General features: G+C 37.7%; 21 protein-coding genes, 8 long non-coding RNA genes and 1 pseudogene across 55 annotated transcripts; 11 read left to right on the forward strand and 19 right to left on the reverse strand.

Annotated features, from left to right (window-relative positions):
• The first annotated feature begins 27,685 nt into the window (after positions 1 to 27,685).
• On the forward strand, positions 27,686 to 225,407 carry LOC101741761 (four and a half LIM domains protein 2). 19 transcript variants are annotated; one of them, XM_004924738.5, is made up of 11 exons: positions 27,686 to 28,658; positions 87,699 to 87,784; positions 154,723 to 154,870; positions 155,008 to 155,224; positions 155,306 to 155,409; positions 155,537 to 155,680; positions 190,281 to 190,481; positions 199,804 to 199,978; positions 222,113 to 222,282; positions 223,317 to 223,503; positions 223,882 to 225,407. In XM_004924738.5, exons 1-11 carry the CDS (start codon positions 28,611 to 28,613, stop codon positions 224,037 to 224,039), a joined length of 1,638 nt encoding a protein of 545 aa, XP_004924795.2. In that variant the 5' UTR covers positions 27,686 to 28,610; the 3' UTR covers positions 224,040 to 225,407. The 19 variants fall into 19 exon arrangements, with proteins under 19 accessions (XP_004924795.2, XP_062530851.1, XP_062530845.1 ...); XM_062674861.1 differs by lacking the exons at positions 27,686 to 28,658; positions 87,699 to 87,784 and adding exons at positions 100,670 to 101,192; positions 134,311 to 134,570; XM_062674862.1 differs by lacking the exons at positions 27,686 to 28,658; positions 87,699 to 87,784 and adding exons at positions 100,670 to 101,192; positions 134,334 to 134,570.
• On the reverse strand, positions 37,985 to 39,276 carry LOC134201022 (uncharacterized). Its single transcript, XR_009976177.1, has 2 exons — positions 39,113 to 39,276; positions 37,985 to 38,966 (listed from the first exon to the last, which is right to left on the reverse strand). It is a non-coding gene; the product is annotated as an uncharacterized LOC134201022 (long non-coding RNA).
• LOC110384971 (uncharacterized) lies at positions 89,997 to 95,767 on the reverse strand. Its single transcript, XR_002430324.2, has 3 exons — positions 92,373 to 95,767; positions 90,335 to 91,874; positions 89,997 to 90,225 (listed from the first exon to the last, which is right to left on the reverse strand). It is a non-coding gene; the product is annotated as an uncharacterized LOC110384971 (long non-coding RNA).
• LOC134200941 (uncharacterized) lies at positions 164,561 to 167,020 on the reverse strand. Its single transcript, XR_009976067.1, has 3 exons — positions 166,836 to 167,020; positions 165,562 to 165,708; positions 164,561 to 164,824 (listed from the first exon to the last, which is right to left on the reverse strand). It is a non-coding gene; the product is annotated as an uncharacterized LOC134200941 (long non-coding RNA).
• Positions 176,386 to 178,415, forward strand: LOC134200940 (uncharacterized). The gene is made up of 2 exons (XM_062674869.1): positions 176,386 to 177,777; positions 177,911 to 178,415. The coding sequence occupies exons 1-2, from the start codon at positions 177,185 to 177,187 to the stop codon at positions 178,341 to 178,343; spliced, it is 1,026 nt and encodes a 341-aa protein (XP_062530853.1). The 5' UTR covers positions 176,386 to 177,184; the 3' UTR covers positions 178,344 to 178,415.
• Positions 225,393 to 228,953, reverse strand: LOC101742199 (uracil phosphoribosyltransferase homolog). Of its 2 annotated transcripts, none has more exons than XM_004924741.4 (4): positions 228,731 to 228,953; positions 228,239 to 228,431; positions 227,793 to 227,960; positions 225,393 to 226,148 (listed from the first exon to the last, which is right to left on the reverse strand). In XM_004924741.4, exons 1-4 carry the CDS (start codon positions 228,856 to 228,858, stop codon positions 225,966 to 225,968), a joined length of 672 nt encoding a protein of 223 aa, XP_004924798.1. In that variant the 5' UTR covers positions 228,859 to 228,953; the 3' UTR covers positions 225,393 to 225,965. The 2 variants fall into 2 exon arrangements, with proteins under 2 accessions (XP_004924798.1, XP_012544635.1); XM_012689181.4 differs by having other exon boundaries at positions 228,682 to 228,946.
• Positions 228,954 to 230,119: 1,166 nt separating this feature from the next.
• LOC101741480 (elongation of very long chain fatty acids protein 6) lies at positions 230,120 to 282,257 on the reverse strand. Its single transcript, XM_004924735.5, has 4 exons — positions 281,011 to 282,257; positions 266,868 to 267,005; positions 236,801 to 237,022; positions 230,120 to 234,704 (listed from the first exon to the last, which is right to left on the reverse strand). Exons 1-4 carry the CDS (start codon positions 281,208 to 281,210, stop codon positions 234,338 to 234,340), a joined length of 927 nt encoding a protein of 308 aa, XP_004924792.1. The 5' UTR covers positions 281,211 to 282,257; the 3' UTR covers positions 230,120 to 234,337.
• Positions 252,521 to 253,006, forward strand: LOC134200943 (uncharacterized). The gene is made up of 2 exons (XR_009976070.1): positions 252,521 to 252,597; positions 252,675 to 253,006. It is a non-coding gene; the product is annotated as an uncharacterized LOC134200943 (long non-coding RNA).
• Positions 272,478 to 292,341, forward strand: LOC134200942 (uncharacterized). Of its 2 annotated transcripts, none has more exons than XR_009976068.1 (4): positions 272,478 to 272,613; positions 273,345 to 273,405; positions 274,298 to 274,397; positions 291,919 to 292,341. It is a non-coding gene; the product is annotated as an uncharacterized LOC134200942 (long non-coding RNA). The 2 variants fall into 2 exon arrangements; XR_009976069.1 differs by having other exon boundaries at positions 272,479 to 272,629.
• Positions 288,617 to 356,118, reverse strand: Gogat (glutamate synthase). Its single transcript, NM_001048213.1, is given in 43 exon segments — positions 288,617 to 290,842; positions 291,175 to 291,261; positions 291,698 to 291,868; positions 292,397 to 292,485; positions 293,961 to 294,086; positions 295,162 to 295,371; positions 296,072 to 296,262; positions 297,797 to 297,880; positions 298,566 to 298,702; positions 299,603 to 299,868; positions 300,017 to 300,247; positions 300,618 to 300,759; positions 301,817 to 301,965; positions 302,908 to 303,034; positions 303,147 to 303,283; positions 304,765 to 304,913; positions 305,094 to 305,279; positions 306,172 to 306,305; positions 306,530 to 306,639; positions 307,255 to 307,400; positions 307,785 to 307,993; positions 308,946 to 309,090; positions 310,181 to 310,305; positions 310,763 to 310,890; positions 311,733 to 311,852; positions 312,395 to 312,482; positions 312,723 to 312,986; positions 313,539 to 313,643; positions 314,046 to 314,223; positions 315,064 to 315,220; positions 315,884 to 316,012; positions 317,614 to 317,780; positions 320,855 to 320,977; positions 321,948 to 322,069; positions 323,504 to 323,755; positions 324,235 to 324,332; positions 324,699 to 324,808; positions 324,879 to 325,001; positions 325,281 to 325,366; positions 326,312 to 326,481; positions 349,197 to 349,327; positions 350,922 to 351,031; positions 355,907 to 356,118. Coding segments are annotated over 42 exon segments (6,141 nt in total). The 5' UTR covers positions 351,030 to 351,031; positions 355,907 to 356,118; the 3' UTR covers positions 288,617 to 290,711.
• Positions 356,119 to 358,657: 2,539 nt separating this feature from the next.
• On the forward strand, positions 358,658 to 387,067 carry LOC101741344 (all trans-polyprenyl-diphosphate synthase PDSS2). The gene is made up of 7 exons (XM_004924734.3): positions 358,658 to 359,237; positions 359,556 to 359,687; positions 362,739 to 362,933; positions 377,360 to 377,496; positions 381,775 to 381,935; positions 383,637 to 383,828; positions 385,567 to 387,067. Exons 1-7 carry the CDS (start codon positions 358,918 to 358,920, stop codon positions 385,726 to 385,728), a joined length of 1,299 nt encoding a protein of 432 aa, XP_004924791.1. The 5' UTR covers positions 358,658 to 358,917; the 3' UTR covers positions 385,729 to 387,067.
• Positions 387,068 to 388,937: 1,870 nt separating this feature from the next.
• On the reverse strand, positions 388,938 to 547,603 carry LOC101743969 (methylcytosine dioxygenase TET). 5 transcript variants are annotated; one of them, XM_021347027.3, is made up of 13 exons: positions 547,415 to 547,603; positions 528,370 to 530,245; positions 523,084 to 523,224; positions 472,717 to 472,803; positions 431,776 to 431,793; positions 408,420 to 408,599; positions 400,255 to 400,324; positions 397,377 to 400,070; positions 397,154 to 397,293; positions 396,306 to 396,534; positions 395,003 to 395,281; positions 393,855 to 394,083; positions 388,938 to 393,638 (listed from the first exon to the last, which is right to left on the reverse strand). In XM_021347027.3, exons 2-13 carry the CDS (start codon positions 529,510 to 529,512, stop codon positions 391,451 to 391,453), a joined length of 7,398 nt encoding a protein of 2,465 aa, XP_021202702.2. In that variant the 5' UTR covers positions 529,513 to 530,245; positions 547,415 to 547,603; the 3' UTR covers positions 388,938 to 391,450. The 5 variants fall into 5 exon arrangements, with proteins under 5 accessions (XP_021202702.2, XP_037874987.1, XP_037874988.1 ...); XM_038019059.2 differs by lacking the exon at positions 431,776 to 431,793; XM_038019060.2 differs by lacking the exon at positions 472,717 to 472,803 and having other exon boundaries at positions 547,415 to 547,597.
• Positions 547,604 to 552,558: 4,955 nt separating this feature from the next.
• On the reverse strand, positions 552,559 to 591,905 carry LOC101741202 (protein spaetzle 5). The gene is made up of 8 exons (XM_004924733.5): positions 591,676 to 591,905; positions 587,141 to 587,205; positions 557,202 to 557,347; positions 556,013 to 556,221; positions 555,036 to 555,348; positions 553,850 to 554,023; positions 553,183 to 553,356; positions 552,559 to 553,006 (listed from the first exon to the last, which is right to left on the reverse strand). The coding sequence occupies exons 2-8, from the start codon at positions 587,189 to 587,191 to the stop codon at positions 552,835 to 552,837; spliced, it is 1,239 nt and encodes a 412-aa protein (XP_004924790.1). The 5' UTR covers positions 587,192 to 587,205; positions 591,676 to 591,905; the 3' UTR covers positions 552,559 to 552,834.
• Positions 571,027 to 571,124, forward strand: LOC119630294 (U6 spliceosomal RNA; annotated as a pseudogene).
• Positions 591,906 to 601,562: 9,657 nt separating the features above from the next.
• Positions 601,563 to 630,127, reverse strand: LOC101741056 (phosphatidate cytidylyltransferase, photoreceptor-specific). The gene is made up of 10 exons (XM_038018860.2): positions 629,857 to 630,127; positions 629,635 to 629,759; positions 628,576 to 628,672; positions 627,706 to 627,882; positions 621,752 to 621,944; positions 610,111 to 610,277; positions 609,350 to 609,499; positions 608,403 to 608,531; positions 607,065 to 607,199; positions 601,563 to 606,599 (listed from the first exon to the last, which is right to left on the reverse strand). The coding sequence occupies exons 1-10, from the start codon at positions 629,929 to 629,931 to the stop codon at positions 606,507 to 606,509; spliced, it is 1,341 nt and encodes a 446-aa protein (XP_037874788.1). The 5' UTR covers positions 629,932 to 630,127; the 3' UTR covers positions 601,563 to 606,506.
• A 1,548-nt stretch (positions 630,128 to 631,675) lies between these two features.
• On the forward strand, positions 631,676 to 632,637 carry LOC101740914 (uncharacterized). The gene is made up of 2 exons (XM_004924731.5): positions 631,676 to 631,806; positions 631,880 to 632,637. Exons 1-2 carry the CDS (start codon positions 631,765 to 631,767, stop codon positions 632,597 to 632,599), a joined length of 762 nt encoding a protein of 253 aa, XP_004924788.2. The 5' UTR covers positions 631,676 to 631,764; the 3' UTR covers positions 632,600 to 632,637.
• Positions 632,638 to 633,695: 1,058 nt separating this feature from the next.
• On the reverse strand, positions 633,696 to 858,241 carry LOC101743821 (hybrid signal transduction histidine kinase I). Of its 2 annotated transcripts, XM_062674870.1 has the most exons (10): positions 857,799 to 858,241; positions 786,525 to 786,680; positions 732,823 to 733,018; positions 682,363 to 682,460; positions 675,565 to 675,725; positions 668,600 to 668,793; positions 639,324 to 639,551; positions 638,710 to 638,766; positions 637,316 to 637,470; positions 633,696 to 636,458 (listed from the first exon to the last, which is right to left on the reverse strand). In XM_062674870.1, exons 2-10 carry the CDS (start codon positions 786,654 to 786,656, stop codon positions 634,581 to 634,583), a joined length of 3,099 nt encoding a protein of 1,032 aa, XP_062530854.1. In that variant the 5' UTR covers positions 786,657 to 786,680; positions 857,799 to 858,241; the 3' UTR covers positions 633,696 to 634,580. The 2 variants fall into 2 exon arrangements, with proteins under 2 accessions (XP_062530854.1, XP_004924809.1); XM_004924752.5 differs by lacking the exon at positions 638,710 to 638,766 and having other exon boundaries at positions 857,799 to 858,210.
• On the reverse strand, positions 707,327 to 710,699 carry LOC134200945 (uncharacterized). The gene is made up of 3 exons (XR_009976073.1): positions 709,257 to 710,699; positions 708,680 to 708,800; positions 707,327 to 708,588 (listed from the first exon to the last, which is right to left on the reverse strand). It is a non-coding gene; the product is annotated as an uncharacterized LOC134200945 (long non-coding RNA).
• A 7,602-nt stretch (positions 858,242 to 865,843) lies between the features above and the next one.
• LOC134201039 (uncharacterized) lies at positions 865,844 to 867,051 on the forward strand. Its single transcript, XR_009976189.1, has 2 exons — positions 865,844 to 866,076; positions 866,645 to 867,051. It is a non-coding gene; the product is annotated as an uncharacterized LOC134201039 (long non-coding RNA).
• Positions 867,052 to 939,517: 72,466 nt separating this feature from the next.
• Positions 939,518 to 944,384, reverse strand: LOC101743673 (catalase). Its single transcript, XM_004924751.5, has 2 exons — positions 944,130 to 944,384; positions 939,518 to 943,890 (listed from the first exon to the last, which is right to left on the reverse strand). Exons 1-2 carry the CDS (start codon positions 944,235 to 944,237, stop codon positions 942,451 to 942,453), a joined length of 1,548 nt encoding a protein of 515 aa, XP_004924808.2. The 5' UTR covers positions 944,238 to 944,384; the 3' UTR covers positions 939,518 to 942,450.
• A 29,721-nt stretch (positions 944,385 to 974,105) lies between these two features.
• Positions 974,106 to 976,220, reverse strand: LOC101746029 (catalase). The gene is made up of 2 exons (XM_038019106.2): positions 975,967 to 976,220; positions 974,106 to 975,725 (listed from the first exon to the last, which is right to left on the reverse strand). The coding sequence occupies exons 1-2, from the start codon at positions 976,072 to 976,074 to the stop codon at positions 974,286 to 974,288; spliced, it is 1,548 nt and encodes a 515-aa protein (XP_037875034.1). The 5' UTR covers positions 976,075 to 976,220; the 3' UTR covers positions 974,106 to 974,285.
• An 11,493-nt stretch (positions 976,221 to 987,713) lies between these two features.
• LOC101746170 (catalase) lies at positions 987,714 to 990,970 on the reverse strand. The gene is made up of 2 exons (XM_004933731.4): positions 990,786 to 990,970; positions 987,714 to 989,427 (listed from the first exon to the last, which is right to left on the reverse strand). The coding sequence occupies exons 1-2, from the start codon at positions 990,891 to 990,893 to the stop codon at positions 987,973 to 987,975; spliced, it is 1,563 nt and encodes a 520-aa protein (XP_004933788.3). The 5' UTR covers positions 990,894 to 990,970; the 3' UTR covers positions 987,714 to 987,972.
• Positions 990,971 to 1,022,420: 31,450 nt separating this feature from the next.
• On the reverse strand, positions 1,022,421 to 1,026,156 carry LOC101741329 (catalase). The gene is made up of 2 exons (XM_038018916.2): positions 1,025,746 to 1,026,156; positions 1,022,421 to 1,024,232 (listed from the first exon to the last, which is right to left on the reverse strand). Exons 1-2 carry the CDS (start codon positions 1,025,851 to 1,025,853, stop codon positions 1,022,793 to 1,022,795), a joined length of 1,548 nt encoding a protein of 515 aa, XP_037874844.1. The 5' UTR covers positions 1,025,854 to 1,026,156; the 3' UTR covers positions 1,022,421 to 1,022,792.
• Positions 1,026,157 to 1,036,015: 9,859 nt separating this feature from the next.
• LOC101740775 (dnaJ homolog dnj-5) lies at positions 1,036,016 to 1,048,504 on the forward strand. The gene is given in 9 exon segments (NM_001309628.1): positions 1,036,016 to 1,037,683; positions 1,040,798 to 1,040,964; positions 1,041,755 to 1,041,872; positions 1,043,126 to 1,043,279; positions 1,044,046 to 1,044,170; positions 1,045,447 to 1,045,549; positions 1,046,396 to 1,046,497; positions 1,047,684 to 1,047,781; positions 1,048,192 to 1,048,504. Coding segments are annotated over 9 exon segments (2,541 nt in total). The 5' UTR covers positions 1,036,016 to 1,036,142; the 3' UTR covers positions 1,048,325 to 1,048,504.
• A 2,035-nt stretch (positions 1,048,505 to 1,050,539) lies between these two features.
• On the reverse strand, positions 1,050,540 to 1,055,312 carry LOC101740635 (pre-rRNA-processing protein TSR1 homolog). The gene is made up of 10 exons (XM_004924729.5): positions 1,055,279 to 1,055,312; positions 1,054,747 to 1,054,982; positions 1,054,408 to 1,054,678; positions 1,053,584 to 1,054,322; positions 1,052,825 to 1,053,334; positions 1,052,448 to 1,052,714; positions 1,052,182 to 1,052,271; positions 1,051,869 to 1,051,976; positions 1,051,358 to 1,051,478; positions 1,050,540 to 1,050,712 (listed from the first exon to the last, which is right to left on the reverse strand). The coding sequence occupies exons 2-10, from the start codon at positions 1,054,841 to 1,054,843 to the stop codon at positions 1,050,564 to 1,050,566; spliced, it is 2,352 nt and encodes a 783-aa protein (XP_004924786.1). The 5' UTR covers positions 1,054,844 to 1,054,982; positions 1,055,279 to 1,055,312; the 3' UTR covers positions 1,050,540 to 1,050,563.
• A 2,167-nt stretch (positions 1,055,313 to 1,057,479) lies between these two features.
• On the forward strand, positions 1,057,480 to 1,062,938 carry Sec61alpha (transport protein Sec61 alpha subunit). The gene is given in 10 exon segments (NM_001044163.1): positions 1,057,480 to 1,057,530; positions 1,057,667 to 1,057,734; positions 1,057,964 to 1,058,029; positions 1,058,410 to 1,058,620; positions 1,059,069 to 1,059,230; positions 1,059,669 to 1,059,764; positions 1,059,858 to 1,060,024; positions 1,060,310 to 1,060,450; positions 1,061,137 to 1,061,385; positions 1,062,400 to 1,062,938. Coding segments are annotated over 10 exon segments (1,431 nt in total). The 5' UTR covers positions 1,057,480 to 1,057,523; the 3' UTR covers positions 1,062,664 to 1,062,938.
• Positions 1,062,939 to 1,063,375: 437 nt separating this feature from the next.
• Positions 1,063,376 to 1,070,168, reverse strand: LOC101740495 (midnolin homolog). Of its 2 annotated transcripts, XR_009976071.1 has the most exons (6): positions 1,069,667 to 1,070,052; positions 1,069,460 to 1,069,547; positions 1,067,810 to 1,069,311; positions 1,066,737 to 1,066,824; positions 1,064,419 to 1,066,543; positions 1,063,376 to 1,064,370 (listed from the first exon to the last, which is right to left on the reverse strand). XR_009976071.1 is itself a non-coding variant. In XM_004924728.5 (5 exons), the coding sequence occupies exons 1-5, from the start codon at positions 1,069,864 to 1,069,866 to the stop codon at positions 1,066,118 to 1,066,120; spliced, it is 2,304 nt and encodes a 767-aa protein (XP_004924785.1). In that variant the 5' UTR covers positions 1,069,867 to 1,070,168; the 3' UTR covers positions 1,065,293 to 1,066,117. The 2 variants fall into 2 exon arrangements, 1 of the variants encoding a protein (XP_004924785.1); XM_004924728.5 differs by lacking the exon at positions 1,063,376 to 1,064,370 and having other exon boundaries at positions 1,065,293 to 1,066,543; positions 1,069,667 to 1,070,168.
• Positions 1,070,169 to 1,075,999: 5,831 nt separating this feature from the next.
• LOC101743534 (ATP-binding cassette sub-family D member 3) lies at positions 1,076,000 to 1,110,645 on the reverse strand. The gene is made up of 15 exons (XM_038019012.2): positions 1,110,378 to 1,110,645; positions 1,109,025 to 1,109,279; positions 1,106,864 to 1,106,933; positions 1,097,569 to 1,097,666; positions 1,088,696 to 1,088,876; positions 1,087,905 to 1,087,974; positions 1,086,765 to 1,086,859; positions 1,085,646 to 1,085,763; positions 1,084,809 to 1,084,906; positions 1,083,983 to 1,084,175; positions 1,083,138 to 1,083,267; positions 1,082,001 to 1,082,175; positions 1,080,140 to 1,080,313; positions 1,079,708 to 1,079,812; positions 1,076,000 to 1,078,618 (listed from the first exon to the last, which is right to left on the reverse strand). Exons 1-15 carry the CDS (start codon positions 1,110,482 to 1,110,484, stop codon positions 1,078,484 to 1,078,486), a joined length of 2,004 nt encoding a protein of 667 aa, XP_037874940.1. The 5' UTR covers positions 1,110,485 to 1,110,645; the 3' UTR covers positions 1,076,000 to 1,078,483.
• LOC119630258 (uncharacterized) lies at positions 1,108,219 to 1,144,255 on the forward strand. The gene is made up of 6 exons (XR_005246054.2): positions 1,108,219 to 1,108,480; positions 1,108,753 to 1,108,896; positions 1,110,211 to 1,110,321; positions 1,118,328 to 1,118,566; positions 1,118,653 to 1,122,114; positions 1,122,260 to 1,144,255. It is a non-coding gene; the product is annotated as an uncharacterized LOC119630258 (long non-coding RNA).
• LOC100862772 (heat shock protein 68) lies at positions 1,111,731 to 1,113,617 on the reverse strand. The gene has a single exon (NM_001256999.1). The coding sequence runs from the start codon at positions 1,113,615 to 1,113,617 to the stop codon at positions 1,111,731 to 1,111,733; it is 1,887 nt and encodes a 628-aa protein (NP_001243928.1).
• Positions 1,144,256 to 1,144,613: the final 358 nt, after the last annotated feature.

Genomic DNA, 1,144,613 nt, shown 5'->3' on the forward strand with positions numbered 1-1,144,613 from the left:
ATAGACATCTACAACGTAAATGCCGCCACCCATCTTAAGATATAAGTTCTAAGGTCTCAAGTATAGTTACAACGGCTGCCCCACCCTTTAAATCGAAACGCATTACTGCTACACGGTAGAAATAGGCAGGCTAGTGGTACCTACCCGTGCGGACTCACAAGACATCCTACCATCAGTAATCATTGTAACGTGAAAGTCGATCCATTAATGACGAATTCGAAGTCTAATTTGTCTGTGAAAGTAAAATGCTTAGTATTCAATTTTAAAGTTACAGCATTTGGAATTAGAATTGACAATACATAACGTAATGTTGAGTTAAACGGACCTTATGATAAGCTTCCCGTTTTGACTCTACTACTACTACTGCGCTGGCGCTATGAACCCGAAGTGGGTCTTGGCCTCCGACAAGAAACTTTGCCATTCGTCCCGGCGCTGCGCAACACCTTGCCAGTGCTACACTTGGAGCTCACGTAAATTTCCTTCCACAGCGTCAGACCAGCGATACTTGGGCCTCCCTAGGGGGCTGCGTCCCTCCGGTACCGCGTTTCACAGCCCGATTCTGCTCCATACGCACTACATGCCTGAGCCATCCGAGCCTATTGACACTACTCCAATAATATTGGTAGTAAGGGAAAATCTTTCCATTCTCTTTGCATTGACGGCTACAGAGGGGAGGGGAGCACAGCTTGACAGCATCATTCAAATGACTGCAAGCAGTGATCAGTGAGGTCTTGCAGACGCGTTGAGATCACGATTCTAACTTCAGATTCAGAAAACTTCTCAGCGGTATTGGTTTAGCGATACATTGGAATTCTCGTTGGCTTAGCTCTTTGCATTGACGGCTACAGTGAGGAGTGGAGCATAGCTTGCTAGCATCCTTCAATGACGGCAAGCAGTGATCAGTGAGTTCTTGCAGACGCGATGAGATCACGATTCTTCCTTCAGATTCAGAAAACTTCTCAGCGGTATTGGTTTAGCGATACATTGGAATTCTCGCTGGCTCTCGGCTTAGCGACGACCGCAGCATCTGCTTATTAAAAAATTTAACATATGCGTGTGTTTAAACGTGAATCGAATATATGAAAGCGAACACAGGTTGCTTTGTACGACGCGCGTGACTCCTACGCGGGGTCAACGAACGACCTTAGCCGGTCCTGGCGCGCCGGTCCTCCAAAGTGCAAACGTGTCAGGATAAACGTTTGTGTACGTGGAACGAAGTATTACTTCATTTTGATCAGATCGTTTTAAAATCGATGGTAAATAAAATTAAAAAAAAAAATGTGTGGTGTCGTGGGACACCGGATAGGACCGAAGTTCCTTATTATAAAAATATTAATTTTAAGTTCTATTCGAGGTATAAAGAAAATAAAACTGGAGGTTTCGCAACAACCCATTCGGTAACGTGCGAACTTATTGTGGTACACTTCATTCACGGTTGTTTGCATAAGAGTTAATGTATTGCGCAAACGAACGCTCTGAGATCGTGGTCAATGAATGATAAAAAGATATGTTATTTTTAGTACGTTATTACAAAGTTAATTCGTACACTGTGTGCATTAGTAATTTGTACGTTATTACAAAGTTAAGTCGTACACTCTGTGCATTACTAATAAAAATCTTACGTTACGGACGTTTTTTCCCGGTTAGGGTACCCCTCCGCATCGTCCCTCCCATAAGGAATTTCATTCCAAAAACATTAAGTTCTTTCGATGTCTTTCGAATCTCAAAACTCCGATGTAATTTTTCTGATATACTGATCACCAAGCTGGGGACTTCATCTCAGAATTCCGTAGCCGCGCACCGTACTAACGTTTCGATCCTGAAAGAGCTCAACATCGAGGAGAGTATCGTCAACAGTCCAAATACGAATCCTCAAGTTCTTCAGGCACATCACTCAGAATGAGGGCTCCATTGAGCGGTTGGTGGTGCAAGAGAAAGTCGAGGGCAAAAGAACTCGAGGACGATCTCCAACACGATGGAGCGATCTCATAAAATCTGTGACTCAATTCAGCATAAATGATTGCTCTCACTCTGCGAAACACCGTGCCACATGGCGTCGCATCGCAAGAGCATCAGTCGCAGGATTCGACTGAACAATGACCACGACCACTCTATCAAGAGTATACGACTAGGAAGATCACCAAGTACGTACTAAAGATAATGGTAACTAAAATCGTCAACACGTAAAATCGTAAAACGTTACAATCTAGTTCAACTAATTCTAATATACGACGGTGCTATGAAAATTAATTCCCCTGAAAATGAAGTCTCGTTTGTAAATTTTTTGTTTTTGTTTATTTAATTTTTTTCAGAAAGTGACCGCCATGTTTTAATTTACGAAAGCTTAAATAAACAAAGTAATAAATTCGTTTAATGTGATTGCGTTGTTGCCCGAATGCGGAGCACCTAACTGTCATTTCTCCTTCGGGACTATGACAAAAACTCCGATAGGTGTTAGTGTCGGAAATTCATTATATCGATAAAAACTAAAGAAATGCTTTGTCTTAATAGTATATAGCGTAGCTTTTTTAAATTTAATAATATAAATAGAGAGATATGTTCTTGACCCACCTGAAAAATGTATTCGAAATTACAACTGGAATGGTAGAACGGATAGCCTACTCTTAAAATAAGAACTCCTTTGACCCTGACTTTAGTTATGTCTATCTTTTTATGTTCCATAGATTTCTTGGCAGTGACAATTTTACCATCACACCACCCGCCACAAGAACAGAACTCATCCATACTAACCAGGACCGCTGCGATCTTGATGTTGCTTCTCTCTCATTATTCTTGCTCATAGCGTCCAGCGGTTGATATGTCCATCCTGTTTCCTACTGTGACACGTATTTTTTCAAACTATTCCTTAATTTCACTTACCATTCATCATCGGTTGGTTTTGAAGACAATTAAAATAGAATAATAAAGCTTGTTTCACAATAGGAATAGCTGGAAAATGATTCCAGCCGGAGTCGGTATTTTTGTTTAAGAATATTCTGAATTAATTGTGCGAGTGTCCTCGTTCTGTTATCAGATGTATGTGAACTTTTTGAAGCTCAGATCACATGAAAAAGTTCGGGGCCGTCTAATGTATAAAATATAAGAATAATGTAACTTTTTTATTCGTAATGAAGAAGTACGCTGATTTGACCCTAGAATAACACTAATTTACTTTTTTAAAGTCACCATAAGTGCGTTCCGCGAATATTTAATTGGATAATTGTGAACATAGACCTTTAGGAGGCTAGAAAAGCTTAGTCGGTAATTGAGAACTGCTCTATTTTAGAACAAAAGACTAAGCATCGATATCGAGTTTAATTTGCCATGATGCATCACTAGCTAAGCAATTTTTTCTCGACTGCTATGCGAGAGTATTTAGCGGTCAGGAGAGCGAACTTCGTCGCAGATTAGCACACAATGTGCCAGTGCAAGTCGTTTGTCAAAATTTTTATTGCACATGTTTTTATAGCAACGTGCTCTGGAAATGTTTTCATAAGTGTCTAATGTTTCTGTTTAAGATACTAATGAAAAGCTCAATGTTTTCAGAACACTTTTTATCGCTGCTGCTATCCAATCCTTATACAATTTATAAGGTATAATGTATTTGATTTATGATATATCGATAAAACGTAAGAAACTGGTGGTAGGACCTCTGGTGAGTCCGCACGGGTAGGTACAACCACCCTGCCTATTTCTGCCGTGAAGCAGTAATGCAGTGGGGCAGCCGTTGTAACTATACTGAGATCTTAAAACTGATATCGCAAGGTGGGTGGCGCATTTATGTTGTAGTTGTCTATGGGCTCCAGTAACCACTTAACACCAGGTGGGCTGTGAGCTCATCCGCCCAATTAAGCAATAAAAAAAAACATTGTTCATTCCATGTTTTTCAAATTGAATTATCGATATTCAGCTATACTACACACAATATGTAGACCGGATCTATAGATTCTTAATAAATACATGATTAGTGGCGAGCGAGGAGCCCGGCTCCCTCGTGTATACTATGCACAATCGGTGAAATACGTCAATAGTCTATGATGCAATCGATGGTTAGCTCTTACACTGGGATGAAGCTTTGATGCGTATTTTTTGGCTGGAACGCGAGGGAAGAAATGCTCAAAGATATGGCATCTTAGGTACTTCCAAAATACCTACTGAAGTAAACAGCCGTTATTCTACGGAGAATTTATTTTACCCCATATTGTTTTGTTTCATTTATAATCAACAATAGCGTTGTAAGAAGCCAACTGCCATACTTAAAAAATATATGTGGTGTCATGGCACCGGATAGGAACGAAGTTCCTTATTATAAAAAAAAATGTGTGCGTGTACTAGTGTACACACGTAAGAAGTGAAACTTCTTTATGGCCTTATTTTTCGAAAAATGATCTACATGCAACTTTCTAGAAATTGGTTAAATAAAGTTAAATTAGATAAAGTTTAAACAAAAGGATTTTATTATCATAGACATGAATACAAAAAAGTTAAATTAGATAAAGTTTAAACAAAAGGATTTTATTATCATAGACATGAATACAAAAAAGATGGCGCGTAACGGAAAAATGTGACGCGTAACCGAAAAATGTGACGGTAAATTTTTTTCCAACGCCGATAAGGAAGTTTCACTTCAAAAATGTGTGCGTGTACTAGTGTACACACGTAAGAAGTGAAACTTCTTTATGGCCTTATTTTTCGAAAAATGATCTACATGCAACTTTCTAGAAATTGGTTAAATAAAGTTAAATTAGATAAAGTTTAAACAAAAGGATTTTATTATCATAGACATGAATACAAAAAAGTTAAATTAGATAAAGTTTAAACAAAAGGATTTTATTATCATAGACATGAATACAAAAAAGATGGCGCGTAACGGAAAAATGTGACGCGTAACCGAAAAATGTGACGGTAAATTTTTTTCCAACGCCGATAAGGAAGTTTCACTTCAAAAATATTAATTTTAAGTTCTATTCGATGTATAAAGAAAATAAAACTGGAGGTTTCGCAACAATCCACGGTCATTCAGTAACGTGCGAACTTATTGTGGTACACTTCATTCACGGTTGTTTGCATAAGAGTTAGTGTGTTGCGCAAATGAACGCTCTGAGATCGTGGTCAATGAATGATAAAAAAATATGTCACTTTTTGTACGTTAATACAAAGTTAAGTCGTAAACTATGTGCATTACTAATAAAATTTGTATGTTATTACAAGGTTAAGTCGTACCCCTCCGCATCGTCCCATAAGGAACTTCGTTCCAAAAAAGGAAATAAGCAAAATTGAGGCTCACTTACAGGACACGAATGTTTCTTCCGCTACCTGCACCTCATCACCAAGAGAGGGAGCCAATGCTGGAGGGGCACCTCTGCAGTGGCTGCGATGAGGACACGGCGGAACACACGCTCGTGAATTACCCGGCTTTCGCGGAGTAGACGCGTGGACCTAGTAAGAGATTAAGGTACGAATTTTGACCTTAATATCTGCGCCCATATAGATACTAGATTTAAAATTTGCTTACAATACAATAACATTAGTATTTATAATGCTTAACACGTATCTGCGCGTGTAGGTACCACCACCACCCTGCCTATTTCCCCCGTGAAGCAGTAATGCGTTTCGGCTTGAAGGGTGGGGCAGCCCTTGTAACTATACTGAGACCTTAGAACTTATATCTCAAGTTGGGTGGCGCATTTACGCTGTAGATGTCTATAGGCTCCGGTAACCACTTAACACCAGGTGGGCTATGAGCTCGTCCACTCATATAAGCAAAAAAAAAAACTCAGCATCGATATCGAGTTTAATTTGACATGATGCATCACTAGCTAAGCAATTTTTTCTCGACTGCTATGCGGAGAGTATTTAGCGGTCAGGAGAGCGAACTTCGTCGCAGATTAGCACACAATGTGCCAGTGCAAGTCGTTTGTCAAAAATTTTATTGCACATGTTTTTATAGCAACGTGCTCTGGAAATGTTTTCATAAGTGTCTAATGTTTCTGTTTAAGATACTAATGAAAAGCTCAATGTTTTCAGAACACTTTTTATCGCTGCTTCTATCCAATCCTTATACAATTTATAAGGTATAATGTATTTGATTTATGATATATCGATAAAACGTAAGAAACTGGTGGTAGGACCTCTTGTGAGTCCGCACGGGTAGGTACCACCGCCCCGCCTATTTCTGCCGTGAAGCAGTAATGCGTTTCGGTTTGAAGGGTGGGGCAGTCGTAACTATACTGAGATCTTAGAACTGATATGGCAAGGTGGGTGGCGCATTTACGTTGTAGATGTCTATGGGCTCCAGTAACCATTTAACACCAGGTGGGCTGTGAGCTCGTCCACCCAACAAAGCTATAAAAAAAAAGTATTATCACCGAAAATACGCATATTCCTGTCTCAATGTACCACACAAGAACAGTTATAAGTTTGAGAATAACAACAGAAAATCTGCTTTTGATTAATGCGAACAAACAAAATTATACCGTCGTTTCAGTGGACATGAAAATCAAATTAAAGTGAGTTAATTTTACAAGAATGTGAAGTTTCCTAGAAAAGTTGTGGCCGAAGCAATCTCGTAGCCGTCTAGTTAGGGACGTAATATGAATGCAAATCGGCTGCAAACGGTCGCTCGACGACTTATTTATTCCAGAATCGAGACTTGTTGCTAATGGCCGACTATTTTCGTATTGGCTCTTTTAATAAGTTAAGTGGACTGGTCGGCTTTGACGGTAGCTGTTAAGGAGTGAGTACGCCGGCTATTCCTGATGATGGGCATTGGATTGATGAAATAATTGGCTGTAGAGGAATGTGCTGTTCTGACATGATATGACTAAAAACATTTTTTACAAGAACTATATATTTATAACGTCCTCGACACAACACGCAATGGATTACATAATAGGAAACATGCAATATTTAACACATTACATTGACATTAACTAAGATCGTGATATGGCTTAAATTTCATTTAAACTTCAGTCAATAAACAAAACAGTTGAGTCGCAACATAGTGCTCCACGCGCGAATGGAAAGCGTCCTCAACATTGATGGATGTGTGATGATGGAATCACTCTGTCGTTACCGTTCGTAGCGGGCTGGCTGTTAAGCTTAGTGCGCTGTTCTTCTTAACCCAGAAACCTAGATATTATACAGTATGCCTAAACGTAATATTGCAATATGTTTTTTTTTTATTGTTTAGATTTGTGGAAGAGCTCACAGCCCACCTGGTGTTAAGTGGTTACTGGAGCCCATAGACATCTACAACGTAAATGCGCCACACACCTTGAGATATAAGTTCTAAGGTTTCAGTATAGTTACAAGGGCTGCCCCACCTTTCAAACCGAAACGCATTACTTCTTCACGGCAGAAATAGGCGGGGTGGTGGTACCTACCCGCGCGGACTCACAAGAGGTCCTACCACCAGTATTTACGCAAATTATAATTTTGCGGGTTTGATTTTTATTACACGATGTTATTCCTTCACCGTAGAAGTCAATCGTGAACATTTGTTAAGTACATATGTTTCTTTTAATAGACGAAAGGCAGATAGCATCATGTTTCTCACGTTGTATCAAGCACTTATCTGTGCTTACACACAAAAAAACTATCAGTTCCAAAGACATTAAATCAAAGTTTCAGTTTCTTTAGAAAACCTGCCATCAACTCTGATTCGGATACGCCTATAAATCTTGAAGTCATCTGTTATAATTAATGCAAATTACTCTTCATTAAAACTTTAAATTTTAAATGCATTTCTCTGACATTTCGACTTTATAAATATTGGATACTGCGATGACCACTCATCAAATGGGTTCACGATTGTGCCGCGTTTATTCTCGACATATTTTGCCCCGTGATCTGTAAGCGGAGTAATGTCCGTTCCCAACTTGGTGACACTTTACAAAATTGCTTACTGACTTATGTATCTGAGTGTGAAGTTTTCTCACGCGGCTCGCCCCCAAAAGGATACCCGATTTTTCAGGGTAACTGTCGGAGCACCGTGGTTCGGGAGGAACGTCGATCTGCACGGCGATCCGAACCTTGAATCCATCAGAAAATATAGAAACCTGAAATCACTTTCGGAATTTTTCGATGACGTATCATGATATCCCCTCATCGTGGCCGCCGCTTCCCAACTCCGGCTCACGCAGGAGCCAGTCACCATCGACGCCCTTGACGCGTCGTTACCCATCCATCCAATCCAATAACACTGTAATTTTTATCTGTACAAGAAGTACAGATGTACGCGAATTAAAAGTAAAAAAGATACAACCCTTCTTCGAAATCTGAATCGTATGTTTCGAGCAAGCTGTATCCATATTCGGAGGGATAATCCTTTTAAAGGTATCGTTCAAAAAGCTTTCACTTCAATTTTCATTCGTAATTTCATCAAAAGACCACTGTAGCTAGTTCAGCTTGATTCGCTTTGACGAAGGTTGTGGGCACTAAAATTTTATGTACTTATTTATTTGAAGCGTTAATAAAGTTATTTGTTACTGGCATCGAGGCTCTATTTACACGAATTATTATTATTATATAATAATTTATATATTATATAATTACACTTTATTTAACACCATATGTACAGAGTGAGCAAATAAAACAAATAATAGTCGGTGACATAAATTTGCGGCCTTATCGCTGAAAGCGATCTCTTCCAGGCAACCTTGCAGGGAGAGGAATAAGCGAACTGGACGGTGCTATATCATAATAAGCTTACATAAAAATATATACTTATATACACATGTGAAAAATAAATACAATATAAGATTAGACTTATATACGATTAAATACAAATAAATACAAAAAATATACAAGTAAATACAAAATAAGTAGCAACTTGTACAGTTATACTGTAGGAGCCATATTGTTGTGCAAGGTAGTGCGATTTTAATCTGAATTTGAAAATTTCCGCCGAGGACGATTGTTAGTAAATTATTTTGATACTTAAAGGTAGTGTATTCCATAAGCGGACTGCTTCAACCGTAAAGGAATGGTCATAGAATGACGTCCCGTGAGCCGGAAACTTCAGCATTAAGTTCTATAATTATTATATGTTATACTAGCTGACCCGGCAAACGTTGTCTTGCCATATATAAGATTTATAGAGAATTTCTAGTGTAGAAAAAAATGACTAACTTATTGGAAGTGTATAAGGATGTGGAATATGAGTGAAAAAGGCCTGGAGCGCTGTGAACGATGAGGGAATGTTGTTTAAAAATAACAAAACACCAAACATTAATTGTTTTAATTTATTAAAAGTAATAATTATATATATAATTAATTCATTACATAATAATAATCTCTTAATGCTGCAGCGTGAACAATATTTTTTGTTAGCCCGTCTTTAGCTAATACAAACAAACTTGATGGTTTACCCACTCGAGAGCATGCAACGTATTTGTCCGTGTGAAAAACATGGTGTGCTCAAATCTAAGCCACAAACAGACATTGTTTGGCCTTGGGATTTATTAATAGTCATTGCAAATGCCAATCTAATCGGAAATTGAATACGCTTAAATTGAATTGGCACATCTGTGGGTATAATAGGTATTCGTGGTATCAATATATTTTCACCTCGAAACTTGCCATTTATAATGGTGCCTTCGATAACTTTTTTCATTATTTTTTTAAAGACTAATCGCGTACCGTTGCATAACCGTGGCGGGTTCAAATTACGAAGCAAAATAATTGGAGATCCAACCTTCAATTGTAAGTTATGTGGTGGCATGCCTGGCAAATCCAGTGAGTTCAAAAACTCTGTTGGAAAATTTACAGATTCAGTGTCATCGCAAACTGTATCAATAGATTTATATGATACCAAGTCCCCTGGCAATAACTGTGGTATCTTGAGATTTAAAATGTCAACGTCCACATTTTTTGCAGCTAACATTGCTCTTTCTGCAAGCCACTCCAGATTTATGTAATTCGTGTGTACATCGGGAAATATTTGTTCAATGAGAGCATCTTGCGAATCAATGATAGTGCAGAAATCATTCGCTAATTTTATGTATCCAGTTTCAGCTATAGTGACTTTTCCATCGCCGATATTTAAGAGTTGTTTTGAGAATGTTTCAGCGGATGGATCTTGAAGCATTTGAACGCGCATATTTACTTTCAGCTGTACTATTTCAACATTACGCCACAATGTCGATGATTTTAAGCAGGCGTTGATTTCATCAGCGTATGTTGAACGTGGAATGACGGGAAGTGTTTGTCTAAAGTCACCTGAAAGGACTAACCGAGTGCCACCAAATAGTTTGTCGTTGTTTTTAATATCTTTCAATGTCCTGTTCAACGCCTCAAGCGAATGTTTGTGTGCCATGGTACATTCATATTTTCCACTCTAAGCACCGCCATGTCACTGCCTTTATGGACATAATTGCAAATGTATTTGATGCTTTTCACAGAACTGCAGAACTCAACATTAATATGAGCATTGTATGTTTTGCTCAGCAGGGGTGAATATGGCACGACCTAACGATTGTCAATATCAATGTCTGTGTTGCTGATGTTTTTAATAAATGATTGTCCGCCATTATCTGGATTCCTTCGACGATATGTTGGATATCCGTCGACATTTGTGATTGTATCGTTAGTGAAATCTTAAGGGATTTTTTTTGTAGATTTTCCATGTGACATGCAAGGCGATGAACTAAAAATGTTTAACTACTACGCTTGAAGCATAAACACTAATAATAGCCGAAAACTGTAGAGGTAACATCCCTACTCCGTGCTGTTTACTGGGTCAGAAGTGACACCTGTAGACATCTGGCGGGGATAACTAATTAAATTACGATTGATCAGTTTTCGACCGGAGAGGAAAAATGATTAAATTACTAAAATGGCTATTAAAAAATAAGGGTTGATCGTAGAAGGGTGAAAATTGAGGATTGTATGTATTTTTGTATGTTTTATCATAAAAAAATAGAAATTAAAAAATTTGTCTAAAAAATAAAAAATAAAATTTAGGGGTGGACTACCCCTAACATTTAGGGGGATGAAAAATAGATGTTGGCCGATTCTCATAGATACCGGATAAGCACAAAAAATTTCATCAAAATCGGTCAAGCCGCTTCGGAGGAGTATGGCAACGAAAACTGTGACACGAGAATTTTATATATTAGATGTAATCTATTAAACACTTCTGGTTTCGTCTAACGTGTTACCAACAATGGTACTTCCTATGCAGGATTATAATGTTATAAGCGTCTGTTGAGGTTGTGATGTGATGCGTGTTTTTAAGCTATTGCATAGCTTCTATCGCGGGCCTTGAGCGCGGCGACTGAATCAAGAAATTCCGTAACGAAAATAACCTGACACCCCCACTACGCCTACTATGTAGCTCGCGTTCAACACATTCACACGTTACACTGGTGTAGTGTTTGTGATTAAGCGCGGCGTGACGTCGCATGAGCATCATGAAAAATCTGCCCATCTCTCTCTCACGCGGTCTAGTTTATGAGTGTGAAGGGGACAGTTAATGTTTTGCTTTTGTTAATGTTTATAAATATAGCGTGGTCTTATTTTTATTATTGTTTTAATATTAAATTATTATTGTCTAATTGTAATTGCACAAGTTGATAAAAAATGCTTTGCAATAGCTTTACCGTGGCAGTCCCCGAGTGCCACTCGTCTTTTTTTATAAATATTTTTTTTTATTTCTATCATACAAAATAGGCATTTTTTACTGACTCTCAGGTATTGAGTTTTTTCACTGCGCGACTTTGGCAATTTCAGAATCTTGCTAAAGTACGCGTCCGAGCTTGAGATCGAGCGCTCTTCTCTCCCCGTCACAACCTTTCGCCAACCAGCCGAAAACCAAATTAAAAATCTCACTCTTATTTACTTCTCTTTACTTCTATTTACTTCTAAACGTCATCAAGGTCAACAATAATTTTAATACTCTGGCGTCGTATCGTATAGTATCGGTAGCTTCTTTCATTTCGATGTTGGGCTTTCTTTCATCTCTCAAAGATGAACGCGCACGTGCATTTAGAGTTTATTGTACGACCTAATTGTTTGAAATGTAGCTATGGCGAAAAAAAATCTCATTAGTTTCACGCTCCGGCGCCCATCGTCGCGAGCGCGCGGTCAGTGTAACGGTACGTCGAATAACATGGCTTATTGGATAGACAGTGCTTCTCAAATGTTAATGATTCAATTAGACAAGTGTGTTAAGGCTAATAAATTTCCGCAACGCATTTACTTTACTTATTGTTAAACGTTGTTAAAGACTTTCGTCTTGAGACACTGTGATATTTGTGATGAGAAGATTTTACGTAGCTTTCCGAACGCTGCCCATCCGAGCTGGATTCGACGGTTGACCTCTTTTTCGAAGTTGGACTTACCTAGCTGGACAGTGTGTACTGGAAGACGTAGCCTGGATAGGCTTCCCACAAGAATGGGCCGACGATCTATTGAGGTTCGCGGGAATCCGCTGGATGCAGGCAGCGCAGGACCGGTCTTTGTGGCGAGGCTTGGGGGAGGTCTATGTCCAGCAGTAGACGTCTATGGGCTGATAAGAAGAAGAAGAAACGTTGTCAAAACTTTTGTTTCGATGCTACAATTACTGGTTAATAGGCCAAATGGCATGTATTCTACATGTAAGCTGGACCTTTTTTTTGCTTTTGTGTAACTCTGCTGAATCATTCCTAGGAGGTTAAATTGAATGAAAAAGTTTTCGTTTACAAAAAAGTTTGATCACCATCTTAACATTACTTGAGAGTAATAATCTAAACAAGCACAGTCTGAATAACTTATTAGAAATGAACTAACACAAATAATGAGTCTGAGAACCATTCATGGTCTATCTGGTATACTCGCATTGAGACACGCAATGAAGAATCGTTCGAATCAAAGCGGATTTGTTTTTAATTACACAACTGACAGACCAGATATAAATATAAAAGATATGTACATATGTATCTATTTTGTCACTTGAGTCTTCAGAAGAGATCGGTTTCTGCAAGCTACCTTCAATTTTTCTGCGAATATCCAGCCACCGCTTCATTTTGGGAGATAAATTCGAGATCTCACGTGGTTCGGACAGCGGGATTTTTTTCAGCTTAGATGGGTGGATGAGCTCATGGGCCACCCGATGTTATGTGGTTACCGGAGCCCACATACATCTACAACGTAAATGCCGCCACCCACCTTGAGACATGGGTTGTAAGTTTTCACTTATAACAGTACAATGGCAGCCCCGCCCTTCAAACCGAAATGCATTACTGATTCACGGCAGAAATAGGCAGAGAGCTTCCTTTTTTTTTGGAGTGCGTTGTAGTTTAAAGGTTTGGGCAACCGTTGTACTGTAGAACTAAGACTTAGAACTTATGCCTCAAAGTGCTGGTAATTACGTTATTTATGTCTATAGGCTCCGGTGGCAACTTAACACCAGTCAGGCCGTGAATTCGTTACCCGTCGGAGCAATAAAAAAACCAAAAACCTGAGATGAACCAACGAAACAATCTCACTAGACTTATAGGTAGTAATTGTAGGCAGACGAGCGCACGGCCCACCTCATGGTTAGTGGTTACCGTCGCCCATGGACTTCAGCAATGCCAGGGGCAGAGCCAAGCCGCTGCCTACCTACCTATACGTTGCTTACATTTGTTTAAACATACGTGAGTTTATATGTTTATGATATCAGCGAGATCATTAGTCAGATCAGTGATGGTTCACAAGTAATTACTGTAAGCTAACCGTAATTTACTGTAATTATTTTCTTGTAACAGAGTTCTTAATTCAATTAATTTATTTTTTTAATTCTTTCAAACTGCGCATTTTACAACAATTACAATTCTATTATTAGCATTACGTAGGTGTTATGTATCTGTGGGGATGTCACAGACACTGAATCCCGATTTCTCTGCTCGTTCAAGTTTCGCACTTATACGGTCTATTAATATAAGCAATTTTATAAGGTCAGAACCTGTCGATAAGTCAAGGCAGACGACGACCTAAAGGTGAAGGTTGCTATTCTCCTGAAATATAACGTTTGTTGCGTAACATTCCATATCTGTATTAAAAACAGCGTACAGGGAAATAAATATAAGTGGTAGTCAATCGATTAAAAAAACACATATGTATTTAATTTTCTTAATGCACGTTTTTGCACTTAAATAGCGTAATGCAAGTTTTTGAGATCTCGGTGACGGTACTTGTGGTAGGATTTAATTACTGGTGGTAGGACCTCTTGTGAGTCTGCATGTGTACGTACCACCACCCCGCCTATTTCTGCCGTGAAGCAGTAATGCGTATCGGTTTGAAGGGTGGGGCAGCCGTTGTAACTATACTGAGATCTTAGAATTCATGTCTCAGGGTGGATGGTGGCATTTGCGTTGTATATGTCTAGGGGTTCCAGTAACCACTTAACACCAGGTGGGCTGTGAGCTCGTTCACCTATCTAAGCAATAAAAAAAACCAAGAGATCTCGTTATTGCATAGCAAAATATACTGTTAATAATTCCCGACAAGATAGAGCTTATATTAAATTATTATTATTACTAAAATGTTAAATGACAGTCTAAAGTGATATAGGCTACATTTTATCTTATCCACACGGGAAACTGCACTGAGTATTTTCCTCGACTACGCGGGCAAATCCGCGAGCAACAGCTAGTTAAAATCTATGTGCACCCAGCTTAACTCAAATAAAATAGTACTGATGCGCAAAGGTGACGGTCTCCAGATACCTGGGGATGGGGTTCTTCGGGTACTACTGCTCTCTCTCTCGCGAAATATGACCAGAACCACTGAGTTCTCGCTTGATCTTCTTAGTCGGTCGCGATTCCGATCCGGTGGTAGATTATGCAAAGCACTGCTCTTGCTAGGGCTAGTATTAGCAAATTCTCTCAGGTTGAGCCCGTGAGCTCACCTAGCCGTCCCCGCGTAGCTGAAATAGCCTCTCAAGGCTCTCAGCTTAGGCAGGCAATAAAAAATAAAAATGAAAAAACGCATTCAAAATATAACCTCAAAAATTAACGTTAACCCATTGCACGCCGCGTGCTATCAACAAATAGGTAGGGAAAAAATGATCTTCTTAAAACTTTAATATAAGTAGGTACTTCTGTTTAGTTTAGCCGAAATTTCCAGCTTTAGGCCACTTCTAAAACTTCATATTATATAATTAAGGCTTAGAGTTCACGTCTCGAAGTCATTGTCGACATTCACATTCCGAAATCTGTCTATAGGCTCCGGTAACCACTTATGGGCGCCATAACTTTGTTCATCCAACTATTCTATAAATAATAATAAAATTCTAAAATATCAATAAACTTTAAAACAAGATGGACTGTGAGTTTATCTGCCCCACCGAGACTAATAGAAAACATATGTTTTTTTTAAAACATTTTAAACAAGTTTTCCACTTTCACAAAAAGTTTAATGAACTACGAAAATACCTTTGCAATTAATTTTGAAAGCATCAATTTATTAAATCCATCGCGACGTAATCCTTGTGGGAGATAACGAACTAGCACTTAAATTAAATGCATCGATTTTAACATAATTCTAAGGTGAAAGAGCTTTGTGAATTTCATATAGGCATTTCGAGAACTTGTGTTTTATTAAGTGTTAATTACTTAAAACATGATTATGTTCAATCGAAAATATCTCGAGCCCATGGGCCTTGGTGGGCCGATGGGCAGACCAACTTACGGCCCATCTGTTCTTAGATAGATACCGATTATTAAAATAACATTAAAGTAATCTCGCTCACCGATCTTTGTGGTAAAGCTTGGGGGAGGCCTATGCCCAGCAGTGGGCCTCAGTGGGCTGATAGAATCGAAATCTCAGTTTCCGTCTCAAAATCCGTTCTACCATTCACGTCATTATGTCCATTGACTCCTGTAAAGGTATAACGAGCATACAGTGAGTTTTTTTATTGCCCTTGTAGGCAAAAGAGCTTACGGCTCACCCGATGGTAAGTGGTTACCGTCACTCATGGACGTCAGCAATGCCAGTGGCGGATCCAAGCGACTGCCTACCGTTAAAGTTAAGTTTGTAAGCTTTATGTTAGTGAGAATCGCCAGCGTTGGATGACGAGGAAGCAACAGCACTAGCTCTGCTGATTGAATCCAAATTTAATAATTAATACAGCACAGCTAAAACCAAGTGCCAACTACGGTAGCATTTTGCCATCGATGGCAATAAAAACAATCTATCTTCTATCTCTATATATAAAAATGAATTGCTGTTCGTTAGTCTCGCTAAAACTCAAGAACGGCTGAACCGATTTGGCTAATTTTGGCCTTGAATTATTTGTGGAAGTCCAGAGAAGGTTTAAAGGGTAGATAAATATGAAAATATTCGGAATTAAATAAAAATAACAATTTTGTTTTTCCTTTGATGTGTCCCCCGTCGGACAGATTCCTTTTGTTTGTTTTAAGTTTATTTTATACAAAAGTTTAGCTCTTTTATTTATCGATTGAGGCACTATGAAGTCTACCGGGTCAGCTAGCTAATAATAATAGATTATAAAGCAATGTAAATAAACAACTAACTGTAGCTTAGATATAAGTTCGTTAGGGTCGCCAGGCGGCAGCGCGTGTAATATGGTTACCATAGATTCGAGTGACGATGGCTATTCCGGCCTTAGATTAAATTCTAATTTTCCACGAGTCATTAAGCGAAATACGCTTGGCTGAGTAAACACTGTTTTTGAGATACGAGCTTCCGTTAATATACATCGTACTTACGTAATAAACATAGAGATAGTAAGTTTACCAGATAAAACTTTCAACCTATACCTATTGTAAGTTCGCACTAGTAGATAGCTACTACAAACACTATTGTTCCTATTTCTGCTGAAGCTTTCACTTTAAAACTTGGGACGACTTTTACGTAATACAATTGAGACTTGGACCTCATGTTTCAAGGTGGGCTTTATGATGACTATGGGCTCTTTTAACTACTGAACAGAAAGTTATGAGCACCTTGAAATTATCAATAGAATAAGAAAAAAAAAACAAAGATGCAATCTGGTTTTTAGTGTTACAGTAAAAAAAAACCGAATGATTTTTTTTTTTATTTCTCTGGTGAATGGTGATTGATAATGATAAAAATAATGACGGTTGAAGTTAAATAAACACAAAAAGAAGAAACAGAAATATGTTCCCTGATGGCACGTTGCAATGAATATGCTACTAGAGATAGTTTTTTTTTCTCAAGCCTGGAGCCGAGCCTCCTACCATCTGCGGATTTTGGGAGAAGACCGCGGCTCCAAGGATATTTTTAGGGCCCTATTGCACTAAAAGACTCCCCTGCACTCTCACAGCCGAAGTCCGATCTCCGTCCGGAGTCAAAACCCGTTCAGAGTATTTCTCATGGTCAACACCACAACCAGACTCGCGGCTCCACCCTTAGGACGCCTGACCGATGGGTCGTCGAAGCGATCGTCGATGACTCACGACGCTGGCCTTCGTGGTACCCATCAGGACGCCTGGGCGATGCGGCTGGTATTCCGGGATACCCTGCTGAGTCAGAACCAGTCTGCCGGGTCGGAACGCAATACACCGCCGACCGGGTTGCTCTTCCAGAGTATTTTCGGCGACGACAGCGACGACGCAATGCGGACCGCAGCCGACGATGCGCTGTCCCATCTTCCTGGTGCTAGCGCACCAGAGCGACGGTAGCGTGTGGCGCAGCCTCAACCCCCTTTAGTTGCCCAATGACCATCACTGGGAGGAGACTGCCTCCTTACAAGAGCTGGAGCTGGACGAATGCTCTCCTCCTACCCCCGGCTCGGCTCTCCCTCTCCCGTTGATGCTACTGGAGATACTAATCTAACCCAATGATGGTTGACGTCAGACAAGCGGTGGGTCGTAAAACCATATCATACCAAGTCCCCGTACTGCAAGATAAGAGTACATGCTACATAGACGCCATGTACCTAATGTGGAATAAGGGCAATGAAAAGAAGACAATTATTTTCGAAGGTAATTTTTGATACATATATACAGGCTGACTCGGTGGTACAGTAATTAGCGGCCCTGACTACTGCGCCGAGAGTCGTGGGTTCAATTCCCACATCGGAAAAACACTATGATGAACAGGCTCGCTTGCTCTGTTTACTTAGGTGTTTATTATCTATTTATGTATACATTTAAGCATATATAAGTATGTTTTATCAGGCACCCATAATAATCCTAAATTGAGGATTGATTGAGTTTGATCTGTGACTAAGTCTAATATTTCCGAAAGTATTGAGCCTCGAGATGAGCGTTCAATGATCGTACATTCACCTGTCACCTGTTGTCTAATTGAGTAAATATACTGAAAGGACTGAAGAAGCGCCTTGGGATATCTACGATTCATTCACTTATCAAACCTTTCGAGGGCTGTACCAAACGCTACGAATGCAATGCAGAACCTTCCATTTTCCAAATAAGGTCAAGCGCATAACTGTTCTGGATAGAATCTGGTATAGAAAAACATGCTGGATCCCTGTTGATCCAGCAAGTTTTTCTATACCGCTTTCAAACCTGATAACGATCAGGGAACATTAGCAGGGAATAAAAAACATCATCAACTTTAAATAAATGAGGAAGGCTCTATTCCACATCTTACGGCCAGAATTACCTTTCAATTAGCAGGTCCGATTCTCACAAATCTACGTACAGTCACCGCATGGACGGTGATGACCCAGCGAGCCAAATAAAACAAATAGCCCAGCTATCCATGTCCATCGAATACTTTCCGAAGGACTAGGGGTCACATGAGACAGCCCTTATCAAGAAATGCGACACCAAACTTTCAAAAGGTTCATCCAGTGATTTATTTATAATACCAAAATTGTCTCGTTATGCACGTCATTAAATATTTGTCCTGTCTCACCTTATACTATAGAAAGTTCATCAAACTATACGTAAATGAGCAAACAGAAAAGTTTGAACCGATTTGAATGGAAGCGATGTCCTTCACCCCTCAATGCATTCGTTGAAAACGATTGAAATGCATTTAATATAATTTACGATAACGAGATATATTGTTTTAGTCAATTACAAATTATCTTTGTATTTTTTTATTCATAGCTTTCATTGTTGGGCCGGTGACGTTTAAAGATGAAAAAAAGCAATTTAACCTTCCAAAAGTTATTATTGATTCTTTAGTATGATTGTTCACTTTAATGGTTTCACAGATCCCTGTTGTCGCGGTTTAATGCTATTTATGTGGCCAAAGGTTGACTGTTGTACTTTTTAAGTCTCGTCATTGGATAGACCAGCCAATCGGCTCAGTTGTTCTTGGGGCCTGTGGTTACTACAACACGGATGTCCATATCTTGAGATATGAGTTTAAAAATTCAACTGGATAGTATATTATAATGTCTGCCGTAATTTTCAAGATGGAATGTACAACTGCTTCGCCACAGAAATAGCATGGAGTACAATATTCACCGGTGTGGCAGCGAGGAGTGCCTAAGGTGGTTAATGAAAGTAAAAGACCACACCAAGAGGCAACATTTCTGAAGAAAAAACACCTGTGCCAAAGTTGAAGTGGTATTACAACTGGGAACAAAGCATGCACGGTCATCACGCCCCAAATTAGGATTATGTACTTGTGTTATGGATACCAGAGACTGATATACATATGTACATACTTATATACGATTAATATTTATCTATATAGATATAAAAACCCGGACAGAGAGCAAACTTGTTCAACACACGAATTTTTACCCTGTGTGGGAATCGAACCCACGATCCTCGACCTAACAGTCAGAGGTGCTGATTATTGCACCATCAATCTAGTCAAACTAATATATACTAGTATAATAAGACAACGGATAAACTTTAGTACGAACCGACCTTTCAGATGTTCAAGTATTTACTATGTAGGGATTTTTGTGCAAATTTGATAAAGCTTAGAGGATCACGTTGATTACCTTCCTGCATTATTTAAGCCACTTTTAACATTGGAAACCCGGTCGGGGTTGGAGTTCACGGCACTGTACCAATAAAGAAATTATTAACATTCCCTGCGGTTTTGATATTTGATGCGTATTATGTAAAATGGATGGAAAAAGGCCTCGAGGGAGCGGCCCAATACGTTGGGCTGACGAGATCTGCATTGCTCTAGATTCCATATTTAACAACGCCCTCGACACCACCAGAAACAGGAACAGATGCAGAAAAATGGTGCGAGAGAAAGCGACACAGAAGAGTGGTCGCGATCATCAGCGTTGAGCAATACGACGCAAGCAGGAAGAGGACATTTATTTATATCGATCGTGTATGTCTTAACATATTATAACTTTCAGATCCGGATGGTTGTTTAAGCTGTTGTTTTTTTGCATACATGAGCTATGGAGATTAATTGGTTAGTGGACATGGAAGAAACGATTGTGTTAAGGTTTTACCTTCAAACGGCGTTGATGAAGCCGGATTTTAATGATTTGTTTTTTGGCATAACTTAAACATAATTCTAAATTCAACATTTAATTCGAATAGAATGACGTGTCACACGAAAGGTAGGCGTTACGCTACATAAAACACAATAGACGAGAAATGACTCATTCTAGAATCTATTGTGTGGAATACTGTGTCTTATTCCAGTCTTTCAGTACAGCTAATTGAGGTGAAACTATATCGGTTTCTTAAACTGTCGCAATGAAATATGCACAAGGAATGACGCAAATCGAAAATACCTTTTCCTGGGGTAGGGTGAAGTAATGCGTTCCAGTTTGAAAGTATGGGACAGCTGTCATCCAATGCAACTGAGACTTTGACATCTTGCCTTGAGGTCACTGGTTCACTGGTGGTAGGACCTGTTGTGAGTCCGCGCGGGTAGGTACCACCGCCCTGCCTATTTCTGCCGTGAAGCAGTAATGCGTTTCGGTTTGAAGGGTGGGGCAGCCGTTGTAACTATACTGAGACCTTACAACTTATATCTCAAGGTGGGTGGCGCATTTACGTTGTAGATGTCTATGGGCTCCAGTAACCACTTAACACCAGGTGGGCTGTGAGCTCGTCCACACATCTAAGCAATAAATAAAAAAAAAGGTCCTTGAGGGCCCTTTTTATTATTGTCCGTGTATGCAGACGAGCATACGGCCCACCTGATGGTGAGTGGTTGCTGTTGCTCATGGATGTCAGTAATGCCAGGGGCAGAGCCAACCCGCTGCCAACCGTTTATTACTCTCCACAAGCCTCGTTTGAAGAAGGACATGTCATAGCGCTCGGGAAACACTGTGCAGGGGAGTTCATTTCAAAGCCGGATGCTACCTGGTAAAAAAGATCTCTGGAAACGCACTGTGTGTGAACGCAGTGGCTCCAGGTAGTACAGATGAACTCTACTCTGTTGGTGGGAGATGCGATGATGATTCCTTGAATCGTCAACAAGGACTGAACAAGACTGATTGAACAATCAAATAAATCATTATGAAAGGCATACAAAATAAATAAACGAAGAAATATTTATTTTTTTATTGCTCAGGTCAACAAGCTCATGGTCCACCTTTTGCTAAGTAGTTAACAGAGCCCATAGAAGTTGCAATGTGAAAGTCACCACATAGCTTGAGACATGACATCAAAGTTGTATAACGGACGACGAATTCCTCAAACAGGAATGGGCAGGATTGCCGTGCACCAGCAAAAACAGGTATTCATTTAGATAGGCCCGAATGCATTATCTCTTTCTCTCTTTTTTTTGATTTCTTTGGGTGATATATTGCGCAACTGTGCTCTTTCTAACTAACTTTAGCTGTTTCGTCTCTGTCGCGCCGTGAAATATTCAAAGCGAACAGCATAGTGATGAGGAGGTCGACTGAGTAACGATATAGTGCTTTGTTACAAACTTACAAATGGATTCTATGATGAAACAATCTTATTGTTCAATTTGCATAGAAAAATGAAAAGAATATCTGATGTTATAATAGAGTGTGTGGTATTTATTGTAGAGCTATCTGTGAAAGGCTAACGACATTGATGTAATAACAGTGTCCGTATCAAAATGCTTATTATATAATGTTAATTTTGGCACGAATTAAAAGATAAACGACAAGTATACCGCCCATCTGAACGTGAGTTGTTACTACCGCTCATAGATATCAGTAATGACAGAGATACAGTCAATATGCTATCATACGTTTTTAGGTTCTAGGATAAAACACTGCTATTATTGTATATTTGAGACACAAATCGTGTCGATTTTGGAACTACTAGACTACGACGAAAAAGAAAGCTCATTTAAATAGTATAGATTTCCTCCTTGCGTCGGTTTCCTCATTACTGAGGGTCGTGGTCATGGCCTTGAAACAGTTTGTTTTTTATAATGCACCGCCATCTGTTCCTATCTGCAGCTGAGTGCAGAGCATCGTGCACTGTGGTATCCAGGGCTGCACGAATCTGGTCCGTCCAACGGGTCGGGTTTCCTGCCTCTTGGTCGCTTGCCCTCGACCTTTCCAGTGACCACCAATTTCTCCAAGTTGTCACTGTCTTTCCTTGCGATGTGGGCAAAGTATTCAAGAATCCTTCGCAGGCAAATGATGGAGAGTCTAGTCCGGATCTTCAGTTGAGCTAGGATGGATACATTGGTGCGGCGTGCGGTCCAGGGAATACCCAACATCCTCCTCCAGCACCACATTTCGAAGGCATCAATCCGATTGCGGTCAGCTTTCTTTATAGTCCATGTCACTGCTCCATATATGAATATTGAAAGCACTAGGGTGCGGACTAGGTTGCTCTTGGTGTTCATAGAGATATTTTAGTCCTTCCATATTTTGTCCAGCTGAGACATGGCCCCTTTTGCCATCCCAATCCGTTTGCGAATTTCCGGTTCACAAGAGCCATTGTTGCTGATGTTGGAGCCCAGGTAAACAAAGTTGTCCGTTACTTCTAAATTAAGTATCGCTAAGCTCCAGTCTGCCTGTGTATAAATTACATGTAACTATTTATCCAAACCGATTTCTGATGACGAATAGTAGGTTAGGTTAGTTTTTAAAAAAAAGGAATTTCGTTCCAAAATCTAATAATAATCGTACTAAAGAACCACGCGGCTGTATACTGTGTTCTATAATAGCTATACATAATGCGACCAATATTATTCGAAATACCTTATTAATTAGGCTAACTGTGGAATGAGCAATAATAGCGGTCAATATTAGTCTCGGGTTTGCGAATGCAGCATGTCTTCTGTGTATATGTACATATATACTCTATACTGTGACTTATAGTAAAAGTTCTTATTTGTACCTTGGATCACAGACAATCTTATTCATCTCGTGTTGGTTGTTATAGAAATACATCCAAGTGTACCATTCGATATCATGTCTTACGGTAGATAGCGGTTAGTCTGTGTACCACTATACCACTCCAACCATTATCCCTGGTTCTTTTTTTGATGAGAGTAGACATAAAACTTATCGCTGGCCAGTTATAAAAAAAAGAAATAAAGAAAAAGAAGAACAAATAGAACACTATCGCCGACTGCACCGCGCGCATTGTACACGAACCCGCCGCTTGTTTTTCATCTATGGATTTTTACTACCTTTCTATTACGAACTCTTACGCACGACCATCCTCGTCGTTGCGCGAGTGCTATACCCGTTTTGTGAACACAAATGAGGCTGTCAGCGCAAAAGTGGCCTGATCTTACCACAGTATGGAGATAATGAGGTTCGAATTTATTTTAACATTGCTTCGTAGGCAAAAACGATACGCGCAAAATAGTCAAAAGAGGTCAAAATAGGGATAGGCCGGTATTGCTGTGATAAATTATAATGTTTTAAATAAATTGCAATATATTATATATAAGCACGAATATGAAAAATAGTGGGTAAGGTCACTTACGCAGACCGCCACAAATAATGTAGAGGAGTGCTGTCAAGCAGTCAGGCTGGCCGCCGCCATTACGCGTCGTCCAACAATCACTTTCCTTGGATTCTGCAACCTGCAAGAAGCCAGCGACGGGCTGGCAGGTACGTCTACTTCTCATTACCTAGCCTCAGCCTGCCCCTCTTTTCGGTTCACCTTTTGGCGATACTGACCCTCGCAGAAACCTCCAAAAATATAGAACGAGCGCACCGCCGTGGTGAAAGTTTTGAAAAATTTAGTTTTTTCCCACTATTACCACTCAAACTAAGGATTGTAGACCGCGTTCCCCCGACCGCTCTGGGGGAAGGTGTAGCGTGGCGTCATTGAGGTGAGCTCCCGGCCCGTCGACCGTGGGAACCGGTGGTCTTGCCGCCGGCGGTAGTCGGTCTAGCGTCTGGGGGACGGCGGGATGGATGTAATATGTTCTGCGTAAACCCTGTCCCGCCGTCTTAATAACTCCGACTGGGCTCCGGCCCGGTCCGGGGTAGGGCGCCGGCTGTGAGCGGCAGGAGTTTTTAGTAAGGTTCAACTCCCACATACCCCACCCGCTGCGTGGAAACAGATCCGGCGATTTTCTCACGACTGACTTTCGCGGTAAAGGAATAACATCATGTCATAAAAATAAAACCAGCGAAATTAAAATTTGCAGTTTTACGCAATAAAATAAAAAAGGTGGAAGCGTCTAAAAAAATGGGTATTTCATTTCTTTAGCTAGTCACACTGAATCACCTTCATGATAAGCAAGTAGAAAAACAAAAATAAATCAATTACTCGAATACAAAGAACCATCCATGGCTGAACAGCCACGACCAGTCAAGTGGAAAACTTAACTTTTCTTATAAAAAAATTTAACAACGTAAGTTATTTCAAGACCCCCTTTGCAATGCATGCAAGCTGAATGAGTTCACGGCTCGCCTGGTGTTAATCGGTTACCGGAGTCCACAAATATTATAAAATTAACGTCACGATCTCCTTAGGACACGAGATCGAAATGTTACCCCTTTATTTTTTATCTCTCTCTCCCCTTCTTTCCCTACCAATAAACAGGCACACATTACTGCTTCGTTGCACAAATAGGCAGGAAAGCGATACATATCCGTGTGGACTTACAATACGGCTCTACTTCGAATAATTACGCAATTCATTTAATTACGCAATTCAATTTCATTAAGTTCATTTTGATTATACGATCTTATAGGTTTTTTTTTATTCCTTAGTTGGTTGAACGAGCTCACAGCCCACCTGGTGTTACTGGAGCCCATAGACATCTAGAACATAAATGCGCCACCCACCTTGAGATATAAGTTCTAAGTTCTCAAGTATAGTTACAACGGCTGCCCCGCCCTTCAAACCGAAACGCATTACTGCTTCACGGCAGAAATAGGCAGGGTGGTGGTACCCAACCGCGCGGACTCACAAGAGGTCCTACCGCCAGTAGATGTCGGTATCTTGGATTTATTATTTACAAAGCGAGGATAACATTAATGATACGGTTTTATAATATGTAGACGACTCAACACCGGCTAGCAGAACCTATGAACATCGAAACGTGGATACTGCTGCCTACTTTCAGGCATGCGATCGAAATTTCAAGTGAATTGCATTACTGCTGTCCCACCTCCCCCTCCAAATTATGGGTACAATTCCTGAGGGCTCACAATACGTCCTACTTTAAATCTCAAGTTTGAGGACTCCTTTTTTTCCTCTACCTATGCTGATAGTCTTGAGAGGCTATTTCAGCTTCGCCTTGACGTGTAGGTGAGCTCACGGGGCTCAAACCGGGAGTGTTGTTAACACTGGCTCTAGCAAGAGCAGTGCTTCGCAGAATCTACCACCGGATCGGAAATGCGACCAACTAAGAAGATCCGGCGAGAAACTCAGGGAGGATTCCGGTTATCTAGTATAATACAGAAATATGCCGCATAATCATTACTTTAAGAGGTACATAAAATGAACTATACTTGTAATTAATGTAACTATACTTGGGACCTTAGAACTTATATCTCAGAGCGGGTGGCGCATTTACGTTGTGGATGTTTATGGGCACCAGTAACCACTTAACACCAGGTGGACTGTGAACTCGTCCACCCATCTAAGCAATAAAAACTTGAAATGCACTTTATTTTCACTTCCTTTTAAAAGCTCATCCAATAAGAAAAGCATTGTCTTTTAGACTCTCATCATTGATAAAGCTACTGTATCGACAAAGTTTAAGCACTAGACCAGTAAAGTACAGGTACGCAAACGGTGAGCTTGAAAGCGTTTTGAAACTATCAAAGCATTGCCGTCAATTTCGACTAGTGCTCGGATAGAAAGCTTCGAACTTTCACCAGTCGAACCAGTTTCAAGTCGTCGCGAACACAGCCTGTACTTATATCTAGACTAGCTCAACCCATCAATAATATATACACAAATATAAAACATATATTATGTATGGTTTAACATGAATTTTCTAGGATAAAAAAAAAATTGCTTCGTAGAATTATTCTTAACTTTGGTACTTATCTAATATCTTTGATCCTGTTGCTACCACATACTGTTAGAGAGGCTTTGAACTCGATACAAAGTTTTCTTCTCTAAATTTTGGAAAAGAAAAACATCAAAGAAAAACGCGGTCATCTGGCGTCCATTGGAGATTATATGAAAGAATATAAATCTCTGAAAACACGCTATGGAAGTTCAAAATACAATATTTCCTACATAAGCTTTTGACATAAGCTTGGGACCAGATAGATGTTTATGTGCCTTATAGAGAAAAACTGCATTTGAGACGGCTGCTCTGGCTTATGCTATACTAAGCAGCTTAAGCCTCACGTGGAGTATCGATGCTATTACTGGGTCTTTGCAGGGCGCCGTTTGCATTAACTTGAGATATTTTTCTCCGTGCTTTCGACTGCGTACGGCCGTCTGGTGTAGTGGTAAGTGACATGGTCACTACACAAGGGGGTCGCGGGTTCGAATCCCGCCATGGGAAGATATTTGTATGATAAATATAAAATGTCTTTTCCACGGTTATGGATGTATATTAAATATATGTATGTGTATAATAAAAATATTACATTTATATCCGTTATCTGGTACCTGTAACACAAGTTCTTTATGAACTTATCACGGGACCAGTTAACGTGGCGTGATTGTTAGTAAATATTTATTTATTTATTTATTTATTTATTATATAATGTCAAAGTCTCTTAAAGCTCGTTTGAAGAAGGAGATGTCATGGAATGCAATTAATGTTTGACTCCCACTATTTCAACAACCATTTCATTCGGGTTTCTTTTATTATTCCTTTTTTTTCTGTTTCTTTTTTCCAACCAGAAGGTGATGCAGTGTGACTAGCTAAAGAGATGAAATAGCCATTTTTTAGACGATTTCACCTTTTTTAATTTTATTACGTAAAAATGCAAATTTTAATTTTGCTGGTTTTATTTTTATTACATGATGTTATTCCTTTACCGCGAAAGTCAGTCGTGAACATGTTAAGGACGTTTTCCTTTAGAAACATTGGGACTTGCCTGCGGAATTCGAAAACCGTTGCATCGCTTGATACGATTCCCTGGGCGTTTTATCCTTTAGGCCACAACGATTTAAGCTCACCCGCTCATCTAAGCAAAATAAAATAACTTCATAAAAAACTTACATAGAAATAATAGGTTATAAACGTAATCATAGAAAAAAGTAATAAAAACAATAAATAAATACATAATATGAATTAAAAAAATTACATGTAAAGTTCACTTTTATTTTTAATTTTTAATTTTTTTTATTGCCCTTGTAGGCAGACGAGCATACGGCCCACCTGATGGTGAGTGGTTACCGTCGCCCATGGACTTCAGCAATGCCAGGGACAGAGCCAAGCCGCTGTCTACCACTTTTAATCATTATCTAATTTATTGAGAGCTTAAAAAACTATTAAGTGTTATAAAAAAATGTTCTTGTATTTTGTTACCAAATTTTTACGTTATTAATCGTAGTAAAAAAAAGTAGAGTTGGTCTCTACAAATGTCCAAAATAGAGTCAGTCTCTATAATGACAAAACATTCCGAATTACTTTATCAGGGTAATTAATTAACTTTATATTAGTATTTTTTCATAACTATACATTTTAACACCAAAAATAGATTTAGATTTTTTTAGTGTCAAAGTTTCGCAAAAACTGCTCTCTTATCTTTCATCGTCGTCTTCGTGACGTCATCGCCGCGAACGCAACCCAAGATTAACCAACTAAATATAGATGGTAAACATTCTTCAAATGAATCACGTACTTTAGATGCGGTAAGTAAACACTTGATTTACGACAAAATATTTTAGTTAATTAAAAACTACAGGAAAAATAACAAAAGCAATTGCCGGATACTTTGCGTGACGGACCGCAGCCCGGTTCCAGCAACCCTTCGCACGCATACAAAATATAACCTCCAAAATTTACGTTAACCCATTGCACGCCGCGTGTAAAAATGTATATCGTTCCGAAGGGGCAGCCGCGTAGTGCACGGCACGCACAGCGGGACCGGCTCAGCGCGGGACATCGCCAGTCTCATTCGCATCGCAGCCCGAGACCGCCGCCTCTCCGGCTCTCGGCCGTTTAAACTTTCCATACGATAACTTATCAGCAAATAATTGCATGAAGTCATCGATTAAATTAAGTGTACCGGTACGTTTCGTTTCTCGTTTACAAAATACGTTCGCTGTTTGGCCGCCGATGTTCGAGTTCGACAGTGTATTCCACAAGTGTCCGTGAAAAAGTTTTGTGGCATCCGATTGGTCGGTCGTTTTGTTTGATTGTTGATCACGGGAGACAGGATGAATGGAACTCCAACCAGAAGGCCGAAAGGTGCATTTTCTGAGACGGTAAGAAAGAAAAAAAAATTCGTAACACAAAACTTCTTAAATATTATTTTTCTTATGACATAAAAAAATTACTTTAAATTTAATTAAGTGTTGATATCTCTACATAATATCTCGATAATCTCATATCATTATACAATTGATAAACTCTATTATCGATAAGTCCGAATTTTATGTACAAAAATTTACATAAATTAAACTAAGCTCGAGAACTATACAGAGTATTTAAGTGGGGGCAATACTGGCTCGAACACTTCCAAAAACTTGTTCACCTTGATGACCGGATGCTTTCCTTCCACGAGGATTGAGTAAAGCGACTAGCAAGGCTAAAAGGATACGAGTTAAGCTTGCGTTCTCCGATAGCTTACAAAGCCACAATTTTGTAGAGTACGTAAAGTGTTATTATACAACCGCGAATGCTTTGATCTACAAAAGCTCAAAATTAATAGATACTAAAGAAATTGCAGAAGTTCCTTCGATAGAAATATCGTTGATTTGAATAAAATAAAAAAGACAAATTATTATAAAAGGTGAAAGACATCGTCTGATAACAGAAATTAATTATAAACAAACAACTATAATTCTTTTTGCGTTATAACAGTAACCTAAATCTCTTGTATAACTTAATTAATGTTATATTGTCTATAAACACAACTATTAGTTTTATGAAAAACGCTTAAAGGGGAATGAATGAACACCCAACACTCAATTAACTTGTACTAAAGTAATAGTTACTTCATTCTCACATTTGAATTAAGGTGGGCAGCCCTGTTCGCGTCTTGGTGTTTATTGGTTTCGGTAATCGCATGACTTCAGATTAGCTTGAAATAAAAAATGTATGACTGCTCTTTTTTTTTCCCCTACCTATGCTGATAGCCTTGAGAGGCTATTTCAGCTTCACCCTAACGTGTGTAGGTGAGCTAACGGGGCTCAAACCGGAGTGTTGCTAACACTGGCCCTAGCAAGAGCAGTGCTTCACAGAATCTACCACCGGATCATAAACGCGACCCACTGAGAAGATCCGGCGAGAAACTCAGTGGACTGTGTCTATGGGTTAATTCTAAAAGCACCGTTAATGGATCGGGAGGATCCGTAATGACGTGCTTTGGGCGACGTCGACGGCTTACCATTCGGTCTACAGGATCGGGATATGACTGTAAAGATCGCCGTTTGTATTAAACTTTTTCTTGTATTCATGTGATAAAAAATAGTATCCACATACTATACATAAAATAAAACTAAAAACTCCTGGTAGGCAGCGGCTTGGCTCTGCCCCTGGCATTGCTGAAGTCCATGGGCGACGGTAACCACTCACAATCAGGTGGGCCGTATGCTCGTCTGCCTACAAGGGCAATAAAAAAGTGTGTGTGTCCGCTCCGACGCACGACTGGAGTTTACTGGATATAAAAAATTAAACGAAACAATACGAGAAATAGTTCTATATTACGACAACACGATACACTACAGATTATTAACAAATTAACGAGACACAAAACAAACGACTAACAAATATATGAAAATACAATAATGAGAGAAACGCGCGATCAGTACGAGGCTTTGTGGCGGACTGCCGGCGCAGGCGCATAACGCATTTCGTGTGACATGCTAGTACGATTTTGGTCCCCATAATTTTCATACCCCGGGCCTATATATGTAAATCGATTCTAAAGGAGTAAACTCCAAAAAAAAATAATTGAGTTGTGGAAAGTGAAGAAAGTGGGAAGCGTATTCGTAAAGATAACATACATACGTAAGTTGTTCACTTTAAGATAATAATAATATTCAAGTTGCGCGATAGTGTAACTTTATACTATTTCAATTATGGATGTTTAGCTGCGCCTACAATTGCGTAAATATCTCAATTGGGCTGTCATTAATCATAATAAATGAGATAAATTCCTCATTTGTAATTAAATCAATGGTGGCTGGTATTTACAGTTAAGCGATTGTAAAAACTTATTATCGTAGCGCGTTATATGAGATCTGTTTGGTTTTTTCATACCTATTCGCTGGTAGCTTAAAGCTAGGCTCTGACTGATAGGCGAGTTCACGGGCTCAAGTTAAGATACTCCTAACATCTACCCTAGCAAAGAGCAATGTTTCTGTGGCGGTAGCCATTATGCAATACAAGATATTTGACAAATGCCTGAATCTCGCTTACGAAATTTTCAAGATAAGCTTTCATATATACAAGTTCCGAACAACAACATTCGGACCTTCGGCATACCGAGCAATATCACTCGCTCGTTGGAAGATCTTCCCTTTGTCGTCTACACCTAAACTTCTCTGAATCTACCATCGGGTCGGAACCGCGACCTACTCAGAAGATGCGGAGAGAAACTCAGTGGGTTTTTAATAGTAATCTTTTTTTTTTTTAAAGAGATTTTATGACCTGGTAACTAAGACCTTTAAGTCATGTCTTATTTTACTTTATATTCTTAATTTTATGAAAAATGATAATATGGAGTGAAATGAAATGAAGATGATTAATTTGAGACATTAATCAACTGGGATGAATTTAATGAAATGAGATGATATGGGATGAAAAATAATCGCAGTAAAATGGTGGTCATTTACTGAGATTTTTTCAGTGGACTTTTTGGAGGAACCTGAGAAGTTACGTCCAGCAGCTTTATTTCATTTTCCCACATTTGTGCACTTTCACAGATATTAAACAGTTAATAAACCACCATTATTACACATTTAAACCTGAAGAAACACTAAACAAACACTAAAAAGACAAAATAAAACAAATCACACAACTTCACTCCTCGCGTTCCCGCCAAAAAGTCTTAATAGTAATCGTTATATTATAGGTGTTGCTAGGAATCATTTTGGAATCTCATTTTTGTCACAGCATTCCGTTGTCGACTTACAATAAAGGCAGGCAGCAAACCGTTTACATTCGCACAGTCATTTGACCTATCATGAATCTAGATGATTTATTGTTTTGTTTACTGACTGCTGCATCGCATGAGTTGTTGCATCGTAAAATATCAATCATGTTTTATAAAGATGATAGAAATGAGGAACGGCGTGCCGTCTCCGGAACGACTTGTTGATAGCGAAACTAGTAATTATGAATTAGATAGTTTTAAGTGTGAGTTATATTCAACAGAATCCTATATATGTATATGAATACGTGAACTAAAAACTTTGTACACCTCTTTACGATAATTGCGCGGCCGGAGGAATATGAAATTTCCCATATTTATAGAGAATATTCAGGAGTGAAGAATGCTAATATTTTTTAAAAAAATAATGCATATAAAATACATTAAATCAATAGAAAAACATTACACACACTACCATGTATGTATTTGACACACACACGGATATAATATACTCTTTTGTTTAATATTAAAGTCTATGGTCAAATTGAGAATAGATTAATATTGTTTGTTTTTAATATTATTTGTCGATAGTGTAGCCTTGGCGAAATCTGTGCATATATTATAGAAGTATAGCATAGATAATACACTTAATATTTAAGAAGTATAATCTTGGACAATAGAATCATCATAGTGCTCAAACTTATAATTTAAATCAATTATGGTAGTATTGCAATCACTGGGCGATCACCAAGTATCATTGTGAGAAACGTAGTTAATGAAAATAAAATGTTTTGCAAGAAAAATATAACTATTTTTTTTTATTTGATGATACCTATATTGTTGATTGAGTGATAACATATTTTAAAATAAATAAAAGAAAACACTAATTTTACTACCACTAATAGTAATTTGTTCACCAGGATATTTAAATTGTCTTGTTGTGTAATACCGAGTGCCTTAATTTATTATTTTTTAAATTTACTATGCCATCCCAGAATAAGCTAGTATATTGATAATACCATATATTGTGTTGTATGTAGAGTATCATTTTTCTAAGAACACAAAACACGGATTTGTATAACGTAGCCATTGGATTTTGGGTACGATGATATTGTGTCATAATACGATGATATTGTTCTTAATTTTGTGTCATAAATTCGTGATTGAAATTAGGGTACACCTGTTGATAAATGGTTACCTGTGCCCTTAATTATCGTAATTCGAATATCACCACCGTGAGACATGAGTCATAGTTATATTTTACAACAGATGTTCCACCCTTCAAATTGTAACGCATGACTGCCTCGTGGCTGTCCATCGTGTGGACTTACAATACTCCCTACCGCCAGCGATAACGCTAACTTTATGTGGGCTTCATTATTTTTTTAACAAACTATGCCTATATTTACTTTTTTTCCTACCTATTCACTGGTGGCTTAGGAGACCGGACGGGTAGGTGAGTTCACGGGTTCAACCTGAGAGAATTTGATAACACTAGCCCTAGCAAGAGCAGAAGCCCTAGCAAGAGCAGTGCTTCGCAGAATCTAACACCGAATCGGAATCGCGACCCGCTGAGATAATCCGGCAATTACTGAGGAGGATATTACAAAATACAAAAAATACCAAATGCAAATTTATTTTCAAAAGCGAATTAAAATAATACAATGATTGGAGTCTCCTTTTCAGCGTGCAAGTCTGTACTAGGAGTACTAGGATTATTAACCTTAAAGTAAATATGTAACAATAAAAATGACCTTGTATTTCAATGAACCTCAAACGTCACTTGAAACATCCCGCAGTTGAGTTCGTTTATTGGTAATATTTTATTTTATTCTAAATCATTCTAACAGGAAATAAACAATCAAAAATTCGATATCAATTTTAATTTCAGTGTTTAAAAGGTAATACAGCACGGCAGGTGGTCGTTCTTTGAAATCGAAGTGTGCACTGAGTCATCGCCACCTCAACGTTACGAGATATCATTATTTATCTTCGTCAATAACACATAAATATTTTAACGAGAGTTTTTGTCTCGCGAAATCTGACTTGAATCGATTGCATTGTTATATCACTTTGGTGGTCTAAAGTTATTAATGAGTGAGTTATAAATCATAATCTCAGGCTTGTTTAGTGGAATTACTTAAGGTGGAATGCGATGTTTCTTCATCATACAAAAGTATTTTGTTAGCTTGCTTTTTGTGTTCCGACGACACGAAGCGATCTATGATTTATCGATAATATGGTAATAGTTTCTCGACGAGCTAATTGGCTTCGAATTTCATGTTATTAAGTAAGCAATTTCACAAACCTAATACTGAAACACAGATATTCATATTAAATTACATCCCTAAAACAGATAGTACCTAAGTGGAGTACGGATTTAGACAAAAATTAAAATGTTCGATTTTTGATGTGAAACATCTATAGCCGCACATAAAACCGATTTCTGGCGTGGCGACGCATGCCGTGGCGACGCATGCCGTGGTGACGCGTCGCCACGTTATATGATGGTATATATACAGTCTGTATGCAGTAGTGTGTACGGTCCACACGGATTTCCTCCCGGATTAGGAGGAGGAATCTCACACCCCCGATTACTCTCTTTAGACAACCCATACCCTGGGCCAGGAAGGTCAAGTACCTGGGCGTTACCCTGGATGCATCGATGACATTCCGCCCGCATATAAAATCAGTCCGTGACCGTGCCGCGTTTATTCTCGGTAGACTCTACCCCATGATCTGTAAGCGGAGTAAAATGTCCCTTCGGAACAAGGTGACACTTTACAAAACTTGCATAAGGCCCGTCATGACTTACGCGAGTGTGGTGTTCGCTCACGCGGCCCGCACACACATAGACACCCTCCAATCCCTACAATCCCGCTTTTGCAGGTTAGCTGTCGGGGCTCCGTGGTTCGTGAGGAACGTTGACCTACACGACGACCTGGGCCTCGAATCAATTCGGAAATACATGAAGTCAGCGTCGGAACGATACTTCGATAAGCTATGCGTCATGATAATCGCCTTATCGTTGCCGCCGCTGACTACTCCCCGAATCCTGATCATGCAGGAGCCAGTCACCGTCGACGCCCTAGACACGTCCTTACGGATCCATCAGATCCAATAACCTTTGCATTAGATGCCTTCAGCTCTAATACTAGGGGCAGGCTTAGGGACCCCGGTAACCGTACTCGTCGAACTCGACAAAGAGGTCGACGTGCAACCTAACCCATGCATCAGCCCGCTGAGTTTCTCGCCGGATCTTCTCAGCGGGTCGCGATTCCGATCCGGTAGTAGATTCATTCGCGAAACAATTGCTCTTGAGTTGTTAGGTCTCCTTCGGAGGCGCTCGGGCAGTTGTTAGCAAACCCCACCCCTCTTGGCTGAGCCTTTGCTCGCCCACCTGTCCTGGTGAAACTGGAAAGGCCTTCGGGCCACCAGTAAACTTTCAATCATAAAAAAAAAAAAAAAAAAAAAAAAAGTGTGTACGGTGTGGCGACGCGTCGCCATGCGCAATCGACTGTGCGATTCTCTCCCACTCGATCCGGCGTTAAGCCATTTCTCTCGCTACACTGACCTCGGATACCTATAGTGTATACTCCGTAGTGTATACAGTGTTCTTTACTACAGTACAAATAACCTGTGTTTTACTTGATAAAAAATTATTTTTTCGCAATATTTTATTTTATCATTATGACATATTTAGTTTCTATCACAATATGTTCTTTTCTGCATATTACTTTTACAAAATAATGTCGATGTTTCACATCTGGCAGGCGTCCCGTGACGATCACTTTTTTTTTTATAAATTAAATATGTATCTACGTTGATAACAAAAATAATCGCCGTAAACTGTGTTGTTCAATGGTAAAACTAAATAAGGTCGGAAGTTGCGTTCCATAAGCCAGCGTACGGTCTTAGATTCAAACACTCAAAGTTCAAAGGACTCGTGCGTGTCACGTGGCTTTCTGTACTCAGTCAAGGGCAAATCTACTTGAACAATTCGGTTAACCGTCCACTTTTAGTTCAGGCCCGAAATCCGCTTGGGAACAGTCTCTTTGGTCAACATCAACAAATGAACATCGATTGTCAAACTTGTCGGGCTTGAGTTTTAAAGGTATGTGGGCGTAAAAACCTGCTAAAATAACCAACTTTTACGGCAAATCTGCCGATAATTTTTCTATAATCAGCAGCAAATCATTCGACGATTGAGAACCTTTGGTCGTTCGGTTTTTTTATTTATTGCTTAAATGGGTGGACGAGATCACAGCCCACCTGGTGTTAAGTGGTTACTGGAGCCCATAGACATCTACGTTTCCATGCAAAACAAAAACTGTATTCGTACTGTTCGAGACAATAAAATTAAAATAATGAAATTTTGATTAAGCCGTTTAACTAATTTCAATTAATATATGTGATACGCGTGAACTGTAGAAAAATTTAGCCTACTAAAATTGTTACCTTCTTTTTTGATGATTGATTGTACCACAATGCGAGTGAATTGAATGTGGAAAGGTCACGTTTGTCCCTTAGTTTTTGAAATCTGCGTTAATTAATGCAAGTGTGTCTATGATCAAGCGAGATTCAAGATCGAGGGACTGCTGATTAACAGCCTTTGCAGCAAGCACTTGGAAGGAGAAAAAAAAGAATGTAATGACATAAAATATATATAATGATAGTTATGTGTTAGATTTTTTTAAGTTACTAACATAGATTATAAGTATTTCTTACTAACAGAATGACATGGTTTTTAAAAAAAAAAACTGAAATAAAGTATAAATAAATAAAGAAATAAAAATATGCTCGAAATTGGGTTTTTTTTTTGGAAATCTGTTAATCTAGATACAGATAATTATAAATTGTGAGCGATAATATCAAATTCTTCATTAGTTGAAAAATTAAATAATTGTATTAAGTTGTTGAGTGAATTCATAACACAACAATTATATGCCGCGACCCGCAAATGACATTCACGCTGTCTGTGGCTTTGCACTTGGTGGTCATCCACCAATGCAACAAATAAATAAAAAACAAATATCGCTTATTTGTCTTGTTATAGCAAAAAGCACCAATCCGTCGAGAATCTTCTTATTATTGAATAATCAAGTCTGAAGATTTTTTATTAAAATAACCATATAGCACTTAAACGTAAAAATTATAAATGAAATTATAAATATCCCAATTTACCTTTTTTTGTTCACGACTATTCACATGGAGCATAGGTGAGTTTTGCGACCGAGACCTTTGTCTGTGTATACCTAAAAAAAATCAAATACGCTACACACCTACTGTTTTGCAGAAATGTTACCTTATCGTTATACGTGTCAAGGTTTATTTTTCTTTAAAGTTTTACTTATGAGAAGATTTTTTTTAACCTACGTTATGTATATAAAATTAACTAAAAAACGCAATATTTAAATTGGATAACATATATCAATGAATTAGATACATAATTCTCTAAAAGCCCTCGAGAAAATCACGAAACAAAATTATCGAAGTGATTTGACCACGACCAGAAGTCAGGCGGGTCAACGACCGGAGGTAGCGTTGCAGGTAATGTTAGGTTGTTAAGCTAAATTATTCGTTTACGGCTGAAAACTAGACTGGACGTCGCGTAAGGAATGTCGCTGGAAGGTTTTTAGGTTGCATTTGCAAATGGGCCTAATGATGATACTTTCGTGCTGAGACTCCTATAAAATACTCCTTAAGGCTCTAAGAGGTTCATATAAAAGTGACAATTTAGGTAACCTACATAGCTTATTACAGAATAAATAAAACCAATTTGGACTTTTATTTATTTATTCCTTAGATGTTTTTTTTTTTAACCTATGTTGATAGCCTTGAGAGGCTATTTCAGCTTCGCCCTAACGTTTGTAGGTGAGCTCGCGGGGCTCAACCGGAGAGTTGCTAACACTGACCCTAGCAAGAGCAGTGCTTCGCAGAATCTACCACCGGATCGGAAACGCGACCCACTGAGAAGATCCGGAGAGAAACTCAGTGGGCTGTGTCTATGGGTTAGTTCGCTCGTCGAGCCCTTCGTCGCAAGCGACGGTTTCGACGAGGATGGTGACCGGTGCTTGTGGTGCCTAAAAGCACCGTTAATGGATAGTTAGATGTGTGGACAAGATCACAGCCCATCTGGTGTTAATTGGTTACTGGAGCCCATAGACATCTAAAACGTAAATGCCGCCACCCAACTTGAGATATGAGTTCTAAGGTCTCAGTATAGTTACAACGGCTGCCCCACCCTTCAAACCTCGAACTGGCTCGATGGAGCAGTAGCTAGCGCCCCTGACTGCTGCTAGGTGTAGTGGATTCTATTTCCATCCTGGCCAAGCTTTTGTGTGATGTTTGTTAGCTCTATATGTTTGGTAGCTATTTAAATGTATAAAATGATGTAAATGTACAGGGATTCCTAGCTTGGGACTAGTCGATTATTATTTTTATTAAATACCCACATTGTTTGTGAAACTAACACCAAAAACAAAACTACTTCAATTTGATAATTACATGTTTAATCTTTCAAATCGAATTCAAGAACATGAGCATTTGTGTAAGATTACGTGTATGCTTTAGATTAGTTTCTTTTATAAATGAAGCTTTTTATATACGTGAGCACCTGGTACAATGCAAATATTAGTTTTTAATTATATTACTCACTGTTATAAATGGCACTTATCTCACTAATCACATTAATATGCATCTAATCCGATACTGAGCTTCTGTTGTAGTTGAAAAAAAGAGATTAATCCTGTAAATAGTAATATTTATATTATAGAATCGTAAAAACAAACAAAGATGGCTGTTCATCGTTGTGCAATATTCTTTTCTATTATAGAGTTTTTAAATTATAGAAATTCTATAGATGTTTTCGTCTAGTTTTTTTGTTTGACATCACAAATTGAACGTTGCCACTTTAAGATTTAAAGTAGAAATTACAATGGCATTGTATGAGGACTGCCCCACTCTTGTTTTTTTTTATGAAGGACGTATTACTGCTGGCTCGGAGGCCTTTCCACTTTCACTAGAACAGGTGGGCAAGCACGGACTCCGCTAATAAGGGCTGGGTTTGCTAACAACAGCCCGAGCGCCTCCGGTGGAGACCTATCAACTCAAGGGCAGGTGCTTCGCGAATGCATCTACGACCGGATTGGAATCGTAACCCGCTGAGAAGAGACCGTAACTCGGCGAGAAACTCAGCGGGCTGATATGTGGATTAAGTTGCACGTGGAACTCTTTGCCGAGTTCAACGCGTACGGATACCAGGATCCCTAGTGCTAGAGCTGATGGCGTCTAATGATAAAATTAGTGAATCTGATGGATTTGTAAGGATGTGTGTAGTTTCGATGGTGACTGGCTCCTACGTGAGCAGGAGTCGGGGGTAATTAATCAACGGCGGCAACGATGAGGCGATTACGCTGACTTCATGGGCTTCCTGATCAACGTCCCACTCTTCAAAGCAGAACGCACCACTGCTTTCCTGTAGATATAAGCAGAATGAACCCACACATATTCCGAACTTCATGTGCCCAAAATTTTTCTATTCATTAAAATTTTGTTATTCAACTAACCAAGGCTCGGTCTATTTTTATAAGTCATTGTTAATATTATTGCACCGCAAAATACCTGCTGTGTTCTGTTCAGAATTTTCATGAGCTTCTTCTCATGCGAGGCTTGGATGCTGGTTGTTGAGCGACACGAGGTTCGACGGTCGGTCCGTCTAAGTCCGTCTAAGTCAGTTCGACTCCGACATGCTCCGCCCACCATCCCCAGTAGAAAGCGGAAGTCCGGCGGCTTCCTCCTGACCAAAAAAAATATCTTTGCACTCACAATACAAGATTTAACCCACAGATGCAGCCCACTGAGTTTCTCGCCGGATCTTCTCAGTGGGTCGCGTTTCCGATCCGGTGGTAGATTCTGCGAAGCACTGGTTCCGGTTTGAGCCCCGAGAGCTCATCTACACGCTAGGGTAACGCTGATATAGCCTCTCAAGTCCATCAGAATAGGTAAGGAAAAAATACAAGATGTAGTCAACTTGTAGCACGTATTCAAGTGATATATCTGTGAAGGGATGAAGATGAAAAACTTGATTTTTTTTATTACAAAATTAAAATATTCATAATTTGTGTATGACACGTACAGTGTTGGCGATGCGTTCCATCAAAAATACATGTAGGTATAATTAGACAGTATAAATTCATATCGATCGTGAATTTTTCAAAGCGTTAAATATTGATCGAAGATAAACTTGGTCGTGAGATCTGAGGCCGAAATTCTGAGAAAGGTATAATTATTATTTTTTACTTTTTCGTATCCGACATTTGAGATTATTATCGTTTACTCATTATTATTTTCGGAAATTCAAGAAACTTCCACGGGTTATTTTATACTTATTTTATAATTTGTGTTTTTTTTTTTTTTTGCTCGTTAGCATGCAAACTGAACAGTCCAGTTTTGTTCAGCATCTGATAAAAGGATTAAATCATCTGTTATTAAAGTTGACGCATTTTGATGAGAGGGATGAGAATTGATACATCTGTAGTTGACATTTCAGGGAAGATTTTTGCTGAATCCGTAAGAGCAGGTACCAACCACCATTCTACCCAATTCTGACACGACGCTAGTTCAGTGGCGATATGTACGTTGCACTGCCCAAAGATTCCAGTGATTCCTTAAAGGCACAGCTGTGAGCACATCTGTCATCTACGGGAATAAGTAATAAATATGAAATTTAAAACTAAACACTTTTTGTTAATCAATTGAACTAAAAATAATTAGGTATAATAATAATAGATTTTGATTTCAATAAAAACTACACATTTTTTTAGTATTACTTATAATCTATGTTAATAACTTAAAACATAACACGTTAATTATTTGACCGTTGCAAAGGCTGTTTGTTGGCTAGCTCTCCCTCGATTTTGCTCGATATAACACTCAAAAGACATAATAATAATTTCCTTATCCGCGTTATCCTAGTCACCACATCAGTTCGAACAACTATGTGTCAATATCGGTTCTTGATACGTGTGCAAATTTTGAACTTAATCATACTTTTGATACGATAGACACAACACAGTACTATTTAAAATATAGCTCAAATGCAGATAATATTATCAGAATTAAACAACCATTCCTGAAACAAACAAACATAAATTTCGACAGAGCTGCAATAAATTGTAATAGACAGAGCGGAACAGAAAAGTGCAGATAGACACAACGGATTCTGTAACGTTTGAACAATAAGTTTTGTTAAAGAGCTGAATTCTCAATCATCACATATCCATTGAATTTCAAATAGTAATTATTTTTGTTCGACCTGCTCAAATGTGCATTTCAACAAAACTATCAACTCAAAGAGAAAAAGTTATTGGATCCTTACGTCCCTCTAGATTCGTGTACAGTTGGTGGCCTATTCCATTTGTGAATGTGACGTGTAATAGCCTTATTATCGCCAAATAAACATTAAATTACAAAAGCGGTTTACAAGCATAATATCGAATTTATTTACAAAAGCCTTGAATGCCTGCAATCGGCTTGGACTCGCCTCCGCTTGTGTTTTCGCGTAATTCCGACTTCCGCGAAAATATAAATCTGAGAATTTTCCAATCCTGCATTTGTACGCTATAAACAGAACCCGTGACATAAAATCTTTCATGCGTTTACGTAATAGGATTATAGACTGTGGCGGTAGCCATCATACAATACAAGATATTTGACGGACGCCTGAATCTCGCTTGCGACATTTTCAAAATAAGCTTGCATATATTCAAGTTCCGAACAACAACAACAATAAGACCGTCGGTCTACGGAGCGATATCACCCACTCGGTGGAAGATTTATATTATAGATTTATTTCATCGTTAAGCATTCCACAAGACCATTCCGAATTACTGGAACTTGATAATGCATGAAATTTTTATACGAACGGTCATCGTCTAGTTATATTAATTTATAAACATATGAAACAGGCTTCTGTTGAAAATATATTCCGATTAAAGTATATACATAATATATTTCGCTCTTAATTTATTTAATTTTGTAAAATAGGGTTTTTATTCTCCGTTGAAAACTGCAATGATCTATATTAAATCTCGTACTATTAGACGTGTTACCTACCCACATAAATGTGTTTTAGATAGAAAACTTGAAAATATTACCAAACGTTGCCAATTCTCGGAACCCGGTCGGTTGAAATAATTCATAAAAATTTCACCTATATATCAACTATCTGAGTGAAGTTCGCTGGAAAATCTCCAAGATTTGGTTGGTTCCGTATATGGAGTGAAATTCTACTGCACAGATAAGCTACATACGTATATACGCTTATAAAGAAAATTACTGGACTGAACAGAATTGGAATTTTCAAATTCAAGCAAGGTCTGTACTGAATTCAGCCAAACAATGTGTCATTTGACTCTGAATATACAACTTATTTACCATAGATTATTCACTGTTTATCATACATACTACATATTATATGCATAAATAATAAGGTTTAGTTTTCAAGTTAATTTCAAGAATGGATATACAATGTTAGAAACCAGTAGATTAAGTTTTATTATTTGAAATTTAATCATAATTTTTTAACATTAGTCGAAATAACGTGTTGAAATTTTTATTTAATTAATGCCCCTTGTAACTAGCTATATTACAATGTTTTCGGTATCCGGTTGCATCTGATAATACTATTGTTCTAGTGTTTGTCCTAGATGTTTGTCCCAATGAACAGATTAAATAGAAATTTGACACAAGAAAAAAAATCAAGTAAGAGCAATGTTAATAATATATTGAAAATGAAAAAACCTATATACTAGTATATCTATATGTAGAAATCCATGTAAGCTTATACGTATATAACATCCTGAAGTTTGTGATTAATTAAAAGATACGTGTGTGTCAATCCAACTGCTTTGGATTAACATTCTATGTGATCTTTAGTTGTAAAATTGATAACTTTATATATTATTATTATTACTATTCCAGGATCTCCTATATCTATCATGTTTTATTCTATATCTATCATTTCTTGCGTTGCTTTTTGTTTTTTTATAATTGAAATTTCTAAATTTCTCTTCTTGTTCACTTTCTACTTATATGTGATTTTGATTGTGGAAACATATTTGGTTATTGTTTTAGCTATATTTTTTTAAATAATCATATTTTGTTTTGTACTGTTTGTTTCCCAAATAAATAAATAAATTTCTATATCAGGTATTCCAAGTGGTACTCGTGGTTCGAGATTCGATTCCATTACAGTTATGACGTTATGTTATGGAAAAGGGCTCGACTTCATACCGTGAGCAAAACTTAGAGCTAATAGAGTACAATCAAATCAAATAAAAAAAATTTTATTCAACATAAATGAAGGCATATACTTGTTGAACGTCAAAAGAACTACCGCCAATTCACAAAAACTAACCTCCGTCCTGAGAAGAACTGGCAAGAAACTCAGCGGGCATGTCTTTTTTTTTAATATTCAATTTTTTTTATCACTATCAAAGGTGATCGAATGACAATAATTCTAAAACATCTATAATAAATTTATTATAAGTCCGAAGAATACAAAAATCGATCAATATCCGATACAGTTATATTAAGTCTTTGACATTTATATGAGGGTCAATTTTCTGGTTGATTGCAAAATATTATAATATCATCGATGACTGATGAATAGACTACGTCATAAATATATAAGCTAGATTGATATGTTTATTCTTGCGTCTGTAATGTCCACGTTAATGAGATAATCTTTGAGAAACAATTCAAGTGATTGACATAAAACATGGCTGAAGAAAGGTTAGCAAAGTACTAATTTGAATTATTTGAATTGATTTTTATCAAACTAAATGTCATCATGACGAGAAGAACTAGCAAAGCAAATTCAACTGGCTTGTTTTTTTGTATTCGTTTTTATTTAATCGCATAGATGGGTAAGTGATAATTGTAGCCGCTTTTTATTCTACTGACTAATTGGAAAGCTTCTGCGGATCTTTCAAAATAGACTCGTTATTCTGCTAATTAAAATGTGATATCAAAACAGTCGCATTAGTGAATTAAAAGAATCTGTGATATTGTACCGCGTACCATTTTACTGGTGGTAGGACCTCTTGTGAGTCCGCGCGGGTAGGTACCACCGCCCTGCCTATTTCTGCCGTGAAGCAATAATGCGTTTCGGTTTGAAGGGTGGGGCAGCCGTTGTAACTATACTGAGATCTTAGAACTTATATCTCAACGTGGGTGGCGCATTTACGTTGTAGATGTCCATGGGCTCCAGTAACCACTTAATACCAGGTGGGCTGCGAGCTCGTCCACCCATCGAAGCAATAAAAAATAAATAAAAAAACACATAAGGAGTGTCTTTGATTTTATTAGATCATCCTATTCATCAAGATTTAACAAAATAATCAATTAATTACAGGTTCAAAACAATTATTAGAAAAAGTAAAATAGATATTGGAGGCTGTAAGTTTTTGTTTCTTTTCATTGTTTTTGAATGCAAAGTCAAAAAAAATCGTTTATCAGCGACTACATTCTTTCATCTATAATCTTTCTTACTCTAGCAACTATTAGTTTGAGTCCTAATATTGAGTTACAACAATATGTATGGTATGTTTATGTATTATGTATATTTATGTACTTCGATTAATATTTTCAATTTAAATTAAAAAAATATTTAACCTCTTACGTATGGAAATTTGTTCAAACAATAAATAGATTGATTAATACTCAATTTTCCTACGACTCTATCTATTTACGGCTACAGAAATTAATTAATTACATGGACTACATATAAATTTTTCCTCGTTAATTAAATTCCAAGAATATTCATGTTTGTTTACAATTCGGGTTAGCTGTGAGTAATAATTTGATTTCATTGTAATTATATCCCTCTCGCACTTTTAATGTGTGTACGGTATGGGAGAGCCAGTACGTCAAGTTTACATTTTTCATACTGACTCATTACTTGTACAGTCATGTCTTAGAATAAACATTATGGAGAGTTGAAAGTAAATTATACCGTTGATATTACGATATGTTTTGTTTCATTATATAAAGGTATTTGTCTAGCGTAATCTCGACGTGATAAAAATTTAATTTACCAGAAAAGAAGTCTATTTGAAATTCTTTTTTTTTTTATAAATAAAAATATTATTTGGAATTAATATATTATTTATTTCTATTTTGTGCGTTTGTTATTTTATTATTTTGTTTCCAAACTCAAACCTACTTCCTGACTGCCTAGCTTATTCATTTACATATCTTCTTAATTCTAATTCACCCAGTTATTATTTTCTATTAATGCGGCAGGTGTTTTGTAATTCTGCGGACCTATAATTTGTTCTAGCTTGAATGAACAGGCGTGGGGAGAGATCGGGCTTACAGCCAACCAGTTAATAGTTAATATTAATATCTTTAGTTAAGCATATCAAAATGTATTTTCAAAATATACTTCAGATGTCTTGCTTCATGATTAAGTAGATCCGACATTATACTTCTGCCGAGAAATATAGATCGCACTGCTATCAATAAAAATAAATCGACAGTCCCGCGGTATGGTAACCATGACATTAAGAGGTCGAACAGCGTCAGAGGCGCTAGCGGGTGAGGGAGCGGATTAAAGAATCCTGGAACTTCAATTGAGAATATAAAATATATAATATAAGAATTCAATGAGATATATCTATAACATATCGTAGAAAGAAACGACAGTGTTCAGAATTTTTGTGTAAAGTTATTTGAAAAACATTAAATACTTATTAATACTAGTACTTATAATTAACATTCCAAGTCGTTGTGACCTATAGATTCAGTCTCCTAGACTATTCAGGCGTCAAAATTCTGCAAGCATAATCTTTTTAATTATATGCAAGTTATGAATTATGTATATACTTAATACATGTTCACGAATGACTTGCACGATGAATGAATAACAGGTAAAAATCAAGCCAGCAAATTTTACATCGTTACTATTCAAATTAAAGATAAACCTCAAGTCTCACAGTTACATAACGTTTAATTCTGCCGCAAAATATATAAAAAACGTAATTAGAATTTTGGGGATCTGTCCCCAACACATCAAAGAAAAAACAAAATTGTTATTTTTCTTTAATTCCGAGCATTTTCATATTTTTCTACCTTTTAAACCTTTCCTGGACTTCCACAAACAATTCAAGACCAAAATTAGCCAAATTGGTCCAGCTGTTCTCGAGTTTTAGCGAGACTAACGAACAGCAATTCATTTTTATATATATAGATATATTTAATTCCTTTAATATATTTCTTTAAACAAATATATTAAAAGAATTTACATAAGATGCACTTATACTATGTACGTAAGTAAAATTGAATATTATCATATCACAAAATAAAATTGTTGATTTGAATTCTTACTTAGAATAACAGTTAAGATGCCAGTCCTTTGAAGTCCGCTATCGCTTCCGCTTATATTCCGCTCGTTCCTGAAATCACAGAATAGCGACCCATTTTTATAATCTAGCCTTGGACACCTGCCACATTACGTGAACGCCTTTTATGAACTGCTAACAATGAAAAGGAACACGCTACCATATCTGTTTAGAATAATAGCTTATTGAATTGCTATAGTAGATATTATAAAATGGGTATTTGTAGCCAATGGATGGTGGCTCTTGATTCAGTTAAATGTTATTTGCTTGTAGTAAGTATAAATTTATGGGCTATATTTTAACCGAATTCGAAATAAAAAAGGAGGTTCTTACGTGAGACGTGTGGTCATTAACCTTTTAATGCACTGTAACAGCTGAGAAGCTATTGCGGCTTGACTGTGTCTTTGAAATTACTGGGGTTCGTGAACGACATCAATATTAGATTACTTAGATAACATTATAACTAGAGTAGATAACATTGTAACTAACAAAAAACACGTGTGGCACTCGGCAACTGCCGCGGTAAAGCTATTGCATAGCATTATTATCAACTTATGCAATTATAATTAGACAACAATAATTTAATATTACAATAATAATAAAATAAGTCCACGCTATATTTATAAACATTATCAAAAGCAAAACATTAACTGTCTCCTTCACATTCATAAGCTAGACCGCGCGAGAGAGAGATGGGCAGACTTTTCATGATGCGCATGCAGTGCGACGTCACGCCGCGCGCTTACTCACAAACACAACACAAGTGCAACGTGAGAATGTGTTAAACGCGAGCTACATGGTAGGCGGAGCGAGGGGTGTTAGGTTTTATTTTCGTTACGGAATTTCTTGATTCGGTCGCGGCGCTCAAAGCCCGCGATAAAAGCTATGCAATAGCTTAACAATATTGATGTTTAGGGAAGAAGTTAAAATTGTTTTAGTTGAGCGAGTTTTAGAACTGAGAAAACTTTTGGTCGACTACAAAATAATAATCAATACAGATAATTTATTTAGTAGATTACGTGTTGTTTTAATCGGGAATTCGAAACATTCTCATTAACACAACAATAAACTTTACCTGTATTGTGAAAGAAAAAGAAGTTGTTTTTTTCCTACTTATGCTGATAGCCTTGAGAGGCTATTTCAGCTTCTCCTTGACGTGTAAGTGAACTCACGGGGCTCAAACCGGGTGTGTTGCTAACACTAGCCCTAGCAAGAGCAGTGCCTCGCAGAATCTACCACCGGATCGGAAACGCGACCCACTGAGAAGATCCGGCGGTTAATTTACTCGTCGAGCAAGCGAAGAGTTCGGCGTGGACGGTGACAGGTGCTTGAAGCACCGTAATGGATCGGGAGGATCCGTAATGACGTGCTTAGGGCGACGTCGACTGTTTACCATTCGGTCCACAGGATCGGGTATGCTAATGAAGTTGGATTGTGAATGATATCCTACATATCAAAAGATACATAAGTAACATTTTATATTCGAATAAGGCGCTTTTAACTCTTGAACAAGTAACTACACCCACCTAAAGCTTTTTGTGTGACAATTTGAGGCTGTGAAATCATCCGGCTTCATTCATCGTCAACACAACACGTCACTTAATCATTGAACATTATTTGTACGAAGTCTCGACATTACTTCCTGAATACTTATTTTAAAATCTTATACAATGAAGGTAAATAATCGATGACAATAAATAAGAAATCATGTTTTGGATATTTATTGTGAATTTCAAAATCGGGTAAAGATTTGCATACAATTATCAAATGTTTCATTACAACAATCCATGCGAATGTCATAAATATGAAAGTGTGTTTGTTTGTCCTTTCTTCGCGTCCTATAATTTCAGCTCAGGAAACTGGCATAAACAACCTTTTACACCGAAAAAACTCACTGGACCCTTCCCTCCATCAAGCGGGCGAAGCCGCGAGTAAATGCTAATATTTTTTTAAATTTTTTTTATTGCTTCGATGGGTGGACGAGCTCACGCTCCACCTGACATTAAGTGGTTACTGGAGCCCATAGACATCTACAACATAAATGCCACCACCTACCTTGAGATATGAGTTCTAAGGTCTTAGTATAGTTACAACGGCTGCCCCCCGAAAATACGCAGGGTGGTAGTACCTACCCGCGCGGACTCACAAGACATCCTACCACCAGTGCTCTTGATCGTACTGATAGCATGTTATGTCAGCATGGTTAGGTACCATTATCTTAATTATTTCTGGCCGTCATGCAGTTCGTTTTGTAACAGTAGCCAACCGACACTTTTCCGGTCATCGTTCACGTCGAACCCGTCGCTTGCGATGAAGGGCTCGACGAGTAAATTAACCCACAGACACAGCCCATCCATCCCAGCCCAGCCCAGCCATCTTCTCAGTGGGTCGCGTTTCCGATCCGCTGGTAGATTCTGCGAAGCACGGCTCTTACTAGGGTTCGTGTTAGCAACGTCGTCAGGTTTGAGCCCCGTGAGCTCCCTACTAGTTAAGGTTACGCTGAAATAGCCTCCCAAGGCTATCAGCTAGGTAGGAAAAAAAAACGACACTTTTGCCTGATTTCTAAAGGTGGACAACATTATGAACGTTTCTTCACATGTAATCCGCCGCTTATTAATATTTACACACACACTTATTATGTGTTCCTCGTAAAACACTACGTATTTGGAAACTAGTATTATGGAGGCTAAGTTGAAACGGTTCGTGTTTCTAAAGTATTTCTAAATTTAGTTGTTAGCCATTTAAATGACAAATTTATGGTTTTTTATGTTTCTATTAAGCGCATTTATGTACGTTTGTGTTGTAACTTCAGATTAGACTAAACTATTTATGATCTAGAAGATGTTACAATTTTATGACAGCGCATAATTATTTTTGCTGCAACTGAATGTTCCTTAAGTCTACTGTGTGCTATATATAGATATGGCAATATCGAGACTAATCAATCACTGCTTCTGAAAGTATCGGTGAAGCGAATAATCGAATTTCGAATAATCCTCCAAAAAACGATCGGACAGGTAATAAGCAAAAAAAGCGAACGGACAGGTATAATGTGATTGGAAGATGTGACCATAAAACTCATATCTCAAGGTAGGTGGCGGCATTTATGTTGTTGATGTCTATGGGCTCCGGAAACCACGTAACACTAGGTGGGCTATTAGCTCGTCCACCCAACTAAGCAATAAATAAATAAATGATATTAATAGCATTGGCATGTAATGGACAAAACTCCACATATATTAGTACAAAGTGATGCAAAGATAAGTTGACAGTTGCAAATTAAATAATCCAAATATATATCACTATCGAAAACGCTTCACAATCGTCTTCAAAGGTGACTGACTTCAGCGCAAAATAAAAATCAAACACGCAAATAATTTGATTTGTGTAAATATACACTTAGTTCAAATCCCGTCATGCTTGATAATAAATACGTATAGATAACCCTGTATCAAGAGAACAACGAAAGAATAAAGTATATACTTCGGTTTTTGCGATTCTTAAACAAAATCAAAACTACTTTTCATTTATATTTAACAATTTCCGTGATCACGGACGACTTTAAACTGTGTTAGAAACGTCGGAAATAATATGACGACATTAAAAAAACGTTAGATTGAACCGTAAAAATAGTTTTAATTAACGAAAACATAATTTAATTCAACTTTGACGTAATTTTAAATACTTATTGGATATAATGTTAAACGTCGTTTGTCAATCGTGTCAAAAGAGGCTTGTGGACAGTATTAAGCGGTAGGCAGCGGCTTGGCTCTGCTTCTGAAATTGCTGAAGTCCATGGGCGACGTTAACCACTCACCATCAGGTGGGCCGTATGCTCGTCTGCCTACAAGGGCAATAAAAAAATTTGAGAGCCGATAAAAAACCTTTTTACGTATTTTCTAACTACTGAAACACTTATATTTCATTAATTTTCAAAAGTATCTTAAATAAAAGACAAGATTTATAATTTACCTCCCAAGTCACGGTAGGCAGTCTAACAGCGATGACATTGACATTGTTCAGGACGGATGACGCTTGCGTTTAGAAACCGCACGTCAGCGTGGGAGTGTCAGGAATGTATATGTTATCCTGTTTTATAATAATAATAATAATAATAATAATGTTTTTATTTCAAGTATCCATGACTCATATAAATTGTTAATAAGACTTAGACCTATGTTAGTATTTATATTTACATCACAATGAATTACTGTGGTAACATCCCATGGGAGATGGCACCACAGCGACCCATGTATATACAGTCCAGCCTGCTTGCGATCATGCTCAGGATACTGTTGGAGCTGGCCCTCACTCTGTTTACCAGAGATGCACACCTCTTACGCATGGTAGCGTAAAAACAATCTATGTGCGCGTCTGCAAACATCCCTGATGCGCTACAAAAGCGGGGCAGCACCACCAGCACCCTAAACGCGTTATTGTATTGAACACGGAGAGCATTGTACGATCTTTGAGTATATCCAGCCCACAAGCTGCACGTGTAAAAGTTAGTACAGTAGGCCCTAAAGAGGGTGACCTTGACTTTAAGTGAACACCGTGCAAACCTGCGAGCTATCATGTTTGCTCTAACCGACAACGCTCTCCGCTCTCGTTCAATATCTTCATCATCTTTGAGATCAGGGGTCAACACATGGCCGAGATATTTAAATTTATAAACTCTTGTCAATGGCGTTCCGTTGAGTACTACGGGAGGTATTTTATCATGCGTCCCACCCCTGATCTCAAAGACCATGATCTCCGACTTTTTACAGTTGTACACCAAACCGTGTGATTTGGCGTATACCTCACACAAAGAAACAAGTTGCCTTAGGCCACAGATAGACGCGCTCAGCAGCACCATATCGTCTGCGTAGCTGATGTTGTTTACGCACACCCCGTCTATGAAACAACCAATCCTGGTCCTACTGAGCTCGCCGATCAGCTCGTTCATATTTTCTAAGAAGTAATAGAAGGATAAAAATTAATTTGTCTGAACGCGTTTTAGATGAAGCTTAATGTATATTTAACACCAATTTCGGTTCAATTCTAGAAATTCTTGACACCCACAGCGCGATCGAGCGACACAGGTGGGTGTCGAATATTAATATGACATTCGCAAGTTAGGAAATAATTTTGGCATTAGTGCATTCTGCTGTGCACCTACCTAGTAATTTTCTAATGAAAACGTTTCACGGTTGGGTGTGGGTTTTATATCGTGAAGAATTTCGTGGGTTCCTGCAATTACACAATCTCGAAGCATCCGCGAACTAAAAGATAAGGAGCCTAATATGTTCGTATCAAATGATGCAACTTCACTGGTATTAAAAACCCAATGGCACATACCTAACATGCCTTCACAACTTTTTTTTTATTGCTTAGATGGCTGGACGAGATCACAGCCCACCTGGTCTTAAGTGGTTACTGGAGCCCATAGACATCTACAACGTAAATGCACCACCCACCTTGAGATATAAGTTCTAAGGTCTCAGTATAGTTACAACGGCTGCCCCACCCTGCAAACCGAAACGCATTACTGCTTCACGGCAGAACTGACTTCATCGATAATTAAAAATAGTCTGATGAGCAAAACTCCAAAATTTAATAGTGCCGGTGATACGGCATATGGAATGTATAAAGATACATGTGTATGCAGATAAATACCGCATCAGAATTCATCCATATTACCAGGAACCACGGTGTTTATCCATATTGCGTTATCTTTTTTGCCACTTACCGTCCGGCTTTAGAACGCACTTCCTTCCTCAGTTTCCTGCGAGTTATAATAATAACAATAATATATGTATTTATTACTAGCTGACCCGGCCGACTTCGTAGTGCCTCAATCGATAAATAAAATACCTAAACTTTTGTATAAAATAAACTTAAAACAAACAAAAGGAAGTCGTCCGACGGGGGACACATTAAAGGAAAAACAAAATTGTTATTTTTATTTAATTCCGAGCATTTTCATATTTATCTACCTTTTAAACCTTCTCTGGACTTCCACAAATAAAGACCAAAATTAGCCAAATCGGTCCAGCCGTTTTCGTGTTTTAGCGAGACTAATGAACAGCGATTCATTTTTATATATAGAGATAGTAACCAGGACTTATTATTTCAGTACATCTCTTAAAACTAGGTTAGTGTCAAATAACAATTAAGTATGTATGCTATGACGTCTTTCACATCAGATAGGCTGTATGCTCGTCTGCCAATAATGAAAAATAATAATTACTAAGCATCATAGTATCACTTTCACCATTTCATCTTTTCCGTGTAGGACTAATGCACTTCGATTTGAAACTGCAATAAAACTGGGACTTTGGTGTCATGTCATTTAATCTCGTCATGTAGGTAATCTAATCTGATCAAACGTAATCAAGTTTTATTTATATATTCTTTCTAATTAACTACTAGGTACTACTAGTTTTTAAAACTTTTGTTACTCAGTGAAAATGTATGATTGTGGATTTCATATCTCTTAAAATAATGCATTGTATTTTATATTCAATTATTATTGATTTTCTAATTTCAAGATGTCGTCTATTTATTGCACTGTCGATTCCACTTATAATTGAGGTGACATTTATCATGTACTTCCTGTAAATTTGTCAATGTTTTATATTGATGATCGCTTTGTTGATGCAACTAAATAAATAAATAAATAAAATATCTTATGGTACACGGACGAAACGTATTACAGCAATTCTGAATATATCTAACTTAATCTCGTACACTTTTAAGAATCTCCCCTACGACGCTTCACAGTAACTTGTAAATACAAAGAAGTCCATTAAAATGTAGCTTTCAGAATTAAAAAGTGGAATGCGCATACACAATTAACGCATTCCTCTTTTTAAGCCGAGTCACGTTCTCACGGACATTGTCATCTCTTTGTCAGCACGAATTTAAATATTTATAAATTTCCGAAAAATCAATCGGAGCTACTCATACCTAAACGTACAGAAAAACTTTTATGTATTCAAAAATATATACATTATACATATACTTATATATGGTATTAGTTAATTTAAGTGGAAAAAACCGCAATGGCATTTATTGTTCCTTCATCATCGAAAGCTTATGATAAATATTTAGAAAAACCTACTTATATTTATCAAACCACAATATTAGGCCAATGCATACATTTTGTAACTATAACATCAATCAACATTAGAAGTTAATTGAATTTATGATTACATTTGAACAGTGAAATAATTCGATTTTATCTTATAATACTCATTCAATTATAATGACACTGATATGTTTATTAATATTGAAGTCATTTGTATTGAATTATTGTATCATAAATCTGTGATTGTTTGTGAATTATTAATTATCACGATTTAAGTTACATTATTGGGTAATCTACATTTTATGTGTCATAAGTTATGTTATTTACACAAATTTTATGGTAGATTTAGATATGTACATAGTATACACACACCATTATCAGAGGTTTTACTGGTGGTACGACCTCCTATGAGTGCATGGGTAGGTACCACCACCCCGCCTATTTCTGCCGTGAAGCAGTAATGCGTTTCGGTTTGAAGAGTGGGGCAGCCGTTGCACTAAAAACTGAATTAGAACTTATATCTCAAGGCAGTGACTGTGCCCTTCGTGTTGTCAGCTTCCATTGGCGACGGTAACCTTTAGCTTAACCGCCATTGATGGCAATTAAGAAAACAAGATTCCACACAAAGCAGTCATGGCTTCTGATTCAAAATGTGTAAGACAGCAGTTAGGCAATGTAATTTTTAATTCGATTTAGCGATATAGGTACATATATGCGATCTGGTAACCAATTATGATCAGATGCCCTGCGAGCTCGTTAAAATATTTAAATCTATCCAAAAAAACTAATTATAGTAACTAGCTCCGATCTAAAAATGAACATTAAACTTTTGGGGGATCGATAAAGCAAAGATCCGTCACTGAGTGAGTTGAATTGCTCGGTAGACCGACGGTCCAAATGTTTATTGTTCAGAACTTGTATATAAATGCTAAGTTGTCTTGAAAACGTCGTTAGTCTGATTCACGTTTCGCTGTCTTCTATATTTAAATATATATTCAAATATCTTATGTTCTGTGATAGCTGCTACAAACTCGAACGCTATTTCTGGGACCTAATATATGGTCAAGTCGTGCTCCCTAAATATGCAAAAGACACACGTAGGCGACTATGGGTCGGACCTGTTCATTACAAAGACTAATTTGCAAACAAGCGATACTGTTAATGAATTGACTTTCAATGAAGGTAAGTGATTCATTAGCTTGACTCTAAATAAGAAGCGATGGCAATGAACGTTTTTTTAATATTGTTATGTGCGTGTTTCTGCCTCGAACGAATCTTTTATACAATCACGAAGTTTTTTTTTCTCCTACGCTGATGGTCTAGAGAGACCATATCAGCGTAACTTTAACTAGTAGGTGAGCTCACGAGGTTCAAACCTGACGATGTTGCTAACACGGACCCTAGCAAAAGCCGTGCTTCGCAGAATCTACCACCGGATCAGAAACGCGACCCACTGAGAAGATCCGGCGAGAAACTCAATGGGCTGTGTCTGTGGGTTCGTTTACTCGTCGAGCCCTTCGTCGCATGCGACGGGTTCGACGAGAACGATGACCGGTGCTTGGGGTACCTAAAAGCACCGTTAGTCGATCGAGAGGATCCGAAATGACGTGTTTTGGGCGACGTCGACTGCTTACCATTTTTTTTTTTATTGCTTAGTTGGGTGGACGAGCTCACAGCCCACCTGGTGTTAAGTGGTTACTGGAGCCCATAGACATCTACAACGTAAATGCGCCACCCACCTTGAGATATAAGTTGTAAGGTCTCAGTATAGTTACAACGGCTGCCCCACCCTTCAAACCGAAACGCATTACTGCTTCACGGCAGAAATAGGCAGGGCGGTGGTACCTACCCGCGCGGACTCACAACAGGTCCTACCACCAGTAAAACCATTTGGTCCGCAGGATCGGCTTTATAGTTTCCGGCGGCCACGATGAGAGGACTCGCATGTCGTGACGCTTTATCCAAGTGGCGCAATCTCGAAGGATATACGAGAGTACATACCTTAATAAAATTTCGCGATATTTACGTGTTATGTCAATGAACTATGATCGCCACTCATAATCAACTGTCTACCAAGAAATTACAGTCTACCAAGTTAATCTAATAAGAAACAGTAAGAAGTGTAATTTTTCATTTTCCGTTGTAATAAAAGAAAAAACATATGCTTTGCATATTAAAGGGTTATTTTTCGAAAGCATTCTATCGACATTTTTTTTACATAAATCACCATTTTCCAATAAATTAATTTAAAATATTCATTTAAATTATTGAAAAGAAAATCGAAATCATTCCACCATACATGATTCCGACTAACAAATTTGATTTCGAAATAACGAATCCATTTCCTATTGCCACTTTATATTAATTTGTACCCAATTTACTCAGTAATCATAATATTTTAACTAGTCATAACTCGGCTGCGTCGATTGCCAATTGCAACTAGTAATTAAAACGGAGCTAAGCGGCAAAGGCAAAATTTCTTCATGCTTCATGCTTCAGCTTCATAATTTTTACGAAGTCTTTATAACTGGAATACCAGAAAGGTAGGCGCGTTTAAACATTTTAAAATGAAGCCTAATTTCCTTTCTGTCTTAGTTTATTTTCGTTGTACAACAAACAGCCGTGCTGGTATTATGTGGGACGTGAGCATACATTATACTTGAAAATCCAAAGTAAACTATACCAATCTATTGAATATCATATCAATTCTAGATCAAAACAACTCATTATAAATAATATATTATAACGTATTTTATATTTATCGACTGAAATACGTACGGAAATAGCATCAGGTCCTCGAGGCGAGGTCTTTTAGACCTTGAAAGCTTATTATCTAGAGTTTTATTGTATCGAACACTGACAAGCTATTGCAAACTAAGCTTCACTCTCAGTTATTTCAGTTCAACCTAGATTGCGACTCGAGAAGTACTGTCCTTTGAATTATCTTTGAGTTAAAGTTATAGGTCATACTAGTACTCACCCAATGATTGAAATTAAACCTTAATTACCAATGCCTCAAGATTTAAATTTATTTCATATCACACGAAACTTGAGTCTAAAGTGATACAACATTAAGTGCCCGTGAGGTATCTATCCTATAGTACAGTCGAGGATGAAGCTTCGCCGCTTTATCCTAAATTTAAAAAACAAAATAAAATACATACTCAAATATAATGTTAGAAATACGAAAGCAGCTAGCTCTCTCTGTTTGTTACGATATCACTCCCGAACCACTAAGCCGATTTTGAATAAATTAGGTATGAAAATTGTTTAAGCCCTGTGAAAGAATATAAGCTACCTTTTATTCCATTGCTGCATACAGATCTTCGCCCACATGACTTAAAGTGTAGTCCACGCGAGCCCAAAATAGATTTATAGTAAACAACAATGTCACAGTCGAATTTGTACCGGATGCATTTTATGACCACGTATAAATATTCGTTGTTTACTATATAAACTACACAATTTCAATTTATTAAAATATTCCAGAAGGTATTTTTAGTCTGCGGCATAATATACACATGCATAATAAATATTATGTATTTGTATATAGATAAGATATTCGTTTTTGTAATCTATACTATTCTGTTAAGATAATTTCTCTGTTCGCAAGTTATGAAATGTTTCGCGATAAATACTTTCATCAGGAATACTCTGTGTGTATAATTTAAACCGTTGTACACTGAAAGAGTTAATAGGATCGTTGAGAAAACTCCCGACCTCAAGGAGTACATTAAATTAAAATATTCACGGTTATCACGAAGAATATTCAGATATAAATTTGAATGATTTTTGTCAAAAAGTATTATTACGCCATCAAAGTATTTGTATCAATAAATATGTAGTTTCCTAATTATTGTCCTTGTTCGAAATGCGATCGGTACGAACCAGACAACACATTTATCAAAGGCACGATATCAACTAACTACATACGCTCCTAAATGAATATGTCACTCGATAAATTCAAGTGTGAAATCACTTATTGACAAGCGAGGGTACGTGATAACGCACAATTATGGACTCGTTATCAACGTAGACATATAGTTTCTGTGGTCCATATTCATTTAATCCCGTACTCAACTTTAATATAGGCCATCATTTTTGGACAGCAAGTCAGTGAAATAGATGTATCACAGGACACTTTCAGCAAACTACGATTAGATATGACATTTTTATTTGTTGAATCTATTTTTCCTCATATTATATACAAGCGGCCCGCTCCGGCTCCGCTCGGGTCTTTAACAAAAATTTCAACGATATTTGACGTTGTTTTATTTTTTAAAATAAAAGAACACTTATTGCGGCATAACTATAATAGTTAGACATATGCTGTCGTGACACTTTTTGTAAATAATAATGTGTTCTACAAAGTCGTAGTACATTGTTTTATTCTATCATCAATAGTTTTCGCAGGGCACGCGATGTACAGAATATTTTAGGTATTTTTTTTACACTTTAGGTTACATTATTGGAGTTTTAGTAAGGATCCCAAATTTTTTTCAAAAAAGATTATAGCCTATGTCACTCAAGAATAGTGTAGCTTCCAAACAGTGAAAGAATTTTTCAAATCGGTTCAGTAGTTACGGAGCCTATTCAATACAAACAAACAAACAAATCTTTCCCCTTTATAATATTAAGTATAGATAGGCTGGTACAATATTCAAAATAACATAATTACATAATCCGTTGTGTACTTACAACTAAACTTCGGCTTCTTCTTCTAATGTATCTTCGAACGATAGAATGTTATAAACATCCATTCAAATGTGTATCGGAAACTTTGAAAAACTAAAGCGTTTTGGGATCGATATCGTATAATAATATTAATAATTAACAAGGTCATTTTGTTTTTTTTAATACGCTTTTATTAGCTTCAGACGTATGTATGTTAGTAGGTAACGGCATCTTTGAACATGATATTGACCCCCTTCAAGACGTCGAATTAACTCGAAATTTGGCATACTTACTAAGGACCGATGACAACTCAATATTTAAAAAACAATTGAAAAAATTGAATGTCAACTAAAAAATTAAAAATAAATAATACATAGTTTAAAAAAACAAAAAAAATACGCTCTTATAGAAAATCCAACTAAAAAATTTAAAATAAATTTGAATTAAAAATAGTGTAAGAAAAAATTGTGGGTGCTTTTCAGGATATTTTCAAAATAACACTTCTACTCATATATGTTCATAAAATATTTATAACTACTGATACCATGCAACCCACGCTTTTTTTTACAATAAAATAATTTTTTCTTACACTATTATGAATTCAAATTTATTAAAAATAATTTTCTATTTTTTAAGGGTTTTGCTAACTGGTGCCCGAGCGCCTCCGGAGCAGACCTGACGATTTAAGGGCAGCTGCTCCGCCAATTAATCTACTTCCCGATCGGAAGCGCGACACACTGAGAAAATCCAGTGAAAAACTCAGCGAACTGACTTATGGGTTAGGTTCCACGTTGAACTCTTTGCCAAGTTCGACGAGTACGGTTACTAGAATCCCTAAGCCTGCTCTTAGTGTTAGAGCTGAAGGCGTCTAATGCAAGAGTTATTGGATGTAATGGATCCTTAAGGAATTGTCTAGAACTTTTTTTTGTTGAGTCACTCAACTGCTACATATAGGTAAATTGAACGAAATAATAAAATCATCTCTTACATTTTAAGATGAAAAAAATCATTTGATGTTTATCAAAACCATAAAATTTTAATGCTCTATTAGACGTAAACACGACCCACGTATTGCAAACCATCAAAGCGAGAGACGAAGTAAGATTAAAAATTGCTTTCAAATTAAAGAAACTTGAATGTAAATTTATTTGATTACGAACAATATATTTTTTAGTATTTGGTAAAAAATGTATTTATTTATTGTATACAGACCAGAAATTAGGTGACCGCCGTCCAATTTTGAGACATGAGGTCTAAAATGAACTTTATTCATATAGTTACTGGTGGTAGGACCTTTTGTGAGTCCGCGCAGATGGGTACCACCACCCTGTCTATTTCTGCCGTCAAGCAGTAATGCGTTTCGGTTTGAAGGGTGGGGCAGCCGTTGTAACTATACTTGAGACCTTAGAACTTATATCTCAAGGTGGGTAGCGCATTTACGTTGTAGATGTCTATGGGCTCCAGTAACCACTTAACACCAGGTGGGCTGTGAGCTCGTCCACCCATCTAAGCAGTAAAAAAAATAAAAAATAAAAATAAGAAGAGACTTTTTTCTCTGCTTAAATGAGCGCTCATTATTTTACACAAAGTATCTGTAGTTTTTTTGTTCCTACCTATTCGCCGGTAGCCTAAAGGGTTATTCTAACTACGCATTGGCTGGTAGGTGCGCTCACCTCAGAGTGTTTGATAGCACTGGCCCTAGCAAGAGCAGTGATTCGCAGAATCTACCACAAGATCGGAACCGCGATTACTGAGAAGATCAAGCAAGAAACTCAATGGTTTTTCTGTAGACCACGATATACCATTAAGACCGAGTCCGCTCCTAAACTACCAAGGTACATATTTCCTTAGAGAAATTGGTATCTGCTAGGATATAAATTCCGGAATAGCCGCAATGCTCGATACAAATGAACCCTTTGAGCTATTCTTTCGTCCACGGATCAAGCGGGCTCCAAATAGCAACATCATATGGTGCGAAGGCCGTTCCAGATACCAACGGCACCGCCCGGGCGGCCTGGTAGGGCCGCCGTACCGCGGAGACTGACGTCGTTGGTCGTCGACTATCGCCTCGACGACCCGTCGGTCGGGCGTCCTCGGGGTGGCGCCGCGTGTCTGGTTGTAGTGTTGACCGCGGGAACCCCCCTACTCTGAACGGGTTCTGACCCCGGACGGAGATCGGACGTCGGGTGTAAGAGTGCAGGGGAGTCGTTTAGTGGGTGGGCCCTAAAATCCTTGGGCCCGCGATCTGCTCTCAACACCTGCAGATCGTTGAGTCTCACATACCCCGCGCGCCCCCTAGGCGCGGGGACCTCGTAGGAGGTTCGGCCCCCGGCCCGAGAAAAAAAAAAAAAAAAAAAAAAGATACCTCACGTCAACTGAAGACGAAACAACAACAACAACAACAACATTTGTCTGATAACTTCAATCATATGTGACTTTCCTCCATAGTGTTCAGTCATGGGTAGCATGGACCGCACGGTATTGACTACCACCAACCAGATCTGATTAAGAAACCAGATCTGACCGTATGGCTGGTGTTCTGCCCACGCCGTGCTTGCCTTCTATGCGACCCAAAATTAAGAACTTCTCTAATTCATGTCTGGGAGACCGTATGATGTTTTTTTATTTTTTTTATTGCCCTTGTAGGCAGACGGGCATACGGCCCACCTGATGGTGAGTGGTTACCGTCGCTCATGGACTTCAGCAATGCCAGGGGCAGAGCCAAGCCGCTGCCTACCGCTTAATACTCTCCATAAGCCTCGTTTGAAGAAGGACATGTCATAGCGCTCGGGAAACACCGTGGAGGGGAGCTCATTCCATAGCCGGATGGTACGTGGCAAAAAAGATCTCTGGAAGCGCACTGTGGATGACCGCAGTGGCTCCAGGTAGTATGGATGAACTCTACTCCGGTGGCGGGCGGTGCGATGGTAAAAACGAGATGCCGGTATCATCTAGAACAATTCCTCAGAGCACTCCAGCATGTATTCGAAGAAGCTCGTAACACGGCTTATAACACGTTCTTGGCAGATAATATAGAGCCTTTTTTGGATGTTTAGCTCTATTAGTAAATTACGTACGTAAAACCTACTCGTAAATCTCAAACTACACGCTTCGAGGTAGGTAAATTTAATTGCTTACAAATTGTGATGTAATCAAAATTATTTTCGTATTGTGCATACACCGAATTTTCGTTTGCCGATTAACCTGTTGAAAATTGAAGCCTTAACCACACGGAAAGGCTAATTGTAGCGTATATTATGAATGGTGTAATTAGAGGTACGAACCTCGACATTTTGTTATGAAAACAAATATAATTATAAAATATATAAGTTTGACTTTTTTATGATTAACTGAAATTTTTTTTTTTTTTTTTATTGCTTAGATGAGTGGACGAGCTCACAGCCCACCTGGTGTTAAGTGGTTACTGGAGCCCATAGACATCTACAACGTAAATGCGCCACCCACCTTGAGATATTAGTTCTAAGGTCTCAATTATAGTTACAACGGCTGCCCCACCCTTCAAACCGAAACGCATTACTGCTTCACGGCAGAAATAGGCAGGGCGGTGGTACCTACCCGTGCGGACTCACAAGAGGTCCTACCACCAGTAATTACGCAAATTATAATTTTGCGGGTTTCATTTTTATTACACGATGTTATTCCTTCACCGTGGAAATCAATCGTGAACATTTGTTGAGTACGTATTTCATTAGAAAAATTGGTACCCGCCTGCGGGATTCGAACACCGATGCATCGCTCAACACGAATGCACCGGACGTCTTATCCGTTAGGCCACGACGACTTCAAATATGAGTGTAACTGCTTATGAGTAAGATTTGTCTGAATGTATTAGATATACATGGCGAATTCTTTCTTTCAATTTCGTGGCTTGGCCGCTCTGGCGTTTAGTAGCCTGGACTTCTGTATCACAATGCTGAGGATCATGGGTTCGATTCCCGTATCGGACAAACATTAGTGTGATAAACAGATTTGCTCTTTGTCTGGGTGTTTAATATCTATATACTATTATATATATTTAAACGTACATAACTATCTATTTCAGTTTCTGGTTCACATAACACAGGGAATCCTAGTTTGGAGCCGGATAACCGTGCGTGGTTTGTTCTCATACAAAATCGTATTTTTTTTACCATAAAATATAAATTGTGATTATAGAAGAAGAGAGAGAGAAATATAGAAAAGCAGGATAGAGATATAATACAAACATTTAAAATAACAACACGAATAAATCTAAATTATTTAAAAAAAAATATAGGTTCTCGATAATAGATCTCCATTTCAATTATAGTTTTTTTTTTGCTTATTTTGCTAATAGATAAATAAAAATAACAATTAAATTTGAATCGTCCATTAATTATTAATATTGCCAATATTACTAATTACGACAATATCATAGTTACAAAACGTCTGGTATCATTAAATGAGATAGAATAAATCTAATAATTAAAATTTCTTTTACGGTTTAATCCCGTCTCTCCTCGCATCGGTCGAATGTCGTTCGTGTGACAATAAAAACTGTAAATTAATCGAAACATCGGAAATAATGTGATGACAATGAAAAACGCTAGATTAAACTGTAAAACCGATTTTAATTATTCTAGAGCTATATTTAATATAATGATTTTTTCCCCTACCTATTCGCTGCTAGCCTAGCAGCTACGCGCGGACGGGATTTTTAATGATACTGCTGCACCACTGTACTACATTACAACGACGACCGAGATGGTTAGCGCCCGAGAAGTAAATATTCCAAGGGTGCGGTGCTAGGGGTAACTATTTCCGAAGGCAAGGTAGCAAAGATTATGATTTGATACATACGATAGCATTTAAAAATGAAATCTGATGAAAAATGAATGAAAAAATGAATTATTAGAGACATTCTACAACCCTAGCTTTCTGAACTATTACAAACTAGCTGACCCGGCAGACTTCGTAGTGCCTTAATCGATAAATAAAAGACCTAAACTTCTGTATAAAATAAACTTAAAACAAAAAGAAGGATTCCGTCCGACGGGGGAAGCTAATTTTCTCAAAAGTTATAAAAAATTCATTAATTGACATCCTTAGCAAACACTATAGTTAAAATTAGAAAAAAAAACTGTTTGGCCCGGGGTCAAATTTTCATCTGCAATTTGGCCCGACTATCAAAATATTTGCCCACCCCTGCTCTACAATATCCCTATGCTATATAATATAAATATAACCTGAATAATATAAAAGATAATATAACTTTAAAGATAATATATGAAGCCAGGGGCAAACAAAGAAATAAAACTTGTGTGTAAATTCAAAGTTCCCCGTCCATTTTAATGCAGTCGGGTTTTTTTTTTGTTTCATTCCATAATTTATTTTATATTTCAATGCCCTAAATGGAGCCAACGTGAATTTCGCGTCCATATGTGCTTGAGCTCTGAGTTGGATTACATAGTAGTTGTATCGTTGTAAGACTACATTTTTTTTCCTACCTTTTTTTTTTTTTTTTTTTTTTTTTTTTATTGCTTAGATGTGTGGACGAGCTCACAGCCCACCTGGTGTTAAGTGGTTACTGGAGCCCATAGACATCTACAACGTAAATGCGCCACACACCTTGAGATATAGTTCTAAGGTCTCAGTATTAGTCACAACGGCTGCCCCACCCTTCAAACCGAAACGCATTACTGCTTCACGGCAGAAATAGGCGGGGCGGTGGTACCTACCCGTGCGGACTCACAAGAGGTCCTACCACCAGTAATTACGCAAATTATAATTTTGCGGGTTTGATTTTTATTGCACGATGTTATTCCTTCACCGTGGAAGTCAATCGTGAACATTTGTTGAGTACGTATTTCATTAGAAAAATTGGTACCCGCCTGCGAGATTCGAACACCGGTGCATCGCTCGATACGAATGCACCGGACGTCTTATCCTTTAGGCCACGACGACTTAAACCTACCTATGCTGATGATAGCCTTGAGAGGCTATTTCAGCTTTACCCTAGCGTGTAGGTGAGCTCTCGGGGCTCAAACCGGAGTTTTTGCTAACACTGGCCCAACTAAGAGCAGTGCTTCGCAGAATCTACCACCGGATCGGAAACGCGACCCACTCAGAAGATCCGACGAGAAACTCAGTGGGCAACCCACACATTATAACCTAAATTAGGGACAGGGAGGAAAAGAATGGCAGGAGGAAGATTATTGAGGAGAACACACAGTTGTTCTAAGTTAAACGGATGTAGCAGAAACCAGTGATGAGAGCCTGCTCCTATCCCATGTTAAACAGCTGAATAAACTATTACTAGTGTACTGACTCTAACCTCAATTCATTTTGATTAATTTCTAAAAAGCTACAGCGGATACTTGTGGATCAAAGAAGACATGATATACGGACCGTAAACTGGGAGATGAAAGATTTTTCCATTACAATGGAAATAATATACTTAGAAATATTAACAAGAAAAAGAATGATCCAAAATATGGGACGAAACAAAAAGCAGCTTGTCGACCGAATACGTCTGAATTCGAGCCAACTTTCAAAGCATCTGTTATATAATATGAATATATATTTGCAAAAGAATCTGCATTTTACTAGTAAAGTACTGGTCTTGTATCAGAGACCAACCATTTTGAGTAAACCAATCTGAATATAGATGGTATGGACATCTAGACGCGGAATCACGACAATTGTGGTTGTCATGTAAAATGTAAATGACGTAATCATAAAATACCTCACATCATATAGAAATGTGAAGCCAATGAAATGAGTCTTGGTCGACCTCATACTTTAAGCGCATAGATTTTTTTAATGCTAAATAAGTTGACAAACTCACGGTCTGAATGGTGTTAAGTGATCAGAGTTCATAGACTCTATATAGACTCCATATTATTATGTCTATAGACTCATATCTCGGCACATTATCGCAGGATTCGTGCTGACTGTTTTTGGGGATGAGCAATCCTCCTCCCCCTTCAGTCGATCACTCATTGCTGAGCATCGTGATGCGCCCGCCTGTGACCTTTTTTAGTAAATTGTATTGGGGATGAGCAATAGGGAGCAGGTAAATGATAAAAGAAATAGTTAGTGTCAAAGAGTCCAGTCTTAGGACCAGAAGCGGTTAGTGGTAGGACCTCTTGAGAGTCCGCACGGGTAGGTACCACCACCCCGCCTATTTCCGCCGTGAAGCAGTAATGCGTTTCGGTTCGAAGGGTGGGGTAGCCGTTGTAACTATTACTAACTATACTGAGACCGTAGAACTTATATCTCGAGGTGGGTGGCGCATTTACGTTGTAGATGTCTATGGGCTCCAGTAACCACTTAACACCAGGTGGGCTGTGAGCTCGTCCACCCATCTAAGCAATAAAAAAATAGTATCTGTTGAGCCAAACTATAAAAAACAATACCTAAAAAATTAAAAACTGGAATGATGTCTTCGGTTTTTGCTAGTCGCATGTTTTTTTGTTTTGTTTTTAAGACCAATACAAACTCGTTAAAATAAACTTATTCTAAAGACGAAAACTGAAAATCGAATGAAAATTTTGCTTGAAAATTTCGCAATCGATTATGCAAATTATACTACGAGTATATTCAAACGTAGTACATATTTGTAAACAAAGCTAGCGTAGCGATAAATGCACAAAATTAATTTCTCGTTAGTTTTAATGTTAGCATCCCAGATACGGATTTAGAAGTTTTTTTTTTTATGAAGCAAGGACTACTGGTTCTACCAATGGAACCACCAGTTCCAGTTTCACTAAGACAGATGGGCGAGCAAAAGCTCAGCCAGGAGGAATGGGATTTGCTAACAGCTTGCCGAGCGCCTCCGAAAGAGACCTAACATTTCTAAGGCAGCTGTTTTTTTTTTATTGCCCTAGTAGGCAGACGAGCGTACGGCCCACCTGACGGTGAGTGGTTACCGTCGTTCATGGACTTCACCAATGCCAGGGACAGAGCCAAGCCGCTGCCTACCGTCCCGTCGCGATGCATCTACTACCGGTTCGGAATATTTAGAAGCTATTTAAATGGTGAATTATTTTTGTTTCATTAATCTCAAACATGTTGAAAGATTTCGATGACATACTGGTTTTAAGAATAACGGAATTAGTGCCTTTCAATCGTATCATTTATAATAAAAGTACACGTTTGCCAACAACAAACATTCACGAAAATGCACTGCCTATGTTTTGTAACTAACCCTGTTAGAAGCTAAAGATGCTAGTTAATTTATTAAAAAATATATATTTGAAAGCATGTAAAATACAATTTTTATTTATTTCAAATACATAAATCGTATTTCATCTTGAAATCACATTTACACGATGAAGATAGGCAGAAAATTTTTTTTTAACCCACAATATATCTTTACCTTGATACGACCCTGGGCGGTGAACAAACGCGTCTCCACGTGGACGCACAGCGTACACAGTGTTGACTCATCTCGACCAGATAAGTTAGGGTTGATAATTTACTAAAAAATATGTAAATTACATTACATAATATATCGATTGAATACATTAAGTGACAAAATTATCGTATTAAGCTCCAAAGTTTTATTGATATTCGGTAATTAAAAAAAAATTTTCATCTTTCGCACGAGATACACGCTCTATCTATCAACTAGGACAAAAATGATATTTTAATACCTTTTTTTATTTTTTTTTATTGCATAGATAGGTGGACGAGCTCACAGCCCACCTGGCGTTAAGTGGTTACTGGAGCCCATTGGACATCTACAACGTAAATGCCGCCACCCACCTTTGGATATTAGTTCTAAGGTCTCAGTATAGCTACAACGGCTGCCCCGCCCTTCAAACCGAAACGTATTACTGCTTCACGGCTGAAATAGTTAGGGTAGTGGTACCTACCCGTGCTGACAAGAGGTCCTACCACCAGTAAACTTATTTATTTACAATGAAACAAACCGCATAACGTTCGCAGCCGCATTGACAAATAATTCACTACAAATGAAAGATGCTGTTATATTTAGAAAAAAAAAAAGATCACAAGCTTCGTATCCTGATATTTAATTAATCTATCTAAATAAAAATGAATTGCTGTTCGTTAGTCTCGCTAAAATTCGAGAACGGCTGGACCGATTTGGCTAATTTTGGTCTTGAATTATTTGTGGAAGTCCAGAGAAGGTTTAAAAGGATTAGACACGTAAGAAAATTTTTGGAATGAAATAAAAATAACAAATTTGTTTTTCCTTTAATGTGTTCTTCGTCGGACGGATTCATTTTGTTTGTTTTAAGTTTATTTTATACAAAAGTTTCGATCTTTTATTTATCGGTTGAGGCACTACGAAGTCTGCCGGATCAGCTAATACAATATAAGGCCAGTGTCCAGTTTGTCTATATTCTGACAACCTTAAGTAGCTCGCAGCATCGCTATGTAAATAAACTGCCCTTTAAAGCCATGTCTACAGTAGGGTCGGTCCGTGAGAGTGACATTTTAAAGTTCACGCTTTGTAGGGCTATTTTTAATATTTTCTACGTGACTAAGCATAAGGAGTGAGCTGGAAACGTATGGTATGGAGTCGTGAATTTAGAACGGTTTGTAACGAATACCATACAGTTATTTGAAGAAATGTTTTTTTCGATCTCAAAGTTTTGAATATATAACACGCGAACAAACTCAAAAGTAAGAACGCTGTGTTCTATAATGAGAAAGTGGCGGTCGCTCATTTTATGAAATATAAATAATATGTAAAAAAAAATAAGGCACCATCATCGTTTTTTTTGTTATTATATTGTGGCGGTTTCTTTTCCTACCTAAGCTAAGAGCCTTGAGAGGCTATATCAGCGTAACCTTAACTAGTAGATGAGCTCACGAGGCTCAAACCTGACGACGTTGCTAACACGAACCCTAACTTCGCAAAATCTACCACCAGATCGTAAACGCGACCCACTGAAAAGATCCGGCGAGAAACTCAGTGGGCTAACAACTATCATACAACACAAGATATTTGACAGATGCCTGAATCTCGCTTACGACATTTTCAAGATAAGGTTGCATATATACGAATTCCGAACAACAATTTTTGGACAGTCGATCTACCGAGCAATTACACCCGCTCGGTGGAAGATCTTCATTTGGTTGTTAAACCGCCCAAAATATTATGCTAAGTTACGGGTGCAAAATTTGAAATGAACCGAGAACGCATAGTTTACGAACCATACATTACATCAGGTGGGCCGTATGCTCGTATGCCTGGTAGGGTAATAAAAAAAAAACACGGCGGCGGATAAAAATAAATTCAATTCACATTTTCATTATGATCTATCTTGAATCTCAACTCACAGTTCCACCACTCACCTTGAAACTGTAAACAAAATTTTCAATCCCCATCTTGACACAAGACACTGACAATGAAAAGATAGGAATCATATAATAATTATAGGCAGCGGCTTGGCACTGCCCCTGGCATTGTCCATGAGCGACGGTAACCACTCACCATCAGGTGGGCCGTATGCTCGTCTGTCTATACGGCAATAAAATAAAAAAAAAACAGTTTTATTATACAACTAGCTGTACCCGTCCGCTTCGCTAGCCATTTAAAATTAACATTATTACTTCTCACCCCCACAAAGATTCTCATCATTAACGCCCCCGCAACTGGTGTAGGGAGTCCAACACTCATATAAATATTAGCCTATCGATTAAGTACATGTATTTTCTACATGGATACCAAGTTTCAAGTCAATCGGATGCACGGTTCAGTAGTTATAACGGAACATCCGTAAAAACCACTGTAGATTTATATATTAGTATAGATTGTCCATACCAAATCAGAACACAAAATAGAAGGGGATCCCTGACAGAATAAGACCTAAATATAACACTAAAACATGCATCCAACTGAAAACCCATTCTTCAAGTTCACGGCTGGTAGAAGTTTTAATATATCACGCGACTGAAGACAAAGAACAAAACCACGAAGCAATGTCGGGTCACTCACCGTCTCTATTAAAAGATCTACCTACGGCTATTTCTCATAAGACTTAAATCCAATTTCAGTCGCATAAGGAATTTAATGAAACCGCTAAGCTTACATTACCCAAGGGTGAGAATACGTGATCCGGGATCCTTGGATCGTGGCTTTGCGGATTCAAAATTGTATGATGAGTTTTTTTTTTCTGAAGCCGTAAATTACGTGTCGTGGACGTTTTTTTCACGAGATAGCAATTTGTTCGCAATGCTTTCTATGGCTGATAATCTAAAAAAATTAAAATATAAAATTTCAATTCCTTTGGCGTCACCACTCACGGCCTATCTTTTTGTACCAATTAAGTACCAATAGAATTGTTGAGTTAAGCTCGCCATTTTTTATACCTTATCCCAATTACTGTATTTTATTAACAGTGTGTACAAATCTATACTTCTATACTAATAATATTATAAAGAGGAAAGATTTGTTTTTTTTTTTTTTTTTTATTGCCTTTGTGGGCAGACGAGCATACGGCCCACCTGATGGTAAGTGGTCACCGTCGCTCATGGACGTCAGCAATGCCAGGGGCAGAGCCAAGCCGCTGCCTACCATAAAGTACTCTCCGCAAGCCTCGTTTGAAGAAGGACATGTCATAGCGCTCGGAAAACACCGTGGAGGGGAGTTCATTTCAAAGCCGGATGGTACGTGGCAAAAAAGATCTTTGGAAACGCACTGTTGATGAATGCAGCGGTTCCAGATAATATGGATGAACTCTGCTCCGATGGCGGGAGGTGCGATGATAAAAAGGAGATGAGGGAATCATCTCGAATAATTCCTCAGAGCATTCCCCATGGACCATGCGGTATAAAACACAGAGAGAACCGAAACATTCCCCATGGACCATGCGGTTTGTTTCGAATAGGCTCCGAAACTACTGGACCGATTTGAAAAATTATTTTTCCATTAGAAGCCGACATTGTCCCTGATGAACTTTTTTTACTACTTCTACTTTTTTTAAAAAAAAAATTATTTTTTTTTTGGTTTCATGTGTGTTTTAATGTTTCCGAAGCGAAGCGAGGGCGGGTCGCTAGTAAAGAATAAAGAAGAAGAATATACTCATATACTAACACATAATGTACAGACATCACAAAGGTTATAATACCGCCCTCTTTTGACGTATGAGGAAGAGTCTGTGTACTTAGTGTGAGTTTTTAACGTTCTCGATAGCGTAAAAGTTAACTCAAAATTGTATGCAGTTGGAACAGCGCCCCTAGCGGTAAACGTAATCCTTCAAACTCCATACATATTTGAGTTAACTTTTACGCTATAGAGAAGGTTAAAAAACTCACACTAAACATGATATGGCTTTTTAATAAAATTGGTAATTGGTGAGATGCAGAATATAGTTTTGGCAGCTCGTGCTATCTGACAATACACTTCATTTAAATAGATAAAAAGGTGCTTGTACTTATGTACGCGCGTAAGAAGTTATACTTAATTTTTAATAAATTTATATCTTTTTTTTATTTAAATTTTAATCAATTTGAAAAAAAAAACGATTAAGCAACATCCTCAAACACGCATATTGGACATCCCTTTTCTTGACATCGTATAAATTCGGTAATTCTCGGTACGGTTCGTAAAGTTCACCTGCGGCTATATTCAGACTCGCCAAGTTACGTCGGTCGTATTGTAATGAGCGATTTAGTGGGCAACTTCATTCTGTTAATTTTGTGTCACGGTGCGCGCGCATCGTAAAATTTCACTCTCATCAATTTTTCATAACGCGCCTAAAGAAGTATAACTTCAAAATTTAAAAGTATGCTTCAATTAAATCTTACATTTGTTATGTTTTTTGAAAACGTAAACAATTCCTAAATTAGAATATGTTTGTTAGTCAAATCCTTCATTGCCTCGAAATTCCCGTTAACCTCAAAAATTATATAATTCGCGTTCGTCCAGCCTACATCGCTGTTCTGTCTCTCGTGAATACTCGTGATACTTATTATGCAGATACGTACAATTGATGCTATCATACGGTTAAGTTATTCGTGGCACGTGCCCTGTAGGCTTGTCACTCACGGTGCAAACGTCTCCAAGTATCTACTGACATCTGACATATGGCTCAAATACTGAACTGTTTCTCTGTGATTTAGAACGAAACGCAAAGGATCATTCATATCATATTATATTCATTTGCGTAATTACTGGTACCTGTTGTGAGTCTGCACGGGTAGGTACCACCGCCCTGCCTATTTCTGCCGTGAAGCAGTAATGCGTTTCGGTTTGAAGGGTGGGGCAGCCGTTGTAACTATTCTGAGACCTTACAACTTATATCTCAAGGTGGGTGGCGCATTTACGTTGTAGATGTCTATGGGCTCCAGTAAACACTTAACACCAGGTCGGCTGTGAGCTCGTCCAGCCACCTAAGTAATTTAAAAAAAAAATGATTAGATTAGATTAGCGGGCTAGAGAAGTATTTATAAATATCCTTTTTAAATTTCATACCTATAGTGTGTAATATCACAGACTTTGCAAATAAACTAAATAAATATACCAATAATAGCTTCTTGGCTTTTCTTATAAAAATTATATTTTCATGTTACTACTATCTGTTACAGTTACTTTTAATTGTAATAAGAGTTTATCGTACATTAAAAATATTACTATATGATAGAATAGATTATTAAGACACGATATGAGTTATCAGACTTTATCACCTTTTTTTCACAAACCAGTGGAGCCATTACAATTTCAAAATACGCACGAACAAACTCGGATCGAACCACGGAACCCGCTTAGTTAATTTTGTAATTAGATAAAATGTGTTTCAATAAATTGTTCTCTTTTTACTTAAAATATTTTTGGTGTTTTTTTTTCCGAATTGAAATGCGGAGTAATAAAAGCGTTATATTCTGAATTCAGTCAACCGAACTCATTGTAACGTATGAGTCAAGGAAATAAAATCTATTTATAGTTTTTCCTTAAATTCAAATTAAATACCCAGGACCAGTCACCAAACAATTCGATTGCTCGCTAACGATTTGCGAATGCCTCTGACACCACATCAGTGGAAGAATTCGAGGAAACATTAAGTCCAGTCACAGACTGCATCATCTTACATACACATACATATACTTGACTCAGTGTCTGTGTGGTCAACTGTAGAATGTAAAACCTAGATACAATTATTTTTATATAAAATGTCAATACTATGGATTTGTCTTTATTCGATTAGATTTTGTTTTAATTGAGAATAATAATAAATGAGTTTTTTTTTTCTAAAATACTTTATTTGCATCATGTGACTCTATATTATGAATTACAACTGCAAATAACTACAATGAAATTATGGACGAATGTCGGGAGAAAATAAAACAAAAATTTATTAATTGCCAAAATAAGGAAAACTTCTAATTTTAACAATATTTAAAAATTCTTCTAGTACAGATCAAACCATAAAAACAAATAATAAAATAGCAAACCATGTATAAAATCAATGCTCAGTAGTAGCTTCTCCTGGACATTCGTTAGTAACAACTACTAATAGTAAATCTACAGTGTACAAATCTATAGTGCGAGTTTTTTAACTTCTCGATCGCGTTTAAGTTGTCCCTACGTTTGCCGCTAGGGGCGCTGTTCCAACTCCATACAAATTTGAGTTAACTTTTACGCTATCGAGAAGTTAAAAAACTCTTTTTTTTTTATTGCCTAGATGTGTGGACGAGCTCACAGCCCACCTGGTGTTAAGTGGTTACTGGAACCCATAGACATCTACAACGTAAATGCGCCACACACCTTGAGATATAAGTTCTAGAACTAAGCATAGAGTTTTTATTCTGAGTAACATCTTGTTTACTTCAGCAATGAATCACAAATGCGTCGTAAACATATTACATTCATTCAAAGAGTAGATTTTTTTTTAATTTCCAACACAGCTTAGTAAGTTTTAATATAAACGATTTCGCGTCAAGTGAACTAACTACACAAGAAAACCACGATATTGACCGAGTTAATGTACAATGGCAAATCAAATTAGTGTGGAAGTCGATAGCTGCTATCACACGGGTCATTAGCTGGCTAATGACTGTTGGACATACATACGAACGGCTTGTACTAATATAGGCATAATGTACCAGTATTTGTCATATGTGGAATTAGAGACGAAGGGGTAAATTTGTCAAAAAGTTAAGTCGTGTATAACTCTACATATTCGCTTTGAGACGACGCGAAATCTATAAAATTCCTGATTTTTGGAACTAATTGCGTCATCATGAAGATACTCTGCGAGAAGTTCAACAACAGAATTCTCATATACTCCTAGTAGTAAAAACCTCTAAGGTCGCTAACACTTCCGATCCTTCGGACCGAATGGTAAACAGTCAACGTCGGCCTAAACACGTCATTTCGGATCCTCCCGATCTACTAACGATGCTTTTAGATCCGTCAAGCACCGGTCATCGTTCTCGTCGAACCCTTCGCTTCCAACGAAGAGCTCGTCGAGAATATTAGCCCACAGACATATCCCACTGAGTTTCTCGCCGGATCTTCTCAGTAGGTCGCGTTTCCGATCCGGTGGTAGATTCTGCGGAGCACTGCTCTTGCTAAGGTTAGTGTTATTAACGTCGTCAGGTTTAAGCCCCGTGAGCTCACTCACTTGTTAGGTTACGCTAACATAGCCTCTCAAGGCTATCAGCTTATGTAGAAAAAAAAAAGAAGAATAAATATTTTCGCACGAAACCAAAGTAATCATTAACGAAAATCATTGTAATTGGAAAAAAAACTGTCATATTATGAAAAACGAAAAGTAAACATTTTATTAAATAAATTAAGTATTTCTTTAGGTTTCATGTTTTTCCAAACGAACTGAGCGCTTAATGTAGCAAACAGCAAACAAATTCATTTCATCTTATTAACCAGCTAACGACGCATATTTTTTACTTTCACTCGAAAACATCCGTTTGTTACAAAATTGATTTTTTTTTTCGTTAATAAATGTTGTTAACAACCCGTGAGACAGTATGTTGCAAGATTAAAAAATGTGTCAATATTATTTTTACCGCAAAATCATCCAAGGAGCTAAGTGGTTTATGTTGTATTGCCAGATCAGAGACTCCAGCTAGCACACCGAGGTCACTAAAAAGCATGAAACGTGTCTTAATACAAAAAACGTAGGGGTAGGTCGGGAAAAGCAGCCGCTGCTTTTGTTTAAATGCTTCTTTACTTTACTAAAGTTACGTTCGATTTAATTACATAAATAAACACTATAATTATTATATACATATATTACCTCATTTTATTCCACCTTAATTTTAGTAACGACTTTATTTTGCAAACAAATCATATATTGTGCATTTGTTTACAACTAATTAGTTCATAAACTATAGAAATTTTTGGGCCCATGGCAATCCGTACCAGCTTGTGTTGAACTTTATTTTAACTTTTTTTGTATAAAATGTCATTTTTTGACATTGAAAGCGTCGCTCGTTGATCTCGGCAATGATCGGTAATGACTTCATAAAATTATTTTGAAGAAGCATCATACGAGTAATACAACACCAACATGAAGTATCCAGATCTTTCCAGATCCATTAATTATCATTTAAGAAAATTAAAATAACTCAAAAAAAGTCGTTAAAATATATAGGTTATTTTAATTACAGGCAAATTGAGCAACTCCTTTTTTTTAATTATAAAAAAGTGTTGCTTTTTAATTATACAACGGTGAACGGTTTGAGGATCGGCAACTTTACAAAGAACTCCCGAAGGCTAGGGTTGCCAACTTCAGACGACGCTTCGTTACGCCCTTTGAGTTCTAATTGCAGTAATATAATGTTACATCCTTTAAAAGTCACTTATTAAAAATCCTCTTGAACTGGTACCGAAGTGAATTTTAATTATGAGGTGTAAAATGGTTTTTGGTAAAGTGCCTTTTCTGCTGTGAAGCAATCGGATATGAAAGCCGCTGTACAGTGTACAATTGCGACTCAAATCTCGCGTCTCAAGGTCTCATGTCTCAAAGTTGGATACCTTAAAATATAAGATCGGAGGCGACATTCATACGTTGTAATATCTATGATGGTAACACTAGCTGAGCCGTATGCTTGTCATATATACAATAGAAAATAAAATTGTAAATTCCTCGAATATTTGTTTAGTTAACAGATCATAAAATTAAAAAAACAATGAATGTTTTTTACTGATACCAGAATATCAGAAAATACAATTCGGTTCATTAATTTTAAATCTTATCTACAAACAGTTTACAGTTCAAATGCTTTAAACATTTCCTAACGATTATATTTCTTATTTCTGAACGATTTATAGGCCGAAATACGAATTCAAATGACAACTAGTAATTTGATGTTTATTGTTTTTAATTGTTTTTTTTTAATTATCTGGATGTGTTTTTTTAAGGGATTTTATGACATGGTAACTAAATCCTTTAAGTCATGTCTTATTTTTATTTTATCATGTCTTATTTTTAAGAAAAATTATAATATGGAGTGAAATGAAATGAAATGAAGATGATTAATTTGAGACATTAATCAACTGGGATGAAATTAAATGAAATGAGACGAGATTATATGGGATGAAATATAATCTTAGTAAAATTGTGGATCATTTACAGAGATTTTTTCAGTGAGCTTTTTGGAGGATCCCGAGAATATACGTCCAGCGGCTTTGTTTCATTTTCCCACATTTGTGCACTTTCACAGATATTAAACAGTTAATAAACCACCGTTATTACACATATAAACCTGAAGAAACATTAAATAGACAAAATAAAACAATCACAAAACTTCACTCCTCGCGTTCCCGCCAAAAAGTCCCTGGATGTATCTTTGATTCTAAAAACTATGTTGTCTATGATCTTAATACACAGAAAAAACGAAACGAAACGACGAGAAAAAACGTTCCAAAAGTTACTAAGCTAGAATTTATTCATCTGGTAGTGGGCGCAGTTGTGAAACAACAAAAAGGATGCAAATAATGGTTCATGATGTCATTGCCATTAAGGAGGCGGGCGTTAGAAAGAGATAGTTAGATAATCCCACTCACTCTTAAACCGCTTTTCAAATCATTCTTAATTACGTCATTTTATAAGTAATCTAGATGGTGTTTTGAAAAAAAAATATTAGTATAGCATGACAGCTATTAAGCTGTCATGAGTTCCTGTTTAAGGGCGTTTTATAATTAAAAATTTATAATTAAAATTATCGTATTGCCGTTACCAACAAACACCTGAAGTGATGATCACGACTTCTCTGTCAAGACTGGTACCGGCAAGAGAAGAAGAAGATTGGCATCTGAATCAGTCGTTGATTGACTCCGTACACAGTGGTTATTAGTGATAAGTTAATAACAATAGTAATAGTAGAAATTGTTTTGATATTATTTGATACTAGGCTTTCGGGGCCCCTTCCACTCGTAAACTTCATAAATTTCTAATTAAACCTACATTTTCAGTTTACTTGTGTGTGTATATTTGAACTATTGTCATTACACTATTTTCGTACACAAGTTTCAACTAAATTGTTAAGTTGCGAGTTTGAATATTGTGCTAGCTTCCGTCTTTTGTTCAATTATTATTTTAAGCTATTGCATAGCTTTTATCTCGGGCCTTGAGCGCGGCGACCGAATCATGAAATTCCGTAACGAAAAAAACCTTACACCCCTCACTCCGCCTACCATGTAGCTCGCGTTCAACACATTCACACGTTGCGCTTGTGTAGTGTTTGTGAATAAGCGCGTGGCGTGACGTCACACTGCATGCGCATCATGAAAGTCTGCCCATCTCTCTCTCGCGCGGTCTAGCTTATGAGTGTGAAGAGGACAGTTAAGGTTTTGCTTTTATTAATGTTTAATATAGCGTGGTCTTGTTTTATTATTGTTTTTATATTAAATTATTATTGTCTAATTATAATTGCATAAGTTGATAAAAAATGCTATACAATAGCTTTACCGCGGCAGTTCCCGAGTGCCACACTTTTTTTTTTAGTGTTAAAAGCGTCCGCATACTTCAAAATTAAATCAGTCACACGTAAAATTAATTATGAAGTTACGCACGACAAGGTCATGCGACCACGTGAGCTGCGACGCGGCCGAATTACGTTAATTGCTAATTTTGGCGCGCGATTATTTTGACAATACGAACAAGCGATTTGGGAAATCCTACTAATCCTACTAATGTTATAATCGCGAAAGTTTGTAAGAAATTTTTTTTATTTTTTTTTTTATTGCTTAGGTGGATGGACGAGCTCACAGCCTACCTGGTGTTAAGTGGTTACTGGAGCCCATAGACATCTACAACGTAAGTGCGCCACCCACCTTGAGATATAAGTTCTAAGATCTCAGTATAGTTACAACGGCTGCCCTACCCTTCAGACCGAAACGCATTACTGCTTCACGGCAGAAATAGGCAGTGCGGTGTTACCTACCCGTGCGGACTCACAAGAGGTCCTACCACCAGTAATGTTTGGACGTATGTTTGTTACCCTTTCACGCTAAAACTACTGAATTGTTTTTGATGAAACTCTACAATAATATAGCTGACACATCAGATTAACACATTGTGGAGAGTACCTACTTAACGGTGGGCAGCGGCTTGGCTCTGCCCCTGGTAATGTTGAAGTCCATGGGCGACGGTAACCACTCACCATCAGGTGGGCCGTATGCTCGTCTGCCTACGCGGGCAATAAAAAAAAGCATCGACTATAATTTATAAAGATATAGTGTGAATTACCCAAAATAAAACGATAAGTTTCAAGTAAGTAATAATCAATAATAAATTACAGTTCCCTAAGCGAAGCGAGGGCGAGTCGCTAGTCTTACATATTTTGGGGTGATTCGAATCTAGTTATTTTATTGTTCTTTTGTTTTTTTTATAAATATTATAACACTCAAAGCTAATCACCATCGTGCTTAAATGACAAGTCATGTCTGAAATGAAGTGTTTGGTCACGCCATAGACTCGTGGAGGTAACTTAATTAATTATCAAAAGGTGCGGTTAATTCTCTTCGGTATGGCAACAACGTATGACTACATTGCGACTTTTTAATTTATTTAGGGAGGGGAATATTGGGAGCGTGTTTTGAACCATTACGGGTTTTCTATTTTTGTACTTATCCTAATCCATTGATCGTTTTGCGGTAATGTCTCAAATGTGCTGTGACAACATCTTAACAGAAGATAGGCTGAGACATTTTTATTACATCAGACTGGCAGAGAGAGCTCATATCCTTGTATTAATTGTCTCCTAAATTTGACCCCTTTTCAATTCGAATACATTGTCTGTTACAATAGTTCCCTATCCTCGGTAACGCATCGCACAATGATGTACCAAGTCTGATGCGAATCTAATCGGACCGCAATCAGAGTCTATAGCTATCACGTAATAAGCACCGTCCCGTCCGCGAGAAGTCGGAATAGCCAAACGTCCAAAAAATAACTAAATCGATTTTTTTTTCAAGCAACCTAGGTTCCTAAATTGCAATCCTCGACCGGTTTCATGAACCACTAATCCTTTGCATTTCGTAACTCTACAAAGTTATTCAGAATTGTATACCATATAAAAACACCGTTACAGTTCATTTTTCAATGTATTCAAACTGTTCTATGTCTGTTGCATACATTAGAAGGTGTATCAGTCTAATAAGTGGAGCAATACTTGGTGCATAGTCTTAGCCTTGAATAACGATCGCATAATTCAATATTAATTAGAATTGATTGCTTCGGCGACTTCATCGAATATACAGTATAAAAATTAAAAATGATTTTTTTTAAATATTCTATAATATTTTTAATTTAGAGTATTTTCTTCGGTTTTCGCGGGTGGTGGACATAATCCAAACCATTTTTCGGGTTTATTCGATTAATTATAGTACAACAATTGTCTACAATATATCTGAAAAATATTCCGGTGTAATTTTTCTGCCTATTTCTGCCGTGAAACAGTAATGCGTTTCGGTTTGAAGGGCGGGGCAGCCGTTGTAACTATACTGAGGTCTTAGAGCTTATACATATCTCAAGATAGGTGGCGGTATTTACGTTGTAGATGTCTATGAGCTCCGGTAACCGCTTAAGCCCAGGTGGGCCGTGAGCTCGTCCGCGCACCTAAGCAATAAAATAAAAAAACCCAATGACGTTTTACACCTCACCTTCCCGCCAAAAGTGTTAAACTCGCTGCCCTGCCACATAATCTTTTAGCTATATATTTTATCCGATACCAAGGATCTACGTATACGAAGGATCTACATATATATCTGGCAATTATTAGTCCAGCCCCAAAAACTCAAGCCGTATGATTAGCAGATAGTTTAACGCGAATTAGCGGTGTACCCAAACTCACAGACTTTAACATCATTATTTAGTACTTTTAAATGACACAGGTTTAATTAAAACTTAAATAAACTTATTTAGTCTTACAATCGTCTATATGTGAAATGTTATTGATGAAATTCTGAAATTATTTTTTTAACTATTAACTTTATTTTGCAGATTAGATTTTAGACACCTAGTATATTTGTTTGAATTGATCTAATCCATTGACAGATAATAGTCCTCCCGATCCACTAACGGTGCTTCTAGGTACTTCAAGCACCGGTCACCGTTCTCGTCGAACTCGTCGCTTGCGACGAAGGGCTCGACGAGTAAATTAACTCTCAGACACAGCCCATTGAGTTTCTGCCGGATCTTCTCAGTGGGTCACGTTTCCGATCCGGTGGTAGATTCTGCGAAGCACGGCTCTTGCTAGGGTTCGTGTTAGCATCGTCGTCAGGTTTGAGCCCCGTGAGCTCACCTACTAGTTACGGTTACGCTGGAATAGCCTCTCTAGGCTACCAGCACAGGAAGGAAAAAAAAAATATGCAAGTTGAATACAATTATAGAGAATAATCCCTATTGTTCGAAAATATACTTCCGTTACAAATAGGTAGTATCATTTTGTTAAATTCTTTCAGTACCTGTTAGAGATTTAATACGAAATAATGTTGGAACTACAACGAGTCCAGTAATACCGGTTTAATATGAAACAATAAAAGATCTTTACAGCCGACGATTTTAAAGTATTTTTACTTATTGTTGTAAAGAGATTAACAACTTTACGAGCCACCGGATGTTAAATGGCTAATGAATCCCATAGACATTACAAAGTAAATCTTGCTTTAATCATAAAATATTATATCGATAGCATAATAGTATATATTTGATTATATGCACACTGATATATGAAGTTAAGGTAATAAGTACACATTTCGGGGGCCGGAGGAGGGCGTGCGGTCCGCATTTTCGTCGTCACTGTCGTCGCCGAACATACTGTGGAAGAGCAACCCGGTCGGCGGTGTATCGCGTTCTGACCCGGCAGGCTGGTTCTGGCCCAGCGGGGAATCCCGGAACACCAGCGGCATCGCCCGGGCGGCCTGGTAGGGCCGCGGTCGCGGACGTCGTTAGTCGTCGACTATCGCCTCGACGACCCGTCGGTCGGGCGTCCTCGGGGTGCCACTGCGTGTCTGGTTGTAGCGTTTACCGCGGGAACCCCTCTACTCTGACCGGGTTTTGACCCCAGACGGAGATCGGACGTCGGTTATAAGAGTGCAGGGGAGTCGTTTAGTGGGTGGGCTCTAAAACTCATTGGGCCCGCGGTCTGCTCCCAATATCTTGCAGATCGTTGAGTCTCACACACAGCGCGGGGACCTCGTAGGAGGTTCGGCCCCCGGCCCGAAAAAAAAAAGTCACATTTGCATTATATTAAAATCGTATCGTAAGGTATAAAATGCTCATTATAACGAGATGAAAACACTAAGATCCTCCGGGCGGTGTGAAATTTGAAGTTAGAACAGAAAATTAGAAGAAGCTGCAAAAAAGTGGAAGTTGCAATGATACGCGGTAATGTTTCGAGTGTGAAAGTTGACAGAATGGTTAAGATCCATGCTGGTTATTGTGCCTTACCACTAGTAAAATTAAGGGAGAAATTAAGACTGAGAAGGAATATCGTAACTGATGTTGACTTTAGTGACCACAATAGCAGAAGCGAGAAGTAGCCGCGGTTGCGTATCGTGTTAGGAATAGCCAGATAGACTTTTAACCTTGCAGGATTCTCTTACTTGACAATAAAGAAGAATATCTGAATATCTGGTGGAATATCGATGCAATAAAATAAAAAGATGTGTGGTGTCGTGGGACACCGGATAGGAACGAAGTTCCTTATTAGAAAAATATTAATTTTAAGTTCTATTCGAGGTATAAAGAAAATAATTATTCGGGTATACATTTTTTATTAAGATTTTTCTATTGATAAAAAAAAACTACTTTATAAAGTTATCAACTCTATTTTATTCAATGATTTATAAAAAAACTATAATAAAAAATATGTTATTTTTTGCACTTTATTACAAAGTTAAGTCGTACACTGTATACTAATAAAAATCTTACGTTACGAACGTTTTTTCCCGGTTAGGGTACCCCTCCGCATCGTCCCATAAGGAACTTCGTTCCAAAAAAATTAAAAATATAGCTTTCGCATGCCAGCTTTTTAGAGGTGAAGAAATGATACAAATAATGTGCTTCCTTCTAGACCCGAAAGCTTTTTAAAGGACTTACGGACTGTTGGATCGACAGGTCTAATTAATTTAATGTCTAATTTATTTCAATCTAATATAAGATAAATTAGTGAGAAAGAAACGTTCTGAAATTCGAAATCAATCAAATTTTTAAAAATGGAGTCACGTATTCTCTAGATATACGCGGCTTCGTTTTGTTTGTCTTCGTTCGTTTTTCTAAAGTAAACTTCAATAATACTGAAACAAACCACCACACTAAGTCCATATTTTAAGTATGTATGTAAGTACATATACTTTTAAATGTACCTACTCATGCGCGACTTAAAGTACAAGTTAAATGGAGAGTTCTTAGAGTAAAGCCAATTTATGCGACTCCAGCCTGAGTGATTAGTCTATTCAATGTATGTATATGATTTAAAAATTAAATTGTAAAAACGTAATTAAAATTTTAAAATCCTTCTGAATTTAAAAATCAACTTCTTAGAATTTATATTTCGAATTAAACGTTACAATAATATTTTTTCTTCTTCTTCTTCTTCTTTTTTCCTTTAATTCTTCTTTCCCGCAATATTTAAGGGTCGCTGCAGTACGTTCTCTTGGCATACAGTATAAGGATTTGGCATGAGTTTTACGACCAGCCACCTCCCCGACGTCAACCCTGCCTTCAGTAATAAATGCATTGCAACGTCTCATAGGGATGAACCTCTTATGGTACCAACAACCTTTTTAAGGTGTATCTTTAAAAAAAAACAATTATTAACGATTCATTTTTTTTCCTACCTATGCTGATAGCCTTGAGAGGGTATTTCAGCTTCTCTTTGACGTGTTGGTGAGCTCACGGGGCTCTAACCGGGAGTGTTGCTAACACTGGTCCTAGCAAGAGCAGTGCTTCGCAGAATCTACCACCGGATCGGAAAAGCGACCCACTGAGAAGATCCGGCGACAAACTCAGTGGGCTATGTCTATGGGTTAATTCGCTTGTCGAGCTCTTCGTCGTAAGCGACGGGTTCTACGAGGCGGTGACCGGTGCTTGTGGTACCTAAAAGCACCGTTAATAGATCGGGAGGATCCGTAATGTCCTGTTTAGGGCAACGTCGACTGTTTACCATTCGGTCTACATACAAGATCGCGTATGATTAACGATACACGAATTCATTACATCATTCATTCATTACTTACCGGTGGTAGGACCTCTTGTGAGTCCGGACGGGTTGGTACCACCGTCTTGCCTATTTCTGCCGTGAAGCAGTAATGCGTTTCGGTTTGAAGGGTGGGGCAGCCGTTGTAACTATACTGAGACCTTAGAACTTATATCTCGAGGTAGGTGGCGCATTTACGTTGTAGATGTCTATGGGCTCCAGTAATCACTTAACATCAGGTGGGCTGTGAGCTCGTCCACCAATCTAAGCAATAAAAAAACATCGTCTGTATAAAAAAACATAGGTAATAAATTCACGAAATGAGTCAGAACGCTCAAACTATCTTAATAATTGAAGCCGCAAGTTGGTTCGGTACTGAAAACATGTACACTCCGGTTCGGTTACGTCTTTGTAAACAAAAAATACTGATTCATTCGATGTATAATTTAACAACTTGAGTCTAAGCTACGAGCGATGACGAATTAAATTTTGTGAAGAACGATAATATAGAAAAACAATCCTGACTGAAAACTATTCTGTGTATTCTTAGTACGAGTTTTTTAACGTTCTCGATAGCGTAAAAGTTAACTTAATTTATTATGGAGTTGGAACAGCGCCCCTAGCGGCAAACGTAGGCAAACGTTAACGTAGGAAACATTAAAGAACTCGCATCAAGCTTTAATCTCACTGAAGTACGTTCAATATTCGTGAAATTTAAAGTAACACTTTAAATTCTAAACACCAAGCTCATAAACTCACTAAGGCTCATAAACACGAAGAAATTACTTAAATTTTATTTGTATCCGTCCCTGTTCCCGTTATATGAGGTCGGGTCCCTCACTCTACGGCGCCAGGCTGATCTGTCCTGGGTTGTCGGTTTTGGCAATTGGGCTTTCTTAAGTTCTCTTTCGATGTTTGACCAACAGGTCGATGGCGGGCGGCCTCTACCTTTCTTTTATTCTGGCAAGCCCAATGCGACCTTCACCACATGATCTTCGTCCCGTCTCATGATATGGCCATACCATCTAAGGCGATTTTCCGTCATTTTGTCTGTGATTGATGCGACTTTAAAGCTCCCCGTATTCATTCCGAACTCTGTCCATCCTGGTCACCCCACCCGCCCATTATGTATCATTAAAACATAATTATTATATCAATTAATTTGACAGTAAGGTGAAAGTTGAACCAAGAGCTTGAAAGTTAGTTTAGTAGTACATCGTCAGTTTCGCCGATTCTCACGAGTGGGAGACATCAGTAAAATCAATTTTACGACGAAAACTATAAAATACATATATAATGTTAATATTAAACCGTAAAGTTAGTTTTAATTATTAATTATTAAAACTAACTTTACGGTTTAGAACATTATTAATTATTTTTTCTTTTCTTTTTTTATTGCTTATCAGAGCTCATAGACCACTGGAACGTAAACGCCGCCACCTACCGCCATGAGTTCTAAGGTCTCAATGTTTACCGTACAACGGAATTTCCCAACTTTCAAACCAAACCGCATTACTGCTTCGCGGTAGAAATAGGCAGGGGGTGGTACCTACCCGTGCGAATTCACAAGACGTCCAGCGGGTTTGGTTTCTATGACACGGTGTTATTCCTTCACCGTGAAAGTACGTATTTCATTTGAAAAATTGATACCTGCCTGCGGGATTCGAACACCGTTGCACCGGTACATACGAATGCACCGGGCGTCTTATTTTTTGGGCTACGACGACTTTATTACCAAAATGTAATTTAAATAAAGTAATTTTTTAAGTTTTGTAACGAAACTGTCGCGCACTCTTGACTTGAAATTCGTCTCAACTCCAAATATGGTTCACATTCGCAAGGCCAATTGTAGTTGCGTAATCGAATATTTCGAGCAATGATCTGATGGTCATTACCGATGACAGCTGTTTCCGAAGGTAACCATCGCGTCATACCTCAGTTTTATAAGGAAACATCGCGGAAATTATATTTATTTTTTGTTATTTAAATAAACTTTTCTATGTATTACAACAAACCTTTTAATTTTTTCAAAATAAGATTATTTACATTACTACCAATATTATTTAATTTACCTATTTATGCATATTTTTAATTTTAAATTTTCTAACATCTAAATTTATTGCATAGATAATTTCTGTACAACAAATAAGAAGGAGTAAAGCAGTTTCTTAGAATATTCTAAAATGATAAGTAAATACTTTTGTCATGAAAGTAAGTCCACTAGGGTATATAGACTTTATATAGGTTCGAAATTACATATTAGTCCTGCTTTTGCTCCATCAAGGAGATTTCCGTGACAATCACTAGTTATAGCTTTCGGTAATAGGGGCCTGGCATCTTCCGGCACACGGTCACCATTCATGAACACTGTTGTAATAGACTGTTTAATGGAGAAAAAAACCATTCTTTCAACTCCCAATCCTTTCATATCCCAATACTACATAAATACAAAAGCGAAATTTTAAATTTGTTATTCAACAAATAAGCGACTTCTAAAACCTCAAAAAGCTACAATATAAAATAATATTTTCCTTTTTCATAGTGGTTAGTCGCTTAAATCATCAATAGATGGCGCTTTACTAAGCAAAACTTTTTGAACTATAGCTTTAACCGAAATCGCCAATACTTACTAACAGTGCCATCAAAAATCAAAGACAATCAAGCTTGAAAATAAGTCTATGCGAAACGATTAATGACTTTTCATTGTAAAATTTTGTTTCAAAAAGTATTTTCAGAGACTTTTGCTATCTGACAATAGATGGCAGTAAAAGTTTCCATTTCTAACGAATAGATGGCACAGGTATCAAAAATATTATTCCTCTTGGTGCTAATGCCCTCTTTTATTCTTTACAAATAAATTTTCCTTAGAAGAACTTATTGGTTTATCTTTAATCACTATCACTTTATTTTGATAATGCTATCAATATGATTATTTTTTATGAAATGAGAAATAAATGTACCGCAAGGCAAATAAGCTGATATCAATGAATAAATAGGTATAGCAATTTCCTCATTAGTATAATTTTCCTTCGCTGAAACTTAAAAGATTGTCAGCTTACACCGCTTACATTAAACACCAAAGGGCATCGGTCTCGTGGATAACGAGCCACTTTGTACCCAATAACGCAAGAGGTTACGTGCAATTTGTCGTGTCATTGGTCGTAGTCACATTTATTTTGTTTGCATGGACGTAAAGAGTCCACACCCTTAGCTCCAACTACCCATTCAAGGCTATTTTACCTTGAACCCCGCCTACGAAGCTTACTATTGAAAATGGAGTTCATTAGAAGGAAAATGGAGGCCAAGCTGTCTTGGCTAGGAGATACTTCGTCCATCCATAGCCAGGTGACAGCTATCACGTCATCAACGCAATTGAATCGTTACCGTAAAAGTTAACTAGTATTCCGCGGACACTGTTACGGTGAACTACCATCATTCTCGGATATTAACGGCCACGAAAAAAAGTCTCATATAACTAATATTTGTAAATTAAAAAGTATCTCACAAAGCAATCATAAATAAAACAAAAATATTTGGTCCTGATGAATGAATAAAACAGCAAATACTTATTACAAAGAGTTAAGTAATAAAATTTCAGTACTTCAAATTACTACACTATCGTTATTTGATTCCGACCTAGACCAACAAAATGAACATGAGGCGTAGAAGGGAATCGGTTGCTTCAGTCTACAGGAAGACCACAAAATTTATAAGCTCCAACACAGCCAATCTTTTGAAGAAGATGCCTAACACCAAGAAAATTAGATCTCCCTCGCAATCAAACGCAGAAGAATTAAAAACAATGTCTATCAACAACAAAGAAGATTCAGAAACTGAAGATGATGATCTCGGAGAAAGAGACCTTGATTACTATTTAGGAGTAAAAAAAAAAGAAACCTATTGGAGAGATCCTGAAAGAACAGAACAAATCGTGAAAGACTATTTACTTTATCATTGCGGGGTTTCAGAAGATGATTTCAATAAGTATCACAAAAAAATCGTAACGAAAACATCTTCAATTGCCGAACCTAGATTAAAACAGGTGCCTTTTAAAATACACAAGAAGAAAAAGAATGATTTGAAAGATGACTCGTGGAAAGACATGGCTGGATTTTTTAAGCTCTTCGCCTACAGACGGGACAGCGAATATTCCACTTCGGATAGTTATAGCGAGTGCGATTCAGATGAATTAATTTATGACGATAAATTCAGTAATAAAGGTGACAAAGACAACGAAATTGAGACTAAAGATGTCGGCGTTAATGGGAGCCACACGGAAAATTTGAATGAGGTTAATGAAATTCAGCTTATTGAAAATTTCACTGTTCAAACTGCCTTATCGAATGTTTCGTTTTGTTTTTTTAAAATAAAAAAAATAATCTTACATATCTTAACAATTACTTGATTTCTATTTTCGTGGCAAAAATGATAATGCATAATGTAAAACTAAATTATCTTTATTTCTCACAATCCGAAAAATTTTCGCCAACGTTCACCATAGTAATAATATTTACATAAATTTTAATATTTTAAACGATGAAAAAACAATGATTAATTAAGCACGATTTCAAGCCTGACCACACATCATAGTAGGGTTACTGGATTAGCTATCAGCATCAAGAATTACTTATATGAACACCGAATGGGTTTTTGTTAAGATTGTTGGATTGGTAGCCCGAAGGCCTTTCCAGTTTCACCAGGACAGGTGGACGAGCAAAGGCTCAGCCAGGAGGGATCGAATCCACGGATTTCATAGCTCATCAAACATTTTGTTTCACTGATTGTTTTTGTAACGAAAGAATTCCGGCAAAATAGGAACTTCCAAATTAGCATATTTGTTTACGCTGTTTGTACTTTTATGTTGTTTGTTAGTATTTAAATCAAAAACTCCATTAAATATGACTAAGACTACTTACTCGTTTCTTTGTCGTTTGCGAATATAAACATTTAGGACGTGTTTTAAAAAGAAACAGAAGTATTTTCATTAAAAAGCGTGCGTTACTTAATGGTGTATTAAATGCTATGGGGTGTATGTAGTAATTTTATCAAGTTAATGCATCCGTGATAAAAGTCAACCATCACACCGGAATGCATATCTGCTTCGCGACAGAAGAAAGAAGACCTTACAGAAGATAGTATCTTATCGCGAGGGCATACACTGAGTCCTACCACCAGTAATTAAGCAAATTATAAAATACTAGCGACCCGCCCTCGCTTCGTTTCGGAAACTGTAATTTATTATTGATTTCTCCACTAATTAATGGATGTTATTACACATATATCCCTTCCTCTTCAATCACTCTATCTATTAAAAAAACCGCATCAAAATCCGTTGCGTAGTTTTGAAGATTTAAGCATACATAGGGATATAGGGACAGAGAAAGCGACTTTGTTTTAAACTATGTAGTGATTTATAATCTGTTCGCTTTTGTTTCAGGGTGTGCGGATAAAAGAAGTATCAGAGGGAAGACCTTGCGACAACTGTCCAGAGCTGTGCCCCGGATTCGTCTCACACGCTTGGAGGTGAGTTCTACTATATACTCTCATATTTATTGTATGTAACTCAGACGCGCCTTTACAAAATCTATATATTAATACGTGAAGCAAAAACTTTGTACCCCTCTTTACGAAAATTGCGCGGATGGAGGAATATGAAATTTCCCAATATAGATAGGGAGTGCAGAACGCTATTATTTTTTAATTATGTCCAAAAAATACATTAAATCAATAAAAGAAACGTAACACACAATACCATGTACTTGACACATACACACGCAAATGATTTATCGTCAAACTTTTCTTATTGTTTATAATCTTTGGTCAAATTGAGAATAGGTTAATATTGTTTGCCTTTAATATTATTTGTCTATAGTGTAGTCTTGGCGAAATCTGTGATTAAAGGAAGTAAAATAATAGTGTTTAACTATAGAACCATAATAATGTTCAAACTTATAATTTCAATTAATTATCGTAGAATTTCGACTACCGGGGGACCACTAGTAATTATTATTATGCACTCTTATATACATACATTCTTGGTCCGATTGTTTTGAATTCTTTAAACGTCTTTAGACTTTTTATTGTTCGTCTTTCAAAGGGTTTTAATAAATATAGTCATTGTTGTACTGTCATGGTTTTTAAAAACAAAATATCCATTCAATTCAATCGGAAGTATTGATGTTGTTAGAAATCACCATGAAAGGATTCGTTACATAGATAGTGGTGAAGCTAACGAAATCTTATTACTTCGATTGAAATCAAATATATCAGTCGATCTATCATGTGAGATGTATTTTATTCATGAAGGAAGGATTAATGGGGGCCCAGAGGCCTTTCCAGTTTCACCGGGATAGGTGGGCGAACAAAGGATCAGCCAGGTTTGGTTGGGATTTGCTAACAGTTGTCCGATATGCAAAAAGTAATTTTGCCAACAACTTGCTTTCGGTTCAATTGGATTGAAGCTTGACAGGTAGGCATGTCCCAAATACGTGCGGACTCACAAGAAGTTCTATCACCAGCACTCGTAAATTAATTAGGAGGAGTCGAGGAAGTTGAGGGTCAATGATGGTGAAGTAGCAAACGGTCCGTTTTCATATTACTGTTTTTCTAGAATTTATGTGTGAATCTAATATCTTTAAACTAGAAATTCTTGTATATAAATGTATATATAATCTGAATCTCGGAAACGGCTCCAACGATTTTCATAAAATTTAGTATACAGGCGATTTCGGGGGCGATAAATCGATCTAGCTATGATTTATTTTCAGAAAATCTTGTTTTATTCGTGTTTTCAATAATCAACTTTATCGATAATCAACTTAATAATCAATATGTGATTCGTGATTAAATATAATTTCTAAAAAACACAATTTATCAAAAAAAAAGCAAAGCTCGGTCATTCTCTAGTATGAAATTATGTGTGAACTAGCGACCCGCCCTAGCTTCGCTTCGGAAACTGTACTTTATTATTGATTTCTCCACTATTTAATGGATGTTACTATACATTAAAAAAACCGCATCAAAATCCGTTGCGTAGTTTTAAAGATTTAAGCATACATAGGGACAGATAGGTACATATAGTGACAGAGAAAGCGACTTTCTTTTATACTATGTAGTGATATGACATTGTTAATTAGTTAAATGCATGACTCTAAATTGTACTTGGAAAATTTTACGCAGTCGCGGTACATAACATCAATCTACTCCCGGTAATGTAAGCCAGTCTCTTTTAGTTCTAGTAAAATGTACTGATTTCAAAATTATATGTACAATCTCTGTGTTGCAATGTACGGTCGCGTGGAAAATATGCAAACTATTAGTTTCTTGCTGATTCTTCTAAGCGGTTAAACTGCATTCCGATTTACTAGTAAATTACTGTTTAAATAGAGCCTGTATAAGCCAATTTGACCCTTAAGCATTTTAGTATTTTAATCGTTTTTTGCAAGAATTTAAAACAACTTTAATCACTCGTTAATTAGAATATATAAAAGTTATCGTCTAATTAGATTATCTTTAAAATAATGTGGAAAACTAGCGTACCCGACAGACGTTGTCCTGCAAAAATTCATTCAAATCGATCCAGCCGTTTAGTTTTAGATACTAGATACCGACTGCAGCGTCATCTGCCGCGCTGGTTTGTGAATCTAAACCATCCAGGGTGCCACCCAAACGCATACAAAAAAATCATTCAAATCGGTCCAGCCGAGTTTAGGAGGAGTTCAGTGACAAACACACGCACAGATGAAATATATATTAAGATTAGACGGCTGTTAACACGACGGTATTTAAAAGTCGACAAATAATACCCCAGTAGTCTCCCTGGGACATCAGTCGGTTTCTCAAGCCTTTGTTATAGATATTGAAGATTCATCTCAGAATAATGATACAGTTCTTCACGCGTCACGTTTCGTTTCCTTCCGCCTAGGAAGTCCTTTGATGGTGGAACCTTCATTGCTTCATTGGACCTAAGGTGACACTGCACGCTATGTATATTCATGTATCGATTCAATGCTATATGCTATTTACATACAAATAGAGCATGATATTAATGAATATTTTATGTCTCATACGTACCTATTATAAATTTGCGATGTGCAACAATAACCTTGATATTCTTAGGCTATTCTTCAATAAAATCCATAATAACTAAAATGCTGAGTTCATCCACATTGCGTTTCCACAGATCTTTTTTGCCGCGTGCCATCCGGATTTGAAATGCACTTCCCTCCTCAATATAACTTCAGCTCTATAGTATCTCTATAGTTGTAGACATAACATAAAATGCTTATACGAATTAACGTATAATGTCAGCAGAATAATGATATTACGTCGGAAATTTAATGACAATTATACTCAAAGCGATTGTCTTGCAGTTACTAAAATTTATGATAATATTACGATATAGATTAGGTACTAAGTAGTTTCAGAGCATACTTGAATAAAAGTCCTTAACTACAAAAGAAAATAACTTCTTTATTCTTAAATGAAAGTAGAAAATATGATTTAATAAAAAAAAAAGATTTGCAGCGAAATATGTTTTCGTACACTCAATCTAAAAGCAATACCCTGAATATATGCACAAAACACGAAATATTTTAAAGTTACCTTCACCTGACTGCCGTAAATGAACTTAAACACGGTCGTCTCACACATCTTTTTTTAAGGGATTTTATGACCCGGTAACTGAGACCTTTAAGTCATGTCTTATTTTAATTTATATTCATATTTTTACGAAAAATTATATTATGGAGTGAAATGAAATGAAGATAATTAATTTGAGACATTAATCAACTGGGATGAAATTAAATGAAATGAAATAAGATGATATGGGATGAAATATAATATCAGTAAAATGGTAGTCATTTACTAAGATTATTTCAGTGGACTTTTTGGAGGAACCCGAGAAGCTACGTCCAGCAGCTTTGTTTCATTTTCCCACATTCGTGCACTTTCACAGATATTAAAAAGTTAATAAACCACCGTTATTACACATTTAAACCTGAAGAAACACTAAATAGACAAAATAAAACAAATCACACAACTTCACTGCTCGCGTTCCCGCCAAAATGTCCTCTTCACACATCAAGAACATCGTTCCATAGGATATGCTAATTAAAAATTAAAATCGATTTTGATGCGTTCTTGCGTAAAATCGATACAAGCCGATTACATAACGTTAGAATTGGATTGTCATGATGATCACCTTATCGTTGCCACCGCTGACTATTCCCTGAATCCTGATCATACAGGAGCCAGTCACCGTCGACGCCCTAGACACGTCGTAGACACGCCCTTACGCATCCATCAGATTCAATTACTCTTGCATTACATGGCTTCAGCTCTAATACTAGAAGCAGGCTTAGGGACCCCGGTAACCGTACTCGTCGAACTCGGCAAAGAGTTCAACGTGCAACCCAACCCGTGCACCAACCCGCTGAGTTTCTCGCCGGATTTTCTCATCGTGTCGCGGTTCCAATCCGGTCGTAGTTATGTATCTTGAGCTGTTAGGTCTCCTTCGGAGGCGCTCGGGTAGCCGTTAGAAAATCCCACCCCTCCTGGCTGAGCTCTTGCTCGCCCACCTGTCCTGGTGAAGCTGGAAAAGCCTTTGGGCCACCTGTAATATAGATTTCAAAATTCATAAAAAAAGAAAGAAATTCATAAAAAAAGAATTTTATAATTTTTTATTATGTTTTCGTTTCATTTCGAAATTTGATTATGTGATAAACCTGTGCTGCACGCTTTACGTGTTTAGTTCAATTTTGTGTCACGCTACAATATAAAAAGTTACACAATATTTATCATAGAATTGTTCGTGTTAACATACTTTTTGTTACTACCAGTAATACATGGACGACAATAAATAAACTATCACTACTACAACTTGCGATAGGGCTTGTATGATCGTGTGGGTAGACACCATCTTGCCACCTATTTTTGCCGCGAAGCAGTAATATTCTTCCGTTTGAAGGGTGGGATTCGATTCAAACTATGACCACGTGTCTCACAGCGGGTCACGGCATTTACGTTGTGATGTCTATGAGTTCAGGTAATCACTTATTATAATATGTCTATGACGCTACTGGTAGCAGTAACTATACACAGGTCAACGTACTTGTCGGGCTCACCGAAGAGTTCGACTTGAAATTTAGCCAGCTGAGCTTCTAATCAGATCTTCGGAGTGGGTCGTAATTTCGATCGATTTGAAATTTTAACGAAACCAAATTTATTATAAATTATAAACTTGAAAACATAAATGTCCAGAAACTCCACATAATATATACTTCTTTACTTAACAACTTAGATAAGCTATCGACTCGCGAGACGATTGCAACCTTCAAAAGAGGTCAGTGCATGCGCCCGCATACAACACTATTCAAGTCACTTCACTTAATTCTTCTGTCAGTCAGTGACACCGCAACTGTTGTACTGTACGCACGCGTATTATGTGCTTGAATCTTAAACAAATAAACATGTATAAACACGTGACCGACGTAAAGGAACAGCCAAGGAAGATACAGAAGTTCCCTTCAAGAGAAAGGAATTTCGCCGTTAGAAGGAAGAATAACAATTATCGCTCACACGCGAATTGTGTGGCTTGTGCCAAAATTGCCGAGAAGGAGAACAGATGAAACTAAAGTGTAAAGGAATAATCCGCAGCTAGTTGTATCAACAATATTATTTGTATCAAGTGATGTGCAGAAATGACAGAGAATTTTTTGAAAAAAAAATTTTAAAAGAAAAATTTTGTGAAGTTATCAAACGTTATTGTTTCAATCTGAAGTGAAGTGCATGGATTCTGAATTTTAATGTACCATAAATACTACGGATTATATGGTTGACATAATAGTGCATAACCTCAATATCAAATAAAATACAAATTTCGAAAAATTTATCAACAAAAATGTAATGTGAACACAAATTATTTATTTTATTTTACAACGCAACAACTTAAAAATTCGTTTTGAAGCATGCCAGATAACGAGTGTTCTATCACAATCAATATTGAAACAAATGTTACTAATAAAAATATGTTATTATCAAACGATACCAACTTCAAATCGAAATTTCCACCTTAATACATTTCAGTACTACGATGATAAAGTCTAAAATTGCCTGACAGTATATTTAGGAGGTCATGTTTATTGCACGATGTATTATGTAAGCTAGTACCAATAAGCGTACGAATTTTATGTAACTATAGAAGTCTGTTTGTCAGAGTGTGTAAAATGATGTTTTAAACCCTATTCTGTAGATGTTTAGGCTTACTGTGTGCTTTGTACTTTTTGTACATACCCAATACTATTTTTTTTCAATTTTGGTACCACTGTCCTTATCAGTGCACTCGAAAAAATCTTTTTTATATTAAATTATTAAAGGCTTAAGACAGCTTATCGTCACAACTCAGTAAAAATGTATAAACATCTGTTAATCTAAAATTACTTTTACTGAAATTTTAAACTTAAGAAATTAAAAGTAAGATCTTTGCTATTAAACTACACTTTTGTAGGCAAAAGTTTCTGTGCCAAATGAACGATTTGAAGCAAGAGAGAGCCAGATTCTGGGATGATTAAATTGTATCATTATTAATGACAGTATTTTTTGATTTCTCAATTTTTGTAATTTGAATAATACAAAAAATGTTATTCAAATATAATATGAATTGTGTTTCGTGCAACAGAGATCAGATGTTATATTCTCAGGGCCAAATAAAATTAAGAACTAAAACTGGTTGAAACAACTGTTTTTTTTTTTGAAGCGTCCTTACAAATCTGGTTTTTGTTAATTAAGCGGTTGCAGAGTTTTATTTTTAATATAAGCTATTTCTACACTTGGTGTAGTTTTTTTTGCATCAAATATCTATGGTCAAGGAATTCAAAAATACAAGCTTGAAATTGACAATATGTAACTTTTATTAGGATATTGTGGTATATTAATATAGTTAACTACAACTTTTTCCTATGAACATTTTCTTTAATTCTGAGACATATTTTAGACATACAATTTTTTTTTTTTTCTCCCATTGTGCATAGATGCACTCCAAGCAATTTTGAACATTCCTAAACACATTCTGGATGTCATACACAATTTTTTCATTACATAGCTGTAAAAGGTAACTATAGTACAAGTCAGTATAATTATTAATCTATAAAGATTGTAGTTTCGGACGAGAATCCATTATCGTTGGTATTAAAAACTCATTACTAAAATTAATTGCTCAATAATCTTGCTCAAGTTTACGGCGGCAGATGTACTAAGAATTTTTTGAATGCAGCAATATGTATTCTACTATAATTATGAGTATAATTAATATTTCACACTACAACCGTCTGAATACGTTCTAGAGACATCAGAGTACCAATTATAATTCCATTTTATGTTTTAACTTGGGTTGCCTGTGCGGTGTACACTTAGTAATGACAATGTAAAGCATTTCTGAAGTTATCGTTGAAATTCGATCATAGACGAATTATTGTTTTAATAAATTATTCAGGGGTTCCGTTGCCGTTCCCTGTTGGTCACGATATCGTATTACAGTGGTTCTCAAACTTTTTTCATCACGGCACATTTGACGATTCTAAAATTTAGCGACACTCAAAAGTTCCACGTCACAGTCGTTGTGAGCGGTGGTTTTTCATCAAAGGTCTTACCTGGGACCTTTTTTGCGAAAGTTAATGAAATAGCATTTGTTTTTAATTCCTTTTTGAAATCACGATTTTAAATATTTTTTTATGACAACAATATATGGTTTATGCATCTGGTTAAGACAGACATTAGTTTCTTTACCGATGTTGACTCAACACGACAATGTGAATTAATAATAAACAATGTTACCTACTCTAAAATGCATTAATGTAAATTATATGTGACGTATGTGTTGTACATAATTTTTAGAAAATTAAATGTTTATCAGGAATTGTCTTGAATTTTTATTTGCAGAAACTTGTTTTTATATGCTTTTGTATTTCGCTGTTCGGCGAGTTCAGTAGCTTCTGCTGCCTTTAACTGCTTCGATCTTAAAATATGTGGTATAATTTGCGTCAATCTCCCGATCCTCAAACCAAGGCACTTCTTCAAATATCGCTTGCCTAAATTATTTAAGTGTTTAAACTATTCAATAGACGATTGTCCTATATAAGTATTTTAATTGGGGAAGCATTAACTTGAGATTTAAATTCCAGTTCGTATTTGAAAGTCGCCTCACAGAGTAGGGGGGCTGTTACAGTGGCGTAGCGAGTTTAGTTTAACTCGCGCCCCGGGCACAATACTATTAGGGCCCCTATTTAGGCTATTAGTGTTCCTTTTTTCCTTTTTATTTACGAATTAAAATTTATTATAGTTTTCCAGAAATCAATTATAGTAAAATAATAAATAAAGATTAATTAGCGTACCGGCAGACGTGGCGTGGGTAGGCCTCTCAAAAGATGGACCGACGATCTATCGAGGTTCGCGGGGATTCGCTGGATGCAGGCAGCGCAGGACCGGTCTTTGTGGCGAGGCTTGGGGGAGGCCTATGTCCAGCAGTGGACGTCTGTGGGCTGATAAGAAGAACCAGCATTTTTTTGTTTTGCTGGCCATTTGCCGCCCTTTGGTGAGTAGCGCCCGGGACATAATACACACGCCAAGGCGCCGCGCCTACCCCGCTACGCCACTGGCCCCTTAGTTTTAACCTCCGGACCACTAGTGCAACTTTCTCGTCATTTAGCTATTATAATTTGCCAAGCCAGAATGTGACGTTAAAGAAGTCACGAAGTAAACGACAAAACAAACATGAAACACGTTTCTACTATAAAATATCGTAATGAAAACTCAATTACTTCCTAGCGTTTCTACGAATATATATCTCTGTGTACAATAGTGATCTGAAACAACCTCTAAATGTTCGCTTAAGTAGCCGTAAAATTGGATTAATGTTCGTATTAATCAATGTTTGGTACTTTATGTAGCTGTTAACGTAATTCACCGGAAATCAGGAATTTTGGGTACACATAGAACGCGGTAAAGACATTTTTTTAAATGTAGTGTGAGCATGAGTTGGAGACCATTTAACTTAGATTAATTCGCGAAGCAGTTGCTCTTGAGTTGCTAGTTCTCCTTCGGAAACGCTCGGGCAGCTGTTAGCAAATCCCACCCCTCTTGGCTGAGCCTTTGCTCGCTGGTGAAACTGGAAGGCCTCCGGGCCACCAGTAATCCTTCAATCATAAAAAAAGACCATGTTACCAATGCATTTTACTAACGAGCTGTGCAATCGCACTGGAGTACCAGTGCGAATTGTAGTAACAATTCAGTATACAAACAATTCAGACTTCGGCCTTCATTTACAAAGTGGGCATTCACGTTGTGATATATTTGTTTTCCAGTTTCCACTTTATACCAAGTAGGTCGTGAGCTGATCCACGACCTATGCAATACAAAAAAAAACTGTTGATGCTCCTCAAACGCATGATTCCTTCTCGGTGGAAATTCGCGGGATGGTGATAACTGGGGTACTTATAATACACCCTATCACCATGATACTCAGTCGGCAATCGCAGTGCCCTGATATAACACTATTGTTAGACACCTGTTTAAGCCGTAAGGCCAGAGTATAAGTATTAATCCCTATGCCTAACAGTAAGCGGCTTGGCTTTGATTTTGGCATTGCTGAGGTCCAAGAACAATGGTAACCATTCGCCTTTAACAACACACGAGGACAGATGTTATGGTGCCATGCTAAGGCGACATAACAATTTACTAAGGCCTTAAAATTATTATGTTACAATGCTATAAGTCAAACTATGATACGTTATAATTATGCAGGAATGAAATAGAAATCAAAAGCGCGCAATGAAACAAAGCTCTTGGTTGCGCTTGGATATGAATGGTAATAGCTCCTTTGTTCTTAAAATAATTTCTATTTCGAACAATAATTATCTCGACAAAGACCTTTGTCACTGCCAAAGTTTATCCGCCTTACAAGATGTATTCGTTTTAAGGACATAAAACACATGATATGTAGAAATTTTTGAATTATATTTAAGATAGTTAATAGTTATATGGAAACCTGTTCACAAAAAGTGTGAAACATTTTTGAACAGCTTTACCAAACTAGTCGCTTGGTCATTTGAATATAAAATTTTATTATACCTACTATGGATTTAAATGACTAACTTTTCATTGTTACTACGTATTATTTTTTACTATTCTTTATTTATTTAGGTATTTAATAGGTATTACTAGTTACATTTTCACTTTATTATTTAATCATTTATTTACGTATTTATAATGCACAGACTAACGAAAAATAATAATTATTCGTGTGTTTAATTTAATTATCTTGATTTCATATTTCGCGATTAACGTGAATTGAATTTAATCCAAATGAAAAAGGTGTCCTATTTACTACTTACTTACCACTACTTACTACTTACATACTTACATTAGATTATATTCATTTTATATTCAATTTAATTGATCGAATAATGGATAAAAAGTACCAAACTTTTACAAAACTACTTTTTTTTTCCTGCCTATACTAGTAACCTCGAGGGGTTATACTGACCGAGCGAGTAGGTGAGCTCATGGGGCTCCAACCTGGTGACGTTGTTAACACTAGCCGTAGCAAGAACAGTGCATCGTAGAATCTACCACCGGATCGGAAACGCGACTCACTGAGAAGATCCGGCGAGAAACTCAGTGGGCTGTGTCTGTGGGTTAATTTAGGGTGCTTGAGGTACCTAAAAGCACCGTTAGTGGATCGTGAGGATCCGAAACAAAACTACCTTAAGCGGTCGTAACACTAATGACGGTCTTCTCCAGGCAAGGCAGACCTTAGAACTTATATCTAAAGGTGGGTGGCGCATTTATGTTGTAGATGTCTATGGGCTCCAGTAACCGCTCAACACCAGGTGGGCTGTGAGCTCGTCCACCCATCTAAGCAATAAAAAAAAGGCAACTGACAAACGGACTTGAATGATCTAGAGCAGTGATTCTCAACCTTTTTTTTTGTAGCGGCACATATTTAACGATTTCAAAATTTGGCGGCACACAAAAAAAAAGATAAAAATTATTTACTTACTCCAACACACTGCATAAATAGTTTATCAAAAAATTTTAATGTACGAAATAAACTAAAATATACTATTTTTTTTTTTTTGTGGATTTCATATATATTCATGTTTAAAATATTTTTCTTTTAAAGTGATATAATTTAATAATGTTAACATTATTATATACATATTCGCAAAATTTGGCGGCACACTTTTGAAATTTGGCGGCACACAAAAGTGCCGCGGAACAGTGGTTGAGAATCACTGATCTAGAGAATTTGACGCATAACTAAAGTGAAATAAATCTTAACAGTTGTAAGTGGTCATAAATTACAAATGTAAATAATAATCTATAGTCAAATATGGACAGTTGAACGAACAGACACAATGCGATAAGCGAACCGGACCTCTCTTATCGGTAGCTGTTATATATTTAAACACAAGTTCGTTAATTGAACACCAACAAAAATTCATTTATGAGAGAATAATAAGGTTTAATCAGATTATTAAAACTAATAAAAAATATTTGGCGTGCCCTTGTGGCGGTAGCTAATCATAGAACAGAAGGTATCTGACAGATACTTAAATCGCCCGAACTACACTAAAATATATTAAAATATAGGTATATGTGTTACTTTTTCCCTGCCTAATTTACGTCTAGTGAAGCTAGAATAATCTAACGAGGTTACTAAAATATGTAGAAAAAAAAGAAAATTACTTAACAGAGATGTAAATCAGAGCATTTATATTCTTATTATTATTATACCAATTTAAGAAATAATAAATATGAGAAAGCGGTCTTTTTGAAGAATTATTAAGAATGAAACTCGAGTGTCAGTAACAAAATGTGTTTTATGTTTGAATTTAAAGCCACTTTCGTTTTTTTCTGACATTTTTAACGCCATCTAAATCAAAGAAATGGGAAAAATATTAAAGTCAGAGCCTTTTTTGTTTGTTTACAAAACATAATTATAAATGTTATGTAAGTATTCTGAGAGTGAACACGCTGCTTTTGAATTCACAATAATGTTTGACTGAACTTCGAGGTGTCAGTGAATTTGTCGCACAGAAAGGTATGACTCACTCAGATTGCAACGAAAACAAAAGACTGTTTTATACACACGGCTCTTTGTTTGATCATTCTTGGAATGCTGTCAACGTTTTGTAGTAAAACAAAAAACCTATTAGGTAGGTACTTAGTTAAAGCAACTTTTAGTAAAACTTATTACAGCGCCATCTATCGTTGAGTAGAGTAAGCGTTCAGGATCTTTGTTTTTAATATTGACGATAGGTGGTAGTGCCATCGGATTTTTTGATAGAATTATAGTTTCGTTATTATTATTAATATATAGATTTATTTTTTAACTTTTATCTTATATATTTTTTCGACAATTATCTTAATGATCAGCTAAGGGTAGAAATAACATTCCAAAAAACTGTTCGATGAACAATACATGTGATATTTCCACCAAAGCTAACTATAGTAGTGGTAATTAATACACATACTCGTATTAAATAACAGTCTCGACTGTTATGTGTTAACCACTAAATATGAGCCGTGCGCTTGTATATTCCTATAAAAAAAAAAAACATAGAGCCCGTAATTGCAACAGTTAATTGTATCGATACGTTATGTTCTGATAAGATAGCTATGGCCTTATTTCATTGTTAGAAGCGAACTAATTTATTTGTAAACTAGATTGAGTCTGTATGACTCACAAAATAACAATTAAATCAACTGTTTTCTTATCGTCACGATAGGCGTGGATATGATGTTTTATCACTGACGGTTTCTTAAATAGAATATTCAAAGGATTAATTTCTTAATTTACTGCAACTATTTTACGAATTTTATAAAGCCTTCTCTCCTTTTCCGTCTTATTGATGTAACATTAAATAACTCCACAATATTTTATCTAATTAAAATAACGTTCACAATGTGATCACCATAGGCTTCTGTAGAAATCTTCTATCTCGATCTCTGGTAGACCACCCGGATAATTAGGACCGTTTATTATCTTCCAATAGGGGAGGTACAGAGAAGTATAGAAACTTGCCAATTGCTGGACCAGAACGAACAGGCCGACGGGCGCTCCAGTTTAACCTTTAACTGATACGGAAGTCATCAAGTTACCCTTTTTTATGAAAAAGTCCGTACATTTCAAAAAAATAATAATCTAAAAACTTTAATTCGCTTCTGAATGTTTCTACATTTATTTCAATGTATGTACTTACCTATTTATTAGTCAAATTTGAGCCGGTAAATTTAAAAATAATTCCGTATTTTCTACATTAATAAATCATAAACTGTTTGCCCAGTTATCAACCGCAGGTAACTTATCTCTTATCAAATACTAATGACATCACCTTTTAATACCGAGTAAAATCATAGTTCGTAGAAATAATAATACCATCATATCAAGACACCGTAATTGCCATAAATACAATGCAAAGAAAGGTCACGCTCGAATGGATAGTGTGCGTTCCAAAACCTAATCCCTTGAACTTGAGTGTGCGGAACGGAGGTAAACAAACGTTCGAGCAATCTGTAAATCCGTTGACGCGCATTTGTCATTTCGAACGCACGCGATTCAGTCGCACGCGCTCCGTGTTTTCGAAAGTATACACATGACAGTTTGCAAAAAAAAAATACAAATGAAAACAAACATTTGAGAGCGTGCCGTAATAAATGTGGAATTGTTATTGTTTTTCAATAAACATTTATTTTACATTCAGTGTTAATTAGCAGTGAGTTTTAAGTGATCTACGTTAAAGTCAGTGTTATTTTTTGTATGGTTGTTCATGAAGGAAATAAGGTGACATGACCGTTAAGTATTTCGTATCTAGATCGTGAATATAAAAATACAAACGTTAATAACGTTATGGAGTTGTATTGATTTTATTTGGTAATCTCTTTTCTATTTTATTTTTATCGAATATATGAATTAAGTTACAAACTTTTTTTTACGAGAAATATGTTTTTTATGACGATTCACAACTATGTGCTAATTTTGAATGACGAGTATGGGGTATTGTCGAGTGCTCAGCATATTTGTTTTTATTTTATCTTGCTTAACGTAAAAGTCTTTCCAAACTATTTTTAACTAAATAATCCGAAATACGTTGCCTCATAAAATTTCTTATTTTTGTTCTATATGAACCGGATTTTGGTCATTACGATTATAATAATATTAGACCGAAGATAACCAAATCGATTCCGACGTTTTGAAGTAATGCGATTATCGGTGAACAATATTTAATTATATATTACAGATACAGATCCAAGTTTGTTTTAATCGTTCTTAAATGACACGAAAATAATTTTGAAAAACTTGTAAATTCGCCTATGCCAAATAAATGTACAACAATATATAATATAGATTACTTAATATTTTGACTACTTAAACTTTATTGCAATTTATTTATTTATTTTAATTTTAGTGATATTGATAATTATTCACCGATTTGACGCGAATCCACGACACTACTATTTATACCGGGAGATTATTGTTGAACTCGTGTTTACCGTCGTTAGCAGAGTACAGAGTTACATAATTACGTGCCACGCATATTTTTCGCCCGCCACAACCCTTTAAAATATATTTTTTGGCGAACTTCTCAAAAAACATTTGCGAACCCAAGCCTATCAATTTTTCTAATGAAATATGTACTTAACAAATGTTTACGATTGACTTCCACAGTGAAGGAATAACATCGTGTAGTAATAATCAAACCTGTAAAATTATAATTTGCGTAATTACCGGTGGTAGGACGTCTTGTGAGTCCGCACGGGTAGGTGCCACCACCCCGCCTATTTCTGCCGTGAAGCAGTAATGGGTTTCGGTTTGATGGGTGAGGCAGTCGTTGTACTGTAAAAACTGAGACCTTAGAACTCCTATCTCAAGATAAGTTGCCGCATTTATGTTGTAGATGTGCATGGGCTCCGATAACCACTTATTATCAGGTGGGCTGTAAGCTCGTCCACCCATCTAAGCAATAAAAAAAAAAGTTTGGAATTGGTAGTGAATTCGAAAAACCTATTTACGAATTGAAAGTTTTTCTTTTTCTCGCCTATTCGCTAGTAGTCTAAGGGGCAATTCCAACATCTCTCGGACGGATGGGTGAGCTCACGGGTTCAACCTGAGAGAATTTGCTAACACTAGCCCTAGCAAAAGGATAAACCGGAGAGGATAATTATTAGAAGAAACTTATGTGAAATTTACTATGCTATCTACAGCTAAGGATAATTTGGTAATAAAACTTTATAATAATGGTTCTTCGCCCTACTTGAATCTAGTTACGTTTTAATAAAAGACACGAAAATGTATATAATTTTTTAAATTTAAATCGTCGGTTAAATCGTTTCATCGTTCTCGTCGAACCCGTCGGACGGAGGACTCGGCGAGTAAATTAACCCATAGACACATCCCACTAAGTTTCTCGCCGGATCTTCTCAGTGGGTCGAGTTTCCGATCCGGTGGTAGATTCTGCGAAGTACGGCTCTTGCTAGGATTCGTCTCTCTAGACTCTAGACCATCAGCTTAGGTAGGAACAAAAAATTAAAACTCTTAACTTCGCAAAAAAACCTATTGATGAGTTTGAATTCCGAGATCGGGGTTTTAACTGAATTCGGATACCTCAAAATGCGACCTTAAAACTGGAACTAAACGAACATGGGTCTACACATTAGTCGTATGATAAAAATGAATCTTTGACCTCATGTCTTAAAGTAAATAGCGACATTTACATTCTGATGTCCATGGACTGCAATAACTAACACCCGGTAAGCTCGTCTATCCACCGAACGGATTGTAATAAAAGCATTGTTTTTGCGAGACTCAAATATTATCATAAAACCAATAGATTTATCGTGCTTTAAATATATTTTTTATTACATTGCCGTGGACACAGAGTATAGCTATGCCAATTTTCTTGGTATTCATATTATATTCCCTTGAGTCATTCGTCTAGAGTTCTCTCAAGACTGGCTGACCTACCCCTCAAATTCAAAGCGACGCAAATAGTGAGGACGCTTCCGATAAACCACTATAAACAGAACTTACCCAGAACCCCTCCGCCTATAAATTCCGGAATTATAAGGCTACTCTGGTTTAGTTAAAAACATTTTTATTTGTCTACTTTCAGTTTTAGGATAGTAAACAACTATAATAGCAACGGAGCGTTGAGGACAAATAGAAAAACACAAAGAAACGAAAGAAAGAAATCGTAACATCTCAGACAACGAAGAAAAAAAACATTTCTTGTTTTACATCTTTCAAAGAAATTCGGAAAAAATATATATTTCATCATTATAAAATAATTAAAGAAATGCCTTTAATTTTTAATGTCTGCAAAAACATAAATACTTTATTATCCAAAAGTTGCGGTATTACGTTTTTCTAGGATAATTGATTACCGGTCTGAGTCTAAATGCTCACGCTTGGCAAGCCTCTGCATTTATAACACTTAATTGTCAAATACTGATGAATTCTTTCAAAGTCTGGTACTGGTTACTGGTGGTAGGACCTCTTGTGAGTCCGCACGGGTGGGTAGGTACCACCACCCAGCCTATTTCTGCCGTGAAGCAGTAATGCGTTTCGGTTTGAAGGGTGGGGCAGCCGCTGTACCTATACAGAGACCTTAGAACTTATATCTCAAGGTAGGTGGCGCATTTACCTTGTTGATGTCTATGGGCTCCAGTAACCACTTAACACCAGGTGGGCTGTGAGGTCGTCCACCCATCTAAGCAGTAAAAAAAGTCGAATAGTAAGTTGACCATGAGCTTAGTAATCGGAATATATAAAAATGTTAAATTTTAACATTACAAAAAAAACCGTTAAAATAAAATAAAAAACCCTTTTATATTATCGGCTTCTCAAGGTACGCCAGGCGACCCGATACAAATCATTAAATTATAAAAAAGACAATAAAAATCACCATTACTTACTAAAAACATACGTGTATTTCAAATACAAAGATTATCTTATAATTACTTTAACGTTTTGATCTCCCGGTTTTTTACTCTAATTACATTATATCAATATGTTTTTTTTAAACTTGTGATTAACATGTAAGTAATACTTTTATTTTCTCTACTATTCGCGAAACGCGAAGAAAATTCTAAAAATTATTAACTTAAAAAAAAACATCAATACATAATTTTATAATTAGTTTTACGTTTTTATCTCCCGTTTTTTAATCTAATTATATCATATCATATTTCGTTATTAGTTTTGATTTTGTGTACGATTCGCGAAAACCAAACAAAAATTTTACAAATTACAACAACAAGTTACTACAACTTAAAAATAAAACGAACTTATCATTCTAATTGATACGTATGTAATCTTTTAATCTTGCTCAATCCACGAAGTAGGGTAACGCGGTATACTGCTAACGAAACAGTTACAGCGCGTGATGGTGGTCGATGAGGAAATCCAAGAACATAGTTTTGTTTTCATTAAAAACGGTTTAATCTTGTAGCGATGCGTCGAATAATCTAGAACATGCAGAATCGGCAAAGAATGTGCACAGCTGACACAAAACAATCAAAAGGCTCGGACAGTTAATTTATTTAAAAATATGCCTCAGTTTAGCAATTTGAAACGCTATAAAAATTAAAAAGGCATTAAAATCGCAATAGCTTCGTTATCAATTCCGGATGCCGTTTGATCATTAAGAAGAATCGACAAGAAACTTATAGGTTGCCATTTTGGCGTTTACAAATAATTATGCATAAATACATTATGACTATAATTAGTAGAAACGGCTTTGCTGAGCACTACTTTATAATGATCTAGGATTGCTGCGTGCACACAATTTAAAATCCAAAGTTCAAACACAAGTTTGTTGACAGATTGATTTCGCGTTCCATTCTTCAGGCCTCCGTGGCAATAAAACGAAGAATTCGAAACGTTTTAAGCCTGAACATGCTATTCAACGGAGTCAATGCAGCTATTATTCGCGGTATATATCCTGCTCTGGTTAGCGTGTGATGTGAGAGAGAAGACGTATGGAAATGGTAGTGCAAGGTAGAGGGGGAAGAGGTAGACCGAAGGAGACATGGAGTGAGTGTTGAGCTGACGACTGATAAAAGGGAATGAAAGAGAAAAATTAGCTGTGCCGACCCCACCTAGTCGGATAAGGTGAAGAAAAAGAAGACCATATATTCTGCTCTCAAAGGAGTTTGCTAATCGAGCACTGCTTTGATGTTATCCGCATTAAATATTTGTTCGTTGTTCTGTATAAGCGAAAAATGTATTCGCCAAACCTTACCATCTTTGTAACACGCTTCTATGAGCTTATGTAAGTTCGCGTGTAACGAAATCTTTAAACGTCATTTTCACCTCAAGACTTTTCATTAACTTGCAAAATTTTAACACGCATAAAGTACTGATGACAACACAATAATTTTACAATTTCCTGTATCGATAGGATAAAAATAAATAAAATTAATTGCTAGTTCGGTTTGCTATTTAAGCGTCTTTTTTTTATTAGTTATTGTAAATGCATTAATGAGTTGAAGATTTTCTCTGAATACGTTTTTTACATTAAACTCTGTTGTCACACGAATTTAGACCTTATAAAAAATTGAATACAGTGTTGCCATTCCTGTTTATTCTCATATATATTTCAAAAATCACTATCATTTTCTTTCGGACCCTCAAAGCGAAACGCGATCTCTTCACATAGACTTTTGCTTTGCTTTTTGCAACATCCTATATTCCCAATCATAAAAATCGATTATTATTAGCAACACCTAATTATCCGTATAATAAAAAATCTAGAAAAAAGAACAGCGATACTTAAACCACCCGAAAATATTCTATAGCACCCATTTTGTTGTGTAAAGCATAATAAACCAGTGCAATAAAGTTTAACGATATCATTAATTAGTTGTGTAGTGCACGTTAAAGAAAGCCGTGACCTCATCGCTGCTTTACGAGTTGTAAATTAGGAAGTTCGAATCCGTGCAGGGATTCCTTCTAATTTAAAATATTGCAATAATAAGTGCCCAGTTGTTAAGTATGATTTTGATGGTAGTTAATACGAATTTACTTCGCCCGAAAGATAAGCTGATGAGATCGAAACAACAGACGGAGAGATCAGGGTTAGTGTGGCGTATGATCAAACAAATCGGAGTTAATTTTAAAATGCGTACACATAAAGAGAACTTAAGAATAAAAGTAATTAAATCAATAAGATTATATCAAAATACAAACGCAATGTATTCTATATTATGACTACATTAATTACATACAGTGAACCGGAATTTAATTGGTTAAATTGATTATTGTAATATATAATATAATCATTAAATAATTTAGGTAATTTAGAAACGGCCTAAAAGGTCATAATACACACCTACTTCCATCACAGACCAGACAGATGTATCCAATTGTTCGATTGTAAATTAATAGAAGTAAATTTTCGCATGTTTTTACTTAACAGGTTTTATTTTTCGTCTATAATAATAAAAATATATATACCAGAAGAGCCTTCCCAATATGTAGATTAAAGACGAGAATCTAAACCAATATATAAATAACCCATGTTTAATAAAAAAAAGGAAACATGTCCTTTAAGCCGTGCATTTAAATTAATTAGAACAAATCCTATATTTATTTACGTCAGTGAAAACATATATGAGACCCCGGAAATCTCGTTTTACGCCACAACCTTGCCAGTTGGATACTGCCGTAATCAAACAGCTGCGTTCTCTCAAACGAATCCAAAGAACGCGCATCGTTGTCTAGACAATGAAAAATCTGGTCAAGATCGACCATAAATTTATTATAATTATATCGCATAAATGTATTGTGGATGTAGTTGCAATTAATAATTTATAGTAGAATATTTTTAACCTATTTTGAAGTTAACGGTACAACCATAGACAACAAATAACATTTTTATTAGGCTGTACAATATTCATGGCGACGCGTTACTCTTTAGTTGTCTGTGACCACGAAAACTAAAAAATAATAGAAACGTCGAAAAAATGAAATGAAAATTACAAACAACAGATTAAACCGTAAAAGTTTTAACTGCATAGATAATATTTCTGTTACAATAGAAAATACTAACTGTATTGCTTGTATCCCACTAATAAATTGTTCAACTTTTATTATTACTTGTACTAAATAGAAAACGTTTGCTTTCTAATGCTAGATTAGGTGTTTTCACCAAAATGCCTTTTTCTATCACGATTCACGACCTAAAATGCGTAATGCGTATAATAATTGCGTCTTTGATGTCCATTCTCTTTGCACAAGTAAGCCAATAAGCAAACATTGGGAGTCTAAATTAAACTAACATAATTTTAACCCCACTGTAAAGCAAATACATATCAATAACAAGTTATAACTCCCAGCTATGTGACATTGAAATGAGTCAGACTTTCTCAGCTGACTCAGCCGTATGTTTTGCTTCAGATGAACGTTAAGGCATTCCGTGATCGCATTGGAAATTGTTGGAATATCTACGGCTTGAATTGTTATCGTACGTTGTTTGTCTTCGTCACGAAAGGAATTCCTTTCTTCGGTTATATTGACGTTCGCTTGACAGGTGCGTCTGTGATACTTTTTTTAATGGCGGCGGCGCGGCGTTTCTTTTCACTCAAACGTCAAATTTTGAGGTTATATTTTGAAGTGATTCAAACGCGCGCTTGTCAAGATAAAAGATTACTGAAATGTTCTTAAACATTTCAATTCTCTCGAAATCATGTGTCTGTATGTATGCTTGTTCTGCTTAATAGTTTACGTCTTATAATATACATGCCAGATTTTAAGTATAATGGTATGTTAGTAATACAACTTCTTCTAATCTCTATCTTCAAATAAGAAGAAAGATGGAAGATATTACAATATATCGTTGTAAATTAGGAGTTCGTTCGTTGAACTTTATTTACATTTGCATCTTCCGGCTATCATTGGATTGCAAAATAAGCACAGGAAATGGCTATGAGTAATATTGTTATCTTAATGGTGGTAATTGTATTATTGTAAGCCCGTAAGGGTCAGATCATTAGCAGGCCTCCTCTTGGCGTGAAGCAATCAGGTTTTCCTGTTCGTAGGATAAGGAGAATCCGTTCTCAATGGTCAGAATGGACCGCACTCCCAATAGGGTAGGGAACTGCCTATTATATCACCATTCGTGTGAGTTTCGGCAATGAAAAAATAGTGGCAACAGTAAAACAGTCACTGCAGATCTGGATAACAGGCCAGATTATATATTACATGACATAATATAATATAATTATAATAATATGCGACATCATATGTATAATATACGACCATATGCACGTTAAACTAAATTAATCTTCAATTCTCAAATTAAGTACCTATTCATTTTGGTACATAATAACTCAAGTCTTGTTGTCCAAAACACAATGAGCCCGAGGTCGTATTAATTCGAACATCGATCACGTTACCTTAGGTTTTGACATTTGAAGGATCTAATCGCTTTCATACGCAAATGAAATCATCACAAAGCTGACCAGGCTTTCTGGTGGATATTTTTACTGGTTATAGGGTGTCTTGTGGGACCGCAAAGCAGTAATGCATTTGGTTTTGAAGGTTGGGGCAGTGGTGGTACTACAAAAATGGAGATTTAGAACTCATATCTCAACTCATATCTTTTTTACTGGTGGTAGCACGTCTTGTGAGTCCGTACAGGTACCACCACCCTGCCTATTTCTGTCGTGAAGCAGTAATGCGTTTCGGTTTGAAGGGCGGGGCAGCCGTTGTATTATTAAAAGTGAGACCTTACAACTCATGTCTCAAGGTGGGTGGCGGCATTAAGTTGTAGATGTCTATGGGCTCAGGTAACCACTTAACATCAGGTGGGCCGTAAGCTCGTTCAGTCATCAGAGCAATAAATAAATAAATATGGGTCGCAGCATTTTCGTTCTTGATGTCTACAGGCTCTGGTAACCACTTCACAACATGTGAGCCCCGTCAGATCATACCACGGAATAGATAAATAAGGTGGATCGTACAACCATCTGAGCAAAAAAAATAATTGAATTTTCACCTAAAAGTATTTTTAAAGGGAATGCGCTATGATTATGAATGAGGTAATAAAAGTCAACGGGAATATTAAAGTCAATGATCGAATGCCTGACTGAAGTCTATGTTTGTTGTTATCGAGCGCTTATAATAGGGTCCGGGCTATTTAAAGGACCGTAAAAGAGTATTTAAGCGATTATCGAACGATTATTAATCATAGCGTGGCAGTATTTGTATCTACCTTAAATCTACTTTACTATTTTCCAACTAAAATCTGATCTCTGTTACGGCGCCATGAATAAGAGCCACCAACCTATCCATATTTGCCGCGTAACAGGTGTGTGTTCTGATTTGAAGGGTGGGACAGCAATATAATTGATTATGGTCCGACCGAAAGTTTCGGTTTCGGCCGAAACTGAGTCTGATGCCGAAATTCGGTTTCGGTTTTAAAAACCAGTTTCGCTCAGACACTATAATTGATACTTCGATCACAATAGTGAAGGTGCATAGCGGCATTCACGTTGTAGCTTGTGTAGGCTGCGGTAATCATTTAAAGTCGTGTAGTCCGCGAAATTTAAATTTCTTTTTGAGCGTATTTCTTACCCATTTCTTTTTTTTCTTTTTATTGCCTTTGTAGGCAGACGAGCATACGGCCCACCTGATGGTAAGTGGTTAGCGGCGCTCATGTACGTCTGTAATCCCAGGGGCAGAGCCAAGCCGCTGCCTACCATTAAGTACTCTCCGCAAGTCTCGCTTGAAGAAGGACATGTTATATTTATTTATTTATTTATTTTGTCAATTTAGTTTTGATCTGTATAAAGTTATAAAGCCATTTAATTTTGTTCGTCTGACATTTTTAGACATACATATGTAATTATGGCATTGCACTATCATATTTTACATATGAAAGCATTTGCACTCAATGCAATGCAAGAAGTCGTTGTGGCCTAAAGTAGAAGTCGTTGTGGCCTAAAGGATAAGACGTCCGGTGCATTCGTATGTAGAGATGCACCGGTGTTCGAATCCCGCAGGCGGGTACCAATTTTTCTAATGAAATACGTACTCAACAAATGTTCACGATTGACTTCCACGATGAAGGAATAACATCGTGTAATAAAAATCAAACCCCCAAAATTATAATTTGCGTAATCACTGGTGGTAGGACCTCTTGGGAGTCCGCACGGGTAGGTACCACCACCCCGCCTATTTCCGCCGTGAAGCAGTAATGCGTTTCGGTTTGAAGGGTGGGGCAGCCGTTGTAACTATACTGAGACCTTAGAACTTATATCTCAAGGTGGGTGGCGCATTTACGTTGTAGATGTCTATGGGCTCCAGTAACCACTTAACACCAGGTGGGCTGTGAGCTCGTCCACCCATCTAAGCAATAAAAAAATAAAAAAAATTATAGGATTATTAAAAAAAAAAACTTTCGATTAAAATTATGTTTTAGAATTCTTAAAGGATTTTGTTATTGCTTCATTACGCGTCCCAAGCGATTTGCTTGAAAGTGTCCAAGGCCACAAACAATTCTAAAGGTACAGCTGCAAGGCTTGAACTATATAAATGGTTAAGCCAACAGTTGCTTTAGTAAATAAATATAGTTTGAAAAACAAAAAAAGTCGCTTAAGACGCATAAGACAGAATAAAAATTGAAGTGGTATTACTTTCCCCTGTTAATATTGGGCGAAATTTTTGTTCTTGTCATCAGTCGTTTGTAAAATTTTAAGTTAATCGGATGTCTTGAAGTTGAGGAAAATTATGATACCAAATTACGTAGATACAGGTTAACATGCATATTTGCTCGTGATAATTATGCAGAATTAATAACGTGCTTAGCGAAAATGATGACATTAACGTTCATGCGGCCCAGTAGTACGCATATATTTACAAAAAAAGTTACAAAAAAAGTTTAAACGACAACTTCTGTCCGATAACTGATCGATATCAAATCAATACAATCATAATTCTTCGCTATATTCTCACCCAGGGAGCAACGCAAAAAAAAGAAAATATTGTTCGCCACTTCTTTTAAAACGCAAAACTCAGAAACACAGCTTCGATTATTGCTCATTATGACATAATATTGTTTTTGTGAGCAGTCCGGGCCTAACAATTCATTTTAAAAGTAAACACTGGCTTTGTTTTGTTTCTTTAGTCATTGGCATCAGAGCGAATTGCACAACGAAACAATTCATTAACAAAACAAACATATTTCGAGTATTTAGTTGAAACTGCTTTAGTTTAGAACGTAATTATTATTATTCGAAACACTTCACAAAATTCAAAATCGTGAAATATGTTGAAAATTACTGGTGGTAGGACCTGTTGTGTGTCCGCGCGGGTGGGTACCACCACCCTGCCTATTTCTGCCGTGAGGCAGTAATACGTTTCGGTTTGAAGGGTGGGGCAGCCGTTGTAACTTACTTGAGACCTTAGAACTTATATCTCATGGTGGGTGGCGCATTTACGTTGTGGATGTTTATGGGCTCCAGTAACCACTTAACACCAGGCGGGCTGTGAGCTCGTCCACCAAACTAAGCAACAAAAAAAAAAAAAAAGTTTTTGTGGCAATTTTGAATGATGATATAAAAAACATATTTTTGTTGTCGCAAGACAATGCCATGGCGTGATAGTATCATGGAAAGCAGCCAGGCAGTATTCACAACAAATATTCATGAAATTATAAATGTGTAAATTGACAATTATTATTTTCCCTGCTCAGGTTTCATGCATTGCCTACCGTCAAAAATAGAAAATGGCTTTCATTGAATGTAATCTCGATGAAGTATAATGCATACGTTTGTGTCGGGCACGCAATGTATACTGTCAGTAACGTCCACGTGTATATCGGTGTTATGCCAGGGTTTTCACACTTAAGATCTCTTACAATACTGCGAAATAATTCACAAAATATGGCTTAATATTCACAATACATATTTTAGTGATTTTTACATGACTGACATTAATTTATTGTACTTAAATTAATATAAACTAACATTGTTATTATCCAGCCTAATAATAGATGGCGCTAACAACATGATTTGCATAACAATCACAATACTTAATTAAATTATTAATGTTAATTATAACATAATATTTATGCTTAATTAATATTTAATTATTTATATAGTCATTTGTGTTTTTAAACAAAAATATAAACATTAAACATATTCTGAACATTTTCACATCAAAACAGTGTCTTCTACTAAATATTAAATATGGTAGAATAACAGTTTCATCTTGCTAATAATAAATAAATAATAAAATAGAATAAACTAAACTATAATATATCATTTAATTATTGCTAATAGTGGCTTTTGCGCCTATGAACAACGAAAAATATCTTCGACAAAAATCTTCCATTTATATTCATAAAAGCGAAATAAAATAATTTCAAACTTACCTGATAAACGTTTCCGTTTTACGCACGAACTTACATAAATACGATTCATGTTCATGTGGGTCGTGTGTTTAAAAATTAACTCAAATTGAGTTGTGGGTGTTACACGCAATGTATTTTATTATATCGGAACACTACCGCTAATGTAACTAATCTTAAAGACGTGGCCAAAATTCTCTACCAAATTAGAAATGAATAGTAAGATTTAAAAGCTGCAGTAGTGAAGTAAATTAATGAGATTATTTTATTACTCTTAGTATTATTTATTACATATTAGCAAAGCAAATGAGTTTTTGACGTCATATTGTGTCCTTCGGTATTTCCTGAACGCTAGAAGGTGTCCCTATACAAATGCATCACCAACGATGGACAGCTACTTGACGGTGCTTTTAGGTACCACAAGCACCGATCACCGTCCTCGTCGAACCCGTCGCTTGCGACGAAGGGCTTGACGAGCGAATTAACCCATAGACACAGCCCACTGAGTTTCTCGCCGGATCTTTTCAGTGGGTCGCGTTTCCGATCTGGAGGTAGATTCTGCGAAGCACTGCTCTTGCTAGGGCCAGTGTTACCACATTTCCGGTTTGAGCCCCGTGAGCTCAGCTACATGTTAGGGTGAAGCTAAAATAGCCTCTCAAGGCTATCAGCATAGGTAGGAAAAAGAAACTACTTGACTGTAGCTCCAGTATTTGCTGATGTCATGATCTACTGCAATCACTTAACATGAGGTGGACCGTTTATTTTGGTTGCATTCGGAAGCCAAAAAATCATATTATCTAGGTAACATTTACGTTTTTTTCTAAGACTCGAAGACTCTTTCTAAGACTTTTCTCTTTTCGAAGTCGTCGTGGCCTAAAGGATAAAACGTCCGGTGCATTCGTATGTAGCGATGCACCGGTGTTCGAATCCCGCAAGCGGGTACCAATTTTTCTAATGAAATACGTGCTCAACAAATGTTCACGATTGTCTTCCACGGTGAAGGAATAACCTCGTGTAATAAAAATCAAACCCGCAAAATTATAATTTGCGTAATCACTGGTGGTAGGACCTCTTGGGAGTCCGCACGGGTAGGTACCACCGCCCTGCCTATTTCCGCCGTGAAGCAGTAATGCGTTTCGGTTCGAAGGGTGGGGTAGCCGTTGTAACTATACTGAGACCTTAGAACTTATATCTCAAGATGGGTGGCACATTTACGTTGTAGATGTCTATGGGCTCCAGTAACCACTTAACATCAGTTGGGCTGTGAGCTCGTCCATCCAAATAAGCAATAAAAAAAAATTAGACTTCTATTCTACACCAGATGTGTTTTTTTTGAAATGCGTGAGAAAGTTATAAACCGAATATTCTTTCTTATACATAGCGGACCAAACCATTCATGTTTATTAACTTAATATACTAAAAAAATGTTCTATAAATTACATATTTGTTTACGAAACACGGCTGGCGCCGGTAAATGTTTACGTTTTCAAATTATTATGAATATTGTCGGCGAAAGCATTCTTCTGTTCTTTATGGTGCTAGTTCATGACTAACTATAGGTACCTACTTATTGTTGACTGGAAATGCCTCGCGGTTTTACCCGCGTTCCAGTTTGCAGAGGTGTAATTATTGACGCCTTCAGCTCCAACACTAGGAGCAGGCTTAGGGACTCCGGTAACTGTACTCGTAGAACTCGACAAAGAGTTCTACGTGCAACCTAACCCATGCATCAGCTCGCTGAGTTTCTCGCCGGATCTTCTCAGCGGGTCGCGATTCCGATCCGGTAGTAGATTCATTCGCGAAGCAGCTGCTCTTGAGTTGTTAGGTCTCCTTTGGAGGTGCTCGGGCAGCTGTTAGCAAATCCCACCCCTCCTGACTGAGCCTTTGCTCGCCCACCTGCCCTGGTGAAACTGGCAAGGCCTCCGGGCCACCATTAATCTTTCAATCATAAAAAAGGTGTAATTCTTTTTTATTGCCCTTGCAGGCTGACGAGCATACGGCCCATCTGATGGGGAATGGTTACCGTCGCCCATGGATGTCAGCATTTTTTTTTGTTTTCAGCTTAAGATCTTCGTTAAGTTATAAGATTTTTGGCAAAGGCGAATCATTAACATCGCGGTACGACGTCACCGACTTTTCTACAAACGTTCGCCGACACCTACGCTAAACTACATTTAATTTGACAGCACAATGGACGAAAACCGTTTTAGAATCTATGTACAACTTTAAATGTCTTTAACAGTTAACTAATTAGCATAAGTAATGTCCTGAGTACAACAGACTATGTGCTTTATATTTACAGATGTAGAAATTTAATTAGCCTGAACAATTTCATGTAAGGTGGTCGGAATGATTTTGTTGCAACGGATTTTTTTTAACGCTTTATTCGGATTATTAAGAACTCACAGCTCGTTTCTAGTATTTATTTGATGTATCTAAGACTCGGATACACTTATCGTGGATTTGGGTGGTTTCAGCCACAGGGCTGCCCTACCCCTTGTAACGTATTAATAGTTAAACAACAAAAAATCAGGGTTTTGTTACACACACGTGCTAATCACCTAATATTAACACGCTGAACGTGAGACTAGACAACGCGTGTCTGCAATTTTATTTCACATCTCTCGGAAAACAATGAGTAGTCGCTTTTTTTAAATTAAGTATTTCTTGATAATTTCGTGAAAAAACATTACAACGATTTTTGGTCCTTGATATATAGCTGCGGCTCTATGGGAAAGGGCCCTAGCTTCTCAGTGGGTTGCGTTTCCGATCCGATGGTAGATTCTGTGAAGCACTGCTCTTGCTAGGGCCAGTGTTAGCAATACCTCCGGTTTGAGCCCCGAGAGCTCACCTACACGCTAGGGTAACGCTGATATAGCCTCTCACGGCTATCAGCATAGGTAGGATAATAAAGGGGAAAGTATGCCGTAGAATCATGGTGTCTGTCATGGAATTGAACATGTTAATGCTCTGGGTGCTCAATTATCGCTATTATTATAACAGCAAAAATAAATCGCTAATGACATACAAACATACACACAGTATTTGATGAAATTAAACATATAAATGTAAATCTTCTTAATATAACACGGTATACGAAATACACCATTACCAGAGATAACAAGGTCTACGCGTCTGTACGTCGTCCATCAGCTCGACTTTGTTATACTCTAAAAGATCAAATTACTATTATGAAGTTTGACAGTTCTGACTGACGTTAAATCAATCAATACCCGTGACGCATGTAATTAGTTGGCCTTTGTTTAAAAATCTTAGCTGTGGTCGGTTCATTCTAAATATAATGCAGCGTGATGATGTGTTCTATTAGAATGAACCTTCTATATATTTTTCTAAATTGTTGTTGTATAGACGTGTAACCCAGTTCGCGGACCCCTGGCGTTATATCATCTCGCACCATCGCACCGCCCGCCGCCGGAGTAGAGCTCATCCTTACTACTTGGAGCCACTGCGTTCATCCACAGTGCGTTTTCAGAGATCTTTTTTGCCACGTACCATCCAGCTGTGGAATGAGCTCCCCCCGCGGTGTTTTCAGAGCGCTATGTCATATCCTTCTCCAAACGAGGTTTGTGGAGAGCACTTAACGGTAAGCAGCGTCTTGGCTCTGCCCCTGGCATTGCTGAAGTCTATGGGCGACGGTAACCACTCATCATCAGGTGGGCCGTATGCTCGTCTGCCTACCAGGGCAATAAGAAAAATAGTTCCGGAGTCTATAGTCCAATGCCGAAAGAATGAATCCCGTTAGTTCTAAGTCTCGGGTTTTTTCACTAGAGCGACTGCCCTACCCTTCAAACCGAAACGCATTTTTGCTTCATTGCAGAAATATGTGGTACCTACCCGTGCGGACTCACAATACGCCCTTCCAGGAGTGGTTACGCAAATCATATTTTTTATGGGTTTAATATTTATTATAGCATTTATTATTTATTTATTATATTCTACGATATTTTTGCCTTGTTCTTTTCTTGCAAGCGAGATTCGAACACCGACACAGACTCATCTCTCAATACATTTCAGAACATTTCCAGTTATACCCAAATTATGTATAACTATTTGATACTTTGGGTTGATTTTTAATTAACGATTTCATTACATCTTCCCGTAAATGTATTTTGTGACGTAACATGTGTTATGTACATAAGTAGTTGATCAGAAGAAGTGGCTCTGTCTGAATTTGAACACTTGTGTGGTAGAAATAATATGGTAACTTCATAAATAAAAGCATCTGTTACTATCAATTACATAATTAAATTTTCCCAAAAACCGACCTCGGTGCTGACAAATGACAGGATTTTAGTTTAATTCGATTAGTTTGTTTGCGATAATCCATTCCTAGGTGCAAAGCAATTACTTTTTTTAAATAATACGACTTTTTTTTATTTGTTGTAAAGGATTTACGATTTTATAATTTTCATTCACTTGCAGAAATTCTCTTGGAATATAATGAGCATGAAAAAATTATATACTGCGTCAAAAATTTCTCAAGCGATGTATGTGCTTATCTACGAAAACCACTTAAATTCATTCATATCGAAGATATTATAATGTGTAATGTTTTTCAACGTTTTTGAAAGATTTTCTTTAATCCTATCATTTGAATCGTTTTTGTTAAGATAATGGCGAATCTACGTTCCAGAGGTAGATTTTGTTCCCACAAATATCTATATTATAATAACGTAACAATAAAAGTAAAGCAGAGTGAATGCACTGTTCATTTTATTTGCATAATTCTGGGTCAAGGCTAGCCGCACCTTCGACCCTATGCCCCGGACATAAAATTTATGTTACGATACCGGCTTTATATTTTACGATTGTTTTTTATATGTCATAGGTCGTTAATGGCACTTTATAGCGGTTTGATATGCGATGAAAATGCGTGAATCTTTTTCTGTTTTAGGTTTTAGGGAGACGTGCTTCGGTATTAAATTATATATTCATCTTCACACCACGTTTATCCCTATTTATAAGTATTTTACGTAATAGTAATAAAGTATAAGGCGTTTCAACAGAATCGGACCTATCTTGGAGAATGAGCCATTAGTTCAATGCGACTTTAAATACCGGATATATTTTTTCAACGCATAAATAAGTACCTAAAATAATTACAAATTAAATACATAAATCTGGATTGTAATAGATTGAGAAACAAGTACGGTTTCAGTTTATGTTCCAAAATATCCTTTCATAACACCCAAAAATTTTTTTTAACCCCCAGCCCTTTTTTTCTACCTATTATGATAGCCTTGAGAGGCTATTTCAGCTTCTCCTTGTAGGTGAGCTCACGGGGCTCAAAACGGAGTGTTGCTAACACTGGCCCTAGCAAGAGCAGTGCTTCGCAGAATCTACCACCGGATCGGAAACGCGGCCCACTGAGAAGCGAGAAACTCAACGGGCTGTTTCTATGGGTTAATTTGCTCGTCGAGCCCTTCGTCGCAAGCGACGGGTTCGGCGAGGACGGTGACCGGTGCTTGAGGTACCAAAAAGCACTGTTAATAGATCGGGAGAACCAGCCCTACCTTCCTTCCTTCCTTACTTTTTTTTAAATAAGGGGTAAGTGAATGAGCGCTCGGCCCAGAGTGGGCGGTCCATTCGCCCATGCTTAAGTTACCGGTGGTCCGTAGAAATCCCAAAGCAAATGCCGTCGACCACCTTGAAACAGTCCAGAGGTTGAAGTCTCCATTGTATTGTGTAAACAGCTGTACCACCCGTCAAGCCGGAATACATATGCTTTGGCCCAGAAATGTAATTACGCAAATTGATTTGTTTCGGTCATACTTACAAACGCGATATATAAATGTCGCGAACTACGTATCCTAAGTTAGAAGGGATATTTTTTTTTCTAACTAAGTTGGTAGCCTTGGGACGCTATGCCAGCATAACGGAGCGAGTAGGTGAGCTCACGGGGCTCTAGCCTGGGGGAAGGGCGATCATAGACGTTTTTTCTATGCAAATGAGTTTTAGACTTACGACCAAAATGATAGCCGGCGCTGTGGCATTTATGGATTGCAATCACCGCTAACAACGGATGGACCGTAGCTTCGTTAACGCAGAAAAAAAAAACCATTTCATTAAAACATAACGCACTAAAGTGAAGCGATCATTCAACTTCAACAATAAAACGTTGCATTTTCATTATCGCAACGTTACAACGTTCGAATTTTATCACTAATCAAAAGCTCGTAAATAGATTTTTATCTCTTCCGGCGGGAACGTGCGTATCCAGTAGGTACTTGTTGCTGAAATTTTATATATATATGTATGTGTGTTGGTCATAACGTTACGTACATCAAAGAGCCAGAAAAGTGCTAAAGGAAACGTGGGCTGGATACGCACTTGGCCGAAATAAAACGAAAATATTTAAGTACATAACGAGCCGAAAGCGTTTGCGTGCGAAGAAAAATTTTGAGGTGTAAAAAATAAATAAAAATAAAAAATATTTTTTTTTTTGTAAATGACTCTTAGTTTTTTCGTATGCCTTCGACTTCAAAGGGACATTTTGACGAGCAATGAATTAAACTATTTGGACTTACCGAGTCCGACGCGATGGTATAATATAACGGCAATAAATGCGGTATTTATATTTTGTATTTCTGCCGTGAAGCAGTAATGCATTTCGGTTCGAAGGATGGGGCAGCCGTTGTAACTATACTGAGACCTTAGAACTTATATCTCAAGGTGGGTGTCGCATTTACGTCGTAGATGTCTATAGGCTCCAGTAACCACTTAATACCAGGTGGGCTGTGAGCTCGTCCTCCCATCTAAGCAATAAGAAAAAAAAAGCCTAATGTATATATTTGATGCTCGTTATTAAATGACCTTAATAAGTAAGAAAACATTTTTTTTTTTCTGTGCTTTTTCAGAAATATTTTTTGGTGATCCGCCTAAGTAGGCCGCGAACCGTTTTCCTTCCGCAACGCTGCCTTTTGATAAAATTGCCTTTTAAATAATATTGGAAAAAAGTTCGTAAGAATAGCCTGTAGCTTTGACTAACATTATCGACCCAACTATGAGGTCGGCAGGATTCGTCAATAAATACTGTTTATTTACACACATAAATACATTTAAACTTACTTCGTTAACCAATAATGATGCTCAGAAAACAATTTATTAATTAGGAATTAGTTACTGCCAAGTTTATTTTTAATGAAGTGTATAAATATCTACGGAAGTCTTACAATTTCGTTGAAGCTATTTCTGAGTTAACATAAATCTTCGTCGCCGTGGAATGTCAAATATTGTTGCAAACGAATAATGAAACAAACTTGGATCTATGCCGAAAATTAGCCTTATTTTGTGGTGCTGTGTTAATTAAATTTTATACACAACTTAAGACTACTATTGTTTGCGATATAATGTTTTAAATTAAGGGCCGTCATAGCTGCATAACTACAGCTCTTTAAACTAATGAAGTCATGGCTTAAAGGTTAAGATGCCCGGTACAGAAGTGATGCGACAGTGCCAGTGTTCGAACCCCGCAGGCAGATACCAATTTTTCTGACTTTCACGGTAAAGGAATAACAGCGATAATAAAAAAGATAATAAAAATCAAACCGGCAAAAATAATAATTTGCGTAATTACTGGTTGGACGTTTTGTGAGTCCGTTCGGGTAGGTACCACCACCCTGCCAATTTCTGCCGTGAAGCAGTAATGCCTTTCGGTCTGAAGGGTGAGGCAGCTGTTGTATTTTGAAAACTGAGACCTTAAAACTCATGTCGTAAGGTGGGCGGCGGCATTTACGTTGTTGATGTCTATGGGCTCAGGCGAGCCGTGAACTCGTCCATCCATCTTAAAAACAAAAAAATCTGCGAAATTAAAAAGTAACTTTCAAATACAAAATAATGTCCCGAATTCACGTAAACTTTTTTCTGAGCGCCGCTGGAGTGTAAATGACCTAATGTCAAAAATAGCCGAGCCTAATCAGTGACTAACATACGCAAACAGGTGCGCAGACGACCGTTTAGCTAAGTATACGATTTAATTTATCTATACATATAAAAGTCGCATGGGTGTATGTATATATGTGTCTTAGCAGCCTGCAGGTCCATTCGCATTGAGCTTTTGAAAAAGGCATTGCCGGAGTATTGCTTAAACCAAACTGCAGTTGTAGTTTGTCTGAGTACCGTTCAAAAGTTTCTAAAGGACTGAACAAATTTGATTAAACATTTTTAGAAAACTAGAAGATGTATGGAAATGGTAGTGCAAAGTAGAGGGGGAAGAGTTCGACCGAAGAAAATATCTATGGAATGTGGAATGACCATATGAGAGAGAGAGAGAGAGAAGAGTGAGTATTGAAATGACGGCTGATAGAAGAGAATAGAATAGAAAAATTAGCTGTGCCGACCTCACTTAGGGGAATAAAGAAGAAGAAGTTTATTTAATGATTCAATTTTTTTGTGTCAGCCATGTGGGGAGGGGGGGGGGGCAATAATCGCCACGCTTGACATGCGGGTTGGCCATCGCTGTGTGTTGTTATGGTACTCGGAGAACGCTGCTGCTGCTACCCATTCTCTAGATAATCCCTTAGTCGCCTCTTATGGCATCCACAGGAGGAGAAGAGGGAGTGTTATTCTTTTTCGAGGCCGTCACCACACCAGTTATGTTTTATATACCATACCATTACGTCCAGCAGTGGACAACTGTGGGCTGATAGAATAGAAAAAAATATATAATTAATTAACATTTTTCAATCGTCGGTGATCGTGAAAAGTAACTACATATACAAGCAACCTCCTATAAAATATAAGAATAATATGATGAAAAAATTTACTAACTACCGATCTGTTGTTATTATCACTGAGTTTTTGACCCATTAAGTTTCTCGACGGATCTTCTCAGGGGGTCGCGATGTCGTTCCGGTGGTAGATTCAGCGAAGTACTGCTCTTGCTAGCAGTCTGGCTGAGACTCGTGAGCGCGTCAATCAGAATATCCATACGACATTGGCACTGTGACCCCGTAGTAGGTTTTGACCTCCGACAATAGACGTCGCCATGCGCATCACCTTGCCAGTCCGGCACTTGGAGCTCGAGCAGATATATTATCGTATAATTATGTAAGAAAAAAGTGCCACAGAAACAAACATATGTACTTTCATAAACTTGAAAAACATTACCCTCTTTCGGCAGTCGGGTAAAATTGCTAAAATTGCTAAGCATCAATACACTAACAATAACAGGAAATATCCCTATTCTTTTAAACCATGAGCTAACAACAGTAACTTTTGGACTAATTTATAAATTACGTTTTCCTAAAACTTACCCATATTTATATACCCACATATATTTTAGCTCTATATTACAATTTATTAAAATTACCACTAGCGATGATAGTAAGAACAATTTCTAAAATGTTATTCATTGCATGTTTATTTCTATCGAATTCCAAATGGGATTTAAATAAAACACACTTGTAAATTATACAAATAAAATAATATGCCAAATATTTTAATGCGAGTTTCTAGTCTGCCGAGTTGACTAATTATTTTCGTTTAAATACATATACATAGTTATTACCCATAGATTTACTTGCATTATTTAAAACTTGGTTTTTGTTTGTAGATTGTTAAATTTTATTAGCGTTGACGGGCAAACATGTGTCGCCGTCTACTTAGACATGTGTTTGAAAATCAAACTCAATTAAATTGTAATAAAGACTATTTTACGATTCACACTGAAACGCATTATTTCACAGCAGAAATGCAAAGGCAAGTCGCTGTTCTTATACTCGCTTATAAAATTACCTACTGTTTACAATGAAATTATAGTAGGAGTTAATATGTGACATTTCCGAAGCTTTCCAGTTTTCATCATGCGTGTGCTCATATAAAAATGACATACAGACATCGGCAACAGAACATCTGTTTATTTTTTTATATAGAAATACTTGAAAAAATAATATAGACGAGAAATATGATTAAGCGTGTGATAAATCGTAACGCGGAGACTTCAAGGTGACAACACACAGCAGCGCTGAACGGTTGGATGTGTTGCGGCTTCTAACAAAATTTATTGTAGGGTGACCATGTCGTGATGATGTTTTTTTTGATCCTGGCTGTTTTAAGCACATTTCTGCTTAATTGCTCATTGTAAGGAATGTCGTGATAGCGTATAAGATAATAATAGTACAGTATCGCGGCAGGGCGCGTAAGATTTTTTTTTTAATAGGACCCTTGCCTTTCTTTTCATAAAGCAACAACACATTTCGTTTTCAAAAGTAGGATATTCGTTATTTTAACTTGAAGTTCTAGCTAAATGGCAACAAAAAAACAATCAAACATACATACAAACATATATAAGTTTTTTTATGTATAATAAAGTTTATATTGCTGCTTATAAGTTTTTTTTTTTTTTTTTTTTTTCATTTATTTAACCCATAACGGCAAATAATTAATTTCATATGAAAGATTTTTAATTAAGAGTTATTATTGTATAAGTTTAATGTGAATACTTGCCATTTACTCTAAACTTTATGAATAAAGCCGTATTATGATGTTTGAGCGACATTAAATATTCATAAACTACCCAAAGATATTGTCACCCCATTTTAAAAGGGTAACCTACATCTTGATTCGAGCATTTTATATTGAAGACTCACAGCTGTGCAAATATCATAGTTTATTTATGTTGAAAATAGTGCAAATCGATACAACCAAAACGAAAATAAATTTAACTGAAAATCAAATTAACATTTTGTTTATTTATTAATTACCAAAAATATGTTCTTTATCCGATGGCAAGAGAGTTGATACATCCGGGGAGTCACGACCTTCAGTAACCGATATCACAAACTTTACGTTCCAGAATAGATAATGAATATGAATTAAAATAACATTAAAATCACTAATAGTAAAAAAAACTCCAAAAATCCTTTTCACGAGGTCCTTCACAAAAAAAAACTTGAAAAGTCAATCGCAAATTACTTATGATCGAAAATTTTAAATTTAGAATAAAATCAACGAATAGACAGGAAGTTATCTGCGAAGTGCCTTAGCTTCCGAGTGGGAGTGGGTAATGCACAGATAAATAAAACCATTTTCCGACACAAGCCGCTAATAAAATCCAGTGCCAAATATTAATGTATGTAAATAAAGTTGGTTATTCAAACGCTTTTCGGCCTTTGATCGTTTTTAATTATTACTTTTCATTAAAACTGAGTCGTAACAGAACAGATGGTGAAGTTTCCGATGATTTTGGCAGCACTCGGCGCTCATTAGTTATGATGGCTATACTTTTGTAATTAAGCCTACAGCAAATGGCTAGTTCTAAAATTATCGAAGATTCCATTCGTGATCAATTCTTTCAGTGCAGTGTTTTCTGTGTACCATTTGTAACTTATATTCATGTCTATATTACATAACAATATGACAAGTGTTGTATATTTAGATGTGTTTTAATTAGTCAAAATTTCGCCCAAAGCCAGCTTATGACCTAGATTAACACATAGGATACTTTTTATCATTTTGAATGGCACTATTCAAGTAGAGCTATATCGACTATAATAAATACTATTGTTTATATTATATTATACTATTTATGTATGTTTCGCGATTTCGCGTACAAATCGATTGGTGGGGAGCTAGACTAACTGACCTTGACCAGACCTGACTACCTTGCTCATCAGGTGTAGATTTTTTGAAGTGAAAACTTCTTTAGCATCGTTGTTATTTGAAAGTCGATGAAACGAAAAAACGACAGTAAAAAGAGACAGACACATAAATTCATAAGATTTGATGTGGGAGAAAATGAGATAGGAAGCATTATACAGTGTTTCTTATATTCATGGCTCTCTTTGTGGTCTGCTCCGTACCTAATATTCGTACTTAACATTCTGAATAAATCTATGTAATATATACGAATAAAATGTAAAATAATTATCAAACTTTTTATTACTATGATCATTACTAAAACCTACAATTATCATCTTCCCGAAAATTTACATTCGTCTCATTATTTTGAAGGTTTCACTTCTACCACGTTTGAATTGCACACATGTTTTTTTTTTCTATTTCTGCCGCAAACCTATCATGCCTTTGAGCGTGGATTGCTATTTAATACCGTTGAGGTTCCGTCCCCATATCTCCAGATGGGCCAACGACAATTAATTGACGACGTGTGCAATTAAAGACATTTCCCCTACAGATACCCGATGAAACGATAAACGTAAAACAATAATGCAGCGGGAAATTAGAACCGAAGTGGTAAAGCGCGGGCGAACCACGTTACGGCGCCCATGTGATAATTTATCAAGTGCAGATAACAGGAAACATCGTACATACGGATAAGTGATAAGAGTTAAATAATGTTATCGTAATGGTTCGGTGGAAGAGTGCTCCTGGTAATTAGTGAAGCATTCACAATATTGTAATTGAAACTTCGTAACGATTATTTGTAGAGGGTAAACAGTTAATTGGTTTTTGAAGAACGAATCCTCGTTGCGGTAAACGACCTCTAAAGCTCGATACTTAAAATTGTATATTGGATCTAAATTTTAAATTTACGAATTTGTTAACTAGGTCATAAGTCAATTCGGTTCTTAAACGGACAGTATGTTTAAGCCATCCCGGCTATATCGCAGTAAGATTTAGGAACATCCCTATTTTACTTTCCAGCGAAACTTCTGAACCTCTGAATCTCACACTAATATTTATGGTAGCGTGTGTTATATGAAAGTAGAGGGTAATGTGGCGCGTCCTAAAAAGACCTTATGAAAGAGAAGATGCGAGAAAGCTGTCAGTCCAGAGATGGCGAGAGAGTGTGGTACGCCTGAATGGGAAAGAGAACTTACTGCGCCGACCCCACATAGTGGGATATAGACAAGAAGAAGAAATGTTTTATAAACTCTCATGGGTTCGTAATGCTGCATATTTCTGCGGTGAAGGAATCGTGGTTTGAAGGGTAATCAGTTTCGTTGAGACTTGAACTTCATTTCTGGTGGATGTCGGAACTAACATCATGGTGTTTATGGCCTACGGTAATCGCTTAATATCAAATAAACCTTGAGTTCGTTTTCTCACTTATCTCAGTGTGAATTATGTAAATTGTTGTAAATTATCTAAAGAGACCCAGCGGCCTGCCGTTAAACAGTCTAGACGCTTTTATGAGGTATATTTTCGATTTACAATGTAACTATAAGATCAATCCATACTTAATACTACAAATGCAAAAGTAAGTTTGTTTGTTTGTTTGTTACTCTTTCGCATTTTAACTACTCATCGATCGTCATGAAATTTTAGATACACCTATTAGGTACTACGAGTATATGCAGAAAAATTACGATTCCCGAGAAAAATGATTCTCGTTACGTTAAAGCGAGTGAATATGCGCCTAAATAAATAAATAATAAATAAATGAATAAATAAATAAATAATAAGTAACCCATTATCCTAATGGAATCTTACCTTACGAATGATTTTTAGAAATAGCCGATAAAGAGTCAGCAAGCTGAAGTGGCAGTGGGCTGGCCTTATATGCCGTAGGACTGACGATCGCTGGAGCAGACGGGTTCTCGAGTGGAGACCGCGCAGCGGAAGACGTAACGTGGGACGCCCCTTGGCTAGGTGGTGCGATGACCTCCGCACGGTGGCTGGCAAGAAGTGGATGAGGAGAGCCGCAGACCGGGCTCAGTGGTGTGGATTGGGAGACGCCTATGTCCAGCAGTGGACGACTGTGGGCTGTTGATGATGATGATGATGAATAGCCGATAAAGTGCCTGTAACTTAAAAGGCTTTTTTCTCACTGGGAATACTATGATATATCCATTTTAAAATGGGGGTTAGAAAAGTGTCTTCTTACATTGTTGACGTCTGTGAGCAATAGTGACCATTCAACTCCCGGTGGGTCGTATACTTCTGCCGACAAAGCCAATATTTTTTTACGAAACCAAAAAAAAAAACAATACTTAAAAATAAAAAAGATTAAAGATAAACATAAATAAACAAGTCTAATGGAACGGCACACGTCTATAATTAGAACGATTTCTCAACAAAATTTTAACTCAATCGAATCCGTCTTGCGTCTCACTCGACTCCGCAAATATTTATAAAAACTTCAAAAATAGTTACATTCATTCATTCTTTTGTTTATGAATTGTGATGCCGAGCAAACTCTTGCAGTCACTTAACCTTGTAACGTAGCATCGTTGTCAATCGGCGGAAACGTACATACAGAGTACTGAGGTCACACGTAAATTTGAGATGGCCTTTTGTAGACGTAAGTATTTAAGTTACACACATTAAGGTACTTTATCTATAAGACTAATAAAAAGGGTGCGTGTACTGATGTACGCGCATAAGAAGTTATACTTTATTTTTATTAAATTTATTTCTTTTTTTTTATTTAAATTTTAATCAATTTGAAAAAAAATGGATTAAACAACATCCTCAAACACGCATATTGGACATCCCTTTTCTTGACATCGTATAAATTCGGTAATTCTCGGTACGGTTCAGAAAGTTCACCTGCGGCTATATTCAGACTCGCCAAGTTACGTCGGTCGTATTGTAATGAGCGATTTAGTAAGCAACTTCATTCTGTTAATTTTGTGTCACGGTGCGCGCGCATCGTAAAATTTCACTCTTATCAATTTTTCATAACGCGCCTAAAGAAGTATAACTTCAAAATTTTATTCGACATATCGAAATACTTGTTTATCTCTAATTATGTACATATACCATGTACTATTTACAAAATTTACATATTCCATCTACCGTCCAACACAATAACACGTTAGAAGTCTCCCTTAGTACTACTGTCTACTACAGTGATTCTCAACCACTGTGCCGCGGCACTTTTGTGTGCCGCCAAATTTCAAAAGTGTGCCTCCAAATTTTGCAAATATATAATAATGTTGATATTATTAAATTATATCATTTAAAAAGAAAAATATTTTTAACATGAATATATATTTAAATCCACAAAAAAATAAATTATTTTATTATTTGCTTTGCAACGCGGTTTTTCTTAGTGCCAAATTATGATGAAGCGGCGTGCATAGCAATAGGAATATGTCTCAAGTCGGCGCACACTTGCCACTTCTGTGTACAAAACGTGTTGTTTTAGTGATAGTTGGGATTCACAAAGTATTGCACAGTAGTTACTGCACCTTTTCTTTGGTTAAAATTGGCAAATGTATGTGATTCGGTAGTAAGTAAATAATTTATATCTTTTTCTTTGTGTGCCGCCAAATTTTGAAATCATTAAATATGTGCCGCAACAAAAAAAAGGTTCAGAATCACTGGTCTACTACAAACACTTTCGAGGTCAAGATAGGATGTGTTGTTTGTAAATATTTTAGAATAACATTTGGGTTTCATTTTTATTTGTTTCATTGAATACCTTTTTATGTCAGTGTGTTCAATAATAACTTTAAATTATCTCATATCTTTATTTGAAAATAAATAAAAAATGAACACACGCACCGTTTATTTATATTTAAAAAAAATTATTCGTTATTGTCTATCTTAAGATTTTCTGAGAGAGATCATATTAAGCGTAAATACTGACCCATTGACATAACCTGTGTAGTTTTACATATTATAATTTTTGTTTTGTTTCTTTTTACGTATTATTTAGTACGGTATAGAGTTAATTTGACTATGCATTTAAAAGTAATTCAAATGATCTGATCTCCATTGTTATAAAACACGGGATAATAACGTATCTTCGAATTTTCAATTTTGAAAAGCCACAAAAACTACGTGCTATTTTAAAGTTTTAGGATTGTTCCTGTTATATTTTACGGTGCATGTCAACGCTAGCATTATTACAGGTTACGACCTAGTTTTATTGCAGTTGGAAACCTTACATAACAAACGATCGCTTAGAACGTATTGACCTACTGATGCTTCAAATATAAAAATACTCTCCGGAAATCAGTCTTAACACTTGAAACGCTCGATGAAAAAAAAAATTGATTTTTACAATTTACATAAATACACAAGCTTATAATTGAGATTGATTTCGAATAAATAGGATTATGTTAACCTTTTAGGTTATCTGCTTTAGTTCCACTAAATTTGGCGGGAGATTTGACAGCTGACAAAAAATCGTTACGGCTACATAGAATAATTAATCAGTTGACAGTGACTAGCATTCATTTTCAAATTAAGAATAAAACATCCGTATGTTTTAAAGAAACGTGTTTTATCGCGTATCTGCCACTAGAATGTAATATTCAAGTTATAAAATTCGCTTATTAAATCTTCTAAATCGTATTTATTTTCACAGCTTATTTTAAAATTATGAATGAAATTTCGACACGTTCATTGGAAAGACGTCAATAGTTTAAATTACAGCAGCCCTCTTTGTTGTTGCGAATACAGGAAACGATAAATTTGAACGTACCTATTATAACGCCAGACACTTTCTTTCACTAGTAGCAGATTTGAATGCTTGAATTCAGAATAAAAAAATTTGAAGGAAGTCAGTGTTCTTAAATTCTCCCCTTAACTTATGAAAGGACAAAGCTTTATCAAATATTTTTCTCTTGTTATGAAATGCTTACATTGTGTATCTATAAATTTACAGCGTTCCTTTGCACGCAGATCAAACATCAAACAGCCAAATGTTATGACAGAACTATTATTCAGATCAATCTTATTCTTCGATCTCTCAGAATCATTAGCTCGTTTCGTATTCCGGATCTAAACAGAAATACAGACTTCGAGCAGCTGTTACAAAAGTATAAAGAGAGTTTACATTAAAATGCAGTTTGTATCACGTAAATTTATAAAACTGTTGCAGATAACTTTTAAAAGTCGGCATATACGTTTAATGATGTAAAGAATGAAATGTGATTTATAACGAATTGCAACAGTCAGCTGCAACGCTAAAATTAAACAGAGACTAACATTTATTTCGATTGACGGGAACAGGATCTGCGGAGATTGTTGACGGATCGATAAATATTGTTTAAGAGTTTTTTGAGGTTATGAAATACTGTTGATCGGTAAAGTTTTTCATGCAAAAAAGATGGCTGCCATTTTATGAATGCAAAAACGAAAGTTAATAAAAAAGAATCGTGTGGTTTTATGAAACCACGGTAAAAGTGAAACATTTTTTACATTATAGACATTTAACAAAAAAAATTTGGAATAATATTCCATTAAGGGTATAAAAATCGCTTTATCAGTTTTCATTTTATACTTGCAAAATTGGAATGATAATGGGAAAGGATAAAAGTAGATTAAGTCTCCAACTAATATTTTTATTCAACCCGCCACCATATTGGCCTTGGCCGCTCTGACGAGCGCCCTTCACTTTATCCCTACTCCGCGGTCGACCGTCACGCGACATGCAACACACAGACGAAAAAGTTTCACTTTAATAATGCTAGCTTGCACATGATATGCGCAGAACTGAAAATCATATGCCCTGAGGGGTGTTAATGCCGGCTATGAGCGCCTTCTTGAGGACAAAGACACGTCGCCTCGAATTTCTGAAACATTAAATATAGAACGAGCTACCTTTGTAAGCAGTGGGACACTTTGCCGAGGTCCGTGATCACCTTTACCATGTCATCATCGTGACTGCCACGTCTTCCTTCACGAGGGTACCCGTACGAGCATTGCTAACGCTGTAGTCGACCATAGTGTATATTCCACAGCGGACTGCCGCGGTGTTTTTGCCAGCGACCATCGGAAAGTACACCAGTTCAAAAATCAGCAAACTATTTCATCGATATTAAAATTTATCGATATTTAGTGTTTACTAATTACTTTTTTTTCGTAAAAAAAGCAAAGCTATAAAAACCGCTGTATGTAGGTATATTTAATCTTGATAAGATAACAGAAGCCGAATATGTTGGACTAAAATCACATTTTTTCACAACCAACCAATAGTGATAAGTAATAGTGGGAACTTCGTATTTATGTGAACAGAATAGCAGGGTACATTGTTAATATATCGCTTTTTTACTTGGAATTTAATATTATAACTCCTAACATAATATTTCATGAGAAATCACATTATATTCTTTCATGTTCGAATTTTAACAAGCTCAGTTATGTGTTGCCAACATAATAACGACGCGGCTACGTGTCATTTGTAATGTGTTAATTTGACGTCTTATATTATTATATGACATTGGTATTCCATCCAATAATATACTGAAGTTTATCATCAATAAAATTATGAAACAAAATAATAAACTAGGTACACAACTAACAATAAATTTCAATACAAAAGTAATTTAATAGGGTAAAAAACAATTTATTATAGCCGAAGTTTAAAAACACGAGCGAAAGATCTCGATCCAACAAACATTAATTACAATTCCTAAAATGAATCGCTCCGTTCTAAATCAATATTAAAAAACTAAACTACAGACGAATCACCATTAAAAGCAAACACGACGTTTTCCCAAAAGGCCGCCACCAATAAACAGGTCTCTAGCAAAGCAAATGACTGTTCTAGAATATATCTTAAGCTTAATATGATCTAGTATTAGTTAATGGTATGAATGAGTCACAACATTGAAAGGGCTTGATAACTGATATGTCTTACGTTCTGCAACTCTCATTAGGTCAAGTCGGTCAAGGGCTCAAACTATTTGCTAACATCAATAAATATAATTTGCCATCAGTTTTATAAGTCTTTCTTTGTAATTTTATATTTATTTATTGCTTAGATGGGTGGACGAGCTCACAGCCCACCTGGTGTTAAGTGGTCACTGGAGCCCATAGACATCTACAACGTAAATGCGCCATCCACCTTGAGATTTAAGTTCTAAGGTCTCAGTATAGTTACAACGGCTGTCCCACCCTTCAACCCGAAACGCATTACTGCTTCACGGCAGAAATAGGAAGGGTGGTGGTACCTACCCGTGCGGACTCACAAGAGGTCCTACCACCAGTGAAAGTATAATATATTATTATATATTTAATAAAATATATATAATAAATAATAAAATATAATATATTTAACCATTTAGGACAGTTGCATTTGTATAATTCTGAAAAGGTTCATCGTATAGCTGGTCTTGACGGCAAACAGTACATCTAATTTGTATCGTAAATTTGTTTTTGATGTGAACACGCAATAACCTTTCAACATACTCAAAGCGCATTTAATCCATACAAAGCTTCATTAGAATTATTAAAGCCCATATACGCTAGATCTATTAAACCAGTTTACGAAATACGTGGAGCGATAAGCGTGCGACTGTCCTTATTTTGGATGTGAGACAATGGAGAAGGTCGGGGAATTGTTTAAATTAGACACTTCCTGATGAATGAGTACTTGGACTGCGATCTTATTATACTGTACATTTATAATGGTGATATGCGCTCGATGTCAGTGGAGATGATAGTATCGCCTTCAATGAAAACATCGCTTTTATTTACTAATAAACACTGATAACTGTGATAGTTAAGTTAATAAATAAAAATTAGGTCAACGACCTCGTGGACAGGGACGTCTTAAATTAGGCTGGGGCCCTTGGGCACACAAGAATTTGAGGCCCTTTTGGAAAGTAAAAAAAGCGAATTATAATAACATTTTTTTACTGAGTATGAAAATTTATTATAGGTAGGTAATCAAATAAAGTATCATATTATAATATGTCATTAATGATATTAAAATGCTGCTGGTTTTTAGATGCGTTCGGAAATATTATTAATTAGTACAGTAGGAATAGGCGCAGTCATCGATATAATGGCGTAGTATATGCCTTGTAAATACCTTCTGATAAGATTACTGATTTGTGAAAAAAATGTAATTCGCCCGACAAAAATGTTTTGAGAATAAATGTGTGAGAGAAATTGTCGGTCCTTAGGGGCCCCCTGAGAATGGGGGCCCTGGGCACGGGCCCCGTGTGCTCTTATGGTAAAGACGGAATTGCTCGTGGAAACAAACAGTATTTGTAAAATCACGAATAAAAAAATTCGGTCCTATGACTAAAATGTTGAGTATATTTGAATGATTTATTTTGTGCGACCTAGAATTATTACACCGCATACTACGTTCGATTTCAGTTGATTCTGTTGTTCCCATTTTGTGTACACTAGCTGCTACTGGGCCCTGCAGTTTTGGCTGCTTTCAATTTGTAATTGTAATACAATGGATTAGATGTCATTTTTGCGGGATAAAAACTGAATATGGTTATGCTACACTCTCTTCCAGAAAATGTAATAATTTTAGTATCTTCTACGGTTTCTGAGAGTCTTGTTACTTTAACGTTTTAATCTCATGTTTATTATTGTCATTGATTAATTTCCGATCTTTGAAATCCTTTATAGTTATTTGTATTATATGTCCGTTATTCGTCTCGGACAAATAAGGTTTTATTTGTCTAAATTTGAATATTGTACTAACTATCGTCTTGTTTTCACTAAAAAAATATATCTCAATACGCTCTTACAATTTATGTTCATTTTTCTAAATCAACGTATAAGCTTTTAAATAGTTGTTTATCGCTGTAAACGAGTTGATGTGTTCACGAGCCACGTGGTGTTAATTTACTTGAGCCCATGAACATTAGAGCGTGAATGCCATCACCCACCTTGAGACACGGGGTCGAAATTTAACTTGTACTTTACAACGGCCGGTCTAACCTCAAGCTGGAACAAATGACTTCGGCGCGGCAAAAGTAGTCGCATACCCGTGAACTCAAAACCCCTATCACTTCTAAATCGAAGTATATATATCGACGCTTGAATGGTAAACGTGACTAAGCGACAATAACTGCTTTGTACATAAATGATAGGCAATAACCATATTCGATGCGCAAAAACAATATATTTCTAGGTCTATTAAAATCATTTCAATCCTACAGCTAGATTCGTTAAAATAGATTTTTTTTCAGGTATTTCTCAGGTATATTTTAAATTAATTTCAACTTTAAATCAGTCTACTGTAAAGTTCACGCATTGTCGCTTAGTCATGTTTGCCTTTCAAGCGTCGATATACATAATGACGTAGGACCGTATCCGAAAAAACTAATGAAAGATTATGTCCTATCATGAAATAATTATTCTTGTAACCCTCATGTTTTGCTCTCGTCGACTCAACACGGGCCACTCGACGATCTATACCATTATATATTTTTCCTGTTTATGTTTCATTGTATTAAATTCTAGTTCGAATTTGCCACCAGTCGGGAACGTACGTAATAGAACGCCTGTCGCGGTTTTAAATTCATATTAGAGTCTTTGATTTTTGCGGTAAATTTTTAGTTACTCTTACATTACACGTCATTTGTTATCGGAATGAGATTTAAGTCTTTACTACCAAGCAGTTGAAGTTGATTATTGTTTGTACAAAGGCACTTCCGACATAAAGATCCAAATATCGAATATGGTTTATGGAACAAAGTGTTAAAATTTACTTTTAATTCTTTAAAAATTACTCGTGTCATTTCGAAATTATAATAAACTAGCGACCCACCCTCGCTTCCCTTGGAAACTGTAATTTATTATTGATTTTTCCACTAATTAATGGATGTTATTATACATATAAACCTTCCTCTGCAATCACTCTATCAATTAAAAAAAACCGCATCAAAATCGGTTGCGTAGTTGTAAAGATTTAAGCATACATAGGGACAGACAGATATAGGGACAGAGAAAGCGACTTTGTTTTATACTAAGTAGTGATATTCACCGCGAACAAATTAAATTTCCTTCAAGAACAACCTGACAAACATTAACAGCCTATAAATAGCATGAACATTCTTGAACGAAACAAAGTGAAGTGAAACTTAAATGCCTCCAACGGAGATATCGCAAGACGGCATGCTGTGCCTGTCGAGACACGAGAACTGCCCCTGGGACGAAGCCCTCAAGTCAGCCGAGGTCACATGGACCGGCCTCAAGTATACCTGCCTGAAGATATTGCATCTGTATTGCAAAGTTTTCGATCAGGAAGATGTACTGGAAATGGTTATTAGGTAAGTTAAGTATAAAATTTCCTAAGACCTCATCCTGTATCGAAGATTACCGAATTATTATAAAATACAATGAAGCCTTCTTGGCCTAAAAGATAAGAAGGCCGGTTACTCGTATCGAGCGGTACGACTATACTTGTGTTCGAATCCCGTAGGCAGGTACCAATTTTTCTAATGTAATACGTACTTAAAAAGTGCTTTTCGTGTGGGATATTTGCGTTATCGATGTCTATGGGCTTCGGTAACTATCTATAAAGAAAAAAAGCTATTAATTCCAATATTCGGTAATGTTTTAGTAGTTAGTCTTATTATATACATACTCTATCTTACAATACTACTAATATTATAATATGATGGACTGGAGGGGAAGCGCGCTAGAGGAAGAGCGTCAGCTAGATGGGTTGACCAACTCAAGGAGGATATGGGGAACGGTACATATGGCGCAGAACCGGACCGAGTGGAGAAGATTGACATACAGTCACGATCCTCAGCATTGAGGGAACGACCAGAAAGAAAGATACTAATATATATACTAAAATTATGTATAATATAGCATAGAGTTTGCATTTGCAGTCGCAGTGCACTTGTTCTTGTCTCGTAATTGTATTCTTGTACGGCATGTGGTACGAAAGAAAATCCTATCTTGAAACCGACATTACATTTGATTACAGCTGAATATATTAATTGTTTCACTTATACACGATAGAGTACACGCTAACTGGAGAAGTATCAACGGATCTACAAACGGACATCACCGCGGGCCAAGTCTGGTATCTTTGCTAAAAGTATTGGCTAAGACCGATATTCCACCCCGACCCATCGTATTATAGTGAAGGTCACTAACCACTAGCCTATAAATGTGATCGATGTTTATTACCCTCAACATACATGCAGATAGTCTGATGATATAACGTCTGACTGTGACTGTGATAATAAAAACCAAACTTTGACGAGTTCCTAACTAAAGCTGCTCTTAAGGTTTAATCTCGCAATTTTTTTATAGTTATTATACTATTTAAATCGACGAATTCTTTCGATGGCCGGAATTGCCCTAAACCTTATTTTCTTAACCAAAAACACCATTAAGATTGTTACGAGCTCATGGACATTAAAAAGATTTACACATCTGTCAGTATTTAGTCTCACCGCTCTGTAAATTATCACTGTGACAATCTTCTTTTGATCCTTATCCCACAGTATGTGGGGTAGGCGCAGCATATGATATCATGTTGCCTATAGGGACTTGGCATGAGGATTGCAACCGGCCGCATGTCTGACGTCAGTCCTCATTGGGCTATACCTCCAATGGTATATCCATTGCTACATTCATAGCATAGTTTTTCTGTTTTTTTCTTTTGGTGTTTCTTTACTTCATCCGTTTTTGGTTCTATGATTTGCATATTAATAAGTCACTAACATTTACACTAACATTTAGATTTTCAAACACCAAAAATATTAAAATATTAGATTTTGTTCAGCACGATAATAAAATCTTCAAATAATAGTAATTTCGTATTTAATTAGATTGTACCAATAACAAACATTAAACTAGGACATCGCCACTGGTGAAACAAATCACCGATGACGCAGATTTACATACAATTAATAATGACTAACTCGGTGGCTCTTTAGTTAGTGCCTCTGACTGCCGGTCTTTTTGCCACACACCGTCAGGTTTCGGGGTGAAATTCCCTCCATGGCCTTTTTCTAATTAATTTTCGAGAAAGTGCAGAGTACCTTGATAGTTTACCGTTGACAGCGGCTTGCCTGTGCCCCTGGGATTGCTGACATCAATGAGCGACGGTAACCTCTCACCATTTGGTGGGCCGTATACTCGTCTGCATACAAGCATATAAGAAAACGGCCTGACTATGCCCTGTTATTCCTAGTCCATGAGCGACAGTAACTACTGACCATGTGATGATGATGACTTGATGATCTCTAAGCTGGCAATAGCAAAAGACTTAACTCATTCTGGTTCCCGAGTATATTACTACTATTATAGAATATGAACATTATGACAGACAAACGTCGAGACAGACGTAAACCTGACCAACAGTGTCTCGAATTAGACCCGGCAACGAACTCATAAAATAATGGCGTTTCGTTTCTATCGCATATTTCTTTAATTGTAATTAAATTATAAATGCTGTGAATAAAAGAAGTAAATTTTAATGGAATTGAAAGCCGTATCTTTCCTCTTATCTATATTTTACCTGAAATTCACGCAGTATATAGTACGCGATGTACAAATTCTAATTTGATTCAAAACACAAATCGTGGATGTGACATAGAAAGGTGCAATAGTCTCCACGTTGGTGGGAGAGTCTGAGGCAAGAGACGTTAATGCAAGACAGTTTGAGTCAGTACAACTTTTTCATGGTACCCACAAATAAAATATTTGGCCAGAATATTTTAAATCGCAAATATAAAGCACTGATTGTGAGACATGGAAGTTGGTTTTTGTTTTGCATTCAGAGACCACTATAATAAACATTCTATGCAAAAATATTGTTTTGACGGACTTGTTTAAAGATGGCCATTAATTACACTTGGCTCAAATCGTGGATGTGACATAGAAAGGTGCAATGTGAAGTCGCCACGTGGGTGCGAGGGTCTCAGGCAGGAGACGTTAATGCAAGACAGTTTGAGTCAGTACAGCATTTTCATGGTACCCACAAATTGAAAATTTGGCCAGCATATTTTAAATCGCAAATATAAAGCACTGATTGTGACACATGGAAGTTGGTTTTTGTTTTGCATTCAGAGACCACTATAATAAACATTTCTTTCTATGCAAAAGTATTGTTTTGACGGACTTGTTTGAAGATGGCCATTACACTTGGCTCAAATCGTGGATGTGACATAGAAAGGTGCAATAGTCTCCACGTGGGTGGGAGGGTCTGAGGCAAGAGAGGTTAATGCAAGACAGTTTTAGTCAGTACAACATTTTCATGGTACCCACAAATAAAAAATTTGGGCAAAATATTTTAAATCACAAATATAAAGCACTGATTGTGACACATGGAAGTTGGTTTTTCTTTTGCATTCAGAGACCACTATAATAAACGTTCTATGCAAAAATATTGTTTTGACGGACTTGTTTAAAGATGGCCATTACACTTGGCTCAAATCGTGGATGTGACATAGAAAGGTGCAATGTGAAGTCTCCACGTGGGTGGGAGGGTCTCAGGCAGGAGACGTTAATGCAAGACAGTTTGAATCAGTACAACATTTTCATAGTACCCACAAATTGAAAATTTGGCCAGCATATTTTAAATCGCAAATATAAAGCATTGATTGTGAGACATGGAAGTTGGTTTTTCTTTTGCATTCAGAGACCACTATAATAAACGTTCTATGCAAAAATATTGTTTTGACGGACTTGTTTAAAGATGGCCATTACACTTGGCTGTTCTCATTTAACAACTAGCAATAACGTTCTTAATTGTTTTCGAATTGCTACTTTTCTCCTATTCGTTTATAAAAACACCAGACTAAACAAAAGCATCATATCACCGACCTTTATGTAATCTCCTGCCCGACGAAATTCAAGTTTTAGGCAACTGCAACAAATTTTATGTTTATTTTAACGGCTCCCAAAGTTTGAGTAACGAGAAGCGTTCGCTAAAGATTCGTTCCCGAATTTTCCAGTCTTAAAATTCTATTCCTGTACCATTTGTTGTCTTATATCCGCTGTCACGTGGATTTCGGTAAACAGGGTCACCTCTTTCGGTTTCATTCGAGCCGACGAAAACTTTAAAGTGTAATAAATCGTTACAGAAAAATATATATCGAGGAAATTAAGTAATGTAAACTTTATTCGGAAATTGATGGACGTTTTTCCGATTTAAAATATATTTCACAATCCGGCTGCGATATATTTTTATAAGTTTTCTTAAATGAGGACGCTTAAGAAAAATTGTATGACCCTAATATTTCAAAGAACCTTACTTTAAAACCTTACTTTAAGAAAAACAAAATCTTCACTTTTATTACACGGGGTGTGTTACTTCAGTTATAAATGTATTAAAATTCGAATAATGTGCACCCTCCTAAGCTTTTAACACACCCTGAATGTTTCGCTTTGTTCATTTTGCAAACGATGCTATCTAAATGGGAAGGGTGGGCCCGCCATTAGACTAAGGGTGACTCCTAAGAGCTATTTCAGGGTTGATGTGACACTACTATTCGCTAGCTTTCCGCCCGCACCTTCGCTAGCTTGGACTGATTGCACCGCTGTGGAATCACTACATAGTATAAAACAAAGTCGCTTTCTCTGTCCCTATATCCCTACGTATGCTTATATGCGGTTTTTTTTATTAGATAGAGTGATTGAAGAGGAAGGTTTACATGTATAATAACATCCATTAAATAGTGGAGAAAGCAATAATAAATTACAGTTTCCGAAGCGAAGCGAGGCCGGGTCGCCAGTGAAATATGCATCTAAAATATTCCCCAGGATTAGAACTATTTCCGTACGGAACTTCGTCAAAATCGGTTCAGTGGTTTTTATGTTAAAACGTAATTGATAGGTACACAGAGTTACTTTTGTATTTATTAAATTAGTATTGAATATAAACTGGGAGAAGTGGCGATTGCTCGTGAGGCGCATAACATCTGCCCACAGCAATGATACGGAATGACGACCACGACCGCTCTGACAAGAATGATACGACAAAGGAATTGATGTGGATTTGGTGAAATGCGAAACTGAAGTGCTGGCACTTCAATATAAAATAGTACCAAGCAGTTTTTAGTTATCATAAAAAGGGAATAATGCCCATTAACTGGCTATAGATGAAATGATGACGTAGCTTACATTTAAATATTTCAATTAAAGTGTAACCTAGCAGTATACAGGAAGGAAATTGTGTCCGTAATTATCTAAAGAGGATATATTGACTGACACAAAAGACTATTAATCCCACAAAAAAAAAAAGTGGTATCATTACAATACTGACATAATCCTGAGCAACGCGTGCAATTTTAAGAGGAATTTTTCTTTTTTAAATTTAATATTTAAATTAGTCTTCAAATGTAAACAAATCTGTATTCACGTGATTGTATCATTAAACTAATATTGCACTAGACTAGTCTAAATCGATTCAAATATATTTAAGTTTCCAAATATACTGTTTTTCATAATAAAAATGGTGTTCGATTTTTTTTTTATTACGAAAAGCACTCAAGAATGCAGTTGACAGCTTCGAAGTAATTTATATTATTGATAACTGTAAAGAAATAAATAATTAATTGGGAAAATAAGAATTTGAAAACACTAATAATTATAAAAATAGGTTTTTTGATAGTCAGCGTTATGCCTAGTAGTTGATGTTCATGAATGACAATATCCACATTCCATCGAAATGGAGTTTAAAACTCTACCATTGCTGGTGATAAAAATGAAAATTACATAACGTTACCCGAATAAACTGCAAGTACATAAACATAATCTTAGATTAAAATACGGCCAGAAAAAATGCAGTTTTTATAACTGGCTATAAACAGAATTGTTGTGTATTTTTGGTGTTTTATTGCACCTTTGTGTTATCAAGTTTAGTGCAGAATAATGCGATGACGCTACTCGCAAATGTAAATATTAATATTGCATCTGACCTCACTGATATATTTATGCAGCTTTTAGAAACTGCTTTCGGAGTATGCATGATATATATTCTTTCAAGATTATATTTCTTTCAAGAATATATTTCATTGCTTCGGCATTGCCGTAAAATATGTTGTTTTTTTTTTCTGAGTCCATAGATATCAACACTACAGTCACAATATATTTGATCGTTTAAATTTGTAGTAAGGTATAATCGTTACGAAAATTGTTAGCCCACAGAGTTTCTCGCCGGATCTTCTCTCTTGCTAGGACTTCTTCTTCTTCTTCGTCGCTGCCTCATTACTGAGGGTCGACCTTGGTCCAGTTTTTGCACCAGCTTCCTCCAATGTTGCCTGCATTCGGCCTGCTTAATGGCGACAGGGACGCTGGTGTTTGTGGCCTCCTTGAAAAAATTCCGTCCACCTGGTTGGCAATCTTCTTCGACTTTTCTTTCCTACCACGTGACCTACAACAACTAGTGTTAGCAAATTCTCTCAGGATGAGCCCGTAAACTCACTTATCCGTCCGGGCGAAGCTGGCATAGCCTCTTAGGCTACCAGCGAATAGGTAGGAGAAAAAAACAAAAATTGCAGGCATCTGAATAGGTCACGGAGACTTAACTCACTGTTCACCTGATGTCAGGTTCCTCATGGACATTACAAAATGGACGGTGCAGCTCACCTTGAGCCAGAAATTCAATAGTATTGTAATACGATTGAAAAGGTCGTAAATGAAGTCGTCGTGCCCTAAAGGATAAGGCGTCCGGTGCGTTCGTATCTTGCGATGCAACGGTCGAAATCCGCAGGCAGATACCAATTTTTCTAATGAAATACGTACTTAACAAATGTTCACGATTGACTTCCACGGTGAAGGAATCAAACGTATTATGAGTCCGCACGGATAGAGTCCACCGCCCTGCCTATTTCGGTCGTGAAGTACTAATGCGTTTCGACTTGAAGGGTAGAGCAGCCGTTGTACTGTTAAAATTGCGACTTAAATTATATCGCGAGGTAGGTAGCGGCATTTACGTCGTAGATGTCTATGAGCTCCGGTAACCACTTAACATCAGTTGGGCCGTGAGCTACTCCAGTCCACTCATCTAAGCAATAAAAATAAAAAGTCCTTCAAACTGGAATGCTCTTGTCGCAGTAATGAATGATTGAACCAACCGGTCACCGTCCTCGTCTAAAACTCGCTTGCGACGAAGGGCTCGACGAGTGAATTAACCCATAGACACAGCCCACTGAGTTTGCCGCCGGATCTTTTCAGTGGGTCGCGTTTCCGATCCGGTGGTAGATTCTACGAAACGCTGCTCTTGCTAGAGCCAGTGTTAGCAACACTCCGGTTAGAGCCCCGTGAGCTCACCTACACGTCAGGGAGAAGCTGAAATAGCCTCTCAAGGCCATCAGCATAAGTAGGAAAAAAAATTGTACCAAGCACACCGGGTCTACAACATTTACTGGTGGTAGAACCTCTTCTGAGTCCGCACGGGTAGGTACCACCACCCCGCCTATTTCTGCCGTGAAACAGTAATGCGTTTCGGTCTGAAGGGTAGGGCAGCCGTTGTAACTATACTGAGATCTTAGAACTTATATCTCAAGGTGGGTGGCGCATTTACGTTGTAGATGTCTATGGGCTCCGGTAACCACATAACATCAGCTGGGCCGTGAGATCGTCCACCCATCTAAGCAATAAAAAAAAACCTCTCAAGGCTTACAACATACGCAAGCCAGACACATAGACGAAGCTTTGGTTCATCTAAATTAATACATACTTCATATTATTATTAATAACACTCAACGCGGATCATGTTGTTCTTACATATTGCAACTTTATCACTGCTCTGTGGCGATTCGACCGCAATTATTTATAATTGGGTACGCTCAAGCTGCTCAGGAATGTATTGTCTGAAATATGTACAGAGTATTGAAGGTAGTGTGCAAAGAGGAAGATATAGACTTAAGAGAAAATGAATGGATTACCTGAAAGACGATATGTGTAAGTGGGGACTGAGCGAACAAATGGTGTATGATAGAGGAGTATGGAAGGAGAAAACATGTTGCGCCGACCCCAGGTGACTGAGAAGGGCAGGAGAATGATGATATTGGAGGTAGGATGTGTTCTGAATCATTCATGCGTTCCAGTTTGAAGGGCGGGGTAGGTCCAGAATACAATTGCGACACGACCTCATGTCTTAAGATGCGGAGGCATTTATCTTTTACTGTTTATAAACCTCTATGATCTTCTCACTGTCTGTGTTCCTATTGCAAACGAATGAAGTTTCAAACTCGGCGCTATCATTCTTATTTCTACGAAGCGATTTCCGCGAACCATGTCGAAAGCAAACAACATTATCACTGGCACGTTAATCGAATGTTTGAAAAAAAAAGAAAACTCACAAAACTTTCAAGCATATCATAATAAAGTAAAGCATCGAATGTACACGACATAGATGGGAAGTAGCGTATGTTTGGAGCGCAGCCAAACGCTCGCGTCCGAGCATTACAATGATATATCATGTTAATATCTCAGACTAGAAGAATTAAATTAAGTAAATGTGAAGAATTCACGGTAATGACAACATTCGATACAAATTATTTCTTATTGTTATATGCGATGTGTACCTAGACTAAGCCGATGTTAATAAAATATGATGCTATACTTACTTTGAGTCATGAGATCATGCGATGTGTAGCTAGTCCGCTGGTAATAAAATATAATGCTATATCTACTTTGGGTCATGAGGTCATGCTCTGTGTTTGAAATGACGGCTCTCCCACTCTTCAAAGTAGAACTTAGGACTGATACGCGGCCAAAAAAAGTCGGGAATATACCTATATATGTACATTAACTATTTACAAAAACAAAAAAAAATTAATTATTTTAATACAGTATAGTTTAATATAGTATATTACTATAATAATATACTATATACTATAATATATTACTGAAAAATATAACCTGCCTGCGGGATGCATTGACCTGGTCTCATCGCTCGACACAAGTATAGCGGCTTACCGTTAAGGCTACATACGTAATTTTACAGTAACATTATCTATTGTAAATAATCTATTTATCTGCAGCATTAAGTATGGTACTAATATGGTCCACATAAAAAAATATATAATTATTTTATGACCACGATTACCAAAAAAAGGTGCCTCACTTGACACATAAAAACCTTAAAAAATTATAAAATCAATCTGTACATTTTTACTCCATCAAGAAACAATATTGATGGTTGATCGAATCTAAACAATAGCGTCAAAGTACTTCCTTTGAATACTCCGAACGGACTGCTATAGTCTTCATGGTCTTCAATTAAGATTAACATACAAATATAAACATCGAGTGTCGGTTACGACTGATATCGAGTCAAATTGGATGGAAAATTGTATGATAAATGTGTGTTTTGACTGTAGTAGCCAGGAAGATGTTGAGGGATGAATAATTAATACTTTGTAGGCAGTATATTCATTCGACTGGAAAGCATATATTATATCGTATGAGTACCATGCTCACGTGGGTCGTTTTCAGTTTTGCGGCCAAAAAAGTAATGATTTCATGAATTTCTCTAATTTTCCATTTTTTTTGTATTTATGCATATTCAGAATAAAAAATACTTTATCATAATCAAGTCAATCACTCGTTTATCGATAATCTAATATATAAAATTCTCGTGTCACAGTTTTCGTTGCCATACTCCTCCGAAACGGCTTGACCGATTTTGATGAAATTTTTTGTGCTTATCCGGTATCTATGAGAATCGGCCAACATCTATTTTTCATCCCCCTAAATATTAGGGGTAGTCCACCCCTAAATTTTTTTTTTTAATTTTTAGACAAAATTTTTAATTTCTATTTTTTTATGATACAACATACAAAAATACATACAACCCTTAATTTTCACCCCTCTACGATCAACCCTTATTTTTTATTTGCTAATTATAAACTTAATTTTTTTTGGCAAATTTTTTATTTTGTTTTGTCATGACTTAAAATAAAAAAAATCATATTACTCTCAATTTTCACTCTTATACGATCAACCCCTATTTTTCCATCCCGATTAATATTTTTTTTATTCTATGCACTGATCCGCAATAAGGTTGCAAGATGGCAATCAAATATTATAATTGTAGTATGATAAATTCTTATTCAGAGTTTATAATTTCAAGTTCCTTTAATTAATGTTTTTTAAATTGAATTTGATCTCCCGCCCTCGCCGACTACTGATCAACTATCAATCGATAAGCTATCCCCGCCAGGTGTCGCCAGGATGAAGACGAAGCCGGTCTCCTGTCTTACTTACTCACTATACATCATAGATTATACACTTAATATATTTGAGAGCTATACAATACTATACATTTTTCAGCTATGTTTTTTTGGTTTTATTTGTGTATCAATAGTATGTTCAGTAGGTCTGAGAATCGGCTACTATCTATTTTTCATACCCCTAAGTGAAAAGGGTTGTCCACCCCAAACATTTATTTTTTATTTTAATTTCGTTGGATATATTTTTTTTGTTTATAATGAGGTATTATGTGGTTAAATGAGGTTTTTTTTTCTACAGTAGAATTTCCCTAGAAATCTTATTTAAGGCAACACAACGTTTGCCGGGTCAGCTAGTATTATATAATATTCATTTATATTTTTCATTTTACGCTTTTCATAACGTCAACACGGATGATAACTTAAATAAGAACTTATTTTTAAAACTTAGAAATCTGACTTCTTTTATTTTTAATAATGTTTTCCTTTGTTATTGTATTATATACTTATAATGACGGTAACATTAAGGCTATCAGAATTAGATTAAATAACTCGCTTTTGGCTCCAAATTTGAAAACGACCCACATATTCTATGCCTACGTATTAAGTACGTAATTACATTAAACGGATAGAATGCCGGTGTCGCTTGTAACTTAAAATCGATAAAACATCCATCACTCCCTAAAAACCGAATTTAAAATTCGATTCTGCGATAGAAATAAGCTAAATACCACCTAAAACTTACTGGTGGTAGGACCTCTTGTGAGTCCGCGCGGGTGGGGCAGCCGTTGTAACTATACGTGAGACCTTAGAACGTATATCTCAATGGGTGGCGCATTTACGTTGTGGATGTCTATGGGCTCCAGTAAACACTTCACACCAGGTGGGCTGTGAGCTCGTCCACCCATCTAAGCAATAAAATAAAAATAAAAATAAAATCCTAAAAGTAGTAAGTACCCAAAAGCTATCCACTTAAATAAAGCAGTCAACTAAACTACACGAAGAAATTCGCATTCTGAAAGGTACACCAAGAATATTAATTTATTGCATAGTATAAATTTTAATACAGAATGTTCTCATGGAAGTTGTAAACGAACTTAATTGGTAAGCAGAGAAGCATGTTGCAACCGAGGTCGATGACATTAGTGCATCTATCGTCATCCGCTGTTGATATGAAAACTATGGCGATTATCTAGCATACAAAAAGGAACATTTGTTTGTTCATGTCTGCCGCTGGGCTTACGTACCTACACTCGGCGATAGTAGTACAACAGTAGCTTCAACAGACGTTGCAGCTTCAATAGACCACGTGGAGAAGGAGGGGGTTCCGACTGAGTAATCCTTTTTTAGGAAGGGCGGATCACTGGTGACCCTAAGACTTAAAGAGCGGTGGGCGAGGACGGGCTAGCCAGGATACCGAATGTGCGCGATGATTACCGAGCGCCATCGACTAGATTCAAATTGTAATACGTATAAGAAAAGATACTAGAAGTCCGCACTAACCATCTCTAAAATATAAATATTATAATATATATTATTAATTATAACTTGTCATAACTGAATCATCAACGCAGAGCCCAAGCCAACTGGGGCTACAAACATGAAACTTTGGCAGGGGATGCCTTATATAGTCTACATATGTATAAGCATCCAATAGTTAAGGATTTTGGATATCTCATATCTAAAGGCTATAACGAGATATAGAGGGCTTTATGGAAGTCCGTCATTTTAAAAGTAAGAAGCACGAAATTTGATTTACTTCTTCATTCAATTCATTCAAAATGTTTTCCTACCTATTCTAGTGACCTCGAGGGGTCATGTTACATTCGCCAAACGAAAAGGTGAGCTCACGGGGCTCTATCCTAACACTAGCTATAACAAGAGCAGTGCTTCGCAGAATCTATCACTGGATCGGAAACGCGACTCATTGAGAAGATCCGGCGAGAAACTCAGTGGGCTGTGTCTGTGGGTTAAATTACTCGCCGAACCCTTCGTCGCAAGCGACAGGTTCGACGAGAACGGTGACCAATGCTTGAGGTACCTAGAAGCACTGATAGCGAATCGGGACGCCTAGGGGCTCTGTTGATCGCAGGAAACCACGTGGACCGTAAGCTTATCTACAGCATGATATTATTAAATAAACTATCAGCTTTCGCAGCTTCGAGATTCTACATACTTGCACTTGGATTGTACGAACGGAACGCGAATTGTTAAGAAATGTTCTGCTTTTGATGTTAAGGTCTGCAAAATTTCTATATCAATATAAACGTCGCTAATCGTCTCGTTATTTAGCTGGATTACCTTTAAAACTGTAATAAGTCTGAAAATAAATCGAACGGACAGTGATATAAATAATTGACGAAATCAGAAACTCAACCTTTTCGACTTTACCTTAAAAGTTTTTTACTCAAACGAATAAGCAAGACATCTGACCTTTTGGTTCTGAAATAAGGAATCTACGAGATTTACAGTTTATTGTAGAACATAAAACGGATTTGCGCGATAAATGGCGATTGTAAATAGCGAATAGATTTATATGTGTTTTGGTTGGATGATGCAGGGTAAGCCTGCTGCGCGCGATCTTTCTTGTGGCACCTTTGGTGCTGTAAATAAATTGAATTAAAATAGATTAACGTTATTGTGGTTTCGACATTTCTTACAAAAACACGACATGTTTGCTGCTGATGTGACGTATTCTAAGGATACATTACCATTCTATCTCTTCCTCCCGCAAAGCAGGTGTGCGTTCTGTTTTAAAATGTGGTACAGCAATTACACCACGGAATAGATAAATAAGGTTATTTACCTATTAAGGTTATTTACCTTATTTATCTATTCCGTGAGTTACACAATACAAATGTGATTTCGACTTTATATCAGGACCATCTTATTCCGGATTGGTAATGAAATTAAATTAAGCCTAAAGTATTATGTATTTTTAAAAGATATTTCTTAATATTGTTAATGATAGTACACTGCAATAACTGCCGTATCGTTTTCAGAATTTGTTTGTTTTCTGGAAGAGGAATCGGTTTTTTTTTATGGTTTAGCTGGGTAGACGAGCTCACAGCCCACCTGGTGTTAAGTGGTTACTGGAGCCCATGGACATCAACAACGTAAATGCCCCGCCCACCTTGTTAAGTTCTAAGGTCTCAATAGTTACAACGGCTGCCCCACCCTTCAAACTGAAGGGTGGGGCTTATGGCGATGAGACCCTGTCTACGACCCTACGTCTATGACCCTGTACGTACCTGTTTAGTTTAAATTTGCGTACTGGTGTGGTGTAAAGTATTCTGTCTTCCTTTCTTTTTGGAACGAAGTTACTTATCGCGCGTTGTGAAAGGGGGCTAGACGGAAAAAATTCTTACGAAAAGTTGTCACGACACTTTTTAGATCCGTCATTCTGACCAATCAACGTGTAGGCGCTTATCGCGTGACATTGCTCGTATCCGATTGGTCCGCGTAATGAGTACAGTTTCTCGAGATAGCGTTTCAACAATAGTAATTTAGTTCATAGTATTGTTTTTTTCTTCTTCATAATGCCGTAATTTATTATTATAACTTAAAAAAAAAATTACAATTCCTTCACTAATTAATCGAAAGGAACTTCGTTCCATCCGGGTGTCCCTTGACACCTCTGAAGTTTTATTTTTATCTTTGAGCACTTCAAATTTTTTGCGTTTGCTCAGCAACCGAATCACAGTAATGATCAAAAAAACATTAAGATGGAAGTAAGCTCATCTCGACGCACAGGCGAGTTTGACAAACAAAAACATCTTGCCCCTCGGTATAGTAGATTTACATACGTACGTAATAACGGAACACGTTTTGCTTCTCGAAATATTACAGATCCACATAGCTATTAAAGATGTTTTTCAGTGCTTTTAATGCAGCAGATACGTCAAAGATCACCCTTCTACGGGATAGTCAATACAGCGTGAACGCCGCCACCCTCGTGATACAATATCCATGTCTTAATCTTCTTAAATCTCTACCAGGCTTCAAAACGTAGCCCTTGGCTGCTTCATGACATAAATAGGCATGACGCTAGTACTTACCTGGGAGGGCTCGAAATGCATCCGCGTACAATTACATCCAAGAACATATTATCTTGATTTTGTATATTTGAAATTATAGAAACCGTCATTACAATTTTTCAGGATTTTCACGATTATAGAGACACTAGCTGCGACTTCGCTCGCGTAGTTAAGGAAAAACGACAATATTTTTTTCTAAATTGTCACGTAATTTTTCTAAAGATAATAAAACCTAGTAAACTCGTGGGAATGGGATGATTTTTCGGGATAAATTTACTTCTATGTCACTCTCCTGATCTTGGACCTGTCTCTTTAAACCAATCAGGTCAACCCGTTTTTCCGTTTCGACGGGAAAGAAGGACACAAACAAACAAACAAACCAACTTTCACGTATTAGTTTAGAAGTATGGATATTATTGAATTTCGAATAATTTAACGCACGATGTCAATGTTTGAAATCTTCTGCTTAAAATTATCGTGAGATGAAACCATAGAACTGTGGTCAAACAAACTATTGGTAGAGTTAACTAAAAACAATCAACCTAAATAAGACATCAAAAACCGTGCGAATGTTTCATCAGTAAGTTCTGGAAGCTGTCTTCATTTGGCTAACGGAAGGATCGTTCAGATCAAACGTTTATTATTAGGATCGGCCGTGGTGAAGGTCAGAAGTTCCAGGTCATGTGAAAGAGATAGAGCTAAGCGGTTTATGGAGACTAAATAAGTAATATTTTTTGTAACTAAATCGAACTGATTCGATTTTAAATAATAAATATTTTTCCGTCACCTTAGTGTTCGAAGGTGATCTTAGTAGAAAATTATATGTAGTGAAATCATTTTAGTATTTTTATGACTTGGTATGAATTTATAGACTAAGACTGGCTTTTTGAAGTGAAACTTCCTTATCGGCGTTGGAAAAAAATTTACCGTCACATTTTTCGGTTACGCGTCACTTTTTTCCGTTACGCGCCATCTGTTTTGTATTCATGTCTATGATAATAAAATCCTTTTGTTTAAACTTTATCTAATTTAACTTTTTTGTATTCATGTCTATGATAATAAAATCCTTTTGTTTAAACTTTATCTAATTTAACTTTATTTAACCAATTTCTAGAAAGTTGCATGTAGATCATTTTTCGAAAAATAAGGCCATAAACAAGTTTCACTTCTTACGTGTGTACACTAGTACACGCACACATTTTTTTTATTCTTAATTCGACTGTTTTTTTATAGTGGGTCTTTTTTCTATGTGAACCGATTTTGATGATTCTTTTTTTTTAAAGTTCAAATCAGATGCTTCTCATGTTAAGTATAATTTAAATTCTATCAAGATTTATCGAGTAGTTTTTGAATTACGCCTACTGATGCATTCCATTGACTTCGACTATACATAGATCGTATTCCTATTTTATTTGAAGCAGGATTTCCATTTTGTTGAAAATTTTCTATTTTTTGTTCAACAGTTTAGAGTTAATCATTTGTGTCATTCACTTTCTTTTTCGTTAACAACTTTATAAGATTCATTGCAATCCTTCAAATACTTAAATCTTTGCAGCCATAAAATTGAATTGACGTTATCTTCAATTGATTTTCCGTGTTGATTAGAACAATGACGAAATTTTCTTCGACGAAACTTGAGATTGAGATGAGTAATTCGTTTAAAGAGTAATACGATTAACGCATCACCGCAAATTCGTAATCCACTTGTCGTTCTGGGTACCGAAATTTTCACGTAATGAATGCGTTGGCGAAACTGCGACGCAGTGTACCTACGTATTGATGTGTAATAGTGTATATTGTTCAGAACGAATCAGTCAATTTTACAGGAACTCGGCATCAAGCAGCGACTATCCTCCATCGTTCAGGGTCGCATTCTCACTTTCTTCGGGCATGTGTCGCGGCGGGGTGACGACTCAGTTGAGCGCCTTGTGGTGCAGGGCATGATAGAGGGTACAAGACCGCGCGGCAGATCACCGTTACGATGGACCGACCAAATAAAGGCAGCTCTAAACGGTCCCGTTAACGAGTGCACAAGAAGGGCCGCGGTACGCGAGGAATGGCGACGTCTGGTGAAGCGCACCACCAACCGAAGTGATGACCACGACCACTCTGCCAAGAGTGCATACGACAGAGAAGAAGTGTATATTGATTGAATATCTTCTTCTATTTATTAACACCACAATCAAACCCGGAAAATTATAATTTGCGTAATCACTGGTGGTAGGACCTCTTATGAGTCCGCACGGGTAGGTACCACCACCCCTCCTATTTCAGACGTGTAGCAGTAATGCGATTCGGCTTGAAGGGTGGGGTAGCCGTTGTAACTATACTTGAGACCTTAGAACTGATATCTCAAGGTGGGTGGTGCATTTACGTTGTAGATGTCTATGGGCTCCAGTAACCACTTAACACCAGGTGGGCTGTAAGCTCGTCCACCCATCTAAGCAATAAAAAAAAGTCACAAAATCTACATGAATTTCTTTGTTGTATCACTCTGGTCAGAGCGGTCGTGATCGTCATCCGGCATCTTTTTTTTATTTAAACAACTTTTTTTATTACTCAGACGAGTGATGGAGCTAACTATCCAGGGATAATTACCGGAGCCATAAACACAGACACAACAATATAAATACCGCCACCCAGATTGAAGCATGTGTCAATTCTGTAGTACAACGGCTACCTTCGACTCTACAAACCGGAACGCATTACTTCTTCGTTGCAGAAGTAGGCGGAGTGGTGGTATTTATCAATGCGGTCTGACCATACCCGCTACCACCAATACTTACGCAAATCATAACTTTTGCGGGTTTGATTTTTATTGCTCGATATTACTCCTTAATTGAGGAAGTAATTTGTGAACTGTCGTGAGGTATGTATTTCATTAAAAACATTGGTACATGCCTACGAGATTCAAATACCGGCATAAGGCGACTTATCCTTTAGGCCACGAAGATTTCAGTATTCTTTATTGATGCATCGTAAAACTAATGATGAAAATGTCTCGTAACTGTAATCACTCGTGGATAACAGCAATGCTAAGAGAAGGTCAAGTCGCTACCGCCATTCTTGCTCTTGCAACCCCTTGAAAAAGATGATTAAAAAAGCCATCACACGGCGCTGCGAAATCGAATGGAATGCATTCCAGACCCAGACTAAAACGTCAATATACTGTTAACCATAAAACAGTTTATTCAATAGGAAATGTGTCATCAGTTGTGTGTCTGAGTAATTGAAGTACAGAAGATTGATTTGGTAATGAAACGTAATGAGGATGTATCATAAATAACTTACGAAGCGTGTTATACGTCTGAAATAACAAAAAATGAGGTAGGGAGGACAGGAGACTGATATAATAAATGGTAATCCGCAACCCTAATGTGTGGCAAATGATTTCTGTGTGTTTGTGTGAAAAAATCGCGAGGAGTGTGACGAAGTCTGTCTCGCTCTGGCGCGGGCTAATAAAAAATAATAAAAAAGTCTGCTCTGTACATAGTACTCTCTGTCTTCTTCGTTTTCTTCACCTTATCCCACTAAATGGGGTCGGCGTAGTAAATTTTTCTATTCCTTTCTTTTCTATCAGCCGTCAGCTCAACACTCACTCCTCTCTCTCTCTCATATCGTCATTCACACACTCCATCCATGTCTTCTTCGGTCGACCTCTTCCGGCTCTACCTTGCACTACCATTTCCATACATCTCCTAGTCACATGCATCTTCTCTCTACGCATCATACGCTAACCGTCCGCTCTTTCATTTGTTAATTACCGGGGCGGCTACTTTCACACTTCCTCTGTGCGCGTGTGTGCGTGCGTGAGTGTACATAATACTCTGTTGTGTGAAAAAAACCATCTTTAACTATTAGTGTTTTCTTCGCATATGATAAGGAGTGAGAAATATTATTTTGCCAATCATTAATTTCGTGTGTGATGTGCCCGAAAGTGATTGTTTAAGCATTCAATTCGCTTTGTGCTCTGAAACGATCGTTATTAATGCAATTACGTTGCATCCATTTAGCATTTTAATAAGACGCATCTGTATCGTCTCGGGTCGTCGGTCCGATCCTTGAGGCCAGGATAATTTTAAAGTCGATTAATTGTTGTACCAACATATGTCGGATGTATTTGTTTTAGCCGCTCATATCGAGGGGTGAAAGGCTATTGGGTTTAAGCGACATTTAATTTAATACGCGACAGCTATCTTTTTTTTTCCTACCTAAGCTGATATCCTTGAGAGGCTATTTCAGCGGAACCATAACTAGTAGGTGAGCTCACGGGGCTCAAACCCGACGACGTCGCTAACACGAACCCTAGCAAGAGCCGTGCTTCGCAGAATCTACCACCGGATCGGAAACGCGACCCACTGAGAAGATCCGGTGAGCAACTCAGTGGGCTGTGTCTGAGGGTTAATTTACTCGTCGAGCCCTTCGTCGCAGGCGACGGGTTCGACGAGAACGGTGACCGGTGTATTTATCTTTGTAATTAATGGTCCGCTTTATTTGGTATTAGCATCAACAATTCAATGTTTTTAATTGAACTTCAATTAAATTTACCCCATTTAAAAAGGTGAAGAAGTTTTATTGTAATTATATTATTTTCAAATTTTAAATGGCTCTCCTATAAAATTGTATAAATGTCGCTTAAATCTTTCACCCCTCGATTTGAGCCCCGTGGGCTCACCTACAAGTTCGGTGAATCTAGAATAACTCCTCGAGGTTACTAGAATAGCTTAAAAAAATTAGAACGAGGCGTCCAACCCCGAAACAAAACACACATACGAGTCTTTGAAATAATGATTACTACTGGCCCCGCAGTAGTCGAAATTCGACTATAATGAATTATTTTAGTAACATTATTATAGTTCTGTTAACATTATTATAGTTCTACTGTAAAACACTATTATAATTCGATAATACAATCACAGTATTCGCCAAAACTGCACTATCGATCAATAATATTAAAGGCAAACAATATTAATCTATTTTCAATTCGACCACAGGCTTTAAACAATAACAAAAGTTTCCCAATTGACAGTAAACAAAGAGTATATTTTGATGTATGTGTTGTGTCAAATACATGGTAGTGTATGTAATATTGATTTAATGTGTTTTTTATTCATAATTTACAAAAAAATATTAGCATTCTGCACTTCTACTCTGTATTCTCTATAGGTATAGGAAATTTCATACTCATCCGTCCGGGCAATTTTCGTAAAAATGGTTACAAAGTTTTTGCTTCACGTATTAATATATAGATCCTCTCATTCCCATTCAAACTCGGGATTCGTTCAGGAAAATACAAAAAAAACTCAGTCAACGACATGCACGCTATCACCAATATTTTATCATTCTTGTCGACGATAAAACTTCATTAGTCGCTTCTCACTCGAAGTGTTCGCCCTGGTAGTTAGTTCTATTTTAATATGCACATTCTAATTTTTTCGGCTTAGAAATTGTTCTTAAACCGCCTAATCGGTAGACTTCAATCTTTCCACACGATTCCTAAATTTTTTTGATTAAAAGTAATGTTTTTACATCGTTGAATGCATATTAAGTGCGGATAGATATATGACAAAGGGAAAATCTTCCACCGCGCGGGTGATATTGCTCGGTAGACCGACGGTCCGAATGTTGTTGTTCGGAACTTGTATGCATATGCTTATGTGCGCGCTTATGTTGAAAATGTCGTAAGCGAGATTCAGGCATCTGTCAAATATCTTCTATTGTATGATGGTCGCCTGCTACATATGAGTCGTCTATTATCAAAGGTGGCAATCTGTGCATTTGGACAAAATTTTTTTATTGATATGTCAATACAGATTGATTTGAATATAATCGTCTCCTTCAAAGAATACGGTTCAAAACCTGCATTAAATAAAGGTTAATACTTAACCTGTTATTTATCTAAGATGTCGTTCAGAAGAGTTTTGTGACTGCCAATGGAATACAAAGTCAATAATTCGTTTTTCTAATTTACCAATAATTGTCCAAAAGTCACATTGCCGGCTTTGATAATAGTCGACTCATATGTAATAAGAAGGTTTTTGCAAAGCAAAATTTTATCCACACCAGAATTGGATCATAGTTGAATGTATTTGATATTCCTTATTTAAATGTGTTTTTAAATATTACATCCGTTTTGTATAAGTATTAACTGAAGTATTTAGCGGCAGCTAAAACACTGCCTGCCTAGATAATGTTAAATTAATTACATTATTAACATAAAGTGTTTCTGTTGTTAACAGAAAGACCTGCAAGTCATGCGGGTGTGATCGATTGAAGCATTCGGTGTACCATGAAGAACTGGGCTCGGTTCGAGACCGACTCGGACTCCGCGACTCTAGAGTCAACCATCACTCCTATGACAGTCCGCCCGGACTCACCGCTAAGCAGGTAAATGAACACTAAATACTGTACAGCGACATCTTGTGACAAGTAGTAGAACCATAAATAGGTTAGACCTAAATTCTCAACATTGACGACGATTATGAATTCGGAATACCTAATCAATTTTTTTTTTCGTATCTTAGACCGAGCTGTACTGGCAGTCGCTCGCTGAGCGTACTCCTACTAGTACAGGTGGCGCCACTGGTCAGGCGGCGTGGCGTGCTTGGCGTACTAGGGCCTTAGCTTCCCAATTACCAAAGCAGGATCTTACATTGGATCATTGCAAGCACATCGACGAAGGCCACCGCAAGCAATATGAAGATTTCGTCGCCGCCAGGAATGAAATTGCTCTTGATATCGGTACCAAAATATCATTTAAGCATCTCCATCTATTGTCAAGTAGTCTACTTACTATTCTAAAATATTGAATTACGTTTTTAGGTATCGCTAGTCAACATCATGGATCTCCGCTGGAATGCATTGGCTGCAATAAGTCGATCAGAAGCGGCAGCATTACTATTCTTGCACCTAGAATAGGAGAAGACGTAAGTAAATTCAAACTTTCATGTAATCAAAATTAAAAATGTATTACAAACCTAAATCAAATCGTGTTTTTCACTGTCGCCGCTAGATGGCGCGAATTTAAAGATTATTATCTGGGTTTTGTTGCAGGCGTTTTTCCACCCGGCGTGCTTTTCTTGCTCGGAATGCGATGAATTGCTAGTCGAACTAGCTTATTGCAATTTAGACGGACGATTGTACTGCGTTCGACACTACTCCGAGAAGTTGAAGCCTCGGTGTCATGCTTGCGATGAGGTAAGTCGAGACAGCTAGATGAGGTCGCATGTCGCGCACTTATTGTAGTTAAAGTAGTATTGTGAACCAACATAGATAGGCACCTGCTGATTTCTGCCTCAAATTAGTCATATATTTTGCAAGGAGAGCCAACAGAATCGAGACTCCGACCTCATGTTTTATGATGGTTGATGATGTTCACTTTGTGTTGTCTATGTATAATAATTTAATAAAACTGCACCAATGTATTCCTACATATGAGTCGTCTATTATCAAAGGTGGCAATCTGTACATTTGGACAAATTTTTTTTATTGATATGTCAATACAGATTTATTTGAATATAATCGTCTCCTTCAAAGAATACGGTTCAAAAGCTGCATTAAATAAAGGTTAATAGTTAACCTGTTATTTATCTAAGATGTCGTTCCGAAGAGTTTTGTGACTGCCAATGGAATACAAAGTCAATAATTCGTTTTTCTGATTTACCAATCATTGTCCAAAAGTCAGATTGCCGCCTTTGATAATAGTCGACTCATATATAGTTAAAATCTTATATAGCCCGTTAGCTTAAACGTTTATTTGTACTTATATTCGGAAAGTACACACATGAAACTAGAGCCAAAAGATTATGACTGACTTCAACATTAAAAGATAATGTTTATTATATTTATTTATGTATTTCATATATAATTATACATGCCGCCATTATTATACTAGCATTCTATGAATAAATATGTAAAGGCATTACAATTACTAACTACTTTCTCCTGTTTGTCCTTTTTTGGTATCTATTAAGTAGCTTTAATATTACCATATATTTTTTTTAAAGTTTTTTTTCTCTTGTAAATCAGAAACAAAATCTATTTTGTTTCAGACACTAAATCAGTAATACAGTTTTAGTGATTATACGAACACTGGTTTATTTAAACAGTTCATTTAGGAACTGCATACAAACGAGACCGCGTAAAACGGCCAATTGTAGACTGTAAGTTTTAGTTAAGATAATCCTGTTTATTTCGATCGCGGGACATTCACGCGTTTGTAGGATAGGACACCTGTTATAACCCACTGAGTTTCTCGCCAGATCTTCTTAAACTGTCGCGATTCCGATCCGGTAGTAGATTCAGCTATTTTTCCCTACCTATTCGTTGGTAGCATAAGGTGCAATTTCAGCTACGCCCGGACGGGTCAGTGAGCTCACGGGCTCAACCTGAGAGAATTTGCTAACACTAGCCCTAGCAAGAGCAGTACTCTGCAGAATCTACCACCGAATCGGAATCGCGACCCACTGAAAAGATCCGGCGTGAAACTCAGTGGGCTGTGTCTTTGGGTTAGTTCACTCGTCGAACTCTTCGTCGTAATCGACGAGTTCGATGAGGAAAGACTAAGGAAAGGACTACTCTTGTTAGGGCTAGTGTTAGCAAAGTCTCTAAGCTCGAGCCCAGCAATTAGATGAATAGCTACTTTTGGCTAACAGTAGTTAGGTAGGGAAAAAAATCACCTGCTATACAATACAATTTAGATTTAGATCCCGGAATTGATGTTGCGATGTCTATATGCTTCGTCAATCACTTTAGACCAGGCGGTTCATACATATATTTATTATAGACAAAACTTTCGTAAATGCAACCACTCACAAAAACGTTTTTAATATTATTATCGAGATAGGTCTTGTCTCTGTCTTTAAGCTTGAAGACCTGCAATAAAATAGATTATTTCGACCACGCAAATAGGAGAGTGAACAGTGAAGGTAGTTAATAACCGTGTCGCTGCGAGATATTTCACTAGTTTTGGAACGATTCCAATTAAAAACCATAAGCTTCTAGATTGAGCGACTAATTATTATATTAGGTGTGTGGGTTAATTATATTAACATTTTTAACGTAATATAGAGTATTCTTTTTTACTGATGGTAGGATCTCTTGTTAGTAGGAGTGGGTGATATAAATCGTATATAGATTCAATATCTATATATCGCAGCAATATCGTTGAATCCGATATCGCCCCGCACGAAATCTATATATCGATATCAGCCGATACACGATATTGCTCGATGTGATGCGCATCGGCATATCGTACCGATTCGTTAATATCAGCAATATTCGTTTGGTTCGTATCGAACCGGCCAGAGTGAGTGAGCGCACGATAGGGATATCGTGTGATGAATGAAACAGAAACAGGCATTATCCATACAATTGTAAACCTTATATTTAAGTCCATATGTCTGTAGATTATTCTTAGCGTATCAGCAGGATACAATTAAGGAAAGAAGTTTCAACTTTCGACCCTAACTTGAATGCAGTATAACCTATTTGCATCGTTGAATTTAATTTCACGCGCTTTGACCTTGAACTAGAATTTTTGGACAAGTGTTTATAAATACTTAAAAGTTTTTTGTGTTTGATTTTTAAAGTACACATTTTTCTATTTTTAGTTGAATCCAAATAATTGAGTTTATTTCTTGTGTTTGTATTAAACTTTTGAAATCTACACTCTTTTGGTATATTTTGTAATTTTAAATTAAGACACAAAATACTAATAACTGAAAATAATGTAGCCAGTCCTAAGCCTGGTAAAAGCATGAAGGAAAGTTTTTTTGATATTTTTATTTTCATGTTCTTTTTATTACTTTAAGATCATATTATAAACTGATATCAGAAAACCAACCGTATAACGTTGACTTAAATCTATATCTACTACGATATTATATCAGCGTATCGTTTCAAATCTCAAATATCATGAATCGAGAAAATCTACTAGCATCTATCAATATATAGATTCAGAAAATATATAGATTCAATATCCGATATTGATCCTCGATATATAGATACGATTCGATACGCGGCAAAACCGATATTACCCACTCCTACTTGTTAGTCCGCACGGCTAGGCACCACCGCTCTGTCTGTTTCTGCCGTGAAGCAGTAATGCGTTTCGGTTTGAAGGGTGGAGCAGCCGTTGTAACTATACTGAGACCTTAGAACTTATATCTCAAGATGGGTGGCGCATTTACGTTGTAGACGTCTATGGGCTCCAGTAACCACATAACACCAGGTGGGCTGTGAGTTCGTCCACCCATCTAAGCAATAAACAAAAAAAAGTCATATTTTTGAATATATTTTTGAAAGTATTTAGGAATTATATCTCTCAGAAAATTCTAAAATAGATTATATAAATTTATTTGGAAAAAATGGACATGCATTCGTGCCATATCTTCCACACTGGTAACCGTCCTGCGTCATTAATCACATGTCAAACGTTCAATCAATTTCAAAGTCTGCTCGAAAAATCCTCTTATCTCATTTGCTGTAATGGTATTGACAGCATCAGTCGTGATCACGTTCAGCCACGACTAGCTGAATTTTTACGATCCGTCTCCACCGACGTTATCCTGACGGACGCTATCCTTGAGCGTCTTTGGTCAATCTGGAGCATACGCAGCTACATCCTCTACATCGCCGCCCATTCCCTCAGCCTAGCCTAGCCTAGCCTAGATGTCTTTCAACGGAGTATATAATACCGGAGGACCCTAGAATGTATTGCAAATGATAGTCACAGAGTCTCTCCTTGATTTTTAGTCAATCGAAGATCAAGGTATCTATTTATAAAAAGTAGATCTATGTATGGACTCTGGAACGGCCGGACCGATTTTGACGAGACTTTCACTGATAGGTAGCTGATGATATAAGGAGTAACTTAGACTACTTTTTTTAGACTAGCTTCGCCCCGCGGCGTCACCCGCGGTACAACAATAACCGCGGGTAGCATCGCGGGACTCGGCTATCAATAATAAAATTTAATGTTTCCGAAGCGAAGCGGGGGCGGGTCGCTAGTATGAAATAGAATAACAAATCGTTTCCTTTGAAACCCATAACCCTGAAGAAGTGACATCGCGATACAGTGAATCACATCTAGAGATTTTCTCGCGATCAAATAAAACTTCCAGTATTATTATGCGATGTAAATTCTAATAGAAATCGTAATGATCATACGTCGCAATGCACGTGTAATAAGTCCGTTTATTCCCGACCAGTGAGTGAGTGACACGGTTTGACATTTGCCAGCCCGAGTCCAGCGGCGGCTGCCTGATACAAATTTACATAATAATAGCATACGATCAATCTTTACATAGGATAAGTAAGTTTTAGCCGACGCGTTTGCTATTCAGTAAATATTGCGGTTCAAAATATACGCTCACGTAAACAGCGGCTCGCGTAGGCAGCGGCTTGGCTCTGCCCCTGGCATTGCTGAAGTCCATGGGCGACGGTAACCACTAACCATCAGGTGGGCCGTATACTCGTCTGCCTACAAGGAAAAAAAAACGGTTACGAATCGATAGACCTTTTTTATTATCTCCATAATAACTAGAAGGCACTTTTCTGGGGTCAATATACTATGTTCTATCATATTTTCAGTTTTTCTTTTGCATTAATGTAACGATTATTTCACACCCTGCCATCATCATCATCATCAGCCATGGACATAGGCCTCCCCCAAAGCTCGCCAATGAATCCGATCTTCCAGTATAAACCCTGCATAATGTATAAAAAATCACACCCTGTATAAACATAAAATAAAGCTTTGGAAAAATAATAATGCGAAACTAACAACTCTAGATTTATAAAATTCCTTTCATATAAAATTCTCTTCGGTCATTATGAAGAAACATATACACGTTTTACTAAACCTCGAAAAATAATATTTAAAAATAATCTGACGTCATACCTTAAAAGTTCTTTCAATAAAATCGAACTCGTAATAAAAGTAATACAAAGCCCGAAGTACAATGAGTCGGCTTAGTTCTTAATATTCTTAAAAAAAAAATTACTAATTATTTGCAAATGAATACTTACAGAAAAACTTGCTTTGCCTTAACTATGCGAACTATTGGCACGTTAATTTACAAGGAAAGCTGTGTATGAATACGTATTGTGGCTGATCTAATCAAACCGTTAATGGACGCCGGAAATTTCAAAAACAAGGCGTTAAGTGAAAAATTACTTACAGTACTAATTTTATTTTAGCTACTTCAATGGGTTTATTGGTTCTTGGTTGAAAAATAATTTTATTAGAAACGGTATAAACTCATTTATTCTCTTCGATTACACAGCAAGAACACTCAATTACAACTACATACAACCATTTTATAAAAAGTGCTGCCACCTAGTGTATACATATAGAAATAAATTTTCTTTTCATATTTCTATTAAACTTCAATGGACACATTACTTTTGGTCGTGATATATTACTACTAATATAAAAATAAATATTTTAAACATGTTTAGTTATTATTAACTTATTAAATAATATTTCTAGTTTCATTTTTGAAATATTAACGAAAAAAAAACCTAAAATAGTTTTGCTATTGGACGCCGCGGCGCTGCCACGCCTAAATTCAGAATTAAAAACTATAATATTTTTTTGTACATGAATAACTTATTTAAATAAAAATCTTTACGACACAAACTACTTTTGTTACTTATATGGGTGAACGGAATCACGGGCTTTCTAATGTTAAGTGGTTACTTGAGCCCATAGACATTCACAACGTAAATATCGCGCCACCCACCTTGAGACATGAGTTCTAAGGTCTCAGTTTTTACAGTACAACGGCTGCCCCGCCCTTCAAACCGAAACGCATTACTGCTTCACGGTAGCAATATGCAGAGCGATGGTACCTACCCGCGTGGACTCACAAGACGCCCTAACAATACACCACTAAAAATTATCTGACTTAATTCTTCCTAATTATAATTGTTTTTTGCACTGTGTCATTTCTGTTGAAAACACTCAACGTTGCTTATTGATTAAAAGGTAGGGTAGTGATTTATTTTTTGTTACCCAACTTATATACTATGGTTTCATTAATCGGTTGTCACACGAGAATTTCCACATTTCGTGAAACGTATGTCGCAATGCTAACGAGAAACAACTTTAAAAAATATATATTTATCAAGGAATTTAGGAACGTAAATCTAGAAGACCATCTAAAATGATATAGAAAACAATTTCATAAATAAACTAATATTATTTTCAACACTACCACGTTAAAAATAAGTAACAAAGTCATTGACGTTCCATTTTAGAAAAATTTTGCGCTTGAATCACGATATAATCTTATTATATATTTATGAATTTAGTTTTTTTAAATTTATTTATAGGATAAAAAAAAATGTTCACGAATCATAAAATACGTTTTCAATGTCAACTCATCGTATTACTTCACAGTTAATTTTAACGTGTTTGTTTTTAAATTTAAAGCCGCTAAATATATTATTCAATAGGCATTGAATTTATATTAATATACATACTAACTGTTAACCGCGACTGCGCCCGCGTCATCTAAGGATATTTTTTTTATGTTTTTGTTATTGCTTAGATGGGTGGACGAGCTCACGTGGAATGAGATTTTTTTGCGGAATACAAGACAGCCTATGTCACTCGACCTAAAACTATAACTAACTATAAATAAACAAAATCATGAAAATCCCTTGTTTTGTTTCAACGTTAAAGAAAGACAAACAAAAAACAAATACACTTTCGCATTTACAATATGTATTATAATATATTTTTTATTGCTTAGAAGGATGGACGAGCTCACAGCCCACTTGCTGTTAAGTGGTTACTGGAGCCCATATAACGTAAATGCGCCACCCACCTTGAGACATAGGTTCTAAGGTCTCAGGTATAGTTACAACGGCTGCCCCATTCTTCAAACCGAAACGCATTACTGCTTCACGGCAGAAATAAGCAGGGTGGTGGTACCTACACGCGCGGACTCTCAAGAGGTCCTACCACCAGTAATATTAGTGTGGATTGTATAGCAATTGATTCGTTTTGATCCTGAATATGAATATTCAACATGTGATAAGTCATAAACGTAACGACAAAGCGACAGATTAAATATTTCAAACTCTTATCAGTTTCGATGGGTGAACGAGCTCACGGCCTAGCTAATGTTAAGCGGTTACCTTAACGTACTGTGAATGGGTTGAGACATCACGTTACAATCATAACTAATCATAATCATAAATATATCGAGTGATGAAATAGCCATCGAACTGTTGATGCTAATGCGAAACCTTTAATTACAAAGATAAATGTATTAAGCGAAGTTTCATACCCAATGGTAAACAATCGACGTCGCCCTAAACACGTCATTACGGATCCTTCCGATCCATTAACGGTGCTTTTAGATACCTCAAGCACCGGTCACCGTTCACGCAGAACCCGTCAAGGGCTCGACGAGTAAATTAACCCATAGACACAGCCCACTGAGTTTCTCGCCGGATCTTCTCTGGCTCTTGAAGCACGGCTCTTGCTAGGGCCAGCGTTAGCAACACCTCGCGGTTTGGGTCCCGTGAGCTCACCTACACGTCAAGGCGAAGCTGAAATAGCTCTCAAGGCTATCAGCATAGGCTGTTAGGAAAAAGAAGAAAAAAAGCGAAATGTCGCTTAAACCAAATAGCCTTCATCCCTCAATATGGTATAACCGTAACAATAGTGATTCTACAAATAAAAAATGTTGTATATTCGATTTTTTGGAATTTAACTCAATAAAAATCGTTTTTCGTGTATATTTTATGGTTACACAAATAGTATGTAAGTAATTCGCATCTGCATTTTTCCTTTATCGTAAGAATTAAAAAAAAAGTAACAAGAACGATAACTGACTTCAACAAAAAAAAGATAAAAATTTTACCGACTTTTGCGCCGAGGGTCGTAGGTCCGATTCTCACATCGGCCGGCCTAACATTGTGTGATGAACAGTTTTGTTTGCTCTTTGTCCGGGTGCTTATTATCTATATGTTCATATATATTTAAACGTATCTATGTATATATGTAATGTATGTATGTCAGTTTCTAGTACCCAAAACATAGGCGATCGTGCGTGATTTGTTTCCAGTTATTTATTATTATTAGTTATTTATATCATCATTATAATAATTGAAGTCGATTAAATATGCATTATCAAGGATAACCCAAAAACTGCTCGTCAGTACTCTATAAAATTAAATGGGACCACGTGAGAAGCAACAGCTTTCAAACAATCAAACACTCGTCAAAATCGATTCATTGCCAAAAAAGAAATGGGTAAGAAACAAAAAAAAAGCAGTCGAATTGAAAACCTTATTTTTTTTAAGTCGGCTAACAAAACATAGGCAGCAATATTGAAACAATTTAACGTTGGTCAATAAGAGGGAACCATGAACGAGTTATTCTTAGTTGATACATAAAATGACTCGCTATATGATGGTACAAAAAAATTGACACATTAACTTCTTAAATAGCTAATTACCATACAAGGATTCTATTGCTGCTTTCTTTATTCGTCGTTTGAAAGTGATTTTTTTTTATTGCTTAGATGTGTGGACGAGCTCACAGCCCACCTGGTGTCAAGTGGTTACTGGAGCCCATAGACATCTACAACGTAAATGCGCCACACACCTTGAGATATAGTTCTAAGGTCTCAGTATAGTCACAACGGCTGCCCCACCCTTCAGACCGAAAAGCATTACTGCTTCACGGCAGAAACAGGCGGGGCGGTGGTACCTACCCGTGCGGACTCACAAGAGGTCCTACCACCAGTAATTACGCAAATTATAATTTTGCGGGTTTGATTTTTATTGCACGATGTTATTCCTTCACCGTGGAAGTCAATCGTGAACATTTGTTGAGTACGTATTTCATTAGAAAAATTGGTACCCGCCAGCGAGATTCGAACACCGGTGCATCGCTCGATACGAATGCACCGGACGTCTTATCCTTTAGGCCACGACGACGACAAAATTAATATTAATATTTTATAATTAATATTTTGTATAATTCTGCAAATAGTTATAATTATCTGCATTTATTACGATAAAAATGAATATTCGTATCAAAATAGGACATACAGATTATGTAAAAACAAGTAAAGAATATTTCGTTAATTAATAATATCAATTGGGAATTCCTTTTCCCGCGTTGCATAGAATCCTTCAGTGCTTCTATAAACTTCGATTAAATGAAATATGTAACGGCGTGTTGTTACAAAAATAAAATTTTGTTTAACCAAAGAGAAGTATGTAGCCTGCGTGCGTTTGTTAACACCTTGCCACCTTGCCCAGTACATGAACGCGTATCGTACTCTTAAGCCGCTTTTGTACATGTGATCCCTTCGCCTGTAAAAATAGAAGTGTTAGAAAAAAAAAACTGGTAAGTCATAATTTGAATTACGTGTGCTGTTTTCAAAATTTGAATATTTACTACTATATACACTTTTTTATAAATTCATACTGATTTTTATATTAAAATAAAACAAGTTTTTAATCAGTCATTAATTTTTTTTATCAAAATTGTTTTTAACACGTTTCAAAACGAAAAAGTTAAAAAGAAAAATCAATGTTTACTATTATCCTTTTTTTATCATAACAGACGTTCAAATTATAATAGTAATGATTAAATTGAATATAAAGGGTAATGGATGCCAGATCTGAAGTGGCGTTCTAAATTCTACACAACGAATTATTGCAAATGTTACTTACTACTAATCGTATCTTGTGTAATTCGTATTCATAACCTAATTTTAAATGCATTTTTGACAATTATTGTTTAAATGTCGACAATTTTTAACGTAATTATTAAGTACGTAATAACAGCGCGTACTAGGTACATACTTTGCGTACTAATGAGCAACTCCGATATTACGACAACGCGCTACCAATGCCCTTATTCTGAAACGCCCAAGTGTATATCAAAAATAAAATACACCTACTTAGTTCAAAAATAACATGGCCGTTATTGTGCCGTCTGCAAAATTCATTTTTTTTTCCCGCTGCTACATTTAACGCCTACTCATAGATCAGCAAAGGCATGCGACTATCGGTCCTCTAAATACTGATCGATCGCTTTGAAGTACCTGTCGTCCATGTTTCTTTATAGCCTACTAGTTAGTAATAAATATAACGCATAGCGACATGGAACATCGAAGTCGAAAGCGTCGGCCAACTCTGAACTCAATACTCCTTCGACATTTATCGGAGACGTTTCTCTATCCAGCTGCCTCCTGGAATAAAAAAAAAAGTAGTAGTGTGATCGTCGAACGATTTTCGAATTTAGGCGCGAATTTTGTTTTTAAAATATTTTGTCTAAAGGATTTTCGAATTTACGCGCGAAGCTTGAATTTCGATTTTTCCGCGCTTGTGGATTTGTGTGCTCTGATTGCAGAAGGTGGAATTTAAGTAGTGAGTGTGAGTACTGGCTGAAAAATATTGCTGATTTCATTTTTAACCACATTTATAAAAACATTAATATTAATCTTAAAATACACGTTTTTAAATTGATATGAACAGAAAGTAATCCTTAAATAATATTAAATCTTAGGATAATTCAGAAAGCGCATTTGCGAAACTCGTATTTGATATTATAGTTATGATTCAATATTTAAAAATAACACAAATATTAAAATAAGAAATAAATACGACCCCTTTTTCATTTTATTTTTTTGCCCTTTTTTTTTATTGCTTAGATGGGTGGACGAGCTCACAGCCCACCTGGTGTTAAGTGGTTACTGGAGCCCATAGACATCCACAACGTAAATGCGCCACCCACCTTGAGATATAAGTTCTAAGGTCTCAAGTAAGTTACAACGGCTGCCCCACCCTTCAAACCGAAACGCATTACTGCTTCACGGCAGAAATAGGCAGGGTGGTGGTACCCACCCGCGTGGACTCACAAGAGGTCCTACCACCAGTAATTACGCAAATTATAATTTTTGCGGGTTTTGATTTTTATTACACGATGTTATTCCTTCACCGTGGAAATCAATCGTGAACATTTGTTGCGTACGTATTTCATTAGAAAAATTGGTACCCGCCTGAGATTCGAACACCGGGTGCATCGCTCAACACGAATGCACCGGACGTCTTATACCTTAAGCCACGACGACTTCAAAACTCCTGCCCTTGTAGGCAGACGTGCATATGGCCCATCTCATGGTTAGTTGTTACCGTCATTCATAGACGTCAGCAATGACAGGGGCACAATCAAGCCACTACCAACCAACAGATCGAAAACGAGACCTTAAAAAACTCAAACATAATTTTAAAAAAAACATGATTAAGTACTTAATTTTGGACACGTTTGAAAACAAATTACAACATACATTAAACTCTAATAATTTAATCTACTCACCAATAGGTGGCACTAGTAAATAATTATTTCTATTTCACTCTAGATGTCTCTGTTGGCCTTGCTACAACAATTATTATTAATACATAAATTTGTACAGAAATGCAATAGTAACAATATATTTAAGAATATAATGAACTTTATCATAGATAAATCGACTACAGCCTGTTGTTTAATCTACCTAAAGTGACGGAAATTATTTGAAGTACAACATTTGTATCAAGTGGATAGATTACTGAAGTGGCAATATTTGTATCTAAATTAAATGGCAAATAATTTTTAAAAAAATCATCAAAATGAAATAATCGAGTTCAATTTTATTTAATAAGTTAAGTTAATTATATTTAGATATTCAAATTAATTTATTGTGAATCTACGCACTACCTAACGCTTTTTGTGAGCTATCGTATTTTATTGAATGATTTGACTGGTGTTAAGTGGTTAATAGAGTCCAGGGACATCACAGCGTGAATGCCGCCATTCACTTTGAGACGTGAAGTCGAAGAGTTAATTTTATTCGACAACGGCTGATCGCGCCGTGTAATGTCGTCGTCAGCGCAATGGCGTAGCGAGAGAGGGGCTCATCATGCCCCGGGCGCTACTTACAAAAGAGTGCCAAATGGTCAGCAAAACAAAAAAATTGCTGTATTTTTTTTTATACAATTGAATTCTGGAAAATATTTTTTATCTATACATATAAATAAAATTAAAGTGTCTGTTTGTAATATTGAAATAACCACTTTTTACTACATGCATGTAAATATATGTACCTCTGGAACGACTGGACCGATTTTGACGAGACTTTAATTGATAGGTAGCTGATATTACACTAGATGATACTTAGGCTACTTTTTTTAGACTAGCTTCGCCACGCAGCGTCACCCGCGGTACGACAATAGCTGCGGGTAACATCGCGGGACTCAGCCAGTTCGTAAATAAAAAGGATAAAAGTGTGAGGGTCGCTAAGAAGGTATTGTGCACCGGCCGCGAATTTAGATCGTTACGTCAGCGTGTCAGCTATTTCTCAAAAAGAATTTATAGTTAAATACAATAAATAACACGTATGTAGTCTGCCCAGAACATTTTTAGCATCATATAAATTGTCGTAACTGTTTTTCTTTTAAATTTGTTAAACATTGACTACACTTCTGTGTTCTATAAAGCGTATATCAAAAGTGTTCCAAATAGATTTTACTTAAATTCAAACCGGTTATTCCATCACTATTTCTGGGCAATAATTTAATAAAATATTATAAATTTTCAAACACTAATCTAGTAATTTTTATATACACAGTATTTCCGTCGGTATTTTCGATATTCGTAGACGATATAAAAACTATTTTTATGGTTTGTTCTCGCGTTGATTATAACAATTTTCTGTTTTTATTTTTAACTCTCGACTCATCGAATGTTTCTCAAATTTATACAGATAATTTAGTTGACCAAAAAACCTAAAGAAAATACTAAAATCCACCACCATCAGCCAAGTGGCAATTAGGCAAACCGGTTTGAAGCCACCAGACCACCGTTCCAAGAATGGTGCCGGTATTCACATTATGATACTTATCGGCTTCTAAACATGTAGGCCGTGATCTCATATATCTGGTGCAATTAAAAAAAAACATAAAATCGATGGTATCAACACGTCTTACCAACAGTATAAAAGTTTTCAACAAAAACACTGTTTCATAAAATATTTTTATTTACGTTTAACTTCAATGCCACGCGACAAATTAAAAAGGAGACAAGATTTCACATTACCCACGAAAATATAAAGAAAACAAATTACGAAAATTGTTATGTATAAGGAAACATAAGTACTCCATGCTTTTTTTACAATATTTTGATAGTTAAAAACTATATTCAGAGTTGTATTATAATTAATTCCACACCAGAACGCGCCTAAACTCCATCAAACACAACAAACATGTAATTAATAAATCGATGAATCTCAACAAAAAATCGATCATGTTAACGTTAACAACACACAATATATAATCTCCGTGAACTTCAAAACTTTAAAATAATCTCAAAAATGTAAACATTAGCGGCGAATTGTGAAACCGTGAATTACAACAGCGTTACGGCCTGGCCACGGGGATCGGCGGTGCGAACAGCGAAGCGGTGGGCGAGGCGACCATTCGCGCAGCACCGTTTGCAGGCCACGGGTACTCACGTTCGCCGCCGCGACTAGTAAGGAAGTCCGACAGCGAAATGTCTATATCGAAATTATCTCGATATTGCTTACAAATTAATAGTTTTTTGGTTCAGGACCTATTATTTGGAAAAGATTGTGAAGTACATGATTTGAATAAGAATCGGAGTATACCTATAGATGGAGAATTCCACAAGAAGTACGAGAAATACTTTGGGTGGCTAGACTTCCAAATAGCTGGTCTAGCTAGTATTTCAGCTATTTTATTTTTTTATTGCTTAGATGGGTGGACGAGCTCACAGCCCACCTTGTGTTAAGTGGTTACTGGAGCCCATAGACATCCACAACGTAAATGCGCCACCCACCTTGAGATATAAGTTCTAAGGTCTCAAGTATAGTTATAATGGCTGCCTCACCCTTCAAACCGAAACGCATTACTACTTCACGGCAGAAATAGGCAGGGTGGTAGTACCCACCCGTGTAGACTCACAAGAGGTCCTACCACCAGTAATTACGCAAATTATTATTTTGAAGATTTCATTTTTATCACACGATGTTATTCCTTCACCGTGGAAATCAATCGTGAACGTTGAGTGTTGTTGAGTACGTATTTCATTACAAAAATTGGTACCCGCCTGATATTCGAACACCGGTGCATCGCTCAACACGATTGCACCGGACGTCCGTTAGGCCACGACGACTTTAAAAATATAAAATAAAAAATAAATAAAAAATATAAAAATTTCGGCGTAAATTTTTCGCGGCGAAAACAACTAAACTCATTTAATCACTGCACTATTCGCCGCGACTACCGCTCGACTCCGTGGCTCGCGCCGTCCGTATTCATGCATTTGTTTTGCTCGCCCGCCGCATCGCGCGATTCGCTCGGTACATTTCGCCGGTCGCTTCGCCGGTCGCCGGTGCGCGTGGCTTGTTAGGTACATTTCTATGCGCTTGTTTTAGTCGCTAGACGCTTCGCCGTTCGCACCGCGCGAATATTCGCATCGGCGAATGTCCCGTGGCCAGGCTGTTAGGCGGTGTGTGCGAAGAGCGCGTGCCGACGCCGACACGAAATTAGAAAAAAAAAACACAAGAACGATTTCATACAACGCTGAAATGCTTTTTATCATTCATTTCGCACACCCACTGAACGCGGAACTTGAATGAGCGTAGTACATATTTTAGCGGAAAACGTAAACTTGAACTTGTAATAGTTTTATTTTAATGTTCTGTCTAGTAGCCTTCGAAATAAAAAAAAAATAGATTTCGCAAACATTTCGCGCCGTTATTCGTTAGTCGTTGGTCGTTAGTAGCGAGAAGTTGGCTCGCGAACGAGGCTTCGTTGAAAAATAAACAGTAATAAAAATTGTGAATGAAGCTTTTAAAATCTTTTTAGATATTGGGAATCATTTTAATGGTCGATATTAGAATAAAATATAATGCGAGGTAAATATAGAATAAAGTAATTAAAAAAAAAAAGGTTTGGTCGAACCTATTGCTGTACTAACATTTAAAGCCCTATTTAGATTTGAAGAGGTTAATTTAATTTACCTAAAAAATAAAACCCGAAAAGTTGCATTTCGTCATTAAATTAATACCATATAAGCCTTATGAATTCTAGATATTATATTTGAAAATTGTTCTAGAAAAAACGTATTTCTCAATGACAAAATTCCTTAAAACATTTAGATTAATTCTGAAGCAAGCTATCCACGAATTATGTGAGCGAAAGAGAGACAGATATTGCCCTTCTGATGTTACATATTACTTTGTATTAGAACGGAAACGGGAAAGATAAAAAAATATCAAGTTGAATTAGCTAAACAGAAAAACACATCGCTAAACAAACTGAAGTACAGATTCCTATATACCTTGCAAGTTTTGATAAAAAAGCCGCTTTATAAAGACAATACTTTTTAATGAGACGTACTTTTACGGCATTATCTCGCGTGTTTTATTGTCATTACATTGTTTCACATAATATATCTTTCATATGACATATTATATTGACCAGTAAAACTGTAAAGTATAGGAAACGGTAGCAATAATGTTTATCCTCCTTCTTGCGTCGTATTCCTCAATGGTGAGGGTCGTTGTCACCTTTTTGTACACTTTCTCTCGCATGATTTTTCCATCTGTTTTTCTCTCTGGTGGTAGAGAGTGCGTTGTGAAATGTGGAATCAAGAGCGCGGATCTGGTCGGACCAACGTATTGGTCCAATAATAGTTATAATGACAATAAAATCCCGCGATTTAACTGCAAAAGTAGGTTTCGTGATGTTTGCAATACGCTAAAACCGAAAAAAATAATATCGATTGTTAAATTGAAAATACTTGCTGTTCGTGTTGATTGATGGATTGTAATTACATAATATATTAATACGTGAAGCAAAAACTTCATTCCCGATCCTGCGGACAGAATGGAAAGCAGTCGACGTCGCCCAAAACACGTCATCTCGGATCCTCCCGATCCACTAACGGTGCTTTTAGGTACTTCAAGCACCGGTCACCGTTCTCGTCGAACCCGTCGCTTGCGACGAAGGGCTCGACGAGTAAATTAACTCTCAGACACAGCCCACTGAGTTTCGCGCCGGATCTTCTCAGTGGGTCGCGTTTCCGATCCGGCGGTAGATTCTGCGAAGCACGGCTCTTGCTAGGGTTCGTGTTAGCATCGTCGTCAGCTTTGAGCCCCGTGAGCTCACCTACTAGCCACGGTTACGCTAAAATAGCCTCTTTAGCTTAGGTAGGAAAAAACAAAAAAGGAAAAACTTTGTACCCCTTTTTACGAAAATTGTGTGGACCGAGGATTATGAAATTTACCACACTTATAGAGAATATAGAGAAGGAGCGCAGAATGCTAATATTTTTATTAATTATGCATAAAAAAATCATTAAATCAATAAAAAAAAACATTACACACACTACCATGTATTTGACCACACACGCATGCATACTATTTGTTTATTGTCAAACTTGTCTTATTGCAGTCTGTCAGTTATAATCTGTGGTCAAATTGAGAATAGATTAAATATTGTTTTGTCTTTATTAAAATTTGTCTAAAGTGTACGTAGTCTTGGCAAAATCCGTGATTAAAGAAATTTATTAGTCTTTGTCAATAGAATGATAATAATGTACAAACTAATAATTTCAATTAATTATAGTCGAATTTCGACTACCGGGGACTACTAGTTACAATAAAATGCCATTGTTGGATATCGATGTATGCTACTTAACTCTAATCCTGTATTCCGTATTTCCTTTACGAATCAACACACAATATCGGGTACTGGTTCACTTCTGTGGACCACGTCCGGGCGGTGCGCACGGCACGGCTGTGACGTAACGCGGTGTCGGGTTACAAGCGGGCACCGCGGCCGCTTTCCCTGCCGACCTTGCCTTTGACCCGCTTCCGACCGGCCTGGATCTCTGCAAAACGGACTCACCCTAAAAGGGGGTTGTTCCGTACCGTAAATATTTACCGATCTTAAATTTAGCAGACACCAAAAAAAAAAAACAGGATAAATTACGATTAAAGAGTTTACACAAAAAGAAAAGACAAAGAGAAAAATTCTAAAGATCAAGGAATCTGTTTAAAATTTAATTTTTTAAATATTCCTTCCTTTTTCTTTCTATCGCTTCTAGTGCCGTAGTTAGATGATCGCGCTTACAGAAGCGCATTTCATGAACAACGCGTTGGTTTCACACGTTCCTGCGTGGGACTCTGACGTCGCGTACGCGTCACAGTGCTGTAATTAGACGGGCACATTGTACCCGTAATCAAATGTAACGTGGTCGATGAGCTTCAATGCGAGATTGTCGTTTGGATATACATCTTATTACTGGTGGTAGGAAGTCTTGTGAGTCCGCAGAAGTAGGTACCACCATTTCTGCCGTGAAGCATTAATGGGTTCGAAGTGCGGGGTAGCCGTTGTAGCTTAGTTTTTTTTTATATTTTTTTTAAATTGCTTAGTTGATTGGACGAGCTCGCGGCTGGTGTTAAGTTGTCACCAGAGCTCATAGACATACAACGTAAATGCCGCCTCCCACCTTAAGATAAGAGTTCTAAGGTCTCAGTAGAGTTACAACCCTTCCTTGCACCACCCTTCAAACCGAAACGCATTTCTGTTTCACGGCAGAAATAGGCAGGGTAGTGGTACCTACCCGTGCGGACTCACAAGAGGTCGTACCACCAGTAATTACGCAAATAATATTTTTGCGGGCTTAATTTTTATTACACGATGTTATTAACCGTGGAAGTTAATCGTGAACATTTGTTAAGTACGTATTTCATTAGAAAACATACTGATACGGTAGAACTCATATCTCAAGGTGTGTTTCATTATGTCTATGGGCTTCGCTAACCACTCAACACCAGGTGGGCCGTGAACTCGTCCAGCCATCGACGCAATAAAAAAAACCATTTTCAATTATTATTTATGTGTGTTATGGTTTTGGAAGCATAGATCAGCACACATCGTTGCTATCGCCAAATATATAAATAACCCCCAATTATTAAAAGTACGCGGGCGCCAACTGTCGTAAATTAATGGTACTATGAAAAGAAGATCCCAAATTTCACAGTATAAAAGTAAATTTAAATATAAATATTTATATAAAATTTTTCAATAAAACTGGATAAGACGCGCGAGGAAGTAGATTGCAGACAAAAACATTAACATTCCGTACAGAAATATTAGATTTGAAATAAACTAGATGACCCGGCGAACTTTCTTCCGCCTTACTTATAGAGGCAATAAATGAGCGGATTTTCGATTTTATCATGGTAAATTTTTTATTTGGATAATTAATATAAATTAAAATAGCAAGTATTTTAATGATACTTTATTGGTCATGTATTTGTTTATTATTGTTATTGTATTTTCTTGTTCTTCTTCAGTCCTTTCACTCGCAATGTTTCGAATCCTAGCTGCATTACGGCTTCGTCGGGAAAGATTTGATCGTGCCGGTCGCGACATGACTTTCTTACTGATTACCTATCTCGGCACAATAAATAGAAATTCGAAACAAACACATCAACCGGTCAACTTCAAAATTCTATTATAATTAACCATAGACTACATTACGTTTAGCTGTCAGCTGCATTTTGTTATTCCATATCAGTTGCGTTTTGTTACATCACGTTTTATGTCAAGTCCCACGGGAACGTGATAAAAAATATCCTATGTCCTTCTCCTGGTTCTAAGCTACCTCCCCACCAATTTTCAGCCAAATCAGTTCAGCCGTTCTTGAGTTATAAATAGTGTAACTAACACGACTTTCTTTTATATATATAGATTAATATATTTTTGAAAATATTTGTTGTTCAAACAAACGGACTCTGGAATGGAATCTGGAACGGAATCTGTAATTTATAAAATTAATTGGTACATTATTATTAAAATGAACTTTTTTCATCTTTTAAATTAAATAGTTATAAGCACGTTATAGGCATTCTAAAATTTACCGTTATTTTACAGATATGAGGAGGTTTATAATTTAAGTTTTATTTTAATTTTATTAAAATCAAATATTCATGGCTGATGCTATTTTAAACATAACCAGTATTAAAAAAAATTCTTAATATAACTTTTACGGATAAATTAATTTAAGATAAAAAAAATTCTTATGGCATTGATCATGGTTACCGGAGCCTTACTTTCGTAATCAGATGAGCAAACGGGCTAGTGATAAGTGGTTATTGGAACTTATAGACATCAACGAGGACACCAGCAGCTTTGGTAGGCAGCGGCTTGGCTCTGCCCCTGGCATTGCTGAAGTCCATGGGCGACGGTAACCACTCACCATCACGTGGGCCGTATGCTAGTTTGCCTGCAAGGGCAATAAAAAAAAAAAAAAAAAACACCACCACCCTGAGATTTGAGATGCAAATTCAATAAAATCTTAATATCTCTTCGACTAACACCAAGTCTTAAATCCGATTTCGTGTGTGGAATTTTCCGCCATACATATAATTGATTTGAACAATAATAAATAAGGCGTCATCAGTTTTAATATAAGCCTATTCTAGCTAAAAAAACAACATTAAAACAATTTTCCGCTGCTGTTTATGAAAATAGATTGTTTTTCATTTAAAAAAAAAAAAATCGGAATTGATACTATTTTTTTAAAGCGAACCGTCGCGGCCATTGAGTTCTATTCGGTCTGGCATTATTTCAAAACAATCTGCGAATTTTATCCGGCGCGCGTTTTATGAGCGACATATATTATATTAGTACATGTTAGTTACGTGTGCAACGGGTTTTTTAAAGGTCAATGACACGTGCATAATTTATAAAAAAAAGGCATGAATTAAAATTAAAATTTATTGCCGCTTTTCTGCTAAATTATTCCTTCACTAAACTAAACTAAGAAACTAGAAATAAAAAAGAAAAAGAGAAGTTATCGTAGCCTAAACGATAAGGAATCCCGCTGGCAGGTAACAAATTATCTAATGAACTACGTACTTAACACATGTGCACGAAGGACTTGCGCCATGAAAGAATAACAACGATTGTTTTTTCCTACCTAAACTGATAGCCTTTAGAGGCTATTTCAGCGTAACCTTAACTAGTAGGTGAGCTCACGGGGCTCAAAACGGAGTGACGCTAACACTGAACCTAGCAAGAGCAGTGCTTCTACCGCCGGATCGGAAACGCGACCCACTGAGAAGATACGGCCAGAAACTCAGTGGAAGTGTAACGAAAATCAAACCCGCAAAATTATAATTCGCGTAATCTTTAAAGCTGGAGTCTTAGACTTCTAGTGTGAACGTGGATAGCGGTGATCACGGTGTGATGTCTATGGACTCAAACCGTAATTGTTGCATCCCTTAAACTGGAACGCATAACTGTTAGGTTAGATAGACATAGGCAGGATGGTAGTACCGACCCCTGCGGTCTCAAAAGATTCCATAATATCACTAAAACAAAACTCACGTAGGATGATTACACGCTGCCACCAATGAAGTCTTTCGTAAAATTAACTATTTTTAATACGCTTTTATTAGCTTCAGACGTATGTATGTTAGTATTTTAGTTTGTAACGAAATCTTTGAACATGATTTTGACCCCCTTCAAAACGTCGGATTAACTCGAAATTTGGTAAACTTATTAAGGATCGATGACAAATCCAACATTAAAAAAAAATTGAAAAAATTGAAATTCAACTAAAAAATGAAAAATAAATAATAGTTTAAAAAAACTAACAAAATACGCGTTTATAGAAAATCCAACTAAAAATAGAAAATAAATTTTAATAAATTTGAATTAAAAATGTGTAAGAAATTTTTTTTTCAAATTTCTTAAAATTTATTTATTAAAAATGTGTAAGAAATTTTTTTTTTCAAATTTCTTAAAATTTATTTTCTATTTTTTAGTTGAACTTTCTATAAAAACGTATTTTGTTAGTTTCTTTAAACTATTATTTTTAAATTAAAGTTTAAGACCAGGTAGAAAACGTAAATCCAAGACGCCTATGATAATAGCAAACATTCATTGGCTCAATTTACAAATGATTTATTTACAGATAATAACATCCATATGGCTAACAAATGTCACACGCATCATATCACCTTGTTGTCAAAGCCAAGTTTTAACTATGTAGAGGGATCTTAATTTTAATATGCATAATATATTTGCAACAACATAAATCAATCCGTAACGATTAGAGTAGTAGTTAGTGAATTAGTAGAGCAAACAGAATGTTTTTAGAAGACTGTTTCCCTACGTCGTGTACGCAATAAATAAATAAATATGTCGAAGTCAAACAGTCGATATATCAATAAGAAATTTCTAAAAAAATGTTTTACAATAAATTTCTGATAAGCATTCTTCCAAGACAACATAATGTCTTTTTGTTGGATAATGGAGATTCTACTGTGAATTGTCCACCTACGCCACATAAGATTAACTGACTATTAAAAAGATTTGTTACCAATCTATTAATTGATTGGAACACATATATTACCGGTTCGGAAAACACAGCGACCTCAGCCTTGAGCGATCGTGTAAAATGTAATACTTTGGGCAACGCCAAGCTAGTCTAAATCTGGATTGAATTCATTGGCACACAATAACACTTTAATTTCAGTTGTTCAAATCTTGCCACAGCGATATATCGCTACAGACATCCCTCCCCTTTTAGTTGAGTTCAATCAAAAAACCCTAAACATTCCTTTAGTTAAGTGCTGATATATTACAATGGGACTTATGGTATCTATCGTGATCACCTACGCCGGTGTCCATGAAGCTGTTGAATGTGTTAGACACATCCTAAGCGGTACCATACCTGACAATCAACCAGGCTTCGAAGATCTTGTTGAGCACTACACAGATCTCCTCAGAAAATCCGCTAAAACGTCAAACAGCTGGATCGATTACGGCCAAGGATACATATGTTTGACGGAAGATAAGAAAGGAAGACTCCAATCCGCCGAAGTAAAGTACTATAATGAAAAATCCGATTCTACTCCCCTGTTATTTTCTACGAGAATCTCTAGCTTTGGTCAAGAATCAGTCGAAGACCACACGATTCCAAATGGCGATTTCAAACCTGAAAGGTATTCGCCAACTAGAACGAAAACTATCCTATCTAATAGCTCGGAATCTATCAACGTTGGACAAAGCAGACGATCGCCAACTCCTATCAACTTGAATCATGTTACCGACGAAGAAACTACCAAGGATAAAATGACCTGGGAGTACAGTCCCCAGAGTCCGCCTCCGACACCAGAGATCCATTTTCAATCATATGACGACGACAACGGCGGGGTGTACAACGAAGATTTTCTCAGGTTAATATCCGATGAGTTCGCCACACACTTGTCACGCGCTTGTAGTGCTGTAGCCACATTGTACACATCCATCGAGCCATGCACGTTCTCAGAGAGCCATCACTCACTGTATTATGTTCATGTTTTGTTTAAGATCACTTGACGGAATTAAGTATCGACCTTTGCAACGACACGACCCAAGCGGGAGACGCAGGAGTTTCAAAAAGCGAAGGTCGTCTTCGTCGACATCGTCGAAAGATTCTCGTGCGTCCCGCGAGGAAGAACTAAACATGTTCACGTCGCTCGAAGAGGCGGAGTTCGGACGGATGAACAAAGAAGATAAGGTCGGCGCGTTCGGAAGCGCTCCTAATTTATCAGCGCGTTCTCATTCCAGAAGTCATTCGAGAGAAAGAAGAAACGAAAGCACGAACGTAGAAGCCTCAGTCGAGACTGCTGCAGATGATAACGAAGTTAAAGCTTTAGAACACCAAAAACTTGAAGCTTTTGAGGAAGAGCCCAAGGAATGTAAAGAGGTAATCGAGGAGGAGGAAGAGGAGATAGACTTCTGGGGTAGTATGGGAGATTAGTCGCGCATGAACGGTGACCGCACTCGATGGCTTTTTTCTATGCATGACTGAGAATTAAAATGTTATTGACTCGTTTGAGTTTTCTTTATCCCTTAGATGACTAAGGATGTATTCCTATATGACAGGAAATGCGCCGAATTACATTGTGATTAGGCTTTAATATGTTTGGCTTAACTAGAATTTATTTCAGATAACTTTAAATTCACCCTACACTACACTTAGATGGTCATCACCTTGGACAGGAATGCATCCCAATGCCATTCATATCATTATGTCCAAAATACCCAGTAACTTCATACATGATTTCGTGAACAGATTTTAATGTCGTAAATTGAACTAAAAGTCCAGATACTGCTGAGAATATCTATAATTAATAGGTGAAGCAAAAACTTTGTACCCCTTTTTTACGAAAATTGCGTGGGCGGATGAGTATGAAATTTCCCAAACTTATAGAGAATACAGAGAAGGAGTGCAGAATGATAATTTCTTTTAAATGTACATTAAAATACACTAAATCAATAAAATAAAAATTACAAACACTACCATGGATTTGACACACACACACACACACACGCTTGCATACTATTTGTTTATTATCAAACTCTTCTTATTGCTTATAGTCTGTGGTCAAATTGAGAATAGACTAAATATTGTTTATCTTTATTAATATTTGTCAGTGTACGTAGTCTTGGCGAAATCTGTGTATACTGAAGTTTATTAGTCTTGGTAAATATAATCATGATAGTGTAAAAACTTATAATTTAGATTAATTAAAGTCGAATTTTGACTACCTGAGGACCACTATAACACGATAACTACAATATGATTTTCGTCTTCCCGGTTAAAATATGTATGGCCTAATGACATCGAGTTTGAGGTGAAGCACAAAAGATTGATTTATGACGATATCACAGATCAAAACGGTTGCGTAACCTACCGAAATACATGACACTAGTGTATTATACAGACCTCGACACAGATACGTCAAGTTGACGTGTCGCGCCAGCCGGCGTGTGTCGCGATGCACCTATACAGTGTCAAAGGGATTATGGTCTGAATAAACAGAAGACACATGTATAAATACATCAACACGTGACGTTTCTTATAACAAATATGAAGCCGTTGATTCCAATCCAGGAATGCATTTTCATCTTATACAATGAAATTTTTTTCACAACCTGCATAAATGGATAAATGGGCTCACGTGTAAGTGTCTAGGTTAATTGGTTGCTGGAGATCATTCGCTGTAGAGAAACATGACATTGAGACATGCGGTTAAAATATAAGTTACACTAATATAAAATAATAAGAAGAGAATAAAACTATAGATACAGCTTTGCTTGCGTTGCCTGTGGAATTGTGATATTAATTGTTATGAACTTAACGGTTGATAGTATTTTCAAGAATCAGGAGATCTTTTTTTTTATTGTTTAGATGGTTGGACGAGCTCACAGCCCACCTGGTGTTAAGTGGTTACTGAATCCCATAAATATCTACAACGTAATGCGCCACCCACCTTGAGATATAAGTTCTAAGATTTCAGTGTAGTTACAACGGCTGCCCCACCCTTCAAACCAAAACGCATTACTGCCTCACGGCAGAAATAGGCGGGGTGGTGGTACCTACCCGTGCGGACTCACGCGAGGTCCTATCACCAGTAATTACGCAAATTATAATTTTGCGGGTTTGATTTTTACTACACGATGTTATTCTTTCACCATGGAAGTCAATCGTAAACATTTGTTAAGTACGTATTTCATTAGAAAAATTGGTACCCGCCTGCGGGATTCGAATACCGTTGCATCGATAGATACGAATGCACCGGACGCCTTATCCTTTATACTAGTTTATACCACGACGAATTCAAAACGACGACGAAGACTTCCCTTGTGTTTGTTTATTATTGCAAACAAATAAAAATAAGCAAAAGATATAAACTGTACTGAGGAATCATGCTTGAAACTAGTTTGAATACAAAAATTTTGGCAATTTAAATAAAAATAAATAACATAAGGTACTTTTGGAGAAATTAAAAAGAAATGAAATAAAAAAATACATTTAATCTATAATAAATAAAACGGCAGCGACTTGGCTCTGCCCCTGGCATTACTGAAGTCCATGGGCGACGGTAACCACTCATCATCAGGTGGGCCGTATGCCCGTCTGCCTACAAAGGCAATAAAATAAAATAAAATTATAATACTTGAAAAGATTACATACATGAATTCTATAAAATACATACAGCTATTTAAAAGTTTACGGCACAGCTCTATAATGATAATTAAAAATGTCTTCTAAGAATACGCATAAAATTTTCTTAACGTAACTATCGACATCCTGCCAATGATTTTAGTCAGATTTGATACTTATCTCATTTACTGGTATTTGATTGATTAAGTAATTACGACCTAATTAAAAACACTACTTTTACGGTTGATCCTTACATTTATTATTTTCATTTTACTTAAGTATCCAAGCTTCTTCTTCTAAATTGCAATATTTATGGGATTGAGTACAAAAAATATGGCAGTACTCAAAATTTGTCGTTATAAATATAAAACTGAAAGAAAATACGCATTCGAAGTCGCTACACAATCTGGATTAACCTTGTAAAGATGTCTTATTTTACACCACGGAATTTTCTTATAAATTTCTTGGAAATTGTATGACATTTTTTTCTCTTGATAAAACGCACCGATGCTGCCCACTTTAAAACGTGAGGAGAAAGTCTTTATTGTAATGTCTAATGTTAGTGCCACTCTTTAAACTGGAACTTCTACAGTTGACCCGTCCAAGCCCACACACACAATACGCCCGCTACTAAAAAAAAAAACGCTCAAGACGCGATGATGTGTACAAACCTCATAAAAAATACTCAACTGCATTACAATTCCTTTTCAGTAATAGAAACATTAGTTGTTATAAGTAAAATTTATTAGTTTTAAAACAACAGATTTGAATACTCCAGTTTTTTTAACTCCTCCCGGCGGATTAAGAACCTTAGTAATACAACATATGCTTATTAACATGCACAAATGATTACTACTGCACTCAGTATTACTATATTACGTAAATTATTAGTAAAAACAGATAGGTACGAAAGTTCTTCGCGGAACAAATACAATGTCAGAGCATTAAATTTTATTGTTGCTAGACTGCCAATTCTCGTTGCTACGTTTCAACCAGTTATAATGATGCCTTGGTAAAATTGGTATTCCTTTGAACTAAACATTTTAATAAAATCGCTTTATGACTTTAGTTCGGCGTAATAAAAAGTTTTAAGGTTCTCGATATGCGGAGAATCTTGTTAATCAACATTGTGCGTTCAATCGTCCTCAAATAGATAGTGTTATTGGAAACATTTAAGAGACTCTTCCTCATCCTTCAATCGCTCGCTCATTGCTGAGCATCGTGTTGCGTACGCCTGTTATGAGACTAGAATAACTCAAATATAAAATAAATAATACCGTAAATCCCAAATATATTTTAGTATTATCTGTTACTAATGTCTAAACTAACTAATGCCAAAGAGTGATCTAAAACGAACCATTGTAGGGTCATTGAATTATAATATGGATTAAATTCCATTTCACATGAAAAAAACATATTCCAGTTGTATAAATTTAATGATATGAATTTAATGATGGTTTACCATTGTGCACTATTCTTTGAGACCTTAGAACTTATATCGCAAGGTGGGTGGCGCATTTACTTTGTAGATGTCTATGGGCTCCACTAACGACTTAACACCAGGTGGGCTGTGAGCTCGGCCACACATCCAAGCAATAAAAAAATAAGAACTATTTAATGAATATAGATATTTTCCTTCTGATGGCATCCATTGTCACGTAAGCAGGCGTCCATCACTTTTTATAATGATATGGAATATTCTAAAAATGGTTGAACAATACATAAAACACTTAATTGCGTTTTCTGTACAATATTAAGAAAACAACATTTGAAGCTTTGGAAAATATTCCACAACTTATTATTTTACACAGTATTATTGAAATACCTAAGTAAAACTAAACTCCTCTTTTTTCTCAAATGACAGAGAGTTCAGTCAATCAATTTAAGGAAAATCTTTTTTTTTAAAGAACTAAAAAGCTTGAAAGGTTTTATATAAAAATTACATAAAAAAAGGTTTTTCTTTAAATATATTTTACAATAAAACCGATTTACTACAGCGTCAATGCGGTTCCTTTGTCAATATAAAAAAAAAATAACAATCGTAAATTTTAGTGTTTAGAAAAACCGCATTGCTTACTATTTTAATTCCGCTCGCTGTGGTAAGCTGCGCGAGCTTATAGCGATTTAAATTTTTGTTTAAATAGATTCAATCTTTAGACCTCGTTCGCTTTTATATAAATCAAAAAGATTATACTCGTATATCATAATTTGTAAATGAAAAACTGTTTTAAAATAAAAATGAATAAAAACTTTAATTTATAACTACAATATATTAGTTCCGAAAATCCAAATAAATAGGCTACGTCAAAGTGTAGTAGTATTAAGAGTAATATCATTTTTAGCATTCATAAGATTGTTAATTCAATCTATATCTAATCTAATCTATCTAATATAAAATCTACTACGGAACTAATTATAAAAAACAAGGTGAAGAGGAAAAATATCTAATTTTAATTAAGACTAGCTACTTTTACTGCCTAAAGTCGCGTATGTTATCAATGTTTCGATTTCTTTGAACTGTAGTTCCATATAAGAAACCAATTTAAATATTTACTATGGTTATTTTTTAATAATTAATTGAAAATATCATCGCTTTTCAAGGTATTGGTACCATCAGTGGCATAAAGAGTGAAGCCGTTGCCTAAAAATTTTTAACATGTGACATGGTACCTTTCATCCATCTTCCCACATCCACATATGTATCTACATTTTTAAATTTAAAAAAATACGCTGTCGCTCTCGTTTTTCTAGTATCAACAATAAAATAAATACACCACAACATTACATTTATGACAGGAAGTACTTTGCTTTTATAACGTTGTCTTTGAAATAAACATTAATTTTCACGGGCAGTTTCTATTGTATTCTATGAAAATACTTCTGAGTCAACAAGCCGATTTAGTTTCCCTTCAAATAGTAAATGTGGTTTAATTCTAATTGCGGTTTCGTGAATTTTACTGTTTTGAAGAATCAGAATAGATTCTGGCAAAACATTGCGCTTAGAGATTTTTTTTATGAAACCACCTCCAAAAAACTATTATTTTACGGCAGAAATAGACAGAATGGTTGGACTGGTGGAAGTTGTTTGTGTTAGGTGTATCTTTCGTTCAAGATGATTCGTTTTGTGAGCAGGACCATAAAAACATGATTGGACCGTCAAGTTCGAAATACCCCACGCGCTCCATAGACGTAGACACCTCGTACTAGGCTCGGTCTCCTGTCCGAAAAACAAATAATATTACATATTCCATTAGATCTATCGGCATATATTTTTTCGGTATTTTTGTTACCATTTTTTCTTATTAGCTATCTTGTTCTTATCTATGTCTAGACTCAAAGTATTTAAGTTACAGGGTAACTCTGCAGATTTTTGATATTTAATCTATCTTCTATCTATCTATATACTATATAAAAATGAATTGCTGTTCGTTAGTCTCGCTAAAACTCGAGAACGGCTGGACCGATTTGGCTAATTTTGGTCTTGAATTACTTGTGGAAGTCCAGAGAAGGTTTAAAAGGTAGATAAATATGAAAATGCTCGGAATTAAATAAAAATAACAATTTTGTTTTCCCTTTGAAGTGTCCCCCGTCGGACGGATTCCTTTTGTCTGTTTTAAGTTTCATTTTATACAAAAGCTTAGATCTTTTAACTATCGATTGAGGCACTACGAGGTCTGCCGGGTCAGCTAGTTAATTATAAAATTAAAAACGCTTAAAATATTTCAGGTTTCGAATTTAGCGCGAAGACTGACATTCAATTAACTCGTGCGCTCTGTTCTTTATTTTATTCGAATCGGAAAGTTCTAGACGTTGCCAAAGTATTTTACGAACACTCCAAAATCATAAATCATTTCAACGCGTTCCATTTCTCTTGAAAGACATATGTACGTTAAGACGGACGAATTAAAAATACACTATAACTACGAGAAACGAAACGTCAAATTAATATAAAGTATAACTCTAACTAGTGGTCCCCCAGTATAACACTTGAAATATAATAATTGAAATTATGAGTTTGAACATTATTATGGTTCTATTGTCAAAGACTATTTATTTTACTTCCTATAATCACAGATTTCTCTAAGACTACATTATAGACAAATAATATTAGAGACAAACAATATTAATCTATTCTCAATTTTAAACAATAACAAAAGTTTGACAATAAACGAAGAGTATATATGCGTGTGTGTGTCAAATAAATGCTAGTCTGGGTAATGTTTTATTTATTGATTTAATGTACCTTTTACGAATTATTTAAAAAAAAAATTGCATGGTGCACTTCTTCTTTATATTCTCTACAAGTGTGGAAAATTTCATACTCCTCCGTCCGCGCAATTTTCGTAAAAAGGGATACAAAGTTTTTGCTTCACGTATTAATATATAGATAATCTATCAGCTGTACTCTATTTTCACAAAAAGTTACATTCTACGTGCGAGTTCTAAAATGGCCGCAAACGGTGCCAAAGTCAATCGAACAACAGTCTAAAAATTTCGAGAAAATAATTGTTTTGAGACGAACTCCAAAACTATGAATATTATGTTATTTTTGAACATTTATTTAGTAACTTTCACAGTGATGTTGAATAATTGAATGCGTTAGTCATATTCTGATTCTACACCAGCATTGTGCATCTGTTTGTAATTATTTATAGACGGTTCTTAGAACATGAAAATAAAAAGAAAAGTGTCTTATTTCGCGCAGTTTGCAAACATTTGTTTCGAATATTAAAACTCTAATAGTACTACAGATGTCAGAGTTAATTAAATTATCATAAGAAGCCAAATAATATTTTCATGGGAAGTTTTCGGAATGCCTCGCGGTCATAGTTACGTTTGGTGTGTGAAGATTAACCAGATGTTTAATTACTGATCGCGCACTATTTTATTTATTTTAAATTTTTCTTTTTTAATACGATGTTTGCTGACTTTCACTTATGTCACTATTGTTAGGTTTCAGCCATGAAAGCCTTCCCCAAAATAAACTATATGGCTGAATGCCTGTCAGCCTAGATCGAAGTCGCCCAAAATACGTCATTGCGGATCCTCCCGATCCATTAACGGTGCTTTTAGGTACCACAAGCACCGGTCACCGTCCCCGTCGAACCCGTCGCTTGCGACGAAGGGCTCGACGACCGAATTAACCCATAGACACAGTCCACTGAGTTTCTCGCCGGATCTTCTCAGTGTGTCGCGTTCCCAATCCGGTGGTAGATTCTGCGAAGCACTGCTCTTACTAGGGTCAGTGTTAGTATTACTCCGGTTTTAGCCCGGTGAGCTCACTAACATGTTAGGGTGAAGCTGAAGTGTTGTCTCAAGGCTATCAGCATCGGTAGGAAAAAAAATCCCAGGCTTTGGGCCGGTTCATACGATGTCATCTTACGTGGTCTACCGCCTTTCTTCTAGTACAAAGTGGGCCTCCGTTCGTAGCCGTTTACGACCATCTTGTGTCAACCGTTCGATTTAACTGGACGAGACACTAATCACATACGATAATTATTTTTCACAAGTGACAGTAGTATGAATTAAGAATTAGGCGGCGTTAAAATGGCCCACTGTTGTAATTTTAAAAGGGTTTTAAATCTTCTAATAAATAATATATGGAAGAGAAGAAACAATATGATCATGCCATTCAGAATAAATTGTGTACATAAATGCTCTAGTAACAATGTTCGGGGAATATTTCTTAATGAACTGACTGCAATTCGCATTTCCTCGAAACCTTTACACTAATGAGTAATGATAATTTTAGACTTTCACTTAGTAAACAGTAGGCAAAAGCTACCTTAAATAGAATAACATACTACACAGGCAACTATGTTACACACATACAAACATTAATCATGGATGATAAATTGTAACGGCTTAATTCATTTAAATTCGAACCGCATTCGAAAAAATCCTATTGTACTACAACTATAATGCTTCTATTTCTGACATCCACCTTCAGATAGAACAAGTGGTATTTATGATAGACATTTTTGGGTCAATAATTCTTAGAATATTAACCCCTATATACACTCGAGCGATGCCAATGCTCGATGTAGTGGTCGAAATTAATGTTTCAACGTATATAGAATAATAGGTGCATTAAATCTAGACTATGGATTGGATGAATGTTTGTATGTAACCTAAATATATACATTTTATTGCCCTTGTAGGCAGACGAGCATGACCCCACCCCCACCTGATGGGGAGTGGTTACCGTTGCCCATGGACTTCAGCAATGCCAGGGGCAGAGCCAAGCCGCTGCCTACCGCAAAATATGATACCGCGTATTCATTGAATATTATGTTCCTAGTTTTATATAAAAACTCACGTAATAATAATTAAAATTTAAACAAATATTGTTACAGAATAGATACACTCGCATAGATGGAATACTGATTTCTCTTCATGCTCAGCTAGATTAGTTCGCAGAGTTATTTGAGTGATCAATTCCTAATTTTAGATAAGATTAGTTCTGTCGTAAACAATGTATTTTATAACAGTATCGCGATAACTGATGGCCGATTGCTGTTTATTATATGCGATTATTATCTTTAGGTGTTGTTAATAATATTTCATAGATAAATTCTAATGCTTAGTAACTTCTAGCTAAGTAAGTTTGTTCTGTTTCTCTTAAAGCTTCTTTGATGGCGGTATGTAGTAAGTTCTCGCGAGTACCATCATCTTGCTTATTTCTGCCGCAAAGTCCTGCGTTACGTCTTTTGACGGACAGCCCTTTGTACAGACTGATGTAATTGAGACCTTAATGTTATATGTTTTACGGTTGATTCTTGACACGGTTGGCATTCTCTTTGTGGCGGCTACAGACTCGGAGTTCATGGAGCTAAATGCTAAAATCCAGTTGAACTGTAAGTTCTTCTCGTCTTAACAGACGGACAGAGGACTTACAGTTATATTAAAGTTATACTTACAGTTATACTTACAGTTATACGTCTGTTAAGACGGACAGAGGACTTACAGTTATTGAAGTTATACTTACAGTTATATTGAAGGACAACTGTCCTTCAATATATTGAAGGACGCTGTTGCTCGGGTTGATTATTATCAAACCTCTCGATGATAGTATTTTTCTATAGACGAATTATGTCTTTTTCTGTACCCCTGACAAAATTCCAAATTCCATGATGATCCGCTGAGCAAATAAGTTGAATAAAAGTAACAAAATTTTGCGTTAGTATGGATAAGTGATTATGACGTCATTAACTCTAGGCGACAGCTGCGAGTGTTTATCTTAATATTATGTTGCTGTTTTTTTTAGTATTTTTCTTTGATATTAAAATGGGTTTTTTATGATTACTCAAAGAGTGTGTGTAATTTTTAGAGCAAGGCGTTTAGTTTTCCGAAGCTGTGATGGTTTATTTTGCAAAAAATACGTGATATATGTGTAAATAGAATTAAACAAATGAATTCTCGAAATAATTGTATGTCCGGAATGACCCGACCCAGACCTTGCACTCAACAGTCGCCAACCGATGTGTCTAGACATCCAAAGCTGCATTTGAAAATGATGTGACGAACACAACACTTGCGTACTTTTACTAATCGTTTGAAATTTACAGTTGGCACTGTCAATGCTTGCTCGCAAATAAAAGAATATTGGATAAAAGTTGAAAACTGTCTGACCGTTTCGCTAAAAAATATCGATGTAGCCTTAAAATTTCGTTTCTATTCGATAAATATCTCACTACATTCTCTTTCTTCTTTTCTATTCCATGTATAATTAATTTGTTTATATGATATTGATTTTCGCGTTTTTGTTATTTTGTATTGTATTATTTCGAATACTTCACTTCTTTTAAGTCAGTACTACTCTCTTACCTATTTCTGCCGCATAGTAGGTCCGTTTCCTTTCCAGTATGCCAATGTTCTGTCTACCTGTTCGTTCGAACATAACTGAGATTTCCAGCTCGTATCTCCAAGTCTTTGTGTAAATGATTAATACCAGAAAAATTGCGAGCTCCCAAGCCTTATACCATGACAATATTAACACGTAAAATGAACGATTGTGACCATACTCGTATAGGATTTTTAATCTTCCTACATCGCTTTCTACTAGAATAAAAACGCGATCACACAAATGCACGTCTCTTGTATGTTAAGTAAGAAGCACAAAAAGAACAAATTAATTATTTAAATACGAAAAAACATCTTCAAAAGAAAATATTACTAAAGATCTTGAGGTACCTACGCAATTTTTCAGTAGTCGTTTTAGTGAAACGCGCATGTTTCATGTCTCTATGAATTGTACGTTCTAAAGTTGTTTTTTTGGCTAGATCGACTTCTAGAAATAACGAGAATAGCTTTCACTCTCTATACATACTCTGAATACAATTAGAAGACTTAGCAACTGGATAAATAGAGAATAATGCCGAGCAGATTGATTGACTTTCAAATAGTTATAGTCTGATAAAACTATAATTTCAAATAATCTGAATTTTGATTTAATCGCATTAGACCAAGAATGAAAAGAGTATTTCTTACTATATATAATATAGAGTATAGAATAAAAAACAATAATATATTAGTACTTATTATGTACTATAACAATTCTCACTGTATTCTAATTTCGAATTTCTTTTATATCTTACTTTTATGTAGAGTAAATTGGATTAAAATATTTTACTGGTGGTCTGGCATACTCCAAGCTCGCAAGGATAAGTACTACTATCCTGCCTATTACTGCCGCGAAGTCATATCGGATTGGGTGAATGACGGCGTTCTCATTGTGATGTTTTTGCGTCCAATAATCATATAACACTACGCAGGCTTCGTAGGCTCGTTTTACTCAAAAAGGTGTGTGTCCATTACAATTGCTTCCGATTTACTTGTAAAGCTTAGTTTAATTTCCGAGGGGATGCATATAGTATGTGATTTCACAATGTATACAGATTAAGCGTGGGATCGGTTACATTTCAAGCGGCGCTGGGGTGGCGATCTCGGTAAACGAGCGATCCTCCGGGCTGCTCGGAAACGCCGCCCGCGCACCTGCCCTCGCCGTCACTCTTCCAAATTTAAAACCCAAACTCCCCCCACCGTCCCGGCCAAACATTCTGGAATAATTCTTGCGTTTCGGCTAGTGTTGCTCGCCATTCGAATTCGGGTCGCGATCGCGTCCGGTGTTATCGTATCCTAGCTTATTGAAAAAAAAAAAAACAAATCGCACCATGGCCGACGTTGACGTTCAAGTCCAGTACACCACCACGGAACGCAAAACTAGGAAGGTCAAGAAGACCTCCAAGCGTAGGGAGTCCAAGGACGGCGAGGTGACCGTCACCGAAGTAGAACAGACCAACACCACCAATAACGACGATGGGTATGTGTTGCGGTGGCCAAACCTTGACCGCGGGTGAAGTGTGTTCGTACGTGTCAGCCAAGTGCCGATATCGTGCCGCGTTCGAATCCGTTTCAGTGATATGCTTATCTATGAATATGAGGTGCAATTTGGCCACCCTCACATACCCGACCTAACCTAAGGTATATATCGCTATGAGTACGAAAGACTGTATCTTAAAATGACAAAAACATAACCGAATCATTTGGCAATTCATATCCTTCATAATTCTTCACCTAAAGGAATCCAAGTTTTAAGTCTATATTTTAAATTAACACACAAATTACCATTTTTTGAGAATTTCACAATAATTGTTTTACTGAAATACATTAACCGATCTCGTATACATCAGCCACACTGTAATTTGTGTAATCAATGTTTTAATATCCATTTATGTTTGTTCACAGCTTATTTTCAGCGGTGAATACACCAAGGCCATGAACAAGGACTGGCATAGCGGTCACTTCTGCTGCTGGCAGTGCGACGAGTCGCTAACTGGCCAGCGCTATGTTCTTAGGGATGAACACCCCTACTGCATCAAGTGCTATGAAAGCGTCTTCGCCAATGGCTGCGAAGAGTGCAACAAGATCATCGGCATTGACTCTAAGGTATTGTACAATACCGTATATTTAAGCTTCCAATATTATTTTAAGATGAACTTAATCAATGGCCGTATATGGAAATTTAGAAAAGTTGTTTTATGGCAAGACATTTACGTTAACGTTATTATCGCAAAAGCTCGTTTTTTTTTCAGTTTAACTTTTTCGTTTTTCTTTTCACAACTAATTCACACACAAACAGTCACAAATAATTAATTGGCCTGTCCTCGAAAATATTTGATCACTAAATCAAATTTGCAGCAAACGATTTTGTTATCTACACACCGATAAATCATTAATTTGGCAGGTCAGTGTGAACTTGTCAGAACTTTTCATCCCTACCTATTCAGGGATCGCCCTTATGGGGCTATTTCAGCTACGCCCGGACGGGATGACAGATAGTTCACTAGAAACATCAAACTTCAAATCTTTTTATTTTGCTCTTGGCTCTTGTCATGTCTTAATCTTGAAATTATTCGCATTCTATACAGGCCTTCCTTTTGTTGTTTTGTTTTGTTACTATTTAACAAATTTTTAACAAATTATTTAACGGAAACACTTCATAAAACTATTCTTCACTTCAAAAAAAGGTTCTGTTTATTTCATAACTATTACCGATCCCGAAAAATCTGAGCGGCTTGTCCATAATATTTAAGCTCTTTGCCATCTAAATCCGTATCTAGTTCCACAATTAGACCAGCAATAGTATCTACGGCATTCGTTAGCTTTGTTTCGCCGATCAAATTTAGTAATGTCACTCCAGCCGGCCCAGATTCTTGAGGCGTATCTGCACACGGCCCCAGGCAGTTTCGCTGCCAAGCCGACATAACGTTACGGCAAACATTATACATTTATTTCAAGTCTCAGCGCGCCCGAATGAATGACTTTTCCCGTCAAATGAAACAACTGTAATTACACCAAACGGTGGCGCAATTGTTCCCCGAGATTTATAGAACTCTATAATGGATTTAGGTTTAGGTTTGTTTTCGACAGCGGAACGACTTAATTCGTCAATGCTGCTTACGTTACTGAAAATAGTGTTGATTTAAATTTTATCGCATCCGTTTCCGATGAATTGTGTAGGAATGAACCTACTGAAAGATCACTAGAATGAGAGAGAAACCAATCGAATTGTAATACGACACTCCACTCACGATCATCATTAGAAGCGATAGTTACTTATTCGTAATTCATCATAAAATGTATTTTAACGTGATTGTTTACTTGCACACAAAGGAATAAACACCTGCAATAATGTAAGTCCTATTTACGAATGTTTGTTCAATGCAGACGAGCTCTTAACAAATTGACGATAGTTTACATAAAACATTGCGGCCGCCGCTAAAAGCTATGGCTATTTCTGTGTTGGGAACAACATTATTTTGATGTTTTCGTTTCGTGGCAACCTTGGGCGCAATGGGTGGATCCGTCAGACGATTCTTTACAGATTTATGCGATCTGAGAAGCTCTAAGGATTTCGTAATCGGCCAAAATAAACATTCATATTTTATTGACATTAGGAAATTCGAGTTTAAAACGTGCGTTTTAGCGGTCCTCGCACCGGAGCCAGGAATAGACCAACGACGGGGGAGATTTATTTTGAAACTTGAACTGAGCCACGTGAAATGCAACGTGAGAGAATGTTTTGATCTTTATTTTCATTCAGTAAACAAAACAAAAAATTGACTTAGTACATTATATTGTAACTTTTGGATATTGGGAATTTCAGAATTAACGACCAAGTCGAAAGCGAACAACCAAATTGGGGAATAATGCTTTTGCAAGAATGCGTATATAGCTTAAGCAAAAGACAAGATTTTGATTAGTTAAAGCTGGTTTTGCCCTAGGGTGCTTTTGCTTGCGGGCTTTCAAATTCAAATTCAAATTCAAAATCATTTATTTCAACTTGGATGTCATCAAAAACACACTTGTTGAATGTCAAAATGTAAAAGAAAATGTTAACTCTACCACCGGTTCCAAAAAAGCCACAGTCCTGAGAAGAACCGGCGAAACAAACTCAGCGGGCTTTTTTATGTATTTTCTCAACTACTTTCTTCTTTTTTTTTTTTTAAACAAGAAAACATATTTACAGTATACAAAAAGACAAGTCAAAAAAATACAATTCAAATAAATAATAATAATAATGAAAAATGAAAAGGCCAGGAGCGAACGCCTCATTCCCACGTAGTGCCATCTAGTAAAAAATCCTTAACTTTATAATATGCCTTGTTGCACAAACGTTCCTTGACAGTTTTCTTAAATCTATGAACAGGTAGTAGTTGAACGTTTTGTGGGATCTTGTTGAAAAGTTGTACACCCAGCCCCCTGAAAGAGTTGCTTATTTTCTTAATTCGAGCCGCCGGTAACGCAAGCCTATGTTTGTTCCTAGTGTTCACATTATGCAAATCGCAGACTCTGGGGAATTCTACAATGTTTTTACGCACGTACAATAAATTTTCAAAAATGTATTGGGACGCTAAAGTTAGAATTTTGATTTCCTTAAACTTGTCCCTCAAGGATTCCCTCGGGTGCATATTATAAATAGCACGAATAGCCCTCTTCTGCAGGATGAAAATCGTTTCGACATCGGCAGCATTGCCCCACAGCAAAATGCCATAGGACATAACACTATGAAAATAACTGAAATAAACTAGACGTGCCGTATCTTCATCAGTATACGTTCGTATTTTTTTTACCGCAAACGCTGCAGAACTAAGTCTATTCGCTAACTTGCATATGTGAGGACCCCACTGCAGCCTGGAATCAACTGTTATACCAAGAAAAACTGTCGAATCAACAAGCTCCAGTGTCTCTCCACTTACAATGATATTAGTGTCTACTTGTCTAACATTGGGTGTGGTAAATTTTATACATTTTGTTTTTTTGTTATTTAATAACAGATTATTAACACTAAACCAATGTACCACGCGCGAGATAGCATCATTCACATCGTCATAATCTTCCAATTGTCGTTTAATTTTAAACAATAAGGATGTATCATCAGCGAATAATACGACCTCGTGACGGGTTTCAATAAACTTTGGTAAATCATTGATATACACAAGAAATAAGAAGGGACCCAATATGGAACCCTGAGGAACACCCATATTAAGTAAGACACCGGAAGATCTCTTTCCTTTAACGTCTACCTTTTGGATTCTTCCGGATAAATAAGATTTAATAAGTTCTAATGAAACGCCCCTAATACCATAATGGTGTAATTTCCTCAACAATGTATTATGCTCAACACAATCAAAAGCTTTAGATAAGTCGCAGAATACCCCAAGGGCATTATGCGATTCCTCCCAAGCCTGAAAAATATTTTTAATAAGATCTACACCTGCATCAATAGTCGAACGACCTCTAGTGAATCCATATTGTTTGTTATGAAGCAGGTTATTGGAATAGAAATGGTTCAAAAGCTGTTCCAAAATAATTTTTTCAAAAATTTTACTCAATGTAGGTAGTACTGAAATGGGTCTAAAGTTAGTGGGGTCAAAAGTACTACCAGATTTAAACAGAGGTATTATTTTACTATATTTCATTAGATCAGGAAACACACCATTATAAATACAGTCATTAAATATTGTAGCAAGGTAAGGTGCGATTATATCAATAATGGATTTTATAACCTTAATTGATATTCCCCATAAATCACCAGTTTTTTTAATATTAATGGTCTTGAAATTATCAATTATGTCCTTTATAGCAATATTTGTGAACTTAAAGTTAACACTGCATTCATCAACATGATCTTGCAGTAATGATTCGGCGACGGTAGGAGATGAAATTAAAGATTTTGTAGTAGAAGCTGGGATATCAGCAAAGTAGCGCTCAAAAGCACTGGCCACTTCTTGATGAGAAGTTATTATTTTATCATTGATTTTCAAAATTGATTCAGCATTGCTGTTTCTGACATTCCCAGTCTCCCTATTAATGATATTCCAAGTCATTTTAATTTTGTCAGGTGCATTTTTTATAAGTTTGCCTAAGTGCAATGACTTGGCCAATGTACAGACTTTTTTAAAAAGCTTGGAATATTTACAGACATACTCATGAAATGACTTATTATGATTATAGGATTTTTCATGATAAAGGTCATATAATCTCTGCCTACTTTTGTGAATTCCAACAGTCGCCCATTCATTGAATGATCTTTTATTATGTAAGATCAGAGTTTTAGAAGTAAAGATGGCACTAAATTCATCATTAATGCAATTAAATAAATCCATGTAGTGAACATTAGGATCTTCACTATAACAAACATTCGCAATTCTTGCCAAAACTTTACCTCTAAACTTCTCCATACGTCTAATATTAATAGGAACAAACTGTAGGTTTCTTGAACTATTAACATCTGTAACAGATTTAATTTTAAAAGATATGAATTGTCCACTGTGGTCTGAACTTAAATGATTAATAATATATTTATGCAAAGGTTTTACGTTTGTGAAAATATTATCTATACAGGTTGCCGATGTGCTAGTTTTTCTTGTGGGCTCTGAAAATAAATTGCTAAGGTTATATGATTTTAACAATGTTCTGAATCTAATAGTGGCATTTGTATTTTCTAATAAATTTATATTAAAATCACCACAGATAAAAATATGTTTATTAGAAACAGAGAGCTTTAATAAAACATGTTCCAATATATTTTCAAAAGAATCATATAACGAATTCGGGGGCCTGTACACACTTACAACAATGAATCGCTCAAGCTCTACACATGCCATTTCAATAATCCGTTCCACAGAGAGGCTCACAATGTCTCTACGTTCCTTACATTTATAATCCTTCCAATTTTCCTTACTTTTTTTTTTGGGTTCCGTCTTCATGGAAGACTGCCCACGTCCACCCTATCCCCAAGAAGGGTGACCGGTCGGACCCATCGAGCTACAGGCCTATCGCGATAACTTCCTTGCTTTCCAAGGTGATGGAGCGAATAATTAATATACAACTCCTGAAGTATCTGGAGGATCGCCAGCTGATCAGTGACCGACAGTACGGTTTCCGTCACGGTCGCTCAGCTGGCGATCTTCTTGTATACCTTACTCACAGGTGGGCTGAAGCCTTGGAGAGCAAGGGCGAGGCTCTTGCTGTGAGCCTTGATATTGCGAAGGCCTTCGACAGGGTCTGGCATAGGGCACTTCTGTCGAAGCTACCATCTTACGGAATCCCCGAGGGTCTCTGCAAGTGGATCGCTAGCTTTTTGGATGGGCGGAGCATCACGGTCGTTGTAGACGGTGACTGTTCTGATACCATGACCATTAACGCTGGCGTTCCACAAGGTTCGGTGCTCTCCCCCACGCTTTTCATCCTGTATATCAATGACATGCTGTCTATTGATGGCATGCATTGCTATGCGGATGACAGCACGGGGGATGCGCGATATATCGGCCATCAGAGTCTCTCTCGGAGCGTGGTGCAAGAGAGACGATCAAAACTTGTGTCTGAAGTGGAGAACTCTCTGGGGCGAGTCTCCAAATGGGGTGAATTGAACTTGGTTCAATTCAACCCGTTAAAGACACAAGTTTGCGCGTTCACTGCGAAGAAGGACCCCTTTGTCATGGCGCCGCAATTCCAAGGAGTATCCCTGCAACCTTCCGAGAGTATTGGGATACTTGGGGTCGACATTTCGAGCGATGTCCAGTTTCGGAGTCATTTGGAAGGCAAAGCCAAGTTGGCGTCCAAAATGCTGGGAGTCCTCAACAGAGCGAAGCGGTACTTCACGCCTGGACAAAGGCTTTTGCTTTATAAAGCACAAGTCCGGCCTCGCGTGGAGTACTGCTCCCATCTCTGGGCCGGGGCTCCCAAATACCAGCTTCTTCCATTTGACTCCATACAGAGGAGGGCCGTTCGGATTGTCGATAATCCCGGTCTCACGGATCGTTTGGAACCTCTGGGTCTGCGGAGGGACTTCGGTTCCCTCTGTATTTTGTACCGTATGTTCCATGGGGAGTGCTCTGAGGAATTGTTCGAGATGATACCGGCATCTCGTTTTTACCATCGCACCGCCCGCCACCGGAGTAGAGTTCATCCATACTACCTGGAGCCACTGCGGTCATCCACAGTGCGTTTCCAGAGGTCTTTTTTGCCACGTACCATCCGGCTATGGAATGAGCTCCCCTCCACGGTGTTTCCCGAGCGCTATGACATGTCCTTCTTCAAACGAGGCTTGTGGAGAGTATTAAGCGGTAGGCAGCGGCTTGGCTCTGCCCCTGGCATTGCTGAAGTCCATGGGCGACGGTAACCACTCACCATCAGGTGGGCCGTATGCTCGTCTGTCTACAAGGGCAATAAAAAAAAAAAAAAAAAAAAAAAAAAAATCTTTATTAACAATGATAAGAGAGCCTCCTCGTATAGCATTCTCTCTGCAGAAGGAACTCATAACCTGGTGATTTTTAAAATTACAATTTAATTCATATTTTTTAAGCCAATGTTCAGTTACACATAGAAAGTTGACTTTGTTGTAATCTAGAAACAAATCAATTTCAAGTTCTTTACCCATCAAACCTTGTAAGTTCTGATGCACCAGGTTGATCACAGTTGTTTTCAAAGAAACAGTATTTGTTGATGGGCTGTGTCCAAATAAATCATATTTACTGCAAGAGGTAAACTCTGTTGTCTTAGTATTTAATTTAAATTACTTGGAACGGATTCCAAATTAATAGATGTCATATTTTTTTCCTGCTCAAAAGAAGCAGTAGGTTGATTAGCCAAATTCATGGCTAGATAAATGTGTAAAAAATAATGTAGCGAGTTTGCTACTTGTCTAAAATTGTAGCTACCTAAATAGTATTTGTTAGGTTTTGTCATACTAATACATTTATTTTTTATCATGCAATTAATGTCAATAGTGTAAAATATATTTTGTGACTTGCATGGTGTCGTGACATAATAATTATTTACATTTGAAATTGTTTGCATAAAATCATTAATACTATGTCTCATTTTGTTTTCCGCTGGCATACTCTGAATAAATGGAAATGCAAACATAATGATCTTTTTCACCTGTAGTGTTAATAATTGATTTATTTGATATTTTATATCTCTTATATCTGCATTTCCCCTTCTCCCAATCATTATAATTATTGTTGTGTTTGGGCAATGAGTCACTTTTAAAATTTTATTAAGGATGTGGGTACATGAAGCCCCTGGCATACAATAATTTATCACAGATTGTCCCGAGCACAGATCATTCAGCGCTACACCCATATTTTTCCCTAGTTCATCACTGAATATTTTAATAATGTTTGTTGTAAGCAAAGGTTTAATTATATTGTTTACAACGGGCTTACAGGTAGAAATAGAATATTGATTTTGACTATTGGAATGGTCTGGTAGTGGAGAACCTGATATAGAGCAGTGGCACTTGCAATTAGCATATTGTAATGTCAAAGATTCAAAAAGGTTATGAGCTATGACGTGCGAGTACGGATTGATTGATTCATTAATGGAAAGTGCTGCGGTGCCTAAATGTAAATTTTCGAAAAAGGTTTTATAGAAATAGAAAAACAAAACTGCATTGATGACAGACGTGCTTAGATATTTTATTCAAAGCGTACTTTATAAAAGTCTATAAAAAAAGTTGGTTAAGCACGTTTAGAAATCAAAAGCTGTCAACAATACTTTTTCTATAAACTAAGGGACGCTACCAGTGACCAGATTAGCTCTACGAAGCAATCGCTTGCTGTGATTTGAAAATAAATACAGCCGCTATATAAATCCAACTTTGCTTAGCGGCGTATGGTATCCACTACGGCGACTCTGGTATCAGTTTGGAACCAACTAAAAAAAAACATCCCGACTTTTGATTACTTGGACGACTGAAAGAGCTCACAGCTCACCTGGTGTTAAGTAATGACTAGAGCCCATAGACATGAACAATGTAAATGCCGTCAACCACCTTAAAACATCAGTTCTATAGCGGAAGGGCTGTCCTACCCTTCAAACTGGAACGTTTTACTGCTTTGCGGCAAAAATAGGCAGAATGAGGTACCTACCCGTACGGGCTCACAAGACGCCCTAAAACTAGTAGTCGCAAAACGTAATTTTTGCGGGTTTGATTTTTATTACACGATGCTATTCCTACATCTTCATTCAAAAAATTCCTGTCTGCGGGATTCGAACATCGGCACAGTCGCATGACTCGATATGATTGCACCAGGCATCTTATCCTTTAGACCACGATAACTTACTGCACCGAATTTATATCCCTCTAGTTTCTTCCACCTTGAAGAACCATGGAAATCATGCCTTCGTCTAGATTGTGTCATCCGATATTTAGCAACGTACGCAGCGTAATGTATTTAAAAATCACGTGACGCTTGGGGTCAACGATCTCCATTTTCTTGTGACGCGGAGCTCGCGGCGGCCAAAAACCCTCTGTATAGATTGCTGGTATCTAAATTATGAGTACACTGAAACAGCAACCTAGCCAATTAACATATTTTAAAGGCAACGTATAGGTATCGCGTTTAAAGAACAGATACTAGATAAAACTTGCTATAACTATATGGCTTATTGTTGAGTGAATACACAAAAAAGGTCATAATGTACACCTTTCATCAAGTCAAATTTTAATTGGACGTTATTATGAAAAAAACTGACGACTAAAAAGTATGACGGAAAATATGCTAATTTTACCACGAACTAAACAACGTCGAAATATGTCTTCTGAATTCTTGCTTGACTACATCCAGCTATTCTAGGTCAATAACGGTACGCTAAGACTAATTAATCTAGCCACAAAAAACAATAAACAAGACCTTGTAATTAACGATCGTATGTATGGATGATCGAAGATGTCTAGATCACAATTGATTTAATCTCTACAGTTCTATGCAAACGCCTACATAGAACATAATGCAGATTAAGCAATGCTATTGGGATTATCTGACAGGCTAATTGTTTTTTTATACGACAACTGAACATAGCATTATTTTGAATGGTTTAATGCAAACATATTAATGATGAAAAATAAATGCAACGTGTTTGTTACTTTAGGAATATGACCTAAACGTAACAAAAAAAAATCTTTGTCAATGTTGACAAACTTAGTTTTTTTTTATTGCTTAGATGGGTACACGAGCTCACGGCCCACCTGTTAAATGGTTACTGGGGCCCATAGACACCTACGACGTAAATGCGCCACCCATCTTGAGATATAAGTTCTAAGGTCTCAGTATAGTTACAACGGCTCACCCTTCAAACCGAAACGCATTACTGCTTCACGGCAGAAATAGGCAGGGTGGTGGTACCTACCCGCGCGGACTCACAAGAGATCCTACCACCAGTAAAACTGATAAGCCGTTTCTTCTGCTTCGTTCAGGATCTGTCGTACAAGGACAAGCACTGGCACGAGGCCTGCTTCTTGTGCGCCAAGTGCCGCGTCTCTCTGGTCGACAAGCAGTTCGGCTCCAAGCTCGACAAGATCTACTGCGGTAACTGCTATGACGCCCAGTTCGCAAGCCGCTGCGATGGATGCGGCGAGGTGTTCCGTGCTGGTAAGTCAGCATTTCCTTAAATTTACCTTATTTATCATCATATCTTTTACTTTAATATTCACAGGTTTAGTCATATAAGAATTTTGACCTAGCTTTATTTTTTGGATACTAACTGACCCGGCAGACTTCGTAGTGCCTCAATCGATAAATAAAAGACCTAAACTTTTGTATAAAATAAACTTAAAATAAACAAAAGTAATCCGTTCGACGGGGGACACATCAAAGGAAAAACAATATTGTTATTTTCATTTAATTCCAAGCATTTTCATATTTATCTACCTTTTAAACTTTCTCTGAACTTCCACAAATAATTCAAGACCAAAATAAGCCAAATCGGTCCAGCCGTTCTCGAGTTTTAGCGAGACTAACGAACAGCAATTCATTTTTATATATTATTATATAGATTAACAATATTTAGAAACAATCACCGATATACTAAAAACAACAAAAAAATAAGCATCCATCTAAAACTAAATCGTGATCGTATTGATAACGACTACAAAAAGTAAATGTGGCTAATCTACTCGATAGATGTACCTCCCAATTACGTATTTAAATTGTTCGTAATATGTCCATAAGGCAAAAAAAAAACAATTTCAGATCCACGTACATCTAAAGGTAAGGTTGTGGCAATGACAGTTCCTAGGTTTTTCTGAGCTGTACAGCGCACACTGCGATACCATATGCAGCGAGGTGGATCGGAATCCTTATTTGGACACGTCGAATGAAATCAACTTGTTATTCGTGAACTCGGCGACACATTGACAAATGAGTTTGCCAATTAGTTGGAGAAATTCTTTTTTTTTATTTTTTTATTGCTTAGATGGATGCATGGACGAGCTCACAGCCAACCTGGTGTTAAATAGTTACTGGAACCCATAGATATCTACAACGTAAATGCGCCACCCACCCTGAAATATAAATTCTAAGGTCTCAGTATTGTTACAACGGCTGCCCCACCCTTCAAACCGAAACGCATTAATGCTTCACGGCAGAAATAGGCAGGGCGGTGATACCTCCCTGTGTGGACTCAAGATGTCCTACCGCCAGTAATGCTTCACGGCAGAAATAGGCAGGGCGGTGATACCTCCCTGTGTGGACTCAAGATGTCCTACCGCCAGTAATTACGCAAAACATAGTTTCGCGGGCTTGATCTTTATTACACGATATTATTCCTTCACCATGGAAGTCAATCGTGAACATTTGATGAGTACGTATTTCATTAGAAAAATTGGTACCCGCCTGCGGGATTCGAACACCGTTGCATCGCTAGATACGAATGCACCGGACGTCTTATCCTTTAGGCCACGACGACTTCAAACTTGTGACTTAACTTGTGTCTGGCATATCGATAATAGCATTAATAGATATAGTTCTCATTTTTTCATTCTTTTTCTAATCAATTTACTAGTTCATTTATTCAAACTACAATTTCCTTAGTTCAGAATTCCTATTTAATTTCTACCTACTTCGGTTTTCGTAGCCACGGCCAAATAGATCGTTGCCTACTACTAAAACTAGCATTTAATTGATTTTCATGCATTCAAATTAAGCTCATAAATTAAATTTTAACATGGAATACAAGAGGTTTTAATACTGTCACTACGTTCGCGGTCATAGTACCCGATTGTTTAAAATAAAAACCAAAACGAGATATTAATAGACGAATAGACCACAATTTCACATTATTATAATACGAATGTAAACAAAACTATTGTATAAAACTCGTCATTTTTAGCACGTTGGTGTTGAAAATCAATTTGTTACGTCACTCATTCTTGTCAGTCGTGTGTCACGTGCTTTAAAAAGTGGTCCAAACAAGCGCTGATAGAGGTTGATAGGCATGTAACTAATCCCTGTAATATAATAATTAGTATCCAAAGGTTTGTGTATCACTAAAAGCTACTTAGGATATTTACGGACTTTTAAAATCAAAATGTACTTTTATGCCCAGTGAGTTTCCCGCCGGATCTTCTCAGTGGGTCGCGTTTCCGATCTGGTGGTAGATTCCGCGAAGCACTACTCTTGCTAGGGTCAGTGTTAGCAACAACTCCGGTTTGAGCCCCGAGAGCTCACCTACACGCTAGGGTAACGCTGATATAGCCTCTCAAGCTAATCAGCATAGGTAGAAAAAAAAGTACTTTTAATTAATTATGACAAATCCGATTTAAAGCAAGTTGTTATATGTCTTATTTAATTTCAAGGACGCCCATGACATTCATAATTCCTCATCAAAAATCCACTATTAATAAATACCCTAAAAAGACTTGCAGATTTCGGGTCTCAATCAGTATCTACCTTACAGCAAAACAACAATTAATTTTTTTAACACCGTTAAAAAAATTAATCCTTACTAGTGCGGATAACGGTATGTGCCGACACTGTCTTTATAAAATTACTTTATCGAGGAACTCAGTTCGATTAATGACCTTTTCAAATAATGTGCCAAAAAAAAATCATTAATCATGAATTATTTTTTTGTGGATATGGTTTTCGCTTGCAGAAGTCATTGATTCACAGTGGCTCATATTAAAGTTCTTTTGTTTCTTGCGCTTTATAGCTATTGTTCCAAAGTTACTTTTTATTATACTGGTGGTAGGACCTCTTGAGAGTCCGTACGGGTAGGTACCACCACCCCGCCTATTTCCGCCGTGAAGCAGTAATGCGTTTCGGTTCGAAGGGTGTTGTAGCCGTTGTAACTATACTGAGACCTTAGAACTTGTATCTCTAGGTGGGTGGCGCATTTACGTTGTAGATGTCTATGGGCTCCAGTAACCACTTAACACCAGGTGGGCTGTGAGCTCGTCCATCCATCTAAGCAATAAAAAAAAAAAAAAAATTACGACATCTCCAGTTCAAGATAAATCTCGAATAGATTTTGAGGTCGAAATCCGATTCGCATGATCACTTTGCGGCATAAATAGGCAAGTTAGTGGTATCTATCGGTGCTAGCTAACAATATCAGTAGAAATTCGCTTAAGGTAATTTAACATCATTCAAAGGCAGGGTGTTTTACATAATTTAGTATTACCTGATACAGAACTGCAGAGAACACAAATTCTTCGTCGATAGCAAAAAAAAAACATCATTTTGCAATAACATTTCGTGTTTAGATTACAATCTGTCTATTCTTTGTAATTCTATTCTGATTTCTGTTAGACAAAAAGCTACCCTACATCTAGATACTCATGGTTGCTACTAAAAACGACATAATTTATTATGCACATACACCCTTAACACAACACACGACCTGAAACACCAAACTGGCCAAGACTAATAATTCACATAAGAAATCATTGGTTTTATAAAACTACATATCGACACTTGAAAGGCAAACGTGACTAAGCGACAATAACTACTTTGTACATAAATGATAGGCAATAACCATATTCGATGCGCAAAAAATATATATTTCTAGGTCTATTAAAATCATTTCAATCCTACAGCTACTAGCTAGATTCTACTACAGCTAGTTTCGTTAAAATAAATTTTGTTTTCAGGTATTTCAACTTTAAATTAGTCTAGTGTAAAGTTCACGCATTGTCGCTTAGTCACGTTTGCCTTTCAAGTGTCGATATGTAAATACTTGTAATTATTATGTTTGTTATTAATCTAAAAGCCATTTTAACTTACGTAATCGATAAAACACGTTCTTCCAGAATTTAATTTGTTTGTATATTTAAATATTACTCATTTAAAATTAATATTAGTCCATTAATAATATGGTCGCACCTTTATTCGAGTTGAGTATCTGTAGTTTTGACAATAAGTAAATTGGGTTGAATCATCGGGCGTGGGTCGTGTCGCGGATCCGATCTATTTTTTGTAACATCTAAACTATTATCCTATTTTCATTAATCAACAATAAGTACATTAATAATGTAAGAAAAAAACTTTCTATTCACCGATACATGTTCTACTAGTATGAACGGTAAGAGAATTAATTACGGCGAAAATTATTTGTAACAAAAAAAAGAGAGAGAGATAATACACTTTATTGCACACCAAAACACAATTTACATCCAAATAACAGTCAAAAAGCAGATACATTTGTACAATAGGCGGTCTTATCGCTAAAAGCGATCTATTCCAGACAAAAAGTTTAATTTACAGAAATTATGGAAAATATAAAAATATAGCAGGTATGTTGCGGTGTATAGACAATACATTATTATAGAAAATATATACATACAGTAAACAGATATATAATATACCGTTTACATCTAATATGAAAAACTATTATATATTCATCAATTTTCTTTTCAATAGATATAAACAAGTCTAACTAGTTATTAACAATTTTAGCTTTGAGAAAAAATAAATAATAATACATTAGTCATCATAAAATGTTTGATCCAATATAAACGTGACAAAGAAACAATAAAAATCACATAACACATGCTAATACAAATCCATATCACACTTACTTATTAATAATTATAATAATATAAAGTGATGATAAAACGTGTTTTACAAAAGTAACTCGTAAGGTGTGGAGTCTAAGAGCTATTTTTGTTAGTAAACCACAGATTTCACTCATAATGTTGCCTTAAATTATGTAAGATTAGTACTTGGAACTTGGACACTTACTTGAGAATGTAAATAGCTAATTATTTGTCTAACACATCAAAGAATGCTTCAACTTTATGCGCCGGTAAGAAACCAAAAATCCATAGTGAATATCGGATATATTATTAGCATCGACAACATATATATGATATTTGTTAAATGTTTATTTGTGTTGGGTTTCAGTCCTCTCTTTCGTAATAACCATTAAAAACCTTCTTATAAAGGCCCATCTCGAAAAAAATTGTTTGATTTCAACACACAGTTGCTTTCCGTTCTATACACCTTTCCTATTCCTATTCCTTTCCACTATTATTTCCTATTCCACACTATTTCCTGTCAATTTCATAGTACCTATTAGAGATTTCATAGAACACTGGCGGGTGCGTTGATGAAATCAAGCGGCGTATGGCTGTTTCGAGGTCAGCCATGGACAGACTGAAGAAAATATGGGGGAATCGAAATATCACTAAAGCCACTAAAATCAGACTTGTAAGAGCGCTGGTCTTCCCCATTTTTCTTTATGCTGCTGAGACCTGTTCATTGAGAGAAAGTGAGAAAAAGAGGATAGATGCTCTCGAAATGTGGTGCTGGAGAAGAATGCTGCAAATATCGTGGACAGAGTTCAGAACGAATCAGTCAATTCTACAGGAACTCGGCATCAAGCAGCGACTATCCTCCATCGTTCAGGGTCGCATTCTCACTTTCTTCGGACATATGTCGCGGCGAGGTGACGACTCAGTTGAGCGCCTTGTGGTGCAGGGCATGATAGAGGGTACAAGACCGCGCGGCAGATCACCGTTACGATGGACCGACCAAATAAAGGCAGCTCTAAACGGTCCCGTTAACGAGTGCACAAGAAGGGCCGCGGTACGCGAGGAATGGCGACGTCTGGTGAAGCGCACCACCAACCGAAGTGATGACCACGACCACTCTGCCAAGAGTGCATACGACTGAGAAGAATTAGAGATTTGACGAATTTATAAATGCATATATCATCAATGATTAATCTATATCTATACTAGTATATAAATCTACAGTGGTTTTTACGGATGTTCCGTTATAACTACTAAACCATTCATCCGATTGACTTGAAACTTGGTATCCATGTAGAAAATACATGTGCTTAATGGATATGCTAATATTTATATGAGTGTTGGACTCCCTACACCAGTTGCGGGGTCGTTAATGATGAGAATCTTTGTGGGGGTGAGAAATAATAATGTTAATTTTAAATGGCAAGCGAAGCGGACGGGTACAACTAATTTAAAATAAAGTTAGAAAACCTTTAACACACAGATACACAATTTAATGCAAAACATACTGTTTTGCTACTAATAAAATTTACTTGGAACTTTTAAACCGAAAACACGTGCGGTACGCTAAAGATAAGTAAGCAATTAAAGTTTCTACGGAATCGAATAAACGTTCCTTAAACAGAACAGAGTTTAATTGTTCAGAATCAATTCAACTACGGTTCTGGACTTTAATTAAAATTTCTGAAAATCTGTTTGTCGATTAGAAATCCTTGCCCGAATGTTAAAAAACTACTATATAGTATTATGTACATGTACAACAAGTATTCTAGGTTAGTAATTTGCAATATACATCGGCGCTGATGGCATTTAAGTAGGTACATTGTTCGTTATACAAAACAAGCCAATTAAAATGCACCAAATAGTACTTTTAAAGTTTAACTATCTAACCTTGCTGACTACCGTCTGTCTTTTGATCAAAAAATATTACTAGTTTTTTACCTTTGAGTATGATATTGAGGTCTGGCAGTTCACAAGTGGATGTTGGTATTATGTAATGTAGTATACTATAAACCACATCAAGAACTGTATTAGTTCAATGAAACCTTTTTAATTGTTACACATCCTCTTATAGTTTCGAATTGAAAATGTTTTCTATGATTTTTGATGAATATATTGTGATTTTTATTTCACAACCCAATGCTACTTAAACTTTAAAACCTCAGGTATTGGAAAGGCTTGGAAAGTTCCAATTTTTAAAAAACCATGACCCGCTCTGTCCTTTTCCCTACTACGATCAAAACCTACCTTATGAAAAAAATTATAAATGAGACAGTATTTCTTTCTGTTTACCACTAAAGCAAATGAGCCATGGTTCGCCATTATTTTTGCGAGGTATTAGAACAGTATTTTAGAATCACAAATTCAGTTGAAACTGCAATTTTGATATTTCGACCCGGTCTCTGTCTTAAGATGGTGTAGTTTTTCTTTAAAATACACCGTAAAAATACAGAAATATAAAAGATATTCTAGAAAACGAAATTGCAAGTACGTTCTTCTTACATCCTTAATTTTCCAATACGCTTTAATGCACAAAAGCCCAACAATAAAACGACCAATCCGAACGTGGGTTCCCGTTCTTAAGACGCAATGTAATACGTATAACTACTTATTTTACAGTACATAATATATACGTCATATCACTGCATCACCAATCATACCGACAAAAAGCATTATATAGTATTTATTTGCCGATGCATATTTTTAAATAAATATTTTAGCGCAAAACGCATACGTGATGTTAACTTAACACGTGTCATGTTGATTTTATTTATAATAATTTATCTTTCAAAGATGTGAGTAAGTATTTGTCTGCGCTTACGTCAATGTCGCTTTTGAGGACTGACCGAAGGGACATGATTTTTATATTGAATGTATCGATAATGACACGATATCTGAATAGAGTAACACAATGTCTTTTTTTCCTACCTATTCGCTGACAGCCTAAGCGGCAATTCTAACTTCTCTAGGACGGGTAGGTGAGCTCACAGGCTCAACTTGATAGAAATTGCTTACACTAACCCTAGCAAGAGTAGTGATTCGCAGAATCTACCACCGAAATCATGACCCACTGAGAAGATCCGGCGCGAAGCTAACAATATATCACGTTGATAATATCTTCATAGATTTTCTTAGATTCAATAAATGAACTGATTAGTTTATCAATGGGAGATTGTGTAGATGAATCATCATCATACGGATAGGTGAATTATATTTATTATAATAATACTAGTTACATAATATGATTTTCATTTGCACAAAAGCATTTTTCAGCATTAAAATTTCTTCCCACATAACTGAGCATTTTTGGGGTGTAGCTACCTAACGATAGGCATATATTTAGCCGCACATATCCAAGAACAGAGGCAAGTCTCAGTTCGACAAAAAAAAAAGAATGAAGAAACCTACATTAACGAACGCAATAAATAAAACCTCACTCCCATATTGTCCAATCGGCTAGAATCCAGACTAATGACTTCCTCATTGTCGCATCAATCTTCGGAATCCTAAATCCTTATCGTGTATACCGACAATAATTAAGTTACAATACGTCCTACGTACAAGTTTTTAAGCGGATCAGATTGTTTTTTTTTTTTTGTTGTTTTTTTTAGTGTTGAGTCATTTGATCATTGATTTATTGGAAAAAAACTTCCGTTCGAATATCAAGTTGGGACTACGGTACGTTATTGTCGCTTAAAAAACATTTGATATCATGTGTGTCCACTATTTCTAGTAATATAATATTTTGCTGTATATGCATTCTGGTTACAAAAAACTTAAATTCCAAAACACATAATTTTTTACTTTTTTATTATAAATTTAACTATGTGTGTCTTTTTATTCGGTATATAAAGTAAAGGGATCCAGTCTCATGAGTAATTGAATTTCTTTTCGTAATTAAAAAAAAATACATAAAAACGAACATTTAGATTTCCCACAAATAATATATTTACTATCTACAAAATTTTACTAGGAAAAATCACACTACTTTTTGTATGTATTGTGCTCTTTCCAATTATAGGAAAAGCCTGTGTCTAGAATAATATGTATATGCTAAAGTAAATAAAGTAAGTGTAAAAATATACAACATAGACTCAAATTATAAAAATATACAACATAGACTCAAATTAAATTCGAATCCAAAGCCTCCAAATTAATCAGAAACATTAAACAAACAACGGAAGATTTAATGCGACTGTAACTAATTCGATTTGACATAAAAACAAACGACAGCTTCTCTGCACAAAACGATCTGCTATCACTAACTAAAACCTCACAAACGAGCCATGCAGATTCAAATCAACGAAACCTTAACAGCCCACACTCCCTCAGAGTCTCAAGCGGCGTTCAGTTTTCGTACCGCGCGCAGCGAAGCCATACGCGACAACAGTGCTGTCTTTAAAAAAAAAAAACCAAAATGTCAGCGGACGTCTTGAGTGAAGATTTGAAGTCCCGCCTTCATTTGACAATGAAGACAGTCGGACAAGATAGGATAAGGCGAGCGCGGGAAAACAATGAAGACGTTGCGATATTATCTATGTTTCTTCCCAACGCGACCGCGGAGAGGGAGAACAAGAAGTTTTGCTGTGCGTTACGGGAGAGATGTTTGTTAGGAGATCCAAGGAAAACTGTTGCAGGTTGCTAAATGTTTTTTTTTTTTTTTTCTTAAATTAATTTAGCTGCTATACAGATAACATTCATTGTCTGTCAAAATTTGACGGTTAAATTAAACTACCATTAAATATAACACTCAAACTAGCTGAATTAATATGTCGAAGGAGTTCTCATATGTTCCTTTAAATGCATCATGATTTTATTAAAAAAAAAATGGAAATTCATCTCAAGGTATACAAACAAAGTATAATCGATGGTGTACAAAGCCTATTTTCCAAGCAACTACGATATAATAGTTAGTATTAAATATATCGATTTAATTTAAAAATAATTATTATTCATTCCACCTTAAATCTGTGCTTAAAATGGTAAAAATGTATTATAAACACGAAAATTTACTTTGAGTTATTTTATTTACAATATTTGCCGCTAAAATGTCTACTCATTTTTTATCATTGCATTTTTGTACGAAACATAAATTCTCAATCAGAATTTATTCCGATTTAAGTCGCGATGCGCCGTTTTAACTATTACATCATTTGCAAAACATTCGGCTACAACTTTTTAAAACTTGATTATACATTACGTGCAATACAAGATTTAACTATATGATAAGAAAACTAGTCGTTTCGAACTTTGAATAGCCACTCTTTATGTGGCTTCTTACATTAGAAGTACAAACTGCTCTGAATTAAAAAAAAATCAATTAAGTATAATGAATAATTCAAAAATATAATAATTTTTGGAAACGCTCATCAATATGTCGTTTAAAAATCTTCAACTGACTCTTAAAGAGTAAACTCCACAATGAATAAAACTATGTATTATTTTAGCGCCTTCAACAAATATACTAAATACTACTAATGCTTATGGTCAGTTGCGATGTTTTTTCTTATTATTTATATCTTCTTCTTATTTTAAGTTTTTTAGCATTGTACAAAGATGTTTACTACCGTTTGTCTGCCGGCTTGAGTTAAAAAAGGTGTAATATTTTGTACATTTCTTGATTAAATTAATGAAGATTCAATTAGTCGGGCTTAATGCGGAGGCCGACTGGTACAATTAGCAAAGCAAACGTGTACACAGATGGTTCTTAAGCTAATATTATTATGGAGACATTGCTTCATTATTGACAATCTGATCGACACGTCTTCTTATGAAATTAACATCTCAACGTTAAGTTTTTTACAAAATTATTATTTACAAATGCAAATTTTATTTATTTCCAATTCACAAAAAAAAACAATTGCCTTCGAAGGAACATACGCCGACATATTACCTATTATTACCTGATGATAGCACCGTCGCTTATGGACAACAGCATAGTTATATTACAGTATGCATAATTGGATTTTCAATTATTACCATTATGAAGTATAATGTCAATTCAAATTTCGTATCACCCCTTAGGGTCGGATAAGCCATGATATAATCTATACTGATATATAAATCTAAAGTGGTTTTTACAGATGTTCCGTTATAATTACTGAACCATGCATCCGAGCGAGTACGGCTAGTCAAACTATAAAAGGTCATTAAACAAAATAAAATAAAAAATACAATCACGGTTAAAATGTGTCACAGTAATCACATATTTTAAATAAATCGAATGTGGCAATGTGGAATCGAAGTAACAAGTATCGCTCGAAGATCGCTCCGAGGTTATAACCTTATAATTATAAAGAGCTTTTAAAATTTTAAAGTGTTAATTTTTAAATTACGTGCTCGAAGACTTACAACATATCTAGAAGTGAAAGGCTATTTGGTTTAAGCGACATTTTTTAAACTTTACAGTAGAACCATTTAAAGTTTAAAATTTGAATAAAAAACATAAAACAAAAAACTTCCTCAGTTATTTGAACTTTAAACTTAAAGTTCAATTAAAAATATCGAGCTGTTAATACTACTTAATACCAAATATGACGAATCTTTTATTATTAGGCATATTAAGCGAAATGTCTCTTTCACCCCTCGATATAGTAAAATGTACGTCACTAAAAACACCAAATGTTAAGCAATTTGTTTTTTGTTAGTCCCATGTACGGATATTTGAATTTTACCATCAATACCGCCATGAGCTATGGAGTACAAATCAAAAATAGTTTTAATTTCATAACGATGTTGAAATGGTACGTCCTTACATCTGCCCATAGTATAAACAGTTTTGTTTTGTATAAGTTTAAACACTTACTCGAATTTTGAAATACCATTTATAGAGCAAGGAGTTTTTATTCATAAAACTGTATTGGGAATTGGGGAAGGTGGAAACTGTCGCGATGCCTCTACGAATCAGTTTTGAGAATTTAGCAGCATTAGCTACATTTTGAAGCCCAAATAAAAAGAATTGTCACACAATCATCTTATTTCAGCCAGTTATTATATCAAATAACTCGGAAATATTCTCGTTTCCCGCATAAATCTGCAATATCCGCTTGCGAAATAATTTTATTTCCGGGACGTAGTGTTGTTCTCATTCAGTGTTGTACTAGCTACTAACACTTTCTGCGACGTTTGATACATTGTCAGTAGTGGGGAAAAACGTTTTATTATTTTTATAACTTGCATAATTCTCGTTTATTCAAAAAATCGATTAAAAATGAAAGATGTGGTGTCGTGGGACTCCAGGTAGGAACGAAGTTCCTTCGGCTAATGTAGAATCGACACAATTTGCAAATAGAGAGAGAAGGGATGAGAGAACGAAAAGAAAGAGGGAGAAAGAGAAAGGTATTATACACTACTCGCTTGTGTATGCGACTGTCGCGCCTGCGCACGTCTAATATAACGGTTTTATTCCACGCACTTTTTTCCACGGATTTTTTCTTACGGTTTTACTATCACATTTTTTTCAGTTCGGTCGCGCAGCAAAATCCCTATCCCCTCCAAGCCTGCCGTAAGGAACTTCGTTCCAAAAATAGAGATAGACCATACATTTGATTAGGCATTGATACTCTATTACAATAATACTTTATTGATCTCTATGGTACAGCTTTTAACCCATAGATACAACCCACTGAGTTGCTCGCGGGATCTTCTCAGTGGGTCGCGTTTCCGATCCGGTGGTAGATTCTGCGAAGCACTACCGGCTTGAGCCCCATGAGCTCACCTAAACGTCAATGAGAATCTGAAATAGCCTCTCAAGATAGTATAGATAGCATAGGTAGGGAAAATAAAGGTATAGTTTACTTTTTTACTAGTTTGTAATATTTTATCCACAAGTAATATTCGTAATCATTAGCGCATAATTTTCAACCGCAACCGAGGCAAAACCGAGCCGCTTCCATTACTCCGCGAGTATTTTACTAATTATTACCCTGCGTATATTCTATCTATGACATAGATATCGCAGAGAGCCTGGAACATAATGGCACCTTTGTTCTTGTCATTTAGATTGACAGTTCCAGACTTATATTACATTAATGTTTTATATAAATCATGAATCAATAACAATCATCATAATATCATAGTATCATCGTAATATATCCAATCGTAGTGACCTTAGCATACAACCATTTACGTTAGGGCTGTCACATACTTAGAATCTTTAAACTATTAACAAAAAAATAGCTATGTAACACTTTTATTGGTAAATTAGAGTAAAACAAATCATTGTGGTTCTTTTTCTCCATCTGATAGGTCTTTAATATTCCACAATTGAAAACAATCTCGCATTTTTCTGTAACGCACGTAAATTCTCAAATACACTAACAAATTAATGGCGGTAGAGTCTTGTGAGCCCATCACTACCCCGCCTATTTTTGCCGCGAAGCAGTAATGCGTTACGGTTTGAAGGGTGGGGCAGCCGTTGTTCTATAGAATCGAACCATAGGGTTCATGTCTCAAGGTGGGTGGCGGCATTTACTTTGTTAAAGTCTATGGGCTCCGGTAACCACTTAACGCCAGGTTCAGTGTTCACCATGGTCGTGAGCTAGTTCATCTGTCTATGTTTTCATTTTTTGTTTTCATTTTTCATTATTATTATTATTATTTTGTAATTGTATTTTTTTACTTGTTTTTTCGTTTACTGCAAATATTGTTACTTATTTAAAAAAAGAAGAAAATATTTGAGAAAAAAACAAAAAAAAAGCCCGCTGAGTTTGTTTCGCCGGTTCTTCTCAGGACTGGGGCTTTGTTTGGAACTGGTGGTAGAGTTAACATTGTTATTTATATTTTGACATTCAACAAGTGTCTTATACTGAAATCTAAGTTGAAATAAATGCTTTTGAATTTGAATTTGAATAAGGAATAAAACAAATACGCGCCAACTTTTTCATCTCGACGTATCACAGACTTTACTTTCGTAGCTGCTTTTCTCTATTGCGTGAAAGGCTAGTACTATACCATAAACCACAACATGTTATATTCTGTAAACAGATCCGATACATCACGACCGAGGCCAATCGAATTCAATGAAAATTATAATTATAAATACTGATGACATTTTGCATTTAATGATATATTTAATTGACCAATAAATAAATAAACCTCGAAAATTATTTAAGTAGTTATCCCGCCTTAATTAGCCCACTTTTTCTGACCTCTGCACAAAGACAATGCCATAGTTCATGGCTTGTCAATTATAACAGTTACGTCATTCTCAAAATACATTCTGTCAGACAGAAATGCAATGGAAGATATTGACGGCCGATTTATAAGAATGATCTAGTTGAATACAAAATAATGTTTAGTGAGCTTTTCAATTTGTTTGTTGATTTACATAAAACAATTCTAATATAGAAATCATTGTGGCGGTAATATTTTTAAATTAGTATTAGTAAAAAAATATTTTTAAATAATGTGAAAACTAATCAAAGTAACGTCGCCTTATTATATAGGAAACTTTATTGTATAGGAAATCAAACTAACAAGTAAGGGGCATTGCTGTATAAGGTGTAGTAGGGAACAGCTGGCGTTGCTAACCTCGGCTGCGTTCGCCACGATTTGACCCTGATCACGACGACCAAATCAATCTGCGCTCTGATTGACAGTTGATACATTTTTTTTAATAAATTTTACTGGCTTGGAAACAAAGTCTTTTAAGCCAAATCAGTATTTCTGTTTCTTCATCACTACATTTCACGTTATCTAGAACAGTTGATACATTGAATACTCGTCCACAGATTAACTATACACATAGACGCACCCCACAGCTTGTATCAACAAAAACTAGGTAATATACGCGATGACGTAACGATCAATTTAAAATCACTAGCTACTTATTGAAATGATTCATTAAGTGGACTAATGCTTTTTTTATGACCGTGTTACAATTAAATTAGCTCTAATGAAGAATGCTATTCGGATCTCATTTTTAGATGACAACGTGTTTGTTTCAACCAACTCAATGGGGTTTTCAATATGATTCTAACAGTACAGTCGGGCCTTAAATGCAATTGAGACACATTAATGTCTCAAAGTAGCGGTTTTCATGATGGGTCACATCTCAGTTGTTGTTGGGTTAAATACAGAAAGAATTGCAATAGGAAATAGAATTGTAATAGCAACACGAACCACGACACGACAAATCTCCAAAAAAAATTTGGCATTTGAATAAAAAAATCGAATCTTATTCTTATCTAGTATTATCTTCAATACTGGTGGCAGGCCCTCTTGTGAGTCCGCGCAGGTAGATACCACCACCCTGCCTATTTCTACCGTGAAGCAGTAGTGCGTTTCTGTTGGAAGAGTGGGGCAACCGTCGTAACTATACTTGAGACCTTAGAACTCATATCTCAAGGTAGGTGGCGCATTTACGTTGTAGATGTCTATGGGCTTCAGTAACCACTTAACACCAGGTGGGCTGTGAGCTCGTCCACCCATCTAAACAATAAACTTGATGTATATATAGTTAGTATAGTAATTTGTTTACTACTTATAATAAACTCGGATTGAAAAATAACATCCTTATGAAACATTTTTTCTAATCATGGATATAAAATAAAACATACAATACTTGTGTATGGCCACTGAAATTAAACAGCATGAAAACTCCAATCATAGAAACTTCATTTCCTTATCAGATTTACGACACGTGCCACAAGCACTAGCGTATAACGCACGTGCCTGATAGCGATTTAATACGGAATAAAAAATAATGTAAATAGTAATACCGTTGCTAATCAATCACGAGAAAGAATATTTAATAAGTTAGTTTTCATGAAAATTACATAAATTTTTCAATGAAATTTTCGTAGGTACTCTTGTTCTTTGTGAAGTCTATCAATACCGAATACATTTAAATCTAAAGGTGAAAGGCTATTTGGTTTAAGTGATATTTCTCTTAATACACGACATTTATATTTGTAATGTAATTATGAATGAAACTTGGTGCGTTTTATTTGGTATTAGCATCAACAATTTGAGGTTTTTAATTGAACTTAAATTAAGTTTACTCAATGGAGTAACCATATACAAAAAAAAACTTCACAAGTTTTTTTTATTTAGATATTTTTTCCAAAATTTAATCTTATAAATGGCTCTTCTATAATGTAATAAAAATGTCGCTTAAACCAAATATCCTTTGACCTCTCGAAATGATGTTAATTCAGCAATCAAAGTAAACGAAATAAAAACGTGACACGTATTAAGAAAATCAACAGATTGGCGAAATTCGATATAAAAATTATCTTCTAACATTTAAAAGGAATTATTTTCATTTTAACTTCGCATGCAAAGCATTACCGTGAAGGTTTATTATCCAAGTGAAATTGAAGTCGGCCATAAGATTTATTCACATTCGGCTCGCTTGTAATGCCGAATGGTAATGAGACTATTCCGAACAAATTGTCACATAAAACTGTATTTACTTGATACTAAACGATTACTGCGTTTCTAAACGATTTACGTTCGCGTTTAGAATATTATTTAATGGTCTGCCGTCTATTCCGTTTTTTTTTTTATTTACCTTGTAGGCAGACGAGCATACACCTGATGGTGAGTGGTTACCGTCGCCCATGGACTTCAGCAATGCCAGGGGCAGAGCCAAGCCGCTGCCTACCGCTTAATACTCTCCACAAACCTCGTTTGAAGAAGGACATGTCATAGCGCTCGGGAAACACCGTGGAGGGGAGCTCATTCCATAGCCGGATGGTAAGATCTCTGGATCCGTAAGTCAATCTTTCGTTTCTGTACTACAATTGTAGGTACATAGGAAAAGTGAAAACATGCAATTTATGAATTAATACAAATACAATTAATTATGGAACGAAATTAAATTACAATGTGTACATTAATAGGAGTTTACTGTGGGCCATTTGCAAAACGAAGAAACCACTCAATTTTAGATAAATTATAGGTGGTATTTGTCGAACTGTAGGCAAATACATTAATACCTTATTAGTTTTAGGCAAACGTGACGTCCGCAGTTCGGTGTTGCAAGGTACGCGGCAAAAATCAACAAAATCAATGTAAAAAAAAAGTAAAACTAAATCGTGGATAAAAAATAGGGAATATGAAACGTTAACGCAAAAATAAAATAGTAACTCTAAATCAAATATTACATTATACTTTATTCTCGTACAGTTATTCTAAAAGTGTTATCCTAATATGTCGATGCCGATTTAAAACAAGGAGCATCCTTGATGGAGTTGTTCACACTTATCGGACGGTGCGGGCAGGTATAGGTAGGTAGAAAAGTTTGTAGTTCAATGTTCAGCCCACGCGGTCGCCGCTGACGTCATTCCTTATAGCCGGCCTTCGACTGTTTGCCTGAATCATTGAATGTTTGAAACACTGGCCGTACGTAATTGAAAATTCTAAACATATCCATAATTTTGTATTTAGAAATTTTTTGTATGGGAAGCTATATTCGAAATTTTGTAAGGACAGAATTGATCGCAGACAATGACACAAATATTCAAAACTGTGCCCTATATACATTTGACTTTCACTAGCTCTGTTGATTACCGTGGCCAATAAAATAAGACATTTTATTTTCAGTCATAATAATAGTAAATTTCATCAAATGTAACATTAACATGTTTACAGTTATTATTGACACCAACAGTGTGTTACTAAGTAAAGATCTATGTTTGCAGTCTGTACAAAACTTTCTTTAGAGCACCTGTTTTTACACTCAAATGCAATATTTCGTAGACTATCACGAAATTTCGAAGAGTTGAGCGAAAATCGATTTTAAATTTTTATCGTTTTTACTTTTGTGATTTTTTTTTGGCACTTGCCGATAATTCGGATGTACAGCAACAAATTTCTAAACTCGATACTTCGTTATTACACATTACATTACGCGCTAGTATGTTAGTACAAGGAAAGACTAAGCTAAGCTAAAAAGATAAGCTTAATATCTAAATAAATAAAAATGTCTTACGATTTTCTCTCGATGTTTCGAAACAACTTCTTTGAAACAATTAACTTAACGACTCTACTGGTGATAAGTCTCACTGAATATTTAAAATTACGCATAATTACTGACGGTAGGCTGAAAAGTAGCCACGCATGGGTAGGTAATTTCCAAGACATTATTGTTATGAATGTCGGGTTCAAAATACAAACGCAATATTACCAAAACTTCCTCGAAATACTTCGAAGAATACTTCCTCGAAAATATACTACTACCTATAAACAACTATACTATACTAACTAACCTACTATAAACATATGGAATTGCCAATAGATACATTGGAAAATATTAATTCGTGACAATTTACGATCACCTTTTCAATGCTATCGCAAGCTACAGCTTTCACAAGACCGGGCATGTTGGATCTCCATTTACGTTTATGGCCTATGGAAAGCGCAATTTCCCCTTGAGATATGCTTATTAAACCTTAACCTACAGCGCCGCTGAATATCAAGGGTTATCGAAGATTCATTAACACTTTAAGTAATTTAAGCCACAAAACACTATTTTAAGCAATTTTTTTATAAATAAGTAACGTCAGCTGTCAAACATATAAAATACACTAAATATTTTAGGCTGTCAGGATAAGCTAGTTACCTAATGGATTTTTATTGAACTACTTTTGCAAGGCATTTCATGATTGTTTAAAGGTTTCGGTGACGTTCCAATATTCTTCGGAAAAATCTGAGGCCTTAACTGACTGTCCTATATATCAATGAACATTTCTGGTCTAACAAAAAACACACCGTATGTAGCTGTTGCTGTTTGGAGCATACATGTATTTGTTGAAACTGGTCCTTAAATAAAACATTGATTGCTTCTGAGTCTGAGTACCTCTTAGTTTCTATCTATAAATATTAATTACCCGTAGTTATAGGCGGTACAGTTTTAACTAAGCCTCGCGTGTAGGTGAACTGCTTCATTTGCAATGTCGGTGTTGCCACACAAGGAGCTTTGCAGGCAAAAGGTCCGTATGTCAAACAAATGGCAAATGGAAATTTACCTTTCTATTACTCACTGATTTTCAAATAACGAACCATATAATGTTTTTTTTTTTATCATATAACTTTAAGGTGTCAGGAATCCACAATTATACAATCTATCCGTCACAATCGGAAGCACTACTTCTTTATGTTTTTTTTTTTTACTAAATTTATGTAGTGTAAAATAAAAATAAAAATTTCTATTCTCAACACTCAATTCGACATAACAGTCTTAAAACAAAACACGCCTAGATCGAAACGTTAAAGTTCGTAGACCTTTCAGAATAAGATACATTCGTACGTTCAGAGCGATCCGTGCATAGTAGTGTAGTTCAACATAGATATTAAACTCCAGTCACGACATTCTGTTATTATGTATAGTTCGGATGTCGGAAACACGCGAACGGTAAACTAGTGTGATGGATTTTGCTCAGTTTTCTCATGAGGGATTCGACGAATGTAGAGTGAAAAAGAAATAGACATGTTTTTTTCCTGAAATCAAATGTAGTGCGTGAGGTGATATTAAAGCGCTCAAATTAGAAAAATGTTAAAAGAAAACACGCTTAGAAATGAAAGTTATTTATATTAACGTAATTAATTCCAAATATTTTTTTTATTGCTTGGATTGGTGGACGAGCTGACAGCCCACTTGGTATTAAGTGGTTACTGGAGCCCATAGACATCTACAACGTAAATGCGCCACCCATCTTGAGACAAAAGTTCTAAGATCTTAGTATAGTTACAGCGGCTGCCCCACCCTTCAAACCGAAACGCATTACTGCTTCACGGCAGAAATAGACAGGGCGGTGGTACCTACCCGCGCGGACTCACAAGAGGTCCTACCACCAGTAAAGGTTCAATTCTAATAAATATCCTTTGTCTTCACTTTAATTACAGCTCAATTGGTTTTGTAAACGTTATGTAAATACACGCATAAAGATGCGTGTATACGAAACTATCAAATTTAAAGCTTAAATCGGATGATAAACTTTTTCCATTTAAAGTTTCGTTTCAATAAGAAAACGAAAGCTGATTGCGATTGCGATTCGCAACTTTTGCTAAAAGCTCCGAAGCAAGCGACATAAGTTTTACAATTTGCTGTATATTTGAGATACGGAAGCAAAAGTAAAATGATATATGACTAAGATTTACAAATGTACAGACATTGGATTTAATTGAAAGAAGAAGTCACAAGTAAAAACAAGTTTTTTATATATTGTTTTTCAACGATAAGATGTTGTTTTGTTTTGATAGAATTTATAGAGTAAGCGCTGAGTCTCCAATATAAAGAGGCGGCAGGTGGACAATTCTTTTTGCTCCTACCTATACGTTGGTAGCCTAAGGGGCTATTCTAGCTAGACTGTGACTGGTAGGTGAGCTCACGGGGCTCAACCTGAGATAATGTTGGTCCTAGCAACAGCAGTGCTTCGCAGAATTTACCGCTGGATCGCAATCCTGACCCACTGAGAAGATCCGGCGAGAAACTCAGTTGGTAAAATGGACAGAGATTCAGAACGAAACCGCCGGCTTGTTCTGTTGCTCTGAGGGTTGCTTTTACAAATGTAAATTATTGTGAAGTAATTGTGTTTTAAACGACATTATTGACTTTATTACAATAAACCCACTCAGTGGGCTGTGTCTATGGGTCACTCGTCGAGCAAGCGACGGGTTCGACGAGAACGATGACTGGGGAAAAGGCTTCGAAACAGTCACTAAACAAAACAAATACGATGAAATAGAAGTAGTCTGTATGCGAACATGTAAGTAAATAAATAAATGCACATTACAACTTGGATGCAACTAGCTTACCATGAGGCATAAGGTACAAAACACACCATCGAATTTGGATTCGATTCACGATATTCATACAACGAAATTCGAGAAACATTTTATAGGTTTATTGAACATTTTGTACTTAAAACATTTCGCGATAAAACTACGAGTGCATCAATAAAGTTGAAAACCGCGTCGTTGAAAAGAACGTTGAGCGAAACGAAACAACGAAATAAGAAAAACGTTGTAAAATGCAGTCCGTATCAGCCACGTTGCGTGCATCGCTCAAATATAACCCCCTGTAACCCATGTAAGTTGTCAAGGACGGAATAATCAAGCATGCAACCTCTGACATGAATTCTTACGAATACGTCCCTACATCGATTACGTACAAACTCCTACAAAAGATATAAATTTACACACTACAAACATTGTTGAGATTTAAAACCAGTCTGACCGATTCTATTAACGAAAATGATATTTTTTTTTTATGTAAAATGTATTATGTGGACTGAATAAAAAAGGTGACAAAATCCTTACTGTTTCCGATTCTGCCTTAAATTAAAATACGAAACCGCTTCGAAGCGAAGTAGTATATTAAAATAATTTTGATAATTGAAATTTATCTATTGAATTGCTCTTCGTTAGTCTCGCTAAAACTCGAGAACGGCTGAACCGATTTGGCTAATTTTAGTCTTGAATTTTTTGTGGAAGTCCAGAGAAGGTTTAAAAGATAGATAAATATGAAAATGCTCGGAATTAAATAAAAATAACAATTTTGTTTCGCCTTTGATGTGTCCCCCGTCGGACCGATTCCTTTTGTTTGTTTTAATTTTATTTTATACAAAAGTTTAGGTTTTTTATTTATCGATTGAGGCACTACGAAGTCTTTCGGGTCCGCTAATAAATGAATAAAAACTCAGCCAAGACGTTAGAATACGATGATGATACATACCTAAATAAGCATTTAAGAATATAGTAGTTGCTAGTTGTATAGTAATTAATTAACAACACAACATATAAAAATATTGATTGAACCAAAAATAGACAATCTTGAATTTAATTTGTTTCCAAATTATAATTTATGACTATTAATTATTGTGTTCGATTTATATATTGAGCATAATGACAGGTTGTTACAAAATAGACATATTTTATGAAGATTTACATCCACCGTATGAGTAACGGTGTGTTTACGAAAATTGTTAATTTTAAAGCTAAATAGTCTTCGTTCGGAAAAAGGTGAATTAAAACCAACAAGCAACAGATGGACTGTGATTTTTACTCTTGAATATTTCTTTGCGAAACTCGATTGCCCTCAACTACAAGAGGCACCACAAATTGCTTTTCAAAAACTCGATTCATAAATGGTAAGGTTTGTACCGTTCCGCATCCGTTTCCGGTCGTAAAAACGTCGCTTTCACAATGTTTTCATGTAGTTTTATTGCGAGACCTTGCCGGAAGATCGCTGAACTTGAAATCGCGAGGTCGACTGGAAACGATAAACTACAAATTGAACATTATACAAATGAACTTGCCCCACGCGAAAGCAATTTAAAAAAAAAAAAAACCTCAACTTAAATTTTTAGTTATATCCCTATAATTTCGCTAAAGTACCTAATAGGTAAGCACACGTATTCTATCAAACTAATATGATTTAGCTCGAGATACCAGAATCACAGGACGTCACGTATTTTCTGACTAACGAAATGTGGCCAATTGAATAGTGTTAGTATGTACTAGGACCGCATGCCTATCTGATAGCTCGCTCAGCAAATTTCTAGGTATCAATCAGGTAATCAAGGTACATAAAAACATTACTTACCTCACGTAAATTCTCCAAGCTGATTTTTGCGTATATTTTAGACAATATCGTTAAAAATAAGTCGTTATCGTTAACGAAATGTTGTTAAATTCATTGAAGTGATTGTATGTTAGGGGCATAAACAAAAAATGTTACTCCTTAATTTATATTTGCAGAAGTAATTATAGATGATATTAAAAAGGTCTTTATGCTTGGTTTCAGGAACCAAGAAGATGGAGTACAAGACCAGGCAGTGGCACGAGAAGTGCTTCTGCTGCGTTGTCTGCAAGAACCCGATCGGCACGAAGAGCTTCATCCCGCGCGAGCAAGAGATCTACTGCGCCGGCTGCTACGAGGACAAGTTCGCCACCCGCTGCGTCAAGTGTAACAAGGTACCTACACAGTACATTAACTTCTTTTCTCCTCCTTGGGTCGTTTCCGCACTGCTGAGGGTCGTGACCATTGTACTACGACATAATTTTACTCCTTGTAATGTCCCGCCAGCGCCTCCGACCATTGGCCGCTTTAACTAACTAACTTCTTTTATCTATTTGATTCTAACTTCTTTTATCTATTCGATTTTATTAAAAAAACAGTCATTATGTAGGTATCTAGAAGCGCCAACCCTCCTATACAAAATTGAAGTTTAAAATATATGGAACACACAAATATTGCTTGTTTTACTACTGACAAGAGACGGACAAGAGAACGCCTACGAATTTTAGATTTTTTTCCTACCTATTCTAGTAACCTTGAGGGGTTATACTAGATTCATAGAAGTAGTAGGTGAGCTCATGGGGCTGAAACCTGACGACGTTGCTAAAACTAGCCCTAGCAAAAGCAGTGCTTCGCAGAATCTACCACCAGATAAAAAACGCGACCCACTGAGAAGATCCAGCGTGAAACTCGGTGGGCTTGTCTGTGGGTTACTTTGCTCGTCGAACTCTTCGTCGCAAGCGACGGGTTCGGCGAGGACGATGACCGGTGCTTGAGGTAACTAAAAGCACCGTTAGTCGATCGGAAGGATCTAAAATGACGTGTGTAGAGCGTTGTCGACTCTTTACCATTCGGTTCGCAGGATCGGGAGGATTTTAGTAAAGAGGTTTCCTAATATGCGAATTCTTACTCCGGTCATCGGTACATCCGGTCATAAATTAACCCCCAGATACAGCCCACTGAGTTTCTTGCCGGATCTTCTCAGTGGGTCGCGTTTCCGATCCGGTGGTAGATTCTACGAAGCACGGCTCTTCCTAGGGTTCGTGTTAGCAACGTCGTCAGGGTTACTAGTTAAGGTTACGCTGATATAACCTCTCAGGGCACTCAGCTAGAGTTATGGTGCCCCTATGACGAGACATCATAGGGGCACCATAACTTTATTTATGCGTTTAGAATACCTAGAGAGTGTAACTCTGATTTTAATTTCCAGATAATCACACAAGGCGGCGTGACGTACAAGAACGAGCCATGGCACCGCGAGTGCTTCACGTGCACGAACTGCAACACGTCGCTCGCCGGCCAGCGGTTCACTTCGCGCGACGAGAAGCCCTACTGCGCCGAGTGCTTCGGGGAACTGTTCGCCAAGCGCTGCACTTCTTGCACCAAGCCCATCACAGGTATGACGAACTGGCACTCCAAAAAAAAAAAAAAAACAGGTAGTAGCGAAGTTCCTTATTATAAAAATATTAATTTTAAGTTCTATTCGAGGTATAAAGAAAATAAAACGTGCGAACTTATTGTGGTACACTTCATTCACGGTTGTTTGCATGAGTTGCGCAAACGAACGCTCTGAGATCGTGGTCAATGAATGATAAAAAAATATGTTATTTTTTGTACGTTATTAGATACTTAAGTCGTACACTGTGTGCATTACTAATAAAAATCTTACGTTACAAACGTTTTTTCCCGGTTAGGGTACCCCTCCGCATCGTCCCATAACTTCGTTCCAAAAACAACTAAATTAGAACGGTCCAAATGAAATGTGACGTTTCCAGGTATCGGCGGCACCCGCTTCATCTCGTTCGAAGACAGACACTGGCACAACGACTGCTTCATCTGCGCGCAGTGCAAGACCTCGCTCGTCGGCAAGGGCTTCATCACCGACGGACAGGACATCATCTGTCCCGAGTGCGCCAAGCAGAAGCTCATGTAAATACACCTGTCTCGCTTCAACGCTTCCGCTCTCGCATCGCTCCATCCCTCACACGCAATACAATTTATATATGACAAATGTTTTTGTGATGTGCAGCGAACATACCATACTACCGGTAGTCGCTAACGCCCGAGACTGGTGCGCGTTCAGAAAGCAGGACACCTCGAGCGAAAAGATTTACGACATCACTGACAAATTTAACTTTCGCAAGGGCAGGGCCAACGTTAGTACGGTGCCCAAATAACGATATTTTTTTTATTTAATAAAAGTAAAAAATACACGAAAAATCACAAAAAAATAATTAATTAAAGTGAATGCACAAAATTGATTTAATTTGCTTTTCTATTGAATTTATTATCTATATAATATATTTATATAGACTGTTATCACTCAGATATTGATACTAATAGTCGAATTTAATACGTATAATCTGTATTTATTTTATGTATGTATCGATGTGCTAACCGCCACGTTATTTCGCTTTGGCTGTTGTATTTAGTCCTAGATCTATATTGCGGCGCTGGATTCACACGATGCCTTAATAACATATCTAAGTCAATTTTGAAATTATTATGTTTTAATATAATTCGTACCACCTTAATAAATGTGAATGTTGTGCCTCTAAATCTTGCCTTCCTTTCTATCAATTCGAAAAACGAAGTGACAGAAAAGGACATTCGATTTTAACAACATTGTAATGTAAGAAGGCATCTTGGCTGGTGTTGCCAGATCTAAATTTTATTGTTCATCATTTATAATCGAACTTAGTAAGAAGTGCTTGTCATATTGTAACATAGTGTGTAAGGAATATATTGACAAAGTATTAATATACTTGTTATATTTTAAGTATTTATTTATATACGGGAGTACGCACTTTTTATTCGAAGAGACGCCGATGGTGTTGCTGTGTCACATGTTATTTAAAAAATGAGATTTTAGATGTAATGTTGCCATATACGCCATCGGAAGGTCGCCATCTAACACAGTAATTGTAAGTGACATTTAGTTTTACTAATAAAATTAAAAAATATAATATTTTTGTTCTCGAATAAGTAATAAACTTGTTACGATATAATTGAATGTTATCAATATTTTTACAATGTTAAATAATATTTATTAGGGTGTAGAATCTTACAATAAGTGAGTAACATCTGTGTTAAAGAATATCACTAGCTGGATTGAGTCAACAACTAAAATGTTTGGGGAACACTTTATAAAGGTTACTTAATAAGGTTTTAAATTATTCGAAATGTTGAACTATTAATTTATAATGATAACTGCTTACATGTGTGATCTGATCTAATTAAATACTTGTATCTACCCATAGATTGTAAACTGTGAAACTGAAATAAATTATCAAAAATAAAACATTGTTTTTTATTTATCACCTTCATTTACAGCAACCTCCAATTTACATTGCAATATAAGTTAATATTTAAAAAGCTATTCTTAACCAAAAAGAATACAGTAACTATTTCATTGTATCCTTCATAAATACAAAACAGGCATTTTGTGCTTTTGCATTGAACTTAGTATCTAGAAGATAGTTAGGAAATAGCACAGGTCTGGCTAAGACCAGACTCTTACTTGACCATAGAGAGAAACATACAATTATGTGCGTATTGTATTATTTTCAAAGTTGCATAAAACATTTTTTAATACATTAATAAATAGTCACTTACTCTACAATAGGAATATGTTTTTTTTATTATCTTTAATAGGTTAAAACTATAATATTCATTGGTATCATTTAACATTGAATTTTCAAGGATACATCTTACTAAGAATACGACGAATAAGACGATAATTTCGAAATTTAATCGCAAGCATACATTTCTCATTAAAAACACATTTTAGAACAAGTTCAGGTGCTTCTCGGCATTAGTATTATTTTTGGTCTGTCTAGACCTCGAATTCGTCTTCGTATCAATCAGTTCCGAAGTACTTCTGTCCGAAATGATTTGGGGCCACAGGATGCAGCTCCGAAGTTAATATTTTCATTTTGGGTACGTGATCGACTACAGCTTGTACCGCTGCCGGTGTGCAGAATAAATTCGATAAAATGATTCTTTCTTCTTTGACTCCGTGTTGCTTTAATACATTTACAGCCTGTAATTTAAAATTTGTTGAAATTTGAGGATTATATTATATAAATTTGATACAAGTCATAGGCCTTGCATGTGGAAACTGGCCTGTTGCCACTTAGCCAATTGACACCACTGTCAATACAGCACATAAACATCACAACCATGAGACATAAAATTAAAGTTTCAGTTATCTTGTATAGTGGCTCTTAGATGCCACAGAGCATGAAGTATAATCGCTCCACAGCAGACACAAGCAAAACAACCATGTACGTCCATGTGCACAATACTACTACCAGAAAACTTTCTTTTTTTTATTGCTTTGAATGGTGGACGAGCTCACAGCCCACCTGGAGTTAAGTGGTTACTGGAGCCCATAGACATCTACAACGTAAATGCGCCACCCACCTTGAGGTATAAGTTCTAAGGTCTCAAGTATAGTTACAGCGGCTGGCCCACCCTTCAAACCGAAACGCATTACTGTTTCACAGCAGAAATAGGCAGGGTGGTGGTACCTACCGGCGTGGACTCACAAGACGTCCTAACACTAATTAAAAAGAAGAAAGAAGTTAAAGAAGTTTCAGTTATCTTGTATAGTAGCTCTTAGATGCTGCAGACCATAAAGTATAATCACTCCGCAGCATACACAAGCAAAACAACCATGTATGTTCATGTGTACAATACTACCACCAGAAAAATAACTTTTATTACATTATTATAAAAAATACAATCACACCCATATATTATGTAATGTATAAATATACTGTAAATTCAACCATTAATAAGATTCCAACTGTACTGAATTGGATGTGCCTCTTGATTTGCAAACCAGGATTTTTTTACATCCTATTCCTACATTTGAAAGGAGAAAACAAAGAAGGAATCCTATAAAGAAATTTGATACTTTAGCAATAAGTGTGCTTCAAATGCCCCTCTGGGGTAAATTTGTATAGTAATCAAAATGCCTTTTTCTTTTACAATTGTGCTGAAATTAATTTACTTATCTAGAACAAAACTTAGTGCTATTATACTACAAAAGCTACTATAAACTAGAAAATTATGCAAAAACAAGAACTTTCTAATTACGTAGTTGATGTGTTAACAACCTCACAGCCTGCTTGGTGTTAAGTGGTTATTGGAACTCAGAGATGTTGCATCATACACTCTCACACACATTCATCTTGAAACATGAGGTGTTAACCTCAGTTATATTGTACAGTTGTCTCACAGTTAAAATTGACATACATCACTGTTTCATAGCAAAAACTCCAGGTTTACCATACTTCTTTTTTCTTCTCAGTCAGACACTCTTGTCAGAATGGTTGTGGTTGCGTTGATGCTGTATGTGATATTCTCTGTCTTACTCATCATTGCAACTCTCATGAGATTAATAATGTAGTAGGTTCCCATTACTTTCTACATCGCGGTACTATGGCCTCAGTGACTATAGTAATCCAAGAGTGAATCGGTTCAGAATATATGGCTCTTTCGTTTCACTTTGGTACTGATGGCTACCACTGCCCTCCACCAGGTTCCAGGTTTTACGCCCCTGTGGCTTGCCTCTTCTGCTGGTTAGTCCGTGAGTATGAGAGACATGAGTATTCCCACACCCAAAAGCTCAAGCTAAGTAAAGCTTACAATACTAAAGTCACTAAATAAATTTAATAACCTGTTTAACTGTATTTCCTGTAGACATTATTGGGTACATGAGCAACACCTGTCGTCTTGCAATGTCTTCTGGAAACTTCGCATATACAACATGAGCTTCATGTGTGTCAGTATCACTTTCTACTAAGATTTTACCAATCCGAATAGATCTACAACAGTCTCTAAGGCCCTGAAACATAATTAATGATGTTGCAAATTATTACAGCATAAAATGATAGAATTCGTAATATTCCAGAACTATGAAAAATTTAACTCAAATCCTCAAGCTAAAGTTCCGTTGCAGTATTCAATTACTTAAGACATAATAACAGTAGGGTGATACAGCCACCCATCAAATATTTGAGACTTTGACGAAAATTTCCAAAGGATCCAAAACTAATAGGTAACTCTCGGCAAACTTAGGTTGTTCCACCATAATGGAGAAGATGAACTGCAATATTAATTCACCTGTTCCATTGCTTCTCCTGAACGCACAATAGACACACCACAGTTCCCAGCTCCATATTTAAGTCCTTTATATATTGCTCCAGTAGGAGTAACAACCTCACACTCAGTATAAGGTAATTTGTTCAAACTCTCTTCTATTACCAGACGAATGAGACGATCCGCATAGAACTTGAAATCACTACGACTTGTGTTCCTGAAATTAAACAAAATGGAGAAATTATTTTAAGCAATAGCAAGACTGTTTATAGATTTTTCAGGTTGATTGATACATTGTGTGCGTAATATCATGTATCTTATGTGTTTAATGGTAGAAAGGGTTCTTATTTTTGCTGCTCATTCAAAAAAAAAAAAAAAACTGCAACCTCAAAATACAGCAGATGGCATTTCTTTATTTAAATTCTGATATAATTTTTTTTTTTTATTCACGATTTTATAAACCATACCAAACCATATGATGGCCAGTTGAATGACACGAAACTTAACCTCACTCACTTGTCCCGTAGTATGGTTTGTAATTCTTTTATGTTATCATTAGATGGCAAAAGAGTCAGACTGTCCCCGAACTGTTCTTTAACATCATCTGCGTCCCACTGCCTGATGTCTTGATCAATTATTTCCATTTTAATCCAAAACAATTTGTTGTTTTATTTTAAACCACGACTAAATCATAAAAATGAAATGTATGACTAGCTGTCAATGTCAATTACTATACTGTCAAGTGTCTCTCAGTACGACAGTAGCAAAGGCATTGCGTTTTAAGCCCAACAGAGACAAAATTCAAATATAATAGATTTATAGACAGATATACACTGAATGTGGCATATGTTACGGGTATTTGCAGTAATGGTGAATAGTTAAAGTAGGAATTGCTTGTACCCAACACATTTTACTCAAGTGTCAAACGATTAAAAAAAACAGCAAAACAAGATTAGGCCGTACCTAATAGCAATTTTATGTAATAAATATGAAGTCGTCGTGGCTTAAAGGATAACACGTGTTCGAATCCCACTGGTAGGTACCAATTATTTCTAATGAAATACGTACTTAACAAATATGTTCACGATTGACTTCCACGGTGAAGGAACAACATCGTGTAATAAAAATCAAATTCTCAAAATTATAATTTGCATAATTACTGGTGATAGAACTTGTTTTACCGTAGTAGTAGGTACCGCCAGGCAGGATTGCCGATTTCAGCCGTAAAGCAGTAATGCGTTTCAGTTCGAACGGTAGAGCAGCCGTTGTAACTATACTTCGAACTTATATCTCAAGGTGAGTGGCGGCGGCATTAACGTTGTAGATGTCTATGTGTCCGATGAACTACTTAACACCAGGTGGGCGGTAAGCTCGTCCATATATCAAAGCAATTTATTTTTTCTGGTAGATAAGGTCGAAGCGAAGAGCAGTAATTTATTTTCAATAAGCTCTCAACCTAAATTGAGTCCGGCGGGTCATTTTTTTTTTTCGTAACACTACGTGCGCTATATGGCACTTTATTAACGTATATCTTAATTGCTATTTACTCCCGGTACATACATAATGCAGATGTTACTAAATGGACGTAGGTATTTTTAAATCCTTCCCTTTTTTTAAATGTCAACCAATCATTAAAAAGCAAAGAATTTGTGTAGTTAAATTAAATTAAATGTTATCTCCAACACAGTTACAAATGGTGGTAGGTATTTAAATAACCAAAGTCCCACATGGACTATCATCAATCATGGTAGCTAGTGGAATTTCATAGAATCAAATTTAATGCATATATTTCTTCATCTCGAAAGGTTTCATTCAAATTCAACCTTAAAATAATAATGAGTAGAGTATTAAGAAATAGTATAATAATACAGTATAGTTAGTGTTTATAAATAAAACAAGAAAAAATGACACATTAACGCTTTATTTGCCCAGAAAACAAAATCAATTGTTGCTAAAATAATTCACAAATTTTAACGTCATTTACTAGTAGAATGCACAGGTGTTCCCCTAAAATCATGCATTGAAATCACATATCTCATAAAAAATATATTTGATCATTCTCACTGTTCTAATTAAACTCTTGAATTGTGAACCTCCAAACCTCTATTTTAATTAATGCAGCGTATCACAATGAACGTGCTGTAAATGCAGGTTGAAATTTTAAGTAGCACTGTCTATGTGTAAGTACCGCTATGAAAAGTTTTATTTTAAAATATAATCTTTGAAATGCAGCATTGTAATAGTCGCTTACTAAAGTAAGCAACTGCACCTATTATCATTATTGAAAGGACTTTTTCTATACGAATAATATGTAAGCAATCGTGTTTTTTGTTTCTTGGCATCTTTTCGTTGACAAAATACAGAGAGGCATAGCTCAATTGTTAGCCAACAGAACAATCAAAGATTGTTATACAATCAATACAAAATATTGTTTGAAATAACCTTGAAATGAACATACAAAATAAATTACCCAACAAAATAAGTATTTATTTAATTGAAGCGAAATAAGATTTTTTATAGAACACGGCCGTTACACAATACTTCGTATTATTACAAAAATAAATAAATTAACAATCTCATTCTAAGCATAGAATTATAAGTGCAGATTTACATTAACCCGGTGACTAACCAAAAACGCTAGTAAGGTGTGGTATGTCACTGCACACGTGTAAACAGTGCGTTATTTGTTATTAACGGAGCCAATGTAAATCATCTGTTATTTTACACATTCGATGCTATGACGTAGAAAATTAAATGTATTAGAAAATATGAATACACGATAGACCAAAACAATCAAATAAATATTATTAAAAAACGTCTATCATATTCTAGAATTCTCCACTACAATTCTGATGTTATTACGCGAATCTCCCAATGAATTCTAATGTAAAGCTTTTTGTAGCTAAAATAAGTTTATCCCGTTTTATCTAATGTAAAATCCCATTCCCCAAAAAACTATCTAAATGTCCTTTTTCTAGTGTTCAGTACCAATGAAATTAAAAGCTTTTTTGTTTCTATAATCATTCAAATTTCCGTAACTTGATCCTAAAATCAACATCAGCTTATTTTCACTACATGTACCTGCATTTCTTGATCTACGACTCGGGCTTTCGTTAGTTGCTAAAACTATTAAATAAATCGATTATAGTGCTATCGCATATTCGGTTAGCTACAAATTCGAATAACATAATCGATATTTTTCAATTAACGGTTATGTTTGATTGAATCGATGAAAAGACGTGATTTTAATATGAAATCTGAAATTTGTATTGACAATCGAATATCATCTAGTATTCGATTTAAAATCGATTGAAACGTTTTTAGTAACATTCGTCCAACATGAACTTTTATTATAAAAGGTTTTAGGGGCTATAGGTTAACAGGGGCTTTCCTGATTTTTTTTTTCAAATTTGGCTCCGAGCTAAGTGAATTATTGGCGATGATCTTTAATTTATTGGTATCTATACTCAATGTATTAACCGCCTTATAATCACAGACGGCCCTAGCATGTCTTAGCGGCGATGTTCCGAAGCGTTACGTTGGAAGCTACATGATTTAATTTTATTCGTTCTACATCACTATTCTAGAGCACACTGTACTTACTTTTCATTTCGCACCCCGAAATATTAATTTTATAAAGTAGACTTCTTAAATTATTACTCTTTAATTCAAAGCATTTTGAATAACTGTACATTTTATATTAAATCTGAGACGTGAGGTAATGTAAAGGCGTGTAAATCGATACGATCATTTAAACTTTATCGAGTTTTATATTCTATTCGTTCATAGTATTAAGTTATTTCTAATAAGGAATATCTCTATGATAAATTCCTCTTAATTCTAATATTTTATGACAATAGGCAAGTTGACTGATTTTTTATTGTTTCACGAATACGTAGTCAACAAATATAAGAATGATGCAGCAATACAAAAATTGTAGGTTTACGTTTTAAGTCAGATAGCATCTATGAAAGTGTATAAGTGTGAGGAAATTAAACAAGTCGCTGCATCTCACTTCTAGGGTTATTCCTAAACCTCCCGAGCAGTCTTAATAAATTCCCACCATTTTTTATTGGGACATTATTTAATTACATCTCATTTCGTAAAAGTTAACTCAAATTTGTATGGAGTTGGGACAACGTCCTTAGCGGCAAACGAAAGGAAGCTGTTCATACTCTATACAAATTTGAGTTAACTTTGACGCTATAGAGAATGTTAAAAAATTCGCACTAAGCACACAGCTGACTGACTGCCGAGAGCCATCCGTACTTCTAGCCTTTCACCCGTCGACAAGGATATCGATTCCGATGTTTCGAATAATTCGCGGCCGATGAGTCTCATTAAACTAGTTTTCGTTACATAGACTACGGACTCGTGAAAACCGAAGTAAGACCACTAAACACAAAACACCAGTCAACTAGCCTGTACAACAACGTAGTCTACTTTGAACTTTCCTCTTTTTAATTGCTAATGTTCGTTTCGCTCACTACCCTAACAATGAACGAGCCATATTAGCGCCAACGTTGACTGACACACTAAGCCCGATGTACCTATTAAACAATTTCAATTCGCTAAGTTCTGTTTATCGAAAAATAAATAAATTGAAAAGCTTTTTTTTTTGTTTGTTTGTAAACGGCAAAGTTTCGTTACAACCCTGATATAGCCTGATTTCAAACACCTTCGCACTTATTTACTATATATATACTCTTGTTTCTGTACATGAAAATGTCCTAAAGACACGTTCTGTGGTAAATGCGAGAGCTCTTCGAATTTGCGCTTAAAGGATTCAAAAATAAAACTGCAATTTCATTCGATCGCTTATTCAACTACGAACATACTATATGCGCTTGTTTGACAAGCAATAACAACGCCTATTCATTAATTACAAATAGAAGTACAAAACAAACGGTTTACAATAATTTGAGAAACTACAACAAAATTTTTTTAATCGATCCACAGTGAAGTCAAGATTTTCTTCCAATCAAAATACTAATCCATAAACTTAATTACAATTAATTGTACTTAGTTGATTTTTTGTTTAAGTAATTAATTGTAAACTATCAAAACGGTTCAAATTGCACTTCGGTTCGATAAAACGTAATGAATAAGTTTAAACAGCGCTGTTTAAAATTAAACTTTACAAATAAATTATTTAAAAAAAAACCACTATTTTCTTTACTACGGTTAAGTAGCAAATACAATAACAACAAAGTAATCGGTAGATTATATACAGGTTCATTCTTCCGGCATTGAGTTTTGTGTGTGTGACTATATTACTGTTAATTGCCAAAACAAATCTAAAATATTTTTTTAAATGAATTGTGAATTCGTATAGTATAATAGATAAACAAAAAATTGTCAGTTCCGCTCAAAATCTTATTAATTCGGAAAGCAATATCAAAAATTACGAACGAATACCCTACGATTGGCGAAATGTAGGGTTGTCCAAAACCGACACTTAAACTAACACGTTCGCCGTAAATTCATTAATTCGTGACACACATGCTATCGTGGTTGGCACAGAGACCATATAAAAGCTTGTGGGCCGAGGGCTACAGCTCAAAGCGACAAGCTGCGGATCCGCCGAACTGAACGTAGCAGCATGGAATGTATCTTGCAGACGGCGCCCCCAGGAGCCTTGACTTGACTGAGGTCGATTTATTCAACTGACTTATTAAATGCCTTCATCGAAGCCATTTACTTGTACTTAACTTTATCTTAGTTGTCAAACCAAAATCTGCTATGTGCACTTTTTGACCTTTTCGTATAGTTCACAGCCCTATCTACCGTATAAAGAAACTGTTGTGTCTATAACCTTAATATTTATCTATAGCTTTCATTTGATATAGTTCTTAAAAATTCACCTTCATATAAATTTTTATACGAAAATGTTTTTACTCGTTAATTCAAAAGTTTTTTGCACATAGCAGATTTTGGTTTGACAGCGACGTTACGATGTATTTCTGTTATTCAAAATGACGCTTCAAACTTTATCTTACATTAAATTGTTCGTTTTCAATGTTTTTGGTACTTTTATCGGTTTATCCCGACCCCAATCGAAGCCAAATACCTTAACAACAGCCATAACCTGTACAATAAACTAGCAATCACAACTATAGGCGACTAGTGGGTGGACACGAGTCCGTTCCTCTGTCTCGGGTAGCCGTTGTAATTCTTGATTGACTCGTGTTTTGTCGGACTCGGGGGCTCCACCTTGGCCTTCTTACCTTTCTTCGGCGACAGATACGCTTTGTAGAAGAACTGAGCGAAAAGCACGAAATACGAGAAGTACATCGCCATCGACAGCTTGATGTTTATCTGGCTGATGTGGCACGTGTGCGAGGGAGTGGTCGTCATGTAGTTGTGCGCCCAGATGTTGATCGCGCAGCCGACGATCATCTGGGTCAGTTGGAGGACGGTGATGGTCATGGCGAGGGCTTTCGGCGGGTACCTACCCATACTGACGAGCGCGTAGTACGAGTACATCACGCTGCAAACACATAATAATTTATTTAGTTTTTGTTTATTGCATAGATGTGTGGACGAGCTCACAGTCCACCTGGTGTTAAGTGGTTACTGGAGCCCATAGACATCTACAACGTAAATGCGCCACCCACCTTGAGATATAAGTTCTAAGGGTCTCAAATATAGAAACGCATTACTGCTTCATGGCAGAAATAGGCAGGTTAGGTTAAGTGACTTAATTTGCTAAGTGAGCACGTGTTTGTATTGGAATCTTTAATATACGTGGGTAATATATAAACTTGTTTGTTACCAAAATAAACGAAAATTGTTAAATATTAATTAACGTATATATAAATATGTTAATCTGCAAAGTTTATAGAGGTAGCTGGTTCCAGATGTTCTTTCTACATTTTCGTTTTTCTGAAGTCTTTTACAATGTTTTACAATGAAAAGGGTTTTGAATTCATTCCAATTTCAGACCATTATACCGTTGAATTATCGAAATAGAAAAAATTTCTTTTACGCATTTAACAAACTTTACATAAATACTAAATGCGTTCACAAATGCTTACATTTCGATTAAAATAATTGTCTATTTTAAATCAAATATGTACGTTATAAATCAATTAAAAGTATGAGATATAACGTTAAGGGATAAGAAAAATAAACCGGATACAAATGCAAGTAAGACTCGCGTTCTAAGCAATGGTGTATTTTAAGATTTAGCGCACTAGGCCTATAAGATTTAATGGATAAAAACGTTTTAATTGCAAAATAATATACGGCAGTGTTCTGTTATGGAAATAATGGTAATGATTGAATATATTAAAATATTAAATCAATCTGACGACAAAACGAGTTTTGTAAATTAGGTTTTTTTTTTTTATTTCAACTTCCTGCTCATTAAGTCAAAACAAAACTAAGCGCTATGAGGTGGAGCATGCGCCGCCATTGCCTTTTGACTATAGATAGGGTAAATACGCCCATCGTCCTGAGAGTTCTGGCTGCAAGTTACCTAATACTACCTATATATAATATAATGTAGCACTATTAATTTTTCCCCTTACTTATTTTTTCAAGCCTTGCCTCTCATCGAATTTCACGAGTAAAACAATATAGCTGGTTATGTATGTATTACATAGGAGCTCTTCGGATGGCGCATCCTAGTGCGTCTCAGAGTCAAGCAAGCAACAACGCTTGAGTGTTATAGCTTTTCAAGAAGTTCCCAGTCGATTTCACCCCTCCCCCTACGGGAGGAAACCGTAGCGGTAACGAGATGCTATATAGTAAGTTTATTTGACTCAATTTGACGTATTGACAAAGTGATTCTACAACAATAATTTTTTTTATTTCATTTTGAGGCTCAGAACCCTAAAACCGTATTATTACCGCATTTTAATGTAATTTATTATTGTACAAAATGTATTAATTTATTAATGCAAATAAGCAATTTTGTTAATACGCTTGAAAGAGTAGGAAACGTATGCTTATTTTTTTAAACCTGTATTTTATGATTTTTTTTAATGATACAATCAAATATTTTAATTAATCAATTTAAACGCGTATGACACGTTCAAGCTAAATTACATTTAAAATACATATATGTGATATATTTTTTGTTGATTTGTTGATTAATTGTTTTTGTTTTTTGTTGACTGGAGATTTCGACTCAATATATCATAGTATAAGACGACATTCGCGTGATGATTGCAAAACGCATTCAATCCAATTGAAGCGAATGACATAATCCCCGTTAATATATACACGTGCGAAACTGCTAAAACTTGCACTAGTGTAATAATTCGAGACATCAAAATATTCTACATAACACGCGTATATTATGTGTTTCATTGTTATGTATAAAATTGGACGAATCATTTACTGATCTATTTTTTTTTTGTGTCAATGGCCTTTAATTTTCAAATGTATTTTGAAACTCAGTGCTTAATCATGATAATGATACTTTATGAAATATACAAATTAATTGCGAAAACAACCTTCAAGCAAGCACGAGACGCTATGCTGAGCTACGAACGCAATTACCTCTACAAACATTGACAATTAAATAAATCTAACTAAATCACGTAATTAAATCAGAAATATAGTTGATATAACACACACCTGTGCACACAATAGTTCATGACGACGAACCAGCGCGCCGACGATGTGTATTCAGTGAACGAATACCAAGTGTACAGCAGGACCGTGATGTGGTGGTACCAGTGGAGGAAGATCAGCGGCTTCTTGCGTAGGACGATGAAAACCGTATCGCCGAGTTCTGGAAGCTTCGATAGCACGAACATCCATGTCCAGAAACCGGAAACTTTATCTTGCTCGATGAAACTGTAATAAGAAGACATATCGTTTTCATTACACTCAAAAATATACCAGCCGGTTATGAATTATTTTAATTCGATAGTCACGTGTTTCTTTTTTAGTTATTTTCGAAATATTTCCCTTTTTTTCATGTCTTATTTTGGTATAAATTTACGTAATTTTCTATTAATTACTGTCTAGAATCCAAAAACATGAATGAAAATGATTAAAATCACCAACGTAGGGATTAAATTCAAATTTTTATTAGGCATTGGCTATCCATTCTAATATTTGTAAATGCGAGAATGGATGTGTTTGTTTGTTGCGCTCATATGTGTTATTAACAACTATCAAGAACATTTTCATAGACTTGTACTGAAAGGTTACTGAAATGGATATATGTACTTTTTAATGATATTAGATACCGAAAACGAATTAAAAGTACGAACGTAATTAATTAATTAGTCATCGAGTAAAATATTATTTTATTATTATTAATTACGTTTCTAATATTATTTATTCAATTGGTGTCATAACGTTTTACTGCCAGAGCTAGAAGAGATATGAGATATGTAAAAATATGAACTTTCAGTTTTTTTTTTTCCTACCTAAGCTGATAGCCTTGAGAGGCTATTTCAGCGTAACCTTAACTAGTAAGTGAGCTCATGAGGCTCAAACCTGACGACGATGCTAACACGAACCCTAACAACAGCCGTGCTTCGCAGAATCTACCACCGGATCGGAAACGCGACCCACTGAGAAGATCCGGCGAGAAACTCAGTGGGCTGTGTCTGAGAGTTAATTTACTCGTCGAGCCCTTCGTCGCAAGCGACGGGTTCGACGAGAACGGTGACCGGTGCTTGAAGTACCTAAAAGCACCGTTAGTGGATCGGGAGGATCCGAGATGACGTGTTTTGGGCGACGTCGACTGCTTTCCATTCTGTCCGCAGGATCGGGAATGAGCAAACTTTCAGTTCAGAATAGCGTAATAACGGATGCCTTTATCGTGACGTTTTGTGGAAAACTTTAACTGTCTTTATCTTGAATACAGGGAGGACTCTTGTGAGTTGTTTACTCGTGGTAGGTCCTCTTGTGAGTCCGCGCGGGTAGGTACCACCACCCCGCCTATTTCTGCCGTGAAGTAAGTAATGCGTTTCGGTTTGAAGGGTGGGGTAGCCGTTGTAACTATATTGAGACCTTAGAACTTATATCTCAAGGTGGAAGGCGCATTTACGTTGTAGATGTCTATGGGCTCAAGTAATCACTTAACACCAGGTGGGCTGTGAGCTCGACCACCCATCTAGCAATAAAAAAAAAGAGATTCTACTGCCCAATTGAATAAAACATAAAAGTTTGTAAATACTAAAAGTCCTTCATTGACTATTCTCAGCACTACGGTAAATCATTCTTTAAACGAGGTTCAAGGAAAATGCTTTATTTATAGGCAGCGATTTGGTTATATAGTTTTCTAATGAAGGAAATCGAAATAGCTTTTTCATTTGGTCGACATTGACCAAAGGTCACTTTTAGTTGAAGTTGGTTATCTGACAGCTGACTGTCATTATCATTGTATGTACTTGTAAGCAGTTCATAATTGAAGAGCATTATTATTTTTTAAACACTCTAATCTCTATATCTTAATGGGATAACTTTCTCAACAGAAAGTGACTAAAATTAACATGTGCTTTAATAAAAATGTTTTAATGAAATTTTTATTTATTATATACACGATTTTTGGGTAAACGCTTAAAATATTTAATGTTCGTTTTTATTTTATTACGTAAACGAACGCGTGACGTCATACGTGAATGTATAATCGACAAGACAGGCCAAGAGTTGAAATGACATCATTCGCTGTGATTCATGTTTTTAGAACAGATTAAAAGATACATTGAAGTGATAGATTAGATTTTGTTTTATGTTCGACAATCATTATTAGATAAACCAAATTTCTAACATTCAATCAAAATTTTCGGGTGTGTAATTGGATACAGAAAACACATACTGGTTTTGGCATACTGATATTACTGGTGGTAGTACCTCTTGTGATTCTCGCGGGTAGGTACCACCGCCCTGCCTATTTCTGCCGTAAAGCAGTAATGCGTTTCGGTTAGAAGGATGGGGCAGCCGTTATAACTATACTTGATACCTTATATCTCAAGGTGGGTGGCGCATTAACGCTGTAGATGTCTATGGGCTCCAGTAACCACTTAACATCAGGTGGGCTGTGAGCTCATCCACCCATTTAGGCAATAAAAAAAATAAAGAAAACATACGAGCCTAGGAAGGGACGGACTTACAATTTTGTTAATTAAACACCACGTAACAATCGGTTTTACCGGTGGGCGTCTTTGAGGTCGCACGGGTATTTTCCACAGTTTGCTGATTTCTGCGGCGAAGCAATAAATAATACGTTCTTGGTTTGAGGTTGAACAGCCATTATGCTTTAGAATGGAGACTTAAGAGTTCAGGTGGCTGGCGGCATTTACATTGGTGATGTCTATGGGCTCCGATAACCACTTAACACTACCAGAAAGGCCGTGGAACTCTTTAGACGGGTGTCTAAGAAAAACATAACAATATACACATCAACTACAATTAGTTTTACGTTTTTAAATACCTATACTTTATATCAAAAGAATACATCAATTACACTTTTTAATTACTGCCCGACTCCTATTTGACAATTATATTTAAATGCTTTGCAATGGAAATATTATAAAGAAGCGTTTCAAATTTCTGACATTCACATCTTTAGATTATATTTTTTCTTATTTATTTTTTCAATGAATCCAACGTCCGCTACTAACGTTTATATCGCGCGGTTAATGATCGTAAGTGGCTCTTTAAGTACGATCGTGTTCAACCTTATACCGAAGATGTGATGGTCATGCAATAAATATTTAATGGGATGAAAATAAGCGAATTAGCATTTACATTAGGTAGAATCAATGTAAACACTATCAGTTTGGATCTTCTATTTAGTATTGCCTTTTCATCGGGATTTGCTTACAGATACAACGTACTAACAATATTGATTGGATCCTCATCGAACTCGTCGATTACGACGAAGAGTTCGACGAGTGAACTAACCCATAGACACAGCCCACTGAGTTTCGCCGGATCTTCTTAGCGGGTCGCGATTCCAATCCGGTGGTATATCCTGCGAAGCAGTGCTGTTGCTAGGGCTAGTGTTCGTAAATTCTCTCAGGTTGAACTCGTGAGCTCACCTGTCCGCGAGAAGCTGGAATAGCCTCTTAGGCTACCAGTGATTAAGTAGAGAAAAAAATTGATTGCAGTGTTATTTTGGGAACAAATAAATGATGGATCAAAGAACTCACAGACCACATGGTGTTAATCTTCTACCGGAGCACATGTGAGTATTTTAATTATGTCCATAGATTACGCCAACTTCTCCAATTTCTAAGTAATCTCCATCTAAACGTTAACTGGAAGATAACTTAACGACAAGTCAGTCCATTTTAATTTAGTTGAATATGTAATTTCGAAAAGGGCACATGTCGCATACTTGTCAAATACGTTTTTTCATATACATGTAGTTTTGAGGCTTATCTACACCTATTTTATAATAATTCCAGTAAATTTTAATTGCTAATTAACACTAAAACATATCTCAAAAGTTAATATTTTAAATTTTACACTTCTTTAGAAAATAATCAGTTTTTTTTCATTTCCTGAACATTTTACATTTTCAGAGATGTGCCCTTTTCGAAATTGCATATCCAGTTAAACGTTTAATTTTCCTCATTGACTTTTTGTGTATATTGTCGTTATAATGGTGTACATAAGTGCAATAGAGTGTTTTGTATTTTATAAAAATCACCATAACGCGAATGGCGCCACTGACATTTAGGACAAGAGTTCGAAGTCTCAAATCTCAATTATATTGTAGCTATTCGATCCTTCAAACCAGAACAGAAAGTGTCATAGAGGCCGACAAATTGGCAGGGCGGTGATACCTACCCATGCTGTCTACAAGACGCCCTGCCACCAATAGAACTATTTTTGTTATTACTAATACGGTAATCGTAGCTCATATTTAAGCAGAATTTATTTTCATTTTAAGGGTACCGTGGTCAGATAGCAGATACATATCTCAGTTTTGTTGACTCTTTTAAATAGTATTCTTTAAGTCTTACAAATTTTCTTTATAACAGTTGGGTATGAGATATACGACAGCTGTTTTAATACTTGTATCGAGTTAATAAACTAGTACTTGAACTTGAAACTTAAACGTCAATAAAATTCGTTTCGTCACTACTGCATATTATTGTGTGGTTAATTAGTTACACATGTGTATGTTTTTTTTTTATCTTACTTTTATGTGTTTTTGTTCATTTTAAATATTATAACTCATAAATTCAATTATGTTAATAAATGTTTTATTATGTTTATTATACCTATTTACTTATTGGATGATTGGCATATTTATTTGAGAACGAATCTGAGTAGTGTGCAATGCGTACAGTAACACTCGTGTAAGCAATTTGTATTTTGTTTTTAACAATTATTGGGTAGGTATATTTTGAAACAACGCACCTGACGCGTGGTCACGATCTTAATTTACGCGCAAAACTTATAAATTTGCGTAGATTGGTGGATGATTGCATTAGTAGGGGAAAAAAAATTTATATTTATATATTATACCTCTTTTTTTTTAAAATCTAATAAAATAATTTCTTACGTTGCGATATAAATAAAAAAAGCATCCAATGATTGAGATAAGAATTCAGGGAGAAACATTTTAAAATCTGTCACACATAAAACTAAAAAATCTTAATATGTGACGTAGCTCATGTGAGAATTCAGTTTGCGTAAAGATTTTAAAGTAGTTACTTATAGTTGCACAAAAATTCTAGTCTTACGTGCAAGTGTTGTACATCAAGAAATAAATATCCTTCGCTCTGAATCTAGCTTTTATTCGTATTCATTATATCATCGTTCCAATGAAATTGGGACTTTCGGCCGCTAATCACCCGATGGCTCAAGGTCGGCGGCTGCAAGACAGTTCTATGGAAAACTTTTCAAATCACGTTCACCACGATCCCACCTTAAAAATATTCCATTTCGACACTTTTAATTTCCACGTATTTATCAGATCACGAGCCGGTTATGAAAAAGCCTTCAACAGAACGCGTTTGCGGCAGACAGATGGTTGGTTGAATGGGTCGATCAGAAACCATTACTCGGTCCGCGTACGAGAAGTATCGTGGCGAACGCATAATTTCTCGTGTTACACAATCTTAACACTTTCTATTGCTAAATGAGTTTTGTACCAGTGACCGCGAGCCGGTTCTGACGCAATACAAAACTTTACATATTTGTGAAAGACATTCCGATAATTAACTCTCTTGAGATATTTCGGTAATTCGAAATGCCGACAATGGCTAAGTAAAAAAAACGTATTCTTTAGTGTTAAATAGAACAGAATAGAAAGCTCTTTCTAAAACACCTCAAGCAAAAACGTTAACAATGCGTAAGAGTTACATTACGCAGTTTTATAGTTTAAAGTGGTCACTCCCAAGCAACTTTACTGCTTTATGAAAAGCTTGAAAAATATATCAATTTGTGTTTCTAATTTCTTATAGTTTCTTTAAACAGGTGTACGGCCCATCCGGTGTTAAGTGGATGACATAACAATGTGAATGCCGCCACCTGACAAAACAGCGCAATATAAGCAAAACATTCAAATTAGTTTTTTTGTATTCAACTTTCGAACTGAATAATTTATGATCTTAACACGTATGAAATATAAGGTTACACAGCGTATGTAGACTATTGTAGACACCAGTCTTTATTTATTTACAAATCAAATTTGAATTTATTACTGGTCGTGCTTTGTACGTATTACGTTGAAGCATTGCAACTAAATCCATATATTTTAAAAGTATATATTTATTATATCAATATGCTTGCTATTATCTCATATGCTTGCTTTTAATTATATAATATATATATTAATTGCATAATTTTATTTTGCTAGTTACCTCGAGGGGCTATGATAGCTTTTTTTTTTATTGCCTTTGTAGGCAGACGTGCATACGGCCCACCTGATGGTGAGTGGTTACCGTCGCCTAGTCGCTTCACCGAACCTCTAGGTGAGCTCACTGGGCTCAGCCTGGGAGACTGCTAATATTTGCCCTAGCGAGATCCGTTCTTCGCTAAATCTACCACGGGATCGGAATCGCGACCCACTGAGAAGATCCGGCGAGAAACTCAGTGAGCTTGAGACTCCTGTCTCGTGTTTATTTCTAGTATTCCTAATACAAAAAAAATTTAACGAGAAGTAACTTATATTATGTTGTTATTAATGAGCTTCCTCATAATAAATCGTACATCGGGAGTGGAAAATGCAAAATTTGATTTTTATTCTTTCATACTCTTTACTTACCTACTTCAACTTCTTTTTGGCGTGTTTGGGAAAACAGATCAGTATTTATTGCGTGTAACAAACCGACGTAACAGATAATTTTAGTTCATTGGTTTATTATATTTCATGGTAAGGTTGTTTTATCAAAATTTTAAAGTATGTTGATAAGTACTTTTGAATAACATCATACATCAATAAGTAATTAAATCTGTTAATGTTGAAATGGTAAATAAATGAATTAACCTCAAAAATTATAACTAACTAGCTGACCCGGCAGACTTCGTAGTGCCTCAATCGATAAATAAAAGTCCTAAACTTTTGTATAAAATAAACTTGAAACAAACACAAGGAATCCGTCCGACGGGGTACACATCAAAGGTAAAACAAAATGGTTATTTTTATTTAATTCCGAGCATATTAATATTTATCTACCTTTTAAACCTTCCCTGGACTTCCACAAATAATTTAAGACCAAAATTAACCAAATCGGTCCAGCCGTTCTCGAGTTTTAGCGAGACTAACGAACAGCAATTCGTTTTTATATACATAGATAGATAGATAGATATATTAAGCGCGTGCGCATAGGTTTTTTTTTTTAATTAAAGTTTCTGGGGCACTCCGTGTAGGTAATCTTATTGTAACTAAATTTTTTTCTAAGTCAGCATTATACATGTTTTTTTTATTGCCCGTGTAGGCAGACGAGGATACGGCCCACCTGATGGTGAGTGGTTACCGTCGCATATGAACGTCAGCAATGCCAGGGACAGAACCAAGCCGCTGCCTACTGTCGCTGTGTTCACATGGTGTTTATTTAATAAAAAATGAACTTGCATAATTTAGAAATTTTAATACGAAAAATGGGTTGTATTAAATCAGGGACTCCCAAATATATTTTGTCTACTGCCCACTTTGAGAATAAATTATTTTTTAGCGCCCCCATTTTTTCACATACCTAAAAACCACTAGTGAGTTTAGTCGGTGCCTAAGAGTCCTCTTAGAAGTTACAAATCGCCTCCCAAGCTTCTGCACAACGCTCTCATTTTTTTCTGGATCTGTTACCGCCCCCCTTTAGGCCTGCAGCGCCCACAGCCCCCCTGTGTTATGGCCCACTTTGGGAAAGACTGTATTAAATGAATCAAAACCATCTAAATACTAATTGATATTATATGTAATGTATGGATAGCTGGTCTTCTATTATCAGTTTAGATAGCGTCATTAAATTTGCTTATTCTTGTATAAATATTATAACATAACTTATAACTTAAATATCACTACATAGTATAAAACAAAGTCGCTTTCTCTGTCCCTATATCCCTATGTATGCTTAAATCTTTAAAACTACGCAACGGATTTTGATGCGTTTTTTTTTAATAGATAGAGTGATTGAAGAGGAAGGTTTATATGTATAATAACATCAATTAAATACTGGAGAAATCAATAATAAATTAGTTTCCGAAGCGAAGCGAGGGCGGGTCGCTAGTTAAATCACATAATAGAACGCGAGAAAAATGTTATTCCTAGATAAATTACAAACGAAATCATGCATTCGATTCTAAGTTTAGCATTGACCGTGACCGTCTCGAAATTTTAATCGTTTGAAATAGTCTGAATCGATAACGGATTATTCGGAAATCGAATAAATGAACAGAAGAAGTCGAATTTATGGTAGCTATTGTTAGGACCCCTTTGAAACTTAACAGCTGATTCAATTTCAATATTGAGTCATTTTCGGATTGCAAAATAAGAATTTTATGTTCGTAATTTTTTTTTCTCGGACAGCGTATTGCGTAATGCACGAATGTCCGTTTAGAATATACATATATGTATATACTATATCCGACCTTGATTTCCCGATACGAGAACTAGAATAAGTAACTCAAGAGAAACCAGATGACTATTTTGGTAATAACCTTGATAACAAAGGTGGTGCAAAGAAATACATATCTGACGTACCTACATCTGCCAATTTTATGGGTTTAGCCATTAATGTAGTCAGAACCGTATTTCGTAATGCCGGATATTGGTTCGTCGGATTACCATATCCAAACGTCACTATGTTTAAAGACCTTTTTTATTCTTGTTCTTCTCAGTCGGGTACTCTTGTCAGAGCGGTCGTGGTTGTGCTGATCATTGGTCCCCGATGTTTTCAAGGATTGCTTCCCTGGCGTTGCGCTTTTAGATCTGGCGGTTGTCCGAAGCGTTTCCAGTACACTGGGTTTTATTCTATGAGTATATCCGCTATGTAGCCTATATAGCTATCCGAGTATAGCCTACATAAAATGGACTATCCTTGTGCTTAATTAAATATGACATTGTTAGGCAGCCCACTGAGTTTCTCACCGGATCTTCTCAGTGGGTCGCGTTTCCGATCCGGTCGTAGATTCTGCGAAGCACTGGTTTTGCTAGGGTCAATGTCAGCAACACTCCGGTTTGAGCGCCGTGAGCTCACCTACACGTCAAGGAGAAGCTGAAATAACCTCTCAAGGCTATCAGCATAGGTAGGAAGAAAAAAAATTGTTAGGGTTGCCAATTTGTAATAACTTAAGTGGGATAAGTAAAGTATAAGATTATAATTTTTCAAAGATCTAAATTGTGATTTATGGAGCATAATTTATGTATATGGAGCATTAATCAACAATTTCATTTATAAAAGGGTCGTGGCCTTCGCTAAATTTACAATCTAATTTATAATGACGTTACATATGTGTCGAGAATACATGTTATTCCTTCATCATGGAAGTCGTCCGTAAGCTCATGTTAAGGCCGGTTTTTATTTGAACAATTTTGATGTGTCTGCAGAATTTGGCACCAGTATACTCACATAGCGAATAGCGATATGAATACAGAGTGAATCTTATCTTTCAATCCACAACGACTTTATTACATACACCTCTAATGCTTCTAATTTGAAGTCGTCGTGGCCTAAAGGATAAGACGTCCGGTGCATTTGTATCTAGCGATGCACCGGTGTTCGAATCCCGCAGGCGGGTACCAATTTTTCTAATGAAATACGTACTTAACAGATGTTCACGATTGACTTCCACGGTGAAGAAATAATCGTGTAATAAAAATCAAACCCACAAAATTATAATTTGCGTAATTACTGGTGGTAGGACCTCTTGTGAGTCCGCACGGGTAGGTACCACCACCCCGCCTATTTCTGCCATGAAGCAGTAATACGTTTCGGTTTGAAGGGTGAGGCAGCCGTTGTAACTATACTGAGACCTTAAAACTTATATCTCAAGATGGGTGGCGCATTTACGTTGTGGATGTCTATGGACTCCGGTAACCACTTAACACCAGGTGGGCTGTGAGCTCGTCCACGCATCTCAGTAATAAAAAAAATTGCTTCGGATCTACGAATTTAAAAATTAAAATATTATATTAAATTCACATTTATCTTAATGTTTGTATGCACTATCTGAACCTTAAACTTTGAACTTTGAGAACCGCGTCGGTCACTCCACGAGTTACTTAATTAATATTGACACAAGACAGACTACACACAATAATCCTTTACTTGAGTGTGTGTTTTAAAAGAATACAAGTGTTATTTATTTAAGAACGTGATGGATGTTGGGTTCGTTTGGGTAAATATGGTTAAGAAAAACAATATTAACATTGGGACAATTGTTTTAGTGTTTTGTTTAGTACTTACTATGAACGATATTATGTGTATAACAGTTGAATGTTCGGAAATTTCTGAAATATAATTTATTGTTTTTGCGCTGTTATGAACATAGCGTGTTTGTGCAGGTGTAGATTTTGTGGAAAACTACATTTTTTCGACTACAATAACAATCCACCTAAAGGCTGCGAAGCACTAATCAATTCCGATTTGAAGGGTGGGATATCCATCACACAATACAATGGAGATTTTGACCTCAAAGATGAGTTCGTCCATCGTTATACTGTATAATAAATAAACATAATAAAAATCATACGTACATGTGGGATAGTATGGCGAAATCTAGTGGATATTTAGTTTAACAACAAAATATCTATACATTAATACGTGAAGCAAAAACTTTGTATCCCTTTTTACGAAAATTGCAGGGACGGAAGAGTATGAAATTTTCCACACGTATAGAGAATATAGAGAAGAAGTGCAAAATGCAAATTTTTTTTTTAAATAATGCATAAAAGATACATTAAATCAATAAAGAAAACATTACACACACTACATACCATGTATTTGACGCACACACGCATGCATACTATTTATTGTCAAACTTTTGTTCTTGACGTCTGTTGTCAAATTGAGAATAGATTAAATATTGTTTGTCTTTATTAATATTTTTTTATAGTGTAGCCTTGGCAAAATTTGTGATTATAGAAGTATAAAATACAATCATAATAGTGTAGAAACTTACAATTCTAATTAATTATAGTCGAATTTCGACTACTGCGGGACCTCTAGTTGTTATTATTTTTTCAAAAAAAAAAACTGTTCGTAACGTCCTCGTGTCAATTGATGATTGTCATTTATATTTTCTTATTTTAAAATAAAATTAGTGTGCCAGTGTGAATTGACCAAAAAGTACCGATCTTCCCACTTACATACATACATAAAAATCATACAACATAATAAAAGATTTTACGAAGTGTAATATACAATTTTAGCACTCCCAGTTTATTTACAATATTAATTTTAGTATTTACATTAATTAAAAACATTAATTACAAATATTTTTTGTTAATGTTTATTAAATTTAGTGAGCGAAGTTAAAAAAGCGGAATAAATTATTGTAAATAAAAAGGAAATATGTCGAGGGGTGAAAGGCTATTTGTTTTAAGCGACATTTATATTTGTAATAATGAAAGGTGCATTTTATTTGGTATTTGCATCAACATTTTCGATGTTTTTAATTAAGCTTCAACTAAGTTTACTTCATTCAAATAGCTGAAGCTGTTTTTTTTATTATTATATTTTTACCAAATTTCAAACTTCAAATGGCTCTCCTGTAAAGTTGCAAAAATGTCGCTTAAGCAATATTGTCTTTCGCCCCTCGATATATAATATATAAATAAATAATATATTAAGTATCTTCTCTCAGTATGTATGTGTATGCATGTATAATATACATGCATATACATGTATAATATATGTATTTCACTGGATTGGCACACCGCGCGTAGTTCGTTTCCAAATGATTCTTGTCCACGTGATAGTTGTCTGGAAGAGATCGCTCTTAGTGATAAGACCGCCAATTGTACTTTTTTGTGTTTAATGTATCGCACTGTTTATTTGTTTTTTTGGTGTACAATAAATAATACTCTCTCTCTCTCTCTCTCTCGCATTTATTTGAATGTTTTACTAATTGTGTGTTTATGACGTCATTGATACAGCAATTAAAACTATACTTTAAGAAACTATTCTAAAGAGCGCTATGACATGTCCTTCTTCAAACGAGGCTTGTGGAGAGTATTAAACGGTAGGCAGCGGCTTGGCTCTGCCCCTGGCATTGCTGAAGTCCATGGGCGACGGTAACCACTCACCATCAGGTGGGCCGTATGCTCGTCTGCCTACAAGGGCTATAAAAAAAATTTAAAAAAGTACTACTATTTTACTATGAACGAAATTCCTTTAGAACACACAGCTACAGGAACAGACGTGTTTGTTACCACTAAGCTATGAATGAGATGATAAAATGAAGATATAATTTATAATACAGAATTACTTTAGTGTAAATAATAAAACAGTGTAATTCAAGTTATAAATTACGAATGGATTATAAAATAAACTATCATTTTTATGTTAATTTTAAAAGGTAGTAAACATTAAAATTGCTAACCATTTTTTTTATGAGAATTAATTATTAATACGAGAAAAACAACCTAAATTATTCAAATAACAAATTTTGTATAATTTATTTGTGTTTGAATAAACAAAAAAAAAACTACAGGAGTCCTGTGGTTAGCGATAAATATTTAATACTGAACAAGAAGAAAGGGCAAAATGGAATTGACTATTAGCTAAAGCGGGTTATTGTCATCGCGCAAGGAGCATTTACGTTGTTGATGTGTTTGAGTTCCGGTAAAAACTTAACACCGGTTAAGCCGTGAACTCATCTCGCAATCTAAGCAATAAAAAAATAAAATAACTTTTAGTTAACTTACCATCATCCCTTAACATGTAATAATCAAGACTATTATACAAAATACGAAGAGCACACATTAATAATTAATTGAAAATTCAATCACTCTTGCGAGATATCGTCAGGCGTTTGCGTCATACGAGTGTTTGAGGGGCACAGCAACAATAGATGTTTTATTTTTAAGTTTGGTATCACAAACGTACTTATAAAGCTACTTGTAAAAAGGCCAATAGGTAATATGTGAAGAGATCGTTTCTAAGATACGACGAACATTTTCTACGCATGTATTTATTAATTAAAAATATAAATTATACACTAACACAATTAGACTACCAAAGTAAGCGTCTAATAAGCGACTTACAGCAAAAATTGTTGAAGAAATAATTAGGAACATCTAAAGCCTTCACTACATAGTATAAAATAAAGTATCTTTCTCTGTCCCTATATCCCTATGTATGCTTAAATCTTCAAAACTACGCAACGGATTTTAATGCGGTTTGTTTTAATAGATACGAGTGATTGAAGAGGAAGGTTTATATGTATAATAAGATCCATTAAATACTGGAGAAATCAATAATAAATTACAGTTTCCGAAGCGAAGCGAGGGCGGGTCGCTATTAATGGATCGATGAGATTGGGCAGCATAAATATAATAAACCTAAAAGAAAACCATTTGCAATTTCATTTTCAACATGCTCATTTTGATATCAATATCTGCTTTTTTTGTTGCTATGGCCGATAAGTGTAGGGCCCCTTGATAGTGAGTGGTTACCTTACCCTACCGCCGAGGACTATGGTCGTTTGAAGAAGAACACGTCACGTCGCTCGAGGAACACAGTGGAGGACGGTTCATTCCAGAACTTGTACGAGGGAAATACATAAATGGTCTCTTGAAGCCCACTGCACTTGAGCGTGGTTCTAGAAGGTGAACTTTGATCCGGCGGCTCATTTAAGAGCATCTCTTCCATCTCTGTGGCAAGCAGCGGCTTGACTGTGCTCCTGGTATTGTTGACATCCCCGAGCTACGGTAACCATTAACATGGGTAGAAGTTTGAAACGAACCCTGAAATACTACACCCTACTGGTGGTAGGACCTCTTGTGAGTCCGCGTGTTTCAGTTTGAAGGGTGGGGCAGCCGTTGTAACTATACTTGAGACCTTAGAACTTATATCTCAAGGTGGGTGGCGCATTTACGTTGTAGATGTCTATGGGCACCAGTAATCACTTAACACCAGGTGGGCTGTGAGCTCGTCCACCCATCTAAGCCATAAAAAAAAAAAAGATAGGGGTAATGTACTACTATTTCTTTATTAAAATAAACCACACAATGTTTATGTAAACAGATACTAGTAATTTTTGTTACTTTTATCACGATAACAAATTTAATTTAGTTAATATAATTGCACTAAAACCATTCGTATGTTTTTTTGCGAACTAAAAACATTCCGGCGTCGTGTTCGTGATGGTGATTCGAAAAGCATAACATCGACAAGGTCGATGACTCCTACCGTATAACACCTTTCAAAGTGAATGGTATAAACAATGTTTGAACGAATAAATATTTTTTTAAAACACACCACAATTATTATATCTTAAAGGAAGGTAAAAACAAATCTGTATCTATTACAAAAGTTTTACATAGATATAATATCAAAGTACCGTATTGGAAGAGCTGGATGTGCCCTTCATGATTATCAATCACTTGACAAAATTGGTGGTACGCAAATAAATTACGTACGAGGTTTCATATAACGCACGAAGCTACCCCTGGTCGAATCGATCGAGAGGGGGATAGACAACTCAAGACGTTATGTCGTTACGTTACGTTACGTTACAAGCGTTACGTTCGTTCAAAAGTTCGAAAGGATGCATGGGGCTGATATAAGCTACCCACGTGACTTTGCATTAGAGCTTTCTCTAAATTCCAACATAAGTCAGATAAGAAGTACACTATTGTTGCCAAAGACAAAATAAGTAAAAAATAATATGGAATTAGATAGATTAACCGACCTCACAGACCAGCTGGTGTTAAATGGTTATCAGAATCTATTACAACATGAACGGTGTCGTCTACCTTGAAACGCGACGTTGTGGTCACAGCTGTACGACTGCCCCAACCTTCATAAGCTTGATTCACGGCAAAAAAAAAAAGGGAACCGAGTAGGAGTACACTGCTCTTTCTACTGATGACGTCATATTCTTTAACAATAGAAACACAAATACCGCTGATTTTATACCAGCACGTAGCTTGCAATTTTTGTATGATGTTTGGGTTAAATCTTACAAGCTAAACAGCACCACGTTATTTTATCTCTAGAGTTTAATTTTCAAATGCCGATTCAGTTTCGAGGGCACTGTCTTAATGCAGATAAATGCCGCGACTGCCCCTACTTTGATCGGATTCTGACCCCGGGCGTAGATCGGACGTAGGGTGTAAGAGACCTCGGACCTCTTTGGAGTCCGCACGGGTTGGTACCACCACCCCGCCTATTTCCGCCGTGAAGCAGTAATGCGTTTCGGTTCGAAGAGTGGGGTAGCCGTTGTAACTATACTTGAGACCTTCAAACTTATATCTCAAGGTGGATGGCGCATTTACTTTGTGGATGTCTATGGGCTCCAGTAACCACTTAACACCAGGTGGGCTGTGAGCTCGTCCACCCATCTAAGCAATAAAAAAAAGAGTACAGGGGAGTTATTTAGTGCGGTAGGGCCCTAAAAATATCCCGAGGGCCGCGGTTCGCAGTCGCGGATGAGTCTCACATGCCCCGCGCGTTCTCTAGGTGCGGGGATCTCGTAGGAGGTTTGGCTCCCGGCTCGAAAAAAATAATTCGCAGTGAAAAGCCTTTTTTTACATATATCATGCAAATTATACGTTTAAAATTAATAATAACGTGTAAATTCAAATTTTTTTGTGAATAAAAAATTCTGACGACTAACGTGCTTATAGCTAGTGTACATAGTCAACTTCGTAATGACCTTCGGTGTGCAAATAAACAAGAACATCGTTAAATAGTTTTTCATAAACTATAAGCCCGCAGTTAGCGCGTTTTTGCATTACGATTTTTTTACAACAAATTAGTCGTTCACGAGATGTAGACGCAGTTTTAATCAAAGTATTTCGTGTCGTACAAAAATTTCTTTATTTTACGTTATAATATTTTATTTTATATCTAGTTTTATTTTATTTTAGTGATAATATCGAATGGAGGCCACGGATGGGGACAAGGAGCGTGGGGCGTCCTCCAACCAGGTGGACTGACGACTTAGTGCGCACGGCGGGAAGTCGTTGGATGCGGAAGGCGGAGGACCGCATTATGTGGAAGGCATTGGGGAAGGCCTATGTCCAGCAGTGGGCAGATAAAGGCTGATGATGATGATGATGATGATGATGATGATGATAATTATATGTAATTTTATTTTAGTGAAAATAACCCTTCTACTCATATCTGTTCATAAAATATTTATAACTACTGATTACCATGCACCCCACGCTTTTTTTTACAATAAAATAATTTTTTCTTACACTATTTTAAATTCAAATTTACTAAAATTTATTTTCTATTTTTTAGTTGAATTTTCTATAAAAGCGTATTTTGTTAGTTTTCTTAAACATTTTTTTTTTTAAGTGAGCAATTTAGCTTTTACCTTGATTCGAAAAAGCGACACTAAAAGGGAACATTATACATTTATAAGAATGCGAGAGATGCAAATAGATTACTTCTAAGGGATTTGCATATAAAAATATATATCATGAAGATATTGGCACCGGTTAGCAATCGAACTTGTGATTTAGCAGGAAAATTTTGTACTAACATATTTCTGTGTTGCTCGACCAACGAAGCGATCAAGACTCATTGTTTTTGTAGGTTAATCACAATTCTCATTCGAGTAAATGATTTATCTATTGGTTGGTGGTTGCGGCTTACTACCGAACACTTACTTTATACGAGTATAAAAAAGGACATAAATATCTATATAATATATATAATATGTCTGTTAGTGGTCACCATATTATAAAAATGTCCCTCGCACAGGTGAATCGAATCTATTATAATAATACAGTAAGACCCGCTAGCGCGGGGTATATATACGTTTCATTAAAATGGAGATTAATATGAAACAGAGTTAAACGAGGTTATCAATCTATCTTATAAATAATGGGGTTGGGGGAAGATTGGTAGAAAATTGATCAGGTATTTTACCATTAAATTTATCATGTTTTTAAAACAATATAAATTTATTTGTTACACATATGGAAACATAATAAATGGACAGTCAGTATGTTTATATTTCAGATCATTCTGCCTTTTTTTTCTAATTTTCTGCCTTAAAAATAGTATAATGCTGAAGTTGCCAATGTAATCTTCTAATCACTTGCATTATATTTTTAATGAAATGATTTTTCTTGTTGCTTTGTTATCACCCATGATAGAAACTAATAATCGTAATATTTGCCACTATATCAATGGTCATACCATATAAATAGATACTTACAACAACGTCAACAAATGTTTGAAACACTAAATATACGATCGTTTTTTTTTACACTAGCCCTAGCAAGAGCAGTGCTTTGCAGAATCTACCACTGGATCGGAAACGCGACCCACTGAGAAGATCCGGCGAGAAACTCAGTGGGCTGTGTGTGTGGGTTAATTCGCTCGTTGAGCCCTTCGTCGCAAGCGACGGGTTCGACGAGGACGGTAACCGGTGCTTATGTTACCTAAAAGCACCGTTAATGGATCGGGAGGATCCGTAATGACGTGATACGTTCGTGTAACACTGTAAGTAAGAAGAAACATATAAGCTGCTTCGGATATCGGAAAGCCTAATAAAGCCTCCGTGTCATTTCGGGGAATAGCTAATTCAGATAAAACATCGTTAAATCAAAACAGCGCTAAACGAAGCAGCGTAACCGGGGTCTTACTATTAAAGTCCATACCGCGTGCCAAATAATATTTGTAATACATACAACTTTTTCTTCAAAATTTTATCCTCCTCCTTCGACATTTCGATAAAACATCCCATCGAACAAGAACTTTGTAAAGTAAATCACTATTTCGTTTTCCAGACATATTCATTCCAATATTAATACGTGAAGCAAAAACTTTGTATTCCTTTTTACGAAAATTGCGCGGACGGAGGAGTATGAAATTTTCCACACTTATAGAGAATATAGAAGTGCACAATGCTAATAATTATTTTAAATAATGCATAAAAGATACATTAAATGAATAAAGAAAACATTACACACACTACCATGTATTTGACACACACACGCATGCATACTATTTATTTATTGTTAAACTTTTGTTCTTGACGTCTGTGGTCAAATTGAAAATAGATTAAATATTGTTTGTCTTAATTAATATTTTTCTATAGTGTAGTCTTAGCGTTGAAAATACAATCATAATAGTGTACAAACTTACAATTCCAATTAATTATAGTCGAATTTCGACTACTGCGGGAGCTCTAGTTCAAATAAATGTGTAAAGATGTTAAAGATTGAAAATGTACAAAATGAGTATTGATAAATGTTTTAGCAAATAATCTACTGACTACGTCAATGGTGATCGTGTGTGTGTTTAAAAAATTGTGGACAAGTGCTAATCAATTCACCACAAAACAATGATTTCGACTTAAATTTTATTAACAAGACGTCGCGAATGTCTCGATACAGGAACTAACATCAATTTATAACACAAAACGTTTATTGCGAGTGAAGACATTGCGTATTGGTTTATGAGGTATTTTTTCTCGATTAGTGCATTGTTAGAGTAACATAAAAGATATATGCATTTTGCTAGAGTGGATAAAATAATTATTAATTATTAATAATATATAATTGCAATTGATATAAACGCTATTGATCTTTACTGGTGTTACTTTGAGGGTTGTGTGAAAATTAAATTTTAAAATGTGATAATTTTAGCATAATTTTTTATATATAAAATTTTACTTTATAAATTATTCTCATGCTCAGCAATGAACAAACTATTAGACGAGTATGAAGAATTTTAGTGATTTACCTTACTTTATACTTCCTTTTGCGGTTATCGTTCTAATAAAACCTGTATCTCACAAAACAACAAAAACATTTAACTATGTATTTCAAATTCGACGAACCATATATCTTTTTTATACATATAATCATATAAATTAATGATATTGTACGCGTGTGATGTGTTAAAAAAAATATGTATTGTGTGGTTTCTGTAAAAAATCAGATCGGAGCGGTTTTTATTGGTACTTATTAAAATATGACCGTAGTTAGTAATATGGACGTGTTGCTCTTTTCCCACTGGTTTTTTCCGTGCCTTTTCAACAACATTTAAGCGGATCTAAAAATATTCCGTATTTTTGTTCAAATAGTTGTTTGTGATTGATTGTATAGTTCCTTTGATATTTTAGTAAATATACATCTTTTTATTTAGTAATAATAGGCTTGGTATCTACCTGAGCCTGTTCGTATGATGCCTTCTCACACCAGTTCAGTTGTTGTAGAACGTGATTTTTACTTGTATCAAGAATTTTTTAGATTACCTAAATTAGAATAAGATGAGATTGAAGATAAGATTAAGAGAATTTAATGCTGAAGTTTCCGGCTCACGGGACGCCATTTTATGACCATTCCTTTGCGGTTGAAGCAGTCCGTTTATGGAATGCACTACCCCCCTTAAGCATCAAACAATCGTCCTCGCCGGAAATTTTCAAGTTCATATTTAAATCGCACTACCTTGCACAATAATATGGCTCCTGCGATAGAACTGTATAAGTTGCTACTTATTTTGTATTTACTTGCATGTGTTTAATATTTATTTGTATTTAATCGTATGTAATGTATGTATCTTATAATGTATTTATTTTTCACGTGTGTATATAAGTATATATTTTATGTAAGTTTATTAAGATATAGCACCGTCCATGCTAGCTTGCTTATTCTTCTTCCTGCACGGTTGCCTGGAAGAGATCGCTTTAAGCGATGAGGCCGCCAATTTATGTCACCGTCTATTATTTGTTTTATATGCTTACTCTGTACATGTGGTGTTAAATCAAGAGTTATATTATTATTATTAAATTAAATTAGAATAAATTTAGAAATGTAATCACATTCTTTGAAATGCAAATCAGGAGATGCTTAATCAATCATCAAACAGAAAGAAAAAGGAAAATCGATGAAATGGAATCAACGTCGATGCTTCTGGAACAAGTGTGCCCGCGTTAAAAACAGTTGCCTGACACACATCTGTGGTCCTGAGAAATCTCAGTCAAATGACTTATATGGCAAATGAAAAGCTTGGGCCCCTGACCACACACTCATTGCTGGTATCGCAACGATTTAATACTTATTGTTTCCATAAAAATATTTACAGTTCGGGGATCAATTATTCGAATTTACGACTGATATAATCGATAGTGCATAAGGTCACCAATTAACACCGACTTGTGATACTGCAATAAAACGCAATACAATTAAAAACTCAATAACAAAAATTAAAGAAGATAATCTGGTTTTATTATTATAGTCAAGTGAATAAATTACGTAAGTTTGAACTTAAGTTCGTTTTGTTCGCGTTAATTTCGATCGCAAATATTATTGCAGCTCGATCTTCGATCGGTAACTATTTATTCCGGTTTGGGAGGCTTAAACGACGAAAGGAAGATCTTCCACCGAGCAGGTGATTATTGCTCGGTAGAACGACGGTCCGAATGATGTTTTTTTTTTTTTTCCTACCTAAGCTCAGAGCCTTGAGAGGCTATTTCAGCGTAACCCTAACGTTTGTAGGTGAGCTCACGGGGCTCAAACCTGATGACGTTGCTAACACGAACCCTAGCAAGAGCCGTGCTTCGCAGAATCTACCACCGGATCGGAAACGCGACCCACTGAGAAGTTCCGGCGAGAAACTCAGTGGGCTGTGTCTGAGAGTTAATTTACTCGTCGAGCCCTTCGTCGCAAACGACGGGTTCGACAAGAACGGTGACCGGGCTTGAAGTACCTAAAAGCACCGTTAGTGGATCGGGAGGATCCGAGATGACGTGTTTTGGGCGACGTCGACTGCTTTCCATTCTGTCCGCAGGATCGGGAATGGGTCCGAATGTTGTTGTTCGGAACATATATATATATATATGCGCTTTATCTTGAAAATGTCGTAAGCGAGATTCAAGCATCTGTCAATTATCTTACGTTGTATGATGGCTACCCGCCACACCGGTTGTCGTTGTAATTGTATTTACAAGTGCGAAGATTTTTGTTGGCTTTTTGCGTTATTGGCTTAGATTTTTAATGAGTGGAAATGTTGTACTTTGTACGTTCATAGGTGAGAGAAATAGTCACGTGAACGTAGAATATTTCAGTATTCAGATATTTGCGTATGGAAATCAGTTAAAACCTGTTTTTTTTTGTTTGTAATATTATTATGTAATTTCTATTGTATTTTCGTTATTAATACGCTTTTATTAGCTTCAGACGAATGTGTGTTAGTATGTAACAGAATCTTTGAACATGATTTTGACCCCCTTCAAAACGTCGGATTAACTCGAAATTTGGTATACTTATTAAGGACCGATGACAATTCAATATTTAATAAAAAAATTAAAAAGAATAATTGAAAAAAAATGAAATTCAACTAAAAAATGAAAAATAAATAATAGTTTAAAAAAACTAACAAAATACGCTTGTATAGAAAATCCAACTAAAAAATAGAAAATAAATTTTAATAAATTTGAATTAAAAAGAGTATAAGAAAAAATGATTTTGTTGTAAAAAAGGGGTTATAATGAACGTTTGCTCATATATTTTGAAAGTTTTATCTAGTTGGAAAGTGGTTGATAAATACTGACTACTATTAGAGTTCCTCCGTGCGTCGTATTCCTCAGTTCTGAGGGTCGTGACCTTTACTGAGCACCTTCCTCCATTCACTTCTGTCCTCCGCTATTAGACTACTAGAGACACTTGTCACTATTAGAGTTAGCAGCTCTTTATTAAATCTAAAAAGCCTGACCTTGACCTGACCTACCATGGCAAACGTAGCTGAAGGCTGGATAGGTACAATAATGTCTATGCTATTGCATGTCTTTCTTCAAACGAGGTTCGTGGAGAGTATTTAGCAGTGGACAGCGACTTGGCTGTGTCTCTGGAATTGCTGACGTCTACTAGCTGCGGTAACAGCCTACCATCAAGCGAGCCCTATGCTCGTCTCCCTACAAAGGCAATATAAAAATCCTCAGAGGCACACCGAGCGAAGCAGCCATGTATTCTAAAATGAAATTTAAGACCGACGAAGTTGAAATTCACGAATGAATTTCTAAAAAAAAAACACCAAGTCACAAAACTGTCATACTAATAATACAGCGGTGTACTTGAGTTGTATGATTATACTGTACCTAATATATATTGTTGTTGTACCTAATAGATAGATACTTATATTGTTCAGCAAAGTTATTGTAATTTATCTGTCATTATCGTAACAACCATATCCGAACGAGATTACTCGTAGATTTTTTTATTGTCACTAAATAAGACAGTGTTTAAGGTTACTCGTGTTTTAAAATGATATGGTTATTTGTTTTCAGCTTTAGAATCCTTTTTTTTATCATTACAATTGTCGGCAATTTACGAGTTTACACCTGTTGGTAAGTTGACACGGTGGCTCACGGACATCAACAAGCGACACAGCCAAGCCGTTGCATGCGTATACTTCATACCTAGGTTTTTTTTTGTTTCCTATCCAAGCTGATAGCCTTGAGAGGCTATTTCAGCGTAACCTTAACTAATAGGTGAGATCACGGGGCTCAAACCGGAGTGATGCTAACACTGGCCCTAGCAAGAGCAGTGCTTCGCAGAATCTACCACCGGATCGGAAGCGCGACCCACTGAGAAGACCCGGCGAGAAACTCAGTGGGCTGTGTCTATGGGTTAATTCGCTCGTCGAGCCCTTCGTCGCAAGCGACGGGTTTGACGAGGACGGTGACCGGTGATTGTGGTACCTAAAAGCACCATTAATGGATCGGGAGGATCCGTAATGACGTGTCTTGGGCATATACGTATCTAGCATTTATCGTATAGTCATTAGTGACAGGGCCAACCGTGGTCAAACTTGCTAGATGTGAGACATACTCGTGTTCTTAACGAAATTGCCAGGACTTCCGAAGTCTTGTATGGATATTTCTTGGCCGTATCGAGAAATGCGACTGTGCCGGTGTCCAAATTGCAGGTACCAATTTTTCCAACGGATTACGTACTTGACACATGGTCAATAACGACCTCCACAAGCTCCACGAAGGAATGTCGTGCAAAATTTAAATAAAAATCGTAGATACTGGTGGTAGGACCTTTTGTGAGTTCGCACGGGTAGGTACCACCACTTCGAGAAGTTGGGCCCCCGACTGATGGCGACGGCTGGATCGCTGAGTCGGCTCTTGCCAAACGTCGGAGGGCCTGACACGGTGGTGCGCCGCCTCTACGTGGGGGTGGTGCGGTCTATTGCATTATACGGAGCCCCCGTGTGGTGCCGCGCCTTGACTCGCAGAAACGTCGTGGCGCTGCGACGCCCGCAGCGTGCAATCGCAGTCAGGGCGATTCGTGGATACCGCACCGTCTCCTTCGAGGCGGCGTGCGTTCTCGCCGGGACGCCTCCCTGGGACCTGGAGGCGGAGGCGCTCGCTGCCGATTATGCGTGGCGTTGTGACCTTCGCGACAGGGGGGAACCACGTCCCGGAGAAGGAGCAATTAGAGCGCGGAGGCTCCAATCTCGGCGGTCTGTGTTGGAGGCGTGGTCTCGCCGCTTGGCGGACCCGTCGGCCGGTCTCCGGACCGTCGAGGCGGTGCGCCCGGTCCTCGCGAAATGGGCGAACCGTGACCAAGGGCGTCTCACCTTCCGGTTGACGCAAATGCTTACCGGCCATGGGTGTTTCGGCCGGTACCTGCATCGCGTTGCCCGGAGGGAACCGACGATGGAGTGTCACCACTGTGACTGCGACGAGGACACGGTCGAGCATACGCTCGCATATTGCCCCGCATGGGTGGAGCAACGCCGTGTCCTTGTCTCGCAAATAGGACCGGACTTGTCGCTGCCGACTGTCGTGGCTACGATGCTCGGCAGCGATGAGTCCTGGAAGGCGATGCTCGACTTCTGCGAGTGCACCATCTCGCAGAAGGAGGCGGCGGAACGAGAGAGGGAGAGCTCATCCCTCTCCGCACCTATCCGTCGCCGCCGAGCCGGGGGCCGCAGAAGGGCTTTTGTCCGACTTCGGCCCCTGTAAGAGGCGAACTCCCCCCGGTGAAGGTCAAGGGGCGACCTGAGGGGGTGAGGCCGCGCGGCGCGCTACCAGCACTCTAGCGCGCTGCCATGGAGTAAATAGAGCGACCGGTCGACGGTGTATCGCGTCCCGACCCGGCAGGCTGGTTCTGGTCCAGCGGGGTATTCCGGGACACCAGCGGCACCGTCTGGGCGGCCCGACGGGCTGCCGTACCGAGACGGCCGACGTTTCAGAGCCTTCGATTCGCCTCGAAGGCTCCGTCGGCTGGGCGTCCTTGGGGTGAGCCGCGCCGTCTGGTTGTAGTGTTGACCGCGGTAACCCCCCTACCTCATCCGGGTTCTGACCTCGGAGGGGATCGGACGTCGGGTGTAAGAGTGCAGGGGAGTCGTTTAGTGGGTGGGCCCTAAAATCCTTGGTCCCGCGGTCTGCTCATAACACCATGCAGATCGTAGAGTCTCACATACCCCGCGCGCCCCTTTTGCGCGGGGACCTCGTAGGAGGTTCGGCCCTCTACCCGAAAAAAAAAAAAAAAAAAAAAAGGTACCTCCACACCGCCTATTTCTGCCGTGAAGCAATAATGCATTTCGGTTTGAAGGGTGGGGCAGCCGTTGTAACTATACTGAGACCTTAGAACTTATATCTCAAGGTGAGTGGCGCATTTACATTGTACATGTCTATAGGCTCCAGTAACCACTTAACATCAGCTGAGCTGAGCTCGTCCACCCATAATGTCAATAAAAAAAATAAAAAAAAAAAAATAAAAAAAAAACCGTATCGCGTATAGTAATGGTCGTAATGATCCCGCATAATGGATGGGTAGATATAATATTTTATTCCTGCAGCGAAGAAGTTATATGCTCCGATTCAAAGGACGAGAGACCCACTGTACCTCATGGTTCATGGTGGGACCTCATGTTTCAACCTGTCTTATCCTCACAATAGCATAGGTTTTAAATGGATATCGATGCCCAGAGTACTTACTATCTACTGTACTTAATATCAGTGAGCGTACCAACTATTGAACTATATCAACTCTATTGAAATTTTAAATACGCACGTGAAAATCATAAGACCTATCTGTGTACGTCATAAGACAAAAGATGTAGGTAACAAAAAGAAAACAAAATTCAATACAACAAAACGAGAATACTATCATTAATGTAGTTTAAGTCAATTAAATATGCATTATTAAGAATAACTCCCAAAAGCTATCGGTCAGATTTTAATAAAATTTCAAATTGGGCCACACATGAGAAGCACCGGCTTTCAAATAGACAGCTCTGCAGTAATACACACCAAAAATAAAAATTGATAACCTCCTCTTTTTTTTAAGTCGGTGAAGATTTAAATCTTATCACCTTTATATTGTTTGTTACATGACATTTTGAAACGTAAGCACGTGAACTTTCGCCTCGGCACCACGGCGCGTTACTTACTACACTAGCAGGGCACGAGCGCTTGACATGCTCTGAATAATGATTCGGATAGGGTCATCACAATCCTATTTTACTGCGAGATTTCATATTCATTTGTATTTGAATCGACGGTTGAACGAGTTCACGTCCCACAAGTTATTAAATGGTTATCAATAACGGCTGTTATATTGATTTTTTTGTTTTCCTACCTATGCTGATAGCCTTGAGAGGCTATTTCAGCGTAACCTTAACTAGTAGGTGAGCTCATGAGGCTCAAACCTGACAACGTGGCTAACACGAACTCTAGCAAGAGCCGTGCTTCGCAGAATCTACCACCGGATCGGAAACGCGACCCACTGAGAAGATTCGGCGAGAAAATCAGTCTGTCTGTGGATTTAAATTTATTTATTATAAAAAAAAAGAACACAATATTCCTAACCTAAAAGTACATGTTATTATCCGCAACATGCTTCGTCAGATTACAGAAATAAAGTTATCAGCAACATGCTTCGTCAAAATCTGTGGATTAATTATTTACTCGTCGAGTTCTTTGTTGCAAGCGACGGGTTCGACAAGAACGATGACCGGTGCTTGAGGTACCTAAAAGCACCGTTAGTGGATCGAGAGGATCCGAAATGACGTGTTTTGGTCAACGTCGAGTGCTTTCCATTCTGTCCGCAGGATCGGGAATGTGTTGATACCGAAAGCGCAAGAGCCACATGTATGTATAAGTCAAATTTGCTCTCAAATATACTATATTAGTTTCACAAATCGATTTTATCTCCCATTTTTTATTTCCAACGTTTCAAATCATTTTCGTGATCACGGCCGACTAAGATGTTATTCGTCGAGATTTGTGCTAATTGACTATTTATTCTGTTAATTAAATTTTATTTTTGTCTTCGACTCTCGCGATTACGAACACGACAGATCACACGGTATGATGGTTCCACATCCTTAACACGTTACATATGAAATGTAAAATATTTGCTTTAGAAATTTCGGACAGCCCTATTGTCTGACATTAACGCGCGGTATTCATTACTGACCCACGTGAGGGCACGGGACATTTTCGTTTATCAAATTGAAGGTGTCAATTTGAACTCAATTTTTTTAAAATGTATAACCAATGCCATAAATTGAAAACAAAATCATGCAGTGTAGGCACCGCTGAGATATTTTTATTTAATGCTTTTGTTGAGTTCCAAGCTGATGGACGATAGGTGGTAGTCTGATGATTCAATTATTATCGACATGTTAGACGATCGGCATTGTCAGTGATGAAGACACAGCGCGTAACATGTAAAACTCGTTAATTTTTTTTTTTTTTTTTATTGCTTAGATGAGTGGACGAGCTCACAGCCCACCTGATGTTAAGTGGTTACTGGAGTCCATAGACATCTACAACGTAAATGCGCCACCCACCTTGAGATATAAGTTGTAAGGTCTCAAGTATAGTTACATAAACATAAATACATAAATTAATAATATAAATTATAATGCTCGCCAATTATACAGCAGTTTCAAATAATTGAACAGCTAAACCACAACAAATGAAGTTCTATTTGAATACGATTAATAATTCAACAGTTACAGACGATCCATTTTATTTAATACTAAAATAAACATCTTAAATAAACTGAAATTCAGACATTTCCACGATATCTTATCATGACGACGGATAACCGCGATGACTTATCGCGATATAATTTCCGTATTTTAATATATTTACTCCAGCGATTTTTGTTAAAGTTTACAGAAAATGCTCGTAATGTTTTTAAGGTACGAGAATATATAATAATAATAAAGCCAAATTATATAAGTATAAGCATTTAGCACCATTAAGGGCCTTCGCACGTTCTAGAAGGACATTTAGACATATACTGTTAAAAAAGTCTCAAATTCGTTTTAATCCGTAAAAGATTATTAAGAAACTGCGCGTATCGCTTTTACGTGTTATGTAATATTTAAAGTAGCCCGAGTCAAAATCAAGCAAAAAGTCAGTATAGAAACAATATTTATCCTTCAGATTATAATTTTACGAAATATTAACTTTAAATACAACAAAAGTGAAATTTTCATTCATTGCAGTTTTTTATAACTCTAGGCAACGTGATTGCAATGTTACGGGAACTTTTGGCTGAAACACGATGAGCTTAATTGAGTGAATTATTTTATTTTGCTAATGTAGATGTTCTTCAAGTTTAAATATGTAATAATCTATACTAATATATAAATCTACAGCGGTTTTTACGGATGTTCAGTTATAACTACTGAAGCATTCATCCAATTGACTTGAAATTTGGTATTCATGTAGAAAATACATGTACTTAATGGATAGGCTAATATTTATATGAGTGTTGAACTCCCTACACCAGTTGCGGGGGCGTTAATTATGAGAATCTTTGTGAGGGTGAGAAATAATAATGTTAATTTTAAATGCCCAGCGAAGCGGACGGGTACAATTAGTTAGGGTGTATTAACTGTTTAGCATCAGTGAAAGTGAACAAATACGGGAAAATGAAATAAAGCCACTGGACGTAGCTTCTACGGTTTTTTTTTTTTTTTTCCACAAGAGAAAATCGCCGGATCCCCACCCGCGCGGCAGGTGGGGTATGTGGGAGTTGAACCTCACTAAAAACTCCTGCCGCTCACAACCGGCGCCCTACCTCGGACCGGGCCGGAGCCCAGTCGGGGCTATTGAAACGGCGGGACAGGGTTGACGCAGAGCACATTACATCCATCCCACCGTCCCACGGACGCCGGGCCGGTGGCCGCCAGCGACACGACCACCGGTTCCCTCGTTCAGCGGGCCGAGAGCCCGCTTTGATGGCGCCGCGTTACACCTTCCCCCAGAGCGGTCGGGGGAACGCAGTCTACCATCACCCGGCTTCCTATTGCGGGTGAGCGTGCAGAGCACGCCACCCCACGTCTGGGTCCCTCCCCGCACAAAACGGGTGGGACCCCTAGCTCTTAGGGGGCCAGGTCACGGATACGACCCCGGTCCCGATCCCCTGCTCGGCGGCGGCGGGTTTCTGCGTAGTGAGGAGAGCTTTCCCTCACTCGCCCCGCCGCCTCCTTCTGCGAGATGGTGCACTCGCAGAAGTCGAGCATAGCCTTCCATGACTCATCGCTGCCAAGCATCGACGCCACGACGCCAGGCAGCGACAAGTCAGGTCCTATCTTTGCGACCAGGACACGGCGCTGCACCTCCCAAGCGGGGCAGACAGCGAGCGTATGCTCCGCCGTGTCCAGGTCGTGTCCACAATGGTGACACCTCGTCGTCGGCTCAGCCCCTATCCGGCGCAGGTACTTCCCGAAGCATCCGTGCCCGGTCAGCACCTGCACCAGACGAAAGGTGAGGCGTCCTTCGCCACGATTCACCCAGTCATCAAAGACCGGGTAAACCGCCTCGACGGTCCGTAGCCCCCACGTGGGGTTGGCCAATCGCCTCGACCACGACTCGAGCACGGACCGCCGAGAATGGGCCTTCCGCGCCCTCAGCTCACTCTCGGGGACACGCGCCACGCCCCGAGCACGGAGCTCGCTGCGCCACCGATAGTCGGCAGCGAGCGACTCCGCCTCCAGCTCCCATGGCGGCGTCCCCGCCAAAACACACGCCGCCTCGAAGGAGACGGTGCGATATCCGCGGATGACCCTGATGGCAACGGTGCGCTGCGGCCGGCGCAGAAACCGAGCCATAGTAGCCCGGTTGCGCGGCTCAGCCCACACAGGTGCACCGTACAGGGCCATCGATCGCACCACCCCCGCGTAGAGGCGGCGCACAACCTGATCCGGTCCCCCAATATTCGGGAGCAGCCGGCTCAAAGAACCGGCCGTCCCCATCAATCGGGGGACCAGCTCCGCAAAGTGAGCACGAAAAGCCCACCGGCTATCCAACACGAGGCCGAGGTACTTCAACTGCACCCCGACCCCTATCCGGACGCCTCCAACCACGAGCTTCTACAGTTCTTACAAAAAGTCCGCTGAAAATCTCACTAAATAAACCACAATTTATCTAATACTTTATTTCACCGCATCTCATCACGTTAGAGTTAATTTCATCCCAATTAATTAAACTTTCTAATTAAACGACTCCATCGCATTTTATTTCATATTATAACAGGATACCAGAGGAAAATATAAGATCTGGCTTACGTATCATTACCAGACCATAAAGTTTAAAAAAAAAACCGGTTCATTTAAATAAAATTATAATACGTTTGAAATCGCAAATAATAAACATTATTTTTAATAAGGAGCCCGTTAAAACTGGTGGTGTCAAGGCAGACGACCTTGGAACAGACAATAAACAATACAACGCAGCTTCATAGATTTACTTATTACATACTAGCTGACCCGGCAGTCTCCTTAGTGCCTCAATCGATAAATAAAAGACCTAAACTTTTGTATAAAATAAACTTAAAACAAACAAAAGGAATGCGTCCGACAGGGGACACATCAAAGGAAAAACAAAATTGTTATTTTTATTTAATTCCGCGCACTTTCATATTTGTCTACCTTTTAAACCTTCTCTGGACTTCCAAAAATAATTCAAGACCAAAATTAGCCAAATCGGTCCAGCCGTTCTCGAGTTTTAGCGAGACTAACGAACAACAATTCATTTTTATATATAAATATTTTATATAGACGATTTTATTTTACTTGTTACATATTTTCATACAATTGACGTGTATCAAATAAAAACTGACCTTGGCACGCAGACAGAATGGTAAATTCCATGGTTCCGAAGCACGTGGATGAACTCTGGAAGCGTGCGGCAGGCGCCCATGATGCTGAAAGCGGCCAGAAGGGAGTTCCATACTATCAAGGTGCGTCGCAATTCAAATCTGTAAAACACAAAACTCTATATTTGTAAAATATACGCGTCTAAATAGATGTGCCACAACCGTGATTACTGTATTTCTATGCTTCTATTGACAAAAGATGAGTATTTTTATAAAGTGTGATATAACGTGAACGACCAAACATCACTTGTTTCACATGAGCACATATTTTACTGGTGGTAGGACCTCTTGTGAGTCCGCACGGGTGGATACCAACACCCTGCCTATTTCTGCCGTGAAGCAGCAATGCGTTTCGGTTTGAAGGGTGGGGCAGCCGTTGTAACTATACTTGAGACCTTAGAACTTATATCTCAAGGTGGAAGGCGCATTTACGTTGTAGATGTCTATGGGCTCCAGTAACCACTTAACACTAGGTGGGCTGTCAGCTAGTCTATCTATCTAAGCAATAAAAAAAAATTGAGTAGCAATTTTTTAATTTTTTTTTATTGCATAGATGGGTGGACGAGCTCACCCAGTGTTAAGTGGTTACCGGAGCCCAGACATCTATAACGTAAATGCCGCCACCCACCTTGAGATATGAGTTCTAAGTTCTCAGTATAGTTATAACGGTTGCTCTACCCTTCAAACCGAAACGCATTACCGCTTCACGGCTGAAATAGGCAAATAGGTGGTATCTACCCGTGCGGACTCACAAAGATGCCCAACCACCAGTAAAATATATAATAGTATATAATAAATAAGCAATTACAAATATTGCGTGAAAAATTTAAATAAGATGATTAATTTAAAATGACGCACAGACGATGAAAACAATGGCCTATTGATTTTTTTTCTCAATACCTAATAGAAGTTGAAACATGACAGATAATAATTTTTTTCAATAATTACCATCTTTGTCATTCTTTGATGAATGTTCTTTTTTATTGCTCAGACGGGTGGGTGAGCATGCTCACTCACGGCCTACCTGGTGATACAACGAAGCCCACATACATCAACAACCTAAATGCCGTAACCAATCATGATGCTTGAGTTAAGTCTCAGTTCTACTGTACAATAGCGGCCACACTCTTCAAGCTAGAACGCATTACTGCTCCGCGGCAGAAATAGGGATCGTTCGTGAACAAGTCTCAGATACGTATTTCAATGGAAATATTGGTGTATTTGCCTGCGGGATTCAAACAGCGGCATAGTCCGAAAACTAGATACGAATTCACCGGCAGTTTCTAATTATCTTTCGTGAAAATTGGTTTTTCATGGAGTAATGTAGTTGTAGAGTTGATGAAGAATGTCCAAAAATAAATGGAGATAGGTGTTACGAAGAAAGACGCATATAAATGGGAACATCAACCCTCTATAACGGATAAGGCGAATCCAAAGAAAGATGCCTTCACCATGGAAGTCATTCGTAAACTTAATAGGACATCTGCCAGTGTTAACGGATGATCGGTGTATCTTTCATTATAATAGTCTACCTGTCTCGGACGAGTACCTATGTGTCACCTAACTCTATCCCTAATTCCCAAATTGCGGAATACTGCTTAAGTTAAAGCCTTAGCTTAAACTAGAGTTTATTACGGAGAAGCAAACATAAGTTACGACTTCAAACTAATTGATAGTTTGTTCCCTGTGCTTCGATTATCCCCATTATCTACCCACATGAACGAAGACTTCCACTTTATCTATGAATACGACCGCACTTATTTGCCAATTAAAAATAAAACAATAAATAAAATTTAAACCGCTACAAAAAGCGTTTTGGACATTGTAATAAAAATCATTTATATTTTACGAAAAGAAAATACAGACGTAAACAAATAAAAATCTATTTAAGTTCTTCGAACTCGATCTTTTTCGATAACGAGTATTAGTATTATTTTATCGGTAAACTAATTATTTGTTTATGTAATATTAATGATTCATTAACACATACTATAATTATTATTATAACTTTAATAGATTTATAACTTTGACACGACATCTTGGGATCAATTTAAACAATGTTATCTATTAAATACATATTTATTTTGAAAACATTTAAAGATTTGTTGCTGTTGTCTGACACTCTGACCCCATTTTTTTTTGTATTGCTTAGATGGGTGGACGTGCTCACAGTCCACCTGGTGTTAAGTAAGATATCAGTTCTAAGGTCTCAAGTATAGTTACAACGGCGCCCCACCCATCACACCAAAACGCATTACTGCTTCACGGCAGAAATAGGCAGGGTGGCGGTACCTACCCGCGCGGACTCACAAGAGGTTCTTCCACCAGTAATGTCGTAAATTATAATTTTGCGGGTTTGATTTTCATTACACGATGTTATTCCTTCACCGTGAAAGTCGTGAACATTTGCTGAGTACGTATTTCATTAGAAAAATTGGTACCCGCCTAAGATTCGAACACCAGTGCATCACTCAACACGCTCCATGGTAGTTGCTCTTGGAGAGCATAACGTAGATAGCTCCTTAAGACATGTGACATTTCACCATAACGTGGATAGCTCTTTAAGACATGTGACATTTCACCATAACGTGGATAGCTCTTTAAGACATGTGACATTTCACCATAACGTGGATAGCTCTTTAAGACATGTGACATTTCACCATAACGTAGATGGCTCTTTAAGACATGTGACATTTCACCATAACGTAGATGGCTCTTTAAGACACGAGACATTTCAAGTTACAATGACAGCCGTCCAGTTTCAAGACGAATGGCAGTATCACTTCAACAGTGTCACGTCTGGCGACGATAACAAGCCGTAAGCTATCGTACTATGCTTATTTAAAACTGCATTCCTGACTAAGGCACATTCGCATTTCTTGATCAGAGTTTTAATCAACGAGTGATTTTATTAATAAACATTATCACGTTATTGTAACTACCGTGTACAGTTAGGTAGCATTTTTCATGGTTACCTATTTACTAAACAAAACAGAAATAACGCCAATAATTTATTAGGTTAGAGCTCTGAGCCAAAGGATGGGTGTTTTTAGGTACCTCAAGCACCGGTCATCGTTCTCGTGGAACCCGTCGCTTGCGACGAAGGGCTCGACGAGTAAATTAACCCACACACACACGCACAGCCCACTGAGTTTCTCGCCGGATCTCCTCAGGGGGTCGCGTTTCTGATCCGGTGGCAGATTCTGCGAAGCACGGTCTTGCTAGGGTTCGTGTTAGCAACGTCGTCAGGTTTGAGCCCCGTGAGCTACATGTTAGGGCGAAGCTGAAATGGCCTCTCAAGGCTAGCAGCATAGGTAGGAGAAAAAAAACAAAGGATGTGTCTTTGAGTCACAAATATATTTTTGTAACCTGTAGTCAAAGCACTCATACAATATTTATATATTTATGTATATCCGATATTATACGATACGAATTTGGAGTTTATGTATCTTGTAATTTTGTAATGTCCGATATTTCTAACGCTTTTTCGTGGTCACGGTCGTTGGATCGAATTAATTTTATCAATTTAATCGGGTCTTCACTTATCGTCGAGTACAATACGATATTAACGTACACACGTCATTTAATTACGTTCAACCAGACGATAAAATGTGTCCACCGGACTTGAACTTGACAATAGACAAGTGACGTCATTTATTTGGCAGACATTAGCTGATATTTCCAGCGCTCTATCGAGCTTTTGTTTAATGTCAACTGCGAAACATGACATTTCTAAATCGGTGGCACATAAATGTCACTACTCCCAAGTTTAGTGGTAATTTCGTGTGCTAAATTTTCATACGGTTGTGAATCTTATAGGGAAATCCCCGGAATTTGCTAAATTCTAAATGAACTTTTTAATATTGATGCCTTTTATTCTCTTCTTTTCAGATTTTTTATTATATGATTGAAACAAAAATCTGAAATATCAAAATACAGGGCTGGAGCGTTTTAGCAAATCTTGAAAGTTTCAGTTAGCAGCAACAAAACCCCTTTTATGGCTTAGTATGGAGTATTAGAATTTAAATGAAAATATTACATAATTAATTATTGAATACGATTAAATGAATTTATTATTATTATAAAGAGTATTTATTTAATTCAGGTGATTTACATTCTATTTCATTCCATTTCATGACAAGTACAGTTGAAATTTTCAATTGTATATCATATCTGATTAATGTAAATTTTTGTTGGTACTACTACGCATTACAATTAGTATTTGTTCGTTAACTTAGCTTTAATTCGATGATATGTTGACAGTGTTTTTTACATAATGACATTGGGTAAAGGCGAATGAAAGGTGAACCTTTCAAAGTCCAGTTACTGTATAAATATTTTCATTTACACTCTATGAATGGTTTTAGTAAAGAAACAAAAAACAAAGAAAGATTCGTCTAATTATTGTTTCAATTTCAAGCAAAATCTCTTAAGGTAAAACCTCTTAAGGTAAGCCTTAAGAGATTTTGCTTTTATTGAAATTGTAAGTGAAGTGTAATTGATTGAAATTATAAGTTCGGACACTAATAAGATTCTATTTTCAAAGACTACTATACTTCTATAATTACAAATTTCGTCAAGACTACATTATAGAAAAATATTAATAAAGACAAACAATATTTAATCTATTCTCAATTTGACCACAGACGTCAAGAACAAAAGTTTGACAATAAATAGTATGCATGCGTGTGTGTGTAATGTTTTCTTTATTGATTTAATGTATATTTTATGCATTATTTAAAAAAATATTAGCATTGTGCACTTCTTCTCTATATTCTCTATAAGTGTGGAAAATTTCATACTCCTCCGTCCGCGCAATTTTCGTAAAAAGGGATACAACGTTTTTGCTTCACGTATTAATATATAGATAAGCGAAACGCCTACGAACTGCCGTTGGAGGCAATAAGGACTGCATTATCAATACTGACAAGAAAATACTACTAAAAAAAAGCCATCACACCCATACCGCCATCCGTCTCCTAACAACGGCAGTGACACAACGATTCTAGTTACATCAGACCTTACCAATATAATTAGCATACAAAACCCATTCTTCCTAACAAACGAGTTTTTCTAGTGATAATAAAACATATTTCCTGATCAAGTGACAATATTTTTCCGTATAAATGCCATGTACTATATCTAAAAAAAAATATTTCGTATTTATTATCCGGGAAGGCATATTGCGCAGTTAATGGCATTTATTTATTATAAAAATATATTATCCAATCAGTTCAATTTTTATAAAGATGTGGAACTAGTAATGTCAAATGTTATTGGGTGTTCATATTAAAACTGTAGTGGACAACACGTCCCTGACCTAAATGTCAACTCACATACTGCAGAGCCAATGAACGAGAATAGATCAGTATTACAAAGCGAAATTAATATAGTTTTTAGTTCGTAGACTAATGTCTCAGTTCTTGATTACAAGATCAGATAAGATTTATTTTACTAGTAAAACGAATTTAACAATACTCGTATAAATTTTGGGCTTAATATAATATATCGATTATGAAAGTTTGTTAAGAAGAGTATAAATACTTTTTACGATTAATTCAATTTTGACATGGAATAAAATAATTGAAATCCAGAGTAAATTGGATAATTGGAAATTCACGTAAAAGATTTTCTGTTTATCCAGTTTTACAAATTGATCCAAATTTCTAAATATAAGGCGTTTCGTTGCGAAAAGTTTCAGTAACATTTGGTAGGTCTAGAGAGAGGTAAACTTATTCATATATTTAATTGTATATAAATATATACTAGAAGCTTTTGCTGTCGTCCAATTGATTCTTGAAGGAGTTGAATGTAGGTGCTAAACTACATTTTCACAACTCTAATAGATAGATAATAGATATTACTGATGGTAGGAAGTCTTGTGAGTCCGCACGGGTAAGTACCAGCGCCCTGCCTATTTCAGGCGTTAAGCTGTAATGCGTTTCGGTTTGAAATGTGGTGTAGCCGTTGTAACTATACTGAGACCTTAGAACTCGTATCTCAAGGTGTTGCAAGGTGGCACTTACGTTGTAATGTCTATGGGCTCCGGTAACCTTTCAACACCGGGTGGGCCGTGGTGAGCTCGACCACACATCTAAGCAATAACTAAAAAAAAAAATAGAAAATATTTTTTTTATTTCATTTTTTAAGATTTAGTAACTAAATATTTTATGAGATTATACATATGAGTATCTTGTGAGAATAATGAGAACTAAGCACCCTCTCCGTCTACGTTGTTCATGTATCAGAATAAGATCTTAGCAGTGCACAAATCAGTTTTGTTGCCTGCTCTTGGACTTCTTTCCACAGGTTTCTGTCCTTTTGAAAATATGCATTTCATATCCATTATGTAAGGATATCCCAATACAGGTGTAACTAAGCTTGTATAATTCTGTTAAAGTAAATATAGTAATAAATTTTCTTTTTTGTACAATATAACAGATGGATTTATGAACACGGTTTCCGCATCGCGTTGACTACTGCTGCCATCTTGACATTCTGGGTGATTATCTCAAAACCTTTTTCCATCTAAATAATCAACAAATGAGAGGTATTTTATAAAGCAATCTTAAGATTCGACTATTTTGTTTCCTAGTGAAAATCCGCACACAAATCAGTTCCCTTGAAGCCTTATCAATGTTATCAATGTTATCAGGCATTCGGTGATGGTGAGGTAGATATCACGAATTAACTACATATATGAACATTTTGACATATTCTTTACCTATGTAACGTTTGATATTGCTTTCGCTGATTTTCCTTCGTTCTTCATATGACTAGCAAATTGATAGATATGACAGATCCGAGCATCCAGTTACAATTTTATATTACGACAGCTTTTCAACAGAATTTAGATACATTCTAACAAATTCACATGCAAACTTATTGGTAGAGCTCGCACAATAGTGATTAGTATATTCCAAATCATAGGTTATATTTGTTTTTAGAACATTGTGATCTCATCGTGAATCACAGCACGCCCGGTATTAGCTTGGATAATATGAGTAAGGTGCATTCTACATACGTACTAAAAATGTTATCTTCGCTTAGAATGCTTACGAGTTCAGTTCCAGTTACTGAACTGGAGTTTAGGATGACGTTATGAACAGATTTTAACCATAGATACGTTAATTGGTAGTTTTCATAATGAAAGTATCATCATCATCATCATCAGCATCAGCCTTTATCTGCCCACTGCTGGACATAGGCCTATAAAGTATCAGATTACCAAAATTTCAAGAGTTCACTAGTTTCAGAGTCACTCAATTAGTATCTAAATAGCACTAGTAGTCTCTTCCACTTATACTAACTACTAAGTAAACTACTACACTACGTTTCACTATAAAGTACTCTTTGGATCGCTTTCCACTCAATAACCCGACGGAGAACTGCAGGCGAGTGTCATCGGCGGGAGGAGCGAAAGGGGGCAGAGGAAGAGGAAGAAGAAAAACAGGAAGAGGACTTCTCTTGCTTGCTGGGAATGGATCCACCATAGTAAGAAGCATTGCCATCTAGCCCTCAAATCGAACCATTACCAGTACATTATCACATCTCATTTTTACATAATCGCCTCATTCACCTCCATTTCATCGCCATCCATCAAAGTCATCCAAGCACAAACATCACCCCTGCCTCGTTAGGCAGGGAGTTCAAGCCCGGGCAGAGAAGATTGCCCCAAGGCCCGATCCGTGCCCCCGTGCCCCCCTTAGGGGGCGAGAAGACCCGACGGTGTTTCACGTCAGTCATATCGCTTGTCTCGATTCTTGCTTTAGGTCAACTTTAGTGCAAGGGCACATACATACGCCCCTTCCTACGGGTGCAGAACTTTCCCGAATGTTTAGTAATGTATTGACCTCTAAATATGGATAAGCAGTTATTGGTCAAGAGGTGGCTCTTGTTGTGACTGTGAATATTAGTCGGTCTACATACTTTTAATTTTCACATTCAGTGCGTAAATTGTTGAACAATTAGTTTTTTTGTCAATTAATTACATTTTGAGTAATCTCTGATATGGCATGTCGCAATGTTTGTGGATTATCGACGTAATTATTATCACAACTTAATCTATGATGAGGGTCTAAACGAGTTATGAGTGTTGCGGAAACATGACGCACACTTGATATGAAAATGAAACTTATTTTAAGGATCTCAAATTTCAAAGTATTTTCCGTTATTTTGTTGTTATCTGACTCGGTAACTGTAATATTATCAGTATAGGTAATACGAATTTGATGTAATTACGTTTTTTATTGCGTGGCATAAATTTGATTTCAGTATGAGGCTGGCTGCCTTATACATATTTAGGTTTGACTTTACCTATAATAGGGGTGCTCTGAGTTAGTACTTATAAAAAAAACCAGAGCATTCATTCATTCAGGTTTCATGTGTACGGAAACCGGCCTTAATATGTAATTTACATGTCAAACCCACGTCTGAGGTTGAGCGTCAGCCCAAGTGATTTATGGCTTGCACCTGATTAGTCGTGAGTCTTTTTCTATTATTGCATTGATGGGTGGAAGAGCTCACAGCCCACCTGGTGTTAAGTGGTTACTGGAGCCCATAGACATCTACAACGTAATGCGCCACCTACCTTAAGATATAAGTCCTAAGGTCTCAAGTATAGTTACAACGGCTGCCCTAACCTTCAAACTGAAACGCATTACTGCTTCACGGCAGAAATAGGCAGGGTGGTGGTACCTACCCGTGCGGACTCACAAGACGTGCTAACACCAATACCGAGTATTTACGTATGTACCGAATTTGAACTCCCGCACCCGGATACCAATATTTTTTTAAAGAAAAAAGTACTTAACACGTGTTCACGAACGACTTCCTCGTTCAAGGTATAACATCTATACATATAAATATAATTAGAGTGTCGGTTTGTAGTATTGAAATAACCGCGTTTTACTACATGCATATGAATATATATGCGGTACATACACCAAAATAGCATTTTTTACAATTTTTATCTGTCTGTCTGTCTGTTCCGACTGATCTCTGGAACGGTTGGACCGATTTTGATGAGACTTTCACTAATAGGTAGCTGATGATATAAGGAGTAACTTAGGCTAGTTTTTTTTAGACTAGCTTCACCCTGCGGCATCACCCGCAGTTATTGTCGTACCGCGCGCAACATGGCGGGCCTATCAGTCAATAATAAAATTTAATGTTTCCGAAGCGAAGCGAGGGCTGGTCGCTAGTAGGGTAATAAAATTAAAAGTACAAAAATGTATATATTACCTACCTGAGGTAGAGCGTATTGTACCAGAGTACGGCTAGATATCGCTTTTTTTGCCTGTTACACTTGCGAAGCTGTCATGTGATCCGATTTGAACGGTGATACAGCCATCATACTATACAATTAAAACGCGGGAGCCCTCATATTTCAAGGTGGGTAGTAATATTCAATCTATGGTATTTGGTAGCCACTTATCACTAGGTGGACCATGAGCACGCACATCCTTCCAGTGCAATATAAGAATACTACTTACGCGGATTGTTTCCGCTGTAATTTGTTGCTTAGTTTGCAATCGCATCAGTTTTTTTTTGTTTGGAAGTAATTTTGTTTATATTATTTCTCTGTATGGAAAATGGTGTGATTTTGAACCTTAAAACAATGTTATTCAATTTTATAAAGAGTCGAAAAATTGCAGTAAAAGGACAATGCCCAAAAGTGGGCCAACTTTATGTCAAAACTATTTGTAATTGAAAAACTATGCCTTATTTTTTCACGTTGTTTAGTTTATGTATCAACATTTCTTTCAACCTGGCATTGTTTTCCAAAAAAATAAATTACTTATTTGATAACATCCCAAAACTATCCATGCCATAGTTTTTAAATTCGCCAATAGGCAAAAGGCTTAGCCCATACAGCCTTATAGCAAATCTATATGCTGTCAAACGAAAGACTTGTTTGTGACTTGAACAACAAATAAAAAAAATTAGCTAATGCTTATAATTCACAGGCTTCTTAGTTTATTTTTGTTCAATTCAATATTTATATATTGTAATAATAATTATTACTTAAAACCATGAATTATTTAATATTTTTAGATATTAATGATTCCATTAGTAAAAATATCAATGGCCTACCATTACTCTATTCTTATTATATATGATCAGAGAGTTTTGGCAGCAACCCGAGTAAAGCATCACTTGAATTTTTATTTTAATATTTTTTTTATAGTTTATTGTGTAATTTGTATTATTTGTATTTGTAATATTGTGTATAAAAGGTCTGCGTAAACTCATGCTCAGTCAATGTGGTATTCGTCGAGTTGACGTCAAAACTCCCAAAAAGCAATAAAAAAAGATACACCGGCTTTTTATTGACATAAAAAATATATAACTTCGACAGACTAGGCTGTATAGGCTACGCTCTTTGCCTGCTTCCGGATTTTCATTTCATTTTATTATTATTATGAGGATATAACAATAATAAAATGTACGTAAGGGCTTATTTCTAGCAACATTAACCACAATTAACTTATTTAATACTGTAAATAATGATGAAAGCGATTATTGATTTCGAAAAAAACAATTAACAACTTAATGTTAGCAGCAGAAAAAAAACAGATTTCTCTTAAGCCTGGGTGAGAATATAAAAATAGTTTTCTGAATATAAAACGATATTTCTTTGTCTATCAAAATAAGTTAAAACAATCATGACGCGACAACTTTTTTTAGGGGCCCAAACGCCCATAGAAAATGGGCATTGCCCTTTCAAGTTATGATTACGTCAGATTTTCTCATATTCACATTCAAATGATATCCTCGTGTTCTTTTTAAACGATTTTCTGTTTAACATTTATTAGGTGTTAAAAATATAAACTAGGTTTTATAGTATTTTGTTTTCACGCTGTATTGTTATAATCTCGCCGATAAAACTCCGATGCTAATTTGAATTGCGCAAGCGAACGAAACAAATATGTAAATACATAGTGCAAAATTATTATCATAAATCGAATGCCAATTATTGCCAGTTATTTTTATATTTAGAATTTAAACACCTTACTATAGATGAAATTTATTAATTTAACTATAAATTATATTAACATGACATATTCTGCATACATTAAGTCAAACAATTAACAATTATTTAAATTTAACTAAACAATACAAATTGAACAAAGAACTTTTTGTAACCCACATAGGTTAAGAAATTACAATGAAACAAATCGAATTAGAAATTACACATGGTGTATAAATTTTAAAATTAAAGTGACGTAAATATTTATGAATTCACCTTTGTATGTACATACGGAACTCACTTATGATCTTTATGATGAGTGTTTATTTTATTTGGCGCCCAGTGGGTCAAGGCGACCTTTGGCTCGAGTAAATGACTTCTGCGAAAGTCGTGTGCAAGTGACCCTTTCTATGAAAGTATGCCAAAATCTTGTTACGTAATACTGCAGATCGGATGCGGAGGTCCATTCACGAGAGCCATCTGAGCCACCCCGCCCCACACTACTGCGCAGAGGGCGCCCCCAGAGACGCCACCCACGCTTGTTCAACTAAACGTCTCGTTTTGTATATTCACAGAAATAACATTTTCGTATAAAAAAATTCCTACCCGAGCCTTTAGACCGGTGTTTCTCAACGTAGGGCCCACGCCCCACAAGGGGGCAATTTGATAATTAAGGGGGGCAATCGCACTAAATTAATATAGAAAATCTATGTTAAAATTATTTTGAATTTCAAATTCAGTTTCTTATTATATGTTTTGAAATATTACTTACAGTGTTTTGATAACAAGTTCATAGTTATTTCTTCCTAAAATCTACCATTTATGTCTATTAAGTGAAAAAATAATTTTTTTCATGTTAACAATTATGTATGAAGGGCATAAAAATTTTAGAAATATTGCAGTGGGGCATGGTACAAACAGGTTAGGAAGCAGAAATCGATTTTAGAGGATATGACAGCGTAACCGAGTGAGTAAGTGAGCTCACAGGGCTCTAACCTGAAGGGGTTGCTAACAAGCAGCCTAGCTAGAGCAGTGCTTCGCAGATTCTACCACCGGATCGAAAACACGACCCACTGAGAAGATCCGGCGAGAAACTCAGTGGGCTGTGTTTGTGGGTTAAAATCGTACATAGCATTTTTAATTCTGCAGTTCTGTGTTAATGTTTTATTAGATTTTTAATATCATATTTATGCAATTAAAACATTATGTAAATAAATATTCCGTTTCGATTTTTTATACATTAGGGGAATAAGATATTTGATATCTTCAGATGATATTTATTTTGATTGTTAGCGGTGGCTTCTATGATGATGACCTTGACCACCGGTTACGTTTACATTATTAAAACATTGTCTACTTCTTTTTTAGAAGACAGTACTGAATGTATTTAGTAAGTATTTCCTTAGAAAAGTCAGTACCTACCTATGGGATTTAAACACCGGCACAGTCATATGGCCTGATAGAACTATGCCACTGTTCTTCCTATACAATAAACAATCAATAAAATGAAAACTTGAAAATATACACATCTTGTTAGTATAATAATAGTTTAATAAATATTTTTCTTTTTCCACTTTTTTTTTATAAAAAATTTGGCTCCAACGCCTTTGGCATTGATTTTGCCAAAGTATTTACAAAAATTACAGGTGCTTAAAGAAGAAAAAAAATTACTAAATCTAATATTTCCACTTCAGATGATTGGCCCCTGATTGATCAAACAGTAAAATATTCAATAGTTAAATAATCTAATGAAGATAATGAGCCCAAGATTAAATAATTAAAGTAGCTTTAATTATGTCTTTGACTTACGAAAATCTAAGAAATTATTAAGGTTATCTTTTTGTTTTTAAGGTCTGGCTGCAATAATTGTTATCACCTTAATGTAGCAAAAACATTGGTTGTCTTAGGTATGAAGACATTTTGTATACATTTGCCGGGATTTATTTATTTATTTATAACTTCTTATACTATAACATATAAAGGCGGACTTAATGCAATAGGCATTCTCTAACAGTCTACCTTAGGGGAGTGCAGAGATGAAGCTTGGTAGGTTTAGTGTGAAGGGATCATAGATACCACAGATTTACTTTGAGATGTAAGGTTGGCATTGGAAAGTTTTCTTAAATATTAAATAATATGACAGACATTTTCCTTGCTTTAAGTACTACCAGTGTCCAGGGGCGAAAGTAACCACCTCATTTCCAGGGTTGTCTGGCACTTGTCTGACAGCATGAAAAATCATGATCGAGCATTCGTTTATAAAAAAAATTACAACTCAACAAAGTACCGACTATAAATCTTGTTGGTTGCTGCATAACGATCCAAGGAATTGTTAATTGAGACAACAATGATTTAATTCAAAAAGTCAGTTTATTAACAAATATTGACTTATTAATTTAGGCAAAACCAAAAAACATACATGATTTTGAATTTTACATGTCAAAGAGGGTTCTTTGATATGTTAATTAACAGCTGTCCAAAGTAGATAATAGTCTTCAAGAATATAATCTGCCTAATGTCAAGTTTCCATTATAAATAGCTGAGATATTCACACAGAAAGAACAACATTGCAATCAATATTTACATTTGTCTACAAAGTGCTATTAAAATAGAGCTTAGTGTTTATAGTTTATTTATTTCCTAGTTTACTATAATAATACTTAACATGACCCGGGGTGATATTAAAGAGCAGGCGCAAGGCAAGATGGAGTGGAGACAACTTATGAAGGCCCTATGTACCAGCGAGGTACCCTAGCTCTAAAACAACAACAACAATAACAATACATCACATTCAAATATAATTTATTAGCTATTTAGAGTCAGTAATTATTAATATAATTGTTATATAATTAGAAACAGCAATTTATTAAACAACCTGTTTTAATAGGAATATAAATTGGGCAACATATGACCAGAAAAGTTGTGTGGCTGTATTCATGTTATGAAGTCTATGGGTTCCAGTAACCACTATATATCAGTCGGACTGTGAGGTAGTTCTTTCACCTAAACAATTAAAGTAAGTGCCAGTGTAAGATATTTTTCATTAAAAAAATTATTTTTACATCTAACATTTTCAAAATAGTTCATTTGAATACCTGTAAAGTTACCTGTTAAAGATTTTTCATCGGTACTCACCGTGGTCGGTTTTGCATGTACAATTGCCCGAAGAATATGAAAGCCATGTAGATTCCAACGTAATAGAAAGCCACGGTCCAGTTTTCTGTCATCCATTTCCTATAGTTGTGATGAATAAAATGATTTTCAAAATCAAAAATATATGAATAATTTGGAGTGATATCCAGGTTGGATGAAACAGCGGCAGAATATGCCTCCATTTTTCCTTTCTATTTCCAAACACCACGAATTAGTTAACACAGTCTTCAGTCAGTTTAAGCACAGTTCATCACAGGATTTTAACCTAGCATTTAATAACAGGATACTACTGTACTTTTATCACAGACGAACTAAATTAGATTCGCGGGGCGGTTAGGCGTGCTGCCGTTTATGTCACTGATTTGAGAATGATCGCGTAATGTCCTCCTGTTAACTATTTATTGCGATGACGAGGCCTCAGCCCGCGTCCGAATTTATTTGACTCGTCAACGGTAACAAGCATGTGAAAAAGATGAATGAACTCGTTTCACGCCACGCCGTCCCTGGTCTTCATATTCGATTTGACAATTGAGTTTGACAGGTATCCCCCGTCGGGGCCACGGCCGGTCTCCCTCCTCCGCTAAAAAATTTTTGTTGCCAGATCGCTTTTTTTTTTAATTATTTGTCTCGATTGTCCGCAATATCATTCATTTTTCAAAGATGAAAGATTTTTCGAAGTAGTGTTAATATTTTAGAATCAACACTTTCTTACTTGTTTGTAAACGTGAGCAATCCGAGTATGTGCACGTCCAAGCTGAGTACACTTCTCAACCTAAGAGATATGAAAACGCCCAGGAAACACCGTGCAGACAAGTTCATTCCAAAGGCAGGTATCATCATCATCATCATCATCTTAGGCCTTACAGCCCACGGTGGGCCTTAGCCTGGTCCAGTATGTCTCAAAAAAAGGCAGGTAGCTTATGGAAAAAAACGCCAACTCCGAGAATGAGACGAGTATTCTTGCCTGGGCCTGGGCTTTGTAAAGCATTAGGCTTTACTGTCCAAGTGACACCGATGCTGAAAACTACTCAAAACGTCAACTCCAATAATCCTAATAATTTTGGAAGATTTCAAGATCCTTCTTCGCAGTGAAACCAATGTCTTCAGTGACTTGAATTGAACTAAGTTTAATCCACCTTATTCTTTGACCCTATTTCAAGATTCTTTCTGAAATCTGAATTCAGAAAATTTTACCTATTTCCCTATTTTTAGAGCCACTGAAAGGGTGCAACATGACCCACTCGATTTGTGGACGTTGAAAAACAGGAAGCACCTGTCTGAAGGCACGCTGTGTGATATAGATCTTAAGCACGCAGCTATCTCACGGGATATGGCCGGCGAGTCTCCTCCTTCACTCGAAGTCGAATTCAAGTTGGCAAGGTCATAAAGGCCAACCGTCGTTGTCGCACTGTGGGTCAGATTGTCATCGAACGAGCGTTATAACCTTCAAGGACCAAAGAGATGGCCAATAATCTCCTTTTTACCGTCCCAAGAATATTTTCTGCCATGTGTTAACCGCATAGACCTATATAGTAGGGACACGACATATTGTTCTATACGTACAATTGCTTAAATAAATAGCACCCATTTTGAAGGCACATACATAAACATATATCTATCTCGTTCTTACTCAGCACTTTAACTCGCAGGAAAACAATATAACAGTATTTCAGTGCGTACATAAAATGAAACATGAATATACGTAAATATCTCCGTCTCCGTCTAATGAGGCCGAAAATCCGCCATGTTTTGCGCGCCAAATGTCATTGTCACGTCAGTTCGGCCGTCTGTTTTGGGTTGTACATTATTTATTGACTATGATATCGATTTAATATGATTGATTATATAAAATTTCATATTTTATCATGCTTAAAACATACAAAAATAATAATTAAAACGTATTTTATAGGATCTCAAGAAAGTCGATGCCCTAAAACTATTATCTATATGTATTTAAATTCATTATGGAGCCCTCATCCGAAAAATCCATTTTTCGGTCGGAATCTATTGATCATGACACTAATCATAAATACCACTTTAAAATATGTCATCAAAACATATTTAGACATTCTGCTTAGATATTTCGGGAAAAAGGCTACCGACAAAATCTCTTCGGAACTATTTAAATAAAATAGTTTTATTCCGCAGTGAGTAAAACACTATTGTAAATTTGTTAAATATTTAATAATTAAGTGATTTTAGAGAGGAAGTCATAAGGAATGACGTTTGTAATTAATGAATAAATGTTCTGTAGGTGTTTTTTTTTTTCACGCGGTCCCTTGATAAGTTTAAAATTTGAATCACTCTCAAGCGAAAGTGATTCAAATGGTGCGGCGCACCTTCCTTGGGGTGCGCTGCGGTAGTATGTTACGGACTTTACGAGTCAGCAAAACAATTAAAATAGATTGTTATAGTTCAAGAAAAACACGTACTCAAAATACGATAACATTTAGCATGCTAGAAATGGGCTGATGGCTTTGAACTACACCATATCTTTATGTTTAGCGACAAACGACAACTTTATAAAATCAGTGTAGCAACTTTTAAAAATCATCATATCGTTTACTTGGCAAATTCGAAGGACGAACTTGTCTTAGATTTCACCCATCTAAATCATATCATATTTGCACATAACAATATACCTACTTACTTCTCATTAAAGTATAAATTCTACAAATAAATAATACTCAACAATATTTAAAATAAAATGAGCCAAGAACGTTTATCGATAAAACTTGATAACATTGAAATCTTTTGTACAGCACTAAAGCCGCCATGTTTTGTGGCCAGATGACGTCACAGTGGCACGAAATTTTGGTTGACGTTTCATTTCCATAGGTTTCCTACTTCATTGGTTAACCGGCGTAGGACTTCCCTGGCAATGCTTACGTCCATGAGCGACAGTATTCATTCACCAACAGGTGAGTTGTATGCTCGCCTGACTGAAAAATGCTTTTAATAATAAATATAGATATCGATCAACGTTCACCTAATTTAGGGCTTAAATAAAAAGCAACTCTGTGCCGAAATATTTTTTTATTTCGCTATAACATTGTTTACAAGTTTCGACTACGAATAAACATTTAATTATTGTCAATAATATCATATCGAAACGTTAGAATTACATAAATTATTTGTGTTTTGGTTTTTATCTATTACTTGTACTACATTTTGTAGGCTATTTTAAATATCTTCATAGGTATTTGATAGTTGAATGGTATAAAAACGAATATGCCTCAGTCACAAGACACCCCGAATTGATGGTGAAATTCCACTGTGATGTATGAAAAATTTATTTTGACAAGATTTTAATGTCTGCATCCTTATTACAAATTTAAAATAAACAAACATTAATCGGTGAAAAAGTGGAACACAGATTTTAAATTTAGACTGAATCGCATTTCCTTTTAATTTTAGCGCTTAATTTATCTATTACAGGTATGTTTAAAGTAATTTAAAATGAAATTATTGAGAACTTTTATTAATAAAGGTAAAATTTGTAGTTTTAAAACATAAACGGCAAGGAAACTGGGACAACGGAGTAGTCTTTGATGAACGAATCGCCATTAAATATAACCACGCCATTACTTCCCAAAAAAGGCGATTTGTGTGTTTGGTTAAGTCAATCATTTTGAAATCCCAAACCCTTAGCAAACTTTAAATTTATATATTGTAATCGATTCTTCTTCTTCAAGTGCTGTCTCGATCATAATTAGCATGAATAATTGGGTTGAATAAGTCAATTTCAAATTTCAAAGTCCAGTATTCGGCAGTTGTCAACAAAGTTGCGTCATTCTGCCACACTATGGATTCAGGACAAATAGGTGTACAATTTGTTGAAATCACTAAACGTTGACATTTGGATGTCGCTAGATGAGAGTATTATTAATATGCTTCGATCAACAATAGTAACTAGATTTCGGGTCGGTGCATAAAATCCGTCTCGTCAAATAACAGCTCACTTAAAATGTGCGCTCTTATTTTGTTTAGTTCACTTCAAACACATCCAATGTCAACCCGTCTCACAATACCGCAGTGTGTATTCAAAAGTTGCAAAAATAAGGCCCGTAAAAGCAATTTAACGGCCGGAGTATCTTACTTTCGGTAAGTATATGAAGTATAAGCTATATTTTAAGCTTTAAACTTATAATTAATATTAAATTTTGAACAAAATTACCGATTTTTAACCACCGCTACAAATGTTGGCCAAGGCTCGGCCAACACATGGACAAACTTTTGCTTAACAGAACAGTAAATGCATGGAGTAGATTTGTGTTGTAATATTTTTTTAAAATTTGTTAGCAGTACTTCAAAATTAGTTGGTTAAAATTGGTTAATGCTGCTTTTGTGTCTGTTTGTTGGACTCTCATTAGATGCTTAGCTTTCCATTTTTATTTTAGCTTTCCTAGCAATCACGTGTGCAGAATGGATCCCGATTGTCGCCAGAGAAACAAGAGATGACTTTTATAAGCCAGCTAAGATCTCCGCTTATTGACACTGGACATCTTTGCCTTCCGTGCTCACGGCTACTGAAACGTGGCCGAAACATTGTAATAAAAATACCCCGCTTGAAACCGTTTAAACGTTGTTTTATTATGTGCACTGGTCGCGAAAACTTAAAAATATATATTACACAAAAACGTAACGCTAATAAAATAATAAGTAACGTATAGATACTAACAAACATACATTTCCAAAACATAAAAAGTAAACAACTAAACTTTTACTTTAATTCATCAATAAATTATTTTAGTGTTCAGCGCGACTCCCTTACTTCCTGTAGTAAATAGAAATCGGCATTTCAAGAAGCAAAAATGAATAAAGCAAAACGATGTTAGTTGTCAGAGCAATTAAGGGAAAAGTTACTTTATTTGTTGTATATTAAGATTGATTTCACATTAAAAGTTGTTTAAAATATGTCTTTTTATTGGTAAGTGACAGGAGTAATTTATTGCTTTTCTCGTTTTATGTGACGAATGATCGTAACAGCCTGGCCACGGGACATTCGCCGATACGAATATTCGCGCGGTGCGAACGGCGAAGCGTCTAGCGACTAAAATAAGAGCATAGAAATGTACCTAACAAGCCACGCGCACCGGCGACCGGCGAAGCGACCGGCGAAATGTACCGAGCGAATCGCGCGATGCGGCGGGCGAGCAAAACAAATGCATGAATACGGACGGCGCGAGCCACGGAGTCGAGCGGTAGTCGCGGCGAATAGTACAGTGATTAAATGAGTTTAGTTGTTTTCGCCGCGAAAAATTAAAACCGAAATTTTTATATTTTTTATTTTATATTTTTAAAGTCGTCGTGGCCTAACGGACGTCCGGTGCAATCGTGTTGAGCGATGCACCGGTGTTCGAATATCAGGCGGGTACCAATTTTTGTAATGAAATACGTACTCAACAAATGTTCACGATTGACTTCCACGGTGAAGGAATAACATCGTGTAATAAAAATGAAATCCTCAAAATTATAATTTGATTACTGGTGGTAGGACCTCTTGTGAGTCCACACGGGTGGGTACTACCACCCTGCCTATTTCTGCCGTGAAGTAGTAATGCGTTTCGGTTTGAAGGGTGAGGCAGCCATTATAACTATACTTGAGACCTTAGAACTTATATCTCAAGGTGGGTGGCGCATTTACGTTGTGGATGTCTATGGGCTCCAGTAACCACTTAACACAAGGTGGGCTGTGAGCTCGTCCACCCATCTAAGCAATAAAAAAAAAAAAAGCTGAAATACTAGCTAGACCAGCTATTTGGAAGTCTAGCCACCCAAAGTATTTCTCGTACTTCTTGTGGAATTCTCCATCTATATGTACACTCCGATTCTTATTCAAATCATGTACTTCACAATCTTTTCCAAATAATAGGTCCTGAACCAAAAAACTATTAATTTGTAAGCAATATCGAGATAATTTCGATATAGACATTTCGCTGTCGGACTTCCTTACTAGTCGCGGCGGCGAACGTGAGTACCCGTGGCCTGCAAACGGTGCTGCGCGAATGGTCGCCTCGTCCACCGCTTCGCTGTTCGCACCGCCGATCCCCGTGGCCAGGCCGTACGTATTAGATAATGTTTTGGAAATTTGTGACTTTATTACTAGGTGCCATAGTTGTAATTAGTTTGAACGTAAAAGTGTTTCAAAACTTTTTTCTCCGTTTGTTAGTAAACGAATGTAGCTATATAAGTATATATTCACGCGGACAGTTTTTGCTTTAATTTTGTACGTATCCCTTTATCTAGTTACTATTGTTGATCGAAGTTAATATGGCAAGGTTTTACTCATGGACTTAACATAAAAAAAAATATCACGGCCGACTTTGGAAATGGCGGGATATTTTTTTTTTGGTAAGAGGAAAATACGCTTCTTCCTGTATGTTTGCATTCGGTTGTTTAATCGTCAATGACTATGGTCGAATTTCGGTCACAGGACGAAGATTGATGTCAATCAAATATACCGGGGGTAGGTACGTGTTCTACGGGGAAAGAAAAATAAATCTCTCAAACTCGTACTAAAATTTTTAACCGAAAATTCAGTAGCATTATTAGTCTTGCAAACTAGGCCATTTGGTTAGTTTGCGATGCGACCATCGCTAATTGTATCAAAGGCATCGATTCTAATACCGATCACTCACATTCGCACGAATACGCAAACCCGCAAGTGTAGGACGACATTTGCAAATGATTATGCAAAGTTTTCGCTGCATTCGTGGTTTTCCAAGCTGTCTCGGTTTTTCAACGGACATCAAAGCACGCGAACCGCGATTATTCGTATAGTCTCCCACACATTCGTGTGACCAGTTGCGCCCACGCCACGATTGCGAAGGTAACGGACGTTTCGCCATTTTCATAATTCGTGACGTCTACTGTGTAACGTACCTTAACCATGGATTGGAACAACACTAAGGTTCATTGAACTCCTGCAAAATGAATCGATCCTACGGGACCCTCAAAAGAAATCCCATAAAAACAGAATGGCTAACGGCCAAGGGACGCCTGGGAAAGAATTAAAAACTCCCTTTCTCTTCAATGTTCTATTGGTGAATTAAAAAAGAAGAGAAATTCGTGAGACATTCGTAAACAAATGTGGGAGGAAGCGCAAACGGGTTCGCAAATTGTGTACCGAACCCATTTGCACAGCCGCTAAGTTTGCGAATGAATGTATGACGGCCCTTCATGAGTGACCGGCTTAAGATACTGGGCGATCCGACGCCTGTGACGCAGCCAGCGCGGGAGTGCCAATATTTGCACAGTTTCACAGTTGGATGAATGCTTTTGGGAACGTACAGAGACACAAACATAAAAAAATATATGCATTATATAAGATAATCTCTCATCGTTTGATTTGGCGGGAACTGGGCGCTTCATAGACACTTGCTCAGAAATAACAATGAAAAAGACAAGCCTGCTTCTAAAACAAAGGGTCAATTCAAGTTTTGTTTTTTCAATTTCAAACTATTACATAAATAAATAAACTCAACTCTGCTTTTGCAACTGCCACACAGCTTCGCAGCTTCGTATTTACGAAACGCAATTACTTAACTGAGTCACAACAAAATGATGACAAAATTAAAAGATGAAATAAATATTACATGATTTTATTTACGCATTATTAAACAAAGTTAACAACATAACCCATCGTAAATGGAAATGAATCTTGAGTTTCTTGATATATTTTTTTAATACAATTGAAACATATTTCTAAATGATTACACTTAAAAATAAAACAGCACAACAAAAATAAAGTCAGAATGTTTTATATGAACGGGATTTTTAAAGTTAGCGGTTTCATTTCCCATTCATGTAATCCATGACATGGTTAAATAAATACTAATGAAAGAAATTTATTCCTTAATACATATTTATAAGAAACTACAAATTAATATTAAATATTTAATATCTACTCCGAAAATGAAATAATATTTAATTAAATACTTATTTTCTTGTAAAATTTTAGAATTATGGAAACCGGTCTGAACATACAAAAAAAAAGAGAATTACGTATAAATGAATAGTTGCGATCAAATTCTATTGCGGAGACAAAAAATAAAACCGATGCTTATACAGTTTAAGCCCGTAAACAAAATTTAAAGTTTTGCTTAGGTAAAAGATTTACCTAATGTTTTTGTGAAGATCTTTTTTTTTTCTAAAATCCAATCAGATTTCTAATACGGTACATGAATCGTGTTAAATTGAGTTGGGAAGTAATATATTTGCAAATTCGTGAATGAGAATTACGTTTCAAACAAGTCACACACAGAAATGGTATTTTCAGTGAATAAACGTCCAACTTTGCAGTTTTCTTTAAAATATAAATCTCTAATAATGGAACACACGAAGCAGCATTGGAACGTTTTTAACGATATTAATGCACCTGACTGCTGGTGAAAAATTAAGGTTCCATTTATAAATATAATAAAAACTGCGAAAAAAACATTTTCTGCCTTCATCATATTATGATTGTGACACAAAAGTTTTCCACGTTGAGTATTTTACCAATATTATTAGATCGTTAGATTGTAGATAAATAAAAATACAATTTAACATCTAAAATGGATCACATTGTTATCAGTATTTATTATTCAAAGTGCGCGTCTCGAGAATACGACAACAATAACCAACAAAATTATTATATACAATACAAAATGAAAACACATATAAAATCTGTCAATAATAATAATAAATTATTAAAAATCTCAAACATTGTAAACGACATTTTTTTTCTATACTGTATTCTGTATCTTTTCCATAGTTCCTTTAGAAACGTAGAATCCGCAGCCGGAGTTTTTCATCAAACAAGTTACAAAAGTGTTAGCAAGCGCTGCCGTGTGACGCTGACGATAATGTCGAGTCGTGAAAGGCTATTTGTTTTAAGCTATATTTTGGCAACTTTACAGCAGAACGATTTAAAGTTAAAGAAAAAAAAATTGACATACAAAATTTCTTTAGCTATTTCAATTAAGTAAACTTAATTGAAGTTCAATTAAAAAAATCGAACTGTTGACGCTAATAGTAAATAAGACCTTTAATTACAAAGATACATGTCGTGTATTTAGCGAAATGTCGCTTAGATCAAATAGCATTTCCCTCGATGTAATAATTAGCGTGTTTTTTTATATTTCAACGAATACTTTATCGCGTATAGTTTAATCATTAAACTTCTCTAAGCGATCCCTTTTGTAATTTAAAAAACGGGACATCTCAACGTTTCAATTCTTGACGTTTTGCCCTACACAATAATATTCCTTTAGGACTACGCGTAGCGCTAAGTGTGCTATTCTATTATCCTACAAATCTACAGAGATCTTACGCCGACGAGCACCCATCGTAACTTTGTGTCCTTAAATTATATCAGATAAAAAAATCTAGTGTTAATTAAAATATTTCCCCAATTCATAGATGGCGTTAGTTGTATTATTTTTTTCTATTGACATTCTATGTCTTCTTGCCTGTATGCCGCTATGTAGGGTTGGCACACCACGTCCGCATCTGTGTTGTCCTCTTAAGTTTTTTTGGGCTGCGATTGACAAATTAAGATTTGTGGGAGAGCGAGTCAGAAAACAGACGCGGATCTAGCAGTTCGGACGAAACACAAAGTCCTTTTTTAAAAGGGGTGCCGGTCGGTCTGCGAGGCCTCTAACGTTACATCATGAAGCGAACGGCGACGACGCAGCGGTTCAGTTCTCGTGTATGACCCCGCCCGGTCCGGGCAGGGACGACCGGCCCGACAGGAAGATGTCCACGGACCGCGCCGCTTGTCGACCTTCGGATATCGCCCACACCACCAGCGACTGGCCTCTCCGGCAATCTGTTAAATAACTCGTAACTTTAGCTATTGCAATATACGAGTATTGGTAGGCAAACAAAATACAATAGTCTTCTTGAAACTTCAGTTTTTCATTTCAACTAAAAAATTGGGGCTGCATTTTTTGTATTGTATGATAATAGTACCGTGCTTCAACCCGGACGTGCGACCGTTTGGCGTCATATTTTATTTCGATGACGGTTTAAAATGCTTTTATATAATATTCAGAGCGATCTCATTATGATTACTCGTTTTTTTTGTTAACATTATTAATGCATTAATTATATTTGTTATTAATTAAAATGATATAAGAAAAGAATAGATTGTAGTGTTACCTCCAGCCGCGAAAACGTTCTTCGCGTTCGTTTTGTAAATATCCGATTTCAGTGTTTCGATGTTACTGCGCGCATCCAGCGGGAGATCTGTGGAAGATACAAGTTGATCTGTGTACACTACCGGCTCGCATTGATAGCGAGTTTTTGGCGGGAACGCGAGAAGTGAAATTGTGTGATTCGTTTTATCTTGTCTATTTAGTGTTCTTGAAGTTTAAATGTGTAATAACGGTGGTTTCATAACTGTTTAGTATCTGTGAAAGTGCCCAAATGTGGGAAAATTAAACAAAGCCGCCGAACGTAACTTCTCGGGATCCTCCAAAAAGTTCACTGGAAAAGTCTCAATAAATGACCACCATATTACTGACATTATATTTCATACCATATCATCATTTCATTTCACTTCATTTCATGCCATGTTTCATATTAATCAACTTCATTTCAATCATTTCAATATTTTTGGAAATTGTACACTTTTAATGCAAAAAGGCGACATGTCGTAGCGTGCCGGTAGTTTGTCGCTCACCGAGCTGGTTGGCGACGTATCTCTCGGGGCCGAGGAAGCCCATGGCGAGCAGCACGAGGTCGGCGCGGTACTCCCGCTGCGAGCCCGCCACCTCGCGCATGTCCCAGCGCCCGCCCGCGCCGCGGCTCCACTCCACCTCCACCGCCAGCACGCCGCACACGTTGCCCTCGCCTGACAAATAAGATACAAATATCTTATGTACTTGAGGTTTATGATTCCAGATTAATAAACAAGAAAAAGCTGACGAGTCGTCGTGACCTAAATGATAAGACGTCATGTTCACGATTCACTCCCACGGTGAAGGAATAACATCGTTTAATAAAAATCAAACTCGCAAAATTATAATTTGCGTAATTACTGGTGGTAGGACCTCTTGTGAGTCCAGTACATTGTGCGAACAATACGAGTTTAGTTAACAATATTTGGTGGCTGGCTGTAGGATTTGAACCCTGGTATTTATTCTTATTTATGATTTCAATTTTTTTCTACATATAAACAGATGTTGATATATTAACAGATCTTAGTCAATTGAAATTTATTTAATTGTATTCTTTTTAAATTTTTAGTGTCATCAACAAAAGCATTTTTGAAAAATTATATTTTTCCGCCAAAAAACAATAAAATATGAAATGCAATACATTAAACGGTGTTTGAGTCATCAGCGAGCACTAGTGAGTTCAATGAGTAGTCGGAACTCACCGTCGTCCAAAAATTCTTTGGTGAGCGTCGAAAACCTCCTGGGGTCGTTACCGAACTTGACCTTCACCTCTTCGTGACCGTAGTCCACTCTAGAAACAAAACGATACGTCTCACGTTTCAACGCAAAATCATTTAAAAGCGAATAACGACGGTTCCAATGGTTGGTTTGGAATGAACGGTTTTCATTATCGCGTGCGACACGTGACTGCACGTGACAATAATGACAATAAAAACAGCAGACAAAAGATCGCACTAATATTTCAAGAATCGTCCAAAAGTCTAAGCTGAGGTGTTTTTTTCGCAAAGATTGCACAAATAAAAAATAATGGTGCGCGTGCAGCTTAGTGCTGTGAAACTTCTTTTGCGATGTTTGGATAGTGGCTTTCTTCATTTTTCATCCTTAAATCAAATTTTTCTTGTAATAGATAGGTGTATAAGAGAAATGACCTAGTTCTTTTTGTCCTTTCCCTCTCTCCAGGGTCGAGTGGCTCGCGAGACGCTCTGTCTGTTTTCTCACTCTCGCTCGTCCTAAATTGTATCTCTTATCTCTAGCCGTAACGAATATGTGGCGAGTTAAATTTTGCTCTCAACGCACCTAAAGAAGTTTCACTTCAATAATTCAAAAATAATGATCGACTTACGGAAACAGAGACTGCAGATTATTTTCCGGAGAGATGTTAAATGACAGACACCCTGCACTAAACATGGTCTCTAGTCTGGCATTTAACGTGTCAAGACTACACTTCAATCGTACTGATATTTAGAAGTGGCGATATTTACTTTATAATTATCGCAATTGAACACGGCGATGTACGTTGCTTCCGTATGTATAGTAAACTATAAAACGTATACATCCATGCTCACGAGGCAATTAATCGATGACAAATACGTATATACATCACGCACGATTCGCGCCAACAGATACGACTTAGAGACGAATATGCGTTTAATGCTGGAACCACACTGCGTTATGCGCTATTCGTTATGTGACTACGCCGTATTCGTCAAAATATTTGCTAAGCGCGCAAACAACAAACATGCCATCCACACTTCGAACTTGTGCGCTGAATTATGCCAAATAAGGCAAATATGTGTTTGTTTGCGTGGAGCGATGGACGTGTTAAGAGTTGCCGCAATTTATTATTTCCTAAATGTTTCTTACCAATACTTGTACAAAGTTACTAAAAGACCGAAAAGAAAACGCTGGTGGATGATTACAAGTCATAAGACACGTCGATACACGACCGCCACAAGCGAGCGAATGACACACCGAACTGTGGGCAGTCGATGCGCATATTCGCCTTATGTGTCCTTTGAAGTGAGTCAAAAAACCGACAAGTCGACGGATACGCGTATTTGCTATTCGTCCTTATGTGTTATGCGTACGAATAAAGCGAATATTGGCGAATATACTCTCCACACTTCGCCGTATGCGCGTGAATAGCTCGCATAACGAATAGCGAATAGCGCAGTGTGGTTCCGGCATAAGAATAAGAGGTTTACATACTCGTATACCTACGTACATTGTATTCGACGAGTGTCTAAATCAGTCATTAAAGTTTACCTGAAAACTCTAGGCCACTGAGGCCAAGGGTTATCTAGTCCTCTGGTCTTTTTCGGCTCGGGTAAGATTTCGAATGTCGTTATTGTCTTCGCCCCCTGACGCAACGAAGTGGCTATGCAATCGCATCTGTAGACAAATAAATATTTCACATTAAATAAATGTCATACGTACTTGGAATATGAAGTTAAGTGATAAAATGTTAAAAACCTTTTTAAAAACTTCCAGAAACAGATCAGCAATTAATCACGCACGGTCATCCGGTCCCAATTTAGGATTCCCTGTATTATGGGTACCAGAGATTGACATAAATACTTATATAGGTTTAAATATAAGCATTGTATAGTTAATCAACATCCAGACAGAGCAAACAAACCTGTTCATCACATGAATGTTTGCCCGATGCGAGAATCGAATCCACGACCCTCGGCGCAACAGTCAGGAGCGCTCACTACTGAACCATCGAGTCAGTAAAATTGATTCATTCAACAGCAAAGAGCAATTTTTATGTTTTGTATTTTATGTTGTCATTACTTTGTCCGAAAGTGATTGGGATTTAAGCAAAATAAAATAGCTTCCACTTGAATAAGTGATAAATAATTAATTAATTGACCAATTTACTTTGAATTTTGAAGTCGTCGTGGCCTAACGGATAAGACGTCCGGTGCATTCGTGTTGAGCGATGCACCGGTGTTCGAATCTCAGGCGGGTACCAATTTTTCTAAGGAAATACGTACTCAACAAATGTTCACGATTGATTTCCACGGTGAAGGAATAACATCGTGTAATAAAAATGAAACCCGAAAAATTATAATTTGCGTAATTACTGGTGGTAGGACCTCTTGTGAGTCCGTGCGGGTAGGTACCACCACCCTGCCTATTTCTGCCGTGAAGCAGTAATGCGTTTCGGTTTGAAGGGTGGGGCAGCCGTTGTAACTATACGTGGGACCTTAGAACTTATATCTCAAGGTGGGTGGCGCATTTACGTTGTGGATGTCTATGGGCTCCAGTAACCACTTGGCACCAGGTGGGCTGTGAGCTCGTCCACCCATCTAAGCAATAAAAAAAAAATAAAAAAAATTTAGAAAAACACAACATCGATATCGCAACAAATGGCGTCAGTTAACATTTGAACTCCAGTATTTAACATTAAGCCTTATAATAAAGCGTATAGAATTGTTTTTTAAGTGCATCCGACACTGACCCGGTATCTCCGCCTCCGATGATGAGCACGTCCTTATCTTTGGCGTTGAGTTCGGGGTTGTCCTTCATGTGCGGATGCGTGGATCCCGCCTGCTTCTTCTGCCAGGTCTCGAGGAACTCCATGGCGTAGTGGATGCCGTTGAGCTGGCGGCCCTTCAGGGGCAGGTCGCGGGGCCACGTCGCGCCCAGGCACAGCACCAGCGCGTCGTACCTGTTCGCATATTGGGATTTACACATTCGTTCATCGCAATGTTTACGGTTGTCGTTTCCTTCGAAGCATCTCGCATCTCACTCGCACATGAATGCGACTGACGTCATTGTTTACATCGTATATTTATAAACCTTTTTAAATCATGAAAATAATCTCTATTGCGGTCATTTCCGTGTCTGTCTACTGACCATTTTACAGTATAATAAATACCCCATTTTATTAATAAATTATGGTCAAAGGATTTTTTTTAACCTATTAACCCAACTTTAAACAGCTTTAAAAGAATGGTGAAGGAATGTTACCTATCCGCCTAATAGTGTTGTTTGCTTGTTTATGCTTTACCTGTTGTAATATGTAAGTAAGCATATTGGAATATAAATCATAATAATGTGGTAATTTCATATTGTGTTTAACAGTATATACGAGTATATATTTATTGTGTGTATGTATTTTCTTTAATAATGTGTTGTTAATAGTACACCGTAACATATCTGCTATATCTTTATCCGTCCAGAATTTTGGGTAATGAAACGGTTGTCTGGAAGAGATCGCTTTTAGCGATAAGACCGCCTATTGTACAAACGTATCTGCTTGTTGACTGTTTTCTGATGTTAATTTGGTTTTGGTGTGCAATAAAGTATGTTCTCTCTGTCTCTCTCTCTCACCCTATTTCAACTGCAATTATAGTTAATTTGCTTACTCGCTTGCCAATTCATTAGCGGATATATCCTTCCCGACGTCGACGTTGCACTTGAAGACGATCCCCTCGGCCTGCATCAGCTTGATCCTTCTGGCGACGACCTCCTTGCTCAGCTTCATAGTGGGTATCCCGTACTGCAGCAGGCCGCCCGCCCGGTCGTTCCGCTCGAACACCGTCACCGTGTAGCCGGCCTGCAAGCGGGACCAGACATGAAGTCGTCGTGGCCTAAAGGATAAGACGTCCGGTGCATTCGTATCTAGCAATGCAACCGTGTTCGAATCCCGCAAGCGGGTACCAATTTTTCTAATGAAATACGTACTTAACAAGTGTTCATGATTGACTTCCACGGTGAATAACATCGTGTAATAAAAATCAAACCCGCAAAATTATAATTTGCGTAATTACTGGTGGTAGGACCTCTTGTGAGTCCGCGCGGGTTCGTACCACCACCCTGCCTATTTCTGCCATGAAGTAGTAATGCGTTTCGGTTTGAAGGACTTAAGATGGGTGGTGCATTTACGTTGTGGATGTTTATGGGCTCCAGTAACCACTTAACAGCAGGTGGGCTGTGAGCTCGTCCACCCACCTGTTTTATTTACTGTGACGCACTTAAGACATCAGAGTCCTCAGCGTGCCTGTGCGCATTGCTGTGGTCCACGTACGACTTGGAGCACATTTATAGAAAAACTTCTTTCTTTATACGTAATTTTGAACTCTGCTATTTGTTTTTATTGTATATCTAAACTCATACATATTCCGTTCGCTCGACGACCCGACGTGCCTTGACCTTCCAAGTTTTTCTGAAGTATATTCTTCTTCATTTTTTATGTTTTGTTTTTACATAATATCTTCTCCGTCATTGTTAAATTCATTTCAATTTAATTGTTAATATGTTACAGAGTCAATTTCGTATATTTATTCGAGTTTCTCGACGGATCTTCTCAGTGGGTTGCGATTCCATATCGAGGGGTAACACTAACGAAGCAGTAATTTTGCTAAAGCCAGTTTTGTCCTCTTAGGTGAGTCCGGTGAGCTAACCTGGCTGTCCGTGTGTAGTCGGAATGGTTCCGTAAGCTACCATATAGCAACTAAATATATATATTGTTCTATTTAGTCCTCGCTCATGTCGTTGTTTATAGTTATGTATTTAAAATAACTCTTTTTTCGTTACGCATCAGCAAAATATCGACACTAATTACGTGGTACGTGACATCACATCACTAGAATATTTTCAAGTCGATATTTCGCGTACAGTACACACATACCGGTGGTAAGGTAGTATTAGTTCGTTATGTAACATTGAATGTTAATGTAGTTTTTGCTCAGCAATTTTTTTTATCCTACCCAAGTTGATGGGCCTTGAGAGGCAATTTCTGCGTCCAGCCATATTCTCATCAATGCTTTTTTATTTTTTTTTATTGCTTAGATGTATGGACAGCTCACAGTCCACCTGGTGTTAAGTGGATACTGGAGCCCACAGATATCTACAACGTAAATGCGCCACCCACCTTGAGATATAAGCTCTAAGGTCTCAAGTATAGTTTTACAACGGCTGCCCCGCCCTTCAAACCGAAACGCATTACTGCTTGCATCCGTGCGGACTGACAAGAGGTCCTACCACCAGTAAAAAAGCCTATTATAATGGCTACATAGAATGATACTGAAGATTTAGTTGATACAATGAAAGCGTTGATAATGTATTATCAGGACAGTGGGGTCGCGTACCTTGTTGAGCTGGTGCGCGCAGGCCAGCCCCGCGGGGCCCGAGCCCACCACGGCGACCGTGTGCCCGTTGCGATGCGACGGCACCTGGCACAATCACAATTCAATACAATAAACGACAAAAATAGTTAAATGAAAATGATAAACACTATATTAATTCGTAGCGATAGATGTTCGAGTCAGTTGTCCAACAAAATTTTGGCATCTTTCGTGTCATATGTACACGAATATTGTTTAAAAACGCTGTTGCTTTGAAGATATTATACTTATATACTTTATATATATATTATACTTTAAAAGTAAAGTTAATTTTCATTATCATACTACAGAGATTTGACTTTATCTAAACAGAATGGTTTTTTTTTTCCTACCTTAGCTGATAAGCTTTGAGAGGCTATTTCAATGTAACCTTAGCTAGTAGGTGAGCTCACGGGGCTCAAACCGTAGTAATGCTAACACTGACCCTGGTCAGTACCTAGTAGACCCTGAATGAGTTGCTTGCTCCGAGCATTTCAATATTGCAATAATTGTTACGTTATACTCATTGTAAAAATGAATATTAAAAAAATAATCTAATATTTAAAAAAAGAAAAAGAAAAAAGACATGCCCGCTGAGTTTCTTGCCAGTTCTTCTCAGGACGGAGGCTAGTTTTTGTAAATTGGCGGTAGTTTTTTTTGACGTTCAACAAGTATGTACTTTCATTTATGTTGAATTTTTTTTTTTAATTTGATTTGATTTGATCAGCATGAGTAAAAAAAAAGTTGGCCGCACCTCCGGCTTGAGCCAGCCCGCCTCGAAGGCGTGGTCGATGATGGCGCACTCGATGTTCTTGATGGTGACGGCGGGCTCGCTGATGGCCAGCACGCACGCGCCCTCGCACGGCGCCGGACACACGCGCCCAGTGAACTCTGCAACAGGACAACGCCGCTGCTGCCTTAAACGCGTCTCTAAGCTTTCTACGTACCATGTCACTATTCGCATTTGCAAGTCAGGAAGAGTGTGGGCACACGGGACTCTCCCTCCCTGTCGCACCGCGCGTTGTTGACGATCACGTCACTTAGTAACGGAAAATAGCAAGTCCAGGCTATGATTGCTGACAGATTGTGATGGATATCAGACACTGTTGTAATAAGCATGTGTTTCTCGATAATGTAACACAGTGACTAATATAGCGGTGGTTACTCAGTTAACATTATTTCATTATTTTTAATTTTATATTAGTTGTTGACAATTTTACGGTGGTAGGACCTCTTGAAAGACAACCTTGAAAGATTGACTGTGGTGGGTAAGGTAGAAGGGAAAAGACCCGCCAGCCGGCCACCAAACCGTTGGTCAGATCAGATAACGGCGCTCACTGGTATCTTTGTTGCGACCGCCCTGAGAGAAGCCGAAAACCGAAGCAAATGGAACCTGATGGTACAAAGAGCCACGAAGGGCTTTCAGGGACACAACTTTCAACAATGAAGTATTCGACTAAGAAGAAGAAGAAGGACCTCTTGCGAGTCCGCCCGGGTAGGTACCACCACCCTGCCTATTTATACCGTAAAGCAGTAATGCATTTCGGTTTGAAGGGTAGGGCAGCCGTTGTAACTATACTGAGAAACTCATATCTAAAGGTGGGTGGCGCATTTACGCTATAGATGTCTATGGGCTCCAGTAATCATTTAACACCAGGTGGGCTGTGAGTTCGTCCACCAATCTAAGCAAATATATTTTTTGTTTTATGTAATTGTATGTGAAACTTTATGGGCTTAAGTTGCCTAATGAATTAGATTAGCTTGTCACTGTAGAGTAGAGGGGTGCGTTACCGGGGAAGTTGTTGGTCTGCAGCAGCTGCGCGAGCGCCTGCGCCCAGTCGGCGCGGTAGATGAGGTCGTTCCACTTGGGGATGAGGTTGCCGAGCGGGCAGCCGTGCGCGCTCTGGCAGAAGGGCACGCCGCAGTCCATGCAGCGCGCCGCCTGCACGCGCACGGAGCGCCGCACCGCACCCCCCGCGTAGATCTCCTCCCAGTCGCGCAGCCGGCTCTCCGCGCTGCGGTACAGCGCCGTCTCGCGACCGTACTTCATAAACCCTCTGCGCACAGTGTCAATTTAATTACATTGCGTGCAGCAGGACAACAAACGTTAAAGAAACAAAAAAATATCTATCGAGATTTTAAGTGTTATTCTAGTGTAATTTTTTGAGAACTTTTCGCTCACAGTTAACATGTGATCGAACTCACCTGGTCTTGTCCAAGATCTTTTCGAGATTCTTCTTCTCGAACTCGACATCCTTAACGGTCTCCTCTATGTCGAGCACGCCGTTCTGATGTCCATTGGTGTCGCCCTTCTGCGCGGCCGGCTGCTTCAGAGCCATCTGCTTCAGCGCTCGCTGGTACTCGTACGGAAACACTTTGACGAACTTCTTCGCTGGTTCGGGCCATGTCTTTAATAGTTCTACCGCGATCAGTGATCTGTAGGGGTAGAAAAGGAGATTGAGGTTTTCATTGCCCCTTTAAATATTATATCAATAAACTCTTTGTGCTGGCGATCTTGATATTATCATGGCCATGACTGATGTCAGCTAATAAAGCGGGCTTTAAATTGTTTTCTGGCAGACTAATGGTAATAAAAAAAACAGTTTAGAACAATCTGCATTCTTAAGTACAACAAAACAAAATGTTCTATATAAAAGGTCACACTCAAAATCTAAGCCTAAAAATCAAAATAAATGCAGCTCTTTCAGAAAAGTTCTATCAGATGTTAAAATATCGCAATGCTTTAGAGAAATATAAGCATTTTATAATAAACATTAAATGTGTAGCATCTAATAGTACTACTCACCCAGTGTACTCTACGAATTCTTCGAGAAGTTTCTGTACATATTTGAGGTCGTCTTCGAGTTCCAAAGGTAAGAGTTCAACCATTTCAGGATTACATTTCCCTTTGAATGAACCATCAATGTCGTAGACGTAGGCGATGCCACCTGATCAAAAAATAAAAATAAAATGTTTAAAAATTAAATGCGGGTATTTTTAAATCACTCAGATTATTCAAGAGGATGTTAATTAAGAATTGGTTAAGTAAAAGTAATTTTTGTATTAATATTTACATTTCGTGAAGCCGTGATCTCGAATGAATTTGGTCGGCAGCGAATCACATTGCTTGTAATTTTTGTAATCATTATTATTCTTTAAACGTATTGTTATGAGGATTTATTAGAAAAGCTTTTTAAAAAAAAGTATTTAATTTAAAAAAGCATTTAATTCTAATAATTAAAACATTTGAACCTGACAATTGAAATTAATTGGGGCAAGTGTTACCGGGGGAATTGAACTGTGTGATCTATCGGCAAACCTTACTGAGCTGCATTACGTTGTGCACCTTAAGGCGCTGCCACACGGCTATAAACATTAGTAAACATTTGTTATGAAACATACGATCACAATGTTAGATAATGTTTACACGTTAGGTAATGTTAGTAAACATTTCAAAAAATAAAAGCTAATCCAATGAGCAAATCTTTTTCCATTATCGTGTAGACGCCTCGGAAAGTAAATCCAAACTGCGAGCGCGTCGATTTAACAAGTTTTATAAATATATAATGATATTGGTTACTCCAGAATAAATAAACAATAAAAGATTTAATTGCGTTTTATCTTGTGTGTGTGTATAGTGAGAAAATTAATATTTTTAAACAAACTGAACTTTCTTTTTACTGAATGTCAAACTTCACTGAACGACATAATATCAAAAAAATCCTTTTTAGAAAAGAGTTTTAGACTATGAAGATTTTTCTTTACAAATATTTGTAAACATTTTCCCGATGGAACATACCGATACAATGATATGTAGAAGCATTTAAAACTTTTAACAATTTCTAACATTTGTTAGTAAATGTATTAGTGTTAGAACATGTTTGTAAACATTTTTAAACAGTAGTGTGGCAGCACCTTTACTTTGCATTTTTAGGTACATTAAGAATATATAACAGTATCGTGTCTAGGATGATTATCTGTATGTGCAGAGCGCGAGTGGGTTACCGCTCATGCCGGCCGCGAAGTTCCTGCCGGTGAGCCCCAGCACGAGCGCCGCGCCCGCCGTCATGTACTCGCACGCGTGGTCCCCCACCCCCTCCACCACGGCCGTGCAGCCAGAGTTGCGCACGCAGAACCGCTCCGACGCGATGCCCCTGCGCGCACCATGCACCGCCATGTTTATTTACAAATCTTTATTGCTTAAATGGATGGACGAGCTCACAGCCCTTGGAGCCCATATACATCTACAACGTAAATGCACCAACCATCTTGAGATATAAGTTCTAAGGTCTCAGTATAGTTGCAACGGCTGCCCCACTCTTCAAACCGAAACGCCTGTGGTACCTACCCGTGCGGACTCACAAGAAGTCCTACCGCCAGTAATAACGCAAATTATAATTTTGCGGGTTTCATTTTTTATTACACGATGCTATTCCTTCACCGTGGAAGTCAATCGTGAACATTTGTTAAGTACGTATTTCATTAGAAAAATTGGTACCCGCCTGCGGGACTCGAACACGGTTGCATCGCTAGATACGAATGCAGCGGACGACTTATCGTTTAAGGTCACGCGGACTTCATTCTTTAAACGAACGAAACGTGAACCAAAAACGTTGTATCCCTTTTTACGAAAATTGCGCAAACGAAATTCCCCACACTCATAGAGAATATAGGAGTGCAGAAAGCTAATATTTTTTTTTAATTATGCATAAAAAATACATTAAATCAATAAAAATAAACATTACACACACTACCGTGTATTTGACACACGCAAGCATGCATACTATTTGTTTATTGTCAAACTTTTCTTATTGCCTAGTCTGTAGTCAAATTGAGAATAGAGTAATATTGTTTGTCTTTATTAATACTTGTCTAAAGTGTAGCCTTGGCGAAATCTGTGATTATAGAAGTATAATAGTCTTTGACAATAGAATCGTACCTAATAGTGGACAAACTTAAAATTTCTATTAATTATAGTCAAATTTCGACTACCATTTCGACCACTAGTTACGATTTAATGTGCGTACTGAATTATGCACAGTCAACGGATATTCTAGAAACTACTTGTAGCTTCACAAATAGATAATAAAATGTACCTGAAGTAGGCGCGTCCCGAGGTGGCTCCGTACAGACACACGTTCCCCACGATGACGTTGAGATGCGACTCGAAGGGAGAGTCGCGCGGCGGGTAGATGACCACGGTGCCGCCCGACAGACCCTTGCCTGAGCCAATTCGATCATTATTACTTCGTACTACGTGGCTATACGTGAAGTTCAAGTCGTCACTTTTCAAATTTATTTTATATTCTGACTTAACTGAACCGCGGGGACTTACCCACGTAGTCGTTAGCGTCTCCCTCGAGCGTCACAGTGATGCCCTTGGACAGGAACGCGCAGAAGCTTTGTCCCGCTGAACCGGTCAATGAGATGTTAACAGTTTTACCGTCCGGTAGACCGTCGTCCCCGTATTCCCTAGAAAAAAATATATTTTCATGAGGTTAGCAGTTGGCATAGTTCCAAAAGTCTCCATCAGTAGATCTCGTGTTGTAGTGGGTCTCGCCTTGTAGTGGGTCTCGTGTTGTAGTGGGTCTCGCGTTGTAGTGGGTCTCGTGTTGTAGTGGGTCTCGCGTTGTAGTGGGTCTCGCGTTGTAGAGGGTCTCGCGTTGTAGTAGGTCTCTCGTTGTAGGGAGTCTCGTGTTATAGTAGGTCCGCACCCATGCGGTGGTTTTCTTCATTTTTAATACGCATATAATTATTAGCTGTAGACGTACGTAAGTTACAATTTTGTTTTATTTATTGCTTAGATAGGTGGAGGAGCTCACAGCCCACCTGGTGTTAAGTGGTTACTGGAGCATATAGACATCTGCAACGCAAATGCGCCACCCACCTTGAGATATAAGTTCTAAGGTCTCAAGTATAGTTACAACCGCTGCCCCACCCTTCAAACCGAAACGCATTACTGCTTTAAGGACCAATGACAACTCAATATTAAAAAAAAAATGATTTTTTTTTATAAAATTGAAATTCAATTTAAAAATATAAATAAATAATAGTTTAAAAAAAAACTAACAAAATACGCAAAATAAAATTTGATAGACAATCTAACTAAAAAATCGAAAATAAATTTTAATAAATTTGAATTAAAAATAGCGTAAGAAAAAAATATTTTATTGTAAAAAAAGCGTGGGTTGAAATAGTCAATTTAATTCATTATGTTACTGCGATCCACAGGAGCAATGAGAAACTAATTAATAACTAGCCATCTAGTGGCTGACGCCCGTAAGCAGAAAGAGATATACATAAGAGAAACGACCTAGCTCGCTTTGTCCATTCCCTCTCTGTACGGTAGTGGTTCGCGAAACGCTCAGTCTATTTTCTCACTCTCGCTTTTCCTAAATTGTATTTTTTTTCTTTAGCCGTAGCGAACGTGTGGAGAGTTAAATTTTACTCTCAACGCACCTAAAGAAGTTTCACTTTAAAAATAATTTGACAGCTCTACTTATCCTCTCCAGTCTGGACAACTGTTCAAAACGTTGTTTCTATTGTCAACAGTCAAGTGAATATAAAACTAAGTACATCCATAGAGTAGCGGCACGGGGTATTCCCGATCCTGCAGACAGAATGGAAAGCAGTCGACGTCGCCCCAAACACGTCATTCCGGAACCTCCCGATCCACTAACGGGGAACCCGTCACTTACGACGAAGGGCTCGACGAGTAAATTAACCCTCAGACACAGCCCACTGAGTTTCTCGCCGGATCTTCTCAGTGGGTCGCGTTTCCGATCCGGTGGTAGACTCTGCTCTGCACGGCTCTTGCTAGGGTTCGTGTTAGCAACGTCGTCAGGTTTAAGCCCTGTGAGATCATCTACTAGTTAAGGTTACGCTGAAATAGCCTCTTAAGGTTTTAGAGGTTAGGTTTTAGGCTCAGATTAGGTAGAAAAAAAAGCACTCACATAGCGATCCGGTAGGACAGGGTGGAAGTAAACGCGCGGTCCTCGTTCGTTATTTTCATTTTGATGTCGGCGTGCGCCTGAGTCCCGTCCAGGATGCCGGAGCACTGCTCGATCAGCTGATTGTCCAGACGTTTCTCCAGTTGGAAGTCCTGGAACATTCACAAAACATATTATTGATTTTCAATATATTCAGGTCAGCCTATATTCGTCCCTTTTTCGAACCTAGTTTCGAAGGGCACGTCGTAGCACCCTAGGAAACTGGAGCGTAAACACTTCAGAAATTGCGGTAGCCAATAAAAAAAACCTAACGTTTATTTAAGATAGCCGACCTGCGCTTTGGAGCCCCCGATGATGTTGACCCCGGGCCTCATGTGGAGAGCGTTCTTCAGTATGAGGCTCAGGTTGAGCAGCCTCGCCTTGGGGTTGTCGTTGTTCTCGCGCACCTTTAGCAGGTCCGTGCGACCGATCAGGTCTTGGAAGCGCCGCACACCGACCTCGGCCATGTGCTGACGTATCTGTTAAGCAATAACTTCTTATGTAACACTAAATTTATTTAGTTTAATTATGCTGAAGTAAGATACCTCAAAAGGCACATAGTACTTGAACTGGATCAAAATTTTGACATAAAAAATTAGAGACCGTCATTGGACAAGTAACTCTGCACATTAGTCCTTTGCGTCGGCTTATCTGGTGTCATAGTCTACGGATTGATTCCCGATTAATAACTAAAAGGTGACAAGTCGTAGTGGCCTAAAGTATAAGACGTCCGTTGCATTCGTATCTAGCGATGCATCGGTGTTCGAATCCCGCTGACAGGTACCAATTTTTCTAATGAAACACGTATTTGACAAATGTTCACTATTGACTCCCACAATGAAGGAATACCATCGTGTAATAAAAATCAAAACCGCAAAATTATAATTTGCGCAATTGCTGGTGGTAGGTTTTGTGATTCGGTCGGGGAAGGTACCACCACCCTGCTTATTTCTGCCGTGAAACAGTAATGTGTTTTGGTTTGAAAGTTGGGGCAGCCGTTGTATTGTTAAAAGTGAGATTTTAAAACTCATGTCTCAAGGTAGGTGGCGGCATTTACGTTGTAGATGTCTATAGGCTCCAGTGATTAGTTGGGCCGTGAGCTCGTGAGCAAAAAAAAAATATTCGTCCACCCATCTAAGCAATAATTTTTTTTAATTCATAATTTGTTGCATGCTTGTTGTATATATACATACCGCTTCGGATACGCTTGCTGCATAGTACCGTTAAAGTTCGATAGATGGCGTTCAAACAAATTCACACGTTTCGTATGTTGTCGATGGTCACAGCGAAGAGTCGCCGGTAGTACAAACCACATTACACGTGTTAATATAAATGTTATATTCGGATTAATGATAGAATCGAGTTGAGCACCTCTTCCACCAGCATGAAGACATAGTTGACGACGTGTTCAGGTTTCCCGGCGAATTTCTTCCGGAGCACCGGGTCCTGCGTGGCGATGCCGACCGGGCACGTGTTCAAGTGACACTTGCGCATCATCGTGCAGCCTGGAACGTGTACATTACAACATTACATTGTACATCACTATTAGAATCATAACGCCTAGAAATTAATGCGACAAAGACTTGCGTTTTGGATTCATTGCGCGTCGGCCAAATATCAAATTAGTTAAACAAGTCGTTTTTTTTCGGTTTCATAATTAAGAGTTTTGAGAGAGACAATATAATATAAAAATAATATAGTTCTACAAATTGTCGGCGAGTGTACTGACCGAGCGCAATGAGCGGCGCGGTGCTGAACCCGAACTCGTCGGCCCCGAGCAGCGCGGCGACCATCACGTCGAACCCGGTCCGGATCTGACCGTCCGCCTGTACGACGACCCTGCAGCGCAAACAATTTTTATTTGTTTTCATATTATACTAAATTGGATAAATGATTTTTAATACAAAGAGTTTATTTCAATTTATTTTTTATTGCCGTTTAGGCAGACGAGCATACGGCCCACCTGATGGTGAGTGATTACCATCGCTCATGGACGTCAGCAATGCCGGGGGCAGAGCCAAGCCACTGCCTACAGAATCTATATCATCTTAATACTCTAGTCTAGAGTTTCATTGTATCTGATGCTGGTGTTGAGCGGTTACCAGAGCCCATAGACCAGACCAGACCCTGCCACTAGTAAGTCTCATATATCAATAATTTTTTTCATAAGATTACATATATAATATATTTATTATACATGTACATATACTTATAGATTTAATTCGTTCTTGGCCAACAGGCTAAGCACGTCGTATATGGAGAATTATTTTATTTAAGTATTTAAATGGACAAGTAGCAGTCTCTCGTTCCAGTTGGACGGGTGGGACATCCATGATAGAGCGCAAATGATACTTCCGACTTAAAGTTTCAAGGTCAGTGGCATCACGTTGTGATGTCTATGAGCTCCAAAAACCAGTGATGAGCTGGTCGATTCGTGGACACATGAGTACAGACCTGGATCTGAGGTCGTTGAGCACGAGCACCTGGTGCGTCTCGGCGACCCCCAGCTCCCAGGGCAGGCCGGCCGACTTGATGCCGGTCCACGAGCTCGCGCCCGTGCCGCCGTCGTGCCCCGAGATCACGATGTGCTCCGCCTTGCCCTGCGGACCCATCACGCTACTTCAACAAACAGTAAGACGTTCATATAATTAAGATTATAATTAATTTTTTTTATTTAGGAAATAAAAATATTGTAATATAAAGTTTAACTGCAAATAGCCAGAGGGAGAAGAGAGAGAGACGAGGCAAAAACGTTAAAAACGGTAGAGAGGAAGAGGTCGACCGAAGAAGACATGGATGGAGTGTGTGAATGACGATATGAGTGAGTGTTGAGATGACGGCTGATAGAAGAAAATGGAAGAGAAAAATTAACCAGACGGAGAAGCTACTGAAGCACAATAGTCTTATCCGACGCCGAAGATTCCCTATCGATCTCCTTATTAAAATCCACGGTCACATTGGAATCGTGATCTGAAGGCGCTCACCTTGGCGACCCCGGAAGCCACGACCCCGACCCCGACCTCGGACACCAGTTTGACGGATATGCGAGCCTTGGGGTTGGCGCACTTGAGGTCGTAGATGAGCTCGGCGAGGTCCTCGATGGAGTAGATGTCGTGGTGCGGCGGCGGCGAGATCAGCCCCACGCCCGGCACCGAGCACCGCGTGCGCGCTATGTCCGCCGTCACCTTGTAGCCTGCGTGCAGTAACAGTTCCGGTTACTTAACTATGTACGGCAGGAATCACATTTTAATTAAACTTTTAATGTTCAATTACTACCTGTTCATAGATTTAAGAAAACTGTCCAGGAACGTTTGTGCCACAAGGCTTATTATAAAATTAAGGATTATTTACTAGACGGCACTACGTGGGAATGAGGCGTTCGCTCCTAGCCTTTTCATTTTTTATTATTATTATTTTTTTATTGTATTTTTTGACTTGTTTTTTCGTTTATTGTAAATATTTTTAATTATTTAAAAATATATAAATATATATATTTGAGAAAAAACAAAACAATTGCCCGCTGAGATTGTTTCGCCGGTTCTTCTCAGGACTATGGCTTTTTTTGGAACTGGTGGTAGAGTTAACATTGTTATTTATATTTTGACTTTCAACAAGTGTGTTATACTGACATCTAAGTTGAAATAAATGATTTTGAATTTGAATGGGCTTAGGTTAGCGGAAATTAAATAATACGTCACTTTACACTGAATGTATTAATTTCCACTTTTCACTCACGGAATAATTTACGGTGATCGTCTTTACACTCTCAACTCAACCGAACCGTTATTAATTTTTTTTTATCTATTTCCAGGAATAGTTAGATTAGTTTTACACATATGCGCGATTTAGCCAGATACTTTACATATTATTGAGATTTAATTTAATACAATCGACAACCTCATGGGATATGCGTAGCAACTAAGTCTACACGACAGCAGACTTTCATTTATGTAATATTATCGCAACTTGTATTATGTACATATCAATACCGAACACCTTATTGCTATCGTTATAAGATTCGATATTCAGCGGTTTGACGTTCGAAAGTTAGAACAGGTGGCGACCCTGGTATTTTCAATTTAAAAAAACGAATAAAGCCTACAAAACAGTTATCTAATTCATTTGTTTGTTGTATACAAACATACCGGGCAGTTCTCCACCTTCCCCGGGTTTGGCCCCCTGCGCCATTTTGATCTGCAGATCGTCCGCGTGCGCGAGGTACGAGGCCGTCACGCCGAACCGTCCCGACGCTACTTGTTTGATGGCCGAGCGCTTGCTGTAGTCGGGGTCCTGCACCATACATACAATATTAGAAAACGATCATGTCGGGTGCACGAGTAGGGCTGCGATACACGAGGAATGGCTACGTTTGGTGAAACGCACCACCACCTTGAGTGATGACCATGACGACTCTGCCAAGAGTACATACGACTAAGAAGATTGTATGTCGGAGAAGGTCATTAGTTTGGTAGCAAAACAAAGCGCAGCACAATTCCTGAGAGGTGACAACACGATCTTAATGTTATCGAAACTCGGCTAAGTTCGTGCTACGACAGAGCCTAGCCGACAGAGGCGTACGTACATAGACGCGACTCATCAATCAGCCTTCTTTGGTGTTGCCGACTCTCGGGAATCGGAAATTGCTACCAAACTAATGACCGTCTTTGACACGTATTTGTTTATGACTGGCGATAGTTCTTTTGACGTTCAACAAGTATTTACTTTCATTTATGTTGAATAAAAATGTTTTGATTTGATTTGAATTGATTTGACTTTGGGTTGAGACAGTAGCGACGTGGTCGGGTCACTTGAGCCGAACCTGATGTAGATCTCTTTAGTGTTCGTCCGCTGGCGAATGCGGCCTTCACTGCAAGATTAAAGCAGCTATTCCAAATTGACGTTTGTCCAGCAAAAAAACTTTGCTACTGGTGGTAAGACCTTTTGTGAGTCCGCACGGGTAGGTACCACCGCCCTGCCTATTTCTGCCGTGAAGCAGTAATGCGTTTCGGTTTGAAGGGTGGGGCAGCTGTTGTAACTATATTGAGACCTTAGAACTTATATCTCAAGGTGGGTGGCGCATTTACGTAGTAGATGTCTATGAGCTCAAGTAACCATTTAACATCAGGTGGGCTGTGAGATCGTCCACACATCTAAGCAATAAAAAAATATCTGCGTTGCAAATCAACGTCATTTCTAGCTACACCGTTCGATCCCGACCATCCAAGATCACACTATTTCAGCGACCGATAATAACTATTGAGCCACCTCCATCCAACAGCAAGGGTCTGAAGCGCGGGCTAATTATAGTTTAATGTAGCCGACATTACGTCGTGATGTAGATGGACTTCGGTAAGAACACCGGCCGAGCTAATAGACTCACCTGGTTCAAATATCGGTCAGCGTTTTCCCCTCCCTCTCCGGTGTTGGATTTACCTCCGATGCGGTTCATGGCGATGGCGAGCGTCGTGTGAGCCTCCAGAGATATCGATCCGAATGACATCGCACCTGTTCGATTAACGTCATGTCCATTAGCTTCAACGTGTCGATATTGCCTCAGCACATTAGTGCTAACAAAACCTACAAACTGATTTTGTGAAATAGATTTGTAGGTTTTGTAGGAAAGGGAGTAAATACGAGAGAGCTATTAGTGAGGAAAGCGGCATACAAAAGGTTAAATGAAATTTATATAACACTAATTAGTATACTACTATAAAGCTATTTATTACTCGCGGCTTCGTGCTAGGAAAATTGTTTTAAAGTGTTACGTAATTTTTCTGAAGATAATAAAACAGTATCCCGTGGGAACGAGATGTATCGGAATAAAAGGTTGCCTACGTCACTCTCCTGACCTAGACTTATATATTTTTTTAAATCACATCAGTCCCTTGCTTTGATTTCACGTGAAAGAAGGACAAACAAATACATTTATAATATTAGTAGGGATAATAATAAAGTGCGAGACCTGTAGCGAAACGTTTAACGATTTCCGAGGCCGGCTCCACTTCGCTGATAGGGATGGGCTCGTCCAGCCGCACGAGCTCCAGCTGGCCCCGCAGCGTGCAGGCGCGGACCGACTCCAGCGTGCTCTCTCTGTGCGGGACAACCTGCTCGTTAGCGGGGTGGGGGGAGGGGGGATACACACCCGCACACCGGGCACGCTCGCTTAAACTCTTTGGTGGGAACGCGCGGGGCAAAGTTCTGTGACTGGTTTTATGTCATTCATTCAGTGTTCCTTCAGGTTTATATGAGTAATAAAATAACCATGGTTTATTAATTATTTAGCGTTTGCGAAAGTACACAAATGTGAAAGAACATGAAATGAAAGCCGTTAGATATCGCTTCTCGGATTCTTCCAAAAAATCAATTTGAAAAACTCTCAGTAAATAACCACCATTTTACTGAGACTATATTTCAGCCCATTTCCCATTTCAGTTAATTCAATTTCATCCACATTGATTTAAATCTCAAATCAATCAACTTTATCTAATTTCGTTTTATATCATTTTTCATATTAAAACGCGTAAAATGAAAATATAAAAATTGACTTAAAGGTCTCGGTACCAGGTAAGATAAAATAAAAAAAACTCGTTTCAATTACTATGGCTCGCAATAATAGATTAACACAAGTCTACGCTGCTACGGCGGCTAGTGCAACATTGAGGGTCATGGCACAGTATGCAGGCACGGTTCGCTCCAACCCAGCGATTAGCTTGTCATTTGAATTTGACCCTTAAATCGTATGTCGTAAAATATGTTTCAGAATGTCAGTATAAAAAGCCAACAGCAGGGTATCTGCGCACTTGCTGCTACCTAGCAACCGTTCGCAGTGGTCTTACAGATACAATGCCATTACCATGTGCCTTCGTAGTGGTCTTACACATACAATGCTGTTACCGTGTGCCATGACCTTTACTCTGGTGGCCCTCAATCACCTGAACCGGTCGTAGGCGGACTTGCTGTTCCCGAGCGCGGCCTCCTGCAGGTTGGCGATGGACGTGGGGTCGTTGACGTGCTTCTCTCCGCCGGCGCGCCAGTGATAGTTGCCCGGGTTCCTGACCACGTTCATGAGACATTAGTTTAATGAACAAGTATTTCTTCATGATCTAACGTAAAATAAATTACGGGTTACTGTCTAAGGACATTGATGACATAGACAGTAATGACGGCAATTTATAGAGTCTCGCCTCTTAGAGAGAATATTGAAAATTTAACAGAATCTAACCTTCGTAACAGAACTCAATTGTTCCAGTTTTCATGTTGATTGAATGTATTGACGGTAACAAAAACACTGATAAATTATCAAGATTTCCTTTTAGCTTTATCATCATCAGCCTGCGGCAGTCAACTGCTGGACATATGCCTCACCCCAAGGCTCGCCACTGAACCCGATCTTCGGTTCTAGGCATCCAGTTACTGCCAGCTGCCCTGCGCAGGTCGTCGCTCCATCTAGCGGAGGGCGTCATACACTACGTTTGCCGGTTCGCGGTCTCCACTCCAGAACACGTCTACCCCAACGGTTATCGGTTCTGCGATATATGTGACCTTTAGCTTACGCTTTTTTGGTAAAAATCATTAAGAAAATGTAACGGCTAACCTCAAAACGAGACTATCTACGCAATCCCCGTAAGTCATGGCGTGTCGGTCCAACGTCTCATTCGACAGAATCTCAAAGTTCACGCCACCTGTAAAAAGGATTTTGATGAGTAAAAATTTAGGACCCAAAATATAAATATAAATAATGGTTTATTAATTTTTTCTAGTACATCGCATATTTCGTATCTGAAAGTATCTGTTGAACGCAAAACTGCACCTAGCCCGGTGGTCCGTAAGCACTATTTACCAAATCATTTTATTGGATGAGTTGATTTTTGTAAACGAATACAGAATTCGAATATGATATTTGTTTTACAAAGTAGACTTACCAATCCTAGATTGGGTTCCTTTAAAACATTTATCGATGACTTCCTCGCTCAAGCCGACGGCTTCGAATATCTGAGCGCTCTTGTAAGACTGGAGGGTGCTGATGCCCATCTTGGCCATGACCTTGGCGAGGCCGGTCTCAATGGCCTTCTGGTAGGCGGAGTAGATGTCGTCGTCGGTGAGGTTCGGGTCGAGGATGTTGTCGTTGCGGAGGGCGAACGCCAGCTCGAAGGCCAAGTACGGACAGATCGCGTCGGCGCCGTAGCCTGCGACACGAAACTGACTTAAATAATATTTGTAACACCATTTTTTACAACTTCGTGGGTGGTGTTCTTACGTGTAGCTTCTGTTTAAGAACAAACTTTTGAAGAGAGAGAGAGAGAGATTTTGACAAGAGGACATTAGCTTTTAAGTTATTGAACAGAAAGTTTAGGTCGCCGTCGCCGAAACCGGCTTGGAACCATGATTCATGATGATTTGTAACCAATGTTATTTTAGTTACAAGGATTATCTATCGCTAATTTCGTGATTAATTAAAAATTTTCAATATTAGTATATCATAAATTATTCGTTCTAGACATTCAGCTACCACATCACATATTGGTATTATATTATAATGTGGTAATCGTTCTATATTTAGTATATAAGCTATGGTTGGCTCGTCGTCACACGCAATTATATTATAATTCCCTATGGTTACATAATTAGTATAATTCCAGTAGTTCATCTAGGTATATTTTCTGTCTTCACATTTAAGATAATTTTTATAGGTGCATTTTTCATTAGAAGCCAAATATATATCATTAATATTACTTTACCTAACAGAACGCACATGTGATGAACCTCTCTCGCTTCGGCCGTCTCGACAATGAGTCCAACTTTCATTCGCTGACGGGTTTCAATTAAATGATGATGTACAGCTCCTGTTACAAATAATATTGTTTAAGAATTCGTTTATATATTCATGTGTCCTTTTTAACTAATTGACATTATAGTACAAATTTCTACAATGGCCTATTTCTGCCGTGAAGCAGTAATGCGTTTTGGTTTAAAGGGCGGGGCAGCTGTTGTAACTATACTGAGACCTTAGAACTTATATCTCAAGGTGGGTGGGGCGTTTACGTAGATGTCTATGGGCTCCAGTAACCACATAACACCAGGTGGGCTGTGAGCTCGTCCACCCATCTAAGCAATAAAAAAAGTCTGCAAAATCAATTATATTTTATGGATGTGGAAACATCAGCTATAGTACACATAAGTGAGAGAGAGAGAGAGTTAGAAAGAGAGAGTGACTGAGTGAGAGAGAGAGGGGGAGTGTGCGTTACCCAGCGCGAGCAGCGAGCTGACGGGCACGCGCGTGGGTCCGGCGGCGCGGTCGGAGAGCACGAGCAGCTGGCAGCGCGCGCGGGCGGCGCTCTCTGCGGCGGCGCACACGGCGTTCAGGGCCGCCACCAGCCCGCTCGCGCCCGACGACGCTTCGTACGTGCAGTCCAATACTTGCGTCTGAGGAACACAATACAATATTCTTCTTTGCTCTTCTTAACTGCTTATCTCAGTGTTAAGAACTATAAAATACAAGAACTTGACCGTCGTACTAAAACTGATCGGCGAACAATTTTGAGTTAGATGAATACACTAAATCTTTATAGAAATATATGATGGCCGAATTTTAGACATCTTCATTTTTAAGAGGGCGTCAAGCAGCGACCGCCACATGAGGTAGTTCAATTTTAACTTAATAATTAAAATACATAATATATATAATTAAATATCAAATTAATTAGATACAACTCAAGAAGATAACAAAATAAATACCAAGATTATTATAAAAATTTAAACATGGATTTCATTCTTCTAATCTTCAAAAGCATAAATATTTTATTGCCTGTGAAGACATAAGAGCATACGACCCAGCTAATGGTGAATGGTCATGGTTGCTCATGGACGTCAACAATGGCAGGGACATTAGGTGTCTTAATGTTGGAAAATTAAACTAAAACTATTTCTAGGTATGTATGTATGTATATAATCGGACTATGCAATTATTTATTTTGTAGTCTGTCGATGATTCGTTTGTGTAAGAGAAAAACTTGGCAACCGCGAAATTCAATCTGAATCTTTATTTTCACTATTTGGTGCTTTATCTGTTTGTATGAACTCACAATGATTTAGCGTTACATTAATTTTAATTTACTATTGGATTTACCACACGCAGCAAAGCAAAACAAAATACTATAAATAAGTTTATTCGACGGAGCCTAGCTTGGCCACTTAGGAATAATCGTTAATGCGGTATTTAACAAGTCTTATTACTTGGACAGTAAGTTAGAGGAGTCTGCGTACCTTCCAGCCCCGGTAGCTAGTCCGCTTGAGCGCGTCGAGGTCCGGCAGGGACAGCACGGGCTGCGGCAGGAACAGCCGGTGCACGAACTCCGCGCCGGGCTGCAGGATGTTCGGCGCCGGTCCGATCGGACACAGCAGGGACATCACTATCTTCTCCCTGCGACAGGTACCGTGCAATTATTTTCCTACCTATACTGATAGCCTTGAGGGGCTATATTTCACCTTCTCCTTGACGTGTAAGTGAGCTCTCAAACAAAGAGTGTTGCTAACATTGGTCCTAGCAAGAGCAGTGCTTCGCAGAATCTACCACCCGATCGGAAACAACTCACTGAGAAGATCTGACGAGAAATTCAGTGGGCTGTGTCTATGGGTTAATTTACTCGCCGAGCCCTTCGTCACAAGCGACGGGTTCGACGAGGACGGTGACCGGTGCTTGAGGTACCTAAAAGCACCGTTAATGCATCAAGAGGATCCGAAATGACGTGTTTAGGGCAGACCGTGCAATCAATCTTGGCTTCTTTTTTTTTATTACTTTGATGTGTGGACGAGCTCACAGCCCACTTGATGTTAAGTGGTTACTGGACCCCATAGACATCTACGATGTAAATGCGCCACCCACCTCGAGATACAAGTTCTAAGGTCTCAGTATAGTTACAACGGCTGCCCCACTCTTCAAACCGAAACGCATTACTGCTTCTCGGCAGAAATTGGCGGTGAGGTGGTACCTACCCGCGCGGACTCTCAAGAGGTCCTACCACCTGTAAAAATTCTCTAAAGGCTCTATCGAAACTACTATTTTATATTTGCAGGGTTCTTCTACCTGAACGGATCGATGGGCGGGTTCGTGACCTGCGCGAACAGCTGCTTGAAGTACTCGTAGGGCAGCGGCTGGAAGCGGGACAGGCACGCCAGCGGAGCGTCGTTGCCCATGCTTCCGAGGGCTTCCTTCCTGCCGACATCACCGTTATTATTTAGTAGTTTGTCTTTATTGCATCGACGGGCGGTCGTGCTGTGTGTCGCCAGACGCCTTGAGACATGAGGTCTGTCTCATTGTTCAATATAATAGCTGATCTTTGTAAATTATTAAATTGTTGGTTCCGAGTTATTTTCACATCGTAGATGAATGACAATTTTTAACGTACGGAAAACAATTATCACAATCGGTCGAGACATTTTCGAATGATACTCTAACACATACGATGTACAGTCCGCGCGCCAGTTCCGAGGAAGCGATCGGGCGTGCACCGTGCTCTCCCAGTACTAGTGTCGACCTTAACGTGAGAGTGCGCTTACCGACTCGTTTTTAATTTTGCCATAAGCAGTGTTATTTACGTGTGTTTACTACTATAAATAGTACTTTTTTTATTTTTTTATTGCTTAGATGGGTGGACGAGCTCACAGCTCACCTGGTGTTTTTAGTGGTTACTGGAGCTCATAGACATCCACAACGTAAATGCGCCACCCGCCTGGAGATATAAGTTCTAAGGTCTCAGGTATAGTTACAACGGCTGCCCCATCCTTCAAACCGAAACGTATAACTGCTTCACGGCAGAAATAGGCAGGGTGGTGGTACCCACCTGCGCGGACTCACAAGAGGTCCTACCACCAGTAATTACGGAAATTATAAATTTGCGGGTTTCATTTTTATTACACGATGTTATTCCTTCACCGTGGAAGTCAATCGTGAACATTTGTTGAGTACGTATTTCATTAGAAAAATTGGTAGCCGCCTGAGATTCGAACACCGGTGCATCGCTCAGCACGAATGCACCGAACGTCTTATCCGTTAGGCCACGACGACTTCAGACGTACTTACACTTATAAGTCTTTTTGTTTGCACGAATAGCTATTTAATTTGATGAAAAAGGAACGGCGAGCACTAGCGTAATAAACATGTCTTACTGGCAAAAGGATGGCTTAATAGAGGATGTTGTCGAATCATTTATTATTGAAGTACGTGAGGAGAGTGACAATAGTACATCAAACTCTTCAAATACTGATTAATCTGATTGCTACAATAATTAATAAGATTTTACGTTTATTTTGTGCAATAAGTATCAGTTCATTAAATTAAATTCATACGTGATCAATTGTTTTTTTTTTATTTGAAGTACATACTACCCTCACAGAACTACTTTATAATTTACACTCGCACGGAGACTTCAGATGTGTTAGTATCGATAGCGCAATATCGACTAATTACAACACTAGCTCATTACATCAACATTCCTTAACATTCCTGTAGCTTGCGCGCGGTCTATATGTATGTATACGATAATTAATTCAATATCGTAAAAACTTAGTAATGGTTGTGTAATCGCTAGAACCCAGCCAAACGAATAATATTAAATAGAATAGATGAAAAACTTAGAATTCAGAATAAATTATATATTATTACTGAAATGACTGTTTTTTTCCCTCGTTTTATTTAAATTCAATAAAATCTTAAAACTTATCAAGGAAACTCGATTTCACATAAAAGTAACTCTCGATAGCCACGACATAAGGTCTAAAGTACAATACTTTAGAACACAACTCTCGTCTACTAACTTGTTCTGTATCATTGGAAGCAGCAGCATGTGGATTGACTCGATGGTGTAACCGAAGAGGCCGAGTCTTTTGTCAGAAAGGCCCGAAATGGGTCGAGATTCGCCGTTGGAAACCGTAGAACCGTTCTCGGCTGGACTCAATGATTTGTATATGTCCTCCATTGTGATCTGCAAAGAAGATTATTTCATTGTTTGACGTTAAGAGGAAGTGGCCTAAAGGACAAAATGATCTGTGCACTCGCGCGATGCGACTGTGCCGGTGTTCAGATCTCTGGTATCTAGTATTTTATTTAACGAATGAAGTACTTAGGAAATGTTCTTTTTCTCTACCTTATCAGACTAGGTGAGGTCGGCACAGCTAATTTTTATCTTCCACTCTCTTCTCGCCTATTTCTGCCGTGAAGCAGTAATGCGTTTCGGTTTGAAGTGTGGGGCAGCCGTTGTAACTATACTGAGACCTTAGAACTTATATCTCAAGGTGAATGGCGGCATTTACGTTGTAGATGTCTATGGGCTCCAGTTACCACTTAACACCAGGTGGGCTATGAGCTCGTCCACACATCTAAGCCATAAAAAAATAATATCAGCCTTCATCTCAACACTCACTCCTCTCTCTCTTTCATACCGTCATTCATACACTCCAACCATGTCTTCTTCGGTCAACCTCTTCCTCCGCTTCCTTGCTACCTTGATGAAGGAATAACATAGTGTAATAGAAATTTGCGTGATAATGGTGGTAGCGTGTATTATAAGCCCGCACGGGTAGTTACAAATATGCTGCCCGTTTTTACCACGAAACAGTCTTGCGTCCGAAGAGCAGGAGAGATGTTATACCAAACTTTGTCATGTCTCTGGACTCCGGTAATTACTTAGGACTAGATGGGCCCCGAAAAGTTCTTCAGTGGCGACCGTGTACCGGAAGACGTAAGCGTGGGTAGGCCTATTACAAGATGAACCGACGACCTATTAAGCTGCTTTCAGACTACGTTATAATATAATAACATATAGTATATAGCTCATAGCACAAAAATATCGCGCGCCATAAATTGTTATGGACACGTTCACACTCTACTGTACTATATATTATTGGATAAGTATACGCTGCTATACTATATGGTTCTATATTATAGCGTAGTCTGAAAACAGCTTTAAGGTTCGCGGGGATCCGATCGGTAGCGATCTTTGTGGCGAGGCTTGGGGGAAGTCTATGCAGTCCAGCAGTGGACGTCTGTGGGCTGATAGAATAAATGGGCTGTAAGCTCGATCACCTAATTTAAGCTCGGATCGGCTATCGAGCGTGCCCATACTACGCCCGTTCAGACCACGGAACTAACTTAAAAAACTGCACGATATAAAAGCTAAGCATTCCAGCTACAATACTCAACAAAAAGGTCGTTTTCATTCCAATTCTTCTGAATCAAGGTCACACACTAAAACTTACGAAAAACTACGCACATTTACAAAACAAATTCATTATGTATGATATACATATAAGCCTCGAATCTTCATGCTAGGAGAATTTTAGCTGTACGTATGCTCCCTAAACAGAGACTGGTCACAATCAATGTTATGGGCGACGATTACTAAGTTTTGTGGCTCAAATGCCGACCGAACTGTAACCTGATTTGTAACCACATTCAATTTTCAACTTTAAATACAACATCGTACACCAGAAATTGTTACAAAACACGTGGTATGTTTAGGGAGGGAGTTTAGGCACTTCGTACTTGCATTACTAATGAATTAACAATCAACGTGCATTATGATATTTCATATCGTCTTGGTTAGCTTTGTGAGACAAAATTTAGTGAGTTATCAATTCTATTCACAAGTTTTTGAAACAGGAAAGATTGCATCACAAACAAACAGACTAAATATAAAAATAATGTTTTGCAGATCATTAATAAACGCATTTAAAAAACACATCAAGATTTTTGTAAATAATATATGCATGCGTACCACCATACTTCTGCGAGAAAACAAGGCTAAAATGGCTTGTGAATAATTACTAATAGTACTTACTTATGTGAACATCAATACAAGTTTTAAATGAATATCGATACAAGATTTAAACAAATATTGTGATTTAAGATTTAAATGAATATAAGTTTTCTGTTCGTCTTTATTATCACAAAACAGAATGGTTCTGTGTCGGTATAACTTTCATAATTTCGGCAAACGAAATAATTCGAAGCAGCATGTAGGAAATATAGGAACAGTTTTGTTTCAGAGTATAATAAAAACTTCAGAGGTGTCAAGGGACACCCGGATGGAACGAAGTTCCTTTCGATTAATTAGTGAAGGAATTGTAATAATTTTTTTTAAGTTATAATAATAAATTACGGCATTATGAAGAAGAAAAAAAACAATACTATGAACTAAATTACTATTGTTGAAAGGCTATCTCGAGAAACTGTACTCATTACGCGGACCAATCGGATACGAGCAATGTCACGCGATAAGCGCCTACACGTTGATTGGTCAGAATGACGGATCTAAAAAGTGTCGTGACAACTTTTCGTAAGAATTTTTTCCGTCTAGCCCCCTTTCACAACGCGCGATAAGGAACTTCGTTCCAATATATACAATTGGAATGATCTACGAATTCTACAAACACAAATAAAAATAGTCTATCTACTAGAGCGAAGCCGGGACGTGTCAGCTTGGGTGTTTTAAAGCGATTAAAACTTGCCACTTCGTACAACTAAACTCACCATCTGATTTTATATTTTTATTCCCAACACCGGATGCAATATGCGAAATGAAATACAAAATACACATAGTTTAGTATAAAAAAAGGACAATAGTTATAGTGAAATCCACTAATCACAATGACATATACAGACAGACAGACAGTAAACATATAGATATAGAATAAACACACAATTCGGGCTTAATCTGAAATCTCTAAATTAAACGTACTAAGGTAAAAAAAATGCATTTATTAATTCATTGTATTGACATTGACACGAAAAATTAGTAATTGCATTTAATTATACATAACGAGGGGGGAAAGTCAATATTGTCTTGATTACTACTATATATATGTACATACTACACTTACTACAATGCACCCTTTTTTTTCCCTACCTAATCTAGTGACCTCAAATGGTCATGGCTAAATTATCCGAGCGAATACGTGAGCTTACGGGGTCTAGCCTGACGACGTTGCTAACACTAGCCCTAGCAAGAGCAGTGCTTCGCTGAATCTACCTACTAAATGACCGTATAAAATGAATCACCTTATCTCTCAGCCACTCAGAGTGCGGTCGGCTCCTCGCTATTTCCATCTTCAACTCGACATCTTGAATCATTCTTTTCTGAACTGTGTCCACGAGCAGCATCCGTCCCGGCTTCAGACGACTCTGAGGATCACACAAATCATTATTTTATCATTACAGAACCGACTCAAAAACTTCAAGTACCTATTTTTGTTTTCCTACCTATGCTGATAGCCTTGAGAGGCTATTTCAGTTTCACCCTAACGTGTGTAGGTGAGCTCACGGGGCCCAAACCAGAGTGTTGTTAACACTGACCCTAGCAAGAGCAGTGCTTTGCAGAATCTACCACCGGATCGGAAACGCGACCCACTGAGAAGATCCGGCGAGAAACTCAGTGGGCTGTGTCTGAGGGTTAATTTACTCGTCGAGCCCTTCGTCGCAAGCGACGGGTTCGACGAGAACGGTGACCGGCGCTTGAAGTACCTAAAAGCACCGTTAGTGGATCGGGAGGATCCGTAATGACGTGCTTTGGGCTACGTCGACTGTTTACCATTCGGTCTACAGAATCGGGTAAGTACCTATTGTGTATCATAATTGTACTACAGAAGTGTTGTCAGCAAAAACACAATTCAAGATGTGAACGGCTATTTGGTTTAAGCGAAATTTTTGTAACCATTACAGGAGAGCCATTTTATGTTTAAAATTTAGAAAAATATCATACTTAACACAAAGAATTCTTTAGCTATTTGAATGGAGTAAACTTAATTGATATTCAATTTAAAATTGTTGATGCTAATACCAAATAAAACGCACCTTTAATTACAAAGATAAATGTCACGTCTTAAGCGACTTCGCGTAAAACGTATTCCTAGTCGTATCGTAAGTCATAGAACGAGAAAGATCATAATCGAACAACTAGCTTAAGATTTGGCTGCGCCCCTGGCATTGTTGATGACCATGGGCGACAGTGACCACTCGCCATCGAGTGGACCGTATAATAATTTTCCTACAAAGGTAATAAAGTAACTGCCACTACATTTGTATAAAAAACCCCAAGATACATTGGACGTGGAAAAAATAACAAAATGGCGTATAATTTGTAATGATTCATTACCTTGAGTACGACCTTCTCAGGCTCGACGTCGTACACTCCGACTTCGGAGGCCATGACCAGTATGTTCTCGCTGGTCACGTAGAAACGAGACGGCCGCAGACCGTTCCTGTCCAGTATGGCACCTGGATACGGAAATATCATCTTTAATAACACTTTTCTTATTTTATTGCTTATTGCCCCCGGCCCAATTCTTTATTCGTGAACATTTATCAAAGACATAATATGTATCTTATTAGAAAAATTGGTACCAGCCTGCGGGATTCGAACACCGGCGCATACACATCGCTCGATACGAATTTACCTAAAGTCTTATCATTTAGACCACGACGACTACATATCTGTGGGACTTTCTGGCGAGAACACGAGGAGTGAAGTTGTGTGATTTATTTTATTTTGTCTATTTGGTGTTTCTTCAGGTTTAAATGTGTAATAACGGTGGTTTATAAACTGTTTAATATCTGTGAAAGTGCACAAATGTGGGAAAATGAAACAAAGCCGCTGGACGCAACTTCTCGGGAATCTCCAAAAAGTGCACTGAAAAAATCTCAGTAAATGATCACCATTTTACTAAGATTATATTTCATCCCATATCATCTCATCTCATTTCATTTTATTTCACTCCATTATATTCATTTTTCATAAAAATAAGAATATAAATTAAATAAGACATGGCTTAAAGGTCTTAGTTACCGGGTCATTAAATCCCTTAAAAAAACATATATGTGGCTTCGTTTGGTTGTTCGTATTATATGTATTTGCAATTCGATCGGGGAATGTTCAATGTACAACAAGACGACAATTAGGCTCGGTACGAGCAGTAAGACTCACAGGCCTCTATAGTACCGAGTAGATAAGAGGTTCTGAGTCTCAATTATCTACATATTAATACGTGAAGCAAAAACTTTTATGTTATTTGTTAACAGTGTAGCCTTGGCGAAATCTGTGATTATAGAAGTATAGTAGTTGACAATAGAACCATAATAATGTTTAAACTTATGATTACAATTCATTATAGACGAATTTCGACTTTTTAAATATATTTTTTTAATGATTGAGAGATTATTGGTTGCCTGGAGGCCTGGAGGCTTTTCCAGTTTTATCAGGGCCAGGTCGAGCCAGTTCAGCTCAGGAGGAGTGGAACTTTCTAACAACTACTCGAGCGCCTCCAAAGGAGACCTTACGGTAAGGAGACCTTATGAATCTACTACCGGATCGGAATCGCGACCCGCTTTTAAGATCCGGCGAGAAATTTAGCGAGCTAGTGCTTAGGTTAGGTTGCACGTCGCACTTTTTGCCTAGTTTGACGAGTACGGTTACCGGGGTCCTTACTCCTAGGGTTATTGGATCTGATGGATCCGTAAGGACGTGTCTAGGGCATCGACGGTGACTGGCTCCTGCGTGAGCAGGATTCGGGGTGTAGTCAGCGGCGGCAACGAATTTCGACTACTGTGGCTCGCCAAGTTTAAGAGAGGCCACACCTCTCAAGCCGAAACACAAAAATAGACTGTAAACTTAATATCTAAAAAGTCCATATGGTAGGGGTCGTGGACACGTACCGATGTACCGGCCGTCCGTGAAGGAGACCAGGGCGGGTCCGTCCCACGGCTCCATGGCGGAGGAGGCCCACTGGTAGTAGTCGCGCTTGTCGGGGTGCATGGTGTGGTCGTTCTGCCACGCCTCGGGCACCATGGTCATCACGGCCTCGGGCAGCGACCTGCCGCCCGCCTGCGCCAGGAACTCCAGCACGCAGTCCGCCGACCCAGAGTCCGACAGGTTGGGCTCCACCACTGGATATAGCTTCTTCAAGTCTGCGGGCCAGTTGTTTCATTTTCTCAACAAATTACAATTGAAATTAGAGATGAAACAGATAGTGGTTTGGCCGAATACCGGATACCGAATATTCGGCAAGTTGCGAGGCCGGAGCGCCGGATATTCGGCTACCGAATATTCGGCCCGTTCGGAAATATTCGTGCGCGTTCGGGTGTTGTAGTCGATTTGGTATTCATTCACTACAATTTGCCACTGGTTAATTAATAAAACAACCACTTTTGTCGTGCGATTATACAAATAAAAGTTGTCCATAACCTATTGTGGTATTATTTGTCTTTTGTATCACTATGAGATTTTCTTAAATTGTACTATCCGAAATCCGGCCGGATAGTTACCGGATATCCGTTTCATCTCTAATTGAAATAATATTTATTCGAGGTTGTCGTTTCTAAATAAGCTTAATAGTTAGTACACGTGAACTAAAGCGCTTCGTTGCTAAACGTAAAAGTATATTTACCGTCTCCAAATATGTCGCTCTTCATCACACCCTCGCGAGCTTTCATCAGATTGACGTTACCTCGTAACGTATTTATTTCTCCATTGTGGGCGAGAACTCTGAAATTTTATTAAACATTATAACTAATTCAATTAACATTTATTATTATCACATTTTTTAAATAAACTGGTGGTAAATAAACTTTTACTGGTGGTAGGACCTCTTGTGAGTCCGCGCGGGTAGGTACCACCACCCTGCCTATTTACCGCCGTGAAGCATTAATGCATTTCGGTTTGAAGGATGGGGCAGCCGTTGTTACTATACTTGAGATCTTAGAACTTATATCTCAAGGTGGGTGGCGCATTTACGTCGTAGATGTCTATGGGCTCCAGTAACCACTTAACACCAGGTGGGCTGTGAGCTCGTCCACCCATCTAAGCAATAAAAAAAAAATTGAATACATACGACTATATACACTGACGTACCTCAAAGGGTGTGCTCTTTCCCAGCTCGGAAACGTATTCGTTGAGAATCTTGTGTGGACAAGCGCCAAATACGTTGTGAACGCTGGATTGCTCAGATCCTTGAAGTACTCCTAAAGATAACCCCATTAATTAGAACAACATTCATTTTAATGAACACTAATCTCTGTTGTTATTTCTTACCCATAGCTGATTAGAAGTGAGAAGTCCTTTGTACACGATAGTCCTGAGCGACAGGCTGCATATATAGAACCTGGCGCCCGGCACCACCAGCTCGTGGCTTGCGCGTTTACGGAGCACGAATATCTGAAAACACATTTACACCTCCACAACGTGCCGACGCGTACAAACACCAATATCTAAGGGATCGTTTTATTATTATATAATATGGACTGTTTAATTTACGTTCACGAAGATGCGGGCCCAAGGTCCGGCCGGCCGTCGCTCGACGCGCGAAAAACACCTACAAGAGTTCTCTGCCCCCCTAACGAAGCGACGAGTTTGAATCCGCAATGGACGCGTTCGATTGCGGGTTCATACCCGTATTGAGCCCAATGTGCGGTTGGTCGCTCGCCGTGATCTCACCTGCCGCGACAGCTGGGTCTCGTCCTCGATATCGCCGGTAACAAACACTTGACGCATATACGGCTCCGAGTTACGAGCCACCTGACCTGAAAGCCAGCCAAAACAGGCTATTACTAACTTCACAGGGGCAACGGAAACATTATGGGCGCAAAAGACTAGTCATGAGTTTCAAAGTACTTATTTACAAGAACGCGTGTACGTTTTTGTTGTTATATAAGCTGAGCGGTTTAAGTAACGTTAAGTTTCGTAAATGCACTTTTAAACATCAATCGCTAGCCAATAGAACAACATAACAAAAGCTGAATCTTTCGTTATTTTATTTTACATATTCGACTTGACACACAACATTTCCATTGTAATAATATTCTCAAAAATATTGTTCTAATTTGTATAGTGGGTAAAATTGTAGCGTATCAAGTCATCTTCAAAAAAAATTCGTTAAATTTTGAAACAAACCTCACACATAGATATCTATCTAAAATATTCTTCAACATAAACTAAATGAGACAGCAGTATTTTACAAGAACAACCCAATTTTTACATTTATAAATCAGCATTAAAATATTGAATTGTTTAAATGATACGACACGTAAAGCTCAGCGTTATTTATTACAATAATAAATGAACAAAATTGGGTGATGTATGTAAAATGGCTGGTAATGGTAAATGGAACAAACCATATGGTCAATCATGGCATGACCTCGCATCGGTGAGATATAACCCCACAGATTCTACTACGTGACCAACCTGTAAACGTAACGACACATATCGCAACACACTGCCCGAATTGTGAATAGCACACACGTGTAAAAACCATACGGACTCTATTGACAAAATTAAAAAAAAAACTTTCATACGTTTTGAAATTGAAACTCAAAGAGTTTATAGAAAATAACATTATGGACCAATGTTGAACGAATTGACAACAAAATGAATCGTTTCTAGATTCCATATACGATTTAAAACTTAATCATGATTTAGTCAAAATATTTTATATACATTTTTTTAACAAATTGAAACTTTTTACTTACCGATGCTGCTGTTTTTTGTAGGAACGGTACGCCAGCACAGCACCTTAAGACCAAGACTCTCGGCTAGTACTAGAAACTTGGCTTCTATGTCCTGGTGATGCAGTTTGTCTAGGAAGAAGATTCCAGTCGCATATCGCCCGAAGGGGGGCAAATCGATCTGGTGACTGTCTCTGTTGAGCAACAAGAAGTTTTTATTTTAATTGACTTTATTTTATTATCTCAATCCTCAATCACTTCGTTATTTTTAAGCTAATGTTCTCGGAAAATACTTATTTTTTACAAAGTTCGAGGAAAGCCATGAATATTTAAAGATAGGATGGATAAACGAGCTACAATAAATTATGATGAAAACAAATTTTATGAATTTGTCTCAATAGGAAAAATTATTAAATTTTTAAAATACAGTGCGCTCCTACTCTATGTTCTCTATAAGCGTGGCAAATTTCATACATCTCCGTCCGCGCAATCTTCGTAAAAAGGGGTACAAAATTTTTGCTTCACGTATTAATATATAGATTAAAACAGCTGAATTTAAGAACGATAGAGTCAATAACAGCTAATGGAAGAACCTCTTTGAAGGATCAAAAGATAACTAATGTTTTTTTCGTGTTACAGAAAATAAGAAGAAACAATCCGAAGATCGTTGTGTAAATGATAAATGGTCCAAAGGATAAAACAATATATTCATAATTTGCTAGTGTTCTAATTCCGCAGACAGGCACTAATTTTTCTTTGGAAAAATAATTATAAAATGACACCTGTCATTCATTGTGCACTTATTGGTGGTAAGGCATAATGTCAAAGGTGGCGCAATTCACGTTAAGGTGTCCTAGGGGCTCGGGCAAACAATACTGGATCGTGAAGTCGTTCGACCATTTAATGTAATAAAACAGAGAAATTAGATGAAAATTTTAGTTTCAGTGTATATCTGCAAGTCAGATTGTTACTAAGTTAATTTAGTTAATTTCCACTCTTATTCAATTTATCATTCAACTTATTGCAGTACATAAAAATAATCTTTAATCATTATACTGCATTGAATGCCAATTAAGGCCAATTTTCCAAATTACTTAATGCAATAACGTTTTATATGGGACTGTAAACTTGTTATTACCGATAATTTAGTGCACATATAAGGTAGCTGTTGTCCGATAAATAAATAATTAGCTTCAACAATGACACAGGTTTATAGAATATTATAACATGATGTTGTGTAATAGTCTTTTATGGACTTACAATTAAGATATTTGATATTTTACATCAACCGATACGACTAGTAGCTAGCATGTCTAGTTAAAACTTCTGATAATCCTAAGAAGTGCCTTACGTTCCCGTAGTAAGGTACTATATGAACCGGATCCAAATGTTTTACAATGTTTTAGCAGAATAAATCAAAAATAATCAGTTCAGTACTTTTTTCTCCTTTGTTTCTCAAGTGATTTGATTTGATTTGATCTGTTTAGTAGCTATTCACGAGCTTTGGCGTCATCAACAAAGAACTGTATTTTTTATCTTAACAGGAAAAAGAAAACAAAAGAGAAAAGCCATTGCAACATAAAATTAATTTCAAGTATGACTGACTATAGTCATTTTTATTACGACAGTTGGATGAAAAATTTAACAGTTTAATTTAGTTATTTTAAATTTAAAATATTTTTTGGATTCCGTATTTAAATAAAATACGTATTTACATAAAATGTCTTTTTTTGTTTTGAAAATGTCACTTAACTGTTCTCCTGACTTCGATAAAAAATAAAGCGACTGATCATACTAAATATAAAAACATATAATAAACATTTAACAAAAACGGTACATTATTACTTATGACTAAATATTTAAATTCACATTAGACTACTAATGAAATTGAGCATCAACTGTTGTTGATCGCCATAGTAATCCTATCAGCGATCTTCTTGTTTTTCTCCCCCTTATTCCACTAGGTGGGGTCGGCATAGCTAATCTTTCTTTTCTATCAGCCGTCATTTCATCACAGAGAGGAGTGATTCTCTCTCATATCGTCATTCACACACTCCATCCATGTCTTCTTTGGTGGACCTCTTCCCTCTCTACCTTGCACTACCATTTTCATACATCTCCTAGTCACATGCATCTTCTCTCTACGCATCACATGTCCATACCACGCTAACCGCTATCAATATGCGATAGTTTCACAAAAATCCGAAATTACAACTATCCCAATCGAAGGTAATAGCAGGCACCGTATTTACGTAATCTTTAAAAGGTAATTAGTTATTTCTGAAAGGTCACTTTCACGACAATATCATCGTTATCGTGTCGTCTATTGTAAACATACACTGAGCACGTAACTATCACGAAGTTTGAACATGATACATACTGATAAATATACTATAATATGTATACTAGGTCAACGTCATAGCGAACGATCTAAAGTCTTACTTGTTATTTTATTTCTGTAATAATGATTTTTAGAGGTTATTTATACAGATAAATACATATACAGATACTATTATTATTTGTGTTGTACAAGTGTATTTATATTATAAGTGTATAAGTTGTATTTATTACATAAATATACTAATATTATTATTTGATTATTTGTGGTTACTAACAAATAGTAAATAGAGCATATGCCTCCAAAGGATACATTTTTATTTTTTTATAGGGCTGTTATCCTATTACAGTACGTAAATAATTTATAACTTATTTTAAATATTATTACGATGTTTCTGGGTTCTAATCTGCTCAACTACATTAAAATCAATTAATAGATTTCAAGACATATTTCAGACCCTAAATCGTACAAAGACGTAAATCGAATTGGACCAAATATGACTAAATTCGTCTAATTGATTTATTAAATAGAAACAGTATAACTTATATAGGGCCAAACACATTACGTTTTGTCTTTTGCGATTTGCCTTACGATTGATTGATCACTAACAAAAATTATCGTAAGCATTATCATTTGAAATTTAAACTTGGGATAATCTAAACATGTTTTACAGATTTCACCCTAAAAATTTCCCTTCAATCAAAACTACTGTAGAGTAATAAGAATGTGTGTCATAAATTTACAATGTGTAAAGGTCAAACGAGTACGCGGAGTCTGCGCGCGCATCTGTTACGTCACGAATCCAACGCGAGATATTGACCGAAATGAGCCCTGTCTGAAAACCTACGACACCGTTTCCAACTAAACACACAGACACTGTGTCGATAAATTTTCCATTCGTAGTGCTTGAAAAACATTTTCATTGAAAAAAATATCATTCTTCTGAACATTAATTTATCCGTTGATATGATTTTGGCGAATATATGGAATATATGGGTATGGACGAGCTTATAGCCCACCTGATGGTGAGTGGTTACCATCGCTTATGGACGTCAGAAATGCCAGGGGCAGAGCGAAGCACTGCCTACAGTTTAATTCTCTCCACAAACCTCGTTTGAAAAAGGAATGTTTTTTTTTGCTTAGATGGGTGGACGAGCTCACAGCCCACCTGGTGTTAAGCCCATAGACATCTACAACGTAAATGCGCCACCCACCTTGAGATATATGTTCTAAGATCTCAGTATAGTTACAACGGCTGCTTCACGGTAGAAATAGGTAAGGCGGTGGTACCTACTCGCGCGGACTCACAGGAGGTCCTACCACCAGTAAAAATGTATGCTCCTGGCGATTTTAAAGCTAGCTTTGTTCTGAAGTCACCTTTTCATTAAGAAGATGGATGTTTCTTGTATTTATAAGCAGAAAAAGGCATTACTACCAACACGTTCTGCAACCGATTCTCAAGATATTATTATGAAATACAGGGAAAGAACAGATAGGAAATTAAGGCGAGGGAGAACGGAGAAGTAATAATAGTGGTAAACTGAGTTGATTCGCATACCTACGCGTCCCATCTAGGTAATTCAATAACGGAGATTATCTTATTAGATTCTCTCACTTCGAATATCGGGACGGCGTCTGCAAAGGGTGGAATTGACGCTGTGTCTTCTGAGATAGCTACAGGAAAAGCGCTCACCAATGACTAATAGATAGCCCTTGTCTAGCAAGGGATTATCTTAATAAGATTATTCTTAAGTGTTAAAACTTCGAGCGTTTAACAGGAAAATCATTAATTCGTCTAGCAGCGAACTGTAGTATGTACTTGGTATAACATTTAATATTTTCAATTCAAGGATATTAAATGAATGGATAAGTTTATGTAATATGTGTAACTTTTAATTCAAGAAGATTTTTAAGTTTCAATTTTGAAGATGTTTATATTTACGGCAAAATATTTTGTTAGATTATACTGAGGGTGCGTAGGTATATTCGTTTTGTTGGGTTTGTTAATATCTAGTATTGATATAATAAAATTGCCACCATTATCTTCTTTTTCTACGCCAGGGAACAAATTTTCATGCGTTTATCACTAAGAGAAAGAGCGATAGAACGAGGAAGATTTGAGTATTCAATTTGTAAACATTATGGACAAGTTTACTTAATACAAACAAACTGATTTCGTACGCTTACATACTGTACGCTTACGTACTAAACGTTTTTTCCACAGGAGAAAATCGTCGGATCCCCAACCGCGCGGCAGGTGGGGTATGTGGGAGTTGGACCTCACTGAAAACTCCTGCCGCTCACAGCCGGCGCCTTATCCCGGACCAGGCCAGAGCCCAGTCGGGGCTATTGAGACGGCACGGAGAGAGCACATTACGTCCATCCCGCCGACGTACTAAACGTTGGCCAAATTTTAAGAGAAAGATATTCCAGGTCACGTTATCGAATCTATGATTGATAATCTAATATTGTATACGACAAAAAATCATATTAAATCTGTTTAAAATTATTATTTTTCTACGACTTTCTGCCGATTCCACAGCTACAAGTTTAAATGAGACAATAAAAACGTATGTGATAACAATAGACCGAACAAGAACAGTTCTTCGTAGAATCTACCACGGGGTTGCAATCGCGACCCACTCAGAAGATCTGGCGAGAAACTCAGTGGGCTGGGTTAGTTCGCTTGTTGAACTCTTCGTCGTAATCGACAAGTTCGACGAGGACGTTGACCGGCGCGGTGCTTGAAGAGCTTAAAAATACCGATAGTGGATCCTGGGGATTCGTCAACACATATTTCGGGTGACCGCGGTATTACTTTGCCCCGTCGCCTGGATCGGATATGACTTCGCTGCCTAACAAAAGAGAGGATCTCAGCTAGTCCAATAAAAGGAACACGAAGAGGTGGAAAACGCAATGAAACTTTTATAAGATTCCGTAGTCAAATGACAAACTGCGGTATTTCTATTATTTATATCAGGCCGTGCACATGTATGATGGCAATTTCTAAAATCAAGGAATATCAACGTTACCCTTAAAATTCAAATTCCATATTCAAAAAGCGCTTTTCTCTGTATTATCCACGTATACGACCCACACGCCGGGGCACATGGCGTGATCTATGTATTGTATACCATGACGGCAGACGACGGTCGGTGAAACGGTATGCAACAACTGGCCCCACGCCAGACACTCGGCCAAATCTGGATATTTACAATTAGTACGGCCGGTGAACTTAACTTCTCGATTTTCTAAAGTCCATTATAAATACGGTAATCGTTGCCAAACTCGTTAAGTTATTAAACCAGCGATTGCCGATTCTCATAAAATTACCATGTTTTACTGAGAATAACATTAAGGAACAGAACTTATCGAGTTGTTAAGTCGGTATAGGCGCTTCGATTTAACTATGCTCACAAAATCTAATACTTTTTTTTTCTACCTATTCTAGTAACCTCGAGGGGTTCTTCCAGATTCACCGAACTAGTAGGTGAGCTCACGGGGCTCAAACCTGATGACGTTACTAACACTAACCCTAGCAAGAGCAGTGCTTCGCAGAATCTACTACCGTGTCGGCAACGCGACCCACTGAGAAGATCAGGCGAGAAACTCAGTGGGCTATGTCTATGGGTTAATTTACTTGTCGAACTTGTTGACCGGTGCTTGAGGTACCTAAAAGTACCGTTAATGGATCGGGAGGAACCGTACTGACGTGTTTAGGGGCGACGTCGACTGTTTACCATTCGGTCCACCGGATCGGGTATGATATATCTATTGAAAAGTTTGGTGACCAATTATTTTCTTTCATTCTTTCACGTTTCAACACTCATAATTTCCAGTTATTACAGAAGTCGAAACAGATAAAACAAAAACGATAAAGGCTTCATTCTTCGCAAATCGATATTAGGCCTGAGGATGAAAATAATTCTAAGAGCACCATACCAAATCTCTATATTTGTTGATTCTAGTACTGAAGTAGGTATGTCAGAGTAATATTCATTTATTAATTTAGATAGAAATTAATAATATTAATAGTTGCCTTATTGTTGCGGGCCAATTTCGCCCAAGTACGCCGGTGATACCAGTAATAGCAGAAAGACCAGGTTTCTGTGTTGAAGATCACTGGATACGAATTTCATATAATTACTGCAAAAGCATTTGTATCGGAATCTATTATCAATGGTAACGATGTACGTACAGCTGTACCTACTCGAACAGTTGTAAAAATAAAAACAAATGACGTAATACAAGATCAATCCTCGGGCAGAATCAGATGCAAACAAATCGTAACCGCAGGTTATCGGTGAATGTCGACAGACAAACGGCGGACGCCGACCGACCCACATCACGACGTGACAGCTTACAATAAATACAGATTTATGGAAACAATAGGTCATCAACATAATAAGTATGTGAGAAACAAACATTCCAAATTAAGGTATAATAAACAATTTAGGTATTAAAAATTGTCGTATATAGTAAGTTGTTTGAATTTGGAAAATTGAACTGTATTTTTTTATTTTATAACTAAAGCTGCTGGCATTTAATGTGATGCATTCTTTTTTTGGTCTCATTCTAAGGAATTCGTTTCTGAATCTTTTTAATGATAGAGGATAGTAAAGTTTGCCGAAAGTAAACTGAAAAACTCCGAGTACATAATATGATGTTTATTAATTAGATTTATTTATATGTAAATTTTATCTTGAATCGAGTCTTCATAACGTGGCGGGAATTTTCCCTTCAGCATTCCAATTCAATCCAGCCCCACAAAATGTCAACACTCAGATTTTGGCACGAGTTTCAGCGAGGAAAAGGTTGAAGTTCAATTTTCGTTCAAAAACAAACGTTTTTAAACAAATAAATATTAATATTACACTCTTTAAATCTATTAAACAATTGAGATGTTACATTATATTCAAAAAATAGAATAATGTTCTTATCTTAAGATGATCTAATATGACCAACCGCTGCCTTCTTACATTGTTAAGGGAAAAAAATTAAACCTTTCAAAATATTTAAAAATGAAAAGGTGAGTATAAGCATTTATATGCAACTAGCATGTTAGATAGTCGTTGTCCTGCTCTGAAAGTAATATAAAAAAACCTACAAAAAAATTGCAGCGCCACCTGCCGGGTCCAATTCTAAATCAGAACCATCTGGGGACCCATAAAAAACATATGATATACATATTAAATTTATTAAAATCAGGTGCTCAGTGTAAAAAAAACGCACGTATAGAAAAATTACGTATACGAGTATATGAATATTCTTTCAGAATCAAGATGAAACGTTCAGTTATCATTTTTGTTTAAAAAGCATTTCATAGATAATATATCGTACATAAATCCCGACTATATTATAATTATTATTATAATTCGCGTCCTAAATATAATATCTACTTTAATCTTCTCTTGGCACACTATGAATACCTTTGTTGTGAGTCATTACTCAGTATCTATAAGACCCATTTTACAGAACAGAAGTTTGCTAAGACTTATATTATTATTTGCAACCTTTAGCTATTATCTGAGTGATTACTGATGGTAACGAGTATTGTAAGCCTGCACGGATAGGTATCACTGTATTGCCTATTTTTGACGCGAATCAGTCATTCGAACCGGTTTAACTATTACAGAATCCAATTGAGATTTCCACAATCACTCGGCATTAACCTCTTGCCACCAGACATACCTTTTGCCCGTCCATCCATCTCCGTAATAAATAATAAAACTTCCACACTAATGCGTGTTTTATTTGTCATAACAACAATTCCATTCTACGACTATATAGTCGGACTCTGAAACTCTCGAACATTACAAAACTATTGCCAAAATTATCTGGCGCCTTTGTATGAATGTTTGAAAAATGATGTAACTAAAATACATCATTACTTGAAACGTTTGCAAAACTACGCAGTGTTCTCAATGGATTTTTGTCTATAGCTTCGTAGTTAGATTGGTTAGCAACAGCTTCTAGTCGGTACCTGAAATAGCTAAGATGTGACTTGAGGAAAAGTTCTCGGTTGGACCGGTTACGGGTCATTAGGAGCTGTATTAGAAGCCCACAGGGATAATTCTACCATCCTGCCAGCTTGAAGACTAAGGCAGTTCAATTGGAGATCAAACCTGAAGTTGGGCAATAGGATTTTGTAATGGTTTGCCTGAACTTCTAGGGCTATAAAATAAAAAGCTCATAGCCTATGTGGTATTAGTGATCAGGAAATAGAAATATAAGTTACAATGTACTTAGAACTTCTCAAACATAACCAAGAGGCAACCACCATCACTAAGCCGAAACTTTTCTTTGGAAAACTATTGTTAATTTAAAAATAGTTTTAGTCGACAACAACAATACTTACGTACAAACTTTATTTATTTATTTCGTGTCTTTGAACACCCACACATATTTTACAATAGAGTTCAGTTTTCCTTACATCGCTTTCCCACAAATCTTTTACGAAAACAATGACCTCATTTTTCGTTCGGGAACATACGGTTAGTTAATACACAAACATTGTTAGGTTGTAAAGTCTTGTGATAAAATACCCAAATATCTAATTCGGCATAACGCCTTCGCATTGTGTGATACACATATATTACTTTGTAGTCTATTTCTATTTCATCGCACATAACAATTACCGCCTATTTCAGCCGTGAAGCAGTAATGCGTATCGGTTTGAAGAGTGGGGTAACCGTTGTAACTATACTGAGACCTTAGAACTCATATCTCAAGGTGAGTGGTGACATAAACGTTGTATATGTCTGTGGGCTCCGGTAACCACTTAACACCAGGTGGGCTATGAGTTCGTCTACACATGTAAACAATACAAAAAAAAACAAATTCTTTACATATAACTTACAAGGTGCAAAAAGTAATACATTAAACATAATTATATGAATTAATTAAATAAACAAATCATATGAGATTGCAAACGGAGAAGTAAAGAGTCCAGAAATCTCGAAGTATCAGTAATTTGGGACACATTAGCCCACCTAAAGAAGTCGTGCATGTTGTGATTGTCTTAACAATGTGAATGTAAATAAATGTAATCTCCAATTAGAAATGGTGACAGTAATTTCAATTAATTTATTATTAAAAAAAACGAACAATATTCCTAACCTAAAAGTATATGTTATTATACTCAACACGCTTAATTAGAAATTCAATTATGAATACAGATGGACGATAAGGAAAATAGAAAGCATAGTATGAATGAAAATCGTCAGTTTACGTAAAAAACTAAGTCATAAAATACACAAGACATTTCATGTGATTTATTACAATTCAATACCTCAGTTCCAAAAGTCTATAAAATGCAATCTGAACATTTACAAACATTTTTATATATTCAAGAAACGATGGCTCGTTGGTCGAGTGGTTGCTGAACTTGACTGCTATACCACAGGGTCGAACTCAGTCGGATCAGTTTCGTTTTGTGAAAGACAATTTCACTGATATCTCAATCTTTATTTTTATTAGTTCTAAGGCGGTACCTTTCGCTGCTTACCTGTACACGGTACCGCCTAGTATATTCCTGACCAGCCTAGGTACGCGAACAGGATGAAATTAAAAGAATTCCATTTTTGAATATTAAATGCAGTACCCGAAAATGTTAGGTATCTTTAGGCTGGTACGAGTAATGCCGATTTATCGATTCGATATCTAAATAAGTGGAACAACTCTTGAATGTTCTGGAACGTTGTAGACATAATCAAAATGAAATAAAAGCGTGGCATAGATGACACGGAGACAGTTATATTTGAAGCGGATAAGACTAACGGATCACCTCAACGATCAGAAGCAAAAAGTGAATTGCGATGGTGAATAATACCTTGAAATCGAATGAAATCGAATTTTATTTATTTCAGTGAAGAGTTTTTATTTATCCTGAGTTCCAGCTCGTAATCGTATTAACAGATTTTATCTAATCATTTCGAGTGGCCGAGGCGTTTCCTGCAAAACACTGTTGTCTTCTTTGTTTTTACTATTATCAGTCTAATTGATAAGTCGAGTAACGATAGTAGTTTTAAGAGATTATTAATTTAAACAACTCACTGTCTGTCTGCGACCATTCATTCAAAAATCATGATTTGTATTGAAAAATCAACTTCACTAGTATAATACAAATTCCTAAGATTCTTGATTGTGAGGATTTCAAGTACTTTCATTACTTACTTTATGTATAGGATTTTAAAAAAAAAACTGATATTAAGAATGGATTGCTGCAAATCGAGGTTATTGTCTATACTTTTCTAACTTAATAATTTAGCATTATTAATTAATCAATTGAATGTGGCCACAGTATCAACAAATTAGATTAGAGCCGTCGCGTAATGAACATGATAAATTTCCGCTTCCTAGTACTATATGGGAATACCGATTTTTATATAATATGATGAAATATAAATTTGGATTCTTTTTGTAAACATATATATGAATGTAAATAACTATTACAAATGCTAGATAACGTTAAAAATCAACAAAGGCCAATGGTAGGGCACGTAATTTTACAACTAAGATCGATGCTAGTTTACTGGAAAAGTTTAATTTTAAATTGCATTTCGTGCAAGATATAACTGTTTTACTCAAACCTCTTCACTAATGTTATTAATAAGGGACATCCCTATTAATCAGTAATCGAAGTGTAACATTTAAAAGATAAAATCACACGTTTTATTATTGAATGACAAGTAGGTTTACGATACAAACATCACGCTAAGAAATTTCGTACACGAATTATTTATTTACTATTTTTTTTTTACTGAATTCACGCAAACAATACGTGCTACGTCGAACTTTTGTTGAAAATAAATGCAAATATGGTTGATAAGCGGATTCCCCACGAGGCGAGCACATGGCGAACGGAACGAGTTACGTGTTTGCGAATTTTATTGAAATTTTATCAATTCATCGCAATCAAAAAGGTTATTGACACGGCTACCAAAAACAAAACAAGTTTTTTAAAAGTGTTATTCTGTTGTTATGTTATGCACCTCACACTTAGTCATATATCAATTCTTATAAACACATAATATACTTTTTTAATTCGTAAGTTTAAATCATTGTTGCTATAAAATATAACATACTTATTTCCTTATGTTACTAAATCATATGTATATTGTTTATCTTACATCAAATATTTAAAGTTAATATGTTTTCTTCTCACATTAGTAATGTCCTGTTTACTACATCATTTACTAATTGTGTTGTTTTGAGATCCTAAATATGTTTACCAACAAGGTTCATAGTCTGAATAACTTAGTTCCTAATTGTTTAGTAAATACTATTCGTGTATATATCCTCGTTATCCTTGAAACTCAAGAGTTCGATATCATCCTAACTCTGTGCGAGTAACACTATGCGTAACGATCTCTAAATACGTCTGAAAAGGAATGTTAGGATTTTTAAAGATTCATATTGCTTTGGCAATGTTCTCTTCGATGTCAATTTTCAACCGATGTTTGGGCAAGAATGATCGACCTATCATAAAATAATTTCAATGTGCATTATTGGCCATTGGACGTGATGAAGCAATCGCATCTCGCTCGCAAACGTCAGAATTAACACTGCTCACTATATTTTTTGAAGCACACCTAACAACAAGCGTGTTTAAATTTGCCAAATATACGAAAGGAGATGATAGAAAATACGATAAGAACAGAAAAGAAATTACAATATGTTTTTTTTTAATTCATTTCCCGTAAATTGGTAGAGGCCATACCCAGCGGTGGGCTAATGCTATCGTTCGCCAAAAAACAAGAACAGATCCGGTTTACAAGTGGCAAAGCTCAGAGATAAGCTATTAAAGTGAACTTTAGCAGATAACTTGGATTACATGTGGAAAAAAATATGGATTAACAGCGTTTGAATTTTTATCTATTACTTTTAACTAAAAGATGAAACTTTGTATCAAAGTTGGTGATAATAACATTTGATGGAGGATTTGATGATTAAATTGTGGTAGTCGAACCTCAAGTATGCGATATGGACTAAATTGGACACTCTGCATATTAATATAAGGGTGCTTTTTTAATAACAATATCTTGTTTGCTTTGCGAAATATTACAGCTGATTTCACTTAATTCAAATCATCTAAACTGACCTCCTGCAGTATACCAGCGCCATTGTAGCCTGTCTGTCTGGAACATTATTTGATGCTTTTTTTGTGAAAACTTTCAGGGTCGCGCGCCTATATTTTTTTTATTGTTTAGATGAGTGGACGAACTCACAGCTCACCTGGCGGCTGCCCCACTCTTCAAACCGAAACGCATAACTGCTTCACGGCGCAGAAATAGGCAGGGCGGTGGTACCTACCCGCGCGGAGTCACAAGAGGTCCTACCACCAGTATAAAATAATAAAATACCAGTATAAAGTATAGTCATACATCGACTCGATCCTCCATAGGAGGTTATGACGTGTACGTATTTAACAAATGGACGAATACTTCAGACGGTTCTCAGCATCAACCTATGAGAGGACTCTAATTGACTGCCTATAACTTGTTGTTAGAATAAACAAATTAAGTAAAGTCATGTTCAATCCGCGTGTACACTGACACCGGAGCGACGTGGTGCGTTAAGCCGATATCAAGGCTCATCGTGTAACACAATCTTTATATCCGTATGGCTGTCCCATTACAAGCTCCTGATAAATATTTATTATTTTATTAATGACAAAATTAATAGGTGGTCCATATCTATCCGATAGTAATTTATCAGACTCGAGTGCTGTTTGTGAATCCTGATCGATCCGACTATTATTCAGAATACCATCGTCTCTTCGTACAGCTATTTCCCCTAGACCGATTGGGTCTTAAATTTAGTTCTTATTTATTGCTCAAATGGGTGGACGAGCTCACGGCCCACTTGTAATTAAGTTATTACTGGAACCCATAGACGTCAACAACGTAAACAAGGTGGGTAGCTTGAGAAATGAATTAAAGTCGCAGTTTTTACAGTACAACGATGACTCGCCCTTCAAACCGAAACGCATTGCTGCTTCACGACAGAAATGGGCAGGATGGTGGTACCTAGTACCGAGCGGGCTCACTATACGCCCATTCGCTAATAGTAGAATTGTTTCATCTTATTTTCGTACATAAGTGTCCGTCCAATTCCTACACTCAGTAAAAGTCTTGAAGTGGATGGCGACTTATGTATTGCAGTATCAATAGGCTCTTTTTTTAAGACCAGGTGAACCGTAGTTTTTGTTTGTATTTTCCCAAAACGCTACAGAAGACCCTTTAATCCCTATGTCAAAAGTTCCGTTATCAAACGTTTAGGTTTTCGTGTTTTATACAATACCAGTTCATTTTTCAAAAGAAAACCGAGGCGAATACGGATATTCGTAAAGTAGAAACGTTTAAAGGAAAAAAACACTGTAAAATGTAGATGTAATCGCGTCCTTGTATGTACTGCGCAGTTCTCGATACGTAAATATTCAATGGCTATGCAAAAGCAGTAATAGTTGCTAATTACGTTATTGTGCAATAATGAATTTGTCACGTTTTCTACTACTACTCACTAATAAGATAAAAAAAAATTTAGTGGTAAATTGGGTTATTGTCAAACTTCAATGGCGACAGGTAACTAATTATAAAATCGATGAGATTAAACCGTAAAAATAGTTTACTTATATCTATGGCTCACGAAAACCGAAGACAATACTAACTGCTTGTGTTAATTGAAATCTATTAATGAAATTTGGTCCGATCGCCACCAAATCAAAACATTGTGTAGCGGGTAGCTATCGCTGAACCCAAGTCATTTGACAGATGTCTGAATCCCGCTTATAAAATTTTCAAGATTTTTACATGTTACATTTTTATATTATTTTTATTTATGATCTTAACAAGATTTACATGTATAAATACAAGTTCCGAATAATAACATTGACAGACCCGACAGACGATGTTTTTAGGCACCTCAAGCACCGATCATCGTTCTCGTCGAACCCGTCGCTTGCGACGTAGGGCTCGACGAGTAAATTAACCCTCAGACAGAGCTCACTGAGTTTCTCGCCGGATCTTCTCAGTGGGTCGCATTCCGATCCGGTGGTAGATTCTGCGAAGCACTGCTCTTGCTAACAACACTCCCGGTTTGAGCCCCGTGAGCTCACCTACACGTTAAGGCGAAGTTGAAATAGCCTCTCAAAGCTATCAGCATAAGTAGGAAAATATAAAAATAACGTTTCGACCGTCGATCTAGCGAGCAGGCGAAATAGCTCCAAAAACAGTCACCCGTTAAGCCAACCTGAATATTTCTCGAAAATTTCATCGAAATCGATTCGATCGTTTCGGAGTTCTATAGGGAACATACATACATACATGCATGCATGCATACATAGACTATATTTAATACGTAGATACTATACGCCCTTGATTTTGTTATAGGTTATTCCTGGAACACTATATTGAAGTAACTCTGAGTTTTGTAGAGAATAGTCAACAGTGGGAAGCGGGTTGACTGTATCCCTGGCATTGCGGATATTATTTGATTCTTTATTTAATTATTCTATTTAGTTTCAAGCACAATTTAGAAGATGATAATAAGAAAAATCATACATTGCTTTGAGAAAATAAACTTTTTCTTTCTATAGGCATTTAGGTACATTTGGTTTTGAATTAGGACGTGTGAATCTAATCATAGTATACACTCCACAAATAGACATGACAAACTTTAAATTAGTAAATAATTTCGTCACGGTATTCACTATTTATTTCTTGCACAGTTGGATGAATAGAGGGAACGGAATCGGGAGCGCGACCGAGCTTCATAATGACGGGGCGGTGGTTTGAATCTAACTCTAAAACTACTTCGATCGAGTGTAAGCGCAGAGTTACGTTTTTTAATAACGCTATGTCGTGTATATCCGGGCGATGCGCGATATTTAGCGGGTAGTGAGTCGGGGTTAGCGGAGCGATGATATCGAAGGCGAGATCATCGACTAACGCGTCAAGCCGCCTGCCATTAGGGGTTGTGGTGTGTGAGTTCCACCTGATGTGTTTACAATTTAGGTCGCCCGCCAGAATGACAGAGCTTCCCATGCCGAGTAGCGCCTCGATATCACTGCTTAGAACGGATAAATCCTATAAACGACAGCTGATGTGCAGTAAAAGATCACAATAGACTAAGCACTCTATCTCGCTCACACCCGCTTGAACAGTTGCTACCTCGCGCTCGCACCTACAGCGGGCTCTCAATGTGTCTGGCAAGATGTAAGAACCATTAAAACTGTCCGGCTATTGGGGTAACATATTTTTATAAGTCCCTAAGTAACATATATAAAATTTAGCTTTTATAGTATAACGAAAGTATAATTAAAATTTATTAAAGTTTAGGGGTGTCTGGCAGGGGGTAACAACTGGAAAAAGTGTCCGGCAACGGATATCATGATTTCTAAAGATATTCTGGAGTAAATATTAAAAAAAAAACCTTTATACTTTAACGAATTTAAGGTACTATTTTATATACCTTTACTGCCTGTTACCTGCCCAAGTAACCACAATCGAAACTCTATAATCGCGAGTCGTTCTTACCTGTGTTGGAGACATACACAGAGAAACTTTCAGCTTTTATAAAATAACGAAGGTCTGGCTGTCGCGGGCTCTTGGGCTAGAACGCGCACAAGGCCCCCGAGTGTTAAACGTTTTCCGAAGTCCATAGACAGCACAACGTAAATATGGCCACCCACTTTGAGACGTGACGTCAGCTAGTTTGAATCATATTTTTGCCTTTACCAGTAGACGAGCATACGGCTTATCTTTTATCTTTTTACTAGTGGCAGGACCTCTTATGAGTCCGCGCGGGTGGGTACCATCGCCCTGCCTGTTTCTGCCGTGAAGCAGTAATGCGTTTCGGTTTGAAGGGTGGGGCAGCCGTTGTAAATATTCTTGAGACCTTAGAACTTATATCTCAAGGTGGGTGGCGCATTTACATGTTGTGGATGTCTATGGGCTCCAGTAACCACTTAACACCAGGTGGGCTGTGAGCTCGTCCACCCCTATAAGCAATAAAAAAAATATAATAAAAATATAATCTAAAAGTGAGTATCCACCGTCGGTCATGGAAATCGAAACCAGGTGCACAACCAAGTCTATATTCTAGAACTCACAATTGCACGATGCACTTATTGCGTTCACAGCTGAAGTAGGTATTCTTAAATTGGTTTTCTTCCTAAATTTTTATCAATACCTAATAGTTGTTAATGATACATATTCATGATATTTTGATGGCACGACGCGAGAACGTAGTGTTCGCGTGTAATTTTATTGTTGTTATCATTGTGTTTTTGTGTATAGAAAAAGTTTTGTTAAAAACTAAACGACAAAAACATAAATTATACGTGTATATGAATATGTATATAAAATAACCAAGTCTGCTTGATATTTTTTCGTAGTCTCTATGGCTTTTTTTGCAAACGGTATCAGAATCACACGCTATTATTTTGATGTTCACATTTTGATCGAATTAATTAATCTAATTATAATGTTTTTTCCTACGTTTTCGGTGGTAGCCTAAGGAGCTATGTTTTTTTATTGCTTAGATGGGTGGACGTGCTCACAGCCCACCTGGTGTTAAGTGGTTACTGGAGTCCATAGACATCTACGACGTAAATACGCCACCCACCTTGAGATATAAGTTCTAAGGTCTCAGTATAGTTACAACGGCTGCCCCACCCTTCAAACCGAAACGCATTACTGCTTCACGGCAGAAATAAGCGGGGTAGTGGTACCTACCCGCGCGGACTCACAAGAGGTCCTACCACCAGCTATTTGTTTGGACAACTTTTTTGCCTAACTAATTACCACTAGCCTCTGGGGTTATTCTTGTTTCAATAAATGTTTACGAGAAGCTCACGGAGCTCAGCCTGAGTGACGTTCTAATTAGATGCTTTTCAAGTTCGTGAATCTATGTTTCATATCGACGTCACGTTTCTCTGTCTAGTGTTTAGGTCAGATGCACTAGTTAATTCACAAAAGTAAAACATATTAATTATCACGTTTTGCCTGTAATAAATATCGTTAAATGAGAACAAACTTTTTTGTTTTACAATAAATCAAATCGAAGTGATATTTGCTACCACAAAAATATTTAACTTATCAATGTGGATACGTAAGCACGAGCAAGTTCCGTATAACTAATTCCGTGACAATTTCATCAGACAATGCGTCAATTATTAAAATAACAAACAACCTCAAAATTAACATTGAAATGCTAAACTTGCAATTATTGATATTTCGTAATATGTATGTACGTATTGCGTCATGTAATTTAATTTCTTATTTGATTCGATTACTTAAATTTTTTTTTATTGCTTAGATGGGTGGACGAGCTCACAGCCCACCTGATGTTAAGTGGTTACTGGAGCCCATAGACATCTACAACGTAAATGCGCCACCCACCTTGAGATATAAGTTGTAAGGTCTCAGTATAGTTACAACGGCTGCCCCACCCTTCAAACCGAAACGCAAAAGTTAAGTGAGAGGATCTTAAAAGGAAACTAAATCGATAATATGAACATTCACTTTACGTATATAAGCTCTGACAACGGTTAACATTAGATGGACCGTGAACTCATTTGCCCATTCTAGCTTAGTTGAAGGTACTACTTATTACTTGAAGGTATCAAACGAGATGCTTAATCAAATCATTGCAAATTCTACACGCCATCAAAGCCTGTACGTACGTGCCTATAACCACCAATTTTTATAATCAGCTAGCTGACCCGGCAGACTTCGTAGTGCCTCAATCGATAAAAAAAACACCTAAACTATATTTGTTTCCGAGAATTTTCATATTTATCTACCTTTTAAACCTTCTCTGGACTTCGACAAATAATTCAAGACCCAAATTAGCCAAATCATTCCGGCTGTTCTCGAGTTTTAGCGAGACTAACAAACAGCAATTCATTTTTATATATATAGACTAGTAAATAATACCAATATTATTTAACAGCATATACAAGATTTACTCCGCAACCAGAACTGATACAATGTGGCTGTGGCTAGTGGTACAATTCATTTCTATAACGTTCAAGGATCAATCAATTACCTCAGTTAAGAACCGTAATGTGTATTCGAAAAACCAATACAATCTTGAGATGTTTTCAGAATAACTATGTACTATGAGACTTTTTTTTATTGCCCTTGTAGGCAGACGAGGATACGGCCCACCTGATATTGTCGGTTACCGTCGCCCATGGACTTCAGCAATACCAGGGGCAGAACCAAGCCGCTGCCTACTGCTGAAGACTCTTGAAGTCTTGCTCGAAATTATTAACAATTTCCTTTTTTCACTTCAATAAATAAAACAAAAATCGATTAAGGTTCTGATAGGGTTGTAAAGTAGTATTAATTTAATAGGTATTGCAAACAAAACTAAAATCTATTAGACTAGATAAGACAAGGCATTTTGCTTACAAAGAATTTCGATGGAATACTAAAAACAATAGAAAATAATTTCGACAAGAATAATATTACAGTACTGATGACACAACCCTAATTCAGCGTATAGACTAAAATAATTCAAGAAGTAAGCTCTACTACAAATATATTGAACAGCCTTGACATCGTTTGAGGTCATTTCATCGCACGGAACGAATCCGATACATAAAACGTACTAGCTACAGATTGCCGCTATAAAATCAACCATAGATTTACACTCAATTTAGACTTATAGAGTGTTGAAAGAGACGAGTTCAACTAGTAAATTTTCAAAATTCTACATTCTTTAGATATTATCCTCGAATATTCAAATTTATTATTCTATTAAACAATAATTGCGTTATAAACTTAAAAGACTAAGCCAAAAGCATTCCGCGCATATCAGTCACTATTAACGATCTATTAACGAATTTTAGGAATTTATGAAATTATTACTATTCAAATTCGTAATTCCATGGTACCGTTTTTCTTTCTTAACTTAAGCGCACCGGATGTATCCAACCAAAAAAATAATTCAACATTATTAACCATAGAGTTGTCCTTCTTCAAACGAGGCTTGTGGAGAGTATTAAACGGTAGGCAGCGGCTTGGCTCTGCCCCTGGCATTGCTGACGTCCATGAGCGACGGTAACCACTCACCATCAGGTGGGCCGTATGCTCGTCTGCCTATACGGCAATTAAAAAAAATTCTTAAATCTTTGCAAATGAGGTCTGTCACACAAATAGGCCTATTTTCAGGTTTTATCTTATATCATAACGTAGCCTTTGTTTCATCATAATATGTTATTGCCACTCTCCAAGGGCGAGAAAATTAGTTACACACCGTTACGGCCTATAAGCTCGGGTGCATGTCGTTGGACGTACATACATATGCACTCCGTTTGAGAATGTTCTAACACGATTGTTGCATATTTAGAAGAAGGATCTACCATTTCTCGCTTCATTCATGAATTAATATTCCTTACAGACCATAAAATTAATTACCAACTTGAATGTTAGACAGATTTTGTAATTTATTATTTAAACTTTAAATAGGTGGGCGAGCTCGCGGCCCATCTGGTGTTAAGTTGTTACCGGAGCCCATAGACACAACAACGTAAATGCCGCCACCCACCTCGAGACAGGAGTGCTAAAATCTTAGTTTTTACAGTACAACGGCTGCCCTACCCTTCAAACCAAAACGCATAACTGCTTCACGGCAGAAATAGGCAGGGTGGTGGTATATACCCGTGCGGACTCACAAGACGACCTACCAGATTTCGCAAGGCAAATCACAGATTACTTACCATCGCGATATTTAATCAAATAATTGATTGTCAACGCAAAATTCATTGCTGTTGTTTACGTCGCATCTACGTTTCTAACTCTCGTAAAGCTGACGACCTAATTGGCATTTCCACAAAATTGCTTCTTACCATGCAAGACTTGACGTAATATACTAAATCACAAAACAACATAGTCAAAATATGATTTAACATATTAAGTATTTTATTTTTCTTTAGCCATTCAATACAGCTCGCCGATTTGAGCATCCAAAAAGTATGGTCAAAATTTTGTCGCAACAGTCTTGTACTATATAGCGTGCAACAGTTATATTTAGGGCCTACTAAGATTTTATTGAACAAAAAAAAAATTGTTTCAATCTCATGAATCGCATCTGAAACATGTTATGTAAATGTTTAAGTAGATAAATCCATAGTTATATTTCGTGTACCAGTCCAAAGGCCAAACAAATATCAGACGCATCAAACTGCGCAGTATTTGCGTCTGGAGCTCCCCAGTTTCAAAGGTGCAATTATCTACTTGTCGGCAATCGTTTAGATCATTGGGTCACGGATGAATCGAGTACCATTCATTATAAAGAAGAAAAAATCTCTATATATAAATGAATTGCTGTTCGTCAGTCTCGCTAAGAGCGGCTGGACGATTTGGCTAATTTTGGTCTTGAATTATTTGTGGAAGTCCAGAGAAAGTTTAAAAGGTAGATAAATATAAAAAATCTCGGAATTAAATGAAAAAAAAACAATTTTATTTTTCCTTTGATGTGTCCCCGTCGAATGGATTCCTTTTGTTTGTTTTAAGTTTATTTTATACAAAAGTTTAGGTCTTTTATTTATCGATTGAGGCACTAGCGAAGTCTGCCGGGTCAGCTAGTATAGAATAAAAACATCATTATTCGAGTAAATCTTTTAGAAAGTTGCTGTTTTTGTGTTTCGATGAAATTCAATTTACAGAGATGAACGGTAGTTGATATTCCGCTCCATCTTTTTTTCTTAAATGAATTCTAGAGCTCTTCGTGAATACACTTTTGAACAGAAAAGAGAAATTTGTCAAAAGAAACCTTGATTTCTTAAAAAAAATATGTATTGTTTTTCAGTACCTAACCCCGACCCTTTGGAACAGTTCCAAAAGCGAGGTTGCGTGAATCATTTTTACCCGAACTTGGCAACACGCCAGACAAGAGACAATTTTTCGACATAAATCATAAAACGTAAACGATTAGGTACAATTTCCAATTAGTATCAAATTTCGTTTTTAGGACTAAGTAAGCGGTTTCATGAAATCATGATGCTGAACTAAACTAAAGAAAAACTAAACTAAAACTGAACAAAAACTTTCCTATCACATAAAATTTCAACCAACATTAAAATCGACTACGAATTCTTTTTCCTCGACTTGATATAAAAACAACGAGGAAATACACCATTTCTCTTATCTGTTCTCTCTTCTATACTTTTGTTGTAACATAAATGAACTTAAATTATTGGTAAATAATCATTTTTGTCGCTCATTAAGCCTTCAAGAGACATTATTTCCTATGATATAAAATAAACGTTAAAGGATGTTTTAGAGCGTAATCATCATGAGCATCTTATTATGATGGAGTGTGAATACTGATAAGTGAATTCTTTCCTCATACATAACAAAGTACAGAATCTAATACAATGAATTCCAGCAATTCGCTGTTTGTACAGTACAATGGATAATGGTTTTGTTTACAACACACATTTCCGATGTGAGACGTTGAACTTGACTGAATGCCATGAATCGATTTTAGCCCAAGGAATGACTGATGACAAGAGAAAAAAAATCAACAGCTTTTACATTAATTCCCACTCGAGTAGGTAGGTATATTGTATTTATTTTTCTGGTGCAGAAGTTTTTGTAAAGAAAGATGCAGAGACATAACTAAAACTACTATTTCATTGTAAAAATTTATAAGTATTTTTTATAGAAAAATACGACGGTAATTAATACAATATTCAAATTTCGACGAATAGCCCCTTAGTCGTTCGTGACCACGAAAACCGTTTTCGAAGCGTCTAGAATCTATATATTAATTGGTGAAGCAAAAACTTTATACCCTTTTTTATGAAAATTGCGCGGACGGAGGAGTATGAAATTTCCCACACTTATAGTTTATATAGACGAGGAGTGCAGAATGCTATTTTTTTTTTAATTATGCATTTTTTTTTTTTAAATCAGTTAAAAAACATTACAAACACTACCATATATTTGACACACGCATATACTCTTTTTTTATTGCTAAAGTCTGTGGTCTAATTGAGAATAGATTAATATTGTTTGTCTATAGTGTAGCATTGGCGAAATCTGTGATTATACAGGTTTATTACATAGTATTTGACAATAGAACCATAATAATGTTCAAGCTTATAATTTCAATTAATTATAGTCGAATTTCGACTACTGGAGAACCACTAGTAATATAATAATACATATTATTATAATGACAGTACAACATGCGAATTTTAACCGTAACGTTGTATATATGTAATCTCTATATGATTTATGACATAAATCTTAAAAGAGGTTAATATGTTACACAGGTGACATAAATGTTAATTTGAATATTGAAATATTAGAAGAAGGGATTATTAGAAATATTAAAAGCATTTTTGAATATTGAAATATAAAAAACATAAAAACTGGTGAAGCAATAGCTTTAAATGTTGTTTTTGCTTTTTATAGAGCAACTCAGTTTGTGCTACAGTTTTACTAGGCTAATATAAAATAATACATTATATGTATTAAATGTTACTGTTACCTATATGTATTACATGTGTAGTTTTTATCGTGAAAACCGAAAAGAAATTCAAGGACATACCTTAGTTGAGCGCAGTAGAATTGATGAGGGATAGCGGTCAGTACACCGGCGCCATCACCGGTATCATTGTCGCACGCGCAGGCACCGCGGTGCTCCATACGTTTAGCCAGGACTTCAGCATCTCGGACAATCTAGTTAAAAAATGTCATTTAACATAGAGCAAACTTCGCTAAATAGCTGCCTTAAAATTTGTTCTACAGTAACATATTATATCTCAATTATTTTCAATTATTCTAAAGGCTCTCCCAACCTGTGGGTCTAGGTTGGTAGGAAGGTCTTTCACAATGTTTTGTACAATTTGTTTCACTCTGATAAATTGTTTGATCCTATCATCTCCTATTTAAAATCAATAACCGAATCCATCATTAGAGCAAAATCCACCCCTTTTCTGGGTCGGTTTGTTAACAGTAGGCAAAGGCGGCGATAAAACCATAAGAAGTCTTCAATAGATTTCACATTACGTCGCTAAATTATATAAAATATAATTATAGAGATACTATACATTCCCTGCTCTTTAAACAGATTTTACGTTTTTTGGTACATGATTAATTTGAGATGTGATCTGCGCATAAGCTAATTCAGTCGCGTGCAGTAAATGAAAATCAAAGCTTGTTACAATGTATGGGAGGACGTGGTACAATGTAAATAGATTTTTCTGGAATGTTACGTAACGCTCGATTCGTATATTGTTGTATTGTCAGTTTGCACAACTGGTGCTGTAGGCATCACAAAACAAATCTTATTAAATGGTCGTCCTTGTCAAGTCGTGTAACCGTTTTTGTGAACAAGACTTCTGAATAAGCGTACACATCAAGCGTTTCATGAATGTGAAGTACATTTTTGTTTACAATTACTAACAGTCTGTACGGATATTATCACAAGGCCGGCTATACGATTTCAGCCATCAAGTCCTACTACTGCTCATATTACCAGTCTTCCGTCCGTTATAGTGGTATTTAAAATTTATTTTGCAATTTAAGACCTGCTCAAGAGACTATAGTTCGAAAAGAAAAACTATTTCGACCTCAATTTTATAATCGCAAGCCAAACAGGACTTTTGCAATGTTAGATACAGAGCGCGGACGAGGTTGAACACAGACTAGTACAGTATTCATAGTTGAGATATGTTATTTAATATAATGGGTAGTCAGACAGTGTGAATTTAATTTGGAGACAATTAAATCGCACATCACGTTTTTTTTATTTCAATACTGCGTTTTCCTTACCCATTTTCTGGTAATTTACCACTATCCCGAACAGACGAGAAGACGAAGACTGTAATTATTTTATACATATACTAGCGACCCGCCCTCGCTTCGCTCCGGAAACATTAAAACACACATGAAACCAAAAAAATTTTTTTTTTTTTTAAAGTAGCCTATGTTCATCAGGGACAATGTCGGCTTCTAATGGAAAAAGAATTTTTCAAATCGGTCCAGTAGTTTCGGAGCCTATTCGTAACAAACAAACAAATCTTTCCTCTTTATAATATTAAGTATAGATATAGATATAGATAGTAATCGGCACGAATCTTGAGATCTGACCTTGACATACACAGAAGTTCATTTTTAGGTCTGTTTGGGGGAAATAGGCAAGAACGGGGATGGCGCCGGTCATAATTATTACGTGATTGTATCTCCCCGCATCGCTATCACATGCCGTCAGTTGTGAGAGTCGAAAGTGCAAGACTCGTGCCGATTACTATGCAATTTTGAATGTACTTACTTTATGACTGCGTTTTCCGTCGATAGCAACAACAAAACCAACACCGCAGGCTTCGTGCTCGTTCTGGGGGTCGTACAAGCCTTGCTTGGGCGGCCCTTCCCACTCCATACCTAATAGAAAACGAAAATAACACGTTAAATCACACATCATCAATCACACAATCGCAATTTACTAATTTAATTTGTCTCAGGTATGCATATTCACACAGCCGAGGACAGGCAGGAGTGGCGCAGGATAATCAAGGAGAATTTTTTCTAGGAGGCCACGACCCTCAGCATTGAGGATTATCGACGCAAGGAGAGGATGCATATTCACCGTAAAGGGAACCCAGATTTTAGATAAGCGCCAATTATCTTCGCTATTAATGTTTGGGTTTATTTTATTTATTTATCTCAATGGCCTCCCTCATACCATTACTGGAAATATTCAATGCGAGATTAAACCGTAAAAGTAGATTTGTGAAAACCGAACAAAATATGTACTGAACAACCGTTTTTCATTTAACGACCCCAAGATAGAGCTCTTCTGTATTACAGGTAGAAACGTAAGAGACGAGAATCCAGTTCTTTTTTTTTTCCTACCTAAGCTGATAGCCTTAAGAGGCTATATCAGCGTCGCCTTAACTAGTAGGTGAACTCACTGGGCTCAAACCTGATGACGTTGCTAACACGAACCCTAGCAAGAGCCGTGCTTCGCAGAATCTACCACCGGATCGGAAACGCGACCCACTGTTAAGATCCGGCAAGAAACTCAGTGGGCTGTGGCTATGGCTTAATTTACTCGTCGAGCCCTTCTCGACGGGTTCGACGAGAACGATGACCGGTGCTTGAGGTACCTAAAAGCACTTTTAGTGGATCGGGAGGATCCGAAATGACATGTTTGGGGCGACGTCGACTGCTTTCCATTCTTTCCGCAGGATCGGGAATGTAGTTACCGGCGGTCACGATGAGAGGGTTCTCGTGTCGTGCCGCTTTATCTAAGTGGGAGAATCTAAAATACCCCTTTCCCGTAATGCATTTCGACCGGTATTTGTATACTTATACTGTCATTTAACTCAGGTGGATAATTATATTAAAATAGATTAGTTTTTTAATTATTAGGAGTTAAAGTATGAAATTGCTGATTTGTACTGAAAAATTGAAATCCTTTTTTTTCTTCATTCAACATATTTATTTAATCAAAATATGTACCATTATTATCTATACATTGCTGTCATCTAATAGGAAGGTTATTTATGCCTTTGCCATAGAACTCTGGTGATCTAGATTCTATAAACAGGTGAAAGCATTTTGTACTGCCTCCTGGGAAGAAAACTTTTTATTACGTAGCAAATTGTTCAAATCAAGAAAAAAATGGTAGTCCGTTGGAGCAAGGTTTGGCGAATACGGAGTGTGACGAATGGTTTCTAATTATTGTAGTTCCTGTAGAGTTAAAACAGTTTCTCGTGCTGTATGAGGTCTCGCGTTATCATGGAACAATAATGGTGAAGATCGATTCATGAGTCGGGGATGATTCACTGCAAGTTTGCTATCATTGTTCGGAGTTCGGCACAGTAGACATCTGCCGTTATTGCTTGACCAGATCGGAGAAAGCTATAGTGAATAACACCATGCTGAGACCACCAAACAGTTACCATAAACTTTTTATTTGTAAGCTTTGCTTTAGGACACTGTTGCGGCGTTTGGCCTGGGGTCAGCCACTGCATTTTTCGCTTACGGTTATCGTAAAAAATCGACTTTTCATCACATGTCACAATTCGATCCAATATTCCTTCATTTCTGTATCGATTTAACAAGGCAAAACAAGTTTCAACACGCGTTTCTTTCTGCAGAGCAGTCAAATCATGAGGCACCCATTTTTCTTATTTTCTTATTTTATTGATTTGACGCAAATGAGTCAATATTGTTGATAAGGTAACGTTAAACCATAGCCGCAAATTTCTGGGTAGTTTGGCTCAGATGGGCTTCCACCATCTCTTTCAATTCATTGTTATTCATGTGTGCATGGTCTTCCACGTGGTTCGTTCTTCAAATCAAAATTTCCATCACGAAAGCGTTTAAACCAAAATCGCACGGTGCATTCATTAGCAGTCCCATCCTAACGTAACGTTGATATTGCGAGCTGTTTCTGCAGCGTTAGTTTCTTGTCTAACCATCTTACTTGTCTAAATAAGCTGAATAAAAAAAACAACAAAGTCGATAATCGAATGTTGCACATTTTTTAAAAGAAGAACCTCATAGGTACCATTTGAAAAAAGTTTCACTCGAAAATCTCAAACCATGAAGGTTCTATGTCAATTCGAAGTACCTATTACAATAAAACGGCAATTTCATACTTGAACCCTATTACTACCGTAAAAATTAAATTTTGGAAACGTTTGACAGAATAAAGTCGTATCAACATAAATAATGGATTATAGAGATGTTATTTTGTTTTGCTGTTCTCGCAGTGCATGATTTATTCGGCGTAGCTATTTAATAAAACTAAGACTAGTTCAATGACACTCAGCATTAATATACCAAATATTCCAGTTGTAAACTTGTCAAACTTGTATGTACTTATAACAAAAGCGTATGACAAATAATGACTCGACTATTAAACTGTGAAATGTAAGATACTTTGATCTTAACAAATTTTGGATGTTAACACTTGTTTTAGAATGTGAATATACAATATTGAATTTTTTAATTAATATACTAGATGGAATTCTGCAAAAAGTGGCCCAAAGGATATAATGCCTGGTGTGCTTGTGTCAAGCAATGTATGAACACAGGGACTTCCACAATGACAGAAAAATAATCATGTGATAAAGCAACATTTTGAAGAATGCATAATTAATGGTAACAGGATGTCCTGTAAACGCACACAGGTAGGTGGCTCCGTCTTGCCTATTTCTGTCTCTAAGCAGTCCTACATCCCACTTTGAAGGGTGGGACTGCCACTAGACAATTGACAATTTCTCTTTCTCTATTTTGAAAAAGAGACCCAATACAATAACCCTCTTATTGTGGCCACTGTTAACTACATATCTGAGGCGTCGCGCGACGGTACAAAGCAAAGCCGACGTCACCTTAAACATGTCTGGTCGGATCTTGTAGATTAGTGCTTTTACAATTTATTTATTTTACACTTCATGTAATATTTACAATGGTGGACTTACTGCCTAAAGCATTCTCTACCAGTCAAGCAAAGGTAAATAATGGTAGGTGCATTAAAATATATATTAAAATACAAATACGTACACAAAACTACATACAAACCACAAATGTAAATATATGTATGTACACATATACACAAATACGTAAACACATATATAAATATATAGTTTATAGAATATTTAGAGGAATATATTAACAAATTTTTAGGCTCTTTAAGCCCTGGTTGACATTGTTATCGAACTTGTTGACTACAATGAAGTGTTTGACGTGTGAACTTGCCCAATAGACAACCCACTGAGTTTCTTGCCGGAACTTTTCAGTGGGTCGTGTTTCCGATTCTGCAAAGCCTGCTAGGTCTAGTGTTAGAAATTCTCTCATTTTGAGCCCGTGAGCTCACATACCGGCCCTTGCGAAGTCGGAATAGCCCCTTAGTCTACCAACAATTAGGTAGGGGAGAAAAAGAAACACTTTCTCCTGAAGTCTTACTGTGTGAAGCAGCATCAACATTATGATGTCTGTAGATTTCAGTAAAAACATAACACCAGATGGTCCATGAATTCAATCTTTCATTTATGGGATGGAAAATAAAAATCAGACAGGTACCATTAAACTGCCGTTAACTGATTCAAAAATTTCATACATACTGTTTTTAAGAATATGGAAATACAATATTGTAAGTGGCAGCTTGCTGAGTTCAAACCTAAATGGAATAAAAATTGTAGAAATTTATTTTTATAATTACTATCAACTATTTTTTTCCTTTTGTTGAATGTATATAGGTATTGTAATTTTTATGCTCCATGAACAGAAAGTACATACAATAAACTAAGATTTTAAATTATATTATTATCTATAACTAAGTAATTTAAAAATTAAATATTTAAATTTTTTCTCATAACCCAAGTATGTATTACATTTCTTTCACTTTTAATTCACATTTCAATTTGAAGATTATCTCAATTTAGAACATTGAATTTAGAAAAAGAATTGCAGAAATTTTTTCACCAACCATACTACATTCATTTATCACTGTCATTATTGCTTGTTAATCTAATTAGTTTGTTTAGTACCACAATGATTGAGGACATGTTGTAAATCTATTTTATGAGCTTATCATTTAAGAACAGGATTAGGTGTTTGTGATTTCGTCTGGACACAGTTATGTTCCACTTTCAAATGGTTCTAATTAAAAAGTCCCCAATTATTTTATTGACAACTCTCTCAACTGTGGTACAGTAAAAAGGGTATAACAGTAAAACCATGTCGTTTTTACATCTAATCTGTGAATAATGTTACAATTTTAGACATTTTTACTTCTTAGACTACAACTAAAATTCAGTAAGTGGAAAATAACATTTTATTTTCATTTATTTTAAGTAGGTAGTTGTTTCAAATTGTTTTATGATAAAAAAAACTGAAATTGAATAACGTAATGCTATCGAAATTTATTGTAATTGTTTGTAATTTGTAAAAATTTAATGTACCTATATAACGTGAACTACTTGCTTACCACAAAAACGTGCAATGAAATCATTGTGAAAATTTGGGGCAGGAAAATTAGGCTGGGATATCCTGATCATTTACCGGTTGTGTTTAATTTAGTTAAAATATAATTAGGATTATACACAACATTTTATTTAAATGTTTGTTGAGATGAACTATTGAGAATTGTTTTCCAAAAGCATATTATCATTTATTGAAGGACATGCTCTTGGGCTATGGTTTTAAGCATTACATGTGCGCAAATTACAAATTATTTTTCAAAATAGTTGTCTTGTCAGATTTATCGGGTAATATAAATTACACAAAAATGTAAAAAAACCTCACCTCAAAGTAAGTTCGATAAAATAATAAAGCGTAACTCGAAAATAGCACTAAGCAACGTTTTCACTTTCACAGGTAAGGTTTTTTGTATTTTAATACTAGATTTGCAGAGTAAGTATTAAGTTGTGAAATGAGACACTAAAACCACAATCCACCGGTTACATGTAGTGACCTTTCTACAGACGACTACACCAACCAGAGCTGCGCGATTTACTGTTACAGTATTTTTGGTGAAATGTGAACCCTGTCTTTATTCTTGTCAAAGTTGTCAACACAGCATAGATAATATGCCAGTGGCCACAGACTATAGTACTAAATTTTCATATTGTAAGATCGAGTCTTTGTCGTTCCATCTTTAGAAAATCGATTTGAAAATAACATCACGTTGCTTTTCCAACTGGTTTTCATTTTAGTCAGATTTTACAAAACCAGTATTCTTAACGTCGAGTTTAAACATATCTTCGTTTATTGTTTTACTACAATGTACTTGTTATTGTAATTTGTTCTATAAAATGTGAAAAATGCGGAATTAACTTAAATTGATTTATGTGAAAATGATAATTGGATGAAATAAAATAAAATTGAAAAGAGTGAAACGCGATGAGATAAACTAAAATGAGAAATCGTATTAATTATCTGGAAGGATTTTACTGAAATGTCAATGGATATTTTTGATGAAACCGAGAAGACACTTCCTGGCTCTTTTTCGTTTTGCAATGCATTATGCATTTTCATAGTTACTGACAAGTTATATTTATGATATTATATTATATATAAGAATACATAAATAAAAAAATATAAAAAAGCCTTTTATATCTTGCTTGTACGTCATGGTATAATTCAATATATAATAATATATAATTATAGTTTTGTTAGCAAAACCCTCTCAATGGAAGGTAAAGGCCTCCAGAGATGACCAGTATTCTCCATTCTGTGCCGCTTGCGGCCATTCAATGCCTGCTACTTTTATGATGTCTACTGAGCGTTTGGTCTTCCTCTTTTTCTCTGTTCTAGTGGATCTACCCGTGTTGTTGTCTTTTTAGTCCAGCGATTATCGCTAAGTCTCACAACATGTCCAGCCCATTGCCATTTAAGTTTTTAGAAATAGCTAAAAGCGTCGATGGCTTTAGTTTTTAATCTTAAATCAGTGTGGCAGATCTTTTGAATTTTTATTATTTTCAAGATGTTTCTCTCCATACTTCTCTGGCAGAGTGTAAATATATTTTATGTTTTTTTTTGTTTTAAAAATATTATTAAGTAAAATTTAAGGACTCGTTCGGAATTCTATATGTGTTGTGAAAATACTGATCAACATTTGTAATACACAGCGCAGTGTGTTCGCTCTGATGATGCTACTTCAAAATGGTGTGATTTAGCTGCGGGTGTACCTCAAGGTGGCGTACTATCTCCTTTCCTTTTCTCTATTTTCATTAATGAAATCACTCAGGTGCTGACTTCTCACCACCATCTCTACGCTGACGATTTGAAGATTTATAGACATTTTAAAGCTGATGATGTTGCTCTAGCTATTGCTGAAATCAATGGAGATCTCGGTAGAATTAGTGCTTGGGCTAAATCTTTTGGACTTCTTGTGAATCCATCAAAATCACAGGTCATAGTAATTGGTAGTTCCTATAGGTACAACACGATTGACCACATTAATTTGCCTCCTGTGACGCTAGATGGAATTTCAATCGCTCTAAAACAGCAAAAAACCTAGGTATCGTTCTTGATTGTCATCTCTCTTGGTCCTTGTCAGATAAATTTATATTTATAAATTTAGTTAACAGGAAAGTGCTTTGCACGTTTCAGTCTCTCAAGCGTCTTCAGCATTTCTTGCCCTTTGAAGCTAAAGTCACCCTGGCCCAATCCCTTATGCTTCCTCTCATCGACTATGCGAATGTCTGCTTCCTGGGCGCCACGGAGGGGCTATGGAACTAACTGGAAAGGTTACAAAATTTATGCATACGCTTTATTTTTGGTTTAGGCAAATAACCGCTACGGCGCGGCGGTTCGTTCACTGTGCACTCTGTGCGTCTGTGAAATTCAGTTCCACACTCAATCCGGGCATGTCCCTCACTTGAAGTATTCAGGAAGGCATTAAAGGAGCACTAGCTATCAGTTTAGTGTTACTTATATGTATTTAAATTATGTATTTCATTATATATGTACGTGTATGTATTTGTTTATGTTAATTATGTGTATATGTATATAGTCTGATATATTATGTATTAGTGTTTTTTATTTTTATTATTGTTATTGTGTATTGTATCAATAAGTAAATTGATTAGATTGTACTCTTCTACCCACTCATGTAAAGCTTTCCTTCTATAAGAACGGTTAGCTGGTAGAAAACTCAATTGTTGAGTTGAGCTCGCCATTTTTATATCTTATCTCAATTACTGTAATATTAACTGTGTGTACAATAAAGAATAAAGAATAAAAGAAATAAGTTGCGTCTATTTATTTATTCAGCGAGTTTGTAATTAATTAGATAAAAATGTATTTCAAAGTAATTGTATGAATCTATTTTTAGTTGTAGATTGTTTTACGGTTGTAATAATATTAAAACAGACTAAAAATGATCGCCATCGCAATTATATGAGATTAATTTACTGGATCGATTCACTGATTTTTTCGGTTTACACATCGAGATTTTTGCTGGAAAGAATCGATTCTTCGAATAATTGATTTCATCCGCCACCTCTATTGTTGAGTGAAGTCAATTAAAAACTTCAAAAATTCGTTATCTATGTAGTCGTGAAATTTACCGCGGGAAGTTTGCACGTAAAATAAGTTTGAAAATTTATTTCGAAACATTATATCTGATTTGTGTAGTCTTGCACAAAATTTGTGATATTAATTATTAAAAATAGTAAAATAAAACGGGAAATCTTAATTGAAAATTAATATACGTAAAACTAAAACAAATTAAACATTTCGAAATAATTCGAAAATATTTTTTTGTTTAAATTAAACTAAAGCTTAGAATCAAATTTTAAACATTCAGAAAAATGAGTTTCAGTAGATTGTGTCATTTGAGGTGTGCTGTGAGATGTGATTTGGTGAAAGTTTCCTCATCAAGCGCATTCATTGCGAAACTTGGGGGACCTTGCGCGAAGGAACTAAGCACAAGTAGCACTCAGAGAGGCAGTGTTGCCCAACATCACTCCAAGCCGGATTGGAACAGAGCTGTTAGCGAAGCCGAGAAGATTGTTGGCTATCCCACATCCTTCCTGAGCTTAAGGTGGATTTTGAGCGATGAGATTGCGAATGTTGCGCTTCATCTACGCAAACTAGTTGGCAGTAATCATCCTTTACTGAAAACTGCCAAGTGAGTACAGCGTAGTAATTCCAGTACAATCAGATCTAAACCAAAACTATTTTTGTTAAAAATGGGATAATATGTTTTTTATAGTAAAATAAATATAATTCCAATGAATAATTCATAATTTTCCAAAGGAATAAAATAATTAAAATGAACCCTTAAAAATAGTAAAATGTTATACAGGTAACATTTTGGAATTGTAGCACAATTAATTTAAATCATGAAGAATTAATTTGAATTATTTTAAAACTAGTAATCAAGTAGGGCAAGATAATGATCATTTTTTTGGAGTTGTTCTAATTGTTTCTATTTACTTTCATACAGAAATCTAATTTACAATGGTAAGAATAATATGCAAGCATGGGGTCTCATTGTCTTGCTGGTGTCTAAAGCTGCTGGTCACAGTCCAGAGATACCTGACATGGAGCAGGATAAAGCTGCAGGAGTATTACATAGGTGAGTTCTGTTAATTAATAATATATCATCTCTTTCACGAGACTATTTTGATTCTGGATACTATTGCATAAAATAGGGATTATGTGATTGTGTGCTCTATAAGCATATATTGTTAAACATTTTGTTTTTTTTACTGGTGGTAGGACCTCTTGTGTGTCTGCACGGGTAGGTACCACCACCCTACTTATTTTTGCCATGAAGCAGTAATGCGTTTCGGTTTGAAGGGCGGCGCAGCCGTTGTAACTCTAATGAGACCTTAGAACTTATATCTCAAGGTGTGTGGCGCATATACGTTATAAATGTCTATGGGGTCCAGTAACCACTTAACACCAGGTGGGCTGTGAGCTCGTCCACACATCTAAGCAATAAAAAAACTATAATTATGTAGGATAATAGATTAGATAAGATCCTATATTTATTTATCAGTTTGAGCAGTAATGTAATATTCATATGAATAGACATAAAAGCAGGCTGAATTTGTAAACAAAGTTAAAACATAACTTTCTGGTGAATTTGAAAAGTTGAGGACTTTATTGAATATTATTAAAGCAAGTTGTGTTTCTGCTGTTGCTATTTTACAACTAGTCTTCTATGTATTTTGACCCCCAGAGCAGTTATTTTATTAAAAATATAGGCAGTCACTAATGGATACTTGTAATTTTAATTATTTGTGTGTTAAAATATTTTATTTGGATTGTAGCATATTGTAAGAATAATGAATCAAAAAATGGTTTTTGGATCAAGATCTTGTTTACAGCCAGGTGTCCTCTTTTCTGGTGCATATGATACATAAACTGGTCATTGTATTCAAGCCTTACTTCCTATCCAAAAAAAAATTCTCCCACAAGTAATAATGTAAAGAACAATTATGGATCATATTTGTTATATCCGATATTTCGAATACTACATGGTATATGCGTGATGAAATACTACTAAGGTTAAGAATTTACATTGAAGATAAGGGACAAAATGAGTAAAGTACGAGATTGGTCTTTAAAATAATTTGGTAATGACGACTCAGCGAAACTTAAAAAAAAAACATATAGATTCGCTGTCCACTAACACAAAACGTACATTCTCGTATGTCTTCTTCACATAAAAATACGTCATTTTGTTTTATTTATTATGATCCGAAAGAATCTTTAAGTACTTGAGTAATCAATACTTCACGAGTAGCTTATTTCGTTACTTTTCTCCCAGAAACATGGTCACCCGAAAGATATGCGAAATTAATTGTGACAACGCTTCTCACGAAACAGACTGCACTGTTCAAGTGATAGGTCCTAGCAATTTTTACCTAAATACGTCGTCATAAGGTAGTCGTGGCCTAAAGGATAAGATGTCCGGTGCATTCGTATTTAGCGATGCAACGGTGTTCGAATCCCGCTGGCAGGTACAAATTTTTCCAATGAAATACGTCCTTAACAAATGTTCACGATTGACTTCCAAGGTGAAGGAATAACATCGTGTAATAAAAATCAAACCCGTAAAATTATAAATTGCGCAATTACTCGTAGTAGGACGTCTTGTGAGTCCGCATGGGTAGGTACCACCAACTTACCTGTTTATGCCGTGAAGCAGTAATGCGTTTCAGTCCGGTAAAAACTGAGACTTGGAACTCATGTCTCCAGGTGGATGGCGGCATTTACCTTGTAGAAGTATAAGGGCTCCGATAACCACTTAATACCAGGTGGGCTATGAGCTTGCGAACCCATCGAAGCAATTAAAAATAAAAATGGATAATTGTGGTAGCTGTATTGTTGTCGGTCTGCTAATTTACTCAGTTCCACTATAGCCTATTTGAATATTTTCTAATCTACTGAGATTGGGATAAAAAGTAACAATAGTAATTAATGATTCATTACTTCCATCCGTTACGTCCATAGCCTATTTGAATATTTTCTAATCTACTGAGATTGGGATAAAAAGTAACAATAGTAATTAATGATTCATTACTTCCATTCGTTACATCCATTGCTTCACAAACATCCAACTGTACAGTGTTATTAAGCAGCAGTTTCTCTTCTGCGATATTGCACTCGTGACGTCGAACGTACTTACAAGCCAGAAAAGAGCACTATGTAAATGTCACGAACTTTCGAAAGTCGTTCTGCAAGTTTTCGTTTTCCTGATTCTACGAGGCATTGTCTTCCGAGTGTGCACACACTACCCGGAAACATAAGATGCCTACCGAAATTTAATTAACTTGACCCTTATGGGCTTAAGTTAATGCTTCTTATGGCATTTTGCTTCATCGATTATATTTAAGAATGGATACTCGCAACTCTTAATTTATGTATTGAAAAAAATTGTTTACGAAGTACTGTAGGTCTAATGGATGCATTCGGATCGTATGATCCAATTATGCGGGAGTTGAAGTGTCAAGGGAAAATATAGAAACATAATCGTCTATGATCACGAAAACTGTAAAGTATTCAAAACGTTAGAATAACAGCAGTAAAAAACGCGACTTTACACCGTAAAAGAATAAAAAAAAAAAAAAAGGAAACATATTATATATAAATTCAAGTCCAGTTAAAATAATGGTATACCCATTGATGTGACTACCATGTGTTTCGTTTTGATAATGTAATAAAATTAATATTCGATAAATTATCACACCCCTTTCCAGTGCTACAGCTATTTATTTTCGCAATTTTATATAATTTTTTTTTGTAATGTATGATACAGTATCTAAACACTTACATATGTAGGCCCAACCTTAAAAATATAAGTTGGTGGGAAAATAATAGGCTCGAGCCTTGGACTCTTGAAGTATTTTATGCCATTACATACTCTGTCCGCTACAACTCACCTTCAAACACCGACCGCAGTACATATTTTCAAATGCCGTTTGAAGATAAGACTCATAGACATCTTGATCCAAGTACGTGATTCATAATATCCACCACCTCTAGAATCGAAATGAGTCCTAAGCCGGGGTCACAATGAGACGGTGTTGCCGAATACCGGAAGATTTATTTTAACACCCAATATTACGTGACTTTAGTTATACGTCTACGTGAATTTAATTTTTAAGAGTATTTACAGTCAGCGTGCCTTAGCCGAAGTCACCGAGATGATCCGGACCTCGCATTTGGTGCACAAAGGTCTCGTCAACATGAACGCGAGACAGCGGGCTTCCATAACTGAAGAACCTGATGATATGATGTTCGGAAATAAAATTGCTCTACTCAGTGGAGATTATTTACTGGCCAATTCTTGTTCAGAACTGGCCAATTTAAGGTGAGTGGTACATGTGTTTTTTGACGTGACAACGTCTTATAATTCGATAGAGCTGGCTGCACGCACGAAAAAACATGACTCGTGCGGCGTTACCTCGCTCTGAGGCGTTCTATTTAAGGCTTGAAGTGCAAGCGAGAGCGCGCAACGAGTGAAAAAGAGGCACAATCGGCTTCCGCGTTCGGCAGCGTTCGACATCTGTCTCTCTCCTACTTGAGTGAGCGATGCATCCGCGTGGACAGCTGCTATACATTAATACATTTACATCTTTTTGTCAAGTATGAAGTTCAGTGAAAAGTGAATGTGGTGTCAATTGTCCATACAAAATATCTATCAAACAAATAAAATTAAAATTTTCTTTTGAAAAATGAAACTGACTATCGTCAGTATACCGACTTTACAGACAACCGATATTTTTTTAATTGTTATTTATGGATTTTGCTGGTACTTATTGGTTTTATCTAGATTTACGTAATATAGTACTTACACAATTACAGCAGTCTCGTAGATAATATATTACTTAATACCCAAAAAATTAGGTTTTTGATGGAACGTAAATACAAATAGTTAATAAATTCAATCTCTTATGTCGTCCTAATAAAGAATTCAAATACAGCTGGACTGAGATTGGAGAAACAATTCTGATGTGAACAGTTTCCAAACCCTATGGGATTACAGGACATCGTCAAAGCATTTCTGCCATGAATCAATAATGCAGTTCGGCTTGATGGATAATGCAGCCGTTGTGCGTTATACTACAGAACAGATACTTAGATCTCATGTTTTAAGGTGGATGGCGGCATTTACGTTGTTGATGCCTAGGGGCACCGGTAACCACTTAACACCAGATGGGCGCTGAGATCGTCCAACCATCTAAGCAATAAAAAAAAGTTGAGTTCGCAATATCTACACAACTATATTTACCGACAAATGTTTAGTTAGTCTCAGCCGTGTCACTAAACCGTTGTAAGTGCACATGAGGTCGATAGTGATCGATAGTGGGTCACTCGGATTTCACTTCGTACAGCGCGTGACCTTCACAATCTCAATTTGCTTGCTTGCAAGTGTATTGGCTATTGACTTGGCCGTTATTTCATTCGACGTGCGAAATTCAGTACTCGACTTTAATCTATGCTTGGAAAATTCTAGAATCACATCTATGTACCTACATAGTTAGTTTTTGTACCCGTTGTGAATATCTTAATACGATTTTAGGTTTTTATGTAAAAAGATTTTGATATGAAGTAATACAGTGGTGGACTTATTATTACTTTTACTTAGGTACAATAATTGTACTAGATAGCTAGTCCCTAGTCCCTAGTAGTATAAGGCCAATATTGTAGCTGCAATTCGTAGTATAACACACTCTTTGTAGATGAATTACATAATATAAGAATTGATTTATGAATAATCTAATAAAACAAAATAAAACCCAGTAGCTGGCAGAGTGGAAAAATAATAACAATAATCTGATTAATGTTCCAAAATAGAAATTCAATATCATATCTTGAGTATAACATTATGCATTTTGCCGTTTTCTATAAATTAATCTCGGATTAGTTTTTATGGTTTCCCCTTTATAATTAACTAGCGACCCGCCCTCGCTTCGCTTCGGAAACATTAAAACACACATGAAACCAAAAAAATAAATTTTTTTTTTTTTTTTAAAAGTAGCCTACGTTCATCAGGGACAATGTCGGCTTCTAATGGAAAAATAATTTTTCAAATCGGTCCAGTAGTTTCGGAGCCTATTCGAAACAAACAAACAAATCTTTCCTCTTTATAATATTAGTATAGATAAAAAGAGCGGCGATGAGCGAAAAGAAGTGAATTTTCGTGTTAGACGAAGAGGGACATACAAACAATTGTTGTCAGTGACATGAATACTTCGACACGATAATGGTCATAGCACACAGCAGACAGCGTCCAAACAAATCTCAAAGAGCCAATGTTGTCTCTTCACAGAGTGGCCGTCAAATAGAAAAAAATGGTAACCATCTAACACTAAGTGTGGGTTCCATAAAGTAAATTATGATTTAAACATTTAAAAACGCTACCAGCTACTAGGTTTTTTGCGTTTTTATTTTATTGTTATATATTAGAGTGTTCATAAATTCTTATATTGTTTAATTCAATTCGAAATTTGAGTGTATTAACATCAACTACGTGACATGCAACGAACATAGAACTCAATTATCTCCGCAAAACATTCAAAATAGATGATTCAAAATAATATTTTCTTGTCAATATTAAATCGTTTGAAAACTTACGCTTCGTTCTTTAGGAATCCTTTAGAAACCACTGAACAAAATAGTGAGCTACAAACGCAGACGGATTCCGCGCCTTTGGTGTTGTAACAACTCGTTTTTACGCAATATATCTACCGCTGAACAGAATCGCCGACTGGTACGTCACAGCGCTGATGTGCAGTGAAAGCTGAATAAGGATTATTACAGAGCACTACTCTGTTCTCGTAATTATGACTAAACAATCGAGACATAGATTTCAAGTCTCAATGTAGGTGGCTGCTCCATATCTTCCAGGATAGGCTTCAGAAACCAGTCTACGGCCAAGCGGGCCGTGAGCTCGATCACGCGTCTACGAAAAAATTAAATAAAAATATGGTCAGCTGATATGACGTAATAGATAGTCGGCTTAGTTCAAACGAGACCACATCCAATCTATATCATCTTACTACAGGAGTTACAAAAGAGGATGTTTTTTCATTTATCCAATTTATCTACCCTTCATATCTACGCTCTTCAGTATGGAAGTCTCCTGAGAGAGCCACAAGAAAATCTCCAAGTTGATATCTATAAAAAATTTCGGCTCTGTCTATATTAGTCTCACAGATAAATTCTTTTGTGTTCTTAGTTTGGTAATGCGAACATAAGTTAATGAGCCGTCAGCTCCGCTGTCTGTTTAGCAATAGAACAAAATATCTTTCATAATACATTCGCTTTTTTAAACATTCAAGTCTATCAAAACAGCATATTGCGTAAAAATAGTTTCTTCAAACGCAATCTAAATCAATGAAGTGTGTAAGAGGTTGAATAGTTAATCAAAGGCGGCCCAATTTGCCGTGCCGATATTTGGTTTTACTTTGAACCGATCGCTACCAAACCCAGAATTACCTGCTAGGCCAATCTTAAGATTCCCTGTAACTTTCATCGAAATCGGTCCAGCTGTTTCGAAGTCCATAGAAAGTTTACACAGATATACCATTCGACTTTTAAAAAAAAATATAAGTTTTTTTAAACCTACAAACTATAGGTAAGAGATAAGTTCAAAGTGTATACATAGCGGTTAGTTATGCAAGGATTAATCGCGTGCTTATGATATTTTGTACGGACGGAGCGTTCCTGACCCAGCGTACCGTAAACTACTGATTTATATTTATTGTTCATTCGTTCAATGACGTAGCCGTTTTTATTATTATTGTACATTAATTTTTCTTTATAATATAAACTTAGTATTGTGACCAATATACTCGTAACTACGTAATACAGTACAAGTAGAACCGGACGCAAAACGTACCAATTTTTTTTAGTACATTTTAGTAGTCTATTTATGAATATTATTCAGCCTGATTATTATTTAAGAAAGAAATTGTTTCATCAAAATATTCTCTGATTATTATTTTTGGTTGATGTCAGATTTATCAACTCGCACCCCTAATTCGATTCTAAGAATGCCTTCTACTGATATGCGAAACTAAAATGATTTTACGTCACATACGTTAAAAAGCATGAACATTAAATTAAAACATACTATTGATGTGCCTTTGGAAAACATACAGCATTGTATTATGAAGAAGCAGTGTGTACTTAGCTTAGATTCCTTGTCTATGTCCAACCATAGACCGTCAATTTAGTTCCATCTTTAGCCGCTAGGTGCTGCCAGCAAGTATAAAGGGAGCGCAGCCATCTTTGATCTTCATGAGTTCCGATTGCATCGCCTTACAGTCCGGACGTGTTTTTACGAGAAACTGTCGCTGCCGTCGCGATCTTGTGTCTTGAGTTTCGCTGCATTGTCGCTGTCGCATCGATCGCGGCATTGTTGCGAATTCTTGACGCACTATCGCTGGCGTCGCGACCTTGTGTCGTAAAAGCAACTCGAACTTGTCGATTGTGCATTCGTAACGACTTCACATTATCACCCACTCATATCATTTATTAAATTTATTTATTTATTCGGCGAGCAAAACAGTCTCTTTCGAGACTAACCCCCCGCTGAGATCACCGCTTGTTGTGGCATTCTCACAACCCAGTGGGGCCCCACCTTCCCAACTCCACCCCAATCCTAGCCGACTGCCGTTTTCACGGCAAAGGCACTCCCCCCCCTTGGAGCTGGTAAAGCTCAGGGGGTGAACTCCTACTCAGGGGACTCGCCTTTCGGCGAGTGTGCCTTAAGTCCCGGGGACGCCCCCCCCGGGCAAAAACGTAAGATGGAAGAAGAACTTTTAGGGTTTCTCGGGTTACTTGCCGAGAAGTACCCGGTGTTATCAAACCTCACGGCCGAATTCGCGGCCTACAGGGCCGCCCGCGCGAGTCCCGCCCCGCCCGCGTCCCTCGCCGCGTCATTTCGAGCCGCGCAGTCATGCCCCGCCCCCAAACCCAATTTGAGCGCACGTACGCACGTAGCGACTCACGAAGCGCCTAGCGCCAACGAAGCGCCTAACGCACCCGCGACGTCATTCTCGCCAATATCATCCGTCGCGTCGTCCGTAATAAATAACTCAGGTTCAGACTCCGATACCGGATCGGAGATGGACTTCGAGTCCGCGACGAGCCCGCAGCCCGGAACCTCGGATGGGTTCCAAACGGTAAAACGCGGGAAAAAACGTACTCGCGCCGTGGAGTCCCGGAGCTCCACGACAAAACAAACCAAGTCAGCGACTGCCTCCCGTCCGCAGGTAGTCGTGACACCGGAGTCGGACTCCGGCCGCCGCGCAACCCCACCGCCGCGTCCCAAGCCCGCATCCGCGCAAAAAACCGTCGCCCCGCCCCCGCTGATTCTCCAGGAGAAGTCAGCGTGGAACCGCGTCTCCCAGGCCCTTCAGGCAAACAAAATAAATTATACCCATGCGCGTAACGTCGCGCATGGGATTCAGATAAAGGTCGCAACGCCGGGCGACCATAGGGCCCTCTCAGCATACCTCCGAAAGGAGAACATAGGTTTCCACACCTATGCTCTTCAGGAGGACCGCGAGCTCCGCGTAGTAATACGCGGAGTTCCGAAGGAACTCGACATAGAGTATGTAAGGGAGGATCTGACCGCTCAGTCCCTCCCGATAGTAAGTGTGCACCGGATGCACAACGGCCGCGACAAAAAACCATATAACATGGTTCTAGTCGCTCTAGAACCAACCCCGGAGGCCAAGAAAAAGATCGCATGTCTCGCGACAGTATGTGGCCTATCCGGGGTTACCATTGAAGCCCCCCATAGACGTGGCACTCCCGGACAGTGCCACAGATGCCAACTATATGGCCACTCGGCTCGGAATTGCCACGCGCGCCCCCGCTGCGTGAAGTGTCTCGGCGATCACGCCACGGTAGATTGCTCGCGAGTTAGGGAAACCGCGACCGAACCTCCAAGCTGTGTCCTATGCCTTAAGCAAGGGCACCCCGCGAATTACCGTGGATGTCCTAGGGCTCCGCGAAAACGTCCGACCCACCCAGCCCCCCGTACCGTCGGCCCAAAGACTTCGGTGCCTTCAGCACCGAAACCTGCCTTCGTACCGGCGGCGGTTCCCACCGTCTCGGCGTGGAATAAACCGCTGCCGTATACGAGGTCGGGAACACAAACCGCACCCCAGCCCCCGCTCGCGACACGTCCCGCGCCGCAGCCCCTGCTCGCACCTCCCCCCGCGCCCGCGTACCGTCCCCCGCAACCCTCAGCCGTCAACGACTTCACGCTCGTGCGCGACTTCGTCACGGCGGTCAACTTCGACCGTCTGCGATCGTTCGCAGACGCGTTGCGAAGGGCGGTAAACCCCGAACAACGGCTCGCGGCCGCGTTCGACTACATGGACGTTTACGAGTCCGTGGCCCGTACTTTCTAAAATCACCGGTAATCAATGGCGCAAAACGCTAGAGAGAAACCATATTCCCTTACGTTAGCATTCTACAATGCTAACGGACTCGCGCGACAACGCGATCAAATTTACGAATTCCTCCGCGACAATCTTGTAGATATTCTGCTAGTGCAGGAGACCTGCCTGAAGCCCTCGCGTCGTGACCCGAAAGTCGCGAATTACGTCATGGTTAGGAATGACAGACTCACCGCCTCCAAAGGCGGGACTGCCATTTACTATAGGCGGGCCCTGCACGTTGTCCCTCTCGATACCCCCTCGCTCTCACATATCGAGGCGTCAGTGTGCCGTATCTCGCTGACGGGACACCAGCCGATCGTCATCGCATCCGTCTATCTCCCCCCGGACAAGCCCCTTCTGAGCAGTGACATCGAGTCACTGTTCGGCATGGGAGACTCCGTCATCCTGGCAGGCGATTTAAATTGCCACCACACTAGGTGGAACTGCCACAGTTCAAACATAAATGGTAGGCGTCTCGACGCGTTTATAGACGACCTTACCTTTGAAGTAGTCGGTCCCCCAACTCCAACATGTTATCCGTATAACATCGCGCTCCGTCCGAGCACTATAGACCTGGCACTGCTGAGGAACGTAACTCTGCGCTTGCGTTCCATCGAAGCAATGTCAGAGCTCGACTCAGACCACCGACCTGTCGTTATGCAGCTCGGTCGCCCCCACAACCCAGTCACAGCTACGAGGACCATGGTGGACTGGAAGAAGCTGGGCAAATGCTTAGCCGATGCCGCTCCACCAATCCTCCCCTGCGGCCCGGATTCAACTCCCTCCCCCGAGGACACAGTCGAATCCATAAACATCATCACGGATCACATCTCTTCCGCGATCATAAGATCCTCAAAAGAAGTCGATGTGGAGGATAGCTTCCACCGCATCAGACTGTCCCCCGAACTTAGGAACCTCCTAAGAGTTAGAAACGCGGCAATCCGGGCCTACGATCAACTTCCCACGCACTCAAACCGGATTCGGATGCGTCGTCTACAGCGGGATGTAAAATCTCGCCTAAGCGACGCCCGAAATGAGAATTGGGATAGTTACTTAGAAGGACTCGCGCCCTCTCATCAAGCATACTGGCGACTAGCAAGGACTCTCAAGTCCGAAACTACCGCTACTATGCCTCCTCTCGTACGCCCTTCAGGCCAACCACCGGCTTTCGATGACGATGACAAGGCAGAGTTGCTGGCCGATGCACTGCAAGAGCAGTGCACCACCAGCACTCAATACGCGGACCCCGAACACACCGAGGCAGTCGACAGGGAGGTCGAGCGCAGAGCTTCCCTGCCACCCTCGGACGCGTTACCCCCCATTACCTCTGACGAAGTTAGAGAAGTAATAGACAACCTTCAACCTAAGAAGGCACCCGGCTCCGACGGCATCCGCAACCGCGCGTTAAAACTCTTACCAGTCCAACTGATAACAATGTTGGCTACCATCTTAAATGCTGCTATGACGCACTGCATCTTTCCGGCGGTATGGAAAGAAGCAGACGTTATCGGTATACACAAGCCGGGCAAACCGAATAATGAAACCGCTAGTTACCGACCGATTAGTCTCCTCCCAGCGATAGGCAAAATTTACGAACAGCTCCTTCGGAAACGCCTCTGGGACTTCGTTACCGCGAATAAAATTCTAATAGACGAGCAGTTTGGATTCCGCGCCAAACACTCGTGCGTACAACAAGTGCACCGCCTCACGGAGCACATCTTAATAGGGCTAAATAGGCGTAAACAAATCCCGACCGGCGCCCTCTTCTTCGATGTAGCGAAGGCGTTCGACAAAGTCTGGCACAACGGTTTGATCTACAAACTGTACAACATGGGAGTGCCAGACAGACTCGTGCTCATCATACGAGACTTCTTGTCGAACCGTTCGTTTCGATATCGAGTAGAGGGAACTCGTTCTCGTCCCCGTCATCTGACTGCCGGAGTCCCGCAAGGCTCCGCACTCTCCCCGTTACTATTTAGTTTGTATATCAACGATATACCCCGGTCTCCGGAGACCCATCTAGCGCTCTTCGCCGATGACACGGCTATCTACTACTCGTGTAGGAAGATGTCGTTGCTTCATCGGCGACTCCAGACCGCAGTAACCACCATGGGACAGTGGTTCCGGAAGTGGCGAATAGACATTAACCCCACGAAAAGCACAGCGGTGCTATTCAAAAGGGGTCGCCCTCCGAATACCACTTCGAGCACCCCACTCCCCAGTAGGCGCGTAAACACCTCCGCCGTTAGCCCCATCACTCTCTTTGACCAGCCCATACCGTGGGCCCCGAAGGTCAAATACCTAGGCGTCACCCTCGACAGAGGGATGACATTCCGTCCCCACGTAAAAACGGTACGCGATCGCGCCGCGTTTATACTAGGACGACTCTACCCAATGCTTTGTAGACGAAGCAAACTGTCCCTCCGTAACAAGGTAACCCTCTACAAAACTTGCATACGCCCCGTCATGACGTATGCAAGCGTAGTGTTCGCTCACGCGGCCCGCACCAACTTGAAACCCCTTCAGATAATACAATCCCGATTCTGCAGGATAGCCGTCGGAGCACCATGGTTCCAGAGGAACGTGGACCTCCACGATGACCTGGAGCTCGACCCCGTCAGTAAGTATCTACAGTCGGCATCGCTGCGCCACTTTGAGAAGGCGGCACGACATGAGAACCCTCTTGTCGTGGCCGCCGGAAACTACATACCCGATCCTGTAGACCGTTTGGTAAACCGTCGACGTCGCCCAAAGCACGTCATCACGGATCCTCCTGATCCACTAACGGTGCTTTTAGGCAATACAAGCACCGGTCACCGTCCTCGCCGAACCCGTCGCTTGCGACGAAGGGCTCGACGAGCGAATTAACCCACAGACACAGCCCACTGAGTTTCTCGCCGGATCTTCTCAGTGGGTCGCGCTTCCGATCCGGTGGTAGATTCTGCGAAGCACTGCTCTTGCTAGGGCGGTGTTAGCAATTCTCCGGTTTGAGCCCCGCGAGCTCACCTACACAAGCTAGGGTAAGCTGAAATAGCCTCTCAAGGCTATCAGCATAGGTAGGATAAAAAAAATTGATCTTCATAGCGTTGTGTACTTTCGTACTGTGAAGTCGCAAGTCCACAAATATTTATTCGACTTCTTATTAATTGCAAAAAATATTTATTTTGTGTTTCTATGAGTGTTATTTTGCAATCATTACGAGTATTATTTACCAATCCTATCATCGGACGCCATGAATCACGCGTCATCTGTTGGAGGTGATGTTGAGTCAAGCTCCATAATTTCCGAGAGGGAAGATGTCCAGGCGAGACGCGATGGAGACGCCTCGCGTTCGAACAGCTCGTCAAGCGAAAAAGAACAAAAGGAGTCTCTGCGTAAGAAACGACGGGATTCAAAGGTAACGGTCGATCTTCGAATCGGCTCGTTATCCCACCAGGTCAGTGACGTTGTAAATCTAATAATGCACCAACTGTGTGTAACAATTGAATGTAACGAAAAATGTTGTAAACAAATTGATCTCGTCAATACGGAAATTTTGACAAAAACACAACAGATTTAAACTAATAATCTTTGTAACATAATTACTGAAAACTTTGACAAATCGTCTCCGTCGTACAAGTTACCCGTAAAAAGCGTTTTAAATTGTATACGGAAAAAAGGGCCGTATGTATAGAAATAACACGTCAAAGTTTAATTTCCGTGGTCTCTAACAAAGTATCCTGTTGCCAACGCACCACTCATTGAGGAATTTTTGTTTGATAATAGTAAATTGAAATCTATTCAGTCCCTCGGAGGGCTACAATCCTATTTGTCACGATCTCGTACAAAAGGTAAGCCAAACATTATAAACAATCATAGTCTGTAACATCTGGCAATTGAAGACACCGACGGGAGGCATTGAGTGCCACCAAAATTATAATAATTTGTAAACCATGTATGGTTACCAAATACTGTAAAAAAAAAAAAAAAAACTACCTTTTTTCTGCGGAAGAAAAGCGACGGATCAATGCGTCCAATTTTGAATCTTCGAGAGTTGAACAAGGTCGTAAAGATAAAACACCTAACTGTTTTCGGACACCTAGGTACCAAACTTTCTCCACCCAGGGGACTGGATGATAGAATTGAACATTTCTCAGGAATATTTTTCTAGTATCAGTCGCAAAATTTCGTCGATACTTCTTGAGGATCATTACCAAGGTACCAGTATCAGTACCTCCAGGAAGGAATCGGTACCTTCTTATGAGTTAGTATGAAATGACATGCCTACCCTTCGGTCTGGCTTCAGAGCCACACCTTTTTGCTTCTATAACATGCGGGTCGCAGAGACCTTGCGTGCAAAGGGAACTCGAGTGCTAGTGTCTACTAGACGACTTCCTTTTTGGTCGACCAAGACAAATCCTAGTTGAAACTTCAGGCTGCAGAAGCTGTGAAGCTTTTGGATTAACCTTTTTTGCTTCCATAACATGCTGGGTCGCAGAGACCTTGCGTGCAAAAGGAACTCGAGTGCTAGTCTACCTAGACGACTTCCTTTTGGTCGACCAAAACAAATCCAAGTTGAAACTTCAGGCTGCAGAAGCTGTGAAGGTTTTGGATTATCTGGGCTGGCATGTCAATTTCCATTATATAGGGTGCTCGGTCGCTCGGTCGCTCGGTCGCGGAGATATCCAAGACAAATAAACGTTTTTGTTCCCATAGCATGCTCGGTCGCGAAGACCTTGCGTACATAGGGAAGTCAAATGTTAACGTACCTACGCAACTTTCTCTTGGTCCTTGAAGACAAATACACCTTTTTGCTTCCACAGCATGCTCGGTCGCGGAGGCATTGCGTGCAAAATCGAAGTGCTAGCTTACTTACACGACATGATCTTGTTTCACCAAGACAAATAAACGTTTTTGCTCCCATAGCATGCTCGGTCGCGAAGACCTTACGTACATAGGGAAGTCAAATGTTAACCTACCTACGCGACTTTTTCTTGGTCCATGAAGACAAATACACCTTTTTTGCTTGCATAGCATGCTCGGTCGCGGAAACATTGCGTGCAAAGGGATGTTGAGTGTTATCCCACCTATGCAAATCCCACCAGGTCCATCAAAAGAAGTCCAAGTTGAGTCTTCAGGCCACATAAGCTGTAAAGCTCTTGGATTATTTGGGCTGCCAAGTCAGCCTTACAAAAAATCAATTAGTACACTGGTTCAAGAGATGACATGTCTAGGGATTCGATGGAAAATTGCGAGAAACGAAGTGGCCACTCAACAACATCCTAGCTCAAACTCTGACGGAATTACATCAATCTATGCTAACTTGCAAATTTTCTTGCAAAGTTTCAAGAAAAGGGGTAAAAAACAGGCCATCCTGCATGTGTTAACAATTAAATGCAGTGCTGACGCGAAGCCACATGTTAGACATTGCCGATACACAAAACCAACCATTTCCTGGCAACGGAAGCTTCGGACATGTGTAGGGGTTACAAATGCAGTGCCGACGCGGAGCCACATGTCAAACATTGCCGAGACCCAAAACCAACCATTTCCTGGCAACGGAAGCTTCGGACATGGGTAGGGGTTACAATTAGACAAAATATTAACGTCCTGTCTATGGTCAGCTCAACAACAGAAACGGCTCACCCACAAAAGAGCTATTTGCAATGGTAGTGACAATCAAAATGAATCTGAAAGTATTTCACTAACGTTGACCTTTCGATTTTTAAACCTAAGCGATAAGTTCAAGATAACTGTCAGCTTATCTCTCGGGGAGATACGACATCATAGCCGACAGGCTATCACGAGGAAATCAACCTGCGAAATGGCACTTTTTACCACAAGTGACCACAAAAGTTTTTCGAAAGTGGGGTCATCCGGATATAAACCCATTCGCCGACCAAGATTGGATACCTTCAGCAGACCGTAGAGGATGCAACTAGCATGGAGAATTCCTCCTCTCAACCTTCTCCCCAAAGTACTGACTCACTTCAACAGTGTCTAGGGAACCTACCTGGTAGTGTTCCCAGACTGAGCGAAAGCATTTGGGTTTCCAAGCCCTCAGATCCCGAACGCTAGATAACTCGCACGAAATCCAAAACCTGCCTCCTCCACAGGTTAAACATTAACCCTGAAAGCTTAGAAAGGGGGGGGGGGGAGGTTGTACAAATATTGACTGGTCTAAACAGGAGAAGATTTGTTGAAAATTAGCTGGTGTCAATCCACTTTGTCAGCATACTTACCAGCAACTAGAAGATGGTGCATATGGTGCTACAGTTTTAAAATTGATCCTAAGTCTGCAGATGTTGCCAAATTCTTTCTTCTTTTCCAAAAAGAAAATTTTGCCTATAAAACAATCCTTCTGCATCATAAAGCAGCGCTGTCAACTTTCTGTGGGCGAAATACATGTAGGACAGCAAACATTCTCAAGCTCTCTAATAAAAATTGCTATTTTAAAAAAGCCATCGGAATAGCTAAACAAAATTCAACTACTTATTACAATTTTACTAAGTGTAGTCCCATTCACATGAGATCCGAGAATAGTTCTAAACTGGTTTTCTTCAAACCCAGCCACCACATCACGCCTCAATGTAGCTTGAAGGACACCAACAACCATGTTGCTGGCTACGGGACGCAGAGTTAATGACCTTACTTTGCTCAACATTTCTAAAGACAGTTTCTTTGATAACAGAGAAAAACATCTTTCTGATACCAGTCTTTGGGTCTAAAATTGAAATCCATTTTCGTCAATAATCTGCATAAGTGCTTTCTAAACATGAAACTAAAGACATGCCCGGTAAGATTCGTAAGGACTTTTTTCTAACTATGTGTGTTGTCACAAAAGCGGCATCCCGTACTGTAATTGGAAACTGGTCTTCGTTCAACCTTACGAGGTAATGGCATCAACGCATCTCTAAGAAGTGGTAGATCAGCAGTAGCCTCTGAGATGGATTGATAATGAACCAATGGACGAAATACTTTCTAGAGGCAATTACAAATCATCCAAACGTTTACAATAATTATCGCCGAATAATAGAGCTTCGTAAAGATCCTCACGATTCTTTTTTTTCAACACATTTACTTCTACATGATGTATATACATCATTTATACAATTTATACATTTTCTTGTATATACAAGATAAAATGTTTATTACAAACTTATAAATATTTTTTAATTATTGAATTAACGTGGAAGTTAACAACTGTTTTTTCGATTTAATAATTATATAAATTATGAACATTATCATTGCGCTTCATAATTTTATTATGGCTTTACCTATTTCATCATAGCGTTGTGCTTAATAATTTCACCAGCAGATAACAAACACGTCTTCATAATACAATGCTGTATGTTTTCCAAAGGCACATCAATATTACGGTTTTACATAACAATAAAACCGATATTATGTGCCGAGAAGGAAAACATACAGCATTGCAGGAAGTTCTTCCTGGTGAAGACTATGAAGATCAAAGATGGCTGCGCTCCCTTTATACTTGCTGGCAGCACCTAGCGGCTAAAGATGGAACTAAATTGACGGTCTATGGTTGGACATAGACAAGGAATCTAAGCTAAGTACACACTGCTTCTTCATAATACAATGCTGTATGTTTTCCTTCTCGGCACATAATATCGGTTTTATTGTTATGTAAAACCGTAATAATAGATAAATAAATATACCCAAAAAAATTTCGTCTTTCGAGTAAATTCGATATAAATACTATTTTTTATAATATTTTATTATTTTTAAATGCGCTTAAATGTGCATATTTTTTGTACGTGAGTGATTTTTAAATCACAATCATCTGGCCTCAAACTAGGATTCCCTGTAGTACGGGAATCAGAGACCGATATAGGCTTAAATCGGCAGGCCGACCGTGTAGGTTTAAATACATAAGTATATACATAGACGTTGAACTTCTGGGTAAAGAGCTAACAAATATTTGAATTCAGTAGGAGACGCTGCGACCAAAATTCCGGATTTTATTTTTAAGGCAGGACAACTGTCTGTCGGACCCGCTGTAAATGATTTGATGTAGTGGTCGCCCAGTGGTTTATATTTTGGAGTTTGAATGTCATTGAATTCTGCATTGTTTACCTCAGTATATTCAGAATTTCAAAGCAAATTGCAAATTCAGCAAAATCTCCCAGTACTCTAAATGTAACACAAAACATTTTCTTTACGTGCTAGCATTTATGTAACTAATATATTTACCTCCGAATAACATATCTATGTATGAATTTTGAAGATCTTTTCGCGGATACAAATTTGCTAGATTGCTTTAATGTAGAAGAATGCTGTCGAAAGAAATGTCGGATTCTCTTTGCTCAAGTATCGAACTCAATGTACCCTCCAGGAATCAAGAGTTGGTAGAGCTGATGTCTTCCGCCGTTCGAGACCTCGCCGAGGCCGAGTTCATGGGTGAACGCGACGATCAAAACAATCCTCTACCCTCGAGACCTTTATCTAAAGAAGAGAGAGAGGAACCTACAGGTAAGAATGTTAACTGTTTTATTACATGTTTCTTTTTAATCCCAACAGTTGGGTGGACGTGTTCGCGGACCATCCAGTGTTAAGTGGTTGCCGGCGTTCGTAGACATCAAGAATAAAATAAAAAAAAATCATTATTTTGGGGGACTGAAATTAATTCATATTTCTGTAGTCAGATGTTAGAAATCAACTCATCTCTTAGTCTATTCAAAATAGACTTGACTATATAATCTTGCGTTAGGGAAAAAAACATTCCTTAAGCACAAAAGCTAGCAATTCAAGCTTACGCATAGTCAGGAAAAACATGGTGAGGCAACATTAAGAGCCCTAGCCTATAGGCACTGGTGGTAGGACCTCTTGTGAGTCCGTACGGGTAGGTACCATTGCCCCGCCTATTTCTGCCGTGAAGCAATAATGCGTTTCGGTTTGAAGGGTGGGGCAGCCGTTGTAACTATACTGAGATCTTAGAACTTATATCTCAAGGTGGGTGGCGCATTTACGTTGTAGATGTCTATGGGCTCCAGTAACCACTTAACACCAGGTGGGCTGTGAGCTCGTTCACGCATCTAAGCAATAAAAAAAAAACTTCTATAATGTGCGTAATGGTTTGGTCTACCTTGATGTATAACTCTAAATATTGTTAATAATAGTACACCGCAACATACCTGCTGTATCTTTTTCAGAATTTCTATAGATAAAAACGGTTGTCCGGAAGGTTTTCTGTTGGTAGGACCTCTTGTGAGCCCGCGCGGGTAGGTACCACCACCCTGCCTATTTCTGCCGTGAAGCAGTGATGCGTTTCGGTTTGAGGGGTGGGGTAGCCGTTGTAACTATACTGAGACCTTAGACTTGATATCTCAAGGTGGGTGGCGCATTTACGTCGTAGATGTTTATGGGCTCCAGTTACCACTTAACACCAGGTGGGCTGTGAGCTCGTCCACACACCTAAGCAATAAATAAAAAAGAGAATGCTTTTAAGGATATGATCGCCTATTGTACAATTATAACTGTTTTTGGTGTCCATTAAAGTATATTCTTTCGGTCTCTCTTCTCTCAAATGTCCAGTTTTGAAGTGATGTTAAAACTCAATTCCGATAACTAAATAATTTTATAACCGCGCCCTCGCTTATTTCGTCAATGTAAATTAGTTCGCGCGTCAACATCCGCTTCGATGGTAAGCAAACATGTTAGGTTAACCGATTTACTCGCATCATAAGCGGGTAAATGTTGATTTAGCAAATGAGCTCTTGTTGGTTTATTGTGGAATGGGCGTGGCCTGGACATGAACAGTCTTACTGCGCGTCCGTTGTCAAGCGACCACAGGAGCCTATGGACAGCATAAATACTGCCTATCTTGGGACCATGCCGACAGAATCCCTATTGTATAACAGCTCTCCCACCCTACAAACTCGTTTGAACACGTCGCGGTCGATTTACTACGCGATGTGGCCGTGTTAGAATCCCTTAGACGAGGTTCCAGAGATTTCCTAACGAAAAACCGACTTTTCTCAAATATCATCCACGACGAAAGAACAGCATCGTGTAATAAGCCTGCCTAATTACTATACAATAGAAACAAAGAGATCTAGAGTTTTTTTTTAGACATCTACAACGTAAATGTGCCACCCATCTTGAGATATAAGTTCTAAGATCTCAGTATAGTTATAACGGCTGCCCCACCCTTCAAACCGAAATGCATTACTGCTTCACAAGAGGTCCTACCACCAGTAAAAAAGTTGATTAGTCTGAAGTTGGGTGGCGGTATTCAAGTTATCGCGTCTATGAGTTTCGGTGACCACTTAAAACCGAATGTCCCGTGACCTTTTTCAACCATCTGAGCAATAAAAAAGACGCTGGTACCTATACGTGCGGTTTCAATAGATACGCCTTATCAAGGATAGTTAAAGTTATCCACTAAATACGATGTTGTCCCTACATCTTGGAACTAGTTCGTGAACCACATGGATACGTTCAAAGTACTGGATAACTCCGGTCACTGTCCAAGAGTTCGACGAGTGAACTAACCCATAGACACAGCCAACTGTGCTTATCGCCGGATCTTCCCGGTAGGTCGCGGTTTCGATCCGGTGGTAAATTCTGCTAAGCACTGCTCTTGCTAGGGCTAGTGTTAGCAAATACTCTCAGGTTGAGCTCGTGAGCTCACCTACCGGTCTGTGCGAAGTTGGGATAACACCTTAGGCTACCAGCAAATAGACAGGGAAAAAAAAGACTACATAAAATTTTACCGAATCTCAATCACATTTTTAACTAGTACTTAAAGTACAACAGTGAAACCGTATTTGTTTCTCGTTTACAAAAAAAAAGGACAGTATTCACATTCCGAAGACAAGTCGCCATATAAAACGCCACATTAGAATTCAGTCGCCCGCGTCGGTTGAGTACGGAACCGCCGCGCCCTGAATGCAGACGAACCGATGTGACTCGCATCTAAATTATATACTATTATAGAGATTCAGTGATACTGGTATTCTATATCAACGTCTTTAAATACGTGTAATGTGTGACTTTTATTGTTTACATACTGGTGGTAGGACCTCTTGTGAGTCTCCACGAGTAGGTACCACCACCGCCCTGCCTATTTCTGCCGTGAAGCAGTAATGCGTTTCGGTTGGAAGGGTGGGGCAGCCGTTGTAACTATACTGAGACCTTAGAACTTATATTTCAAGGTGGGTGGCGACATTTACGTTGTAGATGTTTATGGGCTCCGGTAACCGCTTAACATCAGGTGGGCAGGGAGCTCGTTCACCCATCAATGCAATAAAAAAATTAAAATGTAACTTTTATCAGTTACCTTTTAATGTCGACGTGTGTTTAAAAGTTTGCCCGTCGTAAAGTTATTTCACGATTCTAAATGATATTAATACTGATTGAAAATGGGAATATAAGGGAATATGCATTGCAGAGGATGATAAGAGTTCAATGTTTTTTGACAATGAATTTTAACAAAAGTTTACTTGACGAAAGTCTAAATACCAATTAGTCAAATAAGCGACATGCGGTAGGCAGCGGCTTGGCTCTGCCCCTGGCATTTCTGAAGTCCATGGGCGACGGTAACCACTCACCATCAGGTGGGCCGTACGCTCGTCTGCCTACAAAGCCAATAAAAAAAATGTCTTGTAAAGTACCGAAATAACCTCATTGTCTTGGTTCAATTCTTCTGAACAGTTACTGTGAGATTTATTTGTTGAAGCGACTAACACACTTATTGTATGTCGATGGCACAACTGTCAATAAAAACTTTCACACTTAACAAAGTTAACCGCATCGAATATACTACGTCTGAACGAATTGAACATTAAAAGTAACCATATAAATGTAGAATTGGGATTGTGGCACATAAAACAAATTTATTCTGCTGTTGCACTTTTACTCTCCTTTTTCAAAATCTTCTGAAAAAATACTTTAAAAAAAAGACCTTCGAGATATAACCAATAGGGATGTGCGCGTTATTCAATTAATTAACACTTTTAATACGCCTTACTCATTTTAACTGTTTTGGCCATCTTCCTTTTATCTGTCACTGGCGACCCGCCCTCGCTTCGCTTAGGGAACTGTAATTTATTATTGATAACAGTATTTCTCCACTATTTAATGGATGTTATTATACGTATAAACTTTCCTCTTAAATCACTCTATCTATTAAAAAAACCACATCAAAATCCGTTGCGTAGTTTTGAAGATTTAAGCATACATAGGGATATAGGGACAGAGAAAGCGACTTCCCACCCCTCCTGGCTGAGCCTTTGCTCGCCCACCTGTCCTGGTGAAGCTGGAAAGGCCTCCGGGCCACGAGTAATCTTTCAACCATAAAAAAAAAAAGAAAGCGATTTTGTTTTATACTATGTAGTGATTCTGTTTTCATGTCTTTTCGTTTTTTCTCACAGCTTAACGCTTCGTTCCACAATCCTTCATACGTTCCGTTTTTACTAATCGTACATAAATGATCTTTAAAGCCGCTTTCAGACTACGCTATAATATAATAGCATATAGTATATAGCTCATAGCACTACAATATCGCGCGTCATACATTGTTATGGACACGTTCACACTCTACTGTACTATATATTATTGGCTAAGTATAGGCTGCTATACTACAACTTATATCTCAAGGGTGGTGGCGCATTTACGTTGTAGATGTCTATGGGCTCCAGTAACCACTTAACACCAGGTGGGCTGTGAGCTCGTCCACCCATCTAAGCAATAAATAAAAAAAGCTTAAGAATAAATTGTGTATTTGTCTCGGCATCTGTTTGGTGACAGAGTGGGACTGCATCCTGGAGCCGCTGCCGATGCGCGGCGTGCTGGGCACGGCGGCCCGCGAGTGGGCGGCGCGGCACGTGCTGGCGGCCGGCGCGCTGCTCGGCAAGAGTTGCTCCGCCGCGCTCAAGCTGGCCGGCCACGACGCGCACATGCAGACGCAGGTACCCGCACCGACCGCGGCCCGAAAACAATCCAAAACAATCTCTATTTACAAAGCGCGACTAATGTCATAATTACGTAACTAACAACTCAACACCGATGCAGTTGGAAAACGCATTCACCGCCTCTGAATTTTATTGTGCAACTATACGTGGAATGCAAAAAATATCAGTAAATATTATGTAATTTTTGTTTCTATTGCTGACGATGCGGTCCTTATTAGCGTTCACGTGATCTTACTACCGGTTTCGTCATCGGGAATGGTTTCAATATTTCCACACGGTATGTAGTCTCACCATCATTCCCGATCCTGCGGACCGATTTGTAAACAGTTGACGTCGCCCGATTCGGATTCGGAATTCGTCATTTCGGATCTTCCCTATCCACTGACGGAGCTTTTAGGTACCCCAAGCCCCGGTCACCGTTCAGTAAAGTAACCCACAGACACAGCCCACTGAGTTCCTCGCCGGATCTTCTCAGTGGGTTGTGTTTTCGATCTGGTGGTAGATTCTGCGAAGCACTGCTTTTGCTAGGGTTAGTGTTAGCAACGTCGTCAGGTTTGAGCACCGTGAGCTCACCTACTAGTTAAGGTTACGCTGAAATAGTCTCCCAAGACCATTAGCTTGGGTAGGAAAAAAAATATCCTAAAAAATACTAATCGCATAATTCATAACATTCACTAATCCAATAATGCGGACTGGCGATAATTTCTTGATTATTAAAATCATTGAAGTCCCTCATGCTCCTTAGGTGAGGTAAAAGACAACGGTCATCGAAACAGTGATATTTTTTATATTTTTTATTGCTTTAATTGGTGGACGAGCTCACATCCCACCTGGTGCTAAGTGGTTACTGGAACCCATAGACATTTACGACGTAAATGCGCCACTCACCTTGAGATATAAGTTCTAAGGTCTCAAGTATAGTTACAACGGCTGCCCCACCCTTCAAACCGAAACGCATTACTGCTTCATGGCAGAAATAGGCAGAGTGGTGGTACCTAGCCGCGCGCACTCACAAGAGGACCTACCTACCACCAGTAATTACGCAAATTATAATTTTGCGGGTTTGATTTTTATTACACGATGTTATTCCTTCACTGTGGAAGTCAATCGTGAACATTTGTTGAGTACCTACGTATTTCATTAGAAAAATTGGTACACGCCTGGGATTTGAACACCGGTGCATCGCTCAACACGAATGCGCCGGACGTCTTTTCTCTTAGGCTTCAAAAAATAGCAATCGCATCTATACATATAAATAAATTTGGAGTGTCTATTTGTAATATTGAAATAACCGCTTTTTACTACATGCATATGAATATATATGCGGTACATACACCAAATTAACATTTTTTTCAATTTTTGTCTGTCTGTTTGTTCCGGCTAATCTCTGGAATGGCTGAACCGATTTTGACAAGACTTTCACTGATAGGTAGCTGATGATATAAGGAGTCACGTAAGGCTACACTTTTTTAGACTAGCTTCGCCGGCTTCGACTCGGCTATCAATAATAAAATTTAATGTTTCCGTAAGCGAAGCGAGGGCGGGTCTCTAGTAATTCATAAAATTCACTAATCCAATAATGCAGACTAGCGATCATTTCTTGATTATTAAAATCATTTAAGTCCCTCATGCTCTTTAAGTGAGGTAAAAGACAACGACCACCGAATCAGGTATACATAGTGGGTATGTGGGTTCCAGGGCTACCTGTTCGGCTGCCACCTGGCGCTGGCGTGGCAGGCGTACCTGGACCTGGAGGCGTTCAGCGGCCCCGAGCCCAGCTCGTTCTCGCTGGTGGGCGCGCCGCTCGCCTTCACGCTGGACGCGCGCCCGCACCTCTACTCCTACATCGAGGCGGGCCGCGCCAGCGTGCACCACGTCGACTACCACGCCGTGAGCCATCCCTACCATCTCTGTACCATAACGATCGCAGCCACAAGCAGCAGCAGCGCCAATAAAACTTCCACTGTTCCAAAATTACTGGTGGTAGGAGCTCTAGTGAGTTCGCGCGTTTAGGTACCACCACCCCGCCTATTTCTGCCGTGAAGCAGCAATGCGTTTCAGTTTGAAGGGTGGGGCAGCCGTTGTAACTATACTTGAGACCTTAGAACTTATATCTCAAGATGGGTGGCGCATTTACGTAGTAGATGTCTATGGGCTCCAGTAACCACTTAACACCGGGTGGGCTGTGAGCTCGTCCACCCATCTAAGCAATAAAAAATATATTAAAAAAATCCTCTCTTTGTATGCGCTGCTGAATGTGGCGTATACAGCTTGAGATTAAGCATAGGAAGAAATCACGGATAGTCAAAGAATATCCGTTTATTATATACTTCGCTAACAAGTAACTAATTCTATGTATGTTGATGTAGTGAGTACCGCTGTATATGAGTGCGCTTTATACTACAATTGGGTAAAGCCATGTAAGAGTGCTGATGTGAATGCGCGCGTGCCCTGTACGATACATGACTCGTACACTCTTATTAAAAAGAAAATAAAATACATTTGTCCAATTCACATGTGGTAGAAGTGAATCCTTCAAAAATTCAAATACAATTATCATAAATGTCTAAGTATGTATATCTAAAATTTTGTCATTAGTAAATAATTGTAAATCATCTCTTATAGTATGAGGTAGCGCCCTCTGTGAATTGACATTTTAACTTACGTATAATCCTAAATTAAAATTCACTACAAGAGATTTCATACACACGTTAGTATTAAAAAATCTCATAGATGGCGCTGTATTAAAAAACACTACGGACTTATTTTTTCGTTTCATCGAGTTTGAAATCACAACGATTCTAAAGAAGTTTCACTTCAAAAATATCTAAGACCCTTTTTACGTCTTAATCGTCTTCGCCATTTTCCTTTTTTTTGTCGTTCTGTCTGTCATCCTCTTTTCCCTTTCTTACCGTTTTCTCTCACTCACATCTTAACGCTCCATTCCACACTCTTTTCGTACGTTCCTACATTTATAAAACTACATTTTATTTTAACGAGTTCCCAACATGCCCTACCGTCAATTATGAATTAGGTTAATAAAAGGTAAGAATAAAAATTAAGCAATATCTTAGCTCCTATAGGATGTCGATCAACCGCTTTAGGAGCTAAAGCCAAGTAGGGTCGCATACACACGTTCCTATATAAATACGCCGATATACTATGCTACGCACTGGGCTTCGGGATAAATAAAATTTCACCAAAGTACAACTTAAAACTGTATTGAACACTTAGACCACTTAACCACTTCACCTTAAAACACTCAACAAACACTTTAAAACTCTCAATTTGCTTATTCCGCTTAACTTCAGGTGATCCGTTCGCTGTGTCGCTTCGAGTAGTTTCGATTACTGACTGACTGCCATCTTTAGAACGCTTTTATAGCCGATACCTCATCTCTAAAATTATCGAGAATTTTCCATACATCTCTAGTAGTAGTTTCCGCTGTCTAATAATAGATGGCGTTGTAATTCTCGAGCATTCTGGGTGCTACTAGATCCTTCTATATTCGTTCGACTATTCGGTGATAGATGGCGTTACTCTTACCGGTATAACCTTATTGTCACTAGGGAACAGTCGCCCTAAAGCTAGAGCCGAATGAAATGTTAAGAAACAAAATGTATTTCAGTTGTACAAAGCGGTGCTGGAAGGCGACGGGCTCGAGCAGACGAAGCGCGTGCAGCACGAGCACATCGCGCGGGCGCGCGCGCAGCTGCGCAGCCTGCCGCCCGGGGACGCGCGCACCGCGCTCGCCAACATACTCGTCGCCATGCACCAGGACCACTACTGAACGCGCACTGCACACCCGAGGGTGCCCATGCGGTTACTGGAGCCCATGGACATCCACAACGTAAATGCGCCATCCACCTTGAGATACAAGTTCTAAGGTCTCAGTATAGTTACAACGGCTGCCCCACCCTTCAAATCAAAACGCATTACTGCTTCACGGCAGAAATAGGCAGGGCAGTGGTACCTACCCGCGCGGACTCACAAGAGCTCCTACCACCAGATATTGGTATCGCAATCGAAAAAAAGTATAGGATTTAAAAAGTGCCCCTACCGTCCGTAAAAAGAATTAATTTCAGCAGCACGAATGAATTTACTTACTTGCGTTTCGCAATCTCGGATTCTCGAAACTTGAAACTTATACTCATAATCGAGAGCACGAAAATTGTTTTGACATACAGTAACATAAATCTCGAAGGCTAGCTATCGAAAACCATCTAATGTAATGATCCGTTTTCGTATCGAGGACTTGTGCTTGGAGGTCACTTATCATAAAGTATCAAACAGTAGTTAATAACACTGACTGAAAATCCTTTACTATGCGGCTGGCTCTGAATAGATGTCGCTTTTGCTCTAATCTAAAAACTGAATGTGACTGATGAAATAATATCACTGAAATCGCAACTGCTATCTTCGAGTAAAAATTCAATGCTCACAGAAGATATACAGTTTGGTTTGAAATATTAAAATTCATTTCGAAATTATGAAAATAAATTATTCATTTTGCAACTCTTAGAAACACTGACCTTAAGATTTTAATTTGAGGAAAATTGCTACTAAATGCTTATATTTTACCAATTGTGTTCGAAATTATTTATAAGAAAAGTGTCTCAAATAACATTATACTTACTCGTATTGAATAAAACAAGCAGGCGATTGAATGACATGATTTAATTCTAATCAATTAAACCGTAAAGAAATATTGTAAAAGTATTTAGCTTTTTATTAAGCTCACAGATTTTGAGCTAAGTAAGTTACAATATGGATTACATAAAATAGTAAAATGCATAGCATATTACATAGTTACCAACATGAAAAAACTGGTCAAATCGTAGAATTTATTTATATATTATTCTGAACTTATTATGACCATGAATTTTATAATTATACTTAATAAAATTTAGTAATTAAAATAACTCATTCCATTGTAATAAAAATATAATATATGAATCTCTATGATGTTGTAATTAGAATTTAACTTCCATGAAAAATGACATATGATATTGTTTTAAATGTAAAGTATAGTTCAAAAATGTAATATTGTGATACTGGGTGCTTATTGTGAACTTTAATGTTTTTTTATATTTTTTTATTTTGTACAATAAATATACTCATTTTTTAAACATGGATTTGTTATTCAAGCCTACGTCACATGAGTTTGTTGATCCTGTCATATACTTTTTGGGTATTGAGGGTTTGCTGATGCCCGGGGGCCTTTCTACCTTTACCACGGTGTGGTTGTGTTAGCATACACAGTGCAGAAAATATTAGTAAATAGCGATTTTTGGAGTTTACTCCTTTAGAATCGATTTACATATATAGGCCCGGGGTATGAAAATTATGGGGACCAAAATCGTACTAGCATGTCACACGAAATGCGTTATCGCAGGTGACGCCGGGCTGCTGCGCCGGCAGTCCGCCACAAAGCCTCGTACTGATCGCGCGTTTCTCTCATTATTGTATTTTCATATATTTGTTAGTCGTTTGTTTTGTGTCTCGTTAATTTGTTAATAATCTGTAGTGTATCGTGTTGTCGTAATATAGAACTATTTCTCGTATTGTTTCGTTTAATTTTTTATATCCAGTAAACTCCAGTCGTGCGTCGGAGCGGACACACACACTTTTTGGAGTTTACTCCTTTAGAATCGATTTACATATATAGGCCCGGGGTATGAAAATTATGGGGACCAAAATCGTACTAGCATGTCACACGAAATGCGTTATGCGCCTGATTGCGCATGTCACACGAAATGCGGGTGACGCCGGGCTGCTGCGCCGGCAGTCCGCCACAAAGCCTCGTACTGATCGCGCGTTTCTCTCATTATTGTATTTTCATATATTTGTTAGTCGTTTGTTTTGTGTCTCGTTAATTTGTTAATAATCTGTAGTGTATCGTGTTGTCGTAATATAGAACTATTTCTCGTATTGTTTCGTTTAATTTTTTATATCCAGTAAACTCCAGTCGTGCGTCGGAGCGGACACACACACTTTTTTTTTCTATCGCCACTGTATTTTCTTTCTATCAGACATTACAACCTGTACTATCTGATTTCGTTTTTGGGACCGATTAAAGATTTCGAATCTTTAAGTTACGAATTTCCTGTGCAAATTTATTGGTTGATTTGATTTTTCTTTTCAACTCAGTTTTGTCGTGACTGAGTTCAGAATATAAATGGTGTTTTTTATAGAGGCATACAACTTTAAGTTGGCAACATTTTTTTAACTGGGGGCCATTTTGTCAGCTTCACTGAAGTATGAAACCTAGTCAGCTTTGAAGTGATCAATATATGTAATCGCCCATCGCCATCGAGCAATTAATTCGATAAACTATGGAAAATTTTCACACCACGTTTTTTTTAAATGATAATACGCATCCACAGAGACGTACAGTGGATACAGAAGATGTAATTTCTGCTGTAAAGCGTAGCGTAGAGGAAGACCCGAATCAGACTATGCTCTATCGTGCACAGGAATTGGATGTGTCCATCCACTTTATGGAAGATGTTGTAAAAAGATCCCGGTTTGCGTGCTTGCAAAATCCAACTCGTGCATGAGTTGAAGTCACACGATCACCTAGCAAGGCGTAGATTCGGTGGAATGGCTCAGCTCGTGTCAGAATTGATTTCAATAAATCAATTGTGTAAATCAATTAATAATAATGTATTTGTGAAGGAAACGTTTGGTAATCGCATAGTTTAACTTTTCGGACCCGTGAATTGGCCTCCAAGATCGTGCGATTTAACGCCGCTATACTATTTTCTGTGGGGATATGTAAAGGCGCTACGCCGATGAGCCCGAAACGGTTGATCACTTGGAAGACAACGTTCGCCGCATTATTGCCACAATATACAGCCACAAATGTTGGAAAAAGTCATCGAAAATCCAATTTTTCCTTTACATTAGACTACGTCCGAATAATGCCAAAAGATTTTCTTTCGAATAAAGTATAGTACATTGTGCACCAAGGGAGAAAAGTAGGAGAAAAGTAGTAGGAAAAGTGTATGAAAAATTTATTGTTAATTTAAAAAAAACATCTTTGTTTTATTCAATTTCAAATTTCTATACCTCTTTAAAAACATCATTTGTATGTGCGTCATATTAAACATAACAAAATTCAAACAAAATAGTTCACTACAAAATCCGAAGTTTGGTATTTGGGAAAAATAAATAAAAGAATAGCATATTTTTTTAAATTAATTGTATTAATAAATAATGGTAGTTCTATTTACATGACACATTCGATTTACTCTTTTGTTTTGGCAGAAAATGCGATTAAAATATCGTTACACAAATTTTCTTGGAAATGAAGACTGAGTAGCACTGAGCCGACTTCGGGCATTAACTCTACTCAAAAAAAAAATCGTTGACTTTCACAATTCATCACAATTTTAAAAAATCAAATAGAAAGCCAAACAATCAATCGACATTTCTTTTCTAAATAAAAAAACGAGTTACTCGGCGAAAGGCTTCACATTGGTAATACCCAAGACACAAACTAAACTCATTATTTTTGGCTACAACTCTTGAATACTGGTTGTTTTTGGTTTGGAAACAATAAAACATAGGTACGTTACTTGATGAACGATCACACTGGTATTAAACAAGCACGCAACAGCCAAACATTCGTGACATTACGATTATATCACAGGTATCTAATGCAACCCTAATGATACAGTGTCTTACATAAAACGTTTTTGTAACTAATCACGATTTTGTTCTCGAAATTCTTTGCCTCTTGGTGATGTTCATTCTGATTATTTACTTTTTTATTAATATTGTGATTGATTCGTTGATATGTCTCGTCGATTTATTGATTTTGGAAGAGATATAAGTTATTAACTTAATTAATGGCAAGAACTCTGGGAAATACCAATGTTTATACACAAACAATACATAACGGAATACATTTAGGCAGATTCTATGTCGGTGTCGACCGAACGTACCATAGACAAGCTTTCACCATAAGACTGTCGATATTATCGCACCATTCGTTTAATATAATTTTTATTTTTTTGCACACCTAACATTACAACGTATATAGAATCCGTTGTCTATTATTGCTTATTTTTTATAAGTTTTGTTTCATTCAAAACTTTTACCTATAAATAATTTCACGTTCGTCCCAATAAATTTACCATTCAATAAATACGTACACGTAAAAAATATAAACTATATCAATAGTTTAATCTTTAAAACAAACTTTCCTTACAAGCTAATTATATATTAATAACCATCAATCAGTATGTTTTCATTCATATTTAATAATATGCCTACTTTATAATCTTTCCAAGCGCCTGAGAACATTTTTTTAGTACTGGCAATAAATCTATCCCTATGCAACATACGTTATTACGAATCGTTTTTATTGTTTGGATTTTATAATTTAAAATTATTACATCTCTTCGTATCTAATTTTACACAAATTATTTCATTGAATGCGTAATTCGATTAAAAATATAAGTTCACAATTTCAACAGTTTTTCGTTATTTTAGATTCTTCATTAATATCAATCATTAAATTATAGCCGAATATACAGGCACTCGTTTTGAAAATTAAAGATGGCGTTCTAGAAACATGCACAAAACAATCGCAATAATTTAATGACAAGTCATAAAGCAAATATATTAAATATTAAAATGCTACAATAACACTAAAATTATCGTAAAGAAAAAATGATTCGATAATGGTTCACGTAATACAATATAAATAAGTTAAAAATTCTAAAAAGTTAAAAATACACACATCTTAAACCTAATAGAAAAGCACTCGCGTCTTTGTTTACAAAAGACATGTCGTAAAGTCGACATGATTTTGATCGGTTTTGAAATATATGCCAAAACAAACCATAAAAAGTATTTAGGAATGGTAATAAAATAGTTACATTAAAACATACAACTAATACACAGACAAAGGTACAAAAATATCTATAAAGACTTCCAACGACTGCGTCCCGGGCCCCGCGGGGCCTACACGACCCGGCGTCTTGTACTTTTGTTCTGAATAAACATTAATGTAGGGTTAGTAGTTTATGAGATCATTGAATCGCATAAAGCCTGTTCATGCGCTTAATTAGACAAAAAAATATCGACAAAATATGCAGGAAAAAATAAAACGTACATCAAATCCGTTGCTTACAAGGGGACGTGCGCGCACCGGCGTAACTATAATATACAAAAACAAACGCTACGGAACACGTCGTCACGTCGACATTGCGGTGAAACGTAAGACTAGTTGAAATGCTGTCAGACACTACTACGTAACTTAAAATTACATCTTTGATTGCAACTCACTCGGTGCGCGTTACTAACGCGTCGTGAAGGCGTCGTGAGGCGTCGTGGATCCCGACTACGATCGCTCACCGGACCTGGCTCGGCGCGCCGCCCGCAGCGAGCCTCTCTCAGGAAGCGCGCTACCTAACTATCTAATATCGAAAGGCAACATAGAACTTAGACATCTATGGAAGAGTTTTGTCCGTTCGGGGGCGCTCAGCGAGCGGAGGCTTGTGTCAGGTGGCCGACTCCTGGTAGGGGCCCGTCACCGTGCAGCCGTGCATGGGGAACAGCGTCGTCCATGATGTCGTCGTGTGCGTCTCGGCACGCACCAGCGCCGGGCCCGGGCCCGCAGACCTTGGACCCGTCGACCCTGGCCCCGCAATCGGTCCTATTGGCCCTGGCCTTGCGACCGGCGTCGGTGCGATCGCGGCCGGTGCCGGGGTGCTAGGCGTCGGCGGATTTAACCCTAATTTCTTCAACCTCATCTTTTCCTCCCACTCCTCGAGCCCGTGCTTAGGTCGATTCAAGTTCCTGTGCTGGTAGAATACGAGCGAGATCCTGGTCGGAGTGACTCGGTTCGGAGCTCTGACGGCGGTTGTCGAGTGCATCTCGTGTTTGGCGCACTCGAACAGGACGCTTCCATGTCCGAGAGCGATGGCGACGCCCCCCATTTGGCTGTCTTTAAAGCATTCCAGATTCTCGGTGTATTCTGTGACTTCGCCGATGGGCTCAGCTTTAGGCGGTTCCGGTGGGTACGGGATAGTGAACGGTGGTGGGTACAGACACCAGTTTGGCGATGTTTGACACCAATTCGGACTCGGATTTTGATAAAAGTTGGAGGTGAAATTTGGGTTGTACTGATACCCGTATGAATTGTAACAGTGCGAGTTTCTCAATAACTCCTCTCTTTTGTATTTTTCTGCATTGTAGTAAGCGAGGTTATAGTCGTTGTAAGAATTCTCATACGGGTTGAAATGTCCGTACGGACTGGCTGAAAACGGATAGGCGTTTGTCATCTGCGGATAATTTCCATATCCTTGAATGGGAGCTTGGTTTCCGTACGAGGTTTGGTTAACGGGATGAAAATTGTTTCCGGTGAAATCAGGTTTGTTTGCTGTCGCTTGATTGATTTCTTCGTGATTGATAGTGTAATTTGTTTGCGATGCGGAAGTTTGTGGGGTAGTGTTATTTTGCACTCTCGCATCGTAGGGACTCCTGTGCTCGTAGCCCTGATTGAGGTGCGGTCTATCAGAGGGCGGGTAAGGTTTCAGAAAGGTGGGATTCTCCAAATTTTCTGGATTTACGTGCTGCGATCTAGACGGTGGCCGGGCTTTTGGCACTCGAAACAACAGATTTTCATTTTCAAGAGTCAATTGATCTTTAGGTTTCGACTGATCCCAGTTTTTAGAATCCGGCGACTTCCAAACGCTCTGACGAACGTCAGACGAATTGAGCGATTCGTTGTTCGGTGATCTGAGGTCGGATATTTGAGATGACGCCGGAGACGGGGGTGTGCTCTGTGAGTTCTGTGATAATTCGGTCAGGCGCGGGGAACATGGCATCTCGAATTCCGGTAACTTCTGATTTATCTCTCCGACAGCGCTCTGTTTAACGGTTTCGTTATTTTTTTGTAGCATTTGATTGGAGTTGGTGTCGCTCCTGTTCGAATCTGGACTGTAGTTATTCGGGGGAACGTTCAAATGAGCCGTCGTAGAATCAGGGTCTTCTTTAACCACATTATTGAATATTTGAGCGCTATTAAAGTCATGCCATTGATTCTGTACATTGATCTGAGTGTTAGCGGCATTGAACTGTTGATCTCGTTTCGGGAGACCGGTGGCAAAGCTGGGCAGCTGGTTGGGATTTTGATTTTGGCACGAATTATTTTCCGCTATAGAGTTTGCTTGGTATATGGCGTTTTGATGATGGAGATTGTAGCTTTGATCGTACGGATTGTATGGAGAGTCTAAAACTGTGCTCGAGATCTGATTGCTCTGGAGTTGGGCATCGGTGAAGTTGTCAATCATTGTCGCCATGTCCAACAAGGCAGGGTTGCCCAAGTTCGGATTCATGAGACCGCCTTGACTCTGGTTGTGCATGTTAGGGTTGATGAAAGCGGAATTGTAGTGTTGGTTATTGGTAAACGCGGATGGGTTGGACTGGTTAAAAGACGGGGTGCCGGCTCTGGGCGATGAGCTGCTTTGGCTTCGTGGACTCGCGTTATTCCTGGCGTCAGGTTGCGGAGTTCGAGGCGTGGGGGTAGAGCACTGAGTCTTTTTCTGATTGTTTCCAGGACTTTGTTGTGGTGTGTTGTTAGTCGAGTTGTTCGCAGAGTCCCCGCTGTCTTCTTCTTTCCGCTTCTTGCCGTGCCTCCTGCATGGCTGTAACGGCACTGAGCGCACACGGACCTCCATGGGATACCTGAAATCAACACAGTCACAATATTAACACTATTCTTCGAAGAAAAATCTTCGAAGTATTTGACCAATCTCGGATGAAAATCAGAGGTATTGGTATACGAATGATTATTATACGACGTTGTACAATACTTTGTAAATACAGCAAGTCAGTAAATGGAATTACAACTGGACAGGAGGAATTATAGCCCAAGTATTTCGGAGGTACATCACCACTCACTTGTCGAGTATCTCCAGCGCGCCGCTCGCGACCTTCTCGTCCTGGCCCTCCTTGGAGCCGAACTCGTCGGTGTCGTCGAGCACGTAGAGCGGCAGCACGTGCAGCTGCTCGTCGCCGGCCCGGCTGAGCGCGCGGTGCTTGGCGAGCGTCACCACGGCCGTGCAGCCGTTGTTCATGTTGTGCAGGTCGCGGTGCGCATGCGCGCAGAAGTCGATGCACGCAGTCACACCTGCGACATTCCAGCTCGTTACTATCACACTTATTGATACTGTCTACCGAGTCTAAGGGAAAGGTTTATTTTATTTTTTATGATTGATAGATTGCTGGTGGCCCGTAGGCCTTTCCAGTTTCACCAGGACAGGTGGGCGAGCAAAGGCTCAGCCAGGAGGGATGGGATTTGCTAACAACTGTCCGAGCGCCTCCGAAGGAGACCTAACAACTCAAGAGCAATCGCTTCGCGAATGAATCTACTACCAGAGATAACTTAATTATGTCTTTTCACAACTACTTAATTAAATTATGATGAAGTCATCGTGGCCTAAAAGACGTTCGGTGCATTGGTATCTAGCGATGCAACGGTGTTCGAATTTCGCAGGCGGGTACCAATTTTTCTAATGAAATACGTACTTAAGAAATGTTCACGATTGACTTCCACGGAGAAAGAATAACATCGTGTAATAACAATCAAACCCGCAAATTATAATTTGCGTAATTACTGGTAGGTAGGACGTCTTGTAAGTCCGCACGGCTAACCGGCTACCTAAGTACCACCATCCTGCTTATTTCCGCCGTGAAGCAGTAATGTGTTTCGGTTTTAAAGGTGGGGCAGCCGTTGTACTGTAAAAACTGAAACCTTAGCACTCATATTTCAAGGTGAGTGGTGAATTTACGTTGTAGATGTCTATGGGCTTTGGTAACCACTTAACATCAGATGAGATGTGAGGTCGTCCACCCACCTAAGCAATAAATAAATAAAAATTTAAGTGCAGAAAGTCCGTTGACGAACAGTAGACTAGTACTTTGCTTTGCCTATGTGCGTATATATTAAAATACAGTAAATTTAGTTATTCGCGGGCATGAAATCCGTAAATCCGTGCAACCATTTCCTTATCTTCAAATTCATTGTGCAGAAACATAAATAGGCTTACCAGAAAAAGGTCGGCCAGGTTTAAAGCCCAGTCTGCAGTCCGACGCCTCCTTCTCGAACTGGCACTGGTTGTCGAACGCCCTCGGCGCCAGGTTCATGTACAGCGGGCTGAGCAGAGTCGCCAGCACGTGGATGCGTTCTTCAATCTCACTCTCCTCCGTCTTCACCGAGAGCCGAAACTTCCGAACTGTCTTTGAACGGGCGTATTTGCATCCGTTGTAGTACATGGACCACGAGCAGCCGAAGGAGTAAGAGGCGCCGCACGTTTCCGGGTCCAGACCTAGAATTAGGGTTTAATAAAAATCTTAGTGTGCTTCGGGCCACTGAGTTTCTCGCCGGATCTTCTCAGTGGGTCGCGTTTACAATCCGGTGGTAGACTCTGCGAAGCACTGCTCTTACTAGGGCCAGTGTTAGCAACACCTCCGGCTTGAACCCCGAGAGCTCACCTACACGCTAGGGTAACGCTGATATAGCCTTTCAAGGCTATCAGAATAGGGAGGAAAAAAAAGTATGCCTAGATTTACTACTAATTGTACAAAGTATGAGCGCGCGTGGCTTTTACTTGTAGTTGTAATCGTAAATACACATTTTGTTAGTGTGTACAGCGCGTATACAGATTGGTCACTCACACGACTAAGGGCGGCGCGCAGTCGTGCTTTGCAACAACTATAGACCGAGTAACGAACCTAAATAAAATTTTCGATAAGCTTAAAAAGAAAAATTAATATACCTAGAAAAAATTACGGAGCGCCAAGCATTTTTATTTTTTAAAAGCTTGGATGAACGAGTTCACGACCTACTCGGTGTAAAGTGGTTACTAGAGTTCATTGACATCATCCCATGAGTGTCACCAGTTCATTGGCATCATCCCATGAGTGTCACCACCCGTTTTGAGACTATTGCTATTGTTTGACACGACTGTCCCGCCTTGAAAACCTGAACGCATGACTGCTTCGAGACAGAAATAGGATAGGCAAACCTATCCGTGTGGGCGTGTAATATTCCTTACGACCAGTACATACCAGCGTTCGCAGCTGGTATAATACTCAGAGAACGTCATTCTCCGGTGTACCCATTAAATTGTTATTTTTTTTTTTAGATATTCTACACCTCTGTTTTTTGATCTAGCAAAATTCACTGATAAAAAGAAAACACGTATGGGCCAATATTCTAAGAGTTTTACGGTGTCTTCCTTTCTATACTAACACTAATATCCAAACTACGCAAGCCTGTATCGTTGGTTTCTTTGTCCAATCCTAATCGGGGTTACACTCGTAAGACTTAAGAGAACCTCTTATACTTACCTTGGCAGGCACACGTCCTGTTTTCGTTAGTGGCGCAACGTCTCGTGGTAGGTAGGCCGTATCTGTTCAGCTTGTGCGATAGAAGAGTGTAGTCGAGATCCGCCTCCGACTGAGGGATGCCTTCCCAGGCGACCAGACACACAACGATCCAAGCGGTGGGACATTTGTGACCGTTTCGACACTTCACTACGACTAGGACTTTCTCGGTGTAGTTCGCTCGTCTGATTACCTGGAAACATGTTTTATTGTTACCCCTCATGAATTTTGTACCGGTTTACATGCAATACAGTTTTGTTAATAAAAAAATTAATGACTCGATGGTGAAATAGCCGACGTTCGATTCCTGTATCTGCCAAACATTTGTGTGGTGTACAGATTTGTTTGTTCTTTCAATGTTTAATATTGATATATGTATGAATATATTAAAATGTGTTTAAATTTGTATATCAGTCTCTAGTTCCCATAGTGACTGCTACATTCGCGGCATATGACCGGGCCCGACCTGTTCTTACTATTATTAAATTAAATTATTCTAAGCATATAGTATATAGGGAAAGATAGTCGTGCTGTAGACCTTATAGCACTCTAAGTTTTTAGTGTTCTAAGAAAATATGTCTTTAAATTATTCTATTGTCAAATTAGAGTCAAAATTATTCTTTATGGACATCGTATGTTTCTGCAACATTATCCGCGGAGATACCACGCCCTACGTCACGGCTCAGGAAGCATCGTCTTCAATCGAGGTCGTTACCAGCATGGCTTATTTAAGCGATTTATGGCTGTAAATCTGTAGACTAAATGTCAATATCAATAGATATAATGTAAAATTTGGAGATCCATACACTCACCCACTTTGCCATAGGGCAACCTTGAGCTGTTTTCCCTTCTTTCCCAGTGTAACAGATCTTTTCTATTCTAAGCTCCTTGCCTGACAGGCCGGTCCGAGCCTCTAGCTCCCTCCTCAATTCTGCCAGACTAGAAGCTGAACCTAAAAGGTGTGGAGTTAATCAGTTGTTGTGTTCAAGCCAGCAAGTCAGCCATAATTGTTTTAATAAAGTGTGATAACTGTACCTAGATGAGTATAATAGCTGCCAGGCTCCGGCGGGTTCTTGTCAGCAGGAAAACAGTTGCAATCTGGAACCTCCGTCCTAGAATTAGTTCGTAGTCTTTCCAAGTTTTCTAAATATTCTTTTGAGTAATTGAATTGGTTTTCCTTTGGTTTCGTTACATCTGGTGTTGGCGCTGTGGCTTTTTGGTTTTTGGGATCATTTTTATCCGTAGTTTCAGGTTCGTCTTCTAAAACTTCATCTTTGGTTTGATATCCAGGGCAAGCGCCATCTCTTAGGTGTTCCGGGGGCGGCTTCTTTGTAGATCCTTGTCGACAACACGAGTAGCCCACTTCGTTTTTGATGGCTGTCGGCCCTCCGTCCCCGGGAAATAAATAAGGTTCGTCTCTCGGCGGGCTGTAGTTCATGTTCTTATATATTTTGTGACCTGGCGGCGAGTGTTCAGATTTGATCTGTTCAATGTAGTAAGATCTTGGTTCCGATGGAGTGTTTTTATCTGAACTACTTTTGTTTTCTGTTGACTTACTTTCTTTGTTTTCATTGTAAGATCTGTTATATTTTTGAAATCCTATATTCTCTTGCGTTCGAGGTATTTGTGCGAAAGACCCAGTTTGGTCTGGCCTCTGGTCTATCCGATAAGGATAATTTTGAAAATTTTGATAGGTCTGTGGACTTTGGGCAAAGCCCTCTTGCTTTATTGTAGATATAGGCGGTAAAACTGTATTCTGTTGTGACCTACTTACTATTCCATTAGGATAATCCCTGTACAAACTGTTTATTGACATTTCATTCTGTTTCGTATACGTATTTTGATTAACTGGTCGTTGCACTTCAGTTTTAATTAATCTTTCGTCTTTGTGGTATTGATAACTATCAGGTATCTCTAATTTTGGTATTAAGGGCGCCGATGGGTGTCTAAATTTTGCATCGTACGCCTCTCTATCATAAGCTCGTGTTTGTGCGTTCGTGTCCTGCGTTGTGGTGCAGTTTTGTTGGTTCATTTCCGATACAGGTCCGATGAGCATTTTCGACTGGAAATCTTTACTGTCTTGCTGATTTAAACCTAAGCTATCACTATTATATGCCTCTGCATATTTATGCGGCTCATACGATACGGTGGTATATGCACCGTATTGGCTTCTAACGTCCGCGTAGGACGGTAATTTCTGAGAAGTTTTGGATACGTTCTTATTAGGAACGTGTTTATCATAACCTCTCAGAGCCTCTGTTCCTCCCTCCCATACTTGGTGGCCACCACCTCCGAACTCACTCACGCTATAAGCATGAGTGCTTTGTGAATAATTACCAGCGGCAGGATAAACCTGTTCGCCTAAGCGGTAATTATCTCGGAGATGGTGGCTATACGATAAAAAATGACCGGTAGTATTTCTATCGTCGTTGACGGAAGTAGGTCCGGTCTTCCTATCGTCCCGAGGTGGTCCCTCTCCGGGATCCCCTTTATCCGGCGGCGTATTAGTGCCATCGCGGCTGTGATTTTGTTTATTTAAAATCATCGTTTTCAGTCTCGAGTTCAAATTGACCCTGTCTGATTGTGAAAACATTTGCTGTTCTGACTCATCTTGTCTCTGCTGCTGTAATTGTTGATTTTGAAGTTGCTGGTTTTGTATTTGTAATTGTTGGTGATGACTCTGCATTTGTTGCTGATTTTGCATTTGTTGCTGATTCTGCATTTGTTGCTGATTCTGCATTTGTTGCTGATTCTGCATTTGTTGCTGACTCTGCATCTGTTGCTGATTCTGCATTTGTTGCTGAGTCTGCATTTGTTGTTGATTTTGCATAGGTTGCTGGTTCTGCATTTGTTGTTGGCTTTGCATTTGTTGCTGGTTCTGAATCTGTTGTTGGTTTTGCATGTGCTGTTGGTTCTGAAGTTGTTGCTGGTTTTGCATTTGCTGACTCTGAAGTTGTTGCTGAGCTTGTAATTGTTGTTGATTTTGCATCTGTTGTTGATTCTGAATTTGTTGCTGTTGATTTTGGATTTGTTGATTTTGTAGTCTTTGGTTGTGTTGCCACTGTTGCTGCCATTCGTTTTGATTTTGCACTTGACCGTTTTCCCTGTACTGTCCGCTGTTGTAAGCGCCCGAATACCCGCTACAATCGAGTGAAGCTCGCGGACCGTTGCTCCCCTGCAGGTATCCAGGCTCGGCGTTTCCCGACTGCTGTCCACTAGTCGAGTTCTGTTCTTGTCTTTCCACTTCATTATTCGTATCTCCTGTGCCGCTCTCAGAATTATTGTATTCCTCTGAATGCTCCGTACTGTACTCTGATCGTTCATAGTTTTGACCGACAGAATAGACCGGGGTGGCCGCTGTTGGTGCGTTACTTTGGTAAGAAGCGGCCGAGGCTGGTCTCGAATCAGTGCCTGAAGTTGCGCCGGGCGTAGATGCTTGTTGCGCGTATTGTTGCTGGTACTCTGTGGTGTAGTGAGGTGCTCGCGGAGAGGGGACCGGAGTGTAGGCACCCCGGTTCGACGGAGGTCGTTGCGCGGGGACAGCCTGTACTCCCGCTTGATAATACGTGCTGTTTGTGACGTCAAACGTTGTAGCGACATTCTGGACGGTGTACGTGGTGTTAGCCTGATAGTGGGGCGAGGTTGCGTAGGCAGTGTGGTTTCCTTGGTAATCCAAAGTCGTCTGACCCGTCTGTGTGGGAAGCTGCTGTATGAACTGGTTCTGCCAGCCTAAGAAAACAAAGTACTTTTGTGAGTATTTAACGTTTTTAGGTCATATTTATATTTGTTGGAGCTTTCAAGGTTTCATTTGCAACTTTAACGTTTGGCGCTAGTTGATTAAACGCAGGGGTTTATTTAAAAGATTTCAATTCATACTTTCGTCGTGTATAATTAGTTTTAGTCTCATACGTACCTTGAGACGGATCAGTCTGCCACGTCGTTGGGAATCTGTTAGGGTCGCCTGCGTAGAACGGCATCGGTGCCTGAAACAAGACATAAAACTATTTTAAAAGCTTACCAACGCTCTAAATAGTGATTCCGATTGTTGGTTTGCTTAGCGTTAGTCAAGGAAGTCTTTGAAGTAACACAACACTCGTAAACAGCCTCATTTGATAACCTGATAAGACTATGAATGTTAATTAGATTAAAAGTATTTTCTCAACTGTTTTAAATTAATTGTTTCAACAGCTGATAATGTACGTAAACTAAGAGCAGCTGCTTCGCGAATGAATCTACTACCGGATCGAAACCACTGAGAAGATCCGGCGAGAAACTCACCGGGCTGATGCATGGGTTAGATTGCAGGTCGGATTCTTTGCCAAGTTTGACGAGTACCGGTTACCTGGGTATTAAGTAGATACTTAAATAGTACACAAACGTTCCGGCTTGAACAGCCTCAAACTGTGTCAAGGTGCAAATACAATGGTCTAATGCAAAATAATTATATTACATCCGGATTATCGAACTTTGGAATCAGAACCACCAATAACCAGACTAAAAAGGCAACAAAATATCAGACTTATTCGTTCATCGATAAAATTATTTTTTTTGTTGCTTAGATGGGTGGACGAGCTCAGCTGGTGTTAAGTGGTTACTGGAGCCCATAGACATCCACAACGTAAATGCGCCACCCACCTTGAGATACAAGTTCTAAGGTCTCAAGTATATTTACAACGGCTGCCGCACCCTTCAAACCGAAACGCATTACTGCTTCACGGCAGAAATAGGCAGGGCGGTGGTACCTACCCGTGCGGACTCACAAGAGGTCCTACCACCAGTAAGCTTAATCTTAAACTAGTTGAACATTCGATTCCGAGCATCCTGTATCTACCTATAGTAATATTATAAATGTGATTGTTTGTATGCTTTGAATGATTTGGATCTTTGTTACTCAGACAAAGTAACAATTGCTAAACGAATTTGAATGTGATTTTCGCACACAGATTATTTTATAGCCTGTAATAACAAAAGGATTCTTTCTATCATGTTAACTGTACATTCACCAATCAAAGAACACTTTGTTGTATAAATTATATTTACTATCTATATATTGCTCGTAATACGTGAAGCAAAAACTTTGTACTCCTTTTTACGAAGGAGTGCAAATTGTTAATATTTTTTTAAATTATGCAAATAAAATACATTAAATCAATTAAAAAAACATTACACACACTACCATGTATTTGACACACACACGCATGCATAGGTACTATTTGTTAATTGTCATACTTTTCTTATTGCTTATAGTCTGTGGTCAAATTGAGAATAGATTAAATATTGCTTGTCTTTATTAATATTAGTCTAAAGTGTAATCTTAGCGAAATCTGTGAGTAAAAAAGTATATTAGTCTTTGACAATAGAACCATACCTAATAGTGTACAAGCTTATAATGTCAATTAATTATAGTCGAATTTCGACTACCAGAGGACCACTAGTAGTAATAATAAATACGTCTTCGCTTGTTTTCATGTACCAATGAACTTATAGACTGGCAGTTATGGACCAGACATGGGCAACTATTTATGATTGTGCTTCATTCTTTCTGAGTAAAATATTTAACTCAGGAATTACGGGTCACGTTTTTTTTGTTAAAGAATTTCACACTAATGTTATGAGTACAATTTGTGTCGAGGCTGGGCGTATACGTGACGTGAACGTAACGTAATCACACATTGACCGAGGTCGGCGTACGCATCTGACTCACTGTTTATCTCTTTAATAATAAACAAACGTACCTACTACACTAGATAATAGTGGTGTGGAAACAATTTATTTTTACATTTCATTGTTCGAGAAGGATCCGCTTGGCCAGTTGCGATTCAATTTTCGAATTTCAATTTTTCAATATTACATAAACGCTAAAAATACGTAACATGTACTAGAAATATTGATTGTATACAAAACGTGTGAACAATATTAATTTTTTGTTAGTTTTAAAAAATGAATTTAATTTTTTACTATGTGTTTCGATCCAATTAGTGTTTTTTAAACCGACATAGCTAAGCAAAAATAACTCTTTTAAGGGTGTATTATTAGCACAGATGTGCATCACTACCCTACCTATTTCTGCCACGAAGTTATGGGCTCAACTACTTTTACTAACCCATAGACACAGTCCACTGAGTTTCTGGTGGTAGATTCTGCGAAGCACTGCTCTGCTAGAGTTAGTGTTAGCAAATTCTCTCAGGTTGAGCCCGGGAGCTCACCTAACCGTCCAGGCATAGCTGGCATAGTCTCTTAAGCTACCAGCGAATAGGGTAGGGGAAAAAAACTACTTATCTAGTAAAAAAAAAAAACAAATGAATTGGCTCCCAAGGTCATGTGATTTAACTCAACTTGAGTTTAATTATCTGTCGGCTGCAAAAAGTCATCGGCTGTATACAGATAACTCAGTAAAGATCAGTTTAAACGACGTTTAAACGTAAGTTACACGAACCAACGACTGATCATAGTCCATACCCGATCCTGTAGACCCAATGGTAAACAGTCGACGTCGGCCAAAACACGTCATTACGGATCCTCCCGGTCCATTAACGGTGCTTTTAGGTACCTCAAGCACCGGTCACCATCATCGCCGAACCTGTCGCTTGCGACGAAGGACTCGACGAATAAATGAACCCATAGAGACAGCCCACTGAGTTACTCGCCGAATCTTCTCAGTGGGTCGCGTTTCCAATCCGGTGGTAGATTTTGCGAAGCACTGCTCTTGATAGGGCAAGTGTTAGCAAAACTCCGGTTTGAGCCCCGTGAGTTCACCTACACGTTAGGGTGAAGCTGAAATAGAAGAAATAGCTGAAATAGCCTCTCAAGGCTATCAGCATAGGTAGGACAAAAAAAAGATCATAGTTAACTTGGATTTGTTATCTGTTGATTAAGAGTAAGTTCATTTATGACCAACTACAAGAATTCATTGATACTCAACATTAGACCGAACTCTTTATCAGTTCTGCTTAATAAATAAAGAGCATTTATTAAATAAACATACTTTCTTTCATATGCTTTCTACTGACTGATTCTTTCAGCATGTACGTCACATACATTTTATATTCCGACAAACCGATTCCTTTTCCTTCAAAGCGAAGTTAAATTATTAAATTACGAAACTTTCTCGTACGTATAAAGTTGATACAGTTGAAGCTGACAACATTCTCCGAACGAATTATAATGTTATGTATAGTGATGTTAGCACCGCGTTTACGTGATTCGGTTTGTGTTTCGTTGTACCGAATTCGCGAAAATTGAAAACGTCAAATCAGGTAATTTAAAATGAATCTATTGTATGCTTTATGTAAATTAGAATAACGTTAACAATTCAATTAAGACATTTAAAATTTTGATAGTAGAAGGTGTTTAAAGGCTTTTACAGATCAGTTCACCGTTCTACTGTTTTGCTGGAAAGTAATATTGCGTTCCCGTCCGAAAAGTATAACAGTCGTTAATACAAGGTAATAAGGACTACGCAATATCTCAACGCCTCATCCAGGATAGGGTTCACGTATCAATGTCTATTGGCTATTAAGAATTGTTTAAATACCAGGCCGACTTGAGTTATTTTACCTAATAATTTTAAAAATATGAAGAGTCCACAGAAATACATTTCTTAGACCTACTTATTCAGAGTAATGTTTTTTTTTTTAATCCTAAGCTGAGAGACTATATCAGCAGAACCTCAACTAGTAGGTGAGCTCACGGGGCTCAAACCTGACGACGTTACTAACACGAACCCTAGCAAGAGCCGTGCTTCGCAGAATCTACCACCGGATCGGAAACGCGACCCACTGAGAAGATCCGGCGAGAAACTCAGTGGGCTAAGAGTAATGAGTAAGACAAATGCCATCTTTTACTTTTTCAAATCATTTAGAAATGAAACTATAATTCATAATAATATGATTTGATCATCTTTTCGAAACAATTAGAATCGGAATTTTAGAAAAATCCCGAATGCCGAATACGTATACAGCACATCCCTTGGCACGTTACTTAAGAAGTTGTTAAGATTTTAATTTTCAGCGCAAACTCGCGGAGCTCGGTAATATTATATTTTATTAACATGACGTGCGTTCGTAATTAAAACTTTGTTATGTCCCCGTAATGAGATACCGTAACGAGATTAGTCTTGTTTATAACGTTATTATTATATTGTATAAGACGCGATAACGATTCACGTAAAGTGTTACGTTTTTGTATGTATGTATGTACATACGTATGTATATGTTAGAAAACTTTACATTTTTGGTTGTATCTGTGTTTGGTGTCGTATGTGCCGTGAAACATCGGCCACAGTCTTCGTCGATTAGTCGAACGAACTAACCCATAGACACAGCCTACTAAGTTTCTCGCCAGATCTTCTCGGTGGATCGCGATTTCGATCCAGCAGATCGTCGTGGTAGATTCTGCGAAGCACTACTCTTGCTAGGGCTAGTGTTAGCAAATTCTCTCAAGTTGAGCCCGTGAGCTCACCTTCCCGTGTCCGCAAGAGGCTGGAGTAGTAGAAACAAAAATGTGACTTGACAAGCGCATTAAGAAATTGTTTGATCCCGTCATATTTTTATTAGCAACGCAATATGCCGTAGTAATGCGTTTCGGTTTTAAAGGCGGGGCAGCCGTTGTAACTATACTTGAGACCTTAGAACTGACATTTCAAGGTGGATAGCGCATTTACGTCGTAGATGTCTATGGGCTCCAGTGACCACTTAGCACCAGGTGGGCTGTGAGCTTGTCCACCCATCTAAGCAATTAAAAAACTCGTCACCGGAGAAAATCTTGCTCCTACTACCTTAAGCTATTGCGTTTATCTATATTGCTGTTCCACCAGCCATTCGTCACCAGCAAGCAACCTTGACTTTGACCTCGTAACACAAGGTGAGTTTGGGCAAGCCGCATTAACGATATGATGTCGAAGGACCCTCAGACCAGTTAAAGCCAGGTGGGCTATAAGCTCGGTTGCCGATCTAAAGTAATAAAAATACATTTATCGTACGTGCAAAGGTCAATAGCATCGTTTCCCAGCAAATATTTCGAAATTGCCAATATTTCATCGGTCCTAACAACAAATATATAATATATTGTTTGCTCTGTCGCGGCAAATGAATTATATTCAGATACAGGAACAATGGTCTTACGTTTGTAACTATGCTGGTTGTTACTATTGTGTTAGTGGCTGAGAGCATTTGTTAACCTTTGATAGGGCGTTATTGTTCGAACATTTCAATTTGTTTAGTTGTCACGATAAAAGAAATATAAATATGTTTAGATGGTGAATGGATAAACAATGAGGTTTTAGAGATACAGTCAAATTTGTCTAAACAAAAAGATCACGTGACGAGTTTGACGAATGACAACGAAGTTTCACCAAACAAAAGACAGTTTTAGATCGACATACGTCTATTAAAACTTATTTAAACTTTAATTTTCATATGCTAAAAACACTATTATTAATTACGTATAAAAAAAAAAGAATTTTTCGCAAAAGTACGAGAGGGAGGCGGATACAATAAATTTAGCGCGTGCACAAACGAGTTCGGGAATTGTCAAAGTTGGCATCGTTCCGTGAAAATTAAAAATGTTCAACTCCGACTTCTTATTGCATCGTATCTCAGCCAGTGCATTTAATTTAAATAATTTGACATATTAAAATTGTTTTAGTTTGATAGAATGGACATAATTTATACATAAATACGTAGCCAAAACGTTTGAAACAAAAAATACGAGTGGGAACTCTACATACCGACACTTGTCTAGTTTTCGATTAAGTGTTTCACATTACCTTGAAAAATGTTTTGTGAATCTTGTCTTGTACATATATTTGGTAAAGGGCTGTAGGTTTCTTGTCGAGTATTCTCAGTGGTGAAACTGTATTCCGGATGGTTCATGGTAAGTTCGTGGCGACTTAGTAACACCTTTGAATGCTTGAATTAAAAACTATTTGATTTTACATCAAATTTTGTGACATAGAAAGTAATTAGCGCTTTTTCGAAAAACTCGGTAGCCGTCGCAAATGCATTTTGGGCAATATTTATTCCACGTCGAACTTGTCGATCAGGACAAAGAGTTTGACGAGCGAACTAACCCATAGACCAGCCCACTGAGTTTCTCGCCGGATCTTCTCAGTGGGTCGCTATTCCGACCCGGTGGTAGATTATGCTAGGCACTGCTCATGCTAGGACTAGTGTTAGCAAACTCTCTCAGGTTGAGCTGATGAGCTCACCTACCCGTCCGCGAAAAGATGGAAAAGCCGCATAGGCATAGGCCAGAAAAATAGGTAGGGGAAAAAGGCAACATTTAAATTACGTAACAACCTTAAGTATGGTAAACAAACTCAATTTGCTTATCAAAACAGGATTAGAACGTTGTTGATTTTAAAAGCGAGCACAATGAGAAACAGATAAGGCAAATTAAGATTTTGCCTAACTTTTTTAAAGCACCGTGTTTTATTTAGCGGAGAAAATTGAAAGAATTCAATTTACATTTTCCAAGATCTTTTCTGTTTTATTTTTGGGAGGAAATTTTTGTGAGGTATTTTTATTAGAAGCGAAAGGTTTGCTTTAAGAATGAGATTTTTTAGAGACTGTATTTTGTGCTCGGGATTGTGTGTTTCATTTTATATGGAAATTGTTTGTTGTAGGTATAGGTACTGATTTGTTTGTATGATTTTTGTATTTTCATTACCACATGTAGCCTAAGTAAAATGCTGTGGGCTCTATCTACTATTTGAATATCAAAACATTTTTAGTTTTAATTGTATTCAATCTCTATTCCAACCCCAGTAGTCGATATTTTAAATTACCATAATTTATGCAAGCGCTATTTCGCGTGTGCTTTATTTTAATGCTAATTTGAAATTTGAATGTTATCGTAATAATTATTTCGATAATCGAACAGTATTATGCTACTTTAAAAGCGCTATTAAATTCACGGCTTGTTTGTTATGCTAATTTTTGATTTATCTTAGTTATAAAAACTTATAATATTTAATTATTATATAAAACAATATTTAAGTAGGTTAGTAATGATGCAATTAAGGAAGTATATTGCAAACTCGTCTCAGGTTAATTAAAAAAAAATGGCATTGGTATTCTTGCCCCACGATAATACCATTCAAGTATTTACACAGAGGATCTTTGAGGGTCGCAGTGTAGGGCGGTTCGTCCGCCCAATCCCTTATATACGAACACCGGCCGTCATACTTAATAGGCCCGGACGCTTTTCTTAATTAAATACTTTTCCATTTAATCCGCTTTTAGAGCAAGACTCGTTTATTTCATATTTAAGTGATCACAATTCGTTTTTGCGCTGACACGATTTAAAACCACAACGCAAAAGTTACTGAGTATTTTTGCGATATATCTTTTTTTGCTATTCATTTCCGACGTTCGTTATAAATATTTCGTGGTCACGGATATCGGATTAGAAAATTTAGTACCTAACAAATTCGAATCCATTTTATTTTGTAGTTCATTAATTTATCAATGAAACAATATTACGTATTTCAAAATTAGTATCACCGTTTACAAAATTAGCGGATTTACCTACGTGGTCAGTTTCAAAATAGTGGATCAATTGCCATTTAACGATATAGTATTATTGTATATTGAATTTCCATCTTATACGATAAGAGTTATCGAAGGTATATAAGGATTAATCAAAATTTACTTTTAGCTTTAAGCTGGTGGTAGGACCTCTTGTGAGTCCGCACAGATAGGTACCACCACCCTGCCTATTTCTGCCGTGAAACAGTAATGCGTTTCGGTTTGAAGGGTGGGGCAGCCGTTGTAACTATACTGAGACCTTAGAACTTATATTTCAAGGTGGGTGGCGCATTTACGTTGTAGACGTCTATGGACTCCAGTAACCACTTAACACCAGGTGGGCTGTGAGCTCATCCACCCATCTAAGCAAAAAAAAAATACAATATATAATGGATCGGTCAGTATTGGTGGTACGATGGTACCTAGTTAAAATACTAGATACTTTGAGCATTTATTCTCGCGAAAAGGTCCGTTTGATCGAAGGACTACGATGACGGTGGCCTTCAGTGTGATTTTGTTACTCTAAATTGATGAGAGAGTTGGTACTGACCATAGGTTGGCTGGGGTGCTCTTGCTTCATGGCGGGCGTGGTGGCGGGCGCTGGGCTCGGCGCTGCTGGGGTCTGCGGCGCGGGACTTGGTGACGCGGCGGTCGCCACACCGGGGACCGCTACTCCTGGGGCTCCGGGAACTCCTGCTGTGCCGCCGAGTGGCTTGCGGCCGCGATAGCTCTGTAATCCAATTCATAGACGTCAATAACACGCGAACATCGAAACTTAAAAAAACACATTCTTTATTGTGACATAGGGAATTATTGAAGTTACATATTTGGAAAGGAATAACAGATTTTTTTATTTCTTAAATCGGTGGATGATCTCACAGCCCACCCGGTGTTAAGTGGTTACTGGAGCCCATAGACATCTACAACGTAAATGCGCGACCCACCTTGAGATGTAAGTTCTAAGGTCTCAGTATAGTTACAACGGCTGCCCCACCCTTCAAACCGAAACGCATTATTGTTTCACGGCAGAAATAGGCGGGGCGATGGTACCTACCCGTGCGGACTCACAAGAGGTCCTACCACCACCAGTATGTGCATTGGCAGCATTCTTTAAGTATAATAACAGAATATTGTAAAGGCAGACCCATATTTATTGGTATTATCGTAGGGAGTATTGTCCACTTATCACTGGTAGCCTTGAGGTGCTATTCCAGTTTTTAATACGCGAGCTCACGGAGCTCAGCCTGAGTTTGCCAACGATTGCCCTAGCAAGAGCAGTGCTTCGCTGAATCTACCAATAGAACAGAATCGCGACCTACCGAGAAGATCCGGCGAGAAACTCAGTGGGTTGGTCATGCCACTATCTATCTCAGCAATCATGCGTTCTAGTTTGAAGGCTGCAACAGTTAATAAGCAATGCAATAGAGATTTCGATCCCTTTACAAGGTGGATGCCGTTCATGTTGTGATGTCTATGTGAGTCGACTATTATCAAAGCCGGCAATGTGACTTTTGGACAATTATTGGTAAATCAGAAAAACGAATTATTGACTTTGTATTCCATTGGCAGTCACAAAACTCTTCTGAACGACATCTTAGATAAATAACAGGTTAAGTATTAACCTTTATTTAATGCAGGTTTTGAACCGTATTCTTTGAAGGAGACGATTATATTCAAATCAATCTGTATTGACATATCAATAACCTTTTTTTTGTTCAAATGCACAGATTGCCACCTTTGATAATAGACGTCTCATGTATTCTTATAACTTAATAGCAAATGACGAGCCCACAGCGTCTGCGCTTGGGCAATAAAAAACCTTTAAAAACATATGGTTCAAAATTGAATTGGCTTTTCCTCGTTACTGATTGAATGATGTTTACATATATGTATGTGTGTATGATTTAGTAAAATCAAAGATAAAGTAAAATTTTGTCTAAACGTGTGTTCGATTTTGGGGTTCACATTTTGAAATCTCCCGCCAACTTGCCCGGTACCCGCGCAATCTACTGAGCGCGACACTAGCGCTACGTGTTGCCGCAGTTTGTGCAACATTTGAAAAAGGAGTGGTGAAATCTTTGAGCAGTTGGCGGTAAGTCCGTAATTCTTTAAATCTTTAAAATATCATAAAACTGAGCTATCGTACATTTATGGTCCTTCGAGCCGGATTTTACCTGTTACGAAATCAAATACCAGTGATTCAGTATAACAAAAACGTAATTATTCTAAAAACAATTCCTACAAAAACTTTTATTCGTAAGTAGGTAGTTGTGCGTTTTTGTGAAAAACATAACTTCTGTGTTTTGTGTTTTACAATAAAGGAATTTATACAGTGATTCATAATATACATGGGTATTCAGGTATTTAGTATTATTTTCGTTACAATATTAAACTTTATTTCAAATTTGTTGCGAACTTTAAACTACATAGGTATACATATCTGACGCCTTGCCGCCATTACTGGCAGTAAATTAAATTTCAATAAAATAACCATAAAATATTTTTATTGATAATTGTTATTGTTTGTTAAATCTTAGAATCTTTAATTTTGTCGGATTAAATAGTTTTCAACCGTAGTATTGTCTTCGAATATTAATTAATTGATTATTAATATTGTTTTGTGTTACAATTTTACTTGGTAGAACGGTACTTTCTTTTAATATTTGTTGTTTGATTATTCGTATTTTATAACATTCTACTAATTCTTAAATTGTGTTTTATACAAATTAATTTGTAAATTCATAAGTACCTACCTAAATAAAATTGTAAGATGGCGAAAGCAACATCTGGAAAAAAAGCAATAATTTCCGATGACGATGTCGATCAGTTGTTGGCACCACATCAGACAACCAAGGAGATGGCATTTATGCGTTTACAATCGTTGTACGAGATGTCACGAGTAGTTAGAAGTAATACTGATATGCAGCCACAATTTCGCGCCCGTTTTAGAGATATTGTCGCTTTGAGAACTGCATATGAAAGTGCTATGAGTGAAATGATTTGTGTCCAAAAACGTTATAATGCGTCGTATGTACCGTCATACGACCAAATCAAAGCATTTGATGAGATGTATTACTCTGTTTGTGATATCGCGGATAATCTAAATTTATCAGGTAGTGATAATACTAGATGTGATTTCGGTTCCGGTAAAACTGTAAAACCTCGATTACCGAAATTAGAAATTTTTCACTTTGACGGAAAGTTAGAAAATTGGCCCACATTTAGAGACACTTTTACTAGTTTAGTACATTCTAATACTGATATAGTTGATATTGAAAAATTTTATTACTTATTGTCGGCTGTGAGTGGTCCAGCACTCACTATCGTAAAATCAATGCCGATAACAGCAACAAATTATTCCATTGTATGAAATTCTTTAGTTACACGTTTTGAAAACAAGAGGGCGCTAGCGACTACATATTTAGATAAAGTTTTTAGTTTCAAACCATTACAATATGAGTCAGCAGACGGGCTAAATGCCTTTTTACAAACGTGTCAAGATAGTGTCAAAGCATTAAAATCATTAAACATACCAGATTTATCAAGTTTTGTTTTGTTTTATGTATCTTTGCGTAATCTGGATTCAACTACTAGGCGCGCATTTGAAAACAAAAGTGTACCGGGTGATCTTCCGACATTTGAGGGTCTTATCGCTTTCGTGGAAAACCAGGTCCGTATCCTGGAGATGTCGGAAAGTAAATCGGTCTCAAACCAAAGCATAGACAATGCAAAACCTATATACGCAAAGGGTTACCAGAATACCAGTCGTTTTGATAAAAAGCTTAATAATTCAAATGCCAGGGTAGGTGCGCCTAGAGCATCTTTGGCTTCAGCCGCAACTGCGGCTACTAAAAATCTTCAGAATGAACAAAACTCGAATGAAACTTTAAATAAAATAAAAAAATGTTATTATTGCGGGAAGCCTCATTCAATATATCGGTGCTTCGAATATAGTGATCTCACTCCTGAACAACGGCTTCAAAAAATAAAACAGTTGAAGCTATGTGAAAATTGTTTGCGTGATGATCATATATTAAAGAGTTGTCCATCTAGGGTACGTTGTACAGTCTGCAAAAATATGCACCATCACACACTTCACATCGATGCTGGCGCTGGTGCCAATTCGGGAAATAATGCCAGCTCGGTGGCTCTTACCGTTTCTACAACTTCGACAGTCTTGCTCGGAACCGCAGTTATACACGTCGCAGATTGTTGGGGCATTTATCAACTCGTACGTGCTATAATTGACAGTGGTGCCATGACGGGCTACATAACTCAAGACTGTGCATTAAGGTTAGGACTAGGGCGGAGAAAGTGTGATTTCGATTCCATTGGTCTAGGTGCCAAGCCTATTGCGGATCTGGGGCTAACTACCTGTACTGTAAAACCGCGTCAGTACGATAGCCCCATATTAACTACCGATGTAGTCATAGTTGCAAAAATAGCCGGAAATATACCGACTATGTCTATCTCAGATGATGTGATCCGTAAATTTCAAAATCTTTCACTTGCTGATCTAACTTTTGGTACATCGGGTCCCATCGACATGTTATTGGCCGGTGATCTATTTCCTCAAATTTATGATGGAGAAAAGATCATGCCACAAGATAAGAACATGCCGGTGGCATTGCATTCCATTTTCGGCTACGTCATCGCAGGTCAAGTATCGATTTCGGGTCATAGAACTGTAGACACGGAAAATCATCATATCAAAAGCGATAATACAAAATCATTTGTGGCTCTTTCTGTGAACTTGGAGCAGGAAACGCAGTCTTTCTCGGAGACAGAAAGCATTTGTTTCATCAAACCACAGCATCCAGATGACATATTAGCGGGGACATTGTCTGATCGCAATCATAACCGTGATAAGAAAAGTAGATGTTTCGTAAACTACCCTTTGCAACCTTTTTATAAACTTGGTGTTTTATCTGGAACAGAAGAACGTAAATATATTGATATAGAAAAGAAGTTGGAACGCGATCTGAATTTAAAATTCATTCGTGAGTACGAAAGTCTTGGTGGACACAGGAGCCACGTAGGCGCGGTACAAAACGTGGATTCGATATTTATCATCCCGCATCTTTGTATTGTGTGGCTTTCTAGTACAACAAATAAATTGCGAGACGTGTTTAACACATCATGCAAAACAATACATGAGTGGTTTAACGGCCTCCATCGGCTTAATGACTTCCAGTCAGAGGGTCCAGTTAAACCTATAACTCTAAGCCTAAAACAAAAAACTTTAAGTACTGTACTTGTCTCAACAGAAGTCATAGAAGCATATTCACCGTTGGACCTCAATAACAGATACTCTAGTTTTAGTAAGCTTGTGAGAATAATCGCGCGGTCTTACTTGTTTATCCACAACTGTCGAGTCTCTCAATCAGAACGTAGATCGCTGTTTGTGGATGACAGCAGAAAGGCTCACGACATTATTATTAAAATCGTACAAAGTCATTTATTTGTGGACGACATTATGGCCTTACAAAAAGGTCAGAGATGTTCTCAGAGTTTGCGGAAACTAATTACCTTCATGGATTCAAACTGTTTCCTCAGGGTGGGGGGTAAATTGTATAATTCTAGTCTTTCACCTGATAGGAAACATTCTTTACATTTACTCAAAAATTCAATTTTTACAAACATTTTAATAGATTGTCATAAATTTTATTTATATGTTGGTCCTAGCACTTTGCAAGGAATTACAACAAGTCAATGTCTCATGATTATTTCAGATAATGCCAATTTTGTGTCGGCTACGAAACATTCAGCAGATGTTACGCATTTTTTCGAATCACACTTAGAAAGCTTATCAGGAGAGCTTGTAGCGCGTAATATTCGTTGGAGCCACAATCCTCCGAGTGGTAGTCATTTCGGTGGTCTTTATGAATCTGCAATAAAATCTGCTAAATTACATTTGAAACGGACTGTGGGAAACAAATCATTATCATTCGAAGAGCTCGGAACACTTTTTGCTCGAGTTGAAGCAGTTCTTAATTCGAGACCGCTATGTCCACTGTCTAACGATCCAATGGAGTTCGAAGTGCTAACGCCAGCACATTTCCTGATCGGGCGTGAATTGTTGGCTGTACCGGCATTCGATATCAGTGAGCAACGACTTTTACCTCGCGAGCGGTGGCAAATTGTACAACAATTTTCACAACTTTTTTGGAAACGGTGGCGCCAAGATTACCTTCACACACTTCAACAACGACAAAAGTGGTTCAACAGCTGTCGAAATTTAGTAATTGGAGATTTAGTTTTAATTAAATCACATGCACCACCTTTACAGTGGGATCTAGCGCGAGTCACTGAGCTTAAGCCTGGTGCGGATGGTATCGTGCGAGTTGTTAAAGTTCGTACAAAAAATAATGAAATGACACGTCCTGTCGTTAAGCTTTGTCCGCTCCCAATAGCGACGGACACAGAGTAAATCGTATGACACAGAAAACGTAATAAGATTACATAAAGGTAGGTCTTTGTGTGATCTCCCTTTTAGTTATAAGTCAAGTTTATTGTTTAAATACTTAGATTTAATTACTTAAAATAATTTTACTAAATACAGTCCACTGTGAAACTGAATCATCAAAACATTGTTATTGGTATCGTAATGGGAAATCCGGGCGGATTTCGGTGGGGGGAATGTTCGATTTTGGGGTTCACATTTTGAAATCTCCCGCCAACTTGCCCGGTACCCGCGCAATCTACTGAGCGCGACACTAGCGCTACGTGTTGCCGCAGTTTGTGCAACATTTGAAAAAGGAGTGGTGAAATCTTTGAGCAGTTGGCGGTAAGTCCGTAATTCTTTAAATCTTTAAAATATCATAAAACTGAGCTATCGTACAACGTGTATTGGCTAATCTTCAAGAGTTCACAGGTTTGGTGTAAATAAATAAATGATATAATAATTCTGAGAAAGTGGATCTGAGCCGGCCACATATGTCATCGCACTGAGTCAGTAGGGCATAAAAGTACTAGAGTTAAGATCTCATGGGCAGCGTAACATGGTTAGATAACAAATGAAGAGATCTTCATTGGATGGACGCAGGTAAAAAGAGGATATAAAAAAAAAATAAAAAAAATTTAAGCAGTTAATGTAATAATGCATTGAACAGTAAAAGCAATGAATACAAGATTTGCATCGTAGAATTACCTAATGACGAATGATTCATTCTATAACGGGCCAACAATAATAATATGACTGTTGCAATTACTATCGAGAATAGAACTAGCTGTAACACGGATCTTGATAACGATTTGTGAATTGTATTTATAGGCTGTTATACGAATTATTTCCCACGGACTATCTAGATTTCGTGTGAGAGATTGTTTTAAATACAATTTCATAAAAACAAGACGTTCCAAATTGTTGCTTGGTTTAAAAAAAAATACAATTCTGAATTTGAGCAATCAAATTGGTAATTACGATAAGATAAATGTAGACCTGTGACGTAATTGTGTCGATCGATTATGAAATCACAAAACAGAATCTGCTATATTACTTGTCGTTCATAACCTTAATTATCGTATATAATAACCATTATGACTAAGCCAGAACGAACGATATCGAATATAAATTCATTACAATAAATATTCCGAAGTAATATTGTTCATTCGCAATAACAAAGCTTCACCTACTGCACGGTAGATGGCGATAGTATATCTCAAATTTACAGTTAGCTTTATTTAGGTCTTGACGATTGTTTTGTTTTATGAAAGTTTTTACAGTAACAAATAGAAATTGAGTGTTTTCATTTAAATATATACACGTAGCTTAAACTGTATTGGTAAGTAAATGTATCATAAATGAAAGGTACTGAAAATATTTTTACTTTGAGATTTTCCAAATTTTAGGTATAATTAATAGAAATGTTGATTATACGATTTAATCTTATTCTAATTTTATAATACATATTATGAAACACATTACAGTTCCTGTGATGAACCAATACGGGAAAAATTATGTTAAAGAAAGTTATTCATATCAAATAGCCTGCATAATTTAGGTTACTTTTTCTTGTGTAAAAGAAAAACATAATGTTCACAAATATATTTACATCGACTGTAAATCTTTAACAACTCTTTTGAATTCACTACTCAACGAAAGTGTTTGAGAAAGTGTTTTTTTACTGGTGGTAGGACGTCTTACGAGTCCGCACGGGTAGGTACCACCACCCTGCCTATTTCTGTCGCGAAGCAGTAATACGTTTCGGTCTGAAGAGTGGGGCAGCCGTTATACTGTGAAAACTGAGACTTCGAAGTCATGTCCCAAGATGGGTGACGGCATTTACGTTGTAGATGTCTATGGTCTCCGGTAACCACTTAACACCAACCAGGTGGGCCGTAAGCTCGTCTACCCATCGAAGCAATAAATAAATAAAAAGGTAAAAAAGTAAGTGTCCAATCGAAGTTGTGTTTATGAAGTATTTCTAGACCGTGACTGCGCTTAGTTCGTTTTAAGAAAATAAATAGTACCCCAAAATTCTTAATTAAAATTCTTCATTCAAATCAAATTCATTAAAACTAAAAACCGTAATAACTACCCGTTAAACAAATACTGTTTATAAATTAAATAGATGTGAAACTTTAAAACAATTAATAACGATCAAAATTTCATATACATACATACATATATCATTGAAGTCTGTTCTTAAGATAAGACGACAATGAACTACGTTGCAAAGGATTATTCGAGTCTATTAAAATACTGTGAGTCATATGATTCATATGATTTGTTCGAATTACGAATCTTCGTCGCCATACCAACTCTTTCTATTGTTTCCCTCTTATTTGTTACCCAGTCTGCTTTCGAAGTCTGACAATCATGCAAGCTTTGATAGATTTGATGTTGACAAATCACCTTAACGTGACGATGTCTTTACTAAGCCGACAAACGATTGGGCGAAGTATGAGCAGTATGAGCATCAAAAGCTATTGGTTTGAAATGATCTAAATATAGTATAAGCGTATGTGTTATTAATTTAAAGTTCACACTTCATTTTCTCCTCCCGATCCTCCTGATCCACTAACGGTGCTTTTAACCTCAATCGCTGGCCTTCGTTCTTGCGACGAAGGGCTTGACGAGTGAATTAACCCATAGACACAGCCCACTGAGTTTCTCGTCGGATCTTCTCAGTGGGTTATGATTCCGATCCGGTGGTAGATTCTGCTAAGCACTGCTCTTGCTAGGGCTAGTGTTAGCAACGTCGTCAGGTTAGAGCCCCGTGAGCTCACCTACTCGCTATGTGAATCTACTCTGTCATCTCTCAATCACTAGAATAGGTACGAAAAAAATAAATTAAAGTACAGAACGATAGCTAGTCGCAATGACTGTACAATACAATAGTTTATTCCGAACTGATAATTTATATATGTAGTACAAATATCTTCCCGCGGTTGTCGTAAAGGGTGACCATTGGCTTCTTCTGGCTATTGTCTTATGCCAGCGATAGCATTCCCAAGTTGTGGGGCCGCTGTGGGGTTAACGTCAAACATGCAGTAGTCAAATCATGCTAAATCCCTATGCAGCATGGTTAAAGGACATGCGCCGACCCCACATATTCTGAGCAAGAACAGGAAGAAGAATCTGCTATACCTACACTATCTTATCTGCTTTACATATTGTTACAAGGAAAACATTGTTATTTTTCTGTTACTTCAAACTTTTGTTACTGGACTTTGCGTTAGTTTGTACATTATATGTATAACGGCGTTTTAAAAATATGAAACTAATTCAAGATGGCTTCCATTGATCTGAATACAATAATGATACGTTTGACTTTATCATTCGACTCCGTTTTAATATCACAAGAAAATTTAACACAAATGCGAAATATAACGAATATTCATTCACTCTCGTGAGTGACAAGTTCCAATTTTAGATTTAATAATAATATTGTTTATTTATTTCATTAATAGTGTTTTGGCCAGACTGCATATATGACGGGAACGTAAATAAAATAGATGTTGTTAATCCAAGCCGATTAGATCGAGAAAATAATTTTAACACTACATATTTGTTGGTAGACATGTCAGCATCTTGTTATTGTTAACCGGTTGTTAACCCTGATCACCCGTGAACACACTTTAGACTAACTATATACTACTTTTAGGAAAACTGAAAACAGGTATTACATGTTTTTGTCTTTTTTCGGTTTTTTGTCTTGATGTCTTGATATTAAGATATATTTTTTTAACAATTTTATTCGACGGGATCAATGGCAAACATACTGCCTCTTCCAATATGTACCCTCTGTACTGTTGAGCCAAGAAAGCGTTTATTGATGAATATCATCATCATCAGTAAACTATAGCAGTCTATTGCTGGACATGGGCCTCTCCAATTGCATGCCACTGAACACGATCCTGGGCTTCTCGCGTCCAGCTCTTGCCAGGCACCATAGATAATACATATAAACTAGTTATAGATATGCAACTCAAGCAATCAACAAAAAGTTTACGGGCGTCGGCCACTAGATGGCTTCGCTTCGATTAGTTTCTCATTGCTCCTGTAGTAGATGGCAGTAACATATTATTACCTATCCTATATTTTATTTTTAATGAAGGATTTTGTAAATTTTCAGAAACCACTAATTGATAAAATCTAATCAATTTGTGTATAACAAATAAAGACTTGTATGATTTTTTTATTTTCTGTGTTTAGTTACACAATAATGAAATGTCTTAACTTTAACAATATATAAGTACACGGGCATCCGCCACAAGATGTCGATAGTTTCCATACAAAAAAAAATATTTGTCTTAAAGTATCATAGTTTTAGGGCCTTGCCAGGGACCCGGCATAGATTGTCGTTCTAAAGAACCAGAGAGCTTCCTACACTACGTTCGCCAATTCGCGGTCTCCATTCAAAAACTATATAAGTATTTTATTTAGTATCACATCACTGTGCTTATTCAGCTATGAGGTACCTACAAATAATTTCGGAACATAGATTTCAACAAAAAACGTAACTAATTTCAAATTTTAATCATTTTTTACCGTAAAATTTCTCATTCATTCTAACAAGCAAACTCGTAGGCAGCCAAAATTGCTTGCAGCTGTTGTATTATTTAATAATAGACGATTTATTTCTGCTCGCATGAGTTTTAATATTTTTGGAAATACGATACGGGCATTATTAAAAACATATTCAAAATAAAGAAGTAAACCGAAGTGCAATGAAGTGTAACATTTTTGCGTAATTCTATTATAATGTTATTTCAAATGCAATACGGTCTTAAATATTTTGGTTTTTAATGAAAAAATAAAGATAATTGACTTCACTTGATAATTCACTTTCAAGTTGTAACATACTAGACTTTTTTATTAAAATTATTTTTGTTACGCAAATGAATTAAAATAATTAATCCTTAATGTCCAACACTTCTTGAAGTGTAAAAACGTCAACTCTATCATGCATCAAATACGCGCTAGGAACAGGAAAAACAATGGTATCGACTCATTATAATTCTACCATCACATGAAACAAAAAAAAAGGTTTTCATTTTTAAATACAATTAATTTTATCCGTAGCTTAAATAGAATTTCATTAGATGCCTATATATTTTGTACAAAATCATCTTCAATTGTAAATACATCTGCTTAGATTTACCTATCGTATTAAAAAACACAGATACTGATAAACACAACTCAAATGAGGTTTGTTTACTTCTTGAAAGCGTACAAAATTGAAATAAAATTTAAAATATGCGGTATTCACTATCCGTCGTTAGCAAGCAACGTTGAGGTGCATCTAAATAAGAGCGTTGAGACAATAAGTCAAACATTTCGTTCACAAAGCAGGCTGTACATTACGCACAAACAAAGCGCCTTTTGTGGCACCGCCGGCCCTTGGAGGCAGGCTTTTGTTAAACTTTGTGTCGCTGGCTTTAGGCTGTATTTTGTTTCGAGCCCTCAAACAAATGAGTGTCGGAAGTCCGAGATTTGAAATTCATTAGCGGAAAATTATTGAGTTTTTTTTCATTTATTTATTTTCCTTTTGTTTCTGACTTTTTTCAAGCGCACGACGTTGTGTAATTTTCAAGAGAGGAAAATGTTTTTATATTATATTGGATTCTTAAAATTTTAAAGATTTTTTTAGAAATTTATAGACGTTTCTTTAAATTTCGTTTTCGAAAATAGTACTGATCCCTTCATAGCTGTTTGAAATTAGCATGTAATATTTTAATTCCTTATTACGTAAAGCACATTTGCTTTGCTATGCTAATTTCGACTTAAAATGATGGATACTGCGTGTTTGTTAACCTATCTATTCGCTGGTAGTCTAAGGGGCTATTCCGGCTTCGCGCAGTTCGCGCAGGGTAGGTGAGCTCATGGGATTAGCCTGAGACAATTTCCTAATACCAGTCCTAGCAAGAGCAGTGCTTTGCAGAATCTACAACTGGATTAGAATCGCCACCCACCCTAAGAAGATCTGGCGAGAAATTCAGTGGGCTGCGTCAATAAGTTAGTTCACTCATCAGATTCTTCGTCGTATTCGACGAGGACGGTGACCGGTGCTTGAGAGAGCTTAAAAGCACCGTGAGTTGATCCGGGGGATCCGACAAGACATGTTTCTGGTGACGTCAGCTTTGCGTTGCCCCGTCGTTGGGATCGGATCACTGCTTGTACCTACTTGTGTCATAGTAAATATGGCAGAGTGTATTTCCAGCATAATTCAGCTTTGACTGACTAGTAAAGTCATACATCGAGAATGATTGATAACAAGTACACAGAGCGTACCGGGACCGGGCCACAGAATCTAAGATTAAATAATTGTTTACAGTACGCGACCGGGCCAAGGACGTCGAGATCTTTGATCGTTTTGGCACTAAACCAAAACCCGTAGATTCCCAGTGGACTTTGCGTATTATAAAACGACATTTTAAAACAAAGATTGTTTGTTTTCAAAGGTATAATTTACGGTTTTGACGGTCGTTATACAAAATTTACGATTCCGTCCATACGTTTGTAAACAGGAATGTTGTTTTAATGAAACACTAACGGCGCACGTAACTTTTTATTGTTAATTTACGTTTTTAGTTGCATATTCGTATAGTATCTACGGAATGCTTAGAATGTTTACTCAATATTTCGCTTTAGGATTTTATTTACGTAATTCAAAATAGCGATGTTGATTTAACGAACATGTGATATTTATTAAAATACCTGGTAAGGACTGGATGGGAAAGGCAAGAGGCCGAAAAGAGTTGAGTGCAGCTGAAAAGATCTACACTCAGCATTGGCTGGACATAGAGGGAAATATATATTTAAAAATGTACTCAGGTTAAGCAAGTGACTAACTAGGTCATACTATTAATTTCTATTTCCTTTTTGACGAACAAAATCGCCTGAAATGTACTTTGGATTGTAAACGAAAAGCATAATAAACACCACGTATAGCCATTAAAGGCGATTTCCTCTCGACTGAAGTTCATTATAATAATGATAGTCCCACTCTTTTAACCTGGGTAGTACCTGTTAGCTAACGCTCGATATACCAGCAAAGAAATAGGAAGTTTTAATAGCAAAACCTAATTAATGCTTCCGTCATTGATAAGAATTTACGCTTTGTCAATTTATCAGGTCGAAGTTTTGTGCGCGAGTTATATTTATCGCGTCCCATTTCCACGGGGCCCATGGCGGTCGGGTGATTAATTGTATGAAAAACCGTCGTCTCTGCCGTTACGATAACACTATCTAATTGGGTCGCGGTTACGCCTTTAGTTGCGCTTAGCATCAATCAGATGGTGAACGATCACAAAATCGAATTTGACAGTTAAATTTTGATGTTTGATTTTTTTTAATTTCTCCGGCGGCCATGGTTATACGCATTAATAACATTTCTACATCTATTAAAAAACATTAGAAGCAATTCTTATTTTTGAAATTTGACATTCGACTTTATTCCCGATGCCGAGAATTGCAGATTTAAAATCCAGCTGTATTTATATTGTCTCGTTTAAAATATACGATTATATTCCTAACATTCTTGAATTTATCTATATTGCACTTTTTTTAAATGAATTAATAATATACATTTAATAATATGGAATAATTCAGCATGAATAAACAATAAAAGATTTAATTACATTTTCTGTGATACGTATAACAAGAAAACAACATTTAAAGCCCTTAATCTTTTTTTAAATTAATATTTTAAGCTTTATTTATAATGATGTATAGGTACATAATAGACAAAACTGAACTCTCTTTTTACTAAATGATAGACAGGTGAGTGATTCCTTCAAAGAAAAACTTTTTTTAAAACTAAATAAGGGGTTTCTAAAGATTTTACATGATAAAGGTTTTTCTTTACAAATATTTAAATATAATATATTAAGAAATATTGAAATAATGTTCGCTAAGACGTTCCTGAATCCTTAAAATTTTATAAATAGACTGAAAAGAAATGGGCAACGAATTGAAAGCCACAAGATTAGATATATTATATATTAGTGTTCAGTTAATACAAATAGGTATATTGTTACAAACGATTGTTATTGAAAAAAAAATACAATTTTTGTTTACCTGTAAAAGACAAGAAATAAACATTTTATTAATGCGCGTTATTCTATTTGATATCTTTCAAATAAATAATCCTCAGCTCAATGAAATTTATGCAAATAAATAAAATCTCGTCGGACATTTACGAGGCGTACATACCTACACGCAATTATTATAGTTTCGATATTAAATAACTATAAATTTCATAAGAGCGTGACTTTTACAATTCGCTCGTATTTTATTTGGCACGGTTGGCTCGGTATGTTTGGTTGCTAAAAGAAAAGTTTACACCACATAATTTATGCTCAGTTTTCAATAAACCCGTTTGAATTTGATTTTCAATGTCATATGATGTTCAATGAATTTAACGGCCGTCTGGTGTAGTGGTAAGTGACATGGTCACTACATAAGGGGGTCGCGGGTTCGAATCCCGCCAAGGGAAGATAAATAATTTGTATGATAAATATAAATGTCTTTTCCAGGGTTATGGATGTATATTAAATATGTGTATGTGTATAATAAAAAATCTTACATTTATTTCCGTTATCTGGTACCTGTTTTTTTTTTTTTTTTTCCACAGGAGAAAATCGCCGGATCCCCACCCGCGCGGCAGGTGGGGTATGTGGGAGTTGAACCTCACTAAAAACTCCTGCCGCTCACTACCGGCGCCCTACCTCGGACCGGGCCGGAGCCCAGTCGGGGCTATTGAAACGGCGGGACAGGGTTGACGCAGAGCACATTACATCCATCCCACCGTCCCACGGACGCCGGACCGGTGGCCGCCAGCGACACGACCACCGGTTCCCTCGTTCAGCGGGCCGAGAGCCCGCTTTGATGGCGCCGCGTTACACCTTCCCCCAGAGCGGTCGGGGGAACGCGGTCTGCCATCACCCGGCTTCCTATTGCGGGTGAGCGTGCAAAGCACGCCACCCCACGTCTGGGTCTCTCCCCACACAAAACGGGTGGGACCCCTAGCTCTTAGGGGGCCAGGTCACGGATACGACCCCGGTCCCGACCCCCTGCTCGGCGGCGGCGGGTTTCCGCGTAGTGAGGAGAGCTTTCCCTCACTCGCCTCGCCGCCTCCTTCTGCGAGATGGTGCACTCGCAGAAGTCGAGCATAGCCTTCCATGACTCATCGCTGCCAAGCATCGACGCCACGACGCCAGGCAGCGACAAGTCAGGTCCTATCTTTGCGACCAGGACACGGCGCTGCACCTCCCAAGCGGGGCAGACAGCGAGCGTATGCTCCGCCGTGTCCAGGTCGTGTCCACAATGGTGACACCTCGTCGATCTGGTACCTGTAACACAAGTTCTTTACGAACTTATCACGGGACCAGTTAACGTGGCGTGATTGTTAGTAAATATTTATTATTATTTATTTATTTAATGTCTACTATTGAACTACTTTTTTTTTGTAATCAATGAACAATTAACTTTATGACTGGCTACGAAATTTGAAAGGATTGTTCGGAAAATCATAATGTTTGTACGAATTAATTTGGACGAGAGATGTTTTAAAACTCGTTTGCGGTCCAACGCTAACCTTCGGCCCAGTGACAGAGGTCATTGACATTAATGTCAAAGTAATAAGAATTCATTGTTGGTTGTTTTATCTCGTACCATACTACTGCCATATCAAAATATAATACTTAATCTATAACTATTTTGATAACTATAATAAAGCGTATAGACTCTGAAGATTGTTGCAAATAAAGATTAGAGTGTTTAGCTTTCGTTTCGAGGTTATTGTGGATCAGTGTTTGCTATTTCGGTGTAGCAAATCCGATTTTTTTGTACTTGTCTCTTGTTGTTGTGTTTATCTGTTTGATCGTTGTACAAAAACTTCTGGCACTATTTTTTGGGGCTACAATACGGTACGTAAGTTTTAAATAAATATTAAAAAAATTTTAGGAATTTTGATAGTGACACCTTCGCTTATATTGACTGAAGTGTTTGACAGTTGACACTAATCTTTTCAAATAACTTTCACTGCACAATTCGACGAGCCAAGAATCGGTTGTAGCCGGTGGCGCGACACGCTTTGAGTACGACTACACATCGGACACATGTTGGACCACGTTGGCCGGGCTATTCTTGTGCGTTGCGGGTGATAGAGATACCTTTGTTTAAGAACAAGCTATTATTGAGAATAATTGAAAAGTGTATATTCGAATTTAAGAAAAAAATATTTTCGTAAACATCTTTAAAATTGTTAAGAAGGTTTTCCAAATGATCTTCGCCCGTTGAACAGTGACTCTGAGAATTGCCTAATCTTTTCTTCTATGAAAGAAACTAAAGATATCGTAAAACTGTTAAAATATGTCTGAATGATTTTATTTTTTTGCCAAATTGAGAAGATGAGTCCACGGCTCTCCTAACGATCAGTGATCACTGATGCTCATGGACATGGATAATGCATGTCTGCCTACCGATGAGGATTCTATACGGACCTCGTTTGAAAAATTTGTGGTAGGGCAAATTGCAATCCGCATGAGTGGTAAGTGGCAAAGCTTTTTTTAATTATCCGTGGGGGAATTTAATTTACGGATATCCGATCGTTGGGGGATCAGGCCCGGTTAGGTCTGTACTGATACCACAACCCTACTCATTTCGGCCGCGAAGAGGTTTCGTGTTTCATATTAAGGGACAACTCTCATAAAATGAACCTTGAACATTTTAATCTCACATCTCAAGGTGGGTGGTGGCTTCCACGTTGTGATGTCTATGAGCTCCAGGGAGCGCTTTAGTCATTCCCCATCTCACGGGATAAGCCGAGGAGGGAATTTCATGCCAGAATCAGATGGTTATTAATTTATTTAAAATGTGTCTTCATGACCACACGTAAATATATGAAAATACATTCACAAGTGCTCGATTTAGTCACCTTCCAGAATTGTACTGTCATTGTTAATGACACAGGCAACGGACGAGTGCTCCAGCCCGTGTACCTACACTAGTAAAGACAGAATACTTTATCGCTACATCTTGTGCTTTGTGCTGTCCCAAAGCTCGTACGTCATTTGCCTTATCAGAGCTTCTTAATGCTTGCACTAATGTTTGTTTAATTTGTTATACGACCCATTAATGTTTATATTAACTTTAATTAATAGTTAGTCTAAATAACCTTACAGTCTTTGGACAAAAGAACATTTTACTTTTGCCAAATTTAAATTAGATTGTATTTGTTTTATTTGAATAACATCGAACATTTAGTGTTTTTTTTTGTAGATGTTGGACGAGCTCACAGCCCACCTGGTGTTAAATGGTTACCAGTGGTCTACAACGTAAATGCCGCTACCCACCTTGAGATACGAGTTCTAAGGTCTCAGTATTCAGATTACATCTATTAAAACACATTAGAAGTAATCTCATTTTTGAAATTTGACATTCGACTTTATCCCCGATGCCGAGAATTGCAGATTTAAAATCCCGCTGTATTTTTATTGTCTCGTTTAAAATATACGAATATATACGTTCGTTACGTAGAAAAAGGGGTTAGGTACCAGGTATTCAGGTTTTTCTGAATGCCTGGTACCCGCCTGCAGGATTTGTACACCCTTGCATCGCAAGATACGAATCCACCGGACGTCTTATCCTTTCGGCTACGACGACTGTTTTGGAGAATAACAAAATCCACAGTGAAATAAAGTCAATGCAGAATTATAAGCTCTCATCAAATTACCTCTGCTACAAAAAGTATTAAAACACCAAACAAAAATCATTTTCGATCACGTAAACATGAAAACAAAACTTAAGATATTTTTTTAAAAAATACAGCCCTGTCTTTGAGTATATCCGCCAGTGTTGTGGCATTTAATGGTTGGAGTAAATCGTCGCAAAGGTTATCTGAGCATTGTGCATAGATTGGTCCTTAACCTTCCTTCATTGCTCTTATTGTGAACACGATTGATTATTTCCTGACTACGCATATATCAAAGTCATAACGTTGACTGGAGTTTATATCAAGATTTACATCTGTGTTTACTTTCGTGTAGCAATGTGTTTTACGTGAACATTATAGAATTTTATTGAAATTAAAAAAAAAAAGTGGAAACTTCATTTAAAAGTACTGTTCCAGAAAACGGAAACAGTGATTCTAGATATGAAAACTTAGATAGCGATGCTTAGTTTTTTTTATATTTTGCTCTGCACGCTTCGAATTTTTTATGAACTCAACACTGGCAGCAATGGCACGTCATGAAGCCAATTGCCATATTGAAAAAAGAAGAAGAATCGCAGGGAAGGGAGCCAACTATTCTTGGTTTTAGATATCTGTGCTCGAAATGAAAATGAATTTACGTATTTATTTTTTTATTGCTTCGATGGGTGGACGAGCTCACAGCCCACCTGGTGCTAAGTGGTTACTGGAGCCCATAGACATTTAAATGCGCCACCCACCTTGAGACATAAGTTCTAAGGTCTCAGGTATAGTTACAACGGCTGCCCCACCCTTCAAACCGAAACGCATTACTGCTTCACGACAGAAATAAGCCGGGTGGTGGTACCTACCCGCGCGGACTCTCAAGAGGTCCTACCACCAGTAATTACACAAATTATAATTTTGCGGGTTTGATTTTTATTACACGATGTTATTCCTTCACCGTGGAAGTCAATCGTGAACATTTGTTGAGTACATATTTCATTAGAAAAATTCGTACCCGCCTGAGATTCGAACACCGGTGCATCGCTCAACACGAATGCACCGGACGGACGTCTTATCCTTTAGGCCACGACGACTTAAACCGTGTCTATGGTTATTTTATGAAAAAGTCTATTATTTTGGTTTTGCATTTTATGTTATTGTGTGCTCAGATTATGTCATTAATACTGTATTTAAATAAATAAATTGAAGATTTTTAACCTATTTTAATATTATCAATTATACTACTTGAATATTCCTAATGTATACAAAAGGATACGGTAGTATTTAAGCCAGTTAGAAGTTTCGCTTCGTTTAAAATAAGAAGAAAAGCTCCCTTTCATTGAGTTACTGAGTTTTTTCTTTCTTTTTGATATCACGTTTCTATCTTTGAACGGTTAGAAAGTCAATTTTTATATGCAAACAAAATAAGAACTAGATAATACATACAAAAATATGCAAATCTGACATTTGAGTTTGACGCATTATGATAATATAATACAGTGGTTTTATTTTTAGAACCATGAAAAATATTATTCAATATAAATTGTGTATAATTTGAACAGAGCCGTTTCAAGGATTCTCATGCGTTAGTAAGTACAGGACTAATTGGATTCGCCTTGAAACAGAACCGTAAATTGACACCAATTTATGCATTATACTGGAAAACATTCGAACGTTGGCCTATAATGATGTTTAGTAATTGTGGTTTAGTTTTTTTTAACGTTTAAATACTACTAGAGGTCCCGCAGTAGTCGAAATTCGACTATAATTAATTGGAATTGTAAGTTTGTACACTATTATGATTGTATTTTATACTTCTATAATCACAAATTTCGTCAAGGCTACAATATAAAAAATATTAATAAAGACAAACAATATTTAATCTATTCACAATTTGAGCACAGACGTCAAGAACAAAAGTTTGACAATAAATAGTATGCATGCGTGTGTGCGTCAAATACATGGTATGTAGAGCGTGTAATGTTTTCTGTATTGATTTAAGATATATTTTATGCATTTAAAAAAAAAAAGATTAGCATTGTGCACTTCTTCTCTATATTCTCTATAAGTGTGCAAAATTTCATACTCCTCCGTCCGCGCAATTTTCGTAAAAAGGGATACAAAGTTTTTGCTTCACGTATTAATATATAGATATGATCGGAAATTGTAACTTCAATACGTAGATCTATGCTATCTAAAATTATCCTTTTTAAGAGTAGATAAAACTGGTGACCCATTTTTCCGACTTAAAAAAAGGAGGAGGTTCTCAATTTTATTGTATGTTTTTTTTATGTGTGTTACCTCATAGCTTTGAACTGGGTGAATCGATTTTGATGATTCTTTTTTTTATTAGAAAGCTGACGTTTCCCGTGTGGTCCCATTTCAATTTAGTCCTGTTCTGATAATGGTATACATGAAAAAAAGTCTAAGTCTTAAATTTGCATTAAGTACGTGCGCAACAAATACTACATTGAGTTTTTGTGTGTTTGACGCAATTTTGGTTATTTCTGTATAATGGGATACATAATATAAGTATTTCAAAGTTTGTCATTATCAAAAGTGAATACAAACAACAGTTGTTTAAAATTATTCATAAATAATAAGCATTGTGGTCCCCTCCAATGTTATGTTAAAAATTTGTATTGAGAGCACTAGAATTGACAAAAAAAAACGAATGTAGATGAATAACTCAATATTACGCCAACCGATTTCGATGATAATTATTGTTCTTGGTGTATATTAATTTGTTTCGGATTATCGTTTTTTTTTTCTATTTGAAGTCGGTTTTTGTTAAAGCATGTCTATTTACAATTATTGGCGAAAGATATACCTAGTGTTGTAGTTACGAAGTCATACTCCAATAACTGCTTGAAACATTTCTACATGTTACCCTCTTCAGGGCTATGAAGGCCAGACGGAATTACAGTCCATCAGACCAGATTTGGATCATAAGTCACTCATGGACATCGTCAAGGGAGAGTTAAACCCTATAGTTAAACCCTTTTTTACCGTGCAGAAGGAAACTTTATATCCCTTTGCGTATCATACATAGACTCTAGAATATCCATTAAATAGGAGCATTATCGATTTTATAGCCTCATTACCGTATATCGTAATCAAATAATATTTACGCCTAAATTATTAAAATTTAAGCGAAGATCATACCTAACCATCACTAAAATTTGCATCCGTATACATCACGCATTTTACTCAGCAAGAGTATTCCATTAAGAATGCAAGGGAAAGCAATCGTTTAGACAAAGAGTTTTACTGTTGCATGTTTTTATTTTATTTTTTATTGCTTAGATGGGTGGACGAGCTCACAACCCACCTGGTGTTAAGTGGTTACTGGAGCCCATAGACATCCACAACGTAAATGCGCCACCCAACTTGAGATATAAGTTCTAAGGTCTCACGTCTAGTTACAACGGCTGCCCCACCCTTCAAACCGAAACGCATTACTGCTTCACGGTAGAAATAGGCAGGGTGGTGGTACCCACCCGCGCGGACTCACAAGAGATCCTACCAACAGTAAAAAAAAAACCATAATTCGATTATTTATAACAACGAAAAGATGTTGTCATAGTGAAAAAGTAATACGTAGCTTTCTATGACATACTATTGTTATGTGAACAATACGATAGTGTTGTGTTTATTAAATAACATACGATATCTGTAACAATCGATAATCGATACTTGTTATCATAACATCCGATCGATTTATCCAAACATTGCTTGTACCGAATGATTTCACCTTTTTCGAAATATTTAATAATGATAATAAAGTTGTGGTTCTAGATGTTTTTTTGTAATTTAATCCACACCGATTATTATTTCTGTGTAATAAACCATGTTTCTAATATAGTCATTGATATTTACATTACTACATAATCCGTTAAAAGCTGTTATAAATATTAAACTAAACAATTTTTGCTTTATCTTCGAAATAACAAACAAACTTTTAGTTTGATTATAAACAAATCAGTCAACTTTATTTTAGGTTTAGATTTATTTGAATAAAATTTCATGTGTTTTCATTACAAATTGAATGTGTGTGATGCAACTTTATCCTCTTTTTTCATAAGCCTAAGTAAGCAAATCGAGTATAGCATAGTGAGTCACTTATGAAATTTAAAAGCAGAGGCACAGTACGCGGATGCAATTTCAGTAGATTTCACAGCTTTTAGATTGTGAAATGTATGAATGTAATTATTTTATTTAAATATCTGCTTTTATTGAATTGCTGCGAGCGGTATTAAAATTTCTTTTAAAAGCTCTCTCTAGCTCCTCAGTAACATATTTTCACTGGTCCTCTGTCTAAGAGATTATGTTCTTTATCGTTACAACATTAAAACACAATTTTCCTGCGCTTCAATTACAATTCCGAAGCTGAGCATATCAACAGTCAATTATTCAAGTACATTTAAAAAATGAGTCTTGACTTAAAATAATGCGTCGAAGCTGAGGCAAACGGGATTTTCTGAATAGAAAGGGACGCGAAGACAAGGACGGCGTAGTCCTTGCGTCGTTATCGACTCCTGCGCGCGTCGGAGCGGCAACGTCGCACGAAATGTTTTGTAAACAGAAGCATTGTTGTAAAAGCGGAACGTGGTATCGAATGGAATTATATAATTTTTATATTATAAAATTTTCGGCTTTTATCCGAATTGTAATGTATAGTTATTATGTTAAAATACATAATTGAAATACGCAACTTAGTCAGTGGTCTTAAATAACACGATTATTACCCAGTACAATTATATTTAGATACCTACCTGCGTTTCGATAAGTTATCGTCGACCTAGTTGATAAAAAAAAATTGTAAAAAAAGAAAACCATAACTCGATTTCCGTTTTCAAATTGAATTCATTTTATGATTGAACGGTAAGTATGTAGCTCGTAATTTAGGTATTTGTGTTTTTGTACAACAGTGACTTGTTTCTTTTAGCTCGACATATTATTGTTATTTTTATATTCAAGGACGACGACTTAATTGAAATGTACGTCGTGGAAACAATATTTACTGTTTGTTGACCGTAAATAATATATTCATAGATAAAGTAAAACAATAATTATAAAAGAAAAGTCATATTCGTTAATTATAAAAGTGAGTAATACGAATATGTTCAAAAGCTATAAACAAAACAAGCGAACAGAATAAATTTAATGCAGAAATAATTTTCTCAGACGTCATTAACTAAATATTATACAGAAGAAAATTTTAATAAATAAATAAGTGGAAGGCGGTACGGGGTGGCATCGAAATCCGCCCCAGGTCGTTGACCCGTCGCCCGCCTCTCTGCCCCCTGGGTGTGAACCCTCCCCCGCGACGTATCGAACCTTCGCGGATGCTATGTCTTAGTATCTACGTTTTATCATTTTAAATACATTTAAAATCAATTTCGTAATACAACCACACTGTCAACTTAATCATGATCATTATTTTTTTTAGCAACCACTATAAAAGTAAAAGAGCATTTGGAAAATGAATTTAAAATTTTATTGTTTTTTTTTAGTATTAATCAAAAGTTAAAATACTCAAGCCGTTACCAAAAAAGGGCGAAGGTTTTTAATTCACTATTACTCCATTATGCCAATACACTACTCACTACATGTACTATACGCTACGCTAAGTGATTGTACAAAATCTATGAAAATTGTATGAAGCAAAATAATTTGATACGTAACATCGCAACAAAACAATATACACAAATGCTAATTACACTTCCTAAGAAGCAATAATAATATAGCAATATTTACCTTGATGTCTTGTAAGACCTGTAAAAGTTAATAAATGAATTAATTTTCAATTAAATCAGATTGGGGTATGTTTTGTTGTTATTCAGCATGTTTATGTACTGCGGTTTAGTCGATTTGTAACCACGAAACCAATCGATTCGAACTATCTATATTGATTCAAACTAGGAATTGATTTCATTATTTTTTTTCAATTCTGTTCATACTGGTCAAGACATTAGAGTGAAGTTATAATATTATTGTTTTGACATCGGTCCTGTAACGCGGGCATAAATTATCAAGTTAATCGGAAGTCTTGAAGTCGTCGGGAGTGACGTTCAAAGATTCCATTACACACAAACAAACATACATAACAGCTAATAAAAGCGTGTTAATTACCGTCCATGATGCACACCATTTGTCTATCGTTTCCGGTACCAGGCTAACACTAGACCAGTTACGCCAATCTTCACTGAAAAAGTATCTAATAAAAGTGTACAGCTTGCTAAAATGGAACAGTAAATTAAACATACACATTTTTTGACATTCAATTATTGACACTACAGATTATACAAATCTCGGTTTCGAGCAGTGCTACCAACATAAATAATAGCTTTTTCCGTTTGCAAACACTGTGTACCAGTACAAAAATGTTTTTATTTTTAAACGAGTTTCGAAAATTTAATCTACAACTTGTGATCGGTTCGCCCGCTAGTTTGTTTGCATGTGACACCTGAGTTTTGATGGTTTTGACGGCTGCAGAATTAGTAACAGAATTGCCAACAGCGGGATGTTAGCTCAATTAAAAATCTGAAGAGTTAATTATTATCCATTATTGAACTAAAAACTGTATCGCCGTTATAAGATGATAACTTTGATGACGTTGTTAATATTGGCCAAGGGGCAGACTATATCGTTTTTTTTTATTGTTTAAATGGTCAAATGATCTCAGGCCTTCTTTAATGGTAACTAGAGCCACACATTGCGACGTTAATTCTGTTAACCTTTAAACATGAGGCCGGAGCCCAAAAACGTTCACATAACCACCTCAGTACACGGCTTTCAGGGTGTGCTAATTCAAAGGATCAATTAAACCACTCAAAAACAAAAGATGAAACTGAATAAGTAAATTGAACGTAAGACACAAAATCGCATGCCGATTATATGCCGATTTCTGCCGTGAAGCAGTAATGCGTTTCGGTCTGAAGTGCGGGGCAGTCGTTGTAACTATACTGAGACCTTAGAACTTATATCTCAAGGTGGGTGGCGTTTTTTTATTACGTTGTAGATGTCTATGGGCTTCAGTAACCACTTAACAGCAGGTGGGCTGTGAGCTCGTCCACCCATCTAAGAAATAAAAAAAATCTCTTCTTTATGGTTCCCTCACTGCTGAGGATTGCGACCACATGTAACTTTCCTCCAGAGTGTTCAGTCAAGGATGGCACGGACCGCATGGTATAGATTACTACCAACTGCTTTCTTAACCAGATCTGACCACCAGGCTGGTGTTCTGCCCACGGCACGCTTGCTTTCCATGCGACCCATATTTAAGATTTTCTCTAATTCATATCTGGGAGACCGCATGATGTGTCCGAAGAAGCTCATAAGACACTTTTAGCTGATGGCATAGAGCCTTTTTTGGATGTTTAGCTCTATGAAAAAGGACTCGTTAGTTCTCATGGCAGTCCATGGTGTTCGGAGCTTTCACGTTAACCACCTATTCAAAGGCTTTTCTTCTCTAATCTTTTTACTATCGCAAAAAGTAAACAAGGATATATTTTTTACCAACATTTGTTACTGTGAGAGAAAAAGGGGTTAGTTAGTTCTAACCATTGTGTTTAAAGTATATTTCAAGAAATAAACAAATACCTATGTGTTAAGCATTCGTATTGAAATGATAATATCACATTTATAAATACTCTACAGTTATACGTTGAAACTATTCGCATTGTTTTATTGTCTTCAGAAATAGACGAGTTTAGTTTGACTGTCAGTGGACGTTTTCATCAGATAATATGCAAGCCATTACCTATTTATTACATTTAATTTAAAATACGAGCATTTTTTAATAATAATTACAATTCTTTACGGCATAGTAAGTGACAACCGCTAAATAATTTATTATCTTGGTAATAAATATAGTGAAATGAGTATATGCTGGCGATCAGTATAAAAGATTAATGAAAATATTGTTAAAATTATTTCCTTAAAATCCTCTTTGACTCGATGTAAGCTTCGTTAAATCTTGCTCAATGCAGCATAGGAACGGGTTATCGACCGGATATATATGTACCCGGGTTGAAGCAGATAAAAACCGGATACTATGCATACGGTCGATGTCGTGCCCTAGGTCGGCAACCACAATCGCTGAATAGCTTTCAATGCATTAGTATAAATTATGTAAAATCTTTGCAAAGAAATTCCACGGCGGCTTTCGTGTTATTCAGTTATGTATCTATCGAAGAAATTTGTGTACGCTATTTACAAATGTTAAATCAGTTATGGGAAAGCGTTCTAATTTTGTACTTCCCTTGTTAAATGTAGTCAGGAATTCACGACTATTTTACGTTCAATTAATATTTAATGGCTGAAATAAAGCAATCGTAAATGTTACGTTAAAAGGCAATATCCGGGTGTACCGGATAAAGGACGGTCGAGGTTATCGACCTGCGACCGGGTGAAGTGACCCGAGAACGTCTCCTAGAGAAGGATCCCAAACCGGGTATAATCGTTTATAAACGCCTTGAGATAGGTCCGGGACTATGCTGGCTTATTTGGAAATTTTTCGCTAACCGATACAACGAGTTTACGTTTAACAAAATGTTATTACAGATGTTTAGAAATGGCCCTTCAAAACAGATAACCAAACGTAGACAGTCAAACTTGGATTACACGTATGTAAACTATTATTTATAATGAAAGACTTTTGCAAAATTAAAGAGCGGGGAAAATGCGCGCTAAATTTGCCACTTGTATTTTTTGTGTTTTTTTTTTAAATTATTTACTGTCATTTGTTTTGCGCCATGAAGAGAAAGGGTATTATTTAAGTACTACAGCGAGTAGATTAACCGTAATTATGGCCTTTACCGCTATATTCCCCGAAATATCTGCAGTTGCGAATTTATGAAAATCATGCTAAGAATCCATTAAAGAATAGTATGTATAATTTTATTTCACTGCCACGTCTTTTCAGACGTTCAAGTTCAGTAAACAACAACCTTCACAGCTGCAGTTTAATTAATTGAAATTAATTTGTCGCCTCGAGTTTCGAAAATACGAAAACGCTTACTAACTAAGGCACGATCGCTTGCTTATAGTAAAAACCGGTTGTCGTCACCCGACCCGGATAATCCAGTAATTAATCTGTCTATCTAATACAGCTGGTTACGTTCATTATCACTATTAAGTCTAGTTTAATTAATCTACTTTTTTATCCGGTTCGAAAATAGCTACATAACTTTTATAAAAACTAAGGCAAGTTGTTTAAAATTTTTCGTTACCGTAAATTTAATTTAATATTTTTAAGCATTATCTAATTTTAATAACGATCCCTAACATGAATGTTGGTAATATTTGGTTTAAATTCAAACGAAATACCTGTACCATTTACATAACATCTATGAGGTATTTATTTTAATTCCGAAACATAATGTCGTGTTTTAACGCGTTGTTCGTTGCAAGACCTGCCGCGGACAATGCTTTTTTTTTCAATTTAACATTCAAATGTCCTTGTAAAAAACATAAACTGAATACTAATTTGACTTTTGTTTAACAAATAATATACCCTGAAGGTGACTGCTTTCGAATAAAACCTACAAAGTACCTTGGTTTATCTCTCACGTTTTAGTAACTCAAGTTTCAGTAATAAACCGGATATTCCGGGTAAAGTTCAAGAGACGTCTGCCGTGCGTCTAGTTGTATTCCCCGAGCGGCCGGATATATTTCACGTCGACTAGCACAAACCGGTTCTTTACATAATCCTCCAAGGTGTAAACACGCTAGGAACTTGTCGCGGCTTAAACGGCGGGTTTATTGCTTTAAGAGTTATAAGCCGCGCCTTGCAATGAACTCCTAATTATTCAGAACCACCTGAATTTTTATATGATTTTGTTTATTTTTTTCGCAAAATACATTATATCTTGAACGACGACCTTAAACAATTCGTAAACAGTGATAATGAGTCTGTGTAACACGTAAATATTGTACAACGAGAAAGATTGTGGAAGCGGAAAAGCCTTGAATGCTTAATAATGAATCTAGTTGTACGTAACTTTATCCTTTATAGCACGGATGATTCCCGCCAAATTCGTTTCGCGCGTAAGGTTCGAAAGGCCTATAATGGGCTGCAAAGAGGTAGGCGTCCCGTCGTGAGCGCGTGACGCTGCCAAGTTCAAGGGCGGGATCGCAGGAGTGCGGGATGTCTTACGGCTGTCTCGATCCGGAGCCTCGAGGGAAATATGAGCAGAGTGCGGCCTGTGAATGAACAGCGTCTGTTTGTAAACATTCCCGTTGCGCTATTTAGTTTCGTGATTGATAAAGTTTCGGCCTAATCGAGTCAACTCGAACTTTCAGGTGTTTAAATATTGATGTTTCATTGAAATACCTACGAGCGGCTTTCAATGATGAATCACGGTTTAATTAGGACATTCGAAATGTATATTTTATTTATTGAAAATAATTTAGCAAAGATGCAGTTAATACAGCATTTTTTGCCTATGAACAAACTTCAGTGTTGTCAATATAAAAAACAATTGGAAGATTTAAAAAAAAAATATCCCAAGAAAAACTACCTATTAAGAACACAAATACAAAAAAATTTAGGTAGTAAGTGCGTATAATAATTCTAAATATTGAGGCGTCAGTGATTTTAAGCACTAGTTATCATTATTTACCTAAACGTCATAGAAAAAATTCACAAGAATTATCATAATAAAAACGTCATACCATGACGTTACAATTGCGTGCAAAAGATAAGAAAAAAAAAAACGTACCTACAACAACAATTACATAAATTGCTGGAAATTTTAATAATTATGATGTAAACTCGTTTTTTTGTGAGTAATGGAGTTCACACATACCTGTTTTGATTAAATAAACAAAATTTACTTTAAAAAAAAAAACATTCGAACCACTCTTTTTGGCCAGTTTGCTAAAGTAAGCATATTTACGGAACGGCTGAATGATGGTCACTTTAAAATTGAACAAAAGCGACAGTGCTTATTTACGTTATAGTAGTCTGTAGTAATAAACAAGAATCAGATTTCCTGAGCACGTGGGTGTGTAGTGTATGAATGGAGTTGAATATGTCGCACCTTGCATGCGTGACTGGTCGACTCGCCACGCGGTCTCGCCCTCCCGACTTCTTATTGCATTCTCAATTCAAATGTGTACTACACTTTATCCATAATGTATACTCTTCGTTTTAGTATATGTGAGATATCAAACCAGTTCCTAAACGCATTCGATACCTGTCATTCTAAAATGTATCTATCTCGCTCTTTATCTACTTCCGTCTTCTTGTCTTTTTCCTAAGTGTTCGGTTAAGTGTGCGCTCATATTAAATAATACAATATTAATTAATTAAGTGTTTTAATTCATATATACGTAATTTAATCGGATGAATATTTTGGCAAAAACTACTCTTAATCAGTGCAAGAGAACAGTTCTTAGAAAAGTCGTGATAGATATTAGAATCACTCATCAATGCTTCTTTCACTGTACGCAATGAGTAACAAACAAATATCAGTTGACGTGTGATGCGGTGTCGCCTCGCCTTTAGTTTGTATGTTCATATCTGTTGTTCATGTAACGATGTATTTATTTCAGTACTTACAAGAGTTATTTCATTTTAATTGAAAATAAAAATAAAAATTATTTCCACTTATAAGTCGTAAATTCTCTACCTAAAATGTAATTTTAAAGTGAGCAACACTTAGTTAAGTTTTTTTCCATTTTCAAATTCAATTGTTCGCAATACTTTATAAAAAAAAAAAACATTCGACAATTTCGTATCGGAGCTTAAGAAAATCGTTCTCGCGTCATTAAGATCTTGGAAAGCTCAATGTGTCGCGTCGCATTGTTAATGTTACAACGGAAATGCAAATTTCGCCTCACTTATTGTAGAAAGTGTACACACCAGGTGAAAGTTCAGGAAGAGACGTCCTCAAAAATACATTATGAAATGGCAACTTTGCTGGTTTTATTTACGTTGTACACGAAGAAAAAATGAATTAAATTTAAAAAGCTTGAAGACGTGCACTAGTCGAGATTAGTAACTGATTTTTACAATGTATTAGAAAAAAAAAACAACTTGAAAATATCAATAATGTGTATTGATTACAAGTAATAAGAGATCTAGATATTTTGAAACATAGACTGTCATAATAAATGTGACTCTTAGTAACATTTTTTAAACAACAGGTCATGTGAAATAAAAATAATAATTAGCGGTTTTTCGACTATTCATTATGAATGTTAGTTTTCGCGCTATTTGCAGCAATTAATATATTTTTTATAGTACTAGGCGGGGTCGGCCCAGCTAATTTTTCCCTTCCATTCTCTTATCAGCCGTCATCTCAACCATTACTCCTCTCTCTCTCATATCGTCATTCACACACTCCATCCATGTCTTCTTTGGTCGACTTCTTCCCCCTCTAAATTTTGTTTTTTTTTATTGCTTAAGTCGGTGGACGAGCTCACAGCCCACCTGGTGTTAAGTGTTAAGTGGAGCGCATAGAAATCTACAACGTAACTGCGCCACCCATCTTGACCAATATAAGTTCTAAGGTCTCAGTATAGTTACAACGGCTACCCCACCCTTCAAACCGAAGCGAATTACTGCTTCACGGCAGAAATAGGCGGGGTGGTGGTTCCTACCCGTGCGGACTCACAAGAGGTCCTACCAGCAGTAATGCACCACCTTGCACTACCCTTTCCATACATCTCTATAAGAAATGAGATGCAGATACGAAATGAAGTTTCAACACTGAAATCGTCAAGTTCACTTGTCTTTTTTTTTGTGTACAAAACGACCACTTAAGATCGTCGTACCATTCGTTTTTCTCAAGCGAAATAAACACATTAAAACATCGCAAGAGTCGAGAGTCGACTAATTGCCGTTGATATGACTCGTAAAGCCAATTACGGCGCTCATGAAAATGTCCACTATTTTAAATTTACTCCCTGCAAAATTCACAGGGCAGATAAGTTAAAATTTCGCTTTTACGAGTGTTGTTCTCGAACGATATTTCCGCGAATTGACTTAGCTTCGGCAATGAGTGACGTGGTTAGTAGTTACAGATTATCATAAATCAAAACGGCCGTCTGATTCTGTTGAGTGATTCATAGCTATCGACGATTCGCTGTTATACTAAAACGTAATAGATCTGTGAATGTATTCAAGAATAGCTTATGACTGCTTTTACATGCCGCCACATTTTTCAGTTTTTTTTCCCTACCTATGCTGATAGCCTTGAGAGGCTATTTCAGCTTCACCCTAAGGTGTAGGTGAGCTCACGGGAGTGTTGGTCATCCCGTGAGCTCGGGATGACCAACACTCCCGTTGAGGAGTCCCACAACATCAAACCGGAGTGTTGCCAACACTGACCCTAGCAAGAGCAGTGTTTCGCAGAATCTAGAACCGGATCGGAAACGCGACCCACTGAGAAGATATTTTTCAGTTCAACTTTAATACTGTATAACTATTTACGTTTCGGCGAAAAACAATTATGTCAATTGAAATGATAAACGAAACTTAATAATTGTTTTAAAAATCACATCAATAAACGCTTTCACATGAATTAGCATAAACAAAGATGTTAATGCGCGTAGCATATTGAATTACAACCAAATTGAAATGTTAAAGTTAACATCGACCGCGTTCAGTATTAATTTATCTGCGTTAATGCAACTCCCGGGAAGGTATGTGGACAAAAGTGAAAATTTATTGCTTTCATCGTGTACAGGGAATTTTCCAATTATCCAGACTCCGGCGATCGTCGGACGTTATTGATTTTCGCTTTTTACATGGCGTCCTGTCCGCAGACGGCTTTGTAAAAATAAAACCCTTATATTAAAACGATGCATCCGCCATGTTGGAACAGACACTTACGATGATTGATAGTGCGTGGAATGTTTAATGGAAACGTATAAAATTTTGCATTTGTTTTATATTTAATCCACGTCCACGAACAACGTATCGGGTTTGGGATGTCACAGATAATAATAACGAAAGTCTGTTTCATTAAATCAGGGGCTACTAATTATGGATAGTATATAGAAATATAATTTTATAAATTTGCTTTTGTCTTACTTCCTATGGTCTGGGAGTTTTCGTGTAAGCTATTCATTTACTTGAAATGAAATATTTTTCTCATGTTTGTGTTGTAAATTTAGTGATGCGAAACGAATCAGTCTTCAAGGATGTGACATTCATTATGCAAGTGCGACTTTAACCTCACATCTGAAGTCGGCGTGTCTATTAAATGGGCGGAACCAAGCCACGTAAGGGCGACTCCTTTAACTCTTGTTAAATCAAAGTACGATTTCACGGAATCGGTGTGTGTTTACGTTTATAAACGTGTTGATAATTAACAATCGATTACTACGGCGACTAATCAATGATATTTTCATTGAGTCGGCGTGCGGTTCGCGTGTTTTTATTTACAAATGTACCACCGATAAAGCAGCGTACGAATCCTCAATGAATCGAGGTCGGCCAACGCGAGTCTGACCTAAATTTTATTCGCCACGCATGTTGGTAGCCATGTCACGCTAACATGTGGCAATGTTGGACAACTGGTCGAATAGCCTATACGTTATTTTTTTTTTTTGTATAATTATTATTGTAAGAATTTATTTTGAGATGACATGCTATTGTTTAAAGGATACTTTAAGCAAAACGAAACGTCCGTTTGTCATCACTACGATGGAATATTTCAATAATAATAAAGTATGATTAAGTATAAATGAACTGTAACCTCAAAAACATATCATGTTGCTACAGATTAGTGATTTAAAATTATTACGACACGGTCATAGGTCATTCTAATAGCATCGGAAATACATTTTTGTATCTGAAACGAGGACGAACGATAGATAAAACTTTCCTTATCTGTAACTACACAATCTAAATATACTATGTTGAGTAAACAAAGCGTGGCTTAACCACGATAACGGAAAGGAACTCTGAATTAGAAGAGAATTTTAAAATAGTTTATATTTCTAAAATATTTGAAAAAAATTACTACATTATGTTGGAGCATCCAACTGTAGCCTTTATTGCATATTAAGTAAGGTTGCTTTTCTTAACTGGATGGTTTTTGGTGCTTTTTGCTGTTTTCTTAAAGCTTTTTATTGGCCTTCAAATCATCTTATCGAATTGGGACCATTGGGATCATTTGGGACAATGGCGGATATTGTATTGGTATTTTAAAGCCTAAAAAGAAATAGACTAGTTAAGGTTTTTTTTTTTGTCCGGGCGCTTTAGGCCCGGCCCGCGAATACTCCTCTGACATAATCAGAGCCCTTGTTTATTTTATTTAGGATTAATAACGGAACCAGGATTTATTTATTTATTTTGTATAAAGTTTTGTGATACCATATAAACTTAGTATAGCAGTTATGCCAATATTTATATACCTATTTTAATTTTTTGACTAGTTAAGGTTACGCTGAAATAGCCCCTCAAGGCTATCAGCTTAGGTAGGACTAAAAAAAGGCTCTGCGATGGATCCTGACTAGGGTTTTTTTACTGCGCTAGACCGATGGACAACAATGGCCCTACTGGCGTTAATGTTCACCGGAGCCCGGAGCCACAACGTGAATAACGGTAGACCTGATGGAGAGCGACTACCCTCATGTCCGTCAGTAATGCCAGGGGCATGGCCAAGTCGAGTACTCCACAAGCCTTGTTTGAATAAAGATTAATTTTCACGAGTCATCTGTTTATTTTAACATCAGCCATTTGTTTCTTTGCTTCAGATCTCAGAGATAACTACACTGAAAATAGCCTACCTTATTCTTCATTAGTTCATACAGGTATGCGTTACTTCTAAATTAATCTAGTTTTATTCCCTTGACTCATCTGTAATAGTAGTCGATGCAGTTCATTTTGTATTGTGTTGACCGATGTTATTCTTCTAATAACTACCATTAGGTGGACTGTATCAAGGTGGGGTTCAATGGTGGGGGTGTATCAAGGCTTAAGCGACATTATTGAAATTAAACAGGAGAACCGTATAAAAATAAAATTTTTGGAAAAAATATCATAATAAAAAAGCTATTTGAATAGGGTAAACTTCATTGAAGTTCAATTAAAAACATCGAATTGTTGATGCTAATACCAAATAAAGTGGACCTTTGATTACAAAGATAAATTTCGCGTAATAAACATAATGTCACTTAAAGGCTTACAGGCTGCAGATTTTTTTTGGTAGTGTCTTCATCGTAACTGGTGTAAGAGATCGTGGACTTAGCAACGTAAGTCTTGAGACATAAGATTGAAATTTTAATGGCATTGTTAAAGTTGCGGACACCTTCGGCTAGCATCGCTAACGATGTATGCGGGCATATTAATCATCAGAACTTAGGAGTTCTAACAGACACTACAGTATCTTCAAAGGTTGGTTAACATTGATAGCTTGCTAATTGTATTTACGATGCTAATATCATAGACGACTTAACGGCTAGAGTCCAGAAGAGATGCAAGGTTATTTTACTGATGCATTAGATCAAACCTCTATGATATATTACGCCTTTTTGGGCTCAGCGAATGCTAAATCATATTCGAGAGGGATGTATATAAAGACCTTGGATGTGACCTCGGTGTGAGATTGCGGAAATTATTGATATTAACGTTTTGATTTTAACATTTCAATAAATTCGTATTCTAGGCTTGATGACTTGGAAACCTAGGTCTTTGTCTATGACTTATCACTTCGAGTGGGCTTCGTAACAGACTGAAAAAGGATACAAGAGAAAATTGGCAGAGGCATAAACCTTCACACTGTTATCTCCAGTCAGCATATGACACTTAAATTACGATTAAATACCCATCGAAAGAGCTGAATTCCGAGCTAGTTACGCAATACTTCATAATAACCGGTAATAATTTTAAATTAAATTTTACAGTCAACCAAAAAATAGGTATTGTCACCTTTTATTTGCGCAGATGGGAAAACGAATAAGCGGCTTTCCTCGTGTCAACAGGAACTTCGTCGAGATAGGCTAAATAAATGTCAAGCTCTCGACTCATGGGGTAAAGATTTGAAATGAGTTGGAATAACGGTTATCCAATGTTTCAGGTTGGACTCCGTGATGAAGGCTATGTCAACTTTGTATCCCATAATTTTTAACCGGGGGGATATAGAGATTTGGGTAGTATAATGTGCTGTATCCTCGTCGAACTCGTCGATTACGACGAACACTTCGACCAGCGAATTGGTCCATAGACTCAGCCTACTGAGTTTCTCGCCGGATCTTCTCAGTGGGTCGCGATTCCGATCCGGTAGTAGATTCTGCGAAGCACTGCTCTTGGTAGGGCTAGTATTAGCAGATTCTCTCAGATCGAGCCCGTGAGCTCACCTACCCATCCTAGTGTAGCTAGGAATAGCCTCTTTGGCTACCAGCGAATAGGTAGAGGAAAAATGCTGTAGATAATACTATTTAGGCGCCTCTTAAAACATTAGCATTTTGTATCGTCAAACCGCAACTTATGCAACCTATAAAATCATTGCTTTTTGCGTGGTATACTTTTGTGCTAGCGCTGTAATCAGAGGATCTTTCGGTGGGTTAGTTAAGGTTATTGCTGTTGTCCAAGCTGTTGGAGTAATTTTCGCAGCAGCTTGATAAGCCATTAAGTTACTGGTATTTTGGTGGACAGTGGCCTTATCGACGTTCGAAATAATCCATAGACGTATACGTAGGGATGTGGTACCAAGCGACTATCACAAGGCACGCCAGCTTGTCTTAGGAACGTTATGATTTCTCAAGCTTTAACAGTCACTAAAACAACAACAAAACAAAATGCTGTTTAAAAATCATTTAATTGTTTAAGTATTGAATTGAAGGTCGACGAATAAAGACAATAGTAAATTATGCTTACTTCAATGCCATAACAAAATAATATTTATTGTAATATTCACAACACTATTTAAAGTGAATTATGGCATTGTGACCTAAAAGTTTAGAGCAAACCTTGAAAACAATAATTAAAAAAATCGTACTCGAACTTTTTTTTTTTAATTAATGTATCAGCTGATAGTTGAGGAAATCAAGACACGAAGACATTCACAGTTAGAAGTGTTGCTGCTTTCATTTCCTGGTCGAAATATCGAATACTGTGTATATTTGTAAAGAAATCGTCAGTTGCTCATTAATAAATTGATAAACTCATGAAGTACAAGCAAAGAATCGCTGTTGACTCTACATCCATCGCGCGCTGCGTCTTCCTCGCGTGCCGTTCCGAGTATTGACCTTTCATCTAAAGTGATTTAGCGCAGTCAAACCGGTTTTATTTTCCCATAATAAATTGATCTATTACGGTCATTACAAACCTTCGAGTAACAGAATTTAAATCTAAAGTCTTTAAGTCTAAATTATACCAACCTTGGGATGCTGTCGAAACGGTTTCCGAACGAAATATCCAAGGTCTTGTCACAACAAACAAAAACAAAAAAAAACACAAAACACACGGCGAGTTTCGAAAATTGAATTTACGCGGGAAAGTGCGAAATAGTGATGTGCACTGATCTGCGATCGATAGATGTAGCGGGAATCGATATGTTACATAAAACGCGTGATGGAGCTGGCGTCGTCGCACGTGACTGCTGCCCGTGTGACGGAACGAGCGCGGCAACCGCGCCGCGGCCCCGTCCCGCTTCCCGCCGCCCCTCACCTTACACACGTACACGTATACGTACCGTAGACGTTTGATAAACAAATTACAAATTTTAGATATATGAGAGAGCTTGCCTGAGCTTTAATAGGCTCTTTTTAATCTTTTCATGAAAGCTTATATTAAATTACTTATATTCCCAAATACGAAACATAACAAGTTTATTTGTACTACTAATTAATTGTCTCAGATTTCTGACTGAAATTTTAACATAAAGTTAATAATATGGTAAGATACAGAGCTAACAACATAAGCGTTATGTTTCGAGATGTATCCGATTAGCTTAAAAGCTCTACGTCTCTCTCTATTTTCTAAAGAGCACGTACAAAAAAATTCTATCACATATCCCAAATTTAAAGAGTGCAACGCTACTTATAATATATAATTAATTGATCTTTAATCTAATCCAATAACTTATATCAATGCACCTGATTGCCGCGGATTTCATTTTTCATTTAAAAATGCATCAACACGTCATTGGCATTTGACATTTGCCTGTACGCCTAAAATTTTTTTAAGGGATTTTATGACCTGGTAGCTGCGACCTATAAGGTCATGTCTTATTTTAATTTATATACTTATTTTTATGAAAAATGATAATATGGAGTGAAATGAAATGAAATGAAATGAGGATGATGAATTTAAGGCATTAATCAACTGGGATGAAACTAAATGAAATGAGATGATATGGGATGAAACATAATCTCAGTGAAATGGTGGTCATTTACTAAGTTTTGTACGCCTAAAAGGACTTAGCGAAACCATAGATAATAACACACTAAATTAATTATATTTAAATGTACTAACAGCCACAGAAGTTTCGCAAAGCATATGCAGAAAACTAGATTATCCTGAACTAAGCCAAAATTGTGTACTCATAGTACATAGCGTAGTTGAATAAAGCTTCATTTATGCAAAACGCTATAGTACATATATCAGCGGTCTTGCCTGTACTGCGGTATTAACATAACAATCGCTCGTGTGCATCGTAATACACAAAATGTAGTGCAGAATATTGTAAATGGCATTTAGTTTAATAGATAGGAAAGCTTTGGTGGAAGTTCTGTCTGTGGCCACAAGCAGGGGTTTTTTATTGGTCTTTCAAAGCTGACTCGTGGATTAGGGTTGGTATTGATTGCAATAAAGTCAAGATTAGATATATCATTTTTACCAAATGCTAGAATTTTTGAATACTGTTTATTATATTCTAAAGTCAGGAATACGAAAACTGTTAAGTATTCGCAATATCATCAATTCCTTAATGTGTACATAAATAAGAAATTAACCGGTAATTTGTTTATCATCCAATGCAAATTTGTTACTTAATAGTACATTTTATATAACGAATGAATTTCAGAATTAATAAGGTATCTAAGTTTACTAAGTTAATAATAACAAATGTTTCGCCATGAGAAGAGTCAGATCGTATCTTCTTTTTGCAAAATCGTCTTTATATGAGCTATGGTAAAGCTTCTTTTGCCTTTACCTTGGATTGTCGATTTCTAAAACAAATCTTTCAATTTCATGAATTTGTAGTCGTTGTGTAGTAAAAATTAGACGTCCGGTGTATTCATACTCAAATCCCGCAGACAGTTATCAGAAATTTTCGAATAAAATTAATACCTAACTCAATCTCACTAAATGACTTCCACGATGAAGGAATAACATTGTGTAATGAAAATGAAATCGTTCAAAAATACAATTAGCTTAATTGCGTACACCCCCACTCTGGTGTCTCACGAGCCCACACGGGTAGGTACCGCCAGATTGCTACTTTATGTCGCGAAGCAGTAATGTGTTCTAGTTTGAGTGCCGATATTATTATGAAATAAAGACATAGGTCTTATGATGGATAGTGGCATTTACAGAGCCTATGGTCACTTATTATCACTTAACTTCAGGTGTAAAACCAATCAAAACATCTTATCATAAACAAACCTATAGTATTTTTTTTATTTTTTTAGGGCAATCCCTAGTAGGCAGACGAGCGTACGGCCCACATGATGGCAAGTGGTTACCGAAGCCCATGGACATCAGCAATGCCAGGGCAGAGCCAAGCCGCCGCCTACTGTTAATAGTTAATAAGTCGTCGTGGTCTGAAGGGTAAGACGTCCGTTGCGTTTGTATCCAGCGATGCATCAGTGTCCGAATTCCGCTGGCCAGTACCCATTTTTCTAATGAAATACCGTACTTAACAAATGTTCACGATTGACTTCCACTTTCTGCCGTGAAGCAGTAATGCGTTTCGGTTTGAGGGTGGGGCAGCTGTTGTAACTACTGAGACCTTAGAACTTATATCTCAGGGTAGGTGGCGGCATTTACGTTGTAGATGTCTATGGGCTCCGGTAACCGCTTAACACCAGGTGGGCCGTGAGCTCGTCCACCTAGCTAAGTAAATTTAAATTAGTTAAAATTTGTAATATTGTATTCGAATGTAAATATTTGACATTATGCCTCTCGCGTGCAGATTTAATGAAATGTATACCGTCTGGCCAATATTAGCTGTATAACGTAAACTGAAATACAATAAAATCGGATCGGTTTTTCTAACCTAAACTTTTTCTTGTAGCCAACACCGGCCGCGTTCTGAAGCCGTCCGAGTTTTATTTTCGTTCAAGGCCGGGCACAAAATCGTGAGTACGTTCCCTCCAGCCCTAATATCACTGTGTACACACGGTCAGACGCTAGACTGCACATACTATATTATACATTATTATTCGGCTGAATATGCAATTAAATCGAGGGCCGTTCCCGCGATGCAGCGCCGCGTGCGAGCGAGACAGAAACACCCACTCGATATTATATTGAACAAGTTTATAACTACGTGTATTAGGCGAACGAGTCCGTACAACGTTTTCTCATTTCCCGGAGACGAAACTTTTCTAATATTATAGTTTCATTCATATTGTACGTAGTTTCGCTGAGTTTTCTTTCGTGCAAAATGAAAGACTATTTCCATAACTATTATTTCGCTTTTATAGCTCCGTTAGTTTCTTTTGCTTCAAATAGATTTGTTAAAGTTTCCTCGCTTTATCGTTCGGAAGTAATGTTTGTTCTTCGAAAGTGTTAAGCTGAACAATTTGTTCCGGTATAACAATATCGATTTGCTTTTCGTCAAAACATTCAGTTACGGAAATGCAGATTATTGATGAGATTATTGAGGAATGAATTTAAAAAAAAAGGGAAAATATATTTATTCTGTGGCAAAATTAATATTTTGGAAATGTGTTACAGGTTATTAATGCATATTGAAATTTATCAGAGAACAAAGATTCGAGTCCACGGCAGTGGTGTTCCATTTGTGGTCTATGGTCTCTTGGAAAGCTTTGTTGTATTAATTGGGTAATGATATCTACACATAAAATTGTTAAATGTTAATGTTTTTGATCGAACGTCGTTTCATTATACATTTTGAATTCGTGATCAGTGGGGGCTACAAAAATTCAAGGCCCAGACTGCAACAAGGTTGAATAGCTTGTGTACAACCTTGGCCGCAGAAAATCGACCCAGACTATTGTATTGTTAATACTGTTTGTTTTCTTAACGTTTCACAAGTTTTCATGAAGTTTAACTATGTCTTAGATCAATCAATCATTCTCGACATGACCACATGAAGTATGAACTCGAAATTATTTTTTGCATAAGTCGCTTTTTTGTCGCACGACTTAAAGAAATCATATGCTAAAAATACTGCGTATATGTATTTATAACATACCGCAGTTAATTAGAACTGGAACCAATTCGAAAAGTTGATATTATGGATATCCGAGCTTATGTAGAGATTAGAGTCGAGAATTGATTTTGTTTTTCACCGACACAGATAAAGTATAATTTTAATAGTATTTTTTATTAGGGATTTTATGACCTGGTAACTAAGACCTTTAAGTCATGTCTTATTTTCTTAATATTAAAAATGATAATATGGTGTGAAATGAAATGAAGGCGATAATTTCAGACATTAATCAACTGGGATGAAATTAAATGATATGGGATAAAATATAATCTTGCGTTCCCGCCAAAAAGTTCCGTATAATTTTAATGTTGAACAGCACAGATTAAATTTGATGATTTTTATCACGACGTAGGTACGAATTTGGATTTGTTGTACGAATATGAATATTCGAATTTGAATTTCGATCATTTCGCAGAGAGAATGGATAAGAAAACACTAAAAACAGTACCGGTAAAATGGGGCGATTAGGGATTGAAAGGCGAATCGGGAAAAAACCGGGAAAATCTTTCGACGCTCAATATAAGTTTTATATTCGTTGCAAAATCTTCAATTTTTTTGTAGTTTAATAGTAGAATGTTGAAAGTTCACAAAACAACTCTGAATATGCATGATAATAGCTGCTAACTTATAAAAAATCGCGTTTCAAATTAACTTCCTGTGGTGGTAATTATTTTAGTGCTAGAAACTTTGCTCTCTTTTATTTATTTGATAATAATAGAAGACGACTATGATTTATAAACGTTATTTAGTGTTTGAACCAGCATATATATTAAAGGTAAGTCTCAGTTGTTATTGGTTTTAATGTATTTGATTAAATAAAAATACATGTAAAAATCTGTTGTTTTTGGGGATATTGGGGACGTGTTAGGCACAAATAACAACGAAAAAGGGGTCAATTGGGATGAGAATACGTGAAATGGAAACGACCTAAGTATAAATAGGTACAGGTTTGTAGGGTTGTCTATGTAGTTATAACAATATTTTTTAAATTTGTTAGTAAAAATCTGGTTTATCGAAGCGAAATTGGGAATAAGTCTTTAGTTGAAATAGATAAGCAATTTAATATAAGTAAGTCGATTTTGCAGAGACATGTAACAAGATCAATGAAATCTCAAGGTGGACAAAAATGTCTAAGTAATACATAATAAAATATTTAATATTTGTTCAGAGTGGGGGTATTCATCTGATTAATCCATGGAATAACCGACACACCTAATCTCTTAACCCAGATAGAAATATCAACCCCTAAGTACTTACCAAGAACGAAGAAATATAAACCGTTTCTAAGAAAGCCCACTATATATGTATAAATATATATATATATATATATATACATATATATATATATATATATATATATATATTGTTGTTACTGCACTGTCGATTGCACCTATAATTGAGGTGATGTCTGCCATATACTTTTGTCAGTTTTTCAATTTTTTTTATTTATGATCACTTTGTTGGTGCAACTAAATAAATAAATAAATTAAAACTATATATAAAAATAAAAGTAGTGCCAACCCTAGCAAATTTCTCATTTCGTCCCAATTAACCGCAATTTTCGGGTAAATAGGGATTACACCTATTTTTGCATTTTTTGCTTAAACTGGAATGCTAGTTGCATAATTTTAAATTAGACAACAAAGATACCCCCAAGACTCAATCATTTTGATCCTGATATAGCATTTTAAACATCAACAACTACCTTAAAATTGCTCATAAAGTTGGAATTTGTCCCTAATCGCCCCATTTTACGGTACGAGATAGACGGAGCGACGGCGCGTAGATCGAATTCAATGTAAATGTTGATTTTTAATTATGTGGAGCTCTGCAATTTATGCAGCGCCACGTCTCAGTTTTCTCTATAAACGTAACGAGCGAGTTCTATGTATTTACGTTCGGAAATACGCAACTAACAACGAAGTTAATTTTACGTTTCATTAAGTTTTATTTGATTAACTTTCGACAGACGATACGTAGCTACTCATGTATTCATTTCATAAAATGACTCCAATGAAATTGAAATTGGGATATAAATAAGAAAAATTACCATTGGTAGAGATGGATAAGTTGGTAGGATGGATAGGTTGGGATTCTTTAAAAGTATAGTTTAATATAGAGATAATGCAATTTTAGAAACAATGACATATTTTTCCGAAATCTAAATAATAGAAAAATGAAAAAAAAGACCGTTCTTGGAACATAACGACCTCACCGCACTGGAGCAAGTTTCATTAGGAACATTTCTTTTGTCGTCGAGTTAAAACTTTCCTGACAATGGTCGTAATTAAAAGTTGGCGGGAATGCGACCGGTGACAGCGGCAATCCGCCACAATCCCGCCAGAGGGCGCTGACAAAAAGGCGCTTAACTTGGCATGATATATAACTTCCCGTACTTTTTAGCGCATTCACTTTGACACGGAATATGCAATGATTAGTCTCTAATGTGTGATTCGGATAACAAGTCATCAATGAAGTGAGATAAATTCTGTTTGAACATTCAGATCACGGCAAGACGTATCTTAAAGCTTTTGTAGTTTTAATATATTATAAAATTAAGTGACATTAATCCGTGTTTTTCTGGTGTTTTCTTCGGAGACCAAATAATGTGAAATTATGTTCTAAGTTATGTATTACAGATGTGGATGTGGTGTTTAGTTGTGATAAGTTTTTTTAGTTTCCACACGAGTTCACGCTCGAGCTCACGTTCAAGATAGATCTAATAAGAGCTGTCCTACTAAACTAAATACCTACACTTCAAGGAAAACACGATCGCTGACAGAAGTAAACAAATAATGGTTTGTTTCAATTGAATTTTCGACGTTGTGTGTTTGACACCATTATCTTCTTCTTTTTCTCCGCCTTATCCCACTAGGTGGGGTCGGCACATCTAATTTTTCTCTTTTTTTTTTATTGCCCTTGTAGGCAGACGAGCATACGTCCCACCTGATGGTGAGTGGTTACCGTCGGCCATGGACTTCAGCAATGCCAGGGGCAGAGCCAAGCCGCTGCCTACCGCGTTCATTCTCTTCTATCAGCCGTCATCTCAGCACTCACTTCTCTCTCTCTCTCTCTTATATCGTCATTCACAGCTCCGTCCATGTCTTCTTCGATCGCCCTCTTCCCTCTCTACCATGCGCCAATGCGCCATTATACCGAACGTTTTTAAGGCAGCTGCGACTTTATCATAACAATGGTTTTAACGTGACTTACTTTTAGTTTAGAAAACATCTCAAATTTTCGCACTGAACGCGAAATTAATTTCCGAACTACTCTTTAGATAGACAAAACAAAATATCAATTTACGTATTAATGACCACACGATACGGAAATTAAGCGCCCGCACGGTCTGGCCGGCTCCCCAGCTGTGGGTGGTGGGGGTCAAATAGCAATCTACGGAGAATAGTCTGGGCGGTTGAGTGAAATATCTAGCGATGCCGGCATCGGCCTACGAAAATGCATTGCCGAATAGATGAGACGTGGTTTTGCATGTCTAACGGGCTAAACACCCGCCCCGAAATAGGCAGGCGTTTATCAATTTGGTCCGAAACTGCTTAGTACGAAGTTTGTGGGTTGTTAGGCTGGTCAATAGAAACGATTTGTCCGATATCCTATGTGATGAGCAATAGAAGAATATCATTTTTGACCTAATCATTGTTTTTTACTTTCCTTCTATTATTTTGAAGGTGCTCGAATAAATAATAGATTTTGATTCTCGTACAGTCGTTACAAAACATAGTAGATAGATAGATGAATGAACTGAAATGAAATGAGATGAGATGATATGGGATGAATTATAATACGTATCAGGAAAATGGTGGCCATTTACTGAGATTTTTTCAGTGGACTTTTTGGAGGATCCCAAGAAGTTACGTCCAGCGGCTTTGTTTCATTTCCTCACATTTGTGCACTTTCTAAGATATTAAACAGTTAATAAACCACCGTTATTACACATTTAAACCTGAAGAAACATAAAAAAAATCACATAACTTCACTCCTCGCGTTCCCTCCAAAAAGTCCCTTAAACATATTCTATTATTGACAAGCATAAAATAATGTAGATGATACCTACAGAATAAAACCAATGTCAGTATAAGACAGAAGATGTCAAAACAATATCCTACTTAGGTATCCGAGGACGCGGCTCGAACTTTAATTAGTACCAGCATTATAATAAGACTAATAATGCAAATGGATTCGAGAACAAACATAATTCCTTTATTAGCGGAGACGCCTACGTGATATATTATCGAGTTAAAATTAAATTAATTTCCCCTGCCCCGCTCCCGTCTCTCCCCGCCCATATATAGAGGATGTTTAATTAAAATATCTTTAAGTGATTTAGGGATGTCGGTTCAAGGATCGCTGCGACATTCATTCGCTTTGTTCGAAATACTTGTATACAGCGTGTTGCAGTTTAGGTATATTAGGTATATTGTTTTTATTGCATTTTTTACAATACCCACATAACAGCTAGTAGGCTTGAGGGACCGTTCTGGCTTCACCATGGATTTTGGAGGAGCTCACGGGGCTCAGACTGAGAGATGGCGACATTTATTCGCTTTGTTCGAAATACATACATAGCGTGTTGCAGTTTAGCATGGATTTTTTATTATTGCATTTTTTAACAAGTACCTATAGCAGCTAGTAGCCTTGAGGGAACATTCTGGCTTCACGATGGATTTTAGGATAGCTCACGGGGCTCAGTCTGAGAGATATTGCTGACATCCTCCCTAGCATGAGCTTTACTTCGTTGAATCTACCACCGGATCGGAATCGCGATTCACTCAGAAGTTCCGGCGAGAAACTCAGTGCGTTGTGTCGAAACGAAACGAAAAGCTCTGAGTTGTGTAGACCACAAGTCACCGCGACTCAAAGCTTTGGTTTTCTTCGGGAATTTTCACCCGGCATCAGACTCTACTCTATTAATACATGTCTCCTGCAATTACATAAATTCATATCATCTATAAGGCAAAAACTTATCTCTGTACTTATTTACGTGAAGCTCATGTGCATCCGAAATAATTGTAAATTTAACAAAAATCACCGTTGACTTTTTTTGCCTAGATGGGTGGATGAGCTCTGGTCCATCTGGTGTTAAGTGGATACCGGAGCCCATAGACATCTACAACACAAATGCCACCACCCACCTTGAAATAAGCGTTCTAAGGTCTCAATATTTATAGTACAACGGCTGTCCCACCCTTTAAACCGAAACGCATTATTGCTTCACGGCAGAAATAGACACGGTGGTGGTACCTACTTGTGCGGACTCACAAGACGTCCAATGATTGTATCGAACCCATGGTTAATGGTAAATTACTGTTGTTGATCTGTACATATATGGCTTATAACGTCTTTTTAATGCGGTAAGCATTATAAATTGAGAGCTATAAAAGGTTTATGTCTTAGAGTTTTCTCCGTAAATTCAATTGGAAGCCGCGCTGTGCCTCGGGACACCAATTTCCGGGGAGAATTAAATTTCCCGTTCACCTAGAAAATGTTTGAGTCTGAAAGACGATAACAGTATACATGTTGTTTATTGAAATCTTAACTAATTTGATATCTCACGTAGACATGTCGTCTTTTAAAAATAGTTTATTCAATGTTAGTGGCGTATACGGTGCGAAAAAATTAAGTTTCTGGAAGGATTATATTATTTGCTAAAATAAATAAAACTGAATTATTTTCCTACCTATTCTAGTAACCTCAAGGGGTTATTCTAGATTCACCGATTTAGTAGGTGAGCTTACGGGGCTCAAGCCTGACGACGTTGCTAATATTAACCATAGCAAGAGTAGTGCTTCGTAGAATCTACCACCGGATCGGAAGCGCGACCCCCTGAGAAGCTCAGTGGGCTGTGTCTGTGGGTTAATTTACTCGCCGAGCCCTTCATCGCAAGCGACGGGTTCGACGAGAACGATGACCGGTGCTTGGGGTACCTAAAAGCACTGTTAGTGGATCGGGAGGATCCGAAAGAATGAAAATAATCACAACGCACACTTATATACAAAAGTTAATCTATACATATAAATAAAATTAGAGTGTCTGTTTGTAATATTGAAATAACCGCTTTCTACTACCTGCATATGAATATATATACGGTACTTACACTATACCACTACACCAAAATAACATTTTTTACAATTTTTGTCTGTCTGTCTGTCTTTCTGTCTGTCTGTCTGTCTGTTTGTTCCGGCTAATCTTTGAAACGACTGAACCGATTTGGATGAGACTTTCACTAATATGTAGCTGATGATATAAGGAGTGACATAGGCTACTTTTTTTAGACTAGCTTCGCCCCGCGGCGTCACGCGCAGTTATTGTTGTACCGCGCGCAACATGGCGGGACTCGCCTATCAATAATAAAATTTAATGTTTCCGAAGCGAAGCGAGGGCGGGTTACTAGTAGACAATAATACTGGCCGGTACAAACGTCAGGTGATATGACGTAGGCGTCATACGATGTATTTAGAGCTGCGTTTTGTTTTGTCATTTGCGAATACTTGCCTACTCACTACACATTCAACAAATACCAATATCAAGAATACCTTTCTATGTCGATGATCACTTGGCTTAGACTAGTACCATCGATCACCCGGCTACTTGTGTGATCAAGATAATAATTGGCTAAGTATGATAATGTTAATAAAGAGGATTTTTATACTGGAGCCCTAACCACTGATGAATTGTATAGTATTGCACATTTAATAAGATTGTAAAAAATACAATGCAAATAATAGTTATAAAAAAAGACAAGTCGACGACAAATCACGCACAACCCCAAATTTGGATGCCATGTTTTATGGATATCAGAGACTGACATACATACTTACATACATTTACATATATAAATTTATAGGTAAAAACACCCAGATAAAAAGCAAACAAACCTGTTCATCACACGAATGTTTCCCCGATTTGGAAATCGAACCCACGACCCTAGGCCCATCAGTCAAGAGCGTTAACAACAGCGCCACGGAGTCAGTAATATGAGAGTAATTGATTGATTGATTAATAATACAATCAAACTGCCTGAGGGACGAAAGATGAGTCTATGGTCGACTAATGTAAATACGTTGATAATAAAATTGTGTATTGTTAAAGCAGTGATGGGAGCAAGGTAAGGCTCTGTTAGTTCCATATAGAGTAATAATTAATGCCTTGATTATCTATATATTAATACGTGAAGCAAAAGCTTTGTATCCCTTTTTACGAAAATTGCGCGGACGGAGGAGTATGAAATTTCCCACACTTATAGAGAACATAGAGAAGTAGTGCACAATGCTAATCTTTTTTTAAATAATGCATAAAAAATCATTAAATCAATAAAGAAAAGATTACACATACTACCATGTATTTGACACACACGCATGCATACTATTTATTTATTGTCAAACTTTTGTTCTTGACGTCTGTGGTCAAATTGAGAATAAATTAAATATTGTTTGTCTTTATGTCTAATTTGTCTATAGGTAGTCTTAGCGAAATGTGACTATAGAAGTATAATAAATAGTCTTTGATAATAGAACCCTTATAATGTTCAAACTTATAATTTCAATTAATTATAGTCTAATTTTGACTACATACCGGGGGACCACTAGTTAATATTAATCTATCCAATATACATTAAAATATAACAATACAGAGTTGAAAGAGTTAGGATCGCATAAATAGTCCAAAATAGGTTTGTAAATTAAAAACAATATCGAATGAAAGAGAGGAAGCTTCTGATAGATCAATTTATTCATTTGAATTAAAATTATTCTACATATATCAGTTAATTGAAAATAAATACAGAGCTGCAACGAAAGTTGTTAATTGCAAGGTATTGGAAGTCGGTTAACTCTTAATAAGAAACAACATCTATGGTGGAACCCTTATAACTAAGCAGAACACCTCACATGGTAAACACTTTGTACCAAGCCGTGTGATCGCAGAATGGAATAGAGTGGTAGTAACTGCATCAGCACAAACATTGAACGGCTTCAAGACTTAAATGATCATCGACATCATCAACCAAGAATCAGTTTATTAATTCGCTATTTTTTTATAAGGACTTTTTACTGATATCATTAATTTTAATAGCGTACCACGGTTCTGATAGTGTTTTCTTTTTCTTATATTGGTGGACGACCTCACGGCGCACCTGGTGTTAAGTGGTTACCGGAGCCCATAGACATCTAAAACGCAAAAGCGCCACCCACCTTGAGATATAAGTTCTAAGGTCTCAAGTATAGTTCCAACGGCTGCCCCACCTTCAAACCGAAACGCGTTACTGCTTCACGGCAGAAATAGGTAGGGTGGTGGTGCCTACCAGGGTGGATTCACAAGAGGTCCTACCACCAGTAATTACGCAAATTATAATTTTGCGGGTTTGATTTTTATTACGTTACGTAACGGCTGCTCCGCCCTTCAAGCCGAAACACATTACTGCTTCACAGCAGATTGGTAGGTAGGTGGTATGCAGGGTGGTTCTACCACCATAAATGTGTCAAGTAAAACCCAAAAACTACTAGTCAAATAAACTAATAATGGCTCCTATGTCTAAATATTCTAAGTTTCAATAAAAAAATGCTAGTAATATTTGGATTATATACGAAAATAAGAGTAGACTTGAAATATTTTGTTCAAAAAGCACCTTTTCAATCCGAACGACAATTCGATAAAACAAACATCGGAAACGGTCGTAAAACGAAAACACGGATCTATCGGAACACGAAAATATAATCCGGCAATAAAACAGATTCAGCGACGTATCTCGGTGCCTAATCCGCGATATATTAAAATTCGTCTTTAAGCCTCTTACCTACGTGGAACATGTGTAATTTTAATAAAACATGTTTGTTTTTGTTACATGAAACACGTTCGGGTAATCAAAACGATTTACCTTTTTTTATTTTTTTTATTGCTTAGATGGATGGACGAGCTCACAGCCCACCTGGTGTTAAGTGGTTACTGGAGCCCATAGACATCTACAACGTAAATGCACCACCCACCTCGAGATATTACTGGTGGTAGGACCTCTTGTGAGTCCGCGCGGGTGGGTACCACCGCCCTGCCTATTTCTGCCGTGAAGCGTTTCGGTTTGAAGGGTAGGGCAGCCGTTGTAACTATACTGATACCTTAGAACTAACATCTCAAGGTGGGTGGCGCATTTACGTTGTGGCTGTCTATGGGCTCCAGTAACCATTTGCCACCAGGTGGGCTGTGAGCTCGTCCACCCATCTAAGCAATAAAAAAATAAAAAAAAAGGTATAAGTTCTAAGGTCTCAGTATAGCTCAGCTTCCAGTATTTTATTGTACTTCACCAAAAGTAGACATAATCAAGATTACTTTTACAGCGTAAATGCTCTTTTATTACTTTAGTGTTTTAAGTTCATTATTCTTAGTGTTTGCACTGTTGGCAGAGTGGTTGTGGTCATCAGTTCGGGTGATGATGCGCTTCAGAAGACATCGCCATTTCTCGCGTACTGCGACCTTTCTGGGGCGCTCATTGACGGGACCGCTTAGAGCTTTTATTTGGTCGGTCCATCGGAACGGTGATTTGAAGTGCGGTCTTATACCTTTAGTATATATTATATAATATATGATAAGTTCATACGCTTTCTAATATATTATAGTATTCGTGCCACGACCAAGGTGTTCGTTGACATCTGAACATTGTGTTATCTACCGTTTAATCCTTGTAAAAACAAGTTTAAGTAGTAACTTCAACGGTTCCATCTTGCAGTTGTCATTGTCATTTGAGTTTCGGTGTAGTGTCTACGGATTTTGATAACTGCTTAAAGCTAACGAGACAGTGAACCCGTTTGTCTGTTTGTGTCTATAAAGAAAATAACACTTCAGCGGTGGTAAAGTCAAACCCAAGAAGATTTCCTTTTAAAAACACGCTTTGGCGAAAATCTGTAATGATCTAATTCTTATATTATTACTTTAATTAAGTTAATTTACAAATGATTTTACTAAGCATACCCAAAGATGGTTTAGGATTTTTATATTGTTCAAACATTCATTATTTTCGTATCCATGAGAATTATAATTTTTCTCATCAACATAAAGAAAAATTGTCGTAAATTACGTCTATGCATTCAAATAATGTACTTTATTTACTAGTTTTCAATTAAATGGTGCTTTTAAAGATAACACTTTTTCCTAACTAATAACTGGTAGCCTCGAAGGGCTATTCTGGTTTCACTGGATTGGTAGTGACTCAATCTGTTTGCTGCCCTAGCAAGAGCAGTGCTTCGCTGAATCTACCACTGGATCGGAATCGCAACTCACTGATATAATCCGGCAAGAAACTCAGTGGCTTGTGTTTATGGGAATAGCATCAAAACTGTGCAGAAATTAGATCTAAAATAATGAGAATTGTTAGGATATAACCTCGCGTATGTACTATTCTAAAATTGATATCGTAATAAATAATCGTGTGAACACATGATTAACCACAATTATGAAGTGACGTAACAGCTCAAAATAATCAAACTTTTCTAATCCGTGTAAAGCAAAACGTTGGGGTGGAACATTCTGGAAATTGACTCGTCATGAATAATTCAGAAGGCACATACATAATGCATGTTTTATTATGTGGAACAATGGACCTTTTGTTGTTCTAAATATGAAGTTATTTTTATTTGAATTTACCGTTTACCTTCGATCGACTTTTAAATGTGCTAATCAAAAATTAATTTAATTTATGTGGTTGTAAATATGTTCATGTAAAACTGGGTAGTCGATCATTTCTGTGATAATTTTATAATTTCACTTATAAAACGTTGTAATATACAGGATTAGGCAGAATTAACTTTTATGTTCTACATCAGCTTACAGAGCTAGCTTACGTACTGCGGTACTCAAAGCTTTTTTTTAAAGGATTTTATGACCTGGTAACTAAGACCTTTAAGTCATGCCTTGTTTAAATTTATATTCTTATGTTTATGAAAAATGATACTAAGGAGTGAAATGAAATGAAGACGATTAATTTGAGACATTAATCAGCTGGGATGAAATTAAATGAAATGAGATGATATGATATGGGATGAAATAGAATCTTAGTAAAATGGTGGTCATTTACTGAGATTTTTTTAAATGGACTTTTTGGAGGATCTCGAGAAGTTACGTCTAGCGGCTTTGTTTCATGTTCCCACATTTGTGCACTTTCACAGATATTAAACAGTTAATAAACCAGCGTTATTACACATTTAAACCTGAAGAAACACTAAATAGACAAAATAAAACAAATCACACAACTTCACTCCTCGCGTTCCCGCCAAAAAGTCACTCAAAGCTTTTAAAGAGTTCCCATGTGTTGCTGTCTCGTAGTGTCACCGCACGCGTCATAGTATCACCGAATTTAACCCGACACTTGTTGCTTAGATTCTTTCACGACATCACATAATGTACATACCGCTATTTATCAAGTTTATTACAAACTCTATTTTTGTATTTCAATAATAAACGTGAATACCAATACAATTGTCCATTTTAAATCCTTATTGTGTTCGTTGTAAGAGGTAATTCAAAATGATATTTCAATAATGAAATTATCATTAAGAGACATAGTATTTAAAAAAAAAACCAAGGCACTGGGTTTTTTCATATTTTTTCAGAGCTGTGGCTGTTTTTTGGATGCAATATCCAAAATAACGTGTTTGATATTTCAGTTAACATAAATTATTTGAAATACAATTTGAATTGAACTTTTAGCTTCACGGTTGACTGAAGAGTTCATGTTCCGGATTTTCATCTGATGTTAATTCGGCAGCCATCGACTTCATATCGTTAACGTCATTGCCGACATACATCGCTTTGAAGTGTGACCAGCAATTTCATCCATCAAATCGGGATGATTTTCATTGCGTGTGCAAATTACAGGACGGTACTAGTCGTGTTAGATTACAGGACATTTATTCCGTACAATGCAACAAAACCTTCGGGTACATAAAAGCGGCAACCCCACGCAGTCTATCCCTAGATAAACTTCGATGACAGGACCCTAATCGTTTGAGGGTTACCACCCTTGTCTTATTAGGCTCGAGTTCAAAAATCACATCGATTCACTTGTTGCTCTATGGTTTGACACTGTAAAGGCGTTGAGCCGCGGGACCTCGGTGCTGACGTCACCGCGAAGAATGCGGTTGGTATGTTTTTTTTATGTTCCAAATAACCCTTTACTTAGTGTTGTGGTGACACGTGTAGTTTTATTATAATTTATGAATATTGTAATTTAATAATTTATATTTTGTAGTTTTTTAATTTTAACTAGATAAATGAAGGCGCAAGAATAAGTTGCATACTATATAATTTTTTCCTACCTAAGCTGATAGCCTTTAGAGGCTATTTTAGCGTAATCTTAACTAGTAGGTGAGCTCACGGGGCTCAAACCGGAGTGATGCTAACACTGACCCTAGCAAGAGCAGTGCTTCGCAGAATCAACCACCGCATCGGAAACGCGACCCACTGAGAAGATTCGGCCAGAAACTCAGTGGACTTATACTATATCACGCCATTATCAAGATACGTCATTAAGGATATTTTGGAATATTTGATAAGAGTCCCCAGTCAGATCTGAATTATAACATGGAATATAATAAACAGATATGTATTTTTATTCCTGAAAATTTCTGACCAATTTTTTTTCAATAATTTATACTAGTGATTTTAATTCTCTATTACGATCCATATCCCTACGTTTCTATACTTCGTGTTCATAATTCCGATATTTGTTTAATCAGGTGTTGATATTTAAGTGATACTACATTTGAATTTTATGGGATCCGGTAACCACTTAACGCCAGGTGTACCGTCAGCTTATCCACCCATCTAAGCAATAGGTATAAATAGAAAATGATATGGTGAACAGATTTCAGGATTCAGGACTATTCTGGTGATATCGAGGGGTCATTCACCGAGCGAGTAGGTGAGTTCACGGGGCTCTAACCTGTGGACGTTGCTAACACTAGCTAGCCCTAGTAAGAGCAGTGCTTCGCAGATTCTACCACCGGATCGGAATCGCGACCCATTGAGAAGATCCGGCGAGAAACTCAGTGGGCAAGCGCCCTAATGCGGCTATTGGTCTAGTATTGATTTTGATCCGGAAACTATCTTTTTGCAATAACGATTTGATTGTAGAGCCTGGAGTTTCCATAACTTTTTCGATTTTCACAGTTCAATTTGTTTAGAATAACGCAGAGTTATTATTCACAATCTACTATTCGGAATAGTTTGTTTGATTAAAATATAGAACACGGCATCTACCCTCCATTTTTTTTAAATTAATCAAAACAAGAACTTTATCATTTCAATAGCAATCAAAACAGTGTCTTAATATTTCATAAGTCGTTTTCCACAACATGTTAAGTTGTACATTTACGAAAGCTGTCATTGAAAAACAAAAAAGAAATGACAGATTCAATTTCAGTCCTTAATGCTTAACAATTATGGAACAAATTTGACCGCTACCTTCCCTTTTATGTACACGTAAATAAACGAATACACTGACAGGTCGTTCGTTTGTCCGTGTGTGAGTGCAGACGTGTAGCAACATGTCCTCTGTGAGGGCTTCCCTGTTCCCTCTTCGATGCTACATAGAAAATTGCACGTTTTTATGTACAATATTTTATTGTTACGAAAACTAAATGTTTCTTTTTGCAGGTGAAATAATATTTTAAATTTGGAAACTATCGATTTAACACGTTCTCAGACGAGATAATGCAATGAATGCATTACTGTTTAATAAAACTATTACGTAAGCTTAGTACGTAGGACGTCTTGTGAGTCCACACGGGTAGGTACCACCGCCCTGCCTATTTCTGCCGTGAAGCGGTTAAGGGTTTCGGTTTGATAAGTGGGGCAGCCGCTGTAACCATGCTGAGACCTTAGAGCTTATATCTCAAAGTGGGTAGCGACATTTACGCTATAGATGTCTATGGGCTCTGGTAACCACTTAACACGAGGTGGGCCGTGATCTAGTCCACCCTCCTAGGCAATAAAAAAAATGACAAATTGCATTGTTTTCTGGTAGAAATAATTAATAATTTTGTTATTAACGGAAATAATACAGCTTTTTTTATTTATTTGGAAACTTTGGTCTTCTGGTTGTTATTAATAATGTCTTTACAATTCGTTACAAGTTACAACAACAAAAAGACACAAAGAAAGTTTATATTTAAGACGAAGCATTAACCATTGTGTGATAAATAAAAGTATTGATATAAAATAAAGCATTTATGTATTTTTGTGCAATGTAATTATAATACAATATTATAAAATAAATAAATACATATGAGTCACCCGCAGAAACTATCATTAATATACTAGGTATCATCATCAGCCTGTATCTCTCCACTGTTGCATATAGTCCTCTCCCATAATCCACCATAATGAATGGTTCTCCGCCTTCCGTATCCAATCTTCATCGTACCACTACTGAATATACTATTGTAACTATACTTGAGACCTTAAAACTTACATCTCAAGGTGAGTTGCGCATTTACGTTGTAGATGTCTATGGGCTCCAGTAACTATTTAACACCAGGTGGGTTGTGAGCTCGTCCACCCAGCTATGCAATAAAAAAAACTAGATAAAACTAAATGAATAAATGAAAACAAAAAACCACTATCAGAAAAACTCAAACGTACATGTGCTCTTGAAAAGGAACAAAGACGAGTTAATTCTAAAGGAATCGGTTACGCGATTACGTTTTTTTTTTATTTACGTTCCTAGCAATCAGGCGTTTACGTATTTAGAGAATCAATTGGAGGGCCCGCCGTTGTTTCCCCAAGGCTGTAATCAAAAGAAGCAATTTCGGAACGTCTGCGCGCCGAGTAAAATATTTAACGACTCTTTATAACATCGGAACAGTCTGAAAAGTTATGAAATTTTCAAATATCTCCCGGAAATTACCGACTCGTACGCTATGTCGGGACACGGCCTCGTTCATATTTCAATATTAAACTTGCCGCGTATAATAAATTCTAATATGGGAAGTTTTTACGTTTTCAACCGAACTCAGGAAATACTGTTGTAGTACGGCTGTATGTTTTATTAGCAACGTTGAGTTCGGCCCCAAATATTGCACTGGTGCGGGGTAATAGAATGCATTAATGAAACTTTCGGGCAATAGTTTTGTAGTGACTATCCAATAGAGCCGGGCGCCGCCTCATCCTCTGGCCGCCCCGCCTCGCCCGCCCGCGGAAACCGAATTCAATTTTAGAACGCGGGCTCCAATTTTCAATATTCGTAAATTAAAAAAAAAAGAAAAAGGCCAACGAATACCGCTCTTTGATGTTTTAGCGCGCAAAGCTTATTGTATTTAGAAAAAAAAAAAAACAATAACAAAGTCTTGTCGTATTGATCGTCGTACGGCGCATGCGCATAACGCAAACGCAAAATTTGCAATTACAAAGTGCTCTGTGCAAATTTCGTCGAGTTTATAATTCGAACGCTGAGCACTAGAAACGCGCTTCCTTGTTGTATACGATACGAAAGAAAGAGACCACAATACATATTCGAATTTAGAAAATTAATTTGCATCATTGCTTTTATGGTTTTTGAATTTTTGTTACGCAATTAAATTTTTGACAGTAATACATTTTCAGACTACAAGTATAAATAAAATATATATAGACTTTTTGTTATTCATGAACCTGTAATAATTTTTAATGCTGAATATTTTCCTAACCAGTTGATTAATCCAACACAACACCATTGAATAATATAATACCGGCACCTAGATTTTTGGTCATTCAACTTGCAATGTGTCTTTAATGTAATTTAAAACTTTTTTGAAGGAAAACCTTTTTTGAGGCCTTTACTGTACTGATGTTTTTAGCCCTTAACAAATTTTAGTTTTATGCTTAAATTTACCAAAAAATCTTTTTTTTATTAATTAAATGTTTACGAATTCCACAACAAAATCGTAAAACAAGCTAAATTATTTTCGTGGTCTACATAAGTTGTCTAATCATTAAAAGGAAGGCTATTTAGACTAGTCTAGCCTTTAGGAAGTGCAGTGTGGGGGCCAAGGGGGGCCGTCTCGTTGCTATGGCAACCGCAAGATGGCGCTCGCGGAATTAGTTCGTCTGCAGGCTTTATGCACGTCGTCTTCATTATATAGGATTTCAATTTACTTCGAAACTCAACGACTAGAATTAGATTTGGTGTATAATTAAATTATTTGATCGTGGCGGGAAACTGTTTGGTAGAAATCTAATTTTAATAGATTTAGTTCCGAGTTGTTTTCTTAAAAAAAAAAAAAACAATTGACAATGATTTTGGATTTGGGAACTCTTAATGTTTTCTTTATTTCTGTTATATATATGTACCGAATGTACTGTTAATTAAAACTAAGGAGCTTTATTTATTTATTTGAATAAGACATAAAATACTTTCGGTTGTAATTGTCAGTTTTTTTTTAATTTGTCGCAATACACTAGTGTGGACGAGCTGACGGCTCATTTGATGTAAAAGAGTTGTCGGAGTTCCATAGACTTCCCAACATTAATGCCACCACTCACCTTGATACATATTGATGAAGTTAAAATTGTATATCTGCCGGTACCTAATCGTGTGGACTCACAATACGTCTCGCAATTTATATTTTTGTGTTATTCTGTTATTGTGGAAATCGTTCCAATAAGTATGTATTTCCTTCTTCAGAAAACTGAAACTGAAATGATGACTTCATCTTATGGTTTTGAGCTCGGTATTTATTGAAAAATATGGTCTTTTTAAATATATCGCACATACAGTGCTATAAAATCACTTATGCAATTTTTGTTAACACTCAACTGAGTATGAGAAAATATATATTTTTAGTTATTTGTTATAATGAGACGAAAGAGATGTTTGCTTTTACTGATGAAGTTTGTAGTTTAAATATTATTTTATTTCTATAGCCTAGCAGAACTATTTAAGAATTATATAATAAGATGTTGATTTTTTTTATTTTTTTTTAGTGCTTAGATGGGTGGACGAGCTCACAGCCCACCTGGTGTTAAGTGGTTACTGGGGCCCATAGACATCTACAACGTAAATACGCCACCCACCTTGAGATATAGTTCTGAAGTCTCAAGTATAGTTACAACGGCTGCCCCACCCTTCAAACCGAAACGCATTACTGCTTCACGGCAGAAATAGGCAGGGGGGTGGTACCTACCCGCGCGGACTCACAAGAGGTCCTACCACCAGTAATTTTTTTAGTTATTAGTTGTAGTGAGACGAAAGAGATGTTTGCTTTTACTGACGAAGTTTATAGTTTAAATATTATTTCATTTCTGTAGCCTAGCAGAACTATATAAGAATTATATAATAAGATGTTGAATTTTCCAACGTTTCTCCTGAGAAATCACATAATTTGCATAAGTGACGTTATCGCATCGTAAGGAGTATGAAAAGAAGCAATGTGAACTGAAAACGCAGTTGGTAGAGTTGGTAGAGCTGGTGGTTGTTTATATACTTTTTTATATTAAACGGCTTTATTAAAAAAAAAAATACAAAAATAGCCGATACGTAGTGTTCATGCTCCTTTTTTTATGAATGATAGAGCATTAGTGGCCCGGAAGCCTTTCCAGTTTCACAAGGACAGGCGCGCCAGTAAAAGCTCGGCCAGGAGGGGTGGGATTTGCTACTAACTGCCCGAGCGCCTCAGAAGGAGACTTAACAGCTCAAGGGCAGCTGCTTCGTGAATGCATGGTCCTTTATGAGGCGCGGGACGTCCAGAAATCTTTTCTTTTATTCTTTTATTGCCTTTGTATGCAGACGAGCATGCGGCCCACCTGATCAAACAATTCATAGATCTATCATTTTTAAGATGCTTCTATTAGCTTACATATATGTGTGTATGTGACGGAGTCTTTGATTATCGCATTCACTGAATTCGTGATGTCGATTAACTTGAAAATCGCACACGCATCAAGGAGCGATAACGATACATAATATAGTTTTATATCTTCGCTCTAATATCTTGATGTCCTATCGAATCCTATGGAATATCCGTGAGAATAGACAACCAAACGATATAGACATTCGGTGAAGCTAGTATAACTCCTTGAGGTTGCTTATTAGCAGTAGTAACAAAATAAGAAAAAGAGATCAGGATAATAAAGCTTTGAATTAATTGCTAGTTCGATTTTTTTATTTTTTATTTATTGCTTTGATGGGTGGACGAGCTCACAGCCCAGCTTGAACAAGCATGTTCGCATACCCGACCCTGTGGACAGAATGGTAAACAGTCGACGTCGCCCTAGACACGTCATTACGGATTCTCCCGATCCATTAACGGTGCTTTTAGGTACTTCAAGCACCGGTCACCGTCCTCCCCGAACCCGTCACTTGCGACGAAGGGCTTGACGAGTAAATTAACCCATAGACACAGCCCACTGAGTTTCTTGCCGGATCTTCTCAGGGTCGCGTTTCCGATCCGGTGGTAGATTCTGCGAAGCACTGCTCTTGCTAGGACCAGTACTAGCAAACACTCCGGTTTGAGCCCCGTGAGCTCACTGTCACGTCAAGGCGAAGCTGAAACAGCCTCTCAAGGCTATCAGCATAGGTAGGGAAAAAAGCATGTTTTTATTATAGTTTTTAAACTACATATATAATATTATTATTAGTGACAGAGTATCTTTATATGTACATACTTACTAGTATGACTGCTGACGCATGAAGAAACATATTCTTCACATGTGAGATTCTTATTCCCGGGATTATTATTACACATATGTTTAACGAATGTTCGTCATTATCACTAACCTGGCGGCCAATATCTCAGTTAAGTTCTGATAACTGTATACCCTAACTTCAACTTTCAACCCACCAATGAAAATACAAAATGTACTTTACTGGTGGTAGGACCTCTTGTGAGTCCGCGCGGGTAGGTACCACCGCCCTGCCTATTTCTGCCGTGAAGCAGTAATGCGTTTCGGTTTGAAGGGTGGGGCAGCCGTTGTAACTATACTTCTTGAGACCTTAGAACTTATATCTCAAGGTGGGTGGCGCATTTACGTCGTAGATGTATATGGGCTCCAGTAACCACCTAACACCAGGTGGGCTGTGAGCTCGTCCACACATATAGCAATAAAAAAAAAAACTTACAATAAAACGTGGAAATTCACAAAACGGAGCTTTGCCGATAAAGCTACGTGACGTGAACGTGTATAACATTAAAGCGACCTTGTTGGGCGTACCAATTAATTTACAATTCCACTGAGTTGTGAATGAACAGGTAACTCGACGCCCCGAGCGGAAAAATCTGTGAAAACCACCCGCGACCGGGTCACGACCTAACGATCAGTGTGCCGTACATTGCGTGCTTAGTTCTCGTGCATTGCTACAATGTTTATGCGACACGAAGTTTTGCATCTTTGGACAACGTAAGCTTCTTACGCATAGGCTATTTTGAATTGTCCATCATCTACTTGTACATAATCCTGTCTGTTTTTGTCACAAAGCTGTCATACGTTCTGTACGAGACGTTATACTACGAAATGAGACTTAAGATCTCATGGTGACATTAATGTCTACTGGGTCCGTTAATCAATTAACCTCAGTATGTTTAGTGAGAGTTTTTTAACGTTCTCGATAGCGTAAAAGTTAACTCAAATTTGTATGCAGTTGGAACAGCGCCCCTAGCGGCAAACGTGGACGAACGTTCAAACTTCATACAAATTTGAGTTAACTTTTACGCTATCGAGAACGTTAGAAAACTCGCAATAAGCACACCGGTGAGCAATGAGATAGCTCGCCCAGCAATAATATTATATGTGTAATAATAATCAACTAGAGATCCCGCAGTAGTCGAAATTCGACTATAATTAATTGGAATTGTAAGTTTGTACACTATTATGATTGTATTTTATACTTCTATAATCACCAAATTTCGCCAAGACTACACTATAAAAAATATTAACAAAGGCAAACAATATTTAATCTATTCTCAATTTGACAACAGACGCCAGGAACAAAAGTTTGACAATAAATAGTATGCATGCGTGTGTGCGTCAAATACATGGTATGTAGTGTGTGTAATGTTTTCTTTATTGATTTCATGTATCTTTCATGCATTTTTAAAAAAATATTAGCATTGTGCACATCTTCTCTATATTCTCTATAAGTGTGGAAAATTTCATACTCCTCCGTCCGCGCAATTTTCCTAAAAAGGGATACAAAGTTTTTGCTTCACGTATTAATATATAGATAGCCCTCGTCCTACCCCTTAATATTCTTGATGCAAAGTTAAAGTGCACAGCAACAACTTTGAATTTTCTCTCTTATTTTACTAATTTACCCTAACTCGCTTTTTGACCACTTGACTTCATCAATCATTTATGATTATGCTGTATTATCGGAGCTACTAAGTTTCGCCTTCCCACTTAGGTTTTACAAAACTATTTTATTAACTATTTAAATGTCAATTCTAGTATAATTCTTTACTTTATTACGATCGCTTTTGTAATGCTGTATAGCTCATAAAATATATACATTAGAGTTTTGTGTAAATAACACAATTCACGACTAATAGGTGTGCGAGATATTTCTTTACATTACCACATAACATCAACATAACAATCTACTATCACATAAAAATCTATTAGATACATTTAGTATTATGCATTAAAAAAATGTGTGGTGTCGTGGGACACCGGATAGGAACGAAGTTCCTTATTATAAAAAAAAAGTAAGTTCTATTCGAGGTATAAAGAAAATAAAACTGGAGGTTTCGCAACAACCCACGATCATTCGGTAACGTGTGAACTTATTGTGGTACACTTCATTCACGGTTGTTTGCATAAGAGTTAGTGTACTGCGCCAACGAACGCTCTGAGATCGTGGTCAATGAATGATTAAAAATATGTTATTATATTTTTTGTACGTTATTACATAGTTAAGTCGTACACTGTGTGCATTACTAATAAAAACCTTACGTTACGGACTTTTTTTTCCGGTTAGGGTACCCCTCCGCATCGTCCCATAAGGACCTTCGTTCCAAAAAAAACAATGCGCAAGTGTCAAGCGCGCAATGAACTAGCTACAATTAAACGCCGCCGGCTATTTGACAGGAAGCCGGTATTAATCTCGGCGGACTGTATCCACTATTTCGGGTGGTTGGTTGTGCCCGTGAACTCGGCGTTTACACTTTATTTCTATATTTGGACAGTTCGGCCCGAAAGCGAGAGTGACCCCGTTTTTGTACGCGTTTGATTTACGCTCGTTGCGTAATCAGGTTTGACCTTTTGACCTGTGACACCGGGTGCCTGTGAAACCTTCATGAACTAAACATAGCTTAGTCTCGATGATAACTGTATTACACCCGCATTTTAGTATGAGTTTAACGAAAAATTAATTAAGCTTTTGTAAGTTAAGCGGAGTCAACGCAGCATCAATCGCGTTTGAGTGGCAACCACTTGGCAGGAGAAGACCTGGTCGCCCTGTACACACTTGGCGACGCACCGTGGAGAGTGAGATGAGGACTGCCAACGTGACCTGGAGTGATGTCAAGGAGCAAGCGCAAGACAGGGTAAAGTGGAGACAACTTGTGAGGGCCCTATGTACCAGCGGGGTACCCTAGGACTACAACAACAATACAACAAGCTTAAAAAATATTGTCTAAACAAAACGCTGCCTTAAAATAATTGAATCTTTCTAATACATCTCTTCGTTCCACACTAGCGGCATCCTGAGGTTGTTCAGTTTTCAAAATCAACGCACACATTCCTAGGAAAATCTTTCAGTGAAATTGAGTGTACCAACTGTTCAAATATGTCAACTCATCTACAACCAGAGATGCAATGTTACGTATGTCATTAGCACTGTTAATGCACCGCGAAATGGTTGTCAACCTTAATCGCTCAGTTGGTCTAGTAGACAAGGAAATCATCAGGCATACGTTAGATTTACGCTCGAAATCAATATTTACTTAAAGATTCAACATTGGCAGTGTTATAACCTCGTATGTGTCGTTCCTATATTCCACAGCACAGAAAGAATCACGTTTTTAAACTAGATCTTAAAGAATAGCCTTACTTATTTTTTTTTGCCACCAACTAACTTTTAATTCAGAATAAACTTTCACCAGTAAAACAATCTCATTGTCAGAACTCTGTTTGTTTTTGCAAAATTTGGGGGTAGTTTTTATTCCTTAAATTACTATTCAGTCAAAAAATGTATGTAAAGAGCTTGTATATTAAGATTTATAGTTTTTTTTTATTGCCCTAGTAGGCAGACGAGCATACGGCCCACCTGATGGTGACCATAGCCCATGGACTTCAGCAATGCCAGGGGCGGAGCCAAGCCGCTGCCTACCGTTAAGTACTCTGCACAAGCCTCGTTTGAAGAAGGATATGTCATAGCTTTCGAGAAACACCGTGGAGGGAAGCTCATTCCAAAGCCGGATGGTACGTGCCAAAAAAGACCTCTGGAAACGCACTGTGGATGAACGCAGTGGCTTCAGGTAGTATGGATGAACTCTACTCCGGTGGCGGCCGCTGCGATGGTGTAAACGAGAGGATGGTATCATCTCAAACAATTTCTCAGAGCACTTCTCAGTATTTTAGAAAAGTTAATTGGCAATACGCGAAATGGCGGTATTTACAGCGCGATTTTGCAAGCAAATTACACTTTACTTACTAAGTTTAATTGTTTATACAGCTATCTATAATCTTAAGTATATTATTACAATGCTAGTAATACGATCGTATTTTATTTTTGTTTATACTTAAAACTTATAATAGGCAAGTAAACCCATATCTCGAAGGTTAACTCTCTAACAAGGATATGGGTTCCCGAAAAATCTGCGCCGTGCTGCAATCAAGGCTACATTACTACATTATAAACATTAAATTACTAAGCAATAAAGAAAATCGCGGTCATCGTTCTTTTCGAACCCGTCGCTTGCGAGGAAGGGCTCGGTGAGTAAATTAACACACAGACAAAGCCCACTGAGTTTCTCGCTCAGTGTGTCGCGTTTCCGATCCAATGGTAGATTCTGCGAAGTACTGTTTTTGCTAGGGATATCTTAGCAACGCCGTTAGGCTAGAGCCCCGTGAACTCACCTACACACTAGGGTAACGTTGATATAGCCTCACAAGGCTATCAGCATAAATAGGAAAATAAAAGAGAAATAAGGGCACACATGATGCAGCCGGTACATATCTGAAGCATTTTTGTTACCACCTACCTACCTACCTACCTATAACCTAAGTGTTAGGTTACGCTGACATAGCCTCTCAACGCATAGGTAGGAAAAAAAAACAAAGAAAAAAGATGTAAAGCTTTCCTTCCTTAAGAACGGTTACCTGGTAGATAACTCAATTGTTGAGTTCGCCATTTTTTATATCTTATCGCAATTACTGTGTTATATTAACTGTGTGTACAAATAAAGAATAAATAATAATAAAGATAATTCGATCAATGTAGTATTTTACAATTCTCCTATCGGCGCCGGTCACGTACGTATTAGTCTAGTTGTTTAAGCTGGCCGTCGTCTGTAATCGATATTCGATTATTCTAATGTTTACTTTTATACTTTTCATTAGGCATCGTTCTTATGAGAAAAAAATTCGAAGAAAAAGTGTTTCAAAATTCGATTACAATTTTTTCGAGTTCCTCTTCGAGTAGGGCATGAAAAAGGTCTTTGCTATTTCGACTGAAATGGCGTATGTGTAAATCATTATCAATGTTCCGTATTTACTTGTTTCCTCTACCGAAACAGGATCAATTTTTTTTTTTAAAGAAATGGTCAGTAATGAATTGATTAATCAAAAAAATTTTTTATCAGATAATATCTGTTAGCTGGATGTCTTAAATCGGACCGAATCAATGAACAATTTTGGTAAACATTCACTATGATTGGTTCATAGTTGGTGTTTAAATGGTCCATGCCAGCGAAAATGCTCTTAACTTCTTTTAGTCTATCTCGCTTACATCTACGCGATTAAATGTGTATTCACGACTATTTAATTTTAATTATGAAATTCATGCATTTCCATTCTAGTTATGTCATGGGCGATTGGTTTAGTCTGTAATTGTTCTGCCAACTTGAGAACAATAAAAGGGAACGTGAGGCTAATATGAGATACGAGCAGGAATAAATTTTTAAAAATAAATAAACATATACGAATTATAATAAATTGATCAACAAATATCTGAGAGTACAATATTCCATGATAAAATAACTGCATTCTCTGAAAGTGAAGATTAATGGTAGTAATAAAGTTTAATAAATGTTATTTGTTAAAGATGTGTAGCTAGTTACTAGATTAGTCACCACTAAGGATTCACATGACATAAAGAAATAAAAAAGAAATGAAAAATAAGGAAATGGGTTTATGTACTTACTGGAGTGGCCGTTGCGCGCCCTCTACCGCGACCTCGACGAGACTCGCTCTTCACGGTCTGCAATGTTCCGTCCGGCGCCAAAATAAGCTATAACAACACAGACACACCACAGACTTAACATAAAGCAAAAATAAAGTAAGTAAAAAAACAAAGGAGAACGTTAACACAAAAAGGAAAAATGAATAGACAAACATGCAATGGATGGGTTAAGTGGCGACTTATTAGCGGTATTAGTGGTCGAAGTATTGTTTTTAGTATGACGATGAAAGTTAAATAGTTAAAATATTAATAAATTCTGTTAAATTTGTTTCTATTTGAAATACTATGTATATTAAGTAATTTGAAATGTTTTTTTGTTAAACCGCCATCTGTGAACTCAAAACTAAACTAATATGAAATGGCTAGGATTCACGAAGTTCTTCTACTTGACAGCAGATGTCGCGCCGAGCAAAAGTTCCTCGTGTGTTACAGAGATGGCGCAGTGACGACGATTTATTTTTTAAGCATCTAATTCAAAAATATTCTAATTTTGATTTTGGTTTCTAAGCCGTGTTTTATCAATTTTACTAAATACTCACAAATTACAGCTATTTTCGTGGACATTTTTCATTTTAGTGTATTATGATTGTTTAACGTTTGGAAGCCATCGTTGAAAATCGAGCCTTGGAAATTAAAATGGCGAATTCTGTACAAAACAAATTACTTTCAAGTTTTAGAACAACAGCTGTCACTGATTGGTAGAATTTTTTTCATACGTAATAATTAAAACAGCGAGCTGTTGTATGATGTACCAACGAATAAATAAACAGTTTCTGTTACTAAGCACATGGCGGCGACTCGCACCTGGCGTTTTAGTTCGTTACTCCTGTTTTTGTGTTATTAGAATGCGAACAGCATTTGTTATAGCTCGGTCTCTTTCTGACCTAAGGCCGTCTCGCTTACTCGTCGTCTATTCACATTCAAATTTTTAAGGATTTCTAATTATCCTGAACAGGTTAAAGGATCATTTTGATTAAGTATTATGAATAAATAGTGTGAGAAACATCTGCTTCTAACTGGTTTCAGTTAGTATACATTAAAACGATTACTATTCATCAATTTGTTGAAGTTTAAAAATAAAACTCACATTTACAAACGACTGGAATTATTGTTGTACACGTATTAAAATAATTACAGACGCGTAACTGTTCTTTTATAATTTAAATAAGTAGTTCAACTTCGAATTATGTTATACTGATGTAAAGATAAGACACGTGGAACATTTCCTTATTTCAAAATTCAAAGTAGAATTAGGTCATAACGGCTTTTTAAATTAAAATAGTTATTATTCATTATAACAGCTATGCGATAGTACTATGTGTACTTACTACGCGTATTAATCGTCATTGGACATCACTCTAATGTTATTTTAGACGGTATTTGTAAAATTTATGTCATAAGAAGACCTTATCGTGGATAGGTAAATATCAATTTTATTTAACATCGTTGTCAACATTAAATTGATATAGAATATAAGTATAAATTTAAAATAATACAACATAAAACTAAAACTAAATGTATTTAAGACAACGTTATGACATGGCACGCCTTTTCACTCGTGTTAAATTTGTAAATCCGAAATAATGAAATATGTATTTTCTACGTATTTATACGTATTTATTACGTAAAGAGTTGCGTTCAAAAGCTGTAAGTTTTGTGGGTACGTAAACTCACAAATCCGCGAACACTGACGTATTTATTAAAGCATATTCATTCTGTGTTGTCCGAGCTATGTACTATAATAAAACGTATCCAGGTTATAAACGTTCTATGCGCGAAACTCAATCTAAATCGGTTTTGGCGTTTTTGCATCATCAATTAACAAAAACAAGTCGTCGCGTAGCCTAAAGGATAAGACGTCCGGTGCATTCGTATCTAGCAATGCACCAGTGTTCGAATCCCGCAGGCGGGTACCAATTTTTCTAATGAAATACGTACTTAACAAATGTTCTCGATTGACTTCCACGGTGAAGGAATAACATCGTATAATAAAAATCCAACCCGCAATATTATAATTTACGTAATTACTGGTGATAGGACCTCTTGTGAGTCCGCACGGGTAGGTACTCCCACCCTGCTTATTTCTGCCGTGAAGCAATAATACGTTTCGGTTTGAAGGGTGGGGCAGCCGTTGTAACTATACTGAGACCTTAGAACTTATATCTCAAGGTGGGTGGTGCATTACGTCATAGATGCCTAAGGGCTCCAGTAACTACTTAACACCAGATGTGCTGTGAGCTCGTCCAACCATCTAAGCAATAATAATAAAAACAATAATTATATTAGTATAGATACAATGTCATTTTTGACCTATTTTACTGCTCTATAATTATATTATTAGTATCCTCAAAACAGCGTGGTTTAAATTTTGTAGTGATTCTACTCGAGCGTGCGTATTGTAGCGCGTGGGCGACAATGAGCGTGGGCTGACTTAGGGTAGGTCGGGTTTGTCACGCAATTCCCTGATTATTTCATTGATACCTGCTCTTACCACTTCATTGTTAAACAAATTTAGCTAAGAGACGCGCTGTGGATGTTATTTGGCGGGATGACGCTCACGAGTCAAACAAATGTACTACTACTTATTTATTTATTTATTTACTTAATAGAATCGTGATTTGTTTTTATCGTGAATTGTTTGTTGTTCGGTTTGATTGAAACAAAATACTTCATACATATTTTTCTCCTCACGAAAGTACAGGAGTCGAGTCAATTAATACTTCTACAACGCCAAACGCTATGACGGGCGGATGTTTAGCTTGAAAAGCATGATGGATGAAAATGGCAGTTATTTAAAATTGGTTAGCGGCAGGTGCCGCCCGCGTTGCACAGATAATAAAAGCCGCAAGATAATCTCGAACGTTAATCTGTACAGTAAAATAACGAGGTTAATTGGAATGTACGTTGTTTCGGGCCGCAAAAACGAACATTTGTAAATGATCAGACAATGGATTAAGTTTATTGCTACTCGACAACAGATGGCGCAAAGCTGTTATTCAAAAAAAGAAATCCTTTGTAATGTAAATGATTCGACTTGTTATCTAACGTTGTAAGTGAAATTGCATGTTTAATTTAAACTAGAGTGGCATAATGGTTTTTTTTTTAATTTGCTAAATCACTTAAGTCGGTGGTATGGGCGATTCTGTAATTATACACAACATTACCCTCAGAAATATGTGCCCTGCAAACAAATCCAACCCTTTTAAATATCTCCATACACTTGTTACTTTTTATTCACTATTTAGATCTCTAGGCAACTTTCCAGAGACATTGCTATAAAATCACCAGTGACCCGCTTCGGTTTCACTGGCTTTATTTAATAAAAACAAAACTATCGAACTTAGACAAAACGAACTGAGCGTAATCAACTGAACCAAATTAAAAAGATTTGATCACGTGTAAAATTAGTTCGTGACCAAGATAATTTATTGGCAAAGTTGCGTCGTTGCCTCGACGGAGACGCCTCGTCCTGTACGTATTGCTGTTTTTGTAATAACACCGGTTTGTCTCTCGAGTGAGTTTTGCACGACTATTGTTTAGAAGTCGAAGCTATAGCTGCTTCAACTTTTCTACTAAATTATTCAAAACTACAGTGACGAACTTATCTATATTCTATACTAATATTAAAAAGCGGAAAGATTTGTTTGTTTGTTTATATTGAATAGGCTCCGAAACTATTGAATCGATTTGAAAAATTCTTTCACTGTTTGGAAGCTACACTGCTCCCGAGTGACATAGGCTATAAAGCTTTTTTGAAAAAAAAAAAAAAAATGGGATCTTAACTAAAACTTCAATAATGTAACTCAAGGTGTAAAAAAAAAACCTAAAATATTCTTTACATCGCGTGCCCTGCGAAAACTATTGATGACAGAATAAAATAATGTGCTACAACTTTGTAGAACGCATTATTGTTTACAAAAAGTGTCCCGACAGCATATATCTAACTATTATAGTTACGCCGCAATAAGTGTTCTTTTATTTTAAAAAATAAAACGTCAAATATCGTTGAAATGTTTGTTAAGGACCCGAGCGGAGCCGGAGCGGGCCGCTAGTAGTTTATATAAGCACAATAATTGGATATTAAAATTAACGTTTGAAGCGGTTTCCTCGTGAATCGGTCATGTTTTTCCTAGACGTAACTGAGAATTACAGTTTTATAGCGATCGATTTTTCTCAAGGTTACAGGTGTTCAGTTCGGCACGTGGGGGTCGCAAGGGGAGACCGTCTGATAGGGTGCAATAGGCCGGAACCAATCATATTATTTGAATATTGGATGTTCGCATCACTTGAGGGCAAATATGTAGTAAATAATATGTGGGGGCCTATGGAGTTGATCTTCAAGATGTTTTGAATATTGATTTTTTTTTGGAAATTGTTAGCGATTTGTCGTTCTCAGCTCTGTTTAATCTTTCAGTTGGTTTTTACTGCAGACTTAGAGAGCGTTCAGAAAAGACAGATTCTAGTATATTCCTAACACAGAAAAGAGTCTTTAAAGATCAAGAATGTGCACAACCTGAAACTGTTGTTAATAAAATGCGAAATTAAAGCAAAATCATTACTAATGAGGAGGTAATAAATAAATTATCTGTACTGTTCCTTTTGCTGTTGGCGGCTGTTTGCATGAGTGTACCAGGCTCATCACAAACCGGGAGGAGTGGAGATTGCTCGTGAGGCGCATAGCATCTGCCCACAACAATGATGCTGGATGACGACCACGACCGCTCTGACAAGAGTGATACGACATACGACTGGTCCTTGCACTGGTAATTAATTAAAATCGTTCACAGCGCTACATGCCTCTTTCGCTCATTTACCACATCCTTACACACTTACAATAAGTTAGTTTTTTTTTCTACACTAGAAATTCCCCAGAAATCTTATATATGGCAAAACAACGGTTGCCAGGTCAGCTAGTATTAGTATAGATTATTGTTTAGAAAGACTCGATCCACAATACGAATGGAATAATTTGGTCTCGTTAAACGCGACGTGGAGCGTCATCGGGTGCGTCGCCGGCCGCTAATACGAATTTCGTCCGACAATTCAATTTGTGTCCAATCAAATCGGCCCGGCTCACAGTGTCGGCTCCGCGATTGGCCATTGTTTAATGTCGGCGAGGACGCGGTCGGATTTTTTTATCCTGTCGCCGACGGAAGCTCAATTTAGTGCAATCACAGCGCTGTGACGCGGGACGCACACTGGTTGCACGATTCGTGGCGATAGTGGCGCCACAGTGTCGAGTAGCCGAAGCTAATGAAGGATTTTCGATTTAGTTCTGTTTCTAAAACTCTTGTCTATTGGTTTTATATGACGTAATATTCCTGTCGCTATGAAACGTAATGTTTGTGCAAATTAGATGAGTTTAATCAAAATTAAACTTTTGTTCATGGTACATAATTAAATTCTAGATAAATTATTGTGTATATATGAACAAGTGAATTATCACTTGTTCATATATTTGGTAGCATAGATGGTTATAAGAGTAATCAATTTTTTTACTATTATTTTCATGGGTAGACGAGTTCAAGGCCCACCTAGTGTTAAGTTTAACTGAGCCCCTAGATATCTATCTACAAGGTAAATTCCGCCATCTCCTTGAGGAGACACGAGTTCTAAGTCTCAGTTTAACAGTACAACGGCTGCCGCAACCTTCAAACCGAAGTGCGTTACCGCTTCATGGCAGAAATAGGCAGCGTGGTGGTACCTACCTACCCGTGCGGACTCACAAGACGTCCCACCACCAGTAATTACGCAAATTATAATTTGGTTTTTATTACACGACGTTGTTCCTTCACCGTGGAAGTCAATCGTGAACATATTTTGTTAAGTACTTATTACATTAGAAAAATTAGTACCTGCCGGAGGGATTTGACCATAGGTACAGTCACAGATACGAATGTACCGGGCGTCTTATCCTTCAGGTCACGATGATTTCAGATCAAATTTGAATTTCTTTAAACCGCGCACGCAACCTTCTTTCGTTTATTGAAATATTGACGACGTATTTAAATTCGGAATACAAAGACTCATGAATGTCTTTATAATATCATCACACCAATAAACTTTGCTTAGTGAGGAGCGTGCGACAAATATAATTCAGTGTAACAAAAACATATTTCAGACCACCGAAGTAGATGTCACGTTTTCGAGACTTCACAAGAAAAGAACCGTAAAACGGAACGCACAAAGAACTGTCAAAATGTTTGAAATTTAAATACGGAATTCGCGCGTTCCTCGTTTGATTGGCGGCTGAATCACGCACGCACATGATGCGTTGTGTCCAATCCCGAAATGTGCGTCATCGCTTTAATGATATCGGAGGTTTTACGTAAAATTTTACTCATTAAATCGTAGTGAATTTAGTATTATATATACAGTAAAAAAAACGACTTATTCGCGGTTCTTTCATTCTAGTTTTCACTATTGGCGGATTATAAATATTCGCGGCTTATGATTTCTTTATCGCAATTTTTTTTTTTTTATTGCTTACATGGCTGGACGAGCTCACAGCCCACATGGTGTTAAGTGACATAGACATCTATAACGTAAATTCGCCACCCACCTTGAGATGTAAGTTCTAAGGTCTCAAGTATAGGTGGTGGTACCTACCCGCGCGGACTCACAAGAGGTCCTACCACTAGTAATTACGCAAATTATAATTTTTATTTGCTCAAAATGCTTTCAGATTATGTGACAGCCATTGTCCTTATGTATACGTTTTAGATTAATAGACGCAACGACTTATCAGCCATAGAGACAACAGACAAATGAAAGTTCATTGTTTACTGTATACAAACAGTATATATACGCTTTCCACACACGGCCAAGGTCCAGAACTGACCTCGGTTAAACTGTCACATGGTTTATCCTCGTGGGTCCTCGCCCTCTAAGGGTCCAGGCTACGACCTTTATCGTTTACGAGTGCGCTATTCCCGACCCATGTAAAACAGTTTTTCGAGTAAGCCCAAACAACGATTGCGGGAGAATTTTTGGACGTTTTCCTTTCCACAAGAATTCATATATTACTAGAGGTCCCGCAGTAGTCGAAATTCGACTATAATTAATTGGAATTGTAAGTTTGTACAATATTATGATTGTATTTTATATTTCTATAATCACAAATTTCGCCAAGACTACATTATAAAAAATATTAACAAAGACATACAATTTTTTTTTTTTTTTCCTTTATCCCAATAGTTTTAACTTTATGCCAGTTTCAAGTGAAACATACAATATTTAATCTATTCTCAATTTGACAACAGACTTCAAGAACAAAAGTTTGACAATAAATAGTATGCATGCGTGTGTGCGTCAAATACATGGTATGTAGTGTGTGTAATGTTTTCTTTATTGATTTAATGTATCTTTTATGCATTATTTAAAAAAAAAAATTAGCATTGTGCACTCCTTCTCTATATTCTCTATAAGTGTGGGAAATTTCATACTCCTCCGTCCGCGCAATTTTCGTAAAAAGGGATACAAAGTTTTTGCTTCACGTATTAATATATAGATTTATCTAGCGGATGCTACTATAATAATATATTGATGACATTTACCGTGTTTTCTATTTGCTGTCACATAAAATTACGTGCTAGATTTTAATGGAGCTTTTGTTTTTTGAAAGCTTACGCTTTTGAAGCGGGTCATCAGTAGCGAGTGCGTTCTTACTCTCACAGTAGCCACGGCAGTTACCATTATTTTCACATGACGACGAATTAACTTCGCAAATAGTAAATTGTGAATAATAAACGCAAAATTAAATCGTAAAAGTGGTTTTATTTACATATAATATGTATAGCTTCCTCGGTATTCAATAGTATTTTTTTTATTGGTTAGATGGGTAGACGAGCTCACAGACAACCTGGTGTTAAGTGGTTAATGAAGCCCATAGACATCTACAGCGTAAATGCGCCACCCACCTTAAAGATATAAGTTCTAAGGTCTCAAGTATAGTTAATTGTAGGTGGGTGGTATCAGGAGCGTTTTTTTTTTAATTTTTGGAACGAAGTTCCTTTTGGGACGAGGCGGAGGGGTTTTTTTTTTTTTTTTTTTTTTTTCTTTTTTTTTTTTCGGGCCGGGGGCCGAACCTCCTACGAGGTCCCCGCGCCTAGGGGGCGCGCGGGGTATGTGAGACTCAACGATCTGCAGGTGTTGAGAGCAGATCGCGGGCCCAAGGATTTTAGGGCCCACCCACTAAACGACTCCCCTGCACTCTTACACCCGACGTCCGATCTCCGTCCGGGGTCAGAACCCGTTCAGAGTAGGGGGGTTCCCGCGGTCAACACTACAACCAGACACGCGGCGCCACCCCGAGGACGCCCGACCGACGGGTCGTCGAGGCGATAGTCGACGACCAACGACGTCGGTCTCCGCGGTACGGCGGCCCTACCAGGCCGCCCGGGCGGTGCCGCTGGTGTTCCAGGATACCCCGCTGGGCCAGAACCAGCCTGCCGGGTCGGAACGCGATACACCGCCGACCGGGTTGCTCTTCAACAGTATGTTCGGCGACGACAGCGACGACGAAAATGCGGACCGCATCGCAGTCCGCAGCCGCCGACGCGCCGTCCCGTCCTCCTGGTGCCAGCGCGCTAGAGTGACGGTAGCGTGCGGCGCAGCCTCAACCCCCTTAGGTCGCCCCGTGACCATCACCGGGAGGAGACTGCCTCCTCATAGGGGCTGGAGCTGGACAAACGCCCTCCTCCGAACCCCGGCTCGACGGCGGCGGCACGGCGCCGAGAGGGAAGAAGAGCTCTCCCTCTCCCGTTCCGCCGCCTCCTTCTGCGAGATGGTGGACTCGCAGGGTACCCTAACCGGGAAAAAACGTCCGTAACGTAAGATTTTTATTAGTAATGCACACAATGTACGACTTAACTTTGTAATAAAGTACAAATTAGTAATGCACACAGTGTACGACTTAACTTTATAATAACGTGCAAAAAATTACACATTTTTTTATCATTCATTGACCACGATCTCAGAGTGTTCGTTTGCGCAATACACTAACTCTTATGCAAACAACCGTGAATGAGGTGTACCACAATAAGTTCGCACGTTACCGAATGACCGTGGGTTGTTGCGAAACCTCCAGTTTTATTTTCTTTATACCTCGAATAGAACTTAAAATTAATAGGTATCAGGAGAGTTTTTTTTTGAATTTTTTTTTTAAATTGCGTCTATATATTGTCTAATTGACGTATCGGCCTAGCTTGTAGACATTACAAGGTGAGTGCCGCGCGGCCGGATTGCAAAAAGGACATCCTAGTTTTCAGCATTAAACATCAATCACTCTTCATATAAATTAGTGCCAAGATCTCTTTCTCCAAAAGTCTTTTATCCAAACTATATTGTTCGAGCATTGGATATATATTAATACGATGGTATGAGTAATAGCTAAACATTATACATTAAATTTTCGTTTTTGTTATACTCATTCACTCGTGTAGTAATGGGGTAAGCTAAAACCTAACTGTTTTCAAAGTTCTTATATTGACTAAAGCTCGTAAAGAGCTACCAAACAAAAAAGAGAAGAAAATCGGTTGAAAAAACGGAAGAGAAACACTGATCCGTACTTTCTTTGTCTATTTATATATACAAAGATAGTACGGTTAGAAATACATACTACATAAATATATACATACACATATACTCCTATGAACTTTTTCTTAGCTTCAAGAGATGGCTGTTAGGGACAAAATCGCCTATATATACATATAAAAAACTCATAAACATAGGTACTTTACGCTGTGAGTGTCGCTAAGTGTATGAAAAACAACCATTTGTTGGAAGTGCTCACACGCGACTTATCTTGCATCGATAGTAATTGATATAAGCCTTCTTTAAGGGTATCGATATTAACTGAACCCATTTTTAAGTTAATCGGGCAAACGATGTTACAGGGTCTCTCTCCGAGGTCAGTTAAAGAAAAAGATAATAAAATTAATTAAAATATTTATTGGATCTTAAATAACTACACAAAGAGGAGATGACCCTTAGGCAACCCATTGACGCGAGAGCTGTATAGATTGACTGTAAGACGGACTAGTTGTGTATTCACTGATAAATGTCCTGATAAATGTCCTGTCGGGATGTATGGCTGAGATGTCATCTAATTAGGGTCCAGTAGTGGGTTATAACGCATTGATGACAAGCAAGTAAGTTGTCGTGGCCTAAAGGATAAGACGTCCGGTACATTCGTATCTAGCGATGCACTGGTGTTCGAATCCCGCAAGCAGGTACCAATTTTTCTAGTAAAATACGTACTTAACAAATGTTCACGATTGACTTCCACGGTGAAGGAATAACGTCGTGTAATAAAAACTAAATCCACAAAATTATAATTTGCGCAATTACTAGTGGTAGGACGTCTAGTGAGTCCGCGCGGGTAGGCACCACCACCCACCCTGCCGTGAAGCAGTAATGCGTTTCGGTTTAAAGGGTGGGGCAGCCGTCGTAACTATACTGAGACCTTAGAACTCATATCTCAAGGTGGGTGGTGGCATTTACGTTGTAGATGTCTTTGGTCTCCGGTAACCACTTGACACGAGGTCAAGTGGTGGGCTGTGAGCTCGTCCACCCACATAAGCAATAAAAAATAAAATAAAATAATAAAAAAAAACTTCAGAAGTTAGACCATCAAAATTGCGAATTCAACATTTAACTGTGTATTATTTTGCTCGGTAATTTCGCTAAAGTTGGCACAATAGTGGAGACGCTACCACTAGATGTTATAATTCAGTTGTCTTGCTCCGTCCGTTTATAAGTTATTGTGTTTGTCGTTTTATGACAAAATTAAGGGGACTCTTACAATTTATTATATACAGATATTCCTTTTATCTATCCGGTATGAGCCTATTCTTTTTATTTATAGACAAATATTTCATAGAAACATTCATAAACGAACACTTATAAATGATTGTTACGCTGTATGGAAGACAAATATTTCCATACTTACAAATTCGTGATAAACTCGAATCAAATAACTACTTTATTCTTGGTAGAGCGTTTTGTGAGTCCTTACGGGTAGATACCACCACCCTGCCTATTTCTGCCGCGAAGCAGTAATGTGTTGTATTGTAAAAACTGAGGCTTAGAATTCATGTTTTAAGGTGGGTGGCAGTATTTACGTTGTTGATGTCTATGGGCTCAGGTACCCACTCAATACCAGGCGAACCGTGAGCTCATCCACCCATCTAGGCAATAAAAAAGCTTATGGATTCTAAAGGTTTTCTCTAAGCTTTTCTCTTGTGCTATGAGAGATACAGAGAAGAAAAGTCCGGAAAATATTTTATACTTGAAAATAGAACTGATATTACATTACTCAGTAGTGAAATGCTAAAGCTCTCTTTGACTATCGATAAATGTATGAAATATATATATGATTAAAACTACTTGCGGAATTCGGATATTCGTAGTATGCTGATGGTAATGTAGCGACCATTCCTGAATTTTAAACAATAGGTATTTAGATTTCAGTCATTCAAACAAAAACAACACGTGCTAATTGCGGACGCCTACACCTTGAAAAAATACCAAACATAATTATATTCTATACTAGCGACCCGCCCTCGCTTCGTTTCGGAAACATTAAATTTTATTATTGATAGTTGAGTCCCGCGATGTTACTGTCGTACCGCGGGTGACGCCGCGGGGCAAAGCTAGTCTAAAAAAGTAGCCTAAGTTACTCCTTATATGATCAGCTACCTATCAGTGAAAGTCTCGGCAAAACCGGTCCAGCCACTTCAGAGATTAGCCGGAACAAACAGACAGACAGACAGACAAAAATTGTAAAAAATGTTATTTTGATGTATGTATCGCACCTATATATATATATATATATATTCATATGCATATAGTAAAATAAAAAGCGGTTATTTTAATATTACAAACAGACACTCCAATTGTATTTATATGTATAGATGTATATTGAGAAGACTATATCATAATTTTCATTGTACAAAATAAATCTTCCAACGATTACGGAAAAACAGCTATTGTTTAAAAAATAGTACGTCTCGAAACAGTGTCATTCGTAAATTCGTACACGGAGATGTAAATGAGACGAATCCATCAATTCCCCTCCAGCGTCTAGACGGAGTGATAAAACATGTGCTAGGGTAAACCCTCCCATTGTCAGGTCAGTGATGTCATCACACGGGGTCCGGATCAACCGAGCTGTTTGGAAGACATTCAAATCGCATTCAAAGGTTTTTTTTTTCAGGAAGCTGGGTTATAAGAATAAATAATACTTATTGTTCAAATGTCACGCTTCATTGATTGAGTTAATTTTCATAGGTCATAGTCACTTCAGCTGTATAGTTTAAGATCCTTTTGCCATTGCCAAAAAACAAAAGGAACGGTGACATTTTAAAATATGGCGATTCTTTACATTTGACTTGAATTCCAAAATATATTTGCAATTTGAAGGTTATGTTTGAGAGTTTATTAATATATCACACAAAAAATGTCTAAACGGATATTTCTGACAAGATACTATTTAACACTCTCAGTGACATGATCCTGGCAGTAACGCTTAGTGTTGCCATAGTACTATACGTGCCAACAAACCTACAAATCGACTTGTACTTTATAGATCAAGGGATGACACAAGCAATTCTTTATCCAGTGAAAATGAAACTTCTTATTTCCTGAATTACAAGTACAAAACCGGCGAAGTCGCGGGTTACGTCAGGTCTTTGGTAAACCAAAAAGTCCTATAAAACAATGTGGAATGTCTGTTTGTAAAATCTTTTATGAAACACTGGTTGAATAAACAGGAAAAAAAAAAGCTCCACTATGATAAGTTTCGAGTGATATTCCAAATGCACACGAAAAGACCTCAGTGATTAAAGATGGCGGAATATTACAAAACATCCGAATGCCAAAGCGACGTGTAAACGCTGTATCTAAAATGTTCTTGCCAAAGTGTGAATAGTAGTTAAGAGCACTCCTCGGTAAATGAAAACAGGAGTGGTAGGCTTGTATGAAAGCGGAGCGATGGTGCGATCTCGTAAAAACGTTATTACGACCTTCTTTGTAAACTTTTACTTTTATCACGAAATATTCGTGTTCCACAGAAGCGTCAGCTTTCATATTTCAAATGATTTTTTTTAAATAAAAAATCTTATGTAACAGATAAGAAACATTGCAAATATTTAAATAAATAAAAACACGAGTGTGGTTCACTTGAAGTAACACTCTGACGCCTCATTCTCTTATCATCATCATCATCATCATCATCATCAACAGCCCACAGTCGTCCACTGCTGGACATAGGCCTCTCCCAATCTACACCACTGAGCCCGATCTGCGGTCATTCTTTCGTACCTTTTATTTTTGTCTCTTTTTAGTGTCGCTTTTATAGTGTCATTCCCGTTTCATCAAGTTTCAAATCACAATGGTGCCAATAGGCATCAGTCACTACGTGAATGTTGCCACCCGCCTAGAATCGGCAAGTGTAAGTCTCAATTGTTTAGTGTAACGGGAGTCCTTTTTATCTGACCGCGACGGAGCTACGCAAAGCCGCCGTCGCCCGAAACATGTTTTATCGGACCCCCCGGATTCACTCTCGGTGCTTTTAGGCCTCTCAAGCACTGGTCACCGTCCAGTTTCATCGATTACGACGAAGAGTTAGACTAGCGAATTAACCCATAGACACAGCCCGACGAGTTTCTGGCCAGATTTTTTCAGCGGGTCGCGATTCCGATCCGGTGGTAGATTCCGCGAAGCACTACTCTTGCTAGGGCTAGTATTGGCAACGCTCTGGTTTGAGCCCCGTGAGATCACCAACACGTCAAGGAGAAGCTGAAATAGCCTCTCAAGGCTATCAGCATAGGTAGGTTTTTTTTTTTACCACAACTACACAAACATAATCAAAGAGAAATTTAAAATTTTGTTAAAAAAAGAAGCAAAATTACCCACGACCATGAGCTTCGTATATTTCAAATACCCGAGTGATCCTTCGTATTGCCGCCGACACCAACATGAGCGCTTGTTGTTTACCTCCCCATTCGCCGTCAGCGGGGCAGATCAGACACGATCGCGACAATTATGTCTTTTTAGCCTTTTGATAAGCATCGTTTTTCGATGTCTGTTTTTAGAATATGGGGCAGTTATTCTGTGTTTTTTTTCATCAAAGAAATGATCTTGATACTTTTTGGTCATCAACGAACCATCTGCCAAGTTGATTTTTCGAGTTACTGCCACTCTTGAGTATCCACAACGTTAAGGATCACCTGAGCCACAGCCAAGCCAAAGTCTTCAGAGATAACAACAGAGTATCTACTTTCTAAGATCAAAAAGATTAAGGTCATAATATGTAGGTTCCTTAGTCATTTGTTTTACTTATAACGTATCTTTTAGCTGTAGGTATATCTTGAGTATCAACAATCTTGAGGTTCACATGGGCCACAGCCAAGTAAAAGTCTTCAGAGTTAGCGTCAGAATATCTATTTTCTAAGATCAAAAAGATTAAGGTCATAATATGTAGATTCCTCAGTCATTTGTTTTACTTATAACGTATCTTTCAGAAGTGTCATAAGCATTGTTGACATTGTCTGTGTTGTGTGAGCGAGCCTGAAATTCACTCGGCCGACAAAGTGAAAAGGTAAAAAATGTTCCATCCGAGGATTGTGTTCATGACCCGGTTGCGAAAGTCCCGGGGTTATGGGTTGTTCCGGCCTTTGGGGTAATCCCGGATCGAGACTAGACATCCGGGTAGACGGGTAACCCACCTCTATTAAAACATACTGGCCCGAAACCGTGAAGGTTCAGTTTTTGTGGAACTCTTTTTGCTAGGTACGAGAGTTATTTCGTATGCTTTAATATCAGCGTTTGCGTAATATTCGAAAATCGGTCTTAACACGTCAAAATTTAACTTCATTTTGTGTATGATTTGTTTTCTTATGTTTTTTTAGTGATTATTTGAAAAAAAAAACAGTGAGTATTTTTTGAAAAATTAATAAATTATTTTTGTTTTTTAAAAGATAACAGTATTTTTATAGCATGTGTACTCTTTTAGTTAGCTTTGTTTCAATCTAATGAACCATTATCGTCCTTGTTCATTAAAATACTGCTAGTAAAAATCATAGTTTTCTATGCTTCATTTATCAGCAACTATAACACGATATACTCAAGGTATTCGTGTATAAGAAATTGTTCTAACACAGTAAAGTATGCGATGATGACACGTCACAGTGATGACGTCACATTTGTAGCGAAATCAAAGCGGTTTCGTCGAAAAGGTCCCGGCTGCAAGACCCCCGATAAGTGTCCATTACTGCGTGCTACCCGAAATGGTTCGGTCCCCGCGGGGGCTCGTCTGGCCGCCGTCTGCTGGCGGATTAATGCTTGCGCCCTTATATCTCAAGGTCGGGGATGCGTTCAGTGCCTGTACACCTGTGACCGAACCTCTGGTTCTGTGTTTGTGGATCATGGTGTCGTTTCGTTATTACAGTCAATATATGTATAAAAAACAATGACATTACAATTTTACTAAACGAACCAACATGTATATAACATTATTGGAATATTGTTGTTATTGTATATTTATGTATTTAATTTATCGTCGCTGTCAAACCAAAATTTGCTATGTGCAAAAACTCTATTTTGAATTAACGAGTTTTCGTATAAAATTTTATATGAAAGTGAATTATTAAGAACTTTATCAAATACCTACAAAAAAACCTACAGATAAATATTAAAGCTATAGACACATAACGTCAACGTCAACACGTCATGTTTCAATGCACCTAACCTTATTTCCTCCGCAGCACTTTTGGTAGATAAAGTGCGCTAATGTATATAAATATATGTACTAAATAAGCAAATAAAAAATAATAACATCGTCTTAAAAATGTTCCATTTAGCAAAGCGCATATTTTGTATTTTTGATTAAGCGAATAAAGTTATCTGTATTCTTTCGTAACTCCAAATTAATTATACCTATCATTGTTCTATCTATGATAACGTTATATATGTTATTGTACGTAACGGGAACCTCTTGAATATAAACTTGCGTATTTGGACCCCATTAAAATGCTCATCGTATTTAAATAAATATATTCTTTTAATTTACAACGGACAAATAAATACATATTTATAATAAAAGTTCTAAATACGTTATTTTTTTACATAAGATAAATTAATTAGATAAGAGCTCACGGAAATATTTCTCTGAACTTTGACTGCGTAATCTAATAAGCCAACAGTTCCGTAGCCAGCGGCTACGAAAGGCCTACGTGTCTATTTTTTTCCTCGTAAATAAAATAATCTGGCTACAGACTGCAATATTGCGAATTTAAATTATTAAACTTCTAAGTATGCATATCACACTGAATGCTTCTTACGGGAAAAACATAACTCGTTTTCTAAGATATCGTACAATTTGAACCTGAAAGTGTGTCCGGCAGGATACCCGAAGACTTTTGAAGAAGGACTTGTTGTATGCAACTGGACACGAAAGGAAAATTACAACTAAGCATTTCAAATTAACTGCTTAGGTACAAACATTAATGATAGAGATGGAAACAAATACTGTACTTCAGTAAGCACTGGCTATAGTCTAAATAAATACAACAATAAATTACAAAGGGAACTTTGTCTAACATTAATAAATCAACCATAATTTTATAGATATCGAAACAGTTTTATTTTTTATGTCATTGCTTTTATAGTTCCGTTCGTGCATAAAAACTTTATTGGCAAGTCAACATTGGAATAAAAGACGATACTGTAAAACCAACTTTGAGAACCATTAATTCCTTTTACGATATTATTGGTAGATTTGTTAGGAGACTAAACACTACAAATACATCGAAAAACATTGATGACCACAAGAGCTGTTATTAAACTGTCCAAAATAATAAGATGAAGTTAAAACCGAATCGATTGTAGTCACATCCCTATTTATCCCTTCACTAAAGCCGTGAAATACAAAACAAAACCTAATTAGTTTTCTTACACATTCATGTAAATATAACATGTAACAATAGAAAAGAGTTTCATGCGGTAAATGGAACGTGGAAATGCGATACAGCACGAAAAACAAACACGTATCGAATTTCTATAGGCGAAAAGAGGAGGTCGTGTCAGGGACCTCCAAAATAGATCGCGGAAGGCACGTGGAGGGCGAGGGGCGGGGGCGGGGGGCACTTTCACCCTCGCTTCAAGGTCACACGGACATTGCAACGTACACATGCAAATGAGATATCCATGTGTGCTGTGCGTATGTAGTGACCGAGTGTGTACAGTGTAGTGAGTGCGGCATTAATGAGTGTCGCGTCGCGTGGTTCTGATTCTAGAATGATAGTTTCTTGTAATGTTTAGTTCATATTTCGTTAGAAATTATTGGATGTCGATGTTATGTGGGGATACACAAGCTAAATTTGAGATGAGGTAAATTTAAATTGCGAGAACCCTAAACTAATAGCGTTTATGCGTAGTAAGATTTTTTTTGGTACAAGGAACTAGATTAAATGGTTTAAAAAGTCAAGTTTACAAGTTTTGTGGCCCAGTCATCTATATATGTCGTGAAAGATTTCTCTAATCGTAATAAGCAAGAGGTAATTTATGAGGATTATTTTTATTTTTTTGCGTAAAAATTGCGAATAAGATAGCCAAAGATTTTTGATTTAAAACTTAACATGTTTACGTTATTTTAGTTACCTAAAGGAATTTTCGGAATTACACACAATGATTGTCAAAAAGTTTGGCATTGGTGTGTAGGTATCAGAGGCGAGGAACGTGGTCGAGTCAATTTAATTTCGCTGAAGGAACTAAAATCGATTTAGGGGTTCGATAAATAAGGATGGTTTAGGCGATTTTCCAATCAATACCTTTTGTAAACGTGCCTGATTAGGGTTGTGTAATAATCATGATTTTGTTATGAGTTTTTTATATCGTGCTGGTTAATAATTTTTAGTATTAGTAGTTGTGGAAATCTTGGGGTATTTAATTTTAAAACACTCACTACATATCAGTCTGTTCAAACGTTAAAAAAAATCGATTATGCTCAAATGTGGCCAATATGTAAAATATTATAGTAAAACGGAAGGAGGTTTTTTATGATTGTATCATTATTTTTACACCCTACCATATGTCTTAAAAAATTGAAATATTTTAAAAACTATCTAAATTTGTTGTGAAAGTACAAAGACCTCCACCATCATTGGGATCATTTGCAGAGAATCATGCGACCGAAAAGTACTCGATTAGACTAGACGACGCGTTCGCAATTTGTCGACGCGGCGTAATTTGGGCGGGAAATTGATTTTTTATGCCATTAAAGGCGGGGGAGGTATGAAGGTGGAGGGGACGGGGTACACGAAAGTTATCGGATTTTCGCGCCTCGGGCCGCGCGGCCCCGCGAAGGTTAACAGCTTTATTCAGTGTTGCCAGGGTATATTTGTGCAATTGATATTTTTCCAGATCGAGAAAGGTGTATGAATTTCTTAAATGTCATGATAAGTACACGCTTTTTTTCTTCGGTAAGAGTAATATGCGTACTATTCGATTAGCAACATTTAGAGCTGGCATCATTCTTTTTGTGCACCAGACTGTCACACTGCAATGGGAAACTACGCGAGAGATGTATGAAAATTTAAAGTTGTTTTTAAAATATGTAGTGTATTCATTAAAAATATCTCAAAACAACCCACCAAATCAAATACAAAATGACACAAAACAATAGTGACGAAAAATATAAAACAAATCTATAATACAAATAAACATTCTGAGAAAATGAAGAAACTGTAGACGAATAATTTTTTTAGCTTTAATTGGATAGAATCGCGTTCCAAAGACGGCGTCCACGAAGTTCGATCGAACACGGAAACGCTGTACGTATATTGCAATGTTCATACAAATTCGTCTCACACACAAGCGCACGTCCACGTATAATATTCATCAAAACAAACTCACACAAAGGGGACCCGTCTGCCGAATTACACCCACACAGACGCAGGTTACGAGGAGTGAACTATCCTGTTACTGTGCTGGTGTGAGTGAATGAGAGGGAGAGTGTGACGAAATTTCACTTTCCGTTTTGGCAACGTCGCACGTCGCGCCTCCCCGTTCGTCGACATTTGAAAGGGGGTGGGTGCACGGCTAGTTCACTCTCTCGACCTGTACAAATTTTATTTTTATAAAGCCGACTATTTCGTTAAACGGAACGGACTTTTGAAATTAGAAATCTAAAACCGTTTGCCTGGAATTCTGTTTACGTATTTGTTTTTTTTTTTTCAATAACAACAAAGGCAAGAAACTTTTGCGATGAGTAAACATTTTTTTTTGAATAACGTTTCGCTTGAATACACATAAAAACTGAGCTGGCTTTTTGTCTGTAAATTCGCACGGATCGAAAAGGGGGGGATTATCATAAAAGCGAGTCTGACTGCAAAAAACATACAAAAGTGAGTAGAGTAAAGTAACGGTACTGTGTGTGGAGTATTACAAATACTCAAAAAGCCCAGACGATTCTCGGAAGTGTCATCTTCATGTGCAAACGAGAAGGCGACACATGTCGGTCTCTGTCTAACTACTGTCGACTGAACGTGAGGAGAATATTATTCGTTTACTTTTAGATTTTACAATTCTGTTCGTGAATTGTTTAAATTGGAATTGCAACGTGAAATGACAAATGTTTGGAAAATTTGTTATTTTAATTCCTAATTGCCAACATTTTCCGGGTTTTGTGCGTAAAGCTTGAAGTTATTCATTGTGATAATGTCAGGGTCTTTTATTCACGTAAAGGATTACCGTCCACGTCAGATGTTTATTTAAGGTACAATCTATAGAATATTATCATACGGTAACATCGTATTAACCGCTTGAACGAGTTTGATGGCGACATGACAGGACACTTCCTCGTGTGCGGAAAGTAAACGTTCGGAAATAAATGGTAGTTAACATTAAATATAAATCGTTCAGCTGTGAATTTTTTTTGCTTCAAAAAGTATTTTTGCGAAAAAAGGAAAATACATATACTCATAATAAATGTTTTAAACAGTTCTTTTTAATTTAATTATCTGATCTGACGAAGCATGTTGCGGATAATAACATGTACTTTTAGGTTAGGAATATTGTGTTCTTTTCTTTTAAATTAATAAATTCCATAAATAAGAAAATTTAATTAAAATATTAATGTTGTAGTTTTCTTGAAAACATACTTGAAATATTAAGTAAATGTTACTATTATATAAGTGTGTACACAAAAAACACTTTAGTTTCGTATTACTAAATTAATTTTCTAGTATTAAAATTAAACTGATCAACATTAGCTGCCTCAGGTCATGAATGAAGAAACAGTCGTGTTGATCCGCAAAAGAAAACGTGAACGTTGGAAAGTGGAATAGTCTTTTATATATAAAAATGAATTGCTGTTCGTTAGTCTCGCTAAAACTCGAGAACGGCTGGACCGATTTGGCTAATTTTGGTCTTGAAATATTTGTGGAAGTCAAAGAAAAGGTTTAAAAGGTACATAAATATGAAAATGCTCGAAATAAAATAAAAATAACAATTTTGTTTTCCATTTGATGTGTCCCTCGTCGGACGGATTCCTTTTGTTTGTTTTAAGTTTATTTTATACAAAAGTTTAGGTCTTTTATTTATCGATTGAGGCACTACGAAGTCTGCGGGATCAGCTAGTTGAAAATATTTTTTTTAGGCAAAGGGATGTGACGGACTGAATATTCTTTATCACCGAAAGGCAGTAAATGAAGGCCGTATTTCGTCATAGTAAATGTTTAGTTTGATAGAGCATCGCGAATCGATCGGTCGCAGGCTACGCCGGAGTCGGGTTACAACGGACGCGGCTGCGGAAGTGGCGTGCGCAGGACGCGCGCCATCTTGACTACAGCTCGTACCACAGCGCACGCGCATCAACGAATTAATTACGTTGCACGCGTTTTTTACCTTATCTATTTGGTTCAGTAAAAACGGAGCAGTCTTATTTTTTTTTATCCTACCTATGCTGATAGCCTTGAGAGGCTATATCAGCTTCGCCCTAACATGTAGGTGAGCTCACGGGGCTCAAACCGGAGTGGTGGTAACACTGGCCCTAGCAAGAGCAGTGCTTCGCAGAATCTACCACAGGGATCGTAAACGCGACCCACTGAGAAGATCCGACGAGAAACTCACTGGGCTAGAGCAGTCTTAGAAACTGTTGAACTTATATGGACAAAATTTAACAGTATCGAAACAGTATTTAAAACTTTCCACTAGTAGCGGATAGGTATGAAAGCCAAAGCCCTTTAGAAGTATCGTGTTGCGTTAAATGTCACTTTCTTGGTGTTCGGTGGTTGTGAGAGCCCATAAACATGGTCACAGCTCACTCTTATGGTCCAAGTGCCTATTCCGTCGCACAGCTGTTGTCCCGCTCTTCAATCAAACGATTATTTCGCGGCAGAAATAGGCAAGGAGGTGGTGTTCTCGATGCGGGTTCAAGCCACGTCCTGCCGGCAGTAACCTTGGGAAACATGGTCTATAAAAAGCTACAAGCGAAGAAGAAAAATGAAAATCTCTAGCGCATAAATCATAGACAATTCTATTACAAAACTGATTCGTAAACCAATAAGGATTCATTTGCAAAACTAAATCTTTCGAAACTTTTTTTTTTAAATAACTGCGATTGCCTGAGCTTTACTAAATGAAAAGCCATAACTCCTTTTAATAGGAAACGTGAGTGTGCTTTAAGTGTATAAATTAAGAGAAACCGAGGTATAAAAATAATTAAGATAATGAATTTAACGAACCTAACGGAACGTAAATAATTGACATTGATGATGTTGATAGCATTTTCTTACGGCAACATAAATTCTCATGTTATTGCCGCTTTAGATGTCCGTGCATCTGCACGATGGTCACCATACGATATTGAACTTTATCTTCTTGAGCGCAAAGCGTTAATTCGGTCAATGCATCGTCTTGTTGACATTTGACGGCTTAGATATGCCGAATAGAGACTCATTGTTGTCGGGTTGCCACAAAAAATATATCGAATAGGAGCCAGGTAAAGATCCTTTTGTTGAGTCCATCGGTTGCGTCGCGATTGCACAACAAAAGGCGAGAGTTCGATGCGCAAGCACACAATGGCTGATAAATTATTTGCTAATTTAATGCGCGCAGAGATTGCAGCTGGCAACATCGAATTTTATAGTCTTGAATTCGCTTTTTACGTCACGAATAGAACAAGTCTTTTGAATTCTCTTCTGCATTATCCGAATAGTTCTGGTTTAATTCTAAATGCGTCTGTGTAGTGACAACGCAAATGTAAAATTCGAGAAAATGAACACCGATTTTTTCAAGTGAAAGTATAATATACAAAATTTTAAGTTGCCTGTTTTAGTTAAATTTAGACTCTGGTTTTAATTGGTTTTTAAGCGTTTTTAGGTTGAATTAATTAATTTGAATTAAATATCTAAAGCGCTTAAATATTTTATAAAGCACTAAAACGAACGAACTAGGGTTTAAGTTGTAATGAAAATATATAATAGCTGCAAATCCTGTTTTAATATTTACAATACAAAACCCGGTGAGTTCAGAATAACACAAAAGAAATATTTAAAGATAATCATCCGTAATACAGTCTCAGCAAAATTAAAACGAACACTCAAGATTCGTACAAAGAGGAAACTAATTACGTCGAAAGAAAAGAAAATCGCGAAGATGTCGTAATTAAAAGAAGCGGGCCTTTTGTTAGAGAGAGACGCATGAATGCAACGTCGCTTTTCCATCCCCCAATCGTTGTTGGTCCCCCTCCCCCGGCCCCGGCCTGACCACCGGTGACTCATTCAACCTTTCAACTCGAGATCCGCTCGATGATAGAACGCGGATAATAAAACAGTTATATTCGATTTTAAAACTGGACTCTTTCTATTTTCGAACTCATTTTCGTATTTTTAGAAAACTCTTCTTTGTCTCTCTCTCTCTTGGAAAATAAACGAACAATAGAATTAGATCTTTCATATTTAGAATTGATACGTTACTTAGGTACACGTGCTTACGTAGACTAAATATATATTAGTGACGTCTGTATTTAAATATATTGTCACGATAATGTCAGAGTAAATAATTATAATTGATGCGAGTTTTAAAATTTGATTCGATTTTTTCTAAAGACGTGGCATAGATTTTTAGAGATTTAAGTAGTACTTCATATATGTATATAGTACCCGGTCTTCCCTTCTATTACTGTATTCTATTTTATAAAAGATACTATGAACTATTCTGAATAAAGAACTGTCTAAACTGAGTAAAGAACTGATATGCTACTATCGTTTACCAACTACGTCAATATTGCATATCAATAAGCGTTAATACGTGACGCATAAAGTTGTAATTAGTATTTTATAACAACGCTCTTCTTTTTTTTAATGCCCTTGTAGGCAGACGAGCATACGGCCCACTTGATGGTGAGCGGTTACCGTCGCCCATGCACTTCAGCAATGCCAGGGGCAGAGCCAAGCCGCTGCCTACCGCTCAGTAATCTGTGATAATATTTTCATCATAACTATTGATATTATCATTTAATGTGAAGGAACGTTATGAACAGACGTTTTTTTATCGTGTTTGCTTTTTATACGTATTGGTTCGGAATATTTTTTTATGAAGAAATACAGTTATTTAACAAACATGAATTGGCAGGTATCTTAAAATTGGTATACTCTACGTTAAATAGTTTATCTGTGTCTGAAACATATAGCCCGAGAAACAGCTTAAAATATAGGTATATATTTTAAGCTGTTTCTCGGGACGTATATTGAAACACGATTTTCGAATATGTGTTTAAATTTACCGCATTGTTAATGATGAGTAAAAAGTATTTTTTTTTAAGTCGCCAATTTTCTAATTACGCGGCACAGTTTTCGGTAGCAGTTTAATTAGGTTTATTTGTTTTTGGTTCAAAAGAGGTTACATTAAACATTTATTGTACTGGTAACTAATTACAAATTGTCTACATTTTTACCTTTTTGGTGTTCGCCGTCCTCCTTGTGCCTTAGCGTAGCTTCTGAAAGGACTGTGGAACTTACCTAGAAAAGAAAAAGAAAAGTGGTTAAAATCAAACCGCGTTTTGGTTGTGTGCGATCGGCTTAAAGGAGCAAACACCGTATCTCATCCCGTGAGCATCGCAAAAAACGGCCAGGCTATTGATTCACTAAGGATTAGACCACCGCACCATCGCCAACTGGTATTTACTGCTATTACGGCGTATTGCAGCTACAGCTACCACCATTCTGCCGCGAAACAGTCATGCGTACCGATTTGAACGTAACAGTCGTAATCTTGTTCATCTTGACTTTTAAAGTATATAGCTCGTCTTATATTATATTGTGGTAGGAAGCAAGGCTTAGACTTTAAGCCTTAAGATACATGGGTTCCGTATATTGAGCTGTTTGTGCATCTGCCTCTATTACAAAGAGCCACGAACTCACGTGTATAATAAATAAAATCATATGTGATTATAATCCTAATAAACAATCTATTTTATTCATTTATTTTGTAGTAAATTCAAGCGAAAGTTATTTAAGGTACAAGGAACTATCTGTATATAATGATATGGAGTAGTTCAGAATGAATAAACAATAAAAGACTTAATTGCGTTTTCTGTTATATAATAAGAAAACAACATTTAAAGCCCTTAATCTCTTTTAAAATTAATATTAAAAATTATAAAGTAAACAGTATTAATAAACTATACAAAACTGTAGTCTCTTTTTACTGAATGACAGACTTCTTCACTCAATTACACTGAATGACACTGAAGAAAAATCCTTTTTAAAAACTAAAGCGTTTTAAATAATAATGGTTTTTCGTTACATGTTAGTGACAGATACGGAATACTTTTTATTGAAAGAGTACACCGTAACTCTTTTCACATTTTGACAGAGTCAAGACCCGCAAAAAGAGTTAACAGAAAAATCTTAGCTTAAGTTAAAGAAATGTTTGTTTTGTCATGTGAATTTTGACAGTAAGTTTTAGATATCGTTCCCTTTTTCAAATACACGTAAAACGAATTATTTTTATATATTGCGATTAATCGGTTATAATGGAACAATACGATAAATCTGTCGTCTACGTGTCGCGCAGCTGACGACCAGCATATGGTACAAGAACCATCTGTCAAAATCAAACACTGAAATCGCGATCCTATTTCAACGGAATAACGAGTGAACTACCTTAAACATTTTTAAGATGTAAGCGCTTTCCGCGCGAACCATCTGCGTGGATTAAGCACGTCATTTTGAACTTTATGGTGAGGGAAAAAAGATTTTTTAATTTGGCGTTTCCTGATATGTTATCTGCAGCTGCTTGGCGCGTGCTCGTCAACAAGTGAGGTATGTACATGAAGGAAGGTCAGTTACCGGATTTATGAACTGACAAAATTCGGAACATTCTGATGTGCCGCGTTCAAAATACAAAGAATACCAAATTGGAACACAAGGACATCTATCTAAGATGTACTTATGTTCCAATTTGTAATCTATATATTAATAGGTGAAGCAAAAACTTTGTATCCCTTTTTAGAAAACTGCGCGGAAAATTTTAGAAGTATGAAATTTCTCACACTTATAGAAAATCTAGAAGAGTGCAAAATGTTATATTTTTACTTAATTATAAAAAATAAATTAAATCAATAAAAAAACATTAAACACACTACCACATGTATTTGACACAGCACATGTCTAACAAATCAAGATAAAAATCTGGAATATTTGAAAAAACAATAATAAAAGATTGCTGGAATAAAAGTTATTTATTTTAATGTATTTTGTCTCTTGAGTGGTTAGAAAATCTAGTAATTTTCCTTTTTTTAACGTTATTCATGGGCACACACTTCCGGTCACCTTCCTCGCCGAACCCGTCGCTTGCGACGAAGGGCTCGGCGAGTAAATTAACCCAGACACAGCCCACTGAGCTTCTCGCCGGATCATTTCAGTGGGTCGTGTTTCCGATCCGGTGGTAGATTCTGCGAAGCACTGCTCTCGCTAGGGTCAGTGTTAGCAATACCTCCGGTTTGAGCCCCGTGAGCTCACCTACACGCTAGGGTAACGCTGATATAGCCTCTCAAAGCTATCAGCATAGATAGGAAAAAAAAGAGAAAAAAGGGCACACATGGTACACCCGGTACATATCCGAAACATTTTTAGTTTATTGAACCCGTAAACTAATTGATATTGTATAAGGCAAACAATAATTGTACAGTATTTAGGTATCTCGATAGTTTTTCCTCATAGGTCTCATAGTTAGGACCGTTGTTGACCAAATCTTAATAGCGTATAGCTTGCTATTAGTGAGGAAGATTAATTTTTAGCCTCAGTAATTCCCGAAGGAACTAAAAAGGTTGAGTACATAAGGTACTTTATTGCTTCAACATTCGACATTTGATCCGAAAGCTGCATAGAGTAAATACTATGTAGCTCCATTTTTCTAGCATCTATTTAATTGTGGGCTTAATTACTTTAATTGTCCGAGCTAAGGTGAGTATTTCAATTTATCCACTTCAAACCATGTCGGAAAGCATACTGAAATTTAACATGAGAGAAGAGAGAGAGAGAGAATACACTTTATTGCACACCAAAACACAATTTACATTCAAAAAATAATCAAAAAAGCAGATACATTTGTACAATAGGCGGTCTTATCGCTAGAAGCGATCTCTTCCAGACAACCATTTAATTTATAGAAATTCTGGAAAATATAAAAAAATATAGCAGGTATGTTGCGGTGTACTATAGATAATACATTATAGAAAATATATACATACAATCAACATGATACTTTTATATCATCATTTGAAAACGAAATGCACTATTTGATGGCTTTATTCTTTTTCGGATTGTTTAAATCGTAATAGGGCATTTTGTGAGCTGGCACCGATTGGTACAAGCGGATTGGGAGCAGAAGTCGTCGTGGCCTAATGGTAAGACGCCCGGTGTATTCGTATCGGGCGTTGTGACTTTGTCAGTGTTCATAATCCCGCAGGCAGCGACAATTTTTTTCTAATAAACCACCTACTTAATATATGTTGAAGAATGACTTCGATGATGAAAGATTAACGTGGTGTAATAAAAATCCAATTTCAAGACATAGACTTCAAATCTTAAAGATATTGGTTGATTTATCTTATATATATTAACGTTGCGTTGTCTATAGGTTCGATAACCCTTACCATTGGATGGGACGCGAGTTCGTTCATCGGTATACACAAAAAAAAAATAGCACTGAAGAGATCTTAATTAGTGCCGATACAATATTCTACACATTCGTTATTCTATTATAGTGTACGTAGTCGTCTCGATAGTTTATAAGGTAAAAAAATTTCTAAAGCTGATGTTAGCAAACTCTCTCATGCTTAGCCCCGTGAGCCTCAAGTTACCGTGAAACCAGAAGAGTATTCCCAGATAACCGACATATAGCAAGTACGCAAAAAAATAATCAATTACCAATTAAGTGTCACTCAGTTAATCAAACGAACAAACAGAATTAACATAATGTTTAATTTCATAAGTAAACTTCCGGTGGGGTGTGACTCGATGTGGATTGTCTTTGGTAATTGTAATTAACATTGATTAATGCAATTGAAAATAAAGTTACATAGTAGAATGACGGAACCAAAAAACTAGACATTTTCGTGTGATATATTGATTGACATTTTTTTTGCTTAAACATGAACTCATCACCCATGTAATGAATGATAAGCGGCTGAGATTTCGATAGGATTTGAATGGTTTTTTTATTGCATAGAGGTGAACAAGCTGACGACCATTTTGTGAAGGGATTTATTTATTTATTTATTTATTACACTTCATGTAAAATTTACATTGGCGGACTTAATGCCTAAGGCATTCTCTACCAGTCAACCAAAGGTAGTGCAGAGTGAATAGTGGGAGGTGCAATGAAAATTATATTAAACGACAAATACATACACAAAAAAGTATATTAAAAAGTATATATATATACATAATCACATAAACATACATACATACATACATTATTTTACAGATATGATACAGATTACTGGAGCCTATAGACATTACGACATGAATACCAACTTGAGACATGAAGTCAAAATTTCAGTTGCGTTGTATATTGCTGTCTGATCCTTCAAGCCACAACGCATGACTACTTGGTCACCCAGATAAACAGGATGGTGATGGCCTAATCGCGTGGGTCTACTACAGGCCTTGCCTCCACTAAAGTCAATGCGTGACTTTAAGTTGAGTACTCTGGTATAATGTACCAACGCCCCTAACCTTCTAACTTAATCCTGTTCTCATATCTAGCGGCAGATATAGAAGGTATTTCAAATTAATATTTAACCCAATTCCGTGAATAAAAAAAAGTTATTTAATTATAATAAAATGGTAATTGTCCTTATTTTAATTGTTAATATGGATTTTTATAATGATTTTTTTTTATTATCTTAATATACATAAGTCATTGTCATCGTAAATTACTAAATGTCATCAAATGTCATTAATAAATGAATAAAAATTCAGTCAAGCTGCCGTTTGGCTTTGTCGTTGGTATTACGTCAACGAGTGATCATTCACCATCAGGCTGGCCGAAAACTTGTCAAAAATGGCTGTAATAAATTTATATTACAAAAGCAAAGAAAGTTGAGAAAACAATTTGAGCCGCATGCTTTAAAAAATTAAAAATACGCTCTCTAAGTTTAATTCAAAAGACATTACAATATAAAAGGGATTTCGAAGCTTCTATAGCCCTATAGAACAAAGTCGGCTACCTGGCTTCGCCCGGGTTTGCCCATAAAAAAACAGGTCAACGAACTCCTGCTAACAGCTGCTCAATTTCAATATGGCTGCGGTTATGTCAAAAATTAATAAATGCACGTTTCTGTTTGATGGATTGTGGATGGATTTTTATTTATAATAAGTTTTTATAGCATTTATTTGGTAATACATATTATTTGGTGGGAATCATTTCAAATATGTATTTATTTAGCTATTTAATGAAGTTTAAGGGATGAAAAATAAAACTATACATAAATACTAATACGACATTAAGACATCTGCAGTGGTTTGTTTATTAAATAATAAAACGAATTTAGCAAAAATCTACGTATACTTTGTGATTATCTCCTTTAATAAAAAGCTCCAAAGTACATAACCTAGTAATACCTACTGTTTTTTTGTCATTTGTCAAAATATGTGAGTGTCTATTTAATAATTAAAAATATCGGTTTAAAAATTATAGAAAACAACAGATGTGTGTCTAATATGTGTAATAATTGTAGGAATTACATGTTCCTATGTGAAATACACATGTACGTACAATGGCCGGCACAAGTTCCGCGCCATCTGTCGTTTTTCTATACGCCACCAAAGCGACGCGATATTATGATGAGCATTGTGTTCGCTACTGTACTCTCAAAGTAATTATTAATTTTCGTTTTCAGGTCACGGTCGATTGCCTTGATGACAGACTACAAAAATGAAAAATACGTTATGACATTTTTAATACATAACAACCAAAAAAAAAAGTTACCAGTTGTAGAATTTATGCATGGTATTGAAAATATTTTTTATTGTCCTTGTTGTCGGACGAGCATACGGCCCTCCTGATGGTGGGAGGTTATCGTTGCCCCTGGAATTCAGAAATGCCAGGGACAGAGTTAAGCCGATAACTACCATATTTATAATAAATAATTAACCATAATTATATTAATCTGTTTATTTTAAGATTAAGATATGTGACCACAGCGTATGAAATACATATACTACTACTATTTTTCTTTAATTTCTCCCTAATATTATACGGAGGTCAACGGTTTTGCCAATTCAATCGCTTGATCATCACACAACTCCTACTTATTACTGCTGTAATTTATTTTTTTTCAGAGTAGGACATCTGTTTTACGACAGCGCCTTAAACTATAGTCTTATTACACAAACTGGGTGACTATATTCAACAGGATCGAGTTTTATGAAATGAAACACGGTTTTAAACGGAAACAGTTGGACGACAAAAAATGAAAAAAAAAAACGTCAACCCGAAAAACAGTACTCGAATAAATCATCGCTACTGACGCCTTCAATGAAACGATAAGTAAACTCGTATTACAACGCGCCGTCGCCAAGTGTTTCCCATGCCTTGAAAAAGTTTTATAAAAAAAAAAAAAAACACGGGCATAAATCAAATAAAGGTGCGTTCGTATAGCGTTACAATATTTGAGCGAGGCGCGCCGGAAACGTTCGAAAACCGGAGCTAAATCATAAATTACACTTACTTACTGCGGATCCGGTTACAGTCATCACTTTAATGTGACGATAAACGGAAATGTTGTCGAACTTAATCGAACTCGCGGTAATTTGCTTAATTACAGGTGGTAGGACGTTTTCTTAATCCGCACGGGTAGGTATTACCAGCCTGCCTATTTCTGCCGTGAAGCAGTAATGCGTTTCGGCTTGAAAGGTGGGGCAGCCGTTGTATTGTTAAAAAACTGAGACCTTAGAACTCGTCTTTTTTTTTATTGCTTAGTTGGGTGGACGCCATAGACATCTACAACGTAAATGCGCCACCCACCTTGAGATATAAGTTCTAAGGTCTCAAGTATAGTTACAACGGCTGCCCCGCCCTTCAAACCGAAACGCATTACTGCTTCAAGGCAGAAATAGGCGGGGTGGAGGTACCTACCCGTGCGGACTCACAAGAGGTCCTACCACCAGTGTAGGGTAGGATGGCGGAATATACGTTGTTGATGTCTATGGGGTCCAGTAACCACTTAACACCAGATGGTCCGTAAGCTCGTCGATATATCTAAACAATAAATAAAAAAAATCTAGAATTTTTTATTTCTTCTAACGATAGTTCAGTTGGAATTTATTGAATGCAAATTAGAGATCCGCGAAAGAAGCTATAAACGTACCGCAGCGTATTAAATATCATAAAATGGTCCCTATCTACCCTATAACACGTATGCCTACCCTATAATTTACTCACCCTGTATCTCTCTCCATAAAAAACTGCAATTTGCCTATCATTGCGCTGGTCATACAATAAAGTTGTTTTTAACCCTTCCCACTGTTAGTAGGCCCTACTTGCCTTGCGCAATCTGTGATCAGTCAGACCAAGAAGAAATGGTTGTGCTGAAGGCTTGAAGCTTCGAAGGGAGGTCGTTAGCCTGACGTTGATTGTTCAATGAGAGAAGCAATGAGTCACTTGTGTGTGTAAATATACGAGAGAAGTACGCACGGAAGCTAGTAAGCCGGTAGTGAGGTGGAAAATTATTTTTCATTATGGCAAATTTTAAGTAGATCCGTCATTACGAGCCGAGGCGAACCTAATTTTATTTGAAGAACTGTAGAAACCTTTTTTAGTTCGAATATTTATTTACAAAAAAAATCAAAACTGTACTTGATTTTTCTTTTCAGTAATTAAACATATAAGACACCTTAAAAACATATGAGAGCTTCATAAGTCTATGACAATAATGTTAGATTTAGATCTAAGTGAAATGGAAATCGAGTAATCTTCAATCGCAATTTTCCGCTGGCACTATAATAATGATAAGCCCATTTTATTTCCAAAAAAATAAAGAAAACACTTTATCAAATAAAAGTTACAAATATAAACTTATATTATTATTGAAACCCCATTCGGGTATAGGCCTCCTCCCTTTCTCCACTCTTCCTTATTCTTGGCGTTGTTTCTCCATTATTTTCCAGTTGTTGCTATTATTTCGTCGACCTATCTGGTCCTTGGTCGGTCTCTTCTTCTTTTACCCGTTGGTTCTTCCCATGTTGTGGTTTCTAATGTCCATCTTTTGTCCGTAAATATCACAAGATGTCCTGCCCAACGCCAGTTTTTTGTGTCCGCTTCTTATCTTTTGTATTTTTCTTATTTTCAATATACTTCTTTCCATCGCTTTCTAACAGGTCGCTAACGGCACTATAATAAACATCTAAAAATAACTTTTGAACATTAGCAGATTTATTTATCGACGCATCGACGGAACCCTATCCACCCCTGTTTATACCTAGATATTTCCAGCAGTTTTCCCCATTAAGCGTTCGCTGGCTTTGAACTGCGTAGTGCGTTCACTGGGTTAACTGTGCCTCCCACCAGAGGGGCTGTACCTCTATGTGCTTGTGTTATATAAACAATAATGCGCACCGATGAGGGAATGTTCCGACTATTTTAATTAGGCACATTGCCAGATAGGAGACTGGAGATAAATTTTCATGGTATGGTAATTATGGGTGAAGTGACGTCAGCGTAATTTTGGACATCAATAAAATATTGCTATATATTTAATGTGTTTTTTTCGTGTTTGTTATAAAATTAAAACTATTCTGCGGTAATTGCGTTTATTATTAAAAACGTAGTTATTCTTATGAACTGTGAAAATTATACTGTTGATACTGAAAGTTATACATGATACTGTTTCTTCTTTCTTTATATAATTGCGTAACCGCAGTGGCCGATGAGTGTAGATTAGTAGGTTACTGTTACTAGTAGGTTACAAGTTCTCCCCGGTAGGGAGGAACGGATGTAATGTGAAGACCTGGTTTCCTGTTAACCGAAAATATAAGCTAACTAGTTTTTGCCAGCGACTTTGACCGCGTGGAATACTTAGTTTGGAATAAAGCTTACCCGCGACTTCATTTACGTCAGAGGTGAAAATATTCTTGCTGAAGAATATGCTTTGAAAATGTTTGATTTTAGAACAAATTTGGTTAGCATAAAAAAGGTTATAGTGAGCCAACCTTAAAATATGCTGCCGCGGACTATTTTTTAGAACTTTTAAGAGGGAACAATTCTGTCATACATTATTTTAGCGAAACTTTAACCGTTTCCGCAGCGCACGCAACTGAAGCTCTCAAACGGAAAAAAACCCGATTTTGAGACATTATTTGGTAGTGTTCCGCTCGTATTGTTCGCGTGATGTTATATAACTTATAATCTACCTCAATAAACAGGCTATCAAACACTGAAAGAATTTTTCAAATCGGACCGGTAGTTTCTGAGATTACTGCCTTCAACCAAACAAACAAACTCAGGATTATAATCAGTATAGATATGCTTTAAAATTGTTCTAGGTGTATGTATGTATACACCATAGATTATCACAATGCCATGGTGTGAATCAACATAGACAGGATTAACTTATGCCTGAATTTATCACGTCTTGTCAAAAACTGTGAGACGCAATGGATCATTGCGAGCACTCCTATCTATGAGATTTCAATCTTCGTCGAATTGAGAGTAAGTACTTGTGTATACGGCTTAGAGCTTAGCTGTTTCGGATCGGAGATGACTTTGAACACTCTTTTAGTCATTCATTTAAGCTATTGCATAGCTTTTATCGCGGGCCTTGAGTGCGGCGACTGAATTAAGAAATTCTGTAACGAAAATAACCTGACACCCTCACTACGCCTACTATGTAGCTCGCGTTCAACACATTCACACGTTGCGCTTGTGTAGTGTTTGTGAATAAACGCGCGGCGTGACGTCGCACTGCCGCATGCACATCATGAAAAGTCTGCCCATCTCTCCCTCGCGCGGTCTAGGTTATGAGTGTGAAGGGGACAGTTAATGTTTTGCTTTTGTTAATATTTTTAAATATAGCGTGGTCTTATTTTATTGTTGTTTTAATATTAAATTATTATTGTCGCTTTATAATTGCATAAGTTGATAAAAAATGCTATGCAATAGCTTTACCGCGGCAGTCTCCGAGTGCCACACGGGTTTTTCTTTTGTATTAAATTAAATATTTCATTTCACAGTGTGATTTGCCAGTCGACATCAGATTATATTGCCGAATGATTTATTTGTTTCTTCATACCAAAATATCTTTGACATTAATTCTCGTGATTAGATTCACTAAAAATTGGCTGAAAAATGTCACCGAAGACGATTTTCTTTCATTAGCGTTTCGTGTAAATAAATCGCGTGTGTTACGTGACGAAAACTTTGTTTCTTTGAGTCAGTTTTTACGTCGGTTGTCATTATGATAATCTGCGCTGCGAACTGGAGCGGAAAACATCGTATTTAATCTACGTTATGCCTTTAGAGGGGCACGGGGCAACTGGATGTCGACTTGTTAAGGTTGAACAAGTCATTATTAATGACATGTGAATATAACGTTCATACAGCACAGTAGGTATTTAATAACTAGATGAGATTAATGGTTTTATTTATTAGGTTATGGATTTTTTTTTCCAACATAGTCTAGCAACCTCGAGGGTCATTCTAGATTCACCGCTAGTAGGTGAGCTCACAGGGCTCAAATCGAGAGTGTTGCTAACACTGGCCCTAGCGAGAGCAGAGCTTCTCAGACTCTACCACCGGATCGGAAACGCGACCCACTGAGAAGATCCGGCGAGAAACTCAGTAGGCTGTGTCTATGGGTTAATTTACTCATCGAGCCCTTCGTCGCAAGCAACGGGTTGGGCGAGGACGGTGACCGGTGCTTGAGGTACCTAAAAGCACCGTTAATGGATCGGGAGGATCCGTAATGACGTGTTTAGGGCATTATGGATATATAGAGATATGTTTTATATTGATATGTTGTGATTGTTAAACACCCTGTAAATGTGTTACATCAGTTGAATAATAACGTTATATAGAAATACAAAGCTTAACTAAAACAACTAAGCAAAGTTTTATTAATCGAAGCTAGAAGTTTTTCTCTATTTTTAATTTAATTCCATTTTTTAACCATTTTTAACGGTAAACGCATGTATTCAAAAAACAATTTCCAACATAATCCGTACATTAAGCGATTCCGTAGTCTTTCTTCATTAAAATTAGTAAATTATGGTAGGTAGATAAATTAAAGACATAAAATGAAAAAGAACACGTACATATTACTAGAATTATAATGACGAAACAAAAAAAAAACATAAATATTCATGATTGTATTTTAAATACGATACGCCATCGCGCCAGTTCGTGCAGAATTAGATCTCTCAGAGTGGAGGGATGTAAGGGGCGGGGAGTTTACGCTGCACGACACCGATCGTTGGGGAAGACTCTAATGAACTGTATGAACTAGGCCCTAGATGACTAGACGCGTAACTGACATACATAGGGATATGTTATACTGCCTTTGCTAGTCTATGTAGAGGGATGAGCTTAGTAAACTTAAAAAAAGCGTTCTAAACGCTAACACAGTTTGCATGCAGTAATGTTACTAAATTATTAGGTTTCTGAAGATTTAACTTGTGTACGCAAGTTATAGTAAAGCTTAGAACGTGTTCACGAACTATTCAATGTCAATGAACACAAATCGTGTAGCCTTATAGACTTTATCGAAGCAGTGCATATATCAGGACACTATTTGTAACGTAGACCTATCGAGCTTATGTTAGGGAGGAGAATATGACAGCGACAGGACAAACGAGGCTTGTGGAGAGTATTAAGCGGTAGGCAGCGGCTTGGCTCTGCCCTTGGAATTGCTAAGGTCCACGAGCGACAGTAACCACTCACCATCAGGTGGGCCGTATGCTCGTCTGCCTACAAGGGCAATAAGAAAAAAACTTAAGCGCTAACTTATTTTTACTTTTCTGTCTTCAAAAAGCTTCCAATGACAATTCCTCATAAATATAAAAATGAAAAAAAAAAAACAGAAAAATTGGTATATGTTGTAGATAGTGTCCCTTACACTGTTATTGACTAAATTAAAATGTTGCAGTTTGATTTCACGAGCGCAGTGCTAAAAGCTCTTAGGGCGACGTGTTAACTGAATGCGGCATGCGTGGCCACGCGCTATTTCCTTTTAAAACCGCCCCTAAAGTTGAAATCATGTCTCTTATGTCGATGCAATATGTGTATGTTTTTTTATACGCTTCGTCTATGTACTACATACCGTATTCGTGTTTTATTTTTAGTGACTTTTACTTTCTTATAGTGTACTCGGCTTCAGAGTAGTTTTGTTCTAGGTGTATAGGGCATTGAATGTGGTATTTTTATTGCAATTGATATATCTTACCGTCAAAATTATATGTAGTTTAAAGACTAAAAAAAAAGGTTCAATCGTTAATCTAACGAACAATCAATTTCACATTTTTTATCCTGTGATACTAGTCAATGTATTAGAGCGTTGTAATTTTTTTTTTATGTCATCGGTCGTTGATGTGTGTGCAAAGTTTCAAGTTAATTGGACTTCTTGAAGTCTATGAAAATGAGGTTTAAAGATTCCTTTACATACAAACAAACATCAGGTTCATATCAAGATAATGAAAAGGCTTAAAGAAGTTTGGGGGTAAACGACAAACCGAAGATCTTCCACCGAACGGGTGCAATTGTTCCATAGACCGAGGAGGTTTCAAATTTTCAGAACTAGTATACATGAAAACTAGTCTTAAAAATTTTGTTGGCGAGATTCAGGAGTCTGCCAAATATCTTGTGTTCTATGATAGTTACACGCTACAAAAGTATGTCTTGAATTTCGCGTGTAACCCGTTTTTTTTTATAGTTACTAGTGGTCCTGCAGAATCGAAATTCGACTATAATTATTTGAAATTATAAGTTTGAACATTATTATGGTTCTATTTTCAAAGACTATTATTATACTTCTGTAATCACAGATTACGTCAAAGCTATTGTACACTATAGACAAATAATATTAAAGTCAACCCATATTAATCTATTCTCAATTTGATCACAGCCACAGACTTTAACAACATAAAAGATAAGAGCATATATGGGTGTGTGTGTCAAATACATGGTAGTGTGTGTAATGTATTTTTATTGATTTAATGTATTTTTATACATAATTTAAAAAAATTGTATTGTGCACTCCTTCTCTATATTCTCAATAAGTGTGGAAAATTTCATAATTCTCCGTCTGCGCAATTTTCGTAAAAAGGGGTACAAAGTTTTTGCCTCAAGTATTAATATATAGAGGAGAACACGCTTTAAAAAATATTCATTCACGGAACGTAATATAGGCTAGATGATTTCAATACATATAAAGAGCATTACAAACACTATAGAAGAACATAAGTAGATTACGAGATTTATATATGAGAACTCTTCGTCACTTTCAAATAAACTATTCTGGTAGTGATCTCAATAGTTTACTTATTATTATGACCGATGACCGTATTTCTATTTTCAAATCAATATTTATTATTAAATCAGCGGACGTATTAAAATGAATATTTATGTATGTGAGGCGATAATTGCGTTTCGATGTGCAATAAACTATTCTCTTTCTCTTCTGGTAGATGTGTGAATTTTATAGGGTTTTTGATGTTTATAAACCGACATTTACCTATTACTTTGAACGAAGCTTAAGAGAATAATCTATATATATATAAATGAATTGCTGTTCGTTAGTCTCGCTAAAACTCGAGAACGACCGACTGGATTGGCTAATTTTGGTCCTGAATTATTCGTGGAAGTCCAGAGAAGGTTTACAAGGTAGATAAATATGAAAATGCTCGGAATTATATAAAAACAAACAATTTTGTTTTTCTTTTAATGTGTCCCCCGTCGGACGGATTCCTTTTGTTTGTTTTAAATTTATTTTATACAAAAGTTTAGGTCTTTTATTTATCGATTGAGGCACTACGATGTCTGTCGGATCAGCTAGTTTAAGAATAATTTCTATATTCTCATGCGTATGGGCGTGCGAGTTCACGTGATTGGCTGCGCGACTTCGGACTAGAATAACACCACCCCATCTGTTCCCGCGAGCGTCGTAAAGGCAAGGGATTCAATGGAGAAAGTGTGGCGTACTGCGAACGCCATCTAGCGTTTATAGGTGGTAATTCGTATTGTGTGTGTGTGTGTGTGTGTGTGTGAGTGGGTACTACCATTCCGCTTATTTCTGCCACGCAGCAATCATGCGTTCTGGTTTAAAGGGTGGGATAGTTATTATACAACACGATTCAGATATCGACCTTTGATCTCAAAATGTGGTGCGTTATACTCGATACGATAGACACGGTAGCTCCAGATAAGACTTAATATCAGACGAGCCGTAAGCACGAATTGAGAAATCGTTTTTTTTTCCGTAGCGGTTGTTTTAGGAAGATTTTTTTATGCTTACCAGCAATTACGCAAAGTAACAAATTTTTGGTAGTGTTTGGTTCTGAGTTTCAATACACGACTATATTCATTCATTTTGGAAGTGACTCATGAGCATCTGTTTAAGTATCTATTTGTTTTCTTTTTAAATGGTCATCTATGTATTAAAAAGTCGAGTTTTTAGAAATCTTATAAATTCTTAACAGATCAATCTAATAGAGCGCATTTTTTTTTGTGGTTCGTTATATTTCCTTATTTATTATTTCAATTTAATAAGATCGATCTGTTGTAATTTTAAGTCATGACCTAGTTGTGATCTTATTAAAAAAAATGTAATATCAATAATACATGTTTGGTTTAATCAGTGAAAGCTTTTGTTAACGTAATTCTCAGTAGCTCGACTCAATAGCAATAATACCACAATAAATAACGGGATAGTATTCAAGCACGCAACGCCAAATATAAGGATTTTAATAGTAATAACAAAATGCATCTAGTTTTGTGTATGCGCGGTAAGGGTGCATAGAGGCACCCCTCGCACGCACACTTACACGCTTCGAAACTGGGCTACGATTGGTGGATATCGTAGGGTTGGTTCAATATTCATTTAAAAATGGACGCTAATTTATTGTTGTACGATTTCGTAGATTTCATTTTGGTTTATCGAGTCTATTTTTTAACTTCATATTTGAGCTACAACTATTCTTATGTTATAAGAAAAAAATCATAGGAAACTTTTTGGCACAAAATTAATAACCTTGGTGTTATTTGTATACTTAGGATGAAATTTGAGAATATGTATATCTAAAACCCCCAGTATGTTTTATTATTTCGCATTACATTACATTTATCGATAGCAACCCTAAGGCTGCACGAGTGTGCGTATCTGTTTGAATGTAGAAAAGAGGTCGTATAGTTATTTATACATCGGCCTGTTCTAGGCAGTATGAATTAGTTGCGTGCATCGGGGTCTTTGCCGGGAAAAAGTATTGATTTGACGCACGCCAGCCCGGATTACGGTAGATGATTTGTGCGTGTATCAAAAAAAAAAAGATGGCGGTTTTTTTGGAGCGGGTTTTGTTATTACTTTAAAAGCTTACGTAAAAATTTTGATAAAAACTTATGTAACGTAAGATTTGATTTGTTGATAACGGATGTTTTGTAAAAGTTCCCATTGAGTTTCTCGCCGGATCTTCTCAGTGGGTCGCGATTTCGATCCGGTGGTAGATTCTGCGAAGCACTGCTCTTGCTAGGGCTAATTACCCGTCCGGTCGTAGCTGGAATCGCCTTTTAGGGTACCATCGAGTAAGTAGGGGAAAAAATAAAAAAATTCAGTAAAACAGTAATTCCCTACTTCAGCTTTCTTATTTAATAATGTCAAATCGTGAAATATTCACTAAAAAAGTATTATTATTTTTATAAGTTCATAGTCATTAATATAGAATGAACATAGCATAGCATATAGCATTACGTATACATATTGGTTCTCTCGTGCTCCATCTGCGTTTTTTATTTGGGACACCAAGTAAGATGGATGATCTAATCACGAGCTTTTAAATATTTATAATAAATCATTGGTAGTAGGACGTTTTGCGAGTCCGCATGGGTAAGTACCACCATCCTGCCCATGTCTGCCGTGAAGCAGTAATGCGTATAAGCAATAAGTAAATAAAAAACTTAGTAATAATCAGCTTAGTAGTTTTGATGTGATCCTTGGATGAAAAAATCAAACAACAAAAAAAAACGACAATTACGAATTTTGTGAACTTTCATTACGCTTTACCTCAATTTTTGATCATCGTACAGACAACCGTTACAGCTTTAGTTAGATATTACAAGTGACCTGTGAATTATTGCGTCTCGTACAAATTGAATTGAATGGGGCCCGGTGCATGCATTAAAGCGATGAAACCGGTTGTGGTCATAATACAACATGCAACTACCCGATTTTATGCGCTTTGAAAACTGAACACATATAGTATGTATAATGTGTATAAGGCCGATTATTTTTGTTCTTTATAAAAAATTTATTTTCATAATATATTTACTTAACTCTATTGTATTATGTATACGAAGCGTCATCAATGAACAAACGGCTTATGAGGAACATATTATCAAAATTAATAATAATCTTTTTAAAATAATATAGTATATAGTAAATATAGCATGGCTATATTGTGTTTCCATTTTAAAAGCTTGTACATAAAACAATGACGTAAAACGTAAGATTTAATGCTCTTTTGATTATTATTTTACTATATTATAATACTAAGTGAAAATTTTAAGATATGTGTTTCAAGTTTGTTAAATAGTACGTTATTATCCAGATATTAATAAATATCCAATTCCCGTTCGAAGTATCAGTCTTTTTTACCACATTTACTAACATAACCTTATAAATTATTTAACGGCTGGGACGTATCTTGTGTTTACGAATAAAAATAACAATAGTACAAACATACTATTGTAATAGATATACATATAGGTAATATTATTGAAATAAAATCCTTAACATCGTTGATAGACAAGTTCATAGATCCTTTGATGGTTGTTGGTGCCTGTAGAAACATAATATTATGTGAGTACTGTCAATCAAAATCTGACTAGAATTAGAGGCCTTATTTTTTTAAAGAAAATTCTCGACTTATGCAAGCATGTGTTTTGCATTGACACGTATTGTGTTACTGCTACATAAATATTGGCCATATTATAATATATTGGGCAATTTACAGTATACGGATCAAGATTGTTCTTCGGCATAGCAAAAAGCTTGCAATGTCATGTTGCATCACTATTACTAATGTAAAGTAGAGAGTATAAAAATATCAAAGCGAATAAAATGGAGTGGACAATGAAAAGTTTAGAAAAAAAAAAAACTCGAGTTGCGTATTATTAGAACAAAACACTGCTTTATTTAACGTTTTCCATTGTTTGAATATAATATATTGTACCTAGAATAAATACCGGTGTTTTAGAACAGAGGCCCATGTATGTATTTCACATGTAGAAAAATGTATAAGAATAATATTGTAGCTAAGAATTATAAAACAAAAAATAACACAATTTTACATTGTATGAGCCTCGGTCATAACTTTGAATTACGAAGCCTAAAATTGCAGTGGAAATGGTAATAAAATAATAAAGTCACTCGTCAAACTTAGTATATTCTACCACTACAACACAGATATTCGTCATATAAATAGTCGTTTCTGTGTGAAAAGATAGAGGTGAACTCATTTACTGCTGAATTTTTTAAAGAGATTTTATGACCTGGTAACTGAGACCTTTAAGTCATGTCTTATTTTAATTTATATTATTCATATTTTTATAAAAAATGATATTATGGAGTAAAATGAAATGAAGATGATTAATTTGAGACACTAATCAACTGGGATGAAATTAAGTGAAATGAATTGAGATGATATGGGATGAAATATAATCTCAGTAAAATGGTGGTCATTTACTAAGATTTTTTTAGTGGACTTTTTGGAGGACCCTGAGAAGTTACGTCCAGCGGCTTTGTTTCATTTTCCCACATTTGTGCACTTTCAAAGATATTAAACAGTTAATAAACCACCATTATTACACATTTAAACCCGAAGAAACACTAAATAGACAAAATAAAACAAATCACACAACTTCACTTCTCGCGTTCCCGCCAAAAAGTCCATTTAGTGCTGAAAATTTTTTATTGACACAGACTATACCTAGATGTTTTTATAGTATGCAACTTCCACAGTTAGAATTTTTTTTTTTTTTTTATTGCTTGGATGGGTGGACGAGCTCACAGCCCACCTAATGTTAAGTGGTTACTGGAGCCCATAGACATCCACAACGTAAATGCGCCACCCACCTCGAGATATAAGTTCTAAGGTCTCAGTATAGTTACAACGGCTACCCCACCCTTCGAACCGAAACGCATTACTGCTTCACGGCGGAAATAGGCGAGGTGGTGGTACCTACCCGTGCGGACTCACAAGAGGTCCTACCACCAGTAATTACGCAAATTATAATTTTGCGGGTTTCATTTTTATTACACGATGTTATTCCTTCACCGTGGAAGTCAATCGTTAACATTTGTTGAGTACGTATTTCATTAGAAAAATTGGTACCCGCCTGCGGGATTCGAACACCGGTGCATCGCTTCATACGAATGCAACGGACGTCTTATCCTTTAGGCCACGATGACTTCAAATTTCAATTTGTTCACGATTATTTCGCATTTGGAACGTTTAAATTAAAGCGATGTTGTGTATAAACACGCGTCTGACTCGCATCCTGTTTGTTTTTGGGTACCCACAAACGATTTCACAGTTTGTTTCTATCGACTGTAGAAATTCGACAAAAATGTATGACAAACTCGAGTGTAAAATTTACTTCAAGTTTTTTTTATATATATTTTTATTTTTATTTATTGCTTAGATGGGTGGACGAGCTCACAGCCTACCTGGTGTTAAGTGGTTAATGGAGTCTATAGACATCTACAACGGAAATGCCGCCAGCCGGCTTGAGATCAGAGTTCTAAGGTCTCAGTATAGTTATAACGGCTGCCCCACCCTTCAAACCGAAACGCATTACTGCTTCACGGCAGAAATAGACAGGGTGGTAGTACCTGCTCGTGCGGACTCATAAGACGTAATACCACCAGTAATTACGCAAATTGTAATTTTGCGGGTTTTATTTTTATTACACGATGTTGTTGCTTCACCGTGGAAGTCAATCGTGAACAGTTGTTAAGTACGTATTTCATGAGAAAAATTGGTACCCACCCGTGGGATTCGAACAACGGTGCATCGCTACATACGAATGCACCGGACGTGTTATCCTTTAGGCCACGACGACTCTTCACGAGTACTTAGGTTTCAAGTAGCTAAGCTGTGTGGCATTTGATTTTATTTGTTCATATTTTCTTTAGAATAACATTCCTTCCTCCAAAAAGGGTTTTCCCACATTTTCGATGTGTGTTCTGAATTTTTTACGAAATATATGAATCAAATAAAGCTCTGACGTTTCGATTGTTTGTTTCCAATAGGAAAATGTTTCGTAATCTGAATGTTTCATTTTTTCCACGACTTATGATCAATTTCGTTTTAGCTCAAACAAAACTTTTGGATTTATTTTTAATTTATTAAAGTACTTACCGTTAACAGGCGACGGGAGAACTTATTTTGAAAAAATCCACAACTTTCAAAGTCATCATTGTTCAATTTAAAATACTATTTTCCTTACGAACCTGCTTTTAATTTTATAATAGACGTTTTTTTTTATATATTTCAAAACACATTCTGTTAAGTGTGTGCCTGTTGCATGCAAGATGTATCGTTAATAAGTCGATCCGTCTGTCCGTTATATCAGCTGATAGCACAAAAACCCCGTCCCAACATCTGCCGGCCGAAAGGCCCGTGAATCACCGGCCCATGGCGCGTGCCACGTTGAAAAAAAAAAACGAAAAAAAAATCAGAAGTGTAAACTCCTGCCGACCGTTATAATCGCTTCACTCAGTGTGGGTGGACTCACGTGACCAAGGTTAGAAATCGTACGCGATTTTTTTGCAACTTGACAGCTGATGTCAAAAGGTTATTGAATTTATGCAAGAATTTCTTGGGCGAATTTTTTACCTTCAACTAAATTTACACAGGATTTGTTCTGCTCGTAGTTTGATTTTTACTTCATAAGTCAAAAGGGACTTCTTTGCGACCGTGACATGTGACTTTAGACACCTCTTAAGCCTCGTATTTATTTCAATTATCTTTGGGATTAATGACGTTTTAGACATATTTTAGATTTTTATTTGTTCAGCTATGACGAGCCTTTTTTGTTATCTGCTTTTTCCATAAGGTGATAAATTAATTGCAGTTCGTTAAAAGAGGAACAAATCTACAAAAGGGAAAAAACGATGCAAGGCGAAAGGAGAAATAATTTCACTAGAGATTTCGTGCAGTAGCAAACGGTGCAATTATTGTTGTCGCTGATCGAAATTAAAGCTTTAAATTATAGAACCGGGTAAATCTAATTGTAATATGAATGTGAATAAATTTTTTAAAGTTTACTAAAGTAATTTTCTTATCTCAAATTTTAAATGCACTCTTATAATGCTACTCGTGAAAACTCATAATTGTATTTCCTCATAAATAATTATTTATGAGTTTGTTAATTGTCAGTCCAATAAAATAACAAAAATATCTTTGAAGATTCCTCTGCAAGACAGTGAAATAGTTTTTACAAATGTTAATCTGGAAACTCAGACGTATAAATTTTGATTGTAACACATTTACGGTCATAAATATGACATCTAAATTGAGCAAAATTACAGTAAAAATACACAAAAATAATAAATCACGAAACTCAAACTTATTAAAGCGACTGTTATTCGATATACGAAAGATAAAACAAAATTGCTTTTCTACCGAATAAAATTCAGTTTTAATTTCAAGATGGCGACGCTCGCCGCCATTAATCTACGTCGGGAAAAAGTACGTCGATTGAACTAAATATGTGAATTTGCGACAAAACAAAAAAGCCATTAAAATGTACGATAAGCGATGGAGATTTATAGGCGAGTTACGCTGTAATGTTTATTTGTAGCGTATTTGTAAAGGACAAACACTATTTTTTATTTGCAAAGATATAACAAACATCATTTTGTTCTAACTAAATTAATGATATATTGTACGGGGCTCTTAACGAAAATGTCTATTTTCTATTACCATCATAATAACTCAACAAAATAATACTATTTATAAAAGAGCAAGCAAAGCAGTCTATAAATTTTTAACAGTTCCAAATTCAGTCTTATTTATAGGCTTTCTAATAAAATATCTGCTTATTTTTGAAAAAAAAAACACGCACTAACACAGACGCAAATGTACGCAAATAGTAAAACAAAGATGACGTGTTTTATGATTCTAATAATAGTGAATTCATTGCAGCTTGCGTCAAGGACTGTCTGGAACAAAATGACTATTAAATATCACTGATATGTCCCGTTTCTGATATACTGGTCACACTGGATTCATGTAACTACTCCATTAGCGGCGAATGATCTCAATGGTTATTCGAGGAATACTTTATTGGTGAAGTTAATGAGATTTGTAAATAGTTCTCCAAACAGGGTAGGTGATATATAAAATTTTGTGATATATTAAATTGAGTTAGTGAATGCTATTTACGTTGGTTACCATAAGGTTTTTAAATTGTTTAGTCATAGTTTTTCATATCCGACCAAACAAATATGTAGAGCAAAATATGAATGACGAAATTTTGGGTTTTAAAGTTATTTACATCTAAAAAGAGTATCGTAATGTTTTTTTTATTTTATTCATGCCAGATTTATATTATTATATATTGATCGATTTATCTATGATGGCTTGTATTAGTTAGTTGTTAACTTGTATTAGTAAATATGAAAAAATTCTCAGTAAAACCAAATGAATTGTTCGTAATGTTTCAAACTTTCTTAACATTAGTAAATCGATTGTACGCGATAAACGATATCTGCTTGAAAATAACACCTTTATTGAACAATAGCTGCAATCAGATGCGTGATAAGGCAGAGGGCGTGCCGAATGCCATCGGCAGCTATGATTGGAGGTGCGCGAGCGCATCTGCCGCGCACGTTGCGCTTAGGGTTGCAAGATCGAGAATTTTAATTTATACGCTTTTTTTTGTAGTAGAACAAATTGTATTTTTTTTATCCTACCTAAGTTGATAGACTTGAGAGGCTATTTCAGCGTAACCTTAGCTAGTAGGTGAACTCACGGGGCTCAAACCGGAGTGATGCTAACACTGACCCTAGCAAGAGCAGTGTTTCGCAGAATCTACCGCCGGATCGGACTGAGAAGATCCGACGAGAAACTCAGTAGGCCAAATTGTATTGAAATTCGTATTTAGCACATAAATGTAAGCTTAGTGTCAAACCCGAATCTAAAATAAAACTATGATAAGGTTTTAAATGTACATGTTACTTGTAAGTTACAATTTGCGTACACTCAATACCATGTGTTAATTTAAGGTAAAAAAATACTAGAAAAAAATAAAGATTTAGTTTATTAAAATGTTTGGTTTTATAATAATGAATTTCTGTTGTAGCTGACAACCCACAAGTAGCTCGTGCGCGGTGACAATGTGGGCGACATATGAACGTGAACAATGTAAATAATATTTACACGAAGTACATATACAAAAAAAAAAAAGAAAACTGTAACCGGTGAACATACAAAGGTGCAGTATGAAAAGACAGCTGAATCTTTGATTCGATAAAAATATAATGTTTCTTTTTTTGTGTTTTTTTTTTATGAAAGACACGTTGTTGTTTTGATATTCTGAGACTTAAAAGAATATATTTAGTGGTTACGTGGGCACAACGTTTCTCAGTCAAGTAATAAAGTAGCAGATAAATAAAATCAATTCAGATCTTATATACGTAAGACAAGAATGATAATGTCAGGTTTTTAAGTGAAAACATCAAAGGGACGTTAAGCGTCTCATTACCGGCGTCTAATTTTTAGTACTTATTCAAAGTGGGTCCTAAATAAACGTAATTCCTGGACCGAACAAGGGCCCATTCTCCCTGAAAAGCTTTACGATGCTTCTTTTAAAACTAATTTGCCCAAGTTACTTCGCAGGCGGTAACTTATAATCGTAAATTAAGTCGAGAAAGAGAAACGCCTCGCACTTTCATTGGATAAAGTTTTTTTGGTTGCCGGTGCGTTCAATGTTGCCAGTATTTTAATGTCTAGTTTAGTTTGGTAGAAAATAAAATTAAAAGCTACATTTTCTTTTTTCTGTAACTTAGTACGAGTCTAGTTTCCTTTACGTTTCTCGCCAATATTTTATTGCATCTACTCTTACAATTTGGTTTAGTTGAGTTTAAATGAGACCAATGACATTTTACCGATTATTTATTAATACTTATTTTAGTATTTACAGTTTATTTATTTCCTGTTTGGTATTTTCAGGCCAGCTTAATCTATATGCAGATAAATTTATATTACGTATCCGAGTCAAAAGTACTACAGTGCGAACCATCTTTTCACGGGCTATTAATTTTGCTGTTATGTTTTTTATTGCTATTTTATGGTAATCATTCGTCTTTGTCTTTTTACTTTTGGAATTCGGACTCAAATATTCAAGTGGCGATGAAAAGCTTTTTTAAAACATTTTAATGCATTGTTTTGTGTGACGTTTCTACATTAATTACGAAAAGAATTAAAATGGTAAGTATTTTTCTGTCTAGTGTAATCTACGACAGCTGAACCGTCCTTCACATGTTGACTGCCATATAGTTCACCCATATTATTTCATTACTTCATTACTTACTTTACTAGTGGTAGGACCTCTTGTGAGTCCGTACGGGTCTCACGGGTTAAAGTCAGAAGATTTGACAACTTCTCAGCCGAAATAGGTTAGGTTACGATACGCCCTACAACCAGTAAATAGGTAAATTCGAGAAGTATATTGGCATTATATATTTTTGGTCACGACATTATTCCTCCTAATCAAACCGTGTTAGGTACGTATTTCCGCAAAAAAATTGAAGCGGAGTTAGAGCATTAGCATAGTCGCATCGTTTATTAAGAGTACGTTTTACGGTCTTATCTATTAGTCTTTAACGATTATGAACATGTTATAATATCAATATCATTAGTTACAATTTTTCATTTTATTGCCAAAATGCTCAAGCAATGTTTTGATCGGTAGAACTATATAAAAAAAAAATAACAAACAGATTTTGCGTATAAGTTTATAGATTTCGCAAAACTACACGTCCATACATAAAAATGAATAAAAACATTATAATATAATTTTTGAGGACACAATCTATTGTAAGTAGGCCGTGACCTATTTAATTCAATAAAGAAAAATAAACAAAACCCACGACCGGATATGTAAGATATTCCTGTTTAAAGTGTTCAATATTTGCTATCATTTAAATTCATTTTTTAGTCTAGTTACATTTTAAAAAGTCCGCATCCTCTAATATTATAAATGGATTCTTAAACTATGAATTTTGTTGGATTTTGTTCCGAATCTGCGGTCGGCCGCGAGTTATTTGGATAATATTATTTCAGGATCGAATTAACCAACGGTGATATATGATATACCGGCTTAATGATTTGTAAATACATAAGATGAAATTTTGTGGAGGTTAATTAAAACAAACAACAAAACTCATAATCTTGATTATACATTTAGCTTAAGTACCTACATAATTTTTAGTGCACAAAGCCATGTAACGTCTATCAATATTTAATGAAGCAATAGAACAGAAAGAGAATACATTTTGATCGAAGTTTGATTGTCCTTGGAATTTCAATATTTTGATCAAATATTATCTAATTAATAATAATTATCTAATAAATATTGTCTAATAATAATAATCTAAGTAATTTGTCTACGAGAATAGAGATAAAAAGAAAACTTTCATTTTTCTTAAAGGATGTAAATTTAATCCTAAATTCTACTAATTAAATTAAATGTAATTATCAAGGCAGAATCATAGTAAGCGTTTTTCAGTGTTACCAGAACGGAAACAAGTTTCCAACAGAACAAAACGAAACATGCATGCAAATATCGTCACTGGCTTGAGCTTATTTGCGTCATCAGAAAAGTCGGCTCGACAAGTTTTTACTCACAGATCACCATTCAGACTATGTATAAAACATTTTAGAATCGACCACCATGTGAATTGAGATTTTGTGAATGATACGTATTATAAAAAAAACGCGGTCAACAAACATCAGTCGTGAAATTGCGTCGTTGGCGGCCATCTTTGAAATTTAAAATTCCTTTATGGTAAATCCAAAATTAATGTGGAATATATTTAAACGATGGTATTGCGGTAAAAAAAAAACGTGTATATGAACTTTGTTTGAAAAACGTATGGTGCTAAAATACAGAGTACTTATGTAATGAAGAGGGGGCGACAATCCTGATGATGACATGAAAACGTAAATCAAAATTTTGACTGCATTGAGGTGGTAAAATTAATGCTTTAAAGACTTTTTAATATGAGGGCCTAACAAAGATAAGAGAGGACATCTTAGGTGCTGGCTAACCAGACCTAGATAAACATAAGATGCTATTTAATATTTTAGCGAAATTCGTGCAAGCGTTCATTTCAGGGGCCATAAAAGATCCTTGAGATTATCGAGTTATTGGTCTGCCCGGGATCACAAGTACTGAGGTAAGGAAATTTGTAGTTCTTTCCCTAGTTCCTCGATCGGGGACGTTATGCGGGCTCAGTGGTGTGGATTGGGAGAGGCCTACGTCCAGCAATGGACGACTGTGGGCTGTTGATGATGATGATGATGATGATGCGGCCTTACTGGTAAATAAGTCCTGACTACTTCTACAGGATAACAATAGTGAATTCCAGCTTGAAGGAATATCCGTTACTCTTAATGGTAAGGAGTCTTGGACCTCATGAGCTTTAAGCCCATGGGCCCTCTAGGTCAGTGGACTGCCCGACGCCCCCACTCAAACCCCGGGATGTCTGCTAGATCAGAACCAGCGCTGCTTTCTTTAGTGGTAGCTACTTAAACAAACTTAGAAGACGCGCGACTGACGGTAATTATTTAAATTCATTTTGACAATTTGAATATTCTTATACGTGTTCATTTTCTTATTGTCCTTGTCAGAGAACTTAAGACCCGTTATAGTCGCATTACCTTACGTTATTACAACGTTATTACATTACGCATTATCTCACATAGTTACGATTACACCGGTCATCATTGGCGGGTTTGCTTCTAAAATCCTTCAACATCCATGCTATTAGCAAGCATGGCTGTAGTTAGTTACCTAAAGAAGGAATGTGTAGGGACCACAAATGTCTCCATAGCAACTAATAGTTATATGTATGTGTTGGCGATAATTATAATGCAATGATGCTACGTCAGTCTCGTGATTGTCGGGCTGTCGATAGCACGTTAGGTTGTAATCCCAATATACGTCACTTAACTGAATATAATAATAAATAATAATAAATATTTACTAACAATCACACCACGTTAACTGGTCCCGTGATAAGTTCGTAAAGAACTTGTGTTACAGATACCAGATAACGGAAATAAATGTAAGATTTTTATTATACATATACATATATTTAATATCCATCCATAACCCTGGAAAAGACATTTATATTTATCATACAAATATCTTCCCTTGGCGGGATTCGAACCCGCGACCCCCTTGTGTAGTGACCATGTCACTTACCACTACACCAGACAGCCAGACTGAACACGTGTCTTATTAATCCTTGCCCGATATAGAGACAACAAATGTTAGATTTAAATTAAGAACAAATTTGAAACAAAAGCGGAATCCACTCACCTTCTTCTCTGTCAACTTCTCGCATCGACGCTGCTTGCATATTTGATGGGACTTGTCGTTGCGACAGGGCGCGCAGTCGCCGCAGTTGTCCTTGCGCTGACAGCCGATGCACTCTCCGCAACGTTTCCTCTTCTTTTTCGTCTGTGGAATGCATTACCGTTGATTTACGTCTGGAATTTTTAATCTCTTTATTCGAAACCCGAAATAAATTCTTTGTTTTAACGAATTTTACGTTAGAGATTTGTCTGTTTATCATTAAAAAGAGCTGACGATTTTCTCATAATAATTTTGGATGTAGACGCTTTTTTATGAATTTACGTATAAATATGTGCAAATTGTGGGAGAATAGAAAGAAATAAAGGCATTTTCTCCAATTTTCACTGACGTAGACATAAAAAAATGTATGAATGTTACGACAAAGCCTAACGTAATGTAGACCTCGTTTATCTGGAAACGTATGGTAATCTAATGTATCGAATTTAGTATGGAAATCGTATCCGTAACGTAGTTACGGGAACCGCTTTCTTAGTGTACTTGAATTGGGAAACAATCCTATAGCGCGTGTCCTGCTAATTCGAACTTAAATTCTGACAGTGTAAGTATTAAAATTTAATGACGTCAAATAACATAATTCCTACATAATAGCAACTAAAATAATTCCAATTTAAAAAAATGTAAATTTTCAAATTCAATCGCCAATCGTAAATTTTCAATCGCCTTTACGAAATTCGTATGTTATTTTCTTGAGTCATGAGAATCGAACGAACAAAACATTTATGTTATTTCGCAGTAAAAGTTGAATACTAATGTGTGGCTTGTCTTTAACAAAAACAATCCCTCGTTTTCGAACTTGTTACTGTACCGTGTTATCAGATTCATTCCCGTTGGTTGCGTGTACAATTTCATTCACATACTCAATGCGGTTGAGTTGGTCCAACGTTCAACATTGGCGCAAACGTAGCATGAATGGTAATCTGAGACCAATATTTGGGCAAATTCAGCAAATTATTTCGTTGGATTGCGAACGTTTATTTATAATGAGTCTCGCTTCTGCGCCGTCGGGGCATCCAGTCGATGCAATCTGGATTAGTCCCGTTGCCTTTAATGCCATGCTTGGCGATAAAATTCATTTTAACATCAGTATTTTATGTTGTTTGGTCTAAATATTTTGAATCATCTAATAAATAGTTAAGTGAAGTTTGTTCTTACTAGAGAGTAGTCGAAATTCGACTATAATTAATTGGAATTGTAAGTTTGTACACTATTATGATTGTATTTTATACAATTTCGCCAAGACTACACTAAAAAAATATTAACAAAGACAAACAATATTTAATCTATTCTCAATTTGACAACAGACGTCAAGAACAAAAGTTTGACAATAAATAGTATACATGCGTGTGTGCATCAAATACGTGGTATGTAGTGTGTGATGTTTTCTTTATTGATTTAATGTATCTTTTATGCATTATTTAAAAAAATATTAGCATTGTGCACTTCTTCTCTATATTCTCTTTAAGTGTGAAAAATTTCATACTCCTCCGTCCGCGCAATTTTTGTAAAAAGGGATACAAAGTTTTTGCTTCACGTATTAATATATAGATTTAGAATGATTAAAATGTCATAATTTATAGGTTAGGTCGTTTGCTTAGAATTTTAAAGTTTGCAAAACAGCTTTTGGAATAAATGAAAACATTTACAGAATAAAAAAATGCAGCAGCTGGGATACGGATAGGGAGTCGCAATTATTTGGTGTAATTTTATTCGTGCATACTCGTTTATCTTCGTCTGTAATCGGAACCAAGCGATTGTCGCTCGACAAACAGCTGACGAAAATTCAAATTAAGAATGCTTTTTTATTTTATTCTAATGTAATTTCGTTTCCATATCATTTTACAAAAAATTAAAAAATATATATAAATACATACGTATAAAATATTTTGCTTAATGTCTTTTCTTGTACGAACTTATAAGTTTGAAACACAAATTTGAATAGAATCGTGAATGTTATGTGAAACAAGTATCCTATGGACACACATACTTCTAAAGACATTACTATTTTATGCGGTGTTTTGGTATGCGGGCTCAGCAGATGTATGAAGCAGCATTTACTATGTTATTGCATTTAACCTTTGGAATGTGCCTTAATAGACACGTTATAAGAAATAAGCTTAGCAGGTGTATCTATTGATATTTTACGTTTCGCTCACGTCATATGTAACTTCACTGTGTATTGGATAAAAAATGAATAATTTCATCGTAGAGAATATCTTGCTTGGGTTAATAATAGTAAAAAAATATATCTAATAAAAAATACTATTATAGAATAACTGAATTTACCAAAGCTTCACGTAAAAAAAATCATTACGTTTTAATCGATTATTTTAAAAAATAAAACTAAATATTAGTTGTCACTTCTGGCTCACTTAGATCGATGTTATTTTTTTCTAGGAAGCGACCGAAATGGATTTTCCCTGTTCGACTCATTCGAGTAATGAGTAATGGATCTTGTATTGTTGCAATGGAAAATGTGATCTATCATTTAAGGACTAAGATGGATAATATATGTACCATATAAATGAAAGAGTAAAAATATAATATTCAATTTGCTTTTACTATGAACGATACGTGTTATTTATACATGATATCACACCTAATTTAAAGTTTGTCAATAAAGTATTCCTTACAATTTTTTTTTCATTTAACAACGACTACTGTACTACTGAAGAATGACGATGCCATGAAAGGTAAACTTGTTTGAAAGAGTGGCGGTCCTGTTATTATATGTAGGTACGTCAATTTAAAATAATTAAAAAACTTGCAAGCTTATCTTGAAAATGTCGTAAGCGAGAATCAGGCATCTCTCAAATATCGTTGTATGATGGCTACCGCCAAATGCCATGAAAAAAAAACCGAGGTCTGCTTTCAAGCGAAAAGATCCAAGTTCCTGACTAATTTTTGTTTCTGCTTATGTTGAGAGAATATACTATATCGACCTAAATAAAATCGATTTCAGTAATAATCTCACACAAAATAAGATTATTATTTTGCGATTACTGGCGATCCTAACATATGTACGTCAATATAAAATAATTAAAAAAACTTATAGAATATATTATATCGACCTAAATAAAATCGATTACAGTAATAATCTCACACAAAATAAGATTATTATTTTGGGATTACCGGAGAACCTACGTCAGTATAAAATAATTAAAAAAATTTAGAGAATATATAAAATCGCCCTAAATAAAATCGATTTTAGTAGTAATCTCACACAAAATAAGAGTATTATTTTTCGATTACTGTACAGTTTAGTGGACATAAATTTTTCTTTACTTCCCACTGAAATTCGCCGCACGCTACTTATGTCATATAACGGTACGATGTAGCTTGCAATTTTATTAGCAATCGCGTGTACGTAACGAGCTAGCGATGTAATCTGTTATATTTTACTACGATCGTATTTAACGATGCGATTTTAAATGTATTTTTTATTATTATTTGAAATTGTTAAGACAGAAGAATATATTGAGACGTTTTAATTTTTTTATTATTCATCTTCAGTAGCATAGTCAGATTTAAATTTCGATATTTAAAATCATTGAAATCATTTCCTGTTCTCATTTTTTTAATTTTCATACCATTGAGCTGTTGAAAATTTTAATTGAAATTTTTATTTCGACCTAATAAAAGGGTTCTTCATAAACGAATAGACTATTAGTTCACGATATTAGCAGCTGTTGTAAAGGTGTTCGTTATTAGATTCAAAAGTGTTGACATTTATTTGAACAAAATGATGTTCACAATCGAACCGTCTAGAAGAATGGTAAGTTTTTGTCGACTTAGCGTCCATATAGCTCGATAATATATCTTTTAAAATACCTTAACACAAGACAAACAAATAGTTTAGTTCCTTCAGAATACGATACAAATCTATATATTAATACGTGAAGCAAAAACTTTGTATCCCTTTTTACGAAAATTGCGCGGACGGAGGAGTATGAAATTTTCCACATTTATAGAGAATATAGAGGAGAAGTGCACAATGCTAATATCTTTTTAAAATAATGCATAAAAGATATATTAAATCAATAAAGAAAACATTACACATATTACCATGTATTTGACACAACACATATATAAAAATATACTCTTTGTTTATTGTCGATTGTCAAACTTTTGTTAGTGTTTAAAGTCAAATTGAGAATAGATGAATATTGTTTGTCTTTATTATTATTTATGTATAGTGCAGTTTTGACGAAATCTGTGATTATATTATATAAGTATAATAGTATTTGACAATAGAACCATAATAATGTTTAAACATACAATTGATTAAAGTCGAATTTCGACTTCTGCGGGACCACTAGTATAATTTAATTCATAGCTATGAAAGCCTTCGTAAGTTTTCCATCGTAATTCAGACAACTCAATAACGCTCTAAGTTCTGAAGCTCGGTAGCTCCACATAATTACCAGTTAATAGCATTCGTCTTAAATTTGGTAGTCATAAAATTTTCTAAGCAGGACACGCGTAAATCGACCGAGTTTAATTTGTGTTTTAAACGAGAGCGAAAGAGAGAGTGAGGAAGTTAATTTATTGGCGAAGCAAGAGAATCGGCTAACTATTAAATTTATAGCCGCGAAGACAGAGAGTTCGGCCATTTCGAAACTCGAGGCCGGGAATAAAAACTGCTCCCCGAATAATAAAAGGTGGAATTACGGGGAAAGTTTCTCTTTTTCGGGCGCTCTTGAATATCCACTTTCAGCGGCGCGGAGCTGAATGAAAATTCTGGGAATTCTCATATCTTTCGTCGAATGTAGAGTCGGCTCTACGCGATTCCCGCGCGGCTTGTTTACGCAATTCGCCAATTCGCAGGAAGGAGATTAGTTGACGTTCCAAGATTTTATTGTGTGCCTTTGAACTTTCCACGTTTGCTTTGTTCCTTTTATTGTTTGAGGATGGATTTACGCTAAATCTAAATCTATGTACACGAGGTGAACTTGTGAGTCTTTGGGAAATAACTTTCTTACTGGTGGTAGGACCTGTTGTGAGTCCGCGCGGGTGAGTACCACCACCCTGCCTATTTCTGCCGTGAAGCAGTAATGCGTTTCGGTTTGAAGGGTGGGACAGCCGTTGTAACTATACTTGAGGCCTTAGAAATTTACCTCAAGATGAGTGGCGTATTTACGCTGTGGATGTCTATGGGCACCAGTAACCACTTAACACCAAGTGGGCTGTGAGCTCGTCCAACAAACTAAGCAACAAAAAAAAAGTGCTCACCTGTTTCTCACTGGATATGTCGTCCAGTTCCATCGGGCCTGTGTTCATCGGCGGAGCTCCATGCATGGGCGACTTGAATCCCGCCGTAGAGGAGACAGCGGCGACCTGCCCGCTGCTCTCCGACCCGACCTCCATGTTCGAACAGTCTGATTCAGAACTATTCGCACGCATTTTCCGTCGTTCTTTTTTCCTGAAGTCGGACCTCGTCGGTGATGATCCACTACCAAAGCCGTTCGATTTCTTATCATAGCCGTTATCGATCAGCATTGGGTTCTGGAAATTGCTATGGTGCAGTCCGTTCGGCGTGTATTTGTCTTGCAGTGACTTAACATCGAAAGGCTCGTTTTTCAATACATGAACGACCGTTGGACTTTGAATGTTTTGTATTAAGCTTCCGTTTTGATGTAAAAGCGCTCCGTTCTGATGTAAGATTCCATTTTGTCCTGGAAACGCGTTAATCGTCGCGATATTCGGCTGATAGAGCTGGATGTGCCGGTCGTCGATGTACGCCTGGCCCGCTGGAGCCAGCTCCCTCGCCTGCAAGGGGGCCGGCACTATGGGATAGCTTCTGGCGTTAACGGCGGTCAAAGTGTGGAATGTCGTAGCGTTTACCGGCGATAGCGTCGTCAGCGTGGTCGACAACGGCGTCACTTGAGCCAGGGTGGTGAGGTGAACCGGAGACGACGGGGTAGTGAGTTGCGTGAGCTGTGTTAAATGACTAGGGCTCGCACTCGGCGTCGGACTCGCCGTCACCGGCACCGGAGTCACGCTCGGCAACCCGGTTTCCGGTATCACGGTCGTTTCTGGAAACGTTTGGAATTGGCTTTGGAAGGACGGCAGCTTGTTAGGTATGGGCTGCAAAGTGACGGACTGGTAGTCTAGAGGCGAAGAGAATCCTGCACGGAGTATCGCATCCTTTGAGTTGACCGTGATCGGCATTGACTCCCAAGGCCGGTACTGCGGCTGGCTGGCGATGACGGAGACGGTGTCACCGGTCCGCTCGTAGTACTCCCAGGCGGGGTCGAGCAGTCGCGCGTCGGCGGTGAGGATCCGCTGCTCGTTGTCGGCCATGTCTCCGAAGGTGGAGAAGGGCGGTAGGTGCGCGCCGTCCGCGCCCGCCTCGCTCCTAAGAGTCTCGCTCATCACGTGTTGTCGCGGCGTTGCCTCATCGCGCTACTCTTCAATATCTCTTACAAAAAAAATATCTCTAATCTATATCCTCGTACTGAACACTCGTAACTGGAACTAGTTTTTTGTACTCTGTCACCGTTGGATTCAGGTCCTCGGTTCTATACTAATGGTTATACGGCACACCGGTTTGCACTTAAACTAATCACAATATCTTCGTTTATATATATATATATATATAAATGTTCTTTATGTTTGTTTTAACATAAGCGATACCTTATACTTATACGGGCTTATAAAATCTTTGGCTGATCTTTACAAAACGCTCGTGTTTTCGTATCGATTAAAATTTTTTGTTTTTTTTGTTTTGTTAATTAACGATCGATAAAATATCTTGTGCACTCGTTTAACGATTACTATTAGTTTTGGAACGTGTAAATACTGGTCGTTGGTTGTTTGTCTTGTGGTTTCTCGTTTGAAGGCTCCTCCTTATAATTGTAAATACCAATCGCTTCAGACTTAAATTAATTTGTACTGTTTGGGATTTTGCGTATACTATTTACGATTACATTTATCGTTAAAAGGTTAAAAAAATAGTGCTTATATTATTATTATTATTATTTTTTTGTCTTTTTTTTTTTTTTCGAAAGAAAAGATATGACTGGAGGCTTTGGTTTTATGATTTCGTAGTTTCTCGTCGTTTCGGTGCGGCCTCAACGTGTCAGCTAACCGTGCGGCGCGCACCACTCTGTGAACAATAAACAAGTTTTATTAAAGTTACAGTTTCATTAAAATTACAGTTACATTAAAATTACAGTTACATTAAAATTACAGTTAATTATTGGTGATTCGTTTTAAATACACATAGCTATAGACTAAACAAACACGTGCACTCAAACAATTAATATGCTTGTTGTTTTGTACGTTATCTGTCAATTAGAAACTAATTAACAACAACGTTGTCTAAAAATAAAACAATCAATAAAATATATACTTTATTACGTGATGCAAAAACTTTGTAACCCTTTTTACGCAAATTGCGCGGACGGAGGTGTATGAAATTTCCCACACTTATAGAGAATATAGAGAAGGACTGCAGAATGCTAATTTTTTTTTACATTAAATATCAATACAAAAACCTTACACACGCATTTATATATATGTATACCCTTTATTTACTGTCAAACTTTTGTCATTACTTAAAGTCTGTGGTCAAATTGAGAATAGATTAATATTGTTTATCTTTATTAATATTTGTCTACAGTCTAGTCTTGGCGAAATCTGTGATTATAGAAGTGTGATGATAGTTTTTGACAATAGAACCTTAATAATGTTCAAACTTATAATTTCAATTAATTATAGTCGAATTTCGACTACAGAGGGATTACTAGTAATAATTATTAAAATACGTATTGTTTCAAAACGTTTGAGCCGACGGTAAGTGAAACTGTTGTAATTCATCTAACATTATTCAATGAACAAATTAATGTAATCAAAAACAATAATCTCTTTTTTTATTTCTCATTATAGAGAAGGCGCGAAATCTAATGCGTTCCATGCCATGTTTACTACGAAAGCACGCGCATGCGCCGAACGTGTTTGTTTGCCGTAATCGATGCAATCGCTGCGAGTTTTGAAAAGAAAGTTTTTGTTACGAATATTTCCTTAAGAATATAAAAAGAATTTGCAATAACAGAAGCATTCGATTTGAAAAAAACCGCACTATAATATATAATATTATTTATAGTATTGTATTATATATGTATTATTTGTTATATATGCATATTATAGGTTATTATGTCTCGAGAATATTTAGTTTATGTTTCGATTAGTTATTTGCATAAATTTTACCTAGAAATTGCCACATAATAATATGTATATATCTATGATACATTAGAACTAAACTCAAATTGAAATGTTATGTTTTCGAAGTTGATGTTTTGATTATTGGCTTAATAAACAAAGATGTTAAGTAAAGATATTTTAACTCTCTTGCCGAGAATTGCGATAATATAATCATCCTACATAATATTTACAATTTATTAACGAGCAAGCGTACATACCGGAAAAACTGACAAAAACGACTGCCGACCGTGCCATTAACAATGTCAATATATTTGTTAACTGCTTTTCCGACGCTAGCACTCGCGAATGTACACGAGGATAATTCAAATATAAAATTTCACGATTTATTTATTTAATAAAATTGGTAAATCAATTGTAAACACTATAACAGTAACTGGTGGTAGGACCTCTGAGTCCGCACGGGTAGGTAGGTACCACCAGCCTGCCTATTTCTGCCGTGAAGCAGTAATGCGTTTCGGTTTGAAGGGCGGAGCAGCCGTTGAACTATACTGAGACCTTGAGATATAAGCCACCCCCCTTGAGATATAAGTTCTAAGATCTCAGTATAGTTACAACGGCTGCCACGCCCTTCAAACCGAAACGCATTAATGCTTCACGGCAGAAATAGGCAGGGTGGTGGTACCTACCCGCGTGATTCACAAGAGGCCCTACCACCAGTAAAAAGGTTTTTGTTGTTTATTTTTAATATATAAACCTGTCGTTGATACATGCAATAAACAAAATAAATAAATCCATTTCGATACATAACCACATAAAACAAGCTAACAATAACCAAGTAAATCACAAAACACGTACATAAGACACGTAACGAGACACGCAAATCGTTCGCACCATTAAATCGCATTGATAGAACGCTGGCGATAATCGTGAAGTGATGTTCCCTTAAGGTCACTATCTACTGACGCGAAAACACGACACGCACGTTGCAATCTTTACGAATAAAGACGCTTAAAATACACAAGACATTTTAATATCCTATTAAATGAATAAGGGAGTTAGAGAGAGAGAGAGAGAGAGAGAGAGAGAGAGAGAGAGAGAGAGAGAGAGAGAGAGTATTCCTTATAGTAAATAAAAAAAAATTAACAACGCGAAACATTAAACACAAAAAACGTACAATTGGCGGTTTTATCGCTAAGAGCGATCTCTTCCAGACAACCATCAGGTGGATAAGAATTATTTGGAAACGAATTACACATCATGCATGCACACGACATACATACACATAAACACATACATAGACATACATACACAAATACCATACATATATATATTTATAAATATACATACAAATATGAACAATGTAATAATACCTGAATAATAAATTAATGAATACCATGTTAATGAAACATATTCTACATTTTAGGTTACTTAAAATAAAGCAAAAGTAAATGCACGTGTTGAGATCACAGATCCAAGAGCCGGGGCCAGTTACGACTCCTTGAATATTTACGATTTAATATCACAATAATATGCTCGGATGGGATCTCTATTGGGAGTCATAACTATCGCACTAGTTGCGTCTGATGTTTAAAATACGACTAGAACTGAAGATTGGAATTAAGGGGGAGACCAAGAATTTAAGAGGAAGAAAAAAGGTAGACGTTAAATGTCCCGTAACTTCTAGACATTCAGTGTGATTGACATAGTATTAACATACTTAAACATGAGAACTAGAAATATACCCATATGTGTGTCATTAACTTGGCACATCAAGAGTAGAGTAGATAAGCTGACAATATAGTGAGGGCTGACATTACACTATCCCTGACATTACTTTTAAAGTGGGCGTTCCTAAAACTTATACTATTTTAAGACAGTAGTGTAACTTTTTTATAATGTGTACACGCAGCGTTTTTGTGTCAATGGACGAGTGTCTTAACGTAATGACGTCACGGTGACCTGACCTCGATAGGTTCAGAGCTTAGCCTTTGACGGACAGTTCAAGAGTTTATATAATTTCTTTTACATACCTAAATCTACGGACAGTGATATTGTGTTGGTCGTTTATCGTATATACATAAGTTATATACTTAAATAAACTTCGGCGCCATCTTGGAATGTGGCGTTTCATTTTAATATAAAAAAATTAAGATGCGAAGAGTTATTTAAATGAAGGGATAATAAAATTACCGTTCTGGGAAACCTATTTGTTTTGTGAGAGTTAAAGTACTATTAAAGTACTTACAGGACAGCAGAATCAAAATGTAACAGACCTCCATTTATTTGCAATTTTTTTATTGCTTAGATGGATGGACGAGCTCACAGCCCATCTGGTGTTAAGTGGTTACTGGAGCCCATAAACATCTACAACGTAAATGCACGACCCACCTTGAGATATAAGTTCTAAGGTCTCAGTATAGTTACAACGGCTGCCCCACCCTTCAAACCAAAACGCATTACTGCTTCACGGCAGAAATAGGCAGGTCAGTGGAACCTACCCGTGCGGACTCACAAGTGGTAGTACCACCAGTATTTTAAATACAGTCAAAACCGTTTACTGCGACATCGTTTAGAACAACATGCCGGTTATAATAACCTAGAACAAAGGTCCCGGCTGAATGCCATATGACCGCCTTATTAAAAATATTGCTTTCTACGACATTGGTAATAACGACATACCTCATAAAACGACCACATTTGACTAATATTTCGGAGAATTAGATCTGTTAGAACGACCGGCTATGCTGTATTGTAAACAATTTAATCAAACAAATGTAAACAATTAAAATCAGGAAAGAAAACAATAGGATTTAGTTTAGTGTAAGGTCTTTTCTAATTCTTAGAAACAAAACACGTGCATGCGGTAGAATCAAAGCCCGCTTCTTCATATCTCTTCAGTTAGTTTGTTACTTATCTATAGACAAGACGCACCAAAATTTTGTGGAATTATTCGTGAAACTTTCAAAATGTCGCAAAGAAAAAGAAAACAAATTAATATTGAAGAAAAATTGTGTATTATGTAAATATATTTTTCCAATAATTCCCTATCGATTTGTTTGTACTTGCACGATACACATTAAACATCACCGGTTGTTACGACTATCGGTTTTTACGACTGAATATGAGCAGTCCCTTCGATGTCGTTATAACAGATTTTGACTGTAATCAGAATTATTTTAAATTTGAAAATAAATATTTAAGTCTAAAAAATCGTTCTTTTATTGTAGTGTAAGCTTCGAAAATCCAACTGAATTGCAGTGTTGCAGTATCGCTTCTTCGGCGACCTCAAAAAAAAAAAAAACAAGCCGCACCATCTTCACGCTGCAGCACTATTGGTGTAAACAATCTATTAATAGAAGGGTGCGATGCTTAATGCTGCGCTCTATTTCGAAGCAACTATTTTAAGGGTAAACTATTTTCGGTAGATTCCATTTTAAAACTCGTCTATTTTCCGAGTAGACGTATAGGAAGGACACCGTTTTATTTTCGGCAGTTTAAATTCGGAATTATGATAACGATAGCCTTTTTTACGATATGATTGATACGAAGAGAGACTTTATAGCATTATAGCATTATATATAATACACTTTATAGCACACCAACACAATTTACATATAAATAAACAGTCAAAAAGAGATACATTTGTACAATAAGCGATCTTATCGCTAAAAGCGATCTTTTCCAGACAACTGTTTAATTTACAGAAATTCTGGAAAATATAAAAATAATGAATGATTATGACCTGATTAAAATTCGCCCGGCTGTTTTCCCGTTGGAACAAAACTTAAAGAGGTTTCCGTGGGTGATGCTCGTAGTGCCCTACGACTACAAACGCTTACGGTCACTCAGGCCGTAGGTAAGTACATGCGATATAAAAGTGTCAACCGACTAACGTACTCTGACGGTTTCTATATTAGTAGTTGACGTTCCAAATAGGAACATAATATATCTCGTGTTTATTAAGAAAATGTATATGAAACCGGTTTTTTTCATCTGACAGTTGAAATTCTAGGGGAAATACCCACAATTATTGACTCATTATTTATTAACCAACAGACACAGCCCACTGAGTTTCTCGCCGGATATTCTGAGTGGGCCGCGTTTCCGATCCGGTGGTAGATTCTGTGAAGCACTGCTCTTGCTAGGGCCAGTGTCAGCACCACTCCAGTTTGAGCCCCGTGAGCTCACCTACACGTTAGGGTGAAGCTGAAATAGCCTCTCAAGGCTATCAGCATAGGTAGGAAAAAAGGGAAATGTGTATTTGCTATCGAAGCACCCGTATGTGTGTACTCAACTTTTCATCCCTTCATTGGCATTGAGCGCCCGTAATCAAGTGCCTTTTCATAATTTTGTCAATGATAGGCCACAGCGCGGCTTGACGTTGCCAATGTCTATGGACAGCAGGGACTAATATCGGGTGGGATACATAGCTGGTTAGATAAATTTATTAATAAGTAATGTAAATATAATACAGGATACAAATTACTAGATCAGAGGCGATAAAAAAATTTAAAATATTAACTTCTAGTTTTGGTTCCAATGGGATTCACCACAGCCATCGATACAATCATAATTGTGCATTTATTAATCAAAGATTTACAAGAAGAAGCATTACTTTTACCGTACGCCATAAAATATTAGACGTCAGCTGAAATAGCCTGTCAAGGCTATCAGCATAGGTAGGAAAAAAAAAGACGTCGCATAAAGTTTGAAGGTCTTCGGTGGTAACACAGGGACTTCTCAAAAAGTTTGAGATGCACTGGAACGAAACAAGACTTTGAATATGCTTTTCTTATATTAAAGAGCTAAACTAGTAATGTTAATGTCCATATCACAGTCTGAATTATGCAGATATGTTATTGAAATAATTATAAATTATCAAACCATGATTATTTGCCACACTCTTACATTGATACAGGGAAGGAAGGACCTTGGAGGTAATTTAAAAATGTGCCTTAAATTACATTTGAAGCCGTCAGCGCAAAAGTGGCCTAAGCTTACCATAGTTAGCATGAAGATTAGGCAAAAACAATACGCCCGCAAATAATGTTCACAAAGCCATCTGTTATCTATCGCCGAAACTAGGGATAGGCCGGTATTGCGTCAAAATTTGTTTTGTTTCAAATAAATTGCAATTTAGAAGCACCAATTATGAAAAATTGTGGCTTAGGCCACTTTTACGCTGATGGCCTCATTTGCAGAAGAAAAATCAGCTAAATGTTATGGGCCAACTCATAGCTCTTTTTGCGATACACGGTTACGGAAGCCCGTAATGTTAATTTTAATGAGGCATGCGATTGAAGTCCCTATAGTATCGTATAACTGTACTACTCTTTAACCGGAACGAAAAAGTCCTTTGCCGCAGAAATTAACATGCTGGTGGTACTTACATATGTGGGCTCAAATTACGCCATGCCGTCAGTAAAGTAGCGCGCTTTCAAATTTAGCAACCACCAAAATTAATATTCTTTTTGTTTGTAAATATAAACAAATTTAATAAATTAAGTTTATTATTCACCGTAGTTATTTTTTTAAATAATTTATTGTAAATGTTAGAGATTTTTAAGATATTGACATCATTAGCTGCATAAAGAAAGCATTTCATCCTAACATTCTTCTATTAAATTCACGCTCCTTTTATTGAATAAAAACAATTCTATTCTCTCTACTGCCCAAGTACATTGATCAATAAGTCTCAAATGTGTTCAAGTTAAGACTGCCTTCATTTTTTAAATTAGTAATGAGTTTTGACGTTATCAATAAGATTATAACAAAAATGAGGTTTAAGTCGCACACTATTTATAAAAATATAGGCTAAAGTGTCTGTTTGAATAAAGCCAATGATGACGTCATTTGCGATCAAACCAAGGTCAAACATATTTTGATTTCAATGTTGGTAACTAAAGATAACTTTTCAATAAAAAAACTGGTTTTCTGTAATCAACTAGCTTATGCTTCGAAATAGGTTATGAATAAAAAAAAATTGTCATTGCCAATTTACTTATAGCTTTACAAATATTTTGGTCAACGAAAATAACATTTTCTTCATTTTATTTATGTATTTCGTTCTAAAGTTATATATATTTAGACGTTTTGTCAAAGTATGGAAGCAAATTTACAATAAAGGCGACCATGGTTCAACAAATATTCGACATGATTAGGTGCGGTATCAAATGAATCGACAGGATAAAGTTAGGCACCTTGTGGACAACATATAATAATTCAGAGTATAAATGTCAGTTATCTACTACATGATAGTTATTCATAGTTATTCTTAATATATATAATTTTTTTTTTTTTTTTTTTTAAACAATCACGCCACGTTAACTGGTCCCGTGATAAGTTCGTAAAGAACTTGTGTTACAGGTACCAGATAACGGAAATAAATGTAAGATTTTTATTATACACATACATATATTTAATATACATCCATAACCCTGGAAAAGACTTTATGTTTATCATACAAATATCTTCCCTTGGCGGGATTCGAACCCGCGACCCCCTTGTGTAGTGACCATGTCACTTACCACTACACCAGACGGCCGTTAAATATATGCACATGACTGCCGTATTGGTAAAGTAAGTTTTAAATTCCATAATATATCGTGTGCAAATCATCATAGAAGCGTTAACATCAAAAGAAAACTCTTTTGTTTGGTTCACAAAGAGAAAGTAAATTGCAACGCGCTCGTTTTGAATTTTTCGTTTCCTCTCGAGTGCTTTGCGAGGTTTTCCTCGGAGGAGAGGTAAAAAACTTATTATATGTAGTAACAGAAAACTTTTTGTTTGGTCATAATATGTTATGTCATAAAGCATACTTGAGTACATAGAACCATAGACGACATATGAAAATTTGATGATAATCTGAAACAGGTATATTACCTATTTATTTTGAATAAAACAGTCACACTCGAGAATACCATTTTTGAAATTCAAAAACATGTGTGATGCGTGACCTTCCGATTTCAAATATCGCGTCAACTATTCAAAATTATTCCATATTACGTCACCGCTTTACAAACATGCGATTCGGCCAGTAATCACGCAGCAAAACCTCTTTGTAGATGCGCACAAAGAACGTTCCACCGGGGAAAAAAAAAACTAAAAAGCTTCGCTCAAAACGCAGCTCGAAATTCGAACTCGGGCCTGTCGCTCGTATATGTCGTTTTGAGCACGTGTGCGTGTAAGGATTCGTGTGATTTGAGGACGTGTGAGTGAGGAGGTGAATGTGTGCGAGAGGAACGCGATAGTATCTGGGTCTCGGTTGTCAAGGGCAACCGTACTATTGGTGCAGCGAAAGCGTTGCGCTTTCAGCCCTGCGCTGCATTTATACGGCTTATTTTTAGATTCGGATGTTGTCGCTTTTTTGTGGAGACGCGCGAAGCTGTCGCTTTGCGAACGTTCTTTATGACGTTCGAATATCGAACTGGATACCGTGATCCGTATTAACTCGGCGTTTAAGAGGAACGCCAGTACAAAATCGATTAGATTACTTTTCACTTCACTAGTCTTGTTTTTTTTTTGAGCTAATTGTAAAAGAGTCGATTTAGGTTCACGAAATAAATTTTCAAGAGAGTAAAATTTGTTATAATGAGATAACGATCGACAATTATTTATTTGTTGTATAAGAATCTTAAAAAAATGGCACAAAATATCGATTTAAAGAAGCCATTGCTTCACTCTACTGACTCAATAACATTAACCAGGGTGAACATGAACGTGGATATAGGTATTTCATCATACCCATCGTAGCTGTTACTATTTGATCAAGTTTTTTTTGACGGGACCAGCTGTGTACGAAGTAACATCCGGCGCCTCGCATAATACCTGCGCAGGAAGTCGGTATCTTGTACTCATCATTTTATTGATAGTAATCTATAGATAATGTTACTTGTACTACTGAAATCGGTACTTGAACTGTATTTCGAATGTATCCTGTGCATAGATAATAATATATTCAGTGTGAAAAAGTGATGCTACTGCTCACCTCTGATAGACTGTAACCTATGTAGATAATTTGAAGCTAACCAAAGATAATAGTAAAAGAGTCCATAGATACAATCCATTGAGTTTCTCGCCGGATCGTCTCAGTGGATCGCGATTCCGGTCCGATAGTAGATTCAGCGAAGCACTGCTCTTGCTAGAGCCAGTGTTAACAATTCTTTCAGGTTGAGCCCGTGAGCTCACCTACGCGTCCTCGCGAAGTTGGAATACGCCCTTAAAAACAGTAAAATATTTGAAAAATACTTATAGTTTGAAAGATAATGTCGAAATTGTGTATCTTAAGTCACAATGCGGCAGAAATTTGTTATGTAAAACTCACAAATAGATTAACTATACATTTTATATTTCGTTTCGAAAATTCATTTAAAAATGATTTTTGGAGAGAAAAATCTTCACTATCTAGTCAATCGATATTGGACAACTACTATCCCGTGTGTTTTCATTCACGAATGGCCAACCTTTGTAAGTCAACACGAGTGTCGCGATCTTGCTTGTTCAATACTCAGAAACATTAACCTAATAACTGGGGACCAATCACAGACAAACATTCGGCCCAAAATTTGTATACCCTGTAGGTATACCATGGAGGTAAGATCTTCTACCGAGCAGTGATATTGCTCGGTAGACCGACGGTCCGAATGTTGTTGTTCGGAACTTGTATATATGAAAGTTTATCTTGAAAATGTCGTAAGCGAGATTCAGGCCTCTGTCAAATATCTTGCGTTGTATGATAGCTACCGCCACAATCCAATACTACGGGGACCGTATACCGATATACGTACTTGTATACGTTTAAACATATCCAAAGAGCAAATAGACCTGTTCATCACGCGAAAAGGCGCTCGATGTAGGAAGCGAATCCACGACCTTCGCGCAGCACTCAAGGGCGTTAACTAATTCGTTACAGAGTCAGTCAGAAATATAAAAAAATATGAGCAGAACAGGCTGATTGAGAATCAGACCTTATATCCTTGCGTCATTCCCGATATGTAATTTTTATTTTTTTTATTGCCCTTGCAGACAGACGAGCATACAGCCCATCTGGCGGATAACGTCGCCCATGAACATCAGCAATGTCTGGGGCAGAGACAAGCCGCTACCTACCGCTGATGATGTACGGGGTTGCCGATAACCGCTTCACTATTCCCGTACGAATAATTCCGTCTTAGATTCATCTCGATACAGATTAAACCACACATCGCGATTGCGCTAAAAGTAATCTATTAGTCTTCGTCAATGTCATCAAATGATGTTCAAACAGCACGTTACGATAAGAGCGAACGTTTGACAGCGAAACGTTTTCTCACACAATCCCATCGGTATAGGTATAATTTGAACGTAATAACATATACCGTACAGGATGCACACATCAGTCCTGATTGCCGGTAGAAGCGATGCGGATCCAATCCGAAGCTATTATTTCATGACATATGTTCCTCTCTTGTTACAACGTAGGCCACGCAACGTTCACGGTATTACTTTGTTGTAGACGATTTAGAAGCAAGCGTAAGGAACAGTAACGTAGTAAGGAAACGTAGTAGTGGTAAGAAAACGTAGAGGAAGAGGTAGGCTTAAGAAAAAATGGATGGATTGCGCGAAAGACGATATATGTAAGAGGGGAGTGAGCACGAAGAAATTGTATATGATAGAAGTAGGATAGAGAGGTACGGAAGGAGAAAACATGTTGCGCGGACCCCTGGTGACTAGGAGAAGGGCAGGAGAATGATGATGATGATGAACAAGAAGCAAACGTCTTTGGTAGATCTAGGACGATGGATCTAGGCGATGCAGTTTAGCTCCAATGCGGAGCGGTTTGAAGGTTAGGGCAGCGGCTTTGCAATACAATTAACACTTCGACCTCATATACCAAGGTGAATAGCGCTGTAGTTGCGATGTACTAAGCACTTGAGGGATAAGTTCGAGCGTAAGCCTAGAGCTTCAAAACTGTACCTCAATGTATATGCATTTTACAACTTGTAAGTTTTTAAGGAAAAGTAGTGTCATAATTCGAACTATAAATATTTCGTAAAAAGTTGAAGAACGTAAAAGACTTTATTTTTTATTTTTATTAAAGTAATGAAGAATCAAGTATCAAATATATTTTCATAGCCTCGGTCACACAAAAAAACCTTAAGCAATGTTAATTAATAGTAATCAGGATAAACAGTCCTACACATCCGTGTGAATGCATACAAATAGACAAAAAAAAATTACTTAAAAATAATTAATTCCACGCACTGTTATCATGTGATAAAGTGTCAAGAGAAACAAAACTATATGGAGATTCAAACTCATTGAAAAATGATAAGGTCGTCTCGCGAGAAATTCCCTATATAGAGTTACCGACTCGTCCCATTCAAGCACTCGAATACAGTTGAATAACGCCGCAGATGTGACGTTTTTTACAACCATCTTTCCCACACTACCACTTTTTCTGATGCCTTAATACAATCACAAACATCCATTTACACTTAAAACACAATCAATTTAGGAATTTGACTCTTATACGTAGGCAATAAGAACGTTACGTGATTCGAACGTTGTCGAACGAAGTTGGTCGATACAATTTTGTAAAGAATTTTTTTGTGCACACGTCTGTCTCTATCGGATGCGACATAGGAAATTGTGTGTTTTTTATGCTTTACATCTATGAAATGGAATTGTTTGAAGGAAGTCGCATGTGTATGTAGAGTGAATGATTTAATATTGTTTCCTTTTTATTAAATGGGAGTAGTTCTCGGTTATGGAAATGTGTTCATAATAATATCTGTCTAGGGACTGTTTATTACATAGTTTGATGAAAAAACCTTTAAAGGCATTCTATTTTGTGGACACTGGTGGTGAATCTCGCAATCATGCACAGACAGACAGGTATAATACCTATTGCACCACGTGGAAGATTATAAGCTTTTCAGTTTAAAAGATAAAACATTCCATGCAACAACGGACCTTCCGGTTAATAACTTCGCAAACTAAAAATCCAGCAGTCGGAATCTCCGGTCTAGCACAACAAAAAGATCGGTCGGTCTGTGTATAGAAAAGTTTCATGAAATTCCCCTTGAAGATATTTCATAAGTCCCAGTCTAGCCGGTGAACGTTCGTATTTCCAATAAAACTTCATTTTTCAAAGCTGGCAATACTCGAGGATTTATATTGTTGAAAAATCTTCTAAATATCGATTAGTTGTTCATCATATAATCGTATAATACGTATTATTTATTTATTTATTAGCTCAGACGGGATGAGACTATAGTCCGCCACGTGTAAAATCTTTATTCTAATAATGTAAATGTCTTTATTTTGAGACTCGAGCCAAGAGCCAAGCCGCGGTAGGAAACGGCTTGGCTCTACCACTGGTTTTGCTGAAGTCCACCATCAGGTGGGCCGTATGTTCATCTACCTACAAGGGCAATAAAAAAAAACACCAGCTGAAATCCTCAAATATATTGCTCAACGGATGTTCTACCCATTAAGTATTTGTATCTATAAATATTATGTATGTCATATATACACATATGTTTAGGTAATATCACTATCACACTACACCTACCAAGGTTCATCTCTGCACCGCCCTAAGGTAGACTGTTAGAGAATGCCTATGGCATTAAGTCCGCCTTTGTACTGTCTAGTATATAAAGTTATAAATAAATAAATAAATTGGAAGAATAGACTTTGTTGACTTGGCTGTCCCCCTGACATTGCTCAGCCGTCGTCAAGCCAAGGCAATCACTTAACATCAGGTGGGCCGTATACTCTTCTGCCTACAAAGGCAATTAAAATATATATAGGTATATACGACCGGTTCGCGGCAAAAATAGCCATCACAATGATACTTATCATTTCGACCTCTATCTGATAAACCAGTAAAAAAATCTAAGCGACTTAGTGATGTGAATATTTCCCTCGACATTTTCACCAAACACTTAGTAGCAACATTTAAAAACCTGACATCACACAGAGTCGCGGATTATTTAAATTCTTCGCAATGAAGCCCCAAAAAACGATCTGAAAGGCGAACGAACGTCTGCCGAGGAGCAATAAGATACGGATTATCCTACATAGAATGTACGAATCAACTTATAATATTACTTGTGGCAATAATCGAGAGATTGAAAGTTGTCCGCGTGGGAGCTTCATGCCGGCTTAGACTTTACGAAAACAATACTTGTAAAGATATATATATTTTGTATTTTCTCAGTGAAACAATTAAAACTATTATATAATATAATACTTCCGACGTTTCAAAAACTTTACAATTTTTGTTGTCGCGAACGATAGGATTGTTGTTATGTACTTACAAATGTAGTATAACGGACGATGAATTACACGGTAATTATTACGTTATTTGTAATTGGTAATTAGCTAGTTTGTCTTACGTGCCGAAACTGAGCCAAAAGATTAAGGGCTTTTATGCCCAAAAAACGATATGCACTTTCTTTTTTAATACACATTCTTAATATTTTGATATGTAATTAACTTTCAATGCAGGTGAATGAACTTTACAACATTTGATCCACCAACTCCATGATGTCCGATTAACTTGAAAATTTTCACACCTATCAAAGACCCATGATACCATAATGCTTTAATTATTTTAGCCCAATATCCTGACTACGATTATAAAGTATAAAAATAATGATTATGCTAACAAATTAAATTTTATTTAGATTTTTAAACTGTATTATTATTATTGTACCGTTGTGGTAGATTAATTCAAAGCCTATCAGTTCTTAAGTTTAATCGACATCATTTATACAACTACATACAACGTAACGTCTAAATCGTGTGCATGTGTCATGATAATTTTAATTTATTTATGTCTTTGGTTTGCGTGAGTCGTAAGCATAATTAAAACTTTTTTTATTCTTTTTTGTCATCTGTGATCATGTAAACCATAAAGTATTCAAAACGTCGGAAGTAACTAATATAATGGCAATAAAAAACGCGAGATTAAACGGTAAAAGTAGTTTTAAATAAGTTTTAAAGGAATTACTCAAAATATACCAATCAAAACCGCACGGTTAGGTACCACCACCCCGCCTATTTCGACTGTGAAACAGTAATGCGTTTCGGTTTGGAGGGTGGGGCAACCGTTGTAACTATACTGAGATCTTAGCACATTCTTAGAACTTATATCTCAAGGTGGGTAGCGCATTTACGTTGTGGGCTGATGTTGATGTCTATGGGCTCCAGTAACCACTTAACACCAGGTGAGCTCTGAGCTCGAGCACCCAACTAAGCAATAACTTTTTTTTTTATTAACTACTATTTATACATCTATATATTTTTAAATCTATGACTATTATCAGACTAACTGAACACAGTTCTAAAAGAGAGATAGAAGACCTACAGCTATTTTTGTTCGTCCTAGGACATGTTGGAAACCCGTACGGATAGGGACCACCATCGTGCCTATTTTTGACACTACCTAATCTAATATTCGTGTCGCGGTTGAACAATTTGAGACTCCAGTCACCACTAAGCATCAAGCGTATCCAAAGTTCCTCTACTTAAAGCACCTATTTAAAAAAAAAACTTTAGATGTCACCGAAGCGACCACCAGCTCGGTCCTAACGAATGCACCGACAAGCATCCAGAGTATCCTCCCAAATAGAAAAGGAAACATAACTTGTCAACTAAAAAGGATGTATATATGAAGTTGCACAATCCGCACGCCAGCCGCTGGCGGCGGCTGCGGCGAAATTGACCAATTTGTTTATTTGTTTTCATTGGCCTCGCTGAACTTGACTCCCCATTATCGCATTCACGGGAGGAAGGCGTATCATTAATTCGATTATTCCGTGGGACCGGATTGTCTTGTACAAGCTGTTCGATTGCACATGTACATACCACAAAAATTACATTAGTACATTTTGGAACGTAGTTCCTTATGGGACGATACGGTGGGGTACCCTAACCGGGAAAAACGTCCGTAACGTAAGATTTTTATTAGTAATGCACACAGTGTACGACTTAACTTTGTAATAACGTACAAAAAATAACATATTTTCTTATCATTCATTGACCACGATCTCAGAGCGTTCGTTTACGCAATACACCAACTCTTATGCAAACAACCGTGAATGAAGTGTACCACAATAAGTTCGCACGTTACAGAATGACCGTGGGTTGTTGCGAAACTTCCAGTTTTATTTTCTTTATACCTCTAAAATAACTTAAAATTAATATTTTTATAATAAGAAACTTCGTTCCTATCCGGTGTCCCACGATACCACACATCTTTTTTTCCTATATATAAAATGAATCTACGTAATTCTGCAAAATATCCTTCATTCGTCTTTTTTCACTGATTTCTACGTTTTTGGTATCAAATTAAGATAAAGAGTTACATAGGATTTGCATTTTGCACAAGAAGCGCATTCAAACTAATAGTAGCCTATTAGTTGGGAGTCAAAATCCGAAGTCCTTCAAATTTGAGATCTGAGGACTTAATGATATTGTAAATTGTGGCACGGCTACCCATTAAGGCCAGATGCACAAATGTTTGAGATAGAAATATCTGATTAAAAAAAAACAGAAACAAAGGATCTCACGTAATAATATAGTTATAGTTATATATAATAATAGTTCATTATATTAATAATCAGAAGAATTTCCAACTCTGAGCTGTGTTACTAGTGCTAACTACGCTGAAGGAGGAGGAGGTATTCACTAGGCATTACCTAGTAATTACTATCTATACTGCTTACTTCCACTTTTGGTCGTTAGATAACCTATTTCTATAGAAAAATCTTCGCCTTCTAGACACCGATAGCACGTCTCAAACTGGATTGCAGCATCCAAGTTAAAGCTATCCTTATTTCTGACAAGCAAAAGTAACATAAAGCACGACGACTTGTATATAGGTGTTGACAGCGATCACTTCCAGACAACCACTGTGCATAAGCATAGCACATAAGCAAGTTAGTAGAACTAGGAATGTTGCGGTATTTGATTTAAATTATATTTTAATTTTAACTAATATATTAATCACATAACATTACTATTACTCTTTAGTCAAACAATATTATAAACACAATAAAATTGTAACATAATGCCATTTGTTTTTTTTTTTTCATTTTGCTGCAATTAAGGTCTAAGTGACATCATGCACTGGTCACAATGGTAGGAAGGGACATGCGTCACTCCATGCGTTTTGTTTTCTTCCCATTTTCCTGCCACGCAAATAAATTTACAGCGGTTAACTTTGTTGCCAATTTAATAGATACTAAAAGAAACGTTTTTTTCAAAATTTTATTTCATTTGTAGATTCCCAAAAGAAACGAAGGAAAACGTGTCTCTACCTAAAGTCCAAACCTTTAGAATTTTATTAAGCTTACGATAAAGACCAGATATGTGAAGTGTTTCATTTAAATCAATCGATTAATAGATACTAGACTGGACTTCGTATCAAAAGTCTTCGAATTTAAATTAAATATAAATATAGAGCTCAGAATAACCATGCTTAAAGATCGTTATGAACAATTCTAACAACTTAATAGAAACCGCTTATTCAACAAAACCAAAATAAAATCAATGTACACATCTGAATATTATTATAGTCATAACTTGTCCGTATTGCTTTATTAAAGCTCTTTGCTTTAAGAAGGGTGAACTCCAATCTATCAAATTAATTTAATTAAGGCTAATTCGTAGTTCTGAATTATCCGGCGATCAAAATTAAGTAACTTTGAAGAATGTTTGAATGAGATGTAAACTTCTACGAGTACATACAAACTAATTAGTAATAGCTTGTCGTGCGTATGACTCTACACAAGGATACGGGTCTAACTATGAACTACGAGTTTGTCTATTGGCAGGAGACAATACCTACGGACGTGATGCAATAACCAACTTCTTCTATACAAAAGCACTCTTGACAAAATGCGTAGCAGGAAAACGGGGATCGATTCGCGAAAGCACACAACGAAAGCTTGAGCGGAAGCACGCGAACGCGCACAGGAGTCCGCTTCACGCTCTAGTGCTGTCGCTCTATATACCTCTATACTACAACAAACAATCCACTAAACCAGAAGCTTCTACTCTTCTACTTCACTACAGTTGCACACTTGCACTTCGACACTAAACTTTTGCACAAACTCCGTACCTTCTCCGGTCACTCGATCCATCCGCCTCCTTTTGTTTCTTTGCTTGGCCGCCACGAAAACAAAACGGACCGAAGGACGCAAGTGAAAAATAAACAAAAAGGGAATCGAAGTTCGCGATCGCGTGACTGTTGCGTCCCGCTTGTGATATAACACGCGCGTCTGTACGCGACTAGGGTCGGCGGCGGACTGGCGCGTAACGTGCGGCCGCACGCAGCTGCCGCGGCGGCCAATGGCGCGCGGTCACGTGACGCCCCGCGCCCGCACACGCTTGTTTACAAATAATAATAATACGCCGGTGTAGAGCCGCGTAGCGCGTAGCCGTCGCCGCTACGCACAGCTGTCGTTGCATTTGGCGGGATTCGATACGGAGCACATTCGCTTCAAAGCTTCGATCTGTTTACTTGAAGCTTTCGCGTCCGCGTCGGCGTTATTATCGATCGGTGCGTGCTTGCAGCGGTACCGCGACGCACTTCGTTTTTGTAATGACTCATTCTTCGGTGCGAAGCTTTCAAAGTTTTAAAAAGTACACCTTTCCTAAGATTTACTCCCAAATCCAGAAAAGCTTAATCGAATTATTTTCTCTGTTCGTATTCGGAAAGGGGCGCGTTATATTCCCCGTTTCGCGACAGGTTGGTGTTTCCGATTGTTTTGCGTTTAGTGCGTAAGGTGCAAAGAGGGTAAGCTCCCCGTGCAGGCTACATCCAGCCCCTGCCCTGAGGAGCCCCGCTCTACACCGACCACGGCCACACTCGACTCGCTCGTTTTCATATGACCCCCTCGTAAAACACTGCCCTATCGAGAACGTATATATTGTCCCAATTTTCTACTAAGTATACTCTGATCTATAGGGATAAATATAATCGATTATTAATTGATTTTACAAACATAAAGTCACGAAATCGATTATAACAGAGTGCGAGGTAATTAAACGTCTCTATGTCATATGATGCCCAGTGTGTTCACATCGACGGACACATCTAAGTCCCGTTTAAATATTTGCGGGTAGATATAATTTTTTCATAAAAACATAACTACATAATAGAGACTCAGGAATGTTTGATTTGTGTTATTTATTGTGAACTCGTTCGGCTTGGTCTCACAGACCGCCGTTTGCTGCTCATGCTGGGTGGTGGCATTCTCGGAGTGACATTTACAACCTCCAGTAATATAATACAAAGTGAGCGTTGGCTGGTCTATCTATTTTACAGCAAAAAGTAATAATTTCACCACTCTACATACATATTTGTTTGACTCTACATTAATCTTCAGAGCTTTTGAATGTATTATATTTATTTAATTTTGCAACTGAATAGATAGGTTTCGTGCTTAAATATCTCTAGGAGCTAGATAGAATCCAATTCAGAGGGATGTATGTTTTTTACAAAACTTTTAGGAATATACTTAGTCACACGGTTCCGAGAAAACTCATAGAATAGTATTCGCGTAGTAAACTGGGGGCTAGTTCACCCCCGAGCTGTGAGTCATCAGAATTTCACCTCCTACACGAATTACTCAGCTCTGTTCACTCATTATCTATTTGTCACGATCTCACCATCTGCCGTTATAATTATATTGTAGTTAGGTCCAATATAATTGCGAAGAACCGAAGTGCTCACAATGTAATTGTAATTCAAATTCGAACACTTCAAAATACTGAAAAAAGAGCAACCAATCAATCCGTTTGCTAAATGAAGTATTTAATAACAGAGAGTTCTTAGTTTACTTTCTGGTATTTTAAATAAAAAGTATTGCAACGCTTGCAAACTTATCCCGTGCATCGTGGCGCCAATTTTCGTCGTTATAAAAGTGCGTAATATCGATTACCGGCTCCCTTACCCAGCATTTTGTCTCTTTCGCACGACGCACTTCCGAGTGCACAGAACGAGAAGAGCTTAAGCGCAACCGCAGCGACTTTACCGCGCCGAAGTGTTCCGTAGTCCGCAAACTGTGCGGACTTAGGTCGTTTTTCCGCGCGCCGGTTGTCCCCCGTCGCGGTTGCTATGACGACCGATCTGTCACACGCACAGAACATAAAACGCAAGCATTGATTTTTTCCTCGCTTCCTCTTTACTTTTACGCGTGTCGAGTTTTTGCTTGAGTTTTATTTTTTTATATTATTTTAAGGCGTCATTGCGTGAAGTTTTACACTAAGCACTTAAATGTGCATTAGATATTTTTGATCCATACCTAGTCTTAAATTAATGAATCACATAATCTATTTTTGTTTGTAGCACTACGTTAAAAACTAAGGTTATGCATCTCTCCCTTTCATATTAGGATAGTTGGAGTGAACAAAGTCATTTAGATTTGGATTGATTGAAAGTTCGATGAAGAAGTTTTAACTTACTTATAATAATAATACAAATTGATGACGTCATCGACTTCCGAATTACCATAGGGATAGTGAATGTTTTAAATCTCCAAAACGCATTTCAATCACATCTCATCATGCTATATAGTAAATATAATATATTTTCAAAAATATTCATTTACCTACACGAGGCAGCCAAACTTGGATTTCAAATGAAATGCTTGGTGTTTGAATGCTCGAATTTAAGTTACATTGTAGTTATAATTAAAATTTACTAATAATATATCTCAACCAAAAGTTCGCTTACTAAATATAAGACTATAAATGTGAGAAAACGTGTGGAGAATATATTGCTTTGAGTGTTTTTCAAATTATTTAATTTTAAGAGTCGTAGGACTCAAAACGCAAAAGATGTTTACAATTCCTAGAAATGACAATACGTAATTATACAACAACATTTACTTTAGCAGAATAATTGCAAGAAACGAAGATAATTTTTGCACAATATTCAGTAATTGCTCTAAAATCAACATTTCAAATCGTAATTCTTTTGAAAACATCAAAGGAGCTTTTGGACGAAGAAAACCAAGTAAAGCTTCAAGGGAAAATTTGTTAAGGTAGGCTCGGAAGCCCCAAGGGTGCGAGCCCAAGGGTTGGCCATCCCTTACAGATGCTGTTTCCAACCCTAACTCTCTCGTTAACTTAATAGAAGGAAAATATGTTCGATGCAGAGCTGTGAGATCTTCATGAATAATGTGTTGTATTTGTGTACTCAAATATTAATTCTGGCTGGAGAATATTTACCTTTAATTCTTATTATTAAGATAAATAATGGCCGAGCATTGTACTTATGTAGATTGGTTGCTGGTCAAATGTAAGAAACGACTCATTGCAGCCAAATGTTGATTAGTTAGTAGATTAATAGACTCATTGCCATTTGTATTATTCGAACCATTTACCATTTATCATATTACCAACAAATAGTTTTGTGTTCCTTATTTGTTGTCTCTTTATGTATAACATACTGAGATGATTACAAATTTTGTTGCCCTTTATGGATGGATGAAAATACGGCCCACCCGATGGTGAGTGATCGTCGTCTACTGTAAATAGTAAATAGTAACGTAGCTTTCATTTTTACTTAAATTTAATTTACGGAGCTTGAATTCCTAATATAACTATCAAATAATTTATTCGGTTTTTGCAAGACGTACAAATAGTTTATATTTTTTTAAGCGGTTTAATCTATATGTTATTTGTTATATTCAATTTATAATAATAAAGTATATAGTCGGATATTTCCGATATTTCAAAAATATTACAGTTTTTAAGTAATTGTATATAAGGTGATGTTCGTCGATGTTTCAATATTGCACCAGTTACCGTTACCAAAGCTGTGACTACGAATCTTATCTCCATATGGGCTTTAAGCCTGTTTACCCATCTACGGAATAAAAGAAAGCCAAGGGTCCGTCTTGAGACATAATATGGCAGGAATTATTTCATTCCCGTCATTGTCTCATCAGTGGAGTAGATTTCATCTGTAATGACTAGGAGTATCCGCATTCTTACCCGGTGCGCTTTCAGTGAACTTTTTTTGCCGCGTACCACCCGTTTCTGGAGTGAACTCATCCTCCAAGTTATTTTTGGGCGTGTTCACAAGTATTACTTCAAACGAGTTTTAAATATTCCTAAGTGATAGGCAACGGCTCTGCAATGTCCCTGGAATTGCTAACGTTAACAGGCATTGGCAACCACTCACCGTCAGGTAGGCCGAATGCTCGTCCACTTTTTAAGGTAGAGTAAAAAAAGCTCTCAATAATTTTGTAAAAGGGTCGAAACGAGAAAATGCGTTGCGGCAGAAATAGGTGTTTTTATTTTATTTAGTAATCGACCTGTGACAGATTAAGTAATATGTAAACTAAGAAATTAATAAAATAAATGAGTATAGGAGGATATTATTGATGTCTACAGTTGAGGCAAAAATTATTTTCAATTTACGAACATTCAATCAAAAACGCTCAGGATGATAGTGAACGCACCATTGTATGTTACAAATGAGAGAATCATTATGATCTTGCCATAAGAAAAGTCAAAGATGAAGTAATTCATCGAGCTAAAGCCTACTGTGTAAAATTCGAAGCCTATCTGAATAACCTTGCTAAGCATTTATTGGACAACCAAATGACTACAAGAAGACTCGGAAGAACAATGCCTCAAGATCTACTGTAGGTTAATTGATATGGACATTGTGCATGCATCGCCTAAGATTTTGTTTTTCTCACGATTGAATGTCCTAAAATAGGTTACGGTATAGAATTCATTAAAACATTTTTAGCCAACACCCATAAACGTAGCTCACTCGAGTTTCTCGCCGGATCTTCTCAGTGGGTCCCGATTCCAATCCGGTGGTAGATTTTTAACGTTCTCGAGAGCGTAAAAGTTTACTCAAATCTGTATGCATTTGGAACAACGCCCCTAGCGGCTAACGTAGGCAAACGTTCCAGCTCCATACATATTTCAGTTAACTTTTACGCTATCGAGAACGTTAGAAAACTCGCACTAAGCACACGGGTAGTCTATTGATTTATCACTAGTTGCGAATGTTTTGCTTTAGAAATAATAGGCAGGATGATGACGTAGATGAGTGCGGGCTCCGTACTAAGTAAGAGGCCTGCTTCTATTCAGTGTGCGTGTTATGCGGGTTGCTATGACGTTATTGCTTCATTACAGTCAATTTAAAGAAAAAATAATCTACCATCAGAATGCATTCCTAATAAATAATTTTAATGGCATAAGATTTTAAGCATGTGTCGAAATGAAACATTTCTGTTTTGAGGGTAGGCAATATATTTTAACACTTAGGCTACTATTTACATGAATAAGGCAAATTACAAATAAATTTACTTATAGTAACTTGTTAAATTTACAAATTATAATACTTTGCCTGTAGGACAATAGGATAGTTAAAATAAACTTAAATTTAAGGCAGTGAAATTATTGAAATAATAGCGTCATCTAGTGTCAGGAAGCAATACTATTTTCAATTTGTTTTCGTTGTCTATCTTTATACAATTGAAGCAATGCAAGTAATGTAGGAATGTTTATTTAATTATTAGGTATAATGCTACACTGACAACAGCTAGGAATCCAAAATATATCCGTGTATAAATTCTGTCCGCTTGATTGTAGAGCCACCAGACGTTTTTGAATGTACTTTTGTTCGCATCGGGAAGTGTATCCAGAAGGGATCGTGCACAGGCCACTGCATGTTGTGGATCTGTAATTAATTATGAATACAATTTATAATTTACCCTTTGTAAACTTACATATTTTTATTTTTATTTAGCTACTCGCCAGTAGATGTCACACATTTATCAAAAGTTGTCAATAGATGGCGCTTATTTCAACTTTCGAATGGATTGTTTTTAATGTAATGTTATCAAATGAACCTACGTGCAAATCTCAGCCCGTACTAGCTGTGTCATATTATCAGGCATGTTAACTACGTATTTCCAGTTCCCTTTGTTGTTGAGAGCTGCTCGAGGTGTGATGTACTCTGTACGCACGCTGCAGAGTTCTTGAGCATTTACAGCCTGTCTTCGGGGTCGCTCGGCAGATGTCTCTGCGCTGTTCATTCAACATTATAGAGCAAAATACATCATTAGTTATACATACTATCATTTCAGTTTCGAAGTGTTTATAAGTACTTCTTTTTTAAATTTCGAATTATTATCTATGATTAGTATTAGCGATATAAACTCTCCTTTTGAAAATTTAAATTAAAATATCGTACGTAAAGAATTATAGAGACCCAATTCGATTTTTTTAAATTTCGTCTTTAATTAAGAAATGGACCTGGAACGACCCTTTTCGGAGACATATTAATCATACGACCAAAACTAGCTTATAAAGGGTCCATTTGTCTCTTTTACTCCGTCCCCTTCGTCTACGTCTTTACGATTTGAAAACTTTATTCGATGTTTTCCAAAAAATACATTTGTTGCGTTGGGTCTCTATGATCTAAAGGTGCGATATCTAAATGTCTAAAGAACGGAATCCTGCACAACAATACTAAATACGCAATTTTTTCGCTGTTGAAACATTCATTCAAGCCCCATACCTAGCCAATCCTAGAGCAATTCTCAATGCTTCGGTGCCGGTTAGAGGTTTCTTGGCAGCAGCTTTGACGAGATCAGCGTTCCTCTTCCTCCGCTTCTTGAGGGTCGTGGTCCTGGTCGGAAACGTCACGGAGCGTTCCACAGTCACATCAGCGCGAGACGACGGTGAGACGTATCTAGAAAAGACAGTGTCGCCTACAATGATGTATTTACTGGTGGTAGGACCTCTTGTGAGTCCACGCGGGTAGGTATCACCACCCTGCCTATTTCGGCCGTGAAGCAGTAATGCGTTTCGGTTTGAAGGGTGGAGCAGCCGTTGTAACTATACTGAGATCTTAGAACTTATATCTCAAGGTGGGTGGCGTATTTACGTTGTAGATGTCTATGAGCTCCAGTAACCACTTAAGACCAGGTGGGCTGTGAGCTCTTCCACCCATCTAAGCAAGATTTTTAAAATGCCAAAATTACAGAGACAAAAATAGTAAAGACAGTCTCAGTTTAGATTAATTTTTATAAAAAAAAGCATTTAGGGCGGCATCAAGCCTAAATCCATCACGGTCATGGTACGATCGATACTACGATTTGGTAAAAAGGATTCCAATAATATTAATTTAACTAATTCTTTTTTTTTCTTGTTATTCGCAGGTAGCCTAATGGGGCTATTATAGCTACGACCGGACGGGTAGGTGAGCTCACGGGCTCAACCTGAGAGAATTTGCTAACACTAGCCCTAGCAAGAGCGGTACTTCGCAGAGTCTACCACCGGATCGGAATCGCGACCGGTTGAGAAGATCCGTCGAGAAACTTAATGGGCAATTTAACTCATCGCTAATTTAACAATTTGAATTAAACATGGTAAATTAAATGCAGGAAGATTTTAAAAAGCTTTTTTTTTATTGCCCTTATAGGCAGATGAGCATACGGCCCACCTGATGGTGACTGGTTACCATCGCCCATGTACTTCAGCAATGCCAGGGGCAGAGGCAAGCCGCTGCCTACCTACATGTCATAGCGCGCTTATTAAAGATTTCAAGTTCCATGAGCTTAAATAGGATTCAGTGGGTTTTTGACACTTGTCTCTCGACTGTAACAACATGCAAACTCTTTATATAAATTTGAATCACACACAAAATTGACTTGCGCTCAAAAATATCAAAATTACTAGAGATATTAACAATAATAGCTTACTTCCACCACTCGTTTGGGTTATACCGCGTCACGGCGCCGGAGGCTTGCCTGAACCACTCATCCGTTTCGTAGTTTGGATAAAAATTTTGACCCTCAAAGAAATTATTGTAGCCGAGGTCCGCGGGTGAGTTCTGTCTGAATATTTTCTTGTTGTAGTCGTCATAGATATTCCCACCGTGGCTCCAGTGAGCGCTCGGAGAATGTCCGTGGAACCCGAACTTCGAGAAATTCGCCGATTGAAACGTGTTTAAGTTGTACGGTGACGGGTCGTTGGAAGTCGGCGGCTGTAGTGGTGTCTTCTGGGAGAATATATCTGTAAGACATTTGTGAGCTTTTGGTTAGAAGAGAATTATGATTGGCATTTGAAATGTAATGACTGCCAAAATTAATTTATATTCAGTGATAGCTATATTTATAGAGAATTATATAGGGTAGATCTTCCAATCATGCGTTTTCCATGAGAGAAAAGGGGATCATAGCGTTTGTACATTAACATAGAAACACTGACCATCGTGTCTGAAGGTGGGTGGCGACATTTCCATTATGATAATATGTACTTATAGGCTAAGGTAAGCATTTGACACCAGTGTGCTTAGTGCGAGATTTTTAACGTTCTCGATAGCGTAAAAGTTAACTCAAATTTGTATGCAGTTGGAACATCGCCCTTAGCGGCAAACGCAAGCAAACGTTCCACATTCGTACAAATTTGAGTTAACTTTTACGCTATCGAGAACGTTAAAAAAAACGCTCTAAGCGCACACACATACATTAAATATCGTAAATGGCGTTTTCTTTGATTCACTTTATTACACTATTTAAACAACAAAAGTCGATGTGCTTACGTATATTCGCTGTGATATACAAAACTGCTGGACCTGGGTAATTCTGTAAAGTTTAGTAGCGATAGCTTTAAAGTCACATCAAATTTCGTCCAGCAATGGCGCTGTTGATAGCTCTACAAGAAATCCGTAACTCACCATGGTTGTATCGGGTGTGAAACTTGGTGTTGTAGTTTTTTGGGTATTCGTTAACTAGGGAGATGTGGTCGACGTGCGGCAACGAGTTAGGTCCGTACTCGTAGGGGTAGTCCGGCTTTTTTGTCGTCGCGAAATCGTCGCGACTCTCGTCCGATAATAACGTCCGGATGTCGTACTGGCCTGCGTCTATTAGCTGTCGGATTATTTTCCTGGGAAATGAAAATGTTGTCACTCAATTTTTTTTTTGTTTACGATATTCGTTTTTTTTATAGATGTGTTTTGTATATTTTGTTTATAGATGTGTTTTATAGATTTATATAGAGACGAATTTTAATGTTTACTCAATTGACGGTGTGAGAGAATTAGGTTTGTATTTCGTAATAAGAAAAAAAGATTTTTTGGGTTAGACGTGTTTTGTTTTTTTTTTTTTTTTCAAACCGAAATTCATTACTGCTTCACGGCAGAAGTAAGCAGGGTCTTGGTGCCTACCCATGCGGACTCACAAGAGGTTCTACCACCAGTAAGTTATTTAATTTTTAAACTACGTATATTATTTTAGCCATTAACATATTCATTAATATCCTCAGTGGGTTACGATTTCGGTCCGGTCGTAGATTCAGCAAAGCGCTGCTCTTGCTAGAGCTAGTGTTAGTACAAGGGCGGATTCAGCTTTGACGCCAGGATGGGGTCAAATAGTCAAATTTATGTATGGTGACAAAATATATAAATAAAATCATTATATTCAATTGGTGGCCCACCTAAGTCCTGGAACCAGCTCAGGGGGTGGTCATGACCCCCATGACCCCCCCCTGGATCCGCCATTGTGTTAGTAAGACCTCCCAAGCTGAACCCCGTGAGCTCACCTACCCGTCCACGCGTAATCAAAATAGACCTTTAAGCTTAACAAATAAGATTACAATCTACTGGTGGTAGGACCTCTTGTGAATCCGCGCGGGTAGGTACCACCACCCCGCCTATTTCTGCCGTAAAGCAGTAATGCGTTTCGGTTTGAAGGGCGGGGCAGCTGTTGTAACTATACTTGAGACCTTAGAACTTATATCTGAAGGTGGGTGGCGCATTTACGTTGTAGATGTCTATGGGCTCCAGTAACCACTTAACACCAGGTGAGCTGTGAGCTCGTCCACCCATTTAAGCAATAAAAAAAAAAGTAGGAATAGAAAAAACATACTCAGGATATGGTTCTGGATGTAAACAGTATGTGAGGCCTGGTTGGGCACAAGGCGGATTCCGCCCGGGGGGCGCAGGCTCGAAGGCGCAGTGTTGTCCGTATGGGCAGCTGTATCCGTCTCCGCCGCGAGCTAAAGTCCATATTAACTGAAAATAAAACAAATACAAATAAAGTTCGATCTTAGACATTTTTAATACCCTGTTATTAGCTTGGTATGTATGTATGTATGTATGTTTGTTTGTTTGAATGTAACGCATTTAGCTCGGTATGCATGTACGTACGTTTCTTTATCTGACCTGTAAAGGAATCTTTGAACGTCGTTTTCAGAGACTTGAGGTTTTCAGAGGTGTGGTGTCGTGGGACACCGGATAGGAACGAACTTCCTTATTATAAAAATATTAATTTTAAGTTCTTTTCGAGGTATAAAGAAAATAAAACTGGAGGTTTCGCAACAACCCACGGTCATTCGGTAACGTGCGAACTTATTGTGGTACACCTCATTCACGGTTGTTTGCATAAGAGTTAGTGTATTGCGCAAACGAACGCTCTGAGATCGTGGTCAATGAATGATAAAAAAATATGTTATTTTTTGTACGTTATTACAAAGTTAAGTCGTACACTGTGTGCATTAATAATTTGGACGTTATTAAAAAGCTAAGTCGTACACTGTGTGCATTACTAATTTGTACGTTATTAAAAAGCTAAGTCGTACACTGTGTGCATTACTAATAAAAATCTTACGTTACGGACGTTTTTTCCCGGTTAGGGTACCCCTCCGCATCGTCCCATAAGGAACTTCATTCCAAAAGATGAAATGAATTGTTAGTTTAGTTTGGTATTTATTTAAGCGAGTTTTTTTTATTTAGTTTTTATGCCATTATATGCAATTTTAGCACTAATGGTAGGGTACCTATATTGGGAGTTTACAAAGCTCCTAGCTACCAAAAGGGCCGTGCGAACAGCTGGCCGAATTATATATTTTTTTTGTTTTGATTCCTTCATCACACTACGCTATGCTTATTGCAGTAATGAGTAGACTCGCGTAAACTCACGTTCCACCTGGAATTAACTGGTCACGGGAGTTTAAGGACATCAAATCTAAGGTGGATATTTCAACTGTAGCCTAATATTACCATTCTCTGATTTAGACTAAAACATATGTTGTTTTTTTGTTGCTTAGAGGGTGGACGAGCGCTCACCGCCCACCTGGTGTTAGGTGGTCACCGAAACCCATAGACATCTCCAACGTAAATGCCGCCACCCACCTTGAGACATGAGTTTTAAGGTTTCAGTATAGTTACAACGGCTGCCCCACCCTTCAAGCCGAGACGCTTACTGCTTCACAGCAGAAACGAGCAGGGTCATGGTACCTACCCATGCGGACTCACAAGAGGTCGTCGTACCACCAATACATAGACAAAATCTTGTTATTTAAATATACGGGTTCGGAGTACGAGCTCACATCTGTTCAAGCAGAGGAGATTTTAACGAATCGACTAAAGGTATTTGTGAGACAGATGATGATTGAGAACCAGACACTACCACTAACGATGAGTTATAGGAATGCTGTGTCTTCACGTACCTAAACTAAAGCCCAATCTCTATGCAACATGATAAGATAAATAGAAAAAGATGTTGCGCCAACCCCACATAATGTGGAATAAAGGTAAGAAGAAAAATGCAAATAAGTGCTTAAAAAAAAGGGAGGTGCCTTATGGACACCCGATTGAAACGGAATTCCTTTTGATATATCTTTTTTTGGGTTTGTATTCAATAATGATTAAATAAAATATAAAGTTTCATTATAAAACAATTAAACGAACCATGAAAAGAGACTAAATGCGAATAAAGCTCGTGTTGCAGATACATTTCTGGAGTAGTAGTGAAAAAATAATGTACTACATTACTACTTTACTTATTACTACTTACTTACTTACTTACTTATGTACTACGATATTTTATTATTTATTATAAATAAATGAAGTATTTTTTCAAATTCACATCGTCAAAACTGAAGCTTTTGTCTATCGCTTCAGCTTGCCGAAGCGATAGACAAAAGCTTCAGTTTCCATAGGTGATCGGGAAGAGCATTAAAAATAGTGTAATTTTGTCATTAAAAAAGGTGTCATTATTATTTTTTCTACACTTTTACGGCCTCGTCCCTCAGCTCGCAAACATAACGTGCGATAAGGAATTCCTTCTAAAAATGACGTAATTACTAGCGATAAGGCATATTGTGAGTCCGGTCCGAAAAGCAGGTCTTAAACACATCTGCCTATTCACGCAATAAGAAAGATTACACACCTTAATCTACATCGTGATGCACAAACTATTCTCATTGTAACTGGCTTGGTGGTGCGGTAGTTGCGCCCAAAACTGTTGCGCCGAGGGTAGTCGCTTCGATTCCCACATCGAGAAAACATTCTTCTGATGAACAGGTCTGTTTGCTCTTTGTTTGAGTGCTTATTAACTATAGGTAAATGTATATATGTAATTGTATATAAATATGTATGTCAGTCTCTGATATCCATAACATAGGGCATCCTAATTTGGGGCCGTCTGGGATTTGTTCCCAGTTATCTATTATGTAAAATTATTTTAAATTTAAGTTACCAATTTTAGTAATTTATTACATTAGAGTCATAGAACATATTATTATTACGAGTGGGTCAAATGTAAACTTTCTATATCGTGGGAATCATTACTTAATTCCGCAGTCAAATCGGATTAGACGTAAGAAACTTTCGTTTACGCATCGTGAATTTATTGTCTCTAGGTCTATGCCGATTGGCGAATAAAAAATCAGTATAATTTGATCTTTAAGTGAGGCCTTTAAGGTTCATTTTGACTTCATTCGATTTTAATGGTAGCCGCGTTAAGTTTGTTCTAATAAGGTTTTTATAACTGTACATGTACACATTAAGGCCGAACCAAGAGATAGATGTCTCAAGTATATTGCATAAGAGTTGTACCATCCTTCAAACTAGAGCGCACGTTTGCTTCGCGTCCGAAATCATATAATACATCCCATTTATACTTAATACTAGCGACCCGCCCTAGGTTCGCTTCGGAAACATTAAATTTTATTATTGATAGGCGAGTCCCGCCATGTAGCCTAAGTTAGTCCTTACATCATCAGCTACCTATTAGTGAAAGTCTCGTCAAAATCGGTCCAGCCGTTCCAGAGATTAGCCGGAACAAACAGACAGACAGACAGACAAAAATTGTAAAAATGTTATTTTGGTGCATTTGGTGCATGCATTCATATGCATGTAGTAAAAAGCGGTTATTTCAATATTACAAACAGACACTCCAATTTTATTTATATGTATAGATTATAAAGCTGATGTGATATTTTTCTGCTGCTGATATTCTTTCAGTGTTAGATAGCCCGTTTACTGAGGAAGGTTATAGGCTATATAACATCACACGAAGACTAATACGAGCGGAACACTAATAGAGAATGATTGGGAATGTCGTCGTGGCCTAAAGGATAAGACGTCCGGTGCATTCGTATATAGAGATGCACCGGTGTTCGAATCCCGCAGGCGGGTACCAATTTTTCTAATGAAATACGTACTTAACAAATGTTCACGATTGATTTCTACGGTGAAGGAATACTATCGTGTAATAACATTGAAACCCGTAAAATTATAATTTGTGTAATTACTGGTGGTAGGACGTCTTATGAGTCCGCACGGGTAGGTACCACCGTCCTGCCTAGATCTTTGTTAAGAAGCGGCTTGGCTCTGCCCCTGGCATTGCTGACGTCCATGAGCGACGGTGACCACTTACCATCAGGTGGACCGTATGCTCGTCTACCTACAAAGGCAATAAAAGAAAAAAAATATGTTTGGTGTCGTGGGACACCGGATAGGAACGAAGTTCCTTATTATAAAAATATTAATTTTAAATTTTATTCGAGGAATAAAGAAAACAAAACTGTAGGTTTTGCAACAGCCGACGGTCATTCGGTAACGTGCGAACTTATCGTGGTACACTTCATTCACGGTTGTTTGCATAAGAGTTAGTGTATTGCGCAAACGAACGCTCATAGATCGTGGTTAAGTCGTACACTGTGTACATTACTAATAAAAGTCTTACGTTACGGACGTCTTTTTTTTTCCCGGTTAGGGTACCCATCCTCATCGTCCCATAAGGAACTTCGTTCCAAAAATCTGCCGTTAAGCAGTAATGCGTTTCGGTTTGAAGGGTGGAGCAGCCGTTGTAAATATACTGAGTCTTTCGTTGCTTATTCTCCGAACAATTCCTTAATTGCCTTTACGTCACATACGGGAAAAGGTGCGGTATTCAGCCACAATATGTGAGTGATAGGTGAGTCGTTGATGTATGTCTGCGCAGCGCCAAGCGACAGAAGTGCTTGACGCTGACGATTATCGACGACATTACAGACATGAGAACTGCACGCAAATAATCTAAATGAAAATCAGATGACGCGATAGCGGTAGCGACGCGTTTGTCAATCACATTATTACTGCTTTAAGCTAATAGTTTCATGAGATGTTTACATACTGATTGACATATATTTAGGCTGTTGGTTATCAAAAGAATATTGTTTTTTTTAATGTTATGATGAAAATCGATAGCCGTTTTAGGAACCGTCACCCTGGATAATCTAATCCTGTACCAAGAACAGTTTCACTTCACATTTATTTGTGGCGGTAATGTTTCGAAACTATGTATTTAGCTTACTAGCGTCTGACGCATACCAAATAGTGCCCTTTTAATGGTATTCCGAACTAGGACATTTTAGATCCGGCGGCTGGCTTAATACGTCAGAGTCGTGTAACTATGGTTACCTTATTAATGAAAATGTCGATTCCTTGCTATTTAAGTTCCCTAAACGGAAAGGAATTGTGTCATACAAAACGTTACTGGGCGAGGATTACTTCTCCATTAAAAAACGATGATAAATATAAAGGAAGGGGTTATGAAATTGAAATTTATTTTACTAACCCACCGAGCTTCTAACCCGGATCTTCTCGCCGGATCTTCTCAGCGGGTCGCGATTACTTTCTGGTGGTAGATACTGCCTTAGCTTTAGCTAGTGTTGGCAAATTCTCTCAGATTGAGCCCGCGAGCTCATCTGCCCGTCCGCGAGAAGATGGAATATGGAAAATGGAATATAAGATGGAATAGCTTCTAGTTACCAGCGAATAGGTAGGGAAAAAAATCATCGTATTACTGAATCGAACGAATGCTTTTTAAGACACCAGGGGAACAGTTATTTGATTATGAAACCTTATTCAAAGTATCGGGTCATGAGCATTGAAACCACATTGAAACCCATACCCATTGCTCAGAAGTTTAAGTAGTTTGTATTGCACACTACCTATTTCTAAGTTAGACTTAAGATTTAGATTAGATTTGGTATAAAAGAAAGTAAGTTAAATTTTTTCCTGGTATAAGCTAAATACCGAATGAACATGATGAATGAATATTATCGTATTTTTTATTAAGAAAATGTTTGGAATGTCGGACAAATTTTTTGAAGCCGTTGTAAATCTAAAGCTTTATAAATAATAATAAAATATGAGATAAGCGTATTCGCATTTAAGAGTAACTTCCGGTATGAAGGAATAACGCCGTGTGACAAAAACTTGTAATAATAATAATAATCCAAAATTTATAATAATATCCGTGTATATTATTTTAAATCGGTAAACTCTGGTGATAAGGTAAAAATCGTAAGCTCACATGGATAGGTGCCCCCTGCCTATCTTTGCCGCCAAGATGTCTTGCGTTTTGAAAGGTGAATATTAAATAATACAATCGATATGTAGATATCGCGAAATTGTCGACGTAGTTCGTGTTATTAACGCCAATGGAACCACTCAACACCAGATGTAACGAAGAATGGTCCTTCGAGCCGTGCCAAAAAAGTTCCATCATAATCCCATCGTTACAACTAACACTTAAACAAATTGCTTGTGATTTTACACAATAAATGTGACATTTCATCACAAGTGCATTAATTCGACTAATTGGGACCGCATCAATAACACAATGCCGTGTCGAATCATTAGTGGAGCAAGGTCGTTTTTGACGAATCCGTCAAACACAATACGCATTGTCGCTCAGGCACTCCTGAGGACAACACGCTGCATTATAACACAATGACGTCTAATTTGACACATTAGATTGTGTCATGATCTCGGAAGAAGACACGGCCTAGACCCAGATAAACACAAACACATTTCATCTCAAGCATAGTTTGTATAAATAAATAAAATTTCTCTTTAATTTTTTTTCCATTTGCAACTATACTAATTGCTAAGACCCTCCAACCAATAATTTTTGCTGGTGGTAGGACCTCTTTTGAGTCCGCACGGGTAGGTACCAGCACCCCGCCTATTTCTGCCGTGAAGCAGTTATGCGTTTCGGTTTGAAGTGTGGGGCAGCCGTTGTAACTATACTGAGATCTTAGAATTTATATCTCGACGTGGGTACCGCATTTGCGTTGTGGATGTCTATGGGCTCCAGTAACCACTTAACACATCTAAGCAATAAAAAAAAGTGTCAGTCGGGGATTGAGCATGCTGGTATAATAGAGAACGCCACGCTCCGGTGAATCTCTTGGTTATCTTTTTCCACATCCACGGGAAACGATGGGATAGTGTTATGCTAGGTTAACATGTTGCTGGTGAGACTATGATAACATTACCATGCGGAGCCAAAGTCTCTATAAGAACATATGTTATATATGGATGTATGGACTTATGATTAACTTTGTATTTTTTTCAATGTCTCGTTTGGTGAATCTTTATTGTCAATTCAACATTCGTGTAAATAATATTGTAAACTGAAGCATTAAAAAAGATATTGTGGGATACAGATACCAATGCCGTCTTTACGCGTAATTCACAATCTTCAGTGTTGCAATAGATTCTTTCTTTGAACAGCAGAGAACTGAAGCAGAAAAATTGATTTTTTTATTTAAAAACGTGTGTTTTTACCACTAGTTTAAACCTCATTTTAACTACAAAAAAGTCTCGTTTGCTTCCGATCATAAAGCTATAAAAATCTTTTTCTCTTACTGTATTATCGTTATAATAAATGTAATAGCTAACTTCCTTACAAAATTCTTTACCCTTCATACAGAGTATGTTACGATATGCCGTAACAATATCGTAAGAAACGCAGTTTTACAACTTCCGATTTTTTGCCGACACTAAGATTACAATCGAGATGTAACATAGTTTCTTATACATCGATGTGAATGAAATCGTTATTAGGGCTCGCTGTTTATATTAAAGTAACAACTAAACACACGTAATCATCATAAATTCAACATGTTCAAAAAATTATAAAAATTTAGAATAAAAGAACGAAATGTATCCGTTAGTAGAATTAGTAAAATATGTGTGAATCTCAATCGGTATGTGTAAACACATAAAAAAATTTTGGTATTATAATATAATTTATTTAATTTTATGCTAGCGATGGCAAACGGTCGCAAAATAACACACAAAAGAGAGGAATTACGAATACTAAAAGGCAATTTTACAATATATCAGCAGGTTACAGAAAACAAACAAAAAACTTAAATATTGTCTGAGGAAATGGTTTGAGATAATCTCTTCAAAGCATTCTATCATACTTTTATTATATATGTTTATTATAGACTAGATGATTTTTACATAAAAAATTAAAGCTTTTTTGATCGCGCGCCGATAATGGCTATTCTTCTCTAAGAACATGTTTTCGTTATTCTTATGATATTGTGTTGTTTTTAAATTTACTCCCCAATAGTAATATGTTTTAATAATAAGCGTACCTCGAGATATTAACATATGCTTTTTACCCGCTGAGTAATTTTGAAAGCAACCGCTTTGTTTATTATATTAAATAATCGACCTAGAAAATGAGTATATTTAAATGCTACAATATATTTAAGAGCATTTCAAAGCTATCACTAAAACCCTAGTTTGTGGTCGGAATTTTCGTAAAATGAAAACCCTTGTTATGCAGCATATCGTCGGTGTCAAACCAAAATCTGCTATGTGCAAAAACAGTTCAGTCCGGTTTGAGCCCCGTGAGCTCGCCTACACACGTTAGGGCGAAGCTGAAATAGCCTCTCAAGGCTAGCAGCATAGGTAGGAAAAAAAGAAGAAGCAAAAACTCTATTTTGAATTAACGAGTAAAAACATTTTCGTATAAAATTTTAAATGAAGGTGAATTATGAAGAACTATATCAAATGAAAGCTATAGATAAATATTAAAGCCATAGACACATAACAGTTTTTTTAATACGGTAGATAGGGCTGTGAACTATACGAAAAAGTCAAAAAGTCAAAATCTCAAATTGTGCACATAGAAGATTTTGGTTTCACAACGACGATATATAGGATTATAGATACGCTACATAGATACAAATGACAATAACAGATGATATCTAGTGGCGTCAGTATTAGTTGCTTATGTAACATTGAACGCAACATGAAGAAGCTAAGCGCTGCAGCTATTACTCTAGATACCTATTTATTGTTGGTTCTAAATGTCGTTGAGAAATCATCAAGACCGGAATTGAGATTTGAATTTAGTTCAGACGTATTTTAACAGGATTTACTTAGCTATATACATTTTAAAACCGTGCACTGATCTGTTTTTTTTTATTACCCTTGTAGGCAGACGAGCACACGGCCCACCTAATGGTGAGTGGTTACCGTCGCCCATGGACTTCAGCAATGCCAGGGGCAGAGCCAAGCCGCTGCCTACCGCTTTTTTATTGCTTGGGCGTACGAGCTGACGTTCCACTTGATGTTAAGTGATTACTGGACCCGAAGGAAATTAACAACGTAAATGTTATATTATGTTATGTTATATTACCAATATTGAGACATGAACCCTAAGCCTCAGTTTTATTTATACAATGGCTGCTTAATTCGTACCGTAGGAAATGAGAGCACATTAATTCTTCGCGTCAAAATTTTCCGTCGCGGTGCGGACTTTACGAAACGCCAGATAATCAATGTAAGTGTGGAGTTATATCGTGACTAATAATAGAAAGTTTAGCAATAAACTTCGTCGAATAGTGAACTTGACAAGTTTCTTGGAAGTAAACGAAGGCCAATCGAAATCGGGTTGACTAAATCTCAAGTTACATTGTAAATCTCTATCTCACATCGATTTGCGGTTTGTAACTACAATTAAAGTTCAAATCGATATTACCGATGCTCAGCTGCTTTGTAAAAATATTTAAAGTCCACCAGTAAATATCGATCAGTTAAGCAGGGTGAGTGAGCTCATCTGTACATACTATGCTAAAATATTCATATTTCAGTGAAAAAGCTTCAACAAAATTCATACAGTTTTTAAATCATCGATGCATTATAAACGGGTATCATTAATAATGAATGTAACGTTATGCTTTGAATACGAGGACCTACTTTTGAGGAGATCAATCCTCGTTTAGTTTACGTAACTATACAAGGACTCGTTAAGTATTCCAGTGTTGTTGAAGATGTTATCTCATCGATTTCACTCGCTGTTTCTGCTTTTTATAGTTTATGGGAAGCTTTCTAAGCAACATTTCTTGATTCTTTAATGTGTTTTTTTTTCCTCGATTCTGCACTAGTCAAAATAAATAGAATGTATCAATTGTTAGGCTTGATGCTAAAAACCTTTTCCTTATAAATAAACAAAGAAATTTTCGTTTTCAACACAAAATTTCATACAAAAAATATTATTATAATAATAATTTATTTCGGGAGATTGAACGAAAATTATTGTTATTCTTCGTCGTTACTTTATTCATTTCTGAAAAATTATAATGATTGGAAAATAAAAAAAGTTATCGTCTTAAAACTGGAAGATTATTTTTAGTTTTCTTTTGGATCGTTCTGAACAATTTTTAACGATATACTGAATACACGGAACAGATAAAATCAACTTGATTTTTATCATAGTTTGGTCCCTCAAATCCTTGAAATAAGAACGACAGAATCGGCTGGATCGTTTTCTTTACACTGAAACCAGTACATCTGCTTAAATAACAGGCACTGTGTAAAACAGGAAGCCATTTGTTGCACGATTAAACTTACAAACAAAAAAATGAATGCTACGAATCTAAAATTTGCTTCTAGAAAACGTACAAACTGTCGGGTATTCTATTCTTTCCCTGGCGAGAAGTTGTCAGGCATAACAGATTTTTCTCCTACCTATTCACTGGTAGCCTAAAAGGCTATTCCAAGAACCTAACATCCAGTGTGTTATGTGAGCTCACGGGCTCAACCTGAGAGAATTTGCCAACACTGGCCCTAGAAAGAGCACCACTGCATATCTGGATACTGGATGCCACTGGATCGAAATGAACCCCCCGAGAAGATCCGGCGAGAAATTCAGTAGGAAAATTATGGCGGAAAGCTCGAGTAAGTCCTTTAAGGTAGGGCATTTTTCCTTTTGTAATATTAGTTGGTCTTTCCCCTTTAGTTATTTTCAAGTTTACAGCTTAGCAGCGAATTAATTTGGTTAGTTTTTCCAGCTTCCCTTTTTAAATCTCAATTTGCTTATCACACTTACATTGCTATGTGCATTAGTAGTGTATTTTTATGATAGAGAGTTTATGTTAAGAACAGTATACATTTAGTACTGCATAAATTCAGTTTAAGCTTATACGATTCGATGACATACTTCACCTTAATGAAAGTATATATTCCGTTTCTTTTTTTTTTCCTACCTAAGCTGAGAGCCTTGAGAGGCTATATCAGCGTCGCCTTAACTAGTAGGTGAGCTCACGGGGCTCAAACCTGATGACGTTGCTAACACGAGCCCTAGCAAGAGCCGTGCTTTGCACAGTCTACCAGCGGATCGGAAACGCGACCCACTAAGAAGATCCGGCGAGAAACTCAGTGGGTTGTGTCTGAGGGTTAATTTAGGACGATGAGCGATGCTTGAGGTGCCTAGGAGCACCGTTACTGGATCGGGAGGATCCGAAATGACGTGTTTGGGGCGACGTCGACTGCTTTCCATTCTGTCCGCAGGATCGGGTATGTAGTTACCGGCGGCCACGATGAGAGGGTTCTCGTGTCGTGCCGCTTTATCGAAGTGGATATTCCAATATCAACTAAGCTTCGAATTACGCGACACGTGAAAAATACTTCCGAATGCAAACTGGTTCAATCAATCGTGTAGTAATTATTCCGGCACCGCCCGTGGCTCGTGCAAAAATAATGACAATCTAACCACGCCTTGTCGCGCGAAGTATCGTGACACGCTATTAATATATATAACTCAAACAAAGCGAAAGTTCGCGACAGGCTCAAGGATACTCACGAACAATAACGCTTCCGACTCGACTCTGTATCTACAGAGTGTTTTGATTATAAACGTTTCAGTAATAACAGAATATCGCGTAAGTTGTTCTCATGGTAGTTTATTGGATGACAGTACCGTTTTTTTACCGTTTCTCACAGTAAATTTATATTTTATCAAAAAAAATTATGGTACTAATAACAAAGATATGTTAAAAAATACAAAAATAATTTCAAATGTCTTCAAAGAAATAATAATGGGCAGTTAAAATTGTTTCAAATAAAATGTAAAAACAATTATAAAATTTCATTGTGGAATTTAAAAAATAATAATAATATTCAATAATATTAAAAAAAACCTAAAAAATAAAATAAAATAAAAATTACTTTGTAAACATAAAAAAATAAAACTCGGATGCGGAAATTCACAAACTTTTTTTGATTATTCCGCCATGACATATTCATATATAGTAAAAACAATTGTTGATAGAAACGCAAATTAATTAAGTATACGTGACCTTCGTAACAAATTGACGGTTCCTTGTTATTTATTGACAGCCTTTGTTTATTGGCGACAAGAATGAATATACTATATATCTATTTTTTTTTATCTTATTAACATATAGCTACTTGGGCGTCGATGACTGTGCAAAAACATTAATAATTATTAATCTATTTGAAATCTAAATTAGTTTTGTGTTGTACATGATTTTTTTAGATTCTATTGTAATAATAGCTGTTAGGAGATTTGACAAAATAAATGTTAGTACTCGTAAATTTTAAGTCTAAATATTTGAAATTTAAATCGGCGTAGTCTTAAGGATACAACTCCAGGGATACTTACTTACTTGTTCCAAGTAATGCGACTATTCCAGTGTTAGGCGTTCCGCAGAGAGGTATGATTTTTTTCTGAGGGAGCATGTAATTTTTCCTTATCTATTTGCTGATACACGCGGATGGGGGTATATAAGTATGGAGTATGGATTACCATAATACTCCGACACGTTTGTCGCTTGCGTCGTCATTAACAATTTTAAACTGTTTTTATAATTTCCTGTTGGATGAACAGGAAACTCAAATTGAGCAACGCCAATAAATAATACGAGATTAAATAAAGTAAAATTAAACTTAACAAAATAATTCACGTAATGTGACTGTAAAAAAAACTACCTATATCGTTTTTTTTTTTCAAATTCAATTTTTTTTTTATTGCTTAGATAGTTGAACGAGCTCACAGCCCACCTGGTGTTAAGTGGTTACTGGAGCCCATAGACATCTACAACGTAAATGCGCCACCCACCTTGAGATATAAGTTGTAAGGTCTCAGTATAGTTACAACGGCTGCCCCACCCTTCAAACCGAAGCGCATTACTGCTTCACGGCAGAAATAGGCAGGGCGGTGGTACCTATCCGCGCGGACTCACAAGTGGTCCTACCACCAGTAATTACGCAAATTATAATTTTGCGGGTTTCACTTTTATTACACGATGTTATTCCTTCACCGTGGAAGTCAATCGTCAACATTTGTTGAGTACGTATTTCATTAGAAAAATAGGTAACCCGCCTGCAGGATTCGAACACCGGTGCATCGTTTCAACACGAATGCTCCGGACGTCTTATCTTTTAGGCCACGACGACTTCAAAATTAAATTACACTTATTGAATATTTTCACATGTAGATTTGCAATTCAATTTTTTTCGTACCATAAATAATTCACTTCTATATCATTTTAACGGTTCCACATGGGTTTGTCTACTCATAAGCGAAAAACATATATCTATCTTACTCGTAAGAAAATGTAAAAACCTAACATAAAATATTAACAGCATTTGATGTTTTCTTAAACATACAGCACTTGTTTGTGTGGTTGAATGTGCAGCCTCGCTCTAGTTGCATTTATTTAGTGGACAATAGATCGTTGTTTATTTAATAAAAATATTTATGCAGCCCAAGACAGTCGCGCCATTGTAGGGTAACCACCATTCATACACATATACAATAAGGATAACTTCTAAGCAGGAATAGGAATTTTAATCATTCTAGGACAATGTGGTAGGTTGTTTTTTGAATATAGGAAAAAAATGCGTTTTTGATGGTGCTTGAAATCAGTTTAAATTGAATACGTTGATGGTTAGGGAGCTGATGTTAAGTGGCCAGCGAAGCCTCTAGAAGATGATTCTTGAGATATAAAGTTGCAGACTCATTGGCATTGCGTGTAGGTATTGGTGATGTATTATTATATTTACAAATTAGTAGTCACTATCTTAATGATTATTAAAATTGAACGCCTAAAATGGGCAGGATGGGGAGGTAGATACATAGTAAAAATGGCAGAGATTTGAAAGCTGAAACAATTACTATACGGTAAACTGACTGACCGCAGAAGTCGCGGCAGACCCAAACTCAGATGACTGGTTGACGTTCAGCTGGACTTCAAAAGAATTGTTATTGAATACTGGAAAAAGAAACCACGAATAGAGGGAATCTGGAGAAACATACTGGACCAGTCTAAGGCTCACCTTGGGCTGTAAAGCCTGTAACGATGTCTGTACTTGCTTCGGTAAGACTGGAATTGGAACGATACAGAGAAGATTAGCATGGACCCTACGCTAATATGACACGAAAAATCGTGAAGCGTTATACATTTTTAGCCCATAGAGTAGCTCGTCGAATCTTAGCGGCTCGCGATTCCGATCCGGCAGTAGATTCTGCGAAGCACTGCTCATACTATGGCTGGTGTTAGCCACTTTTCTCAGGTTGAGTACGTGAGCTCACCTACCGGTAAGGAACAAAGCTGGAATAGCCCTTTAGTGATAAGGCAGGAAAAAAAACTATGATGAAGATACCGTTTTACCCGCTAATAGCTAATCGATTTGTTGATTAGTCATTTGTTAACACGTACTAAATTTAGTTTACTCCTTAATTTGTTTAACGGAGATAAAAACAAAGAAAAATTTGGCCACTTTACATTCAACGTACGTGTTTATTCATGCGTGTTTAACTAAATTTCAAAAAGGTGAAATTGCCACAACAGCGTCGCGTTGGCTCGTTGCAAAATATCCTCTGTGACACCCATTGTGTTGTTTGTGGGTTTTTATTTAACATTAGACATTTCATTTACGCAATGAAAGCGTTAGTTGCATTTTTTTTCTCTATGCGCTTATTGTTATATGAAGTGCAAGTCATGTAGAGAATTATCGATGAGATATAAAAGTAAAAGAACCTTATTATAAACGAGTCAGGCCAAAATTTTACTCATGGTAGGACATTTTCTGAGTCCACACTTGTAGGTACCACCACCCTGATTATTTCTGCCGTGAACCAGTAATGTGTTTGGCGGGTGGGGCAGCTGTTGTACTGTTCAAACTGAGACCATAGAACTCTAGTTTTAAGGTGGGTGGCGGCATTTACATTCTAAATATCTATGCGCCCGGAATCGAAATCTAAGCAATAAAAAAATTGGTTATTGAGTGGTAGTGACTATGACACTAACCACCAGTGAGGCATGCGTACTTGTCCGCCTTCAAAGGTAATAAAAAAAGTATTACGAAATAATTAGCAAACCAAATTATTTTTTTAAGTCATAAAAAAATCGTGTGCCTCGCCTAATTAATTCTTGATAGGAAACACCCGTATCGACGATTTGAATCTGAATACATGTCTTAATTGTAATTACATATACAATTCCTTATCTGATCTTATGTCCGTTTGATTGTGGACTGCTGGTCAGCTCTAGGAAATCCGTTTGTTGGGATTCATGATTTATTGTTTGAATTATTGTATCACCTAATTAACTGACGAGAGGTTTCGTAAAGGTATGAGTTTTATTTGTAAAAAATTGTGATCGTTTTCGGCGGATTTTATAACGAAAACAGTTAAATAAAAATTAGCATTAGAGATAATAAACAAAAAAAAAAAAATATTAGACTGTAAAAAGATAATCCTCGAACGTTTTAATTAATATCAGAAACCTGTCGAACATTGTCGGTGGCAGGGGACAGGTTTAGGCGAAAATGACCCAATCAATTACGGCAACACAAATAAGCGGAAACATTTTTTTGGGAATTTCTAACCTAAAATAAAATTAGATGTCCAAATTCAAAACAAAATAAACTAAAAATTCATCAATAATAATTTGTGTGGGTTGAATCCCTCTTGTCCGACTGCATCCGATACGGAATGTTAAATGACAATGACCTTGAGGTGCGCTTTCTTCACATGTGAGTTAGCACACCGCGCACCGCCGCGACCGCCACCGCATCGCATGATGCAACAGAACGAGCTCACAACATAAAGGTATCACTTGCCGAGATCAGTTTTGACATTTTATTTTACGATGCGATACAGTTTAGATTATTTATTGTGTTCCAAATATAATAGTTAGTGGACATTTTTGGTTTTGGCTTGGATGTTTTTTTTAATGATTGAATCATTACTGGTTGCCCCGAGGCCTTTCCAGTTTCACCAGGACAGGTGGGCGAGCGAAGGCTTGGCCAAGAGGAGTGGGTTTTGCTAACAGCTGCCTAAGCGCCTCCGAAGGAGACCTTACAACTCAAAAGCAGCTATTTCGCGAATGAATCTACTACCGGATCGCAATCGCGACCCGCTGAGAAGATCCGGCGAGAAACTCAGTGAGCTGATGTATGGATTAGGTTGTACAGCGAACTCTTTGTCGAGTTCGACAAGCACGGTTTCCGGGGTCGCTAAGCTTGCTATTAGTATTAGAGCTGAAGGCGTTTAAGGCAAAGGTTATAGGATTTGAGGGATAAAGACGTGTCTAGGGTGTCGACGGTGACTACAGATTATTGAAAGCTGTTATCGGAATACAGGGACAATTGCCGTCACTCAAGGAATCAACGAGGCACTCTACCTTTTTCATGATGTTTGTAGGCAGATAAGCATATAAACCACATGATGGTGGGTGGTTAGCGTAGTTTATGAGTATCAGCAATTCAAGTGACATAGCCAAGCCGCTACCTACCGATCATGTGATATCATACCTACCTTTGAAATCGGAATGCACGATCGATTTTTGTCGGGACAGTACGCACAGCAAAATGATTATACAAAAACAAAAGTAGTAAGCGGCGTGTAATATTTATTTTAATTACACATGCGAAGTCAGGCCTGTATTTTGCTTAAAAAAATAAAGATTGTGAATCGCAATACAGGCTACGTTTTATATTTAATGTTCTCCTTCTACGATATTTTATTTTTATTGCTTAGAGGGGTGGACGAGCTCACAGCCCACCTGGTGTTAAGTGGGTGCTGGAGCCCATAGACATCTACAACGTAAGTGCGCCACCCACCTTCAGATATAAGTTCTAAGAAATTTCCAAACTTTTTAATAGTTGACGAAAACAATTCGTATAGTTTCAATTCGACATAATTTGAGGTTCTTGTTAAATCTGATCATAGTTTCGCATTCATAAAGCCGGCAAGATTTGCTTCACTAAAAAGTGCGAAGATAATTAAGCAATTTATGTGATAACGACAATGACTCGATGTTTATGACTTAATACACTAAATAGATTAAAAACTTCATGCTGTATAATTTACTAATCAAACCCGGCCCGCTTTATTGGCCGATCTTTGATGTGACTTTAATCCGATCGTCATAAAACTAGAGAATTTATTTATTTATATATAGTTATATTATATAATGCGGTGGACCGACCAAATTAAAACTGCAGTGGGAGGTCCCCTAAATGAGTGCAGTAGAATGGCCTCGAGCAGGGAGAGATGGCGCGACATCGTGAGACGCATCAAGTCTGCCCCTTCCAACACTACATGACGATCACGACCACTCTGTCAAGAGTGACACGACTGAGAAGAAGAAGAATATTATATAATTGGAAGAATCTGAAGATTTCACGAAAATTTCACAGAATTCGGTCCAAGTGTTTCAGAATCTATAAAGAACTTACGTATGTCCATAATAGGCTTTAAACATACATAATATATAATAATATACACTAGTGGTCCCGCTGTAGTCGAAATCCGACTATAATTAATTAAAATTATAAGTTTGAACATTATTGAGGTTCTATTGTCAAAGAGACAAAGACTATTATATTTCTATAATCACAGATTTCGCCAAGACTACACTATACAAATAAAATTAAAATATTAAGTAACTTATTCTCAATTTGACCAGAGACTCTAAACAATAACAAAAGTTTGACAGTAATCAAATAGTATGTAAGAGTATATGCGAGTGTGTCAAATACATGGTAGAGTGTGTGATGTCTTTTTTATTAATTTAATGTATCAATAATTAATAATTTAAAAAAAAAAGATTAGCATTGTGCAATTCTTCTCTATATTCTCTATAAGTGTGGAAAATTTCATACTCCTCCGTCCGTGGAACTTTCGTAAAAAGGGATACAAAGTTTTTGCTTCACGTATTAATATATACCTAGATAATATAGGATAAAATCGCGTGCTATTTAATTAAAAAAGTTTGAGTACCGCCGCTCAAGAACGTTTTGTACTTGAAATTTGTGTCTAAAGCCTTCGAGTGTTGTCACATCGCTTTCATTTTTTTACTTAATTAAAAAAAATATGTCCGACAGAAACAGATATGTTTTTATGTGCATTTAATGGTGTCGGCGCCGAATTTATGCTGATAGCTTAAGTTAATCAATCAGTCTGCATAAGCGAATACTTGATTAGGCTCTATCCTACATTCATACCGCCCAAATGCTTACTTGCCGTTCGAAAAGCGCTCTTATTTGCTGAGACACATGGAATATGAAATCTGAAAATAGAGTTTCATCAGTATTGCCATAAATTAAAGTTTTACGTAACTGGGATATGATTTTTGAAAAGTAGCCTTGGGTCGTGTTGCAATGTTTAAAATTGCACATTTAATATTGGAGTATGCGGTTTTTCATCGTTGCCTCTTTAGTATTTTTTTTGACAACGTTATCACCATTTTTTGTAGAATTATTTTAGAATTTAAATTATTTTGTTTATTACTATATTATACTTTTTTTTTAATTTTAATCAATAACCGAAGACTTCTTGGTCTTGGTCACTAATTGCTTAAATTTAGTTAGGCCGTGAGCCAAGTGAGCATTTGCAAAAAAGAAATGGTCTTGAAAAAGCCTAAACGATGCCGAACTTTTAATACTAACACAGAAAGCTATTTCGTTTTCATGAGGTAAAAGAATGGTGGTGCTATTTAAATTAAAGGCTTAAATCAGCAGATCATCATGGTGGTAGGACCTCTTGTGAGTCCGCACGGGTAGTTACCACCACCCCGCCTATTTCTGCCGTGAAGCAGTAATGCGTTTCGGTTTGAAGGGTGGGGTAGTCGTTGTAACTATGCTTGAGACCTTAGAGCTTATATCTCAATGTGGTTGACGCATTTACGTTGTAGATGTCTATGGGCTCCAGCAACCACTTAACACCAGGTGAGCTGTGAGCTCGTCCATCTAAGCTATAAAAAAAAAAAAAATTTAAGTACTTTAAAAACTAAAAAAAACACTTAAAGAGCAAACTGAACTAACAATTAAATTCCACTTTTTATCCTGTTGATACTGATATAAAGCGAAGCTATAACATTGTAATCATCGACCTTTATTCGTGTGTAAATTTTAAAGCTAATATGACATCTTAAATTCGGTGAAAATGATGCTCAAAGATTCCATTGTACAGAAACATACATACACACCAAGCTTCCCAAAGCATATATAAATTAATTTCAATTAAAACAGCAGCCCAGCAATGTAAACACGTCTTGGTCGTTAAATTACTAAATCACAATTGTGACGAGAGCTTCGTAATGTAACATCACAATATAATAATATAAATACATACATTGCAAGCGGCCATATAGCCAGATGGCGAGACTGTGACGATCAAGATAAGTAAATAATCGTACGGATGTCATAAAATGCTTTCATATTCTCTCGAGGTCACCCGAAGCCTTATATTAAATGACAATTTGAGGAACCGCAGTTAAACAAACATTTATCAACGATCAGTTAAGGTCTAACCCGACTTAAACGTATTCGATATTTTATTCTATATTGAATTACGAGTTCAATGGTATTTGTAGTTATTGTGGTGCTTCTTTTAACACGTTGACTGTCATGTAGGTCACCGGTGCCCTATGTGGCGCACTGAAGTAATTATTTAGATTTCTCTTCTTTTTTTCTACCTATGCTGATAGCCTTGAGATGCTATTTCAGCTTCACCCTAACGTGTGTAGGTGAGCTCACGGGGCTCAAACCGGAGTGTTGCTAACACTGACCCTAGCAAGAGCAGTGCTTCGCAGAATCTACCACCGGATCGAAAACGCGACCCACTGAGAAGATCCGGCGAGAAACTCGGTGGGCTGTGTCTATGGGTTAATTCGCTCGTCGAGCCCTTCGTCGCAAGCGATGGATTCGACGAGGACGGTGACCGGCCTCTTTTCGATCTTCCTACTAAGGCATCGGGATATCTAGTGGACTCCGGAAAATACGAATCCGAAGATACCGAGAATTAATTAATTTCTAAGAGACATAAACACTAAAATACACATTAACAAACAAAAGAGGGAAAAGTTAGGCAATCCAGGCGTTTATTAACAGAAATCGAAATAATTACTTCAGTGAGCCTTGTAGGACACCAGTGACTTATGGCAGTTAAAGGGTTAATTATTTCCACGTAGTCCGTCACTAGAATAGAGTTCGGCGTCAATCACGGCGAGATAATTTTTGACACATATCTCGAGACTTTAATGAAGTACCTACTTTGCATGAGGCTTAACGAGGGCTGCGTTACCTGGCTGAGCCTTTGCTCGCCCACCTATCCTGGTGAAACTGGAAAGTCTTTCGGGTCACCAGGAATACTTCCTTCATAAAAAAGAGGGCTGCGAATTTTCTTCAAACGAAAGTTCAAAAAAGGCCTTAGTCATAGACAATGGTTTGGCTTTACGTATGCTTACGCTTTACATATTAACTGTCAGATCAAGCCGTCGGATTTTCTACGTTCGGTTGCTGCAATAAACCTTTTGGATTAAGAATTCCGTTTTGTTATTTTTTTTAAATACATTTTTTTTATTGCTTCGATCGGTGGACGAGCTCACAGCCCACCTGGTGTTAAGTGGTTACTGGAGCCCATACAACGTAAATGTGCCACCCACCTTGAGACATAAGTTCTAAGGTCTCAGTATAGCTACAACGGCTGCCCTGCCCTTCAAACCGAAACGCATTACTGCTTCACGGCAGAAATAGGCGGGGTGGTGGTACCTACCCGCGCGGACTCAGAAGAGGTCCTACCACCAGTAAATTACTAATATTTACGTATTGCTTACAATACAGCGTCCGCGACAAATTGTTACCGCCCTTTTTGCAGCAAAGCACTCGTGCGTCCTGGTTTCAAGGATGTCTCAAAGTTAGTGCCGACATCCGTGAACTCCAATAACCGCTTCATACGGCTTGCATGGTGCTCATCTGACAATAATAGTCAGATTTCAATTGTTAACCACACGACGCGTTAAGTTCGTCCCTAATACGTATGCATTTTCGTAACTCAAGGACAATCACATCGGATTTTCAAATGAACGGTCCGCTTACGTATTTTGAAACATACTGTAAGTGCATAGCAGTAAATTAAAATGATATGTAATTGAGTGGAATGTAAATACCGATTGGGTTTGCGTGACAATCAATGTAGTTTCGATTTAAACGTCAGATCCTTGCGTAAAACATAACGCAACTATAAAAAAATAGATATTATCGTCTTTTCGCCTTAAAAGTGTAGGTACAATTTCCAAAAATATTCGAAATTGAGTTAATACGCGAAATCATTTGGTATCACCAGTATTTTTCTAATAAATACTGTCAAAAGAGCGTAGTTTAGTTTTTTTTTCCTTTTTTTTTGTTTACCTATGTTTTGACTACTATTAACAAAATTAATACATAATTTTATATTACTTTAACAGACAGATAATGTAACTGGCAAAAAAAAAACGTTGCAAAGATGATTAATATTTAAAAATATCACATATTAAGCCTTTAAAACACTCTCCTGTAAAATTAGTAAGTTTTGAGATTATACAGTTCTAATGCGAGAAGACGATATATTGATTCAATCACAAATTGTTACTAGCCATTAAAATAAAAAAGGTGTAAAGTGAGCCCGCACTGGTATATGCTTGCCAATTTCTACCGCAATGCAGTCATATGTTCCGATTTCAAGGGTCTCACAGCTATTATACAGTTGAGACTTCAATGTCATCTTTCAAGATAAGTGGTGCCGTTCACATTGCGCTGTTTACAGCCTCCAGTATCTTATTACCTGAGAGGGCCATTAAGTATTTTAGAACCAGCTTCAATCAGGATTTGTGACACGAAGATATCGCCTTTCCTGTCTAGATAGACGTTTATCATTATTATCTGAGATTTTTTTATAAATCTCATCTCAGCATTGGAGCAGAGTTTAACCCATTACCTCATCCACAATGCGTTTCCCGAAGTACACTAAAGGAAACCCTTAAATGAGCATGGAAAGCGTCTCTAACGATATATTGTGGCTTGGTTGTGATCGTGCAATTGCTGATGTCCAAAAGCATCATTACTCTTCATCAGATTGCCCATAAGCCCGTGAGCTTTCTAAGATATTAATAAGACATTCTTGGGTCATAACATAAAGTAAATCGTGAATTCGAAGAATGATTTAAACGTGAAATGTAATAAGAATTATGGCACAAACAAAAAATTCCGTTGTTAAATGCAAATAGTAAATTTCGCGGGTGACCTTTGCATAGGTTTGGCTCTGAGGCCACAGCCAAGGGCGCTGGGGGATCACGACCAAACTGTCGAAACCTCGGCAGGGTTGTTAAACAAAAATGATATTACAATGTGTGAAATTTGGGTCTACAAAAAAAGAAAAGAGCTGTTAAAATATAAATAGCTTAATATCAGTATTTTTTTATTTTAGCAATCAAGCGTTCTGATTTTGTAAAGTAGGATTTTTTTTTGGTGGGGGAGGAAATTGCAGGACTTCCGCCATCTACTGGGGATGAAGAGTGGGGCATGTCGGAGTCGAACTGACTAAAACCTCCTGTCACGCAACAACCCACGTTTGAACCTCGCATGACACATAAGTCATGAAAAGGCAAAGGGGGAAAGTGAATCGCTTAGTGCAGAGCACATCTCTTCTATCACCCTCCCCCTCGGGACGCCGGACTAGTGGTCGTCGGCGCCACGACCACCAGGCCTCTCAGTCGGCAGGCTATCCGAAGCCCGCCTAGATGGCGCCGGTTAGAATGGGTTGTAAAGTAGGGTAGCTGTTGTTACAATCATGTTTAGAATTTAGCTTCGTCATTCATAGTGGGTGGTGCCGTTCACGTATTGGCTTACTACCAAAAGGGCTGTGAGTGACAGGCAGAATTTTGGCTGTGTCCCTGGTGTAGGAGGGTAACATTTTCATCTTGACCTCCTGTCTATAATAAAGGGCAATGAAAAAATAAATTCCGTTTTATCATTAAATATTAGCCGATGAAAAGGTCAATGCTTGCGCATGAAAATCAGGGGCCTCTACCATCGATCATCAAAATAAATTGCTGAAAAAACAGTTAAAAATTCAATTAATTTTAATCAATTTTTAAGAGTCGTACATAAAACTGAAAGACAACTTCCTCCTACAAATATATGGAAAAGAAAAATAGCCTTTCATTAAGTATGTTTTAATTTTTGACAACCCTAAGACGTTAAACGTCATCTGTACTTCTTTGTTTAAAACATATGAGACTCTGAGATGTTGTTTATAAAGAAAGCTTTTGTAGGCAGCGGCTTGGTTCTGCCCCTGGCATTGCTGAAGTCCATGGGCAACGGTAACCACTCACCATCAGGTGGGCCGTATGCTCGTCTGCCTACAAGGGCAATAAAAAAAAAAAAAAAAAAAAAAAAAAAAAAAAAAAAAAAAAAAAAAAAAAAAAAAAAAAAAAAAAAAAAAAGCTGTTTAAATCGCGTCATAAAATATTAATTCATTTGTTGTTGAAATCGTTTTTGGATGCATTTTGTGTGACAATAAATACATGTTTCCATTACGAACTTTAACAAGAAAATTGGCTATCTGCCAACATTAAGTTCTAATGGGATCAGTTTTAGTCATAACAAGTTGACTTTTGAGAATAGTAAAATTTTATGGAGTTTCTTAGGATTATTAATTTAAATGATAAATACATACAAAAGAGATTAGGTTCAGCTAATATTGAGTAGATCGACTGAACTTTATTTGATATTTGAATTGTGAAAAATGTCTCTTGTAAGTATTAGCTTTGATTAGTGTTGTAATGTTTATGAGGAATCATAGCCGCTTCACACAAGAGAGTATTTCTCTGTATCTAAAGAACATAAGTACCAGAAACGGTACTAAAAAAAACTAGGGTAATTTGAAGCTTAGGTTCTTTTATAAATCGAACAAGTAATTGCTTGACATTTCGAACCATATCGCAAATATTCACGTCAATAAAGTATGTTATAATATATAGATACTGTAATTTTTTTTATTAAATATTATAACCTAGTATGTCTTTGTATATGTATAATTATGTATTATATAATTCTTCTATGAGTGTGTATATTGTGATCGAACTCCTCCTAAAAAGTTGCACCGATTTTGATGATTTAATTCACGATTTGGTCCACTACAAACTATTTTTTCTTTATAATTATAACATTTATATAAAAAAAAAAAAAATTGTGAAGCTATCCGATTTAAGACTTGTGTACAGGACATCAGTCGATGTCTGACGGGTACACTAGTAAACTATTACATAATATTATTATTTAAAAAAACGCTTCAAACTTCAAGGCAATTCGCATTTAAAATATTATTAATGCGCACTAGATTCTAATCCCAAATAAAGTTCAATGACCCGCTACAGATTAAAAGTTCGCGAAATCTTGTTAAAGTTGGAGGTACAAGGTTAATAGTCGTTTGCGGGGGCGTATATTATGATAATTTTCATAGCAATCGCATTGGAGTCTGTTAGAACTTGGAAATAGGTTCGTTTCGGATATTCAAAACGTTCGACACAATTCAAGGCTCAGTCAGTTCAGCTCAAGTCAGTGGCCCACAAAAAAGGTCTGAATGCCCGTTGGACCTGTATTCTAAAGTTGAACAACCTTGGTCCATATGCCTGGTAATCGTTCTGTCTATTTATTTCTACTAATCATCCATTCCGGGTTATATACATTTCAAATTCAGGCGAGGTCAACGACCTTGTGCGTTACAAGAATTTTTCTTTACCTCATATTACGGATTCTTTAAAATTAAAAGTGTATATGGAATTTATATCATTTTATAGTTCGATACACCTACGTGTTTTTTTTTAATTTTAATATTCTTTTAGCAACTAGGTATCACGTAAGAAATATGTTTTCATTAATGTATTTTTCCTTTCATTTTATCTGAAAAATAAAAATGTAACGAAGGCACGTAAATTATATCTAGTCATAATAAAATTGGTACCGTGACAGACATCGTGACCTTACGCGCACGAAAATGAATGATGCTATGAAGTTAAACAATAGAATTTTTTTTTAAATTATTAAATTTATTTTCATTGGCGTCTCCTGAACTTGAAAGAGACCTGTGACATTTTATGACATATCCGACTTTCATTACGAAACAATTGAATGCGGTAGTCATAAATTTTTTTTTGGAGTATATTGTGGTATTCGTTTCCTTAAGGCAGCAATGGATCGTAAAGCTGAAAGTTGAAGAGTAAGCCTGGAGATAAATCAAGATCAAAAATCAATATTTAGACAAGTGTTATCTATTATGGCTTATTAGGACACAATTGAACCGCATCACCATGAGTGATTCAGAAACCAACTATTTGACCTAAAAATATCAAGTATCCTGGCCACTAAACTAATGTGTAAACATACGGACAAACATGTGTAAGGATACTTATTCTATATGCGAAAGGAATAGGCAGAGAGGTGGTCCACACCAGATCCTTCTTACCCGTATGATCCGATATCTAAATTATATTGAATTGTCTACAAGCTGCTCCCCCCCCCCTCCTTAAAACTGCGAGCAACAACCACTTGGTGCAAATATAAAAATATTATCTAACAATAATCATATATTGGTCCGTTCAATTTGTTTGTCAATAGACTCCGAGGCAGGTGTCAAGTGCGCGTGTCGCTGCGAGTCGCCGTCGTGACGCAACAGAAACGCAACGATATTGCCCACCGAACATATTGTGCTATAGACTGTATTAAATTTAGAAATGGACGATCAGTAATTTTTAAAAATTTAAAGTTTAATGTGACATCTACTTAACTACTTACTACTACTCTACTTAATCTACTTAGACTTAGTCTACTTAATCCCTTCCGTATTATTACTATCTATATACAATGAAACCCATGTACTAACCTGAGAGAACAAACACTCATTTAATTTAAATTTTTTATACAAACAAATACCAAATGATGTCTTTTACTATATATCGACGCTTGAACGGCAAACGTGACTAAGCGACAAGACCTGCTTTGTACATAAATGATATGCAATAACAATATTCGATGCGCAAAAAAAAGCACATTTTTAGGTATATTTCAATCATTTCAAGCCTACAGCTACTAGCTAGGTTCTACTACAGCTAGATTCGTTAAAATATTTTTTTTTCAGGTATTTCAACTTTAAATTAGTCTACTGTAAAGTTCACGCATTGTCGCTTAGTCACGTTTGCCTTTCAAGCGTCGATATATATTTTAATAATAAAAAAATATTTCAACAAATACTATCATTAAAAATCATGAAGAATTTACCACATAGCTGGTCTAAAGCGATTACCGGAGCATTTGGACGTCTCGACGTGAAATCTTGAGACGTAAGCCAAAGTTTCCTTAAGCGCTCTCAACGCAGCCATAATTAGTACCAAATACGAAAGAATTCAGTAAGGATGCACACAGAATGTGATTAATCATTCCATAATACGTGAACTTAAACAACTCACTCTGGGCTTATGAACTAATTTAGATTATTTTCTATTTTCCTTTAACTACTCATGCTATCGAGTAAGCATTAAGTTGAAAGTTTAATACGACATCATAAATCATAGAAAAGGCATACTTTAAAAAAATATAAATATTAATTTCACTTCTAAAACTTCTATAACCAAATCTCTCTTCGCCAGACGCACAGTTTTCCTGATACGAGAAATTTCGTTTTAGAGAAGCTATTTGTGAAGGTCGCATCGTGGTTTTTATGATTGAGGTGAAGTGGCTACTGAAGTGTTTAAATGTAATGCAATACCACACAAATAAGAAGTTGAGTATAGTATTTTTTTTATTGCTTAGATGGGTGGACGAGCTCACAGCCCACCTGGCGTTAAGTGGTTACTGTAGTCCATGGACATCTACAACGTAAATGCGCCACCCACCTTGAGATATAAGTTCTAAGGTATCAGTATAGTTACAACGGCTGCCCCACCCTAAAAGTCGAAACGCATTACTGCTTCACGGTAGAAATAGGCGGGGAGGTAGTACCTACCCCGTGCGGACTGACGTGAGGTCCTACCACCAGTAGTATGTTTGAATATATTTACTACTGTATTATAATTTACTCGTATTGACTACCGTAAATCGCACTCACAGGTATCATCATGTCTATTTCTGACGCGAGACAGTCACGTGTTCTGGTTAACAAGGATGGGATGACAATTACACAACACACTGATAACTTTGATCCTGTGTCTGAGGATTAGTATCGGCATTTCGTTGTGATATTACGGACTCCGATAACTTTTGTTCACCAGGTGGACTATAACATCTTCTATGTAGGGCCCGGAGTAAAGCACGTAGACCAAGATCGCGATGGCGAAAACACATCATTTCGGATCCTCCCGATCCACTAACGATGCTTTTAGGTACCTCAAGCACCGGTCATTGTTCCCGTCGAATCCGTCGCTTGCGACGAAAGGCTCGACGAGTAAATTAACCCACAGACACAGCCCACTGAGTTTCCCGCCGGATCTTCTCAGTGGGTCGCGTTTCCGATCCGGTGGTAGATTCTGCGAAGCACGGCTCTTGCTAGGGTTAGCGTGTTAGCAACGTCATCAGGTTTGAGCCCCGTGAGCTCACCTACATGTTAGGGCAATGCTGAAATAGCCTCTCAAGGCTATCAGCATAGGTAGGAAGAAAAACAAAAACGTGTGGCACTCGGGAACTGCCGCGGTAAAGCTATTGCATGGCATTTTTTATCATCTTATGCAATTATAATTAGACAATGATAATTTAATATTAAAACAATAATAAAACAAGACCACGCTATATTAAACATTAATAAAAGCAAAACATTAACTGTCCCCTTCACACTCATAAGCTAGACCGCGCGAGAGAGAGATGGGCAGACTTTTCATGATGTGCATGCAGTGTGACGTCACGCCACGCGCTTATTCAGAAACATTACACAAGCGCAACGTGTGAATGTGTTGAACGCGAGCTACATGGTAGGCGGAGTGAGGGGTGTTAGGTTTTTTTCGTTACGGAATTTCATGATTCGGTCGCCGCGCTCAAGTCCCGCGATAAAAGCTATGCAATAGCTTAAAAGATGGCAAAATACTGTTAAAGCCCTCTGCTCCACTTCGGGAACTTAGGACTTTAATGACGATGATGATCATGAAATTACATTTATTGTTTTATAAGTGAATTAGACAAAATCATTTTATTTATATTTATTCAGCTTCGTGATTAATGAGTAGAATTTATACGTTCAGCGACTATTTGAATGATAATATCGCGTGGGCTTGAAATTGTGCTCCACACAGCAACAATACAGAACTAATTTGTCGCGCTGCTGTGAACCGCGGAGACCTGTTTTGGTTATACATATTCCTTTTGTTTCTTTTCATTTGACAAATGTAGCATATTCGATATAGATACCTAGTATTTTTTTTATTGCTTAGATGGGTGGACGAGCTCACAGCCCATCTGGTGTTAAGTGGTTACTGGAGCCCATAGACATCTACAACGTAAATGCGCCACCCACCTTGAGAAATAAGTTCTAAGGTCTCAGTATAGTTACAACGGCTGCCCTACCCTTCAAACCGAAACGCATTACTGCTTCACGGCAGAAATAGGCAGGGCGGTGGTACCTACCCCTAGTATCTTGGAAAAGACAAGCTCTAAGTTTCTTGCCGATTCTTCTCAGTCGTTAAAATGCATACCGTATCGGTGGTAAAGAATTTGAATGTGCTTAAGGAGTGGGTACTGGTATAAAAGCATTTTGATTTATATCTATCTCGATATGACACATACCGATTAAAAAGTCGATAGAAAAGTTGACGATATTTATTTTGTAAATACATTTTTACAAAAATTATATAAATATTTAGCCATACATATTATGATTAAAAACACCATACCCTTCTCCAGCAGGGATACTGAAGTGTTTAAAATGTGGGAAATCGTAAAATAAATGCGAGTTTAAACGCTAAAGTTGATTTAAAACTATATTTATTTAAATCGTATCGTAAATTTGAATATTACGGTTTTCTTGTCATACCAGATCGAGAGCAAGATGACATTTAAACTTCTTTGCACTTCTTACATACCATCTTTGGCCTTAATGGTTTTAAGTATATAAGTATACTATTAAGTTTTTCACATGTGTTATGGAAGTTTCAAAGATATACGAGATTATAGCAAATACACTCAGATTTTGAATACTCGATACCTTTTAAATAAATAAATAAATATTTACTAACAATCACGCCACGTTGACTGGTCCCGTGATAAGTTCATAAAGAACTTGTGTTACAGGTACCAGATAACGGATATAAATGTAAGATTTTTATTATACACATACATATATTTAATATACATCCATAACCCTGGAAAAGACATTTATATTTATCATACAAATATCTTCCCTTGGCGGGATTCGAACCCGCGACCCCCTTGTGTAGTGACCATGTCACTTACCACTACACCAGACGGCCGTTAAAGAATTGGTGACCGTTATATGGATTTCGTTTACGTAATCTTTTATTGAAATACAAGCAAGTATTGCATATTCTGTTACAACAATGTATAAACTTGAATAAATCTAATAATAAACGAAGTGGAACCAAAGGAGTACAATTCGTAAACCAACAAACACGAGAACCAGACAGACAGCAATGAGTCATATGAAACTGTTAGCCAGTTCATTTGTTACGATTTGTTCCGCACCCCTGTTGCGAACCAAGGTCGGAGGCTAAATCAATTAAAGTCACCATTATATTTAGGTTCCGAAGTTAAACTGGTTTTAGCTGATATTTTAGATTGAACGATTCTCTTTTGGTATGGTTCAGGTGTTTTTTGCTGTCGAAAATTGAGAGCAAAGTAAAATTTCAACATCCAAATATTTAAAAATCTTTAGCAATATAATTAAAACTACTTTTACGGTGCAATGTTGGGTATTTTATTATCATTGTAATATTATTTCCGATATTTATGTGGTCACAGCTGTCATTAGGTTGGTAATAATCCCCAAAGCTAAAAAGTTTTACGCAATAGTATTTTCAACAATAAATCGATGGTGTCACGTCTTTATAGAATTATTGAAGTAAATATTAAAATAAATTATCTTCTCGTTTTATTTCATCATTTATACATACTATTTTTTGTTTAGTCTTTACTCTTGTAAATACTTATTTTACTTACCAATAAAACAGTCCGCAGATGCAAACTGAGCCGCCTCATTTTGGTGGCCATCCGCGAATCAGGCTCTGAAAATTAAATATCAAGTTATGAATAATGTAAGCAGTTTCATATTTGGTCAATGAAAATTTCTCGATGAAGACCTAATCGACCTAATCTTGGACATTCCCGATTTTTTTTATTGCCCTTGTAGGCAGACGAGCACACGGCCCACCTGATGGTGAGTGGTTACCGTCGCCCATGGACTTCAGCAATGCCAGGAGCAGAGCCAAGCCGCTGCCTACCGCTTAATACTCTCCACAAGCCTCGTTTGAAGATGGACATGTCATAGCGCTCGGGAAACACCGTAGAGGGGAGCTCATTCCATAGCCGGTTGGTACGTGGCAATCGGAGGTACATCTGTGTACATTGACAATAAAAAACCTCTGCTACCATTTGCTAGTATTTTCCTGACTTATGACCCCTAAGCTCCTGTCTTAATTGTTTATGGAAGAGCATATTGGTTCATCGCAGATAAAAACTGACTTTTTGCCTATGTGTATCGCTAAACTAATGTAATCTTCGCTTGGCAACACTAGGTGAGGCCGTCAAATTTTCATCCTATGATTATTCGCTAAAAGATTGAAAACCACAGATATTGATTGAACTGACATACAAAATAGTCACAGGGTTATAATTAATTTTTCAATTAAAATCATTTCATAAACATGAATGCGCCTTGCCCTAAATACAAACTAGTGTTCGCCCACGCACTGCATATATCAACTAAGTTACACTTTTCAATAATCGTTATCATAAATTACTAATTATTAAACATCAGACACGGTATTGATTAATAAGTTTTTTTTTGATTCGTTCTTAATAATTCAGAAAATTATTAAAAAAATACCTAGCAGCTGTCAAAAATTCTGGAACATTTCTTGCATCCAAAATATAAATTGTAAAATTATGATTGATATAATGATTGACTTAAATATCTATTTTTAAATTATTTTTACGGCTTAATTTCATATTTCATAATACTATAAACGAACATATTTTTATGAATAAGCTTTTATATTTTAGGGTTTTTGTTCGAATCATTCTATCTAAATTTATTATTTATTATCTAAGTTTATTATTTAAACATTATTTATTATCTAAGTTTACCGAAAGTAGAATTTAGTAGTATTATACTATATGTATAAAGTGTCAGCTCCCCGACCTAGTTATTACAGAATAAGCAACCGTCCTTGGTAGGGCTGATTGTTTTGTAATATGCTATTTATTATGACGAGCACGTTGCGTTACGCGCACTCATCTATTGTACCATACGTGTTTTAAAAAACCCATCTTCATGACTTTGGCTTGGTAGACACATTTTTATTGGTACAACTACAACATAAATGATGTGAGCTTAGGGGTACAATTTTTTTTATTTTTTTTATTGCTGGGTTGGTTGGACGAGCTTACAGCCCGCCTGGTGTTAAGTGATTACCGGAGCCCATAGACATCTAAAACGTAAATGCGCCACCCACCTTGAGATATAAGTTCTAAGGTCTCAAGTATAGTTACACGCTTCATACATTGTCATGTCTCGTATACCACTGTACGTATGTTGCCCAGTCAACTTGCACATTGTGTATGAATTGGTATGATAAGCAAACAGTCTGTATTCTTTTTTTCGAAAACCGCTTTCATACGGATTCTTTGTTAGCCATTTTTTCAAGGGATTCTTATTTAAATTAAAAAGGAGCTGTTCTTTGTAATTTGAGAATATCATACTGCTTTTGAAGAAGAAGAAGAAGAAAATCTTTATTCGCCAGAAATATAGTTTACAAGATATTATGGATATAGGACATAGTTTCATATATTTCGCCTGTTTAGGCATGCGAAAATTTAACTTATTTTTATATTAATTCTAACACAAAATTTACTAAATCTGTCTATTTTTACATTCTATCACTTCTTATTCTAATATTTTCGGAATTCGCCTTACCGGTATAATATATTACCGGTATAATACTTATATTATAAAGCTGAAGAGTTTGTTTGTTTGAACGCGCTAATCTCAGGAACTACTGATCCGATTTGAAAAATATATTTTAGTGTCAGATAGGTCATTTATTGAGGAAGGCTATATAACTATACAACATCAGGCTATATAAAAAACATCACGCTACGACCAATACAAGCGGAACACCAATAAATAATATTTCCAAATCGGGGTGTTTTTCCCTTTTGAGAGCTTCCGCTGCGTGCGCCACGGAAACGGTTAAATCAAAGTTAATGAAAATATAACATTTTTGACTAATTCATCAACCAGCTGCCAGTTTTATAAACATTATTATTTAACGGGTTCTAATCACAATTTTTACATGTAAAAAGGCCGCGATAGTTCGACGAAAGCAAGTGAACTGAGTAAATGACTCGGACTACATTAAATGACATGAGTAAATGACTCGGATTACATTAAATGACATGAGTAAATGATAGGATTTGTTCTTCACGTAAAAACGAAAACAAGCCTTAACGCAGATTGGATAGACAATACAGATTGGGATCGAAATGGAACGCCGCCACGCCGTGATGAAGTAATCAGGATCCAATTTACTCCAGATATGTAGTTGAATACGACAAAATTAGCAAATATATCTAGTTACATTGTTTTTAATTCATTTATCAAATATATTTATCACACATTTCATAGATTTTTAAATTCAGTTTAAAATTCTAAATTATAACCAAGTTTCTAAAATTACAGTTTCAAAACGGGACATACGAAATCAAGAATTTTCTTTGAGAAAACAACTGAAGAAATAAAATAGGTTATAATAAATAAATAAATATATGTATAATAATAATAAAGAAAGAAAAAAAAATACAAAGTATACTGTATGATTTAAAATAATACCTAACTTAAGCTACTAAACATGATAATATATAATACATAAAATGTTAATTTACATAAAAATATTATATAATTAATAAATGATACAATGTACGGATGTACTCAAAAATACATAAATATATTAACATGTTTATTAATAATTATTTAATTAATTAAGGATTACGGTGTGAATTAGTCCTATTTATGACAACAATAAAAACCAAGGTACCAACACCAAGGTGACAACAATATGAACCTTATTTAAGACAGTGTGGTACTCGATTGTTTCTAAAAAAGTTTAGGTTATATACGCTGCCTCATTCACACGATAATCACACTTTAATTACACTTTAACATCCGTTTGGTTACAATCCGTATTCATGTTGTAATTACGCAAATAAAAATTGCTAATTACTTTGTCGGCTCAAATATAAACATGTGTTCATCTATATATGAATACGTGAAGCAAAAACTTTGTATCCCTTTTTACGAAAATTGCGCGGACGGAGGAGTATGAAATTTTCCACATTTATAAAGAAAATAGAGAAGAAGTGCACAATGCTAATATTTTTTTTAAATAATGTATAAAAGATACATTAAGTCAATAAAGAAAACATTACACACACTACATACCATGTATTTGACGCACACACGCATGCATATGTACTATTTATTGTCAAACCTTTGTTCTTGACGTCTGTGTTCAAATTAAGAATAGATTAAATATTGTTTGTCTTTATTAATATGTTTTTATAGTGTAACCTTGGCGAAATTTGTGATTATAGAAGTATAAAATATAATTATAATAGTGTACAAACTTACAATTCCAATTAATTATAGTCGAATTTCGACTACTGCGGGACCTCTAGTTATATTTAAATCAAGTACATAAACCTTCGGATTCACCAAGCTATAAACTGATTGATGGTGCCTTACACCGGCCCGCCACAACCACCGGCTTACCCCGTAATGACGGACTCCACAAACATGTGTTATATATAAACAATTTATGGTTGTTCGCAAGAAATGTGATCTTAGTCTGATTTATATTTTAATAATTAACAATTACAAGAATGTGTATTGAAGCTTAAAACGTAGTATAGCGTCTTCGTAATATTTTGCGAAATATATATTTTTTTAAATAAAAAGCGTGTAAATGCGAAGAGATTTCATTTAGGTGAGAGTTCTAGTAAGAAGAATAGTGATAACATAAAAAAAATAACATTACAATACAACATTAAAAAACTAAATATACTTAAAGTAAAACTAAAGTAATCATATAAAATCTCCCCAAAATATCAACCAGTCTTTATTCTCATTCCTAATTTCGATAATACCCAATCTTTTAATTTCGGATCAAGGGAAAAACAGAGCTTTATCAAAAGTTTAACTTTGCACTTAGCTTCAATAACAAAGCTTCGAGATTATTAAAATACACAAAAAGCGTATCGTTTGGTTTTCAGCTTTCACTTAATTATGAGGAAAACAGAATTGATGTAAAATACATCAATCGTATCAGTATCATAACTTTATCTTTGCAACTTTTTTTATGCAAGTTTTGCCAAAAAAAACTACATCTATACAATAACAAAAAAAATTAAACTCTATAATAGAATTCGCATCGAATATGTATACTAAAAGTGAAACTTCAAAATGATAGGTGACATACCAAAAATTCGGAAAGACACTGGCACTCACAGATAAGAAAAGAAAAAATAAAACAGCTAATCGATATTCAAAAATTCGTAAATAAGCCACGGAACAGGGGTCACAAGATATCGTATTATCGTAGGCGGAACGTCTTACGAACGAGCATGTCAGCGGTGTGTTAGAACGCGCGCAACCGCCTTTAGGTTGCGTTTGACACTGACTAGTGACTACTGAAGTCCACAGTAAGCTGGCGGGCCAGTCGTGTGCTAATCGTAGACACACCTCGCATAATCAAGTGAGATATATACAGAGATGTTTCTTAATCAGTGTAAAATAATTAATATCAGTTTTTTTTTTTAATTGCCTTTGTAGGCAGACGAGCATACGGCCCACCTGATGGTGAGTGGTTACCGTTGCCCATGAACTTCAGCAATGCCAAGGGCAGAGCGAAGCTGCTGCCTACCGCAAAAGCCGCTGCCTACCGCCCAAGCCGCTGCCTACCGCCCAAGCCGCTGTCTACCGCCCAAGCCGCTGCCTACCGCCCAAGCCGCTGCCTACCGGCCAAACCGCTGCCTACCGCCCAAGCCGCTGCCTACCGCATTGTCGTCCTGTTGCACATACAGACACATACAGCGTTTTCCGAGTTGGCTTATGTTAATTTCCATATTAATACGGTTTGTTGCACCAATTCGAAGAGTCTATGTTGAATAAGGTGCATAATATTTCCATACGTAATGGAATAAATTACAAATTTTCCATGACTAAAAGGTAAAAATATATCTCATCGTACTTAAACTTTTAGGTTAAACAGAGTTCTATTACTAAAGATATTTGTCTGACGAACCAACCAACGAACCCAAGAATATGAGTATTAGCGTGTCACATTTTATTGGTATATCTGTATTTTTATTATAAATAATCATTATATCCAAATGTACATATAGAGATGTCCAATAAAGAAAAAATAACTCTTCCGATTAGATCCGATTCGAAACTTAGTAAAGCAGCGTACATACTAGAACCATCTTTTTAATTTGTGCACAATTCATGTATATAAAATTGAATTCATTGTTTTAATTAAAAAAAGCTATTAAAGGCACTCAACCGAATTTAAAGTAGTCAATAATATTATTAAAATATAAAAACTCGACTCTCATAAAACATAATTTTTGTCACACCAAAATAAGCTTGTGTCACACCAAACGGCTCTGTATAATACAAAAGCTACACCTGACATAGCCAACCCACTTACAAAGGTAAAGAAAGCAATACTTATTTTATCCTTAAACTTCCCTCTAGTCCACGTGTTCTTCCTTGTAATTTAACTAATGCAATCGACATAAATAAAGACATATTGAAATTTTCAAATAAGTACAAGTAATAAGTAACATAAATATGCTACTGAGCACATATATACTTTTATTTACATTAAGATTTGCGCTTACGTTTCTATGCTATTCAAACACTGACACGTAATCCATGTAAATACTAAAACTAAATGCTAGTAAGTGTGAGTGTGGTTAGGCGTAATGTTCCTTAAAATTTGTATAACGATTTAGGCTAAATGAAATTGGAAAAGGGGTCTGGGAAATAAGGAAATTCAAAATGGCTTCAATTTATTTTTTTAATTAGAATTAAAAAATTAAATTAAATAGCTAATCCTATAAATAATAAATAGCTAATCCCAAAGAGACTCAATCCCAAAGAGACTAGAGAGTCTCTTTGGGATCAGCTAGGGATTAGTTATTATAAGACAATCTGCGCGTTCCTTCACTAATTTATGCTAATGGCATATATATTTTTTAATGCATAGATGGGTGGACGAGCTCACGGCCCACCTGATGTTAAGTAGTTACCGGAGCCCATAGACATCTATAACGTAAATACTGCCACCCACCCCGAGACATGAGTTCTAAGGTCTCAGTATAATTACAAGGGCTGCCCCACCCTTCAAACCGAAACGCATTACTGCTTCACGGCAGAAATACGCAGAGTGGTGGTACCTACCTGTGCGGACTCACAAGAGGTCCTACCACCAGCTAAAATTAATAGTTAGGTTAACTATTTTATTAGTCAAATATTGCCCGTAGAAACAACTTACGTCAATGTTAGTTTTTTATTATCCTGATTCAAGATTAAAATTGAGCATAGACCGTTATATAACAATAAAATAAAACACCCGTGATTTCAACTTCGCATCAGACGAGAGGTTACGGGAACGTTGTAATTCCATCGTAGTTTTATTTCGTGGGTCCACTGCATTAGCGATCTTCACGTGCTTCCGTCTATTGCAACAACAACACGTTGTTGTAAAGTACACTTTGAAGCATGAACATGTTTCGGCATCGTTGTGAAAGTAAAATGATTCACATATGATTTAATCGGACTAATCGCGGTTGGTATTCAGATCGTGTTCGATGTTCTATGGGCAGATGTCGACGACTAAACCGAAGCTAATAAAACTAGCCTTAAAAGGAATTAAATTGCTTTCCCTTTTTATTCAGATTCGCTAGTGACGCGTACGGAATTCTAAATTGTTATCTTTGCAATACTCTTGTTCGTGTCTGTGTCCAAATGTGAACGATTTTATGTTTTATTTTTTTATTAATTTAGTTTAAAATAAATAAAAATAAAGATTAACTTTTGTAGTCCTATTCTGTATATTATAAGTAAATATACATTATTTAAAAACACGACGTACAAACCGTTTGTGAAATTATTAACTACGTTACGAAAGTGCTAATAATATTTAGTCTATATAATACTGTTATATTACAATTGTAAATAATAAAATAAGAAAATATATCAAAAATGTTTTTCATAAATTTTCAATGTTGGTGTAATTTACGATACGTCATCATCAAATATGTAATTATCAAAAAATAAATAGGTTCATAATCCCTTACATAATTTTTGTATGTTTCATTTAATTCCACTAAATATTTAATGAAATATGGATTATACTACTACTACTACTACTATACTGTACTAACTATCCTAAAATAAATTAAATCATGACATAAATTAGATTAGTTCAATGGAAACGTGCACAAGCGTACGACAAATGAAACAAGATTTAGCTTTATGTAACTCGCTCGTGGGAACCATCGGTACAATAGTTTTGCATAGAAGTACCCCACCCACAGAGACGCACTTCCTTGACGACACACGACCTATTCAACTTAGACATTACTCATCTGGTCTAATTATTAAGCTGATTGCGATAACTAGTACCACAGCATAACAATTAATTTGTTTTACTGGTTCCTTTTAAAACAGTGTGCTTAGTGCAAGTTCTTTAACTTCTCGATCGCGTAAAAGTTAACTCAAATTTGTATGGAGTTCGAACAGCGCCCCTACGTTTGCCGCTAGGGGCGCTGTTCCACTTCAGTGTGCTTAGTGCGAGTTTTTTAACGTTCTCGATAGCGTAAAAGTTAAGTGAAATTTGTATGGAGTTGGAACATTTGCCTACGTTTTCCGCTAGGGGCGTTGTCCCAACTGCATAGAAATTCAAATTTTTGCGATATCGAGAACGTTAAAAAAAACTCGCACTAAGCACACAAGAGTATTAAGCACTAACTAACTTTGATTGCCACCAATAGATATTAACAAGGTACATGCAGCAACCGTTGAGACATAAGGATTTTTTTTCGGGCTGGGGGCCGCACATACTACGAGATCCCCGCGCCTAGGGGGCGCATGGGTTATGTAGGACTGGTTGGCGACTGCGAACCGCATGCCCAAGGATGTTTTAGGGCCCTACTGCACTAAACGACACCCCTGCACACTGACACCGACGTCCGATCTCCGCCCGGGGTTCCCGTGATCAATACTACAACCAGACTCGTGGCGCTCCTAGGACGTCCGGCCGATGGGTCGTCGAAGCGATAGTCGACGTCCAACGACACTGGTCTCCGCAGTACGGCGGGGCTACCAGGCGATACCGCTAGTGTTCCGGGATACCCCGCTGGGTGAGACATAAGTTCTGAGTCAACTTTAATATCATTGTTTAAATATAACCTTAGGCTATTTCATTTTACGGCTAAAAATTGGCAAAAGAAGAAACACTTGTTTGTTAACCGAAATATAAAAAAATTAGAACGTTATTAATTCGAGTGCATTCTTTTGTGCGTTTTATTTCAGGCTTCTTTTCTATGTGAATCGATTTTGATGGTTTTTTTTAGGGACATGTTGTCCCCTTTTTTTTAAATCCGACCACTACTTTGATAATGCAATTTAACTGACTTCCACTACATCAATATTATTTCATTTTGTTGAGGGCATTTTCTTTTTTATTATATTTTGTTTATTTTATTTTATTTATTGTTGTATTATTCTTGAATAGCACTCGTTAATGTAGGCAAATCAAGGGTCTCCATGAGTTTTCGTTAAAGGTGACTTGAAAGAGTATGACAAGCCCTAGCAACGGAGGAAAGAAAACCGTGAAATTTTACGAAATGTTAAAAACGGATGTTGAACCTTCGGATCAATAGAGATCCTTCGAAAGCAGGACAACAATGAGTTTAACGTTAATGGTACGTTCATTGTTATTTTAGTTGTGTTACGGTGTGATACATTATTGTCATTGTTCGACCGTTGCCAACCATGAAATGTCTTAATTGTTTAGACCACCTAACGTTAGTGGTATCTTAAGACAACAAGGTCAATCAAGGTCAAGGACGTAATTGTGTTGTATAGACTTCAGTCTCATTAAAAAACATTTCTTTTCGATATCGAGTCGAAAGAACCCGCTCCTCACTGCGACCACTTTTTTATTGCTTAGATCGGTGGACGAGCTCACAGCCCACCTGGTGTTAAGTGGTTACTGGAGCCCATAGACATCAACAACGTAAACGCGCCACCTACCTTGAGATATAAGTTCTGAGGTCTCAGTATAGTTTTTTTTTTTTTTTTTTTTTTTTTTTTATCCTCATGGATACCCAAGGGCCCGGGCCAAAGGGCATGCCCGACTCCACTGAGGAAGTGTCCTCAGTGACCTACGGACTAAAACCTCCCTCCTAGTTATCTGTCCCTTTTCATTATGGGACAACCTTTATCCCTGTGTTAGTCATTAGCCATTATTATTATTATCATAATTATTTTTTTTATTTATTTTTTTTTTTTATTATTATTTTTTAAATTTTTTTTTTATTTTTTTTTTTTTTATTATTATTGTTATTATTATTATTATTATAATTTTTTTTTATTATTATTATTATTATTATATATTTTTTTTGTTTGTTAATGATATGGAATAAATTTTTTGTCAAAAATTGAATTACAATCAATTAGAATTTAAATTAGGATAAAATTAGAATTAAACTTAAAGTAACTTTTATGGGTCCCAAGTCCAGGCCCCCGGACAGAGACGTTTACGTTATCATCACATTCTTCATTCATTATTAATCTATAGCGTATTTCATTATACTATTATTTCTGTTGTTGGCAATTTTTATACTGTTTATAGCGAATTTCAGGAACGCTTCTCTAGCACTGTCGTCCTCGATAATACTGGGGAAGTTTTGAGCGACCATGGCAAAGTCCAAGATCTGTTCTGTTTCTATGCGTCTAAATCCGAATCTAGGACATTCTGTTAGAATGTGGAGGACAGTTTCACAGACCCCGCCATCACACTCACAGTAGGGATTGCTTCTGAGTTTGAACCTAAATAGATATTCGCCGAACCCACCGTGGCCAGTTAAGAGCTGTGCTATGATGTTGTTAACTTTCATTTTACTAAGTATCTTGTGGGCGCGGCGAACATCTACAAAGAACATCTTTGTAGTCATTCCCGTCGTTGCCTCAGTATATCTTTGTTGCCATTTGTCTATGGTGGTTTGCCTTAGTGTGTGTCGTACATATGATAGTGGGACTCCATCGTATTTTGGTGCCTGTTTGTTAGTTAAGGCTGCTTTTTTTGCTAGTTCGTCAGCTCTTTCATTGCCTGGTATCCCGGCGTGGGCCTTTATCCAGAACAGGTTTGCTGTCTTGTTCATACTGGCCAAGTTCCTCATGGTGGTTTGTATATTGAAGATTAATGGGTGAGTAGTGTTGGTGTTAATGATGGCCTGCAGCCCAGATCTCGAGTCACTAATGATGTTGACTACTTTATGTTGTGATTTTGCTATCATCATTAGTGCTTCTTGTATTGCGACTATTTCCGCCTGGAAGACTGAGTTGTACGGGTTTAAACGGAAGCTTTTGGATTTCCTCTCTTCCCCCTGTTCCCACCAAGTTGCAGCTCCACCGACTCTTCCTTCTAGTTTACTCCCGTCGGTATAAATGGTCGGGGTTTTGTTTGTTACCTCTATCAGCTCTTCTTGGGTTTGTAATATCTTGAAGTGTAGGTCATATCTACTGGCTGGATGGGGTAGTCTATATATGCTTGTTCTCTTTTCTATAGGTCTACCTGGTAGCATGGGGATCGGCGAGCCATTTTTGATTTTGTATAGCTCAGCAGCCTCCGCTATCCGGAGGTCGAGCGGTAGGATTCTTCCCAAAAGGAGCATTGATGTATATGATGCTGTCCTGTGAGCTTTCGATATTTTGATGGCGAATATCCGGGATAGATTGTCTAGTTTACGCCTAATGTACTCTCTGTTCGTAGCGTATGCCCATGAACTTGCTGCGTATAGCATAATGGGCTCTATGACTGCCGTGTATATAATTCTTATGATGTCGGGGTTCAGTCCCCAAGTTGCTTTTGCCACTTGGGCTATTGCCTTATAGATATTTAGGGCTTTTCCTGTGATTCGTTCCAGATGGGGTCTAAAGTTTAGATTTCTGTCATAGGTTAAACCCAGGATTGTCATCTTATCGGCCAATTTGATCGGAGTGTTGTTAAGGTAGAAACTAGGCTGGTCGTATTTTAGTTTCTTCGTAAAAATGACAGCTTGTGTTTTGTGATCGGCAAACTTCATTTTGTTGGTCCTTCCCCAGTTGGCTATCTTTTCCAGAGCTGTGTTGACTTTGTCGTTCAGCTCGGTAGTACAGTCCGCTGATGCTACAATGACAATATCGTCCGCGAAGGCCTGTATGTGTGCGTCCAGATGTTTCACTTCGGCCAGGAGTGGATCCAGCTGCAGGTTCCACATCAAAGGGCCACAAGTGGAGCCTTGGATGCAGCCCCTTTCTGTGTATCGGATTACTGTACATCCCGCATACTGGAGGTTGATTTTTCGATCACGCAAATAGTCATCGATGACCAGCCAGATTTGCGGGCTGATTTGGACCTCCTTTAGTCGTTTCATTATCGCTGGCCACCAGGTGTTGTCAAACGCCCCTTCAATGTCCAAGCTCACCATAGCCACAATTTTTTTGTGTTGGTTCACATTTTGGGTCACCAGGTTCGTGAGTCTGTATAGCGCATCCTCAGTGCTTTTTTGGGGTCGAAAGCCGTATTGCCTATTACTGAGGTGGTTTCCATTTCCCAGGGTCCACTGGAGACGGTTGACTAGGGCCTTCTCAAAAACCTTGCCCAGTACTGGAAGCAGGCCTATAGGTCTATATGATTTGGGAGTAATATATGATTCTTTCCCTGGTTTCCTGAGGATCCTTATGGTGGCTTGCTTCCAAATCTTCGGGAAGATTGTGAGGGTCAGACATTGATTCAGGATGGTGAGGAATATAGTTGTGTTTGCTTCTATCGCCTTGATGCAAATGTCTGATGTGAAGCCATCATAGCCTGGAGCCTTTTTCGGGCTCATATTTTCGATTACCGTTTGTATTTCTTTCGGTGTGAACGGCTTTTCTTTAAATGCTGGGTCCTTCTCTTCGATCATTTTCTTCCTCCATGCAGCTATCTCCTCTCGTATACGGTGATGTTCTTCGTTTTCGATATCTTTATTGTCCTTAGGATAGAATGTATCAGCTAGTAGTTCTGCGGATTTGAGGGGATCGAGGACGTCATTCCCTTTCTTGAGCATCACCTCATCTCTGCTTCTATTATTAGTACGTATAATGCGGTAGAATTTATCCCACATCGATTCTCTCTTCTGTCGTGATGTATAATCTTTCCAACTGGTGGTCCTCGTTGTGATTATTGTGTGTTTATATTCTTTTAACCTTTCTTGATAATCTTTTATCAGAAGCGGCCTTCTTCTAGGGTTTGCCTTCCTAATCTTGCTTCTGATTCTTTTAACCTCATTTTTAAGTTCGGTTAGTTCTTTGGTCCACCAGGATAGCCTACATTGATTTTTACTATGGTCAATCAGAGGAATCGCGGAATCACAAGCTACCGCAATGCATCCCGCGTAGTCCTCTACCATTTTGTTGAACTCTTCGTTGTCAGTTTTTGAGGCGATGGTTTCAACTGTGATATTTCGTTCAGAGAATTGCTCTAGTAGTTTATTTTTGAATTTAGGCCAGTTTGCTTTATTAGTATTGTATTTCTTTGTAGTGGTAAGATTTCCTTTCTGAGAACCTCTGTTCCCGGTAAGGTCGACGCTGAACGTGATTGAGCGATGATCGGAGGTGGTGATTAGATTCTCATCTACTTTCCAATCTGATATTGAGTTGAGAAGTCCGTCACTGCATGCCGTTATATCTATTATACTTGTGTACAGCCTGTTTTGTCTGACAGTCCAAAATGTAGGGGTGTTTCCTTTGTTTAGTATTTGGAGATCATTCTGGGCTAAGAAAACGGCGATAGCCGCTCCTCTTATATCGTCTTTGGGGCATCCCCACCACTGGCTACGAGCATTTACATCACCACCAACTATATAAGTGTCCGTTTTTAGATTGTTGATTACGTATTGTAGTTTGTTTAGATATGTGTCCACGTTCACGTAATCCTCCCAGTAAACTGAGATGCACCCGATTCTATGTCCCTGTGTATCTATCGTAACAGCTACTATGTTACGATCTATGAGTAAATTATTTTCAATTACTACCAGACTTCTGTCGAATATCACAATGGCAGATTTGACAGGATTATCCTTGTCCCCTTTATCCTGTATGATCCTGTCTCAGTATAGTTACAACGGCTACCCCACCCTTCGAACCGAAACGCATTACTGCTTCAGGGCAGAAATAGACAGGGTGGTGGTACCTACACGTGCGAACTCAGAACACGTCCTACCACCAGTAATTCCCCAATAATTTTGCGAATTTCATTTTTATTACATGATGGTATACCTTCACCGTGAAAGTCAATCGTGAATATTTGTTGAGTACGTATTTTGTCACAAAAATGCACCGGTGCATCGCTCAACACGAATGCACCCGACGTCTTATCCTTTAGGACACGACGACTCATGGCTGGAGTCCCGCAAGGCCCCGTCCTCTCGTCGTTCCTATTTAGCTTGTTTATTAACGACATTCGCTTCGACAGTCGCCGCCGACCCAGTTAGCCTTATTCGCCGACGACACAACCGTTTATTACTTGAGTAAAAACAAGTCCCTAATCGCGAGTAAACTTCAGAGCGCAGTGGACAGTGCTTCCGAAACAGTGGTGGGAACTCCGACAGTGGTTCCGAAATGGCGCATAGACCTCAACCCAGCGAAAAGCACAGCGGTGCTCTTTCAAAGGGGAAACTCTACATAGACATTCTCGAAATGGTATCAGATAACGGTTATTAACTCCAGCATAGTCGCATCACCTGATACGACTCCATCGGGTATTGCATCCTTTAAGCCCCATCGACTAACAAATGTTAACCATAAGAAATAAGTACAGGTAATACTGCACATAGGTCTTGATACTCTACATCGGAAAATATTGATTTCATGCTTGTAGAGTCGCTGTACCAATGAAATTCAAACTTCATTCTTTTAATAGACATATTTGTCTGTACCTGAACTTTAAAAAATACCATAAATTGCAATTAATAATTTATATGAATTTATTACAATTTGTGACAACCCTATTTTGAACTAGTCTAGGAGGAGAATTAAAAAAACTCTACCTTTATTGGGATTTCATTTATTCATCTCTATACAAGTCACAATAAATAGTTTAAAGAATAAAACTTCTAACCATCTACAACACATTTATATTTCTTTAGGTACACCAATAATTTAATGGTAAAACTTATCTATAAGCCTTATAGTAAACATTTATATTCAATACTTCGATAAAAATCAACAATGGAATATCAAATAGAAATAATACGTTAAAATTTTATTAACTCATCGCATCCAAAATACCGAAGATATCAATGGATAAAAGGTGAATTCTTGATTCGCAGTAAAACATAAAAACGAATATAAGTATAAGATAGATACTTTTCTTTCAATTCATACTAACTATAACTATATTCCATATTACATTTTCGATTCAAACCAGTTTGTTTATTTTCAACATTATTAAGACGTAAACTTCACAAATGCACAAACATAGACTATTTCATTTAAGCGGATAATCTGTGCAACAATGACGTCACTCCACAAGATACAGATGATACAGTATTAAACATTAGTTCGAGAATAATTTAGTTGGGACTGATTCAGACTTAAATTTTTTTTTTATTGCCCTAGTATGCAGACGAGCGTACGGCCCATCTGATGGTGAGTGGTTACCGTCGCCCATGGACTTCAGCAATGCCAGGGGCAGAGCAAAGCTGATGCCTACCGAAAATATCGATACACAATAAGAGTAAAAAACCAAACAGTTGTATTTTTTAGTGTTGTTTGTTATATTGGCGTCATGGGTGACGACGCTTAATGATGGTGGCAATGGAACCTGTGAAGGTCCCTTTAAATCCACTTTCTGATGATGCGCAAACATATTATTGATACATACTTGTTTTTATTGCTGTTATTCGGTGGAAGGTATTTTCTTTAGTTAAAATCAAATTTTTTTAACAAGTGGCGTAAGGATATTGATTAAATTTTTTATTAAATAATAATAAAAAATATTAAATAATTATTAATTATTTAATAATAATTTTTAATATTTAAAATATTATTAAATAATTATTTAAGAATTATGATTATTAAATAATAATAAAAAAATAAGACCTAAATTCGTTTACAAATCAACTCATCAACAACTCATTTAGCTAATAATACATTTAGGCCAAGTTTACGTCTTAATAGGTTTGATAATTAAAACTTTTATACTCAACTATCACATTAAACGAATTTACGACACATAACTAACGCATCTACCTACTTATACATTAAAACATTTATATGAATACTATTTGAATAGGTCGAGAGAAAAGGAGATTTGAATATATTATTATTATATAGAGATTTTTGATATAGTTACAATATTAAGTCAGAGTAGTCCTAATATCTACGAAGACATACAGTGTTTCAATTGACTAAGCAAAATCCAAATAACCGAGTTATGGGGATAAAATTTAAAATTTTCCTTATTATTTTGGAGATAATTATACTTCTATTACATATTTTAACAGATAATAAATCTAGGATTATACATATTTAATTTTGTCCCTTGGCAAATAAACGCTTTATTTTGTTTATTAAATAAAAAATAAACATTATGAAACTACCGTTACATACGTAAAATTAATTCAAGAAAAAAAAAAACATAACATGGACCTATTCCATTTTATATAATACTAGAAAGAGTATTCGATTTACAATTGTCTCGATATGATATTTAATGTAAGAAATGCGAAAACCACCATTGGTTCATAGTCAATGTGTACAGGTAAACTTGCCAAAAACGAACAATAGATGGCAGCGCTGGTCTCCTCGCACGACGCCATTAAAAAGAGCATTTGCAAAAAATCATATTTTCGATTAACAATATCTTTTAATGGAACTTTTTGGCCACAGATTGCACCAGATCAATGACGCGAACTACATATTCCATTTCAATTACATACATCATACAATGATACTGTTTATTTATATTATTCGCTTCGGAAGAGATTACCTTATTTACCTATTTCATATGTTTCATCAGCGTAGATAATTCATAAAATAGATTTAAAGAAGTAACACGATTAATACAAATAAAATTACGTTCTGGTACGCAATTAAAAGGAAGTAATAAAAGCGATTTACAGTAAATATTTATGGAAAAATCGTTACACTCTGTTTAAAAAATCTATCTTTTCTTTTTCTATATTTGAATATTTTTTTCAAAATAAACAATCTATTGGTTGGACGTGTAAATCGGGATCGAAACAACCACAGACAACCTTTTATTTCAACTAAGACAATAAAAAAGAAAAAAAATGTAATACTATTATATTTACACAGAATCATGGTAGGTACTCTAGCGAACGTAACGTCACACGCAAAACATAAATAAAAAACAACGTGAAAATACAACGTAACGTAAAATCACAAAAATTATCACCAAACTTAACAATGTCCTATATAAAACTTTAATATTAAAATTTAGTGCTAAATATCTTCTTGAACATGTACCGCTGAGATCAATTATTTAACTGTATATATTTATCGTTAACTAGATCAAAATAATTAGTACTAGCATATGAATAATGTGAGAATATGAAAACAAAGAAATTAGCCCTTTTGTTGTGCATTTTTACTGTAGCTTTTTATTGCGCACATTTCAAAATGCAGTTTCGTAATGTAGTTACTTCTCTTTAAAATGACAATCTAATCTAATATATGTATTTAAAAGAATATATATTTAAGATAATGTTATGATATAAATTAGAGTCACGTAATTGAGGCTATTTTTATGTAGATGTGAACATTGGTTCGTCTTGTGTATTTACATTATTTAGAAAAACGTAAAGCTCATTTTATGGTTTTGTTTTAAATATCAGTATTTGTTTTAAGAATATTTAGCACTAATTTTAATAGAATCTTACACGAAACAAGGCGAAAACTGACAAGAAATAATTTGTATATGTTTTTTTCTTTTTTTTTAAACGAACTGCACGGAGAGAAAATGCATTTTTTTTTAGTTTTCAAGCAAAATTATACCCTTATAATAATACTTTTGTCATTTTTATTAATCGTCCAAAAAAGCGATGTTGAATTGAGACAGTAAATAACAATAAAAAATTTAGCACAGATTACTACCGTTTCTCGATAGATAAAGAAAATCTAAATATTAAACACGAAACGTAAAATGCAAAAATCCCTGTTCAATGAAAGAAGAGTGTAGAGTAGAATAAACGCGATCAAGTCTAACCACATTCAGACAAATTAATACTAATGAATTTTCGATTTAAACTTAAACGATCCTTTACGTAGCCAAGAAAATAATTCGAGAATTATGATTAATCAAACATTAATTTATAAACTAAATTTAATTGTCGAATAGACATTTAATTCGAGTGATCACTAATGAGACATTTTCGTCCCAAAAATATTGAAATAAGAGCGACAATCGTTCGTTTTAAAACGAATTATTATAATTTAAAAAAACATTAGAGTACAATAAATTTATAATACTAAGTAGATAAATACAATATGAGTATGATAATACATTAATTTAATAGGAAAATTAGTTTTATGTTGACCTTACAATGAAAATACGATTGAATTAAAAATAAAATATAGTCTGATGGGATTGTTCTCAAGTGCAGTCATAGACGTTGGCCCAACAGGCGAATGGCCAACACTACTGAATGTACTGTTGGCCAAATAACAACGAACACACTTTAATTATATGAAGCATAGAAAAAAGTTTTTAAGACTAATATGGTGGTAACATTATTGTTTATTATCCTACCCCCTCAAGGTTGTGAAGGTTATTAACAGACCTAAATCGATAGACAATAGGCAACCGGACAGCAACCATTTCTTTTATATTGCCGCGTTAACTACACAAAACCCTAGTCACGAAACGATTTAAGTGTGACGTCATTTGGGGCCAAAATGTACGACAAGTTAGACATATAGCGTTATGATTCGTATTGAACATAATGTAAAATATTTACACTTAGTATTTAAATTTTAAATAATATGAAATTATATCATCAAACATGTTTTTAAATGATCCTTTTAATATTAATTAAATACCTTGCAACAAGTTTGATATATTATATATTATATATATATAGTTTATATATTATTTAATGGGTATCCGGCTGTCTATTGTACTTTAGACATAGCCTATTTATTAAAAAAAATTGGTGATAATTTATTTAAAGGAACTAAGATTACTTCTATATATAATTAAGTATATATGTATATAAGACAATAAATTTATAGATATCGTACAAAGCCTACCCACATCCCTACTACAAGAAAAACCTAAAGAATAATTTACAATTTATATCAATATATATCTAATATTTGAATTACAGTGTTTGAGATAAGACGAGTCATCATCCACGACTGAAAGTACATGTTGTCGAATTTCGTCTGGAAGGCGACCCGAAATCGCGAACCGATGCAAAACATAGATTCGTTTCTTTGGCAATTATCGGAATGGAGTCAAAGAAGAGTAGCACGTATGTGGTACGAGATAAGGAGTATTTTTTGGGGTATAAAGGTATCGGAATCAAAACACAAGACTCATCAGTTTATCGACTAGAACGGTTTGTTATTTTCAAGGTACTCCGTATATATTCAACCTTTGGAAGTTTCCGGAATATACACATTACAATGGAAAATGTTGCCAGATTAAAAAAAAAAAATATAGCGACAACTCTACCTACGTCGCAATGCATAAACGAACTGCGCTACAGAGTAAATAAGTTTTAGTATATCAACACTAAATAAATGTCATGGTTTTTTTTATAATTAAATAATAATAGTCTAAGGACCCAACGGCTATGGCCAATGATCAACAATATTAACGTATTTTTAAGATAATTTGAATAAGCAATTATTATTATATTTAAACGAACTAAGGGCAACATACTTCATTTAAACGCAAAGTTTGGAACATTATAATCAACGTGATACTATATACCTCGCCGTCAAAGATCGTACATACGTTCCCGTCTAGGGTATGGCGTTCAGAATATTCCTATGTTCCAGGGACTCCTTAAGGGCGTAGAACATTTGAAGCTGCTGTTCCGGCTTCAAGTTGTACACCTGAGGATGGATATCATATATTTTAAAAAGCTATTAAAATCAACCATATTTAAGGTTAGTAACAATAGTGACGTCACTATTCTGTAAACAAACCTTTTTCATTTATCTTTTTGTGCGCTTCGTTATACATAAATATATTACTTTCAGTTAACTTCAGAATAAATAAATTCCCATCATCTAGTATGTACCGAAACTTGCAGTTATATTTAAAAACTAGCTGTACCCGTCCGCTTCGCTGAGCATTTAAAATTAACTTTATTATTATTTTATGAGTTATGATGTAGAGTACATGGATACGAAGTTTCAAGTCAATCGGATGCATGGTTCAGTAGTTATAACTGAACATCCGTAAAAACCACTGCAGATTTATATATTAGTAATAGAAATATATGTGCAATACATGTATCGTTGATAAAAAAAAAAAACAAATAGCTACGATTATTCGTTTGACAGCTAATAGCTTACCTGCTGCAGCAGCTTCTGAGGAGTAGCGGTGCGGATGAAGCTGGTGATGTAGACGTTGACGAAGGTGGCCATCAGGAACTGGCAGTCGAAGCGGTCCATGATGCCGCCGTGCCCAGGGATCACATCTCCGAAGTCCTGCATGAGAACGACCATTATTAATAGGTTGAACACCAGATTGAACATGCTTCGCCAAACAGAACGCGTACTTAGCACTGCGTTTTAACGGCGCGCTCTTTTCATGTCACACAAATTGACTAAATGGTGCGGTAGGACCTCTTGTAAGTTCGCACGAGTAGGTACCACTACCCTGACTATTTCTGCTGTGAAGCAGTAATGCGTTTCGGTTTGAAGGATGGGGCAGCCTTTGTAACTATACTGAGACCTTAGAACTTATATCTCGGGGTAGGTGGCGCATTTACGTTGTGGATGTCTATGGGCTCCAGAAGCCACTTGGCACCGGGTGGACTGTGAACTCGTCCACCCATATAAGCAATAAAAAAAATTAAAAAAAGATGAGCCCAACGCTCCTTGACGCAACGTAACATTCGCCAAATCATAGTGCCTTTCGATAGCAGTGTGAAAATTTAAAAGTATTAAGATGTCGAGTGATTTGATTCAGATGCTGCATTTTATAAGCATTGATATTTTCGAACTAATTGTAACAATTTTTCGGACCTTATCCAGTACTTTAATACACATTCACTCAGACGCTAAAATAAAATTTGTAAAAAATTACAAAGCCTAGCGTCGAAGCGTCCTAATGCCGCGACAGGGCGTTGCGTACTGCTAGTGCTGGCGCTCTGTTTGACAGTTTTACCATAGTAGTATTATATAGTAGTACAACACATCTCGGCGCCATAGCGCGCCGTCAGTTTAGCTTTCTGACGCGCGCTAAGTACGCGTTCTGTTTGACGAAGCCTTTAAGTCCCTCTTGTCTCGACGGACGCCGCGTATCTGCCATTTGACATTTCTCGGAAAATAATGAGTTACTGTTGTACATAAGTCGCCCATTATTTTTGAGTTATTTTTGACAATCATTGCAAAAAAACATCTCAACGTTTTTTTTTATTGCTTAGATAGGTGGACGAGCTCACAGCCCACCTGGTGTTAAGTGGTTATTGGATCCCATAGACATCTACAGCGTAAATGCGCCACCCGCTTTGAGATATGAGTTCTAAGGTCTCAGTATAGTATAACGGCTGCCTCATCCTTCAAACCGAAATGCATTACTGCTTCACGGCAGAAATAGGCGGGGCGGTGGTACCTACAAGTGCGGACTCACAAGAGGTCCTACCATCAGTAATATTACGACTAAGCGAATTATCTTCATTAAGCTACCTTGATCTTGAAGGCCCTCTTGAATCCGGAAGCGAAGAAACCACCGAACGGTCCAATCACTGAACTGAAGGTGCTCAGGAACAGCGAGTGAATCATGAAGGGGTACATGTTGAACTTGTCCATGCCGATCTGAAATGACATTTATACATTTGACTGAAGGTACATTTTGGTTTAATTATGCTAAAATTTAAAATTGTGCCCAATACTTTTATATGGTAATCAGAATCCTTTTCACTTGAATTTTAACGCATTCAATTCAATCAATCCTAATCAAAATAAACTTTATTAAAAATCACATCTACAGTAGGCGCGCGAGTTCATGTCCATCCTGAGGAATGCGGTAGTGCTGTTATCTGGTTAATTATGGTAATGTCGATAATAACTACAGATTTAGTCAACAGCTGTCAATTTAGTTTAATGTAACTTAAGGTAATTTTGCAATTTATGAAATAAAATAAGTGTGATAAGTAAGTACTTGTTTATTTCTAATAGAGAAAAATATATTTTAAAATCCAATTCAATCACAATCAAATGAAAAGGCAACCGACAGATCAGAGTCGGAATCAGTATGTATCTTTTTTCAGTAAGTTTTTTTCTATCTGAACTTGTCGGAAGCGGAGTAGTCATGGTTAAATAACACAATAGCGTTGCGTAAATTTTCAAGTCAAGGACAACACTCGACGTCAGACAAATGCGGGGAGGTGGGCGAAGGCGGGGCGAGCTGTCCCCCGCGCGTCGCCTCTGGCCCCGATGGACATGAACTCGCGCGCGTACAGTACATGTGCCTTTAAATTGTCACAGCTTTCCCAACAAAACAGAACAGAATAATGCGCTCCAGAGTTGCTATGTTTCTCATTATCATTAAATCAATCAAGTTAATATCCAAATACATTCATTGTTAGTTCGTCAATGAACTTTATCTTTATACATTTTTTAACTTTACTGACCACTTTCATAACGGGTTGCAGGAATTGAGGCGGCGTGTACTCCTGGAGTCTGAACAGCAGCGAGGGCTCGCAGTCCATCATGCGGCCCACACTCTCGGAGTATTCGATGGGACAAACAAGGTAAGGATATTGTGACATTATATAGGAAAGCTGAAAATATAAAATTACTGTTATAGCATTTTTTTTGCGCCCTTGTAGGCAGACGAGCTTACGGCCCACCTGATGGTGAGTGGTTACTGTCGCCCATTGGCTTCAGCAATGCCAGAGGCAGAGCCAAGCCGCTGCCTACCGTTAAGTACTCTCCACAAGCCTCGTTTGAAGAAGGATATGTTATAGCATTTCAAGAGGAATGACTAACAATCAATATGTGAATGATAAAAAATGAATTCGAACATCCTTCGAGTTGTTTTTACTACAAGTTGTATTTTTTATTACAAAAAATAATAATGAGAAACAACATTGTAAATGATATTATACATATAATACAAACCGTAATATGGCAACATCTATCTTTGATCTGGCATCATTCTAAAGCATGTTTTCAAAATTCGGTGTCTTTACATACATTATATGCATGCTTTTTTTATTGCCTATGTAGGCAGACGAGCATACGGCCCACCTGATGGTGAGTGGTTACCATCGCCCATGGACGTCAGCAATGCCAGGGGCAGAGCCAAGCCGCTGCCTACCGTTTAACACTCTCCAGATCTTCAGCAAATCGAACTCCAATAACTGAGGATTAGAAAGACAAAATTCCTCACCCCGAGACCGAATATGACTGTAGATATACCGCCGCCAATGAAACCCTCCCAGGTCTTCTTGGGGCTCAGTTTGATGAGCGGAGTCTTGCCGAAGAAGAAGCCGAATACGTAGGCCATGACGTCATTGCAGATGATCATCGACACCGGCACTATGAACCAGATCAGACCTGAGAACAAGTAATATAACTTGAAATATGAAAAACCTTCTTTTACTGGTGGTAGGACCTCTTGTGAGTCCGCACGGGTAGGTACCACCACCCCGCCTACTTCAACCGTGAAACTGTAATGCGTTTCGGTTTGAAGGGCGGGGCAACCGTTGTAACTATACTTCCGACCTTAGATATTATATCTCAAGGTGGGTGACGCATTTACGTTGTAGATGTCTATGGGCTCCAGTAACTACTTAACACCAGGTGGGCTGTGAGCTCGTTCATCCATCTAAGCAATAAAAAAAAACCATTAGAACAGATCTAAGATCATCTCTTTTTCTTCTAGATACATTTTCCCAGTTTAGTAAGATCGTTGTGGCAGAAAAATGAAATTAGCAATGTTTATTTTCAGTAATCACTAGAAGTAGTAGTGGGTATTTCAAAGCCCTCACCACCTCCCACTCTACTACTACTACTATTGCTGCTGCTGCTCTGGGAAGCAGTCGTGGGCTTTTGCTTCAACATTGGGCTTGTAGTGTTTTGGACGCCTATAACCATTTAACGCCAAGTGAACTCGTTCACACACACGTACTGACAATAAAACAAACCCGATAACAATCTATCCGGATGTTTATGCGAAGATATTGCAACCAAATTACTCCGAGCTACTTACTAAAAGTTCACGTTTCGTAATAATAGCAACTAGTGGTCCCGTAGTAGTCGAAATTCGACTATAATGAATTGAAATTATAAGTTTAAAACATTATTATAGGTTCTGTTGTCAAAGACCAAATACTTCTATAATCACAGATTTCGCCAAGACTACACTATAGACAAATAATATTAATCTATTCTCAATTTCACCACACACTTTAAGCAATAACAAAAGTTCGACAATAAACAAAACAGTACATATGCGTGTATGTGTCAAATACATGGGTAGTGCGTGTAATGTTGTGTTTATTGATTTAATGTATTTTTTGTGCATTATGTAAAAAAAAATATATCATTGTGCACTCCTTCTCTATATTCTCTATAAGTGTGGGACATTTCATACTCCTCCGTCCGCGCAATTTTTGTAAAAAGGGATACAAAGTTTTTGCTTCACGTATTAATAATCACCTTATTATCTTGGCTAGCTCTCGCTCTGTTTAGTGATGGCGAGCGTTGAAGCTGCGGTGTATTTATTAGCCGTCATACCTATTTTAGCCATGAAAAATTCTGCATTCTGCTTTGAGAGTTTTGTTCAAAGGAACGCGGAAAGCAAATTCAATAGTATTATAGAAAATGTGATAGCCTAAACGGATTCGCGGCTAAAGTGAAGTATTTTTTTAATTAAAATCATTTATAATTTTTACTATTCTTATCTTTAGGATATAAACCGTTGACGTTCGTCCAGAAATTAGGCTAGCGTGACCCATCCATTATCACACATGCGTTATATCATGAAAATTTCAGCAGTAGGTTCTACACTAGAGTTCTACAAAGCTTCGTTTTCCGGATAAATTCCGCAAATTCGAATTACCTCACGTGACCTGATTTCGTCGAAAGCGTTAACCCGTGCGCGTTGCTATTTTTGGAACATCGATAAATTTTCATATTCCTATATCAAGTATCACATCGACACTTTCAAAGCTATGATAGATGAAAAATTTAACACTCATCGTTACATCTGATTTTTTGGGACGTCTCAAGGGGGCCGCAAGCACGTCATGATTATGGGATCCGGCAATCTTTAACACTAAGTTGTTTACCACCACGCTGGTTACCTGTTTATGCAATTAAATACATATTATTATTTAGCAAAAAAAATTGTGTTTTTGTTTATTGCCCCTGTAGACAGACGACCCACCTGATGGTGAGTGGTTACCGTCGCCCATGGACTTCAGCAATGCCAGGGGCCAAGCCGCTGCCTACCTTTAAATACTCTCCAGAAGCCTCGTTTGAAGAAAGAAATGACATAGCGCTCGGAAAACACCGTGGAGGGGAGTCATAAGTCGATTTTTTTTATCATATCTACTAACTAATACATACTTCAACATTGTTCAATTAGCATAGCGTGCATATAATAACTAGCGGCCCGCCTAGCAATTACCGCGAGCTCTCTTCGTTTCGTAACTTCAACATTAACTAAATTATGTATGTAGGGTAAAGCCGAGATAGATGCCCCACTTTTTGAAATAGTCATGTAATTTTGAAAATATTAATTTTATACGAATAATTTCTATTAATTTAGTTAGCTCAATCCTTTATGTTTAATTAGTATAATTTTTCTTTAACCTATCAAATACAGATTTTGTAGAAATTCGTTTTTCGTAGAACCTTTTTTTGGAGGATAGGTGCCTACCTGTATGGATAGTTGCCCCACCAAGAAAATACTGAGTAGGATAGATGCCTGCAGTGCAGGATAGATGCCCTTTATATCGTGTAAACGAAAAAACCAAACCAAATATTAAGAAGTTCTATTCCTAACAGAGCAATAATTGTCTCCAAGAAACATAGGTCATAATAATAAAAAATATTTTGTATTTTTTAAGTCTTTGAATGTTTATAATTAAAAGATAATTGTCATATCACACAAATGATCATAATTAAATTTTTAAAGCGTTAAGTAAGCGTAAGCTAAGTTACAATTTTTTTAGTTTCAACATGCATTATCCTATTTTTTTATTCAATTAAATTTTACAAATATTTATTCAACAAAAATATAAACTCTTAATTGTTTATAAAATATTCACATTAAGTGTCAATGTGTACATTGCAAAATCGTATTTTTTTTATATTAAATTAACACAATAAAGGTATCTTTATTATTTTGTCCAATTGAAGTTAACTGGATAGTGCTTTAAATTTTTCACATCTTCTACATCATTTCTGAAAAACACGTTTCATGTAGCTAGTTCTGAAACACTAAAGATTGAATCCAGTCTGATTGCGACTTCGTATTTTTATAGTTTTCAAAACATTCAATGCAGATATTATTACATGCGTTTTAGGTTTATCCCTTAGATTTCTTTAGGGGCAAATCTATTGTTTTATTTCCTTTCATTTTATAGTCATCTTCGCTTCTTGAACTGTAAATCAGTTGTTTGTGTTTTATGTTTTCGTGGCATATTTCAGCTATATTCTGAAATGGTAGAGTATGGAGGGATAGATGCCTCTAAAGGCACCTATACCCCAAAAAATCAGGGCAACTATCCTTTGTGATAAGGATAGATGCCCAAATTTTTTGTAAATAAATTATAAACTTAATAGCATTTATTTACACCTAGATGCAGACTCAATGAACCAATATATTCACGTAGTAAAAAATATAATGGAATTTTACACTAATTATAAAGTTATACCACGCTAAATACTAACCTTTCAATCTTTTACGTGTTCGTGAAATTCCGCGCGGAGAAAATTACATGCACGAGGAAAACACTTCGTCACCACGCGATTTTCAAATGGTAGATAAGGTATAGGGTGACTGTGGTTCCTACTTATTAAATTCATTTTTTGTCATGAGTGCGGGAAGTTAGGTTTTTAGAACATGAGGCATCTATCCCGCTGCGGCATCTATCCAGGTTTTACCCTACACGTTTGTGATACAGCATCGTTGCACTTTTTTTTATTTATTTTTTTATTGAATAGACTAGCTGACCCGGCAGTGTTCGTAGTGCCTCAATCGATAAATAAAACACTTAAGCTTTTGTATAAAATAAACTTAAAACAAACAAAAGGAATCCGTCCGACGGGGGACACATCAAAGGAAAAACAAAATTATTTGTTTTTATTTAATTCCGAGTATTTTCATATTTTTTCACCTTTTAAACCTTCTCTGGACTTCCACGAATAATTCGAGACCAAAATTAGCCAAACCGGTCCAGCCGTTCTCGAGTTTTAGCGAGACTAACGAACAGCAATTCATTTTTATATATATAGATAGGTGGACGAGCTCACAGCCCACCTGGTGTTAAATGGTTACCGGAGCCCATAGACATCTACAACGTAAATGCCGCCACCCACCTTTGAGATATGAGTTCTAACGTCTCAGTATAGCTACAACGGCTGCCTTTCAAACCTTTCAAACCGAAACGCATTACTGCTTCAGGGCTGAAATATTTAGGGCGGTGGTACCTACCCGTGCGGACTCATAATACGTCCTACCAACAGTAATAAGCTTGCACTAGCTTGTAATGCAGTCTGTTGCTTTGTTACGTTATATATGCATTAATTGTTTTGTAAAATCAAAACTGAACCAAACACGCGAATCAACATTATTACGAGCATCGTTTGAGCACAGAGCATTCAAACATGCGAACATATTAGATATTAATTCAACCGCTTTTTTGTTGATTTTTTGTAGTTGATTACTTTGGAAAACGTCTTTTTGGCCAATGTATCAATGTAAGATCAAGACATAGTTTTTATTACCCTGAATGATCCGAAGAGATCACGGCCTACTCAGTACTAAAGGGTTACAAGAACCAATGATTATTAATGACGAGGCCGTCATTATTATTAAAAAGGGCTATTCCACTCTTCCAAATCAGCCCATATGAGTGCTTACAAATCGGCAGTACCGGTACCATCTCTTGCGGGCTCACACTTCACGAGAATCGACCGAATTATAAATCAAACACATAGCATACACACAATTTAGAAAAGATTAAAATATTTGTAACCTAAACAAAGGATCAAAATTGTTCAGCTGTTTTAACATCCAGAAGCCAAATACTACTAATAATAAACTTGCCATGAAACAACGCGTACCTACCAGCCATTGTTCGCTGTATAGACCGTTATACATATTATTATGACGCTGACTTCGCGATGATGATATAAAATTTAGAGATATAAAGCTAGAGACGGCTTCGTCATAATGACTTGGTCGTTTCTCGCTCAATTAGCGATAGTCAAACATTTGGATTGTGCCTAAAAAATAAAAGATTAGCCGGCCTCAACAAAATTAACGTAAAAATGTATTGACACATTACCTATCGTAAATTGTTATTTCTAGTACTATATCAGAGAAGTTGAGTTATTAAATATAATAATTTAATAATAACCTAACAGCATTTTTTTATTTCTTGCTTAGATGGGTGGACGAGCTCATAGCTCACCTGGTGTTAAGTGGTTACTGGAGCCCATAGACATCTACAACGTAAATGCGCCACCCACCTTGAGATACAAGTCCTACGATCTCAGTATAGTTACAACGTCTGCCACACCCTTCAAACCGAAACGCATTACTGCTTCGCGGCAGAAATAGGCAGGGTGGTGGTACCTACCCGTGCGGACTCACAAGAGGACCTAAATTTGAGTTTTCCATATTTAAAATCAATCGGTTGAATGATTTGCAAACTCGCTAAAGGAAAACAAACGAGTCGGTGCACATATTGAAATGTTTATTTAAACAAAAAGACACAGACTATTATTTACTACAAAAATTTAGCAAATCCATGAATATGTTTGTACGTTTTTTGAGGAAATTTTAACAGAGGTTTATTTGTTCTAGAAAATTCGTGTTGTTAGGATAAACTAGAATATTCTTTACGGAGCACACGAAACAAAACCTCTTTAAGATTAGTGTGTTCTCCTTTTTTATGATTTTGAAATTGTTCATCAGTATCTAATTTTCCTTTACGCTCTGAAAGTTTTATCTTAAAAAACAAAAACTTTAACTCATCTATCCTTTAAAGTATTTCATATTCTTATTTATTTAAGCTCTATATGTTAATCATACCTAATTAATTACTGATAAAAACTTTATAATTATTCAATAAAATATTTACACATGACATGTAAATTGTTTATAGATTCGATTAATTTCAAATAATTGATTAAAATTTATACTATAAAAATGAAGAACCAAACACACAAAAAAAACTGTATAATCAGAAATATGTATTAAGGCGACTTTCAAACTGCAAACACAGCTTCTAATGTCGAGATATCACGCATTAAAAATCTATTTTCTATAAACCAAAATGTATACGCAACGTATAAACAGCATTGAGATACTACTACTACGTAAATATAATTCAATGATAAACAGCGTACATACGTATATTGTGTAGTGGAAACCCGGCCTTATTTCCAGTCGACCTACATACGCACTTTGAAAGGTTTCCCGACGGGGACATTGTAGAGTTGACAACAATACAAGCTGACGGAATGATTTTATCACAACTGCGCTATTCGTTACGTGCGTAATTTAATTAAAATATTAATAGATTTATGATAAATAAGACGTTGCTTTCGCCATCAATAAATTGACATAGCAAATTCTATTTATTACAAGTTAATTCTTTTATTAGATAACTAGCTGACCCGGCAGACTTCGTAGTGCCTCAATCGATAAATAAAATACCTAAACTTTTGTATAAAATAAACTTAAAGGAATCCGTCCGACGGGGGACACATCATGGGAAAAACAAAATTGTTATTTTTATTTAATTCCGAGCATTTTCATATTATTTATCTACATTTTAAACCTTCTCTGGACTTCCACAGATAATTCAAGACCAAAACTAGCCAAATCGGTCCAGCCGTTCTCGAGTTTTGGCGAGACTAATGAACAGCAATTCATTTTTATACAGTCGTGGTCAACTAATTAGGGACATTTAAGATAGAGAAGAGCTATAACCGGTTATGTACATTTAAATATAAAACCCTATTGATTTCTCAGCACCTATTATTTGGATAATGTGATCCGATTATTATGCTATAAATGGCTGTAAATAAAAGATTTAATAAATAGAAAAAGTATTTAATATCAAAGATTAAACATGTATTAAATATTAAGGTACAATTCTGTAGTGGACATTTAATTAAGGACAGTAAAGTATAATGAAAAATACAGTTACACAAAACTTATAATCTTCAGTGTTATAATATCTTTAACAGCTCCATTTTATTACGTGTAAAATCAGTACCCAGTAGCAAAACCTTTGTTAGTAATTACCGCTTGACACCGATGTGGCATAGACATTATCAGTTTCTGACATGTTTCGACAGGAATGTGTGCCCATGCTTCACAAAAAGCTTCATGAAGTTCATCCAAATTTGTATTACGATAAGTGGCAACTTTTTTCTTGATTTCGTGCCAAAGGTGCTCAATTGGGTTGAGGTCCGGGCTATTCGCTGGCCAATCTAGCACCGATACAAACTGACTGGTAAGAAACGATTTGACTGAATGGGCGGTATGTTTCGGGTCGTTATCCTGCTGAAACGTCCATATAATAGGGAGATGCTCCTCAGCATAGGGAAGCATAGTTTCATCCAATATTGCCTTGTATTGATGTTGGTCTAAGTTACCCTGAACTTTCCTCACAGGCCCCACTCCACGTCCAGAAAATGAACCCCATATTTTAATGTTTCCACCGCCATGTTTCACCTGTTTTTTGTGAATCTTGGATTCATTTCCGCTTTTACAGGACGCCGTACATATTGTCTTCCATCTCAAGAAATCAAATTAACCTTGGTCTCGTCAGAGAAAAGTACATGTTGCCATTGGGCGTAGGTCCAATGTCCATATTTACGTGCAAATGCCAAACGAGCATTTCTATGTTGTTTCTTCAACAACGGTACTTTGCGAGCCACTCTTCCGAACAACCCTGCTTCTACCAAACGTCGTCGAACGGTCCTCGCAGATACACCGGCTCTTTCGTTGGCCCCAAACACTTCATGTTTAATTAAAAAAGAGCCTAGAAACGGATCTTTCTTAGCTAACCTGGTTATCATTCTATCTTCTTGTGGAGTCGTTTTTCTCGATCTTTTTGTTCTGGACACATTTAAAGCTGTGTTATAGCGCTTGAAATGTTGCACTGCATTGCATACCATAGTTTTTGGACAATTTAAATGTTGTGCTATCCTTCGGTATGACCAACCACGCTCGATAAACTTTTATTTTTAACGATAACGATAATTTTTCGTAGTGTTGGATCGCAAGTTTTATTTTTGGCCATTTTTCTTCAAAATTCTCAAAACTTAAAATAAAAAATCTGGATTGCCGCCAAAACGACCACTAAACAATAAGAAAAGAAACAAAAAAGTATTAAAATTCCAATTTTGAAATAAGAACGCAATACCCCAGTGTCCCTAATTAAATGGCCAGCGAGCATTCTTTGAACCAATAGCACTATGATATTGTATCAGCTATACTGTAAAGAGGTTTAATGTTTAAGAAGTTGTTATTGTTTGTATAATCGCGCACATAAATGACTAATTACACTTACATGTAAAAGATATGGAATATTGCTAAGACTCGTTGGAAAATAAAAAAAATATTCATAATTTGGCTTAACTAGAGATTGTCCCTAATTAGTTGGCCACGACTGTATATATAGATAGAAGATAGATGTGCAGTTACTGATTGCCATGTCCACTAAGATTCCTCATCAGAATATGTGTTTAAATGTAGCTTAAATATACATTTCTTGATTCGTGTGTTTAGGGTGAATCATGACATAAGAGAAAATTCCAACATGAGGACGTTATACGTAGTTATGCGGATTAATTTTCAGTTTTAAAACTACAGTAATAGCATTCATTCTTGCCTGTATCCGCCACCAGCCGCCGTCACGAGAACATCTTTTCTTTGCTGTTGTTTATACAATCGAGTCGATAAGCTCACAGTGTTTTACGCAGTTCCCAAAATGAATGGAGTGGAAATGTCGATGCCGGTTTTTTATTATTGGTATTTCCAGAGAAAACTGCAGTCTTTTTAGGTCTATATACGAAGTAAAAGCAGTATTGAGAGAACGGGCAGCAGTTAAATTTTTTAATAATTATTGATCGCATTTGGCTGACTGTCCGGTCTTCTAGTCACGGGTGCACAGAAATAAAAAAATAAGTGAGTGGGTATAGCTACGCTCAAATAGAAAAAAACGATAAGAAATCTAAGATAAGTACTCTTGCTTAATATTATTATGCAATGTATACAAGTCCCGAATAACAATATTTGGACTGTCAATCTACCAGCCAGAGCACGCACTCTAAGATCTTCCCTTTGTCCTCCACCAAACGAGTATATTTAATCTGAGTAGGAACCTATTTGGCCTCACGGGGGAAAGTCCTCAATGGTGACAAACGGTCCGAAAATTTACGCCTTACAAACGTGGCTCAAATATATTTTTTATAATTACAATATGCACGACGAGTATTTTCTGACTCTCTCTGACGAGCTGACGTATTTTCCGTGAATTCAATACATTGGTAGAAACACTAATATCAATATTGTCGTTTCGGAATTAATATTATTCGTGGTTTATAAATTTTATCAATTAAGGGTTAACCGCATACGTCCGCTTGTCGATGGATACGGTAATAATAATTTAATTTAATATTGAGAAATATTTTTTACACGCTTTCATTAGCTGGGTGTGTATGTTTGTATTTGACAAGAATCAGTATATTTACAAAAATATTATAAAATCGCTCCAAAGAACTGAGATTTTTTTTTTTTTTTAAATGAATAAAATTAAAAAGTTATTTTTTTCGGTTTGCCATTTAAACTACATATATTTTTTTCAAATCTATAATCTATAATAATATTATAAAGAGGAAAGATTTGTTTGTTTGTTTGTTTCGAATAGGCTCCGAAACTACTGGACCGATTTGAAAAATTATTTTTCCATTAGAAGCCGACATTGTCCCTGACGAACATAGGCTACTTTTAAAAAAAAATATATTTTTTTTTTGTTTCATGTGTGTTTTAATGTTTCCGAAGCGAAGCGAGGGCGGGTCGCTAGTGTAATTATAAAATATTAATTAGTAAGTTAAAACTGTGTCAAACGTCCACGTTATTATGTTCTTCACTTGTATAAGTTTTTATTGTGCCACTTATAATTATTAAAAAACAATACAAACCAGTCACCAGTCACAGTTCAGTCAAACAGACTAGCCACAGACAAACTTATCGTAGTAATAAACAAAAAAAGAAAATATTATTTTTTGAAACGAAAATGTTAATATATGTACCTCCATAATATGACCTTTCATCTTTTTGTGAATAAATTGAATGGAACGTATATGGTGTCACCTTAACACTTCCGTTCGACCGGGTGCGAGGTTCAAGTGCATAGTCTTATTATACGAGTCTTACGTACAAGGTACATCATACATATCGATTGGCTGAACGAGGTAATCCAATTCAATTGTTAATGCGATTCCACAGGTATTTAATGTTTTTTTTTTCTTTTCAACATACGATTTCTAGAACATTGACTTCAGTTATTTAATTGCAACCTTCTTGTTACCTTCGCTTCGAAATAGATAGGGTAGATGTTTATGCTTAAACATAGTATAAAACAAAGTCGCTTTCTCTGTCCCTATATCCCTATGTATGCTTAAATCTTTAAAACTACGCAACGGATTTTGATGCGGTTTTTTTTAATAGATAGAGTGATTGAAGAGGAAGGTTTATATGTATAAAAACATCCATTAAATAGTGGAGAAATCAATAATAAATTACAGTTTCCGAAGCGAAGCCAGGGCGGGTCGCTAGTGCTTAAATAAACAAAAGAACATAATTCAATTCAACTTCGAAAATGGGGAATTTGTAATTTCAAAGGAACGAAATACAGTTGTATTTCTTATTTTTAAATACAGTTGTATTTCGTCTCGATACATCGCATCTTATGGTCATATTATTGCTTAAGACTACCATTGAGTCACGCGGTAACATTGTTCGTCCTTCACGCGTCTATGTTCTCAGGACAAAGTCGTGACATCTGTTTACGAATATCCATGGACTACGGTCTTCCAATTTTATTTGCTTTTAACGGCACGTCGACCCCCACACACTACCTATAGTCGAATTGGTATGATCTTTCTAGAGTACGGGACTTAATTAATCCTCGGTGTCGCTCCATTCTCTTAGACAATGTGTCCGGGAATCATGAGTTCTGCGGTATATTAGACGGTTCTTTTTTTTGTTTATTGCTTAGATGGGTGGACGAGCTCACAGCCCACCTGGTGTTAAGTGGTTACTGGAGCCCATAAACCTCTGCAATATAACTGCGCCACCCACTTTGAGATATAAGTTCTAAGGTCTCAGTAAAGTTACAACGGCTGCCCCACCCTTCAGACCGAAACGCATTACTGCTTCACGGCAGAAATCGCGCGGACTCACAAGAGGTCCTACCACCAGTACCTTTTTCTACCTAAGCTGATGGTCTAGACTATAGAGAGACCATGTCAGTGTCACCGGGCTAGTAGGTGAGCTCACGGGGCTCAAACCTGACGACGTTGCTAACACGAACCCTAGCACGTGCTTCGCAGAATCTACCACCAGATCGGAAACGCGACCCACTGAGAAGATCCACTGTGTCTGTGGGTTAATTTACTCGCCGAGCCCTTCGTCGCGAGCGACGGGTTCGACGAGCACGGTGACCGGTGCTTGGGGTATTAGACGGTCGTGTCTTGACTTGAATTCTTGGAATATTATACGCCGCGACGCGTTGCCGTCTGCCTCTAAAGCATTCGTTACATTGACAACTCACCCTCAAATATGTTCTGGATGATGAGATACGACTGCGTAACGACGATCAGCAGAGCGACGTGGGTCCAAGCGAACAGGCTGAACTGCCGCATGTAGTAGCGTTTGACCAGAGACAGCACGAACCAAACGAAGCCGACGCAGTACAAGCTGAACGATATGAAACGGTGGTACGTCACCAGAAACTTGAGGTAGTCCTGTGAACAAAACATTTTTTTTCCGTTTAAGCAAATTAATTTTGTATATTTAATGACTTTAGGGAGTTTATTGGTGAGAAGAAAATTTAGGACAAACTATTATTTGCGCTTACGCCACCCAACAGCGCCGAAATACCGGCGCAACTCATAAAATTTGAAAATCGTGGTTTAAAACAATTTGTATCCTGAAAACATTAACAACGCTCTCGTTTTTATCGACAGCAACCTTATTTTACGATTGAATACGAACTTTTACATATCTGATGATGAATGTGAGATATCATTAGTGTTTTGTTTAATTTTTTCGGGCAGGGTGCCGAACCTGCATGAAGTTTTCGCGCCTTGAGTACGCGTGGGGTATGATGACGGACCGCAGATTTGCAGGGCGCGGACTCAAGGATGTTTTTAGGGTTCTACCCACCAAATGACTTCCGTTGCACTATCTCATCCAACGTCAAATTTCCGCCCGGGATCAGTATACCCAGGAAGAGTAGGTGTTTTCCCGCGGTCAATACTGAATACTCCCTTACGGATCCATCATATCCAATAAGCCTTGTATTATACCGGCAACCGTACTCGTCGAACTCGGCAAAGAGTTCGACGTGCAATCTTCTCAGCGAGTCGCGATTCCGATCCGGTAGTAGACTCATTCGCGAAGCAGCTACTCTTGAGTTGTTAAGTCTCCCTTGGAGGCGCTCGGGCAGCTGTTAGCAAATCCCGCCCCTTCTGGCTGAGCCCCTTCTCGCCCACCTGTCCTTGTGAAACTGGAAAGGCCTGCGGACCACCAGTGAGCCCTCAACAACCAGACTCGCAGCGCTACCCGAGAACGAACAAGTTGATCATTAAAGATATACTTCAACACAACGAGTTATATAATACACTGAAAATAAAAACTTAATCAAATATGCATAAGAACTATAATTATAACTAACTGTACAATATACACACAATGACAATGTATGTACGTACATATTCCATTTCGTTTTGACCTTTAACCAAAAGACATTAGCCTACATTTCCGTGTACCTACCTCGTAAACTAATAAAGGCTAATATGCTCTGTAGTTTGTGCTAGCGTTATATACTGGCATCTAATTTCAATCAGTTAATGGTGATGGCATAAATAATGGCAGCATACACAATGCGATATCCATGGGCTATGGAAATAATTAACAGCAATTGGGCTGAGAGTTCATTCACCCGACTATGCAAACGAACATACTTAACCCTAAATATATGTACATATACAAATGAAGTCGGGCTACAGATATATGTATGAAGCCCATCAATTTTTTAAGTGAAATCCGTTGCAACTTATTCCCAAAAATATACATCTATAGGAGGATTTAGTCTGCAATAGAATGAGGCAGAAGATGATGAAGATGTCACTTCTATTGCGGGGAACATTATGTTTAATGGTGTTATTAGGAGACTTATCTCAATTTTTGGGTAAGGTTTGCCTGATCATGACAATGAAGTTGTGCAAGGCTGGTATTTTATCACAATGTTTTTTATTGCACTAGATAGGAAATCTTAAAGTACATGTATAAGTTGATGGATGTAATTACCCACAATGCAATACGACATGAGTTCGAAGTGTCAATGGTAGTCAGCATACGAGTGCCGACCGACACTCAAAATGTTATATTCATAGGCTACCAAAGCACATCTCAATAGAGGCAATTTTGCATGATTGGTTTATATTTCAAATAACTATCATATTATTAAGTATACTAGAGGTCCCGCGGTAGTCAAAATTCGACTATAATTAATTGGAATTTAAAGTTTGTACACTATTATGATTGCATTTTCAACGCTAATACTATAGTATAGAAAAATATGAATAAAGACAAACAATATTTAATCTATACTCAATTTGACCACAGACGTCAAGAACAAAAGTTTGACAATAAATAAATAGTATGCATGCGTGTATGTGTCAAATACATGGTAGTGTGTGTAATGTTTTCTTTATTGATTTAATGTATCTTTTATGCGTTATTTTAAAAAAATATTAGCATTGTGCACTTCTTCTCTATATTCTCTATAAGTATGGAAAATTTCATACTCCTCCGTCCGCGCAATTTTCGTAAAAAGGGATACAAAGTTTTTGCTTCACGTATTAATTATTAAGTATATTACTTATATATTAGGATTATTAAACATGTTTATTATTATGATGTAATCGATCAGTTTAATTTTAAGGTGTTTCCCCCTTATTTATTGATACCAAATGTCAACAAAGGCGTCCGATTTAGAACACTTTGAATATTACAAATTATTACAATTACAATTACTCCAGCCAACTTGGAATCAATGGTATAGGAAAAGAACTATTGTTTTCAGAAAAAATATTCTGTCCGCTATTCTTTTGTGGATTCACAAGTCGGCATCGGTAATGTTTATGACTGTTGTTACCACTAATTACCCTATTAGGGATAAGCATTCTTCTGCATTCTTTTACGTGCGTTCGTTTTGAATTATAACTCAATTAACAATCCAATCAACCCAACACGTTGTTATCAATTGATACTTCTGTTATAACAAATGCACACGATTCTGTTGCGCATTCTATGCGGTAATCGAAAGAAAAATCTTTTTTTTTAACTGGTAACATTCTATAAACTAACTTTCATATTTCGATATTAGACGGATAACATCGGATACCTGTAAAAATTTTCTAATGAAATATTTGAAATTTTTGTTGGTTCGAATGTTAGTAAGAAATTAATCAGACTAAATGTATGGGAATAATCGCGTAGAATTTTTGAATTTTATTACAACCCTTTGGCTTCGATATTTAAAAAAAAAAAACATAAACAAACCGAAACAGTAACTTTAATACTTTTGCAACGCAGCCTGATATTTGTATTACGCATTTTAATAGAATCTATGATAGATAACCCGTCACGCTATCGGTCGAGCAATATTTATTTTGTTTGGCTGCATACATTTTGGCAATCGGGGTTCGTGTGATAAGTGTATTACACGTTGCGTACCGAACGACTGTAATCTACATCAAATTAAACATAAATACTAAGCGGGTACGTATTACGCGTCTTCTATAAAACCGATATGAAATTCTGAATACTACACGAACGTCGATAAGAAATAGACGATACTTACCTACTTGTAATTTTTGTGTTATAAATACCTACATCATAACGGAATGCAATATTTTCTTTCATTATCATGAAAACTGTAAAATATTTGAAGTGTCGGAAATAATGTACTATAATATTGAAATAAGTAGTGCCCTTGTACTCTGTATTCTTATTGTCGTGATTCTTCTAACAGCTGTGTGTACAAAATATATTAAATATAAAATATAAAAATATAATAATAAAAAAAAAAACGAGATTAAACCATAAAAGTAGTTTTATTGTGTCAACGATTCGCGAAAACGGACTCAACTATTTTTCTTTTTTTTTTAAACCACGCACGGCCATCATGTCCCAAATTAGGATTCCTTGTGTAATGGGTGCCCGAAACTGATATATATTATTTCGATGATATATATCCGTTTAAATATATACATATATGATAAACACCCAGAGAAAGAGCAAACAAACCTGTTCATCACACGAAACTTTGCCCGTAGTGGGAATCGAACCCACGACCCTCGGCGCAACAGTCTAGAGCGTTAACTATTGCACCACCGCATTGAGTAAATCCTGCATTGAGTCAGTCTATTCTAGTCAATATTAGAATTAAAAAATTACATCTCTACTAGTTGCTTTTGAATGTTTTACTTCATTTTATTTCTTGAATTGAAGACTGAAATATCAAGTTATCGATCAACTTTAATCGAATAATTTATAAAAATATCGTTATACCTAAAAACACGTAACATTGACTCATATGTGGACATGTCCGCTTTTCGCAAAAAATACAAAGAAATTCCGCTGGTCACATCGGTCACACGAAAGGCAAAAAAAAAACAAAATTAATTATTAGGACTTTAGATAAGGAATCTCGTCAAATAAATTTTAATATTCGTTTAAAAAGAGAATAATTTTGTCTTCGTCTTATTAAATTTAAATTTCACATAGCACGTTCCAATTGTAGTTGATTCAAATGTTTTTAATTAGACACTAACAGGGTCAATGACCTCGATATAACATTACATCTATTACTGGTGGTAGGACCTCTTGTGAGTCCGCGCGGGTAGGTACCACCGTGCCTATTTCTGCCGTGAAGCAGTAATGCGTTTCGGTTTGAAGGGTGGGGCAGCCGTTGTAACTATACTGAGACCTTAGAACTTATATCTCAAGATGGGTGGCGCATTTACGTTGTAGATGTCTATGGGCTCCAGTAACTACTTAACACCAGGTTTTTTTTTTTTTTTATAACAACTAAGAGGCAAACGAGCAAGACGGGTCACCTGATTGTAAGTGATTCACCGCCGCCCACGGTCACCAGCGTTTACGCCAGTGCGTTGCCTACCCTTCAGATAAGAATATGCTCTTTTCTTGAATAACCCAATGTCGCAGTTGTTGGGGAAGACCGCTGATGGCAACGAATTCCAGAGATTTACTGTGCGTGGCAGAAAACTGTTTTAAAAACGCATTGTAGTGAAACGCCAACCATCCAGATGGTGCGGATGATAGTTCCGGCGAGACGATCGGTTGCGAAAATCAGCGGCTTCTATTAAATTGAACAACTCCTCGGAACACTCCCCATTGTAAATTCTGTAAAGTATGCATAGGGAAGATAGATCCCTACGCAGTGCCAAAGGATCTAGCCGATCGACAAGTTCCGGATCGTCGACAATCCGAGATGCCCTACGTTGGATTCGGTCAAATGGAGATAGCTGATAACCCGGAGCCCCTGCCCAAAGGTGGCAACAATACTTCATGTGAGGCCGCACTTGCGCCTTATACAGTTTAAGGCGGTGAGCCGGCTTGAAGTACTGTTTGGCCCTGTTGAGTACTCCGAGTTTTTTGGAGGCCATTTTAGCCTTGCTCTCCAAATGACCGCCTAACTGGACAACACTCGAAATGTCTACGCCCAGAATGCCAATGTTCGGCTTGGCACAAAGGTGAGTGTTTCCGAAGAGTGGCGATGCGACAAAGGGGGCTTTTTTTGGGTGGGTGGGCTGTGAGCTCGTCCACCCATCTAAGCAATAAAAAAAATACAATTTTTTAAATTATAACCCTAAGATAGTCGGTCGACGCAATTACTATTTCACTTTCGAAGACCAAAGTTTTTTTCTCATCTAAAATACGTATAATAATTCAAGTAATTTACTGTTTTTAAATAGAATACGATTTTTTTATCCTTTTTTTATACGAACGAGAAACTCCAGTATAAGGCTAAACGTGGGCTCTGTTAATAAAGTCGATTACGTCGCTAGTAACATTTATAAGCTGTGTCAAGGGCGCATTAAAGTTACTTCCTTATCTTCCTAGTCACATGTTGCCTTAGGATCTATTTACTATGGACTAAGCATACCCTGGTTTACCTAAAGGTTTTATATTATTATTATTATTATTATACTTGTCGATGACTTGAATCTTCTGTCAAAATCTTAAATTGCATACAATCTGTAAATACTTTGTTTGGCTTCAACCTCCCAGCATAATATTATCTTGAATTAGTCATCTGATCAATGAAAATTTATTTGATTGATATCTATCTGCTAAAAGTATTATGATCTTAGCCTTTTAGCCACTAAGTCCGGTTTATGTGACTAAAAATGCTGGTATCGCTGATGCTATGTAATAAAACTTTTATAAAACAATTTCATAATAAATGCTCACCGTTCTGTTGATGACAACACCAAAGTAGTCAATCAAGTTTTCCCCATAGAAGAAATAATTGGAAGTCAATAGGAAGTACCAAGACAAGGAACGGAACCATGGGAGACCATGGACACGGTAGACTGCATATCCAATGTTGATGATCTCTTCAAAACACTTCACTTGAACGCAGAGGACCTTGGATAAAAGTAAAATACGTTTGAAATGTGGACAAACAATAGACTATTAAAATTATCATAATATTCATTGGGTGCTAAAGTACATTTTAATACATTTTCTGTAGCTTAGATGACCTACACACTGAGAGCATATGTTGATCAAACTATACTTCATTGAAAAATTGTATCATAGTCTGATTTGCAACGGTATAGATAACAGCTAAGTCCTGTGGCGTATTTTAAGATTCAGTGTCTAGGGTGTATAAGATTTGCCACCCTACCAATTAATGGAAAAGACCTAAAACTTTTAATAACAATTAAATTTAAATTAAATTATTGAAAAAATTTATTTAATGTTTTTTTTAACTATACCCTTAAGGCCCACAAACAAAACAAAAATGAAAGCTAGGTGGTGTGGTTTACACTGTCCCTTACAACCGTCTACCCACAGCTATGACCATTTTGGCCCTAAGGTAACTACGTCAATAGCTAGAACACAAATCAGAAAGGATACAGACTCAGAACTGAAGGGGGCCATGCAGCTGTATTTTTCAACCATAGCATATAGATTGTCAACCTATAGCCTGAACTTATTTATACACAATGCACATATATTAAAGAAATAGTCTAGAATGGGTAAATAATTAACTATAAATAGATTATAATGGCCTGTAATTTTGAATTTAATTTTTATTATTAAGTATTAATATACCGTAATCATGAGAGCGAGAGGTCCACCGTAGATCAGCAAACAGAAACCTCCGATCATCAACCATGTAAATATTCCACGAATCACCCAGTTCCTCCATCTAAATGCCACAATAAATATTATAAAGACATTATATATATTTTCTTTTATTTAAAGTCTGTGATTAATTTTATTCGCTTAAGTTTTTGAAGAAGCTACTCCTTTTTAAAATATAACAAATGATAGACAAGATTTAAATTATCTGTTTTTTGTTTTAAAATCTCATATCAGCAAAATGCTTAAAAATCATAAAAATACTTAAAAATCAGTACTAAAATCAAGTCTACCAATACTAATGTTCTATCACTATTCATGATGTGAAATTGGATATCCAGCTATTCAAACTGAGTTTTAAGAATTGTTATTGGTTAGCTATATATAGTGTAGTGAACAGACACCTGTACAAACATTTTTATCATAATATTTCTTTAAATAAGTTCAATCTAATGTTTTATTAGAGAAATTCTTATCAATGCAACTTTTGTAAAAAGTATATACAGAGTTAAGTTGATGTCATAAAACTACCTAGTATGATAATTAATTACGAACCTAAAATGTGTAAACGTAATTATGCTAAGCACAGTATCAATTAACTCAAACTTGGACATTAGAAAAAAATAATAATAAATTGTATATATTGGACGGTCTAATATTTTATTTAGTTTATTTTCTACTTCTTTAAATTTTTTTTATTAATACTAAAACAACTTTATACTACCTCAATACAATCGTCATGGTCTACAAATTAATGCATAATTTAAAATTTTACAAACATGAAATGCCAACATATTCTATGACCTTGTCAATAAAATAATTAATTCAAATGACATGTGAGATTACACAAACATGCTCACTAATTTTAAATTTCAACGCTTTTGATCCTAATAAACTTTTAATTTAAATACAATAGTAATTTAGATACTAAGTTAAACACATTTATTTTTCTGACTGAAATTTATTGATAGCTGATTTAGTCACCATAGATAGCTAATTCGCAATTCCGGAAGTTTCTTTGAGCATTACCTCGTAGATAGTCCAGAAAGCGCAGAGTCAAGGATTTCTGGAGTTTTGTCAGTGCCTTGCGGTAAGGACTTCGCTAGCTCGTCCACATACTTCTCTTCTAGGACTTTCTCCTCTTCAGAGTCGACCTATCAATGAATAAATCAGTATACGACATTAATTTTTGAATTTCAAATACATCTGTATTTTGTTTAAGAATTCAAAATTCAGTTTAAAATTTCATACATGATCCGACTCGACAGCAGCTTCTATTTTCTGGTTTCCATCGCCATCTCCCCGCCGTTGCCTTATTTCACTCATTTCTAATCCTTAGTTAAGCACTTTACCACTGCACTTATTTAATTCGGGGACAAGCTTTACGCGCGTCCGATTAATTCATTTCAATTCAATTGTAAGAAAAAATAGACGGTGTTTTCCACCGAGCTGTCAAATGAAAAATCAATAAGTTTTTTTTTTAATTTGTTGACAGTCACTGACTACCGGGTCTTTCAGAATTGTTCAATTATTTTGTCAGTCTAAAGATAGTGAGGCTGCAGTCTACGAATAAATTATTTATTTATTATTTTTGTCTGTTTAATAGCAGGCACAAAAAAGTTACATAAGTTCCAAAAGCAATCTACCACAACAATTGTTGTCAAGGACTTGTTTATTTAGTGTTTCTTCAGGTTTAAATGTGTATTAACGGTGGTTTATTTACTATTTAATTTAAGTGAAAGTGCACAAATGTGGAAAAATGAAACAAAGTACGACGTAGCTTCTCGGGATCCTCCAAAAACACCACTGAAAAATTCTTATTACCGCTACCACCAATACAACCATCATTTTACTGAGATTATCATCTCATCTCATATCATTTAATTTCATGCCAAGTGATTAATGTTCTAAATTAATCAACTTCATTACATTTCTTATTTATTGCTTTTAAGGGTGGACGAGCTCACAGTCCACCTGGTATTAGTGGTTACTGGAGCTCATAGACATCTGGAACGTAAATGCGCCACCCACCTCGAGGTATAACTTCTAAGCTCGCGCTTTTCAGTTATTTACTTTTTTGGCATATCGGATAAATTCAAGGTATTCCCCCTTTCATCGAATGCATTGTAACTATTTAATTTTCATTATTTTCGTTACCATTCGTGCCGTGAGCATAGAGTGTGATAGACTAGGGGGAATTCCTTCATTGAGAATTTTTACAATCGAGTTTAAAATGAAACATAAATATACACAAAGATATCGCGATGTTCCATTCATCACGATATCCTTGTAGTTGCAACAGAAAACATGCAAATTGTTGACAAAGAATTTAAGGAATTAAAATTAGATGTTTCCGTGTCTAATTTATTGTCAACCTCTAGTTTGACGTCTGAAACTTTTATGGTGGATAAATTGTGGAGTAAAGTTAGCCAATTCTGTGATGCGAATAACAAACCAAGGTATGGCAACTTGGCTTAATTTGTGAAGCAAATGACGATACTACCTTTGTTAAACGCCAAAGTAGAAACAATATTTTTTTATATTAATAGGATTACAAATCAAGATCGAAATCGATTTAATAATAAGAATGTTGCTGCAGTAATGCATGGAAAAGAGAGGCTACGACTGTTGGAAGGAGGATGTCGCAGATTTGTTCCTGACAGAAGTATTATCAAGATAATGGATTCAAAACAACTTTATGAAAATGTTACCCAACATAAACACTAACAATTTTAAGTTTAAGTTTCATTTTATTATTTTTATTTTTTAATTATATTTTTATTTAGAATATCATTTAAAAAAAGAACATTGGTTTCTTTATTTAATGGTGTTTTTTTTTGTTTTTTTTCTTATTTTATAGCTTAATCAAGAAAATATTCATGTTTTTACATTGTAACGCGACAGAAAAAAAAAGTATAATAGATTTTTTGTATTTCACGTTCTCTTTTGGTAGAATACAGTAGATTTTAGCCTCCACAAGCAGTAGACAGATTATACACATAATATATGCAGTAGATTCTCGAATATATTAAGTGAGTGTATAATCTATGGTAGATTCGTCAAATGAAATCTGGTCACACTGCTGTCAAATTAATTTAGTCAACAAGGTTTTAAAAAAATCTCGTACATACGTAATTTGTGTATTTTCTAGGTAATAAAATGGAGAGAGATCTTCACCAATGTAGCACAAATTTTGATACGGTAGGTATTCTTCGAGAAATGTGATTAATAACGCGAATTACAAAGATTTTAGCTGATCATTTTTAAATTTCAGCTCAAGTCTAAAGTAAAAGAATCATTCGAACGCATCTATGCATGCTTAAAAGCGAGGGAATTGAAAAGCTTAAGACAATTAGATGTCATTAGTAAACACTGCCGAGATGACCAAAACTTAATTAAAAACTATCTGCAAAATATAAAAATACGCTTTGACAATGAGCCAGGCTTACTAAAAAATATTAATGAATACGGATCGATAGATTTTGAAAATCTCTGTTTGGATAGCAGTATTTTTAGCTTAGAAGAATACATCAGTGCTGAAAGCGACCATATGTATTCATACAAGGGATTAAAAGACGAAAGGAAAGACTTCGCCATCAAAGAAGCTGCCTTAAGAAAAATAACGAGCACACAGAACTGCAATTGCTGCGTTAATATAACTAGTAAGGATGTTTCCAAACAATTTTGTGAAACAGAAAAAAATGTCACAGATATTACAAAATCTGAGAAATGTAATAAAATTGACTATAGTACTTGCAATGGTGATGGAGATAGTACTTGTGAATGTAGTGATAAGATATTAGAAGTAAATAGTAAAATAATAGCCAACAAGGCGAATGAAGTTGGTACAAATTTAGGGAATAATAGTGATATAAGTGAAGATATGGAAATCAAGAAAAATAATTCCACTGAAAATTGGTTGAATTTGATAAAAGGTCAGACAGAAACAGAGCCTACAGATGGAATGGAACACAGCAATATAACATATTCATAACTAAAGTAAAAGTTAAGTTTAATATAATGTTTTTTACACTTCAAGACTTTTAAGTATCCCATAAAGTAGTTATAATTATGTCTGCAACTTACAAAAACTGGATAATATACCGTATCAAAAAGTATTATGTACAATAAAAGTTCATTAAAATATTATAACAGTACAGATGCTTGATGCAGTGAATACTGCACTGATCAGTTATCTTATAGAAGTTTTTGGGACCTAGTTTTTACTATCCTTAAACTGTTTTAAACTATAAAGCAGTCTTATGTTTCTTATTTTAATAATTATTAATATTTATTTATTTATAATTCTTTAGTATAGGATTGCTCAGTAATCTAAATCAAATCAGGAAGAAGGGAACAAGTGGGTAAATAATGTGGACATCAATAGGAATAAATGAAATGTTTTATTAGCACTGTCATGCTCATCAATGTATGTTATCAGCCCTTACTATCTGGCATCTAGTGCAACAGTATGTGTATACTGCACAAAGCCACTGGGCTGCCGCTGATTAGACTCTTATGAGTGACAAATTTGTGCCTGTGTAGATAGAAATCTACTACTTTATCTATGTTATGAGTAATATATTCATGACTGCTCATGCCTGGTAGATTACTAATGTATCATGGATGGTACAACAACCATGCTATCTATATATATTATGTGTATTTACATTGATGGCATGGGTGACTGTTATGTTTGAGCAATCAGCTCTCCAAATAAACAATGATGTTTATACTGAAATTATTAAATATTAGTGTACTTTTATCAAATGTCTGTACAGTCTATTGGTATAAGTTTCCTTTTTTATTAAATGAACATTAAGCCTTTTAAAACTTACATAACTAATTAAATCTATTAATATCAACCATTATTTCATGCAAAATGTCTATGTTATTGAAGTGTTCAATGTGTCAAGTGTTCGCATCCTTCTATTATTTAAATGATATTCATGTCAAACAGTCATAGGTTGTCATTCAGTTTAATAAATTAATACCTATAAAATACATCTTGTGTTTGCTGTTGTTGTCTAAGAATGTAACTAATTTAAATTCATATTATCAACTAAACGGGGAAAATAAAACCAATTAAATAAAGCGTCATCTTATATTGTTAATATTTTTTTACAAATGGCATTACTGAACATTTAATATGCATTGACTTCGATTATGTTCACTAATGAATAAATACCCTCACACGCGTACAGTAGATACAATGACAAATTTTTCATATCCAATTCCTTCTGCTAGTCATTTCCGTGTAACGCGTAAAACTATGGTTTATGGCACTTATACATGATGTATATTTTACAAATTACTATAAATTCCCATTGTTGGATGGACTTGTGGTGTAGATATTCTAGTTTGTACTCGACTTTCAATGAAAATACTGAGATGGCACAAAAAATAATACATTTTTGTGAAGACATTACTATTTTTATTCTACTTTGAAGATTCTATTAAGAATTTACTCAGGATGAATAGGTACTGTCTATTCTCGTTGCTAATATATTATTAGTTTTGAAATTACTACCTGCAAATACATTATATAGCTAGGCGTACAAATATTTCTACTGCATTAGGCACAATATTTCATGTTGAGTCAAATTTAGGCCACCTAGTATTACGACAGTATCGCTTTATTGTCTCACATAAATTGCGCTCAAAGTGAGCTACAAACTAAGAATGTTTAATTGATTACAACAAATACTTCGTTAAATAAATTCTACATAGATATTTTCGATGATAAGTTAGTAAAGACAAACGTAATTTTAATAATCATAGGGATACAATGGTATCTAATAAAGATAAATTCATAATTGGGGAGTATAAAATATTAGAAGAGTAAGTTTACAACTAATTGTAATGCTTACATAAAGCATGTTACTAAATAAAGTGATACTAATAAGTTATACAGCTACCTTATATATTTGTTATGACTACTATTATACATTTTTGACAGTAAAGTTATTTAAGTGCTATACAAGGCCAAAGTCTGTGCAGACTGCTGCAACGTCACGGTTGTTCTGCTTTTCCGAGTTGTTCGCCGCCATGTTCAGCTCGACCAAAGTGTCGACGCTATTTATACTGACACCTTTTAATATCTTCTGAGCGGCTAAACTAGTAAAATTAAAGCTCAAATCGCTCAAACTCGGAAAATTGTAAAAATCCTGATTCTCCTTCTTGCTCTCTTGACTCAGGCTGTACCTCTTCTGTTTGCTATCTAAGCAGTTGATTTTGTCTGTGGACGTATTGATGTCTTTTATAAGCTCTTGATTCTTCACTGCCAAGTTTGGCTCCGATCCTAAAACTGTCGGCTTTTGGTCGATTCCTTTCGTTAATAGATTCGCTATAGAATCTGAACTCATTCTGTTATTCACGTTTGGCAAACCGTTTAGCATTTGTAGTGCAGCTGCTTTTTTTAACAGATCAACGCTTTTCAATTCGCTGTTTGAATTGATGTTACTTTGGATGCCACCGTTGGTTGGTGAAAAGGAGTTTTTTTGATATCGCAAACTTCCTAAAGATCCTATGATGTTGTCGTAACTTTTAGTTGGCGTTGATGGGTTACTATTTGCCGTCGTTTCCAAATTGTTTATGTTGTTGTGGATCGCTGGTGACGTCGGATTCGAACCAACCTCGTTAGTATTGTTCAATTGATTCTTATAAACGAAACTATTGTTATTTGTCGCACCGCCTATTTGCAGGGAAAGCTTACGATTATTATTCATACCCGTGTCGTTTATGGAGTTTTTATTAAATTTATTTTCTTGTACTTTAATCGGTTCCTGTTCTTGAAACATTTGCTTTTTGTTTTCGACACAGACGTCGAATGAGGTTTCTTTTGGATTTTTGGCGTTTTGGGTTGTCACACCGTTCTGCGAAACGGAAACGACGTGTCTGTCGTCGTTAATGATGTAAATGTTACTTCCGTTACTCGTCTCGGTTACTTTGCCGTTTTCGAATGTGATCACAGACCTTACCGGTGAATTCTGCACATAAACCTTTGTGTTCGTACCCCCACCGTTCTGGGACATAGTGTTTGTGGTAACTTTTAATGTGATTGAATTGTTAGAATTGGAACTCGCCAGCATAGTAGTAGAGGGATTTTCAATCTTAGAACCTATGGCTTTGTGTAGCGTAGCAGCGGTTTTTTTTGGGGTATCCGGACAGTTTTTTGGTAAGCTCTTAGGTGATGTACTTTTACTGCTCTTTACCGTTTCCCCGCCGACAATTGGTGGTTTAGATCTGAATTTGTGAAGCGACTTTGGAGAGCTTTGTAGACTTTGAACTTTGACGAGTGATTGTGCTCTGCTGAGCCCTGGTGCTCCGGGATTAGAGTGACTAGGCGAAGGCTTCAACGTGCGGTCGGATATGTGCGACTCTAGACTGGAGTGACCGCTACTGCCACTCGTGTGGTAGCTTCTCTTCATTAGTACATTTGGGTCCGACTGGCCGTTTCTTATTATATCCTTCCTTGGGGTTCGCAGTGGAGTCGCACTCTCCAGGCTGGAAGGGCCACTAGTTGACATAACGTTATCCGAGTTCGAATAATCGGCTCTCCTTAGACTCCCACTAGGACTGTCTCGCAGTTTCGGATCACTGCTCCTTTGAGGTGATCCGAAATGATCTAAAATTGTTTTGTTAGTGGAACTTCGGCTGAGGGTTGATCTCGGAAGGCTGCCGGAACTAGGGCTGGACTGCCTGATCGGCGAGTGATCGTAATTAGAACCGGCGATACCAGATTCAGTGGAGAGGTGCCTCTTGTGACGACGAGGCAGCGTCGAAGACCGATTACTTATCTCTGAACCGTCGTAATATGATGAGACAAAGGATGTTTGACTTTGCAGCGACTCCTGTAAAACACAAACAAAAATGTAATATAGCTCTTTATTTCAATTAATTAGATCTGAAAAAAAGGGATGAGAAAGAGAGAAAAACGATTAGAGTAATCAGAAGAAAACATACTTTAAATATTACAAATATCAAGGACTGCTAACGACAGGTAACTGGTACTCTTCTTTTTCCCCCTACCTATTCGCTGGTAATCTAAGGACTATTCCAGTTTCTCGCGGACGCGTATATAGTCGTCCCGATTCATAATACATACATTAATGATAGGTAATAGTTTAATGAAGTCGTACATACATTAATGAAGTTTTAGAGGCCTAACGGATAAGACGTCCGATGCATTCGATTTGAGCGATGCACCGGTGATCGAATCTCAGACGGGTACCAATTATTCTAATGAAATACGTACTCAACAAATGTTCACGATTGATTTTCACGGTGAAGGAATAACATCGTGTAATAAAAATCAAACTCGCAAAATGATAATTTGCGTAATTACTAGTGGTAGGACCTCTTGTGAGTCCACGCTGGTAGGTACCACTACCCTGCTTATTTCTGCCGTGAAGCATTAATGGGTTTCGGTTTGAAGGGTGTGGCAGCCGTTGTAACTATACTGAGACCTTAGAACTTATATCTCAAGGTATGTGGCGCATTTGCACTGTAGACGTCTATGGGCTCCAGTAACCACTTAACACCAGGTGGGCTGTTAGCTCGTCCACACATCTAAGCAATAAAAAAAAGCCAGACAAGTAAATTAGGTTTGAAAATCTATGAATATTATTTGTAGCTACTTCTAATTCTCATTTTAGTTACTCTGTTATAATTGTAAAACTTTACGATACTGATGAAATATAAATTATACCTTAGAGTTGGTCTGCGTTGCGACACAGTGGAGATGAACCGCCTTAGAGTTGAACCACTCGGTGGGCGGGAATTGGGCGGAGAAGGTACTCATCGCGCGCGTCTGCTTGCTGCGGCCGCTTCGTCTGAATAAGCGGGACAGCAGGGACACTTTTTCTGGAAAATCCGTCAAATACGTTGTTATTATTGTAATATTAGGTATAATTATATTTATATATATATATATTTTTTTATATCCTACCTAAGTTGATAGCCTTCAGAGGCTATTTCAGCGTAACCTTAACTAGTAGGTGAGCTCACGGGGCTCAAACCTGATGACGTTGCTAACACGAACCCTAGCAAGAGCCGTGCTTTGCAGAATCTACCACCGGATCGGAAACGCGACCCACGGAGAAGATCCGGCGAGAAACGCAGTGGACTGTGTCTGTGGGTTAATTTACTCGTCGAGCCCTTTGTCGCAAGCGACGGGTTCGACGATAACGATGACCGGTATAGCCAACAATAATTACTAGTGTACAAAACGTTTTTCCCAAAAAAAAATTTTTTTTTTTTTTGATAAAAATGCTTTGTAAAATATTTCAAACCCCTGCGTAAAATAGTGACAATACCAATGCGCATTTTATTCTATCCATGTCTTTATTTTACATGAAAAGGAAATTAATTGTGGAATTGTACTTTTTAATTTTCGGTATAGATTTTAAATGATCGATAAATTTGTTTGATCTGTCAATTGAAATTTGTCTGTTTGCGCAAACTGAAATAGCCCCTTAGGCTACTAGCGAATTGGCAGAAAAAAAATTGTAAGCTCAAATAAAAAAAAACATTATTCGTCATAATGACGATGAATTAAATCTTATACCTTTAAACGGGCAATCTCGGAAACGGCTCCAACGATTTTCATAAAATTTAGTATACAGGGGATTTCGGGGGCGATAAATCGATCTAACTACGATTTATTTTCAGAAAATGTTGTTTTATTCGTGTTTTCAATAATCAGCTTTATCGATAATCCACTTTATGACTCTTCCCGACATCTATTGGCGAATAAGAATACTATTTTTACTGCTTTAAAGACACGACAAGATAGCGTTATAAAAAAAAAAAAGCCGAGCAAAGCTCGGTCATTATCTAGTGACATACTTAAATCGGCATACCATTATTTGGATCGAAATTACGAATAAGAAATCTCATATTGAAATTTTGTTATAACTTAACTTAAAATTAGAATTATGAATAGAAATATAAAAATAGAATAGAATTTGTATAGTAGTAGTTTGCGAAGGCCACACCCGTAGGCGGGTAACCAATTTTGTTTCAAATCCGCTTAAACTTCGTTTTAAGCCAACGCATTAATAACTGGTTAAGTTCAGTTCAAAGCACGTCATGCATACTTACCTGCTATTTTAGCCAAGGGCGTACCTACACAAAAAGTGCATTTGATATTTGGTGAATCAGTAAATAAAATAAAGTTAATAAATATAACATTTCTATATACATAAATGTGTTATAAGAAATTATGCGTAACCAGTGACTTCGTTTGCTTAACTAAAAAATTAACTTATAAAGTTTTTTCAGAACATATAAAATACTATTTAAAATATTACCTAAGAAGTCGAAGATCAAAGCGCAAACTCAAGTTGAGGCTAAACATATCTTTAGATAAGTACTGAAAGAAATGTGACTGGTCGACTCGACTTGTGATCATTTAATTCAGTGTGTTTTTATGAACCTTTTATTCAATATTACCAACCTATCTAGCGAAAGTGATCCAAAGGGTCGCTGCATTCTTAAGAATCAATAGTGATTTAATACATAGGCACTTTTATAGGTTAATATCGCGTTTAATTCATAAATAATCAGTCGTCCTTTCCTAACACTTCGAAAAGCGGATTTTTTTTAAATGAATACAATAAACTAATTAGGAAATAGTCTACAATCATGCCGACGATTGAAGAAACTCCTAGAAAAAACCAATGAGGTTTGTATTATGTAGTTTTTAATTAACTTACTAGGCGACGCGGACTCAACACTAGGCGGATAATCGGTGGAAGAAGAGCTGTCAGTCGTATTAACGTGTTTGTGATGGAGACTCCTGGTAGAGGCGCAGCGCTGAAGGTACTTGCTGGAAGAGCCGAAGATGCGGAGAGAGTGCCGCCGGTCCAGAGATCTTGGGGCCGGGAAGGAAGCGCTGCGACGTTTGTTCGGTCGACCATATAAAACTTTGTCGTTTGGATTGCCTGAAAGTAATAATAAAAAATGTTAAATATGTAGAATGGGGATCGCAGCACATAAAGTAAAAGTTACACTGTTCCACACTCTTCTGTTATAATAATTGGTCACGCGGATTTAGTAATGGGATGCTAATGAATTATTGGGATGGCGCCACCTTTGGAGTTTGTCAGTAACTAATTACCGCGACTATCCAAAGCGTGGTTCTACCCGATCGATCACGCTTTACCGCTAGCTGCCTAGATGGCGGCACTTGTATATTGTGTGGTGCTTGAGCTTACGAAAAGCTACGTGAGCTTCGTCACCCCCTCCCGCCGCCCGCGTGCTTCCATCGCCGACGCCCGCACGACAGTCACTGGCAAGGTCTACAGGTGAGTGCAAGTTCTTTTAATTTATTGCCATTTTATTGCTGTTTCCGTGTAATCATTCGCCCGCCCGCTCGCTTATGTGTATTTAATTTATATCTTTAGTTTGATTACTAGCTTTTGTTTACCGCTATATAGTTTTACCGCTCCGCTAATTATAAGTGACAAACATTTGTCACATACCGCTTAGGACGGCTATTTACACGCCTTTCTACAACCCCGCTTTATATGCTCCCGCCGCAGGAGGGCTATTTACACGCCCCCTTGCTACCCCATAGTTTGGTCCTGCGAGCCTGGATTAGATCCAGCTTAAATTTTAATTAAAATTAGGATTAATTTATGATTACCCCCATTCGCCATTTTGTTACAGTATTGTATTGTATGTAAAAATTAATTACATTCATCGCTATTAGTAATAATAACTCGTAACCGCATATTGAATTATATTTATTAACGTAGTTCATTTAGTGTTATTTTTTAGTCAGTTATTTCATAACTTCATTATGGAAAATAGACAACTAAAGAAACTTATCGCGAAGAATAATTTAGTATTTGCACAAATTAATGATTTATATAATAAATCAAAAAATATTTCGGAGTTTGATTCGGAATTAATTGAAACTTTTCTTGCCGAATCAGAATCGATTGATGACATGCGTGTTAGATTTGAAAGCAATTTGGATGATATCAATGATTTAAATTTAAAGCAAAACCCCGAAGTTGAGCCTGAATATGCAGCTTTATCGTCTTTTGACACGTTATATAATTACGTAAGACGCGCTCGTAACAAAATTACAATTGGTAATTCGTCAAATGTAATGAGAACTACCGCCGCCATAAATGTAACATTGCCAACAATTTCACTTCCTTCCTTTGACGGACGCTCTCTTGAAGGATGGGAAACATTTTACCAGGCTTTTAAAGCTAACATCCACGATAACCCGCAACTGTCTGATGCGCAACGTGTGCAGTATTTAATGGGCAAATTAACACATAGTGCATTAAAGTTAACCGCTGGTATAATACCCACAGGTGAAACTTATAATATTATTTGGTCGAATCTAATTAGTAAATATCAGGATAAACGAGCTTTAGGATGTCATTATCTGAATAATATATTAGATTTAAAAAATTGTTCACCTACCGCAAATAGTTTAAATATGTATATTGAAAAAATTTCATCTTCGATTGCCGCTTTAAAACAATTAAATTTACTTGATTTGACTGATTTTATTTTATTACAATGCTCACTGAGAAGGTTGGATCCTCAAACTTTACATTCGTTTGAAGCATCGGTTCGTGGTATTGAAATACCCACAACTGAAATGTTTATTAAATTCATACAGGATCAGATAAAAATATTAGAACGCTCTGCACCGAAGTGTAACATAGAGAAATCTAAAAATCACAAATCGTTTATTTCTAGTAGTTATAATGACCCAGTCCGCACTGAAAGGGTTAACAAACCGGTTTCGTTATCTACGTGCGATCTTTGCTCGAGCTCGCACCACACGCAGTTATATCGTTGTAATGAATTTAAAAATATGATTTCACCGCAAGCACGTTATGATTTTATTAAATCGCACAAGGGTTGCATCAATTGTTTAAGCTTATCGCATACATTAAAAGCATGTCAATCAAAGTTAACATGCAATAATTGTAAGAAATATCATCATACTTTGTTGTGTTTTGGTAATAAACGGGCGAATCGAAAAGGTAAAAGCGTACCCAGTCCATCGAATGACTACGCTGATATGGACAGGCAGGTCAGTCGGTCGCAGGTACATGGAATTCCGAGTGATGCCGCGCGGCCCGATTACGGTCGGTCCCAGGTTCAATCTCAACCTGTTGTTCAGAGTTACGATCATCATGATGCCGCTTCGAATACTTGTTTACACTCTAACAGAACGATACAACAACAAAATAATACGACCGCTACCACGTTGACTCACAGTTCGGAAATAAAATCGAATAGTAATATTTTATTATCAACCGCTCAAATATACGCTCACTCGAATAAAGGGGAACGTAAAATAGTTAGATCTTTAATAGATAATGGTTCCCAAAATAATTTAATAACTGTCAATTGTTGTAAATTACTTAAATTACCGATTATACCTTTAAATAATTCTTATATTAGAGGTATTGGATTAACCGCTCGCCCGATTCACGGATATGTTTATTTAAATATTGAATCTAGATTTTCTCCTAATAAATATTATATTCACGCTTTAGTAGTAGACTGTATTACAGATAAATTACCCGCTTATTTTATAAATTCCTCAAATATGAATCATATACGTAATTTACCGCTTGCCGATTCAAACTGGAACGTTCCAGGTGTGATTGATATGGTGTTAGGTGCTCAGTTATTTCCATATATATACTTAGGTAATCGTATAGATACTGGCTCACTAGCGCCACCTGCCGTAGAAACAACCTTCGGTTATGTTCTTATGGGTGACGTACCTGAAGTGAGTTACACCGGCATTATGAAACCGCAACATGATAATTTTTCTGTTATAAATGATAATAATACCTCTTTGTGACTATCTAGTACAGTTTATATTGATAATCCACCCGCTTTCGAAAATACTAAAATTCATTCTGCATTCACTTTAAATAAAACTTTTTCATCTATAACGCATAAAGACCTTGAGTCATTTTTACATAAATTTTGGGAATTAGAGGAGATTCCTCATGAGCGTCATCTTAGCCCTGAGGAAGCCGAGTGTGAAAGCAAATATATTTCTACAATTACCCGCGATAATGATGGCCGATATACGGTTGAGTTACCATTTAGTAGAAATCCCGCTGACCTTGGCAAGTCTTATACTGTTGCTCACCGCCGTTTTCTTTCGCTCGAACGTAAGTTTGTTCAATTACCCTCACTCCGCGATGATTACGATATCGTTATACAGGATTACATTAGTAAAGGTTATTTAACTGAAATTAACGACACCGCTAAGGAAACCGATAACGGTTATTATATACCGCACCATGCAGTTATCCGCCCAAGCAAGACTACCACTAAACTACGTGTAGTTCTTGATGCTAGTGCTAAAACATCTAGTGGACTGTCACTTAATGACGTCTTGCATACTGGTCCAAATTTACAGGCAGACTTATTTTTGCTTTTACTCCGCTTTCGTTTGTTCCCTGTGGCATTGTGCGCTGATGTGGAACAAATGTACTTACGCATTAGGGTGACCACAGACCACCATAAATATTTAAAAATATTGTACCGCTTTAAAAATGATAAACTTCGCATTTTCGCTTTTAACTGTCTGCCCTTTGGTTTAAAGTCATCACCTTATTTAGCAATGCGTACTATACGTCAATTAGCATCAGAAGACTGTTATCGTTATCCAGAAGCCGCTAGTGTAGCTGAGTCTCAATTATATATGGATGATCTCGTCACATCCCTACACGAAGATATTTCAGCTATCAAACTATCGAAACAACTAATTTCACTCTTTAAATCAGGAGGTTTTAATTTAACAAAATGGGCAAGTAACTCCACTGCCTTTCTTAATAGCCTTCCAGAAACGCACCGCTCTTCTGTAAGCTTCTCTGATGATGCTAATAATACCATGAAAGTTTTAGGCCTTGCGTGGCTTCCCGCTAATGACTCATTTTTTATGACGAGCTCAAACACTAATGAAAAGTGCACTAAAAGAACAATATTATCTTTAGTCGCACGCTTGTTCGACGTGCTTGGTTTAGTTGCTCCAGTTATACTGTTCGCTAAATTGCTTATTAAGGAACTCTGGAATTCTAAAATAGACTGGGATGATACACCTCCAGATACAATTATTTACCGCTACTCTTCACTTGTGAAAGAGCTTCCATTGCTTTCAACTATAGCAATACCGCGCCATATTGGAGTTTTTAAAGACTGTGAAGTAAATATTGTTGCATTTTGTGATGCAAGCTTGAACGCTTACGGTTGCGTTGTTTATTTACACATTACAGATCCCACAGGAGATATTACTTTAAGATTATTGTGCTCAAAATCAAAGGTTTCTCCGGTTAAGATAACTACATTAGCTCGCCTTGAGCTTTGTGCCGCTCTTCTTTTGTCAAAATTAGTTAAACTTATTTATAACGCTTATAATTCTTTACATCCTATCACCGCTATATACGCTTTCTCAGATTCTACAATTGCTCTTTCTTGGATTAAATCTTCCCCGCATAGATGGTCAATATTTGTAGGAAACCGCATCGCTCAAATTCAGGAGAATTTATCACCTGACCGCTTTTTTCATATTAATGGTAAGGAAAATCCTAGCGATTGTGTGTCACGAGGTCTTTTACCGTCACAAATTATTAATAACTCGCTTTGGTGGCAGGGTCCTTCTTGGGCCTGCTATCCTATTTCACAATGGCCTATTGAACCTTTTGTACCTTGTAAATCTGGAAGTGACATACCTGAAATGAAAAAATCTGTAACACTTACCGCTTTAACTGTTGTCGAAGATTCCCCAATATATCAACTTGGGTTGAGAGTTTCGTCATGGTCAAAACTTCTTCGCTGTGTTGTTTATGTACTTCGATTTATAAGAAAACTACCGCGAAACAAGTTTGTAACCGCATCCGATTTAAATACTGCTGAGAAAGCTATTATTCGAGCTCTTCAAGCTAAATATTTTGGTCATGATATTGCCAGCATTAGAAAATTAGATTTACCTTCGAAAAATATTCGTAAACTTAGTCCATTTATTGACGAAGATGGAATTTTACGTATTCAGGGTAGACTTTCGAGCTCTGATTTACCGTTTGAAACGCAACACCCCGCTTTATTGCCAAAACACGATCACATAATAAATATTATTGTTGATTATTTTCATAATACAAACTTGCACACTGGTCCGGACCTTTTGATGTCCATTATTCGTCAACGCTTTTGGATATTGTCCGCTAGAAACGTTATAAGAAAAAGAGTGCATATGTGTAAATCATGTTTTCGAGTATCACCTTCACACCCAACTCCCATGATGGCTGACCTTCCGTCAAGCCGTGTAATGGAGGCCAAAGCTTTCTGTCACACGGGAGTAGATTACGCGGGCCCATTTAAGATAACGCTTGTACGCAAACGTGGTCATCATTCACAAAAGGCTTACATTTGCCTGTTCGTATGCTTAACGACAAAGGCTATACATATTGAGTTAGCCTCGGATTTGTCAACGGACTCATTTCTTGCCGCTTTCAAACGTTTTATATCTCGTCGAGGTCCAGTTTCTTTCATGTATTCAGATAATGGCACTAATTTTGTTGGCGCAAAGGCTCAGTTAGATGAAATGTATAAACTTCTAGTTTCAAATAATTTTATATCCGCATGGAATGATGAATTAACTAAATACCGAATCATTTGGAAGATGATCCCGCCTCGGGCTCCACATTTTGGAGGTTTATGGGAATCAAACATTAAATCCGTTAAAACTCATTTAAATAGAGTAATAGGCGCACAAATTCTCACTTACGAAGAGATGTTAACTGTGTTGAATCAAGTAGAATGTCTTATGAATTCCAGACCTTTATGTCTTTTATCCGCAGATCCCAACCCCGAAATTCTCACACCCGCACATTTTTTGATGTCCACTCCTTTGCAGTATTTACCCGCGTCTGAATTGTCCGCAAATCAGATGAGTCTGACTAATCGCAAAGCGTTGTTAGATGGTTTGGTTAATTCCTATTGGAGGAAATGGAGTTTAGAGTACCGCATGTCATCAACCGCTTCAACTCTACTCGTAAACATTCATGATGACTTATTATTAATTAAAATTTGTTTCTTTTCAAATAACTTCCCGCTATTTAAGCTTTATGCTTCCTATCTTAGTATCTTTATATATTTGTTGAAAGTCCTGCGAACTTTCAAGGCGGGCAGGATGGTCACGCGGATTTAGTAATGGGATGCTAATGAATTATTGGAATTTTCGGTTCCGGTGACAGAATAATATAGACGTGTACTCGTTTGCTCTTAAAATAATATCAAGTTTTACCTTAATACTCAAATATATCAAGTGTAAAAAGTCACAATTCAAGATAACAGAAGATACCTTACATAAAAATAAACCAAGAAAGTTTGTGAACAGTGTTAATGTGCAACCTAATTATGAGAAATGAAAAAATAACCTCTTGAGATTATTATTTTTATTTTTATTTTGAGGGTATTTATTTTGATAAATACAGAGTGAAGTAAGTCACAGTTTAAGCCACAGACAATTCGACAATTTACATTCAAGCTAGGCAACTTTCAGAAATCATATCGATAAACAGTAATTTAAGTGTGGCTACTTTATGAAAACAATAAGTTACTATATAATCGGGGTTGCCAGATCTACTTTAAAATTATACCAGAATCATCTTAAAACGATCTACTAAAAATCGTAAAACAAAAATGTTCACTGAAAAATGGATAATCAAATGCAAATATTATTAGAAAAAATACAAGAGCAAATGAAACAACAGACTATCGCTATAACAGAAGCTGTAACTAAAAATGTTGTGCAACAAATTGATGAACGATTTAAAATGATAGACGACGAAAACAAACAACTTAAAAATTCAGTCAAAGAACTTAAGGAGAAAATTAAAGGTCTGGAAATGGCTAAAAAGAAAACTAACATACTACTCTTTGGAATAAAGGAAAACAAACAAGAAGAGTTAAGTTTGGTAAAATACATATCTGAAAAACTTAATTGTCATCTTGGATTAAGCATACAAGAGCACGAAATTATGAATATCTATAGAATTGGAAAGATAAAAACTACGCCTCGACCTATTTTAATATCCCTTGTATCGTACTGGAGAAAAATGGAAATAATGAGGTCCAAAAATAAACTACCCCAGGGTATTTATGTGAAGGAAGATTATACTAAAGAAATATTAGAAGCACGCAAAACATTACAACCAAAGCTTGAAGAGGAACGAAGGAAGGGTAACATAGCATACTTAAAATTAGATAAACTAATAATCAAGAGCCAAACGGATGCTAATCGAGAAAAAAGGAAAAGAGACCCATCTTCTTCACCCAATGTCAGCACACCACGAAAAGAAAATGAATTGTACGTAGCTCCAAAGAAAGTCAACACAACTAATGCATACGAATACATGGCACGCGTAAAATCAAACTCATTAAGAGAGAAAACCAATGTATAGCGATCACCATACACTCGAAACCGGAATAATAACAATCATTACAATACAAACCTGCAAAAAACAACCAAGAAAAACATTCCCCCAAGCCGGCTGGTCCCCGTGGGGGAAAATGACCATAACCCTCCAGTAAGCAAAACAGTACCTCAAAAATCAATAGAAATTGGAACATTTAATGTAAAATCGTTAGCATCCACAACAAGATACATAGAACCAGTATACTCACTAGAAAAATATTAGGCTTAGTTGAAGTTAGACGGATGGGCTGTGGCATCGAAGAGCATCAAGACTTTATATTCTGCTTTAAAGGAGAAACACCTGGCATGCGTAAAGTAGGATTTTTGATAATCTAGTAAGCTTCTTAGGCGTATCTAAAAGAGTTGCAATACCTTAACTGGAATTCAACAAAATGATAATATCAATCAATAATTCAAGTGTATGCACCAACTGAAAAGGATTCTAAAGAAAAATCGATAAAATTTTACGAATCACTACAAGGAAGCGCAAGCGCAGGCTAGTGAAAATGTACTGTTAATGGGAAACTTCAATGCCAAGATAGGGATAGCTAAAACAAAAGAAGAAAATAATGGATGAAAAGAGCTAAGAACAAAGAAAATTGGATTAAGCTGGAGGAGGCCTATACCCAAATAGGGGTTCCTATCGAAGAAAAAGTTTGATGTAGGCAAATCAAATAAACAACAATAAATAAAAAAGAAGTGTAAAAACTGAAAATAGATCAAAATGTAAAAATCATATTACTATATATTTAAGAATATTTACATGTAATACTTAGGTGATGGGAAATAAAAGGCTTTAAAAAAAAAAAAAAAAAAAAAAATGAATTATTGGGATGGCGCCACCTTTGGAGTTTGTCAGTAACTAATTACCGCGACTATCCAAAGCGTGGTTCTACCCGATCGATCACGCTTTACCGCTAGCTGCCTAGATGGCGGCACTTGTATATTGTGTGGTGCTTGAGCTTACGAAAAGCTACGTGAGCTTCGTCACCCCCTCCCGCCGCCCGCGTGCTTCCATCGCCGACGCCCGCACGACAGTCACTGGCAAGGTCTACAGGTGAGTGCAAGTTCTTTTAATTTATTGCCATTTTATTGCTGTTTCCGTGTAATCATTCGCCCGCCCGCTCGCTTATGTGTATTTAATTTATATCTTTAGTTTGATTACTAGCTTTTGTTTACCGCTATATAGTTTTACCGCTCCGCTAATTATAAGTGACAAACATTTGTCACATACCGCTTAGGACGGCTATTTACACGCCTTTCTACAACCCCGCTTTATATGCTCCCGCCGCAGGAGGGCTATTTACACGCCCCCTTGCTACCCCAATAATAATTAAAAATTAATTAACACTTTTATTATGCCTTGCTCATTTTTTAACCGTTTTCGCCATCTTCCTTTTCTTTGTCATTCTGTCATTCTCTTCTTCCTTTCTTTCTGTTTTCTCTCACTCACATCTTAACGCTCCGTTCCACACTCTTTTCATACTTTCCGTTCTTACCAATCCTACATATATATATTTAAATTCTACGTTTCCCGACCCATTGATATGTTTTCATAGGGTAAGCTACAAAATTCGGAAATTCAGAATTCAGAATTCGGTCGCATGCCGTAGACAGAAGTATTCAGATTGCTGTCGATGGACTCCAATAGCAGACCTGTACTACCAGGTATATAATATATTATGTTAACAAAACATATTATAATCATCATCACATTGATTCATCAGTGATTAAAACTGCCTACATCAATTGTTAGTCAATGTTTTATTTCGATTTTTTTTTATTACCTTTTGTATTATCTAAGCAAACCTATCGAAATGGGTGGACGAGTTCCCGGTCCACCTGGTGTTAAGTGGTCACCGGAGCCCACAGACATTAACAACTTAAACACCGCCACCCAACATAAGTCTCAGTTTTATAGTATAACGGCTGCCCCACCATTCCAATCGACACGCATTACGCTTTGAGGTGGAAATAGGCAGGGTCGTGGTACCCACAGGTGTGGGTTCACAACCTAACAACAAAATTTTCCAGGAATCTGACTATTGATTTCACACAAAATCAGTAAAAAACTCTTTCCTTTATTCGAACGAATTTAGTCTTAGAATCTCATAGTATTCTTAGTCGTATTCGTCAAAAACCACGCTCTAATAGCTCCGTTTTACCAAATTCAACACGAATAAAGTACAATAATAAAACTACTGAATGAACCCGTCTTTCCATTCGTGGTTTGATCAACAATGTAATTTCAATACAATGTAATTGGACCTTCACTACGGAACCAGTTCTCGTTACATTTAAGCATTTGAACGAAAGAAACAGGTATCATTTGTTGTTTTTTGCGTGTGGGGGGAATACATGTCGCTTTGTTTGAATGAACACATGAATAAATCAATTAGATCATTGACATCTGTTTGGTTCCATATTTTGTATATTGCGATGACACATTATTAATGTTGCCAGTACTTTTTTTTATTATTATTCTTATTTTTTATTGCGTAAATAAGTGGACGAGTTCACAGACTACCTGGTGTTCAGCGGTTACTGGAGTCCATAGACATCTACAACGTAAATGCCGCCACCCACCTTGAGATACAGGGTCTAAGGTCTCAGTATAGTTACAACGGCTGCCCCACACTTCAAACCGAAACGCACTACTGCTTCACGGCAGAAAGGGGGGGGGGTGGTACCTACCCGTGCGGACTCACAAGAGGTCCTAGCACCAGTACGGGCGTTTTTTTTTAAATGCACTCTTGTAACAACCAAATCAGAATATTCCATTCGCTATTAATTCATAGCTTTGTAATCGGGAAAAAATACCAAATAGATCATCGACATTCTAAACCTACCACATTTTATGTAAAACTTGAACACCGTGATCACGTACAGAGCTAAATCAGTAACAAGTTCAATGTACAGATTCATGTTTGTTTGTACGTGCGCTCAGACTGCAAATGCTACGCATTCGTTACTCCAATTTATAATTTGATGGCAACACCAGCTGCGCAAATGCCCTTCCATTAGCATTTCACTGTCAATGCTGTTTATTGAATCGTTGAAATTTCAGTATTCACTGTAAATTATTTTACTTCGGTTGTGAAATTACTAATGGATGAGTTTTTTGGAATTCACAAACTGTCAGTGAATAAACAATCTTAGTTGATGGCAGAAATATTGCCGTAGCTATTCACTACGCAGAGCTAACAGTGTTCACGATATATTAACAACCTTAGTAACACAGGGCTTAAAAAAGCTCGTTCTTAGGCTGAACAATTGTATTTGAATTAATAATCTAATTAAGTTCATGAATAAACTTATAAGAATGCAACAAAATATTAATGGTTACGTACCAGCATTAGGAAATCCTGTTAAAAAAATATCTATGATTTATTCTTTAAAATATCTTTCTTTTTCTTACTTATTGTGTAATGATTCTTTTATACTTTAGATAAGTTTGCGATAAATCTGTATTGTTACCCCCGCTCAAGTTGCTACTAAGTAACTACTAATATTAATTAAAAAATAAAATTAAATCAGCATGTTCACTTATAACGTTGTCTTTATAAAAAAATATGGTAAATAGCTGCTAGCCTCATAAAATCTTCATTACGAACCTACTAATATAATATGGACGTATTATAGTCCTCTGTGGAATTCAAGACATTTGCATATCTCGCACGAGTAAGCATGAATACTGGCGAGTTATTTTAACACACCGTATCCCGCAAGATATTTATTAATCCTTTACTGCCAAGATAGTGCCTCCGATGCGTTTTGAAGATAATCAAAACAGATGAGTGAGTCATCCATACTGTTTTGGGTAATTTAAGAGGCGGTCGATGTCGAATTGTCACGTTATAATTTTATTGTACAAATTGGCCTTGCTGTATATTGGTGGTGTTATTCATATATTGACGGTGAATATTTACCGTCAGGTGGACCGTATGCTCGTATGTCTCAAAAGCATTTTTTTTTATTTCGCATTATGTACCTTTTTGCTTGGAAACATGGAAATCAAATTACGTCTATTGATATATATAACTATAATACATACTTTGCCACGAATAATAAAAAATAGTAAATAATTAACTACAATATATAATTAATTTAACTAATTTTGAAGTAAACACTCTTAGTGCTTCGTGTAAGAAGTGAAAACGAAAGAACTGCACAAACACTAGAGCGCATTTTGTGTGCAAAAATATCCTAAAAGTTTTTAATCTAGTTTCTAATATAATTTAATTCTATGAATTAATGTGAACGCATTAAGATAATGTGCCGTGCAAAGACCATTAATATTCTTAGTAGGAGCGGCCCCGTTCGTCAAGAAGCTATTTTCGCGCACCCATTGAAGTTTAATCATCAGATGATGTCATTAAATAAAATTCTAAGTAATATCTTTATTTGGCAGCTTGTAGGTAATTTCAAGAAATTGCAATAGAGCCAAAATAATTTTAGTATATAATTTAATTCGTTTTTGTTTTTAGATCTTAGTTAATACTAATGCATACATAATAAAAACATTCTTGACTTGTTAGGTCTCCCTTGGAGGCGCTCGGGTAGCTGTTAGCAAATCCCGCCCCTTCTGGCTGAGCCCTTTCTCGCCCTCGCGGCCACCAATAAACCCTCAATCATAAAAATAAAAAAAAACAATAACATTAACGTGACATAACTAACGGGAAATTGGTCAAAAGAGACCCTTCTTCTTCTTCTTCTCGTTTCAGTTTCCTCAGAGTGTAATAAAGTTATTTGTCTTTGTTTACGGCCTGAATTCTCAAGGACAGCAAAATCTACAGTATGTTCAAACATCCAGATTATCGTTATCGCTTACTTGAAAAAAAGCCAAGTTGTCGTGCATTATTTAGTGACAAGGGATTTTAGTCGCTCGAATTACGACATCGCCTGTCGACCAGTGTGCTTAGTGCGAGTTTTTTAACGTTCTCGATGGCGTAAAAGTTAACTCAAATTTGTATGGAGTTGGAACGTTTGCCTACGTTTCCCGCTAGGAGCGCTGTTCCAACTGCATACAAATTTGAGTTAACTTTTACGCTATCGAGAACGTTAAAAAACTCTCACTAAGCATAACTAGAACTAGAACTCCTACAGATTTTTAAAGCGAAACTTGCTTTAAAAAACTTATGCAAATTTCAAAGTCTCGCTCGCGCTCCGTTTATGTTTTGAAATCTCATTATAATTAAGATGTGCTTAATCTATGATGGTCGCAGCTGGCAGGTGAGTGCCCATATCTCGTGTACGGCATTGCGATCGAGTCACGGAGTATGCTGCACGGAATGCAGGCGCATTTGCATGGGATGCGTTGCAAATATTATCTGACCGTTTATTAATAGAACGCCGTGGTTTTATGCTAAACATTTTTTATTTCACTGCCATAAAGTTAACTCATTGGTTCGCAAAATAATTTATCATCTTTCCTCTCCTTGTCGTGAACAAAGCTAAGCCAGATCTATTAATTTTTAGGAAATGTATTATTTTTAAAATGACTAGATTGTATATTCATTTATTTATTTATTTAATGAATACAGAAGCAAATACCGTGTTATTTGTTGATTCCCAAATGAATTTCAATGCTTACTACGTAATAAGAAATATGTAATGTGTGCTTCGGTGATGCATATCGACGCTTGAAAGGCAAACGTGGCTAAGCGACAATGCGTGAACTTTACAGTAGACTAATTTAAAGTTGAAATACCTGAAAACAAAATTAATTTTAATGAATCTAGCTGTAGTAGAATCTAGCTAGTAGCTGTAGGATTGAAATAATTTTAATAGACCTAGAAATATACATTTTTTGCGCATCGAATATGGTTATTGCCTATCATTTATGTACAAAGCCGTTATTGTCGCTTAGTCACGTTTGCCTTTCAAGCGTCGATATACATATGGCACATATTAAATCAACGAGTACATACACATTCTACTACAGCGTACGTACATATTCTACTACAGCTGGATTCATTAAAATTAATTTTGTTTTCAGGTATTTCAACTTTAAATTAGTCTACTGTAAAGTTCACGCATTGTCGCTTAGTCACGTTTGCCTTTCAAGCGTCGATATCATCGATGGATGTATACATAAAAATAGCTGCACTTAAACGCACAAATAAACTTTAAGTGTGTAAACTAACCGATGTACGCGGTTAGGAGATAAATATGATGGATGCTTAATGGTTTGATGATATTAGTTATATGTATAAGCCTTATGGACGGAAGGTAAAAAAATTCAAGAAATATTATTCTATCGTGAAGCAGTAATGCGTTTCCGTTCGATAATTGGAGTAGTTGTTGTACTGTATAAACTGAGACTTAGAACTCATGTCTTAATACGGGTAGCCACATTAATGAGGTTGATGTCTATGGGCTCCGGTGACCACTTAAGAATAGGTAGGCTGTGAGCTCGTCCATCCGTCTTAGCTATATGTTAGCTTGACTTAGATGACACTTAAACATATTTAACTAAAAAGTACCAACAACTTCTGGTTTCATTTCACTTGATTTTTTTATTTTTTATGAGCGACGATTCTATGTTTCCTTTATAAATTTCGAATACTCAGCTAAATAAAATATTATATTCTATGTAGTGTTCTTAACGTATTTTTAACGTACAGATGTTGCATTCACAATAAAAAATTTCATACTATCAATTTACTGTAATATTAACCATTATAAATTTAAGTAACTAAATAGTCCTGCGAACTTTTACTAAATTCACGGGTCGCGTATTTCATTGTGCTTAAATAAGTTCATTTAAAACAAAACTGGATTTGAACAAATTCGAATCCGTCTTTATATCGTAGTTTGCAAACCAACAATATTTAAAAAAAAGAAAACAGAATTACAAAATATTTACCGTACAGTATAAATACTGAATTGAAATCTCATTTGCTTAAAAATACTTTAATTTGAAACATTCACATCTTGATGCACCGCGATGCACTCAAACAGCGACGCCAGTCAGCGACCTACATTTGAGCTCTACAGCATTAAAAATAGTCTGTATTCATTAAAAAACATCCATTAATTATAAGCGGATATTGATCGAGCCAAGTTTGGATATAAGTGGAATTTGTTAGTGGATATGGTCGGTTAGTTTGGTGAATTTATAACTCTATGGGTACGCTTTATCATCATTTCCGGCTTTATTGCGGAGAAATTTTATAGTTTATTAAAAGCTGCCCGAATAATTCGGTGCTAAAAACTGAATTCGATAGATGTATACAAAATGAAATGATGTATCCATGTAATATTAAATAGAGTTCTTTAAAAACTCAGGTAATAAACAATTGTTTTCGATTGTTGAGGAACAGACTATTGAAATAAATACATAATAGTTTAAAAAACAAAAAAACATGCTTTTAGAGAAAATACAACTAAGAAATAGAACGTAAATTAATTATAAAAAAAGCATGAGTATGAGCGTTACTATTGTGGAAGATCTGTTAAAATTGGCAGCTAGTCCCAACAAAAATCGCTAATCCTGATTACCCTAGTAAGGATAACGGGTCTGTTTAAAATATTGTATTTTATCGGTCATATTGATAAGTATGTCAAATTTCGAGTTAATCCGACGTATATAAGGGGGTCAAAATCATGTTGAAATTTTCCGTTACATACATAATACATATTTACCTTTATGTGTGTTAGTATGTATGTACATATGTACGTATGAAGCTAATAAGAACGTGTTCATAAAAATGCGGTATTGATGTCTTTAAAATTCGAATTTAAACCTTTATTTTAATTAATATAATGTAATTGTTAACTAGATCTTATGTTAGAAAATACATGATGACATTCACGTTGAATAACTGCCTGCTGTCGGATAAACAATTGCTACTGCTACTGCTACACCGGTTAATAAAATGGCTGCATTTTATATTATTAATGAAAAAAAAACCCAAGTGCGCCATGAAAATCTCACAGCACGCCAACGAAATTCAAAAATATCACCGACAGGTTTTATTTAACAAACAAATGAACGCTGAAGCTCCCATAATTTCTATAAATGGATACAAAACGTTTGACATCCTTAATGGGACGCGCGTGGCGAAACGGATATAAGTGTTAATATTTTACAAGCCCCGATCTCTTCCTTATTAAGAGTCGACGTATTTAACTCTCGTCTTGTTTATTTTCGTGTGGAATGCGAAAAATGTCTCCAGAACTAGGATTAGGAAACGACGTTGGCACCTTCCTGGTTACGGAGAATGTGGAGCAGACGGGATAATAGGTATTAAAGAGCAAAATCCAGTCCAATTAAGGCAAAAAAATATTTAGAAAGTGCTTTTTGAAATACAAGTTATTTTTAGTAATTGTCTTCTTAGCTTTAGTGATACTAAAATATTTTCGTATATTTTATACTTATAAATAGTTTTCAATAATATTCTTTAATATATGTATAAAACAAAGTCGGGTTTGTTCGAAACTTATAACACGAGAACGGTAGGACCGATTTTAATGGTTTTTGATTTGTTGTATTTATCATCATCCCGAATAGCAGAATAACGAAATAAAGCATTGGAAAATTTTATGAAAAAATAAAATAAAGTAGGGAAAGGGGTCCTTCTTCGCAGTGAATGCGCAAACTTGTGTCTTTAACGGGTTGAATTGAACCAAGTTCAATTCACCCCATTTGGAGACTCGCCCCAGAGAGTTCTCCACTTCAGACACAAGTTTTGATCGTCTCTCTTGCACCACGCTTCGAGAGAGACTATGATGGCCGATATATCGCGCATCCCCCGTGCTGTCATCCGCATAGCAATGCATGCCATCAATAGACAGCATGTCATTGATATACAGGATGAAAAGCGTGGGGGAGAGCACCGAACCTTGTGGAACGCCAGCGTTAATGGTCATGGTATCAGAACAATCACCGTTTACAACGACCGTGATGTTCCGCCCATCCAGAAAGCTAGCGATCCACTTGCAGAGACCCTCGGGGATTCCGTAAGATGGTAGCTTCGACAGAAGTGCCCTATGCCAGACCCTGTCGAAGGCCTTCGCGATATCAAGGCTCACAGCAAGAGCCTCACCCTTGCTCTCCAAGGCTTCAGCCCACCTGTGAGTAAGGTATACAAGAAGATCGCCAGCTGAGCGACCGTGACGGAAACCGTACTGTCGGTCACTGATCAGCTGGCGATCCTCCAGATACTTCAGGAGTTGTATATTAATTATTCGCTCCATCACCTTGGAAAGCAAGGAAGTTATCGCGATAGGCCTATAGCTCGATGGGTCCGACCGGTCACCCTTGGGGATAGGGTGGACGTGGGCGGTCTTCCATGAAGACGGAACCCTGTTAGCGCAATATGAGAGGCGATACAAACGCGTTAGCGCAGGCGTCAGCTCAGGGGCACACGTTTTTAGAACCACTGCAGGGATGCCGTCTGGCCCACTCGACTTATGGACGTCCAGGAGTCGGAGTTCCCGCCTGACTGCACACTGTGTAAAGCAGATCTCCGGCAGGGAACTATCACACCGGAGGATGTTCGGTGGTGTGGCACCCCCGTCGTCCACAGTCGAGTTCGAGGCGAAGAGTTTGACCAGAAGGTCAGCCTTCTCTTTCGCACTATGGGCCAGACTGTCATCGGGCTTGCGTAGTGGTGGGAGACTAGACCTGCAAAAGTTACCTTCTGCAGCTTTGGCGAGCGACCAAAAAGCACGGCTCCCAGAGGGATAGCTCTTCAGTTGCTCGCCAATTCTAGCAACGTGCTCCGATTTCGCCCTGGCAATAACCTTCTTGTAGGACCTGGAAGCGGCGTTATATTTCCGCCTTTCCTCTGAGATGTTAGGATCCCGACGTCTCCTAGCATCATCCCATGCAACGTATGCGGACCGCTTGAGGTGTGCAGCATCCCTGCTGGCATTGTTATACCAGGGTCTGCTGCGACCCCCAACGGGCACTTCAGAGGAGGGGATAAACAATTCCATCCCCTGGAACACCACGTCTTTAAGACGGTCCGCACAGACGTCAGGATCAGCAGAGGAAAAGCAGAACCGCCCCCATGGGTAGGATGCGTAAAACTCACGCAATCCATCCCAATCTGCTGACAAATACTGCCAAACTCTTCGATACCTGGTCATCGTTCGACGACTAGGACGAGAGAGTGGTGTGGCAGCACGGATAAGGCAGTGATCAGACGATCCAAGTGGAGCGTCGACCACCACACTGTATCCGGCTGGATCGGTGGTCAGCAGAAGGTCCAACAGAGAAGGCTCGTGCCCCTCAATATCTGGGACACGGGTGGGCTGTGTCACCAGCTGGGAGAGGCCGTAGGCCAAGGCGAAATCGTAGGCAGCCCGACCCGGGAGGTCAGTGGTTCTGGACCCCAACCACTCTTGGTGGTGAGCGTTAAAGTCTCCAAGAACCACCACCTCCGCAGATGGGTACTGCTCAAGCACGCGGTTAGTCCCCTCTTGCACATGCTCTATCAGAGCTGAACCTGCATCACTGCTGCGGGACCTGTACAGGCACGCGTAGACTCGGGTACAACCCCCGTGATCTACGCGCAGCCACAAGAGGGACAGGTCCCGTTGTTCGAGGCTTCGTAAACGGCGACAACAGACATCAGCCCGGACGAATACACACACCCCGGCTTTACGCAGGAAGTTGTGCTCCAATACGTAGCCGGGGTACTCAAGGTACGAAGTATCAACCGGAGCAGATATCTGCGTCTCCGTCAGAAAAAGGAGGGCAGGCTGCGCCGTCTCAAGATGGTGGTGTACGGCGTCGAGGTTGCTATGTAGACCCCTTACATTGCTGAAATCCACATTAAATGTGGAATGGGGAATCGCCGACAAAACCCTTTTCCTTTTTCGAACTTTCATATATTATTTTTTTAATTTTATTTGGAGAGTGGGATTGGGTGGGGTAGGATGTTCGAGGCGAAATCGTGACAATACCTGAATAAAGCGCGGAGCACAGTACGTGCTCGACCACGGGTTGCGTGAGCGACTGACGCAGGGCATGGAAGGGCCCCCAGTCCACCCTGCGTGCGATCGCCGGGATCCACTCCGGTCTCCGACTCCGGCACGACGACCGCACGACAGGATTTTACACCGGTTGGCGGGACAGCTTCCCGGGGCGGAGTTTAGTAGTGACACCCGGGTTCAGGTCCCCAACTGACCGGCGGGCGGCGGCGAACACCGTTTCACTGGGTCTCCCTATACCCCCGTCAAACAATCACGTCCCGCGAGCTCACACGCACGTCTGCTCCGCATGTTCCAGATATCGCCAAGATTCACCCCCAACAAGGAAGAGGAAAGGGAAGGAATAACACTGGCTCTCCAACCCACACGCCGGAACACAGCTAGGCTATTTGGCGGCGGACTCTAGTTGGAGGGTGGTCGCCAGCCAGTCGGACAAGTCCTACCACCGATTATGTATTCGGCTCCCGTTTTGCACCACCCAGGGGTCACTTGTAGGGAATCGCGGGTAAAACCTACGGAAGCGGGAAGCAATCGACCCCCAAACCAGGTTTCGAATCTACAAGATTTATCTAAAATCTTGTAGATTCGGTTAATGGCGTATTTTAGATTTTTTTAATTCAGTAATGGAAACGGATTGACATATTATAAATTAGTTGTCAAATATTTATGCGTGCATTCAGAAATTTATTCTGTGTAAATTAAGGAAAGTGGATCAAGCTATGATACGTCTGAAAATTATATCTAATTCTAGATAGCTAATCTGTAACACGACATTCATTGATTGACTGACGGAATCCAAGAAAAAGAAAATCAATATTTGTTTGATCCATTGCAAGTGATAGAAATGACGTAACAATCAAAGGAACATGTGGTAGATTTTATAGACGGAAAATTATTTATTGGTGGTGGGGCGTATTGTAAGACCGCACGGTCTACTCACCACTGTCTATTTGTCATTAGTCAATGTGTTCAAGGTGAGTAGCAGCAATCATGTTGTGGATATACATGACGAGGACATAACTATCATACCAGGTCGACCATGAGATCGTTCAACCATCTACGCTATAAAAATACAGGGTGTTACAATATTAAGCCCACTTAATTTCGCGCCGGATCTTCTCAGCGGTCTCGCCATTCCAATCCGGCGGTAGATTCTGCGAAGCCCTTTGTAGGGTTAGTGGTAGCAAATTATCTGAGATTGAGCCCGTAAGCTCACCTAACAGTCCGTAAGAAGCTGAAATAGCCCCTTAGGCTACCAGCGAATAGGTAGAGAAATAAAATGTAAATTATTATTATAGATTAGTTAAAGTCATTTTAGGCTATCATTAAATAATCTTCAACACAATAACTACGTTCGTTCCAAGAACAAGAATATAGATTATATATAAATTCAATAAAAAAAAGACAGAATACTCTAAATTCTTCAGAATAAATTATTTAAAAACAGTTCATTTCAGACAGGATCTCTTTCAATCTCAATATAGTTTTTTTTTTTCAATTATAGTTTGTTCTGGTTAGTTGGACAATGAATTTCTAAAAGGTATAAAGGTAATTTTCAATATTAAATACAGTTACCAAACTGAATCGAAAAAAAGTCTACAACAGAATGCAGCCGCTGCACAATGAACAAAAAAATTAAATCCATAGCCGAGAATTTGCAAAATGATTCATCGATTCGTCTTTGATCGATATCTCAGTTGAGCAACTATCCTGTTCGCACTTGGGTAGTAAAGGAGGTGAACAAGCGAGACGTAAAATCTATGTAATAAAAAAGAATTCATCCTAAGTATCATTACTCTGTTTAGGTCAATCTTAGTTGATAGTTAGCGTGTTACTATTTACTCGCCGAGTTCGGCGGCGTGTGAAATTGATTGTCGTCCTTGGTTATTTAAGAAACAAGCTGACGTTGACAGCTTGTTTTTAAAAATTTGTGAATTGACGTTTCAAAACATGACATTACGATAGAATCTGTTTTTGTCAGTTTGAATTTTTTCATGGTGATCGTTATTGCAGTAATTAGTGATGAATGTAAACAAACCTTATTTTTAACCCTTTAACTGCCATGTAACTGGAAAAAACGACCGTAACGTAAGATTTTTATTAATAATGCACACAGTGTACGACTTAACTTTGTAATAACGTACAAATTAGTAATGCATATAGTGCACGACTTAACTTTGTAATAACGTACAAAAAATAACATTTTTTTTATTATTCATTGACCACGATCTCAGAGCGTTCGTTTGCGCAATACACTAACTCTTATGCAAACAACCGTGAATGAAGTGTACCACAATAAGTTCGCACGTTACCGAATGACCTCTAGTTTTATTTTCTTTATACCTCGAATAGAACTTAAAATTAATATTTTTATAATAAGGAACTTCGTTCCTATTCGGTGTCCCACAACACCACACATCTTTTTTTCAGTATCTTCGGATTCGTCTGACCCAGAGGCTACCAGAGATTCCGGCACCTATTAATTCGTCTATTAATCCGGCAATAATATTGTATATAAATCTAGACTACTGTTTTGGTAAAGACGGCGGATTGCTTAAGACGATGATGATTGAATATTGCATATGCTCAATTCAGTTTTGAAAAAGAAAATACGAATAAACGCATTCAATGTTGTTTGCTGTGGTGAAACTAATCGGTTTTATTTTAAATAAAATACCGCCGAATATGCTAGGATAATATTCAAATTTTCTCCTCATAGAACTAATACAAATATTACCCTATAAATAATTTATGTAAATTGTGAACACTCGCGGCGTTGTGTTACAATGGAAAATGTTAGTTTGATGGCGGCCTAAAGCCATTTGCAACATCATATAGATCATTAGTTTTGAATGAAACGTTGTATCCATATAATGATAATAGCTAGAAATTTGGCGACGATTTTTGTTCAATACCATTTAGTTGTTTGCGATATTATGCTTAAAAATACTTTTTTACTCTTTCGTAACAGCTATTTACCAAAATTATTATCTGTAAATAAGAGACCCGAAAATATCTTTACTTCTGAATATAAAAAAAAACTTGTAAGATTTTCACACGTTTCTTCGCCCAGTGAAATGGAAAGCTTTATATGCTGACAAACGATTTAGTGAAAAAAGCAAACGGTAGTGTTTGTCCGTGGTCGTGGGCTACTATTGAATTTTCACGAGATGGAAAGTGCTCACTTGGCACTTTCATTCATGTCACCTTGCCTAATCTTTGCGACCTCTATGTGTATTAAATTTCGAAATTTTCTAGTTTGACTAAGCCAGAAGCCCGAGCCTTTGCCTGTGATTATTAATTGGGGAAATATTCTACTATAGTATTCATTCTACTAATTATATTCAAATTATATAATATAATATTCCAAGTTTGTCCAAGAAATTCGTTGAGCCATCATGGAGATTAACTACAAGGAAACAAGAATTAGTACAGAATTTTGTTCAAAAATAGATTGTTTTGAATGTTTGCAGGCCTCGAAGCTGCTAATCATAATAGTATGACAAGTGTCATAGTTTAAAAGAATGTGCTTTTTATACAATTAGGGAAAAGGTTCGTGGGTTTTGCTAACTATACACAAACACTTTAATTTCAATCCATTTATAATGGATACATCTAGCCGAGATTTCGATTTATTTTCTCAAAGTTGATTGCGACATTTATGTCGTATTACCTTGGGCTCATCACTGAGTAACAGAAATTATTAATTTTATAAAAAAAATCGAACATTTGAGATAGATAAATTGATAATCAATAATATTAGTCGTGTTTTTAGTTTTGCAAAGTAAGTGTCGTCTCTGGAAACATAAGATCGAAGCCTCATTTGTATTTTATAATTATAGTGCAAAAACCCGGATTAGGACATTTTCACTAACCTGACCATAGAAAAATATAACAGTTGTGTATTGTAAATACAATATTACGGATCTGCTTATTCTACAGTAGGTAATTGGTAAACTCTTCTTACTTCACTTTTTCATTGGAAATGCCACATATATTTGCATAAGTTCTACTGGCACCTACATCGGAATTTCTCCAGTTACCTTATAAGCTAAAACTTAGGTGAGCCAGCTCTGATTTGGACTTAGAAGCTTCCTTATCACCTTCATTAGGCGACCTTACGGATGGACTCGATGAATTCAGCGAACAGAACACATTTACATCTTAATGCGTTTCGGTTTGAAGGGTGGGGCAGCCGTTGCAACTATACTTGAGACCTTAGAACTTGTATCTCAACGTGGACGTCTATGCGCTCCAGTAACCACTTAACACCAGGTGGGCTGTGAGCTCGTCCACCCATCTAAGCAATAAAAAATTAAAAATAAAAATAATAATGGGAATTTATTTATAGTTTGCCTCTTGTATTCACGCCTCTATTCATTTATCTTACTAGTTTTAGTGAAGTCATACAACTTGTTCGACTATTGAACATTGCGAGCACCGTTTGTTTGCAAAGCTAAGTAGGCGTGTCGTGTCATCCCGCACAAATGCTTTATTCCCATCACATCTATACATATAAATAAAATTGGAGTGTCTGTTTGTAATATTGAAATAACCGCTTTTTTCTACATTCATATGAATATATATACGGTACATACACCAAAATAACATTTTTTACAATTTTTGTCTGTCTGTTTGTTTCGGCTAATCTCTGGAACGGCTGGACCGATTTTGACGGGACTTTAACTGATAGGTAGTTGATGATATAAGGAATAACTTAGGCTACTTTTTTAGACTAGCTTCGCCCCACGGCGTCACTCGCGGTATGACAATAACCGGGGGTAACGTCGCGACTCAGCTAGTCATCAATAATACAGAATGTTACTCATGGTTTCAACGCGTAATAATACGAAATATGAACCAGAATTTTGTTATTATTAAATTAACTGTATTACATATTTATTCTTAAATCAAGCACGTTGTATAAAACAAGTATCAAGTATGTTTTGTCAAATTTCCACCTTCTATTTCGTTGCGATTTTGGTTGCCTGATATAAAATTATTATTTAGGTTTTTTTTCTTTTTTCTTTTGAACATGTTTATGTAAAATAAAGTTATAAAAAAAGTTATAAAAAAACAAATATTAAATCTTAACAACATTATGAAACTCGATAGTGATTGATCTCTTGAACATGCACAGAAAAAATAACTCGGTATCGATGTTAACAGTGAAAAAGAAGAAAATCATTCTAAAATTAGCTCTCTAAAGTATTAAGCATTGAAACCGAAATGGACTCGCAAAAAATCATCAAACCCAAGATTGAAGTGCAAAGCTCGTTTTATGATTTTAAAAAAAGTCATATTTTAGATTTTCGATTAACAATTTGAGACATAACATCTTGTATTTTTATTTGTTTGCTACCAACGGATTTGTCAGTTACGAGAATCTATGAAATCTTTGAATCATAAGTGTTTAAATGCAGCTCAGAACAAAAATAATTCAATTTACAAAATTCACTGGGTATCTACCTACTTACAAGACTATCTAGTCTCAATACACAAAGAAATTTGGGAAATTTGTCTGTTCATTATATACTTTTTAATAAAATGTGAGGTGAGCACGATCGATTAACACCTACGCATTACTGTCACGGAGCGGTCATGCTCCAGTTTCAAGGATCACTCAAGATATTTACGAAATAATTGAGACATCCAATTCATGTCTCAAACTGTGAACCAACTGCTTGGTACTTAATGCTCACACAGTTAGCAATAAAAAGTTTTCGTCGACAAAAAAATGAAGCAATAACTTTGGATTTCGAAATATATTTCTTGTATGATCAAAATGAATGCATAAGTATAGTCGAAAACGCCCACGCGACGGACTTCGGCAATTCGTGCGCATTGCGGAATTAGGCCACCACTGACCTGTTTCACTTTTTCTGATAGGGCCTACATAGACTGTGTAGCGGCATGAAAATGCGACTGCAATGCGTCGTCGATAAGTTGCTTATGTTAATCCGATGCGTGTTTTGGACCATTTAAGCACGTTTATATTAGAAGTGGTGGTAGGACCTTTTGTGATTCCGCACGGGTACCACCACCCTGCCTATTTCTGCCGTGAAGCAGTAATGCGTTTCGGTTTCAAGAGTGGAGCAGCCGTTGTAACTATACTGAGAACTTAGAGCTTATATCTGAAGGTGGGTGGCGTATTTACGTTGTAGATTTCTATGGGCTCCGGTAACCACTTAACACCAGGTGGGCTGTGAGCTCGTCCATCTATCAATGCAATAAATAAATAAATTATAAATAACCAAATTTACTTCTAAATTGAGTTTTTTCATCAAATAGAAGTTCATTGATTTAATTGAGGGTATTTTAGTGTCGCTGAAAAATGGCCTACCGTGTGTTACAGTTCTTAGTTAACTTGAGTTTAGGAATTTAGGTCATTTTGCAGTTAGAATAATTTAGATCTGTCCGTTTGCCAAGAAAACGGGCATTTCATTGATGATACATTTATTTCGACCTCAAAACAGTTTAAATTTACTGGAATTTAAATATCAAATGGGTCACCACTTATTTTAGTAACGGAATAAATATAATACATTATTTATTAACAGTGATTCAAGAATGGTAGAAATTGTATTAAAATGTTATATGTACGTCGCTTGTTCGGACAATTCAAATAGTACAATTAGGTACATATCGACGCTTGAAAGGCAAACGTGACTAAGCGACAATGCGTGAACTTTACAGTAGACTAATTTAAAGTTGAAATACCTGAAAACAAAATTTATTTTCACGAATCCAGCTGTAGTAGAATCTAGCTAGTAGCTGTAGGATTGAAATGATTTTAATAGACCTAGAAATATATGTTTTTTTTGCGCATCGAATATGGTTATTGCCTATCATTTATGTACAAAGCAGTTATTGTCGCTTAGTCACGTTTGCCTTTCAAGCGTCGATATATATCGACGCTTGAAAGGCAAACATGACTAAGCGACAATGCGTGAACTTTACAGTAGAGCAATTTAAAGTTGAAATATCTGGAAAAAAAATTTTTTTAACGAATCTAACTGTACGATTGAAATTATTTTAATAGACCTAAAAATAGTTTTTTTTTGCCCATCGAATATACTTAAAGGTTATTGCCTATCATTTGTGTATATAGCAGTTATTGTCGCTTATATATATTGTCCATAATTTGATAAACAGGTAAAATTATCTGAATTTTATATAAAAGGTTTCTCGTCACAAGTAAAATTATCTAAGCCAGCATTGAAAGATTTGGAGTAACATGTAAAACAATATGAGCTATCGTTTAAAGATTTTCAGTAACATGTAAAGTTAGACAAATTCGCACAGCTTACAGTTTCGTTTTGGGTATATTGGACTAAAGTGATCCCATAGTTCACAACAAATCGAGTAAATGTATCTAAATACTATTCCATTTTTTTATGCATGTAGAAAGTGTAAAGAATTGAACTAAAATGTAATAAATTACTATGATAAATCATGCAAAAGTGTGAAACCAAAAGAGTGAGACGTTTATGAATAAACATTTATTGAATTATTGTAAGAAACAATAGGGATATACATATTTTTTTGTAACAAAATCACGCAAAATTAGATGTGTGGACGACCTCACAGCCCACCTGGTGCTAAGTGGTTACTGGAGCCCATAGACATCTAGAACGTAAATGCGCCACCCACCTTGAGATATAAGTTCTAAGGTCTTAAGTATAGTTACAACGGCTGCCCCACCATTCAAACCGAAACACATTACTGCTTCACGGCAGAAATAGGCAGGGCGGTGGTATCTACCCGTGCAGACTCACAAGATGTATCAGCGTAACTTTAACTAGTAGGTGAGCTCACGGGACTCAAACCTGACGATGTTGCCAACACTGGCCCTAGCAAGAGCAGTGCTTCGCAGAATCTACCACCGGATCGGAAACGCGACCCACTGAGAAGATCCGGCGAGATACTCAGTGGGCTGTGTATGTGAGTTATTTTACGTCGCGAGGGACGGGTTCGACGAGAACAATGACCGGGGAAGTCAATCGTGAACATTTGTTAAGTACGTATTCATTCCAAAAATTTGTACCCGCCTGCGGGATTCGAACATCGTTGCATCACTACATACGAATGCACCGGACGCCTTATCCTTTAGACCACGATGACTTTGTAAACTTTTCATAAATCTTTTTACGGAATCTATAGTCGTTTCTTTGGTCTTATTTGGTGGTTCACATCTCCCTCATGGGAACAAAATGCAAAATAATGTGACAAACGACTTTACTAAGCGACGCCCAGCTTATGAATGTCACCTTTTACCAGCCCGCCAAAACGTGGTACGCGACTAGTTGCGCATACCCACGCGACGTATTTAAACTCGCGCAGTTCCTAAGCGACAAAAAATTATATTTTGTTTACGGGTAAACATAACTAAGCACCAAAAATAACCATTGAAATTAATCAAGTAAAATTATCTAGGCGACGTAGTTATTAGAAATGTTGTCATGTAAAAATATTTACGGATGGAAAGGGATATTATGTTAAACAAGTAAAACTATCTAAGATTCAATATTATTCCATTTTGTTTCAAGTTAAATTGTATAGCTGTACCAATTACGACTACTTTGTATAGGTACAATCTACTAAGTGGTTTCAAAGAAAAATTTCATAACAAGTAAAAATAAATAAATACAAACAAATGAAAATTTAAAAACATGAATAACTGACTAAGTAAATAATACCTTATTATTAAAATGTCCTAACTGCAGGATGTCTCTAAAATAACTTTTTTTTTGTCGTTTGGTAGGAAAAAACTCTGCATTTTTATGAAAATCACACCATATCTAAGCGACATAAAACACGTCACAGAGTGATGAAACCTATATTAAACGACGCAGAAAAATCAGACGATTCCAATGGTGTATCTAACTCATTTTACATACTTTTGTCGCTTAGTCAGGATTGCCTTTCAAGCGTCGATATACATTGTATAATGTACTGTACTGTATTTTTTTGATTGAATAGATGGGTAGACCAGCTCACAGCCCACCTGGTTAAGTGTTACTGGAGCCTATAGACATCTACGACGTAAATGCGCCACTCACCTTGAGATATGAGTTCTGTCTCAAGTATAGTTACTCTTGGTACTCTCCGTAACCATCAGTAATGGTGAAAGGCCCCTACGAGCTTCCAATACATTCCTTGCGTCAGTAAATGCAGATACTCCAGAAACACCACTGCTCATATTTGAAAGAATCCACATAATCTTTTCACGTTTCAAACCAGGCAAGAATCCAACATTTTAAAAATTCCAATTAGATCTCTGTTTTAGTATATAAACAAGTATTACTAGAGCATTGCGGCAATTTTCAGCTGACCCATAACTTACGGGTCACCTAAGCTATTAAGTTGATGCATAAAGTGGGCCGCAACTTAATGAATGCATTATGCAACTCTTCAGAAACAGGTTGAAGCTTTTAATCAAGTTAAATATGCATTACTAAGTAGTGCTTTTTTAGGAAAAATCTGCTGAAATTAATTACTAGAAAGAGCGAAAATCGTTATTAATGCATCATTAAAATATGAATCTACTAAAGTAAATTTAAAATAGAAAAAAATGTTTCTATGTAAATCAAAATCGCAAGAGAAAATTTTTAATTAAGTTAACAAACTGTAATGCTTTAAAAATCTATTAAAAGATGAAATTAATTACTAAAAAGAGCAAAAATCTTTATTTGATGCATCATTAAAATATGAATCTACCAAAGTGATTTTAAAATAGAAAAAATATTTCAAAGTAAATCAAAATCGCAAAAGATAATTTTTAATTAAAGTAACAAACTCTAATGGCTTAAAAATCTGCTAAAAGAAGTTTTTTGGTTGTATTGCCTACCTTGACACTCGAGACTTTTGTAGAGTCTCCTTAGTGTCGTATTACTGTCTTATCTTCCAGACCGAAATAAAATAAAAACAGTCTCACATAGCTGGTTAAGTATTAGTTCAAATTAATAAAATTATTAAATCGTAATTGTTCCTTGACATTCCTGCGAATTTTCAAGTTATACGTATACCTTTTGAATTTCTTGAAAATATCGTTAAAAGATTCCGTTACATAGATAAATAGGTAGACAAAGGTCAAGCCCATAAAAGCGTGTCAAAGTAAGAAATTAGTTAGATTAAATTGGTAATTTTATCTAAAATACTTATCATATCGACCGTAAATGGTAATCCTGCTGTTATGTCCCTTATTATATTATATTCAGAGCTCTCCCAGAGATATCTTTAATGACCGGTTTGAAGCGGTCGAGTCACAGCGTGCTTCTGTGACCTTTATCTGTCCTTGTCGGTCGTCCCACAAGGCGCTTAAGATTGTGCAGTTGTTTATAAGTATAATTAATTTTTATATTCCGTACAATCGAAATCTGTCATAAAAGATACTTTAAGTGAATTCCGATTCAAAGGGCCACTATTGAAAAGGAATAAAGACATCTATTGCATGTGGCAACTTTCATATTGTTATTTCTATGGACTACCGTTTAGCATAAGGTCGGCGAGATCGCGCCCCATCTATGACGATTAACAAAGGTATTTCTAAATTAAAATTCAAGATCTCACCTCCACAAATTACATCAGCCAGGTTCGTTTGCACACACTGATGTGTCACGGCTCCATCCCTAACCGTGGTGATCTCTCCGTAAAGCTGATGCAGAGCCTCCTGGTCTGACATGAGAATGGTGCGGGGAGATGGACATTCTTCGTCTAGGCTGTTGGGGTGTCTTGATGATGAACGGGACCTGGACCGACGACGTCTGTGGACATTCATATATTGGTAATAACGAATTGGATTTTCATTCATATGAAGAAATTGTTTTATTTACCCAAAAAAGCCTATTAGATATTACAATACAGATACGCGTTTCGAAGCATTTAGAATTAGGGATTTAAAGTTTTGGTAAGAATTAAAAAAGAATAAAAGGGCTCCAGTTATTTTTCCCCAAAGCGCCTTAGCTTACACTCTTTAGAGCTTTATTCAATAATTACGTCATCACCCAAAATGGTGCATCTACGTCATCGTAAGATTAAAATGCTCATATTTCTTTTCTGTTTTTTTTTTTTTAAGTAGCCTCAATTCTTGAACAATATTATTTAACACAGTAAAAATGTCCGTGATATCATCAGGTAGGTTGTTATTTATTATTGTTATTAGAAGATAAGTGAGGCTAACTTCACCATTAGTTACCTACGTCTATAGTAAAAATTTGTGACATCTCTAGATCGTTATTGAATATTTGGTAATGTCAGATAATGCTATAAATTATAAAGTGATACTTCAAAAGTATAAAATGATATGGAGTACTTCAGAATGAATTAACAATGAAAGACTTAATTGCCTTTTCTGTTACATAATAAGAAAACAATATTTAAAACCCTTAATCTCTTTTAAAATTAATATTAAAAATTAAACAGTATTAAAATTGAGCTCTCTTTTTACTGAATGACAGAATTCACTTCATGACACTGACGAATAATCCTGTTTAAAAATTAATGAGTTTTAAATAATAAAGATTTTTCTTTACAAGTATTTATTTATTTACTCAGTATTTAAATATACTAATAGAAAATGTATTTTATTTAACCATATAGATCCTTGATTAGAAACCTTGATTTGTGTTAAACAAGTTTGACTTTTAAAACAGAAAACAAAGTTTCATTTATTTTATAATTGCATACTTTTTTGTCTTTCAACCAATATCGAGAGACAGAACAGTATTTCCACGCCAGTGTTACCAGGTATGGGATTTTTTGCAGGCTTAAAGGAATTCTCATTAATGACACGACCTTTGCTTTTCCATCAGAACATCCGCATCACGTTTTTATAGCTCTTAATTTATGCTTAGTAAGGCTTACTTTAATGCAACAATTTTAGTGAATGATAGGTTAGGTATTTTTTTGCTTTAGATCATCAAAGTTTTTGTTTACGTCAATTTGACGGATATCAATCAGGCTACGACAATATTTCGTAGTGATGTCAACATAATCGATCACAAAACGATTTAGTGTGAAATAAGTAAGTGTAGAAAACTATCGATAAACAGATTTTAATGGTTGTATAAATAATTATACTGAACTATATTGCATGATCGCATTGAATTGATTTAGTAATTTCGACAGTACGAGATTGGTGGAACTATTGAAAATGATAACGTATTTTGAAAAATAATCTCTATTTAGACCCTACTAAAGCCCTACAAATCAAACAAAGGCTTTCGTCGATTGTCCAATTGCGAATCCTTAATATGTTTGGACATATCATTCGTAATGAAAGGTCATTGGAACGTTTAGTGGTTCAAGGAAGAGTAGACGCTCAACGCTCTCGCGGCCGATCACCCACAAGGTGGACAGACTTGGTTAAGTTATCTACGAAGTGTTCCCTTACTGAGTGTACACGTACCGCCACAAATAGAGAAAGATGGAGAAGTCTCTCAAAAGCCGCAACCAAACATTAAGACTTACGTAACCACGACCACTCCACCAGGAGTGAACGACTGAGAAAAGCCCTACGACCGACCTCATAAAATCTGTGACTCAGTCCAACATAAATGATTGCTCTCACTCTGCGAAACATCGTGCCACATGGCGTCGCATCGCGAGAGCATCGGTATCGCAGGATCCGACTGATGCATGACCACGACCACTCTGTCAAGGTGTACGAATAGGAAGAAGAAGAAGAAGAAAGCCCTACGAGCGATTTGTTTATATGTTCAAGAAGTTCTAGAGAATTTTGAAAGGGAGTCAGAATGTAGCCACATTGATATTTCGAAGTAAACATTCGCATAATATACGATGACATGATACACGGCGACACGATGATTGACGATCTTTCTTAAAATTGTTTCGATTCTCCATTATTCCAATTGAAACAGTAATTAACGAATTGTTTTTTTTTATTTTTAGCCTTTTTAAGTAGACGAGCATACGACCCAACTAAGGGGTTACCATCGCCCATGAACTTCAGCAATACCAGGGGCAGAGCCAAGCTGCTGTCTATCGTTAAGTACTCTCCACAAGCCTCGTTTGAAGAAGGATATGTCATAGCGCTCAGGAAACACCGTGGCGGGGAGCTTGTTCCAAAGCCGGATGGTACACTGCATAAAAGATCTCTAGAAACGCACTGTGGATGAACGCAGTGGCTCCAGGATTTAAATACCTAAACAAATTTCGGAGTTGGCTCTCTTCAAAAAATTCAAGTTCATAGATTATCTACACTCCACAGCTCTACTCATATTCTCTTTCAATATGTATTTCCGGGTATGTTTCTATACCACTGAATGTTTTACAAAAAGAAATGGCCACATTATGGATAAGAAAATCAACGAAAGGACTTTCGAATAAATCAATACAAACTGTTGTTGACAGTGTTGGTATGTTCATTTCTTCGTAGCAATCATAATTGGGACTGCATGTGTCTAACAACAAGTGTTCGATATTTTCAAACCGCATTTTATTTGACAGGTCTTAAAGCATTAATTAACCTCAATCGGTAATATTACGCAAAATCGACCATGAGTATGTTTCAAAAACAAATTCTCTAACAATGCGCACTAATGATCTTATAGAGATGTTCGTAATGAGCTAAATTAGCAAAATGGTTATCATCGATCGATCGTAACGTTACTTCATCGAATGAATCTTGAGGTTAATGGAAAAAAAAGACTATTCACGTTCAACGCCGTAAGATAAAATTTTCTCTTGTCTTATTGGTAATGAAAATGTATCTAAATACAAAAGCGATTACAGTGAGACCCCAGATAGCTTCAAGATTTTGTTCAGATTGAAAGTGATTCTAATGACCAGGGTACAGACGTCGCCGGAACACATGTGGGCCGGCCCGGTCGGCCTGACGGGCCACAGTACCGCGGAGACCAGCGTCGTTGGCAGTTGACGATCTCTTTGGAATTCCTCGATGTGGCGCCGCAAGTCTGATTATAGGTTGGACCGCGGGTGCCCCCTACTCTGCCCTGCTACACTGAGATCGGACGTTGGGTGAGTAAATGCTATAACAGTCGTTCTGGTAAGGGTCTAAAAACATCCTTGAGCCCGCGGTCTGCTTCTAACATTTGCAGGCCCTCAATCCCAAATACATCGTGTGCCCCCTCGGCGTGGAAACCTTAAAACTAAAAATCACAAACTACTAGTCCAGTGTCGGTCTATACGCTAAATATCAAACGATTGCAAACTCTATGTTCCATTTAGTGTTCATTCTACTCATTACATAATTTATGAATTTTTTTTTAATCCCTGGCATCCCTTTTCCTGATGTATGATTCCATATTCTTATTTTTTACTGCTAAAGTCTGCAGCGGGGCTAGAATATCCTACAAGTGATGGAGAGGGACTTAGTCCATGGACATCAAGGTTGCATCTAATGGTACGATCGTGGTCTCTTGAAGGAGCCGCTACATTTATAATCATAGGTGCATGAAATATTGAGAAAACGAGAAAAACCTTTTCGCATTTATCATGGTGTTGTAATTTTGAGTAACAAAAAACAACAAGGATATTTTTATTCGAGAAAAAATTGCCTAAAACATAACAACCAATAAACTACGAAAACTCCAAACTAAAAATAAGACAGCAATTTAAAACTTTATTTAAAATTGTATACAGTATATAATTGCTCACAGAGATTTTTTGCTACATTACGGAGTTTCCTTACACCCAACAATATTACACGTTGGTTACAACAATACCCATTTCCTTTTTGCGCACCAAAAACAATTTTACGCCTACACAGAGAAAAAACCAAATTAGTATCGGGTATAAAAAGCACATTATGTTCGTAATTTAATTTACAATGTAATTATATGTGGATTCATTCAACATTTGATTGTATCTATTGTAACAGTTCGAAAAGTTTTCCGATGGCTTAGAAAAATGTACATAGAAAAGCTGGAAAAGATATCTTGGGACACAATCTTTCATGATGGTTTGACTAAATATCTAATTAATATAAATAAAATTCCACCAAAGTACAACTAAAAACTGTATTCAACCCTTAAAACACTTAAAACACTCAACAAACATTTTAAAACTCTCAATTCGCTTCCTTCGCTTCGCATCAGGTAATTCGTTTGCTGTTTCGTTTCGAGTAGTTCTGATTACTAGCTGACTGCGTGCCATCTCTGCAACGCTTTTATAGTCGAGACGAAATCCCTAGAATCGTCAAGTATATTCCACAAAAGTCGAGTATTGTTTGTTTCCGCTCTCTGATAATAGATGGCGTTGTACTTCTCGAGCGTTCCAGATGCTACTAGATCCTTCGATGTTCGTTCGACTATTCGCCGATAGATGGTGTCTCTTACGGGCGTAGCAATTTTTAAATATTAATAGTCATAGCAATAGCACTTAAGAATTCATATTTAGAAATAGATAAAAGGAAGAATTAATGGATACATATCTATCTCTCTCGCTCGCTAGCATCATAACAGCGATTACGTCATTAGCCTTTATGCGTGTCCTTTTTCTTATATGACAGCTACCCCGACTTGGGATGAAATTTTGGAAACTCGGTAGTAGTTTCAGATAGATTATAGGACTCTACACTGAAAAAGAATCTCTAAAAAAATTGCTTCACTTGCCGTTCAATGCTTGCATAAATAAATAATTTAAATCGCACAGTTTCCTAATCGAAACACTTCACAATCAAAACTTTTAATGTCAAGTTTAGTGCCAAAAATGGCGGGCTCTTGAATACGCAGGGCATGTTCGTTTTGCACAAGATGCCCTCAATAGGCGATTGGCGACATCTCGGAACGGCGCATACTGACTCACAGCGATTTTATTAATATTGAACACGTGAAGCGCGACTTGTCGGACCAATAGTTAATGTTGCAGACAAACAGAATTGTTGGTTTATTAATACAGAATTGCTATCAATAAATTACATCATCCATGTTCAAAATACGATGTAGGCATACATATTACCATTCAATAATTATCTGATATAATTTGTCACTTAATTTATTGTAATGTTATATTTTGGAACCATTTTTAAATTAAGGATTTATTAAAACGACTGATTGATTAAAAGTCGTTTTGTTTTCAGTCATAAAACAACCATTATACAATTAAATTGAGACTTTGAACTCATCTCTCAAAGTCAGTGGTGACAATTATATACGTTACTAGCTGACCCGGCAAACGTTGTGTTGCCTTAAATAATTATGATTTCTAGGGAAATTCTACTGTAGAAACCTCATTTAACCACATAATACCTTATTATAAACAACAAAAAAAATCCAAAAAATTTAAATAAAAAATAAATTTCACTTAGGGGTATGAAAAATAGATAGTAGCCGATTCTCAGACCTACTGAACATACTATTGATACACAAATAAAACCAAAAAAACATGGCTGAAAAATGTATAGTATTGTATAGCTCTCAAATTATATATATAAGTGTATAATCTATGATGTATAGTGAGTAAGTAAGACAGGAGACCGGCTTCGCCCTACTACGTGATGTTTGCTGGATGAGTGGTGACACCTGGCGGGGATAGCTGATCAATTGATAGCTGATCAATAGTCGACCGGCGAGGGCGGGAGATCAAATTCAATTTAAAAAAAAACATAATTAAAGGAACTTGAAATTATAAACTCCGAATAAGAATTTATCGTACTACAATTATAAAATTTGATTGCCATCTTGCAACCTTATTGCAGATCTGTGCATAGAAAATAAAATATTAATCTGGGTGGAAAAATAGGGGTTGATCATATAAGAGTGAAAATTAAGAGTAATATGATTTTTTTTATTTTAAGTCATAACAAAATAAAATAAAAAACTTGCCAAAAAAATTAAAGTTTATAATTAACAAATAAAAAATAGCGGTTGATCATAGAGGGATGAAAAATTGAGAGTAACATCAGATTTTTTATTTTAATTCATGACGAAATAAAAATAAAAATGAAAATCTTGGCAAAAAAATTAAAGTTTATAATTAACAAACAAAAAATAGGGGTTGATCATAGAGGGGTGAAAATTTCAGAGTAATATGAATTTTTTTATTCTACGTCATGACAAAATAAAAACAAAATTCTCGCAAAAAATTTTAAATTTTTTAATTAGCAAATAAAAAATAAGGGTTGATCGTAGAGGGGTGAAAATTTAGGGTTGTATGTATTTTTGTATGCTGTATCATAAAAAAATAGAAATTAAAAATTTTGTCTAAAATATAAAAATAAAAATTTAGGGGTGGACTACCCCTAACATTTAGGGGGATGAAAAATAGACGTTGGCCGATTCTCATAGATACCGGATAAGTATAAAAAATTTCATCAAAATCGGTCAAGCCGTTTCGGAGGAGTATGGCAACGAAAACTGTGACACGAGAATTTTATATATTAGATTACGTTGTAACTTATATGAGCACCGGTGACCCCACAATACCACGTGAACAGTAAGTTGGTCTCTCAACTATAGCAATTAATAAAAAGCCAAATATTTACAAATCAACTTGTGTCAAACTAATCATATAGTCATTGATGATAGCGTAAGAAAAACCATTTAATAACTTACTCTGGTGTCACTATGAAGAAGCCTCTCGAGGTTTGGTATATCTTCCTCTCCTGCATCAGCTGGGCTAGGGTATCGTAAACCACCTCCTGCGATGGTGTCTGCATTGATGGGAACTTCGACAATAGAGACGTCCTAATACTCTCCAGCGTGGCTGCTTGACCCTGAAACAATGTTCAAAACTTAGAAGGAAGGCGTTTTAAAATGCATTAATATTCTAGTAATGCAAACCATAGCCTTTTTTTATTGCTTGTATGGGTGGATGAGCTCACAGCCGACCTGGTGTTAAGTGGTTACTGGAGCCCATAGGCATCTACAACGTAAATGCTACCAACCACCTTTAAATATGAGTTCTAAGGTGTCAGTATAGTTACAACGGCTGCCCCGCCCTTCAAATCGAAACGCATTATTGTTACACGGCAGAAAGAACCTACCCGTGTGGACTCACAAGAGTTTCTACCACCAGTAAGCATTATAAATTAGTTTGATATTAATATATAATAATATTATCTATACTAGAATATTAAAATCGAGTATGTTTGCACGTTTTTTAATCGATCACGGATGAATGAAATATTCGTAAAAGATATTGACACCAAGTCATGGATGATAGATAGTAGAAGTCTGTAAATAACCAATGCCGCGAAACTGACTGTTGGTAGAATCTCAAGAGCTCCACACACGAACACAATAGTTACTAAGAAGCTAGCACATAATTTATAATTAATCTACTATTTCTCTAATCAGTTAATTTGATAATCGATTGTTAAATGTAAATAATTTAAATCTGTTCTCACTAAGCGACGGCGACACATGAACGAGCTGAGACCTTGGATACTTTCAAAACAAAGGGATTGGATAAAGACCTAGATTAAGTTCTAGATCTATCAAGTTCTAGCTAGTGAACAGATTTATTTGAAAGACGACAGGTGGGTCTGACGAAACAAGAATAAATAGATCCAGTACGCCAAGGACAATCTAAGTTTAATATTTCATTACATCGCCATTGACTCTAGAACACTGATATGATTTATAACTCTTAATTGCTCGATTAAGTAATGTGTTTTCCGTGTAATTACACTATCGAAGAATCTAACCTAGCTATACAACTATGAGACAAAATCGATCAATCACATTCGCAAATAAATATTAGCCAACGGAATAAAAAGATTTGGTCATCAATCAACCGTAATCTAAATCTACCTGAATGGGTAGGATGTCTTCATTCAATCAGAGATGCGAAACGAAAATCGAAATTGTAAATATCCGAATATACCTATGGATTGTTTGAGTAATTCGAATGTTAGAGGAATAAGGTTTTTCTCATTTTTTTATAATACTTATTTACACCAGCTTTGTTTATAAGTTTTAGAAACTTTTGTAAAGTTGACCTACGCATTTTACTAAACTTTTGACCATTCGTATTTAGATTTCTAAATTACCTGAAAGTTTATGAATTTATGAGTCTCTCTCTCTTAATAATCTATAAAAACTGAATTAAAAATCATGTATTTTAAGTTGAATAATCAGACACGCATTATCACGCATTACAAGTTAATTTCAACTTAGCACCTCAAGCGTGGCAATATCAAAATTATCTGTCTGTTCTAATATATGTGAAGAGTCATGGCGTAAACTGCCTGTTGTTGCCAATAATGCCAGATATAAATGATCAAATAGTGACAATATTATAATAATAAATAATCCGGGACAAATATCACACTGTCATCTAGCTCTCAACTAGGATTTAGGTCCCAAACCATACTTTTGTAAATACGTTTAAATATATATTTAATACACATAGATAGATATTTTATTTGTACTAAGCATAATTAACAAAATCTGTACCTTTTACAATTTTAACAATAATATCCGAATCGAATAATGCTCCAACACTAAACTCTTTTCGTTTCTGATTTATTAAGACCGATTTCAACTATACTATCACTTAGATTTAGGGTTCAATTTAAATTTGTTATTCCGGATCGACCTTCAATGCTATAAACTGACATTGACAATTGTTATTTGTATCTGGTAGCCAATAGGAATCATTTGTATTACGTAAACAAATGGTTATGTACGTAAAACATCTTAAAGAATAGTAGGAATAAATAAGTTACTATTGAGCCTTAAGAAAGTTCACATTTAAATTTATTATAAAACTAGCTGACCCGGCAGACTTCGTAGTGCCTCAATCGATAAATAAAAGACCTAAACTTTTGTATAAAATAAACTTAAATCAAACAAAAGGAATCCTTCCGACGGAGGACAAATCAAAGGAAAAACAAAATTGTTTGTTTTTATATAATTCCGAGCATTTTCTTACTTATTCACCTTTTATATTTTCTCTGGACTTCCACGAATAATTCAAGACCAAAATTAGCCAAATCGGTCCACCCGTTTTCGAGTTTTAGCGAGACTAACGAACAGCAATTCCTTTTTTATATATATAGATAAAATCGTCTTATCTCTGCAGCTAATTCAAATAAAGCAGGTTGATTCTGCTGAATGCAGTCTTAGCTTAAGTAGCGCGGACATTGATTATGATAAAATACTTTTGAAGAATCAAAAATGCTAATTGTTAAAATTTGTGGCTCCGTCAGTTTGGTGAAATGTCTACTTGATATTTGTATTGTGCAACATATTGAGTTAGTGTATCAAAATTTGGAATAGATGGATGTGATTTGATACATTGCATATATGTACATATAATTATCATATCTATAGAACATTTATTAGGATTCAATTATATATATATGTTATGTTAAAATCTGGTATCGTTATCTACGCGGCATATTTAAAAAATGTATTATAAATTTTTTTAATACACATATATACAAATCTGACAATACAAAACTTGGCTGCAAACGTATTATTTATGTTATATAATATATGTGTGTATATACTATTTTATAGAATTAATATTATGAATAAAATAAAAATTTCAGTGTAATTATTTATATTATGAGAGATGCGTGAGTTTATAATTTTTCTTATTGTACATTGATGTCAATCATACTTGAATGTGTGTAACAGAGCTGACACCTAGATTTTCTTTGTGTGGGTGTGTTTTTTTAACTGTTATATCACCGTTATTTCACTATTATAATTATAATTTCACATGTAAACGAGCTGTTGTGCGTCTTCGAAAACTAGTGATAAATATTTATTGTATCTATTAATAATAATTAATAACGTATGAGTTATTTAGTGTCATAATCCTCTTTTCACGTCTTGTTCTATAATGCAGCCACATGCCAACGCCCCGAATACCAATGCAAATTCAGTCTTGTTATTTTATCTAACCTATCTGTAACATTGTTTTGTAACACAACCTTCGGATCTGGAATGTGCAAGGTATTAACGTGACTTAGTTTAGTGGTTTATTAAATTTATGCATAAATGGGATAGTCTATTTATTCTTGATCTATTAAATGAAGTCGATACTCCGCATATTCTGGCCAGTCACTATCTCTATTAAAGACCTTTGGATTAAATGTGACCAAAATCTCATCGCGCAAAACATTGCTCATCGGAAATGGCGTTGGATAGGACACACTCTACGACGCAGCATCAATCGCGTTTGAGTGGCAACCGCTTGGCAGGAGAAGACCTGGTCGCCCTGTACACACTTGGCGACGCACCGTGGAGAGTGAGATGAGGACTGCCAACGGGACCTGGAGTGATGTCAAGGAGCCAGCGCAAGACAGGGTAAAGTGGAGACAACTTGTGAGGGCCCTATGTACCAGCGGGGTACCCTAGGACTACAACAACAACATTAAATGAAAATTTAAAGCAATGAAATTTTATACCTGTGATTTTAAAAAAAATGTTTAATCCGACAATTTTATTAATCAAAGCGACAAACGACGAACTAGTCAGCAATATTTTGACATATTTATGAATCCATATTCACAAAGCATTACATGGATGATATTCCAAGTAAACGAATTCCTTGTTAATGTTTAAAACAAACACTCAATCAAAATAAATTATAATCGTTTTTGTTATACGCCGTAAGTACTTTAATATGTAATTAATAATAAGCTATACTTTGACAGCACAAACAGACACTTTTATCTTACTTAATTGATTTATTTGTACCAATGAATATGTTATAAACAGATTACTGTTTCCGAAATAACGCCCATGGTCCTTGAAAGTAATATCTTAATTCTATACTGACAATTAAACCGCTTAAGCGTAGCGGTTGACAAATACTTAATAAGGTTTGTAGGCTTGCTTAAAATTATACAGTTGAATAATTGTTCGCCTGAGGCTATCCTACCTGTTGTGATTTATGTAAATGATCTGCTGTTTTGTTCAGGCTTTTTTAAAAGAAGAACTATTACGAGAGATATCACGAAAGGACATTGAGATGAAAGAATCGGTATTTGATTGTTGGTAACCAAATTCTTATATATAACTTAAATTTGTATTACAAAACAAAGAAAAGAAAAAAACATGGAAATCCTTTTTATAATTTTTAAAACATTGCTTAGTTCCATTTGATGAGCTCATATGCTTGCTATTTTTAGGTGTGTTACTGTCAAAAACGAATTTGGTATTTTTGAAGAGGTTGGGATGAGCCATTGACGTTTGGCACAAGTTGAAGGCGATAAGCGTGTTGTGATAAAGTAAATATCACTAATATTTCTATTAAATAAAGAACCAATATTATTGACACATTCTCCTTAAGCTTCAAGGTAGTGGCGTTTATTTTGTAACGATTATGGACTCCGGTAATCAGTTTGATCTTGAATTCGTAACTTTTTTTTTCAATGACTGTATTTACCGGAACTCGTAAACCCCACAATTCGGATGCCACCCAGATGCGGATAAGTGATGCCCTTATGAACCTCTATAGTAAGTGAATACATAGTAAGTAACCAAAATCTGCCTAAATCCGTCCAACGTGTCGTTACTCAAAGAACCCTCTATTTACATACCCAACCCAGAGGACTGGACAATACACAGCCACCGACACTTTAAGCACGTCATTTTGGATCCTCCCGATCTACTCTAGGTGCTTGTAGGCATTCCAAGCATCAGTCATCGTTCATTTCGAATTTGTCAAATACTACGGAGAGTTCGACGTGCAATTTAGTCCACAGACAAAATTTCTCGCCGGATCTTCTCAGTGGATCGCGATTTCGATTCAGTGGTAGCTTCGGCGAAGCACTGCAGTCGTTAGGACACTAGCCCTAACACTATTTGGCAATTTCTATCAGCATGAGCCCTTTGAGTTCTAAATGAGCTTGTAAATGAAGCAGCCCCTTGAGGCTGCCAGTGATTAGACAAGAAAACAAACTAAAATAACTGTACTTATGAACCAACCCCTACGCACACGTCCTGATTATTTCCGCTCCGAAGCAAATTTTATTTTTAAGTCTGAGAGTTCGGCCGTTCGTGATTTATTTTGCCAAACTAAGACAAAAAATGCATAAATTAGTTTTACTTATATATTTTCATAATCCATCAATCGACTTTATTATACCTGAATTGTGATGATACAATTATGTCATCAATATTCCAATATTAGCTAAATTCCATCATACATTTGTACCACACACCGAAAACTGGTTCGCGAACACGAAACACGGATAACAGTTTTATTTTATTTTCATGGTCAAGAGTCACCGTACCGGTATCAAAAACCGTTTGGACTGACCCGACACCATGATGTTTATTTAATGATTCAAAACAACGTGTTTAGAATCAATTAACATCCAAAGATATTTTCCGCTATCTCGATTGATTAAACTTATACTTGGTTTCGATTGAATAATAATTATAATCTATATTTGAAATGTCAACGTTTGATGTTGTATTTTGTAAAGAGTTGTATTTTAGCAAAACATCTCTTTTCTCAATTCAAATTTGTGTCTGATTGATTTAAGCTATGTATTGACTTTCGTTGTTTTTTTTTTTTTAAGTTTGAGAAGTTACTGGTGACCTGGAGGCCTTTCCAATTTTACCTGGTTAGGTGGGCGAGCAAAGGCTCAGCCAGGAGAGGTAGAATTTGCTAACAGCTACCCGAGCGCCTCCAAAGGAGACCTAACGGCTCAAGAGTAGCTGTTTCGCGAATGAGACATAGGCAAAGCATTGTGCCCGCTTGCATGGTATTTCTCATAAGAAGATGTACGTATGGGCATTAAGCAGTCGTGGGTTCCAATATGGAGCCCCACCTTATCATATCTGTCTCGTTTGCAGCTCAATTCTTTTGTTTATTCAACTTTTACCACATTATGCACTTAAACAAATTCAACGAGACACAATAGGTAAATAGGTCGATCGTGATCTCAATCCAGTCGTTGAAATATTACAATAATTAATAAAAGTGCAAGCTAGTGAAAGTTTTTTAAATCTTGTTTTTTGAATCAATTCTTTTTGGCCCAGTTCACACAAGTCTTTTGTTTTTAACGAACCTCGGACAATTAAATACGAGTCAGGTTTCAGACCAATGACCCTAATTATGATTCTGTTGTAGAGCACACGGTAATTTTGCTGAATAATCCCGCGTTCGAAATCTAAAATTGCCTTGTCATAGTTTTCTATGATGAACAAGGTATATCGCTTATTCAGCATTATCATTTTATCTTATATAAAGTTTTTTTTTCTATATAAACATTATGACAAAATAAGTTCAAAAACTTTTAATTTTCATCGGTTCTATGCTTGTTTTTAATTAAATCTAATCAAGGTGCTTTATTTTCGGAAGAGATCACTTTCATTGCCAGAATTCAATCGAAGCATTCCTGTTTTCCGAATTGCGCACCAAACAAAATCAATTCTTCTCACCTGGGACGTAAGATCCATTATACAATCGCACAGTGCTTCGGGTAACGGCGTGAACTGCCCCTGGTATGCCGGCGTCACGATGCAGTCTTCTATGTCACCTGCAACAATAGATTAGGGTTTAATCAACAGATTCCGGGCGTGTTACGAATCGATATTTGAGGGGACAACCCTAAGCCTTTAATCACTGCTCACGATCGATGTAATAATTTGTGGTCTATGACTGGCTGTTAATGTGTTGGACCGGAAGTGATTAATTAGTATCCGCTACTATCATTTGTTAGATAATGACAAGATACGTAGTCTATCATATCGTCTAGATACGCAGTATTACAGTTTAACTTTAATTAAAACAGTGTTTTGTTGCAGTTTACCGATAAGTGATGTTGTAGCCCGCTTATATTACTCTCCTGTCTATTACTGCTACAAAGAATAATGGTTTTTTTGTGAGGTCCTTGTAGATGTTTGGATAAGTAAATGTCCATTCGTAATCTTCAATCAAAACAATAACAATTATTCGTTTGGAATGGGAACTTCGACTTTGTATTAAATAAGGTGCGAAGGACGGTTAGCTGGTAGATGATAATTCAATTGTTGAGTTAAGCTCGCCATTTTATAAGCTTTCGCAATTATTGTATTGTTTTAACTGTGTGTACAATAGAGAATAAAGAAGGAACAATTAGAATGAACAAGAAAAATCTATTTTCAAATGTACTATATGAGGTACAAAGAACAAATAGTATAAGACTCTCTCATTCTCTCATAATTCAACAGGACAATTCCAAAAAAAAACTCATTAATTTCATCAATGGTATCAGTACTGTCGTCGTAAATTAAAAGTTAATAAAAAATCAGCAATCCCGAACGAGACAAAATAAAAGTGACATTTAATTTAAACTCCAATGAGAAGAGTTGCAGTCAGCTATAAATCACATCGGCACAATGCAGTTGCACTCCCCTCGGGAGTAGGGGAGCTTTGGACTGAATCCAGCCGGGTTTTGGGAGAACGTCCAAGCGATAAGCGGAAATATTTGGCTTTTTGTTTTTCCTTTAACATTTTGTTATGCAACTTTAATATTTACTACTAGCTGACCCGGCAGACTTCGTAGTGCCTGAATCGATAAACAAAAGACCTAAACTTTTGTATAAAATAAACTTAAAACAAACAAAACGAATCCGTCCGACGGGGGACACAAAAAAGGAAAAACAAATTTGTTATTTTTATTTAATTCCGAGCATTTCCATATTTATCTACCTTTTAAACCTTCTCTGGACTTTCGCAAATAATTCAAGACCAAAATTAGCCAAATCGGTCCAGCCGTTCTCGAGTTTTAGCGAGACTAACGAACAGCAATTCATTTTTATATATATAGATTATAATACACGAGTTAAGGCTGGTCAAGATCCGCTATAGCTATTGCCAATTGTTTGAAAAACATCAATTTCTTGACACTTGAAATTACTTGTAACCCACTTAAATCGATCATACTATACAAACCTATATGCAATTCTGATGTATAAGAACTGTGAAGTTTCATTGTAATTAGTTTAGTACTTTTTGCTTCAAAAAGTAACAAACATACATCCTTGCAAGCTTTCGTATTTATAATATACGATGTATGTTATATTATTTCAACGACTTTGAATCTATACTCTATTGAGATGTGCACTTAAAGAAAAGAGGAAAAAAAAGGGTGCGTGTACTTATGTACGCCCGTAAGAAGTTATACTGAATTTTTATTAAATTTATTTCTTTTTTTTTTATTTAAATTTTAATCAATTTGAAAAAAAATCGATTAAACAACATCCTCAAACACGCATACTGGACATCCCTTTTCTTGACATCGTATAAATTCTGTAATTCTCGGTACGGTTCGGAAAGTTCACCTGCGGCTATATTCAGACTCGCCAAGTTACGTCAGTCGTATTGTAATGAGCGATTTAGTGGGCAACTTCATTCTGTTAATTTTGTGTCACGGTGCGCGCGCATCCGAATAAAATCACTCTCATAAATTTTTGATAACGCGCCTAAAGAAGTATAACTTCAAAAATCGGTTTAAATTCGGTCATTCACCAGCAATATCCTGGTGCCATCAGACTTAATGTTAACAGCATTAATCTTCAACATTAGCCCATTCAACGTTTATGCGGATAAATAAATGCGGATGCGGTCTATAAAAACGTCTGCAGTACGGTAAACAAGGCGCAATATCCGCAACATTTCACTATTATACCCATTTACTTAAGTTTGCTTCGTTTCGGGATATTCTTTTATTGGTCTATTCACGAAAAGTTCATCTTTAAGGGAAATGCTGTCGATTGAGATATTTTTAATGCGTTGAATCACGTTCTTAGCCTCTTAGAATTAGGAAGAACGTGTTTTTTTTTATTTATTCTTAATTAAAGTTCTTCCTAATTTTAAGAGGCTATCGGATTCCATAGATACTAAAGCAAATATCGACACCCATCTTAAGGTATGAGGTCGAAATTACAATTATAAGGTACAAGGTCTGACCTAAGCATTAAACGCGTGACTGGTATGTAACTTAAATAGACCAGATAATGATTCCTATCCTTGTGAACTTACATTCATTACTTTATTAGACAAAAAAATATAAGCGAACTAGCGGCCCGCTCCAGCTCCGCTCGGGTCTTTTACAAAAAAGTCAACAATGTTTGACGTTGTTTTAGTTTTTTTAATAAAAGAACACTTATTGCGGTATAACTATAATTGTTAGATATATGCTGTCACGACACTTTTTGTAAATAATAATGTGGTCTACAAAGTCGTAGTACATTATTTTAATCTATCATTAATAGTTTTCGCAGGGCACGCCCTTTAAAGAATAATTTTAGTAAATTTTTTGACACCTTGGGTTACATTAGTGGAGTTTTAGTAAAGATCCCTAATTTTTTTTCAAAAAAGGTTATGGTCTATGTCACTCGCGAATAGTGTAGCTTCCAAACAGTGAAACAATTTTTCAAATCGGTTCAGCAGTATCGGAGCTTATTCAATACAAACAAACAAACACGTCTTTCCTCTTTATAATATTAGTATAGACGTATAGACTAGTATAGATGTAAGTATTTGTGAACATTGACAATTATAAAGACTACACAAATGTTCATTGTGCAGTAGTTTATCAACTGCGATGCAGGACTGCCGTACGGACTTTGAGCTTCAATTAAAACAATACCTTTGACTGTTGAATACTATTGTGTTGCTTTGCCTATTATAATTTCTGTGCACACAAAGCTCATGTGGATAAATGATTCGAATCCAGAATAGGTACAATAGCATTTGCCTATTAAAACATTTTAAAAATGTGGATTTCATCTGCATATTCCATGCGGATTTGTGATCACAAATGATTATGTTATTAAGTCGTCCTTATTCAATTATCGAATGGAAAAAATAAATATAACAGTTAACAATTTATTTCTAGTTAATTCGAAATATCGAAAAAGAGTGCTTGCTCAAAGTCTTGCTTAATGATTTTTTTTTATTGCCCTTGTAGGCAGACGAGCATACGGCCCGCCTGATGGTAAGTGGGTACCGTCGCCCATGGACTTCAGCAATGGTAGGAACAGAACCAAGCCGCTGCCTACCTATGTGTGAAGCTCTCGGCCAGTGTTTTCGCTTTTCCACAGTTCAGATACTCAAATCCTTTCCAAAGTCCAAAAGGCTCAAAGGTACTTTTTTTAAGTAACTATTTACCTGTTACGTGTTTATGTACAACTGACATCGGCATCGGACAAAAGAATAAAGTACTATAGTATAACTGAAAATAGTATTAAGTTGCTAAGTATAATACTTGTCATTTTTGGCAGATCAGGTTTCTTAGACCCCAATGAAGCCAGGCAGCCAGGTTTTCCCTCATCACACGTGCCAAATTACTAGAGTATCAACTGAATTTAATGTAACATCATTGCGTGTAGAATAAAACATTTTTTAAATATTTTCTATTTCCATCGAGGTTTTTATTAAGAGTTTTAATAACGGGAATCTCCTGCACTATTCCTGGGTTTCGAGAACAATTCCCTTACACCTTTTCCCAAAGTGGGCGATAATGCCCCCCTTGGGCGCTCCAGGCCTAAAGGGGGGTAACGGACCCAGAAAAAATGGGAGCGTTGTGCCTGGGAGGTGATTTGTAATTTCATCTAGGAGGACTCTTAGAGAACTCTCGTTATAGTGTTTATTAAGTATGGGAAAAAATAGGGGCGCTAAAAAATAATTTATTCTCAAAGAGGGCAAAATAAGTTTTTTTTATTTTTTTTTTATTGTTAAGATGGGTGGACGAGCTCACAGCCCACCTGGTGTTAAGTGGTTACTGGAGCCCATAGAAATCCACAACGTAAATGCGCCACCCACCTTGAGATACAAGTTCTGAGGTCTCAAGTATAGTTACAACGGCTGCCCCACCTTTCAAACCGAAACGCATTACTGCTTCACGGCAGAAATAGGAAGGGTGGTGGTACCCACCCGCGCGGACTCACAAGAGGTCCTACCACCAGTAATTACGCAACTTATAATTTTGCGGGTTTCATTTTTATTACACGATGTTATTCCTTCACCGTGGAAGTCAATCGTGAACATTTGTTGAGTACGTATTTCATTCATTCGTAATTTCAAGTTTGGGAACCCCCCCTGCCTTACAAGATTAAGAAAATACTTTTCAGTACAAGTCTCTCTAACAGTTACTGTTGAAGCAAATGGATGAACAAACATTAAACAGGCATATTTGTCTTCTGTCGAAGTTGCTCACAACACAAGGGTTCGTTAAATAGCAAATGGGCATTATTTTGTTGCAGTTAATTGATTTCCTTGTTGTCAACGATTATGGTTAGCGGAATGCTACAAAAGGTTAACACTATTGCACCGGTGGGTATTTTGCAAGGAATTTAGTACTCCGTTGAGAAAATATGTGATGCTTAATTTCTTCTTCGATATTTTTATCTTATTGGTTACAAGTCTGAGTAGATATTTACCTGTAATTTCGAGCTTTAAGCATATTTTGCGTTACACCCTAGTTTCTACAACATATCTTCAAGCCCTGCTCACGTCATGTTGATAAGGCTAGAGACCTAAATATGTTTATCCGTATCAAGCAATATACCTTTTTTATTGTTTAGGTGACCTAGATTTGCTTAGGGTGGACGAGCTCACGGCCCACCTGATTTTAAGTAGTTACGGAAGCCCATAGACATCTACAGTGTAAATGCCGCCACCTACTTTGAGAAATGAGTTCTAAGGTCTCAGTTTTTACAGTACAACGGCTGCTTCACTCTTCAAATCGAAGCGCACTACTGCTTCACGGCAGAAATAAGCAGGGTGGTGGCACCTACCCGTGCGGACTCACAAGAAGTACCAGTAAAACCTTATGCTAAGTCAATTTAATATTTAAGATATGATTTACAAATAAATGTTTTTTTCGTTAATGATACAGTTTGAATGGTGGATGAGTCCTTTACATATTATTAAGTCTTTCACCTCGTATTTCAAGAAGTCAGTATTCAGTACTGTAAAATCCAGTATCCTGAGCTGAGGTCTCCCGCAATCAATCTAGTCTGTTTTTTTTTTCTCCTACCTAAGCTGATGGTCTTGAGAGACCATTTCAGCGCAACCGGGCCAGATCCGTAAGTGTCCATAAGTTTAATAGTTTTTTTTGTTTTGTTTTTCCTACCTAAGCTGGATAGCCTTGAGAGGCTATTTCAGCGTAACCTTAACTAGTAGGTGAGCTCACGGGGCTCAAACCGGAGTGATGCTAACACTAACCCAAGCTAGAGCAGTGCTTCGCAGAATCTACCACCGGATCGGAAACGCGACCCATTGAGAAGATCCGGCGAGAAATTCAGTGAGCGAAGTTTATTAGAGTAAATAAACTATAAACTGTCCAAAAATACTATGATCTGCTATAAGAAACCCGACCCGACTTCTACATTTCCTATTACAGTATATTATTCGATAATCTATACTTTCGCTTTGCTGCGAGTGTGATTTTAGCGTCTCATTACGTTTCTAATGTCCTTTTGTGGTTTGTTCCCGAGTTGAATGGTCACGAATTGTTTTATTGGAATCCGATTGTTGTGTATTGATATTACGTTATCTTTGTATACTGCAACATGAAATTGAGTTTTCACTAATAATTCAGGAACAAATATACTTATCTGTCAAAGATCCGCGCGTGGTCCTACGGAAATTGTAACTTTTAAGTATTTATAACTTACTTTTGTATCCGATTAAATACATACTAATTTAATCCGTTTTTCTGTGATTTAAATAAATATGATATAATGTTTTACATCCGTCCTAGAAATCATTATGGTCTAGAAAAATTGTTAGTAAGCTTCGAAAATTTTTGTTCATGACTATCTAAGCTGACGAATCAGCAGTGAGCTAATACCAAAATTTAATTTTATTAGAAGCTCGGTAGGCTGCAAAATAAATGTACAATAAAAGCACTGATGCATTCCACTAAAACACATTGCACAATGGTACAAAAATAAGCACAAAATAAGGGAAGTGGTGACTTAAACAAAAGCCCCTCGCGTGGAGGTAACCTAAATACGATGCTGAGGGACACAGCCAAGGGTGTCAAGTGAAGGCCTGCGTATTGTCTCTAGCTTCCATTATTTCACTTTACAATAACTGTTTAAGATATTTGAATGAAAAAAAATTGCATACTTGGACAGACGGTCTCACGGTCTACCTGACGGTTAGAGATACCGACTCACATCGACACCACAGCATGAATCGAATAACGACGTTGCTATAGGATTGACGGCAGTCAAACGATAATTCATGAGTAGAAAATTGTGGTTTAAATTAGTTACTCACAATACGATCTTCTATACAGTACTATTCGGTTATAATAATATGTTCTATATAGGTCTGAAATTAGTTGTTCGCCAGTGTTAAGCAATGCATGCCTTTAATAAATAGCGTGACAAGGGAATGCATGGTACTAAATGTGGGAACATAATATTTTTTATTTTTTTATTGCCTTGATTGGTGGACGGGCTCACAGCCCACCTGGTGTAAAGTAGTTACCGGAGCTCGTAGACATGTGCAATGTAAAGGCTGCCTCCCACCTTGAGATGAGTTCTAAGGTCTCAGTATAGTTACAACGGCTGCCCCACCCTTCAAATCGAAACGCATTCTGCTTCACGGCAGAAATAGGCGGGGTGGTGGTACCTACCTACCACCAGTAGATCCTACTAAATATATAGTACATACATAGAATGTTGATTTAGCAGTGTACAATTGCTTTAAGGTGTTAAGGTTCGCAGATTTTGATCTTCCAATTAATAATCTAATAGAATATTATCCTGTAAGATCCTCCTGGTTATCAAGTAGTACATAATAATGAAGAAGGTTTATCTCATTGAACTTGATTAAGAGGCTATTTTCATTTCTCGCAAGGATTATGGAACGTACTATTTACTATCAACGTGAGATTTCTAATGGAACTTTCAACAGATGGCTTTATTAGATATACGAATTTACCAATTATTCTTCTCAGTCCTTTGCACTTTTGGCAGAGTGGTCGTGGTAATCATTTCGGGTGGTGGTGGTTACCAACTATTAGAATATTGATAATAATTATAAGCGCGGCCGGTTTTCATTAGAATACCAAACATATTTAGCTAAAATTCACAAGACTTAAAATATGGGATCTCAAAATTTTGTTCTTATGTGTACAATTCTATTGAAGCTAATCCACTATCGTGCCCAGTTTTCACTATCCGGTTACCAAATATTTAGTCTACGTTTGTAACAACACTATTTGAGTTAACATTTGTAGGTTAGATTAGCCCTTATGTAAATTTCGTCTAAAGGCGCAGATTTCCTGATCGGCCCAATCATTGTTCCGTTGGGTTAATTTAATCACATTCCACTAATATTCGCGCATAATAATTTACCGACGCAAATATAAACTAGGCTTATTTCATTAAAATTTAAATTCCGCACGCACAAAGTATCATAAATTCTAAATAGTTTAGATTTAATGAGACAGTGTTTTAGGTTTAGATCGAATCGATTAGTATTGCTTTAATTTTGAATTTCACAATTGTCTACAAAATTCAGTGCAATATCATATAAAATTTAGTTGGATTATTGATAAATTAATGTGGTAGTTTTTATACTTAAATTACTTGATTTGATGTTAAGCTTTTATTTAAACTTTTACATGACAACTAAGCAATCACTAATGGGTATCACGTCTGGGACACTGGTATCGAATGTTTTATCTATATCTGGTTTTAATCTTAGTATAAATATAATTTTTTAGGTATAGGCAGCGGCTTGGCTAGCTGATCTCCGTCAGCGACGATGACCATTTAGCATCAAGTGGGCTGGATGTTCAACTAATAATAACAAAGTAAAACACATACCTATGAATTATTTCAACGTTGTAGGACTAACATTGTGTAATTATTACGTGTACCGCCATGGCGCTGGTACATATGCCCTATATATTACGAACCCGTAAATCTTACATCCTCGTTTCACCTCATATCTAGGTTATTTATCTTTCCTAGAAATAATTTATACGGCAAAACAATGTTTTCCGGGTCAGCTAGTTACATATACAATAACAAAACAAAAAACCTACGACGACAAATATTTAATTTTGCCCAAAATTGAAACTGGAATATAACAAAGATGAGGCAAAATCACCGATTATTTTTATCCTGATAGGTTAAACACAATTAACTGTGATTTTTATTACCCAAAATAACAATCGTAAGATTTATAGATGAGCATATTTAAGTTGTTGATCATATCTACGAAACATGAAGACCTCAGATAATTTTATGCAGATATGCACATTGAAAACGTTAAACAACATTGTATCTTTTTAAATATGTTTGCGTGTTGTCAACGATTAAGTAGCTTCGGCAATGTTCCATTGATTAAACGGCTTAATTGTCTGTAAAACACCTTGAAAACACGTTAAATGTAAAAGAAATACGTAAGAGACGTAACAAATGCAGCGTAGTGATTTGAGTCATTTTTTGATTCCCTTTTTTTTGCCTACCTAAGCTGATAGCCTTGAGAGGCTATTTCAGTGTAACCTTAACTAGTAGTTGAGCCCACGGGGCTCAAACCTGACGAAGTTGCTAACACGAATCCTAGCAAGAGCCGTGCTTCGCAAAATCTACCACCGGATCGGAAACGCGACCCACTGAGACGATCTGGCGAGAAACTCAGTGGGCTGTGTCTGAGGGTTAATTTACTCGTCGAGCCCTTCGTCGCAAGCGACGGGTTCGACGAGAACGGTGACCGGTGCTTCAAGTACCTAAAAGCACCGTTAGGGAATCGGGAGGATCCGAAATGACGTGTTTGATTCCCTAGACCGCATTGGAGCAAAGAACAGTAGACGGTCAACGCTCTCGCGGCCGATCATCCACAAGGTGGACAGACTTGATTAAGTCATCTACGAAGTGTTCCCTTACTGAATGTACACGTACCACCACAAATAGAGAGAGATGGACAAGTCTCTCAAAAGCCGCAACCAACTATTAAGACATACGTAGCCACGACCACTCCGCCAGAAGTATACGACTGAGAAGAAGACCGCTAATGCGGTCAATACAACGGTAATCCGTTGTCACGTCTACGAGATCCGGGAACCATTTAACGCTGGACGCGCCGTGAGACCACCGACCCAACTACAATAATAATAAAAAATCGTTTGTCTGTAAAGTCGTTTTACTGACGATAGTTGAACGTGACAATGTCATAAGAAAATATTGATAGAATGGTTTCATTTTTCAATTATCGCAATTATCGTTGCTATAAACAAATGACATCACATTCACTTTTCACTGAACTTCATACTTGACGAAAGCATGTAAATGTATTATTGTATAGCAGCTGTCCACGCGGATGCATCGATGACTCAAGTAGGAGAGAGACAGATGTCGAACGCTGCCGAGCGCGGAGGTCGATTGTGCCTTTTGTCGCTCGTTGCGCGCTCTCGCTTGCACTTCAAGCCTTAAATGGAACGCCTCAGAGCGAGGTAACGCCGCATGAGTCATGTTTTTTCGTGCGTGCAGCCGGCTCCATCGAATTATAAGACGTTGTCCCGTCAAAAATTAAATTCATTAAAGCAAAGTCTTAGTCGGCATTACAAATGAAATTCAAATTCATTTTTCCAGACGTGATTAACAATAGAACCGGTAAAAGTTTTCGAGAACTGTCAAAATACCAAACGAATATGGAACTAATTAAAGCCGTGCACGCGAACAAGAAGCACCGAAACTTTACTTCGTTATGCAAATACATTTTGGTTTATGAAGTTACATTTCTTTGCGTTATGGACATACCATGTCAACACTATATCGCGGGGTGAAGGGTATTTGGTTTAACACGTTGACTGCAGGATCGTTTTTGAGGGACTTTCAGGCCGTACGTACGAGGCATTTTGGAGGCAAGATTGGACTTCTTCACAATGCGTATGAGACCTGATAGACCTCACTAAGCATCTTTATTGAATATGCATATACTGATAGAAATGTGTATGTAGTCGCCTCTCGCACCGAGTGAAAGGTCGCGATTTTGACTGCTGTACTAGAGGGCAGTCGCGCATGGGGCCTTTTAAGCATAACGCAGTCAGCGTGCTAAACGACATTTTTGAAAAAAAATTAGCTAGTAAACTTTCTTAAAGAACAATTCAAAACATCGATTTTTTTATTCTAATACCAAGTAAAACGCATCTTTAATTACATTGATCAATGTCACGTATTAAGCAAAATGTCGCTTAAACTAAATAGCCTTTCACCCCTCTAAGAAACTTCGCTAAGGTTCACTGCGCTATGTTTAACTATTTAAAGTCACGTATGGTAGTAGATTCCCTTACTGGTTACCGTTATTTTACCAAACCTATAAGTTTACATCTATGTTACAGGTTCCTGTGCAAGCTTGCGTGGAAACAGATTAGACACGCGCTGGAGTGTGACTGAGTTGGAGACTACTGGCCGAGCTATCTTAGTATTCCGCGGTATATATACCATTTGAGCACATCAGACATCAAAATAAAAATGGGTTAGCTAACATTTTATAATAGCGGGAATCGAAAATATAACTAATTTGCCCCACATTTCATTAAAAGCAACCAATAGCGTTAGCTCATGTCACAACATTGATCCATAATGAATTCTAAATCTAAATCAATTACTAGAAATAAACATACTAAATTAAATAAACATAAGGTGTTAAAACTATTTCTGTTTGTCGGCCAGTTTTTAAATGTTTTCTTTAATTATTAATTTTAATTTATTTAGATAAGTCAATTTTGAATTAGTATAAAAATGGCTAGGGATATCACGTTGTGATATGTGGGCAATACCGTCTTTACCATAAGGGCCCGTGCCTAGGGCCCCCATTCTCAGGGGGCCCCGAAAGACCGACAATTTCTCTCACACGTTTATTCTCAAAACATTTCACAAATCAGTAATCAGAAGTTATTTACAAGGCATATACTATGCCTATAATAGAAGATTTTGCTCAACAGAAATCCCGAAAGAAACCGTTATGGAAATCGTAACCAAAAAACCAGCAGCATTCTAATATCATTAATGACATATCATACTGTATTTGATTAATAAATGATCATACTCAGTAAAAAAATGTTATTATAATTCGCTTTTTTTACTTTCCAAAAGGGGCTCAAATTCTTGTGTGCCCAAGGGCCCCATCCTAGTTTAAGACGTCTCTGTGTGTGAGACTATAAATTCCGGTAATAACTTAATACAATAGCCATAACAATATAGCCACGTCGAAAAACAAAAATTGGCGGTATCACGTATGCCGAATATGTCTCGTTTTAATTCCTGATTAATTTGAATTTTAACGTGCACGTTAATTAGTTTCACTTCGTAATTCCTTGTTTTTACGTTTGATATACTAATATTCTGCACAAGTTGAAATTGTTACGGAATTGTTTATTATAAAAATAGAAATGTGCCGACAAGACTTTCTTCATCATAATATCATAAAAGAATTCATTTAGCTTTTGTTTTTGGTGATGCATATACCCCGCAAAAGAACAAAGCGATCGCAATTTTATTTTTCTTAGAGAAGTTAAGAGCAGCTTTTAGGTGCGTGATTGTCCTGTTGGCAATTTTTTACTGGTGGTAGAGCCTCTTGTGAGTCCGCACGGATAGGTACGACCACCCTGCCTATTTCTGCCGTGAAGCAGTAATGCGTTTCCGTTTGAAGGGCGGGGCAGCCGTTGTATCTATACTTGATACCTTAGAACTTATATCTCAAGGTGGGTGGCGCATTTACGTCGTAGATGTCTACGGGCTCCAGTAACCACTTAACATCAGGTGGGCTGTGAGCTCGTCCACCTATATAAGCAATAAAAAAAATACTGTCATACGTCAGAGGCAATTATTACCTTCGCTCATAAATAACACTAAATATTTATCAACTATCTATCTGTTTGATAAACGCAATACAGTTCTACCTCCAGTAAACAGACCAACTATAACACTTCGCTCGCGACAGCAAACGTATGAAAAATTGATAACTTTCAAAAAACGTACCTCAATCACTGTTGGGCATTTTTTTTAATCAATTGTTCGCTCTAAATCCGCAGAACAATTCATGGCCTAATGCAATTTATCACATTGAAATAAGGTTTAAATTTGATTATCTAAAATGAGCTATGTAGGTCAGTAACATGGTTCATGTTTTATTTTACACAGATGTTCGAAATGTTGGTTTGTATGGTCACGTAGATCGGCTTTCTTCAGCTAAACGTTTGGCCGAGAACCATGTCTGATTTGATGCTTTGACATTTCGTTATTCCATGGGAAAGGTCAAAGAATTCGGCTGTACCGAATCATTTTCATGGAAATCATTATTCATTGAATGAGCTTTATTCGTAGTTCGTAATACGTAAAGTCGAAGGGCTAGTTGTAATGTAACCTAGATTATCGTGAGGTAAAATTAATTATAAAGTCAAAGCAATCAAAACAAAACAAAAAGGTTTCAAACTTCCAGTTACCATTATATTTACTTAGCATCATATTAAAGTAATAGCACAAAATCTCAATTATTATACTGCTGTTTTTTATTATTCTTAACTTTTAATTAAAAAAATCAGATATTCAACTATGTAGTTACTAATTTAGTACATTTACACTTATTTCCACTTTTGCTTTAGGCAGCGGCTTGGCTCTGCTCCTAGCATTGCTGAAGTCCATCGGCGACGGTAACCACTCACGTGGGCCGTATGCTCGTCTGGCTACAAGGACAAAAAAAACCTACGGATAACAGATGAGACCGTCAAAACTCGTAAAACGATTTTCAAAGCAGATTTTTAAGTACATCAAATTTTAGACTACCGTCATATTTTATTATGCTCGATATCGATTTAGTAATTAGAGATAAAGTGAACTCACTTAAAAAACTTTTTTAACATTATACTGACATTTAAACGTCATTTCTTGAGAGCCCTACACCGGATTTCCTTACTATCACAAGGAAATAATGAAATTAAAATCGCTTATGTCACAGCAGTAAAATTGTAACGCTTTCTTTAATATGTTTATACTGAGTGCATTTGAAAAGGTACATTTTTCTTAACAACCAAATTATAAATAGCGTCATTATTTTAAAAGAGTCTTATTTAGACAAAGGTTCATTAAAAAAACTAACTTTAAAAAATCTTAGAGTAAATAAAAATTATAAATAGAGCACTTATTTCATCTAATACAAAACAAGAATGTTAATGATGAACAAAATGTAGATTTAATGACCGATGAAGAGATCATAATAACTTAGCAATTAGCTTTAACTTGTATTAGCCCGAAAACTAATAATTAGCCTTAACTGGTTTTCCTAAAAACTTAAAGTGAACCAAAAAATTTAGACATCATGCAATACAAAGATATTTGAAGAAAACCTAAATCGCACTTATGATATTTTAAAAAAAAATTATGCATATTATTATTTTTTTTTTTTATTTCGCAATATGTTTATTTTTTATCCGGGACGAGCTTAAGGTCCATTTGGTGCTAAGTATTAGGAGTTCACAGACATCAGGGCATGAGGTCTGAGTCTCAAATATATACTATACAGGTTATTCCACCCTTCAAAACGAAACGCATTATTGCGTCGTCGCAAGATAAGAGTGGTAATACATATCCGTGCAAGCTCACAAAGCGCCCTAATAGTAATAATAAAAGCTCCAAGCAACACCTGCTCGGCGAAATCGATGATATGATCTCCAGCTACTAATGAAGACGTTTTCAATTCAATCGTAGAAGTGGTATCTACTATCCAAGTTAATACCCCAATTCCTAATCTCCTGATCCCTATATAAAGTACAGTTAGTGAGACATTTTTCGAGCCTTCAAAAGTGATGCCATTTTCGGTCCTATTTTTATCGCGAAGCATTCTCGCTCGAAGGTTCATTTAGTCGATGCGCTGAAATAAGGGAAGTGGAAAATGCATAGTGGAAGGAAAACACTATGCATTTTCCAGACATTCACTATAGACATTCTAGTTGCACAGTCATTTAAATGCTCAGGATTGAGATACATTTATGTACATATATCATACATATTATATGAAAATGTTATTTGGAAAAATTCGTTCATTGGAAAAAAGTATGTGTTCTTCTTTTTACAATTAACAATAAATATACTGCAAATTTCAGTAATCGGCTAATGAAACGATTGCCCTTCACTAGTTACATACGTTTACTAGTTACATAGTCACTAGTTACATAGTTACGTACATTTAGATACAAAGGCAGCAACTAATTTTCCGCTTCGTACTAACATGACAACAATGCAAACAAGAAAACAATTATTAAGAACACGGCCAAATTATCTTCATCCTGCAATCAAACGGCTTTTATTGTGCACTTGACATTGACTTCACGAACAGTTATAGCCGATTAGGCGTTCCGTAAAATAATTTGCGACGGCAAATCATTAGATTTTGCGGAACTATGTTGCTATTTGTGCGTATGTTATGCGTTGCTAAAGCGGTTTGTTTAGGATTGCCTCAATTTCACGAGAATCGATTGTTGATATTCTAAATCTTAAATTGTATTTTGATCCGTGATATGCCCATAAAAATTCATATAGTTCATGTTTCCTTATGCTCCCGAAATATAACACGAAACACGCATATTTACAAGACAAAATCCACAAATCACATATCATATTCTTTTTGTTATACCATCACGACTTATAACGTCAATTTGGTTAACGATCGGCATCGTTCGCTGAATTTTGTATATTTTGTATATTACTGGTGGTAGGACCACTTGTGAGTCTGCGCGGGTGGGTACCATCACCCTGCCTATTTCTGCCGTGAAGCAGTAATGCGTTTCGGTTTCAAGGGTGGGGCAGCCGTTGTAACTATACTTGAGACCTTAGAACTTATATCTCAAGGTGGGTGGCGCATTTACGTTGTGGATGTCTATGGGCTCCAGTAACCACTTAACAACAGGTGGGCTGTGAGCTCGTCCAACCATCTAAGCAATAAAAAAAATCCGATCTATCTATGTACATATATGGTTTCACACTGAACTTATTAAACTATTTTCCATGTTAAATCAACAGAATCACATTTAACGTTCCCATGAAACAGATACAAGTGAACGTTTCCAAAATTTAATCGAACAACCACAACAAAAGTCGGCGTCGATAATATTTCACACATTTCATGGCTCCGAGGCAGATTTGTTTATGTTTTCACACATGAGTTCACAATGTCGATGACCGATCAATGGGCGAAATGTGCCCACAACTCGCCCGCGGTAGAGAAATTGATTCGGTTCACACTCATGACTCATTAGGCGTAACCTATGGGAACTTAATTGGTAACGCACTGCTTACTAAGTACGGCTTTTTTTAATACACTTTTACTAGCTTCAGAAGTATATATGTTAGTATGTATGTTTGTATGTAATTGTGTAATACATTGTATGTAAAAAATGATTTTATTGTAAAAAAAGCGTGGAGTGCATGGTATCAGTAGTTATAAATGTTTTATGAACAGATATGAGTAGAAGGGTTATTTTCATAATATCCTGAAAAGCACCTCACGCTTTTTTACAATAAAATCATTTTTTCTTACACTATTCTTAATTCAAATTTATTAAAATTTATTTTCTATTTTTTACTTGGAATTTCTATAAAAGCGTTTTTTGTTAGTTTTTTTTAAACCATTATTTATTTCATTTATTTTCACTGTAGTTTTATTGATTATCCAAATACATTGTAACACGAATAGAGGTAAGCTAAATTATTATACTGTTTCTGTACTGTTGAAAAAGTGAAGATATAAAGTTTCAGTTACGTAATATAAAAATTTCTAACTGAAAAAATCAATACGCGTTATCGAAATTGAAATAGAATCGATTTAAATCACACTTCACATCCTTGACGCGAACTTGACAGCTCCGAAGAGTCGTTCAATTCGAACACGCGAATCACAGTACAGGATCTTATTGTTCAGAAGACCGAGTCGGACCGAATCCGGCGGATTCATGGCGATTCGGTTCCGATTAGTGTGCACGTGATGATCGTGAAATTATCATCGTGATTCAATTTCGTGACGCGACATCGGCTTATTAAAACGTACCGGCGTCCTGCGACAGATCTTTGACCTCTGGGTCGGCACAACAATGGCTTTACTTTCGTTTCGGCCGATAACAACAAGGTCAACGCTCCTTGGGAGTCGAACTGTTCTTTTCCGTTGAACTGTGCGAAAGACATATCTGTGCATCGCTTCGAACAAAAGAACTTTCCGAAATTCACTCGCATAGCAAATTAGATTCCGGCCGTGGAATATGGAATGTTTTTGAATGCTGAATCATCGTTTTGTATCGGTCGAAGGCCGAATTTGTATCGTGGGAGATGTTTAGAGTGCGAGATTTCGATATAATTGGTGATGGCTTAATTTGGTGTTTTAACCGATATTATCACATTGTGAAGGGCACGGTGTATTTATCTTAGACCGAATAGAACACCGTGAGAATAAATTGTCTTATGTTTCTTAGTTTTTTAAAGACTGTTTAAAATTGATTGAATTTCTTTAATTAACTGTATATGTACTATATACGTAGCTATATATAAATGTAATTGTATAATTATTTCGTAATTTTGTGATTCTGACAATCTCACTAAAATAAACGTAATGTTCTTAATGTCAGGTTTGTAATTTGATGTCTCTCACTTTAAAAAAAGTCAGATAGAAGGTTGAATGTGGAACAATTGGTTAAAGAAAGTAAAACCCTGAAAATTCTCAACTAATAAAACGTAAAACAAAAAGAAATGAAAGCTCACATTCTCCCAGGGGCGTATTTGAAATCTAGAGTCATTTTAAAATAACACCTCTTTGTAAACTGGGCTGTGTGAATACGGCTCGCTAATTAATATTGGATCTTCATCGGGGGACGTATTCAGATAATAAAATTAAATAGCAATTTATTTTTCGTATAACACTAAAAGTCATTAGAACATAATTAATTATGATTTATAAATATTTAAAATTTAATGATATCATTTAAAATTTTACCTTTTAAATACTTGTTTAAATTTAGTTTTTTATTTGTTTATTTTCTCTAATGAATATTTGCATTTGATTGACATTTATTAGTAGATTTTGGACGGGTCAACAAAATTCTGTCAGAGAGTTGTCAATGGTCGCAATAAGCATCGTTAATAAATTTTATTACTGAATATGAAGAGCATGTGACCCCCCGTGTACACTGAGTTCGTACATCATCAAGGATTAGAAACTATATTTCACACTGGGAACTAGAGCGAGATGTTCGGTTATTGTTATATTCTTATCAACAACGGTCACCATACTTATTGCTACTTTCTCCAAACTAGAAAATAACAATACATTGTTGACTCTCAAAAAATCAGTGATGTGCGTTCAATTTCTATGAAAAATAATTGTTGCCTTAATAAATCGGTATTTGAATAGAACCGTGACAATGAGCGTCTGACTCTTTCATTAATGGCTCGTTGGTGGTTTTTCGAAAACTAAATATTGTTCGTGGAATTAGTTATAAAGTATGTCAGTGTCTGACGGAAAATTGAGATTAGTTTATTTAGGACTTAACTAAACTTATTTAGGGTATTTTGTATATTATTTTTATCAACTGTCCGTTGTAGGAATTGTCGTGATGGGTACGACGTACTGGGTAATAACAAATCCCAAAACTCCTTGCAGTGAGCAAAATGCTCTTAGTTTATAAACTTGGAAACGCCATGCAATATTATTATTTGACTACAGACAAGCAGACGATCTTATCTAATATATAATATTCTGATACTTTCCTTTTTTCTTATTGCTTAGACGTGTGGACGAGCTCACAGCCCACCTGGTGTTAAGTGGTTACTGAAGCCCATAGACATCTACAACGTAAATGCGCCGCACACCTTGAGATATAAGTTCTAAGGTCTCAGTATAGTCACAACGGCTGCCCCACCCTTCAAACCGAAACGCATTACTGCTTCACGGCAGAAATAAGCGGGGCGGTGGTACCTACCCGTGCGGACTCACAAGAGGTCCTACCACCAGTATTTACGTAAATTATAATTTAGCGGGTTTGATTTTTATTACACGATGTTATTCCTCCCCCGTGGAAGTCAATCGTAAACATTTGTTAAGTACGTATTTCATTAGAAAAATTGGTACCCGCCTGCGGGATTCGAACACCGGTGCATCGCTCCATACGAATGCACCGGACGTCTTATCCTTTAGGCCACGACGACTTCAAATTTCCTTGAAATTAAAATCTTAATTGTATTGTTTAGTAAAAGTCATACTGTTCACAAAGGAAGTCTTTGCCGTGGCAGACATATGTATGTAGGTACCAGAGGCGTAAAGTGAGTCCGCTCACATGCCACCACCATTTCAATGTTATTTAAATACATTTTTAAAATCATCACTAAAAAAAAAGTGCGTGCGTACAAAGTACACATGTCAGAAGTGAAACTTTTTTGGCGAACTAATTTATAAGTCTTTCTTATATTTATACAAATCTAAAACTTTAGATTTCCGAGACTTGGAGGAAGGGAAAAAGGAAGATATGTTCCCGCCAAAAGTCTGTCAAATGTCAACCTCAAACCTCAGTGTTGACAGTCACATTATGTTTAGATTTCTTGCCAATTGAATTGACTAATTTAATTTCATGCTAGTTGATTAATGTTCCAAATTCTTTTCATTTCATTTCAATTCCTATTACAATTTTTCACAAAAAAATTATAAAATATTAGGCTGTATGGTATGATACATTTGCCTTTCCAGTTAGAAAAATACAACAACTACTACTACTGACATTTGACAAGTACTTAATTTCAATAGTAGTTTGATGTCACTTCCGTTGCATACCTGCGTGACGTTCTGTAAAAATTTTACCCTCATGCGCCTAAAGAAGTTTCACTAAAACAATATTGCGAGATAAAATTAATGAATCCGCAGCGCGTTCTAAATAATCGTATCACGAAACTAAATAATATTAATTAATGTTGTAACGGATTAACCTAGCACACGACTCGACGTAATTCATTTCAGTTCAATACAGATGCTGTTTGAAAAATTAACACATCTTCAAAGCTGGTGGTAGTTAGTTACGAAACCGACACGAGGTCATACAAGCGTCGAGCGGTCTCCTTGAAGCAGTACATAAAGTGATCTTTGGTTCTCAGTATGAACATTATTTCCAGGAGCACATGACACAATATTCCGGCATTGGCTGAAAAAAGCATTGCTTAGGAAACACCGAAGACGGCAGTTTATCACAGAACGTCGAAGAAGCAACTGTATTTTTATGTTAAGTATAAGCGAACGAAAGTGCAAGCCATACGTTTTTAAAGGGTTGTAATCAATATTAATTTAAAACGTTATTTGTCTCTTTCGATCGTGTTCTATATAGCTTACTATCAATATAAAACATATCATTTCGAACCGATCGATAACCGCTAATCTATAAAATCTCTTTTCTTTATTTTTACGTGAATATTTGACACTATCTTCCTACCTAGCCAATCTCCTACCTTCAACCCAACTGAAATTAAAACTAACGATAAGGGCACTTGGGTTTTATTAATGCTTCGCATGTTTCTGCTGCGAAGCCATTTCGCATTGGAGTTTGAAGATTAGATATGAGCTTATCCCTATGTCAAAAGGTGATAGACCACATTGCGTTACGACGTACAAAATCTTCGGTCACGACTTGACTCAATGTTTACGCTTCAAGCAAAAAAAAACAATTGCTGAAATAATACTTCTACCATCAAACAGTGGCCTTCGAAAAAGTTTCAAAATATAAACGCGTTTTGATTTCAATACATAAAACTATTAGCCCATCACAATCTAGTTTCGAACGTGGTAATTTAGCTTTATAGTATACCAGTCGAATTGACGCAACGATCTTTAACTAGAGTTTAATATTAAATGCAAACAGATTAGTTGAGTTGCTTCTTGATTGAGTTACGTAACTTTTTATAGGTATATTTATTTATAATTTTAATTATGAGCGATCGACTGTTATAACTTGAAAATGCGTAATATTCCAATGTTTTTTTCATATTTTACTAGCTGTTACGCGCGATTTGCCCGCGTGGTCAACGAAGTTTCAATTATTTTTTCTAAAGATAAGAAAACAACTTGTCGTGGGAATGTCGTTTTATCGGAATAAAAGGTACATATCCTAACCTAAAATTGATAATTGAAAAAAATGACAATCCGTTGCTTCATTTACACATGAATTAAGGACAAACAAACACATGTTCCGTTTATAAAATTGATAATAAATTATAGACTAGTCAAAAACGGCCGGCTTGTTGGGTGATTTTTTAATTTACATTGGTCCCTTTGCTATCAAATTTATTTGATATTTAAAAGAGAAATACGTCATCAACGTATAAATGTAACAAAGTATTACCTGGTGCAAGTCTGACTTTGAATAAGCTTCGACCAAGTACACAACATCAACCATCACTTTTGAAGTTCTTTACAAACATATTGTTGTGAAGTGGATTGTACTTTATTTTCATAACAAATCAATTTATTTTTGCAAAAAGTCAATTCATATTAATTTCATTAAATCTTTCATGCACCTTAATAGAAATATATTCTCCCATGAAATATATTCTCGCACTACACAAGCATGAAAATAAGAATTTGATTACATACTCTTCGAACTGGATTCTAGAACACTGCCAAACTTCATCACCAAAATTTTTCAGTAATCGGTCAAGCCGTTTTGAAGTATATTTGGAACAAATAAAATCGTATATAAACAGATAAATAACACAAATAAAAAAGGCATCTATTTTATTCGATTTCATTATATAAAATTTTGTTGAAAAAATTTTGTTGATCAACTAAAGCATCGATTTAGTAAAACCAGCTTTCTTTATTATCCTGAATGTATTATTCTATGGCTCTAGTAATAGCAGGGTAATGCTTTTTCATAGCATAATTTATGGTATGTAAACAAATGAGATCTCCCGAAAGCGCACTTCAGTGTATTAGATTTTAATCTCTTGGAAAAGAAGTACGAACATTCAATTATTTACATATATCCGTAGTTTACTGGTGGTAGGACCTCTTGTGAGTCCGCACGGGTAGGTACCACCACCCTGCCTATTTCTGCCGTGAAGCAGTAATGCGTTTCGGTTTGAAGGGTGGGGCAGCCGTTGTAACTATATTGACACCTTAGAACTTATATATCAAGATGGGTGACGTATTGTAGATGTCTATGGGCTCCAGTGACCACTTAACACCAGGCGGGCTGTGAGCTCGTCCACCCGTATAAGCAATAAAAAAATAAGCCATATTTCTTTATTAACAACCAAAAAGGAAATAACGATATACTTTTCTTATAATGAATTTCAATATTTTCAATAAATACTAAGCGACTATTAAAAAACACATTTAAATTCAGGTAGTTAGTTCACAGATACTTAAACACGTTGAACTAATTGATCAGCACATGTAACTAGACAAAGAAAAGTACGGGTCATCGAATCAGCCGTCTAACGGTGGATGGCAAGCTCGGAACCAGTTCCAGACCACAGCTACCATATAGCGATGACAAACTGGGACAATAAGATATCTTTATGACACTACGCACGTTCATACAGCGTTAGTGTTTCGACATTTTGACACTGACTATGCCATATTGTCAGATAACAAAAAGTAATGTTTCTCTTTCTGAGACATGCATGTGTGGAACACTGTGACGTAATATTGTGATTAGACTGTAGTGAACATTCTATGAATTTGAATTTTGTTTTCGTATTTATTTTTGCGTCAATTCGTAATTGGTCGCGAAAGCTTTAAGTTATGACTTAATTTAGTTTGTTTAGATGTAATAATAATAATAATAGATAAAAATAGTTTCTTAGGTATTCATTCCGGGGAAACATTATTAATGCTACCAATTGAACACTAATTAGGTAATATAACATTAGATTATCTTTAAGAAACATCGAATGCGTTTGATAGGGCATGATAATTTTATAAGAGCTAGGTTTTAGTTAAGACGCGATTTTAATCTATTATAACTTAATAGAGCATACCATTTGACCACAAATAATTTAAAACTTATTGTTGCATGTTCGGTTTTTTCTTCTTCGAAATAATACATCTGTCATGAATAATATTTGGACTACATTTCCAAACAAGTATGTTATATAATATTTGGACACTACTGTAATTTGTTTTAAGTGCTTATCAATTAATCTCCACCTATTTACTAATAGTTGACATTACTTACTAACCTTTGAGTACAGATCTGGACTCGGATGAATAGATATATTAATTACATCTTGTATAACTTAAATATCAAAATATAACCTAAAACTGTATTTGCTACTAATTAATTTTATGAATTTTTATGGTCACCCTAAAATATCTAAAGAAGCAAATTAAGTCTGAGTGAGTTTAAGTATTTATTTACAAGTAACCGACCTTGTAAACTTATTACTGACGAATAAAAAAAATCCTGTTTAACTTACTTAATCGAGAGAATTGTTTATAGTTCTAAATCAATTGCGACACGCAAATTTGTTGCCATTGTAAAGTCAAACAACAAATGCTATCTCCGGGTTCTCGCTACCATGTTTGTACTGAAACCGACTAACGAACAGTGAAAGTCAAAATCAATTTACCGATCCACCGGCCATTAACAAACAGACCAGGCAAACACATCGCCCCTGTAATGAAACAAATTAAGTTTGTCAAGATATTCAAACATCAGATACGTATGCATACTGATCACTTACTAAAAAAAAACTTTTGCTTTCTTTTGGGTTCGTTCACATTCACTTTCATTAGTTATACGTCTAACAGCGATCACAGCATGTGCCGCGTTTGAAATCTATCAACGGCATTTAACATCTCATCAGCTGATTTCCTCTACACACTCATGTATTTACGTCGATGATCGCCTTCATTAGCATTTAAGGTCACCGCGTTAAGGTTCTTGTTCGTTGAAAGCTCATCAGCAATTATAATCCAATCGTAAGCGTCAGCATACGTGTCCGACATCCTGTCACAACACGAAGTTACCGTATCTCGACGATCTGATTTGTGGATATCTACATGTTTTCTCGATTCGCATCATTTAAATGTCGGTTAGCATCGGGACAGGAAAAGTCCATGGTCTCGGGGAAAGCGTGCCACTAAACAGAATCTTATTTAGTTCAGTCAGTGCGTTTGTTTGTATTTCATCAAAAGCGCATTGAATTTAAATGTTTCCCGACGTCGGTAATTATTTATACAATGAATAGAACATAATCTTGCAGAAGTGTATAAGCGGTGACATTTTCCCACAATAATCGGATTCCTAGCATCTTAATACGGCTTTAAGTGAATTCTATACAATAGCTGTGACTTTCTCGTGTACACGGATAGCTTTCATTAGGCTCGGGTAAAAGCAAGGGTCATATGTGATCATGTCGTGACAGTCCCCAACATTTATTGAGCTCACAATGAATAATCGTTGACTTTAGCTGACGGAATCTAGACTACAGTACCGAACAATCTATACATATAAATAAAATTAGAGTGTCTATTTGTAATATTGAAATAACCGCTTTTTACTACGTTCATATGAATATATAAACGGTACATACACCAAAATAACATTTTTTACAAGTTTTGTTTGTCTATCTGTTTGTTTGGGCTAATCTCTGGAACGGCTGGACCGATTTTGACGAGATTTTCACTGATAGCTAGCTGATGATATATGGAGTAACTTAGGCTACATTTTTTTGTCTGCCTTCGCCCCGCGGCGTCGCGGTGTCGCCCGCGATACGACAATAACCGCGGGTAACATCGCGGGACTCAGCTATCATCAATAATAAAATTTGATGTTTCCGAAGCGAAACGAGGGCGGGTCGCTAGTCTTTAATAAAAATGACGGCTGATTTATACACATCACATTCATGAATCCCAATATAATTTGTTCATGACACAAAAACGACAAATGAAAAGTTCTACTAACAATCTAAGCTAACGGGAAAAAATATAAAATGTAATCACTCTTTCTTATCAAACGCCTGCTAGTCTAGAACGTCTTGTTGATACAATTTACACGGAACTCGCTTTTTTATGATGTCCGTCATACTTTCTTGGTACAGGAACCTACTCCATAGATTATACACTTAATATATACGAGATAGATGCGCAACTCTCATTTTTATTTTTGCTTTAGTTAAAGCCCGGTCCAGCAGGCGTCGCTACGGTCGATTATTAGTCTCCCTACCCCCCACCAGGTGACTTTTTTAGTAATTTTAATATTTTTAATAACTCTCTTTATGAAAAAATCTTATCGTTTAGAATCGCTGAAATTCCCGGTAGTACTTATGAGATATTAAGGAATGTTTGATTGTGTTCAGCATTCTAATCGATAAGATCTTTTCATACAGAGAGAAAACAGTTTTTTAAAATAAAAAGCTGTAATTCTCTGTAAGCTATTTAATTTCCCTATATTACAAACAATTTTCTGTTAAAAGATTGTATGAACGTACAATTGTATAAAATTTCGAATAACAATAATTCCTCTAGATTAATCCTACTAGCGTACTTATTAACATTAAATCGAAAGTTATCTAAAAGTTAATTAAGTCTAGATAATCAAATCATTCTATGTCAATTAAGTCATTTGTGCGAAATATAAACATGTCAGCTTTCCATTACAAACATAGTAGACAATTTGAATTAAATAAAATAAATTTGTTTCTTAACGATAGCAGTTCTTGCTTAAAGTTGATCGTGACAGATCATGATCATGATCATGATCATCTTGTATGAAAATATTACATCTATAAACACTACCTATGCTTCGTCATACAATAATTGTCATTTAAACTAGCATTGTAGAGATAATACACACACTAAAGTGAATACTAAATTATTCTTAGCATTCTTATATTTGGTAATACTAGATGAAACAAACAGCAGATTGAAAGAAAATCATCTTAAAGTTAATTACATTCATTACAAACCATTAGTTTGCATTTTGTTACAAAAGAAACTGATGTTCGTTACATGCAAATGAATTATAAACATACACATGCAAACATAAAATGTAAATTTATCTTTTAATCCAAATTAAATGTACATTAATATTACATCTAAATAATAGAAAGGGTTTCGAAAATTTTTATTGGACTCAACAGCAGACGAGCACGCAACCCGGCTCATGATAAGTGGTCACCAGTGCTTATAAACTTCAGCAGTGCCATAGGGGTTGCTGTCTATCACTTAAGTTTTAATAAATTATTAATATACTCAGTCACAAGCATATTGATTTCACATAATGAAAATGTAAGAAACATAATCATGTTTGGACATTTTCATTTATATCTGCTCATACAGAAAACACAACTTAGTAAAAATATATTCCACAGTTAATCTAAATAATTGCAAATAATGCTTTTGAAGACCGTTGACTTTTGATCATTAATTAAAATCATCTTCTCGTAGAATTTACAAAAGGTTATATACAAAAATTTATATCAGTATTTTCATATATTACTAACTTACTAATTATAACTATTCAAACGTAATACTATAAGAACTAAACAACCTATTTTAAAACAAAATTGGCATCAATTTAGTTCTTATGAACTATTTCAATTATTAATTTATAAATTATAAACATATTTAAAAAAAATTAAGATCCTTGAGAGTTCACGTTCCTTGCTGAATCAGTTTCTCTTCTGAAACGGAGAAACAAAGTATCATAACTATGTAACAAATATTGAAAAAATACGACCATGAAAAATTTAGTGATAATGTAATCATACTTACAAATTAATATATTACATAACACGTTCTGGTTCAAATATAGTGCATCAATCTTTTCATGTTTCAGACATTTTAGTGCTCCTTATAATTTTTCCATAAAATTTTGTCATTATCAAACCTTTGTCTACAAAAATAAAAACATTATTTTATATTGGGTAGAAGGATGAACGTGGTCACAGACCACTTGGTGTAACTTAGTTATCAAACACCAGGAAACAAAACGTGAATGCCATCATCTAACTTTGGATGTGAGATCAATTGTGCTGTATTTTATTTAAACAGGAAAGCATGACTGATTGATCATTCCAAAAAACTAGTTCGGGCCCACTTGACAATAAGCATATAATACGCTGAGTTGCAAAACATAAATACTTCCACCCACTCGAGACAATTTTATTATCTGAGGTGTGTGTGTGATAGTACGAGACTTAATACCGACTGTTTTGATCAAAACTTAACATATATGATAGCTAGGCAGCAGAAATAGGAAGGACCATTAGTTGGTGCTAATTCATTTAATTATATTATGAATAATAATTCTGTTAGCAAATAATATACCGGGAAAATAGTGTAAACTCACCGTTATCAAGGCATCCGAAATAGCATTTCATTTTCGATCTTCGAGGCATGCTGATTTTTAATAATAAACTTTCTGTAAGAAATGAAAATAGTTACACAGGCTTACGAAACGCTAACGAAGAAAAAAGTATTGGAGCCAAGTTATGTCTAAAGAGAATTCAAAACAGAGTTTCTCAATGTCTAATCGTCTAATATTCTCATAAAGCTAAAAGTTGCTCTAAATTAATACTACAACGTAAAATAACTCACACCACGACCAAAAAAAAACGATTTAAAAAATTAAAGCGTTACGACATTTTGAAAACTCTTTTTTTTTTTTGAGGTTGTTTTACGGCCCTGGAATTTTGAAAACTTCAAAGCAGTGTTTCCAGTTACGTTTTTTTTACCACATTTTACCCTAGTTTCTTTTGAATTTATCCCTAAAATTTCCTAAACAACTTTCATAAATCCTTTATATAGAAAGCATAAATAAAATACAGAAAATAAACCACAGCATATTATTTAATGTAGGTATATATAATATAAACGCCCCCAGAAGATCATAGATCTATAGGATTAGAATTTTCAAGGAAGTCGACGCATTGCTTTTATATTCTTTTGCTGCACGCAACCTAACACTGTTCGGTTCTAAAATTGAGCAATTGTTTGCTGGCAAAGTTGGGAACTTTCTATGAAGCAAGCCGTTCAGGGTTTCATTAGAAAGCCTGTTTCTTTTGTCAGTTTTTACATTTGAGAACACTGAATAATCTTTCCACCTCAGTCTTTGAAGAAGGAACTGCTAGCAAAAGTGAAATGACAATTACAAGGTTTTCGTAAATGAAATTACCATGATAATCTTTCATGGTACATGAAGTACCTGTATATTACAATACGAGTAAGTTCTGGTGACATCAACGAAAACAGGTAAATAAAAATTTGGCGGATTATACTTATTGGGATTCTGGGGAATCCCTAAGAAAAAAGCAGTGGCTTAATCTATGATTTACTTTACTAGAGGGTTACTGTTGAATCAAACCTTCTTTATAGTTTTTATACACAACTCTGTTTTATTCTTTTACTTGTCAACTCGACTTAATGTCATTCTCTCCATAAAATAAAATGTTCATTGATTTACTTTAATTATCGTTTATTTTAAAATTCACAACAGTTACTAGTATAGGCTTTGCTTTTTACCCAGAAATATCCTAAATCCTGGAATTTTTTAAATTGTCTTTATCATCCAAAATATCAGCTATTTTTCCCTAAAAAAGAGAGAATTCCCTAAAAGTGGAAGCACTGCTTCAAAGTACGCTAACCTTTTTTATTGAGTCAGAACTCGTATCTGCCATCTAGTGAGTTTATTAGTTCATTAAGGCCAAAACGTTTCAAAAATGACCTCGCCGGTTCCTAAAGATGACGCTAGTTGAATGTTCTTTTCCCTTGTATGGGAGTTGCACCCCCCTGACCTACTCTAACGAGTTGATGACACGAATGTTCACTTCAAGCTGTCTATGCGAAAAATCGAGAAAGAAAAGTAATAACCGAATTAATTTATTTACGGCCAATGGTTACAAGACCTTATAGCCTAATAATAACCGAATAGACTTCAGTGTTGCCAAACCAAAAGTTCCAAATAAATGAATCTTAATATATGTTAAATTACAATATTACAAAATTTTTTAATTTGATTTGGATATAAGATAAAGTGCACTTGACTCTCGTTTTTACCTTGCAATGTGAAAGTGGTAACCAAAGTTTTTGTGTCGTACCAATATAAACTCGATTAAAGAAAGTTTCACTAACTAACTCGCAATCCAGTCATATCTCCTATGTAATTCCGCTCATACAAGACGAAATGAACTGTTTAATTGGACACCGCGGCTGGTCCTCTTATCTGGGCTCTTTCAATCACCTATCACAGTTAATACGTCTAAACGAGACAAAAGGCATCAACTAATTTGCTTGTCAGTACAAAATAATCAACGTTTGATCTATAGACGGTTGTGTGTGTACAAAGAATCGGTTTCTGCTTTCATATACCAGACTTTACCGCCGAGACATTTGCTTCAAAACTGATCGACGAGTGATAATGATAGTTCGAAACGGACTACAAAGAAATTTCCGCCTTGATAGTGAAGTGATAAGTTTTTTATTTCGATGACCGTCAAATTGAGCTTCTTGTAGTGGGAAGAGTGTATCAAAAGATAGTCAATTTCGTGGTAGAAGTCAGTGCATGCCGCATAGCCCGAGGTGCAACTCATTAAGAATACTTTCGCTATTCTTGTGAAGTGCGATACTTGTTCTTTTATAACCGACCCCTATCTTAGATCTAGCTCCGATTGGGAAATGAGTTCTCGTGAAGTGTAATTCAGTAGTAATTTCCTGTTCAAAAATTGAAATTTCGTAATACTATACATACAGGTAAATACTATAATAGTTGGTTTTAGTAGCAGCTAGTAGCAGAGTACTTAATGGTAGGCAGCGGCTTGGCTCTGCCCCTGGCATTGCTGACGTCCATGGGCGACGGTGACCGCTTACCATCACCGTGTGTGAGGACCGTATACTCGTCTGCCTACAGAGGCAATAAAAAAAAAGTTTACTTGTTAATGTCTAAGTCATTATATTTCTCAATTTGTTTGATTGTAACATAATAAAAACATTTACAAAGAACTAATTCGTGACTTTGACTTTTAACAAAAATCCTTGTCCCGATTAATGAAGTTCGTCTTACGTGAATAACTAATAAAAGATGGGCGGTCAATAAACCTCAAAAAGCTTTGAACTTTGATATGGTAGAATTGCTATTTTATGTTAATGACCGTAATACACGCCAGCAACAAATCGGCCAATCAGCTTCCACGGAGATCAAAGAAGCATCGAACTGTGAGCAGAAGTCACGACATTGCCGACTTTGATGTGACTTTTGACAGAATCTACTACACATAATGCTTTAAATTAATATAGACCAGGAGACTTTTTGGCGGGAACGCGAGGAGTGAAGTTGTGTGATTTGTTTTATTTTGCCGTTTTTAGTGTTTCTTCAGGTTTAAATGTGTAATAATGGTGGTTTATTAACTGTTTAATATCTGTGAAAGTGCACAAATGTGGGAAAATGAAATAAAGCCGCTGGACCTAACTTCTTTGGATCCTCCAAAAAGGCCACTGAAAAAGTCTCAGTAAATGACCACCATTCATCCACCAATCATTTCACATGATTTCATTTCATTTCATAACATCATTTTCCAAATAAAAAAAGATATATAAAAGATTAGGCTGTATGGTATATGATACCTTTGCCATTCCAATTGGAAAAATAAAGCTACTACTACTACCTAGATAGACTACCGAATAATGTCAAAATAACTTGTACTGGCAACTATTACCGACTCCGTGTGTAATTTAGTGGGAAGTTATCTTGGCGTCTCGATTTTGATGGATGAGGCACGGCGCGGCACGAGTGTTCGCTGACAGCCACTACATCTGTGTACAGCTCGTCTTTATTGAAAACGACTTTGAATACATAATTTATGATGTGAAGTGAATTCACATTAATAACTCTACGACTAGTTAAGTAATCTATTGGCGCTTTGTTCGATTTTTTTTTCTAATTATCCGTGTATTATCTAAAAGTGAAGTCTTTGTCACTTCGCGTCTGTGAAAAGAGTTCTATAAAGATCATCATCATCATCATCATCATCATCAGCCTTTATCTGCCCACTGCTGGACATAGGCCTTCCCCAATGCCTTCCACATAATGCGGTCCTCCGCCTTCCGCATCCAACGACTTCCCGCCGTGCGCACTAAGTCGTCAGTCCACCTATAAAGATCGACGATGGTAAATTTTACTTACATGCGCGCGTACAAAATAACATTAAAGTTTATTTTTCTAGGAGATGCATGTGCTATGTTGGTTTTTTAACGCTTTTCTTAGCTTCGTACGAATTTGTGTATAGGTAATGAAATCTTTGAACTTCAATTTAACGACTTCAAGACAACCGATTAAAATATAAATTTGCACACGTATCAAGGACCGATGACAATACAATAATTTTATAATTTCGCTCCAATATCTTGATCAGTTTAAAAAAAATGTTTAATTGTTAATAAAGTTTTCTATTTAAGCGTGTATTTTTTAAAGTACATGTATTATTTACATTATGATAACCGGAATAATTCAATTTTTTTTTAATTTAAATGATCACCTACTTCTGCCAAGTACCGCTAGTCGCTAAGATCGAAGTCTCAATATTGTACGATAACTAAGACTGCCCAAATGTTACATATTCAAGTATACAAGCTAGTCCGTCCTCGGATATTATTTGAAAGATCGCGTCAGATTGTTTTGTTTTATGTCGGAACTACAGTACAATTACATCGGTCGATATGAGCACCGTCTTGCTTGTTAGTCCACCTACACTTTCTAATTAGGTCACGGACGCCTCTACTAGTGCTATGGCTATTTACTATCAATCTTTATTATAGTCACATCATATTTATTTAACATATCTTTATTTTTTATAGTTTTTACTTATTGTCTCGATTAGAAAGAAAGTACCTGATGCGTTGACCGATTTTTGATAGCATCAAAACCATAAAAAGGAGATATTTAGTAACAAATACAGATACATCATTGAGGCATAATTTATTCTTCTTTTCGTTATAGCTCTCAAATGAAATAAAGTCTCAAAGATACTGACATTATACAAAATATTAACTTATAATAAAAATATTAATACATGAAGCAAAAACTTTTTATCTTTTTTCGAAAATTACGCGGACGGAGGAGTATGAAATTTTCTACACTTTTAGAGAACATAGAGGAGAATTGCACAATGCTAATATTTTTTAAAAATAATGCATAAAAGATACATTAAATCAATAAAGAAAACATTACACACACTACATACCATGTATTTGATGCACACACGCATGCATACTATTTATTGTCAAACTTTTGTTCTTGGCGTCTTGAGAATAGATTAAATATTGTTTGTCTTTGTTAATATTTTTCTATAGTGTAGTCTTGGCGAAATTTGTGATTATAGAAGTATAAGTCTTTGAAAATAGAATCATAATAGTGTACAAACTTATAATTTCAATTAAATAGTCGAATTTCGACTACTGCGGGACCACTAGTAATAAAAATTATCCAAAAAAAAACTTGAACAAAGACAAAATTTACATTTGTGTACTACGTAAATTCATTATGGATTTAAACAGAGTCTGTTAATCATATGTGAACTTCTATTCGTTCATTTAACTTTCACTTTTGACAGTTTTAAACGAATTTCTATGTTGAATGATAAAATGGTCGCCTTTTAAGGGACCGTGAAAGGGGGACGCTTTGTATTTATTAACGTCTATTACAAACGTTTGTCTGGACTGAGTTGTTTTAAAATTTGAAAGTTTAAAAATTATTAAAAACAAAATGCTGCATGTTTTTTTTTATGCTTAGATATGTGGACGAGCTCACAGCCCACCTGGTGTTAAGTGGTTATGGTTAGTGGAGCCCATAGACATCTACAACGTAACTGCACCACCCACCTTGAGGTACAAGTTCTAAGATCTCAGTATAGTTACAACGGCTGCCCCACCCTTCAAACCGAACCGCATTACTGCTTCGCGGCAGAAATAAGCAGGGTGGTGGTACCTACCCGCGCGGACTCATAAGAGGTCCTACCACCAGGCAATCATGTCATTGTAGATTGACGAGTATGCGACCGTACTGGTACTAAATAGGCACTGTCAGTCATCATCGGTAATGTCAGGGTCATAGCCAAGCTGCTTCCTACCGCTGAGGAGAACAGTTCGTTTCAGAACCAAACGTTATGCATTGTAATGATATCAACACTGCGGGTGTGATTGCGCCTACAGTTATCATATAGTACAAGAACTCAGTAAAAAAGTGTGTGTAGCAATATATTATTATGTTTAGTGTTAAAGGAAACTATTAGTTATAAAAATAATATGTTTTTTTTTCATTGTTTAGAATAATATTGTATACTCATTAAGGGAGATGTACTGTGCCTACAACACACCAGTATTGTCTGCATCATTCTAACAAAAGGACGTATCCATAGAACACTATTACTTGTTCAATTAACAATATTCGCTCACCATATTTGGACGGCTACACAAATATAACAATATACAGCACATGATCATTCGAAGCTCTAGCGACCAACTCTACTATTGTGACGGGTCCGATGACGGATCTTTCCAAACAATTCCTCAGAACACTCCCCATAGAACAAACCAAACAAAGCACTACGAGCTTTAAAGTTTCTCGGCAAATACAGGGGCTACAAACGATCCATGTTATCAGAACTGTCTGCAATCCTTGCTAAGTCTTTACGGGGTCAAATGTATGTATATGACAATACCTACTAGTAGAAATTATAAGTTTACGCTCATTAGATTTGTTTAATATATTAATACGTGAAGCAAAAACTTTGTATACCTTTTTACGAAAATTGCGCGGACGGAGGAGTATGAAATTTTCCACATTTATAGAGAATATAGAGAAGAAGTGCACAATGCTAATTTTTATTTTAAATAATGCATAAAAGATACATTAAATCAATAAAGAAAACATTACACACACTACATACCATGAATTTGACGCACACACGCATGCATACTATTTATTGTCAAACTTTTGTCTTGACGTCTGCTGTCAAATTGAGATTAAATATTGTTTGTCTTCGTTAATATTGTTTATAGTGTAGTCTTGGCGAAATTTGTGATTATAGAAGTATAAAATACAATCATAATAGTGTACATACTTACAATTCCAATTAATTTTAGTCGAATTTCGACTACTGCGAGACCTCTAGTTTGTTTAATTACCCGTAATGAAAAGGTTAGATATACGAGTATTAGTATCGAATGCATCTCGAACATTCCCTGCTTGATTTGTAGTACTCACGAAGGCTGTGTACGTTTGATTGCCAACTGTTAAAGTCACAAGATATATAGCTACCAAAGAATAATACAGGCACGATTTGTGCTGTTACTGTCATAAATGAACCGCTAAAATTTTACAATAGATCGTAATTGCTTAAAAATATTTTAGTCACTTATAGAAAAAATAATATATAAATAGAATCTTGTTCGCCATAAGGGTGCCGGCGGAAGATCAGCGCGGCAGTATCGATTGTTTTGTTACTGTTAGGCATTGCTGAGCTGGTAACCGTTTCCAAGCCTCGTTATTTTTGTTATCTTTTTTATTTTTTTTGTACTTAATTTATGTTTGGAATAAATGTTTATTATTATTAAACTTTAACCGTAACTGTTGGTTTTCTTTTTCTCCACCTTATCTCACTAGGTGGGGTCGGCACAGCTAATTTTTCTTTTTCATTCTTTTCTATTAGCCGTCATCTCAACACTCACTCCTCTCTCTCTCATATCGTCATTCACACACTCCATCCATATGTTCTTCGGTCGACCTCTTCCCCCTCTACCTCGCACTACCATTTCCATACATCTCCTAGTCACATGCATCTTCTCTCTACGCATCACGTCCATACCACGCTCCCGTTTTTTTTTGTCAGGTGGAAATCGCCGGACTTCCGCCCTCCCCTGGGGATGGAGGGCGGGGCATATCAGAGTCGAACTGACTAAAACCTCCTGTCGCTCAACAACCCGCGTCCGAACCTCGCATGAGACAGAACCCATGAAAAGGCAAAGGGAGAAAAGTGAAGCGTTTAGTGCGGCGCACATCTCTCCCATCACCCTCCCCCTCGGGACGCCGGACCGGCGATCGTCGGCGCCACGACCACCAGCCCTCTCGGTTGGCAGAGCCGTAACTGTTGATAGCGGAATTAAAGTCAAGTTACGGTCAGGGGTAGGTTTGGTAACAAATGCCCAAGCGCTCCCAGAGGAGGTCTAACCACTACTTCGCGAGTACGGATCACTGGATCTGAATTGCGACCCGCTGAGAAGATCAGGGTAAAACTCAGCGTCCTATTGTTAATAAAAATTATATCCAGCAATAGCTAATATAGCCAACAAAACTTTATGGAACAAAAACATAATTAAGTATTCAAGTAAAGCAAGAGAAATGAAAATAAAAAAACTTTCATTTAAGTATGTACGAATTCAAAACAAATTTGTGAATTTTGTTTTATTTTTTATCTATATTTTAGATCGATATTTATTTTTAATAATTATATTATATTATAAAATATTATATAATTATTTATTTATATTACATTGTGTATTTGTATATATATATATGTGTGTATAGCTATATATATATATTTCACTGGATTGGTACACCACGTGTAATTCCAAATGATTCTGGTCCGCCTGATGGTTGTCTGGAAGAGAACAATTGTACTTTTTTTATTTAATGTATCGTATTGTTTAATTATTTTTTTGGTGTACAATAAAGAATCTCTCTCTCTCTCCCTATACGGTCACATGTCACGGTCAAGATTATAAAAATATTAATGTAGTAACATGTGTGTCACACGGAAGCTGAAAAATCGCTTCCAGTAGTTGCCTATCATGTGACGTGTGATTGATGCCTCCGGTCATCTTGTTGGCCGTAAAACTATCATTTAAAACGTTGTCATGATTCATACAATGAAAGTTGTATAATAATATAAATGTCAAATGTGACAGTAGTATTTTGTCTGCTTAACTCGTTAGTGTCAGTTATTATGTAAAAATTATCGTTTTTTGTTGTGTAGTAGGTAAGGTAATGCTGTAAGCTTTTAATATATTATACATTCATAGGAATAGTATAAATGCCCTTCGTATTTTTTTCAAAATCGTGTACCTATGTATCGTCATATTTTTTAATGACTGCAGTTGAAAAATGTTTGACACTATTTTAGCAATATTAAGTTAAGAAAATCTGTGCGATATGATTATGTAATGTCCTGAAGAATAAAAGAAAAAGCAATTCATTTTCCTCTTATTGGTTTGGTGACGTGAAAAGGCTTATTTCAGATGTTTCGTAACAAATCATAAAATATTATTATCTTTTATCTATCCGCTTCTGAATTCATTGTGACAATGATTTATTTATTCGTGCACAAACGACAGACGCACATAATTCATAATTATATATCCCATCGAGTCGCATTTCTCACGAGATGATTACGTAGCCGAGTTACGCGTTGTCCTTACATAAAATCGATATGGTCACATTTCGATCACTCGTTTTCAGCGATAGTTTTCGACTCTTGAATGCATGTTATGTAATCTAAAATGTCACAAGAAAACTTTGCAATGATTTCTTACTAACAAATTTTATAAATCAAATCGTCTAAATACTGGTTCCGGGCTATGCAAATGAGTCAGAATAAGACAAAAAAATGTATTGTAGATTAAAAATGAATAAACCTAGTTTACAAATCACAATGGCGCTTGAATAACAAGTCGAAAAAAAAACATTTTTTTTTTAAATTCCAAGAGTCCTGGTCCAGGATATTGGGCCAAAATAACAAAATAATTGTATTGTCATCGTTCCATGATATGTTTGCATATTTTCATATTGCTAAAAACTATCTAAGTGATTCCGTTACAAAACACAAAAGGTTTTTAATTTATGACGGTTCTATAAGCATCGATGTAAACGAATTGAAAAGGATTTTTAAGAATCGATAAAAAAAATTAAATTACACGCATGCAATTTGCATCATTACATTAATATTATTCTCTTGAGATAAAGGAAATTTTGAATTTGGAACAGTCTTTTTAAAATTAAAATAAGTTTAAAAAATAAAAAGTTAAATAAAATAAACACCTGCGTATTCCTTAAACAAGTAATTTAAAGTATTATGAAATGCTTCTTACACTTTTCATTGCAATTTCTTTTTGGGTTAATTTGATTTTTATGGCCATCCACTTACTTGCTTCACAAATTCATATTTTCTTTCGTGAATATTTTAAGTTTTAAACGAGATTTTTTGGTTAAGCTCCATTTATTCGGTATTTACGCAAATTTCACTTTAACAATATTCTTACAAGTTACTTTATGCTTATGGCGAAGTTTGCATGTTCAGTGCATTATTGTTAATTGAAAAATAAACTACACAAAATATGAACGTTATACATACTTCTTTATCGGTAATATTTATATTTATAAAATTTATATAATACGACAAAACCAACAAAACGATTACATGCCATCTAGATCCGGATGTTATACTGCATAACTAAGCAAAAATGTATTACAATTTAAAAGTAACTGAATGTTTTTTTTTTTTTATGAATCACCGAGATTCTTCCTATTCTCTGTTCATGAGGGAAAAAAATCAAAACATCATACACAAAGAAACATATAAAAAACCGTTGTGTCAAAGTATTTACAGAATTTTACTTATTACAACATGTTTATTTTTAAATTGCATCCAATGATTTTTTATACAACAGATATGTTATCTTCATAGTAACATACTCTTCAAACCTGATCGCGCCATATATATCTACATACCTACCGATATAGTGCACACACATGTTGACAAGTAGCATTAATGAAAAGTACAAAAGATGGGATAAGCGCGTGAGTAAAAAAGATAGCTATAATTGGAACGATTGCACTTGTTATATTATTATTGCATTTGTTTAGACGCGACTAAAGACGAAACGTCCCAATTGGGCTGTTTTCGAGTCTTCACTTGACGTGCGCTTGAAACATATCTGCTTCTTTTTACATATAAAATATAATTGATCGCATCGAAAGAACTCCGCCTATTTAAAAAATAAAAACCAAATTCTAAATTTGAAACACGTGATATTACTAACTTAAGCATTATTTTATTATGACATTAATTTACCGTGTTAACACGTAGTGGTTGAGCAAACCTCTTGTTCTAACAAAATAATTTGAATGGCCTACCCGGTGTTGACATTCTGAGTTAAAGCAAACAACACAGAGACAAGTTAACCAACCCGCTTTCATAAATTACGATGGACGTTAACCAACAATGATATAAATATGATTTCACGAGGAAAAGCTTGATATTTGCATAAAGTTATCTACAGTCGGGTCGGTGTGTAGTATGAAACATGCTTTGGGCGGCTCGGGTTATTTATTATCGCAGTTATATACATGATGGGATTCGTAGAGATTACCGTGTATTAAATTGGCAGTATTGTGGAATGTGTTCATTGAAGTAGCCTAAAGAGACCTAAATTGGCTATGCCCCTGGCGCTTAGATGTCAATGATTTTTTTATTGCTTAGGTGGGTGGACGAGCTCACAGCCCACCTGGTGTTAAGTGGTTACTGGAGCCCATGGACATCTACAACGTAAATGCGCCACCCACTTTGAGATATAAGTTCTAAGATCTCAGTATAGTTACAACGGCTGCTCTACCCTTCAAACCGAAACGCATTACTGCTTCACGGCAGAAATAGACAGGGCGGTGGTACCTACCCACGCGGACTCACAAGAGGTCCTACCACCAGTAAAAGTGGCGATGCGAGCGACAGTAACTATGCTCATTTGCCTACTAAGATAACAATAATAAATAAAATCAAAATAATTCGATGAAAAGGCCATACTTTAAAACGTTAAACACTAGAAATCAAACAAGTCTAGCCCCAAAAAAAATATCTCCTGTACTAAATAAATGCATATATAGATATAGAACATCCAGACACAGAGTAAAGAAAACTGTTCGTCGTCACACAAGCGTATTTCCTCTTCTACAAGTTATCTTAAGTATATTAATATGTAAAGCAGAAAGCTTGTACCCCTTTTTACGAAAATTGCGAGCACGGAGAAGTTTGAGTTTACTCATAATTATAGAGATTATTGATATGGAGTGCAGAATGTTAATTTTTTTTTAATTATGCTTAAAAATTCATTAAATCACTAAAAAAAATATTACACACACTACCATGTATTTGACAAAACATTTATTCATAAACATACACTCTCTGTTTATTGTCAAACTTTTGTTATTGTTGACAGTATTTAGTTAAATTGAAAATAGATTAATATTGTTTGTCTTTAATATTATTTGTCTATAGTGTAGTTTTGGCGAAATCTATAATATAGAAGTATAATAAATAGTCTTTGACAATAGAACCATAATAATGTCCAAACTTATAATTTCAATTAATTATTGTCGAATTTCGATTATAGAGGGATCACTATAATTTTTAAATGCCCATCAAAGTTTGATTTCAGTATAGTGAATTGTTTTGTATAATTCTGCACTGTGGTACGGCCGCGGCCGTTTGAGAGCGGGAAAGCGTAGCAGCCAAAGACAATCGCTTGACCTCTGCTTTCAAACAGGGGTCACTATAGCCGTTAGCGGGTTCATTAAGCTGTCCCCACACGTATTACCATGAATCACGTGTTCGTAGTAAAACCAGAGAAGACAACTCTATAGTGTCTACTTAGATACAAAAATACTTCTATACTAATATTATAAAGAGGAACGATTTGTTTGTTGAATATGCTCCGAAACTACTGAACCGATTTGTAAAATTCTTTCACTGTTTGGAAGCTACACTATTCCCGAGTGACATAGGCTATATTCTTTTTTGAAAAAATTAGGGATCCTTACTAAAAACCTTAAAAAATTTTTTACCTAAAATATTCTTTACGTCGTTTGCACTGCGAAAACTATTGATAATAGAATAAAATAATGTACTACGACTTTGTAGAACATATTATTATTTACAAGAAGTGTCGTGACAGCATATGTCTAACTATTATAGTTATGCCGCAATAAGTGTTTTTTTTATTTAAAAACAATAAAACTACGTTTAAATTTTTGTTAAAGACCCGAGCGCAGCCGTAGCGGGCCGCTAGTAAATAATATTCTCGTTCCTTTACAATATCTTTGTTTATATTGTAGAAGAAACAGCTACACCTAAATTACACTTAGGTTTATTTCAAAAGTAAATATAAAATTATGAATCCTGCGAAAGCTTGCACATACTCTATTGATGAAATAAATTTCTAAAATATTTATCATTAAAACACGATTCCATTACTAACTCACTTAGAACCTAAGCATAACGAGGATGTTTGGAATTATTTACAAGATATTTACACTATGTTTGCGTGCTCATGAAGTTCTAGTTTTTGACCGACAGGCACACATACTTTCGCTGGCCCCCAAACCTCGGAATATGTAAATTGTACGCCTACCGAACCTTGTTGTTCCTACGAAATTCATGCAACTACATTTTTAAATGAATCATACGAGTTTTTTTTACTAAATTCATGTTTTAAAGAAAGTTTGAGTACCGGGGTCGTTTTATTGCAACTGGCTGGTTCACGAGTGTATCTTTGCAAATTTCACACCGAAGCCAGTATATGATATCTGATGAAGCTTATCTTTATGGTTATGAAAATTTGATTTAAGGCTGTTCGTGCCTGGGATCTGATGATGTGAATCTATACATCTATAAATATTTAGTTAATTATCTAATTTAAGCCATCTCTACATTTATACAGCTATTTTTTTTACAGTGAATTAAAAAAGTTTTAGTTCTTCTTTTCAAATGAAGAATATATGGTAGCCTCGGCTACACAATATACACAACAGCTTCGAAATAAATTTATTTGCTAGACTTTAGGCGGACGATCAGCGCCACAGTACCGATTGTCTCGGTACTGTTAGGCATTGCTGAGCCGGTAACCCTTTCCAAGCCTCGTTATTTTTCTTTGAATTTTTGTTTAATTTTTAGTAAACCTATGTTTGGAATAAATGTTTATTATTATTATTATTATTATGAATGTATTAAGCACTGCCTCGCCTGGGAAGACGGCAGGATACACTCCGGCAAGGTGGGCCACAATCGGACGGAGCGTTAGGGACTATTGGGAGAGAAATTATTATTATTATTATTACTTATTGATATTTGTTAAATTGCCTTAACAGGCAGACCTACCCTTAGGCCTAATAGAAGGTGGGGTTTAGTAGGTAGTAATGCGGGGCGGGGCGAACGCCTCGCGCGCCTTTTTCAATCGTACTCTCCTGCGAGGAATTGGGGGAGGTGAGGACCTTGGCCCTCCTCGTCTCCCTCTTCCTCTCTGGAGGCGTCAGAGTCCGACATAACTCGGTCCGCTACCAATCACTGGTAGTAGGACTTCTTGTGATTCCGCGCGCGTTGGTACCACCACCCTGCCTATTTCTGCCGTGAAAAAGGGTGAGGTAGCCGTTGTAACTATACTTGAGACCTTAGAAATTATATCTCAAGGTGGGTGGCGCATTTACGTCGTAAATGTCTATGGGTTCCAGTAACCACTTAACACCAGGTGGGCTGTGAGCTCGTCCACCCATCTAGCAATAAAAAAATAAAAACTCGATCGGGTATACGCAAATGAATTCTGATTCCCCAGCGTTAAAAAAAAAGGCCCAACAGAAGCTGAGTGATCACCGATGCTTTGAGACATCAACAATATCAGGACCATTGTAGCTTCTGATATAAATGTTTTGACACGTAATGTATTGTCAATACTTTTTGAAAAATTTAATTTACCCGCGTCCATACATTTCGATCTTTCCGACGATAAATTTTAGCTTGTCAAAAGTACAAGATGCCGGTACTGCGGACAATGTATGAAAATAGAAAGCTCGTCGAACACCAAACGTTTCCAATAACGTTTATAATTCTTCAAATTACGTAAGCAACCAGAATTTCTATTGCACGACAAAGGAAAACGCTGTGTGAAAAGTTGCCGGTCGATTATTACATTAAACGCGTGGGAGGTGCTGCTACAATTTTTATTTCGCCACTATCGTATCTTTGTCGATTTTATTCATAGAAAAGGCGAAATCTTCAAGTCTCAAATTTAAGAATCAAAGTTACTGAATCACTAATTAATTCAAAGCTGGGAACAATAAAATCGGATATAATGATTAATCGATACCAACATTGATTTTTGAATATCAATATCGAAAACTTTAGGTGGTGTCGCCATCAGTTAAAAGTAAAAAAAATAATAGAGTTATTGAAAATTTAATGAACGGGTGGTACGATCTCTTGTGAGTCCGCGCGGGTAGGTACCAACACCCTGCCTATTTCAGCCGTGAAGCAGTAATGCGTTTCGGTTTGAAGGTGGGGCAGTCGTTGTAACTATACTGAGACCTTAGAACTCATATTTCAAGGTGGGTGGCGGCATTTACGTTATATATGTCTATGGGCTCCAGTAATCACTTAACACCAGGTGGACTGTGAGCACGTCCACCCATCTATGCAACAAAAAAAAACATTCTTTTTAATTTTTTTATTATAATAATAGTGAGAAGAACAAAATTCGATTACAAAAAAGACCCCGGATAATATGAAAACGATTTGCGATTAATTGATACCGACATTGATTTTTGAATATATATATTAAAAACTTTAAGTGTAAAATCAGCTAAAAATAAAAAAATAATTAGAACAGTTATTGAAAACTTAAATTGGCACTGCATTAAAAATAACAACAACAACCCTATAAATATTCCATATGGATAAAGTTAACGGTTAAATAACAGTAGCAACAGCTATTTAGGTCCATTGTCTAACTATAAACAATAACTTATATTAATAATTCATTTTGCAGTTAAAACGTAAATTGGAGTAGGGACGAATTCGGACGGAAGTAACTTCGAAAAATACTGACCTAATTTGAGGCTATCGTCACGTTAAAGATATTCAACGCTTTTTACTTATACGCCGTGTGCTTTGAAAATTATTTGGATTTCTTTGCATTGATTAGCTGTTTGAGTAGATTGAGTTTCAAATTTGAATAAGTTTGTGTATTCTACAAAAAGGTCATTGCCTATTTCTGCCGTAAAGCACTAATGCGTTTCGGTTTGAAGGGTGGGGCAGCCGTTGTAACTATACCGAGACCTTAGAACTTATATCTCAAGGTGGATGGCGCATTTACTTGTAGACGTCTATGGGCTCCAGTAACCATTTAACACCAGCTGGGCTGTGAGCCCGTCCGCCAATCTGAGCAATAAAAAAATAAGGTCAGAAGTACTTTCTGCAACAATCACTTAATAGTAATTAAAAAGATTTAAAGAAAACTCAGCTTTAATTTTATTGCATTTTAAATTTAAAATGACCAACCAAAACAGCTAAATCAGTCCAGCGGCTCTCAAGTGATGCGGTACCGATAGTACAAGTTTTAATTTAATTTAAATAGTTCAGAAGCTGTCACTTTTTTCAATTCTATATCAGCTATTATGTCAAAATTGGCAAACTAATTCAAACTAGAGATCCCGCAGTAGTCGAAATTCGACTGTAATTAATTGGAATTGTAATTTTGTACACTATTATGATTGTATTTTATACTTCTATAATTACAAATTTTGCCAAGACGTATAGTGTATATAAAAAATATTAACAAAGACAAACAATATTCTCAATTTGACAACAGACGTCAAGAACAAAAGTTTGACAATAAATAGTATGCATGCGTGTGTGCGTCAAATACATGGTATGTAGTGTGTGTAATGTTTTCTTTATCGATTTAATGTATCTTTTATGCATTATTTAAAAAAAAAATTAGCAAAGTGCACTTCTTCTCTATATTCTCTATAAGTATGGAATATTTCATACTCCTCCGTCCGCGCAATTTTCGTAAAAAGGGATACAAAGTTTTTGCTTTACGTATATAGATGAATCTAACAATAATTGTAACAGTATTAGATTTTCTCAATACAGTACTGAAAACCACATCCAAATTAGATCAGCCATAATGAAGAGGTTTCCACGTACACATCAATATACAAAAAGTTAACAATTTCATTACAATTGAAAGAGAAATGTGGTTTTTATTACACTTAGTTTTGGCTCATCAGTTGCACTGCGCATTTGGACGGAAATAGCATCTTAACTAAAAGGTTTCTTGGACTCATTCGGATTCCAAAAGAGAGCTTCTTAATCATATTAAATATTGTTACTGTGGGTAATAATATTTACATATAAATTTTATTGCTATTATTAAGATCACAGTAACGTTATAGTAACAAGCTTCTCCAAGTAACTTTGAGCTCTGATTGCAAACAAATTAAAATTATCAATATTACTTTGTGTAAGCAAGTAAATGGTTTTATTTATATAAATAATTGTGCAATTTACTGTTTTTATTACGTTTTCAAATGATGACAAAACTTTGCAAATTTAAAGGTTACCCGTTTATTATGTAGGTATTCTTTTGAAATCATAAGTGCGTTTTGTAATTAAGTACTTACTCTTAATTTAAAATATGTAGGTCGGTTGTTATCGAGTTCGTTGCTCATTATTTAAATGTAATGATGGTATAAAAATGTATGTATGTAAATATGTATTTAGTATTATTAATAAGAAGTCAAGTACTTCCTTAACTTCTGTTTTTTTATTGATAAATATGCTTTTTTAGAGTGTTATAAATATATAATTATGTTAAATTTATGTGAAATGATTTCTTACTAATTTAGTGTCTAAATAGATTTGTAAGATATTTTTAAAGTAGCATAATTTATGCTTGTCACTTGCTGTCAATGATTAAAGCTGTCAATGCAGTGTGTCAATGTTATGTAATAAAGGAGGTAGTCAAAAATATGTAAATATGTATTGGGATATAATGTCAAGTTTTTTTATTTTTATTTTAGAGAATTTTAGAAATTGTTGCAATTTTGACATACCTCACTCACATACATGTGTTAATTTTATTTTTTTATTGTTGTTTGTTTTATCGAATGTGCTGCATACCAAAAACATAAACTACATTGAAAATTGATCGATAGGTATAATCTGTACAATTAAGTGTCTTATCACTAAAAATCTTATCAATAAAAAAAAAGAATATTGACTTTAATCCGACATTGCAAACGTTACCTATAAACGCCATCGCGTATTTCAATGTCACACATTTCTGTTTCTAGTCACGCACACCGCACAATGAGTGCTAACTATTCTCGCTACGGAACTAAGCTAAGATTTACATAAGTTGTTTGACGTAGTTTCGGTTTGAAATGGTCAAGTCCATACATTTATACAATGCGAGCGAAGATTCGCGTTTCGAGGCATCTATATATAACAGACTAGTTTTTGCCCACGACTTCGTCCGTGTCGAATAGTTCACAAATAATGCTTTATTTTAGAACAAAATTTGTTAGCATAAAACGTTATAGTGAGCCAACCTTAACATATAGACATATGCTGTCGCGGACTTTTTTTAGATCTTTTAAAAGGGAACAATTCAGTCATACATTATTTTAGCGAAACTTGAACCGTTTCTGCAGCGCACGCAGCGGAAGTTCTCCAAAGGGAAAGAAACCCGATTTTGAAACATTCTTTATTAGTGCTCCGCTTGTATTAATCTTAGTGTGATGTTATATAGCCTATAGCCTTCCTCAATAAATGGGCTATCTAACACTGAAAGAATTTTTCAAATCGGACCAGTAGTTCCTGAGATTAGCGCGTTCAAGCAAACAAACTCTTCAGCTTTATAATATTAGTAAGTATAGATTTTGATAGGAGGGATTCGCATTCCTTTCATGCGACCCTGAGAATTTTTTGTATTGCTTAGACGGGTGGACGAGCTCACAGCCCGCCTGGTGTTAAGTGGTTACTGGAGCCCATAGATATCTACAACGTAAATGCACCACCCACCTTATAAGTTCTAAGATCTCAGTATAGTTACAACGACTGCCCCATCCTTCAAACCGAAACGCATTACTGCTTCACGGCAGAAATAGGTAGGATGGTGGTACCTGCCCGCGTGGACACACAGGAGGTCCTACCACCAGTAAATTCCAGTTTTAATAGCCCTATTTTCACCATCAATTCTCATCGCATAACCAATACTCCCCCACTTTTTTCTATCATGACGGCGTCTTATACCTACACGGATTGGTACTACTGTCCACGTAACTTTAATTGAATAATAAAGAAAATGATTGCTATATCAAGACGATATGAATACCGTCAATAATTTAGCAAGTGCTCATTGTAAGCAGATACCTTGTAAAACTTGAAGGCAGTTCTCAAAAACAACTGTAAAAATTTAAATAGGTTCAGTATACCGTTCGATTTGATTGATTCTCCTTAAATCATTTGATCTTTCCGTTTCTCTAATTACGTGTTTCCGGCGTCACTTCCTATGGACGCTGCCACTATATCCGTGTGAACCTATATCGAGATGATTATTAGTGTAAATACGAATTAATCTTCTTGCTAGAAATGTTTAGTTACTGTCTTCATATATAGGCTAATAGTTCACTATGCAGCTTTTGCAACAGGATAACTCGACTTATCTTGCGCATCAGTCATCTAAAGGATTCAATTTCGGTGATATTTTATGCTACTGCATAGTTCTAATGACAGAAAATCGGATCACACTTAGTTTATATACATATACTTTATACACACATAGATTTAAGAAAACTGTTAAGGAGCGTTTGTGCAACAAGGCATATTATAAAGTTAAGGATTATTTACTAGATGGCACTACGTGGGAATGAGGCGCTCGCTCCTGGCCTTTTCATTTTTCATTATTATTATTATTTTTTTAATTGTATTTTTTTGACTTGTTTTTTCTTTTATTGTGAATATTTCTATTTATTTAAAAAAAAGAAAATATTTGAGAAAAAACAAAAAAAAAAGCCCGCTGAGTTTGTTTCGCCGGTTCTTCTCAGGACTGTGGCTTTTTTTGGAACCGGTGGTAGCGTTAACATTGTTATTTGTATTTTGACATTCAACAAGTGTGTCATACTGACATCTAAGTTGAAATAAATGATTTTGAATTTGAATTTGAATTTTAATAACATCAGCCCGCTGACTTTCTCGCCGGATCTTCCAATTCGGTCCCGATCCGATAGTAGATTCACTCTAGGTAAATAGTAAATCATATCTTTCGGTTCTGGTAAAGCGTAATCGACATTGGTTCATTGGGTGAGTGGTTAGTATCACCCGAGTTGGTCTCAGTCAGTTTTTGTACTTGTTTTTATTCATTTTGGCGCAGATCAAAGTTAATAGGCATACATAATGAAGGTCGTGACTCTTGCATAGGCATTATTCTAAACCGTCTATTTCATTGGAATAACGATTATCCGATTCTTAAAATCAGAAAGCCAGTTTATTTTGCCTCAGAAAAATACAGTACGTAGAATATTTTCCGTCTAATTGAAATGCAGAATTGAATGTATTGACCAGCCAATAACATGTCCGATTAGCAAACAAAAAACAGGTGTCGTTTCGTTGAATGTGAATTATAATTTGCTATCACAAAACACGGTAATAAGCTATGCGACATTGATGGAAGAGCATTACAATAACAATACGCGATGAGCGGTTTATAATTACATAATACCGAGGCGTCCTTGCAAGGCCGCTCAGTGGGCGTAAGCGGAAAGTGCAATCAGTAACAAGCAAACAGTATGTCACTTTCAAAGTGATATTTTATATGTATGTTGTTGTTGTATGATACCATTGTTTTACTGAACAAGTAGTTAATCGTGAATGTCGCTAAACATATGTACAAATTTATCAAAATGACTCGCATGCCAATTAATGGTCAGTTAATAGTTCTGTAGTAGAAATTTCTTTGGAGGAAAAAAAAAAGACTAGTGTTCCAACTTTCAACCCGTTCAGATAAGTGTTACGAGAAAATTATGGATTATCTATTTTTTTATTAAGAAGAGTGTAGATATGTTTTGAGTTTCTTCGTGTGTTCGCATCATAAAAAATTAGAAATATAATATTTTTTTTTTTTATAACAAAAGGCTGTGCACAAGTATTCTTCATTTCAAACAAGAACGTAATGCAACTGTGAAAATCGAAGATATTTTACGTTGGTTTATACCTGTATATCATAAAGTTATTTAAAATTAATTATCCATAAGAAGATTACATGCGATTTTGCAGGCGTTAATTAAAAAATTACATACAGAGCTCAGAGCTGTCCTTGCGAGGCCAACATGCAGCGTAGGTCTGTCATAAATACAATTTGACGATTACATAACAAAGAATCAGTAAGTCACTCTATTATACAATTAAAGTGTGAATGCGAAAGTGTGTCTCTGTGTTATTCAATCGTTTAATGACATAGATATTAACGACGAGATTTTGGTATGTATATATTCATTTTAATAATCTGGTCGGTAATGCAGCAGCTACTCCCTTTTGGTGCTGATGCCGCCAATAACGTTTATTATATAATAATATTTAATAAATTTTTTTTAGTTGATAATGTATATATTTTGCCTAATAAATATAAAAAAAAGAAAGAAAAAGTTACTGGGACTATTTGATTTGTATTTAAAATAATTTCACAGAGTAAAATTTCTAACTTTAATCGTTATTCTCTTTAGAACAAAAACGAATATTACATTCACGATTATTTTTTATTGCTTAGATGGGTGGACGGGCTCACAGCCACCTGGCGTTAAGTGGTTATTAGAACCCATAGACATCTACAACGTAAATGCGCCACTCACATTGAGATATAAGTTTTAAGGTCTCAAGTATAGTTACAATGGCTGCCCCACCCTTCAAAACGAAACGCATTACTGCTTCACGGCAGAAATAGTACTTACACGTGTGGACTCACTATAGGTCCTACCACCCGTAATATGAATTAAATTACCGAATTACTTATTCAAAGTACCTTCAACTATATTATGGAGCTTGTGTACGTGACACCTATCACATAATAATAAAGGCAAGACAAATACAATTGATTAAATGTATACATTAAAATGCAAGAACCAGTCGAGATAAGGTTACCTAAAATGTTTGTCATTAATAATTGAATACAATAAATGATTTGCATTGTCTCGTGCTGAGTGGTTTATAACGCTTATAATTTTTAAAAGTCGCCTCTGGCTTACAAACCCGTTTCATTTGCCTAAAGGTTGAAAACAAATCAAAAAAACATTACAAATCTATGAATAAAAATATCATAACAATGTTGTACAAGAAAACCTTATCTATCAAATCAAAAGTTGGATGTAACTTCATTAAAATAAAAATAAAAACTCCATTTATGTGTAATCAAAACGATCAAACGATGTGAACACGTCATACTGTGCATTTCCTGTATGGAGGCAATTGCGCCCGCGCATCTGAGATCACTTGTCGATGCGCATACAGAACAAGCCGCCTTTGTCGTGCCGTGAGAACAAGAATAATATGACTCGTACACTAGTTAATATCCAGTTTTACTTATTTTAGAGAACACAGGAAACCTTCAAAAAGACGACCGAATCGCACAGAGAATAATAAAAATAAATTTCGTTCTAAATACAACATTAAGAGTATAGAAGGCATTTAGCTGCAATGAAATTAGTCTCTGAATTAGAAAATGAAGATCCTGAGAGCTATAAAAACTATTTTCGAATGAGTGGAGATAATTTTATTTTTTTACTGTACTTGTTTCGGGTCCCAGAGACAATCTTGTCGCTGATATGAAAGCGCAGGCAGCTTTCGCGACCCTAGTTCACGTCGCATCTACACTATGAAATTATTTGCAAGACACTAATTTCACCAAAAAATCGCGCAGGGCATGAAACTTATTTGCATTCATGAAATTAATGCATGCTTTTTTTTTTTAATACCCTTTTAGTCAGACGAGCATACGGCCCACCTGATGGTGAGTGGTTACCGTCGCCCATGGACTTCAGCAATGCCAGGGGCAGAGCCAAGCCGCTGCCTACCGAAAGCATGCATTACGAAAATGTTAAATTACACGTGAAACTTTTGTATAAAACTAATGTCACGAATATAATTTCATGCCACTAATTTCGTAATGTAAATTCGCCCTAACTGACTTCAAAATAAACTATTAAAAACGTGTTAAAAAATTACTATGCTAAAATTAGGCATACATATTGATTTTGGTGTGTTTATATGTCGTGAACACGCAACGTACTCGCGAAGATAGCTAGCGGATGTCACCCGACAATCTCGCGTGACAGTTAATTGGGTGTCAGCTGCTTTTAAATTGGCATTCATTGCGTGCCGCCCGAAAAAATATTATGAAAATACAACTTCTCTGAAAAACACCGTCTTATGTAGTGCGTAGTCTAAAAATGTAGTAATCGCTTGCATTCTTAACACGCAATCGTTGTATGAAATAATGTAACTAAGAACAAGCTTTACACACAAAAAATTTCCTTATTTAAAAGACTAGGAAATTAGGTTGGTCCTTAAAATTATCTCATTTTTAATCTTTATTTATGAAACAAGGTTGGCACTAAAATGTTTTGCACAAACCAATTTGCCGCTCACTTATTTGCAATAACTTTTTTGGTTGATGAAATTTTATGGATTATTTATCTCCCAGTCACCTGGGGTCGGGTGACTGGGAGAAGGGCAGGAAATTGATGATTATTATACTTTAAAGTATTTTTACCTGGTGGTAGGACCTCTTGTGAGTCCGCACGGGTAGGTACCATCACCCTTCCTATTTCTGCCGTGAAGCAGTAATGCGTTTCGGTTTGAAGGGCGTGGCAGCCGTTGTAACTATACTGAGACCTTAGAACTTATATGTCAAGGTGAGTGGCGCATTTACGTTGTAGATGTCTATGGGCTCCAGTAACCACTTAACACCAGGTGGGCTGTGACTTCGTCCACCCATATATGCAATAAAAAAATTATGAAAACAATAACAATGAGTTTAAGTGTACTCACCAAGTCCACATATGAGGTAAGTAGGCGGAGGTTTCAGAACGGACCTCGAGTAAGCCCCTCGCACCGTCTCCAGCGCCCGAGGAGCCCCTGCCACAAGAAGAACTCCCGGGGACACGTACCCGGCGTACCGAAGCTCCGCCGTAGCCGCGGCCAAGGCACCAGCCCACCAACATTTTGCGTTCGCTGCTAAGAAACTCTGTGGACAATTAATTACCAACATTACGATAAGTCTTTTCTGTGATTTGTTTTATCGCCGACAATGTCAGGGATACTAAAATTATTTGGGCGGTGAATAAATAAGTATTCTTTTAGAACTTTGCTTGTCTTCTGAGAGAAATAATGGAAATTGTGAAATGAATTAAAAAGGCATGAATCACGTACTTAGAAAAAAAACTGTATTCTTAGAACATCGCGATACATTCGTTACATAATATCATGACAAGCTTCCATATTATCTAAAGTTTTGTGGAAATTATCAAGACAATAATTTTTATTAACAAAAAAAATGTTACTTCTTGCATTTAACGTAATCAAATGATACCAATAAAATAGAAGCTATTAAATTCGTAAATTGCATATATTTCATATCTTAGAATAATACTAATGTTACGTGATTTGTCAATTACACTGTAATTTTGTTTAATTCATATAATAGTTCAAATCATGTTTATGAATATATCAACTTTTTTTAATATTTGCGAAATCATTATTAAAAATCCTATTCCTATTTAGTAATTAAAATTGTTTGTATTTGTGTTTTTTGTGTAATAAAAACGGGCAATTATAATTTTAGATAGGATGATGTAAAAACAACAGTTATTTCTTAATGAGCTTATTTTGATTAAAGCAACCGGTTCAGGTTTTGTTGTCAACAATGGCAAAGCATCTTGATTTGCTACACCGGCTATTGTTATTAGCGCCTGACTCACAATTACCAATCAATTTATTCTATGAGCGTCTGTCTGTGCATGACTGTGAGAAGCTAAAAATATAATTTTACTGTAACAATTGACATACTGTTTATATTTCTGTTCTGTATTTTTTTTATCTGAAATTTATTATTTTGTTGTTAGTGATACATAGATATTATGTTAATAATATATTTTTATATGGTACATAATTTGATGGTGTGTTAATGTAATACTGATTTCGCGGATTGTTCACTTTATTCTTCCGTATGATGGTATAATTTAACTTTTTAATTTGATACTGTTAATTATTTATTTTGCCAGACGTTGTTTTATTGTTGTTATACGACTTATTTATGTGTATGGCATTTCGGCGATTTGGATTTTTGTACAAGTCCCTATAATTAAATTTAATAAATAAATAGGACAGCATATTATAGCTACGGCTATTCTATCATTAATATGGAAAAAAATAACCGTTTTTACTTATTGATTATTATTATTATTGATATATTATTATTATTAGTACTATTATTGATCGAAGCGTTTTTATATCATACTTTCTTGTTGTGTATCGGCACCGAGTGTACTTACGACAATGATGTCAAAAATACAAGGTGTGAAGACATATTTCCCGAAACCGATAACAGAGTAAAATTTCACAAAACAACATTCATTAACTCGGTTAAGTATAAAATTTGTCGTTAAAGTAAATGTGTTAATATTTCGTAAATCCGTAATGAAATATAGAGATCAATAGCAAATGCATCTGCGGGAAACATTGGCTTGCATTGGAGTTGACTGGATGAAATCATCACGTAACGAAAAATCGTTATGGCCTCTGCACGAGACTTTCAATCATTTTATATATTGGTATTGGCGTTTGACCATCTTTGGCTTCACCCTGTGTCATTTGCTTTTTGGTCGTCCGGTTATGACTAACCCCGTTATGACTATCCAACGGTACTGTGTCCAAGTTTGATTCTCGGTTAGAGTGAATAGCTCAGTTAACACAAGAAAATCTTAGTTTGATTTTTACTATACATATCGACGGGTGAAAGACTATTTTATTTAAACGACATTTTTGCAACTTTACGGGAGAGTCATTAAAAGTTTAAAATTTGGAAATAATGTCACAATAAAAGCACTTTTTCAGGTATTTCGATCAACTAAACTTAATTGAAGTTTAATTTAAAAACATCGAACTGTTGATGTTAATCTTCTATCTTCTATATATATAAAAATGAATTGCTGTTCGTTAGTCTCGCTAAAACTTGAGAACGGCTGAACCGATTTGGCTAATTTTGGTCTTGAATTATTTGTGCAAGTCCTGAGAAGGTTTAAAAGGTAGATAAATGAATGAAAAAGCTCGGAGTTAAATAAAAATAACAATTTTGTTTTTCCTTTGATGTGTCCCCCGTCGGACGGATTCCTTTTGTTTGTTTTAAGTTTATTTTATACAAAAGTTTAGGTCTTTTATTTCTCGATCGGCGAAATGTCGTTTAAACCAAATAGTATTTCACCCTTCGCTATACTACCTATAATAATAAACAATACTAAAACAGAACAGTATATTCTAGACTTTCTAGAAAATTCATCTATTTGCAGGACTGATGAACCGTGATGTCGTACATTTTAATTCCACGCCTATTTTTTCTGAACAACAGGTCGTCCGTCAAATCTATTCGTTCACACGAAGGCGAGTTCCGTCTCGGAATCGCCCCCAGCATCAATTACATTTATGATACGATGTGAAAGTCAAAACGTCGTCGAGCACTTTTCAAAAGAACTTCGAACTTTTTCATCTAATTACACGTAATGTGTGAACAGATAAGTGCTTTAAACGTTCAATTATGTGCTCATCGCTTATCTCGTTTGTCGATCATTGCAATAGCTGAGAAGCGCATGTTATGAAAACGTATCGCAATCGCACAGACGGCGTCGAATTAAACAAACATGTGGAGCTGTAGAAATTTATTAGGCGCATATGAAAGCTATTTGCAATGCAAATTAATGCCAATATAAAGCGTCTAATACCATAGTCAATGATACGCCAAGATGAATCATTTTATATATTACACGTATTATCTCTTTTGTTTTATTATTGATATTTACAAAACATTTGAAAAAAGGGTCTATAGAATTTTTTAAGTTTTAAAAAATAGGTTGCTTTTCGACTATTACTTAGTATTTTTTGAAATAGATAAATTGGTTAAAACCTTCTTTGATAATAAGTGTCTACTGGAGTCATAAGGCCGCATATTCAATTTTATTGTAATCAATTGTCCCTGCCTTCAAACTGGGATTGGTTTGAGGCAGAAACAGGCAGAATGGTGACACCTATCCGTGCTGGCTTACAACATTCCGTGCCACCAGTGTATGCTTGGATGACTAAGGCCGTACGCTGTTATAATAGCAGTCAGGGATAGGTGCAACCCATTCACCAGAGAATCTCTTACTTTCCTTTTACGTATATTATATCCTCTTTCACATTCAGTGTGCTTAGTGAGAGTTTTTAACGTACTCGATCGCGTAAAAGTTAAGTCAAATTTGTATGCAGTTGGAACAGCGCCCCTAGCGGCAAACGTAAGCAAACGTTCTAATTCCATACAAGTTTGAGTTAACTTTTACGCTATCGAGAACATTAAAATACTCGCACTAAACACACTGATCCCCTTTAACACTAAAATAAACTCGATAGATACAATTTAGAAAATAATAATTAAGAATACTTAATCAGATCACGTCAAACAGCTATTTTTTTTTTTTTTTTTTTATTGCCTTTGTAAGCAGACGGGCATACGGCCCACCTGATGGTGAGTGGTTACCGTCGCCCATGGACTTCAGCAATGCCAGGGGCAGAGCCAAGCCGCTGCCTACCGCTAATATGCAGTACGAAATATTTTGAGAAGTATTCCATCCGATGACATAACTCTTAATTTACTTGTTGGCCACGAGCAGGAGTGGCCATAAAAGGTCATTAGAATAAATTTGTAGTAAAAAATCTAACTAAGGTCACATTAGCGAATTGAATAAAAAGAAGGTCAAGGATAGGGAACTACAAATAGAAAAAATGGTAAATTAAACAGGAGGAATATTCATACTATAAATTTTATAAACGGCTTTCCACAATGTAGTCAGAACGATGTAAATAAATATAAATATGTAACATTTTTTTGTCACTTGAACTTGAAATTATTTTGCTACTCTGATAAAAAGAAAGAATTTTTTTTATTGCTTAGATGGGTGGACGAGCTCTCAGCCCACCTGGTGTTAAGTGGTTACTGGAGCCCATAGACATCTATGACGTAAATGCGCCATCCACCTTGAGATATAAGTTCTAAGGTCTCAGTATAGTTACAACTTAGTAAAGCGCTTATTCTATTTGATATTATACCCTGTAATGTATTTTCATTTGCGATTCAACGTTTTTTTTTCTCAAATCCTCATATCTACAACCCGCCTTATTCTGAGTAACCACTCCGTAACCAACGAAGGCCACAGATTTTTATGGAGAAGGGATTACTGGTGGCCCGAGCATCTTTCCAGTTTCACCAGGACAGGTAGGCGCCAAAAGGATCAACCGGAAGGGAAGGACATAGATATAACAATGTGAATGCATTCATTCACTTTGAGACATTAAGTTGAAGTCTCAACTGTATTAACTAAACGCATGACTGTTTTGTGGCCGAAATGCCAGGACGGCGTTATTCGTGCGGCCTTAAAATACGTCCTACCACGTCAAATTGAATAAACGCTCTTACACGAATTAAGAAATTAATCTATATTTTGACCTGAACCACATCTGTTATCCTTGACCGGTCACAGCTCACAATCTGGCATTTCGTAAGTTTGGCAACATTGCACTTTCAATCTTCGGGAAGGAACCTAACTGCTATTTCACAATACCACGGGAGTCAAGGTCGGCAACGAGGTGTTGATTTAATTCAAAGTAATAATACGTTGTACGAAATTAAGAGTTGGGCGGAGATTATATCTAGATGCAAATTTGTTTGCGTGATATATGATTTAATTGGCAGTCGCTCTTGACGTGTTGATTGTATCGTAATGGTTTCAAGTAGTTGATGCTATTATTATTTCCCGCCTAACGTCAATGCCTTGTCAACTTTTACGATGTTACAATGACTGACTCGATGACATATACTCGTAATAGTAATTAGCACCCCTAATTCGTGGGTCGCGGATTCGTTTTTCAAATCGAACAAACATTGGAATTATAAACAAATTTGTTGGCCTTTTGTCTGAATGTTCAATATCCGTTATATATTTACTTAAACGTATACATCAGACGCTGGTTTCGACTCAGAACTGCTATATCCTAACCTGCCTATTTCTGCCATGAAGCAGTAATGCGTTTCGGTTTGAAGGGTGGGGTAGCCGTTGTAACTGTACTGAGACCTTAGAAGTTATATCTTAGGGTGGCTGGCGCATTTCCGTTGTGGATGTCTATGGGTTCCAGTAACCACTTAACACCAGGTGGGCTGTGAGCTCGTCCACACACACTTTGCAGTAATATCTAAAACATTTACATAAGGGAGCTTTAAAGATTAAGCTTTGAAACAAATCATTGCTCGAACATTTTCTAATTCACAAGCTTTATGTTACGAACATCGAATGATAGACACTATCATTAAATTCAACTAGATTGTGTCTCGAAGGTGAAAACTAGTGCATTCTATAAAGAGTAAATTACTACTTTGGTTACCGTATTAGGCGGAGCACCCACTGTGAGGCGAATACCAGATCTTGTACCGATAAATCGATTATTGATATTCTGGTATTATGTAAATTTAACGATAGATTTAGATTAAATAATTTTGATATTGCGATAGGGCTATTCGATTTTATACAATAACTAAACATTGTTATAGTTATTTTCGAAAACTCTTTATTGTTAGGATCTATTTTGACTGCGCAAAAGTATTAAATGTCTCTATTTTTGTTCTGGTCCAAACCTAACATAAACCGATCTACATTTCTAATGAAGATTAATCTTTTTGGTGCACAAAAATATATCTACTTAGATCTACGTACTCTGAGAGGTGTTTTCCTGTCTAAAGCACGAAATTCGCGTCATATTTATATCTATTTATGTATGTAAAGAGTGCTTCTTTTTCCTTCTATAGCCTGTAGACTGAGTCAGTTACAAGTCTAGATTTTGTATGTTGTATTGTATGTCTATTTTTGTATATCCTGTTATATATTATAGATAATCCACAAGACTTTAATATACAGTTTTCTAAGGATTTTGCGAGAGTGATCAGTTTTTGATACAAACTCATGATAATTCTTGTGCTAGTAAGCTTTTAGGAACTGATGCCCGGATAACAAAATATACCTGGGCTAAACTACTTGGGAACGAACTATTGCAACATCTAAGTTACTCCAATTAATTCAACAATTAAATGGTTGCCGGTTGCCTTTCTGCGGTGCGAGGCAAAAAAAATCTCCAAATTAATTTTTCGGGTTTTTATAAGTTAAAGCTTCTCTTCTTCTTCTAAAGTTAAAGTTAGAGAGCGGTTGTGATTAATACTTCGATGAAATCAATAAAGCGACACTATAAAGAAACATATGCGTACAATTATATCCTGCGAGAGAAAGAAATGAAATACGTCTAAAGCTGTCACTTCTATCACATATTTATTGTACGCATGTTGTCTATTTGTCGAAGCAATAATGAAATAGGCTAATTGAATTTGAAATATAAACAAAATTTTTGAATTATCTTTCTTCATAACGTATAACAACACCCTTTTATTGCTTTTACAACAATGAAGTCACAGCTTTAGAATTATGCAGATTACAGTTTTCCAGAGAGGGAGAAATAGACACTTGTGAAAGTAGACGAAGTTTGGTGTTTTAATATATTTTACTTGGATGTTACAATAGTTATTAGAACTAGCGAATGACGTCGTGATCTGTAAGATGACTATAAGGATGTTTAAATCCAACATGTAGGCATAAAATATTTCAAAGAAGTTTATACTTCATGTGTATAACGTTCGCGAACCACTTCCAAGACCAGAGAATTACATAGTGTAATAAAAAATTAATTAGTAACAAGTACTAATAATTTTTGCGTAATAAGTCGCGGTGGAAAATTATGGAAGGCGGCAATGATAGTTACCACTATCTCGTATGTTTTTGCCGAAAAGCAGACACGAAATTCGGTTTTGAGGGTAGGATACCCGTTGGGTAATAAAAATAAGGCCTCATGACTCATAAATGACACGTGTATTTGGGTGACGTCGTTGACGTTATGACATGTATAGACAGATAGATAAGCTCAGATATACGAGCTCACGATGCACCCGGTGTTGAAAGGTCACCGGAGCCCATAGATATCAACAGCGTGAACGTCATCATTCACCTTGAGGCATGAATTCTAAGTCTCAAGTTTATAGTAAAATGGCTGCCATCGCTTCAAACCGAAACGCATTACTGCTTCTCGGCAGAAATACACAGGGTGATGGTACCTGCCCGTGGAATTCACAAGATACCCCACCACCTCTTTAAAACCAGTGTACTTCATAATTGCTGTTCCATTCCATCTTCAAAACTCAAATGTCTGACCGCTTCGTGTCAATCCAGTAATTACAATTAATTTATAATTTTCCGGCTTATTTTTTACTACGAATAGCATCGTTTTCAGAAGAAAACTTTTATGAACACTCATATGAGAGATGCCTCAATATTTCACTTATAAGTGAGCTTCGGCATGTATTGCTGGATACAAGCCGTTTTACAAGTTTTAACAAGAAGGCTTAGTATCATTCTCTTTACCCCCGATGACTATCATTTAGCATTAAGCATCCTTTGCCTGTATTTTTTACCTACGCAAATATTAATACAGTAAACATAAGTAACATTTTATTATTCAAAACTATAAATTTTTTGGTGTCGTCACCGTATTATTTGGTACGGTAACACGGAGCTTATAACAAATTGGTACCGTCATACACGGTCATATTTAATTTCCTGACCTTACGTGTGATGTCATACGGTAGATAAAATAATAATATTATAAATTATGTTTGTGGGTGGACTAACAAGTGACTCACGGAGGAAAAAAATGGCTTGGAGCAACCACGGATCGATGGTAATTGCACAAAAGTTCTTTCTTATCACCAGATTGGCTGTATGGCCCCCTGAGCCTTTGAAAATAATATTCATTACAATTAAATCGAAAACTCCTTTCGATTAGCAAGGTTGATTGGCCAGTACTACTTATTAACATACAAACGTACATTCGCAATCACAAATCAACATCCCGTTACATACATTTTCACAGATTATAAACATCCTGACTATTAACATACAATACTCGTAATGAAGACAACAAAACTGTGAGAAATCTGACATGCGTACAGAAAAATGAAAATGGAAGGATCTTGTTATGATTCATTTGGTAATAGGGTTCCCAGATTTAAAGTAGCTATTGTCATTTTTATTCAGTTTTTAAGTAAATCTACTGTCGTTTATACAGAATTGATGAACCCTAAAAAAAGTCTGTCGTCGAGTTTGAAAAAGTGATAACGATAAGTCGATAACGATAAGAGAACACCGGCTGCACGCACGAAAAAGTGTCACGTTCCGCCTGAGCCAAAGCGTGCAAGCGAGAACGAGAAACAAGCGATAGAGAGCATAAAGATAGAGCACTCTCTTTCTCTCTCTTTATCTTCAATCGGTCGCTCATTGCTGAGGATCGTTACTCCGTACGATTCCGTCAACTTAATAATTAATTTTCAATAAACTCCTTCTTCATACTTTACGAAATAATGATAATCCAGTGTTCTACTAAAACTATCGACCGTAAACCGAGTTTACAGACAAATAATTATTTTATTATTATTATTTTAAACTAAAACTAACTTCGTACAAACCTGATTCGTGTCGTGGGTAACCTTAGTATGACGTCACGGTCTACCGATGTTTCCCGTGTGAGGATTCATGGTGAAACCACTTCATTACGCACTTAAACGTAATTTGATATAGGCTGCACTTATCTATCATTGTATTCATGGGAAAGGTAGTGAGTAAGACTTAAAAAAAAATAACTTTACGATTTCATGTGTTTTTACGGATAATTATTAATGCGCAGATAACAGAAGTTGTCGAGAGGGTGACTTCCCAGTTTTTTGTATTACCTCCCTGTTAAATAAATACCTAATGATAAGAATAATATTAAAATTTATTAAGATGACAAGCGTATTTCAGTAGTAGTGGTATGACTAGTAACTTGTAATTAGACTTTTATTATTTTTGTTATCGTTGAGAGGTGCGAAACGAGCACAGATCATGGAAACGAGCTTACGGCTCATCTTCTATTCAGTGACTATCGGAGCCCTTGGACATCAACAACGTAAAGGTCACCACCCACTTTCAGACATGAGTCTCAGTTCTATACTGCAACGGCTACTTCGCTTTTCAAACTGGAATCTACTACCGCTAGTAAATAAATAGCATTGAGTTACATATAGCTTCTATTCGTGTTGTTCATATATGTTAGTTTTCTAAGTTAGTAACAAGAAACTTAATTTATTGGTTGGTACAAATATTACATAAACTATATGTATACAAAAGAAAGTGGGCGGTATTCATGTTGTGATGTCCTCGGACTTCAGTAAGCAATTAACACTTGGTAGGCATTGTCCTCGTCGTCTACCTACGCTGAGGAATTGTAATGTAATCTTCAAATATTATATTTAATTTAATTCCTTGGTTATTTATCAGTATATTCTTAGAGCAATTCCAATCAAGCATTGACGCACATTTTTTTTAGTAAACCTTTTTTTACAGTAATAGTAGCTGGCTCGGCAAACGTTGTTTTGCCATATAGATTATTTCTAGGAAAGATAAATAACCTAGATACCGACTCCAGTGCCATCTGCCGGGCTGATTTGTGAATCCAAACCAACCAGGGTGCCAACCCAACCCAAACGCATACAAAAAAATCATTCAAATCGGTCCAGCCGTATAAGAGGAGTTCAGTGACAAACACACGCACAGAAGATATATATATATATATATACACACAGATATAAATATGACATCCATATAAGCGGTGAAAAGAACATCCGTTAAAATATGATATTTCTAATATTCACGTTATTATGGCCGAGTTATTTGATCAAGTTTTGATTTCATTGATCACGAATCACGTACTTTCATTGAAGCGACTTTCGCTGCGTTGATAAAATGTCGTTGACCTCTGATTCACGTATCTATGAGGCACGAATTTATTTTTACCAAAAAACAACTCTAGTACGCCGTAATAGGATTGAACCCGATAAGCCCGTAACACGTCCATATCATAACAGGTCATGAAGCAATACTTAGTAAATAGCAGTAAACAATCATACCGTGATTGTTGAACCGGTCGATTGTAATCAGCAGTACTGCAGCTCGCCTATACAGGCAGCAATTGACTATGTAAAGGTTTTATTGCACTCGTAAACACACTATCGAATGAGGCGATCTGCTATTGACAGTATAATTTTTAACTACTAACCGTCTAGCTGGTATTAACAATGTTAGTTTATCCAATTCTCAGGTTGATATTATGAGCTTTAACTTAAGCTATAACTGTAATGTAGAATTGACAGTTTCCTACTCTATTTCTGCCATGAAGCAACCATGGTTTCCAGTTTTGAGAATGTTATGGTCGTTACACAATTATTACCAAGTGGGTTTGATATTTTCCCCCCACTTCGAGTATAAAGAAAAAAAAAAAATGTCCAACTTTACAAGGAGAAAATAAATATCGCCCGTTACCTATATACCCGTTACCTAAATACCATAACATATTCCATTACATTCAGTAAATGTAAAGAGTCTGTTAAGGCGTAGTTTGAAAATGAACGGCGTGAAAATTATTTAAAATAATTTTATTGTTTACATTCAAATGGCATTAACATCAGAAGTGGGTGAAAAATAAAAGGAGAAATTAGGCATTCCAGTTTGTAATACCATAAATCACTATGATACTACATTTCGAAGTCTATTTTCCAATTATATTATATAACGTCAGTCCTACTCTTTCTACTCTTCAAACCAAAACCCATGACCGATTTGGGGCAGAAATCGGGAGGAATGTGGTATCTATCAATACGGGCTTACAATTCCCCCTACCATTATTCAGCTCTGTCTTATTATTTCAAGCTCTATCTGATCTAATTATCTCGCAAGCTAAAACATATAGACGTATATACCTGTCTCTTTTTAATGTCGCTTTTTCGTTTCATCGAACTTCAAAAGTATTTTGAATAAAGAACACACGAGTCGAAACAAAACATCACTCACTACGTAACCCGACTGACCTATCAATATTTATCGAAACATTTTATCGATATCGACGTAATGAGATCGTTTAATGAAAGTATTTCCTACTGCGGATAATTGATACGGTTATGTTGCTTGGTAGCTAAGTTGAGGTTGGAGGTTAGAGGCTATTATGTAATGTTTTCATATTTACAAATTGAAATATAAGCTTCTCTGTGAATGATTATCGACATCTGAAACACACCGTTTTGTACCGTATGTTCCATGGGGAGTGCTTTGAGGAATTATTCGAGATTTATTTATTTATTTATTTAATAAGTTGCACCAACAAAGTGATCATCAATACAAAACATTGACAAATTGACAAAAGTTCATGGCAGATGTCACCTCAATTATAGGTGCAATCGACATTGCATTAACATCAAAAATAAAAATAAAATATACAGCTAAGAATTGGATACATTTCATTCATTGCTTAAGATTAATGTAATTGGGAGATGATCCGCGACAGATTTTTCCTGTAAGTAGTGAGACAATTTGAAAAAACATCTATTTCACTTAAAATAAGTTCAGCGCAATCGGACAACTCCGATGATACCATCATCTCGTTTTTACCATCGCACCGCCCGCCACCGGAGTAGAGTTCATCCATACTACCTGGAGCCACTGCGGTCATCCACAGTGCGTTTCCAGAGATCTTTTTTGCCACGTACCATCCGGCTATGGAATGAGCTCCCCTCCACGGTGTTTCCCGAGCGCGATGACATGTCCTTCTTCAAACGAGGCTTGTGGAGAGTATTAAGCGGTAGGCAGCGGCTTGGCTCTGCCCCTGGCATTGCTGAAGTCCATGGGCGACGGTAACCACTCACCATCAGGTGGGCCGTATGCTCGTCTGCCTACAAGGGCAATAAAAAAAAAACACAAAGTCGTATGGCCTATAACTTTTTGGATAGTTTTTTGCACGGATTCTAGTGGTAGTTCTTTTTTCTATTAGGGTTTTTAACCTCTTTGCTATTTAGACTATTAACTCTGGCTATGATGACTATAATTATGACTTAATAAAACGCGAGCTTTAACCGTAAAAATAGTTTAATTATGTCTATGACTCGTGAAAACAGAAGAAAATACTTACAAAAATATCATTAGAATTAGACATTAATTTAAATTATCATACGAGAGAATCTACACACAATCGGTGATAGTCACCGCGGGGCGTAACCTTATTTTGCTATAATAAATATATAAAAATGTGACTATTATTATTTAAGCAAATGATGTTAATAAATGTTAAAACACGGATTGTTTCAGTTAGATTAGCTGGAGAATTGTGAGGTACGATGTCGTTTGGAAACGAATGTGAATAGAATAGAGATATATTATTACAGATAAAAGATGCAATCTTTTACGTACAAACGTAATACGAAATTTGCGAATCTTGCATGCATCTAATTCACTTTCTTTTTTGTATATTGGCGTAGCTGATGGAGACTCGGTCCGCTAGGCATAGGCGAAGCTATTTGAACCCATAGAGAGTAATTTGAATGCATCGAGGCATGATTTCGAAGTTTTACCTCGACTAAGGAATGTTCTAGATTAGACCCTTGCTTCGGGGAGGTGGTCACGATCCTCATTATTGAGGAAACCGAAGCGAGAAGAAGAAGAAGTATTTTATGAATAGATTGTAGTAGTAATACTGTTGGATGGGCGCCTCCTTATTTTCAACACAGTTTTGAATTTAAAGCTTACTCGCTTGTAACGCCACCTCTTTAGCATCCAATGAATCCTCCTTCAGGGCGCAGGAATTTAAAAAATCGATGATCAAAGAACTTAATTTTGAATTTGGAACTCAATCACGCCCCGTTCACATTCCCGCTTCTTCATATTAAGCCTCACCTCTATCGTATCATACTAGAACCTTCTACACAACCCATATGGTGTAGCTATTTACTCGCCACATCAACTGTCATTTACTTATTGATCACGCAAAACAAATATGCATACTGATTTAAACTTAAAAAGTTAAACAACACAATTTAAGATAAAAAAAATATATTGCTTAGTTGGGTGGACGAGCTCACAGCCCACCTGGTGTTAAGTGGTTACTGGAGCCCATAGACAACTACAACGTAAATGCGCCAACCATCTTGAGATATAAGTTCTAAGGTATCAATATAGTTACAACGGCTGTCCCACCCTACGAACCGAAACGCATTACTGCTTCACGGCAGAAACAGGCTGGGTGGTGGTACCTACCCGTGCGGACACACAAGACGTCCTACCACCAGTAAGTAATAATAATACCATGTTAGGTAACAAGATACCACGTTACATGGCAGACAGTGTTCACATTGTGATAATTGTAGGGTCCGTCAGCCGCTTAATATTAGTAGGAACGTGAGCTTCGTTCCAATATTTAGAGTAAAAATAAGGTCGTATATGATTATAAGAACATTTCTCTAGCTTCAATCAAAACGGAAAGCAAGATTGCTCCGCGTCATAAAAGTAATGTGGTACCAACCCGTCACAACGTAATACAGACCTCATCATTTAAATGTTCGAAGTAGTATATCGTTTGACATAATTCAATCATTCGTTACTACATCCGTGTTTTGAAACTATTTTGTAACGACCATAAAGCTGATGCACACTTGATGATCCACAGACAAACGTTACGAGTGTAAATTTAAATGATCGAACGGTACTGAGTCGCATCGAATCGATACTTAATATGTGCAATTACTAATCTCGATCGTATTATTCGATAATTCATCGATAGCTCCCGAGAACTATAATTTATTTGTAGACCGTTTAATAGACGTATTCTTAACTATTGGACAAATTTCCTAACCCTTAATGAAAGGAATAACTAATATTTTGCCAAAATCTGAATTTAAATCTGAAAATATTTTAATAACAACGTAATTTAAAAAGAAAAATACAGACAATAATCGTATCGTCGACTACATGCACATAATTTTATTGTGACCTAAATTTTAAATGTAATTAAGATATATAAACAGTGTGTGCACCCATACTGCATACCTCGAAACAGTTTTTTTATTTATTGCTTAGATGGGTGGACGAGCTCCCGACCCCCCTGGTGTTAAGCGGTTATCGGAGCCCATTGACAACTACAACGTAAAAGCCACCACTCACCTTGAGATATAAGTTCTAAGTTCTCAGTTCTAACAGTACAACGGCTGCCCCACCTTTCTAACCGAAACGCATTACTGCTTCACGGCCGAAATAGGCAAACAATGTTTCAGCTGTACACACGAGACCCTATATGCAAGGAAAATGAAAAAAGAAAAGTTCTTATTTCAAAAAATACCGCGAACATTATACTCGGGCGCCACTGCATTGTGTGACGGCTTTTGACGCTAAAACGACGATCTAATATTAAATCATACATTAGTACACAACAATTGCCTTCAAGTCGACAAGCGTCGGAAATAACTGTGATAATCAATCGATTCTTTAGTGATTTTGAATATAAATCATTCATTTTTCTCAAAAACTGTGATCGAGCGATCGTTTTTATTAACATATATTTTATAATTGGTTTTAGATTGCCAACTAATACAAATGATACAGAGAAACGTCCCTAGATAGACATTGTTCAATTAGCCATAAACAATTTAATTCTCAAATAAGGCAATTATTCGAAATTAAGCTCAATTCACGCAATATATAGAACACGGAACGTAATAGATGGGCATTGCATAGATTACTATTCGTTGTTTCATTGTAACAGTTATCAACTTAAATGATGTATGAGTTTATCATTATATTATATCAATTGTCCGTGCCTTGATTGGTGATGCGGTGAACGTACCCAATCAAAATGAAATATTCACAGCAAATCAAATTGGCAAATTGTTGTCTGGATTGCGAAATGAAGAGTTTCTTTTAGTGCTTAAATTTGTTAGATACTAAGATACATATACTCATGAACATCGGTCAGGTGATGACCAGGCATTACGTTTCAGAATCATTACAATATTTTTCGTACTAATTTTTTGGTTCATTTAACTTACGTAAAAGGTAAGGTAAGGTTTTATTCTGTATAAATAAAATGGTTTTGATGACGTCAAAAACAACCATTTGTTATGGCTACTTGTGTGCCACTCGATCAGGATACTATGGCATTAAGACCACTTTTTTTAAAATAACAATATACAAAATAGCAAATTAGATAAGAACATACAATGTGACTGTTCGGAACCAATCTGTGGGGGTTTGAGTTATTACTACCGCAACGCTGGTTGCAATTTGACGGTGCTTTCACGACTTGACATCTGTCATTTCGTCACGGACGGAATACATGCGTGTCAGTCTCGCTACGGTTTCGCCATCCATAATCATCCTTACCCATCCTCACCCTGAAGCCTTCTATTCTAAATGATACGACGTGATTCGACGAGGACATCGGTTCCGGTGAGTGATAAACCAATATTTTGTTACGAAAATGCATACGGCGCCGCGGATCGCGGCATGTGTTCGACAGGCACCTCGTGTAGGTTTCTGGAGCCCTAGGCTGCCACGAGGGGGCTGGGTTCGGATCGAACAGTGACTTTTTGTTTATTACCCTTGTAGGCAGACGAGCATAGGGCCTACCTGATGCTGAGCTTTTACCGTCGCCCATGGGCTTCAGCAATGCCAGAGTACTTAACGGTAGACAGCGGCTTGGCTCTAGGGGCAGAGCCAAGCCGCTGTCTACCGTTAAGTACTCTCCACAAGTCTCCCTTAAATACACACCCTCACAACCCAAATGGATAAACAGAAAAACATTAATTTTATATAATTAATCAGAATATTATTAAACTTATAATCGCTCGAAATAATTTTACTCAACCAGATAAATCTAAGCCATAAACCTTCCATCTAATTTGTACCACATAAATGCACACCCTCATTTGTGGACAACAAATGAAGTCGTTCGTAAATAGTACAAAACGTTTCAGTTCAATAAATCGTCCAATTCAGCCCAATAGTCCTACATCAACGTAGGCGAAAAAGGCAATTGGATCGACTCGTCTATTGCCAATACATTACTATGAAAACTCGAATCGATTTTCGTTCTTGTACGGCAGAAATAAGTTGGATGCCATCAACTGACATGAACATCCGAATTGGCTGAATATTACTATGAACAAAACTACAAATGTGTTGTTTCCCGCACAAACCAAAACAGCAGAAACCACTAATTGAAAAATATTAAACGCCGTGCGTTTTATTTTGATACGTTTGACCATATTCTTTTTAACCATCCTGAGCTATAGTAAGCCGAAAACAGTTCAACCATTTTCAACAAGATTCTAGTTCCATTAGTAAGTGTTTTCGCTTCCAATCGTCCGGAATGAAACTGTCGATTGGCTTGATAACGTGTTATTGCCAACAGAACTCACAATCAATACTGCTCCCCAGTCTTTAATTGAATACTTTAAGAACTTCAAATATTTGATTTTGCTCCTAAAAACATAGGATGAAATGCATTGGGTATTAGTTCGGTTAGACCTGCACCACAGTGGACTCTTATGTGTGATTTTCTGTATTTTCCTGGAAATATGGGTCGGTGGTGTAATCTTAAAAGAAAGTATTACAATGATGGCGATGACAACCCTAAGATTTGTAAAAAGGATTTAATAGCATCGATACGATTGGTAATTCCAACTCAGACCGGTCACAATCATTCTTATTCATACAGAAATGTTTCAAACATAGTTAACAAACCCTCAACTGCGAAATTTTGGAATCTACTGGAAGAGGCTTGTAACATACCCTACAATCAATCCTTTAGATGAAATTATAAAATAAATTAGGTAATCGTAATAAATTCATCACTTAGATCACCCGATCATGTAACTTCTCCATACGCCAAAATATTTCTCACAGTTATGGATCATTCAATTTATTACAAATTTCATTTAAATACAAAATGACTTTGCTTCTCTCAAATCAGTACATATCACTTTTAAAATATAGGTAGTTATAAGTATGGTTAGAGGAAAACAAAAATCCGGGGGCTCCCTACATTACTCACTTAGATGGGTCTGAGTTTGACAGACCAAGTGAACCCCTACAAACAAGAATCCCATTTTGGAAGACCCCACAATATGCTGCTCTTTGCGTCTCTGAGTATGGCAGAGGTAAATGAAAACAGAGGCGGAGCAGGTCAAAATAAATTGGGCATAACATATCTGTGCCTGACTCGAATAGAACGTGAGAAATATTTGATGCGACAGTAAATATTTAAAAAGGATAAATCTGGTATTAAATTTGTTATCTTACTTTATTTATTTATATATTTACCGATTCAACGGAGCTATACATACATTAAAATATCAAGCTTGCTAATTTAACTAATACTTAGCTTTAGAGATTCTAATGCATTTACCAATATTTTATACATAGTATAGCATCATCTTCCACAATGCCCTTCACAAAGCTAAGGATCGTAGAAGATGGAGGGAAATCGTACGAGAGAAACTGATGCAGCGGGGGAGTCACGACCCACAGTAATGAGGAAAACGACGCGAGGAGGATAGCATCTTAAATAAAAATTAAAGTTATTTTAACATACTGGTAAATTTAGCGATAGCATTGACGTAGCGTACATTTGTTGACTGACTTCAAACGAGAAAAAAGGAGGTTCTCAATTCTAAAATTAGCGAAGCATCAATTAATTTAAAAACACATTGGCCGGTACAAGGACCGAGAGTTCGAGCACTTGTGCTGTAGTTTGTATATTATGTTCATAACAGATTTTTATTGATATAGGTTTCTAATTGTGGGGTATAAACTTAGGTAACAAACGATTTTCTACAAAATATACAGATATTCCTAGAACTAGCACGTTTTGTTGAAAGTAATATAAAGAAAAAAATATCAAATAATAAAGGCACATCCATGTTTACCTATTCTCGCTTTGGCGCGTTCAAGAAACGAGGGGTTGGAGTAATGTCATTAGGCGCTTCTGTGGACAGCCCTGAGTGACGGCATTAGCGTGTGCTTTCAATCAATAGCCTTCATTATCACTGCCGGCTCTTCGAATTTTCTGTATTTATGTCGACAATAGAGAACTATGAACACTGTTCATAACAATAGTACGTGAGGCAATTGTGAATCTAATATCGCTCTGATAAGTCATAACAGAATCAGATGCTCTCTAAAAGTTATTTCTTTAGTAAATAGCCAGCATCCACGACCTATGTATCTGATGTTAAGTGGTTACTCGAACCGTTGGTGTAACGTTTTTTTTCCCTATTTGTGCTGTTAGCCTTGAGAAGCTATTTCAGCTTCACCCTAACGTGTAGGTGAGCTCACAGGGCTCAAACCGGAGTGTTGCTAACACTGGCCCTAGCAAGAGCAGTGCTTCGCAGAATCTACCACCGGATCGGAAACGCGACCCACTGAGAAGATCCGGCGAGAAACTCAGGCTGTGTCTGTGGGTTAATTCGCTCGTCGAGCCCGTCGTCGCAAGCGACGGTTTCGACGAGGACGGTGACAGGTGCTTGTGGTATCTAAAAGCACCGTTAATAGATCGGAAGGATCCGTAATTACGTGTTTTGGGCGACGTCGACAAAGGTATTACGTGAATTCCATCCAAGGTTCATTAAGTAAGAGTCGTAGCCTTCAAACGAAACGCAACTTCATAGCAGCTTGTAAATACAGGCTGTGGGCAACGACCTATGCGAGCTCACAAAACTGCCTATCACTAGTAACAACATATATTTTAATTACACAATAAAACAACACAAATAAAACATATTTTTTTCTTTTTACTTATTCCTTTAGTTGGGTGGACCTCGTGTTAAGTAGATAACGGAGCCCATAGACATCTACAACGTAAATGCCGCCACCCACCTTGAGACATGAGTTCTAATGAGTTCTAAGAACAACGGCTGCCCTATCTTTAAAACCGAAACGCAGTACTGCTTCACGGCAAAAAAGGCATTATTTATTAGAAAATTTTATTGATTGATTTATTAACTTACTGTTTGAACCTAGCGGGATTTGGATTCCGACATCGTCTTAGCGGTCAATACGAATGTATAAGGCGTCTTTAGGCCATAAACGTTCCATGTTTTGCAGTAAAAATATATTTATACGCATGCTTATAACATCATATTATCTCGATACCGTTAAGATTTTTTTGCCTTGAATCACAAACAAACTAAAACACAGATACGCTATTTGCATTTTCATTTAACACTATTTCTGGTCTCCATTTAGTATTGTTATTCCTAAGGTGTAAGTAAATATATAGCGTACAGTATAAATTACCTACTGTAGAAGCACTTTCTTACTCAATACAAAAACATACATTACAGTCAAGTGCAATACGGGCTCACTTCGTTTTAAACAAAACGGTAATACGCACGATTTCAAATATTTAAAAAACAAAACGCTTTAACCACAATAATTGTATTTTGAAATCAGACTCTACGTCAACTGCGCTGTGGTTCAAAATCCTATGACCGATACATTTGCTTTGGCCTTACAAAACCAGACACTAACTGCAGTTTGCCTTTGAAGGCGAGCCCCTGTCAAAACAAGTCGAAGCAGCTCGGAACATGAAAGCTACCGACGTACCTCAGAATCGATGTTAACACTTTCAATCCAGGCCCTTTCGATATTTAACTAAATTTACTATATTTGTAGTACGCGTTTTCCTGTTTGCATATAGTTACGTCGCATAGCTGTGCGTATTTATTCAGTTGTGGTCACGATCTAAATAGTATTTTCGCCAGGGCAAATAGGTTTCATTCTTTGTTTGCAGATACAACTGTTACATTTTTATTGCTGTTGATCAGTGGACGAAACTATTTGCCTACCACAAGTAATGAGTATCATGAAGGGACAACTGGCTTCTGACCGAGAAAAAATGCAATCAATTGCTAATAATTCTGCAAACAACTGTCATATAACCATAACTGTATGCATGTTCTATGAATAATCGGAAACAAATCGCGTTAGAACAATAAATAAAACATTTAAGCTAAGCTTTTAGTATAACGGATTTCTTAAATTGATATATAGGTACTTACTTAAATTATAATTATTGATAAATGTACCTTTACTCTTCGTTACTTCTTTTGCAACATCAACATTTTCCTTAGCTCTAACTTTGTCGAGTTACCAAGCTTTAAGTTCATCTACACAACAGTGCTTCAAAGGCAGATGAGTACACGACCCACCTACTAATGCGTGGTAAATGATATCACAATATTGAGATCTCATGTCTTAGTATGAGCTAAGACCGCAACTAAGTTTCAACTGGGCTGCCACTGAGAAATGCTTTCAAGAAGAAAACGTCATAGTGCTAACGAAACATGACCATCATCTATTAAATACAATATTACTTTAAAATCATCATAAAAAGAGAAAAATACATAAAAAGTATCAATAAATCTGTTACGTGCAATATACGAGAAACTGATGATGGAGGGCGTTGGCCCCAAATTCGGCAGGCCATTGTATGAAACTGACGAGTCAGCCAGGCATGCCCGCTTAACGGGGGCTGCAGTACTAAGAGGCCTAAATCTGCAAAAATGTTTTGAGCAAGTTACAAGCTTGAGCGGTTTTGTGACGTTAGTGTGATTAATAATCGAACAGTAAGGCTGTTTTAAAATTCGAATTTTGCGCCTGAATTATACAAGCCCGATAAACTTTCATGAAGTTTTTAGAACGCGTTTATCTATTTCATAACCGAACTCATTACTTAGACCACGCCCTAAACAGAGCCAGCTTGCACAGTCAACAGTTCCTTAAATGACGATAATTACTTTACACTTTGTGCTTAACGTCACTTTATACAACGTTTAACACTACGACGGAGATAAGCCGGTGTTGATTCAATAGGTTGACCAACTGGATATTTCTCAATCGAAATGATAAAACTTCTTGAGAGAAATTTAGTTGTTAAGCGATAACCGAATCTTGACGGGAAACGGATTAATGCGTCCAGAAAACAATTTAATTGTTCCAGTTTAGAGATCGATCATTAAATTCTTGGTGCACGTACTTGTTTCGTTGAGAAATCTGGTGTTTATTTATTCAATGCTCAATAAATCTCCTGCGAAGTGATCATGGAAGTCAGGCTAGCTTAGCGTGTACAACGTATGCTTTATTAAACAATCCAATCTTAAAATAAAACAACAAATACAAAAACTACAATGGGAAGTCTTATCGCTAAGAGCGGTCTCTTCCAGACCACTACTGAGTGGACAAGAGTAATCTAAAGAAAGATATTAATCGCATTATACTTATCGACTGAAAACAAGAAGAAAAGATATAGATCAGTAATATAACGGTAATATTAAAATCTTACATACAAAAAAAATACAACATAACGTAGATATAGAAGTATACATAAATACCAATCTTTAATAATTTACTAATCATTAAATAATGAAGTAGGAAACTTTCTCAAAAAAAGAGGTAACATTAAAAAAAAACAAGAAATGTAGATAATTCTGATTACCTTTATAGGTTCTTTTAAGGGAAACCATATAGAGACATAAATATTATATTTCTAGAACTCACTAAACTCTTGTTGAGGATTTAAATAGTAATGATTATAATATAGTAATATTCTTTTGTTAAAATTTATTGCGAGCCCAAAGTTTGGTAAATAAAGTACATGAAAACAAATTTCATTGTTTTTGAGCCTATGGCATTAATAAAGATGTTTTTCCCATTAAAAACAGAATTTTCACATGACGGTAAGTGATTACCATTTCATATAGACACAGTCACTGCCTGTCCCTTTTCAATACGTTGTACCGAAACCAAAGGCATATCATGTTTCAATTACAATTTGATTTCAGTATGATGAAAAACCCGAAAAAACTGGTGGTAAGACCTCTTGTGAGTCCGCACGGGTAGGTACCATCAGCCCACCTATTTCTGACGTGAAGCTGTAATGCGTTTCGGTTTGAAGGGTGGAGCAGCCGCTGTAACTATACTGGGACCTTAGAACTGATATCTCAAGGTGGATGGCGCATTTACGTCGTAGACGTCTATGGGCTCCACTAACCACTTAACACCAGGGGGGCTGTAAGCTCGTCCACCCGTATAAGCAATAAAACAACCTATATTTCTTTATTAACAACCAAAAAGAAAATCACGATACACTTTCCTTATAATGGAATTCAATATTTTCAATAAATATAAGAAAAAAAAAACGCATCGCATTCATTCATTCCATGGTCTCAATGTATTCAAAATTTCCAGGCAAAATTTAATTATTACCTTATACATAGTTAGATTTATAATTTCGTTGTTAGCTAACAAACGTTTATGAATTAGTGCGAGTTAACACGCGAGCCTGTCGGGCCGATAAAATATAGACTGCGGCGTTTACTTAGCCGTAACTTAGTTTTAACTTAGCATGTAATTAGCGTTAACTTTCATGTCATTTAGTTGGAAGTGTTTGTAAAATAAAATCATTTTGGTACGTGCCATAGAACTACGCTTTTTTGAGAATTCAGTAAAGTTCATTACAATCTATACTAATATTATAAAGCTGAAGAGTTTGTTTGATTGTTTGAACGCGCTAATCTTAGGAATTACTGGTCCAATTTAAAAAAAAACTTTCAGTGTTAGATAGCCCATTTATCGAGGAAGGCTATAATCTATAACATCACGTTAAGACCAATACAAGCGGAGCACCAATAAATAATGTTTCAAAATCGGGGTTATTTTTACCTTTTGAGAGCTTCCGCTGCGTGCGCTGCAGAAACGGTTAAAGTTTCGCTACAAGAATGTATGACAGAATTGTTCCCCTTTAAAATATCTAAAAAAAAGTCCACAACAGCATATGTATATATGCTAAGATTGGCTCACTATAACTTTTTTTATGCTAACCAAAATTTGTTCTAAAATAAAGCATTATTTGTGAACTATTCCACGCGAACGAAGTCACGGGCAAAAGCTAGTAAAACACAATACATAACAAAACAGTTTTTAAATTCACTAATATGCGTTGTTTTTTTTACATTCTAGATCAACTAATCCCTATAACCATCCACAGGCGGTGGTAATCAGACTAGATCTGTAAACGAGAAACAATCTATAGTGATATCGTCAGAAATAGAAAAGAATAAACAAAGAAAGGTTGATGTCCTTTTCTAATTAACATTTATATTGGTCTACTTTAACACGAAGTATTTTTTTTATATCTCTTACTGGAAATCATCCCAAATAATTGCCCATACCAGTTATTATCCTATTTATAAAAATATTATATTTTTTCAGTTTGTTTGTTCGTGTTCGTACACTGCGTTCTTTGTACAATAAAGCTGAAGATTAATGTAGTAAATTTTGGCACACGACTTAACCCAAAAGGCTTACTACTATCGCTTTATAATAGTTGCAGCTTAAACCTAATCAGAAGTATATTTCTTAAATTCAGCCTTATTCCCTAGTAAGCGTGGTGTAGGTTCAAGATTTCAAAAAAAAATAACATATTGAATCGCAACATTTTAAAAGAATAAAATCTAAAAGCACTGCATTTTTTTTTTCTTGATTCTCACATCGATGCTACAATTGATACGATTACTTAAAAAAATCAACCTCACAATGCTTCGATAGCGCTGCTATCCGACGAAGTTGAGATGCCTATAAAAATGCCAAAAACAGGTTAATTTACATGAAAGCTATCAGTGGTCGGGTGTCGGGCCACCCTGGCGCGGCTCGTGGGCGGCGACTCAGGATATATTGCCTCCATTAAATAGTCTGGTGCAGGGCCGTACTTGACCAATTATTATGCCTTTGATACTGCACTACACTTATCTTTAAGCAAGTCGTGGTTAAAGTGTGGTCTAGCAGCGATTTGAAATGAATTTTGTACTCGCACACCAGGACACCGGGCGAATTGCGAATACATTTTTTTTTATTGCCCTTGTAGGCAGACGAGCATATGGCCCACCTGATGGTGAGTGGTTACCGTCGCCCATGGACTTCAGCAATGCCAGGAGCCGAGCCAAGCCGTTGTCTACATTCATCCGTCTAAGCAAAAAAGAATTTTACTTTAGCTCACTTTTCTATCAACACTATAATTTTTTTATAGTGGTAAATGAAAAACCGATTTATTGACTGTATTACCTGTTTTTTTATTTGGTGTTTTATTTATTTCAAATTTCCAATGAACAAGAATTCATTACACTTCAGATTCCGCTATAAACTATATCTAATATCTAATCTATAGGTACTTATAATTTAATTTACGGCTTATACGCTGTCGCAGAATCTCGCGGTTTGAGATAATTTGAAAACAGAATCTAAATCGAACTGACTCAAGCGTACTTTAGAACTCCTAAATGGCTTTTCCAAGCTATCATTATAGATGCAAGGATTGATGATACTGATATGTTTTGTGTACAAATGATCGTGTCATGATTAAAATTTGTGATGAGAATTTTTAGATGGGAGATGAAAAAGAATATAATGCTAATACAAAATACCCAATGAAAATCAGTTCAGGCTGCGTTGATAAACCACAATTGAGATGTATCTATATCAATGAAAACCTTTTTTTTTTTGCAAGATCATCCGTATGTTGTTTATTTGTAAAAACAAAACCTATATGTCGTCTTTTCAGTTTAAAGCTTTACTTTGAGAAAATGTAGGTAATCTTTCGTATTCTTTCGTAAAGGCTATTAAATTAATTACTCTAACATATCAGTGAATTCGGTAACATCTAGAAATTTCACTCAAAACGTCGCCTTAAGTTAACAAAAGGATAGACAGAGTCTGAATCAGGACTCGGTTGGCTGGAAGTAGATAGATAATCTTTGTCGAGACATAAAAAAAGACTCAATTTCTTAGTAATTTCTTCGGTTTTCGCGGATTACTTGGAAAAATTAAATCTACCTTTACAGTTTGATTTAGCCTTGACTATTTTCTTGTTATTATTTTCGATGTCTTTACACATTTACATTTTTAATAAAACAAAAGTAGGTTTAATTATATTCAGAATCTTTTCCTGTCTCATGTCCTATATTATTGATGAAGTTAAGGAACTGACCGGGTTGTGTTGATGAAGTCTAACTTCATCGTCGTGTTCGGATTCGAAACTACAGCAAAAACCAGCAGGCATCAATCCGTATCGATCAATAAGATCACGCCGTGTCTACAACACTAGCCCACTGATTGTTAAAGACAAACAAAACCACAGGCCCGTAAAAATCGTGCAACAAAAGATTACATACGAGATCGCAATGTCATGTCACACTAACGGAACTAACTTTCATCATTAACCTTTTGAGCGGTGCCCTGCGGTTGTCTCGTAATGATACACGGACATGACGTTACATGCGTGACTCTTCCATTAGGACTGAAGCGGCTATCTTCAGTGTGATGTTAAGATCGCAGTTTGCACTATGGCTGCGTTCAAGCTGTGTATCCCAAACACATTGCTTCTTCTTCTTTTTTTATTGTTTAGATGGGTGGACGAGCTCACAGCCCACCTTGTGTTAAGTGGTTACTGGAGCCCATAGATATTCACAACGTAAATGCGCCACCCGCCTTGAGATATAAGTTCTAAGTTCTCAAGTATAGCTACAACGGCTGCCCCACGCTTGAAACCGAAACGCATTACTGCTTCACGGCAGAAATAGGCAGGGTGGTGGTACCCACCCGCGCGGATTCACAAGAGGTCCTACCACCAGTAAAAATCGCTTGCACTGTTGACAGAGTTGTCGTGATCATCAGTTCGGGTAGTGGTGCACTTCACAAGACGTCGCCATTCCTCGCGTACCACAGTCTTTCTTGTGCACTTGTTAACGAGACCGTTTAAGGCTGCCTTTATTTGGTCGGTCCATCGTATTTAGTCGCCATTTAGTACATTACTAAAACTCTATTTGGTAAAAAAATGTCCAGTTTTATATACAAGACCATAGATAGTTTGGAATTGCAGAAAATCTTCGAAGGTTTTAGTGAACTTGTTGAAAGAGGATAAAGTTTCAGAAAGGCGTACTGTCTTGCGGAAAGATTGCATTAGGAGGACTGGTCGTTTCTTCGAAAAAGTTCAGTGCTCTATTAAAAGCTATGCGTTCTCTTGCCAAATTGCCGATTGTAATGTTGTGGCAGAACGTGAGCACCCATGAACACAGCATTAACTACACACATGTTTTTTTATTTTTTATTGATTAGTGGACTTAGATGGGTGGACGAGCTCACAGCCCACCTGGTCTCAAGTATAGTTACAACGGCTGCCCTACCCCCCCCCCCCTTCAAACCGAAACGCATTACTGCTTCACGGCAGAAATAGGGTGGTGGTACCCACCCGCGCGGACTCAATAGTCAAGTCCTACCACCAGTAATTACGCAAATTATAATTTTGCGGGTAATTTTGCGTTTTAAAAATTCGGACTGCATGTTTCTAGCGTGTTACCGTCGCAATAAAACAAGTCAAAAACAAAAACATCTGCGTTTTACTGTGAAACACGCGATCCAACGATGATAGCGTCGTCCGAATAAATAAAGTCCAATAACCTGTGTTTATGGCGAATTCTGTGTAAATTTCGACAATTTAACTTTATTACCCAACGTAGTATATTCAGATAATACACATCTATGGACGTTTTGTTTCCTTGTCAATAATAATAATAATATAACACTTTATTTAGCACCATAATAATATGTACAGAGTAAGCATATAAAAAACAAATAATAGTCGGTGATATAATTTGGCGGCCTCATCGCTGAAAGCGATCTCTTCCAGGCAACCTTGCAGGGAGAGGAATAAGCGAACTGGACGGTGCTATATCTTAATAAACTTACATAAAAATATATACTTATATACACATGTGAAAAATAAATACAATATAAGATAGACTTACATACGATTAAATACAAATAAAATATACTAAAAATATGCAAGTAAATACAAAATAAGTAGCAACTTGTACAGTAATTATATAGTAGGAGCCATATTACGAGTATTGTGCAAGGTAGTGCGATTACAATCTGAACTTGAAAATTTCAATTGTCAATTTTATTTGTCTAGAAAAATGAAGTTTCAATAACAAACAATCGGTCTTGTATATAATAAAAAATTACGTATCGCCAGTTAAACTAAAATCGAAATAAAATAACTTTTTTTATTGCCCTTATAGGTAGACGAGCATACGTCCCACCTGATAGTGAGCGGTTACGTCGCCCATGGACTTCAGCAATGCCAGGGGCAGAGCCAAGCCGCTACCTACCGAAACCTGCCTAACTTGAGTAATACTCAACGTAATTAACAACGGTGGGCAGCGGCTTGGATCTGATGACGTCTATGAGCGACAATAACCACTTAACATCAGGTGGGCCGTGTTGCCGTATAGAATACAAACTTTAATTCTGACAATAAAACACAAAACTGTATATTTTCTTATGTTTCTTTTACATAGCAAGAGAATAACAAACAAACATGGCTTATAGTTCGTGAAAATCGAATATTATTACGAAATACAAAGAAGGTACTATGATAGCGCACAGTTATAATGATTGCACTAACTTATTCTAGAACACACAAAAACAAATTTGGTCGTGTCGTCGAAAATCAAACCCTAAACCGTTTAGAAAAGTGGTAAATTTCCCACGACACGCGAAAAGACACAGAGCCGTAACGCCGTAAACGTCTTAGTGCACAAATTACGGGACCGAAATGTACATTAGTCGAGTCGCAGTGCACCCGGCCTTTGTGCAATTATGAAACGTGTGCAATTATGTGCACAGTGGGCAATTATGTGCACAGTGGGCAATTTATTGTAAGATTTTCCCGCGGCTTGTCGTGACTAGCTCTCGGCTTTCTATCACGGGGCATATCCTAGGCGCATTGCGGCGTTATTGAAGAGTGTATTTTTTTAACACGCTTACTGCTTATTCGGCTTTTTAAACCCCGTGGGTGACTATGACCTCTTATCCTACGCTATACTATGGGTGTATTCATAAACTTTGTGAAACATAAAATATAATAAAACTAGCTGACCCGGCAGATTTCGTAGTGTTCAATCGATAAACAAAAGATCTAAAGTTTTGTATAAAATAAACTTAAAACAAACAAAAAAGGAATCCATCCGAAGGGGAACACATCAAAGGAAAAACAAAATTGTTATGTTTATTTAATTCCGAGCATTTTCATATTTATCTACCTTTTAAACCTTCTCTGGACTTCCACAAATAATTCAAGATCAAAATTAGCCAAATCGGTCCAGCCGTTCTTGAGTTTTAGCGAGACTAACGAACAGCAATTCATTTTTATCTATATAGATAATATAGTAAAATAATTTGTAAGAATAAAATTTGTGAGGCCTATAATGTTTCAGGCACACTACAAAGAAGTCCAATCTTGCCTCAAAAATACCTCATACGCGTCGCCTGAAAGTCCTACAAAAATTATCCCGCAGTCATGGTGTTAAGCTTGGAAACAATTATGATTTATATCGGTTTATTATACTAGAATTTTATATTCTTAGCTCATATTACAGGCAATTTTTTTCCCTACCTAATCGTCGGTAGCCTAAGGGACTATTCCGACTTCGCTAATACTAGCCCTAACAAACAGGCATCACATTAGAAAGCAACAAAATCCAAATTATATAAATCGTAATTAAAATACTAACCGTATTGAATACTACTAGTGATAGATAGCTAAAGTAAAGTACCTAATAAAAACCGAATATATGTGATTCTATTCAAAAACTTTTAAACCCTTCACATAATTCACAGTGCTTATTACCATAACAAAATGTTTGTATATTATTGAAATAACGAATCAAACCTTAGAAGCATATTTTTTTATTGCCTTTGTAGGCAGACGGGCATACGGCCCACCTGATGGTGAGTGGTTACCGTCGCCCATGGACTTCAGCAATGCCAGGGGCAGAGCCAAGCCGCTACCTACATTCACCCGTTTAAACAAAAAATAATTTTACTATAACTCACTTTTCTATCAACACTATAATTTTCTTATTTATAGTGGTAAATGAAAAACCGATTTAGTGACTGTACTATCTGTTTTTTGATTTGGTGTTTTATTTATTTCAAATTTCCAATGAAACATTTCCAATGCCTACCGCTACCTAATGTAGCTAATGAGGGCAAACGTAAAATCTTCACACGAATTATAAAACGGACATCTCTGAAAACGTGTATCAACCCTAAAATTCAATAACTTAACGCACGAACCCGAATGATCTCATTACGTAAGCCCGCATGAACGTCGCAATGATAATAATATGTAGAAAGGTTCGTCCTTGAAGCCTCGGTCAGTTCCAGTCGGTCATTGACTGGACGACGAAGCTTATCAGCCTCAATCCGCCATGTAAGATTTCACACAACTCGCTTAATACGTGAACTTAATAAAGTTAGTGTTTAGATTTAGATATAAAAAAAAAAAAAACTTGAAGTCACGTGTACCTACACAATTCTTCTTTTCGCATTAAAAGTGTACAATTTTCAAAAATATTCGAAATTGAATCAATATGCGGAATCATTTGGTACCACCAGTATTTTTCTCATAAATACAATATCAAAAGAGCGTAGTCTAGTTTTAGTTTTTTTTTTTTAGTTTACCTATGTTTTGACTAATATTAACAAAATTAATACATAATTATATCCTACTTTAAAAGACAGATAATGTAATTGGTAAAAAAAAATGTTGCATAGATGATTAATATTAAAAATATCGCATGTTTTAAGCCTTTAAAACACTCTCCTGTAAAATTAGTAAGTTTTGAGATTATACAGTTTTAATGCGAGAAGACAAATTATCGGCGCATTTATCTCGGATACTTATTCGATTTACATTGATATTTCGAGCATTTTAATCGATCGTTGACCGATGGAGTGGGAAGCGAGTCGACTTATCGACAATTAAGCTTACCAGAAGCACCCAAGCAAAAGGAAAACATGTCTTACCTGAAAAAAAAAATGTATCATTATTATCATTTTCATTGGTCTAAGTAAAATACGGCCTCACTAATTGTATTGAAATTAATCTATGTCTTTATCTATAGCTTTGTAATAAAGTACACACTTTGCTTGTAATGAATCCGAGCAACAGATTTAATCGTGATAGTAATAACAATTTATTAAGTATTATTAAATTAATAAATGTTTTTTTCTTATATGGCGTTAACTTATTGAATTCTATTTAACTTTCTTATAGGATATCTGTTGATGGATAGCAATCGGATATTGTCATCGCAATTTGTGTACAAGTCGCTGAGCTAAAACTTATAGCCGACAAACTGTTTGTGATTTATTGTTAGTATTTCCGTTTGTATAACTATATACTTTATTTTGTATGTAACTTATAGCAATAGAAGCTGTATTTGTCATTATTTATATCGAACAGAACATATGGAAGATAATTAATAACAGTATTTAAAAAAAAAAACGTTTAATTTATTGTGTTTTTTTATTATTGTCGAAAATAGGCATTATGACAATTGTCAAAGAACATAGGCATAAAAACGTGAATGCTACCGTCTTAAGACATAAGACGCTCTTCAAACAGTATCATTGTTTGGTGGCAGAAACAGATCTAACGTTGATACCTATTTGTTCGAGCTTAGTCATACTATGTTGCTACTGCTATACTGCGGCCCATTCTCAGTGAATCTCTTAATCACCTTTCACCACACCTCCACGAAAAGTGACCTAAAATACTAGGTATTTTTAATAAACCAAATTTATCCTAATTTCAAATTAATTAAATGTAATTATTCAAAACATGTAGAGACCAAAAAGCAAAAATCCGTAACAATCTTGTGAGTCTCTTTAATTAAGTTTATTCTGGGGACCACTATATTAATAAAATCTAGAATACATATAATAGGTAGTACTAAATAGATCGAAAAAAAATCGAATGAACTGAAAAAAAAATCTAATAATTTAACCCCACTTAATTTCGGATTTACACAAGAAGTAGTAATTTCGTCCGGTATTTCTAGACTAATAAATTACATATAACAAGAATTATATTAAACGGACGATAAAGACATAACGTTGTCGTCGTATTTTCTAATAAGCCCTTATGACAGCCGATACCGGCGTCTGTCGGACGAACTTGTCACACGCAAGCCATCTCGTTATGAACTATGATAAATAGCCGTCGAAGGTGAAAATGGTACGAATTAATTAACGTAATTTACTGTTTCGGTCGATTTATTTATTGGATTATGTTTTACGGAAACGGAAAGCGGACCAGTTTAATATAACTAGAGGTCCCGCAGTAGTCGAAATTCGACTATAATTAATTGGAATTGTAAGTTTGTACACTATTATGATTGTATTTTATACTTCTATAATCACAAATTTCGCCAAGGCTACTCATAAAAAAAATATCAATAAAGACAAGCAATATTTAATCTATTCTCAATTTGACAACAGACGTCAAGAACAAAAGTTTGACAATAAATAGTATGCATGCGTGTGTGCGTCAAATACATGGTATGTAGTGTGTGTAATGTTTTCTTTATTGATTTAATGTATCTTTTATGCATTATTTTAAAAAAATATTAGCATTGTGCACTTCTTCTATATATTCTCTATAAGTGTGGAAATTTTCATACTCCTCCGTCCGCGCAATTTTCGTAAAAAGGGATACCAAGTTTTTGCTTCACGTATTAATATATAGATTGATCAATACAGTTCTTTAGGCTGTCGTTAACATTCAATTATAAGAGGACGTTTTAAAATTCGAATTAAAATGAAATAGTAACAATAAACTCTAGCCCTACATGATAAGAAGGCTAGCTGCGTCGTGCGTTTCCAAAGATCTTTTTTGCCACGTACCATCCGGCTTTGGAATGATCTCCACTCCACGGTGTTTTCCGAGCGCTATGACATGTCTAACGAGGCTTTCGGAGAGTACTTAATGGTAGGCAGCGGCTTGGCTCTGCCTCTGGCATTGCTGACGTCTATGAGCGACGGTAACCACTTACCATCCGGTGGGCCGTATGCTCGGCTGCCTACAGAGGCAATAAAAAAAACCCACATTACGTGGGATTAGAGCAAGAAGAAGAAGAAACAATTACGCTTAGATCTTACTGGAATATCTAAGTTTGTTACACAATAGGTTCGCATTAAGTAACAGCAGTATACGGTTTAATTTAAGCTAATATTGTAACTCAAATCGAATACGTTGCTCAAAGTCTTGTAGAGACAACTTCAGCCCACTGACTATCCCGCCGGATCTTCTCCGTGGGTCGCAATTCCGATCCGGTAGTAGTTTCTGCGAAGTACTTCTCTTGGGGGGCTAGTGTTAGCAATTTCTCTCATGTTGAGCCCGTGAGCTCACCCACCCACCTGGGTGTAGCTAGACTAGTCCCGTAGCGAATAGATAGGAAAAAAGGACAACCTCCATTAGTATAATGGAAGGTAGGCAGCGGTAGGCAGCGGCTTGGCTCTGCCCCTGGCATTGCTGGAGTCCATGGGCGACGGTAACCACTCACCATCAGGTGGGCCGTATGCTCGTCTGCCTACAAAGGCAATAAAAAAATCTGGAAGGATCCAATTCAAAGGTTCCAAGAGAAACCTGTAAAGAGAGTATTAACTTTTTTTTAAACTATTTCCATTATGGTTATCATATCGGATTATCTCTACGGATTACCGCCTTTTGAACTACATATGAACGTAATTAATTCTACATAAGTGAATAGCTTCATTGGATTACGAAATCAGCAACAAGGAAGCCGATTAGGATCTGTATAACATGTACCGAAACGTAAAAACAATAGTTACGTTCACGAATGGGAAGTATATTACGGTGTAATATAGTATTGTTCAAGTTGTTTCTCATGCACCCATGTTGAACCCCGTGTGAACCCCATTGTAAGGACCCCACGCCCGATGTGAACTTACAACTTTATTGCATGCCGTCGCGTCGTCGGCGTTGTAGAGGGATTTCACCTGTTATAGTATTTTAATTTCTTTGAAAGAATTTCAAATTAATTAATAACTAGAGGTCCCAAAGTAGTCGAAATTCGACTATAATTAATTGTAATTGTAAGTTTGTACACTATTATGATTGTATTTTCAACGCCAAGACTACACTATAGAAAAATATTTATAAAGACAAACAATATTTAATCTATTCTCAATTTGACCACAGACGTCAAGAACAAAAGTTTGACAATAAACAAATAGTATGCATGCGTGTGTGTGTCAAATACATGGTAGTGTGTGTAATGTTTTCTTTATGGATTTAATGTATCTTATATGCATTATTTAAAAAAAAAATTAGCATTCTGCACATCTTCTCTATATTCTCTATAAGTGTGGAAAATTTCACACTTCTCCGTCCGCACAATTTGGGATACAAAGTTTTTTTTTGCTTCACGTATTAATAATTAATAATATTAACTGAGTTTTTAGTTTCTAGAAAGTTCTAAGTTGGTCTAATAATACTTGACAACTACTACCGTTCGTGTTGATTCTTGTATAAAACATAAACAAAATCAGAAAATAAAATAAAAAAAAACATCATTATCATACGTTTTTGTCTCGTAAACGTACCGAAATGAAACCGTCATAATAACAACATATTCGTTTAAATCTCACAATTTTTATAATGGCGTCCGTAACCATAAGTCACGCTGAGCTCAAAACCAGTTACGCGATTATGAGGCTTCCGTTGAAAAGAAATTGGGGATATAATCATTTGAAGACAGTGATTAATATAGGGCGTTTGAAAATGGCGTACAAATGTACTGGGTTTGCACGCAAATTCAGAAAGTTTGATTGATGAGCCAGCCGTTCACGTGAGGAAAATTGTGGTGCCAGAAATAGAATCTTCGGACCGCAACTACGTAATGTTTTACAGGCAATTAGATATAGTCATTTCATAATAAGCACTTGTATTTTTTCTACGAACCTAAGTCAAAGGTGAAACAAACCGATACCAGCGAAAAATAGCCATATTAATATTATTTTCTATTTCTTAGGCGAGCTTATATTCCTGGTAACCTGGTATTAAATGGTTACGACTTCTTAGTCTTTGTTTTATATTGCAACTGCTGCCCCGCCTTATTATCGGCAATGTTACTGCTCACGACAAAAATAGACTGAATGGTGTCGTGTGGTATCAGAAAGCGCTCAATCACCAGTTAATAGTTTTTTCCTTTAAATATCGCTACATCTATACGCTACGGTACGTACTACAAGCCTATGAGGCTATTCCAGCTACGCCCGGACGGGTATGTGAGCTCACGGGCTGAGAGAATTTGCTAACACTAGCCCTAGCAACAGCAGTGCTTTGCAGAATCTACCACCGGATCGAAATCGCGACCCACAGAGAAGATTCGGCGTGAAACTCAGTGGTATATGTCTATGGGTTAGTTGGTTAGTCGAATTCTTCGTCGTAATCGACGAGTACGACGAGGACGGTAGCCGGTGCTTAAGAGGCTTTAAAGCACCGAGAGTGAATCTAGAGAATCCGACTAGACATGTTTTTTTTTTGATCGCTTAGATGTGTGGACGAGCTCCCAGCCCACATGATGCAAAGTAGTTACTCGAGCCCACAGACATCTACAACGTAAATGCGCCACCCACCTTGAGATATAAGTTCTAAGGTCTCAGTATAAGTTACAACGGCTGCCCCACCCTTCAGACCGAAACGCATTACTGCTTCACGGAAGAAATAGGCAGGGCGGTTTTGGGCGACGGTGGCTTTGCGTGTATAACGTGGTCCCTAGCTCATGGAATAGTCTAACACTATGATAACATACACAAACAGACATAGAGTTTGCAGAACGAGCTTTTCTAAGGCTTCGTCAAAGATAATTAATTTTTAATTTCACTACATTTCCAAAGGTAAACTGTGGATCAGAACAAATTAGTTTGCTAAATATTTGAGTAAATCGGATGTTTTTATTAGGGTTTTCGTATGTTTTAAAGTAGGCAAAAATGTTCAGTTCGCCTGTTAGTACCTAGTAACAACAAAAGTTCATCCCTGATTAAGAGCCGCGTGACATCGCCTCGAAAGTGACAAATTCAAACGTATCTTATCATTTAGAAACGATAAAGAAATCATATTTTGGAATTTATTTCATTACTGGTGGTAGGACCTCTTGTGAGTCCGCACGGGTGAGTACCACCGCCCTGCCTATTTTTACCGTGAAGCAGTAATGCGTTTGGGTTTGAAGGGTGGGGCAGTCGTTGTAACTATACTTGAGACCTTAGAACTTATCTCAAGGTGGGTGGCGCATTTACGTCGTAGATGTCTATGGGCTCCAGTAACCACTTAACACCAGGTGGTCTGTGAGGTCGTCCACCCATCTAAGCAATAAAAAATAAATAAAAAAAAAATGTATTTATTGCTTTAAACTTTTGACTCGTGAATTTCAAATAAAAAATAACGGCCCTTTTATCCAAGTGCAGCGTTTTATCGATACTCTCAATCCATAGACTAGTTAAGATTTCTAGTCTATGATTTTTATATCGATACAATTTATTGTTACAAAGCGACTGCTTAATACCAAGGTTTGTAATATCACGTGCGCTCTAATAAGTACTGTGTGTGCTAAATAAATTATATACAATCACACTAATGGCTTTATCTAGCAATTTATTTATCAAAGCCCTTTTAAACTCACGGCCCATTTAGTATTAAGTATCTACCAAGCCCACATGAACCCCACCACCCACCTTGAGACATGAGGTCGATGTCTCAACTGCTATATAACGACTGTCCCACCCTTTAAACTGGAACAGGTGACTGCTTCGTGGCAGATATAGGCAGGATAGCTGTAGCAACACACGCGAACTCACCCTACCAAAGGTATTATTTATATTTATGCTAATGATCTATACTATCACAAAACTGTAACAAAAATTTCCAAAACCATGTAGGATATATAAATTGCCAAATTTGCTACATCATTGTGCGTCTGTTATTTTTTATGTTTATATAGGCAATTTAAATCGATTATTATTATCATATATTTTATGTTTATTTAAATTTAAATCGTGCGAGAGACAATGATACAGAAGGATCAGGTCACGACCCTCAGAATTGTGGAATAAGACGCGAGGTGAAAGAGGCCATTTAAATATGTATATTTTCCAAATTTTTTATTCCATACGTATTGAAAAAAAAAACACATTTTTACATGACATACAAGTTTTTTTATACTTTTGAAAACAAAACTTTACAGTTATAAGACAAATACAGTAACTATAATTTACTTTAAAAACATCAGAATATGAAATTAACTTTATAATAGTCATAAACTTCGAAAGCTTAAGTTCATTTACGAAATGAGCACAATTCCATTTTATGTCACCACTAGACTTATTATAGTCTTATAAATTATAAGCGAATTACACCTTACAATACGTGAGCATGAAAAGGCATTAGGCTTAGCTGTAAATCTCCCACAAACGAGGCCTTTTAAATGAATTAAATTCAAGTGTAACCTTTTTTATTCGGCCCGCATCGTTAGTGATGACCTTTACTGGCTTAAAATCTGGATTCACTCAATTATGCTGTAACATACGTAACGTGCGGTAATAAAGTATTACGGTAATTATGTCGGAATTACGACGGAGCAATCTCTTCGTGATTCATAATAAAGACGATTAAAGACTATTCGTATTAAAGAGGTTTTTTATTGCCCTGCAGCCATCAAAGACCGACAAACCTTGTGTCCGTTTGATTGTAAATACTTACCGGCTCCATAAAATATTCGGTAGGTATGGTAAAATATCAATCTTTTAATTTATTTATTTTGTTGTTCTTGTAGGCAGACAAGCATACGGCCTACTTGATGGTGAGTGGTACATAGTTGTCCCCACTTGGTGAGTGGTATATAGTTGTCGCCCATGGACTTCAGAAATTCTAGGGGCAGAGCCAAGCCGCTACCTACCGTTAAAATCTTACTCTTCACACCTTGTTCCCAGCATGCCTCGTCGTCAATCGCTCGGGTGAGCTCTTACCCCTTCTATAGTTGGACATGATTATTGAGCAGAAGGGGGTTTAATTATTTAATTTAATTTTAGTATAAATTAAATGTTAATGCAATGTAATGAAGACGTGTAATATGGATGTAAAATCTGAAGTAAATTAAATAAATAAAAAATAAAAAATAAAATTGGTTCAATTTCGACGTTACCCTACGCCCCAACGCGTAGGCCGATTTTTTTTTTCCTATCTAAGTTGATGGTCTTGAGAGACCATTTCAGCGTAACCACAAGGCTAGCTCACGGGGCTCAAACCTGACGACGTTGTTAACACTAGCCCTAGCAAGAGCTGTGCTTCACAGAATCTACTACCGGATCGAAAACGCGACCCACTGAGAAGATCCGGCGAGAAACTCAGCGGGCTGTATCTGTGGGTTAATTTACTCGCCGAGCCTTTCGTCGCAAGCGGCGGGTTTAACGAGACCGATGACCGGAGGCCGAATTCTAACGACCCCTTTTCAACCCAAAAACACCCTATCCTTCGAAGAGCAACATGTCTAGTTTAGCACTAGAAATAACATAATGATACAGTCCCGTCCGAGCTCTCAGCATGCTGTGTAACTAATAATTGCACAATATCGTCTGAGTTTTCCCGATTTATTAAGAGTACTGTTGTTCCATCATCGAGAACTCATTCATGATATGAATACATTTCAATTACCACTACATAATCATTTCGAACCATTGATATCTCTCGCTGGATCCAACATAGGTTATAATTGCTCAAAGCAAGTGTACTTTTTTGCTTTGGAAAGATGAGCGTACTCACGGCGCACCTGAAGGGCCTATCCATGCTCACAGAAGTCATTACGTAAACGCCACGATCCACCTTAAGTTTTATATACAACACAGGTGTTTCACCATTAAGCCCGAAACCTAACTATGTATGAGACGACACACATTAAGGCACGAAGTTTAAGGACGGAAGTTATTTACTATGCTTGGCAGATGTGGTAAATTATATACTTTTGCTCGGTGAAATGTGGACATCAGCGGGATTATTAATGCCTAAGAGGTTATAGGCACTAAAAACATTAACTGAGATGTTATTTAAGTTCCTCTATCCACTCAAGATCATTGATGAAAATTTGCCTCTGTATAAATCAAGCAAATCTATTAAGGATTTTTCTTCAATTTCTAAACCCGCTAAGATATGAGTCAGGTATGGGATTTATCTATAAAAATTCCATTGAACGATTACCATTAACCGTAAAGGAATCCGTAAAAAATTAACATTGCTTGATGGTTCAACAAATATACATTGTACTCGTAACATTCCCGTTTGTGAACAATAATTCTTCTGACCGAAGCAGCTCTTCGAATTACCCTTGCTCACTCACTTCTTAACACGTTGACTGCCATGTAGGTCACCCGTGCCCTACGTGGCGCACTGAAGTAATTAAATCGATTTCTGTTACGAAGCGCGTCTGGATCGCCTAACTCTACACTCTTTTGTTTGTTAATATATGTTTTAGTCTTTTAGGTCTCTCGAAATTGATTCATTCTCGGTATCTTCGAATTCGTCTTTCCCGGAGTCTATTAGATATTCAGGCGCCTTAATAAGAAGATCGAAGAGTGCATACGACATAATTACTTTAGTGCGCCGCATAGGACACCGGTGACCTTTTTTTATAGCTTAGTTGTGTGGACGAGCCCACAGCCCACCAGCTGATTGTTAAGTGGTTACTGGAGCCCATAGACATCTACAACGTAAATGCGCCACACACCTTGAGATATAAGTTCTAAGGTCTCAGTATAGCTACAACGGCTGCCCCACCCTTGAAACCGAAACGCATTACTGCTTCACGGCAGAAATAGGCGGGGCGGTGGTACCTACCCGTGCGGACTCACAAGAGGTCCCACCACCAGTAATTACGCAAATTATAATTTTGCGGGTTTCATTTTTATTACACGATGTTATTCCTTCACCGTGGAAGTCAATCGTGAACCTTTGTTGAGTACGTATTTCATTAGAAAAATTAGTACCCGCCTGCGGGATTCGAACACAGGTGCATCGCTAGATACGAATACACCGGACGTCTTATGCTTTAGGCCACGACGACTCATGACCTACATGGCAGTCAACGTGTTAAGCAATTTCGTTTTAAAGGAATTCCTTTTATCGAGGTAAACATAAAATCGGAATTACAGTGTAACGGTGCCCGCACATCGAAGCCGGTTGTTGCCAATTTTTTTTCTTCTTCATACAATTAAAGACTTCTCCGTTACGTTAGCACTGTCTCGGAATGATAAAATTTAAGTGCTGAATAAAATTACCGCTATGCTGTATAGAGAAATAAAGTGTTTTATATTGTAATTATCTTCTGGAGTTTATCACCTTTTTATTTAACGTTCATTACAATTTTTTTACTCGTAATGAAGTTAGTATTAGGGGGAGCTCGTATAGGCTGTGCTTATAAGCTGGATACAGCTATTGAATACAGCTCGCCCAGAGGAATTAGATCTAAGTCTTAATTGCAAATTGTCTTATTTCTCCCACCCTTCAAAGCGGTACGCAAAACTGGTTTGCGGCAGAAATAGGCAGGGTAGTTGTTCCTCGTTGAACTCTACGTCGTAATCGACGGGAGAATTAAGTCATAGACACAGCCTACTGGGTTTCTCGCCGGATCTTCTCAGTGGGTCGCGAATCGCGATTCCGATCCGGCTGTAGATTCAGCGAAGCACTGCTCTTGCTAGAGTCAGTGCTAGCAAATTCTCTCAGGTTGTGCCCCTGAGCTCACTCACCCGTTCAGGCGTCGCTGGAAGCCCCATAGACTATCAGCAAATAGGTAGAGGAAAAAAGTGTTCGGGGAAAACGCTACCTCGCACGGATCTACTTATTTTACAATCACAATGCAAACCATTCACAAGTTTCGAATCTTAAAGGCCATAATTTCACGAGGTTTCATTAGTGTAATGGTTAATTATTTATTTTATTCGATGTGTATTTATTAGATATAGAAAAATATACATACGATTAGGATTATTTTTTGTGATTTATCCAATATACCTACTGTTGATATTGTACGTTTTTTTTTTACACAAATTACATACAAACCGTCTTTCAGACGAACAGAGTTGCGTGTCGAATACAAATTTTGCCTCTTAATGCTTTTAGTATTCACGTTGTTACGTAAAACCGTACATCGAGAGCGCATACGTCTGATGAAATTCACGAAAAACATCGCGGTCAAGTTTAAAGTATGCATAAGATCACAATAGGCGCATAATATGCGAACTTTTGTCCGTGTTTTTTACGTGAATGCGATGACTGATGTGTGTGCGGTTCGGTTCATCTGACGGAACATAGTAAGCGGTTTTATCATTTAATAACGAAATACGCAGCTACAATGGTTTCGTAACTCCAAACACGTGACTGTGAAGTTACTTTTCATCCGTAATAATGATTACTTGTTGATGTCAGTTTTATTTTTATTGCTTTGATGGGTGGACGAGCTCACAGCCAACTTGGTGTTAAGTGGTAACTGGAGCTCATAGACATCTACAACGTAAATGCGCCACCCACCTTGAGATATAAGTTCTAAGATCTCAGTATAGTTACAACGGCTGCCCTACCCTTCAGACCGAAACGCATTACTGCTTCACGGCAGAAATAGGCAAAGCGCTGGTACCTACCCGCGCAGACTCACAAGAGGTCCTACCACCAGTAACTACGCAAATAATAATTTTAATTAATAAAAATTTATAAAAATTCAAAACATTACCAAGCAATTTTGTCGACAATCCTTAACTTACCATCGATCAACAAAAAAATACTATCCATTGAAAAACTACGTATTCCGATCGAATCATAAACAGGTTTGTGCAGCTTTATACTTAAAAAAGCTCAAACACAAATAAGTATTATTAAAATTATTAATAACAGTAATACCATGCGCCTACATAGCTTTTGTAATTCGCATGAGTCATCAATTGACCTCGTACACGGTCGCCTGACCACACACGGAGTTTTACCTCGGCCGCATACTGCACGAAATGTCTGTCAGAAAAATGCCTGGCGTTCATTGGAAGTAAGCCTGTTGGTGTGAATTTCTTAACTTCTCGATCGCGTAAAGCTAACTCAAATTTCTATGGAGTTGGAATATTCTCGATCAAGAATAAATAAAACTTGCACTAAGCACACTGCACATACATTTAGTACTAGACGCTACAAGTCACAAAACAAAATGAAAAAAAGAAATATCGTCCGTCCCCTTCTAACACATACACCACACAGTTCACAAGACAAAGAAGTAAAGTTTTACAACGGAAACGTCTTATACTATAGTGCGGCCAATTCATATACTAATTCAGTGACCTCGACAAGCGACGAAGGTTTGAGAACCAACGCAGACCTACCTACATATGGGCATCTGAACTCACGAAACTTACTTTTACGACCATCGGACTCAAAGCGTCGACCTTGTAATTTAAATGTAATGCATTTTTGACAGGTCACTGTGTTCGATCAGAGATCTTTAGCGATATAGTTGACTAAACAAATGTGACTAAACAAATGTTTTGTAATAAGCGGCTAAGACAGATAAGTATTTGCGATATGCATTAATTGTTCAATTCTTTTAATCTTCATGAAAGAAATAACTGAAAAATTATAGAATTACTGTGTTGTTCTTCTGTCTCTAGATGTATGAGTTTTTAAATTAGTAGCAAATACTAAAATCCACGGCGAAAGTAAGTCAAGTTTACTGGTGGTAGGACGTGTTGTGAGTCCGCGCGGGTATGTACCACCACCCCTGAGGGAGTCTAAGAAGACAACGTGCAAACTGATCGCACGCGTTTTACGCAACAGCATTCGGGTGATGGAAGACCGGCTATCCTCGACCCACGCTGGTTCTGACCCAGCGGGGTATCCCCCCAGCGGGGGTCCGGCATTCCTAGGGGCATGGTTATGGGAGAGATGTGCTCCACACTAATCACTTCACTTTCCCCCTTTGCCTTTTCATGAGTTCTGTCTCATGCGAGGCTCAGACGTAGGTTGTTAAGCGACAGAAGGTTTTAGTCAGTTAGAATCCGACATGCCCCGCCCTCCAACCCCAGTGGAGGGCGGAAATCTGGCGATTTCCTCCGGAAAAAAAAAAGCCACCACCCTGCCTATTTCTACCATGAAGCAGTAATGCGTTTCGGTATGAAGAGCGGGGCAGCCGTTATACTGTAAAAACTGAGTCCTTAAAAGTCATGTCTCAAGGTGGGAGACGGCATTTATGTTGTGGATGTCTATGGGTATAGGCGTCTATGGGTCCGGTAGCCACTTAACACCAGGTGAGCCCAGAGCTCGTCCATGCATCTAGGCAATAAAGTAAAATAAAGTCACAAAAACTCCAAGGCTCTCAGTCAAAATACACAACTATATTTTATCACTAAAAACCTTCAAGCAACTAACTTTCTAGATGATCTAGAATCATGAAAATGGCAAGAGTAAAACGTCAAGAAAAAAAACTTCGCAGCAACAATTTCATTTTACAATAAAGTTTTTGAATAACTACTCGTATATTGTTTGACATTTATTTCTTCACGCTATAAATAATGTAATATCTCAGTCAAATCTGGAAGTGTGTTCATTACTGTTAACATGTGAAGAAGCTAAAATGTGATCCCAAATAATCTGTATATTAATACGTGAAGCAAAAATTTTGTATCGTAGTATGAAATTTTCCACACTTATAGAGAAGTGCACAATGCTAATAATTTTTTTTAAATAATGAATAAAAGATACATTAAATCAATAAAGAAAACATTACACACACTACATACCATGTATTTGACGCACACACGCATGCATACTATTTACTGTCAAACTTTTGTTCTTGACGTCTGTTGTCAAATTGAGATTAAATATTTTTTGACTTTGTTAATATTTTTATAGTGTAGTCTTGACGAAATTTGTGATTATAGAAGTATAAAATACAATCATAATAGTGTACAAACTTACAATTCCAATTAATTATAGTCGAATTTCGACTACTGCGGGACCTCTAGTAATAATAATTTTACTAACGACACTTAAAGTATCAACACTGCCGATTTTGTTGACAAATCTAGTAAAAATTTCCTAATCATCATTTAATCTAACAAATAAATTTCGAACAAAATAAATGATTAACCATTTCACTAACGAAACCTCTTGACATTATGACCTTTTGTACACAAAGCTTGCAGCTTAAATACATTTCAAAGCACTCAAGCGTAATTGATTGATAATTTATAATTAAGCCCACGTACATACACATATTTTTTTCAATATGAATTAATGTAGCTACGATATTAAACACGCAACTGTGCATGTATATTTCTACCACTATAAAATCAAAGAGCCGAAATGATTCATGCAATCCGAACTCTATTCGTATCTAATTAATTTTCGCCATACGCAATCTTTCTAATTGTGTGTAGTAATTAATAATACTGTAATAATAACTTCCAATATAATAAAACAAGAACTTTAATAATTTGACCTACGAACGAACAACTAATTGAAAAAAATAAAATATAATTACTAAATAGTGTTGCATAACACCTTTCTCTGATTGAAAGCGGATCGGATGACGGCGGAATCTTCTGAGCGATGAAATGATTGATCTGCCGACGTTCTATTAAATAATAAATGATTTTACGAACTTGGCTCGTGCTCCCCTGTATACGCTAAAAGGTACTGCCCTCAAAAACTACTAAAAATGGGTTTTAATAATCTAAATATGTATATAAAAATGAATTGCTGTTCGTTAGTCTCGCTAAAACTCGAGAATTTTGGTCTTGAATTATTCGAAATCCAGGGAAGGTTTAAAAGGTGAAAAAATATAAAAAAGGGCGGAATTGTATAAAACAAACAATTTTGTTTTTCCTTTGATGTGTCCCCTTGATGTGTCTTTTATTTATTTTATCGATTGAGGCACTACCAAGTCTGCCAGGTCAGCTAGTATCTAATATATTTAAATTTTTGTCAAGCAAATCATTCTGCGGGTAATATAGGACACGTGCCGAGCTGACATACCGAGACACATAAATAAAATGACAAATCACTTGTGAAGATTAATTAATCTGTTTGATGAAATTTCTTGCGCGGAAACATTTAAAACCGGATCATTAATTCACAATTGAAGATAAATTAGGTTGACGATTTTTTGTTCCAAATTTTATTACAATTATGTATTTGTAAATATACTCAGAAATTTTAATATCTGTGAATTCATCAGAGCAAATGTGTGTATTAGAAAATTACAAAATATTAGGCAGTAAGATTGTTACGTGGAAAAGATCTATGAAAAGGTTCGATTTTGGCCAAATGAGAACGCTATATGAGATGTACCCGTATCTAATGATGTATCTATATCGGAGTCAAATCCAATAAATACAATGTCCCAATCGTTTATAGTGAATACTCACCAATAAAATATTTTTTACTGGTGGTAGGACGACTTTAGAGCCCGCCCGGGTAGAGACAACCACCCTGCAGATTTCTGCCGTGAAGCAGTAATGCGTTTCGGTTTGATGGGTGGGGCAGCCGTTGTAACTATACTGAGACTTTCGAACTCATATCTCAAGGTAGGTGGGGCCTTTACGTTGTAGATGTATATGGGTTCCGGTAACCTCTTAACATCAAGTTCGTCCAAACATCTAAGCAATAAAATAATTAAAAAAAAAAAACGTTTTCACGAAACAAAAAAGTACCATAGTTTTCATTAAAATTAATTCCGCAAAGTTTGTGAATTTGCGTTTTTACATGTATCTCTATCGCTATCTATCTTATGGTTTATAATTTTGAAGGTGGACGAACAGTTCCCATACGTCAAACTCAGGCGTCAAGGTAGTGACATTCACCTTGACTATCACCACTGAACACCGGGTAGACCATGAAATCGTTTATTCATCTAGAACAAAGGTTGTATAGCAAAAGGATAGTTCAAATTCAAAGACTTATAAAATAAATTGTATGTATACTTACAATTTTTTTTTATTGCTTAGATGGGTGAACGAGCTCACAGCCCACCTGGTGTTAAGTGGTTACTGGAGCCCATAGACATCTACAACGTAAATGCCACCCACCTTGAGATATAAGTTCTAAGGTCTCGCGTATAGTTACAACGGCTGCCCCACCCTTCAAACCGAAACGCATTACTGCTTCACGGCAGAAATAGGCAGGGTGGTGGTACCTACCCGCGCGGACTTACAAGAGGTCCTACCACCAGTAAAAAATTTTGTTAAGTTAGTAGTAAAATTAGAAATTTAACCAATACTGTTTGGGATGCTAATACGCGGATGGCCACATCGTTGTTTCCTATAAACTCATAATGAAGTAAGCTCTTAAATCACAGATAACGTTTTGAATAAGGCAGTTTTCGCTTTCCTCTACAAACGAGTTAGTGAAACTTATCAAACGATAGATAAAACTTAATAGATTTGTAACTCGTTCGATAATTACGAGCATATTAGTAATTATGTTCTTTTGGATCGTGACTAAATGCTTTCTATTCAATCATGCATCTTTGGGAAACAGGTACGAATTCTGAAGTCAATTTTACAAAATCAAAATTTAAATAAGTTTTTTTATTAATAATACAAAGTGATAAATCTGTAAATAGATTATATTAAATACTTTCTATCAAAATTTGCTTGAAAATATGTATCCTGTTGTCGTAACACAGGTCTTCGCAGGTCCTTGTTCTATTACGACCGTGATTCTTTCAATATAGTTGTTTATATTTTGGACATACTGAGCCGATTTATTATTTATCTGGTATCAAGCGTTTCACTATTTTATTATTTATTCTGGGTATCAAGCGTTTCACTATTGATGTCTATTATTTTTTTATGAACAGAGCATTTAAGTATTTAAATGTCATCATGAAAACGTTTCTTCGTGAAGCTTATGAAGAGTTTAGATCCGAAAATTTGACCCCCAAAACGCGTACCGAATACACGCCTGCCCATAATTGGTCATTTCAGTTATGCGTATTGTTACTTAACGCGTTTAATTGTACATGTAAACGGTTTTAATTGTACTCGTAAGAAAAAAAACATTAAAAGCATTAGTCCATTGAGAGCCTTCCGGTCTATGAACCATTGCTCAATTCCAGACGTGTCATAATACAATATGTTGTATCATTACAATAAACAATGTATTCGATAATATGCCAGTTATGTAAAGCGTATTTTTATTTCTGTGTTCGATTCTAACAAGTGCTTGGCGTGCCTTTGCCCTAATTATTGAGGCATGGCCCACTTGAATTTTATTAATACCTTTCACACTTGTGTCTTTGATTATGTGAGAGTCATTAATAATATCAGTGAGGCAGACTTTTTCAAGACAGTTAAAAATTTTTTTTAGACGAACCCCGTAAACAGTTAACCTTGACCACAGACCTTGACTTCTGGACAACTGTTTCCGGATTCTATTCCAGGTCAGAAACAGTATCCTACTTAAAAACATTCCGTTTACAATTTTGGGCGACTTTTATTTTTTTGAATATATTTTTGGACTAAGTTATGTTGTCTGTGGACTCTAATATCCATTAAACATCATTTAAGTCGCGTGATCATCACAAAATAAAGAAACTCAATTAACATCTATTGAATAAAGTTAACTTTTAAAATACACTTTCTAGGAAACGCTAAAATCAACATTATTAACAAGAACATTTAATTTTATCAACTGGAAATGAAAATATCGTGGGAAATCGTTCATCGATACGATTTGACATTTCGTGAAAATAAGCCTTCCCGCGTGATATCGTCAAAACTGGATAGTTAATTGAAAGTTTTACCGATGATTAATTAATACGAAAAAGTTAATTAATTAATATTAGAAAGGGCTGGCTTAGCTATTTTCGTAAGAAGGTATTTAAAATTTGCGTTAACCAGTTCACGGTATAGGTTTTCTTACAATCGATAAAATCTTAGAGTTCATGATCTGGTTTATTAATAATTAACGTAACATTATAATGAATATGTCCAAGAATAAGCTCTGTTGTATTAAATTTTATGTTCGATTTTATAAGGCATAAATATTTATGTATTCACACGTACGTAATTTATGCATTTATAGAGTATTATGGAGAGTTACGAAAATTACACAAGTTCGGTTTTGAGACTTTTATGTGTACGATTATATTTGATCAAGGTTTATTTCCATCATCATCATCATCATTCTCCTGCCCTTCTCCCAGTCACCTGGGGTCGGCGCAACATGTTTTCCCTTCCATACTCTTCTATCATAAACCATTTCTTCGCTCACTCCCTTCATACACATATGTTTCACGCAATCCACACATTTCTTCTTAGATCTACCTCTTCATCATGGTTTATTTCCATTGTATGAATATTCTCGACTAGCGTTCACATTAACTTAACTTGTCTAATGACTCGCACCATTTCTATACGTGACAACAACAACAAAAAATAGAGAACTTATTAAAGTTACACAGTATATTAGTCTTCCATAAATTAACCAACGATAATCTCTTTTTTTTCTTTAAATTAAATTTTTATTTCGAAATTTCATTTAAAAATGTTTCGTAAAAAAATATATATTAAGATATTATTATTAGCATTCATTTCATAAGCCGCGTTTTGTATTTAAACAAGTGTTGGAATTGTTTGTCTCATAAACATCTGTGACCTACTTAACCCGCAATATAATAATCCGACGCGTAAAAACTTTTTCCAGCAACAAAATAAATTAGTAATTCGATTTGCGAAAAATAAAATTTAAAGGTGAAAGGGAAAAAGACAAAGGGATATTTATCGATTAGATTACAAATTCATTCTTCATTACGAAACCTTCGATTCCCACACTAATATTATTCTAAGGAACGTGTAACCGTACAACTCTATACGTTTTATCTCGATAAAAATTATGTTCACAATACGACATTAAACACGCTTGATTTAACGGAAACTATGACAAATTAAACCTAACACCGCAACAATAACTCGATTTGACCTTTAATTTTGATAAAATCGAGTCTGTATTCGAATGATAACTTCGATTGTCTAGTCGGTTTTTTATTCGTTCAAGTTATAACTCGATTTGACCTTTAATTTTGATAAAATCGAGTCTGTACTCGAATGATAATTTCGATTGTTTAGTCGATTTTTTTATTCGTTCAAGTTGACTTACGTTGTTATTTTGCCTAGTAGGTATAACTATTTTAACTACACTATAAAAAACCGTTATTATTTCTATTGTGTGTGAAATAATTTAACGAATATGCGTTTTTTTTTTAATTGGTTTAGATTGGAGAACAATTTCACGTCCCACCGGATATTAAGTAGCTATCACAGCCCATTAACAAAGTGAAGTCTGTCATCCACATGTACATATATGTTTGAAACGTTACAAATTTAACATTGTAAAAGTTGTAACGTTGTAGAAGATAATAAAGAAATTGTTCGTGAATAAATTTGAGGACACACTCTTAGAAAATGTACACGACTGTGGGATTTGGTCGCGGAATATACAGTGTGTCTTATTTTTTAAGCCACGACGACTTATTTATTACTAATACACTTACTTATTCAATGTCATTTAAGGCTAACGAAATAAATTATGGCGCCAAAGCTAAAGGAACTATTTCAGTATAATTTTTCAGCTTCAGAATTTAGTAGTATAAAATATTATGTTATTATAATTATTTAAAATTTTATTTTATCTCACAACCATGAATAATAGGGCTGCTTGAAATTAAATAATTTTTAAAACTCATAATTTTTGGCCACTGATTCAAAAAGGATGGATTTAAAAAGGAATCATTAGAAATAAATCAGTATTTGGAATACCTCAGAAAATTATAAATGACTTTTTAGTGTTAATTCTGTAAACTCTCCAACAAGTATGATCATAAGTGTGAATGAAGTACCGAACGATAGAAAACATAGAAATTTCGTGTTGTCTCGCGTTAAAGCTAAAATTGTGTGTTCAGAAAATTTGGGTAATTACTTCAATAACATAATCATAACAATCGATTTAACACGACCTTTTTTTTCCCTACCTAAGCTGATAGCCTTGAGAGGTTATATCAGCGCAACCTTAACTAGTAGGTGAGCTCACGGGGCTCAAACCTGACGACATTGCTAACACAAACCCTAGCAAGAGCCGTGCTACGTAGAATCTACCACCGGATCGGAAACGTGACCCACTGAGAAGATCCGGCGAGAAACCCAGTGGGCTGTCCCTGAGGGTTAATTTACTCGTCGAGCCCTTCGTCGCAAGCAAGGGGTCGACGAGAACGATGATCGGTGCTTGAGGTACCTAAAAGCACCGTTAGTGGATCGGGAGGATCCGAAATGACGTGTAATACGACCAATGTAAAGAGAACATTATCACGTTTCGATTTATGAAACTCGATTTCGACACGACCTTGTATGAAATTTGATAAAAATTTCCACAATAAAAAACAAAAAAAAGTTTCGTTCTCGTTAACGTAAAGTTATTCAATAATTATACAAAAACAATTAAGAAATGAAATGGAGAACAGACCGGTCACCTTGTCCTTGAGACTTGAGAGCGATCATAATAAAAATTACGTGACGTCAAGTAGAGATTGATTATTGTCCTAATTTACGCTTTACCTAACACAATTACAATTCTTAACCAATTTACAAAAGGTTACTTTTTTTTTATTGCCCTTGTAGGCATACGATCATACGGCCCATCTGATGGTGATTGGTTACCGTCGCCCATGGACCTCAGCAATACCAGGGGCAGAGCCAAGCCGCTGCCTACTAGAATCAATATTTCGCACATTGTAACAGTACTGAGCTATCACTCCTGATGAAGTATGCTGGCCAATTCTGAGAAGTAGAGGGCATTTTTAACGGCCCAAATTCTTTGTGTAAACAGCTGTTTCTTTTACAGCCGCGCCGAATCTCAATGGAAATATAAATGTGTTTTAGTTAGACACGTGTCCATTAGCCACTTATGATAGCAGTGGCGCGTTAAAACAACGAATACTGGTACACGGTTTCCGTAAACATTTGGCATCAAGCTTTACAAGAACGCTTTTCTTCTATCAATAAAACTAAAGATGCAATGGACATAAAAAAGAAACAACAATATTAGAAGCTTGAAATGGCAGTGGGCTGGTCATATGAGTGGAGTTCCGTAGGTAGAAGATTGCACAAAGTGGGAATGAGTTGCTCGCTCCGGGCATTAAAATATTGCAATAATTGTTACGTTATAATAATCATTGTAAACATGAATATTAAAAAAAATCTAATATTAAAAAAAAGAAAGAAAAAAGACATGCCCGCTAAGATTCTTGCCAGTTCTTCTCAGGATGGAGGCTAGTTTTTGTGAATTGGCGGTAGTTCTTTTTGACGTTCAACAAGTATGTACTTCATTTATGTTGAATTTTTTGTTATTTGATTTGATTTGATTTGTAGATCTTCTACTACTTATTTTACTCATTTAGACTGTTTATTGATTTTTGATCGATTTTCTCTAGGCTAGTTTTGCTTTATTTAGGTCAAAATGGCTATAATACTTTTTTTGTTAAATAAATTTTGTTTTGACATAGACTCGTGAATGCCCACGGCACACCTATGTGCTTAGTGCGAGTTTTTTAACGTTCTCGATAGCGTAAAAGTTAACTCAAATTTGTATGTATGTCTACGTTTGCCGCTAGGGACGCTGTTCCAACTACATATGAGCTTCGCAGAATCTACCACCGGATCAGAAACGCGACCCAATGAGAAGATCTGGCGAGAAACTCAGTAGGCTGTATCTGTGGGTTAATTTACTCGCCGACCGGTGCTTGGGGTACTTAAAAGCACTGTTAGTGGATCGGGAGAATCCGAAATGACGTGTTTTGGGCGACGTCGACTGTGTACCATTTGGTCTGCAGGAAAGGCTATTTAGTTTCCGGCGGCCACGATGAGAGGATTCTCGTGTCATGTCGCTTTATCGAAGTGGCATTAGCATAAGTGAACATTATTAAATCACATTACGTCAACAAAAGACAAATACCACTTATGATTTAATTCGGTCCGTGTAAATTAAAAAAAAATACAATTTCGTTACAGGAAGATTACGTAACAAATTAAAATTGCACTCCATATCCTAACGCGCTCATTATAAGGAAGTTGCCAGAGATATAAAAATATAACCGCACAGAAAAAAAAGCGGAGACACGCACTCCATCTAAGTTATATCACATCAAAATTATCTCGAAGTTAATGCAAACGAAATTGAACTTTAAATAAATGAAGAGAAAGAACAAATAGATTAAATAACTGTTTCTAAGAGAACTTTGTAGGTGAACAGTATCGTTTTACAAACGTCGGATATAATTACACGAGTTTAAGTGATAAGCGTAGGCGGGAGCGTCAGACTAAATAAGTAATTATTGTAATGAATTGTTCCGTTTCCGTGCGAGATGTTAAATTTAATGGTTCATAAAATAAATCTTGCAGTGGAAGTGACTGCGCTATTTCTGTTCGAGTACATTTTTCTTAGAAGATTCTTCTAGAAGATTGCACAAAGTGGGAATGAGTTGCTCGCTCCAGGCATTTCAATATTGTAGTAATTGTTACGTTATAATACTCAGTGTAAAAAATTCATATTTAAAAAAATAATAATATTAAAAAATAAATAAATAAATAATAATTTTATATGTAAAAAAAAAAGACATGCCCGCTGAGTTTCTTGCCAATTCTTCTCAGGACGGAGGCTAGTTTTTGTGAATTGGCGGTAGTTCTTTTGACGTTCAACAAGTATGTACTTTCATTTATGTTGAATAAAATTTTTTTGATTTGATTTGATTTGATTTGAAGTTCTTTCATTCTTAGAAGTTGAAAGCAATTCTATTAATTGATTAGCTGATATGTTCCAGTTGCTTATAATCATAACTGAGATTCGAATCCAAATTAATGAAAGCTAGTAATTATTTTAAATTCATTGAAATCTAAACTTAATTCTCTTCATAAAATTTTTGGATGGGCAGTGGATAAGTAAACGACTTGACAGCCCACTTAGTGTTAAATGATTACAAAGGCCCAATCACAGCATTAATGCCGCAACATATAATACTTTGATACATGAGGTTCAGGTCTCGATTAAAAATAGCGCATATCACATCCCTCAAACCGGGACCCATTAATGCTTCGCAGCAAAAATGGATCAGTCCGTGGAACCTAACCATCCACAAGACGCCTTACCACCAGTAATAATATGTCACTGCGAAAATCTATTTCCATTATACTCACTAGTTCTAAGCTAATAACTTTTCCTACCTATTCTAACAGCCTCGAGGGGTTATTCTAGATTCACCAAACTAGTAGGTGAGCTTAAGGGGCTTAAACCGGTAGTGTTGCTAACACTGGCCCTATCAAGAGCAGTTCTTCGCAGAATCTACCACCGGATCGAAAAACGCGACCAACTGAGAAGATCCGGCGAGAAACTCAGTGAGCTGTGTCTATGGGAGGTGTTACTAACAGTTTTGTAGGCATAACTCTATTACCAATTCAGGTTGTACAGCACCTCGAAACTCTAGTGAGTACATACATTTCGCTCGTAAATTAGACCACACACACATCAACATAAGGCAGCAGAATTTAAATTACTTATTCCGTCCACTTGATTTAAATGGACGCCGTTCACATAACGCACGACGCTTCAGTGCATGTATGTAGGCCATGTATGGACTAGAGCATTATTTTCGGTGAACTGAAGACTTATTTTGGTGGCCTTTGATCTAAACGAGATAAGGAAGCGTCTTACAAGCATTTTGACCGATATAATAGTAATTAATCGTTATTTATGGGCATCAGAGATTTATAGTCTTTCTACATTTCGTGGCTTACTCACAAAACCAGATGCGTAATTACATTGTGATTTTCATTACGTTCTGTTTATGTTTGTTCAAAGAATGTGTATCAGACAGACTAAAAATTGTAATGAAATAGGTATCACCGGCTGGTCGTCTCAGTTTTCATATTTACATAAAAACTGATCATTCAGCTTCGTGTGTGATGTGTATGTAACACCATATGTGATGATTCCCATCATATCTAAACATGTGTACACGCTGGTCTGTGACCGCCCGCGTCGATGCATGCTCGCTTTGCAATATGACATCCGAAGAATGATATTATAACTGCTTTTACGGCTTAATCTTACGTTTTTGTATCGTTCATATATTATTATTAATTGCAAAGTTTTGATTCTGATTGTGCCATATTTATCATATTAGCACAGTATTCAAATTAGTCCTGTGATGAAAACGTCGGAAATAATAATATAATGACAATAAATAAAAATTGAGAATATGTCGTAAAAGTACTTTATATTTACGATGTATCGAACAGTGTGCTTAGTGCCAGTTTTTTAACTTCTCGATCACGTAAAAGTTAACTTAAATTTGTATGGAGTTGGAGCAACCTCACTACGTTTACCGCTAGGGGTGCTGTTCCAATTATAAAACTCGCACTAAGCACACTGAACGGAACTTATTGGAAAGTAGTAAACATAAAATATCTACATGATTTCAAATGTAAATAGGACTTTAGAGGACTCACCTGGAATAACAGATAACCGGAATCGTACATCCAAAAGTCGTCGGGCGCGTTGCCGGGCTTGGTGAGTTGTATAGCGAGGCAACGCTGCAGGATGAGCTGACAGCGCTGCCCGCCACCTCCGCGGCCGCTCATGCCTCACGCCGGCGGCGGCATGCTCTGAAACAATACAATAAATTGTATATGTAGATTTAAAACAAAAAAAACACACACTTAAATAATATCGAACCGAATTAATTTACTGGTCGGTATTTTCCTGCGTGTTTTTGGAGTTTACTCCTTTAGAATCGATTTACATATATAGGCCCGGGGTATGAAAATTATGGGGACCAAAATCGTACTAGCATGTCACACGAAATGCGTTATGCGCCTGATTGCGCATGTCACACGAAATGCGTTATCGCAGGTGACGCCGGGCTGCTGCGCCGGCAGTCCGCCACAAAGCCTCGTACTGATCGCGCGTTTCTCTCATTATTGTATTTTCATATATTTGTTAGTCGTTTGTTTTGTGTCTCGTTAATTTGTTAATAATCTGTAGTGTATCGTGTTGTCGTAATATAGAACTATTTCTCGTATTGTTTCGTTTAATTTTTTATTATATCCAGTAAACTCCAGTCGTGCGTCGGAGCGGACACACACACTTTTTTTTTTAAATAATTAGGATGTCTTGATATCGTCGAAAGTCACGTTCAAGGATCCCGTCGGATACAAATAAACATGTATGCTGGGCTAACACAAGCGTCTTAAAAACAAGTGAAAACGCTGTCTGCTCGCGACTTAAAATCACACGTCATTACGGATCCTCCCAAATCCATTAACGTTGCTTTTAGGTACTACAAGCACAGGTCACCGTCCTCATCGAATCCGTCGCCTGCGATAAAGGGCTCGACGAGTAAATTAGCCCATAGACACAGCCCACTAAGTTTCTCGCCGGATCATATCAGTGGGTCACGTTTCCGATCCGGTAGTAATCTTCGGTAGTAATAGGAAAATCTCACATATAATTATGGATCGGGTCTGTGTATTAGGTGGTATTAATTTTGGAGTTTAACGAAAGATTATGTTAATATAGTATTAATTTTACAGAATAAACGAAATCAATGAATCGATTTAAATTCAAAAAAGAAAAGCTTAAATCACCGAAAACTTGTATCGATTTTACTATTTTACCATGTCATGGTTGTAGTTAGGATTGGGTTATGACTAAGTAACTCTTCAACGGTCACCAGCATAGACATTAAATGTGGCATACGCATTCATTGATGATGCACCGTTCTTCTTCTTATCTTACAGTCAACAGGCGCCCAGTGCTGGACATGGGCAACCCAAGCCTCTCCACAACGACCGGTCTGGTGCGTTGTCTGCATAAAACGGATTCCCGTGACCTTCAACAGGTCCAGACTGACCTACCCACGCTACGTCATTAGGTACGCGGACGCCACTTGAGAACTTTGCGGCCCCAGCGACCATCTCTTCTACGAGCAATGCGCCTTGTCCGTTGCCACTTCAACCTGGCAATCCTTTGGGGTATGTCGGTTACTATAGTTTTCCTGCGAATCTCCTCATTCGTGATTCGATCTCGCAGAGAAACTCCAAACAAAGCCCTATCCATTGCTTTTTAGGTGACCTTAAGCCATCTGGTAATGGCCATTGTGAGCGAACATGTCTCAGTGCCATTTGTCATCACTGTCAACACACACTGGTCAAAATTCTTTCAATCCCTATATATAAAAATGAATTGCTGTTCGTTAGTCTCGCTAAAACTCGAGAACGGCTGGACCGATTTGGCTAATTTTGGCCTTGAATTATTTGTGGAAGTCCAGAGAAGGTTTAAAAGGTAGATAAATATGAAAATGCTCGGAATTAAATAAAAATAACAATTTTGTTTTTTCTTTGATGTGTCCCCCGTCGGACGGATTCCTTTTGTTTGTTTAAAGTTTATTTTATACAAAAGTTTAGGTCTTTTATTTATCGATTGAGGCACTACGAAGTCTGTGAGGCACTACGAAGTCTGCCGGGTCAGCTAGTCTTTACAATAAAAATATACCTAATAGTAACAAAAATTCATAAGCCGCTTCCTATCTTCAGTGACCATGTCTAATAATTTGCCGATTCTGACGGAAATCGGAGGATACGCGCCAGAACAATGGAACGGATAATGCTCGAAATGGCTTGTAAGGACCCTTGACACATGAGTTTGAGGGCAAGGTGACCGGTATTGTTTACAGCGTCCTTTAAGTTTGCGGTTACACTGGTTGATATCAGAATCAACGATGCGTTTAACCAATCAGCTTACAGTGTGCTTAGTGTGAGTTTTTTAACGTTCTCGATAGCGTTAAAGTTAGCTCATATTTGTATGGAATGGGATCGTTTGCCTACGTTTGCCGCTAGGGGCGCTGTTCCAAATGCATACAAAACTGAGTTAACTTTCACGCTATCGAGAACGTTAAAAAACTCGTACTAAGTACACTGAAGGATGAACGAATAAATCGATAGAGCAGCTTTTAAAGTCACAAAAATCCTGATATGCTTTCGTAACTCAATCGATATAACTAAGTTAACTTGCGCTTTATCGGTTTTAAATAAACAAAATCCTAGAATAAGGTTCTAGCTTAAATTGTTATCTTAGTATTTATAAGGAATCTCATTAAAATTAAGTGGCCCCTAAATAAGCCTTAAAAGCAGCCGTTAATAATAGTGCTGATAGCGATAAAATATTTCGACATCCAATAAGTATGTTTTCATGAAATTTTATTTGAAATATATGATTTAAGTTTGCTAATTGGTGAGCAACTAATCGAACCTAATCATGAATTTAGCTACCACAAGCGAAGGAGAATCAGTATACTCATCAGTATTATATTTAATATCGTGTTGGAAAACAAAAGATTCCTAATCCCTTCTCTACAAAATTTTAATATGAGAAGATGGGCAGATTCTTAAAATATGGGTGCTCGTGGCTAATCCCGATAAAAGTCAAGTTGAGAAGTCTGCACTTTGTCCGACTGAAGATGTCTTCGAAGTGGGTGAATCGAGAAGTTCATATATGTATTTGATTCAGCCCGACCAACTGAACACCACCCGGTGAGTCGATCTATATGGTTGATAATTCTATGCATGCTGATCTGCATAAGCTCCAAAGTTTGGAGGAGCTTACGCAGGAGTTTGGAGTCCAATTTAACAACTAGCACGATCGCACAAATTTAGGAATCTTATTTCAGAGGATAAGAACCACCCATTTACATGCATACTTCGGTTCCATGTATAATAGACACCAAAAATTTTCGAATTGTCTGAGATTGTGTAGTCCAAAATATGATTTAAACAGAATCATTGAAGCAACATATAAATGTAGTGTTAAATAACCATTATAAGAGTACTAAAACGTTGGGCAAAGTAATTACGTAAGAGCTGCATAATTTTACAGAGCTTCAACAACTAGGGCTTTTAGTTGGAGAATTTCCATAACCACAAATTTAATACGACCATTATTCTCAATGATGCTCACTCGAAAACGATCCTTACTGCTACAGCATAAGGCTTTTCTGGTATCTAAAATCACAGACAAGATAACTTAAAGTTAGTTCAGTGTTTACATAATTTCATTTGATTTAGTTGGACGGGAAGAGATACTCATTCTTGCACTAATATTGTAAGTTAATCCGTTACACATTCTAATGGATTTTGATTAACAATACACATAAAGTGAAATAATAATGTTCCAAGCCAAACATACTATTTCGAATTGTGATTAAAATTTTATGTAACAGACAGAAGTGGGTTATTTTAATGTTTGAATTATAAATGTCCGTAATGTTTTGGATCTAGCAACTATTTGTGATGTGACTAGGGGCTTAGTGTTTTTTTTTTTATGAAGTATGCATATTTATTTTAAGACTTCGATATTTTACAAAGAGATCAGCTGTTTCTGTTTTCTTCAAAAACTCACTTGCTTCTCGTGCGATTACATAAATGTCGTTTTTGTTCAAACTCTTAGTTAAGTACGGAACCGACATTTTTATACCTACCTCAAACAATACATAGGAATTGGAATGTAAAAAAGCGCTGATGGTTTGAGATTTTTCATTAATCCAAGTAAGAGAATATTCGGGACTGCTTCTTATAGGTATTTGAAGAAGATGAGAGAAGTGCATGTGAGCAAATCAATGCGTCGCACGGAAACGATTGCCTACCTAGGGTTGGACCCTGACAAACGCGCGTTTGTCCCCAACCACTGTTTCTTTTAATTGCCCGCCGACGTAGAAGGAGCGGCAACTATCTCACTTGTAAACACCATTGAGTACCGTTTTTTACACTTATTTCTACATATATTATTCACTTATCGTTGCTGATTACTTTAACTCCAAAAAAAAGATGTGTGGTGTCGTGGGACACCGGATAGGAACGAAGTTCCTTATTATAAAAATATTAATATTAAGTTCTATTCGAGGTATAAAGAAAATAAAACTGGAGGTTCGCAACAACCCACGGTCATTCGGTAACGTGCGAACTTATTGTGGTACACTTCATTCACGGTTGTTTGCATAAGAGTTAGTGTATTGCGCAAACGAACGCTCTGAGATCGTGGTCAATGAATGATAAAAAAATATGTTATTTTTTGTACGTTATTACAAAATTAAGTCGTACACTGTGTGCATTACTACTTTGTACGTTATTACAAAGATAAGTCGTACACTGTGTGCATTACTAATAAAAATCTTACGTTACGGACGTTTTTTCCCGGTTAGGGTACCCCTCCGCATCGTTCCATAAGGAACTTCCAAGAATACGACTTAAAAACTGGGACCACAAATTTGTCTTGTTTGTCTACAAATTTTAACAGGAAATTTGCACAAACACAAACGCGTTATACGAATAAGGCATCGCGTGAGCAATTTCGTCTTAACAAAAAACAACTCGGTATTCCATTTAGATTTAGTATTAAGGTCGTGCTACATTGGCCGCACAGTCGCCTATTATAACGGCATCAGCGTCAATTCTAGTGTTGTGTAACACGCCTTGTATTACCAGCGTAATTTACGTCATTCTGATGTTCCTCGTCTGTTAATACATTTTAATCAAAAAATTCAGTATCAAATCACAAGTCCAGTAGAACTATCTTTAGAAATATATAATTTTTCAGTTTTTACAACGAAATAAATAAATGTTTGCGGATATATTTAAGTGGAAATAATACCAGTTTTTTACTTTAATTACGGGAGTTTTTTTTTACATATTCGCAATATTCGCATTCAAAATTTTAAGTTTAATACTTAACTTTAAAAAATATTTGATATAAAATTGCATTTTTCGATGAATTTTTCTCAATAATCCTGTGGTATGATACATGCTCATAATTAGAATACTCGAAAATCTAAGAAAAGACTCGTTTTTCTATCAACAGTCTATAATTTTCTTTGATAAACTTCCAGTCTGATAGGTAGCAATTTAAATAATGTAAGATGCAATAAAAAAGAAAGAAAAAGAATGTGCAATAAAAAATATATTTACAACCAATTAATTATAATACAAAAATCCTGTATTAGCAAAAGTTCATTCCTAAAACAAACACGTTTATGTGACTGGCTCACCTAAATAAATCAACTCAAACCATATTCGAATTGCAGAAAATCATTAATGTTATTTTTAAGATTTTCCATTGAAATGTTACGAAAAAAAAAACCAGTTCCATTTAGTTGAACGAAACTGTTTCTTACAAGTGAACTTACATGTGTAGGTTAATACGAATTTGTGACTTTCGGACACAAAATTAAATTTGCTAACAACCCACATGATAAAATATACAGGATGTATTTTTTGTTTTGGAACGAAGCTCCTTATGGTACGATGTGGAGGGGTACCCTAACCGGGAAAAAACGTCCGTAACGTAAGATTTTTATTAGTAATGCACACAGTGTACGACTTAACTTTGTAATAACGTACAAAAAATAACATATTTTTTATCATTCATTGACCACGATCTCAGAGCGTTCGTTTGCACAATACACTAATTCTTATGCAAACAACCGTGAATGAAGTGTACCACAATAAGTTCGCACGCTACCGAATGACCGTGGGTTGTTGCGAAACCGCCAGTTTTAATTTCTTTGTACATCGAATACAACTTAAAATTAATATTTTTATAATAAGGAACTTCGTTCCTATCCGGTGTCCCACGACACCAGACATTTTTTTTTTATCTAATCACATTTACGGGCCGGCATACGCGGCAGTGTATAAAGAATACGTACGAATCAACAATCCCAATCATAACGGCCGCAAGTACTTATGAGAACATGTGCGTTTCATCTATAACTACATTGATAATTTTTAAAATAGAAAAGATAAGGTAATCATGCTATATTTTTACGAGTACACAGATATTCAGAATAACATAGTCCTGTAACGAATAGGACACCTGAATGCAAGCGTACCACACAGTGTGTATTCCCTTGTCTCCATCGACACACGCTACTATCTTACGGCTATAAAAGGGTTTACGTGATCGAGATTCATCACACAAATATAAATACCTACATATGAGTTTCACAAGAATTCAATCTACTTAAATATGTAGCGGTCAAGCAATTTAAGCCACCGGAATCGAATCAACTAATAACTACTAATATAGATATTTGTATATTATAGATATATATTATTATAGATACAAATAATATTCTCACCATGGAAAAAATACAGGAAGTGAGAATAATAAGCCCGAGTAAGTAAGTACGTCAATTCATAAAAGCTGCGAGTGTTTAAAACAAAATAAATAGTTGTATCTAATTGTTGTAATAGTTGAATAGGAAAGGTATTCACTGTAATAATCAATTACTGTTCTATATTCAGTGTTTTCAAGACTCAACAATATATCCGTCTGACTTTTTCCTCAAGTTCCACAATCGAATTACTTACTGAAAGAATCTTCCTCAAGCTTGTAACTATACTTGAGACCTTAGAACTTATATCTCAAGGCGGGTGGCGCATTTACGTTGTAAATGTATATGGGCTCCAGTTACCACTTAACACCAGGTGGGCTGTGAGCTCGTCGACACATCTAAGCAAAAAATAAATAATTAAACGAGCTGCTTTAAGGCTACCTCATCGTAAGCGGTCGTAGATCATAATCGATCAAACTTTTAATAAATAAAAATAAAAACTACCACGGTTCTTTTCTATGGGCAATCTCACACATTGTAAAAGATCAATTCAATCTGAAAATAGCATCCTGTTTATAGGCTTACTCTGTGATTCATTGACGAAAAGCTTATCGTAAAAGTTTGTTGAGCTTTCATCGTTAGACGATAGCTTTCTCTTCGAATATTAATAACGTATTAAAAATTTATGGTTCGAAATCTAAAATTCAAAAGATTGGGTCATAGCGCACGATCGCTTTTAGCGTATATCGCTTCTATTGTAGATCGTTTGCAGGAGTATCAAATGGATTATTATGATTCCAACATAAAACCTCTACTGTATCATACAATCTAATAAAATGAATCATGGTACCTGCTTTGTAATCAGTGGTTGGAAATCTTATTCGGCGAAGCTTCTACGAAAACAGTGCGGGGTATTTTCAAATAAGAATTTTAAGGAAATTATGGACTGGTTAGAACAGTGTTTCCCAGCCTTTTTGTGCCCTTTTGTATTAAAAAATTTATTTGTTCAGTTAAGAAACATAAACGACAGGTTTTAGGAAGAAATCACTATGAAATTGTCAAAAACACAGTAAGTATTATTTGAAAATATATAATAAAAAATTGAAATTCAAATTCAAAATAATTTTAATACAGATTTTCTATATTTAGCGCGATTGCTCCGCTTCATTATCAAATTGCCAACTTGTGGGGCGTGGGCCCCACGTTGGGAAACACCGGGTTAAAAGTCGTTGGTCTACGACTCCCGTGTACCAACGTCATTGGGGCCTACTCAATCCGCATTGTACCTATACTTTTGAAATGTTAAAAAGTAGAATTGAGTATGTGCATAATTTTCGCAATTACGACCACACAAACAAGAGTGAACCATTTATGAGATGTTCAGCGCTTTTACATCAACTTCGATGATTTTCATTTATTTTGCATAAATATTTTATTTTTTTAAATTACAAGGTTGTAATTTAAAATAGATTGCCACTTGAATCGAATTAACTTATAATGAATTTAGTTTTTTTTATTGCTTAGAGGGATGGACGAGCTCACAGCCCACCTGGTGTTAAGTGGTTACTGGAGCCCATAGACATCTACAACGTAAATGCCACCCATCTTAAAATATGTGTTCTAAGGTCTCAGTATAGTTACAACGGCTGCCCTACCCTTCAAACCGAAACGCTTTACTGCTTTACGGCAGAAATAGGCAAGATGGTGGTACCTACCCGTGCGGACTCACAAGCGGTCCTACCACCAGTAATTACGCTAATTATAATTTTGCCGGTTTGATTTTTATTACACGATGCTATTTATTCCTTTACCGTGAATATTGAATATTAACAATCGAGGTCAACGAAAAATGAAAATAAATACCTACTTCGTAATCCCTCTTTTGCACTACTATCCCATTCACACTGTGCTGAGAAAACCGGTTTTATCAAAGAACTACTTAGATCGAGTTATTCGATGTAGTAAATCAGTCTTGTGGGCGACAAATATCTCTGACACGATAGCTGTACCTACATTTCGCACGAAATACGTTTCCATTTCATACCGATCACGATTTTGGTTTTAAATATTATGTAACAAACGAACAACAGTCAATTTTAATTTTAAAATCATCTTTAAATTAAACAATATTAGCTTCGATACACAAAATTATGGAATTACATTGTAAATAAATAATAGTTTAAAAAAACGCGCTTTGATAGAAAATCCGACTAAAAAAAGTGTGTGTGTCCGCTCCGACGCACGACTGGAGTTTACTGGATATAAAAAATTAAACGAAACAATACGAGAAATAGTTCTATATTACGACAACACGATACACTACAGATTATTAACAAATTAACGAGACACAAAACAAACGACTAACAAATATATGAAAATACAATAATGAGAGAAACGCGCGATCAGTACGAGGCTTTGTGGCGGACTGCCGGCGCAGCAGCCCGGCGTCACCTGCGATAACGCATTTCGTGTGACATGCGCAATCAGGCGCATAACGCATTTCGTGTGACATGCTAGTACGATTTTGGTCCCCATAATTTTCATACCCCGGGCCTATATATGTAAATCGATTCTAAAGGAGTAAACTCCAAAATAGAAACAAAAATTTAATAAATTCGAATTAAAAATAGTGAAAAAATTATTTAGTGTAAAAAAAGCGTGGGATGCATGGTATCAGTAGTTATAAATGTTTTATGAACAGATATAAGTAGAAGGGTTATTTTAATAATATCCTGAAAGCGCCCCACGCTTTTTTACAATAAAATAATTTTTTCTTACACTATTTTTAATTCAAATTTATTCAAATTTATTTTAATTGGATTTTCTATAAAAGCGTTTTTTTTTAAACGATTTTTTATTTTTTAGTTGAATTTAATTTTTTCTATATTTTTTTTTTAATATTGTATTGTCATCTGTCCTTAATCAGCATGCAAAATTTCGAGTTAATCGAATTCGACGTTTTGAAGGGGGTCAAAATCGTGTTTCCGTTACATACTAACATACATACGTCTGAAGCTAATAAAAGCGTGTTAAAAAAGAGTTACAATTATTATTCTTCTGTAACTTAAACATCAGCTGTATCAGTATGAATATAATATCTATTGAAGTTTTTCTCCTCAACAAATCGTTGGTGAGCGCAAAGGAAACAATTCACGTTCCAAATTTAAAATGTCGTTCGTTCTAATGGAAATCTGTAGCTTTTAGGCGCTGGGCACACCGGACCATCACGGTGTGAATGAATGACGTGGGTGTTGCCATTCATAAATAAAAAGCACATAATTGTGCCGATTTACCGTACCAGCAATCACAGACGCTATCTGTCTTGATATTTGTTACGCTTTTCCTTTCCATTGTGCGTCAAGTTGTTTGTTACTTAGAAAAAAGTTTTGTATTCTTGTACGATATGGCAGTGCGAATTTATAATTCCAAAAAGAAATTTTACGTTTGAGGGTCGATATACGTATAGGCAGAAATGATTGTGTTCAAACTTAGTGTATCGAGTACTAGAAATACTACTCATATCACATTTAGTGCGTTCTGTGACATTTACAAAAATTGCTTAAAATTTTTTGTTCACCAGATGAGACTCTGCCAGAGATTATACGCCTTAGACGATAAGATATTTGTTTTAAGTAAAAACGTACTAAAAATATGTCCATGACGAATGAGGTCACTTAGATATAATTTATCTTTGATATCTCAATCTATATGTTTAGATTAACAATATTGTCGTATCATTTAAATATTACATTCAACATTATGTTCCGCTGCCAAATATGTTTCGATAATGCAATGTGAAGATAACCCCGGCTGAATTGTAATATCACTACATAGTATAAAACAAAGTCGCTTTCTCTGTCCCTATGTATGCTTAAATCTTTAAAACTACGCAACGGATTTTGATGCGGTTTTTTTTAATAGATAGAGTGATTGAAGAGGAAGGTTTATATGTATAATAAAATCCATTAAATAGTGGAGAAATCAATAATAAATTACAGTTTCCGAAGCGAAGCGAGAACGGGTCGCTGGTTAATAACAAAACCTTTGTTTTAATTCAGCGCACGGTTTAAGTAGCGGCTTGCGTCCGGTCACCCAAAGGGATTAGCAACTTGGAATATAAACGGATTGCTTGACACTTTGTATGGACATTACGTTAATTATCTAACGGTATTTGTAACAGTTATTGTTATTAAAAGAAGTTCGTTTAGTTTGCACTGACGCATTTTTATTGACTAAAATCCCACATCTATTCTAAGTATATTAATACGTGAAGCAAAAACTTTGTACGCCTTTTTACGGAACTTGTGCGGACGGAGCAGTGTAAAATTTCCCACACGTATAGAGAAAATATAGAGAAGGATTGCAGGAGGTTAATTAATTTTTTAAATTATACATTAAACCAATAAATAAAACATTACACACACTACCATGTATTTGACAAACACACGCATATATACTTTTTTGTTTATTGTCAAACTTCTGTCATTGTTTAAAGTCTGTAGTCTATTTGAAAATAGATTAATATTGTTTCTCTTTAGTATAATTTGTCTATAGTGTCGTCTTGGTGAAATCTGTCATTACTAAGTAATCTTTGACAATAGAACCATAATAATGTTCAAACTTATAATTTCAATTATTTATAGTCGAATTTCGACTACTGGGGACTACTAGTTAAGTTAAAAAGATTATACTAATTTTCACATCAAACTCATAGAGATACTCAACTCTGTTCTAAATACTACAACAGTTACAATAATATAACAGTTAAAAATATATATATATATATAGTAGTAAGGACATAGAAACTTTTCGATTACATTTGAATTTCAAATTCTGAATTCTGTCCTCCAAAACACACTAGCGCCACAATATTTTTATTATGGTAGGAATTTAATAAAACTTTTAGTGGGAGTGACGCGTTCCGTGGAACTTTATAGAGCTTTTATCCCTCACATTTGAATTCTTTTCGCAGTCTAAGCTCTGCCCTTTTTGTTGACTGAATTTAGATTGACTAGACACTTATTAGCATATTTATGAGAAGGTCCTCTATTTTACAACTTGAATTAAATATGAAAAGTATCATCTAATTACTTAGGTAAACTGAGGGAAAAATTGGGACAAACATTCGTGTGATGAACAGGTTTGTTTGCCCTTTGTCTGATTGTTTATTATCTATATATGTTAATAGTTAAAACGTATATAATTATGTATGTAAGTCTCTGGTGCCCATAACACAGGGGATCCTAATTTGGGGCCCGCTGACCGTGCGTAATTTATTCCCAGCTATCCCAATGACTTATTAAGTAAGAAAATAAAACAAAGGGTTAATAATTGGAGGTGATGGGTCGAGTCCACTTGGCTAGGTGCGTGGACCCCAAATGCTTAGAGTATATGTATTTCCATGTACTAATCCTCCTATTTCCGCGAGACACGCACGCGCCTGCTTTGAGGGTAGAATACTCATCATTCCAGTTTAGTTTGGAATCCGAACACTTTCCTCAACTTACCCTCGTATATTCAGTATCTGTTTAAAATCACGCTAATTCTGAATCCGATTGCTCACATATGTCAATTAAAAAATCAGTGAATCACGAATTAATGATTTAACAAAATAAAGACAATTAGAGCCATTTTATCACATAATTGGTTTCTTTAGATCTAACAAAACAAAAAAAACATTATGAAAATCCATTTAGCATAAACTATAACTAGCTTGAATTGGTAAATAAACAAGAAAAAAAGCTGCTGTGAACCCAATTAGCAGTAAAACCCACATTTCGAATAAATTACGTTCAAAATTTAACATTTACATCGGCTGACAACATTTTCTAAGGAATTAGTTACGTCATTCGCTACTTTTAACAAAAAGTTAGCCTAGTCATAAACTTTAAGGTGTGTTCATAATGTTCTAACATCATTATTATGAAATACCCAAAAATAAAAATTCTTATTGTATAAATATTTGTAGTGTGTATTTGTATTGTAGTTAGTGACTTTGACTTAATCGTTCATGTTCTATACGTTCTTACGTCGATTTTCAGAGCTGGATCTTAATGCCGCTGTAACTGGTAATGTAACAGATATTTCTGTTGTAATAATTCTGTTCTGTTTAGAGGAAGAGGTAGACCTAAGAAAAATTGGATAGATTGCGTGAAAGACGACATGTGTAAGAGGGGAGTGAGTGAAGAAATGGTATATGGTAAAGGAGTATGTATGTAAGGAGAAAACATGTTGCGCCGACCCCAGGTGACTGGGAGACTGGGAGAAGGGCAGGAGAATGATAATTACTGATGTAATATCACCAATATACGACTCTTAATGTACTAGTAGTTTCAATAAAAGAGTGTATTTAAACCTTAGCGCCAATCACAAAGAAAAGTGGTCGAGATTCGTTTGTTACAATGTAAGTCATAATCATAGCAAATCTACTTAAAATATATCAAATACACTACTGAAGTTCACTGTTTCACTGAAGATTCAAATTACTAATAAACGAGGAACTAAAAAAACTTATATTTATTTGGAATCTATAAAGGTCCTGTTATTAATTCCCCCGCGATGCATCTACATTACTGTACTACATATTTTGTTTTCAAAAGTAATTTGACAGTAATTTGTTTAGCAGTGAACAATTTGCTAGCTCCATGCATTTTGTGTCTGTAGCATATTACGATTAGTATTAGTATTACGATACTTAGTTTATTCGCTACATTTTTTTCAGCAATTTAATTAATTGCAGACGCGCACATAGATTGTTTTTACGCTACCATGCGTAAGAGGTGTGCATCTCTGGTAAGCAGAGGGACAGCTCCAATAGTATCCTGAGCATGATCGCAAGCAGGCTGGACTGTGTATACATGGGTCGCTGTGGTGCCATCTCCCATGGGATGTTACGACAGTAATTCATTGTGATGTAAATATAACTACTAACATAGGTCTAAGTCTTATTAACAATTTATAATATAAGTCATGGTTACTTGCAATAAAAACATTATTATTATTATTATTATTAATATAAACAAATTCTTAAAAGAACACGACTATTTCCACGAATATTTCGTCTTCTTTTTATTCATTGAAGCATCTATTAAATAGCAACATCGTTTTAACATTAGCTATGTAATACCGACCTAAGTCTGCGTACATTAGAGCTTAGACTTGGCAGTTTCAACTAGTTTTATAACTATACGTTTTATAGCTATTTTCACATAGCACAATTTAAAGCTCATTGTAAAATAGAAACGAAACATGTATACGACTGTTCGTGCGACATTATGAGTCTAGAAAATTTGTTGTTTAATTCGATTATAAATCGTGGAATGCCCATTTGTTTATATGGGTTGCGTATTTCAAATGCTTTAAGGTAACAACTATATAAATAACAAATGTAATAAAGTAATGGAGATTTGTGGGCTTCGATAACCAATTAATATGAGGTAGGACCTAAGTTCACTCACCCATCTAAATCAATTAAAATTAGTGGAATGTGAAACTGAAATGACGAACAATAGATTTAATCTATCCTTTTGAGATTCGCGCTCTGTTGTCTAACCTAAAGCCAAAAACGGCATCACCCCATCTCTTCCCGCTAATGCCGAAAAGGCGACTTAAGCATTGATTGATCACAGAACAAACACGTAGCACCGCGTCCTAAATATTATAATCAGTTATCGCCAATTTCACTTAGATACTGGGGGTAGGGTATATTGTAAGCCCACACGAGTAAGTAACACCATCATGTCTATAGATTGACTTCAGTAATTACTGTGGCTAATAATTCGTTTTTATTACATTACTTAACGAGCAGTGAGTTGATTTTCATTTCGATTACAGTACAAAATATTTAACTAACTACTTTCTCTCATCTGATCTTAGATTCATATAAATTTACTAGCTGATCCGACAGACTTCGTAGTGCCTCAATCTATAAATAAAAGACCTAAATTTTTCTATAAAATAAACTTAAAACAAAATCCGTCCTACGGGGGACACATCAAAGGAAAAACAAAATTGTTATTTTTATTTAATTCCAAGTATTTTCATATTTATCTACCTTTTAAACCTTCTCTGGACTTCGACAAATAATTCAAGACCAAAATTAGCCAAATCGGTCCAGCCGTTCTCGAGTTTTAGCAAGACTAACGAACAGCAATTCATTTTTATATATATAGAAGATTACAATGTACAAGCACTTGAAACGTTAAGCCCGATTTAGGAAAAGTTGGTGTCAAATATGAAGTGCCGCGATCACATAATAAATCGTTGAAGTAAATTGTTATTTTATTCACTCGTGAAGCGTCTTAATATATCTAGCACGGAAATAACATAAAGTCACATTCCGATAGAGGCACCCGTCACGCGCGGACGTGCTCATCGACCACTCGATCGCCCGGCCTTTGTTCGCCCGGCTTTTGTTAGCCCGGCCATTGTTCGCGCGGCCTGTGTTCGTGGTACATCTGCCGACTAAGTGCTCTTCCTGGAAGTTTTTATTTGTTTTGTTTCCTTTTGTTATTTCTGTGTTCGTGGTACATCTGCCGACAAACTGTCTTCCTGGAAGTGTTTAATTGTTTTGTTTCTTTTTGTTATTTCCGTTTTGTTGTGATTTTTCTTTGTCCTGCAGTAATCGTGCCGCATCGCCACCTGTGTTCAATAGAACCGCTCAGGTCCGAGAAGTTGGGGCCTCGCCGCAAGGCGAGTGTTTTCTAAGACCCAGGGTAGCCCCACCTGGGCACGTAGACATCATGGACGCTGTATTTGCGGAATTTCTCCGGCTTCGCTACCCAAAGCTCACTTCCGAGTTTCAGGCCTTCAAGGCCGATCACACTGCGAGCCCTCTCGTGGACTCCACCGAGCTCGCTGCTCCTGCGTCGCCTGTACCTGCGTGCAAAGCTTCTGCATCGAGCACCGCAGCCTCCGTCGTGCCTGCCGTTCCCGCGTCGCCTATACTGGCGAGTAAAACTGCTGCGTCGTCCGCCGTGGTCACCGTTCCAGCAGCGCGATCATCCGCGGCCTCCGTCGCGCCGTCCAAAACACCTACTCGTAGGTCACCTGCGCCCGCCTCCTCGTCCTCCGACTCTGACTCGGAGATGGAGGTCGACCTCGCTCCCGCCTCATCGACGGATGGATTCACCCTGGTGCAAAAGGGTAAGAAGCGTGCCGCGGAGTCTCGAGCTCCCGCGGCCGCTAAAATTAGCAAAGCCGCGAACGCGTCGCGCCCCCGCCCTCAGACTCCCGTTGCGCCTCCAGCCCGTGCCACTCCGTCGCCGCGTCCGGTGGCACAAAATAAAGCCCAGACCCCTCCCCCGGTAATCCTTCAAGAGAAGGCAGCTTGGGAACGAGTTTCCCTGGCCCTTAAGGCCAAAAATATCAATTTTACGAATGCCCGTAACCTCGCGAACGGCATTCAAATTAAGGTTCGAACATCCGACGACCATAGGGCCCTCTCTTCTTACCTCCGTAAGGAGCGTATAAGTTTCCACACATATACGCTCCAGGAGGAGCGCGAACTCCGTGCCGTTATACGTGGCATCCCTAAAGAGTTGGATGCCGAGCTCGTCAAGGCCGACCTTCTCGAACAAGGCCTACCGGTTAACTCCGTACACCGCATGCACACAGGCCGCGGAAGGGAGCCATATAATATGGTTCTCGTCGCCCTCCAGCCTACCCCCGAGGGTAAGCAAATATTCAACATCCGAACGGTCTGTAGCCTTTCCGGAATCGCAGTCGAAACCCCACACAAGAAAGGCACACCTAGCCAGTGCCATAACTGCCAATTATACGGGCATTCTTCCCGTAACTGTCACGCGCGCCCCCGATGCGTCAAGTGCTTAGGCGATCACGCCACGGCCCTATGCACTCGCGATCAAAAAACCGCGACAGAACCGCCTAGCTGCGTCCTGTGTCGAACACAGGGTCACCCCGCAAATTACCGCGGATGCCCCCGAGCCCCGAAAATAAATCGCCGCGTCGCCCGCCAAAACCGCCTCCGAGCTTCCGGCCCAGACATCAAAGCCTTGGCACCCTCTGTGTCGCAGGCTAAGCCAGCGTTCGTTCCGGCGCCGGTGCCCAGTGTCTCGGCCTGGGCGAAACCGCTGCCATACATGAACACGGCTACAACTCCCTCCTCCGCGATTCGTCCCGCCCCCGCGACTCGTCCCTCTCCCGCGACTTGCCCTCCGACCGCGTCCGACAATCTCGCTTTAGCGATCGACTTCTTTCAGTCGATCAACTTTGAGCGCGTTAACGCTTTGGGCGACGCCATTCGCTCTGCCTCCACTGCACAACACTTTATCGCCGTTGTGCAAGAATACGCCGACGTATACGCGTCATTAAATACGTACGTCCTCCCCTCACTCCGCCGGTAATCAATGGCGTATATAAGTAGAATAAAGCCCCTATCCGTAACGATAGGATTTTTTAACGCTTACGGTCTCGCAAATCAGCGTGATCAGGTTTCTGACTTTTTGCGTGACCATCAAATTGATACCTTTTTAGTGCAGGAGACCCTACTTAAGCCCGCGCGCCGTGACCCTAAAATCGCGAACTATAACATGGTCAGGAACGACAGGCTCTCTGCTCGTGGTGGTGGTACCGTCATTTACTATAGAAGAGCCCTGCATTGCGTCCCACTCGATCCTCCCGCGCTCGCTAATATCGAAGCATCAGTGTGCCGAATCTCACTGACGGGACACGCGCCGATCGTTATCGCGTCCGTTTATCTTCCACCGGATAAGATCGTTCTAAGCAGTGATATCGAGGCGCTGCTCGGCATGGGGAGCTCTGTCATTCTGGCGGGCGACCTAAATTGTAAACACATTAGGTGGAACTCACACACCACAACCCCGAATGGCAGGCGGCTTGACGCGTTAGTCGATAATCTCGCCTTCGATATCGTCGCTCCGCTAATCCCGACTCACTACCCGCTAAATATCGCGCATCGCCCGGATATACTCGACATAGCGTTATTAAAAAACGTAACTCTGCGCTTACACTCGATCGAAGTAGTTTCAGAGTTAGATTCAGACCACCGTCCCGTCGTTATGAAGCTCGGTCGCGCTCCCGATTCCGTTCCCGTCACGAGGACTGTGGTGGATTGGCACACGCTGGGCATCAGCCTGGCTGAATCTGATCCACCATCGCTACCGTTTAGCCCGGACTTTACCCCGTCTTCTCAGGATACCGCTGAAGCCATAGACATCTTAACGTCACACATCACCTCGACATTAGATAGGTCATCGAAACAAGTTGTAGCGGAGGACTTCCTTCACCGCTTCAAATTGTCCGACGATATTAGGGAACTCCTTAGAGCTAAGAACGCCTCGATACGCGCCTACGACAGGTATCCTACCGCGGAAAATCGTATTCGAATGCGTGCCCTACAACGCGGCGTAAAGTCTCGCATCGCCGAAGTCCGAGATGCCAGATGGTCTGATTTCTTAGAAGGACTCGCGCCCTCCCAAAGGTCTTACTACCGCTTAGCTCGTACTCTCAAATCGGATACGGTAGTAACTATGCCCCCCCTCGTAGGCCCCTCAGGCCGACTCACGGCGTTCGATGATGACGAAAAAGCAGAGCTGCTGGCCGATACATTGCAAACCCAGTGCACGCCCAGCACTCAATCCGTGGACCCTGTGCATGTAGAATTAGTAGACAGTGAGGTAGAACGCAGAGCCTCCTTGCCACCCTCTGATGTGTTACCACCCGTCACCCCGATGGAAGTTAAAGACTTGATCAAAGACCTACGTCCTCGCAAGGCTCCCGGTTCCGACGGTATATCCAACCGCGTTATTAAACTTCTACCCGTCCAACTCATCGTGATGTTGGCATCTATTTTCAATGCCGCTATGGCGAACTGTATCTTTCCCGCGGTGTGGAAAGAAGCGGACGTTATCGGCATACATAAACCCGGTAAACCAAAAAATCATCCGACGAGCTACCGCCCGATTAGCCTCCTCATGTCTCTAGGCAAACTGTATGAGCGTCTGCTCTATAAACGCCTCAGAGACTTCGTCTCATCCAAGGGCATTCTCATCGATGAACAATTCGGATTCCGTACAAATCACTCATGCGTTCAACAGGTGCACCGCCTCACGGAGCACATTCTTGTGGGGCTTAATCGACCAAAACCGTTATACACGGGAGCTCTCTTCTTCGACGTCGCAAAAGCGTTCGACAAAGTCTGGCACAACGGTTTGATTTTCAAACTATTCAACATGGGTGTGCCGGATAGTCTCGTGCTCATCATACGGGACTTCTTGTCGAACCGCTCTTTTCGATATCGAGTCGAGGGAACCCGCTCCTCCCCACGACCTCTCACAGCTGGAGTCCCGCAAGGCTCTGTCCTCTCACCCCTCCTATTTAGCTTATTCGTTAACGATATTCCCCGGTCGCCGCCGACCCATTTAGCTTTATTCGCCGACGACACGACTGTTTACTATTCCAGTAGAAACAAGTCCCTAATCGCGAAGAAGCTTCAGAGCGCAGCCCTAGCCCTAGGACAGTGGTTCCGAAAATGGCGCATAGACATCAACCCAGCGAAAAGTACTGCGGTGCTCTTTCAGAGGGGAAGCTCCACACGGATTTCCTCCCGTATTAGGAGGAGGAATCTCACACCCCCGATTACTCTCTTTAGTCAATCCATACCCTGGGCCAGGAAGGTCAAGTACCTGGGCGTTACCCTGGATGCATCGATGACATTCCGCCCGCATATAAAATCAGTCCGTGACCGTGCCGCGTTTATTCTCGGTAGACTCTACCCCATGATTTGTAAGCGGAGTAAAATGTCCCTTCGGAACAAGGTGACACTTTACAAAACTTGCATAAGGCCCGTCATGACTTACGCGAGTGTGGTGTTCGCTCACGCGGCCCGCACGCACATAGACACCCTTCAATCTCTACAATCCCGCTTTTGCAGGTTAGCCGTCGGAGCTCCGTGGTTCGTGAGGAACGTTGACCTACACGACGACCTGGGCCTCGAATCTATACAGAAATACATGAAGTCAGCGTCGGAACGGTACTTCGATAAGGCTATGCGTCATGATAATCGCCTTATCGTAGCCGCCGCTGACTACTCCCCGAATCCTGATCATGCAGGAGCCAGTCACCGTCGACGCCCTAGACACGTCCTTACGGATCCATCAGATCCAATAACCTTCGCACTAGACGCCTTCAGCTCTAGGAGCAGGCTTAGGGACCTCGGTAACCGTACTCGTCGAACTCGACAAAGAGTTCGCCGTGCAACCTAACCCATGAATCAGCTCGCTGAGTTTCTCGCCGGATCTTCTCAGCGGGTCGCGATTCCGATCCGGTAGTAGATTCATTCGCGAAGCAGCTGCTCTTGAGCTGTTAGGTCTCCTTCGGAGGCGCTCGGGTAGCTGTTAGCAATTCCCACCCCTCCTGGCTGAGCCTTTGCTCGCCCACCTGTCCTGGTGAAACTGGAAAGGCCTCCGGGCCACCAGTAATCCTTCAATCATAAAAAAAAAAAAAAAAAAAAACATAAAGTGGTTTATAATGAAATCGCAGCGGTAATAAATACGATTGTTAAGTACTCTTTACGTCACATAAGACGTTAAGTGACCACACGCAACACAACATGCACATTAATTACAAAATCCTTAACTGGGACGCTATTAATATACTGTGTTGTTTTATCTAGCTGCTTTGAATGTGCGCTTGAGAATGTTAAGTATTGAACTGAAAACACTCATGTATGTGATTTGTCAGTTTGCTTGCATTACGAATGTTCATAAGCAATGGTAACCACTTATAATCAGGTGGAGTGTTCAATCCATTCAACCCAAATCCATTTGATTGATTCGGTAGCGCAGTAGCCGACGCCCATAACCTTTGCAATAGACGTCTTCAGCTCTAACACTAGGAGCAGGCTTAGGGACAAAAGAGGTTGACGTGCAACCTAACCCATGCATCAGCCCTCTGAGTTTCTCCTCGGATCTTCTCAGCGGGTCGCGGTTCCGATCCGGTAGTAGTTTCATTCGCGAAGCAGTTGCTCTTGAATTGTTAAGTCTTCTTCGAAGGCGCTCGGGCAGCAAATCCCACCCCTCCTGGCTGAATTTTTTCTCGACCACCTGTCCTGGTGAAACTGGAAAGGCCTCCGGGCCACCAGTAATTTTTCAATCATAAAAGAAAGTTGGCGCCCCTTTATGGGCTGGTACTTTAGTGGGTTCGATTCCCACTTTTGGTAAACATTCGTGTGAAGAAACCAGTTTTTATGCTCTTTATCTTTTACTATATAATAATGTGGGCATATATTTGAACGTAAATAAGTGTGTATTTTAAGTGTCTATTATTATTAAGTGTGTATTTTAGTATCAAATTCCGATAGTTTGGTGCATGTGTGATTTGTCATGGATTAAACATGTATTTATCTTTTTATTATCATTTAATAATGTACGTATCTTTATCGGTGATCTTCGTTAAAGGTTATATAGTGTCGAAATTCAGTCGAGATCACGAACCTCCCACAAATACATTAAAAATGAATAAAATTAAAAAGATACGCCACGCTGCCTAAACTAAATGTGTTTATGTAATGAATGCAGATATCTGTAATAAATGTAAATACATTGAAAACAACTTAATCCATTAGATTTAATAGATTAATGAATAAATTAATTATGCGTCGTCTCTTAATTTTATTACGCACTGAATCACGGCTTTCTTATTATACACATTGCATTTATATACGATTTTAAAACAATACGATATAAAGATAATCAATTACCGTAGACCAAATATACTGGTGGTAGGACCTCTTGTGAGTCCGCACGGGTAGGTACCACCGCCCCGCCTATTTCTGCCGTGAAGCAATAATGCGAATCGCCCGGATGGAACGAAGTTCCTTTCGATTAATTAGTGAAGGAATTGTAATTTTTTTTTTAAGTTATGATAATAAATTACGGCATTATGAAGAAGAAAAAAACAATACTATGAACTAAATTACTATTGTTGAAACGCTATCTCGAGAAACTTTACTCATTACGCGGACCAATCGGATACGAGCAATGTCACGCGATAAGCGCCTACACGTTGATTGGTCAGAATGACGGATCTAAAAAGTGTCGTGACAACTTTTCGTAAGAATTTTTTCCGTCTAGCCCCCTTTCACAAAGCGCGATAAGGAACTACGTTCCAAAAAAAAAAAAAATGAGACATTTTAAGTTGTTATTATATTACAATTTAAACTTAACCAATGTTATAAGTCATTTGATATTTGATGGAGTAATATGAACAATAGTTATATCCTATTACAATACAATACGTTACAACATAAGCAATGATTGTCTCAATAAACAGCAATACGAAATCAAGTTTGCCTGTCGGAGTACATAAATGAAAAGTTGCAGAATTCGACTTGTGACAACGTATTAAAAAGAATGCTATTGCTCTTTACGAGAACAATGCGCTATGACTATCTGATTTACCAACGTTTAATACAATATATGTGTATTTCAAAAGAATACAAGGATTTTTGAAACTTTTGAAAATTTTCGAATGAAAATTTTTGGTGCCGTTATAAAAGTGCGCAAGCAAACACATTTGTTTACGGTATGATATTTCTTTTAAGTTTGCGTGAATAATGCCCTATTCTAATTCCGTATAGAGTAATAGATTATTTGCGAAAGCAACGAAGCTCATGCATCTCTGTTTGCCTATTCATATCAAAGTTATTTTAGTCATCTCTATTAGCTATATCAATCAAAACATATTGGACTTATACTCATGAGAATGTCCAAATAACTAAGTCGAAGTTTGTACGAAGCACAAGTAATCGAGTCCATGAAAATAAAGAAAATTGTCGCTTTAAATATCTGAAACTAAGCATCCTTTACTGTCTGCGCGAATACCTATGCATTTTAATTCTTCTTCTGAGTCGGTGTCCTCATTACTGAAGGTCGTGTTTAATCTAAAATGTGGACCACTCGATGCACAATGCTTCCCCACGTCTTCCTGTCTTCGGCAGTTTTTATAGCCTCGGTTATTGGCAGGCCGGTGAGCTTCTTAACCAGTTCAGACCAGCGGATAGGTAAGCGTCCGCGTGATCTTCTCAATTTTAATTAAGTAAAGAAAATATAATTTAGTCACGAAGTCTGAAGGGTTAATCTGTAAACTCAACGGCAAAATAACTATTGAGTCATGCGATCTATCGTCGGAAACGATGGCCAAGGCTGTGCGATCGGAGGCAGCAGCGCGCGAAGCCGTCCACACTATTGTTTTATCAATCACAGCTATTGTGGCACTTTTTTCTTTTATTTTTCCATTTACAGCGGCCCTATTCCCAATATAATAGTAGATCGTAATGAGAGGAAGCACGCGATTCTTCGTTTGATAGACCCCACCTCGATTCATTGTTATTGTTTGTCGTTCATTTATATTTTGATCGAACGATTTTTAATGACAACTAATTATGTTTTCTAACCTTCTAAAAGAATTCAATTTTTCAATCATTTTTACAAGCAATTTATTATAAAAACATTGACATAACTTTTTCAATTGTTTACACGCAAATTAGGCCTCTGTTTTTTACTTTTTTTTTCTCTTTAAAATGCTTAGAAATTTAGCCCTCATATGGCTAGACCATACTACAATGCAAGGTCAAATCGCAGTGCAGTACGGACGTGCAGACGGGCTGTATCGATCGCATCCCGAGCCCCGTCTGTGGCACGCACACCACCTACTGTGTAAAGAGACCTTTATAACTTACGATTCTAACAGACCCGACTGGAGGGTGTTACGTGGTTTAAATAATAAGATGCCGGCGCGCCGTTTTAGAGCTTGCGACTTTAGTACCCAGACGTTGCAATCCCATTAAATATATTATTGTAGACTTAATGCGTTTTGAAACACACAGGATTCTATTAATCTGCGTTTTTCGAAATCCCTAGAGAGTTTGAGAGATATCATATTGTTATACAGAACAATACACGTCTCGCGATTAAAATATTAATGATTGTCACACTATGTAAGATGTTTTTGATTTACTATAAAAGTAATGCGTAATTCGTAACCAAATGCCTAAATCTACATTCCCCAACACATCTAAAACTGTTGATAAACAATATTGTGAATACCTCGCAGGTTTCTAACAACTAATCGCTTATCTTAACAAAGAATGAGATCAATGTTATTGAATATAAAATGAGTTCATCGAATTCCTGACTTGCATTTGCGATTTATCGTCGTTAGCAGTTCCGATAAACTGATATCGAAAGTAAAACGTGTCAATGGCAGTTCTTATATTATCGACAAATTTATCTTTATTTTATTGGTTTAAAATAATAAGTTGTTAACAGTTGACTGGCAATCAACGTATTGGTGCTAGATCTCTAACGTGACGAATGACTTTTGACATTAATGACTAGATTATCGAAAACTGACGATTTTGGATTTTTAGCCGATTTAAGAAAATATGAGGTTCTTAATTCAACTATTATTTTATTGTTCTATATTTAGTACGTGGTGCTTGTCGTGTGATTTCATTTAAATTTCATTAAGAATTAAAAGATCTGACCTGGATTATTTTTAAGGTATCTTTAATAACGCATATTTAATATAACTACATTGATGATATTTCTCATTTTATTTGGTCGTTATTATTACTAGTCATTAATATAACATAAGATTTACTGAATAAAGGGAACAAACATGAGATCAAACTATAAACACGTTTTTATCACATTTTCAAAAATTTATTTGTTCAAACAATGCAAAAAGATATTTTGCTTTGTTTACTATATATATTTTTATACGGTCACTCTTTTGATTAAATATTGTATTTTCTGAGTCATTGTTCACGAGAGTAGGTATCAGCATCCTAAAGATTTCTCTAATGAAGCAGTAACCACTAAGCAAGCGGGGCTCATCCGCCTCAAATGTTAAATAAAGAGTATCATACGACTAATGCTTTAAAAGATTATTATTTAAAGACACATATTTATTAGTTAACTACTATGATATTACACATCTGCGTTTACAGTTTAACCGCGAAGGCTTTTTTTAAATGCTTTGTTCTAAAAATAAAACCAGCAACATTCATGTTTTTAAGTATTCCTTTGTTCTTGATTTCACAATTTCCTTCGTTGATAAGACGTAAAATTTGCTTAAACAATTTTAAGATGACACGTTTACGCTAACCAAAAATTTTCCAACCCTTTTTTTTCCTAGTTTTTGCTAGTAACCTCGAGGAGTTATGCTAACATCACCGAAAGTGTAGGGTTCAGCCTGGTAGACGTTGCTAACATCTGCCCTAGCAAAAGCAGTGCTTCACTGAATCTACTACCTGATCGGAATCGCGACCCACTGAGAAGAACCGGCGAGAATCTCAGTGGGCTCTGTCTGTGGACTTTCTTACCAATCCAATGAACAATTTATACTATAAGGAACTTAAAGGTTGCTGTGTTCCAAAAACATTTCAGATACTCTTTTCGCTTATTTTTTTTTTGTATTATTTTAAATCTGATAGTGGTTTTTTCAACGAATATCATTTCTAATACGTTACAACTTACAACAATGAAAAGTAGTTGTCACTCGCATAGAGATTACAGAAGAACACTGTCCGACGATATCGAAAAATGCATAATAATTGTGATTACGTGCATTCCCGTAAACACGTCTAAGTTAAGCTAATCTAAATGTTAGGTATATTTTGGGGCCATCAAGATCCTCATTTATTTATAGACACCAATAAAAAATGTGACACTCTCCGGTTAGCGCTTCCACGTTCATATATGGAACGCAGGAAGCAAACAATTATGGATTCAAATCATGTCGTACCCGTACACAAATACGATATATCGTACGCTATAAATAACATTCACTCTGTTCCGGTAATCCTACTCGACTGGCATGGGGCTGTTCGCTTAGGGAAACTGTCAAGGTCAAAATCCGTAGTAGACGTAGTAAAATCAACTTTATGTCATGTTTATTGATAGTGTCGGCTTGTTTCGAAATAGAATAAACAATGATACATTTGCCGTTGATACTATTTTGGAAATATTTATGAAGAATGTACATATGTATTTGTTTTCTTTTGCCCGAGAATTCCGGAACGTTCAAATAATGTACATAGACCGTGATTTATTTTCTAGGATTTATTTTTATTGCTTAAATGGTTGGACAAGCTCACAGCCCACCTGATGTTGACGACCGCCAGTCCGGCGTCCCGAGGGGGAGGGTGATGGGAGAGATGTGCTCCGCACTAAACACTTCACTTTCCCCCCTTTGCCTTTTCATGAGTTCTGTCTCATGCGAGGTTTGGACGTTGGTTGTTGAGCGACAGGAGGTTTTAGTCAGTTCGACTCTGACATACCCCGCCCAGTATCCCCAGAAAAGGGCAGAAGTCCGGCGATTTCCTCCTGACCAAAAAAAAAAAAAAAAAGCCCACCTGATGTTAAGCGGTTACTGGAGCCCATAGACAGCCACAATGTAAATGTGCCACCCACCTTGAGATATAAATTCTGAGGTCTCAGTATAGTTACAACGGCTGCCCCACCCTTCAAACCGAAACGCATTACTGCTTCATGGCAGAGATAGGCAGGGCGGTGGTACCTACCCGTGCGGTCCTCACAAGAGGTCCTACCACCGGTGAGTATTGCTTTAAACGGGCAGGCAATTAAATTCAGCGCCCTCCTTTAGTAGCCACCTTTGCTCGCGGTTATCAGCAATTCCATGGCGACAGTTAAGCCACTGCCTACCGATATGGTTAGACTACAAATGGACCGGAAAGCACGAATGTTTTGTTGAAATAACGACTAGACATATAGCACCCACAGGCTAGTAGTAGCAAAACACACAGACTAATATCACTGTAAGATCCTATGACATTATTTACAAACAATAATCAACATTGTTTTCCTAACAAAAGCTACATTAATATCTTAACTCGCGGATAACAAAGCATGAGTTTGTATGTCTAAACGTTGTCGAAATTAAAGACCAATAAAGAATATTACGAAACATACAATTGAAGTGGTGTTAAGTGACATTTTTGACGTAGAGTCGACATAAGTGACAAGGTCACACGCACTGTTGTCACGTGTCCAACATTGTAAAGGTTACTACTATGTAATTACGAACAATGATGTGTAATTACCCGTATATTTGCTTAAAGTATTGTTCTGTATACTTAACATGGACGAGCCGGGACGTAAATATACCTTATGACTCGACAATTGTAATCATAGAGAATCGTATTGTTTATTATTAATAACAATAATAATTCACGAGTTGTCCGATATTTATTATTAATTCATAGTAATGGTAATCATAAACGCGAATAATCAACGTAAATTTAAATTGAAATCTATTCAGAAATAGGGAAATTAATGACATTTTAATTTCATTGTTCATAGAAATGGACAGAATCCATTTATCTTAGTGGAGAATACAATTACACGCTATACCAGTTTCCTCTGAACGTACCATCCACCTGGTATAAAGTGGCTGCTTTACCATAGAGACATCACAACATCAATGGCGTCACTCACATAGGAATGAGGTTCAAGTCTCAATGTACCACTAATTAATGCCACTTTAATTTAGACTCTCTTCTAAACCGGAGAAAACTAATGGGGGGTATATTTCTGTACAAACTAATTCATGGAATAACCGACACACCTAATCTATTAGCCCAGATAAAAATATCAGCCCCTAAGTACCAACCAAGAACGAAGAAATATAAACCGTTTATAAGAAAGCCCGCTCGTTCGAATTTAGGTGCTTACTCTCCCTTAAACAGAATCCTTTGGGACTACAATAATGTCCACGGTAGCGCGGTCTCCGTCAATGTTCCTTCGGAGTTGTCCGATTGCGCTGAACTTATTTTAAGTGAAATAGATGTTTTTTCAAATTGTCTCACTACTTACAGGAAAAATCTGTCGCGGATCATCTCCCAATTAAATTAATCTTAAGCAATGAATGAAATGTATCCAATTCTTAGCTGTATATTTTATTTTTATTTTTGATGTTAATGCAATGTCGATTGCACCTATAATTGAGGTGACATCTGCCATGAACTTTTGTCAATTTGTCAATGTTTTGTATTGATGATCACTTTGTTGGTGCAACTTATTAAATAAATAAATAAATAAATAAATAAATAAATAAATAAACTCTTCAAATCGAAATGAGTCGAATTGAATATACATACTATTATTACAGGACCTACTAGCTGAGCCGGCAGATTTCGTAGTGCCTCAATCGATAAATAAAAGACAAAGTTTTGTATGAAATAAACATAAAACAAATAAAAGGAATTCGTCCCACGGGGTACACATTAAAGAAAAAACAAAATTTTTATTTTTATTTAATTCCGAGTATTTTCATATTTATCTACCTTTTAAACCTTCTCTAGACTTCCACAAATAATTCAAGACCACAATTAGCCAAATCGGTCCAGCCGTTCTCGAGTTTTAGCGAGACTAACGAACAGCAATTTATCTAATATATAAAATTCTCGTGTCACAATGTTCGTTCTCATACTCCTCCGAAACCGCTTGACCGATTCTCATGAAAATTTTTATGCATATTCAGTAAGCCTGAGAATCGGCTACTATCTATTTTTCATACCCCTAAGTGATTAGGGTTGTCCACCCCTAACATATTTTTTTTTATTTGGATTTTTTTTTTTTGTTATAATGAGGTATTATGTGGTTGAATGAGGTTTTGTTATTTTTATTATATATTCCCTCATCGTTCACAGCACTACATACCTCTTTCACTCATTTACCACATCCTTACACACTTATAATAAGTTAGTTTTTTTTTCTACACTAGAAATTCCCTAGAAATCTTATATATGGCAAAACAATGTTTGCCGGGTCAGCTAGTTTTTATATATACCTATATAGAAGATAGAAAATTAGTATGATTGTGGTACTTTCTCATGCATACTCGTAAAATGTAAAATATTCTTATTGTTAATTTTAATTGGTGGTAGGACCTCTTGTGAGTCGGCACGGGTAGGTACGACCATCTTGCCTATTTCTGCCGTGAAGCAGTAATGCGTTTCGGTTTGAAGGGCAGGGCAGCCGTTGTAACTATACCTTAGAACTTATATCTCAAGGTGGGTGGCGCATTTACGTTGTAGATGTCTATGGGCTCCAGTAACCACTTAACACGAGGTGGGCTGTGATCTCGTCCACCCATCTAAGCAATATAAAAAAAAAATCGCAGCTGAGAGAAACGCAGAGAATGCTGGAGCTTATTCTTCGATGAGCCCTTTAAACACCTTTTACGACACTGTTGGTAGTGGTGACTGCATCTATCAGCATTTAGCCAATTTGAGCATTGCGGTACAAGTAAAACATACACTTTATTTACCAAAATACAAAGACCTACACGAAGCTACATGTCTTAATGCTTCCGCACTCGTCAAGGTGTCAATTTTGCATCTCGTCAATGACATCGCTCGATACGTAATGCCTTGTTTTGTTAAATGACATTTTTTTTTTAATGTTCGTAATAAGCGATGTTTATCTAAATTGTCGGCGACGTAATCGTTTCGTCCGTCGCGGCGTCGTTTTTGTGACTTATTCGCTTAATTTGTGAATTTACATTCTTGAACGAACAAAAATTAAATTTTTTTATAATTCTTGGATGTTCATAAAATAATCTTTACGAGAAATCAAGTTTTTTTTTTGTTTTTGTTTTTGAGGAAACTATCCTAAAACCAGTGAATGTAAATTTGTATTTCTTAAAAAAGACGTAACTACATCCGTAATGGTTTACAATAAGAAACAATATAATAAATTTTATCATAAAATCTATTATAATTAAAACAAAGCAAATGTAATAATATAATGCTAAAAATCTGATTCCTCTAAAACATATTTTCATCATATGTGACGCTTGTCTGCTTACTAAAATATGAACAAAAGCATTTCCACCTTTGGTAGTTGCACTATCAACAAAGTCTTTGAACTTTTCCTTCCCCAACGAGAGCACTTTAAAACTCTGGTATGGTAAACGCATTCTTTTCAAAACGTTAAGTGTGGATCAATATTTACGAGTAAATTTTCCCTTTTTAAATGTGTACACTGTTGAGATGAAAAAAAAGCATTCGTTTTGAAATTTGGAATTACGCAACATACTTTTCTTTAGAATTTACATATGGAAATCAAAAACAATCGTATCGCTTAAGATGTTCGTATATGTAAGTATCGATGATATCTGATAGTCTTTACTTAGTAAGTAATACGTATAACAGTAGTCATGTATATATACTTAATACTTATTTCCTTTTTAAAATGTGTACATTGTTAAGATGAGAAAAGAGCGTTCGTTTTGAAATTTGGAATTACGCAACATACTTTTCTTTAGAATTTACAGACGAAAATCAAAAACAATCGTATCGCTTAAGACGTTCGTGCCGTACACATAGCCGTATTTGTAAGTATCGGTAATATCTGATAGCGTTTACTTACTACGTAATACGTATAACAGCAGTGATGTCATCATCATTTTCCTGCCCTTCTCCTAGGCACATGGGTTTTTTTTTTATTGCCCTTGTAGGCATAGGAGCATACGGCCCACTGGATGGTAAATGGTTACCGTCGCCCATAGACTTCAGCAACGCCAGGGGTAGAACCAAGCCGCTACCTACCGTTGAGTACTCTCCACAAGCCTCGTTTGAAGGAGAACAAGTCATAGCGCTCGGGAAACACCGTGGAGTCCCCTCCACGGTGTTTCCCGAGCGCTCATTCCAAAGCCGGATAGTACGTGGCAAAAAAATCTCTGGAAACGCACTGTGGATGAACGCAAATGCTCCAGGTAGTATGAATGAACTCTACTCCGGTGGCGGGCAGTGCGATAGTAAAAACGAGATGATGGAATCATCTCAAATAATTCCTCAGAACACTCGGTCGGCGCAATATGTTTTCTCCTCCCATATTTCTCTATCATATATCATTTCTTCGCTCACCCTCTCTTGCACATATCGTCTTTCACACAACCCATCCATTTTTTCTTAGGTCTACCTGTTCCTCTTCCTCTACAGTATATATATAGTATAACAGTAGTGATGTATAATTAAATAATAGTACCGGTAATATGTTTAAACTTAAATATACAAATTGAATTTCCGGCGTACTTCGAAACTACTGAGATTTGAGCGATAGCGGGCAATGCCCAGTGAAAGTAAAAGGACAGCACATCAAATGAGCCTAGCCACTGGACGTGGTCTAAGCTACAGAGGAGGCCGTAAAAACAAATATGCTAATTGGTTGTTCGGGTCTACCTCAGACAAAATGCAAGTAAGACTATGTAGCCCGAAATTATGCGTGAAACCGCTACGCATTTAAGTTACAGGCTTACTATGAACACTATTACAGGCAAAAATATTATTAAACTAGCTGGCCCGGCAATTGTTTTGCCATATAATTTATTTCTAGGAAAGATAAATAACCTAGATGCAGACTGCAGCGCCATTTGCCAGGCTGATTTGTAAATCTAAACGATTCTCGAATTCACCTGAAGGTATACAGAAAATTCATTAAATTCGGTCCAGCCGTATAGGACACTGAAGTAGGAAACCTATGGAAATGAAACGTCAACCAAAATTTCGTGCCAGTGTGACGTCATCTGGCCACAAAACATGGCGGCTTTAGTGCTGTACAAAAGATTTCAATGTTATCAGGTTTTATCGATAAACGTTCTTGGCTCATTTTATTTTAAATATTGTTGAGTATTATTTATTTGTAGAATTTATACTTTAATGGGAAGTAAGTAGGTATATTGTTATGTGCAAATATGATATGATTTAGATGGGTGAAATCTAAGACAAGTTCGTCCTTCGAATTTGCCAAGTAAACGATATGATGATTTTTAAAAGTTGCTACACTGATTTTATAAAGTTGTCGTTTGTCGCAAAACATAAATATATCGCGCAGTACAGTGCAATCTGCCCATTTCTAGCATGCTAAATGTTATCGTATTTTGAGTACGTGTTTTTCTTAGACTATTACAATCTATTTTAATTGTTTTGCTGACTCTAAAGTCCGTAACATACTACCGCAGCACACCCCAAGGAAGGAGCGCCGCACCATTTGAATCACTTTCGCTTGAGAGTGATTCAAATTTTAAACTTATCAAGGGACCGCGTGGAAAAAAAAACACCTACAGAACATTTATTCATTAATTACAAACATCATTCCTTGCGACTTCCTCTCTAAAATCACTTAATTATTAAATATTTAACAAATTTACAATAGTGTTTTACTCACTGCGGAATAAAACTATTTTATTTAAATAGTTCCGAAGAGATTTTGTCGGTAGCCTTTTTCCCGAAATATCTAAACAGAATGTCTAAATATGTTTTGATGACGTATTTTAAAGTGGTATTTATGATTAGTGTCATGATCAATAGATTCCGACCGAAAAATGGATTTTTCGGATGAGGGCTCCATAATGAATTTAAATACATATAGATAATAGTTTTAGGACATCGACTTTCTTGAGATCCTATAAAATACGTTTTAATTATTATTTTTGTATGTTTTAAGCATGATAAATTATGAAATTGTATATAATCAATCATATTAAATCGATATCAAAGTCAATAAATAATGTACAACCCAAAACAGACGGCCGAACTGACGTGACAATGACATTTGGCGCGCTAAACATGGCGAATTTTCGGCCTCATTAGACGGGGATGGAGATATTTACGTATATTCATGTTTCATTTTATGTACGCACTGAAATACTGTTATATTGTTTTCCTGCGAGTTAAAGTGCTGAGTAAGAACGAGATAGATATATGTTTATGTATGTGCCTTCAAAATGGGTGCTATTTATATAAGCAATTGTACGTATAGAACAATATGTCGTGTCCCTACTATATAGGTCTATGGTATAGGAGGAGTTCAGTGAAAACACACACACAGAAGAATATTGTATATAAAGATTGAAACCGTTGAATAAGCTATGTTCAAATGAGATCTGTAGAGAGCTCTAAGCAGTCGGCGGCGGCTTAGCTGTACCTTTGTCCATTGACTGACCCAGGGGGAATTACGATCCACCGTCAATATGGTAATGCCGGGAATAAAAAAAACAATTTCGTAATAGATTGGAACCTGTTGTTGCATTAAAATGTTTGAAGCACCTTGAAAAATATTTATATGCGGGGCTTGGTAGATAAGACAATCTATATATGTGTAATAAATACAAGATTAGATAAAGTAAGAGTTTTATTGATTTCAACAAGATATTGGTTTCATTTCGACACGTTTCTATTTCATTTTTTTTATTTGCGCTAAATTATTATATGAAGTGCACAGTAGATATTGGCTTCATGAATATTTATATAATTGTCACAGCCCAATTTATTTTACTCACAAAGAACTAAATCGATAAATAAGAGAAATTAATAAAAGAAAATTCAACGTTATTAATACCTGCTCAAATGTATATTCAAATTTAAATTAGACTTTTTTCTGAAAAATAATGTTTTATTCACTTGTAACTAAAACTAAACTATGTAACTGTTTATTTACTCAGATGTCGATGTTGTAAAATTAATAAAAGAAAATTCAATGTTATTAATACCTGCTCAAATGTATTTTCAAATTTAAATTAGACTTTTATTTCTGAAAAATAATGTTTTATTCGATTGTAACTAAGACTAAACTATGTAACTGTTTATTTACTCAGATGTCGATGTTGTAAAATTAATAAAAGAAAATTGAATGTTATTAATACCTGCTCAAATGTATTTTCAAATTTAAATTAGACTTTTATTTCTGAAAAATAATGTTTTATTCGATTGTAACTAAAACTAAACTATGTAACTGTTTATTTACTCAGATGTCGATGTTGTCCTCGGAATGAAGTGGAACTTAAAAATCCATCTGACACTAGATTGGACTAAATTAATGAAAGGGCTGGATCGGAAAACTATTTTTTGCTTGACGTTTTACAGATTAGGTTATGTCGTAAAATTATTCTCGACTGTTTCGACTTTATCTTAATTAGTTTCATTGCTAAATAAGTTTTGAAATTTCCGATTCTGAATACATTTTTGCGTCATGTAGAAAGAAACAACGTGGTTTATCGCAATATGTAATTTCAATGCGTTTTATATTCATTAATACTCTTGGTCATTAAAGAATTTGCATCATCAATTGGGTCCTAAGTAAAACGCTGCCTGCCATGTTCGCAATTACATTAAGCCTTTATAATCCGCTATCAAAGCGCTAATACATTAAATACCGATTTGTTTTTAGTAATTATTTTGTACATACTTACATGCAAACATCATTGCGTAAATGACTTTATACTTTATTTATTTTAATTTTTTAATCATAAAATTTGTTCTAACGTTACGCTTAACAATTAAGATTTTTGTCACAGATAAATGTCAAATTAAATGATTTCATAACAAAAATGACAATTCATAAACAAAATGGTTTTTTTTTTTAAAATGATTGTCCACAAACTCCGTCAACTTGTATATTTCATAAACAGTACCCCGGGAATGATTGCGAATAAGAACGAAGATAATTCCGGTACCGATACTTGTTAAAACATTGTGCGCATGTGATACGAATAACAAGAGGCCGTTTCTCAAAGATGACAGTTCCGACAAGGAATCGAGTTTTGGTTAGGCTTCATTAAGAGAATGTACAGAAGTTCGAGAAGCAAACTAGTTCGGTTTTATCACATTCATTGAGCTTTTACTCAACTTTATTTATCACTAGCTGACCCGGCAGACTTCGTAGTGCCTCAATCGATAAATAAAAGACCTAAATTTTTGTATAAAATAAATTTAAAAATAACAAAAGGAATCCGTCCGACTGGGGATTCATCAAAAACAAGAACAACATTCAACATTCAAGAAAAACAAAATTGTTTGTTTTTATATAATTCCGAGCTTTTTTATATTTTCTCCTTCTCCAAAATTAGCCAAATCAGCCGTTCTCGAGACTAACGAACAGCAATTCATTTTTATATATATAGATTAGGATACTAAACATATTTTTGGAACCAATTTCGAACCGATTTTCCTTCAAAAACTTAAAGTATAATAAGATTCAATGCAATACATAATTGAAAGGTACGTAGTATTAACTTGTTAAAACCAGCTCATCTGGAAAGAAATTCTAATGTACACATAAAAAATACAATCGAATTGATAACCTTCGCATTTTTAAAGTCAGTTAACAAAAAATACAAATTGCTCAATCACCAGACCAAACACGTACATTTTCAAGTAATCTGGGTCCCTCATAACCTTGTCTTAATGGCCTATTTTCGTAATTATAGGTGCAATACATTTATCGTGGTGCAAGTTGTCACGTCTTGGAGAGCTTAACGCGGACCTCGCTCAAACAAGCACCTGTTTTCTATGACAGCAAAATAATTATGTGTCACAGTAGTTGAGATGACAACTCAGGAGACTGTATTCATTAAGTGCTTACACAACAACAAGATGGAGTGATATGGTTTCACACGTTTATGAGGGCTATTTAAAGATTAAATGATCGGATGGAAGAAATGATAATACATTTCACTCCATATTATAATTTTTCTTATATAAATTAAAATAAGACATGACCTGACCTGGTCTTAGTTAGTTATAACTCAATATTTTTTCTGGTGATAGGACCTCTTGTGAGTCCGCACGGGTAGGTACCACCGCCCTGCCTATTTCTGCCGTGAAGCGGTAATGCGTTTCGGTTTGAAGGGCGGGGCAGCCGTTGTAACTATACTTGAGATCTTAGAACTCGTATCTCAAGGTGGGTGGCGGCATTTACGTTGTATATGTCTATTGGCTCCAGTAACCACTTAACACCAGGTGGGCTGTGAGCTCGTTCACCCATCTAAGCAATAAAAATAACCAAATAAATTGATGTTGCTCTTTAAAATGTTGTAGACAAAATGTTGGTGTCCGAAATTCAATTCGACCACTTAATCTATTACAAAACTTTTGATGTATCTTACTCAAACGTCTATCTGTTAACGGTAGTGACGATTGCCACTATTAAAGACTATTGACCATTCGACACGGATCTAACTCAAACAACGCACCTGTTTGATGTCAGCGCAATAATTGTATGTCATTCCGAGATGTTGAGGTGACAAGTCGCGGGACTGGTATCGATGTACTTACACAATTACTGGACTGAAGCGTGGGCCCGTGTGAAGTGCTGTTAATGGAATAATTTAGCTGGTTTCGAAAATACATGTACATACGTAGGTACTGGACAAGCCTTCGAGAATTTCACATTTGGCCGATAATCTTTAAATTGACATGTCCTTCTTTAAAAGAGGCTTGTGGAGAGTATTAAGCGGTAGGCCGCGGCTTGGTTCTGCCCCTGGCATTGCTAAAATCCATGGGCGACGGTAACCACTCACCATCAGGCGGGCCGTACGCTCGTCTGCCTACAAGGGCATAAAAAAAAAAATAGTAAAAACTTTTTACCTTTTTTACGAAAATTGCACAGACGGATGAATCTGTGGTCTAATTGAGATTAGATTAATATTGTTTGTCTACAGTGTAGCCTTGGCGAAATCTGTGATTATAGAAGTATAGTCCTTGACAATAGAACCATAATGCTCAAAATTAGAACTTCAATTAATTATGGTCGATTTTCGACTACTGGGCAACCACTTGTAGATATAAAATTTTTACTTCATAATATATTGTTAAAGCTTTGTGTGTTATTTAGACGGGTCAAAGGTTAAACGCAATTTTCTACAATGACGAATTGTACACTAACTTAGGGTGGTATTGTGGGCCCACGCGGATCTTTTATTAACCTATAACGAGCCATTCATACCGATTGAATTGTAGCAACTATTAGTATAATACATATAAAACTCTCTCAAAGTGAACGATGCTATTTACCTTTGTTAGGCAACTCGTTCTTAGGCGTCAGGATATCATATCCTGGTTCATCAAATAATCCAATTGTGCCCGCTTATAGTTCCTGTGTGCAAGGAAAATTTTTGAACAGGACGTATCCTTCTGTTGTTCTACTTGACCTTATTCCATGATGTTCTTTTTTTTATTGCCCTTGTAGGCAGACGAACATACGGACCACCTGGTGGTGAATGGTTACCGTCGCCCATAGACTTCAGCGATGCCAGGGACAGAGCCAAGCCGCTGTCTACCGTTGAGTACTCTCCATAAACCTCTTTTGAAAAAGGAGAAGTCAAAGCGCTCGGGAAACACCGTGAAGGGGAGCTCATTCCAAAGCCGGATGGTACGTGGCAAAAAAGATCTCTGGAAACGCACTGTGGATGAACGCAGTGGCTCCAGGTAGTATGGATAAATTCTACTCCGGTGGCGGGACGTGCGATAGTAAAAACGAGGTGATGGTATCATCTCAGACAATTCCTCAGAGCACCCCCCATGGAACATACGGTACAAAATATATAGAGAAGCAAAATCCCGGATCTCTCTCTCTCTCTCTCTTTTACTCACTGTTTATCCAAATCATTTAGGACACCACCACCACCACGCACCACGCCTCTTTTTTCGTATCTTATTTATCATTCTTCTATTTTAAAAATACTATAGTATTTTTTACAGTATGTTTGTCATTTCTCCTCATCGGAATATTTAATGTGCTTTTCGAACAGCTTTTTGCTGTAGGCGTAATTTTGAAAGTCTCCAATGTACCTATTCACATAGTACTTATCTTGTAACTCCAAACACCCATCATATCCATATTAATAAGGAAAAGTTTCAAGAAATAAACATTTATTATTAGTTTATTATTTTTTCGGTCACGTGGACGTTGCTTACTATGTTTCTTGAATAGTGTTCATCCAAAGATTACGTAAATACAAATTGTTTGACATCCTCAATTAGGACAAGCGTACCAATTTTCACACACAGCTCAAACATCAAAAACAAACTATTGTGGATACGACAAACAAAAACCAAGGTCGTTTAATATACATATACAAATTATAAACACGAAGTAAGAAGTTATTAGATAATCCGGTATCAACACTTTCAGTTGTATGTTGCGACTCTATAAATCACTGAGACATACAAGTAGAACTGTTAATTAAAATCTAGATGCGTATCGCTTCGTCTATACAAGGGCGTACTGTGACAGGTATAATAGGGTATAACGGGTATTAGTTTATCGGTATTATATGCCAACTTGTTGAATACGAATATCGTTTTGATTTTAGAATATTAACATGTGCATTAATTTTATTTGATTAGACTGTACATGCAATTTCGGGACAGATTATATGATAGATTGTACTTATTATCAATCAAAGTATAAATACATTTTCTAGTACAGGCCTTAATTAAATTAATTTAACGCTCAAAATATATACGGTTATTAAAAAATCTTAATTTTCTAAATCGTTGAAAACAGTTCATAGTAATTTAATTAGCTAAGTATATTAAAAGTAATTCTTGGAAGTTTGGACATACAGCACCCATTGGACAGAGTTCTAGAGATTAGAATTGACATTGCTCTAATAGACTTTTGTGTTCCGCCATACCAGAAATACCGGTATTTATACCGAAATGCCTAACAACATCTTTAACTCTACCAGTTGTGAATAAGATACCTATTTAAATAAATGAAACGGCGATTCCCACCTTTATTGGCGACGCGTGTCGATCCTGCTGTAGATTCTCACCAAATTCAGCTATCTGGTTTGACAAGGCATGTTAGGAATCGTTCGCCGTTGCTCATGACATTAAAGATGCAACGACTTAATATAACTATCATATATTTACATAAAATAAATAAATTAATAATAAAAAAGGCTTTATGTATATTGAAAACAGTAATAGAAGTAGGCACATGGAAATAATGTTATAGCCAGTGTGTTTTAAATTAATATTTATTGATTTGAAAGTACCTTTATTTATTTATTATATAGTTACGTAAAAAAATCAAACTAAGATATCTCCACGATAATTGGCTTCGACAACTAATAGTGTATTCAACTTGTGAACTATATTTTTATAGGTCTTCTTATTTATTTTTGTTTCCGAATTTATAGCTTTATAGAAATATAAACCGTTTATAAGAAAGCCCGCTCGTTCGAATTTAGGTGCTTACTCTCCCTTAAACAGAATCTTTTGGGACTACAATAATGTCCACGGTAGCGCGGTCTTCGTCAATGTTCATTTGTTCAATGTTCAATGTTCGCTGAACTAATTTTAAGTGAAATAGATGTTTTTTTCTAATTGTCTCACAACTTAAAGGAAAAATCTGTCGCGGATAATTTCCCAATTAAATATAAATTAATCTTAAGCAATCAATCAAATGTAATCAAATCTTAGTTATATAATTTTTATTTATTTTTGTTGTTAATGCACTGTCGATTGCACCTATAATTGAGGTGACATCTGCCAAGAACTTTTGTCAATTTGTCAATGTTTTGTATTGATGATCACTTTGTTGGTGTAACTTAATAAATAAATAAACATAGAAATAGCTATTCCTGAAAACGATAAAGACAACACAACAATAATTTGGTCACTACGAGACCAGAAGATAAAAGAAAGATCCCGATTGCATAGGAGTTGCAAATTTTACAATAAGAATAATAATTAATTAAATAAATAAAATACTTTATATGACAAAACGGAAGATTTTTAGCCGAGCGAGCGCTTTTGCTAATCAACAGAGATCCGAATGTTGTTGTTAAACTTGCATAATATGCAAGATTACCTTATTATTTATTAATTATTATTAAAGCGATTATGTAATAATGATAATTTCTATTATACTTAAAAAACAAGAATTCTAGTACATATTTTTTCTTTACCATTTCTGACGCATTGATTAGTTTACAGATTAATTACTTTAATATTACCGATCTAGATGGTTCATAGCCCACCTAGTGTTAAAGTACCTGAGCACATACACATCACGACATAAAAATCAAATGTAAATCTTTGCTACTATTCTAACAATGCGTTTCATTAAAACATTTACTTACAACGAGCAATGTACTTCAAACAGTATTTGCAACAGTATTGAAATTCGCCTAATCATCGTCAAACGCTCGTGATTATTTCCATTTCCAGCCTTATCAGAAGTTCGTTCTAATGAATTTATTTATCGTTGAATCAACAACAGAAACAATCGTCAATTAAATTGAATACAATTGAGGAAACTCGATATTACGCGCTTAAGGAGGGAAAGCTTTATCTAGGCGGCAGTATAAAGTAAAACCTTTACTGGTTACCGCTTCAATCTGTGCGTCATTGGATTCTGGGAGGACTGAATAAAACATTGGCTTACTAGTGGTACACCAAAACGCTTATTTGTGCCGTCAAGCATTTCCTTTTTTTTCCTACCTAAGCTACCTAGGCTATATGCTAGCCTTGAGCGGCTATTTCAGCGTAACCTTAACTAGTAGGTGAGCTCACGGGGCTCAAACCTGACGACGCTGCGAACACGAGCCCTAGCAAGAGCCGTGCTTCGCAGAATCTACCACCGGATCGGAAAAGCAACCCACTGAGAAGATCCGGCGAGAAACTCAGTGGGTTGTGTCTTTGGGTTAATTTACTCGTCGAGCCCTTCGTCGCATGCGACGGGTTTGACGAGAACGATGACCATGACCGGTGCTTGAGGTACCTAAAAGCACCGTGAGTGGATCGAGAGGATCCGAAATAGGGGACTGCTTAGATTACAATGGAGAATCCGGAACGCGTCCAAAGGGTGCAAGGGGAGCAATCACAATTACAATGAGCTCCGGTAAGCTCTCTTGTCTATGTAGTTCAATAAATTAATAATTCTGTATATTTGCGAGTGTTATAGGCATTTCTAATGTGTTTTACAATGAAAATACGGGAAAGCCAGGAAATTAAACGCTGACGATAAAAGCGTCTAATTTCTATGATTCTACACATCGACTACAATATGAGTTAATATGACTGCCCACAAACTTTTTTTTATACAATTTTTCCTTATTAGGAAAGGCAAGGGAATCTAAGCCCATACAGCCTCTGCCCACAAACCACTATAGTATACATTCTTTCACGCGCACCGACCGACTGGCGTTAATAAAAACAATCCATGATTGATCTTACGTAAACTTAAAGAGTCGAATAGCAAATAAAACTCATAAAATTGAACAAAATTCTAAAATGTCAACAACCGGTCAAAGCCATGAGGAAGTTCCAACTGCTGAGGAAGTTACATTTCGGATTTCTTAAATTTGTATAATTATGACAATTAATAATGAATATTCTTTCTTTGACGTATTTTGTTTTGTTAAATGTTATGTTGGTTATTAGTTAAATTTACTATTACAGAAACGTTGGATGTTCACAAATGACGAGCAACATTTTAATTTTCGAAACATGACAGTAATTCATGAAAAGTATTAATAATGTTAATTTCGGTATTCCTCTATAAATCTAGAAAGCCAGAATAAAACTTTTGTTGCGTTGGGAAAAATATACGAAATGTCGCATTCTTTACATGCTTAATTACAATCATACTTAACTAATTCTAACGCACTGGACGTTCATACCTCAATTTCCGTTCGGGCGTAGCTGAAATAGCTTCTTAGGCTACAATCGAATAAGTAGGCAAAAAATAACAAATTTAACAATTAACTCTCACACTATGAACTAAATGTTTTTTTTTTATTGCCGTAAAAGCGCATGAGCATACGGCCCACCTGATGGTGAGTGGTTACCGTCGCTCATAGACGTCAGCAATGCCAGGGACAGAGCCAAGCCGCTGCCTACCGTTTAATACTCTCCACAAGCCTCGTTTGAAGAACATGGACATGTCATAGCGCTCGGGAAACACCGTGGAGGGGAGCTCATTCCAAAGCCGGATGGTACGTGGCAAAAAAGATCTCTGGAAACGGATTGTGGATGAACGCAGTGGCTCTAAGTAGTATGGACAAACTCTACTCCGATGGCGGGCAGTGCAACGGTAGAATGGCGAAGCAAAAGCAAAAACTGTATTAAATACTGCCCCGATGACTTATTACGTGGTAGACCTGTCATTTATTTTCTTCGGTTTTCGGAGCAAAATTAACTTAGATTTCTTCGTACGTATAAATCGTTTCCTGAGATTATTTTACTTTCGCACGAAAACTATACTCTACTGTATTTATTGTTACCTCTTAACCCATAGACACAGCCCACTGAGTTTCTCGCCGGATCTTCTCAGTGGATCGCGTTTCCGATACGGCGGTAGATTCTGCGAAGCACTGCTCTTGCTAAGGCCAGTGTTAACAACACTCCCGGTTCGAGCCCCGTGAGCTTACCTACACGTCAAGGAGAAGCTGAAATAGCCTCTCAAGGCTATCCAGCATAGGCAGCCAAAAAGTTACCTCAGTAGGGCGAAAGGCCGAAATAGCTCACGGCCTAATGTGCTTGCTGCAGCCCATGGACATCTCAATATGGCGCCATCCACCTTGAAATTCTAGATTCTGAACTGGAACGGCGCGACGTCGGTCTGCTTCACGTTAAGATGGGCAGAATGATGGCACCTACCCGTAGTTTGAGAAACATCGTCCTTTCATCACAGTCGATTAAAAACAGCGAAAGGTCAAAGTTACGCGAAATAAATAAATAAAATGCATATCAATTTTATTAAATCATTCATGATCAGTTCGAGTTGAGCGCGATACGAAAGTGCAATACGGCAAAACAATTTCTAGAAGACCACACCAGAAATGATGAGACAATAATTCTTGAAAATCATTGATAATAATATATTCTTAGTAAAACGAGATACGCAATCGTTGTTGCTGGTAGTATGCGTTTTTAATCTTGATAAATAGAAGTTACAATTTACCAGTTTATTATAGCATACTCGCTAAATTATGTGAATGGATGTGTAGTCCCTATTATTAAGAAATATAGTTACAATGTCTCTAAAGCCTTGTTCGGACTAGGCGAGTATTTTAGTCGAGTACCGAGTAATTTAGTAGCTAAACTACTCGCTACTCGCCCGAAAAAATAGAACAAAATGGATTGACTTGACTAAACTATTTACGAACCTACTCGACAAAATTTTTGGTGCTCAGACACATTTAGCTATTAAATTACTCGGTACTCGACTAAAATACTCGCCTAGTCCGAACAAGGCTTAACGGCTCGTTTTGTTTCATGGACGCAAAAATGTTATCTTTTTATTTATTGCTATAATGGGTGGACGAGCTGACGACCCAAGTGGTTTTAATTGGTTATCGGAACCCATAGACATCTACAACGTAAATGCCGCCACCCACCTTGGAATATGAGTTCTAAGGTCTCACCTTCTACAGTACAACAGCTGCCCCACCCTTCAAACCGAAACGCATTACTCCTTCACGGCAGAAATAGGCAGGGTTGTAGTACCCTCCGTGCAAGCTCACAGGACACCCTGCTACCAGTAATATCACACATCATATCACCACATACCAAAACTCAGTAATTATTATACTATGCTATACAGTAGAACTATAGTATACCAACTATTCACACATACCAATATTAAATTTAATCAAATGCGATTCTAATTAGATCGCAATACAAGTTTTAATGCGATTAGGCACGTCATTTCACTAATTTACTAGATGATGGGGCGCATTGTAAACTCACACGGGAAGGTGCCACCATTGTGCGTATTTGTCCCGCGAAGCAGATATATGTCCCGGTTTGAAAGACAGCAATTATACAATGCAATACAAGTACTGGCAAGCGCAGTGTGGGACGGCCACCTACTAGATGGACCGACGACCTAGTAAAAAGCGCTGGGTCTCGTTGGATGCAGGTGGCAATGGACCGGCCGCACTGGAAATCTATTTGAGAGGCCTATGTTCAGCAGTGGACGGCGATAGGCTGAAATGATGATGATGATGATGATACAATGCAATTAATTCATGGACTAAATGCATCAAGGCAGGTGTCGTCAGCATTTACGTTGTGATGTCCACAAGCTCCAATCACCTTTTTACTGCAGGCGGATTTTGCAAATAACAATTCTGTTCAAGATCAGGTTTCTTTTCAGAGTCCCAGCAAAAGCCTTCCTAATTAAAAAAAAGGCATGAACAAAAGCCGTAAATAATTATTCCGAGACAAAAGCTACGGTGCAAGTTGGACATAGTTTCTGAGAGATTAATTTAAAGCCCATTGTGAGCTGAGAAAATATTTCAGTGAAACTTTTTTTTTTGGAAACTGCCGTAAAATATACCCGAGCGGACATGAAGCGAACTCGGGCATAAACAATCAAATGACATAACAATAGACAGTAAACGCGGCGAGCTGATTCACAGATAAACGCGAACACGGAAACTTCTACCAATAAACAAAAACTAGGCACTCGAATCTAGATTCCGTAGACCAATACTTTTCTCGTCATCTAACGTTCAATTACAAATACGCAGCTCGGCCTTCTAATGACAGTCGGTAATGACACCCGTGTGCTTAGTGCGAGTTTTGTAACGTTCTCACTAGCGAGCCAGTTTGCTCAAATTTGTATGCAATTGGAACAGCGCCCCTAGCGGCAAACGTACTCGGTGTTATTTTGTGAGTGCGAGTTCATATTAACGTTGTGATCTCGTAACCGAGTAATTTTACCGAAATGAGTACTACGAATGACATTTGTGCGAGTGCGTGTTACAAATTAGTGGATTTTAACGTTTCGATCGAGTATTTCTTTAGTAGTTTTATTTTTCCAACTAGAGAGGCAAAAATATCTTGCCATAGAACCTAATTTTTTTTTATGAAAAATGATAATATGGAGTGAAATGGATTTGATTAATTTGAAGCATTAATCAATTGGCATGGAATGAAATGAAATGAGATCAGATAATATGGGATAAAATATAATCTCTGCAAAATGCTGATTATATACTGAGATTTTTTTCAGTGGACCTTTTCGAAGACTTCGAGAAGCTACGTCCAGCGGTTTTGTTTAATTTTTTTTAATTTTCGCACTTTCACAGGTACTAAACAGTTAATAAACCCACGTTACTTTGTTATTGCACAGATGGGTGGACGAGCTCCCGGCCCACCTAATCTTAAGTGGTTACCGGAGCCCATAGACATCTACAACGCAAATGCCGCCTCCCACCTTGAGATATTAGTTCTAAGGTCTCAGTATAGTTACAACGGTTGTCCCACCCTTCAAACCGAAACGCATTACTGCTTTACGGCAAAAATAGGCAGGGTGGTGATACCTACCCGTGCGGACTCACAAGACGTCCTACCACCAGTAATTACAAAAATTAATTTTGCGGGTTTGATTTTTATTACATGATGCTATTCCTTTACAGTGAAAGTCAATCGTAAACATTTGATAAGTACATATTTCATTAGAAAAATTTATTCCCGCCGGCGGGATTAGAACATCGGTGCATTGCAAGATACGAATACACCGGACGCCTTAACCTTTAAGCCAGGACGGTCTCAAAATTACACTTATACACGAAGAAATATTAAATACGCATTAACTAAGAAACATTAAATAGACAAAATAAAACAATTCACACAATTTAGCTCCTCGCGGTCCCTCCAAAATGTCTTTTCACCTTTTTTTCCTAGTTGTTCAATTGTAAATGAATAAATCAAAATCAAATCGAGTTTACGTTCAATACGGTGAAAAATGAAGAATTGTGAGTGTGAGTTGAGATATGCTACTCGCTTCGCAGGGCGTTTATTCACCGAGAGCAGCAATAATATTATTTCTCGTATATTGGTAGCACGTGATGTTTTGGCATTAGACCGTCTAAATGAAATACAACGCATTTTAACAGCATTTTAATGGGAACCTACTACTTTCAAAATTATTCGGGTAATGTCACGTGTTCAATACTATTTTGTACCTTTAGAATTAAAGTGGCTCAACCCAAAATTCTTAGTTTCTGGTAAACTTCAATATTGTAATACAATAATTGTATTTTTTTAGTTTTTCGGTTTAAACACTTTAAGGCATGCCATTTTATTTGAAAAAGACAGAAAGAGTACTTTGTCCTTTTCTAGACTAAAAGAGACTGTTTAATTTTATAAGCTGATAGAATAATATAGAAAAGAATAATAGGATACCCTCTAATCGTCACATTGGAAAAAGGTATGGCTTTATCATTTTATCATTTAAATTATTTTTTATTGCACTTATAAAACTAATTTAATTTACAATATGTAACTACATATATCTATAACTAATCCGTACTTGTCAAATTCCTCATAAATTGTCAATATTCTTAATAAAATTCCTATTAATAATATACAAGTGCAAATGTTGAGCTGCTTGCCAGAAATGATATAATAGTGCTTTGTTTTTTTGTTGTTTCCTTGTAGGCTGCCTGTAATAATCTAAATCTGTGTGAAAGGCAATAAATGATTTTATTATTATCTACTAATGGTAGTCCAGTGGTCGAAATTTTACCATAATTTATTTAAATTTTAAGTTTGAACATTATTATATTTCTATTGTCACCTTTCTATTATCATCATTTCTATAATAATCATTGCTCTATGTCGCCAAGGCTACATTATAGAAAAATAATATTAAAGACAAAAAATATTAATCTATTCTCAATTTGACCACAGATTGATAAATCAATAAACAAAAAAAGTATAAATGCATGTGTGTGTGTGTGTGTCAAATACATGGTAATGTGTGTAAGGTTTTTTTATTCATTTAGTTTATTTTTTTATTGTTTATGCACAATTAAAAAAAAAAATCAAGCAATCAGCAATCTGCACTACTTCTCTATATTCTCTATGAGTGTGGGAAATTTCGTACTTCTCCGTCCGCGCAATTTTCGTAAGAAGGAGTCCAACATTTTTGCTGCACGTATTACCTACTTAAAATGTAGGTTCTTAATAATAATACATAAGTGTTTTGAAATATAAAACTAATCTTAAATTTTTTAGTTATACCACTTCCATTCTAAGGGTGCAATTTCGTAAACAAACTTTGCCGTAATGGCGTAACCTTTAAAATACACGAAAACTGCCCAGCATAAACATATTTTTTTAGTAACTTTAATAGAAGTATTAGAATTAGAAGTTTATTATAGAATTTATTTAATTGTAATTACATATTTAGACATACTTAACATAATTAATCTTGGAATAGGTAATTATTTCAGCTTTTTTTAATTAAAGAAATTATGTTTTACATAGGTTTAATCTTTTACCCGTTGAACGTTTATAAAATGATTGTATTTACGGTAATAGTGTTGATGATCTTCATTTGGTGGCCCAAATATACTAAAATTATTACGAGCATCCATCCTTATTTATAAATGTGTAAAGAAGCAAAATTATTATTACATTGTTCAAATTTCTATATAATTTATAAATATAAATCTGTACGTATGTACCTGTAAATATGTATATTGCGCGCGCGTGTGTGTGTGTGTGTGTGTGTGTGTGTGTGTGTGTGCGCGTGTGTATGTGCGTGTGTGTATATATTTCTATAATAGATAGATACACAGTGTGCAATTCATTTCGAAATTATTCTTGCCCATCTAATGGTTGTCTGGAAGAGATCACTCTTAGCGATAAGACCAAGAAAAAATGTTTCACAATATTTATTCATTTTGTGTACAATAAAGAATACTCTTTCACTGGTGGTAGGACCTCTTGGGAGTCCACACGGGTAGGTACCACCACCCCGCCTATTTCCGCCGTGAAGCAATAATGCGTTTCGGTTCGAAGGGTGGGGTACAAGGGCGGATCCAGCTTTGGCGCCAGGAGGGGGTCACATAGTCAAATTTAGATGCGTTCGTTCCCAAACGTTTGCCATTATACAAAGTTATTATATTATATTAAATTAATTAAATATTGAAGGTATGTAGTTACATAAAATCTGTATGGTGACAAAATATATAAATAAAATCATTATATTCAATTAGTGGTCCACCTAAGTCCTGGAACCAGCTCAGGGGGTGGTCATGACCCCCATGACCCCCCCCTGGATCCGCCATTGGTGGGGTAGCCGTTGTAACTATACTGAGACCTTAGAACTTATATCTCGAGGTGGGTGGCGCATTTACGTTGTAGATGTCTATGGGCTCCAGTAACCACTTAACATCAGGTGGGCTGTGAGTTCATCCATCCATCTAAGCAATAAAAAAAAAAAAAACTATCTCGCTCTCTCTCTCATCAAACAACTCTTTAAAAAAAAGCAATGATTTAATAAGAATTAAATGAAAAAGCAAAGAATTAATATGTATTTACAACTAGCTAGACGTCTATAAAATTTTCTAACCGAAAAAATATATGTGTATAAACCATTAGAATAGATAAAACCTTAAAAAACAACATTATTATTAAAAACGAAAGAAAAAATCTTGATATTGTATTGGTTTCACGGCAAAATTTTTAGTGACTACTTAACTTGCTTGAAAGTGAAGAAATACTCTCAAAATCCATTAATTTGTAACTCGCACTCGCACATACAATAATCGAGAGGCTCACTTCGGTAAAGCTATTCGATACATGAGACAGCAACATAAACAAACCTTCTCTCTCCCACAAAATGAGATTCATAAGCTTACCACTAGGTGGCACTGATACAAACTCACACAAATTAAACATAACATTAACATCGACTGAGTAGTTAAAAAAACTCGCACTAAGCACAGGTACATTACCCATTACCCGACTAATTATAAATATCGTTAGAAAGCTTGGCATTTCAATTAAACGCCTTAAAAAAAAACTTGCGTGCTACCAATATAAAAGAAAAAATTATTGCTTCTAAAGATGAATAAACGTCCTGCAAATCGAGTAACTCGCACTCAGAGCTCCGCACGTTTCACCGTGAAGAGCGTACACTCGATGCGAGTCATTCGATTCGATTTTTGAAACTCGCACTAAGCCTACCGGCCTCTCGTTAGACTTACACATCGGTCCAATAATACACTAGAACGTGCAGTTACATTTACGCAAAAAATAATACACTGCGGATGAACTAAGAATAGGAATTGCGGAGCTGCTAATAAGCGAGCAATGAATCGTATTTAAATGCAGACGATCGGAGAAAGGGAAAGGGTCGTGGTACAGTATAGCTCGGAGCAAATCCGAGCGGAACTAATACCGATATTTCGATACAATGCGTCGTTATTACTTTCCGTTAGATGTAATCTGCACATAACGTATTAAAGTAGTAATATGTATTCGTGATAGCATTACAGATACAATTGGAGGACAACACGAACAAAAGACAAGGTTTTAGACGTTACAAACGCATTTGTAAATGTCAAGTGTTATATGGGGGACCAGTTTTATTTGTATAGACATGTGCATTATACTAATGAATGAAAGTTTCGTCGTAATGTCGGGCACACAACCACTTGGATCTTTTTTTTTTATTGCTTAGATGGGTGGACGAGTTCACAGCCCACCTGGTGTTAAGTCTTTACTGGAGCCTATAGACATTTACGACGTAAATGCGCCACCCACCTTGAGATATCAGTTCTAAGGTCTCAAGTATAGTTACAACGGCTACCCCGCCCTTCAAACCGAAACGCTTTACTGCTTCACGGCAGAAATAAGCAGGGTGGTGGTACCTACCCGCGCGGACTCACAAGAGGTCCTACCACCAGCAATAAATACTTGGATCTGGTACTTGGATCTATAAATTTGAAACATTTATGGTTACGTCAGTAAACACATGGTTTTACTTCATGGTGTTTCTGTGCGCTAGAGACACGTGTACGATTCGGATGAGAAAGCAAATGTTATTAAGTAAACAATAGACATGCTGTTCATTTTGTTTGAGACTAGACATTGTTTGACGATTCGTTCGCGCGTGCGAATCTATGAAAAATGTGAAAATTATCTAATTAAAATAACATTTTTTCGGTTTTGTCACGTGTTGTTTATTATAGATGTGAAACATCTATAGCCACACGTAAAACCGATTTCTGGCGTGGTGACGCATGCCGTGGCGACGCGTCGCCATGCGCAATCGACTGTGCGATTCTCTCCCACTCGATCCGGCGTTAAGCCATCTCTCTCGCTACACTGAGCTCGGATACCTATAGTGTATACTCCGTAGTGTATACAGTGTTGCTTACTACAGTACACATAACCTGTGTTTTACTTGAAAACAAATTATTTTTTCGTAATAATTTATTTTCTCATTATGACATATTTAGTTCCTAACACAAAGCTGTTATTTTCTGCATATTACTTTTACAAAATAATGTCGATGTTTCACATCTGCCAGGCGTCCCATGACGGCTCACATTTTTTTATTATATTATTTCGAAAAGCAATATTACGTGAAAATTATTTAACAGAATAAAAGTAAATTTAAAAAAAGTATTGTTAAAAGAAAAAGGTTATGACGAAGAAAAAGAAATTGACACATTGTACCAAAAGTAATATGGACAATTATTTTTAAAGACTTTTGTGATAGACAGCTAGTTTAGAGACTTTTTGTGACAAAATATATCAAGGTCGGACGTAATACGTAATGTCTTGTCAAATTTCAGCAAACGTAGGTGGAACAAAGAAAAATCATTTTCATTTGGTCCGAAATCGACATAAGTAATTCATAAATAGCTATAGCATTTTGAAGTGCATGCTACGTGACAATTAAATATCAACCAACACGCATGTTTTACGACGCCGCTGTTTTCATTCATAAAATGTATATGACTGAAACTGCATATACTTGCCCTGATTGTCTTGGTAAATGAACGTTATCATAATTGAAACTGCTTTAACTGATTGTAATTTGTGACGTTCTGAATACTTTACAGTTTTCGTGGTCATAGATAACGAAGGTTCTATTCGTCGGCAATTGAATATTGTGCTAACAAAACGTCCAAGAAACTCTTTAATTATAAATCATTGGTTTCCGTTTAAGTTCCTCTTGTACCAAATCGGGAATAAATTCTTTATAATCTGTGCAACGGGCATCTTTATTGTGCATGTTTACTGGTGGTAGGACCTCTTGTGATTCCGCACAGGTAGGTACCACCACCCTGCCTATTTCTGCCGTGAAGCAGTAATGCGTTTTGGTTTAAAGGGTGGGGCAGCCGTTGTAACTATACTGAGACCTTAAAACTTATATCTCAAGGTGGGTGACGCCATTTACCTTGTAGATGTCTATGGGTTCCAGTAACCACTTAACACCAGTTGGGCTGTGAGCTCGTCCACCCATCTAAGCAATAAAATAAAATAAAAGTCGAAATGGCCGTTGGTTTGGCAACAGGAGTCGAAATGGGTGACTGGTCTAGTGGCTGCACTAGCTGCGCTTTAACTTTATAGTCGTTATTAACAAGTGCCGGTTTTTGTGAGAATAATCCTTGTTTCATATTACCCGGGAACAAACCAAACATATATTGGTGGACGAGCACCCATCTAAGCAATAATAAAAAAGAGCATATCAGTGGCGGGTAGCCATCATACAACGCAAGATACTTGACAGCTGCCTGAATCTCGCTTACGACATTTTCAAGATAAAGCGGATATATACAAGTTCCGAACTACAACATTCGGACCGTCGGTCTACCGAGCAATATCACCCGCTCGGTGGAAGATCTTCCCTTTGTCGTATATAAGCCCCAAATCAGTAACATAATTCTCCGCCAAGAGTCATTCCCTAATCATTCCTTCGTTGTCGAAGATCGCGACTGTAGTTTGCTGACTGTCTTTTAGACGAGTGAGCAAACAATCTTCGCCCTAATGCTACTTAACGACCTTGGTAATGAAAACGAAAACGGGCTGAAAATGAAAGCGATACAGATCTCTTTTCACTTTTAACCGTTACGTGCCCGATGATTTAACTGATTCCGTCTATAAATTATTTTACTTTTCGTCGTCTGGTTCCGCGGAATGCGACAGTATTGCGTTCTAATTGCGAAACTAATCAATGTACAATCCGTTTGATTGTTTGTGGATCAGTTGATTTTTATATTGCCTTAGATTGCTTAACAACACACTAAAACCACTAAATGTAACGTGTAATTATTAAATTTGGAAAATTAACACCCCTTTACTAATTATTATTTTGAGCAGTAGGTGCATTCGAAAGAACATAATTAGTAGTACAACTTAAACAAAACTTTTTCGGTAAAATTTGCCACAAATTTAGAAAGGGAAATTCTAAGTTGCCGTCATTAGTGCACTTTTATTATAATACATACGCCCCGTCTTTTTTTTTATTGCTTAGATGAGTGGACGAGCTCACGGCCTGGTGTTAAGTGGATACTAGAAGCCATAGACAACTACAGCGTAAATTCGCCACCAACCTTGAGATATAACTTCTAAGATCTCAAGTATAGTTACAACGGCTGCCCCACCCTTCAAACCGAAACGCATTACTGCTTTACGGCATAAATAGGCAGGGTGGTGGTACCTTCCCGCGCGGACTCCAAGAGGTTGTGTTCATGGAGTTGCTGATGTCTATGAACAACGATGACAACTTCCCACCAGATGTCATCGATGTCGATGTCGAAGTCGTCGTGGCCTAAAGGATAAGACGTCCGGTGCATTCGTGTTGAGTGATGTACCGGTGTTCGAAGCGAACTTACTTGAGACCTTAGAATTTATATTTCAAGGTGGGTGGCGCATTTACGTTGTGGATGTCTATGGGCTCCAGTAACCACTTAGCACCAGGTGGGCTGTGAGCTCGTCCACCCATCTAAGCAATAAAAAAAAAAGGTATAACTATATTTATTTACCTATAGTATCAACATTTCTCGGCAACTGGTATCACGCATTAATGTCATTACACATGCTATGTATTTATGATTAACTTAATCAAAATCGCGATAAGGTATAAATCCATTGGTCTGATAAAATTGCATTAAAATATTACCTTTAAAGCCACATCACATTTATCTGACGAAAACGTTTCGATAGCCTTCCGAATTTTGTAGCTAAATCTTTGAGGTCCAGGGTGGATTCAGTAAGCGCAGATTAAATATGAAAAGCTAAAATTAATACTGAAAAGCTAAAACTATTATGTATCCAAGATAGTTCACAGTTGTAGGTTTAGGTTTGAATGCTTTTCTTGAAAATCCAACGAAAATTGTAAAGTATTCGACACAAGATTATCCCTGTTTTCCAATTACAGCACAAGAGCGCATTATGCGGCATAATGCTCAACGTTGAATGTTCCAACTACAGCAACGCTTCGCACAATCGAGCACTCTCAAAAGTACTGCTCTCGCGTGATACTCGCAATCGATACCGACTCAGTGAGAGAAAATTGACAAGTGTTTTTTCTTTGAGTTGGCATTGATCGAAATTTTGTTTATATTATCGTTGAGAATTATGCCGCATAATGCGCTCTTGTGTTGTAATTGGAAAACAGGGTATATGTACCGTGGAAGTAGTTTTAATTATAAATAAATATTATTATTTTTTAAATTAACTAAAAAGTTCTTTTATGAGACAAAATATTTAATATCCAAACAATTTTACCGTTTTCACCTCACGAACTTAACAGTAAGAGAAACAAAACTCAAAAAAGCTATAAACGATTTTTAGCAAATAATTATTTTCTAAATATCCATTACGTAGACACAAATAGAATAAATTATTTAGGCACAGTCTACAATGCGACGTTAACAACAGAATACAATAGCAATTACAGATGCATTTTGTATTGCATTCATTAATTGAAAATATTGCAATGATGAAATTCGTACCAATGCCTTTTGACGTACAAGATGAAATATATTTATATTTACGTCACAAAATCTTTCTCTTTCTTGAAAGGTCATAGTTAATAATAGATAAACTTATTTATAATTTAGACATATTTTTTTTTTTATTTCTGATTGGATGTTGTTAATTTGGAATATGTTTCTAATCTCATTTACAATAGAAACTAAACTCGTAAATTAGACGTTCCTATACTTGACGTGCACACTTTTCATTCGGTTTTAAATAATTTTTGTAGTGAGCAATATCAGCAAATATCCGCATGAAGATCTTCCCCACTCTTGCTTGTAAAACACAGGGTGCTTTAATCTTTGACAATATGAGCGTCTACAATGTAAATGCGATCGAGCTTAATACCTGTGAATCGACTGAAAACAATGAGCATTGTATTATTGGCTTTCATTGACAGCGACCTTGTTAGCTCATTGGTTTAATATTGCTGCAATATTATTAGGTCAATTTTTGAAATTATTACGTGAGTAATCGATATTGTTTGATTCTAGAACTTTGTTAACCTTTGTCATAAGGCACGTGTGACACTGCCCAATTTGTAAAATTGAATGCGTATTTTAACAGGATTTATTTTATAATAATTATTAGCGACACGTCCGCGCTTCTCTTCGGGAACTGTAATTTATTATTGGTCTCTTCTATCTTCATCTTTCATGATATCGCTCACTCGATTATAAATTATTTATAGACATAACTACTATACATAATTATTTATAGTCATAACTAAAGTTTGTATACTTTAATTACCAGATGCAATAAAAGTATTTATTTTCATATAAGGATAAATTTGTGACTGCCAAATGTGCGTTTATAAATTATCAATTTTTATTGCATTTTTGGTTCACTATTTTGGTCTTAGTTGAAATTTTTTTTTATTTTATTTATTGCTTAAATGGGTGGACGAGCTCACCGCCCACCTGATGTTAAGTGGTTACTGGAACTAAAATATAACGAATTAAAGAATATACATACTTCTATAACATTATAAAACAAAAATCGAGTTAACAAAAGACAGAGCTTATTTACACTAATATTATATCGCTACAACACTTCCTTTTTTAGTTCTATACAATTTACAGACAAACGATACAAGTAGTTGTTATAGAAATAAAGCGTTATTTGTGGCGAGCCAAAGTTCATTAAAGGTGTTTACCTACTGAATTATAGCAGCCCTTTACTGACCTTCTTCCCAAAATCGCGGTCAGAGATGTGCTAACAACAGCTAATTTAATTAACGAGAGACAACTAAAGCAGAAAATGCTTTAGAACCGACGCGGCAAAGCACAGCGTCTCTAGTTATTTTTTTTACATAAAGCATATAAACGTATGATCCAGTTAACGGAAGGTGCTTTGAAAGGTAATAGCGCCACAACCATCTCGCTCGCTGCTATAGAATACCCTAATTCTACTGCATCTTAGTACGTGACGTCACCAATATCGTGAAAAATCAAAAAATACTGCATTACTAACCAATTTGGCATCAAAATCTCGCCTTAATCGTACTTCCACGGTGCACTAAAATAAAACAAAAGACCAAGAAAAGTTTGCCAAAACCCGTTCCGAATGTCGGTTTTTCTTTCATTAATTGTAGATTTAATAAATTACTTATCAGTGAGCCTAACAAAGAAAAACAAAAAACGTAAACATACATTATCTGTGGTACGGGAATTTAAGAAGGACTTACTGGACTTTTTGGCGAGAGCGCGAAGAGTGAATTTGTGTGATTTGTTCTATTTTGTCTATTTAGTGTTTCTTCAGGTTTAAATGTGTAATAATGGTGGTTTATTAACTGTTTAATATCTGTGAAAGTGCACAAATGTGGGAAAATGAAACAAAGCCGCTGGACGCAACTTCTCGGGATCCTCCAAAAAGTCCACTGAAAAAATCTTAGTAAATGACCACCATTTTACTAAGATTATATTTCATTCCATATCATCTCATTTCATTTAATTTCATCCCAGTTGATTAACGTCTCAAATTAATCATTTTCATTTCATTTCACTCCATATTATAATTTTTCATAAAAATAAGAATATAAACTAAAATAAGACATGACTTAAAGGTCTTAGTTACCAGGTCATAAAATCACTTAAAAAAAAAATTAAGAAGGACTAACTGAACTTTTTGGCGGGAGCGCGAGGAGTGAATTTGTGTGATTTGTTTTATTTTGTCTATTTAGTGTTTCTTCGGATTTAAGTGTGTAATAGCGGTGGTTTATTAACTGTTTAATATCTGTGAAAGTGCACAAATGTGGGAAAATGAAACAAAGCCGCTGGACGTAACTTCCCGGGATCCTCCAAAAGTCCACTAAAAAATTCTCAGTAAATGACCACCATTTTACTGAGATTATATTTCATCCCATATCATCTCATTTCATTTCATTTAATTTCATCCCAGTTGATCTCCAATTAATCATCTTCATTTCATTTCACTGCATGTTATCATTTTTCATAAAAATAAGAATATAAATTTAAATAAGATGTGACTTAAAGGTCATAGTTACTAGGTCATAAAATCCCTTAAAAAAGAAGGACTTACTCGAAAGCACAACATAAGCTCTGTAGAGACTTCAAGCTTAGCATCCGACAGTATCGCCCTGAAGTCTGCAGTTGAAACTGAACAATAGGCGGTGGTTTACTGAATTCGTAATTAAGGCTTGCAAATCATTATCGCAGCCCTGATCTAAATTGAATGAATAGGTGTGAGATTCGTCGATTAACAAAAAGGTCAATAGGTAATTGTTTTACGTCATTGACATCAATGTTCCCTTCGAATCGTAGGTTAATTAGTATTGGTTATTCCGTCTGATAAGTATTGAACATGATAGATTAAGGCGGATGTAGGTAGAGTTATTTTATTGAGCAAAACTAGCGACCCGCCCCGGCGTAGCTCGTGTGAATTAAGATATTGTTCTGAAAATGCTTTACAGTAATTATGTGTTATTTTTAATCTTATACCTTTAAACGAGCAATTCTTGTATATATACTAGCTGACCCGGCAAACGTTGTGTTGCTCTAAATAAGATTTCTAGGGAAATTCTACTGTAGAAAAAAAAACCTCATTTAACCACATAATACCTCATTATAAACAAAAAAAAAATATCCAAAAAATTAAAATAAAAAATAAATGTTTGGGGTGGACAACCCTTTTCACTTAGGGGTATGAAAAATAGATAGTAGCCGATTCTCAGACTTACTGAACATACTATTGATACACAAATAAAACCAAAAAAACATGGCTGAAAAATGTATAGTATTGTATAATAGCTCTCAAATATATTAAGTGTATAATCTATGATGTATAGTGAGTAAGTAAGACAGGAGACCGGCTTCGTCCTCATCCCTACTACGTGATGTTTGCTGGATGAGTGGTGACACCTGGTGGGGTTAGCTGATCGATTGATAGTTGATCAGTAGTCGACCGGCGAGGGCGGGAGATCAAATTCAATTTAAGAAAAAACATAATTAAAGGAACTTGAAATTATAAACTCTGAATAAGAATTTATCGTACTACAATTTTAATATTTGATTGCCATCTTGCAACCTTATTGTGGATCTGTGCATAGAATAAAAAAAATATTAATCGGGATGGAAAAATAGGGGTTGATCGTATAAGAGTGAAAATTGAGAGTAATATAATTTTTTTTATTTTAAGTCATGACAAAACAAAATAAGAAACTTGCCAAAAAAATTAAAGTTTATATAATTATAAACAATGCCCGTTGGACCGATGACTTGCGGCGATATGCTGGGAGAGATTAGATGTGGAAGGCGGAGGATCGTTCATTGTGGCGGACTATGGGAGAGGCCTACATCCAGCAGTGGATAGATACAGGCTGATGATGATGAATTATAAACAATAATATTTATACAAATAAAAAATAGGGGTTGATCGTAGAGGGGTGAAAATTTCAGAGTAATATGAATTTTTTTATTCTACGTCATGACAAAATAAAAACAAAATTGTCGCAAAAAATTTTAAAGTTTTTAATTAGCAAATAAAAAATAAGGGTTGATCGTAGAGGGGTCAAAATTTAGGGTTGTATGTATTTTTGTATGCTGTATGATAAAAAAATTAAATATTTTTTTTTTGTCTAAAAATTAAAAAAAATATTTAGGGGTGGACTACCCTTAACATTTAGGGGGATGAAAAATAGATGTTGGCCGATTCTCATAGATACCGGATAAGCACAAAAAATTTCGTCAAAATCGGTCAAGCCGTTTCGGAGGAGTATGGCAACGAAAACTGTGACACGAGAATTTTATATATTAGATAATCTGAATCTCGGAAACGGCTTCATCGATTTTCATAAAATTTTGTATACAGTGGATTTCGCGGGCGATAAATCGATCTAGCTACGATTTATTTTCAGAAAATGTTGTTTTATTCGTGTTTTTCAACTCTTCCCGACATCTATTGGCGAATAATAATACTATTTTTCTGAATTGAGGGCAACTAACTGCTTTAAAGACACAACAAGATGGCGTTATCAAAAAAAAAACGAGCAAAGCTCGGTCATCATCTAGTATTTTTTATGGGAGAAGCTTTATTTTTGAGTTTCATTCAAATTCCTAAGTAACGAACGAACATTGAAGGACGGAGTAACGAACATTGAATTTATTCGTCAAACCCCTTAATCACCCAGTTAAAGGGAAAAAAAAATGTTTTATTGCCCTTGTAGGCAGACGAGCATACGGCCCACCTGATGGTGAATGGTTACCGTTGCCCATGGACTTCAGCAATGCCAGAGGCAGAGCCAAGCCGCTGCCTGCTGCAAAAATTAATAAATTTGTTATAGACCAGAAGCGGGTATGTGGAATTACATAAATACCTACTTTTAAAAATGTTGCACTTCCATAATTCTGCTCCATTATATAAACAAAGGTCTTTAGAATTCCTTAAAAAAATAATTAAAAAATCCAAAAATACTTGTGACCTCTTTATTTAAAATTAGCTATTCAAGCTCATACACACCTCAACTTGAAATTCTACCACCACCTTTCTAGGCCAAATCCAGGACTGCTTCATTACAGAAATAGACATGATAACGCAATTTTTTTATTTTGCGGTTTTTATTTTTAACATGCGACGTTATACCGTCATACTGAAAGTCCTTTATGAACTTGCATTAAGTATGTATTCGCTTACAAAAAATTATATCTGCCTGATATTTGCTTGACTAATAAATACTTGTTATTTTAGTACTAACTGGTGGTAGGACATCTTGTGAGTCCGCGCGGGTGGGTAACCACCACCCTGCCTATTTCTGCCGTGAAGCAGTAACGCGTTTCGGTTTGAAGGGTGGGGCAGCCGTTGTAACTATACTTGAGATATTTAGAACTTATGTCTCAAGGTGGGTGGCACATTTACGTTGTGGATGTCTATGGGCTCCAGTAACCACTTAACACCAGGCGGGCTGTGAGCTCGTCCACCCATCTAAGCCATAAAAAATATATATATATTTGAAAGTAGGTACTTAATGTATAAAATGATTAGCAAAATAGTTTTCCTCAATGACAGTACCATCAAACGCGACATTTACCTAATGGTCTGACGTTTCGGCTATCAACATCAACTAGTATTTCTTTTGTTTACAAAAAAACGAGTAACATTCAATCGTTTCGATCGATCCAAACAAATATGTCCAATATAAATTATCAATTTAACACTTTCTCCAATCGAATAGAAAATGAAGTGGCTACGTAACTTATCGGTGTTAAGGCGCCGTTCGTTGCACAAGTGAGACCTCGACATGAATCTTCAAAACTTCATATTACACTCATTCATGCAGGTCTTTGAATGGCTCTTAAACAGATGTCGGTCGGGCAGTCAATATTTACTCTATTCAAAGCTGCATGTACCAGCGAAGGCCAAACGGAGTGAATAGCCTAAGCCTTAATGACGTGATAGTGAATGCTTGAGAAGACTGTTTGAAAAAGTTTGATTAAAAACAATTTTAGGAGCACTTTTTTTTTCTTTTTCCTGTAATTAAGGTCAGCAAACTAGATAATATAAATAATATTATAAAGCTGAAGAGTTTGTTTGTTTGAACGTGCTAATCTCGGGAACTACTGGTCCGATTTGAAAAAAATTTTCAGTGTTAGATAGCCCATTTATTGAGGAAGGCTATATATAGGCTATATAATACAATACTAATACAAGCGGAACACCAATAAAGAATGTTTCAAAATAGGGAGTTATTTACTCCTTAACATTCTATAATTTAAAAATATTTTCACTTTCTACGTAAATGAAGTGGGGGGTAAAATTTTGCGTTATGCCAAAGTAACTATTCCACGCGGACGGAGTCGCGGGCAAAAGCTAGTAATTAGATAATGATTACGAACCACTAGATGAAATACTTAAATAATACGAAATGTCGTATTATTTAGCTAGATCCTAAAATCCAAAGTACAGGCGATTAATAGATAATAATTACGAACCACTAGATGAAATACTTAAATAATACGAAATGTCGTATTATTTAGCTAGATCCTAAAATCCAAAGTACAGGCGATTAACGAAGACTAAGTTTAGCCTTTATCATCTTCATCCACAAGTTCCACATATCTCTAGCACCCCCTTAGGCGCAGAAATCACGTAGGAGGCGGTTGTTTACTCAAGAAAGCTTGAGTGTTGTAGCATTAGCATCTCTATGATCACCAGCCTGTCTTTACTCGTGACGTATTGTGATCTTACACGAATAAGTACCACCATCCTGTCTATTTCTATCACAAAATAATAATTCGTCACAGTATAAACATAATTGATATTTCAATCTCTTGTTTAAAAGTTGTGGGCGGCTCTCAAACTTTTAAACTTTTTCCATAAGCTCCGGTGATCATTTCATATCGAGTAACCCATGAATACAGCTGTCTTAAATTAGTGAAACAAAATTAGAAAAAGAATGAAGAATTCATGAAATATATAGATTTGTAAAGAAAAATCAGTTTAATGCGACAACTGTAATATAAATCAAATATTTAAAAAAAACATGCAAACGCAGTGAATATACAAGAATATAAAAAAGGAGCGATTCAAATTTGAAAGCAACAAAACGATTTTAAGAATCGGTAAACATGAACTAAATGCTAGGCTGTTTGAGTGTCAAGGCGTTGCCAACAGTTAAATATTAAGTGTATTATCTATGGTTGCCAATTTGACTGGTCATGTTTTCATTTATGATCTGTATTAAAGCAAACGAGAACTGCACAGACCTAATTAAGATAACTTTTTGTAACGACTTCTCTCCTTGCTTCATCAGATTACTTCACTTTTATTTTGCAATAACTTTGATACCATTGTCCTTGATAGAAATTACTGGTCTGCTCTTATTTGTTCTATTGTTAGAGAACTTCTCATATTTATGAGTGCTATTACATTCATTAAATTTATTTGGTTTTCTGTTGTCAAATTATTATTATTTGACAGCTTAAAAATTTGAAATTTAACCAATAATCAAATTTTTTTTTTTGCGTCCAATTCTCTTTTAACTTTAAGTGTTTTTACTCTGGGTTCTATATCGTTATGTTTAAAACTACTGGCTCCTTTAGCTTGTTCAGCTTGGAGTCGGATGTTCAGATAATATGCGATGTGAGATTTTAATACGCCTCGACTGCGGATACTGCCATTTCAACTAACTAACGGAGAACACAAGTGCAATGTTTTCCCTTTGTGCATTGAATTATTAGCTACATATAAAAGGGCTAACTAATATTAAAACAGCAATTCCCGTACACTACTGAAGCGTTGAAAATTGTGAAATATCATTAAAAAAAAATCCTACCTATAGTAACCTCAAGGGGCTATTCTAGATTCACCAAGTTAGTAGGTGAGCTCGGGGGGCTCAAACCGGGAGTGTTGCTAACACTGACCCTAGCAAGAGCAGTGCATCGCAGAATCTACCACCGGATCGGAAACGCGACCCACTGAGAAGATCCGGCGAGAAACTTAGTGGGCTGTGTCTATGGGTTAATTTGCTCGTCGAGCCCTTCGTCGCATGCGACGGGTTTGCCGAGGACTGTGACCGGACAATCATTAATAATAGTCGCGGTTGCACGCCAAACTTTTCAAAATCCAAATTTTGTGCCAGTTTGGTTATTCGCGTAATGGTATTTACTCTTATTGATATTGAAACTTGTAGAGTGACATATTAGGTAATGTACCTGGTGCAGTCACAGACAACTGTGACTGGGCTTTAATGGTGTTAAACCAAATTTTAAAAAAAGTTGCATGCTTAGATTTAATCTCACGACCCTGTTTTAGTGAGAACCGCGTGGCTGGGTCGAGAGCGCATTATTTGCCGACTCACAGTATCACTTATTATTCACGTATCGCGAATTTCACATGCAATAGTGACGGACATTAAATTTTCACACTGGCAACAAACGACTTCACTCGAATAAGATTTCGATCTAAAACTTACCGTGAACGTGAAAGCGGAATAACAAATAAAAATTAGTATTGTAATTCAATACTAGTTGCAGCTTAAGGCTTCGTTTGCACTGCATTTTACTTTTTAAGAGAAACCTTGAAATTGTAAGTGATGTAACTGAGCAAACAGTTTTTATTATCTTTCCTTTTTTTTAAATGTGTTTGCAAAGGCCCAAAAAACTAATTATAAATAAACTAAAATAATGTACATTGTGTATATGCACAATAATTTGAATACGTTTACTATGGCTTTTCTTCATTTTAGTTTTATATTTTCATCGATTTTCTTGAGTCGTAGACATAATTAAAACTATTTTTACGGTTTAATCTTGTTTCTTTCTGTAAAATGTAAAGTTTTCGTAACGTCGGCCATAATATTAAATATTACCATTTAAACACCCGACACGAAATCATAAAAGTAATTTTAATTATTGCTTATTTAAAAAAAGCAAGTTCCGACTACCTAATCTGTATTATAAATACGTAGACCGACCCTGCCTACTTTCGATAGAAAACTTGATATACAAAATCAACAAAAAATCGAAGCACTAATTCTACTTTTATACGCAATATTTTTAGTATATTTCTATTTTATTATATTCTAATATATATCTATTACTAATGCTATCAGCGAATACTCGGAATTCAGCTATATTTCAGAATTATTCCGTATTTATTATTTACAGTGTATGGAACTTAAGCTGTGAATGTTTTCTTTTATTTAGTGCATACATTTAAAATTCATTTCATACGCAAATTCTCTTTCGATATGAATTTTAATTATACGAAAGCTCTCTGCGTGCGCAATAAAAATGGGACGCAGTTTTTTATTCTCCACGTATTAATTTACTTATTTTTGAATTTCATTCATATATTTAACTGCCAGGAGGTATTAGTATGGAGGTTATCTGCATGTATGTCATAGAGCTGTCATTCTTTATCTTCGATGATGCAACGATAGTGATGTAAGTGTCAAGATATATCGATAAATTCGTTTCGTAGATAAACGTTAAATTTCACAGGCATTTGATACATGTGCCAGTAGTCTTTTGTTATCAAACAAAACTGCGTAGATGTATTAAACAGTATTTAGGATAAACTACGAGTATACAATCATTGGCATCTATATATTAATTTAATACGTGAAGCAAAAACTTTGTATCCCTTTTTACGAAAATTGCGCGGACGGAGGAGTATGAAATTTTCCACACTTATAGAGAATATAGAGAAGAAGTGCACAATGCTAATATTTTTTAAAAATAATGTATAAAAGATACATTAAATCAATAAAGAAAACATTACACACACTACATACCATGTATTTGACGCACACACGCATGTATACTATTTATTGTCAAACTTTGTTCTTGACGTCTGTTGTCAAATTGAGAATAGATTAAATATTGTTTCTTTTTGCTAATATTTTTTATAGTGTAATCTTGGTGAAATTTGTGATTATAGAAGTATAAAATACAATCATAATAGTGTACAAACTTACAAATTCCAATTCCAATTAATTATAGTCGAATTTCGACTACTGCGGGACCTCTAGTTCAAATAAATATATCGAAGACTCGTTCTGAATACTGTATTGAAATATTTGGTAAAATGATTGGTATTAGTGCAGATATAATAAACAAACATTTTTTCCATATTCACAGACTTATTATTTTTATGGCTCAGGTGTGTGGACAAACTCACGACCTACCTGGTTTTAAGTAGTTACCGAAGCCCATATACATCTACAACGTAAATGCCGCCACCTAGCTTGAGATATGAGTTCTAAAGTCTCAGTATAGTACAACAGCTGCCCCACCCTTCAAACCGAAACTCAATACTGCTTCACGGCAGAAATAGGCAGGGTGGTGATACCTACCCGTGCGGATTCACAAGACTCCCACCATCAATAATTCGTACCAGAGTTACTTTTTTACGTTTTTATCTATATTCACTCGAAGTGTATTCTATTTTTACCTCTGTTTTCATTCAACGAATCATTGCCGATAATATTTTAGACAATTCGACATTTCCAGTCACATGATAAAATATGACAGAAGTCCAAATCCAAATTTGTTTTTCGATGGATTTGGAATAAACAGATATTTTTGCATTTTATATCACACTAGCTGACCCGGCAGACTTCGTAGTGCCTCAATCGATAAATAAAACACCTAAGCTTTTGTATAATAAAACAAACATAAAATAATAAAAAGGAATCCGTCCGACGGGGGACACATCAATGGAAAAACAAAATTGTTATTTTTATTTAATTCCATGCATTTTCATATTTATCTACCTTTTAAACCTTCTCTGGACTTGAACAAATAATTCGAGACCAAAATTAGCCAAATCGGTCCAGCCGTTCTCGAGTTTTAGAGAAACTAACGAACAGCAATTCATTTTTATATACCTATATATGAGATGATTTAGTGGAGAGATGAGACAGTAGAGTTAGATCGTATTCTAGAAGACATAATTCAAATAATTCTCGTTCATCATGAAATAGTACACTAAGCTATTGTAAACGCAATATGAACTTGAATATAGATAAACCAATTTTTAAAAATTCACATACGTCATCGACTTAATTTAGGCTTTAAGGCTCTTGAAACACCGCTCATTTTCCAAGAGTTCGACGTGCGAACTAGTCCAAAGACACAGCCCACTGAGCTTCTCGCCGGATCTTCTCAGTGAATCGCAATTCGGATCTGATGGTAGAATCAGTAAAGCACTGCTCTTGCTAGGGCAAGCAAATTCTCTCAGCTTGAGCCCGTGAGCTTACCTACCGCTCTTGAATAGCTAGAATAGCCATTTAACTTCCAGCGATTAAATAGAAAAAAAAACATAAATTAACTATTCATATTCATCCGTCAAATTATCGTGAGAAATATTTATTAATATCTAAATTATCTTCTCTCTATACCATGTAATCCAAGAATTTTATACACACATCACGTACAGTTATGTACCATTTCGGTTGACCACACATGATTCGACGTCATAATTTAAGCCAAAGAGTACATACCTAGACGGCTCAGACTATAATTATGACAGACCATAATGTCGCGTGTACAAAAAAAAAATACGTGATCAATTTCTTTCTCTGAATTTAAAACGGTCACGCATGCTGTGTAACTCTTATTACAATGTGCAAAAATGTCTTAATACGATATGTTTCTTGAGGAGAGTGAACCGGTTGCTCGGTTCACTGACCTACGAGAAACGCCTAGTGTTACTTTGACAGGATTTTTTTTTTGTTAAATCTTGTATTGTCGGAACAGTTAACACACTTTTATGGTTGTTATTACAATGATTTTTGCGTAAAATAGAAGGTCTCACGATCTATTTGGCGTTCAACGGTTAAGAAAGTTTACAGACATCAGAACTTGAACGCCGTAGCCGTTTTGAGACATGAGTCGGAGTTTTAGGCGGAACAATAACAATGGCATAATCTGCTTCCTACTTTCCGCCCTGTGTTCCGGATGCAGGACTAAACCGCGGCTTTAATAGGAATATTGTATTCGTACATAACATAATTCTACCTTTTATTTATAAAAAAAAAAAAAAAACATCCTTCCTCCAACGCCACTAAGAGAATAAGATACTTTAATATCGAGGGGTGAAAGGCCATTTGGTTTGGCCACTACTCTTTTAATTGTCAGTGAGGTAACATATTTATATTATTATACAAACTCTCATATATGTTTTTGATCAAAAAAGCTCATTTTTAATATGAAATGTATAGCACTTTTTAAGTCAAAACGTAATTTCTTAAAGTTTCGATCGAATTTATTCTTTATATTGACCGCTACAGCTGAACTATACATCAAATTAGGGAAACATTATGTTTAAATTTAACTAAAGCCAATTACTTCTTCTAAATTGTGTCTTGATTAAAAAAAATTGCTTATATCAGCGTTACTTATTGTATCGGTCATAAGTAATAAGTAATAAATAATCATCGATAAAACAATATATTTCAAAGTGTTTTTCACTTAGTATCTGCTTACACAGAACTAAGTTTATAAAAAGCATGACAACGTTTTTAAACATGTAAACATTTGCTTAGTAATTCAACTATGACACTTATCTAATATATACATACTTGACCTTAAGTTGTTAGGTTATTTGAAGCTGTGCAAATGTTTATTTTATTATCTGTGCCAATGTTTTACGTAATCGAATAAAAATTTAATATGTCATTAGACTTTAAAATTTACTATCAATCTCTCGTCCACTTGATAGATATACCGTTATCTGAATACAGTAGGTACGCATGTTATCCAGACTCAAAATAAAACAGAGGTAGGTACAGCTTTGCCTACTTTGACGTTTTTAAGAAGCATTAAAAACTATGACAAATACACAAATTAAGTAAGCACGAAAAGAATAGATTTTTAAGCTATTGCATAGCTTTTATTGCGGGCTTTGAGCGCGGCGACCGAATCAAGAAATTCCGTAACGAAAATAAAACCTAACACCCCACTTCGCCTACCATGTAGCTCACGTTCAACACATTCACACGTTGCGCTTGTGTAGTGTTTGTAAATAAGCGCGCGGCGTGACGTCGCACTGCATGCGCATCATGAAAAGTCTGCCCATCTCTCTCTCACGAGGTCTAGCTTATGAGTATGAAGGGGACAGTTAATGTTTTGCTTTTGTTAATGTTTATAAATATAGCGTGGTCTTATTTTATTGTTTTAATATTAAATTATTATTGTCTAATTATAATTCCCTAAGTTGATAAAAATTCTATGCAATAGCTTTACCGTGGCACTCCCCGAGTGCCATTCGTGTTTTTTTTATTGCTTAGAAGAGTGAACGAGCTCAAAGCCCATCTGGTATTAAATGGTTACCGGAGCCCATAGAAATCTACAACCTAAATGCCACTACCAACATTGAGACTTGAATTCTAAGTCCCAGTTTTTATAGTACAACCGCTACCCTCCTTTCAAACCGAAACGCATTACCGCTTCACGGCAGGAATAGGCGGGGTGGTGCTAGCTACCCGTGCGGACTCACAAGAGGTCCTACCACCACTAATGTAAAAATTACTAAGATTATTATTGCACATTATTAGTATGTATATATTTGTCGATATTTCCACGATTATGGTTTAATACTTATAATGTAAGTCACGGAAATCCGCATGATACGGGTGGTACAGCATCGATTGTTGTAGCGTGGCTCGGGGAGACTTATATCCAGTAGTGGACTATGTAAAGTAAATAGATAGATCGTCTAATTCAAACTAGTAAAAATTATAATTCTTGTGGTACTGCAAGTGTAGTTAGCATTTCCGTGCCTATTTCTACCGCAAAGCAGCAGTGCGTTCGGCCTTAATTAATAAACTTAATCCTCCTGTACGGATAGGTACCACCGCCCTGCCTGTTTCTGCCGTGAGGCAGTAATTCGTTTCGGTTTGAAGAGCGCGGCAGCCGTTGTACTGTTAAAAGTGATACCTTACAACTCATGTCTCAAGGTGGGTGGCGGCATTTACGTTGTAGATGTCTATGGGCTCCGGTAACCACTTAACACCAGGTGGGCCGTGAGCTAGCCCATCCATCTATGAAAAAAAAAGCATATAGGTAAAAGTAAGTATGTAATGTGCATTAATTATTGTGAAGAAAAAAAAGACCAATATGTAGTAATCTACAAGTGTTCTCTGTATTATTAATATTGTAAATACGAAACCGAATTTGGTTTGCGACACGCTTTTTAATTTTTAAAGTAATTTGCATTAAAATACACTCACTGACCGGTTGACGCAACGTTAATATATCGTCATTGAACTTGTAAACATTTTTGAACGTGTTGTGAAAGTCTTTCCGATAATCAAGTTGCTAAGTCTAAATATTAAAATTTCAGGTCACTACTTCAACTATGCTGTGAGATGTGAGATAATCTCACATCTTTGAAATATATTTGTTTATTTCACTTCACGATAATGAGAAAGCAATAGGTAAAAAAAAACCTTTAAGTTCCTTCCCGGGAAATGGTGGAAAGGCATTACATTTTATAACATAATTTTCTAAAATCTATTTTTTCATAGATAGATAAGTGATTTTCATGCTGCTTGCTAACTTATAAATTGCAAATAGATAAACAACAATTTAATTTAGACACAGTATCAACAAAGCGAAACAAAAAATCTCTGTAGAGTCGAATGCCAAACTTCTTCTTACAATGATGCCATTTATAACGACCATATCGTAATTTCCTTAAAAAAGTCAATGCACCTTTTTCATTTTATAATTAGTTCCTTAAAGTTCCTTATAGTTTGGGGCCAAGCAATAAGCATGTGACTGGTCCCAAAAAAAAGTAAAAAATACATCACAATATGTTCACATTCACATAAGCAAAATAATTTTCTTTAGCTTTTCTCGTAACTATTTTTAATCGGTATAGATATTATAAAAAGTTTTTTTTAAATTAAAACCATTTCATTTGTACGTATATCTATCCTATGCCTTAAACGAAATGCATTGTACAGACGGCATATAAAAAAAAAAAAACAAAAAACATTACAATAATTTTCAGTCTTAAAACTTTACAATTGGACCACGTCATATTGTATTCGTGTGTGAAACAGCTCCTTTCGTTCCATTCAATTTTCAAACAAAACTTTAATTTCCGTTACGAAATATCCAGCGTATTGATGAAGCAAAACGTATTTTCCATCGTGACGTCGTATTTTCAATCCAGACCGGGAAACGTGCCGGCGAATATTTTTTGTGATTCATTGATTTATCCGTCAAGGAAACGCACGACTGAATTCAGCTATTTTTAAACGTTATATTCAAATATTAAGAATAACGGTATCCACCTCAATATAAATATAATATGGTTTAATTTCATGATGAATATTATCACAAAAGTACAAATATTTAATGGTGGTGTTTAAATACATATATCCAGCCCCAAAATGCCGCTTCTAATTGTATATATTTTTATATCATATGAAAAAGCTGCTATTTAAATTTTATCGAAACTCAAATATTTTCAAAGCTTACGTTTAGACAAAAAAAACTAGTATGGATTACTTACTTCATATTGAAAATGTACTTCTTTGGTTAGAAATTTATTTTATTTTGAAAAGTAAATATAACGTCAGTGCCGATTTTTATTTATTGCACAGACGAAAGAAACGAGCTAACAGACCATCTGATGGTAAATGATTGCCCCAGTCCATAGATATCACAACGGGATTACCATAGTAATTACACAAATAATATTTTTTTTATGGCTCGACTTTTATTAGACGATGTCCTTCCTTTTTTTTATTTATTGCTTAGTTGGTTAGACGAGCTCACGGCCAACCCGGTATTGAGTGATTACCGGAGCCCATAGACATCTACGACGTAAATGCCGCCACCTACCTCAAGACATAAGTTCTAAGTCTCAGTTTTAACAGTACAACAGCTTCCCCACCCTTCAAACCGAAACGCATTACTACTTCACGGTAGAAATAGGCAGGGTGGTACCAGTAGGGACTTAGGATGTCCTAGCACATCGTCCTTCCTTCGTCGTGGAAGTCATTCGTGAGTGAAGTGCGTATTTTATTAGAAAAATTAGTGTCTGTCTGCGGGAATCCAACACCGGATTAGGCACATCGCTCGATACCTACCATCTTATTCTTTAAGTCTTCTTTTTACTGGTGGTAGAACCTCTTGTGACTCCGCACGGGTAGGTACCACCACCCCACCTATTTCTGCCGTGAAGCAGTAATGCGTTTCGGTTTGAAGGACGGGGCAGCCGTTGTAACTATACTGAGACCATCGAACTTATATCTCAAGGTGGGTGGCGCATTTACAATGTAGATATCTATGGGCCTCCGTAACCACTTAACACCAGACCACAGGTCTCATATCAAAAACTTAAACGAGCCAAACCGATAAAATCGAACGACTATTGTTTTCTAGACTAAAATTGGTAAATAATAAATATTGTTATAACTGAAAAATTAGGCAAACCAATTAATTGGCTAGATTTATTGCAGACGGTTTCGTAATTTCAATTAGGTTTAATAGTAATAATACAAAGTGTTTTATTTCTAAATATCTTTTATTTTTAAATAACCTTGGCAATATGACCTGCGAAAATGATTACTTCACTAGCCGCTGTAAAAACTGGTTTATAAGATAAAATGTCAATCGTTTTGTATCCTGTTGAGAGTAAGAAATTATAACGGACATACTATAAACATCTTAAACACGAACTTAAAAGTATTTTGAAAGAAAGTTCAGAATAATATCTATATTTTTATTTATTTATTAAAAACAATTTAGATAAGTGTACGGGCTCAGTGCCAATCTGATGTTGAGCATTTACTGTGCCCATTAGGAACACCAACGAAGAAGCCACCGTTCTTCAGCTTTAGATATGAGATCGAGCACTCAATTGCACCGGCACACGTATGCAAAACGCAACATCGTTGAGTGGCCAAAGTAATACCGAGTTGTGGGGACTCACAACATTCCAATAATCCTCATTTTGGGAAAAACGACTATCGATTCAGAACCGATTATTCGAATTCCAAAAAAATTCTCTAACACTAACTTACCTAACAACTTTTTTTAACGAACACAAAATTTATTTGATCTATAAAATCGATTCACTACAAAAAAACTGAGGTCTTGAACTTTGCTTGAACATCAAACTGATTCGAAGTCTGTGCTTCAATTTCTCAACAAACAAAATTATATAGAATGGAATCGTTTTACTCACGCTCGGCGTCGAGAGGGAATTCGTTTCAATACAAAAAATAATAAAATTACGCAGCGCGTCGTCTATTTTCTTTGAGGCAAGCACTCAATAATGGTTTTTGTGATGGTTTTTGCGCATCTGTGCAGCTGAGACGGCCGGCGTACACATGGCACTTTCGTTGGACGTATTGAGCCCAAATGTGCAGGCACACTTGTGCGGCTGACATTTAATTTTCTCTTTCGGAAGGTCAATCAATCTCAACGTAGTGTAAGGAAAAGTTCATTGTAGCATAAATATACGTTTTTGGGGAAATATTAGGGCACGAACTAAATCAGTTAACGGTCTTTCAAAACACCAATTATGTAAGTTATTTAATTATACATCAATAATTACATTTCTATTAGGTACAATTAGTTACATTCGGTTATAAAATAAACTTAAAAACAATAATAAGCATAAAGTCGATTGAATTTCATAACTGAATACAATTAAACGGTGAAATCTGAAAATAATTACAAAAATTGAAGTGTCTTGAGTTGTATTTCGTAAGACACCCGTTGTTTCTCCAAACTGACTTCGACAATGAATGATTCTGCTGATTACTCTAAATAGATAACAGTAGTATTGTTTAGTCGTTGACCGCTTTATTTTTTGCTGTTCAAAGCGAATTAAGTCGTTTACTGCTATTATTAGAACATTTTTTTGCGGAGACAAGGGCAAGGACGATTACTACAATCGGCGACAATGTCTCATATCATGGCAATTAAATTTGTTACCATTTTAGACGGTTAACACAGAATTCCTTACAATCGATGATATTTTGAATTTACGTTCCTCACATAAAAAGTATTGATAAAAACATGAATTTATACTCACTGTAAATTTTAACAGCACTTTTACAAGAATGCGGACTATATATAATATGCGGAGAGACAATGTTCGGACTTCTTCCGAATATCGGGAATGTGAAAAATCCAGTCGATCGCACAGGCACACCACTTTGAAAATCAAGTTAGCACTTCACGAAAGCCCTACTCAACGGGGTCCGAGTCTAAACCCGTTTCCGAGGATGCAAAATTCCGGTTCGAGTAGTTCACTAATCGCAATCGAACGCGACTAATCGAGACTGTTCCAATTCAACAGAATACGGGTTGAAAGGAGAGTCTAATAGGAATGTTTCGGGAGTTAACTTTTTTCGCGATCTCGGAAGTTCGGCGTCGCGGCGCCATGCGGCACATGCATCACCGTCGGCAGCACGGTGCGGACTGGCCCGAGATCTCAGCACTAGCAGAGTGTGCCATTAAAGCCTCCACGTCTGTACACGGATTTACGTTTGTGTGGCGGGCTTGCAGATTCCTCTACCACGAAAACGATGCGATGCGATACACAATGAAGTTAAATCTCCATTACCGATTCAGAATGTTTCGTAATGCGGTTTTTAGACTCAAATAAAGTAATGTAAAACAAATTTCTTGTATATTTGAAGGCTCTCTGGTCTTGAAAGATATTGAGTATATGTTTCAAGTTCTGAGGCTCTGCTCATTATTGTTATGGGCCCGCAGTCTGGTGCAGGGTTTTATGGAATCGGTTTTTTGCTCTTGCTTTCTGGCGGCTCCCAAGGGAACATCGTAAAGACACGGACGCTGAACTTTGACGGTAATCTCATCATCAGATATTTATAAATTTTCTTTATCATTTTAAAATGATTCGTTGTCTTGTAAAATGAACTTTGAATGACTTTATTTAAAATGCTCTACAATCTTAGTGTATCAAGTAACATTTTGAATGTATTATTTAAAATGATTATTTAGAATGTAGTATTTATATATTGTTTAAAGTTATTTAAGGTCCTAAGACCCCAGGTGGGACAGAGAGCTTCAACAGTATTTCGCCATCGCGATCGATCTTGGGTTCAGGTTGACTTCAGTCCAGGTTAGCCCGAATATCTTCATCACAGCTGCCAGTGTGCATCCAGGTCTGCTTGAGATGGCCTACATTCCGCTTGTCCTGGGGGTCCAATCCATGTCAGTGGTTTTCACTTTCAACATTTTCATAAAGATTTATCGGAGCTTTATAAGCCCCTTTTAAGAAGAGTCTCAAAAAGTCAGGATAAGATCATATGGATAAAACAAGGTGCTTATTGTATTTATATCCCTAAATAAATAACAACATGGACCATATTCCCTTACGTTAGCATTCTACAATGCTAACGGACTCGCGCGACAACGCGATCAAATTTACGAATTCCTCCGCGACAATCTTGTAGATATTCTGCTAGTGCAGGAGACCTGCCTGAAGCCCTCGCGTCGTGACCCGAAAGTCGCGAATTACGTCATGGTTAGGAATGACAGACTCACCGCCTCCAAAGGCGGGACTGCCATTTACTATAGGCGGGCCCTGCACGTTGTCCCTCTCGATACCCCCTCGCTCTCACATATCGAGGCGTCAGTGTGCCGTATCTCGCTGACGGGACACCAGCCGATCGTCATCGCATCCGTTTATCTCCCCCCGGACAAGCCCCTTCTGAGCAGTGACATCGAGTCACTGTTCGGCATGGGAGACTCCGTCATCCTGGCAGGCGATTTAAATTGCCACCACACTAGGTGGAACTGCCACAGTTCAAACATAAATGGTAGGCGTCTCGACGCGTTTATAGACGACCTTACCTTTGAAGTAGTCGGTCCCCCAACTCCTACATGTTATCCGTATAACATCGCGCTCCGTCCGAGCACTATAGACCTGGCACTGCTGAGGAACGTAACTCTGCGCTTGCGTTCCATCGAAGCAATGTCAGAGCTCGACTCAGACCACCGACCTGTCGTTATGCAGCTCGGTCGCCCCCACAACCCAGTCACAGCTACGAGGACCATGGTGGACTGGAAGAAGCTGGGCAAATGCTTAGCCGATGCCGCTCCACCAATCCTCCCCTGCGGCCCGGATTCAACTCCATCCCCCGAGGACACAGTCGAATCCATAAACATCATCACGGATCACATCTCTTCCGCGATCATAAGATCCTCAAAAGAAGTCGATGTGGAGGATAGCTTCCACCGCATCAGACTGTCCCCCGAACTTAGGAACCTCCTAAGAGTTAGAAACGCGGCAATCCGGGCCTACGATCAACTTCCCACGCACTCAAACCGGATTCGGATGCGTCGTCTACAGCGGGATGTAAAATCTCGCCTAAGCGACGCCCGAAATGAGAATTGGGATAGTTACTTAGAAGGACTCGCGCCCTCTCATCAAGCATACTGGCGACTAGCAAGGACTCTCAAGTCCGAAACTACCGCTACTATGCCTCCTCTCGTACGCCCTTCAGGCCAACCACCGGCTTTCGATGACGATGACAAGGCAGAGTTGCTGGCCGATGCACTGCAAGAGCAGTGCACCACCAGCACTCAATACGCGGACCCCGAACACACCGAGGCAGTCGACAGGGAGGTCGAGCGCAGAGCTTCCCTGCCACCCTCGGACGCGTTACCCCCCATTACCTCTGACGAAGTTAGAGAAGTAATAGACAACCTTCAACCTAAGAAGGCACCCGGCTCCGACGGCATCCGCAACCGCGCGTTAAAACTCTTACCAGTCCAACTGATAACAATGTTGGCTACCATCTTAAATGCCGCTATGACGCACTGCATCTTTCCGGCGGTATGGAAAGAAGCAGACGTTATCGGTATACACAAGCCGGGCAAACCGAATAATGAAACCGCTAGTTACCGACCGATTAGTCTCCTCCCAGCGATAGGCAAAATTTACGAACGGCTCCTTCGGAAACGCCTCTGGGACTTCGTTACCGCGAATAAAATTCTAATAGACGAGCAGTTTGGATTCCGCGCCAAACACTCGTGCGTACAACAAGTGCACCGCCTCACGGAGCACATCTTAATAGGGCTAAATAGGCGTAAACAAATCCCGACCGGCGCCCTCTTCTTCGATGTAGCGAAGGCGTTCGACAAAGTCTGGCACAACGGTTTGATCTACAAACTGTACAACATGGGAGTGCCAGACAGACTCGTGCTCATCATACGAGACTTCTTGTCGAACCGTTCGTTTCGATATCGAGTAGAGGGAACTCGTTCTCGTCCCCGTCATCTGACTGCCGGAGTCCCGCAAGGCTCCGCACTCTCCCCGTTACTATTTAGTTTGTATATCAACGATATACCCCGGTCTCCGGAGACCCATCTAGCGCTCTTCGCCGATGACACGGCTATCTACTACTCGTGTAGGAAGATGTCGTTGCTTCATCGGCGACTCCAGACCGCAGTAACCACCATGGGACAGTGGTTCCGGAAGTGGCGAATAGACATTAACCCCACGAAAAGCACAGCGGTGCTATTCAAAAGGGGTCGCCCTCCGAATACCACTTCGAGCACCCCACTCCCCAGTAGGCGCGTAAACACCTCCGCCGTTAGCCCCATCACTCTCTTTGACCAGCCCATACCGTGGGCCCCGAAGGTCAAATACCTAGGCGTCACCCTCGACAGAGGGATGACATTCCGTCCCCACGTAAAAACGGTACGCGATCGCGCCGCGTTTATACTAGGACGACTCTACCCAATGCTTTGTAGACGAAGCAAACTGTCCCTCCGTAACAAGGTAACCCTCTACAAAACTTGCATACGCCCCGTCATGACGTATGCAAGCGTAGTGTTCGCTCACGCGGCCCGCACCAACTTGAAACCCCTTCAGGTAATACAATCCCGATTCTGCAGGATAGCCGTCGGAGCACCATGGTTCCAGAGGAACGTGGACCTCCACGATGACCTGGAGCTCGACCCCGTCAGTAAGTATCTACAGTCGGCATCGCTGCGCCACTTTGAGAAGGCGGCACGACATGAGAACCCTCTTGTCGTGGCCGCCGGAAACTACATACCCGATCCTGTAGACCGTTTGGTAAACCGTCGACGTCGCCCAAAGCACGTCATCACGGATCCTCCTGATCCACTAACGGTGCTTTTAGGCAATACAAGCACCGGTCACCGTCCTCGCCGAACCCGTCGCTTGCGACGAAGGGCTCGACGAGCGAATTAACCCACAGACACAGCCCACTGAGTTTCTCGCCGGATCTTCTCAGTGGGTCGCGCTTCTGATCCGGTGGTAGATTCTGCGAAGCACTGCTCTTGCTAGGGCGGTGTTAGCAATTCTCCGGTTTGAGCCCCGCGAGCTCACCTACACAAGCTAGGGTAAGCTGAAATAGCCTCTCAAGGCTATCAGCATAGGTAGGAAAAAAAAAAAAAAAAAAAAAAAAACAACATGGACATTATTCTAATGTTTTTTATTTATTGTTTTTGTAGAGCGTACGGCCTATTCGGTGGTCGCTCATGGACCTCAGGATGAAAGGATGCGATTGTAAAAAGGAAATAACAGGGTCATCTGAAATAATTCCTCGGAGCACTCCCTGTGGAACATAAGACACAAGATAAAGAGGATAGAAGTTCCTGAGCAGGTTCTAAATGATATGTCTCACAAGGCTTTAATACGTAGTATGGTTTTTCATGTGTTAGATTCTTAATTTAAATATAGAGATCGGTATATTTTTTGTCAATGTTCCTATAACCGCCAGAAGGCGATGATCGACTTCTGCGACCCAACTATCTCGCACAAGCAAGCAGCAAAGTGAGAGAGCGAAATATCTACTCTTGCCGCTAAGATCCGCCATCGCTCAACCAGGTACGGAGTAGGGATTTTGCCTAGCTCAGGGCCGTTTCTGATCCAGCAGAATATTTAAAAAAACCAGCGTCACCATAGTTCTGGATTGCCTAGCAGGCCGTCGTCGTACCGAGACGACAGATGTAGAATCGTCAACTCCCCTCGACGACACCGCCGGGCGTCCTGGGGTGAGCCCCACGTCTGGTTGCAGTATTGAAAGCGGTAGCCCCTTGTACACTTATGTATTCCCAGGTTTTGTAGCATTCGGAGTCTGGGTATACCGAATATTTTTAATATATAGACAAACGAGCTTAGGGCTAACTTGGTGTTAAATGGTTATTAGAGACCATAGTCTTTTTTTTTTTATTGCCCTTGTAGGCAGACGAGCATACGGCCCACCTGATGGTGAGTGGTTACCGTCGCCCATGGACTTCAGCAATGCCAGGGGCAGAGCCAAGCCGCTGCCTACCGTTTAATACTCTCCACAAGCCTCGTTTGAAGAAGGACATGTCATAGCGCTCGAAAGCTGGGTGAATTTTTGGTAGGCAGCGGCTTGGCTCTGCCCCTGGCATTGTTGACGTCTATAAGCGACGGTAACCACTTGCCATCAGGTGGGCTGTATGCTCGTCTGCCTACAAAGGCAATAAAAAAAATACTGTACATCGCAACATCGTAATTACAACTAATTTTACAGTTTGATCTCATGTTTTTTGACACGAACTTCTTAGCCATCCATGGATTCACCGTGCGGGTACCAGATCGTCCATGCAGAAAAAGAATAATTTATACGAAGAATGCCAGCGGACTTACGACCCTGGTGTAGCTTTAATGTACCCCTATCAGAACGCATTACGATCACCTCCATTCTCCGCATTGCTCTGTCTGCCCAGCCAAATTTGGTAACTTACCAGTGCGACTTTAGATGTTCGTTATATTATTTCTGACGTAATTAGTACTTTTCACAGATTTACAATTCTAAGCTCAATTATATTAATCATTGAAAATCAAAACAAATCAAATCAAAAAAAAATTTTTCAACATAAATGAAAGTACATACTTGTTGAACGTCAAAAAGAACTACCGCCAATTCACAAAAACTAGCCTCCGTCCTGAGAAGAACTGGCAAGAAACTCAGCGGGCATATTGTCTTTTTTTTTTTTTTTTTTCATATTAGATAAAAAAAAAATACTTTACAGTTATTGCGATTACCATTGTGACCGTTTTAATTAAGTCTACGATAAACTGAAGAAAATACTACATCACGAACTCTGTTTCGTATTTTATTTTTGCATCACGCAAGCACAGTTAGTTTATTTAAGAATTTTAGCCGAAAATCTCATGATTTGCATAACATCGCAATTCGCACGAGCAACGTATCACACAATACTCAGCCGTGATCAGCGACGTGACGTGACACGCCGCCGTGACCCTCAACGATGAAATGATAATTCTCTGCGAACGCTTTTACTAGGAACGCGAGCATTTTGCGTAATTTTTGATTTCTTAGTCTGATTTTAGCACGCCTGCAAACCGACTGAAAACATAACGGAATTCTCTCAAACCAAAATTACGACATGTCAAAGTCAGGGGGAAGACGCGTAGACGTCATCATCTACTGAACACATCCTTCGATATTTATTGCAATCATAAAACGTAGTTAGGCGACCAAGGCGAATTTATTAAAAATTACTAAATCGAACTATCAACTGTTTTAGTACCTACTCGAAATTAGGTAGGTACTTACTGGTGGTAGGACTGCTTGTGAGTCCGCGCGGGTAGGTACCACCGCCCTGCCTATTTCTGCTGTGAAGCAGTAATGCGTTACGGTTTGAAGGGCGGGGCAGCCGTTGTAACTATACTGAGACCTTAAAACTTATAACTCAAGGTGGGTGGCGAGTTTACGTTGTAGATGTTTATGGGCTCCAGTAACAACTTAACACCAGGTCCGCTGTGAGCTCGTCCATCCATTTAAGCAATAAATAAAAAAGTTATTAAATAATCTCTCTCTAATACTAAGCCGAGTAATGCGCACGCAAAATGCTGTCAGATTATCCTCCACGCCTTGCACGTAATGCGCACTAGCGCCCGGATTTATATCAGAACGGCAGCTATGTCAGTTGTCATCTGTCAACTGTCAACGCTCGAGCTGTTGCCACTCTCAAAAAGTCGATACGCCGTCCTAATATACATTTAAAATGTTACCAGCGGCAATAGTAAAAACCCCTGATTTAGCTGACGTCCAAACGTTGTCTACTCATCATCTGGTGAGTCAAAAGCTTGACTGCCTTTAACGCCAATAAAATAAAACATTCAAAGACCCTTGGCTGATATTTTCTCCTGTCTTAAATAAGCTAAAATCATAGGTTTGGGAATTAACAACGTAAGGGAAGATCTTCCATCAAGCGGGTGAAACTGCTCGGTAGACCGACGGTCTGAATGTTGCTGTACGGAACTTGTTTATATGCAAGCTTATCTTTTTTTTATCACCCGTATAGGCAGACGAGCATATGGCCCATCTGATTGAGTGTGGTTACCGTCGCCCATGGACTTCAGCAATGCCAGGGGCAGAGCCAAGCCGATGCCTAAAAATGTTAAAAATGTCGTAAGGAAGATTCAGGCATATATCAAATATCTTGTGTTCTAAGATGGCTACACGCTACAATAGGCATAAGAGACAACAAGAACAAATGTTTACGCCCAGACTGCGATTGGCTGGACATCACACTCGGGTCCTGCGGTACTATGCTCATAGTCAATACGTACTTTTGATAAACAACGCGATTATACTCGTAATACGAAAAGGCACTTATTACTGGTGGTAGGACCTCATGTGAGTCCGCACAGGTAGGTACCACCACCCCGCCTATTTCTGCCGTGAAGCAGTAATGCGTTTCGGCTTGAAGGGTGGGGCAGCCATTGTAACTATACTTGAGACCTTAGAACTTATATCTCAAGGTGGGTGGCGCATTTGCGTTGTAAATGTCTATGAGCTTCAGTAACCACTTAACACCAGAAGGCCTGTGAGCTCGTCCACCCATCTAAGCAACGTAAAAAACATACGTATTCAAAGAAATCTGTTTTATAACCTACCGTTGAAATCCGGTCAAGCTTCGTTTTGACTATGAATAATTATCTGAAGAACACTGATTTCTTTAAATCACTCATACGGCACCTACACTACGTAGGTTTGATGGTACTATGACAGAACTCTCTAGAATGCCAACAACAACTGTACCAAGTTACGTCACAATTGACTTCGAAACGCTGAGAGAACAAGCCATTTATAAAAATTTTGTTTTTTATATATAGATAGACAGATAATTTTCAACAATTCTTCATAGCGCTTAGCGCATCACCTAATTCTGTGATGAGCAAGCCTAAAAAAAAATTAGGAATAAGAACATGTATGAAAACTAAAAAGGGTTTTATACTTTAGGAACTACATACATCAAAAACATTTATTCAAAACCAAATCTCACGACCAAACCTCGCAATAAAGCTGGTAAGTATTGTAGTGCAAAATATCGTTTCTCTCCCACGGTTCACATTTCAATATTAATCCCTTTGTATTTATTATACATATAGTTTATATACAACAGGGTATTGGTTAGCGGATGAACTAGAATTAGGTAAGTGGAGTCGTTGAAGCTTTCGAAGAAAATATTTAGTAATTATTCGAGTGTCGCGCGCCGTTAAATTCATCATTTGCAATCATTTTATTCAATACTAGCTGACCCGGCAGACTTCGTAGTGCCTCAATCGATAAATAAAAGACCTAAAGTTTTGTACAAAATAAACTTAAAACAAAGAAAAGAAATCCGTCCGACGGTGGACACATCAAAGGAAAATCAAAATTGTTATTTTTATTACATTTATTAATTATTTTTAATTAATTGATATTTTTAATACGCTTTTATTAGATTCATACGTATGTTAGTATATTATAACGGAATCTTTGAATATGATTTTGACCCCCTTCAAAACGTCGGATTAACTCGAAATTTGGCATACTTATTAAGGATCGATGACAATTCAATATTGTAAACAGTTTGATCCGTTATTCTTACTAGGATAATCAGGATTAGCGATTTTTTGTTTTCCTGAGACCCGGAGTGTCTGTGTCAAGACCAAGAAGGGAAAATACCAGACGCGCCGATCACCTATTTTTCGGATAAGCTACTGACTGACTCAGATGAATTTTTTGAAAAATTAAAAAACAGAAAAAAATTGTGTTCAACTAAATAATGAAAAATAAATAATAGTTTAAAAAAACTCAAAAAATACGCTTTTATAGAACTTCAACTAAAACATAGAAAAAAAATGATTTTATTGTCAAAAAGGCGTGGGGTGCATGCTATCAATAGTTATAAATATTTTGATAATATCCTGAAAAGCACACCACGCTTTTTTTACAATAAAATATTTTTTCTTCCACTATTTTTAATACAAATTTAATAAAATTTATTTTCTATTTTTAGTTGGATTTTTTATTTTCAAACAGATATCATAGCGTCAGTAAGGACGCCTACCTTAAAATATAAAATGAACTTTTGTTATTCAGTATACTAATATTCTGCCTATTTTTGCGACGGACAGTGAGGCATCCCGGTTCGAAGTTTGAAACAAAAGTTGTTCCATACAATTGAAACATCTAGATTATGACTTAAGATAGACGGCGACATTGTGCTTTCTATGAGCTCTGTTAATCACTTCACGACAAATGGTCCGCGAACACATGAAATCGTGAAAAAAGTGAATTATGCAAACAAGTTTTTACTGTTGGTAGGACCTCTTGTGAGTCCGCACGGGTAGGTACCACCGCCCTGCCTATTTCTGCCGTGGAGCAGAAGTGCGTTTCGGTTTGAAGGGTGGGGCAGCCGTTGTAACTATACTGAGACCTTAGAACTCCCACCTCCACTCCACTCGTTATATCTCAAGGTGTGTGGCGCATTTACGTTGTAGATGTCTATGGGTTCCAGTAACCACTTTATAACAATTTATATGAGTCATGGATACTTGAAATAAAAACATTATTATTATTATTATTATTATTATTAACCACACCAGGTGGGCTGTGAGGTCGTCCACACACATAGGCAATAAAAAAAAGCCCATCTTACCAAAAATAATTAACCTGTAACGCCATCTGTTGAGTGTGACCTAAATCAAAGATCATGCAAACGAGATTTTATTTTAGAAAATCAAACAATCTCTCTTAACTTATATTTCCTGAGGCAATGACAAGGATTTGAAATTTGTAAAACTTTTTGAAGCTGAATATAAGCTTGCAGTTTGATAGACAGCAAATCAGGTGTAATGAAAAAGACTTTTTTTTTTTTGGTCAGGAGGAATTCGCCCGACTTCCGCCCTTTTCTGGGGATACTGGGCGGGGTATGTCAGAGTCGAACTGACTAAAACCTCCTGTCGCTCAACAACCAACGTCCAAACCTCGCATGAGACAGAACTCAGGACAAGGCAAAGGGGGGGAAAGTGAAGCGTTTAGTGCAGACCACATCTCTCCCATCACCCTCCCCCTCGGGACGCCGGACTGGCGGTCGTCGGCGCCACGACCACCAGCCCTCTCGGTCGGCAGACTGTCCGAAGCCCGCCTAGATGGCGCCGGTTAGAATGGTCTATCCTACGGAAAATGAAAAAGACTTAGGTTGAGTGTAATAAATAATAACCTTAAAAATAACTTCAACGTTCTTTGTTTTAGCATCGTATTCATTAGTAGCGTTATAATGACGAGCGTCTGGTGTAGTGGTAAGTGACATGGTCACTACACAAGGGGGTCGCGGGTTCGAATCCCACCAAGGGAAGATATTTGTATGATAAATATAAATGTATTTTCCAGGGTTATGGATGTATATTAAATATATGTATGTGTATAATAAAAATCTTACATTTATTTCCGTTATCTGGTACCTGTAACACAAGTTCTTTACGAACTTATCATGGGACCAGGTAACGTGGCGTGATTGATAGTAAATATTAATTTATTTTAATAACATAGAGATGTAGCTTGAAAGAGTTAACAGGAAACAGTATTTACTTATTTAAAGCAAACGGGTTCAAATGTCATAGAAGTTAACTTGTTCACCCTCGTAGTCGGACTAAAGCCAACGAGGTTATTGATTTACAATCCATTGTGTTCTTAGTGGAAAACCGAAAACAATTTTACATTCCAACTCGTTTGTTTGACTTTCATTGATTAGTTTTTGTGATTTTATGTCCGTTTGTTCTCAAACTATTTTTATGTGTCACTGTCTCGAAATGCTAAAATTTATTTTTAAATTTTTTCTAGTCAATACACAAAGGGTTTCTGAACATATAGTTCAACTACACTGGGAAACTATAGTAAAAACATACGCACTGAATGAAATACGTAATTATTTTCTGTAAGACGACTCAAAATCTAAATCTCTATAACATTTTTTTTCTTTTATTACAGCTTACACAGATTTTGGAAGTTAATTGTTCTAAAATATATGATATATCATGATAAACATTTCATAAAACTTTATATTTGTCTTATAAAACACCTAAATAAAATATATAATAAGTCTTTACTGTAAAATTGTACTCTAATTCTGAGCGTTTCAAATGTATGGCGTATTTAATGTATGCCAATAAATTCTAAATTGAAATGAATTTTATTTTAAAATATGGAACTATATTTTGAAATTCAGTCATTTTTTTCATTGATTAGTGTTTTATTTTCACCACAATCGTATCTTTTTCATCAGTATGAACACGATAGAAATACAGTAGGTAATTATGGAACACGAATACCGTCATAGTAGCAATGCCATACAAATAGTTCAGAACATTGATGACGTGTACGGAGTGAACACTATAAAAGAAAGCACAACTCGTTATTGGTCTGAACGCTTTCGACATGGAAATTTAGTTTTCATAATTGAGGACGGTGATCGCGCGAAAACTAAAGTCAACAACAACGAATTAAAGGTGATAGTGGAAACTGCGACATATGTGACCAGCCCACTGCCACTTCAGCTTACTAACTCTGCGAGCTATATCGATCACTTTGGTTTTTGCCCGAATGACCTCATTGCGTATTCGGTCTCGCAATGACAAACCAAGCATAGCTCGCTCCATAGCTCGCTGAGTAACTTTTAGTTGGTGGAATAGTCGCACAGTCAGTGTCCACGTTTCGGCTCCGTAGGTAAGCACGGGTAGGACGCAAAGATTACAGACCTTTGTCTTCAGACATTGTGGTATGAGCGACGAAAAGATCTGACGAAGCTTCCCGAATGCTGCCCAGGCCAACTGAATTCTTCTGGTCACTTCCTTCTCAAAGTTGTTTCTACCTAGTTGTAGGGTCTGTCCCAGCTAGATATACTCTTGAACAACTTCGAGAGGTGTACCATCAACATCTATTGGTTATCGTTCATCAACATCATCGTTATCATCAAAACAATATTGGCAAGGTAAAAAAAACCTGATAAGGAAGAGACACAAAAACGAAGGGATTTTGAAACGCAATGAAAAAAAAAACAATGAAAAAAAAGGTTTTAACTGGATCGGAAACGGCAACTTCATAAGTAAATACCTAATATTTAAAAAAAAGGTTTTAACTGTATTCCAAACGGCAACTTCATAAGTAAATACCTATTATTTTATTGAATAAGAATGCGTAAACAGCTGTTTAAACGTTGTCAATACCTTGAAAAATCACATTAACGATTTGTGCCGAGGCGACCTATCATGACTGACTACGAATTGTGACCATTATGGATTGAATATTTCACAAAATTTAACATTTACCATAACATTTCCCTTCTGCTGTGTGAAATTCAGGTTCGTAAATAGGTTTACTTTCAATAAAACACGACAAAATTACATAAGCAATTCGATTATTGTATTATGATTGGTATGTTGTAACACTAACAATATTTCTAATAAAAACTTGCACCAAAAACAAATCATTGATGTGCATGTGAGAGCTTATTTAACATTAACCGGTGCCCTACGTGGCGCACTGAAGTAATTATGTCGATTTCTCTCTTCGATCTTCTTACTGAGGCGCCAGAATATCTAGTAGACTCTGGCAAAGACGAATCCGAAGACACTGAGACTGAATCTATTTCTAGAGACCTAAAAGGCTAAAACATACATTAAAAACAAATGAAGGCAAAGTTAGGCTATCCAGACGCGCTTAGTAACAGAAATCGACATAATTACTTCAGTGCGCCGCGTAGGGCACCGGTGACCTACACGGCTGTCAATGTGTTAACCTTTTGTTGAGACCATACACTTACTAACGAGTACAACGTGGGTTTACGAAACTTTCCAGATCCCAACACATCATAGGTGGTTGCAACAGGCTTTCCATATTTTTTCCTAACACTCAAAGGCCCACTGAAACAATACGATATTTCTGTAATGCGCGTAATTTTCGTTCCGCTAATTAAGTTGCTACACACAGTCGCATGGCGCGTACAGCGTATTGTGAAATTTACAACAAAAACAAACCGTTTGTAAGCAAGCTTCGTTACCAAACAATTGTACCTTCGTTCTGAGATTTTTGCGTGGAAATTGCTAAAACAAATTGGACGTGCACATTGTTTTTGTGGTTTGACACAGTAAAATGTTTATTGTAAAGTGGAGAGGAATTTTTACAATTCTTTTAACGAGTTACTAGTTAGTGTGAATGAAATGCGGTAACTGTGTATAAACTGTGTTTTTTACTGGTGGTAGGACCTCTTGTGAGTCCGCGCGGGTAGGTATCACCGCCCTGCCTATTTCTGCCGTGAAGCAGTAATGCGTTTCGGTTTGAAGGGTGGGGTAGCCGTTGTAACTATACTGAGATCTTAGAACTTATATCTCAAGGTGGGTGGCGCATTTACGTTGTAGATGTCCATGGGCTCCAGTAACCACTTAACGTCAGGTGGGCTGTGAGCTCGTCCACCCATCTAAGCAATAAAAAAAATATCGACATATTGTATTGTTTCGATATATCTCGAAATAAGATATCCTATATATGTGTGTGGTTCTCTTGGTCTCATATTACAAAAAAAAAAAATAACAAAGTATTATGTTAATAAATACACCTGGGGCTTATTACAAGTAATTTTAATTTACCTGTAAACTAAAATTCTAAGTTCAATTGCATATTGCAACAGCTAAAATAGACAATCTTGGCTGTAAGAAATATTGACCGTCTCAGAAAAGAATATTGAAAACAATTATGTAAATAAGTAATTTCATTTGAATCTTGACCACAGCTGAAACCGCATTCGCTGACAAACTTCGTAACATTACGGTCAATAATTTAAGTAACATTCTGATTTTTTTTTATATATCAATAACAGTTCAAGAACCTTACAAATTCCTATAATAAAATATAAATAAATGATAAAAAAATTTAAAAATTAAGTAGGTACTACACACATTTCGAGCTTTTTATTAGGTCAATGAACCTTTAAAAAAAAATTGGCATTTAGAGAAAAAATGTTGACTTCAATACACGATAGATGGCGTTGTTAGTTTTCTGAATCGAAATAGAATGATTTAACGTTTATCAACATTAAAATTCACTTCCAAGTGATCATTAATCTTCGTGCGAACACATTCCATCATTTATATAATATATTTTGATGCTACTTTAAAACTAATAAAAGTGTTAGAAAAATCAAACCTGCAAAATTATAATTTGCGTAATTACTGATGGTAGGACCTCTTGTGAGTCCGCAAGGGTAGGTACCACCACCTTGTCTATTTCAGCCGTGAAGCAGTAATGCGTTTCAGCTTGAAGGGTAGGGTAGCGGTTGTAACCATACTGAGACCTTAGAACTTATATCTCAAGGTGGGTGGCGCATTTACGTTGTAGATGTCTATGGGCTCCGGTAACCACTTAACACCAGGTGGCCTGTGAGCTCGTCCACCCATCTAATAAAAAAAAAGAAGCTGAATTTAATTATCAGAGGATTTGTCTGAACACACCACCCCTGTGTCCGGTCCGTGCTGCAGTACAAACTAATTAGCCTTAGGTTATCTGCCATTGCAATTAAGTGCCGTGTTCCTTATTGTCGGGGGACATTTACAGAGCTACATTCGCATAATACGATCACGATCCTGAACTGATTTATAATAGAAAGCCACATCCTATTGTGTTAATATTTAATTGAGTTATATATATATATAGAAATAATCATAATGTCATAGTTGTGCGGTGCGTTAAGCAATTAAAATTCTGTTATTAAGTTTTCTCAAAACGGAAGCCTTTTGAAGGATGAACGAACTCACAGATGTTTATTTGCCGCAGGAGTTCGCAGACCCAAGAACTAGCATGATAAAAATAAGCAAGACGGTGGTATCTATCCGTGCAAGTTTACTTTGCAAACAAAACGATTTATCACGCATCACACATTCCTTACACTGGTGAATCACAAAGCCATTACCACCATTAGCAACACATATTACTCAAAGCGGTTTACTGGTGGTAGGACCTCTTGTGAGTCCGCACGGGTATATACCACCACCCTGCCTATTTCTGCCGTGAAGCAGTAATGCGTTTCGGTTTGAAGGTTGGGGCAGCCGTTGTAACCATACTGAGACCTTAGAACTCATATCTCAAGGTGGCTCCGGTAACCACTTAACACCAGGTGAGCTGTGCGTCCGTCCCCCCATCTAAGCAATAAAAAAAATATAAAAATACCTATGGCATTACAAAGTATTCTAACATATCTACATTTTTTCTGATACTGAAAACATAATGTTGAATACATGAATGATCCCCCTAGATCCCGAGTGAAATCGCGTGACTAGCTCTTTACTCGGCGATATTCCAAAGATATATCCAACGTCAATCTATATATTAATACGTGAAGCAAAAACTTTGTATCCCTTTTTACGAAAATTGCGCGGACGGAGGAGTATGAAATTTTCCACACTTATAGAGAATATAGAGAAGAAGTGCACAATGCTAATATTTTTTTAAAATATTGCATAAAAGATGCATTAAATCAATAAAGAAAACATTACACACACTACATACCATGTATTTGACGCACACACGCATGCATATTATTATTGTCAAGCTTTTGTTCTTGACGTCTGTTGTCAAATTGAGATGAAATATTGTTTGTCTTTGTTAATATTTTTTATAGTGTAGTCTTGGCGAAATTTGTGATTATAGAAGTATAAAATACAATCATAATAGTGTACAAACTTACAATTCCAATTAATTATAGTCGAATTTCGACTACTGTTGGGACCTCTAGTAAACATAAAAACATGATATAAAATTAACCCGACCGATCCTATTAACGTAGAATCATTTCGTAATGCCCCTAGTACACTGATATCGATAGCGATAATGCCGGATTACGATCTCACAGAATTCACGCGGTTGCGAAATATCATATTATCAGAATCGGAATAATCTACGGCCGGTAACGAGGACGGAGGCCGATTGTCGGCGGCGGTTAATGGAACCACGCACCCACGCACCTCATCGGAATCTGGAGCGGCTGTTGCCAACTCTGTTCCAAGTGACATTCTTGCTCTGAACAACTGTAATTTACGAATCACACATTCAAATTATATCGTACAGCAGAATGCGTCCAAAAAGCTATTAATGTGGTACAATCATTGTAACATTACATTATTTTATTGGCTTAGATGCATGCGGTGACGTGATCACGGCCCGGTTTATCGATCACTGCATCATATAGACGTCACAGCCTATATGCCGCTGTCAACCTTGCGACAAAGGATTAAGGTGTCAATTGCATTGCTGCTGCATACAAGCCTGTCCTTTAACCCTCAGACACAGCCCACTGACAGCCCACTGAGTTTCTCGCCGGATCTTCTCAGTGGAACCTGATTCCGATCCGGTGCTAGATTCAGCGAAGCACTGCTCTTGCTAGGGCCAATGTTAGCAAATTCTCTCATGTTGAGTCCCTGAATTCCGTTGTGCGAGCGTAGCTGAAGTATCCCCTTAAGCTACCAGCGATTAGGTAGGAAGAAATAACGAAAAAGTTTCCCTAGAAACTTTGTTTTTTTTATTGCCCTTGTAGGCAGACGAGCATACGGCTCTGTATGCATGCATACGGTACCTGATGGTGAGTGGTTACCGTCGCTCATGGACTTCAGCAATGCCAGGGCAGAGCCAAGCCGCTGCCTACCGTTGAGTACTCTCCACAAGCCTCGTTTGAAGAAGGACGAGTCATAGCGCTCGGGAAACACCGTGGGAGGGGAGGGGAGCTCATTCCAAAGCCGGATGGTACCGGATGGAACTGAATATTGCTTGGGAACAGAAATACTAATCACTCCAGTAACACCAGTGCTAAGTAATTAATTAAGAAAAACAGATGTTTTTTGTACTTCTGAACTTTTCCTTTTTAAATATAGATGGTGATTTACAGAACAATAACAAAGTCATATCGCTTTTTTTCTCTAACTTTTCTTTAAAAAACTTCACAGAAATCGATTACAATTATGTCCTAAAACATGAGCAACCTCAACTATGAAAAGAAAGCTTGACTAATATCTTCAAGCAAATTAAAATTATACGAAAGATGGATGCAATGAAACACAAACTTATGACCATATGTAAATTGTTTTACTGTCCGTTGCAGTCATTTTATAATATTTAATTATTTTAAGGCACGCCATGCGGCTACCTTAATATCTCTATTTGGATGTAAACAATAGGTTACAGCCACGTACGTTTAAATAGTACAACCGATCATTTCAAATAACGCGTTCACGTAATTCATAGTGTAACCACACATCAATGGATGAGTTAGAAATAACCAAAAAGCTCTGAAAATTTATTTCAATAACAATAAAAAATACAAAATATTTTGTTAACCCCTTCGTTTTCGTTAAGGTCTGTAACTTATGAATATTCAAGGAGGTGATATATTCTCTGATATCTGCTACTCAGAGTTCTGCTCTTGACATTTTGAACTTCTTAATTGAATAGATGTGTGAAAGAATTTACGGTCGGCCTGGTGTAATATTATTACTGGATCCCATAAATTCACACTGAAACATGAACTCGAAGTCTCAATTGAATTTGGTAACGGCTATCCCATTCTTTAAGCTGGGACATATGACTCGGGGTAGAAATACGCAGAATGATGATACCTACCGGTACCTACCAGTTGGCTTACCCAGCAATTCCATGCGCTCTGTGGAAGATCTTCCCTTTGTCGTTAAGCGCTCGGAACCTCTGGGTCTGCGGAGGGACTTCGGTTCCCTCTGTATTTTGTACCGTATGTTCCATGGGGAATGCTCTGTGGAATTGTTCGAGATGATACCGGCATCTCGTTTTTACCATCGCACCGCCCGCCACCGGAGTAGAGTTCATCCATACTACCTGGGGCCACTGCGGTCATCCACAGTGCGTTTCCAGGGGTCTTTTTTGCCACGTACCATCCGGCTATGGAATTAGCTCCCCTCCACGGTGTTTCCCGAGCACTTTGACATGTCCTTCTTCAAACTAAGCTTGTGGAGAGTATGAAGCGGTAGGCAGCGGCTTGGCTCTGCTCCTCGCATTTCTGAAGTCCATGGGCGACGGTAACCACTCACCATCAGGTGGGCCGTATGCTCGTCTGCCTACAAGGGAAATAAAAAAATAAATAAAAAAATAATCCTCTCAAAACATGTTCTATTTTATAATATACGACAGCCGTTGTGCTATTGTAATGGAGACTTCAATGCTATTTCTCAATCTGAGCAGCTACTTAAGCTGCGGTACTGGTGAACAATTACAACAACAAAACTACGATTACTTAGACGCTTCAAATTTAATATCCAATAATACACCTTTTTAATACGCTTTTATTAGCTTCAGACGTATGTATGTTAGTATGTAACGGAATCTTTGAACATGATTTTGACCCCCTCCAAAAAGTTGGATCAGCTCGAAATTTGGCATACTTATTAAGGACCGATGACAATTAAATATTAAAAAAAAATTATTGAAAAACTTGAAATTTAAAAAAAAAACAATAAAATATTTTTTTCTTAGACTATTTTTAATTCAAATTTATTAAAAAATATTTTCTATTTTTTAGTTGGATTTTCTATAAAAGCGTATTTATTTAGTTTTTTTAAACTAATATTTATTTTATAAATTAAATTAATTCTCCGCATACGTCCCTTCTTCGACTTCGCCTCACGAGATAAATGTCGGTGTTTTTCCGAGATACCTATAAAGAAAGTCTCGAAGGAACGTATTATTGTGGTCACTATTCACACCACACAAACATCACACAGCGTATAACTCGGATGAATTTCATTGCGGTTTCATCGCTTTTGAACCTCGTAAAACTAATGTGTTCCGTGTAAATTCACATTCAATATCCATGTTCATAACATTCTGTTAAATGTTTCATATTACTTATCTGTACCGTTAAAACAGAATATGGCTTTTGCACACACTTTCTAATAAAGTTACACGAAAGTTTCGCGATTTTGTTTGACTCTGGATTCGTACTCTTAATACCTTTTTTTTTTCCACAGGAGAAAATCGCCGGATCCCCACCCGCGCGGCAGGTGGGGTATGTGGGAGTCGAACCTCACTAAAAACTCCTGCCGCTCACAACCGGCGCCCTACCTCGGACCGGGCCGGAGCCCAGTCGGGGCTATTGAGACGGCGGGACAGGGTTGACGCAGAGCACATTACATCCATCCATCCTACCGTCCCACGGACGCCGGACCGGCGGCCGCCAGCGACACGACCACCGGTTCCCTCGTTCAGCGGGCCGAGAGCCCGCTTTGATGGCGCCGCGTTACACCTTCCCCCAGAGCGGTCGGGGGAACGCGGTCTACCATCACCCGGCTACTCTTAATACCTTAGCTATTATTTATTAAGAATACCTTGAAATGTAATAATAAAAAGATTCAATAGTTGATTAAAGTAGACTGCTGCCGTAGTAGCATTCGTTCATATCAATAATACGTCCACTATTTTTCGCTCTGCACTTTATACGTTTTAATAGAGAGTCGATCTATCGACGGTTTTCGCTCAAAGAGTTAAATAGTGGGACAGCCCTTATGAAATGCAATTTAGACTTCAGCCTCATTTCTGAAGGTCGTTGGTAGCATTAAAGTCGTGATTCCTAAGATCTTTAGCAACAGTTTAACATCAATGTGCTTAGTGCGAGTTTTTTAACTTTCTCGATAGCGTAAAAGTTAACTCAAAGTATGCAGTTGGAACAGCGCCTCTAGCGGTTAACGTAAGCAAACGTTCCAACTCTATACTAATTTGAGTTAACTTTTACGCTATCGAGAACGTTAAAAAACTCGCACTAAGCACATAAGTGGACCGTGACTATCCTTATATACAATACTGCAAAAAAACCTTTTGAATCAACTATGATACAATTTCTATATTACTATTATTATTAAAAGCATTCCAATTCCTCAAAGCTAAATTCTATAAAGAAATCATTAAGCATAGTCTTCGTAATAAACCTTGCTCATAATTACAAAACACTTTCGCTAGATTTCCCTGAGTCGCAGCTCAATACAATGTCCGCTGTGTACATCATAATTCAATGTTCTAATCTCGGTACATTAGTAAGACGGTATCACTATCAGGGTCGGCGCCGCGCCTAGGGCTCGCTCACTTCGGTGAGTCGCGTCGCTTTTTTGGACGAAGCTCCTTATGGGACGATGCAGTACCCTAAACGGGAAAAAACGTCCGTAACGTAATATTTTTATTATTTATGTATAGTCTTAGTATGATGGCTATACAGTGTTTAATGTATAGTCTACGTGATGACGGTTATTATTATTATTATTCATATAAATAGCTGTTTCTTTGCATATTATTATTATATATTTTTTATAACTCATTGTGTATAAAATATAGTTGATAACTTTGTAAAGTAGTTTTTTTTATCAATTAAAAATCATCATAAAAAATGTATAACCGAATAATTATTTTCTTTATACCTCGAATGGAACTTAAAATTAATATTTTTATAATAAGGAACTTCGTTCCTATCCGGTGTCCCACGACACCACACACCTTATTTTTTTCCTACTTATTCTAGTAACCTCGAGGGATTATTCTAGATTCGCCGAACTAGTAGGTGAGCTCACGGGGCTCAAACCTGACGACGTTGCTAACACGAACCCTAGCAAGAGCCGTGCTTCGCAGAATCTACCACCGGATCGGAAACGCGACCCACTGAGAAGATCCGGCGAGAAACTCAGTGGGCTGTCTGTAGGTTAATTTATTCGTCGAGCTCTTTGTCCAAGCGACGGGTTCGACGAGAACGATGACCGGTGTCCCGTCGCAACTATCTGTCGCGACGTTGTTAAGTCGTCATGTCATTTAATTATAATTTGCGTAATTAATAATGATAAGACCTCTTTCGAGCCCGCACGGGTAGGATAGCACCGGCGTGCCTAAATGTGCCGTGAAGCAGTAATGCGTTTCGGTTCGAAGGATCGGACGTTGTCCTGCAAAAATTGATACTTAGAACTAACTTATATCCTAAGAGTGGTGATGACATTTACGTTGTCCGTGATGAGATGGGCCGTGAGCTTGTCCACCTATCTAAATAACAAAAAAAAGGATCAGACTGCAATCAAGCACGATAATTTTCAGCGGTAATTTACATCTATTATACATATTCGATTCCAAAATTAAATATATTTTTTAATTAAGTAGAATTAATTCGGCTTCATTTTTTTGTAACAGAATTTTTGATCGTTATTTTCACTAACTTCAGTCTTGAAGTCAAGCACACGCATCAAGGACCGATGATAATACAATAATTTTATAACTTCGCTCTAAAATCCTGACCAGAGATCCTCCTCCGCCTCCGTGCGTCGTGTTCCTCAGTGCTGAGGATCATGACCTTTACGGAGTACATACGTAAAGGTTTTCTTAGGAAAATTACAGGTGGTGGGTTCCCGCGTCCTTCCACAGCAGAATTTCAGAGGCGATTTAGTTCCTCTGGGCTACTGAAGCCCTAGTTCGGGTTAGTTGATCGCCAGCCGTTGCTCGGCGATAATTTTTTACGGCTGGGTAGTTGGCAACCGACGCCAACCCTCCTCTTTTTTCATCCGGGCTTGGGACCAGCAATGGCAGAGTTGCCATTGCAAGACCAGAGATAAAAGGACTTTAAAAAAAAAAGTTTGTTCGGCTTGCTATTTAAGTGAGGTTTTTTTAACTGCAATATTTTGCTTTTATTTTTTGTGCTGTATTTTATGTGCTCTGGAAGTAATGTGTTGTTTTTTGATTGATTTGATTGATATTTGAATTCGATATGCAATAAAGTATAATGTATTCTTTTTTCTATTTCCGATTATGAAATTAAAGTAAATTACTTTCTAAATAACATTACTGTAACGAAAACTATAAAAATGAACTGAATAAATCGATTTTTTTAGACATCATAACAATATCAACATCACAAAAAAAAAACAACAACAATAAAATACCAATTTAAAATCGGCACTGCACAGCGCCTAAGGTCCTGTTCCCATGAGGCGGGGTTCAGATCGTGACCGCGCCGAGCTGACCTTTGTCAACCACGTCACAGACCAACAACTCAGATATGAAACCAAAGGATACGAAAACTAGGTTTTAATACTTACCGGGACCACCGCGGGCGACCACAAGACACGTTGACGTTTAAAATTGGTTTCCGCGTGATGATGTTACATGTTCTTTAAGGTGCAGTTCACTTAAAACATTTTGTATGCTTGTTTCAAAGTTGAGACGGTTCAAAGCAGACGTATACTCATCTATAGCGGCCGGTAAGATGCCAATGCGCGCCGAAAAGTACCATGCCGCATATATTTTCTATTAGTTACCGCAAATTACGGGAAACATGCTAGATTGTTTTTTTATCAGCCTGCCAACGGCTCGACAAGCAGTGTCACACTAACAAAAGGGTTTGAAGGCATTTAAGGTGAGGTCTCTTTTTTGAAAATCCTAATAGATGCAATATGTTTTTTTTAATATGTAACGAACATGATAGCAGTTATCGTTTATACTAGAATTACTGCAAGCGGTCGACAGGGCTGTGCCCTGTCAGAGTAGACGTCCTTGACCGACGGTGACCACTCACCATTAGGAACGTACGATCGTTCTATCGACTAATTGAACTTGAAAAAAAAAAGATATTCCTAAGCTCTTTAAATAAAACCGTGCTGTATAAATAAAACAAAAATTTGAAACCGGAGCTGAATTCTGTAATCACTATCACATTCGTATTCATAAAATTGTTAAAAAATATAAATTACCTATGTAGGTATATCGGTTTAACTTCAAAACCACTGATTCGAAATACATAGTTTGAAGCCCGGGAACTTTACTGCTACGCAGCCCACTGAGTTTCTCGCCGGATCTTCTCAGTGGGTCGCGATTCCGATCCGGTGGTAGACTCTGCGAAGCACTGCTCTTGCTAGGGCTAGTGTTAGCTAATACTCTCAGGTTGAGTCCGTGAGCTCACCTACCCGTCCGGGCGTAACTGGAAACTAGGTAGGGGAAAAAAATGCCATCGTCTACGCGGCTCAATGTATACGCGAAGCCAGGCCACGTTCGGAAGGCTAATAATAATCTCTATATATAAAAATGAATTGCTGTTCGTTAGTCTCGCTAAAACTCGAGAACGGCTTGACCGATTTGGCTAATTTTGGTTTTGAATTATTTGTGGAAGTCCAGAGAAGGTTCAAAAGGTAGATAAATATGAAAATGCTCGGAATTAAATAAAAATAACAATTTTGTTTTTCCTTTGATGTAGGGACACAGACATCAGACGAATCAGAACGACTTTTGTTTGTTTCAAGTTTATTTTATACAAAAGCTTAGATCTTTTATTTATCGATTGAGGCATTACGAAGTCTGCCGGGTCAGCTAGTTAATTAATAAAAACCACTTTTGAAAGCAGCTAAATATATCTCCTTCAATTATCTGCAATATTGAATTTCACGTTCTGCATTCCGATGCCAAAACGTTCACGTGCGCTTCGACAATGTCCAAAATACCGTTTTAGTATTCACATCAGGGCCGGTCTGACTCAGAACTGGATCTCCCTCCGGTTTTTGTGATTCATTCCTTAGATCTGAGTCAGATTCTAACTTCGTATTTTACGTTTAGTCTGAGTATTTTGATTATACGAATGAGTAAGTTATAGAAGATATATTCTACTGTTTGTGTATTATCGGAGAAATGATTCTTTAACGTTTAAGAGACATTTGGAATTGAACCATTCTGAGTGAAGCCACATATTTTTAATGCTTGGTAAAGGTTATACAAATACGCACGCGGTCACTTGCAGCAGGAGTAGTTAGAACAGTAATTACCTAATTTTTTTTATGTTAAGATGTTATTCCTTCTGCGTGTAGGACGTAGGTACAGTTACTTCCTGAAAGAAATGAGCACCTGCCTCCGAAATTTGAATACAGCCATAGTTACATTTGCTTCTTACGAGCATCGCAATAAGCACTTCAAATAATTACTACTACATAATAAATATAAAATAAATACCCAGTTGTCAATTACATTAATTCACAGAAAAAAAAATTACGTTTCACAAAAGCAAGCAACAAAGTAAACAGAAAAACCATCCAATTACACTTTATTCACCCCAAAATGAGCTCAATTAACGTTAAAAATACCATAAAGGAACTATAATTTATGAGATTGCTCATTAAACACAATTATTATTATAATGAAAACCAAATACCAAGGAACACCGTTATGACGATTCATAAAAACCGGTAAAAATATATATTTCGGCATTCAGATTAAATCGACGAATCGAATTTACGATTTTTTCAACGTGACGTTTGCATATTATGGATATGTAAAATCAAAAATTAATAATTTCAAAAAGAATGTTTTGTTTGTTTACTTTTCTTAATGTCTCGAAATGAAGAGCCTGCGATAAAAATGCATCTGTGTTTTTGTACTACCTGTACGAGGCTAGTCCGTTACTCGTTTTTATTATAACTTATTTAAATAAAATCAATTACACGATTTTTTTAATTTTTTTTTATTGCTTAGATGGGTGAACGATTATATTATATTTTTATTTATATTCCTTTACTTTTAAAGCAATATAAACTTTAACAGGACTTCTTCGTTTAAAATATTGTACGTTTTAATTCTTTCGCACGCTACACTTGTTTCTCGTTATACATAATTACACACCCTGTATTATACAGTTTCAGAAAACAAAGACAATGAGTAATCATTATTAAACTTGTGTAATTAACATTTAATGTTTAATTAAAAAAAGACGGTAGTTACAACAATATTTAAATGTCGCCGAATACCATCTTAGTCGTCCGTGACCACGAGTTTTTTAATGAATCCGAAAAGAGGGAACTACTAAATTAGGAATATTAAAGCGAGATTAAACTATAAAAGTAGTTATAGTTATGTTTCGCGAAAGCCAAATTAACTCATAGACACAGCCCACTGAGTTTCTCGCCGGATCTTCTCAGTGGGTCGCGTTTCCGATCCGGTGGCAGATTCTGCGAAGCACGGCTCTTGCTAAGGTTCGTGTTAGCATCGTCGTCAGGTTTGAGCCCCGTGAGCTCACCTACAAACGTTAGGGTTACGCTGAAATAGCCTCTCAAGGCTCTCAGCTTAGGTAGGAAAAAAAAAAAAAAAAGCCAAAAATAACAAACACTACAAGTCTTTGTGACTCCACATAGTTAGCCACAAAGAAAATGTCCATATTTGAAAATATATAGCTTACTAACTAGCAGAAAATAAAACTATTGCACTATTCCACTTTTATTGTTATCCACTATTATTTTCTCAAAATCTTCTCAGTTAATATAATTAAGAATTAACTGACACCTTTTTTACGCATTGCTCATTCAATCGTCTTCGCCATCTTGCTTTTCTCTCAGTCACATCTTAATGTGTACGCCCAGCCGGTTTTTTTTATTGCTTAGATGGGTGAACGAGCTCACAGCCTACCTGGTGTTAAATGGTTACTGGAACCCATAGACATCTACAACGTAAATGCGCCACCCACCTCGAGATATAAGTTCTAAGGTCTCAAGTATAGTTACAACGGCTGCCCCATCCTTCAAACCGAAAAGCATTACTGCTTCACTGCTGAAATAGGCAGGGTGGTGGTACCTACCCGTGCGGACTCACAAGACGTCCTACCACCAGTAAAACGCGGCTTGAAAAAAATCCGTAACTGCAGTAGCGGCTTGCCTTTTTTATTAACAATCCCGATGTCTGGAAGCAATCGGACTAGCTTAACTCTAGTGAACCGTCAAAGGCCGTGAAAGTCAAAATTACAAAACCTTATCAGCAATCAAAACGAATATATCTCGGCTATTATTACAAAAACACTATTAAAATGTTCATAATCTATGTTCGAATCAGTGCACGGCGTGGCCAGCTTCGCATTCTGTTATAAATCCTCCGTATTTCATTTGACCTATTGCGGAATCGGTTTTGATACAGCGTTGCTTGTTTAACGCCCTGCCCCTTCTAATTTTATTGTGTTTATTGCATTATAACGAACTGCCTCGTTATAAAAATGAAATGTGGTTAAAAGATAATCTCATGTTAAAACGATTAATTATTGTGTAATTAACGATGACGTAAGATCTTCGGCGAAGAGGTGTCGGAATTTTGCCTGTTGCTGTATTTTCTTGCATGACCGCTCCTTCTATTGGGCTCCATAGTCGCATAGTCTTTGAGCATTTTATCAATCATATAAAATTAATGAAACGATTGCTAGTATTATTAATGAACTAGCTTTTGCCCGCGACTTCGTCCGCGCGGAATAGTTCAGAAATAATGCTTTATTTTAGAACAAATTCGGTTAGCATAAAAAATGTTATAGTGAGCCAACCTTAACATATAGACATATGCTGTCGCGGACTTTTTTTAGATCATTTAAAGGGGAACAATTCTGTCATACATTATTTTATCGAAACTTTAACCGTTTCTGCAGCGCACGCAGCGAAAGCTCTCATAAAGAAAGCAGCCCGATTTTGAAACATTCTCTGTTGGTGCTGCGCTTGTATTGGTCTTAGTGATGTGATATAGCCTATAGCCTTTCTCGATAAATGGGCTATGTAACACTGAAAGAATTTTTCAAATCGGACCAGTAGTTCCTGACATTAGCGCGTTCAAACAAACAAACACTTCATATTTATAATATTAGTATAGATATGATGATCTTTTGTCTTTTTTTTTATTGCCTTTGTAGGCAGACGAGCGTACGGCCCACCTGATGGTAAGTGGTTACCGTCGCCCATGGACTTCAGCAATGCCAGGAGCAGAGCCAAGCCGCCGCCTACTGCTTAATACTCTCCCCAAGCCTCGTTTGAAGAAGGACATATCATAGCTCTCGGGAAACACCGTGGAGGGGAGCTCATTCCATAGCCGGATGGTACGTGGCAAAAAAGTCCTCTGGAAACGCACTGTGGATGACCGCAGTGGCTCCAGGTATTATGGATGAACTCTACTCCGGTGGCGGGCGGTGCGATGGTAAAAACGAGATGTTGGTATCATCTCGAACAATTCCTCAGAGCACTCCCCATGGAACATGCGTTACAAAATACAGAGGGAACCGCTGCTTAATGTTTTGGGCAGATTTAATGTCAAGTTTTACTCTCAATACTTCAGTCCACGTTGCTATCCACACAACCGAGGATAGGCAGGAGTGGCGCAGGATAATCCAGGAGAAAGCTATTAGAGGAGGCCACGACCCTCAGCATTGAGGATTATCGACATAAGGACGAATGTCAACTCAACCAAAGTAACCGCTGAGCAAGTTCCTATTTTTCAGATCGGCAGCTGATCTCCGGTCCACCTAGTACTGGTCACCAAGGGCAATAGGCAACACAACGTGAATACTGTTACACACCGTCAGACAAATTAGATTCTCAACTGTACTGTAAAACGACTCTCCTTGCCACACTACGCGGTCGAGAAAGGAAAAAATTGTTGGACCTACCGACGCCCAACCTGAAGTAACTATGAAATCTCATCAATATCAATAAAAGCGTTTTTTTTTTAAATAAATTAAACAAAGAACCTCAAAAGTCAAACATACGAATCGAAAACAGAAAATCTCGTACCGATTAAGATAGCTAACGAAATCATTTATCTTTCCATATTAAAATATTTGCCCAAAACGTCACCGAGTGACATAACGGCAAACGAGCCGTATTATAATGATAAATTGCATCTGATGAGAGTACGAGCAAAACGAACACGAACTTATTATTTCACTCCACACAACATCAACTGAACATTTATCATAATTAATTGCCAAACGAAACTAATTCGTGTTGCTTAGAACAGAAAAGCTATCAACAATATCCGTGTTTGTTGTTAGTGTATAATTTTGAAATGATTTTTTGTTTGGACGTGTTTTTCGTTGTGTAACATCGCCGCGGGGGTGTGAGCGAAGCCTTTAATCAGCCCCTAAAGTGACCATACATATTACAGCGATTCATTGGTCAGTCAATGACAGGGTTAATTTATTTACATATAATCTTAATTTGGAACCAATAAATTAAAAGTGAAACACACTTTTGATGCATGTCGGCTATTTATCTAAATTTAGTATCGATATTGAAATTATAAGATTGTAAGTTTGATTTGAATATGATTGATTTGAAGATACGCAACAAACAAAGTACAGCTTAATAATATAGTTTAAGATTTCCTAGTAATTTACGAAATGCTAAATATTTAAAAAGAGCAAGAAAAACGCCTTATGTTGTTTGATATTATAACATTATCATCCAAAAGCCGCAGCGTAAGCGCAGCGTTGGGCGTCCCCCTGCCCGTTGGACCGATGACTTGCGGCGATATGCTGGGAAAGATTGGACGGGGAAGCCGGAGGATCGTTCATTGTGGCGGACTATGGAAGAGGCCTACATCCAGCAGTGGAGAGATACAGGCTAATGACGATCCAAAAGCAGACATCAAAATAGAGCCAAACTTAAAAAATAAAAGAAAGGCTCCGAGCACGTATTCGAACGTAACCAAAAAGTCGAAAAAGACCAACTAAAATTCTAAAAAAAAAAACAATTTTCTGAAATTTAAATTAAAAAAAAAAACATTTCAAAGTGCAGTTTATCTGGTTTTTTTTTTGACAACAAAGCATAACGTATCGTAATATATTGCACCTCATATTTTCAAGCTATGTTGTAGAACACCTCGATAATATAAACCTCGGTCATACTGTAAAGTATAACGTGAGACGGACAGACAGGCTTGCGACAGCATAATCATAACGTTGACATTCGCTCGAGGCACAAGGAAGCATATTTAATAACTGGACATTTTCACTAGGTACAACTCACAACTATTTTTGTTTGATTAGAGGACTAGCACACTTCTTCGGTTACGCTTAGGCTTGATTTACTGTTTTTATATTTTTTCTCGGGAGTGCGCACTCTCGTAAACCGGAGGCTTTAAACATCAAATTGTGAATGCCATCTTTTTTTTTTTTATTGTGTTGATGGGTGGACGAGATCACAGCCCACCTGGTGTTAAGTCGTTACTGGAGCCCATAGACATCTACAACGTAAGTATAGTTACAACGGCTGCCCCAAACCGAAACGCATTACTGCTTCACGGCAGAAATAGGCAGGGTGGTGGTACCCACCCGCGCGGACTCACAAGAGGTCCTACCACCAGTAATTAGGCAAATTATAATTTTGCGGGTTTGATTTTTATTAGACGATGTTATTCCTTCACCGTTGAAGGCAATCGTGAACATTCGTTGAGTACGTATTTCATTAGAAAAATTGGTAACCGCCTGAGATTATAAGAAAGGCTCCTCAACACACCAATTCATGCGTTTGGGTGCAACATTCTTTTCGTTCCCACATTACAAATTATTGTTTGTTAAGAAAATACTTACTACTCCTTTTTAGGGGTCACTTTCAAGAGCTGTATCGGTAACCATCATAGAACACAACATATTTGACTGATGGATAAATCTCACTTACGGCCTTTTCAAGATAAACTCGCACATATACAAGTTATGAAAAACATCATTTGGACCGTCAGTCTACCGAGCAATTTCACCCCCTCAGTGAAAGATTTTCTCTTTATCGTTAACTCCAAACATCTTTTGCTATTCTTTATTTCATATGCCTCCACTTTTTTAAATTAGACGTAAGAGAAAATCTTAATTTTATCAAATCCTGAAATTTGTTAACAGGCCCAGCAGATTTTGCCATATCCGGAAAATAATATAAATCTGATCGCATTGCTAATTTTAATTCCAAATTTAAGCCCTTGAGCACAAAAAAGTATCAAAATCCATCTGGCAGAAACCTTCATACGTCCCGTCTCCCTTTTAAACTGACAAAAAGATCCTGAGTGCCATCTAGTTTTCCAAATCATTCTCATTATTACGTATATTTTAAGACCAAAAATATCCAAATCGGTCCAACAGCTCTCAACTGATGCAATTACCAACTAACGCCCATTCATTTTTATTTGGATAAACCCTGAGTTTTTTTTTAATTTTCGTTGCATTCAATGATCAGACGAGAACGATATGGCCACAATAATGCAATCAAAAAGACATGAATACTTCTCCCCAGAAATCGGTAGTTTGGATGTACCCTTACTTCTTATAATATGAATTACCCTCATAATAACTGCATAACTACATTCAAATATATTCTTGTACTTTATTTTTTGCACTCTTTTGTTATTTAATATACTTAGTTATTGATGACGAGACATCAAGACATAGTAATTATTACGTTAACAACTTACCCCCAGAGCAAGGAAGGTGCAGTAACTAGTTACTAGCCATTTCATATCCTACTGTCTCTAGTCGACGGCCTGTTGAAGCTGCTTAATTAAGATAATCAAAAGTAGCTTTAATCTTATTTACATAATATTGATTAAGCAGCTCCCAAGTTTTGCCTTCTTACTTACTTACTTACTAATTATTCACATAACGAAATTAGAGACCTACCAGATCGCAATGCCAGGTGTCTTGAAAAAGACTTTTGAGTCCAAATATTAAAGATATATCAAAAAAAATAACAATGCAAATATCTGGAAACTAACAAAATAGAATTGAGCATATTAGCATTTAGTGAGCAGGAAAATTTGGTGAACACTATAATTTCGACACATTATTCAACACATTATGGACAAAAAACGAGAGAAAATAGAGAGGCTGGCCATTCAGAAGAGGCGTTCGCGAGAGACAGAAATGGAGGCAGCTAAAGCAGCTTTGCTAAGAAATCGCCAAAATACAAAATATTGGAAAATATAAAAATGTCTAAAAAAGGTACTTACTGGTGTTGGTTTTATTACTGGTGGTAGGACATCTTGTGAGTCCGTGCGGGTAGGTACCACCACCCTGCCTAATTCTGCCGTGAAGCATTTCGGTTTGATGGGTGGGGCAGCCATTGTAACTATACTAGAGACCTCTTAGAACTTATGTCCCTAGGTGGGTGGCGCATTTACGTTGTAGATGTCTATGGGCTCCAGTAACCACTAATATCAGGTGGGCTGTGAGCTCGTCAACCCAACGAAGAAAAAAAAAGTACTTAAGTGTTCTCTTGGTTTTCACGAGTCATAAACATAACTAAAACTAGTTTTATGGTTTAATATCGACCACGTTTTAGTCGTCCGCGACTAGAAAAACTGTGCAGTATTCGAAACATTACAAATAATGTAATGAAGTTAAAAGAATGCGAGAATAAAAAAATCTTTGTTAAGTTACGAAAAAACTAACATTAACTCATCAAAATCAAGTAATGGTCAACACATCACTTACATCTTTGGTCGAACACATTGAACACAACTAACGTGTTACATCATAGTGTCCACAAACAAAAAGGTGGTAAACGAAGCATAAATTACAAAATGACGCCTCAATCAACTTAAGCTCACTTGGCTTGATTCGGAGCTGACCGAGCGCCTAGTCTATTTCAATTTCAGTCAACAAAAGTTACATTTGTATTCGGATACATTTCATAATAAAATATCTTTGTTGTTATTATTACAATTTAACCAAAATTTTGTTAATTTGCTGCTTATTGATTATGTGTAATTAACAATATTTATTATTTCAGATACCTTTTATGAATTACGTTAATATAAATATCATGTACTTCGCTATCTCTAATGTTCTTTATAATATTATTGACTCAACAACATTCTATTTAATAATTTGGTTCCTGAGAAACACGGTGTTGAAATTTACCGACGGTAACCACTCACTCACTATCAGATGGGCCATATGCTCGTCTCCCTACAAAGACAATAAAAAACCAAACCCTCAGAAATCAGTCAACAGATTTTTTTTAAAACTTTTGTAACTGTCAAAATTAAACTGACTGCAAAATTTCTAAACTGTACAACACATAAGAAATCAATCAATCACGAACAAACACAACAATATACAGTAATGGCGCAACGCATTACTTTCCATTATTTAGAAGTAAGTAAAAGAGCCCGGAGTTCTTCCGGCGCGATGCCCATGTTGAATAACAAACAATCAATTGATCATTAATCTGTAACTTTAATAGTATGACGGATGACGCTCACACCATAGTTTAGCTTCGTTAAAATTATTGAGCGTTATCGGTTTTTCAACGTAGATTAGTACCAGGGCATCATGACGCCGCGGGGCGAAGCTAGTCTAAAAAAAGTAGCCTAAGTTATTCCTTATATCATCAGCTACCTGTCAGTGAAAGTCCCGTCAAAATCAGTCCAGCCATTCAGACAGATAGACAGAAAGACAGACAAAATTGTAAAAAAAATTATTTTGGTGTATGTACCGTATAACTAGTCCAGTCATAAGTATTGTCACACAGTAAAAACTTTTCTTTTAGAATGCTGGCCACAAAAAAGTTTATTGAATTCGAATTTCGAATTGTTCATGAAATTAAAATGTATACTTTTTAGAATTTTACTCATTTTTAAATATGGAGTGGACGCTTAAAGAAGACCGTGTTGCAGTTATTGCGTTGCATCGTTGCGGTTACGCGCCAATTTAAATTTTTAACATACTGAGAAATTTGAATATAACCAAAAGATTTGTTTATCGTACCATCAAACGATACAATGAAGACTCTAGTGTAGATGACAGGTCAAGAAGTGGTCGCCCTCGGTCTGTTAGGACTCCAGCAGTGATAAAAGCTGTGAAGGCGCGAATTCAAAGAAATCCCAAACGTAAGCAGAAACTGTTTGCCCTTCAGATGGGGTTAAGCAGAACCATGGTGAAAAGGGTGTTAAATGAAGACTTAGGGCTTCGGGCATATCGAAGAAAAACAGGACATCGTTTGAATGCTCGTCTAATGGACCTGAGACTGAAGAGATGCCGCGCTTTGTTGAAGCGGTACGCGGGAAAAAAATATCGGGAAATTCTTTTTTCGGATGAAAAAATTTTTACCTTAGAAGAGAGCTACAACAAACAAAATGATAAGGTGTACGCACACAGTAGTGAAGAAGCGAGCAACCGTATTCCGCGTGTCCAACGAGGTCATTTTCCATCCTCGCTCATGGTATGGTTGGGAATTTCTTATTGGGGCTTAACAGAGGTACATTTTTGTGAGAAAGGTGTAAAAACGAATGCAGTTGTGTATCAAAATACAGCCCTGACGAACCTTGTGGAACCTGATTCTATTACCATGTTCAATAACAGGCACTAGGTATTCCATCAAGATTCGGCGCCAGCTCATAGAGCGAAGAGCACACAAGACTGGCTGGCGGCGCGTGAAATCGACTTCATCCGGCACGAAGACTGGCCCTCCTCCAGTCCAGATTTGAATCCGTTAGATTACAAGATATGGCAACACTTGGAGGAAAAGGCGTGCTCAAAGCCTCATCCCAATTTGGAGTCACTCAAGACATCCTTGATTAAGGCAGCCGCCGATATTGACATGGACCTCGTTTGTGCTGCGATAGACGACTGGCCGCGCAGATTGAAGGCCTGTATTCAAAATCACGAAGGTCATTTTGAATAAAATTTAGTGTCATAAGAATCTATGTTTTGTTAAGTTCATTTTGGTATATGAATGGTTACATAATGAATAAACTTGTTTCAATTATTTTACATTAAACATGTGACAGAATTTATGACCTGACTAGGTATATATTCATATGCATGTAGTAAAAAGCGGTTATTTCAATATTACAAACAGACACTCCAATTTTATTTATATGTATAGATATCACACTTAAAAAACATTAATTTTAGATAGACAATGAAGTTTTCGTAGCTTTAAGGATACAACGCAATGTAAACTCGTGTCAAGTCTTTTTTGCTTCGACTTTTGAACGATCTTCGGCCCGGCTGGTAATACGTGGTTACAGGAGCCCTTAGATATCAACAAAATAAATGTCGTCACCCACCCTAAGACATGAGTTCTATGTCTGAGTTCTGTAGTTTCACGGCTGCCCCACCCTTCAAGCTGTAGGGTATTTACTTATTAGACCAAAATGTTTTAAAAAATTGTACTGTAACAATAACACCGTAAATAATTACTGAGACAGTGTGACGAAACGGAATCAGATTAAATCAAATCGCAAAGGACCGCGTCTAAGGAATAGACAATTTTTTTTGTTTTTTTTTTTTTGCTTAGATTGATGGACGAGCTCACAGCCCACCTGGTGTTATGTGGTTTCTGGGGCCCATAGACATCTACAACGTAAATGCGTCACCCACCTTGAGATATAAGTTCTAAGGTCTCAAGTATAGTTTTACAACGGCTGCTCCGCCCTTCAAACCGAAACGCATTACTGCTTCACGGCAGAAATAGGCAGGGTGGTGGTACCTACCCGTCCTGACTCACAAGAGGTCCTACCACCAGTAAGATCCACAGATTTACACAATATTACCTATATTTTTGGATGTGGATGTAATAAACGTATGAAATAAAAGTGCAATTAAATGTTGTGCAAGTACCTAAGTCTTGCCAGACTCTCAATAACATAATCAATCATAAATTATCTTATCGTTTGAGAAAAAATTAAATGTCAACTATTGTCACATAATGTTAGCAATGCCACACACTAATCTTTTCATTCTATGAGTTTCCATTTAATGACAGGTAAACGATAATAGTAGCCATTGTGGATATTATAGTATGCGCATTTATCATAGTAAGTTATAGTTTAACTTCTTAAGGCCCCAATTTCAGAACCATTACCTATGATCTTATATACCTGAAGAAACTTGTATTTAAAAATAAAAATATAAAGGAACTACGATAATGTCAGGGTCGTTTTCAATTTTGCGGCCAAAAAAGTAACGATTTCATGATTTTAAGCTTTCTCTGTTTTTTCATTTTTTTGTATTTAAGCATGCTCAGAATAAGAAATGCTTTTTTTTTTATTGCTTAGATGGGTGGACGAGCTCACAGCCCACCTGGCGTTAAGTGGTTACCGGAGCCCATAGACATCCACAATATAAATGCGCCACCCATCTTGAGATATAAGTTCTAAGGTCTCAAGTATAGTTACAACGGCTCCCCCACCCTTCAAACCGAAACGCATTACTGCTTCACGGCAGAAATAGGCGGGGTGGTGGTACCCACCCGCGCGAAGTCACAAGAGGTCCTACCACCAGTAATTACGCAAATTATAATTTTGCGAGTTTCATTTTTATTACACGATGTTATTCCTTCAGCGTGGAAATCAATCGTGAACATTTGTTGAGTACGTATTCCATTAGAAAAATTGGTACCCGCCTGCGGGATTCGAACACCGGTACATCGCTCAACACGAATACACCGGACGTCTTCTCCGTTAGGCCACGACGACTTCATCACAATCAAGTCAATCACTTATTATTTGATAATATTATATAATATTCATTTATATTTTTCACTTTACGCATTTGATAACGCCAACACGGATGACAATCTAAATAGGAACTTTTTTTAAAAGCTTAGAAATCGCACTTCTTTTGTTTTTAATAATGTTCTAATATCCAGTTAGTTTTCCTTTATTATTGTATTATATTAAATAAAATTTCCGAATTTCAACAAGCATTACTGGAAAAATAGCAAACTAGTTAGAATTGGAATTTCGAACCAGTGATTGAGATTTCCGCCGTGAAGCAGTAACGCGTTTCGGTTCGAAGGGTGGGGTAGCCGTTGTAACTATACTGAGACCTTAGAACTTATATCTCAAGATGGGTGGCGCATTTACGTTGTAGATGTCTATGGGCTCCAGTAACCACTTAACATCAGGTGGGCTGTGAGCTCGTCCATCCATCTAAGCAATAAAAAAAACCAATAAAAAAATATAAACGAATAACATCGTATAATTAAAATAAATCGAACCCGCAGAAATAATAATTCGCGTGGTGACAAGGCGTCTTGCCAACCCGTGCGGGAAGGTACCACAATTCCGCCTATTTCAGTTTCGAAGCAGTAATTCGTGGTTTGAAGAGTGGGCAGTTGTACTATAAATGTCACGTCTCAAGATGAGTGTCGGAATTTCTGTTGCTGTTGCTGTTGATGTCTATGAGTTCCAGTAACCACCAGATGAGTGGTGATCTCTTCCACTCATTTAAGCAATAAACAAAAAATTTAATAAATAAAAAATAATAAACTCGTCTATTCGTATAGACCAAGATAAATGTAAATGTATTGATTTCAATAAATATTTTACGAGTAACACCATATTTAAACAATCCATGGAGATAATGATTTAGGTCAAAGCCTACGGTGCCGTCACGGTGAAACTGAAGCAAATTGGAAATATTAATTTTCCTCACTCAAATTGATAGCCGTGGACTAGTTTTTGTACATTCCAAGGCCTTTCAGACGTTACTTTTCCACAAATATCATTAATTTCATTCAGTTGTTAAGGATCTGTATTGACTTGTAAGTTTACTTGTAAGTTATTGTAGGTTACTTGATTTTTATAACTTTACGTGCACATTTGAATCTAAATGTACCGTGTTGGTAATCTCGAATAAAACGTGATCATATTTAGGAGGAATTCATGTTAAACCATTCAATCAAAACCGTTTAAGGTCTAGAGAAATGTTTATTTCAAATTTATTTTAAAATTGTAATAATGTAAATCTCTATATATAAAAATGAATTGCTGTTCGTTAGTCTCGCTAAAACTCGAGAACGGTTGGACCGATTTGGCTAATTTTGGTTTTGAATTATTCGTGGAAGTCCAGGGAAGGTTTAAAAGGTGAGAAAATATAAAAAAGCTCGGAATTATATAAAAACAAACAATTTTGTTTTTCCTTTGGTGTGTCCCCTTGATGTGTCTTTTAATTATCGATTGAGGCACTACGAAGTCTGCCGGGTCAGCTGGTGATTAATAAATCACAATTAAGGATTTTTAGTGGTTGTGTGAGCATATGACATTTCTCATAGTAAGCAGTCACCATCGCTCATCGGAGATCAGTAATACCAGGGATACAGTTAAGCTGCTGCGTACTGTTTATACGCCTAATTTCTTTCCAGAGTAATTTTTAAATGATGTAGCATCTTAAATGGATTTAACAGCTACTTTTGTAAATGATAACCCACATTAACAAAGCACTCCGACTGTGTTCAATATTAAACCCGTTTTAAAATTACTTGTTCCAAAATACACTGTCACTATTACGTCAATGCTTTGAAATCCTGAACTTTTTTCAACATTTATTTGTAAGTATGAGTTTTTCATTCAAATACCTGGTTTTTACACGTTTTATGTGTTTCGTACGTATTTATGTTTGTATGTATGTTAAGGTGTCTTTGAACGTAATTTTAAACGTATTGAAGACGCCAGATTAACTCGGAAATTTGCACGCGCGTGAAGCCCTAATGATAATACAATAATTTTATAACTTCGCTCTAATATCCTGACCGGTATCAAAGGGGTGATAAAAATTATATAAGTAGTTAATTCTGTTTGCTCTTTAACCCTGTTATTTTTGTCTTTCTTCATCTTCTTCTTGTCTTTATCTCATCTTATTTGGAGTCGGCGCAGTTTTACGATCGGTCGCCTGACATCAAGCTTCCTTGTGTTATATCTCCATATATCCATTGAAACATGCCATGGGGAGGAACTTTTTCTGCTTTTTTTCTTTTGCTGTTTCTTTTAGATCGTTTATTTTGTATCTATGATTTGCATTTTATTTTTATAATTATAATTATCACCATAATTTAGACTTCGAAGTACCAAAAGATAAAAATGTCATATTCGTTTTTCTGTATTTACATAATGTATTTTCTTTTTAGTTTGAAAATATATTCATTATTGAAAAATTGGCCGGAAAGTAGCATTTGCCCGTGCGGACTTACAACACGCCCTACCACCACAGCAAAAACACTTTCTTAAGGAGGTTTACATTCACAAGCGCACGCTTCATCGATGATACGATCCAAGCGGAAACTGTAATCCACCAATTTAAAAGTACCGAATACAATCCCGATTAGTATCGGCCAGCGAATTACTCAACGAGTCCGTTATCTCATACATTCACATACATGCGTGTACCTATTATAAATGTTATGTGACTCTACATGCTTTCGCTTGCCAATAATTCAATAAACAATTGCTATCGGACGCCGATACAAGAAATCGATTTGCTTCGTCAACCTGTCAAAGAACCTTGAGACATAGAATATACGCAGACACGACACTGTGTCTACTGTATTAAAAGTTATATTAAAAAAATATATGTTAATCTGTAGCTTAGAGACTACCGCTTTACAAATTTCCGTCGTGAAGCAGTAATGCGTTCCGGTTCGAAGGGTGGGGTAGCCGTTGTAGCTATACTGAGATCTTAGAATTTATATCTCGAGGTGGGTGGCGCATCTACGTTGTAGATGTCTATAGGCTCCAGTAACCACTTAACACCAGGTGGCCTGTGAGCTCGTCCATACAGCTAAGCAATAAAAAAAAATAAAAAAATTTCAAACTGAATTTTGAGTGAAATATGTTTAAATGATATACTTAGGTTGCAAAACATAAATACCTAATTGCTATTAATCAAAGTATTAAAGTAACCTATTTCATATGTGCACATATAACATAGCACGTAGCATTATTTTTGAAGGCTAACGATTCGAAATTTTGAATGGACACAAACGAACAAATCATGACAAAATCACTTCCTCTCTAAATTATATTTGTCTGTGGCGGTTACTTTTTCTAACTGTTATTATTACATGGAGTAACATAATTCGATAATGGTTCCGTAATTGTTAGAAATTGGACGTTCTAGAGCCGGTTCGTTTTTAACGAGTGATCGGTAGAAAAATATAATTAAATCGAATTGTTCTTTAATAAAATGTCACTTTTGTTTATACTTATACTTTTTTGTCTTCATATTGGCGTCAATTGCCTAAAGCCAATCGCCATCTTAAAAGATTATTGCATTGACGTCGCTATGAAATCCAATAATAAATAATTTAACTAATTTTAGGTATAGTGCACAGTTTATAGTACTTTGACAGATTTTAACGTGCCGTAGACAATTAAGCATTATTTGTTTTATATTATGGTTATCGTGTTGCATTAAATGACAGACAATGGCAAAAACCTGTTAAATCTTTCAAAATCATAAAATTAAAATTAATGATCAATGCGACGTCAAAACTACAAATACACTTCGGTGAAAATACGTAATTCATAATAATAACATTGTGGATAGTTGATCTCATATATCAAGTGTATAATCTATGGATGCTTGAGCGTATAAGAAAAATATGAAATGTACTCACCCTGTCAACTTAGTTAAAAGTTTTCAATACAGCAATTAATACACTTTTTTGACAGTTTTTATTTCTGACAATGACGTGTATAACAACTAGACCTCTTTTTTTACTGGTATGTTTAATTAAGGACCGTGGGTGCCTGGCTATTTCTGCCGTGAAGCAGGAATGCGTTTCGGTCCAAAGGTCGGGACAGCGGTTAAACTACACAATTGAGATTTAAACCTCATACCTCGAGATAGGTGGCACCATTCGCGTTGTGATGTAAATTGGCACTAATAATCACATGAACCAAATTGAAAGTGAGTTTGTACCTCATACGAGTAGTTCGCGTCTATAGGGCACGCGGAGTATGTGGGACTTGACGGTTTTACAGATGTTGTGAGCAGACTGCAGACCGCAGATCCAAGAATGTTATAGGCCCTTACACACCAAGCGACTCCCCTTGCACTCTCTCACCCGACCTCTGAACTCCGGTCGGGGTCAGAACTCAGACAGAGTGGGGCGTTCCTGTAGTCAACACTACAACAGACAACTACAAACAGACTCGCGGTACCAGCACGCCAGGCCGTCCAGTTGGTGCCACTAGTGTTCCGGGATATCCTGCTGGGTCAGAACCAGCCAGACGGGGTTGCTATTTCACAATTCGCCCGGTGACCAACAGCGACGACGACAACGCGGACCGAACCGCATACCACATCATGCGATGGAAAACATGTGCCAAGTTTAGTGACTGCATTCACGTTTTGGTATCTATGGACGGCATTTACATCTTATACAACAAGTTTTTTTTTATTGCTTACATTGGTGGACGAACTCACAGCCCACCCGGTGTTAAGTGGTTACTGGAGCTCATAGACATCTACGCCGGAATTGCGCCACCCACCCTGAGATATAACTTCTAAGGTCTCAAGTATAGTTATAACGGCTGCACCATCCATCAAACCGAAACGCATTACTGCTTCACGGCAGAAATAGGCAGGATGGTGGTACCTACCCGTGTGGACTCACAATAAGTCCTACCATCAGTAAAAAGTGCCACAAATAAATAAAATATGCATACCTAAGTATACGATTAGAAATATTTTTTGTGCAATAAGTTCTACTTTTGTTCAAATTAGTATTACCACGACATACGTAATTCGATTAAATCTCATTAATATAATTTACGTTAGACTCAAAACTACTTAATTTAAATCTCTCTTATATAAAAGACCCTAGGAAATTTCGTATACAATACTTTAATAATTAAATACCTTGTTAAAATGGTATAAAATGAATTTTAATCTTAATAAAAGACATTTATGCATTTATAAAAGTTTACCGGATCTGTTTAATCACGAAACAGTTCTTTCCGTACTGTATAATCAATCAGTCGGTATTAATTATTTTTATTAGTTTCGATGATAGGCCAATTTGTATCGGACGCGTTCATAAACGTTTCACTTTTACTTTTTCATGTTCACAAATAACTTTAGATATGATAATAGACATCTATCTATCGGTCAATTGATACGTATTGATGCAAATTGATGAAAATTAATGTGTTTTGATTGATGACGTCATTGTAATAGGACTGAGCTGAGTGGTCTTGCGATTATATATCTTTCTTGCTGATTTATTAATGGAAAAGACTAGAAAACTCTTTAACGAACACATTTAGCTTGTTTTTTCCCCACCTATTATTCGCTGGTAACCTAAAAAGGTATTCCAGTTTCGCGTGGGTAGGTGAGCTCACGGAGTCAACCTTAGAGAATTTGGTAACAAGAGCAACAGCAGTGCTTCGCAGAAGATGCGACAATGCTGGTGTTCAAATTCCGCATGCAGGTACCAATGTTTCTGATTAAATACGATACGTGAAACACAGTGGAAAGTTATTCGTGAATATGGATTAAGTACGTATTTCGTTTCAAAAATAGGTACCTCCTTGCGAGATTCACAGTCGCAGTCGCATTTCCCTTAGGCCACGACAACTTCTCTAGATGGGTTTCAAACATGGCGCATCGGGTGTTATTTCTTTACATTACTTATTAGTGCCTACAGACATAAAAACGAGAACCTTGTATCATGAGGTTGAAGTCTCAATCAAATCAATTGTAATGTCGAACTGCAGATCCACTCTTCAACTGCTTAAACGTTTTGTGACAGAAATAGGTATAATTATGAAAAGATGTGTGGTGTCATGGGACACCGGATAGAAAAAAAGTTCCTTATTACAAAAATATTAATTTTAAGTTCTATTCGAGGTATAAAGAAAATAATTATTCGGGTATACAATTTTTATTATAATTTTTTTATTGATCAAGAAAAAACTACTTTACAAAGTTATCAACTTTATTTTATTCACAATGATCTATAAAAAATATATAATAATAATATACAAAGAAACAGCTATTTATATGAATAATAATAATAACCGTCATCACGTAGACTATACATTAGACACTGTATAGCCTTCATACTAAGACTATACATAAATAATAAAAATCTTACGTTACGGACGTTTTTCCCTGGTTAAGGTACCCCTCCGCATTGTCTCATAAGGAACTTTGTTCCAAAATTATGATAACTACTAGTAAGATATTACAGTTAATTTTACTTAAACTACCTCTTTTTTAATGAAATAATGCTCTAAATAAAAACATCTGTTTAACATACTGCTTAAAGTAGAACGATCGATTTTCTCGGATCAGAAACGAAATTATGTACCAACCTTAACAAAACAATAAACATCATTCTCCTGCCCTTCTCCCAGTTACCGGGGATCAGCGCAACATGTTTTCTTCTTCCATACTCCTCTATCATATACCATTTCTTCGCTCACTCCCCTCTTACACATATCGTTTTTCACGCAATCCATCCATTTTTTGTTAAGTATACCTCTTCCTCTAAAGCCTTTCGCATTCATAGTTAAAACTCTCTTAACAAGCACATTATCATTTCGTCACATCACACGTCCATCCCAAATGCGCACTTCTCAACTACTCTGTCACTGATGCCACATTCAGACTTCCTCTAACACATTCATATACAAAACAATAAAAATATTGCAAAAATCCTTCTTGAGTTTGTTTATTTATACCTAATCAATTGAAAAATGTATAGTGAAGAAACCGCGATACACCCACAGATTAAATTCAATTAACGAACAAACAATTTCACAAAACGCCAATAAAATTCGTTTTTTGAAAACCGTTCACGAACATGTATTGTGTGTGACACACATAAGTAAATTAGTCGAACAAACATTGGCGTAATTTTGAGTTAAGAACAAATGAATAAGGCAAGAAGGTTTCACAGTTGATTTTTCAAATTAGATGCATATTGTGCCCAGCCATTATTAAAACTTTACAATTGATTTTAACTGTTTGTAATACTAGTAGGCAGCGTCCTTCTCATTTATTATTACGTAATCATGTCTCGATCGTGTTGAACTACGCTACAAGAAGTACTAGAATTACAGTTCAATCTTTATTTCGTTACAAAAAAAAACAAATTATCCATTCCATAATTAGTTATTATTATCGACAATTATTTCAGAATGACATTTGGCTTTCTCGTTGCGGTACGTATTGTCATATTTTCATGGAAATAGCTTCATTTAATTTTTAGTAAAATTAAACTCTACCTCTACCCTCTACCCGGACTTGGATGGTGATTTTGCCTGTTGGCCGTTTTTGTAAGGTGATGTACTGATATAGTGAAGCGATGATTACAATGAGGTGATGCTGTTCGGTAGGTGATGAGTTTGGTTGTGGGAGTGATGATGGTGATCGGGCGGGTCTATCCCCATGATGTAAGGGAGGGATGGACGACCCCCCCAGATGATTTCTTCTTTCTTCTTCTTCTTCTTCTTCTTCCCCAGCCGCTGCCGCTCTTCCCGCCGTCGCCGACCGTCCGCAGTCCCCCGTGGGGTTGTAGAGGTTCTGGAGGGACTTAATTTATCCACTTCACCTGGGCCTTTGCGCTTTTTCACGGTCCATTTCAAATATCGATTCTAAAGACATTTTCCGCCACATACTATCCGGCTCTGAAATGAAATTCCATAATTCTTTTTCTGCGCTATAACATATCTTTTTTCGTACCAAACTTCATATTAGTAAAAAGTGTCCATAGTGAAAAATAGCTGTTTAGCTGTGCCTATAACATTCCCGATGAACATCCTAAACCATCCTTAGACCACTAATATTCCAAAGCTATTGACACAGACTTTAAGCTAATCTCTAAGGATACTAGTAACCGCTTAAATCCATGGGAGCCATGAACCATCTATCTACTTACAGGATGACTTTGAATTTGTCAATAGCAGTGATTCTCAATCGTCACTTCGTTGCACTTTTATGTATCGGCAAATTTTGAAAATTCATTTTAATATTTTCATTAAAAGTAATGTTTTTATTAATTTGTAATTAATCCCTTAATGAACATACTGTTATTTTGGTGGTAAGTATTATTTTAGATTAAGAATTATTATACCTTTACAAATTTTAGTAAACAACTTATAAACTTATATTTTTCTTTGTGTGCCGCCAAATTTTGAAATAGTTAATAATGTGCTGCTAAGAAAAAAGATTGAATACTACTGGTCTATAGTACGAATTCAAATCTGTAAACCGAAGGGCTCTGAGTCTTGCCCAACAAACATTGTTGTGTAATTTAGTTATCGAAATTTGCGCTTTTTTTTAGATTCAATTAAAAAGCACAATTTAAACTATCATACATAACATAGTATGGGAACCGAATTGCGTAATTACAATCAGCGCGCGAGGGAAGTGCGGATGAAACCCAATCTGTGCTGCGTGTGTAGATATTATCAGCCGTTATATACACGTTATAAAATTAGTGGGATCGTTTTATACAATCAATATCGTCGGTTGGATGTAAAAAAAGAGGCAAAACCCGGAATCGGTGACGCAAATTGGAAGGGGCCTATGTCCAGCAATGGGCGACTGTGCCTGATGATATAAATATGTAAAAATTAAGCATATAAAAAGTGTTAACCCTATAGTTAACCTTAGTCAAAGAGTTTTGGGTACAGGACTATTGCCAGCAGTTCAGGGTGCTTGGGTTATAATAGTTCCTGAAACCAAGTACCGACAGGCAATATGGACAGTGAATCTGAACATTTATAAAGTTAGAATCGAAGCATGTACTGCACGCATACACTGTGCACTGCGCACGCGCTGCATTATTGAAATTGAACAATAAGTCAGGGCTATAAACCTCTTGTGACCCGGATATTTGTAAATGAGTTCCTTTTTAACCGACTTGAAAAAAGGAGGAGGCTCTCAATTCGACAGTGTTTTTTTTATGTTTGTTACCTCATAACTTTTGACTGGGTGAATCGATTTTGATTTTTATTTTTTTATTAGAAAGCTGACGCTTCCCTTGTGATCCCATTTAATCCAGTTCTGTTATTGGTATCCATGAGAAAACCATATAAGTCTTAAATTTGCATTTAGTACGTGCGCGACAAATAGATGATAATAACTCAATAACTCGATATCACGCTAACCGATTTCCAATGATTATTGTTTTTAGTGTATATGAATTTGTTTTGGAATATCAAATTTTTTTTCTATTTGAAGTCTATAGAAGTTTTTGTTGAAGCATATCTATTTACAATTATTTAATTAAATGGTTAATACGTTTTAGATCGCTATTCAAACTTTGTACGTTGCCAAACGAATATTTACTATATAGCAGGAAGTACAGTATATTTTGGTGGGCCTTCCGCTATGGCCGTGGAGAATAAAATTAAGCGGCTCGTTACATCACAATTTGAAACTGAAGTAACTGGCCTATTGACACGACTCGTTTGTGAGATAGGTCGTTAATTAATGACTTTATAAATTAGTTGTAACTGAAAGAGGTTTCATATTCACGAACACACACACACGGAAAGTTTGCGAAATTCGCTTTTAATTACGAACCGTTCATGAAGGGGGATTCAAAGAAAACGTCTAATCTCGTTTTTTGGGTACAAGAAACGTGGCCCATAAACACATAGACTATTCTAAATTATCCAATACCTTTTCCTTAGATTAGCTGTCCGAGAATCCGGATACGTAAAAAATGAAGACCTCGAATCCATTCTTAAGACAATAAAGACAGAGTCATATTTTTTCCCTACCTATGCTTATACCCTTAAGAGGCTATATCAGCGTTACCTTAGCATGTCAGTGAGCTCTCGCGGCTCAAGCCGGAGGTTTGCTAACACTGGCTCTAGCAAGGACGATGCTTCGCAGAATCTACCACCGGATCGGAAACGCGACCTACTGAGAAGATTCGGCGAGAAACTCAGTGGGCTGTGTCTATTGGTTTATTTACTCGCCGAGCCCTTCGTCGCAAGCGATAGGTTCGGCGAGGACGGTGACCGGTGCTAGAGATAACTAAAAGCACCGTTAATGGATCGGAAGGATCCGTAATGACGTGTGTAGGGCGATGTCGACTATTTATCATCAGATTCAAAACGCTACTTCGCGACAATGATGCTAACGATTCACCATTCATTCATAACTCAGCCCGTTGAGCTTCTGACCGAATATTTTCAACACAAAGCCCCTGAAATGCTAAGCCATCCCGACTGAGCCCTGAAATTCACCCATCACACCAAGTGACCTTAGAAATGTCTAATTGACTGACAAACACTAAATGCTTACTAGTTGCAGGGTCTATCGCAAGCCTGCACAGGTAGGTACTACAATCATTCCTAATTCTGCCGCGACCCAATCATGAGATCCGGTTTGTAGTATGAGACATCATTTCCACCATTCACTCTTGGCATAGTGCCATTCACGTCATGACGTTACTACCACATAACACCAGAAGTACTGTGATTTCGTGTTAGCTTTTTAAAAAACAAATTCAAGAACATAACAATTTTACGATTTCACATTAACGTTCATAACACCAACACAAAGTTTAGAACAAATATGACTGACAATGCAAGAACACAAAAGCATCGCCCCCATCAACAAAGGTCGGAGGTTCGTGACCGTAGAAAACATGTACTGACCATTTAAACATGTTAGTCTAATCTAACAACAATACGTGTAAGATCTATCCGTTTTCTCCACATGTCGTGTTGTGATCGCAGAATTTCTCACGAACTAAATCATGCGGTCAATTGGAGTCGCATCGCAAACGAGACAGGAACGATATAGTTATTAACCCCCAACTTAGCATAACAAATACAAGCTGAAGTATATTGATGACAGTGTGTTTAAATGATGTGCCGAAGAACGTGAGGTCATTTCACAATGGACCGAAAGGTTCGGGGCATAATGAGTGCTGTATAGAAATTCCATTGTTTTCAGAACAATACTTTTATAATTTATCATCTATAATGTGTCGTTAACGATAAGTAGTACTTTAGTATCCCTGAATTCTCTTCGAGTAATTTTCAATTAGAATGGAATAGTATATAGAATCTAAAGAGTAAATTTTGAAGTTGGAATCAACGCAGCATCAATCGCGTTTGAGGTGCAACCGCTTGGCAGGAGAAGACCTGGTCGCCCTGTACACACTTGGCGACGCACCGTAGAGAGTGAGATGAGGACTGCCAACGTGACCTGGAGTGATGTCAAGGAGCAAGCGCAAGACAGGGTAAAGTGGAGACAACTTGTGAGGGCCCTATGTACCAGCGGGGTACCCTAGGACTACAACACATACAACACAAATTTTTAAGTAGATGTAACAATTGCAAGAGCACTAATACCGCAAGGGTAGGTACTACAAACACTTCCGTCTATTTCTGTGTGGCAATAACCTCTGTCTTAAGGTGACTCCACTATAGGCAGTATTAAAACACTACGGAGCAAACAAACATCCTGCCCCAAACAACCAATTACTTTAACCCTTACAGCGTCTCAAACAACGAGAAGATTAAACAGATCGCAAACGGTTTAGCTCGGTCATTTAATAACTCATAACTCACGGAGAGGTCATCGTTCTCGTCGAACCGGTCGAACCCGTCGCTTGCGACGAAGGGCTCGGCGAGTAAATTAACCCACAGACACAGCCTGCTGAGTTTCTCGCCGGATCTTCTCTGTGGGTCGCGATTCCGATCCGGTAGTAGATTCTGCGAAGCACTGTTCTTGCTAGGCTTAGTGTTAGGGTTAGGGTCGTTAGGTTTGAGCCCCGTGAGCAAACCTACAGTTTCAGTGAATCTAGAATAACCAGAGGCTTACCCCTTACTGGTGGTAGGACCTATTGAGGTTACTGGTGGTTGGACCTATTGAGGTTACTGGTGGTAGGACCTATTGAGGTTACTGGTGGTAGGACCTCTTGAGATTACTGGTGGTAGGACCTCTTGAGGTTACTGGTGGTAGGACCTCTTGAGAGTCCACGCGGGTACGTAACACCACTCTGCCTATTTCTGCCGTGAAGCATTAATGCGTTTCGGTTTGAAGGGTGGGGCAGCCGGTTGTAACTATACTGAGATCTTAGAACTTATATCTCAAGGTGGGTGGCGCATTTACGTTGTAGATGTCTATGGGTTCCAGTAACCACTTAACACCAGGTGGGCTGTGAGCTCGTCCACCCATCTAAGCAATAAAAAAAAAATTGGCTACAAGAAGATAAAAAAGCTCACGTAGTCGGTACAACGTTGACGCTCACCTCTCGGTGCGTCTATAACCTAAAGCTATGTCATGTTCTTATATAACACGGGGGTATTGTGTCAGATACAACAACATGCTATCTGGTAATTAATCTATACGGTCCAGAAATCGTAACTGCGAATCACGACGCCGCTCGGCCACGCACGGTCATACCATTTCGGAAAGATTAATTATAGCTGAAACTTTTAGCGATTCTGACCTTATTTTCGTTACATTATAAAACTACATATTTAATATTATGTATATATATTTTCTTGTTTATATAATTAATAGCCGTAGTTGCAAAATAATAAGTACTATTACTGTAATAAGTTTCTTGTTTATGTACCTATTGCGAAATTCAAATCACGAATACTTCTGTTTCTCACAAATAAATCGATTGATTTCGGATTTTATTTAAAATTACTATAGTTAAACTTACACTGGTAAGATTATGGGCTGTTTTTTCTGGAATAGTCAAGGGGTGGTAATGATCGAATACCTGAATCATGAATCCACTATTACGGAGTCTTTGTACGCAGGACAAATAGCAAAGTTGCGTTACTCTGACCGGGCTCTGACTCTGACCACGTCATTTCGGATCCTCCCGATCCACTAACGGTGCTTTTAGGCTTTAGATACCTCAAGCACCGGTCATCGTTCTCGTCGAACCCATCGCTTGCGGCGAAGGGCTCGACGAGTAGGTAAATTAACCCTCAGACACAGCCCACTGAGTTTCTCGCCAGATCTTCTCAGTGGGTCGCGTTTCCGATCCGTTGGTAGATTCTGCGAAGCACGGCTCTTGGTTGGGTTCGTGTTAGCAACGTCGTCAGGTTTGAGCCCCGTGAGCTTACCTACTAGTTAAGGTTACGTTGAAATAGCCTCTCAAGGCTCTCAGCTAGATAGAAAAAAAAAGGCCCCGAAGATCGGACGTCGGATGTGAGAGTGCAAGGTGGAGTCGCTTGGTGCGGTAAGGCCCTAAAAATCCTTGAGCCCGCGGTCTGCTCCCAACATCTGCACACCAGCAAGTCCCACAAACCCCGCATCCATCCTAGGCGCTGATGCCTCGTAGGAGGTTTGGCCCGCTGCCGGAAAAATAAGGAAATACGCAAGGAACGGCGTGACAAACTCGCTACACAAAAGTCCACAATAACGCACAAGTCTAGAGCTGTGATAACTCCCATTGAAGAATCTGGCTTCGAATTGATGAAACATCCTCATATTCACCGTACCTAGTTCCTAGTAATTTCTACCAATTTCCTTTTTTTTTATTGCCGTTGTAGGCAGACGAGCATACGGCCCACCTCATGGTGAGTGGCTACCGTCGCCCATAGACTTCAGCAATGCCTGTGGCACAGCCAAGCCGCGGCCTACAATGGTTTGTCGTGAAAAGAATCTCTCATGGGCTATAATTTTTTTAGCTTTAAAAAAATATCTACAAAGTGTTTAAACCTGAAAGGTGACTATATCGAAACATAAAATAACATTTAATAAAAGAAAATTGCGTCAAAATGATTATCACTTTTTATTGAATACCCCTAGTATCTTCAAATAAGTAGTATTAAAACACTTTTTTAGCAAAATACAAACTTTTAAATCGAGGTCGAATTAACATACATTACAACCGCTTTCAAAGTTTCGACTCATTAGTACAAATGCCAGTCAAAACCGAACATTTAAGCAAAATTAAGCACGGCTCTCATCGACCCTAAGACGGACACTTCCGCACAAGTCGAAAACGTTGTGCGTTCCAGATAAAGGTACGTTCACATTCAGAGACCATTGTCACGTCATGAACTAAGAGACTAAGAATACCTATGAGTAAAAGCAGGTCGCACGCATGCGAACTACTAACTAAGATTTACATCTTCAATGAATAAGATTTTCACGCGATCTTGTCTTGTGTTGGTTCTTTTTTTTTATTGCTTAGATGGGTGGACGAGCTCACAGCCCACCTGGTGTTAACTGGTTACTGAAACCCATAGACATCTACAACGTAAATGCGCCACCCTCCTTGAGATATAAGTTCTAAGATCTCAGTATAGTTACAACGGCTGCCCTACCCTTCAGACCGAAACGCATTACTGCTTCACGGCAAAAATAGGCGGGGCGGTGGTACCTACCCGTGCGGACTCACAAGAGGTCCTACCGCCAGTAAACCAGTTCTTGTGTTGCTACGATATAATATATGTTCATATATCGTGTTAATTTAAAACTTAACTATTATCGGTAATCATTATTCATCCTAAGTGAAAATTTAGCAAAAAGTCGTTATTGATATTAAATCAATACTAGCGTTCTTGAACGATAGAACCCGCGAGTATATAATATAGAAGGTAGTAAAATAGATAAAATAGAATAGGTAGAAAATAAAAACCGATAATATACTCATAGTGCCGTTGGAATTTCACAATCGATGAAAAAATAACACTAAAAAGAGACAAACACAGATAACTATATAATTTAGCGTGTGAAAGAATGAGTGAGAATAGTTTTAAAGGTTTTACGTCTACCACTTGTAAACTGTACACACGGTCCTTTGGTAGAACAAATCTAAGTTCAACAACCGCTGTATAGCATTTCCTGAATTTTGCGGAAACACAAACAAACCCACACGCGAGTCAAGAATGACTATCCAGAAACCGCAAATCTATACAAATAAATAAAATTGAATTGTCTGTTTGTAATAATAAAATAACAATTTTTTACTAAATGCGTAAGTATACCACAGTATCTATACCAATTTTTTTTGTCTGTCTGTTTGTTTGCCTGTCTGTTTGTTTAGGCTAATCTTTGGAACGGCTGGACCGATTTTGACGAGACTTTCACTGATAGGTAGCTGATGATATAAGGAGTAACTTAGGCTTTAGGCTTTTTTAGACTAGCTTCGCCCCACGGCGACAACCGCGGTACCACAATAACCGCAGGTAACATCGCGGGACTCAGCTATCAATAATAAAATTTAATGTTTACGAAGCGAATCGAGGGCGGGTCGCTAGTACATAAAATATTTCAGAAAGATAGTGTCTCAAACCAGGACACTAACCACTCGATCCCCTACAATTTCCAGCGAAGTAAACTCAGTTTTTCAGTTCAACCAATGATGTACAGTAGAACTATACTAAAACCTAAAAAGATTTAACATCGTGATCCGCAACCTTACTTCTTACTCCGCTCCAATTTCAAGTGTAGGTATTAGACTCGGAGATTGTTTTTACGACAATTAAACTTCCAGTAAAGGGTCTGTGAACTCACTTCACTGCATTCAAAACTGTAATACGAATAGTCCGCACACGAACTTAATACTTGCCACTGTAATGAGTTACGAGCGACAAACAGCATTAAATCACGCGCAAGCTGATTTACACGAAGGGCACCTATTCTGAAATGAAGCCGTCAACGCAAAAGTGGCCTAGCCCACACTTTTTTATAGTCAAGCTTATATGTAAATCGGAATTTATTTAAAACTAGCTGGCCCGGCAGACTTCGTAGTGCCTCAATCGATAAATAAAAGACCTAAGCTTTCGTATAAAATAAACTTGAAACAAACAAAAGGAATCCGTCCGACGGGGGACAAATCAAAGCGAAAACAAAATTGTTATTTTCATTTAATTCCGAGCATTCTCATATTTATCTGCCTTTGCCTTTTTCTATCTTGCACAAATAATTCAAGACCAAAATTAGCCAAATCGGTCTAGCCGTTCTCGAGTTTTAGCGAGACTAACGAACGGCAATTCATTTTTATATCTATAGATACAATAAATTTTAATCCAAAACCGGCCTATCCATAGTTTCACCCATAGATAACAGATGGCTTTGTAAACATTATTTTTGCCTCTTTTCGATATCGAGTCGAGAGAACCCGCTCCTCCCCACGACCTCTCACAGCTGGAGTCCCGCAAGGCTCTGCCCTCTCACCCCTCCTATTTAGCTTATTCGTTAACGATATTCCCCGGTCGCCGCCGACCCATTTAGCTTTATTCGCCGACGACACGACTGTTTACTATTCCAGTAGAAACAAGTCCCTAACCGCGAAGAAGCTTCAGAGCGCAGCCCTAGCCCTAGGACAGTGGTTCCGAAAATGGCGGTAGTAGATTCATTCGCGAAGCAGCTACTCTTGAGCTGTTAGGTCTCCTTTGGAGGCGCTCGGGTAGCTGTTAGCAAATCCCACCCCTCCTGGCTGAGCCTTTGCTCGCCCTCCTGTCCTGGTGAAACTGGAAAGGCCTCCGGGCCACCAGTAATCCTTCAAACATAAAAAAAAAAAAAAAAAATTGCGCGTATTCTTTTTTTTCCTTACTCAAATTAAAATTCATGAAAACTTAAACCTCATTGCTCCATACTAACTATGGTAAGCTTAGGACACTTTTGCGCTGAGGGCCTCAAATATAAAGAAATATGTTTACATTTGTACCACTTCAATGATAATGCAAACAATTTATGTATACATAAAAATTTGCCGAGAAAATTTCGTCTGAAGCTCCGACGATTTTCTCTATTTTTATTACACAATAATAAACGGAGTATACAACAATCGGCGACGAAATAAGTACAAAATTATCGGATAGAGCCTTTTTTTTTGACAGGAGGGAATCGCCGGACTAAAACCTCCTGTCGCTCAACAACCAGCATCCAAACCTCGTATGAGACAGAACTCATGAAAAGGCAGAAGGGCGAAAGTGAAGCGCTTAGTGCGTAGCACATCTCTCCCATCACCCTCCCCCTCAGGACGCCGGACTGGCGGTCGTCAGCGCCACGACCACTACCCCTCTCGGTCGGCAGACTATCCGAAGCCCACCTAGATGGCGCCGATTAGAATGGTCTATCCTACGGAATACCCCGCTGGGTCAGAACCAGTCGGATATAGCCTGTATTAATCCCAGACTTCGATAAGATAAATATGAGTTTAAATATCAGAAGTAATTTCAATTGAAATAACCCATAGAATAACCGCGGGCTCATTCGCGGTTTCCTTTCTAGTCCACGACTTGCACTTACTTCACTACCTGCGAAGATTTTTAAAACCACGAGCTGAACATATTTCTAACTAGAATAGCTAACTCATTAAACCATGAATTTAAATTACCATCTAACCTTTCCAAATGCAAGAAACTTTTATTTCAAGATAGTCTTTTACGTCACAACTTATTTCTTAGTTCTATACGTATCTTAAGCCAAATATACTGTAAAATCCTTTTATATTCTCAAAGTCAACTGCCCTATTGTTGAAGTTAATAAAAGCTATTCATGTATATCGACAACGCTTCCGAGAGTAATATAATACAGAATACTTGATTTCATTGATCAGATACGGATATTAATTACTAGTCGTAGGGCCCCGGGTATAATCCATTGGAATCTACAGTTACACATATCTGATACGGCTTTCTAGTGAAAACAGAGCGTTTGCGGTGGACGTTGTGCAACGCACCGGAAGGCGACCGTGCACGATGGTGAAAAGAATGATATTTTAATTTTAATTTCAAAGCCACAAGCCATCAGAATTTATACAGTGTTAAACGCTAAGTACTTCATTAGCTAAGTTAGCGCTACGGCCTATATCGTTGTCTATTAGTGGTAGATTCAATTATCAGGCGACTAGCGTCCACATATGACATTTTCGACAAAAAAGATTTCAAAGAATTCGACTTATTTTTCGTTTGCATGGTTTGATGAGCTTGCATGGATTGGCCCAAGTGGTGATAAGACATAGGCATAGATAAGGCATCATCAATGAAAATGATGTAAACCACGTTTTTTTTTTTTTCTTAGATTGGTGGGCAAGCTCACAGCGTTAAGCGGTTACTGGAGCCCATAGACATCAAGAACGTAAATGCGCAACCCACCTTGAAATATAAGTTCTAAGGTCTCAAGTATAGTTACAACGGCTTCTCCACCCTTTATAACGAAATGCATTATGCTTCACGGCCGAAACAGGCAGATGGTGGTACCTACCCATGCGGGCTGGCAATACGCCATATCAGTAATTAAACTAATTATAATTTGCAGGTTTGATTTTTATTTCACGGTGTTGTTCCTTCAACATGGAAGTAACTAATGAACATGTGCTTGGTACGTATTTCATTAGAGAAATTAGTACCTGCCTGTGGGTTTTTTTTAATTTTATTTTTAATTGCCGTATACGGCATATACTGCCTATAGGCAGACGAGCATACGGCCCACCTATGGTGAGTGGTTACCCCTGGACTTCAGCAACGCCAATGGCAGAGCCAAGCCGCTGCCCACCGTTAAGTACTCTGCACAAGCCTCGTTTAATAGAATAATAGAATTAGGCCTAATATAATTATATTATTATTAGTTTAAAGTGCCTAGAACAGAATGAATGCAATAGTGTAATTGGTTGCATTGCATTTTCAAAAGGGCGAGACGAAGTAAATTTTATATACAAACTTATTATAATAACTCGTTATTCATCCACTCTGTCGTATTATTGGTATATATCGTAATTAAAAATAATTTCATAATCTTATACCTTTAAACGAGCAATTCTTGTATATATATAATCTGAATCTCGGAAACGGCTCCAACGATTTTCATAAAATTTAGTATACAGGGGATTTCGGGGGAGCTACGATTTATTTTACAGAAAATGTTGTTTTATTCGTGTTTTCAATAATCAACTCTTCCCGACATCTATTGGCGAATAATAATACTATTTTTCTTAATTGAGGGCAACTAACCGCGTTAAAGACACAACAAGATGGCGTTATCAAAAAAAAAACCGCGCAAAGCTCGGTCATCATCTAGTTTGATCTTCGTTTATACGCGCCATTTATTGGTGCGTTTTATTTGGTACTAGCCGCCCGCTCCGGCTCCGCACGGATCTTTAACAAAAATTTCAACGATATTTAACGTTGTTTTATTTTTTTTTAATAAAGAACTCTTATTGCGGCACAACTATAATAGTTATCAAAATAATGGTGTTATCAAAAAAAACCGGTCATCATCTAGTATCTCATCAAATGACAAACGTAAATAGTGAAGGAAAAATAACTTGTAAAATTTAGTGAATAAAAACACATTTGTCAATATTGATTGAAAATTTACATTTTAGCTTAGATAAGCAAAAATACTCGCTTATATAGATTCCTATATAGGTGGCCCATTTTTGCCGTGAAACAGTGATGCGTTTCGGCTTGAAGGATGGGACAGCCGCTACACTATACAAGTGAGACATAAAACTCGTGATACAAGGTGGGTAGCGCCATTTTGATGATGATGTCAATGGTCTCCTATAACTGTATAACACCAGGTGAGCCGTAAGTTAATGTATAGACAATCATATCATCACCTAACCACGAATGATTGCGTCAAATCGATTGTTATTTAACAACTGCTTGACTTACAATCAACAGGTCACGCGCTATTATGTTAACGCTATTTTAAATTGAACTCAACGTGTCAGGTACCAGCGACACGTAAGATAATTAACTGTAGCGCATAACTACACGGATTTCCGCTCCATGATTATCTTCATCCATATAAGTCTAATGAATATTTCTTAACACACAAGACAGGAGTCTAATTGTCTTGGCTTTGTGTGAAAAATTGTTTTAACGATTTAATGTCTCGAAATAATTTTGGTATACAGATTGTAGATAGACCCGTTTATCTACAATCTGTATACAGCGTCTCCTCAAGTACTTCGGACACGTGGCCCGACAAAATCCGGAGAACTTGGAAAAATTAATAGTTGTAGGTCACGTGGAAGGAAAGAGAAGTCGAGGAAGATTGCCAACCAGGTGGACGGACATTGTCAAGGATGCCACAAACACCAGCGTCCCGGGTGCCATTAAGCAGGCCGAATACAGGCAACATTGGAGGAAGCTGGTGCAAAAACTGAACCAAGGTGGTCACGACCCTCAGTAATGAGTAAACGACAAAGAAGAAGAAGAAGTATAGTAAATGGACTGATAATCCTTTTAAAGATGAAGATAAAACCAATTAAGAATTACATATCTCAGTGTTTTCAATTCAAACTATATATTATTATGTTGAGTTAAAAGAAAAACTCATTAATGCTTTATGAACATTTATATGATGTTGAGGATGTTGAATGATATAACCACTGTCATTAATTAGTGAAGCTGCTTTCAGACTACGCTATACTATAGTGCCATATAGTATAGCAGCCTATACTTCGCCAATAATATATAGTACAGTACAATGTGAACGTGTACATAACAATATATAGTGTGCGATATTGTTGTGCTATGAGCTATATACTATTATATTATAGCGTAGTCTGAAAGCGACTTAAGGGAGCAGTTTTTATGAGAGGTTAAAATTTGTTAAATTTAAATCAGACCGACCCACCCGGTGGTATATATAGTATTTAGTTAATGCTCCTGAATGTTGCACTGTTTGTCAGTTTCTGGTACCCATAACACAAGGAATCCTATTAGTTGGGGCCGGATGATTGTGCGTGATTTGTACCAACAAAAAAAAACCATAGACTAAGCATACAGAACCTCGAAGATAAAAGACAAATGCCAAAACCACAGTTAAACAAGATCATGTTTACACAAAAATAGTCTGCAGTAATGTGATTATTTCTCCTTCGAAATAATAAAATTAACAACAATAGAATGTTTCTTTCGACAATAATTAAAACACACCGTTTCATATGTTTATTATAAAAAAATGACAATTTTGTTTGAATTTATTCAAGATCTTTAGTCGTAGTTCGTCTACCCTGAACAATTGAATCGTAAACAGTAAAAACTGTAGTGTATTTATACAGTGGAAGTACTAAATAGATGATCATTGTTCTATATTCTTCGTATATACTGTGTTACCTATAATATTTTGTATTCAAGTTAACAATATTTGCTATGTGTTTATATTTGTATTTTAGCTGTTCTACACACACTCATCACTTTTAATTATTATTCTCATAATCCTCTCGCAGGTCTGCTGGAAGAGATTTCTTAAAGAAATAAGCAGTGCCTTTGTACATAATTTTCCTATTACTCTGTACTATGACTTCTTTTTTGTGTGTACATAAATAAATAAATAAATAGTATCGTCGTGGAGTCGTCGTACCACCTTACGGGGGTAGGAAACAGGCCTGGTTTCCTCGTTTAGGACGTGGTAGGATGTCTTGCGAGTCCACACGGGTAGGTACCACCACCCTGCCTATTTCTACCGTAAAGCAGTAATGCGTTTCGGTTTGAAGGGTGGGGCAGCCGTTCTACTGTAAAAACTGAGGCCTTAGAACTTATGTCTCGTGGCAAGTGGCGGTATTTACGTCGTAGGTGTATATGGTTTTTTTTTTTTTTTCGGGCCGGGGTCCGAACCTCCTACGAGGTCCCCGCGCCTAGGGGGCGCGCGGGGTATGTGAGACTCAACGATCTGCAGGTGTTGAGAGCAGATCGCGGGCCCAAGGATTTTAGGGCCCACCCACTAAACGACTCCCCTGCACTCTTACACCCGACGTCCGATCTCCGTCCGGGGTCAGAACCCGTTCAGAGTAGGAGTCGTCGAGGCGATAGTCGACGACCAACGACGTCGGTCTCCGCGGTACGGCGGCCCTACCAGGCCGCCCGGGCGGTGCCGCTGGTATTCAGGGATACCCCGCTGGGCCAGAACCAGCCTGCCGGATCGGAACGCGATACACCGCCGACCGGGTTGCTCTTCAACAGTATGTTCGGCGACGACAGCGACGACGAAAAATGCGGACCGCATCGCAGTCCGCAGCCGCCGACGCGCCGTCCCGTCCTCCTGGTGCCAGCGCGCTAGAGTGACGGTAGCGTGCGGCGCAGCCTCAACCCCCTTAGGTCGCCCCGTGACCATCACCGGGAGGAGACTGCCTCCTCATAGGGGCTGGAGCTGGACAAACGCCCTCCTCCGACCCCCGGCCCGACGGCGGCGGCACGGCGCCGAGAGGGAAGAAGAGCTCTCCCTCTCCCGTTCCGCCGCCTCCTTCTGCGAGATGGTGGACTCGCAGAAGTCGAGCATCGCCTGCCAGGACTCGTCGCTGCCGAGCATCGTAGCCACGACGGTCGGAAGCGACAAGTCCGGTCCTATTTTTGCAACGAGGACGCGGCGCTCGATAACTTCTTAACACAAGGTGGGCCGTTAACTCGTCCACCAACCTAACCAACAAAAAAATAAAATAAAAAGTATCTATTCACTATACACAATATAGTATCTAGACACGAAGCTTATAATATGATCTCTTGATTTCGAAGACACACTTTACTTATGATATGTTTTTTTTTTTTTATCCCTCCCTAACTAGGCCCTTTACAGGGATATCTCAGTTAAAGTTTTGTTCCCTACCTACAAAATTTGACAGACTAGCTTTTGTCCGCGTGGAATAGTTCACAAATAATGCTTAATTTTAGAACAAATTTGGCATTAAAAACGTTATAGTGAGCCAACCTTAACATATGCTGTCGCGGACTTTTTTTTTGATCTTTTAAAAGGGAACAATTATAGCGAAACTTTAACCGTTTCTGCGGCGAACGCAGCGCAGATTCTCGAAAGGGAAAAAAGAAACGATTTTGAAACATTCTTTATTGGCGCTCCGCTTGTATTAGTCTTAGCGTGATTTTATATACCCTATAGCCTTCCTCAATAAATGGGCTATTTAACACTGAAAGAATTTTTCAAATCGGACCAGTAGTTCCTGAGATTAGCGCGTTCAAACAAACAAACTCTTCAGGTTTATAATAACTATATTAGTATAGATAAAGGATTTAGCAGAAAATTGTATACCTTAAATCTATTTATATACGAAAAAAAGCATTTGATTTAATTAAAACAACAACTAAATATAAAGATATAGAACAGTAAAGAAATAATTACATATTACAATTACCTAAATAAGAAATACTAAAAAAAAAAGAGAGATTAAAACGACGAACTATCATGTTTGATGCGGGTCAAACACTCGCAACATTACATATACCGTAAGAGTATAAACAATAGACGATATAATATGAAACCAATCAGATGAGGAACGGATACGAATGGCATTCGTAAGGTTTGCCTATTTGCATACAAGCAGATTACATCTAATCATTAAACAAGGCACTTTTGATTCATAATTTTGTTTCATAATTTCAATTAATACGACTCCGGACTAGGCGACTGGATATTTGGACATACGTTATGTCATGTTAGTGAAATTACTTTTAAGTTTTTAGTATGTACATGATATATATAATACATAATGCAGAACCGTTGTACACTTATAAAGAGAAATTAACTATTGTGGTTATTTGCAATTATATAGGCATGGTTGCAGTAGAAATATAATATAATATTATACTTATATTATATTTTATATTATACTTAGGTCTATATGTACTTATATATGTAACCTCTATATTATTTATGACATAAATCTTAAAAGAGGCTAATATGTTATAAAGGTGAAATAAACGGTAATTTGAATATTGAGACCTTAGAAGTAGAAACATTAGAAATATTAAAACATTTTTGAATATTGAAATTAAAAAAAAACCATAAAAACTAGTGAATCAATAGCTTTAAATGTTGTTTCTCTTTATAGAGCAACTCAGTTTTACTAGACTTAACTTTATTGCCGAATTTGTTTTACTAGTGGTCCCGGAGTAGTCGAAATCCGACTATAATTAATTGTAATTGTAAGTTTGTACACTATTATGATTGTATTTTATACTTCTATAATCGCAAATTTCGCCAAGACTACACTATAAAAAATATTAACAAGGCAAACAATATTTAATCTATTCTCAATTTGACAACAGACGCCAAGAACAAAAGTTTGACTACCGTACAATGGGGTAAATAGGGACAAAATCGACCTTCAGATTGAATTTTAAAATAGTTCCAATTAAATAGTCACTGCTCAACCAAAGAAATAAGTTGAGTCTTGAACGTACCTAGGTGATAAAAACCGTTACATTATTTTAATTATTCATTTTAAAGAAATAATCGGTAAAATAATGGCCGTCCCAATTTACCCAGCGTCTGGGGTAAATTGACACGGCTAAGGGTTAAATTGGGATATTTGTAAGGGTTGTCAACTCGCAGTACTGCGATATATAGGTAGGTGCCATATAATTATTTATATGGACCGAAATGATGAATACAATCCATAATTTAAGCACAATACACAACATAGTGTAAATTAAGCTGGTTTCTATTCCGAAGCGATGTGACGTGAATGATAATCAACAATACAATGATCAAAAAAAGTATGTGCATGTTATATTTTAGAAAAGTATTATTTAATTTCCTTAAAAATCACAACTCTGAAACAAAATCATAAAATAGAATAAAAAATAGAAAACAAAAGGACTGGAAATGCAATAATACAATTTTATTTAATCAACATTTTCAAAATAATCTTTGTGCAAGAGTAAGATATCAGGTGAATAAGATAAAAAAACAGCTTTATCTGATTACTGCCAATAATAACAAAAATAAAAGAAATTCTTTCTAAGCGAAATAACTAAACTCAATTAATTCACTCACTCATAATTGGATATCTCGGATTTTTAATTAATGTTACATTTAAAATCTGAGGCCTGTTTTTATTTGTGTGTGTTCGTTGTGAATATTAACAAAATCATGATTCGATGCGTGAATAGATTCTGAAATAACAAGAGTTTTAATTCGTTTGAGTTCTTTTAACTTTTAATTTTTTTTATTGCTATAAAGAACATACGACCGGACAGATATTACAAGGTAAATGTCGCGAAAAAAAAGTAATTATATATATACTTATCTTTTACCTATAATACTTACATAAAGTAACTGATAAACACATTAACCTTCTTTACATCACGCAATTAAGTGATAGTATAGGCTAAAAAATCTATTATAAGATATCAGTGACAACCCTAACAAGCCATCCCTATTTTGTCTTTTGGCGTTCCAATTTTGTGTTTTCTCGTCCCTAATTTTTCCAGTCTTGTTCCAAATTACCCTACATACGTCCCAATTTTCCCCAAAAAGAAAGGAAAAAATATACATTTTTTATTTTGTCGAAATATTGTATTTAAAATAAGAATATTGCAACTTACCATTTGTTGTGGTATTTCCAGGTGTATTAAAAACTTATATAAACTGTGATCTTATTGAAAAAACAACGATAATATCACTTTTTTTAAAAGTTCTTTAAGCTGTTTTAAAACGCACTTTTCAACCACTATTTTAAATTTAATTTGACGAATTTTTGGGACCAACTTAACTCATGTTTAGTACTTCCATAGTTAGCTTGGTTTTTCTTCTATACATTGATAAATATTACCTTAAAGAAAATTAGGTAGATTCCGTGCTACAAGTACTTTGAGAATCTTCCGCAGGTTTGTCCCAATTTACCCCAGGATCCCAATTTACCCCATGTCATGGTATAAATAGTATGCATGCGTGTGTGCGTCAAATACATGGTATGTAGTGTGTGTAATGTTTTCTTTATTGATTTAATGTATCTTTTATGCATTATTTAAAAAAAAAATTAGCGTTGTGCACTTCTTCTCTATATTCTCTATAAGTGTGGAAAATTTCATACTCCTCCGTCCGCGCAATTTCCGTAAAAAGGGATACAAAGTTTTTGCTTCACGTATTAATATATAGATAAACTTAATATTATGCACACAAACGTACGTGTGTGCTTAGTATGAGTTTTGAACTTCTCGAATGCGTAAAAGTTAACTTAAATTTGTATGGAGTTGGAAAAGCGCTCCTAGCGGTAAACCTAGGGGCACTGATGAAACACACTGATGAAGACTGGTCACGTTTAACATCGTTGGCGCCATATTACTGCCAATAAACAGTTACTACCTTCTTTTTTTATTGCTTAGATGGGTGGACGAGCTCACAGCCCACCTGGTGTTAAGTGGTTGAAGCCCATAGACATCTACAACGTAAATGCGCTACCCACCTTGAGACATAAGTTCTAAGGTCTCAATGTAGTTACACCGGCTGCCCCACCCTTCAAACCGAAACGCATTACTGTTTCACGGCAGAAATAGGTAGAGCGGTGGTACCTACCCGTGCGGACTCACAAGAGGTCCTACCACCAGTAAAGTACCTACCAATTACATATATAGCATATTCATTTAAAAACAAATAAATAACAATGACACATGGTTTCGTTAAGCTAAATAGTATACAGAACTCTAAATCCCACGAAATAACATGGAAACGAATCCAAAGCTGGCCACATTTTAATTCTCATACGTCGTTAAGTATTTATTCCGCTTGAATAGAGGTGACACCTCCAAATGTGATTGCGGTTTTGCGAAAATGTCCAACAGAGTGCACTTCCCTATGGTTATTGATCGATTTATGAAACTTATGATATAATGAATCTAGCGTGCAGGAATTAAGCTTAAAGACCTATCAAAATAGTAATCGAAAGCTATTATGACACACGTTCAATTAAAGTTTGAAAGTTTTGCCGTCTTTCGACAAATTCAAATTAGTGTCACATTATATTGAAAATATTAATTTGTTGGTCTTTAATTGGATGGTTCGTTTAAGATGTTTTTTTGAATATTGTCGTTGTTAAACCAAAATCTGCTATGGGCACGTTTTTGAGATTTTTACTTTTTTTCTTTTTCGTATAGTGCACAACCCTATCTACCGTATAAAAAAACTGTTATGTGTCTATAGCTTTAATATTTTTTTATTTGATATAGTTTTTAAAAATTCCCTTTTATATAAAATTTTATACGAAAGTGTTTTTACTCGTTAATTCAAAATATAGTTTTTGCACATACCTAACTGATTTTGGTTTGACAGCGACGATATGCTTAATATGCAACTAAGTTACAATTTTTATGTTATCGCTTTATTATACACTCGTTATTATATCTATAGTTACCTACTTCCTTTACGTACCTGACCAAAGTTTTCTTCTATAAACACGGAATCCAAATATGTAAATATAAAAATTAATTAATCTGTTCTTACCTTTAACTAAGATAAAATTATACATTGCAGATTCAACAATTGGTTCATCTGAGGAATCCGTAGACTAAAACTTATTTGAATGCAGAAAGTACAGAAAGAGGGGCGAAAGGGTATCTTATCTTATACCTTTAAACGAGCAATTCTTGTATCATCAATAGTATTCGCAGGGCACACGATGTAAAGAATATTTTAGGTATTTTTTTTACACCTTGGGTTACATTATTGGCGTTTTAGTAAGAATCCCTAATTTTTTTCAAAAAAGTTCATAGCCCATGTCACTCGGGAATAGTGCAGCTTCCAAACAGTGAAATAATTTTTCAAATCGGTTAAGTAGCTTCGGAGCCTATTCAATACAAGCAAACAAATCAATCTTTCCTCTTTATAATATTAGTATACATTAGCATTAACAATTCGATGTTTTTAATTGAACTTCAATCAAGTTTACTCCATTGAAATAGCTGAAAAAGTTATTTTATTATGATATTTTTCCAAACTTTAAGCTTCAAACGTTTCTCCTGTAAAGTTGTAAAGATGTCGCTCGAACCAAATAGTATTTTATCCCTCGATATATTATATTTGTAAAAAAAGAGTGAAATATGAAAAATTCTAAATTGTTACATATTACTTATAATCTATAGATTGTTTACAAAAGCGGACGTGTATTTCTATACCAAACAGAGCGTCTCGATAGTCACTAGATGTTATTTGATATCGAAATAAAAGTGTGTGATTGACTTTCTCGTGCTTAGTTACAGTGTCGTGACGTATCCGATGGTCGGTTCTCGTGCTCGTAGAAAGAATATAGTGTTTCTGCAGAGCAATTTTAATATACACTATACTTAAACCGCAATGTTTTTTTACAAATGTATTTTTGGAAAACGGTGTGAGGCAACAGTCGTACACTAAATTATTTAAAAAAAAAGCGTAGAAATAACATTACACATTACAGTGCTTTTTAACGTCCAGATTATTAAATCGACTCATCCGCAGAACAAAGTCTGATGTGATCATAGAGCAAAAACGAGTTATATAGCTAGGCGAAATAAGGGATACGAACTCTACGGACGTGTGTTTTTGGAATTTTTGTATCTCATTTAGTTTCGGAAATATATAATTGAATAACGTTCTATCTGTCGTTAGCTCCGCATAAAAACGTACGGAGTGATCAAGCGCCGGCCCGCACGGAGCGGCCGCACTGTTCGTTCGTCAGTCCGGCCGCTGTTCGTTGGACTTGTTGGAGAGAAGGCGTCTTTGTGTCAAGCGCTTAGGTTTTTACTGTTTGACTTTAAATTAATAATGTAACACGTATTTTGCTCGATAAAAGATATTTTTAGACATGTCACGATCACGGAAAATGTTGAATATGCTTAAGGCTGATACAGAAGACCCTGACCTTAGTTCATCATTTTCTAATGTAGCCGCTGTTCATATGGAGAAAAATGTAAATAACATTAAGTTGCCAACTTTTCAGTTGTATTATTTCATAATTCACACGCTATTAAGTTCTAAATTAAAAAATATTATCTATATTGCTTTTTTGTTTCAATAAGTGCTTGTAGTCGACCGATGTTTTTATAAGACGTTTTTTGACGAATAGGTAATGAAACGCATTTTTAATGCAAAAACACAATTGGCGTAATGCATATTCACAGGAGTAATCAATCTTTCTATAATAATTAACTGTTAAAAATAAAAGCGTTATGAAATATTAGAACGATATTTTACGAACACTATTGAACCTCTAAGCGTTCTATGTGAATATGGGACATTTTTTTACGAACTCTGTGACGCGATTTGTTGGTTCGTTAGTAAGATGAGACGTTATTACTGGGATAATGAAATCAGTTAGGACGTTAATCGTGTAAAAAAGTTGTTAAATATAACGATTTATTATTTAAATTTTGTTAAATTATTTCTGTATAATTAAATTGTTTTGCAAAACACATAAATATAAATAGTATTTTATAAATTGTCATAAAAATATGAGTTTTTTTAAATTTTCAGTTGTAAATGATGATGATACCTGTAAGACATACAAACGTCACCTTTGCCTCCTGGACCAGTAGAAATCAGTCAGGAACTAGCTGATGTATTGAAAAAATGCTAGATGAAGATAGTGGGACCAAAGAAATTACCTGCGACAGCTCAGTACTTAATCTCGTGCCTGATGTATCTGCCTTGGATGCTTACAGCAACCAACCTAGTATATTTTCTTTGAAAGTGCCTTTAAGTTACGAAAATTTACCACATATACAGCTTGAAGATTTATTAGATCACCACAGATGTACTCCGTTCAATTTGGAACTGTCAGTACCAGCACTCATGCAATCTCCTACTAATATCCATTCGATCTGCAACACCGTATTCTGCCCTAATCATGTATCATGACCCTGAAAAATACAACACTAAAGCCATAAAAGAACACCAGTATCGTGACATTGTCAACTCAAACTTCAATCTAAGTTTTCATGCTCCCAAAAAGGATTACTGCGAGGAATTTCACGTTTGGTCGTCACCACAGTGTCTCGAAGAACGCACGCGCCGCCCGTCGGTCGTTGCCTCTCGCGGACTCGGAATTTTTCCACGTGTGATAACTACCTTCCGTAATAATAATTTTGCCATCGATAAAATGATGCTAAAGTACTCAAACTATATATAGTAATAATAAGAGTTTTAGTGTGTTTTTTATATTGTTTCTGACTACAGGAACAAAATGAGTACCCAAATGTTAGCTAATAGCCCCAGTTACGCGAAAGTTGCACAAAATACGATGTTCCCAAAAAAAGATCAAGCCATTGTTATTGACGCGATAGAAAACGTGCAAATTAAAGATTATGCACAAGCCTTAGGGAAGGTCATAGATCCAACTCAAATAAGGTTTCTGTCTAGAATTTCTAATAACCGCATTTGTATATATTTGTCATCAAAGTCGATAGCTGATGACATCGTTGATAATAAAAAGTATATAACCGTACAGAACCACAAGCTACCAATTCGACCACTGATCAATAGAAACAAACGTATCATTCTCTCAAACGTATGCCCAATTATCCCTCACTCTGAAATAGAATCAAAACTGAAGGAAGTAGGAATCAATCCAATGTCGCCTATATCTTTTTTGAGGGCCGGTATCAACGATCCTGGATATAATCACATATTGAGCTTCCGCCGTCAACTTTTTGTGACTCCCGAGGATTTTTACCGCCTCCCAGAGAAGATCTCCATAGAATTTGAAGACACTCCCTACTGGATCTATCTATCGTCGGATACTATGACCTGCTTCGTTTGCAAGAGTGAGGGCCATATTGCTTCGAAATGCCCTCAAAACGAGTTAGGTATAACTTCTTCAATTGAAATTATGGACAACAGCGTGTCACAAAATGAACCTTCTAACTTTAAACGGCCACATCCACCTACTGAATCTTCTACAACCGATGAGCCCCAGGTATTTGAAACAGAGACCCCAGAAGAGACTATCATCGACTACGACAGTGACACTCTTTCACAATCAAGTTCAGAAGGAGCCATGAAGAGGAACAGTGTTAAAAAACTTAGGAAGTCACCCCAGATCGACTTAGACTTACAAAACTGGAAAGATATTGAACACTTTTTATCAAGCTCTGTCAAACCCTACCCACTAACAGGAGTTCAAGTAAAGAATTATCTGGAACACACCTATGGTGTCAAAGACATCGAAGAAATCACGGCTAATTACACTGAGAACATTGACGATTTAATTATGCTTTTTAAAGACTTAATTCCCATTATTGCAAGTCGTTCTGTTAAAAATAGAGTTACTCGTATTGTTTCTAAACTTAAATCTATTAAAAATAAACAATAAGTATAATATTATGTGTAATAATAGTAAAGTCAACAAATACATAAATTTAAAAATTGTACAGTGGAATAGCAGGAGCCTTAGTCCTAAATTATGTGAATTAGAAACATACTTAGTTAGAGAGAAAATCCATATTTGTATATGTACGGAGACATGGTTGTCACCTGAGAAAAGGGTAAGTGTGCCCGGTTTTTATTGTTTTAGAGAAGATAGAGAGGATGAGCACGGAGGGGTTGCCATTTTTGTACATAATTCGATTAAAGCAAAGTTAGTTACTACAAATATTCCGAACTGTCGGATGGAACTCATTTGTATACAGATTATTAGTTTTAGTAAAATTAAGAACATTATAGCTATTTATTCACCACAAAATGTCAATGTCAGTAGATCGGATTATGATAATTTATTTAGCTTCTTTGATCGAAACACTTTGATAGCGGGAGATTTTAATGGGCATCACGCTGCGTGGTCCTATAAAACTGATACTAGGGGTCGTCTCATCGCGGAGGCAAGTATAGATCATAATTTCGTGTACTTAAATGACGGCGAACATACACGATTTGCAATGCATAACGGTGAAGCTGTCTTATCTGCGCCGGACATCACCTTTGCAAGCTCAGATATAGCCCTAGATTTTGACTGGTCTGTAACAAACGAATGTTTTGGTAGCGATCACCGTTTAGTTCTACTAAAGCTACATGATTCATTTAGTTATGTGCCACCAAGCAGTAAACGAAATATAAAAAGTGCAGACTGGCATTTATATGAACAAGAAGTGGGCACAAGCTGTGTGGATTTTGACTTGAATAATGATTTGCAGGACTGCTACGATAGGCTCATCGTAGCTATTAACAGCGCGGCTGATAAAGCTATACCCTACACTCGTTTTCCAGAAAACCCACATTCCAAATTTACTCCAAAAAGTTGGTGGAATCAAGACCTTTCAAAAATCGTCGCTGAAAGACGTTTAGCTTTGAAAAACTTTCGTAAAAACCGTTCTGCCGGAAATTTCGATATTTTACAAAATAAAGTTAGGGAAGCCAGACATATGATTAGAGCAGCTAAAAGGGAGTCATGGCAACGGTTTTGTAATAGCATAGATGCAAAGACTTTATGTACAGACCTGTGGAAAAAGTTAAGGTGGTTAAAAGGTTATCGAGCACCCAAAAAACGAGATTTTTTACAAGACGAGGTTGCTGAAAGTTTTCTAGCTAGTCTATCTCCAGATTGTGTTAGTTCTGAGTCCCGGAAAATTAATGGCATCAGTTTAGAATCTCATCCATTTACTTTGTCAGAATTAAATGCTGTACTCAAGAAAAAAGATACATCCGCAGGGTTGGACAATATTGTATATTCTATGATTTTTCATCTACCACCAGACGTTAAGGTTTTATTGTTGTATATATATAATCTGATTTACATTTCCGGTCTTATCCCGAGTCAATGGAGAAACATCAAAATAATAGCAATTCCAAAACAAAATAACAACACATGTAAGTTTCGACCAATATCCCTTATAAATTGTATATGCAAAATATTTAACTTGATGGTAACTAAAAGACTAGAACATTTTTTTGAAAGTAAAAAACTATTTAATGAACATACACTAGGATTTCGTCGTGGTTTTTCATGTGTTGATAACTTGTCTCGTTTTGTAATGGATGCTGAAATAGCTCTGACAAACAAAGAATACATGTTGTGTGGTTTTTGTGACATTTCAGACGCCTATAATAATGTTTCAATCGAATGTCTTTTCAATTGTTTAGTCAGTTTTGGTTTAGATCCTTATCTATGTGTTTATATTAATGAATTTTTAAAAGAAAGACATCTTTTTTTGTTTCTACAAAATGGTGAATGTTTATCGAGGTTGTGCCGACAAGGTCTTTGTCAGGGTGACCCTATGTCTCCGATACTTTTTAACATTATTACAATAAATTTAAGCAGCAAGCTACCTTTGGTAAGAATAACTCAATATGCTGATGACTTCACCTTTTACTACGTTAACAAGGATATTCAATGCTGTGTTGAAAATATGGAGATCTCTCTTAATGTATTCTCGATGTCTTTACGAGAGGTAGGATTAGATCTTTCATATGCTAAAACTAAGCTTTGTATTCTTACACGGAAGTATAAAGTTCCGTCGATAGAAATAAAGATCAATGGTGAACAAATTGATGTTGTTAAATGTACGAAATTTCTTGGTATGTGGATTGATAGTAGATTAAACTGGACCAAACATATTGATGATTTAGTCAGTAAGTGTGTGTCATACATAAACATATTTAAATATCTGTGTAATTCTGGCCTGCACCCGTTGCAGCTGAGACGATTGTATGGTGCCCTAGTACAGAGTAGGATAGATTATGGTAACTTTCTCTACGATAGTGCGAGTACAGGAGTCCTCAGGAAGGTAGAATTGATTCAAAACCAAGGCCTACGTGCTTGTGGTGGCTTCATACGGACAACTCCAATTCATGTGATGCAATCAGAATTAAGTATAATGCCATTAAGGTTTAGAAGGCAATATCTTTGTCATAAATATATGTTGAAGGTTTGGTCCAGGTCAAATGATTATCTAAGTTCGCGTATAGTTACTTTTCTTGATTTGTTATTAAATGGTGCCCGATATTGGCGAAGAACCGGTAGTGTTCTACTGGTTGATACATATAAAAAAGTTAGAGAGTTTGAAGTTTCCCAAAATCAGACACCGCTACAGTATCAGTTACCCTTTCTTATTACGAGGCTGCCCTTGTACAATATCATTTCTATAGATATTAAATCAATCACAACCACTAAAAAGCAAACCATTGAGTATGATTACAATAATGCGTTTGCATCAATGTTAGAAAATGAATTTCATGATTTTGTTCAAATATACACAGACGCCTCAAAGGATAAAGTAAATGCGGGTTGCTCCTTTTTTGATCACAGTAGATCATTTAACGCTAAGTTCAAGATTGATAATAAACATATTCCTATTATGGGACTGGAGTTGCTTGCAATATTGAAGTCAATTTCTTATGCGGAATCATGCGGATATAGAAAATTTGTGATATTTACTGATTCGGCGTCTTCTCTGCATCATTTGTTAAGCTGTGGAAAGGGCATTTTTGGGAGACAGGAGGCTTACTCCATTATAAAATGTATTTGGTATTTAATAGATAATGGTGTTCAAGACAGGTTACAATGGGTCCCTTCGCATGTGGGGATCCGCGGCAACGAGGTGGCTGACGCTGCAGCCAGGTCGGCCTTAACCAATGGTGCAGAGCTAAAGATCCAACCGTGTCATTTTGATTACTTAGCACAGGTTCGCGAAAGTATATATAAATTGTGGAAAACAGCATTTTGTCAAACCTCAAGAGAGAAGGGTATCTGGTACGGTACTATAGTTAGGGAGCCACCTCGTGTACCGTGGTTTTCCGCATGTAGGTTGAGTAAAAGAGAGCTGATCCTCTGTATGAGGATTCGTTCTGGACATGTTCCCTTGGGTGCATTTAGGTTTCTAATGCGATTACAAGACAGTCCCAACTGTGCCACGTGCCACAATGTCAAGGAGGATCTCTACCACCGCCTAATGGAATGTGTCCAGAACGAACCGGAAAGAGCAGAACTGCTGCAAAATACGGGTCTTTCTAGGTATGAATTGTTCTTTTTTTTGCATAATAATTTTGTATCAGGTTTTAAATGTGATTATAGTGATAGAGTTATGAGTTTTTTAGTTTGTTCTTTCTTGAAAGATGTAAATTAAGCGATATAGTTATTTTAAGTGTTTTTTTTTTAAGTTTTATGTTTCACTGTGTTTAAATATGTTATTTTTTTGTTTTGTTTATATAATAGCCGACTTAACCTAATAGGTGTATGGCTCTAATAAAGAATAAAAAAAAAAAAAAAAAAAAAAATTTCACGTTTTTCGATTGAATAAAAATCCAACTGACCAAGAGAAAGAAGCTTTTCAATAACACGAGACAAATAAGAAGGCAGGGCATTTAAAAAGCCTAGATAAAAAAGATGCTGAGGAGTCAAACGGAAACATGGTTACTGCTGTTTGATTTTGAAAAGTTTTACAGTGTCTAAGCAATATAAATATATTTTACTATAACAGAAAGCTATCTTCTTTTAACTTTACGGTTTTTGATATGGGTAAAAAGAAGGCCATTTGCTATTTGTGGGATGAATCTGTGGAAAAACGTGGAGCAAACGAGGTAAGCAGTTGCCTCTTAAATTTTATACAGACTAATGTTTGAACAAGGGACCAAGGAGTTCCGCTTTTGGTCAGACAATTGTGCTGGCCAAAATTGTAATCGCTTTGTATATTCATTATACATTTATGCCGCAAAAAAGTTCAACATATACATTACACACCGGTTTTTACAGAAAGAGCATACCCAAAATGAGGGGGACAGTATCCACTCTGTCATCAAGAGAGCTTCTCAAACCAAAACTATATATACCCCTCATTAATGGCATTTATTAGTAAGATGGGCCAAGAATGAAGGAGAACCCTATGTTGTTCGAAACGTAACCCAGAATGACGTATTCGACTTTAAAAGTCTTGTTAATAATAAGGTTTGGATCAAAGACATTAAGGGCAAGAAGATTAACTGGAATAACATCCTAACAAATTTGTTTTTTAAATATGATCTAACTCAACCTGATTATGATATTTTAGTAATTCGTAGTAATACGAGGAACTCGGTACAAGCTGAACTAAAAGCTGCATATTCTGTACCTATTATTTTTTTTTTTTTTTTTTTTTTTATGAATGAAAGTTTACTGGTGGCCCGAAGGCCTTTCCAGTTTCACCAGGACAGGTGGGCGAGCAAAGGCTCAGCCAAGAGGGGTGGGATTTGCTAACAACTGCCCGAGCGCCTCCGAAGGAGACCTAACAACTCAAGAGCAATTGTTTCGCGAATGAATCTACTACCGGATCGGAATCGCGACCCGCTGAGAAGATCCGGCGAGAAACTCAGCGGGCTGATGCATGGGTTAGGTTGCACGTCGACCTCTTTGTCGAGTTCGACGAGTACGGTTACCGGGGTCCCTAAGCCTGCCCCTAGTATTAGAGCTGAAGGCATCTAATGCAAAGGTTATTGGATCTGATGGATCCGTAAGGACGTGTCTAGGGCGTCGACGGTGACTGGCTCCTGCATGATCAGGATTCGGGGAGTAGTCAGCGGCGGCAACGATAAGGCGATTATCATGACGCATAGCCTTATCGAAGTATCGTTCCGACGCTGACTTCATGTATTTCCGAATTGATTCGAGGCCCAGGTCGTCGTGTAGGTCAACGTTCCTCACGAACCACGGAGCCCCGACAGCTAACCTGCAAAAGCGGGATTGTAGGGATTGGAGGGTGTCTATGTGTGTGCGGGCCGCGTGAGCGAACACCACACTCGCGTAAGTCATGACGGGCCTTATGCAAGTTTTGTAAAGTGTCACCTTGTTCCGAAGGGACATTTTACTCCGCTTACAGATCATGGGGTAGAGTCTACCGAGAATAAACGCAGCACGGTCACGGACTGATTTTATATGCGGGCGGAATGTCATCGATGCATCCAGGGTAACGCCCAGGTACTTGACCTTCCTGGCCCAGGGTATGGGTTGTCTAAAGAGAGTAATCGGGGGTGTGAGATTCCTCCTCCTAATCCGGGAGGAAATCCGTGTGGAGCTTCCCCTCTGAAATAGCACCGCAGTACTTTTCGCTGGGTTGATGTCTATGCGCCATTTTCGGAACCACTGTCCTAGGGCTAGGGCTGCGCTCTGAAGCTTCTTCGCGATTAGGGACTTATTTCTACTAGAATAGTAAACAGTCGTGTCGTCGGCGAATAAAGCTAAATGGGTCGGCGGCGACCGGGGAATATCGTTGACGAATAATCTAAATAGGAGGGGTGAGAGGACAGAGCCTTGCGGGACTCCAGCTGTGAGAGGTCGTGGGGAGGAGCGGGTTCCCTCGACTCGATATCGAAAAGAGCGGTTCGACAAGAAGTCCCGTATGATGAGCACGAGACTATCCGGCACGCCCATGTTGAATAGTTTGAAAATCAAACCATTGTGCCAGACTTTGTCGAACGCTTTTGCGACGTCGAAGAAGAGAGCTCCCGTGTATAACGGTTTTGGTCGATTAAGCCCCACAAGAATGTGCTCCGTGAGGCGGTGCACCTGTTGAACGCATGAGTGATTTGTACGGAATCCGAATTGTTCATCGATAAGAATGCCCTTGGATGAGACGAAGTCTCTGAGGCGTTTGTAGAGCAGACGCTCATACAGTTTGCCTAGAGACATGAGGAGGCTAATCGGGCGGTAGCTCGTCGGATCATTTTTTGGTTTACCGGGTTTATGTATGCCGATAACGTCCGCTTCTTTCCACACCGCGGGAAAGATACAGTTCGCCATAGCGGCATTGAAAATAGATGCCAACATCACGATGAGTTGGACGGGTAGAAGTTTAATAACGCGGTTGGATATACCGTCGGAACCGGGAGCCTTGCGAGGACGTAGATCTTTGATCAAGTCTTTAACTTCCATCGGGGTGACGGATGGTAACGCATCAGAGGGTGGCAAGGAGGCTCTGCGTTCTACCTCACTGTCTACTAATTCTACATGAACAGGGTCCACGGATTGAGTGCTGGGCGTGCACTGGGTTTGCAATGTATCGGCCAGCAGCTCTGCTTTTTCGTCATCATCGAACGCCGCGAGTCGGCCTGAGGGGCCTACGAGGGGGGGCATAGTTACTACCGTATCCGATTTGAGAGTACGAGCTAAGCGGTAGTAAGACCTTTGGGAGGGCGCGAGTCCTTCTAAGAAATCAGACCATCTGGCATCTCGGACTTCGGCGATGCGAGACTTTACGTCGCGTTGTAGGGCACGCATTCGAATACGATTTTCCGCGGTAGGATACCTGTCGTAGGCGCGTATCGAGGCGTTCTTAGCTCTAAGAAGTTCCCTAATATCGTCGGACAATTTGAAGCGGTGCAGGAAGTCCTCCGCTACAACTTGTTTCGATGACCTATCTAATGTCGAGGTGATGTGTGACGTTAAGATGTCTATGGCTTCAGCGGTATCCTGAGGAGACGGGATAGAGTCCGGGTTAAACGGGAGCGATGGTGGATCAGATTCAGCCAGGCTGATGCCCAGCGTGTGCCAATCCACCACAGTCCTCGTGACGGGAACGGAATCGGGAGCGCGACCGAGCTTCATAACGACGGGACGGTGGTCTGAATCTAACTCTGAAACTACTTCGATCGAGTGTAAGCGCAGAGTTACGTTTTTTAATAACGCTATGTCGAGTATATCCGGGCGATGCGCGATATTTAGCGGGTAGTGAGTCGGGGTTAGCGGAGCGACGATATCGAAGGCGAGATCATCGACTAACGCGTCAAGCCGCCTGCCATTCGGGGTTGTGGTGTGTGAGTTCCACCTGATGTGTTTACAATTTAGGTCGCCCGCCAGAATGACAGAGCTCCCCATACCGAGCAGCGCCTCGATATCACTGCTTAGAACGATCTTATCCGGTGGAAGATAAACGGACGCGATAACGATCGGCGCGTGTCCCGTCAGTGAGATTCGGCACACTGATGCTTCGATATTAGCGAGCGCGGGAGGATCGAGCGGGACGCAATGCAGGGCTCTTCTATAGTAAATGACGGTACCACCACCACGGGCAGAGAGCCTGTCGTTCCTGACCATGTTATAGTTCGCGATTTTAGGGTCACGGCGCGCGGGCTTAAGTAGGGTCTCCTGCACTAAAAAGATATCAATTTGGTGGTCACGCAAAAAGTCAGAAACCTGATCACGTTGATTTGCGAGACCGTAAGCGTTAAAAAATCCTATCGTTACGGATAGGGGCTTTATTCTACTTATATACGCCATTGATTACCGGCGGAGTGAGGGGAGGACGTACGTATTTAATGACGCGTATACGTCGGCGTATTCCTGCACAACGGCGATAAAGTGTTGTGCAGTGGAGGCAGCGCGAATGGCGTCGCCCAAAGCGTTAACGCGCTCAAAGTTGATCGACTGAAAGAAGTCGATCGCTAAAGCGAGATTGTCGGACGCGGTCGGAGGGCAAGTCGCGGGAGAGGGACGAGTCGCGGGGGCGGGACGAATCGCGGAGGAGGGAGTTGTAGCCGTGTTCGTGTACGGCAGCGGTTTTGCCCAGGCCGAGACACTGGGCACCGCCGCCGGAACGAACGCTGACTTAGCCTGCGACGCAGAGGGTGCCGAGGCTTTGATGTCTGGGCCGGAAGCTCGGAGGCGGTTTTGGCGGGCGACGCGGCGATTTATTTTAGGGGCTCGGGGGCAACCACGGTAATTCGCGGGGTGACCCTGTGTTCGACACAGGACGCAGCTAGGCGGTTCCGTCGCGGTTTTTTGGTCGCGAGCGCAGAGGGCCGTGGCGTGATCGCCCAAACACTTAACACATCGGGGGCGCGCGTGACAGTTACGGGAAGAGTGCCCGTACAATTGACAGTTATGGCACTGGCTAGGAGTGCCTTTTTTATGGGGGGCTTCGACAGCGATACCAGAGAGCCTACAGACGGTCTGTGTGTTAAAGATTTTCTTACCCTCGGGGGTAGGCTGGAGAGCGACTAGAACCATATTATATGGCTCCCTACCGCGACCGGTGTGCATACGGTGCACAGAATTCACTGGTAGGCCTTGTTCTAACAGGTCGGCTTTTACGAGCTCTACATCTAACTCTTTAGGGATTCCGCGTATTACAACGCGGAGTTCGCGCTCCTCCTGGAGCGTATACGTATGGAAACTTATACGCTCCTTACGGAGGTAAGAAGAGAGGGCCCTATGGTCGTCGGGTGTTTGAACCTTAATTTGAATGCCGTTCGCGAGGTTACGGGCATTCGTGAAATTTATATTTTTGGCCTTAAGGGCCAGGCAAACTCGATCCCAAGCTGCCTTCTCCTGAAGGATAACCGGGGGAGGGGTCTGGGTTTTATTTTGTGCCACCGGACGCGGCGACGGAGTGGCACGGGCTGGGGGCGCAACGGGAGTCTGAGGGCGGGGGCGCGACGCGTTCACGGCTTTGCTAATTTTAGCGGCCGCGGGAGCTCGAGACTCCGCGGCACGCTTCTTACCCTTCTGTACCAGGGTGAATCCATCCGTCGATGAGGCGGGGGCGAGGTCGACCTCCATGTCCGAGTCAGAGTCGGAGCACGAGGAGGCGGGTGCAGGCGACCTACGAGCAAGTGTAGGTGTTTTAGAGGGCGCGACGGAGGCCGCGGATGATCGCTCAGCTGAAACGATGGTCACGGCGGACGACGCAGCAGCTTTTCTCGCCAGTATAGGCGACACGGGAGCGGCAGGCACGACAGAGGCTGCGGTGCTCAATGCAGAAGCTCTGCACGCAGGTACAGGCGACGCAGGAGCAGCGAGCGCGGCGGAGTCCTCGAGAGGGCTCGCAGTGTGATTGGCCTTGAAGGCCAAAAACTCCGAGGCGAGCTGTGGGTGGCGAAGTCGGAGGAATTCCGCGAATACAGCGTCCATGATCGCTGAGTACCCAGGTGGGGCGGCCCCGGGTCTTGAAAACACTCGCCTTGCGGCGAGGCCCCAACTTCTCGGACCTGAGCGGTTCTATTGAACACAGGTGGCAATGCGGCGCGATTACTACAGGACAAAGAAAAAGCACAACAAAACAGAAATTACGAAAATAAACAAAACAAATAAATACTTGCAGGAAACCACTTTGTCGGCAGATGTACCACGAACACAGAAACAACAAAAGGAAACAAAACAAATAAAAACTTCCAGAAAGAGCACTTAGTCGGCAGATGTACCACAAACACAGGCCGCGCGAACAATGGCCGGGCTAACAAAAGCCGGGCGAACAAAGACCGGGCGATCGAGTGGACGATGAGCACGTCCGCACGTGACGGGTGCCTCTATCGGAATGTACCTATTATGATTCCTGCTGCAAAGTATAAAGATTTAATGGATATGTGCCTCTCAGAACTTATTCCCTTAGAGGAACTCCATACTTTAATTCTTTGCCACATCACATAACTGTTACTGCTTCTGAAGAATCAGATGATAATCTATCGGAATAATTTTATCTAGTGTCTGCTTCCTCTTTTTAGAGCTGAATTCTTCCTACTAATTTAGCGAAGCAATGTTAATTATAATATTTTATGTTTGTCTACATGCCATTTCATTGCTATTAAGTATGTGCACCAGTTATAAGTCTAGGTTACTATGTAAGACTGATTGATTAATTATGAAGGCTGATTATTATAGATTAGTGATTAGTAGATTAGTTCTACGATTAGTGAGTAGATAGTTTACTGCTGGTAGGACCTCTTGTAAGTCCGCACGGGTAGGTACCACCACCCCGCCTATTTCTGTCGTGAAACAGTAATGCGTTTCGGTTTGAAGGGTGGGGCAGCCGTTGTTGTTGTTTTTTTTTTTTTTTTAGTAGTAGTTTTTTTTAGTATTAACTATACTGAGATCTTAGAACTTATATCTCAAGGTGGGTGGCGCATTTACGTTGTAGATGTCTATGGGCTCCAGTCATCACTTAACACCAGGTGGGCTGTGAGCTCGTCCACCCATCTAAGCAATAAAAAAAACTTTGAGACTGCTGATTTTAATGTTGTTATTATAAAAAAAATAAGTTTTATTATCTTCGTCCGCGTCTGCGTCCTGCAATGTTCTAATTGATACATGAACCTGTAAGTTTTTTTGTAATTTTTAGTGTTATGGTTGCTGTTTATGAGATTCTTTATACCAGTTTTGAGATTTTTTCACTTAATAAACGATTTTAAATAATTACTATCTTTTTTATTTAGTTATATAGGAGGGCAGTGGTGATATGAGGAACGTTATGTTTAAATATTTCAAGGTTGTTATTTACGTAGGACTCATTAGTAGTTAGTAATTCCAAAGAAAACCGACTCATGTTAATATAGAACGTCATTTAATTTACATGTGTCCATAAAACAACGTGTAACGTTCACTAAGGACCCTCGCTGTTTTGCCATAAAACGTCTTATGTTAATATAGAACTCACTATCTCCAGAAATAAAAGAATAACAGTTATAAACTACACAGTATTTAACAAAGCTGAGACGTAGTAACAACATACCAAAAAATTTAAACAACAAGTCGCACCGTTTAAAAGTTACACAAGTCAACAACTTCTTTAACCTCTACTGAAAACTATCAATCCTACAGATAGGACTATATTCTGCGGATGAGTCGAAATACAAACTACATTGGCTTAACTTCATACAACACACATATGAAACCATAGATTAGGATTTTTTTGCCTTTTTCACTAGCTCTTTTCATAGACAATCTTCATTTTATAATTCACTTAGCTAAGGCTTTATTTATGATAAAAACGGTAGGTGGTGGCTTGGCTCTGCCCTTGGCATTGCTGACGTGCATGGGCGATGGATACCACTCACCATCAGGTGGGCCGTATGCTCGTCTGGCTACAAGGGCAATAAAAAACACTTTCATGGTTCTGCTCTTAATAACACGGATATCCCGGATCCTCCCGATCCACTAACGGTGCTTTTAGGTACTTCAAGCACCGGTCACCGTTCTCGTCGAACCCGTCGCTTGCAACGAAGGGCTCGACGAGTAAATTAACCCTCAGACACAGCCCACCGAGTTTCACGCCGGATCTTCTCAGTGGGTCGCGTTTCCGATCCGGTGGTAGATTCTGCGAAGCACGGCTCTTGCTAGGGTTCGTGTTAGCAACTTCGTCAGGTTTGAGCCCCGTGAGCTCACCAACTAGTTAAGGTTCCGCTGATATAGCCTCTCAAGGCTGGCTATCAGTATAGGTAAGAAAAAAAAACGGATATCCATAGGAAAATTTGGTTTTTGTAACGAGTAATTAGCAATTTTATTCATATTAACAAAAACATCGTATCACAAAAGCGTCTAATGCTGGGAATTTTAAACATCAGTGTGGTATATTTTTTTTACAATTCATGCCATGGAGTTCGAATCCACGCGATCGCCAATTCGTCGCCCCGCATAAGGCCGTTGTTCAAACAAGTGGCAGTCCTTGATCAGAGAACAAGATCCACATCCAATCGCTATATCAACGGAGTTAGTAAAGGAGGTAAAATTGTTTGGCACTTATAATAATATATCCCAACCACATCATAATGCAATAATATATCACAAACAGATCACAATGCCTTATTAAAATAAGTACAAAATTAATAAGTTATTAACTTTTCAAATGTTGTCCAAATACTGCTGATAACAAAACCGCCATATAAAAAAGATGTGTACCTTAAAAATCATAGCAATTTGCTCAGAGGTGGTTTTGTAGCTTTGTCAGGCGCTACATGGCTTGCCTGTTTCTGATAGTTTTTAAAGGACATTGTGCGTTTCCAAAGATCTTTTTGTCAGGTCCTACCATGCGGCTTTGGAATGAACTCCCCTCCAAGGTATTTTGCAAGCGTTATGACGTGTCTTTTTTCAAACAAAGCATACGGAGAGTGCTAAGCGGAAGACAACGGCTTGATTCAGCCCGTGGCATTGCTGATGTCCATGGGCAACGGTGACCTCTCAACACCAAGTGGACCGTGTGCTGTCTGCTTACAAGGGTAATAAGCAGTGATCTCGAACGTCATAGAGCGAGATCGGTAGACTTGCCAGCTAAAATCGGCATATTTGTAATATTTTGTACCCAAAATCGGTATATGTCAAAAAATCTACAATATTCAATCGAATTTGTTTATTTATTGAAAAAAAAAACTTACAGACTAATTTATAACAATCATATTTAAGAATAATTATTTTTTATACCAATATTGTTTGGCCATAGCTGCAGTCATCGTCGAATTAATTTCAAAATCATAACAATTAGCTGTATTAAAGAGTCGTTTTGCATGTAATAGACCAGTGATTTATTCAGTAGACAGCCTATTTCGCTGTTTTGTTTTCAAAAGATTAATATGTGAAAATATACGTTAAACGTTAGCGGATAAATAGGGAAGTGATAAAATGTTAAGGATGAAATTAGACATCAAAGGAAACATTTGAGTTTCATCGCCACGTTTTAGTAAAGTTACTTCATGTCAAAATAGTTCTACATCATTAGGAAATGTTTTGATTTGTTCTCAATTTCTTAAAATGCGCCACTCTATATCAATTTCCTGGAAATCATTGCTCTAAACAATATTGGGAAAGAGCCTACTCTTAAGAAGTATCGAAGTAGTTTTGCCAATTTTAACATTTTTTGGATCAATAATGTCTAAAAGTGTCAAATCGGTAGAAAAATCGCGAGAATTTCTATGTATACTCTGAATCGTAGAAAAATCGTTATATTTCGGTATTTCGGTAGAACAGAGCCCATATCGGTAGAAATACCGAAAAATCGGTTGGCTCAAGACCACTGATAATAATAAAAACACAAATAAGTACAAGACAGTAAATTCTTATGAAAAAAAAAAGTGTGTGTGCAATGCAACCATGTCACACACGGTAGAAGTGAAACTTATAAAAAATTTGAATAATCATAAGGGTCAACCACCAACCACTCCGCAGTGCAATGGAGCAGCCTCACCCTGGAGAGACCACCTGCATAATCACGGTATATCTACGTCGACGCCAGTTAAGAATGATCAAGCTTTTTTTTTCCTACCTAAGCTGATAGCCTTGAGAGGCTATATCAGCATCGCCTTAACTAGTAGGTGAGCTCACGGGGCTCAAGCCTGATGACGTTGCTAACACGAACCCTAGCAAGAGCCGTGCTTCGCAGAATCTACCACCGGATCGGAAACGCGACCCACTGAGAAGATCCGGCGAGAAACTCAGTGGGCTGTGTCTGAGGGTTAATTTACTCGTCGAGCCCTTCGTCGCAAGCGACGGGTTCGACGAGAACGATGACCGGTGCTTGAGGTATCTAAAAGCACCGTTAGTGGATCGGGAGGATCCGAAATGACGTGTTTGGGGCGACGTCGACTGCTTTTCATTCTGTCCGCAGGATCAATTAACCCTCAGACACAGCCCTCTGAGTTTCTCGCCAGATCTTCTCAGTGGGTCGCGTTTCCGATCCGGTAGTAGATTCTGCGAAGCACGGGTCTTGCTAGGGTTCGTGTTAGCAACGTCGTCAGGTTTGAGCCCCGTGAGCTCACCTACTAGTTAAAGTTCCGCTGATAAGGAGTTTCGGGAGCTTTGTCAGCGTTCGAAGCTTGTATAGTTTTTACTGTACCTACAATATGTTTAACGTGCTAATATGCTTATTTCTGCCGTAAAGCAGTAATGCGTTTCGGTTTGAAGGGTGGGGCAGCCGTTGTAACTATACCTGAGAGCTTAGAACTTATGTCTCAAGGTGGGTGGCGCATTTATGTTGTAGATGTCTATGGGCTCCAGTAACCACTTAACACCAGGTGGGCTGTGAGCTCGTCCACCCATCTAAGCAATAAATAAATAAAATATGTTTAACGTTTATTTAATGGGTGCATTGTTGTACTAAATGTCAAATTTCAAATTATAATTAATCTTTTTTTTAACGCTGGGGTATCTGTTCACGGATACCCGAACGAGGGGGTAACAGACCGGTATATGTCGGACTCCAGAGTCTCAAGAGAAGAAGAGGGAGAAGAGGGAGACCGTGATCCTCCTCTTCTTCCAATTCCTGCCGGGAGATTACTCAACCATGAAAGACCCACCCCGCAAAACCGACTACCGGCCAAACCCCATCGAGCTCCTCCACTCCGACTCCACGAAACCCATGGTACTGCATAGTGCGGGCCGAAAGTCCGCGTTCGTCGGTACCTATCCTAAAAATAGGACGGGATTTCATTTCCGGGAAGATCCCACGGGACACGTGACGGGAGATAAATGGAAGCCACGTGTCCGCGCCGCCCATCCCGCCTTCTTAGCTGAGGAGCCGAAAAATCTAACCCTACTACTATTAATCAGTAATAAAACAAAAACAATTCCACACTATTAACATATATTATTATTTATTCATAAAGTATACAAAAAATATTTTAGCTATTGATCATTTAGAACTTCCTCACCCAGATTTTAATCAAGGTTTGTTAACTGCATTGCTAAAAAGACATTGAACGTTATGACGTTGAAGCGTGCTCTTGATTATTTTTTTTCGGGCCGGAGGCCGAACCTCCTACGAGGTCCCCGCGCATAAGGGGCGCGCGGAGTATGTGAGACAACGATCTGCATAGTGTTGTGAGCAGACCGCGGGCCCAAGGATTTTAGGGCCCACCCACTAAACGACTACCCTGCACTCTTCTACCTGACGTCCGATCCCCTCCGAGGCCAGAACCCGGATGAGGCAGGGGGGTTACCGTGGTCAACACTACAACCAGACGGCGCGACTCAACCCAAGGACGCCCAGCCGACGGAGCCTTCGAGGCGAATCGAAGGCTTTGAAACGTCGGCCGTCTCGGTACGGCAGCCCGTCAGGCCGCCCAGACGGTGCCGCTGGTGTCCCGGAATACCCCGCTGGACCAGAACCAGCCTGCCGGCTCGGAACGCGATACACCGCCAACCGGTCGCTCTATTTACTCCTCGGCAGCGCGCTAGAGTGCTGGTAGCGCACCGCGCGGCCTCTACCCCCTCAGGTCGCCCCTTGACCTTCACCGAGGGGAGGCCGCTACCTACAGGGGCCGGGACGTACGGGCGTATTTCCGCCTCCAGCCCCCAGCTCGACGGCGACGGATCGGTGCGGAGAGGGAAGAGCTCTCCCTCTCTCGCTCCGCCGCCTCCTTCTGCGAGATGGTGGACTCGCAAAAATCGAGCATCGCCTTCCAGGACGCGTCGCTGCCAAGCATCGTAGTCACGACGCGCGGCAGCGAGAGGTCCTTTCCTGTGACCGCGACGAGGGCGGCGCGTTGCTCGTCGAATCCAGAGCAACGCGCCAATGTAACTACGCGCCAGCGTGCTCTCCACAATTAACATTTTTTTTGGTAAAATATTAATTAACCAGTATTTTATGTTAGGGTTGTGCGTTCGATTTCCTCTTAGGGTAAACGTTCGACGAAAATATTAATTCGCTCTATATCTGTATATGTTCATTATCGACATGTATACATTTATATATTTATATACATTATACATACATATATTTATATACATACATATATTTATATACATTATACATTTATATATAATAGTTGGGGAAAAAGTCTTCTCGTATTATAGTATGTATAAACTTGTAATAAAATCTCTTTCGCTATACTATTTGTATCTGGCTGGTTTTAGTATCATTAAAAGTTTAAATTTTAAAAAAGATAATTCCAAATTCAAATTAGGAAAATGTGTGATTTTTATTTATTTTTCGTACTGTCAAGATAAATGAATCTAATGAAGAAATTCGATGCTTTTTATGATTTTACTACAAAAAAGGTAAAGCAAGCCGCGAAAAAAATTTGCGATGTTTATGGACCTAAGGCAGTGTCTGTGAGATTAGCACAAATTTGGTTTAAGTGTTTTCAATCCGGAAATTTTGAGGTCAAAGATGCAAGTCGCTCTGGTTACCCTATTACGGATAAAATGGATGCCATTTTTGAAATAGTGGAGCAGGATCGGCATATCAGTCGTTACGACAAAAGTAGGGAATTGACCACAAAACAGTTTTGGCGCATTTGAAAGAAACTGGGGAAAACACAAAAAAGCTCGATATTTGGGTACCGCACGAGCTCACTGAAAGAAACCTAATGAACCGTGTACTCGTTTGTGATTCTTTATTACGACGTAATGAAACCAAAGCATTTTTGAAGAAGCCGATAACTGGTGATGAAAAGTGATGAAAAAGTCACGTACCACAAAAATGTGCGAAAAAGGTCTTGGTCAAAGGCCGGTCAGGCTTCACAGACTATGGTGAAACCAGGGTTAGCTCGCAACAAGGTGATGCTGTGTGTGAGGTGGGATTGGAAGGGCATTATTCATTATGAGCTGTAACCGCCAGGCAGGACCATCGATTCTGAACTCTACTGCGAACAACTGATGAGATTAAAGCAAGAACTCAAGTTCTCTCAAGAGAAAGCGGCCGGAATTAATCAACGAAGGGGTTTGGTTTTTCATCATGATAACACTAGACCCCACACATCTTTAGCCACTCAGCAAAAATTAAGAGAGCTTGGCTGGGAGGTGTTAATGCATCCGCCGTATAGTCCTGACCTTGCACCTTCAGATTTCCACTTGTTTCGGTCTCTTCAGAATTCTTTAGGCAGTGTCAGGTTAACATCACGAGAGGACTTCCAAAACCAATTGTCACGGTATTGATCAGAAGCCCCAAAATTTCTATAGCAACGGGATCATGTCCCTACCTACAAGATGGCAAAAAGTTACCGAACAAAATGGTACCTACTTAAACTTTAGTTTTAAATGTAAATAAATTATATTAAAAAATGTTGTGAATTTTCATAAAAAATGCGATGAACCTTTTTCCCCAACCTATTATGTATATATGTTGGAGTATTTCCACTTTTGGGTAGCGACATGGTAAGCGGGCGGTCTTCGAAAGTCAATAAAACTAGAAATGTGAAATGAAACTCAGAGCGTCCATTACGCAGGAGCGTTCCGTCTGATACGGCGACTCGCTCGCTTCTGAGCTCGAGAAACAACAACGGAGCGTTTTTATAGCAAGGTATCGTGGTGGGACGATGTTGTTTACGACTCTTCGTGTTGTTTTCGATGAATGCTTGCACGTGTTGTTTGTCGTCCCATCTTTATTAGTCATGAACTAATGGTTTATAAAAACACGCGCCGACTTATACACATATATGCATGATATAAAGGTATATATAAGTATGTTTATAAGTCTCTAACTCCTAACTATAAATTTAGGTCTACATGACCGCGTGTGTTTTGATCTTGATAATTATCTATTATAATTATTACTAAGCTATTCATCATCCCTGTAGTACGACGTTCGGTTCACTTTTAGACCTTGAGATATTCTGTAACCAAGATCTGGGTGTATGATTGTGAAAAGTTTCACTGCCCTATCCTGCAATTCTTCGATAACACCGCCAAGACTATACAGAATATTTTCGACTAGTCTGCTTCGTTCCCCTTTCGTCATTTCGTTCATATACAGCTCTCTAGCCTGATCGAAGTTGTTAGGATCATCTTGGTATATCTCGACAAGGTCAACCCTATTCTCGTCTTTGTAAGGCACCGGTCCATGGAACGTGTTAGGATAATAATTGGGGGTATCTTTACCGTTATCCTTAACGGGAGGTCGACCATCGCGATTGTAAGCAAGTACGTGATTTTGAATCGGACAATTTACCGGTATTTTATTAAAGTTAGCACCTAGCCGGTAATATTGAGCGTCTCTATACGCTAAGCGTCTAGCTTCGAAAACTTTGTCCGGTCCTCCCAAAATGCCCGGCACAAGATTTGCTGGGCTATACGCCAACTGTTCTATTTCTGCGAAATAGTTCGTCGGATTTTTGTTCAAAACCAAACGACCGAGTGGCTTTAGGGGAAATTCATCTTGGGGTAATACTTTTGTCACGTCAAAAACATCGAATTTTGCATTTTTGACATCGTCTAATGTCAATATCTGGATACTGACAGACCAGCTCGGAAATTTACCCTTTCCTATCGCATTATACAAATCTCTGGTGGCGTAATCTGGATCGATACCGGATATTTTCTGTGCTCGTTTAGAGTTTAGATTTTTTATGCCAGCGTCAGGAATAAAATGAAATCTAACAAAGTGCTTCTCTCCACTCTCATTCACAACTTGATAAGTGTGAATGCCAAACCCTGGCATATGTCTGTAACCATCTGGTATGCCTCTATCCCCAAATACGAGTAAAAATATATGCAAGCTCTCCGGGTGCAACGTCAAAAAGTCCCATAGCGTATTACCGTCTAATAAATTAGTAGCTGGATTTCGTTTTTGAGCTCGCACAAATGCTGAAAAAAGCAGTGGATCTTTGTACGAGTACATGGGCGTATTAAATCCCACGATATCAAAATTACCGTCTTCAGTGTAAAATTTAATAGCAAATCCGCGCGCATCTCTTGAAGTGTCAGTACCTCCTCTTTCGACTACCGCTGGAGAAAATCTTGCTGCCACTGGGGTTTTCTTTCCTATTTTAGTAAATAATTTGGCTTTACAAATATTCGTAATATCATGCGTAACCTCAAAATAACCGAATGCTCCACCCGCTTTTGCATGCACCAACCTCTCAGGAATCCTCTCTCGTACTATATGAGTTAATGAATCCATAAAATATTCATTGAATATGAGATTTGAGTTCAATGTGCTACTCGCATCTTTGAGTTCGATCGGCGATCCAGCACTCGTTGTCATAATACCGATGGGCCCCTGAAATAAATCACACATAATATTTTATCAATAGCTGAAATTAAACATATTTTACAAAAAAATATTCTTTAGATACTTTTTAAACCCTATTACGCAAAAAAAAAAAACAATTGAAATTATTTAAAAATCTGTTGGCCTAGAATACCAAAATACTGTTACAAACTCCCACATACACAGTCCCATATTGAATAACCTATTTCAAAAAAATAGTAAATTTATGTCAAAACATTCTAACTTACCGATGTTCTCTGTTTGAACGCGACTATCTGCTGGGCTGCCGGCGCTGGCTCGTTCCCAGTATTTGCCACCGCGGCCATCGCAAGCAACGCTATCGTCAAACGCAACATTTTCTCGCACTAAGCACCACTACAGTGCATTTTACGAAAACTGGAACAATCTGTCCGACGTCTACCGATCAGACTTTATACTGCAGTAATTGCGAACACTTTATATACGTTTTTGCAATTGTATGGGTATTCGTTTCAGTTAAAACTAAAAATGTAATAAAAACAAAACACTATTTATGTTTCCGCACTTAGTTTTATCATCTAATAAATAAAGTAATTGTGGCTGTAATCGTTTTTTTGTCTGATTAGTATTGTGACTTTCTCATTTTTGAACAAAGCTGGACTTCGTATAACTTAAATAGTACTATAAAAAATGATTTTTATTAAACTGCAATGGGCGGACGATCAATGGCGAACTGAAGGCGGCTGCCCATAATGAGGCTTAATATTTATTATAGTTTGAAGTCATAAATATAGTACATAAGTTTAAAAAAAATCGATATAGGTAGGAATAATTTGAAGACAGAACTCAAACATTATATTTTCAACTTTTTATAGTAACATAATGTGTATGTACATTATAGCGTAGAATCGCGGCCTCCGTCGCGCCCGCCGCTCCCGGGTCTTCGATACTTGCGAGCAAAACTCCTGCGTCGACCGTTGCGGGCTCGGTTCCAGCCTTGCGTTCATCCGCAGCAAACGTCGCGCCCACGCGTTCGTTTGCGGCCTCCGTCGCGGTCGCGTCTTCCAGTGCATCCACGCGATCTTCCGTGATCTAAGTCGCGCCCACCGCCTCCACCTGCAGGTCGGCCGCGCCCTCCTCCTCATCCGACTCGGAGTCTGACATGGAAATCGACCCTGCCCCCGCCACCCCGACTCATGGATTCACAGTAGTCCAAAAAGGTATAAAGCGCGTCGCGGAGACCCGAGCTCCCGCGGCCGCCAAAATAAGCAAAGCCGCAAATGGGTCGCGTCCCCGCCCTCCAACCCCCGTCGCTCCCGCTGTCCGTGCCACACCGTCGCTGCGTCCGGTGGCGCAATCTAAAACTCAGACTCCTTCCCCGATATCCTATCCTTCAAGAGAAGGCAGCGTGGGACCGGGTTTTCCTGACCCTTAAGGCCAAAAAAATTTATTTCATCAGCGCCCGGAATCTCGCTAACGGCATTCAAATAAAGGTGCCATCACCCGACGACCATAGGGCCCTCTCTTCATACCTCCCTAAGGATCGTATAAGCTTTCACACTTATACGGTTCAGGAGGAGCGTGAACTCCACGCGGTCATACGCGGCATCCCGAAAGAATTAGATGCCGAGTTCGTCAAGGCTGACCTTCTAGAACAAGTCTGCCGGTCAATTCTCTTCACCGCATGCACACAGGACGCGGGAGGGAACCGTACAATATGATTCTCGTCGCCCTCCAGGCTAGCCCCGAGGATAAACAAATCTTCAACGTCCGAACAGTCTGTAGGCTCTCCGGAATAATCGTGGAAACCCCCCACAAAGTCACTCCGAGCCAGTGCCATAACTGCCAACTGTGCGGGCACTCTTCCCGTAACTGTCACGCGCGGCCTCGATGCGTTAAGTGTTTGGGCGATCACGCCACGGCCCTCTGCGCTCGCGACCAAAAAACCGCGACGGAACCGCCTAGCTGCGTCCTGTGTCGAACACAGGGTCACCCCGCGAATTACCGTGGTTGCCCCCGAGCCCCTAAAATAAATCGCCGCGTCGCCCGCCAAAACCGCCTCCGCGCTTCCAGCCCTGACACCAAAGTCTCGGTACCCTCTCTGCCAAAAGCTAAAACTACCTTCGTGCCGGCGCCGGTGCCCAGCGTCTCGGCTTGGGCTAAACCGTTGCCGTACACCAACACGGCTCTAACTCCCCCCTCTGCGATTCGTCCCGCCCCTGCGATTCGTCCCTCCCCGCCGATAGTCCCTCTTCCGCGACTTGCCGTCCGACCACGTCCGACAATTTCGCTCTAGCGATCGACTGTTTTCAGTCAATTAACTTTGAGCGCGTTAACACTTTGGGCGACGCCATCCACACTGCCTCCACTGCACAGCACTTCATCGCCGTTGTGCAGGAATACACTGACGTATACGCGTCGTTAAATACGTACGTCCTCCCCTCACTCCGCCGGTAATCAATGGCGTACATAGGTAGAATGAAACCCCTATCCGTAACGATAGGATTTTTTCACGCATACGGTCTCGCAAATCAACGTGATCAGATTTGTGATTTTTTGGGTGACCATCAAATTGACATTTTCTTAGTGCAGGAGACCCTACTCAAGCCCGCGCGTCGCGACCCTAAAATCGCGAACTATACCATGGTTAGGAACGACAGGCTCACTGCTCGTGGTGGTGGTACCGTCATTTACTATAGAAGAGCCCTGCATTGCGTCCCGCTCGATCCTCCCGCGCTCGCTAACATCGAAGCATCAGTGTGCCGAATCTTACTGACGGGACACGGGCCGATCGTTATCGCATCCGTTTATCTTCCACCGGATAAGATCGTTCTAAGCAGTGATATCGAGGCGCTGCTTAGCATGGGAAGCTTTGTCATTCTGGCGGGCGACCTAAATTGAAAACACATTAGGTAGAACTCGCACACCAGAACCCCTAATTGCAGACGGCTCGAGGCGTTAGTCGATGATCTCGCCTTCGATATCGTCGCTCCGCTAACCCCGACTCACTACCCGCTAAATATCGTGCATAGCCCGGATATACTCGACATAGCGTTATTGAAAAACGTAACTCTGCGCTTACACGCGATCGAAGTAGTTTCAGAGTTAGATTCAGACCACCGTCCCGTCGTTATGAAGCTCGGTCGCGCTCCCGATACCATTCCCGTCACGAGGACTGTGGTGGACTGGCACACGCTGGGCATCAGCCTAGCTGAATCTGATCCACCATCGCTCCCGTTTAGCTTAGACTCTACCCCGTCTCCTCAGGATAACGCTGAAGCCATAGACATCGTAACGTCACACATCACCTCGACATTAGACAGGTCATCGAAGCAACTTGTAGCGGAGGACTTCCTTCACCGCTTCAAATTGCCCGACGATGTTAGTGAACTCCTTAGAGCTAAGAATGCCTCGATCCGCGCCTACGATGGGCATCCTACCGAGGAAAATCGTATTCGAATGCGTACCCTACAACGCGACGTAGAGTTTTTTTTTTTATAGCCTAGATGTGTGGACGAGCTCACAGCCCACCTGGTGTTAAGTGGTTACTGGAGCCCATAGACATCTACAACGTAAATGCGCCACACACCTTGAGATATAAGTTGTAAGGTATCAGTCTAGTTACAACGGCTGCCCCACCCTTCAAACCGAAACGCATTACTGCTTCACGGCAGAAATAGGCGGGGCGGTGGTACCTACCCGTGCGGACTCACAAGAGGTCCTACCACCAGTAAGTCCCGCATCGCCGAAGTCCGAGATGCCAGATGGTCTGATTTCTTAGAAGGACTCGCGCCAAGGTCTTACTACCGCTTAGCTCGTACTCTCAAATCGGATACGGTAGTAACTATGCCCCCTCTCGTAGGCCCCTCAGGCCGACTCGCAGCGTTCGATGATGACGAAAAAGCAGAGCTGCTGGCCGGTACGTTGCAAGCTTGCACGCACGAATGCGCGAATGCACGCCCAGCATTCAATCCGCGGACCCTGTTCATGTATAATTAGTAGACAGTGAGGTAGAACGCAGAGCCACCTTGCCACCCTCGGGTGCGTTACCACCCGTCACCCCAATGGAAGTTAAAAACCTGATCAAAGACCTACGTCCTCGCAAGGCTCCCGGTTCCGACGGTATATCTAACCGCGTTATTAAACTTCTACCTATCCAAGTCATAGTGATGTTGGCATCTATTTTCAATGCCGTTATGACTAACTATATCTATCCCGCGGCGTGGAAAAAAGTGGACGTTATCGGCATACACAAATCCGGTAAACCAAAAAATAAGCCGACGAGTTACCACCCGATTAGCCTCCTCATGTCTCTGGGCAAGCTGTATGAGCGTCTGCTCTACAAAGGCCTCGGAGATTTCGTCTCATCCAAGGGCATTCTCATCGATGAACAATTCGGATTCCGTGCAAATCACTCATGCCCACAACAGGTGCACCGCTTCACGGAGCACATTCTGGAAGGGCTTAACCGTCCAAAACCATTATACACGGGAGCCCTCTTCTTCGATGTCGCAATAGCGTTCGACAAAGTCTGGCACAACGGTTTGATTTTCAAACTTTTCAACATGGGTGTACCGGACAGTCTCGTGCTTATCATACGGGACTTCTTGTCGAACCGCTCTTTTCGATATCGAGTAGAAGGAACCCGCTCCTCCCCGCGATCACTCACGGCTGGAGTCCCGCAAGGCTCCGTTCTCTCTCCGCTCCTATTTAGTTTATTTATTAACGACTAGCTGACTCGGCAAACTTCGTAGTGCTTCAATCGATAAATAAAAGACCTAAGCTTTTGTATAAAATAAACTTTTAAAAAAACAAAAGGAATCCGTCCGACGGGGGGACATCAAAGGGAAAACAAAATTGTTATTTTTATTTAATTCCGAGCGTTTTCATATTTATCTACCTTTTAAACCTTTCCTGGACTTCCACAATTCAAGACCAAAATTAGCCAAATCGGTCCAGCCGTTCCCGAGTTTTAGCGAGACTAACGAATAGCAATTCATTTTTATATATATAGATATTCCCCGGTCGTCGCCGACCCAGCTAGCCTTATTCGCTGACGACAACAACCCAGCGAAAAGCACAGCAGTGTTATTTCAAAAGGGAAACTCACCGCTTATTTCATTCATTCATTGAAGTACATGGGAGTCACCCTGGATGCATCCATGACATTCCGCCTGCATATAAAAACAGTCCGCAACCGTGCCGCATTTATTCTCGGCAGACTCTATCCCATGATCTGTAAGCGCAGTAAAATGTCCCTTCGGAACAAGGTGACACTTTACAAAACTTGCATAAGGCCCGTCATAACTTACGCGAGTGTGGTGTTCGCTCACGCGGCCCGCACACCCTTCAATCCCGCTTTTGCAGGTTAGCCGTCGGGGCTCCGTGGTTCGTGAGGAACGTCGACCTACACGACGACTATGAACACGACGACTACGATATATGAAATCAGCGTCGGAACGGTACTTCGATAAGTCTATGCATCATGATAATCGCTTTATCGTTGCCGCCGCTGACTACTCCCCGAATCCTGATCATGCAGGAGCCAATCACCGTCGACGCCCTAGGCACGTCCTTACGGATCCATCAGATCCAATAACAATTGCGTCTTCAGGTCTAACACTAGGAACGGTAACCGTATTCGTCGAACTCGCCAAAGAGGTCGACGTACAACCTAACCCATGCATCAGCCCGCTGAGTTTCTCGCCGGATCTTCTCAGCGGATCGCGATTCCGATCCGGTAGTAGATTCATTGGCGAAGCAATTGCTCTTGAGTTGTTAGGTCTCCTTCGGAGGCGCTCGGGAAATTGTTAGCAAATCCCACCCCTCCTGGCTGAGCCTTTGTTCGCCCACCTGTCCTGGTGAAACTGGAAAGGCCGCCGGGCCACCAGTAATCTTATATGATTTATGATATAAGTATTTTGTGATTATATATATATATAGCGTAGTATATTTTTGCTGTTTGCTGCTGTTTATTGTGTTCTCCTTTGTGGTAGTTAAGACAATATTCACGCAGTGTAGAGTAGTAAAAACCTACCGCACTGTCCCGTATTTCTGAAGGTGACGCATTAGAGTTAACCCTTTTAAAGAAGGAGGTCGACGTGAATCTACTTCCGTACTACAATAACATCACAGCTTCTTCTTAACACTCTCTTTGGCCAGTCAACACCCTAGTCAAGGAAAGTCAAGTACTTGGAACTCATCGAAAAGTTCAATGTGACATATAGCACACCGAAACAGCCCGTTCAGTCTTTCGCCCGTACTTTTTAGCAGATCTAAGTTCCAATGCAGTGATAGATCGACTGGAAAAGCAGCTGTGGCATTCAGGTAGTTTCTAAAAACCCAGTCACTGTCTCCCGGCTAAGTATATTAAGTATATTAAATTAAATATTAAATAAGTAAACCTTATTTTATTATGTTCTACCCACCCATCATGGTGAAACTACACACGAAAAAAGTAAAAGAAACTTTTACAGTAGAATCCGGATATAACGACCCTCAAGGGACCGTCGAAACTATGTCGTACTAACCGGATGACGTACAAAGCGGCAGAATTATTTCTTAAGTACATATGTTAAGTACATATGTTTATCCAACTCATGGATCATGTAAAAATTTGCATGTCTAACTGTATAGCGAAAATTGCTTTCTCTTGTAGCAGAGGTACATTCACGGGTATTCCCCAGTCGCGCTGAAGCTTGAACCACTGTAACAATGCCTTATCCACCGACTCATGAGTAGAAGTCCTTACACGTTTGTATTTTAAAACATTGGCATTAAACAGCGGCTCGATCTTATCTTTATTCTCCTTTATTGTTGATATTGTAGAATGAGATACGCCAAACTCCTTTGCGAGGGTTGCATTTGATTCACCGGCTTCTAATCTGAGTGAAGTTGGGGCGCCGAGGTATTGGTAGTTTATGTAAACAAAACATTGTGCGTCGTTTTAACCGGACGTATCATCATAATATTCATAATTAAGGGTCGCTATAAGCAGTTGGTCGCTTAAAACGGAGTCGCACTAAACGGTTATATTTTCTCAGTACCTAACTATGAAACCTAACTTGAGTAATCATGATCGTCGTTAAAAGCGGTTAGTCGTTATAAGCGAAGTCGTTGTATGTGAATTCTACTGTATTATAGTTTCATTAAATTTGCATTAATCAATCATCATCAATCAATACATATAATAAAATCGTAACTGGTAACTGGTCTGTACATGGAAGATATCTCAGGAAAACTATTATAGGGGGCTTTATGAACGCAAAACCCAAAATAATGATTTTTAGATTTTTTGAAGTTATACTTCTTTAGGCGCGTTATGAAAAATTGATGAGAGTGAAATTTTACGATGCGCGCGCACCGTGACACAAAATTAACAAAATGAAGTTGCCCACTAAATAGCTCATCACAATACGACTGACGTAACTTGGCGAGTCTGAATATAGCCGCAGGTGAACTTTCCGAACCGTACCGAGAATTACCGAATTTATACGATGTCAAGAAAAGGGATGTCCAATATGCGTGTTTGAGGATGTTGTTTAATCGATTTTTATTCAAATTGATTAAAATTTAAATAAATAAAAAAAAAATTAATAAAAATAAAGTATAACTTCTCACGCGCGTACATAAGTACACGCACCCTTTTTTGTCTGTTAATCTGTTTGTCTGTGCGTTTGTACACGCTAATCTTAGAATGGGCTCTGTCTGCTCTGCAAACACTAAATGTTAAGCTTTACTTAACATTTAGTGTTTCTTTCATGTCAATCGGTTCATAAACAAAAAAGTTATGCCAATTTAAAGAATCACGTAGCTGGGCGTTTGTAGATAGATTGTTTACGTCTGTGCAGCCGCGCAGGTATACAAAGCGCGGAAAATGCCGCGCCGCTGCTTCCTTGACGAACCCGTCGCTTGCGACGAAGGGCTCGATGAATAAATTAACCCATAGGCACGTTTGTTTTCTATAGTTAAAAGATTAGGTTGACACGTCTTAATAGTTATTAACAAATTGTAATATAGTTAAACGGTGTAATAATCTGTAAGTATTTATAATTTAGTTTTATGATAAGTACGTGTTTACCAAACAACGTTGTGTTTGTAGGTACTACTTATAGTAGGTATGCCTCGAAAAAGACCCAGTGCAGCAGGAATGCTAAAAGGATGAGATTAGTTCGATCACAGGAATCTGAAGAAGATCATGAGACGAGACTCTGAGACCTTTACTGATAGGGAAATCCGTCTGAGATCTCAGAGGGTTCGGACAGCAAATGCCCGGTCTCAGGAAACACTTGAAGAACGAGAAACATGTCTCACTGCCGATCGCGAGGCTCATGCACTATCGCTTGAGTCTGAGACCTTTACTAATAGGGAAATCCGTCTGAGCTTTCAGAGGGTTCGGACAGCAAAAGCATGCCCGGTCTCAAGAGACACTAGAAGAACGGGAAGCACGACTCACTACCGATCGCGTTTCCAGTGAGCCTATGTTTCGTGATGATAATAAATAAAGTCCAAGGTCAGACGCTAAAAGTTGTGGGCTTAGATCTAAGTGTTAACTGCTTTTCACACAGTCAACTCGGTCAGACGGTTATGTAGCTCTGTCACATGTTAGCAATCCTAGCAACCTGTATGCTTTGATCTCCGATGGCTACACGTCTCATTGTCGTGTATAGAGAAGCATTACTTTAAATAAGATTTTTCTAAATACCCAAATGATACCCAAATACCCAATTTATAAACCAAAAGATATGTCCTAAAACTGCTGCCCAAAGACGCTATTCCACGCGGACGGCGTCGCGGGCACAGCTAATTTACATATAAATATTTAGTGAGGCATTTCAAATTAGGCACATTTCAGTTAATTACTGTCACGACTTAATAGCTCTTAATCATTCGAAAACATGTTAATGTAAAAACATTATTGCATACTATCACATGAAAAACTCGTTTTGTATTTCAATGACACATTTATTTTACTTTTTTATGATTGAATGATTAATGGTTTTTTTTTATTGCTTAGGTGGGTGGACGAGCTCACAGCTCACCTGGTGTTAAGTGATTACTGGAGCCCATAGACATCCACAACGTAAATGCGCCACCCACCTTGAGATATTAGTTCTAAGGTCTCAAGTAATAGTTACAACAGCCCCACTTCGATAAAGCGGCACGACACGAGAACCCTCTCATCGTGGCCGCCGGTAACTACATTCCCGATCCTGCGGACAGAATGGAAAGCAGTCGACGTCGCCCAAAACACGTCATCTCGGATCCTCCCGATCCACTAACGGTGCTTTTAGGTACTTCAAGCACCGGTCACCGTTCTCGTCGAACCCGTCGCTTGTGACGAAGGGCTCGACGAGTAAATTAACTCTCAGACACAGCCCACTGAGTTTCTCGCTGGATCTTCTCAGTGGGTCGCGTTTCCGATCCGGTGATAGATTCTGCGAAGCACGGCTCTTGCTAGGGTTCGTGTTAGCATCGTCATCAGGTTTGAGCCCCGTGAGCTCACCTACAAACGTTAGGGTTACGCTGAAATAGCCCCTAAGGCTATCAGCTTAGGTAGGAAAAAAAAAAAAAAAAACAACAACGGCAGCCCTACCCTTCAAACTGAAACGCATTACTGCTTCACGGCAGAAATAGGCAAGGCGGTGAAACCCACCCGCGCAGACTCACAAGATGTCCTACCACCAGTAATTACGCAAATTATAATTTTGCGGAACCTTCAACCATATAAATCATATAAAAAATCAAAAGATGCAAATGACATCCTAAAGTTAATCTACTACCGGATTGGAATAGCGAACCGTTGAGAAGATCCGCCGAGAAGCTCAGCAGACTGATGCATGGGTTAGGTTTCACGTAGAACTCTTTGCTCGACGAGTACGGTTACCAGGGTCTCCAAACCTGCTCTGCCCCAAACGCTAGTTAAAGCTGAAGGCGTCTAATGCAAGACTTATTGGATCTGATAGATAGGGCACGAGACATCTAACGGAGATGAAACTGTGAATTATCTGGCATTACGACTCACACGGCTCTATTATGACTCCTCCAAAGTATTTGTACAACCACAAACCCAGCTTGAACTCGACCACTCTCTTTGGATAGATATTCTTGCCTTTTCGGGACAGACAATGTGCTCTCTGAGCAGTGAACATCTTTTCATGCTTAAGACATCGCATAAAACATTTAATATACGAAAAAGGGATTCTTCCTCCTGTCCGCAGTACCTGTAGGCAAGCTGCAACGAGAGGTCAAGGCCTAAAAATTAAGACTCCCAGTATACTCATATCGAGCGATACGACTATGCCGGCGTTCAAATCTCACCGGCAGATACCAATTTTACCAATGAACGATCATCACCCGAGACAGAACCCGGGCAAGGTAGGGAGGGGAGTTACCGCGATATATCAATTTTATTCAATAGTAATAAATCTGTGTAAAAACCACACGTTCTGCTTATGAAGTTGTTTTAACCAAATAGTCTTTTATCCCTTGATATTTTATATTTATTTGGGAAAAAAAAGAGTGAAAAAAATTCTAAATTGTTACAATTACTTATAATCTATAGATTATTTACAAAAGCGGACATCTATTTCGAAGTCGTCCCGTTACGACGTCCAGAACGAGGTCTCCACTCCAGTACTTTTGTGTCCCACCGATAGTCAGTGCGACGACATATTATTATGTGGCCGGCCCACTACCACTTTTTCCGAGCAATCACTTTGGCTATGTCAGTCAAACCAGTTCTTCTGCGGATTTCAGTATTGCGCATTTTATCCCGTAGAGAAACGCCTAACATAGTCCGTTCCATGGCCCTTTGCGTGACTTGCATTTTGGTCATAATTGCTTTGTGAGCGGCCATGTCTCGGCCCCATACACCATCACAGAGAGAACATATTGTTAGAACATTAGGAACATTGAGGGGCACGAGCCTTCTTTGTTGGACCTTCTGCTGACATCTCACCCAGCTGAATACAGTGTGGTAGTCGACGCTCCACTTGGATCGTCTGCTCACAGTGCGTTTCCAGAGATCTTTTTTGCCTCGTACCATCCGGCTTTGGAATGAGCTCCCCTCTACGGTATTTCCCGAGCGCTATGACTTGTCCTTCTTCAAGCGAGGCTTGCGGAGAGTACTCAACGGTGGACAGCGGCTTGGCTCTGCCCCTGGCATTGCTGAAGTCCATGGGCGACGGTAACCACTCACCATCAGTTGGGCCGTATGCTCGTTTGCCTATAAGGACAATAAAAAGAAACACTTTCATGGTTATGCTCTTGATAACACGGATATCCATAACAAAACCATTGTATTTCCGTTTTTGTAACAAGTAATTATCAATTTTATTCACATTAACAAAAACATCGTATCAGAAAAGCTTCTAATGCTGGGAATTTCAAAGAACAGTGTGGCATAGATTTTTTACAATTCATGCCATGGAGTTCGAATCCGCGCGATCGCCAAGTCGTCTCCCCGCATAAAACCGTTGTTCAAACAAGTGGCAGTCCTTGATCAGAGAACAAGATCCACAGCCAATCGCTACAACAGCGGAGTTAGTAAAAATAGTATGTTTGGCTAGACATCAACCTAGCGAAAATTACTGCGGTGCTATTTCAGAGGGGAAGCTCCACACGAATTTCCCGCTAGATTAGGAGGAGGAATCTCACACCCCCGATTACTCTCTTTAGACAACACATACCCTGGGCCAGGATGGTCAAGTACCTGGGCGTTACCCTGGATGCATCGATGACATTCCGCCCGCATATAAAATCAGTCCGCGACTGTGCTGCGCTTACTCTCGGTAGACTCTACCCCATGATCTGTAAGCGGAGTAAAATGTCCCTTCGGAACAAGGTGACGCTTTACAAAACTTGCATAAGGCCCGTCATGACTTACTCGAGTGTGGTGTTCGCTCACGCGGCCCGCACACGCATAGACACCCTCCAATCCCTACAATCCCGCTTTTGCAGGTTAGCTGTCGGGGCTCCGTGGTTCGTGAGGAACGTTGACCTACACGACGACCTGGGCCTCAAATCAATCCAGAAATACATGAAGTCAGCGTCGGTACGTCGATAAGGCTGTGCGTCATGATAATCGCCTTATCGTTGCCGCTGCTGACTACTCCCCGAATCCTGATCACGCAGGAGCCAGTCACCGTCGACGCCCTAGACAAGTCTTTACGGATCCATCAGATCCAATAACCTTAGCATTAGACGCCTTCAGCCCTAACACTAGGAGCAGGCTTAGGGACGCCGGTACCGTACTCGTCGAACTCGACAAAGAGTTCGATGTGCAACCTAACGCATGCATCAGCTCGCTGAGTTTCTCGCCGGATCTTCTCAGCGGGTCGCGATTCCGATCCGGTAGTAGATTCATTCGCGAAACAGTTGCACTTGAGTTGTTAGGTCTCCTTCGGGGCAACTGTTAGCAAATCCCACCCCTCCTGGCTGAGCCTTTGCTCGCTCACCTGTCCTGGTGAAACTGAAAAGGCCTCCGAGCCACCAGTAATCCTTCAATCCTAAAAAAAAGTATTTTTGCCACTTTAATCATAATGTATCACAAACACATCATAATGCCTTATTAAAATAAGTACACAATTAATTCGTTAACTTTTCAAATGTTCTTCAAATACTGCTGATAACAAAACCGCCATATAAAAAGGATGTGCGCCTTAAAAATTATAGCAACTTGTTGAGAGGTGGATTTGTAGCTTTGTCAGGCGCTACACGACTTGCCTACAACCTGTGTTTCTGATAGTTTATTAGTTATTTAAAGAAGTGCGTTTCCAAAGATATTTTTGCACGTACCATCCGGCTTTGGAATGAACTCCCCACCACGGGCTTTCCAAGCGCTATGACGTGTCTTTTTTCAAACAAGGCTTACGGAGAGTGCTCAGCGGTAGACAACGTAACCACTCAACACCAGATGGACCGTGTGCTTACAAGGCCAAAAAAAAAAAGATAAATAAGAACAAGACAATATATTCTGTATGCAAAAATTTTTAAACATCTTTTCTCTCTCTAATCGATCGTAGGTCATTACGATGAGGGACTAAAATAAAAATAACCATATTGAAAACCAGCTATGTTCTTAAACATTTTTCGCTTAGATACATTCACAGTGGATAATGATACCGCCGCCTTCTCTGATGTTAAAATCCTTTATTAACACTTCCTAGTAAGTTTGCAAATGCGAAAGTTTGTCACGGAGGCCGAAGTTTCCTTCCTATTTTAGGGCAAAAAGTACCAAACGGTTTCTTAAACTTAACAGATACCTTTTTTTTTTTTTTTTTTTGGTCAGGAGGAAATCGCCGGACTTCCGCCCTCCCCTGGGGATGGAAGGCGGGGCATGTCGGAGTCGAACTGACTAAAACCTCCTGTCGCTCAACAACCCGCGTCCGAACCTCACATGAGACAGAACCCATGAAAAGGCAAAGGGGGGAAAGTGAAGCGTTTAGTGCGGAGCACATCTCTCCCATCACCCTCCCCCTCGGGACGCCGGACCGGCGGTCGTCGGCGCCACGACCACCAGCCCTCTCGGTCGGCAGGCTATCCAGAGCCCGCCTAGATGGCGCCGGTTAGAATGGTCTATCCTACGGAATACCCCGCTGGGTCAGAACCAGCATGGGTCGAGGATAGCCGGCCTTCCATCACCCGGATGCTCTTGCGTAAAACGCGTGCAGAGCAGCTTGCACGTCGTCTTCTTAGGCCCCCTTCGCCTGTCCCCAGACCGACATATGAAGGGGACCCGAAACACTTAGAGGGCCAGGGCTTGGGCGAGATCCGCCTCCCTGGCCCCCGCTCGACGGCGGCGGGCTTGCGTGTCTCTCACGCGCCCCGCCGCCTCCTTCTGCGAGATGGTGCACTCGCAGAAGTCGAGCATCGATGCCACAACACTCGGCAACGACAAGTCGTTTCCTATTTTTGCGACGAGGACACGGCGCCACCCCTCCCATGCGGGGCAGGCGACGAGCGTGTGCTCCGCCGTGTCCAAGCCGCAACCACAATGGTGGCACTCTGCCGTCGGCTCGGCTCCGATTCGGTGCAGGAACTCACCGAAGCAATCATGCCCAGTGAGCACCTGCGTGAGCCGGAAAGTGAGGCGTCCTCTGTCACGATTCACCCAATCCACAAGGACCGGGCGAATCGCCTCGACGGTCCTACGACCAGCCGAAGGATCGGCCAGCCGTCTGGACCATGCCTCCAGCACGGACCGCCGAGATTGGGCCCTCCGCGCTCTGACCACACTGGGGCTGGGACGTGCCACGCCCCGGATACGAAGGTCAGCCCGCCACTGATAGTCAGCAGCGAGCGCCTCCGCCTCCAGGACCCAAGGCGGCGTCCCAGCCAGTACACACGCCGCCTCGAAAGAGATGGTGCGATAACCACGGATGACCCTGACCGCGATGGTGCGTTGCGGCCGTTGCAGCAGCTTCGCTACCCCCACGGCCAGGGACTGGCCCCACACGGGCGCCCCGTATAGGGCCATTGATCGCACCACCCCTGTATAGAGACGGCGCGTCATCTGGTCAGGCCCCCCGACATTGGGAAGGAGCCGGCTTAACGCGCCGGCCACCCCCAACAAACGAGGGACCAGATTCTGAAAGTGAGCACGGAAGGTCCAACGACTGTCCAGAATGAGGCCGAGGTACTTCAACTGCACCCCGACCCCGATACGGACGCCTCCAACCACGATATGGGCATCGACAGGTGGCACTCTCCGGGGCCTGTGGAACCACATGGCCTCGGATTTACTGAGCGCCACGTCGAGGCCCAATCTCCTGATTTTGCCGACGACATGCGCCACCCCAGCCGTAGCAAGACGGGCAGACTCAGCAAAACTCCCCCCCCGGGCCACGACCAACGTGTCGTCTGCGTAACAGATTACACTCAGGCCCGGGAGGAGGGCACCCCTCAGCACCCAGTCATACCCGATATTCCACAAAAGAGGGCCGAGCACCGACCCCTGTGGAACACCGCGCACGACCGGGAACCGGTGCACGATCCCACCGTGTCCGGTACACGTGACCGATCTGTCTTCCAAGTAGGAACCCACCAGCCGGCGAAGGTAGGGGGGCACTCCGTGTCGTTCCAGCGCCCCCCCTATCACGGACCAGGGCAGGGTGTTGAACGCATTGGCGATATCGAGTGACACCGCCAAAGCCACCCCACCCCCGGAGACGGCCTCATCCGAGAGGGACCGCACGCGAAGGATCGCGTCTACCGTTGAGCGGCCCTCTCGGAAGCCATACTGCTCCGCCGACAGATCGGGTCCCACCATGACTAGATGCTGGATGATGCGGGCTGCCAGAATGCGTTCCAGCAGCTTGCCCACCTCATCCAGCAACACGATGGGACGGTACCCAGCGGCAGTATCCGCCGGGCGCCCCTCCTTTCTCAACAGCACGAGTCTGCCCGTCCTCCACGATGAAGGAAACCGTCCCGACTCGAGGCAGGAGTTGTAAAGCCTCAAGAGTCGGTCCCCCAGGGCACCAAGAGCCAAGGCCCAAACCCGGCCATGGACGCCGTCCGGGCCGGGTGCAGTGTCCTTCGCGCACATTTTACGCACTGCCACATGGAGCTCCGCCCCCGTTATATGGGGCACCTCAGCAGGGACGTCGCCGTCGTATTCTGACGGGGGGTCCATAGCGGGAGCGACAAATCCCTCCCGCTCCTGCGGAAACAGCGCCGAGACGATTTCCCGCAGCTGCTGAGGCTGGAGACGCTCCGTGATTGGGGGGGCCCATGGGCGCATTTTATTGCGCACCATATGATAGGGTCGCCCCCACGGATCCCCATCGAGCGTCTCCAAGAGACCCTCCATGTGTTGATCCTTGGCTCTTCTGATGGCCAGCTGCAAAGCCCTCTGCGCGACGCGAAATGCGCCGTACAGCCGGGCCTCCACCAGCACGAACGCAACCGGATCGTTGCGACGCGGCAGTAGACGGCGGCGATGCCTAGCGCACTCGCGCCTCGCCCGAACGCACTCCACGCGGAGTTGCGCGATTTCGGGCGACCACCAGTACGCCTGGCGATTGGGAGACCGAGGGCTGATCCGGGGCATCGATACGTCGCAGATGCGACGCATCGTGTCCCGGAACCACCCCGCTTCGCCCTCGACCTCAACCGGATGTGGACGCATGGGCGCCCACGCCGCCACCGTAGAGGCTTCCATCAGTAGCGCCTTATTCAGGCGCTTCAGTGCCCACCTGGGGAATGACCGGGGCGCACCACGTGGGTAATCCCTGTGGGCGTCCGCGACTGCGGAGCGGGCGGAGAGATCAAACCGAATATATCGGTGATCGGACAGTGTCTCCGCCCCCTCCAAAACCCTCCAGTCGCGGATACGGCGCGCGATGGCCGGGCTCGCGAACGTAACGTCCACAATAGACTCGCCTTGCCACCGCACGCACGTCGCAACCGACCCTCTATTCAACAAACAGAGGCCGGCCGCGTTCGCCCACCTCTCCAGTAGCCTACCACGAGCGTCCGAGCGGGGGGAGCCCCATGCGACAGATTTCGCATTTAGGTCCCCCGCGAGAATCACTGGACGAGGAGCGAGGCGGCGAGCAATCGCCCCGATCCCGCCCAGGAAATGCCCGAACTCGACGGTAGGCCTGTTCGGAGAGAAGTATGCCCCGATCACGACGGTCCCTTCCAGCTTCACCGCGACGAACCATGGCCCCTGGTCACCATCGCCAGGGGGGAGATCGCCGCGTCCCTTCTTATGACTATGGCCGCCAGGCCGCCGTCGTCCCCAAACCAGCAATCATTTGCCGGGGGAACGAAGTACGGCTCGGCGACCACAGCCACATCTATGGACCACTCCGCCATGCTCTGAGACAGCATGTCCTGAGCTCTGGCGGAGTGGTTCAGGTTTCCTTGGAGGAAGCGATAGGTGCGGTCCATTACTGTTGAACCACATCCATCGCCCCCTCCCTTTCACTGCTGCCCCCGCCCTCCGGCACCGGCGCCGCAACGGGGATTACAGCGTTGGCCAGTGCTCCTCTGGCCAACCTTCTCTTTTGCCGGCGCTTTGATCTCCGGCGCCGGTTTCGTTCGGTGTTGTTACCGGACGGGAAACACGCCTTGCCTCCCGCCCGGTGGTTTGCCCTGCGCCCGGCCGCAGCGCACAGAGCGCAGTGCGGGGTGGCCGTGCAGGACGCTGCTTTGTGGCCCGGCTGGCCGCAACGGAAACAAAGACCGCTGCGGTCAACCGAGCTGGTGCACCTAGCGAGGCCGTGCCCCGTGCTAAAACATCGGAGGCATCGCCAGGCACGTGGTTCTTGGAGACGCACGTGGGCCGCTATCCAGCCCACGCGCAGTCTCCCCGGATCCCCCGTCGATCTTCCCGGTGGAGGGGTGGCCAAGGAAGTGGCCGCCTCCACAGGGCAGCGCGCCCACGCCGATCTGGCCCCGGAGTACCCTGAGCGAAGTTCGCCCACGGTCACGCTCTCCGGAGCACATCCCCCCTGGGCGGCTATCGCGGCTGCCACCTCTTCCTTGGTGGCGCAGTCGTCCAGGCCGGTGATCCTAATCTCGGCCATCCTCACCGGCCTGTGCACGCGCACCTCTTCCTCCGGCAATGCCACGCGGAGCGTCGCCACTAGTTTGTCCGCGATGCCAGAACTATCGGCACCGGGACACTCCAGCATTTTCGCCCCATTGGCGGTCTGCCGGAAGCGTAGACCTTCCTCTGCCCCGATTTCGGTCAAGTTTACAGCTGCACGCGCCCGGGCCATCACCTCATTATAGGTGAGGCCCTTTTCGGCAGCGGCCGGCAGCAAAGTCACTACCACGGCAGCCGTACCCGCTGCGCGCGGCTTCTTCCTTTTGTTTTTCTTTTTGCCAGCGGCCGGTGCTCGACCCTCGTGGGGAGCAGTCACGGCCGCCAGCGCTGTGTTTCGGGATGTAGCGGTCGGCGCTCGACCCCCTCGGGGAGCTGCCAGAGCTGCTATCTGTCGCCGTGCTGTGGTGCCCCGCTTCACCACTTCTGTCCAGCCCTCGTCCATGCTTAACGGGGGCGGAGGAAGGGGGCGAGGCTGTGGTTGGGATCGCGGGCCGGGATTCTGGGCACCCGCACCTCTGATATTCCGGCCTCCACGTCGTGCCACCCTTGCGGATGGGGCAGAAGTGGAAGTCGGCTGGGCGGCCTGATCCCGTAAAGCGGTCGCGGCTGTTGGTGCCGGGACGCCATCTCCGGAACCAATCGAGGAGCGGAGCATCTCCTCGAGGCCGGCAAAGTGTTTGCGGACCTCAACCGCCACCGCCCGCGAGATGCAGGCCGCCATTTCCTCTCTGCTTGACGGCTCTGCAGGCCTGGGCCGCGGCAGCGCCAGCCACTCGTCTATCATCCTCGCCAGTGGCGAACGGATGTCTTCAGCCTGCGCTGGCGCAGGCCTTAACCTTCCTCTTTGTACGGATGCAGGGGTGGCCGATATTTGGGGAGGCAGCGCAGGCCTCAACTCAACCCTCCGCGGGGGGCGAGGGAGCGCGGGAGTAGGCACTCGTGGAACAGGGGCCACAGAAGTAGGCGCTGGCATGGGCGCCGCCACACTCATCACGGGTCGTGAGGGCACGCTGGTATCCATCTTCCTCGCAGGAGGCCCAGAGTGTGCCAGCGCAGGCATCGGCGACAAGGGAGTCCCCTCTTGCAAGACGGGGGAGTTCCTCAGAATGCGACTCTCCATAGAGTCCAGCTGCGCGACGAGTTTGGACATGGTGGGGATCAACTTTGTCCTAACCATAGCCGCTCCCTCCCGGAGCCTTTTCCGGTAGCTGCTGCCTGGCTCGGCGCCTTTGGCAGCCACGGTCGACAGCAGCTTAGCCAGATTGACCAGCGCAAGGTCGAGGTCGCGGAATGCCTCGTCCCCGCTAGCCAGGGACGCGGCCGACGTCGACATCGACTCCACCGACGTCGCTGGTGACACTGCGTCCTTACTGGTGCCCACTGGGGAGCGGGCATCGTCTCTTTCTTTGCGGCAGGCCCCGCAACCACCGGAGCCACCTCCTCGATGGCCATCGTCTTTTCCGGCACCTCGGTGCTGGAGGATGACGCGCCGCCGTCGTCGGGCGTTGATAGTGGGGTCTTCCTTCGCCCCCTTTTTTTCCCCACCGATGGTCTGGTGGGGTTGACCGCACCCGAGTCGCTGGCGAGCGCAGAGCGCATCGAGCCGGCGATCGGGGAGCGCCTCGGTTCGACGGGAATTCCGCTGCCCGTCGCACAGCCTCCTTCATCCTGGCAATTGTTGCCCCCCCCAGAATACGTGGGGCAGCGTGCTTCCACTGAGGTGGAAGCACGGAGGGATTCTCCGCGATCTCAGGAGGGAGACTCAACGATCTGCATGGTGTTGTGAGCAGACCGCGGGCCCAAGGATTTTAGGACCCACCCACTAAACGACTCCCCTGCACTCTTACACCCGACGTCCGATCCCCTCCGAGGTCAGAACCCGGATGAGGTAGGGGGGCTACCGCGGTCAACACTACAACCAGACGGCGCGGCTCACCCCAAGGACGCCCAGCCGACGGAGCCTTCGAGGCGAATCGAAGGCTCTGAAACGTCGGCCGTCTCGGTACGGCAGCCCGTCGGGCCGCCCAGACGGTGCCGCTGGTGTCCCGGAATACCCCGCTGGACCAGAACCAGCCTGCCGGGTCGGGACGCGATACACCGTCGACCGGTCGCTCTATTCATTCCACGGCAGCGCGCTAGAGTGCTGGTAGCGCGCCGCGCGGCCTCGCCCCCTCAGGTCGCCCCTTGACCTTCACCGGGGGGAGGCCGCCACCTACAGGGGCCGGGACGTACGGGCGTATTCCCGCCTCCGGCCCCCGGCTCGACGGCGACGGATCGGTGCGGAAAGGGAAGAGCTCTCCCTCTCTCGCTCCGCCGCCTCCTTCTGCGAGATGGTGGACTCGCAGAAGTCGAGCATCGCCTTCCAGGACGCGTCGCTGCCGAGCATCGTAGCCACGACGCGCGGCAGCGAGAGATCCTCTCCTATGACCGCGACGAGGGCGGCGCGTTGCTCGTCAAATCCAGAGCAACGCGCCAGCGTGTGTTCCGCTGTGTCTTCCTCGTCGCGGTCCGCGCAGTGGTGGCACTGCGCCGTCGGTTCCCTTCCGGCTATCTTATGCAAGTACCGGCCGAAACATCCGTGGCCGGTAAGCATTTGCGTCAGCCGGAAGGTGAGGCATCCGCGGTCGCGGCCCACCCAGTCCGCGAGAACCGGGCGGACCGCCTCGACGGTACGGAGGCCGGCCGACGGGTCCGCCAAGCGGCGTGACCACGCCTCCAGCACGGACCGCCGAGATTGGAGCCTCCGCGCTCGAACTACTCCTTCGCCGGGGCGCCCTTCCCCCCTAGAGCGAAGGTCGCTACGCCACCGGTAATCGGCAGCGAGCGCCTCCGCCTCCAGGTCCCAGGGTGGCGCCCCGGCGAGCAAGCACGCCGCCTCGAAGGAGACGGTGCGGTATCCTCGGATCGCCCTGACCGCGATCGCGCGCTGCGGACGTCGCAGCGCCGCGACGTTCTTGCGGGTCAGGGCGTGGCACCATACGGGAGCCCCGTACAGTGCCATCGACCGCACCACCCCCATGTATAGGCGGCGCGCCGCCTCATCGGGACCCCCCACGTTAGGAAGAAGCCGGCTCAAAGAGCCGGCCGTCGCGATCAGCCGAGGGCCCAATTTCTTAAAGTGAGCGCGGAAGCTCCAACGACCATCCAGTTCGAGGCCGAGGTACCTGAGACCGGTCACCCCGACCCCGATGCGAACGCCTCCGATCACGAGGTGGGCATCCGCAGGCGGCGCCCGTCCCGGCCCGTGAAATAAGAGGGCCTGGGTTTTTTCGAGCGCCACCTCGAGCCCCAACCGTCGGATCCTTGCGACGACGCTTGCCACACCTGCGCAAGCCAGACGGGCAGACTCCCGGTAGTCCCCTCCCGGGGCCACGACCAGCGTGTCGTCAGCATAGCAGACGACACTTAGCCCGGGGAGGGAACCCCATAGGGCGCCCCGCAGGACCCAGTCGTAGCCGATGCTCCATAGCAAGGGGCCCAGGACAGACCCCTGCGGAACACCGCGCTCGACGGGGAAGCGGTAGACCGCCCCACCGTGTCCGACGCATACGATCGACCTGTCCTCGAGATAGGAGCCGATCAGCCGGCGGAGGTACGCGGGGACGCCGTGATACTCCAGCGCCCCCGCGATCACCGACCAGGGCAGGGTGTTGAATGCGTTCCTTATGTCCAAGGACACCGCCATTGCCACCCCGCCCCGGGTGACGGCCTCATCAGAGAGGGCACGCACGCGCAAAATCGCGTCGATCGTTGAGCGGCCCTCTCTGAAGCCGTACTGCTCCGTCGAAAGATCGGGACCCGTCTCGGTCAGGTGCCGGACGATGCGGGCCGCGACGATCCTCTCGAGCATCTTGCCCACCTCGTCCAGCAACACGATGGGGCGATAGCCCGCGGGTGAGTCCGCGGGGCGCCCGTCCTTCCGCAGAAGGACCAGTCTGCCCGTCTTCCATTTCGACGGGAACCGTCCCGACTCGAGGCACGCTTCGAAAAGCCCCCCGAGCCGGTCCCCTAGGGCCTCGAAGGCCAAGCTCCAGACCCGGCCGTGAACGCCGTCAGGGCCGGGGGCCGCGTCCTTCGCCCTCATTCTGGACACGGCCGCATGGATCTCCGCCCCCGTGATAGGGGGAGGGGGCTCCTCGGCAGCGGGAACGCTGGGGCGACTCGGAGGCGTGCCCCACGTGGCGTCCATCTGGGGGGGCTCAAAGTCCCCCCCCGCTGCCGGCGGGAAGAGTGCCGCAACAATTTCCCGCAGCTGCCGAGGCTGGAGCCGTTCGGTCACCGGGAGCGCCCACGGTTGCAGTTTCCTGCGAACCATCTTGTATGGGCGCCCCCAGGGATCTTCGTCGAGCGACTCCAGGAGAGTCTTCATGCTCTGCTTCTTGGCCTCGCCGATGGCCAGCTGCAACGCCGTCTGCTTTTGACGACAGTCAGCATGCAGCCGGGCCGCCGTCTCCGCGAACGTAGCGTCGCGACGACGGCGGCGGCGGTGGCGTGCGCTCCGGCGGCGCGCCCTCACGCACTCCTCGCGGAGTCTTGCGATCTCGGGCGACCACCAGAACGCACCCCCACGTGGCGCTCGGGGGCCGACCCGGGGCATGGCGGCATCACAAATGTTTGCCATGGTGCCCCGGAACCAGTCGACCTCCGCATCCACGTCCGCGAGCCGCGCGGGTTTTGGCGCCCACGCAGCAACAGCGGCCGCCTCCATTAGCAACTCCTTATCCATCCGTTTCAAGGCCCACCTGGGGAACGAACAGGGCGCACCTTGCGGGAGCTCCTCCTCACCGCGGGCGCCCGCGGCTGACGCCGAAGACGGCGACGACGACGACGACAAGGAGGAGGCGGAGAGCTCGAATCGAACGTATCTGTGGTCCGAGAGCGTCTCCGCCCCCTCGAGTACGCGCCAGCCGCGGGTTCGGCATGCGACGGACGGGGACGCGAACGTCACGTCCACATGAGACTGCCCGTTCCACCGCACGCAAGTCGCGACCGAACCTCTGTTTATGAGAAAGAGGCCGGTCGCGATCGCCCACTCCGAAAGGGCCTCGCCTCGCGTATCCGTGCGGGGGGAACCCCAAGCCGTGCACTTGGCATTGAAGTCCCCCGCGACAATGACAGGGCGGGACCCGAGGCGGTGTAAAAGCGCCTCGAGCCCGCCCAGAAACCGCTCGAATTCGGCGAAGCTCCTGTTCGGAGAAAAGTACGCCCCGATCACGACGGTCCCGTCGATCCTAGCCGCGACGTACCCGGGTCCCCTGGCCACCATATCCAAGGGGGGTAACGCCGCGGACTGTCTTAGTACGATGGCCACGGAGCCGTCGACGTCCCCCATCCAGCAGTCCTGGTCGGTGGGGACGAAGTACGGCTCCGCGGCGACAGCGACGTCGATTGACCACTCCGCCATGGTGTGGACGAGGAGATCCTGTGCCCTGGCGCAGTGGTTCAAATTACTTTGAAGGAAGCGATGGACGCAACCCATTACGGGGCTACGTCCATCGCTCCCTCGTCTGTCCCGCCCTGCGGCTCGACAACAGCCGCGGCGGGAACTGACTCGCCGGTTGCCATTATTGCAGCCGGCTCTCTCCTCTTTTTATTTTTCTTTCCGCCCCTCCTCGTTTTGGTAGAGGAGGGGGCGGATTTACACGCCGGGCCCCCGGCCCGGTGGTCGGCCTTCCTTTTGGCCGCGTCGCACAAGACGCAGTGCGGCGCGGCTGTGGTGCAGGAGGCTGCCTTGTGCCCCGGTTGGCCGCAGCGGAAACACAAGCCGCTGCGGTCCACGGTCGAGGGGCACTTGGCGAGGCCGTGGCCGGTGCCGAAGCACCGAAGACAGCGCCACGGCCTGGCATCCTGCAGCTGCACGTGGGCCACTACCCATCCCACGCGCAGCCTTCCTGGGCTGTCGGAAGGCCGCCCCTGTGGAGGGGTGGCCAGGAGGGTCGCCGTTGCAATCGGGCAACGCGCCCACGCCGTCCGGGTACCAGAGTAGGTTGCCCGGAGCTCCCCGACTTTGACGTCGGCGAGGGCGCAGTTGCCCTGCGACGCGATGGCCGCGGCGACCTCCTCCTTAGTTGCGCATTCGTCGAGGCTCGTGATTTTGACTTCTCCCATCTTCACGGGCCGCGCGATGCGCACCACCTCGGGGTCCGGCAGAATCTCCCTCAGCCGGGCCGCCAATTTTTCGGCCGCGGCGTTGGTGTTCGGGCCGGGGCACTCTATGAGACGGGCCCCGTTGGCCGTCTGCCGGACCTTGATGCCCCCCTCCACGCCGAGGGCGTCCACATTCACGCCGCCGCGCGCCTGGGTCATCACCTCGTGGTAGGTGATGCCCTTTTCTTTGCCGGCCGGCAGCAGCTCCACTACCACTGCAGCCGACCGCGGGGCGCGCGGCCTCCTTCGTCCAGCCCGGCCCCTAGGCTCCGCTCGACCCTCTTGGCGGGGAGCGGTGGCCGCAGGGGCGGGCTTGGGGCGCGGCGCGGTAGGCGCCGCTACCTTTTTGGGCTCTCGCCGCACCACCGTCGTCCAGGCCTCATTCATGTTGGCCGGGGCGGGGGGCAGTGGGCGGGTCTGGGGGGTCGGTGCCGGTTTGGCGGCGTTGACGCCTCCCTTTTTCTTTGTCCGGCTCCTGCCGGGCCCTGCCTTCGCAGGCTGAGGCGGAGCAGGAGCGGATACCGGTTTCTTTGGGGGGGCAGATCTTGTTGCCCCCGCAGCTGCGGGTGTTGGTGCAGTCACAGCTGAAGTTCGCGCGGGTGTAGTTATTTTCTTACCGCTGTAAGTCTTAACAGCGGGTTGCACAGTCCTGCGGGGCGCTGGCACAGGCGCACTTCCCTTCGCCTCGTGAGCGAGGGGCGGCCTCGCACGCTCCACCCTGGAGCTGCGTGCTTCCTGTATGAGGACCTGCCGCCTCAGCTCCTCGACCTCAGTGAGGCCTTCCGCTTCGGGTGGAGGAGGGACAGGGGCCGAGCTGCGTTGCCGCTCTATAAGGTCGGCCACCATGGTCCTCAACTCGGCCATGTCGACGCGGAACTGTCCGTTCTCCGCCCGAAGTCGGCCATTTTCCTCCGCCAGTTGCTCAAGGCGGGCGTGCTGCAGGGCTACTTCTTGCCGCAAGCCTTCAGTCTCCGTGGTTGTGGTGCGGTTCACTACGTCCTGCAATCTCTCTTCAAGAGTGGCCGCTCCAGATTTTAGGGCCCGCACATAGTCGCCTTTCAGCCCTTTCGCCGATTTTTTGGCTATAGTGGCAACCATCTCTTTGACTATGTTGCACGCTCGGAGGGGGTCAGAAGGACCCACCTCCGTTAGGGAGCGCTCCAGTCGCTCGACCTCTCCTACCTCTGTCCCGTTCTGTGCCTTTCGGCAGGCGGCCCTGGACTGCGCCGAGGAGGCAGCGTCCAGTCCGCAAGACGACGGCTTGTCAAAATCAGTGGCGAGCGGCGCCGCAGCAGCCGCCGGCCCTTCCGCCAACGCCATGTACTTGGCGCTGGCAGGCTCTCCTTCCGACGAGTCGGACGGAGCGGAGGACGCCGGCTGTCGAGCCGACTTCCGCTTCCGCCGTGTCCGCTGTCGGGTGCTGTCCACAAACAGCGCTGGCGTCTCCCGCCCACTAGACGCGTCGCCCCTCGCGGAGCTCCGCGCCGAGTGCAACGAGATCAAACTCTCGCAGCGCTCGAGTAGCACGGTTGGGACTCTGTCCCTTACGCGACCCGTGCTGTCGCCCCCTTCCTCGTGGCAGTGTGTGCCCCCCCCAGAAACGGTGGGGCAGCGTGCGGCCGATCGCTCGACCGCACGGAGGGATTCTCCCCCCGCGGAGCGGGAGGTACCCTCCTGGGGTAATAAATTTTTCACAGGTGCCATTGTCATTTTTCCTTTTTTATTAACCAGGGGTCGGTCCCCTGGGGTCTGGGTGGTACCCTTGGGACTGGACTCCCTCCAGCCATTCATCCCATCGCCGGGCACCAGAGCTTGGGATTGGGGCATTTTTTAAAGAGGTTTACGTCCTCGCGGCCCCGTGCCTCGCGGCAGCGGCCCCCGTCCCCCACGCGGTGAGGATTACGGGTTGGCCGGCGGCCCGCCGAGTGCAACGAGCAACACGGCAGACCACCGCCCGACGCTCAAAAGAGCAACAACGACGAAGCCACGCCGGTATACCGGTACCCCCCTCTGGAGGGCGTGCCCCTGTAGCCGATGCCGGGGACATGGCGACCAGCGGCCGGAAGATGCGTAAGCAACGCCGGCTCACTTCTCCATCGAAGGGCAGGCCAAAAGTGGCCCACCACCACCCGTGGGCTACGTCCGAAACGGGTCGGACGTGACCCGAAAAACAAAAAGGGGGAAGAAAGGGGACAAGAGAGGGAGCCCGAGCGTCTCCAGGAGGAACACCCTTCAGCGAGTGAAGGGCGTGGAGAGCCCGCAACTCCCCCTGCTGGTTTTGGTCCGCGTCATCCGATCTCTTTCGTTGCAAAGCCTAACTGGGCTACCCTACTCCTACACCTAACCTACCTCCCTAACACCTAAGAATCCTTGCAACGAAAAAGATCGGACGATACCCCTGGGAGTGGGACTGTTCCCAGAGGATCCCGTTATCCGCCACCTACGGACGCGCCCGGTGGAAGTCCAGCAAAACTCCCCCACAGACGGAGCCCCCGGCCACGCAGAGTGCGCGCCGGGGGGCCCGCCCAGGTCCCTCGGGGGGCGGTACCCTCCTGGGGTACTAACTTTGTACAATTGTCCATCATTTCTATTTATTCCTTTTTTATTAACCAGGGGTTTGGTCCCCTGGGATCTACGACACCCTCGGGACTGGAAACCCTCCAGCCATACATCCCATCGCCGGGTGTCGAGCTTGAGATTGGGGCATTTTTGAAGAGGTTTGCGTCCTCGCGGCTCCGACCAGTAAAGGCAGGAGCCCCCGCTTCCCATGACTGGGGTTTACGGTTTGGCCGACGGTGGCCGAGGCCTGTCCGTCGCCCACAACGCGGTGTGGAGCCACGCCGGCGAGCCGGTACCTCCCATATCTGGAAGGCTTTCCCCTGTAACCGAAGCCGGGGACATGGCAACCCGCAGCCGGAAGACACAAAAGTGCCGCCGGCTCATCAGGCTCCCGAGAGCCAACCCCTCATCCCCTGAATGCCTCCCTTTGCCAGTGCAAAGGGCGTGGGGAGAGAGTCCCTCGCTCTCTCTCAAGGAGCACCCGCTGTATACGGAGGCAACCAAGGAGAGCTGGGCGCAGTTCTCTTGGTCGCGGCGTCCCACACAGATTCCTCTGCACGCGATTTTAGGGACGCACGCTTAAGCCCCACCGCCACGACAAGGCGGAACTACATTCGGTGGGGCAACAGATACCTACCCTTTATTTTTCGCAATAATGAAATAACACTTTTTTAAACATATTATTATCCGCAACACGCTTCGTCAGATTATAGAAACAGAGTTATCAGCAACATGCTTCGTCAAAAAGCATAACACCTACTTTCAGCTGCAAGCGTCGTCATGAGTGACCTATAGGTCCACGCAAACAGCAATGCGCGCATAGCATCGGCTAGTCAAACAAGCCAGTCTGGATCGCACCCGACCCGAAAGTACCCATTACGCTAGCAGCATTGCCAAGCTGTATAGCAATGGATAATCTCTGGACCAGGTACGACCCAGACCGAGGATCGTGGCTTCGCTCTCTGAGGCGGTAACCAATTGCGGCAATAATTTTTTGGCATCTGAACTCCTGCCGTTTCCACTGCCACTGGAATAAACAGGTATGTAAATTTCAGAACAGCATACTTGGCATGTTTCATTTTAGCCGACGCCTCAGCAGCAAAAAACGCACATTGCCGGGTCCCGGATAAGTGACACGCCGCGTACGTACAACTACAGGTTGCGTCCCATAACAAACAACATCCCTTTTCCCAAGGAATTAGAGTCAAACCATCCGGTCCCTTACCATCCAACCTGCTGAAGCCAGGTGGCTCCAACACACACGGGATATTTGCGGAGACCAAAGCACGTCGAATAATATCATTAAGTGCATGGTGTCTCGGGAAGCGGCCAGCCGATCTAACACAGCTCAGTTCATGCAGTCCGGTGGCATCCATCATACTACCACAGACACATCGATGGGGCTCGCAAATGTTACAACCGAGTCTCAAAGCCGTAGCCACTCTCAATGAGTTATTATCAAGAAATATCCCTAGCTGTGGTGAAGGCAATGCTTGTAACCAAGCACCAGATTCCGGTCTGGAGACCGCTCTCAGACGCGCTAACTCAACCCCAGTGGCGTCTGCTATCAAAGTTGACAGAGTCAGCCTGCACAACACATCATTCCAACGCCTCTGCGAGCTCCTGTTCACCGGGGGCGCCTCATTCAGACATAAAAAGTCCCAAGCCGCCAAAGCCTCACTCGCAAACGGAATCGTAGATCCATCACCATTCGTACCCAGTAAGCTAGCAACAAGGTCTACAATCCTACAACACGAAGCCAGGAAAGCAGCGAGCCCAGTACGCTCCATTTGTCACACTCCCAGGCCACCATGACGTATAGGTAAAACAGCCTGGCACTATTGTCTGTCATTCAAGCTTACGTTTAAAATTGTCTCCAGTGTATCCATCAAAGCATCAAGCTGAGCTACATCTTGAGTGAAAAGCCAAGTTGGACAAGTTCTTACCAAATATGTCAAAAGAGGCATCGAAATGCAAACAACGAAGCAAGACGAGAGCCACGTGAGATGATAAGCTCAATAGGTTGCCGTGCAATGACGACATTAACTGTCTTTTTATTTCCAGAGAACTTGGAACTCCATTCTGAAATATTGGAGTGCCAAGCAAAATGAAATTACTTTCATTCAAAACTTTGATACCTGGAACCAACTCCTGAAAATCTTTAACTACGCGTGCTGATACTTCAGTAGAAAAGTACACTTCACATTTCCCAGTATTAACCTCCAAGCCGACATCTCGCAACTTCGGAAATAAAAGTCTGATGTCGTCTAGCACGGAATCTGGGGGACCATCTATTCTGCGGTCATCCCAATACCATAGGTTTAAAGATGACTTGACGGTCTTTATAATGCTATGGATAGCAAGACTAAAAATTAATGGACCAAGAGGATCACCCTGCTAGGCGTACCCCGCCCTGCTGGATCATTTCGAACCTCTGGGTCTGCGGAGGGACTTCGGTTCCTTCTGTATTTTGTACCGTATGTTCCATGGGGAGTGCTCTGAGGAATTGTTCGAGATTATACCATCATCTCGTTTTTCCCATCGCACCACCCTCTAGCGGAGTAGAGTTTATCCATACTACATGGAACCACTGCAATCATCCACAGTGCGTTTCCAAAGGTCTTTTTTGCCACGTCCCATCCGGCTATGAAATAAGCTCCCCTCAACTATGTTTCCCGAGCGCTATAACATGTCCTTCATCAAACGAGGCTTATGGAGAGTATTAAGCGGTAGGCAGCGGCTTGACTCTGCCCCTGGCATTGCAGAAGTCCATGGGCGACGGTAACCACTCACCATCAGGTTGGCCGTGTGCTCGTCTGCTTACAAGGGCAATAAAAAAAAAAAAGTGCACCTACCTCTGAGTCTTAAGAGAAAGAATAACTTGCTGGAAAAACTATAACACTGATACAATAATGGGTATAAAAACGGAATCTTTTCCTTGATTTCATTAAAAATGATATATCTCTCTCAAATGTAGACGCAGGAACGGAGGATATCCAAAAGAGAATTCGTTTTACTGTATAATTTCGTATATTTTCGATTTTACAAAAAAGGTGTATAATTTCGTATACCCTCGATTTTACAAAAAAAGCTGTTAGTTCGTTACGTTCGAAAGTTATGAATAATATGAAGTGACACAAATGACATAGAATGACGTTTTTGCTGTCAATGTGGTTTGACGTATGACGTTTATTGAACTTGTAGATGGCGCTTTCGTCGATGGCAACCATCATTAGCCAAAGGTGTTTTATCCAGAACCACAATATGTATTGTTTCTGAATACTACTAAAAGCGTTCTTTATGTTACAATACTGTTTTCCTAAACTGTAACTTCACAGTGTAATAGCTTGTACGTCAGAGTAGAAAATAGGCTATCAAGTAGAAGGATAAGCGTAAGATAAGTGAAGTTCTAATTATCGAGTTTTAATTAGCAGTAGTCAAAGCGGAACATGGTCAGGTTTTACTAGCATGAAATATAGAAAGGTCCTTTTAGAATTTCTATGAAACGATTGACTCAGGATGTTTCCTTATTTTTAAATGATTTTTCTGCTCTCCTCCTCCTCCTTGCATCGTGTCCCTTCAGTGTTGATGGTCATGACCTTTACGGAGCATTTTTGTTCAGACTATGTTCTTTCATACTTTCCTATCCTCTGGGCAATAAATAGTGACAATGATACAGGAGTCCAATGTCTTAATTTGATCAGATCAGCACATGGGACTACGGCTCCTTCTCCTCTTTTCTTCCACTTTGCTGGTGATGAGTTTTTTGGTTTTCTGCTCTTTATTAAATTATTTACGTTAAATAGATAATTATTAATGAATATTAACTGTTTAATGGTTATTGTACTGTTACTGTTACTGTTACTGTACGCGACGGGAGATAAATGGAAGCCACGTGTTCGCGCCGCCCACCCCGCCTTATTACCTGAGGAGCCGAAAAACCTAACACTACTATTAATCAGTAATGAAACAAAAACAATTCCACACTATTAACATGTTATTTATTCATAAACTATACAAAAAATATTTTAGCTATTGATCATTTAGAACTTCCTGATCCAGATTTTAATCAAGGTTTGTTAACTGCGTTGCTAAAAAGACATTGAACGTTATGACGTTGAAGCGCGTGTTTTGATATATTTATCTAATTATTATTAAGCTATTCATCATCCCGGTAGTACGACGTCCGGTTCACTTTTAGACCTTGAGATATTCTGTAACCAAGATCTGGGTGTATGATTGTGAAAATTTTCACTGCTCTATCCTGCAATTCTTCGATAGCACCACCAAGACTATACAGAATGTTATCGACTAGTCTGCTTCGTTCCCCTTTCGTCATTTCATTCATATACAGTTCTCTAGCCTGATCGAAGTTGTTAGGAGCATCTTGGTATATCTCGATAAGTTCAACCCTATTCTCGTCTTTGTAAGGCACCGGTCCATTGAACGTGTTGGGATAATAATTGGGGGTATCTTTACCGTTATCCTTAACGGGAGGTCGACCATCGCGATTGTAAGCAAGTACGTGATTTTGAATCGGACAATTTATCGGTATTTTATTAAAGTTAGCACCTAACCGGTAATATTGAGCCTCTCTGTAAGCTAAGCGTCTAGCTTCGAAAAGTTTGTCCGGTCCTCCCAAAATGCCCGGCACAAGGTTTGCTGGGCTAAACGCCAACTGTTCAACTTCTGCAAAATAGTTCGTCGGATTTTTATTCAAAACCAAACGACCGAGTGGCTTTAGGGGAAATTCATCTTGGGGTAATACTTTCGTCACGTCAAAAACATCGAATTTTGCATTTTTGACATCGTCTAATGTCAATATCTGGATACTGACAGACCAGCTCGGAAATTTACCCTTTCCTATCGCATTATACAAATCTCTGGTGGCGTAATCTGGATCGATACCGGATATTTTCTGTGCTTGTTTAGAGTTTAGTTTTTTTATGCCAGCGTCAGGAATAAAATGAAATCTAACAAAGTGCTTCTCTCCACTCTCATTCACAACTTGATAGGTTTGAATGCTAAACCCTGGCATATGCCTGTAACCATCTGGCACACCTCTATCCCCAAATACGAGCAAAAACATATACAAGTTCTCCGGTTGCAACGTCAAAAAGTCCCATAGCGTATTACCGTCTACTAAATTAGTAGCTGGATTTCGTTTTTGAGCTCGCACAAATGATGAAAAAAGCAGTGGATCTTTGTACGCGTACATGGGCGTACTGAATCCCACGATATCAAAATTACCGTCTTCAGTGTAAAATTTAATGGCAAACCCGCGCGCATCTCTTGAAGTGTCAGAACCTCCCCTTTCGACTATCACTACAGACAATCTTGCTGCCACTGGAGTTTTCTTTCCTATTTTACTAAATAATTTGGCTTTACAAATGTTCGTAATATCATGCGTAACTTCAAAATAACCGAATGCTCCAGCCGCTTTTGCATGCACCAACCTCTCGGGAATTCTCTCTCTTACTATATGAGTTAATGAATCCATAAAATATTCATTGATTATGAGATTTGAATTCAATGTACTACTCGCATCTTTGAGTTCGATCGGCGATCCAGCACTCGTTGTCATAATACCGATGGGCCCCTGAAATAAATCACACATAATATTTTATCAATAGCTGAAATTAAACATATTTTTCTAAAAAAAATCATCATTTAGATACTTATTAAACCCTTTTACGGAAAAAAAAACAAATTGAAATTAATAAAAAATCTGTTGGCCTAGAATACGAAAATACTATTACAAATCCCCATCTAACACAGTCCCGTATGGAATAACCTATTTAAAAAAAATAGTAAATTTATGTTAAAACATTCTAACTTACCGATGTTCTCTGTTTGAACGCGACTATCTGCTGGGCTGCCGGCGCTGGCTCGTTCCCAGTTTTTGCCACCGCGGCCATCGCAAGCAACGCTGTCGTCAAACGCAACATTATCTCTCACTAAGCACCACTACAGTGCATTTTAAGAAAACTGAAACAATCTGTGCGACGTCTACCGATCAGACTTTATACTGCAGTATTGCGAACACTTTATATACGTTTTTGCAATTGTATGGGTATTCGTTTCAGTTAAAACTAAAAATGTAATAAAAACAAAACACTATTTATGTTTCCGCACTTAGTTTTATTCTCTAATAAATAAAGTAATTGTGGCTGTTATCGTTTTTTGTCTAATTAGTATTGTGGCTTTCTCATTTTTGAACAAAGCAGGACTTCGTATAACTTAAAAATAGTACGATCAAAAATTGATTTTTTTAAACTACAATGGGCGGACGATCAAGGGCTAACTGAAGGCCGCTGCCCATAATGATGCTTAATATTTATTATAGTTAGAAGTAATTTAAAAAAATTCGATATAGGTAGGAATAGTTCGAACGGTGGAACTTCCGCGCTCACTTTGCGAAGTTGGGCCCTCGACTGATGGCGACGGCCGGCTCTTTGAGCCGGCTGCTTCCAAACGTCGGGGGTCCCGATCAGGTGGCGCGCCGCCTCTACATGGGGGTGGTGCGGTCGATGGCACTATACGGCGCGCCCGTATGGTGCCACGCCCTGACCCGCCAGAACGTCGCCGCGCTGCGACGTCCGCAGCGCGCGATCGCGGTCAGGGCGATCCGAGGATACCGCACCGTCTCCTTCGAGGCGGCGTGCTTGCTCGCCGGGGCGCCACCCTGGGACCTGGAGGCGGAGGCGCTCGCTGCCGATTACAGGTGGCGTAGCGACCTCCGCTCTAGGGGGGAAGGGCGCCCCGGCGAAGGAGTAGTTCGAGCGCGGAGGCTCCAATCTCGGCGGTCCGTGCTGGAGGCGTGGTCTCGCCGCTTGGCGGACCCGTCGGCCGGCCTCCGTACCGTCGAGGCGGTCCGTCCGGTCCTCGCGGACTGGGTGGGCCGCGACCGCGGATGCCTCACCTTCCGGCTGACGCAGATGTTGACCGGCCATGGGTGTTTTGGCCGGTACCTCTTTAAGATAGCCGGAAGGGAACCGACGGCGCAGTGCCACCACTGCGCGGACCGCGACGAGGAAGACACAGCGGAACACACGCTGGCGCGTTGCTCTGGATTCGACGAGCAACGCGCCGCCCTCGTCGCGGTCATTGGAGAGGACCTCTCGCTGCCGCGCGTCGTGGCTACGATGCTCGGCAGCGACGCGTCCTGGAAGGCGATGCTCGACTTCTGCGAGTCCACCATCTCGCAGAAGGAGGCGGCGGAGCGAGAGAGGGAGAGCTCTTCCCTTTCCGCACCGATCCGTCGCCGTCGAGCCGGGGGCCGGAGGCGGGAATACGCCCGTACGTCCCGGCCCCTGTAGGTGGCGGCCTCCCCCCGGTGAAGGTCAAGGGGCGACCTGAGGGGGTGAGGCCGCGCAGCGCGCTACCAGCACTCTAGCGCGCTGCCGTGGAGTGAATAGAGCGACCGGTCGACGGTGTATCGCGTCCCGACCCGGCAGGCTGGTTCTGGTCCAGCGGGGTATTCCGGGACACCAGCGGCACCGTCTGGGCGGCCCGACGGGCTGCCGTACCGAGACGGCCGACGTTTTAGAGCCTTCGATTCGCCTCGAAGGCTCCGTCGGCTGGGCGTCCTTGGGGTGAGCCGCGCCGTCTGGTTGTAGTATTGACCGCGGTAGCCCCCCTACCTCATCCGGGTTCTGACCTCGGAGGGGATCGGACGTCGGGTGTAAGAGTGCAGAGGAGTCGTTTAGTGGGTGGGCTCTAAAATCCTTGGGCCCGCGGTCTGCTCACAACACCATGCAGATCGTTGAGTCTCACATACCCCGCGCGCCCCTTTTGCGCGGGGACCTCGTAGGAGGTTCGGCCCTCTACCCGAAAAAAAAAAAAAAAAAAAAAAGGAATAGTTCGAAGACAGAACTCAAATATTATATTTTCAACTTTTTTTATAGTAACATAATGCGTATGTACATTATAGCGTAGAATATTTTTACTGTTTGCTGCTGTTTATTGTGTTCTCCTTCGGGGTATGTAAGGTCCTATTCACGCAGTGTATAGTAGTAAAAACCTACCGCACTGTCCCGTATTTCTGAAGGTGACGCATTGGAGTTAACCCTTATAAGAGGAGGGTAGACGTGAATCTACTCCCGCACCAAAGTAACACCACAGCTCCTCCTAAACACTCTCTTTGGCCAGTCAACACCTTAGTTAAGGAAGATCAAGTACGCGAAACTCATCCTGGATAACTCGATGACCTGGATAGCTGATACAACTTCAGTGTTGTTTTGCCTGACAAGTGCTAATACCAACTAAAGCGCAGACCGACGAACTCATCGAAAAGTTCAATGCTCAAGTTCAAAAAAAAAAGTTCAAACCCACAGCAACAGCCCGTTCAGTCTTTCGCCCGCACTTCTCAGCAGATCGACTGGAAAAGCAGCTGTGGCATTTAGGTAGTTGCTAAAAACCCAGTCACTGCCTTGCGGTTACGTATATGAAGTATATTAAATAAGTAAGCCTTATTTTATTATGTTCTACCCACCCATCATGGTGAAACTACACACCAAAAAAGTAAAAAAAACTTTTATTATAGTTTCATTAAATTTGCATTAATTTACATATAAATATTTAGTGAGGCATTCCAAATTAGGCACATGTCAGTTAATTACTGTCACGACTTAATAGCTCTTATCATTCGAAAACATGCTGATGTTGAGAGGCTATTTCAGTTAAACTAGTAGGTGAGCTCACGGGGCTCAAACCTGTGTGATGCTAACAACGGCCCTAGCAAGAGCAGTGCTTTGCAGAATCTACCACCGGATCGGAAACGCAACCCACTGAGAAGTTTCGGCGAGAAACTCAGTGGGCTGTGCCTATCGAGCTCCTTGAGTCCGACTCCACGAAACCCATGGTAGCGTACCGCATAGTGCGGGCCGAAAGTCCGCGTTCGTCGGTATCCGTCCTGATAATAGGACGGGATTTAATTCCCGGGAAGTTCCCGCGGGACGTCGATCGACAGCCGAACACCGGGCGCCCCCGCACCCGCACGCGACTGGAGATAAATGGAAGCCACGTATCCACGCCGCCCACCCCGCCTTCTTCGCTGAGGATCTAACACTGCTATTAATCAGTAATAAAACAAAAACAATTGCACACTATTAACATATCATTTATTCATAAACTATGCGAATTATAATATACTAGCGGCACGCTCCGGCTCCGCTCGGGTCTTTAACAAAAATTTCAACGACATTGTTTTATTTAAAAAAATAAAAGAACACTTATTGCGGCATAACTATAATAGTTAGACATATGCTGTCGCGACACTCTTTGTAAATAATAACGTGTTCTACAAAGTCGTAATACATTATTTTATTCTATCATCAATAGTTTTCGCAGGGCACGCGGTGTAAAGAATATTTTAGGTAATTTTTACACCTTGGGTTACATTATTGGAGTTTTAGTAAGGATTCCTAATTTTTTGCAAAAAAGTTTATAGCCTATGTCACTCGGGAATAGTGTAGTTTCCAAATAGTGAAAGAATTTTTCAAATCGGTTCAGTAGTTTCGGAGCCTATTCAAAACAAACAAACAAATAAATCTTTCCTCTTTATAATATTATTATATTATATATAAGTATAGATATTACTATATATTATAAAATATTTTAGCTATCGATTATTTAGAACATTCTGACCAAGATTTTAATCAAGGTTTGTTAATTGCATTGCTAAAAAGACATTGATCGTTATGACGTTAAAGCGTGCTCTCCTTTTTTTTTCGGGCCGGGGCCGAACCTCCTACGAGATCCCCGCGCATAAGGGGCGCACGGGGTATGTGAGACTCAACGATCTGCATGGTGTTGTGAGCAGACCGTGGGCCCAAGGATTTTAGGGCCCAGCCACTAAACGACTCCCTTGCACTCTTACGCCCGACGTCCGATCCCCTCCGAGCCAGAACCCGGATGAGGTAGGGGAGTTACCGCAGTCAACACTACAACCAGACGGTGCGGCTCACCCCAAGGACGCGCAGCCGACGGAGCCTTTGAGGCAAATCGAAGGCTCTGAAACGTCGGCTGTCTCGGTACGGCAGCCCATCAGGCCGCCCAGACTGTGCCGCTGGTGTCCCGGAATACCAGGCTGGACCAGAACCAGCCTGCCGGGTCGGGACGCGATACACCGCCAACCGGTCGCTCTTTCGTATCCCCTTGGCAGCGCGCTAGAGTGCTGGTAGCGCACCGCGCGGCCTCTACCCCCTCAGGTCGCCCTTTGACCTTCACCGGGGGGAGGCCGCTACCTACAGGAGCCGGGACGTACGGGCGTATTCCCGCCTTCGGCTCCCGGCTCGGCAGCGACGGATCGGTGCGGAAAGGGAAGAGCTCTCCCTCTCTCGTTCCGCCGCCTCCTTCTGCGATATGGTGGACTCGCAGAAATCAAGCATCGCCTTCCAGGACTCGTCGCTACCGAGCATCGTAGCCACGACGCGCGGCAGCGAGAAGTCGTAGCCGATGTTCCACAGCAGGGGGCCCAGGACAGACCCCTGCGGAACACCGCGTTCGTCAGGGAAGCGGTACATCGCCCCACCGTGTCCGATGCACTGGATCGACCTGTCTTCGAGATAGGAGCCAATCAGCCGGCGGAGGTACGCGGGGACGCCGTGATACTCCAACGCCCCCGCTATCACCGACCAGGGCAGGGTGTTGAAGGCGTTCCTTATATCCAATGATATCGCCATCACCACCCCGCCCCGGGTTACGGCTTCGTCGGAGAGGGCACGCACGCGCAGAGTTGCGTCGATCGTTGAGCGAAAGCGTGCTCTCAATTTTTTTTTTTTTTTCGTGTAGAGGGCCGAACCTCCTACGAGGTCCACGCGCAAAAGGGGCGCGCGGGGTATGTGAGACTCAACGATCTGCATGGTGTTGTGAGCAGACCACGGGCCCAAGGATTTTAGGGCCCACCCACTAAACGACTCCCCTGCACTCTTACACCCGACGTCCGATCCCCTCCGAGGTCAGAACCCGGATGAGGTAGGGGGGCTACCGCGGTCAACACTACAACCAGACGGCGCGGCTCACCCCAAGGACGCCCAGCCGACGGAGCCTTCGAGGCGAATCGAAGGCTCTGAAACGTCGGCGTGTCCCGGAATACCCCGCTGGACCAGAACCAGCCTGCCGGGTCGGGACGCGATACACCGTCGACCGGTCGCTCTATTCACTCCACGGCAGCGCGCTAGAGTGCTGGTAGCGCGCCGCGCGGCCTCACCCCCTCAGGTCGCCCCTTGACCTTCACCGGGGGGAGGCCGCTACCTACAGGGGCCGGGACGTACGGGCGTATTCCCGCCTCCGGCCCCCGGCTCGATGGCGACGGATCGGTGCGGAAAGGGAAGAGCTCTCCCTCTCTCGCTCCGCCGCCTCCTTCTGCGAGATGGTGGACTCGCAGAAGTCGAGCATCGCCTTCCAGGACGCGTCGCTGCCGAGCATCGTAGCCACGACGCGCGGCAGCGAGAGGTCCTCTCCTATGACCGCGACGAGGGCGGCGCGTTGCTCGTCGAATCCAGAGCAACGCGCCAATGTGTGTTCCGCTGTGTCTTCCTCGTCGCGGTCCGCAAAAGCGTGCTCTCCATTTTTTTTTTTTTTTTTTTTTCGGGTAGAGGGCCGAACCTCCTACGAGGTCCCCGCGCAAAAGGGGCGCGCGGGGTATGTGAGACTCAACGATCTGCATGGTGTTGTGAGCAGACCGCGGGCCCAAGGATTTTAGAGCCCACCCACTAAACGACTCCTCTGCACTCTTACACCCGACGTCCGATCCCCTCCGAGGTCAGAACCCGGATGAGGTAGGGGGGCTACCGCGGTCAACACTACAACCAGACGGCGCGGCTCACCCCAAGGACGCCCAGCCGACGGAGCCTTCGAGGCGAATCGAAGGCTCTGAAACGTCGGCCGTCTCGGTACGGCAGCCCGTCGGGCCGCCCAGACGGTGCCGCTGGTGTCCCGGAATACCCCCCTGGACCAGAACCAGCCTGCCGGGTCGGGACGCGATACACCGTGGACCGGTCGCTCTATTCACTCCACGGCAGCGCGCTAGAGTGCTGGTAGCGCGCCGCGCGGCCTCACCCCCTCAGGTCGCCCCTTGACCTTCACCGGGGGGAGGCCGCCACCTACAGGGGCCGGGACGTACGGGCGTATTCCCGCCTCCGGCCCCCGGCTCGACGGCGACGGATCGGTGCGGAAAGGGAAGAGCTCTCCCTCTCTCGCTCCGCCGCCTCCTTCTGCGAGATGGTGGACTCGCAGAAGTCGAGCATCGCCTTCCAGGACGCGTCGCTGCCGAGCATCGTAGCCACGACGCGCGGCAGCGAGAGGTCCTCTCCAATGACCGCGACGAGGGCGGCGCGTTGCTCGTCGAATCCAGAGCAACGCGCCAGCGTGTGTTCCGCTGTGTCTTCCTCGTCGCGGTCCGCGCAGTGGTGGCACTGCGCCGTCGGTTCCCTTCCGGCTATCTTATGCAAGTACCGGCCGAAACATCCGTGGCCGGTAAGCATTTGCGTCAGCCGGAAGGTGAGGCATCCGCGGTCGCGGCCCACCCAGTCCGCGAGAACCGGGCGGACCGCCTCGACGGTACGGAGGCCGGCCGACGGGTCCGCCAAGCGGCGAGACCACGCCTCCAGCACGGACCGCCGAGATTGGAGCCTCCGCGCTCGAACTACTCCTTCGCCGGGGCGCCCTTCCCCCCTAGAGCGGAGGTCGCTACGCCACCTGTAATCGGCAGCGAGCGCCTCCGCCTCCAGGTCCCAGGGTGGCGCCCCGGCGAGCAAGCACGCCGCCTCGAAGGAGACGGTGCGGTATCCTCGGATCGCCCTGACCGCGATCGCGCGCTGCGGACGTCGCAGCGCCGCGACGTTCTCGCGGCTTCATCGGAGAGGGCCCGCACGCGCAGAATTGCGTCGATAGTCGAGCGGCCCTCTCTGAAGCCGTATTGCTCCGCCGAAAGATCGGGACCCGTCTCGGTCAGGTGCCGGACGATGCGGGCCGCGACGATCCTCTCGAGCATCTTGCCCGCTTCGTCCAGCAACACGATGGGGCGATAGCCCGCGGGTGAGTCCGCGGGGCGCCCGTCCTTCCGCAGAAGGACCAGTCTGCCCGTCTTCCATTTCGACGGGAACCGTCCCGACTCGAGGCACGCTTCGAAAAGCCCCCCGAGCCGGTCCCCTAGGGCCTCGAAGGCCAAGCTCCAGACCCGGCCGTGAACACCGTCAGGGCCGGGGGCCGCGTCCTTCGCTCTCATCCTGGACACGGCCGCATGGATCTCCGCCCCCGTGATAGGGGGAGGGGGCTCCTCGGCAGCGGGAACCCTGAGGCGACGCGGCGGCGTGCCCCACGTGGCGTCCATCTGGGGGGGCTCAAAGTCCCCCCCCGCTGCCGGCGGGAACAGTGCCGCAACAATTTCCCGCAGCTGCCGAGGCTGGAGCCGCTCGGTCACCGGGAGCGCCCACGGTTGCAGTTTCCTGCGAACCATCTTGTATGGGCGCCCCCAGGGATCTTCGTCGAGCGACTCCAGGAGAGTCTTCATGCTCTGCTTCTTGGCCTCGCCGATGGCCAGCTGCAGCGCCGTCTGCTTTTGACGACAGTCAGCGTGCAGCTGGGCCGCCGTCTCCGCGAACGCAGCGTCGCGACGACGGCGGCGGCGGTGGCGTGCCCTCCGGCGGCGCGCCCTCACGCACTCCTCGCGGAGTCTTGCGATCTCGGGCGACCACCAGAACGCACCCCCACGTGGTGCTCGGGGGCCGACCCGGGGCATGGCGGCATCGCAAATGTTTGCCATGGTGCCCCGGAACCAGTCGACCTCCGCATCCACGTCCGCGAGCCGCGCGGGTTTTGGCGCCCACGCAGCAACAGCGGCCGCCTCCATCAGCAACTCCTTGTTCATCCGTTTCAAGGCCCACCTGGGGAACGAACGGGGCGCACCTTGCGGGAGCTCCTCCTCGCCGCGGGCGCCCGCGGCTGACGACGACAAGGAGGAGGCGGAGAGCTCGAATCGGACGTATCTGTGGTCCGAGAGCGTCTCCGCCCCCTCGAGTACGCGCCAGCCGCGGTTGCGGCGCACGGCGGACGGGGACGCGAACGTCACGTCCACGTGAGATTCCCCGTTCCACCGCACGCAAGTCGCGACCGTGCCTCTGTTTAGGAGACAGAGGCCGGTCGCGATCGCCCACTCCGAAAGGGCCTCGCCTCTCGCATCCGTGCGGGGGGAACCCCAAGCCGTGCACTTGGCATTGAAGTCCCCCGCGACGATGACAGGGCGGGACCCGAGGCGGTGCAAAAGCGCCTCGAGCCCGCCCAGAAACCGCTCGAACTCGGCGAGGCTCCTGTTCGGAGAAAAGTACGCCCCGATCACGACGGTCCCGTCGATCCTAGCCGCGACGTACCCGGGTCCCCTGGCCACCATATCCAAGGGGGGTAACGCCGCGGACTGTCTCAGTACGATGGCCACGGAGCCGTCGACGTCCCCGATCCAGCAGTCCTGGTCGGTGGGGACGAAGTACGGCTCCGCAGCGACAGCGACGTCGATTGACCACTCCGCCATGGTGTGGACGAGGAGATCCTGTGCCCTGGCGGAGTGGTTCAAATTGCACTGGAGGAAGCGGTGGACGCAACCCATTACGGGGCTACGTCCATCGCTCCCTCGTCTGTCCCGCCCTGCGGCTCGTCTGGTGCCGCGGCGGGAACTGACTCGCCGGCTGCCCTTATTGCAGCCGGCCTCTCCTTCTTTTTATTTTTCTTGCCGCCCCTCCTCGTTTTGGTAGAGGAGGGGGCGGACTTACACGCCGGGCCCCCGGCCCGGTGGTCGGCCTTCCTTTTAGCCGCGTCGCACAAGACGCAGTGCGGCGCGGCTGTGGTGCAGGAGGCTGCCTTGTGCCCCGGTTGGCCGCAGCGGAAACACAGATCGCTGCGGTCCACGGTCGAGGGGCACTTGGCGAGGCCGTGGCCGGTGCCGAAGCACCGAAGACAGCGCCACGGCCTGGCATCCTGCAGCTGCACGTGGGCCACTACCCAGCCCACGCGCAGCCTTCCTGGGCTGTCGGAAGGCCGCCCCTGTGGAGGGGTGGCCAGGAGGGTTGCCGTTGCAATCGGGCAACGCGCCCACGCCGTCCGGGTTCCGGAATATGTCACCCGGAGCTCTCCAACTTTGACGTCGGCGAGGGCGCAGTTGCCCTGCGACGCGATGGCCGCGGCGACCTCCTCCTTAGTTGCGCACTCGTCGAGGCCCGTGATTTTGATTTCTCCCATCTTCACGGGCCGCGCGATGCGCACCACCTCGGGGTCCGGCAGGATTTCCCGCAGACGGACCGCCAGTTTTTCTGCCGCGGCGCTGGAATTTGTGCCGGGGCATTCTACCAGGCGGGCCCCGTTGGCTGTCTGCCGGACCTTCAGGCCACCCTCCACGCCGAGGGCGTCCACATTTACGCCGCCGCGCGCCTGGGTCATCACGTCGTGATACGTGATGCCCCGTTCTTTGGCGGCCGGCAGCAGCTCCACGACCACTGCAGCCGACCGCGGGGCGCGCGGCTTTCTGCGTGCTCCTCCTCTTCTTTTTTGGCCCCTCGGCTCCGCTCGACCCTCTTGGCGGGGAGCAGCGGCCGCAGGGACGGGCTTGGGGCGCGGCGCAGCAGGCGCCGCCACCTTCTTGGGCCCGCGCCGCACCACCGTTGTCCAGGCCTCTTCCATATTGGCCGGGGCCGGGGGCAGCGGGCGGGGCTGGGGAGTCGGTGCCGGTTTGGCGGCGTTGACGCCTCCCTTCTTCTTTGTCCGGCTCCTGCCGGGCCCTGCCTTCGCAGGCTGGAGCGGAGCAGGAGCGGATGCCGGTTTCTTTGGGGGGGCAGATCTTGTTGCCCCCGAAGCTGCTGACCGCGAGACAGTCGCGGCGGGAATCCTCGCAGGTGTGGCTGTCTGTTTGGGGCCGCTATAAGTTTTAGCGGCCACTGTTCTACGAGGTGCGGGCACAGGCGCGCTGCCTTTCACCTCATGGGCGAGGGGCGGTCTCGCCCGCTCCACTTTGGAGCTGCGCGCCTCCTGTATAAGGAGCTGCCGCCTCAGCTCCTCGACCTCAGTGAGGCCTTCTGCTTCGGGCGGAGGAGGGACAGGGGCGGAGCCGCGTTGCCGCTCGATGAGATCGGCAACCATTGTTCGCAGCTCAGCCATGTCGACGCGGAGCTGACCGTTCTCCGCCCGAAGCAGGCCATTCTCGGCCGATACTTGTTCGAGGCGGGTGTGCAGCAGAGCCACTTCCTGCCGCAAGCCCGCCGTCTCCGTCGTCGTGGTGCGGTCCACGACGTCCTGCAGCCTTTCCTCAAGTGTGGCGGCCGCAGATTTCATGGCCGACACTTCTGAGCCCTTGAGGCCTGCAGTCGACTTGGCCGCAATGGTCTCAACAATTTTTCCGGCTATTTTACATGATCGGAGGGTGTCAGAGGGACCCACCAGCGTTAGGGATCGCTGTAGCCGCTCGATCTCTTCTAGCTTTCTATTATTTTTTGCCTCACGGCAGGCGGCCCTAGACTGCGCCGAAGAGGCAGCGTCCAGTCCGCAAGACGATGGCTTGTTAAAGTCAAATCCTGTGGCGGGCGACGCCGCAGCAGTCGCCGGCCCTTCCGCCAACGCCATATATTTGGCGCTGGCAGGCTCACCCTCCGAGGAGTCAGACGGAGCGGAGGACGCCGGCCGTCGAGCCGACTTCCGCTTCCGCCGAGTCCGTTGCCGAACACTATCGGCGAACAGCGCCGGAGTCTCCCTTCCACTTGACGCGTCGCCCCTCGCGGAGCTTCGCGCCGAGTGCAGGGAAATCAGGCTGTCGCAGCGCTCCAGTAGCACGGTGGGAACTCTGTCCCTTACGCGACCCGTGCCGTCGCCCCCTTCGTCTTGACAAAGTTTGCCCCCCCCAGAAACGGTGGGGCAGCGTGCGGCCGATCGCTCGACCGCACGGAGGGATTCTCCCCCCGCAGAACGGGAGGTACCCTCCTGGGGTAATAATTTTTTAACTGTTGTCATTATTCCATTTGTCCTTTTTTATTAACCAGGGGTCGGTCCCCTGGGGTCTGGTTGGTACCCTCGGGACTGGACTCCCTCCAGCCATTCATCCCATCGCCGGGCACCAGAGCTTAGGATTGGGGCATTTTTTAAAGAGGTTTACGTCCTCGCGGCCCCGTGCCTCGCGGCAGCGGCCCCCGTCCCCCACGTGGTGAGGATTACGGGTTGGCCGGCGGCCCGCCGAGTGCAACGAGCAACACGGCAGACCACCGCCCGACGCTCAAAAGAGCAGCAACGACGAAGCCACGCCGGTATACCGGTACCCCCCTCTGGAGGGCGTGCCCCTGTAGCCGAAGCCGGGGACATGGCGACCAGCGGCCGGAAGATGCGTAAGCAACGCCGGCTCACTTCTCCATCAAAGGGCAGGCCAAAAGTGGCCCACCACCACCCGTGGGTTACGTCCGAAACGGGTCGGACGTGACCCGAAGAAAAAAGAAAAAGGGGGAAGAAAGGGGAAAAGAGAGGGAGCCCGAGCGTCTCCAGGAGGAGCACCCTTCAGCGAGTGAAGGGCGTGGAGAGCCCGCAACTCCCCCTGCTGGTTTTGGTCCGCGTCATCCGATCTCCAATTAACATTTTTTTTGGTAAAATATTAATTAACCAGTATTTTATATGAGGGTTGTGCGTTCGATTTCCTCTTGGGGTAAACGTTCTGGCGACGAAGAGATGTATTCGCTCTATGTCTGGATATTCATAATCGACATTTATACACACACATATATATGCATGATGTAAAGGTATATAAGTATGTTTATAAGTCTCTAACTCCTAAATACAGATTAAGGTCCAGGTGACCGTGTGTGTTTTGATATATTTATCTAATTATTATTAAGCCATTCATCATCCCGGTAGTACGACGTTCGGTTCACTTTTAGACCTTGAGATATTCTGTAACCAAGATCTGGGTGTATGATTGTGAAAATTTTCACTGCTCTATCCTGCAATTCTTCGATAGCACCACCAAGACTATACAGAATGTTTTCGACAAGTCTGCTTCGTTCCTCTTTCGTCATTTCGTTCATATACAGCTCTCTAGCCTGATCGAAGTTGTTAGGATCATCTTGGTATATCTCGATAAGGTCAACTCTATTCTCATCTTTGTAAGGCACCGGTCCATTGAACGTGTTAGGATAATAATTGGGGGTATCTTTACCATTATCCTTAACGGGAGGTCGACCATCGCGATTGTAAGCAAGTACGTGATTTTGAATCGGACAATTTACCGGTATTTTATTAAAGTTAGCACCTAACCGGTAATATTGAGCGTCTCTGTAAGCTAAACGTCTTGCTTCGAAAATTTTGGTCGGTCCTCCCAAAATGCCCGGCACAAGATTTGCTGGGTTAAACGCCAACTGTTCTACTTCTGCAAAATAGTTCGTCGGATTTTTGTTCAAAACCAAACGACCGAGTGGTTTTAGGGGAAATTCATCTTGGGGTAATACTTTCGTCACGTCAAAAACATCGAATTTTGCATTTTTCACATCGTCTAATGTCAATATCTGGATACTGACAGACCAGCTCGGAAATTTACCCTTTCCTATCGCATTATACAAATCTCTGGTGGCGTAATCTGGATCGATACCGGATATTTTCTGTGCTTGTTTAGAGTTTAGATTTTTTATGCCAGCGTCAGGAATAAAATGAAATCTAACAAAGTGCTTCTCTCCACTCTCATTCACAACTTGATAGGTTTGAATGCTAAACCCTGGCATATGCCTGTAACCATCTGGCACACCTCTATCCCCAAATACGAGCAAAAACATATGTAAGTTCTCCGGTTGCAACGTCAAAAAGTCCCATAGCGTATTACCGTCTACTAAATTAGTAGCTGGATTTCGTTTTAGAGCTCGCACAAATGATGAAAAAAGCAGTGGATCTTTGTACGCGTACATGGGCGTATTGAATCCCACGATATCAAAATTACCGTCTTCAGTGTAAAATTTAATAGCAAACCCGCGCGCATCTCTTGAAGTATCAGTACCTCCTCTTTGGACTATCACCGGAGAAAATCTTGCTGCCACTGGAGTTTTCTTTCCTATTTTACTAAATAATTTGGCTTTACAAATATTCTTAATATCATGCGTAACCTCAAAATAACCGAATGCTCCAGCCGCTTTTGCATGCACCAACCTCTCGGGAATCCTCTCTCTTACTATATGAGTTAATGAATCCATAAAATATTCATTCAATATGAGATTTGAGTTCAATGTGCTACTCGCATCTTTGAGTTCGATTGGCGATCCAGCACTCGTTGTCATAATACCGATGGGCCCCTGAAAAGAAATCACACATAATATTTTATTAATAGCTGAAATAAAACATATTTTACAAAATATATATATATATATGTCGGCACACGTCAGGGATGGCTGAGCGGTAGGTTCCGTCATCGCTCGTATTCGATTGAACTCAGTTTAGTCAATAAAACTTTTCAATAATAATTATTGAAACTCAACACACACAACTTTCACAATGACAGGGTAAACCGACAGTTTCGTTGCACATACCGACAGACTGACTGACAGAGACTCACTGACTGAGAGGGACGGAATTACTGTCTGACACGGAATGCCGCGACTCTGTCCACGTACCGCCATTTTATACTGTGGCGTTACGGAGTCTACCCTTCGTTTTGTGATATTTATCAAAACAACATTTCATCATTTAAAATAATAATCAAAACCACCGTTTTAATATTACTAAAAGTCGTTATCCACGACATATATATATATATATATATATATATATATTTTATTGCCCTTGTAGGCAGACGAGCATACGGCCCACCTGATGGTGAGTGCTTACCGTCGCGCATGGACTTCAGCAATGCCAGGGGCAGAGCCAAGCCGCTGCCTACCGCTTAATACTCTCCACAAGCCTCTTTTAAAGAAGGACATGTCATAGCGCTCGGGAAACACCGTGGAGGGGAGCTCATTCCATAGCCGGATGGTACGTGGCAAAAAAGACCTCTGGAAACGCACTGTCGATGACCGCAGTGGCTCCAGGTAGTATGGATGAACTCTACTCCGGTGGCGGGCGGTGCGATGGTAAAATTCTGTAAATACTTTTTAAACCCTTTGTATGCCAAAAAAAAACATATTGAAATTAATAAAAAATCTATTGGCCTAGAATACCAAAATACTATTACAAATTCCCATCTATACAGTGCCATATTGAATAACATATATAAAAAAAAGTGTGTGTGTCCGCTCCGACGCACGACTGGAGTTTACTGGATATAAAAAATTAAACGAAACAATACGAGAAATAGTTCTATATTACGACAACACGATACACTACAGATTATTAACAAATTAACGAGACACAAAACAAACGACTAACAAATATATGAAAATACCATAATGAGAGAAACGCGCGATCAGTACGAGGCTTTGTGGCGGACTGCCGGCGCAGCAGCCCGGCGTCACCTGCGATAACGCGGCCGCGCGTTGGCTCCTGATTGGCGCGCGCACGCATCACGCAATCAGGAGCCAATCAGGCGCATAAAGCATTTCGTGTGACATGCTAGTACGATTTTGGTCCCCATAATTTTCATACCCCGGGCCTATATATGTAAATCGATTCTAAAGGAGTAAACTCCAAAAAAAAAAGTTAAAACATTCTAACTTACCGATGTTCTCTGTTTGAACGCGACTATCTGCTGGGCTGCCGGCGCTGGCTCGTTCCCAGTTTTTGCCACCGCGACCATCGCAAGCAACGCTATCGTCAAACGTAACATTTTCTCTCACTAAGCACCACGACAGTGCATTTTACGAAAACTGGAACAATATGTCCGACGTCTACCGATCAGACTTTATATTGCAGTATTGCGAACACTTTATAACGTTTTGCAATGGTTATATTTGTTTTAATTAAAACTGAAAATGTAATAAAAACAAAACACTGTTTATGTTTCCGTACTTAGTTTTATTCTCTAATAAATAAAGTAATTGTGGCTGTAATCGTTTTTTGTCTAATTAGTATTGTGGCTTTCTCATTTTTGAACAAAGCAGGACTTCGTATAATCTAACTAGTACGATAAAAAATAGATTTTTTTAAACTACAATGGGCGGACGATCAATGTCTAACTGAAGGCGGCTGCCCATAATGAGGCTTAATATTTATTATAGTTAGAAGTCATTTAAAAAAAAGTTCGGTATTGGTAGGAATAGTTCGAAGACAGAACTCAAACATTATATTTTCAACTTCTTTATAGTAACATAATGCGTACGTACATATAGAATCAGGGGTAGACACTATTTAGTTGAACACAAAGTAAAACGAAGTCACTTTTTGATTCCTGATTTAATCAACAATATGATAACTTAATTCACTTTAACACTTATCCAACCTTAACCAGTACGTACAACAATCACTTAATCACACAACGTAACAAGGATATAGTAAGTGTACCGGGCAAACGCAGTCGAACGAATGTCCATTGCGAGGCACATACCGCCTTTTTATAACGGCCGGGTCACCTGACTTATCTATGAATCACTCCTATTGCACGTGCTGTATAACAGAAATATCGTTAACGCTGTCATACATTATAGCGTAGAATATTTTTGCTGTTTGCTGCTGTTTATTGTGTTCTCCTTCGTAATTTTTTTTATGATTGAAGGATTGAAGGATTTATGGTAGCCCGGAAGCCTTTCCAAGACAGGTGGTCGAGCAAAAGCTCAGCCAGAAGGGGTGGGATTTGCTAACATCTGCCCGAGCGCCTCCGAAGGAGACCAAACAACTCAAGAGCAACTGCTTCGGGAATGAATCTACTACCGGATCGGAATCGCGACCCGCTGAGAAGATCCGGCGAGAAACTCAGCGAACTCATGCATGGGTTAGGTTGCACGTCGACCTCTTTATAGAGTTCGACGAGTACGGTTACCGGGTTTCCTAAGCCTGCTCTCAGTGTTAGAGCTGAAGGTGTCTAATGCAAAGGTTATTTATTGGATCTGATCGATCAGTAAAGACGTGTCTAGGGCGTCGGTGGTGACTGGCTTCTGCGTGATCAGGATTCGGAGAGTGGTCAGCGGTGGTTTATCGAAGTACCGTTCCGACGCTGACTTCATGTATTTGCAGATTGAATCGAGGTCCAGGTCGTCGTGTAAGTCAACGTTCCTCACCAACCACGGAGCTCCGGCAGCTAACCTGCAAAAGCGGGACTGTAGGGATTGGATGGTGTCTATGTGTGTGCGGGCTGCGTGAACGAACACCACATTCGCGTATGTCATGATGGGCCTTATGCAAGCTTTATAAAGTGTCACCTTGTTCCGAAGGGACATTTTACTCCGCTTACAGATCATGGGGTAGAGTCTGTCAAGAATAAATGCGGCACGGTCACGGACTGTTTTTATATGCGGGCGGAATGTCATGGATGCATCCAGGGTGACTCCCAGGTACTTGACCTTCCTGGCCCAGGGTATAGGTTGGCCGAAAAGGGTGATCGGGGGTGAGATATTTCTGCTCCTAATGCGGGAGGAAATAAGCAGTGAGTTTTCCCTTTGAAATAACACTGCCGTGCTTATCGCTGGGTTGATATCTATGCGCGCCTCGCCATTCGGGGCTTGTTTCTACTCGAATAGTAAACGGTTGTGTCGTCAGCGAATAAGCCTAACTGGGTCGGCGGCGAACGGGGAATGTCGTTAATAAATAAACTAAATGGAGCGGAGAGAGGACGAAGCCTTGCGGGACTCCAGCCGTGAGTGGTCGCAGGGACGAGTGGGTTCCTACTCGATATCGAAAAGAGCGGTTCGACAAGAAGTCTCGTATGATGAGCACGAGACTGTCCGGTACGCCCATGCTGAAAAGTTTGAAAATCAACCCGTTGTGCCAGACTTTATCGAACGCTTTTGCGACGTCGAAGAAGAGGGCTCCCGTGTATAACGGTTTTGGTCGATTAAGCTCTACCAGAATGTACTCCGTGAGGCGGTGCATCTGTTGTACGTATGAGTGATTAGCGCGGAATCCGAATTGATCATCGATGAGAACACGCTGGATGAGACGAAGTCTCTGAGGCGTTTGTAGAGCAGACGCTTATACAGTTTGCCTAAAAACATGAGGATGCCAATCGGGCGATAACTCATAGGATTATTTTTGGTTTACCGGGTTTATGTATGCCGATAACGTCCGCTTCTTTCCACACCGCGGGTAAGTTGCAGATCGCCATAGCGGCACTGAAAACAGATACCAACATCACGATGAGTTGGACGGGTAAAAGTTTAATAACGCGGTTAGATATACCGTCGGAACGGGGTGGCAGGTGGTAATGCATCCGAGGATGGCAAGGAGGCTCTGCGTTCTACCTCACTGTCTACTATTTCTGCATGAACAGGGTCCGCGGATCGAGTGCTGGGCGTGCACTGGGTTTGTAATGTATCGGCCAGCAGCTCTGCTTTTTCATCATCATCGAACGCCGCGAGTCGGCCTGAAGGTCCTACGGGGGGGGGGCATATTTACTACCGTATTCGATTTGAGAGTACGAGCTATGTATAGTAAGATCTTTGAGAGGGCACGAGTCCTTCTAAGCAATCCGACCATCTCGCATCTCGGACTTCGGCGATGCGAGAATTCGCGAATATTTGAATATTTGGTTTGTGTCGATATTTCCTTAGATTCTTGTTCAGTACTGGCACTTGAAGTAGTTGGTAGAGATGACAGCAAAAAAAAAAAAAGGTCACTGCGCCGCGCGACTTGTGTTGGAAGTTTCGTAGGTAGGTAGGTATTTGCGCGACTGTCCTTCAAATACTATCATAGTTTTATTCTAGTAAAAATAGCTTTTTTAAACGTTGTTCAAATAGTGTTTAAGGTAAATATGACGTTTCTATGTAACAAAAATATGTAAATCTGTGTCGAAACGACAAAAAATAGTAATAGTTTATCACTTACCTTTCTTCATTGACAGGTAAATGGAAAAATGTTAGGAGTTTATCCCTTCTTTTACTTGACTTGCACCTATCTACTGCACATAAGGCACCAGACGGCATCTTAGGTACGCGTACGAATAAAATTGAACAACGTGCGTTCGCTTCGCTTATGAAAACCTCACTGAATATGGTCCGCAAGCGGCCCGAGACTAGAGATGGTCACACGCAGAGACTACTCGAGCGGTATAAACCGAGACCGCTTGGCCGGGCGGTAGGTAATTATAGCGTGTAAGTACACGGAGTGACGTAGGCCTGACCCTAGTCAAGGAAAGTCAAGTACTTGGAACTCATCCTGGATAACTCGGTGACCTGGATAGCTGATACAACTTCAGTGTTATTTTGCCAGTGCAAGTGCTAATATCAACTAAAGCGCAGATCGACAAACTCATCGAAAAGTTCAATGTGACATTTTTTTGCCCACAGTAACAACTCGTTCGGTCTTTTGCCCGCACTTCTCAGCAGATCTAAATTCCAATGCAGTGATAGATCGACTGGAAAAGTGGCATTTAGGTAGTAGCTAAAAACCCAGTCACTGCCTCCCGGTTAGGTATATTAACTAAGCAAGCCTTATTTTATTATGTTCTACCCATCCATCATGGTGAAACTACACACCAAAAAAGTAAAATAAACTTTAATTATAGTTTCATTAAATTTGCATTAATTTACATACAAATATTTAGTGAGACATTTCACATTAGTCACATTTTAGTTAATTACTGTCTCGACTTAATAGCCCTTATCATTCGAAAACATGTTCATGTAAAAACACTATTGCATACAATACTATCACATGAAAAACGTTTTGTTTTTAATGACACATTTATTTTACTTCTTTATAATTGAATGATTACCTACTGGTAGCCCGGAGGCCTTTCCAGTTTCACCAGGACAGGTGGGCGAGCAAAGGCTCAGCCAGCAACCCGAGCGCCTCCGAAGGAGACCTAAACAACTCGTGAGCAGCTGCTTTCCGAATGAATGTACTACCGGATTACAATAGCGAAACGTTGAGAAGATCCGCCGAGAAGCTCAGCAGACTGATGCATGAATTAGGTTTCACGTCGAACTTTTTGCCGAGATCGACGAGTACAGTTGCCGGGATCCCCAAGCCTGCTCTCAGCATTAGATCTGAAGGCGTCTAATGCAAGACTTATTGGATCTGATAGATAGGGCGCGAGACACCCCTTGGTGGTGCTAAACGGGAGTCGATTACACGACCGGTGGTAGGACCTTGTCCGACTGGCTGGCGACCACCCTCCAACTGGAATCCGCCGCCAAATAGCCTAGCTGTGTTGCGGCATATGGGTTGGAGAGCCAGTTCTATTCCTTTCCTTTCCTACTCCTAGTTGGAGGTGAGTCTTGGTGATGCTTGGAGCATGCAGAGCAAACGTGTTCAAGTTTTTTCGGCGGATGTGGATGGAATGTGGATTTCAGCCATGACAAGGGCGTACACAGCAACCTTGACGCCGTACATCACCACCTTGAGACGGCGCAGCCCTTTTTTTTTTTCGGGTAGAGGGCCGAACCTCCTACGAGGTCCCCGCGCAAAAGGGGCGCGCGGGGTATGTGAGACTCAACGATCTGCATGGTGTTGTGAGCAGACCGCGGGCCCAAGGATTTTAGGACCCACCCACTAAACGACTCCCCTGCACTCTTACACCCGACGTCCGATCCCCTCCGAGGTCAGAACCCGGATGAGGTAGGGGGGCTACCGCGGTCAACACTACAACCAGACGGCGTGGCTCACCCCAAGGACGCCCAGCCGACGGAGGCTTCGAGGCGAATCGAAGGCTCTGAAACGTCGGCCGTCTCGGTACGGCAGCCCGTCGGGCCACCCAGACGGTGCCGCTGGTGTCCCGGAATACCCCGCTGGACCAGAACCAGCCTGCCGGGTCGGGACGCGATACACCGTCGACCGGTCGCTCTATTCACTCCACGGCAGCGCGCTAGAGTGCTGGTAGCGCGCCGCGCGGCCTCACCCCCTCAGGTCGCCCCTTGACCACCGGGGGAGGCCGCTACCTACAGGGGCCGGGACGTACGGGCGTATTCCCGCCTCCGGCCCCCGGCTCGACGGTGACGGATCGGTGCGGAAAGGGAAGAGCTCTCCCTCTCTCGCTCCGCCGCCTCCTTCTGCGAGATGGTGGACTCGCAGAAGTCGAGCATCGCCTTCCAGGACGCGTCGCTGCCGAGCATCGTAGCCACGACGCGTGGCAGCGAGAGGTCCTCTCCTATGACCGCGACGAGGGCGGCGCGTTGCTCATCGAATCCAGAGCAACGCGCCAATGTATGTTCCGCTGTGTCTTCCTCGTCGCGGTCCGCGCAGTGGTGGCACTGCGCCGTCGGTTCCCTTCCGGCTATCTTGAAGCGGTACCGGCCAAAACACCCATGGCCGGTCAACATCTGCGTCAGCCGGAAGGTGAGGCATCCGCGGTCGCGGCCCACCCAGTCCGCGAGAACCGGGCGGACCGCAAGAGACGGCGCAGCCTGCCCTCTTTTTCCTGACAGAGACGAAGATATCTGCCCCGGATGACACTTTGTACCTCGAATACTCCGGCTACACATTGGAGCACACCTTCCTGCGTAAGGCGGGGGTGTGCATGTTTATCCGGGGGGATGTCTGCTGTCGTCGGCTTCGGAGCCTCGAGCAACGGGACCTGTCCCTCTTGTGGCTAGTGCTTCAGGGGATGGAATTATTCGTTCCTTCTTCTGAGGTGCCCGTTGGGGATCGCAGCAAGCCCTGGTATAATAAAGCCAGTAGAGATGCTGCACACCTCAAATGGTCCGCATACGCGGCATGGAATGATGCTAAGAGACACCAGGACCCCGACATTTCGGAGAAGAGGAAATTTAACGCCACCTCTAGATCCTATAAGAGGACCATTGCAAAGGCGAAGTCGGAGCAAGTTGCCAGAATTGGCAAGCGACTGAAAGGATAACCCTCTGGGAGCCCTACTTTCTGGTCGCTGGCTAAGGCTACAAAAGACAACTTCTGCGAGTCTTGTCGCCCACCACTACGTAAGTCCGATGACAGTCTGGCCCATAGTGAGAAAGAGAAGGCTGACCTTCTGGTCAAGCTCTTCGCCTTGAACTTCACTATCGATAAGGGGGGTGCTACACCACCCAACATCCCCTGGTGTGATAGCTCTCTGTCTGAGATCTGCTTTAAGCAGTATGCAGTCAGGCGAGACCTCCAGGCTCTGGACGTCCATAGGTCGAGTGGGCCAGATTGCATCCCTGCAGTGGCTTTGGAAACGTGCGCCCCTGAGTTGACACCTGCGCTAACGCGTTTGTATCGCCTCTTGTATAGTGCTAACAGAGTTCCGTCTTCATGGAAGACCGCCCACGTCCACCCTATCCCCAAGAAGTGTGACCAGTCGGATCCATTGAGCTATAGGCCTATCGCGATAACTTCCTTGCTTTCCAAGGTGATGGAGCGAATATTAGATATAACTCCTGAAGTATCTTGAGGATCGCCAGCTGATTAGTGACAGACAATACGGTTTCCGTCACGGTCGCTCAGCCGGCGATCTTCTTGTATACCTTACTCACAGGTGGGCTGGAGCCTTGGAGAGCAAGGGCGAGGCACTTGCTGTGAGCCTTGATATCGCGAAGGCCTTCGACAGGGTCTAGCATAGGGTACTTCTGTCGAAGCTACCATCATAAGGAATCCCTGTGGGACTCTGCAAGTGGATCGCTAGCTTTTTGGATAGACGGAGCATCACGGTCGTTCTAGACGGTAACTGCTCCGATATCATGACCATTAGCGCTGGCGTTCCACAAGGTTCGGTGCTCTCCCCCACGCTTTTCATCCTGTATATCAATGACATGCTATCTATTGATAGCATGCATTGCTATGTAGATGACAACACGGGGGATGCGTGATATATTGGTCATCAGAGTCTTTCTCGGAGCGTAGTGCAAAAGAGACGATCTAAGCTAGTGTCTGAAGTGGAGAATTCTCTGGGGCGAGTCTCAGAGTGGGGTGAATCGAACTTAGTCCAATTCAACCCGTTGAAGACACAAGTTTGCGCGTTCACTACGAAGAAGGACCCCTTTGTCATGGTGCCACAATTCCAAAGAGTACCCCTGCAACCTTCCACGAGTATCGGGATACTTGGGGTCGACATTTTAAGCGATGTCCAGTTTCGGAGTCATTTGGAGGGCAAAGCCAAATTGGCGTCCAAAATGCTGGGAGTCCTGAACAGAGCGAAGCGGTACTTCACGCCTGGACAAAGACTTTTGCTTTATAAAGCACAAGTCCGGCCTCGCGTGGAGTACTGTTCCCACCTCTGGGCTGGGGCTCCCAAATACCAACTACTTCCATTTGACTCCATACAGTAGAGGGCCGTTCGGATTGTCGATAAACCCGTTCTCAAGGATCATTTGGAACCTCTGAGTCTGCGGAGGGACTTCGCTTCTCTTTGCATTTTGTACCACATATTCCATGGGGAGTGTTCTGAGGAATTATTTAAGATGATTCCATCATCTCGCTTTTACTATCGCACCGCCCGCCACCGGAGTAGAGTTCATCCATACTACCTGGAGCCACTGCGTTCATCCACAGTGCGTTTCCAGAGATCTTTTTTGCCACGTACCATCCGGCTTTGGAATGAACTCCCCTCCACGGTGTTTTCCGAGCGCTATAATTTGCCCTTCTTCAAACGAGGCTTGTGGAGAGTACTCAACGCTAGGCAGCGGCTTGGCTCTACCCCTGGCATTGCTGAAGTCCATGGGCGACGGTAACCACTCACCATCAGGTGGGCCGTATGCTCGTCTGCCTACAGGGACAATAAAAAAAAACACCTTCATGGCTATGCTATTGATAACACGGATATCCATAAGAAAACCATTGTATTTCCGTTTTTGTAACAAGTAATTATCAATTTTATTCATATTAACGAAAACATCGTATCAAAAAACCTTCTAATGCTGGGAATTTTAAAGAACAGTGTGGCATAGATTTTTTACAATTCGCCAAGTCGTCGCCCCGCATAAGAGCGTTGTTCAAACAAGTGGCAGTCCTTGATCAGAGAACAAGATCCACATCCAATCGCTACATCAACGGAGTTAGCAAAGGTAGGTACCTAGTTACCTTGATCAATGGTGGTAGGACCTCTTGTGAGTCGGCGCGGGTGGGTACCGCCACCCTGCCTATTTCTACCGTGAAGCAGTAACGCGTTTCGGTTTGAAGGGTGGGGCAGCCGTTGTAACTATACTTGAGACCTTAGAACTGATATCTCAAGGTGCGTGGCGCATTTACGTTGTAGATGTCTATGGGCTCCAGTAACCACTTAACACCAGGTGGGCTGTGAGCTCGTCCACCTATCCAAGCAATAAAAAAAAATAAAAAAAAGTATGTTTGGCTAGACATCAACCCAGCGAAAAGTACTACGGTGCTATTTCAGAGGGGAAGCTCCACACGGATTTCCTCCCGGATTAGGAGAAGAAATCTCACACCCCCGACTACTCTCTTTAGACAACCCATACCCTGGGCCAGGAAGGTCAAGTACCTGGGCGTTACCTGGATGCATCGATGACATTCCGCCCGCATATAAAATCAGTTCGTGACCGTGCTGCGTTTATTCTCGGTACTCTCTACCCCATGATCTGTAAGCGGAGTACAATGTGCCATCAGAACAAGGTGACGCTTTACAAAACTTGCATAAGGCCCGTCATGACTTACGCGAGTGTGGTGTTCGCTCATGCGGCCCGCACACATATAGACACCCTCCAACCCCTACAATCCCGCTTTTGCAGGTTAGCCGTCGGGGCTCCGTGGTTCGTGAGGAACGTTGACCTACAGGACGACCTGGGCCTCGAATCAATCCAGAAATACATGAAGTCAGCGTCGGAACGGTACTCGTCGTACCATACGGTATGTCGATAAGGTTATGCGTCATGATAATCGCCTTATCGTTGCCGCTGCTGACTACTGCCCGAATCCTGATCACGCAGGAGCCAGTCACCGTCGACGCCCTAGACACGTCTTTACGGATGCATCAGATCCAATAACCTTTGCATTAGACGCCTTCAGCTCTAACACTAGGAGCAGGGTTAGGGACTCCGGTAACCGTACTTGTCGAACTCGACAAAGAGTTCGACGTGCAATCTAACCCATGCATCAGCTCGCTGAGTTTCTCGCCGGAACTTCTCAGCCGTTTGCGATTCCGATCCGGTAGTAGATTCATTCGCGAAGCAGTTGCTCTTGAGTTGTTAGATCTCCTTCGGAGGCGCTCGGACAACTGTTAGCAAATCCCACCCCTCCTGGCTGAGCCTTTGCTCGCCCACCTGTCCTGGTGAAACTGGAAAGGCCTCAGGGCCACCAGTAATCCTTCAATCCTAAAAAAAAAAAAGTATTTTTGGAACTTATAATCATAATATATTATCACAAACACATCATAATGCCTTATTAAAACAAGTACACAATTAATTCGTTATTAACTTTTCAAATGTTCTCCAAATACTGCTGATAACAAAATCGCCATACAAAAGGATGTGCACTTTAAAAGTCATAGCAATTTGTTGAGAGGTGGTTTTGTAGCTTTGTCAGGCGCTACATGTCATGTCTGTGTTTCTGATAGTTTTTATTTAAAGTCAATCATGCTGTTATACGGGTTCTGGATATTCCCTTTTTAAAAAAAACTTTTAAACCAACAAACGTGTTGTCGCGACGGAGATCGAAAATGGACTGAGGCTAATGGGAATTGTAGTTTACTGCTGGCCACTAGAAACACTGACTGAGCAGGGAAATAGGGATGTGTCAGCAGTAAAGGGTACAGGGCCGTCTTATAACAACCCCCCGCATAAGAGTAAACTTACGGGTTTAAGTAAGTTTGCGAAAGAAAAGGTAAGTTGATGGTAAGTGGGAGTTTATTCCATACGGAGACGAGGCTGAGGGTGAGGAGCTGGTGAGCTTGTAGAAATACTATCTGGTTCTTTTGTTATTGAAAGTCTTTTACGAAAGACACATTTGTTGGTTTTTACAAAATAGAAAATAGCAATAGAACTTAAAATTATAAAAAATGAAACTATGCTAAAACTAAAACTAACATAATCAGAAAGGTCATCCAGGAAATCATCGGAACTTTCATCGGTTGACTTAATAGGTAAGTCGTGAATTACATTCAAATTGTCAAGGTTAACATAGCGCAACTGGGGTATTGATACATCGATGCTCGTTTTGGAGAATTTCATTACATTACAACAAATGTCCTTAATTATATTAAAATTTGAAACAACAGGATTAACATCAATTTTGTAAGTATTTTTTGCTTCTAATTTATTTTCTTTACAGAATGCTGTGCAACCTGGATTCAAGGTAAGTATTCCAGTTCCGGATATTATAATATCTGTTATTTTACGGTCACATTCAATAGTCAACTTTTCATTGTTTGATTCTACATAGATCCATTTGTTATTATTCAGCTCATGCCAGATATCAACTGTTCCGTATATGAATTTCGTAGTACATGTTTCAGGTAAGGTTTCTAAAGCTTTAGTGATGATTTCCGTTTCACAAATTGGATGATTGACAACACTGAATGTGTTTACAAGGTTACAAATATAATTATGTCCAATGATTATCTTACAGGAACTTATTCTATCAAGGGTAAAGTATAGTTTCTTATTTTCACTAATTCCAATGAATGGTTTCGTTGCAGTTACAAGTGCAAATGAATTTGGAGATTTAGGATTGTGCGGTACAGGTATAGGTATGACTTTATATAAATTGTAAGCCTCTATATTCACGAGAGGGATTTTTACTACAAATACAAGATTGTTGTCGACGACATATGATACTATTTCTGCAAGATTCATTAAGATATTAATATTATCTAAGTTCAATTCTACGGGGAAGTCCTTAAATCTAGGTAAGTTCTTAACATTACTAACTAGGTCTACATATAGTTGCTTAGGGGTAACAATAGAAGGATGAAGAGTATTTGTTTTTGAAAACAGGACACTGTTCACAAGGTCTTCGATTTTGAATGAAAGCGTTAACAGATTGCCTTGTAACACATTTATAATTTCGTCTAAGTTTGTTCTAAAGCTAATAGAATTGGTGACCACAGAGATGTTTTTAACCGAAAGAGATAATTTTTCGATAGCTTCATCAAGTAAGAATTGGTTCTTATTAAGTTCGTTTATGGTAGCGTTAAAGTTTGAAATAGCTGATTTAGAAATGTAAATACTTTGTTTCAGATTGAAATTGATATCTTTATTGGCTTGTTGTATTTTAGCAATAGCTCTATTATATTTATGTGCATCATCTTCATTTAGGGTTCCGAAGATGTGTTTGAAAACAGTTCCAATACCAGCAAACCAAGCAGAGCGTTTTAAATTAGAAGGTGTCAGATGTGAAATGGATTCAAAGTCTCGGATAATATCTTTGAATAGGGAGTCAAGTGGTTGGATCAAGTTATGACATTCAAAGTGATTGACAGATTCACTTTGTTGACAGAGGTAGCGTATAGTACTAAATACGTTTTTAATGTTATCTATGTGGATTGGGGCAAAGGATATGTCAAATGGAATGACGATGTGAATGTGGTCATTCATAATTTTCGCAACTCCATACGGGTCGAAATAGATGCCAGGGCTCGAGGTGATAGTATGAGTGTACTCTTCCTTTTCATTTCCCAGGATAGGATTACAGATCGAGAGTCTGCAAGAAGAACAATAAAGGTAGGTAATTGTTATTAGATTTAGTTTTCTTTATACAATCATCTATTTCCCGTTTCATGTGCAATCTTGACCTCATCATAGTGATGTTTAACATGTCGACGGTTTATTAATAGGGATAAGGTGTTGTTACCATGGATTTTGACTATCTTATAGGGTCCTTTCCATACGGGTGATAGAGCTTTCCTTAGTCGTAGGTGATTTTTTAGGTAAACATAATCTCCAACTTTATATTTTACAATTCGAGTGTGTCGATCATAATATTCCTTTGATCTTTCTTTGGATGCCTGAATATTCTGGAGTGCTTTCTCTCTTGATAGTCTAAGTTTATGGTTTAACATTTTCAGGTATTCGGGATAAGTCGTGTCAGAGTGGAGTTCATAAATGGAGTCTGGTATGAAAGGTTTGTGGCCAAACAGGAGTTCGTAGGGAGTGAACTGGGTTGTAGTATGGACATTGGTATTGTAAGCTAACATTGCTGTAAAAACGTATTTATGCCAGTTGTTTTGGTTTTCGTTGATAAATGACTTTAAATATTCTTTAAGAGTGGAGTGGCTGCGTTCAAGTGCACCTTGGGTTTGTGGATGATATGGTGAAGCCCATATTTGTTTTATTTTAAGGAATTCACAGGTCTTTTTAAAGAGGTCAGCTGTGAAATTTGTGCCTTGGTCGGTCACGATCATTTTAGGGATTCCGAATATTGAAATAAAGTGGACCAAACATTCGCAAGTATCTTCTGCCGTAGCATTGGATATAGGGTAGGCACAAGAATATTTTGTTAAGTCATCTTGAATCGTGAGTATAAACCGCAATTGGATAGTACCGGCTTCTGGTAGAGGGCCAACGATATCAATGCTAATTCGGTCAAAGGGTTTTGTTGAGGAAGTGGTTATTTGCATTGGCGCTCGGTTTATTTTACGTAGGGCTTTGTTGGATTGGCATAGAGAGCAGTGTTTGACGTAGTTGTCTATATCGGATCTAATTCCTTTCCAGAAATACTTCTCCTTAATTCTATTATACATGCGAGATGAACCTAGATGTCCAGCGATAGGTATGTTGTGATTCTCTTTCAGGATCTTAGGTATTTCGCTCAGTGTGGGGTAAATTATGGAATCGTGATAAATGTTGATTGCGATATTAGTGTCATGGAAAAGATAATTTATCATATTGTATATTTTGGTAAAAGATAACTTTTCGAAAACATTTTTGAAATCTGTTATAGCTATTTCTGTTGTCGTTTCGGTGAGCATAATTTCGTCTCTAGCTTTCTTTAATGTGTTGAATATGTCCTTATATGAGGACTCATCGAAGTGGTGAACTTTTGTAAAGAGAAGGTAGAAGGTTTTCCCAGAGCTTGAGAATTTTTTGAATGTATAAAGCTCCTTTTCATCGTTAATGATGCTGTCTGAATTTTCGTTATTACTTAAGATTTCTTCGATATATGGGTTTGATTCATCAAGGTCAATAGATGTGGGTATTATTATGATTTTACAAGAGCTTTTCATTATGCTTTGGTTATGTTCTTTTATGTTCGTGTTGAAGGTAAGGGTATTAGATTTATCGGACATAGCTTTTAAAAATTTAGGATAGTCATCATTTGATGAATCTAGGATAGCTAGAGGATCAATGACCTCGTTATTATCGTTGGGTTCTAGAGGGGTACCGAGTGGGCTGAAGTCTAATGGACAGTCATCGTAAGGACTTATGTCGCTAAGAGGACCGAGGTCGATGAGTTCGCTTTCTGGTGTAGGTTCGACTTGAGTAGAATTTGGACTAGTAACGTTTTGGTCTTCAGATGGTTTCAAGTGATTGTCCTTTGTTGCGTCAGGGTCGACTGGTAGGTTTGATTCTTCAGTGGGTTTGGGCGATAAACTTTCTACTGGGTTTACAGGGAAACGTGATAAGGCATCGGCGTTACAATTAGTTTTCCCTTTTTTGTATTTGATGTCATAGTCATATTCTTCAAGTTTTAGTCTCCAACGAATAAGACGAGATCCAGGATCTTTACAATTGAATAGCCACTGTAAAGGTTTGTGGTCTGTTATGATCGTAAAGCGACGACCATAAAGGTAAGGTCGGAATGTTTTGGTGCCGAACACTATTGCTAGACATTCTTTTTCAGTCACGCTGTAATTACATTCGGCTTTATTTAAGGTGCGTGATGCGTATGAGACTGGGCGGTCTCGCCCTATAGGTCCTTGTGATAGTATGGCCGATATCGCATAATTAGAGGCGTCACAGGTCAACAGGAAAGGTGAATTGAAGTCAGGATAGATAAGGATGGGTGCTTCTACTAATTTATTTTTTAGGTTCTCGAAATTAAGTTGCTGTTCATTAGTCCAATTGAATGGGGTGTCCTTTTTTAAAAGTGAGGTAAGAGACTTAGCAAGCTTAGAGAAGTCGGGAATGAAGCGCCTGTAATATGATACAAGGCCTAAGAAAGATTTGATATCTTTCTGTGATTTTGGGACAGGATATTGGGTTACGGCCTTGACTTTGTCAGGATTAGGCTTAACACCGTCTCTTGTGATTATATGACCTAAGTAAGATACCTCTTTCCGAAGGAACTCACATTTTTCAGGCTGGAGTTTTAGATTAAATCTTCTTAGTCTTTCGAATACGACCCTGAGGTTCTGGATGGCCGTTTTAAGGTCAAACGCATATAGGACGATATCATCAAGATACGAGAAGCAACGAGACCCTTGGAGGCCTGTGAGGCATGTATTCATCAGCCTTTGGAATGTGGACGGGGCATTTTTTAAGCCGAAGGGCATCCGGTTGAACTGGAAATGTCCCTGCGGGACAGAGAAGGCTGTTTTGGGTGCATCTTCCGGTTTTATTAGAAGTTGATGGAATCCAGAAGAAAGGTCGAGGGTGCTGAAGTATTGACTCTTTCCTAATTGGTCGAGTATCTCGGTCATTTGAGGGATAGGGTACACTTCACCGACAGTTATGTCGTTGAGTTTCCGATAGTCAATTACTATCCGCCATTTCTTTTGGCCGGAAGCATCAGCTTTTTTAGGAACCACCCAGATGGGGGAGGACCAAGGAGAGGAAGATGGAGTGATAATATCTTGGTCCAACATTTTATTGATTTGGGTTTCTACTTCTTGTTTATGGCATTCCGGGAACCGATATGATTTAGTGTGGATTGGAATGTCATTAGTGGTTTTAATTTCGTGTTGGATGCTTGGAGAAAAGGATAAAGGCTCGTCGGGAAGATGGAATATATCAGAGTAATCTGAACATAGATTAAGAAGGGCATCAATTTCCTCTTGATTTAAATGAGATGTTCTTAAAGAGTCTAGTACCTTTTTTGTACGTTTAGTTACATTCTCGACGTTCAGGAGAGTCTGAATTGGGTAGGTGTCTATTTCATCTAGTTTTAATTTAAGGTTACGTCTGATTTTAGTAGGTTTGTTAGAAATATTAACGACTGGAATGTTTACTCTTTTATTTTCTTTTACCTTTACAAGGCAGTTTGCCGTAAGGAGTGTTTTGGAAAGGTGCTGATCTATTATAACACCTTCCTTTAATTCTGGATTTACGACAGAACATTCAATCACTGTTTCCGTACGTGGGGGAATGATATAATATTGATCGAAGAAGTGTATTTTGATTTCATTTCGATTTATTTTTAGAACATCGCGACTATAGTCAATATTGCAACTGTTAGCTGTTAGGAAATCGTTTCCTATGATACCATCATAGGGTAGGTTTATATTTTTTATTAAGTGAAATTTATGGTTTATTAATTTGTTGTCGTTGATTTTAAATTTTAGATTAAAGTAACCTAATGTAGGGGTGGCTTCTTCGCCTGGATCGATGCCTTTTATATTTATTGGTTCGGGAGTTATAGGTGGTTGTTTGAGAACACATGATTGTTTTAGTAGACAAATGGCAGATCCTGAGTCCACCAAGAGTGTGAGTGGAATGTCGGACACTGGTGATTCCACCAGCACATGAGGTAATAACTTCTTTGAGGTATCGATGTTAATTTCGTAAATTTCCTTACAGTTGGAAAGTACCGGCGTTGGCACAGTAGTTGATGGCTTAAAGTTTCCTTTCTCAGATGTTGGTTTCAGAGTACTGGATTTGTTTGAATTGAGTCTGTCAGTTTGGGGCTGGTTACCCTGTCGGTTAGACTTGGATATAAGGTTAAGTCTGTCAGTTTGGGGCTGGTTACCCTGTCGGTTAGACTTGGATATAAGGTTAAGTCTGTCAGTTTGGGGCTGGTTACCCTGTCGGTTAGACTTGGATATAAGGTTAAGTCTGTCAGTTTGGGGCTGATTACCCTGTCGGTTAGACTTGGATATAAGGTTAAGTCTGTCAGTTTGAGGCTGATTAAATGTGCTGTTTTTTGTATATTGACCCGGACAGCACCTACGCGAGCCAGGATCTAGTTTAAAGTATCGACTGTGTCTATTCCTTCATCGTTAACATCGTGGATTACGTCATGGGTATTCGTGAGGTGTTCTGTGAAATTAATACGATTAGTAGGGACATTGTTTAGTCGAGGTTGGAAAGTGCGCGGATTTTGGTTTATTTGAAATCTTTTGTTGTTGAATTCACGCTTCTGACAGTTTTCAAGAGTATGGCCGTTGGCCTTGCAGTATCTGCAGAAATACGAACTGTTACTGCTTGGGTTGGTGTTATTGGTTGACGGGCGATTTATGTTGTGGTTAAACGTTACCGGTCTAAACTGATGGTAATCTCTAGGTTGGTTTGGTCGGTAATTGGGACGTGAATACGTGTTTTTATTAGAGGGCCCCGGAATAAAGTTATGCTTCCTTTGCGAGGCCTCTAAAATTTTCTCTTCGGAAAGGGCAAAGTTGATAGCTTCGTTTAGGTCACCTGGGTCACGACATCTCACGATTGTGGAAATTTGGGGCTTTAAGCCCATGACAAAATGATGTAAGGCTAAATCCTGCATAGCAGCGACGCGACCAACGAGTTCGCTTTTCTTTTTTAGTGAAATGTTAATTTCAGTTAATAGTTTGGATAGGCAAGATTCGATTCGTAATGCGAACTGATTGACCGAGTCGTTGTTTTGATAACAACTCTGTAGATCGGAGAGCAAAGCAGAATAGTGCTTCTTTTCACCAAACTGAGTGGTCAAAAACTCGGAAAGCTGCTCCCACGTTTCGAATTCTTTAATTGAGCAAGCACTTTCCGCTTTGCCCTCTAATTGGCTTAGTATATATTTTAATAAGGCGGGTCTTCTTGCGTCGGTTGCTAGGTCATAGGCACTCTGACAGTTGTTGATGAACGGCACTAGCCTTTCTCGTGATCCATCGAAAGGTTTAATAAATTTGAATAGAATGTTTAAATCCATGTTATCAGCGTCCGGTTTAAGGCGTCTGGATTCCTCTTTGGTAGTCATAACAAAATACTCGGCTCGGTTATTGTTTCAATGGAATGCAGCCGATAACGCGAGACTTGAGCGAGCGGCTGATTGCTGATTTTGATTTTTGGCGTTGATAGTGTTCAGATTCACTTCGCGAAAATATTTTGAGACACTTACAGATATATAATGGATAATTGATAAAACATTACGAAGGTGTTGTTCCGTTGGTGATGGTGAGTCCAGTCCGGTCGCGGGAAGAAACACTTTTCCACTTTTATGTCACCTTGGTTCACAAGTCACTTGGGAGACGTCCTGGGATATTTAAAATCCCACCGCTGCCACCAAATTGTTATACGGGTTCTGGATATTCCCTTTTTAAAAAAAACTTTTAAACCAACAAACGTGTTGTCGCGACGGAGATCGAAAATGGACTGAGGCTAATGGGAATTGTAGTTTACTGCTGGCCACTAGAAACACTGACTGAGCAGGGAAATAGGGATGTGTCAGCAGTAAAGGGTACAGGGCCGTCTTATAACAATGCGTTTCCAAAGATATTTTTGTCACGTACCATGCGGCTTTGGAATGAACTCCCTTCCACGTGGCTTTCCAAGCGCTGTGACGTGTCTTTTTTCAAACAAGGCTTACGGAGAGTGCTCAGCGGTAGACAACGACTTGGTTCAGTCCGTGGCATTGCTGATGTCCATGGGCTACGGTAACGACTCAACTTCAGGTCGACCGTGTGCTGTCTGCTTACAAGGGCAATAAGGAAAACATAAATAAAAACATGACAAGGCAAAAAAAATTTGAACATCATTTCTCTCCCTAGCCGATCGTAGGTCATTACGATGAGGTACTAAAATAAAAATAACCATATTGAAAACCAGCTAAATTCTTAAACATTTTTCGCTTTGATACATTCACACTGGATACCGCCGCCTTCTCTGATGTTAACATCCTTTATTTATCACTTCCTAGTAAGTTTGCAAATGCGAAAGTTTGTGACGGAGGCCGAAGTTTTCTTCCTCTTCTAGTGCAAAAAGTACCAAACGGTTTCTTAAGCTGTAACTTCACAGTGTAATAGCTTGTACGTCAGAGTAGAAAATAGGCTATCAAATAGAAGGATAAGCGTAGATTAGTGAAGTTCTAATTATGGAGTTCAAATTAGCAGTAGTCAAAGCGAAGCGTGATCAAAAAAAAAAAAGATTTACTAACAAGAAATATAGAAAGGTCCTTTTAGAATTTCTATGAAACGATTAACTCGAGATGTTTCGTTATTTTTAAATGATCTTTCTGCTCTCCTCCTCCTCCTTGCATCGTATTCCTCAGTGTTAAGGGTCGTGACCTTTACGGAGCAATTTTGTTCAGACTATGTTCTTCCATACTTTCCTATCCTCTGAGCAGTAGGTAGTGACAATGATACTGGAGTCCAATGTCGTCTTAATTTGACCAGACCAGCACATGGGACTACGGCTCCTTCGCCTCTTTTCTTCCACTTTGTCGGCGATATATAATTTTAGTTTTCGGCTCTATATTAAATATAACTTTATCTATTATCATCTAATCAAATCTCTATCTATCATCTAATCAAATATCTTTATCTATTATCTATTATAAAGAAAGAAAGAAAGAAAGAAATAATTTATTCGCCAAGCATAGTGAAAATGAGTTATTACATAAATTAAAAGCAGCGTGTATGCTTTGTCATTATTTGACATGCGAATTTTAGTGCAGTGCATAGTTATAATATTATATAATTTACCATTCATTCATCCATAATTCAACTAATAATTAAAAATCCATTTATTTTCAATGTCATCCCCAAGAAAATCATTCACGTGATAATAATTTTCACTAATAAGATTACCTTTTAGGTTTTTTTTTAAATTAAAATCATCTAAGTCTCTTAATTTCTTCGGTAGTTTATTAAATATCCTAACGCTCATACCTAGTATACTATTATTCTTTAATGTAGTTTTGGTTTTTGGAAAACATAGCTTATCGTCGCGTCGATTTCTGTTTGCCACATTAGACATTTTAGTGAATCTATTGGGACAAGTTTTAACAAAAGATGCAACTTCGTATATATATAGACAAGGAAGGGTAAAAATTTTATGCTTTGCAAAATATGGCTTGCAGCTGTCGGCTATTGCCAATCCAAACATAGACCTTAAACACCTTTTTTGTGCCTTAAAAACTTGATCTTTTTGCGTTGAGTTTCCCCAGAAAATTATTCCATATCTAAGACAGGATTCAACTACACCACGATATGCAGTTAGTAAGGCGTCTGTGTTTAAAATAGAGGATAATTTAAAGAGTGCATAGGCCGAGGAGCTGACACGTTTACACAGTCCGTCTGTATGAGATTTCCAATCTAATTTGTTGTCAATTTTTACACCGAGGAAATCTACATTTTCTGTTTCATATATATGATTGTTATTATTATAAATGGTCAAATTTATATATTTATTTCTTTGATAAAATTGCATAAATTTTGTTTTTTCTAAATTAATTATTAAATTATTTTTATCAAGCCAAGATATTATTGAATGAAGAGTACTATTAATATCGTGTTCATATAAAATGTCATTTCTACACCTAATAGTTATGGTGCTGCCGTCTGCAAAAAGGGTCATAGGGTGGTCAATTGAATTTGGAAAATCATTAATGTAAATTATAAATAAGAGAGGCCCAAGTACGCTTCCTTGCGGAACACCGTATGTGATCTTACGTTTGTTAGACTTAAATTTAAGTTCTGTTTTTTTTACAAAATCTATGTTACTAATTTCAGTGTATTGTATTCGATCTTTTAAATAAGACTCCAGTAAGTTTAATATATTTCCTCGCATCCCGCAGTATTCCAATTTACTTAACAGTATGTTAAAATCGACATGATCGAAAGCTTGAGTCATATCGCAGAAAAGAGCAGTGATGTAGTTACCCTTGTCCATATCACATGTAATAACGTTCAAAAAGTCGAAAATTGCCATATTTATATTGTTCGAAACCAATCCGTTAGTTTTTGAATTCTTACCACGGCAACACGGGTCGCGATTTGACGGTGCCGTCGCGATTTGACATCTGTCACTTTTGTCTTGCTTCTCGAACGGGACGGTACCTGTATATTGACGGTCTACGCTAAAGTTGTGTATCATCGCTAATCCTTATCCATTCCTGCCCCATACCCTTCTCCCTAAGTGATACGACGTGAGAAGACGAAGGCATCGGTTCCGGTGAGTGATTGCATGATATTTTGTTAAAATAGTACATACGGCGCCGCGAATCGCGGCACATGTTCGACGCGCACCTCGTGCTGGTTTCCGTAGCCCTAGGCTGCCACGAGGTCGCTGGGTTCGAATCGAACAATTTCTGGTAGCAGAGCGTGGTTAGATTTGTGAAATCTATAGTAATTACCACGAATTGTAAAATTTTTTACGTCTAACCTCACTTAATTTTGTTACTAGTCAGCAGAAGTAGTGTAGGCATAGGGTTCGGGTCTGTTTAAACTATCATTCTGCTGACCTAGGTCAGGTCGTTTAGTGTGTTTCTATCCACCTGGTTAAGAAAATTAGTGAGTAGTAATAGTTAGTAATAGTAAGACTGATTTATTAGCTTCCACTGCGCATAGCTGACTAATTGTACGTGAGTTGGACAGCTGTGCTGGCTGAGTTTATGACCTAGCACACAGCTGCTACAGTGGTCAGCTATTTTCATACTATTACTACAGATTTATGTTAATTCTGCTCATCATAGCAGTAGATTACCACATCTATTTAAGCATAGTTGTGTGTAACAATCTGAATGTTATTACAGTTTGGGTTTATAATTTATTATTAATTTGTGTATGATTGTAGCTCACTTCCTACTTATATTTTAGTATAATTGAGCTGCAACACATTTGTAATTGAATATAACTGGAGTACTTGTTGAACTTGTAGTAGTAGATTGCTGGTTGGGCCCTGTTTGGAGACTAGCTTAGTTATAGTCCAGAGGCCAACGGTGTATGAGTGTCATTTCAAAACTTATACCAGCAATTTGCTATTATATATATTTTTTGTTATTTGTTTTAATTTGTTCTAAATTTAAATTACTTGTTTGAATTTGTGGTAGTGGATTGCTGACTGTGGGCCCTGCTTGGTGACTGGCTTTGGTATAGTCCTGAGGCCATCAGTGTTTGAAAATTAATTCACAAATTTTTATCAGCAATTTGCTATCATATAATTAATTTTTAATTTTAATTTTGTTATTTGACTTACCCCTTGAACGGTGTGAATACTTTGTGATAGTAAATTGTTGATTGGGTCCTGCTTGGTGACTAGCTTCTAGTTATAGTCTAGAGGCCAGGTGTGCTTGAGTTTAGTTTGCAACTCAAAACCTGGTATCAGCAATTTTCTATCTTATAACTTTTAATTTTAAGTTTGTTCTTATTTGTTGGGGTGTCCTTGGTACAGTGGTGAGGTCTAGGTTACCTAAATACTTAGGAGTAGGAATATTTTGGTGGGCTCACTCGTACACTCCTTTAAATAATTCCTTTGTTATATTTTTTTTTATTTGAATTTTAATTTTTTTTTGATTTTTTTTTGATTTTTTTTTTTATTTTATTATTTTTTTTTTGATTTTTTTTTTGGTCTTTTTGTAAACTGCAAGTAACATGTCGGTGTCCTACATTCGCGGGAAGGTGACTAGTGAGCTCCGATGGTTCGCATCAGCTCATGCTTTGGTTGACAGAACAGATAGGGATGCGGCATTGCTCGATAGGGCGTCTCAGGTGCACGAACGGTTGGAGGTAGTGTACGATCGGTTGTCTGACCTCGTTGCTTTGGGGTCCGAAGTGGAGAAGGAGGTGATCCATGCCATCGGTCTTGACGTGGACCAGTGTCAGGAGTACGCTGATGCCATTCTGCAACGGGTGGCCGATATTAAGAAGCAGTCGGCTTCCGGTGGTAATGGAGGTTCGGGAACTTCGTCAGGCGTCATATCACGCCTCCCCTCCATCGACCTGCCGATCTTCCACGGTGATCTGAACGAGTGGGTCGGCTTTATAAATTTGTTTGACAGCCTGGTCCATGGTCGGTCGGACTTGACTGCCTCTTATAAGATGGCTCAGCTTCGGGGTGCTCTGCGAGGTGAACCTGGTGAATTGGTGGCACACTTGCCTATCACCAACGACAATTATGCGGTCGCACGCCAGATCCTGTTCGACCGATATCAAAATCAACGACGGTTGGTAGACGCTCAGCTGGCCAGGCTGTTTGCGATACCCAAACTTTCTCGGGCGTCCGATATCAGAACCGAGGTACTGAATCCAGTTACGGTGGCCACTAAGGCCTTGGGCAATTTGGGTCTACCAGTAGACCAATGGTCATATCTGCTCTTTTATATTGTTGCAGGTAGGCTGCCGGTTGAGGTGCTCACTCGCTTCGAGCAGCAGGACAACGCAGGTAGGGACGAACTGCCTACCCTGGCCAATCTGCTGGCATTTTTAGAAGCCGAAAGTCGCAGACACGAGATTATGCCACCACCCTCCTCCTCTGGGTCGCGTGTGCCGGCTTCCGGCCACGCCGTTTCGGTTGCTCAGAGGGGAGGGGGAGGGGATAAGAGGGGGCCGTCTCAACGACTGACTGCGCTCATGGCAGCGGTGGGAGGCTCACGGTGTGGCTTCTGTCATGAGAGCGGGCACGACGTAGCCGCCTGTCCGAGGTTCCGGTCGACGCGCATCAGGGGTAGACGCAACATCGTTGCCCAGCGGCGATGGTGCTTTTTTTGTTTTGGGCCGCACACGGCGAGCGTCTGTCCACAGCCACAATTGTGCCCTAATTGCGACGGTCGGCACCATGCCCTCCTGTGTCTGGAGTCTGCCGCCACTCCGAGGTCATCCGGACGCAGTCATCCAGCCTCGCCGACCGGTGAGCGCACCGGTCGTAGCCCTCGCCAATTCGGCGGCGTGGACCCTCGGGAAGAGGCTTCGCAGGGAGGCACCGGGTTAGGTACTGCGGGCGGGTGCCAGCGAATGCCCACTAGCTACGCCGGGGTGGCCACGTTGTCCCCCCGTGCGGGGCCGTGTTCGCCTGCTGGATCGAGTAGCCCTGCTCACTCGTCTCCCCTTCCCTCAGAAGTACGGTTTTCCCCTCCGCTGAGGGAGCGGCCGACGCTGGAGCGACTCCCTCCAGTGTTTGGCCCGTTTGGCCATCGTACACGGAGGTATATGAGGCGGGACGGGAAACGAGGGCCTTATGTGGGAGCGTGGGATCCGCTGGCACGCTACGACCTTCCGTCGCGCGCCGACCGGGATAGCGGGGACCCGGGCCCCCGCTAGGAAATTGCCGCTCACTGCAGTGTTGCCCCAGCCCCAGAAGCTGTTTTACTTCCTACCGCTTCTGTTCGGGTGTTGGATTCGGATGGCAACACTGTGTTTGCTCGAGCTCTGTTGGATTCCGGCGCACAGGGCAGTATTATGTCGAGCAACCTTGCAGTACGGTTGGGCAATCCTATTTACAAGTCTTCTTATTCTATTCGTGGAGTGGGCAATGTTAGAATTTCGGACGTGATCGGTCACACTTCATTTATTTTCTCATCGAATCCCAACCCTCGCTTACAGTTTAGAGTCTCAGCTTTGGTGATGCCTGAGGTGATAGGTCGTCACCCTCCGGTGAAGGTAAACAGTTACATACGGTCATTGACTTCAGACTTACGGCTAGCGGACCCCAAGTTTGACACCCCGGGGCCAGTAGACGTACTACTTGGGGCGGATGTACTAGGGAAGCTGCTCCTGACTGGGAAGCGCGTTCTTCATGCGGAGGGTTTGGTTGCAATGGACACAAAATTAGGGCATGTATTGTTGGGTCCTGCGTTCCGGCCGGTCGCTGCGAGGAAATCGGACAATTTTCTGGTCGGGTCTACGCTTTCGGAAGTAGTCCAACGGTTTTGGGAACTAGAAGAACCTCCTACAGCTTATCGAGTTAACCCGGATGAGGAGGAATGTGAGCTGTTTTACCAGAATAATACGGGTCGTCTCTATTCGGGCCGGTTCTTGTTAAGACTTCCTTTTCGGGCGAATCGCCCACTGCTAGGCAGTTCGAGGAAGGCAGCAGAGACTAGACTTTTGTCAATGGAGAGACGCATGAGGCGCGACGCGGTGTTCCGGCAGAAATATGTAGAGTTTATGCGGGAGTATGAATCCTTAGGTCACATGTCGGTTTCCAAGGTAGATTGGAGTGCTACAGAGCACTGTTTCCTGCCTCATCATGCGGTTTTGAAAACTCCTAACGGGAAAATTAGGGTCGTGTTTGACGGTTCGGTCACGACCTCCTCCGGCGTCTCGTTAAATCAGTGTCTCCATTCGGGTCCAAAGCTGAACCGGGACATTTCAGACATACTGACGAGCTTCCGCCGGCACCAGATCGTTTTCGTGGCAGACATCCGTATGATGTTCAGGCAAACGGTGATTCATCCGGAGGATAGGCGGTATCAACTCATTCTCTGGCGTGAAAGCTCAGATGAGCCCATAAAAATTTATGAACTGAACACGAACACTTACGGGTTGCGGTCGAGTCCATATTTGGCGGTTCGTTCTTTGCGGGAGCTGGCAGTGAGGGAACGGTTGCACTACCCTCGTGCTGCGGACATTTTGGAACGGGACCTATATGTCGATGACGTATGTACGGGCGCCGACAGTGTCGAAGAGGCCTTATCACGCAAGGATGAACTGATCCGCCTTTTGAGCAGGGGCGGGTACGAGTTGAGAAAATGGCTGTCTAACTGTCCTGAGTTGTTGACTGGTTTGCCAACGGAGTATCAACAGGATCCCCATCTTTTCGAGAATGTCGATAACCCTAACATGCTGTCGGTCCTAGGGATTCAATATCGTCCGATTCAAGACGAATTTACCTATCGGGTGGAGTTGGAAAATCCAAAGGTATGGTCTAAGCGAACGGTGCTTTCCACAATTGCTCGAACCTTCGATCCAAACGGTTGGATCGCTCCTGTCACTTTTCTCTTAAAGTGCTTCATGCAGCGACTGTGGTCTGCTAACCTGTCATGGGACGAGGGGATTGCTGGTGACCTATTGAAGGATTGGTTGAACTTTTTCTCGTCTCTTCCTGATATTAACCACATGTCAATACCTCGGAAGCTGGTTCCTGCGGGCAAATACAAGGCGTCTCTCCACGGGTTTTCGGATGCCTCGGAACGCGGATTCGCAGCTGCGGTATACTTGCGAACGGTTTCTTCAACTGGAAGGGCTGATATACGGTTGGTGTTAGCTAAGAGTAAGGTCGCTCCGCTTCGGACACGCATGACGATTCCGAAGCTCGAGTTGTCTGGTGCCGCTCTACTGACTAGGTTGTTAAACCATACAGCTACTAGCTTACGGTCGGTTATTGATTTAGAAAACACTGTGTATGCTTGGACAGACAGCCAGATAGTGTTGTGCTGGTTGAAGGCTTCGGTTCATACACTTGAAGTTTTCGTGGCCAACCGTGTCTCCCAGATTCAAGGATCTGAGGTCCCTCTAACATGGAGACACGTGCCTGGTGAGCTCAATCCGGCGGACTGCGCTTCTCGGGGATGCTTAGCATCGGAAATAGTTGATCATCAGTTATGGTGGGGTCCCCAGTGGCTCACAATGAAGCCTTCTCAGTGGCCACCCTCTCGCATAGGAGTTCCTCCAGGTCTCGTGGCTGCACCGGCGCAGTTCGAGGATCGAGGAGTGATTCAGGGGTTGGATTTGGATCTGCTCATCAACCGTTATAGCTCCTTGGACAAGCTGGTTAAGGTTACCGCCTGGATTTTGAGGTTTATTCGGAATTGTCGTTTGTCGGTGTCTCAACGCAATATGACACCTGTTGTGTGTCCCATCGAGCGGAAGAAGGCGCTGCTGAAATTAATTGAAGTTGTGCAAGCCACCAGCTTTCATTCAGAATTGAAGGCGCTAAGGACTGAGCGCCCTAAGCTTCGTGGAGCTATCGCTCGTCTTAGCCCCTTTGTAGACGGCCAGGGGTTGATTCGAGTAGGAGGTCGATTAAGTAACTCCAATTTACCTTATTCGGCGCGCCATCCTCTTTTACTTCCCAAGAAAAGCCAGTTAGTTGACCTGTTGGTGATGGATCGCCACATCGCAAATTCGCATTCCGGTTGCAATGCGCTGTTGGCATCCCTCCAGAGGGAATTTTGGATTCTGTCAGGGCGTCGTACGGTTCGGAGCGTCCTTTTCCGGTGTTTACCCTGTTATCGGCTTAAGGCGTCTACGATGCAGCCTCAGATGGGAGATCTGCCTCCAGACAGAGTGAAGAAGATGAGGCCGTTTTCTGGAGTTGGTACGGACTTCGCTGGGCCTTTCATGATCAAGGCTTCACGTTTGCGGAATGTTAGGTTAATTAAGGCTTATCTGTGCGTCTTTGTCTGCCTTTCAACCAAAGCTGTACATCTTGAAGTTGTTGCCGACCTTACAACTGAAGCCTTTATTGCGAGCTTGGATAGATTTGTGTCCCGTCGAGGCTTACCCGAATTGATACGCTCCGATAACGGAACGAATTTTGTAGGTGCGGACCGTTACTTGCGGGATGTAGTAAATTTCTTGAACAATAACCAGGTGGATATTGAAACGGCCCTCTCTCGTCGCGGTATTCGGTGGACCTTCAGTCTTCCAGGATGCCCCCACTGGGGTGGAATTTTCGAGGCAGTAGTAAAATCGGCTAAGACTCACTTGATGCGCGTGATAGGGCAAACCTCGCTCACCTTTGAGGAGTTAACCACGGTATTTTGTAAAATTGAAGCGGTACTTAATTCACGGCCGTTGTGCCCGCTCAGTTCAGACCCGAATGACTTGGAGTCGTTAACTCCAGGCCATTTCTTGATAGGACAGCCACTCAATGCGTTGCCGGAGTATCCCCTCTCGGATATCAAGCCTGGACGGTTGAGGCGATACCAGATGTTGCAGCAGATGTCCCAAGATTTTTGGAAACGTTGGTCCCTTGAGTATTTACATCTGCTCCAGCAGCGCTTTAAGTGGACGGATAGAACCAGTCCCCCTCACGTCGGTGACCTTGTGTTGGTTAAGGATGCTAACCTGCCGCCACTGCGTTGGCGTAGGGGGCGCATTGTTAATCTGTTTCCCGGTAAGGATGGGACCCCTCGGTCTGCAGAGGTTCTGGTCGGGGACTCTGTTCTCAAACGAGCGGTCACAACGTTGTCCCGGCTGCCAGTTGATTAGGGACAGGTAGGGGACCTGTCCGGGCGGGTGACTGTTCGAAACCAATCCGTTAGTTTTTGAATTCTTACCACGGCAACACGGGTCGCGATTTGACGGTGCCGTCGCGATTTGACATCTGTCACTTTTGTCTTGCTTCTCGAACGGGACGGTACCTGTATATTGACGGTCTACGCTAAAGTTGTGTATCATCGCTAATCCTTATCCATTCCTGCCCCATACCCTTCTCCCTAAGTGATACGACGTGAGAAGACGAAGGCATCGGTTCCGGTGAGTGATTGCATGATATTTTGTTAAAATAGTACATACGGCGCCGCGAATCGCGGCACATGTTCGACGCGCACCTCGTGCTGGTTTCCGTAGCCCTAGGCTGCCACGAGGTCGCTGGGTTCGAATCGAACATATATTTTTATTTTGACGAAATCCTTTTTGGTTTTCAAGCAGAACGTTATATTTTTCAAGAAAATCATATATTTCTTTGTACAAAAACTTTTCAACTATCTTAGAGAAAACAGGTAGCAAAGCCACTGGTCTATAAAACTCCATTAGCTCTCTATTCTCTTTTTTAAAAAGTGGTTTCACGACAGCCGTTTTAAGTTTTGTAGGAAATATGCCTGTACTGATACATAGGTTAGTTATATAACAGATGTGGGGACTTATCAGTTCAGCCACTGATTTTATAACTTTTGTGCTTATTTCGTCATAACCAACACTACTAGAATTTTTTAAATTTTTGATTATTATTTTAATATCTAATGGCGTACTAGGTGATATAAATATTGAGTTATTTAACTTTGGAACAAACTGTAACACATTATTTCCTAAATTCGTAGATGGTACTACTTTATCAACAAAATAATTGTTAAAATAGTTTGCTATGGCTTGTGGATTCGTCACAAGTTTGTTATTTACTTTAATCGTGCTGATAAAGTTTTTTGGCTTATAATTTTTAGACTGGTTTATTATTTGCCAAGTGGTTTTTGATTTATTAAAAGAGTTATTTATATTAAATGAATTTTGTGCTTTTTGTGTAAGTTTTATGATTTTCTTTAATCTTTTAGAGTATTGCTTTAGTAATTTTTATTTATTAAAGAAGGGTTATGCCTATACAACCAAACAAGTTCTCTTTTCTTTTTTACACATTGTTTTATACCACGTGATATCCACTTAGCCTTTTTGTGTAATCGAATAAATATTTGTGTTTCCGGAAAACAAAGGTCATAAAAGAGTTTGAAAATCTCAAGAAAATTATCATAGGCCTTATTTGGATCATCAGTACTATACATTTCAGTAAAAGAGTAGTTGATTAAGCAATCACGGAATTTTCCTAAATTTTCTTTACAGTAGTCTCTTCGTTTTATTTTCCAGCCGTTAATAATAGAAAATTGTTTAGTTGGAAACTTAATCAACTGTGCCGTGTGATCAGACATTGCGAATTCAATTATATCTGTAGTACATGAGGAAGTTGAATTATGAATGAAATTGTCAATACAAGTTAAACTACGAAGTCTAGTTGGTTGTCTTACTGCTAAGGTCATGTTAAAATTTAATAGCATACATTCAAAATTTATAGTATCGTTATTCAATTCCAAAATGTTAATATTGAAGTCACCGGCTATCAGAATACGCTTTTTTGATTTCTTTGTAATCATACAAATCAAACCTTCAAATTTATTAAAAAATACATGTATATTTTGTGGATTAGGTACTCGATATACACATATAATTATTGTATCACAATGTGTCAAGTATACCCCGCAACACTCAAAAAGGCCTGGTATTGACATCTCAGCTATGCCTGGCATATCTTTCCATTGGTGACAATTCTTTATAAGTATGCAAACTCCCCCTCGTTTAATATTATTTCTACTAAAACAAGAAGCTAAATTGTAATTAGGTAGAACAAGATGTTTTTCATATCCCCTCATCATGAAGTGTTCCGTGATGCATAGTACGTCTACGGATACGTGTTTTTCATTCAGTTCATTTAGACACACTGAAATAATATCGGTCTTGCTAAGAAGGCTCGCTATGTTTTGGTGCATGACGTATATGTGTCTGTTATAAAAAACTCTTTATTTTGGATTTCGCAACTATCTTCTAAAGTGCTGTCTGAGGTATTAGAAGAGTTAATATACATTACCAAAGAGCAAATATCTCTCAAAATAACTTTGAAGCCAAAATTATTAACGGAACCCATTTTCCTATAAAACATACGATAGTCATAACTTAAGTTTAAATTGGAATCCACCAAATATGCATATTCGTTAGCTAGGATGTCAATGTACAATAAATGATTAAATAACTCAATTCTTCCATTAAATACATTATAGAGATATCCAATTTTAAAAGTTGGTAAACATACAATAATATTAGTGTGTTGTATTGCCATTAATTTTACTCTTAAAAAAGAAATCAAAATAGAATAATCTTGCGTATATTTAAAATCATCATCCCCAACTTGAATTACACAGTAGTCATTTAACGTGTAGGAACTTAGTTTTGCCTGAATTCCATGAAGCAGTTGAATAACACCGCGAGATGGCATTAAGTAGTGAATTACGTTGTAGTATTTTTTATCAAATACATTTTCTGAGACGGAAGATACTTTGTTGGTTTTGTTGCTACTTATTATGCAAATATTGTGCTTTGACGAAACAATGCTATCATTATTTTGTACCGTGAATACACGAGTATGTGCACTGTGATTAGAGAGTTGCATTTGTTGAGAGGTGAGGGTGGGTGTGAAATTTTTTTCCTTGCGTAGTTGACCACTGCTGTTATTCACTTTAATTTGAGGGCAGTTGTTCTCGGTCTGCACTGAGCTGTTTTTAAATGTTTTTTCAGAAGACAAGTTAAAATCTGTCTGTGTTTCTTTGTTATTTGTAGCTGTTAAAATATTGGTTTGAGTTGTTTTACGTTTATGTTTACTTCTGAGTGTTACGTTTAGTTGCGATGTGGATTTTATAGGAGACTTCTCAGCTACTGGGCTCAATGATATTGTTTTTAACAGCTCATTTTTCTTCATAAGTTCGTCATTAATACGTTTAAGTGTGGAATTTTCTTGTAATAATGTCTCTATTTCACAATTTGCACTGGTTAATTCTGTAGTAAGCCTTTGAATCTGGTCATTGGTTGTTAACGATTGATTTTCGTCATCAGAAAGTTCCGGCATACTTGAGCTTGTTAAATCTAATGTTCGATTCATAGTAGACGAATCATTTCTGTTAGTGTCTGAGTGAGTGGGGTTTCGTCGAAATGTGATGTTATCTAGGAAGTTCATTGTAACTCAGTATAAATCTGCAGTGAGATTCCCGTATCGAATTCACTTTAAACAAAATGTTGCACTTTGTTTGAATTTCACTTTGAAAACACTACTGCAGCATATTTACACAATGATAAAGCACAAATTGAAGAATTTAAGACACTCAACGTAATAAGATTATTTTATCATCATCTTTATCATCTATTAATCTCTGGTCGGGAGCTTTGTCAGCGTTCGTAGCTTGTTTCGTTTTTACTGTATCTACATTTGTATAATGTTTATTTAATGGGTGTATTGTACTAAATGTGTCAAAAATAAGATTATAATTAATCTTTTTTTTTAACGTTGGGATATCTGTTCAAGGATACCCGGTCGAGGTGGATAACAGACCGGTATATGTCGGACTCCAAATTCTCCAGAGAAAAAGAGGGAGAACCGAGGTCCTCCTCTTCTTCCAATTCCTTCCGGGAGACTACTCAACCACGAAAGACTCGCCCCGCAAAACCGACTACCGGAACCCCATCGAGCTCCTCGACTCTGACTCCACGAAACCCATGGTACCGTACCGCATGGTGCGGACCGAAAGTCCGCGTTCGTCGGTACCCGCCCTGATAATAGGACGGGATTTCATTCCCGAAAGATCCGGAAAGATTCCGGGAAGATCCCGCGGGACGTCGTCCGACAGCCGAACACCGGGTGCCCCCGCACCCGGTACACGACGGCCCCTACAGTAAGTAGATCAATGGAAGCCACGTGACCGCGCCACCCACTCCGCCTTCTTCGCTGAGGAGCCAAAAAACCTAACACTACTATTAATCAATAATAAAACAAAAACAATTCCACACTATTAACATATCATTTTTCATATCGATTTTAATCAAGGTTTGTTAACTGCATTGCTAAAAAGACATTGAACGTTATGACGTTGAAGCGTGCTTTCCATAATTAACAATTTTTTTGGTAAAATATTAATTAACCAGTATTATGAATTGGGGTTGTGCGTTCGATTCCCCCTTCGGGCAAACGTTCCGGTGACGAGAGATTTGTTCGCTCTGTATCTGGATGTTCATTAGCGACATTTATACCTTTGTATGTACATACACATATATGCATGATGTAATATGTATGTTTTTTAAGTGTCTACCTCCTAAATACAGATCTAGGTCCAGATGACCATGTGTGTTTTGATCTTGATAATTTATCTAATTATTATTAAGCTATTCATCATCCCAGTAGTACGACGTTCGGTTCACTTTTAAACCTTGAGATATTCTGTAACCAAGATCTGGGTGTATGATTGTGAAAAATTTCACTGCTCTATCCTGCAATTCTTCGATAGCACCACCAAGACTATACAGAATGTTTTCGACAAGTCTGCTTCGTTCCTCTTTCGTCATTTCGTTCATATACAGCTCTCTAGCCTGATCGAAGTTGTTAGGATCATCTTGGTATATCTCGATAAGGTCAACTCTATTCTCATCTTTGTAAGGCACCGGTCCATTGAACGTGTTAGGATAATAATTGGGGGTATCTTTACCATTATCCTTAACGGGAGGTCGACCATCGCGATTGTAAGCAAGTACGTGATTTTGAATCGGACAATTTACCGGTATTTTATTAAAGTTAGCACCTAACCGGTAATATTGAGCGTCTCTGTAAGCTAAGCGTCTAGCTTCGAATACTTTGTCCGGTCCACCCAAAATGCCCGGCACAAGATTTGCTGGGCTATACGCCAACTGTTCTATTTCCGCGAAATAGTTCGTCGGATTTTTGTTCAAAACAAAACGACCGAGTGGCTTTAGGGGAAATTCATCTTGAGGTAATATTTTTGTCACGTCAAAAACATCGAATTGTGCATTTTTGACATCGTCTAATGTCAATATCTGGATACTGACAGACCAGCTCGGAAATTTACCCTTTCCTATCGCATTATACAAATCTCTGGTGGCGTAATCTGGATCAATACCGGATATTTTCTGTGCTTGTTTAGAGTTTAGATTTTTAATACCAGCGTCAGGAATAAAATGAAATCTAACAAAGTGCTTCTCTCCACTCTCATTGACAACTTGATAAGTGTGAATGCCAAACCCTGGCATATGCCTGTAACCATCTGGTATGCCTCTATCCCCAAATACAAGCAAAAACATATGCAAGCTTTCCGGTTGCAACGTCAAAAAATCCCACAGCGTATTACCGTCTATTAAATTAGTAGCTGGATTTCGTTTTTGAGCTCGTACAAATGTCGGAAAAAGCAGAGGATCTTTGTAAACGTACATGGGGGTATTGAATCCCACGATATCAAAATTACCGTCTTCAGTGTAAAATTTAATGGCGAACCCGCGCGCATCTCTTGAAGTGTCAGTACCTCCCCTTTCGACTACCACTGGAGAAAATCTTGCTGCCACTGGGGTTTTCTTTCCGATTTTACTAAATAATTTGGCTTTACAAATGCTCGTAATATCATGCGTAACTTCAAAATAACCGAATGCTCCACCCGCTTTTGCATGCACCAACCTCTCGGGAATTCTCTCTCGTACTAAATGCGTTAATGAATCCATAAAATATTCATTGAATATGAGATTTGAGTTCAATGTGTTACTCGCATCTTTGAGTTCGATCGGCGATCCAGCACTCGTTGTCATAATACCGATGGGTCCCTGGAATAAGCCACACATAATATTTTATCAATTTTATGAAATGAAACATAATAGGTTGGGGAAAAAGTCTTTTCGTAGGTATGTATGAACTTGTAATAAAATCTCTTTGGCTATACTATTTGTATCTGGCTGGTTTTGATATCAATAAAAGTTTAAATTTTAAAGAAGATAATCCCAAATTCAAATTAGGAAAATGTGTGATTTTTATTTATTATTCGTACTGTCAAGATGAGTGAATCTAATAAAGAAATTCGATACATTTTAAAATTTTACTACCAAAAAGGTAAAAATGCAACGCAAGCCGTGAAAAAAATTTGCGATGTTTATGGACCTAGTGCAGTGTCTGTGAGAGTAGCACAAATTTGATTTAAGCGTTTTCAATCCGGAAATTTTTATGTCAAAGATGCACGTCGCTCTGGTCGCCCTATTACGGATAAAATGGATGCCATTTTTGAAAAAGTGGAGCAAGATCGGCATATCAGTAGTTACGACTTACTGAAGAACTGGGAATTGACCACAAAACAGTTTTGGCGCATTTGAAAGAAACTGGGTACACAAAAAAGCTCGATATTTGGGTACCTTACGGGCTCGCTGAAAGAAACCTAATGAACCGTGTACTCATTTATGATTCTTTATTACGATGTAATAAAACCGAACCATTTTTTGAAGAAACTGATAACTGGTGATGAAAAGTGGATCACGTACGACAAGAACGTGCGAAAAAGGTCGAGGTCAAAGGCCGGTCAGGCTTCACAGACTGTGGCGAAACCCGGGTTAACTCGCAACAAGGTGATGCAGTGTGTGTGGTGGCGTTGGAAGGTTATTATTCATTATGAGCTGTTACTACCAAGCAGGACTATGGATTCTGAACTCTACTGCGAGCAGCTGATGAGAAGTTGAGAGCGAAAGCGACCGGAATTAATCAACAGAAGGGGTGTGGTTTTTCATCATGATAATACTAGACCTCACACATCTTTAGCCACTCAGCAAAAGTTAAGAGAGCTTGGCTGGAAGGTGTGAATGCATCCGCCGTATAGTCCTGACCTTGCACCTTCAGATTTCCACCTGTTTCGGTCTCTTCAGAATTCTTTAGGCAGTGTCAGGTTAACATCACGAGAAGACTGCCAAAACCAATTGTGGCGGTATTTTGATCAGAAGCTCCAAAATTTCTATAGCAATGGGATCATGTTCCTACCTACAAAATGGCAAAAACTTATCGAACAAAAAGGTACTTACATACTTTAGTTAAATGTAAATAAACTATATTAAAAAATTTGTGAATTTACTTAAAAAATGCGAAAGAACTTTTTCCCCGACCTATTATATTATAAAAAAGTTCTACATTCTGTAGACATTTATACCTTTTTACGATGAATGAAACAAATTGAAATTAATTCAAAATCTGTTGGCCTAGAATACCAAAATACTATTACAAATTCCCATAGATACAGTCCCATATTGAATAACCTATTTCAAAAAAATTGTAAATTTATGTTAAAACATTCTAACTTACCGATGTTCTCTGTTTGAACGCGACTATCTGCTGGGCTGCCGGCGCTGGCTCGTTCCCAGTTTTTGCCACCGCGGCCATCGCAAGCAACGCTATCGTCAAACGCAACATTTTCTCGCACTAAGCACCACTACAGTGCATTTTACGAAAACTGGAACAATCTGTCCGACGTCTACCGATCAGACTTTATACTGCAGTATTGCGACCTTGTCGTTGAATGGCCAAGACTGATTTATGAGCGCAATGAAATTTCTCAAGCGGCAATTGTTACAAATTTAATACACGCAGTGTACAAGAACCTATTATGAACATTATTATGTAAAAGTGACAAAACAGCTCTTATAGTTTTTTAAGCGATCGAAACCACTTCTCCGGAGACAGCTAACTGTTCGAATCAAGGTGAACGGTCTATCTGATCTTTATAAGTAGACAACGTTGTCTAACCATTGCGATATCGTTGTAATGAATATCTTCCGTTTTGTTTTGAGCACTTTATATAAATGTTTACAATTGTATGGATATTCGTTTCAGTTAAAACTGAAAATGTAATAAAAACAAAACACTATTTATGTTTCTGTACTTAATTTTATTCTCTAATAAATAAAGTAATTGTTGCTGTATTCATTTTTTGTTTAATTAGTATTGTGGTTTTCTCATTTTTAAACAAAGCTGGACTTCGTATAGCTTATGTAACTTCTTATAACTTAAATAGTACGATAAAAAATACATTTTTTTAACTACAATGGGCGGACGATCTCAAAGGCAAACTGAAGGCCGCTGCCTACAATGAGGCTTAATATTTATAATAGTTTAGGTAACAATAGCTCGAAGACATTACATACTCAATCCTGTGGACCGAATGGTAAACAATCAACGTCAATACGGATCCTCTCGATCCATTAACGGTGCTTTTAGGTACTTCAAGCACGGTCACCGTCCCGCCGAACCCGTCGCTTGCGACGGAGGGCTCGGCGAGTAAATTAACACATAGACACGGCCCACTGATTTTTTCGCCGAATCTTCTCAGTGGATCGCGTTTCCGATCCGGTGGTAAATTCTGCGAAGTAGTTACTGCTCTTACTAGGGCTAGTGTTAGCAACACCTCTGGTTTGAGCCCCGAAAGCTCATCTACACGCTAGGGTAACGCTTATAAAGGCTCTCAACATAGGTAGAGAAAGAAAAAAAATCAAAGACAGAACTCACACATATTATGTTTTCAGTTTTTTTATAGTATAATATCTTTGCGGTTGGCTGCTGTTTATTTAGTTCCCCTTCGTGGCATTTAAGACTCTATTCACGCAGTGTAGATTAGTAAAAACCTACCGTACTCTCCAATATTTCTAAAGGTGACGCATTAAAGGAGGTCGAAGTAAAGTCACAGCTCCTCCTTAACGCCCTCTTTGGCCAGTCAATACCCTAGTCAAGGAAATTCAAGTACTCGTAACTTATTCTTCATAGCTCGATGATCTGGATTCCTGTTACATTTTCAGGGCTGTTTTACGCTACCAACTAAAGCGCAGATCGACGAACTCATCGAAAAGTTCAATGTGACATATAGCCCACAGCAACAGCCTGTTTGTTCAGTCTTTCATTGCAGTCAATGCAGTGATAGATCGACTGGAAAAGCAGCTGTGGCAGTCAGGTAGTTGCTAAAAACCCAGTCACTGCCTCCCGGTTAAGTAGGTATATTAAATAAGTAAGCCTTATTTTATTATGTTCACCCATCATGGTGAAACTACACACCAAAAAGGTAAAAGAAACTTTATTTATAAGTTTAATTAAATTTGCATTAATTTACATAAATATAAATATTTAGTAAGGCATTTCAAATTAGTCACATTTCAGTTAATTACTGTCACGACTTATTAGCCCTTATCATTCGAAAACATGTTGATGTAAAAATATTATTGCATACATTATTGCATCACATGAAAAACTCGTTTTGTTTTTCATTACATGACACATTTATTTTACTTTTTCACGATTGAATGATTACTAGTGTCCCGGAGGCCTTTCCAGTTTCACCAGGAGAAGTGGGCGAGCAAAGGTTCAGCCAGAAGGGGTGGGATTTGCTAACAGCTACCCGAGCGCCTCAGAAGAGACCTAACAACTCGAGAGCAGATGCTTCGCGGATGAATCAACTACCAGATTGGAATCGAGAACCTGAGAAGATCCGCCGAGAAACTCAGCAGACGTTTGCATGGGCTAGGTTTCACATCGAACTCTTTGCCGAGATCGACGAGTACGGTTGCCGGGGTCCCCAAATCTGTTCTTAGCGTTAGAGCTGAAGGCGTCTAATGCAAGAGTTATTGGATCTGATGGATCCTAACGGACGTGTCTAGGGCGTTGACAGTAACTGGCATTTGCGTGATCAGGATTCCGGGAGTAGTCAGCGGCGGCTACGATAATTTCTGTTACTGCTGCTTAGGTTAAATTTTTATAATCGCTTCTTTTAAAAGTCATCTCAATAATATTATTACTGACATCTAACGGAGATGGAACTGTGAACTATCTTGTGTAACTAGGCAGCGGCTTGGCTCTGCCCCTGGCATTGCAGAAGTCCATGGGCGACGGTAACCACTCACCATCAGATGGACCGTATGCTCGTCTGCCTAAAAGGGCAATAAAAAAAATCAAAAAAAAACTGTTACTACGGCTACGGCTCTGATACGACTCCCCCAAAGTATTCGTACAGCCACAAACCCAGCTTGAAATCGACAACTCTCTGTGGATAGATATTCTTGCCTTTTCGGGACAGACAATGTGCTCTCTGAGCAGTGAACATCTTTTCATGCTTAAGACATTGCATAAAACCATAGACCTATCATAAAACCATGGAGTTAATAAGTACCTACAACTCTATAGTTATACTTATTAAAGCCGAATTTACATTACGAAATTAGTGGCGTGAATTTTTTTTTCTTCGGGTGACGTCGAGTGTGAACACAAGTGTCTTCGAAGTTTCCCGGTGTTTTAATTGATAATATTCGTTTAAATTGCTGTTGACTTGCGCTACTGATTCGTGTTGGTGTTGGTATATATCTGTTGTGCCGTGAGTGTAAATATTTTGTGTTTGTTATATTATTAAAAGGTAAGAATCATGGATGACCCGCACGATCCCGGGGGAGGTTATAAAGGACCACGTGCGCCCCACTCACAAAACTTTTCTTCTCAGATGGATATTGATCCACCCAATTCCAGAAAACGACCACCACAGTCTGAGGAAAACATTCCCCCTAAAAAAACGATTACTAATCTTTCTCAAACTTCGCCGTCGATTCAGTCTACGTACACACATCCCGATTTTGTTGAACGTAAGACCCGATACTGTGAAGATGACATTGCTCCTTTTCTAGTCCACGTTAGTAAGACGGTAACAGATGTGTCTGCTGGTCCCACCTTGAAACCCATCAAATTCGGACACTTTCTATTCAGAAACAGCATAAAAAATGTAATCCAGGATGGTGTGAAACGCATTGGCCGCAACAGGGTTTCAGTGGAATTTAAATCTGCTGCTGCGGCTAACGCTTTTCTAGAACACCCAGCACTTCAGCCGGCTAAATTTGAAGCGAACATCCCATCTTATAATGTTACACGAATGGGAATTGTGCGTGATGTTCCAGTGGAATGGACTTTAGAGGAGCTGGTCCAATCGGTAGAAGTACCTGCTGGCTGCGGTGCAGTCATTAAAGCACGCCGCTTGAATAGGAAGAAAATAGAAAATAATGTCCCTACCTGGATACCTACCCAATCTGTAGTTTTAACTTTCTCTGGTCAAAAACTTCCAAATCGTATTTTCTGTTTTTTTACTTCTCTCCCAGTTGAAGTTTATGTCCTTCCCATTATCCAGTGCAACAAGTGCTGCCGATTCGGCCATATTTCAACACAGTGCCGATCCGCCCCTCGCTGCTTTATTTACTCCCAACCCCACGAAGGAATTACCTGCTCGAAGTCATCCCCTCTATGCCTGTTCTGTTCCGGCCCCCACTCTGCCACTGACACATCCTGCCCAGAGCACAGTCGACAAAAATCGATCAAATTAGTTATGTCACAGGAAAGCATCTCATATTTAGAAGCATCGGCTAGGTTCTCACAGGTGAGAAGATCATTTGCAGATACTGCCCGAATGACTCAATCATTTTCGTCCACGTATCCTCCGACAATTCACAATGATCTCTCTCAGCCACCTCCCTTTTCCAATTCTCAGTCCTCTTCTTATAAGAAGACTGTTAATATAGCCCGACGCCGTTATTCTGCTGCCCTAAGCCCAGGCTACGATAGAGAAGCCCACTGTCGTATTGTAGATACTCCAGCCTCCACCACTCCCAATGGATGCGCTCTGTTATCCCCCAACCCCCCTCAACAAGAAAATCTACTAGAACTTCTCTTGTCCACCCTTATCAACATCATTTCGAAAATGAATGATGTAGCCCTACCGAACAACGTCTATCAAAAACGGACTCAGCTGATTTCGATTTTCAACAATGTTCCCAACAATCCTACAGTGGAATTGTCGCAGCATTAGATTAAGAAAAGCTGAACTGATTTTTCTCATAAATAAGCATAATCCCTTGATTTTTGCTGTCCAGGAGTCACGCCTACTCCCGGGCTCCCGCTTCTGGGTTCCTGGTTTTGCGTGCCTCCGGGATGATAAGAACAACGGAAAATGCGGTAGCTGCATTTTAGTTTCGAGATCCATCCCATATTCCCAGATCACCCTCCCTCCACATGACAGTAATTGCTTTAATGTAGTGGCTGTTAGAGCCTTAGATATATCTTTTTTATCCGTTTATATACCTGATCCTAACATGTCCATCCTAACTAATCTATTCTCAATCATTGGTGCCCTCCCCCCTCCTGTTGCTGTATTGGGTGACTTTAACATCCACCACAGTTCATGGGGTTGTTATCAGAATGATTCCCTATCTTCCGCCTTCCTGGACCTAGTTGATGACCACAACCTCTGCATCCTCAATGACGGCTCCCCCACACGTAGAGTTCTTCCTGGCCAAAACCCAAAATCCGCTGTAGACCTTTCTCTATGCACTCCAGCCACCTCTTCGCGCCTCACATGGTTTACGCTATGCAATACGCATGGTAGTGATCATTTCCCCATCCTTATGTCCTTTCCTGACTCCTCTAATTATATACTCCCCCCTCGCAATCCTCGACTTAAATTTAATTTGTCCAAGGCGGACTGGACCCAGTTCTCTCAGTCTGTTGACGCTCTTTTGGCTAATCTTCCCCCAGTCCCCCATGAGAACACCCATTCTGCTTACTCCATCTTTAGGAATGCTTTACTTTCAGCAGCAGAGACAGCGATTCCTACTAAAAACGCTTCTAGGGGTAAAATCCCATCACTTCCCTGGTGGGACTCTGACTGCTCTGATCTATGTAAACAACGTAAAGAAGCCGAGACGGAGTACGCGTTACACATGTCTCCAGCTAATTACATAAGTTATAAAGAAGTAGCTGCAAGGACAGTCAGAACATTATCTGAACGAAAGAAACTGGGCTGGAACATGTTTTGTGAGTCTCTTTCTCCCAGTTCCCGCCCTTCTTTGGTCTGGAATAATGTCAGGAGATTTCGCGGATCAGTATCTGTAGACCACAATTCTTCTTCGAACGACCCATCGGTATGGATCGATTCATTCTCATGTCGACTTGCTCCCCCTTACGTTCCCACCTTAGCTGAGTCCTCTTCCCTTCCCCCTCCGCTTTCACCTACTCCTGATACTCTTGTGGCCCCTTTTTCTCTGGACGAACTCACTGCAGTTTTGGAGTCTCTTAAGGACTCGTCGGGAATCGATGGAATACCTTTATCATTCATTGTCAAATGTAGCTTTACGTCCAAATTCATATTTCTAAACATATTAAATAATATTTATTCTTTAGGAATCCCTCCAGATGAATGGAAAACTCAAATAATCGTCCCTATCCTCAAGCCAGCAAAACCTAATAACGAGTCAAGTAGCTACCGTCCCATCGCCCTATCATGTACCATGAGCAAAATTTTAGAACACCTTGTTAAAAATAGATTGGAGTGGTTTGTGGAGAGTAGAGGCATCCTCCCTGCAAGTCAATTTGGCTTTAGGAAGGGATTGAGAACTATGGATAGCGTAGGTTGCCTTACAACGGATATACGCATTGCTCTCTCTAAAAGAGAGTCCTTGGTTGGGGTTTTTCTTGACATTGCATCCGCATACGATAATGTCCTTCTTCCTGTACTCAGGCAAAAAATGCTCCAGCTGAGTATCCCAGAGAAGATGGTTAACTTCATATCTAATCTATTTTCATCTAGAGTCATTTTAATTTCTTGTCAAAATTCTTTACTTCCTCCTAGACTTCTATGGAAGGGCCTCCCTCAGGGATCAGTTTTAAGCCCACTACTATACAACTTGTATACCTACGACCTAGAACTTTCGGTAAATTCATTCTGCAACGTACTACAATATGCGGATGATTTGGCTCTATACGTCTCAGCCAGGGACTTAGGGGATGCCTCTGCTCGCCTCAACTCCGCTATTAACTATCTCCATGACTGGTTAAATAATCATGGTCTATCCCTTTCAGTTGAGAAGAGCAGTGTAGTGACATTTTCTCGCATGCGATCTATTCCCGACGTCATTGTCTCGTTTGATGGCAAAATATTCCCAGTGCGAAACTCAGTTAAATTTCTCGGAGTCGTTCTTGACTCGCGTATGACTGGTGTCCAACACATTAACCACATCATCAAAAAGTGCGAAAAGAACATCCATATTCTTCGCTCCCTGTCAGGCGTATGGTGGGGATCACACCCCTACACACAAAAACTGTTATATAACGCCTTGATTCGCAGCCATTTTGATTATGGCACTCACATTCTAGAACCTTGCAATAAGTCTGCCTTAACCTCCTTGGACAGGATCCAATCAAAGTGCCTACGTATCATAATCGGAGCAATGAAGTCTTCCCCCATCAACGCCCTTCAGGTTGAATGTGCAGAACCCCCCTTGCACTTGAGGAGACAATACTTATCGGACAGATTCATTTACAAAAATTTTCAGCTTTCTAACCAGCCCCTTATTTCAAAGTTACAAACTCTTTCGGAACACATCTATTTCAACAGTTACTGGAGTCATAAGTCCCACCCATGCCTCTTCACCAGTTTTGTTAAGTTTATCAGCCTCCCCTGTCCCGTCTATCAATGTAGGTTAAATCCATTATTCCTCACTCCTTATAATGCAATTCTATACCGTCCGGACATCGTCCTAAATATCGGAATAAACAAAGATGACCCCGGTGCAAACGCCAAATTTAACTCTGTCGTCAATAGTAAATGGAACGGTTGGCATACTATGTTCACTGACGCATCAAAAATAAAAGCTGACAGCTGTGTAGGCTTCGCTGTCTGGATACCGGAGTACAAAATCATTTTGAACTTTAAGTGTCCCCCTCAAGCCTCGGATTTTACAGGAGAGGCGCTAGCTATCCTTGAAGCCCTGATGTATATAGAATCACATAAGCTACACAACACAGTGATATTCACTGACTCTAGAAGCTGTCTACAGGCAATCCTTGCAAACCAACGCAGATCCAAGTCAAAGCTCCCTTTTGTTCTGAAAATTAAAGAAATTCTTTTTCGGTGTCACGTGTCTGGCATAAAAGTCACCCTAGCTTGGATCCCGGGACATAGCGGTATAGTGGGTAATGAGGGTGCTGATCAGTGTGCTAAGGATGCCACGACAACAGGTAGTGATACTCATTACACAACCTATGCACAAGATCTAACGTCTCTAGCCAAGGTCGATCTCATATCGCGCTGGAATGAAGCGTGGAACCTTTCGAAACGCATTAAAGGTAAATATTACGCGGATGTTCAAGACTCGTTGCTCGTTCGGCCTTGGTTTTTTAAATATAGGAAAGCCAACAAGAGAGTCACGTCCACAATATGTAGGTTAAGATTAGGTCATGCTTGTACCCCGGTTCACCTAGCTAAAATAAGGGTCAAGGATAGCTCCCTCTGTGAGTGTGGGCTCGACGAGGGATCAGCAGAACACATTTTCTTTAACTGCCCTAGAAGACCTTCCCTTTACGAAGTTCTACCGGACATTATCTCCAGACCGACGAATTTCAAATCTTTGTTGAGCCTTGTACATACAACTTTTGTAAATATTTTATGTGAATATGTTCACCAGAATAACATTAGACTATAAGTTGTTTGTCCTTAATAATCTTCTAACAATCTGTTCTGTAACATATATATATATGTATGTGTATGTATATATACATGTATATATTGTTTGTCCTGTTTTAGGTAAGTAATTCAACAGGTGATTACTCTGTAAAATAATAATAATTAAAATTGATGTGACCTTGTGCAATCACGAAGCCCACCCAACAAAAAAGAATCCAAACCACACCAAAAGACATCTGAGCATAAACAAAACCACAGACTCTATAAAACTTGACTTTGGCGAAATCAAAAAGGACCGCCATTACAAAAGAAAATGAAATAGTGGCGTGAAATTAATTTCGTGACATTAGTTTTACCAACAGTTTCACGTGTAATTTAATACTTTCGTAATGCATGCATTAATTTCATGCATGCAAATCAGTTTCGTGCCCTGCGCGATTTTTTGGTGAAATTAGTGTCATGCATCTAATTTCATAGTGTAGACGCGACGTAACTCCATGAAAAAGGGTTTTTTTAAAGGGATTTTATGACTTGGTAGCTAAGACCTTTAGGTCAAGTCTTATTTTAATTTTAATGATATGTAACTTTTTTATATGAAAATGATATTGTGAAATGAAATGAAGTTGATTATTATGAAACAGCATGAAGTGAAATAAAAACGAAATGACATGAGATGAAATGATATGGGATGAAATATAATCTCAGCAAAATGGTGGTCATTTACTGAAATTTTTTCAGTGGACTTTTTGGAGGATCCCGAGAAGTTACGTCCAGCGGCTTTGTTTCATTTTCCCACATTTGTGCACTTTTACAGATATTAAACAGTTAATAAACCACCGTTATTACACATTTAAAGCTGAAGAAATACTAAATAGACAAAATAAAACAAATCACACAACTTCACTCCTCGCGTTCCCGCCAAAAAAGTCTGAAAAAGGGTTTCTTCCTCCTGTCCACAGAACCTGTAAGCAATCTGCAACGAGTGGTCGTCGTCGTCGTGGCCTAAAGGCTAAGACGCCCGATGCATTTGTATCTAGCGATGCAACGGTGTTCGAATCCCGCAGGCGGGTGCCAATGTTTCTAATGAAATACGTACCTATTTGACGAATGTTCACGATTGACTTCCACGGTAAAGGAATAACATCGTGTATTAAAAATCAAACCCGCAAAGATTATTATTCGCGTAATTACTGGTGGTAAGACCTCTTGTGAGTCCACACGGGTAGGCACCACCACCCTGCCTATTTCTGCCGTGAAGCAGAAATAGGCGGGGTGTAATGTGGGGGGCAGTTTTTTTATTGCTTTGATAGGTGGACGAGCTCACAGTCCACCTGGTGTTAAGTGGTTACTGGAGCCCATACACATCTACAACATAAATGCGCCACCCATCTTGAGATTTAAGTTCTAAGGTCTCAAGTATAGTTTCGACGGCTGCCCCACTCTTCAAACCGAAACGTATTACTGTTTCACAGCAGAAGTAGGTAGGGTGGTGGTACCTACCCGCGCGGACTCACAGGAGGTCCTACCACCAGTAAAAAATGTTTTGATTTTAGCATCCTATTCATAAGAAGAAATCTAGGTTCGAAATTAATTTCCTCTAGATCATTTTTTTTTTCCATACGGAGAGGATTTCTTCATTTTCTTCCTTCACAGCTCTGTAGCCTTTGTAGTTTGAATACTTACTACTTAGACTATTATAATTCAGAAAGAGACGATATTTTATTATCAACGGCCCGTTACATAACCATTCGACTAAAACTAATCGAATTACGAGATTAAAAAATTACTTCGACTTTGTTGTTACGACGACTGCTATCTGTGACCACGAAAACTATTAAGTATTCGAATGAGAGATTAAATTGTAAAAGCAATTTAGATTAAGTTTACTCTCAATTTTTTTTTCAATTTATTTTAGTTTTCTTTTTCATGTTCACTTTTCATACCATATATTATTATAAAAGTCGTTTTAGTTTTAATTGTAAAAGATTTTATAGTATGAGATATATTCCCTTTGCCTGTGTAACGGACAAAGCAAAACAAAAAAGTTATGGTCTCTTAACTAAAAAGTGTCATTTATTTGTAAAATTTAATACACGAATAAAATACAGTTATTACCATCATTACAGTTTATCATAATAAAATGTTAAATTCTTGAGTTAAATGACACCAAGTTAACTTTATCGCCAGTACATTTAAAGCTTATTGTGTTCGTTGTTAACCAAAAATGGCAAGGTCGCCAAAGGATGATCCAAGATACACTGAAATGCAGCATAACGCATGGAATTATCATGCTGAAAACTCTGCAAATCGTTCCACGCCTGGTTTAAACCAACCAACAATCGTTCCAAATCCACATGTAATGAATGACGACATGTATGTGAATGCTAGTTTCGCTAATGATGTTTATTTGAATAAGCACGCTTACAGCCCGCAGACAGCCGCTGCGGCTCCGGTAGAAGACAAGATTTTCAACAATATACCTAATATACCTCGCAACCAAAACTACGGAAATGCAATGTTGAATTTGGGTAATGGTCAAATGGTTAGAGTGTATTATGATGAAAACAACAAACAGTTGATATTTCCTGTATCCGGTCAGTATGAGTTGTTCAACCACAATCAAGGTATCTGTGACACACAACAGTCACAGCCGCACCTTTTTACACTTAATCAAGATTATTCGGTCCGCAACAATATGCAAGGAACACCTACAACATTAAACCAAAACATTGCATTTCATGAAAATATAAATGCCCAGCCTACGTCTAATTTCTTAAAAGATTTATTGGGTAATTTAGAGCCAAACTCTACAGGCACATACTCCCCTTTTGGCCAGAACTATCCTTTGAATCACCCAGATGCTTCCCATTTAAATATACCATCGAATCCTATTATTGAAACTAAAAGCACAATTATAAAGCCTGAGTCTCCAAAAAGGAATGAGAATAGTCCCCTAGCTGACACAAGTAACAAAAAACGAATTATTGCTGAAGTAAAGCCAATGCGACCTTCATATTCTGATGTGCTGGCTAAGAACACCAAAAATGTCAACACCATTGATACAAACCGTAAAATTAAATCTCAAACTCCTGAAACAAAACCAACTAACATCAAAACAAATGCAAAACATGAGAAGCCAGTGTATAGTGGTAAACAATATGAAGATAATAAGCCGAAAACAGACAAAAAACAAACGACAACATTATCTTCAGGCAGTGAGTCTGGTGACCACAACACTGATGACAATGAAAAGCAACAACGCTCCAACAAAAAAACTAAAAATAAACGCAATTCACTATCCCGAAAATGGTCTTCACTTGAAGACTTTACAAATGAAGAAGAAATTAGCTACACTTGTAACAATGAGAGCCAGTTTGTGTTCATAGAAGATCAAGATAAGCCAATGAAAAAAGAAAAAAAAAGTGATCATACCAAAATCAAACTAAACAAACTTAACTTTCTGGATGATGATTTGAATCTTGATGATGATTTTGAAAGTTCAGAATTTGTTCTCCAGGAGGAACAAATGAATGAAGCTGTAAAGACAAAGAAAAAAAAAGACCGTAGCTATCATAAAATCCCTAAGCCCACCCAGGACAAAAAGAAGGGGAATCAATGTAAGTCCAGGAGGAATAAACCAGGATATTTAGGACTGGCTCAAAATTATTTAGAACATTGGGGTGAAGCAACATGGAAGGCTCTCATATGGTTTATCTATTTGCTCTCCGATATTTGTCGCATGAGTCTTCATTTGTCCTTTGACTTGTAAGTATACTAGATATAGTAAGCGGCACGTAAGTTGGCAAGGTTTTGGTGTGGTGGGGGTAATGTCGCGCATAGTGCACATTGCAACAAAAAAATGGTCACTTTTATTGCCCGCATATAATTTAATTCTATTTTATTTTATTGTTTATTTGCCATAACTTATTTATTATTATATTTCAAAATGCGACTAGATACATAACTAATCTGATCCAAGAAGCATGCTGGATGTCCACACCTGAAGAAGAGTCCGTAAAAACTCGTATAAACTATCCATTGGAAGTCAAAAAGGCAGTACTGGAAAAGAGGAGGCTTAGAAGAGTCTGGCACCAAAGCAGATTAGAAGCAGACAAGAAAGCGCTGTATAGGAGTGCGGTTCAACTAAAAGAAATACTGAACAACTGGCACAATAAAACGTTGGAGGATCGTCTCGTGACACTAACAGCCACTGCAGCAACTAATTACTCGTTGTGGAAATTCACCAAGAATTATAGCAGACCTCAGTCATTCAAACCTCCGATAAAAACCATGAATGGTTGGGCGCGAACATCTCAAGAAAAAGCAAACGCATTCGCTCAACATCTTGAATCAGTTTTTAAACCAAATGCTGACATAGATTTAGTACATGAGGAACATATCAATGAAATTCTGCTACAAGACTTCCAAATGCTACCCCCACAGCGGCCAGTCACAGTACGCGAAGTTTGGAGAGTTATATCAAAACTACAGGATAAAAAGGCTCCCGGATATGATCTTATAACCAAGGAGATATTAAAACAAATTCCAAGGAAGGTGGTAGTGTTCCTGACTTCACTCTATAATAGCATACTAAGAGTCCAGTATTTTCCAATGGCCTGGAAAGTATCTCACATAATTATGATTCACAAGATGGGCAAACCACCCAATGAAGTATCCTCATACCGACCTATAAGCTTGCTGCCAATACTTTCCAAAGTTTTCGAGAAGCTCCTGAAAGGTAGACTTGTCCCAATCCTCAATGACGAAAAAATCATTCCTGATCATCAATTTGGGTTTAGACGAAATCATGGCACGGTCGAACAAGTTCACAGAGTCTGTGAAAAAATACGCAAAAGTTTGGAAGAAAAACTCTACTGCTCCTCGGCGTTTCTAGATATACAGCAGGCCTTTGATAAAGTTTGGCATAAAGGCCTCCTGTATAAATTAAAGGCAGTGCTACCTCATCAGTATTATTGTCTGCTAAAATCGTATCTCGGAGACAGAATATTCCAGGTGAAAGAAGGGGATTCTTTGTCACGATTCTGTGATATCTCAGCAGGTGTACCACAGGGATCAGTCCTGGGACCACTATTATATACTATATACACTGCTGACCTACCTGAGGTTAATGATGTTACCACTGCAACATTCGCCGATGATACTGCAATATTGGCGAGTCACACGGATCGTTTTGTAGCATCACAGAGATTGCAAAAAGGTCTTGATAAAATATCCACATGGCTACACAAGTGGCGAATAAGAGCCAGTGCAAACAAGTCGGTACATGTTACATTGCGAAAAGGTGATTGTCCACCTGTCCATGTTAATAACGCTATATTGCCTCATCAAGATAATGTAAGATACCTGGGAATGCACTTGGACCGCCGCCTAACATGGAAACACCATATTCAAACTAAGAGACAGGAACTAAACATCCGATACAAAAATCTCCATTGGCTGTTGGGACGTAACAGCAAGCTGAGTGTTGACAACAAACTTTTAATTTACAAAGTTATCCTTAAGCCAGTTTGGCTGTACGGAATCGAATTATGGGGTAGCGCCTGCAATTCGAATATCAGTATTATACAAAGAATGCAAAACTGTAACTTGCGCTCCATAAGTGGTGTTCCGTGGTTGGTCACAAACACTGAAATACACAAAGAACTAGGGATGCCTACAATATTGCAGGAAATCATAAAATTTAAACAAAAACACCACGAAAGACTGGAAAAGCACCCAAACAATCTGGCTGCCGCCTTGAAAAAACGTAGTTACGGTAAACGGCTCAAGAGAAAAGACGTCATATAGTTCAATGACAAAGCTTAAATTTAGAGTAGATGGCTCGCTGGAGTCACGCTCTTACTGACTTAGAAAATTTCAACTCATCTAATAAAAGTACTGGATACTGATTGTAGATAAAAAGAGAAAAAAAAAAAAAAAAAAAAAAAAAATAACTTATTTTTAAGCCTGTGTGTTTTGAAGAAAGTTAAAGAAAAGAGAGGAATTCGTGAAGTGTATTAGGTGTTACAAATAAAATACAATTAAAAGTTAAAAAGTTTATTTTAAAAAATATACTTAATATTTAAAAATTTGTGTCGCCGTCGTCACAACGTGGTTCCTACAGCTTAGTAGGCGCATGTGTAACCGGGAGCGAACGGAACGTGGACGCGGTGCGGGAGGGGAGCGTCGACTGACTCACCAATCGCGCGCTCGGAACGGTGCTACGTCGTTCCCCGCGTCCCGCTTGACAACCAAAGAGACAAAAAACGACTTCTGCGCATCTAACGACTCTTGCCAAGTTACGTGCCGGGGACTATACAATTAACTCATACTTCTCTGGAAATTGTATAATAATTTATTTTAAGGTCTTGTAAATATCTATATATGTGAATATTTATAGGATCATTTTTCTTTAAAGAATATATTTAGTGGAACTGTACCCAGGAAAAAGAAGGAATCCAATCATCCATCCATCCATATTAGCAAAAAGTTGTACTAACGTTAGTTGTGTGAGATTGAGAAATTTATTTATTTATTAAGTTGCACCAACAAAGTGATCATCAAATACTTGCACTTACTCTGGATATATGTAGAAAAAGCTCAGTAATGCAACAATACACTTAATCATTATATTTTTATTACATAGACAGTTAAACAAGCTCGAGGTCCACCTGGTGTTAAGTACTTACAGGAGCCCTGAAATATCAACAATTTAAAAGCCACCACCCACCTTTGAAAACCAAATTCTATGTGTCAGTTGTATGTACGAGCCCACAAGACACCCTACATGTTATTATTGCCATAGATTTTAAATTTGCAATTATCTACAAATTTAAATGATCTGGTATATTACTATGTAAATTGTCTTATTATCTCCAGATGTACTTCTGTATTCACACAAACATATGTGAGCTCCCAAGCAGTATGGCGCAGCAGCAAGGAATGGCTTTCGAAGATTGGAGACAATAAATACCTATCGTATATAGACAGAAAACTAGGACACACATGGTTTGGTTTTTGGAGAAAAATGAAATGGTTCAAGAAAGGTATGCTAGTATAATATATTTTTTTATGTTCCCACAGTATAATTTGTACTAATCGCTGGATATTCGTATGAATAAAGACAGTTTATTGCATATAATGTATTGAAAGTGTTACTAGCATAGCCAATATTTACATTAACATTCACTTTATCAAGCTAACCTATTTTGAAAATTATTTTTTAGCTTGATATGTGTGATAGAATTTGTCAACTTCATTTTCACTGAATTAAAGATGTCGAATTTAGTTTAAAAAATTTGCATTCACCTCAAGAACTAAGGACAATAGATAAATTTTATAACTTTACCGTAAAAGCTTCGATTGGATAAATAAAATTTTATTAATTGTTAACTTGAATTACATATATTATTTCTATTGCCAATGCTTATAGACTGATAGATTTTAGCTATTAATGGTTGTCATCCTGTTGTATTTACTGTTTTGTTAATAGCTGTATACTATTTTCTTCATATCCTTATGGATTATAATAAAATCCACATATTAAGCTACTAAATGTAAGAAAGATTTAAAATATAATTATCTTACAAGAACTTCAACTGAAATCATCATACATTAAAGACATCATAATATATGTATGCCACACTAGTGAAGCCTTGTCATGCTTTTTTGTAAATATAACTAAATTTATATATATTTGTTTAAAACAAAAAAGTCACACAATGTTCATGACTATTTATCCAAGAATAATTGTTTGAAATATGGAATAACAACAATTTGAATATCTGAAATCAATTATTTGTCAGTCGACCTACATAAAATAATAATATCTTACAGAAACAGAAGCGGAAAATGGAAATGACTCGACAAAATTAAATGCCAACATACCATTGCCCGCCACTGGTGAGGAAGCCATGAAACGACTGCTAGCATGCAAAGGGAAAGATCCTTACAGGTAATTACAGGCTCTCTAATATAGTATAAATATGAATGTAAATTTTTTCATCTTAAGTAATCATAGTATTATAATACTGAACCAATGTTAATGGGTGACTTTTACAATAAAGGAATAACATCGTCTTATAAAGATGAAAAAAATCCTTATCCTACTAATATTATAAATGGGAAAGTTTGCAAGAATGTATGGAGTTACTCTTTCACATAAAAAGTACTGGATGGATTTTGCTGAAACTTTACTATAATATAGCTTACATATCAGAATAACGCATAGGCTATAATTTATAAAGATGTAGTGTGAATTACCCAAAATAGAACACTTCAGTGTTAGGTAAATAGGAAAAAAACTGCTATTGGAGAGCTATTCTGGCGGACGCCGCAAAAAGAGTTACGGCCTGGCCACGGGGATCGGCGGTGCGAACAGCGAAGCGGTGGGCGAGGCGACCATTCGCGCAGCACCGTTTGCAGGCCACGGGTACTCACGTTCGCCGCCGCGACTAGTAAGGAAGTCCGACAGCGAAATGTCTATATCGAAATTATCTCGATATTGCTTACAAATTAATAGTTTTTTGGTTCAGGACCTATTATTTGGAAAAGATTGTGAAGTACATGATTTGAATAAGAATCGGAGTATACCTATAGATGGAGAATTCCACAAGAAGTACGAGAAATACTTTGGGTGGCTAGACTTCCAAATAGCTGGTCTAGCTAGTATTTCAGCTATTTTATTTTTTTATTGCTTAGATGGGTGGACGAGCTCACAGCCCACCTTGTGTTAAGTGGTTACTGGAGCCCATAGACATCCACAACGTAAATGCGCCACCCACCTTGAGATATAAGTTCTAAGGTCTCAAGTATAGTTATAATGGCTGCCTCACCCTTCAAACCGAAACGCATTACTACTTCACGGCAGAAATAGGCAGGGTGGTAGTACCCACCCGTGTAGTAATTAACCCGTTTGCGTAATTACTGGTGGTAGGACCTCTTGTGAGTCCGCGCGGGTAGGTACCACCACCCCGCCTATTTCCGCCGTGAAGACGTAATGCGTTTCGGTTCGAAGGGTGGGGTAGCCGTTGTAACTATACTGAGACCTTAGAACTTATCTCGAGGTGGGTGGCGCATTTACGTTGTAGATGTCTATGAGCTCCAGTAACCACTTAACTCCAGGTAGGCTGTTAGCTCGTTCATCCATCTAAGCAATTAAAAAAATAAAATAAAAAAAAATAAAAAAAATGATGTCACTCTTTGCAGTATTCTCGGCGTAAGCGTGGACTGTTCGGATGAAGATATAAAACGTTACTATCGGCGTCAGGCGTTCCTTGTTCATCCGGACAAAAACCAGCAACCCGGGGCTGAAGAGGCCTTCAAAATACTGCAGCATGCCTTTGATCTCATCGGAGAACCGGTTAGTGATCACACAAATTACTATATTGGTAACTTGTTTGCTTTGTCTATTTGCTGTTACTAGCGGTCCCGCAGTAGTCGAAATTCGACTTTAATTATTTGAAATTATAAGTTTGAACATTATTATGGTTTTGTTGTCAAAGACTATTAAGCTTCTATAGTCACAGATTTCGCCAAGACTGCACTATAGACAAATAATATTCAAGATAAACAATATCAACCTACTAGTGGTCCCGCGGTAGTCGAAATTCGACTATATTTAATTGAAATTGTAAGCTTGTACACTATTATGATTCTATTTTCAAAGACTATTTCATAAATCACAAATTTAGCCAAGATTGCACTATAGAAAAATATGATTAAAGACAAACAATATTTAATCTATTCTCAATTTGACAACAGGCTTCAACAACAAAAGTTTGACAATAAATAGTATGCATGCGTGTGTGCGTCAAATACATGGTAGTGTGTGTAATGTTTTTTTATTGATTTAATGTATCTTTTATGCATTATTTTAATAAAATATTAGCATTGTGCACTTCTTCTCTATATTCTCTATAAGTGTGGAAATTTTCATACTCCTCCGTCCGCGCAATTTTCGTAAAAAGGGTTACAAAGTTTTTGCTTCACGTATTAATATATAGATTCCACACAGCATAAAGGCTATCTCGGTTAATGCCGTAGACAAAAGCTACGGTCTAACATCCACACGCTCGGCTCCGGTGTAGTGAGTGGGGTGGTGGTGTGGTGACAGTGCGCATGCGCAGGAGCGTCGGGAGGCGTACGGGCGGCGCGCCGCGGAGTCGCTGCACGCGGAGGCCGCCTGGGCCGAGCTCAACGCGCTGCTCGCACAGCTGCACCACAAGATGGAGTTCGCGGCCAACACTATACGGTAACCACATTCATCATACGGCATCCACTATACGGCAACTTTAAAAAATACCGAAAAGCAAGCCTATTAATGCACTACGTCGCAATCATACGACATACCGAATCGTGACGTCATCCCAACAATAAGCAACAATCTATTAAATTTTTTCTGGTCCTTTTGCCCTGGATGTGATTGTTCTTGCCTAGTTTGTGCGTTTGAAGTGTTCACAACACGGTGGAAAATCTTAACTGAACACATAACATGTAATTATTAAAGATCGCTCCAAAATAAAATTTAATTTTTTTTTTTTTTTTAAATGAAATTATTTTTTTGTATATTAATGCTTTTCACAATTCAAATGATACAATTGTCAATTTATTTATAGACAAAAATGTCATTGACTTTGTAATTATTATTTGTATCATTCATTATAAATATGCATATTATTTATGAATAAAAGTCACTGTCACCTATAAAATTTGTGTCTGTGTAAGTTTCTGACTCGGTATTATAGATGGCGCTCGATTCGTTTCGAACAGATAGAATACGGATTTCGTATACATATTTCAAGTTGTACACATATGCTCTAATTCCTGTCGTAAATCAGTAAAATCACTGATACTATAGTGTGTATAGAAACAGCCACCTTAAGATACATAGATATAGTTATATAATTAATTTTTTATTGCTTAGATGGGTAGTCGAGCTCACAGCCCACCTGGTGTTAAGTGGTTACTGGAGCCCATAGACATCTACAACGGCTACCCCACTCTTCAAACCGAAACGCATTACTGCTTCACGGCAGAAATAGGCGGGGTGGTGGTACATACCCGTGCGGACTCACAAGAGATCCTATCACCAGTAATTCAATGCCGGGACGCATCCGTGCGTGCGCTCGTTAGGCCACGAACACTAGAGTAACGTGATTGAATTGTTACGTTTAATGATTCAGTTGCAGTCAATACACTGAGGTTTGTGTTTTGGTGCGGGCTGTATGGGCCGGTCGCTGATGATAAAGAAAACATGTGCTTTGTACTGCAATACGGTTTATTTGTATGTTTATACAGTTGATATTTTATTAATACGATAAACACGTCCGCTTGCGGTGAAAAGTAAATAAGGAAGAGACTGACAACATCAACAATATTGTCAGTCATATAATTTTATTTTCCATACTATAATGTTGCAGTTGCCAACAGGTTGTGGTTGGCGATCTTTTTTTTTTTTTTAGTTAGTGACCTGGTATCTAGACCTTTAGGCCAAAGCGATCATTAAGTAATCATGAAGTGTTGTTCAGCTGCACGAACTGCGGGCGGCGCCACAAGCGCGTGCAGACGGACCGGCCGTGCTACGCGGCGCGATACTGCGCACAGTGCAAGATACGACACTCCGCCAAAGAGGTCAGGCCTACACTCTACTGTATATTGTACTAGATATGACAATATCTCTTGGGAATCATTGATCTAATAGAAGGCCAGAAAGCACAAACCGGCGACGACAAACTCCAAAAATAGGACCGATACCTTTTTTTTTTTTTTTTTTTTTATTGCCCTTGTAGGCAGACGAGCATACGGCCCACCTGATGGTGAGTGGTTACCGTCGCCCATGGACTTCAGCAATGCCAGGGGCAGAGCCAAGCCGCTACCTATCGCTAAACCGCTGCCTATCGCTAAACCTTCATTATTTTTAGCCATTTTTTTCGATTAGAATGGATTTAGATGGATTTATATGGATGGATGGATAGATGGTTGGACGAGCTCACAGCCCACCTGATGTTAAGTGGTTACTGGATCCCATAGACATCTACGACGTAAATGCGCCACCCACCTTGAGATATAAGTTCTAAATCTCAGCATAGTTACAACAGCTGCCCCGCCCTTCAAACCGAAACGCATTACTGCTTCACGGCAGAAATAGGCAAGGTACTAGGTATAGGTACCTACCCCTGCGAACTCACACAAGCCTACTTCAGTTCTTACTCCTCCCAACAACCTCAACTCCGCTCTCAATGGTACTGTGTTGTATGATCAATAGATGACACGTAATAAATATCCTTTAGGAGTATATAATGTTAAAACGAATGTAATCCTAATGCTAATTTTTCTGTGACCACTCCTGAACACATTTCACAATTCGAACATAATAACAATAAAAAACATAATTTAAAAATGCCAAAACATCATGTATGATATCTTTGTTACAATCGCTGTGAACCCGTTTTGAAGAACATGTCTCTGTGTTTTCAGGGTGATATCTGGGCGGAGTCTAGTCTGATGGGTCTCCTGGTGATGTACTACGCTTGCATGGACGGAGCCGTTTACCAGATAACCCAGTGGGCTAGCTGTCAGGTAACAGACTCTTCATATATGTATATAATGTGTCCGAGGTCAGGACGGCCAAGTCGTTCTAAAGTCTTGGTCTAAAAATTTTAATAAATTTGAATTATCATTTTAAAAAAATGATATTATTGTTAAAAAAAGCGCGGGTTTCATGGTATCAGTAGTTATAACTATTTTATGAACAAATATGAGTAGAAGGGTTATTTTGATAATATCCTGAAAAGCACCCCACGCTTTTTTTTAACAATAAAATCATTTTTTCTTATAATAACCGGCAAACTTCGTGAGCAAATGACCTTGACTGCGCAGAACCGAATTGTAGATCACTTTGGTGGTGAGGGTGAGGCGCGACGGCAGGGGAAATCGTATCGAGCGCGTTATTGGTAGATCAGTCGAACCCTGCGTCTCGCACCGCGCCCTCATTCCGCTTGCTCCCAAAAGTACGCTTGCGTACAGTGAAAAGTCTATCGTTATTAATCGTTATTTGTTATAATTGCTTGTTGACTTTGTTGCCATTGCTATATGTTGAGTGTTTGTTGATTTTTTATAAAAAATACACTATGCCGCGACAAACTGGTGTAGTATTCAAAAGAAAGGGTAGAAAAATTGTGTACAACGTATATTGCTTCATTATAAAACAGGGGAAGAATTATATTATGGAAAAAGTAAAACAGACTTCGGAAGCAACAAAAACATCAGTGAGTACTGTTAGGTGCATTATTCACAAAGCTAAAGGCTCTGGCTTGCTCGCCGTGTTTCGAACTCCGGGTAAGAAAAGATCAGGGAAGAAGAAATAAATATATAAATAAATACATAATACATATGTTGATTTTAATAATTTAATAGCATTATGACGCAGAGTAAATAATGTTTTTGCACGTGAGTGTACCATGCGCAAACTTACCCCCACTACGTCGACAAATGCTCAAGAAGTTTGCCGGATATTATACTATACGCTATTTTAATTTCAAATTTATTAAAATTTATTTTCTATTTTTCAGTTGGATTTTTTATAAAAGCGTATTTTGTTAGATTTTTTTAAAAAAATTTTTAATATTGAATTGTCATATAAGTATACCGAATTTCGAGTTAATCCGACGTTTTGAAGGGGGTCAAAATCATGTTCAAAGATTCCGTTACAAACATACATACGCCTGAAGCTAATAAAAGCGTATTAATAAACTTGTACGTACAGAAGAAGAACTTGAGGCAGCTGCGTCCGGACTGCCACGTGGTGCAGTACCGCATCGTGCTCGGGAACAAGGCCGCCGCCGCCGCCGCCACCGCCGACAAGTACGTACGCGACTTATCACTTAGTAAAAGGGGGGGTATTTCTTAAATTTGAATGGTAAAGTAAAAACAAATATATACGTAACTAAATACCGACTGCAGCGCCATCTGCCGGGATGATTTGTGAATCTAAACCATCCAGGGCACCACTTAAACGCATACAGAAAAATTCATTCAAATCGGTCCAGCCGTTTAGGGGTTCAGTGACACACACATACAGTAAAATTATATATATAAGATATTGCGGTAAGATGATATTTTATTGCCTTTTTAGGCAGACCACTTGCGGCCCACTTGATGATAAGTGGTTACCGTCAGCAATGCCATGGGTAGAGCTAAGCCGCCGCCTACTGTTATGTACTCTCAACAAGCCTTGAAGAAGGACTTTTAATAAAAATGTTTTAAATGTACAGCCACGAACCGAATCTAGAAGAGTTCCTGAACAGTTTGTACGGCAAGTCCGGCGCGCCGCCCCCCGCCGGAGCCCGCCCGCCCACCGACTCCGCTGACGCCAAGAAACGACGCAATAAAAAACCTAAAATCTAACCCCGAACAAATTTGTGTGCCCTCCACAATATTAAAGTAAAACCTCCATTGACACTGGCCAGATAGATAAATTATTATATTTTGGAAATTATGATAAAAATGTTTTAAAAAAATAATCGGGACGCTTAGGATTAGAATGCCTTGTTGGCAGTTTATCATTGAGATTGCAGATTAAGAGATTTCTATGTGAGATTGACATTGGAACTAGCTATGTTGCTGGCAGAACTAATGCCTAAATCAATTTGTGTTTTTTTTTTCTTTCTTTTAATACTAAAAAGTTCTTATTTCTTGTCTGTGCAGAAATTCGCGAATAACTTTAGTATTATTTAATAGAATACACATTATAACATTTTGATAGCGATACGCTAACAAAATTTAGGTTAATGGCTAAGAATTGAATTTCGAATCAATTACTACGGAACTAGTAAGTTCTGGTAGAAATGAATTATCTTAATTTTAACGCGTGCAAATTTGCCTTAAGTAATGAAGTCATTAGAATAATCTCTCTCGTAACAATGTCCTAATTAATGTCACCAAAATGGTGTACAAAAACATGCTTGCTTTTCACTGATAATTCTTTGTCGTTAACATGTTCAATTTTAAATATAATGAATTCAGATCACATATTAATCTTTTATGCAAATCACTCACTGAACTTTTTCTTGTCATTGTTTTTGATCAATTGGAAATGAGTTTTCTCTGTTATTATAAATAGAGGAATATTAAAAAAAAAACTTAAAAATATTTTTACAACATTCATTAACAAACTACCTTCCAATTTTATTTATCCTATATATTTAATATTTTGATTTTAAAGTTTCTTATACATCTATTCCTACTCGTTATTTCCCAACTCTTTTGTAGGTAGTTAATGCTGGCAACCCCACGATAGCACAGTAAGTGTACCCAAAATCAGCATCCAAACGGATGCGCGGTGTTCATTGACTCCGTAGAAATGAAATAAAATTTTATTTACATACCTACTTAAATGTTACAATAACCCAGTGTGATAATGTCAGTTTTTTATTTTTTATTTAAATAATCGTTGATAACCTAAGGGGCTTTTCAACTACGCGCGGATAAGTAGGTGAGCTCACGGGCTCAACCTGAGAGAATCTGCTGACACTGGTTCCAGCAAGAGTAGTGCTTCGCTCAATCTACCACTGGATAAGAATCGCGACACATTGAGAAGATGTCGAGTATGATCAGTGACGTCCTGAGTATAACCTACTATACAAACCCAGGAGGTGTTTTTCTTTTACACCCTAATATTTTATTTTAGTTGAGTTATTATACGTTTTTAGTTGAAAACAAAAATGAAATTAAAAAGCATAAATATATTTTGTTGCAAATACTTTATTTAAAACTTTCTCTGCGTCTATCCAAGAAGATACGTACATATTTATTTAAAACCCTAATAGCATCTATCAATAGATGAATTTAAAAAAGGCCTTAAATTTATTATGTAAAATAATGTTTAAAAAAACTGAGTGAAATGAATAAAAGATTTTTATGTGAATACATTCGATATTTGAATATAGAACAAAATATTTTTTTTTTGTAATGTCTAAAGTGTCACCACCACACTGCCTTCGAATGAGATTAACGACTAGTTACGACGAATGTTCCGCTGTGCGTTGCTCTTCGCGCTTCGTGTGTCAATAAACGATGTGGAAATGCTTTTATTGTTTTATTCATGAGGTATAAAAACAATTCTTGTTTCAACCCGGAGCCCAACATGGATGAATACCGATATCCTTATTGAAGTTAAGATCGACGTGAGAATAAACTTGGAATAAAAATAAAGGTTGGCCGTCCCAAGATATTTGAAACATTAAATTGGATGGTAGATCTTATCGACGCTTGAAAGGCAAACGTGACTAAGCGACAATAACTGCTTTGTACATAAATGATAGGCAATAACCATATTCGATGCGCAAAAAAAATATATTTCTAGGTCTATTAAATATTTTTCAATCCTACAGCTAGATTCCTTAAAATAGAATTTTTTCAGGTATTTCAACTTTAAATTAGTCTACTGTAAAGTTCACGCATTGTCGCTTAGTCACGTTTTCCTTTCAAGCGTCGTTATTCACTTATGTTCACATCCTGCCATGTGGCTATATGAAAAGCTCTTACACCACAGTGAATCTTGTATCTTGAATTTTTACAATTACAAATCATTGTTCTAGCCTTGGTCAAAATAAAACAAGTATTAACAGTACATAAATATATTAGTTTACTCCATTACAACATCATTGTCTTTGCTTGTAACTATACAGTTCTCGTAGGACCATTTCGGGAAGATTCGTTTGTATAAGTTTAATAGTACGGTATCTTGTGATTTCAGTTGCCCGTCGAAAACGCATTTCATATGACCGTGAGTACCTAAAATGAATTTGTAAGATGAAATTATTTGTAATATTGTCATGGCACAAAAATGCACTGTTGGGGATCGTAACGAACACCTTTTGCTTTATGTCTTATCTGTATAGTATGCCATTCATCTTAATCCCAGCTATTGACACTAATCTAGTATACCATTCATCTCAATCCCAGCTATTGACACTAAGAAATGAAATCCGGCCCTCACAGTTCATCAGGCTGGTTGTCCATTAGGTAAGAACAATGAAGAGATCGTGTGTTGAATATTCATCATGGCTGTTAATGGTATGAAAGGACAACAGTTATACAATATAAACGCGATTTCTATCGTACTAGTATATTTTTACACATTTTAATTGAAGACATGAGGGGATGACGGGAATATGATACATACTCATGATATATGATACATTTTAATTTTGTGAAAACGGGCAACAACCTTTTGTTACTTATACTTTTTATCGTACACAACTCCTTCAACACATGCAATTTCTAAAAATAGCCTTTAAACCCGGTGTTTTAAGGTATAATATGGTTTATAGGCACATAACACCATTCAATGTAAAAACCCAAAAATCTTAAAAATAGTTCTTAAGTAAAGATAATTTGTCCACTCATGTCTTCAATTATACACAATATAAAACGTACCCAAAGGTTCTTTGATGTGTCCAGTACGCCCATACTTCGATCTTAGTTTACAGGGCTTGAAGTAAACTATATCTTCTCTGTTAAAGAACATGAATCTTATGACGGCTGACTTTTTATGAACCTGCAAAACAAATTAATTTTATTAGAGAACAAATTATTACGGTGTTTATTTGGGCGGTTCACAGACAGATAGAAAATACTTTCAAGATTAATATTGTACTACCGTTTGCTATGCAAGCGGAACGTGAATGCCCATTGTAAAAAGATCGTAGGCATTACGCCCGAAGTTACACAGACTTCATCATAATCATTAATACGGGTGACATTAAGGGGCATGGGAGATATATTCTAAGTCTCCTATATTACGTTATAAGATCCGCGGGAGAAACAAGTTAGCTGCCTCTAGTATTGAGAGGCTTTTTTGATTTCCTCGACATTCCTATCAGGACGGATTGTGTGAATGAGACATTTAAAACAGCCCTGCGTTTGATATTACTGTTGAATTCAGTACCTTATATGGATGTCCAGAGAGTACAATTCTTTTTATAACTAATCTATCAGGGCTGCATGAGAGTAGTACGCCAGTTGCTACAAGCTGCAGCTTTGTGTTCTTTTTTTCCTGCGATCACAATATGATATGATTAAATAATATAATTTAAGGTGAATTTAGTAGACTAACTATCTTTGGACGAAAATTTTTTGAAAAATATAAATGGATCGAATGAAAAAAAACTGGTGCTAATATATTAACAAAGGCCATAATGAATTTCAATAAAAAAAAAATTAATATATCTAAATATTAATAATTATACATATTAACAAACCTTAAAGCATAGCACTGTAGATGGACTGAACTGTATAGGTGCAAAGAAAGATGCAACACAAGTTGATGCTGGTTGGAAGAATCTCTCGTACTGCAACATAATATGATATTTATTTTTCTTATTTTATTAATTACATAAACAATTAGACCAATGATTGATACTAATGAAGCCAGGGCTTCAGTCTGCAAAGTTATTTGATTAGCCCCATTAACTTAACACTTGTTTGCCAGATATATCATTGTACATTACATTTTAATAAAGCTCACCTTATGCTTACTGCCATTGGTGTGCTGACTGAATATAGGATTCACAATGAACCTTCTATAACCAACTTGGAATATAAGTCTTTCCTTGCTCTTGATAGGTTCATTGCAGGCACCAGTGCGTTTTAATACTACATTCATCAGAGACATTTTGTGTTCGTGTGGTAAAAGTCCGAAAACAGCCAACGGAGCATTCGGATTTGCTGTACTAAAGGCTTTCCATAAATCTTGATGAACACCTTTTACATGTATTCTTATATAAAAGCCATACTGTAATAAAATGTTTGGTTTTGTATTAAATCAATACCATACATAAATTAAACTGTTAACGAACACAACATGAATATTGAAAAAAAAAAAGTTTTCTATACTCTACTTACCATATTAACTAAACTGTCTTCGAGTTCCTTAAAAACCCTCTTCCTGGTGCGCTCATAGTTTTCAAACTGAAATATTCTAGAATAATCCTGAGGCAAATTTTCCTTTACATCCCATGCTGATGTCCTGAAAGACTCTAGTCCTCTGTATCTCATAAAACGCTCTCTAGCTGGGATATCTTGCGGGGTATCAACTTCATCAGGGAATTGCTGATCTTCTTTTGCAGCTGCTAACTTCTGCAACATCTCATGTTCTTCCTGAGTGTCTATTGTGGCATCATACTTCTCATCTGTGGGTCCAACCTCTGATTCGGTAACAGATTCAATATCATTGAACTGTTTATCGTCCTCTGGATCAGAATTATCATCTTCACAAGACATAAACTCATCGTTTTCTTTCTCATCTCCACTATCAGACTCATCACCATCTTCCTCGGCATCAGATTCGACAATCCAAGCAGCTTGGTAATCAGACCAACCTTTGGGTACTTTCTTGATTTTTTTCTTTTGTGTCTGTAAACAGTTTAGACAATTTTGTAATTATTTATTTGCATTACATGCGGTAGGCAGCGGCTTGGCTCTGCCCCTGGCATTGCTGAAGTCCATGGGCGACGGTAACCACTCACCATCAGGTGGGCCGTATGCCCGTCTGCCTACAAAGGCAATAAAAAAAAAAAATCAATGCTTTATGTTTTGAATCAAGATGTACTACTCTCCAGCAAAATATACTTGACAATATTTTTACAATTATTTTTACATTACCTCTAAATTAGCTTGTTCAATTTCTTCTTCAGTTGGCCAGGTCTGCTCTGCATCCATAGGGTCTGGCACATTCTCTGATTGAAGACTCTCTTGCTTCGCAGGATCAGCTACTGCGAGAACTGACATTTTTGTGACTTCAGCATACATACCATCATCATTAGTATTTTCTTTCCCCAAATGAAATGGGTGGGGGTCCTCAAAACCCTCTATTCTAGTCATTTGAAAGTCACCAAGTCCAGTAATATGAACAAGTCCATTGACATTAAGTGCCATTCCTCGTAAATACCCTGATACTCTTAAAGTACCACTGTTACCTTCTAAATCGGGTACATATTCAACTTCCTCAGCCAGCATATAAGGTCTTTTCTCTCTATGATGTATTATGTTACGTTTCTGATTTCCTATTTTCCTTAACAAGTTCAAACCATCTGATTTTTTATCTAATTGCATTACCTTTTCTTCTGGAAGCCATTTTGAGACCAATTTCTGAACATTCTGTTTTTCTGTAGTGCGTTTCTTTGGGTGGACTCCCTCTATATCCATTGCTACTACTACAGGGGTAGGCATTCCTTGGGCCATAGAGAGTGCTAAAACTTTTTCTCCCCATTCATCAACTGGTTCCTCTAAAGCTGAGCTTACATAGAGGGCAGTGTCAGCTATTTTTAAAACATCAAGAAGTGCAAAGTCGTCACCTACTTCAGGACAAATAAACGAAAACCGCTGTTTGAAATTTGGCAACCTAGAATGATAAATAATTATTTTCAGCAAAATTACTGTCAATTTTGAGGTCTAGCTTTATGTTCATAGTACAAACATAAACATACCCGATGTGTACAATTCCGTTTTCAGACTCGTTTACGACAGCCCCATCAGAACAGGTCTTCAGAATGGCGAGTGCCGATCCTACATCGAGTTGCGCATTAAGCGGAACGACACAAACTAGAAACGGCGGATTCCTAGTGCCTCCTAAAGCACGTTTCGTAGCTAGAACCTCTTCCCTTTTATTTTTGCGAATTTGTGAAGCCTGATGACGGCGATCGTCTTTTCTAAGCTCACGACGATTACGTCGAACAATTTCTTTCAAGTTGACTTTTCCTGAAACACAGCTTTAGGTAAATAAAGTTATAATAGCGATTTTATAGGTTTAGTGAAAACATCCTAACCTTTTACAGCAGCGGCGATACCTCGTTTTGAGCGATGGCGTGATTTATGAGTTTTATTGCTCTGCTTGAAATGGCCGGGACGATGTGGTTGTTGCATTTTGACTGTTTTTCAAAACTTAAATGCAAGCTAGCTGATTTCAATTTGAATTTATTTACTAATAAAAAAAGCACATGTTGACAATCTTTTTGATAAGGTACTTTATGACTTGGTAACTAATACCTTTAAGTCACGTCTCCTATTTTTAAGAAAAATGATAAAATGGCGTGAAATCAAGATGATTAATTTGAGACATTAATCGACTGACATGAAATGAAATGAAATGAGATGAGATGATATGGGATGAAATATAATCTCAGTGTAATGTAATCATTTACTGAGATTTTTTCAGTGAACTTTTTGGAGGATACCAAGAAGTTACGTCCAGCAACTTTATACACTTTCACAGATATTAAACAGTTATTAAACCACCGTTATTATGTGTATAACACATGTAAACCTGAAGAAACATTAAATTGACAAAATAAAACAAACCACACAACTTCACTCCTCGCGTTCCCGCCAAAAAGTCCCAATCTGGTCATAGATAATATACCAGTCATAGATAATACAAAACCAGTCTTACATCCGTTTTTTTTCCTTTTCGTTCATTGACAAGGCAAAAGAAAAATAATTTAATTAATAATTAATTTTGTAATAAAGGTTAAAGCCATGTCTTTTCCATGAAATTTAAAAAAAATGACTGGAAAAGGAATTACATATTTAAATTAATTTAAAACAGTTTTAGGCAGCGGTGCATTTCAGTTTAATTAGGGACCTTTTGACTTAATTTTAGGACGCTTATTATTTAAGCGATTTCATTTTCTCAGTTTAGAATTTCTTCCTCTTTATACAGTTTTTAATGGTTACAAGTTATTAGGTAATCATATAATTTTAGCAAAAGTCTCTTAAGCAGGGAAATGAAACAAAATTGCTGAACGTGGCTTTCCGCCAGTTTAAAAAACATATATATTTTTTTTATTTAACTATTGTTATTGTCTATTCATTTGTACACGATCCTGTTTTATAGCGTGATTTCTGGAACTATAAACTATTTCTGGTTCAAAAACGGCAGTTTCAGAAGATGTCGAATTTTGAGGTCGTCGTGCCCTAAAGGATAAGACGTCCGGTGCATTCGGATCTAGTGATGCATCGATGTTAGAATCCCGCAGGCGGGTACCAATTTTTCTGATGAAATACGTACTTAACAATTGTTCACGATTGACTTCCACGGTGAAGAAATAACATCGTGTATAAAAATCAAACCCGCAAAATTATAATTTGCGTAATTACTGGTGGTACTTACTGGTGGACCTCTTGTGAGTCCTCACAGGTAGGTACCACCGCCCTTCCTATTTCTGCCGTAAAGCAGTAATGCGTTTCGGTTTGAAGGGTGGGGCAGCCGTTGTAACTATACTGAGATCTTAGAACTTATATCTCAAGGTGGGTGGCGCATTTACGTTGTAGATGTCTATGGGCTCCAGTAACCATTTAATATCAGGTAAAGTCGTCCACCCATCTAAGCAATAAAAAAAGAATGGATTTGTTAGTGATGAATCTTGTTGTTGAAATCTTGCTGAGTTTTCTAGAGAGCTTTCATATGCATAAACCATTTATTTTGTTCTCCCCCTTTATTGAGTTTGTCCTACAGGTCAGAATTACTTACATACGAACAAGGACTGCAGAATATAAAATATTTAATCCATGAAATTAAATTTCACTGTAAAAAGGCTGTTTTAATTTATTCAAAGTAATTAAAAGTATAATAAGTATCAAAGTACCATTAAAACATTGTGTTTTAATGGAAAGGGATGGACGGAATTTGATGAAAAATGGAATTTGATTCGTTCAGCAAAATGTCGTTTTTTTCCCTACATATGCTGATAGCCTTGAGAGGCTATTTCAGCTTCTCATTCAAGTGTAGGTGAGCTCACAGGGCTCAAACCGTGTTGCTATCACTGGCCCTAGCAAGAGAAGTGCTTCGCAGAATCCACCGCCAGATCGGAAACGCGACCCACTCAGAAGATCCGGCGATAAACTCAGCGCGCTGTGTCTATGGGTTAATTCACACGTCGAGCCCTTCGTCGCAAGCCACGGGTTCGACGAAGACGGTGACCGGAAATGTGATTTGTTTCTAAATATGTATATAAATAAAAATGAATATAAGTTTAGTTCCAGTAATAGTAGTTTTATTTTTCCAACTGAACAGGCAAATAAATCATATTATACAGCCTAATCTTTTATATATAATAATTATTATTTTTTTCATGAAAAATGATAATATAAACTGAAATGAAATGATGTTGATTAATATGAAAGATGGCATAAAATGAATAATGTGTAACCAACTCATTTCAATTCTCGACTTTGTGGGATACCAATAAATAAACACGTTCTAGACGTTGATATATTTTTTAATGGCTTTTATTCTAGTACTGTACTTCTTATATTTTTGATGTTGACGAATGTATGCAACTTAATGAATTTCCCACACGATATTTTTACTTGGTAGCATGTGGTCTGGGTTAAGGATGTCAACATTATCCACGCCAACATCACAGGTCACGTGACGTGACATTGTGGACGTGTCATTTGCGGACAGCTCGTTGGCGGCGTTGCGCAGACTCTTTTCGGTGAAAAAGTCCTATTGGAGTGTTATTAATGAACAAAAGTTGAATGGTTATTAACGGATTGATCAGTTAATATTTTAGTTAGGATAGTTAAATCGCAATAAATCAAAATGGGAAGTGAGTATCGTTTAAAGTTTTCATTGAATATTGTGTATGAATTCGAATCTGTGACTCCTAAAATCATTAGCGTGATTTTACGGATTAGACTGTGTATTAAACTTATGTTTTAATGTTGCGTTTGATGTATTTGCAGTAAAATTTTTGGAAGTAATTAAGCCGTTCTGCAGTATATTGCCAGAAATAGCGAAACCAGAACGTAAGGTAATTTAATCTTTAATCTATTTTGTTAGATTAAACCCTAGCTCAGCATCTCCTTTACTCTGAAGTACAGTGCTAGACGAAATTTTCGTATTTTACAATCATTTCACCAATCTTCCACGTAAGTTATCGAGTGAAAGTTTTCTAACCTTATTCTTCTAAATTTAACTGTAAATGGTGCCAACATTTTGTATAGTGTGTTCAATTTCTGAATGAATGTATTATTTTCCAGATTCAATTCCGAGAGAAAGTATTATGGACAGCAATCACATTATTTATTTTCTTAGTATGCTGCCAGGTAATTAATTTGCACTTATATGTACCATATGTCTATATTTTATGAAGCATCATATAAGTATATTTATATTATACCTAAATATTGTTATACAGAACTTTCAATTTAAAACATTAGTACATTATTAGACTACAGAAGAAGTAGATTAAAACTAGGTATAAAATTAATGCTTAAATGGCATTAAAATAGCAGAAAAAAACCACTTTGTTCAATATATTTTCCAGATTTCTTTTTGACCTTCTATAAAATGCCACATACACAACTTTTTAAGTACATTACTATTAAGTGACAATGAGAATGATAGTTTTAGAATTTTTAGCATTAAAATATTGGATACCTATGTATTTCATTAGGTATTATTTCAATAATATGTTCAATTTCAGATTCCCTTATTTGGTATAATGTCATCAGACAGTGCCGATCCCTTCTATTGGATCCGTGTAATTCTTGCATCAAACAGAGGGACATTAATGGAGCTTGGTATCTCACCTATTGTAACATCAGGACTTATCATGCAGTTGCTTGCTGGTGCTAAAATCATTGAAGTTGGTGACACTCCGAAAGACAGGGCTTTGTTTAATGGTGCACAGAAATGTAAGTGTTGGTTCATTATAATCAAATTTACACAATATTCATATTAATCTGATTGGTGCTTCATGTAAAACATACTATTAATAGCTATTATTTTTAAATGGCTTATTTAAATGAGGTCTTACGAGTCTTGAAACTGGCAAAAATGTTAATTTGATAGAATAAAAATAAATAATTTTAATAATAGAAATTTCATACTCTATGAACCCATCGAAAGCACAGACAGCTGACAGATCCTTGTTCGTGTGTGTGCAAGAAATATTTAACTACATATAGCATAATGAAGTATTTTTTAAATTTAGTTTCATGTATTACTATTACTACTATTGGCTTTCGGTTACATCAAAAGTATTAAATATTGGAAAAGAAATATATTTAAACGATAATCATAAGTGAATACACTTATAATTTCAGCTCGATTCTAAATAAATAACGAAATATATATTTTCAGTATTTGGTATGGTGATTACTGTTGGTCAGGCTATTGTTTATGTAATGACTGGAATGTATGGTGAACCCAGTGAAATTGGTGCCGGAGTGTGCCTCCTCATTATCATACAACTGTTTGTGGCCGGTCTTATTGTGTTGTTGCTCGATGAATTGCTCCAGAAAGGTTTGTAAAAATATATTTGCTCATTTGTTTTTTCCTTCCATAGACCGGAGAATTGTTGACAATTTTTCTGCTAAAATTGTCATAGACATCAACGTCACTCATCCTCTGTAATGAAATTGAAGGTAGCAAAGTGAATAAAAAACTTGTTATGAAATTAGAATGAGTAAAAATTTATAAACCGTTATGATATGTTGGCAGATCAATGATTAGTTTATTCAGTTAGTTCAAAGCTCATCACTATTGCATATACATTGATTCAACTATAATAAAAACCAAATTCGAGTTCTAAGTGAATAGGCATCCCAAAGTAAACAAAAATAGTGAAAATGATAGCTTTTTTAAAAAATTCAATTGTATATTAGTACATGTACTAGCATTATAATTAATTTAGCATGTTGGTAATAAATTTAAATAATTTATGATTTATTTATGTTTCAGGATATGGATTGGGTTCTGGTATCTCTCTGTTTATTGCTACAAACATCTGTGAAACCATTGTATGGAAGGCATTTTCACCAGCCACTGTTAACACTGGTAAGTTGTAATTTTAAATACATATCATTGAAATTACCCTTTATCACTCTTAAAAAAGGAAATAAGAAAATAATAATAATTTTGTTAATAAAGGTCGCGGCACAGAATTCGAGGGTGCTGTGATAGCATTGTTCCATCTGTTGGCAACACGTCCAGACAAAGTGCGAGCTCTCCGTGAAGCCTTCTATCGACAAAATCTACCCAACCTGATGAATCTACTAGCCACTGTTCTTGTCTTTGCTATAGTGATATACTTCCAGGTGAGAATTTGATGACTCTAAAACCTAGATTTGCTGGCAACTTATGATAAATTATATTATAAATTAAATAGTCCTTAAAAATTATTTAAAAAAAGTTAAAATTTTCCTTTCAAATAACTAATAATGACATTTAAAGATTAAATGTTTATCAAATACTAAATCACCGGTACAAAAACTAATATTAACCTTAGCTATGTTTTGAGGATTTAATATTGAAATTATTATTTTTATCTAACTTTTAAAGAGCTATATCTACAGTAAATAAATATCTTTCATTGTACACAGGGCTTCCGTGTAGATTTGCCCATCAAGTCTGCTCGTTATCGTGGACAGTATTCTTCATACCCAATCAAACTATTCTACACTTCTAATATACCCATCATTCTGCAGTCTGCTCTTGTCTCCAATCTTTATGTCATCTCACAGGTAAGAATTTGAAATACCATAAATAGGTATATTTGTTGTTACATGAGCAATGAACTCACAAAATATTTGATATTGAGCAGTCATCACAAACCATTACTAGAATAGATATGCCAATGTATTTTTTTTTACTTTTATTTATTTATTTTATTCTTAAGCACCTATATTTTTATTCACTTCACTGTTAAATCTAATTTCTTGTAAATATTATTCTTTTCAACTATATCTATTTAAGTTCTTCTCAACATTTCAATTAATTTTTAATTTAACATAATGTCAATTAAAACAATCGATTCGACTTCGTTTCTGTCTATTTGCCTACAATTAGCGTATAGCTTACTATAACCTGTTTGGCTGCAAGTCATTCCAATTGCAATAATGTGGAAAAAAATCATTTTTTGATTAATGTGATATAAATTATTTCTATCATTCTTTATACTATGCAAACCATGCATTTTCTGTGGGGAAAATACTTTCCAAATCTCTAGTTAATTCATGACAATTAAGAAAAGTCTGAAGGGCCTATTTAAACAAAAGAAATTATATAACTACGGTAAATGTTTAAATGAAATATTGAAAACATCAATTCAATCAAATGTAGTTAGTACAAATAAGTGTTGAGTCAGTTGATGAGACTAAGAACGTTATTTTATGCAGAGAAATTATAATACCGTTATTTTTTAATATAGATGTTGGCAGTAAAATTCAGCGGCAACTTCCTAGTGAACGTTTTGGGTGTTTGGGCTGACGTGGGCGGCGGCGGCCCGGCGCGAGCTGCCCCGGTGGGCGGGCTGTGCTACTACCTGTCCCCGCCGGAGTCCCTCGCACACATCGCACACGACCCCGTGCACGCCCTGCTCTACGTGCTCTTCATGCTAGGCTCTTGCGCCTTCTTTTCAAAGACCTGGATCGATGTGTCTGGCTCCTCAGCCAAAGATGTGAGTTCCCAATTGTCACTTGACCTGTCTTTGCTAGGCAACCAATAGGACTGTGTCAATTGCTTAAAATTATCAATATTCTAATAAAAGCAAACCTCGTACACTGCCCATTCTTAAAAATGTGCAATAAATTCTTACCTATTAATTGAAACTTATTAATATAGTATTAGAATAATCAAAATAATGTACACAATCAAAGACGACATAATATCTCTATTTACCTAATTATTTATTAATTATAACAAATATTATGAAAAGTTGGAAGCTGGAAGTTATATAATAGTTTAAAAATACTGACTTATAAGCAATTCAAATACTGCTCATGATATTGCATTATCTGGATTCAAACTTTGCTTATTTACAGTAAGACTTAGATACATCAAAAATATAAATAATTTAAAGTTTTTAGTTACCTATATGTCATTATGTAATGGAAAATGTTAATACATATAGTTTTACATCAAGGAACCTCTGATTATTTGATTCGGGCTTCAAGGTTCAGTGTGAATAATGAAATTAATGAAAAATTACGAGAGCTAACAGATGTCATTAAACCAATAATTTTAAGACTAAGATCTAACCAATATAATAACGACAGCTGTAGCTATCGTCACAAGCGATAAATATTATATTTATAATAACAGGTTGGGGAAAAAGTCTTTTCGCACTATAGTATGTATGAACTTGTAATACAATCTCTCGGGCTATACTGTTTGTATCTACTGCTTTAGGTATCATTAAAAGTTTAAATTTTAAAGAAGATAATTCAGATTTGATTTTGATCAGAAGCCCCAAAATTTCTATAGCAATGGGATCATGTCCCTACCTAAAATGGTACGTATATACTTTAGTTAAATGTAGTATATTAAAAAATGTTGTGAATTTTCTTAAAAGATGTGAAGAAACTTTTTCCCCAACCTATTATTATATATATGTTTTAAATCACACTTTTTAGTTCACTTATGCCAAACTGCATTAAAATGACTATTTGAATAATTACGAAATGTCGTTTAGGTGGCGAAACAACTGAAGGAACAGCAGATGGTGATGCGCGGTCACCGCGACAACTCCATGATCCACGAACTGAACCGCTACATCCCGACGGCGGCCGCGTTCGGAGGACTGTGCATCGGGGCTCTGTCAGTGCTGGCCGACTTCCTCGGGGCCATCGGCTCCGGCACTGGGATACTGCTCGCCGTCACCATCATTTACCAGTACTTCGAGATCTTTGTCAAGGAACAAGCGGAGATGGGCGGCATGAGCACACTGCTCTTCTAAGTCTCGTAATGATAGCGGCAGTCGGACCGCTGCGTTCAGCTCCGTTTTTATTGTCGTTTCTGCTCTGAATCGACATCATTAGGTGTACGTTTTCATATCTGGTAGTGTTGGATGTGAAAGCATCGTTGTACTTTATCGAAAAAATTAGATTTAAGATTTAATATTTGTTGAGTTGAAGGCAGCGCTCCTACCGGCGTAGTGTTGTGTGCGTGGCGGCGCGTGCGTGGATGATGTGCTAATTTATATGAGATGAACTTTATAATAAAAAATACTTTACAAATATGTTTTTTGTTTCTATATATTTATACTCTCAGTATTTTGAAATTTACCACCAACTTAAATTAAGCATTTTATCATAGCTTATACATAGGCATAAAGAAGTAAACTTTTTGAATCGTAGACCTGTAATATGGTACCTATATAAATTAGTGATAAAACTTTATCATAGACAATACTTGTTACTATAATAATATGTCTTAACAAACTTAGTCTACACATGTATTTTGTTTGTGTTGAATGAACATGTGTTGTTTTGTTGGGAATTTTTGTTATTGCCAGTCAATGTTTTCCTTTCAAGATGACTCGGCAACATTAGTCTAAATAATAATACCTAATTATACTATAAACATGTTAGATTGGAATTAGAAAATTCGTTGCTGCAGCATTTTTCATTTCCTTTATGATATTCTTTAAAATAAATGAAACGAAATAGTTGTGTTATATAACTTTATTCCCCTCACTAAACACTCAAATATAAGGAAAAAAAATATGATTTCCCACCAAATCTTAACAAAACATTTCACTTTCGCAACTAAAATACCATGGTAACAAAATTTATGTTTAATACAAAATAATAGAAACCAAATTCTCAAATGCAAGTTACATATCCCAAGGTAAGTTGTAATGAGATCTCAGCAAAGATATATATTTTATGATTTTACAAATTTATTTCGCCATGACAGAGCAAAAAATTTTAATGTAGAAACATTTTGTACAACAAATTGTTTTTGAAGTTGATAAAATAAAGTATCAGTACATAATTAAGATAAGAATCTAAACCGATTTGTGTGCCTGAAAAACATACTTATATGGCACATTTATAAGAAACGGTCCCATTGGTACCCCAACTTTCACTTAGTAAAGTACCTAACAAAAACAGTAAAAATATCACAATACAAAAATCCAAAAGGTGTATCTATAGTACTTCAACAACTACTTAATTAAACTTATCTGCTGGAATTTAAAAAAGTGCAAATTCATGTTGCATTGTTTACCTTGAACGAAATGTTTTCTTGCTATTTGATTCCTTGTTTCTGGGGAAATCTAGGTTTCCTACGACAAGTGGAAAACTATCTTTCGTTTATCAATTCCTAATGGCGCGGCGTTACGTTCGATAGGTACTTTAATTTACCTAATTAATAGTTTTATGGCTCGTATTTGCTTTTTAGTTTTCGTTGGTAAAACAGTACTAAAATTACGTAAATTCATTTACCTGTGTACACTGTAAATTGGAATGAAAAATCAGGTCTCAGACTACTTTTTTTATGGGTAATTATTTTAACGTATAAATGTACCTAAATGTTGTTTATTAGGATGAATTGTTGAAATTTAATCTAAAGCACGAGATTATAACGGACGTCGGCTAGTGATTTAAAAATACAAATCAAAACTAAATTAATTTCGACCATAAGAAGAAAGTTATATAGACTCAACGGCATACCCTTTGAGTCTATATAACTTTACTGAAAATATAACGTCCCTAAATTAGTAGAATTTAACATATATCGTACTGATACAATAATATGATTATGAATACATTTACACATAATGGCCAAAAAACGCGTTATTACTCCCATTACACTTTAAATTATCCTTTCACATTGCTACGTTGGGTCCAAGTTGAATAGTTTGAAATGAAAAAGTTTGTCCGTCACTAATATCCAGTTTGCAAGCAGCCTATTGAATTGTCAGCTACACCAGGTACGTCCTATTTACATCGGAGATTCATTAGATATTTTATTAACATAAGATTTATCAATAATTTCCTGCAATATAAACTAGGAAACTATCTAGAAACAAAACCTATTATATTATATGTTTTAATGCATTCCTATATTCTTTTTTGAATAATATTATTATAGATTCGTACGAGTTTTTTGAAATAAATTTGTGCGAGAATTTGGTGCACAGATACAAAATTAGACGGCGAGTAATCGAAATTTCAAATTTTTAACGTACGCGACTGTGATATATAATTCCATCAATAAATACTTCATGAAAAAAAAACAATATTAACAGATTTTTAGGAAATAATAACATTCCGCGTCGATGTTATTATTTTTCAACTCCTTGCATTGACTTAAATAACTCTATCTGTATTTTTATGTTCTATTATTCACATTAAAATGCTAAATTATTTCTAAGCAATTCAACATCAAAATTTTAAATGATATACAAATGTGAAAAGCACTTCATAGCTGAATACTTAGCTAACTTATGTATTTACAAAGCTAGTTCTAAGGAATCAATTTCGAAAGGCTGTCATATGCTTTTTATAATAATTGGTGTTTATACATCATGCATTGATTTTTACAAATAAAAATGGTAATATAAAAGGAACTAAACAAAATTATAATGGAGAAAACATTTATTATATTCAACAATATTATACCCGTGATAAAAGAAACAAAGTATAAAAACATTGCCAATCATGGGACAGTCTTAATTGCCTGAAAAACAATTTAAAACAGGGATAGAAATTAATATTCTCACAAACTATTCAGATTTTGTTAATGCATCATATTATAATAATAAATAGTGCGTGTTCTCGAACAAACAAAAAAAAATTAAAATTTAACAAAGATAACAAAAAATTTAGACGGCACACACCAACTGCGCAAGATAACATTGACTGGTTAAAACTAAGTTTAACTATCACTTCAGAACTCGCTAGGTTAATCAATTTGTACATGCATATAATAGCACTTAATTATTTTAAATCTACTACTTCAACTTATGATTAAAATGGTAATTTAGAATCGTAAACTCAATGTTAGTTTAACCATAATGAAACAGCATCGAGGCTCCATTTCAACTCTCCATTTTTACACAAAGAAAGCACTTTTCGTTTATTCATGTGCAGAGAACAATGATATTTGCATGAATTCACATTTAGCGTATTTAGGACGCTCTTGTGTTCGGCAACGCACATTGTTTACACAGGCGTCTATGTAGAATACGTTTACGTAAATTCATTCTGTAAAATTTAGGCACAAAAACTATTTACATGAGATAAGCTGAACCCAAACATATTGTCAATTTCATGTATGTTTTCAACACTTTAGATTTGTAATTTTTCAGTTTTTCCTGGGGCCTTTTGTTTCTTATTCATAAGTGTGAAAAACGCAAGCAACATTTTCATCAGCCTCACACGTGCTTGCGGCCAAATCGCGGGTTAGGCAACTGTTTCGATTTCTTCTTTTATAACAGGTGGCTGTTCCGGGGAAGAGATTGCTTTGGGGGCTGTATTTGCATAAGGCATCGTCTTTAACTTTCTCGCCTCTCGTCTCTGTTTCTTCTGTTGCATTACGAGCCTTAATTGTTCTAGTTTGCACTTTGTCTTTGAGTTTTCAATGGCTAGAGCTTTAGCTGTGTCGCATTTCTTGCATATTTCATCGGGGGTCTTAGTGACGCAACTGGCGCAGGCGACAGGAGCGAGTCTAATGCACTGACAGTGTGTCAGTTTGCATGAACAGTCTTTTTTGTCGGTGGATGTGGAAGGTAGGTGACCGTCGCATTGTCCATATAAGCATGAAGGTTGACTGCACCCTACACATTTGGTTTGTTCTTCAGTACTAGCACAGGAGTGACTGGGATCCTTCTGAAAACATAATTTATAGAAACAATATTATGAATACTCCTTCATATATTATTCATTTCATTTCTGTACCCCACAAAGCAGTTAAAATTTGATGTAACTAAACCAATTTATTTTCAGTGTTTCAATTTTTAATTTCCTCTGGATTTATAATTTTTATTATTATTTTAAACTTCAAATATGTAAATTTAGTTACCTGAGCTAAAGCAATAGGTGGAGTTGCACATAATAAATCATTCAGAATATGTATAATTGTAGATATATCTCTCTTTGGTCGTCCATATCTAGAACAAACAAAATTATTGATGAATCACGGCACAATATGCTGAACAAGCATAAATCGCTTTGCAACCGTTGATACCTTAAGAAAATAAGAACAAAAAATTATTAAATACTCAAGATAAGCAAGATTTTATTTTTAATATTACATCAGCACAGATACATTAGTTTATTTAAATTCTTTTGGCATAGACAGTTATTCTATCAAGACAACCTCTCTGCTAAGTGTTTAACAGAGCCCATAGGCATCAAAACTTGAAAGGTGTCACTGTGCTTGAAAGTTGGAAGGCTTAATTAGATATAGTAATCTTCTAATTATAATTTTTACAGATTTGATTTTTATTACATGATGTTATTCATTGTGGAAGTAATTATGAACTTGAGTGAATTAGTATAACTTACATTTAAAAAATTGTTACTTATCTGCAGAGTTGAACTCTGCACAGTCATTGTTTGAAATGAGTTTGCAAGTTTGAACAAATCTTATATGATATCAGGTTTGTACTAGTGAACCTGCACAGATAGGTACCATCAACTTGTCTGTTTCTTCCACACAGTATACATAGTTGCTAGTTTGAAGGATAGCCATTATTTTACACAATTGATACATAATCCTGTTATCTGAGTCGACTATTATCAAAGCCGGCAATGTGACTTTTGGACAATTATTGGTAAATCAGAAAAACGAATTATTGACTTTGTATTCCATTGGCAGTCACAAAACTCTTCTGAACTATCTTAGATAAATAACAGGTTAAGTATTAACCTTTATTTAATGTAGGTTTTGAACCATATTCTTTGAAGGAGACGATTATATTCAAATCAATCTGTATTGACATATCAATAACATTTTTTTGTCCAAATGCACAGATTTGCCACCTTTGATAATAGACGACTCATCTATCAAACGGCCATAAACATACGCCCAGATTCTGATATCATAAACTATCAACCTATAATTTAAAATATAGCTATATAAGTAATATTCACCTGTCCTGAAGTGCAGGATTGAGCGTTCCTGAGAAAGTTCCTGAATATATTCCTTTGCCATGATGTTTCATGGACTCTATCACAGCACCAGGGCCAATCTTGGACCGCATAGTCTCTTCGGCAGTTCTGAGATCAATTTTGTTTGTTAACACTTCCTTTGACAACTTTTTCAGTTTCTGAGTCAAATTCTTTGAGGCCTCTATTAGTGCTTTAGTATCTACTGTGGGTGTGGGCAACACTCTAGCAGGCTTTTTTGGCGCATCAGGGGGTCTGAAGGATATTTGTTTAGACGTAGAAGGAGTGGCTTGATCGTCGGCATTGCTGTTGCTTGGCTGTAGTATAAGTTTCCTTGGGTTTGTTATATATGGTTCTGTTCGAGATGTTGAAGGTTGAGCTGCTATATTATCTTGTCTAGATTGCATTCTCTTCTTGTGTTTGTTTACAACAGACTGCATGAAGGCTCTTTGTTTATTTTGTCCTATGGGATGTTTAAATTTGGAAGTTTTATGAAGTAAATATTGGAATCTCTTATTTTTCAATGGCTCATTTAAACTCTGAAAGGAAGGCAATGTGCCTGTGTTTGATGCCTGTCCATGACTAGTAGTTGCCAAATTTGAAATCTCTCTATCCAACATACATTCATCTTGGTCTCCAAACAAGCCTTTGTCTACAGCACTGTTGAAGAGATTTTCCATAGGATATTCATCTATTGTACTCTCAGCAAGAAACGAGCTTTGGTCAGTGAAATTGTCATTGTCATCACTAAATGAACTATCAGATGCATGTGATGATGTTGAAGGACATGCTTTATCAGTCATACCACTTGTTGATGGGACAGGTTCACTATTTGATTTGTTTTGTGATAGTAACTCCAGTAAATTACTTTTAACAGAATTAACAATTGACATATCTCTAGTTTCTGTTGTAGGTGTAGCAGAAGTATCAATAGGACTAGACACCATGTTGGAGAGTGATTTAATTGGTGATTGGTCATTTTCTACAGTTATGTTCGACAAATCTGGTATAGTACAGTTAGTTCCGTCTAATGATTCAGTTTTGTCATTTTTTGCTTCTGTTTTTGTAGCATTTGCATATTTCTCTTCAGCCATAGAGCGATATAGATCAAAGGCATTCTGTAATAACTCTAAATCATGTTTTTGGAACACATGTGTTTGTAGATCAGGATTACTTTTTTCTTTTTCAGGACTGTTGGTCTCTGGCTCAGATTTTTGTGTGTTATTTTGATGGTTAGAATCCTTACTATCCTTATTATCACTTGCTGCCTGCTGAGAAGTTGAAGAGGTTTTTGCAGCTGCAGAATTCCTTAAAGATCTAGGACAAGAACTGGAGTGTAGGGTAGATAGCTGAAGTTGTATCAACATCATGTGATCTCCCAAGCGCATTGTCAAATTTAATGGTGATTTACCACTCAAGAAATCATTGACTTGGGTGTCATTCAAGGACTCTAATGCTTGCATCACTGTATTCTCGGGTCTTTGACTCTGAAAATAACATTTCTATAATTTAGTTGATGAATTTCATTAGTTAGTAATGAAACATGCTTTTGTTCATAGATAAATGAACACTGATTAGGTTCACGTTGTTTTGAAACACGTGATAATGGCAAGTTATTGTGACGAAATGTCTCACCAGCAATCCGGTCTCGACGCTTGGTAGTAGGATGACCCGCGACCCGTCCATCAGTCCATTTTCTTCCAACGTGCCGTCCCTCAATTGTCTGCGAAGATAAAACGCAAGTCAATACACCATCAGACTGACGCTGATGCGTCATCGTATCGACATATTTCCGTGATATGTTTGACAATAGATGTTTGGCGTCTACTCTATAGGGCTCACCTCTCGCGATGTAGTAAGCATATTCGATCCTTTGACACCTTTAGTTTCTTTGAAACTAGTTTCTTTAGATGCTCGACGGTGCTTTTGCCGTTCAAACTCACGGAAAAATTACCACCCGTGGTGGTATGTATATTCAAAGTTATGTCCGTGCTTTGGGTAGAGCCACACCCGTACACTTCGGTTCCAGTAGCACGTTCCATATTTTACACATGTATTACACTACAAATTATAATAAATCAACAAAAAACCACACACTAGTTAACTAAGATTACACAGCTATTTTATTGCAGAATAGAAATAACAGGGTCACGCCAGACCCCCAGTTTTTTGATGTGGCCGTCGTCGGTGTGACCAATTTTATCGCGATATCCCGTTAATTTTTTTTCATAACAGCTGATACGATATTCTACGATCCTTTACACTGTCTTCAATTAAAACAAGAAGGATTTTATGTTTGTTATATGGCTTAAGTGTTACGATTATAAAAGTATTTGGAAAAAAAGATAGTTATAAATATAATATTTAAATAATAAAAAATTTAAAAAAGTGAAGCTTAAATTATTTTTATGATTTTTTGGGAAATCTGTGAAAATAGAAACGGTATCTACGATCCATTGACGTCACACGACGCCCATCGTTCATATTTGGCGGGAAATACAAATAAATGACTAATGATTATTGAAGTTTCTTTCACGTGAGGCTTACTCTCTTAAATGATACATAGGTATGCCTTAAGATTTTTTAAATAATATATTTACCAACTGTACTAGGTATGTCATACAAAAACAAAACCAGCTTTTAAATAGTCACGTAGGCTTCCTATAGACTTAAACAATAATACTTAAAGACTAATTATTTAAGCAATAATGCCAAATCCATTGGTACCAAATTTTGGTATAGACACCAACTTAATATGTAGTTAAATGTGATATATCAAGTAGGTATTTTGTTTCAGTGTTTATAAGATAAATCATATTATTAAATTTTAACGAAAAATGAAATTTTCGTATTAAATCTTTAAATGTAATCGAATCTTAAGAGGTAAACTCCAAAATATTAATTGGTTCTGGACTTTTGTCTTTAAGCTCCGAGATTTATGAGAATCGGACAGTAAATTTAACTCGAACGCTTGCCTATTTAAAGACGCCTAGCTAATTGGACAATTTACTGTATTTTTTGAACTTCACAAAATTTGGCTTTAGAAATTTCATTATTATCTACACCACTTAATTGATGATGTCGATATTTGCGTGTTCATTGTTGAAATTGTGGTGATGTTCACCCATAGAAATAGCCCACTGAGTTTCTCGCCGGATCTTCTCAGTGGGTCGCGTTTCCGATACGGTGGTAGATTCTGCGAAGCACCGCTCTTGCTAGGACCAGTATTAGCAAAACTCCGGCTTGAGCCCCGTGAGCTCACCTACACATCAAGGAAAAGCTGAAATAGCCTCTCAAGGCTATCAGCATAGGTACGAAAAAAAAGGTGACGTTGGTTTTCTATAGAGTGCAACACTGTCTACGTTTATATTGAACAAGTGATTAACTATGTACTGAACCAAAGACAACGTCAGACCACAAAGATTAAGCACTACTAAATTTTTTTGTCGAATCAAAGAAATCTGTTTTTTATGATTGAAGGATTACTGGTGGCTCGGAGGCCTTTCCAACTTCACCAGGAGAGGTGGGCCAGCAAAGGCTCAGCCCGGAGCCGGAGGGATTTGCTGCCCGAGCGCCTCCGAAGGAGACCTAATAACTCAAGAACAATTGCTTCGCGAATGACTCAAAGAAATCACGGACCTCGCAGTGTGCTTAGTGCGAGTTTCTTAACGTTCTCGATAGCGTAAAGTTAATCCAATTTTGTATGCAGTTGGAACAGCGCCCCTAGCGCCAAACCAACGCAAACGATCCCATTCCATACAAATATGAGCTAACTTTTACGCTATCGAGAACGTTAGAAAACTCGTACTAAGCACACAGATCTTTTGAAATATCTGGATCCACGGAGAGACTTCGGTTCTGTCTGTGTTTCATACTGTACGTTCTATGAGGAGTATCGTTCGAGATGACCTCTTTAAATCGTTTTTACCAGCGCACCTTCCGCCAGCGGAGCAGAGCTCATCCATACCACCTGGAACCTCTGTGTTCTTCAACAGAGCGTTTCCAGAGAACGTGTTTGCCACGTACGATCCGGCTTTAGAATGAATGAATCTCCACTGAGTTTCTCAATCGCTATAATACGTCCTTTAAACGATGTTTGCGGAGAGCTCTTAGTAGTATGCCGGGGCTTAGCTGTGCCCCTGGCATTGCTGACGTCCATTACACACAAGAAGTTTATGTACTGGCGTAGACCGGTAAGCACGCTGTACCCTGGTTATCAACCGATTGCTCTGGTCCTCGAAAAACTTCGTACAGAAACGAGACTGTCGACGATTTGCTACCAGAAGGTTCTTGGTTACTTTGGTCACATTGCTCGGCGGCCACCAGACAACCTTGAAAGATTGACTGTGGTGGGCAAGGTAGAAGGGAAAACACCCGCCGGCCGGCAACCAAACCGTTGGTCAGATCAGATAACTGCGCTCACTGGAATATCTGTTGCGACCGCCCTGAGAGAAGGCGAAAACCGAAGCAAATGGAAGCTGATGGTACAAAGAGCCACGAAAGGCTTTCAGGGACACGACCTTTAGCAATGAAATATTCCACTAAGAAGAAGCTTTGGTCCATGGACACCAAATGCCGCTCATCGATTACGATACGATTTAGTGGTCTGAAGTCATTCTTAATGACGTTTGGTTACATACGTTTTCGTAAAATAAAACAAATATTGATCTTCCCTCAACCGGTTTTATTCACCCCAGCACCCGCATATCGAATAAAAACCAACATAAAACTTAACGACTATCACAGCAAACTGTTGCAACAAACACTTTTAGTGATTTGGTACATGAGGTTAGTATCATACGATCGACTCTATTCAAACTGTTTTTAAATATTATTTGTGTCCAAATTTATTACTTTAATAGAAATAAATCCAAAAATAATCAACAAGTATAACGTAAAAGGATAATCTAGTTATTACATTTTTAAGAGTACAATACATGAGTTTGAGATATTTAATAGGTCATGTAATTTTTATTAAAATAAATTATAATATTAATGTAACATTAACATTTTCACACGTCTTTACAACTGAATATATGTTTCATAACATGTCTCTAACATGCTTTTATTAGCTTGGTATATATATAACGGAATCTTTGTAAGTCATTTTCATAAACTACTTCAAGACGTCCTAGGGAGTAAAACTGTTTAAGTAAACTAAAAATTATGCAGACGCATCAAGAACGCGTCACGATGACAATATAATAAAAAAACACAAAATAACATTCTGAACAATATCAACAGGATAAAAAAAAAAAGATGAACTTACTTAATTCTTAGTTCGGTTTGCTATTTAAAAGGTTTTATTATTATTTTTAAACTACCTTTATCTAATTTTATACTTAAACGCGTATTAATGTAATTGTACACAAGTGGCGGAAACGGGACCTGTCCCTCTTGTGGCTGCGCGTAGATCACGGGGGCCGTAGCCGAATCTACGCGTGCCTGTACAGGTCCCACAGCAGTGATGCAGGTTCAGCTCTGTTTGAGCATGTGCAAGAGGGGACTAACCGCGTGCTTGAGCAGTACCCATCTGCGGAGGTGGTGGTTCTTGGAGACTTTAACGCTCACCACCAAGAGTGGTTGGGGTCCAGAACCACTGACCTCCCGGGTCGGACTGCCTACGATTTCGCCTTGGCCTACGGCTTCTCCCAGCTGGTGACACAGCCCACCCGTGTCCCAGATATCGAGGGGCACGAGCCTTCTTTGTTGGACCTTCTGCTGACCACAGATCCGGCCGGATACAGTGTGGTGGTCGACGCTCCGCTTGGATCGTCTGATCACTGCCTTATTCGTGCTGCCGTTCCACTCTCTCGTCCTGATCGTCGAACGACGACCGGGTATCGAAGAGTTTGGCGGTATATGTCAGCAGATTGGGATGGATTGCGTGAATTTTACGCATCCTACCCATGGGGGCGGTTCTGCTTTTCCTCTGCTGATCCTGACGTCTGTGCGGACCGTCTTAAAGACGTGGTGCTCCAGGGGATGGAATTGTTTATTCCCTCCTCTGAAGTGCCCGTTGGGGGTCGCAGCAGACCCTGGTATAACAATGCCAGCAGGGATGCTGCACACCTCAAGCGGTCCGCATACGTGGCATGGGATAATGCCAGGAGACGTCAGGACCCTAACATCTCAGAGGAAAGGCGGAAATATAACGCCGCTTCCAGGTCCTACAAGAAGGTTATTGCCAAAGCGAAGTCGGAGCACGTTGCTAGAATTGGCGAGCGACTGAAGAGCTATCCCTCTGGGAGCCGTGCTTTCTGGTCGCTCGCCAAAGCTGCAGAAGGAAACTTTTGCAGGTCTAGTCTCCCACCACTACGCAAGTCCGATGACAGTCTGGCCCATAGTGCGAAAGAGAAGGCTGACCTTCTGGTCAAACTCTTCGCCTCGAACTCGACTGTGGACGACGGGGGTGCCACACCACCGAACATCCTCCGGTGTGATAGTTCCCTGCCCGAGATCTGCTTTACACAGTGTGCAGTCAGGCGGGAACTCCGACTCCTGGACGTCCATAAGTCGAGCGGGCCAGACGGCATCCCTGCAGTGGTTCTGAAAACGTGCGCCCCTGAGCTGACGCCTGCGCTAACGCGTTTGTATCGCCTCTCTTATTGCACTAACAGGGTTCCGTCTTCATGGAAGACTGCCCACGTCCACCCTATCCCCAAGAAGGGTGACCGGTCGGACCCATCGAGCTATAGGCCTATCGCGATAACTTCCTTGCTTTCCAAGGTGATGGAGCGAATAATTAATATACAACTCCTGAAGTATCTGGAGGATCGCCAGCTGATCAGTGACCGACAGTACGGTTTCCGTCACGGTCGCTCAGCTGGCGATCTTCTTGTATACCTTACTCACAGGTGGGCTGAAGCCTTGGAAAGCAAGGGCGAGGCTCTTGCTGTGAGCCTTGATATCGCGAAGGCCTTCGACAGGGTCTGGCATAGGGCACTTCTATCGAAGTTACCATCTTACGGAATCCCCGAGGGTCTCTGCAAGTGGATCGCTAGCTTTTTGGATGGGCGGAGCATCACGGTCGTTGTAGACGGTGACTGTTCTGATACCATGACCATTAACGCTGGCGTTCCACAAGGTTCGGTGCTCTCCCCCACGCTTTTCATCCTGTATATCAATGACATGCTGTCTATTGATGGCATGCATTGCTATGCAGATGACAGCACGGGGGATGCGCGATATATCGGCCATCAGAGTCTCTCTCGGAGCGTGGTGCAAGAGAGACGATCAAAACTTGTGTCTGAAGTGGAGAACTCTCTGGGGCGAGTCTCCGAATGGGGTGAATTGAACTTGGTTCAATTCAACCCGATAAAGACACAAGTTTGCGCGTTCACTGCGAAGAAGGACCCCTTTGTCATGGCGCCGCAATTCCAAGGAGTATCCCTGCAACCTTCCGAGAGTATCGGGATACTTGGGGTCGACATTTCGAGCGATGTCCAGTTTCGGAGTCATTTGGAAGGCAAAGCCAAGTTGGCGTCCAAAATGCTGGGAGTCCTCAACAGAGCGAAGCGGTACTTCACGCCTGGACAAAGACTTTTGCTTTATAAAGCACAAGTCCGGCCTCGCATGGAGTACTGCTCCCATCTCTGGGCTGGGGCTCCCAAATACCAGCTTCTTCCATTTGACTCCATACAGAGGAGGGCCGTTCGGATTGTCGATAATCCCATTCTCTCGGATCGTTTGGAGCCTCTGGGTCTGCGGAGGGACTTCGGTTCCCTCTGTATTTTGTACCGTATGTTCCATGGGGAGTGCTCTGAGGAATTGTTCGAGATGATACCAGCATCTCGTTTTTACCATCGCACCGCCCGCCACCGGAGTAGAGTTCATCCATACTACCTGGAGCCACTGCGGTCATCCACAGTGCGTTTCCAGAGATCTTTTTTGCCACGTACCATCCGGCTATGGAATGAGCTCCCCTCCACGGTGTTTCCCGAGCGCTATGACATGTCCTTCTTCAAACGAGGCTTGTGGAGAGTATTAAGCGGTAGGCAGCGGCTTGGCTCTGCCCCTGGCATTGCTGAAGTCCATGGGCGACGGTAACCACTCACCATCAGGTGGGCCGTATGCCCGTCTGCCTACAAAGGCAATAAAAAAAAAAAAAAAAAAAAAAAAAAAAAAAAAAAAAAAAAAAAAAAAAAAAAAAAAAAAAAAAAAAAAAAAAAAAAATGGAGAATAAACTTTTTTATTCGTATCTCAAATCAAATTCAACTATTCGTAACAGTGACATGGACATGGACATGGAGGGTCCTGAGTATATCATTTAAAAAAAAAGAGCAAATATGTTACATCACTCGTTGCGTGTGAGTACGCACGAGTACGTACGTAGGTGACGAGCGTCGCACGCATGCGCTGTGTGTACTGCATCTTATTCCAAAAAAAATTGTCACTTTAAAAAATTAACACTGAGATTATAGTGTAGAATGGTTATAACCTTATCAATTTAATAACTATTTCAATTGAATGATGTACATAATGAGTACTTTTATGTATTTAAATATAATTTTCAAGATTAAAAATGTTATTAATTATATTATATATTTTTTGATATATACAATTAACGGTTTGTTTATCTCTTAAATAGTCTATAAATGTAACAAAGTAAAGTTGATAAAATATGTTATTATCATGATCGAATATATCACATAACAAATCACAAATAAAATATGATTAATAAATCAACAATATACAATAATTGTAAATAAAGTAACATTATTTCAGTTACTGAAACATTAAATTCAATTTATTAGACTTTTGCAATTATACAGTCAAGCTGCCTGAGTCTGGATCCCGAATTGATAGGGATATGATTTTAAGCTCACACTAACCACAACAAATTACTACAAACCATCTAAATATAATACTAATAATATCCTGATGGTTATAGGTAATAAACCCGAATGTGCTGTTTTGAGACACTGGGTTCATATACATATACCAGGTGCCTCAAAGCAGCGCAGATTTATGAATTAAATGTTTAAATGTTTTAATTGCTAATTTTAATTTTAATTTTAATTTTACTAACATAGTTCTAAGTATTATTCTACTTACAACATATGGACTTAAGAGGGTCTGAATTAAATGAATTTTATTTTTATTTTAAATAATTGTGGAACATTTTTTATTTAATTTAGAAGTAAATTTGATGTGTTCTGAAAAAATAAACTCGACAATTAAGTGTGAGCTTAAAATGCTGTTCCTACCATCAAGTCCGGTTCCGGTTTCAGACGGCTTATATTTTTGGTTTTAAATATTTGCTAATCGAAATTATTCAGCTAACGTATCATAAACTGTGGTGGTACCATAAACATAAGGTGTGTGTGATTATGGAAACAAAAGTATTTTTTTCATTGCGACACAGTGCAGTTACATTTTTTTTATAGCTAGTGCATCGCCACGACCTTCCTGTCAAACAGGCAGCATAACTATTTAGAGGTACTCATTTACTTTTTTTTAAATATTTTGCACTGAGAAATTTGTTTGCGGTTTGAACGCAACTACCCAAGACATTAATGAATGTAAGTAAACAAGCTACTTTAATACTTGTACATATCGAACATGTCTCAGTGAGAACTGAACACATAGTTGTACTATCAGTGCGCAACCTTGAACATTTGTCTTGACACCGCTGAACTGTAAGGGTGTTATTAGTCACAAAATGTTTTTCATTTAAATAACAACCACAAATGAGATATACAAAAGTTACATGTCTCTATGACTCAATATGATTATTTTTCCTCAATACCAAATTCCTTAAATGAAATTTTAAAAGAATACAAGAAAATCTTGCAGTTACATAGTAAAGATTATGTAGTATTTATTTTATTCATTAAGGACTGTCATGTGTTCTTCTTTTGGCATTTCCATAGATGTTTTATGTTAAACAATTTCGTATGTATGTAATCATACTATATGTCTATATTATCGACGAGTATTGTGACCTACTTAACTGGACTCAAGTCAAAACAAGTGTAAATAAAAAATGAAGTTCTAGGATACAAATATATATGCTTATATGTATAAGAGAAACGCCACCATTTTTGGGTATAAAGTTAATTAAAAATTGTTACAGCGCTCAATTCTTGAGTCCATAATATTTTATTATAAAATAAATAAAAAAGAAACATGATTAACCTTAACAACAAAAGACAAATAAACATTCTATATTTTCCTTCCATCACAAAAATGTCATATCATATTAATTTCATATAATTAAAATGTTCTGGTCATGTTACTACTACCTTATTCATAAACTAGAACAGGTCATAGGCCGAACGATTTCTCGTTACGATTAATCGTGAAACGATTGATCGACGATCTCTGCCCGACCGCCGGTGGACGCGATCCGCTCGTGATAGTTTCGTTGTGATCATGTGTGATGTTGTCTTCAATACAGTAAGTGATGGTTCAAGTTGTTTTATATTTAGTGTCGCGCAGATGGCATGCTCATTGTGTTGAGCAGGTATCAATGGACGATGCGAATACTGCCACTGACACTGGAGCATCGATATCTTTTTACAATGGCAACCCTGGCGTAGGGCGGCATGCCCAGTTCCTATCAACCGTTAACACCTTGGCATAGTTTATGAATAAGAATGAATGAATGAATGAATGAATGTTAAATCTAAATATGATAATTACGATTCCGTTCGATCACGATCCGAACTCTTGCGTCTCGGCGTCGATCTCTTCGAAGACGTATCCGCCGCGGCCGTCCATCTGTAGGTAGTGGTCGTGGTGCTTCCACAGCGACTTGCGGTGCGAGACGGTGAACAACGATATGCCCATCTGTGTTCAAAATAATCAAAATAAAAAATATTTTATTTACAGTACATACGAAATTTTAAAAGCGAATGTCTGAATCTGAAAACATTAGAATATCCAAGAAATCATAGGAAGCAAATTTATTTTACTGGGATATATTCAAAGGTGTTGATTTATAAAACACCTTATATGCAATTCTCAATAATTACATCCATACTGTAAATAATATTAATGTTTTACTCAATAAATTGATTCGTGTTTTCGAGTATATTTTGTAATTCCTATATTTGTATCCACATCAGAAGAGATTTTTTTTTTTATGAAGAATGATTCTGATAATATTTTTGTTAAGTCATTCTGAGCAAGTTAGAAGGCCAAAGATGCTTAATTTTTATTTTTTATAAACTACTAATTAATTACCGTTAAATTATACTAATAAACTAAAACTAACTTATTATTTATTGTCTATACTATTAGGGAGTCCAACACTCATATAAATATTAGTCTATCCATTAAGTACATGTATTTTCTACACGGATACCAATTTTCAGGTCAATCGGATGCATGGTTCAGTAGTTATAACGGAACATCCGTAAAAACCACTGTAGATTTATATATTAGTATAGACTAGTTGTCTCCTGGTAGTCGAAATTCGACTATAACTAATGGAAATTATAAGTTTGTACACTATTATGGTTCTATTCTCAAAGACTATTAAATACTTCTTTAATCACAGATATCGTCAAAACTACACTTTAGATTAATATTTATTAATAAATAGAAAACAATATTTAATCTATTCTCAATTTGACAGACTATAACTGACAGACCGCAAAGAAAAGTTTGACAATAAACAAATAGTATGCATGCGTGTGTGCGTCAAATACATGGTAGTGTGTGTCATGTTTTTTTTATTGATTTAATGTATTTTTTAGGCATAATTTAAAAAAATATTAACATTCTGCACTCCTTCTCTATATTCCTTATAAGTGTGAGAAATTTCATACTCCTCCGTCCGCGCAATTTTCGTAAAAAGAGATAGGTACAAAGTTTTTCCTTCACATATTAATATATAGATAACAGCTCATTTAGGAGTTGAGTTGGGAGACACACCTCTCTGCAGTACTGGTACATCTGTCCCTCGACGTCCACGGACACGGCGCTGGTGCACTCGTCCAGTATGGCGAACTGCGGCTCGTGGTAGAACAGACGCGCCATCTGCGGAGACACGACGCTTTGTAACACACAACACATCGTTTTTCCGCATTAAAACTGTATAATCTCAAAGCTTTTTTTACTGGTGGTAGGACCTCTTGTGAGTCCGCGCGGATTGGTACCACCACCCTGTCTATTTCTGCCGTGAAGCAGTAATGCGTTTCGGTTTAAAGGGTGGGGCAGCCGTTGTAACTATACTGAGACCTTAAACTTATATCTCAAGGTGGGTGAAGCAATTACGTTGTAGATGTCTATGGGGTCCAGTAACCACTTATACCAGGCGGGCTGTGAGCTCGTCCACCCATCTATAGCAGTCGCTCGTGTACTGACGGCGATTCTCTGCTTCTCGCCGCCGGAGAGCACGTCCATCCAGTCCTCCACGGCGTCCCAGCCGCCGTCGCGCGCCGCCAGGTACTCCAGCTGCACGATGCGCAGGAAGCGGCCCAGCTGCTCGTCGGAGCGCCCGCGCCGCACCATCTCCTCGCGCGTTTGCGGGTATATCACCTGCTCGAGACAAACGCGCATTACTATACGTATACAGTATATGCGGTTTGCATAATGTGAACACTAGGAACAAACATAGGCTTGCGTTGCCGGCGGCTCGAATTAAAAAAATAAGCAACTCTTTTATGTTGCTGGGTGTACAGCTTCTCAACAAGATCCCAATAAACGTTCAATTACTACCTGTTCATAGATTTAAGAAAACTGTCAAGGAACGTTTGTGCAACAAGGCATATTATAAAGTTAAGGATTATTTACTAGATGGCACTACGTGGGAATGAGGCGCTCGCTCCTGGCCTTTTCATTTTTCATTATTATTATTATTATTATTTTAATTGTATTTTTTGACTTGTTTTTTCGTTTATTGTAAATATTTTTACTTCTTTAAAAAAAACAAGTAAATATTTGAGAAAAAACAAAAAAAAAGCCCGCTGAGTTTGTTTCGCCGGTTCTTCTCAGGACTGTGGGCTTTTTTTGGAACCGGTGGTAGAGTTAACATTGTTATTTATATTTTGACATTAAACAAGTGTGTTATACTGACATCTAAGTTGAAATAAATGATTTTGAGTTTGAGTTTGAATTTTGATACGATTATACTTAAGTTGTTCTGTATTAACATTAAACATACCATAACGGGTCAAATGACCCATTTTGAAATTTTGCAATGAAAATGCACATATCTTTTTGCTTTTGCGCATTTGACTTCATGACTTTTTCTTACCACTTGATCTACAGGTATTATAACTATTTCTTTTTGTTTTGTTTTATTTTGTTTATTTTGAGTTGTCGTATACTGTTATTTACCCGCTATGGTAGAAAAAGGGAACCAGTCAGTGTTGGTATGATTAGCGTTAATAAACCCTGTTGACCATCGTACTCGTTTAGAAAATCGTAGTCATAAATGTCGAACCACTTTCACATCGGGTGACCCTTAAAAAGAATAATCATCATCATCATCATCATCATCATTCTTTCCTATTACCCTCTGCTGGGGTGTAGGGCTCGAATCAAACTGTTCCATTTATAAAAAGAATAATAGTTTAAAAAAACTAACATGTGCTAGAGTATGTATACAGACTACAATATTCCAGAGAGACTGGGATCCCTGTAATGCGAACGTCTTGTCTCTGAGAGGAGTCGAATGGAAGATGTTGGTATTTGGGGTCCCTGCTCCATGTGTGAGTGAAGTATTCAACGCGTGTTCTGTGTGCTTATTGCGAGTTTTTTAACGTTCTCAATAGCGTTAAAGTTAACTCAAATTTGTGGGCAGTTATAACAGCGCCCCTAGCGACAAACGTAGGCAAACGCTCCATCTCCATATAATTTAACTTTCACGCTATAGCGAGAACGTTAAAAAAATCTCGCACTAACCACCCCCGATCCATTAACGGTGCTTTTAGACACAGCCCACTGAGTTTCTCGCCGGATCTTCTCAGTGGGTCGTGTTTCCGATCCGAAGGTAGATTCTGCGAAGCACTGCTCTTGCTAGGGTCAGTGTTAGCAACACTCCGGTTTGAGCCCCGTGATCTCACCTACACACGTTAGGGCGAAGCTGAAATAGCCTCTCAAGGCTATCAGCATAGGTATGAAAAAAAAGAAACTAAGCACACTAGAATACCATCTGTCGTATACTTAAAACCAGAACGCAAAATAGTTTCCGCGGCCTGACATAATACCCAGTGATCCACACCTGGTCTCTCAAGGTCCCCAGAGTCATGTACGGTCGTTGAGGGACGTAGAAGAGCTTCCCCTTGGGGGGTTTGGTGAGGGTGCCGCCGAATATCGGCCACAGCTCGCCCAGCTGGCGGAACATGGACGACTTGCCGCAGCCGTTCGGTCCGCACACCAGCACGTTGATACCGGACCTGCGGATAAAGTTAAATATCAATATTTATGTGGGCTTAGTGAAACTGGTAGTTAATTGTAATATTAATTCTGAAATTGAAGCCTTTTCAATTTTTTTCAATGGCGATTAAAAGGGATATCCCTGTCATTTTATACAACAAACTTCAAAAGTTTTGGTCATATCCAAAATTTTAGTCATGAAAGTCTTGTGTATAAAATTAATTTTTAATAAAATTCATTCTGAGTAAGTGGATTATTGTTTAAAAAATTACTAAAAATTTAGTCCAGTGTTCCGTGACTACGAAAACAATATACGAGTACATATATTAGACATTAAAATCGTAAAAGTATTTGCAGGAACTTCTCGTTCAATGACATTGGTAGTTATATTAATATGTATTCTTTTACTATATCTTTTAATACTTAAATTCACTCATACACTTATCAACTCTAAATTCTCATCATAATAAATAAAAAATGTTAAAAAATGGCTTAATCGTCTCAGTAGTTCAACAACAGATAAAGATTACCAACGCCAACGTTTCCATCGCACCTTGAGCGTCATCGTGCTAAAAACCCTTTGCTCTCTAGTGGAGCCAACGAGGCGCTAAGTGTTAAGCGTGTAATAGTGGTGATTTATTAATTATTTAGCAAATTATAAAAGTGCACAAATTTCGGGAAATGAAAGAAAGCCGCTTGACGTGGCTTCTCAGGTTATTCCAAAAGATTAACTAAGCTCTCAGCAAAATGGTGGTTCCGTTTTACTGATCTTATCTCTTATTTCATCTCTCGGATCTTATCTCATTGCATTTAGTTTGATCCTTATTGATCACAGTCTCAAATTAATCAGCTGCATGTCGTTTCGAATCATTTCATTTTTCATTAGGCAATATTTAATATTTAAAGATTTTTATAAACTTGACACTGGCAACAAAAGCAGGGCACGACGTTATTGCTACAATAAAAAAAAAAATTAACTTACTTTACTTCGAAGGACAGCTCATCAATGAGGATATCACCGTTAGGAGTGACGAGCGGTACTTTATCGAACTTTATGATCTTATCCTGGTATATAATCCGACCGGCACCCGGAGCCAACAGCCTGGGCGGGCCTGGAAAAAGAACCATGAAATAGTAATTATCTAGTATTTTCTTGACAAGATGACCGCCGTATTCAGTGCACGGAGATAAGAGAGGTATCAAGCTAGGCGGGGCTTCTTTAAACTAGAACTAACCAAACCAATTGGCAGTCTTCAAACTGGAATCTACCAAATGGTAGTTTTTTTTTATTTAAATCTAAAGACATCTTAGCATCGTTGGTAAGTTTGTGTATTAGATTACTATGTTCGAGATTCAGTTTCGATTCTACTCGGAGATAGTCACATAGTACCGATGGAGGCTCCAAGCGGGCTTGCGCTCAAGAGCCTTCTGCGCTCTGCGTCGCGCACGTCCTAATTATTACGGCTTACTGATACTAAATATATAGATATACAGCATCTCATTACTGGTGGTAGGACCTCTTGTGAGTCCGCACGGATAGGTACCACCATACTAACTATTTCTGCCGTGAAGCTGTAATGCGTTTCGGTTTGAGGACAGCCGGTGTAACTATACTTGAGACCTTAGAACTTGTATCTCAAGGTGGGTGGCGCATTTACGCTGTAGATGTCTATGGGCTTCAATAACCACTTAGCACCAGGTGGGCTGTGAGCTCGTCCACCCATCTAAGCCATACGGTCGGTAGTGTATAGGCAAAGCGCTTCAGCGTCATCCATTTTCAGGGTTGGTTGAGTCGGATTTGGTCATATGACAACAGAAATACATTACCGTTGGCACTATGTGACGTTTTGTCGACCATGGTCCTCGAGTAGTTGCCCTTGTTGATGTCGTCCAACACGACGCGCAGCTGCGTGACCCGGGACGTGAGGCCGGCCAGCTTGCTCAGCTCGCGACCAGACAACACGATCCGCCCGATCCCCTCGGCCATCTTAACCAACATCCGACCGTACGTGTAGTAGTGCTGGAACACAAACCAATTCCGGTTAAAACATCTATTCACGTGTCTGTTTAAAATTGGACTTTACGGCGAACGGTTATAGTCGCTTTCAGACTACGCTATAATATGATACCATATAGCATATAGCTCATAACAATATCGCACACTATACATTATTATGGACACGTTCACACTCTACTCTACTATATATTATTGGCTAAGTATAGGCTGCTATACTATATGGCACTATTAATCATCTTCATTTCATTTCACTTCATATTATCATTTCTCATAAAAATAAGAATATAAATTAAAATAAGACATGACTTAAAGGTCATAGTTACCAGGTCATGAAACTGTACTGTACTATATATTATTAGCTTAGTATAGGCTGCTATACTATATGGCACTATAGCATAGCGTAGTCTGAAAGCAGCTTATAGTGCGCGCGGAACTAGCACTACGCTTTCACACAAAGCACTTGTAACGACACATGAGGCGGGAGACTCAAATATGCCCGCATTACAGTCGTAGTCATACATTGAATTGAACTTAGGCCAATATTTGATTGCTTATTTGAACAAAATCCTTAAAGAATGTATTCATAAAAAAACTGTGGGCTATAGCTATACCAACTTCATGTTAGAAGCAACATACCTTAAACCTATCGTTTTCTGTACTCGTAGTCAATAAGTTGTGGTCCTTGACGAAGAACGGCCTAGACACAGCATAGAAACCTACTGTGATGGCGATGTCTGGGAATAAAAATAATAATTAAATTTACTGTGAGTCTTTATTAACAAAAGATTTCAAGAAAATATATTATGCTTGGGTTATTTGTTGTATATTATTAGAGTCCTGACATTTAAATTTAAAAAATTTTTAATTAATAAAGTTGTTACTTTTATTATCCTGTCATATTTATTTCAATTCACAAAGTTGTTATTTTCAATTTTCAATTTTTCATTTTCTGTTTGATTTTGATAATGTTCGTAAGTAGTTGTATCGTAACATTTAAAAAAAAACATTTTGAACTTCAAATTTCCTAATCAAATTTATATTGAATATTTATTAATTTGTGCTGTAAGATGTCGTTAATTCTCTTATTTCTTTAAATAAAAAATTGAAAAAGAAATTTTTCAATATTGTACACATGCAAGCTTACAATCGTCATACTTTTTTGTAGTAATATTAGACAGACAGTCTGGCAATCAATTTTATATCTCAAACACAAAATTCTAATTATAAAATTTTGAAATTAAATTCAACAGTGTATGCAAATTAAATGTAATGAATTAATACTGTTTTGAAGTCGGTTAAAAGGGTGATTTTGGTACTTTAAATAGCCCCTTAACATTCTATTATTAAAAAATATTTTCACCTGCTACGTAAGTGAAGTCGCGGGTAAAATTTAGCGTTATCCCAAAGTAATTCCACGCGGACGAAGACGCGGACAAAATCTAGTGAATTAATAAAATGAGATTTAAAACTTACATTTAGCAATGATGTTGTCGAGAAAGCCCATGCACACTCTGAAGTTTAAGAAGTTTCTCAAATGTCTCGTCAGCTTGTAGAAACTGGCCAGTACTGTTAAGCGCTCTCTGTGATTACCCTGTTAGCGAAAAAATCTATTGAAATAAATGAACAAGCGTACATGAATGACAAAACAATTAAAAAAATCTTAATTCCGTGCACTGTTTTTGTAAAATATTAATAATTATATTTTCATAAACTAAAATATGTCCATTATATTCATGATAGTCGTGTCTATGGTTAGCTCGTTGGCCTCGGATGACGTCACAATAACTTGCATTGAATTGAATATTATAATTTGAAATAAGTGTAGTAATTAAAAACAAATAAACCCTGTTAATGATAGTTAAATTCATTTAAAATAACGATTCAGTTGGTAAGTAATATTATTCATAGTTAGAACATAATTATGAGATTGCACAGTATGGAAACTTTAGAGAAATACATAATATATGGAGTTGTTTACGGAAACTTATCAGATGTCCCATTCACAACTGTTTTTGTTTTTAGACACATTTCATATATTTTGTACGCTTTTCTTTAAAACTGGGAGAGTCAATCATTTTAACTTCGCATTATAACAAAACTGTGTCAAATGATAAAATTACTCCAAGTGTTTTGCCATATCTTTATCCATAATGCCTGAACTATCAGATCAGTTCGGATTTTTACATGTGCAATGAAAAAAAAAGTTAAATTCAGTTCATTTATTAATGAATATTTAAAATTTAATATTAATTTTGATGAAATGTTAGCTCTAGGATAGTATAATAACAATACTATAAATATAAAAATGAATTGCTGTTTGTTAGTCTCGCTAAAACTCGAGAACGGCTAGACCGATTTGGCTAATTTTGGTCTTGAATTATTTGTGGAAGTCCAGAGAAGGTTTAGATAAATATGAAAATGCTCGAAATTAAATAAAAATAACAATTTTGTTTTCCCTTTGATGTGTCCCCCGTTTTAAGTTTATTTTATACAAAAGTTTAGGTCTTTTTTTATTGATCTAGGCACTACGAAGTCTGCCGGGTCAGCCAGCTAGTAACAATATAACGTCAATAGGAAGCCACATTGTCTAACCTGATAGAAAGCAATTTCTTCTGAATTCGTGATAAGTCTGGAGTTGACGTATCTATATTCACCTTCGAGTTTCTGTTCTTGAACTGTCATTTTTGCTGTAAACAAATGAGGTAACTATCGATAAACAACGCATAAATAAATATAAAAGTTGTGAAGTGGTTGTGAATGAATTAGAATTGTCATTATTTATTGTGACAATACAGTTGTTTTTCTTTCAGGTGGAGAGTTTTTAATGTTTCAGAAGAGCATAATAATATAGACTCTCGACCAGCTTCGTTTAAAATGGTTATTGGAGTCGTTTGAGGTCACAACGCGAGTTTCTCTACCTATCTTAAGTGCGCGGTCTCAATCGTATTGAGGCATCCGGTCATCGTTCTCGTCGAACCCGTCGCTTGCGACGAAGGGCTCGACGAGTAAATTACCCTCAGACACAGCCCACTGAGTATCTCGCCGGATCTTCTCAGTGGGTTGCGTTTCCGATCCGATGGTAGATTCTGCGAAGCACGGCTCTTGCTAGGGTTCGTGTTAGCAACGTCGCCAGGATTGATTGAGCCCCGTGAGCTCACCTACTAGTTAAGGTTACGCTGAAATAACCTCTCAAGGCACTAAACTAGGTAAGAAAAAAAAAATTGAGGCACGGCTGTTCTATTCATCGAGCAGTAAGCCATTACAACTTTGCGACAAAACCCAAGGATGTGTGGATACATGGTAAATGTCTATACGGTCTCGCACAACGACTAGTAAATAACATGATTGTCAGAACGACATGCCATAAAACTAGGTTAAAATTTGATCACCTCAATGGGGCTCGTGACGAGTGTTTTTTATTTTTATTTTTTAGAGCCCTTGACGTGTCGTTCAACTGATAATTATTACCGTTTCGTATTAAGATTTCGTTTTTTTTCCCCTACCTATGCTTGATAGCCTTGAGAGGCAATTTCAGCTTCGCCTTAACGTGTAGATGAGCTCTCGGGGCTCAAACCTGGCGATGTTGCTAATACGAACCCCAACAAGAGCCGTGCTTCGCAGAATCTACCACCGGATCGGAAACGCGACCCACTGAGAAGATCCGGCGAGAAACTCAGTGGACTGAAATGATCCAATGAAATAAACAAATATATAGCAGTATGTACAGTGTACCTGTTGGTTTCCGCAAGTGTGTTAGCAACACCCCCGATACCAGGAGGTAGGCCACCATAATTCCGGGCGTCTGAAACATAAATATAATAATAGATCAATTACGAATTATTTCTGATATTAAAATGATAAGCACTCCGAATTTAGAATCTCCTTCTTTATATGAAGTCTGTTAATTAACGAATTCTAATCATTTTATCAGTATTTTCCACATATGTATTTATTTGTTTGTGGAAGATTTCCACTAGTAGATTTCTACTAGTTTCCATTAGTAGTGTAATACTTTTTTGTAATGACGGTCTATAAAATTAGAATCTCGACAGAGGTGTCAGCTATGACTGGCCAAATTCTTCGCTAATGGCAAAAATCTGAAGGGTAATGTCACCAAAAGCACAGGCATTAGATAAGAAGATGGGACGACGACTTAAGGTTGGAATTGGAACCTGTCTGGACGAGAGTAGCTTCTGAAAATAATTATCGGTCAATGCAATGGCCTGTGCTACAACATGCTAATAGAGGATATAAAAATGAAAATCGTGCAACGTAATTATAGTAATAAACGGGTTTTTGTAGTTAATACTTATGTTTTTCCGGAACACAGGGGAAAATCTTAGGGTAGTTCTGTAATACTTATTTCAGAGCTATTCTCTAACGACAAAATTCGTTGGAATTTACAATTTTATAATTCAAGGTCGCAATGATATGGTAAGGATAAATATAAAGATGCGAATATAGAATCGACATTTTAAACAAGTTTTGCAACTTTTCGAAATAAATAATATTTCGTCACTCACAGATGCACCCAAGTTCACAGTGAGCCTGTACAAGTATATTGCGATATCCAGGAGCGGTTTGCTGATGTTGCTGTATAGATCGACGACGGTTTCACAGAACCTGTCAATGTCAGTTGTCAAGAGCTGATCAGCGTTCGATATCCGATTGTCTAAGTTCGTCACTTGGTAGTATGTGAAGCCTCTGCAAACAAATTATAAGCATTTGAGCGATCTGATCATTAAATTAGCAGCAGATAACGAAGTATTATTATGTAGTTAAGGTGTTTTCACGAACAGCCTCCACGATGTAGGAATAATAATGTACCTACGATAAAAAATCAAGACCGCAATAATCATGAATTGAACTTCATTTACGTTTACACAATTCAAATAGCTGAAGATGTTTTTTTGTCATGATATTTTTTCCAAATTTTAAACTTTAAAGGGGGTCTCTTGTAAAGTATCAAAAATGTTACTTAAGCCAAATAGTTTTTCACCCCTCCGATTTGTTCGCATGGGGGGGTACCATTCTGCCGTGAAGCAATCATGCCTTCCGGTTTGAAGAGTGAGACATGACGTTACACAATACAATCGAAAAAAATCGAATGTGAGTGCTGGCATTCATGTTGTCTTATCAATGGGTTCCGGTAACCGCTCAAGACGAAGTGGACCATGAACTCGTTCATCCATCTACACATTTAAAAACAGTACCGATAGAATTTCGTCTATTATTATTTTTATTGCTTATATGGGTGGACGAGCTCACAGCCCTCCTGGTGTTAAGTGGTTTCTGGAGCCCATAGACATCTACAACGTAAATGCGCCACCCACCTTGAGATATAAGTTCTAAGGTCTCAGTATAATTACAACGGCTGCCCCACCCTTCAAACCGAAACGCATTACTGCTTCACGGCAGAAATAAGCAGGGTGGTGATAACTACCCGCGCGGACTCACAAGATGTCCTACCACCAGTAAATCCACTTATCGCCGGCCGTACCAAGAGTACTGCCAGTTCAATACCTACCGAAAAGTAACTTTCTTAAATCTGGTATGAACTGGGATATGTCATAGCGCTGATCAGAAGCACTGAGGTAGTATGGGCAAGAAATAGCCTCTGGAAATGCACTGTATGTTTTGCTATTGCATGGAACCTATTGATTCCAGAGAGCGTGGGTGAACTCGACAACGACAAGTGCTACGATGGTAAAAAGGATATTATACTACCTTGAAAAGTACCTCAGAGCACTCTCTAATGGAACATACGCTAGAGTATGTATAGAGATTACTATTTTCTAGAGACTGGGATCCCTGTATGCGACTGAGTTGTCTCTGAGAGGAGTCGAATGGAAGATGTTGGTAGTTGGGATTCCTGCTCCATGTGTGAGTGAAGTATTCAACGCGTGTTCTGACCTCCACTTCGAAAAGTAAGCCTTTGGTTCAGCGTGAACTTAATACTCACTTTTGGGGACCTTAATGATTTTTTAGCCTATTAGGCTTCTTTTTCTGTTTAAGGGCCACCCGATGTGAAAGTGGCATTATGACTACGATTTTCTAAACGAGTATGGTGGTCAACAGGGTTTATTAATTTTTAATCCTTGCAGTATTGCCAGGTTGGTTCATTTTGCTGTTCAAGGAATACTAAACGCAAGAGTGATAATATGTCGTGATAAACGTCATGATAATATATTATATTGAATGACGTTATTTGGCACGTTTATTAAACCGTCTAATTTATATACAAACTACCTGAACCGATAGTCTTAACTATGAATACTGAATTCGAATTGGTATAATTATTTAAACATATATTATTCAAAACATAGTGTTCATTATTATAGTGCTCTATCATACACAATATTCTTAGTTTCATTTTATGGTGCGTATGTAGTGTTTTTTATATTTATTTTTGTTTCATTGCCATTATAGTCAGACTAGGATACGACCAGGCCCACCTGATGGTGAGTGGCTACTGTCGCCCATGGACGTCAGCAACGATAGGGGCAGAGCTAAACCACTGCGTACCGAGGCTAAGCCGCTGCCTATTAGATACCATTAGATTTGTTACAACTGGCTGGTTCGGAATCAAATAAAATCCGTGGAATTAAAACTTCTTCCTTTTCAAGCCTTTGTACTTCCCTTTCAAAATTGTGACTTCGATAACGTTGTTCATTAATATTGTCACTGCAAGTCGAGTGCCGTTACAAACAGATGGTTAGTTTATATTTCGCAACATATGTATTCCCGATGCGATTTTAAAGTTTAATACAGGTTAAATACACTAAAACTTATTTTTCAGCTTTTTTAAATAGCCTTTTAATATATACCTTTTAATATAAGCTCGAGGTACGTTATAATCTAAAATAAAGAAGTATTCTTCGATATGTGGATATAATTATGTATATAGGTCTCTTCAAAATTACCCAACTAGTCTATAGAAAAATAAATTTCCACTCAAATCGTTGTTTAATGAAAACAACAGGTTTATAATTACACATTTACGCGTAATGTTTGTTCAGTGCCATACAAATTATTATACAAACATGCACATTAACACGTACTATTACGAAACTAGTGTTTGCGCCCGATCCAAACAGAGGTATTATTACCTAGAGTAGTAATCTATTGAACTGATAATTTTTATCATTCACGTAATATCAATTGGATAATATTAGGCTAGGGTTAGGGTTAGGCAGTCAGATTATTTTAAAAAGCAACTTACGCAAAACCTTAAAAACGACCTGAAGTCTGCTGATGTAAATAGCATAAATGTGTCTATACAAAATGCAATTAAACAAGTTAGAACTAAAACACCCAAGGCAAACAATAGACCTCTCTTTAGTGATATTGAAAAACTAATCCAAGAACGTGTAGAGATACTAAAAACGCCTGACCAGATAGGAATTGGAACAATAAATAGCAGTAATAGGTTGGGGTAAAAGTTTCTTCGCATTTTTTAAGAAAATTCACAACTTTTTTTAATGTTGTTTATTTACATTTAACTAAACTATGTAGGTACCATTTTGTTCGATAACTTTTTGCCATCTTGTAGGTAGAGACATGATCCCATTACTATAGAAATTTTGCGGCTTCTGATCAAAATACCGCGAGAATTGGTTTTGGCAGTCTTCTCGTGATGTTAACCTGACACTGCCTAAATAATTCTGAAGAGACCGAAACAGGTGGAAATCTGAAGGTGCAAGGTCAGGACTATACGGCGGATGCATTAACACCTCCCGGCCAAGCTCTCTTAATTTTTGCTGAGTGGCTAAAGATGTGTGAGGTCTAGCGTTATCATGATGAAAAACCACACTCCTTCTGTTGATTAATTCCAGCCGCTTTCTCTCAACTTCTTGCTTTAATCTCATCAGTTGTTCGCAGTAGAGTTCAGAATCGATGGTCCTGCCTGGTGGTAGCAGCTCATAATGAATAATGCCCTTCCAATCCCACCTCACACACAGCATCACCTTGTTGTGAGTTAGCCCTGGTTTCGCCACGGTCTGTGAAGCCTGACCGATCTTTGACTAAGACCTTTTTCGCACGTTCTTGTCGCACGTGATCCACTTTTCATCAGCAGTTATCAGCTTCTTCAAAAATGTTTCGGTTTCATTACGTCGTAATAAAGAATTACAAATGAGTACACGGTTCATTAGGTTTCTTTCAGTGAGCTCGTGAGGTACCCAAATATCGAAATTTTTTGTGTACCCAGTTTCTTTCAAATGCGCCAAAACTGTTTTGTGGTCAATTCTCAGTTCTTCAGCTACGTCGTAACTACTGATATGCCGATCTTGCTCCAATTTTTCAGAAATGGCATCCATTTTATCCGTAATAGGGCGATTAGAGCGACGTGCATCTTCGACATCAAAATTTCCGGATTGAAAACGCTTAAACAAAATTTGTGCTACTCTCACAGACACGGCACTAGGTCCATAAACATAGTAATTTTTTTTCGCGGCTTGCGTTGCATTTTTACCTTTTTTGTAGTAAAATTTTAAAATGTATGGAATTTCTTCATTAGATTCACTCATCTTGACAGTACGAAAAATAAATAAAATTCACACATTTTCCTAATTTGAATTTGGAATTATCTTAAAATTTAAACTTTTAATGATACCAAAACCAGCCAGATACAAATAGTATAGTCAAAGAGATTTTATTACAAGTTCATACATACTATAATGCGAAAAGACCTTTTCCCCAACCTATTATTAAACATTACATATTAAAGGGGAATATACCTATGAAATTGAAGCGTCGGACATTCGAGCAATGTGTTATCACTGTGATGGTGTATGGGGCCGAGACATGGACGCTCACAAAGCAAATTATTACCAAAATGTAAGTCACGCAAAGAGCCATGGAACGGGCTATGTTAGGCACTTCTCTACGGGATAAAATGTGCAATACCGAAATCCGCAGAAGAACTGGTTTGACTGACGTAGACAAGGTTGGAGCTTGGAAAAAGTGGAAGTACGCCAGCCACATATGCCATCGCACTGACTATCGGTGGGGAACAAAAGTACTGGAGTAGAGACCTCGTACTGGAAGTCGTAACGTGGGCAGACAGCCAACGAGGTGGTCAGATAACCTGGTCAAAGTGGTTGGTAGAGATTGGATGAGAAAGGCAAGAGACCGAAGAGAATGGGATGCATTCGAAGAGACCTACACTCAGCATTGGGTGGACACGGGTTGAAGAAGAGAAGCTAGGGTTTGATCTCTGATTTTTCTTATTCATTGTCCTATGTAAAATGACGTCACAGGTTCAACACGGATTAAGCGATAAGATTTGCGCATGAATTAGAATCGAACATCAGGGATATTGTCCATATCGAACGACCATTGCACCAGTGTATTACAGTTAAATGATTTCATAGGTTTTCAATTCAAAGCGTATAAGTCAGAATATGTAATTGCAAGCCAACATAGGTCATTGCTTTCAACCTTAATGAATATTAAGGTGGAATGAATCGTAAAATGGACTTAACGTTTTGAAGAATCACTAACTGGACTATATGAAATGACACTTTTTGATATCACCGTGCCGTCTATTTCGGGTGTAAACTTTTGTATTGAAGGCCGGGTTAGTCAATTCTATTATTGGCTTATTATCAAAGTTCAATCGCACTACTGATTTTTCTAGGTCTTGAGACAGAGTGTATTTGAATTAGACTAGTTAGTTAGTCCTAGAAGCGCATTGCCTGGAGGGCGGGCGTTGGGAGCATGGGCGACCTAACAGGTCCTACTGCGCATACAGCGTCAGCGCAACCACGACACTCTGACACGAGTGAGAGTGAGAAGAAGTTAGTTAATTAATAAGACTAGATTAGTATTTGATTTGAAGTAGACCTGCTTATTTTGTGATATGTGGGTAGGCAGTGGCATGTCTGTCCCACTGCATTAGCATGAGTAAGGGTGACGACCATCAGAGGAGCCGTACAGGTCTGCCTACAAAGGCAACCAAAAAAAATTTGTAGTTGTTCTCGGCTTGCGATTCTAATACGTTCTAGAATGTTCTCGGGGTGAGACACATTTTTTTTTATAATACAATAAATTACACATGAAAAACGAGTGATGCGTGTCATCAACGATCACGAATCGACTGTCTGTAGCAGTAAGTTTTACATTGTAAGTTCGTTAACGCAAACCACGGACTAGATAATCAAGGTATTACCTTAATTATCTATTCCGTAATAAGATGATACCTTAATTATCTATACCGTGATGCAAATGTAGTTTTTCAATGATGAAAAAAAAATAAAGCAACTTTAAGAAAATTCAAGAAAAAGAAAGAGAAATTAGAAATTTCATTATGTTCATTATAAAATGTTCGGGCATTTACAACGTGAATAAAATAATACAATGGAAAAGGTTAAAGGCGATCTCGGGTAGGCAACGAGTCTATTACATGTCTATTAGCGTCCCAGTAAATAAAAATAGCTGTTATACTTTATTCCAATTACGGAGTCCCATGAGACAGATGTTATTGTTATGTTATTGTGTGTGTGAATTAATTTTATAATTTTAGATTAATTGTGTATTTTTTAAATGATGTTTACGACCATGAACAAAAAATGATTATTATTTTAAATTATGCGTAATGTGAAGAGTTACGTTCTAAAAAGTGTCAAAAGGGACTTTATAATTGGAATAGAGTATAGTGATTGTCATGTTCTAGTATACCTAGTGCTGGTAGAACGTGTAGTAAGCGCTAGCACGGTATCATTGCCTATTTTGCCTATTTTTTACTGGTGGTAGGACCTCTTGTGAGTCCGCGTGGGTAGTTATCACCACCCTGCCTATTTCTGTCGTGAAGCAGTAATGCGTTTCGGTTTGAAGGGTGGGGCAGCCGTTGTAACTATACTTGAGACCTTAGAACTTGTATCTCAAGTTGGGTGGCGCATTTACGTTGTAGATGTCTATGGGCTCCAGTAACCACTTAACACCAGGTGGGCTGTGAGCTCGTCCACCCATCTAAGCAATAAAAATTAAAAAATCTGATGAGTTACAGCCATGTATTAAGGCTTAATTGATAAGACTGCCACAATCACGATACAACTGATAGTTCGACCTCACGTTTTAAGTGTGTAGACGGCTTTAATTTTGCGATTTCTATGGGCGAATCCGTTAAACACGTAATACGAGATGAGATTTCGCAAAGCCGGTGTTCAAATACCGGTAACACTATTTTTAATGAAATACGTATTTTACATAACAGATGTTCATCAATTACTTTCACGATGAAAGAGATGGTGTTATAAAAATCTAGTATGCGTAATTACTAAATAACTGCGACCTCAAGGCCTCAAGTCTCAACTTGGACGGCGGTATTCACGTTGCAATGTCCATGTGAACCCGTAACTACTCAACAGCAGGTGGGACGGCTCGTTCATCTGTCTACGTTAACAAAAAATAAATATGAACCATTAGCCCATCTGCCTTTTTGGAGGATTAAAAATATACCTACTTCCAAGAAGAACAAATCATATTGATTGTTATAAAATGAAACAAAAAATTAAAAAATGACAGCAATAACAAAGGAAATTCGTTGCTGAATTATGACTCTAGAGTACAATATTATTTGCATAATACATAATATGACGAAATTTGCGGCAAGTTTACCGTGCACACAATACGAAGTCCACTGGCAATGTACAATCGATTCAATAATATACTATGCGAATGTCTAACTTTTTTTAATATTAAAATGTACTTTGAACTGATCGCAATATTAATCTGTTTACTTTTGTTCTAGTTTTGTATTATCAATAGATATCCTTGATTGAGTACGTTTTGTCAATTACGATTTATGACGACAATTTAAATATCAGTACATTTTCAAGTTGTTGGATTCCGCGTGTAAAATCCTCTGCATTCTAATACTACGTACAAAGTGTAAAACTAATCTAAATGGCTTTTGTTTATCGAGCATTGATGAGTCAAAGGCAAACACAATCTTCACCATTTATAATACGACGTATTATCGAAAGATTAAATTTACTATGATAATAATCTTTGATGTGTGTGTATTTGTCAACGTTAAATATTATTTAAATAATGTTTTGCTTTGAAAAAATCACATTTTGGGGTTAGCAATGAACAATATTATATAAAAATATTTTTATTAGAACGATGAATGCGAAAGATTTGTTGCTGTTCAAAATATTGTATTGCCATTATAGAAAAAAAATTACGCAGACAAAGAACTTCCAATTAGCCAAGCATTTCATATAAGCATCTATATATTAATACGTGAAACAAAAACTTTGTATCCCTTATCACGAAAATTGCGCGGACGGAGGAGTATGAAATTTTCCACACTTATTACAGAATATAGAGAAGAAGTGCACAATGCTAATATTTTTTTAAAATAATGCATAAAAGACATTAAATCAATAAAGAAAACATTACACACACTACATACCATGTATTTGACGCAACTTACAATTCCAATTAATTATAATCGAATTTCGACTACTGCGGGACCTCTAGTACAATAGAATTGTTCGTTTAATTTAATGGATGATAATTTTGTGGATGATAAGGTCAGTTAACTCCACAGTACACTTTTCGTGATTACGCGTAGTTACGTGTAGTTTACGTATAACCAAGAATCCTCTCACACTAACCGGTTATAGTACGTCTTCAAAGTGAAGTAGTAATACGCCGACTTACGCTACCCCGTTTTTCGCGAATTCGATGATACGCGGTTTTTCTTTTTGATGGCTATGCGGATCCGCTTTCCTCCCTCTAAGTGTTTCGTTTACGATAGGTTCGAATATATCGTAGGGCAGCCTCAGATCCCGGACGAATTCATACCATAATTGAAGAAGTGGTCGATATTGCCAAACAGTTCAATTTAAAAGAGGAGCCTAATGACGTTCAAGAATTGCTGGATTCACCCAATCAAGAGGTAACAATTGACGAGCTTACAGAAATGGGTCACCATGAGCAAGACATTAAATGAATTGATTCGTTAGATCCAGCTGAATCAGAAAATCAAATGACGATTGCAAACCTAACAGAAATAGAGAACAGAACAATAGTTAGAATCAACCCAATGAAGATCACTTTTCTACTACAAAAGGGGCATAAAAAGTTACTGAAATGCTACGAGGAAATTTTGCGTGAGAAGAAGAAAAATATAACTCATTAAGCGACGTTGTTTCAATATATGAAACCTTCGACATCAAAATAACTTAAATTTTACGTTGTATTTGTTACAGTTGAATCATAATATAAGCAAAAATGAACCCATTTTAATGAAAATGAAAAAAAGTGGGGCCTTTTTGAAACCTTATATAGAAAAAATTAAGGATTAAATTCTGTCTAGAAACAGAGTACCTTAAATAGCTTAAAACTCCGCGGTGCAGTTTTACGTGTAACTAAATTTACTCACTTCATATATTCATTGTAAAGGTGCAATGATAAATTGGTCCTTATCCTCAACTTTAGTTCACCTATGCTCCACTTCAAGACGTTGTTCACCAGTGAAATCTGCAACAAAATTAATTTTATTTTTAGTCACAAAATCTGTTAATTTTCCCTTTTTACTTTTATTTATTACGCGATTTTGATTTGAGCCTCATGCCTCAAGTTGGATTACGCATTCACTATGGGTTAGCGTAACTATTTGAGATGAGCCCTGATATTGTCGTATATTTTTCTGCAAATGAAGAGAAGAAAGAACAATGCCCATTATTTTATTGTTTGAAAAATCTTAGACTTCACAAAGTCAGTTACAGATCTTCACACACATGCTTAGGTATTATAATGAATTAAAATAAACACAGTGTATGTTTGAAATAGCTAAAATTCATGAGACAGACGAGAGATTTTTTTCCTAACAGTTACTAGTAACCTCGGTGGGTTATGCTAGCTTCAACGAAAGTGAAAAGACATCAAAATCATTTACATTATTGTTATTTTCTATTTACATCTGCTCGTCGAGGGAACATTATTTGTTGTTAATTTGTTAGAAAAATTAGAGCATATTCGCTTCTACATCTCGCCTCGAACATCAAAAGATATATTAGGAAAGAAAAAGCTCGAAAAAGATTAATTCGATGGTGGAATAAATGGTGATTGGTGGAAATGGTGGTAATTAGTCTTTTCTTCCTGACGAACTATTAAACAATAAGTGATTATCACCGTCACAGTAGTCCGGCATTGCCTGTATGCTGCCTGCCGTAAAGTACTCTCCTAAAACTTCTTTTGATAACCAAAATCATTGCTCTAGAATCCACTGCTTGATAATATGGGGGATAATTTTAGAACAGCGTGCATTTAATTATTGATCCACGTTTGGCTGTACATCTACATTCGTAAGGGAGAAGTTATCAGTAGCTGAGGTTAAAGACAACTGCGTAAATCTAAGTGTAAGAACTTAATAACGAAAAACCAGACGTGATCTGGCCCATTAAAATGAACAACCTATTCATGGATCGCTCAATATAACCTCTCAGATGTAACCGAATAGTGCAACCATGCGAGTTGTGAATAGTGAGTAGCCGTCGTTGAGGCGAGCAAGGAACGCAATAATCAATTTTAGAGATAACGACAAATCGAAGACCTTCCACCAGGTAGGTGAAATTTCTCGGTTAAGCGACGGTTCTAATGTTATTATTGTTCGAGACTTATATCGAGGGGTGTCTTAACCGACCGCGACGGGGCAATGCGAATCCCCGTCGCCCGAAACATGCCTTATCAGAGCCCCCGGATTAACTCTCAATGCTTTTAGGTCTCTCAAGCACCGGTCACCGTCCTCGTCGAACTCGTCGATTACGAGAGATCGACGATCGACGAACGAACCCATAGACACAGGCCACTGAGTTTCTCGTCGGATCTCCTTAGAGGGTCACGATTCCGATCCGGTGGTAGATTTTGTTAAGCAATTCTTGCTAGGGCTAGTGTTAGCAAATTCTCCCAGGTTGAGCCCGTGAGCTCACCTACCCGTCCGCGCGTAGCTGGAATGGCCTCTTAGGCTACCAGCGATTAAGTAGGGGAAAAAAAGAGGGATGAAAGGCTATTTGGTTTACGCTACATTTCGCTTAATACACGACATTTATCTTTGTAAGTAATGGTGCGTTTCATTTGGTAATAGTATCAACAGTTTGATGTTTTTAATAGAACTTCAATTAAGTTTATACCCCACTAGCGACCCGCCCTCGCTTCGCTTTGGAAACTGTAATTTATTATTGATTTCTCCACTATTTAATGGATCCTATTATACATATAAACCTTCCTCTTCAATCACTCTATCTATTAAAAAAAACCGCATCAAAATCTGTTGCGTAGTTTTAAAGATTTAAGCATACATAAGGACAGACAGATATAGGGACAGAGAAAGCGACTTTGTTTTATAACTATGTAGTGATTATGTAGATGAAGCATTTTTTTTATTCTGTTATTTTTTCCGAATTTTAAACTTTAAATGGCTCTCCTGTAAAGTTACAAAAACGTTGCTTAAACCCAATAGCTGTTCACCCCTCGATACGCTAACTTATCACAAACATTTTGGTTCAGAGAATGTTCAAATATCGTTTGTTCTATTATAGCTACCGCCGCACCACTTTATAGCTCGATGTTTGAAACAATACAATTATAACTATACTCATGATTATGTATCACATGACCTTGTCTTCAATAAATAAAATGAACGTTTTTTTGTGATGAAACGAGTAGGTAACATATTATTTAAGATAATATGAATCCAAGGATACCTCGCGTTGCATTTTTATATTGTAACCAGCGACGAGCTCTCGCTTCGCTTCGGAAACATTAAATTTTATTATTGAATAGTTGAGTGCCGCGATGTTACGCGCGGTTATCGTCGTATAGCGGGTGACGCCACGGGGCGAAGCTAGTCTAAGTTACTCCTTACATCATCAGCTACAAAAATTGTAAAAAATGTTATTTTGGTGTATGTACCGTATATATATATTCATATATGCATGTAGTAAAAAGCGGTTTATTTCAATATTACAAACAGGACTGCACTGTGTCTGCACTGCAATTTTATTTATATGTATAGATTATGTACGTCGCACGAAAATTTCTATAAATTACACTTTTTGTTTTTGTCACGAATACATTATACATTTAATTACTTAGTTATCATTAATTATTATTCATTGAATAATTAATATTTTGATTGGTTCTTTTCATCAAATGTAATGATAGATTCGCAACCAGAAGTAAAAACAATTTACAGAGGAACGTGACAGCTAAAACTAAATAAAAACCAATGAATAAATAAATAAATAATAATAAGTCTGACTGATCAACACAGTTACGTTTAAATATATACACACAGTATAGTGGATAATAATCACTCAGACAAAGAGCAAACCAGCCTGTTCATCACATAATGTTTGCCCGATGTGGGAATCGAACCCATGACCTTCGGTGCACCAATCAAGGCCGCCAACTACAGCACCACCGAGTCAGTCAAATTAATAATCACTGTCTTTTTTGAACACCGTGGAAATTCCTAATTTTCAATTAATATACTTTATCTATCTTCTATCTATATATCTATATATATAAAAATGAATTGCTGTTCGTTAGTCTCGCTAAAACTCGAGAACGGCTGGACCGATTTGGCTAATTTTGGTCTTGAATTATTCGTGGAAGTCCAGGGAAGGTTTAAAAGGTGAAAAAATATAAAAAAGCTCGGAATTATATAAAAACAAACAATGTTGTTTTTCCTTTGATGTGTCCCCTTGATGTGTCTTTTATTTATCGATTGAGGCACTACGAAGTCTGCCGGGTCAGCTAGTTTTTAATATAAAAATGCGATAATAAGAGATTTTAAAATTTTCATTTTTCGTGTTACAAAGACAAACTTAGATTTGCAGTCGAAAAAGATTTACCTACTGCCCCTCGGTACGTTTTCTTAGCAACGACCGATGTTTTATTTGACATATATTAATGACGTTTAACTTTTTTTAAGTAGGTTTGTTTTACTGGTGGTGGTACCTCTTGTGAGTCTGCGCGGGTAGGTACCACCACCCTAACTATTTCTGCCGTGAAGCAGTAATGCGTTTCGGTTTGAAGGGTGGGGCAGCCGTTGTAATTATACTTGAGACCTTAGAACTTATATCTCAAGGTGGGTGGCGCATTTACGTCGTGGATGTCTATGGGCTTCAGTAACCACTTAACACCGGGCGGGCTGTGAGCTCGTCCAACCATCTAAGCAATAAAAAAAAAGTATTGTTGTATACAAATATGTATTTTTTACTATGTGAAAGATGCAAATATACTATTATACCTAGTCAGGTCATAAATTCTGTCACATGTTGAATGTAAAATAATTGAAACAAGTTAATTCATTATGTAACCATTCATATACCAAAATGAACTTAACAAAACATAGATTCTTATGACACTAAAGTTTATTCAAAATGACCTCCGTGATTTTGAATACAGACCTTCAATCTGCGCGGCCAGTCGTCCATCGCAGCACGAACGAGGTCCATGTCAATATCGGCGGCTGCCTTAATCAAGGATGTCTTGAGTGACTCCAAATTGGGATGAGGCTTTGAACACGCCTTTTCCTCCAAGTGTTGCCATATCTTGTAATCTAACAGATTCAAATCTGGACTGGAGGAGGGCCAGTCTTCGTGCCGGATGAAGTCGATTTCACGCGCCGCCAGCCAGTCTTGTGTGCTCTTCGCTCTATGAGCTGGCGCCGAATCTTGTTGGAATACCCAGTGCCTGTTATTGAACATGGTATGAGAAACAGGTTCCACAAGGTTCGTCAGGACTGTATTTTGATACACAACTGCATTCGTTTTTACACCTTTCTCACAAAAATGTACCTCTGTTAAGCCTCAATAAGAAACTCCCAACCATACCATGAGAGAGGATGGAAAATGACCTCGTTGGACACGCGGAATACGGTTGCTCGCTTCTTCACTACTGTGTGCGTACACCTTATCATTTTGTTTGTTGTAGCTCTCTTCTACGGTAAAAATTTTTTCATCCGAAAAAAGAATTTCCCGATATTTTTTTCCCGCATACCGCTTCAGCAAAGCGCGGCATCTCTTCAGTCTCAGGTCCATTAGACGAGCATTCAAACGATGTCCTGTTTTTCTTCGATATGCTCGAAGCCCTTAGTCTTCATTTAACACCCTTTTCACCGTGGTTCTGCTTAACCCCATCTGAAGGGCCAACAGTTTCTGCTTACGTTTGGGATTTCTTTGAATTCGCGCCTTCACAGCTTTTATCACTGCTGGAGTCCTAACAGACCGAGGGCGACCACTTCTTGACCTGTTATCTACACTAGAGTCTTCATTGTATCGTTTGATGGTACGATAAACGAATCTTTTGGTTATATTCAAATTTTTCAGCATGTTAAAAATTTTAATTGGCGCGTAACCGCAACGATGCAACGCAATAACTGCAACACGGTCTTCTTTAAGCGTCCACTCCATATTTAAAAATGAGTAAAATTCTAAAAAGTATACATTTTTATTTTCATGAACAATTCGAAATTCGAATTCAATAAACTTTTTTGTGGCCAGCATTCTAAAAGAAAAGTTTTTACTGTGTGACAATACTTATGACCTGACTAGTTATTTTCAGACCCTTTACATGTGCTATACTCAACCGTATAACTTCCATGAATCCAGGTCAACGAGAAATGCTCTCTTGTGTAACTATTAGTGAAAAAATATGCTTCACCAAAGTTGAACATCGCCTTCACCAAAATATACTCGCCATAATATTTTTTTTTATCTAGAGCAAACAGTACCCACCCACTTGCAGAAACAGTTTCGTCGTTAAAGAAGAAATCAGCAATAGAGAATTGATTTTTTTTTATCCAGTACCATTTTAAATAACTTTAAAAAAAAAAAGGTTATTTATATTTTTTTAACTATGTTAACTTAGATTTTTGTTTGGTGGCCCGATCCTAACATTTTTTTAATTAGAAAGCTGTGCTGCACATGTTGTCCCAATTTAAATTTTATAAAGACCTGACAAGTTTTAGGAGTTCTCCTAAATAATGCATATTTAATTGACTTCGACTTCATTTATGATATTCTTATTTTGTTTTGTTGAAGTCGATTTTCCTTTTTATTAGAATTTTGTATTATATTTACTATATTTCAAGTCATTAGAACGATAGAGGCTATTAATTTCTTTAAAGAATACTGTTAAGAAATTTACGTAAATACTATTGTGCAGAGCGTATTGTCGGTCCGTCCGTACAGAAATGTGCCGTGCCGCAGTCAAATCGAACTTTTTTATTGCTTAAATGGTTGCGCCACTTCGATAAAGCGACACGAGAACCCTCTCATCGTGGCCGCCGGTAACTACATTCCCGATCCTGCGGACAGACTGTAAAGCAGTCGACGTCGCCCAAAACACGTCATCTCAGATCCTCCCGATCCATCCCTAAACCTAACGGTGCTTCTAGGTACTTCAAGCACCGGTCACCGTTCTCGTCGAACCCGTCGCTTGCGATGAAGGGCTCGACGAGTAAATTAACTCTCAGACACAGCCCACTGAATTTCTCGCCGGATCTTCTCAGTGGGTCGCGTTCCCGATCCGGTGGTAGATTCTGCGAAGCACGACTCTTGCTAGGGTTCGTGTTCGGTTACGCTGGAATAGCCGCTCCAGGCTACCAGTTTAGGTAGGGGAAAAAAAATGGTTGAACGAGCTCACGCGCTACCTGGAGTTAAGGGTTTTTCGGAGCCCATACACATCAACAATGTAAATACCGCCACTTAGTTCATTTGCCGCATAATGTAAACAACTATTGCGCCGCAATTATTTTCCGTCGACATAATTTTTTATGTAGAATCATCTCACAACCCGTGTTGTTACCAAGTTGGTTACAAAAAAAGGCAGCCATCGGCCAACTAACCTTGATACATGAGATCGTAGGCTTAATTTTATTATAGAACTGCTGATGCTAATAGCAAAATTACGATTCGAATATCACAATCATATTAAATATTGTATACGTTACGTACGTACGTTAAATATTTTATACGTTTATACGTTATTATATACGGCAGAACCACCGACAAGAGGCACGTGGCGCGCGGCTGTACGCTTCACCGCGGGCGGGCGGCGGCTGTGTCGCGACCTTTTCAAGCTTTTCAAGCGATACTGATCTTTTAAGTAGATACAGTTTAAAATTAAGTGCTAGCCGCAACGCTGTTGGTCGCTTTTTTTTTTTTTTTTTGTAATAGCGCGTTCCCCTAACGAGTAAGTGTCAGGGACATTTTTAAGGCTTCTTGGCTTGTTTACTGTTTTTTATTTTATTTGGTATACAATATTTTAAATTGTATATTAGATTTGCGATTGAGTCAATTACTATTTTTATTGCATTTTATTTCCTTTGTACTTCTTTCTAATTTGTATTTCTTTTTCTTTTATATTTACATTTTTTACTTTCATTGCATTACATTTTCCTTAGCTCTCTTACAATATTTTACTCAAAATTTAGCCTTATTTATTACGTCATTATCGCATCATTATACTTTATTTGTTAACATTCTTTATACTTCCTACTACTAATTTTGCATTTTATCGAATAATCATTACATTTTCATATTATCTAGTCTTGACAGTAAGTTGTTCCAATTTTGCCTAATTTATTACATTATTATTGGATTATACATTATTTATTTACATTTTTTGTAGTTCTATTTTACTTTCAACACTTCAGTATCAATTCTAATGCTAGATGTCACTAGGAGCTTAAGCTGGCGTTGTAGTGATTCTGCGATTTGTGTGTGTCAAAATTTTACATTGTATATATCTGCATATTCCAAATACACTTTTATATACAACTTATTTATTTATCTTGACACAATACTGTACAAAATCAAACTCCATCCAACTGCTTCTCTCAGCACCCTTCACATCATTTCCACAGTCCTCTTTTTGTTCCAGATACCCGGCTACGGCGGCACTCCTACTGCAGGGTTCCGTGCAGCGGACCCGCCATCCTAAGGTAAGTGTTTCCTTTTCCTTATCCTCCAACTCTTTGGTCCACCAAGGAATCTTCGGATTTGTTTTACATTTTATTTTTGGGAAGACCTCCTCGTGCGCCTCGATCACAACTGCATCATACTCGTTTATGGTATTCGTTCGTTCTTCCTCCGTGTTTGTCATTTCCAATCTTTGAGTGTCAAGATTTTTGTCCCTCTTGAATTGGGTTGCCTTTTCAATAAAAGGTAGCCAATTCACGTCCCTGGTGTTACATTTCCTGGTTGTGCTCGCCTTAGGCATGTTTCTTGACCCTTCCTTCGTTAGAGTAAGCATGATACAGTTGTGACCGGAGCAGTAAGCGACGTGGACCACACTGCTAAGCACCCCATCTTCTCTCACAATCTGAAACGTTGGTACGCCACCGCAGCCGAGCATCCCCAACCGACTGTGACTGCGGGATGGTGTGCCACGCTGTCCACTGTGGTCGCCCTCAGCAATAAGCCGTCGCAGCTCTGGCTAGCGCATCCCACTTCCGTCGCACTGGGCACTCATCGCTAAAAGCGTTGTGCTCGGCGTTTCCCACCTTAGCGGATGCGCAGTTTCTACATGTAGGGGCTGCACCGGCACACCACTCCGGGCACTCGGTCTTCTTGTGTGGACCTGCACAATGGCTGCATGTCTCTTTCTCTTCCCTGCAGAAGCGTCTGGTGTGACCGTACCCCAGACACTGGGAGCACTGAACCAGTGGAGATTTGTCCGACACATGAATCCTCTGCATGTCAATCTGGACCGTTCCTTTCTCCACAAGCCTGCCCCACAGCCTCGGGGAGACTTTTAGGACTATATGGTTTGTGATGGCGTTCCTTGATTTTCTTTTATATTTTACTACCATCCTGTCCTCATCTTCTGTCAGCCCCTCAAAGATCTTCTGGTTCTGCTTCCTCAGCGCCCCCACCACCTCTTCTTCTGTGTTGTAAGCAAGGACGTCCTTCAGAATAACCAGCGGATCCTTGTTTTTAATTTCTTCCGCTTGTAATAACCCTCCCGCTTTGTCCAGCCTATCTTTTACTTTCTTCCTGTCCGCTTCACTCCTACATCCTATAATCACTTTCCGGTCCCTGGCTTTCCGAACTCTATCTATCATCACTCCCCCCTCTTTGGCGTTTATGACTTCCCTTATTTTGTTTAAGACTTCCTCCCCTGACTCTTGTTCGTCACTGGAGGTGACTATGACCGAGTGCAACGTTTTCATTTCTTCAATGTTTCCCTTTTTTGGGCCCGCCGCTACACTCGCGTATGTTGCCCCTTCCAGCGTTTTCTTATGTTCAGTCAACATTCCTTTTAATTCTTCCATTTTTTCGTTATTTTCTTTGACTAGTCTTGTATGTTCTTCCATCCTTTTAGTCAGTTCATGGCAGTGTGTCGGGGAGGGGATGGGAGGGGTCAGGGGGTGTAAAGAGCCCGTCTCACCCGTCCCTACTCCTTTCTCCTCCTCTTTCTTTCCTCTTTTTTGATTTTCCAATTCTTTATCCAAAGTTTTGACTATTTGGTACAGTCTATCGATTGTATTCAAGACTCCGTCCTTTATGTCCGTCGCTGCCATTCCGGTGTGATTCAACCCTAACAGTACAGTATACATGCGTAGGTATATCAGTCTCTGATTCCCATAAGGAGTCCTAGTTTGGGCCTAGACGACTGTGTGTGACTTGTTCCCGGTTATTATTTTAATAGAAAAAATTGCTTACCAGTGGCATTGATCCGAAGAACTGGATTAACAGCCTCTTGAACTCCTTGTGGTTCATTGTGATAATTGACCTGTACAATGAATAATTTATTTTCTATCTGTAAGTATTAAAATTGTGAAACACTAAAATTACCAAAAAGGATATTTTTTGTGATTTTACAAAATTTCATGACAATAGGGTTAGCATAAAAGAATTTACTAAACATATTTTTATTGCCATGCTTATTGCCATTATTGTCGTCCCATACTCCTGGTGCCAGCGCGCTAGAGTGATGGTAGCGTGCGGCGCAGCCTCAACCCCTCAGTCGCCCCGTGACCATCACCTGGAGGACACTGCTTCCTCACAGGGGTCAGAACTGGACGAACGTCCTCCTCCGACCTCCGGCTCGGCGGCGGGGGCACGGCGCCGAGAAAGAAGAAGAGCTCTCCCTCCCTGGTTCCGCCGCCTCCTTCTGCGAGATGGTGAACTCGCAGAAGTCGAGCATCGCCTGCCAGGACTCATCGCTGCCGAGCATTGTAGCCACGACGTTCGGAAGCGACAAGTCCGGTCCTATTTTTGCAACGAGGACGCGGCGCTGCTCCGCGAAAACAGGGTAGTACGCGAGCGTGTGCGCCACCGTGACCTCGTTACAGCCACTGCAGCACTTTGGCGTCGGCTCCCTCCGGGCGACGAGGTGCGGGTAGCGACCGAAACAGACGTGTCCCGTAAGAATCTGCGTCGCTCGGAAGGTGAGACTTCCTTGGTCACCCAGTCCGAGAGGACAGGGCGGATCGCCTCGAGGGCCGTCGCCCGTAGGCAGGGTCCGCCAACAGCGAGACTACGCCTCGAGCACGGCACGAGATTACAGCTTCTGCGCTTGAACTTCTGCGATGCCGGGCCGCGTCTCCCCTCTGGAGCGGAGGCCGCATGGCCACGCGTAATCCGCAGCGAGCGCCTCCGCTTCCAGGTCATGCTAAGGGCTCAGTCAACATTCTGCTGACCATTGGGTTTATTTTCAAACAGCATTTGATATATAATATATGCTGATATTTAGTATTTAATGTAGCTGACATATAAAATAGATATCCTTGAAGTTATAATTTATTTTAAAATAAACCAAGAGTTTTGCATGCATTTCCATAAACTAGTCATGACTCATGAATTATTTATGTGAAAAGGAATCAAATCTCTTTTTAAATATACACACTAACCATTAAGCACCAAGAAGGTCAAAGTACATTAAATACTTGAAAATAATTTAAACCAGTCAACAAAAGCAACAATAATTAAAATTCTTTGTTTTACAGGGTTTTCAAGTTAATTTACATTATTTTTTGTTGTATTTACTTCAACTATACAGTTTAAAGTCTCAGTATAATGCATACTAATATAAAGCAGTAATTATCACCAAAGTACAACAAATCGTGATAAAACTAGATTTTTATTTAAAATTAATTCTAGGAATCTAGAGTGGATGAACTGCCTTATTGGAATTAAAATTATAAATACAGTGCAACCTAACAATACAATACATAACAAATCGGAAGGGAACAAGTGAATACTCGTTATATCAAGTAATTTGGTAAACTGAGGTTTGTTTGATTAGGGTTAGGTTGGTCTACCATTTGTTATAACGAGGTAAGTAAAAAAAATTTTTTATTCACCTCATCATTAAACTCATCTTGTTATAGCAAACAACTTCTACTAATAAATGAAAACACATTTTTATGAAATTACTATATATATTTTATATTTCAAAACAATTAGGTAGGTAACAATTTTTCTCAAACGCAATGAGACTGATTGACATAGTACTATGGGATTTAGGGTCATATTGGTGGGACCGTTATATAAAGTTTTTGGGTTGACAAAATTCATTAATTAGAGGTATTTACATCTTTTTTTTATAGTTGAAAATCTTTGAAAATTTAGTTGAATAAAGAGGTTGTTCGCAAGAAATCTTCGCAATGTGAAGGTATATTTTACATCAACTCTTATGGACAATTCAGCGGGTTAAGAAAAATTTGTTAAATCGAGGACATTATTATATTCAGGTTTGTTATATTAAGGTTGCACTGTACTTAGTTGTAAAGGAAGTTTGTCAAAAATGCTAGTCATATTCAGTGTTTATTTTAAAATGATTTAATTCATAATAATTAATAAGACTATAGTTTCAACTCACCCTTCAATCAAAGTAGTCTGCTGTATTAGCCACAGATCACACATGGATCTGGATATTAGAGAGATGGCTATCAACGACATGAAGGCACTTTCTTTGGTCCACCAGCCTGGCATCATAATCTTCCATAGTGTTTTAAATTCTGCTAAAAATCTAGCATCAACTTGTGCTTTTGGCCCCTTTTTGTCTTTTTCTTTGATCATGTACTGAATCTGCTCTTCGGGTGAAAGACGGCCGGGTTTGTCATATCTTGATTTTCTAAAAAATATTTATTAAGTTAATAAGTCAGTTAAGTTTTGTTTCCAAGCATGCTTTATATGAATTATAAACTCTTAAATATTCTACAACTGTGAGAATGTACTTGTTTTTATTCAAATAGTCCTAACATAATTTCCAAACATATGCCTGTTTTATTTTATGTGAATGAGGTATTTATAGATAAAAGGATGTTGTTTCTCAGTTTCTTTTTTCTTATTGCTTATTGGACAAGCTCGCACCCCATTGGGTGTTAAGTGGTTACCAGAGTTCATAGACATCTACAATGTCAATGCTGCACCAGTCTTAAGACGAGTTATAAGGTCGTTTTTGCAGTACAACAGCTGCACCACCCTTCAAACTGAAATGCATTACTGCTTCACAGCAGAAATAGGAAGGGTGGTGATACCTACCTGTGCAGTCTAACAAGATTTCCTACCATCAGTAAAAACACTGTGAAGCATTGCTCTTGTTAAGGCTAATGTTAGCTATTCTTTGAGGTTGACTCTGTCAACTCACTTGCTCAGAGTGTAACTGGAATAGCCTCATAGGCTCCTCATAGGCTCATACCAGTGATTAAGCAGGGGAAAAATCAATTACCTATAATAATTCTATCATATAATAAAACTGATACAGAGAGAGTATAACAATTAAATGCACACTGCTAACCAAGGTTTATTTTTTATTTTTCCTGTATCATCTCATAAATATACTCAAATTCTCTCTGTAATGCGGATTCTAGACCAGATGTATATTCAAGAATTGAATTATTTCAGAAAATACAAAGATCTATATTGTAAAGTTATTGTACTGACCACTCTATTGTATTATGACTATTGTAAAATTATTTGGGTGATAATAAGATATTAATAGATTTAAACATATTAGTAAACTTAGTCTTTTTACCACGTTTTAATTTTTATCTCACTTCTAGGTCAAATTCCAACTTTATCATGATTAGCGCAAAACGTTTTAATTGGTCAAAAGGAAATTCAACATATAAATCTGAAAATTTTACACGCTTAATTGGGACTCAGAGTTTCAGGTATAGTATAAACAACTAAAGCAATGGAAAATTGTTCAAGAGGCCAGTAAACTCACCTTGACTTAAAGGAGTTCCGGATAATCCAAGCACCAAGAGCTGCGGAGACAGCAATACCGACTTTAACGTCTGTCCGTTGCGTTAATTTACTTAAATTCGGTGCCATAATTATTAGTTAAATAAATACATTGATTAACACACAGCACAACATTAACTAAACTTTTATTCTTGAAAATGGAAAGACAACACACGCACTATGCAACAATCTAGCACATAAACTAAATCATATATTATGTGTATAATCTATGCTCCATATATAATGTCCTAAGTCCTAATGTCAACCTTAGCTTCTTGTACTTTATTTTTTGGCTCCGGCACAGTTTGTGCATTAGCCAGTGTCAAGTAATAAAATATTTAAAATTCGCCGTTTCAATTAATTACAGTTTATGAATAATAATAAAACGAAGGAAAGTAATCGCAACATAACATAAATGATTAAAAACGAATTAAATTTACAAATGAGATGATATGTGATGAAATATAATCTCAGTAAAATTATGGTTATTTATTAAGACATTATCAGTGTACTTTTTGGAGGATCCCGAGAAGTTACGTCCAGCGGCTTTGTTTCATTTTCCCACAATTATGCACTTTCACAGATTCTAAGCAGTTAATAAAGCACCGTTATTACACATTTAAACCTGAAGAAGCACTAAATAGACAAAATAAAACAATTCACACAACTTCACTCCTTGCGTTCCCGCCACTTGGTTAGATAAACAGCAACTTGGCTGTGTCCCTGGCGTTGCTGACGTCCATGAGCGGCGGTGACCATTCACCATTAGTTGGCCTAAAGGTCTAGATACCAGGCCATAAACTCCAATTTAAAAAAAAAAAAATCACCATTAGTGGGGCCTTATATTATCTGTCTACATTCGCAATAGAAAATCTCATTACTTCTATTTATTCAATTTATGTACGATTTAAGAGATGGCGTAATTTTTCATTTGTCCCAAGACGGCATTTAAACTAAGTTCGATTTTTAATAGGGAAGTCTATTGATTTTGAGAGGATGTGATTTTTAGTAAACGATTAGTTTATTATCTTTAATTTACCTATCGTATAAAGTTGCATTCGGCTCTATGTAACTACCCTTTGATATACAACTGTTTTGTGGCAAATAAATTATTTTCATTGTACAATTTAGAACTATTTTAATATACAAAATTATCAATAAAAAACAACTTCAAAAGTTAAAATCTATTTATTTTTTGTTGCAGTCCATGAACACAATGTTTGAAACTAAAAACATAACATAAATTCTAATATTTACAATTAACTTAAATCATTGACTAGGAACTTAAAGCATATAATACTGAAATCAGTCTGAACTTCATTCGTCATTTTAATATTTAATCAACTTCTTCAACCGTTGGCCCTGAACGATTGGGCTGTGAATACTGTTGACTACCCGTAGCGTGGATCTTGCTCATGACTGGTGAACAAACTTGCTGAAGATCCTTTAGTTTCTGCTGAAATTCATCTTTTTCAGCTAGCGTGTTATTGTCCAACCATCGCAGGGCGGCCTCGCAATCGTTTCTTACGCTCTCTTTGTCTTGTGCGCTCAGTTTGTCACCGGCATCATCAACGGCTTGTTTAACGTTGAAAATGTAAGTTTCCAATTGATTGCGTGCTGCTACCCTTTCTCTTTGTCGATCATCTTCTTCCTTATAGCGTTCGGCTTCTGCTACCATACGGTCGATTTCAGCTTGAGATAATCGTCCCTTATCATTTTTAATAACGATGTTTTTACTGCGGCCAGTGCCGTTTTCTTTAGCGGAGACATTTAAGATCCCGTTGGCGTCGATATCGAATGTCACGTCGATCTTTGGGACCCCCCGTGGTGCAGGTGGAATTCCAGTTAGATCGAAGCGACCCAACATATTGTTGTCCTTGGTCATGGCCCGTTCGCCCTCGTACACTTGTATTGTGACTGCTGGTTGGCTGTCAGAATATGTCGTGAATGTCTGTGATTGCTTGCATGGAATTTTAGCGTTGCGTTCAATGATCTTTGTCATTACACCACCGGCAGTTTCAATGCCCAAAGATAAGGGAGCGACGTCAACCAAAAGAACATCTTGAATTTTACTGTGTTGCTCTCCACTCAAAATTGCTGCTTGTACAGCAGCTCCGTATGCTACCGCTTCATCCGGATTGATTGAAAGATTTAGTTTCTTTCCACAGAAGAAGTTTTGTAACATGCTCTGTATTTTTGGAATGCGTGTCGATCCTCCAACGAGAACTACGTCGTGAATAGAGCTTTTATCTAGTTTCGCATCTTTCAGAGCTTTCTCGACAGGTTCCAGTGTTCCTCGGAACAGATCAGCATTTAATTCTTCAAAACGTGCACGAGATACTCTAGTGTAGAAATCAATGCCTTCGTACAAAGCATCTATTTCAATGGTAGCTTCCGTGCTCGATGATAATGTTCGTTTCGCCCGTTCAGCTGCAGTCCGAAGCCGGCGAAGAGCGCGAGGATTGCTGGTTATATCTCTCTTGTATTTCCGTTTAAACTCTTCAGCTAGGTGGTTCACCAATCTATTATCAAAATCTTCACCGCCTAGATGAGTATCGCCTGCAGTGGCTTTTACCTCAAATAATGAACCTTCATCAATGGTCAGTATGGAAACATCGAATGTTCCACCACCGAGGTCGAAAATAAGAACGTTTCGTTCGCCTTTTAAATTTTTATCCAATCCATAAGCGAGTGCTGCTGCTGTCGGTTCATTTATAATACGAAGCACATTCAGACCAGCGATAGCTCCAGCGTCTTTTGTGGCCTGACGCTGTGAATCGTTAAAATAAGCAGGAACGGTGATGACTGCATCTCGTATTGCTGTTCCAAGATATGCTTCAGCGGTCTCTCTCATTTTTATTAACACCATACTGCTGATTTCCTCAGGTGCAAAACGTTTTGTTTCGCCTTTGAATTCTATCTGGATTTTGGGCTTTCCACAATCACTTATCACTTTGAATGGCCAATGTTTCAGGTCTTGTTGTATCTTGGCATCATCAAACTTGCGACCGATTAGTCTTTTCGCATCGAACACCGTATTACTAGGGTTGAGTGCTACTTGATTTTTAGCAGCATCACCAATGAGTCTCTCTGTGTCCGTGAATGCAACATATGAGGGTGTAGTCCGGTTTCCTTGGTCGTTAGCGATGATCTCCACGTTTCCATGTTGCCAAACTCCAACACATGAATATGTAGTTCCAAGATCTATCCCTATAGCAGGCATATCTGTAGAATTCACTCAATGATCTCAAATTAATTTGTAGAAAAAATCACTTGTCTAAATTCTTCGGTGGTTACACCGTTTTACTTTTGCTCTCTCAGTTATGTTTTCAAGTACTGAATGTTTTCCCGCGCTCGCGGCATGCTTATATACTCTTACCAGCTAGCCAATCACGTTCGAGCACATTGTAGAAAATTCTCGAAACGCCTATCAAACTTCGGTGTGTAGAGGTGTGTTCTAGAAATTCTATAATTTACGCCAATAGTTTTCCTCCTTGTAAGACAGAACTAGATGTTAATGAGTAACAGAGATAGGAAGTCTTTTAGGGATATCATGCAGTAAAAATAACTGAAATAAGTTTTATTTTACTTAATTTCTGACGGATTTTTTGTACGCATAAAAAGTAACAAAATACTGTTAATGTGCGATGCTTGCACGTACACGTAACTTTTTTATTTTATTTTTATTTGTTAATTCTTGGCATCTGTGCGTGGAATTTGAACATCGACATTGTTACATCCTTTGAAACCAGTAAGCCAGTTAACTAGAACAGTACGTCTTGTTCTTTAGGCAACAACAAGATCCAAAATTTCAAAACGTTGAATTAATATTTATCTCTCATAAAATCCGGGCAAAGTTGTTTCATTTACAATAAATTTATTTACAAGCGCATAGGCTATTTATTTTTATCCAGCCACACTCTAAATATCTGAGGCGCTACACTAAGACATGATTTTACCTGGTTTCGCTATCGTGGTTTTACATGCCTTAGCCGCGAAAAACCTTTTTTAGAAGTCGGTCCGCCATAATTCATTGTTGATTTGGCACACGGCGAATCTCGAGTCAAGTTTTATAGCTATCCACCACTAGAAGAACACTACGTAAGGATCACCTAGCTCCATCGTAGTGTTATAAATCAAAGTAAAAAAATCCTATCCATTCTGTGATTATTGTTCTTTGGTATGGTATCCCTGATCAGATTTTGTATGCTCTAGAATGTTCTTTATATGCTATCTCTTTTTACCTTATATCTCCATCTCGTGTAATTTGATAACTGCGTAGTTTGCAGTGTTGTCATATAATGAACGTGATTTTGACGATGTGTTTTGTTTTTATTTTATTTTAAATATATAGACACAAAAATTATCTGATATAAAGCAGATTTTAGCGCAACATTAAATTCGTTTGTAAATTAATTAGTAAATCACTCGTTTAGCACCAAACCAAAAATCTTCATGAAATGTATTGTTAAAAAGAAAATTAAATACTACCTATATTTTGTAACAAGCATTGACCTATTTTTCCACTTTTTTTTAAGAGTAAAGTAAAGTAAGCCTTATTTTGAATCATAAAAAATTATGAAAAAAAACAAGAAAATTTTCTAACAGCAAAGTACATTATGCGGCTTTATTGTCTGGGTTAACTTTCACCTTCGTTTAAGTGTATTGTTATTAAAATTGAAGTTTAAAATTTGTTTGTCTACGTCTCAATGTTTCTTGGTATTTGACATAAATCCTATAATGCAAAAAAAATTATTAACTTATAGTGATAGTTAAGTGTAATTATTTTTGCCAAAACTGGCTTTCCTATTTATAGCTTCTAATATTTTTCCAAATGACTCGATTGTAATACAATTTGTGTTGTAAAATTGTACCGAACATATTTGGAAATTTCAAAAAGAAATCTTTATTTTGTAACTGACAACATCGGCATGGAATTTTCCAGATCACGTCAATATTTGGCATCCTCGTCTTACTCGTATATCTGTTGCAGTCTAACTAATTGAAGAATGTTCTAGAATTATTACGAATCAAATTTGAGAAGGCCTCTATACCTTTCATCTTATGGGGAATTGCGTTCGGTGTTATAAAGTCGGGTTATAACATAACGATCGATAGCAGATCGTTCGTACTCTTTATACCTATAGCGTCATTTCAGTCTAACAATCGATCAAAGTATAGAATGCTCTAGAATTATTAATCAGTAAAATTGGAACAGTACTCGCTATCGTTCTCCTGAACGCAAATCTTGCCGTCTTTATATAGTCGCGTAATAATAACGCAGATGCGCGGGGCGTTGCGGCAAACAAAGCGTATAAATACCCCTTGTAGCTTGATCCTCAGTTGAGATACCTTTTCACGGTGTAGTGGTGAGGTCTGGGTAGTTCTAGACTGGCTAATTGTAGCTGTAGGAGCTTAATCTAAAATGTAGGCATTTGAAAAGAACACCCCTTGCTCTTTTTCTTGATAATGAAACGATAATAGCGTAGATTTCAACAAGCCGAGAATCCCGTAAATCAAAATGGCGGAGTCATCGCCCGGTTGACGATTACTGCGTAGAACCTTTCGCGATATCGTAGAAACCTGGGGCAGAAAAAAGGTTGGAAAATAAATGAAGGTAGGTAAATACATAATCGTATTTCTGTAAATTCAAATTTAAAGAGTTCTAATTCCCTTATGAGCTTATTCATTTATAGGTAGGTAGGTACGACATATTAACTTTATTCAGATTTTATTTGTTATTGCCGTTTCACATTTCATTGATTAATGTCATTAAATATTAATATGCACTAACACAATTGTTAGAAAATTCGTACACTTCAAGCGCAAATGCTAGTTTAGATTTTATGAATATTGCAAGTTTCATTAGTTCCAAAGTAAAATTTAATAGAGGTCCATAGTACGTTACATACTTTTAGATTTTATTGTAGAATTCCAAACGTTTTCAAAAATGATTCTGACTAACAAATAACCTACATTTCAAAAAAGAAAAAACCTAGGAAATTTGTAGAGGTTAATACAAATTACAAATTGAGAAAAAAATAGACCCAAGTCCAAAATCAAAACTAAATCTGGAATCGCCTAAAAAAAGTGTAACTTTAAAATATATGATGATAATAATAATAATAAATTTATACGGCAGTTGTGCTAAAACAAAGGTAATTAATTATTTTCTATATCGTAAAAGTAGGTATATCGTTATTATGAAAACAAAGATCTTACACGAGTTTGATGAGTTTACATGTTATGGTTTTAATTCTATATATTACAAATCGCAATCTTTTAAAATTGTTTGGAATACGATTCTGAAGACAAAAGGTTGTCTAATCTAAGTTGTAAAATATACCAAAAAATCTACGAAATATTTCAGATTATCAGTCTGAATATGTAAACGAAATTGAGAACATTATAGTTTGTTAAAAACGCTACCGTTGACTTCATCTAAATCAATTAAAATGACATTCAGTTATTTGAAAGGGTCGGTGAAGTGAAAACCTTCTAAATTACTACTACTAATCACTTTTCTTGAATTCAAAATGCCTGCAATAGCCATGGATACATTTAACTAATAAATATTATTTTTCCTAAACAGCTGCTTTTTCGCCTGGTTTAAATAATTCGTAATTACCATCAACCGCAAAGCCTCTTACGTTATTGTACAAATCGAAACGTTTCTAGAAATAGATTTTTGTAGGCAACTTTTATTTATAAGCATTATTCTACTAATGTAAAACGCTTGGTGTTTGGTAGGGTAGCTCTTTGCTTAAGAGTGTACATAGAAATAGTGAGATGTTATCGGTATACACGTGGTGTTTTACCATACACAAAGGAACACATAATTAAGGTATACGCATGTTAAGTGTGCTAACTAGACATGGAGTGCTAACGATAAACAAAATTACCACAGCGTCATTCCTTGCAGGATTGCCAGAACCACTGTTTCTGTTTACCTATTTAATTAAGATTCCATTATTATTTTATTATGGTTTATGTACGTATATAATATATTTACACATGTATACTATACAACATTTAAAATATTTTTAGAAATTTTAATTCTAATTCATTAACAAGATGACTCTAGATTGTACAAAAAACAGTCATCGAAACCTGGAAATATTATCCAAATATCGAAAATTTTATCAAGTAACTAGCTGACCCGGCAGACTTCGTAGTGCCTCAATCGATAAATAAAAGACCTAAACTTTTGTATAAAATAAACTTAACACAAACAAAAGGAATCCGTCCGACGGGGGGGACACATCAAAGGAAAAACAAAATTGTAATTTTTATTTAATTCCGAGCATTTTCATAGTTTTCTACTTTTTAAACCTTTTCTGGACTTCCACAAATAATTTAAGACCAAAATTAGCCAAATCGGTCCAGCCGTTCTCGAATTTTAGCGAGACTAACGAACAGCAATTCATTTATATATTCATTCATTTATATAGATTTCCGAAATTCGGAGCCGCGTCGCAGTAAAAATGAAAACTAATATATTTTTCAACTCAGGGACTAAACTTGTTAGAACTTAGAATAAGAATTTTAGATTCAAAACAGATTAAAATTTACTTATCGCACATGATTTGTATGAGATTCTAATACACTTCATCAGCCACAAGTGCTTCAAATTATATTGATGTTAACTAATATTTCAAAACAATATTACTACTTAATTACCTAAGGTACTTATACATATTTTTACTAATACACTCAGCATAACTCCGAGTATATAATATGTTTTCTGAGAATATTTTAGTTGCATCTAAGGTTTTCATTCACAATTATATTGGCTAAATCATTCATCGAAATATAAACAGAATACAATGGACACACAGAATACTAACTAGACTGTAAACATACGTGATGCAATATATGTGTATGTTACAATAATAACTTGAAAAACGAGAGTGTAAGAATATATTTGTAACAGGTCTAAGCAGGCCTATGCACAAAAACTGTCAAGTTATATGGATGAAAATAACATAACAATAAATTAATGAATAAATTAGTGAACATAATTGAAAACTACGAAAGAAAAAAACAGAAATGAACCATTTCTTATGCATTTTAAAATACTATGCACTTAATAAGAGCTAAAGCAGTTTAAGAGTGGAAAAGACGTTGAAAAATATTTAAAAACAGATGAGAGAAACATCTAAATTGTAATAGGTATGTTACTGAACAATCTACAAATATATTAAGTTGCAGTGGATATTGAAACTTGAAAACCCAAAAAATAAACAATTTTTTTTTAGGTTAAATGCAGTTTCTAATTGAACTAACAACAAGGTAATTAAAATTAAATCTCTATGATTACAATCACCATTATTCTGAAGATACGGTGCCAGAATTTGTTAAAATGAGAAATAAAGTGAAGATATGGATTATGATGCATAGGAAAGTGACTAAATAAGTTAAAATGTTGCCGTACTAAGCCGAAACAAACATTTATCAGATTAAAAAAATATCTCATATTATTGGAAAGTATGAATAGAAAACTTAAAATGAAAATTTGATTTCAAGCCTAAGATGCTTTCACATGGATAAAGTAACAGTAGTATTATTCTGTTGGGATTTACAAATATAATTAGAAGAAATAATAAAACTACAGGACGTTGCTGAAAAAATTACATTTTTGAGTACATACAAATACTCGTGGGGAGAAATTTTACTAATAGACAATTTTATGGTTTGGATTGAGAATACACCTGAATTTGAGCAGTTTAATAGGACCCAACTGAACAAAACCTTTCAAGGATTTTAGATTTTAGGATTCTCAAGGAAGGATTTATTTTGACTCATATATTTTTGGAGAAATTTAGGCTGCATATCAGATCAGATAAGAAGAACACAAGCCACAGACTGATACATCCAAATTTTAACTCAAGTATAATTTTCAATAAATTAATGTAGCAGATCATTTTAAAAGTGACAAGCCATTGTTAGGAAAAAAGCGTTAGTAATTTCTCAGTCTTTTTGTAATGCCCGACATCATAATCTTATTAAGTGCGTTTCCAGAGATCTTTTTTGCCACGTACCATCCGGCTATGGAATGAGCTCCCCTCCACGGTGTTTCCCGAGCGCTATGACATGTCCTTCTTCAAACGAGGCTTATGGAGAGTATTAAGCGGTAGGCAGCGGCTTGGCTCTGCCCCTGGCATTGCTGAAGTCCATGGGCGACGGTAACCACTCACCATCAGGTGGGCCGTATGCCCGTCTGCCTACAAAGGCAATAAAAAAAAAAAAAAAAAAAAAAAAAAAGGTCTAATCTTTTTCATATTATGTAATCATAAATCTAATCGATTAATACGTGTCTTAGACTAATTTGCAAAACAATTTAAAAATTTCTGGGCAGTCAAATGTTTTTTATGTTTTTAGGTGAACGAACGAAACAAAAATATCTAACAGTCCAAAGTATATCTAATACTTTAATACAAAAAAAAATGTTAGCATAGCACAAGTAATAAAGCATATGTAGCACAAGCCAGTTGAATAAATATGAAACGAAATATAAAAATCGATAATAATGTTGAACAAAATGCTTGAAAAAATCCAAAATGAAAGATGCTAAATATCGGATATACGTTATGATAAAAGCGTAGTTGCAGCAGCTTTAATTTGTTGATACTTTCGGATCTAAATAAAAGGAATAACGGAACTTTATTTCCCAATCGAGACTTAAATAACTTAACAAATTCATTAAAATGTCCAATTATGAAACAAACTACAGTTTCTAGATAGGTAAATACAGATTTAAGTTGTTTAGCACGTATTGAAGTGAGGAAATATTAAAAACCAAAAAATGTTACTATTATTAAATTTCAATATTATTATAAAAAGAAGAACAGCAGAATTAAGATTAATAATTAATAATTCATTACTTATTTCATTAAATCTTACAGATCTCCGGTATTTCAGCTCTACGTGACAATATCAAATATTTATTCGCGAATTATTATTAAATTTATGTAATACCAATATAGTTTGGCTCATTTACTACTCGAGATTCGAAGTGCTGACCCAATAAGAGAATCATCGAAAGAAGGATTAATTTACAACGAATAAGTGTTGATTTAAAATAAGTTTTAAAAAGGTGTGGAAATTACAAAACAATGTTTTGACAAAACAGATGTCTGATGAAAATATAGAGCGTTTTGGACTGGATATGGAATAACTTCAAAGTAGAAAAAACATTTTAAACCTGTCTGGAATAGTCAATATTTTTAAAAGAAATGTTTTAACAACTGCAGATTTTGTGGAAATCCGTATAACTGAAAAAAAATGTATTGTAAAACGAATATAATTCTAACAAACACAATTGTGAGTAAATAGTAAAATAAAAATCTAAAACAAATTAATAACATTGAAGAGACTAAATAAATTCAGAAGGCTAAAGATTTTTCATAATTTTCCCTGTAGGTGAAGTTTAAAATGGAACGAAACAGAATTAATACGAGAATTCCATAAATTTACAATTAGAAAATGCCAGAAATGAAAGACAAAACATTTTATCCATTAGTCTTATTCATTGAAGAAAACGAATACGTAATACAGATGTTTAAACCCGTATATCCCTAGCCTAATTTAAACCATGACATATATTATGAAAACTTTATAAACACAAAACAGCAATAAAAATTAATTGGTTTCTTTTTTTTACAATCAAGATCATTATCGTCATAAGAATGAATGGTAATTCGGTACCTACCATAACTAATTCTCAACAAGCTGGGTAGCTCTAACAAGTTGACCATTCGTGGGTATCGGGTAGTTCAGAAGCGAATTTGAAAAAGTTTTAAATACCTGAGTAAATCGCATAATGCTCGGTTAAACTGGATAATAAATGGAAATGATTTTAAAACAAGGAGGTTTCGACATTTTAAAGGTTTATGAAAATTAAAACACATTTAATCTTCATTGCTTATAAACCTTCATTTATTTGGAAGTATTGTATTGTTCCTGCAGAATATAACAAAATTATAAATTAAGAACTTCGTGCACGAGGAAATTTGTCGTTAATAAAATATGAGACTTTTAATCGCTTAAAGAAAATTTTATGTCGTACAGACGTAGGTACAGTCTGAATAACGGATAATCGGAATTATACATAATAACACAAGTGCGTGTTTGTGATGTGGTTTTATTGCAGTTATTTTTTATAATTTATAAATGATATATTGGATGTCTGTTGAATGTGTGTTATCGTTTAATATGAAAGTAATTGTTGCTGCAATATATTAAAATGTGTAGGTAGTAGGAATTCGTGTTCTGAAATAAAAGTTGTCAGTGAAATGCAAATCCATTCTTAATATTTGAATAAGGTGTGTTTTTATTAAAATCGTTAAAAAAGTTCAAAATTCTGGTGCCATACAATGAATCTGTCTAGAATTGATACTGATGGGAGTGAAAAAATATGTCTAGTTAATGTTTGAAAAGTGCAGAATAGTGCCAATTTTTATAATGTGATGTGTGCAATAAAATATTATGAAATTGAAATGACCAGTAAATTTGAGTAAAATTACGAAAATTTACTAAAACTATTTTTGTTGACACCTAATGTATTTTCCGACTGGCATTGACACAGCAGATGCAGATCATTGAATTCAAATTCTGAAAAGACAAACAAGGAACAGGAAAATATAAATGAGTCTTTATGAAATGTTCAGCAGTTATGTACTTATGGAGTGGGCTATAATAAAGATATGAATTTTCAAAAGGTACTCAAAAACATTTAAAATTTTAAGTTACATTCAAGATTGCCATTTTAAGCAAAAACAGAAGCAGTAAAAAAAAAGTAAATTTTTTTTGATTAGCTTGTTTAGTTGTCGGTTTGTTGCCTTTAATAATTTATTTTATTTACAGAAAAGTAGCAATAACAGTTTAGAAAACAATGTCTACAGAAACAAAACTTTCTAAAAATTGAGTTTAAAAAAAGCATTATCCCTCCATATAGAATTAATATATTTTTGTTAAATCATGATCTCTGTAAGCTATTACATAAATCTATTTTATAAGTAGACATACTATGCCTAGATATAACTTTGTATAAGAATGAGGGGATTACCATAAATTTTGAAAACTATTGTATACAGTATATGTATATTAGTACTTATATGGTGTTCTGTTATAACTGTCATTTATTTTCTGATAGAGTATTCAAACTGAATTTGACAAAATTAAAGATTGGTATTGTAATGTTTACAGTGAAATCCCGTGGATTACAATATGATTTGCATTCCAACCCATAGTAGTAGTTTACTGATGCTGGAACAACAGTGAGTGAGGGTTAGAAATTAATATTTAAACAATATTTGAAACAATTAATAGGACAGAATATCAAAGATTTTTTAATTAATTTTATGTTTATCCTTTTTAAATACTAACCATTTACTGATGATGAATATAATTTTTTGAATATAATTGTATAATATAATATTTGTTTTCATAGTATACATGTTTAAATATATCCATGTTTATAACCAAAATTACCGTAGTATGAATTTTTATTTATTATGTATAGTATACTTTTTCAGTACACTTAAAAACCTTTTTGTTAAAAAACTCGTAACAGTAGGTATCATTGTAGTTTGAAGGAAATTAAAATTTATATAATAAGTGCTTCATTGTTTTCTTTAAAATTATAATTTTAGTCTTTGTTGGCTTGAACGAAACATTAAAACAAGAAAAAATTTCATTAGGTTTAAATAAGATAAAGATAATTACTAAGTTCTGTATACAATCTTAAGAAAACATAGAATCAGGAAATAAGGCCAATTGTAAAAGGCATACACATCTGTATTGCCTGAGTAACTTTTTGTTTTCATAAATTATAACTAGTTTAAAAAATCTATGATGACCAAAGCCAGTACATGTAAGTGCTTTAACAAATTAGTACAACAATAATGATGACAAAATATTTCATAAATGTTTCTATGCATCTAAGACAATCCAAAGATATTCTACAGATTACATGAAATGGACTTTAATATATGGTTCCTAAAATTAAAATTATGAAACATATTACTTACATTATATTTAGTTCGAAAGTGCACATCACTTTGCTAATTACGTTTAAATAATATAGGTAGATAGCTAATTTCTTACAAAAGCAATTCTGACTATAACAGAGTAAAATATGAGTAGGCAATAAGTATATATCTTATCATTTATTCATTAGTTTTCGTTTTGTAATTAGGAAAACTTCAACTTACAAAGGGGAATTCTAACTTAAGCATATTCAAGTAAGCAATCTTAATTTTTAAAACAAGGTCGGGTTTGTTCGAACATTTACAACTCGAGAACGGCTCGACCGATTTTCATGGTTTTTGATTCGTTTTATTTGTCTCCGTCCCGAATTGGAAAATACCGATTAAAAACATTGGAAATTTTACGAAAAAATAGAAGGAAAGACCTGTTCATCCCGTTGATACGGTAAATTCTCCCCTCATGTTAAAGAACGTATTTAAATAACGGTTTCGGATCGACAAGATACATCCACAATATTATGATAATAGCGTATTTTAGATTTTTTTTAAAATAGGCACCTATCTACCTACCTGCTCACTTACCTACTTAATGGAAAGGGATTGATATACTGGTTGTCAAATATCTAAGCGTGCGTTCCACTGAAGTAGGAAACCTGGTCTATGGTGCGTTCCGATATTTATATTGTATACAAATTAAGGAGAAAATATGTCAAGCTATGATACGCCTGGATTGTACTGCCTTAATGACAAAGTGATATTTACTTCAGCAAATCAGCAAATGTGATAAACATTGCGGTCGATCGGTGTGAATATTATTTCTAGTTAAAAGGTACTAATTCCTATGTTTACAAATATGTTATCACCATCAAAAAATAAGAACTAAAAAACTGCAATAGGACGCAAATAGGTTCACTAACCAAAAGAAAATGCTATTTATCTTCTATATTAATTCAGTTCTTCTTCGTAATTATTACTTTGTTCAGAAATCTAGCGTAAGACAATCTATAATAAGTTGATAACGAATTATTTGATAAACATTGCGGTTGATCGGTGTGAATATTATTTATAGTATAAGAGTAATAATACCTATGTTTACAAGTATTTTATCCAGCTATCAAAAAATTAAAGCGAATAAAAAACTGCAATAAGACGCGAATAGGTTCACTTACCGAAGGATAGTTAGTATTTAACTTTCACATTTAGTTTGTTTTCGAAATTATTTACTTTGTTCAGAAATCTGGCGTTAGACAATCTAAAGGTAGTAAGTAGATAACGAATTATTTGATAAACATATCGGATGATCGGTGCGAATATTAATTCGAGTTATAAGTTACTATTTATCAAATATTTTTATCAAACTTTCAAAAAATTTAAGGAATTAAAAAACTGCAATAGGACACGACTAGGTTCACTTACCAAAGTATAATTGTTATTTATCTTCTATATAAATTTACTTTGTTTTCGATATTATTTACTTTGTTCAGAAATCTGGCACTAGTTAATCTAAAAGTATTGATAACGAATTATTTGATAAATATTGCAATTGATCGGTATGAATATTATTTAGAGTTAAATGGTACTATGTAATTCCTATGTTTACAAATATGTTATCAAACTATCAACCAATTTAATGAACTAAAAAACTGCAATAGGACGCGAATAGGTTCACCTACCAACGGATAGTTATTATTTAGCTTGTATATGAATTTAGTTCTTTTTCAAAATTATTAACTTGGTTCAGAAATTTGGCATTAGATGATCTAAAATTAGTTGATAATTAATTATTTGATAAACATCGCGGTTGATCGGTATGAATATTATTTCGAGTAAAACGGTACTAATAACTATGTTTACAAATATGTTATCAAACTACCAAAAAGCTTGAGGAACTGAAAAACTACAATAGGACACTTAGGACAAATAGGTTCACTTATCAAAATATAATTATTATTGAGCTTCCATATTTTTTTTTTTTTTCGAAATTGATTGCTTTGTTCAGAAATTTGGCGTTAGATAATCTATAATCAGTTGATAACGAATTATTTGATAAACATTGCGGTTGATCGGTGTGAATAGTATTTCTAGTATAAGAGTAATAATTCCTATGTTTACAAATATGTTACCAAACTACCAAAATTTTAAGGAACTAAAAAACTACCGTAGGACACGGTTAGGTTCACTTACCAAAATATAATTGATAATGGACTTCTATATAAATTTACTTTGTTATTGAAATTATTTACTTTGATCAGAAATCGGGCGTTAGATAATCTAAAAGTAGTTAGTTGATAACGAATTATTTGATAAACATTGCGATTGATCGGTGTGAATATTGATCAAACTATCAAAACATTTAAGGAACTAAAATACTGCAAAAGAATGGGAATAGGTTCACTTACCTACGGATAGTTATTAATTAGTAGCTTCTATGTAAATTTAGTTCTTTTTCGTAATTATTTACTATGTTCAGAAACCTGGCATTAGCTAATCTAAAAATATTGATAACGAATTATTTGATAAATATTGCGATTGATCGGTGTGAATATTGTTTCTAGTTAAAAGGTACTAATAACTGTTTACAAATATGTTATCAAACTACCAAAAAGCTTAAGGCACTGAAAAACTGCAATAGGACACGATTAGGTTCACTTACCAAAATATAATTGATAATAGACTTCTATATAAATTTACTTTGTTATTGAAATTATTTACTTTGATCAGAAATCTGGCGTTAGATAATATAAAATTAGATAATAACAAATTATTTGAGAAAAATTGCCGTTGATCGGTATGAATATTATTTTTAGTTAAAAGGTACTAATAACTATGTTTACAAATATGTTATCAAACTATCAAAACATTTAAGGAACTAAAAAACTGCAATAGGATGGGAATAGGTTCACTTACCTACGGATAGTTATTATTGAGATTATATATAAATTTAAATGTTTTCGAAATTATTTACTTTGTTCAGAAATCTGGCGTTAGATAATCTAAACTTAGTTGATAACAAATTATTTGATAAACATTGCAATTGATCGGTGTGAATATTGTTTCTAGTTAAAAAGTATTAATAACTATGTTTACAAAATATATGCTGTCAAACTACCAAAAAAGTTAAGGAACTAAAAAACTTCAATAGGACGGGAATAGAATTATTTACCAAAATATAATTGTTATTTAGCTTCTACATAAATTTAGTTTTTTTTTCGAAATTATTTACTTTGTTCAGAAATCTGGCGTTAGATAATCTAAAAGTATTGATAACGAATTATTTGATAAACATTGCGATTGATCGGTGTGAATATTGTTTTTAGTTAAAAGGTACTATTAACTATGTTTACAATTATGTTATCAAACTATCAAAACATTTAAGGAACTAAATAATTGCAATAGGACGCGTATAGGTTCACCTACCAACGGATAGTTATTATTTCGCTTCTATATAAATTTACATGTTTTCAAAATTATTTACTTTGTTTAGAAATGGAGCGTTAGATAATCTAAACTTAATTGATAACGAATTATTTGATAAACATTGCGGTTGATTGGCGTGAATATTATGTCTACATAAAAGGTACTAATTAGTATGTTTACAAATATGTTATCAAACTATCAAAATATTTAAGGAACTAAATAATTGCAATAGGACGCGTATAGGTTCACCTACCAATGGATAGTTATTATTTCGCTTCTATATAAATTTACATGTTTTCGAAATTATTTACTTTGTTCAGAAATCTGGCGTAAGATGATCAAAAATTATTTGATAAACATTGCGGTTGATCCGTGTGAATATTGTGTCTAGTTATGTTATCAAACTACCAAAAATTTAAAGGAACTAAAAAACTGCAAAATGATGGGAATAGGTTCACTTACCTACGGATAGTTATTAATTAGTAGCTTCTATATAAATTTAGATATTTTTCGAAATGATTTGCTTTTTTCAGAAATCTGGTACTAGCTAATCTAAAAGTATTGATAACGAATTATTTGATAAACATTGCGGTTGATTGGCGTGAATATTATTTCTACATAAAAGGTACTAATTAGTATGTTTACAAATATGTTATCAAACTATCAAAACATTTAAGGAACTAAATAATTGCAATAGGACGCGTATAGGTTCACCTACCAACGGATAGTTATTATTTCGCTTCTATATAGATTTACATGTTTTCGAAATTATTTACTTTGTTCAGAAATCTGGCGTTAGACAATCTAAAGGTAGTAAGTAAGTAGATAACGAATTATTTGATAAACGTATCGGATGATCGGTGCGAATATTAATTTGAGTTATAAGGTACTATTTATCAAATATTTTTATCAAACTTTCAAAATATTTAAGGAATTAAAAAACTGCAATAGGACACTACTAGGTTCACTTACCAAAGTATAATTATTATTGAGCTTCCATATAATTTTTTTTTTCGAAATTGTTTGCTTTGTTCAGAAATTTGGCGTTAGATAATCTATAATCAGTTGATAACGAATTATTTGATAAACATTGCGGTTGATCGGTGTGAATAGTATTTCTAGTATAAGAGTAATAATTCCTATGTTTACAAATATGTTACCAAACTACCAAAATTTTAAGGAACTAAAAAACTACCGTAGGACACGGTCAGGTTCACTTACCAAAATATAATTGATAATGGACTTCTATATAAATTTACTTTGTTATTGAAATTATTTACTTTGATCAGAAATCGGGCGTTAGATAATCTAAAAGTAGTTAGTTGATAACGAATTATTTGATAAACATTGCGATTGATCAGTGTGAATATTGATCAAACTATCAAAACATTTAAGGAACTAAAATACTGCAAAAGAATGGGAATAGGTTCACTTACCTACGGATAGTTATTAATTAGTAGCTTCTATATAAATTTAGAACATTTTCAAAATTATTTACTTTGTTCAGAAATCTGGTACTAGCTAATCTAAAAGAATTGATAACGAATTATTTGATAAACATTGCGATTGATCGGTGTGAATATTGTTTCTAGTTAATAAGTACTAATAATTATGTTTAAAAATACGTTAACAAACTATCAAAACATTTAAGGAACTAAAAAACTGCAATAGGATGGAAATAGGGTTCACTTATCTACGGACAATTATTAATTAGTAGCTTCTATATAAATTTAGATCCTTTTCGAAATTATTGACTTTGTTCAGAAATCTGGTACTAGCTAATCTAAAGGTATTGATAACGAGTTATTTGATAAACACTGCGATGGATCGATATGAAAATTATTTTTAGTTAAAAAGTACTAATAACTATGTTTACAAATACGTTAAAAAACTATCAAAATATTTAAGGAACTAAAAAACTGCACTAGGACGTAAATAGGTTCACTTACCTACGGATAGTTATTAATTAGTAGCTTCTATGTAAATTTAGTTCTTTTTCGTAATTATTTACTATGTTCAGAAACCTGGCATTAGCTAATCTAAAAATATTGATAACGAATTATTTGATAAATATTGCGATTGATCGGTGTGAATATTGTTTCTAGTATAAGAGTAATAATTCCTATGTTTACAAATATGTTACCAAACTACCAAAATTTTAAGGAACTAAAAAACTGCAATAGGATGGGAATAGGTTCACTTACCTACGGATAGTTATTATTTAGATTCTACATAAATTTAGTTTTTTTTTTCGAAATTATTTACTATGTTCATAAATCTGGCGTTAGATAATCCAAAAGTATTGATAACGAATTATTTGATAAACATTGCGATTGATCGGTGTGAATAGTATTTCTAGTATAAGAGTAATAATTCCTATGTTTACAAATATGATACCAAACTACCAAATTTTTAAGGAACTAAAAAACTACCGTAGGACACGGTCAGGTTCACTTACCAAAATATAATTGATAATAGACTTCTATATAAATTTACTTTGTTATTGAAATTATTTACTTTGATCAGAAATCTGGCGTTAGGTAATATAAAATTAGTTAATAACAAATTATTTGAGAAAAATTGCGGTTGATCGGTATGAATATTATTTTTAGTTAAAAAGTACTAATAACTATGTTTACAAATATGTTATCAAACTATCAAAACATTTAAAGAACTAAAAAACTGCAATAGGATGGGAATAGCCTCACCTACCAACGGATAGTTATTATTTCGCTTCTATATAAATTTACATGTTTTCGAAATTATTTACTTTGTTCAGAAATCTGGCGTAAGATGATCAAAAATTATTTGATAAACATTGCGGTTGATCGGTATGAATATTATTTTTAGTTAAAAAGTACTAATAACTATGTTTACAAATATGTTATCAAACTATCAAAACATTTAAGGAACTAAAAAACTGCAATAGGATGGGAATAGGTTCACTTACCTACGGATAGTTATTAATTAGTAGCTTCTATATAAATTTGGATCCTTTTCGAAATGATTTACTTTTTCAGAAATCTGGTACTAGCTAATCTAAAAGTATTGATAACGAATTATTTGATAAACATTGCGATTGATCGGTGTGAATATTGTTTCTAGTTAAAAGGTACTAATAACTATGTTTACAAATATGTTATCAAACTATCAAAACATTTAAGGAACTATAAAACTGCAATAAGATATAAATAGGTTCACTTACCAAAAGATAATTGTTATTTAGCTTCTACATAAATTCATTTTTTTTTTTTCGAAATTATTTACTTTGTTCTGGCGTAAGATAATCTTAAAGTAGTTGATAACGAATTATTTGATAAACATTGCGATTGATTGGCGTGAATATTATTTCTACTTAAAAGGTACTAATTAGTATGTTTACAAATATGTTATCAAACTACCAAAAAGCTTAAGGTACTGAAAAACTACAATAGGACACGATTAGGTTCACTTATCAAAATATAATTATTATTGAGCTTCTATATAATTTTTTTTTTCGAAATTGTTTGCTTTGTTCAGAAAGTTGGCGTTAGATCATCTATAATCAGTTGATAACGAATTATTTGATAAACGTTGATCGGTGTGAATAGTATTTCTAGTATAAGAGTAATAATTCCTATGTTTACAAATATGATACCAAACTACCAAAATTTTAAGGAACTAAAAAACTACCGTAGGACACGGCCAGGTTCACTTACCAAAATATAATTGATAATAGACTTCTATATAAATTTACTTTGTTATTGAAATTATTTACTTTGATCAGAAATCTGGCGTTAGGTAATATAAAATTAGTTAATAACAAATTATTTGAGAAAAATTGCGGTTGATCGGTATGAATATTATTTTTAGTTAAAAAGTACTAATAACTATGTTTACAAACATGTTATCAAACTATCAAAACATTTAAGGAACTAAAAAACTGCAATAGGATGGAAATAGGGTTCACTTATCTACGGACAATTATTAATTAGTAGCTTCTATATAAATTTAGATCCTTTTCGAAATTATTGACTTTGTTCAGAAATCTGCCGTTAGATAATCTAAAAGTATTATTGATAACGAATTATTTGATAAACATTGCGATTGATCGGTGTGAATATTGTTTTTAGTTAAAAGGTACTAATAACTATGTTAACAAATATGTTATCAAATCATAGAAACATTTAAGGAAATAAAAAACTGCAATAGGACGCGAATAGGTTCACTTACCAACGGATAGTTATTATTTCGCTTCTATATAAATTTACATGTTTTCAAAATTATTTACTTTGTTCAGAAATCTGGCGTTAGATAATCTAAAAGTATTGATAACGAATTATTTGATAAACATTGCGATTGATCGGTGTGAATATTGTTTTTAGTTAAAAGGTACTATTAACTATGTTTACAATTATGTTATCAAACTATCAAAACATTTAAGGAACTAAATAATTGCAATAGGACGCGTATAGGTTCACCTACCAACGGATAGTTATTATTTCGCTTCTATATAAATTTACATGTTTTCAAAATTATTTACTTTGTTTAGAAATGGAGCGTTAGATAATCTAAACTTAATTGATAACGAATTATTTGATAAACATTGCGGTTGATTGGCGTGAATATTATGTCTACATAAAAGGTACTAATTAGTATGTTTACAAATATGTTATCAAACTATCAAAATATTTAAGGAACTAAATAATTGCAATAGGACGCGTATAGGTTCACCTACCAATGGATAGTTATTATTTCGCTTCTATATAAATTTACATGTTTTCGAAATTATTTACTTTGTTCAGAAATCTGGCGTAAGATGATCAAAAATTATTTGATAAACATTGCGGTTGATCCGTGTGAATATTGTGTCTAGTTATGTTATCAAACTACCAAAAATTTAAAGGAACTAAAAAACTGCAAAATGATGGGAATAGGTTCACTTACCTACGGATAGTTATTAATTAGTAGCTTCTATATAAATTTAGATATTTTTCGAAATGATTTGCTTTTTTCAGAAATCTGGTACTAGCTAATCTAAAAGTATTGATAACGAATTATTTGATAAACATTGCGGTTGATTGGCGTGAATATTATTTCTACATAAAAGGTACTAATTAGTATGTTTACAAATATGTTATCAAACTATCAAAACATTTAAGGAACTAAATAATTGCAATAGGACGCGTATAGGTTCACCTACCAACGGATAGTTATTATTTCGCTTCTATATAGATTTACATGTTTTCGAAATTATTTACTTTGTTCAGAAATCTGGCGTTAGACAATCTAAAGGTAGTAAGTAAGTAGATAACGAATTATTTGATAAACGTATCGGATGATCGGTGCGAATATTAATTTGAGTTATAAGGTACTATTTATCAAATATTTTTATCAAACTTTCAAAATATTTAAGGAATTAAAAAACTGCAATAGGACACTACTAGGTTCACTTACCAAAGTATAATTATTATTGAGCTTCCATATAATTTTTTTTTTCGAAATTGTTTGCTTTGTTCAGAAATTTGGCGTTAGATAATCTATAATCAGTTGATAACGAATTATTTGATAAACATTGCGGTTGATCGGTGTGAATAGTATTTCTAGTATAAGAGTAATAATTCCTATGTTTACAAATATGTTACCAAACTACCAAAATTTTAAGGAACTAAAAAACTACCGTAGGACACGGTCAGGTTCACTTACCAAAATATAATTGATAATGGACTTCTATATAAATTTACTTTGTTATTGAAATTATTTACTTTGATCAGAAATCGGGCGTTAGATAATCTAAAAGTAGTTAGTTGATAACGAATTATTTGATAAACATTGCGATTGATCAGTGTGAATATTGATCAAACTATCAAAACATTTAAGGAACTAAAATACTGCAAAAGAATGGGAATAGGTTCACTTACCTACGGATAGTTATTAATTAGTAGCTTCTATATAAATTTAGAACATTTTCAAAATTATTTACTTTGTTCAGAAATCTGGTACTAGCTAATCTAAAAGAATTGATAACGAATTATTTGATAAACATTGCGATTGATCGGTGTGAATATTGTTTCTAGTTAATAAGTACTAATAATTATGTTTAAAAATACGTTAACAAACTATCAAAACATTTAAGGAACTAAAAAACTGCAATAGGATGGAAATAGGGTTCACTTATCTACGGACAATTATTAATTAGTAGCTTCTATATAAATTTAGATCCTTTTCGAAATTATTGACTTTGTTCAGAAATCTGGTACTAGCTAATCTAAAGGTATTGATAACGAGTTATTTGATAAACACTGCGATGGATCGATATGAAAATTATTTTTAGTTAAAAAGTACTAATAACTATGTTTACAAATACGTTAAAAAACTATCAAAATATTTAAGGAACTAAAAAACTGCACTAGGACGTAAATAGGTTCACTTACCTACGGATAGTTATTAATTAGTAGCTTCTATGTAAATTTAGTTCTTTTTCGTAATTATTTACTATGTTCAGAAACCTGGCATTAGCTAATCTAAAAATATTGATAACGAATTATTTGATAAATATTGCGATTGATCGGTGTGAATATTGTTTCTAGTATAAGAGTAATAATTCCTATGTTTACAAATATGTTACCAAACTACCAAAATTTTAAGGAACTAAAAAACTGCAATAGGATGGGAATAGGTTCACTTACCTACGGATAGTTATTATTTAGATTCTACATAAATTTAGTTTTTTTTTTCGAAATTATTTACTATGTTCATAAATCTGGCGTTAGATAATCCAAAAGTATTGATAACGAATTATTTGATAAACATTGCGATTGATCGGTGTGAATAGTATTTCTAGTATAAGAGTAATAATTCCTATGTTTACAAATATGATACCAAACTACCAAATTTTTAAGGAACTAAAAAACTACCGTAGGACACGGTCAGGTTCACTTACCAAAATATAATTGATAATAGACTTCTATATAAATTTACTTTGTTATTGAAATTATTTACTTTGATCAGAAATCTGGCGTTAGGTAATATAAAATTAGTTAATAACAAATTATTTGAGAAAAATTGCGGTTGATCGGTATGAATATTATTTTTAGTTAAAAAGTACTAATAACTATGTTTACAAATATGTTATCAAACTATCAAAACATTTAAAGAACTAAAAAACTGCAATAGGATGGGAATAGCCTCACCTACCAACGGATAGTTATTATTTCGCTTCTATATAAATTTACATGTTTTCGAAATTATTTACTTTGTTCAGAAATCTGGCGTAAGATGATCAAAAATTATTTGATAAACATTGCGGTTGATCGGTATGAATATTATTTTTAGTTAAAAAGTACTAATAACTATGTTTACAAATATGTTATCAAACTATCAAAACATTTAAGGAACTAAAAAACTGCAATAGGATGGGAATAGGTTCACTTACCTACGGATAGTTATTAATTAGTAGCTTCTATATAAATTTGGATCCTTTTCGAAATGATTTACTTTTTCAGAAATCTGGTACTAGCTAATCTAAAAGTATTGATAACGAATTATTTGATAAACATTGCGATTGATCGGTGTGAATATTGTTTCTAGTTAAAAGGTACTAATAACTATGTTTACAAATATGTTATCAAACTATCAAAACATTTAAGGAACTATAAAACTGCAATAAGATATAAATAGGTTCACTTACCAAAAGATAATTGTTATTTAGCTTCTACATAAATTCATTTTTTTTTTTTCGAAATTATTTACTTTGTTCTGGCGTAAGATAATCTTAAAGTAGTTGATAACGAATTATTTGATAAACATTGCGATTGATTGGCGTGAATATTATTTCTACTTAAAAGGTACTAATTAGTATGTTTACAAATATGTTATCAAACTACCAAAAAGCTTAAGGTACTGAAAAACTACAATAGGACACGATTAGGTTCACTTATCAAAATATAATTATTATTGAGCTTCTATATAATTTTTTTTTTCGAAATTGTTTGCTTTGTTCAGAAAGTTGGCGTTAGATCATCTATAATCAGTTGATAACGAATTATTTGATAAACGTTGATCGGTGTGAATAGTATTTCTAGTATAAGAGTAATAATTCCTATGTTTACAAATATGATACCAAACTACCAAAATTTTAAGGAACTAAAAAACTACCGTAGGACACGGCCAGGTTCACTTACCAAAATATAATTGATAATAGACTTCTATATAAATTTACTTTGTTATTGAAATTATTTACTTTGATCAGAAATCTGGCGTTAGGTAATATAAAATTAGTTAATAACAAATTATTTGAGAAAAATTGCGGTTGATCGGTATGAATATTATTTTTAGTTAAAAAGTACTAATAACAAACATGTTATCAAACTATCAAAACATTTAAGGAACTAAAAAACTGCAATAGGATGGAAATAGGGTTCACTTATCTACGGACAATTATTAATTAGTAGCTTCTATATAAATTTAGATCCTTTTCGAAATTATTGACTTTGTTCAGAAATCTGCCGTTAGATAATCTAAAAGTATTATTGATAACGAATTATTTGATAAACATTGCGATTGATCGGTGTGAATATTGTTTTTAGTTAAAAGGTACTAATAACTATGTTAACAAATATGTTATCAAATCATAGAAACATTTAAGGAAATAAAAAACTGCAATAGGACGCGAATAGGTTCACTTACCAACGGATAGTTATTATTTCGCTTCTATATAAATTTACATGTTTTCAAAATTATTTACTTTGATCAGAAATTGAGCGTTAGATAATCTAAAATTAGTTGATAACGAATTATTTGATAAACATTGCGGTTGATTGGCTTTAATATTATTCTTACTTAAAAGGTACTAATTACTTGTTTACAAATATGTTATCAAACTATCAAAACATTTAAGGAACTATAAAACTGCAATAAGATGTAAATAGGTTCACTTACCAAAAGATAATTGTTATTTAGTTTCTATATAAATTTAGTTCTTTTTCGAAATTATTTATTTTGTTCAGAAATCTGGCGTTAGATAATATAAACTTAGTTGATAACAAATTATTTGATAAACATTGCGATTGATCGGTGTGAATATTGTTTCTAGTTAAAAGGTACTAATAACTATGTTTACAAATTTATATTTATTTATTTATTTATTATTAAAAAAAAAGAACACAATATTCCTAACCTAAAAGTACATGTTATTATCCGCAACATGCTTCGTCAGCATGTTTACAAATATGTTATCAAACTATCAAAATATTTAAGGAACTAAAAAACTCCACTAGGACGTAAATAGGTTCACTTACCTACGGATAGTTATTAATTAATAGCTTCTATGTAAATTTAGTTCTTTTTCGTAATTATTTACTTTGTTCAGAAACCTGGTATTAGCTAATCTAAAAGTATTGATAACGAATTATTTGATAAACATTGCGATTGATCGGCGTGAATAATATTTCAATTTTAAAGGTTCTAATAACTATGTTTACAAATATGCTATGAAACTATCAAAAAATTTTAAGGAACTAAAAAACTTCAATAGGACGGGAATAGAATCATTTACCAAAATATAATTGTTATTTAGCTTCTATATAAATTTATATGTTTTCGAAATTATTTACTATTGTTCAGAAATCTGGCGTTAGATAATCTAAAATTAGTTGATAACAGATTATTTGATAAACATTGCAATTGATCCGTGTGAATATTGTTTCTAATCAAAAGGTACTAATAACTATGTTTACAAATATGTTATCAAACTATCAAAACATTTAAGGAACTAAAAAACTGCAATAGGATGCGAATAGGTTCACTTACCAAAATATAATTGTTATTTAGTTTCTATATAAATTTAGTTCTTTTTCGAAATTATTTACTTTGTTCAGAAATCTGGCGTTAGATAATATAAAAGTATTGATAACGAATTATTTGATTAACATTGCGATTGATCGGCGTGAATAATATTTCTATATTAAAGGTTCTAATAACTATGTTTAGAAATATGCTATGAAACTCTCAAAAAATTTTAAGTAACTAAAAAACTGCAATAGGATGGGAATAGGTTCACTTACCTACGGATAGTTATTATTTAGATTCTATATAAATTTATATGTTTTCGAAATTATTTACTTTGTTCAGAAATCTGGCGTTAGATAATCTAAACTTAGTTGATAACAAATTATTTGATAAACATTGCAATTGATCCGTGTGAATATTATTTTTAGTTAAAAAGTACTAATAACTATGTTTACAAATATGTTATCAAATTATCAAAACATTTAAGGAACTAAAAAACTGCAATAGGATGGGAATAGGTTCACTTACCTACGCATAGTTGTTATTTAGATTCTACATATATTTAGTTTTTTTTTCGAAATTATTTACTTTGTTCAGAAATCTGGCGTTAGATAATCTAGAAGTATTGATAACGAATTAATTGATAAACATTGCGATTGATCGGTGTGAATATTGTTTCTAGTTAAAAGGTACTAATAACTATGTTTACAATTAAGTTATCAAACTACCAAAAAATTCAAGGAACTATACAACAAGGAACTATAACAGGTTATATATAATTTTTACGAAATTATTTATTTTGATCGGAAATCAGGCATTAACTAATCTAAAAATATTGATAACGAATTTATTTAAAAAACGTTGCGATTGATCGGTATGAAAATGATTTCTAGTTAAAAAATACTAATTAGTATATTTACAAATAATAATATGTTATCAAACTATCAATAAAATTACGGAACTAAAAAACTACAATAGGACTCGAATAGGTTCAATTACCAAAGGTCATTGCTATTTAGCTTCTATATTAAAATAATTCTTCTTCGAAATTATTTACTTTGTTCAGAAATCTGGCATTATCTAGTCTAAAAGTATTGATAACGAATTTATTTAAAAAACGTTGCGATTGATCGGTATGAAAATGATTTCTAGTTAAAAAATACTAATTAGTATGTTTACAAATAATAATATGTTATCAAACTATCAATAAAATTACGGAACTAAAAAACTACAATAGGACGCGAATAGGTTCAATTACCAAAGGTCATTGCTATTTAGCTTCTATATAAATTTAGTTATTTTTCGAAATTATTTACTTTGTTCAGAAATCTGGCATTATCTAGTCTAAAAGTATTGATAACGAATTTATTTAAAAAACGTTGCGATTGATCGGTATGAAAATGATTTCTAGTTAAAAAATACTAATTAGTATATTTACAAATAATAATATGTTATCAAACTATCAATAAAATTACGGAACTAAAAAACTACAATAGGACGCGAATAGGTTCAATTACCAAAGGTCATTGCTATTTAGCTTCTATATTAAAATAAGTCTTCTTCGAAATTATTTACTTTGTTTAGAAATTTGGCATTAGCTAATCTAAAAGTAGTTGATAGCGAATTATTTGCTAAAAATTAAAGATAAAACCTAATGGTGATAAAACAATAAATTTCCATCTATTGATCTTTATTGTTGTAATCATCTTTACAAATAAATCCTGACCTATAATATTTGTGATAGGTAAACATAAAATATAAAAAAAATAATTCAGCTGATATAGCCTTGTATGACCATTCAATATACTCGTGCATCATTCCATTGGATAATTCTATCAATCGTATATTAATGAATACCTACATAATAATATGTTCGGTTGTTATACATATTTATTTTAATGTATATATATGTAATTATATAAGTGTACAGATATGTATGTACTGGTTCATGGTATTTCTGTAAAGATGTGACGTTGTGGTATTTTTGGTAGGTTTATCGTTATTTATGACTCATGAATGCATTGATTCGGGATAATAAGTTAAGAAAGAGATAAAATTTACATGTGCGTCATTATTGAGTTTTATTGAAGTGAACGTGATTGATATTTACTTTCCTTGGGGAATTCATACAAACGATAAATCGACATAAATACCTTTTAAATAAGCCATCAGTGCACCGCTGCGTAAACTTATACAATTTTGACTTCTAGCGAGTATTTGGCCTAATTGCTTCGTACTATATAAGGTTATAACAAGTTTCGACCCAAAATATTTGTTACCTAGTCCAATTAAATTTTATAACTAGAATCAATCTATAGTTCTTAGGTTTAAATGAATTCTTGCTTGCAGATTCATCCGATGTGAAATTAAATTGCACATATCAATTAGCGGTTTGCGTTAACAATGCATCCAGTACACTTAACATAATGGGCACTTGTCGTTTGTATGTTATGTGAACATATTGGTTTTTGGGCTTTGCATTACTTTGTTTGATTGTCGGATTGTTAACTGAGTTAACTGTTATGAACGAACATCACGTTGCACTGGTTATTTAAATGGCATGAATATTCAAAGTTTTTTCAGATTTAGCACCCCTAGCTAGCTAGCCCTCTTCGCGAAAGCTAAATTCTTTAATTTCAAAGTTTCGTTCGATTATCTCAACAGCTGAATCCATGCGATTTATTTACAGAGCAAAACCTAAAAAAAACCTAAATCGGGATGTATAAAACAAAGTACCTATTAGTGTAAAAATTATTTCCAACGGCTCTGGCTTTTAACATAACCTAGAGTACAATAACCACGCGTCGCATGCAAACTATTAGGTACCTATCTGTCATGGTGTTCCGAACATTATCATGTTTGATTCGACTGCTTTCAAATCATTTAAAACATAATATTAAATGTATCCTTCCAATTATTTATATTTCAGAAGCTGTAAACGTTAACAAATAACATTATAACTTAATGTAATTATTTGCCAACGCTTGTTCTGCAGAGCCCGTTATGATTGCATCGTTTCATCGTTCTAACGGCGGATGGTTGGTTGCATCTCGTATCCCGTTTACCGGCAAACAAAACTTAAAGATCTCGAGACGAGTTGAGGACGCGGGGGGCTCCTTAAATATTGATCAGCGTTAATGTTTCATCGTAACTTTTCGAAAAGTTATCTAAACATTTCAAGGTATATTATAGTTTACCAAAAATAATATAAATATTATAGTACTCTGGGACTGCTAATTAAAAACAAAACCAATAACGTTTTACGCTAAAATTAATACGACGTTAACTAATTTGGCGTCTCTAAAAATCTAAACACCGTGAATAACTCGACATTAAATGAAGTTAAAAGCAACTTTAGCAAGGATAAATTTTACTATACTACTACATACAAAATTAACCCGGGTAATTAGTACATAACACCACCTAATTTGAATAAAAGAAATTCGGTAAATCCGGTTCCGGTGTGTTAGATTCAAAGAGCAATAGTTAAGTGGAACTAACCAAATCAGAAAACAAAAAAGAAAACAAAAGCTAGATTTAGGAGATACAATAATTGTTTACAATGTTTGATTTTCAGATGTATTTTTTTATCTCGGAGTCGGCAGGCAGGGTTTTCGTGGCACGGATACGATAGGCAGCGATATTTCAAATACCTTGCGTTCAGGAGCCGACTTATAGTGGAAATAGGCAGGCGTGAAAACAGTTTTAATTTTAAACAATGTTTTTTTTTGTAAATCCACTTTTTTTATATAATGTTTAAAATCTTATTCCGCTAAAAAAACTTGTCTTTGTGATGCATAAAATATTGTGTAAATTTTAAAATCACCAAACCAAATTACCTAAATAAAGATCTAATAGTAGTAGCATATCTTTTATTCAATTAAAACAAATGATTTTCAGGTTCACTATGCATATATTGCGTAGTAAAAAAATATGATTTCAGTACTATTTTCAGGATTTGAAACTAAATGCAGTATATACCGGGCGATGACTAAATAGGTTTTTTTTTAAAAAGATCTAATAAGTCAGGTAAATTATAAGTAATTTTTTTAATTACGAAGCTTTCTTAATATTCTTTAGATGGAAAATAGATTAATAAAAAATTAAGAAAAGGTATTTAAAAGGTATCTCCAGCTTAGGTCGATCCTTTAGAAAAACTTTTTTAATGGTTTTTAAAATAAAATTAGTTGCTTAATATTTGATAAGCGAAGAGAGCCCATGCTTGGTTAGCACAGGGTAATAGGGACATGTATATGACAGGAAATATTTTGAAGGTGTGTACAGAAAACTAAGCTGCAAAGTGGTTGCTAAACAATAAAACTGTATGCTTAATTTGGTAAATAAACACAGGCTTAGGTTGAAATTATTATAAAAAGATTAGATATATATTTAATTAGATGTATGCAGCTAAAGTTACCACAACTTAAAGCAACGGGTTTTTTTAAGTTATTCATAGGTTAATAAAACACTACACATACACTGATCTACTGTTATAATTACTTTGATGAGGCTGTAATTTAACGATAATAAACTTTAGAAAATTTATTGGAATTTTTTGGACAAACTTCAGATATATCTATATCTCATTCTTCTGTATTGTTTGTTATTTGGTAATTGTGGAACATTGTTTTAAAAAGCAATAAAATATGATTGATGAACAATATTATGACTATATATAATGGAACACATACATACATATTAGATAGACTAGGTATGTCAAATATTACATTAAAATCACACTCATCTAGCTTATCTCATTCATAATTAAACATTACAGAAGAATACACAAGATGTTTGCTACAAAGAGCAAATATTTATATTACAGAATATTTAACTTCTAAAGAAGCAGGAGGTTAGGTAATAGGGAATAAGGTTATTGAAAATTTAGTATCTATCGCTGTTATGAGTGCTTACAGATTAGGAGGATTACAGATTAGGTTAGATAGTCGCTCAACAAATAAAACTTAATTTTTAATAACCTGCTTTAAACTTCAAAGCTTATATTATAATTAAGTTCGCTTAAATGTAATATAAGTGTCATGCGGCAGATATCTACTGAGTTTCTTGCCGGTTCTTCTCAGTGGATGTTAGGTTCCGAACCGGCGGTAGTGTTTAAAAAATGGTGTGCATCGGTTCGCGTAAAATCTGATAATAATAAAAATCAGTTAAAAATATTTGGTACTAATAAAAGTACAATATAAATAATAATATAAAAATAATACAAAAAAAAAACAAATTTATTTTAAAAAAACAAATTAAATTAAATTTAAATAATAATAAAATCAGTTAAAAATATTTGGTACTAATAAAAATTGAATCTTGTTCGAAAACAGTAATATATAAAATTAAATAATAATATAAAAATAATACAAAAAAAAAACAAATTAAATTTAAAAAACAGTAAAAAAATCGTGCAAAATAGATTTAAAACATTATTAATATGAACATGAAATTTAATATCGAGACATATTTTAGAAAACTAAAATACATGCAAAATACATAATTATATAAATAACAATTCCCAAAATTTTTACGTTATACGCATAAAAATTCAAAATACATAATTTGTGATGCTGGTTTTACTATCCACAAAAAGTCAATGAAGTTGGGTGCTGTAAAAGGTAAAGGAAGAGCCCTACGATTCCAAAAATATATCGTCTTGAGAAAGGAATTTAAACAAACTAACGAAAGTGTTTTATATTGTTCCGATTTCTGCAATATAAAGCATAGTTATGTTTTTTTTTATATATAAACAGGATAATCAACCTCAAATGCATTTTATTAATTTTATGGAAAAGTTAACAGAAGATTACACCAAACATTTACAATTTACAAAAAGTACTAATTCCACACCAAATTTAGCTTTGGTCTAAAAAATATTTTGCTCTTAAAAATGAATAAAATTGCAAGATTTTAAAGTTACAGAAATCTGCAAGTACAACCAAAAATATCATTCATAAATATTTCAAAGTAACTATGTCTTAATTTGTATTATCTGTTGATAAAATGTATTTTTCCGTATTCAAAAGTACGATTATAGATTTTGACGCTGGAAATTATGGCATTTGCAATTGCCATCGTGAAAACAGGAAGAAATTGCTACTAGGAGACTGCGGGTATTTATCTTGAGCCTGTCTGTACACGGCCGCGACTTCCAGAAAAAAGTTTATTAAACTGAATTTATACGACGCTGCATTTTGAAGAACATCCTACTCATACTCAGTACTACATGGTCTGAAAATAGAATACATAATTAACCACATATTGTCTTCTCGCATTAAGTAACTGTATAATCATCGCATAACTGTATAATCTCAAAACTTACTAATTTTACAGGAGAGTGTTTTAAAGGTTTTAGATGTGATTTAATATTAACCATGTTTGCAACATTTATTTTTTAATTTTTTAATAGCTACATTTTCTGTCTTTTAAAGTAAGATAAAAATATGTATAAATTTTGTTCATAGTAGTTAAAACATAGATAATAAAAATAAAAAAACTAAAACTAAACTACGCTCTTTTGACAGTATTTATGAGATACCAAATGGTACTGGTGATACTGGTGATATCAAATGATTCCGCATATTAACTCAATTTCGAATATTTTTGGATATTGTACACTTTTAATGCGAAAACATGATATGTAGTTTTGTACGAGAGATTTGTGTACCATTACAACAAGCCCAATCACAAAGAAATTGAAGAGTATTTTTATTATTCACAATACCCATAGAATTTGCCTCAACGAGCAAAAAAAGGTATGTTGTAAATGTTACAAATATGAATTTATGAACAGTATTTTTTAGAGGTGGTTTTCAATGGGATTTCGTCAATATTAACTTAATCAAGCCAAAATAATCAAGAATAAAATAATAAATAAATAAAAGTAAATTAATTTATTTCACACGATTAACATTCAAAAACTAAACGCGTAATTTGTCTTTAAAAAAAAAATACAAAGTAAAAAAAAAAATAACATGAAAATCCAAAATAATTTTTCTATCTGCACCGGATTCCAAAATTTTATCTATAATTTTTTCGGCTTCATTTAGCTGTCGACTATCTATATATAGATTATTTGGAAAAATTGTTAAATGTGTCTTGTGTTGTAATTAAGTCCCTTGTTTGCTAATTTCTTGAAAAAAAATATTTTTACATCTAGTTGTGGTGGTCTAATCTGCTGGGCTTGTTTGTCGGCTGGTCTCTGTAAAAGCTTTCATTTATTTCAAATTGTTCAAGAATATGTATAGAGAGTTCTGCACTATTTTTTTTTATTAAAACCTTCTTCGTTTGTTTATCATTAACATTTTTCAGTTTGTATTCAATATCAGCAGATAAAATTGTGAAACCTGCATTAATGTATTTTGTTATCCCGCAAGTGCATTGTTATGAATTAAAAAGGTTTTATTTGTATGTTTTGGTGTATAACATATGTGGTGTATAATATACTACACATACATAGTTATTGAATAGTTTTGTGGCTATGAGATGTTAGCTTTCTCTCTACTTAGGTATTTTGTTTTTAAAATCGTTGCCATCGTTGCCTCGTTAAATCGCTACGATCTTCAAATTCTTAAAGTAAAAATAATGTAAAAAATTAAAAATAATTCGTAAATAAATGTAAAATATAGTTAAAGCGAAAACGCACACCCAATAAAATAAATAAATAAACTTACCTTAAAACCTATTACATTGTTTTATTTCCTCTCCATAAAACACGGAACTTATTTCACCTGATGGATAAAATAAAAATAACCATACATATGTAATAAAATAATCGTAATTATAGTGAAATGAAGGTGAAATAGGTTTCAAAACGCTACACCAATTAAGTAAGTAAGAAGGGTCATCGTACCCTCTTACGGGGGTACGGAGCGGGCCTCCGGACATACCCCATTGCCCGGACCATGAACTCCCTGCACCAATTAGGTACTTTTTTGTTTATTGCTTAGATGGGTGGACGAGCTCACAGCCCACAGGTGTTAAGTGGTTACTGGAGCCCATAGACATCTACAACGTAAATGCGCCACCCACCTTCAGATGAA

The sequence above is a fragment of the Bombyx mori genome, chromosome 22 (assembly GCF_030269925.1).
Source record: "Bombyx mori chromosome 22, ASM3026992v2".
Classification (NCBI taxonomy): domain Eukaryota; kingdom Metazoa; phylum Arthropoda; class Insecta; order Lepidoptera; family Bombycidae; genus Bombyx; species Bombyx mori.

Bases quoted from the DNA above. Each gene is read 5' to 3' on its own strand.
- LOC101741761 (XM_062674854.1), top strand. From the start codon at position 134,386: ATGCCTCCAACGGAGATATCGCAAGACGGCATGCTGTGCCTGTCGAGA. The intron at 134,571-154,722 runs GTAAGTTAAGTA...TGTTGTTAACAG, and splicing joins GTACTGGAAATGGTTATTAG to AAAGACCTGCAAGTCATGCG. The intron at 199,979-222,112 runs GTAAGTCAGCAT...GCTTGGTTTCAG, and splicing joins CGGCGAGGTGTTCCGTGCTG to GAACCAAGAAGATGGAGTAC.
- LOC134200940 (XM_062674869.1), top strand. From the start codon at position 177,185: ATGGGACTTATGGTATCTATCGTGATCACCTACGCCGGTGTCCATGAA. The intron at 177,778-177,910 runs GTTAATATCCGA...GTTTTGTTTAAG, and splicing joins TACAACGAAGATTTTCTCAG to ATCACTTGACGGAATTAAGT.
- LOC101742199 (XM_004924741.4), bottom strand. From the start codon at position 228,858: ATGGAAATAATTGATCAAGACATCAGGCAGTGGGACGCAGATGATGTT. The intron at 227,961-228,238 runs GTGAATTAATAT...ATTATGTTTCAG, and splicing joins CAGGAGAAGCAATGGAACAG to GGCCTTAGAGACTGTTGTAG. The intron at 226,149-227,792 runs GTTATTAAATTT...TTTAAATTACAG, and splicing joins CAGGAAATACAGTTAAACAG to GCTGTAAATGTATTAAAGCA.
- LOC101741480 (XM_004924735.5), bottom strand. From the start codon at position 281,210: ATGGAGGCATATTCTGCCGCTGTTTCATCCAACCTGGATATCACTCCA. The intron at 267,006-281,010 runs GTGAGTACCGAT...TGTGTTTTACAG, and splicing joins TACATGCAAAACCGACCACG to ATTTGAATTGCGACGCACCT. The intron at 234,705-236,800 runs GTGTGTGTTATA...ATGTGTTTGCAG, and splicing joins ATGAACTATTGTGTGCACAG to CGTGATGTACTCGTACTACG.
- LOC101741344 (XM_004924734.3), top strand. From the start codon at position 358,918: ATGAGTTTCAGTAGATTGTGTCATTTGAGGTGTGCTGTGAGATGTGAT. The intron at 359,688-362,738 runs GTGAGTTCTGTT...GAGTATTTACAG, and splicing joins GCTGCAGGAGTATTACATAG to TCAGCGTGCCTTAGCCGAAG. The intron at 377,497-381,774 runs GTAAGAATGTTA...GTTTGGTGACAG, and splicing joins AGAGAGAGAGGAACCTACAG to AGTGGGACTGCATCCTGGAG.
- LOC101743969 (XM_021347027.3), bottom strand. From the start codon at position 529,512: ATGAGCGAGACTCTTAGGAGCGAGGCGGGCGCGGACGGCGCGCACCTA. The intron at 400,071-400,254 runs GTACGTATGAGA...TTGTTTTCTTAG, and splicing joins GCAGACTGATCCGTCTCAAG to GCTGGCAGAACCAGTTCATA. The intron at 394,084-395,002 runs GTAAGCCTATTT...GGAATGTCGCAG, and splicing joins ACCTGGCCGACCTTTTTCTG to GTGTGACTGCGTGCATCGAC.
- LOC101741202 (XM_004924733.5), bottom strand. From the start codon at position 587,191: ATGGCCACCAAAATGAGGCGGCTCAGTTTGCATCTGCGGACTGTTTTA. The intron at 554,024-555,035 runs GTAAGCTATTAT...TGTCTTTTCTAG, and splicing joins AACCCAAACGAGTGGTGGAA to ATACGTCTCACCGTCGTCTC. The intron at 553,007-553,182 runs GTAGGTTCATTT...AATTAATTACAG, and splicing joins GTACGGGCTGAGATTTGCAC to ATCCACAACATGCAGTGGCC.
- LOC101741056 (XM_038018860.2), bottom strand. From the start codon at position 629,931: ATGAGTGAAATAAGGCAACGGCGGGGAGATGGCGATGGAAACCAGAAA. The intron at 621,945-627,705 runs GTGAGCATTTAT...TTTTGTTCACAG, and splicing joins GTGTTGTCATCAACAGAACG to GACTACCTCAAGTTTCTGGT. The intron at 606,600-607,064 runs GTAAGCTATTAG...ATCCATCCTCAG, and splicing joins CTCAGAAGCTGCTGCAGCAG to GTGTACAACTTGAAGCCGGA.
- LOC101740914 (XM_004924731.5), top strand. From the start codon at position 631,765: ATGGAGAGAGATCTTCACCAATGTAGCACAAATTTTGATACG. The intron at 631,807-631,879 runs GTAGGTATTCTT...TTTAAATTTCAG, and splicing joins GTAGCACAAATTTTGATACG to CTCAAGTCTAAAGTAAAAGA.
- LOC101743821 (XM_062674870.1), bottom strand. From the start codon at position 786,656: ATGAGCGGCCGCGGAGGTGGCGGGCAGCGCTGTCAGCTCATCCTGCAG. The intron at 733,019-786,524 runs GTGAGTCCTCTA...AATTGTCCACAG, and splicing joins CCGGTTATCTGTTATTCCAG to AGTTTCTTAGCAGCGAACGC. The intron at 636,459-637,315 runs GTATAATTTATA...TGTGTTTTACAG, and splicing joins CAACGCAGACCAACTCTAAG to GAGTCGCTGCAAAGTCAAAC.
- LOC101743673 (XM_004924751.5), bottom strand. From the start codon at position 944,237: ATGTTGCGTTTGACGATAGCGTTGCTTGCGATGGCCGCGGTGGCAAAT. The intron at 943,891-944,129 runs GTAAGTTAGAAT...GATTTATTTCAG, and splicing joins CGTTCAAACAGAGAACATCG to GGGCCCATCGGTATTATGAC.
- LOC101746029 (XM_038019106.2), bottom strand. From the start codon at position 976,074: ATGTTGCGTTTGACGACAGCGTTGCTTGCGATGGCCGCGGTGGCAAAA. The intron at 975,726-975,966 runs GTAAGTTAGAAT...GATTTATTTCAG, and splicing joins CGTTCAAACAGAGAACATCG to GGGCCCATCGGTATTATGAC.
- LOC101746170 (XM_004933731.4), bottom strand. From the start codon at position 990,893: ATGTTACGTTTGACGATAGCGTTGCTTGCGATGGTCGCGGTGGCAAAA. The intron at 989,428-990,785 runs GTAAGTTAGAAT...ATTTCTTTTCAG, and splicing joins CGTTCAAACAGAGAACATCG to GGGCCCATCGGTATTATGAC.
- LOC101741329 (XM_038018916.2), bottom strand. From the start codon at position 1,025,853: ATGTTGCGTTTGACGATAGCGTTGCTTGCGATGGCCGCGGTGGCAAAA. The intron at 1,024,233-1,025,745 runs GTAAGTTAGAAT...GGCTTATTCCAG, and splicing joins CGTTCAAACAGAGAACATCG to GGACCCATCGGTATTATGAC.
- LOC101740635 (XM_004924729.5), bottom strand. From the start codon at position 1,054,843: ATGCAACAACCACATCGTCCCGGCCATTTCAAGCAGAGCAATAAAACT. The intron at 1,052,272-1,052,447 runs GTGAGCTTTATT...ATTATGTTGCAG, and splicing joins CCAATGGCAGTAAGCATAAG to TACGAGAGATTCTTCCAACC. The intron at 1,050,713-1,051,357 runs GTACGTTTTATA...AATTCATTTTAG, and splicing joins ACACATCAAAGAACCTTTGG to GTACTCACGGTCATATGAAA.
- LOC101740495 (XM_004924728.5), bottom strand. From the start codon at position 1,069,866: ATGGAACGTGCTACTGGAACCGAAGTGTACGGGTGTGGCTCTACCCAA. The intron at 1,069,548-1,069,666 runs GTGAGCCCTATA...TTATCTTCGCAG, and splicing joins TGCTTACTACATCGCGAGAG to ACAATTGAGGGACGGCACGT. The intron at 1,066,544-1,066,736 runs GTAACTAAATTT...TTATGTTTTCAG, and splicing joins CACCTATTGCTTTAGCTCAG to AAGGATCCCAGTCACTCCTG.
- LOC101743534 (XM_038019012.2), bottom strand. From the start codon at position 1,110,484: ATGGCACCGAATTTAAGTAAATTAACGCAACGGACAGACGTTAAAGTC. The intron at 1,097,667-1,106,863 runs GTAAGCAATTTT...ATTTTGTTGCAG, and splicing joins TCTTCGGATCAATGCCACTG to ATTTCACTGGTGAACAACGT. The intron at 1,086,860-1,087,904 runs GTACACTGTACA...ATTTGTTTACAG, and splicing joins ACACTTGCGGAAACCAACAG to CAAAAATGACAGTTCAAGAA.
- LOC100862772 (NM_001256999.1), bottom strand. From the start codon at position 1,113,617: ATGCCTGCTATAGGGATAGATCTTGGAACTACATATTCATGTGTTGGA.